The sequence below is a fragment of the Symphalangus syndactylus genome, chromosome 10 (assembly GCF_028878055.3).
Source record: "Symphalangus syndactylus isolate Jambi chromosome 10, NHGRI_mSymSyn1-v2.1_pri, whole genome shotgun sequence".
Lineage (NCBI taxonomy): Eukaryota > Metazoa > Chordata > Mammalia > Primates > Hylobatidae > Symphalangus > Symphalangus syndactylus.
Genome location: NC_072432.2, coordinates 95,736,781 through 96,890,213, shown reverse-complemented (window position 1 = coordinate 96,890,213; position 1,153,433 = coordinate 95,736,781). Strand labels below are relative to the sequence as shown.

Genomic DNA, 1,153,433 nt, shown 5'->3' with positions numbered 1-1,153,433 from the left:
TCGAGACCAGCCTGGGCAACATGTCTCCACTAAAAATACAAAAATTAGCAAGGTGTGGTGGTGCACGCCTGTAGTCCCAGCAAATCGGGAGGCTGAGGTGGGAGGATCCCTTGAGCCCAGGAGGTCGAGGCTGCAGTGAGCTGAGATTGAGCCACTGCACACTAGCCTGGGCAACAGAGTGAGACCCTGTCTCAAAAAAGAAAAAAAAGAAAAAGGAAAGAAAGAGAAAGTGTTTCATTTTAAATAGACCTTCAAGCAGTTCATAGCATACATGTTCACCAGTGAAAGCATGTTTTTCCCCAGTGATAAGCTTAAATATCTCTGTGATATCAATGCTACCATTTTCTCAAGGTTCTACCCTGCTAGGCTGCCACCACATTCCTAAGAACCACGGGGAAAAGTCTTTGAAGTCCTTGAAGCCAGGAGTTTGAGATCAGCCTGGCAACATGGCAAAACCCTGTCTCTGCTAAAAATACAAAAATAAGCTGGGTGTGGTGGCAGACTCCTGTAGCCCCAGCTACTTGAGAGGCTGAGGCAGGAGAATTGCCTGAACCCAGGAGGCGGAAGCTGCAGTGAACCGAGATCGACAGAGTGAGACTCTGTCTCAAAACATATAATAATAATAATCATCATCATCCGACTGGGGACAACAAGTTTAAATAATATTTGACACAAAATATAGAAGTTATAAAATGATAATATGGTACCTACCATTATTTTTAAAGTTTTGCTCACCTGACAATACAGTGAAAAATCAGTCTGAGAATTTCTTCGGAGGAGCAAAAAGTAGCACATATGGCTACTTAGCATTTGAAATTTGGCTGGTTTGAATTGAAATGTGTTTGTTGTAAGCGTAATGTACAAACCAGATTCTGCGAACTCAGGACACACACAAAAAAAAGAACGTAAAATATCCCATTGGCAATTTTTACATCAATTACATGTTGAAATGATAATATTTTGAATATACTGAGCTAACTAAAATATAACTATTAAAGTTAATTTTGCCTGTTTCTTTTATCATATTAATGTCGTTGCTAGAAAATTTTTAATTTCAAATGTGGCTTCATATTTTGTACTGGACAGTACTGGGTTAAGTGATTACTTAGGGATAAAAGAAAGTATTCGCGTGAGTGCAATCAAGCAGTTCATAGCATACATGTTCACCAGTGAAAGCATTTTTTTCCCCCAGTGATAAGCTTAAATATCTCTGTGATATTGGCCAGGCACGGTGGCTCATGCCTGTAATCCCAGCACTTTGGGAGGCCAAGACAGGCAGATCATGAGGTTAGGAGATTGAGACCATCCTGGCTATCACAGTGAAACCCCGTCTCTACTAAACAAAATACAAAAAATTAGCCGGGCGTGGTGGCGGGCGCCTGTAGTCCCAGCTACTCTGGAGGCTGAGGCAGGAGAATGGGGTGAGCCCAGGAGGCGGAGCTTGCAGTGAGCCGAGATCGCGCCACTGCACTCCAGCCTGGGCGACAGAGCGAGACTCCGTCTCAAAAAAAAAAAAAAAAAAAAATATATATATATATATATATATCTGTAATATCAATGCTACCATTTTTTCAAGGTTCTACCTTGCTAGGCAGCCACTACATTCCTAAGAACCATGGGAAAAGGCATTTGCTCCTCCGAAGAAATTCTCAGACCAATTTCTCACTACTGAACAATGTGGACCGGGGTAACATATAAAGAACAGAAAAGTATCCAACATTTCCCATGTTGGTTTCAAAGCAGACAGCATGGTTCAGAGCAGCGGGCTCTGGTGCAGATCGCCCATCTCCACGGCAGAGGTGATCGTTTCCAGCGCAGCGGTGCAAAGCCAAAGGGCACCCACGAGTTCATTACATAATTCCTGGTAGCATGAGGCCAAGTGTGTATCTGCTCTAGGGGAACAGTCGGAGGCTCTGACAGGCAGAGCAAGGCGGTCATGACTATGTTTTCACAAAGTGTATGCTAGCGGTTGTTTGTTTAGAAAAAGACTGACCAGCTTTTTTTCCCCCCTTCTCCCTCTCTCTTTTTTTCCCTTGTAAACACTTTGGCATAATACTGAATGACTTTGTTTTTAAGCTGCCTTAGCCTTGCTTTGTGAAGAAAAAGCCTGAGTCTCCTTTCCCTGTGGGACACAGGTTGTTATTTTTGGAGCAGAAGTTCTTAGCCTGATCTCTGTCTAGATCAATTTCTGTCTTGAGACCGAGGTCTGTGACAGCTCCCAGCGTCCTCCGTGGAAGGAAGCTTCCTTGCTTGGTGGGGCGCATAGGCAAAGATGTCGAGGGGCCACGTCTGAAACTTCACTGCTCTTGGCTCCACGCGAAGGCTCCTTGGCATTCAGAGTCTGCTCGTTAGATTGTGCCCTTGGAACAGTCGCGACCGCATGCCGTGAGTGGCATGCTTTCTGTCTTTGGGATCATGGAAAATTCTTGTCTCATTCAGAGCCCAGACACTCCAGGCCAACTCCCTTCATTTCAGGAATATGGCTTTTTCTGCTTATACTGCTTCATGGTACGTTTTGGGTGGAGATGGCCCCCTCTTTTAACCCAAGGTACTCCAAGTCACAGACTCCTCAGAGCTAAGAAAGCTGGAGGATTTCTGCAAGCGATTCAGGGTGCATCTGCCCTGGCCAACAATGGAGTCCTTAGGGCCTCTGGGAACACATCTTGGGACTCAAAGCTCACAACATCCCCTCTGTAACCTGCTCTTCGTGTCAGGCTGCTAGACCCTGGGAGGAAACTGCTCTGACTTCTCACAGTTCCTCTGCCTGACCTGCTACTCCTAGGAGTTTACATAGCTTGAGCCTGGTAGGAAACAAGTAAAATTAGAAACAGATTAAACTACTGCATCAGCAACAAATTAGATGACAACGGTATGATCACTTCCTTGGAACACGGTTCTAGCTAGATATTCAGGATACAGGGCTATGTGGAGAAAGACCCTAAGATGAAGGGACCAGTCGGGGAGGTGGCCCCGGCAGGTGTCCCAGCGGCTTTTGCCTTGGCAGGTGGGAGCATGACCTGTCGTGTGCAGTTCCTGGCGGGCTATACATAGCCAGTCAAAGCTGCTTACAAGAGAAACCTCTTTCACACCCTCCACGGGTCCCACCCACAGGCCACAGGACTCACTGTAAATCCCCTGGACGTTGTCTCACCCGGGAAGGGAAAGCAGCCAGCAGCCCTCCAGCCCTCTTGTGCTTTCCCTGGGAGTGCGCCCCGTGCCCAGCCATGGTGGACATGGGGGCCCTGGACAACCTGATCGCCAACACCGCCTACCTGCAGGCCCGGAAGCCCTCGGACTGCGACAGCAAAGAGCTGCAGCGGCGGCGGCGTAGCCTGGCCCTGCCCGGGCTGCAGGGCTGCGCGGAGCTCCGCCAGAAGCTGTCCCTGAACTTCCACAGCCTGTGTGAGCAGCAGCCCATTGGTCGCCGCCTCTTCCGTGACTTCCTAGCCACAGTGCCCACGTTCCGCGAGGCGGCGACCTTCCTAGAGGACGTGCAGAACTGGGAGCTGGCCGAGGAGGGACCCACCAAGGACAGCGCGCTGCAGGGGCTGGTGGCCACTTGTGCGAGTGCCCCTGCCCCGGGGAACCCGCATCCTTTCCTCAGCCAGGCCGTGGCCACCAAGTGCCAAGCAGCCACCACTGAGGAAGAGCGAGTGGCCGCAGTGACTCTGGCCAAGGCTGAGGCCATGGCCTTCTTGCAAGAGCAGCCCTTCAAGGATTTCCTGACCAGCCCCTTCTACGACAAGTTTCTGCAGTGGAAACTCTTTGAGATGCAACCAGTGTCAGACAAGTACTTCACTGAGTTCAGAGTGCTGGGGAAAGGTGGTTTTGGGGAGGTAAGTGTCTCCCAGTAGCCAGGCTAGAAGGTGAAGCATAGAGCATGAAAGGGGGTAATGTTGCCTTTCTTTTTTAAAATCTCAATTACTTAGAACTAATTTCAGGACCACACGTGGAGGATTTCTAGCCCCATCTCCCCAGCCCCCTTCTTTGTGTGTGCCATGGTGTGAAATAAAACACAAATGGCATGAGAGAGACAAGCAAAATTTAGACTTGGCCAAGATTCTGTCATGGGTCTCCATCAAGAACGTGCTGAGATGCCCGGACACTTCAGAGAATGATAGCAATGTGTGACAGAAGATCTCCGTTTCCCCTAAACTGTGATAATGAAGGTACTTCAAGAAAAACGGATATTTAAGAAAACACTCTAACTAGCTGGGTGTGGTGGCATGCCTGTAATCCCAGCTACTCGGGAGGCTGAGGCAGGAGAATCACTTGAGCCTGGGAGGTGGAGGTTGCAGTGAGCCGAGATCGTGCCACTGCACTCCAGCCTGGGCGACAGAGTGAGACTCTCTCTCAAAAAAAAAAAAAAAAAAAAAAAAAAAAAAAAAAAAAAAGGAGGAAAGAAAGAAAACACTTATCTTGAAATAAAGTTGAGAACCTGTTTTGTACCACTGTTGTGCCCAGCTTTCTGTTTTTAAGTAATAAAAAATATTTCAGATAAAATTTGCTTGATAAAAAACTAACCATAAACCGTTTTAAAATGTACAATGCAGTGGCACTTTGCACGTATGCAGTGCTGGGTAAGCAACACCTCAATCTAGATCCGAGACACTCTCATCACCCCTGTGCCCATTAACAGTGCCTCCCCATCCCTCTCCTCCTCCAGCCCTGACAACCACTAGTCCGCTTTCTGTCTCTAGGGATTTGCCTATTCTGGATGTTTCACACAATATGTGACCTCTTGTGTCTGGCTTCTTTCACTCATTAGAATGTTTTGGGGGTTCATTCACACTGTAGCATGTGTCAGTACTCCATTCCTTTTTATGGCTGCATAGTATTCCATTGTATGGATATACTACACTTCATGTAGCCATTCATCTGTCGATGGACACTTGGGTTATTTTCACCTTTTGGCTATTGTGTGTGGTGCTGCTATTGATGCACAAGTATTTGTTTGAATACTTGTTTTCATTTCTCTTGGGTTTATGGCCAGGAGTGGAATTGCTAGGTCATATAGTGATATTACGTTTGACTTTTTAAGGAGCCACCAAACTTTCCACACTTTTTATTCCCACCGGCAGTGCTTAAAGGTTTCAATTTCTCCACATCCTTGCCAACACTTGATATTTTCCTGTATTTTTTTAATGAAGGCCGGCCTAGTGAGGTGAAGGAGTATCTCACTGTAGTCCCCACTTTTTCTTGAGAACACTTCTTATTTACAGCTTTTCCTTTCTCCAATGCCTGACATCTTCCCCCCCACCTCCTCCTTTATCATCTTCTCTCCACCTCTCTGCAGTACCATCTACTTCTACCTCTTTCTCTTCTTTTCTTTCTCCTTTAAGGTATGTGCCGTCCAGGTGAAAAACACTGGGAAGATGTATGCCTGTAAGAAACTGGACAAGAAGCGGCTGAAGAAGAAAGGTGGCGAGAAGATGGCTCTCTTGGAAAAGGAAATCTTGGAGAAGGTCAGCAGCCCTTTCATTGTCTCTCTGGCCTATGCCTTTGACAGCAAGACCCATCTCTGCCTTGTCATGAGCCTGATGAATGGGGGAGACCTCAAGTTCCACATCTACAATGTGGGCACACGCGGCCTGGACATGAGCCGGGTGATCTTTTACTCAGCCCAGATAGCCTGTGGGATGCTGCACCTCCATGAACTCGGCATCGTCTACCGGGACATGAAGCCTGAGAATGTGCTTCTGGATGACCTCGGCAACTGCAGGTTGTCTGACCTGGGGCTGGCCGTGGAGATGAAGGGTGACAAGCCCATCACCCAGAGGGTGAGTGACTCTCCACCTGCCCCAAGTGCAGGGCACAGAGTTGGAAAGGAGCGGAGAGGGCTTTTCTATTCCCAGGGCAAATAGAGCCTTGGACTTAATTCTTTTGGTTTTTTTTTCCTAAAGCGCTTATGTTGTCATCTTGCCTTAAGAGGAGTGGTGTAAGAGGATTAGCTTCATTGGCTATTTGAGGGCTACTTTGCTCTCCTCTCACAGGGGATGGGGGAGCCTCCTTTGTGAGCTGGGGATGGCCTGTGCTTTCGTGATGAGATGGAAAGAGCTCAATCCATAGTCAGGGTCCAGGTGTGTCCCATCAATAACCACCTCTATGGTGCTGTGTTCCTGAGCCAATAGAGCCTTGGTTTCCTTTTCTGGAAAATGAAGGGACTGGACCCTAAAATTCCATGATCCTAGGAGGTAAACTTTAATCAGATAAGAAAAAGAATAATCCGGCTGGGTGTGATGGCTCACGCCTGTAATCCCAGCATTCTGGGGAGGCCGAGGCAGGTGGATCTCCTGAGGTCAGGGGTTTGAGACCAGGCTGGCCAACATGGTGAAACCCCATCTCTAGTAAAAATACAAAAATTAGCCAGGCGTGATGACAGGCGCCTGTAATTCCAGCTACTCGGGAGGTTGAGGCAGGAGAATTGCTTGAACCTGGGAGGCGGAGTTTGCAGTGAGCCGAGATCATGCCACTGCACTCCAGCCTGATCAACAGAGCGAGACTCTGTTTCAAAAAAACAAAAAAAAAAAAAGAAAAGAAAAAAAAGAAAGAAAGAAGGAAAAAGAATGATCCTCTCGCACCTAGAACATTAAAAGTAAAATATCTTCTTTCCTGTTTAGTGTGGAAGAGGCAAATGTTTTGCATTGGATGAAGATGAAATTTTAAATGAAAATATATAGAAGAAAACAAAGGCAACTGATGTTTATTTTGATCAGTTTGGTTCAAAGTGACTTGCTGAAAATTCTTTGGTTAAAAAGGGAATTATAATTAAGCGATGATGTTAGGTGAACAATGGAAAATCTCTGGAATTCTAACGTCTTTACCTCTGAGTCTCTGTGCACAAAGGTGGGAGATTCCACAGCAAGACAAGGGCTCAAACCTGGCTCTTAAATGCTCACTTAAAACCTTATTTTTGTACAGTTTTCAGCCTACAGGGCCCAAAGGAAATGAGAAAAATCATGGCCAGTTTGGGAAACTGCTGTGGTGATTTTATGTGGCTGTAATGGAAGGGATGTTGACAAGACTGAAGGGCTGGGCTTCCACAGGTGCTGGAATGCCTTCGTTTAGGGGAAGAGGGGCTCTTGAAGGGTTTTAAGAAGGGAAATGACATGATTAGATTTCTGTCTTAAAAAGACCAATGCAGCAACAATTTGGAAGGTAGATGGTAGGTGGGGAAGTTAGTGAGGAGGCTAAGGTAGTGAGTGGCCCAGGCAAGAGATAATGGGGGTCTGTACAGGACAGTGGGATTGAAGAAGTGGGAGCAAACTGGAGCTTTTGGAAAGAGATCTGATGGGACTTCAGGACCAGCTGGGTATGGGGGTGAGGGGAAAATGAGCGTCTCTAGATCCAGTGGCCAGAAGGAAGAGCAGATCTGTAGGCAATCTGGCAAATTTAATTGTGATTATGTTGTCTATGAGGTTCCTGTAGAACGGCCAGGCAGAGATGTTCACTGGGCATTTAGACCTATAGGCCTGGTGCTGTGGAGAAAGACCTGGGATAGACATGGGGATTTGGAGTCATCATGGTTTGGGAAGCAGAGGGCACTGCTGAGTCACTGGGAAAGAGTGGGGGAAGAAGACCAGGAACAGATGCTGAAAAGCACCAAATGTAGGGGGTATAGAAGAAAAGGGGCCCTGAAGAGGCTTAAGAAGTAGGAGGCTACTTGGGAGGCTGAGGCAGGAGAATGGCATGAATCCGGGAGGAGGAGCTTGCAGTGAGCCGAGATCACGCCACTGCACTCCAGCCTGGGCTACAAAGCAAGACTCCATCTCAAAAAAAAAAAAAAAAGAAGAAGAAGAAGTAGGAGGAAAGGCAGAAGTGATATAGTCACAGGAGCTGTATCAGTTAAGAGCTGGGTTTCAGGGGCATATCCTAGAAAACCCCAAATAGGGGTAAACAAGACAGAGGTTTATTTTTCTTATGTAACAGGGTGTGGAAATAAGCACTTGCCAGCATTAGTTCAGCAGTTGCAGGATAACGGGATCTGCATTTTTATCATTCTAGCCTTTTCCATGTGTTGCAAGATGGCTGCTGTAGCCCCAGCCATCAGGGCCATGTTCCAGGCAGGAGAAAGGAGGAAGGGTCAGGAGTAAATGGGCATGCATGCAGCAATTCAGTGTGGCCCCCTTTAGGAGCTTTCCTTGAAGCTCCATCCAACAGCTTTCGCTTAGATATCATTAGCTGGGACTGTGATCTAGCCACCCCTAGCTACAGGGGAAGCTGACAAATGACAATCTTGAAAATTCTTTGGTTAAAAAGGGAATTACAATTAAGCTATTATAATTACTGAATTATATATGGGCTGAGTAGAAGATCACCCGGCTCATGTCCAGGCCGTGTGTGCCCACGTTTTGGATGTGGAACTTGGGGCAGGGGTGAAGGAGGGGGTTCTAGTTAGTAAGGATGAAGGAAGGCTGGATATTGAGCAGGTAACTAGCAGCCTCTGCCACAGGAGCCAAAGAAGAGGATTTCAGGGAGGAGAGTGTGGTCAAAGTGTCAAGTGCTGCAAAGAGGTAATGCCGCCTGTGGGATTCGGCAATTAGGAAATCAGTGTAAGGGAATGGTGAGGTCTCAGCTCAGACTCTGGAGGTTGGATTGATCTAGAAGTAGGGAATGAGACTCTGGAAAGGGGAGACTGGTCCCTAGAAGGGGATACAGTGGGGAAATGGAGTTTTGAAATGGGGAGGGCAGAGCGGGTTTATATGCTGAAGCAAAAGCCAGCAGGGAAGATGTTGATCCCGTGGGAAGGAAAGACGGTAGATGATGGAAGAGAATGTGGGGAGGAGCTGAAGTAACACTGTCTCCTCCGTGGGCGGGAAGGAGGAGCAGGCCAGGGAGGTGACAGAGTGTTTGCCTCCTTGGGACACTCCTGTGAACACAGGAACGCTGTGAATCGTGGATCTATGTCCGCCTAGGCTGGAGAAAACTGAAGTGCAGCACTTCACAGTTTGGCATTTGTATTGTCCATTGTGCTGAGCAGGAGCATTCGTTCTGAGTCGCCCATGGACATATATCACACTAATTGTTGCTATATCTCAACCTCGCTGGAGGCTTAGGGGACACATAGAGCTTTGGCTCACTCCAGTCTCCCTCCTCAGTCTCCTCGGGCTCTGTTCACGGGCCACGGCCATTTGGAAGGACAGCTCCTTCCGTGGCTCCCAGGTGCAGCTCTCTGGCTCGTCTGGAACCTGCAGGAAGCTTTCTGTGCCTCCCCAGGGCTGTCCGCTACCAGGAACGTACTTAGTAGAGAGGTTCACTGCCTAGAGACCTTTGGCCCTTTTACCTCTGTGTCCCTCTCTGTCCCGTGAGACCACACTTCAGGGTTTAGGCCACTTGCCTCATCCAAGAAGCTTTATGCCCCAGTTTCCGGGCCTGCCACGGAAGCCCAGGGGACCATCAGGAAGGGTGAGGGGAGAGAGATGGAGAGCAAGATCGAAAGCCATGAAAAACAAAGAGAGGAGAAAGGAAGGCCTCCTTTCTTCACTGTTTACCCTTCTACACAGCTAAGTAAACCCCCTTAGTTTCCTATTCATTGCAGCTCCCACACGTATAACTGGGCTCACAAGTAGATTGTGAGGTCGTTATATTCACAACTTTTCACAGAAGAAAAAGACAGCTCATAGTTACAGGGCTTCTGTAACCACTAATATTCAGCTGTGATGTCACGATACTATGTTAGAGTATCTGTGAACATTAATTCCGTGGTTTGAATGAGTCCTCAAAATTTGATGTATTGGAAACTTAATCTCCAAAGTGGCAGTGTTGGAGAGGTGGGGCCTTTAAGAGGTGAGTGCATCATGAGGACTCTGCTGTTGTGAAGAGATTAATGGATTAATGGGTTATCACAGGAGTGGAACTGGTAGCTTTATAAGAAGAGAAAGAAAGACCTGAGCTAGCACATCAGCACACTCAGCCCCACGCGATGCCCTAAGACATCTCAGTACTCCCCAGAGAGTTCCCGCCAGCAAGAAGGCTCTCATCCTCTCACCAGACATGGCCCCCCAACCTTCACTTCCTTATAAAATAATTTCCTTATAAAATACTCAGTCTCAGATATTCTGTTATAAGCAACAGGAAACAAGTTAGGACCGAAGAGGTAACAAGGAAAAATCACCCTGATGATGGAGGTTGAACTCTGCATTGAGTCTCAGCAGTTCTTCCAGAAAAGTTAAGGCATCGTGGCTTTGAAAATTTGGCTAGTTTCTTCTCATTCCGAGACTCATTTAGTCTTATATAAGTTGGGATTTCTTTCTGCTAAATATAATAGAATACCAGATTTTGGTACAGATTTGACAGTTCAGCAATTTCACGGACAAGACCTCTGTTAAAAATCTCCTGACTTGGGCTGGGTGTGGTGGCTCAGGCCTGTAATCCCAGCACTTTGGGCCCTGGAGGACAAGACCAGTGTGAGAACCCCATCTCTTAAAAAAATTTTTTGTTTGTTTGTTTTAGGCTGGGCGTGGTGGCTCACACCTGTAATCCCACACTTTGGGAGGCCAAGGCAGGTGGATCCCCTGAGGTCAGGAGTTCGAGACCAGCCTGGCCAACATGTTGAAACTCTGTCTCTACTAAAAATACAAAAATTAGCCAGGCGTGGTGGTGGGCACCTGTAATCCCAGCTACTTGGGAGGCTGAGGTAGGAGATCATTTGAACCTGGGAGGTGGATGTTGCAGTGAGCCAAGATCATACCACTGCACTCCAGCCTGGATGAAAGAGAAAGAGTAGTCTGTCTCAAAAAAAAAAAAAAAAATTGTTTTAAACTTAGCCAGGTGTGGCGATGCATGCCTGTGGTCCCAGCTACTTGGGAGGCTGAGGTGGGAGGATTGCTTGAGCTCAGAAGTTCAAGGCTTCAATGAGCTATGATCATGCCACTGCACTCCAGCCTGGGTGACAGAACAATACCCTATCTCAAAAAAAAAAAAAAAAAAAAAGAATCTCTTGGCCTTTTCCTCCTTGTCACAAGTGGCTGTTGCAACTCCAAACATTGAGTCTGCATTCCAGGAGAAGAAAAAAGAGGAGACAAGAACAACATCCATAGATATCTGCTTACAGCCCATCAGCCAGGACCATGTCACATGTTCACTTCTAGCAGCAAAGGAGGCTGAAAAATAGAGTATTTCATTTTCCAGCCTCTGTTTTGGGGGACGTTAAAGGAGAGGAGGAGTGAGATTAGGTGTTGGGTGAGCTGACAGCATCTGCCACACCAGGCCCCAGGAAAAAATATTGATGAGGATTAGGAAATCAAATTCAGATTCATTACTTTTACAGACATTGGAACTAGAGAATGATTGTGACAATGGTATGGTAGACAGAATTCTAAGATGGCCCCCGATCAATGACCCTTGCTTGCCCTTGTATAATGCCCTCCCCTTGAGTGTAGACAAGACCCATGAGTATGATGAGAGATCACTGCCTGGCTGGGCGCAGTGGCTCACGCTTGTAATCCCAGCACTTTGGGAGGCCGAGGCGGGCGGATCACGAGGTCAGGAGATGGAGACCACGGTGAAATCCCGTCTCTACTAAAAATACAAAAAATTAGCCGGGCGTGGTGGCGGGCGCCTGTAGTCCCAACTACTCGGAGAGGCTGAGGAAGGAGAATGGCATGAACCTGGGAGGCGGAGCTTGCAGTGAGCCGAGATCGCGCCACTGCACTCCAGCCTGGGCAACAGAGCGAGACTCCGTCTCAAAAAAAAAAAAGAGATATCACTGCCATGGTTGTGTTATGTTACAGGGCAAAAGGGACTTCAGAGTTTTAATTAAGGTTACTAGTGGCCGGGCACAGTGGCTCATGCCTGTAATCCCAGCACTTTGGGAGGCTGAGGCAGGCAGATCATGATGTCAGGAGATCAAGACCATCCTGGCTAACACAGTGAAACCTGGTCTCTACTAAAAATACAAAAAATTAGCTGGGCGTGGTGGCGCGTGCCTGTAGTCCCAGCTACTTGGGAGGCTGAGGCAGGAGAATTGCTTGAACTCGGGAGGCAGAGGTTGCAGTGAGCCAAGATCACGCCACTGCAGACCCAGCCAGGGCGACAGAGTAAGACTCTCGGGGGAAAAAAAAAAAGTTACTAGTTAGTTGACTTTGAATTCATCAAAAGAGATATTATCCAGGTGGGCCTGACCTCATCGCACCAGTCCTTTCAACATGGTTATAGAGGCTAGAGACAGCAGAAGTCAGAAATGCAAAGCACAGAGGGCCTCTGTGCACCCTGCTGGCTTTGAAGATGGAGGAGCAAGGTATGTAGGTGGACTCTAGGCACTCAGAGCTGCCTCTCCCTGACAGCCAGCAAGGAAACAGGGGCCTCCTTTCTACAGCCAGAGTGAACTGAATTCTGCTATCACCACATACGCTTGGAAGAGGACCTTGGGCTCCAGATCAGAATGTAGCCTGACCAACATCTCCATTTTATTAGCCTTGTGAGACCCTGACCAAAGAGCCCTGCCATGCTGTGCCAGAACTTCTGACCTACGGAACTGCAAGCTAATAAGTGAACTGTTTTAAGTTACTAAGTTTGTGGTAATTTGTTACACATCAGTAGAAAACTCATACAAATAGTTAATAAAGGAAGGTAGCCAGGGAAATATTGTAGGGTAGCATCAAAATTAGTGGAGAAGGGCTGGGTGCTGTGGCTGATGCCTATAATCCCAGCACTTTGGGAGGCTGAGGCGGGTGGATCACCTGAGGTCAGGAGCTTGAGACCAGCCTGGCCAACATGGTGAAACCCCATCTCTACTAAAAATACAAAAATTAGCCAGATATGATGGCAGGCACCTGTAATCCCAGCTACTCAAGTGGCTGAGGCAGGAGAATTGCTTGAATTTGGGAGGCAGAAGTTGCAGTGAGCTGAGATCGTGCCACTGCACTTCAGCCTGGGCAACAGAGAGAGACTCTGCCTCAAAAAAAAAAAAAAAAAATTAATAGAGAAGATATCAAGGTGCTGGACATTGTTAGAGGGATAATATTTTCCTTTCTCACAGGGATCAGAATACCTACCACCAGTCAGATGCTGTGACTCACTCCTGTAATCCCAACACTTTGGGAAGCCAAGGTGGGAGAATCTCTTGAGGCCAGGAGTTTGAGACCAGTCTAGGCAACATAGCAGACCTTGTCTCTTAAAAAAAAAAAAAAAAAATTACCTGGGCATGATGGTATGCACCTGTAATCCCAGCTACTCAGGAGGCTGAGGCAGGAGGATTGCTTGAGCCTTGGAGTTTGAGGCTGCAGGTAGCCGTGATCACACCACTGCACTCCAGCCTGAGTGACAGAGCAAGACCTTGTCTCTAAACAAAGAAACAAACAAACAAATAAAAAACGAGAACAAAAACAAATAATACCTACTGCCTATTTTAATAGAACTGGAGGCTGTAATTGAATTTAGAACTCTGGACATGATTCTTCCAAGTGGGTAACTCTTCCCTGGGTATGAGCTGTGCCTCCCTGGGGGGACACAGGCCCTTTCTCGCCACTGAAGGACACTGGGTGAAGTACTTTGGATGTTGTTCAATAGGCAGTAGGGAGCCATTGAAGGTTTTTGAACAACAAAGTGCCATGACCAGAGTGATTCCTTAGGAAGATGATTCTGACACTATTTCAAATGAAAGAGAAAAAGACTAGGGCTGGGGAGAAAGAGGAACCCGCAAAGAGCTACTGTAATAATCCGCACATGAGGTAATGCGGGCCTGAGGCTGGGTCCTGGGCTCTAAACAGAGCTCAGCCCCCTGGCCTCTTACCCGGGCTCCGTCAAGATCCAGACCTTTACATGCTTCTCTTAAAATGGGGCTGTCCTCAGTGGAGGGCTAGGGGACACAGAACCGCTTCTAGAACACAGTGACTTCTGCCCCATGGGGTCTCCTGGCAGCTGGCAGCTAGGTATTGACTCCGGGAGGTGCTTCAAGGGTGGAAAGGAGCAGGTCTGGCCAGGTTTGAGAAAGACTGAGGCAGACACACAAGGAGAGGCCGGGGCTGAAGAGATTGGCCTGAGAGGCTGAAACCTGAGTTCTTGTCCCGGCTTCATCACTCATTCACCATGTCTGCCCTCTCAAATGGGCCTTAAGATGTCTCTGCAATTGCTACCACTTTTGAGTCTAAGAGATAGTCTTTGAATTATCCGGAGGAAAGAAGTTTGCTGGTTTGAGACAAAGTCTCATTCTGTCACCCAGGCTGGAGTGCAGTGGCATGGTCTCGGCTCACTGAAACCTCCACCTCTCAGGTTCAGGCACTACCACGCCTGGCTGAGGTTCAAGTGCCACCATGCCTGGCTAATTTTTGTAGTTTTAGGAGAGATGGGATTTCACCATGTTGGCCAAGCTAGTCTTGAACTCCTGGCCTCATGTGATCAACTCGCCTCAGCCTCCCAAAGTACTGGGATTGCAGGTGTGAGCCACTGCACCTGGCCTAGGAGGAAAGAAGTTTTAAACTCAAAAGATGAACAGATAGAGTAGGTTATTGTGATTTACTGGACTATCAGTCATAGTTCTTATGGGACAGAACTATGTTACTTAAGAAAAATGAAATTAACGGTTTACATAACTAGGAAGCCCTGGCCTGATCCAGGCGTCTGAGCAGTGTCCCTGGGAGTCTCTGTCTCTGTTTCCCGGCTTCACTCTTCTCTGTGTTGCCCTCACTCTCAGGCAGGTACTCCCTGCACGGCAGCCACCAGCCACTCCATACACTTCCTACCAACTGAACCGCTCCCACAGAGGGAAAACATTTCTTTAGGAGTAGTAGTTCCTTCACAGTTCCCAGAGAGGGCGCTCACTGGACAACTCAGGTCACATGTCCAACCACAACCAATCCCATTGGCTGAGACTAGATCACTGCCTGTCCCAGGAGCCAGAGGAAGGTCTGTCCCACGTAAATCTCATGGATCGAGAGGAGAAGAATGTGTTCTCCACAGGAAAATCACAATGCGAAAGATGGAGACTGGATGCCAAATGGGCAAAAAACCAAAAACAAAACCATGGAGGCCCCTAATAACTGCTGTTACCTCAATGGTTTGGAAAGTTTAGAACCTTTCTGACCCCTTAATCACAGGATGATGGGAACTAAGAGTTCCAAGTAGGTAACTCTTTTCTACATATGAGCTGAACCTCTTGGGACCCTTTACAAAAAGATTCTGAGTTGGGTACTGTTCTTAGCTCCATTGTACAGGTAGGGAAATTGAGACCCAAAGTCACAGTACTAGTAAGTGATATGATTCCAGGCACATCAGATTTAAAAGCGCTCACAGTTTTGACTCCACCTTATTGAGTTCATGCACATGGCAACATATAGCCTTATGTTTTTTTGTTTGTTTGTTTGAGACAGAGTCTCGCTCTGTAGCCCAGGCAGGAGTGCAGTGGCACGATCTCAGCTCACTGCAACCTCCGTCTCCCAGGTTTAAGCGATTCTCCCTCCTCAGCCTCCTGCGTAGCTGGGATTACAAGCGCATGCTACCACGCCCAGCTAATTTTTTGTATTTCTAGTAGAGACGGGGTTTCACCGAGTTAGCCAGGGTGGTCTTGATCTCCTGACCTCATGATCTGCATGCCTCGGCCTCCCAAAGTGTTGGGATTACAGGCGTGAGCCACCGTACCCAGCCAGCATTATGGTTTTTAATGCTATAAAAGGCTTTTCACTTAGTAAGACTCAGACAGAATAAGTGCATGTGATGACATTAGCATATCTTCCCAGTCTGGTCTGATATGGACACCAGCCACAAGCCTAGCTGAACCTCTGAGAAAGGAAGACTTCAGAAAAGGATCAGCCCCACCTACACAAGGAATGATGGCCATTAATATTTCAAAGCCAGCTTCTTACCCCTAGGTGCAGTACAATTAAACATGTCCCAGCCACTGTCTACATGCACTTTTTTTTTTTTAGAAGGAGTCTTGCTCTGTTGCCTAGGGTGGAGTGCAATGGCACAATCTTGGCTCACTGAGACCTCTACCTCCCGGGTTCAAGTAATTCTCATGCCTCAGCCTCCGGAGTAGCTGTCATTACAGGCACCCACCACCACACTCCGCTAATTTGTGTATTTTTAGTAGGGTCGGGGTTTCACCATGTTGGCCAGGCTGGTCTGGAACTCCTGACCTCAGGTGATCTGCCCACCTCGGCCTCTCAAAGTGCTGGGATTACAGGCGTGAGCCACCGCGCCCTGTCAACATGCACTTTTAATAAATGTGATAAGCACTTCTGCCTGTGCTCAGTTGACATCTACAGGCACACAGTGAAACTAGTTTGTATCATTATAAAAGATTCCAAGTAAATATAATAGGAATATTGAGGAGTGAGGATCATGCTTGCACTTTTTAAATTCAGAATTCTATTTGGTGGGCAGTGACCTTCAGGTATTATGCAATATGAGTCTTTAAAATTTGCTATTTTGTTAGGAATGGGAATGAGGTTAGAATAGTGACCCAGAAGCTTGTTACATGTTTAGATACCTGGTCCTGCCTTGAAGTCTCTGACCAACTCCTCACCTTCAGAGGAATAATGGGAGACAGAGGTTTGGTATTATATTTATTTTGAAGCATCTATTGTACCAAATACAATGCTAGAGACATACTGGAAAGGCGATTTTTTTTTTTTGAGACGGAGTCTCGCTCTGTCACCCAGGCTGGAGTGCAGTGGCAGGATCTCGGCTCACTGCAAGCTCTGCCTTCCGGGTTCACGCCATTCTCCTGCCTCAGCCTCCCGAGTAGCTGGGACTATAGGCACCCGCCACTGCACCCAGCTAATTTTTTGTATTTTTTAGTAGAGACGGAGTTTCACTGTGGTCTTGATCTCCTGACCTCGTGATCCGCCCGCCTCAGCCTCCCAAAGTGCTGGGATTACAGGCGTCAGCCACTGTGCCCAGCTGGAAAGGTGATTTTTAAAAGACCTCTGAACACGTTTTCTTGGGAGCTAATGCCTCCATATGTCACGACCATCATGACCATGCCCCCCAGTTTTTTTCTTTAAGTGCTCACTTCTGAGATCTAGCTTAAGGAAGACACACAGGAGAGGCATTCTGGTCACATGAGGCATGAAGTCATGGTCACGCTTTGGCCTGACCAAAAGGATTACCACCAGCATTGACCACATTTAAGTCCTACTAACTTTTGACCCCTACAGAAATTTGAAATCTATTCTTAAATTATTTACCACTACCAAGGGCATTCAAAAATATTCATTACAGTCTGTAATTACTTTTAACATTCCTTCATCCAAAAGGCATGCCTTTATTCATTCACTCACTCACTCACTTGTTTATTCAACTTACATGTATCAAGTGTTTCCCACGTGCCAGGACTGTTCTAAATGTGAGGGATAGCCAGGTGCAGTGGCTCATGCCTGTAATCCCAGCACTTTGGGAGGCCAAGATGGGCAGATCACTTGAGGTCAGGAGTTTCAGACCAGCCTGGCCAACATGGTGAAAACCTGTATCTACTAAAAATACAAAAATTAGCTGGGTGTGGTGGCGGGTGCCTGTAATCCCAGCTACTTGGGAGGCTGAGGTAGGAGAATCGCTTGAACCCAGGAGGCAGAGGTTGTAGTGAGCCGAAATCACACCATTGCACTCCAGCGTGGGAGACAGAGCGAGACTCCAACTAAAAAAAAAAAAAAAAAAAAAAAATTGAAGGATAGAAGGAAGAGCAGAAAATGGACATGATTCTTCCCTTCATGAAGCTTACAGTCTAGTGGGGGAGATAGAACTTAATAAACATTCAGACCAGGCATGGTGGCTCATGCCTGTAATCCCAGCACTTTGGGAGGCCGAGGCGGACAGATCACTTGAGGTCAAGAGTTCGAGACCAGCCTGGCCAACCTGGTGAAACCCTGTCTCTACTAAAAATACAAAAAATTAGCTGGGCATTGTAGCACATGCCTGTAGTCCCAGCTACTTGGGAGGCTGAGGCAGAAGAATCGCTTGAACCCAAGAGATGGAGGTTGCAGTGAGTGGAGATCATACCACTGTACTCCAACCTGGGCAACAGAGCAAGATTTTGTCTCAAAAAAAAAAAGGAACTTAATAATCATTCAAATAAGTATTAAATATCACTTATGATAAATGCTGGGAAGACATGGTACATTGGGCTCTCCAAGGAGGATTTGACTTAACATGTGAAAATCAAAAAGTAAACCATATGGGAAATTCAACTTACATGATACTAGAAGGAAAGGAATTCACTCAGCAAAGAGGTTCGGTGATGTCTCAGATTGGGCTCCCTGGAAACAGACTCTGAGATAGATTTACACATGGCAGATATTGGGGAGCTATGATATTGTGAAATATGTATTTGGTCTTCATCCCATTTTCTGGCATACAACTCCTAAAGTCCTTGGAATCTTCAAAGTGAAAAGCATCTTTTTGTATATTAATGAGTTGACTGATGGCTGGCAGCCCCTAGGAAGGCGCAGGATGGAGACTGGTCACCAGAAAAGCCAAGGTAGGATTAGAGGGTTAGGACTTTCAGCCTATCCCCCAATGGCCAATGATTTTATCAATCATGCCTGTGTAATGAAGCCTCCATAAAAACCCAAAAGGGCAGGGTTCAGATAGCTTCCTGATAGCCAAACACGTGGAGGCTTCCAGGAAGATGAACAAGAACACATCCACGTGCTGGGAGTGTGGCTCACCCCAGCTCCACGGGGACAGAAGCTTCTGAACTTGGGACCCTTCCAGACTTGGTCCTGTATGACTCTTCATTTGGCTGCTTATTTGTGTCATTTAAAATATCCCTTATAACAAACCAGAAAACATAAGTGTTTCCCTGGATTCTGTGAGCTGCTGTGGCAAATTAATTGAACCCAAAGAGAGGTTTATGGGAACCTCAATTTATAGCTGGTGGGTCAGAAGTTTTGGAGGCCTGGACTTGCCATTGACATTCAAAGTCTGGAGGCAGCCTTGGGGACCGAGCCCTCACCCTGTGGGACCTGGCACCATCTCCAGGAGATACCGTCATAATGGATTTGAATTAGAGGACATCCAGCTGGCATCTGCTGCAGAACGGATTGCTGGCTGGTTTGTGTTTTGAGAGTATTGTGGGAGAAACGGAGTTTGTTTCTTCTACTCAGGAGTGCTCTCCTGAGATGCAGCCATGAGGAAGGCAGGACCGGGCAGAGAGAGCCTCACCGCCAGTGCGGCAGGCGGTGAGGACTAAGACCTCAGCCATCCTTCAGGGAGCTCTGGAGTTGGGATGACTCTTCTGAGTTGTCCCAAATTGAGGTGGGGTCCAGACTTGTGTATCCCTAAGGATGCAGTCAGTGACTGTGAGTAGCTGCCGGAAGGGGGCGGAAGCCTAGGATGCTGTCCCTGCTGCAGAGGGCAGTTCCCAGGGAGGGGTGCAGCTGTGAGCCATCAGCAAGCAGTGGCCCCAGCCAGGCATGGCTACATAAATTTGGGGGCTCACTGTGAAATAACAATATAGGGCCTCTTCTTCAAATATCAAGAAAAAGCCTCCTTTTATGCTCTATTTTTCAACCAGCCATGGGGTTTGGATTTGCTATTTAATGTCATACTTCCCCAGGCTCTGGGATACTCAAAGAGTGAGTACAGACCCTCACAGACACCCAGGGCTCCATCCCACGACTGGATCTGAGGAAGCATGTGCCTGACCCCAGCCCTCCCTGCACCTGAGTCCAGGCCCCTACCAGGCAGAAAGTGGCAATAGTCACTGGGTGGGGGTGGGGGTAGAAGTGGGAGGTGGGGAAGCAGACAGCCAGGAACCCATCTGTGGGAGGCAAGCAGATGGCAGGAGGGGGACTGTGTGAGCTGAGGCTCCAAGTACGGCTGCATTGGCTTATTGGACTTCACTTAAAAGACACAAATTCAAAGAGAAATGATTACAAACAGCACTAAACCCCAGTAAAGGTATGCCTCTGAGCACAGGGCCCTGTCCAAGGGCACTGGAAACTGGCCTGGCCCCAGCAGCTGGAGGGCAGGGGCCAAGAACCTGAAGAGGGGATTGGAGCCAAGTACCATCGTAGCCCCCACAGGTGGGGAAGAGCATTTCAGGCCATGGGATAGTCTGGGCAAGTATCTCTTGCTTTAGTGGAAATGAAAAGGAAGCCAGGAAATGAAAAGCACATCATAAGAGAAAATGTGGTTCAAATGAAGATGGAGAGGTGGCAGGGGCCAGATGGAACCTGGCATTACAGGCCATGTTAAGGACTTTGGGTGATCATCTCTGATCACTGGAAAAGCTGTGGCAGGGTTTCATGAAGGGGACAACATGTTTCAAATTTTGTTTGAAAAGATTACCCCAGATGAAGTGAAACAGATTCGAGGAGATTCAGGTAGTTTGTGGTCTTTGTAATCCAGGTAAGAAGTGATGGGGCTCAGACCACAGAAGGAGTAGTGGAGACAGAATGCAGTGGATGAATTGGGGCGATATAATATTTCAGAGTGAATAGGCCTCAGTGATGGTTTGGATACGGGGTTAAGGGAGATGGGGTGTCAAGAATGATTTGTTAGATAAGGCTGTGTCACAAGCACAGACTTAGACCCTGAGTACTAAACAGGGAACCAGGCAAACAAAGACCCTGAATACTAAACAGGGAACCAGGCAAACAAATGCCTGCCTTCATGAAGTTCCAGGAGAGGAAAGGGATGGACGAGGACGTGGGCAGTGATAATACGGTGTGATCAGGGTTGTCTGAGCCAGGTACATAGGAAGGGCACTCAGCCCAACATGAGGACCTGGAGTCACAGGGTCAGGAAGGGCTTCCAAGAGGAAGGGACAACCAAGTTAAGACTTAAAAGACATGAAGCCAGACAGGTAAAGAGGAAGGAGCATGCGCTAGGTAAAGGGATCAGCAGAGCTCAATAGTCTTCAACGGGGGGTGATTTTGCCAGACTTCCTGGGGATATTTGGCAATGTCTGGAGACAGTTTTGGTTGTTGTGACTGGAGAACTGCTACCAGCATCTAGTGGGTAGAGGCCAGGGATACTGCCAAACATCTTACAATGAATAGCACAGCCCCCAACACAAAGCTTATTCAGCCCACAACATCCACAGTGCCACAGTTGAAAACCCTGGCATAAAGTCCTCGCAGCACAAGGCCTGGGGCTCAGTCACAGAACAGAGTGGCTTTGCAGCCGGCTGGAGCGTGGAGTCATGAGGTGGGAGGTGTGACAAACGACACAAATAGAGAGTTTAGCAGACATGAGGCCCTAGGGGCTGGAGGAGTTGGACAAGGGGAGTTTGAACCTATTGGCAAGGGTGCTGGGGAACCGATGAAAGGTTTTCAGCAGGGGAGTGACAAAATCAATCTTGGGGCCAGGCGTGGTGGCTAATGCCTGTAATCTCAGCATTTTGGGAGGCCAAGGCACAAGGATCACTTGAGCCCAGCAGATGGAGACCAGCCTGGGCAACAAAGGGAGACTCTGCTCTATGTTAAAAAAAAAAAAAAAAATAGCCTTGGAATTACAATCAAAGAGAAGGAGTTAGAATGAGCATAGCAAGGCTGGGAGGGAAGCAGAGGACTCAGGGAAGTGTGGGCTTGCACATTGTCTAATGGAGTCACAGGAGTAAGGAGAGGCTGGGCCAGGGGGTCTGCAGGATGTGGCAGGAGGGGGCTGTCATGTGAGATGATACAGTTCAGGGACCTAATGGTTGCTGCATCATCTAATCTAATATAGACACATGTTAGAAGCTCAGAGCATTCATTTAGATCATGCGCAGCTGATGAAATATGGTCCTGCAGGTCGAGATAGGAGCTTGAGCATTTGAATCCTGGTTCTGCCACTTACTCTGGCTGCTGTGTACATATGTGCAGGCTGACTCCCTGCATGGGAGAGTGGGGGCTGACGTCACACGGGAGGCTGGTTTGCTCCACGCACCAAGACATTTGGAGTGCCTTCTAATTGGCACAAACGTGCGCATGGGCTGGCCACAGCCCTGCACATGACCTTAGGCAAGTCAGACTGCTTCTCTGAGCCTGCTTAATACTGCCCGCCTTTAGCGTTGATGAGAAGATTAAGAAACAAAGTAGATGAATGCCTGGCCGAGGGTCAGCCACTTGGTCGGCACTCAAGAAATGATTGCACAAGAAGCTCCAGACCTTCAGTCACAATCCCCGCTGCTGCAATTGTTTCTGCCTCACCTGACAGGCACTGTAGTTGCTCAGGTGACCTCTGCAGCTGTGCTTTGTTCTCTGCGAGGCACAGGGAGCCAGCGGGACCCCAAGGCTGCAGCAGTGGGCAGTGGGTGAGCAGCTTGCATCTGGGTTGAGCCAAGCGGACACTCACAGTTGTCTTGCTTCCTCACAGCTGTGTGGGGTTTCATCTGTGGTTTTCTTCTGAGCATCTTAGAGGCACCGTGGAAAGTATGCCTCAGCCTGCTGCCAGAGAGATTCACAACACATGAAACCACTGAAGAACACGCTCAAGTGAAAGAATGGGAACTATTGATCTCTGACTATGTGCCAGGCCCTGCCTTTCAGTCTGATGGAGTCTTGTGTAGCTGTCCTGCCTGAGACAACCAGAACCCAGGCATGGTAACAACAGCCGCTAATACCTACTGTGGTAGCAGGCCTGCTGTGCGCCAGGTTTTGGGTGGACACTCAATCTGTTTTATCGTTTTAATCTTCATCACAGTCCCATAAGGCAAGAACTGTTGAGGCTCAGAGGGGTTGAGTAAGCGGCTGTGGGTGACCAACGTATAACTGGTAGAGCTGGGATCTGAACTACAGCAAACCAGCGCCAGTGTGGGAGCCATTTCGCCTCAGACTCTAACCCTGCAAAAAGCGTTATTGCGAGGGCCCCTCTTTTGGGCTCCCTGTGTGGGCTCTCTGAAATGGGTGTCCTTCCAGGGATGTCAGGGAGAGCAGGAAGCCGCCTCTGATGGGATGCGCCCTCCCCGCCCAGGAAGTGGCGGCAGAAAGCGGGCCCTGCGAAGCCAGGGGCAGGAACGGCCTCCGCGCGACACTGCGGCGCTCCTGATTCTGCGGCCTGGGGCCGAGCACGCGGGGCGGGCGGAGCCTCGAGCTAAGTCCCCTGGGGTCCCAGGGCCGCATTCCTCCGAGGTCTGCAAAGGCCACTGCTTAAAGGCGCAGAGGAGCAGCTGGGAACGAGAACAAAGCGGCCAGGCCCCCCTCGGAGGAAGGAAGGAGCGAGCCCCAGGAAACAGCTGATAGCGCTAAGCTCAGCTTGTTTTTTTCCTCTGCTCAACAGTTCTCCTGCCACGGCAAACAAAAGATGTACATTCTGATTCCCTCTTCTGTTTGGATTGTGCTGTCGACTGGATCTGGTTTGTGATGAGCTGGGGGAAGAGGCATCCGCGGGCGGTTTCTGGCTCGGCGTGCCAGTGTGCTGGGCCTCGCCGGGATCGCGGAGCTTCCTCTCCCGCTCCTTTCTCCCCGCCTGCGTCGCTAATCCAGCCTGGCCCGGCCACCCCCAAGGGCCCACACGGCCGTTTCTTTTGATAGTGGAATTGGAGGTTGCCAAGTTTTCAGATTTAATGGGAACTGGAGGGTTGCTCGTGTCCTTGACCTTGAAGGACCTGCGCACACTCATACTTTTTCATGGACTTGTAAAACTGTTAAGGTGTGAACTGTGCCCTCTCAGCTCCACCAGAAGCCCCTCCCTGTTCTCTGCACTGCGAAGGTCACAATCTGGTTCCTGGTTGTCCAGAGCCACACTGGGACTCTGTCCAGGGCCAGCCTGGGCCCTGCCAGTTCGGTTGAGAGTGACAGCTACAGGGTCAATGGAAGAAGCCAGCACCCAACAGCAAGAACAATGTAGGGGGTATCTGGACGGGCTTGGGATCTTAATCCCACCTTAAGGTGTCTACCTTCCCCAATGTCTGGACACCTGTAGGTGACAGGTGGCCCTGATGGGACTAAGCTTGAGATTACTGTACTAGAAGGACTTCCCGCTGCCCCTGAGGGGATGGGAGAGGGGCACTGGCACTGCCAGGCATCCTAAACCCCGTGAGGTCTGTTGCTCGATGTCGCCCAATGCTGGGTATACTTGGTTTTTGCCTGACCAGGTGTTGACTGTGTGGGTCTGGAAAGGGCACCATAAAACCCAAAGTAAAATAAGGTAAAACCCAGAAAAGGACAAAACACACACACAAACACACACACACACCCCTTCACTAAGAGGTGCTGACTGACACTCAGGCAATCCCTACAGCCCTGGGCATGGCGGTTCTGGTCACATGCACTGAAGGAGACGGTTCTGATGCCGCTGAGACAGAGGCGCAGGGCCCTGTGTAACTGCAGGAGTTAAACCGAGCTGTAAGAGGTCAGCGTGGTTGGACCTGCTCCACACTGCTTGGCGCGTTCTCTCCTCCCACCCTACTCTGAGGAGGCAGTTCACATGCAGAAGACAAATGGCATAAAGGGCAGGCAATTAATTTTTTCAGCTGGAGGCTGCAATGGAATGTGGGTGCTTAAAGTCTGGCGTGCGCCTCTAATTCCATTCTCCTCAGTGAAATACCTCCGCTCTTCAAGGAGGTGGTGCCCTTCAAAGTTCCATGGCTGACATTTTCTGTCTTTAGGACCAAGAGGTGAATTTAGTCCTGAAAATTATTTGGAATGAATCTAAGGCCTTCCTGCATGCTGTCTCATGCTCTTTCCACTACACCAGGGGGTCTACAGTGCTGTAAAGATGGCAGGCCAATTCTTTACTTATTTCCTTGGGGGAGGTGGTTGCAGAGCATGGCCCAGGGTCTGGTCCCATCTCCCAGAACCCTCTGCTGTGTGGAGCAGCCGAGCCAGCCTGAAACAGGCAAAGAATGGAGAATTCACTGGGATAAGGGGAAGGGAAACATCTTTAGCAAGAATGCTAGAGATCAAGGACTTAGTACTGGGCAAATGGGGAGAGGGAAGAAGGGGACTCTACAAGGGAGAAAAGAAATCCTGAAGGGAACTTGGAGGGGTAAGAAAAAGTCACTTCACGTACTTCCATAGAGGCGGAATAATGTAGTAGTGAAAAGTGCCGGTCAGGGCAGGCATGGTGGGTCATGCCTGTAATCCCAGCCCTTTGGGAGGCTGTGGTGGGTGGATCACAGGAGGTCGGGAGTTCGAGACCAGCCTAGCTAACATGGTGAAACCCTGTCTCTACTAAAAATACAAAATTAGCCAGGCGTGGTGGTGGGCGCCTGTAATCCCAGCTACTCAGGAGGCTGAGGCAGGAGGATCACTTGAACCTGGGAGGCAGATGTTGCAGTGAACCAAGATCGTGCCACTGCACTCCAGCCTGGGTGACAGAGTGAGGCTCGGTCTCAAAAAAAAAAAAAAAATGCAGCCTGTGTGTGATTCATAGGTTGGTGATCTTAGGCAAGATTTAACCTCTCTATGTTCAGTTTTCTGATCTGCAAAATGGACACTATCTCACAGTGTTATTATGGAGATTAAATGAGGAATTCACATAAAGCACTACAGAAAATATTTAGCACGGAATAAGCACTCAATAATGTTTTCCATTATTATTTCCAATTTTTCTCTCAGCATGTGTTTCACAATCCTTTGTTCATGGCAAGGTATGTTGTCCGCTTTCACCCTACACCTTCTACTGAGCAACTTAGGTTTATCCAGTATCCTCATTAGTAACTTTAATCCTTAACGTCACTCACCTTTGAAATGTGCTCATTGGACCGGTGCCACGCAGAGCAAGCTCACAATAAATGTCACTGAATAGAACTTACTGACTGCCACTGACTTAACTTCGTTTGGATGTTGTTTATAGTCTTTCTTTATGCCTCTGCCACCCCAGCAGAGTCACAAAGAACCAGATAGAAGCAGGACCCAAGGACATGAGGCCCAAAGGAGAGATGTGGGAAGTGAAATACTATATTCAGGGAGACCCTCAGCTCCTTCCCATCTCAGTTCCCCAAATGAGAGCAGGCAGGCTGATACTTCTCAGGTGGGGTATGGAGATATCCCACCTGATCACTCTCATCAGTTGATAAGCTGGACTCCACATAGTTTATAGTCAGCTTTTTGGTGCTTTACTCTTAAATATGAATGAATAGACAAAGATCAGTTGTCATTTGCAAAAAAAAAAAAAAAACTCTTCAAAATGAAAGACAGAACCAAGATAGTCAGAGGAAAAGAACTTGTAGAAAACAGGAACAATGCAGGGAATAGAAGAGACTATTTTTTAAAACTTGTAATTATTATCTTTTGAGATTAAAGAGAAGATAAGGCCTCCATGAAACAAGAACAAATGCTGTAAATCAAGGAACATTCAGAGAACAACAAGGACATTTGGAAATAAAAAATATGTAAATACATTTGCAGAAAAACATGGACAAATCTTAAAGATATGTTAAATACAATAAGTCGGACACGAAAGAATACGTACTATACAATTCCATTTATACAACATTCAAGGACAGACAAAACTAATCTATAGTAACAGAAATCAGAAAGTGTTTGCCTGAGAAGTGGGGAGGACTGACTGGCAAAGGGCACAAGAGAACTTTCTGGACACAGAAATGTTTTATATCTTGTTTGGGTGGTATTTATGAGGGTGTATTTAATTATTAAAATTCATTGAGCTGAATATCTAAGAACTGTACACATTATTGTATATTAATTATGTATCAACAAAATCATATTGGCAAAAATGAAAAGTTCAGTAGAAGAATTAAGCCTCTATGTCTAGCCATCAGTTTACAAGAAATGCAAAGAACAGAGGAACATGTTAAATGACACCACAGGAATGCAGTCAGCAAAATCTGACTGTGGGAAACCAGTTTCGCCCCTTTTTTTCAACAAAAACTTGCTATGTGGGGAAAAGAGAGGAGGAGCCTATAAAAGATATTTAAGAGACAATCATTATATAAACCACAATACATTGTATGAACCACATTTGATCCAAATTTAAACAAAAGTTTAATGATTGTTTAAGTGATTGTATGATTTAAGTTTAAATTTTACTTTTAAAAGTTTATAGGACAGTTGGTGTACAAATATGTCCAGATAATATTAAATAATTATTCTTATTTTTTAAAAGAGATAGTTATTGTAGTGCTTTGTTTTAGTGTGTTTTCTAAGTGACCTTATCTTTTAGAGATTCACAGTGAAATACAAATGATGCATGACTAGAATAGTCAGGAGAAGTGGGAAGGGACATAGATGAGACAGTATTGGCCATGTGTGGGTAATTGTTGAAGCCAGGTGAAGACTACTTTGGGTTTATTATTCTACCTCTGTTTTGTATATATTTGAAGTTTCCCATAATAAAATACTTTTTTAAAAATAGAAGAATTGGGAAAAAATGGGGGAAGTCTCCCCCTATGCCCCTCAAAAAGAAATAAGAGACAGGAGTGGACATTAGGAGCAACAGGTAAGAAACATAAAGGATAAGTTCAATATTTCTGAAAAAACGAGACAAAATGCAAGGGAGAAAATGATCAAAGAAATACGATGAGAGGCTGGATGTGGTGGCTCATGCCTTTATCCCAGCACTTTGAGAGGCCAAGGCAGGAGGACCCCAGAACTAGCCTGGGAAACAGAGAGAGACCCCATCTGTACCAAAGAAAAAAAAAATTAACCAGGCATGGTGGCGTGCACCTGTGTTTCCAGCTACTCAGCAGGCTGAAGTGGGAAGATTGCTTGAGCCTGGAAGGTGGAAGCTGCAGTGAGCCACAATTGAACCACTGCACTTCCAACCTGGGTGACAGACTGCAACTCTCTTTCTCTCTTTCTCTGACACACACACACACACACACACACACACACACACACACACACACTATAATTTCCCAGTATAGACAGCCATTGGTTTCTGGATTGAGGGCCCAGCTGATAGCCATGATAGCCAGCACCGTGGATGAAAAAAGCCCACATCAAAGCATGTCCTTGAGAAATTTCATCATATTGGTGTACTGGACCACAAACCTCACTCAGCTTCCTACATTCCCTCTACTGCCTCCTTTTCTCTCCCTCTTGGACCGTTCTCTGTCAGCAGCACATCTAGGCTGCGTTGCCCCTCCACTTTCAGAACTGGATGAAACATCATCCTGTGGGGTATGGAGCCTTATTTCCTGGGCAGCTGCTAATCAGCTGGATGACATGGCCAGCAATATAGCTCTTCGGATAATCCTTGAGCAATGGAAACGGGAGATGGGAAGGACTGGGCAGCTGCATCCCCTTCATCCACTCTCTCCTGTGCTTCCTCCTGGTGCCTCTTCCAGAAGACTCCCTTGTACCTGATGAACCAGCAACCAGCTGGGAATCACATCCCCCTTCTCTCACTCTCCTTTTCCCTTCTGCATATTCTATTATAAAATCTTCCAAGCATACAGCAAAGTTGAAAGAATTTCACACGAGCACCTTTGAAATACCCATTTCCTAGAGTTTATCATTGACATTTTTTTTTTTTTTTTTTCTTTTTTTGAGATGGAGTCTCGCTCTGTCGCCCAGGCTGGAGTGCAGTGGCGCAGTCTCGGCTCACTGCAAGCTCCGCCTCCCAGGTTCACGCCATTCTCCTGCCTCAGCCTCTCCGAGTAGCTGGGACTACAGGCGCCCGCCACCACGCCCGGCTAATTTTTTGTATTTTTAGTAGAGACGGGGTTTCACCGTGGTCTCGATCTCCTGACCTCGTGATCCGCCCGCCTCGGCCTCCCAAAGTGCTGGGATTACAAGCGTGAGCCACCGCGCCCGGCCTATCATTGACATTTTTAACAGCTTCATTGAGATATAATTTAAGTACCATAAAAACCATTCATTTAAAGTGTACTGGCTGGGCGCGGTGGCTCACGCCTGTAATCCCAACACTTTGGAAGGCCAAGGAGGGTGGATCACCTGAGGTCAGTAGTTTAAGACCAGCCTGGCCAACATGGTGAAACCCTGTCTCTACTGAAAAAAAAAAATAGCCAAGCATGGTGGTGCACGCTTGTAGTCCCAGCTATTCAGGAGCTGAGGCAGGAGAATCGCTTGAACCCGCGAGGTGGATGCTACAGTGAGCCAAGATCACGCCACTGCACTCCAGATGGCGACAGATGTCTCAAAAAAAAAGTACTGGTTTTTAGTATATTTACAGAGATGTGCAAACATTACCGCAATCAATTTTAAAACATTTTCTTCTCCTCCAAAAGAAATCCCATATCCTTTAGCAGTCACTTCCATTACCCTGCTCTTCCACCCCTAAGCAACCATTCATCTATTTTCTGTCTCTATGGAATTGCCTGTATTAGACACCTCATATAAATGGAATCATGCAATACATTGTCATTTGTGACCAGCTTCTTCCATTTAGCATGTTTTCAAGGTTCACCCATGTTGAAGCATGTATCAGTACTTCATTCGTTTCTTCCCCACTCTCCCCTCCCCCAAGACGGAGTCTTGCTCTGTCATTCAGGCTGGGGTGCAATGGCACCATCTTGGCTCACTGCAACCTCTGCCTCCCAGGTTCAAGCGATTCTCCTGTCTCAGCCTCCCAAGCAGCTGGGATTACAGGCGCACCCGGCTATTTTTTGTATTTTTAGTAGAGACGGGTTTTCACCATGTTGACCAGGCTGGTCTCTAACTCCTGACCTGGTGATCCGCCCGCCTCAGCCTCACAAAGTGCTGGGATTACAGGCGTGAGCCACCACTGCCGGCTAGTACTTCATTCCTTTCTATGGCCAAATAATATTCCTTGTATATATCATTAACATTTTACTAGATTTGCTTTATCAAATGTCCATCTATCTATCCATCCTCTCCATCCATCCATTTAATCAATCTTACATCTTTTATTTATTTTTGAGTAAACTCACTTCTGTTTTTTCCAAGCCTTTGCACCTTCAGCTTGCACACCTCTCAAATAAAGCTCATATCACTGTCCTGTGTGCAAAGGAGGCTGGGAGAGATGTTGTCTTTAGTCATCTGGCATTTTATGATAGAGGGAGGCAAAAGAAAAGGGAGACTGGGAATAGATTCTGCTACCTTAGCATACAGTTTCTCAATCCCATCTCCCCTCCCTCCATGGCAACCCCCAGATCATGTATTCTAGAAACACCAAATTCCTTAAAGCTCCCTCAATATCTTACACTTTTTCTGACTCCATCCCTTGTACATGCTCATTACCTGGATAGCCTTCTAGGTGTTTCCCTCATATCCAGCCAGCTGTGGCTCTTCAGTGAAGTATTCTCAACACATACACACACACACACTCACATAACACACACATACACACACATACACACACTCACATACACACTCACACACACATACATACACACACTCATACATACACACACATGCACACACTCACATAACACACACATACACACACACATATATACACACACTCACATGCACACACATACATACGCACACTCATACATACACACACATACACATGCACACACATGCACACACATACACACATGCTCTCATACACACATGCACATTCACACATACACTCAACCTCACATACACATACATATGCACACTCACATGCACACATACACACATACACACACTCACATACACGCACACATACACACATGCACATACACACTCACATACACACTCATGCACACATACACATACACACTCTCAAACACATATGCTCACGTACACTCATGCACATTAAACACACACACGCTCACACACATATGCATACTCACATACACATACACTCACATACACACACCACTTGCACACATACGTACACTCACACACACTCATACACCCACACATACATACACACATACACCCACTCACATACACACACACACACACACACATATGCACATACACTCACATACACACACAATCACATACACACACAGATACACACACATGCACACACTGACCCCATGGGCCGCCCTGCACGTGCTCCGCACTCTATTCAATCAACCTTCTGACCTGTCTGTCTCTACCAGTCTCTAAATCCTCAAGGGCAAGGGCCAGGCCTTACAGGTCTCGGTATCCCTGGAACTCATTGCAGGGCATGACTCAACAAATGTTTTCTGCGTAGTGAATGGAAAACATCTAGTCACCGTCTTTGTCGTTATTTATTTAAAAACATGGCATACACCAGGGGAGGCCCTGTGATAAGTGCCTGGATTTGGAGACAAAGATGAGTAAGACTGTATCCTGGGCCTCAGAGGTGACTACAGGACTCTTTTGTCTGGACAAATGCAAAACTGGACAAGACGCCAGGGCAACAGATGTAAACCGGGACTGTCCCAAGCAAACCGGAACATATGGTCACCCAAATTATATACCAGCTTCTCTGAAAACAGCAGTGCCATGCTGACTCATGCACAGCCCGTTAGACCCTAGTCACTTCCAGAACTTTCTTGTTCAGGCCACTCTTCATTAGTACTTGGATTGTTTATGTTTTTTCTTGTTGTGATCCATGTAGAAATTATCCATGAAATTTCATATTTCTAAAGCATTACATTAAAAAATACTTAAGCAACTAGAAATAAAATACCTAATGCACAGCTCGACATTTTCTAATGTTTTCTTCGTAGAGATGGGGTCTCACAAAGTTACCCAGGCTGGAGCGCTGTGGCTCGTCTATTGCACTACAGCCTCGAACTCGTTGGCTGAAGGGATCCTCCCATTTCAGCCTTTTGAGTAGCTGAGGCTACAGGCAGACACCACTGCATCCAACTTTTCCAACCTTTCCTGAAGTACTGAAATGCATAGTTGTAATCAGTGGGTGACAATCATTACATATATAAATTCCTTGATATTAACAATAGACTCTGGTTTATCATCTTATTGATGGGCCTTTGGGTGTTTCCAGCTCGTGACTATTCTGAGTTAATGAAGTTATGAACATCTCAATATAGATTCCTTTTTCTTTCTTCTGAGTCTCTTCTTTGAGGTACATACTCCAAAGTTAAATAATCTGGTTGAAAGACAGGAACAATTTGTTACCTTTTGTTTCCCATTGCTCTCTGTCATATTGCTCTCCGAAAAGTCCAAGTCGGCCAGGCACGGTGGCTCACACCTGTAATCTCAGCATTTTGGGAGGCAGAGGCGGGAGGATCACTTGAGGTCAGGGTTTCAAGACCAGCCTGGCCAACATGGTGAAACCCCATCTCCATGAAAAATACAAAAATTAGCCAGGTGTGGTGGCAGGTGCCTGTAATCCCAGCTACCTGGGAGGCTGAGGCAGGAGAACGGCTTGAACCTAGGAGGTAGAGGTTGCAGTGAGCTGAGATCAGAACACTGCATTCCAGCCTGGGTGACACAATAAGACACCATCTCAAAAAAAAAAAATCTATATATATATATATATATATATACCTTAAAATTGCAAGGTGTGTTGTAGATTTCATTAAATATTTGTTGAGTAAATACATGTATTAAAATCAACGCAGCCAAAATAAATAAATAAAAAATAAATAAATAAATGTTGGTTGCATCATGAAACTACATTGAATCAGAAGGTTGCTTAATGCAGGTGGAATTCGAGCAAAGGAAGGACAAAAAAAAAATCAGTGCAGCCGTAAAAAGACATTGCATGATTCCACTTATATGAGGTACCTAGAGTAGTAAAATTCATAGAGAGAGAAAGTAAAATGGTGGTTGCCTGGGGTTGACGGGAGGAGGAATGGCAAGTCATTTAATGAGTGTAAATTATCAGTTTTACAAGATGAGTAGTTCTGGAGATTGGTTGCACAACAGTGAGAATGTACTTAACACTACTAAACTTACACTGCAAAATGATTTAGATAGTAAATTTTATGTATAATTTACCATAGATACAAGTATATATAAATATATATGTGTTATATATAGAAATAAATATGTATGTATGTATATATGTAAAGTGAATATGTATATATATTTAATCTAATGATCATTTGGGATATATTGTCAGTAGAAGTGTGCCTATAATACATAATCATGCATGTAAAATGAAATTTCATGTGTGTGTGGAATTTCCCCAATTAAAACGACAGTGTTAATTATTCAGTGCAGAGACAGGCAGAGGTGTGTGATGTTAATGTTATTACATAGCACATAGAGTAAGAAACATCATAGACTAGACAATATATGAACATTTAATATTAGTAATAAAGTGCTCAACCTTAAAAAATCATATGCATCTACTTTTCTATTATCTGTGAATTTTAAAAAAGGCAGAGCTTAGGGGATCTTACAGACATCCACTTGAACTTTTCATCTTAAAGATGAGGAGATGAGCCTAAGAGAGGTAACAGATTTTCCCACGTCAAGAGCAGCTACGGCTTCCCTTTTCATGATGACCTTAGCCACCAGCTCTTTATCTCACTGGCCAAAATGGATCGCATGGCCTCCCCTGGCTGCACCCAAAGCTGCTGGGAAAGCAGCACAAAGAATAGGTTAGACACGTTGCCACCCCAAACAAATTAGGGTTCCCTCAACAAGGGAAGAAAAGGAGAATGTGTATTAGGTAGGCAGTCAGCAGTGTCTGCTACACTCAACTTAGTGTCTTTGTTCTGTGTTGTCTTGTTTTTTGTTTGGGATGTTACAGGCTGGAACCAATGGTTACATGGCTCCTGAGATCCTAATGGAAAAGGTAAGTTATTCCTATCCTGTGGACTGGTTTGCCATGGGATGCAGCATTTATGAAATGGTTGCTGGACGAACACCATTCAAAGATTACAAGGAAAAGATCAGTAAAGAGGATCTAAAGCAAAGAACTCTGCAAGACGAGGTCAAATTCCAGCATGATAACTTCACAGAGGAAGCAAAAGATATTTGCAGGCTCTTCTTGGCTAAGAAACCAGAGCAACGCTTAGGAAGCAGGTAAACTAGCATGTAACAGAGAGGATTGCTGACACCAGTATTGTCCACAGGGATTAGCAGAATACTTTTGATTTGTGGCAAAGTCTTGGAATTAAGTATTATGATTTTCTTATTTTTATTTGCGTATTATATGGTTAAATATTTCTAATACTTTCAAACACTATTAGCACTTTCTATGGAACAATCTCCAAGATGTATTTTAAGGTGGAAAAGTGAGGTGCAAAGCAGCTTGCATTAAAAAAAGAAAAAAGAATACATAATTTAAATAGTAGTATAGAATATTTCAAGGAATTTATAGGATTGGTTGTGTCAGATGAAGGGGAATTGGGGGCTGGGGATGGGGATGCAAATAAGAATTTTCACTTTATCACCTTAGTTTCTTTTGCATCTGAACCATGTTGAGTAAATAAATATATTAAAATCACATGCAGCCATAAAACAAAACAAATATTGCATGATTCCAGTTATATGAGGTACCTAGAGTAGTCAAATTCATAGAGACAGAAAGTAGAAGGCCGGGCAGGGTGGCTCATGCCTGTAATGCCAGTACTTTGGGAGGCCGAGGCAGGTGGATCACGAGGTCAGGAGTTCAAGACCAGCCTGGCCAAGATGGTGAAACCCCATCTCTAATAAAACTACAAAAATTAGCCAGGAGCAGTGGCAGGTGCCTGTAATCCCAACTACTCGGGAGGCTGAGGCAGGAGAATCACTTGAACCCAGGCAGCAGAGGTTGCAGTGAGCTGAGATCGAGCCACTGCACTCCAGCCTGGGTGACAGAGTGAGACTCCATCTCAAAAAAAAAGAAAGTAAGTAAGTAGAACGGCAGTTTCCTGGGATTAAGGGGAGGAGAAATAGGAAGTTGTCTAATGAGTATAAATTATCTGTTTTACAAGATGAAGAGTTCTGGAGATTGGTTGCATAACAATGTAGTGTGAATGTACTTAACACTGTTACATTATCTATTCAAAAATAATTAAAATAGGCTGGGCACAGTGGCTCACGCCAGCACTTTGGGAGGTTGAGGTGGCAGATCACCTGAGGCTAGGAGTTTGGCCAGCCTGGCCAACATATGGTGAAACCCCATGTCTACTAAAAATACAAAAAAATAGCCAGGAGTGGTGGCAGCCGCCTGTAATCCCAGATAATCGGGAGGCTAAGGCAAGAGAATCACTTGAACCCAGGAGGCAGAGGTTGCAGTGAGCCGATATCATGCCACTGCACTCCAGCCTGGGCAACAGAGCAAGACTCCATCTCAAAATAATAATAATAATAATAATAATAATAATAATAATAATAAAAATGAAAACATAAAACTACCAGTACTGATAGTCATAGCTCTGGAAAATTCTGTTCCTTTCAAATGTCTCCCGTAGGATATCATCAGTCCTTCAAAAAATATTTATGATGTTGCCAACTGTTAAAATTGGAGCCAAGTTTCATTGTTTATGATAGAATAAGAAGATCAAGCTATTTTAGAAGGCCGGGCACAGTGGTCATGCCTGTAATCTTAAAACTTTGGAAGGCCAAGGTGGGAGGATTGCTTGAGCCCAGGAGTTCAAGACCAGCATAAGCAACATAGAGAGACCGTGCCTCTACGGAAAATACAAATATTAGCCAGGTGTAGAAGTGCATGCCTGTAGTCCCAGCTACTCAAGAGGCTGAGGTTGGAGGATCACTTGAGCCCAGGAGCTCAAGGCTACAGTGAGCTATGATCATGCCACTGTACTCCAGCATGGGTGACAGAGCAAGACCCTGTCTCTAAAAAAAAGATACTATAGAAGAAAAAAAGAAGTAAAAGTTGGCCTGTGAAAAGACCCTTGGCAGTGAGTGACTGTGTTGTGTAGGGAGAAAATCAAGAGCTTTAGATTCACAGACACAGATTCGTGTCCCAACTCTGCTATAGACTGGTCATTTTACCTCAAGGAATTGAATTACTTTCCTTGAGTCTCAATATCCTCATATATAAAATGGGGGCGGTTGTGGGTGTGATGGTTAATGTTATGTGTCAACTTGGTTAGGCCACAGTACTCAAATATTTGGTCAAATATTATTGAGATATTTCTGGACAGATTTTTAGATGAGATTAACATTTAAATCAGTAGACTTTGAGTAAAGTAGATTACCGTCCATAATGTGGATAGGCCTGATGCAATCAGTTGTAAGCCTTAATAAGAAAAGACTGACTTCCCCAGAAGAAATGGTAATTCTGCCAGCAAACCACCTTTGGGGTCAAACTGCAATCCTTCCCTGGGTTTCCAGCCTGCTAAACTACCCTGCAGACTTTGGATTTACAAAGCCCTAAATTAAATCAATCTCAATCTCTCTCTCTCTCTCTCTCTCTCTCCCCCCCCTCTTTTCTCTCTCTCTCTCCCCATCCCTCCTTCCCTTCTTCTCTCTCCCTCTCTCTCTTGCCTCTTTTCTCTCTCTCTCCCCCCATCCCTCCTTCCCTTCCTCGCTCTCCCTCTCTCTCTCTCTCTCCCTCTCAGAGAGAGATTTATATGTGTACACTCACGCATCGTCAGGGAGGAAATGCATTCTCTACCCTCTTACCCTCTTACATTCAGTTATTGGAGACCTACAAATCATTTATTATTATTATTAGTTTTTGAGACAGAGTCTTGCTCTGCTGCCCAGACTGGAGTGCAATGGCACAATCTTGGCTCACGGCAATCTCTCGGCCTCCCAGTTTCAAGCAATTCTTCCACCTTGGCCTCCCGAGTAGCTGGGATTACAGGCACCCACCACCACACCCAGCTAATTTTTGTATCTTTAGTAGAGACGGGGTTTCACCATGTTGGCCAGGATGGTCTCGATCCTACACACTTCACACATAGTTCTGTTGGCCAGAACTAGTCCTCGGGTCCTGCCTATGGGTGAGGGTGCTGACTAGTGTCTTCTGCGTGCCCAGGAGTGCAAATCAAATAGGATATGGTGACCACTGACAATCACTAGCAATCTCTACCCTCATGGTCTTCAAGTTCAGTGAGTATCCGAAGGTTCAGGAGCAGTGGCTAAGTCAGGAGGAAAGTCTCTTTAGATGACTTCCCTGAAGGGAACAACACCCACTTGGATACCTCATTTCCCACGTTTGATTTAAAATCTATCTTGGCTGGGCGCGGTGGCTCATACCTGTAATCCCAGCACTTTGGGAGGCCGAGGCAGTTGGGTCACCTGAGGTCAGGAGTTCGAGACCAACTTGGCCAACATGATGAAACCCCGTCTCTACTAAAAAAAATACAAAAAACTAGCCGGGTGCAGTGGCGGGTGCCTGTAATCCCAGCTACTCAGGAGGCTGAGGCAGGGGAATAGCTTGAACCCTGGAGGCGGAGGTTGAAGTGAGCCAAGATCGCACCACTGCCCTCCAGCCTGGGCAATAAGAGCAAAACTCTGTCTCAAAAAAATTTTAAAAAATAAAAATAAAACAAAATATATCTTAATACTCTATAAGCAGACTTTGGGTTTACAAAATGAAATATTAACAAACTTCATGAAAATGCTACCTTAAAGCACTGTAAACACCACTTTAAAGCACACTGGTCACTGCCTGAAGCTGCTTCCTTAAGCAAAGCCTTTTTAATAAAGCATCTGTTGTTGTGACTGTTTTGAGTAAGACTGTTTACAACATTAGAGGAAAGGCATATAAAAAACAGCTGTTCAGTGAAACAGAAAATCTCCCAACATTTTTTTTTTCTTACAGCCTCTATAATTGCAGAATCTTCCAACACTTTTATTTCAACTCTTTATATTTTTTAAAAATTTAATCGGATGAGATCATGTTGGATTAATGCAGTGGGCATCCTCCGAGCCAAGGCAAATGCCTCGACAGCATGTTACACAGCAGAGTTCAAATGCTCCCTCCCTATTGCCTTCTTAAGCATTTGAAATGAATTAAAAACCCTTCTCCTTTAGACATCACTGAAAAGGATTACCTTCTTTGCCTTTATGGGTCTGGGAGTTAATTTTGCAGAGCAGCCAAAAGCTTTTCTGAGCATCTCCAGGGGCTCCAGATGGGATCAACTACAGGGTCTTCCAATAAAATAAATGCTGAAGACCACTTCAGTTTTTGCAGGTTTTATTCTGGTCAGGCAGTGCAGCAGAACAACAGCAAATAATCGTGAAAGTCTCTGACTTAAGTGCTTCTCCAACAAACAATTTTATGCCAATACCTACTGTTCTTGGCAGACCAAATTCGCTTGTGGGCCCCATGTATAGGCAGGTGGTATCTTTGCTTCATTGACTATTATAAGAAAATCCATTTTAATCTCTGTGTGGGGTTCGATAGTACGAGAGCCTCTGTTAATGCTCTGAAATATATTCCACTCCAATGAGCAGAATTCCTCCCTGCAGCTGCCTCTTTGGCTGTTGCAAAAGATACTGCCTCCAGCAACAGCCTTTCCTATTTGTTCAAAGTGCACCACACAATGATGGGCCGAAAGAGCCCTGCACAGAACTGCCAGGGAAAGATGCAAGAGTGAAATAATCAGCCTGCTATTTTAATGACGGAACTGTGGTGGGAGTTTCTAATGCAAAAGATCAAAGACATCATCTTTGTGGTGGCCCAGCCACAAGAACAAGGAATAGAGATTGGAAAGCCCAGTCTTCACTGGTAGCAGCAGCACCCACAGACATTTCTTGGGAAAAGGTACACAAGGCATGAATCCTACCCTCTAGGGGCATCTAGTTGGGTTGTTGAAGAACATAAAGGAAACCTCAAAGTGACCCATGGTTTCCTTGTCTTTTATAATTAGTTGCAAAAGGGCTGCAGTCAGCCACCCCTGATGGACAAACCAAGGCTCCCTGGGCGTGGTGTGCTTGAGATGCCATGTGAGAACTGTTCATCCTGATGTAAAGACTGGTCTGGCAAGTCTCCTGAGTTACCAAGCTCCTGGGCATCTCCATTTACTCATGTGAAAGCTGCTTAGACTGAGTTTTAAGGGGCCTTTTGACCCCTGACACAGTGTGTTCTATTCATGCCCCCCAGTGGTCACGGAAGTGATGCAAGACCTTCCCTGTGGCACCTAGTCCCATTCTAACGCCTTCATTCTCTTTGAGACATGCAGGTCTGGGGCTCACTCCTGATCTATGTGGATGGCATTCTAGCTCTATCCTTCTGCCATGTTTAAAAATCCATCTGATACCTTTAAAAGGTGAATGTTTCTGTGTAAATTATACCTCAATAAGCTGACTTTTAAACAATCTGTTTTTTTGTTTGTTTTGTTTTATGAGAGAGTCTTGTTCTGTCACCCAGGCTGGACTGCAATGGCCCGATCTCGGCTCACTGCAACCTTTGCCTCCCAGGTTCAAGCAATTCTCCTCTCTCAGCCTCCCAAGTAACTGAGATTATAGGCATGTGCCACCACGCCTCACTAATTTTTGTATTTTTTAGTAGAGACAGGGTTTCACCATGTTGGCCAGGCTGGTCTCAAACTCCTGGCCTCAGGAGATCCACCCGCTTTGGCCTCCCAAAGTGCTGGGATTACAGGTGTGAGCCACTGTGCCTGGCCTAAAAATCTATTCTGAAGCTTCCATTTATCTCAGTGACTCTCCCTCAAGGCTCTTAACCTACAAGATGTAAACCACACAGACACTGGGGCAGTCGGTTCTGGTATATGGCAAGCCTGCATTTTCTTTCTTTCAGTTGGTGGAGACTTGGTGGCTTTTAGAAAAGACACCCCTTGTAGCACCTTCTGATCCAGGTCTCCATACACAGTGGGAAAAGTCCAAGAAGTTCCGGATAGACCTTTCTGGAAGTGGGTAGGGCTGGGTCACAGAACAAGAACCCAGGGAATCACTGGATCATCAGATGCCTCCAATTAAGTTTCTCTTTTCATAATAAAATTTAATTATAAATTTTCCTTTGAAAAAGTCACCTATTTACTCTGGCTTCCTCAGATGCACAGTTATTCATCAATGCAGAAGCACATAAAGGAGTCAAAAATACAGGACTTAGAGACAGGGCTGTTTTACTGGTTGAATGTAACAATATAAGTGAAGAGCTGAATGTTGTGTTAACTGAGAGTAGGCCCTGAATAAATGTCAGTTATCCTCATTCTTGTTATTAGTTGTGCCATTATTGGGTGTTGCCTTTGGTCGTCTTGCTGGGCAGAGTCTGTTGTTGTTATCATCTGACATAGTGGGGAATCTCTGAAAGGAATATATGGGGCAAGCTCTCAATCCTTTCCCAAAAAGCTTTTTGATATCTTGAATGGAAAATGTAAAGGAGAGACCATGAATATGATTAATTTCTATTAAGGTTGACTTATGGCAGAACCTGACTTCTTTTAAAAGGAAGACATTTCTTTAAAAAAATATTTTATTTTAGATTCAGGGAGTGTATGTGCAGGTTTGTTACAAAGACATATTGTGTAATGCTGAGGTTTTGGATGCAATTGAATCTATCACCAAGTAGTGAGCATAGTACTCAATAGGTAGTTTTTCAACCCTTGCCACACCCCCCAAAACATCTAGTAGTCCCCTGTGTCTGTTGTTCCCATCTTTATGTCCATGTTTACCCAATGTTTAGCTCCCATTAATAAGTGAAAACATGCGGTACTTGGTTTTCTGTTTCTATGTTAGTTCACTTAAGAAAATGGTCTCCAGCTGCTTCTATGTTGCTGCAAAGAACATGATTTCATTCCTTTTTATGGCTGCATATTATTCCATATTGTGTATGTACCACACTTTCTTTATTCAATCCACCATTTATGGACTCCTTAGTTGATTCCATGTCTTTGCTATTGTGAATGGTGCTGTGATGGACATATGAGTGTATGTCTTTTTGGTAGAACAATTTATTTCCCTTTGGTTATATACCAGTAATAGGATTGCTGGGTCAAATGGTAGTTCTATTTTTAGTTCTTTGAGAATTCTCCAAACTGCTTTCCAGAATGGCTGAACTAATTTACCTTCCCATCAACAATGTGTAAGCGTTCTCTTTTCTCTGCAGCCCCTCCAATGTCTGTTTTTGTTTGTTTGTTTGGTTTGTTGGTTGGTGTTTTTTTTTTTTTTTTTTTTTTTAGAGATGGAGTCTCGCTCTGTCGCCCAGGCTGGAGTGCAGTGGCACAATCTTGGCTCACTGCAATCTCCGCCTCCTGGGTTCAAGCAATTCTCTTGCCTCAGCCTCCTGAGTAGCTGGGACTACAGGCACACGCTGTCACACCTATCTAATTTTTTGTATTTTAGTAGAGATGGGGTTTCACCATGTTGCCCAGGCTGGTCTCAAACTCCTGAGCTCAGGCAATCTGCCTGCCTTGGCCTCTCAAAGTGCTGGGATTACAAGCATGAGCCACCATGTCTGGCTGTTTTTTGTTTTTGTTTTTGTTTTTGAACTTCTTAGTAATAGCTATTCTGGCTGGTATGAGATGGTATCTCATTGTGGTTTTAATTTATTTTTATCTGATGATTAGTGATAATGAGCATTTTTTCATATGTTTGTTGTCCACTTGTATGTGGAAGATGTTTCTTTATCAGACCAGGAAATATATTCACATTTTAAAAAAAAAAAAATCGTTTTGAATCTGATGCCACAAAACAGCCCACTTTTTATTTTGTTGCAACCTAGATTTAAGAGTAACCAAGAGGAGGGTGGTAGGCAGCCCCTAAGATGGCTCCCAATGATCCCCACATCCTGGCATTCATACTCATGTATAATCCCTTTGCCTTAAGTGTGGTCTTCCTTCAACAAGAAATAGAATATGGCAGAAGTGATGAGATGTCACTTCTAAGATTAGGTTATTAAAAAAACTATGGCTTCTATTTTGAGCAGTGTGTGCGTGTGTGTGTGTGTGTGTGTGTGTGATCACTGGTCTTGGGAAAGCCAGCTGCAATGTTTTAAGACAGCCCTGTGGAGGCTCATGTGATAAGGGATGGAGGCTTGACAATAACCACATGAGTGAGCTCTGAAGCAAATCCCCCAGCCTCAGCTGAGCCTTCAGATGAGACCACAGTCTCAGCCAGCAGCTTTACTGCAACCTCACAAGAGACTGAGACAGAGACACCCAGTTAGGCCATGTCCAGATTCTTGACCCTCAGAAGCTGTGAGATAATAAATGTTTGTTGTTTTAAGGCACTAAATTTTGGGGCAATTTGTTACACAGCAATAGATAACTAAATTAATAGTAGAGGTTACACAGTTGGGAACATACTTTTTTCTTTAGATACTCTAATTATTTCTAGCATAGAGATGGAGTGTTTGATAATAATAATCATAGTCTTGAGTACTAAATTTATACTACTGCAAATTACTAACAGATTTTGTTAAGTCTTTAAAGAAGTAACACCAAGATTATTGTGGCAGTTGGGGAGGTAAGTGGGGCTTGTAGAAATCATATCGTATTACCAAAAAAGGGATATGAGTGCTGCCTTTTAAAATGGGAGTGGTGGTTGTGTGGGACAGAGATATGCTTAACTTGTTCTGTGTGACCCTGAAGAGGCAATGACTGGAAGCTGCAGGCAAGCAGGTGTGTTTCTACAGAACTTTCCTAGTATTTCCATGAAACACCAAGAATAAAAGTCATGTCCAAAGCTTCACTGTTTAAAAATTGCATCTACAGGTGAAAGCTGTCTGCAAATAATGAGAATGCTACTGTCTACTTATACGGGAATTTGGGGTGATTTCAAAAGTTATTATTTTTCAGTTATTCTTTATGTCATTGTATTGTCTTTGCAATTAAAATAATGTAAGAAAAGAATGCTACACACTTTGTATGGGTAGAACATGTCCCATTTTGGTTTGTTAACTCTGTCTCAGGCTGATCATCTCCTTTCTTCACAGAGAAAAGTCTGATGATCCCAGGAAACATCATTTCTTTAAAACGATCAACTTTCCTCGCCTGGAAGCCGGCCTAATCGAACCCCCATTTGTGCCAGACCCTTCGGTGGTTTATGCCAAAGACATCGCTGAAATTGATGATTTCTCTGAGGTTCGGGGGGTGGAATTTGATGACAAAGATAAGCAGTTCTTCAAAAACTTTGCAACAGGTGCTGTCCCTATAGCATGGCAGGAAGAAATTATAGAAACGGGACTGTTTGAGGAACTGAATGACCCCAACAGACCTACAGGTTGCGGGGAGGGTAATTCACCCAAGTCTGGCGTGTGTTTGTTATTGTAAATTGCTCTCTTTACCAAACAGGCGGCAGGAGTCTCGGCTGACATAATCCTCGAATGTTCCCAACACGTGGAAATCTGTGGAATGAGGGCTAATCAGTTAGGAGGGACATCACAACCACAAAACAATTCAAAGGACAGGCAAGCTCACTACTAGGACACATTTTATTTTCTTTCTCCTTCTTTCTTCATAAACACGAGTAAAGTCTCAGTTTTCACTGAGGGCTGGGAAAAGGAACACTCAGGTTTATTTTGATAAACTGAAAGCATCAGCCTTTTACCATCATGTCCGTGTGTATTACGCAAAGTCCTAGGAACAGAGAATGGAACTTTGTGGTGTGCCCAGAAAATGAGCGTTTGCAATTCTTAGTAAATAATCATTTTAGTTTTTCTTTGTTTATATCTTTTTTTCCCTTCATCTTTCTTCTGCTTCTATGCTTATAAAAAGGATTTTGAAGCTGGAAACAAATGTTCCTGACATTCTCCCCCTAAAAAGGAGTGGATTACAATATTTTGGCAATGTTCTACATCACAGAATAATTTTCAATTTCACTGACAGTTTCTTTTGCAATTTTGTGGAAATAACTTACTATCATAATGTTGAAGCATTTTAAATGTAAACATCCATGACATCTGTGAATTAAAGCATTCCATAAATTTAGTTGAGTCCTTTAAGTAATATGGTACAAATTGCTTAAAGTTGCACTACCATATGCCATCGGTTCCCAAACTCTGCTGAACTTTGGAATCATCTAGGGATCTTTTAAAAAACTAATGCCTGACTCCCATCCATAGACATTCTGATCCCCACTCCCAGGTATGGGAATAGCTTGACCATTTAGAATTCCAGAAGCTCCCCAGGTGATTCTAATGTGCAGCAGAGTTTGGCAGGCACTGCCGTGCATATTTGAATGTTACTCCATTCGATCTTATTTTGGTTGCTCAAAACTTCAATCATACATTTTGATGGCAACTTTTCAAATGTCTCCAAAGCATGTCATTTTAGAAATTGCAGTATAAATGAAACAAGACAATCTATTCATCTTATAGCTTCTCTTGTCCTTGCACACTTTAGTTTTTCACACATATTTTGGGAGCTCGGTCCCTTGGCTATTTCAAGGCCTGAAGGAGACCTATGGGCTTAGAAATTGAGTTGAACAGGCCAGATGCGGTGGCTCATGCCTGCAATTCCAGCACTTTGGGAGGCCAAGGCGATGGATCACAAGGTCAGGGGCTCAAGACCAGCCTGGCCAACATGTTGTAAACCCTGTTTCTACTAAAAATACAAAAATTAGCCCGGTGTGGTGGTGCGCATCTGTAATCCCAGTTACCCGGGAGGCTGAGGCAGGAGAATTGCTTGAACCCAGGAGGCGGAGGTTGTAGTGAGCCAAGATCGCACCATTGCACTCCAGCCTGGGCAGCAAGAGCAAGACTCCATCTCAAAAAAAAAAACAAACAAAACAAAACAAAAACAGAAAAGAAATTGAATTGAAAAAATAGTAGCCCTCATTTCAAGTGGCTGCTCAGCCAACACTGTATGGTAGAATTAGCACTTCTCAAAAGCACAGCCAAGGTGAGAATTCTACAGCTGCGAAAAAATATTTGGGATACAAATATAAAGCTCAAAAAAAAAAAAAAAAAAGAAAAGAAAAGACATGATGCTTGCTTATTTTTTAAAAGTTAAAATGTCCTTATGTTTTAATAGAAAAGCTCATTAAACATAATGAAATGTCAGGGGAAACAAAGACATACGTGAGTTAAATATTTAGACAAAGAAGAACCAGGGAGAAGTCATTTTTATTCTTCCAGTTTATCAGGGATTATTTTGAATGTTTGTTTCTCAAAGGAGGAGATGGAGTTAATAAACCGCTGGAAAGGGCTGAAGATATGAATGATGTTTTTATAGGAAATAGTATGAAGTTATTAATTTTACCTTTGCAAGCCACAAAGGGTTAAAAATTGTTCTCAATTTTTTATTTTTATTTTTAATTTTTGTAGATATGGGGTCTCACTATGTTGCCCAGGCAGGTCTTTTGAACTCCTGGCCTCAAGTGATCCTTCCGCCTCAGCCTCCCAAAGTGCTGGGATTACAGGTGTGAGACACTGTACCCAGCCTCAATTTTTTGTTTTAAATATAATTTTTTTTTTTTTTTTTTGGAGACAGAGCTTTGCTCTTGTTGCCCAGGCTGGAGTGCAATGGTGCAATCTCGGCTCACTGCAACCTCCACCTCCCGAGTTCAAGTGATTCTCCTGCCTCAGCCTCCCAAGTAGCTGAGATTACAGGAGGCTGCCACCACACTGGCCAATTTTTTGTGTTTTCAGTAGAGATGGGGTTTCACCATGTTGGCCAGGCTGGTCTCGAACTTCTGACCTCCCGTGACCCATCCGCCTTGGCCTCCCAAAATGCTGGGATTACAGGTGTGAGCCACCATGCCCGGCCTGAATATAAATTTTAACATGTTTCTCATTTAGGTAATCAGGCATAAATATGAAATAATTCAACAATTTTTGCTTCTTAGAAATTGCAAGGCCTGTCTTTTGAAATCATTAAAGTCTACCAGATGGACCAGGTTTGGTGGTGCACGCCTGTAATCCCAGCACCTTGGGAGGCCAAGGCAAGAGGATCACTTGAGCCCAGGAGCTCAAGATCAGCCTGGGCAAAACTCTGTCTCTGAAAACAATACAAAAATTAGCCAAGCATGCTGGCATATGCCTGTAGTCCCAGCTACTTGGGAGGCTGAGGCAGGAGGACTGACTGAGCCCAGGAGGCTGCAGTGAGCCATGATCACACCACTGGCACTCCAGCATGGGTAACAGAGCAAGACCTTATCTCAAAAGTAAATAAATTAATTAAAGTCTACTAGATCAATTTCTAAATATCACCATACTGCATGTATCATTAGGGCAGTTTAATAAGACAATTTATGTAAATTGTTCAGACAGTAAAATGTGATGAAAACTAATGAGCCCAAATAATCCTTGCTTCTTAAATTGTTTTTCTTGGCAGTTATAAATTTTTTTTTTTTTTTTTTTTTGAGACAGAGACTTGCTCTGTCACCCAGGCTGGAGTGCGATAGTGCTTCTCAGCTCACTGCAACCTCTGCCTCCCGGGTTCAAGTGATTCTCCTGCCTCAGCTGGGACTGCAGGCACGCACCACCACACCTAGCTAATTTTTGTATTTTTAGTAGAGACGGGGTTTCACCATGTTGACCAGGCTGGTCTCAAACTTCTGACCTCAAGTGATTTGCCCACCTGGGCCTCCCAAAGTGCTGGGATTACAGGCATGAGCCACTGCGCCCAGCCATAAATCTTAAAAGGGAAAAAATGATACAAAGTACATAAGGAAAATAGATAAGCATAACAAGTATTTTTTTACCTCGAAGACTGACCATATTAGCTATTTAGATTATTAAAAAATAAATTGGCCAGCGTGGTGGCGTACACCTGTAACCACAGCACTTTGGGAGGCCAAGGCAGGCAGATCATGAGATCAGGAGTTCGAGACCAGCCTGGCCAACATGGTGAAACCCCGTCTCTACTAAACATACAAAAAAAAAAAAAAAAAGGCCAGACGCGATGGTGGGTACCTGTAATTCCAACTACTCAGGAGACTGAGGCAGGAGAATCACTTGAATCTGGGAGGCGAGGTTGCAGTGAGCCAAGATCATGCCATTGCACTCCAGCCTGGGCAACATAGCAAGACTCCGTCTCAAAAAATAAATAAATAAAAATAGAAACAAAAGAGACACTGAATTTTCTTGAGTCATCTGGGAAAAACCATTGCAGTTATTCAGACTTATTTGTTCTTTCTTTTTTTTTTTTTTGAGACAGAGTCTCACTCTGTTGCCCAGGCTGGAGTGCAGTGGTGTGATCTCAGCTTGCTGCAACCTCCACCTCCCGGGTTCAAGCGATTCTCCTGCCTCAGTCTCCTGAGTAGTTGGGATTACTGGCGCCCACCGCCACGCGCAGGGAATTTTTGTATTTTTGGTACAGATGTGGTTTCACCATGTTGGTCAGACTGGTCTCAAACTTCTGACCTTGTGATCCACCCACCTCAGCCTCCCAAAGTGCTGGGATTACAGGCACTCTGAGCCACCACGCCTGGCCTGTTATATCAATAAATATTGGCGCCTGCCACGTGCCAGGCTCCATGATGGTTCTGAGACATGTGCTGGGTTTTGTCCCTTTAGGATTTTTAGGTTGCAAACTGTTTTTATTCCCCCTGTGTATCAGTAAATCTTTACATGTCTCTGAATGAAGATAAATTTTGTACTTTCCATTTTTTCCGATGTTTTCTGCACTGAGCATTTATTTATTTTTTTAATTAGGAAAAAACATATTCTTTAAAGCCAGGCAAGACCCATCATCATCGGAGGGGGTGTGTGACACATGCACAAGCTGGCTCTGGCAATAACCACCCCCCAGAGAACCTGCCCCTTCTCCCCAGAGGGCATCAGCCGGAGTAGAGGAGTAAGGCCGTGAGTCTGGGCCCAAGCCAGCAGCCTCTCCGGACAGAGCCAGCAATTGGTGCCTGAGATTGGGCCAGGTCAATGGTTCCACAATCTAGACCATTAACTGTCTGGTCAGGGGTGGAATTTTTACCAAAACTCAGAGAAATGAAAGAAAGGATAATGCAGCAAGATTTCATATGCTATTCACTTTAAAATATGAGTAGTTAAAATGTGTTCTTTCATGAGGTAGTTATATTTGACAAAAGTAAACACTAGAGACCCTATAACTATCCTCAAAATTTTATTTTGAAATTTTACCCATGAGATCTTAAAATCTAGGAACCCCTGGGCTGGATGACCTTGAATGACCTTCCAATTGTAGGGAAACATTTGTGTTTCGATGGAAAACCATGCATTGTCTAGAGAAGGCTCTACAACTTTTTCTGTAAAAGACCAGATAGTGGCCAGGTGCGGTGGCTCACGCCTGTAATCCCAGCACTTTGGGAGGCCGAGACAGGCGGATCACAAGGTCAGGAGATCGAGACCATCCTGGCTAACACGATGAAACCCCGTCTCTACTAAAAATACAAACAAACAAAAAAAATTAGCCGGGTGTGGTGGCAGGTGCATGTAGTCCCAGCTACTCAAGAGGCTGAGGCAGGAGAATGGCCTGAACCCGGGAGGCAGAGCTTGCCATGAGCTGAGATCACGCCACTGCACTCCAGCCTGGGCCACAGAGCGAGACTCTGTCTCAAAAAAAAAAAGACCAGGTAGTAAACAGTTTAGACTTTGCAGATGCATCTTCTTAACTCTGTCTTTGTCTTGTGAAAGCAACCATATATAAGTGTTCCAATAAAACTTTATTGACTGGGCACAGTGGCTCAAGCCTGTAATCCCAACACTTTGGGAGGCTGAGGCGGGTGTATGCTTTGAGCCCAGGAGTTTCAGAGACCAGCTTGGGCAACATGGTGAAACCCTGTCTCTACCAAAAATACAAACATCAGCTAGGCGTGGGCATGGTGGCATATGCCTATAGTCTCAGCTATTCCAGCCTGGGCAACAGAGTGAAACCCTGCCTCAATAAAAGAAAACAAACTTTATTTACAAAAACAGGCAGTAGGGCTAGATTTGACCACAAGCAGTTTGCTGATTCTAGTCATAAATTAACTCTTATTATTAAACTGACTGGGTTATCTGCTTGTGTGTGTGTGTGGTCACTTCTTTATTTTTGATACAAATGTACATGACACATGTCTTGACAGTCACCCCACCCAGCACCACACAGGTAGGGCCTGGCTCCCGGGGAAGAGGCAGGGTGGGAAGAGAGCTGGTGGGTGCTGCTGTCTGCCTCTCCAGCCTGCCCAGTCTGCAGCCAGGTTCCCAGGCCTCCAGAGGGTGGGACCACAGCAGGTGCAGGTAGTGATGGTGGGTGCTGGCCTCCCGGGGGTTATAGGGAGGGGACTCAGCTCCACAGCCACCAGCTGAGTCGGGGACCCCGGGGGAGCCAGCCCCAGGCTCAGGTGCTCAGTCCTCCACCCTGGCCAGCACACATTCCCCCTCCACAGGGGAGCAGGAGGAGAGATGGAGGGAAGTGGTTTTCAATTTAAGTTCATAGGGAAGGGACATGAGCAGGGGAGGGATCAGGGAGGGAGCGGACAGGATCAAAGCTGGCTACCTGGGCAGTCCCTGGTTGTAGGTGGGGAAGGAAAGCTAACCCCCATGCTGGTCTCCTCACCCCTCAAAACTGCAGATGGACCAGGCCTCTGGAACGGCACTGCCGCCCGCACACTCAGCTGGCACGCAGGGACACTTAGGTACAACAAAGTTAAAATTAAGGGGTGGGGAAAAAGAAAGAAAAAAAAAAAAAAGACTTTCCAGTGCTTGCTGCTGGGGACCCCAGCACACAGGTTGGGCCTGTGCCCTAGGCAGGGGCCCTTTGGCATTAAAGGAGAGCAGCAAGCGGCTTGTGGCTACAGGGCAAGGACATCAATGGAGACTACGAGAACAGGAGGGGGGGGAGATGCCCCTGCTCAGCCCCTGATAGGGTTGAACTGGCTCACGGGGGTGGGCCATGTGTAGGGAGAGCTGCCCCACTTGGAGTGTCCCCACCCGCCCCTTTGCTGAGGGTGCCCAAGAGGGCGAGGGGCTGGGAGTGATGCCTTGCAGGCCCCTGCTCACTAGGAGGGAGGAGGGGGGGATGTGTATGGAATATGGGGGACAGAAGCTCCTGCCACCCCACCTCCCCATCTTTCGGGGCTCGACGGGGGTGGGCACCAGGACACTTGGCTGCCAGGGTGTGGGTTATCTGATTCTAAGGGAGCTATTCTACAACTCCAGAAATTATAGGTAACTAATGGGAACTTAAAATGATTCTCATCTATAGACATGCAAATGACCCCTTTACCTCTGTCTTAGTGTGTTTGGGCTACCATAATAAAGTGCCACACACTGAGTGGCTTAAACACCTGAAATTTATTTTTTCACTGTTCTAGAGGCTTGAAGTCTGAGATCAAGGTGCTGTCTGGGTTGATTTCCTCCAAGGCCTCATTCTTTGGCTTATAGATGGCTGTCCTCTCTCTTCTCATGGTCTTCCCACTGTATGTGTCAAACTCAAACTTTTCTTATAAAGGAATCAGTGATACTGGATCAGGACCCACCCTAATGACCTACACATTCTGAAGTACTGGGCATTAGGACTTCAACATATGAATTTTGGGTAACACAATTCAGCCCATGACACCTCCAAGCCAGTTTTGTATCCATTTGCTTATTCATTTCAACATTCCTTTACTCCATATAAATTTGTGCTGTTTTTTTTTTACTTACCTGAACTTATTGTAACATCTTACCAGTTTCCTCATTACAGAGTTAAATAAAATCTTTAACATGTGTTCATTTTTATTTCTGTATGACAATCATGATTTTACCTTTTTTTTTCTTTGAGGTTATCCATTAATATAACCCAGAATGTCACAATGAGATAAAAGAACCTGCGGCTTATTTTAGAAATTCTGGTTCCAGAAGCAGAAGTTCTCTGCAAGAGCCCTGTCTCCTTTTGTTCTCTTATGAAACACATATCAGACAGAAGAACCCCTAAACAGAGGGCTGGTTGGGGTGGTGGCAACCCCAGAAGGCAGCTAGCATTTCCTTGGGAGTTTGGTTGAGGGGCATGGGGCCAGCTGACTATTGTGTAATTTTAAACCAGTTCACCCCGCCCTGCCTCTCCCATCTGCATTGCACTGCCAGCTGTCATGTCCATTCCTGCTACCAGGAGAAGCTGTTGGAGAGGGAGGGAGGAGAAAGCCAGGAGCCAAAACAACCAGGGAAAGCTTCAGCGGTTCACCTGCTAGTTGTGCAGAGTGCTGAGCCTCAGGGGCCATCAGTGCAAATGTGCATTCCAGAGGCACACCCAAAGCAGGCACCACTTTAGTCCCTGTACTAACAACTCCCCTCTGAGGGTTGCCAGATAAAATGCAGGATATCCAGTCAAGTCTGAATTGCAAATAAACAAAGAAAAATTGTTTTCTTGTATAAGTATGTCCCAAATGTTTCATGAGACATAGTAAAAAATTTTCTGTAGTACATGAGAACAGATAATTGATGAAGAATTGTCTGTGGTGATGATTAGTTAAAATGCTGTGAAACTCCTGCACACACACTCAGGGCCCCACGTGGGTTATGTGCATCCGAATCTGACATGAATCTGTCAAATCTGTCCTCGGATACAGCTTCTGGATATTTTTTGCAGCAAGTCCATGTGCGTGTTCTCACCTAAAGATTGTTGGCTGGTTGGTGCTGTCAATATCACCGCTACTATCAGTAATAATAATAACACAAGAAAAGCTTCCATTTAGTGAGCACATACTATGTGTCAGGCACTGTCACTTTTTGTGAATTACTTCCAATGTTCACAACGATCCTGTCAAGTAGGTATTATCATCTGCACATTATAGATGAAGAAAGGAAACTCCAGAAGTTAACTGACCTGCCCAAGGGTACAGTAAGTGTTGAGTTAACCCAGGTCTATTTGACAACACTTAGCAAAGAGGTCACTGGTTTCCCAAAGTAGGAACTGCTTCTGTTCCTATTCCCTAAAATGTCTCCTATGGGGCTTAGAAAGAGGTAGTGAGCTAAGCCCATGGAAGAAACAATTTTTGAAAAATATATTTTAATCCCTAAATGGACTGGCAGGGCTGGGATGACAGTGAGGCACCTAGGGCACAATATTTAAGGTAGCACTCCCTCTCAGGGTCGTGTGAGTGCAATGGCAAAATCTGCACAAACCAGACAGTGCAAGCATCCTTAAATTTTGCACCTTAGAATCCTCACTCCACTCACCCTAATTCTGGTGTGAGATTGTCCAGAATTGGTCCAGAATTGTTGTAGATGACGGAAATAAAGCGCAAGACAAACCAAGCCTACTCTGAATATGTCCCCCCGCCCCTTCCCCCCACCCCTCAGATTATTGGATATTTTACGTTTCACCCTATGGCTGGATATCCTTATTAGCCAATTTGGATCTATACTTTTTCTTGATTCTCTTGTTACCTTTTAATTGATGCGGGGACCAAGTGGCACAATGTCCTAGGGGCATTTAGGAACCAAACTTCAGTTTCCCCTCCTCCTTTCATCTTTAGAAGAATTTCTCCAAGGTTTATGCTTTAGAATCCTTGCTTTTCACTGTAAAATTAGGACTCGTGAACCCCTTATTACCTCTCCCTAAAAGTGGAAAGTTACAGCCAGGCTACAAGACACAACCAGGTTGGATCTTGGTGAATGCTGTTTTAACAAATGCCAGTGGAATGAGTGGGAGAAGGCTAATCTGGCGCATGTCATAACCAGTAAGGCGGCATACAATGGAGAAAGAGCAGCTCAACCAAACAAACATTCAGATGCCCTTGTCTGCACCTTGCTTCCAGGGAGCCGTGTGCCCTCCAGGCTCGGCCTCTGCTTGGCTGTGTTCTAGGGCAAGGCCCATAAAACAGCACAGCAGACACTGTGATGCAGAGCTTTGTCCAGACATGTGGATTTTTCAACATCATTATACCTTTTCATGTCTTCGTCAGCAACATTTACTGTTACAGTTCCGTGTTTGATCAATTCTCACTTAGTTCTTTTTTTTTTTTTTTTTCTGGAGATGAGTCTTGCTCTGTCACCCAGGCTGGTGTGCAGTGGCATGATCTCAGCTCATGCAACCTCCACCTCCTGGGTTCAAGCAATTCTCCTTCCTAAGCCTCCCAAGTAGCTGGGACTTCAGGTGCCCAACACCACACCCAGCTCTCAGTCACTTAGTTCTGACATGCAGTTTGTGGACTATCTGGTCACCTTGACTCTCCCCTCCACAGCTCATTTTTGGTGATTTTGTCATTCACTGTGCCCCACTCCATTGTGTGTAAAGATGGAGAAAGGAAGAAAAAGAAATGCATCCGTTTGATTTTGGAACAGGAATTTAAGAAGGTCAAAGTCATTAACTGAAATCTGGATACTCTAAGAACTTACATAACGTATTCTACCTACCTTCTCTCACCCTCTTCTTTTTTCTTTCTCTTTCTTTCTTTTCTTTCTTTCCTTCTTCCTTTCTTTCTTTTTTTCCTTCCTTCCTTCCTTCTTTCTTTTTCTTTCTTTCTTTCTTCTTTTTTTTCATAGCCATAGACTAATTAGCTCAGCTAATGTGCCTTGGACATTGCAACGAGTTGACCATTTTCCTTCTGTGGAACACTCACATCACACAGGAGCAGATCACCTCCATCAATCTTTCACATTCCCTTCATAGTAAATGTCTGGCCAGTAAAAGTTACTATGAGGCCAGCATGGCTTCACACAGGAAAGAAGGAAGGACAGTGGGAAAGATTGACAAGCAAAATGGAGTTCTGACTCAAAGGGGGGACTGTGACCATGCTGAAGATTTAATTTGGAAGAGATTCCAGAGAGAGTGTGTTTGACGAGTTTTTCTCTGTCATGGAAGAGGTGGCTTCTCCTTTGCTTGGCCCCAGTGTGCTGGAGCTGATTGTGCTCACCTCTTCTGGACTCCACATTCGGATTGACACCATATCGACAGCTTGAAACAGACACAGTGGGTGTATTTGCATCACAAAATAGGCAAATCCTACAGATTGGAATTTGTTTCTTTCTGCAGAGCCAGTTGTTAGCATTTACCAGTACATTACTGACTTGTCCCTGAAATATATTCTGGTTGGTCAGTTGTGCCTCTGCCCAGGACCCAGCAGTGTCTCCCACAAGCTTTGGTTCCATTTGCAGAGAGTGGGTGAGGCTGTATGGGAGAAACCAATAGAGGAGTCGAAAGCCATCCCCCATGGGAGATACTCAGCAGGCAGAAAGGTGAAGAAATGCCCCTCAAAAGCTGGATGCAAAGGCTTCCAATATCTAAAAGATGACAGTAAGGTCATGAAAGTCAGGGGCGAGCACCAGAGCTGCAACAAAAGGAAAGACACACAGAGAAGAAAACAAGGCTGAGTGGTCTGTAACCTGAGTGCACCAATTCTACGTATTAACCCAAGAGCTTGCATCATTGCCTCACAAAATAGGTTCATTAAAAATGTTATGAAACTGGCTGGGCGCGGTGGCTCACACCTGTAATCCCAGCACTTTGGGAGGCTGAGGTGGGTGGATCATTTGAGGTCAGGAGTTCTAGACCAGCCTGGCCAACATGGTGAAACCTTGCCTCTAATAAAAATACAAAAATTAGCCAGGCATGGTGGGGGGGAACCTGTAATCTCAGCTACTCGGGAGGCTGAGGCAGTAGAATCACTTGAACCCAGGAGGCCGAGATTGCATTGAGCTGAGATCATGCCGTTGCACTCCAGCCTGGGTGACAGAGCAAGACTCTATCTTAAAAAAAAAAAAAAAAAAAAAAAAAAAAAAAAAGCTATGAAGCTAATGTCAGCATGTGATTTGATGAAAGTCACTTTGAATTATTGGGATCTGCTACCTTCTTTCATATGCACTCTAGCAAATGTGACTCATTTATCTGCAAAGACACAAAACACACAGAGAGTTAAGTGTTCCCCACTGGCTCCCGAGAAAGATGGCTTTCTGATGGGATCCTGTCCTTCAGGCACACACATCCTCCCAAGCACCTACCACAAACCTAAGCCACACAGGCCCCAAAGTCACAATCATGAGCTGCTGAATATTACTGAGAAAACACTGGCACACAGATTGCACTCTCTCCTCCCTCCTGCCCTGTAAGCTGTCCTGTAAGGGGATTTGGAGGGTAAGGTACTGGGATGTGTGGGTGGGCTGAATAATGGCCCCCAAAGATATCCATGTCCTACTCCCTGGAACCTGTGGATATTACATTACATGGCAAAAGGGACTTTGCAGATGTGACTAGCTGAAGGGTCTTGAGATGGGGAGATTGTCCTAGATTATCCAAGCAGGTCTAACGTAATCACAACCCTCCTCAAAAAAGGGAGGCAGGAGGAATCAGAGTCAGAAGAGGCAGGCAAATGCTCACTGAAAATGGAGGAGGGGCCACAAGCCAAGGAACAGAGGAAAGCACTAGAAGTTGAAAATGGCAAGGCAACGGGTCTCCCTTCGAAAGTTGCAGATACCAGAATGGAGTGGCTTTTGTCAGACCCAGATAAAATAGGGCTGGGAAGGCCCAAAACATACATGATCTCATGTCTGAGATAAGAATTGTTTCCAAGGACTTTCTAAAAACCCTTTCACACCTTTCACCCATCTCCTGCTTTGATAAGGTTTATCACTAGACATTTTTTAGAGGTGCATTTTTTTTTTTTTTTTTTTTTTTTTTTTTTTGGAGACAGGAGTCTCATTCTGTTGCCCAGGCTGGAGTGCAGTGACACGATCTTGGCTCACTGCAACCTCCACCTCAAGGGCTCAAGTGATTCTCCCGCCACAGCCTCCTGAGTAGCTGGAACTACAAGCCTGCAGCACCATGCCTGGCTAATTTTTTGTATTTTTAGTAGACGGGGTTTCGCCATATTGCCCAGGCTGTTCTCGATTTCCTGGCCTCAGGCTATCCACACACCTTGGCCTCCCAAAGTGCTGGGATTACAGGTGTGAGGCACCACGCCCGGCCATGAACTCTGTGTTTCTAAGCAGCTTAGGTAAATCTCTTTTTTCTAGTAAAAGCTCCCCTTTACCATTCCCTCACCGAATACACACTGGTGGTTGCCTAGTGTCTTTTTTTTCTTTTTTTTTTTTTTTTGGTTCACACCCCCTAGAAGCTCCAGAATAACCAGCCCAACCAACACCTTGACTTTAGCCCAGGGAATTGATTCTGGATTTCTGGCATCCAGAACTGTAAGAAGACAAATCTGTATGTTTTAAGCCACTAAATTTGTGGCTATTTGTTACAGCAGCCATAGAAAATTAATACAGTATTCTTGGCCTTGGAATTTAAGAATTTTCTGAAGCCGTAAAAGTTAGAAAAAACAGGTCAATTATTCTATGAAGGAATAACTATAAATTTCACTAATGAGCAAACCACCTCCCCTACTTTCCAACCATGACCACCTTCTGGCCCCAGGCCTTCTACTTTTTAGGCCTTTTGGGAAGAGGGACATGAGAGGAAGGAGAAAGGGGTTTATAAGGCAGCCTACCAAACAGCCAGCTCCACTTCCTTGCACACAGAGGCCAGATATTGCCCAGGGAAGACATGTGCCCTTGCCCCAGGAGGTGAATCATGATTGGTCTGAGCCCAATACCCACTTTGCCAATGATTGGTCTAGGCATAGTCATGTGACCTCATCCTGGCTAATGAGAAGTAAACAAATGTCTGTGGGGTTGCTTACTGGATGGGTTTTCTTTGCTCAAATAGGAGAGAACCATATGAAATAAACTCCTATGCTGCCCCTTCTCTCTCTCCCTCTCCTCTCTTCTCTCTTCTCTCTCTCTCTCTCTCCTCTTTCTCGCGCTCTCTCTTTCTCTTTCCCTCTCTCTCTTTCTCTGTCTCTCTCCTCTCTCTCTTCCCTCTGTCCTCTCTTTTTTTTTTTTTTTTTTTTTGAGGTGGAGTCTTACTCTGTCGCTGAGGCTGGAGTGGTGGGATCTCGGCTCACTGCAAGCTCTGCCTCCCAGGTTCAAGCGACTCTCCTGCTCCAGCCTCCCTAGTAGCTGGGATTACAGGCGCCCGCAACCATGCCCAGCTCATTTTTGTATTTTTAGTAGAGATGTGATTTCGCCATGTTGGCCAGGCTGGTCTCGAACTCCTTGACCTCAAGTGATCTATCTGCCTCAGCCTCCCAAAGTGCTGGGATTACTAAGCGTGAGCCACCGCGCCCAGCCCTCTCCTCTCTTTTTAAAAAATGTTTACATTATGTTATAAGAGGACAATGATACCCGACCCTGTCACAGCCATCTTGAGACCATAGGGTATGAACTCGAGGAGTGGACCCATGAAGAGGCAGGGTGGCAAGGTGGGCCAGCTGGGTCTTGATGACATCATTGAGCCATCAGAGCCGCCAAGAACCCTAATTATTCTCAGACTTCTTAACATAATAGGCCTCTTTAGGGTTTCCATTTACACTGACAGTCGAGTTTCTGATTACTCGCTGCCAAACTCATTTAAAGAATTAAAAGAGGGGCCGGGCACAGTGGCTCATGCCTGTAATCCCAGCACTTTGGGAGGCCGAGGTGGGTGGATCATTTGAGATCAGGAGTTCGAGACCAGCCTGGCCAACATAAAGAAACTGCATTCCACTAAAAATACAAAAAATTAGCCGGGCGTGGTGGTTCCACGTGTCTGTAATCCCAGCTACTCAGGAGGCTGAGGCAGGAGAATCACCTGAACCCAGGAGGCAGAAGTTGCTGTGAGCCGAGATCACGCCACTGCACTCCAGCCTGAACGACAGAGTAAGACCCTGTCTCAAAAAAAAAACAAAACAAAAACAAACAAACAAACGAGAAAAGAGAGAAAAGAAAGGAAAGGAAAGGAAAGGAAAGGAAAGGAAAGGAAGGAAGGAAGGAAGGAAGGAAGGAAGGAAGGAAGGAAGGAAGGAAGGAAGGAAAGAAGGAAAAAGAAAAGCGAGTGTGGGACGCGTGTCACTTCCTTTACAGAAGTGGGCTGCTAGGCCTATAACGCGGCCAGAGCACCCAAAGTGAGAGCCAGTGGGGCTGGGGGACTCCCTGCGCGGTGGCAGGGGGCACAGAGGCACTTGCACGTGTGCGCTGCCTGCTCACTACCAACCCCTTCACAAACCCTGGGACCGGTTATCCAAGTAATAAAGTGTCACTCAGGGCTCCAGCACCAAAACCATGAGAAACGCAAGCAATTAGCAAGTCATCGTAGGAAAAACGAAAATGTGGTTTTGTTTGTTTGTTTGTTTGTTTGTTTTTTAACTTTCTTACTGTAATTCAGAGTTGAGCATGATTTGGATTTAGATTACATAAATCTATGGTAAGAGGCACCACCATATTTTCAGTGTTCAGAACCTCAAGCAGTGGAATCACATAGTGGCTAATGGCACAGGCTCTGGGTCCAGGCTGCCTAGTTTTGAATCCTGGTTCCATCACCTTCTAGTTCTGTGACTTTGGGCAAGTCACTTGATCTTTTGCGGCCTCTTTCCCATCACTAAAATAGGGGTGATGATGCTAACAGCACCTGCCTGTTAGGGTTGTGTGAGGCTTAAATGCCAATATACACATAATGTCTACACAGTGCCTGGCACAGAGTGGATGCTATAGATTTTTAAGTGGTTGTTGTTATTATTGTTGTTGTTGTTGGAACTTCTATACATCTCAGTGTGATCCTGAATCTCTGCCACGTGGCAACAAGGAAGTGACTTGACCCCATAGCCCACCAGACAGAGGCCACTCCAGGGTTTATGACTGGCAGCAGTGAGATGCCCTTCCTGTGCCATGAGGCTATGAGCTGACATCCCCAAGATTCAGGCTAGAGGCCTGAGAGGAGTGGGCCCAAGGACCTGGGGGACCCTTTGCACCCTAGCATCCCTCTTTACCTCTGCCTCTGCCTACCTGCCTTTGGGGGATCACAAGAGCCAATGACTTCTCACATGCACTTGTTTTTTCTGAGACAAGAGTCTCGCTCTGTCACCCAGGCTAGAGTGCAGTGGCACAATCTCAGCTCACTGCAACCTCTGCCTCCTGGGCTCAAGTGATTGTCCTGCCTCAGCCTCCCAAGTAGCTGGAATTACAGGGGTGTGCCACCACACCCAGCTAATTTTTGTATTTTTAGTAGAAACAGAGTTTCACCATGTTGGTCAGGCTGGTCTTGAACTCCTGGCCTCCAGTGGCCTGCCCGCCTTGGTCTCTCAAAGTGCTGGGATTACAGGCATGAGTCATTGCACCTGGCCAACTTCTTAGAGATGGATTTCTGTGATTTGCACCTGGAGCCAGTCTTGACTGGCTGTTTGCTTGATGAAGACCTGGCCTAGGTCTGTGCAGAATTGTTCTTACCTCCACCTGATGAGATTTAAAATGCAGTGCTCTGGACCATGATGAATCTTGAACTGATTTCTTCATTACGTGTTTCATATTTGGAGTGAAATAAATAATTCCTCTTATAGATAAAGTCTTAAATATCTTTAACTTGTTAGGGTTTTCTTTTTTCTACTAAAAAATAATACAAGATGAAGCAAGATTGGTCATGAGTTAATTGCTGAAATTCAGTAATGGGTACATGGAAGGGAACTATTACTATTTTTTCTGGTTTTGTTAATGTTTTAATTTTTCCAAAAATAGTTTAGAAAAACACAAAACATGTTCATTGTATAATATTAGTAAAAACTAAATACAAAAAAGAGAGTGCCAATCACCATCTTGAGGTAAGCACTATTTATATCTGGGTGGATATTTTGGTGGCCTGATTATGTATTTGGTAGATTTGGTGAATTATTTGGAGTGCAATCTCTCTCTCTCCTTCTCTTTCAAATTGCCACAGTTATATATATATGTATATCCATGTTTTTTGACCACTCTAGGGTTATATTATGTATTGAGAATCTGCTTTTTTTTTTTTTTATTTAAGACCTTTATTAACAGGTGCTTGCAGTTTGTTGACTTTTTTGAAAAAATCAAGTTGTAAACTTTTATTACAAATTAAAAATGAAGTTCTTAAAAATCTCAACTTGACCAGATATGAAACAATTTAAAAACCTTTAAAGGCGTATTGAGAAAAACCAGGCTTTTTTAAAAAACAGGTTTATTATTACCAAAAAGAGACGTCTTTAGGTAAAAATAATAAAAACCCCACGCTGCAGAGATAATGCAGATAGTTCTATTTATCTGGTCAACGGGCAAAAAGCAAGCACTTAAGGTCTTCAGCTCCAATCTTTTGTTCATTTCTTATTGCTGGAATTTCATATTTCTTCTTGTTGGATGACTAAACCGGATGATGGTAGAGATGGTAAGCCGGCATTTACTCAGCCCCGCCCTGCTCAGCCTCGGGAGCGGACGAATTCTCAGCTGGTGGATCGGCTGCTTTTGTCTCTTTGCCATCTTGTGGTTTAGGGTTTTCTGGGCGTCTGCGTCGGTAATTGAAGTTGCGGCCGTACCGACGTTGAGGTGGCTGCTGACCTTGGGTCTCATCTCCTTGATTTTCTTTATCTTCTTCATTGCCGTCCTCTCTAGGCTGTCTTTGGCGAGGAGGGGCCCTGCGGAATCGTGGTCTATATCCCCGATACATATTCTGCCTCACTGGTCTACCTTGTTCTCCTGCACCCTGGTTGTCAGCACCCTCCATCACTTCTCCCTGCACAGGGGTGTTGGAATACTGTGGTCGATGCCCATAGGGTCTCCGCATGTAGTAAGGTGGGAACCTTCGCCTGTGGTAGGGCCGGCGTTGTTGGGCCTGGCCTTCGGGAGCACCCTCCGATCCCTCTTTCTTTTCCCCACTCTCACTATTCTGGTAATTTTGCTGGTAATTGCGTGGAGGACCCCTACGACGTGGATAGCGTCTATGATGGTTACGGTCTGCTGCATATTTACTGCCCTGAACTGGAACACCACCAGGACCTGTAACATTTGCTGCCTCCGCACCCTTTTCTCCTTCAACATCAAACTCCACAGTCTCTCCATCTCCTACACTGCGAAGGTACTTCCTGGGGTTATTATTCTTTATGGCAGTCTGGGGTACAAATACATCTTCCTTGGTGTCATTCCTGTTGATGAAACCATATCCGTTCCTTACATTGAACCATTTTACTGTTCCCAAAACCTTCGTTGCGATGACCTTCTTGTCCCCGCCGGCAGGCGCCGCCGATGTGAGGCCGCCCGGGCCACCGCTCCCTGCGCCGCTGCCCGTAGTGCCGGACTTGGTGTCGGCGGCGCTGAGGGAGGGGGCGGCGGGCGGCTGCTGGGTCTCGGCCTTGCTGCTCATGGTTGCGGTGATGGTGACTGGGGCCGGCTGCGGCAGCTGCGGCTCCTCCCGGGGTGTGATGGTAACTAGGCCGGCGGCGGCGGTGGGGCTGCTCAGGGCTCTCTGGGGTCCACTCTCCGCTCCCGCTACCGATCGAACTGAGAATCTGCTTTTTTATTTAACAATATGTTATAAGCATCTTACCATATCAGAAAAAAATCCTGATTAATCTTTTTTATAACTGCATTCTAGCTGTACCATAATTTATTTAATCAACCCTCTGTTTTGATTATAATTTTTCCTTATTATAAATAATCCTATAGTGACATCTTTGTAGCTTTCTTGCGACATGCTTTATTATTATTTATCATTGCCCCAGGGTAAACTCCTAAAAGTGGACTGTTGGGGTACACATTCTTTCGAGGCTTTGACAAATATTGCCAGATTGACCTCCGGAAAGGTGTTCCAGGTTGCACTCGATGAGCCGTGGCTTGTGACCTTTTTTTCTCTCTTTTTTTTTTCTGAGATGGAATCTCGCTCTGTCACCCAGGCTGGAGTGCAGTGGCGTGATCTCCGCTCACTGCAACCTCTGCCTCCCAGGTTCAAGCGATTCTCATACCTCAGCCTCTGGAGTAGCTGAGATTACAGGTGTGCACCACCATGCCTGGCAAATATTTGTGTTTTTAGTAGAAATGGGGTTTCACCCTGTTGGCCAAGCTGGTCTTGAAGTCCCAACCTCAGGTGATCCACCCGTCTTGGCCTCCCAAAGTGCTGGGATTACAGGCATGAGCCACCACGCCAGGCCGGCTTGTGATCTTCTGATAAGATAACAGACTAACTGTAGTGAAAGATTGGTGACAAGCTACCTCTTTGGCCTGAATGTCACTGGGTTGCCACGTGTTGAGAACAGATACTGCTTATTTTACTTAGTATTTCCACTAAGAAAATGAAAAGAGTGGACCCAGCACAGTGGCTCACTCCTATAATCCCAGCACTTTGGGAGGCCAAGGTGGGTGGATCACATATGGCCAGGAGTTCGAGACCAGCCTGGTCAACATGGCAGAACCCCCATCTCTGCTAAAAATACAAAAATTAGCCAGGCGTGGTGGTGCACACCTGTAATCTCAGCTACTCTAGAGGCTGAGGCAGGAGAATTGCTTGAACCCTGGAGGTAGAGGTTGCAATGAGCGGAGATCACACCACTGCACCCCAGCCTGGGTGACAAGGCAACACTCCATCTCAAAAACAAAAAAAGAAAATAAAAGTATAATCCCAGATTTTCCAGGTCAATTTAGACTTTATCTGAGATAGCTTCCTCATTTTACAGATGAGAAAATTCAGCCCTAAGATCATACAGCTAATTAAAAATGGAAACTTCTGGCTAATTTGTGCTACAGAAGAGCTATTGTGATGTCACAGCCTTAATGACAATTAATAGTCAACATCTGTTGAGTACTTACTCCATGAATTAATCATTTGATCCTGCCCCAACCCCATGGTGTCTGTACTATTCTATCCCGATTGTACTTTTTTTTTTTTTTTTTTTTTGAGATGGAGTCTGGCTCTGTTGCCCAGGCTGGAGTGCAGTGGCGCAATCTCCGCTCACTGCAAGCTCTGCCTCCGGGGTTCATGCCATTCTCCTGCCTCAGCCTCCCGAGTAGCGGGGGACTACAGGCGCCCGCCACCATGCCTGGCTAATTTTTTATATTTTTAGTAGAGACGGGGTTTCACCGTGTTAGCCAGGATGGTCTCGATCTCCTGACCTGGTGATCCGCTCGCCTCAGCCTCCCAAAGTGCTGGGATTACAGGCGTGAGCCATCGCGCCCAGCCTATCCCCATTGTACTTTTAAGTGAAGGGGTGCTAAAAGGCAAAGTAACTGGCCTAAAGATACAAACTTTCAGGATCCCAGGTGCATTCCAAGCAGACAATTTCTAAAGCCCAGATTTAACCATTAGATTATCAGCACAGATTCTTAACTGAGGGAGGGAAATTTTATCCCTAAATTCCTTTCAGGCCAGACTGGTCCCCACCCAATTTACAGGAGCACAAGTGTGACTGGAATCTTGTACCTGCTATTTTATGCCACCACCCAGCCTCACCCCGTCACTGCTCACCTCTCCATAAGGGATGGATTTTTTAAATCTAACTTCATGTGTTTTTCTTAAACTCATCTGAATGATGATTAGAAAAAAAAAAAAGAAAACTACGCGACTAGCCTGGCCAACATGGCGAAATCCAGTCTCTGTTAAAAATACAAAAATTAGCTGGGCATCATGGCGCATGCCTGTAGTGCCAGCTACTCAGGAGGCTGAGGCAGGAGAATTGCTTGAATACGGGAAGTGGAGGTTGCAGGGAGCCAAGATCACATCACTGTGTTCCCGTCTGGACGACATAGACTCTTTCTCAAAAACGAACAAACAAAAAGCCACTACTATTGGCAGGGCACGGTAGCTCACACTTGTAATCCCAGCACTTTGGGAGGCCGAGGCGGGCAGATCATGAGGTCAGGAGATCGAGACCATTCTGGCTAACACGGTGAAACCCCATCTCTACTAAAAATACAAAAAATTTAGCTGGGTGTGGTGGCACACGCTTGTACTCCCAGCTACTTGGGAGGCTGAGGCAGGAGAATCGCTTGAATCCAGGAGGCAGAGGTTGCAGTGGGCAGAGATTGCACCACTGCACTCCAGCCTGGGTGACAGAGTGAGACTCCGTCGCAAAATAAATAAATAAATACCCACTACTATTGTTGGGTGCGGTGGCTCACGCTTGTAATCCCAGCAGTTTGGGAGGCCTAGGTGGGCAGATCACCTGAGATCGGGAGTACGAGACCAGCCTGACCAACATGGAGAAACTCTGTCTCTACTAAAAATACAAAATTAGCCCAGTGTGGTGGCGCATGCCTGTAGTCCAAGCTACTGGGGAGGCTGAGGCAGGAGAATCGCTTGAACCCGGGAGGCGGAAGTTGCAGTGAGCCAAGATCGCACCATTGCACTCCAGCCTGGGCAACAAGAATGAAACTCCGTCTCAAAAAACAAAACAAAACAAAAAAAACCCCGCTACTATTCTTGAAGCAGAACCTCAGAACTTTTCAGGGATAGCCCATGGAGGACAATGTTTGCAATGTCCCTCTCCTTCATCTGGTCACAGTTGGATGCCCAGACTTTTCGCTCTTCAGCAGCACTGGAAATGACAGACACTCATCAATTGTATATTGTAAATGGTTACTAATTGCCGGCTTTTCCTGGGGTCTTCCTGTCCCAAGAAAAGAGTCCTGGCTGCACTTGGGCTATTATTGGTTAAAACAATGAAAGTGCTCACGATAACAATGAGGAAAAAGTTACTGAGCCCGGAAAGAATGTAATCTGCAAATAATCCCCAGGTCTCTTTGGAGCAAACCAAGGCAGATTTTAAAAGCACTTTCCTTCTTCTGTCCTCAAAGGTAACAAAACGTAATGAATCACCACGACTTAGTTGCAGGGCTGGCATTGAAGTGGCCGTGTCCATAGCCCTCACCGCAAGGAACAGCAGAGGAAGTGGACCCACTTATGATAAAAGAGTCCTTCATTTCCAATCTTTCCCGTTCCCAGGCATAACCTACACTTAGAATTCTGAAAGAGAACGTGTTCATTAAAGAACAAGACAGCTATAGGCAGATTTCAATCTTATAATAACATTTTTTTTTTTTTTTTGCCAGAAAGGAGCACCCCACCTCATGAATCATCCAACCACTATTCTTTGTTTGGCTTTTTCTCAGCTCGTTTCCTTTGTTCTATCAATCGCCAATTTTTTTTTTCTGGTTGAGGAAAAACCTTGCTTTGAGTTAATCCCCTGTCTCTGATGCCAAAACCCGCCAGCAACACAACCCACATGAGGTAGGGTGTGTCTTCGTCATCAGTGTTGCAAAGGAGTGGTGGTTAACATGTCCCATGACATCTGGGGCAGCAAGCTGGGGACAGAGCACCTGGACACCCTTGACCTTCTCCCCAGCATGAGGGGGCAGTCACACAGCTCCCTTGCCATGGGGTAGTCTGCCAATTCACTCATTTCTAGTTGAAGCTGAGAAGGCAATTGAGGAAGGGATGTTAAGATAACACGTGAGAGGACCAGGTGCGGTGGCTCACTCTTGTAATCCCAGCACTTTGGAAGGCTGACGCAGGTGGATCACCTGAGGCCAGGGATTTGAGACCAGCCTGGCCAGCATGGCAAAACCTCATCTCTACTAAAAATACAAAAAAAAAAGCTAAGTATGATGGCACGTGCCTGTAGTCCCAGCTACTCGGGAGGCTGAGGCAGGAGAATCGCTTAAACCCAGGAGACAGAGGTTGCAGTGAGCCAAGATCACGCCACTGCACCCCAGCCTGGGCTGCTGAGCAAGACTCTGTCTCAAAATAATAATAATAGTAAAGATTATAGGGGAGAGATCACCCTAGACAAACCAACTAAATTTTCTTTACCTATTTCTATGTTCTAGTGGGCTGTTCAGACAGATCTTAATGGTTATTCATTAAACATTATTATTTCTATCACTGTGTGCAATGCTAGTCTTCAGCATCCCACATGAAAGGGCATTATGCCTGTTGATTATGGCTTGCTAATTCTTTTGTTAGGTGAGGCCTGCGGCTCTCAGGCTCAGAATCATTCCCAGATTCCCCTCTTCATTCTTTTCTCTCCGTCTTTGCCATCATCACCATAACATCATGTCAGTCCCTGCCCATTACTCTCTCCTCAGTGGTTTCATTAAAATTTCTCAATGTTCTTGAACATGGGTCAGCCATTTTTATATTTTCTGAAACTCCGAAAACTTTGAGCAAGGAAAAAAGCATTTGAAACACCTCTTGGAGATACAGGTGACCCTCACAAACATTCTGTCCACTGCACTGAATTCTAAGTAGGTGACAAAAGTTTGACTTTAAGGAGTATAGAAATTCTAGGCTAAATTTCAAAAAGATAAGTAAATCATCTTCTTGTAAATGGTCACTGTCATTGATAAATGTACCAGGCTGAAAAGCAGTAGAGGGAAAAGGAAAGCATGTGAACTCCAGAATGAGACCTGCCTGGGTTCAAATCTCACTTCTTTTACTAGCTATAGGTCCATGGCCAAATTCCCTAAGGTCCCTCCATCTGCAAAATGGAAGTGAGCAAGGTAGCCCACCTCACAGGATTGTTGTGATGATTAACCATATTTTTATAATTAATTTAATAGTAAGAAATCAATAAAAGCATCATATAAAATTGTCTGGCACATAGTAAGCCCACAGGAAGTGTTGGCTATTTGTATTTCCAGAGGATTCTAAGATGCCAGGAGGATGTCAATGGTTTGGCTAAAAAATGTCAGTTTTGTTCATGAGCTTTTCCCAGAAGATGAGTTCATCCTTACCCCCTTACATTTTTATATTTGGTGCCAACAAATCCTGGACATCTAGAGTTTGTGTTAAAAATTCTATCCTTATTCACAACAAGCTTTAATTTTCAAAGTTTAGCCTAACATTATATCTAGGTTATAAAATTATATCTACACTCTAGGTTTCATTGGATGTGCTAAGACTCTTCCAGGTCAGTATTTCCAGGAATTTCCCTTTATTCTCCTGTGCCCCAGGCTTGGGAATGGTCTCTACTGGTCAAAAAGTAAAATCATGATTTCCACTTTTACCCACAGACACAGGCCAAGTTTAAGATTTTCACTGGGTACTGAAACACACACATATACACGTACACACACACACACACACACACACACACTCTTAAATTTGTGTAATAGGGCCAATTCATAGAACACTTTCAAATATACTCTCCTTCAATCCTTGGAATAACACTTTAAAATAAGAAGAGGAGGGACCAGGTGCGGTGGCTCATGCCTGTAATCCCAGCACTTTGGGAAGCCGAGGCAGGTGGATCACTTGAGGTCAGGAGTTCAAGACTAGCCTGGCCAACATATGGTGAAACCCCATCTCTACTAAAAATACAAAAAATATCTGGGCGTGGTGGCGGGCATCTATAATTCCAGCTACTCAGGATTCTGGGGCATAAGAATCACTTGAACTGGGAGGCAGAGGCTGCAATGAGTGGAGATCGCGCCACCACACTCCAGCCTGGGCAGCAGAGCGAGATTCTGTCTCAAAAAATAAATAAATAAATAAATAAAATAAGCAGAGCGGGTATTCTTACCTTAATTCCGTGTATATGGAACCCAACACTGAGATAAATTAAGTGACTTAATCATTCACCCACCGTTCACCAATGATGCTATGAATTTTCACACCTCTGAGGCTGGGCCTGTACTCACTCTTCTGCCTACCATGCCTCTCCTCTTCTTCAGAGGTCAGCTCAAATGTCACATTCTCTGTGAAATGCCTTCAGCCCGTGAACTACTCTCGCTGCGTAGACCTCCCACAGTCTAGTCTCCTATTATAACATAGCTGGTCAAGGGTGCCCTGGACTCTAAGAGAGAAACACCCAGGTTTGAATGTCTAGTCCTCCCTTTGCTAACAGATGACCTTAGACAAGTTCCAACTCCACACAGGCGCTGTGCTTTCTTGAGTAAAATGAGGATATTTCTAACATTTACTGAGCATCAAAATATGTCAGGCGCTTTACGAATTAGCTCATTTATTCCTCCTCAGAGCCCTAGAAAGAGGTATTATGCTCAGTTTTATAGATTTCTCAGGCAGGGACAAGTTTTGACCTCAGGCCATCTGACTCTAACAGATGGGAACTTCTTTCTAGTAGATTATGCTCTGCCTTTTACACTGGAATGATTATTTTGTGATCCTGGCCGCCCTGAGTTTAAATGCCCTGAGAGGCTTAAATGAGGAAAGTATGTTCAGCTTTGTGGCTCAGTAGTTGGGTCGATCTCCTTCTTTCTCTGCCCCATCACACAGTCTTATTGATTGTCATCCACCAGAGTGGCCTATCAAAGCACAGACTCATAGGAGTCCTTGATATGCATCACAGATGTGCACCACAGATATGCAATATTCAAGTCAACTCATGACCTACCTGGGAAAATGCTGGCCCTTTATCTTTTTAAACACATACAGACACAAGAGTACACAGCTACACGCATACTGAAAAATGCACAAAACATAAGGATGCAGCTTAAATAATTATTGTAAAGTGGAAATACATCTGTGTAACTACCTCTTGGGTCAAGAAATAGCTCATCACAAGCACCCAGAAGCCACCTCACACCCCTTCCCAATCACAGCCTCTATCCTCTCTTCTATCAAGGGTAACCACTACCTTGAATTGTATGGAAATCACAGCTTTACTTTTCTTTATAGTTTACCACCTAATAGGCATCCCTAAACACTTAGCATTATTGAACTTTTATATCGGTGGAGTCATACAACATGTGCTCTTCTGTGTCAGGCTTTTTCACCTAACATTGGGTTTGTGAGAGCCACCCATATTCTGTGTGATGGTAGCTTGGTTTTTTCACTGCTGTATGGTATTCCGTTGGACAAATACACCACAATTTATTTATCTGTTCTACCGTTGCTAGGTATAGAGATGGTTCTAATCTGGGGTTGTTATGAATAACTGTGTTTTGAAGACCTCTAGTCTACTGAATCTAGTGGTCTTTCTCACTATTCTAGAGATGCTTTCTAACACTCTACTGTCCAGAAGCAATGCTTCCCCTGCATGTGCACACTACCCCACCCCCACCACCCTGTCTGCTGTCCAGCTTGGAAATGTTAAAACATTACAGTACAAGCTGGGAACCACAAGCTATTGAAGAAATTGGAGGTCAAAGACTTTCCGGAGACCTCCCTTCCTTTCTGCCTCAGATTTGACTTCTGATAACAATAGCAATAACAAAAACAACAAAAAGAATACTTAAGAGTGTAATGAGAATTCTTATTCATTTACTCCAGGTCTGGTGGGTGGGAAATGGGGGAGAAGGTGCTGAGCTTACTGATATTGCCTGTAAGGCTGGGCCCAGGCTCTTAAAAGCCTCAAGCAGGGAAAGGGGTCCCACTTCTGCACAGGGGAGGTGACTAGAGAAGTGCCTGGCGGCACCCCCTGCTGTCTGCGCTTCTGCTCCTACGCAGGACCTGATCTATAGCCAGTTTTCAGATAATTTGGAGAGAAGGATGGTGAGACCTGCAGCAAAGTGGCTTATTCTAACCACAGGCCCCCAAGCTGCCTGGGCTGGCTGGGCTATCAGCTTGCTTCATTGACCTGGCTCAGAGGAAGTGGGGCTGGGTGAGCTGAAGGTAGGGCCTCCTTTCCTGCTTATGCCAAAAGGTGCCTAAGTGAACTTCGCCCCAGTGGAGAGACTGTATCTGACCTAATGGGCTTCTCACTAGGGAGCTAAACATGGTGGGTGTGAGTAGAGTCAGACTTCCCTGCAGGGTCCAAGCCAGCTTATGAGGCTCCCTCCTCAACCCAGGGCTTCCCAGCTCATCTGACACAGAAACCATCCCAGAAACCAGCTGCCACAGTTTATCTTGAATTTCCATTGTTACAATGTGCTGGACTTAAATTTTTTCAAAAATAGACTGTTGGCAGGAACACAACTGGTACCGTGTTTCAGGAGGGCACTTTGGAAATAAGAATCAGAAGGTTGGAAAATGTCCTCTCCCTTTAACCCAGCAATTCCACTTCTAAGAAGCCATCCTAAGGAAATAATCAGACAATAGACACAAGAATATGCACCACAGTATTGTTTATAATATGGAAAACCTGGAAACAGCCCAGACGGCCACAATAAGGAACCAGTTAAGTAAATCTCTGTACTTCCTTAAAGGAATGTTATTAAAGAATGTTTAATAGACTGGAATGATGTTTACTCTACAATTAAAAAAAATTACAAAATGATATTTAATGATATGATTCCAAAGGAGCAAAGAGCCTGAAAGAATACATATCTTCATAGAAGTATCTCTACAGATTAATATGTAGTTATAAGATTGGTATATACAATAAGTCATTTTTTTTTTTTTTTTTTTGAGGCAGAATCTTGCTCTTTCACCAGGCTGGAGTGCAGTGGCACGATCTCAACTCACTGCAACCTCCGCCTCCCAGGTTCAAGCGATTCTAATGCCTCAGTCTCCCGAGTAGCTGGGACTACAGGCGCATGCCACCACACCCGGCTAATTTTTGTGTTTTTAGTAAAGACAGGGTTTTACCATGTTGGCCAGGCTGGTCTCAAACTCCTGACCTCAAGTGATCCGCCTGCCTCGGCCTCCCAAAGTGCTGGGATTACAGGTGTGAGCCACCGCACTCAGCCTATATATAATATTTTTAAAACTTTATTTATTTTGTTATATTTTATTTTATTTTTTGAGACGGAGTCTCAGTCTGTCACCCAGGCAGTGATGCGATCTCGGCTCACTGCAACCTCTGCCTCCCGGGTTCAAACAATTCTCCTGCCTCAGCCTCCTGAGTAGGTGGGACTAAGGCACCCGCCACCATGCCCAGCTAATTTTTGTGGGTTTTTTTTTTGAGACAGAGTTTCGCTCTTGTTGCCCAGGCTGGAGTGCAATGGCGTGATCTCGGCTCACCGCAACCTCCGCCTCCCAGGTTAAAGTGATTCTCCTGCCTCAGCCTCCCGAGTAGCTGGGATTACAGGCATGTGCCACCATGCCTGGCTAATTTTGTATTTTTAGTAGAGATGGGGTTTCTCCATGTTGGTCAGGCTGGTCTTGCACTCCCAACCTCAGGTGATCCACCCGCCTCAGCCTCCCAAAGTGCTGGGATTACAGGCGTGATAAAACTTTATTTTTTATTGCAAGAGTATTACATGCTCACTGAGAACACTCGAGGTAAAAGCACCACGCTGTCTTGATCAATGACTTCTCCATGGACATAACTACTATCCACCACTAAGTTTGGCGTATTTCCTTCCAGGCTTTTTACACTTGCAAGTGCTTTACAATTTATAAAACAAACATCACTTAATTTTCACAATAACCCCTATGGCATAGTATTTTTATTTTCCTGACTCTTTTTTTTTTTTTTTTTTTTTTTTTTGAGACAGTCTCACTCTTGTCACGCAGCCTGGAATGCAGTGGCATGATCTCAGCTCACTGCAACCTCCACCTCCCAGGTTCAAGCGATTCTAATGCCTCAGCCTCCCAAGTGGCTAGGACTACAGGTGCATACCACCACGCCAAGCTAATTTTTGTATTTTTAATAGAGACAGGGTTTTGCCATATTGTCCAGGCTGGTCTCGAACTCCTGACCTTGCGATCTGCCCTCCTCGGCCTCCCAAAGTGCTGGGATTGCAGGTGTGGGCCACCACGCCCAGCTGTTTTCCTGACTCTTACAGCTGATGAAAGAGGCTCAAAATGGTTAAATCTGAAACTCTATCACTATTTTCTGGAATGCAAAATGGATCATCAGCATAAAGGGTCATGTCCTTGACTGACGCCCTAGATCACTTTGTACGGTCAGTTCTTGGTCCCACAGGAGATTAGATTTGGAAGAAATTGTCAAGATGATGGTTTTCAACTCCCTCACAGTCCAAAAGTTCCCTTTGCTCCATGCCCAGATGTGGCCCTGCAGCTGCTTCTTGCACATGCCCAGTGATAGGGTCCCTGCTTCAGTTCATGGAGCTGAAATCTGTCCATCTACAACTTGAATTCCCTTGCCCCAGTTTCTCTTCTGTGTCCAAGTCCTATGGGTGGATCCTGGCAAACCCAGCAGGGTATGTGCCGTCACGATGAAGGAAAAAGGAGTTAGGCCAGAGGTTGGATCAAAGATCAGGGTTTAAAAAAAAAAAAGTATCAGGGTTGAAAACCAGCTTCCAGATCTTAAAAAGAAAATGAATCAGGTGGGCTGGGCATGGTGGCTCATGCCTGTAATCCCAGCACTTTGGGAGGCCAAGGCAGATCACAAGGTTAGGAGTTCAAAACCAGCCTGGCCAACATGGTGAAAACCCGTCTGTACCAAAAATACAAAAATTAGCCGAGCATGGTGGTGTGCACCTGTAGTCCCAGCTACTAGGGAGGCTGAGGCAGGAGAATCACTTGAATCCAGGAGGCAGAGGTTGCAGTGAGCCAAGATCATGCCACTGCACTCCAGACTGGGCAACATTGTGAGACTCCATCTAAAAAAAAAAAAAGAGCTGGGTGTGGTTGCTCACGCCTGTAATCCCAGCACTTTGGGAGGCCGAGGCAGGTGGATCATGCAGTCAGGAGTTCAAGACCAGCCTGGCCAATATGGTGAAACTCTGTCTCTACTAAAAATACAAAAATTAGCTGGGCATGGTGGCACACACCTGTAGTCCCAGCTGCTCGGGAGGCTGAGGCAGGAGAATCACTTGAACCTGGGAGGTGGAGGTTGCAGTGACCTGAGATTGTGGAGATTGTGCCACTGCACTCCAGCCTGGACAACAGAGTGAGATTCTGTCTCAAAAAAAGAGAAAATGAGTCAGGTGAACTAGAGGTTGAAGAAATTACACACACACACACACACACACACACACACACACACAGAGCAGTCTACAACTGGCCTGTGCATTAGGGCAAGGATACTGGTGTTGGACTCCATCCAACATGTAGCCCTGAGTAAGATAGTCTAGGTACTTGCTTGAATGGGACATGGGGAAGCCTTCAGGGGTACTGGAAATGCTCTATATCTTGATCTGGGTGGCAGTAACACAGGGATTTACATATGCAAAAGTTCACCAAACAACATATTTTAGACTGGTGTTCTGCACTGAATTTACAGTAAATACATATTTTAAAAGTTTAAAACAAAATAAAAATGATTCAAGAAAAAGAGGCACAGTTGCTGGAATGTGTGAGGGGTGAGAGGGGACAGGCTGCAGCTCAGAGGTTGGTTGGGTGACTGCAGGAGCACATGGAGTGTCTTTTTTTTTTTTTTTTTTTTGCGACAGAGTCTTGCTGTGTTGCCCAGGCTGGAGTGCAGTGGTGCAATCTCGGCTCACTGCAACTTCTGCCTCCCGGATTCAAGCGATTCTCCTGCCTCAGCCTCCCGAGTAGCTGGGATTACAGTCATGTGCCAAAACGCCCAGCTAATTTTTGTATTTTTAGTAGAGACAGAGTTTCACCATGTTGGCCAAGCTGATCTTGAATTTCTGACCTCAAGTGATCCGCCCACCTCGGCCTCCCAAAGTGCTGGGATTACAGACGTGAGCCACCATGCCCGGCCTCAAGTGGCTCTTTTGATTGCTGATATCTTGTTGGAAACAGGCAGCTTAGGCAGAAGCTGATAAGGAGAAGCGGGAAGGGGAGGAGGAGGGAAGGGTTGAAGAGAAGAGAAATTGGGATGGAAATGGAGGAGGATTTCCAGCAGTACTAAAGAAAGGCCAGATGGTGATTCCTCCTCCATCCAGTTAACCTTTCTTGATTAAGGCGTTTTGAATCTTTTCCTTGCTAATTTGACTTGAATTAGCCATGAATTCCTGTATAAAAGGAATTCAACACGTTTGCTTGTTAAAGTGAGGCAAGTAGCATGGTTCTGTGTGTCCACAGTCAGCTGAGTACAGGTAGAAAAGCTCCACTGCAGCTGTGGTTTTGCTAGGAAACACAGTCAAATGAGGCAGGGCCAAGGAATTGAGTACGAAGGAAGTAGAAAGTGGGTGTCGAGGGCCGACAGGCAAGGAGGAGGGTGGGGCCGACACATTACTACAATTGCAGTATTAGAAGAAAGGAGCTGAAAATATAGCAGGCCAGGAGAGAAGGAAGATTGAATAGAGGTTATGGAGGAGGCAGAGCTACTGGTAATTAACAATGTCTGACCATGGAGGGTGATAGTCAAGGTTGTGTACTGCTTCAAGCTAATTGCTATAACAAACAATCCCTCATTCTTAGTGGCTCAGCACATAAATGTTTATTTCTTGTTCAAATCACAACCCAATGCTTGTTGGTGGGGTGGGGGTCTGCTTCAGGGTCAGCCCAGTCATTCAGGGTCCTGGGCTCTTTCCACGGTGGCTTAGACTGCAGTGTTTAATACGGTAGCCACCAGCCACATGTGGTTACTAAACATTGGAAATGTGACTTGTGCAACTAAGAAACTGAATTTTTCATTTTAAAAATTTAAATTTTGGCCGGGCATGGTGGCTCATGCCTATAATTCCAGCACTTTGGGAGGCCGAGGCGGGTGGGTCACGAGGTCAGGAGTTTGAGACCAGCCTGGCCAACAGGGTGAAACATCGTCTCTACTAAAAATACAATAAAATGAGCCAGGCATGGTGGCACACACCTGTAATCCCAGCTACTGAGGAGGCTGAGGCAGGAGAATCGCTTGAACCTGGGAGGTGGAGGTTGCAGTGAGCTGAGACCATGCCACTGCACTCAAGCCTGGGCAACAGAATGAGACTCCATCTCCAAAAAAAACAATTTAATATTTTGAAAGTATGTTTGGAACAATTTGGATATGTGCAACTACTTCATGAAGTTAAATAGAGATTGGCTGTTCTGCCTATGGAGTAGCTATTCTTTCATTTCTTTACTTTCTTAATAAACTTGCTTTCACTTTACTATAAAAAAATTAAATACAGATCAATTTTTTGTTGTGATTTTTTTAAAGAGATGGGGTCTCGCTCTGTGACCTGGGCTGGAGTACAGTGGCACAATTACAACTCACTGCAGCTCCAACTCCTGGGCTCAAGTGATCCTCCCACCTCAGCCTCCTGAGTAGTTAGGAGTACATGCTCACATCACCATCCCCAGCTAATTTTTTAAATTTATTTTTGTGGGGATGGGGTCTCGCTGTGTTGCCCAGGCTGGTCCTGAACTCTTGGCCTTAAATGATCCTCCTTGGCCTGCCAAAGAGTTGGGATTACAGGTGTGAGCCACCATGACCAGCCCAGATCAAGTATTTTTGATGTAAACTTAACATTTGAATTGATAGGTGCTGTAAGTGTAAATTACACACTAGATTTCAAAGACTTAGCATGAAAAAAAGATACAAAATACCTCACTTATAATTTTTATATTGATAACATGTTGAAATGATGTTTTAAATATGCTGGATTAAATAAAATGTACTATTAAAATTAATTTTACCTGTCTTTTGTGTTTGTTTTTGTTTTTGAAACAGGATCTCATTCTGTTGCCCACCCTGGAGTGCAGTGGTGCGATCTCAGCTCACTGCAGCCTCCGCCTCCCAGGTTCAAGTTTTTCTCCTGTCTGCTTTCTGAGTAGCTGGGATTATAGGCATGCACCACCATGCCCGGCTAATTTTTGTATTTTTAGTAGAGACAGGGTTTCGCCATGTTGGTCAGGCTAGTCTTGAACTGCTGACCTCAAGTGATCTGCCCGCCTCTGCCTCCCAAAGTGCTGGGATTACTGGTGTGAGCCACCACGCCCAGCCACACCTGTTTCTTTTTGCATTTTTAAATACAGCTACTTGAAAATTTAAAATCACATATGTGGCTTGGCTTCCATTTCTACTGGACAGCGCTGTTCCAGGGCCTTGTAACACTCCATTGCGTCCTCTCCATCTGGCTAGCAAATAGTGAGAGAGCAAGCAGAGGACTGCAAATCCCTTTGTCCAGAACTCAGTCATGAAGCCATTGCTACAAAGGAGAAGTGCATATGTAGCCTGCCCAGAAAGGAGAGGAAACAGATTTGGTGAGCAATGAGCTGGCCTCCGGCACAGGTCCAGGATAGAATGACAACATTGTTGGAGGTGAAGTGGTCAAGGCACTGGCAGGCAGGGCATTTGGAAAGACTGTTTGTGAAGTCACCAAGAATCTGAAGTGACAGGGAATGGAACTCTTCAAGGAATTCAGAGCAGTGACCCCAGAGTCTGCAGTTGATTCAACAAAGCTGAATATTTAGTAAATATTCAGATGACAGCTTCAAAGCTGAAAGCTTTGAAGGAGAGAGGAATGGTGGTCTTGAAGCAGCAGTTGGGAGAAATGAGTATACCTCCTTCACCTCAAGGCCAGTGGTCCAAGATGAGTAGGGGAGAGAAGAAAGGCCCCATTTGAAAGGGTGTCTGGGGAAGAAGTGTCCTTATGGAGAATAGGTTTTAGTGCATGACCTTAACCAAGTTATTTAACCATTCTGTTTGAGGTGTCCTTGGTTTAAAATAGGGATAAGAATAACACTTATCTCACAAGGTTGTTGTATTAAATACTGAAATACAGATGCTCCTCAACTTATGATGGAGTTACGTTCCAATAAACTCATGATAAGTTGAAAATATCATAAGCCGGAAATGCACTTAATACACCTAACCTGCAGAACATTGTAGTTTAGCCTAGCCTACCTTAAACGCAATCAACATTCTTACATTACCTGCAGCTGAGCAACACAGTTTATGTTGTGGCTGACAGGGACTGGCCCAGCTTGTCAAAAGAGTATCATACTGCTTTCTACTGAACGTATATCACTTTCATGCCATCTTAAAGGTGAACCATTGTCAGGGACCGTCTCTACCTGCAAAATATTTAGCATGTCGAAATGGCTATGTTAAATAATTTCCTAACATTGTACTAAAAGCACGCTGGTTTCTCCTTTGTTTTTTTTTTTTGTTGTTGTTGTTGTTTGTTTATTGTTTTGAGACAAAGTCTCACTCTGTCATCCAGGCTGGAGTGCAGTGGCGCGATCTCAGCTCACTGCAACCTCCACCTTCCAGTTCAAGCAATTCTCCTTCCTCAGCTCCCCAAGTAGCTGAGATTACAGGTGCGTACCACCACACCCGCCTAATTTTTTTTTTTTTTTTAGATGGAGTCTCACTCTGTTGCCCAGGCTGGAGTGCAGTGGCACGATCTTGGCTCACTGCAAGCTCTGCCTCCCGGGTTCATGCCATTCTCCTGCCTCAGCCTCCCAAGTAGCTGGGACTACAGGCGCCCACCACCACGCCTGGCTAATTTTTTTTTGTATTTTTAGTAGAGACGGGGTTTCACCGTGTTGGCCAGGATATTCTCCATCTCCTGACCTCGTGACCTGCCTGCCTCGGCCTCCCAAAGTGCTAGGATTACAGGCATGTGCCACCGCGCCCGGCCCTAATTTTTTGTATTTTCAGTAGAGACGGGGTTTCACCATGTTGGCCAGGCTGGTCTTGAACTCCTGGCCTCAAACCATCGACCCACCTCAGCCTCCCAAAGTGCTTGGATTACAGGTGTGAGTCACTGCGCCTGGCTTCTCCTTTGTTTCTGTCTTCTTCCTTCGCGTATTAACTTTCCTTTGTGTGTGCCTTCAATCTGGCCTTGCTCTTGAATAAATGAAGGCAATTTATTAGCTTTGCCCTTATTCTAGGACATGACGCACTGGCAAAATTCACTGGGTCCATGTAAATTTATGTTGCCACTCAGAAGAAAGTGGTCAACTTGGATGTAATGTGAAACTCATGTAGTCTTAGACAATAGTTTGAGAAAGAAACACACATTTATTCCTATAAATAGAATACAAATTTCATTTTCAAAAGGAAAAAGCTTTGTGTGTGAAGAGGGAAGTTCTGGAAGGAGGGTGTGGCTACTTTCCAGATTACAGTTGATACAATTGCACAGACTTTTCCTATTGCCTAATAGAGACTTGTCTATGAATGGCAAAATGAGGAATGATTCATTCCTTTACACCATTTCCAGAGCAGTGCCCTGAGAATCAACTGCTTCTGTTAATGCTGTCTGTGGTAAGATGTCTACGCAGAACACCCTAGGAACAACAATTAAGTTAGTGTTCTGTATTACGGTTTGCTTTCCAGAGGTGACAGTCCACAAATCCCTCTCAAACCTCACACCAGAAACTCAAGAGCTCACCAGACCTTCCTCTGAAATATGACTGTGCCAGGGGCCTGACGCTAGGCAAAGGGTCGGGCTGGGGAAGGAGGCAGGTGATTCTTCCGTTCCCCATGGCTGGATAAAACCAGCACACCCCAGCCTCTCAGAAAGCTTCATCCTGTGCATAATTTGTAAAAATTGCTTAGTTACTTGGTCTTAGAGAGGGGAAATCTGATGCCTTGTGATGGAAATTTGGAGTTTCCATCCACACCTGGCCTGCCGAGGAACTCTGCTGAGCAGTGGCTGCACCTGCCAGGTCTGCCTGTTAACCTTACCGGTGCTGCATGTCCCCATTTAAAAATTGGAACTGAATCTACAGAGCTCAAGGCATTTTCAGAACATGAAACATTTTTGATGTAATCATGTTTTAAAAGTTTCTGCAGGGCACAGTGGCTTGCATCTATAATCCCAGAACTTCGGGAGACTGAGAAGGAGGATCACTTAAGCCCAGGAGTTTGAGACCAGCCTGGGCAACATAGTGAGACGCTGTCTCTATAAAAATAAAAATAAAAAATTGTTTTCAAAGTTTCACTTACATGCTGCTTTTTTTTTTTTTTTTTTTATGGAGTTTCACTCTTGTTGCCCAGGCTGGAGTGCAATGGCATGATCTCGGCTCACTGCAACCTCCACCTCCCAGGTTCAAGCAATTCTCCTGCCTCAGTAGCTGGGATTACAGGCACCCGCCACTACACCCAGCTAATTTTTGTATTTTTAATAGAGATGTGGTTTCACCATGCTGGCCAGGCTGGTCTCGAACTCTTGACCTCAAATGATCTGCCCGCCTCAGACTCCCAAAGTGTTGGGATTACAGGCGTGAGCCACTGTGCCTGGTCCACATGGTGCTTTATATCATCTTCACGTAGGTTCTCATCAAACCCCTGTAAAGGATGTTTTCTTGTCCTTGTTTTACAGATGAGGAAGTTGAGTCTTAGAGGATGGTGTCTCTCCTAAGGTCACATAGTCACACATAGTCATAGAAAGGCAGCAGAGGCTGGGTCATAAGGACCCTCTGACGTCACATCCTATGCTCTTGTACAACACCCATCCTCTCTTATGATTAAAAACTAAACCAAACCAAAATGAAATTAAATACCGCTTCCTCATCTAGCTAATTTTGTCACAGAATCACTGTAACCAGTGATTTGCAGTAAATGGCACCCAGTTTCTCTACTGGGAGGCAGCCATAGCCACCAGTGGCTCCTGCGTTCTTCCAGATATATTCTGTGTGTAAAATTTTAGACGTGCACATCTAACGCAAATGCAAGCAAACTGCCCTGTAGGTGGTTTTTTTTCACTTTATATTTTCTCAATGATTCTTCTGTATTAGTTATCAGTAACTTAGAAGAGGGGAGTGGATTTCTGAGCCTGATCCTTACAACTTAAATTCAAGAGCCTGGCCGTCATTCCCTCCGCCTTATACTGAAAACACCCATGGTAGTTCTCTATTACTTAAAACATCCCATCTAAATGTTTAGCCAGGAATTCGAAGGCATATATAACCTGGCCATAAAACACCGAAGTTTATATTCCTATAATCTTATATAAAACTCTCTGTCCTCTCCTGCTAGTACTCCCTGTCCCATGGGCTGGGTACCACCCTCCCAACCCCATCTTCACATAATAAAGTACCACCCAGTCCTCAAGGCCTCGCTCCAACCCCATCTCTTTCAATGTAACTCCCAAGACCTCTAGAGCTAGAAGGGCTTCCTTCCTCTTTAGAGTCTCAGTAGTGCTGATCCCTTGATAGTTAATATTTATTGTCCCATTATCTTTTTTTTTCTTTTTTTTTTAGACAAGATCTCACTCTGTCACCCAGGCTGGAGTGCAGTGGCCCAGTCTTGGCCCACTGCGATCTCCTCCTCCTGGACGCAAGTGACGCTCCAAGTAGCTGGGACCACAGGCACATGCCACCACACCCGGCTAATTTTTGAATTTTTTGTAGAGATGGGGTTTCACCATGTTGGCCAGGCTGGTCTCGAATTTCTTTTCTTTTCTCTTTTTTTTTTTTTTTTTTTTTTGAGATGGGATTTCGCTCTTGTTGCCCAGGCTGGAGTGCAATGGCCTGATTTCAGCTCACCACAACCTCCACCTCCCGGGTTCAGGCAATTCTCCTGCCTCAGCTTCCCGAGTAGCTGGGATTATAGGCATGCGCTACCACGCCCAGCTAATTTTTGTATTTTTAGTAGAGACGGGGTTTCTCCATGTTGGTCAGGCTGGTCTCGAACTCCCGACCTCAGGTTATCCACCTGCCTCAGCCTCCCAAAGTGCTGAGATTACAGGCATGAGCCACTGCGCCCAACCCTTTTTTTTTTTTTGAGACGGAATCTCGTTTGGTTGCCCATACCAGGGCGCAACGGTGCAATCTCGGCTCACTGTAACCTCTGCCTCCAGGGTTCAGGCGATTCTCCTGCCTCAGCCTCCGGGGTAGCTGGGACTACAGGCACGCACCACCACAGTCGGCTAATTTTTGTATTTTTAGTAGAGATGGGGTTTCACCATGTTGGCCAGGCTGGTCTCAAACTCCTGACCTCAAGTGATCAGCCCGCCTCAGCCTCCCAAAGTGATGGGATTACAGGCATAAGCCACCATGTCTGGCCTGGTCTCGAATTTCTGAGCTCAAAAGATCCACCCGCCTTGGCCTCTTTGGTGCTGCGATTACAGGCATAAGCCATCGTTCCTAGCCCTATTGTCCCATCATCTTAACAGTAAATATTTGTTAACTCAATGACTATTCCCAAATGGGTTATTTTTATTTTTTAGAGACAGTGTCTCATTGTGTTGCCCAGACTGGTCTCAAAGTCCTCTGAGCTGAAGTGATCCTCCTGCCTCAGCCTCCTGAGTAGCTGGAACTACAGGTGTGTGCCACCACAGCCTGGCACCAAATAGATTGTTAATCACTGAAGGTGTGCAACTAGTTCTTTATCTCACCTACACAGTGTGTTGGCTTGAAGGGGCATGAGCTGGTGAAGCAGTTTGGCTGTTTAAGTGAACAGTGATGATTTGGGGGTGATTCTTTCTAAGAGCTAACATTGCCTGTGGCCCCCTGTTCTTTGGATTGCTACAAGAAGGGACAAATCAGATTTCTGTTGTACGTAGTCATGCACTGTGCCGCTCTCAGGCAGACTGTGGCTGTCATTCTGCCTGTCTTATGTTTTCTCCCCTTTTAATCATTTCGAGGGACTTACTGAGTCCAGTGACTTTGGTTTCTGTGCTTTTGTTTCCCCACGTGAAGAATTCTACTAGGATGAATAATTTCATTGGGTAACGGACACAGTGGCTCACGCCTGTAATCCCAGCACTTTGGGAGGCCGAGGTGGGCAGATCACGAGGTCAGGAAGTCAAGACCATCCTGGCCAACCTGGTAAAACCCTTCTACTAAAAATACAAAAATTAGCTGGGTGTGGTGGCGCGTGCCTGTAATCCCAGCTACTTGGGAGGCTGAGGTGAGAGAATTGCTTGAACCAGGGAGTCGGAGGTTGCAGTGAGCCGAGATCGCGCAACTGCACTCTAGCTAAAAAAGAAAAAAAAAAATCATTAGGGATATCGTAAGAAAGACTTTGAACATCAAAAAAGAAAAATGATTGTAGTTGGTTGAAACGCATCAAATCTCCAAAAATCCAGAGTCTATAACAGTAAGAGAAAGCCAGGGAAAAAGCTTGTGTGTCACCATTTGAAAAAACTGTTTACTTTGAAAGTGGATAACGAGGGAGAAGTAGGCATTTATCCTGCTTTTCCAGTAGCAACTCTACTGCAGAAACCAAAATGACCCCAGATGACAGGGGAAAACTCTACATTTATACATTTATAGGTTGCATTTACATTTATACCGTTACTTTACACTGAAAGAATCATTTGTAGTACCTAAGGAAATTATCAATTCAGGCAAGGATTATCAGTTGATCTTAAAGCTCTAAGAATGGGAAACTGGTTACTGATGCTGTACCAAAGTTATACCACTTGGGTCACTTTCTGGTCATAGGAGATGAAAAACATAACTATATGATGGAGGCCTGGTCTCTTAAAAAAATCAGTGTAATAAGACAAATAATAATAATAATAATTAAATAGAATATGTGGTTCTGGGTTAGTTCATGATTCGTACAAACCAGCTATAAAGGACATTTGGAAGCCAAATGAAGAAATTTGAGTATGTATTAAGTATTAGATAATATTAAGAAACTGGGCCGGGCACGGTGGCTCATGCCTGTAATCCCAGCACTTTGGGAGGCCAAGGTGGAGGAATCGCAAGGTCAGGAGATTGAGACCATCCTGGCTAACATGGTGAAACCCCATCTCTACTAAAAATACAAAAAATTAGCCGGGCGTGGTGGCACAAGCCTGTAGTCCCAGCTACTCGAGAGGCTGAGACAAGACAATTGCTTGAACCCTGGAGGCAGAGGTCGCAGTGAGCTGAGATCGTGCCACTGCACTCCAGCCTGAGCAACAGAGCGAGACTCCGTCTCAAAAAAAAATAAAAAAAGAAATAAATGTTAATTTTGTTAGATGTGAAAATGTTATTTTGGCTATATAGGAAGACATTTAATTCTTTAGAAATGCATACTGGAGAATTTAAGACTGTATCAGGAGATTACAAGAGATTTATTTCTCCCTCGCTCTATCACCATCCCAGGTCAGCTGTTACTCTCCTTGTTATCTGCAGGCTGGTGTGCAGGCTGAAGAAACAGCCCTGTGTGGGACACTGCTGGTCTTGTGGTAGAAAGAAAAGAAAGATGATGGAATCACACTGTGATTCAGATTGTGGGCTGCACTTCCACTCACGTTTTATTGGCTAAAGTAAGTCACATGGTAAAGTCTTGTATCAGTGGGGGTAATTTTCCCACAGGGTTGGGCAGTAGGATTATTTAGAAATCAGTGACAAGGAGGACAAAGCATCTCAAACTCTGAGAAATAACAAAATTATTTATCAGGAAGAAAATTATAATGTTAAATCCAGATGTTAAAAAGCAAGAAAGATTGAAAATAAGTGAACTTAGCTTTCAACTCTAGAAACTAGAAAATAACAAATAAACCAGAGAAGGTAGAAGGAATGAATTAATAAAGATAAAACAGATAATATGAAATAGAAAAACCAACACAATAATTTGATGTTTTAACAAGCTCAAAACATAGAAAGCCTTTGGCAAGTATGAACCAGGAAAAAAGAAAGAAAGAAAGAAAAAAGAAAGAAAGAAAGAAAGAAAGAAAGAAAGAAAGAAAGAAAGAAAGAAAGAAGACACAATAACATCAGAGAGGAAAAAGGATGCAGAGATTTCCAATTTTTTAAGTGCTATGTGCAACTTTATTCCAATGAATTTGAAAATCCAGACCATGGAGAATGGCTTTCTAAAGAAATATAAATTACCAAAATTGACTCAAGGAACAGAAAGCCTGAACTTATCAATAGTAACATAAGAAATAGTCAAGGATCTACCTTCAAAGAGAAAACAAGTCCACATGGTCCATAAGGTAAGGTTCTACCAAGAGTTCAAGGAGGAGATAAACCCCCCATAATGTGAAAGATGGAGAGTTTACCAAGAGCAGACGATCACTTTTCAGCTACAGATGCTGTATAACCAAGGTCTGGTCCATATAAATTCCCAAAATTGACTCAGTGGGGATGACCACAATTCTGAATTCCTAAGCTTTTGATCTCATGAAAACTAAAACAAGAGCCTTGACTAGAATGGTTGTCACAGCAGGTTCACATATTGAATGTTTGCACTTGTTGTTGTTCATGTGACATTGATAATAAGTTTCCTTTTGCTTATGTTATGAGGTGTTAGGTGATAGTACAGTTGATTTAGCCCATCTTTTTTGTGTTCCTGTCAGCTGATGCAATTCAATGTTAACAATTAAGTTATTTACAGTGAGATTCAGGGCATTCAACAAATTAATAATTCAGGTGTGAATTTTTCTGCTTATTAAAAACTTTAAAAAATTAAGGCAAAGTTAAAATCTATGCCCAAAGTGAAAATATGAACACTCTTATACTTTGTTAGGTGAGTGGACAAGTGATTCTATGCCAAGGACATCTGAGATATATGGGAATGACTCAGGCATAGGTGTTTAGGACTCCAGGTCAGGCGAATCTAGTTACTGGAGGGGACAAAGAACAACCGCCCCAGTGAGAAACTGGGAGGGGACTGTAATTACCAGGGACTTAGGAACAGAGCAGGGGTCAGCCAGGAACAGGAAGGTAAGGCAGACACCAGTTACTATAAACCTGGAAACTAAGGCCAAGACAGTAGCAGGATAGACTCAAACCAACCCTATCCTAAGCATTGACCCCAGTGTTGAAGGAAGTGCTGAGCCTGGAGAGGAGGTGGGGATAGTTAAGAGACAGCCAAATTTCCAAGTCACATTTATTGCACCAGACATATTAGCTGCTTCCTCAGAATCTCAATTCCTGCCAGAAAAGACTGACAGACTACTGCTATGAAAAGAAGACCCCTTTATTTCCTGGGTCCCTGGAAAAAAAATGATGAAGACAACAAGCCTTTTGTTTGGTGTGTGCACCCACCTTCTAACCCTGAAGTTAACCCCAGAAATCAAAACACATTCACTTTAGAAGACTGGCACATCTAAGAAGCCCAAAGTGCCTGAAGGGCATCATGTAACTAAGCCCCCTTTACAAAGACTTGGCAAGTCAACACTTTGTTCTAACTTCCAAAGTAACAGTTTGAGGATCAGTTCTACATGTAAATCTGGGAACCACAAAAGGAAGTTAATCTCTGCTAGTACCAGCCTGTTGGAGAGAGTCCATCCCCAAAGGCCACAGGCAGCAAGTGGCTGTGTCAGCTCAGAAGCCATACTCTTGGGGAATGTCCCACAGAACACAACACGAGGCCAAGATGCAGGCTAAAGCCAGGATTTGAGTTTCTTGGTGGCCAACTTTCATTTGTCATAGAAATAACATCCCACCTTTGTACTGGACTGCCATTTCCTCCCTCAGCACTATGCATAAGACTCCTGTTAAAATGTTTACTGTGGTTTCGAGTTGAATCCTGGTGAGAATCAAAGGACATTTTACTTCCTATCATTTTCCAAATTGAGTCCCCAGGCCTGCTATTGCCTTTCTCAAGTTTTCCAACTTGGCCTCCCTTTTTCAGTTCTTGTCTCACTTTCTACCTTTACTTTAGGTGTGCCTGCCCTCAACCCGGGACACTGGAACAAGCACCAAAGCCTACACGAAGAGGATCAGGACATCCTGTTGAGCACCAGAACATTTCTTTCCCCAAGAAAAGGAAATACAAATGGATTTATTCTCAGGGTCTACAGATTTAGGAAAAAAAAAAAAAAAAGCTGTGCTTAACATCAGGCCACTGTACAATCACCAGGACCTTTCTGGATGTGGAGCAACTTCATTTGGTTATTTCAGAATGCTTTGCAAACACGGCAGACACGGACAAAGCGTGGTTGAAGCATTTCAGTTGTACTTGTCTCTCATTTTCTACACGTGTTTTCCCAAAGGCTGCTTTCCCAAAAGGAGCCTGGGGAGAGGACTTAATCATCTGTTATCTCTCTTGCAGCTTCCTGCTCAGCCAGTGGCAACATCGAAAATATATATGAGCATTTCCTGTTCTTTCTCATTTTGTATAACCCACATGCTAGAGAGATTGAGTTGTCTGATCTAGCTCTACATAGGACTTAGGTGGCACGTGGAAACCTAAGTCCAACCACTAAATGCTCTAATTACCCCTCTTCTTAACCTAGGTAAAGGATGATCTCTTTCAAGACGTAGAATGTACTTATCTTTCCTTGGACATTCAAAACAAAACAAGAGTCTGTTTTTAAATGTCAATGTCAAATCACAATATCATTGTATATCTTGTATCCAGAAAGGATCTTAGTGAATATATAGCCCAAGAGGCTTAAAGTGGGGCTGTGAATAGGTCCGGAGGAGTCTATAACTCCCTAAATTGTGAATGATAGAAATACATCAGGGAGATGTGCTTGGGTAGGGCGTGTGGGAAGGTGGATGGCTGTTTCTCTTCCTTTCCTAGATACCTGAAAATGTGAGGAACCAGCCTAAAAATATGGAAGTTTTTGGGAAACCTGTTTTCCTAATCTCTCTCATAATTCTGTTTTCAGTCTGAGGACAAGTTATTGGTGCTTGCTCTTAAAGAGGAGCCTGGAAACGGAGTTGAGACCTTGCACATAGTTAATCCTGAAAAAATGTTTGTTGAATGAGTTAACAAATGCATGAATGACTCTAGGTTGAAATGTTAGTTATTTAAGGCATTTAAATAGAAGGTTGTGGCCAGGCGCAGTGGCTCACGCCTATAATCCCAGCACTTTGGGAGGCCGAGGTGGGTGGATCAAGACCAGGAGTTCAAGACCAGCCTGGCCAACATGGTGAAACCCCGTCTGTACTAAAAATACAAAAAATTAGCTGGGCGTGACGGCAGGTGCCTGTAATCTCAGCTACTCAGGAAGCTGAGGCAGGAGAATCACTTGAACCAAGGAGTCAGAGGTTGCAGTAAGCCGAGATCGTGCCATTGCACTCCAGCCTGGGTAACAGAGTGAGACTCCGTCTCAAAAAATTAAAAAAAGTAATAAATAAATATTATAAATAGAAGGTTGTAGGATTTATCTTGCCTGCCCTCTTCTTAACACTATTCCAAATTTCTGCATGATGTATTTAAGGGGCACTGACTCCACCCCCAAGGTCAAGATTAGATCCTGTTGGGCTTGACCCAATCAACACATTCCATCTGTCTGGTCTTTAATGATTAGTTTAGGATGAACACAGTACCCAAGTCAGGGCAGTGCTCACACCTATAATCCTAGCACTTTGGGATGCTGATGCAAGATGATCACTTGAGGCCAGGAGTTCGAGACCAGCCTAGGCAACATAGCAAGACCCCATCTCTTCAAAATAAAATTAAAATTAAAAATTAACCAGGTGTGAGGGTATGCACCTGGACTCAAGAGACTGAAGTGGGAGGATCCCTTGAGCCCAGGAGGTTGAGGCTGCAGTAAGCCATGATCACACCACTGCACTCCATCTTGGGTGACACAATGAGACTCCGCCTCAAAAAAATTTTTTTAAGCTATTGATAAGGCTAAGTCTCTCTTTTCTACTGGATTTGAATCTGAAAGCATGTAAGCTCTGAAGCTTCTTGAAATTAACCCTGAGGTGATAAAACCAATAAATGGAAAGCAGGAGTTTGGGATTTGTTTATATCATTGGGGCGTTGGATCAAAACTTTCCTGAAGCCAGTAACCTCCAGAGTTTTCAGCAATATTCATCCCTGTAAATTTCCTTTTTTTTTCTTTTTTTTTTGAGATGGAGTCTCACTCTGTCACCCAGGCTGGAGTGCAGTTGGTGTGATCTTGGCTCACTGCAACCTCTGCCTCCCCAGCTCCAGCAATTCTCCTGCCTCAGCCTCCCAAGCAGCTGGGATTACAGGCACCTGCCACCATGCCCGGTTAATTTTGTGTGTGTGTGTATTTTTAGCAGAGACAGAGTTTCACCATGTTGACCAGGCTGGTCTCGAACTCCTGACCTCAAATGATCTGCCTGCCTCAGCCTCCCAAAGTCCTGGGATTACAGGCATGAGCCACCATGCCTGGCTGATTCCCTTATTGTATAAGTCAATTTAATTTTGCTTTCTGTTTTCTGCTATGGAAAAATCATTGGCTAATACAAGTTTATGTGATTTGCAGGTAGTTGAAACATAATATGTATTCATGGATATTTCTTAACTCCCAAACTAACATTTAACCAAAAGATAATTTTCCTCATAATATTCCCAGTAAGGTAGCGTTATGTACTTGTATACAATGCATTAGAGATCGTGATTTGTGTAAAAGTAATTAAGCTACGGTCTTAGAGTGAGTCAGTTGCAACACAATAATTAGAATCAAGGAACTTGAATTCCCATGCCCCTGGAGACATTATCAAGTCTCTTAGGAAATACTGTTGTGATATTGCCTAGACATTTAAATTTTCCCTCATGTTCTTCTTAATAAGATTGTGAAAGGTAGTTCCTGTTTAAAAGAGCATAGTCACTTCTCTGACACAATTATTTTCCGCTAAAAACAAAACGTCAAACTGAAAGGAAAAGGAATTATTTAAATAATGTTAAGTCAGTTATTTCTCTTTTTTTCCCCAAGCCAAACTGTATCCAGCTTTATTAAAGATACTTTCCATAAACAATCATGGTATTTCAGGCAGGACATGGGCAGACAATCGTTACCAGTATATAACTTTCTTGGGTTTTTTTTTCTTTTTTTTGAGACGGAGTCTTGCTCTGTCCCCCAGGCTGGAGTACAGTGGCGCAGTGGCGCGATCTCGGCTCACTGCAACCCTCCGCCTCCCAGGTTCAAGTGATTCCCCTGCCTCAGCCTCCCGAGTAGCTGGGATTACAAGTGCCTGCCACCACGCCTGGCTAATTTTTTGTATTTTTAGTAGAGACGGGGTTTCACCATATTAGCCAGGATGGTCTCGATCTCCTGACCTCGTGATCTGCCCACCTCAGCCTTCCAAAGTGCTGGGATTACAGGTGTGAGCCACCGCGCCCGGCCTACAACAACTTTCAAACTCCCTTCTTTAATGGATTACCAAAACTCAGGAAGCCACTATAAAACCCAATGAAGTCTTTATCCAACGCTCTCAATGGGAAGCGTATAGAATGAGGGTTGACATTTCACATTTAGCATGTTGTTTAACAACTTTTCACGAGTCAATCCTGACTTTCAGGAAGTGAAATGCAAATGGCAGAATTTATCTGAAGATCCACAATCTAGAAACGGAACCACTGCGCTCTTGAGGGGTGCCATCTCAGTGACATCACCGGAAAGTCCAGATTGCCTCACACACTGGTAACCAATAATTGGGGGTCAGGTCCCAACAGATGTCTGGGTTTAAGGGAGTTAAGCCTACGCTGAAAGGTGGAAAGGGAGAAGAGGACACAAAAACGAATTTGTTTTTCCATGCCACAAGGCTTTTGTGCCAAGGGGCCATCTGTGTCAAAGTCAGGGAATCCCTCCTCCTGGGAGCCAAGAGGAAGTCTCTCAAAACTAGGAGGGAAAGGTGTTTTCCCCACATCAATCCAGCTTCAGAGACACTCTGTTAGGGACATATGCCCCACCCCCTAAAACAATGAAGTGTTCTGTGTGCTAACAACAAAGATTTAAAAAAAAAAAAGTAAAACAAAATTCTGCATTTTTATAAAACTTGATTAAAAAATAGTATTTCAAACTGTACAGTCACCAGAAGTACACAGTTATCAAAAATGCAGACACTTCACTTGGCATCTCCAGCACTTTCAGCTTTCTGTGCCTGGTCTGTTTTGGCATCTCCATTTTCTTCAGGGTTATTCCCCTCCTTGCCAGCATCAGCTTTTCCCTTTTTCCCTTTGGGTACCTTCTCTCCCTTCTTTGCAGGGGCCTTTTCAGGCTTGGGCTCTGGCTTTGGAGGAGCAGGTTTAGCAGACAACCTCACGGATCTTCTCTGTGGTTCATCCTTCACCTTGGCTTTATCTCCTTTAGCATCCCCTTCAGCCTTTCTCTTGGGCATGGTGGCAGCGCTGGCGGGACGTAGGCGCGGGGCGCGGGATGCAGCGGGGCACGGGCTTTGGTTGGTCTGGGGGTCGTTCTCGCCTCTTCACACTGCGCCATTAGTTATTTCTTAATAAAATCATATAACACAATCCTGGCAACTAGGAAATTGAATTCAAATTTTGAATTGCTCCAACTTTCCCCTAAGCATTATCTAGCAGACACACCAGAAGCCCATGACTTGTTGGAATAGAAGGAATGAGTTCTGATCACTATGTGTGAGACATCTTTGTTCACATAAAGATGGAATGCAAAAAGATAGGTCTTTTAGGTACTTTTCTTTTAGGCTACATTTCCTTATTCATAGAAGGATGTCCTAGACTCCAGGATATGGAAAGTATTTTCTTTACCTTCATTATTCTGGACCAATGAGGGGCTGTTAAAATCATAGACTATCTAAAGAATCATGATTGGCTGGGCACTTTGGGAGGCCAAGGCAGTTGGATCACTTGAGCTCAGGAGTTCACGACCAGCCTGGGCAACAAGGCAAGACCCCCATCTCTACAAAAAAAAAAATTACAAAAAAATTCACCAGGTCTGGTGGTGCACACCTGTAGTCCCATCTACTTGGGAGGCCGAGGTGGGAGGATCACTGGAGCCTGGGAAGTTGAGGCTGCAGTCTGCTGTGATCATGCCACTGCACTCCAGTCTGGGCAATATCATGAGACCCTGTCTCAAAAAAAAAAAAAAAAAAACACATGATTTTTCAGGTTTACAAAAGTATATTTTAGACTTTTTTTTTTTTTTTTTCAGATGGAGTTTCACTCTGTCACCTAGGCTGGAGTGCAGTGGAGCAATCTTGGCTCACTGCAACGTCTGCCTCCCAGGTTCAAGTGATTCTCCTGCCTCAGCCTCCCCAGTAGCTGGGATTACAGGGGCCCACGACCACGCCCAGCTAATTTTTGTATTTTTAGTAGAAATGGAATTTTGCCATGTTGGCCGGTTTGGTCTGAAACTCCTGACTTCAGGTGTTCAGCCCACCTTGGCCTCCCAAAAGTGCTGGGATTACAGGCATGAGCCACGGAGCCCAGGTAATTTTTTTTAAATACTGATATTTAATGTATGGAGAGTTTGAAAGTTTTGATCAAATTTGATAGTGAGTTTCTGAGTTAAAGAAATAGCACATTACATGGGCATATTGCATGACAGTGAGGTTAAAAGTAGAAAAAGAAAAAAAAACGGCACAGAATAACAGAAAGAAAGCCTCACTAGGAGCTGAGCACTCTGGTCTCATTTTATGCATCTCATTGAGTTTCTGTGTAGACTCGGTTTCTCAGCCCCTCTGGGCCTCAGTTTCCTCATCCATGAACAGAGGGGCTTAAACCAACTCATCTGGAGGAACCCTTCCCTGAAGATCTAGGAGTGGGTAAGACATGCTTAACCTACTGCCATGTTAAGAATCATAATGTGAACAAAAAGCTACACATCCGGCCGGGCGCGGTGGCTCACGCTTGTAATCCCAGCACTTTGGGAGGCCGAGGCGGGCGGATCACGAGGTCAGGAGATCGAGACCACGGTGAAACCCCGTCTCTACTAAAAATACAAAAAATTAGCCGGGCGTGGTGGCGGGCGCCTGTAGTCCCAGCTACTCGGAGAGGCTGAGGCAGGAGAATGGCGTGAACCCAGGAGGCGGAGCTTGCAGTGAGCCGAGATTGCGCCACTGCACTCCAGCCTGGGCGACAGAGCGAGACTCCGTCTCAAAAAGCTACACATCCTTGGTAGCTTTTCTTCATGCTGACAATCAGAAATAAATTGTTCTTCAATGATGACAATCAGAAATAAATTGTCGAGTTTAGGATGATAAGACTTTTGAAGGATTCTTTAATAGGGAATCAAATGCCTCAAATTTGGCAGAAGCATTTGAGTTTTATCCAAAAAAAAAAAGGCCTAGGGCTAATATTTTTTTTCTTTTTTTGAGACAGAGTCTCACTCTGTCACCCAGGCTGGAGTGCAGTGGCACAATCTCAGCTCACTGCAACCTCTGCCTCCCAGATTCAAGTGATTCTCCTGCGTCAGGCTCCTGAGTAGCTGGGATAACAGGTGCATGCCACCACACTCGGCTAATTTTGTATTTTCAGTAGAGACAGGGTTTCACCATGTTGGCCAGGCTGGTCTTGGACTCCCAACCTCAGGTGATCCACCCCCGTCAGCCTCCCAAAGTGCTAGGATTACAGGTGTGAGCCACTGCGCCCGGCCCTAGGGCTAACTTTTGAGACTCAAATACCTTCAAGGTGCTGTAAAACATTGATAAATCTCAAGAGGCAACTTAAGGAAAAACAAAACCAAAAACAAACAATGATGAAGCATAAGACATCATTCTTTGGTGTGCTTTGCCCTTCCAGAAGGAAATTCTTTCTGGCCCATCTTGAGTCAGTGCTCTTCACAAAAGAAGTAAATAGAAAAACTGTAGTATGTATTATTTCAGAATATTACAGGCCCAAGGGGCCTGATAATTTAATAGCTACCTTCATTTTAAATTTCGCATTTGAGGCCGGGTGCGGTGGCTCATGCCTATAATCCTAGCACTTTAGGAGGCCGAGGCAGGCGGATCACAAGGTCAAGAGATGGAGACCATCCTAGCCAACATGGTGAAACCCCATCTCCACTAAAAATACAAAAATTACGAGTTCGAGGCCAGCCTGGGCAACACAGTGAGACCTCATCACTGAAAAAAAAAAGTATAAATGAAGCCAAAACCAAAACTGGGCATGGTGGTTGTGCGCCTGTAGTCCAAGCTACTTAGGAGGCTGAGGCAGGAGAATCGCTTGAACCCAGGAGGCAGAGGTTGCAGTGAGCAGAGATCACACCACTGCACTCCAGCCCGGCGACAGAGTGAGACTCTACCTCAAAAAAAAAAAAAAAATCACATTTGAGGGAGTCTGTGCAAGCCTACTCTGGCTCAGGAAGCTGCTTGATAATAATAATAATATTTCAAATTTGAGTTACATTTGCAGATTGTCCTGTGACCGAAATATTAATCAAAAGTAAATCAAAACTCATTGGAAATTGATATCTTAATCCCTTCTATAATTAAAAATAATTTTGTGTTTTTGACACAGCTCTGTGGGGTTTAAAAATTATATTTTTTTTGTTGTTGTTTTTTGTTTTTTTTTTTTTGAGACAGAGTCTTGCTCTGTGTCCCAGCTGGAGTGCAGTGGCATGATCTCAGCTCACTGCAACATCCGCCTCCCGGGTTCAAGCAATTCTCTGCCTCAGCCTCCGAGTAGCTGGGATTACAGGCGCCCGCCACCACGCCCAGCTAATTTTTTTGTATTTTTAGTAGAGACAGGGTTTCACCATCTCGGCCAGGCTGGTCTTGAACTCCTGACCTTGTGATCCACCCGCCTCGGCCTCCCAAAGTGCTGGGATTACAGGCATGAGCCACCGCGCCCGGCCTAAAAATTATATTTTTATTGAGGTGGAAAAATCAATATAAAATACTAAGTGTATAATATATAAGAGTCCATAGCTACTGTGCTTTTGGCTTCATTTATACTTTTCTTTTCAGTGACGAGGTCTCACTATGTTGCCTAGGCTGGTCTTGAACTCCTGAGCTCAAGCAATCCTCCTGCCTCAGCCTCTCAAAGTACTAGGATTACAGACATGAGGCACCGTGCCTGGCACCATTTATACTTTTTAATGAGAAGAGCATAAATGAAGTAGAATGATATGAAATTGCTATCTTCATAGGTCAAAATTTCATTTGGTTTCACCTAGTAGCTAGTAACTCAGTTTATTTAAATGTTAGTTCTTATCCTGTTACTAAATAACTTTTTTTTTTTTTTTTGCTGGAGTGCGATGGTACTCACCTCAACCTCTGCCTCCTGGGTTCAAGCAATTCTCCTACCTCAGCCTCCCAAGTAGCTGAGATTATAGGCGCCCACCACCATGCCTGGCTAATTTTTTTTTTTTTTACTGAGTTTTGTTCTGTTGCCCAGGCTGGAGTACAGTGGCATGATCTCCATTCACTGCAACCTCCACCTCCCGGGTTCAAGTGATTCTCCTGCCTCAGCCTCCTGAGTAGCTGGGATAACAGGTGCCTGCCTCCACACCCAGCTGATTTTTGTACTTTTAGTAGAGACAGGGTTTCACTATGTTGGCCAGGCTGGTCTTGAGCTCCTGACCTCAGGTGATTCACCTGCCTCGGCCTCCCAAAGTGCTGGGATTACAGGCGCGAGCCACTGCGCCCGGCCTAATTTTTGTGTTTCTAATAGAGATGGAGTTTCACTATGTTAGCCAGGCTGGTCTTGAACTCCTGACCTCAGGTGATCCTCCCGCCTCGGCCTCCCAAAGTGCAGTGATTACAGGCATGAACTTAAATCTTTAAGGAGGAAAAAAAGTATGCAGTTAGGAATTGTGGGGCTCAGAGTTTATAATAGGAGGAGCCAGCTTAAGTGCATTTTCCCCAGCCACTTAAACTGTCAAAGTAATACAACATATACACAATTAAAAAAAATCAAAGTACAAAAGGACTAAGAATGAAAAGTACTCATATCCTGCCTCTATCCCACCAGAAAAATATCCAAGAGCTTTCAGTCCTTTCCAGTTTTATTTCATCTGCTCTCTCTTTAGCTCTAAGGAACATGCTTATATACCTATTTTTCTATTAGTCAATTCCAAACACTATTAAGTCTCTGATATGATAAATGAGCTACTTGTGTGTTGCTCCACTTTATCCTCCATTTATATTTTGTTAATGATAGTATTATTTGTTATTCTGTTGGTGATATTTACAATTTTAAAACTTCTACTTCCAGCTCCACCATCTTAATTATTTGAGACAGAGTCTCACTCTGTCGCCCTGGCTGGAGCACGGTGGTGCCATCTCAGCTCACTGCAGCCTCTGCCTCCCAGGTTCAAGTGATTCTCCTGCCTCAGCCTTCTGAGTAGGTGGGATCACAGATGTGCACCACCACACAGGGCTAATTTTTGCATTTTTAGTAGAGACAGGATTTCGTCATGTTGGCCAGGCTGGTCTCGAACTCCTGGCCTCAAGTGATCCACCCGCCTTGGCCTCCCAAAATGTTGGAATTACAGGTGTGAGCCACCGCACCTGGCCCACTATCTTTAAATAGGATCTCTAAACTCCCTATTATGTATGAAAAAGAAATGAACATTTCCACATCTTCCTTCAACTCTCTCTTCTCCATAGACCTCCTGCCTTCTGTCAGCTCCACCACTACTTTTATATTATCAGAGTTTACAACATGGACATTTTGCTCTATGACTGGTCATTCTGCTGATCCTAAGTATTTAAAGTCAATAAACTGCAATTATATTGTTTTGATTATGTAAATAGGATTCATTGCAGAACAAAGTGCATCAGTTAAAAAAGGTAAATCTCTATCACTAATCTATGCCACTAGAAAGAGGATGCACCAAACATCAGGGTTGAATGATTACATCTTCAAACACTCAATTAGTGTGCTTTATATTTGGAACATAATTTTCTCTTGTTTTCCATTGCTTTTCATTTTGCTTCTTAACAAAAGAAGCACATGCCTTCATCATAGGACTAAATTTATCCAGGTTCTTAATCCCACACTCCGTGGCATGGACTCCACTTTCTGCTTGCAGGCATTCTTCTCTGTTGGAAACCAGTTGCTCACTTGGCCTGCCAGACAGCTGTCATTCTAGGCCTGCCCGATATTGCACTCCTGGGTTAGGACTAGTTTTTCTTGGATCCCAAGTTTTTCTCATTCTTGGATTCCTTTGTCTTTTTACTGGCCCACTCCTAATTGATTTTCTTTTTTTCAGGAAAACTTTATGGGACATGAGTTTCCTGAGTTCTGACATGTCTGAATATGCGTGGCAGCTTGGCTGGGTATGGTATTCTGAGACTTATTCCTCTAAAGGTGGCACTTCACTGTCCTCTGGCCCTGAGTGTAATGGGAAGACTGGTGCTGTTCAGACGTTTGTTCTATTGTAGTTGGACTGTTGTTTGTTCTCTGGAAGCTTTCAGTATCTCCTATTAGTATTTTCTGTACTATAAAATCAGAAGGTTATGGTTAAGTATGGATCTATTTTTATTTCTTATGCCTGGCACCAGCATACATTTTTAGGCTGAAGACCCCTGTTCTTACCTCTAGGCAATTTTCTTCTATTATTTCTCTCATTATATTCTCCCCTGAATTTTCTTGTCTTTCTTCTGAAAACACATAAAGTGTCAATCCAGGAACTATTAGTTGAACAGCATCCTTCCTGGATTGGCCCTATATGTGTTTGGACTTCTAAAAATATTTTCATTTCCTTTTGTCTTTCTGCTTTATGCTTTGGGAGATTCCATTCACCGCTCTGTTCAGTCCTTATATTGATTTTTTAATTTTAGCAATTGTATTTTTAATTTCCAATAATTTTCTTCATGTCACTGATTGTGCCTAATATATATATGTGTATATATATGAGTGTGTATATAGATCTATACATACACATCTATATGTTGATTACATACATATAATCAACTTATCGTATGGATAAAGTAGCTTAGATTTTGCTGTGGTCACTATTTAGAATACAAGAAAAATTATCTTACATCCCCAGAATTATCTGTTTCCTATGAGGTCAGCTTTTTAAAATATCTCCTTTTAAAAGTGTTAAATTTATACCTTCTTTTTATTTTTGAGACCGAGTCTCACTCTCAGCTCACTGCAACCTCTGCCTCCTGGGTTCAAGTGATTCTTGTGTTTCAGTCTCTCAAGTAGCTGGGATTACAGGCATGCACCACTAAGCCCAGCCAAATTTATACCTTCTTTTGGTTATTTTTCAAATAAAAGAACCACAAAAATGTGTATCAGGAAAATTGGCCATCCTTTGTCCCCAATTTCTTTTTCACATCTGCTCCAATTTTTAAAAGCATTCTATTATGAAAAATTTCAAGCATATACAAAGCAAATACAGTATAATGAACCTCATGTACCCATCACCTGTTGACCTGAAAGGAAGAAGCTTAGGCAAAATTAATATAGAGAGTTTATTTAGGCCAAGGTTGAGAAGTGCAGCCCAGGACACATTTCCAGATTGTCTTGGCGAGTGCTTCAGGGAACAAAGGAGAGGCTCAAGTTTTTAAAGAAAAAGGGATGAAGCAGGAGAAAGGGACAATTGCAAAAGTTGTTCATCAGGAATGCATTGGTTTACAGAAATGAAGTGGCTTCAAGAGATAATGATTTAGTTCAAGGAGGAGTTTCATTCCATGTGTTTAATTTCAATGCATCTTTGGCCTGATAATTTAAAGGCACTAGTCTTCCTCAGATAAAAAGCTTCTTTTTGGCCAGGCACACTGGCTCACATCTGTAATTCCATATTTAGGGAGGTCAACTCAAGAGGATCACTTGAAGTGAAGCCAGAAGTTCAAGACCAGCCTGGGCAACATAGTGAGATTCCCATCTCTACAAAATTAAAATAAAAATTAGCCAGATGTGGCAGGGCCTGGTGGCTCACGCCTGTAATCCTAGCACTTTGGGAGGCCAAGGTGGGCGGACCATGAGGTCAGGAGTTCTCAGGAGTTCTGGCCAACAGAGTGAAACCCCGTCTCTACTAAAAATACAAAAATTAGCTGGGCATGGTGGCGTGCGTCTGTAATCCCAGCTACTTGGGAGGGTGAAGCAGGAGAATTGCTTGAACCCGGGAGGCAGAGGTTGCAGTGAGCCAAGAGACGAGCCACTGCACTCCAACCTGGGCGACAAGAGCAAGACTCAGTCTCAAAAAAAAAAAAAAAAAAAAAAAAAAAAAAAAAAAATATATATATACAAACTACAAATCCTTGACAGCAGCCAATATCTTTGAAACACTATTTCATAATATTCTTGTTTACCACGTTTTCTTTGTGTGCCAGGTAATTAGTTATCAAAGCACGCTTATTATTGGCACACACACACATACATGCACACACATAATGTAGATGAAGTGGACAGGTTTTGTTTCATTCTAAATATCTTTCGTTCTTACCTAAATGAAAAAGCCTGTTATCAACTCTACCAGTATTTTAGGTCTCCTGTAGTTATATTTGTAATGAGTTGAAAATAGTTAACTACTTCCATTGTTTTTTTTTTTTTTTTTTTTTTTTTTTTTTGAGACGGAGTCTTGCTCTGTCGCCCAGGCTGGAGTACAGTGGCGGGATCTCGGCGCTCACTGCAAGCTCCACTTCTTGGGTTCAAGCCATTCTCCTGCCTCAGCCTCCCGAGCAGCCGGGACTACAGGCGCCAGCCACCACACCCGGCTAATTTTTTTGTATTTTTAGTAGAGACGGGGTTTCACCGTGTTAGCCAGGATGGTCTCGATCCTGATCTCGTGATCCCCCTGCCTCGGCCTCCCAAAGTGCTGGGATTATAGGCGTCAGCCACCGCGCCCGGCAAGTAACATTCTTTAGTTCTTTCAATTTTGCCTATGATTTAAAGAAGTGCATTCCAGTCTGCTTGCATGGTGCTTTGCTATTTCTAATACTGATTTCATGCCACTCTCCAAAATGGTTCTACAAATCTTTTGGTGTTATTAGCTCAAAATGTAAATGGATTTTGGTTATTTTCAATGTCATAATTATAAATTTAGCTTTTTTAAGCGTGAAAAAAGCACTTTATAGGAATATTTTACCACTTTTCCATTTGTGGGAGGTATAATTCATTATTTCTTGCTTTGGTAAGAAAAGTGAGGAAAAAGGAAAATGTATCCATTTGCAGGCTGTTTAAATTTCCAGACAGATTAAAATTCATCATTCCAAACAATAAGATGGCTGTTACATTTCTCCATAATTTTTATTTGCTAATAAAACGGAGGCAGCGCTTTTTTTAAAAAAAAACAAATAAATAAATAAACAACAACAAACCCCCCCCGCCCCCCCGCACCTTCTGTGCAATATTCCTATAAAGTCTTTTATCCTGTCGCTGAGACCGAAGGCCCCCGTACTCGTCAGCTCCATCTCGCGGAAGAAAACACTACCGGCAGCCTCAGCTCCGCCCAAGGGCCGCGATCTCCACAGGGGAGATGAAAAGCCGGCGACACTACACAGGCGTAGACCCTCCAATGAGTGTCCCTTTCCTGTGGGTTAACAGTAGGAGCGTCTGGGCAAAAGCTGGGAGCTTTCAGTTGCCAGGACCCTTGGGAAAGCACGTATTTAGATTTCATTGATAAATTCAATTGAATCCGGAGAAAAATTATACTCCATTCACTGGCATATTTAGAACGGAATTCCCATTGACCCGAAGCTCCCGGTTGAACCCTTCAAAGGAGCCAAGCGAGGACGTTCTCGGAACAGCAATGCACCGTGTACATTGTGGGAGCCCTGCGCGATCCTCCACAGAGCGTCCTGTAGGAACGTCACAGAGCCCAGAAAGCGTCCTGTAGGAACGTCACAGAGCCCAGAGAACGCCTCGGGACGGTCGGGGAGGCAGTTCGGGGAGGGGACGGTTAAGTTCCCTCGGAGAGGACGCCGCGGGCCGACGGGAGTCGTTTTCGTGCTCTCCGCGCCCGCCCGCCGCGGGTAGCATCTTCTCAGCGCCCCAGCGCCCAGGAACGCCCAGGAAACCCAGTCCTCCTCCTAAGCAACCTGCGGCGCGGGGACGCCCGCCTTTTGCTATTATTATAAACGTGCGTGCGACTAAACCTTCGGACTTTTAGACGTACTTGTCGCTTCCTCTGACCCAGGCTGAGGGAGCCCCCGAGGCTACTGCGGGGCGGGGCCGGGGCCGGGGCGGGGTGGGGCGTCCTCGCCGCCTCAGGCAGCGTCCCGGCCGCGGGCGGGAGGCGGCAGCGGCGCGGGCCGAGCGGCGCGGGGATTGGCTGCGGCGGGCGGAGACGTCAGGCTCCCGCGGCCCAAGCGGCCGCCCGGAGCGGCGCGGCGCAGTCGGCTCGAGTACTCCCCGTAACGAGGAGGTGTTCTCGGCCGTCCCACCGTCCACTGCCGTCTCCGGGCTGCGCCGCCGGAGCCGGGACGCGCCTCCGCTGCCCTCGCCGCCTCCATCCCCGCGGCCGCAGCTCCTCTCGCCGTCCGCGCGCACACCATGACGAAGAACGAGAAGAAGTCCCTCAACCAGAGCCTGGCCGAGTGGAAGCTCTTCATCTACAACCCGACCACCGGAGAATTCCTGGGGCGCACCGCCAAGAGCTGGGGTGAGCGGGCGGCAGCTGGGCGTCCGGGGCCGGCCTCGGTCCCGGGGGCGCCGGGCGCGGTCGGGTGGGAACGGAAAGGCGGGAGGCGGCTCCCAGCCCCGGGGCTCCCGACCGCCCGACCCTAACCCGGGCGGCGGAGCAGTGCGGCCCCATTCATTGCTCGCCGGGCCGGCGGCACTGGCCGCCGCTCGCTCCCAAAGCAGCGGGGCCCGCGGGCAGCCCGGCCGGGCCGCGCTGGTTCCTCCCTCCCTGCTGGGAGCGGGGCGCACGTGCTGCCCAGGCCTCCCGCCCGGCGCGGCGCCGGAAGCCGGGGACCCCTGCCCGGAGCCGGGCCCCGAGAGTGCAGGAGCCGAGCCCCCGGGCCTCCTTTGTACGGAGCGCTCCGGCTCGAGAGGCCCTGGCGGAGGCGCCCAGCCCGCTGAGCGGTTCGGCGAAGCCAGACCCTGCCCCACTCCAGGGGAGAGGAAATTTCCACTCCCGCCGCTATCTTGTGACTCGTCCACGCTGCCACCCCGACCGGTCGGAAGAGTGCGACTGAGTGTTAAGTGTGGGTGTGGGTTGCTTAAACGTGTAGCGGTGAGTTAATCACAGAAGTACATTGTAGAAGAAAATGCACTTGAATTTGGACAGTGAAAAGGCCCTTAAAAAGGTTGGTTCCTCCCGGATTCCTTTTTAATTACAGAGGTTTTCTTCCTTACAAATTTGCTTCTTTGGGGAAAGTAAATCCTGTCTGAACAACACAGGTTTGTTTTTTTTCCCCCTGTGTCTTCAAAACAAGAGAGTGATGGTTGTATGTTAGCAGCTTTTTTCTATGCGTGAGCTCTTTTTTTTAAAATATTTAAACCATCTACCATGTAGAGTAGCTTTAGGATGCCTTTTTTTTTTTTTTTTTCTAAAATTGTATCAATCTCTGAATGCAGGCTAGAGCTTTTTTTTTTGCCTTTATACTTAAACTAATTTTACCTTTTTTAATCCTTATGAAATATTTTGTTAGTGGGTCTTGAAAGACCATTTCTTTCTGAGTGGGAATAAATCTCGAGAGCTTAGAACTATTTGGGCACCACATTTTTAGGATAAGCATGGAGAAATAAGCTATGACTCAGAAAATAAACTGTTGCTGCGGACTGAAATGGACTCCTTCAGGGTGAAAAGACGACTTGAAGTCTTATCACAAGCTGAAAGAGGCCTTGGAGGATTTTTAGCCAACCCCCACGTTAGAGATGAGAAAAATGAGACCCAGAGAGGTTGTGATTTTTGCCTTGTGTAAAATTATATATGCCACAAAGCCAAGAAAAGAACCCAGTTCTCCTTTAATCCTAGTCCAGCGGTCGTATTATTTTACAGATGCCTTGCCTAACTGCATGGTAATCACTCATGATTTTTATTTAAATTGCTGTCTTCTTTCGGGAACTCACTAGTGTGATGAAGAAATAAATCTTGCATCCAGACTTACATGGGAACAAAAGATGAACATTTATAAAGTTTAATTGCTTGTTTCTAGAGTGTACTAACTTTTTGCTGAAGAAATTTTTGAGTGGTGGAGAGAGATTAATTTTGATAGGCTACCTTCCTCCCTTTCTCCCTTCCCCAGTGCTTCCTCATTTCCAGAACGGAGTAACTCCACTTTGTGTTAGAATGACATTTCTTACTGCAGATAGTGCTCTTCAACCTTTGTATTGTATGACCTAGGGTAGAGATTTTATTTTATTGAGTCAATGCATTTAAATAGATAACATGTGCACAAATAAGTATAGAGCAATGTGTAAGGACTGTAAAACTAGTACAAGTGAAGTTGGGATTCATTTTGGAAGGATTAAGCCAATCTCTTCAAAATCGATAAGTATTACTCTTATCAGTAAATTTTTTGCTTATTGTAATAATAGTAAGCCAGTGAAGAATGGCATATATAGGTGAAAATTAACCATAATCCTGTCCCAATATAAGGGTATCCCTCTAAGGATATGTGAGGGAGTCGTGAGAGGAGGCCGAAATTCATATTCAGCTTGCCAGGCTGTGTACCCTAGACCGTGGTTGGGTCTGCCTAGAGAAGGGGCACCTTGTTCTAATTCTTGCAAAGGCAAGATGAGTTTGGAGAGCTCTGTGCCTCTGGGGATATGTCTGCCAGGAAGGGTTCCTTTTTTAATTCTCTTGAAGGGACTGTATGGGCTTGCTGCCAGATGTCATCACACCTCAGAGATACTATTAACATTCTGGTATGTATCTTACTGAATTGTGTATAACATTTGCTTTTTTTTTTTTTTTTTTTAAACAAAAGGATCACAAAGTGTTGTTTTATATTCTGAGTATATTGTGGGCATCTTTCCATGTTACTAAAGATTTTTAGACAGGTTTCCCTATATTCACCCTTTTCGTGTACATTTTTGCACATTTATTTCGTTTATATATTTATCCTTGGCATATATTTATACTGATGGGATTTCTAGGCCATTCATATGTACTTTTTACATGTTGAAAACTTGTTTTCATGTGCTTTCCAGGAAGTTTCTAACAGTTTATGCTCCCAGTGGTATGTAGTGGTGTCTCATACCTTCATCAGCACCGGGGCTTTTTTTACCCGTGTTATCTCTTTTAAAACCTTACATTTTCTGGGCCGGGCACGGTGGCTCACACCTGTAATCCCAGCACTTTGGGAGGCTGAGGTGGGTGGATCACTTGAGGGCAGGAGTTGGAGACCAGCCTGGCCAACATGGTGAAACCCCATCTCTACTAAAAATGAAAAAAAAAAAAAAAAAAAAAAAAAAAATTAGCCGGGTGTGGTGGCGCCTGTCTGTAATCACGGCTACTCGGGAGGCTGAGGCAGGAGAATTGCCTGAACCCAGGAGGTGGAGGTTGCAGTTAGCTGAGATCGCACCACTGCACTCCAGCCTGGGCGACAAAGCAAGACTCCGTCTCAAAAAAAACAAAAACAACAAAAAAAACCTTACATTTTTTGGTAACAGCTTCTTTTTTTTTTTTTTTTTTTTTTAAGAAAAACAGCCTTTTGTCATTTTGTAAATTTTTTTTCTAGTTGTCTTTTTGACTTTTTTTTTTAGTCAAATTTTATGTAGGTGATGGGAGAAAAAGATTATGTGTTTGTTGTAGGGGGGGGAAGGAAAAAAAAATCACATCTTTTTTGACCTTGTAAAGTTGCTAGGACTCCTGGTGTGTTTACCCCCAGGATTTTATCATTCATTTAAGATGTTTCCTGGTTTTATTTTTGTATATCTAAGTCTTTAGTATGTTTGTCTCATTTTGATCTAAGGTTCCTCTCCAAGTGCATTGGATACGTTAAAAAGCACACATATTTAAAAGGTAGTTTTGCTATTTACATTTTGGATAAAGTGAAAATGTTGCATGTTACATTGCATTGCCTTATTTAAAACAGCTAAAGATTTTGAGTGGCCGCTTTATTGTGTATTTGGCTAATATCTTACAGGTGGTTACAGCAGTTTCAAAATGCTTATATACACATAAGTTACCTCGTGATTTTCACAGTAACCTAAAGCCAATTAGTTGGGTGATCCAGGTGTACTTAGCACTGGTTTTCAAGCTGAAAAGTAAGTATACATCAGCAATAAATAGTTGCCATTTATGAATACACAGGACAAAGAAAATTGAGCACCTAGTGGCTGATGTTGCAAAATATTAAATAAGTTCATTGAATACAATTAGAGTCAAATTAATGAAGCTTAGAGATTGTCTAGTGTTACTTAAACTACTAGTAGTGGGCCATGTGTTGCCATTAACATTTTTTTAATGATGAAATAGAATAGTAAAAATGCGTTTATTTTACCTAATAAGTTTATTCTAGCTTTAAAAAAAAAAAAAGTGTTGTTTCATGAAACTTTTGTGTATTTTGCATATATAGATACCCCAATGTAAACTGTATTTGTTACTTTGGCTCATAGTCCAAAAACTCTTGAAAGCCACTAATGTGGCCCAGTGCCTTCATTTCATAGGTGGCAAAATTAAACCTATGGGTCATCTGATTTGCCAAAATTCACTCAGGGAGTTAGTGATAAAGTCCTTGGGGCTTCAGACTCCAAGGCCAGAGATTTTTTAAAAAACAAAACAAGGCTGGACATGGTGGCTCATGCCTGTAATCCCAGCACTTTGGGAGGCCGAGGTGGGCGGATCACCTGACGTCAGAGTTCAAGACCAGCCTGGCCAACATGGCGAAATCCATCTCTACTTAAAGTACAAAAATTAGCCCAGCATGGTTGCGGGCGCCTGTAATCCCAACTACTCTAGAGGCTGAGGCAGGAGAATTGCTTGAACCCAGGAGGTGGAGGTTGCAGTGAGCCAAGATCGCGCCACTGCACTCCAGCCTGAGCGACAAGAGTGAGACTCTATCTCCAAAAAAAAAAATAAAAACCAACTATGCCATGATGTGTTGTCATTTAATAACATCTACTTGTGAGCTTCTTTGGGGTTCATTATCTTTATTAAGGTGGTCTGTCAGTAAATGCTTTGTATTAATATTAACTTAAAACTCAAGTCAGTGATTTCCAAGCCTAGTCAGAATTCTGGACCAAAACTACTAGCATCTATATTTTGTTTGTGTGCCTTTTATTTTACTATAGGTCCATGAAGTACCATTTTCTCAGTCACTTCTGGGCCATGGCTCAGTAATTGTTCTGCTTTGGAGATCAGGCTTCATCCCATCTGGGGCATCTGACAGTAGGGGAGAAGGCAGATGTGTTTGTTTTCCAGTGTCTTTCACATAATTGTTGTAAGATGGTGTTCTTTGTCCTGTGGAGTGTGCCATTAACCCATTTATGTTGGAGGTTGCAATTTTTTAAATTTTTGCAATGAGACCTTGGCAATGACATTGAGCAGTAGGATATAACTCCCACATGCCTAGCGTTTCAATAATGGAACACAGGCATAAATGGAAGCTTTACAAACTTTACAAAAATGTGCATCACTGGGAAAGTAACAGGACTTGCCTTACCCTGTGTGCAGGCTATAAATGCAGGCCAATGGTACATGTGGTGACAGCAGCAGAAGAGAAGGGCAGGTACTGAGCCATTATCTAGCAGGAGAAAGTACTTCCTGGATTGTCCAGGAAGTAGTCCTGTGGTGGGAGGGAGAGAAAGGGTAAGTGTATGTGTTGTGTTACAATACCATTGTAATTATGGTAGTACGAGTGCTTTAAGATTATTAAAGAGCCTCTCTCCACCCCGATGTAATTTGATTTCTTTGAAATTGACTTTTGGGTTTATATCTATACAATTAAACTAGTTGTATTAAAAGAAGTCTTAAAAGCCCTCCTATCTATAGTAACAACTTTTCCATGATTTTATCATTTGATTAAGGACCAGTCATTTAACACTGATTGTGAAATAGGAGGAAACACCCATTTAACCTTGAAAGATAAATTTATTATTTTCTAATTTTGCATTCATTCTGTTGGTTTTGAAGAAAAGTCACCTGTAATCTTTAACCACTTAATATTTAATATAACCACTGTTAACATTTTATGTCTTTTTCCTATGTATAAATAAGTTTTTAAAACATACCTAAACACCTGATCTTATCATTTAACATTTAAGGAGAGTGATCTTTATTCCTCTGCTTTTTTTCCTAAATGTTGATGTGCCAGAGATGTCCTTGGGTCTGTCACCTTTGTGGTGACCATACATACTTCCTGTTGAATTTATCTAGTCTGGTGGCTTAGTTACTATCTCTATTGGGACTCCCAAAGCTGCATATCTAATCATACAATTTTTTTTTTTTTTTTTTTTTTGAGATGGAGTTTCGCTCTCGTTGCCCAGGCTGGAGTGCAGTGGTGCGATCTCGGCTCACCACAACCTCTGCCTCCCGGATTCAAGCGATTTTCCTGCCTCAGCCTCCCAAGTAGCTGGGATTACAGGCATACACCACCACGCCCAGCTAATTTTTGTATTTTTAGTAGAGACAGAGTTTTTCTCCACGTTGGTCAGGCTGGTCTCAAACTCCTGACCTCGGGTGATCCACATGCCTTGGCCTCCCAAAGTACTGGGATTACAGATGTGAGCCGCCGCGCCCGGCCTCATGACTTTTTAATGTTGTTATAACCACCTGTCTATCGGAAATCTCCAGTTGGATGTTTCATAGGTGTCTGTTCATGTAAATCTGTGTTGTTCTCAAGGCCTCCTTAGCACGACGTACAAACTCTTTAAAATCTCAGTGGCTTACTTCTCTCCTGTCATCTCTCTCTACCATTCCACATAGTTATTTCCTACTCCTTCTGGGCCGTTTCCTAGCTTCTGGGCCTCTCATCCTGTTATTCCATGTTGGTCTGGCTGATCAGATGTCAGCTTTGATAGTCTGATCTCCGGAAAACATCTTTGAACTCCTCTTTGCATTAAGGCCAGGTGCAGTGGCTCTTGCCTGTAATCCCAGCACTTTGGGAAGCTGAGGTGGGCGGATCACTTGTGGCCAGGAGTTAGAAATCAGCCTGGGCAACATGGTGAAACCCTGTCACTACTAAAAATACAAGAAATTAGCCAGGTGTGGTGGCATAGTGACTTTTTGCAATCAGACTTTGATGATGACCTATAGTCACAACTACTTGGGAGGCTGAGGTGGGAGAATCACCTGAGTCCAGGAGGTCGAGGCTACAATGAGCTGTAATTGTGCCACTGCATTCCAGCCTAGGTGATAGAGTTAACCTATCTAAAAAAAAGACTCAACAAAATAAAATAAATAAAAGCTTTTTCTACCATAGCATTTATAACTTTATATATTGTTGTCGTTGCCTGTTTACGAGACTATAATCTTATTCGTGTCTTATTCCTCTTTGATTCTCTAACCCCTGGCCTGTCCTAGCACTTACTAGGAATGTAATACAAACTGGTTGAATGAATGAGCAGTACTATGAATGTTTACATGAAGTTAGTCTTCTGCAGTATTGTTTTTAACGTCTTCACAGTGTTTGACGGTATTGGTGTACCCATAGTATAATCATCCCCTCAATTTTGGGGCATTTTCCTTTTTCTTTTGTTAGAGTACTAATCGGTTTTCATGGAAGTTCAGTGTTCAAAAGAAGCTTAGAGATTATTCCACTTAACTTTCTTATTGGAGACTCAGCTGTGTTTGTGACATGCCTGGGTCATGCATCTGATAATAGTGACAGAACCAGGGCAAACTTTTATTTAGGTTTGCTTCCTGCTTTATTGCTCTTTTCAGCTTCTTATGCTGCTTTTATGAGACCCTCATAAAGTCTTTTTTTCTTTTACCTGCTCTCAAATTAGATGGGAGTTTATTTAATAGTGCCCTTCTTCCCTTATGGGGTGCTATTACTAATAATATTTTGGACAATTTTTTTTTTAACATAACCTCCCACATACCTGTTTAAACTTTGTTACTGAGTCATTTGTGAAGCTAGCTCTTATTTGTGACTTCTCAGGATTTTGCTGGTGCCATGGGTAAGATATGACTTTGGAAGTGGCCTTCCTGCAAGGCATGGGGTACTTTTCTTTTGGTTTTTGCATGTTGGCAGTATCTGGCTCATAAAAAAGTGACCTTTTACATACTCCTGCTCCCACTCCCTAGCTCTCTAACCATTCCTTTCCTAGTTCCTTCTTGTTTGCTCTTCCTGTCTTCTAAATGTTTGTGATGGTTAATATTATTGAGTGTCAACTTGACTGGGTTGAAGGATAGAAAGTATTGATCCTGGGTGTGTCTGTGAGGGTGTTGCCAAAGGAGATTAACATTTGAGTCAGTAGGCTGGGAAAGGCAGACCCACTCTTAATTGGGTGGGCACCATCTAATCAGCTGCCAGCGAATATAAAGCTGGCAGAAAAACGTGAAAAGGAGAGACTGGCCCTAGCCTCCTAGCCTACGTCTTTCTCCTGTGCTGGATGCTTCCTGCCCTCAAATATCAGACTCCATGTTCTTTGGTTTTGAGACTCAGACTGGCTCTCCTTGCTCCTCAAGGAGATATATACATATTATTAGTTCTGTCCCTCTAGGCCCTGACTAATACAATGTATATGTCTCAGGTGCTGTCTTTGGCCTTGTTTTCTCTTCTTCTTTCCTGGCAATGTCATATAACAACTGCAAAGATCATTCACAGATTTTACTTCTTGGTTGACATCTCTCTCAGGTTCCAGGCCCCTGTTTATTCTCAGTTGCTTTCTGCATATCCCACAAATCTAAGAGTGTGAGGCTTAGATGTCTTAACCAACTAACTTTCATACCAGATAACATCAACTGGTAAATAGCTCGTTTCCCTTCCTTCACTGAAGTTCTGTGTTGCTCCTATTTTTGCAGTTTTAAAAAACAGCTTCACTGTCCTGTCATCTAGGCTCCAGACTTAGCCAAATTGTGCCGGTCCTATTCAATAACATCGCTTGAACCTCTTGAATCTTTGTGGCCCACATCCCCATTACTAGTACTACAATTATTTTAGAAATTAATTTTCTTTGACTTGTTTACCATTTTCTCTTTACTCCCATCAAGACACACATTCAGAGGACGTCTGAGATGCTCATTTTTCCTAGCTTCATAATCCTAGCCACCCGTTCCAAATTTCATTAACACTCCCACCAACCTTGTCCTCATTTTATCAGGATCTGGTAGTGCCTTTTCCTTTTTCTTTTCTTTTCTTTTTTTCTTTTTTTGTTTTTCAGATGGAGTTTCGCTCTTGTTGCCAAGGCTGGAGTGCAGTGGCACAATCTTGGCTCACTGCAACCTCCGCCTCCCGGGTTTAAGTGATTCTGCTGTCTCAGCCTCCGGAGTAGCTGGGATTACAGGCACATGTCACCACGCCTGGCTAATTTTTGTATTTTTTAGTAGAGACAGGATTTCATCATATTGGTCAGGCTGGTCTCGAACTCCTGACCTCAGGTGATCTGTCCGCCTCAGCCTCCCAAAGTGCTGAGATTACAGACATGAGCCACTGTGCCTGGCCAGTGCGTACCTTTTCTTATAAACTCTGTGATTTAAAAACTTGAAGCACGAGATGAAGATCTTTGTAATTTTTTCATAGTTGTTCCTGCTTCAAATAGACGATTGGCTTTCCAGCTTTTATCTGCTGCTTTAAACACACACACACACACACACACACACACACACACACACACACACACACCCCTGTAGTTCTGTTGACCCTGGGGAAAGTGGGTCTTAACTACTGGTGCATCTCCAGTAAGATCCAAAGAATCAGTGAGAATCATTGTGACTTAAGCAATGTAGCCTACTGCTGTCAGGTTATTTCTAAGGCTGCAGCTTTGATCATATTACTCTCTGTACCCCAAAACTGTGTTTGGGTCCCTACTGCTTCCAGAAAGTTTAGGTAAGTTCCAGACAGCCGGGCATTCCAGGTTTATTGTATGTGGGCATGGGGCTGTTTCCAACCCTAAGTAACCCATCATTTCCCACCTTGCCCACACCCCATTATGCACCCTATGTTGTAGCTACATGGATGTATCTAAGACCCTTAGTCTGGAACCCCTGTCTGTTCCTTCCCCGATTTATTCGTTCTGTGCACATGAATTCTTCCTTATTCACAGACCTAGCTTCAGTGCTGGCTCTGCCATAAGCCTTCTCTGATATGCTCAGGTGGAAATAATACCACTTGTTTCCTATAACATCTAAAATTTTATATCTGTATATAAAGGTGTAATTCTATCACCCAGCTCACAATGGCTCTGCTCTACTGCATTTCTAATTGATTTTTAAAGTTTCCAGATAGGGCATCATAATAAAAAGTGAACTGGTAGGTTTATATATTTTTACTTGATGTGTCTTAGAATACACCAATATACTGAGAAGATGACCAGATAGGACTCATAGACCTAAATTCTAGTTCCACATCTCTGTCAAAGCTTAGATAACTCAAGATCTCTTAGCCTTGTTTCCTCTATAAAAGAAAAAAGTTCACCCAGGCATGGTGGCTCATGCCTTTTAGCCCAGCACTTCGGGAGGCCAAGATGGGAGGACCACTTTAGGCCAGGAATTCAATACCAGCCTGGATTCCATAAGGAGACCCCGTCTCTACAAAAAATAATTTAAAAAAATTAGCTGGCTGTGGTAGTACACATCTTTGGTTCCAGCTACTCAGGAGGTTGAGGCTGGAACAATCACTTGAGCCTGGGAGGTCAAGGCTGCAGTGAGCCATGATTGTGCCACTGCACTCCAGTCTGGGTGCGAGTGAGACCGTACCTCAAAAAAAAGAAAAAAAAGTTGTATGAGATAGTTTCAAATGTAACTTTGAAATTACAAACAAAGCCTACCTATATAAGTGCTTTAGAATGGGAGGCAGCAAGATTCAAAGGACCACGTTATTGTTGGCTTTGCTGACCACACGGTGTTTGTTGCAACTACCTAACTCCATTACTGTAGCTTAAAATTGGCCATAGAACTAACGGGCATGGCTAGCATTTTATTTACAAAAATAGCAGCAGCCGTGGTTTGCTTTAGAAGTTCGAGTTACTGAGTGGTCAGTGTAGTCTGACTCAAGAAACCTGAACTGGTCTTAAATGGGATGTGGACTCTTGGCTTTGTTCTTTTCATATAACAAAAGTAACACCATTGCTTTTACAGTACACATGTGAATATCAGTAAGTCCAGCATCATCCTCAGCTTCTTCCCTGGGTAACCCCCGTTAAGTGTGTAAATGCTCTTTAAAAGGTAATATGTGGCATGTCCATAAAGGTCCGGCAGTGTCTTATAAAGGTAAATATATACCCACCCCCTGAACCAGCAGTTCTACTCTTAGGTGTGTTTATCCAAGGGAAATGAAAACATAGGTTCACAAAATGCCCTTGTACAAAAATATCCATAGTAGCCCTATTCATAGTAGTTCCAAACTGGGAACAGTTCAGGTGTTTATCAGCTAGGCGATAGATAAACTTGCATGTCTATACAATGGAATACTACTCCATGGTAAAAAGGAATGAACTACAGATGTACAAAATGTGATGAATCTCACAGGTTGACTGGGAACGAAAGCCTTACCAAAGAGAGTACATACTGTATGGTTTTACTTATGTGAAATTCTAAAATAAGCAATTCTTACCTATGCTGGAAAAAAAAACCCAGAACGGTGGTTGACTTTAGGGCAGTGGACAGGGAGAATGACTAGGAAGGGACATGAGGGAACTTTCAGGGTGATGATAAGTGTTCTGTATCTTGAATAGGGCTTTGGATCATAAGTGAATGCATTTGTCAAAACTCATTAAGTGGTATATTGGAGATTTGTGTATTTCACTGAATATGCAATTATTTCTTAATTTTAGTTAATACGCATGCTGAATTGTTCTCTGATGTTTGCAACTTGAATCTTTAAAATGAGATAAATACAGTAAAATGTTAATTGTAGAATCTTGATGGGTTTATGGGTGTTCACTTTTAGGTTTCACTCAACTTTTCTGTGCATTGGTAAACATTCCTAATTGAGTGCTGGAGATTATGAATACATTTGTGTGTTTCTCTCTACCTCCTTCACCAGTCTCAGAGTGTTTCCTACAGATGACTATCAGGTTTCCTGTCAGTCCTTTTTTTAGCACCATTTTTATATATGTATATAAACATGTTTCTGTATATATGTGGAGTATGTAGAAATAAGTAGGTTCTTGTCTACCTTTACATGAGTAATAGGAAACTCATATGTTCTGGAACTTGATTTTTTTTTCACTTAATATGTTTTGGCTGTATATATAGGTTTGTGCCATTCCTTTTCATAGCATAATGTATTAGTCCATTTTCACACTGCTGTAAAGAACTACCTGAGACTGAGTAATTTATAAAGAAATGAGGTTTAATTGACTCACATGATATGGCTTGGCTGCGTCCCCACCCAAATCTCATCATGAATTGTAGCTCCCATAATCCCCACATGCCATGGGAGGAACTGAGTGGGTGGTAATTGAATCATGGGGGCAGGTCTTTCCGGTGCTGTTCTTGAGATAGTGAGTAAGGCTCATGAGATCTGGTGGGTTTTATAAATGGGAGTTCCCCTGCACACGCTCTGTTGCTTGCCGCCATGTAAAATGTGACTTTGCTTCTCATTCACCTTCTGCCGTGATTGTGAGGCCTCCCCAGCCATGTGGAACTGTGAGTCAATTAAACCTCTTTCCTTTATAAATTATCCAGTCTCTGATATGTCTTTATTAGCAGCATGAGAAGAGACTAATACACTCACAGTTCCACATGGCTGGGGAGGCTTCAGGAAATCATGGCAGAAGGCGAAGGGGAAGCAAGGCACTTCTTATTCTTACATGGTGGCAGGAGAGAGAGAGAGCCAAGGGGGAAGTGCCACACACTATCAAACAACCAGACTTGTGAGAGCTCATTATCACGAGAACAGCAAGGGAGAAGTCTGCTGCCCATGATTCAGTCACCTCCCACCAGGCCCCTCCCCCAACATGTGGGGTTTACAATTTGAGATGAGATTTGGGTGGGGCACAGACAAATCATATCACATAATATTCCATAGTGTGGAGATTATGCTATAGAATATATATATTTCTTTCTGATGGATGTTTAAATTGTTTCCAATTTTTATCTTAAAAATTGCAGTGCAACCTTTTATCTAGAATAGATAAACTGAGAAATGGAATTGCCCATTTATAATATATATTTATTTTTATGAATGTATTGTTCTGAGTGGGCACAGTAGCTCACGCCTGTGATCCCAGCACTTTGGGAGGCCAAGGCAGGCGGATCACCTGAGGTCAGGAGTTCAAGACCGCCTGGCCAACATGGTGAAACCCCATCTGTGCTAAAAATAAAAAATTAGCTGGGCGTGGTGGCAGGTGCCAGTAATCCCAGCTACTTGGGAGGCTGAGGCAAGAGAATCGCTTGAACGCGGGAGGCAGAGGTTACAGTGAGCCAAGACTGCACCACAGCACACACCAGCCTGGGCAAAAAGAGCGAGACTCCGTCTCAAAAAAAATATATATATATATACACGTGTATGTACATCTATGTGTGTGTATGTACATATATATATATATATACAGTTCTCCAAAAAAGCTGTACCAGTTTGTACTCCCACCAGCAGTGGATAAAAGTACCATTTCTTCTCAAGCACTGGATATTATAACAATATTGTACAATCATACAAAAATATTGTGCAGTTTTTTTCCATTTTGATAGGATGCTGGTATCTATCTGGTTGGTTTAATTTGCAATTTCTTCAATATTTTTATATTTGCTCAATTTTAATTTTTAAAAAATGCCTGTAATCTAATTTTTTTTCTTTTTTTTTTTTTTTTTTTTTTTTTGAGACAGGGTGTGGCTTAGTCACCCTGGCTGGAGTGCAGTGTCATGATCTGGGCTCACTCTGCCTCCTAGGCTCAAGCAATCCACCTGCCTTGCCTCCTGAGTAGCTGGGACTACCTGTGTATGCCACCACGCCTGGCTGATTTTTGGATTTTTGTTTGTTTGGTTGGTTTTTGTGGGGCTTTTTTTTTTTTTTTTTTTTTTTTTTTTGAGATGGAGTCTTGCTGTGTCACCCAGAACAGACTGCAGTGGCATGATTTTGGCTCACTGCAACTTCCACCTCCTAGGTTCAAGCGATTCTCCTGCCTCAGCCTCCCAAGTAGCTGGGATTACAGGTGCCCGCCACTACACCCGACTAATTTTTGTATTTTTAGTAGAGATGGGGTTTCACCATGTTGGCCAGGCTGGTCTCGAACTCTTGACCTCAAGTGTCTGCCCGCCTCAGCCTCCCACAGTGCTGGGAATACAGGTGTGAGCCACCACACCCACCTAATTTTTGTATTTTTAGTAGAGACTGGGTTTCGCCATGTTGCCCAGGCTGGTCTCAAACTCCTGAGCTGAAGCGATCTGCCTGCCTCAGCCTCCCACAGTGCTGGGATCACACGGGTGAGTCACGGCCCCCAGCCTGTGTTATGTTCTTACTGGTTAAAGGAAATTTTGATACACTTTGAATATTAAGCCTTTATTATACTTGTAAATATTCTTTATGGACCTATCTTTTTGTTCTCTTATCTCTTAACTCTTATTTTGGTTTATTTTTTAAATTGTAATGGTTTTAAATGAACATTAGCACAGATTTAACAGTCTTCTATGTGCTTTTCTTAATCACTTATCCCTATATATTGTATAATCCATCATTTCCCCACTGATATGAATTGGCAACTTTGTTAAATGAAAAATTCCATTTTATATGGATTCTTTTTAGGATATTGTTTTGTTGATCTGTATCTTGATTCCTGTGTATCATCACACTGTGTAGTAGGCTCTGTATTTGTGATTGTAAAGTAAAATACATGTGTAAATTTTGTGTCAATACTATCTGTTCAGTTTTAGTATCCAAATAGTGCAAGCCTTATAAAAACCATTAAGGTAACTTGCAGAGCATACACAAATAATAGTTTATGTACAGAAAATAGTCTGTTCTTTCCATTTTGAGAGAACTAACTAAAGCCATTTAGACTTGGTGTCTTTTACCGGGGTAAAGCTCTTTTTTGTAAAAATTCGTGGTTTGAACATTTTAATTTTCCTAAAAGATTTTATATTTCATCTGTTTTCACATTTACTAATTGAAAACACTTTTGATCAAATTGATTTATTATTTAATGTATTGAATGGTTTTGGTGTGGTTTTTCATTACATTTTGTGTCCATTAACTTGTGTTTTTATCTTAAATCTCTCCTACTTTCTTTGGATTTATTTTAGTCTTGAGCTAAATCTGGCTTTTTTGTTAGTCGTATATTTTAATGATGTTTTAATGAATGCATCTAGAGCTATGGGTTTTACTTTGAGTTCTGCTCTAATTACATTATTTTGAATTTTTGGATATTTGTTTTTATTGTCTTTTTAATTCAAGGATTGAGATACAACTTTCTAAATTTGTATTGTTAATTTCTAGTGTATTTATTTTGAGATGTTAGAGAATGTGGCCTCTCTCTTTTTTTTAATGTTTTTTAGTTTTGAATTGTGTTTTGTTTTTGTAATGTAAGTCATGGTCAGTTTGGGGGCAGTGTTCCAAGTTTGTAGAGAGTGCATTTCTTGGTGACTACAAAGTTCTACATATACTAGGTAACTATTATGTTTTAAAAATACATATTGCCCTTTTTGTTGTTCTTTACTCAATCTGTGGGTTTCTGGAGAGGTATGTTAACATCTCTGTTCATGATTGTGGTGAATTTTGTAACTCTGCTTTTGCTTTAATCATTTGAAGCCACTTAGCATCACAGAGGTTCATGGCTATTATGCTGTATCTTCTTGATGTGTTTTTATTTACTTTTATTAAATACACAGTATCTTCACCCTCGCAAATGCTTTTTTACTTGAATTCTAGTTTGCATACAGTAATAATGCCATATCTACATTTCTTTTGTTAGCCAAGACCTATTTTTATTTTCCTGTTTATTTCAACCATTGGTGTTTTAATTTTAGATTGTCTTCTATAACAGCATTAAGTGGATTTTTTAACTGACTCTGATAATGTCCTTTATTATTACCACTTTTAAATTATTCCTGCCATATTATTGACATTTTAATTACAAATTGTTATTGAATATAGGCCAGGCGCAGTGATGCCCGCCTGTAATCCCAGCTGCTCGGGGGACTGAGGCACAAGTATCGCTTGAACTGGGAGGCAGAGGTTGCAGCAAGTGGAGATCGAGCCACTGCACTGCAGCCTGGGTGACAGTGAGACTGTCTCAAAAAAAAAAAAAAGTTATCAAATATAAACAAATTTAAAACTTTAGCCTTATGGTAAAATACAAACACAGTGACAAAATCATTGGCTGCCTGGTGAAGGGTGTGTAGATTGCAAAGGGGTACAAGGAACCTTTTGGATGTGATGGTAATGTTCTATATCTTTAATGGAGTGGTAGCTTCACAGATTATACAACGGTCAAAACTCACTGGAATTGTATACCTGAAATGGAGGAAACTTACCATATGCAAATTATTCCTCAGAATTGATAAGGAAAAGCAATTAAAACATCTTATTTAGATGTTACCAGTAAGTCTTAGCAGATCTCTGCTCACCGTTGCCTTATGTAGTTTTCCTCTTTGCCTTAGTTTTTTTTTTTTTTTTCGCACAGGCTGGAGTGCAGTGGTGCCGTTGGTTCACTGCAGCCTCCGCAAGCTTCCACCTCTCGGGTTTAAGCGATTCTCCTGCCTCAGCCTCTCGAGTAGCTAGGATTACAGGCACGCACCACCACACTCGACTAATTTTTTTTAGTAGAGACGGGGTTTCACCATGTTGGCCAAGCTGGTCTCGAACTCCTGATCTCAAGCTGTCTGCCTGCCTCGGCCTCCTAAAGTGCTGAGATTTCAGGCGTGAGCCACCACACCCAGCTCTCTTTATTCTTGATGTTCTAAAATTTTACCTTTTTGTGTCTAGATGTAGGATGTTTTCCAGTAATTTTTTTTTTTTCCACCAGTTGTCAAACGATCCTTTATTTAAATATTTTCCTTTGTGCTTAACTGGCTGGGCATTCCACAGCACCACTGTTGATGTCATCTATGATATCATGAGGGTGGCGGCCATCAACATTACAGCCCACAGACTGGGCAGTCCCCAAGATCTCTTTAATGGTTCCAGAGAGTTCTCTGGCTAAGGATCGGTGCCGCATCTGTCGAGCAATGTTGACGATCTCATCAAAAGTGATATTCCCACTGTGTTTAATGTTTTTCTGTTTCTTTCTGTCTCTTGGTGGTTCCTTGAGGGCTTTGATGATCAGGGCAGAGGCAGAAGGCACCACCTCAATCTGGGCCTGTCTGTTCTGAATGGTCAGTTTCACTGTAATCCTCAAGCCCTTCCAGTCACCTGTTGCCTTGACAATGTCATCACCAACCTTTTTTGGAGACAGACCCAGGGGGCCGATCTTGGGGGCCAGGGCAGAAGTGGCACTGACTTCACCTCCGGTGCACCTGAGGTATACGACTTTGATCTCGTTGGGGTCGAACTTCGGCGGCATGATGGAGGCGGCTGGTGTCGGATGAACCCGGATTCGGGACGACCAAAGAAAGTTGCACCTTGGCCTCCTCCGAGCCGAAAGCCGAGAGCGTTTTCCAGTAATTTTTAACATTTCCAATCTAGACACAAGCTTGTTATTTCTTTGAGAGTTCTTGCCCCACCCTCTTTTCCTGTGGAGTTCCTATTAGATTTGTTTGTATTTCTGGTTCTCTCCCCAATGTCTCAACAATTTTTCATATACTCCCTCTCTGTTAGCCCAGGGTCATAGAATACCTGACTTGATCTTTAGCTCACTGAATTTTTCTTCAGCTTGACCAGTTCTCCTGAGGTTAAGTTTTTGTCTTTAACAGCTTTATTGAGGTATAATTAACATACAATAAACTGCACATATTTGAAGTATACATAGTTACACTTCAAATATGTGGTGTGCATATTGGAAGTTTTGGTATACACTCGTGTATATGTGTGTGCATATGCTGTATTCATGAAACGATCACTGTAATCAAGATAATGAACGTTTATCACCCCAAACATTTCCTCTTGGCCCTTTGTAACCCATCTCTGTTCTTACCTCCCCAGGCTCTAAGCAAAAATCCGCTTTTTGACACTCTGTTTTAAATACAGTCATGCCTTCTGAGAAATGTGCTTAGCTGTTTTCATTGATTTCATTGTTATGCAGACATTATAAAGTGGACTCACACAAATCTGGATGGCGTAGCCCTCTAGACATATAGGCCATATGGTATAGACTATTGCTCCTAGCTACAAACTTGTACAACATGTTACTGGATGAATACTGTCAGCATTTGTAACACAATGGTAAGTATTTGTCTGTAAACATATCTCAACATAGAAAAGGTACAGTAAAAATACCATGTAAACATAAAAAATGGTTTACCTGTATAGGGCACTGACCTTGAATGGAGCTTGCAGGACTGCAGTTGCAGTGAGTGAGTGGTGAGTGAATGTGAAGGCCTAGAACATTACACTACTGTAGACTTTATAAACACTGTACACTTAGGCTACACTAAATTTATTAAAATTTTTTTTACTTCAGTAATAACCTTAGCTTACTGTAACTTTTTACAACTTTTTTTTTTTAGTTGGGATGGAGTCTTGCTATGTTGCCCAGGCTGGTCTCGAACTCCTGGCTTCAAGCAATCTTCCCACCTCAGCCTCCCAAAGCTATGGGATTGCAGATGTGAGCCTCCATACCCAGCGACTTTATATACTTTTAATAACACTTAGCTTTTAAAGCACAAACATATTGTACAGCTTCACAAAAATATTTTCTTTATATCCTTATTCTATAACCTTTTTTCTATTTAAAAGTTTTAACTTTTTAAACTTTTTTGTTAAAAACTAAGAACAAACATGCACGTTAGCCTAGGCCTACACAGAGTCAGGATCATCAGTATCACTGTCTTCCACCTTCATATCTTGCCCCACTGGAAGGTCTTCAGGGGCAGCAACACGCATGGGGCTGTCCTCTGTGATGACAATGCCTTCTTCTGGATACCTCCTGAAGGATTGCCTGAGGCTTTTTACAGTTAACTTTGTAAGTAGAAGGAGTACACTATAAAATAACAACAAAAAGTATAGCATAGTAAATATATAAACCCATAGCAGTTTATTATCATTATTAAGTATTATGCATTGTACATAGTTGTTGCATACTAGACTTTTATGTGACTGGTAGGTTTGTTTATACCAGCATTGCTACAAACACGTGAGTAATGCGTTGTGTTGCGACATCACTAGGCCATAGGAATTTTTCAGCTTTATTATGATCTTAATGGGACTATTGTTGTGTATGCAGTCTGTCACTGACTGAAATGTTACGTGGTGTATGTCTGTATGTGGGGAATCATGCGGTATGTTTTTTTGGGGGGGAGGGTCTGACTATCATAGGAGATGACAGCTCCTGTGCGTGTTATTGTCTTTTTTTTTTTTTTTTTTTTTTTTTCTTTTTTAAGACAGACTCTCACACTGTTGCCCGGGCTGGAGTGCAGTGGCGCGATCTCAGCTCGCTGCAACCTCTGCCTCCTTTGTTCAAGCAATTGTCCTGCCTCAGCCTCCCGAGTAGCTAGGATTACAGGTGCCCGCTACCACGACTGGCTAATTTTTTGTATTTTTAGTAGAGACTGGGTTTCACCGTGTTGGCTAGGCTCGTCTCTAACTCCTGACCTCAGGTGATCCACCTGCCTCGGCCTCTCAAAGTATTGGGATTACAGGCGTGAGCCACTGTGTCCCGCCTCTTTTTTGTTTAGCATAATTATTTTGAGATCCATCTATGTTTCCATGTGTATCCATAGTTCTTATTGCTGAATAGTGTTGCATTGTATGGATATAGCCAAATTTATTAATTCATCTGTTGGTGGATATTTGGGTTGTTTGCAGTTTTCAGTGATTACAAATAAAGTGTCTGAACATTCTCATTTCCCTACTGTGTGAACATGTGCTTTTATTTTTCTTGGGTAAATATCTAGGAGTAGATTGGCTGGATCTTTTGGTAGGTGTGCATGTTGCTAACTTTTCAAAAAATTGTCAAACTTTTTATTTTCTTTTTCTTTTTTTTTTTTTTTTTTTTTTTTTTTTTTTTTTTTTGAGACGGAGTCTCGCTCTGTCGCCCAGGCTGGAGTGCAGTGGCGCAATCTCGGCTCACTGCAAGCTCCGCCCCCCGGGTTCACGCCATTCTCCTGCCTCAGCCTCTCCGAGTAGCTGGGACTACAGGCGCCCGCCACCACCCCCGGCTAATTTTTTGTATTTTTAGTAGAGACGGGGTTTCACCGTGGTCTCGATCTCCTGACCTCGTGATCCGCCCGCCTCGGCCTCCCAAAGTGCTGGGATTACAAGCGTGAGCCACCGCGCCCGGCCTCTTTTTCTTTTTTTTAAAACAACAACAACAACAAAAAAAAACATTCCCACCAGCAGGATGTGAGAGTTTCAGTGGTTGCACTTCTGGGTCATTACATGGTATGGTCAGTCTTTTAAATTTCTAGCATTCTGGTGGGTATGTAGTGGTAGCTCATTATAGTTTTGATTTGCCTTCCCTGGTGACTAATGATTTGGAACACCCTTTTTATGGGCTTATTTTTGCAGTCCTTATATCTTGGTGAAGTTTCGGTTCAGATCTTTTGCCTGTTTCAAAAAATGTGTCTTGGACTGGGTGCGGTGGCTCACACTTGTAACCCCAGCACTTTGGGAGGCCAGGGTGGGAGGATCACTTGAGCCCAGGAGTTTGAGAGCAGCCTGGACAACAGAGCAAGATCCCCTTCTCGGCTGGGGATGATGGTTCATGCCTGTAATCCTAGTACTTTAGGAGGCCGAGGCAGGAGGATCACTTGAAGTCAGGAGTCCAAGAACAGCCTGACCAATATGGTGAAACCCTGTCTCTAGTAAAATTACAAAAAAGTTTTTTTTTTTTTTTTAAGAAGACCCCCTTCTCTACAAAAAAAAAAATTTTTTTAATTAGCTGGGCATAGTGGTATGTGCCTGTAGTCCTAGCTGCTGGGGAGGCTGGGGCAGGAGGATTGCTTGAGCCCAGGAATTTGAGGCTGCAGTGAGCTATGATTGTGCCACTGCACTCCAGCTTGGGCAGTGGAACGAGACCCTGTTTCTAAAATAAAATAAGTAATGCGTTTTGTTGTAAAAGTTCTTCATATATTCTAGATAGGAGTGAGTCATTTATTTTATGTTTTGCAAATATTTTTTCCCAGTGTTTGGTTTGCGTTTTCATTTTTGTAACTGTCTGGGTTCTTCTTCAGTTTTGATTCTTCTTCAGTTAAGCTTTTCTACTAAGTTTTATTTCAATAATCAGATTATGATATCTAATTTTTAAAAATTATCCCTCACCTTCTACTGTTTAATTATGCTTATTTTTCTTTGTTCTATTTGCTGATACAGCCCAGTGTTTTCAGGCATTGCTGTCTTTGTTGAGTTTGGTACTTTTCTTTATGGGTTAGTTTTATTTTGAATGTGTGATAATTACTGGTTTTGTGCTCCTCTTCTGTGTGTTTAGACTTTCCTATTACAACATTTGGGGATGGAGGTAGCCTGTATAGCCAAGAGCAGCCTGGGTGTGGAGGCTCTCTGCTCCTGTAACCTTTCACCAACCCATTCAGAACATGGCCCACTTTTCCAGCCCAAGCTCCCTGTTCCCACTTCAGGCAGATGCTGCTGCTACTGTTGCTAGTTGCTTGGCACCAGGGGCTCATGCATACTGAGAGAAGCAAAGCTGTGCTCACCTGACTGCTCCTGCTCTGGTACTCCATCTCATCACCTAGTCTTTGACCCAGAGCTCCCTCCTTCTCTCCATCTTTGGTGAGCCAACTACTTTATTTCTGGGTGGCCTTCTCTGATGTCCCTTTTCTTCCTCTTCCTGCTAGAGAACATTCTTTTTGTTTTTTTCCTAGCATCCAGTGTCTATAATTCATTGTTTACATATCTGTCATTTGTAATAACTGAACTCTTGTAGAGAAGCAGCAGATATTATTCACATGTGAATTTCTATCACCCTGAGTAATACAGAATACTTGAATGAGATATTTTTATTTAGAGAATGGGAGTTTTAATTAGAAAAGACAATAGAGCTTGAGACTCCCTGGGAGAGCCGGCCAGGTCAGGTACCACATGGAGAGATACTGGTCTATTTCTTTTACTGGTAGGTTAACTTAGGCAGGTTATTTAATCTTGTTTAATCTTTTTATATTACAATAATTTTAATTATATAAAATGTGAGTGTTTGTATACATATATGTGCATACATTTTATTAAAACAGTACATGTTCATTGGGTTTTTGTTTTTGTTTTTTGTTTTGTTTTGCGACAGAGTCTCACTTTGTCACCCAGGCTGGAGTGCAGTAGCACAGTCTTGGCTCACTGCAACCTCTGCCTCCCGGGCTGAAGCAGTTCTCCACCTCAGCCTCCCAAGTAGCTAGGATTACAGGTGCATGCTACCACGCCCAGCTAATTTTTGTGATTTTAGTAGAGACCGGTTTTCACCATGTTGGCCAGGCTGGTCTCGAACTCCTGACCTCAGGTGATCACCTAACTAGGCCTCTCAAAGTGCTGGGGTTATAGGCATGAGCCACCGTGCCTGGCCAACAAATAGTTTTTTAAACAGTAGTGGGACAACTGGATCTTTCCATGCAGAACAATGAAGGTGGACCCCTACCTCAAACCGTATACAAAAATTAACTCAAAATGGATCAAAGACCCAAACTTGAGAGCTAATTTATAAAATTCTTAGAAGTAAACATAGATGCAAGTCTTTATGACCTTGGATTAGTCAGTGTTATTTTAGATATGCCACCAAAAGCACAAACAAACAAAGAAAAAGTAGATAAGTGGTTCTTCATCAAAATTAAAAACTTTTTTGCTTAAATAACATTATTACGAAAGTAAAAGGATAACTCGTGGATTGGGAGAAAATAATTGCACATTATATATTTGGTAAGGGGCTTGTATCTATATATAAATAACTTTTAGAACTTAATAAAAAAGGCAGATAACCAAATCTAAAAATGAGAAAATGATCTGAATAAATAGTTCTCTGTAGAAAATATACAGATAACCAATGAGTTTATGAAAAAAATGCCCAGCATCATTAGCCATTAGGGAAAATGCAAATTAAACCCACAAAGAAATACTACATCGTATCCAGTGGGATAGCTGTATGAAAACACAGTAAAAGAAGTGTTAATGAGGTTGAGGAGGAATTGGATTTCTGCTGTAGGAGTGTAAAATGGTGAAACTGCTTTGGAAGACAGTCTACCAGTTACTCAAAAGGCTGGAGTTACCATATGACCTAGCAGGGTTTTGACTTCCAGGTATATACCCAAGAGAAATGAAAGCATTTATTTACACAAAAACTTGTGCATGAATATTTATAACATTATTCACAATGGCCAAAAGATATAAACAACTCACATGCACATCAGCTGATTAATGAATCAATAAAATATTGTATATCCATATACAGTGGGATATTATTCAGCCATAAAAAGGAATGGAGTACTGATATATGCTGTAGCATAAATGAACCTTGAAAACACCTTACATGGAAGAAGCCAGTGACAAAGGCCATGTATTACATGATTCCATTTCTAGGAAATGTCTAGAAAATAGATCTATAGAGACAAAGTAGACTAGTGATTGCCAGGAGCTGGGTGCAGGGAGGGAGAGGAATGGGAATGGGTATGGAGTTTTGGGAGGAGGTGTTGAAAATATTTTAAAATTTATTGTGGTCATGGTTATACAACTCTGAATATAAAATGTAAACTTCACACTTTACATATGTGAATGGTATGTGAATAATCCTGTTAAAAATCAGTATCGTTTTTAAAAATTCAAATATACAAAAGATTATAAACTTGCACCTGTTCATATAATGGATTTTTTAGAAATTATACATGTCTCTGCTTTAAAATGTTTTAAACTATAAACAGAATGCTAGTTTATTTACCAAATGGAAATGGTTGCTAGTCATCAGAATTTTCTGAGAGGCCCAGTCTTTCTAGCATCTGAGTCCCTGAATTTAACTAGAAAGTGTGCAGAGGTTGGGAGTAAGATCACAGGGTCTAGTCATGTGTTGAGGGGGCATATTTCCAGGCCCTCATGAAGCCCCACGACTTTTCCCTGTGTCCAGATTATGTGTGCTGGTGTTGCATAATAAAGAATAAAGAATTTGTTGGCTGGATGCAGTGGCTCACGCCTGTAATCCCAGCACTTTGGAAGGCTGAGGCAGCCAGATCACCTGAGGTCGGGAGTTTGAGACCAGCCTAATGAACATGGAGAAACCCCGTCTCTACTAAAAATACAAAATTAGCCAGGTGTGGTGGCCCATGCCTGTAATCCTAGCTACTCAGGAGGCTGAGGCAGGAGAATCACTTGAACCCAGGAGGCGGAGGTTGTGGTGAGCTGAGATCGTGCCATTGCACTCCAGCCTAGGCAACAAGAGAGAAACTCCATCTCCAAAAAAAAAAGTGTCAGTTGAGTGTGGTGGCACACACTTCTAGTCCCAACTTCTCAGGAAGCTGAGACAGGAGAATCACTTGAGCTGAGGATTTTGAGGGTGCAGTGAGCTTTGATTGCACCACTGTACTCCAGCCTGGGTGACAGAGAAAGACCCTGTCTCAAAAAAAAATTTCTTTTTTGTTTGGTGTTTTTTCCAGGTTCCTGGCACAGAGCTTCTAAAGACCCTGGAATTTGAGTAGTAGGAGTGTCTTTATTATGCTAATGAAGTGACTGGCAGTGGGTCCCTAGATAGCTTCAAGATGGAGCATGGTCGCCCAGAAAGACCAAACCATGTCCCAATATGATTGGGACTTTGAGCTAGCCAGACCTCCAAGGAGGGCAGGAGAGAGGGCTGGAAACTGAGCTCTATTGTGTGGCCTGTGGTTTAGTCAATCATACCTACATAATGAAACCCCAGTAAAAACTCTGGACACTGAAGTTCAGTGGAGCTGCCAGGTTGGGAAACACATGTGCTGGGAGGGAGATAGTCCTGATTCCTCAAGGAGAGGACACAGAATCTGCATTGCCTCCTAGACCCCATTCTGTGTGTATCCTTTATAATATAACTGAAATCCTAAGTTGAGCACTTACTTTCCTGAGCTCTGTGAGTCATTCTAGTGAACAAACTTGAGGGTGCAGTGGAAACCTCCTGTATTAGTTACTAGTTGGTCAGAAGTGTGGGTAGTGGGAGGACCTCTGCAGCGGCATTTCTATGGAGGACTGAGCCCATAGCGTGGGGTAGTTGGTGCCAGAATTGAATTGTACGCCCAGTGTGGTTGAGGCAGAAGAGCTGGACAGGGCCCATTTCTCCTTCCCCTGGATGACATGGTGGTAAGCCTTGCCAGGTTTCTTGCCTGTCTGGTTGTTTTCTTGTTTTTGTTTTTTTGAGAAGGGGTCTCTCTCTGTCACCCAGGTTGGAGTGCAGTGGCGCAGTCTCGGCTCACTGCAGCCTCTGCCTCCTCGGTTCAAGCAATTCTCCCATCTCAGCCTCTCAAGTAGCTGGAATTACAGGATTGCACCACCACGCCTGGCTATTTTTTGCATTCTTAGTAGAGACAGGGTTTCACCATATTGGCCAGGCTGGTCTCGAACTCCTGACCTCACGTGATCTGTCTGCCTCGGGCCTGCCAAAGTATTGGGATTATAGATGTGAGCCACCACGCCCAGCCTTGGTTTTTTCTTTTGTAGAGTCCACATGAATCAAACCTCATTTGTCAAAACATTTTTTGAGAGTAAAATGCAATTGATTAGGTACCTAATATCTGGGTACCTGAGGGTAATTAGAATGATACGCTTCCATAATGTCTAGTTGCCTTATCATTCCAAAATGTTTCTAGTTTGTTCTTGCTTTTTCCCCCCCTTAGGAGTTTTGTTTTTATGTTGTCAAATCTCTTGACCTTTATTTTCCTTTCTATCATGTGAATGAAGATAGATACTGTCTTTACTACTTTTTTTCAGATGGGGGTAGAAATTAGGACACTTGTCCAAAGTCACAGGAAAGAGATCAGGCCAGGATTTGAGCCCTGTTGGATTCTCTAGCACAGCCCATGTGTATAACCAGTCTGCTACACTGCCTCCGGGTGGATCTCTGTCTCACACCCACTTTCCCCCTTATCAAAACTATGAGGAGAGAGAGAAGGAACAGAAATGAAGAGGGGTGCTGGGTGCTGTGGCTCACGCCTGTAATCCCAGCACTTAGGGAGGCCCAGCACTTAGGGAGGCCAAGCTGGGTGGATCACTTGAGGTCAGGAGTTTGAGACCAGCCTGGCCATGGCCAACATGGTAAAACCCCATCTCTACTAAAAATATAAAAATTAGCCAGGAGTGGTGGCAGGCGCCTGTAAATCCCAGCTACTTGGGAGGCTGAAGTAGGAGAATCACTTGAATCCGGGAGGCAGAGGTCACAGTGAGCCAAGATTGCACCATTGCACTCCATCCTGGGCAACAAGAGTAAAATAAAATAAATACTGATGTTTCTTCATTATTTAAGTCCATGTTAGTTTCTTTTTTTTTTTTTTTTTTTTTTTTTTTGAGATGGAGTCTCACTCTGTTGCTCAGGCTGGAGTGCAGTGGTGTAATTTTTAGTGCACTGCAACCTCTGCCTTGCGGACTCAAGTGATTGTCCTGCCTCACCCTCCCAAGTAGCTGGGACTACAGGCATGTGCCACCATGTCTGGCTAATTTTTTGTATTTTTAGTAGAGACGGGGTTTCACCATGTTGGCCAGGCTGGTCTCGAACTCCTGACCTCAACTGATCTGCCCGCCTTGGCCTCCCAAAGTGCTGGGATTACAGGCGTGAGCCACTGCGCCTGGCCCACGTTAGTTTCTTTAGTTGGGTAATAAGGAAATTTCTTGAAAGATTTTAAACTAACAAGGGAACGTTAGTAATATGATAGGTACTATTTAGGCTGTATTTGCTGTTTTCTGCTTACATCGAGTAGCACTGAGGCGGGCATGGCACATTGAACAGGTTCCATGAACACCATCCATGACTAAGTCAGGACGCCGCCATTTAGAGCCCCATCAGCAAACTACATCTGAGTAACTAATTTAACTGCCATTTTACACCTGGGTAAGAGCAGCAATTTACAACTTCTGTTTTTATTTTCTGATGTTTCTTCTCTGAGAGGGAAGAGGTGGTTGATAAAGTATCATAGTTATATGTGAGACTGACTAGTTTAAGTTTTTAAAAATTAGATTTGGTTCTTGGCAGAAGGGTCTTGTTCAAGTAAGGAAAACTCACTTCAGTGCTAGAAATAACTTATTTACTTGTTTCTAATGGCCACTAGTATATGGCATCAGATTTGGGACATAGCTGTTAATTTGTGTATATATTGTATGAATGTAATTCTTTGTACTCATTATTTTCATTGTGTAATAGTTCCTTAGAAAGCAGATTTGGATACAGTTTGTTCATATCTGCTATATATTTATTTGCTTTGTAACTATTTTGTAAATTTAATTTACATTATTTTCCTAGAAATGTAAAATCAAAATGTTCAAAACAGTATTGTAATAAGAATATTTTAAGATGACTTAAAAACACTGCTAAATAATTAAACTCTTTCTTAGCAATTTTGTTTCAGACATCTCCACTTTAATGTCAACTGCATGGGTCAACAAACTACTGTGGCCCCAATCTGCCTATTTTTGTAAGCAAAACCTTATTGGAATACAGCCACACTCATTACATTTACGTTTCTGTCAGCCCTGGTGTAGAGGATTTTATCCCTTCGTTCCTGCAGACACCTAGATCTCAAAGAATTTCTTAAACTGGCCTGTGGGCTTTCTGTGTGTTTCATTTCCCTCTATAGCAAACTGATTACTTCTTTGAGATTGGTCTTTTCTTTTTCTGCAACAGGATCGCAGTATGTGGTAGGGAAGTGATGCTGTCTGAAGGTGACATCCTGTTCTCCTCTCTTCTGTCCTCTCGATCCTTATTTTGGCCACCTGGTAATTGGGGGGGAGGGGTAGAATGCTAGTCTAAATTATAAAATGAAATTGCTTGAACTATTTCCCCTTTACTTGAAAAAGGGGGTTGGGGGTGATTCCTGCCTTGCAGTTGAGAAATAAAAGTTATCTAGCTTTCAGCACAGTCTGTTTTGGGGTCATGGGATCTTTGGAGAATCAGAAGAAAGTTGTGGAGCCACTCCCCAGGGGGAAAATATATTCAGAAATATATTATCACAGAAATGAATCTTTGATCAGTTTTTAAACCTTGAAATACAAGTGACTTTACCAATGTATTCTAATATACTTGTCGGCAGCCACTTCTGATGTTAGAACTTTGAATATAGACATTTGAGAAAAATAATTGATTTTAAGTGTTCCCAGAGTAAATCACTGGTTCAGGATAGATCTTAGTGTTCCCAAATTGTGAAAGGAAAGAGATTAAGCCCTTAATGTTGAAACGTGTGTCTCCCAAATCTTGCTTTGTGCTTAGCAGTAGAGCTATGAATTCCATTGATCAGAGGGCTTGTTTCTGACCTTGTCCTTTTTTCACTTTTGCACGAGCCCTGCCATTTGACCAGTGTGTCCTAAACTTTATTCATTGAGTGCTATCTTCATGAGTCGGCCTTATCTGCACATTTCCTGATATTCTTTCAATGAATTCAGTTTTTAAAATATATATATTTTTAATCTTTTAAATATGGAACGACTCACAAATTTGCATGTCATCTTTGCACAAGGGCCATGCTAATCTTCTGTGTATCGTTCCACTGTTAGTATATGTGCTGCTGAAGTGAGCACCTAATTTTTTGTGAAGACAAAGTATTTCCCAGGCTGGTCCCAACTCCTGGGCTGAGGCGATCCTCCCATCTCAGCCTCTCAAAGTGCTGGGATTACAGGTGTGAGCCGTTAACTCACTTTTTAAAACTTAAATTTAAGCAAATAATTACTGTCTGTGAAATATGGGTTTCATATACTAATTCTTTTATATTCGCCACTTAAAGGAACATGTAAATATTGGGAGTTTTGTTTACCTAAAACCATCTTTTATCTTTTTAGAGGGCATCAAGTTCATTTTGGGAAACATTCCCCAATGTGCTGGAATTTTAAAGCTTTGATTTTGAACCAAAGTGTGAATGGTGGAAGCTGCTTTAACTTGGAAATACCAGAGGAAAGGAGGGGTCATTGGATGGGTGGGTGCTGCCTGCTGAAATACCCCTTGCTTGGGCAAATTTATGTGTCCTGAATATGAGGATATTTGGCTATGTGCATGGCAGAGCTTGGGATCATACCCTTGCAAGAACATTTGGTTTGTTTTTCACCCTGGCCAAACATGCATACACACACACGCGAGCGTGCACATTTCATAGGTTTCATTTTCTTTTACAGGTTTGATCTTGCTCTTCTACCTAGTTTTTTATGGGTTCCTGGCTGCACTCTTCTCATTCACGATGTGGGTTATGCTTCAGACTCTCAACGATGAGGTTCCAAAATACCGTGACCAGATTCCTAGCCCAGGTAATTATCTTGCAGTTATGACTTTGTTTTGGTTTTTTTTTTTTGAGACAGAGTTTCACTCTTGTTGCCCAGGCTGGACTGCAGTGGCATGATCTTGGCTCACTGCAACCTCTGCCTCCCACGTTCAAGCGATTCTCCTGCCTCCTCAGCCTCCTAAGTAGCTGGGATTACAGGCATGTGCCACCACGCCCGGCTAATTTTGTATTTTTAGTAGAGACAGGGTTTTTCCATGTTAGTCAGGCTGGTCTCGAACTCCCAACCTCAGGTGATCTGCCCCGCCTTGGCCTCCCAAAGTGCTGGGATTACAGGCGTGAGCCACCGTGCCCGGCAGTGGTTATGGCTTTTAACAAAATTGAGTTATAGTTTATCTTCACCATAAATCTGTTTTATATAGCAGATAGAAGATAGCTAAACCTTGGAGTTGAGTAATGTGAAGGTTTTAATTTTTGTTGTTGTTGTTGAATATTTACATACTGATTTAAAGACCTTCACATTTATATACTGATAAATCTTGAGAGTTTGAGTGGGTTGTTTGTTTTGTTTCAGTTTCTTTTTTTTGAGACGGAGTCTCGCTCTGTCGCCCAGGCTGGAGTGCAGTGGCGCAATCTCAGCTCACTGCAAGCTCCGCCTCCCGGGTTCAAGCCGTTCTCCTGCCTCAGCCTCCCGAGTACCTGGGACTACAGGCGCCCACCACCACGCCCAGCTAATTTTTTGTATTTTTAGTAGAGACGGGGTTTCACTGTGTTAGCCAGGATGGTCTCGATCTCCTGACCTCGTGATCCGCCCGCCTCGGCCTCCCAAAGTGCTGGGATTACAGGCGTGAGCCACTGCGCCCGGCCAGTTTCTCTTTTTTTTTTTTTGTCAGAAGTAAACAGAAATGAATATTGAGAATTCTAGTAAAAGCCAAGTTTGAAGAATATAGTTATAGTTATGAATGACTTATGAGTATCATAGAGCAGTTTTACTTTGCCTTGAGTAATTAAGGTATATATTTTGGCACTAGCTTGGGTTAGAGCTTTGGGCTTATAAAATACATATTTTGTGGTTCTAAATGGTTAGTTATGAAATTGGTAAGATGTTAAGTAATAATACCTCATAGAGAACAAAATGAATATACTCTTCATATGTTTAATTCTTCTTGATTTTCTTCTGGAAAAAAATTCATTATACAGGAGAATGTATGCAGTAAAAAACTGAAACATTTAAACCACATTTTCTACCTCCTGATTTTATTCCTTTTTTTTTTTTTTTTTTTTTTTTTTTTTTGAGACAGAGCTTTGCTCTTGTTGCCTAGGCTGGAGTGCAATGGTGTAATCTCGGCTCACTGCAACCTCCGCCTCCCGGGTTCAAGCGATTCTCCTGCCTCAGCCTCCCAAGTAGCTGGGATTACAAGCATGTGTCACCACGCTCAGCTAATTTTTTGTATTTTTAGTAGAGACGGGGATTCACCACGTTGGCCAGGCTGGTCTCGAACTCCTGACCTCAGGTGATCCACCCACCTCGGCCTCCCAAAGTGCTGGGATTACAGGGGTCAGCCACTACACCTGACCTAAACAGTCTTTGAATGCCAGCTCTCCCTTGGTGACTGGACATGACCCTTGTCCTCAGATGCTGATGATTCTTAGAAAAGTAAGAAACAGTAATGTGCAGAACTTCAGTGTGTATAATTCCAAAGGCTGTAAACTAACTGCTAGAGATGACAGAGCAGGGAAGGTTCTACCTAGAGAAGAAAGTTCAGTCCTAGAGGAGTGGGATTTAGAGGGCAAGAGAGTGGGGAATCGGGCCAGGAAGGTGGGAGTCTAGCAGGTTTCTCTCTACAGCAGTGGTTTTCAACCACTGGGTCATATGGCAGCATCTGGAAATATTTTTGGTGGTTACAGCTAAAGAGGTGGTACTGTGAATAGAGGCCAGGGATGTTGCTAAACATCCTACAGTACATAGGGCAACCCCCACAACAAAGAATTATTCAGCCCGAAATGCCAATAATGCCCAGATGGAAGCACCCTTATCTAGATCCTTGCTCACTGTATAGACTTCTGAGCTATATCATCAACCAAACTGAACTAATTGTCTCAACCATTTTTTTCCTAGAACAATTTTTTTCTAATGATTTCTTTTGTTTACAGCTAATCTTAGTCTAAATATCTTGAATAACTCTTTTAAAACTCTTAGTGTATTGGAGCAAGTGTCAGAGATTAGCTCCATGCTACTTTTCCCTCATCTGTCATTGTAGCACTGTTTTTTTCCTACCTTAGACTAATTCTAAGATTATTCTTTACTTGCCATTTAAGTGATGTGACTTACCATTGAACATAGTCTGATCTATTCAAAAACACTGAACTCTGTTTATAATTGCATGAAATATATAAGCATATGCGTTAAATATTTTTAAGTACACAGTTTTTTGTTTTTGTTTTTTTTTTTGAGACAGAGTCTCGCTCTGTCGCCCAGGCTGGAGTGCAGTGGCGTGATCTCAGCTAGTGAGCAAGCTCTGCCTCCCGGGTTCACGCCATTCTCCTGCCTCAGCCTCTCCAAGTAGCTGGGACTACAGGCGCCCGCCACCACGCCTGGCTAATTTTTTGTATTTTTAGTAGAGACGGGGTTTCACCATGGTCTCGATCTCCTGACCTCGTGATCCGCCCACCTTGGCCTCCCAAAGTGCTGGGATTACAAGCATGAGCCACCGCGCCCGGCCTAAGTACACAGTTTTAAACTGAGTTTCTTAAAATTATTTGTTGATTATTTTAGTACTTAAAAGTATCATTAGTTTAAATAAATATATATACATGCATACACATGTACATATAATACATATATATTACATATGGGATATATTAAACATTTCCTTATTTAATATATCACATATGTACATGTAACACATATATAATATGTATGTGTTGTATATTATATACATATAACATGTATTATATGTACATCTGTGATATATTAAATATGGGAATGTTTGAAGACTAGAGAAAATTTTAGGATTGTTTTAAAGCCTTTGTGCAAGGTTGAATTAATCTAGATCTAATGCTTTTTTTTTTTTTCTTGAGACGAAGTCTCGCTCTGTCGCTCAGGCTGGAGTGCAGTGGCACGATCTCGGCTCACTGCAACCTCTGCCTCCCGGGTTCAAGCGATTCTCCTGCCTCAGCCTCCCAAGTAACTGGGACTGCAGGCATGCGCCACCACACCCACCTAATTTTTGTATTTTTAGAAGAAATGGAGTTTCACTATATTGGCCAGGCTGGTCTCAACCTCCTGACCTCAAGTGATCCGCCAGCCTCGGCCTCCCAAAGTGCCAGGATTACAGGCGTGAACCACTGCACCCAGCCGATCTAATGCTTTTTAAACAAGGAAAACTTATATTAAACTTGGAAGCCTGATTGCTTGCCTTTTCTTCATTAGTAAGCTTAAGCAACATGGTCTGTATTACATGGGTGTCAACTTCTGATAGGAAATTGTTGGTGGTTATACTCCAAATTCAGTATGTGAAAACCACATTTTAATTACAGAGCAATATCTGCTATTGAAGGAAGAATATTTGCCATAAAGTTTAAAATGCATAGATCTTTTTCATTGAAAAGGAGTTAGCTGTCTTCTGAATGTTTCCATACAATTTAAATGACAAAAGTACTTAGGCTTTGATTTGCTAAAAATTTTTTTCCTTGTGTTAATGGCACATTGACAAAACCTAAAAATGTTATTGATTTTTTAAAAATGCATATAGAAAGTTCAAAGTAAAATTGCATCTTTTAAAAAGGAAGATTATAATTAACTGTAGATAATCAAATTTAGGGACAGTTTCTAATCGGTAATGTCTGAGATGGTTTTGAAGGTTTGAATTCTTTTTAATTTTAGACGTCTATGCCTTCATAATTAGAATTGGGAAGTTCTTGATAGTTTCAGAGTACTGTCAACACAATTTTCCATGTAATTTGCTGAGATCTGCTTTTTAGAGATAAGAGTAAGGAAAAGAAGAGAAGGAAATTTGATAATCTCTCCCTTTTATCTCTTTATAGGACTTATGGTTTTTCCAAAACCAGTGACTGCATTGGAATATACATTCAGTAGGTCTGATCCAACTTCGTATGCAGGGTACATTGAAGACCTTAAGAAGTTTCTAAAACGTGAGTATGTTTTCTTAGAGTAAGGTCAGAGATTTTAGTTACAGAAATTGGTACCAAATTGTGGGCCGGGCGCGGTGGCTCACGCCTGTAATCCCAGCACTTTGGGAGGCCGAGCAGGCAGATCACCTGAGGTTGGGAGTCCAAGACCAGCCTGACCAACATGGTGAAACCCCATCTCTGTCAAAAATACAAAATTAGCCGGGCGTGGTAGCACACACCTGTGATTCCAGCTACTCGGGAGGCTGAGGCAGAAGAATCGCTTGAACCTGGGAGGCAAAGGTTGCAGTGAGCCGAGTTTGCGCCATTGCACTCCAGCCTGGGCAACAAGAGCGAAACTCCGTTTCAAAAAAAAAAAAAAAAGTCTCGAGTTGTGATTACATTTAGAGACATCATTCTTAGAATGTGTATTACCATTTATTTCCTTCTGTTAGACAACTGAGCAAGTGAATTTTATAATTACTTGTGAGACTCTTCTAGCTATAGAAAGACACGGGGGCTTACTCATGGGCAGTAGATTTGATTTTTCTGTCTTATAATAAGGACACTAAGTTTCTTGAAATGTAACATTTATTCTGCATTAAAACTAAATAATTAATAGAGCAAATCTGTATTGTATGAAATAGTGCCTCTGAGGACGTGGAGTTTTTTTTGCCATTTTATTTTATTATTTTTTGTAGCTGATATACATTTATGTTGAAATAGGTCAGTGTAGTTATTGAGAAGGAAGAACCTTTTTTTTTTGTGCCAGGCATTCTTTTTTTTTTTTTTTTTATACTTTAAGTTCTAGGGTACATGTGCACAACGTGCAGGTTTCCAATGTAGTGCTTGTGTGGGGGGTGGGAAATTATGTTTATTATTTTAAAGTTGTGTCTCTGTCTGATTTTTAATATATCCGTTTTTCAAAGTTACCAGTTTGTAACACTCTTTGATAGCCATCCTAGCCCAGTTTTTCCTCCTGTTTTGCTTGGCCCAGCCATTTATGTGAATGGTGTTAACAGTCACATGAGTAATCATCAAATGTCCTGGCCTGCTGGCTCATGATCAGCTCATCTCTTCCTCGGCCACACACACCTGCAACTGCTCCCTAGAACATTACTTTATCTCATCTCCCACCCTGTCTTCCCTTTTATGTAGCTTAATTCCATGATTGTTACTTCATTTTTACTTTTACTGGTGCTCTAAAATCCCAGACCTCTCAGTCTTCATGTCACACCCTGTGGCAGAACCCCACTCCTGGATAAAGCCATATCTCATCCTTCTGTGCCCCTGCCCCTGAGCAGATACTGAGCAGGACTAATTAGCACTGTGAGTACTTGAGCACCTCCCTCAAATGGACTTGCTTAACTGCCTGGTAATCCTGTGGAATTTCTCTGGATAATTCTCTGAAGGGATTATTTCCAACTTTCACTCAAGCCTCTAACCCCTTACCTTTTTCCTTACAACTCACTGTCTTCGTATAACCTGATTTCTTGCTTCAAGAGATAATAGAAGAACTCAGATGGGAGCTCCTCCAGTTTCTCCATTACCAGTAAAACAAATCTACAGTGGCAGCCATTTTGTCTGTCACATTCCTCCTGCTCTGATCGGGGGCTGCCCTTCCTCTCACCTGAGGCCACCTGTATCACTCCTGCTTTGGATCTCATCCTCTCTCAGTGTCTCAGAAACATACTATGTACTCTCTCTTCTTGTGTGTATTTAGCCTTTCTGTCTGTATTGGATCCTTCCTGTCAACTTGAAAAAATCTTCAACTCTCTCCTATCTTAAACCAAAAGCTGCTTCTGATCCCACATTATCTACTAGCTGTCTTCCTAAGTCTCTTTTCCTTGACAGTTAAATATGTACTAACTATTTAAAAAAGACTTTTGTGAAAGTATTATCCATGGTTTAATAGCTTTAAAAGGTCTGCAATGAAGTGTTCCCTGCCCTCCTCCCTTCCAGCAGAAGTCCTATTAATTTATTGACATATTTTTTGAGGGCCTGCTTTGTGGCAGGCACTCATTTGGGTTCCAGCAATGAACAGAAGAAAAATTCCTGTCTTTCTGGAGCTTAGTCTCGTGGTGAATTAGAAGATAGTATGTCCTGAGGGGGAAAATAAAGCAGAAAAAGGAGATAGGGTATGTTGGGAAGGATTGTGGTTTTTACATGCAGAGTGGTCTAGGAAAGCCTTATTGAAAGGGAACCTTGAGGGAAGAGCTGAAGGAGTTGAAAGAACTAGCCATGGAAATCTCCAGCAGAGGAAGCAGTAGGTGCAAAGGCCCTGAGGCTTATGGTGCTGATGTGTTGAAGATTCATCAAGGAAGCGAGAGGGGCTGAATGGAGTGAGCCAGGGGAGAGTAGTAGGGGACTGAGGTTAGGGAGTTACAGGAGGTCCAGACTGTAGGTCCTTAGAACCCATTGTTAAGTTCTTTGGCTTTTACAGTGACCACGATGGGGGATTTTAAGCAGTGAATAATAACATGATCTAATTCGAATTTTTAAAGGATCCTCCAGGCTGCTCTTTGAAACTAGACTAGAAGGGGGGATTTGGGGAAGCTAGTTAGGCTATTACAGTAATCCAGGTAAGTGGAGATGGTGGCTTGGCAAGGGAGAGAGCAATGGAGGTTGTGAAAAATAGTCTGATTCTGGACACATTTCTTTTTTCTTTCTTTCCTTTGTCTATTTGTCTGAGATGGGGTCTCTCTCTGTCACCCAGTGGCATAATCACAGCTCACTGTAGCCTCAGTCTCCTGGGCTCAAGTGATCCTCCTGCCTCAGCCTCTTGAGTAGTTAGGACTACAGGCTCACATCATCACGCCTGGCTAATTTTTAAATTTTTTGTAGAGCTAAGGTCTTGCTATGTTGCCCAGGCTGGTCTTGAACTCTTGGCCTCAAGTGATCCACCCGCCTCGGCCTCCCAAAGTGCTGGGATTACAGGCGTGAGCTACTGCGTCTGGCCTTTGGATGTGTTTTTGATAGGGAATAACTTCATGCTTCTGAACTTTTTCTTACGGTGTTTTTCTTCCATATCTATAAATATTACACTTTTCCTGTTGGTTCTTGACTTTTTACTTTTATACATTATCACTTTTCTTTATTAATTATTATTTATCACTTTTATACATTTTCTTAGTTCACATGTCTCAGACCTTCCCCCCTTTCTCAACTCAATAATAATTGATTACTATTTTTAGTTTCATTATTGGTTGCCTTTTTATACTTGGTCTTTATATCTTTTTCTATCATCTATAGATACTCTCTTCTGACTTCTTTATTTGTAAACTATCATTTGAGGTATTTTCTTGAGTCTCTTTTTTCTGGAAAACTCCTTCCTGGAGCCCTTTCCCTCCTGCTGCACTCTGTACTATTTCTACATCAGCCTTTTACTCTCAGCTGTCCTTTGGGGAACCTCCTTTTACCACTTGCTTTAGTTGGACCCACTGTTTCTTGGCTCTTGCCCTGCCCCCCCTTTTTTAAATTATTTTTATTTTTTCTCTTAATTTACTCCTTAGTTTTGATGGAGTACATTCTCAAGTAATTTTATAAGAAAAGACACCTGAAATGTAAATTTGAACCCTTTTATTTCTGAAAATGGCTTATTTCTGCCTTTATATTTGCTAGTTTACCTCCATATAGAACTCAGTTCTTTGTAATTTCCCTTTTTTCTTCTCTGAAAGTTTTTCATTTTCTTTTTCAATTTTCTTTATCTCTTTTGAGTTCTAAAATTTCTATCTGGATTTCTGTCTGTAAAGTATTTTGCTGAGACTTGATTGCAGGTCTTTCAGGATGAAGACTTAAGTTCTTCAGTTCAGGGGAATTATCCTGTTACCACTTTGATAATTTCCTCAACTCAGTTTTCTGGTTTTCTCTTTCTAGAACTATTCTGTTTGTTGGGTCATAGACCTCTTGTTTTTCTCTTATTTTCTGGGGGCTTTACTTTAATTTTCAACTCCTTTTTGGTTTTTAAAATGTTCAGCTGCTGTCTATCCTTATGTGCTCCTTTTTCATGTTTGAAAGATACTATAATATATCTGGTTAAAAAATAATGTCTTCTATTTTTTTTCCTGCAGATACTAATTGGACTTAAAAAGTTTTATTTTGTTCCAATTATCTCTTTCCTTTAGGGTCATTCATTCCTCTTGTTATCTTGGTCTTTTTTTTTTTTTTTTTTTTCTTCATTGAGACAGTCTTACTCTGTTACCCAGGCTGGAGTACAATGGCTTGTTCTCAGCTCACTGCAACCTCCACCTCCTGGGTTCAAGCAACCCTCATGCCTCAGCCTTCCAAGCAGCTAGGATTACAGGCTTGCGCCACCACACCTGGCTAATTTTTGTATTTTTAGTAGAGACAAGGTTTCACCATGTTGGCCGGGCTGGCCTCGAACTCCTGGCCTCGAGTAATCTGCCCATCTCAGCCTCCCAAAGTGCTGGGATTTCAGGCATGAGCCACTGCGCTCGGCCTTTGGTCTTTCTTATTTTAGGCTTTCTTCAGATGCATAGGGCTCTTTGGTTACTCTGGGGTCAGTGACCTTTCTATGTTCCCATCATGCCTTCTGCATAATCTTACTGGTCATCATACAGTTCCTTACACTTAATAGTACGGAAGTGGAAGGCAGCATAATAAGAAAGGTCACTGATGAACTGACCTATACCAACAGAGTCTACGCAGTAGAAGCCTTGGGGAAATTGGTGAAGGACTTACTTTTTTTGCAGAGTGTTGGATGACATGATGCTGTTTTGTTATAAAGTTTATCTCTACCCCCACAAAATACCTAATCATTCTTTGCTTTTAAATGAGTACATAGTCCCACAGTAACCTAGTTTCTGATAAGGTGAAACCAAACATTTTGACAGTGATTTTTTTTTTCCCCAAGGTAAAGACTTTACACTTCCTTTTTGAGGCATACTCTTTGAAATTTGGTTATTTATTTATTTATTTATTTATTTATTTTATTTATTTATTTTTTTTTTGAAATGGAGTCTCACTCTGTCACCCAGGCTGGAGTGCAGTGGTGCGATCCTGGCTCACTGCAACCTCCGCCCTCTGAGTTCAAGCAATTCTCCTGCCTCAGCCTCCCGAGTAGCTGGGATTACAGGCGCCTGCCACCACACCCAGCTAATTTTTTTGTGTATTTTTAGTAGAGTCAGGGTTTCTCCATCTTGGCCAGGCTGGTCCTGAACTCCTCATCTCGTGATCCACCCGCCTCGGCCTCCCAAAGTGCTGGGATTACAGGCATGAGCCACTGCGCCCAGCCTGGTTCTTACTTTCATTGAATTCAGTACCTTTTTCTGGTACCAGTTGCACCCACACACCAATAGTTCTTACTGAGGCACTGTTATATCATATGTTAATTTTGTATTAGTAAGCATTGTCCACTAGATTAAGCTAATTGAGGGCAGGGGTCACATCAGGCTAGCTCACTTTGTGCCTCTTGGGCTAAACACTGCCAAGTACGGAGCAGAATTGTATTGTCTGTTGCATATTTCTCCTCCCTCTTCCCTCCCATTGCCAAGTTCTAACCATTTTACTCCTTTATCACTGTAAACTCCATCTCTGCTAAAAATCCCCTTCTATGAACTAGTCTCTCACCTGGGCTGCTTTAATAGTCTCCTAACTTGTTTTCCGGATCCTTTGTTTTTCTCTTCTGGACTGACCCCACAGAAAAGTCAGAGTTAATTTCCTAAGTATGATACTATTCACTTGCCCTGGTTTAAAACATTTTAGTGGATTGTTAATTGATGTTTGACAAAACACCCACCCACACCCCTTAAAATTCTTTAACATAGTTTACAAGACTATATGGTCTGGCTTCTACCTTCCTTCATTGGAAGTGCTTCTCCTAGCTTCATTAACTCCCACATACCCTTCTGCATTCAGTTCAGTTGCTTTTTTTTTTTTTTTTTTTTTAGTGTAGGTTGTCATTACACTATAACTTCATACCTCTGCAATTCTGATTTTATACTCACTTAATGTCTCTCTTCCCCACAAAACCGTAAGCTCCATGAGGGCAGCAGCAGTGCCTTTTTACATCCTCTCCATTGTGTCACCAAGCATGCAGAAGGCATTCAGATAATGCTTTGGCCGTGGCTGGTACCGCCACCTAATGGTGACAGAAGAGATGGATCTATAATCCAGTTTGTATGATTATTGAAATGCAGTAACTTTAGAGCACTAGTTAGCTGTTAAAAGGTAAAGGGGCAAACTTAACATTCTTTCCCTAAAGTTATCTGGTAATTGACATTGCTGTTTTTGTGTTTGAAGAACATTTTCCAAAGGTTAATATATTCCTGGTTGTTTTTAATACCTTTTTTGGCTGATCTAGCACACATGTATGTTTCCTTTTTAGCATATACTTTAGAAGAACAGAAGAACCTCACAGTCTGTCCTGATGGAGCACTTTTTGAACAGAAGGGTCCAGTTTATGTTGCATGTCAGTTTCCTATTTCGTTACTTCAAGCATGCAGTGGTATGAATGATCCTGATTTTGGCTATTCTCAAGGAAACCCTTGTATTCTTGTGAAAATGAACAGAGTACGTACATATTTTATCTCTGCTGCTGCTTTTTTCTAATATTCTCTTTTAAGGAGGCAACTATTTTTAGATTGTTTGGGTTGGGTTAACGCCTTCCTTATTAAAAGTTATCATTTGGGGGGTAGCTTGCTTTAAAGGCTAACAGTAATGTTTATTGATCACTGGAAGAAAGTTTATATGGCAGAAACAAAAAAAGGAGGTTCATAGATTAATCATGCAGTAAGGAGTTAAAGTAACTTAAACTTTTCTTCTTTGGAAATACCTATATGCATTTCAGCACAGATTAATGCTCCAAGGGGCAAATGTTCTCCTTGTCATAACCAAAGCAGAGACTTGTTAGGGTGCAGTGCTCATCTGTGAATCCTGTGTTGTAAAATAATTTAAAATTCCACAGACTCCAAACTTATTTAACTTTTTCGAAATAGTAGCAAAGCATAGTTTTATAGTATCAGTATATGTATATGTAATTAAATAACGGAAATACAAATAAAACCCCATTCTAACGAGTTCAGTGGGATGTTGCAGTTGTATCCAAAGTAGCAGCATTTTGCTGTTTTACAGAAGGGTGCCTAAATTGTATAGTAATGAGCAAAGGAAGAAGCTAATGTTCTCTGTCTGACAGGAATAATGAATTAGGGTCATTGTGCAAAGGAAGATGATACGGCTTTTCTTGAGTCATGAAGTGATCCCTAGCCCCCGTGCCTTGCTGCTCTGTAAATGTACTTCAGAGTTGTGTTCTGATGTACTTACTCTTTTGAGGCCTGTAAAGTCTCCCTTGAAGAGTGAAGTCATTCCTGGTCATTTAAAACCATGATGTAGACTTCTCAAAATCATGAGTTTATAAATCACTGAAGTCATCATTGGTGAGCAAATTGCCACCATCCCTAATAAAAGTAAAATTTGGATCTTTTGAAGTTGACACTGCTAAATAAGGAGCTTCCCTATAGGGAGAACCAGCTAGGCCCTGAGGTGCCCAGACTGACACCCCTCCAACCTCTGCTTCATCCCTTTGGGAGGCCTTGGACAACTGACAGCTTCCAGATTGTCCCATAGCATTCTAGGTGCTCAGTAAATGGTTAGTGGGATGTTTCAACCAGACTTCATTCAGAATTAAGAATTGAAGTTAACAGAGTAAGCTGAAAGTAATGTGAAACTAGATGATCTAGTTTATAAAATGAATTAAGTTTGTTTTAACAGAGATGCTTTTTAAATCCCAGTCTACTAGAAGTATCCTCACGACATCTAGATTGCTGAACATTTGTTCCCAGTAGAAAGCCAGGAGAGGATCAACCTTCTGGGTTTGTTTTCTTTCTCAAGATGGTCTCCTTGAATGATAATGGTCTGAGACCATGCTTGCTGATGACTCAGGGCATGGCTTTGTCAGGAGGACAGCATCAGACACACAGGAATTAGTGATGAGATGAGCTCACGTAGCGTAGCAGGAGGTTTCATACCAGTATAGTTCCCAGTTAGGGCGCAACAATACTTGTCTTTTGAGAGGAATATTTAGATTTTACGTGCATTCACATGGAAACTGCATATAACTTCAGAATGCCAAAAAATTACCTCACAAAATGTATAAATATGTTAGGATTCAGTTCTGTCAGCTACATACATGAAAGGAGTCTTAAAATAGGGCTCTCCCAATGCGTGCCTTTTGGGGAGCAGATGGGTTGTGAGATACAGTGAGGCTCAGTGGGGCCCTCATGGAAACACGGAGAGTGTGACCTAATATAGTTTCGTGAAGAACAGTTAATTATTATGCTTCTGCAGTTCTTATTATGTACATTAAATTATTTGTTCATATAAATATTAATAATTAGATGTAAGGGTTTCTGTCTGTTTCATATTTTAAGAGTAGCAAAGGGTACTTTTGTTTCAGTTCTTTGGTAACTTATTTATTTTCTAAATTGCCCCAGTACAGTAATAAGATATCTGATTGCTGAAGTTATTTTATTTAAAAGTTCATTTTAATACCCTCAAATACGATTAAAGTAAAAGGCAGATGTAACTCACTGGGTTAATATACAGAGTTGGTGTGAATCTCAAAGTCTTCATCCCTTGTTCCCAGCAACAGAGGGAGGAAGTTCCGTTGCATACTTACGTGAAGTTTAAATTTATCACTATTTCTTAACCTTAGATAATTGGATTAAAGCCTGAAGGAGTGCCAAGGATAGATTGTGTTTCGAAGGTTAGTATTCAAAAAGTAACTCCTGTTAAATCTTTGATGTTTCTTAAAATACTTTAAAAGTCTAATGATTTAGTCATCTTTTTTTCTTCCCTGTCACATTTTAAAGTCCTTTGTAGTGCCTTAGAATAAAATTCCACCAACCTTTTTGAGAGTAGTCTTTCTCTTCCTTAATGATAATTCAGAAAGACATTTTCCATGTGTATTTGATTTTGCACACATTGCCTTTATTTTCACATATACCGTATTTCATCAATTCTAAGATTCACTTATTTTCTGCCAGCTCAGTAACACTGAAATTGGGATTACCCTTATAATTGATGGTGTCTTAATACTGTATCATGACATTTTTCTCTTTCTTAATAGTTAGTTGGCGTGCTAGTCATCAGTGCTATCTGAGATTTGATGAAATATGGTGCATTTTCCTTAAGGTAGAAGCATTATTTATCTCCCCTATCCCTACTTAATTTTTTTTTCCAGAATACTGTGCAGTTTTCATCTCATAACTTTCTTTTGTTTTCTCTCCATGCTGCAAATGCCACTAAGACAAATAATGTAAAAGATGGGTAAGAGTTCTGAGGAGACATTAAGTTCTAAATTTATCATTGTGCTGAATATTAACATTTCAGAAATGTTTTACTTAAAATGTTACATTGAAATCACTTTTAAAGTTGTGAAAAAAAATTCTTTTCACTGTTAATGGACTTTCTTATTTGGGCAGAAACTTCTTGCTCAGTGGTCCTCAAAGTTGATCACTCATCAGAATCACGTTGGCTCGTTGGGTTCCGTTCCCGGCGTTTCTGACTCAGTAGGTCTGAGATAGGGCCCAAAATCTGCATTTTTTTCTTTTTTTTTTTTTTTTTTCTTTTAGACGGAGTCTCGCTCTGTTGCCCGGGCTGGAGTGCAGCGGCGCCATCTCGGCTCACCGCAAGCTCCACCTCCCGGGTTCACGCCATTCTCCTGCCTCAGCCTCCTGAGGAGCTGGGACTACAGGCGCCCGCCACAGCGCCCGGCTAATTTTTTTTTTTTTAGTAGAGACAGGGTTTCGCCATGTTAGCCAGGATGGTCTCTATCTCCTGACCTCGTGATCCGCCTGCCTCGGCCTCCCAAAGTGCTGGAATTACAGGCATGAGTCACCGCGCCCGGCCCAAAATTTGCATTTCTCACTGAAGTTTCCAGGTGATGCTAATGCTGCTGGTCTGAGGCCCACATTTTGAGAACTCCCGATTTGGAGTGTCCTTATTAATTTTTTAAGAGTATTTATTCACTATTTAGAGTAGCATAAAAAGCCAAGAAGTTTATGGTTTCTCATCTGGGTTGAAATTATATGCGTGTGATCACTGGCAATTCACTTTACCTCCTTGTGCCGCAGACAGCTGAATGGGAAACTTGTACAAAAAAGCCAGAGTCAGCTGGGTGCGGTGGCTCACGCCTGTAATCCTGGCACTTTGGGAGGCTGAGGCAGGCGGATCACGAAGTAAAGAGATCAAGACCATCCTGGCCAACATGGTGAAACCTCATCTCTACTAAAATACAAAAAATTAGCTGGGCATGGTGGTGCGCGCCTGTAGTCCCAGCTACTCCAGAGACAGAGGCAAAGGAATCACTTGAACCTGGGAGGTGGAGGTTGCAGTGAGCCGAGATCACACTTCTGCACTCCAGCCTGTTGACAGAGCAAGACTCCGTCACACACACAAAAAAAGCCAGAATCTCACTTAAAACCAGATACTACATCTAAGCTGAGCTTTTCTTTTCTTTTTTTGAGACAGTCTTGCTCTGTCACCCGGGCTGGAGTGCAGTGGCATGATCTCAGCTCACTGCAAGCTCTGCCTCCTGGATTCACACCATTCTCCTGCCTCAGCCTCCCGAGTGACTGGGACTACAGGCACCCACCACCACACTTGGCTAATTTTTTGTATTTTTTAGTAGATACGGGGTTTCACTGTGTTAGCCAGGATGGTCTCGATCTCCTGACCTCGTGATCTGCCCGCCTCGGCCTCCCAAGGTGCTGGGATTACAGATGTGAGCCACCACGCCCAGCTGAGCTTTTCTTGATAAATTCTTCTAAAAATCTAGTGGGCAGCATATACTATTGTCAGCTCTCAAGTCAGAACATCATAGCCTACAAGATACATTTAGAAAAAATGTTGGGTAACCCTTGATGATCCTCAGGGCTTGTTCACAAAGCTTTCTGGTAGAAAGTTCTTGGGGCTTGGATGCTAGGCTTCAGCTGGGTAGAAGTGCTAATTTCATGACAGTGCGCCTGTATACAGGAGCCTGTGAGCAGGCTGCATAGATAAGCTTGGATGGAGTGCTGGGTCTACAAAGCCAATACCACCTAAAGGGAAAACACATTCAAGCCAGAAGCGCAAAAGCTTTAAATTGTGTAAACCTTTGGTCAGTATAAACAGTTCCATATACCTCTTCCTTTTTTTTTTTTGAGATGGAGTCTCTCTCTGTTGCCCAGGCTGGAGTGCAATGGCACGATCTCGGCTCACTGCAACCTTTGCCTCCCGAGTTCAAGCAATTCTCCTGCCTCAGCCTCCCGAGTAGCTGGGACTACAGGCACGCGCTATCACGCCCGGCTAATTTTTTGTATTTTAGTAGAGATGGGGTTTTACCATGTTGGCCAGGATGGTCTCGATCCCCTGACCTCGTGATTCGTCTGCCTCAGCCTCCCAAAGTACTGGGGTAACAGGCGTGAGCCACTGCACTCGGCCCCCTTAAGGTTTTAAATGCATTTTTCTTCTTGTTTATCTATTATGTATCCTTCACTTCTAGAATAGTTGGGGGAAATGCTAATGAAAAATCCAGATTTAATGATTCGGGTTTCAGTTAGCTTTCCCTTTTGCTTTGGAGAGATGTGTGTGAAGTACATAAAGTAATCAAAGCAGGTGGGTTTTTAATTTTGTTTATTTAGTTGTGGATTTTTTGTTTGTTTTTAGAAAAACACAAAAGAAATGTTTGTAAAATTTGACATTTATTCCCTATTCTAGTCACAAGTAGTAAACCAGTTAGAACCCATAAATTTTAGAAGTATGGCTCTCCAGAACAGATGGAAGCATTTACTACGTATCATAATTGCAATTTTCTATTAGATTTGTCTATATCAAGCGTTCTTTAAATTCTTTAGTTCTTTTATGTAATATATATGTCTTTTATTTTGTCTTGTATTGATTTTGTTCTGCCTTGATTGTTTTTATACAGGTTAGAGTACTGAAAATACAAACACTGAACATACCCTTGGAGGTGCTTTTTCTTTTTTCTCTCTCTCTCCATAGAGACAGGGTGTCGCCATGTTGCCAGGCTGGTCTTAAACTCCTGGCCTCAAGCTATCCACCCGCCTCTGCCTTTGAAAATGCTGGAATTACAGGTGTGAACCACCACAGATGGCCAAGGTGGCCTTTTATATTATCAACTTAAAAGATGATCCCTGCAAAAGATGTAATTTTCATATTTGTCGTTTTTTTCTCAGTGTTTTATTTTCTTATGAAAATGAATCATATTAAGAAAATCAAAAATGGGAAGAAACAAAATGCATTAATTTTTAAACTCCATTTTGGTTCAGTGGAACTTAGTGACCATCAGTAGGTTCTTAGAGTTAGTTGCTCATAGTTTACAATATGATGCAATTGCTGGGCACAGTGGCTTACACCTGTAATCTCAGCACTTTGGGAGGCCAAGGTAGGCAGATCACCGGAGGTCAGGAATTCGAGACCAGCCTGCCCAACATGGTGAAACCCCGTCTCTACTAAAAATAAAAAAGTGAGCCTGACGTGGTAGCATGTTCCTGTAATCCCAGCTACTCAGGAGGCTTAGGCAGGAGAATCACTTGTACCCGGGAGGCAGAGGTTGTAGTAAGCCATGATCGCGCCACTGCACTCCATTCTAGGCAATAGAGCAACTCCATCGCAAAAAGAAAAAAATATATATGCTATTCATATACTTAGAAAATTATGACATATATGCTTCACCCTGAGTATCTCATTATTATTCAGATACTCATTTTAATATTTTACAATTTCTAAATGTTTGTTTTCACAGAAGGTATAAATTAAAAGATTAAGAAAAATCCTGCCAAGATCACAGTTTAGGCACACACTGAGCGAGCAGTTGAGCGTCTGCCACACCTGTGTGAGCACCTGGCCTTAACTCTGAGCCCCAGTGCCCTGCTCTGTAATTGATGCTGCCCACTAAGGCTTGTTAGGCCTAAAGGGGGGAAGTGTAAGCTAAGTTGGTATCTGGTGGGAAACCCACTCTGGGTTGAGTGTGGTGGCTCACGCCTGTAATCCCAGGACTTTGGGAGGCCGAGGCAGGTGGATCACTTGAGGTAAGGAGTTTGAAACCAGCCTGGCCAACATGACAAAACCCCATCTCTACTAAAGATACAAAAATTAGTCCTGCATGGTGGCGCACACTTGTAATCCCAGCTATTCAGGAGGCTGAGGCAGGAGAATCACTTGAACCTGGGAGGAGGAGGCTGCAGTGAGCCGAGATCGGGCCGTTGCACTCCAGCCTAGGCAACAGAGTGAGACTGTCTCAAAAAAAAAAAAAAAAAAGAAAAGAAAAAAGAAACACACTCCAAGATACTCAGTAAACTGTTTCTCAAAGAAAATCCTTTTTTTCATTTTGCGGAAATCTGTTCTGTGAATGAAGGTCATATATTAAGGTAAAATAGGTTCAACAAAAGCAATTAATGCAGAAAAGCACTGATATCAAAGTGACTAGTTTTTCTCTAATATAAAATGTTATCTTTGATTTTAAGCTTATTTTTTAAGTTAAAGAGTACAAATGTAGGGTAGAGTTTGAGTAGTGATTGAAAATGGCTTTTGCGATTTCTCCTAGCATTGTTACTTCCTACCCTTTCCACATGTTCTTCATCTGGATCATTAGAGCTTGTCTGGTGGGTGGGGTGCATCATCACTCTGTCCTTTGTGCTGTCTGGCCAGTGCCTTTCATCTGTTTCTCACCCCACCCCACAGCCATATGCTGCTTCATAATGAAACGAAATGAGCAGAATCTAGAGCTCCTTAGAGTGGATTCTTAGTTTTGCTTTATGCTGTTTCATCTGTGCTTTCAACCCTGTCTCAAAAAAATTTTTAATATATATATAAAATTCAAGTATTTAATAATGTTTTATTTTAACTAGTGTTCCATAAACCCAGCACTGATTTTAATCATTGTGGTCTGTTTGCTACTACTCAGTCTGTGTTACAAAGTTACACTCATTAGAATTAGGCCCATTTGGAAAGTGTTACATGCGAATTTTCATAAATTGCTTATTTATCATGAATAATACTAGAAATAACTAATAGCATGAATTAATTGGATTATAGGTGATGCTTGATTTGTATGTTGGTAAACATGGAATTCTAGTAGACAAGTAATACTTAATGATTTATATATGCTCATAAATTTATTCCTGATAAATACAGTATTTAAATTTGTCGAGGAGAGTTTTGCTTGGAGTACCTTAAATTTTCCCTCATGCTTCCCCTCTGGTTGCAGTTCTGGTTATTAATCACATGAAACTGACACCTGCTGTCTCCCAGGCCTGAGTGCTGCATTCTAGGTTGGCACCTTGTGGTGGCCGTTGCTTTCCAGTCTGGAAGCACAGCATTTTATTCATTTCAGAAAAACATCGGTCCTAAACCTGCTCGTGCATTCCTGCTGTTAGTAGGTAGAAAGGCTAGCATTTGGTATTTGGAGGGCAGATAAGATTTTACAGGAGTACATGAGTGGAACTGGCTATAATTAAGAAGGGACTCTCGTGAAAGAGAGTATAGAGTGTATCTGGAAGTGTAAGTATCAGGATAGTTCATGTGGAAGGGTTTAGTTAGATAATAAAACATAGTTTTTACAAATTCTTTTTGTGACCTAAAGAGGATTTCTTTTGTTTTCAACTTTAGAATGAAGATATACCAAATGTAGCAGTTTATCCTCATAATGGAATGATAGACTTAAAATATTTCCCATATTATGGGAAAAAACTGCATGTAAGTATTGAGAAGTTCTGATGTGGTGATTACTCTTTTGGGAAGCTGGAGCATGTGTTGACGTACCACGTACCACTTGTCTGGGGTAGGTAGACGCCAGCCCTGTTTAATTTGTGCATCATCTATTCAGGTTTTGTTTTATTTTAATGGTGATGGTAAATGGAGTTCCCACATCTACAATTCAGAACACAGAACCCAAGCAGATACGTTAAAGTTAGATGATTATTTCTAAAATATTATTTTCTTTTTCATTATAGAGGCAGTAGTAGGTGCTTATGTAGAGAAAGTAGAAAAGCACTTAAAAAGAAAATCAAGGCCGGGTGCGGTGGCTTACTCCTGTAATCACAGCACTTTGAGAGGCCAAGGAGGGCGCATCACCTGAGGTCAGGAGTTCGAGACCAGCCTGGCCGACTTGGCCTCTCTACTAAACCCCCCTCTCTACTAAAAATACAAAAATTATCTAGGCCTGGTGGCGTGTGCCTGTAGTCCCAGCTACTCCGGGAGGCTGAGGCAGGAGAATCGCTTGAACCCAGGAGGTGGAGGTTGCAGTGAGCCAAGATCGTACCACCACACTCCAAACTGGGTGACAGAATGGGATTCTGTTCCCACCACCAAAAAAATAAATAAAAAGAAAAGAAAATCAAGGCCTGGCGCAGTGGCTCACCTGTAATCCCAGCACTTTGGGAGGCCAAGTCGGGCAGATCACGAGGTCAGGAGATCAAGACCATCTTGGCTAACATGGTGAAACCCCGTCTCTACTAAAAATTACAAAAAATGAGCTGGGCGTGGTGGCAGGCGCCTGTAGTCCCAGCTACTTGGGAGGCTGAGGCAGGAGAATGGCATGAACCTGGGGGTCAGAGGTTACAGTGAGCTGAGATCACGCCACTGCACTCCAGCCTGGGCAACAGAGCGAGACTCCGTCTCAAAAAAAGAAAAAAGAAAATCAAAAGCTCATTGCAGCCGGGTGCGGTGGCTCACGCCTGTAATCGCAGCATTTTGGGAGGCCGAGGCGGGCAGATCACCTGAGGTCGGGAGTTCTAGACCAGCCTGACTAGCATGGTGAAACCCCGTCTCTACTGAAAATACAAAAATTAGCTGGGCATAGTGGCGGGTGCGTGTAATCCCAGCTACTCGGGAGGCTGAGGCAGGAGAATCGCTTCAACCTGGGAGGCAGAGATTGCGGTGAGCCAAGACTGCACCATTGCACTCCAGCCTGGGTGACAAAGCAAGACTGTAGCTCAAGAAAAAAAAAAAAAATAGGTTAGTGGACTAATGAGTTATCATAGGAGTGGGACTAGCGGCTTTATAAGAAGAGAAAGAGACCTGAGCTAGCAGGTTAGCATGCTCAGCCCCCTGGCCATGTGATGCCTTGCACCACCGTGGGACTCTGTCGAAAGTACCTATCAGCAAAGAAGGCTCTCACCAGTTGCAGCTCCTTGATCTTGGCCTTCTCAGCCTTCATTAACTGTAAGAAATAAATTCCTTTCTTTATCAATTACCCAGTTTCAAGTATTGTGTTATAAGCAACAGAAAACAAAGACAGTAGTACAGTTAACAAGGAAGTTAACATATAGTACTCTTATGAATCTGTTGACTTTGTTGAAAATCCATCAGTTGTTCCAGTAGTATTCCTTATAGTAAAAGACAAGAGTGTTTTCCTGATCCCAGATGTCATACTGTTAACATGTTTAGCAACCTATAATCAGGAATATTTCCTCAGTCTGTTTCATGCCTTTGTACTCTTCAAAAATAAGTACAGGTCTGGCCGGGCGCGGTGGCTCATGCTTGTAATCCCAGCACTTTGGGAGGCCGAGGCGGGCGGATCACGAGGTCAGGAGATGGAGACCACGGTGAAACCCCGTCTCTACTAAAAATACAGAAAATTAGCCAGGCATGGTGGCGGGCACCTGTAGTCCCAGCTACTCGGAGAGGCTGAGGCAGGAGAATGGCGTGAACCCGGGAGGCGGGGCTTGCAGTGAGCCAAGATTGCGCCACTGCACTCCAGCCTGGGCGACAGAGCGAGACTCCATCTCAAAAAAAAAAAAAAAATAAGTACAGGTCTTTGATGGCTTATTTTATGTTCATTAGTTTGAGTTTGGTGGTTTTTCATGATTAAATATAGGTTGTGCATTTTGGCATGAGTGCCTCAAAAAGAAATGTTGAGTTCTCAGAGTGTCAGGAGGGACATGGTATCATTTCATTCCATTAATGGTGATACTACCTTGATTCCTTGGTTAAGGTGGTATCAGCCAGGTTTCTACAATATAAAGTTACTTTTTTTCCTCTGTCATCAATAAGTATCATGTGGGGAGAAAAGAAAAAAGCTCGTTACTGCCTGGTGCGGTGGCTCACACCTGTAATCTCAGCACTTTGGGAGACTGAGGCGGGCGGATCACCTGAGGTCGAGAGTTCGAGACCAGCCTAACCAACATGGAGAAACCCTGTCTCTACTAAAAATAAGAATTAGCCGGGCATGGGGGCACATGCCTGTAATCCCAGCTACTTAGGAGGCTGAGGCAGGAGAATCCCTTGAACCTGGGAGGCGGAGGTTGCAGTGAGCCAAGATTGTGCCACTGCACTCCAGCTTGGGAACAAGAGCAAAACTCCACCTCAAAAACCAAAAAAAAACAATAAATAACAAGAAATAATAATAAAATCTTTTAAGTTCCATAAAGTAGAAATACATTACAGTCAATACATTGTGATTACAATGCAATAAAACTAAAGATTATTTAAAAGACCCTTCTATATGAGGGGAGGGACAAGTGGAAACAGATGAAAAGGTAAATTAAAATCAAGATTATAGAATATTAAAAAGTAAGGCTGGGACCAGGCACAGTGGCTCATGCCTGTAATCCCAGCACTTTGGGAGGCCGAGGCGGGCAGATCGCGAGGTCAGGAGTTTGAGACCAGCCTGACCAACATGGTGAAACCCTGTCTCTACTAAAAATACAAAAATTAGCTAAGCATGGTGGCACACTCCTGTAATCCTAGCTACCCAGGAGGCTGAGGCAGGAGAATCGCTTGAACCGGGGAGGCAGAGGTTGCAGTGAGCCGAGATTGCACCATTGCACTCCGGCCTGACAACATAGTGCAATGTCTCAAAAAAAAAAAAAAAAGGCCGGGTGCAGTGGCTCACGCCTGTAATCCCAGCACTTTGGGAAGCTGAGGCAGATGGATCATCTGAGGTCAGGAGTTCAAGACCAGCCTGGCCAACTTTAGTAGCAATGGCAAAGCCCCGTCTCTACTAAAAGTAAAAAAATTAGCTGGGTATGGTGGTGTGCACCCGGGATTGCAGCTACATGGGAGGCTGAGGCAGGAGAATCACTTGAACCTGGGAGGTGGAGGTTGCAATGAGCTGAGATGGTGCAACTGCACTCCAACCTGGGCAACAGACTCCATTTCAAAAAAGAATATTAAAAAATAATGATAAGGGTCGGGTGTGGTGGCTCATGCCTATATTCCCAAGCACTTTGGGAGGCCAAGGCGGACAGATCACGAGGTCAGGAGATCAAGACCATCCTGGCCAACGTGGTGAAATCCCGTCTATTAAAAACACAAAAGTTAGCTGGGCATGGTAGCAGGTGCCTGTAATCCCACCTACTTGGGAGGCTGAGGCAGGAGAATCACTTGACCCTGGGAGTCAGAGGTTGCAGTGAGCCGGGATCGTGCCACTGCACTCCAGCCTGGGCAACAGAGCGAGACTGTCTCACACACACAAAAAAAATAATGATAATAGGCTGGGTGTGGTGGCTCACACCTGCAATCCTAGCATTCTGGGAGGACAAGGCAAGAGGATCACTTGAGCTCAGGGGCATGAGCTGTCACACCCAGCCAACATTTTTATCAGTAATTGCAGGTATGGACTTACAGCTCAAAAAAAATTAAAAAGAATGCAGAGAACAGAAAATAATAGATCTAAATTTTTTTCTAAATTTACAAGCCACGTGTGATGGCTCACACCTGTAATCCCAGCACTTTGGGAGGGCGAGGTGGATGGGCCATTTGAAGCCAGGAGTTTGAGACTAGCCTGGGCAGGGAGACCCTGTCTCTACAAAAAAATTCAAAAATTAGTGGGATGTGGCGGCATGTTCCTATAGTCCCAGCTCCTTAGGAAACTGAGGTGGGAGGATTGATTGAGGCTTCAGTGAGCCATGATTGCACCACTGCACTGCAGCCTAGGCAACAGTCTCAAAAAGAAAATTTACAGAATAAGCCAATTCCTGGTACAGGAAAGTATAAAGTTTCCATAGAGTTTGAATTAATATATTTTCCTTTTATTGCCAGGTTGGGTATCTACAGCCATTGGTTGCTGTTCAGGTCAGCTTTGCTCCTAACAATACTGGGCAAGAAGTAACAGTTGAGTGCAAGATTGATGGATCAGCCAACCTAAAAAGTCAGGATGATCGTGACAAGTTTTTGGGACGAGTTATGTTCAAAATCACAGCACGTGCATAGTATGAGTAGGATATCTCCACAGAGTAAATGTTGTGTTGTCTGTCTTCATTTCGTATCAGCCGGACCTTCCATTCTAGAATTATGAGATCACCTTGGAGAAAGGTGTGTGGTACATGACACTGGGTTACATCATAACGTGCTTCCAGATCATAGTGTTCAGTGTCCTCTGAAGTAACTGCCTGTTGCCTGTGCTGCCAGTGTACAGTCGCCAGATAGGGACCGGTGAACACTTGATTCCAAACATGTAGGATGGGGGTCTTGTCCTCTTTTTATGTGGTTTAATTGCCAAGTGTCTAAAGCTTAATATGCCGTGCTATGTAAATATTTTATGGATATAACAACTGTCATCTTTTGATGTCAACAGAGTTTTAGGGATAAAATGGTACCCGGCCAACATCAAGTGACTTTATAGCTGCAAGAAATGTGGTATGTGGAGAAGTTCTGTATGTGAGGAAGGAAAAAAGGAAAATAAAAGTGTATTTGAAAAATATTATCTTGGATTCTTTGTAAAATTTATTTTTTGCATGCTGAATTAGCCTGGATCTTTTTGATTAAGAGCACAAACTTTTTTGTAAAACATGTAAAAAAAAAAAAAAAAAAGCTGGGATTAATTTTTAGTGTTGGAACTGTCTCTTATTTTAGGCTGTAGATAAAATAGCATTTTTCGGTTAGCCAGTATGACTATGCACCTAATTTTTTATGAGATTAAATTCATAAGACTTAATTTGTACAGTAGTTTGTGAAATATCTTGTTACTGCTTTTAGCAGACTGTGGACTGTAATAAAGTATATAAATGGTGAAATATAAAAACTCGGAACTTATTCAAAGCTTCAAAGCAAACAACAGTTTTGTGTAAGCATTCTTTCCCCTCCAGTATTAGGTGTGTTCTTGGTAGGATTATTCGTCATAATTTGGGCTGCTTGGCTGAGAAAGTTGTGCTTCCCATATGATCTGTGTTGCTTCTTGTTTTTTTCTTAAGACTATTGTTTATTGTTACGCCTGTAATCCCAACACTTTGGGAGGCCAAGGCAGGCGGATCACAAGGTCAAGAGATTGAGACCATCCTGGCCAACATGGTGGAATCCCGTCTGTACTAAAAATACAAAAATTAGCTGGGCGTAGTGGTGCGTGCCTGTAGTCTCAGCTACTCGGAAGGCTGAGGCAGGAGAATCACTTGAACCCAGGAGGCGGAGGTTGCAGTGAGTTGAGATCACACCACTGCGCTCCAGCCTGGTGACAGAGCGAGAGTCCGTCTGAAAAAAAACCAGCAAAGCAGATATTCTTGAGGTTTTCTTTGTGGTGGTGCAAGCCAGAAGGGGTGGGACCCAACCCAGCTGGCTCAAGAGTGGCCGTTTGGAGTAAACGTGAGGGCTCTGGGTGGCCTTGCCTGGCCAGATGGGCCTTGGCCTGGCGGCAGCCTCTGCCCTTTAGTAGCGGGCACTCAGCCCCACGTGAGAGCTCTACTTGTTCCTCTATCACTAAAATCATAGTGATAAGAGATTTTCACTGAAGGAAATTATTGGAGTAATTACAGCAAACCTTTTCTGGATTTTGATTTTCTTCTTTATGCTATCTCTTAAGAGTGTAAAACAAGGATAAAAGAATGCTATGATGTGAGAGAGGTGACATGACTTTAGTTGGGCCAGTGTGACCTCATCCTCAAGAGCTGTAAACTTTGATGCCTGTGAATTAATGTTAAGTATTCTATTAAATTGTATATTTGAGTCTTTTGAAGTAAATATGGATGGAATTTCTGTTGTAATAAGCTTAGATAAAAGACTCATTCTCAATACACAAGAAGAATTGAGACGGCATCCAACATAGGGTGGGTGTTGGAGAGAAATAAAAATGGCACACACATGTAAGTCACTAAAGCATCTTGTATGCCTCCCTGGTTCAGAAGTTTGGACATGGATCAGCCCCTGACTGCCCAGTGATCTTAGCTGATCTCCTCAACTTTTCCTGGCTCTGCTTGCTTCATCTATCGAAATTAAGGCAGTTTAACAACAATTTAGCAGACCTGCTATATACCGGACTGGATCAGCCAAACTTTGAGGATACAGAGATGAAAAGACATGGTTTCTCAAAGATCTTAAACCAGGAGGGAACAGGCTCTGAGACACAGCACGTGGCGTGATGATGGTGATGGCGCTGACATGCAAGAGGCCATGAGGGTGGGGTAAGATTAGATTATTCCAAAGGTCCCACCCTTCCCTAAAGTTTATTTTTGTGAAAGATCTCAAGAGATAGGTGGTGCTTGATGGAGGAGGAAGAGTGGCTGGGAGCTGGGCCTGTGTGGGCCGGGTAAGGACTGGACTCAGAACGAAGGATGCCTGAACACAGCTGGAGTCCACCTTTCTGCTGCTGACTTCGGGTTTTCCTCAGCATATCAGGATGTGCTTACAGATCGCCTGGGTATCGCATTAAAATGCAAATTCCAGTTCGCTAGGAGGGATTCTATAGATGTAGCAACTCCAAGGTAATACCACTGCTCATTCACAGACCACAGTTTGGAAGGGACCGAAGACAACCAGCTTTGCATCCTTGGCCATTGAGCCTAGCACCAATTTGATTTAGTAGATGGAGAAGATTGAGCCATCATTTGACTTTAGCTGATATTTGGAAGTGTGTGCACTCCTGCTAGCTGGCCACCTGTGTGGGCAAGAGAACCCTGAGAATACCCGAGGGCTACGCCACTGGCGCTTGGGAGAACGGGAGTGGTCGTGCTTCTGGTCTTGCTGCCCGGCAGGTCACATTCCCAGGTTGAGCTGAGGGAGTGTGGGGTGAAATGAGATGTGTCCCCATGTTTTTCCCCATTAGCGTTTATGATCCTTTTTTCTGGGTGGCTGAGAACAGCTGGGGATGGTGTGGAAAGATAGTTTCCTGAGGAATGATGCGCGTCCTCAGATAAGAGCTCTCGGGCAGGAGGGAACTGGGATGTCCTGAGAGGCCATATAGCAGTGCGGATGGTGGGCGATGGCTAGAGGGGATGAAACAGCGAGAGCTGGGGAGGAGGAACCCAGTGGGGTGTGGTTGGTGGAGATGGCCAAAACTTCAGCTGGAGCACTTCAGAGCACCCTTCAGAGGCGATTGATCCCGAACTGGACCTGTTGCTGATGAAGTCACTGTGGTAGGCAGAATTTCGGCCCCCATGACCTTCACCTTCTGGGGCCATGCCCGTGGTTATGCTTTATCACGTGGCAAGAGGAGCTTTGCAGATGAAATTAAGGTAACTGGTGGGTTGACCTTAAATTAGGGAGATTATCCTGGATTATCCGACGGCCCAGTGTGATCATGGGAGCTGTAAGCAGAACTGAGACCTGAAGCCTCTGGGTTTGGACACATGCTTGCTGTTTTCAATGTGGCTGTGTGGGAAGCGGAAGGAAGTGCATTCTGCCAACAGCCAGTGAGCTTGGACGCCAGATCTTCCCCAGAGCCTTAAGAGCCCAGCCCTGAGGCCCTGCATAGAGGACCCAGCTGGGCTACACTGTGCCCAGACTGCTGACCTACAGAAATGGGAGGTTACGAATATTGTTTTAAGCCACCAATTTCGTGACAATTTGTTATGGAGGCAAATAGAATGCTGATATGGTCATCTTCTCAGTGACGATTACTACTACAACCCAGTGCTTCTCAAACTGATCCATCAAGGGCTCCTGTTTAAAATGCAGATTCTGATTCGGCAGTGTCCAGGGTAGGGCCCGAGATTCTGCTTCCTAACAGGCTTCCAGGTGCTGCTGTTGCTTCAAGGGCTACACCAGAGCACAAGGCCCTTTTGTGTATGATTGTGGTTGGTGTAATGCCTGGAATTCAGAGCCCGGGTAAGGAGGGAGGAAGAGGGATCTGAGAGAAGAAAGGCCTAGGATAGAATTTGTTCAGCTATGAAATAACACGGAGGCTGCGGAGAGGTGCCCTGTGTTGGGCCCCTGGCTTTCAGACACTAAGCTTTGTCAGTGTGGTCTCAGAGCCCGGGTTGGATGGGACATTTTCACTTCCTTTGCTATTTTCTGTGGCCCCGTGGGAGGACGGGCCTGCAACCATGAGTCCAGCTTCCTGAGGATGGCATGGTTCGGGCCTAGTAATGGGGTCCTTGTCAGCACCCTCTTGCTCCTAACTGAATAGGGTGAGGTTCTGGGGACCACTGGCTTGGAGATGAAGAGAACTCACCTCATCTGTGCAAAGTTGCTATCATGTCATTTAGTGAGATATTTCATTTAAAAAATTAATTTAGGGCTGGGTGTGGTAGGGCACACCTATAGTCCCAGCTACTTGGGAGGCTGAAGCAGGAGGATAGCTTGAACCTCCTGGGAGATCACAGTGAGACCCCATCTCTTTAAAGAAATATTGAGGCCGGGTGCAGTGGCTCACACCTGTAATCCCAACACTTTGAAAGGCCAAGGCGAGTGGATCACTGAGGTCAGGAGTTCAAGACCAGCCTGGCCAACATGGCAAAACCTCATCTCTGCTGAAAATACAAAAAACAAACAAAAAAGTAGCCTGGCGTGGTGGCATGCACCTGTAGTCCCAGCTACTCGGGAGGCTGAGGCAGGAGAATCGCTTGAACCCAGGAGGCGGAAGTTGCAGTGAGCCGAGATCACACCACTGCACTCCAGCCTGGACGACGGAGTGAGACTGTCTCAAAACAAAACAAAAACTATATATATATATTCTACCAAAATTCACTTTAAAATGTGTATTGAGGCTGGGCGCTGTGGCTCATGTCTGTAATCCCAGCACTTTGGGAGGCCAAGGTGGGCGGATCACCTGAGGTCAAGGAGTTCAAGACCAGCCTGACCAACATGATGAAACCCCGTCTATACTAAAAATACAAAAAAGTTACCTGGGCGTGGTGGCAGGCACCTGTAGTCCCAGCTACTCAGGAGGCTGAGACAGGAGAGTCACTTGAACCCAGGAGGCGGAGGTTGCAGTGAGTGGAGATCGCGCCCTTGCACTCCAGCCTGGGTGACAGAGTGAGACTCCGTTTAAAAAAAAAATGTGTATTGAGCACCACTGTGTGCTAGGCACTGTGCAAGGAGCCTGGGATACACAGGGATCAAAACATAATCCCTGCCTTCATGGAACTTACAGATTAGCAACTACCACGAGGCCCAGGCTGCTTCTGCCTGGTACTCTGGGTTGTGGCTGTCCTCTTGGTTCCTGAGGGATGGAGTCAGTTTGGCATGCTTCAGTCTCCAGCTGGCCCAGGCCGGCCCTCAGCCAGCACTCTGCACTCTCCTCACCGTGAAGCCTCTTAGAAGACATGCAGGAGCTGTGTTTCCATGACTTTACATCCAGAGCCATCCAGTGGGAGGGCAAGACCCTTGCCTACACACAGTCTTCAGGGCACTTTACTCTTTAAAAATACCCAAAGGCCACTTTGGGAAGCTGAGGCGGGCGGATCACGAGGTCAGGAGATCGAGACCACGGTGAAACCCCGTCTCTACTAAAAAAACAATGCAAAAAAATTAGCCGGGCGTGGTGGCGGGCGCCTGTAGTCCCAGCTACTCGGAGAGGCTGAGGCAGGAGAATGGCGTGAACCCGGGAGGCGGAGCTTGCAGTGAGCCGAGATCGCGCCACTGCACTCCAGCCTGGGTGACAGAGCGAGACTCCGTCTCAAAAAAATAAAAAATACCCAAAGGCCCGGGCGCTGTGGCTCATGCCTGTAATCCTAGCACTTTGGGAGGCCGAGGCGGGTGGATCACAAGGTCAGGAGTTCGAAACCAGCCTGGCCAACATGGTAAAACCCCGTCTCTACTAAAAATACAAAAATTAGCTGGGCGTGGTGGCGGGCGCCTGTAATCTCAGCTACTTGGGAGGCTGAGGCAGGAGAATCATTTGAACCCAGGAGGCAGAGATTGCAGTGAGCCGAGATTGCACTACTGCACTCCAGCCTGGGCGACAGAGTGAGACTCCATCTCAAAAAAAAAAATAAAAATGAAAATACCCAGGGCCAGGTGTGGTGGCTCATACCTGTAATCCCAGCACTTTGGGAGGCCCAGGCAGACAGATCAGGAGGTCAGGAGATCGAGACCATCCTGGCTAACATGGTGAAACCCCATTTCTACTAAAAATACAAAAAATTAGCTGGGCGTGGTTGCAGGTGACTATAGTCCCAGCTACTTGGGAGGCTGAGGCAGGAGAATGGCGTGAACCCGGGAAGCGGAGCTTGCAGTGAGCCGAGATCACGCCACTGCACTCCAGCCTGGGCAACAGAGCGAGCCTCCATCGCAAAAGAAAAGAAAAGAAAAAAAGAATATCAGCCGGGCGCGGTGGCTCACGCCTGTAATCCCAGCACTTTGGGAGGCCAAGGTGTGTGGATCACCTGAGGTTAGAAGTTCGAGACCAGCTTGACCAACATGGTGAAACTCCATCTCTACTAAAAATACAAAAAATCAGCCAGGTGTGGTGGTGCATGTCTGTAATCCCAGCTACTCGGGAGGCTGAGACAGGAGAATTGCTTGAACCCAGGAGTCGAAGGTTGCAGTGAGCCAAGCTTGCGCCACTGCACTCCAGCCTGGGCAACAGGGGAGACTCTGTCTCAGAAAAAAAAAAAAAAAAAGAATATTGTGATGTGTATAAGCGTGTTGCAAGAAACAAAGATATGGCCGGGCGGGGTGGCTCACACCTGTAATCCCAGCACTTTGGGAGGCCGAGACGGGTGGATCACCTGAGGTCAGAAGTTTGAAACCAGCCTGGCCAAAATGGCAAAACCCTGTCTCTGTTAAAAATACAAAAATGAGCTGGGCATGGTGGCACACGCCTGTAATCCCAGTTCCTCGGGAGGCTGAGGCAGGAGAATCACTTGAACCCAGGAGGTGGAGGTTACAGTGAGCCAAGATCGTGCCACTGCACTCCAGCCTGGGCAGGCGTGGTGGCTCATACCTGTAATCCTAACACTTTTGGAGGCCGAGGAGGGAGCATCACTTGAGGCCAAGAGTTTGAGACCAGCCTGGGCAACATAGTGAGCCCACATCTCTACAGGAAATTTTACAAATTAGGTGGGCATGGTGGTGCACACCTGCAGTTCCAGCTACTCGAGAGGCTGAGGCAGGGGGATCCCTTGAGCCCAGGAGGTCAAAGCTGTGGTGAGCTATGATTGTGCCACTGCACTCCAGCCTGGACAACAGAGGGAGACCCTATCTCTAAATGAATGAATGAATGAATAAATAAATAAATTTGGGGGAACCCATGTTTTACGCTGTGTCCAGCCACAGAGCCCTCATTAGCCCAGACACATCCCCGGAGCTCCTACCAGCACCTTCATCAGGAGCCCCAGCCAGCTTGGAGACTTCCTCAGGGCTTGTGACACTTCCCTGGGGGGAAGAGAAATGCATCTTGCTCAAAGATGAGTTAATTCACTCACAGACTAACAGTCAAAAGAGTTTTATCCCCAAAGAAGTAGCAATAAAATAAGCCAATCCAAGGGGGGAAAAATGGACTCTTCGGGAGAGGGAGGAGTATAGAATCTTAACAGCTCCAGCCCATGGATTCTAGAGACCGAATTCCTCATCCTTTCATCCCAAAAGAGGTGCACCACTGGCCTATGAATACACCTGTGGGTGCAGAGAATAGGAGGGAAACACTCTGTGCGCAGTACAGGAGGCCTTTTTTTTTTTTTTTTTGAGACGGAGTCTTGCTCTGTCGCCCAGGCTAGGGTACAACGATCTTGGCTCACTGCAACCTCCACCTCCTGGGTTCAAGCGATTCTCCTGCCTCAGCCTCCCAAGTAACTGGGACTACAGGCGTCCGCCACCGCACCCGGCTAATTTTTGTATTTTTAGTAGAGACGGGGTTTCACCATCTTGGCCAGCCTGGTCTCGAACTCCTGACCTCGTGATCCACCCACCTCGGCCTCTCAAAGTGCTAGGATTACAGAGGTGAACCACCACGCCCGGCCTCCACTTACCTTTTAAGCCAGGGCTCTCGGCCGGGCGCAGTGGCTCACGTCTGTGATCCCAGCCACTTTGGGAGGCTGAGGCGGGCGGATCACAAGGTGAGAAGATCGAGACCATCCTGGCTAACACGGTGAAACCCCGTCTCTACTAAAAATACAAAAAATTAGCCAGGCATAGTGGGCGCCTGTAGTCCCAGCTACTCGGGAGGCTGAGGCAGGAGAATCACTTGAACCTGGGAGGCGGAGGTTGCAATGAGCTGAGCTGCGCCACTGCACTCCAGCCAGGGTGACAGAGCAAGACCAGTTTCAACAACAACAACAAAAAAAGTAAAAGAAAACACCAGGGCTCTCAAACTGCTATTGAACACAAGAATGGGGATGCGGGAAATGCTTGTCAGCCCCTCAGGACCCATTACCTGAGGGATGACCTGAAACCTAGTGTGGGGCCCTCTGGCATATGAGGGCTTTCTTCGCCCTGGACATACTGGCTGGTGGGGAAAGCCCTTGGGCTGGAACTCCAGAGTTGTACCGGCTCTGTGCGACTGATTCGATCTCTGTGTGACCTTGGGACAGTCCCCCTCTCTACTGCACAAGCTTCAGGGAAGACATTACAGACACATTCACACAGAAAGCGGCTGGAACCATTAAGCACTTCTGGATCTAGTTCTTAGTCACCTGTTTTTTACTGTATATTCCAGATTTCTGGGACCAAAGAGGTTAAAAGCTCATTTCCTGCCATGCCCAGTGGCTTCTCTGGGCAAGTGTTCTCTTAACAGCTGCCCACACTCTATGGAAAAATCCAGCGGCTGCTGGTTAGAACGCGCTTGTTAATGGTAGCAGGCAGCCAGCTGGCTGGTGCCTGCCCGGGTGGGGTGGCAGAGGAAGCAGCTGTTTTGGTCTTTGAACCACAGCTTGGGACTTATGGAAGATAAGTAGCTCGCGTATCTCTATGGTCTTTTTCTGGCTTATAGAAAACAGTTCACCTTGCTGGTGGGGAGAGAAAGGGTGTAGCGTGCGGGGACCTGGTCTGGTGGGAAAAGCAGTCGGGTTATTGTTCGTGTGCTACAAAGCATGAGGAATTCGGTCCCCAGGATCCACGGGAGGAGCTGGCTGAGACCCTGGGGACCCGCCTTCTTCCCAAGAGTCCATTTTCCCTTTGGATTAACTTATTTTATTGTTCCTACCGTCCTATGACTTCTGAGGTAAGGCAAGACCACACTTTGCGACTTTGAACTCTTTTCTCCATCTTGTTCTGTCTTGACAGAGGCTCGTAAGAGGCCAATTTTTCAGACTTGCCTGGGTCATCTGCACTAAAAGTATGAACACTGTTTGGTTATTTGAAATTAACCAAAAGGTCAATATACTTTGAAAAATTTTGTTGTTCACTCATTCACTCATTCATTCATTCAACACTGACAACTTACATACCAGGTGCAAGGCCCTGAATTTTACACACATGAAAGTCCGTAAGAAACAAGATCCTGATCATGTTATTTTCCAGATAATTTTTATTTTATTTTTTTGAGATGGAGTTTTGCTCTTGTCACCCAGGCTGGAGTGCACTGGTGCGATCTCAGCTCACTGCAACCTCCCCATCGCGGGTTCAAGCAATTCTCCTGCTTCAGCCTCCTGAGTAGCTGGGATTACAGGTGCAGCCACCAAGCCTGGCTAATTTTTTGTATTTTTAGTAGAGACAGGGTTTCACCGTGTTGGCCAGGCTAGTCTCAATCTCCTGACCTCAGGTGATCTGCCTACCTCGGCGTCCCAAAGTGCTGGATTACAGGCATGGGCTACCGCACCTGGCCGAATTTCTTTATTTTTTTAAGTTGGACAACACCTGGCCGGGCGCGGTGGCTCACGCTTGTAATCCCAGCACTTTGGGAGGCCAAGGCGGGCGGATCACGAGGTCAGGAGATCGAGACCATGGTGAAACCCCGTCTCTACTAAAAAAATACAAAAAATTAGCCAGGCGTGGTGGCGGGCGCCTGTAGTCCCAGCTACTCGGAGAGGCTGAGGCAGGAGAATGGCGTGAACCCGGGAGGCGGAGCTTGCAGTGAGCCGAGATTGCGCCACTGCACTCCAGCCTGGGCGACAGAGCAAGACTCCGTCTCAAAAAAAAAAAAAAAAAAAAGGCTATTTTTACTTCTTTTGTGATTCTTCAGTTACTTCAGGCCATCTGGGTGTATACGTACAGGTCACAGGGGATACGATGGCTTGGCTTGGGCTCAGAGGCCTGACATTCCTGCCGTCTTATATTAATAAGAAAAATAAAACAAAATAGTGTTGAAGTGTTGGGGCGGTGAAAATTTTTGGGGGGTAGTATGGAGAGAGAATGGGCGATGTTTCTCAGGGCTGCTTCAAGCGGGATTAGGGGCGGCGTGGGAACCTAGAGTGGGAGAGATTAAGCTGAAGGGAGGTCTTGTGGTAAGGGGTGATATTGAGGGGATGTTAGAAGAAACATTTGTTGTATAGAATGATTGGTGATGGCCTGGATACGGTTTTGTATGAATTGAAAAACAATGGAATAAGAGAAGGAGAAAAACAGGTATAAAACGTCTAAGAATTGGGAGGACTCAGGACATCTGATTAGAGAGTGCCTAAGGAGATTCAGCATAGTCCTGCCAGCAAAGATTATTTATTTCCTTCAAGAGTTAAGAGGCAGTTTGGGGATAGCACGAGGAGATATCAGCTGTGATGGCTTGGAGAAACAGTGCAAACCGGCAGTGCAAACAAGAGCAGGGCATGTGTGAGTAGTTGAGAACCGTGAATAGGAATATGACTAGACAGAAGATACTAGGGATGACAAGTTTTTTGGGGCACAGTCTAAGTTGGTCCCATGTCTAGAATGAGACTGAGGCCTAATAAAAAGGAGCTCAAATGGGCTGTACCTTGTAGCATTCCGAGGACAGGCCTGAATTCTGAGAAGTGAAAGTGGTAAAAGTATTGTCCAGTCCTTTTTAAGTTGGTGGCTGAGCTTGGTGAGGTGTGTTTTTAAAAGACCTTTAGTCCGTTCTACTTTTCCTGAAGATGGAGGACTGTAAGGGATATAAAGGTTTCACTGAATACTAAGAGCCTGAAAAACTGCTTGGCTGATTTGACTATTAAAGGCTGGTCTGTTATCAGACTGTATAGAGGTGGGAAGGCTAAACTGAGGAATTATGTCTGACAGAAGGGAAGAAATGACGCAGTGGCCTTCTCAGACCCTGTAGGAAAGGCCTGTACCTATCCAGTGAAAGTGTCTACCTAGACTGAGGTATTTTAGTTACCTGACTCGGGGCATGTTGAGTAAAGCTAATTTGCCAGTCCTGGATGGGGGCAAATCCTCGAGCTTGAGGTGTAGGGAAGGGAGGGGGCCTGAATAATCCCTGAGGAGTAGTAGAATAGCAGATGGAACACTGAGAAGTTATTTCCTTGAGGATAGATTTCCACGATTGAAAGGAAATGAGAGGTTCTAAGAGGCGGGCTAGTGGCTTGTACTACAGCATGGCCTGCCTTTGCTGGTGTGTGGCGATTAGGCCTGGTGGAACTGCCATCAATAAACTAAGTGTGATCAGGGTGAGAAACAGGAAAGAAGGAAATATGGGGAAATGGGGTGAATATCAGGTGGATCAGAGAGATACAGTCATGGGGGTCAGGTGTGGTATCAGGAATAATGTGGGAGGCCAGATTGAAGTCCGGGGCAGGAACAATGGTAATTGTGGGACTTAACAAAGAGTGAGTACAGCTGAAGGAGCCGGGGAGCAGAACGTTTCATGCGCGTCCGTGTGAAGAGACCACCAAACAGGCTTCGTGTGAGCAACATGGCTGTTTATTTCACCTGGGTGCAAAGAGTCAGCGAAGGGAGATAGGGGTGGGGCCGTTTTCTAGGATTTGGGTAGGTAAAGGAAAATTACAGTCAAAGGAGGTTTGTTCTCTGGCGGGCAGGAGTGTGGGTCACAAGGTGCTCAGTGGGGGTGCTTTTTGAGCCAGGATGAGCCAGGAAAAGGACTTCCACAAGGTAATGTCATCACTTAAGGCAAGGCCTAGCCATTTACACTTCTTTTGTGGTGGAATGTCATCAGTTAAGGCGGGGCAGGGCATTTTCACTTTTGTGATTCTTCAGTTACTTCAGGCCATCTGGGCGTATACCTGCAAGTCACAGGGGATGCGATGGCTTGGCTTGGGCTCAGAGGCCTGACATTCCTGCCTTCTTATATTAATAAGAAAAATAAAACAAAATAGTGTTGAAGTGTTGGGGCGGTGAAAATTTTTGGGGGGTGGTATGGAGAGAGAATGGGTGATGTTTCTCAGGGCTGCTTCAAGCGGGATTAGGGGCGGCATGGGAACCTAGAGTGGGAGAGATTAAGCTGAAGGGAGGTCTTGTGGTAAGGGGTGATATTGAGGGGATGTTAGAAGAAACATTTGTTGTATAGAATGATTGGTGATGGCCTGGATACGGTTTTGTATGAATTGAAAAACAATGGAATAAGAGAAGGAGAAAAACAGGTATAAAAGGTCTAAGAATTGGGAGGACTCAGGACATCTGATTAGAGAGTGCCTAAGGAGATTCAGCATAGTCCTGCCAGCAAAGATTATTTATTTACTTTAAGAGTTAAGAGGCAGTTTGGGGATAGCACGAGGAGATATCAGCTGTGATGGCTTGGAGAAACAGTGCAAACCGGCAGTGTAAACAAGAGCAGGGCATGTGTGAGTAGTTGAGAATGGTGAATAGGAATATGACTAGACGGAAGATACTAGGGATGACAAGTTTTTTGGGGCACAGTCTAAGTTGGTCCCATGTCTAGAATGAGACTGGGGCCTAATAAAAAAGAGCTCAAATGGGCTGTACCTTGTAGCATTCCAAGGACAGGCCTGAATTCTGAGAAGTGAAAGTGGTAAAAGTATGGTCCAGTCCTTTTTAAGTTGGTGGCTGAGCTTGGTGAGGTGTGTTTTTAATAGACCATTAGTCTGTTGCTGAATACTAAGAGCCTGAAAAACTGCTTGGCTGATTTGACTAATAAAGGCTGGTCTGTTATCAGACTGTATAGAGGTGGGAAGGCTAAACTGAGGAATTATGTCTGACAGAAGGGAAGAAATGACTGCGGTGGCCTTCTCAGACCCTGTAGGAAAGGCCTCTACCTATCCAGTGAAAGTGTCTACCTAGACTGAGGTATTTTAGTTACCTGACTCGGGGCATATTTTTTTTTTTTTTTTTTTTTTCGAGATGGAGTCTCGGTCTGTCGCCCAGGCTGGAGTGCAGTGGCGCAATCTCGGCTCACTGCAAGCTCCGCCTCCCGGGTTCACGCCATTCTCCTGCCTCAGCCTGTCTGAGTAGCTGGGACTACAGGCCCCCGCCACCACGGCCGGCTAATTTTTTGTATTTTTTTAGTAGAGACGGGGTTTCACCGTGGTCTCGATCTCCTGACCTCGTGATCCGCCCGCCTCGGCCTCCCAAAGTGCTGGGATTACAAGCGTGAGCCACCGCGCCCGGCGTGACTCGGGGCATATTGAGTAAAGCTAATTTGCCAGTCCTGGATGGGGGCAAATCCGCGAGCTTGAGGTGTAGGGAAGGGAGGGGGCCTGAATAATCCCTGAGGAGTAGTAGAATAGCAGATGGAACACTGAGAAGTTATTTCCTTGAGGATAGATTTCCATAATGGAAAGGAAATGAGAGGTTCTAAGAGGCGGGCTAGTGGCTTGTACTATAGCATAGCCTGCCTTTGCTGGTGTGTGGCGATTAGGCCTGGTGGAACTGCCATCAATAAATCAAGCGTGATCAGGGTGAGGAAGAGGAAAGAAGGAAATGTGGGGAAATGGGGTGAATATCAGGTGGATCAGAGAGATACAGTCATGGGGGTCAGGTGTGGTATCAGGAATAATGTGGGAGGCCAGATTGAAGTCCGGGGCAGGAACAATGGTAATTGTGGGACTTAACAAAGAGCGAGTACAGCTGAAGGAGCCGGGGAGCAGAACGTTTCATGCGCGTCCGTGTGAAGAGACCACCAAACAGGCTTCGTGTGAGCAACATGGCTGTTTATTTCACCTGGGTGCAAAGAGTCAGCGAAGGGAGATAGGGGTGGGGCCGTTTTCTAGGATTTGGGTAGGTAAAGGAAAATTACAGTCAAAGGAGGTTTTGTTCTCTGGCGGGCAGGAGTGTGGGTCACAAGGTGCTCAGTGGGGGTGCTTTTTGAGCCAGGATGAGCCAGGAAAAGGACTTTCACAAGGTAATGTCATCACTTAAGGCAAGGCCTAGCCATTTACACTTCTTTTGTGGTGGAATGTCATCAGTTAAGGCGGGGCAGGGCATTTTCACTTTTGTGATTCTTCAGTTACTTCAGGCCAGCTGGGCGTATACGTGCAAGTCACAAGGGATGCGATGGCTTGGCTTGGGCTCAGAGGCCTGACATTCCTGCCGTCTTATATTAATAAGAAAAATAAAACAAAATAGTGTTGAAGTGTTGGGGTGGCGAAAATTTTTGGGGGGTGGTATGGAGAGAGAGAACGGGCGATGTTTCTCAGGGCTGCTTCGAGTGGGATTAGGGGCGGCATGGGAATCTAGCGTGGGTGAGATTAAGCTGAAGGAAGATTTTGTGGTAAGGGGTGATATTGTGGGGTTGTTAGAAGAAACATTTGTCGTTTAGAATTATTGGTAATGGCCTGGATACGGTTTTGTATGAATTGAAAAACTAAACAGAATAAGAGAAGGAGAAAAACAGGTATTAAAGGACTAAGAATTGGGAGGACCTTGGGACATCTAACTAGAGCATGCCTAAGGATGTTCAGCACAGCTTCGCCAGCAAAGATTAGTTATTTACTTTAAGAGTTAAGAGTGGCGGTTTGGGGATAGCAGCAGGAGATATCAGCTGTGATGGCTTGGAGAAACAGTGTAAACTGGCAGTGTAAACAAGAGCAGGGCATGTATGAGTAGTTGAGAATGGTGAATAGGAGTATGACTAGACAGAAGATAGTAGGGATGACAAGTTTTTGGGGGCACAGTCTAAGTTGGTCTGGTGTCTGGAATGAGACTAGGGCCTAATAAAAAGGAGTATCTATACGGGAGCTTAAATGGGCTGTATCTTGTAGTATTCTGAGGACAGGCCTGAATTCTGAGAAGCGAAAGTGGTAAAAGTATTGTCCAGTCCTTTTTAAGTTGGTGGCTGAGCTTGGTGAGGTGTGTTTTTAATAGACCATTAGTCTGTTGCTGAATACTAAGAGCCTGAAAAAATGCTTGGCTGATTTGACTAATAAAGGCTGGTCTGTTATCAGACTGTATAAAGGTGGGAAGGCTAAACTGAGGAATTATGTCTGACAGAAGGGAATGACCAGGCTAAACTGAAGAATTATTTCTGACAGAAGGGAAGAAATGACTGCAGTGGCCTTCTCAGACCCTGTAGGAAAGGCCTCTACTTATCCAGTGTAAGTGTCTACCTAGACTAAGAGGTATTTTAGTTACCTGACTCGGGGCATATTGAGTAAAGCTAATTTGCCAGTCCTGGGTGGGGGCAAATCCTTGAGCTTGATGTGTAAGGAAGGGAGGGGGCCTGAATAATCCATGAGGAGTAGTAAAATAGCAGATGCAACACTGAGAAGTTATTTCTTTGAGGATAGATTTCCACGATGGAAAGGAAATGAGAGGTTCTAAGAGGCGGGCTAGTGGCTTGTACTATAGCATGGCCTGCCTTTGCTGGTGTGTGGCGATTAGGCCTGGTGGAACTGCCATCAATAAACTGTGATCAGGGTGACAAACAGGGAAGAAGGAAATGTGGGGAAATGGGGTGAATATCAGGTGGATCAGAGAGATACAGTCATGGGGGTCAGGTGTGGTATCAGGAATAATGTGGGAGGCCAGATTGAAGTCTGGGCCAGGAACAATGGTAATTGTGGGACTTAACAAAGAGTGAGTACAGCTGAAGGAGCCGGGGAGCAGAAAGTATATGCATCAGGTATGAGGAAGAAAATAGATTTTGGAAGTTATGAGAAATGTAGAGAGTGAGTTGAGCATAGTTTGTGATTTTGAGGGCCTCTAAAAGTATTAGGGCAGCAGCAGACACTGCACGGAGACATGATGGCTAGGCTAAAACAGTAAGGTCAAGTTATTTGCAAAGAAAGGCTACAGGGTGCGGTCCTGGCTCTTGTGTAAGAATTCTGACCGCACTAACCATGCCTAGGAAGGAAAGGAGTTGTTGTTTTGTAAGGGATTGAGGTTTGGGAGATTAATCAGACACGATCAGCAGGGAAAGCACAAGCACGTGTGTTTTTATGAGAATTATGCCAAGATAGGTAACAGATGAGGAAGAAATTTGGGCTTGACTGAAGTAATGGGGGCTGTCTGTGAAGCTTTGCAGCAGTACAGCCCAGGTAATTTGCTGAGCCTAATGGGTGTCAGGGTCAGTCCAAGTGAAAGCGAAGAGAGGCTGGGATGACTGGTGCAAAGGAATAGTAAAGAAAGCATGTTTGAGATCTAGAACAGAATAATGGATTGTGGAGGGAGGTATTGAGGATAGGAGAGTATATGGGTTTGGCACCATGGGGTGGATAGGCAAGACAATTTGGTTGATAAGGCGCAGATCCTGAACTAACTTGTAAGGCTTGCCTGGTTTTAGGACAGATAAAATGGGGGAATTGTAAGGAGAGTTTATAGGCTTTAAAAGGCCATGCTGTAGCAGGCGAGTGATAACAGGCTTTAATCCTTTCAAAGCATGCTGTGGGATGGGATATTGGCGTTGAGCGGAGTAAGGGTGATTAGGTGTTAATGAGATGGTATGGGGTGCATGATCGGTCGCCAAGGAGGGGGTAGAGGTATTTTATACTTGTGGGTTAAGGTGGGGGGATACAAGAGGAGGATGCAAAGGAGGCTTTGGATTGGGAAGAAGGGCAGCAATGAGACGCAGCTGTAATCCAGGAACAGTCAGGGAAGCAGATAATTTAGTTAAAGTGTCCTGGCCTAATAAGGGAACTGGGCAGGTGGGGATAGTAAAGAGTGCTTAAAAGAGTATTGTCTAAGTTGGTACCAGAGTTGGGGAGTTTTAAGAGGTTTAGAAGCCTGGCTGTCAATACCCACAGCAGTTATGGAGGCAAGGGAAACAGGCCCTTGAAAAGAAGGTAATGTGGAGTGGGTAGCCTCCGTATTAAGAAGGGGACGGACTTACTCTCCACTGTGAGAGTTACCCAGAGCATCTGTGATGGTCCTGTAGGCCTCCGAGGAGATAGGGCGGTGTCAGTCTTCAGCTGCTAAGCCGAGAAGATCTGGGAAGGAGTCAGTCAGAGATCCTAGGGCCGGAGGCCCAGAGGCTCTGGGAGTGGCTGCCAGGTGAGTTGAACAGTCCAATTTTCAGTGGGGTCCCACACAGATGGGACGTGGCTTAGGAGGAATCCCGGGCTGCGGGCATTCCTTGGCCCAGTCGCCAGATTTCTGGCACTTGTAGCAATCTCCTGGGGGAGGCAGGCCTGGAGGAACGCCTGGCCGCTGCAGTTCAGGCGTTTGGAAGTTCTTGTGTGCTGGAGATATGGCTGGGGTTTGTCTCACGGTGGAGGCAAGGAATTGCAACTTTTTTCTATTATTGTACACCTTGAAGGTGAGGTTAATTAAGTCCTGTTGTGGGGTTTGAGGGCCAGATGCTAATTTTTGGAGTTTTATTTAATGTCGGGAGCAGATTAGGTAATAAAATGTATATTGAGAATAAGACGGCCGGGCGCGGTGGCTCACGCCTGTAATCCCAGCACTTTGGGGGGCCGAGGCGGGCGGATCACGAGGTCAGGAGATCGAGACCATCCTGGCTAACACGGTGAAAGCCCGTCTCTACTAAAAATACAAAACATTAGCCGGGCGAGGTGGCGGGCACCTGTAGTCCCAGCTACGTGGGAGGCTGAGGCAGGAGAATGGCGTGAACCCTGGGGGTCGGAGTCAGCAGTGAGCCGAGATCGCGCCACTGCACTCCAGCCTGGGTGAAAGAGTGAGACTCCGTCTCAAAAAAAAAAAAAAAAGAATAAGACAGCCTTTTGACGTTTTAGGGTCTAGGGCTGTAAAGCATCTCAGGGTTGTTGCCAAACAAGCCATGAACTGGGCTGGATTTTTATATTTGATGAAAAAGAGCCTAAACACTCTCTGATTTGGGATAAAGAAAAAGGAGTATTAACCTTGACTATGCCTTCAGCTTCAGCCACCTTTTTAAGAGGAAATTGCTGGGCAGGTGGGGGAGGGCTAGTCTCAGAACGAAACTGTAAACCGGACCAGGTGTGAGGAGGGGAGGTGATAAAAGGATTATAGGGTGGAGGAGCAGAGGTTGAGGAAGAATTGGGACCTAGTTCATCCTGGTGAGGAGGGGAGAGGTCAGATGGGTCTGTAGAAAAGGAAGATTAGAAAGACTCAGTGATGCTTGGGGTTGGGACTGAGGGGACAGGTGGGAGGGAAAGGAGGAAGATTTGGGACAAGTTGCATTGGACACAGAGACTAGGAAGGGACTGATGTGTAAAAGAATGCCTGGACGGGATTCTTTTACACATCAGACCATTTGCCTATTTTATGACAAGAATTATTTAGATCTTGCAGGATGGAAAAATTCAAAGTGCCATTTTTCAGCTATTTGGAACTACTGTCGAGTTTGTACTGGGGTCAAGCGGCATTGCAGAAGAAAATAAGATGCTTAGATTTTAGGTCAGATGAGAGTTGAAGAGGTTTCAAGTTCTTAAGAACACAGGCTAAGGGAGAAGGAGGAATGGAAGGTGGAAACTTGCCTATAGTGAAGGAGGCAAGCCTAGAGAAAAGAATAGAGACACGGAGAAGGGGTGGGGGGGTTCTTGCTGTCTAGAAAAGCAGAGAAGGGGTTGGGGCAAGGAAATAAGGGATTGGGGTGCAGAGATATAAGACGTTGGGGCACGGAAATAAGGGATCAGGGCACAAAGAGGTCAGGGTGCGGAAATAAGCGATTGGGGGTTCTTGCCCCCTAGAAAAGCAAGACTTGCAGCTAAGGGTGAAGGAGAAGGGGTTGAGGGGTACTTGCCCCTGCCCCAGGAAAGCAGAGAAGGGGTTGGGGTACTTGCCCCTTCCCCAGAAAAGTGGGACTTGCCGCTAAGGGTGAAGGACCAAGGCAGGCATCCCTGTGTGGTCTGACACCTCTGAAACATGGGTGAATAATCAGAGAGGCGTCCCTGCAATGATTAAACACCAAGGGAAGGCTGCCTTCCCAGTCCGTGACTGGCGCCGGAGTTTTGGGTCTACGGATAAAACGTGTCTCCTTTGTCTCTACCAGAAAATGAAAGGAATTGAAATTAAGAGAAGGGAGAGGTTGAAGTGTGGTGCCAAGATTGAAAGGAGAAAGAGGTTGAGAGATAGTGAGGGAAGTTGGAGAAGAGAGTTAAAAGAGGCCGCTTACCAGATTTGAAATTGGTGAGATGTTTCTTTGGCTGGTCGGTCTGAGGACCTGAGGTCGTAGGTGGATCTTTCTTATGGAGCAAAGAGCAGGAGGACAGGGGATTGATCTCCCAAGGGAGGTCCCCCAATCCGAGTCACGGCACCAAACTTCATGCGCGTCCGTGTGAAGAGACCACCAAACAGGCTTTGTGTGAGCAACATGGCTGTTTATTTCACCTGGGTGCAGGCGGGCTGAGTCCAAAAAGAGAGTCAGCAAAGGGTGGTGGATTATCATTAGTTCTTGTAGGTTTCGGGATAGGCGGTGGAGTTAGGAGCAATGTTTTGGGGGCAGGGGGTGGATCTCGAAAAGTACATTCTCAGGGGTAGGGAAAATTACAAAGAACCTTCTTAAGGGTGGGGGAGATTACAAAGTACATTGATCAGTTAGGTTGGGGCAGAAACAAATCACAAAGGTGGAATGTCATCAGTTAAGGCTATTTTTACTTCTTTTGTGGATTTTCAGTTACTTCAGGCCATCTGGATGTATACGTGCAAGTCACAGGGGATGTGATGGCTTGGCTTGGGCTCAGAGGCCGGACAGACGTATCTTATAGTTGCGGGTTAAGGTGGGGGAATACAAGAGGAGGATGCAAAGGAGGCTTTGGATTGGGAAGAAGGGCGGCAATGAGAGGTAGCTGTAATCCAGGAACAGTCAGGGAAGCAGATAATTTAGTTAAAGTGTCTTGGCCTAATAAGGGAACTGGGCAGGTGGGGATAACTAAAAAGGAGTGCTTAAAAGAGTATTGTCTAAGTTGGCACCAGAGTTGGGGAGTTTTAAGAGGTTTAGAAGCCTGGCCGTCAATACCCACAGCAGTTATGGAGGCAAGGGAAACAGGCCCTTGAAAAGAAGGTAATGTGGAGTGAGTAGCCTCCATATTGACTAAGAAGGGGAAGGACTTACCCTCCACTGTGAGTTACCTGAAGCTCGGCATCTGTGGTGGTCTACAGGGCTTCCGAGGCGATCAGGCAGCGTCAGTCTTCAGCTGCTAAGACAAGAAGATCTGGGAAGGAGTCAGAGAGCCTTGGACCGGAGTTCCAGGGGCTCTGGACGTGGCTGCCAGGTGAGTTGAACAGTCCGATTTTCAGTGGGGTCCCACACAGATGGGACATGGCTTAGGAATCCTGGGCTGTGGGCATTCCTTGGCCCAGTGGCCAGATTTCCGGCATGTGTAGCAAGCTCCTGGGGGAGGAGGTTCTGGAGGAACACCTGGCTGCTGAGGTTCAGGCGTTTGGAAGTTCTTGTGTGCTGGAGATGTGGCTGGGGTTTGTCTCACAGTGGAGGCAAGGAATTGCAACTTTTTTCTATTATTGTACACCTTGAAGGCGAGGTTAATTAAATCTTGTTGTCGGGTTTGAGGGCCGGAATTTAATTTTTGGAGTTTATTTAATGTCGGGAGCAGATTGGATAATAAAATGTATACTGAGAATAAGACAGCCTTTTGACCTTTTGGGGTCTACAGCTGTAAAGCGACTCAGGGTTGCTGCTGAATGAGCCATGAACTGGGCTGGGTTTTTTATGTTTGATGAAAAAGAGCCTAAACGCTATCTGATTTGGGATGAAGAAAAAGGAGCATTAACCTTGACTATGCCTTTAGCTCCAGCCACCTTTTTAAGAGTAAATTGCTGGGCAGGTCAGGGAGGGCTAGTCATGGAATGAAACTGTAAGCCAGACCGGGTGTGAGGAGGGGAGGTGATAAAAGGATCATAGGGTGGAGGAGCAGAGGCTGAGGAAGAATTCGGACCTAGCTCGGCCTGGTGAGGAGGGGAGAGGTCAGATGGGTCTGTAGAAAAGGAAGATTAGAAAGACTCAGTGACGCTTGGGGTTGGGACTGAGGGGACAGGCGGTGTGTCCGGAATTGGTGGGTTCTTGGTCTCACTGACTTCAAGAATGAAGCCGCGGACCCTCGCGGTGTTACAGTTCTAAAGGCGGCGTGTCCGGAGTTTGTTCCTTCTGATGTTCGGATGTGTTCGGAGTTTCTTCCTTCTGGTGGGTTCGTGGTCTCGCTGGCTCAGGAGTGAAGCTGCAGACCTTCGCGGTGAGTGTTACAGCTCATAATAGCAGTGTGGACCCAAAGAGTGAGCAGTAGCAAGATTTATTGCAAAGAGCGAAAGAACAAAGCTTCCACAGTGTGGAAGGGGACCCGAGCGGGTTGCCACTGCTGGCTTGGGCAGCCTGCTTTTATTCTCTTATCTGGCCCCACCCACGTCCTGCTGATTGGTAGAGCCGAGTGGTCTGTTTTGACAGGGTGCTGATTGGTGCGTTTACAATCCCTGAGCTAGACATAAAGGTTCTCCACATCCCCATCAGATCAGTTAGATACAGAGTATGGACACAAAGTTCTCCAAGGCCCCACCAGAGCAGCTAGATACAGAGTGTCGATTGGTGCACTCACAAACCCTGAGCTAGACACGGTGCTGAATGGTGTGTTTACAAACCTTGAGCTAGATACAGAGTGCCGACTGGTGTATTTACAATCCTTGAGCTAGACATAAAGTTTCTCCAAGGCCCTACCAGAGCAGCTAGATACAGAGTGTCCATGGGTGCATTCACAAACCCTGAGCTAGACACAGGGTGCTGATTGGTGTGTTCACAAACCCTGAGCTAGATACAGAATGCCGATTGGTGTATTTACAATCCTTGAGCTAGACATAAAGGTTCTCCAAGGCCCCACCACAGCAGCCAGACACAGAATGTCGATTGGTGCGTCCACAAACCTCGAGCTAGACACAGGGTGCTGATTGGTGTGTTTACAATCCCTGAGCTAGACATAAAGATTCTCCACATCCCCACCAGACTCAGGAGCCCAGCTGGCTTCACCCAATGGATCCCGCACCGGGGCCGCAGGTGGAGCTGCCCGCCAGTCCCGTGCCGTGCGCTCACACTCCTCAGCCCTTGGGTGGTCGATGGGACTGGGCGCTGTAGAGCAGGGGGTGGCGCTCGTCGGGGAGGCTCGGGCCACACAGGAGCCCATGGAGGGGGTGGGAGGCTCAGGCATGGCGGGCTGCAGGTCCCAAGTCCTGCCCCGCGGGAAGGCAGCTAAGGTCCGGTGAGAAATCGAGCGCAGTGCCGGTGGGTCGGCACTGCTGGGGGACCCAGTACACCCTCCGCAGCCGCTGGCCTGGGTGCTAAGCCCCTCACTGCCCAGGGCCGGAAGGACTGGCCGGCTGCTCCGAGTGGGGGGGGCCTGCCAAGCCCACGCCCACCCGGAACTCCAGCCGGCCCACAAGTATCGTGTGCAGCTCCGGTTCCCGCTCGCGCCTCTCCCTCCACACTCCCTGCAAGCTGAGGGAGTCGGCTCCCGCCTTGGCCAGCTCAGAAAGGGGCTCCCACAGTGCAGTGGTGGGCTGAAGGGCTCCTCAAGTGCCACCAAAGTGGGAGCCCAGGCAGAGGAGGCGCCGAGAGAAAGCGAGGGCTGTGAGGACTGCCAGCACGCCATCACCTCTCAGTGGGAGGGAAAGAAGGAAGATTTGGGATGAGTTGCATTGGGAACAGAGACTAGAGAGGGACCGATGTGTAAAAGAATGCCTGGACATCAGGCACCTCAGACCATTTGCCCATTTTTCGACAAAAATTATTGAGGTCTTGTAGGATGGAGAAATCAAAAGTGCCGTTTTCTGGCCATTTAGAGCCATTGTCAAGTTTGTACTGGGGCCAAGCAGTGTTGCAGAAGAAAATAAGGTGTTTAGGTTTTAGGTCAGGTGTGAGTTGAAGAGGTTTTAAGTTCTTGAGAACACAGGCTAAGGGAGAAGGAGGAATGGAGGGTGGGAGCTTGCCCTTAGTGAAGGAGGCAAACCCAGAGAGAAGAGAGCGTAGAGACACGGAGGGAAGGGGTTCAGGGGTTCTTACGGTCCAGAAAAGCAAGAAAGGGGTCGGGGCATGGAAATAAGAGGTTGGGGCACAGAAATAAGGGATTGGGGTGCAGAGATAAGAGGTCGGGGTGCGAAAATAAGCGATTGGGGGTTCTTGCCCCTAGAAAAGTGGGGCTTGCCGCTAAGGGTGAAGGAGAAGGGGTTGAGGGGTACTTGCCCCTTCCCCAGAAAAGTGGGACTTGCCGATAAGGGAGAAGGACCAAGGCAGGCGTCCCTGTGTGGTCTGACACCTCTGAAACATGGGTGAATAATCAGAGAGGCATCCCTGCAATGATTAAACACCAAGGGAAGGCTGCCTTCCCAGTCCGTGACTGGCGTCGGAGTTTTGGGTCCACGGATAAAATGTGTCTCCTTTGTCTCTACCAGAAAATGAAAGGAATTGAAATTAAGAGAAGGGAGAGGTTGAAGTGTGGTGCCAAGATTGAAAGGAGAAAGAGGTTGAGGGATAGTGAGGGAAGTTGGAGAAGAGAGTTAAAAGATGCCGCTTACCAGATTTGAAATTGGTGAGATGTTTCTTTGGCTGGTCGGTCTGAGGACCTGAGGTCGTAGGTGGATCTTTCTTATGGAGCAAAGAGCAGGAGGACAGGGGATTGATCTCCCAAGGAAGGTCCCCCAATCCGAGTCAGGGCACCAAACTTCATGCGCGTCCGTGTGAAGAGACCACCAAACAGGCTTTGTGTGAGCAACATGGCTGTTTATTTCACCTGGGTGCAGGCGGGCTGAGTCCAAAAAGAGAGTCAGCAAAGGGTGGTGGATTATCATTAGTTCTTATAGGTTTTGGGATAGGTGGTGGAGTTAAGAGCAATGTTTTGGGGGCAGGGGTGGATCTCACAAAGTACATTCTCAAGGGTGGGGAGAATTACAAAGAAACTTCTTAAGGGTGGGGGAGATTACAAAGTACATTGATCAGTTAGGGTGGGGCAGAAACAAATCACAAAGGTGGAATGTCATCAGTTAAGGCTATTTTTACTTCTTTTGTGGATTTTCAGTTACTTCAGGCCATCTGGATGTATACGTGCAAGTCACAGGGGATGTGATGGCTTGGCTTGGGCTCAGAAGCCTGACACTAAAAATACAAAAATTAGCCGGTGCATGGTGGCAGGCGCCTGTGACCCCAGCTACTTGGCAGGCTGAGGCAGAGAATTGCTTGAACCTGGGAGGCGGAGGTTGCAGTGAGCGGAGATCGCGCCACTGCACTCCAGCCTGGGTGACGGAGTGAGGCTCTGTCTTAAAAAAAAAAAAAAGTAAAGAAAATCTGTGGTTAACAGACTGTCAACTGCAGAGTGTGTTCTAATACTGTTTATTAAACATGACAAAGTCCTATAGAAAAATTAGAATTTTGCTATGCTATGGGATTATGCATGGGAAGTACTTTATGGGATCTGGAATATATGATTTTTATCATATGTAAAGAGATGTCAATTAAAATTGCTCAAATGACAGCTCATCTAACTTCAGATGAGGAGACTTGCTTGTCAGTCCATTTGTTGATACCCAGTAGTACTTTCTTTATTTTATTTTATTTTATTATTATTTTTTCTTGAGATGGAGTCTCGCTCTGTTGCCCAGGCTGGGGTGCAGTGGCGTGATCTCGGCTCACTGCAAGTTCTGCCTCCCAGGTTCAGGCCATTCTCCTGCCTTAGCCTCCCTAGTAGCTGGGAATATGGGCGCCTGCAACCATGCCCGGCTAATTTTTTGTATTTTTAGTAGAGATGGGGTTTCACCGTGTGAGCCAGGATGGTCTTGATCTTCTGACCTGGTGATCTGCCCGCCTTGGCCTCCCAAAGTGCTGGGATTACAGGCATGAACCACCGTGCCCGGCCTCTTTCTTTTCTTCTCTTTTTCTTTTCTTTCTTTATTTTTTTGTTTCGCTCTTGTAGCCCAGGTGGCAGTGCAGTGGCGTGATCTTGGCTCACTGAAACCTCCACCTCCCAGGTTGGAGGGATTCTCCTGCCTCAGCCTGCCGAGTAGCTGGGATTACAGGCTCGTGCCACCACGCCCAGCTAATTTTGTATTTTTAGTAGAGATGGGGGTTTTACTATGTTGGTCAGGCTGGTCTTGAATTACTGACCTCAGGTGATCCACCCACCTCGGCCTCCCAAAGTGCTGGGATTAGATGTGAGCCACCGTGCCCGGCTCACTGCCACCTCCAACTCCCTGGTTCAAGCGATTCTCCTGCCTCAGCCTCCTGAGTAGCTGGGATTACAGGCACACATCACCACGCCCAGCTAATTGTTGTATTTTTTGTAGAGACGAGGTTTCACCATGTTGGCCAGGATAGTCTCGATCTCCTGACCTTGTGATCCACCTGCCTCGGCCTCCCAAAGTGCTGGGATGACAGGCATGAGCCACCGCGCCCGGTGTGCCCGTTTTACCAACTGCTGCAGCTGCTGCTGGGTTTCTCATCCCCTCAGCAGAACCACCAGCCCCTCCCTCAGCACCTGGAAGGAGAAACCTGGCGTCTTGCTGGTGGGCTACTGCCCTGCAGCACCTCCATGGCTCCCTGGCTGATAACATAGGGGTGTTGTAAACTTACATTTCTGTGGTTTTCTGCCCATGCTGTTTCTCCCCAGACTTTTCTCCCATCTGCTTCTGTGTCATCTTGTGTTACGATGACAGGGAGTGGTCCCTGCCTGCCTCCCTGGCCAAGCCCCAGCCCAGCAAGTTGCTCATGCTGGGCCCTCCAGGCTCTGAGAAAACTTTCAGAGAATTGGGGTAGGGAAGGAAATAGGTGAAAACCCTCTCTCCTCTGCAAGCTTACTTCTTTGGCCTGGCCTGTCTTTAACCTTCACAGTTTATGTATAGACAAGTCTCCCGGTGCAGGCCCAGCAGGCAGGTGACAGCTGCCCTTGCACGAGTCATCCTTTTTTTTTTTTTTTTTTTGAGACAGAGTCTGGCTCTGTCGCCCAGGCTGGAGTGCAGTGGCGCAATCTCGGCTCACTGCAAGCTCCGCCTCCCGGGTTCACGCCATTCTCCTGCCTCAGCCTCTCCGAGTAGCTGGGACTACAGGAGCCCGCCACCACGCCCGGCTAATTTTTTTTTTTTTTTTTTTTTTTGTATTTTTAGTAGAGACGGGGTTTCACCGTGGTCTCGATCTCCTGACCTCGTGATCCGCCCGCCTCGGCCTCCCAAAGTGCTGGGATTACAAGCGTGAGCCACCGCGCCCGGCCGCGCGAGTCATCCTTAACCAAAGTTTCAGAAATGTTTCTTGAGGAACTGTTTCCGGAAGCCCCGGAGCCTGTGTTGCCCATTGACAAGCCTTTTCAGTCTCAGAAGATAGACTCGGGGTCTACATCCAGAGACCCGGCTGAGGACTGAAGCCCGGGGTTTCCAAGCGGCTGCCTTCTCCGGCCTGCAGCAGGGTCCAAGTCAACCGCCCTGGGGAAGGGAGCAAGGAACCCCCGCCGTGCTTTGTCCCCTCCCCCATTCCCCGAATGCCCGTCTGTTCAAAGAGGGTGAGAGGAGGGGGGAATACCAACTGCTCCGAGGAAAATGCAGTTCATCACATGCATCTTTGCAAGCCTGTTTTTTTTTTTTTTTTGAGATGGAGTTTCGCTCTTGTTGCCCAGGCTGGAGTGCAAGGGCAGGATCTCAGCTCACTGCAATCTCTGGCTCCTGGGTTCAAGCGATTCTCCTGCCTCAGCCTCCCGAGTAGCTGGGATTACAGGTGCCCGCCACCATGCGCAGCTGATTTTTGTATTTGTAGTAGAGATGGGGTTTCATCATATTGGTCAGGCAGGTCTCAAACTCCCGACCTCAGGTGATCCGCCCGGGTTGGCATCCCGAAGTGCCGGGATTACAGGGCTGAGCCACTGCACCCGGCCTGCACAACCTTTAATCTGACTTTCAGGAGGTCTCTAGTTTTTGTTCTTAAAAATCATTTCCAAAAGCATTTATTGAAATAAAAGTATGTCATTCTTGTGTCCTTCCACCCCTTTTCTTTTTCTTTTTCTTTTCTTTTCTTTCTTTTTTTTTTTTTTTTTGAGATGGAGTCTCCCCCTTTTGCCCATGCGGGAGTGCAGTGGCACGAAATTGGCTCACTGCAGCCTCCACTTCCCAGGTTCAAGCTAGTCTGTTGCCTCAGCCTCCCAAGTAGCTGGGATTACAGGTGCATGCCAACATGCCCAGCCCCTTCTTCCACTCTTAGTCATGACTTATAAACTGAGTTTTGGTAATACTTGAGGAAAGTGTTATTTAGCTGATGGTAAGATGGGCCAGAGTCTTTCATGCAGAAGAGCCACCACTGTTCTATTGTCAAAATGGCCTTGTCGCTACTCCAGTGACCTGTCACAAAAAGCAGACATGGCCAGGCACGGTGGCTCACTCCTGTAATCCCAGTACTTTGGGAGGCTGAGGAGGGCAGATCACTTGAGGTCAAGAGCTCAAGACCAGCCTGACTAACATGGCAAAAGAGTCTCTACTAAAAATTCAAAAATTAGCCAGGTGTGGTGGCACATGCCTGTAGTCCTAGCTACTTGGGAGGCTGAGGCAGGAGAATTGCTTGAACCCGGGAGGTGGAGGCTGCAGTGAGCCAGGCACGGTGGCTCATGCCTGTAATCCCAGTAGGAAGGCGGATCACGAGGTCAAGAGATCGAGACCATCCTGGCCAACATGGTGGAACCCCGTCTCTACTAAAAATACAAAAATTAGCTGGGTGTGGTGGCGCACGCCTGTAGTCTCAGCTACTTGGGAGGCTGAGGCAGGAGAATCTCTTGAACCTGGGAGGCGGGGGTTGCAGTGAGCTGGGATCGTTTTTTTTTTTGTATTATACTTTAGGTTTTAGGGTACATGTGCACAATGTGCAGGTTTGTTACATATGTATCCATGTGCCATTCTGGTTTGCTGCACCCATTAACTCGTCTGAGCCAGGATCTTGCCACTGCACTCTAGCCTGCCAACAGAGCCAGACTCTGTCTCAAAAAAAAAAAAAAAAAGCAAAAAAAAAAGCAGACAAAACCTAGATGTTTTAAAATTTTAAAAATAAATCCTGTAGCTGTTTTAAAGTTTTAAAAATACATCATGCCTATAATTCCAGCACTCTGGGAGGCTGAAGCGGGAGGATCTCTTGAGGCCAGCATGGGCAACATAGTGAGACCTTGTGTCTACGCAAAATAAAAAAACCAGCCAGAGGCCGGGAGCGGTGGCTCACGCTTGTAACCCTAGCACTTTGGGAGGCCGAGGCGGGCGGATCACAAGGTCAGGAGATCGAGACCACGGTGAAACCCTGTCTCCTAAAAATACAAAAAATTAGCCGGGCGTGGTGGCGGGCGCCTGTAGTCCCAGCTACTCGGAGAGGCTGAGGCAGGAGAATGGCGTGAACCCGGGAGGCGGAGCTTGCAGTGAGCCAAGATTGTGCCACTGCACTCCAGCCTGGGCGACAGAGTGAGACTCTGTCTCAAAAAAAAATAATAATAAAAAATAAAAAATAAATAAAAAACAAGCCAGGTGTGGTGGTGCACACCTGTAGTCCACAGCTACTGTGGAGACTGAGGTGGGAGGACCACTTGAACCCAGGAATTCGAGGTTACAGTGAGCTGTGATGGTGTCACTGCATTCCAGCCTGTGACAGAGCAAGACCTTGTCTCTGCAAGGAAAAAAATCATCCTGTAAAATTACTTTTTGTTGTACTCAGATTGAGGAAAATCTTTGCTGGAGGTTTGAAAGCAAATCTATGTATTAGCAGAACCAGAAAGCCCTTCCTGTGGAGATGGGACCTTTTTAGGATTGTCATTTTTGGATTTTAGTGCACAAACTTCTCATGATTGAGTTTCGGCTTTTGAGAGCCGTGACCAAGTGGTAGGTAGGGCATGAAAGAAGAAAACAAATCTCCTGACCTTAGTATAATGTGTCACAGTACTTTAGGCCCCTTAGCCAAGGCAGGAGATAAGAAGGCAAGAAGGAAATGGTTGGATGAATCACTGTGCCCCAGTGGCAAAAATGTCCTGAAGCAATTTGGATGAAAGTGAGAAAGTGGATGTGACAAATGCTGCTCTGCATTAACTGGATTAGTTGTGCCCCCTCCACCCACACCCTCCCCGACTACAGGACTTCCTTCACCACTGTGCATTTTCTACTGAGATGCTCTCACGAAAGCAAGTTTCAGCAAGAGGCTGGAAAGGCCTCTCAGAGAGAAGGCTGAGCTGGCAGTGATCAGGAGCCCCCAGGCATTTGGCAGCCGTCCACAGTAAGACCGGCAGATGGAGCCTTCATCTGGCAAGAAACTGGGGAAGCTGGCGGTGTCGTCAGGTGCAAGCTTCAGTGAGAAGAGCCAGCGCTCTGAGAAGACGCACAGAAATACAGAAGGAGCTCCCGTAGGAGAAGGAATGGAGGCCGCTCGCGGTGGCTCACGCCTGTAATCCCAGCACTTTGAGAGGCTGAGGCGGGTGGATTACTTAAGGTTAGGATTTCAGACCAGCCTGACCAACATGGTGAAAACCCGTCTCTACTAAAAATACACAATATTATCCAGGCGTGGTGGTGTGTGTCTGTAGTCCAAGCTACTCGAGAGGCTGAGGCAAGAGAATCACTTGAACTCAGTAGGTGGAGGTTGCAGTGAGCCAAGATGGCGCCATTGCACCTCCTGCCTGGGCGATAGAGCAAGACTGTCTCAAAAAAAAAAAAAAAAGGAATGGAGAAAACATAGCCATAGCTCTGGGAGTAGGAACAGAAGCAAGCAAGCTGACTGCCAGTCAGGTTCTTTCTTCCGGAGAAGGCTCTGGGTTGAAGTTGTCTTCTCTCTGAGGCTCAAGAAGCTGGGCATGGAATTAACTCTGTCAACCAAAAATACAATTCTAAGTCCCACCCCCAACCATCTGAATGGACTTTCTCCTTGGCCAGGGCGCTCTTAAAATGTAACCTCAGAGACTGGTTCCGGCCAGGAATGGGAAGTGCCTCATTATACCCGCTGGCATTAACATCAACACAGACCTTACTGATGAGAATCATTTACCATCTGTTCTCTGAAGCCTGCGACCTTTGGTCTCCATAATCCCTTATCTTAACCCAGACGTTTCCTTTCTATTGATTCCAGGTTTTTAGATAAACTCAACCAAATGTCAACAAGAAAATTTGTAAATCTACCTATAAGCTGGAAGCGCCCCCACCTTCGAGTTGTCCCACCTTTCTGGACCGAACAAATTAATTTTTTTTTTTTTTTTTTTTTTTGAGACGGAGTCTTTCTCTGTCCCCCAGGCTGGAGTGCGGTGGCGCGATCTCGGCTCACCGCAACCTCCACCTCCTGGGTTCACACCATTCTCCTGCCTCAGCCTCCCAAGTAGCTGGGACCACAGGCACCCGCCAGCACGCCCGGCTAATTTTTTTGTATTTTTTATTAGAGACGGGGTTTCACCGTGTTAGCCAGGATGGTCTCGATCTCCTGACCTCGTGATCCACCCGCCTCGGCCTCCCAAAGTGCTGGGATTACAGGCTTGAGCCACCGCGCCCGGCAACAAATTAATTTTTTAAACATACTTGATTGAAGTCTCATGTCTCCCTAAAATGTATAAAACCAAGCTGCACCCTGACCACCTCGGACACATGTTCTTGGACCTCCTGAGGGCTGTGTCAGGGGCCATGGTCACTCATATTTGGCTCGGAATAAATCTCTTCAAATATTTTTGAAAATAGTTTGTCTCTTCGTAGACAACTCTGTGGGCTTGCAGATCTCGCCCCTGGTCAGCGGTGTATTCAGTCGCGGTGCCATCCCCATGTGGCCACAAGAACAAAAGCACGTTCTTAAGCCCAAGTGATACAATGGTTACTCCCATGAGTCCTTGGACACCTTCACCAAACGGCACTAGTAAGTGGCTCCTCTAGGCTGGGAGGAATGGAGAAGGCACAATACCAGCTCGGCTCACCACTCCAGGAGACCCCCGGGGTAAGGGGCTTGAGCACAGGCTCAACACTTCCCCACCACCGCCACCCTTATTTGGTCTGTGAAACTCCAGGGAGAGTCTTTATGGGAAGATGCATTCCTTCCAACACGTCATCGAGTGCTTACTTAGCCGTCTCCTTTTCAAGACCTGGGTCTATTTGCTGGCCCCTGAATTGCTCCACACCCTTCTGTGCCTTCTGATTGTCCACGTGCTCAACTTGTTGGAACATAGGAGATAGGCTATCTAGGGTTCTGCCCTCTCCCTGAGACAGGTAGAGAATGTGATCAGGTGCTGAGGGGCTGCTATGTTCCGGAGGCCAGGTGACATTCCACCTGAGGCCTGGGGACATGGCATTCTGTATTGACTGCTGTCGCTGTTCTCGCTGATGCTGGTTTGGTGTAAGAGATGATAAGAAAGCATCTTCCCTACGAATTGCAGAGAAGCAATTCTGGGCCTAGCCTCCCAAAGTGCTAAGATTACAGGGGTGAGCCATGGCACCTGGCCACCCTTCTTTTTTTTTCAGATGGAGTCTTGCTCTGTCGCCCAGGCTGGAGTGCAGTGGCACGATCTCGGCTCACTGCAAGCTCCGCCTCCTGGGTTCATGCCATTCTCCTGCCTCAGCCTCCCGAGTAGCTGGGACCACAGGCACCCGCCACCATGCCCGGCTAATTTTTTGTGTTTTTTGTGTGTGTGTTTTTTTTTTTTTTTTTTTGAGACGGAGTCTCGCTCTGTCACCCAGGCTGGAGTGCAGTCGCGCAATCTCCACCTCCCAGGTTCACGCCATTCTCCTGCCTCAGCCTCCCGAGTAGCTGGGACTACAGGCGCCCACCACCACGCCTGGCTAATTTTTTTGTATTTTTAGTAGAGACGGGGTTTTACCATGTTAGCCAGGATGGTCTCGATCTCCTGACCTCGTGATCCACCCGCCTCGGCCTCCCAAAGTGCTGGGATTACAGGCATGAGCCACCGCGCCCAGCCTATTTTTTCTATTTTTAGTAGAAACAGGGTTTCACCGTGTTAGCCAGGATGGTCTCGATCTCCTGACCTTGTGATCCGCCCACCTTGGCCTCCCAAAGTGTTGGGATTACAGGTGTGAGCCACCGTGCCCAGCCCTGGCCACTCTTCTGAAGGCAATTCACGAAGAGGAACTCAGATGTTGAAAGAGGGTCTCAGTCCTTACTCTCTGGCAGAGCCCCAGAGTACCCACTACCTTCACCCAAACAGCCTACCAGTATTTTATTGTTCATTTTTCTTTTTTTTTTTTTTGAGACGGAGTTTTGCTCTTGTTGCCCAGGCTGGAGTGCAATGGCACGATCTTTGCTCACTGTAGCCTCTGCCTCCTGAGTTCAAGCAATTCTCCTGCCTCAGCATCCCGAGTAGCTGGGATTACAGGCACCCGCCACCATACCTGGCTAATTTAATTTTTTGTTTTTTATTTTTTATTTTTTTTTTGAGACGGAGTCTCGCTCTGTAGCCCAGGCTGGAGTGCAGTGGCGCGATCTCGGCTCACTGTAAGCTCTGCCTCCCGGGTTCACGCCATTCTCCTGTCTCAGCCTCACGAGTAGCTGGGACTACAGGCGCCCGCCACCACGTCTGGCTAATTTTTTGTATTTTTAATAGAGACGGGGTTTCACCATGTTAGCCAGGATGGTCTCGATCTCCTGACCTCGTGATCCGCCCGCCTTGGCCTCCCAAACTGCTGGGATTACAGGCGTGAGCTACCGCGCCCGGTCAATTTTTTGTATTTTTAGTAGAGACAGGGTTTCACCATGTTGGCCAAGCTGGTCTCTAACTCCTGGCCTCAAGTGATCCGAACACCTCGGCCTCCCAAAGTGCTGAGATTATAGGCCTGAGCCATTGCACCTGGCCTATTGTTCTTTATTTTAATCCCAGCAGTTTGGGAGGCTGAGGTGGGAGGGTCACTTGATGCTAGGAGTTGGAGACCATCCTGGTCAACATGGTGAAACACCATCTCTATTAAAAATACAAAAATTAGCCGGGTGTGGTGGCACGTGCCTGAGGTACTCGAGAGGGTGAGGCAGGAGAATCCCTTGATTCTGGGAAGTGGGGGTTGCAGTGAGCAGAGATTGCACCACTGCACTCTAGCCTGGGCAACAGAGACTCCATCTCACAAACAAAAACAAAAAAAGCCTTTTTTTTTTTTTTTTTTTCTTTTTTTGAGATGGAGTCTCCCTCTGTTGCCCAGGCTGGAGTGCAGTGGTGTGATCTTGGCTCACTGCAACTTCCGCCTCCCGGGTTCAAGCGATTCTTCTGCCCCGTGTAGCTGGGATTACAGGCGCATGCCACCACACCCAGCTCATTTTTGTAGTTTTAGTAGAGACGGGGTCTCACCATGTTGGCCAGGCTAGTCTTGAACTCCTGACCTCAAATGATACACCCATCTTGGCCTCCCAAAGTGCTGGGGTTATAGGCATGAGCCACTGCGCCTGGCCTAACACCTCCTTTTTTAACTAAAAATGTCCCGACCCACTAGTAATGAGACTAACATTATTTTAAAGTGTTTATTTTTTTTTCTATAATACATTTCATTCAAATCATAAAAGTCTGATACATTTTTTTTCTCAAGAACAACTTACACTCATTTGAGATGCTTTTTCTTTGTTTTAATCTTATACGATGGACAAAGATACACTTTAATGGACAAAAAACATCAGAGTTCATTACAAATACAGCTTCCCAGGCCCCACCTCCAGCGCTTCTGACTGAGTGTCTGGGACGCATCCTAGGATCGCAAAACTGTAAAATTCCCCTAGTCAACTCCACGACAGGCAGGCCTGGAACCACCCTTAGTGGAATACTACTTAGGACTTGTCTGTCATCTACCAGAAGCAATTTCAGGAAATCAGGAATAATTACGTATACAGAAATAGCTCTTCTATAAAATTTCCATATAAAAATAATAGTATTTATTTACAAAGTCTGAGATACTACAAAATAATATATTAGGTTGTGTACTTCGGTCTAATAGAGGAAAGTCGACATTGGGCAAGTCAGATGTGGTGGTTGCATTTTCCTCTTACCTCTCGTTTAAATTGCTTAAAGCATGTGGCACCACGATGTATCTTTCATGCAGAAAAAAGAACTATATTTTCTGGAAATAAAACCCAACAGCTCATAGTCAGAGTAAAGCATTTTCAGATGAAAAGGTGAACAACCTAGTGATTTGGGCTCATGGCCCACCTTTACCCACCTTTTTTTTTTCTTTTGAGATGGAGTTTTGCTCTTGTTGCCCAGGCTAGAGTGCAATGGCACGATCTCGGCTCATTGCAACTTCTGCCTCCCAGGTTCAAGTGATTCTCCTGCCTCAGCCTCCTGAGTAGCTAGGATTACAGGCATGCACCATCACACCCGGCTAATTTTATATTTTTAGTAGAGACAGGGTTTCTCCATGTTGGTCAGGCTGGTTTCAAACTCCCGACCTCAGGTGATCCGCCCGCCTCGGCCTCCCAAACTGCTGGGATTACAGGCGTGAGCCACTGTGCCCAGCATACCCACCTCTTTTGTCCAAAACTCAAGGGTGATGGTGGTGAACCAAGTGCGTGAAGGAACTCAGTATTGAAACGTGATCCCTGGAGTGCAGCTGCCTGGGCAGCCAGTGCATATGGTTAGTGGGTGGTTCCATTTTTCAGGACACTGAGAGGTTGAACCTGTCATGGTACTACTAGGAAAAATAGAACTGCAACAAGCCCAGAGAAGCTATTCAGGAGAAAAGTAGCCCCACTGTCAGTGACGTTTTAAGATGAAAACCCTGGCCCCAGTGTGAACAAGCACAATCACCAGGACATGTGACATGAAGCTCGGCCATGGTGAAGTATGGTGACAAATGGCATGCACTGAGGCATGACAAGGGATGAGTTTTTAAATCCAAACATGATCTGGGGAAGCTTCCCTGTTATGATTCGACAGACATGGGCAGCACCAGCTGGTGTGGTGTGGAAGGACCAGTTGGTCACTGAACTCCTTGGACCCCTGCCAATGGCCAGCATGGGGCGCCCTTGTCCGTGGACGTCTCAGCCCGGGGTTTTCTGACTTGAGAGAGGCCTAAACCTGACACCACAGCCTCATGCTGGGGCTCGGGAGAGGAGTCCCACTTCTCCCCCTCAGCTGTTTGGCACTTGGTGACACAGGACTGATGCTAATCCAAAACCCATCTGAGAGGACTGTGGTGACAGCGTGGCCCTCACGGAGGGAAGAAGCTCTGGGTTTTGGTGCAGGCTCTGCCACAGACAGGCTGAGGGATGGGAGGCAAGTCAAGCTCTTGCTTGTTTCCCATCTCTAAATGAGCAGGGTGGGAGCGATGTTCTCCCACATCCTGAGACCTGCGGCGAAGGGGCGAGGCCTGACCCTGAGCATCAGCTACGTTGGCCTCCAATGTAGCGATAAGCAGGGAAGACCAAAGTCTAACCTGCTGAAACAGCAAGGGGCAAGACAGCACTGACTTCAACAGGCCTTTTTTGTAAAGCAAAAGGTAAGATGACGAGATCCGGCCTTAGCGTCTGAGAACAGCTGCACGGAATACACATTTAAATGAGCACTTTCTTCTATCTCAGCACCCTGGTGAATGGGTGTCAGAGAAATTTCTGGACCTGTCAGGGACTCCCAGCGTTTAGCCAGAGGGTCAAAGTGTTGTGCCCACTCACTTTTTCTTCTTTAGCATACTGTGGAGTGAGACATGTGGGAAAATCGGATCCCAGCGATTACCTAAGCGTCACTTCTCAGAGACATTTTGGTTAAGGGACTATTTCCTGAGAAATGTTATAATTTATGTGGGTATTGAGCTTGAATTTTTTTTAATCGTAAAATCTGGCTGGGCGCGGTGGCTCACGCTTGTAATCCCAGCACTTTGGGAGGCCGAGGCAGGCGGATCACGAGGTCAGGAGATCGAGACCACGGTGAAACCCTGTCTCTACTAAAAATACAAAAAATTAGCCCGGCGTGGTGGCGGGCGCCTGTAGTCCCAGCTACTCTGAGAGGCTGAGGCAGGAGAATGGCGTGAACCCGGAAGGCGGAGCTTGCAGTGAGCCGAGATCGCGCCACTGCACTCCAGCCTGGGTGACAGAGCGAGACTCTGTCTCAAAAAAAAAAAAAAAATCGTAAAATCTTAGGCTGGGCGCGGTGGCTCAAGCCTGTAATCCCAGCACTTTGGGAGGCCGAGGCAGGCGGATCACACGGTCAGAAGTTCAAGACCAGCGTGGTCAACATGGTGAAACCCCGTCTCTACTAAAAATACAAAAATTAGCCAGGCATGGTGGCACATGTCTGTAATCCCAACTACTTGGGAGGCTAAGGCAGGAGAATCGCTTGAACCTGGGAGGCAGATGTTGCAGTGGCTGAGATCGTGCCACTGCACTCCAGCCTGGGCAACAGAGCAAGACTCCATCTCGAGGGGAAAAAAAAATATGCAAACATCAGGCTTTTCTCTTCTTAGTAACCATGTTTGGCTTGAGTGGAAATTTAACCAAACACTGTTACCAACTGGGAATTTGAGGGCAGGAAGGCACATTGCTGAGGGTCATTCGAATGGCATTGTGCAGGCTCCTGATACATAGTGTGGGTCTTTGGGAAATGCATATTAGTTTTTATCAGTGCTTGGGGACCATTGCTTTAGGTACATGAATATGGGAACCCATTTGGGAAAACGGTTCTTAGAAGTCCAGTCATCAGCTTCACCAAAGCCAGCCCATATGCAGAATAGAGATGATCTCTTTGATGTAGCCAACAACTTAGAAACCCGTAAAATAGTTCTCAATTTCTAATCATTTTTCTTTTTCTTTTTTCTTTTTGAGACAGTGTCCTGCTCTGTTGCCCAGGCTGGAGTGCAGTGGCGGGATCTTGGCTCACTGCAACCTCCGCCTCCTGGGTTCAAGTGATTCTCCTGCCTCAGCCTCCCAAGTAGCTGGGACTCAGGCATGTGCCACCATGCCCGGCTAATTTTTGTATTTTCTAATGATTTTTCTACTGCATAGATTCAGTTGGAAAGTAGTGAATCTTTTTTAGAATCTTCTCTTGGTTTATGGAAACTGCTGGTAGCTAACTTTGCTTTGAAGTCTTAAGTTCCTGAACAGACTCCAAAATGAAAGCTTGAAACTGGAACAGTGGGGCCTCTGGAACTTAGGAGAGATTCCAAGTGCATATTATGGGACAGAGTGGCTTGTTAAGAAAGTATAGAGACATCTGTCTTTCCACCGTCTGACTCAGTAAAACTGTCTCTTTCCCAGAGGGGCCTTCCCCGGCCACCCCCAGCCAAAGCAGTCTGTCCCAAACGGTCCTGCTACGCTGCCGCGTTCTCCACAGCACTCATCAATCAATCTGCACGTGTTCCCTCTGTGATCATGTTTCCCCAGTAGGAGGAGAACCCAACGTCGGCAGGGCTCTCGCTGCTCCGCCCCAATGCCTGCTCACAGTAGGTACTCAAATGCTTACTGAATGAAGGATGAAATCTTAAGATGCACTGTCCAACCCCCACCCTTTACTTACCACTAAGGCAGCACAGTTTTAAGGTCTATTTCACAGACTTGTTGGGCAGGGACAGCCCATTTTGTTAGGGGAGGGAGTTTGATAGATATTAAAGGGCCCTTGAAATGAAATAATTTTTAAAAAGCTAAATAGAGCCGGGTACAGTGGCTCACACCTGTAATCCCAGCACTTTGGGAGGCTGAGGTGGGCAGATCACCTGAGGTCAGGAGTTCGACACCAGCCTGGGCAACACGGTGAAACCCTGACTCTACTAAAAATACAAAAAATTAGTCAGGTGTGGTGGCATGCGCCTATAATTCCAGCTACTTGGGAGGCTGAGGCAGGAGAATCACTTGAACCCGGGAGGCAGAGGTTGCAGTGAGCTGGGATCGCGCCACTGCACTCCAGCCTGGCAACAGGGCAAGACTCCGTCTCAAAAAAAAAAAAAAAAAAAGCTAAATAGGCTCCCCCCCGCGCCCCCCTCTCTCAGTGTGGTTATGGCAGGAATAGCTGAGGTAGTTCTCATCCTCTGCTAATCCACACTCCCTCCAGCACACACACTGTGTGTGTCGCATCTATACTTGGAGCAACTCTGCTCTATGACCCAAATAGCCAAAAAGAGTTGTGGTTTAGCAAACAGTCAAGTTATAGATGTCTTGCAGGGCTAAAGTGAGTCACTCCTCTGTGAAATATTTCCATTTGAGGCCGGGCGTGGTGGCTCACACCTGTAATCCGAGCACTTTGGGAGGCCGAGAGGGGTGGATCACAAGGTCAGGAGATCGAGACCATCCTGGCTAACACGGTGAAACCCCGTCTCTACTAAAAATACAAAAAAATTTTAGCCAGGCGTGGTCGCGGGCACCTGTAGTCCCAGCTGAGGCAGGAGAATGGCGTGAACCCGGGAGGCGGAGCTTGCAGTGAGCCGAGATTGCCACTGCACTCCAGCCTGGGTGACAGAGCGAGACTCAGTCTCAAAAAAAAAAAAATCCATTTGAATTATCTGATAGGAGCTACCTTGTTTTCAAGGACTGACTCTGGCATTATTTTTCAAATATGGCAGAGTACTGTTACAACTGTAAAATTTGTTAATGGAAGGAGTATCCTCTTTATCCTGCTAAAACGGCAGAAACCACATAGCTTTTTCTTCCCATCACTTCTTGAAAGAATTAAATTGAAGGACGCCAAACATGTGGACATTGTCTGTAGTTTCTCGGGCAGTAGGTGTCGCTGAGGGGTAGAGGACCACCGTGTTGGCCGCTCCTTTCCCACCCTCCTCCAAGGCCCACATTGATCATAAGGCACGAGGTATACAAACACCACAACTGGACACAGACTGACAGCGGGGAAGAGGAAGGCAGCCTGATAAGCACCTGGGGCCCATAAGCGCTGCTGTGTGCCAAGGTGGCACCACCCTTCCCACTGAGGGCCAGACACGCAGGTCCTAGTGCCACTGTGCATGTGCTAAATAGAGCCAGCACTTCCTCAATGAATGATGCCACACGCTTGAAAGGGGGACAGCCACACTCACCCTCAAGGGGAAAAGGCCTCTTGAACTCCCCCACAATCAGTGTGTGCCAGCAGCCCTGGGAGGAGTGATCTGTGTGTGGCAAGTGACCCAGTGTGCCATTATAACAAAGAAGCCTGGGCACTGTGAGCACAACTTTCCCCCGCCTCTCCCACTTTTTTGTTTTTTTTTTTTTTGGACAGTCTCGCTCTGTCACCCAGGCTGGAGCGCACTGGTGTGATCCTGGCTCTACAACCTCCGCCTCCTGTGCTCAAGGAATCCTCCCACCTCAGCCTCTTGAGTAGCCGGGCCTACAGGCATGCCCCACCACACCCAGCTTATTTTTGTATTTTTGTAGAGACAGGGTTTTGTCATGTTGCCCAGGCTGGTCTTGAACTCCTTTGCTCAAGCAATGTGCCCACCTTGGCCTCCCAAAGTGCTACGATTACAGGCGAGAGGCACTGCACCCAGCCCACAGTTTCCTAACACTGCCTCACTTTGATTTTGTGTCAAATTGTGACTCAGTGCTGAGCTTTAGACCCAGATTAATGTTGAGGGGGAATACAGAAGAGAATTGGCCTTTCTGAACAGCTCAACCTAGTTTCTAAAGGCAAGATTTTACTCCATCGACATGTACTGGTGACCACGATGTCACTCTGTGAGCCGGCCTCACCAGTAACCCAAACACGGAGACCGTTTCCCACCAACAGCACACACCTATGGCTGGGGTGGCCAATGATGGGGCACCAATAAGGATAAGAGTCTTTGGCGGCTTTCTTTTTTTTTAAGCCCATATTTTATCAATTTAAAGCATGAGAGCAGCAGAGATGGAGAGTAGAGAAAAAAACAGGTTTCCCAAGAACTCTGGCAAGAATGTTGCTATTTGGTGAAGGAATGGTTATCATTAGTGCACCTGTCTTAAATCCTGAAATGCATCTTGGGACCTGCAGTTCAATATTTTGAAGACTACAAAGGTAGCTGTGGCCGTCGGCCTCTCCAGGTCCCTGCTGGGTCCCAGAGATGAGAAAAAGGGTGGAGTTAGTAAAAAGAGGAGGCTGCCCCTTAAAGGACAGTTTGGTTTGGAGGGAAATCCCAATCCGTGCAGCTGAAATCTCCCCTGCAGGCCCCTGGGGACCTGCTGTCACCTCCCCGGTGTTCCTGACTGGTCTGAGAGGTGTGCTCCAGAGCCCATGATAAGACCGAGTTCTCTAGAAACTGCCTCTGAGTCTGTACTATGGCTTATTTCTGACAGAGTGAGACTTTTGTATCAAAGGAGCTTCAGCTAAAGTTGAATGTTTTTGTTTCTCAGTTTTTATGGCCTTATTAAACATGTTGAGCTAGCCAAAGCTTTCTCCTCCTCACCACGCTCAGTGTCAGCATGGTGGTGAGGCTATAAAGAGGCACCACAGGAAGGAGCCTGCACTTCCCCCATGGGATTTAAAAAAAAGAACCAATTTGGGCCATGCTTGGTGCATCTAGCATAATCTTGGGACAAATCCACATGATTCAGGTCAAAGTTTTGGAGTTAATTCTCCCATTATTATTTGCTCCTTTCCAAGGCCTTAATGTGAAATTCAGTCAGGGTCTGGCCATGGTGGCAGGTGTCCCTACACTCTTTCATTCAGAGAAGCAGAAGCTGTGAATACACCACTGCAGTATTTCTAACGACATCTTGAGCCATAAACAAACAACATAACTGCACTACCATATATCCAGGCAGTAGGAGTGTCCAACGTTTTCCAGTGTTTCTGCGAAACACTAAATATTGGATTAGTTTGAAATGCAACTGACCCCAGGAGTGGGCTCAATAAGGTCATTCTGATTAATGAAAATGTGAAAAAAGGTGACATGTACAAGGAAACAATGCTGTTCATATTCTTGAAATAGACTTTTCTTGAAGACAAAAGTAATGACATTTGGTTCATTTTCACAAATTGCACACTGGGTGAGATCATACAATTATTGCAGGGAACTGTAGGCAAGCAATTTGGTCATAGGAGTTTGTTTCTTTGTCTTGTTTTAAATGAAAAAGCTATATGAAATGCATAGCTTCGATTAACCTAAAGATACAGTTTCCTTCTTTGTAAAACTCCAGATTTAGGATGCTGGCAAAAGGCAGTGCTGGCAAAGTATTTAATGCACATGGAAATGCTATTCTATTTTGGCTTCCAGAAGTAGCCCTAGTAAATTCTATGCACCAATGCATTGGCTAATAATAATTTCAGTTTTACTATAAATTATCTAAATGTCACTTAAGTACTTAAGAAGTAGCGCTCGCTCCTTTCTAGAAGCTGTCTAAGGCAGCTGATGCGTAAAGCACCTCATCTAGACCTCCAACTAGTTCAGCAGTTCAATCTGTGCCCCTTGGCCACAGGACTGCCCTCGGTATCCCTCACTACACAGCTCCCCTCTCCTGGGGACTTTTCATGTTCATTTCTACCTTGTCAAAGGCAGTCCAGGCAAGGAAGAGAAACGTCAGAAACACGATCGTCAAGGACTGCTCCGTGTAGCAATCTCAATTCTAAGAATAATTACATGGGTGTGAGGAACACAAAAATCCCACCTCATAGGAGATAAATGAGTTACACTCACACTGCCAACTCTCCAGGGATTATCCCCACTATCTCCTCAGAAGGCGTGCTTTGTTATATCATCTACTGCTCTGTTGGCCAGACTTTCATTCACACTATGTTAACTTTCATCTCAATCATCTCAGCCTTCATGTGATTTGCTTATTGTGTTTCTCTAGTTTTCACTGAACACACAGTGCAGACAAAGGCAAAGACTGAAGCAATCATTTCAAAAACAAGAGCTCACACTACAAACACACATGAGCATCACATATTGACACGTAGGCTTTCTCTTGTCTTTCTTTATTCTGGGGAGGAGGAATCCTCCTCATCATCTTCCTCATCTTCATCATTGAACGAACAGGGGGTCTCGCCTCGCGACTCGGAGCAGTGAGAGGCCGCACTGCTGGACTGGTGACTGTTTGGGGCCAGGAACTGCCCAGTTGCTAAGGCCACTTCTGCATCCAAGCATAACCCTTGGTTTACACTAGCAAACAATTAAAAACACACAGGCTCATTAACGTGGTATAAACAGTTTTGTAAAACATAGGAATAAAAACATAGGAAGGAGGTGCCATTGGTGAGATCTGCCACAAACCTGCTCAGCAGGACCTGTGCTGCAGTAACATGACCCTGGCTCACCCCTACACAGACAGGGCTCTGGGGTTTGCCTTTCTAACCCTGAAAAAAATACGTACCTTGACTGGGGTAAGGTGGCACCAGTGGTCAGGTCTAAATTTGAAACCGATTGGGTAGAGTTCAGAAGTAGTCCCTGATTTAACCAAGAAGGTCCTGTGGAGATATCTAAGGGAAAAAATGAAAACAAAAAATGTTGGTCCTGCAAGTTCTGTGGCTGCTGTTGTTACAGTCTGAAGAAAGCACAGGAAAGCAGGAGCTAAGCTTACTCTTCATGACCGCTAGACAATTCTCTTGCTGTGAGAAGAACCCAGGTTTCTTAATCTTCTTGGAAGAAAAAAAAATTTCTAGAACATAAGAGCAGGAAAAAAAAAAATACGAGAAGGCAGCTTATGGAGAGAAGGTATTCAAATGAAAACACTCACGGGCGCTTTCTTACTCTTTTTTCTTAGATAAGCCCTCCGGAGCACAGCCCATGGGATAGAGCCCAGTGTACCATCCTCAATGCCTGCTGCCCTCACCACAAAAGACCTGGACTGTGGTGCTGAGAGCCAAAGCCAGAAGTGGGAAAAGAGAAAATCAAATCAGAAATACATGAGGTAAGAAGGCCACCCTGCTTAGAGGGCAGACAGACATGTTTTGGCCAAAACCCCCACCGCAACGTCTTTTCAGGTGCCTGCTGCTGGTGAACTCAATGCTGCTACTCATCATATACCTATTCTTTTTCCTGACAAGATTTTTCCTGGTGTCCTTTGCTTTCTAATTCAAACTAGCTCTTATTTTAAAAAGGTCACATGCAGTCATGTTTTTAATGAGGCAGAGACAGACATTACTGTTTTAGTCTACAGAAGATATTTTGGGCTGAGCACGGTGGCTCACGCCTGTAATCCCAGCATTTTGGGAGGCCAAGGTGGGCGGATCACCTGAAGTTGGGAGTTCTGTCCAACATGGAGAAATCCCATCTCTACTAAAAATACAAAATTAGCTGGGCGTTGTGGTGCATGCCTGTAATCCTAGCTACTCAGGAGGCTGAGGCAGGAGAATCACTTGAACCCGGGAGGCAGAGGTTGCAGTGAGCTGAGATCACACCATTGCACTCCAGCCTGGGCAACAAGAGCGAAACTCCATCTCAAAAAAAAGAAAACAAAGAAAGAAAAAAAAAAAAAAAAAAGAAAAGAAAATATTTTGGAAATCTCCTTGCCATCTTCTTTTCTATACATATACCACATTTATCCTATGACAACACTGATCAATTCTTATTGTAATTTTACTGGTTTAATACTTTTTATCTTCCCATCTACAGTGTTAGCTCAAAGAAGGCAGTAACTGGAACATGTAAGATCTAAATGTGGCGGGGCACGGTGGCTCATGCCTGTAATCCCAGCACTTTGGGAGGCCAAGGCAGGCAGATTGTTTGAGCTCAGGAGTTTGAGACCAGCCTGGCAAACATAGCAAAGCCCCATCTCTATTAAAAATACAAAACTTTAGCCAGGCATGGTGATACATGCCTGTAATCCCAGCTACTAGACAGGCTGAGGCAGGAGAATCACTTGAACCCAGGAGGCGGAGGTTGCAGTGAGCTGAGATCGTGCCACTGCACTCCAGACTGGGTGACTGTCTCAAAAAAACAAAAAAACAAAAAAGTTACTGAATGAATGAGTATAGTCTCTGTCAGCTGCCACTTTACAAAATAAGTGGTAGATACATTAAAAGTAATTCCTAAAAAGAAATTCTATAAGCCCAAACACACACTCAGAAAATGTAATTTGCTAAAATGAGCTATGATTTAATTGAATCAAAATCTTTTTGCAATTACTGTACAAAAAAATGAAACTATATGATTTAGATTGGAAACTCTGGTATCCAAACAAGAGGCCATTCCCATGTAGGAAAAAAGTAAACTAAATGACTATGCTAATTTTAGAACCGTCTTATGAACCTTTTTCTTTGAGACAGCTGTGGAAAAAAAAGAGACTTCAAGTCTAAGAAGAATAGCAGACTTTAAATACATTAAATAACAACAAGTCTGTACAAGAAAATAAAATTAAAGCCAGAATCTTGTGCTGAATATTAATTAGTATATAGAACTATAGAAACCTTCTGTCAGAACACAGCTATTTACTTGTTTGTGAGCATAACACATTACATTCTCTTTTTACAATGGATTGGAAAAGCCTACATTTCTTTCCTATTATCACAAGATCCACACAATGGTTCTCACACTCCCACCGAGGCCATTCTGCCCCTTTACACACGAGAGGCACATGTTTCTTCCTTTGAACTAACCAGAAAGTCTGTATCCCAGTCTGCAAATGAGGTCACGAAGAGATCAAAACCACAGAGCCTGCCTAATCGCCCTGAGCCTTTTCACTGGGAGTAAGCTAAAATAAAGTTCTGGTGATTGATTGAGTAAGCCCTTTATTCAGATTCTGCTGGCCTTCCAATGACACAGCAGGACCCAGGCTGGAGAGCGTGGGGAGAGGAGAGCTGGGTGGGGAGATGGAACAGGTGGGCCGAGGGGCAAGGAGAGGCGGGGGGCCCTTGCAGGGGATGAATGGTGCCAACCGAAGAACTAAAACAGAAACCAAATCTCAGCCAACAAACTCTTCTGTTGTGAGCAAAGGGCCAAATCATAGAATAAAACAAAATTAAAGCTACCTTTTTGCTTACATTGGATTTAACGTATCTTAGAACTAGTATTAAAATGCCTTTAAAAAGCGATGTGAAATTCTAGACGTTTATACTTACAAATAAAAGAAAGCAAAGGCAAAAACACTGCTAATATATTCAATTTTTTTTTTTTGAAGACAAAGTTTTGCTCTGTTGCCCAGGCCGGAGTGCAGTGGTGCAATCTCTGTTCACTGCAACCTCTGCCTCCCAGGTTCAAGTGATTTTCCGGCCCCAGCCTCTCAAATAACTGGAATTATAGGCATGTGTCACCATGCCTGGCTAATTTTTGCATTTTTAGTAGAGATGGAGTTTTTGCCATGTTGGCCAGCCTGGTCTTGAACTCCTGACCTCAAGTGATATGCCTGCCTCGGCCTCCCAAAGTGCTGGGATTACAGGCGTGAGCCACGCACCCAACCTAGATAGTCAAATTGTATCTGCAAAATATATAATATTTTCAGGAATTAGGAAAATCAGGAAGATTTCTAAATTAGTGAAAAAAATCTTAATTATAGGTCATGTAAAACATAGTGCTTCTGTTTTCAAGTATACTCAGTATAATTTTACAACTCTATAAAAAGACAAGTAACTCTACTTAAACATGGGCAAAGGATGCACTGTGGGAGGCCAAAGCAGGTGGATCACCTGAGGTCAGGAGTTCGAGACCAGCCTGGCCAACATGGTGAAACCCTGTCTCTACTAAAAATACCAAAACTAACCGGGCATGGTGGCAAGGTGCCTGTAATCCCAGCTACTCAGGAGGCTGAGGCAGGAGAATCACTTGAACCTGGGAGGTGGAGGTTGCAGTGAGCCAAATTACGTCACCGCACTCCAGCTTGGGTGACAGAGTGAGACTCCATCTCTAAATAAGTAAGGATGTGGAGAAATTGGAACCCTTATCCATTGCTGGTTGGACTGTAAATGGTACAGGAGCTTTGGAAAACAGTTTGGTATTTCCTTAAAATGTTAAACACAGAGTTACCATATGACCCACCAATTTCACTCGTAGGTGTATGTTTTTAGAGCTAAAAACATATGTTTACACATAAACTTTTATAAGAATGTTAACAGCAGCATCATTTGAGATAGCCAAAAAGTGGAAACAGTCCAAATGTCTACCAACTGATGAATGGATAAACAAAACGTGGTCCATCCATACAATGGAATAGTATTTGGCAATAAAGAGGAATGAAGTACTGATGGTGCTACACCATGAACGACCCTGGAAACATCACACTAAGTGAAAGAAGCTATCCACACAATGCCCCATGCTGGAGGGTTCCATTCACATAAAGCATCTGCCTAGAATAGGCAAATCCATAGTGACACAAAGTAGATTAGTGGTTGCCAGGGGCTGAGGGAGAATGGGGGAATAGAGAGAGACTGTTAATGGGTTTGGGTTTCTTTTTGGGTTTTTAAATTAAAATATTCTGGAATCACATAGTGGTGATGATTAGCAACCTTGTGAATATACCAAAACATCATTGAACTGACATTTTTAAATGGTGTATTTTATGGCATGCATGTGAATTCAATCTCAATTTAGAAAAGCTACAATGGTATCATTTCAGACCCACCTGATTGGGAAAATAGAACACTTCTATTCTGCTGGGGAAAGTGTAATTTGGTAAAATCAAATTGAAAATTTTTGGTATCATCTAGTAAAGCTGAAGATGTACCCAACTCTGACCTAACAAGTTCAATCTGTACGTTTGCATGTGGTTACTAGGATACATGTATAGGAATGTTCAAAGCAGTACTGTATTTTAACATCAAGCAATCAGAAACAGTTTATTTTCAGTAAAATAAACAGATAAGCTGTGATGTATTCATATAATGGAATTTTACACAGGATTAAGAATGTATGAATTATATCTACATTAAATCACATGGATGACTCTAAAGAACATAATATTGAGTGAAAAAAAATCAAATCACCAAAGAGTATATTACTATGATTTCATTTATATAGAGCAGAAGTAGGCAAAACTAAATAATACATTATTTCCAGTTTACCATTTTGGTTTATCTCTAAAGAAAAGCAAGTGAATGACAATGAAATTTAAGAGAATGGTTATACTTGAGGGGTGGGAAAGGGCACAGAGCCTGGGGCAGGGGCATGCAGTGGACTGGAACAGTAAATATAGTCAACTTGAGAAGTTTTACTGTAAAGAGGAGCAACGTACACAAATGTGAATCCAGGTTTACCCTGTTCTGCCCTTTTTTTCCCCTGACATTTAAACTTTCAGTCCACTCCTCCTCTCTGAATTCAATTAATCAAATGATATTTTTATGTATGGGCAGATAATAGATATATTAAATTTTCCATTAGAGGGAAATAGGATGTACCTACTTTTTTTGTTTGTTTTTTTGAGACAGAGTTTCGCCCAGGCTAGAGTGCAATGGCAATCTCAGCTCACTGCAACCTCCACCTCCCGGGTTCAAGTGATTCTCCTGCTTCAGCCTCCTGAGTAGCTGGGATTACAGGTATGTGCCATCACGCCCGGCTGATTTTTTGTATTTTTTTAGTAGAGACAGGGTTTCACCATGTTGGCCAGGCTGGTCTCGAAGTCCTGACCTCAGGTGATCCACCGCGCCCGGCCAGGATGTATTGCCCAAAGTTTCCCTTGAAGTATCCACAGGGCACTAAGAGAAGATTTTTTAAAATTCCCTCATTGAGCTTTTACTAGCTTACTCTAACTAGGCTCTAAGCTAGGTACTGGGAATTACAAGATCTCTCTGAAGAGCCAAATTTAGTGCTGAGTGAGCCAATTTAGATATAATAGTATATAATGTGTGGTGTATAGATGTAAGTTCATAATGTTATGAAACAACCTATTTAATTTTTGAAAAAATGGTCCTAAAGTGTTAAAGGTTTCAGTTTGTCGACACATGCACAGATGTTCTAAAATTTTGCAATTTTCTATAAGAAAGGTTTTAACAAGTTTGGATTCAATATTTAATCAGGGACAACACATGAAAGCATCAGTTAACATACCTGTGATATAACCTTCTAAAGCCTTTGGCACCAGGGATTTCGCAAGTTTCAGATCCTCCAGAGAGCATTTGCCTGACTCCAGGCCAAATGACATTCCCATCCGCTTTAGTACTTCTATGTCATCATGGATCTCAAAGGTGTTGTCAAAATTGAAAAGATACTCAAACCTGCATCAGGAAACAAAGTAAAGGGTTTTTGGTGGTGCTGGAGAGGTCTGAATAGTTTTGCATTCTATAGTTTAAGTAACAGAATGGGGGCCTAAATCCAGCTATAGTGCTAGAAATTGCTACCATTTAGAGAACCATGAGTCTGCCCAGGGGAATGACATCTCAAATAAAACACTTTCCCAATTAAAACAGCATTCCTCTGACAGATGATAGAAACCCACAAACTTTAGCCCTAACGCTGTTACAAACAGAGGATAGAAATTTTGTTCTAAATCCAGTACTTCTCAAAGTTGCCTACAGCTTTGCCACAAAAGAAAATCCTTTCTACTTTAATATTACGATATCCCTATTCCAAGTTGGCCTGTTAGCTTTGAGGAAAAAAACATTTTGAATGCTTACTTCATTTTCATGAGTCAAATGTTAGCTACAGCCTACTTCAGATAAGCAATAAATAGAAGACTTTCAACAAATGAAAACACCCCAAATCCTGTCCTGAGAGGCTAAGGAGTAAAAGGTTTTAAGAAAAAATGTCACATGTAATACAAGCACATTTCCAAATACGTTTGGAAAGTACCCAAACTGGATTCCCAGCTTCCCAGCAGCCCAACATACTTCAATCAAGTGGCAAAAGAAGGAAGACACAGTCCTTCCGACTCCTAGGCTAGGCCTGGAGCACCTTCATCATGGGCCTCAGCCCTGCAGGGACAGCGTTTGGGGACAATGGTAGGTTCCACCTGGTCATGAAATTCTATTAAAATCATGTGAGGGTAAAACTTTATACCCTATCTAAGATAATTTGAATAACAGATTATCTTAGGAGCAAAAATTATAATTTGAAGCAAAATACCAATTTCAGTAATCTAAAGTATATGAATTTGATTAAAGTACAATAACAATTTAAAAAAAAATCTGAAGTGGGTGCCTGCCACAGGGATGATTTCAGGCGTCTGTTAAAGGCAGATCATTTTGTAAACGTAATCCTCATTGTGGAAAGCCTCTCAGCTAATTATGGGGAAAGACTGCATCACCAAAGTAACTGAAAGATAGGGTTTTTGGACCTACGTCGGATAACAAGCTTGTACAAGCTACTCAGAGCCTCCTTTCCTCTACTCAAAGGAAGGCCAAGGAAAGGGCATGAGTCAGGGACCACCCAAGAGATGGAAGCCTCACCAGATTCCAGCCTGGGGGAACAGTGTCCATAATTCCCCTAGGCCAATGATTCCCAGATTTTCCTGTCATTCTTTTTACACTTAGGAGACTAACCTAAGAAGATAGTTTTATAATTCTCCATACAAAACAAGAGACTAATTAGAGAGAGCAACTAGAATGCTAAGTTTTGTGTTTTTTATCTGAAAAGATGCATCTCAGCTCAATGCAACCTTTGCCTCCTGGGTTCAAGTGATTCTCCTGCCTCAGCCTCCTGAGTAGCGGGGAGTACAGGCGTGTGCCACCATTCCTGGCTAATTTTTGTATTTTTAGTAGAAATGGGGTTTCACCATGTTGGTCAGGCTGGTCTCGAACTCCTGACCTTATGATCCACCCACCTTGGCCTCCCAAAGTGCTGGGATTACAGGTGTGAGCCACTGTGCCCGGCCTGAATTCTCAGTTTTCTGAGACTATGTTAATGGTCCTCTTTGACATATATTTATAAAGAATTTGCAAGTGTGTGTAAAATAATTCAGATATCTACCACTTACCACTGGGCTGGGTTCTATATTAATTTACCCATAACTTTTTGAAACTGGCAAGGTAAATACTATAATTCTTATTTTTGTGGAGAAAAGAACATGATCTCAGAGAGGTTAAGAAACTTAGAAGATTAAAAAATGGATCAGCTTTAGATGGCCAAGGACTGCACCTGCAGTCCTGGCTACTAGGAAGGCTGAGGCAGCGGGACCGCTTGAGCCCAGGAGTTTGAGGCTGCAGTGAGCTATGATCGTGCCTGTAAATCGCCACTGCACTCCAACCTGGGCAACAGTGAGAATAGTGAGAATCCACTCTTTTTTTGGGAGGGACGGAGTTTTGCTCTTGCTGCCCAGGCTAGAGTGCAATGGTGCAATCTTGGCTCACTGCAACCTCTGCCTCCTGGGTTCAAGCGATTCTCCTGCCTCAGCCTCCTGAGTAGCTGGGATTACAGGTGTGCATCACCACGCTGATTTTTGTATTTTTAGTAGTGACAGGGTTTCACCATGTTGGCCAGGCTGGTCTCAAACTCTTGACCTCAGGTGATCCGCCTGCCTTGGCCTCCCAAAGTGCTGGGATTACAGGCATGAGCCACCATGCCCGGCCAAGAATCCACTCTTAAAAAAAATATATTGGTTCTGGTTTACTTCATAACCTACACGGTCTCTACTATTTCTTTTTGTGTCTATAGCCTCAATTATTAAATAGTTTTGAAATTCCTGCTGTTTTTTTCTTTTTTCTTTTTTTGAGACAGAGTCTTGCTCTGTCGTCCAGGCTGGAGTGTAGTAGCACAATCTCGGTTCACTGCAACCGCTGCCTCCCAGGTTCAAGCGTTTCTCCTGCCTTGGCCTCCCTAGTAGCTGGGACTACAGGCGTGCGCCGCCAAGCCTGGCTAATTTTTGTATTTTTAGTAGAGACAGGGTTTCACTGTGTTGGCCAGGCTGGTCTCGAACTCCTGATCTCAGGTGATCCACCGGCCTTGGCCTCCCAGAGTGCTGGGATTACAGGTGTGAACCACCGCGCCTGGCTAACCCTTGTTTTGTGTGTGTGCCTTCTTACTGGAGTGGCCCGGAATCTCTGGACACAACAGAGACCGGCAGAGGGCGCAAGAGCGCCAGGAAGAAGAGTGGGAAAACAAGTGGCACTGAAGCCCAAGGGCAATGTCATGGCTCTAGGAGACAGGAAGTTCTGGTCTCCCTGGGACAGTTCTGGGGTATGCCTGTGGTACCGATGCAATTATTATAGAGTCTTCTTTTGCGTTAATAAATCCCAATTTGAACAATAAACTATAGGCTGACCTTTTGTAACAGCAGCTAACAATTAAAAAACGTTTACCTCGAGTCATTATAGACATTAACTCATTTAATCCTCACAAGGCTGGGAAGTGATAGGGGCCCCAGTATCATTCCTATTTGTTCTTGAGAAAACAGAGCTTTGCAGCAGTGAAGTGGGGGAGCCATAACCGGTACATGGACCCATCTCACTCTGCACCCTATATATACTCTTAACTCTTTTATGGTACTGGTCACAGCCTGAAGACCACAGAGAGAAACTTTTTCATGAAGGGTAAAATACATCACAAATTAATTCTATATTTTGAAAAGTGCTACTTCTTATTTGCCATGATGAATATTATCACTGATCTTAGTTAAAATGTAAAAACACAATTTAAAGAAAGCAAAGAATGTGCCAGGCATTTTCATGTCTATTCATACATTCATTAATAAACAGAAGCATGCATAACTATGATATAGCAAAACAAAGAAATAATTGGTTTAATGCCACATGTTGACCTAAAATATTTCCATAATAAACTATGACAGTGAATCACCAATGAATCTACCTTGTCCCAGACCCACAGTGCTGGGCTAACTTATCATAGTTACTTGCTCAGAGTTACCACATACATGCAGCGTGTCATAGGTTGGGTCCAGACACCACCACACACATATAATACAGACAGCACAGTGCCTGGCACAAGACAGGGGACCAGAGAGGGTGAGGGTTGGAGTGCACACTAGTGGAAGATTGCACCCATGGTTCAGGAGGTGTTTCATGTGCCCCAAGGAAGCCAGCCTTTGAGGGGTGCAAATAATAAAGTGCATCCTTCTTGAGTTTGCAAATGATATGAAAATGTTAACAGAAGGCCAGCCCTGCACCCATCCCTAGTTCTCCACTCACTTGTCGCTGGAGATGCTGCAATCTATGACTGTTTTTCTGCTTGTATTGATGATTATGAATGGCAGCTGAATGGTAGAGTTCAGAGCTGGCGGGCCCTGGTTTTGCTGCTCATTTTGTCGATTTCTCTGTACCAGGTTTTTGAAAGCGATTTGCTGTAATGATCAATAAAAAGAATATGGTCAATTGTGCATAAGTGAGTTGGAATTTAAAAGAATTAAGATAATACCTTTAAAATATAGTTTAAAATTAGAGTTTAAAGAGACATCCTGCCTGCACTAATGAATTTTAAAAATTAAACATTTAAGAAAGAATGATCCAACTCAATAAATACATTTTTCCATCATCCATAGAAACAAGACCTCACAATCTGGAAACCAGTAGGCACCTGGAACTCTTCAGCAAATGACACAGCAAGGGTGATACCATTTATATAACAACACAGACTCCTGACAGTTTGGGGTCAAATATGCCCTTTAGGATGTGTAGCCCAGGGATATGCAAACATTTTAAAGCCACAAAATCGTTTCTTCAAATAAAATCTCACGGGAGGCCGGGCACAGTGGCTCACGCCTGTAATCCCAACACTTTGGGAGGCCAAAGCAGGTGGATTGCTTGAGTCCAGGAGTTTAAGGCCAACCTGGGCAACATGGCAAAACCCTATCTATCTCTACAAAAAATACAAAAACTAGCTGGGCATGGTGGTATGTACCTATAGTCCCAGCTACCCAGGAGGCTGAGGTGGGAGGATTGTTTGAACCCAGGGGGGGCAGAATTTGCTGTGAGCAGAGATCATACCACTCCATTCCAGCCTGACAGAATGAGACCCTGTCTCAAAACAAAACAAAACAAACAAAACTCATGTAAAACAGATGGAAGTGGCACTGTTCAGGCTGGCTGCAGTAAGGCCAGGTCCTAAGCTCTGCCACCTCTGCCCTCAAGCACAGCTACATGGTTTCTAAGGCACCTCCACAGAACTTCTCAGCAGCCTCTGGGCACAGTTTGGAATCCAGCCCCAGCCTTCCCCAACCAGACATTTCCAGATGAGGTAACTGAGTCTCAGCACTAATTATAAGATACATCAAGGCCTAAATCTTTTTACTGGATCTTGCTGCTACTTTTGGTTATAACCATTACTCAAAAGCCAAAGAAAGTGATCTCCCTTTTAGACGGAGGCTGCAGTAAGCCGAGATTGCACCACTGCACTCCAGCCTGGGCAACAAGACCAAAACTCTGTCTCAGAAAAACCAACCAACCAACCAACAAACACACAAACAAGTGATCTCCCTTTTTTTAATAAGGTAAATGTATGATAGAATTTCGCAGCTAGAAAGACTGTATGCAGTTCAAGTTTTTCATCTGCTCAAGAAACAGATAACGTTTTGAAAGTTCCTCAAGTCAGAGCCATTCATTCTCCTTTATTAGCTTATAGTTATATCTTGTCACCCAGCAGTGATAAGTCTTTTACATTTTAGCAATCTTATAATCAGTATTATTTCAGGTTCTGGACCTTAACTAAAGTTTCAGTAAGATTCCTATTATTGGCCAGGCATGGTAGCTGACACCTGTAATCTCAGCACTTTGGGAGGCCGAAGTGGGAAGTTCTCTTGAGCCTAGGAGTTCGAGGATGCAGTGAGCTATGACTGTGCCACTACATTCCAGCCTGGGTAACAGAGCCCTTTCTCAAGAAGAAAAAGAAAAGAAAAAAGAAAAAAAGGAAAGAAAAGGGAAGAGAAGGGAGGAGAAGGGGAAGGAAAGGGGAAGGGAAGGAAAGGAAAGGAAAAGGAAGGAAAGGAAAGGAAGAAAGAAAAGAAAAGAGAAAAGAAAAGATTACTATTATCTTAAAATGGCTGAGTGCTATCTCCCCAAAACAGGAACATTTACTCTTTGAAATGCACAAAAAATAATGAACACCAATTTATTGTAGACCTAAGTGTGTCCAAAAATCACTATCAATAACTAGCACTATCAATATCATTACCAAACATTATTGAGGTTACATTTCATTATTTTCTGTTGCTAAAAAACTAATTCATTGCTTAATTCATTTAATAATGAGGAAAAATTATGATTAAACTGTGGAACTGAGAAAAAGAATGAAATGTTTAAATACTCCTGCATAGCTTCTCTTCCCTTTTACTAGAATACACATCTCAAGAAGCTGTTCCTACACTTTGCCTAACTTGGTGTCCCCTAGTGCCACAAGAGCACCCTGGTATATGGGGGAATATAAGCAGTGATAACTAATGGCCCTTATGTATTTGTGATTCACTATTTAACGTTGTGTACATTTAACAGTGTCAATGGTTTTTCAAGTGAAGAGAGCAGTAAAAACATAATGTTTTTATTATTATTATTTATTATTTTTTTTTTGAGACGGAGTCTCGCTCTGTTGCCCAGGCTGGAGTACAGTGGCGCCATCTCGACTCACTGCAACCTCCGCCTCCCGGGTTCAAATGATTCTCTTGCTTCAGCCTCCCGAGTAGCCGGGACTACAGGCACCCGCTACCATGCCTGGCTAATTTTTGTATTTTTAGTAGGGGCGGAGTTTTACCATATTGGCCAGGCTGGTCTCGAACTCCTGACCTTGTGATCCGCCCGCCTCGGCCTCCCAAAGTGCTGGGATTACAGGCGTGAGCCACCGTACTTGGTCATAATAATGTTTTTTTAACACTGTCACAAATTTCATATAGCATATAATGTTATCTTGGATAGTAAAAGGAAAAATAATCCACTTATTTTCAACTGACTTATTTGTTGCCCTTTGATTGATTTCCTTTGGCCTTTTGTTCTTTTTCAAACTCATTAACATCTATTCCAGAGGCTGAACAGCTTTAAGTGTTCATTCATCTTCCTATGCGTTCATTATGGAAAAGGTTTAAGGGCTGGAAAGGGCAATTATAGAGATACAAGTAGGATATTGGGATTATCTACAGGTTTGCTTTACTCACACTGTTCTTCTACTACATTACCAAAAATAAAAGAGAGGGGGTAGCAAGTAGGTAATAGTTACCTGTGTCATGTGACATGAGCGAGTTGTGACATTAGCTTATTTAAAAAATCAAGTGAGCTTAGCCACAGCAAATGGATTATTTTAAAAAAAAAAAAAAAGGCCGGGCGCGGTGGCTCACGCTTGTAATCCCAGCACTTTGGGAGGCCGAGGCGGGTGGATCACGAGGTCAGGAGATCGAGACCACAGTGAAACCCCGTCTCTACCAAAAATACAAAAAAAAAATTAGCCGGGCGTGGTGGCGGGCGCCTGTAGTCCCAGCTACTCAGAGAGGCTGAGGCAGGAGAATGGCGTGAACCCGGGAGGTGGAGTTTGCAGTGAGCCGAGATTGCGCCACTGCACTCCAGCCTGGGCGACAGAGCAAGACTCCGTCTCAAAAAAAAAAAAAAAAAAAAAAACAGAGTCTCGCTCTGTTGCCCAGGCTGGAGTGCAGTGGTGCAATCTCGGCTCACTGCAACCTCCGCCTCCCAGGTTCAAGTGATTCTCTTGCCTCAGCTTCCTGAGTACCTGAGATTACAGGTGTGCACCACCACACCTGGCTAATTTTTGTATTTTTAGTAGAGACGGGGTTTCATGTTGGTCAGGCTGGTCTCAAACTCCTAATCTCGTGATCTGCCTACCTCGGCCTCCCAAAGTGCTGGGATGACAGGAGTAAGCCACTGTGCCCGGCTGCTTAATTTACTTTCTATGACAACTTAATTTATTTGATGAAAGGAAAAAAACTGAAATGCTAGGAGGAAATAAGTTTTTTTTTTGTTTTTTTTTTTTTGAGACGGAGTTTCACTTTTGTTGCCTAGGCTGGGGTGCAGTGGGGCGATCTCGGCTCACTGCAACCTCTGCCTCCTGGGTTCAAGAGATTATCCTGCCTCAGCCTCCCAAGTAGCTGGGATTACAAGCATGTGCCACCATGCCTGGCTAATTTTTTGTATTTTTAGTAGAGACGGGGTTTCTCCATGTTGGTCAGGCTGGTCTCGAACTCCTGAACTCAGGTGATCTGCCCGCCTCCGCCTCCCAAAGTGCTAGGATTACATGCGTGAGCCACCACACCCAGCCTTCAGAAATAAGTTTTATGTTTACCAGAAGACCACAAGTTGATTTCAGTTATACTTTGGGTTTCACTTTAATGTTTAGAGAGACCTGTTTCTATAAATGTTGACAGCCAGGTTGCCCCTGGGTGGAACTCTTCTATAAATATTTGGTTTGAGAGACAGTAGAGGAAAAAGAAGTTCAAGACTTTAAAAAATAAAAGAACAATGTTCATGGTGCAGAGGTAAGCAGGGAAAAAATATGATTTCATTCTTTGCATCAGGCATCTAGAGACGGGAAAGTCCTACACACGAGGGCAATCTTGCCCAGCACCATTCTTTCTGACAGGCAGATAACTGTAGGCATGCTGATAAACAGGTTTTTTAAAATAACATGCCAAAAAAATTAAGCTCCAAAATGTTCCATGGTTTTGAGGAAATTCTAGGAAGGCCCCAGCACAGGGTTTGGGGCATGAGCTGCTAGAGGATACTGCAGATAACTCTGCAGGGATAGGGACAACAGAGAGGCTGCCGGGGGGAAGAAGATGGCAGCACAGGAGTTCAAGGAGGAGCGTTTGGTAGAATTCTACAGGCAGGAGCATAGGAATAAACTGTCAGTTTCAGCTTTTTTTTTTTTTTTAAAGCTGCACAATATTCTCTTCAAACAAAACATTATTATTTATATATAATAATATATATTAGATATAACTATATATATATATATATATAAAACCAGCCTAAATTTTGGTATTTTTTTTTTTTTTTTTTTTTTGAGATGGAGTTTCGCTCTGTCGCCCGGGCTGGAGTGCAGTGGCGCGATCTCGGCTCACTGCAAGCTCCGCCTCCCGGGTTCACGCCATTCTCCTGCCTCAGCCTCTCCGAGTAGCTGGGACTACAGGCGCCCGCCACCACGCCCGGCTAATTTTTTTGCATTGTTTTTTTAGTAGAGACGGGGTTTCACCGTGTTAGCCAGAATGGTCTCGATCTCCTGACCTCGTGTTCTACCCGCCTCGGCCTCCCAAAGTGCTGGGATTACAGGCGTGAGCCACCGTGCCCGACCTCAATTTTGGTATTTCTATAAATCTTACTGAAACAGACCCAGTGCGGTGGCTCATGCCTGTAATCCCAGCACTTTGGGAGGCCAAGGCGGGTGGATCACAAGGTCAGGAGTTCAAGACCAGCCTGTCCAAGATGGTGAAACCCCGTCTCTACTAAAAATACAAAAAAATTAGCCAGGCGTGGTGGTGGGTACTTGTAATCCCAGCTACTTGGGAGGCTGAGGCAGAGAATGGCTTGAACCTGGGAGGTAGAGGTTACAGTGAGCCAAGATCGCACCACTGCACTCCAACCTGGCAAAAGAGTGAGACTCAGTCTCAAAAAACAACAACAACAAAAATCTTACTGACCTATTTCATGCCATTCTGTCATTTACCAATAAAATAAGTATTACAGGCACATTTGATTACTGTACTTGAAGCACCTAAAATTTAACTAGCTTCACTAGTGGATATTCCAAATTCGGGCTAAAATAAACAAACACAAAAAGACCCCTGACAGTTTATGTTTAGAGAGGCCTGAGTGTCAACAGTGAACTGCTGCCTGGTGTAAGTCACACACAGGGCAGGGAAGCTGCTGTGGAGCTGAGATGATGGTAAGAGACGGGACCATCTTAAGGCAGAGCACGTGGATGGCAACAAGCTAGGAGGTGAGAGAGGCTGCCCTGGCATGGGTTCACCACACACCACTCAGAGGCACCACAATTAGAAAACACACTGACTCCAAAAGGCAGGAAGTGGAGAAACAGGGAAGGTAATGAAAACATCTTGGCATCTTTACCTGTAGGAGAAGTTCTTGCAGCTGGGCCCGCTTCTGCTTTATCCGTTCTATCCGCCTCTGCTTCTCTATCTTTAAAACATTGGTTACAAAATAATACGAACATAGGTAGAGTATAAAGTATCATTCACTTTCCAGGTCCCTATTCTTTTTTTTTTTTTTTTTTTTTGTATTTTTTTAGTAGAGACGGGGTTTTGCCATGTTGGTCAGGCTAGTCTTGAACTCCTGACCTCCTGATCCGCCCGCCTCGGCCTCCCAAAGTGCTGGGATTACAGGCATGAGCCACCGCGCCCAGCCATCCAGGTCCCTATTCTGAGGTAACAATTTTCCCTAGAGAAACTCAACCCATTTTAACAATATGAATAAAGACAAATCATATCTTTGTAGGGGGCAGGGGTTGGAGTGAACAAGTAGACACAACATCAGATCTGTGGTAACTGTCATCAAAAATGAAATCATACACTTAATGAATACTTGTTAGCAGTACTTGTTGCAATTATTATTCAAGTTCTAATCAAAGTAATAGTACCACTTAGTTTATACTCACTCTATCTGCCAACACAAAAGTAAGCATTTTACACACATCTTAGTTCATCTTCACAAAAACCTTATGAGTTAAGTCCTGTTGTTATCCACTTTGCATCGAAGGGAATGGAGGCAGAGGGCTTAAGTAACTACCCAAGGTCACGCAGCTAGTGAATGGCAAGAGCCAAGATTTGAACCTAAATCCTCTGGTTACAGGGACTCTATTATTAATTACTTTGTTATATTACTCCTCTAAGAATAAGGCAAGATCTTATTTACAATTTCAGCTTAGCTGACTCTCCAATGAGGACACCTGATAATACAGATATCTCACACATCATGGTAGGCTGGGTGTGGTGGCTCATGCCTGTAATCCCAACACTTTGGGAGGCGGAGGGGGGTGAATCACTTGAGATCAGGAGTTTGAGACCAGCCTGGCCAACATGGAGAAACCCCATCTCTACAAAAAATACAAAAGCCAGGTGTGGTGGTGCGCATCTGTAGTCCCAGCTAATTGGGAGGCTGAGACATGAGAATCGCTTGAACTTGGAAGGCAGAGATTGCAGTGAGCCGAGATCACGCCACTGCACTCCAGCTTCGGCAACAAAGCAAGACCTTGTCTCAAAAAAAAAAAAAAAAAAAAAAAAAAGAAACATGCTTATTGGACAAATTTTCCAGCGGTTGGAACCACTGCTTTTTTTCTCAATCTGATAACTACTTAGAGAAAACAGACATTAGGGTCTGAACTTCCTTGCAGTTGAGTTCCTCACTGTCTCCTTGGGCAAAAGCCAATGACATCTATTAAGAAAATTTATGGCCAGGCACGGTGGCTCAGCCTGTAATCCCAGCACTTTGAGAGGCCGAGGTGGGCGGATCATGAGGTCAGGAGTTCGAGACCAGCCTGGCCAATAAGGTGAAACCTCGTCTCTACTAAAAAAAAACAAAAATTAGCCAGGCGTGGTGGCAGGCGCCTGTAATCCCAGCTACTTGGGAGGCTAAGGCAGGAGAATTGCTCGAACCCGGGAGGCGGGGGTTGCAGTGAGCCGAAGATCGTGCCATTGAACTCCAGCCTGGGTGACAGAGCAAGACTCCAACTCAAAAAAAAAAAAAAAAAAAAAAAAGAAAATTTATAGGAGCCCATTGGTTTGGACTGAGCTCCTGCACTAAGCCCAGCAGACCAAACTAAAATGGAGTCACTCATGCTGAAGTTCCATGCCACCAGGCCAAAACTGAGTTGTTTATCTGACCTAGGAAATCAGGAGAGAAAGAGAGAATAGCAAACTACCCAAACAGGCCAGTTGCAGCTGGCATAAGAGAGTGTTCTCTATTTTACCCTTACAAGGAAAGTGATATTGATATGTCCAATCTGCTTTTTGTTCTGTTTCTGCCTCTATCCGCCTTTGCTGCTTCTCTATCTTTAAAACATTGAAGAATGTTCAACCTCTTCTGCTCAGCTTATAGGAACACGCATTCTACTTACTAGTGAGGTGTTGCCAGATTCTAGAATCACAAATAAAAGGCAATTAAGATCTTTAAACTAAATTTGTTACAATTTTGTCTTTCAATCATCAAATAAGACATTTTTCTTGTCTGCTCCAGCAGATTACCTCTTACTTGCTCTGCATCCAGTCTAGTCTGTACTAGGAGTTTCCATTCATGGTTCCTCTATCCACCACGTTTTACTTTTAAATTACTTAAGATTCACTGTAAAATCTGTGTGGTGTTCTGCATTTGAAAAGATGTTGTAGGAGCATCCCTTTATCAGAAGCTCTGACAAGCCAGGCCCCTTACCTGTCCCTCATCCAACCAGGTCAAGCTGCACTGATTCTACCTCTAACACACCTCTCCAATCTCATGGCCGCTGCCATAACTCAGACCATCTCTAATCCACCTCCCCCATTCCATTTCCTTCCCTACCTGTTAATTTTATTTCCAACCCACTGGCAGCGTGATCCTTTAAAAAACATCCTATCAACCCTTTTCTTTGTAATTTATCAACTGCTTCCCTTTGTTTACAAGATCAGGTCTCCACTGCTTAACACTTAGATACCTATCCTCCTTTCTGCATGGCTGTTCCCTAGCCACACCCAGCTCCAGGCAAGCTTTCTCATGCCTGTCTCAGCCCATGCAGCACCTCTGCCTGGAAGGCCCTCCCCACCCTTATCCACTTGGCAAACTACTCCCACCTCATGCCATTATCTCCTTGGTAAAGCCCTCCCTCATCCCTCTTTGCAGAGAATCTGTACATTTCTTTCTTAGGAGTAATCACATTTTTGGTAGCTCTTTTACATTTTGCTTCTCCCCGGTTAGAATGACAGTGCCTTGGGGTCAGAGATTTGCCTTGTATAATCTGTGATTAAGCACAAGGTAGATGTGAATAGGTTTTTTTTGCTTAATGAGTCTTTGGTATCAGCTCAATATTACTGGTCATGAAAATGATGCTCAAATTCCACTCTATCAGAAGGAAGAAAAACAAGAAAAGGAGGATATTTCCACTATAGCATATAAAAAATATTATATAGCTTCTGATGAATATCTGGTTTCTCTCTCCATCCATAAGTATAATAATACCAAATAACTGAATTGCTGGGGAGAAAAAAGACTGAGAAAAACAGGAAACCAATCTTAATTATCTCCCAAAGCTATATGTATGTATGTGTATATATATATATATATATATTTTTTTTAAAGATGGAGTCTTGCTCTCGTCGCCTAGGCTGGAGTGCAATGGCACCATCTCGGTTCACTGTAACCTCTGCCTCCCGGGTTCAAGCGATTCTCCTGCCTCAGCCTTCCAAGTAGTTGGGATTACAGGCATCCGCCACTGGCTAATTTTTGTATTTTTAGTAGAGACAGGGTTTTACCATTTTGACACCCACCTCGGCCTCCCAAAGTGCTGGGATTACAGGCGTGAGCCACCGCCCCTGGCCCAAAAGCCATATTTAACCTCAGTTTACTCCATTTATGGCCATGATAGTAAAATTATGTCCAGTCAATTTAGAAACAGTATGTCAGGGAACATGCTCATTTAGGAAGAATTTTCTATAATGCTTAAAGTTAACAGAACTAAAAATGCTTCTGCATACATCATTCCAAAATTCTATCCATTCTGGTAAAGACACAAAGGAAACACTATTCATTCTGTTGCTACTATTTCTAAAGTCAAATGTAAAAGTCTGACTTTCACAGCTATATTCAGAATATTGTGTAACCAATAAAGGAAATAAACAGCCAGCTTGATCCATTTTTTTTTTTTTTGGATACATACAGCAAGCATCTCATCAAACAAGATACCATTTCACCAAAAGTTTATCAGTAGAGTGCTCAGAATTAACTTAGGATGAAATAAAAATCTTCTCTAAGAAACAGTAAAATCAAATTGTTATTTAACTTTTATATCCCTCAGTTTCATCATTTGCAAATTAAACTGTAGAGAATACCTATAAGGCACCTTCCAATTCTAAAACTCTACAGTCTGTTAAAAAATGACATAGTATACATGAAAAATTGGAAATATTTTATATTACAATTACATTTTTAAATTAAAATGCCTGTGATGTAAAATAATGCAAACAGCTATTCATAAACAGATTTTCTCACTTACCTCCAGATTCTGACATTCCTGAGCAGAATTGGTAGGCAGGCCAATCCACTTGATTTCTTTTTTTTCCTTTGAAATTATGTTCATTGCCATTAGCACATTTAAAGCATCATAAACTCTTCGCCTAATGTTCTTCTGATCGTAAGCCTGCTAAAAAATATTTTCATTGAGTGATAAATTTTAAGGGTTAAGATACAGTCACATGATATGAATATATCAAATTAATATTACATCTATCTTCAAAGTGCTGGAAGGATTCTATTTTTTTATTTAGCCAACTGACAAAAACATCCAAAAGAATTCTATATTCCGTGAAAATATCCCTCAAAATTAAAGATGAAATAAAAATACTTTCAAACAATATAAAACAAAATAATCTTAAAAATAAAGATCATGTTACCTGCAGATCTACACTGAAATATACTAAAGGGATTTCTTCAGGTAGAAGAAATATCATCTAAGATGGGAGCTTAGATATGTAGGATAGCATGAAGACCAACCCAAAAAGTAAATATGTGGGTAAATCTCAATTTTCAGTGTATAAAACAATAATAATGCCTTATGGAGTCTAGAATACAGAACTTAATATACATGACAATAAATAGTATATATATAAACAGAAAAAGGTATTGGAGGTAAAGTGTTCTGAGCCCTTGCATTACCTGGGAGGATTTTAGACTTAAAAAAATCAAGGACATTTATTCAAGTTCTGGGTAAAACTGTGCTTCTCAAAATGTGTTCCTTGACCACTGCTGATCTGCAAACTGTCTCCAATCTACAATGGGACTAGGAACTTGTACCAAAATATAATCCTCTATATGACAAGGGACACTGTTCAGTTCAGCTGACCATTTTTATTCTTTTTTTTTTTTTGAGACAGCGTCTTGCTCTCTTGCCCAGGCTGGAGTGCAGTGGCGCAATCTCAGCTCACCGCAACCTCCACCTCCCGGGTTCAAACGATTCTTCTGCCTCAGCCTCCCAAGTAGCTGAGTCTATAGGTGCACACCACCATGCCCAGCTAATTTTTCTATTGTTAGTAGAGACAGGGTTTCACCATATTGGCCAGGCTGATCTTGAACTTCTGACCTCGTGATCTGCCTGCCTCGACCTCCCAAAGTGCTGGAATTACAGGCGTGAGCCACCGTGTCTGGCCTTTTTCTTCTATTTTTTGATAGTAAGACTTACTCATTGAAGGAAACCATGTTGGTTTTACATTATGGAACAAGGTCCTCAGGAAATGCAACGATAATAAAGGATGGTGGAGAACACTGAATCCACTTAAATATAAAACTAGATCTAAATAAGTGGGGGATTTAAGTTATAGAACTGAATGTAAATATTAGAAATCTTGACAATGGGCCAGGAGTGGTGGCTCATGCCTGTAATCCCACCACTTTGAGGGGCCGAGGCGGGCGGAACCCCTGAGGTCAGGAGTTCAAGACCAGCCTGGCCAACATGGCAAAACCCCATCTCTACTAAAAAATACAAAACTTAGCTGGGAGTGGTGGCGCATGACTGTAATCCCAGCTACTCAGGAGGGTGAGGCAGGAAAATCGCTTGAATCTGGGAGATGGAGGTTGCAGTGAGCCAAGATTGAGCCACTGCACTCCAGTCTGGGTGACAGAGCTAGACTCTGTCTCAAAGAAAAAAAAAAAAAAAGAAATCTTGACCCTGTAGAAACAATGATACTGTAACAACAAGTACTGGGAGGAGGCAATGTGATAGGTATGCCAATTTCCTCTTTTTGATATTGGAAGGGATATGGACGTTGTTCAAAGCAGATTAAATAATAATAAAGGGTTCAGCACAATCTATGTATTTAAAGTAATAAAAACAACTATTTTTCCGAGACAGAGTCTTGCTCTGTTGCTCAGGCTGGAGTGCAGTGGTGAGATCTCAGCTCACTGCAACCTCTACCTCCTGGGTTCAAGTGATTCTCCAGCCTCAGCCTTCTGAGAAGCTGGAATTATAGGCGCCCACCACCACACCCGGCTAATTTTTGTATTTTTAGTAGAGACAGGGTTTCATCATGTTGGCCAGGCTGGTCTCCAACTCCTGACCTTGTGATCCGCCCACCTCGGCCTCCCAAAGTGTTGGGATTATAGGCGTAAGCCACTGCACCCGGCCTATGGTAGTATTATTAACAAATATACTAATATATCTAATCTGAATCCTATGGTAGAAGAGAAAAATGGAAGACAGAAAAAAAACATACGTTTTTCTTCATAACCAATAGATACTGTCTATAGGTGGTAACTCAAGGAACTTAAGTTATAAAGGTAACCAGCTGAAGAACTGAGACTACAAGCATTCTAAATTACCAGAAAAATAACAAAGCAGTGAATAAAGAGAAAAAAACTCAACCTTTGTTTATATCCTGGGAAGGTGGTGGTGATAGGGTATTAGTAAAAATGTATTTTAGGCCGGGCGCGGTGGCTCACGCTTGTAATCCCAGCACTTTGGGAGGCCGAGGCGGGCGGATCACGAGGTCAGGAGATCGAGACCGCGGTGAAACCCCGTCTCTACTAAAAATACAAAAAATTAGCCGGGCGTGGTGGCGGGCGCCTGTAGTCCCAGCTACTCGGAGAGGCTGAGGCAGGAGAATGGCGTGAACCCGGGAGGTGGAGCTTGCAGTGAGCCGAGAACGCGCCACTGCACTCCAGCCTGGGCGACAGAGCGAGACTCCGTCTCAAAAAAAAAAAAAAAAAAAAATGTATTTTAGATACTGAAAAGTGCTAAGAAGAAATGCTTCATTGTGGTGACAGGTGAGTGAAGATCACAAGGCAGGGAGAGAGAAGCCATATGAATACCTAGCAAAGACTGCTCTAGGCAAAGGAAACAGCAAGTGTAATGGCCTGATCAGGGACAAAACATATAGCTGGAGCATAGTGACATGTGGCTGGAGGGTAGTAAATGAGAAAGTGCATAGCAGAAGACGAGATTAGTGAGGTAGTGGTGGGCAAGATCACACAGGGGCTTGCAGATCATTGTGAGAACCATGGCTTTCACTCAGAAACAGAATGCTATATACTTTTTTTTTTCAAGTGCCTAGAGAACATGAAAAGAAAATCACCATATAATGGCTCCCAAGGAAAATCTCAATGTAATACAAAAAAAAAGGGAAATAGCTCAAATCATATTCTCTGGACAAATTAAGTAATAAAAGTAAAACTTTAAAGCAACAAATAAAACTTGGAACTGTAAGAACTCTTTCTAAGGCAATTTTTAGGTCAAACAAATTAAAACCAAAATTACAGAACATCTAAAGAATAATATATCAGAATCAATAGGATAGGGCTAAATCAGTGCTGTAGAGAAACAGTCATAGCCATATATATATATATATATTTTTTTTTTTTTTTTTAAAGAGACAAAGTCTTGCTTTGCCTCCCAGGCTGGAATGCAGTGGCATGATTGAATTCCTGGGCTCAAGCAATCCTCCTCAGCCTCTGGAGTAGCTGGGACTACAGGTTTGTGCCACGGCACCTGGCTAATTCAAAAAAAAACTTTTTGTAGAGGTCAGGCATGGTGGCTCATGCCTGTAATTCCAGCACTTTGGGAGGCTGAGGCTGGAGGATCACTTGAGTCAAGGAGTTCAAAATCAGCCTGGGCAACATAGTGAGACCCTATATCAAAAAAAAAAAAAAAAAGATAAAAGAATTTTTTTTCTGTAGAGGCAGAGCCTTGCCATTTTTGGTCCCAGCTACTCAGGATGCTGAGGCACAAGCATCACTTAAACCTGGGAAGCAGAGGTTTCGTTGAGCCGAAATTGCACCACTGTACTCCATTTATTTGAGACTCTGCCGGACAACTGATTTTTTTATAAACATATTTATGTATTCCCTTTCCAATTAAAAATAAAATTTTCGGCCGGGCGCGGTGGCTCAAGCCTGTAATCCCAGCACTTTGGGAGGCCGAGGCAGGCGGATCACGAGGTCAGGAGACCGAGACCATCCTGGCTAACACAGTGAAACCCCATCTCTACTAAAAATACAAAAAATTAGCCGGACGTGTTGGCAGGCGCCTGTAGTCCCAGCTACTTGGGAGGCTGAGGCAGGAGAATGGCATGAACCCGGGAGGCGGAGCTTGCAGTGAGCCGAGATTGCGCCATTGCACTCCTGCCTGGGAGACAGAGCAAGACTCCGTCTCAAAAAAAAAAAAAATAAAATAAAATAAAATTTTCTTGTTGACTTAGACATTGAAGAAACAATAAGATTCAGAAACAATAAAAAATTATTGGATAGGTGACCAAATTTTTTTTTTTGAGATGGAGTCTCGCTCTGTTGCCCAGGCTGAAGTGCAGTGGTGCGATCTCGGCTTACTGCAACCTCTGCCTCCCAGGTTCAAGTAATTCTCCTGCCTCAGCCTCCTGAGTAGCTGGGATTACAGGCACGTGCCACCATGCCTGGCTACTTTTTTGTATTTTTAGTAGAGACAGGGTTTCACAGTGTTAGCCAGGATGGTCTCGATCTCCTGACCTCGTGATCCGCCCACCTCAGACTCCCAAAGTGCTGGGATTACAGGTGTGAGCCACCGCGCCTGGCCAAATATTTTTTAAATGTTAAAAAAAAAAACAAAAAAAAAACAACTAAGGCCAGGTACAGTGGCTCACACCTATAATCCCAGCACTTTGGAAGGCCAAGGCAGGTGGATCACCTGAGGTCAGGAGTTTGAGACCAGCCCTGGCCAACATGGTGAAACACTGTCTCTACTAAAAATATAAAAATTAGCTGGGAATGGTGGTGTGCGCCTGTAATCCCAGCTACGTAGGAGGCTGAGTCACAAGAATAGCTTGAACTTGGGAGGCAGAGGTTGCAGTGAGCCGAGATCACGCCACTGAACTCCAGCCTGGGCAACAGAGCAAGGTTCTGCCTAAAAAAAAAAAAAAAAAAAAATCCCTCCAAAATAAAACTCAACAACAAAAAAATCCCCCAAAATAAAGGATGAAACCCTCAAGTATAGTCGTGATTCCTCAAATCTATAACAAAGATAACACAAAGAGGTAGCATCATCCATCAAAATCAATGTCAGGTTCATGATTTACCTACCGAATCAGCAGCCAAATGGTTATTTGAATTGGTGAACTCTGATACCAGCTCATCAGCGACTTCATTGTACGATGTTGTACCTTTTCGTTGAACTTTCTCACACACTTTCATTGAAAAGTGTCTCAAGCCTTTCCCATTTTTATCTCCTTTTTTGCTTCGTTTACTAGAAGGGAAAAAAGTTTTTTTTTTTTTTACTCCATTATACATATTAGAGACTTTCTTTACAAATCTCTGTAAGATAATGCAAGAAGACAGTAATTTAAGTTTTACTTCAGGTGTCAAAAATTTAAATTGAATAGAGATAAGAAAATGTTTATTTAAACTTACTTTTTGCCTTAAAGGCCTAATAAAGTATAGAGTGTTTTTCTATGCACAGCATTTATTTATTTGACAAATATTTATTGACCAGTTACTATTCTATGCCAGATACTGTTATTGACACTGAGAATAAGTCAGTGAAAAAACACAAAAACTCTGCCCTTGTACAGCTAACATACTTATCTTTTCCTATTCTGTGTAGATTATAGTTTTTTATTGAAATTAAAACTACAGTCATTTGCCACATAAGGACATTTCAGTCAATGATGGGTCGCATATACAACAGTAGTCCAATCAGACTACAATGGAGCTGAAAAATTCTCATTGCCTAGTGATGTAGTAACCACTGTAATGGTTAATGTGAGTAATAATGCATTACTCACATGTTTGTGGTGATGCTGGCAAACAAACCTACTGCTCTGCCAGTCCTGTAAAAGTCTAGCACATGCAATTATGGACAGTACATAATACTTGATAATGATAATAAATGACTATGTTACTGGTTTCTGTATTTACTAAAGTACACTTTTCATCATTACTTTAGAGCGTACTTCTTCAAATTATAAATTAAAGTTAACTGTAAAAAGCCTCAGGCAATCCTTCAGGAGGTATCCAGAAGAACGCACTGTTATCACAGGAGATGACAGCTCCATGTATGTTACTGCCCCTGAAGACCTTCCAGTGGGACAAGATGTGGAGGTGGAGGACAGTAATATTGATGATCTTGACCCCCCTGTAGGCCTAGGATAGTGTGTCTCAGTTTTCTTTTTTGGAGAGAGTCTCACTCTATCCCCTAGGCTGGAGTGCAGTGGCGTGATCTCAGCTCACTGCAACCTCCACCTCCCAGGTTCAAGTGATTCTCCTGCCTCAGCCTCCCGAGTAGCTGAGATTACAGGTGTGTGCCACCACACCTGGCTAATTTTTGTATTTTTAGTAGAGATGGGGTTTCATCATGTTGGCCAGGCTGTTCTACAACTCCTGACCTCAGGTGATCCGCCTGCCTCGGCCCCCCAAAGTGCTGGGATTACAGGCGTGAGCCACTGCGCCCGGCCCTCTGTCTCAGTTTTCTGTTTTGGGGTTTTTTTTTTGGATTCAGGGTCTCACTCTGTTGCCCGGGCTAGAGTGCAGTGGTGCCACCATGGCTCACTGCAGCCTAAACCTCCTGTGCTCAAGTGATCCTTCCACCTCAGCCTTCCAAGTAGTTAGAATTACAGGTGCATGTCACCATGCCTGGCTAATTTCTTTTCTTTTTTGTACAGACAGGGTCTCGTTATGTTGCCCAGGCTACTCTTGAACTCCTGACCTCAAGTGATCCCTCCCATCTCAGCTTCCCAAAGTGTTGGGTTATAAGTGTCAGCCACCCTGCCCAGCCACGTCTCAGGGTTCAACAAAAAAGTTTCAAAAGTAAAAAAAAAAAAAAAAAAAAAAAAAAAAAAGAAATTAAAAAACAAACAAAAAAGCTTATGGAATAAGGATATAAAGAAAATATTTTTGTACAGCTGTACAATGTGTAATGATCAATCAGGGTAATTGGGGTATCCATCATCTCAAGCCTTTATTGTTTCTTTGTATTAGGAACATTCCAATTCCATTCCTCTAGTTACTTAAAATATACAATCGTTGTTAACTACAGCAACCTATTGTACTACCAAATACTAGATATTATTCATTCTATCTAAGTGTATTTTTGGACCCATTAATATGTTTGTGGTTTTTTTTTTTTTTTTTTTTTTGAGAAAGAGTCTCACTCTATCCCCTAGGCTGGAGTGCAGTGGTACGATCTCAGCTCACTGAGAATACCGGGTTCAAGCGATTCTCCTGCTTCAGCCTCCCGAGTAGCTGGCATTACAGGCGCCTACCCCCATGACTGGCTAATTTTTGTAGTTTTAGTAGAGATGGGGTTTCACCATGTTGGTCAGGCTAGTCTCGAACGCCTGACCTCAAGTGATCCATCCGCCTTGGCCTCCCAAAGTGCTGGGATTACAGATGTGAGCCACTGCTCCTGGCCAATATTGTCTATGTTTTAAGTCAAGTGTTACTACAAGAGTAAAACAGTTTGAGAACATTAAAAAGTTTATAAAGTAAAAAAGTTATAGTAAGGTAAGGTTAACTTATTATTGAAGAAGAAAAAATCTTTTTAAAATAAACTACTATAGCCTAAGTATACAGTGATTATAAAGTCTAAAGTAGTGTGCAGTAAAGTCCTAGGCCTTCACATTCACTCACCAGTCACTGACTCACCCAGAGCAACTTCCAGTCCTGCAAGCTTCATTCATGAAAAGTGCCCTATAAAGGTGTATCATTAAAAAAAAATCTTTTACAAGGTATTTTTACTCTACCTTTTCTATGTTTAGGTATGTTTAAATACACAAATACTTATCACTGTGTTACAATGACCTATAGTATTCAAACCAGTAACATGCTGTGCAGGTTTGTAGCCTCAGGGCAATAGGCTATACCAAGTACCTAAGTGTGTAGCAGGCTACACCACCCTGGGTTTGGTTAAGTACACTTGATGATGTTCACACAACGATGAAATCGCCTAACGAGGCCTTTCTCAGAACACAGCCCCTCATTAAGTGATGTGGGACTGTGAATATATTTATTGATCAATAATTTACATGCTCTATGTTATGTACATAGAAACAGATACTAAACATGCAGTTTTAAAAGGAATATGAGAAAAGGATATCTACTTTCCTTTTCCTACATTCCCAAAGAGTTGTGTATGCATCCCTTGTGATAGTATAGGATAGCACAGGTATCTTACCTCACAGACTACTTATTTGAAATAATGTGAAATCACTAAAATATATTGAATGGTATTAAGTAGTGGAGTAGAATGGTGAGATTTTCAGTTAGGCAGACATTCTCACTGCAAAGCAGATTTTGGAATCAGAATTAGTAACAGTAGAAGTGAAATTTATGAGGCAAAAGCAGAGACACAAAGACCAATTGAGAGGGTATTGCAATAGTCCAGGTAAGAGAATATGAATCCCCAAACCGGGGCTGTGGTAGGGCAGGAGACAAAAAGATGGATTTACAAAATTTTAAAAGACAAAAAAATCAATAAAATTGTCTGAAGTGGAGGGTAAGGAAGAAAGGAATAGTAGAATGACCTCTAGAAAGAAGGGTCATTTACTGAGATCGAAGAGATGAATTAAATTTATGAGTTGCATTTTAAACCTCCTAATCAGCACTGTCCAATACCCCTCGGCATGACTCACGTGTGGCTACTGAGTACTTGAAATGTGGGAAGTGTGAACTGAGATATGTCGTAAGTTTAACACACTGGATTTTAAATACTTAATATAAGGAATGAATGTAAAATACCTCACTAGTGATTTTTATATTTAATTACACACTGAAATACAATATTCTGGATATACTGGATTAAATTAAAAATATTAAAATTAACTTCAGATATTTATTTTCTTTTAAAATTTCTATTGGGCAGCAATAATGTTGTGTAGGGGATTATATAGCCAGGAAAAGAACTGGTTAATGGCTTAAAGTAAATAAATTTCTCAACTTGGTGGTTACATGCTTTTTTCTTCTTTTTTTTTTTTTTAAAGACTACTCAAGTAGTCTTTACCCCCTACTTAAGTAGGGGGTAAAGTGTAGAACAAGGAGTTCGATCTGTGTTCAACTGATTGTGAACAATCAATTGAGATAACTCACTACCTTCGGGTCAGACAGTTACATACTTTTGAAAAGCCAGGAGTGAAGCAGGGTTGTTTTTCATCCAATTCTTGGTCTTTTTGTTAAAGGCAGCAATAAGATAGAGTGGTTTTGGGCAATCACTTGGCTAATTGGCTCTCTATAGTCATACCTGGATAATATTTGTAGTCATACCTGGATAATATTTAAAGGAAGAAACTAAACATAGTCCTTAAGTAGGAACAACTACAATTTTAACAACTATTATGAAATAGTGATGGCTATACTCTTGAAATGCAGATACAAGCCTACATGTAAGAGTTTTATAAAATCAGTTCAGTGCATAAATTGATAATAGACTTGAAGAAAACTTGCTTAAATATCAACATTAGTAAACTATCAGATACATATTTTGAGCAGTTTACTCGATTTAACTCTGATCCACAGTCCTTCATCTGCAAAATGCAGAATACCCATCTCCCAAGTTGTGAGGATGAAATGCATATAACATATGGTACACTACAAGTGATTTTATCCCCTTCATGAGCTGCTAGAATTTTCATAAGCAATATAAAACCAAAGGGCACTATTCAACAATGGCAGAATCAAGAAATTAAGCTTATTATTTGGAAGGATGATAGGATATCATGCCAAAACTCAATTAACATCAACATTAAAATTCAACAAAGGAGGTTAAAAGAGTCAACACCTGCCATACACAGATGAAAGATTTGGTCCTGCAACCAATCCAGTAAGCCACTTTGAAAGTTAAGCAAAAAATGTCTCTAGTTAAAGAACACTAAAAGGCAAAAGGCTATATAAAGAACTACAACAACAAAAAACCAAACAACTCAATTCAAAAATGGGCAAAGGGCCAGGTGCAGTGGCTCGTGCCTGTGATCCCAGCACTTTCGGAGGCCAAGGCAAGTGGATCACTTGAGGTCAGGAGTTCGAGACCAGCCTGGCCAACATGGTGAAACCCCATCTCCACAAAAAAATACAAACATTAGCTGGGCGTGGTGGTACACATCTGTAATCCTAGCTACTCGGGAGGCTGAGGCATGAGAATCACTTGAACCTGGGAGGCGGAGGTTGCAGTTCACGCCACCGCACGCCAGCCTGGGAGTGAGACTGTCTCAAGAAAAAAAAAAAAAAGGGCAGAAGACTTAACAGTAATTTATCCAAAGAAGATATACAAATGGCCAAAAAGTACATGAAAAGATGCTCAGCATCACTCATCATTAAAGAAATGTAAATCAAAACCATAATGAGATGCCACTTCATACCCATTAGAACGGCTACTAAAAAAACAAAAACTGAAAATGAGAAAGTGTTGGAGAGGGCCGGGCGCGGTGGCTCACGCTTGTAATCCCAGCACTTTGGGAGGCCGAGGCGGGCGGATCACGAGGTCAGGAGATCGAGACCACGGTGAAACCCTATCTCTACTAAAAATACAAAAAATTAGCCGGGCGTGGTGGCGGGCGCCTGTAGTCCCAGCTACTCAGAGAGGCTGAGGCAGGAGAATGGCGTGAACCCAGAAGGCGGAGCTTGCAGTGAGCCGAGATTGCGCCACTGCACTCCAGCCTGGGCGACAGAGCGAGACTCCGTCTCAAAAAAAAAAAGAAAGTGTTGGAGAGGATGTAGAGAAACTGCACCCATTATGCACTGCTGGTGGAAACATAAAATGATACAGCCACTGTGGAAAACAATATGGCAATTTCTCAAAAAAGTAAACATAGAATTACCATATGATCCAGTAATTCCACTTCTGGGTATATACCCAGATGAATCTGAAAGTAGGAACTCAACAGATATTTGTACACCCATGTTCATAGCACCATTATTCACAATAGTTAAAATGTGGAAGCAACCCAACTGCCCACCAATAGATAAACAGATAAAATGTGGTATATACATATAATGAAATATATACAGCCTTAAAAAGGAATAAAATTCTGATACATGCTACACTACAGATGAACCATGAATCGCTTCTCGGCCTTTTGGCTAAGATCAAGTGCAGATGAACCATGAAGACATAAGTGACATAAGCCAGACATAAAAAGATAAATATTGGGCTGGGCGTGGTGGCTCACACCTGTAATCCCAGCACTTTGGGAGGCCGAGGTGGGTGGATCACGAGGTCAAGAGATCAAGACCATCCTGGCCAACGTGGTGAAACCCCGTTTACTAAAAACACAAAAATTAGCTGGCATGGTGGTGCACGCCTGTAGTCTCAGCTACTTGGGAGGCTGAGGCAGGAGAAGTGCTTGAACCCGGGAGGCGGAGGTTGTAGTGAGCCGAGATCACACCACTGTACACACCTGGCGACACAGCGAGACTCCGTCTCAAAAAAAAAAAAAAAAGATATTGTATGATTCCACTTATATGAAATCAAATTATAGTCAAAATCATAGAAAGTAGAACAGAGGTACTGTGGGGGAGTGGGAAATGTAGTGTTGTTGCTTCATGGGGACAGAGTTTCAATACGGGATGATGAAAAAGTTCTGGAGATGGATAGTGGTGATAGTTGCCCAACAATTTATTATTTCTCCATGGTTCTTTTGGTTTTGAACTGACTTATGTTTTGTTGTCTTTTATGCTAAGTTTTGATGATTTCGTGGCTTCATTAGCCAGTGTATTTCTGCAAATAAGATGCTGTAGTTTATGTATTATGTTATGTATTTCATCATCAATTATGGCTACAAAACCAAATTCAATATGAGGAGGTCATGTTTCCGAGCAAAACTAATACAAACTCTATTGTATTCATTTTACTGTTCTTCTTCTTTTTTTTTTACATTGCTCCTTGTGGAGCAGGACTACCCCATAGGTAATGTGCCCAGAGTAGCCTGTTCTTCATTCTTTAAGTTACTTCCATTGTCACATCTGGTTAACTACTACTGCTGCCACCTTCAGAAAAGGTATGTCTTTTCTTGAAAAAAATAGTTTAGGATGCTTATTTCACCATTAGAAAATGAGGATTAAAATAAAAGTTTACTTTTCTAATTTAGCTAATAATTTTAAATAATAAACCCAGGCTTGTTTGAAAAAATAACTGTAAAAATGTTATAAAAAATAAATGTCAAAAATCCCTATTTTGGCCAAGCACAGTGGCTCAAGCCTATAATCCTAGCACTTTGGGAGGCCGAGGCAGGCAGATTGCCTGAGCCCAGCATTTCAAGACCATGCTGGGCAACATTAGTGAGACCTCATCTCTACAAAAAATGTAAAAATAGCCAGGTGTGGTGATGTATGCCAGCTACTCAGGAGGCTGAGGCAGGAGGATTGCTTGTGCCTAGGAGGTCGAGGCTGTAGTGAGCCATGATTGCACCACTGCACTCCAGCCTGGGAGGCAGAGCAAGACGCTGTCTCAAAAAAAAAAAAAAAACAAAAAACAAAAAACACCTATTTTTTCTTCATAGATTTTCTATATGCTTCTGGGTTATATTTGACAAATTAACCTTAATAAAAATTAACTCAAAGCAAAGACCTAAATGTAAGAGCTAAACCTATCAAACTCTTAGAAGAAAACGTAGGTGTTAAGTCTTTGTGACCGTGGATTAGGCAAAGATGTTTTAGATATATGACACAAAAGCATAAGTAACACAAGAAAAAAATAAATTAATTAAACATCAAAATTAAAAACATTTGTGCCTCAAAAGACACCATTAAGAATGTGAAAGGTCAATTCACAGATTGGAGAAAAACTCTGCAAATCATGTATTTAATAAGGGATTTCCATCTAGAATATACAAATAATGCAAATCAAAATGCTTTAATTTTTATTAATGAGGTACCATTTCTCAAGAAGTGTTAGCAAAAACGTGGAGAAACTGGAATACTCATACATTGCTTATGGGAATGTAAAACGGTACAGCCACTTTGGAAAACAGTCTAGCCATACTCAACAGGGCTAAACAAAGAATAACTGTATGACCCAGCAATTCCACTCCTTAGTCTGAGCTTAGTCTATAAAAGATGGGTAGAAAAACACCACAGGAGCCCACAACATGAGGAAGAAAACTTTCCTTTTCTTCTTATGTAGTCCTGTCCCATCACCTAGTGGCTTACAGCCTAGAAGTTGAGAGTTACCTGGCTACAGTGTTTAACTTCTCCCTGAGTTTCCAAAGGTAAATTTTCATTGACGTACATAACACATAAAGTACGCAAACCATCTGTGTTAAGTGTCTCCTTCTAGTTACAGTTCCACCCAAACCCAACACCTAAAGAATATCTCTTACCATGACTTCTATTATAGTTTTACCTATTTTGAACTTTAAATTAAAATCATATAGTATGTACCCTTTTGTATCTGACAACACTATTTGAGAGATTCATTCACACTTTTCATGTGACTGTATTTCATTCATTGTATGAATACGTTGCAATTCATTCATCCATTCTGCAGATGGGCATTTGTTTGTTTCTAGTTGGAGGCTAATAGTGTTTCTATAAACTTTCTTGTACACATTTTTGGTGAATGTGTGCACAAATTTCTGTTGAGTATACACAAGCAACAGAATTGATGAGTTACGGGTATGTGTATATTCAACTTTAGCAGATACTGCTAACTCCCAAAATGACTGTACCAATTTATCCTGCCATCAGCAGTGTATGAGCATTCTAGATGCTTCATATCCTTGCCAAACTTAGCACTGTCTATCCTTTTCATTGTAGCCATTCTGATGGATGTAAAGTGGTATTGCACTGTGGTTTTCATTTGCATTTTTCTAATGATTAATGCTGATAAGCACTTTTTCATGTTTACTGGCCTGTTACTATTTTTTGCTAGAATAAAAAAATTCTGTTCATTTTTATATGCCCTTATATCCGGCAACCTTGCTAAATTCATTTTTCTCATAATTTGTCTGTAGATTCTTTTGTTTTTTCTTGGGATACAATCACATCATCTGCAAATAGTGCCATTTTATTTCTTCATTTACAATTCTTTTATTAAGGCTTTCCATTTTGTTTCTTGGCTTACTGCACTAGCAAGAATTTCTACTACAATACTGAATAGAGGTGGTGATTAACTAGGGATCCTCCTTGTTTCTTATGCCAAGTTGAAAGCTTTTTATTCACTACTAAATGTAATGTTTGCTGTCAAGTTTGTGTGTGTGTGTTTTTTTTTTTTTTTTTTAGTCAGAGTCTAACAAGGTGAAAAACCGTCTCTACTAAAAATACAAAAAATTAGCCTGGCATGGTGGCACACGCCTCTAATTTCAACTATTCTGGAGGCTGAGACAGGAGAATCACTTGAACCCAGAAGGTGGAGGTTGCAGTGAGCTGAGATCAAGCCATTGCACTCTAGCTTGGGAGACAGAGGAAGACTCCATCTCAAAAAAAAAAAAAGAAAGAAAGAAAGGAAAGAAAAATAAGCATAAAGAAAGGAAAGAAATGAGCATAAAGAAAAAAATGAAACACCACTGTGCTAAATCTTACTCATTTAGAACAAGGAATAAAGAAAAATACATGTAGCAATCTTCGTGGTTTGACAGAGGTGTGGTGGGGATACATTACAGAAAAGTTATATTCAAAACTTTTTAAAGAAGGATAAAAAAAATGCTAGGGGCCGGGCGCGGTGGCTCACGCTTGTAATCCCAGCACTTTGGGAGGCCGAGGCGGGCGGATCACGAGGTCAGGAGATCGAGACCACGGTGAAACCCCGTCTCTACTAAAAATACAAAAAATTTGCCGGGCGCGGTGGCTCACGCTTGTAATCCCAGCACTTTGGGAGGCCGAGGCGGGCGGATCACGAGGTCAGGAGATCGAGACCACGGTGAAACCCCGTCTCTAATAAAAATACAAAAAAATTAGCCGGGCGTGGTGGCGGGCGCCTGTAGTCCCAGCTACTCGGAGAGGCTGAGGCAGGAGAATGGCGTGAACCCGGGAGGCGGAGCTTGCAGTGAGCCGAGATTGCGCCACTGCACTCCAGCCTGGGCGACAGAGCCAGGCTCCGTCTCAAAAAAAAAAAAAAAAAAAAAATACAAAAAATTAGCCGGGCGTGGTGGCGGGCGCCTGTACTCCCAGCTACTCAGAGAGGCTGAGGCAGGAGAATGGCGTGAACCCGGGAGGCGGAGCTTGCAGTGAGCCGAGATCGCGCCACTGCACTCCAGCCTGGGCGACAGAGCGAGACTCCGTCTCAAAAAAAAAAAAAAAAAAAAAAAATGCTAGGAAGAAAAGCCACTGAACCAAATGTAGAAAGAGAAAGTTGAACCAATGGCTATACTATAAATTTAACCTAACACTTTTATGTGTTCTCACTTACAGATCTTTAGAATTCTTACTTACAAAGGAGAATAAAGAGAATCTTGGTTTTTGTACTGTTTGCAGTGCAGAGGTGCCACCAATCATAACTGATAAATAGTTTCATTTTAAGGCCTTAAACATTGCTAAATACCTCTGTGCAAGAACTTGTTCTGTTGCCCTTTCGAAGGATAAACACCAGTAAAGACCAGTTTGAATTGGAAAGAGGACTTTCCATTAGAGAGTAAAGAACATTTCATTTCTATGATACAGCAGCTCCTCAGAAGTGATTGTATCTGTTGAAAACGATTAGGACCAAGAAGCAAGCAACAAAAGCCACGAAGGAACTGAAACAGCACTAGTGTCAGGGCAAGAAAACACACATCCTTTATACATATTCCCATGGTTCTCACTCAGAACCTAGTCACTTTCATTTTAGACTGAATTCTAACACATTTGGCCATCTAGTTTCTCAGGGCACAGCAAATCAGAGATAGCATATTAGAAAATGTAGGAGTTTCTGACGTGGTAGGCATTTATTTTTTACTTAACAAACTACAAGTGATTCTGATGCACCGCTAGAATGGAGAAGCCACTGTCCTAATATTCTAAGATAACATGAACTTTCCTTATGCCAAACATATTGCTTAAGAAACAAGCAAGTTTGTTATGATTTATAAATGTTTTAAGAAAAACTTAGCCGGGTGTGGTGGCTCACGCCTGTAATCCCAGCACTTTGGGAAGCTGAGGAAGGTGGATCACGAGGTCAGGAGTTCGAGACCAGCTTGGCCAACATGGCAAAACACCGTCTCTAATAAAAGTACAAAAATTAGCCAGGCATGGTGGTGTGCGCCTGTAATCCCAGCTATTCGGGAGGCTGAGGCAGGAGAATTGCTCGAACCTGGGAGGCAGAGGTTGCAGTAAGCCGAGATCACGCCACTGCACTCCAGCCTGGGTGACAAAGCAAGACTCCATCTCAAAAAAAAAGAAAAAAGAAAAAAGAAAAAAATTGTTAAAGTTTGGGCACGTTAGGGTAATGTGGAGTATTCACCTTGATAGACCTCTTCATTTCCCAGATGGAAAGAGGGGAGAGACTAAAGGACATACTACCAATAGTCAATCTGCTCACAGGGTAATTTCTACTGAAACCATACAGATACTATGAGTGAACTGGGGCACTCAATGCAGAATGAAATAATGGCAAAAACTGAAAGAAGTTAAAGTTACATGAAGAAAAACATCGCATTAAACCAGAGCAGTGGCAACGCCAACAGCCACTCTATATAGCTGAATCTTCCAAACAAAATAGTTAGACTTATACTCACCTTTCTGAAAAATCAGAGTCTATAAATTTTCTAGCCCGTTTTCTATCACTAAAAAGGAAAAAAGATAGCATAAAAACAATACATACTTAAATACAATTTAATTTCATTAATACTTTATTATAACGTCTAAAATTATACACTGAATATATTCAAAGACTAAAACTAACAAATACAAAAGATAGGTACATAAAATAAATCTTAATTTTATCATGTGAACAAGATATCACAACATAATAATCATAAGTTGAAAAGAGCTCAATGAATAGTTAGAGAGGAAAACACTGCAGACTTGCAAACAAGATAGAGAAAAATTGTCTTCACTCTGCGACATACTGACTATAAAAACACCAGACACTCCTGCCACCTCCAATATAAAGCACAAATGAGGCTGAAAACATCCAGACCCTGGTCATTTCCAAAGTGGGCTAACACTGCTGGCACAGCCTTGGCTTTCATGTTATAATCTTTCAAGGCTATAGAGAAATCCAGGGTAACCTTAGATCTACATAAGAATGTTCATAAGGATTGAATAACGCCCATAGGATTACAGGTAATTCTGTCATTTCAGCTCATTTGATTAATGGAAAAGTATGCATATACAAAACTCTTCTGTCTTTAATGAATTTGTGTTTGTACATGTGTGTAGGCATGTATTTATGTATATTAATATGTATACATATTAAAGCACTTTGCCAGGATTATTAATTCACTTAATATCCTTGAAGCAAGGAGATTCTTACTGAACTAAGATTTACCATCTGCTTGCTCAAATTCACATATGACAGAATCACCAATGCAGTATTCCACCATGTAAATAACTTCTAAAGTAACAAAACGTCTAAGGTAACAAAATGAGGTTTTGAGTAATTTATCTTATTTATTTTTCTTTTATGGAAGTATGAGGTGCTAAAATGATAAAGAGTGGAGAAAGGTATAAGTATTTTACAGGCAAAGATGAAACATATAGAAGTTTGTACTAAAAGTGACAAATTAGTAACAGAAGGGACATTGATTCAATTGCTCAGTGTTTAAAAAGAAGAGGAAATTTACTAAAAAAATTTATTTGGCCTCTTTTCCTATCCTTTTCTGGTTTTTACGGAAATAATTCATACAGGAAATTCTGAGTGTAGCCAACACTTAATATTTAACTCCTTTTTTGTGTGAGTTAAAAATACATAAAAATATAGTTTTTATATCTCCAAAGCAGTTAAATGTTATAATAATAAAAGTAGACCTATTCCAGAGTTTAAAAAGTCACAGGGTTTAGTTATGAGTTATTGTACTGTTTTTTTTCTGTTTAAAAATAGTTGTTCCAGGGATTATTTATATCTAAGATATAAAGTGAAATAAAATAGGTGATTTTAAAGGAAAAACATTTGTTTTTAAGAACTAAACAAACAAGAACAGAAGACAAGACAGTAAGAAAAAAATGTCTAAACTTTTTTTTTAAGGTTTTAAAAATAGTAACTTGCAACACTCTTACCCAGGGACCCAGCCAGTAGCTTCTGCTATGTGTGTCTGAGTAACCATTGCTGGTGCAGGGGTATATGGACTCCCAATCAGAACACTTCCTGAACTGGTTAGTCTCTGTGGTGTGCTTATAATCTGTAAAGTTAGGAACAAAGAATATAATATTCTTAATTATTAAGAAAAGCCTACAGGCAGAAAATAACATTGATTGCTAACCTACATATGAGGAAACCTTGCTGCCTAAAAGGCACTTAATGTCAGTCATCTAAAAATATAAGCAATGCCTTTGATTTACTTATATCCTAGGATCTTAAAGCACAAGTATCCTGAATACTGACATGAGGTCACAATGCAGGTTTCAGCAAATAAATGGCAATCTGGAAGGATTACGTAGAGAACTGATAATGCTTTAAAAATCAGAAAAATGAAAAGCTTTCTTTGAAACTGAGGAAATGAATTGCAGTACAGCTTGATTTACTAGAACCGGGGCAACAGCAAATCAGACTTCCACAGTCCATCATACGGTAAACACAAAGATACTATCCAGCTTGGATTATTATATAGATGCAATTTTATCCTTTTATAAAAGAGTATTGGACCGGGAGCGGTGGCTCGTGCCTATAAACCCAGCATTTGGGAGGCCGAGGCGGGAGGATCACCTGAGGTCAGGAGTTCAAGACCAGCCTGGCCAACATGGTAAAAACCTATCTCTACTAAAAATACAAAATTAGCCAGGTATGGTGGCATGTGCCTGTAATCCCAGCTACACGGGAGGCTGAGGCAGGAGAATCACTTGAACCTGGAAGGTGGAATTGCAGTGAGCCGAGATCGCGCCACTGTACTCCAGCCTGAGCAAAAAGAGCAGAACTCCATCTCAAAAAAAAAGAGTATTTCATTTTATTAAATACTCTTTGAAGACATTTTAAAGACCATAAAACATTCTACCATGTGGATTTATTACTCTCTATTAGATACATATGCATTTTTAATTATTCACTATTATAAAGAATGCTGTGATAAACATTTTTGTACAAAGACCTTGCCCTTAATTTCTATTTCCTAAGGCTAGATTCCAGAAAGGGGATTAATGGAACCCCTAAAGACTTTTTTAGAAAGGTACCTTATATGTGTTACCAGGTCTTAAAATTTTCACTGGTTAAAAAACAAAACATGTTTTTCCCAAAGACATTTATAATAATTAATACAAAAAAAACTAGCAGCCTAGTAATAGAAGTATTTTCGTGTAAAAAAAGGGGAAGAGGCATGCTCCAGTGAATGGGGATATTAATGAAACATGATTGGCCCCTATGTGGATAATTGTTGAAGCAACTGCTGGGTATATAGTTCCATTTTTGTAAAGTTTGGAAGTGTTCATGATAGTAAGTTTTAAGTCCCAACTGAGAGAGAAAAATATCTACAGGGACTACGTGTAACTGTTAATAAGTCCTCAAACAAGAGAAATAGTTCTATTTCTACTGCCTTATGCAAGACAAAATGCTAATTAATTTTTATCTCCCTGACCAAATGAAACATGTTTCTGCAGCCAGGGTGAATCATTAAGTTCATTGCTAACTTGCTCCATACATAACTGAAGGGAAGGATTAATAAGCATTTCAAGCTCTTTATTTGCATTTGAAGGAAAGAGTCAAACAATAACCTCTGAAGCATAAAAATAGTTCAGACCTAGTTATTAAAGTCTAGTCAACATTTATTCATTTACCAAGTATTTAAGAACCTTAGTGTCTGTTTTTGTTTGACTATGTTAGTTTGGGGCTAGGGAGATGTTAGTACCTAGAAATGTTTATGAAATAGTTTTAATCCATTCATTCCATAGTTTAAAAAAATAAAAACAAAATAATACTGACAGATGTCTGGAGAGTTCTGATTATGTACAATACACCAAGGGTATTAAATAAGGCACTCAGAAGTTTGCCTCATGAGAAAACATAACATAAAAACAGGCCGGGCGCGGTGGCTCACGCTTGTAATCCCAGCACTTTGGGGGGCCGAGGCAGGCGGATCACGAGGTCAGGAGATCGAGACCATGGTGAAACCCCGTCTCTACTAAAAATACAAAAAATTAGCCGGGCGTGGTGGCGGGCGCCTGTAGTCCCAGCTACTCGGAGAGGCTGAGGCAGGAGAATGGCGTGAACCCGGGAGGAGGAGCTTGCAGTGAGCCGAGATCGCGCCACTGCACTCCAGCCTGGGTGACAGAGCAAGACTCCGTCTCAAAAAAAAAAAAAAAAAAAAAAAAAAAAAACATAAAAACAGACAACGTGTCTGTACCTCTCATCAAATTCTGCCTTGCATTCCAAGTATGCTTGCACTTCCCACTCCACACGTCTGGTCCCACATCCCCACTTTCACTGCATCCCCCATTTCAGTGTAGGATCTTTAGGGGTGGCAAGTACCTTGCTAAACTATGTCCTTTGCAGGGTTTACCACAGTGGTAGGGGATGCTCATAGGAAAGGCACAATAAATATTTATTTATTTTTTTTTTGAGACGGAGTCTTGCTGTGTCACCCAGGCTGGAGTGCAGTGGCGCGATCTCGGCTCACTGCAAGCTCCACCTCCCGGGTTCAGGCCATTCTCCTGCCTCAGCCTCCCGAGGAGCTGGGACTACAGGCGCCCGCCAACACGCCTGGCTAATTTTTTGTATTTTTAGTAGAGACAGGGTTTCACCGTGTTAGCCAGGATGGTCTCGATCTCCTGACCTCATGATCCGCCCGCCTCGGCCTCCCAAAGTGCTGGGATTACAGGCTTGAGCCACTGCGCCCGGCCTAAATATTAACTGGGATAAAATACTCAACTTTTAAAATAATAGGGAAAAAAGTAACTTCATTTACTGATATGCTAAAAGGTTTATATAAAATCCACTAAAAACATACAGCATAGTTTCCACCAATCACTACATCACATTCTCTATCATGCTGACCTTGGGTATGTACAATTTATAAAGAAAAATGTGAGTTATTTGATTAGCCTCTGGTCAACTCTATTCCTTGAACAGCAATGTCTACAAAGCTATTCTAAGCATTCCAATTTACCCTTGAAACAGATTGTATTACTACTGTAGTATTATTACTAAGGAGATATTTTTCTATATGGTATTAGCAGCCTGCATGCTTGGTTTTGCTGATTTATAGGGCTTTGTAGAAAAAAAAAGAAGCTGGGCATGGTGGCTCATGCCTGTAATCCTAGCACTTTGAGAGGCAAAGGCAGGCAGATCATTTGAGGTCAGGAGTTCAAGATCAGCCTGGCCAACATGGCGAAACCCCAACTCTACTAAAAATACAAAAATTAGCTGGGCGTGGCGGTGGGCACCTATAAACCCAGCTACCTGGAAGGCCGAGGCAGAAGAATCACTTGAACCCAGAAGGCAGAGGTTACAGTAAGCAGAGATCATACCACTGCACTCCAGCCTGGGCGACAGAGTGAGACTCCATCTCAAAAACAAACAAACAAAAAGAAACAAAGAAAGGAAAAAAAGAGAGGAGGAAGGGAAAGAGGACATAGAGAAAAACTGGCTATCTTTATGAAAATGACTTTGAAAGTGAATTCTAGTTTACATTTTCTTTTTTTCCCTCCCTCATGGTCAGATTGCTGGCTGATATTCTTTGCTGATCGGAGAGTGATTAGCAACACTCTGCTCCTTTCTCTTAGCACAGGGCCTGGTACACAGCAATTCCTTAATAAACATTTCCTACATGAACAAATTAGAAAGATGACACACTCGAACAGGAAAGATAGGGTCTAAGAGTATGTGAGATACAGTAAGTTCCTAAACTAGGATAATGAGAGTGAAACTTAAGAAATAAAACAAAAGGAAAATCAAGTAAGACTTGAACAGCCACAGAATATAAGAAAATTGGTTTACAGGGTGATAAGCCAGTCATGCTTTGTAACCCTGAACCTTAATTTTGAAATCCCAAGCCAGGCACAGTGGCTCACTCCTATAATCCCCGCACTTTGGGAGGCTGAGGTGGGTGGATCATTTGAGGTCAGGAGTTCGAGACCAGCCTGGCCAACATGGTGAAACCCCATCTCTACCAAAAATACCAAAAAAATCAGCTGGGTATTGTGGTGCACGCCGGTAATCCCAGCTACTCAGGAGGCTGAGGCAGAAGAATCACTTGAACCTGGGAAGCGGAGGCTGCAGTGAGCTGAGATCGTGCCACTGCACTCTCCAGCCTAGGTGACAGAGTGAGACTCTGTCAAAAAAAAAAAAAAAAAATTTTGAAATCCCAAACTGAAGTATTAAAAGTTGGAGGTAAAAATATACTTTTAATATAATTCACTTGATACGCTAAGGAAAATGGAGTTTTAAATTTCAGAGTCCTCCTACCAAAAATCCAGACATCCTTAATTTAAATGTTATCATGTGGTTTCTCTGACAATAGAATTAGTTACGCTGGGAAAATCACATAGCAATTGAACATTATTCTGAACATTTTCCTGCCCTCAATCAACATATTTTATGTGCTACTGCCATCTACAGTTAAAAAAGGCCAAGAGAGCATATGTACTCGAAAGGGAAAAAAAATTACACAATTATAAAGTGGTATATTACGAGATTTCACTATTTGATGGAATTCTGGTTTTCACTATAAGAAGCACGCAGTTTTTACTCTTCTAAAATAAGACAGCCATGAGATTATCTTATACAGTTGACCCTTGAACAACATGGGCTTAAACTGGGCAGGTCCACTTATACATGGATTTTCTTCCACTTCTGCCACCCCTGAGACAGCCAGACCAACTCCTCCTCTTTCTCCTCCGCAGCCTACTTAACAGGAAGACATCAAGAATGAAGACCTTTATGATAATCCACTTCCACTTAATGAATTATAAATGTATTTTCCTAATGATTTTTTTAGTAATATTTTTTCCCTAGGTTACCTTATTGTAAGAATACAGTATACAATACATATTAACATATGAAATAACATTAATATAACATAAAATGTGTTATTCGATTATTTATGTTACAGTAAGGCTTCTATAGTCAATAATAAGGTATTAATAGTTAAATTTTGGGGGAGTCAAAAGCTATCTATGGATTTGTGACTGCACAGGGGCTGTGCCCTTATCCCTTGCATTGTTCAAAGGTCAACTGTATAAATAATCTTAAGATCTATAACATATAACCATAAGACAGCCTGTAAGAAAAGGGCAAGTATCTCAACTAAAATAGGTATTGCTAAACTAGTTTCCATAGCCACAGAAAACTTTTCATGGGGACTTTGGAAATTTCTATCTACCATTAAGATTTGGCTTCCAAAAGACATGTAAAGTTTAAAGGGCAAGCACAAAAAGAAGGCTAAGAAGCAAATGGGTGAGTTTCTAATCCAAGAATTCTTTTTTTTTTTGAAATGGAGTCTGGCTCTGTTGCCTAGGCTGGAGTGCAATGGCGTGATCTCAGCTCACTGCAAACTCCGCCTCCCGGGTTCATGCCATTCTCCTGCCTCAGCCTCCCGAGTAGCTGGGACTACAGGCGCCCGCCACCATGCCCGGCTAATTTTTTGTACTTTTAGTAGAGACGGGGTTTCACCTTGTTAGCCAGGATGGTCTTGATCTCCTGACCTTGTGATCCGCCCGCCTCAGCCTCCCAAAGTGCTGGGATTACAGGCGTGAGCCACCGCGCCCAGCCTAATCCAAGAATTCTTTAACTAAACAAAAACTTTTTAAAAAATCATGGATGAGGGAGTTAGAGAAGCGATAAATGGCTCTAACTGGGTGTCTTAGTCCATTCAGGCTACTATAACAAACCACCTTAGACTGGGTAATTAATTTTCTTTAAAGTCTTCTGCAAGGAGTACAAAACTGGGTAATTTACAAACCATAGAAATTTATTGCTCACTGTTCTGGAGGTTGCTGAGAGGTCCAAAATTAAAGTGCCGGCAGATTCAGTGCCTGGTGAGGGTTTATTCTCTGCTTCAAAGATGATGCCTTCTGGTTGCATCCTAATAGCAGAAAGGGTCCAGGGCGCTCCCTTCAACCTCTTTTATAAGGGTACAAATTCCACTCATGAGGGTGAAGCCCTCATGACTTCATCACTTCCCAAAAGGTCCCGCCTCTTAATACCACCACAGTAGGGATTAGGTTTCAACATGAATTTTTGGAGGAACCCATTCAGACCACAGCATTCAGTTCCTGGCCCTCTAAAATTCATGTCTATTTCACAGGCAAAATACATTCATTTCATTCCAATAGTCTCACAAGTCTTAACTCCTTCCCAAAATCAGATATGGGTAAGACTCAAAGGTGCAATTCATCCTGAGGCAAATTCCCCTCCAGCTGTGAGTCTGTGAAATCCAACCTGTTTCCAAAATACAATGATGGGACAGGCACAGAACATGCATTCCCATTCCAAAAGGGAGAAAATAGAAAAGAAGAAAGGGATAATAATAATAGGTCCCAACCAATACAAAACCCAACAGCGCAAACATTAACTTTTAAGGCTTCAGAATAATCTTCGACTTGATATCCTGCCTTCTGGACACACTGGAGCAGGAGTTGGGCCCCCAGGGTACCAGGGGCTCCCACCCCCATGACTTTATTGGGGGCAGCCCATGCTGCAGTTCTCCTGGGTTAGAGTTTGAGTCTTCTGCATGTGGCTCTCCCAGGCTGGAGTTGCATGCTGGAAGCTCTGCTAGACTAGGGCCTCAGGGAGCGACCCCGCCCCCCTCAGCTCCACTAAGCTTTGCCCTGGTGAGGGTTCCCAGCAGTGGCCTCACCTCTGTAGCAATTCTCTGCCAGGATCTGCTAAGGCTCTCCAGGGCATCTTTTGAAATCTAGGTGGATGTTATCATACCCCGCAGCTTGTGCACTCTGCACCCACTGGAGATGGCATCACTCAGACACTGCCAAGGTTCACCACCTGTGCCATCTAGAGGAGCAGCCACTGTGACTTGCACTATACTTGGGCCTACTGGAGCCACACCTGGAATGGCTAAGGAGCACTGTGCCAAAATTTGGGGAGTAGACTTGACACAGTGCCAGGAAGGGATTGCCAGGGTTTCATTAGCGCCTGAAGCCCCTCTTTTGATAGTTCTGTCCCCCATGCCTTGGCACTCTGGGCCTGTGATGGGAGGAGCAGCACTGGTAATCACTGAAATGCTGTGGGCTTATTCTTCCATTGTTTTGATGAACAGCACCAAGCTTCCACCCAGGCATGCTAATCTCCTTATCAAAAGGTGACTAGGCCACTCTTTTGGTGTTCTCTCCAGAACATGCTTTTTTATTCTTCACATGGCCAAGCTGAGAATTTCCCAAATCTTCAATTCTGATTATAAATTATATGTTTAATTCATTTCTCTCTTCTCACATTTTACTATAAACAGCCAAGAGAAGCCATGTTGATCCCTAAACACCTTGCTTAGAGATTTCTTTGACCAAATATCCAATTTCACTGCTCCTAAGTTCCTCCTTCCACAAAACATTAAAACAGGAAAACAATTCAGTGAAGTCCCTTGCCACTTTTTAGGTTGTTGTTTGGTTGTTTTATTTTTTTGAGAGAGTCTCACTCTGTCAGGGTCACTACAGCCTTGGACTCTTGGGCCCAAGTGATCCTCTCTCCTTAGTCTCTTGAGTGGCTAGGTGCCACCATGACTGTTTTTTTTTTTTTTTTTTTTTTCTGAGACAAAGTCTCGCTCTGTTGCCCAGGCTGGAGTGCAGTGGTACAATCTCTGCTCACTGCAAACTCAGCCTCCCAGATTCGAGTGATCTTCCTGCCTCAGCCTCCCAAGTGGCTAGGATTACAGGCACCCGCCACCATGTCCGGCTAATTTTTGTATTTTTAGTAGAGACGGGGTTTCACCATGTGGGCCAGGCTGGTCTCGAACTCCTGACCTCAAGTGATCCGCCAGCCTCGGCCTCCCAAAGTGCTGGGGTTACAGGTATAAACCACTGCACCCGGCCTAGCTAATTTTTTATTTTTAGCTTTTTTTTTTTTTTAGTAAAGATGAGGTCTCACTATGTTGCCCAGGCTGGTCTTGAACTCCTGGGCTCAGGAAATCTTTCTGCCTTGGCCTCACAAAATGTTGGGATTACAGGAATGAGCCACTGGGCCCAGCCTTTTGCTACTCTGTAACAAGGATGGCTTTTCCTCCAGTTTCCAATAACATGTCCCTCACTCCTGTCTGAGACCTCATTATAATGGTCTTTACCATCCATATTTGTGCCAACATTCTGTTCATGACCACAGAGGTAATCTCTAAGAAGAGTGAGGCTTTCTCTATAGCTCTCCTCTTCTGATTGCTCACCAGAATCATCCTTAATGGTCCATTCATCTCAAGGGGCTTTTTCCAGCCTATTCCTCTGAACTCTTCCAGCCTCTGCCCATTATCCAGTTCCAAAGCCACTTCTACAGTTTTAGGTGTTTGTTATGGCCACACCCCAGTTCTTGGTACTAATTTTTGTCTTAGTCTGCTATAACAAAATACCTTAGCATAGGTAATTTATAAATGATAGAAATGTATTTCTTACAGTTCTGGTGGCTGGGAAGTCCAGGATCAAGACACTAGCAAATTCAGAAGGCTCACTCTCTGCTTGTAGTGTCTTCACTACAGGAAGTGGGGCAGAAAGGGGCAAAGAGCTCCCTTCAAATTTTTTTTTTTTTTAGACAGAGTCTTGCTCTGTCTCTCAGGCTGGAGTACAGTGGCGTGATCTCTGCTTACTACAACCTCTTCCTCCCGGGTTCAAGCGATTCTCCTGCCTCAGCCTCCCGAGTAGCTGGGACTACATGTGTGTCACCATGCTCGGCTAATTTTTTGTATTTTAGTAGAGATGGGGTTTCACTGTGTTAGCCAGGATGGTCTCGATCTCCTGACTTCGTGATCCACCCACCTTGGGCTCCCAAAGTGCTGGGATTACAGGTGTGAGCCACCACACCCGGCAATTTTTGTATTTTTAGTAGAGATGGGTTTCACCATGTTGACCAGGATGGTCTCGGTCTCTTGATCTCATGACCCGCCTGCCTCGGCCTCCCAAAGTGCTGGGATTACAGGTGTGAGCCACCACACCCGGCCTCAACCTCTTTTATAAAGTCACTAATCCCCTCCATGAGAATGAAGCCCTCATAGCTTAATCACTTCCCCAAAGGCTCTACCCCTTAATACCACCACAATAGGGATTAAGCTTCAACATGAATTTTGGATGGACACATTCAAGAGACAGCAATGGAGTCTTACAACAATTAAGAAACCAAAAACGAAATTCTGATTCCTGCCCAAGAACTCAGAACTGAAAAAAGGACCTCAGAAGTAGGGGGACAAATTAAGTACTTGGGATGGCCCAGTTGAAGGTAGAGTTCCAAATCGCCTCTCCTTCTTGTGACCTTTGTTTTGCTGATCCTGAGATTTACAGTAACTGAGTTAGTAGCACACATCACTACTTATTATTAACAGAACTGGACTGTGTCAGGGCTAAAATGCACATTAGTTCAAACTGACAATGGGAGAAAAATTATACATGCTTCCAAAGGAGAAATTCAAATTGGGCTATAGCAGCATTAAACAAAAAATAATACAAAATAATCTCTCAAAACAGAAGAGTGCTGTAAGGGCAAGACTCATAAAAATTTAAGTATGTTTAGTTTTGGTGCTTATATAATCACATTTCAAAATGCAGATTTTAAAGTCAGGTGCTTTATCTCATTTGCACCTATAGTAGTGGCTGAGGAGGGGCAAATGCTTAGCAAATGTCTGAAAATATAACCTGAGCTACCTTGAAATGAGGGCTCTTATTTGGGCTTAAATCTCTATGAGGTTTGGAGCTAGACTACATTCTTCACATAGTTACAGTAAATTGTGTTGTATCTTTAGCTTGATTTCTGCAGATAATAAACAGTCCTCAACTAACCAAGGAAAATATCATGTCTAGAATGTGTACTGAAGTCTTAGAGACTTTCTGAAACCATTAGGTATGTTAAAAGATATTTTTGTCTAAATAACTTTGCATTTAACATAGTCCACAGTGCTGTTGTACATTATGGGCAAAATTTATCCTTATTGCTCTATAGATGAAAAGGTGAAAACACCAGCAACGAAAAGTTATTGCTTAAATATTTGAGTACTTTTACTAATGGTGGGTGAGGCCATTTAGACACAGTTTCAGAGTAGTGGAATGGAACCTTGCTTATAAATAAGTCTTCTGAAAGTGCTACACAGTTCATGCTCTAGCATAATTAATGAATGTCTTTAGAGAAACAGTTGTTTTCCATTTTTCATTCATTATTTCTACTGCTAAAGATTAAAATAAATTGGTATATTGTTTTTTCCCCAAAAGTCTTTAATGAAAGGAGTTTTAAATTAATAGCTCCAGATGTAAATTAACTGTTGGGTCACAGATTCCATTTATGTGAGAATACATAGTTTAGAGTAGTAAAGGTTATTTTATAAGAAAAAGAAAAAAGGAGAAAGACATAAAGCATAATACATTTCAAATCAATTTAAACAAGTAAATACAAGAGAAACCTCATATAGAGAGCAAAAGACTTAATACTACACATCCAGAATCCACAGATTCAAATATGTGAAAATTAAATATTAAAGAGCACACAATGTTTCTCAAGCGCAAAACTTGACCAGATACATTCAGATAAAAACAGAACGTTTTTTAAAAGTGACTCAGATAACTGAAATTAACTATAATTTTTTCTTTTTCTTTTTGAGACAGGGTCTTGCTTTATCACCCAGGCAGGAGTGCAGTGGTGCAAACACGGCTCACTGTGGCCTTGACCTCTTGGGCTCAAGCAATCCTCCCGCCTCAGTCCTCCAAGTAGCTAGGACTTCAGGCATGCGCCACAGTGCCCAGCTGTTTTTTGTAGAGACAGGGTTTCACCATGTTGCCCAGGCTGGTCTTGAACTCCTGGGCTCAAGTGATCCACCTGCCTCGGCCTCCCAAAGTGTTGGGATTACAGGCGTGAGCCACCTACCTCGCCTGGTTTAACTGGAATATCTGATCAAACATATTTAATGCAATTATCCTTTAAATTAGTCTTGGCTAAACAAAGTTTCGATTCTAAGATTTGATAATTTTCTTACCATTTGGGGTCCAACATTCACATTTATTGGTCCTAAGGTTTTTGGTAAAATCTTCGTAGGTGAGTTGGTATTGGAAACTGGAAATGCAACAAATGAAATGTTGCCTGAAATGATATCAAAACATTAAGTTAGTATTCTGCAATACCAAGGCCATTTTCTAGCTATATACACCCATGGTCCTAATTCATTATGTTGAGGTAATTTATAATTATCTTAGGAAGCATATTATGAACAAAATATACCTTACTGAAAAGTCATACTAATGACTGCTTTGTTGTAAGGAATACAATTAATTTTGCTGCATAACTAATCTTATTTATATTTTATTGAAACTCTATAGAATAGTTGCAATTATTTGACAACTAACTACAAAACTTTCAGTTAGTCTTTTAGAGGAAAAAATTTTTAGAGAATATGTAACGCAAATCACAGTTTATATCAGAATTGAGAAAGAGATCTTTAATAGACATGACAGAACAAATAATATACTTGATGATGAAACAGAACATGAAAAGTAAAATAACTATTCAAATTTCTTTTTTTTTTTTCTTTGGGGGGACGGAGTCTCGCTGTCGCCCAGGCTGGAGTGCAGTGGTGCGATCTCGGCTCACTGCAAGCTCCGCCTCCCGGATTCACGCCATTCTCCTGCCTCAGCCTCCCGAGTAGCTGGGACTACAGGCGTCCGCCACCACACCCAGCTAATTTTTTGTATTTTTAGTAGAGACGGGGTTTCACCGTGGTCTCGATCTCCTGACCTCGTGATCCACCTGCCTCAGCCTCCCAAAGTGCTGGGATTACAGGCGTGAGCCACCGCGCCTGGCCTCAAATTTCTTTATAGTATAAAACATTGAGACTAAAAGCTAACATATTTTCAAACTGTCAAATTGGTAATGTCTTAGGGTTTTATAACTAGAGAAAAAACATGGTGCTAACTAGTTATTAATACTAGAAACAGTGGGGTCTGTACCGTGTTTTCAAGTGATTTCAGTATTTTAAATTTCAAATTAACATAGCAAACTGCCACCAAGAAAATTCCCCCCAAAAGGAAAAGCCAACCTGTTATTTTCTGAACTATAACATCAACTACTTAATTCCCCCGATAAACTTCAGCTTATCAATGTTTCTCTTAGAAGATAACAGTGTAACAAAATATATCAAAGGAGATCATCCAGGAAGTATGTGAAAGAAGGCCAACACTAAAACCCTGGGGACAAGCAACATTTAAGGGTAGGACAACAAAGACATTTCCTTTTTAGTTGCCTTCCTCAGATGACCCCCATCTTCCAAAACTTGACCACACTTTTTTTTTTTTTTTTTTTTTTTGAGACGGAGTCTGGCTCTGTTGCCCAGGCTGGAGTGCAGTGGCGCAATCTCGGCTCACTGCAAGCTCCGCCTCCCGGGTTCACGTCATTCTCCTGCCTCAGCCTCTCCGAGTAGCTGGGACTACAGGCGCCCGCCACCATGCCCGGCTAATTTTTTTTTTTTGTATTTTTAGTAGAGACGGGGTTTCACCGTGATCTCGATCTCCTGACCTCGTGATCCGCCCGCCTCGGCCTCCCAAAGTGCTGGGATTACAAGCGTGAGCCACCGCGCCCGGCCGTTGACCACACTCTTTAATCCCCTTACTTTTTTTTTTTTTTTTGAGATGGGGGTCTCACTCTGACACCCAGGCTAGAGGACAGTGATGCAATCACAGGTCACTATAGCCTCAAACTCCAGAGCTCAAGTGATCCTCCCACCTCAGCCTCCAAAGTGGCTGACACCACAGGCATGCGTCACCACACCTGGCTAACTTTTTTATTTTGTAGAGATGGAGTCTTGCCATGTTGCCCAGCCTGGTCTCAAACTCCTGGGCTTCAAGCAGTTCTCCCCCTTAGCCTCCCAAAGTGCTGGGATTAAAGGCTTGAGCCACGGCACCCAGCCTAAATGACTTCTTTTTCTTTTTTTTCTTTTTTTTTGAGAGTCTTGCTCTGTCGCCCAGGCTGGAGTTCAGTGGCACAATCTTGGCTCACTGCCACCTCTGCTTCCCAGGTTCAAGTGGCTCTCCCGTTTCAGCCTCCTGGGTAGCTAGGATTCCAGGCACCTGCCATCATGCCCGGCTAATTTTTGTGTTTTAGTAAAGATGGGGTTTCACCATGTTGGCTAGGCTGATCTCGAACTCCTGACCTTGGGTAATCCGCCTGCCTCAGCCTCCCAAAGTTCTGGATTACAGGCGTGAGCCACCACGCCTGGCCCTAAATGACTTCTTTCATTTCTGCTCCGCACTTTCTGCCTCTTCAGGGATCTCACCCATCAATTATCTACTCTGTCTCTGGAATTTTCAACTATTCCATTGGCCCTTTCCCTTCAGTTTTTCTGCCCATTCGGCATTATAGTTAATTTTCCCCCTAATTCCACATATAAAAATCAAATTCTATTTCTTGTACCCACTCAGCAAGTCCTAGTACCCAAATCTACTTCTCCTTCCTGTTCTCACTCTTGATATATGACTGAGCCCTCTTATACAATCATCGAATCCACCCAGTGATCTAATCTAGAAATGATCTTCAGATCTTCACTCCATCCCCTCCTCATTCAACTGACCACCATATTTGTTATTTCCTTATTCTAGTTCCTTTATGCTAGCGGTCCCCAACCGTTTTAGCACCAGGAACTGGTTTCGTGGAAGACGGTTTTTCCACAGACAGGGGTGAAGGGAGGTATGGTTTTGCAATGATTTAAGAACATTACATTTATTGTGCACTTTATTTCTATTATTATTACACTGTAGTATATAATGAATTAGTTATACAAATCATCACAATGTGGAATCAGTGGGAGCCTTGGGCTTGTTTTCCTGCTACTGGAGAGTCCCATCTGGGAGTGATGGGAGATAGTGATAGTTCATCAGGCATTAGATTCTCATAAGGAGTGTGCAACCTAGATCCCTCACATGCACAGTTCACAATAGGGTTTGTGCTCCTATGATAATCTAATGCCGCTGCTGAGCTGACAGGAGGCAGAGCTCAGGCAGTGATGCGAGTGATGGGGAGTGGCTGTAAATACAGATGAAGCTTTGCTCACTCGCTGGCTTGCCTGCCCGCCACTCACCTCCTGCTGTGTGGCCCAGCTCCTGACAGGCCACGGACTGGTACCTGGTGGCCGGTTGGGGACCCCTGCTTTATGCTGCTGGCACTCGTTTAATTTGCAACTTCATATCTGGTTTGAATACAGTTACCCTCTAACTCAGTGATTCACAATACTGGCTGTCCAGTGGAATCACCTGGGGAACAATGAACAATACCAATTCCTAGGTTCCAATCCTAGAGCTGCTGATATAATTGATCTGGGGTGAACCTGGGCATCGGGCCATTAAATGTTCTCCAGACAGTTCCAATGTGCAGCCAGGGCTGAGCACCACGGCTCTTACTAGATATCCTACCTCTAACAGCTTTCCTAGACGCTCCATGCATCTATACCAAACCAGTCTTTCAATTGGCAAAACTGTTCTGAACACTCCCCTAATTATGGTTTTTAAGGACTCCACAACACTTTCTAAATGCCTCCTGGACTCCTCGACATGGCACAAAAGCTCACAGTGGATATCTCACCCCTGCCTCCTTTCACAGCTTCATCTTCAGCTGCTCCCTCCACATGTACCCCACAATCCAACCAGATTAAATACTTTACATTTCCAGAGAGGCCCCAATTCAACCACCTGGCTTTGGCATACACCTTTCCTTCTGCTGAGAAGGCCCTTCTCTACTGAGCCAACTCCTACCTACCAGCACTTCAAAATGGATGGATTCCACACCATTTTCTGAGCAATTATTATGTCCCCAGAGTGTTCCAGAGGTTTCCTATATATACATACATATATGTATGTACATATATACACAACGCACATAAAGTGTATATATATATATATATATACACACACACATATATATGCACACACACACATACACACTGTTGTCCTAAGCATCGATGAGGAAAAAAGTATACACATATATACATTTTATGTGTGTGTATGTATGTGTGTATACTTTTTCCTCATCAATGCTTAGGACGGACAACAGTGTGAAATAGATTATTAATGACCCTATTTTATACATTAAGAAACTGAGATTGAGATTCAATACAAGGTCCCACAGTAGTGAAGCTGATAGCTCCACCTCCAAAGCCTCTGCTCTATGCATCTCCTTCTTCTTAAAAGCTGTGCCATCCCCTGTGGTCTAAATTCTGGATATTCCTCTTCTGGCTTCTCATAAAACCTGTTATTACTGACTTGTAATTCTATTATAAACGGGCTACGTCTCTCAGGTTTGTATCCTAGCATCTACTTTAGTCCTTGGCACAAAACAGGTGCACAAATGATGAAAACTGTTTGATCAGCAAAGATTGAAAGTATTACCTTTCCTAATCTGGATGCCAAACTTCCTGCAATACAGTTTAATTACAACCCTTATTATTTTTCCAACCAAGATGATAACTCATCCTGAGTTTGAAATCAATTTAAACAGCAGGTCCTTTGTTTATTTTGCTTTTAACATGACTGAACTGGTATTATCAAATAAAGTTTCCCTACCTTGTAATTGTGCAACTGATTTTCTTAAAACAAAATGTGGCTGGGCACGGTGGCTCATGCCTGTAATCCCAGCACTTTGGGAAGCCAAGCAGGGCAGATCACCTGAGGTCAGGAGTTCGAAACCAGCCTGGCCAACATGACGAAACCCTGTCTCTACTAAAAATACAAAAATTAGCTGGGCGTGGTGGTACACACCTGTAATCCCAGCTACTTGGGAGGCTGAGGCATGAGAATCTTGAACTGAGGAGGTAGAGGTTGCAGAGAGCCAAGATAGCACCACTGCACTCCAGCCTGGGCAACAGAGCAGGACTCTGTCTCAAAAAAAAAAAAAAAAACAGAAAGAAAAAGAAAAAGAAATTGACAAAACAAAAATTACAGTCCAGAAATAATTTCACCTATATATGAAAATTATGTATATGATAAAGGTAGTATTTCAAACCAATAATGTTGAGACAAGAGACTATCCATTTGGATAAAAGAAATTTTAGATTTCAATTTTTCACATTGAACAAAAATAAATTTCAGAAAAATCAAATAAACATAAAAATTAAAACTTTATAAAAGTATTAGAAGAAAAAATGTAATAATATTTTTATAATCCTGGAATGAGGAAGGTGCTCCTTACCATGTTACAGAATTCAGATATCTTAAGTGAAAAGACTGATGGATCTGACTACTTAAAAATCAAAACTTTCTCTATACCAAGACTTAATATACTTAGAAGACAAATGTCAGGCTGGTAAACAAATGTGCAAGGCCCAGGTCATTTGATTACTATTCTTAAAAATTTTTGTTTATGCCGGGCGCGGTGGCTCACGCTTGTAATCCCAGCACTTTGGGAGGCCGAGGCGGGTAGATCACGAGGTCAGGAGATCGAGACCACAGTGAAACCCCGTCTCTACTAAAAATACAAAAAATTAGCCGGGTGTGGTGGCGGGCGCCTGTAGTCCCAGCTACTCGGAGAGGCTGAGGCAGGAGAATGGCGTGAACCCGGGAGGCGGAGCTTGCAGTGAGCCGAGACTGCGCCACTGCACTCCAGCCTGGGTGACAGAGCGAGACTCCGTCTCAAAAAAAAAAAAAAAAAAAAATTTTTGTTTATTTAACCCACTCTTATAAATCAATAACAAAAAGGCAATACCCCAATATAAAAATAAATCCGGTATATGAAGAAACACAGATGCCAGTCATCACACGAAAAGATGCTTGATTTTAATAATTAAAAAACTAACTTTTGGGCCAGGCGCAGTGGTTCACACCTATAATCCCAGCACTTTGGGAGGCCAAGGTGGGTGGATCACGAGGTCAAGCGTTCGAGACCAGCTTGGCCAACGTGGTGAAACCCCATCTCTACCAAAAATACAAAAATCAGCTGGGCATGGTGGCGTGTGCCTGTAATCCCAGCTACTTGGGGGGTTGAGGCAAGAGAATTGCTCGAACCCGGGAGGCGGAGGTTGCAGTGAGCCAAGATCAGGCCAATGCCCTCCAGCCTGGGTGACAGAGCAACACTCTGTCTCAAAAAAAAAAAACCCAAAAAACAAACAACTAGCTTTTTAAAAAAGGAAACCTTTTCGCATACTAGGCTGATAAAAAATTAACAAGTCTGATAATGCACTGAGTTGGTAAGGATGTGGCAAAACAGGCACATTTTACAAGTACTGACTTGGCACCTACTATTCTATGTCAAGAACTAAGGCTAAGCATTAGGATATTCAGTGAACAAGTAACACTGTTCCCTGCACTCAAGGGACTAACATACTCTGTTAGTGAAGGGAATACTGTAGAACCTTTCTGGCGGTTCTGGCAATGTGTTGATTTTAATTAGAGAGGAATAAACTGACCCTTGTTAGAATACAAAATTCTACATAAATGCTTTAAAAATAATTCTACACTTTTTTTTTTTTTGAGATGGAGTCTCACTCTGTCGCCCAGGCTGGAGTGCAGTGGTGCGAGCTCGGCTCACTGCAAGCTCTGCCTCCCGGGTTCATGCCATTCTCCCGCCTCAGCCTCCTGAGTAGCTGGAACTACAGGTGCCCAACACCACGCCAGGCTAATTTTTTATATTTTTAGTAGAGACGAGGTGTCACTGTGTTAGCCAGGACGGTCTCGATCTCCTGACCTCATGACCCGCCTGCCTTGGCCTCCCAAAGTGCTGGGATCATAGGCGTGAGCCACCATGCTCGGCCTATAATTCTACACATTTTAAAGCTTTTTTCCATCTCAACAAATACCCTCTGTTGCCTAAGTGGCAAGCTAATGTCTGGCTTCTGTGACATCATGATTGACAATGGGCATACCCTCTGACTAGCAGTTCCTCTGGTGGAAATATACTCTAACAAACTAGGCAGACAAGAACAATTCTACATGTACTGGGGTTGGAGCATTGTGGAGAAAAGCAAAGACCTACAAACAATTTAAGTGTTTAAACATCTTTTAGTACATATGTATGATGGAATATTATATACTCCCTAAAAATACAAGCATGTATTACCATGGAAAAATGTCCTATTATAAGAGAACATGATTACATTTACCTGAAAAACGACATATACATATATTTTTCATATATTTTTATATATTCATAAAAAGTCTGCCAAGAGAAACTACAAATTTAATAGTGGTTAGCTCTGATGAGTAGCATGGGGGAAGCATTTGTTTTATACTTTTTATTACTTGAAAAAGACACTTTATGAACATGTATGCACTTGTTTTATAATTTTAAAAGCTACTGTTGCCAGGCGTGCTGGCTCACACTTGTAATCCCAGCACTTTGGGAGGCCGAGGCAGGAGGATGACGAGGCCAGGAGTTTGAGACCAGCCTGATCAACATGGTGAAACCCCGTCTCTACTAAAAATACAAAAATTAGCCAGGTGTGGTGGCACGTGTCTGTAATCCCAGCTACTTAGGAGGCTGAGGCAGGAGAATCACTTGAGCCCGGGAGGCGGAGGTTGCAGGGAGCCAAGATTGCACCACTGCACTCCAGCCTGGGTGACAGAGCAAGACTCCGTATTGAAAATAAATAAATAAATAAAAATAAAAGTTACTGTCATTCTGAAAAAGAGAGAGAGAATGAATCAGCCATAGCTACTAAAACAAGTTGAAGATCTAGAAATGATTGTCTTATAAGTAGTAAAAATGAAATTTGCTTTAAAAGTAGTTAAAAGGATTCCACTAGAATTCCAATAGTTGTAATATCCAGAAATAAAAGCCACATCTTTAGACAAAACTTACTTCCATCAAATCAGCTAAGTTCAGCAGCAGAAATATATATATATATATATATGTTTTTGACTCAAAAGGACACCTTTAAATAGATTATAAAGATTCAGTCACCCAAAATTTCAGCCAGGCTGAGAGAAGTAAAGTCTAAACAGTTTTTCCTAAGTGCGTGGCCTACATTCATAGCTCCTCGGCAATAGGAGCTCAACACTGTCCAGAAGCTGATTCCTGGGACTCAGTGTATTAAAAACAACGATTTTTAAAGTTGCCTGGATTTTGGTTCTGGCAATTCCCTCAATTAACTAAATGAGATCAATCACCTAGAGAAGTAGCTAAGAAACAGAACTAAAAACTTATGCCAGATCTTGGCACAGGCACAAGATTTTGGCTCAAATATTATTTCAATTTATTGAGAAATTGAATATTTTTGTTTTCCACTAGAATTGTCTAGACACCACAGCCTTTTTTTTTCCACTATAATTCTTTAGGGGGTTCCAGTTACAATTAATCACCTTCAATATGTCCAATTAAAATGAAAAAAAAAATCCAGTTACATAATTGTGGTTTGTCTATATGATGCTAATATAATTTTTTTTTCATGGCATAGACTTTCTGAAAAAAATTTTTTTTTGCTTGAATTAGCTTTAGGAAAAACCTTCTTCACCCAAGCCTACATCACATCCTCCTACAAGAACCAAACTGGTAACTTACTATAAGAAATAATACATATTTTTTGTGGGTTTATAAATCTCTTAAATTAGAAGCAATGGTATATCCCATATATACAGGGTCCAACTTCCCAGGACAAGCTAACCTATAGCCCAAAATAAAAGTTTCTGGTTTGTCTGTTTTGAGACAGGATCTTGCTCTGTCATTCAGCCTGGAGAGCAGTGGCACTATCACAGCTCATTGTGGCCTCAAACTCCGGGCTCAAGTTATCCTCCTGCCTCAGCTTTCCAATGAGCTGGAACAATTGGTGTGCACCACCATGCCCAGCTATTTTTTTTATTTTTATTTTTTGTAGGGAGGGGGTCTCACTATATTGCCCGGGCTGGTCTCAAACTCTTGAGCTCAAGCGATCCTCCCGCCTTGCCAAAGCACTAGGATTCCAGGCATGAGCCACCACACCCAGCATAAATAAGTTAAAATGACCCAGACTGTGGTGGTGTATGTGCTTGCTGAAGTCCCCAAATGCTAGGCTAAAAGGGGTGATTCTACTGTATGTAAATTATACCTTAATAAAATGATGGAAAAACGTAACTTGGGCGAGTTCGTATTAGTTAGTATGATGCTAACTATAGATTATACCATCCTCTTGCTTTTCTTCTTCTGTCACCTCAACTGGCCCTTAAAAAAAAAATACAGGTAGTTCATCTTCTTGTCTAAAAAACATCCCTTCAGCTACTGTCCCTTTTAAGTCAGTCTCCTGCATCATCACAATCTTTCCCTCTCTGCCAGATCATTCTCATCAGCACATGAACATGCATAATTTCTTCCATCTCAAAAACAAAAAACAAACCAACTTTTCTCGACCATCCACAGTCCTCCAGTTACCAACTAATTTGTTGCCCTCTACAGCAAAACTACTCACAAAATCTGCCAGCATTTGCTGTTTCCACTTCCTCCACATCTCAGTTTCTTTTGAACCCTCTCTTCCCAATTTTCCCCCACAATTCCACTGAAATTCTTGGCCTTCAATTTACTTAACCTTCCATCTACTCTTGACACTTTTTAAAATCACACCTTCTTTAGAAACACTAACTCCACTTGACATCCAAGCCACCATTTTCTCCTGGTTCTCTTCCCAACCTACTGGCCACTCCACCTTAGCCTTAGTTGCTGGCTCCTTCTCTCTAAACATTTGGAAGCCCCTTATCTTGGTCCTCCAATCTCTTGGCTGTGAACCCTTCCTCATGAGATGATCTCATCTAAGTCTCCTGGCTTTAAATACACTGATGACTCTCGTGTATATTTCTCCGGATTAAATCTATCCCTTGAACTTTGGATTCACATATCCACTATCTTCTCATAACTCCATTTTGATGTCTCACACATATCTCAAACTTAATATATCCAAAATCTAACTCTGGACTGCCCCCACCCCACCCAGAAACCTCCTTCTTCATCTCAGTAAATGAAAACTCTATTCTTCAACTGCTCAGACTGAAAAGATTACTGTTGAGACCTCACTTTCTCTGATATCCCACATTCAATCAATTCATAAATCCCGCAAGCTGGATCTTTAAAATACAGCTTGGATACAACCACTTCTCACCTGCTCCTCTGCTATCACTCTGGTCCAGGCCAACATCTTGGCTTCAATTACTGCAATAGCTTCCTGACGCAGCTCCATGCTGCTGCCCACCCTACCCCACAACTCTATTTCCATGCTCTCTAATACAGTAGTCACTAGACACAGGTGGCTACTGAGCACTTGAAATGTGGTTAGACCTAGATTTTAAGTTTATTTAATTTTAATTAACATGTTTAAAAACTAAAGCAAATGAAGTATTTTCCCATTAAAGACAACTTTATCATTTTGGTAGGGCTACATTTCACTTCAGTTGTTGAAATGTAGCATCTAAACTGAGATGTGCTCTAGGTATAAAATACACATCAGATTTTGAAAACTCAGCACAAAAAAACTATAAAATATCTGACTAATAATGTTTATATTGATTACATGTTGGATGACAATGTTTTTAACTTTTTAATTTTTTCCTTAGAGATGGAGTCTCGCTCTGTCATCCAGGCTGGAGTATAGTGGTGCAATCTCAGCTCACTGCAACCTCCATCTCCTGGGTTCGAGCAATCCTCCTGCCTCAGCCTCCCAAGTAGCTGGAATTACAGGGGCCTGCCACCACACCTAGCTAATTTTTGTAGAGACGGGGTTTCACTATGTTGGCCAGGCTGGTCTCGAACTCCTGATCTCGTGATCCACCCACTTGGCCTCCCAAAGTGCTGAGATTACAGGTGTGAACTACCATGCCCAGCAACATTTTTTTTTTTTTTAAGACAGTCTCACTCTGTCAGCCAGGCTAGAGTGCAGTGGTGCGATCTCAGCTCACTGCAACCTCCACCTTCTGGGTTCAAGCAATTCTGCTGCCTCAGCCTCCTGAATAGCTGGGACTACAGGTGCCCGCCACCACACCTGGCTAATTTTTTTGTATTTTTAGTAGAAATGGGGTTTTGCCATGTTGGCCAGGCTGGTCTTGAACTCCTGACCTCAAGCAATCTATGTGCCTTGGCATCCCTAAGTGCTGGGATTACAGGCATGAGCCACCACATCTGGCCAGATGGTAAATTTTAGTAAATGTTTGTATAATGTTTTAATAAACATTCGGGTTCAATAAAATCCATCATTAAAATAAATTTCACCTGTCTCTTCATAGTATTAAAATATTGCTACTAGAAAATTTGCAATTACATAAGTGGATTACATTATACTAGGAAACCTAACTGGTTTATCCTCCACACAGCAGTCAGAGTGATCCCGCTACATGCAGGAGTCCTCTTTAAAACTCTCCAACTGGCATCACATCTCAGCTAGCTTGAGTCCTTAATGAGGGTTTACAAAGCCCTATATCATCTGCAGTCATCTTTCTGACCTTGTCACCTGTCAATCTCTCCCTACTTCATTCCTCTGCATTCACACTGACCTCTTTGCTGTTCTTCAATCCATGCCAACCAAATTTCTACTTCATGGCCTTTGTCCTTCAAGTCTCCTCTGCCTGTAATCCTCCCCCAGATACCCTACGTGTCTTATTCCCATTTCCTTCAAGTGTGCTAAGTTGACACGGCAGCAGAGATATCTACCACCCTATATCAGCACTTCCTAATTTACTATACTTTATTTTTCCACCATAGTACTTATCTCTATATGACACATTACATATTTATATTTACTTATATAATTACTATCTGTCTTGTCACTCTCAGAACGTTAAGTTCTACAACAATAGGGGCTTTGTCATCTCATTCATTGCTCCAGTTAGGTGTCTCCAACACTAGCATACAGCAGAGCTTAATATTTGTTGGATGAATAAATTGGTAAGTACATGAATGTCTACATGGAAGCATATATACAAATTCATAAAACTAGAGTGTACAGTGAAAACTGAGTCTCCTGCCATCCTGAATCACCACGAAAATATTCCCTTCCTTAGTGACAGCTGTGGTGCCAGTTTGTAGATAAGCTTCCAAAAATATCCTAGGCATACACAAACACATATGCAAAAATATTCTTTTTTTTTTTTTTTTTTTGAGATGGAGTCTCGCTCTGTCGCCTTGGCTGGAGTGCAGTGGCATGATCTTGGCTCACTGCAACCTCTGCCTGCCGGGTTCATGCGATTCTCCTGTCTCAGCCTCCTGAGTAGCTGGGATTACAGGCACATGCCACCATGCCTGGATAATTTTTGTATATGTAGTAGAGACAGGGTTTCACCATGTTGGTCAGGCTGGTTTCGAACTCCTGACCTCGTGATCCACCCACCACGGCCTCCCAAAGTGCTGGGATTACAGGCGTGAGCCACTGCACCCAGCCAAAAGAATATCCTTTTTTTCTATCAGTCTGAGTGTTGCTTTTATATCCATCTCAGATGTCTTTCCATATCTGTAGATGTAGTGTTGCCTCAATATTTTATTTATTTATTTATTTACTTATGAGATGGAGTCCCGCTCTTATCGTCCAGGCTGGAGTGCAGTGGCACGATCTTGGCTTACTGCAACCTCCGCCTCCTGGGTTCAGGCAATTCTCTTGCCTCAGCCTCCTGAAGAGCTGGGATTACAGGCACCCATCACCATGCTTGGCTAATTTTTGTACTTTCAGTAAAGATGGGGGTCTCATCATGCTGGCCAGGCTGGTCTCGAACTCCTGACCTCAGGTGATCCACCCGCCTTGGCCTCCCAAAGTGCTAGGATTACAGGCGTAAGCCACCGTGCCAGGCCTCAATGTTTATTTTATTAGCTACATAGTATTCCCTTTTATGGCTCCAGCAGTCTATTTATTGAGCTCCTGAGTAATGGAAAAGCTTTTAGTATTACATATACTACTGCAATGACTATACATATTTCTTTACCCACATTACTTGTATCAACTGTGTATTTCTCCCTTTAGAAATGCATGAAAGTGTCCATTTACATATATCCTCATTAATCTACTGTTTTCTATTTTTTTATTTTCTTAGAGACGGGGTTTCCTTCTGTCACCCAGGCTGGAGTGTAGTGAAACAATCACAGCTCACTGCAGCCTCAAACTCCAGGGTTCAAGCCATCCTCCCCACTCAGCCTCCTGAGTACGCCACCACATCCAGCTAATTTTTTTTTTTTTTGAGACGGAGTCTCGCTCTGTTGCCCAGGCTGGAGTGCAGTGGCGCAATCTCGGCTCACTGCAAGCTCCGTCTCCCGGGTTCACGCCATTCTCCTGCCTCAGCCTCTCCGAGTAGCTGGGACTACAGGCGCCCGCCACCATGCCCGGCTAATTTTTTTTGTATTTTTAGTAGAGACAGGGTTTCACCATGGTCTCGATCTCCTGACCTCATGATCTGCCCGCCTCGGCCTCCCAAAGTGCTGGGATTACAAGCGTGAGCCACCGCGCCCAGCCCATCCAGCTAATTTTGAAATTTTTTTAGAGACATGGTCTCACCATGTTGCCCAGGCTATCCTTGAACTCCTGGGCTCAAGCAATCCTCCCACCTCGGCCTCCCAAAGTGGGACTATAGGTGTGAGCCACTGGGCCCAGGCAATGTGTTTTTAAGTTTTATTTTCTTTGACAACTTTTACATTTAAAATAAGTATAGTAACTCATTTTGGTCTTATTTTGGTTTTAATATATTGTTATGAGTACGGTTGAACATTGAGCATCTTTTGTTTAAAAGTTATGTAAATGTTCCTTCCTGAGAATTATGTCCACCCATTGGTTTTTGATGAATTTTTTTTTTTTGGTAGAACGTCTTTAAATATTGAAGAAATATGTTTATTCTATTATACTTTCTGTAAATATTTCCCCCAATTGAAAAGTGTTTGCTTTTATATGTTATTCTTTGCCCATTTTTTTTTCTTTTTTTTTTTTTTGGTGAGATGGAGATTTACTCTTGTTGCCCAGGCTGGAGCACAATGGCGCGATCTCGGCTCACCGCATCCTCCGCATCCCAGGTTCAATCGATTCTCCTGCCTCAGCCTCCTGAGTAGCTGGGATTACAGGCATGTGTCACCACGCCCGGCTAATTTTGTATTTTTAGTAGAGACGGGGTTTCACCGTGTTGCCCAGGCTGATCTCGAACTCCTGACCTCAGGTAATCTGCCTGCCTCGGCCTCCCAAAGTGCTGGGATTACAGGCGTGAGCCACTGCACCCGGCCTATTTGCACATTTTTAAGAATGTAGTCAATTTTGTAATCTCCTAGTGACTTTTGTGTCAAACTTAAAAAGGTCTGTGTGTGTTTAAATGTAAAAATGAAGGAAGTGAGACTAATTGCCAGGGTTTTCCTAAATTTACCTCTGCTCCCTGGAAGTGCACTTTATACATGCACTTTAAACATGCTGCATTTTACTTATCGTACATGTTTTATATTTCCAGTTGGATATGCTGTTCTTACAAATTAATTATCAGCAGTTAGAATGTATACTAAGATTATATTAAACGCCCCCCCCCCCGAGTTTTCTTATACAATTTTAAAGCCTTCATTTTAAATTATAAATCCTTGACCCACCTGGAACTTATCTAAGAAGTGACAGACCCAAGGTTTTCCCCCGAGTTAGCCACTTTTAATGAATAATCCACTCACCCTCCTCCATGCTGATATGAAATGCAACCTTGAGTTTACTTATTTGGGTCAATTTATTGATTTTCTATTCTGCTCCACTGATCTGCCTCTTCATATGCCAGTTCCCCATGGTTTTGTTTCACTCATGATTAACAGTTCCACAAAAGAATAAGCTTAGTCAGAAAAAGAAAGTAGTGTCAGAGCATTTCCTTCCTTCCTGTACTACCTTTTAACTATCTGTTAATAACTACTGTAAAAGACTATCAATTAGCTTCAAATACAGTACTGAAGACGTCAAGTCACAGGTCAATTCTAGAATGGGCAATTTGTTTTGCAAAGAGAAATGATTTCACAACCTTAAGACTGTATTTCTAATTTTAGCCAGCCATCTAGAAAGCAATATATGTCACGGAAAACAAAGTAGACTAGGGAGAAAGGATATGGATGACTCAGGGGATATCTATCACCTGTATTTCAGAAATAACTCTTGGGCCAGGTACGGTGGCTCACGTCTGTAATCCCAACACTTTGGGAGGCCAAGGTGGGCGGATCAGGAGGTCAGGAGTTCGAGACCAGCCTGGCCAACATGGTGAAACCCTGTCTCTACTAAAAATACAAAAACTTAGCCAGGAGTGGTGGTGTGCGCCTGTAATCCCAGCTGTTTGGGTGGCTGAGGCAGGAGAATTGCTTGCACTTGGGAAGTGGAGGTTGCGGTGAGCCGAGATGGTGCCACTGCACTCCAGCCTGGGCAACAGAGCAAGACTCCGTCTCGGTGGCGGGGCCGGGGGCGGGTACAAAAAAAGAAAGAAGAAAATAACTCAGGCTCTGTAGGTCAACAGCATCATCTATGTAAATGAAATAAAAACAAACTTTGCAGTTACTCTGACTTCCTTCATTTTTATGTTTAAATATACTCATACACCTTTTTCTTAAAAACAAAACAAAACAAAAAAAACAAACAGTTTTCAGGCCAGGTGTGATGGCTCATGCCTATAGTCCCAGCACTTTGGGAGGCTGAGGCAGGAGGATTGCTTGAGTCCAGGAATTCAAGACCAGCCTGGGCAACATAGTAAGGCCTCATCTCTATAAAAAAATAATAAAATTACCCAGGTGTAGTGACATACACTTATGGTCCCAGCTACATGAGAGGCTGAGGCAAGAGGATCTCCTGAGCCCAGGAAGTCGAGGCTGCAGTGAGCTGTGTTCATGCCACTGCACTCCCATCTGGGTGACAAAGCAAGACCTTGTCTCAAAAAAAAAAAAAAAAAGTTTTCACTTTATTTACTACCTATTATTACCTATCTGCACATGCACATTACACCACTGTTATGTTTTATTTGGATGCATTTGTACTGAACCATGTTTGCCAAAGTCACGAAGATTAAATACAAAGGTAATCACTATTACAAAACTTTTTAACTCGGAATGACCTCAACATCACTATAATTGGGATGGGTGACAAAGAGAAGATAAAAAAGTTCATAATATCTCCAAAGTATAATGGTTAAAGTGACCTCTGCAACCTTCCTCTTTCTATTTGGTTCTAAATGGAGATCAGGCATCCCATTGTGCAAAGATAAGGACAGAAAATCTGACACGCACATTCCTACATATCACACACACAGAAGGAAAAGCCTAAATGTTTCTGCAGCTGCCAGAACATAGAGAACTTTCAGGATTCACCCAAATGGATCACCTAACCAGAATCTTTCCAAAGGATCCTTGAAACGACCATAATAATAAGTGTATTTATAGCTCTGTGGTCATATTTTTAAATGAATAAATCTTATATGTCAGTGTTTCCTACATCCTTTCCCTAGAAGATCAAACCTGTTGTCTTGGCTTTGTTGAACAATTTCACTGAGGGGACACTTTTTCAAACGATTAGCTAGCTCCCTCCTTTTCTTGTACCTAGAACCATAAATGCCCTAAATTCTTAAATTTGAAAGCAGAAAAAAATTTTTTTTTCTCCATCTTACCACATGTCAAGATTTAAACAGTATCTCTTCATTGCTTAAGCAAACTCCTCAATTCAAGCTCTGGTATCTGGAATATTATAACTGGTTTCATTTAGTTCATCAAACCTAAAAGATCTTAGAAATCACTAGGGTCACTTGCAGGGCCCTTCTCCTTCAATAATTTTTTAAGTGTTCACCCAGAAACATTTGTTTCATCTGTAGGTTTGATACTGCTCGTTTTTCATTGGCTTCTTTATCTTTAGTTAAAACATGTCCTTTTGAAATCTTTTTTCTGTTAGCATATTCAGTCAAGGAAACTTTTTAATTGTTCAATTTCTCATTTTTCTTCCACCTGCTCAACTAAAATTTCCTAGTTTTGAAATGTATCTTCTGATTAATAATTGAGGAAGTTTACTATATGTCCTCAGGCCGGGCGCGGTGGCTCACGCTTGTAATCCCAGCACTTTGGGAGGCCGAGGCGGGCGGATCACGAGGTCAGGAGATCGAGACCACGGTGAAACCCCGTCTCTACTAAAAATACAAAAAATTAGCCGGGCGTGGTGGCGGACGCCTGTAGTCCCAGCTACTCGGAGAGGCTGAGGCAGGAGAATGGCGTGAACCCGGGAGGCGGAGCTTGCAGTGAGCCGAGATTGCACCACTGCACTCCAGCCTGGGCGACAGAGCGAGACTCCGTCTCAAAAAAAAAAAAAAAAAAAAAAAAAAATACTATATGTCCTCAAACAACTTGATCCTCCCAATCCTTCCCAGCAGTTCTTCCCAAATATGAGTGATCACAAGATTCACTACAAAGGGGAGAGAGGTGTCTCTTATTCAAAACACACACTCCTGAGCTCCACTGGACACCTAAAGATTCAAAAATTAGGTGGAGAATTTGTATTTGTAAGTGCCTCAGATGATTCTTACGGTCTGGTAAGACTCTTTGTTCATATTAAGGAAATAATGAAATGCAAGTGGACTCTAGTACACTGAACTTATCTCTATTCTCACTTTAAAAGAGTCTGAGTGACCCTTATTTCTTCTGTTTCTTGTTCTTAAGTGTTATATTTTTTCACTGTTTAGCCCATTTTCAATCACCAGTTAGCGCCATCACGACAGTCAATACACCCACCAGATGGCACACAGACACTGTTTACAGGCCTAGTAAAAGAGAAAGCACAGAAAGCAGCACATTTTATCTCATACCAACAGCCACTGAATGGCTAGAGTTGATCAAGGCAGCTGAGTGCAACCACAAGGATCAGAATTTATGAGTACTCAAATACCCAAGAGGACTTCACTGGAAATTACTCTCACGAAGAAGCTCACAGTCCCTCTGAGAGGGTAGCCAGACAGGGGTAACAGATAAATCCTTTTAAATTTACAGTTAAGTGAGATATTTTTCTAATATTTATAAGAGGTGACCATGACTGCAGACAGACTTTGAATTAAAAAGCTGGGTTCCTGGGCCAGGCACAGGTGGCCCATGCCTGAATCCCAGCACTTTGGGAGGCCAAGGTGGGCGGATCACGAAATCAGGAGTTTGAGACTGGCCTGGCCAACATGGTGAAACCCCATCTCTAGTAAAAATACAAAAATTAGCCGGGTGCAGTGGCATGCGCCCATAGTCCCAGCTACTCGGGAGACTGAGGCAGCAGAGTCGCTTGAACCCGGGAGGCGGAGGTTGCAGTGAGCCAAGATCGTGCCACTGCACTCCAGTCTGGCAACAGAGCAAGACATCGTCTCAAAAAAAAAAAAGAAAAAGAAAAAAAGTTGGGTTTTTAAAATAAGTTTTTTTTATTTATTTGAGATAGAGTCTTGCTGTGTCACCTAGGCTGGAGTGCAGTGGCGCGATCTCGGCTCACTGCAACCTCCGCCTCCTGGGTTCAAGCGAATCTCCTATCTCAGCCTCCTGAGTAGCTGGGATTACGGGCATGTGCCACCACACCTGGCTTTTTTTTTTTTTTTTTTTGTATTTTTAGTAGAGACAGGGTTTTGCCGTGTTGTCCAGGCTGGTCTCGAACTCCTGACCTCAACTGATCCACCTGCCCTGGCCTCCCAATGTGCTGGGATTACAGGCGTGAACCACCACGCCCGGCTGGGGGGTTCTTAAATGTAAAACTTTAGGATACAAATTCAAAGGGACCAAGGACCACCCACGAATTAAGAGTTCCAAAGCAGTTATTCTCCTTAGCAAATAAAAGAGGGGATCATTGTTTTATAATACCATGCACTAAGCAGCTCATTCAAAACTGCAGTAAGTTACTGATATTATAATTTCAACAATATATTCTACTTGAGGGCTATTACTGAAGCTACATTTAAATCACATTGTGAAATGCAAGAAATCTTAAAGTTAGACATCAATGTCAACAAAATCTCTTTGTATTAAAAATTTATCCATTAAAGATTTTTAAATTTTTTTTGGGACAGGGTCTTGCTCTGTTGCCTAGGCTGGAGCGCAGTGGCATGATCTCTGCCCACTGCAGCCTTGACCTGGGCTCAAGGGATCCTCCCACCTCATTCTCCCGAGTAGCTGGGACCACAGGTGCGTGCCACCATGCCCAGTTAATTTTTGTATTTTTTGTAGAGACAGGATTTTGCCATGTGCCCAGGCTGGTCTTGAACTCCTAAATTAAAGTAATCTGCCTACCTTGGCCTCTCCAGGTGCTGGGATTACAGGCATGTGCCACCATGCCCAGCCCATTAAAAGATTTTTGAAAACTTTTATAAATAAGTTCTACTGTGTCTACCTGGCACATAGTAAGTGCTCACTTAGTGGTCTGTTCATTCTTCTGTCAGAGAAATTGCCAAGAGTTGCCAAATTTTCACTACAAGCGAGCAAAGTGCCAAAACCAAAGTCCCCGGTTGATAGTCTTCAGCTTTAGAGTTACCATGTAAAAATTAATTTGAAAATTGGTTTCTTGAAACTTGGTAGAAAGAAACAATGTAATTACATGACAGGTTCCTGGATCAGTTCACAAAACATAGTTAATTCATAATATACTCAGAGCACCGTACTCATACTGGTCTACCTGCTCCTAAACAATGTAAAAGGTCTTCTCTTCAGAGAAATATAGGCATCAGGCACATCTCCCCTCTTACTCCACTCCAGAGATGAGAAATTTCAAGGTGGCTGTTACTTCTAGTTGCATACGTATATGTAAGGCAGAAAAAAAAGGCTAAATCATTGACCTCTCTGGGTATTCTGAATCGGGATACAATAAATAGGTAAGGCTCAGGTTCCTCTAAGACCTCAGTTTTGTGCTAAAGAGTTCATACATAAAGCAAGAACCACAGGTACTTCACTCCTGAAGTCTTCTTTCAGTAGACATTTTAAAGATTTAATTTAAGACCAGGTGTGATGGCTCATGCCTGTAATCCCAGCACTTTGGGAGGTCGAGGCCGGCGGATCACCTGAGGTCAGGCGTTCGAGAACAGCCTGGCCAACATGGTGAAACCCCATCTCTACTAAAATACAAAAATTAGCTGGGTGTGGTGGTGGGCACCTGTAATCTCAGCTACTCGGGAGGCTGAGGCAGGAGAATTGCTTGAACCCGGGAAGCAGAGGCTGCAGTGAGCTGAGATTGCGCCACTGCACTCCAGCCCGGGCGACAACAGTGAGACTCTGTCTCAAAGAAAAAAAAAAAAAAGATTTAATTTAATCTTTAAATTGATTATGACTGGAAATATTTATTAGAAATTAAAGACAATTAAGGAATTACCTCTAGATGGCAGATAAATTAGGAATGTTTTTGTTTGTTTTTTCCTTCAGACACTCCCAACCAATTTCCAGGTAACAAACTTGAATGGTTTGGTTTCTCATATATAGAGTATAAAACTACAATACAATAGAAAATTATACTCTCTATGTTCTATACTCCATATATGCTAAAACTAATGTGCTCTTCTCAACCATAATTTGACCACACATTCAATAATTCCAAGATAATTTACACATACAGAGGCAGTGGGAATTCATCTTAAAATAATTCAACTGATTTTGTTCTTCATTTCTCAATTTGAAGGGCTAGGAGTCCAAACTACGTCCTTGTTGCTGTTGCTGATACTGTTTTCCTTGTTAAGTAACTTATTGTCATGTCTACATTTATAATTGTAAGTGATACACATTTTAATAATCACAATCTATGACGCTATCACAGTTATGTATTACATGTGGAGTGACCAATTTTTTTTTAAGGCTGTCTACTCCATCAAAATTTCTGTCCTTTGATCAGAATTGTGAAAACAGTTCTTTAGGCAAATCCATGGTTTGTAAATCCATTTTAAAGTCCACGTAAATTGTTTTACTTATTTTAGAGAGAAAAAAACTCAACCACTACATGTGGCTATTCCTTAAGATAAGCAAAATGTACACAGATAAATTTTAGAATCTGAATCTTAATTGAAATAATGATTCAATAAACTTCAAAGGCCAGGCGTGTGGGTGCATGCCTGTAATCCCAGCTACTGGCGGGGGCGGCGGCGGGGAGGGGGGCTGAGGAAGGAGAATCACTTGAACCCGGGAGGCAGAGGTGGCAGTGAGCCGAGATCACACCATTGCACTCCAGCCTGGGCAACAAGAGCGAAACTCCGTCTCAAACAAACAAACAAACTTCAAAATCTCTGAATTTGGTCATCATTATTTAAAGAAAAGAAAATCTTCTGGCCGGCGAGGTGGCTCACGCCCGTAATCCCAGCACTCTGGGAGGCCGAGGTGGGCGGATCTCCAGGTCAGGAGATCGAGACTATCAGGCCGAGGTGGGCAGATCACGAGGTCAGGAGATTGAGACCATCCTGGCTAACATGATGAAACCCCACCTCTACTAAAAATACAAAAAATTAGTCGAGCGTGGTGGTGGACGCCTGTAGTCCCAGCTACTGGGGAGGCTGAGGCAGGAGAATGGCGTGAACCTGGGAGGCAGAGCTTGCAGTGAGATTCCGTCTCAAAAAATAAATAAATAAATAAATAAAAAACAATCTTCAGGTAAGCCCACAGATCTTAGCTAACAGCAAGAGGAATTTTTAATAATCTGCTTGAATGTTGATATCTCTTCCAGTCTTCTCTCTCCTTAGGCCAATTATTTAGAAAACTGTATAATAATTAATCCATATGCAAATTTTAAACTATAGCTCAAAAACTTTATTGGCTACTGTAAATTACTACGAATTTTCCAGTGTAGGGTATGGCAAATATTGAATAAGTGCCTCATATGTGAAAGAGCTGGTGCTCAGCATTGATTTTTCAAGAGCAAACTTAAGAAATGAATAAAGTTGAATGTGTATACACGCACATTATATAACAGCATAGGACTTCTTTGTGTTACTTGTAAAAGGAAAGGTTTTCACTTTCCTCATTATGAATTCCAAAAATTCAAAAACTGTTTTTCAGAATTTTGACTGCTTTCATTACACGCATAATGCTTCCACACTCTTCATTCCTACTCTTTTCAGCAGATAAACATTCTCCTCTTTCCATTAGCAACCAATCCAAGTTTATTATCTTTCTTTTTAGAGGCAAACTGCAACATATCCTTTCAATTAAACCCAAAATATTATTCCCATATTTCTTATTCAAAGGTCTTAGGGATAAGCCTCAGCTTCTCACAGAAGATGAAATGATCTAGCAACATATGTAACTGATGTTTCACATTTTATTTTCATTTTGAGATTTTGTACCTATTGTCTAGTGATAAACTTTTGCAACTAAGTGTTTCCTCTACATTTTAGATGGCTTAGGCTTTAAAAAAATAGTCTATATGATTTAATTATCAATTTTTTCCTTAAGTGAAGTTCACTAATATTAATTTTCTCACATTTTCATTAATTATACAGGCTACAGGCAATATTTAAAGTTTTTTTAAAATGCCTCTTCAAAGGGTATGTTACTTATTTTGTTACTCTATGACTTTCAATTCCTGAATATAAAATAATAAATTTCAAATGACTAAATTTTATTTATTCACTGATTAAGTCAGATTTATGACCTCTTCTCTCCATTCCAGCTACTCTGAGTTTTGAATGAAACAACCTCAATTGTAACAGAAGAAACATCTGTTGCTTTTTTTCTTCACCAGGGCTTTCCTAACTGAAAGAAGAAAGACTCTCTGCCTGACCTCCTCTCCCTCTCCCTCTCCCTCTCCCTCTCCCACTCCTGCTCCCCACCCACACTACTTTCCTTAAAACTTTTTTTAAGTAAATATATTATTTAAAAATTTACCGTATCTATTAAAAACATCATAGTTCAGAAACATTCACTTCCTTATTGAACTTCAAAGAATGACTAAATGCTATTATATATCAAAAAAGACGTGTCTAATAGAATATACGTTGTAACTAAAATGCAAACTTCAAGGGTATAACTGAAATGATCAATTCAATCAAGTTGTCACATATTCCAGGCTCATTAAGAATTGTTTAGGGGTAAGATTTTCTTCACAGTATCCAGATTCATATAGCATCTTGTATGCTATATTTTCTTTGCCAGTCCAAGGCTAACATAATGGCAGTCACTGCCCCAAGAGGCAGACACCAAATGGTGCCACCCACACTCTCACACTGTGCCTCATAATAAACCATAAAGCAGTGGAATGCACCGGCCCCTTTATGAGCAAACAATGCCTAAGCTTCATTAGAATACAGCTGACATTTTCAAAGCACAAATACTTTTAAGAAAAATGTACTAGGGAAAAAAAGGAATGAAACAGCTATAAAAGCTGAAATATTTTTCAAGTGTCAGGTTGATTTCCAAGGATCCTTAGGAAGCATATTTTGCTGTTGGCAATTTAAAAGTTTTCATAAGTGGAAAAAATGTTTAGTTAAGGGCAAAGCTTATTTTATTAACTACTGGGGAAAAAAATGAAAGTAAAAACTATCCTTTGAATTGCTTTCACAAGTAATAACCATGAAGTACCTTTAAAATTACTGATTTCCTCAACTGCTGCTTTAGTTCCTGAATTAAGAAAACTGAGCTCCAGAATTATTTTCACATTTTAATTAATTTATATAAGTAACTGAGTAATAAACTAACTCTTCCCCTCCCCCGCCCCCTCCCCCCCACCTACCCCAACCCCCATACATAACCCTGTAGTTTTTCTGTCTGCAACAAGCAAGGACGTCTTGAAATCAGCGTGCTCCTGGCTATTTATCAATTTAATATTGCTGCTGCTTAAAGAATATAAAATAAGCGCTGTAAAAACTCACCCAGCAGTGAGAAACAAACTGATCTCTCTTACCTGGTCTAAGGAAGCATGCCTCTCACTGCAGTACCAACAACACTCTACAGTCTTTGTTACCATTCAGTGGAAACTTGAGACTGTGTCAGACGTAAGCAATCGAGCTCAGAAAAGCTCAATTTAAAATACTTCTCAGTAAAACTAAAAAGATGCTCAAGAAAACTGTTTAGTTAACTAGCTTTCAAAAGACATATGAATACTGTTTACAACAAAGACATCTCAAAATAAATTGAAAAGTGCAGGTCTTAGATGAAGGGGCTTTTCTATGTAGAACCTTGTTTTCTTATTAAAAGGATATTTTTATTTTAAAAAATGCTTAAAGTACACACTTGATCTTAGCCAAAAGGCCGAGAAGCAATAAAAATGCTTAAAGTAAAAAAGGTGAAATAACTACAAGTTAATATTTTTCTAAATATCACTTGCCTTTTAGCTAACTTCAAAAATAAGATTAAACTTACTCGTGAAACCTGCATAATTTGAATTATACATATCAGAGTATCTGCTGGCTCCAAAGCAGTCACAAAGCAGGAGACTTAATGCATCTTGAAAGCAGAGCAAAAGCACCACGAGTTTCAGGGGAGAAAAAGGAGGAGAAACTCTTGAAAAACTGGTCGGGGCTTTTTGAACCTGTAATAACTGTCCAGCTCTTGTAGGAGGAAAAAAATGTCCCAGTCCTGCCCCCTGAGATAGGAGGCTATGCTTCAATGCCAAAATGAATGACAGGCCCATTTCTGATATCAACAAAGAGCAGCTTAGTTGTGCTTTTTTTTTTTTTTCCACTTTCCCACACAGAAGTTCTAAAATTTCCAGGTTAGTCCCTTTATAGCTAGGGTTAAGTACCTTTCTCCATTTTCTCAAGAGGGAACCCAATTATGTTGTCCTGGTTTTTTTTAAATGACTAATTAAATATACATACCTAATCATCTTACTTAGTTTTCCTAGGCAGGAAGCTGAACAAAAGATGACCTCCTAGGTTCCTTTCCAAATCTATTCTTTTCAATATCAGATAACCATATGACTGTCAATATTAATAAGCTTTTCCAGCATCCTGATGTATGGCACAAGTAGAAACAAAAAGCAAGGTAACATTAAAAACAAAGCAACTGAGATGAAATTTTCAACTAGCAAGATGTAAAGATAATTTACCAAGGTACATGTCTTTGATTACAGAAATTCAAAACAAATACTTCAATCAACAACATATATTTGCTGAATATTTCTTATGAGCCGAGCACTATTTTGGGCCCTGGAGATACAGTAGTGAATGCAACAGACAAAAGCCAAACAAAAAATCTCTGTCTTTAGTGAGCTTGGTTTATTTCAGTTCACTCTAAGTACAACTCTCCTAGATGACTAAGGTACTTTTCCTTCGTTGATAAGTTATCACCTATTCTGAAATATTCCCCTTGGAAAGTATGTCTTGACAACAGCTCCAGGAGACGCTGTAAAGTATTTGGTGCTCTGTTCAGTGTTGTATCACCAGTGTCTAAAACAGTGTCTGTTAGACACTCAAATACATATTGAATCAAATAGGTCAGAGAGCTTTTTCTTACTCAAAATTTTCCTTTGCCAACACATATTATACTTACATGCATACAGAGATATGACAACAATAATACAATACAGGGTGTAAATTAAATTGGGTTGTAAACACGTGTTAGTATAAACAAAACTGAAAATACAACCTATATGGCCCTCTATCTTTCCAGATTCTACAATAAAATCTGTTTTCACTACTGGATGTGAGGTCAGTGTAATATCTGAGTAAATAAATCAGATAAAATTCTATAAACTAAGTTTCTGTGGACAGTTAGATTTCAGAGGAGTTTTGAAAGAAAAAAGAAACTTGGAAATTACACAGAATCTGATCAGTTTGGTATATTAAAATCTTACATGTTTATATTCATTTACATTCCCACATTTGGAAACAATTTTAAACTCCCCATCCTGCTTTGCACCATTCTTGATTATCTTACCAGATGACGCTTCTTACAGAGAAAATAAGTGTACACCTTTAACCTGTCAGATCAGCTAGAAGTGCTCACCTATGTCAGCCAAGGCCAGAATATTCAGGGGCTAGATATGGTCACACCTACTCTGTTATAGTCTTAAAACAAAAGGAAATTAAACATCCAAGTACTCAAGTATATTCCCGTGTCTCTAAATAGGAGAGCAACCCCCTGCCCTCCCATCGTCCAGAGCTAGACAATAATTACAAGTTAAAATATAAACTATCTAGTGTATGTTTTAACAGTAAACCTAACAGCAACCGAAAGTCAGAAAGATGTGATAACTGAGGTCAAGTGACAAATAAAATAAGGTGGGGCCAAAGTAGGATTCTACTGTTCTTGCCGAATGAATTTTCCTTTTCCCATTCCTTCTTTCAATAAATACTGAGCACCTATTATGTATCAGGCACTGAGCTAGGCAACAAATTGACCTGTTACCTACTGTCTACTCCACAGATCTGACCTTTAGCCTATCTATTCCTTCAGGTTTCCTTCTCCATGCTTGCCTTCCTTTCCAGAGCCTTTTCTCTGGTCTCCAATTCTTTACTCATACTACACCCTTCAATCTGCTCTGATGCTGTTCTTCGCAGGTAGCATAATCACTACCTTTTATGTTCTTCTGCAAGTGTATGACACAGTGTGGGGAAAGTAATAAGACTTCCCACTCAGATGATAAAAATGCAGATTATATAGGTAGTGTCAAACAATTTCTCCTTAATCTTATGTAGAAAATCCATTTAAGCATCATTAATTACAACTACTGATTATCTGGAAAACACTAAAGGTAGCTAGACATTCTCCTAGGTTTATAAACTGATTTATTTGGACTGGAGTTTGTGACATTTATTGGCAATCTGCCCAAATATTAAACCCATTTAACAGACACATTTATGATTCTTTTTTTTTTTTTTTTTTTTTTTTTTTTTTGAGACGGGAGTCTTGCTCTGTCGCCCAGGCTGGAGTGCAGTGGCGCAATCTCGGCTCACTGCAAGCTCCGCCTCCCGGGTTCACGCCATTCTCCTGCCTCAGCCTCTCCGAGTAGCTGGGACTACAGGCGCCCGCCACCACGCCCGGCTAATTTTTTTTTGTATTTTTAGTAGAGACGGGGTTTCACCGTGGTCTCGATCTCCTGACCTCATGATCCGCCCGCCTCGGCCTCCCAAGGTGCTGGGATTACAAGCGTGAGCCACCACGCCCGGCCCACATTTATGATTCTATAGGCAGAAATAACACTATGATAGTGTAATGATAGCAGGCATTGGCCAAATAAAAACTATCTATCAGATCTACATAATGAAGCAGTAGAAATTAGCTACATCGTACCTATACTTACATTTTCAAGTAAAATATCGAATCTTCCTGACAAGCACTACACCTAAAGCAAAAACTTTCTGCTATCACTTGCATGGTTAGGTGCCAATTTCTTAAAAACACTGCATAGTAAATATGTCATATTTCATGTTTGCCTGCTGCTCTTCCTCTTTCCACTTTCCATTTATTTTCTTTCTTTCTCTCTCTCTCTCTCTTTTTTTTTTTTAGAGAGAGAGGGTTTTGTTCTGTCACCCAGGCTGGAGTTGATGTGCAGTGGTGTGATCACAGCTCACTGTAGCCTCAATCTCCTGGGCTCAGGTGATCCCTCCCACTTCAGCCTCCCAAGCAGCTGGGACCACAGGTGTGCACCACCATGCCTGGCTAATTTCTGTATTTTTTGTAGAGACAGAGTTTTGCTATTTTGCCCAGGCTGAACTCCTAGGCTCAAGTGATCCTCCTGCCTCCCTCCAAAGTGCTGGGATTACGAGTGTGAGCTACCACGCTTAGCTCTACTCTTTCCATATGCACATTTTTCTGAGCTCTGTGCTTGATGCTCTTTTCTTTAAGATCTACACTCCCACTCTAGAGGACGTTACCTATTTTCTATAGCTTTATCACCTCTACATAGATGACTACAGAAATTTATGCTTCTAGCCCTGGCTTCTTCTATTCTGCTGTAAACTCTTATTTAGATGCCTATTGGACATCTCTGTGTATATATCCCATAATCTCAACTCAGTATTGAACTTCCTGTCTACCTTCCCAAACCCACTCATCCTCCTAGGTTCCTCATCCTTGTTAAAGGCATTAATATCAAGAACAGAAAGTGATTTTCTTCTTGCCTCATCCTCACCACCCAAATGCCCACATTGTTTCCATTTTTTTTCTAACATATATCATTCTCCTAGTTTAAAAACAAAACAAAATGAGAACTATAACTTCTGATGTCTAGAGCTATACCATCCAAAATGGTAGCCTTAGCCATATGTGGCCATTTAAATTTAAGGTGATTAAAATTAAATAAAATCGGCCGGGTTTACAGCAGAATAGAAAAAGCTTGGTGGCTTATGCTTGTAATCCCAGCACTTTGAGAGGCTGAGGCAGGTGGATCACCTGAGGTCAGGAGTTCAAGACTGGCCAACATGGTGAAACCCCTCTCTACTAAAAATACAAAAACTAGCTGGGCATGGTGGCAGGCCCCTGTAGTCCCAGCTACTTGGGAGGCTGAGGCAGTAGAATCACTTGAACCCAGGAGGCGGACGTTGCAGTGAGCCGAAATTACACCACTGCACTCCAGCCTGGGTGACTGAGCGAGACTCTGTCTTATAAAAATAGATAAATACATAAAATTAAATTTAAAATTTGATTTCTCAGTCATGCTAGCCACATGTCAAGTGCTCTATGGAGCTGCATGTGGCTAACAGCTACTGTATTGAACACTGTAGATATAGAATATTTCCATCACTGAAGAAAGTTCTGTTAAACATCTCTGATCTAGAAATCAATAGCAAACCATTTAAATTAGTAATCCAAATTTTTCTCAGTATAGCTCCAGCTCCAATCTACCTGTGTTAATGTTATCTTCTACCAAAACCCCTATGCATGCTTTATCGCAACTTAGTGGGGCCCACAGAATTAAGTTGAAGGCTTCACAAAGATAAGGGAGGCCTACACAAGCTACATGGAGAGGCATCTACAGGAGGGAAAGAAAGCAAAGATTCTAGAGAGGACAGAAATAGTTCACTAAAGCCCCCACAAGTTAGAGAGGGACAAAATTTTGGAGATAATACCTTTAGCCTTAGAGAAGAACTATGGTACAGTGGAGACAGCATGAGCATTAGAGTCAGAATACTTCGTCCAAATTCAAGTATTTGTTTAGTTATAAGGGACGGAAATCGAACTCAAACTAGTTTAACATGAAAGGAATTAGCTGGCTCAACTGGCTCACAGAATCCCAAAGGGTGAGATAACCGAACCAGGAGGGTCCACTTTGCAAAAGGGTCTTTTGTAGGTAACAAGGGCTTCAGCTTTCAAACTTACTTCCCTCTTCAGAAACTTTAATATTTCTTTTTCCACTGAGTTCATCTTAACATTTCAAATGCAGAGATTGTTCCCTTCTAACTGCTAACCAAACTAAAAACATCCTACTTCCCATCTCTCTTTAACCACCAAAATTTTTTAGTGTGGTATTTATAGCCACTATCTCAGCTTTTGCACCAACTATTTTTTTTTTTCTTGAGACGGAGTTTTGCTCTTGTTGCCCAGGCTGGAGTGCAATGGTGCGATCTCGGCTCACCTCAACCTCCGCCTCACAGGTTCAAGCAATTCTCCTGCCTCAGCCTCCCGAGTAGCTGGGATTACAGGCATGCGCCACCACGCCTGGCTAATTTTTTTTGTATTTTTAGTAGAGACGGGGTTTCTCCATGTTGGTCAGGCTGGTCTCGAACTCCTGACCTCAGGTGATCCGCCCACCACGGCCTCCCAAAGTGCTGGGATTACAGGTGTTAGCCACTGCGCCTGGCCTGCACCAACTATTAATTAATTATTAAATCTTCAAAAATGCACCAAGTACCTCTGACATAACCACTGTGTTAGGCACTAGAGATACAAAAATAAACAAGACGTAGTCCTTATCCTCAAAAAATAAAACAAAAAAACAAAAACCCAATTTGGCTTCTATCCAACTGCTCAAATGAACTGCATTGTCTAAAGCAGACAATGAGCTCTGCCTTGATAAATCTAATAATGTGTGCTTATGCTCCATAGCCTTGCTGTATCTGGCCTTGCTGATCTTACAAATCCCATCTTCTTAATACTATTACAACGATCTTCTCTTGGCTTTTTTTTTTTTTTTGAGACGGAGTCTTGCTCTGTCGCCTAGGCTAGAGTGCAGTGGCGCGATCTCGGCTCACTGCAAGCTCTGCCTCCCGGGTTCTCACGGCCTCAGCCTCCCAAGTAGCTGGGACTACAGGCATCCGCCACCACACCCAGCTAATTTTTGTATATTTAGTAGTGACGGGGTTTCACCGTGTTAACCAAGATGGTCTCGATCTCCTGACCTCGTGATCCGCCTGCCTCGGCCTCCCAAAGTACTGGGATTACAGGCGTGAGCCACCACGCCCAGACTTCTCCTGGCTTTTATAAAGACTATTCCTTCTCTGTTTCCACCCCAACACTTGTGGAGTGGTTCCTGTATTTTTTTCTTATTACTTGTATTCTAAATGGCTCAACCACAGCCATCTCTTTTGCTGTACTGTTGTTTCGGAAGGTGACTGGTTACATAATTTATTATCTAAACTGAATTACCATTAGGAGTGAAAGGGGCACACTATAAATAATTAGAAGCTGTTTGGGAAAAGTGGAACATATGGATTCCTGCTTAAAAACTTTCAGTAGTTCCTGCCTCCAAATCTTTAAGCATGCCATACAAAAACCTACTTTGAACTAATTGCCTTTATGGATTAAATTTCTATCTTTTTATGGCTGTCTCAAGGTCTATCTTCACTCAGCACTCAGAGTACAATGAGACAATAGTATGTCTAATCAAGAGTCTCATTTGACTGTCTCCCCCATCTAACAGCAACCTCATTACATCTCCTTGGTCAAAAGTGCCCATAAACCACTCATAAGCCTCATTGAGAGAGACGAGAAAATGGAGGCTTACTAATATCAAATAACTTGCATAAATGCTAGCAAGTGGTAAAACTGAGATTCTAATTGATATGGTTTGGCTGTGTCCCCACTCATATCTCATCTTGAATTCCCATGTGTTGTGGGAGGGACCTGGTGGTAGGTAATTGAATCACGGGGGCAGGTCTTTCTGGTGCTGTTCTTGTGACAGTAAGTCTCACGAGATCTGCTGGTTACTATAAGGGGGAGTTTTCCTGCACAAGCTCTCCTCTCTTTGCCTGCTGCCATACACGTAAGACATGACTTGCTCCTCCTTGCCTTCTGGCATGATTGTGAGGCTTCCCCAGCCACATGGAACTGTAAGTCCAATTAAACCTCTTTCTTTCGTAAATTGCCATGTCTCAGGTATGTATTTATCAGCAGTGTGAAAATGGACTAATATACTAATCAAGTTCTTGACTTCTCAAAGTCCACATACTTGGTGACTATCACTATTAATTATAGATATGAATTCAGTGAGTAGATTTTAATCAAAAAGCTAATTAAAGCCTAATACTGTTCTCCATGGCATATAGTCCATTTGTGCCATGTAAACTATTCTGGATGGGGAAAAAAATCAAGAAGATCACTTCAGTCCTCTATATGAAAACTTTTGATGGTTCCTCATTAAATAGATAATACAAGGTCCCTCAATGGATAACTGTTTTAGGATATCTGTTTTTCTAGGCTCATCTCCCACAATTCCAGGTGCATGACTTATTTACCATTCCCTGAACGGTCCATGACTTTACTCCTAAGGTCAGAATTTTCTTTACCTGGTAAATTAGTGCTTATCCTCCAAAACCCATAGAAAATGTCACCTCCTTAGTTAAGATATTCACAATTATCTGAATAGACCTGGTCCTATTTTGAGTTCCCACAGTATTGATGATGTGCATTTATTACATTTATCACAGCCCTTTGTAATTTGCATGTCTGTCACTTCCCATAGTCTGTGAGTTCCCCCACAGCCGGTTTTTGGCTCTCCAGCCCTCCTATTCCATCTCTGTACCCTCCTCATCTAGAAGACCACATAGTAGACAGCATGCACTCAATAAATATCTATTAATAAACAAATTAATAAATGACAAGGGACCTTCACTTGATCAAATACCTTCAGTAGCTTCCCATCTGTTAAAAGAACTCCCCTGAATACAAAAGATATTCCAACTACCTTGGCCTTCTTTCCAGGCTCTTAATGATTAGACCTAGATGAAATTTTGTAACTAGTAACATTTCCATTTATAATTACCAGCAACTAGCTCCATTAGTCACTCACGATTCTCTGTCATGTTTTCCCAAACATGCTGAAGATATTCCTGCTGTCCTGTCTTAAAAAACTCATGGGGCAGTCTTGTTCAAAATGTCTTTTCTCCTCCTCTTTGTCTCTTCAAATTCTACACACTCCTCAGCGTCCAATGGTAGTCTGAACTCGTTATAAGACTCTCCACGACCTTGAGTGTAACCTAAACTTCTTCCTCTACATTCCTACATAAAATATATTAAATATCAAAACCAATATAGCTAAAATAAATATGTGTTACAGGAATAACTTTGGTATAACAACTTTTAACTAAGTTACATGATAAATTCTTAATAAGCTGCCATCAAAACTGCAAAATTTAGTTTGTTCATTCAATCTACACATATTTGCTGATTGTTTACACGTGCCAGACATTAGGAGAGGACCTAAAAATATACTTGTGAAGATATAATTCCTAGCCTCAGGAAGTTATGGTCTAATGGAGGACACATTATAAACAAGCAAATAAATACAAAAACATCATCAACTGTGTTAACTGCAATGAAAAAAACCAGTGGGCATTAGAGAGATGGTAAGGGGTATTATTAATACATTGTATGCTCTTTTATTATAGATAAGGTGGTCCAAGAAGACCTCTCTGAGTACTATTTAAGCTGCAACCTAGAAGGTGAAGAGGTCTCAGCCATGGTAAAAGCAGGGAGAAGATAATTTCAGGCAGAAAAACAGAACTGTGCAAAGGCTCACATAATACCCATAATTAAAGTAAAGCAAATAAATTGAAACTGAGGAAGACAAATACACATAAGGAAATGGTTTTGGGGGGAAAAAGTAATTTACTAGTTGTGGTTATTTACACAAAGTAAGAGAGGGAATCCAGTTCTTATTTTCTTACCTGGGACTACAGTAAAAAACATGGGGAAAGAAACAGAATCATGGATGCCATTCTGAGCAGAAGACTGAGAAGCAGGAAGATTATCAGACATCAATAAATATTCTTTAAATACTCTCATGAATGCATAATATTCCACTATACAGTTGTGTCATATTTTATTTCCCTTTTAAAAGGATATTTACAGTCTTCATACTTTGCAGTTATACATCATCATGTAATAAACATGTCTCCACCCACATCTCTGATTCTTTTCTAATGACAAATCCCCCAGAAGCCTTTCTACTGAGTGAAAGAATATAAATTATTTTAAGGGGTTTGATATTTATTACCAATTTGCTTCCCAAGAGTGCTTGTGCTGATCCCCTACGGAAGTAGATATAAAGAAGAAGTAGAAGGGCCAGGCGCAGTGGCTCATGCCTGTAATCCCAGCACTTTGGGAGGCCGAAGCAGGCGGATCACGAGGTCAGTAGATTGAGACCATCCTGGCTAACACAGTGAAACCCCGTCTTTACTAAAAATACAAAGAATTAGTCGGGCGTAGTGGCGGGAGCCTGTAGTCCCAGCTACTCAGAAGGCTGAGGCAGGAGAATGGCGTGAACCCGGGGGGCAGAGCTTGCAGTGAGGCGAGTTCGTACCACTGCACTCCAGCCTGGGCGACAGAGCGAGACTTCATCTCATAAAAAAAAAAAAAAAAAAAGAAAGTAGAAATACTGTAGATAAGAAGAATTAAATAGACGTAGAATAAGAAGTAGATGTAAAATAAAGATACCAATTTCTCATACCTTTGCCAACAAAGGTAATAATTTTAAGAAAATCTTTGCTAATTGATAGAGGAAAAATATTTCGTTTTTAAATAGCTTTTTATATGATGTCCAAAATACTGCACATGCTCATGTCAGAAAAAACTGCAGAATATAGAAAAGCACACAGGAGGAAACAAAAATCATCTAGAATTCAATCATCCAAAATTACAATTAATGTTTTGTGTACGCATATCGAGTCTTTCTATGCTACATATTTTTTTTTACAAAAAAGGGGATCACACCATACATGTTAGTTTAACTTTTTGAACTTAACAAATTGTTTAACTTTTAATATCTACAGAATACCACCATACAAGAATATCACAATATACTGTTAATTATCATGCTACTTCCAATTTTTCATTATTATTAACAATGCCGTGATAGGCACCCTTTAACTAAATCTTCCCACAGATCTTCCTTTACTTTATTAGAATACATCAACGGCACAGACGTGGCTAAGTCAAATAATTTGTACAATTTTAAACTTTTTGATATTGTACGGCGCAAATTATCCTCCAGAGAGGTTGTATCATTCTGAGTTCCCATATTCTCTACAACCTTGCCAAATGCTAGTATTAACAAAAACAATCCTTTGCTAATGTCACTGGCAAAAATCAGCTTTTGTAATTTACATTTGCAGTTTAATTACTAGTGAAGTTGAATTCATACTCATATTTTTATTGGCCATTTGCATTTCTTCTCCTATGAATTACCCATTCTGCTGCCCTATTTTTTCTTATAGTGCCGATATTTATTTTTTTATTTGTATTGCATTTAGTCATCATGTTTCCTTAATCTCCTCTGGTATGTGACAGTTTCTTGGCTATTGGCTATGTTTTGTTCCTGATGACCTTGACAGTTTTTTGGGTTGTTGTTGTTGTTTTGAGACAGGGTCTTGCTCTGTCACCCAGGCTGGAGTCTGGTAGCACTATCATGGCTCACTGCAGCCTTGACCTCCTGGGTTCAAGTAATCCTCCTACCTCTCACATACCCTACTGCTGCTGGGGGAGAGGTAGAAGCAAACATCTTGTTTCTGGGAGAGCAGGAGAGAATCCTTATTGGCCCAGGATTCTGATGCCAAGCAGAGGTTTGCTACTGCTCAGGAAAGGGCAGATTAAGTACCATCCCTGGGGTTCAAATGAACAGGGACTGCCTAAAGCTAAGGCTGAACCAGGACAATAGAAAACCACCTATGACACCACCACAAGCCTAGCACTGCATCAGTCAACCACTAGTGAAGGATATGAATAGAGACCCCCCCTCTGCGATGGAGGCATGATGGGACTGAGGAAAGCCAACAGTGGAACAGGAACACTGAAGAAAAACTATCTGGTACCCCAGGCTCCAAGTACCAGGTAACAACAGCCCAAGTACACTGAACATAATGATACCAACATCAAAATCCAAATCCACCTGAACTCCAGACTAGGTTGACTCAATCTCACAGGCGATTGGCCTGATGGGAGAGGTGTGCCTATATCCAGACACAAAATACCATCTACCTCAGTCTCTATTGTTCTTGTATAAATGATGTTCACCATTAAACTAAAAATAAGACATACACAACACACACACACACACACACACACACACACACACACGCAGAGGCATGCACATTACCAAGAGATAAAGCTATCAACAGAACGAGACTCATTTATGACCTAGATGTTGGAAATATCAGGGGCTTTAAAATAACTGTTCTTTCATTTTTCTCATCATTAGACTGTAAGAAAATCTTTTCCCTTTTTAATCACTTCAAAAGATAACTAATATTCTATGGTAGGCGCAGTGGCTTATGCCTGTAATCCCAGTACTTTGGGAAGCTTAGGCAGAACTGCCTGAGGCCAGGAGTTTGAGACTACCCTGAGTAACATAGCAAAACACTATCTCTACAAATTTTTTTTTTTTTTTTTTGAGACGGAGTCTTGCTCTTGTTATCCAGGCTGGAGTGCAATAGCACAATCTCAGCTCACTGCAACCTCTGCCTCCCAGGTTCAAGCGATTCTTCTGCCTCAGCCTCCTGAGTAGCTGGGATTACAGGCAGGCATTGCCACCATGCCCACCTAATTTTGTATTTTTAGTAGAGACAGGGTTTCTCCATGTTGGTCAGGCTGGTCTTGAACTCCCGACCTCAGGTGATCCACCTGCCTCGGCCTCCCAAAATGTTGGGATTACAGGTGTGAGCCACCACGCCTGGCTAAAACTTTTTTTAATAAAAAATAAATTACCTGGGTGTGCTAGCTCACACTTGTAGTCTCAGCTACTTGGGAGGCTAAGGGAGGAAAATCACTTGAGCCCAGGAGTTTGAGGCTACAGTGAGCCATGATCATAACACTACACTGCAGCCTGGATGACAAAGCAAGACCTTTAAAAAAAAAAAAAAAGATAATCAAGACTCTAAAGCAACCACTAAAAATGTATTGTGGGGTTTATAACTATTTGATAATTTCCTGGACTCTGTCCTATGTGCCTTTTCTTTTGACAAATTTTAATCTGTCTCCTTCAGCTGTAATAAACTGTAACTGTGAGTATAACAGCTTACAATTAGTTCTGTCAATTCTCCTAGTGAATTATCAATCCTAAAGGAAGTTCTGGAAACCCCTGAACTTGCAACTGATGTCATAAGTGAGGACTGACTTGTGCACTGCTTCAAAACTTTGCAATTGACTAACCACAAAGTCCTTTAACAGAAATGTATCTTGAAAGTATTTTCTGGCCAGGCGCGGTGGCTCACGCCTGTAATCCCAGCACTTTGGGAGGCCGAGGCGGGCGGATCACGAGGTCAGGAGATCGAGACCATCCTGGCTAACACGGTGAAACCCCGCCTCTACTAAAAATACAAAAAATTAGCCGGGCGAGGTGGCAGGCGCCTGTAGTCCCAGCTACTCGGGAGGCTGAGGCAGGAGAATGGCGTGAACCCCGGGGGGCGGAGCCTGCAGTGAGCCGAGAACGCGCCACTGCACTCCAGCCTGGGTGAAAGAGCGAGACTCCGTCTCAAAAAAAAAAAAAAAAAAAAGAAAGTATTTTCTTCCAGTCCATGGCTTGTCTTTTCATTCTCTTAACAGTATCTTTCTCAGAGTAGAAGTGATATGGTTTGGCTGTGGCCCCACCAAAATCTCATCTTGAACTGTAATTCCCTTAATCCCCATGTGTCACGGGAAGGACCCGGTGGGAGGTAATTGAATCACGAGGGCGGGTTTTTCCCATGCTGTTCTCATGATAGTGAATAAGTCTTACAAGATCTGATGGTTTTATAAAGGGCAGTTCCTCTGCACACACTCTCTTGCCTGCCATCATGTAAGACGTGCCTTTGCTCCTCCTTCGCCTTCTGCCATGATTGTGAGGCCTCCCCAGCCATGTGGAACTGTGAGTCCATTAAACCTCTTTCCTTTATAAATTACCGAGTCTCAGGTATTTCTTCATAGCAGTATGAAAATGGACTAATACAACAAGTTTTAATTTTAACAAACACCAACATCAGTTTTCTCTTTCATGAATCATGCTTTTGGCAGTGTATCTAAAAATCATTGCCAAACCCAAGGTTACACAGATTTTCTTCTACAAGTTTTATAGTTTTATATTTTACATTTAGGTCTATGATCCATTTTGAGTTAATTTTTTGTGAAAGGTATAAGGTCTATGCCTAGGTTCATTTTTTGCATATGCACTTTGATTGTTCTAGCATCATATGTTGAAAAAACCCATTCCTCCATTAAACTGTCTTTGCTCCTTTTTCAGAGATCAGGTGACTATATTTGGGTGAGTCTATTTCTGCGCTCTTTATTCTGTTCTACTGATAATATGTGTCCATTCTTTTGCCAATAACACATTATCTTGATTACTGCAGCTTTATAGTAGGCCTCAAAAATCAGGTAATGTGAGTCTTAGATATGGTTTTTGACAATTCCTGAGTCTATCTTTTAAACTTATGTGTTAACATATTCATCTTTATTCTAATTACTAATAAGGTGGTCTTATATTTGTCACTCTATTATGTTCACTGCTCTTCAACACTATCTCTTATTGTCTTTTGCTAATAACAGTGCAGACATTTTCTTTTTCCTAATAACACCGTAAATAGTGTTTCTTTTTTTTTTTTTTTTTGAGACGAAGTCTCGCTCTGTCACCAGGCTGGAGTGTTGTGGCATGATCTTGGCTCACTGCAACCTCCACCTCTTGGGTTCAAGTGATTCTCCTGCCTCAGCCTCCTGAGAAGCTGGGACTGTAGGCACGTGCCACCACGCCCGGCTAATTTTTGTACTTTACTTAGTAGAGATGGGGTTTCACCATGTTGGCCAGGATGGTCTCAATCTCTTGACCTCGAGATCCGCCTGCCTCAGCCTCCCAAAGTGCTGGGATCACAGATTTGAGCCACTGCACCTGGCCAGTGTTTTTTTTTTTTTTTTTTTTTTTTTTTTTTTTTTTTTTTTTTTTTTTTTTTTTTTACCATGTATTAGTGCAGCAGAAAATCTGTGGCAAATTTTACATATAGCTTTTTTTAGCAGTCTCTTTTTTACCTCTTGCCTGGACGCTTTTTTTTTTTTTTTTTTTTTTTGAGAGGGAGTTTCGCTTTTGTTGCCCAGGCTGGAGTGCAATGGCTTGATCTCAGCTCACCACAACCTCCGCCTCCCGGGTTCAAGCAATTCTCCTGCCGCAGCCTCCCAAGTGGCTGGGATTACAAGCACGGGCCACCATGCCCAGCTAATTTTTTTGTATTTTTAGTAGAGATGGCTTTTCTTCTTGTTGGTAAGGCTGGTCTCGAACTCCCAACCTCAAGTGATCTGCCCGCCTCGGCCTCCCAAAGTGCTGGGATTACAGGCGTGAGCCACCGTGCCCGGCGATGCTTATTTTATTTTATTTTATTATTTTTTTGAGACGGAGTCTCGCTCTGTCGCCCAGGCTGGAGTGCAGTGGCACGATCTTGGCTCACTGCAAGCTCCGCCTCCTGGGTTCACGCCATTCTCCTGTCTCAGCCTCCCGAGTAGCTGGGACTACAGGCGCCTGCCACCACGCCCAGCTAATTTTTTTGTATTTTTAGTAGAGACGGGGTTTCACCGTGTTAGCCAGGATGGTCTTGATCTCCTAACCTCGTGATCCGCCCGCCTCGGCCTCCCAAAGTGCTGGGATTACAGGTGTGAGCCCAGCCGCTTATTTTATTTTTACTTTTATTTATTTATTTTTTGAGACTGAGTCTCACTCTATCACCCAGGCTGGGGTGCAGTGGTACAATCTTGGCTCACTGCAACCTCCACCTCCTGGGTTCAAGCGATTCTCCTGCCTCAGCCTCCCAAGTAGCTGGGATTACAGGCGCATGCCAGCATACTCGGCTAATTTATCTTTACAAGCAGATAAAGGTTTCTTTTAATAGCTGATCTATGTAATCATGGAGGCCAGTATGTACAGACAAAGGGGGAGCTTTTATTTCTTGGTCTCTTCCTCCTTGGACAGTCCTGATGATCTCCTCCTTCTTGGCCTGCAGGCGCTCTTCACTGCGCTTGCATGCTTCCTTGGTCTTAGACCTGGGGGCCTCAGCCTGGTCAGCCAGGAGCTTCTTGCGGGCCTTGTCTGCCTTCAGCTTGTGGATGTGCTCCATGAGAATCCACTTGTTTTTGAACACATTTCCTTTCACCTTCAGGTACAGGCTGTGATACATATGGCGATCAATCTTCTTAGATTCACAGTATCTTCCAAGCAGCCGGCGCAGAATCCACGTGACCTTCTCTGGCATTCGGACACTGGCTGTTCCCTTCTGCTTACCTATGCCCCTGTGCCTGCCTTCCAGCGGGCCAAGGTGTTTTTCCGACATCAAGCCCAGGAATGGACTGTCAACAGGTTTGCTGATGATCAGCCCATCTTTGATCAGCTTCCAGATTTGCTGATGGAGTTGGCATTGGCGATTTCATTGGTCTCATTGGGGTCCAACCAGACCTTCTTGCCACAGCAGAGGACAGAAGAGGCGAGCCTCTTTCTGAAGCTTCAGCATACTCATGGCTGCGGCAGCAGCAGCAAAAGGGTTTTTTTTTGTTTTTTTTTTTGAGACGGAGTCTCACTCTGTCGCCAGGCTGGAGTGCTGTGGTGCAATCTCGGCTCACTGCAACCTCTGCCTCCCCCAGATTCAAGTGAATCTCCTGCCTCAGCCTCCCAAGTAGCTGGGACTACAGGCGCACACCACCACGCCCAGCTAATTTCTGTGTTTTTAGTAGAGATGGGGTTTCACCATGTTGGCCAGGATGGTCTCGATCTCTTGACCTCATGATCTGCCCGTCTCGGCTTCCCAAAGTGCTGGGATTACAGGTGTGAGCTGCCAGACCCAGCCTAATTTTTGTATTTTTTAGTAGAGATGGAGTTTCACCACGTCGGCCAGGCTGGTCTCAAACTCTTGACCTCAAATGATCTGCCCACCTCGGCTTCCCAAAGTGCTGGGATTACAGGCGTGAGCCACCGCGCCTGGCCCTAAATAATTTCTTTTAAAATTCCAACGCAGAAGAGTACAAAGGATGATCAAAGATCCTGTGAAATCATCCTTATTTCCTCTATCTCTAGGTCCCTGAAGTCAAAGTGTATTTGGGATCAAATTTGAGACCTCCTTCTTATTAGTTATACAATCTTAGGGAAGTAATTTAACCTCTTTACCTCCATGTTCTTGGGAATAACCATTTACTTAGATTTAATTAGCTAATTCATGAAGGTTTTAATATAGAATCTGGTACTTCATATATATTTAGTTATTATTATAATTGCTGACATCTCAGTTGGTTTCCTTCTATGTCAATCTGCTATCTTCTACATATTTTTCAGATTCATTAAACAAACCCCATGAGAATAAAGAAAATACCATCTAATATTGTTTCCTTTCTCAAAGTATGATTTTTTTTTTCTGTTTCTTAAATATCAGATTTCCTTCTTTTATTTTGCAGAATCTCTTTCCTTTTTTTTTTTTTGTTTTTTGAGACGGAGTTTCACTCTTGTTGCCCAGGCTGGAGTGCAGTGGCGCGATCTTGGCCCATTGCAAACTCTGCCTCCCGGGTTCAAGTGATTCTCCTGCCTCAGCCTCCCCAGTAGCTGGGATTACAGGTGCCCACCACCACACCTAGCTAATTTTTGTATTTTTAGTAGAGACAGGATTTCGCCATGTTGGCCAAGCTGGTCTCGAATTCTTGACCTCAGGTGATCTGCCCGCCTTGGCCTCCCAAAGTGCTGGGATTACAGGCGTGAGCCACCACGCCTGGTCATGTTTTGAAGAATTTCTTAATAAATCCCATGATGCCTTAAAAGATTTCTGTCAATTATTTGAAAGTTGAGAAATCTATCCAGGTTTGGTGTTTGCTAAGAAAAAAGTTAAGTAAATTCTAGTTGGTCTCTGTCCACCTAGGTATTATTTGACTTTTTTTTTTTTTTTTTAGACAAAGCCTTGCTTTGTCACCCAGGCTGGAGTGCAGTGGCAGTATCTCAGCTCACTGCAACCTCCGCCTCCCGGGTTCAAAGGATTCTTCTGCCTCAGCCTCCCAAGTAGCTGGGACTACAGGCAAATGCCACCATGCCTGGCTAATTTTTGTTTTTGTTTTTTTTTTAAGTAGGGATGGGATTTCACCATGTTGGCTAGGCTGGTCTCAAAATCCTGACCTCAAGTGATCCGCCCACCTTGGTCTCCCAAAGTGCTGGGATTACAGGCGTGAGCCACTGTGCCTGGCCTGACTTTAAACTTTATCCACACAAGCCGGACCTAGTATTGAGCAGTCACATAATACTATGGCTCTCACCTATTTGGGAGATTAAAGATCCCTTTGAGGATCAAATTAAAATTATATACTATCTAGAGCACACAATTTTGCTCACCAATTCAGTTTGTCATGACTTGAAGTCAATTTGTGGATCTAATGTAGGGATCCCCTGATTTACTATGGTGCTGATAAACTAAGGAAGATCTTCTGACCCTGTTGTCTTGTTCCATGTGCACGTGATTGGCAATCTAATCCTACATACTTTGAAACAGAATATAGTTCTTCCCTAGTCAAAAACAGGACCTAACCAAGAGTTGTTTAAGCTGGTGATTGGTTTATTAAACTGTTCTCTTTACTCTTGTAAATATTTGAAATTTTCCATAATAAAAAGCTTAATCTGTGTGTCTGTCTAAAGTAGGGCCTGAGAAAAGGCATACTACTCCCATGGATTTTTTTCTCTTTGCCCCTTCTCACCACTACTTCATCACATTTGAAAACGTACCCCCAACAAATCCATTTCTGCCACTGCCTTTACAGAGCTGTGGTCACTAAGGGAAGTACAGAGGTAATGATAAGAGAGATGGGAGGGAGAAAAAGAGCCCTGGATGTTGCAGATAGCAGTTGCAACATGGGGTTGGTGGGAAGCTGCCAAGCTTCTGGTTGGTAAAGATCCTACTTCCTTAAATTTGTAGGTATGAAGTAGAGAAGGGTAGAAATCTACCTTTTTCCTGCCTGTCCCTGCTATTTTGTCTCAGGGATTGATCTTCATTTTTACTCATTGAAATTCCTCCTGTTGCCTGGCACATTTTAATCTGTATTGCCAGTCTCTGTTTGTAGCTTTGCTTTTTTGTGTATTTTCCCAAATTTGACTGAAGCATAAGACAGAAAATTAAGTTGGGTCCCACCAGCTAGCTATCATCTAAACTCAGGCTTCCCAGTTGATTTTTTGAGCCCAAAAGGTCCTAAAATAATCTAGCACACATTCAACCTGGGAAAAGCAGATAAGTGGAAGAGATAGCTTCTCATGTGCTCTTGGCCCCCTTCAGCCTTCAGCCACACTACAATCTTACATAAACAGAAATATGCCTACTGATACTACTGAGCACATTAAATACAGTATAGTAAAAAAGTGGCATTTTCTCTCAAGGAACCTCTAATCCAGATAAACAATGTTAAAAGACTTCCAACAGATGTGAAGTTTAAACTGAAGCACTGTAGCAACTGAGAAAAGAAAAGAACTTTTATCTGAGGAATGCAAGTCCTTTTAAATATCAGGCCCAGATAGACATTAAAATAAGATTACAATCATGCCTACTCCCCTCCTTTGAGCTATGTATTCATCTGTTGAAACTGCTTACTATTGCCATAAGTAGCCATAAATTAGCTTAATAATCCACATCAGGTGTGAATTATAATAACACTATAATCCATACCTTATAGGTTAACAACGTATAGTCAATCACTAATCAATTCTCACTGGTTCTTTTTTTTTTTTTTGAGACGGAGTCTTGCTCTGTCGCCCAGGCTGGAGTGCAGTGGCGCAGTCTCGGCTCACTGCAAGCTCCACCTCGCAGGTTCACGCCATTCTCCTGCCTCAGCCTCTCCGAGTAGCTGGGACTACAGGCGCCCGCCACCACGCCCGGCTAATTTTTTGTATTTTTAGTAGAGACGGGGTTTCACTGTGGTCTCGATCTCCTGACCTCGTGATCCGCCCGCCTCGGCCTCCCAAAGTGCTGGGATTACAAACGTGAGCCACCGCGCCCGGCCCTCACTGGTTCTTTAAACCGGTGAGAATTCCTAACAAACAACTTTGTACAGTCCACTCCCTGTCCGCCTATTTTGCCTTTCAAACTCCACTTGCAACTGCTGGTAACAGGAGTGTATATTCAGGGAAACTTGAATCTATGTTCCCAGGTTGTAATAATCCTCAAGCTTGGCCCAAATAAACTCTCCACTGATATTAGTTTTGCCTCCATTTCTTCATTTTAGGTTGACACATACAATTAGAAACATTCAAGTTAATTCACAATAATGTGTGCTTGATAAAACTTACAAATTAGTGAACCAATATGCTTTTTTTTTTTTTTTTTTTTTTGAGACAGAGTTTTGCTCTTGTTGCCCAGCCTCCAGTGCAGTGGCGCGATCTTGGTTCACTGCAACCTCCGCCTCCCGGGTTCAAGTGATTCTCCTGCCTCAGCCTGCCAAGTAGCTGGGATTAAAGGCTCCTGTCACCAGGCCCAGCTAATTTTTGTATTTTTAGTAGAGACAGGGTTTCACCACGTTGGCCAGGCTGATCTTGAGTTCCTGACCTCAGGTGATCCACACACCTTGGCCTCCCAAAGTGTTGCGATTACAGGTGTGAGCTACCACTCCTGGCCCTAACATGCTAATTATTAGACACTCTCAAACTGAAAAATAAGCACACAGAGAATATCAAAACCAATTAGCATAAAGAGGTGCTCTGAGATTAGCTGGGTGCTGTGGCTCACATCTGTAATCCCAGCCCCTTGGGAGGATGAGGTGGGCTGATTTCTTGAGCCCACAAGTTCAAGACCAGCCTGGGCAACATGGTGAAACCTCATCTCTGCTAAAAATACAAAAATTAGCTGGGCGTGGTGGCAAGTACCTATAATCCCAGCTACTCAGGAGGCTGAGGTAGGAGAATTGCTTGAGCCTGGGAGACAGATTGCAGTGAGCCGAGATTGTACCGCTATACTCCAGCCTGGATGACAGAGCAAGACCCTGTCTTAAGGAAAAAAAAAAAAAAATCAAAGAGAAAAAAAGATTAGTAGAGGTATAGTTTTCTAAATTCCTCCTAGTTTTGTCAATAATATTTCAGGTTAATAAAATATTTCTAGAGAAAGATATAAATGCAGAGCAGTTTTCGACCTCCGATTTGAAAGACTTGATTTTTTATTTTATAGGATTTCGCTCTTTTGCCCAGGCTGGAGTACGGTGGCACAATCACAGCTCACTACAACCTTGACTTCCCAGGCTCAAGCAACCCTCCCACCTCAGCCTGCCCAGTAGCTAGGACTACAGGAGTATGCCACCATGCCTGGCTAATTTTTAATTTTTTTTGTAGAGACAAGGTCTTACTACGTTGCTCAGGCTGGTCTCAAACTCCTGGGCTCACATGATCCTCTTGCCTCAGCCTCCCAAAGTGGTGGGATTATAGGCATGAGCCACTGTGCCCAGCCTGAAAGACGTAATTTGAACTGCCTCTATCACTTGGGAAATTAACTGCTCTGAGTCTCCGTTTTATCCACCTCTAAAATGGGCATGATAATAGCACCTATCTTGCAAGAAGGTTCTGAGGATTATATGAAATAACGAATACGAAGGGCTTCTTATAGTTCCTGGCATATAGCACTCAAAACACAGCAGACTTCTTATAAAAAGTGTTCATCCTCTGAAAATAGTGAGAGAAAGTAAGATGGCAACTAAGGTTAGAAGGTACTTCAGAAAAGGAATACAAACAAAGAAAATAACAAAACAAAACCATTTGAAGTAAACTACAGCCCAATATCCCTCATGAACACTCACAAAAATTCTAAACGGAATTTTAGCTAACTGAATTCTAGAATATATAAAAAGGATAACATATGCCTGAGTTTATCCCATGAATGGCAGAAGGTTGGTTTAACATTGGAAAATCAATCAATATAATTCCCCATATCATCAGAATAAAAAAGAACTACACTATCGTCTTCAATAGATGCAGGAAGGCATTTAACAAAATTCAACAATTATTCATAACAAAAACTCTCAGCAGACAAGGAATAGGTGGGAACTTACTCAAAATGCTAAAAAGCAACTATAGAAAACCCATAGCTAAAAATCATACTTATGGTAAAAAAATTGAATACTTTTCCCCTAAAATCAGGAACAAGACAATGATGTATACCTTTACTACTTTGACAATGAACTAGAGGGCTTAGCCAGTGTAATAAGTCAAGAAAGGAAATGAAAGGTATAAAATAAGAAAGGAATACGTAAAACTTGTTTGTACACAAACAAAATATTGGTCTATATGGAAAATCCTATAGAATCTATATAAATGGACTAGAAGTGAGTTTGGCAAGGTCACAGGCAATGAGGTCAATATACAAAAGCCAACTGTATTTCTATCTTCTACCAACAAAACAAAATCAGATATTAAAAATTTTAAACATTTATAATAGCATAAAATATTAAATATTTAGGGATAAATCTAACAAAATATGTACAAGAGCTATACAATGGAAACTGCAATAGATTGCTGGAATTACAGAGGACAAATTAATGGAGAGAAAAAACATGTTTATAAATCAGAAGATTCAGGCTGGGTGTGGTGGCTCACACCTGTAATCCCAGCACTTTGGAAGGCTGAGGCGGGCAGATCACAGGCCGAGGTCAGGAGTTCAAGCCTGGCCAACATGGTAAAACTCCATCTCTACTAAAAATACAAAAATTAGCTGGGCGTGGTAGCAAGGGTCTGTAATCCCAGCTCCTCCAGAGGCTGAGGCAGAATTGCTTGAACCCAGGAGGCGGAGCTTGCAGTGAGCCAAGATCCAGCCACTGCACTCCAGCCTGGGTGACAGAGCAAGACTCCATCACAAAAAAAAAAAAAAAAAAAAAAAAAGAAGATCCTTTATGATAATGGTTCTTGTTTTCATCTTTACTCTTATCGCAGACACCTATCCTTCTGCGACATTAAATTGCTTTTAGTTCCCTGTTTTCTCTTCTAGCCTTTCTATATGCTCCCAGTGGCCGGGCACGGTGGCTCACGCCTGTAATCCCAGCACTTCGGGAGGCCGAGGCAGGCTGATCACAAGGTCAGGAGATCGAGACCATCCTGGCTAACATGGTGAAACCCTGTCTCCACTAAAAACACAAAAAATTAGCTGGGTGTGGTGGCACGTGCCTGTAGTCCCAGCTACTCGGGAGGCCGAGGCAGGGGAATGGTGTGAACCTGGGAGGCAGAGCTTGCAGTGAGTCGCGATCATGCCACTGCACTCCAGCCTGGGTGACAGAGCGAGACTCTGTCTCAAAAAAATAAAAAATAAAATAAATATATGCTCCCAGCTACTTGGGAGGTTGAGGCAGGAGAACTGCTTTAATCTGGGAGGCAGAGGTTGCAATGAGCTGAGATCACTCCACTGCACTCCAGCCTGGGCGACAGAGCAAGACTCCATCTCAAAAATCAATCAATCAATCAATCAAAAGATTCAAAATTGTTAATATGTCAATTCTTCCCAAATTTATCTATAGATCAATGTAATCCTAATCAAATCTCAGCAGATATTTTTTGTAGAAATGTATAAGGTTGATTCTAAAATTTATATAAAACGCAAAGGACCTGGTATAGCTCAACAACTTTGTAAAATAACAAAATCGAAAGATTACACTATCTGGTTTTAAGGCTTAGTGTGCAGCTACAGCAGAGTTTCTCAACCTTGGCACTACTTGGACCAGCTAATTTTTTGTTCTGGAAGACTCTCCTGTGCATTGCAGAATCTTTAGCACCATCCCTGGCCTCTACCTCTACCCAGGGGCAACCTTCCTGCCTACCCCCCAAGTTATGACAATCAAAAATGTCTCCAGGCCTGGTGCGGTGGCTCAGGCCTGTAATCCACCCACTTTGGCAGGCAAAGTGGGTGGATTACTTGAGATCAGGTGTTTGAGACCAGCCTGGCCAATGTGGTGAAACCCCATCTCTATTAAAATTACAAAAATTGGCTGGGCGTGGTGGTGTGCACCTGTAATCCCAGCTACTCGGGAGGCTGAGGCGGGAGAATTGCTTGAGCCTGGGAGGCGGAGGTTACACCACTGCACTTCAGCCTGGGAGACAGAGAAAGATTCCATCTCAAAAAAAAAAAAAAAAAGTCTCCAGATATTGCGAAATGTCCCCTAGGGGCAAAATTGTCCTTCACTGAGAACCACTGAGCTACCAAGAGAGTACGGTATTGGCATGAAGATAAGACACATACATCAATGGAACAGAACAGAATCTAGAAACAGATCCTCAATTATATAGTCAATTGATATTTGACAAAGGTACAAAGCAATTCTATGGGAAATGATAATCTTTTTTGACTAGTTGTTGCTGGAATGATTGGATATTCATATGAAACAAAAATAAACCTTTCCTCTCATTCCATATATAAAAATTAACTCAAAATTTATCATAAGGCTGGACTTACTGACTCACGTTTGTAATCCCAGCACTTTGGGAGGCTGAAGCGGGAGGACTGCTTGAGCCCAAGAGTTTGAGACCAGCCTAGCCAACATAGGGAGACCCCATCTCTACAAAAAAATTTAAAAATTAGCTGGGTGTGGTGGCGCATGTCTGTAGTCCCAGCTACCCGGGAGGCTGAGGTGGGAGGACAGCTTTAGCCCAGGAGGTCAAGGCTTCAGTGAGCTGTGACTGTGCTACTGCACTCTGGCCAAGCAAGACTGTCTTGGAAAAACACAAAAAACAAAACTTATCATAGACTTAAATTTAAGAGCTAAAATTAGAAAACTTCCAGGAAAGTTCTAGGAAAACAAAGGAATATAGAAATGTAAAAATTTATAGGAAAATGTAAAAACCTTAGTATTGGCCAGGCGTGGTGGCTCACGCCTGTAATCCCAGCACTTTGGGAGGCCGAGGCGGGTGGATCACAAGGTCAGGAGATCATGACTATCCTGGCTAACACAGTGAAACCCCGTCTCTACTAAAAAAAAAATACAAAAAAATTAGCTGGGCGTGGTGGCGGGCGCCTGTAGTCCCAGCTACTCGGGAGGCTGAGGCAGGAGAATGGCGTGAATCCAGGAGGCAGAGCTTGCAGTGAGCAGAGATCGAGCCACTGCACTCCAGCCTGGGCAACTGAGCGAGACTCTGTCTCCAAAAAAAAAAAAAAGAAAAAGAAAAGAAAACCTTAGTATTACTGGCTTAGGCAAAAATTTCTTTCCTTTCCTCTTTTTTTTTCTGAGATGGGGTTTCACTGTGTTGCCGAGGCTGGTCTCTAACTCCTGGGCTCAAGGGATTCTCCCACTTCGGCCTCCCAAGTAGCTGGAACTACTAGGCTCGAGCCACCCTGCCTGGCTTAGATTCCCTTTTTTTTTTTTTGAGATGGAGTCTCGCTCTCTCACCCAGGCTGGAGTGCAGTGGCATGATCTCAGCTCACTGCAAGCTTTGCCTCCCGGGTTTACGCCATTCTCCTGCCTCAGCCTCCCTAGAAGCTGGGACTACAGGCGCCTGCCACCACGCCCGGCTATTTTTTGTATTTTTAGTAGAGACAGGAGTTCACCGTGTTAGCCAGGATGGTCTCAATCTCCTGACCTCATGATCCGCCTGCCTCGGCCTCCCAAAGTGCTGGGGTTACAGGCATGAGCCACCGCGCCCAGCCCAGATTTCTTAAATATGATACAAAGAACCACAAACTATCTTTTTTAATTGAAAAATTGCACATTAAGTGATTTAGTTTAGATGTTTGTCGGCTCCAAATCTCATGCTGAAATGTAATCCTCAATGTTGGAGGTGGGGCCTGATGGGGGTGTTTGGGTCATGGGGGAGGATCCCTCATGAATAGCTTGGTGTCATCCCTATGGTAATGAGTAATTCGCATGAGATCTGGTTGTTTAAAACAGTATGGCAGCTCCCTCCATCTCTCTTGCTCCCTCTCTTGCCACGTGACTTGCTGACTCTCCTTTGCCTTCTGCTATGACTGTAGGCTTCCCAAGGCCCTCACCAGAAGTAGATGCTGGCACCATGCTTCCTGTACAGCCTGCAGAACCATGAGCCAAAATAAACTTCTTTTCTTTATAAATTATCCTGCCTCATGAGTCCTTTATAGCAACATAAACAGACTGATGTATCAAGATATAAACATGTCTGCTCTTCAAAATCTCTTAACTTTAAAAAGTTAAGACTGAGAAAGTAGAACCTCATGAGCTTTCTGATCTGGATTTTAAGCAGGAGATACTGGAAAAGTCTTTAAAAAGTTAAGAGAAGAAAAAGACACATGATAGCCTGGGAGAAAATGTTTGCAAAATATACATGTGATAAAGGACTTGTAAAATGAATAAGACAATAACAAGACAAACAACTCAATAAAAAATCTGCAAAAGATTTAAACACTTATGTAACCAAAGAAGATATGCTGATGGCAAATAAGCACATGAAAAGATTCATAATATCATTAGTCATTAGGGAAATACAAATTAAAACCACACTGAGCACCAAACTCACCCGAATCACTAAAATGGAAAAAAAAAAAAAACTGACCATACCAAGTGTTGGCAAGGACACAGGGCACTAGAACTCTTACACACATTACTGATGGGAATGCCAACTTGTACAAACACTTTGGGAAACATGTTTGGTAATTGCTTACAAAGTTAAATATACACTTACCATATGACCCAGCAATTCCACTTCTAGGTATTTACCTTAGAGAGATGAAAACTTATGTCAACACATAAGCTTGTATTTGAATGTTCACAGCAGTTTTATTAATAATGGTCCACAAGTGAAACAACAAAAATGTTCATCAACCCATGACTGGAGAACTACTGATTCACACAACATGAATGAATCTTGAAAACATTGTGCTAAGTATAAGAATCCAGACATAAAATGAGATTAATAAAATATCAAAAAATATTCTAGATGGCTAAAAATAATTATGACTTTAGTAGCTTGTTTTGCCTATATGAATCATTGACACTATGTTTTGTTATTTATTTATGTATCAGTTCTCCTTAAATCAACTATAAACCCTCTGCTATAGGGGTTATCGTGTATCTTGGGGTGGCACTTCATAATATTAACACCTCGTGTTTGTACATCAGTGCACAGGTTTCATAATTCTCATCCACTAAAACAACTGGCATGTGGTATGCATATTGCAATGAAGTCAACATACCTAGTTCAAATCCCAGCTGACTATGTGTGTGGTCTGCAGTAAATCATTTTACCTTTATGAGATTCACTTTTCTTATTCATGAAACTAAAAAGCATGGATCAAGTGGGGAAAGACAGTGTTAGGGACATAAGAGATGGTACAATCAACAATTCTAATGCATGTAAGACTATTAAGGACAGAAACCTCCAGAGATGTGAAGGGCCAAAAGTTGTACTTGAACTTGATTTTCAGAAGAGCCAAAGACTGAGAAAGTAGAACCTCACGAGCTTTCTGATCTGGATTTTAAGCAGGAGATATTGGAAAAGTCATCACAGAGATAACTAGTTTGTGGCAGACAACAATCATAAAAACATCCACTTTTGATCCTGCAACGCAGTCGGTCTCCTCCTATCACTGGGAATGGGATTCGACAAGCATTTAATTGTTCATCTACATATAAGAGAAATGAGCTATTTTAGATTATCATAAAACAGGTTAATTTTATTCTTCTGGTGTGTTGTAATCCATATCAGTAAGAGATAAAACATAGGTTCAGATATTTGGTATATGTACTTGGATGAGAATCTACAATTGGTGGAATTATAAATGCCTATCAATCAAAAGACAGAATCACTCGCAGGACATATGGTAGCCCCAGGAAGCTTCATTAGGGATTTGCTGTGTATCTACTATGTGCCAAAAACAGGCACTCTGCTAGGCAAGGTCACTTGTTTTATCATTTAATCATCACAATAGCCCTTATGAAAGTGCATGATCACTCCCATTTTAGAGATAAGAAAATCGACATTTTGAAACATGACAAATTTGCCCAAGAAGTCACCTTTAGTATGTGACAAGGCTAACATTTAAACTCAGACCTATTTGATTCCATGTCCTTAAAACCTATTATCATTACATAAAGCCCAATTTCCAATTATTGAAGCTAGTACAATCCTAGAAAATAGTAGGCTTTATCATTTTTTTCCTGCTTCCAAGAGGAAACAGATATTATCTCCAGCTACCAGAAGGGAACCTGAAGCTTACATATAAAGTGATAACACAAGTTCTTGAATCTTAGAATTATTAGCCCTTTTGCTGCATTAGCATTCCACTGAGATTCACCATGACAATCAATGCTGAGGAGGAAGAAAAGGTGGAGGAGAAAAGTGCATGCAATTATAAGACCAAGTGTTTTCATTCTTGGAAAGCCCACATGTATTTATGGAGTACCTTTTTTTTTTTTTTTTGAGACAGAGTCTCGCTCTGTTGCCCAGGCTGGAGTGCAGTGGCACGATCTCGGCTCACTGCAACCTCCGCCTCCCAAGTTCAAGCGATTCTCCTGCCTCAGCCTCCTGAGTAGCTGGGATTACAGGTACACACCACCACACCCGGCTAATTTTTGTATTTTTAGTAGAGATGGGGTTTCACCATGTTGGTCAGGCTGGTCTCGAACTCCTAACCTCATGATCCGCCCGCCTCGGCCTCCCAAAGTGCTGGGATTACAGGCGTGAGCCACCATGCCTGGCTATTGAGTACCTATTACAGGTCAAGCACAGTGCTTGGCACTGGGGATATAACAGTGAATAAAAAAAAAAAAAAAAAAAAAAAAAAAAACAAGACAGTTTATTCCCACGGAGAAATTTTACCCTAGTGGGAAGATACTGGCAACTAAATAGACAATTAAAATATAGTGCAGTAAATATAGAAATGGGATACCATAGGGTACCACAGGTGCACAGAGAAGACAAACTAAACCCAGAAAGGCTATCAGATAAAACATAAGACACCTATTTAAACTTGAATTTTAGATGAACAATGAATAATTTTTTAGTAGAAGTATGTTCCAATATTGTCCTCTACTTGCTGTATCTGGCAACTCTTGGTGGGAGTGATGTTTAGAAAAAGCATCTCAGAATAAATGATACCTAAGACAAAAACCAAACTACTCTTACTTGTCCCCAACAAATCTGGACCCTGAAAAAGTATGTTAGTTGCTGCCCTGTGGAGACAACCATGTGACAAGGATCTGAAGTCAACAGCAGTCAGCAAGGAACTGTAGGCTCTTGCCAATATCCATGTATGAATATGTGAGCCATCCTGGAAGGACATCTTCCAGCCCTAGTCCAGCCTGCAGATGACTACAGCCCTGGCCAACTGCTTGACTACAACCTCATGAGGGACCCTGAGGCAGAAATACCTACATAAGTCACTCCCAGATTCCTGATCCTCAGAAACCATGTGAGATGAATGTTTGTTTTAAGCTGTTAAATTTTAGAGTAATTATTATGCAGTAATAGGAAGTAATGCCCTGCCAATTAGAGGAGAACTATGTTTCTTATGAACAGGCCTACACTCATTCATTCACTGGCCATGTGGAGTCACCATCAGTGTGACCTCAGCAAGAATGAGGTGGTGGATCCAGAGGGACCACAGCTGGGACTGTCAGTCATTTGTGCCTCCCACCAGCAGGAGGTCTGAATGGCACACTTCCATGGCCACCATAAGATTACAAAAAGTGTATTAGCTATAGCATGTCCTTTCTGAAACAAAACAGTAAGAACCTTTTTAAAGACAATTTAAAAAAATACTTACGTACAGCTTAATCACTTGAGAGAGTTGTGTGAAAATGAAAATACAAGCAAAATAATAAAGAAAATTAGCAGAGCTAAGACAACTCTAAAATCTTGGATTAGCTCTGGTTCTTAGCTCAATTTCACGTGTGCTACGAATGATACTGCTCTGCTAACCAAGCAAATGATTTGTTCCTGGGTGGGTTGTTTTGTATCTCTTATTCAGAAAGGAATTTTTGAAACCTAAGGATAATGTGCAACTGGGAAGCTATGAACTGTGGTTAATCAACTAATCCAGAATTTCTACAAGTAGTCTGGTGAAACAATCTGAGTGCTACGAATTCCATAAATTATTTTATTCCAAAAGATAAGTTTAAGTAAAAGTGACTGCATTTCAAACTATATTATGAGAACAGAAAAATGTTAGAGAAAGACTTTATTTCCCTAATAATACAGAATGAGTTGAGAGGGAATGGTAATACCAATAGAATTACGTATGGCTACAGGGAGATGCTAGAAGTTTTCCTCTTTGACCACGGTGCCCGGATTCAGTTCCTTGGCTTTATAAAGTTCTCCATCCATACCATCACAGAGTTTCTGCTATTATGACATACTTTTCCCCAGGCCAGTTCAATACCAATCAAGCTTGGTATGTGTTTGTGTTAGAATCCTTTAAGGTCTATGGTCCAGACATACCAGATGTCACTTTTCTCCTTATGGCCTACAAAATAGTCACAATTATCTTAGAAGATTCCACACTGAAATTTCACAGAAACAGAGATATGGATATTGCCTTAAAGGGCTTACATCTCCACTGATTTATACAGCCTGATTTAACCCTTGTTTATTTGTAAATTAGTATTTTTATTCTATTTTTTAAATGTCCAAGTCATTTAAAAATTACCTTGATAACTAACCCTCAATATTACAAGAGAGAAGCCAGTGATCATACAAATAAAATCTAGACCATCTTTGAATTTAAGTACCTGATAATGAACTGTTTTTACTCACAACACTTCTGACACCAAATGTTTAGGGTTTGTTTTTTTTTTAAATCACACCAACCAATTCTCCAATTCTTCAGACACCAATTAGGTGTCCAACAATTCAATACAATTCTGATAGTAACTACCTGGAGTTAGCCCAGACCTCACAGACTAAGAGCTCAGTCCCATAAGACTGCCTGCCACAGCTGCTAGCCACAGATGACATGCCCAGGCTACTCCCATTTCTGCCTACAGACTACAAATTTGAGGGTTCCCACGACCCCGTCTCAGATTTAATAATTTGCTAGAATGACACAGAACTCAGTAAAGCACTTTACTTACTATTACTGGTTTGTTTAAAAGGCTACTACAACTCAGGAAGGCAACAGCCAAATCGAAGAGAAACATAGCACAGGGCAATGGGGTAGGGGTAGGAGGTGGGTACACAGCTTCCATGCCACCTCCAAGCATGCCACCCTCCCAGCACCTCACTGTATCCACCAACCCAGAAGCTCTCCAAACTGTCATTTATGGGGTTTTATAGAGGTTTCTTTATGTAAGCATGATTGATTAAATCATGGCCATTGGTAATTATCTAAATCTCTAGGCCCTCTCTCCCTGCTGGAAGTCAGAGGTGGGGTTGAAAGTTCCAATCCTTGGTCTTTCTGGCACCAGCCCCCATCCTAAAGCTATCTAGGGGACCCCAGTCAACAATCTTCTCATTAGAGTACAAAAGACACTCATTACTTTGGAGATTCAAAGGGCTTTAGGAACTGTGTGCCAGAACTGGAGGCAATGAACAAAATTTATTTTTTATTACACACACTGATATTACAGAATAAAGCAACAGTTACTCAGCTATTTTTCTATGGTAATCGGTAGCAGTCATAGATATGCTTTGATCAATTCTACATAAATTGATACATGTATCAAACAAAGCCCTGAAGTTTCAGGCCTAAGCCTCATGCATTTGCTTGTGGCCACTCTAGCACATATGGTTAAGATTTTCCAACGACTGTATCAATGTTTCCTAACAAGTGGGTTGTTTCATAGTGAGGTCTAAAGATCTGGAATAAAAAAAAAATCAAGAAAAGCTTCACAAACTGGCCAGTAAAATAATCAGTGACCAATGGTCAAAATAATATATGAACCAACTTCTAAAGGATTAGCTGTCTTTTCTAATACCACACTACTACATTTTATAATTCAGAGTAGAAGAGAGTTGTGAAAAAAAAGCATTCAACAGAACTCTTTAACATCATCTAGGATAACAGATGCTACTGAGACATAGTGTCACTGTTCTCTCCAGCTTTCTTTCTTTTTTTTTGAGACAGAGTCTTGCTCTGTCGCCCAGGGTGGAGTGCAATGGTGCAATCTCGGCTCACTGCAATCTCTGCCTCCCAGGTTCCAGCGATTCTCCTGCCTCAGCCTCCTGAGTAGCTGGGACTACCAGTGTTGGCCACCATGCCCAGCTAATTTTTTTGTCTTTTTAGTAGAGACGGGGTTTTGCCATGTTGGCCAGGCTGGTCTCAAACTCTTGATCTCAGGTGATCTGACTGCCTCAACCTCCCAAAGTGCTGGGATTACAGGCTTGAGCAACTATGCCCGGCCTCTCTCCAGCTTTCTTTCCTTCTATTTGGAACTTCTTTTATTTACCTCCTCTTAAAACACGTTTTTTCTAGTTCTCTTTGTTCGTAAGTAATCCAATATATATTGTAGAATTTATTTTATCTCATGGATACATCTTAAATAATATAAAGATAACATTAACTTTGCTTTTTATTTTAATGGGTACTTGAATAATTAGATTCTCCCAAAATAAGTACCACATAAAAAAATCACTAAAATGTATATTTATTTTCCAGTCATTTTACAATTTTACTGTTCTCCTTTCTGACTTGTCTGCATGAGGTTATCTTGAGAGAAAGTTCCACTTTGAAAATTTTACTAATAGAAACTTGCCTCAACTCCTTGCCTCAAGTGATCCTTCCACTTCAGCCTCCCAAAGTATTAGGATTATAGGCGTGAGCCACTGTGCCCAGCATAATAATAACTTTCTCATATCCATCTTAAATACCTTTTTAAAATTAAAGATCCAAAACTGGCAGGCAGCGGACAACAAATGGAAGCTCCCAACAAAACCTAAAAAGAGAAAAACCCAACAGTAGAATTTTTTCATTGTCTTATCCACTCAACAAATATACAGTGAGCGCCTGTGAGACAGGCCCTATGCTAGGTACAAGTCCCATGTCTCAATAGCCTGCCATTACAATATGATCTTAAAATGCCAATGAGGTTAGCAGCATTCTGTATTTATTTATTTAAATTATACTTCAATATATAAAAATGTGTGTGTGGAGGGGGCCAGTTTTTGGGTTGTTCTGTGCCTTCCACCTTGTTCTAAAAACTCAGACAATAGCAAGAATGGAATAAATTCTGAGAACTATACATGGAGGGTTAGGAGTAAGGTACCAGTGGATAAAACAGAAAGAAAACCAAGATGTTAAAAAACACATGAAGAAATGCTCATCATTACTGGCCATCAGAGAAATGCAAATCAAAACCACAATGAGATACCATCTCACACCAGTTAGAATGGCCATCATTAAAAAATCAGGAAACAACAGGTGCTGGAGAGAATGTGGAGAAATAGGATCACTTTTACACTGTTGGTGGGACTGTAAACTAGTTCAACCATTGTGGAAGTCAGTGTGGTGATTCCTCAGGGATCTAGAACTAGAAATACCATTTGACCCAGCCATCCCATTACTGGGTATATACCCAAAGGACTATAAATCATGCTGCTATAAAGACACATGCACACGTATGTTTACTGTGGCACTATTCACAATAGCAAAGAGTTGGAACCAACCCAAATGTCCAACAACGATAGACTGGATTAAGAAAATGTGGCACAAATACACCATGGAATACTATGCAGCCATAAAAATGGATGAGTTCATGTCCTTTGTAGGGACATGGATGAAACTGGAAAACATCATTCTCAGTAAACTATCGCAAGGACAAAAAACCAAACACTGCATGTTCTCACTCATAGGTGGAAATTGAACAATGAGAACTCATGGACACAGGAAGGAGAACATCACACTCCAGGGACTGTTGTGGGGTTGGGGGAGGGGGGAGGGACAGCATTAGGAGATATACCTAATGTAAATGACGAGTTAATGGGTGCAGGAAATCAGCATGGCACATGGATACATACGTAACAAACCTGCACATTGTGCACATGTACCCTAAAACCTAAAGTATAATAATAATAAAAAAAAAAGAACATTTCAAAGATTTTAAAGCTCTAAAAGTAACACAAACATCTGGGTAGTGCTTTACAAATATTATGTTACTTGAGTCTAGCAGTGTTCCTGATGACAACAGCCGACAGAGACTGGTTATCAACTTACTTATTTGTCTTTGGCAAAAAATTTCAACTCCATCTACTGAATGATTTTCATATGAGAACGTCTTTAATTTTTATAGCTGAAGCCAACAGGAAAATAACATTCAATTATAAAAATATAATTCAACTCAAACTAAATCTCATTAGGTATCATATTACAGGACATTAACACTTGAGACTTACTTTAAAAATTAAATGTATGCTATTTTTAAGTTTCATACTCATAACCTTGGATCAAGTTATAATATCCTTTGATATATTTTGTAAAATACTTCTTATAATTAAGTTCCTTGAAATAAAGCTAAAATATATCTGATACTGAGCTGCAAACTACAACAACGTTTTAGCATAATTTACAACCAAAAATATAGGAAAGGCTCTCAATTCATTAATCATCTGGGAAATCCAAATTAAAGCTACCATATATTACCACTGCGCACTCACCACACTAAGTATAAGAAAACAGATGAAAAATACTGTGATGGTTAACTTTTGTGTCAACTTGACTGAGCTAAAGGATGCCCGGATAGCTGATAAAATGTTGTTTCTGAGTGGTCTATGAGATGTTTCTGCAAGAGACTAGCATTTGAATCAGTAGAGTGAACAAAGAAAATCATCCTCTCCAATGGAGGGGGGCATCATCCAACCTGTTGAGGGCCCAAATAGAACAAAACGGCAACAGAAGGGAGAATCTGCTTCTGTCTGAGCTGGACATTCATCTTTTCCTGCCTATGAACATTGGCACACTGGTTCTGAGGCCTCTGGCCTAGAATTGTGACTTGTACCATCAGCCCCTCTAGTTCTCAGCCCTTCAGACTTGAGCTGGGACTTGTGCCACTGGCTCCAGTGATTCTCAGCCTTCAGATCCAGACTGAATGACGTCACCAGCTTTCCTGGTTCTCCAGGTTGCAGACAGCAGGTCACAGGACTTCTTGACCTACATAACTGTATGAACCAATCCCTATAATCAATCAATTTCTCTCTCTCTCCACACACACACACACACACACACACACACAGTTGATCCTTGAATAACAGGTTCAAACTGTGCAGGTACACTTATACACAGATTTTCTTCTGCCTCTGCCACCCGAGATGGCAAAATCCACCCCTCCTCTTCCTACTCCTTCTCAGCCTATGCTTCATTAACATGACAAGGATAAAGACCTTTATGACAAACCACTTACACTTAATGAATGGTACACATATTTTCTCTTCCTTAACATCTTCTTAATAACATTTTACTTTCTCTGGCTTACTTTATTCTAAGAATACAGTACACAATCTATAACATACAAAATATGGGTTACTTAACTGTTTGTGTTATCAGTAAGGCTTTTGGCCAACAGTGAGCTATTAGCAGTTAAAATTATACACAGATTTTTGACTGCACAGGGAGGTCAGTGCCCCAACCACTGCATTGTTCAAGGGTCAGCTGTATATATGTATGTGTGTGTGTGTGTGTGTGTGTGTGTGTGTGTGTGTGTGTGTATAGTCATAAAAAACCAATAGGAGAGACAGCGGTTCTGATTCTTTGGAGAACCCTAATACACGTTAGGTATTGGCAAGGATGTGGAGCAACAGAAATCCTCACCTGTTGCCAGTGGGAGTGTGAACTGGTATAACCACTTTGAGAAAAATCATCTGGGAGTATCTACTAAAACTGAACCCCAACCAAACAATTCCAATCCTAGGTGTATGCCCTGTAGAAATATGCACATGTGTTCACCAAAGGACGTGGACTAAAATATTTATGACATAACTAATCATAATATTCCCAAACTTAAAATTACCTACCCAAATGCCCAATAACATTAAAGTGAATAAATAATGGTTTATTCACACAATGGAGTATTACATAGCAATAAGAAAGGATGAACTACGATTACTAAGCTTGATCTCACAATATCTTCTTAAGCAAGAGAAGCCAGTCACAAAAGAATACTGTATGATTACATTTATATAAAGTACAAAAACAGGAGAAAATAATCTGTGCTTTTAGAAGTCATGATAGCAGTTATCCTTGAAATAGAGCACAAGGCATGCTTCTAGGGTGCTGGTTATATTCTGCTTCTAGATATGAGTTCTGGCTTATAAAACTTCACTGAGCTGTACACTAATATATGTGTGTAAATAAAACTTGAAATAATATGTAAATATAAAACATGAATATTTTAATCATAAAAGTAATATCCAGTTATGGATATGTTACAAATACAGAAGAGAATATATAGTAATAATCAATCATAATCTCACATTCTAAAGATACTTTGTAAAAAGTAATTTGTTATATTTCCTCATTTTTCTCTATAAATAAATCTCACATAGTTAAGAACCTAAAATACAATTTCACTTAAATCTGAGCTGTTAAATTTTATTAAAATATGCTTACATAAAATAATTCTTGTATATCAAGCATTTTTAACTTTAAAATGCTTCTCTTCATAAGCAAAATTTTACGGCTACAAAATTAGCTATCATATACATATATACACAGTTTACTTTATTTAGTAATTGCAAAACCAGACTTCAGTGTAGGAGCTACTTTTCTGCTCTTTATGATAAACATCTATGATAAACATCTCTGTCTCTGTCTACATTAATCAATTGTTGAAAGTTATTTCCTTAGGATAGCTACCTAGAAGTGGAATTGACAGAAATAATGTTTGCACATTAAAATTGGTAAAGGGGGCCAGGCGCGGTGGCTCACGCTTGTAATCCCAGCACTTTGGGAGGCCGAGGCGGGCAGATCACGAGGTCAGGAGATCGAGACCACAGTGAAACCCCGTCTCTACTAAAAATACAAAAAAATTAGCCAGGCGTGGTGGCGGGCGCCTGTAGTCCCAGCTACTCGGAGAGGCTGAGGCAGGAGAATGGCGTGAACCCGGGAGGCGGAGCTTGCAGTGAGCCGAGATCGGGCCACTGCACTCCAGCCTGGGTGATAGAGCAAGACTCCGTCTCAAAAAAAAATAAACAAATAAAATTGGTAAAGGGTAAAATATTGCCTAGCATAAAAACAGAGGGTTGAAAAAGCAACAAAATGAATAACCTTTATTTCTTTCTTTACTATTCTTTTATTTTAGACAGTGCTCCTTAGTTGGTGAAGCCTCTCAATAAAGCAAAAGATCCACTGTCGAAAAGTCTAAGACATGTAAAGCTTGATGACATCATAGTATTAGACACATAGCAGTTACTAAAAAAAAAAAAAAAAAAAAACATTTTCTGAATTGAATGAAAACCTTATGCAGGAAAATCAGGCTGATCCTACTTCTTGCTCATTCTCCACTTTCTTTTTTTTTTGTTTTTGTTTTTTTTTTTTTTTTTTTTTTTTTGAGACGGAGTCTCACTCTGTCGCCCAGGCTGGAGTGCAGTGGCGTGATCTTGGCTCACTGCAAGCTCCGCCTCCCAGGTTCACGTCATTCTCCTGCCTCAGCCTCTCCAAGTAGCTGGGACTACAGGCGCCCGCCACCACGCCCAGCTAATTTTTTTTGTATTTTTAGTAGAGACGGGGTTTCACCGTGGTCTCGATCTGCTGACCTCGTGATCTGCCCGCCTCGGCCTCCCAAAGTGCTGGGATTACAAGCGTGAGCCACTGCGCCTGGCCTCATTCTCCACTTTCATATACCCTACCATATACAAGTAGTTTTTTGTTTTTTTCTTGTTTTGAGACAGAGTCTTACTCTGTCGCCCAGGCTGGAGTGCAGTGGTACAATTTTGGGTCACTGCAACCTTTGCCTACTGGGTTCAAATGATTCTTGTGCCTCAGCTACCCAAGTAGCTGGGACTACAGGCATGTGCCACCACATCCGGGTAATTTTTGTATTTTTATAGACATGGGTTTTACCATGTTGGCCAGGCTGGTCTCGAACTCCTGGGCTCAAGCGATCTGTCCACCTCGGCCTCCCAAATGCTGAGATGACTGTGCCCGGCCACCAGTAGTGCTTAAAGTATGGTCCGGTGCTAGTAAACATCAGCTTCTCCTGAGAACTTCTTAGTAATACCCCAGACCTACTATATCAGAACTCTGGAGGTGATGCCTGGTAATCTTCATAACATGCCCTCTAGGTGACTCTCATGCTTGATGAAATTCGAGAACTACTGACTTACAGTATTCCCAACCTCCAAGCATACTAAGAAAATATCACCTTTATTAATCAGGGAGTAGAAAAAAAGATGAATCACTTTTTTCAAATTATTACTCAAGTGCCTACTTTGTTCATTTGGGAGACTGAGGACCTTATTGATAAATAATGTTTTCATCTTCTCCTCTAATTCCTTTAGATTTGTGATTTATATGTCTGCAATGTCAGTCATGCTGCTTTTCATATGTAAATGGGTCCCAAATGGACTCAGCAAAGGACATAAAGAATACACAAGCATCACTGGATGTTATCCAATGTAAAACAACGTCACTGAAAAAAGGGATAATAAGAGTTTCCAATACGCAATCAAAGAAACAGAGCAAAGTTGTATAATTCTACCTAATCACAACAATATATGTTGCAAAAGTAGTTAACAGGAAGATAAAAGATGTGGTAACCTTAGTCTCTTTAAGAACACTTTAATATTTTCCTTTATTTTTTGTTTTAAATCAGGAACTCTTCTGATTTTCATTTTTAAAAGGTAGTTCTTATTGAATTCTAGTATCTAATTATTTAATATGGTAACAAACTAACCACTATTAATTTAAATAAAATGTCTCTGAAGATAAACAGGAAAAATACAAACAAGAAAAAGGATCAGATGGCAAAGGTTTTCAGGTAAAGCAACTCACTGGGATGAACTGGTCAATAAATAAAATTATTTGCAGAATGGAATTCTGTTTTCAGATCATTAAGTTTTTTTTGTTTTTTTTTTTTTGAGACAGGGTCTCACTCTGTCACCCAGGCTAGAGTGCAATGGTGTGATCTCAGCTCACTGCAACCTCTGCCTCCCAGGCTCAAGCAATCGTCCCAGTTCAGCCACCCAAGGAGCAAGGAGCTGGGACTGCACAGGCACAGGCCACCCTGCCTGGTTAATTTTTGTACTTTTTGTAGAAATGGGGTTTTGTGTTGCCCAGGCTGGTCTCAAAGTCCTGAGCTCCAGTGATCTACCCTCCTTGGCCTCCCAAAGTGCTGGAATTACAGGCGTGTAATTTTAGTTATCCTAAACCAAAAAAAGAGGAAAGCTAGAACCATTCACTGTGTGTGTGTGTGTGTGTGTGTGTGTGTGTGTGTGTGTGTGTGTGTGTGTGTGTGTTTGAGACAGAGTCTCACTCTGTCGCCTAGGCTGGAGCAGAGTGGCGCAATCTCGGCTCACTGCAACCTCTGCCTCCCAGGTTCAAGCGATGCTCCCATCTCAGCCTCATGAGTAGCTGGGACTATAGGTGCGCACCCCCATACCTGGCTAATTTTTGTATTTTTTAGTAAAGAGGAGGTTTCGCCGTGTTGGCCAGGCTGGTCTCGAACTCCTGACCTCAAGTGATCTGCCTGCCTCGGCCTCTCAAAGTGCTGGGATTCAGACACCTGCCAAAGAATTTTTATTGAAATAGCAACCAAATATTGCTTATACCTATTACTCAAAATAATACAAAATAAAACAGAGGCTTACTAGATATTTTGGGGCTTAAATTTGTGAAGTAAAATCCAAAAAAGTAATGTGGGTAAAAGTTAGCAGCTTAAGTAAACATGAAACTCTAAAACATATAAGCTACTGAATTATTAAGATTTTAAACACCAAAGGAATTTCTAATAGCAATTCTCTACTCTTTTCCCTTTCCAACTCCCTTTAAACTTTATCTTAGTCTCATCAAGAAAAGCACAGTTCTCACATTTGCATCTCACCAGAAATGCATTATTATGGTCCCTACAGGGAGCCATTCCAGCAACTCTTTCAGTAGAACCCTGAATTCCTTCTGCTCCTAATGCTTTGCCCACAATATGCTTCTTTTATTCCTGTTCCCAGGCTGTGAAGATTTGTTCAAAAATGTCATAAAACCTGAAACAATTGGTGCCACTATAGATGTATGTATAGATGCTATGAAGGTATGTATGATGCAGTTACATCCTGATAAACTCATTGTAAGATGAAAATATTGTAAGTTGGAAATTCATTTAACACACCTAACCTATCAAACATTATAGCTTAGCTCAGCCTACCTTAAGGTGCTCAGAATACTTACATTAGCCTACAATTAGGCAAAGTCATCTACCACAAAGCCTATTTTATAATAAAGTGTTGGATAGCTCATGTAATTTATTGAATACTGTACTGAAAGTGAAAAACAGAATAGTGGTACGGGTACTCGAAAGTATGGTTTCTACTGAATGTGTATCACTTTCACACCATCATAAAGTCAAAAAATTTTAAGTCAAACCATCGTTAAGTTGGGGATCATCTATCTGCTGGGGACTCTAACTTCAGCTCGTTCCTTGCTGTGACCCAGGGATCTCCAGAATCATCTCTAAGATTATAAAGGATTAAAAATAATACAAAACAGGATCTAATCACCAATACTCTCCAAATGGAGAATTTGTATACTTCTCTCATAACTGAGGTTTATCCAGGAAATCCAAGGCTGATTTGACATATAAAAATCAATCAATGTAATAATATACCATATTAACAGTACTCCACCATGTAATCATTGCAACAGGGGCAGAAAAAGCATTTAACAAAATCCAAAAACCATTCATGTATAAAACTCCCAGAAAACCAAGAACAGAAGGAAAACTTACTCAACCTGATAAAGGGTAGCTATAAAAAAAATCTACAGCTAAAATAATACCTAAAAATAAAAGACAACACTTTCCTCCTAATACGGGGAACAGGGCAAGGATTTCTGCTGCCACCATTTCTATCAAATCTTGTGCTGAAAGTCCTAACCAGTGAAATTAGAAAGCAATTATATCTCTATATGTTAGCAAAGAAGAACTAGAAATTGCAAATTAAAATACCACTTATAATCAAAAACTCTCCTGCAACTGATAAGCAATTATAGCAAGGTTACAGAATATAAAGTTTAACATACAATTAATTGCCTTCTTATATGCCAGCAATAAACAATTAATATTTGAAATTAAAAACACAAGACCATTTACATTAGCACCAAAAATGAAATACTTAGGCATAAATCCAGTAAATATATATATATATATATAAGATCTCTGGGGGAAAACTATAAAACTCTGAAAAAAAGAAATCAAAGAAGACCTAATTAATGTAGAGCTATTCCATGCTCATGAATAGGAAGAATCAATATTATTAAGATTTCAGTTATTCTCAACTTGATGTACAGATTCATTGCAATCTCAATAAAAACCCTGCAAGTTACTTTGTAGTTATCAAAAAACTGATTCTAAAATTTATATGACAAGGTAAAAGACTCAGAAGAGCCAACACAATAGTAAAGAAAAGCTGGAGGACTGACATTATCCAACTTTAAGACTGACTATAGGTTGGGCATGGTAGCTCATGCCTGTAATCTCAGCACTGCCTCAGAACAAGGCAGAAAGACAGCTTGAGCCTAGGAGTTCAAGACCAGCCTAGGCAACAAAGTGAGACCCTGTCTCTACAAAAAAATTTAAAAATTAGCTGGGCATGGTGGCGCGTGCCTATAGTCCCAGGTACTTGGGAAGCTGAGGTGGGGAGATTACCTGAGCCCAGGAGGTCAAGGAGGCAGCAAGCTGTAATTGTGCCACTGCACTCCATCTTGAGTGACAGAGTAAGACTCTAGCTCAAAAAAAAAAAAAAAAAAAAAGACCATAACTATAAAGCCACAGTAATCAAAACAGTGTGGCACTGGCAAAAGAACGGCAAAATAGATCAACAAAACAGAATAGACAGCCCTGAAACAGAACAATAAAAATACGGTCAACTAATCTCTGACAAATGGGCAAAGGCAATTTAATGGAGAAAAGAGAGTCTTTTCAATAAATGAGGCCAAATGAACTGGATATCTACATGCAAAGAAATGAATCTAGACACAGATTCTTTATACCTGTCATAAAAATCCAAAATGGATTCTAGACTTAAAACATAAAATACAAAATTATAAAACTCCTAGAAGACAATAAAAAAGAAAATCTATGGGACCTTGGTTTTGACAATTACATTTTAGATACAACAGCAAAAGCATGATCCATGAAAGAAGAATTCATGTTGAACTTCATTAAAATTAAAAATTTCTCCTCTGTGAAACACACTGTTTCTCCACTACCAGATAACCAATGCCAACAGTTTCTGTGTATCCTTACAAGAAACATTATACGTTTTCAAGTTTGTATGCTGTGTCAATATTTCTCATTTTTTTTTTTTAGAAAGAGTCTCACTCTGTCACCCAGGCTGGCTGGAGTGCAGTGGCGCAATCTCAGCTCATTGCAACCCCTGCCTCCTCGGCTCAAGCAATCCTCCCACCTCAGCCTCTTGAGTAGCTGGGACTACAGGTACACACCACCACCCCCAGCTAATTTTTCAGAGACAGGGTTTCACCATGTTGCCCAGGCTGGTCTCAAATTCCTGGACTCAATGGATCTGCCCGCCTCAGCCTACAAAAGTGCTAAGATTATCAGTGTGAGCCACCACGCCAGGCCTGTTCCTCACTTCTTAAAACAAATACTTATATGCTCAGATCACTGTTTTGCACTTTTCTTTTCTTTTTCTTGTTTGAGACGGAGTCTTGCTCTGTCACCCAGGCTAAAGTGCAGTGGTGCAACGTCGGCTCACTGCAACCTCCGCCTCCTTGGTTCAACCGATTCTCCTGCCTCAGTCTCCTGAGTAGCTGGGATTACAGGCGCCCACCACCATGCCCGGCTAATTTTTGTATTTTTAGTAGAGACGAGGTTTCACCATGTTGGCCAGGCTGGTCTTGAACTCCTGACCTCGTGATCCACCTGACTTCACCTCCAAAAGTGCTGGGATTACAGGAGTGAGCCACTGCGCACGGTTTCTTTTGTTAATTCAATGTGTCTTCCAGATCATTCTATATTTGTACATAGCCTTTCTCATTCCCAATTTTACATCTGCATAGCATTCCATTATATGTACTAAACACAATTTATTTAACTAGATCCTGGTGATGGATTTACATTGTTTCCAATACTTTACTATTACATATTATACTGTAAAGATTAACTTTTATTTCCTAAATTTGTGAGCTTAGCAATAAAATGAATTCCTAGAATTGAGACTGCTAAGTCATAAGATATGTTAATGTTAAATTAATAAATATTGCAAATTCCCTCTCATAAAGGTTGTACTAATTTATGTTCCCACCAGTAGTATAGGAAAGCATGTTACCTTACACCCTTGACAAGAGTGTTTTTGTCAAACATTTTTTCTTTACTTTTTTTTTTTTTGAGATGGAGTTTCGCTCCTGTTGCCCAGGCTGGAAGCGCAATGGTGCTATCTCAACTCACTGCAACCTCTGCCTCCCAGGTTCAAGTGATTCTCCTGCCTCAGCCTCCTGAGTAGCTAGAATTACAGGCGTGCACCACCACGCCTGGCTAATTTTTGTATTTTTAGTAGAGACGGGGTTTCACCATGCTGGCCAGGCTGGTCTTGAACTCCTTACCTCAGGTGATCCGCCCACCTCAGCCTCTCAAAGTTCTGGGATTACAGGCTTGAGCCACCACGCCTGGCCTTTTTTCTTTTTTTTGAGATGGAGTCTTGCTCTGTTGCCCAGGCTGGAGTGCAGTGGCATGATCTCAGCTCACTGCAATCTCCACCTCTCAAATTCAAGCGATTCTCCTGCCTCAGCCTCCTGAGTAGCTGGGACTACAGGCATGTGCCACCACGCCTGGCTAATTTTTTGTATTTTTAGTAGAGAAGGGGTTTCCCCATGTTGACCAGGCTGGTCTCAAACTCCTGGCCTCAAGTAATCTCCCTGTCTCGGCCTCCCAAAGTGCTGGGATTATAGGCGTGAGCCACCGCATCTGGCCCAAACTTTTTTTCAATCCTGCACAAACTTCTTAATACTCACTAATCTTACAGAGTGAAATATGATACACCAGTGTTTTTATTTTTTTGAGACAGGGTCACCCAGGCTGGAGTACAAGTACAATGGCACGAACACAGCTGGCTCACTGCAGCCTACACCTCCGGGGCTCAAGCAATCCTCCTGCCTCAGCCTCCCAAACAGCTGGGACTACAGATGCATGCCACCAAGCCTGGCTAATTTTATTTTTATCTTTTGTAGAGGCAATGCCTCCCTGTGCTGCCCAGGCTGGTCTTGAACTTTGGGCTCAAGTAGTTCTCCAGCCTTGGCCTCATTAAGTGCTGGGACTACAGGCATGAGCCACTATGCCCAGCCCTCAGTGTAATTTTAAATTACATATGCCTTATGAATGAGGTTGAGTGCCTTTACACATGTGTAAGAACTGTTAATATTTCCATTTCTGTGAACTTTCTGTTCATAAGTTTTGTCCATTTTTTGAAAATTGGACTGTTGTTTTGATTATTTATCATTATATAATATTCCTCTTTGTCCCTTTAATGTCTTGAGGTTTGAAGTATGTTTTATTTTATTTAATATCAATATTATGTTCTTGCTCCTTGTACATCATTGGCCATTTCCATTATTTTTAATCTTCTTTCTATTTAGGAGTTTTAAATATTTTTACTTGAGAGGCTTATGGGCCAGTGGAAATAAGACCTAAGCTTAGATGCAAGGGATGAACAGGAATTAGCTAGGTGATATGTATAAATATAGCAGGAGTGGCATGAAAGATGGTGTCAAGGAAGCATAAAATTCCAGGCCCAGAGAGGAGCATATAGAAAGGCTAAATGAGACACAGAAAAGAGAACAGGGAACTAAAAGCAGTTCAGTGCGGCAGAAGGATAGGTGTCTGGGATAAGAGTACAGATGAAAACAAGAACTATTATCTTAAAGAATTTTTTTTTTTTTTTTTGAGATGGAGTCTTGCTCTGTCACCCAGGCTGGAGTGTAGTGGCTAGATCTTGGCTTACTGCAAGCTCTGCCTCCTGGGTTCAAGCAATTCTCCTGCCTCAGCCCCCGTAGTAGCTGGGATTACAGGCACACACCACCGCACCCAGCTAATTATTTATATTTTTAGTAGAGATGGGGTTCCACCATGTTGGCCAGGCTGGTCTCGAACTCCTGACCTCAACTGATCCACCTGCATTGGTCTCCCAAAGTGCAGGGAATATAGGCGTGAGCCACCGCACCCGGCCATAAACGATCATTTAAATTGGAGTTTGGACTTTATCTTGAGGGCAATAAGGAACTATTAAAATGTTTTATAACATGAAAAGATTTGTGCAGATCTGTGTTTGAGAAAAAGTATGCAGCTACAGTACAGAGAATGAAACAGAAAATCAGCCGCAGTAATCCAGGAAATGGTTTATAGTAGTCTGATCTAACTACAGCAGCAGTGAAGGCAGAGAAAATGGGTGAGGAAGGCTCAGAGAGTTAGGGGGAATCAACAAGCCTTGTAAGTGATTTGACTGGGAGTAGACATAAAGAGAAAGGAATTAAAGATGATACCTCTGTTTCTCGCTGGGATAAAGGGCGGGTGAAGGGGGACAGTAGATTTTGGGAGGGCAAAATAATTACTTTAATTCTGGACAGACTGAGTCTGAGGTGCATTAAAGTTATTCAAATGAAGGTGTCCAAATAGGCTGTCAGATATACAAAATCTTAAGACAAGTATTTGGGCCACAGGCATAGATTTGGGAATCATACATATACAAAACAGATGACAACTAAAGCTATAAGAATAGGTGACATCACCTGGGGAGAATACACAAGGTGAGAAGAAAACCTAAGACCATGGAACACTGTAACATTTAGAAGACAAAGGAAATCTAATACAGTAGACTGTCAGGGAACAGCCAAAAAGGAAGGTGAAAATATTATAAACAAGAGAAAAAGAAGGAAGAACAGAAAGAATGCTTACTATGTGCTAGGTACAACTTACTATGTGCAGTTGCTCATTTAATCTTTACACATTCTATGAGCAACCTACTATTATAATATGTATCATTACAGATGTGGACATTGTAGTTTAGAAAGATCAACTTGCTCAAGATCACACATTTGGTTGGGTGTAAGAAATGGAACCAAGATTACATTTTAGTCCTTCAGAGCTCTTGTTCTTAACTACTACATTGTACTACCTTCTATGAAAGACTAAGAAAATGTAATATCACAGACACAAAGGATAAAACAGTGATTCAAAAAGAAAGGCATCACTCCAGTAGCAATGAGCTCATTTAGCACTGAGATACTGGTTTCTAATAACAATCTCCAGGACAAGGAATCCATACTCTGGAAAAATGACTGATCTGAGGTCTGGGCAGGAAATACACAAGATGAGTCTGGGGCATGTTGCAGTGCCAACAAGTAAGGAAGTATCAAAAACAAACACAATGATTAGGATGTGTCCAAGGGACATGGAAACCAACTGAAAGAGCTTCCAATGGCCATATCTGGAAATGTGAGCAAGAAAATAAAAGTAGTATTGGATTATAACCCAGACTATAAACTAAATATCCACAAGTCCATACTAATCTAAATAAATGATTGAATAAATAGAGGAGAAGGGACAAATCTAGAGCACCGAAGAGTTCTAACTGGTGTTAATTTAACTTATGTAGAAACTCCCCTCAAGGAGGGACAGCATAATTCCCTGCTCCTCAAGAGTGCGCTCCACACAATGACTTCCTTCCAAAGCCTATATGACGCAGAAAAGGAGAGGGGTAAAGACTAACTTTACTATGGAGAAACTGAAAAAAGCGACAACAGCCAGCTGATCAAGGTTCACATCACCAGTGATAAGTCATGTTGATAGTATGTGCCTTAATATGCTGTGATGAAAATGTCACCCAGGCTGGAGTGCAGTGGCAAAATCATAGCTCCTATAGCCTCAAACTCCTGGGCTCAAGTGATCCTCCCCCCTCAGCCTCCTGAGTAGCTAGGAGCACCATGCCCAGTTAATTTTTAAACATGTTTTTGTAGAGGCAGGGTCTCACCATATTGCCCAGTCTGAGTTTTGTATGCTACTGATAGTAGGGGAAACTGAGTGAAGGGTATAAAGTAACTCTGTACTATCTTTGAAATTTTTCTGTAAGCCTAAAGCTGTTCTAAAATGAAAAGGTTATTAAGAAAAACAAAAGAAAGATATCAACTGTGTTAAATGCTTAAAAACAACCCCCACAGAAAAAAAAAAGACAAAGGGCAGTTTCATATAATTAATGGAAACAAAAGCCAGATTATATTGGACAGAGGAGTGAATGAGAGGTGATAATGGCACTGAAAGCATATGCCCTCTTCCAAAAAGTCTGATCATAAGAGGAAGAACAAATCACAGCTGGAAGTAGACGTCAAGTTGAAGAAAGTGTTTTTGCTTTTGTCTTGTTAAATCAAGGTATAATTCACTTGCAAACAATTCACCTTTGAAAGTAGGTTTTAGTATATTTACAAAATCATAAAACCATCACCTCTATTTAATTCTAGAACATTATCATCACCGCAAATGAAATGGTGAATTAAAGACTAGATAAATGTTCCATATGAAAGGGGCATTAAGAGCAATAAAATCAAAGCAATCTAGAGATTCAATGCAATTTCCATCAAAATGTTAAGTGTCTTTTTTCAGAGAAATAGAAAAGCTGATCCTCAAACTCACATGGAATTCCAGGAGCCCTAAACAGCAAAACAATCTTGACAAAGAAGAATAAAGCTGGAAAACTCACACTTCCCAATTCTGAAACTTACCAAAACTACAGTAATAAAAACATTATGGTACAGACATATGGACAGACACAGGCTGATGGAATAAAATCAAGAAATCAGAAATAGGCCAGGTGTGGTGGCCCACCCCTGTAATCCCAGCACTTGGGGAGGCCGAGGGCGGGTGGATCACCTGAGGTCAGGAGTTCGAGACCAGACTGGCCAACGTGGTAAAACCCTGTCTCCACTGAAAATACAAAAACTAGCCAGGCATGGTGGCGCACACCTGTAATCCCATCTACTCAGGAGGCTGAAGCAGGAGAATCACTTGAACCCAGGAGGTGGAGGATGAAGTGAGGCGAGATTATACCACTGCACTCCAGCCTGGGCAACAGAGTGAGATTCTATCTAATAATAAAAAAAAAAAAGAAACTCAGAAATATGCTGGGTGCAGTGGCTCACATCTGCAATCCCAACACTTTGGGAGACCAAGGCAGGAGAATTGCTTGAGGCTGGAAGTGCGAGACCAACCTGGGCAACAGAGCAAGACCCCATCTCTAAATATATAAATTAAAAAACAGGCGGGGTATGGTGGCTCACACCTGTAATCCCAGCAGCTTGGGAGGCCGAGGCAGGTGGATCACCTGAGGCCAGGAGTTTGAGACCAGTCTGACCAACATGGTGAAACCCGGACTCTACTAAAAATACAAAAATTAGCCAGGCTTGGTGGCGGGTGCCTGTAATCTTGGCTACTCGGGAGGCTGAGGCATAAGAATCGCTTGAACCCGAGAGGCAGAGGTTGCAGTGAGCCGAGATGGTGCTACAGCATTCCAGTGTGGGCAACAGAGTGAGACTTTGTCTCAAAAAAATAAAGTAACAATGAAGGAATTTAAAAAGTCAAAAATAAAGTATCACAAATACAATCCACTGATTTTCGACACGGGTGCCAAGACCGTTTAATGAAGAAAGGACAGTCTTTTCAACTAACGCTACTAGAAAAACTAGATATCCACATGCAAAATAATGTTGGATTCTCACGTTACACCATTAAAAAAATCAACTCATGATGGACCAAAGACCTAAACTTAGGAGCTAAAACTATAAAACTCTTAGAAGGATCTTCATGACATCAGATATTTGGCAATGATTTCATGAATATGACAGATACCAAAAGCACAGGCAACAAAAGAAAAAATGAATTAACTGTAATCCATCAAAATCAAGGACTTTTGTACATCAAAAGATACTATAAAGAAGTGATAATACAACCTACTGAATGGAATAAAATCTTTGCAAATGATATATCTGAAAAGAGGTTAATATCCAGAATATATAAAGAACTCCTCAAACTCAACAACAACAAAAAAAAACCTAATTTCTCCTCTCTTTTGAGCCATCATGTTTGCCTCAATCTCTGCCATCAAATTCTTCCAGCCAATAAGATTTTGTTTTTTCTGCGAAAGTTTAGTATCCTGCATAGAGCATACTAGTGCCTGTCCTCTGACTAAAACTAAAAACTAAAAAATGGTAAACTCACCTGGCTAAACAAGTACAACTCTGTTAGTCCCTCTCTACTGCTTTCAGATAGTTTTAAAAAAATATATTGTATCCAGGCCACACATGGTGTCTCATGACTGTAATCCCAATACTTTGGGAGGCCAAGGCAGGAGGATCTCTTGAGCCCAGGAGTTCGAGACAAGCCTGGGCAATGTGGCAAAGCCCTGTCTCTACAGAAAAAAAAAAAAAATAGCTGGTGTGGTGGTGCATATCTGTAGTCTCAGCTACTCAGGAGGCTGAAATGAAAGGATTGCTTGAGGCCAGGAGGCCAAGGTTGCAGTGAGATGTGATCATGTCACTGCACTTCAGCCTGGGCAACAGAGCCAGAACCTACCTCAAAAAAAAAAAAAAAAAAAAAAAAAGGTTTTCCCGGTCATAGTGGCTCACGCCTGTAGTCCCAGCACTTCAGGAGGCCAAGGCGGGTGGATCACCTGAGGTCAGGAGTTTGAGACCAGCCTGGCCAACATGATAAAACCCTGTCTTCACTAAAAATACAAAAATTAGCAGGGCATGGTGGCACATACCTGTAATCCCAGCTACTTGGGAGGCTGAGGCAGGAGAATCACTTGAACCCAGGAGGCAGAGGTTGCAGTGAGCTGAGATCACGCCACTGCACTCCATCCTGGGCAACAGAGTGAGACTCCGTCTCAAAAAAAAGAAAAAGAAAAAAAGTTTTATCCAGAATTTCTACTTGTTATCTGTAACAGGTTTGGTCCAATAGAAGCTAAATACTCATACCAGAAGCATGAACCAGAAAGCAATTCAGAAAGATATTTACTGTGGTACCATTTATCAGAAATAAGATGGAGACAATCTAAGTGTCAGACAATGGGGGAATGGATATGTAAATTGTAATATATCTACTTAATGGAACAGCATATGACTATTAAAATATTTTGATGTAGCGGCCGGGCGCGGTGGCTCACGCTTGTAATCCCAGCACTTTGGGAGGCCGAGGCGGGCGGATCACGAGGTCAGGAGATCGAGACCACGGTGAAACTCCGTCTCTACTAAAAATACAAAAAAAATTTAGCCGGGCGTGGTGGCGGGCGCCTGTAGTCCCAGCTACTCGGAGAGGCTGAGGCAGGAGAATGGCGTGAACCCGGGAGGCGGAGCTTGCAGTGAGCCGAGATCGCGCCACTGCACTCCAACCTGGGTGACAGAGCGAGACTCCGTCTCAAAAAAAAAAAAAAAAAAAAAAAAAAAAAAAAAAAAAATATTTTGATGTAGCTATAAATAAAATGGAAGAAATGTTTCAAGTTTAAGGCAAGATGAAAAAAATGAAACACAGAAATGAGATAGTGGTTTCAATCTTGAATCTTAGATTTATTGCAAACGATCTTGCCTATATATATAGATGAGGTTGTGACTAGTAAAACACAAATTAATTTTGAAGTGTTAATGAAGTAATATTAGCTTAACAATATGTTCCTCAATCAATATTCTAAGATTATGACTTAACATGTAGTTCTGTGTGCAGTTTTTTCAGTTGTCACAAAATGTTTCTCAAACTCGAAAATATTAGCTGAGGAATGGAGCAAGATGGCCAAATAGAAGCCTCTACCCATGGTCCCTCCATTTACAGGAACACCAAATTTATTTATTTATTTATTATTATTTTATTTTATTTTATTTTTTTTGAGACGGAGTCTCACTCTGTCGCCCAGGCTGGAGTGCAGTGGCACAATCTCGGCTCACTGCAAGCTCCGCCTCCCGGGTTCACGCCATTCTCCTGCCTCAGCCTCTCCGAGTAGCTGGGACTATAGGCGCCCGCCACCACGCCCGGCTAATTTTTTTGTATTTTTTAGTAGAGACGGGGTTTCACCGTGGTCTCGATCTCCTGACCTCGTGATCCGCCCGCCTTGGCCTCCCAAAGTGCTGGGATTACAAGCGTGAGCCACCGCGCCCGGCCAGGAACACCAAATTTAACAACTATCGACACAAAAAAGCAACTTCATAAGAACCAAACATCAGGAGCAATCATAATACCTGGTTTTAACTTCATATTGCTGAAAGAGGCACCAAAGAGGGTAGGAAAGAGAGTCTTGAACTACCAACTCCACCCCTCCCCCATCCCCTGGCAGCAGCCACATGGCAGAAAGAGAGAATCTATGCACCTGGGGGAGGGAGAGCTCAGTGACTGTGAGACTCTGCATTGGAACTCAGTGCTGTCAACACTGGGCAGAACTCAGCTGATACCCACAGAGGGAACATACAGAACAGCTCTAGACAGAAGGAATCATCCATCCCAGTGGTCAGAACTTGAGTTCTGGCAAGCTCTGCCACCACAGGCAGAGCACTCCACCACGGGCAGAGCTCCGGGGTCCTAAACAAACTTAAAAGGCAGTCTAGGCCAAAAAGACTGCAATTCCTCAGCAAGTCCTAGCACTGTGCTGGGCTCAGAGCCAGTGGACATCAGGGGCATACAACCTAGTGAGACATCAACAGGGGTGGCTAAGTGAGTGCTTGCGCCACCCCTATCCCAACATCAGGCTGCACAACTCCAACCTCCAAAAGACACTCCTTCCTTCTGCTTGAGGAGTGGAAAAGGAAGAGTAAAGAGGACTTTGTATTACAATTAGGATACCAGCTTAGCCACAGTATAATAGGGCACCTGGCAGAATCATGAGCCCATTCTAAGCCCTAGCTCCCAGAAGACACTTCTAGATACACCATGGTCCAGACGGGAACCTACTGCCTTGAAGGGAAGGACCCAGTCCTGGCAGGATTCCTCACCTGCTGACTAAAGAGCTCTTGGGCCCTGAATAATCAGTAGCAGTAGCCAGGCAGTACACTTCATGGGCCTTGGGTGAGACTCTGAGACATGCTGGCTTCAGGTATGACCCAGAACATTCCAAGCTAGGTCATATGAGAAACTCCTTCTGTCTGAGAAAAGCAGAGGGAGAAATAAAGGCGACTTCGTCTCACAGCTTAGATACCAGCTGAGTCACTAGCTGAGGCAGAGCACCAAGTGGGCTCTTGGGGTCCCTGATTCCAAGCCTGGGCCCCTTGACAGCATTTCTGGACCTTCTCTGGATGAGAGAGGAGCCCATCAACCTTAAGGGTGAGTCCCAGGCCTGGCAGCATTCACCACAAGCTGGCTGAAGACCCCTTGAGCCTTAAGTAAACCCTGGAAGTGGCCTCTCAGTACTCTCCATGGACCTATGGTGGTGGCCGGGGGAAAGACTCCTCTGCCTGTGGAAAGGGGAGAGAAGAGTGAGAAGGACTTTGTCTTGTGGTCTGGGTGCCAGCTCAGCCATAGCAGAATAGAGACCCAGGTAGATTTCTAAGGTTTCCGACTCTAGGCCCTGCCTCCCAGATGGCATCTCTCAACCCGCATGGGGCCCAGAAGAACTCGCTGCCCTGAAGGGAAGAACACAAACCTAGCTGGCTTCACCACCTGCTGATTGTAGAGCCCCAGGGCCTTGAGCAAGACCCAGTATTGTGCTGGCTTCAGGTCTGAACCAGTGCAGTCCCAGTGGTGGTGGCCACAAGGATACTTATGTAACCCCTCCCCCACCTCCAGGCAGCTCAGCACAGACAGAGACACTCTGTTTGGGAAAAAGTAAGGAACGATAATCAGAGTTTCTGCCTGGTAAACCAGAAAATTCTCCCAGTTCTTATCCAAGACTACCAAGGTGGCACCTCTACAAGTCTGCAAGAACCACAGCATTACTGGGTTTAAGGTACCCCCTAATGCAGATACAGCTGCCATGACTAAAAACTTGAATCACAACACCCAAGTCCCTTAGAATACCTAGAAAGCCTTCCCAAGAAGCACAGGTACAAACAAGCCCAGACACCAAAGACTACAATAAATATATAACTCGTCAATGTTCAGACATCAATGAACATCCACAAGCATCAAGACCATCCAGGAAAACAATACCTCAACAGATGAACTAAGTAAGACACCAGTAACCAATCCCAGAGGGAAAGAGGTATGTGACCTTTCAGACAGAGAATTCGAATTGCTGTTTTGAGGTAACTCAAAGAAATTCAAGATAACACAGAGAAGGAATTCAGAATTCTATCAGATAAATTTAACAGAGAGATTGAAATAACTAAAAAGAATCAAACAGAAATTCTAGAGTTGAAAAATGCAACTGACATACTGAAAAATGTATGAGTCTTCTAATGGCAGAATTGATCAAGCAGAAGAAAGAATTAGTGAGCTTGAAGACAGGCTATTTGAAAATACACAGTCCCAGCCTGGCCAACCTGGTGAAGCCCCATCTCTACTAAAAATACAAAAATTAGCCAGGTGTGGTGGTGGGCATCTGTAATCCCAGCTACTCAGGAGGCTGAGGCAGTAGAATGGCTTGAACGCGGGACGCAGAGGTTTCAGTGAGCCGAGATTGCGCCATTGCACTCCAGCCTAGGTGACAGGGCGAGACTCCATCTCAAAAACAAAAAACAAAAAACATACAATCAGAGGAGACAAAAGAAAAAAGAATAAAAAAGAATGAAGCACACCTACAAGATCTAGAAAATAGCCTCCAAAAAAGCAAATCTAAAAGTTGTTGGCCTTAATAACTTAAGGTATTGGCCTTAATAACTTAAGGTGGGGGCAGAGAAACAGATTAGGTAAAAAGTTTATTCAAAGAGATAATATCAGCAAAATTCCCAAACCTAGAAAGAGATATCAACATTCAAGTACAAGAAGGTTATAGAACACCAAGCTGACTTAACCCAAAGACTACCTCAAGGGATTTAATAATCAAACTCCTGAAGGTCAAAGATAAAGAAAGAATCCTAAAAGCCCCAAGAGAAAAGAAACAAATAACATACAACGGAGCTCCAAAGCACCCGGCAGCAGACTTTTCAGTGGAAACTTTACAGTCCAAGAAGAGAGTGGCGTGACATATTTAAAGTGCTGAAGGAAAAAACCTTTTGCCCCAGAATAGTATATCCAGCAAAAATATCCTTCAAACATGAAGGAGAAATAAAGACTTTCCCAGACAACAAAAGCGAAGAGATTTCATCAACACCAGACCTGTTCTACAAGAAATTCTAAAGAAAGTCCTTCAATCTAAAAGAAAAGGATGTTAATGAGCAATAAGAAATCATCTGAAGGTACAAATCTCACTTATTTTTAATTTTTTTGACATGGAGTCTTGCTCTGTCACCCAGACTGGAGTGCAGTGGCGTGATCTCAGCTCACTGCAACCTCCGCCTCCCAGGTTCAAGTGATTCTCATGCCTCAACCTCCCAAGTAGCTGGGATTACAGACGCACACTACCATGCCTGGCTAATTCTTGTATTTTTAGTAGAGATGGGGTTTTGCCATGTTGGCCAGGCTGTTCTCGAACTTTTGACCCCAAGTGATCTGCCCGCCTCAGCCTCCCAAAGTGCTGGCATCACAGGAATGAGCCACCACACCCAGCCAGTTGTCATCTGTTTAAAAAATAATGGGTTATATTATTTGCAAGCCTCATAGTAACCTCAAATCAAACAACATACAATGGATACTCAAAAAATAAAAAGCAAAAAATGAAATCATACCACCAGAGAAAAATCACCTTAACTAAAAGGAACACAGGAAGGAAGGAAGAGAACATCACAAAACAACCAGAATACAATAAAATGGCGGGAGTAAGTCCGTACTTACCAACAATAACATCAAATGAAAATGGACTAAACTCTCCAATCAAAAGACATAGAGTGGCTGAATGGATAAAAAACAAGATCCAACGACTTGTTGCCCACAAGAAACATACTTCACCAATAAAGACACATGCAGATCTATAAAGAGATGGAAAAAGATATTCCATGACAATGGAAACCAAAAAAGAGCAGATGTAGCTATACTTGTATCAGATAAAACAGACTTCAAGACAAACTATAAAGAGACAAAGAAGGTCATTACATAATGATAAAGGGGTCAATTCAGCAAGAGGATGTAACAATTGTAAATAGATATGCATCCAACACTGGAGCACCCAGATATATAAAGCAAAGATTATTAGTGCTAAACAGACAGATAAACCCCCCAATACAATAACAGCTGGAGACTTCAACACCCCACTTTCAGCAATGAACAGATCTTCCAAACAGAAAATCCACAAAGAAACACTAGACTTAATTTTTGCTATAGACCAATTGGACCTAATAATATATTTACAAAACATTTCATCCAATGGCTGCACAATACACATTCTTTTCTTCAGCACATGGATCATTCTCAAGAGTAGACCATATGTTAGGTAACAAAACAAGTCTTAAAACATTCAAAAAATTGAAATATTATGAAGCATCTTCTCTGACCACAATGGAATAAAACTAGACATCAATAACAAGAAGAATTCTAGAAACTGTACAAAGATATGGAAACTGAACAATATGCTACCAGTTAACCAGAGGGTCAAAAAAGAAATTAGAAAGAAATTTAAAATTTACTTGAAACAAATGATAAAAGAAACATAACACACCAAAACCTATGGGATATAGTGAAAGAAGCACTAAGAGGGAAGTTTATGGTATAAGTGCTTACATGAAAAAATTTCAAATAGATAACCTAATGATGCATCTTAAAGAGCTAGAAAAGCAAGAGCAAACCAAATTTAAAATTTGTAGAATACAAGAATGAATAAGGATCACAGCAGAAATAAAACAAACTGAAACACAGGAAACAATGCAAAAGATCAATGAAACAAAAAGTTGCTTTTCTGAAAAGATAATATTGACAAACCTTTAGTCAGACTAAGAAAAAAAGAGAGAAGACCCAAATAAATAAAATCAGAGATGAAAAAGGAGACATTAAAACTGATAACACAGAAATTCATTAGTGGCTACTAGAAGCAACATGGCTACTATATGCCAATAAATTGGAAAACCTAGAAGAAATGGATAAATTCCCAGACACATACAACCTACCAATACTGAACCATAAAGTAATCCAAAACCTGAACAGATCAATAACAAGTAACAAGATTGAAGCAGTAATAAAAAGGCTTTCAGTAAAGAAAAGCCCAGCACCTGATAGCTTCACTGCTAAATCTTACCAAATATTTAAAGAAGAACTGATATCCATCTTACTCAAACTATTCCAAAAAATACAGCAGGGGTCCCAAACCCCTGGGCCACAGACTGGTACTGGTCAGTGGCCTGTTAGAAACCAGGCTGCACTGCAGGAGGTGAGTGGCGGGCGAGTGAAAGAAGCTTCATCTGTATTTATAGCTGCTCCCTGCTGCTTGCATTACCACCTGACCTCCACCTCTGTCAGATTAGCCACGACATTAGAGTCTTACAGGAGTGCAAACCCTGTTGTGAACTGTGCATGTGAGGGATCTAGGTTGTGTGCTCCTTGTGAGAATCTCATGCCTGATGATGATCAGTCACTGACTCCCATCACCCCAAGATGGGACCACCTAGTCGCAGGAAAACAAGCTCAGGGCTCCCACTGATTCTACATTATGGTGAGTTGTATAATTATTTCATTATATATCATAATGTAATAATATTAGAAATAAGGTGCACAACAAATGTAATACACTTGAATCATTCTGAAACCATATCACCCCTCACCCCAGTCCATGGAAAAACTGTATTCCACAAAACCAGTCCCTGGGGCCAAAAACGTTGGGGACCACTGAAATGGAGGAGACAGGAATACTTCCAAATTCATTCTGCAAGGCTTGTATCACCCAGATGCCAAAACCAGACAAAGAAATATCAAAAAAAAAAGAAAACTACAGGTAAATATCCCTGATGTACACTGATGCAAAAACCGTCAACAAAATACTACCAAACCGTATTCAACAACACATTAAAAAGATCATTGATCATGACCAAGCAGGATGTATCCCAGAGATGCAAGATGGCTCAATGGATGCAAGTCAATCAATGTAATATATCATTTCAATGAAATGAAGGACAAAAACAATATAATCATTTCAACTGATGCTGAAAAAGCATTTGATAAAATTCAACATCCCTTCATGACACAATCCCTAAAAAACTGGGTACAGAAGGAATGTACCTCAACATAATAAAAGGCAGACATGACAGACCCACAGCTAGTAAAATATAGGACACGGAAAAAGTGAAAGCCTTTCCTGTAAGATCTGGAACACAACAAGGAAGCCTACTTTCAACACTGTTACTCAATATAGTACTGAAAGTCCTAGCTACAACATTCAGACAAGAGATAAAAATAAAGGGCCATTCAAATTGGAAAGGAAGAAGTCAAATTATCCCTGTTTGCAGATAATATAATATTATATTTGGAAAAATCTAGACTCCACAAAAAAACTATTAGAATTGCTAAGCAAATTCAGTAAAGTTGCAGGACACAAATCAACATACAAAAATCAGTAGCCTTCTATATGGCAACAGTGAACAATCTGAAAAAGTAATTAAAAGTAATCCCATTTATAGTAGCTACAAATGAAATTAAATACCTAGGAATTAGTCAAAGAAACGAAAGATCTCTACAATAAAAACTATAAAATACTGATGAAAGAAATTAAAGAGGACACAAAAAATGGAAAGATATTCCATATTCATAGACTAGAAGAATCAATATTGTTAAAATGTCCACAGTACCCAAGGCAATCTATAGATTCAATGCAATCCTATCAAAATACCAATGACATTCTTCACAGAAATAGAAAAAACAATCCTAAAATTTATATAGAGCCACAATAGACCCAGAATAGCCAAAGCTATCCTGAGCAAAAAGAACAAAACTGAAGGAATCACATGACCTGACTTCAAATTACACTACAGAGCTATAGTAAACAAAATGGCATGATACTGGCAAAAAAACAGACACATAGACCAATGGAACAGAACAGAGAACTCGGAAACAAAGTCATACACCTAGAGTGAACTCATTTTCCACAAAGGTACCAACAACATACACTGGAGAACAGACAGTTTCTTCAATAAACAGTGCTGGGAAAACTGGATATCCGTATGCAAAAGAATGAAACTAGACCCCTATCTCTCGCCATATACAAAAATCAAATCAAAGTGGACTAAAAATTTAAATCTATGAAACTACTACAAGAAAACCTTGGGGAAAATCTCCAGGACATTGGTCTGGGCAAGAATTTCTTGAGCAGGACCCCACAAGCACAGGCAACGAAAGCAAAAATGGATAAATGCGAACATATCAAGTAAAAAGTTCCTGCATAGCAAAGGAAACAATCAACGAAGTGAGAGACAACCCACAGAATGGGAGAAAACATCTGCAAACTACCCATCTGACAAGTTTTATAACCAGAATATAAAAGAGATAACAATTCAATCAAACAATGAGCAAAAGATCCGAATAGACATTTCTCAAAAGAAGACATATAAATGGCAAACAGGTATATAAAAAGTGCTCAAAATCACTGATTACCAGAGAAATGCAAATTAAAACTACAATGAGATATCATCTCATCTCAGCTAAAATGGCTTTTAACCAAGACACAGGGAATAACAAATGTCGGTGAGGATGTGGAGAGAAGGCAACCCTTGTACTCTGTTGGCAGGAATGTAAGTTAGTACACTATGGAGAACAGTTTGGGAGTTCCTCAAAAACTAAAAATTGAGCTACCACATGATCCAGCAATCCCACTACTAGGTATACACCCAAAAGAAAGGAAATCAGTATATTGAAGAGACGTCTGTATTTCCATGTTTTTTGCAGCACTATTCACAATAGCCAAGATTTAGAAGCAATCTAAGTGTCCATTAACAGACAAATGGACAAAGAAAATGTGGTACATGTACACAGTGGAGTACTATTCGGCCATTAAAAAAAATGAGATGCTGTCATTCACAACATGGAAGGAACCAGAGGTCATTATGTCAAGTGAAATAAGCAAGGCATGGAAAGATAAACTTCACATGTTCTTACTTATTTGTGGGTGCTAAAAACTAAAACAACTGAACACGTGGAGACAGAAAATGAACTATGGTTATCAGAGGCTGGGAAACATAGTGGTGTGGCAGTGATGGCAGGGGGAGTGAGGGTGATTAACGAGTACAAAAAAAACCAGAAAGAATAAATTATATTTGATATTTGATTTTTTTTTTTTGAGACAGAGACTTGCTCTGTCACCCAGGCCAGAGTGCAGTGGTGTGATCTCAGCTCAATGCAACCTCTACCTCTCAGATTCAAGCAAGTCTCCCACCTCAGCCTCCCAAGTAGCTGGGATTACAAGCGAGTGCCATCACACTCTGCTAATTTTTATATTTTTAGTAGAGACAGGGTTTCACCATGTTGGCCAGGCTGGTCTCAGACTCCTGACCTCAAGTGATCCGCCTGCCTCCCAAAGTGCTGGGATTACAGGCATGTGCCATTGCACCCAGCTGGTCAATAATTTAATTATACATTTATAAATAACTAAAAGAGATAACTGGATTGTTTGTAACCACAAAGGACAAATGCTTGAGGGGATGGATACTCCATTTACCACAACGTGATTATTACACATTTGATAAAGTATGTCCATATCAAAATAACTCAAGTACTCCATAAATATATATGTATACGCATTATGTACCCACAAAAACTTTAAAAAATTTTTAATCAAAACTTTAAAATATTAGAAATAAATATGATTATAACCTTATTTTTAAGCTACACATAAAAAATAATAAAAGAAAATATATTGTTTTAGTCTTGTGTATTTGAACTAGATTTTGTATTTTTCTCATTTTTCTTTGTATTTTTTAATGAGCATTTATTACTCTTTTATTAAGGGGGAAAAGTAACAAAAATTTCCCCTGCCAACTGTATATCTGAGGGCAAGGACAAGGGAAGCTGGAAACAGTTAAATCTTAAAAAAGAGCTCTTCGGGGTATGTGCATGTAACACCTCTTGTCCTACTTCCCTTTAGAAGTATTGCTAATAACCTCAGGAAGCTCCAGGTCCACCACCCACATTAGCCTCATTTTGTCTAACTGATATATTGGATTCCATGTAAGATTTTACTTGGGAAAAGGGTTCTGCTGGTAAAACAGAGAATGGATGGGAAATCTCTACCCATTATCTACTCAGTCAATCAAACTGCAATCCCAGCAATCTACCTTGATTAGTACCTTGCCTCTGACTGAGGTGACCAAACCTCAGTCACCAAATCTACTTTTAAAATATTATTCATGCTTATCACTTCTTTCCCTTCCCTTCTGTCACTATCTTCCGCCCTTGTTCTTTTTCACCTGGATTTGGTGGTAACTTCTGAGAACTTACTGCCTCTCTCTCTTCAGGATCACCTCCACTTCTGGTTTTGTCTACATTCTGCTTCTAGGGTTCTCTTTCTGATGGTATCACTTTATTAAGGATGGGAAAAAAAAACAAAGTGTTTTTCCAACTCTTGTACGCCATTTAACACAAAATACTTATGTTTATCAGTTAAATTTTAAAGGATATAACAAAGGACACAGATGAACAAGATCAACAGCCAGATGAAGAAATACATAGGGCAAGGTGTGGAAGGGCTCCAAGCTCAGAAGCTTCTGTCCCCAGAGTTGGGGTGCGCCACCCTCCTGACACATGGGTGTCTGCATCAACCTGGAAACTCTCCAAACTTTACAGTTCAGGGATTTTTATGGAGGCTTCATCACAGAGGTATGATTAATTATTAACTCAATTTCCAGCCCTTCTCTCATCTCCAATGGATAGAGGGTAGAGCTGAAAGCTTCAAGCTTACAATCGTGGCTTTATCTTTCTGGTGACTAGCCCCCATCCAGGAGCCCACCAAGGGTCACCTCATTTGTACAAAAGTCACTCCTAATTACCCAGGAAATCCTAAGGGATTTAGAAGCTCTGTATCAGATGCTCCTATCACTCAGGAAATTACAAAGGTCTTAGGAGTTCTGTGTCACAAACTAGGGTCAAAGACCAAATATTACAACAAAAGATACTCCTAGTACTCCTATCTACAGGGGTATTAGGAACTCTGTCTCAGGAATCAGGGCAGCGATCAAATGATAAGACAAATGATTCTCCTAGCACCCCTATCATTCAGGAAATTACAAGGGTTATAAGAGTTCTGTGCCAGAGAGTAGGGGCAGAGACTAATATATGTAGTCATGTGTCAACTGGCAATGGGGATAAGTTCTGAGAAATGAGAAATGCTTTGTTAGGCGATTTCATTGTTGTACAAACATCATGGAGTATACTTACACAAACCTAAATGTGTAGTATGTTACTGTACTGAATACTGTAGGCAACTGTAACACATGGTAAGTATTTGTGTACCTAAACATAGCTAAACACAGAAAAGGTACAGTAAAAACACACTATTATCTTATAGGACCACCACTGGATAGCCATCCACTATTGACTGAAATATCATTATGCAGCACATGACTGCATTTCTTATTATTTCACATACTTCTTTTTTTTTTTTTTTTGAGACAGGGCCTCACTCTGTCACCTAGGCTGGAGTTCAGTGGCACGATCTCAGCTCACTGCAACCTCCACCTTCCAGGCTCAAGTGATCCTCCTGCCTCAGCCTCCAGAGAAGCTGGGACTACAGGTACACACCACCACACCAACTAATTTTTTTGTAATTTTTGTAGAGGCAGGGTTTTGCCATGTTGCCCAGGCTGGTCTTGAACTGCTGAGCTCAAGCAATCCACCCATCTTGGCCTCCCAAAGTGTTGGTATTATATGCATGAGCCACGGCACCCAGCCTATTTTGCATACTTCTTTACTGATTCATTAAGTCACAGTCTAATTAGCATTACAGATTATGAGTAATAACTTCATTATCTAGGTCTCTACTGTGTAGTCACCTCCTCTGCTACATTGTTACTTCCTCAGTGCATTCTTCTCTGACCCACCCCATCTAAAGCTGAATCTCCCTGCTATTTTATCCTCAGTCCTATACCCTGATATATAGATTTTTTCACATAACCAGTCTTTTATGTGTATGTATTTGTAATCTATCTTCCTCACCAGAATGTAAGCTCCATGAGGGAAGGGACTTTGTTCTATTCCTTGTTTATCCTTAGCACCTAGAAAAATGCCTGGCACACAGTAAGTAAGTACTATTCAATAAATATTTGCTGAATCAATGAAAGAACGTGGCCTACCTCTCAGGTCTCATTTCTTACCACAAAACAATCTTTCTTTATATGTGTCTCACATCTACACTGTTTTCCCTTCTGTAGTACTGGCTGGATATAACCCAACCCTGGAGCAGTCCAGCTATCTTTGTTTTTTCTTTTTTCTCTTTTTTTTGACACAGAGTTTCACTCTATCCCCCAGGCTGGAGTGAGGTGGCGCAATCTTGACGCACTGCAACCTCCACCTCCCGGGTTCAGGTGATTCTTGTGTCTCTGCCACCCGAGTAGCCGGGATCACAGGCATGCGCCACCACACCTGGCTAATTTCTGTATTTTTAGTAGAGACAGGGTTTCACCATGTTGGCTAGGCTCGGGGCTCGAACTCCTGGGCTCAAGAGATCCGCATGCCTTGGCTTCCCAAAGTGCTGGAATTATAGGTGTGAGCCACCACGCCAGGTCTTTTTTTCTTTTCTTTTTTTTTTTTTTTTTTTTTGAGACAGGGTCATGCTCTGTCACCCAGGCTGGAATGCAGTTGTGCAATCATAGCTCACTGCAGCCTCAAATTCCTGGACTCAGGAAATCCCTCCACCTCAGTCTCCCAGGGTGCTGGGATCATAGGCATGAGCTACTGTGCCCAGACCAGCTATCTTTCTTATTAGTGCTGCTGGACAAAAGTAGTCGACCTCCTGGATTTAGTATCTTTTTTTTTTTGACAGAGTCTTGCTCTGTCACCCAGGCTGGAGTGCAATGACGTGATCTTGGCTCACTGCAACCTCTGCCTCCCTGGTTCAAGCGATTCTCCTGCCTCAGCCTCCCAAGCAGCTGGGATTACAGGTACCCACCACCATGCCCAGCTAATTTTTGTATTTTTTAGTAGAGACAGAGTTTCCCCATGTTGGTCAGGCTAGTCTCAAACTCCTGACCTCAGCCTCCCAAAATGCTGGGATTACAGGCGTGAGTCACCACACCCAGCAGGATTTAAGATCTTTAACCTCAAATGAGTTCAGTGCTGCTCTAACATTCTACAATTTCTTTGTCAATGCTCTTGCATTTGTGCTTTCGCCCTCTCTCAGTAGAAAAAAAAAAACATAAAGAACCCAATGGAAATTCTCGAACTGAAAAATGCAATGTCTGAAAAAAAAAAAAATCATTGGCTAGGATTAATAGAATAGTGATAATTGAAAAAAATAAGCTAACTTGAAGACAGATTAATGAAAATTGTCATATGTGAAGAACACAGAGGAAAAATGGTAGGAAAAAAAAATGAACCTAACTTCAGGACCTAACTTCAGGGTGTTGCAGGTAAGGGATTTGGGATTTTATTTTAATTTAAATAGGAAGTTGCTTAAAAGGGTTTAATTAGGCAGGGAAGTGACCCAGTAACTGCACTTCTGAGTACTTATCTTAATAAATAAAAAGAAACAAAAACTTAGCTGATTAAAGATTCATTATGATGTCCAACATCATAGGTTTATATCATATCTAGAAATATATATGCATCATATATAACCAACAAAAAAGACAAATATCCAACAATAAGGAAATGAAAAAATGTTTAATAAATCATTACTCATAAGCACAATGAAACAGTATGAAGCTCTAAGAAAGGTATTTATAAATGTCAAAACATGGAAAGTGTGTTTTTTAGATTCAGTCAAAAAAAGAAAATAGACAACTATAATATATACCAGTTTTATAACTTTAAAACATAATTATCTAATTACAAAAAAGAAAAGGTTGTATTAGAAAGGTAGAATTTTTTTTCTATTTTTCAAAAGTTTCTATAATATCATTGCTACATCATCATTTCAATTAAGAAAAATACTTTTCTACATCTCACTTCCAATACAACTCTCATCTTGGGCCTGTAACAAATATTAACCGAATTTTACCAATTAAAAATATTTAAAAGAAATCTCTTCCAAATGTTGTTGGTTCACTTAACGTGATGTTACTTCCGCTGTTACTAGCTAACAGCTCAAAGAAGAGCAACAGTTTTCTTTTAAAACATATCATTATTTCAGCCAGGTGCAGTGACACATGCCTGTAGTCTCAGCTACTCCAGAGGCTTGAACTCCAGGAGTTCAAAACCACCCTGGGCACAGCAAAACCGTGTCTCAAAAACAAACACATCATATAGCTATTTCAAAACCTGACCTCTCTAGTCCACTCTTAAATGATTCTCTGTCTTCCTCTCCATTTGTTCTATAAAGTCAAACAAACTGAGAAGGTTTTACTCTGTAACTAAACTTTACTGGTATTAACATCTGTCCGGGCTAACATTTATAACTAGTACTTACCCTTCAGATGCCTATTCTACCATCAAAGACAACCTTTCTCACCTAAACCCCCATTCTCTTTCTTTGTCTTCTGTCTTTTGAAAGCATTTTTCTTTCTTTTTTTTTTTTTTTTTTTTTGGAGACAGACTCTCATTCTGTTGCCCAGGCTGGAGTGCAATGGCGTGATCTCAGCTCACTGCAGCCTCTGCCTCCTGGGTTCAAGTGATTCTCTTGCCTCAGCCTCCGCAGTAGCTGGGATTACAGACGCCTGCCACCACACCTGGCTAATATTTGTACTTTTAGTAGAGACGGGGTTTCACCATGTTGCTCAGGCTGGTCTCAAACTCCTTACCTCAGGTGATCCACCCACCTTGGCCCCCCAAAGTGCTGGTTACAGGCGTGAGCAACCATGCCCAGCCAAAAGCATTTTTCTATGTCACTTCTCCCCTTTATGACTTGCTATCCTCTCTTTTATTTTCAAGGTTGCTGCATCATTCCATTATTCTCATTATTGCAATACTCAATATCATAGTCTTCCACGTCTACGAAGCTTGTGGTTCCCACTTCCTTCCCCTGACCTGATTACTATATTTTATTAGAGCAGAGATTCCCAGTTATGTGTTGTGAATAAACTATGGGTATACAAAAGTACGGAGTCCCTCAGCCCTCATGGCAGTCTGCAGTGGCCTGGGGCAGCTGAAGCTTCTAGGTAGCTTAATCCTGACCTTAAGCAGCCTTTTTGTTTAGCCCTAGTGCATCCGACAAATGTTATCATTTTCTATGAATGTTGTCATGTGGGAAAAAAAATGAGGAGCATTGAGGCTTAAAGTATCTCTTAAATGGCCTCATAATACATACCTTAACTCTCAGAATCATTCCCACGGACTATTAGTATTATTAAGCTAGGCCAGGCATGGTGGCTTAAACCTGGCCAACAAGGTGAAACCCTGGAAACCCTGTCTCAACCAAAAATACAAAAAGTAGCCGGACATTGTGGCATGTGCCTGTAATCCCATCTACTCAGGAGGCTGAGGGAGGAGAATCACTTGAACCCGGGAAGTGTAGGTTGCAGTGAGCCAAGATCATGCCACTGCACTCGAGCCTGGGCAATAGAGTGAGACTCTGCCACCAAAAAAAAAAAAAAAAAAATTAAGCTAGACATTTTCATATTGGAATATAAATGTCTCTAGCCTGCTCTCTAGAACAGTGGTCCCCAACCTCTTTTGGTACCAGGGACCAGTTTTGTGGAAGACAATTTTTCCATGGATGGGGGTGGAGAGAGATGGATGGTTTCAGGATGAAACTGTTCCACCTCAGATAATCAGGCATTAAATTCTCTTAAGGACTGCACAACCTAGATCCCTCCCATGTGCAGTTCACAATAGGGTTCGCCCTCCTATGAGAATCTAATGCTCACTTGCTGGCTGCTCACCTCCTGCTATGCAGCCTGGTTCCTAACAGGCCATGAACCCACAGCCCGGGAATTGGGGACCCCTGCTCTAGAGTACATCTCCCACCTTAGACATAAACCCTTTAAGGAAGCTGATGTTTCTCTCATAGCTATTTGTATTGTAATAGATCTTGTTCCTACAGTTTATAATGAAAAATTTCAAATACACACAAAAGAGAAAGGAAAGGAATAATGAAACCCCACAGAAATATTACCTAACTTAAACAAATAATCAACTTAAGACAATATTGTTTTATCTATAATACCACCCACCTTACCCTCCTTCTCCTGGTGGATTATTTTGAAGCCAATTCCAGACATCATATAATTTCATCTGTAGACATTTCAGCATGTATCTCTATATACCACAAGATACTGTTCAAGGAGACATATTGAAAGATACTGCTGGTTCCTGTGTAAGTTCTTGTACTAGTGGGTCAGAATATATTTTTTTTTGAGACAGGGTCTCATTCTGTCACCCAGGCTGGTGTACAGTGGCATGATTATGGCTCACTGCAGCCTCAACCTTCCAGGCTCAAGCAATCCTCCTACACTGGCCTCCTGAGTAGCTGGGACTACAGGTACACACCACCATGCCCGGCTAAGTTTTTGTAAAGACAGAGTCTCACTATGTTACCCAGGCTGGTCTCAGACTCCTGGGCTCAAGTGATCCTTCTGCCTCGACCTCCCAAAGTGCTGGGATTACAGGTGTGAGCCACTGCACCAAGCCAGTGGGCCAGATTTCTGATATAAGCATTCTTCCAGCAAGACATATATTAGTCAAAGAAATACACACATACACACATATATAAAATATAGAAAACATATATATATATGAATTTTCTCTACTGTACTTCCTTACAACTGAAACCATTTGAAAGTAGGACTCTCAAACAAGAAAATCAAGAAAAAAGTGGTCTGAATAGTTTCAATTGTAATAAGATCATTGATAAGGGATCTTAGAGATCTCTTAGGAAAGAGAAAAATCACACACAAAAATCCTCCGTCTGTCAGAGGTAAATGACTTTCATACAACACAAGTTATGTGGCATGGAACAACATGCTAATATCATAAAATTATTATACATAAAGTAATTCATGTAGCTGCATATTTTACAAAACAAATGCAATAAAACTAACTTAATTCAGAAAATTTTTATTCAATAATCCTTACCTTTTGTTGGACTGAGATTCTGATCTATAAATCCTCTTACTTCTGCATTTGTGGAAGTCAAACCAACCTGAATAAAACCGTTTAAAAAGTTAAAAATAGAATATTAAGTAGTATGTGTTCACTTAACAAGCTATTTTATATCTTCCACCAGGCATCCATATCAAATATATATAGCCACATAAGATGAATTAATTATATTAACCACAGGAGTATTATTTTAAAATGAAATGTTGACACATTATTTAAAAGGGGAAAAATATTGCCTGTAGTCCCAACTACTTGGGAGGCTGAGGCGGGAGGATCGCTTGAGCCTGGGAGGCAGAGGTGTTGCAGTGAGCTGAGATCATGCCACTGCACTCCAGCCTGGATGACAGAGTAAGACCCTGTCTCAAAAAAAAAAAAAGGTGAGGGGAATATAAATTGTCCAGCTTAAGATAAAAATTAATGAAATACTATTACTTATGAGCAGAACTGAGATTTTATAGATTTTACTGACAGTTCTTTGAAAGCAACTAAGTAATGTGGCAGCCATGAAGTTGCCAATAGATATTTCAAAATTCCATCCTCACTGTTGCCCTTAATTTGTACTATTCTTAATCACTATCTAAAATGCTTTCAATACTATGACATGTGAGGAATCAAATAAAGACCATTAATACCACAATGCAGAAGTAAAATACATTGGCCTCAAGTCCAACTGCTTGGATTCATATTCTGGACCATCAAGCCTACTAGGGGTTTGGCCTTGGTCAAGTCATGCAATTTCCTCATCTGTAAATTGGAGGGTGATACCAGTACTTACCAATTCAGGTTGTTATAAAGACTAAATGAGATAATTCATGTAAAGTATATAGCACAGTATTTGGCACATACTGCTCAATCCATGTTAGCATATGTTACTGTCAGTATTATATTTGAGGGACTACTCACAGCAAGTATTTATGAATTCACTTTTAGATAATTTATTTCATTTAAGGTACTATCCACTATACTACTTGGCCTCACAGAGCTGAATACAGTAATATCATCAAACAGAATATTAGAAATATATTACAAAGCCTGGAGGAAAAAAAAACCCTCAATTTTTGAAAACTTGGCAGAATGCAAACATCCAAAAATTGGCTCTATTATTACTATCAAATACTTTTTGTAAGCATTGAAGATTTGTAATCTTGAAACATTACAATTTTGTTACATTACACTAACTTGTAACACCACAAGTTTGTGGTACGATACCTCAAACTATATTTTTTTTTTTTTTTTTTTTGAGATGGAGTTTCACTCTTGTGGCCCAGGCTGGAGTGCAATGGCACCATCTTGGCTCACTACAACCTCTGCCTCCCGGGTTCAAGTGATTCTCCTGCCTCAGCCTCCCAGGTAGCTGGGATTACAGGCACCTGCCACCACGCCCAGCTAATTTTTGTATTTTTAGTAGAGAAGGGGTTTCACCACGTTGTCCAGGCTGGTCTCAAACTCCTGACCTCAAGTGATCCGCCCGCCTTAGCTTCCCAAAGTGCTGGGATTACAGGCATCAGTCACCACGCCCAGCCCTCAAACTATACTTTCAAGGTACTACCACGTGGAAAGGATTTTTTAACCCCTTTACTGAGATATCATTGATATATAAAAATGGCATACATTTAAGGTGTACATCTTGATGTTTTGATATATGTATACATTGTAAAATGATCACCACAGTCAAGCTGACATATCCATTACCTCTATATAGCTATTATTGTGTATATGTGCATTGCAAAGATTCAATTTAAGATCTATCCTTTTAGCAAATTACAAGCACACAATACAGTACTATTAATTATCATCACTGTGCAGCACATCAGATCTCCAGCAATCTGAAAAGATTTTAAAGCACACAAAGCTTTATAACTTTATAACTATCCACTTATTGTTTTAAACACTGACTACTTATATTTTTCTTCTTTGTTTTTTTCAGACGGAGTTTCGTTTTTGTTGCTCAGGCTGGAGTGCAATGGCACAATCTCGGCTCACTGTAACCTCTGCGTCCCGGGTTCAAGCAATTCTCCTGCCTCAACCTCCCAAGTAGCTGGGATTACAGGCGTGTACCACCACACCCAGCTAATTATGTATTTTCAGTAGAGACAGGGTTTCACCCTGTTGGTCAGGCTAGTCTCGAACTCCTGTCCTCAAGTGATCCACCCGTCTCGGCCTCCCAAAGTACTGGGATTACAGGCGTGAGCCACCACGCCTGGCCATATTTATATTTTTCATAAGGGATTGTTTGATAGTTTATAATATCAATGTAAGAGCTAATTATTTCATTATTTGATAATTCAATGCTCTACGAAGAATTCAAATGCTCTACTAATAGCTGTTTCTTTCTGTCAAGAAGTTATGTTAGCAGTAATATTTCTACATATTTTTCATATCCTAACAAGTGATTTTGATGCAAATCTATCTTTAGAATCTATCATCATCAAATTTTTATGACAGTAGCTGAGAAAATGGCCTCTTAATTCTATGTAGATAATAGTGCAGACACTTAACTTTGTCTAGCTTCTTATCAGTTTTCAGTTAGAAATAAAGACAATACTTTCCAACAAAATTTGCAACAAATAACTATATGTTATGGCTCTTCAGAGTTGCTCACAAATAATGTTAAATATCCAACTTGTTGATTTGTTGAAGAGTTTATTGTGCCATTACTACTAACTCCCCCCTCCTTTTTAAACTCTTCTGCTATAGAAAGATGACAGAGGCAAAACTCGTTGGTGTTCTACTTTAAAAAGAAAGCAAAGAAGGCAAAGACAGCCTTTAATAAATTCCATGCTTGATACAATATAACCACTTAAATACATGTACTATAATAACTTCAAAAGGATCAGTTTATACCTTTTTGTTATTATACAACAATAATGGCAAAAACCTCAACTAAAACCACATATTCATAATAGAGAGTTCAGTTACTGGGTTACCGTTATGCTTAAACACCTGCTCTTAATAATATCCAACTTCTGCAGAGTAAAACAGCCAACGAATGTGGAAACTTTTTAAGCAGTTGTACACCTGCATCTTAATAACCAACAAATTGTACTCCAAAAAGATAAAAGTCAACTGTGAGTCAATACTGCATGCTAATCTTAGTCTCATAGATGGAGGGGAGGTGTTTGTATTTAAAGCTTATATATAAACCCAAAATATATTTAATTAAAACTTCAAAATACGTATTAATTTCTACTATCACAAACACTTTGTAAAGATTCAAAAAAACTGTATTATTTGAGAGTAGAAAAAGTTGGCTAGCGAAAGCATCCTAAAATATTAGCCATTCTTCCCTTATTCTACCTATTTAAAAAGGACCTATCCTTCAATGAACAAGAGAAAAAAGTGAACCCATATTTCATATTAAATTATTTGCCTAATCATGTCCTGAAGAAAATATGCTGAGTATTCATCTTTTTTCTCAATTTTTAAAAATAAATTGTATTGTCTGTATTTAAGGTATAAAACATGATGTTTTAAGATACATATATATAAAATGGTTACTGTAGTGGAACAATATCTGGGTATTCCAATGCTGTGTTGTGTACTATATAAGCAGTCACTATGCATCTACTGAATTCAAAGTATCTAAGTTCAATTTTTAAGAATCAGGGCCGGGCGCAGTGGCTCACGCTTGTAATCCCAGCACTTTGGGAGGCCGAGGCGGGCAGATCATGAGGTCAGGAGATCGAGACCACGGTGAAACCCCGTCTCTACTAAAAATACAAAAAAAATTAGCTGGGCATGGTGGCGTGCCCCTGTAGCCCAGCTACTCGGAGAGGCTGAGGCAGGAGAATGGCGTGAACCCGGGAGGCGGAGCTTGCGGTGAGCCGAGATCGCGCCACTGCACTCCAGCCTGGGTGACAGAGCAACACTCCGTCTCAAAAAAAAAAAAAAAAAAAAAAAAAAGAATCAGATCATATTCACTAATAATACTGTAATTTCATTGATATTCAACATTTCTGACTGACATAACATTACTGAAAGATAAAGTTCAGAGTAAGATCATCTGTGCTCAGTTAAGCTCTACCTTTCACAGGCAAGGTGATCATGGAATGGGAATGATAGAACGTATGTGCAAGACAAACTAAAGAGCTCATAGGATCAAGTCAAATGATTATGTAAATATATCTGTTAATATGGCAAAGCAATATTTGAGTGTGGGTTGTCATCCAAATGGCAACGGCTTCCAATACTTCAACCCTGACATAGACCATATGCAAAAGAGAAATGCAAATGACCAATAAACATACAGAATGTTAGTTTACCTAACTAGTAATCAGAGAAATGTAATAAATTGCACACAGTTTTTGCTGATTAAATTGGCAAAGATTTATAAACATATAAAAAGAAATGTCACTTTCATATACCACAAGTATATATATAAATCTGTGCAATCTTAGCAATATGAATCAAAAGCTCTAAAAAATTATACACACTTTGGCTCAGTAATTTCGTAGAATTTTGTCTTCTGGAAACAATATGATGAGTGAGCAAAAATAGACAAAATGTTCCAAAAAGGAAAAAAGCAGAAGTAACTTAATGGTCAATATTAGGAAACTGGTGTAATATCCATACAATAAATAATATAAAACAGCCACTTTGACCAGGCACCATGGCTCATGCCTGTAATAGCAGCACCTAGGGAGGCTAAGGCAGGAAGATTGCTTGAGCCCAAGAGTTTGGGACCAGCATTAAGGAACATAGTGAGATCCTGGCTCTACAAAAAACAGAAGAAATTAGGTGGGCAAGGTGCCTGTAGTTCCACTACTGGAAAGGCTGAGGTGGGAGCATCGCTTGAGCCTAGGAGGTCGAGGCTGCAGTGAGCCATGATCACACCACTGCACTCCAGCCAGGGCAACAGAGCAAGACCCTGTCCCAAACTAAACTAAAATAAAATAGACACTTAAAATGATGTTCCAGAGATATCAAGATAAGAAAATGCATTCATCACAGAAATTAAATAGTAGCCAGGCACGGTGGCTCATGCCCATAAACCCAGCACTTTACAGTCCCTATTGCCCAGGCTAGAGTGCAGTGGCATGATCTCAGCTCACTGCAACCTCCGCCTCCCAGGTTCAAGTGATTATCTTGCCTCAGCCCCCTCTGGCCCAAGTAGCTGGGATTACAGGCACACTGCCACCACGACCAGCTAATTTTTGTATTTTTAGTAGAGATGGGGTTTTACCATTTTGGCCAGGCTGGTTGCAAACTCCTGACCTCAAGTATCCACATGCCTTGGCCTCCCAAAGTGCTGGGATTACAGGCGTGAGCCATCGCGCTGGGCCAATGTCTATACATTTTGATTGCTATATATACAAATTTGTATACAAATCAGATATCTTCCTAAGCAAAATTTTGCTGACAGTCTCTAGGCTATTTTTTCTTTTCTTTATCTGTATTTTCTAATTTTTCCATAATGAGTATTACAGCCTACATGTTTTTCTTAAAGATTCATTGACAAGGCAAAAAAAAACCCTCAAAAATTATATTTCAAATTCTTTACTGTATTACTGCTTAAATTAGAACACAACTGCATTTTTGGTCTAGAAGAATATCACTGGATACTAGATACTATTTGATAGCAATTTTACCCCAGATACAATAAATATGTTGCCAGCTCCTCACCTCTTCCTTTTGCAAAATGATCAATCCTACATCTCATGTAGTTCTAGTAGGACAATTAATCTTAGAGGCTCAACCGTGCCATGCAGCACAAATGGGCTCATGACTCAAAGCCTGGCCACTTACCATATCCCACTTCCTTCTCCACGGAGTTTAAGCAAGGTCAACTCAAGCTCCTCCACAGATTTTGAAACATAAATACTAAAAACGGGCCAGGTGCAGTGGCTCACACCTGTAATCCCAGCACTATGGGAGGCCAAGTCAGGCAGATCCCTTGAAGCCAGGGGTTTGAGACCAGCCTGGGCAACATAGCCAGATGCCATCTCTTTAAAAAACAAAAGTTCCCTCTCTCCTTCTGAGACAAGTATTATGAGGCCAGTGCAAGCCATTTTGCCACCATACAGAAGGCCTAAAGATGGAAGAAGACAGACCTCTGACATCATCGTTTGATCCCCAGAATCTAGATGTGTTTGAAGCAGCCTCTAGACTTTCCAATTACATAAGTCGATACATTCCACTTTTTGTGTTAAGCTGTTTTGATAGGGTTTCGATTATTTGCAACTATAAGAGACCTAATAAAGCGTGGATAAGACAAAAGTAACTCTTCACAAAAAAACTGTTGTCATCAGAGACATGTAAAATGAGAAAATTTAAAATGTAAGTATTTGAATACATGTTTAGTAATGCCTCTGTAAGAGGGCAATCTCTTCCCTATCTATAATCTCTTCTGTGTTTGTGAGTCACTTCTCAGTAACATGTGACAGAATTGATCACTTCTCCTTGAAACACTTTCTTCACCTGGGCCTCCAGATCATCAGGATAACTCTTTTCTTCCTTTCTTTGCCCATTCTTTGAGTGTCCTTTATGGCTTCTCTTGCTTTCCATCTTTTTGTTGGAGAATCCCTGTGCTCAGACCTTGGTCCTTATATATTTGCTATCCATGCACTCACTATATGATCACATGTAGTCCCATTGCTTTACAATAATTTTAATATGAAATGACCTGGGCTGGGTGCAGTGGCTCACACCTATAATCTCAGCACTTTGGGAGGCTGAGGCGGGCGGATTACCTGAGGTCGGGAGTTTGAGACCAGCCTGACCAACATGGAGAAACTCCATCTCTACTAAAAATACAAAATTAGCCAGGCATGGTGCACGTGCCTGTAATCCCAGCTACTCGGGAGGCTGAGGCAGGAGAATCACTTGAAACAGGGAGGCAGAGGTTGCAGTGAGCTGAGATTGTGCCATTGTACTCCAGCCTGGGCAACAGAGCAAGACTCCATTTCAAAAAAAGAAATGACCCAAAAATTTCTACCTCCGTTCCTAAGCTTTCCCCTGAGCGCCAGAGTCACTTATCAAATTGCCTAGCCAATATCTCCACTTGGAAGTTTTTAGGTTTCTCAACTTTAGTATGTTCAAAACAGAATGTTTAAGTTTATCACAATATCCTATACCTCCCTAAGAATTCCTCTTCTAATTAAACAGCACAGTCATTTACCCAGTTACACAAGTCAAATACTGCGAAGTCTCTAACTTCTTTCCTGCCCTCATATCCTAATGACTCAGTAAATCTTGATGACTGTCCCTAAATGATAATGAAGCAAAATCTGTATCTGCTTTTAGTTACTAATGCGTGTTAAAAGCAATGTTCTGAATTATAACCCAAAATAAGCAAACAGACATAATGTAATAAGGGTTTGTTTGCTAATGCTACTGTTCGGCTGCATAATGGGCAATATTTAGAACTATCAGTCTGACTCACAAGAAACCCTTTATGGTCTTTCCTCACACACTGTGCTGTGCCCTCAGCAGCCATTTCATGCAACAACACTTGCTTCACCTGGTCACAACTAATTAAAGCACTAGTCGACATCAGACTTAAACTGTGCCAGAGGCTCCTCCTAAGGAGTCTGAAACTGGAGCTCATACAGGCAGGCAGGATGTATCAGGCTACCTCCTTCCCTTTTTTTTTTTTTTTTTTTTTTTGAGATGAAGTCTCGCTCTTGTCCCCCAGGCTGGAGTGCAATGGGGTAATCTCAGCTTACTGCAACCTCCGCCTCCTGGGTTCAAGCGATTCTCCTGCCCCAGCCTCCCGAGTAGCTGGGATTACAGGTGTCTGCCACTGCGCCTGGCTACTTTTTGTATTTTTAGTAGAGATGCGGTTTCACCATGTTGGCCAGGCTGGTCTCGAACTCCTGACCTCAGGTGATCCACCCACCTTGGCCTCCCAAAGTGCTGGGATTACAGGCGTGAGCCACCGTGCCCAGCCTGCCTCCTTCCCTTTCTTCACACTTCTTTCTGAACAGGCTGGTCTCCTAACATGTAGATGGAAATGCTGAGTGGGGCCATGTTCTACCATCCTGGCTGGAGAACTGAGAAAGATGATTTGGACAGACAGACAGAGGGAGAAATGAAGCAGGTACACGGTAACAAGCTGAGAGAGATGAGAAATGAAAACTAAATACTGCTTCAATTCCTGCTGGATTTCTAGTTTCTGGGCCTGGATCTTTCCCAGGGCCCACAAAATTCCCACTCTTAAATTACTTGAGACATCCCTGTATCTTTATAATAAATTCCCTTTTTGTTTAATTCCCAAAGATTCCTACATAATAATATAGAAACAGTAAAGCAATTATATTTTAACACATATAACATTGGAACAGTAAAGCAATTTATAAATAACTCCCCTATATGCTGTACTCTTTAAGGCACAATTCTTTACCATAACTGGAAACAAATTCATTAATAGTGACAAATAAATAAATAAAGAGTGACATACAACTTGAAAGGAGGTATATTCAGAAATGATCACCTCAAGTAGAGGGAAAAACTTGAATAACTTCTCCAAAACATCTAAAATCTAATGTTTCTTCAGGAACCATCTCATGGAAGGTAGCAAGCTACTTTCAGACAATATCTGAGCATGTACATTTCCTTGAGTAACCACAAAATAAAAATAAAAAAATTAATCCAAAGAAAACAGTGATTTGCTCAAAAAGGCCAAGTAACCCTCCAGCATCTACCAAAACAAATTTATTACAATATCCAAAAGAGGAGGGCGGGGTAGGAAACTTTCTGGAGATAGCAATTTGCAGCTGTTGAGAAGTAACTTGGTGCCAATTTGCAAGAATGCTACTATCTCCATTAGGGCACTATATTCAATCGCGTTAAAGCTTATCTCATATTCTGCATAAACATAAACAAATACAATTATAAATCCATGCAAGTAAATTAAATCAGATTAACCAGAATGGTGAGAAAATATGTAGGAAAAAGCACAGCTCACTTTAAAAAATACTTACATTAAAAAATTTACAAATACTTACATTTTTTGCCGTCATGTCAAACTGTATTCTATTTAAGATTCTGTAAAGCCATTAAAAAAATAAAAAGAAAAAAAAGAAAAAAACCTCCGTCTTCAATAATTCTTTAAAAGAACAACCTGTTAAAGGAAAACAGAGGGAACAGTAATGTAATAATAATAATAGGCAACATTTATGTCATATTTACTATGTGACATGCGTTATCTAAGTGAACTGTCTAAATTAATCTTCACAACAACACTATGAGGTTTGTACCATCTTAATCCCCATTTACCAGATAAAAACTAGGGTTTAGAAAGGTTAAGTAATTTGACCAAGTCAACTCAGTTCACAAGCGATGGAGCCTGGGCTTTGAAATGGTATTAGGCTATGCTGCTTTAGAAAATCCACTGAAAGAAACACCAGGGCTTCTTGGAGAAATGGCTGATTCTAGTACAAGATAAACCTAGAACATTTTATTGTGCCTAAAGTAAGGAAGGGCTCAAAAAATGACGCAGACATGTCAAAAGTACACAGAAACCAGCTTAAAGAGCCTGCAGCTGGACAATTTTCAACAACTGAACACCAAAGTACATAATGATAGTAACAGATTATAAACCCATTGAATAAAATAATAATCCAGGATTATTGGGGCTAAAGGGGGAGAAGAGAAATTCTTTGCAGTAGAACACCAACTAATAAATATAAATGACTGATACAGTTAGTAAAACTTCCATTTTGGAACCATCATAACTAATAAGAAAAGAATAATTAATACACAGTAAAACTAGTCAGTGAAAATATGGTGAAAAATAGGATGTTTCCATAGCATTGAAATATCTCCTACAAAATACCTACTAATTCAAATTTTCTAGTGAAAGAAATATGGCATAAATCACTTTAGCCAAGTGATCAAAGTTACCAAATGATTACCAATAATGGGGGCAAGCCAACATGTGTCTCTTCAAGCGCACTGAGATGGATACAGCATGAATTCTGAGGTATGTTTGCCCAATACGCAAAATCTAAATCTAATCATGAGGAAATATCAGAGAAATCCAAATTGAGAGGCATTCTACAAAATAATGGCCTGAATTCTTCAAAAAATGTTAGTATCATGAATGGCAAAGAAAAGCTGAGAAACTTTCCAGATTTAAAAAGACTAAAAACCACTGGGCACGGTGGCTCACGCCTGTAATCTCAGCACTTTGAGAGGCTGAGGCAAGTGGATCACCTGAGGTCAGGAGTTCGAGACCAGCCTGGCCAACATGGTGAAACCCCTTCTCTACTAAAAATACAAAAAAATTAGCTGGGTGTGGTGGTGCGTGCCTGTAGTCCTGGCTACTTGGGAGGTTGAGGCAGGAGAATTGCTTGAACTCAGGAGGCGGAGGTTGTAGTGAGCCGAGATTGCGCCACTGCACTCCAGCCTGGGAAACAGAAAGAGACTCCTTCTAAAAAAAAATTAAATAAATAAAAAATTTTTAAAAAGACTAAAAACATATGAAAACTGAATTCAACTTGTGATCTTGGTCAGAACACTGAACTAGAAAAAAAAAAACTGCTGTGAAGACCATTATTTGGGTAATTGGAGATTAGATCTACAGACTGGATAACAGTATTGTTTATATGTTACATTTCCTGACTTTGATCAATGAACTTGGAGTTTTCTTTTCTTCACATCTTTTTGGATTCCAAAAACTATGGAGTTTTCTATAATTGAGTGTCCTTTTTCTTACAAAAAATACACTAAAATATTTAGGAGTGGAGGGGTATAATGGTGGCAACTTACTCTCAAATGATGACAAAAATATGATCTCACTATACAGAGAAATAATAAAGAATATATGACAAAATGGTTACAACTGATGAATCTGGGTGAAGGACATCTGGGAGTTCTTTGATCTATTTTTGTAAGTTTTCTCTTATTTTAAAATTATCTCAAAATTAAACTTTAATAAGACATTCAAGGGGAAGGATAAAATAAAACTTAACTTCGAAAAGATCATAAATAACGGGGGTTCAAAGAAATGGGGGCTTCAAATGGCTGCCTTATATGCTAGAATTTGAATCTACAAGTAAAATTTTGTGGGAGAAAAGCAAGGTTTTTTTTTTTTTCTGTTTTCTCATGTGCAGAACATGCAGTTTTGTTACATAGGTATACATAGGTATACGTGTGCCATGGTGGTTTGCTGCACCTATCAACCCGTCACCTAGGTTTTAAGCCCCACGTGCATTAGCTATTTGTCCTGATGCTCCCCCTCTCCTTTTTTTTGCTTTTCAATAAAACACTGACTTCGTAATTTTTCAATGATAAAGCATAAATTTAAAAATCGAAGTAAAACCTGAACCACAATTACAAGTTTTGCTTTCTTACAGTAGTTGTACAATGTCTATTATGACCTAATCTAAAAATAAAGTTCCTATATCTGTTCTACATTTATCAATTATTTCTTACATCCTCTGTAGTGATATAAATTTAAATGTGAGACAAATAATAAAGCACAAATTCCTGATATCCCATTCAACAGACTACCTGGCATATTCAAACTAATAATTTAAAGTTAAAATGTATATTTCAACCAAGCTTGATCTAACAGATCTATACAGAATTCTGTATCTAATAGATCTGAAACATCTCTTTAGGCACAAATTTATAAAATTTGTCCATATATGCTATCACCAAGGGGAAGCAAAAATTTCAGAGAGGAAATATTACACAGATTATGGTCTCTGACTACAATGCAATTAAATTAGGAATCAACTATTTTTTAAAAAGGTAAAAGTCATATATTTAGCTATATTATTAAACACTCCATGAATGTGAAATATTTAGAACTAGAATAACAATAAAAAATAAAATATTCAGAAAGAAATGACAATGAAAATTTTAAAAACTTATAAAATCCAGCAGAACTAGTACTTAGGGTATATTTATATTTCTTTTTATTCATTAAGCCATCAATCAATTTAAATACGTAAAAGAACAGTGAGAACTCAAAGAAATATGAAAAGAAACAAAGAGCATAAATTAATGAAATAGAAAAAAAATCAACAAATTAACAACCTGGTTCCAAGTGTCCTGCTTAAAGTCAGTGTCTAATAAATGAAGCAGCAGTGCAGTAGAGTGGAAACAGTATGGACTTTGGCTCCCTCTCAGCTCTGATATTTAGTTGTGTGATCCTGAACAAGTAACCTAACCTCTTAGAGCCTCCACGTCTTCATCTGAAAAACTGATACAATGAATGTTTCAGAGTTATGTTAGGAGTTTATACGCCCTCCAGTTTATACATATTCTGAACACTCCTAACAACAAAAAAGTTCAGTTTTAACCAATTTAAGACTATCTCATGACCTGCTGAAATACAGTTATAACAAAAAAACTACTAAGTCTTTTCCATCAAATGGTTTGAACATGTTACATTTTAGAAACCCTCTATATTTCCAAAGCAAATACTACTGCCTACCCAATATCATTTTCCTCTTCTTCCTTACAAGCTGAAGTGGCAATGTGCCCCCAACTACAAATACTACATCGTCAACCTTCCTCTCAGATGGGCTAACCATATCACAGATAACATAATTCTGGCCAATGAAATATAAGCAGACTTTGTTGGTGTGGGCTACCAGATTCAACTAGTAGGTGTCCTTTTTTCCCCACCCTTTATAGTTTTTGTGCCCAGAGCATAGTTGTGATGGCTAGAGCTGCTTTCTCCGGGCATCTGCTCTATTTCTGAATTCAGAACTCAATGATGTTATACTTCCTAAAGGCTGGGCTAATGAGGGTCACTGTGTTATTCACACAAATAAAATGAAATTAACAGAGTATTACTATTTCAGCACAATATAGTAAGAGGGTACCAATAAAAATAGCCACATTAATGAGCTTCACAGAACAAAGTACAATTTTGTTTGGTATTCCTTTGAATCTCCACACCAGAGTACAGCACAAACTGGAATCTCTAAGTATTATCTAAGTAATAAATGTTTGAAATAGAGCCAAAGTGCATGGATTTCTTAAGCAAATTTACCTTAACATCTCTGTGTCTCAATTTCTTCATTTCTAAAATAGTAAGAGTCAGCCATTTAATTAAATGAGTCAACACATGTAAAATTACTAAGACACTGCCTAGCACGAGGTAAGCATTCAACGTTAGAGGAGGAAAAAAATCTGTTCATTGATTTCTCATGAGAAATTAAGGCTTCCTTCTCTAAAATGAACAATACATAATTCCCACATGGTAGAAGTGAAAAATACCATAACATAAACCCAATTTCAAAATAGAAAAAAAAACTCTAATTATGGTTAAAAAAACTCTTCTAAAATCAACAAGAGTAGGCAATAACTTCATTCATTCATTACTCATCCAGCAAATACTGAACAGTCACTATGTGCATGGCACTATCTCAGGCAACAAAGACAGCTTAGTAGATGAGAAAGACTGTAATCACCAAACGTTCAAATGTAATTTTAAAGAAATAAAGTTACATTAAGATAAGACATTGTAAAAACAAATGGGATTGTGATAGAGACCCTCTTCATTCAATTAAAAATTAAGTATGCTGTATTGGCTTTGAGTGATACTTTATAGCATTTTAATTTAAAAATACACGTTTCTAAATAGTTTTAAAGTTTTTGTCTTTTTTGACATTGCCTTTAATCTATAAATTATTTGCATAGTATGACTTAAACTTTCAAAAGTGTCTAGAAATTAAATAAATCTGGCACAGAAAGGTTCAAGAAGTTGCCATCGTTGGCAGTATGGATGATTCTCAGAGATAAACCAGTCATGTGCACTGATGCATTATGTTTTATCCAGACTCAACAATTGCACACTTCTTCCTGTCACCAAGCTCTTCTGTTAGTTAAAAAAAAATAAGTTGGATTTCTTCTTCCAGCTTCATGAACACATTATGTAAAGCTCAAAAAGTCAATCTTTTGACCTCGCCATCTGCCATGATCTCTTGTCAGTTTCAGACAATGCAACTCCCACAGATGGTCTCCAAATGCAAGCCCTTTTCCATTCCAATCACAATTTAGCAGCTCCAGCCACAAAGCCTTTTAAAATTAATCAAAATACAAGGAAGAAAGCACAAAGTTATGGATAAATTTGTAGAATCAAGCAGTAACATAATTTGAATCAGGATTTGTAGACTTTCTTACACTGCCAAAAAAGCTGCTACTAAAAATTAATAGGAAAGGTAGCATATTTAAATGGCAGACGTTACTAATTTTAAATACATGCTCATGACTCAAAATTTAGAAAATACACAAAACAAAAAGCAAGAAACAAATATCAGCCATAATCCTACTTGTCAGAAGCAACTACAATAACTTATTGGCATAAATCCTTTCAGTATTCTCTCTGTGCATTCAAACTTTTGAGATGTGGTATTAATTAGAAGATATTTTCCTTTTTTTCTTTTCTTTTTTTTTTTTTCTAGATGGAGTCTTGCTCTGTCACCCAGGCTGGAGTGCAGTGGCGTGATCTTGGCTCACTGCAACCTCTCCCTCCCGGGTTCAAGCGATTCTCCTGCCTCAGCCTCCCAAGTAGCTGGGATTACAGGAGCCTGCCACCACGCATGGCTAATTTTTGTATTTTTTAGTAGAGATGGGGTTTCACCATGTTGGCCAGGCTGGTTTCAAACTCCTGACCTCAAGTGATCCGCCCACCTCGGCCTCCCAAAGTGCTAGGATTAAAGGCATGAGCCACCATGCCCAGCCTGCAATTTTCTTCTCAAATAAAATATTTTAATCTCAGAGATTTGTCTCTATATTTCAACTTGACAGTTGTAAATTTCCTCATTCACTTTTTTCACAGCTACACAGTATTCCTTTACATCGTTATACTGTGATTTATTTCACTAGCCTCTACTGACAGACATTTAGATTTCATAATCTAAACTGGTGACAGTAATGACATTTTAATGACTCAAATCTTTAATGTCTAGTATGCTGATGTGGTATATGCCTACCTCTCCAGTTCTATTAAACTCCTTTCCCACACCTCTTTTCTGATCCAGTTCCATTGGCTTCTGTAAGTTCAAAAACGTGCTCCTCCTGCCTCAAGGGCCTCTGTACATGCTGTTCCTTCTGTCTGGAACCTTTACCTGACAAACTCATCTTCCTTTAGATCCCTTCTCAAGTGTCACTTTCTCAGGCAAAACCATCCGTTTTCTACTACCCAGTCTAGGTCAGGGGTGTCAACTATTGCTTTCCTACTTTCTCCTTTAATAGTACACACTGGGTTGCCATTGTCTATTTATTTCTGTGATAATCAGATTGTGGTCTGTCTCTGCCAACTGAAGTATAAATTCCTTGAGGGCAGGAACCCTGTCCATTTTGTTCACTCTTACATATCAAATGCCCGGCACATGGTTGAAGCTCAAGAAATATTTGTTAAATGAATTATAGACTCAGTATTTTATTTATTTTCATCCTTTAAAAATGTACGATAATCCCATTCAGTATGATTTGGCAGCAGAAAATGAAAGGCCATGCAAACATTTAACACATCACACATCTGAAATGTCAGTAAGCTACATTTTTTTTTTTTTTTTTTTTTTTTTTGAGATGGAGTCTCACTGTCACCCAGGCTAGAGGGCAATGGTGCGATCTCGGCTCAGTGAAACCTCTGGCCCCTGGGTTCAAGCGATCCTCCTGCCTCAGCCTCCCAAGTAGCTGGGGTTAAAGGCATGCGCCACCACCCCTGGCTAATTTTGTATTTTTAGTAGAGATGGTGTTTCACCATGTTGGTCAGGCTGCTCTCAAACTAGCAAACTCAGGTGATCCGCCCGCCTCGGCCTCCCAAAGTGGTGGGATTACAGGCATGAGCCACTGCGCCTGGCCAGCTACATAGTGTTTTGAATGTCATTTTTCTTTCATGAACAAAAAGTGTCCTGGGACCAGCATTTTATTTGTATTCATTAATTGTTAAAAAGTTATAATAGAGCACAATTAGTTTCATTAATTTTTAGCAGAAAAAAACAGTAGGCAAGAATTCTTCTTAAACACTTTTATTTACTAAAAGCTGTTCTTCCTAGAACCATTGGCATTTTACACGTTAAACAAAAAAAGAGACTTATTTTTATGTTCATTGCTCCCTTTATTTTAGAGGCAGGGTCTCACTCTGTCACCCAGGCTGGAGTGCAGTGGCATGATTTCAACTCACTGTAACCTCCACCTCCCGAGTTCAAGTGATCCTCCCACCTCAGCCTCCTCAGTAGCTGGGACTACAGGTGCGGGCGCGTGCCACCACACCCAGCTAATTTTTGTATTTTTTGTAGAGATGGAGTTTTGCCACATTGCCCAGGCTGGTCTTGAAATCCTAAACTCAAGAGATCCACCCATCTCAGCCTCCCAAAGTGCTGGGATTACAAGCATGAGCCACCACGCCCAGTCCATTGCTCACTTTTAAAAACTGAAAAAAAAAAAAAAATGCAGCCAGGCATGGTGGCTCACGTCTGTAATACCAGCACTTTGGGAGGCCGAGGCGGGCGGATCACCTGAGGTCAGGATTTGAGACCAGCCTGGCCAACAAGACGAAACCCTGTCTCTACTAAAAATACAAAAATTAGCTGGGCGTGGTGGCAAGTGCCTATTATCCCAGCTACTTGGGAGGCTGAGGCGGGAGAATCACTTGAACCTGGAAGGTGGTGGTTGCAGTGAGCCGAGATCATGCCTCTGTACTCCAGCCTGAGCGACAGAGCGAGACTCCATCTCAAAAACAACAAAAAAAAAATGCCCAGACTTATATAATAATGAATAATGACACAATGAGATACATGAATAATGTTATCTGAGCACTACTCATTCATTTACTTATTGGATAAATACTTATTGATAGCCAGCTACCCGTCAAACACTGAGTATTAGAAATACTGAGCACTGGCTGGGTACAGGGGCTCACACCTGTAATCCCAGCACTTTGGGAGGCCCTGGTAGGCAGATTGCTTGAGCCTAGGAGTTTGACTCTAGCGTGGGCAAAACAGTGTGATCCTATCTCTCAAGAAATACAAAAAAATTCACCAGGCATGGTGGCACACACCTGTGGTCCGAGCTAATCTGGAGGCTGAGGCAGGAGGATCCCTTGAGCCCAGGAGGTAGAGGCTACAGTGAGCCATGATCACACCACTGCACTCCAGCCTGAGCAACAGAGTGAAACTCTGCCTTGGAAAAAAAAAAAGATACTGAGCATTAAATGCTCATCCTTAAAGATACTATGGAAAACAATGACAGTCTCTGCCTTCATGGACCCTATATTTTAGCTAAGAAGGCATGCATTAAATGACAAATTTCACATTTAACTACTTAATGACAGTCACTACAAGTGCTATGATGGAAACATAAAAGATTCATAGAAACAGGCTGGGCGCGGTGGCTCACGCCTGTAATCCCAGCACTTTGGGAGGCCGAGGCAGGCGGATTACCTGAGGTCAGGAGTTCGAGACCAGCCTGGCCAACATGGTGAAACCCCGTCTCTACTAAAAATACAAAAATTAGCCGGGTGTGGTGGCACACACGTGTAATCCCAGCTACTCAGAGGCTGAGGCAGGAGAATTGCTTGAGCCCAGGAGGCGGAGGTTGCAGTTAGCCGAGATTGTGCCACTGCACTCCAGCCTGGCCGACAGAGTGAGACTCTGTCTCAAAAAAAAAAAAAAAAAAGATTAATAGAAACATGTAAAATAGAGGACTTGAACTCTGGTGGTTTTACAGAAGACTTCTCTGAAGAAGTCAAGTTTGAGCTGAGCTCACCAAAAAAAAAAAAAACAAACACACAAACTGAGTAAACCACTGGCAAAGAGAGAGGGATATATTCTACTCAAAGGAAATAGCACAGGAAAGATCAAAGGAAGAAAACTACGTGGGAGGTTCCAGGGTCTAAGGAAGGTCCTAATAATATGTGCCAAAAAACAAAGGGCAAGGCAACGGGCTGCTAAGAGATGAGGTAGGAAGCCAGATCATGCAGGATACTGATTTTTCAAAAATTTAATCAGATTTGGCCGGGTGTGGTGGCTCACGCCTGTAATCCCAGCCCTTTGCGCAGCTGAGGCAGGAAGATCACTTGCGCTCAGAAGTTTGAGACCAGCCTGGACAACGTAGCGAAACCCCATCTCTACTAAAAATACAAAAATTAGCTGGATGTGGTGGAGCGTGCCTGTAATCCTAGTTACTTGGGAGGCTGAGACAGGAGAATCACTTGAACCCAGAAGATAGAGGCTGTAGTGAGCTGAGATGGTGCCATTGCACTCTAGCCTGGGCGACAGAGCAAGACTCTGTCTCAAAAAAAAAAAAAAATTAAATCAGATTAGTGGGAAGCCTTAGAATGATTTTAAGTAGAAAGCTACAGCATCTGAACCAAAGACAGAACCAAATTCACCAAAGATTAAGTAAAAATTATTTGCATTCTAATTCTTTAAAAACCAGTAATATTAGCTGTATCTTGTAATTCTTCAGTAACTGAAATGCTCACTCATTTCTTGATTATACCAAATATGTTTCTATTCACTATTTATCTAGCAGTCAAACCACCTTAAACCTCTGTAACAAGACTCTCAGCTCAGAAATAAGAAAAACAAAAAAATTTCTCCGGAGCTCAACGCAGCTTTCACAAAACCATGTACTAGTTAGTAACTCAAGTCCTTAGGCCTTCCTTCATCTTACACGTTTTATTTAGCATAAAGTTCTTAGTATATGTGCTTTGATTTTCAGGCTAGGAGCCAATTATACTTAGCAGAAACACGTGGTAATAGGGAGCAAATGGGCTAACACTGTTACAGGTGAACACATTGACAAAGTGATTGACAACAAGCAGCTTAATACTAAAAGAAGATTAGATACAGAGTGCTATCTCACCAAATACATTCATTGAGGTAGAATTCTTCTGTCACTCCCTGGCAAATTGATTTTTTTTTTTAAATTGAGACAGAGGTCTTGCTATATTGCCCAAGCTGGCCTCAAATTTCTGGCCTTAAGACATCCTCTTGTCTCAGCCTCCTGAGTAGCTGGGACTACAGGCACGTGCCACCACACCCAGCCAAAACTGGGTTGACATGTTCTACAATAAAACCTAAAGGCTACTTTCGTTTCAAATATATTATGCAATATTAACAATTATCAATATGTATTATTTGTTCTTAATTACTGAAAACCAAAGACTGAGGGCAAAAACTTACTTTTGTCCCTACCCAAAGAAGCACTACTAGATGAGAGCACACAAACTAAGAATAAAATCACATTCTGAGACCCTGCCAAGAACCTAATAGAAAGATTCTTTTATCAAGCAGTACAAGCCAAATTTTAAACCATTAATTCATTCATGCACAATGACTACATGGATCAGATCACCTGTTATACATATGCTGCTTAGCAAAGTCTCATTTCCAGATTAACAAAGCTTTAGATTAGCATCACAAATGTTAAGACTTATCTTTACTTGAACCATCAAAACAAGCTAGATGACATTTTTTTTTTTTGAGATGGAATCTTGCTCTGTCACCAGAATGGAGTGCAGTGGCACGATCTCCGCTCACTGCAACCTCCGCCTCCCAGGTTCAAGTGATTCTCCTGCCTCAGCCTCCTGAGTAGCTGAGACTACAGGCAGGCGCCACCACAACCAGCTAATTTTTTTTGTATTTTTAGTAGAGACGGGGTTCCCCCATGTTGGCCACAATGGTCTTGATCTCTTGACCTCATGATCCGCCCTGCCTCGGCCTCCCAAAGTGGTGGGATTACAGGCGTGAGCCACTGTGTCCGGCTGACTTTTTAAATATCATTTGGTATTAATACATGTTTATAGACAAAGTGTTGTATAATGAACTATGCGAGCATGAAATGCTCAATTTGAGTCATTAAAATGTGATTACTATGACCAACAAAAGATTCCAAGAAGACAAAAATGGGGCATTCAAAAGGAAGCAACTGGAGAAGAAAATAGCACCATTTCTAATGCTTATTTAGAATACGACTGTACTTATACAAATACCTAATCTATATTCAAATGAAAATGAAACAATTTTATAATCAGCGTCATCATGGTATTTAATAAGTAATCCCTCAAAATAACTACAGAATAGGGCCGGGCGGGGTGGCTCACGCCTGTAATCCCAGCACTTTCAGAGGCCGAGGTGGGCGGATCAGGAGGTCAGGAGATCGAGATCATCCTGGCTAACATGGTGAAACCCCGTCTCTACTAAAAATACAAAAAAATTAGCCGGGCATGATGGCGGGCACCTGTAGTCCCAGCTGCTCAGGAGGCTGAGGCAGGAGAATGGCGTGAACCCAGGAGGCGGAGCTTGCAGTGAGCCGAGATCGCGGCACCGCACTCCAGTCTGGGCGACAAAGCAAGACTCTGTCTCAAAAAAAAAAAAAAAAAAAAAAAAGAATAGTTATCTCCATTTTATAGAAGGGAAAATTGAGTCAGCTTAAGTAACTTGCCCAAGGTCACAGAGAAGCAAAATGTATAATGAAGTTTAAATAAATGTTACTATATACATGTTCCATGATATCATAAAAAGACATGTCCTAGGCAGTTTTCATTTTAAAGTAATTTAAGGTTTTAAAAAATATATTATAGGATATTTGTGTTATCTGTATGTATAAATGTTTAAGAATATAAAGTATTAAATAGTTTTAAATGACTAAAAAAAAGCCTTACAGAAAACTGAACAATTGCCTTGTTTGCACACGCTCTTCATCCACTTTATTTTTTTCATGTACCATATATTGAAATTCCCTAACAATCACAACCCCTATCAGACTCCACAGGATATGATGGAGATCGTGAAATTTTAGACTAACTAAAGGTTAACTGCAAAAGCTGTCATTGTTTTTCTCAATTTTCAAGCAGGATACAGGTTTTTTTTTTTCTTTTTTTCCTACCTTCTTAAAAATTCCTTTGGAAAGGGAAAGGAAAGTAGAATGATATATATGCTCACTACAAAATAATCCAAAGATATAGAAGAGCACAAAGAAGAAAATAAAAACTACTCTAAATCTTACTATTGAAAGATAAGAACCTAATGATATTTGTACAGACACTTCAGGTACATGTATATGCATAGATGTACATTTAAATGTAAAGGTATATGTATATATAGGAAAATGTACATAAGCAAGTCATATACATTATTCTGTTACTGCCAGTTTTCAAGATGTCCTATAAAGCCTTCCATAAAAAAATTCTTTCAATAAAAAAATTATACATGCTCATAAGAAAAAAACACTCAACAGTGCAGAAGAAAATAGAATACAAAGCAAGTCCTACTTAATTCCTACCCCCTCCACTTCCACTACAATTCTTACTAGCAGATGAATACCATTAATAGAATTCACTGACATTTATATTTGTGTTCTTACATATATTCTTTTAAAAACATTTAAATTATAGATACATGAAAACATTCTGGTTATTAAAAAGTCCATACAGATAAAGAAAATCTCCCCATCTGAACACCTCAAATATGATTTCTAAACTTCATTGTTATCAGTTTGGTAAATATCCTTGCACAGAGCTCATTCCATGCATTTTCGTATAAGTACCTGCAGGTAGAGAAATACACTTTTGTTGTTTTTAGTCTTTTTAAATTTTAATCTTGTTCAATAGTATCATACTATGATGTTGATTTTTTTCATTTAACAATGATAGATTTACTATTGCTGTTAAATGTTACAATAGTGCTACCTTCTTGTAGTAACAGAACAGTTTTGTATCTTGATTGTGGTGGTGGCTATATGAATCTATACATCTAATAACATGTCATAGAACTATACACAAAGATACACCAAAAAATGGGCACATACAAAAACTAATGAAATCCAAGTAGGATCTGTAGTCCAGTTAATTATATTGTACCAAAGTCAATTTCCTGATTTGGCCAATGTACTATAATTACATAAGATGTTACCACTTGGGGGAAGTTGGGCTACGGGTAAATGGGATTTCTCTGTATTCATTTTGCAACTTTTTTTTCTTTCTTGAGACGGTCTTGCTCTGTCACCCAGGCTGGAATGCAGTGGTGCAATCACAGCTCACTGCAACTTCAAACTCCTGGGCTCAAGCAATCCTCCTGCCTTAACTCCCAAGTAGCTGGGTATACAGGCATATAACATAACACTGGGCTAATTTTTAAAATTTTTGGTAGAGATAGAGTCTCGCTATGTAGCCCAGGCTGGTCTTGAACTCCTGTCCTCAAGTGATCCTCCCAACTCAGCCTTCCAAAGTGCTGGGATTACAGGTGTGAGCCAGAGTCCAGCCACTGGTATTCTCTTAAGAAGAAAAAAGAAACAGATGCAGACAGAGGGAAGAAGGCAGTTTCCTAGACAGAGGCAGAGATTGGAATTATGGGGCCACAGCCAAGGAATGCCCGGGGCTACCAGAAACTGGAAGAAGCAATAAAGGATCCTCTCCTAGAGGCTTTACAGGGAGCACGGCCCTGCTGACAAATTGATTTCAGACTTGCAGCATACAGAACTGTAGGAAATAAGTTTCTGTTGTTTTAAGCCACCCAGTTTGTGGCATTTTGTTACGGTGGCCCTAGGAAAGTAATACAATGGGTTTTGCATACTATTATAGTTACACCTAGGTATTTTATTTTTTGGTTTTGAGTTTTTTCTCTGTTTCCTTTTTGTTGTTGTTCCTGTAACGTATGGGGTTCTCCATTACATTTTCCTAGCTGTATGCATATAAGTTATGTTTTTCTTTTTACTAATTTTATATTCCATTATACAACTTAATTCTTTTACTGCTTAAAGTAATTTTACTATATGCTCAGTTGACTCTTGGATTTTCAGGTGTAAAATTAGGTCATCTGGAAAAGGATTTTTTTTTTTTTTTTTTTTTTGAGATGGAGTCTTGTTCTGTTGCCCAGGCTGGAGTGCAATGGTGCGATCTCGGCTCACTGCAACCTCTGCCTCACAAGCTCAAGCGATTCTCCTGTCTCAGCCTCCCAAGTAGCTGGGATTACAGGTGCGCACCACCACCCCTGGCTAATTTTGGTATTTTTAGTAGAGACGAGGTTGCACCATGTTAGCCAAGCTGGTCTTCAACTCCTGACCTCAAGTGATCTGCCCGCCTCCGCCTCCCAAATTGCTGGGATTACAGGCGTGAGCCACTGCACCCGGCCTGAAAAAGATTTTTGAACCTTTCCAGGTTTGTAGAACAATGGAGGTAATCTGACTCCAATTCTCCTCCTTACCTTCCCTGAACAAACATAAACCACAAGAATTTTTAAAACCCACAAAGGATCTAGGCCATCAACATTAGCACTACTAGGAGACAGAAAACACAGCAACCTTCAAATTACCTGTAAGTCAAGCAGAAAAAAAAAAAAAAAAGCAGCAAATAGCAAAAGAGACCCCACTTCCTTACCTCTGTGGATGTACAGGGAGAGTGAAGGGAGGTGAAAAAGACTCCGTGAGAAAGAGCAGAGGGGCACAAGGGATTTGCAGAAAGCACAGACAAAATCAGCCCCAGAAAGAGAGTTAAACAATAAATACAAAAACGCTAAACAGAGGTTAGGAGGTTAGGACTTGATAGCTAATAGACCTGGTGAAGTGTGTCTTGTGTCTAGAAACTTCTGGACCAGAAGCAGCAGCCTCCTAGAAACAATGCTTCTGGGGGAGAACCAGGTATACAAATACAAAGAAGCGCATTCTCTTTTAAACAAGGTAATGAATGGAAAAAATAGGTGATAAGAGGAAGAAATTAGGCCAGGCACAGTGGCTCTAGCCTGTAATCCCAGCACTTTGGGAGGCCAAGGCAGGTAGATCACTTGAGGTCAGGAGTTCGAGACCAGCCTGGCCAACATGGTGAAACCCCATCTCTACAAAAATATACAGAAATTAGCCAGGTGTGGTGGCATGCGCCTGTAAATCCCAGCTACTCGGGAGGCTGAGGCAAGAGACTCCCTTGAACCCGGGAGGCGGAGGTTGCAGTGAGGTGAGATCACACCACTGCACTCCAGCCTGGGTGACAGAGTGAGACCTTGTCTCAAAAGAAGAAAAGGTAGGGGGCCGGAGGGAGGATTAAAGAGCTTGCAGAAACAAAATATTAATAGAATCAAGGAACAACTCTTCCTCTCCCCTTTTTCTCACCATCATCACTACAAATTCAGAAAAGAAACTTCACAAAAGAGAGCACACTGGCAGAAGAAGCACTCTCAAACTAGGAACTCTGTCCACAAAACGATTAAAAACAAACAAACAAGCAGACCATATATGCATACTAATGTACTGCAAAAAGTCAGAAAATACAAACAAAAGCTTTTCTGCTGATGATTTTCTCCATAAAAACAAACCATGAGGTTGAAAAACAACTGTAACACAATCCTCTGAACTGGATTAAATATTTTAAACAAGAATTTGAGGTTATGAAGAAGACCTTGAATCGGAAGTACAAAAACTAAGTACCAAAATGGACAAAAATGGAAAGAAATGAATAAGAGTTGATTAAAGAAATAGAAAGAAACAAACAAAATGAACATCATATAAGAAATGAAAGTTAAATTATTCAATTATTTTTTCTTTTGCTTTACTTTGGCATTGAACCAAACATAAAAACTAAATTATAAGGTATGTAGAAAGAACAGATTGAACGAAAACTTAATAAAAGACATTGAACAAAGAGCAAGAAAATAATGAAGAAAATAAAATTTTAAAAAAACAGAGAGAAATTCATTGAAATGAATGACAGGCAAAGGAGGTTGAATATTAGTATTACTGGTGTCCCTAATAAAAAAAAATCTAAACAATGGAACAGAACTAATATTAAAAGTACATTCTGGCTGGGTGCAGTGGCTCACGCCTGTAATCCCAACACTTTGGGAGGTCGAGACGGGTAGATCACTTGAGGCCAGGAGTTCGAGACCAACATGGTGAAACCCATCTCTACCAAAAATGCAAAAAAACTAACTGGGTGTGGTGGCAGGCGCCTGTAATCCCAGCTACCTGGGTAGCTGAGGCATAAGAACAGCTTGAACCCAGAAGGTGGAGGTTGCAGTGAGCCAAGATTGCGCCATTGTACTCCAGACTGGGCGAAAGAGCAAGACACTGTTTCAAAAAAAAATACGTTCCAAGAAAACATTCCAGAAATAAAATACTTGAATCTATACAATGAAAGATCCTACCAGATATTTGAGAAAACTGACTCAGAATGATCAACTCTCACACATATCCTTATAAAATTATTTAAAGAAAAAAACTCTCAGCGTATCCAAGCAAAAAGATAAATTATTTACAAAATCAAGGGAATTCGACTAACATTGTATTTCTCAAAAATAACATATAAAGCAAGACAACAGAAGAACAGCACTTTCAAGAAACTTAAGGGAAAAAAAAATAAACCAAAGATACTATATCCTGCCAAGCTGTCCTTAGAGTTTCAAGGTCATCAAAAAACAGTTTTGACTGCTGTGGAAAACAGAATGGCAATTCCTAAAAAAAATTAAATATAGAATTACCATTTGATCAACACAGAAAATATATTAAAGTAGGTGGGTGTGGTGGCACACACCTGTAGTCTCAGCTACTTGGGAGGCTGAGATGGGAGGATCACTTCAGCCCAGGAGTTTGAGGCTGTACTACACAATGATTTTGCCTGTGAACAGTCACTGCACTCCAACCTGGGCAATATAGCAACACCCTGTCTCTAAAACAAGAAAAAGAGACCGGGTGCGATGGCTCACGCCTGTAATCCCAGCATTTTGGGAGGCCAAGGCAGGCAGATCACGAGGACAGGAGTGCAAGACGAGCCTGGCCAGCATGGTGAAACCCTGTCTCTACTAAAAATACAAAAAATTAGCCAGGCATGGTGGCGCGCACCTGTAGTCCCAGCTACTCGGGAGACTGTGGCATGAGAATTGCTTGAACCTGGCAGGTGGAGGTTGCAGTGAGTCGAGATTGCACCATGGCACTCCAGCCTGGGCAACAGAGCAAGACTCCGTCAAAAAGAAAAGAGAAGGCTGGGTGTGGTGGCTCACGCCTATAATCCCAGCACTTTGGGAGGCCGAGGCGGGCGGATCATGAGGTCAGGAGATCAAGACCATCCTGGCCAACACGGTGAAACCCTGTCTCTACTAAAAATACAAAAAATTAGCCAGGCGTGGTGGTGGGCGCCTGTAGTCCCAGCTACTCCAGAGGCTGAGGCAGGAGAATGGCGTGAACCCGGGAGGTGGAGCTTGCAGTGAGCCGAGATTGCGCCACTGCACTCCAACCTGGGCGACAAAGCCAGACTCCATCTCAAAAAAAAAGAAGAAAGAAAACTTACAAATGATATAATGTTATGTTTTCTTAACAGATAAATGCAATTATTCTAACATGAACAAGAAAAACTGAAGGATTCACATCAAGGGATGCCCTATTTAGTAATAAGCATGAACCCATAAATTAGATAAACATGCCATTTACCAGCCAAGTCATCAGTAAAAAATATTTTATTAGTAATAGAATCAGTAGACTAAAATGTTGTAAGCAACTATCCAGCATGTTTGTCAAACTCTCCATATAGCTATTACACAGTATCTTTGCTTATAGCTTTTTCCTAAGATATTTTACTAACAAGATGTAAAGGGAACTGAGGTGGAGACCATGGCAGCTGAAGGTGCTGGGAAAACCCTTGAAGGGGTTTCTGATGCCTCACCCAAGCAGCTGCAGTGATGGGAACAACCACTGTTCATAACCCCATGGCACTATTCATTCACTGTGCATATAACCCCTTTTTGGCATCAGAATTCTAAAGCTGCAATGACTGCTTTACCAGCAGCTCTGGGGTTATAGCAGACTAATTTATTTGGATTGTAGAACGGAAAATCAAATTCTCCCATGAGCTCATCAGACAGAGCCATCTGCAGATACTGGGAACTCAATGAAAGAGGCAGCTGCAAGCAGGAGACAGCAATAGTTTATGATGACAGGGAAGAGAACTAGACGTGTGTGTGCCAGCTTTAAGGTATGGATATTCACCAGGGAGATTTGGGAAAGACTCATATTGGATGAATTTTTTAAAAGTCAGAAGTTTTAACCAGCAACTGAGGGGTGATGGGGAGTAATGAGAGTCAGGCTATTTATTCAACAAACGTTTAGTCAATGCCCATCATGTGCCCAGCATTGTGCTCTACCCAAGAGACATAATGGAGTCCCACCCTTCAAGAAGTTCACAAATGAACAAGACAAATGCATACAGTATAACATGCCACAATACTACGACATTAGACAGATATTCAGGGCACTATGGAAGCACAAAGGAACAGCTTCTAATTCAGCTAAAGGGTAGGAATCAGGTTCTAACTCGAGTTAAATTAGTAATAGAGATAATTAGTTAAAATTACAGAATTAAGAACTATGAGATGAAAATGCCATCAAACTAGAAGAGTTAACACAGAAACCTAAGTACTTTATGGTCAATCCAACTATTTTATTAAACCAGCTAAAGTGGCTTCTAATTCTTTTGTAAGCAGGTGAGCAAAGAAGAGGTCCTTCCTTGTGCTTCCATAGGCTATACAGATTGACTATATTGTTTAGAAGACTCTTTCAAGGAGTAGCATATGATTAGGATATGAAGTTTAAAAAAGGCTCACGCCTGTAATCCCAGCACTTCTGGGATGCCGACGCGGACGGATCACCTGAGATCGGGAGTTCAAGACCAGCCTGACCAACATAGAGAAACCCTGTCTCTACTAAAAATACAAAGTTAAAAAAAAAAAAAAAAAAAAAAACAACTTCATCGTAGACATTTCTGAGGTTCTAGTCTGACCTAGGCAATCTAAAGAAGGGGAAAGAAAAGACCTATCAGTTACAGCCACCTGTCTATAAGACCTCAGAGAACAAGTTCAACCATGCCAACTTTCCCTTTGGTTAACGACAAAATAGCGGAGATCTTTGCACACTGTGAGGATTCTCTGAAATCCTATTTCGGTAGGAAGTCAGCATAAGGGATCCTTGATCCCAAAGAACTAAAAACTCACTTATTTAAATGAAATAAATAAAAGGCATGATAGAATAATACAGACCACAGTATCTTAAGCTCAAGAAAATCCATAACTTTATAACCAGGTCTACAGATACCAGTTTAAATAACAGTGCATCAAAAGTTTACCTACTCACTTGGGTCCCACATAACGATAAATTCAGTGCAAACTCACACTATCTGTACTCTACCTACCACCAGAGACGGGGTTCTCACTGCCCACCCGCCAGCAAGAAATCTATCTCTAAAATCCCTATCTCTAGAATTTAGAAACCTATCTCTAAAATTTAGTCTGCTACCTAGGATCACTTCCAATACCAACTGTGTTAGAATCATTCCTCCGAAACAGATTCTGAGAGGGAGACTATCATGCAGAAAGTTTCCTGGGAAGTGCTCTGGGGAGATATACCTGTAACAAGTGAAGGTGGCAGGATTGGACTTAGGGAAGAAATTGAACCAATGATGTTGCAAATGGGCCCTCAGCTGATACAACATGGAGCTCCAGAGCCCTCTGGAGTTGTCCCAAATAGAGAGACAAGTTAGGTTGGATCTTACATCCAAGCAACACACAGCTACTGGCCACAGGGACACCTCTGGGAGGAAGCACAACCTTGGGCAAGTCAGTACTCGGGGCCAAGGGCAATTCCCAATAAGGGATGCAACTGTGAGCCTAAGCAGGTGGAGAATGAGTACTCTAATATGAAGAGATCTGGGCAGAGTATAGTTAAATAGCTATAGTCAAATAGCTATTAAAATTAATTAATTGCAGTAACATGCAACAACATGGATAAACCTTATAAATGTAACAGAATTTAAAAACTAACACATACAGTATGATTACATTTATAGAAAGTTTTTTTTTTTTTTTTTTTTGGAGACAGGGTCTCTCTGTCGCTCAGACTGGAGTGCAGTGGCGCGATCTTGGCTCACTGCAACCAACCTTCACCTCCCCAGCTCGAGCAATTCCATCCTAGCCTCCCGAGCAGCTGAGATTACAGGCGCACACCACCATGGCCCTGCTAATTGTTGTTGTTGTTGTTTTGAGACGGATCCTCGCTCTGACGCCCAGGCTGGAGTACAGCGGCGCGATCTTAGCTCACTGCAACCTCCACCTCCTGGGTTCAAGTGATTCTCCTGCCTCGGCCTCCCAAGTAGCTGGGACTACAGGCACGTGCCACTGCATCTGCCTAATTTTATTTTTAGTAGAGACGGGTTTCACCGTGTTAGCCAGTATGGTCTCGATCTCCTGACCTCGCGATCCACCTGCCTCAGCCTCCCAAAGTGCTGAGATGAGAGTTGTGAGCCATCGCGCTCAGCAAATTTTGTATTTTTATTACAGACGGGGTTTTGCCACGTTGACCAGGCTGGTCTTGAACTCCTGACCTCAAATGATCCACCTCCCTAGGCCTCCCAAAGTGCTGGGATAACAGGCTTGAGCAACTGCACCCGGCCCATTTATGTAAAGCTATGGCATGCAAAATGATGAAATAATGAAAAGTGATGAATAATTAATAGGATTATATTTTACCAAGAATGTATATGTAATTTGGCCAAGTTCCTCTCAAGAATCTATGGATATATTTTTCATTATGCATCACTAAAGAAACAATCCCATTAAATAAAAGTAAGATGATTTCTACTATTATCACTCACCACTATTATTTAACAGTGTTCTTTAGGTTACTAACCAACACAACCAGACGAAAGATAGAAGTATATAAAACAGAACTGAAGAGGTAAAACTATTATTATTTACATATGATTACAACTGTTTACAGAGAAACCCCAAGAGATTCAACTGGAGATAACCGATAACAAAATTAATCCCCCCAAATTAGCAGCTTACTTATACACAAGAACCATGTCTTCTAATAACAACTACGTAAAGAAATAATGGAAAAAATTAACTCATTTACATAGAAAAAAAAACATCAGGAAGAAACTCAGCAAGAAATACATAGGGATACAAAAAATAAATGGAAAAAAATGCCAGGTTCTTGAGTGACAAAACGCAAAATCATAACAATACTAACTGCCCCCAAATTAATCTATGAATAGAATGAATCACAATAAAATTAACAATATCTTTTCCTTTTCATTTGCTCAACTGATTCAAAAGTTAATGTGGTAAAATAAGCAAGAATAGCCATAAAATTATGGAAACACAGAAGGATTGACCTCATCCAATTATTAAAACAAGTTGTAAAGTCACAATAATTAAAATATCGTACACTGATAAATGAAAAAGCATACAGATAGAGCAAACAGAAAAGTATAGGAGAAGACACAAATCCACAAAGAAATTTAGCTGACACTTCAAATCAGTGAGGTATGAATGCATTGGGTGAATTATTTCAATAAAGAAGTGACAACTGAGTAATCATATAGAAAAAATTAGTTAGAGCCATAATTTATACCTCACTCAAAATAAATTTCAGATAGCCCATAGAATTCAACGTAATTTTTTTGGTAAGAGAAGAAAACACGGAAGTTAAATTTTTTAATTTTCTGAGTGTGGAAGATCTTTCTAAATATGAAGCCAGGCCCAGAAGTCTTCAAAGTAAAGACTGATAAGACTACAAAAAATGCACATATATAATTTTTTTTTACATTTAAAGAAAACATCACTATGTAAATCATAAGAAAATAAACTGGAAAAATAGTATCTGCAACTCATACTATAGAAAGTTAATTTCTACCTTGTGAACTATGAGCTCCTAAAAATAAATAGAAGAGTGAGAGCCTAAAGAAAAAGTAGGCAAAGAATATATAACAGAAAACACAAATGAGTTGGGCATTGTAGGTTACACCTGTTAACTCCAGTGCTCTGGGACGCCAAGGTGGGAGTATTGCTCGAGGCCAGGAGTTTAAGACCAGTGTGGACAACATAAGGTGATTCCATCTTTACCGAAAAAAAAAAAAAAATTTAAATTAGCCAGTCGTGGTGGCATGTGCCTGCTGTCCCAACTATTTGGGAGGCTGAGGCAGGAGGATCACTTGAGCCCAGCAGTTCAAGGCTGCAGTGAGCTATTATCATGTAACTGCATTCCAGCCTGGGTGACAAAGTGAAGCTCTATCTCAAACAAACAAACAAAAAAATCCCACAAATTGCTTCTAAATATATAAAAATATGTTCAGCCCACTCATAAGATAAATGTAAAATAAGGTTTCAAGACAAGATGAAAAGACTGGTACCAGTACATTGTCCTGAGAAACATGAGGGAAAACAGAGTTTGCCTTACATTAGTGGTGGCAGAATAAATAGGCATAATCTTTTATAGAGGGCAGTGTCACCATATCCAACACAAATAGAAATGTATACATCCTTCTACGAGCTTTTTCTAGAGTCATATGAAACCATACACATACATACACACGCACACACACACATATATCTATATGGATACTCACTACAGTGTCATTTATACAGCAAAAAATTGGAAAACCCATAACTGCTTATCAATAGTAGACTAGCTAAACACATCATAGCCTAAAAAAAATGAGGCAGTTGATTGTGTATGGATATAGAGTGACCTCCAGTATAAACTGTTCTGTGAAAAAAAGAAAGTTATAAAGAAGTATGTGTAGTACATTACCATCTGTATAAAAAGATTCTCTCAAGGCAAAGGAACTGGCTAGCTGAAAGACATTTTAATTTTCTTTTCTTTTTTATTAATTCTTACAAAATAGTAGGATGACTCATAGCCTCTCATATCATTTGTATTTTGTACCATGAACACAAACTACCTATGCAACAAATTAACTTAATTTTTAAAATTGCATATTTTCCTTCACATAGAAACAATATTTCTGTTTTTCTTAATGCAAGCAGAAATAATCTAAAATAACAGACATATTTTAAGATATTTTAGATAGAACCCTTTCTTAGGGGGCTTGAAAAGACTTTGTTATATTGTAATCAAATCCTATCTCAAAAAAAGTATGTTTTGCCGGGCGCGGTGGCTCACGCCTGTAATCCCAGCACTTTGGGAGGCCGAGGCGGGCGGATCACGAGGTCAGGAGATCGAGACCATCCTGGCTAACATGGTGAAACCCCGTCTCTACTAAAAATACAAAAAATTAGCCGGGCGTAGTGGCGGGCACCTGTAGTCCCAGCTACTCAGGAGGCTGAGGCAGGAGAATGGCGTGAACCCGGGAGGCGGAGCTTGCAGTGAGCAGAGATCGCGCCACTGCACTCCAGCCTGGGCGACAGAGCGAGACTCAGTCTCAAAAAAAAAAAAAAAAGTATGTTTCTTCAATAATATAGAGAATAACTAAATAAGACCAAATCCACTAAATCTGACACAGGATGCAAGTTAGCTACTTACTAGTCATGGGGTTCCCAGAATTTTTTTTTTTTTTTTTTTTTTGAGACGGAGTCTCTCTCTGTCACCAGGCTGGAGTGCATATCTTGGCTCACTGCAACCTCTGCCTCCCGGGTTCAAGCGATTCTCCTGCCTCAGCCTCCCAAGTAGCTGGGACTCCACGTTCCCAGATTTTACTACAGAAACAACAGTTTTTTTTAAAGCCAGAAGGTGGCGACATTACTTCATCAAAGTCCCTCCGATACATGTATTTGAGCCTCCTATTCTTTGTTATTAACCTGTTTTTCCTCTTCTTTATGTCTTTTATTGCCCTTTTGGATGCCTTTCTATAGTTTTGAAACTGCAATAACCATTAGTAGAAATGAACACAGAAAAAAACTCCTGAGTTTATAATAATACTATTTTTACATGAAAATAACATAATTAAAATGTACTATAAGGTTCTTTGATTAAATATGAACACACAGGTCTCTATCCATTCCTTCTTGAAATTACAGTAAAATTGGCTGGGCACGATGGCTCATGCCTGTAATCCCAGCATTTTGGGAGGCCGAGGTGGGCAGATCATTTGAGGTCAGGAGTTCAAGACCAGCCTGGCCAACATGGTGAAACTCCGTCTCTACCGAAAATACAAAAATTAGCCAGGCAGTGGTGGCATGCCTGTAATCCCAGCTACTCAGGAGGCTGAGGCAGGAGAATCCCTTGAACTCGGGAGGCAGAGGTTGCAGTGAGCCAAGGTCTTGCCGCTGCACTCCAGTCTGGGTGACAGAGTGAGACCTTGTCTCAAAAAAAAAAAAAAAAAAAAAGAAATTACAGTAAAATGATGTTAAAAAGATAAAAAAGGATAAACCCATCAAAAACATATATGTTATATATACAGATATCTTATAGATATCTATAAGACGTAATGTATATATAATTAGATGTATCTACCTATATAATTATATATAGATGATTAGATATATCTCTATCCCTAGAGACATACAGATATATGTATCTACAAGATATATCTTAATTATATATATCTTATCTATAAGATATATATTAATATCATATATTAACATATTATAGATATTACAGATATCTGTATCTCACACCTCAACCTTCTGGGTCGCTACGACTACAGACAGACATGTTTTACTACACTCTGCTTTTTTTTTTTTTTTTTGAGACAGAGTCTCACTGTGTTGCCAGCCTGCAGTGCAGTGGCAAGATCTCGACTTACTGCAACCTCCGCCTCCCAGGTTCAAGCAGTCCTCCCACCTCAGCCTCCCCAGTAGCTGGGATTACAGGCATGCACCACTATGCCCAGCTAATTTTTGTATTTTTAGTAGGGATGGGGTTTCACCATGTTGGCCAGGATGGTCTCCATCTCTTGACCTCGTGATCTGCCCACCTCGGCCTCCCAAAGTGCTGGGATTACAGTAGTGAGCCACTGTGCCCGGCCAGTACTCTGCTTTTTTAAAAAAATCTTTTTGTTGAGATGGGATCCCACTGTGTTGCCCAGGCTGGTCCTGAATTGGCCTCAAGCAATTCTCTCACTTCAGCCTCCCAAACTATTTATAAGTTATATATACATAATTAAAATATATCTTACATATATCTCATCACAAAGGCTTAAGAATTGAAGCCATCTGAAAGTAACAATCTCAGTTGGGGCTGTTAATAAAAAGACTTGATTGAAAGTTTGAATAAAGTCTTAACCCATGTAGCTAAGAAACTGCCCCTTCTGGCTGAGCCCAGGGGCTCACACTTGTAATTCCAGTGCTTTGGGAAGCCAAAGTGGAAGGAATGCCCGAGGCCAGTTCAGGATCAGCCTGGGCAACACAGTGAAACCCCATCTTAACAAAAAGATTTTTTTAAAAAAGCAGAGTGTAGTGGCACATGTCTGTCCGTAGTCCTAGCTACTCAGCAGACTGAGGTGGGAGGACTGCTTAAGCCCCGGAACTTGAGGTTACAGCAGGCTATAATCACACCACTGCACTCCAGCCTGGGCAAGAGCAACACCCTGTCTCAAAAAAGAAAGAAAGACAGAAAATGCCCCTTCTGCATCCCAGCAAGAAACAAATGGTTTACCTTTCAAGGACATAAAATCAGATTAGATGTAGAAACTAGGTACACAAAAGGGTTGTGTATTATATCATCTCACAAAAATATTAAATGAAGATTTACATGCTGTACAGTGGACCTCAGGACTCTTCCCCAAACCAGCTTCCAGAACGCAGACCAATCGGCCTGGGACTAGGAGATTCCTCTGGGAGGGACAGTGATCCAAGAGAAAAGACCTGCACGCACTCAATCACCCTGTGTAAGGCTTACACTTAACAACTCCCATGGACAAAGAGTTTTTACTCAGCTTTTTATTGATTCGGTCTTTAATCTGAACAGATGGCCAAAGTTTACTAAACAACTGAGGAAAATCTCTAACATGAAATAAAGAGGCCAAGATAACAAAACAGGAGACACCAAATTAACAGACAAAATAGAAAGAAAGAAAAAAGAGAAGGAAGGAAAAAAGAAAGAGAGGGAGGGAGGGAGGGGAAGTAGAGCAGAAGCAGGGGATTTGGGGAGGAGAAAGAAGCAAAGGAAGGGTAGGAATTCTCCCACAAAGTAAAACAAAGAAATTTTTTTTTAAAGTAGAAAAGCTTGAGAAGAGTTCTTCCATCCAAGAAGTCCAACTACAAGGAATTCCAAAGGAAAAAGAGGAAAAAAGGAAAGAAATTAATTATAAAAAAGAAATGCAACTTCCTTTTTTTTTTTGGCAACACAGTAACTAATATGAAAATGTCATCTTAATAAAACATCTAGAAATGCTGGATAAATTAGTCTGTCAAAGGCTGAGCTCACAAGAGTAAAGCTTTCAGTGACCCTGGAGGAACCTGTCAATATGACTAAGATTTTTGGCTTTTAACGCCCTTAAAGTAGACAAGGCCTCAGAAACCACATGAAGTGCAGAGCTGGTATTAAGGGTTCCACCATTTTTTTACACATTCTCAGTGCAAGAATGGACAGGGGAGGCTGGTTAAAAAAAAAAAAAAAAATCAACCAACAGCAAAGGAATAACAAGAAAATGTCTCTGCCTAGCTACAGACTCTAGAAACTGGGGGTTGCTGGGGGAAGTAACACCTAAAAATCCTCAGATTCAGAAATGACAGGCTGGGCGCGGTGGCTCACGCCTGTAATCCCAACACTTTGAGAGGCTGAGGCAGGTGGATCACAAGGTCAGAAGATCGAGACCACAGTGAAACCCCATCTCTACTAAAAATACAAAAAATTAGCTGGGCATGGTGGCGGGCGCTTGTAGTCCCAGCTACTCGGGAGGCTGAGGCAGGAGAATGGCGTGAACCCGGGAGGCGGAGCTTGCAGTGAGCCGAGATCGTGCCACTGCACTCCAGCCTGGGCGATAGCGAGACTCCATCTCAAAAAAAAAAAAAAAAAAAAAAGAAATGACAATGACTCCCAATTAAAGAAAAAACAAAAATAACTCTCCTAGACACAGCAAAACATTAAAAATAAAGAGATCTTAAAAAAAAGGTGGAGAATGATACCAAAGGCACAAGCAACAAAAACACATACTAGTCAATGAAGAATTTAAAATTCCACACACAAAAAGACAGTATTAACAGAGTAAAAATGCTCCCACTGAATGAGGGAAAAATTTGCAAATCATATATTTGATAAGGGTTTCATATCTAGAATATACAAATAACTCCTATAATGCAACAATTAAAAAAAAAACCCAAACAACCAGACTAAAAACTAGGCTCAAGTGATCCTCCTGCCTCAGCCTCCTGAGTAGTTGGGACTACAGGACATGGTGGCTTGTGCCTGTGGTCCCAGCTACTCAGCAGGCCAAAGCAGGAGAAACATTTCAGCCCAGGAGTTCAAGACTAGCCTGGACAACATAGCAAGATCCCATCTTTTACAAAAAAATTAAAACTAGGCGAAGGATTTAAATTTATATTTCCCCAAAGAAGATATACAAGCGGCCAAGAAGCACATGAAAAGATGTTCAACATCCCTAATGATTAGGGAAATCCAAATCAAAACCACAATGAGATAGCACCTCACACCCATTAGGATGGCTACCATCAAACAAACAGAAAATAACAAGTGTTAGCAAGGGTGTAGAGAAATTAGAATACTTGTGCCCTGCTGGTGGGAATGTAAAATGGTACAGTCACTGTGGAAAATAATAGGGCAGTTTCTCAAAAACGTAAAAATAAAATTACCTTACGATGCAGCATATACCCATATACTTTTGGGTATATACTCCAAAAAAAATTGAAAGCAAGGTCTCAAAGAGCTTTTTGCATAACCATATTCACAGCAGCATTATTCATTATGGTTAAAATGTAGAAGCAACACAAGTGTCCACTGACAGATAAATGGATCATCAAAATGTAACATATACATAGAGTATTATTCAGCCTTAATAAGGCATGATATTCTGACATGTGCTACATTGACGAACTGTGAGGACATTATGCAAAGTGAAATAGGCCAGTCACGAAAGACAAATATTGTATTATTCCCCACATATGAGGTACCCAGAGTAATCTAATTCACAGAGACAGAAAGTAAAATGGTGGTTATCAGTGGCTGGGAGGAAGGAGGAATGGGGAATTACTGTTTTTTTGTTTGTTTGTTTGTTTGTTTGTTTTTACCGTATTTACTATTTCTTTTTTTTTTTTTCATACTTTAAGTTTCAGGGTACATGCGCACAATGTGCAGGTTTGTTACATATGTATACATGTGCCATGTTGGTGTGCTGCACCCATTAACTCATCATTAACATTAGGTATATCTCCTAATGCTATCCCGGGAATTACTGTTTAATTGGTACAGCATTTCAGTTTTGCAAGACGCAAGTTCTGGAGATGGATGGTGGTGATGGTTACACAACAATACGAATGTACTTCCTAACACTGAACTGTGTACTTAAAAATGGTTAAGATGGGCCAGGCACTCATCTTACGTGGCTCATGCCTGTAATCCCAGCACTTTGGGAGGCCGAAGGGGATGGCTCATCTGAGGTCAGGAGTTCAAGACCAGCCTGGCCAACATGGTAAAACCTCGCCTCTACTAAAAATACAAAAAATTAGCCAAATGTAGTGGTGGGCACCTGTAATCTCAGCTACTCAGGAGGCTGAGGCAGGAGAATCGCTTGAACACGGGAGGCAGAGGTTGCGGTGAGCCAAGATCACGCCACTGCACTCCAGCCTGGGCAACAAGAGTGAAACTACATCTCACAAAAAAAAAAAAAAAAAAAAGGGAAAACAAAATACAACTGCTATTTACAAGAAACATGCCTAAAGTATACCCATAGAAAGTAACAAATTGAAAAAAGATGACGTGTTTCTATAAACATAGACAAACTGTCTTTAGAGTAAGAATATTATTGAGGATAAAGAAGATAGTGATTAAAGAAAGGTAGTATTTAGCAGGAAGACACAAATAGACAAAAATAATCCAAATGTGAATACATTTCATAACATAATTTACAAACATATAAAGCAAAAACTGACTATTTTACAAGGAGAAACTAAGAAATCCACAATCATACAAGACAATTTTAATACACACCTCTCAGTAATTAAGAGAAAATGAAATCAGGGCACATAAAATGTGAGTAAACTCTGTAAGTTTGATCTAAGAGACATAGGCAGAAATCTGCTCCCAAAATACGAGAGTACACCTTGTCTACCAAAGAATTATCTCCCAAACAATGTCAACAAGGACCCATATGTTAAATTGTAAGTAAATTTATGATTAGCAACAAAATTAATACAGATCAATACAAAAATTAATAAACACTTGGAGTATACAATGGTAAAGAAAACCCAACGCCAACAAAGAATAAATACTTGGTAGTAAATGTAGTAAGAAATGCATAACGCCTATCAGAAAGAATTAAAAACACAGGTCTGGCCGGGCACGGTGTCTCACGCCTGTAATCCCAGCAATTTGAGAGGCCGAGATGGGAAGATCACCTGAGGTCAGGAGTTTGAGACCAGCCTGGCCAACATGGCAAAACCCCATCTCTACTAAAAATACAAAAACTAGCTGGACGTGGTGGCACATGCCTGTAATCCCAGCTACTCGGGAGGCTGAGGTGGGAGAATCGCTTGAACCCGGGAGGCAGAGGTTGCAGTGAGCCAAGATCGTGCCAATGCACTCTAGTCTGGGCAATGGAGCAAGACTCCATCCCCCCAAAAAAAAAAGTCTAAACAAAACCTTGTATAAAAATGTTCATAGCCACATTACCAAAATAGTAAAAAAGTATAAATAACCCAAATATCCACCAATGGACAAACAAATATGGCATATATGAAATATTATTTTGCAATATAAAGGGATGATTATTGATATACTCTGCAGCATGCATAAACCTTGAAAATGTTATGCCAAGCCACATACTATATGATTCCACTTATATGAAATATTCAGAATAGGCAAATCCATAGACTCAGAACATAGATTAGTAGTTTCCAAGGCTGGGAAGAGAAGGGGATGGGAAGTAACTGCTAATGAGTATGGGGTTTTTTTAAGAGTGATGAAAATGTTCTGGAACTAGGTAGTGATGATGGCTGCACATATTTGTAAATATACTAAAAACCACATCTTTATACATCTTTTAAAAAACGATGTTATAGGGCTGGGCATGGTGGCTCACACCTGTAATTCCAGCACTTTGAGACATCCAGAGGCCAAGGCGGGCCAAGGCGGGCAGATCACGGGGTCAGGAGATCAAGACCATCCTGGCTAACACGATGAAACCCCGTCTCTACAAAAAATACAAAAAATTAGCAGGGCATGGTGGTAAGCGCCTGTAGTCCCAGCTATTCGGGAGGCTGAGGCTGGAGAATCGCTTGCACCTGGGAGGCAGAGGTTGCACTGAGCCAAGACTGCACCACTGCACTTCAGCCTGGGCAACAGATTAAGACTCTATCTCAAAAAAAAAAAAAAAGGATATTATGACATGTGAATTGTATCTCAATAAAGCTTTAAAAAAAAAAACTGTATGAGGAAAATGTTAAAATACTCCAAAAAGAAACTAAAAGAAGATGAACAATAGAAAGATATATGATATTCTTGGATAAGACAATTCAACATTATAAAGATATAAATTCTCCCAAGTTAATTTATAAATTCAATATAATGATAATAAAAATACTAACAAACCATTTTATGGAGCTGAACAAGTTGATATTAAAATTGATATGAAAAAACAAACATGTAAGAATAACAGGAAAGTACTAAAACAGAAAAACTACAAAACGAGACTAGACTTACCAGACATTAAAACATACTATAAAGCTTCTATAACTAAAACACTGTGGCACAGGTGCATGAATAGACAAATTCATCAAGCTGTGTAATTATAATACTATATGTATAACTTTTTGAATCTATCGAATTTCAAATAAAAGTATTTTTTGAGGATGTTTTGGAGACAGTCTTACCCTGTCACCCAGGCTGGAGTCCAGTGGCACAATCACAGCTCACTGCAGACTTGATCTCCTAGCCTCAAGCAATCCTCCTGCCTCAGCCTCCCGGGTAGCTGGAACTACAGGTGTGCACCATCATACCCCGCTAATATTTTTTGTATTTTTAGTAGAGATGGGGTTTACCAGTCTCATACTCCTGGGCTCAAACCTCCTGCCTGCCTCAGCCCTGCAAAGTGCTGGGATTATAGGCATGAGCCACTGCACCAGGCCCAAAAGCCATTTGTTTGGTTTTTTGTTGCCCAGGCTGGAGTACGGTGGCGCAATCTTGGCTACTGCAGCCTCCACCTCCCAGGTTCAAGTGATTCTTGTGCCTCAGCCTCCTGAGTATCGGGGCTACAGGCATCTGCCATCACACCTGGCTAATTTGCTTGTATTTTCAGTAGAGACGGATTTTGCTATGTTGGCCAGTCTGGTCTCAAACTCCTAACATCAAGTGATCTGCCCACCTCAGCCTCCCAAAGTTCTAGGATTACAGGTGTGAGTCACCACGCCCAGCCTCAAAAGTGTTCTGTTTTTGTTTTTTAAACCATGGTTTTACCTCTGGCTAGTGGGACTAAAAACAGGAGGAAGATTTTTCTTTTTAAAAATATTTTAAAATTGAGGGCAGGGCGCAGTGGCTGACACCTGTAAGGCAGAAGAATCACTTGAACCCGGAGGTGGAGGTGGCAGTGAGCTGAGATCGCGCCACTGCACTCCAGCCTGGGCAACAGAGCAAGACTCTGTCTCCAGAAAAGAAAAAAAAAAAGAAGAAGAAGAAGAAAAGAAAAGGAGCAAGCATTACTGAAGGCAACAGCAAGTCCCTCTAAGTACAGTGGAAGCAAACTGAAAGTGGGGCTGAAAAAAATACAGAAGAAGGAGTTCCACGTAGTTCCAGCTACACCGAAGGCCAAGGTGGGCAAAATTAGCTGGGTGTGGTGGCACATGCCTGTAATCCCAGCTACTTAGGAGCCTGAGGCAGGAGAATCGCTTGAACCCGAGAGGCGGAGGTTGCAGTGAGCCGAGATCATGCCACTGCACTCCAGCCTGGGCAACAGAGTGAGATTCCGTCTCAAAAAAAAAAGAAAAGAAAGAAAAAAGAAAATATAAACTGAGAGTTTCCTATTTCAGACTTGAAAATTTTACCAAAAGCAGACTGGTTACTTAAGATAGATGTAAGCTAACTGCGCAAAATTAATCAAAATTGTCATTAGTCACAATATGAAAAATTGCTTTACTCTGCCTACAGCAATAGGAATCCTAATAAATAAATAGTTGGTGGGCTGATAATTACCCTTGCATTACTTAAGATGATTTTTAAAAGTCAGGAAATGTTTTACATAAATTAGTAAGTCAAATTAATGTAATAGTTCTGTTTTTGCTCACAGCCAATCTGAGTCAATTACTGCAGTTAATTTTACACAAACAGGAAGAAGTATTAAATAAGTCAGAAGCTCCTAATATTAACACATAGATAAGTAGATAGAAAGACAGACAACAGATGAATCTAGATACATAGTCTATCAAGGCTCTGTTTAACAGTTTGTCATAACACTTTATTATATACCTACAGTTAAGCAAAAAGAAAAAAAATCTGTCCGTGCTACACTTCCTAGTTTGATGACAGAGACATGTACTATCACTTTTATTCTCAAACACAGTAACTTTTCTGGCTCCATATTCAATTTACCAGACATACCAATATCCCTGTTCATAACAGCATCATTAGCCACAGCATTTCCATGAAGTACAATCGTTTTTCCAGACATGGTACTCCTGCTCTGTGACTAACAACAGACATTGTCACTATTATTGCTATTATAGTTTTTGTTTTGTTTTGAAGATATGGGGTCTTACTACATCGCCCAGGCTAGAAAGCAGCAGCTATACACAGGCAGGATCATAGCATACTACAGCCTTGAATCCCTGGGCTCAAGCAATTCTCCCACTTCAGCCTCACAAGTAGCTGGGACTACAGGCTGTGCCACTGTGCCCAGAACTATTATGTTTTTATTTTTCCTACCTTTGGGAACACTTTTAGCTTTTTTCTCTACTGTCATCAAAATCTTAAAACTATATGTCATTTCTTGACATCCATATTTCCTTTTAGCCTACATATGTTTAACTTCTTTTTGTTTCTTTTTTATTATTTTATACTTTAAGTTCTAGGGTACACGTGTACAACATGCAGGTTTGTTACACAGGTATACATGTGCCATGTTGGTTTGCTGCACCCATCAACTCATCATTTACATTAGGTATTTCTCCTAATGCTATCCCTCCCCCAGCCTCCCACCCCATGACAGGCCCTGGTGTGTGATGCTTCCCGCCCTGTGTCCAAGTGTTCTCATTGTTCAGTTCCCACCTATGAGGGAGAACGTGTGGTGTTTGGTTTTCTGTCCTTGTGACAGTTTGCTCAGAATGATGGTTTCCAGCTTCATCCATGTCCCTACAAAGGACATGAACTCATCCTTTTTTATGGCTGCATAGTATTCCATGGGGTATATGTGCCACAATTTCTTAATCCAGTCTATCACTGATGGACATTTGGGTTGGTTCCAAGTCTTTGCTATTGTGAATAGTGCTGCAATAAACATACGTGTGCATGTGTCTTTATAGTAGCATGATTTATAATCCTTTGAGTATATACCCAGTGATGAGATTGCTGGGTCAAATGTATTTCTAGTTCTAGATCCTTGAGGAATCGCCACCCTGTATTCCACAATGGTTGAAGTAATTTACACTCCCACCAACAGTGTAAAAGCGTTCCTATTTCTCCACATCCTCTCCAGCATCTGTTGTTTCTTGACTTTTTAATGATTGCCATTCTGAGTGGTGTGAGATGGTATCTCATTGTGGTTTTGATTTGCATTTCTCTGATGACCAGTGATGATGAGCATTTTTTCATGTGTCTGCTGGCTGCATAGATGTCTTCTTTTGAGAAGTGTCTGTTCATATCCTTTGCCCACTTTTTGATGGGATTGTTTGTTTTTTTTTTCTTGTAAATTTGTTTGAGTTCTTTTTAGATTCTGGATATTAGCCTTTGTCAGATGGGTAGATTGCAAAAATTTTCTCCCATTCTGTAGGTTGCCTGTTCACTCTGACGGCAGTTTCTTTTGCCGTGCAGAAGCTCTTTAGTTTAATTAGATCCCATTTGTCTATTTTGGCTTTTGTTGCCATTGTTTTTGGTGTTTTAGTCATGAAGTCCTTGCCCATGCCTATGTCCTGAATGGTATTGCCTAGGTTTTCTTCTAGAGTTTTTATGGTTTTAAGTCTAACATTTAAGTCTTTAATCCATCTTGAATTAATTTTTATATAAGGTGTAAGGAAGGGATCCAGTTTCAGCTTTCTACATATGGCTAGCCAGTTTTCCCAGCACCATTTGTTAAATAGGGAATCCTTTCCCCATTTCTTGTTTTTGTCAGGGTTGTCAAAGATCAGATGGTTGTAGATGTTCTGTTCCATTGGTCTATATCTCTGTTTTGGTACCAGTACCATGCTGTTTTGGTTACTGTAGCCTTGTAGTATAGTTTGAAGTCAGGTATCATGTTGCCTCCAGCTTTGTTCTTTTTGCTTAGGATTGTCTTGGCAATGTAGGCTCTTTTTTGGTTCCATATGAACTTTAAGGTAGTTTTTTCCAATTCTGTGAAGAAAGTCATTGGTAGCTTGATGGGGATAGCATCGAATCTATAAATTACTTTGGGCAATATGACCATTTTCACAATATTGATTCTTCCTATCCATGAGCATAGAATGTTCTTCCATTTGTTTGTGTCCTCCTTTATTTCCTTGAGCAGTGGTTTATAGTTCTCTTTGAAGAGGTCCTTCACATCCCTTGTAAGTTGGATTCCTAGGTATTTTACTCTCTTTGTACCAATTGTAATTGGGAGTTCACTCATGATTTGGCTCTGTTTGTCTGTTATTGGTGTATAGGAATGCTTGTGATTTTTGCACATTGATTTTGTATCCTGAGACTTTGCTGAAGTTGCTTATCAGCTTAAGGAGGTTTTGGGCTGAGACGATGGGGTTTTCTAAATATCCAATCATGTCATCTGCAAACAGGGACAATTTGACTTCCTCTTTTCCTAACTGAATACCCTTTATTTCTTTCTCTTGCCTGATTGCCCTGGCCAGAACTTCCAACACTATGTTGAAGAGAAGTGGTGAGAGAGGGCACCCTTGTCTTGTGCTGGTTTTCAAAGGGAATGCTTCCAGTTTTAGCCCATTCAGTATGATATTGGCTGTGGGTTTGTCATAAACAGCTATTATTTTGAGATACATTCCATCAATACCTAGTTTATTGAGAGTTTTTAGCATGAAGGGTTGTTGAATTTTGTCGAAGGCCTTTTTTGCATCTATTGACATAATCATGTGGTTTTTGTCATTGGATCTGTTTATGTGATGGATTACTTTTATTGATTTGCATATGTTGAACCAGCCTTGCATCCTAGGGATGAAGCCGACTTGACTGTGTTGGATAAGCTTTTTCATGTGCTGCTGGATTTGGTTTGCCAGTATTTTACTGAGGATTTTCATATCAATGTTCATCAGGGATATTGGTATAAAATTCTCTTTTTTTGTTTTGTCTCTGCCAGGCTTTGGTATCAGGATGATGCTGGCCTCATAAAATGAGTTAGGGAGGATTCCCTCTTTTTCTTTTGATTGGAATAGTTTCAGAAGGAATGGTACCAGCTCCTCTTTGTACCTCTAGTAGAATTTGGCTGTGAATCTGTCTGGTCCTGGAATTTTTTTGGTTGGTAGGCTATTAATTATTGCCTCAATTTCAGAGCCTGTTATTGGTCTATTCAGAGATTCAACTTCTTCCTGGTTTAATCTTGGGAGGGTGTATGTGTCCAGGAATTTATCCATTTCTTTTAGATTTTCTAGTTTATTTGCGTAGAGGTGTTTATAGTATTCTCTGATGGTAGTTTGTATTTCTGTGGGATCGGTGGTGACATCCCCTTTATCATTTTTTATTGCGTCTACTTGATTCTTCTCTCCGCTTTATTAGTCTTGCTAGCGGTCTATCAATTTTGTTGATCTTTTAAAAAAAAAACAACTCCTGGATTCACTGATTTTTTGAAGGGTTTTTTGTGTCTCTATCTCCTTCAGTTCTGCTCTGATCTTAGTTATTTCTTGCCTTCTGCTAGCTTTTGAATGTGTTTGCTCTTGCTTCTCTAGTTCTTTTAATTGTGATGTTAGGGTGTCAATTTTAGATCCTTCCTGCTTTCTCTTGTGGGCATTTAGTGCTATAAATTTCCCTCTACACACTGCTTTAAATGTGTCCCAGAGATTCTGGTACATTGTGTCTTTGTTCTCGTTGGTTTCAAAGAACATCTTTATTTCTGCCTTCATTTCATTATGTACCCAGTAGTCATTCAGGAGGAGGCTGTTCAGTTTCCATGTAATTGTGTGGTTTTGAGTGAGTTTCTTAATCCTGAGTTCTAATTTGATTGCACTGTGGTCTGAGAGACAGTTTGTTGTGATTTCTGTTATTCTACATTTGCTGAGGGGTGCTTTACTTCCAATTATGTGGTCAATTTTAGAATAAGTGTGATATGGTGCTGAGAAGAATGTATATTCTGTTGATTTGGGGTGGAGAGTTCTGTAGATGTCTACTAGGTCCACTTGGTGCAGAACTGAGTTCAAGTCCTGGATATCTTTGTTAACCTGTCTCAATCTAATATTGACAGTGGGGTGTTAAAGTCTCTCATTATTATTGTGTGGGAGTCTAAGTCTCTTTGTAGGTCACTAAGGACTTGCTTTATGAATCTGGGTGCTCCTGTATTGGGTGCATATATATTTAGGATAGTTAGGTCTTCTTGTGGAATTGATCCCTTTACCATTGTGTAATGGCCTTCTTTGTCTCTTTTGATCTTTGTTGGTTTAAAGTGTGTTTTATCAGAGACTAGGATTGCAACCCCTACTTTTTTTTTGCTTTCCATCTGCTTGGTAGATCTTCCTCCATCCCTTTATTTTGAGCCCATGTGTGTCTCTGCATGTGAGATGGGTCTCCTGAATATAGCACACTGATGGGTCTTGGCTCTTTATCAGATTTGCCAGTCTGTGTCTTTTAATTGGGGGCATTTAGCCCATTTACATTTAAGGTTAATATTGTTATGCGTGGATTTGATCCTGTCATTATGATGTTAGCTGGTTATTTTGCCTGTTAATTGATACAGTTTCTTCACAGCATCCATGGTCTTTAAAATTTGGCATGTTTTTGCAGTGGCTGGTACCGGTTGTTCCTTTCTACGTTTAGTGCTTCCTTCAGGAGCTCTTGCAAGGCAGACCTGGTGGTAACAAAATCTCTTAGCATTTGTCTGTCTATAAAGGATTTTATTTCTCCTTCACTTATGAAGCTTAGTTTGGCCGGATATGAGATTCTGGGTTGAAAATTATTTTCTTTATGAATGTTGAATAACGGCCCCCACTCTCTTCTGGCTTGTAGGGTTTCTGCCGAGAGATCCGCTGTTAGTCTGATGGGCTTCCCTTTGTGGGTAACCCGATGTTTCTCTCTGGCTGCCCTTAACACTTTTTCTTTCATTTCAATGTTGGTGAATCTGACAGTTATGTATCTTGGGGTTGCTCTTCTCGGGAGTATCTTTGTGGTGTTCTCTGTATTTCCTGAATTTGAATGTTGGCCTACCTTGCTAGGTTGGGGAAGTTCTCCTGGATAATACCCTGAAGAGTGTTTTCCAACTTGGTTCCATTCTCCCCGTCACTTTCAGGTACACCAATCAAACACAGATTTGGTCTTTTCACATAGTCCCATATTTCCTGGAGGCTCTGTTCATTTCTTTTTACTCTTTTTTTGCTAAACTTGTCTTCTTGCTTTATTTCATTAATTGGATCTTTAATCACTGATACCCTTTCTTCCACTCAATCAAATCGGCCATTGAGGCTTGTGCATGCCTCACAAAGTTCTTGTGCCATGGTTTTCAGCTCCATCAGGTCATTTAAGGTCTTCTCTACACTGTTTATTCTAGTTAGCCATAACCTTTTTTCAAGGTTTTTAGCTTCCTTGCGATGGGTTAGAACATGCTTCTTTAGCTCAGAGAAGTTTGTTACTACCCATCTTCTGAAGCCTACTTCTGTCAACTCGTCAAAGTCATTCTCCGTCCAGCTTTATTCCATTGCTGACGAGGAGCTGCGATTCTTTGGAGGAGAAGAGGTGCTCTGGTTTTTAGAATTTTCAGCTTTTCAGCTTTTCTGCTCTGGTTTCTCCCCATCTTTGTGTTTTTATCTACCTTTGGTCTTTGATGCTGGTGACCTACAGATGGGGTTTTGGTGTGGATGTCCTTTTTGTTGATGTTGATGCTATTCCTTCTGTCTGTTAGTTTTCCTTCTAACAGTCAGGTCCTTCAGCTGCAGGTCTGTTGGAGTTTGCTGGAGGTCCGCTCCAGACCCTGTTTCCCTGGGTATCAGCAACGGAGGCTGCAGAACAGCAAAGATTGCAGAACAGAAAATTTTGCTGCCTGATCCTTCCTCTGGAAGCTTCGTCCCGCGGGGGCACCCACCTGTATGAGGTGTCTGTTGCCCCCTACTGGGAGGTGTCTCCCAGTTAGGCTACATAGGCATCAGGGACCCCTTGAGGAGGCAGACTGTCCATTCTCAGAGGTCAAATGCCATGATGGGAGAACCACTGCTGTCAGAGATGTTTAAGTCTGCAGAAGTTTCTGCTGCCTTTCGTTCTGCTATGCCCTGCCCACAGAGGTGGAGTCTATAGAGGCAGTAGGCCTTGCTGAGCTGAGGTGGGCTCTGCCCAGTTTGAGCTTCCTGGCCGCTTTGTTTACCTACTCAAGCCTCAGCAATGGCAGACGCCCCTCCCCCAACCCGGCTGCGGCCTCACAGTTCCATCTCAGACTGCTGCGCTAGCAGTGAGCAAGGCTCCATGGGCGTGGGGCCCACCAAGCCAGGCACGGGAGAGAATCTCCTGGTCAGCCAGTTGCTAAGACCATGGGGGAAATCCAGTATTTGGGCGAGAGTGTCCCATTTTTCCAGGTACAGTCTGTCACGGCTTCCCTTGACTAGGAAAGGGAAATCCTCTGATCCCTTGTGCTTCCTGGGTGAGGTGACGCCCTGCCCTGCTTTGGCTCACCCTCTGCGGGCTGCACCCACTGTCCAACCAGTCCCAGTGAGATGAACCAGGTACCTCAGTTGGAAATGCAGAAATCACCTGTCTTCTGCATCGATCATGCTGGGAACTGCAGTCTGGAGCTGTTCCTATTCGGCCATCTTGGACGAAGATCTGTTTAATTTCTTTTAAAGTCAAAAGAACATAGGCCGGGTGTGGTGGCTTAAATTTGTAATCCAGTACTTTGGGAGGCTGAGGCAGCAGATCACTTGAGGCCAGGAGTTCAAGACTAGCCTGGCCAACATGGCAAAACCCTGTCTCTATTAAAAATACAAATATTAGCCAGGTGTGGTGGCACATACCCGTTATCCCAGCTACTTGGGAGGCTGAGGCACAAGAATCACTTGAACCCGGGAGTTGGAGGTTGCAGTGAGCCGATATCATGCCACTGCATTCCAGCCTGGGTGACAGAGCAAGACTCTGTCTCAAGAAAAAAAAAAGTCAAAAGAGCATGAAATATGTTACAAAAGGACATACAGGTCTTAAATAAAATATTTATGTTACAAAGAAGTTAAGATACTCAAAAAACGGGATAAAAGGAACATACCCCAACATAATAAAAGCCGTATATGACAGACCCACAGCTAGTAACATACTGAATGGGGAAAAACTAGAAAGCCTTTCCTTGAAGATCTGAAACATGACAAGCATGCCCACTGTCACTACTGTTATTCAACAAAGTACTGGAAGTCCTATCTAGAGCAATCAGACAACAGAAAGATATAAAGAGCATCCAAATTGGAAAGGAAGAAGTCAAATTATCCTTGTTTGCAGATGATGCAATTTTATATTTGGAAAAACCTAAAGACTCCATAAGAAAAGTATTATTAATAGAAGTGATAAACAAATTCAGTAAAGTTACATGATACAAAATCAACATACAAAAATCAGTAGCATTTCCATATGCCAACAGTGAACAATGTGAAAAAGAAATTTTAAAAGTAACTCCATTTACAACAGCCACACATACAACTGAATAACTAGGTATTAACCAAAGAAGTGAAAGATCCTCTGTAATGAAAACTATAAAACACTGATGAAAGAAATTGAAGAGGACACCAAAAAAATGGAAAAATATTCCATGTTCATGGATTGAAAGAATCAATATTGTTAAAATGTCAATACTGCCATCAAAGCAATCTACATATTCAAGGCAATCCCTATCAAAATGACAATGACATGCTTCACAGAAATAGAAAAAACAATCCTAAGATTTATATGGAACCACAAAAGACCCAGAATAGCCACAGCTATCTTGAGCAAAAAGAACAAAACTGGAGGAATCACATACCTGACTTCAATTATACTACAGAGCTATAGTAACCAAAACAGCACATAACTGGAATAAAAACAGACACACAGACCAATGGACAGAACAGAGAATCCAGAAACAAACCCACACACCTACAGTTAACTCATTTTCCACAAAGGTGCCAAGAACACACACTGGGGAAAAGACGGTCTCTTCAATAAATGGTGCTGGGAAAACTGGATATGCTAATGCAGAAGAAAAAAACTAGACCCATATCACTTACCATACACAAAAATCAAATCAGGCTGGGCATGGTGGCTCACGCCTGTAATCCCAGCACTTTGGGAGGCCAAGGCGAGCAGATCACTTCAGGTCAGGAGTTCAAGACCAGTCTGGCCAACATGAGTGCTTCCTGGGTGAGGTGACGCCCCGCTAAACCCCATCTCTACTAAAAATACAAAAATTAGCCAGGCATGGTGGCACATGCCTGTAGTCCCAGCTACTTGGGTGGCTGAGGCACAAGAACTGCTTGAACCTGGGAGGTGGAGGTTGCAGTGAGCTGGTATCAAGCCACTGCACTCCAGCCTGGGCAACAGAGCAAGACCCTGTCTAAAAAAAAAATCAAGTCAAAATGGATTAAAGACTTTAAATCTAAGACCTTAAACTGTGAAACTACTAGAAGAAAATATTGGGGAAAATCTCCAGGACATTGGTCTGGGCAAGAATTTCTTGAGCAGTACCCCACAAACACAGGCAACCAAAGCAAAAATAAACAAATGGGATCACATCAAGTAAAAAGTTTCTGCATAGCAAAGGATACAATCAACAAAGTGAAGAGAAAACCCACAGAATGGGAGAAAACATTTGCAAACTACCTATCTGACAAGAGATTTATAACCAGAATATATAAAGAGCTCAAGCAACTCTAGGAAAAAAATCAAATAATCCCATTAAAAAATGGGCAAAAGATCTGAATAGACATTTCTCAAAAGAAGACATACGAATGGCAAATAGGCATTAGAAAAGGTGCTCAACATTGCTGATCATCAAAGAAATGCAAATCAAAACTACAATGAGCTATCATTTCACCCCAGTTAAAATGGCTTATATCCAAAAGACAGACAGTAACAAATACTGGTGGGGGATGTGCAGAGAAGGGAACCTTCCCAAACTGTTGATGGGAATGTAAATTAGTACAACCACTATAGAGAACAATTTAGACATTCCTCAAAACACTAAAAATTGAGCTACCATATGATCCAGCAATCCCACTGCTGGGTATATAACCAAAAGAAAGGAAATCAGTATATTGAAGAGATATCTGCATTCCTATGTTTGCTGCAGCACTGTTTACAATAGCTAAGATTTGGAAGCAACCTAAGTGTTCATTAACAGATGAATGAATAAAGAAAATGTGGTACATATATACAATGAAGTATTATTTGGCCATAAAAAAGAATGAGATCCATGGCCGGGCAAGATGGCGCATGTCTGTAATCCCAGCACTTTGGGAGGCTGAGGCAGGCAGATCACTTGAGGCTAAAAGTTTGAGACCAGCCTGGCCAACATGGTGAAACCCCGTCCCTACTAAAAATACAAAAATTAGCTGGGTGTGGTGATGCGCGCCTGTAATCCCAGCTACTCGGGAGGCTGAGGCAGGAGAATCGCTTGAACCTGGGAAGCGGAGGCGGCAGTAAGCCAGGATTGTCACTGCACTCCAGCCTGGGCACAGAGTGGGACTCTGTCACAAAAAAAAAAAAAAAAAAGCATAAGATCCAGTCATTTGCAACAACACGGATGGAACTGGAGATCGTTATGTTAAGTGAAATAAGCCAGGCACAAAAAGACAAACATTACACGCTCTCACTTACGTGTGGGATCTAAAAACCAAAACAACCGAACTCATGGACAGAGAGAGTAGAAGGGTGGTTACCGGAGGCTGAGAAGGGTAGTATGGGGATGTGGGGATGGTTAATGGGTACAAAAAAATACAAAGAATAAATAAGACCTACTATTTGGTAGCACAAAAGGGTGACTACAGTCATTAATAACTTAATTTTATATTTTAAAATAACTTAAACAGTGTATTTGGATTGTCTGTAACTTAAAGGATAAACGCTTGAGGGGATGAATACCCCATTCTCCATAATGTACTTATTTCACATTGCATGCCTGTATCAAAACATCTCATGTACCCCATAAATATATACAACTACTATGTACTCACAAAAATTAAAACTAAAAAAATTAAAAGTTCAGATGATTGACTTTAGTATTATACATCTTATCTAAGCATGTACTTTCTTCTGTTCACAGTACACCAGTCAGTAAAATAGAGTAATATAGCTCATAATCATGATTTAATCAATTAGCTGAAATACAACCAAACTTCAGATAATACGTATCTTAAGATTACACAGAAATAGTCTTTTATATATATTTTCTTATTTTTTAAAAATTATTTTTTTTGAAACAGTCTCGCACTGTCATCCAAACTGGAGTACAGCAGCGTGAACATAGTTCACTGCAGCCTCAAACTCTTGGGCTTAAGCAATCTTCCCACCTCAGCCTCCTTAGTAGCTGGGACGATGGGTACGTGCCACCACTTCTGGCTTTTTTTCATTTGTAGAGATGAGGCCTTGCAATGTTGCCTAGGATGGTCTCAAGCTTTTGGCCTCAAAGTAATTCTTCCCAAAGAGCTGGGATTACAGCACGAGGCACCATGCCCAGCCTCTTTGTTTGTTTATTTATTTATTTATTTATTTATTTTGAAACAGAGTCTCACTCTGTCGCCCAGGATGGAGTGCAGTGGCAAGATCTCAGCTTACTGCCATCTCTGCCTCCCAGGTTCAAGCAATTCCCCTGCCTCAGCCTCCCAAGTAGCTGGGATTACAGGCATGTACAACCACACCCAGCTAATTTTTGTATTTTTAGTAGAGATGGGGTTTCACCATGTTGGCGACGCTGGTCTCAAACTCCTGACCTCAAGCGATCCACCCGCCTCGGCCTCCCAAAGTGTTAGGATTATTACAGGCGTGAGCCACCGCGCCCAGCCTATTTTTTCACTTATAGTAAACAGTGGCACTAGTGAAAAAATGATTAATCAACAATGGCTAATTTTCAAATCACTGACTTATATTTGAATGAATTCGTAACACTTTAGAAAAAAAAAAAAGAAGCTACACTGGAAAAGACCCAACCAAAAAGAAGTTATATTTTTGGGTTCTCCAAGCTACTTTCCCCTATTTCATCTTTTCTTGCACTTAGGATTCTTTGAGGGATGAGATTATGTTATGTCCCTTTGTCAACTTAGTACCTCACACAGTGCCTGTAACATAGGAAGCACTTCACATGTGTCTTTTGAATAATACACACAAAGACCAACTGGTGCGGAGTTACCATCTCTCTATGCCTACTATCTGGCTGCTGGTTCATATCATCCCTAAGAAACCCAAAGGTAAAAAAGGGCTTGAAGCCGGGCGCAGTGGCTCACATCTGCAATCCCAGCACTTTGGGAGGCCAAGAGAGGTGGATTGCTTGAGGTTAGGAGTTCAAGACCAGCCTGGCCAACATGCCAAAACCCTGTCTCTACTAAAAATACAAAAATTAGCCAGGTGTGGTGGCACATGCCTATAATCCCAGCTACTTGGGAGGTTGAGGCACAAGAATCACTTGAACCCAGGAGGCGGAGGTTGCAGTGAGCCGAGATTGCACCACTGCCAGCCTGGGCCAATAGAGCAAGGCTCTGTATCAAAAAAAAAAAAAAAAAAAAAAAAGCAGGGCGGCGGGGGTGAGGGGGGTTGAATTTAAAAGGACAGTAAAGAGAAAACAGAAAAAGGGAGTTGGAAAGTACTATGCTCAGAAATAAAATTCTAATTAGATTACAACTTATGACACTAGGAAAGAAAAGACTTATTTATTTATTCTTATTTATTTATTTTGAGATAGGGTCTCACTCTGTTGCCCAGGCTGGAGTGCAGTCGCACCATCACAGCTCAATGCAGCCTTGACTTCCTGGGATCAAGAGATCCTCCCACCTCAGCCTCCTGAGTACCTGGGACTACAGGAACATGCCACCAAGCCTGGCTACTTTTTGTATTTTTAGTAGAGACAGGTTTTGCCATGTTGCCCAGGCTGGTGTTGAGCTCCTGGGCTCAGCAATCCGCCCACCTCGGCCTCAAAAAGCACTGGGATTACAGGCGTGAGTCACTGCACCTCCCAGAAACGACTTTTAAAACATACATGCATTTTTAAAACAAAGATAACTTTGGCTACCATACATAAGGACCAGAGACAGAAAAGGACTGGAAGAACGAAGGTTAACAGGAAGCTATTACTGCAGTACACTAAAGAAGGAATGGTGGCAGACTATGGTAATATTAACAATAGGAGGAATGGAGAGAAATAGATGTACATTACCTTTTTGCTTCAGGCATTTTTATTAAGAAAAATTCTCTTCCGATGGCTCAAGTAAAACAAGCATTGATATCTTGTGCAACATGGGCATTTAATAAATTTATCAATGAACTGGCGGAAATGAAAGCTCAATATGAACATGAAGATAAAAGATAGTTCCTAACTGCTCTAAGTAAACCTTCAACAAGGTATATTGCTCCAAATAAAATTCCACACAGCTGTTGGCAATCATTTAGGAACTATGGTGAGCAGGAGAGCTTGCCAGAAGACTAAAGACAAAAAAATGTAGTACTCGTGTTCAAAAAAAGAGAAATGGGATCCTGCCAACTATTGATCATTGAAGTTAAACATAATTTTAGACGATTCTAGAATCATTACTAAGAGAAGTTTGTGAATACTTAGAAAAAGTAGTAATCAGTGCTCCCTTAGCAGCACATATACTAAACAGGAACAAATCAGAGATTAGCATGGCCCCTGTGCAATGATGACACACAAATTCATAAAGCATTCCACATTTTTACTTGAATTAAAAAATCCTTTTCTGATACAAAAATCAGCCAGGTGTGGTGGCAAGCGCCTGCAGACCCAGCAACTCGGGAGGCTGGGGAAGGAGAATTGCTTGAATCCAGGAGGCCACTGCACTCCAGCCTGGGTGACAGAGAGAGACTCTGTCTCAAAATAAATAAATAAACAAATAATAAAAAATCCTTTTCTGAAAAAAAAGACAAAAAAGTAGTAATTAACATATGCTACTGGAATATAGTATAGTTTCAATAAGGACAAGTAATGATAGGGTAAAAAAAACGAGGCATATAAAATCTGGGTTTTAGTAAGGCAATTGTCAAAGTTCCTCACATATTCCTAATGAGAACCTGGAAACTTATGAGGTAGATGATGATAAATTAGCTGAATTTCTAATTGGCTGACCAACCTGAACCAAAGAATGAATAATAAAATTTTTTATCACCTTTAAGAGAGGTCTTTAGCAGGTAAAGAATTCTGCCCTCAGCCCTACCTAGACAGCATTTTAGTGAAAAATTTGCATGAAGGCAATGCCAAAATTATCAAACTTGTATGTTTATCAAATGCATAGATTTGATATTTATCGGATGACCAAATCAGGATTTTTTTAATGTCAACAGACTAGAAGCAATCTTACAAAATAAAAATACAGATACATGTAAAGTCCTACCAAAAAATATTCTATTAAAGAATTGAGAGTATGACTTTAAGAACGGAGAAAGCATGAACAAAATTCAACAATTTTACTTGACAAGGAAACCAATAGTAAAATAGGTATCAGACATACATACTACTTGGATGCCACAACCCATTCTAAATGACTTACATATATACATTAATTTAATTATCTTCAGAATTGCGTAAGATAGACACTATTATTAACCCCATATTAGAGATGAGGAGACTTAGGCCCAGAGTGTTTACATAATTTACTCAAGGTTACCCAGCTGATAAACTGCAGAGCTAGGATCTAAACACAGGAAGGTTAGCCCCAAAGTTAATCTTCTTAACCAGTAAATTATTATAAATTAACAGTGTAATGTGGTTGCCAAAGAAGCAAGTCTACTCTTAAAGTACATGCTTTAAAATCAGAGAGGTAACTTAGTCTTCTATACTAGTTAATACCTAATTTGGGGTACCATGCTTGTCGGAACAATGCAGATGAACTAAACAAATCCACAAGTGGGCTATGAGTTCTGTGAGGAGATGTGAATGAAAACAATGACACAAAAGTCACTAGCAGAGGTTAAAGACTGAGAATATTTTCTAACACTCAGTGGAATATAAGTATCTTCAAATAGTTGAAAACCCACAATACAGAAGAGACAGTGAAGACACAATTTCTAGTTCAATGAAAGAAATAATTTTAAAAAAAATCAGAGTTGTCCAAACATGGCGAGGTGTGTGCCTATAACCCCAGCTACTTGGGAGGATGAGGTGGGAGGATCACTCGAGCCCAGGAGTTCCAGGCAAGCCTGAGCAACACAGAGAAACCCTGTCTCAAAAAAAAAAAAAAAAAAAAAAAAAAAAAAGAATTGACCAAATATCTTTGCCTCAGAAACTATGACGCTATAAATAGTCTCTCCAAAAAATATACAAATATGCATAATTTTGCATAATATTTCCAAGAGTTCACAAGTCTACTTTCATATCTATTCATGCCGCACACCTAGAGTCGTGTATCCCAGATTAAAATGGAAAGGATTTAAGTATGAAGAGGTGAGCGTATTTGATTCTCTTTAAAATCCACTACAATTTAAAATTCTATGATCTAAAAGAACTCTCAATCTATGCTTTCTAGTTTCTTCTGAGATCCATTATAACACATATTGCAATAAGAGTTTAAAAGACGATGACAAGGAAGTACATCCCACTTCATCAGTTATATTGAGGGCACACTGCTCAGACAGTTAAGAATTTTAGCTGCCAGAGAAAAACTTCCATGTGCCACTTGGACTACACATTCACAAAAGTCGGGGTGGGAGGAATTACATGATCACAAAATGAGAATACGAAGTATTACACACTAGAAAAATTCAGCCTTCTTTTTTAAACACCTAGAAATGAAGAGAACTGAAAAGTAAGAGTTTAGTAAGTCTTGAACCTTTATTAACAAATGTAAGGGCCACAGTGCTCAAACTGCAACTGCACAGCCAGAACAACGCTACAGACACCACTTCTACTCTTAGACTAGACTAGTTACAGGCACAAGATGTTCTAATAAATAATCAACACATCCAGAGCCAGTACACAAATGTGACAGAATCTGGGGTCTAGGCATTTGATTTTTCTCCTGGTGCTGTCTGAGAATGGACACTGCCATTAAAGATTAATTATAGTAATCTGATAGTGATAAAGTTTAGCTAAATAACAGGCTAACCAATAAAATGGAAAATGAAGCTGCAATATAGATCAATTAAACTATTTTTATATTTACTTTTAAAGAGAGACAGGGACATGATTATGCCATATAGAAAATAGATGAATATATATTCATGAGCTGAAAAAAAACAGGTAAATAACTTTATTAGGTGAAGATAAATTCAAGCCATTAAGAGAAAACACATGGCCCAGAAAAAAAAAAAAAAATAGGTTGTGCAAGTCAAATGAAAAGACACAAAACTCAGATCTCGGGGAGAGAGGGGAAGGAGAAGGCTGAGCTAAAAGAGAGCCTTACTGAAAGAAAGCAAATAAGTGAGACAGGGAGTCTGTGCCCTCTGAGATGGAATGAGGAAAAGATAAAAGTATTCATGGGCTTAAAGGTAGCTTCAGCAGTGAATATGGAAAAGGAATGAGCCCGTTCACTGTCTCAACACTAAAAGGGAAATAATAAAGGGTCTTTTTCTAAACCAGCATCCATGGCAGTCAATAATAAAAGTGCCTAACTAATGCAAGGCATTTAACAAGTGGAGAATTTTCTTACGATTGCATTCCACACATTAGTCCATTCACTCCCCGAAACACACCGAATAGGTGGATGAATCTAATTTACAGATGAAGAAACCGAGATCACACAATGGAAGATAGCACAGGCTGGTAAGAGAGACTGGGGCGCTCATCCACTTTGTTGTACCGTCTCTCAGCGAGATCCTAGGAAAACCCTTACACTTCTTTGTGAAGAGAGACCTTGGCTTTCCAGATTTTCTCAAAGGAGTCTGGGCCCAAAAAGCGATCCTCTACTTCAGAGAAAAGTTCCTTTATGGGGCATATGAGGTTCTTCCAAGCACACAAAGCTTAGAAACTCTTTTTAAAAACAAACACCTGGTGGAGACAGAGGCTTGTGAGTCATGAAAGGAGAAGAGAAAAATCGGAAAACCAGATTTAGAAGCCATCCTTCTTTGAAGAGAACGAGAAAGTAGAAAGCAGCCCTTCCCCTCTTCCACGAGGCATGACTCAGGGACGTTACCTCCCCCGATTTGCTCTATGCACTAAGAGGGTGACCCTCCTCTGCTTTCGACTCTGGCCCAGACACTCACGGGTTACCCGGCCAGGCCTGCAGAACCCAGGTCTAAACAGATGGGACTCGTGGGGGAACAAGGGGGCCCCTGGGCGCAGGGAGGGAAACCTACCCAGGAACGCGCCCAGCCGGGTCCAAAGGCCCTCCGCGCGCGGGCCCGCGCCCCCGCCCCAGACCTTACCGCCTTCGGCTGCAGAAGAACTGGCGGCCAAGCGAGGCTGTCGGGCCGAGCCAGGAGCGCGTCTTCGGGCGCCGCCGCTTCTGTGGCGCCCGCGCTTGGCGGCGGCCAGGTCCTGGTGGACTCACACCCAGGGAGACGCGGCCTGCCCGGTCAAGGCCCAGGAGTTTGAGGCCCCGGAACGCCGACCGTGCGCGCGCCCTCGAGCCTGCCCAAAGAGGAAGGGTCAGGGCGCGCCCCGCGGGCCGGGCAGCGGCGGCAGCGCCGGCAGCGCCGCAGCCGAGACCGCTGCCGATTTCGATCGCCCTCTCCCTGCCTAGCTACAGCCCCGCTTCCCCCGCGCAAGCTTTGGCGGCGGAGCAGCACGGTGCGCGCCGATTGGCCCTCGGGATATGCGACGCCAGGCGCCGCTCCCCACGGATTGGCCGGGCCGGCAGTGCGTGCACGGAGTAAACAAACCCCGCCCCCAGGCTTCCCTTTGAGAGTAGGGGGCCAACAGATGCAGGGGTGGGCCTCGTGCACTCAGCCACCGCCCCTTGGTTCCCCCTGTGGCCTCCCTGGGAGCCCTCCGCAGGACCCGACCACCCCGCTTCCCCGCCGCCTCCAGGAACAGCTGCGGGCCTGAGGCCTAGAATTTTAGACACACTTCCTACATCACTCCTATCTCATCCCCCCTACTCCCACCCTGCGACTTGGGTGGGAATCTCTTTTCCAACTGACCCCGAAGCCAGAAAAACCCAGCTCTCTTGGAAGGAGGGGGACTGCGGCAGTTCCATTTCGGTCCCCAGGCCTTTGCGGGGTCGCCCTGGAGGAGCATCAATAAGGGACAGGGGGGCGAGTGATCGTGAGTGAGGCTATGCGTGCGGCCAACTGTGGAACACCTTGAAATTATTCAGACAATGGGTTAGAGACCACTGGGAATGTGGAGGTTCTTCAATATCCAGGCAAGTTAATACCCAAACCAGGACAGGTCATTATGTCCCGCGGAAACCGCATACACCGCAAATACCCGTACACTTGGTTCCATATGAAAAGATTTTGTTCATTCATTCGTGCCGATGTGAAAAATCCTGTGTGAACAGCGCGTTGAAACGATTACATCTTTCTCATTTTACTCCAATCAAATTTTATAGATCTTCTATATGCCACTTCATTTGTTGGTTTTTGAGACGGGGTCTTGCTCTCACCCAGACTGGAGTGCGGTGGCAGGATCACGGCTCAGTGGAGCCCTGACCTCTCAGTCTCAGGTGATCCTCCCACCACAGCCTCCCGAGTAGCTGGGACTACAGGTCCACGCTACCACACCCGGCTAATTTTTGTATTTTTAGTAGAGACGGGGTTTCGCCATGTTTCCCAGGCTGGTCTGGAACTCCTGGACTCAAGAGATCCTCCCGCCTAGGCCTCCCAAAGTGGTTGGATTATAGGCGTGAGCCACCATGCCCGACCCCAAACACTATTCTTGACATGGGGAGACAACAGTGGACAAAATAGAGACAAAAACTCCTGCCTTCATGGAGCTTACATTCTAGCAGGATGGGAAAGATAATATGCAAAAGAATAGGCAAAACAAAAACTATATTACATGCTGATATGTGTGCTATGGGAAAAAAAAAATAAGCAGAGGTATTGGAGGAATGGCTTCAGTCCTAAATATAGTGATCAGGGAAGGTGGCACGGAGAAGGTGGTATTTAAGCAAATGCCTAAAGGAGATGAGATAGGTAACAGAGCACTTTCAGATCTTTCTCTGGGGCAGGGTAGAGAGACAATTGTATGCATAATTGCATGTAAGTAGTCCTGAGAGTCCAAGAATGTCAAATGCAGTACTCCACTGACTGATTCTAAAATGCAAAAACCCCAATGGAGTGATTAATTCACATTCTCCAGTAACAAATCAATAAAAATTTAGTTTCCACAAAAAATTTTTTTAAAGTTATATTCAACAAATACTTTTCACTCTAGGTACTACATATACAAAAATGAACAAGACAGACAAAACATCCACCCTCAAGGAACTCAGTGTAGCAGAGGAAATGGATTGTAAACCACCTCAATTCAATGTGTAAATAACCATGATGGAAGTACACACACAAAGTGCTTGGGCTAATGTAGGGAAAGGGGTCGCTGTCATAGAGGAGCTGTAACTATCTTAGGATCTCTTTATCTATAAAAGATAGTATACTAAAATAGTCAGTACTAAATTTGGAGTGAAGTTATGGCTATCAGGGATTCCCTAACCTCTTTATAGGTCAGAGTCTGAAGATACTAGGTTGCACCACACGAAATTGCTGATATTGGGCAATTTTCATATGGTTCAACTTACTCTCTTGCAGGGGTAGTATGAGGATTTTGCTATGTAATGCATGTAGTAACTGTTCAGTAAATGATGGCAATTATTATATTCATTGTATAATATAGCTTTTGAAAAAAAAAGATTTAAAAGTCAATGTTTTATAACACCTTCCAACGCCATTACATAAAATGGGCAGTGAAAGTTTCAAATTTTCCATATCCTAGTTTGATTTAGTTGTGAATTTCCATGACCTAATCAGGGCATGTTGTAAAAGACAGTAAATGTTAGTTTCACAGCAGGCCAAGAAATTCAGAATAAGGAGGAACAGCTTGGTTTTTAAGCCAAAAACTGAGAATTCTCCAGAACAGAATAAATTGTCAAGTTGCTACAGGGAAGAAAATTCATGTAAATCAATTTTTCATTCCCACTCATAGTTCCAATTTAGCAATTTGCACAACAGTCAGCTTTCTGTCTTCTTTCTTATTTCCCCATTAAGGGATCTTATTTCCTTTGAAAAGGAAAATAAAGTTTCCACCATCTCCAGTGCCAGAGAGTAGACATCTGAAATGTGACAGAACATTTATTGATTCTGCAAACACTTATTAAGCACTTATTGTATGACAAGAACTATGCAAGGCATTGGCAATACAAACACAAATGTCCAAAGAGCTCCATTCATTGGCATTCCTTATGCTTGGAACAATCCCCCAGTTCACCCACAACTCACCTGCACATGCCTTCTCATCTAAACTTAACACTTTCTCCAGAAAAGCTTCCCCTGAGTCCCCATCTCCAACTCTTTTCCCATAAAATTTTCTTTGACTTTCCAACATTCATTAAACTTGTAATTACTCACTTGCTACCTGCATCCCATTAGACTGTAAGCTTCTAGAGTCAAAGCCATATCATTCTATTCACTATCATCTCCTCAGTGCTTAATGGAAGTTCAATGTTTTTATTGAATAGATGAGAGTCCACAGCCCAGCAAATTTGGAAAGAGGAGAGAGGTATAATAAAGTCTTCTCTATTTAGAAATATGTGGGCCACAGAATAGCCAATACAAAGAGGGTTGTGAAAAAGATGGCTCCATTGCAGTTAAACCTGAGGCATTTCCATGTGCTGCCCCCTCTCCTGGCACTGGATACTGCTTTTGCAGGTGGAAGTACCGGACTCCTGGACCACTGCCTCTCAAACTTTGAGGTGCACAGTAATCACTTAGGGAATCTTACAATTCAGTCTGTAAGGTGTGGCTTCGATTCTGCATCTCCAACAGGCTTCCAAGTGATGCTGGTGCTGCCTCAGCAGCCAAAAATCACACTTGGAGTAAGAAGGTCCTTAGTGACACCTTTTATCACACGAAAAGATCTGCAGTTGTCAGAATAGTTTCAGATTTTTTTTTTAAAGCATCTTCTTTTCACACCAAATCCATCTAGTGACTGACAAAAGAAATAACACTTATAAGTGTCAAATCTGGGTCTTGCTTCTAGAGACAATCCTGTTATGTACAGTTTAATCACCTTAATAGGACAGAGTAGAATTGAAGCCTTGGAATTTCCTCACGGAGGGATTCAACCTCTCCCCAGTTTTCTGGAATGACTGCATTAGAGCAGTAGAAAGGTTTCAAAGTCACCCTTAATAAAAGTAACCCCTTAATATCAAACCTAAAATATTTTTAGGATAAAATACTTTATTCACTCTAAAAAATATAAAGTAAATGTGAGATAAGGAATCATGATAAACCCTCATGTATCTGCTTAAGCAACATATTATTAACACCATTGAAGCCTCATGTGCCCCCTACCAGTGTGTCCCTACAACTTTCCCTTTCCAAAATAACATCTTAAATTCTGTGTATAATTTCCATGTTCTTCTTTATAATCTTAACACATGTGTATGTATATCCAAATAATATATTGCTTAGCTTTTCATGTTTTTGAACTTCATAAATTTGGAATAAAATTTATTATTCATCTGCAATTTTTTTTTTTTTTTTTTGCTCAACATTTTGTTTAAGAGGGTCATCTATCTTGATGGGTGGTCATTCATTTTCACTAACGCAAAAATATTTACATACTCCATTCTATTATTTTTTTAATTTTATTTTGAGACAGACTCTTGCTCTGTTGCCTAGGCTGGAGTGCAGTGGCGCAATCTCAGCTCACTGCAACCTCTGCCTCCCAGGTTCAAGTGATTCTCTTGCCTCAGCCTCCCAAGGAGCTGAGATTACAGGTGCGCGCCACCACTCCCAGCTAATTTTTGTATTTTTAGTAGAGATAGGGTTTCACTATATTGGCCAGGCTGGTCTCGAACTCCTGACCTCAAGTGATCCGCCTGCCTTGGCCTCCTATAGTGCTGGGATTACAGGTGTGAGCCAATATGCCCGGCACATAATCCATTCTCTTATTGAAAGGCATTTGGGAGTTTTTACCTTTTTTCATATTCTGATACTATGAATATTCCTGTCTCCTTTGTACATGTGAAATTTTCCATAGGGTCTTAGATTATGAACAGGGGTGACAGTCAAAATATTTAACAGCTGTTAATGCACAGATCTTAGCTGGTTCTCCTTCCCCACAAACACCCTGACACAATTTCTTACATGCAGTTGTTTTATTTTGGGAGATGATTCCAATGAACTGGAGTGGGAGACGGCAAGCATGAAACACGAAGAAGGAAAAGCCAACCCCATGTGTTATGGGTTACTGAGATGTGTTACTGAGATGATCATTGCTGGAGGCTACTGAGGCTTGATCCTGGACGGGACTCTCCAAGAAGTTTTGAAGAGCACACCTCAAAACTGTCCACTTGAAGGACAGAAGAGGGGCATATTTACACACTGGCTCCCATCCTCACTGTGAAAAAGTTGCTCTGTCGGGTGTCAACTCTCTAGTACTTCAAGGTTTGGACATGGGTGAAGATAACAGAGAAAGTTCAGACAAGTATTCCAAGCTGAGAGGCAAGGAAATCCTAGTCCAGAACAGGAGATATGGTAAGGCACAATGAGGCAAGGTGTTGTCAGCATACGCCAGGGCAGCTGATTGCTGCAACAAGTGGAATAAAAAGGTGGGCCAAGAGGATAGGAAGTGGGGCAAGAGGTGATCAAAACTGATATAAATAACTGAGTGATAAATTAATGGAGGATAAGAGACAGCTCTTCCATACAGTAGAATTCAATTAATAAATAAAAAGGCATAATGGAAATAGAAAATCACCATTACTAGGCACTCAACACCGGAATGATTGTTGCAGGAGAAAACTATCCATGGACACTGTAACTAGTGAGTGAAAAGTGTGATGGCAAACAGGACATTTACATGGTCTCAAAGTATCTTCTCAGAAAATTCTTAATAACTACTAAAGAAAAATAGTAACCTTACAGTGGAAAATCTGGAAGACACTATCTTTATCTTAATCAAGTGATCAAGGTTAACATCATCGGTAATAAGACACAGGGATATAGCTTCATGATAGGATGCACTGAGAAGTCCACAATATCACTTCTGCAGTATTTTAACAAAAGTGCAAAACCTCAATCTACACACAATAAAAAATCAGGCCAAGCCAAAGTGAGGAACATTCTATAAAATAACTGCCAGTACACTTCAAAAATGTCAAGGCCATGAAAAAAATAGACTGAGGAACTGTCTCAGATTGGAGGAGACTAAGGACACATGAAAATTAAATACAATGTGGGATCCTGGACTGAATTCTGAATGAGAAAAAGGACATCACTCAGAAAACAGGCAAAATTCAAATAAGGTCTGTAGATTAGTTAAGATCACTGTATCAATATGAATTTCCTGATTTGAGTAATTGTATTATGGTTATACATGATGTTAATTAGGAGAAGCTAATGAAAACGGAACTCTGTATACTATTTTTACAACTTTTCTGTAACTCTAAAATTGTTTCAAAACAAAAAGTTAACAATTAAATACCAGGGGCTCTTATTAAAATACAGATTCTCATTCAGTAGGTCTGGGATAAGGCCTGAAATTCTGCTTTTCTAAAAAGTACCTAGGTGATGTTGAGACTGCTGGTCCCAATGACATATGTGAGTAGCAAGACTTTGTTTCCCCCCAGTTGTACTGAGGTATAACTGACACCGAATAAACTGTAAATAAAGTGAGCAATGTGATGAGTTTTGATGTATGCATACACTCATGAAACCATTGCCACAATCAAAATAATGAATTTATTATTGGGAGACAATTCTAAATAGGTTTCTCATTTCTGTTTGTGTTACAAGCAGAGACACTGTGGCTTTTGTTGTAAGACAGAGATGGTGTCTCCCTCCACAGCAGAGGGCGACACCAACGATCAAACATCGTGAAAATAATTTTCCTCTGGGACAAGAATCAGAGAGGTTTACTTCCAATCTATTACGAAAGACTCAGGTTTCCTGAGCCTGAGATTCTTCAGCTTTACCACAAACCACTGCATTCACAGGATTAACCTGAAATGCTCCTCACAGGACTTAGGAGGCAAGGAGGACCAACGTAAATATGAAGATAATTGGTGCTTGCTATGCCATGAGTAATAAAGTCTTTAATCTCTGAGGCAGGAGTCTCATATCTTTTGTCATCAGTACAGGTTGAGCACCCCAAATCCAAAACTCTGAAATCCTAAATGCTCTCAAATCTGACATTTTTAATTAAAATATTTTTATTACTAGAGACAGCGTGTTGCTTGCCCAGAGTGGAGTGTGGTGACATGATCATTTCATGTGGTGACATGATCATTTTCTTATTTATTTTTTTTTTAGTAAAAAGATCTCCCTGTGTTGCCCAAGCTGGTGAAATCTGAGGCTTTTTAAGCACTGACATGATGTGTGAAGGAAATGCTCAGATTTGGGTATCAGATTTCAAGTTTTCAGATTTTGGATGCTCAATTGGAAAGTATATATAATAAAAATATTCCAAAATAAAAAAAAAAATCTTAAACCCGAAATACTTCCTATCCCCAGCATTTCGGATAAGGGATACTCAACTTGTATCTATAAAACTGTGGGAGGCTAACTTGTTAGCTTCCAAAGTAAAGTAAAATTTCAGACTCTTCTCAGTTCTTGATGGTGTTTGGTGATGAAGATTGGGATGCTAATAGAAATAATGGGTTTCTGGAAGAGAGAAGACAAGGGCTCCCATGGGCTGGGTGAAAGGATATGAGAACTCCCTGGGATCTGGTAGCAAATGTTCTTGCTCAAGTGGTGGGCAAGGGGGAAGGAAAATTTGGCAAATCTAATGTATTTGCCTTATAATCTCCACTTTTTTTTTTTTTTTTTTTTTTTTCTTTGAGACAGAGTTTCCCTCTCATGCCTCAGGATGGAATGCAATGGTGCGATCTTGGCTCACTGCAACCTCGGCCTCCCAGGTTCAAGTGATTCTCCTGCCTCAGCCTCCCGAGTAGCTGGGATTACAGGCATGCGCCACCACGCCTGAATAATTTTTGTATTTTTAGTAGTGACGGAGTTTCACCATGTTGGCCAGACTGGTCTTAAACTCCTGACCTCAAGTGATCCTCCCACCTTGGCCTCCCAAAGTGCTAGGATTATAGGCATGAGCCACCACTTCCAGCCTAAGCTCCACCTCTCAATGGGTTCTGTTTCTTTCTAAAGAGCAAAAAATACACAAATACTCAATATCATCATCATTTCTTTTTTTCTACAATTTCTTGTAAATAAAATCCATTCTTCAAAATTATTGCTACAAAATAACCAGAGAAACTTCAGCAACGTCAGCTCCACATATCTCCATAATGTCCCCTGTTCCTTGTCCTCTTCAGTAGACTAATATTACTCTGAACAAAAAAAAAACAACATATGACAAAACCAAAACCTCTTCCTTTCTTCAAACAACTCAACGTTCATCATTCTTCTACTATGAATGTTCATACATCTTCTACTATGAAATAATACTGTGGGCTCATGAGAGACTCCACTATGGTCAAGGAATGGAATCCAGATTATCTGACTGAATTTTCCACCCATATAGATGTCACTAAATATGTGTGTGAACTCAAAGCAAATAACAGAGAAACACAAAATAAAAATGGCTTTAATATACCAACATGTACAGATTATTCAGTTTCATTGTAATTTCCCAAATAATTTTAGATTATAATTTTCATAAAGGATTTTTAACATCTGCTAGGCTAATTCCATCACATTAGTATTTGAAATTATCTTTTCTCCAGTTATTTATAATCTTTCTGAATATTTTAAAATACAGTATATTTTCACAACAAATTTTATTTTCCCCACAACAAAGAATTATCCCACTTCCCTAGTAATTTCCATCGTGCAAGAATGTAGAATATAGACTAGTAAGTCTAAATAGGATCTAAAAAGGCAAGGTTACATAAAACCCTTCTCGTCTAACCATATTAAGGCCCAAGTTTACCTACAGTCACAACTGTAGTTAACAAGTACTATTTCTCTGGTTGTTTTTTGTTGTTGTTGTTGTTTTTGTTTTTTTTTTTTTGAGATGGAGTCTCACTCTGTCACCCAGGCTGGAGTGCAGTGGCGCAATCTCAGCTCATTGCAAGCTCCGCCTCCTGGGTTCATGCCATTCTCCTGCGTCAGCCTCCCAAGTAGCTGGGATTACAGGCGCCTGCCACCACGCCTGGCTAATTTTTTGTATTTTTAGTAGAGACAGGGTTTCACCATGTTAGCCAGGATGGTCTCGATCTCCTGACCTCGTGATCCACCCGCCTTGGCCTCCCAAAGTGCTGGGACTACAGGTGTGAGCCACCACGCCCGGCCTTGTTTTTGTTTTTGCAAAGTTTCGCCATGTTGCCCAGGCTATCTTCGAACTCCTGGGCTCAAGTGATTCTCCAGCCTCAGCCTCCTGAGTAGCTGGGAATAGAAGACCATGCTACTGTGTCTGGCTTCTCTGTGACTTTCTTAATGTGCAGAAACCAAAACAGGTAACAGTATTTAATAAGAATGTCCAGGTAATTTTTTAAAAAAACTAAAAGTAGACAAAAAGGGAAGGGAAAAATTCATATGCAGATGAAAAATATTCTATTACTGTGGATCCTTGATTTTTTGTATAGATCTTAACAGTGATTTAGGAGGTTCTCAATGACAATTTAATAAAACTGCAAAATTCATTAAGAACATCAGAGAAGGCCAGGTATGATGGCTCACATCAGAGAAATAAGATTATGAATTCACTGAGGCATACAAATTGGAATCTACATTTACCATCTTGCACAAATAGGAAAGTTTCTAATAACTTATTAACAAAATCATTCTGAAACCTTTACACAAATCAGCCTACTTTAAATAAAAAGGTTAGAAACATTATGATAACTATGTACAAAGTATATATCTGTATACTCTAACATTCTAAATAAAGATATCTTTGAAAATTTACTATTATACAGTATTATTACCATACTCTATAATGGGTGAAGAAAGAATATGAGAACTCTTGGGCTCAGTACAGTGTAAATATGTTCAAAATGCTATATACATTTTGCCTGGAAAGATTTAAAAAAATCCCACATAATCACATAAACCACTGGACTGATTTTTAAAAACTTTAAAAAAGATATTTAAAGATATGGCTCATTAAGCAAACATTTAGAGATCATATCTCACTGCAGCCTCCAACTCCTGGGCTCAAGTGATCCTCCTGCCTCAATTGGCAAATGGGCAAAAGATATGAACAGAAATTTCACTGAAAAGGATAAACAGAATGGTTGAAATAAGAAATAGTGACAACACCAAATGCTGGCAAGCATGCAGAGAAACTGGATCACTCATACATTCCTGGTGGGAATGTAAGATGGTATAGCCAGTCTGGAAAACAGTTTGGCCGTTTCTTATAAAGATAAGATTCATTTAAATGGGAGTCTCTATGTCATTTGTTTCCTAAATATCACAGGTATCTATCTAAACACAGTCATTTTATAACACACCAAATTTATAGTAAAGTGGGGAAAGACAGTAGAAATAGAATAGCAGAGAATTTCAGAAATATCTGATTTTGCAAGCACCTGTCTCTGTCCTTCCCACTCCAAGATCATTCCTGCATTCCTCTAGGAACAAGGGTCCCATGGGAATATGATACAGCCAATGACTTAGGTGCCAACAGATGCTGGTGCCATAATATGTATGGCTATGAGGCTTCAAAACTTAAAAAAAAAAAAAAAAGATTCCTTTTACTTGGAAAGGGGATTTGAAAAGAAAAAAACAACCAACATGATTTTGAATCATCTATTTAACTTTTTTAGATTACCCATTTTGACTGGTTCGAACCAGAAGACCTGGCTTTGGGTTTACAATAAGACGATTCTGGGACCAAGTAGGTTGTAAAGGCCTAAGGTATGTTTGGGGCTTTTTTTCTCTCTCTCCCTTTTTTTTTTTTTTTTTTGAGACAGAGTCTCACTCTGTCACCCAGGCTGGAATGCAGTGGCCCAATCTCGGCTCACTGCAACCTCCAAGTCCCGGGTTCAAGCAATTCTCCTGTCTCAGCCTCCTAAGTCGCTGGGACTATAGGCACACGCCATCAGGACTGGCTAATTTTTGTATTTTTAGTAGAGACGGGGTTCCACCATATTGATCAGGCTGGTCTTGAACTCCTGACCTCAAGTGATCCACCCGCCTTGGCCTCCCAAAGTGCTAGGATTACAGCCGTGAGCCACTGCACCTGGCCTTTTTCTCTCTTGTTTAAAATTGAGATGGGTGGGGTCTCACTATGTCACCCAGGCTGGTCTCAAGCTCCTGAGCTCAAGCGATCCTCCCGCCTTGGCCTCACAAATTGCTGGGATTACAGATGTGAGCCACCATGCTTATCTTGGGGCTTTTAATTCTTACTGAAAATCATAGTCTAAATTTCCCAAAGGGATTCTGAATCCTTTGGGGTAGATTCCAGTCTTCTAGGCCATCTCTGGGATGACTCTAGAATAACTTAAAGTCAAAGAACTCCAGGGTATATCTACATCTCTCCTCAAATAATTACAAAATTCTTGCCAGATTCCTGGGCTGGACTATTTTAAATTAAAGACTGGTCCCTTACAGGAGGGGCTATTTATGAAGTTCCTTCCCTATAGCACCAGAGTGTTTGGCACTCTTAAAATTCAATCTGTTAGTCATCTGCAGTCAAATATATAAAACCTGTGAAGAGAAAGGCTTCAATTAAAGCTTAAAAAGTTAATATATCTATGTGTATTTACAGACATGTGTCTCTACACAAATAGTTTTTCAAATATATAAACATATTAAGAATTTTATTTTATTTTATTAAGACAGGGCCTTGCCCTGTTGCCCAGGCTGGAGTGCAGTGGCACAATCATAGCTCATAGCAGCCTCGAACTCCTGGGTTCAAGCGATTCTCCTGCTTCAGTTCCCTGAGTAGCTGGGACTACAGGGGCATACCACCACACCTGGCTAATTTAAAAAAATTTTTTTGTAGAGAGAAGGTCTCGCTTTGCTGCCCAAGCTGTAATTGAACTGCTGGCTTCAAGTGATCCTCTGGCCTCAGCCTCCCAAAGTGCTGGGATTACAGGCATGAGCCACTGTACTTGGCCAAAAATTTTAAATAAACAATATGAGGATTCCAGCTCTCACTACAGAGTAGTTCTTCTTCTTCTTTTTTTTTTTTTTTTGAGATGGAGTTTAACTCTTGTTGCCCAGACTGGAGTGCAATGGCACGATCTCGGCTCACCACAACCTCTGCCTCAGGGGTTCAAGTGGTTCTCCTGCCTCAGCCTCCTGACTAGCTGGGATTACAGGCATGTGCCACCACACACAGCTAATTTTTTTGTAGTTTTAGTAGAGATGGGGTTTCTCTATGTTGGTCAGGCTGGTCTCAAACTACCAACCTCAGGTAATCCGCCCTCCTTGGCCTCCCAAAGTGCTGGGAAGAGTATAGTTCTTCTTAATCAAACAAAAAAGTATTTTACTCACAACAAATATAAATTGCCCCCATCAACAAAGGTATGTAATATCAAGGATAACGTGTACAAACAAAGCTGCACTAACAAACAAAGTAAAAATTTATCCCACATACATGAAAGCACAGTGCTAAGTTCTGGGGAAGCAGACAGTTTCTGCTTTCAGGGAGCTTCCCGTCTGGTAGAGATTTACACAGAAGGCAGATTAAAGAGAATGATTATCTCCTTTGTTCAGAGATAAAAAGGAAGCAAAAAAGCAGGTCAAATCAAAGATGATCTGCAGAATACATTAACCCTACACTGAAATCATGGACCTACTCCAGTAATTAAGGCTGCAGAGGTGGGGCTGATGAAAACATCAGAAGACAATTACAGCATGAGATATTGATTGATTAAGACAGGGTCTCACTTTGCCACCCAGGCTACAGTACAGTGACACGATCGTGGCTCACTGCAGCCTCCACCTCCTGGAGCTCAAGTGATCTTCCCACTTCAGCCCCCTAGTTAGCTGGGACTATATGTGTGTGTCACCACACCCAGTTAATTTGTGTATTTTTTGTAGAGACTGGGGTTCGCCAGGTTGCCCAGGCTGGTCTCAAACTCCTGAGCTGAAGTGATCCGCCTGCCTTGGCCTCCCAAAGTGCTAGGATTACAGGTGTGAGCCACTGTGCCCAGCTGAGATTTATTTTTTCTTCATTAATCAGCAAAATAGAAACCCTATTTATTTCAAGATACGATTAACTAATTTTTTTGCTAACAACCATTTCCTAAGGTAAAATGAGGCAAAAAGAGAAGGAGTATGACACTATATTCACTGAGTCTTCGATTTTCTTCTAACAGCCTGTATCAGTGACTCTCAACTGGGGGCAATTTTGCCTCTCAGAATGGCAATGTTCGAAGACATTTTTGGCCATAACAACTAGGAGGATGGTACTTGTAGCTAGAGGGCAGAGGTCAGGGATACTGCTAAACATCCTATAAAGTACAGCATAGCATCCCAAAATAAAGATTTATCCAGTCCAAAATGTCAATGCTGAGACTAGGAAACCATGCCATGGTTGGATAAAAAAGATGAAAAAATCAGTACGTCTATAGTATAAAAGCAATTAGTAGCACTTTAAGATAGATTGAACAGGAACATTCTCTTCCTTTATCAGACAGTTGCAGACCTTCTAAAAATATCTGATAGATCTATAATGGGAAAATAAAACATGCTGAGAAGTAGCACAAATTTTTCTAAACTTCAAATATTAGCATACAAATGAAAAATAAACTTGGAAGATAGAAAGGACAAGCCAGGCACGGTGGCTCACGCCTGTAATCCTAGCACTTTGGGAGGCCGAGGTGGGTGGGTCACAAGGTCAGGAGTTTGAGACCAGCCTGGCCAACATGGTAAAACCCTGTCTCTACTAAAAATACAAAAATCAGCTGGACGTGGTGACGCGTACCTGTAATCCCAGCTACTTGGGAGGCTGAGGCAGGAGGATTGCTTGAGCCCGGGAGGGGGAGGTTGCAGTGAACTGAGATCGTGCCACTGCACTCCAGCCTGGGCAACAGAGCATGACAACGTCTCAAAAAAAAAAAAAAAAGAAAGGACAATTTTGTTGCTCAATTGATCTTATCAACTGTTTCTGCAACCACAAAAGCAAATGTCATGTTTCTGATTTTGGTTAAGTCTGAAAATATTTATTAAACTCTTATCACTAAAAATGCCCACAAATATTAAAAATAAAATATTAGTTTTTAGATTCACAGAAGAAAAAAATAGCCACTGACACTTGAGGAGATGCTCAATTCCGATGACATTCAAAGTTACTGTCCAACATTATCTGAAAAGTACTGATCTTTTTTTTTTTTTTTTGAGATGCAGTGTCGCTCTGTTGCCCAGGCTACAGTGCAGTGGCATGATCTTGGCTCACTGCAACCTCCACCTCCCAGATTCAAGCAATTCTCCTGCCTCAGCCTCCCGAGTAGCTGGGATTACAGGCTTGCACCACCACGCCCAGCTAATTTTTGTATTTTTAGTGGAGACGGGGTTTCGCCGTGTTTGACCAGGTTGGACTCCTGACCTCAAATGATCGGCCCACCTCGGCCTGCTAAAGTGCTGGGATTACAGGCATGAGCCACTGCACCCAGCCCAAAGTATTTATCCTTTATTTTGTGGTTATATGTTGGGAAAGAAGAACGTGGAAAAGAAGTGAACTAACAAATTTTCAGGTATTAATATTACAATTCAGTATATTCTGACAAAAAGAATTATTTCCTATGAAATTATACCCATTGGCTGGGTGCAGTGGTTCACAGCTGCAATCCCAGCACTTTGGGAGGCCAAGGTGGGAGGATCACTTGAGGCCAGGAATTAAAGACTACCCTGGGCAACATAGCAAGATCCTGTCTCTACAAAAAAAGAAAAAGAAAAAAAAAATTACACTCACTGAGAAACAGAATGTGTAACAGTAGAACAACAGAGCAGCTTCCATGTGATTTTGATAGGAAAGCTTTAATTGGTGACTAAGCTTTGTAAAAAGGATGTAAACAGGGGAAAGAATGAAAAGAATAAGATTTATCTACATAATGAAGTTTGACTTTTTACAGTAAATGAAATACCTCTATTTATTAATAACAAAAATATTTCCAAATCTTAATTAGTAGATTTAATAATACTATAATTTGTTACAATGCCTTCATCAGAAAATTTAATAATTAAGAAGATACTTGAAGTTCATTCAAATGGCACTTGCAGAAATGCAACTTAATTTCTAGTTCTATCATATCTGTCTCCAAAATGGACATATATGACAGCAAAAACAAAATTCTCTATAAGTCTCTCCATTAGTTACATTACTATGTAACTAAAATAGCTAGTTCTATAATAAAAGGATTTTATGTGCTAAATCCTGACCAAGAGAGAAATAAAGTCATTATTGCTGCAAATCCAAATGGAACCTACCCCAAATGTAGGGAGGGGCAAATAAAGTGAAAACATGTTGGAAGGTGGGGTCAACTGCCTTAGGACAATTCTACATCCAGCTTGACACTACTCACAACTTACTCCTCCTCACTGTTTCTTGCAAGAAAGTCTGAGAATGTGAGACTGTCCTTGCTGCTCCCTGTGGATCTCTGGCTGAGTGGCTGAAGGGCAATCCTGAGCATAGACACACACTCTTCCCCTCTATAAGCTATCCGACGCACATACTCAGAGGATGAGTAGACTGAACAAACATCAAAAAGACGCAGGAACAAATAAAATACCCCAATAAAGGCAATTCTTAAGTGGTCAATAAATTAGGGCACTTTCTTCAAATTAAGCTCTGTCAATTAGGCACTTAATAAAAACAAAAGACATTTATACAAGCATCTAAACAACGAAGAAAGATAAAGAACAAGAGAAAGGCAAGATTTATGTTAACTACCAGCATGTTATACTTCAGCCAGAAGTTTTTGAAAGAAACGTTATTTGAGAAGGAAAATAAGTAGTATTTTTCTGTTTCTTAAAAATCAATATTCTTTTTAGTTCATTAATAAAATTAGTTTTTCAGTGTTTTCAACATAGAAAGAATGCTCAGATTTTGGTTGAACAAGGAAAAATTAAGGCAGTGTCTTTAAGACCAGTAAAGAAAATCATTAACTCATAACCTTATCTGAGAGGGACATATTAAGCTCATATTTGGATATAATATTAGGAAATTATGGCTTTAAACATAAAATATTAATGTTTCAAAATTCCACATTTTCTCAGTTATTCTTTCTTTTTAGCTATATGTACTTCAAATAGCCCACTTAAAGAATTAAAGAAATACGTTTCACATAATTTTGGAACAATATGTGCATGGTGCTTGACCCAGAACAATTAGCTTGGATGGTAAATCATTATGTTCCTATGTACCACTGACCCAGTATAAAAAGGAAGAGGACCCATAACTGTCAAAATAAGGTTGGAAATGACCAATGTCCTTTGGAATTTGCTACAAAATAGAAGATATAAAGTTTTGAGGTACTGCTGCCTTACCATGGTTTAGGGGAAAAAAATAAAGAGTTTTTTGTTTTGTTTTGTTTTGTTTTGTTTTTAAAAGCAATGCTTCTTAAGTTATGAAGCTTATTTAAAATTTTCTCCTCTTAGTCATTGTCATATTGGTTATCCCTGAGCTTCATCTCATCTGCACGTCACATAAACCAGCTACCTATGGTTTTGATCATTTCATTTAGTGTTATGTCTTGTTATACCAATTCATGGAGCGTTTCACTGCTTTGGCCCAGTTTTCCAGACTCATCTCATATTCTTGACATTTCTTCTGTGGCTTGAAAACCACTTCACTTTGTCTCAGTTTCTTTAGTTCCTCCTTGTCAGTCCAAAACCCTATAGATAAAAAAACTATCCTCAAATTTTAAGGCAAATCATGAGTCCAATAAAGTTTATCCAAAAACCTATGCGAGTTGCTGGTAGAAAGGTAAACAAAAACTATTTTTAAAACAATCCAAAATCCTTTGTTACTTTTGAATTTTGTTAGCTTGATCATTCCTGAAAATAATTATACCAGGATTTTCAAGTCTTTTGGTTTCTAACTTTCAGCTCAGTTTCTGTGTGGTGGGACACCACATCACTTCTAAAACAGCTACCCTATGCCATCATTTCATTTCATAACTTGCTATTATTAAAACAATCCCAAGTGAAAAACAGTATATTTTCTGGCCAGGCACAGTGGTTCATGCCTGCAATCCCAGTGCTTTGGGAGACTGAGGAGGGAAGACCACTTGCTTAGGAATTCAAGGCTGCAGTGGGCTATGATCGTATCACTGCACTCCAGCCTGAGTAACAGAGAAAGACTCTGTCTCTAAAAAAAGAAAAACAGAAGAAGAAAAAAGAAAAGAAAGAAATAGGATATTTTCTTTTTTATGAAATTAAAATAAATGAAGATAAATTAAGATTTTTGTCTTACAGCTTAAGGTAAATGTCAACTTTCTGGAATATGCATAAAATTCAAAGTTGGGGATTAATGTAATAGTTTCGCTTTCAAACTATAGCCTTTTATACAATTTATTTAAATTCCAGTTTAAGATAATTTTGTAGTTCTAGCATAGACTGCTCTTTGAAAGAAGGATCATATGATATATAATAAAAAGCAAGAGAACTTTTTTTTTTTTTGAGACACAGTCTCGTTCTGTCACCCAGGCTGGAGTGGAGTGGTACGATCTCAGCTCCCTGCAACCTCCACCTCCCAGGTTCAAGCAATTATCCTGCCTAGGCCTCTCGAGTAGCTCGGACCATAGGCACATGCCACTACGCCCGGCTAATTTTTTGTACTTTTAGTAGAGACGGGGTTTCGCCATGTTGGCCAGGCTGGTCTCAAACTCCTGGCCTCAAATAATCCGCCCTCCTTGGCCTCCCAAAGTGTTGGGATTACAGGCGTCAGCCACAGCACCCGGTGAGAACATTTATAACTAAGATCATAAGTAGTCTGAAATGATACAGGTATCTTATTAGTAAGCTTGGCACATTTCACCTACTGAGAGGTCTATCACACCTCTTTTGAAGTACTAACAGTCTACAAATCTTCATGAAGTACATTTTTTCTTACCAATAAAGCTGACGCATTAAATTCTCCTTTCTAAAATTTTGTCAGGTCATATTCTTTTTATTTACAGTCAACATTTTAGACTATCTATGTTTAAAGGTATTAATGTAGGCCAGGTGTGGTGGCTCATGCCTGTAATCCCAGCACTTTGGGAAGCCAAGGCGGGCAGATCATCTGAGCTCAGGAGTTCGAGATCACCTTGGGCAACATGGTGAAACCCTGTCTCTGCTAAAATATAAAAAAATAGCCGGGTGTGGTGGCACGTGCCTATAGTCTCAGCTACTTAGGAGGCTAAGGCACAAGAATCACTTGAGACCAGGAGGTGGAGGTTGCAGTGACCCGAGATCGCACCACTGCACTCCAGCTTGGGCTACAGAGTGAGACTCCATCTCTGAGTATCCTAAGGCATCATCCTGCTTTCTAGGGGGCCCTTTAAATTGACATGCCTACTTCCATTCTTATTCCTCCTCACTGATCTTTTCACTAATTGTCAAAGTGATCTGTTCAAATGCAGATCTTTCTATGGTCCACACCCCCCCCACCCCCCTCAACCCCCAGTTAAAATTCTTTAGTGGGTCTCTGGCTCTCCAATGCCTTCAGGATCAGGTCCGAACTCCTCTTTATGAGGAGTCACCACAACTGGACCTCTATGTACCTCTCCCACTCCCTTCTTGCTCTCACCATAACAGTACTTCCCATCATTGATCAATGCCTTTGCACAAGTTGCAGTAGGGATATTGAGCCACCCATCTCTTACCCTCTCCTCACCTGACTCTCTGCTAGCCCCTTCAAAATTGAACTGTATGTGCTCTCCTCTGGGAAGCCTAGGCCACTTGCTTATTAACACTGTCACTGTTCACTGGCTTTATCAAACAAACTTAATAATCACTTGACTTACCTGTCTCCTTCCACCAGGAATCAGAGACTATGGCTTTTAATCCCTTTATTGCCAGCAGTGATTGTCATGTAGCAGGTGCTCCACAAATGTTGTTCAATAAATAAAAGAATGGAGTAGTTTCTAATGCCACAGGCAAACCTACTGACGAAGTTTCCTCCTTGACCAAACTCCACTCAGGCTCCTCCAAGCTCTTTTCCAACTAGTCCTCAACTTTTGGACTTCCATGGTCATCTCTGCATTATCTAATTTGAGCAAGAATTCTGCTAAATTAGTGTAGCCCATCCTCAATTTCTGATCAACCTCGATATCTCATCCTCCAGCATCCTCCAGATGACATCTGATCACCCTGGCCTGCCTTCTTGAGAATGTTATTAGGTTGGTTAGCAAGAATTTCCCCTTACCTCAACGTTTCCTCTTAGTAGTTTTCCATCCACTGACTCTCACTCTGCTCTTTGGCTATAATTTCTCACTTTTCCTTATTGTATTCAAAGTTGAGCCTAAATTCTCTCTCCCACCATAAGATCCCACTGAAGTAGTCCCTATACCTATCTTGATAGTCCTCCAGAATAAAGCCCACCTTACTGTTCTTTTTTTTTTTTTTTTTGACAGTCTTGCTCTGTCACCCAGGATGGAATGCAGTGGCACCATCTCGGCTCACTGCAACCTCTCCGCCTTCCCAGGTTCAAGCAATTCTCCTGTCTCAGCCTCCAGAGTAGTTGGGATTACAGGCACATGCCACCATGCCCAGCTAATATTTGTACTTTTAGTCAAGACAGGGTTTTGCCATGTTAGCCAAGCCGGTCTTGAACTCTTGACCTCAGGTGATCCACCTGCCTCAGCCTCCCAAAGTGCTGGGATTACAGGCGTGAGCCACTGCACCCGGCTCACCTTATTGTTCTTTAATAAGTGTCACTGAATAATTTTTTTCTTTAACACTATCTATCCGGAAAGTTTACCCAGAGACTTTCTCTTGCTAGAGACTGACGCAGCTGAGAATTAACTGTTCTTGTCTCATACTTCTGACTGAAGGAGTGAGGTGAGGATAGAAGAGGTGCAACCAGACTCACCAACAGACGAGGTCACAGGATATTTTGTAATATGCATATGCGTATGGAGTTTAATGGACACCAAGGCTTTCCAGACTCTCTACAATTTTGTGATTTGACAGGAGAAATGCTATCTGTAAGAAACAGTTTGCAAGAAAACTCTCATTCTTATAAATTTCACACATACCAACAGCAAGGCCAGCTAGAGAAGCTGCACCCAGGCATGACATGTCAATGTCGGCAGGTCTGTCTATATTCTCATTAATCAGGTCTGAAGTCATCTGCATGACAAAACCATTCTTACAAACTCCTCCATCTGCCCTGTGGGGAACAAAATATGTAAGATGAATTACTACAACAAAAGCATCATTCTTTTTCAGTGGGCCATATTTTTTCTGAAATCCTTGATTTATTTTATAAATTTAACTTTTTAATTCTAAAATTAAATCACTTAGCATTAACCTAATGACAGAGAACCTTACTGGGTAATCTTTAAACATTTTCCTTATTTCTGCCATCAATTTTCTCACCTGTCCTTGTCTTAGGACTAGTTGAAAACAGGCCAGGTATAATAAACTAAGGCAACATAAAAATTCACTTAAATATTACAGAAAAGAAAGTCAAGAAGTTTGATGCTTACATGCCCAAAGGATAGCTACACACCCAAAAAAGAGATTTTAAAAATTGATATACTACACATATGGGTGCCAAGATGCACCCGAATTTGATATTGTATTATATTCTCCATAAATCCACAGTTAGCTCTCCTTTCCTCTCTGAATTCCTATGACCAAGAATTTTGTTGTAGCTGGGCACGTTGGCTCACGCCTGTAATCCCAGCACTGTGGGAGGCTGAGGAGGGCGGATCACCTGAGGTCAGGAGTTCGACACCAGCCTGGCCAACATGGCGAAACCCCATCATTACTAAAAATACAAAAAAATTAGCCGGGCATGGTGGCGCATGTCTGTAGTCACAACTACTCGGGATGGTGAGGCACGAGAATCACTTGAACCCGGGCAGCAGAGGTTGCAGTGAGCTGAGATCATGCCACTGCACTCTAGCCTGAGTGACACAGCAAGACTCCGTCTCAATAAAAATACAAATTACAAAAAAAAAGAATTTTGTTGTGAAGGAGGTAGGCAGAAGTTATTTTTGAAATCCTCAATAATCATAAAGATGAATTATTCAGGATCTCAAAAAGAAATGAGTGGTAGCTCATAGCAGCTACCACTTACTTCTAATTTCGAATTAAGTCTATTAGAAATAAACTTTACATACCGGATTTTTCTTACAGGAATATGAATCTCTTTCTTCATCATCTCATATAACTGTTTGTTTCTAGTTAAAAAACAAGATAACTATTTATAATAAATTCATATCATAATAATTCACTACTTTATTCTGATCTTGAAAAACACGAACTATAGTTTTATTTATTTGATATTTATAAAATGTACAAAACAAAATATTAAAGAAATAAATTGTGCTAAATGGAAACTGTATAACAGATACTCAAATAAGCAAGAAGCGCAGGTCCTTGTGTTTTCTTTGCCTTCATGTAAGAAGCCATAATTTATATTTTACAACTAAATTTTATCTATTACCATTCTACAAAGAAAAATTTAAAACAAGCATCTATTTAATAGATAGCTATTAAGATGGCAAACCATAAGTAAAATCTAATAGAATTCATCAAATATAAAAACAATTATTTTGTAATCACAGAAAATTTTATTTTAAATGTTACAAACATCCCATATTCATGACAGCATCATTCTTAATTTCAATAATTAACACCTGTCCCATAACAAAAAGATTACAGGGAAATATGCATGAAGAATAATTCTGATGACTCAGTTTTGGGGTACAACAGAAGCATTATTACTTGGAATTATCTTTCATGAATAAGGATACTAAACCTTTGAAAATCCAAATTTTGAATCTTGCATGCTTAAGAAATTGAATTTTTAAAAAAAATCCTTCAATTTTCAGATATCAAGTCTGAGTGGTATTGGTACATTAAATATAAGAAAAAATAAGAAAGATACCATGGAAATTAGCAAGGAGAACATATTACATAATATATAGTATCAAATAAGCCAAATATACAAATTAAAGAATTTAATTAAAATTAAGAAATTTTCCATTTAGTAGCAAATTAATGAAAGACACGGCAATATTATATGGGGAAGGGGAAGTTTAGGGCAGGTTTTCATACCTGAAAGCTATTGACTCCAATATTGCTCGTACAAGATGGTATTTACTGGTGGAAGGCTTCAAACCCATAAAAGAGGCACATGCCCAGGGGTCATTTAATGGAGCCTACAGTAAGAGATAACAAGAATATATTATTATTATTATTCTAAATTACATCTACGGACTTGAGGAAATACTATACAATAAAAACATAGCCACGTTAGAAGAAAATAATGCTATGGTTAAATAATTTTAAAATAAAAGATTATGGTAAATATTGGGATAACTTTTTAACAGCATTTAAACAATATTGAGTCATAGTTACTGTACTTAGCTTCTGTTTGCATTTATGTCAGAAAGAGGAACTGAAGCATATAGTAACAAATTATTAAATGCTTAGCTTTATAAATGTGGAAAATGAAGAGCAATCACAGAAATCTCCCTTCTCCACTTATAAAGCTTTTACACTAAAATTGTTTAATATGTAGAATAGCTTTCTACTTTTTACTATGTAGAATAGCTTTCTACAAAAATGTACTTTTTAGTGTCATAACTTTAAATCAAATATGTTGTCAGACATTAAAACTATACTCTGGCCAGGTGCAGTGGCTCACACCTGTAATCCTAGCACTCTGGGAGGCCAAGGCGGGAGGATTGCTTCAGCCCAGGAATTCAACACCATCCTGGGCAACAAAGCAAGATACCACCTCTACAGAAAACTTTAAATATTAGCTGGGTGTGATACACACCTGTAGTTACAGCTACTTGGGAGGCTGAGGTGGGAGGATTGCTTGTGCCCAGGGGTTTGAGGCTGCAATGAGCTGTGATCGTGTTACTGCACTCCAGCCTAGGTGACAGAGTGAGACAGGGTCTAAAAAAAAACACCACTACACTCTTCTCTCTTAGCTTAACAGTCTTACTGCCTAATATCAGAAATAATCCAGCCTAACATGTTCTCAAAAGAGCCAAAATGTTGAGCTGGAAGTATGTATTAATCAGATGAGGTTTCTATTCATCTTTGTATCTCCAGAAATGTAAGGCAATTGTGGGACACAAAGATGAAAAACAGGCCAGGCACGGTGGCTCACACCTGTAATCCTAGCACTTTGGGAGGCCGACAAAGGTGGATCACTTGAGGTCAGGAGTTTGAAACCAGCCTGGCCAACATGGTGAAACCCCATCTCTACTAAAAATACAAAAAATTAGCCACACGTGGTGGCGGGCACCTGTAGTCCCAGCTACTCGGGAGGCTGAGGCAAGAGAATGGCGTGAACCCGGGAGGCAGAGCTTGCAGTGAGTGGAGATGGCGCCACTGCACTCTAGCCTGGGCAACAGAGCAAGACTCCGTCTCAAAACAAAAACAAAAACAAAAACAAAAACAAAAACAAAAAACATGAAGAACAGGGGGTGGAGCCAAGATGGCCCAATAGGAACAGCTCCGGTCTCCAGCTCCCAGCCCCAGCGACACAGAAGACGGGTGATTTCTGCGTTTCTGCTTGAGGTACCGGTTTCATCTCACTAGGGAGTGCCTAAGTGGGTTCAGGACAGTCGGTGAAGCGCACTGTGCGCGAGCCGAAGCAGGGCAAGGCATTGCCTCACTCGGGAAGTGCAAGGGGTCAGGGAGTTCCCTTTCCTAGTCAAAGAAAGGGAAAACAGACGGCACCTGGAATATCGGGTCAGTCCCGTCCTAATACTGCGCTTTTCCAACGGGCCTGGAAAACGGCACGCTAGGAGATTGTGTCCCGCACCTGGCTCGGAGGGCCCTATGCCCACAGAGTCTTGCTGATTGCTAGCACAGCAGTCTGAGATCACGCTGCAAGGCGGCAGCGAGGCTGGGGGAGGGGCGCCCGCCATTGCCCAGGCTTGCTTAGGTAAACAAAGCAGCCAGGAAGCTCGAACTGGGTGGAGCCCACCACAGCTCAAGGAGGCCCACCTGCCTCTGTAGGCTCCACCTCTGGGGGCAGGGCACAGACAACCAAAAACTCAGTGAGAACCTCCACAGCCTTAAATGTCCCTGTCTGACTGACAGCTTTGAAGAGAGTAGTGGTTCTCCCAGCACAAAGCTGGAGATCTGAGAACGGACAGACTGCCTCCTAAAGTGGGTCCCTCACCCCTGAGCAGCCTAACTGGGAGGCACCCCCCCAGTGGGACAGACTGACACCTCATTCAACCGGGTACTCCTCTGAGACAAAACTTTCAGAGGAACTATCAGACAGCTGAATTTGTGGTCTCACGAAAATCCGCTGTTCTGCAGCCACCGCTGCTGACACCCAGCCAAACAGGGTCTGGAGTGGACCTCTAGTAAACTCCAACAGACCTGCAGCTGAGGGTCTTGTCTGGTAGAAGAAAAATTAACAAACAGAAAGGACATCCACACCAAAAACCCATCTGTACATCACCAACATCGAAGACAAAAAGTAGACAAAACCACAAAGATGGGGAAAAAACAGACCAAAAAAACTGGAAACTCTAAAAAACAGAGCACCTCTTCTCCTCCAAAGGAACGCAGTTCCTCACCAGCAACGGAACAAAGCTGGATGGAGGATGACTTTGATGAGTTGAGAGAAGAAGGCTTCAGACGATCAAACTACTCTGAGCTACGAGAGGAAATTCAAAACAATAGCAAAGAAGTTAAAAACTTTGAAAAAAAATTAGAAGAATGGATAACTAGAATAACCAATGGAGAGAAGGGCTTAAAGGAGATGATGGAGCTGAAAGCCAAGTTTCGAGAACTACGCGAAGAATGCAGAAGCCTCAGTAGCAGATGCGATCAACTGGAAGAAAGGGTATCGCTGATAGAAGATGAAATGAATGAAATGAAGAGAGAAGGGAAGTTTAGAGAAAAAAGAATAAAAAGAAATGAACAAAGCCTCCAAGAAATTTGGGACTATGTGAAAAGACCAAACCTACGTCTGATTGGTGTACCTGAAAATGATGGGGAGAATGGAACCAAGTTGGAAAACACTCTGCAAGATATTATCCAGGAGAACTTCCCCAATCTAGCAAGGCAGGCCAGCATTCAGATTCAGGAAATACAGAGAACGCCACAAAGATACTCCTCGAGAAGGGCAACTCCAAGACACATAATTGTCAGATTCACCAAAGTGGAAATGAAGGAAAAAATGTTAAGGGCAGCCAGAGAGAAAGGTCGGGTTACCCACAAAGGGAAGCCCATCAGACTAACAGCTGATCTCTCAGCAGAAACTCTACAAGCCAGAAGAGAGTGGGGGCCGATATTCAACATTCTTAAAGAAAAGAATTTTCAACCCAGAATTTCCTATCCCGCCAAACTAAGCTTCATAAGTGAAGGAGAAATAAAATACTTTACAGACAAGCAAACGCTGAGTGATTTTGTCACCACCAGGCCTGCCCTAAAAGAGCTCCTGAAGGAAGCACTAAACATGGAAAGGAACAACCGGTACTAGCCCCTGCAAAAACATGCCAAATTGTAAAGACCATTGAGGCTAGGAAGAAACTATAGCAACTAACGAGCAAAATAACCAACTAACATCATAATGACAGGATCAGATTCACACATAACAATATTCACGTTAAATGTAAATGGGCTAAATGCTCCAATCAAAAGACACAGACTGGCAAACTGGATAAGGAGTCAGGACCCATCAGTGTGCTGTATTCAGGAAACCCATCTCACGTGCAGAGACACACATAGACTCAAAATAAAGGGATGGAGGAAGATCTATCAAGCAACTGGAAAACAAAAAAAGGCAGGGGTTGCAATCCTAGTCTCTGATAAAATAGACTTTAAACCAACAAAGATCAAAAGAGACAAAGAAGGCCATTACATAATGGTAAAGGGATCAATTCAACAAGAAGAGCTAACTATCCTAAATATATATGCACCCAACACAGGAGCACCCAGATTCATAAAGCAAGTCCTCAGTGACCTACAAAGGGACTTAAACTCCCACACAATAATAATGGGAGATTTTAACACCCCACTGTCAGCATTAGACAGATCAACGAGACAGAAAGTTAACAAGGATATCCAGGAATTGAACTCAGCTCTACATAAAGTGGACCTAATAGACATCTACAGAACTCTCCACCCCAAATCAACAGAATATACATTTTTTTCAGCACCACACCACACCTATTCCAAAATTGACCACATAGTTGGAAGTAAAGCTCTTCTCAGCAAATGTAAAAGAACAGAGATTATAACAAACTGTCTCTCAGACCACAGTGCAATCAAACTAGAACTCAGGATTAAGAAACTCAGTCAAAACCGCTCAACTACATGGAAACTGAACAACCTGCTCCTGAATGACTATTGGGTACATAATGAAATGAAGGCAGAAATAAAGATGTTCTTTGAAACCAACGAGAACAAAGACACAACATACCAGAATCTCTGGGACACGTTCAAAGCAGTGTGTAGAGGAAAATTTATAGCACTAAATGCCCACAAGAGAAAGCAGGAAAGATCCAAAATTGACACCCTAACATCACAATTAAAAGAACTAGAAAAGCAAGAGCAAACACATTCAAAAGCTAGCAGAAGGCTAGAAATAACTAAAATCAGAGCAGAACTGAAGGAAATAGAGACACAAAAAACCCTTCAAAAAATTAATGAATCCAGGAGCTGGTTTTTTGAAAAGATCAACAAAATTGATGGACCGCTAGCAAGACTAATAAAGAAGAAAAGAGAGAAGAATCAAATAGATGCAATAAAAAACGAAAAAGGGGATATCACCACCGATCCCACAGAAATACAATCTACCATCAGAGAATACTACAAACACCTCTATGCAAATAAACTAGAAAATCTGGAAGAAATGGATAAATTCCTCGACAAATACACCCTCCCAAGACTAAACCAGGAAGAAGTTGAATCTCTGAATAGACCAATAACAGGTTCTGAAATTGTGGCAATAATCAATAGCTTACCAACCAAAAAGAGTCCAGGACCTGATGGATTCACAGCTGAATTCTACCAGAGGTACAAGGAGGAACTGGTACCATTCCTTCTGAAACTATTCCAATCGATAGAAAAAGAGGGAATCCTCCCTAACACATTTTACGAAGCCAGCATCGTCCTGATACCAAAACCTGGCAGAGACATAACCAAAAAAGAGAATTTCAGACCAATATCCTTGATGAACATTGATGCAAAAATCCTCAATAAAATACTGGCAAACCGAATCCAGCAGCACATCAAAAAGCTTATCCACCATGATCAAGTGGGCTTCATCCCTGGGATGCAAGGCTGGTTCAACATACGCAAATCAATAAATGTAATCCAGCATATAAACAGAACCAAAGACAAAAACCACATGATTATCTCAATAGACGCAGAAAAGGCCTTTGACAAAATTCAACAACCCTTCATGCTAAAAACTCTCAATAAATTAGGTATCGATGGGACGTATCTCAAAATAATAAGAGCTATCTACAACAAACCCACAGCCAATATCATACTGAATGGGCAAAAACTGGAAGCATTCCCTCTGAAAACTGGCACAAGACAGGGATGCCCTCTCTCACCGCTACTATTCAACATAGTGCTGGAAGTTCTGGCCAGAGCAATCAGGCAGGAGAAGGAAATAAAGGGTATTCAATTAGGAAAAGAGGAAGTCAAATTGTCCCTGTTTGCAGATGACATGATTGTATATCTAGAAAACCCCATTGTCTCAGCCCAAAATCTCCTTAAGCTGATTAGCAACTTCAGCAAAGTCTCAGGATACAAAATTAATGTACAAAAATCACAAGCATTCTTGTACACCAATAACAGACAAACAGAGAGCTAAATCATGAGTGAACTCCCATTCACAATTGCTTCAAAGAGAATCAAATACCTAGGAATCCAACTTACAAGGGATGTGAAGGACCTCTTCAAGGAGAACTACAAACCACTGCTCAATGAAATAAAAGAGGATACAAACAAATGGAAGAACATTCCATGCTCATGGGTTGGAAGAATCAATATCGTGAAAATGGCCATACTGCCCAAGGTAATTTATAGATTCAATGCCATCCCCATCAAGCTACCAATGACTTTCTTCACAGAATTGGAAAAAACTACTTTAAAGTTCATATGGAACCAAAAAAGAGCCCGCATCGCCAAGTCAATCCTAAGCCAAAAGAACAAAGCTGGAGGCATCACGCTACCTGACTTTAAACTATACTACAAGGCTACAGTAACCAAAACAGCATGGTACTGGTACCACAACAGAGACATAGATCAATGGAACAGAACAGAGCCCTCAGAAATGATGCCGCATAGCTACAACTATCTGATCTTTGACAAACCTGACAAAAACAAGAAATGGGGAAAGGATTCCCTATTTAATAAATGGTGCTGGGAAAACTGGCTAGCCATATGTAGAAAGCTGCAACTGGATCCCTTCCTTACACCTTATACAAAAATTAATTCAAGATGGATTAAAGACTTATATGTTAGACCTAAAACCATTAAAATCCTACAAGAAAACCTAGGCAATACCATTCAGGACATAGGCGTGGGCAAGGACTTCATGTCTAAAACACCAAAAGCAATGGCAACAAAAGCCAAAATCGACAAATGGGATCTCATTAAACTAAAGAGCTTCTGCACAGCAAAAGAAACTATCATCAGAGTGAACAGGCAACCTACACAATGGGAGAAAATTTTTGCAACCTACTCATCTGACAAAGGGCTAATATCCAGAATCTACAATGAACTCAAACAAATTTACAAGAAAAAAACAAACAACCCCATCAAAAAGTGGGCAGAGGACATGAACAGACACTTCTCAAAAGAAGACATTTATGCAGCCAAAAAACACATGAAGAAATGCTCCTCATCACTGGCCATCAGAGAAATGCAAATCAAAACCACAGTGAGATACCATCTCACACCAGTTAGAATGGCCATCATTAAAAAATCAGGAAACAACAGGTGCTGGAGAGGATGTGGAGAAATAGGAACACTTTTACACTGTTGGTGGGACTGTAAACTAGTTCAACCATTGTGGAAGTCAGTGTGGCGATTCCTCAGGGATCTAGAACTAGAAATACCATTTGACCCAGCCATCCCATTACTGGGTATATACCCAAAGGACTATAAATCATGCTGCTATAAAGACACATGCACACGTATGTTTATTGCGGCACTATTCACAATAGCAAAGAGTTGGAACCAACCCAAATGTCCAACAACGATAGACTGGATTAAGAAAATGTGGCACATATACACCATGGAATACTATGCAGCCATAAAAAATGATGAGTTCATGTCCTTTGTAGGGACATGGATGAAACTCGAAAACATCATTCTCAGTAAACTATCGCAAGGACAAAAAACCAAACACCGCATGTTCTCACTCATAGGTGGGAACTGAACAATGAGAACTCATGGACACAGGAAGGGGAACATCACGCCGCGGGGACTGTTGTGGGGTGGGGGGAGGGGGGAGGGACAGCATTAGGAGATACACCTAATGCTAAATGACGAATTAATGGGTGCAGGAAATCAACATGGCACATGGATACATATGTAACAAACCTGCACATTGTGCACATGTACCCTAAAACCCTAAAGTATAATAAAAAAAAAAAAAAATAAATAAATAAATAAATAAATAAATAATAAAAAAAAAAAATAAAAAAAAACATGAAGAACAAACATCCCTGCTGGAGCTTGCAGTCTCACAAGGAAACAGACAAGAGTCTCACAAGAGGGCAACACACCAAAATGGTCATTTCAAGGACATCCAGTGCTGTCAGGAAATTATGGTTCTCAGAAAAAGCACCTTCTAGCTTCAGGGTTTTGACACATCATCCCTTTACCTGAAACACCTCTACCACCCTTTCTCCTAATTAATTCTTACTCCCTTCCAAATCTTGGTTTGGCTTCCTCAGGGAAAACTCTGGACCCCAGAGACTAGACGAGGTCTCTGTTTTTATGGAACCCTGTAATTTCCCATCATACCATGCACCACAGTTTATAATCACATATTCTGCTTGATGGTTTGTTGAAACCCCACCTTTCTCAATACACTGTAAGTACCACAGGGTGGAACCTTGTCCAATGTACTCCCAGTGTGTCTCTTGTGTCTAGCACTATATCTGGCTCCCCATGGGAGAGCAATACACATTTGGTGAATAAATGAACAAACTATTTTTCTTAATGACTTAAGAAATTCTATATTACATCTTATCTTTGCTATAGCTATGATTTCCCTCCTACTGAGATTTTATTTTAATTTTTCAAATCTATTAACACCTTCTGGTGATTTTAATTAGTAAAAACGTATACAGTAAATCTGGTTTATATCAGATGGTATAGTATCATAAAACTAAGATTAGTCAGATTTGGCCAGTTCAATTAGTTCCTAGCAATATGCTATGATTTTTCCTGCATAAATATGACTTCTTCCAGGATATCACAGAAAATACTGCTTTAACTGGCCTGAAATTTGTTTGGTTCCCTGGGCAAAACTAGTAGTCTCCTGCCCCAGAACACAGACTGCACCATTCAGACATCCTAGTCACTCACAAAACTAGAGATGGCAATCACAGGACTTGCTGGCTTCATCCCCTTCTAAGGAAACTGCTTGAATCCACAGGCCCTGTTAACTAAAGCTGCCATGTTTCATGCTCTAGTCCCAATGCCATCACCACAACTGTAGAGGGTGAGTACAGCTGACTCAGTGTCTGACTGAAACGCAAAAAGACAAGGTGGTCCAATCAGATTCTCTCCCCTGAAAACCAAAACCAGGAAACACGAAGAAAAAGACCCCATCAATGAGGGAACTGAAGCTAAAAGGATGCATAAGGTAGAGAGAGGAAGGTTGTATGTGATATTTCTAAGTTGTGAAGAAGCAAAAAGTGTAAGAAAAATAATGACAATTAAGCAGAAGCTATGGAGGAAGAAAGGCCACAGAGCAAAGCTGGTAATGAAAAGAGAAAAGCAGAACAGAGAGAAGCAGGAACCCAAAGAACACTAAGAACTGCTGTCAGTTGCTGACTGCTATCCAATCCCAGTCCTCAAGAGTATGTGGACAAACAGCTTCTCTGTCTATCCTATTACTGCCATCATCACAGTAACTCTAACGTACAGGTAAATGACCACTGATTCTTGCCTCTAATACCTATTTCAGTATCCCACTCCCCAAACCACAAGCCCTGCTAGAGGAAAGCCATAATGGTTGCACTAACTGATGCCACCCCCAGTGTATGGCTTCCACCCTTTCTGCCATTCCCTGAAGTGGCTGTCCTAGACTTTCCCATTTTCCTCAAAGCTCATCCTGTACCCCTTTCTCAGCAGATTCCTTTGAGAAAATGAGAATACTAGGGGCCTTCAACATCCAGATCCCGATTATCTAAGGCTGTAACAATATTCTAAAATTAAAGGCAGTTTCACAGATACATAAACCTTCCTTCCTTTCATGCCCCATCCCTCATTTTCTCTAGTTTTTGACATAGGCAGATTATAGGTGATCTTCCCTCCTATTTTCCAGTTTAGTATTAACACATTATTGCTGTTTGATTTAACTTTCAATTTCCAGTTAAAGTTTCATTTTACACAGGGAAATACATGACCTACGGTCAACCTACCACCTCTCCCAACTACCCTCTACTGCCAGTATATGGGCAGGTTGCAATCATGGCAGGACAGGGACATTTTGCTATCAAGAGGAAATTAAAAATCAAACCTGTGATAGTTTTGTGTAAATCTTTTGGGTTTAATACTTTAAAAATATATTATTATTATTACATAATAGATATAATTATTATATTATATTACAGGTATGTGAGGTGATGGAGAAGTCAAAGACAGACTTGCTAAGACAAGGTGACTACTAAGTCCTGTAGCACATTTTTCAGAGAGAAGAAAAGAACCAGTAGTTGGCTAATCAAACCTTACCTTGCTGAGGACAATTATTCATCTAACCTTTTTCCTGAAATCTCAATTAGATAAAAAATTTTCACTTTCTGGACTATGATAGGTGCTATTTAGAGGTTCCCTCACATCATCCTGAAGAGGATGCAATGGAATCAATTCACAAGCTCTCAGTCCTTTAGGATAAAGTACACAAAATATAAATATTACAGGTATTGAAATAATGCCCATTTTAAAATCTAGTTTTGGAAGTATGATATTTTTAAAGATTTAAAACACCCTGACCTATTTTTTTTTTCTACCAGCTTCTATATTATAAACCCAAACTCAAATTTTGGACTTTTGTAACTAATTGCCTGAATATGAGATAAGCAAGAAGAGAAAGTTGTATTTTTTGAAAGGAAAAAATATTTAGAGGAGGATTAAAAAGAGTAGTATGAGCTTTCCCAAAAAAAGTTTAGTAAACTTTAACTAAAGTATATGACATACAGATATATAACTTTCATAATAATATACTTGAAAAGTTGTTTTAAAAGTGTTTGTAATAATACTTTAAAATTAAAGGCAGTATCAGAGATCTTTCAATTAAATACAAAGTTAAATGTTACAAAATCAAGACTTCTCCTAGGTTCATTTTTTGATTAAACAAAGTAATCAATACTCCACCATAACAATTAATGAAAAGAGATTTTGATTTTTTTTTTTTTTTTTTTTTTTTTTTTGAGACAGACTCTCACTCTGTTGCCCAGGCTGGAGTGCAGTGGTGTGATCTCGGCTCACTGCAACCTCCATCTCCCAGGTTCAAGCAATTCTCCTGCTTCAGCCTGCTGAGTAGCTGGGACTACAGGCATGTGCCACCATGCACGGCTAATTTTTTGCATTTTTAGTAGAGACAGGGTTTCACCGTGTTAGCCAAGATGGTCTCGATCTCCTGACCTTGTGATCCACCCGCCTCAGCCTCCCAAAATGCTGGGATTACAGGCGTGAGCCACTGTGCCCAGCCAAGATTTTGATTTTTAAAAAGTTTAAAACTTACAAATGTACAAGTGCAAAATATACACATACATATACATGTGTGTGCATATATGTGTGATGTATGTACCTTGACATTATTTCTCTTAATTCTCAATGGCTTATTTCCTCTAAGTAAAGAATGCAAATTTACTGATATATTCCCCCCACTGGGAAATGGCTATTTTTGGTCATGATAAAGTAATGCTAAGTCTTATGTAAAAGTTCTATGATAAACCTTCCAACTCTTAGGTTCCACACAGTTCTAAGCAGAAGTCAGCTGAATTCCATCAGCACAAGCCAAGCCAGCAGGGCCACATTCAGGATGCTCTGCTTCCTCATGGAATTCATGCTTGGTCAGAGCATAACTTCTCAGCCCTAAAATCTACCTTTCGTCTTAGTTCTGTTCAGTGCTCAAATTTTAAGGTAACAGAGTGGTAGATATATAAGTTTGGGTGTGGCAGGAGAAGAAAAATATTTGTAATTGCCATTAACTTTAAAAAATACATACCTGTAATCCACTAAAAGATGGAACAAAACAAACTCCTTCAGAATCCTCCAAACTTTTGGCCATTTTTTCAGTCTCAGCAGCATCTGTGAAAAGGTCTGCAAAAACAAACAATCAAAAACCCTAAAACAAAATGAAGAGGTTGGAGAGACACAAACAGAATTATGTTACATAATAGTATTTACCTGCATCAACATTTATTATGAATATAATGTAAAAGATTGCTCACTTAAAAGGGTCAGCACAAAGACCATTCTGTTCTGGTACTATCTGAATTCTCACACTGCATAGGTTTACAGGCCCATAGAAGGGAGACAGGAGGTAGAAGGCCCTATTAGGCTCTGTATGCAGCAGGCCTTACTTTTTTTTTGAGACAGAGTTTCACTCTTGTTGCCCAGGCTGGAGTGCAGTCGCACAATCTCAGCTCACCACAACCTCCACCTCCCAGGTTCAAGCGATTCTCCTGCCTCAGCCTCCCAAGTAGCTAGGATTACAAGCTTGCGCCACCATGCCCAGCTAATTTTGTATTTTTAGTAGAGATGGGGTTTCTCCATGTTGGTCGGGCTGTCTTGAACTCCTGACCTCAGGTGATCCGCCTGCCTCCGCCTCCCAAAGTGCTAGGATTACAGGCATGAGCCGCCGCACCCGGCCACTTTTTCCTTTAAAGATATTTGGGCTGTTTAAAAAATCAATTCTATGTAGGATTTTTGGCATTAAAAAATTATTCTTTGAAAGATAAGAGCCATCCTAGGTTTCTGATGAAAGTATCATCTACCTATAATATAATACCCAAGAAAATTAACTGAAATACTCCATCTAATAAGTTAAATAAGGGGCCAGTAACAGATATATTAAAAGTCAATTTTTAAAAAACATGCAAACAAAAAAACCAAGACAATTAATTTAGTAAACTTTAACTGAAGTACATGATATACAGACCAAAAAAATGCACAAATCCTAAGTGTATATAGCTAGATGAGTTTTCACAGTGTGAATACACCCAAGTAACTGACACCCAGGTCAAGATACAAATTTCTTTTGTTAAACATCATACTCGTGAGATTCATTCACACTGTTACATGTAGTTGTACTCCATTCATTCTCACCTCTATATAGCATTCCATTATGTGACTATAGACAATTTATCAATCTATTCTATTAGTGATATACATCTGGGTAGTTCCTAGTGTTTGGCTAATAGAAACAGATCCCAATGAACATTCATGTACATTATTTTTGGTGGACCTATGTATACATTTCTGTTTATTAACACAAAGGAATGGAATGGCCAGTTCTAAGGTCTTCACATTTAGAACCAGCTTTAACAGATAATTGCCAAATAGTTTTTCAAAGTGGCTCTACCAATTTAAGGCTCCTGCCAGCGGCACGAGAGTTCCAGTCACCTATCTTCCTGCCAATAGTTGATATTGTCTACGTTTTTCAATTTAGTTATTTTGGTAGTATTACATGGTGGTTTGATTTTGGATTTCCCTGCTGACTAATAAAGTTAAATACCTTTCCACTGGCCATTTGGATATCCTTGTTTGTAAAGTGACTTCTGAATGAGTATGTAGGACTGAACAGCATAGATCAGAAGAAAAGACTCGGTCATAATAAATATTGCTGGCTTTAGAGAGCCTTGATTAAGTTGACTTTATATCATTTTATGATTTGTTATATTACTAAATTAATATACTTAAATTCACTAAAGACATTTAAGGAGCACTTATATTAAAACTCAAGTTAATGAGGAGCACTCAATAATAACTACAAATTTTACTTAAAATGACAGTTATCAAATCCATAAGTTTCATCCATTTGTTCAAAATGTCCAGATAATGCATCAAAATATCTTCACCACTTCAAAAACTAATGTTAAAAACACTGGTTTTAAACCGAGTATGGTGGCGTATCTGTAATCCCAGCTACTCAGGAGGCAAAGGCAGGAGGATCACTTGAGCCCAGGAGTTTGAATCCAGCCTGGGCAATATAGCGAGACTCCTATCTCTTTAAAAAAATTGGTTTTAAAATCTATACTTTTTAACGAATCATGTCCCAATATTCAATTTTTACAAGACAAGATGTAGGAAAACATACTAGACATTTGGTTTGAGGAAAGTTTTTGGTAACAGATAAAGAAACAGAAAACAAAGAGAGATTATCTTATTCACATTCTTCACTGTTTGTTTCATCCCTTGCTTGAAGAATTTCTCTAAATAATCTTCCACTTAATCTGTTGTCAAATAAGCTAATTGATAAAAAGTCTTTCAGAGTAAGCACACTCCATTCACTCTCTCCCACTGAATGCAACTAAGAATCTTGGAGGAATAAATGGAAAAGCCATCTGGGGACTCCCTGTTTTTATATTTTCTCTGATATTCCTGGCCTAGACTCAGAGATAGCCTGAAACCCAAGGACTCAGATCTGTACACTGAGTGCAAATATGAAGAGCTTCAATAGAAGCTCTTTTCTGGTCTGAGCAGTAGGAGACAAGGGTCTCTACACGACAGAGTGGAGAGATTCCCATTTTTTATTTTCTTTAGATTTTTTTCATTCTCCCAGGCCATCCTATGGCAGCAGCAATGGCAGCCCAGTAGCACAGGCACATAAAACTGCAAGCTAAGAGCATGGGGGGAAATCCCTTTTGCTTGCTTCTTCCCGTGCCCCCGCTCCCCTTGGTCTTGCCTGCCCCTGGCAATCCTGTGGCTGCAGTGACAGCAGACAGAGCAGCAGAGGCAACCAAAACTCGAAGATGAGAGGTTAAGAAAATCCCTTTTGCTTTCCTTCTTTTTTTTTTTTTTTTGAGATGGAGTTTTGCTCTTGTTGCCCAGGCTGGAGTGCAATGGCGTGATCTCGGCTCACCACAACCTCCACCTCCTGGGTTCAAGTGATTCTCCTGCCTCAGCCTCCAGAGTAGCTGGGATTACAGGTGCACACCACCATGCCCGGCTAATTTTGTATTTTAGTAAAGATAGGGTTTCTCCATGTTGGTCAGGCTGGTCTCGAACTCCCAACCTCAGGTGATCTGCCCGCCTCAGCCCCCCAAAGTGCTGGGATTACAGGCGTGAGCCACCGCGCCCAGGCTTCTTTCTCTTTCTTTGTTTCCTTTTTTCCCTTCTTTCCTTCTCTCTCTGACCCCCCCTTTTCTCCTTCTCTCATCCCTCTTGCCACTAGGCTAGGGAGGTAGAAGTAGTAGCAGGTGTTCAGTAGAGAAACTAAAGCACCAGCTTTCTAGCCAGAACACCAATATGGGGATCCCCTGAGAGTCAAAAGGTACCAGGGAGATTACTGAGAGAAACGAGCTCAGGAAAAATTACCTTATAAAGGTTTTTATGAACTCCTAGTCTCACTCTTGAGCTGCACATGTAAATATATGACCCTAAACAACAAGCCTAAGGCTTTGAGAACTAATCTCCAGGCAAACCATCGGTGGCACAAATGAGGGGCAGATCCAAATAGCACTGCGAAAGCACTGAAAACTGAACTGACACTGGAACCACAGCCCAAAATGTGCATTTCTTTAATTATCGTATGTGAACAGCATTTCATTATAGTCATTTGATTGTAAAATACCTGTACTTCCGTCCTTTGCCCATTTTTGTCATGTTATTAATTTTTCTGACATATGCTACAAATTGTTTTTACCAATCTGTCTTTTAATTTTGCTTATGGCATATCTCTCCTTACCCACTAATATTTTATATAGTTAAATCTATTATTCTTTTTCTTTATGGTTCCTGTCTTTAAGACCTAGCCTTTTACCATTTCGATATCATAAAAATACTTTATATTTTCTTTTAATAGACGTCATTTTATTTTAGTGTTTCATTTGAACAATCCATTTGCTCCCTACTAATCTGCAATCCTGTGGCATTCTTGAATTCTTTAGGTCTGGCTTGTGAAATCCATTTAAAAGACAACTTACCCAACTGTTGAGCCCATTTTATGGCAGTACCAGTGTCTCCTGCATTGCTTTCAGCTAAGCATACGACTTCTTGCCCAATCTTCCACCCAATTAATGGATAAAAGCCTTGCAAAGCAAACAATGAATGTTAAGTCAAATATATGCATAATTCATTATAGAGACTTCTACAATGTAATGATTTGGTTATCTCAAAAAACTGCAAAGTGCCTCTGAAGTCAGACTGTGGACCTTCAAACTCCAGCCCTTTTACATTTACTAGCTGTAGTCTTGCAAAGTTTCTAACCTTTTAGCCTCAGTTTCCTTAACTACAAAATGGCCTACTCAGAGAGCTACGAAATGAACAAACTGAATTAATACATAAAAAGAACTTAGCACAGTGCCTGGCACATAATATGAACAATAAATACTAATTTGTGTTAGCTATAGGCATGTCTACATCTCTAGAAACATGACAATAAATAGTTTAATTGAGAAATAAAAGGGTACTATGAGATTGGTTTGCTAGAGAACTACGCTATTGTGTTTACCTGTGGTTTTCAAACAAGGCTCCTAAATAGAAAAAATCTAATAGAATTGTCAACATTTTCTAATTCCATCTTCCTAGTTAGGGGAAAAAGAAGAGCTTGAGGAGGGATAAAAGGTAGGAAAAAGATTTTTTAAGCCACCTCTTAGTAACCATGTTATGGAAACAGAGCCCAAACTAAGAGCTCCCAGCCCTCCAGAGTATAGTTTATAATCTAGATTTCTTGGTTTGTAAATCCTAGGATTTGTTCTATTAAAAAGAGCAAATTCTTAGCAATTGTCATTATCCATTGCATTGGTCTCTAGCTGAGGACTACCACTGGAAGAAATTCACAAAATAATTTTCTAACAAATAGAAAAAAAAAAATTTAGAACCCTAGTATGAAGTTTTTTTTTTTTTTTTTTTTTTGGAGACAGAGTCTTACCGTGTCACCCAGGCTGGAGTGCAGTGGCATGATCTCGACTCACTGCAACCTCTGCCTCCCCAGTTCAAGTGATTCTTCTGCCTCAGCCTCCCAAGTAGCTGGGATTACAGGTGACTGACACCATGCCCAGCTAATTTTTTTGTATTTTTAGTAGACACAGGGTTTCACCATGTCGGCCAGGCTGGTCTCAAACTCCTGACCTAGGGTGATCCGCCCACCTCAGCCTTCCAAAGTGCTGGGACTACAGGCGTGAGCCACCATGCCCGGCCCCTAGTAAGGAGTTTTGAACAAATACAACATGTATTATAGAAAAATACCCAGAAAGCTGACCGTATATCCTGAATTTTTCAGTAATATCATTCTTGTTTTTTATGCTTTTCATTTAAAGGGAAAAGAAAGGGAAATGATAATTAACTGTCTTTAAGAATAATAAAATATGTTAGAGAATATCACAAAATGGGAAAATAGTGTAAATATCACAAAAGTTAAATATGAACAGAAGTGATATTTGATTAATAAATAGGATAAATTCTAACTACTTACCTCCAATAGTCTGTTGAAGGCTATTTCCAGTGTTAATATCCAAAAATGTCCCAGTTCCCATGGTTAATTTCACATCACCGGTCTGGAAGCAGCACTCTCCAAACATGGCTGATTGCTGGTCAGCAACCTACCAAAAATGTTCAAATGTAAACCCATTGCCCTTAACAGTGGCCAATTTTATTATAGCCCATTGTCTCACTTATTGTACTATCATGATTAAACATTTTCGTTTCTTTTTCCTTTTCCTTAAAATTAAAAAAAAAAATCCCAAAGAGAATAGGGGGCAACAACCATAGGATAGGAGTCTCCTTAGGACTAATACTCTGCAGATAACTAACATGCCTCAGGAATTGTTTTTATTTTGGTTTTTTTGTTGTTGTTTTGTTTTTTAGAGACAGGGTCTTGCTCTGTCACCGAGGCTAGAGTGCAGTAAGATCACAGCTCAATGCAGCCTCAAACTTCTGGACTCAAGTGATCCTCCCACCTCAGCCTCCCAAGTAGCTAGGACTACAAGGCAGCTAGGACTACAGGTGCACACCACCACACCCAGCTAATTCTTTTTCATTGAGATGGAGTCTCACTCTGTCACCAGGCTGGAGTGCAGTGACGCGATCTGGGCTCACTGCAACCTCCACCTCCCGGGTTCATGCCATTCTCCTGCCTCAGCCTCCCAAGTAACTGGGACTACAGATACGCGCCACCATGCCAAGCTAATTTCTGTATTTTTAGTAGAGGTGGAGTTTCACCATGTTGGCCAGATGGTCTCGATCTCTTGATCTCGTGATCCGCCTGCCCCGGCCTCCTAAAGTGCTGGGATTGCAGGTGTGAGCCACTGTGCCTGGCCAATTCTTTTAAATTTTTTTTGTAGAGATGGGGTTTCACTATATTACCCAGGCTAGTCTCAAACTCCTGGCCTAAAGTGATCCTCTCACATTGGTCTCCCAGAATGTTGGCATTACAATCATGAGCCACCATGCCCAGCCTGACTTAGGAATTTTTAATGGGTAACCTACTTCACGACTTTTAAGTATCTATGAGTAACCTTAGAAATGAAGGTAAGAGGCCAGGCGTGGTGGCTCACGCCTGTAATCCCAACGCTTTGGGAGGCCGAGGCAGGCGGATCATGAGGTCAGGAGATCAAGAGCATCCTAGCTAACATGGTGAAACCCCGTCTCTACTAAAAAAATACAAAAAATTAGCCGGGTGTGGTGGCAGGTGCCTGTAGTCCCAGCTACTCGGGAGACTGAGGCAGGAGAATGGCGTGAACCCAGGAGGCGGAGCTTGCAGTGAGCCGACATCGCACCACTGCACTCTAGCCTGGGCGACAGAGTGAGACTCTGTCTCAAAAAAAAAAAAAAAAAAAAAAAAATGAAGATAAGAATAAAAATGATACCCAAAAAAAACTAAGACTTTTTTCATTTTCAACTTATATTTGTTTCATTCATTAGTCAAATAACCCTTACAAATTTATTTTATTAAACAATATAAAACATAGGTAAATGTTTTGATATAAATAGATGTAAGTAAAAACCATCTATTTCCCAACCATACATTTTTGTTAAAATAAAAATTATAACATTTTGTTAATATAGTCAAATGTAGATATACAAACAGCAACATTTTAAGGATCAAAACTCATTTAAAGGCTGGGCCTGGTGGCTCATGCCTATAATTCCAGCACTTTGGGAGACCTGAGGTCAGAAGTTCGAGACCAGCCTGGCCAACATGGTGAAACCCCACCTCTAGGAAAAATACAAAAATTAGCCGAGCATGGTGGTGCACACCTATAGTCCTAGCTACTCAGGAGACTGAGGCAGAAGAGTCACTTGAACCCGAGAGGCGGAGGTCACAGTGAGCCATCAGTGAGATCATGCCATTGCACTCCAGTCTGGGAGACAAGAGTGAAACTCCATCTCAAAAACAACAACAACAACTCATTTAAAGAACCCTCTGTCACTAATTGGTAACCCTTCCAGCCATACCTTAATCTAACCCTGCACCTATGCCTAGACTGAATAAGACCGATCCTCTCTAAATGATAATGAATTTGTAACTTGGAAATTAAATTCCCTTTCCCTCAGCTGCTCCCCCAGCTACTGTGGAGACTGCACATCTTGCAACAGGTAGTCTATACTTCCTGCTTAAGCTGCCGCAGGAAATCAAAGGCAATGTGAAAGGACTCTTAAAAATCAAAAACAGGCTTGGCACAGTGGCTCATGCCTGTAGTCCCAGCACTTTGGGAGGCAAAGGCGGCAGAAGGCCCCAGTCTAGGAGTTCGAGACCAGCCGGGGGAACACAGCAAAATCCTATGTCTACCAAAAATACAAAAACTTAGCCAGGTGTCGTGGCACACACCTGTGGTCCCGGCTACTTGGGAGGCTGGGGTGGAAGAATCACCTGAGCCCAGGAAGCTGAGTCTGCAGTGAGCCGTGATTATACCACCGCACTCCAGCCTGAGTGACAGAGTGAGACCCTGTCTCAAAAAAAAAAAAAAAAAAAAAATCAAAAATGGCAAATATTTCATTATTCTACAAACTTATTTACTGGTAGATGCTGGCTAAGGACTTTATTAAATGTACATACAACTTTCTCTGCTAGTTTAAGTTGCCCTAACACTGTTTGTGGTTACACTTTATCAAACAGAACATAAATATTTGCCCCATCACTGTGTTTTGTCTCAGAGTACCAAATGTAAACTAAATGCTACTCAGAATTAAAAAAAATTTTTTTAATTTAAGTTTTCTGATAAACAATATACAGGCAAGTCAGAAAAGGTTATAAAGTACTTCCATGATAGAATACTGGCTCAATGGTCCCCTTCCCAAAAATATAGCAGATACTATTTGTCATATCCAGGGAACTTTAACTTAAAAAGAAAAAAAATACTTTAATCTTACTCTGCCAAAGACCTTCTGTTTCTCTTAAAGCTAGTCCCAATTATTAATACGTATTACTTTAGTTTATACTATATAAAGGGAATCCCTCAAGTTTCCTACTTACCAAGGCAACTATTGGTATAGGCACACCAAATATCTCTTCATCCACTGATCCAAAATTGTGGCTTCGAATAAAATTCATTAAAAAGTTAGTTACAGCTCTAGAAATATTAGTTTTAAAACTCAGCAAATTGTTTTTTTGCATAAGCCAAAAAGTTACATAATGAACACACAAGTCCTTCAAACATGTAATAAAATGCTTTTCCCCACAAAACAAAATGAATTCAAGAACCATTGTGCTGGTTACTATGTCTGATGTTTATTATTACCTTGTGTCCCTTACGGGAGGTAGGAGAGAAAGTGGTATCGAAATTAGAGAGGTAATCACCCCACTCCAACACATCTGAGAATAAAAACATATCATCAGAATATACATATTTACATATATCAAACCTCTAAACATATATCAACACATCATGTTGTACATGATATATTTGTCAATTAAAAATAAACTAATTTAAAAAATTTAAATCTATCTATATTACACAAAAATGTGTGATTCAAAAAGAAGAAAAAAAATTTTTTTACCTTATATGGGTCAAAAAGTCCAGTTGTACTAGCATTTGAAAAATCTGTGGCATATACAGAACCTAAATTTAAATAGGAAATAATACATTTATTATCAGATAGTATAAATCAACACCTACCCATAGTATATAATATAGACCTTTGTATACCCTCAAATTCATTCCAAAATGTGTATTTTCTTTTTTTTTCTTTTTTTTTCTTTTGAGACGGAGTTTTACTCATTGCCCAGGCTGGAGTGCAATGGCACGATCTTGGCTCACCGCAACCTCCGCCTCCCGGGTTCAAGTCATTCTCCTGCCTCAGCTTCCCGAGTAGCTGGGATTAGAGGCATGTGCCACCACGCCTGGCTAATTTTATATTTTTTAGTAGAGATGGGGTTTCTCCATGTTGGTCAGGCTGGTCTCAAACTCCCAATCTCAAGTGATCTACCCACCTCAGCCTCCCAAAGTACTAGGATTACAGATGTGAGCCACCGCACCTGGCCCAAAACGTGTATTTTCAATGTGACTCCAAAAGCAATTTCCCACTTAATATTTATGAACTTTTATAGTTGTGCAAAAGTACTTACATACATGTTGTCACTTTATGATCCCCCAGTTTAAAGATGACAAAGAGGCTCAAAGATGTTAATGTCACCCATAGTCATACCCACTAGCAAAATGGCAGATTTGTTACTGAACTTGTCTTATCATTCTTGAAATTAAGACTGTTCCCCAGTCTTATATTGAATTTTTATCACAATTTATTTAAAAATTGTCCTCCTCTTATAATAAATCTAGAATAAGTCTAGCTTTACTAGAACATGTTGTCATTAGGGTACCAAAGAGCAGTACGTCTGGAGTATAGGAAGGGGGGAAAAAAAAAAAAACTTCCGGCCAGGTGCGGTGGCTTACGCCTGTAATCCCAGCACTTTGGGAGGTTGAGGCAGACGGATTGCTTGAGTCCAAGAGTTCAAGACCAGCCTGGGCAACATGGCAAAACCCTGTCTCTACTAAAAATACAAAAAATTAGCCAGACATGGTGGCACATACCAATAGTCCCAGCCACTCAGGGGGCTGAAGCAGGAGGATCGCTTGAGCCCAGGAAGCTGAGGCTGCAGTGAGCCATGATTACACCATTGCACTCCAGCCTGGTTGACAGAGCGAGATCCTAGCTCAAAAAAAAAAAAAAAAAAGTAACTTCTACTTTTTTTAGGCAAATCATTTCTCTTGATCAAATTTCGGTTATTTAAAATAGATCTTCCAGGTCATCTTTACCTTTTGTGAGCTTATATAACAACCAGGTATCAATAGTCCCAAAGCAGCAATTTTCTTCTTCAACTGCCTTTTGCACCTTGAAAACACAACAGCACAAAATCGATTCAAAAAGGCTAAATTACTAAGTGCATGATTAAATGCAGATCAGTGATACAATATAAACCCATTTTTATAAAAATTAATATGTACACAAAAAAATTTCTAGAATATATTCCAAATAGTTCTGAGTGATTATTACATAGGGCATGAGATCTAGCCAGGGGAGGGAGGGAAGATTTTCGTTTTCTATATAATATTTCTGAAAGGTTTTAGTTTTATACCAAGCATGCATTAGTTACGTTTGTGTTTTTTTATTTTTTTTTTTAAGTATATACATTTTTAGTTTAAACATCCACTAGTCAGCTGGGTGCGTTGGCTCACGCCTGTAATCCCAGTACTTTGGGAGGCCAAGGCAGGTGGATCACCTAAGGTCAGGAGTTCAAGACCAGCCTAGCCAACATGGTGAAACCCCATCTCTACTAAAAATGCAAAAACTGGCCAGGCGCGGTGGCTCACACCTGTAATCCCAGCACTTTGGGAGGCCGAGGCAGGCGAATCACGAGGTCAGGAGATTGAGACCATTCTGGCTAACACGGTGAAACCCAGTCTCTACTAAAAAATCCAAAAAAAAATTAGCTGGGCATGATGGCAGGCACCTGTAGTCCCGCTACTTGGGAGGCTGAGGCAGGAGAATGGCGTGCACTTGGGAGTTGGAGCTTGCAGTGAGCCAAGATCACACGACTGCACTCCAGCCTGGGCGGCAGAGCGAGACTCTGTCTCAAAGAAAAAAAGCCCAAAGCTGGGACGGCATACTATGGCCCACAGGCCAAATCCAGCCTACTCTCTGTTTTTGTACAGCAAATTAAAAATGGTTGTCATAATTTTTAATGGTTAAAAAGACAAAAGGAGAATATTTTGTGACACATGAAAATTATATGAAACTCAAATTTCAGTGTCCATAAGTAAAGTCTTATTGGAACACAGTTATGCTCATTTGTTGCCTACAGCTGCTTTCACGGAAGAGTGGTTGTGACAAAAACCTTATGCCCCTCAAAGCCTAAAATATTATTAACAGGCCAATTCTTGGCATAAAGCATGCCAAGGGAAACAGAAGTGTCAACACCTCTTTAAACTATAATAGCTAGTAGAGAAACTGAAATGCCTGTTAGGGTGTTATTAACATACTGAAAAACAATTTCTTGAAACAAAGTTTATCACCTCTATAACTCTTATTTGTCCTTCAAGACCAGCATTTCCTGGCTTTGCCCAAGCCTGCCCCACTCCCACACTCCTTCTAACTCAGTCTGTAGCATTCTATGGATAGCTTCCATTTAGCCATTTTCTCACACCATTACTGCCTCTCTACTAGACCCTTAGCTCTTTAAGGGCAGGGACAAGATTGCATTTATATTCATATCCCAAACACCTAGGAGGGTTCCCAGCAAATAGCAGATGTTCCAAAAAATACTTAAGTAAGTAAATAACTGAAAAAGAAAAGCAAATGGAAACATTTAAAGATAAATTATACTTTAATAGTAGAAACGATCAGTAAAATGAAAACAAATGACATGAGTTCCCAAAATGAGGTCATTTGTAGGTTATTTATAATACAAGTACTTTAAGATTCCATTCAAGAGTTATGCCACTTAAATATGGAGTGCTTTAAAGTATTATTATATTTCAAACTCTTGTTAAATTTAGAAATTTTTATTCTAAAATTTGTTCCAGATACAACTTTTTTTAATAGCCAAAAGTTAACCTGTATTTCAGTGAGTAGCACAATGCCTGACAGGTGGTAAATTCATCCATCTATTAAAAACTATTTATGAGTCAGGGCCTCTGATAGGTGCTAGGCCCTTAGGAGGAGGCTAGGGTGACACAGAGTAGACATCAGGGCTCCTAAGGTAGGAGGACCTAGGTCAACCCCCCTCACATTGGCTAAGGACTGCAAATGGCTCTACCCTAAGAGTAGGAGTAAACTAGAAGGACAGGCTCTCATAGGAACTACAAGTCAGATTTGAATAATCTCAATTATTAAGTTGGATTGACATAATCCTGTTAACTGGAAGAATGAAAGAAACAAACATAAATCATATTGAGAGCAAGACAGCATTATGTTAAGGCTCTCAAATTCTACACACAATTTTACAAATATAATGTCAAGGTCACATAGATACACATATATATATACAAATAAGTAACCAGGCATATGAAGAAACAATAACATGGAAGAAAAACAAAAACAGGAAAAAAAGACAGTCCATGGGAGCTACAGATGATGGAATTCATAGTTGTGGACTTTAAAATAAACATGCTAATTATATGGGAAAAAATAAAAACTATAGAACTAAAAAATTAAGAACTTGATGGGTTTTAATAGCACATTAGAAACAATTGAAGAGTGGATAACAGACTGGAAGACAGGTTGGAATAGACTGGGTAGAATGAAGCACAGAGAGACAAAAGGATGGAAAATCTGTAAGATAGGGTTAGATACACAGGGGATTTAGTGAGAAGGTCTAAACTTAAAAATGTACAAGAGGGGACTCCAATTTCCCATCTGATAGGTAAAGAGCTTGGAAGTCCTTACTGACATCCTCAAAAAAAAAAAGTTGAGCAAACTGAATATCAACAACTTTCCTTAGATCCATAGAGAATTGAGGTCATAGGGCAATGGCCCATATTTGGGCTTTGAGAAAAAAAGAAGATAAGGAGAATGGAGCAGAAATTACATTTGAAGAGATAACACCTAAGAATTTTTCAAAATCAACAAAGACCTCAAGCAACAAATTCAAAATGCCCTACAAACCCCAAGTAGCTTGCATAAAACACACTAAACCTAGATAATAAGCACAGAAAATATGTTTGATAAATTCAATACCCATTCATAATAAAAAGTGCCAGCAAACTTAGGAAAGAAAGGGAACTCCCTTAATTTGATAAAGTACAAAGGATAGCACCCTAAAACCAAATTCATACTAAGTAAAGAAATGTTAAAAGCCTTTGGTCCAAGATCAGAAACAAGAAAAAGAACTAATGATCACTCCTTCTAATCAACATATCCTGGAGGTCTTTGCCAATGAAAAAGAAAAAAGTGTTAAACCAGCAGGAAAAAAATCTAGTCATTTGCAAAAGACATAACTGTATACACAGAAACATCCCTTGCAAAAAAAAGCTATTAGATAAGTTACTAGAATAAGTGAATTCAGCAACATTACTGGATTAAAGGTCAATTCATAAAAAGTATATTTCTAAAGACCAGCCAAAAAGAAGTATAAATAATTTTTTTTTTTTTGAGATAGAGTCTGGCCATGTCACCCAGGCTGGAGTGCTGTGGCGCAGTCTCAGCTCACTGCAACCTCCACCTCCCGGGTTCAAACGATTCTTCTGCCTCAGCCTCCCGAGTAGCTGGGACTACAGGTGCGCGCCACCGCACTCGGCTAATTTTTGTATTTTTAGTAGAGACAGGGTTTCACCATATTGGCCAGACTGGTCTTGAACTCCTGACCTCGTGTTCCGCCCACCTCAGCCTCCCAAAGTGCTGGGATTACAGGCATGAGCCACTGCGCCCAACAAGAAGTATAATAATTTAAAGGACTAGTTAAAATAGCTACAAAAGATATCAATTGCCTAACAATAAGCCTACACATTTTAAAAAACTTTAAGTGGGGCTAGGTGCGATAGCTCACACCTATAGCCCAGCACTTTGAGAGGCCAAGGTGGCAGGATTACTTGAGCTCAAGAGTTTGAGGCCAGCCTGGGAAACATAGCGACACTCTATCTCTATTAAAAGTGAAAAAATTTGGCTGGGCGTTGTGTCTCATGCCTGTAATCCCAGTACTTTGGGAGGCCAAGGCAGGTAGATCACTTGAAGTCAGAAGTTCAAGACCAGTCTGGCCAATATGGTGAAACCCCATCTCTACTAAAAATACAAAAATTAGCCTCCCATAATCCCAGCTACTTGGAAGGCTGAGGCTGGGGAATCACTTGAACCCAGGAAGTAGAGGTTGCAGTGAGCCAAGATGATGCCAATGCACTCAGCCTGGGTGACAGAGTGAGACTCTGTCTCTAAATAAATAAATAAATAGCGAAAACATTAGCCGGGCATGGTGGCACACACCTGTAGTCCCAGTTACTCAGGAGGCTGGGGCAGGAAGCTCACTTGAGTCCATGAGTTTTGAGGCTATAATGAGCCACGATCATGCCACTGCACCCCAGCCTGGGTGACAGAGCAAGAATCTGTCTCAAAACAAACAAACAAAAATTTTTTTAATGGCAAAAGATCCGAACAGACACCTCACCCAAGATATACCAATGGTAAATAAGCACATGAAAATATGCTCTGTATCACAAGTCATTAGGGAACTGTAAACAATGAATATTACTACACACCTATTGAAACAATAAGATACTACTACACACCTATTAAAATAGCTAAAATCCAAAGCACTGACAACATCAAACGTTGGCGAGGATATGGAGCAAGAGGAACTCTCCAACTGTTGGTGGGAATGCAAAATGACACAGCTACTTTGGAGGATAGCTTGATAGTTTCTTACAAAACTAAATGCAGTCTTACCATATGATCCAACAATCATACAGCTATTTACTCAAATGAGTTGAAGATATATGTCCAAACAAAAACCTGCACACAAAAGTGTATAGCAGTTTTATTCATAATTGCCAAAAACTGGAAGCAACCAAGATGTTTTTAATAGGTAACTGGATAGGCCGGGCACGGTGGCTCATGCTTGTAATTCCAGCAGTTTGGGAGGCCAAGGCAGGTGGATCACTTAAGGTTGGGAGGTTGAGAGCAGCCTGGCCAACATGCTGAAACCCCGTCTCTACTAAAAATACAAAAATTAACTGGGCATGGTGGCAGGCACCTGTAATCTCAGCTACTTGGGAGGCTGAAGCAGAAGAATCACTTGAACCTGGGAGGTGGAGGTTGCAGTGAGCTGAGATCATGCCACTGCACTCCAGCCTGGGCGACAGAGTGAGACTCCGTCTCAGAAAAAAAAAAAGGTGATTGGATAAACTGTGCCACATTCAGACAATGGAATATTATTAGGTGATAAAAAGAAATGAGCTATCAAGGCACAAAAATACATGGAGAAACCTTAAATGCATATTGCTAAGTGAAAGAAGCCAGTCTGTAAAGTCTATATACCATATGATTCCAACTATATGATATTCTGGAAAATACAAAGCTATAGAGACAATAAAAATATCAGTGTTACCCAGGGTTCAGAAAGAGATGTGAGTAGGTGAAGGATAGGGGATTTTTCAGGACAGTGAAACTATGGTGTATAACAGTACTGCAATGGTAGATACATTACATTAATAATAATGTTTCCATATTGGTTCATTAATTGTAACAGATGTACCACTGTAATACAAGATGCTAATAACAGCAGAAACTGTTGGGGAGTAAGGGCATATGGAAACTATATTTACTGCTGAATGTTTCTGTAAAACCTAAAACTACTCTAAAATTAAAGTGTATTAATTTTTTAGAAAACAAAGGACTGAGGTACTTCACAAAAGGATATACAAATGGTAAGTATGTGAAAAGATATCAACTTTGTTAGGAAATAGAGTAATGCAAATTAAAGCCACAACGAAATTGAGAAGTGTGAGTTTTCCCATACTGTTCCTTTTTCAAGATTCTTTTGCTAATCTGGGTTCCTCAAATTTCTATGTGAATTTTAGGATCAGCTTGTCTGCTACAAAAAAAAAAAAAAAAAGCACGAATTTTGGTAGAAATTGTGTTGTACCTGTAGATAAATTTGAAGAATACTATAATCTTAATAGTATTAAATATTCCAATCCATGTACATAAGATGTCTTTCCATTTGATGTTTTTGTAAATGAAATTGTGTTCTTTCTTTCTTTTTTTGTGGGGGGAGACAGCATCTCGCTCTGTTGCCCAGGCTGGAGTGCAATGGTGTGATCTCAGCTCACTGCAACCTCTGCCTCCCCAGTTCAAGTGATGCTCCTGCCTCAGCCTCCCACGTAGCTGGGATTACAGGAGTCCACCACCATGCCTGGCTAATTTTTTATTTTTAGTAGAGAGGGGGTTTCACCATGTTGGCCAGGCTGGTCTCGAAATCCTGATCTCAGGTGATCCACCCACCTCAGCCTCCCAAAGTGCTGGGATTACAGGCATGAGCCACTGCGTCCAGCCGAAATTGTTTTCGTAATTTCATTTTCTAGTTGTTCATTGCTAGTATATAGAAACAGGATTAATTTTTAGATGTGCAGCGGGTCATACCTGTAATCCCAGCACTTTGGAAGGCTGGGGTGGGAAGATTACTTGAGCTCAGGAGTTCAAGAGCAGCTAGGACAAAATAGTGAGACCTTGTTTCTACAAAAAATTTAAAAATTAATGGGGGCCAGGCATGGTGACTCACACCTGTAATCCCAGCACTTTGGGAGGTCGAGGTGGGCAGATCACTTAACGTCAGGAGTTTGAGACCAGCATGGCCAACATGACGAAATCCCATCTCTACTAAAAATACAAAAGTTAGCTGGGTGTTGTGGCGCATGCCTGTAGTCCCAGCTACTTGGGAGGCTGAGGCAGGAGAATCGCTTGAGCCTGGGAGGAAGAGGTTGCAGTAAGCCAATATCATGCCACCGCACTCCCGACTGGATGACAGAGTAAGACTCCATCTCAAAAAAAAAAAAAAATTAACTGGGCATGGTGGTGTGCGCCTGTAGTCCCAGCTACTCTGGAGGCTGAAGTAAGAGGATCTCTTGAGCCTGGAGGTTGAGACTACAGTGAGCTGTGATCGTGCCACTGTACTCAAGCCTGGGTGACAGACTCTGTCTCAAAAAAGAAATTTTTTTTTTTTTTTGTATATTGATCTTATACCCTCCGACCTTACTAAACTCATTTATAATATTAGTGCTAATTTTTTTAGGAAATTTCTTAGGATTTTCAATATACAAGATCATGTCATCTGCATCATAGAGATAGTTTTACTTCTTCCTTTCCAATCTAGTTGCCTTTTATTACATTGTCATGCTCAACTGCCCTGGCTTAGAACCTCTCATACAATGTTAATTAGAAGTGGTGAGAGTGGACATCTTTGTCTTGTTCCCGAACTTAGGAGAAAAACATTCAGTCTTCAACTATTAAGTATGGTGTCGGCTGTGGGTTTTTCAAAGATCAGGTTGAAGGAGTTTCCTTCTATTCCTAGCACGTTGAGCATTTTATCATGAAGTGGGGCTAGATATTGTGAAATGCTTTTTTCTATATCTACTGACATGATCATGTGTTTTTTTGTCCTTTATTCTATTAATATGGTGTATATTAATTTTCTATTTTTTTACATTTACCAGTTTTTTATAAAAGATCCATATTACTTGAATTTTGAACGCTAAACCAATCCTGTATTCTTGGGATAAATCCCACTAGTAATGATATATAATCCTTTTTATATGTTGCTGGATTTGACTTGCTAATATTTTGTTGAAGTTTTATGTGTGTATGTGGTTTCTTTCCAGAGATAGGGTCTTACTCTGTCATCCAGGCTGGAGTGCAGTGGTGGTGTGATCCTAGATCATTGCTGTCTCAAACTCCTGGGCTCAAGCAATCCTCCCACCCAGTCTCCCAAGTAGCTGGGACTACAGGTGTGTACTACTATACCCAGCTAATTTTTCAATTTTTAATTTTTTTGGAGAGATGGTGTCTTGCTATATTGCCCAGGCTGGTCTTGAACTCCTGGGCTCAAGCAATCCTCTTGCCTTAGACTCCCAAAGTGCTGGGATTACAGGCATGAGCCACCACACCCAGCCTTGTTGAGGATTTTTGCATTTGTATTCATAAGGAATATTGGTCTATCAGTTTCTTTTCTCTTGATGTCTTTGATCTGGTTATGAGGGAATACTGGCCTAAAAGAAAGAGCTGGGAAGTATCTCTCACTCCAGTAATGGAAGTATAATCCACTATTGATAGTGGGGTATTAAAGTCTCCAACTATTTCTATTCAATTGTCTATTTTCCCCTTCTATTTTTTGGAAGAATTTGTGAAAGGATTGTGTTAATTCTTCTTTAAACTTTTGGTAGAATTCACTAGTAAAGCCATCTGGCTCTGGGCTTTTCTAGGTGAGAATTTATTATTTATTACTTCAATCTCTTTACTTGTTATAGATTTATTCAGATTATTTATTTCTCCTTAAGTTATTTCCAGTAGTTTGTGTATTTCTAGGAAATTTTTCATTTTATCTTGGTTATCTAATTTGTTGGCATGCACTTGTTCATGGTATTGCCTATTAATCCTTTTTATTTCTGTGAGGTCAGTATTAATATCCGTAATTTCATAATAATTCATAATTTTAGTTATTTGGGTTTTCTCTCGTCTTTGTCAGTTTAGCTAATCTTTTCAAAGAAGCAACTTTCAGTTTCATTGATTTTCTTCATGGTTTTTCTATTCTCTATTGTATTAATTTTGTTCTAATTCCATTATTTCTTTCCTTCTGCTTGTTTTGGATTTAGTTTGCTCATCTTTTTCCATGTCGTAAGGTAGAATGGTAGATTATTGAGTTGATATTTTGCTTCTTTTTAAATATACTCTTCTACATGTAATACAGTCTTGCTATAAATTTCCTTCTAAGTACTTTATCTGCATCTAACAAGTTTTGGTATGTTGTATCTTATTTTCATTCATCTCAAAGTATTTCTTAATTTCTCTTATGATTTCTTCTTGGACCCACTGGTTATTTTTAAGTGTGTTGTTTAATCTTCATATATTTTTGAACTTCCCAAGTTTTTTCTGTTACTTTTAATTTGAAGCCTTTATGGTCAGACAACATACTTTGTATGATTTCAATCCCTTTAAATTTATTGAGGCTTGTAGTATGGCCTAGCCTATGATCTATCCTGGAGAAAATTCCATGTACACTTCAGGAGAATGTATATTCTGTTCTTGGGTAGAGTTTTCTATAAATGTCTGTTAGGTCTAGTTAGTTGTTACTGTTAATCAAATTTTCTACTTCCTTGTTAATCTTCTGTCTAGTTATTCTATCCATTATTGAAAGTGAGGGCCAAGCGTGGTGGCTCTCGCCTGTAATCCTAGCACTTTGGGAGGCTGAGGCAGGTAGATCATGAGGTCAGGAGATCAAGACCATCCTGGCCAATACAGTGAAACCCCGTCTCTACTAAACATACAAAAAATTAGCCAGGCGCAGTGGCGGGTGCCTGCAGTCCCAGCTACTCAGGAGGCTGAGGCAGGAGAATGATGTGAACCTGGGAGGTGGAGCTCCCAGTGAGCTGAGATCACACCACTGCACTCCAATCTGGGCGACAGAGCAAGACTCTGTCTCAAAAAAAAGAGAAAAAAAAAAAAGAAAGTGGGGTACTGAAATCTCCAACTATCACTGCTCGACTTTCTATTTTTCCCTTCAATTCTGTCCATTTTTGCTTCATGTATTGTAGACCTCTGTTAATAGGTGTTTATAACTGTTATATATTTATGATGAATTGACCATCTTATCATTATAAAATTCCCTTTTTATCTCTAGTAACATGTTTTTGTTTTAAAGTCTATACTGTCTGATGTTAATATAACCACTCCAGCTTCTAACAGTGACTGTTTACATGATATATCTTTTCCACTCACTTACTTTTAACCTCTTTATATTTTTTAAATCTTAAGTGTGTCCCTTATAGACAACATAGAGTTAGATCTGGTTTTTTTTATCCAGTCTAAAATCACACTCAGATATTATTACTTACCAACTAGGATGGCTAAAATATAAAAGACTAATAATGTCAATTATGATAGTAAATGAAATAAAAAGTCCTCTGATCACATACTGATAGAAAGTGTGTACATTGTTATTATCACTTTGCAAAAGTGTTTTGACATTATCCATTAAAGATAAAGATATATGGCTGGGCATGGTGGTTCATGCTTGTAATCCCAGCACTTTGGGAGGTTGAGGCAGGCAGATCACGAGGTCAGGAGTTCAAGACCAGCCTGGACAACATGGTGAAACCCCATCTCTACTAAAAAACTAGCTGGGCATGGTGGCGTGTGCTTGTAATCCCAGCTATTCAGGAGGTTGAGGCAGGAGAATCGCTTGAACCTGGGAGGCAGAGGTTACAGTTAGCCGAGATCGCACATTGCACTACAGCCTGGGTGACAGAGTGAGACTCTGTCTCGAAAAAAAAAAAAAAAAACTATCGCAAAGACAAAAAACCAAACACCGCATGTTCTCACTCATAGGTGGGAATTGAACAATGAGAACACATGGACACAGGAAGGGGAACATCACACTCCGGGGACTGTTGTGGGGTGGGGGGAGGGGGGAGGGATAGCATTAGGAAATATACCTAATGCTAAATGACGAGTTAATGGGTGCAGCACACCAACATGGCACATGTATACATATGTAACAAACCTGCACATTGGGCACATGTACCCTAAAACTTAGAGTATAATAATAATAAAATTAAAAAAAGGTGAAGATATATATACATATTCATGCCCTAAAAATTCCATTCCTATGTATAGACATAGCAATTACATGTACACCAAGAGATGAATTATTCATAACAGCTAAAAACAGGAAATAACCCAAATGTACATGAATAGAATAGATAATAAACTATGGTAAAATCATACATCGAACAGCAAATAGCAATGAATATATAAGCAAAGTAATTTAAACACAACATTGCTATATGTCAAAAACATAATGTTGAGCAAAAGCAGTCTGACACAAAAGAATTCCACTGACATAAATCAAAGATTTGGCTGGGCATGGTGGCTCACGCCTGTAATCCCAGCACTTTGGGAGGCTGAGGCAGATGGATCACCTGAGGTCAGGAGTTTGTGACCAACCTGGCCAACATGGTGAAACCTCGTCTCTACTAAAAATACAAAAAATTAGCCGGGCGTGGTGGTGGGCACCTGTAATCCCAGCTACTCGGGAGGCTGTGGCAGGAGAATCACTTGAACCCGGAAGCTGGAGATTGCAGTGAGCCAAGATCGCGCCATTGCACTTCAGCCTGAGCAACAAGAGCAAAACTCTGTCTCAAAAAGAAAAGCAAAACAAACAAAAAAAACAAGATGCCACTTTGTCTTCCATTCCAATATGTGGTAGACACTTAATTTTCCCTCAAATAATCAAATTACTATCTTTATTCCTTTAATTCTTTCTTCCTCATAGTCTTTATATGGTTTCCACATACACACAGTATTTTCTTACCTCAGTCAGGTTCTGTAAAATCCAGACCAATCTCAAAGAAGTCTGCTGGGTTGTGAAAGTGAACAAACTGGCTGTAAAAAGTCGTTTACTTCTAGTGAAAAAGTGAAGCACTCGGCAGGAATTGTGAAATATCTATATTTTAAAAAACATATTTTAGGAAAATGCATTTAATAGTGTTTAAAATTTCCACATCAATTCTATATACATGCAAACAAACCCAATAATAAGTCATTTAACTACTTATAATGGTGTTTTCTGTGCTTAAGAAAATAAAAAACAGCAATATTATCCTAAATGGGCAGTCTGTATTCTAACATATGAAATGCAACACATCTACTTTGAATTATTTTAGCAAATACCAGATGCTCAGGTACTTATTATAAACTTTTCTTAAAAAAACAACTATATTTTTACCTCTCTACCTATTTTTAACTATGATAGTGAAGGGAGAGAATCTAGAAGGAGGCTATATTTGTAGTATTCTTATTTCAGTGGGATATGTACACTTTAAGTTTATTGCAGGCCTCCCAGATAAATCTATACTATTTAGTAGAATAGCATTAATTCACTGCTATTCCAATAGTAATAACATCTATATAAAGTTATCAGCTAATCTTTGATTTTGAAGGCTCATAGTCCAAATATTTTCACATTAATCATAATCTTACATCTTAGCTTCAAGCTGCCTCTATGAATCAAAGACCTGAGGACTCTTAATACTAGACAATGAAGGATGAGCTCTTATTAGCTTTTTTTCTTTCCTATTAGAAATTAAGTTAGCACTAACACAGACAGAAATTTCCCTATACATTAAGTACTTAAAATCTGGTTGTATGATTTTATTTAATACTACCTATACTTATCTAATGATCGAAGATAAAACATAAGCAAAATCTTTAATTTACAAAAAGCCTTAGGTATACAGAAAACAAGCTTTGAGTTTTAAGGTCTTTAAGACATACTGGGAAAAAAAAAAAAACCCTATCCTGCCACACACTACAGGGATGTAGATGGACACTTCAACTTGTGAAACTGATGTTTTACAAAACACTTATGAAGTATTGCCCACTTCTTGTTGAACTTACCCACTTTTGTTAATCCTACCTCACTCCCTAAAATAAATTTAAAGATGTTGGTTTATTTGTGAAAAATAGTAATATAAATTTTTTTTCTTTCATTTTTAATTGATAACACATCAATTAAGAAAATTTGTAGACTCAGTTCTCTCTTTCAGTCTTGTCCTTTTAACTTCCTTCTCATCTTATTCAGTGCTCACACCTTCTTTATTTCTATATACACACACACACACACACACACACACACGAACACATACACACACATATACATATGGTTTTTGGTTTTTTTGAGACAGAGTCTCACTCTGTTCCCCAGGCTTACATTTTTTTGCTTAGAGTGCTAGAGTGCAATGGCGCAATCTCAGCGCAATGCAACCTCCGCCTCCGAGGTTCAAGCAATTCTCCTCCCTTAGCCTCCCAAGTAGCTGGGATTACAGACGTGGACCACCACGCCTGGCTAATTTTTGTACTTTTAGTAGAGACGGGGTTTCACCATGTTGGCCAGGCTGGTCTCAAACTCCTGACTTCAGGTGATCCGCCCACCTTGGCCTCCCAAAGTCCTGGGATTACAGGCGTGAACCACCGCACCCGGTCATTTCTTTATATTTTACATGGCATATAGATTTTTCACATTATTTATTAGAACATAAGACTTTTTAAAAGTATTTAAAGTGACCACCCATAAGCCTTCTTCTGATTTGTTATAAGAAATAATTTAAACTAAAATGGGCAATTCCTCTTTATATATCCTACACTATTCTCATAAAAAATTAGATTTAGGACACTTCTGAGATCTTCCATTAAAATGTAGATACCTCAGGATGGGTGGTGAGGTCATACAAAAATATTACAAGCTCTAATACCTGCACTTTTAGACAACATATAAACAATTAGCATCTTCATTCATATATCTAATGAGTATTTACTGAGTAACTTATAGCATACCAAAGACTGTTGCTAGGCCTTGTAAAAACAAATTGAACAATATAGGCAGAATCCTTGTCTTTTTAAAATTTACATTTTAGTGAGAAGACAAATAAGCAATCAAGTCAATAAATAAGATGATTTAAGAAGACAGACTCTAAAATGAATCATTATTTAACATGCTACTAAGAAATGCATCCTGATTTCAGAGATGTTAAAATATAACTTATACATTGCTGATGGGAAAGTAAATGGTATAGTCACTCTTGAAAACAGTTTGGCAGTTTCTTACAAAAGAAAACATGCAATTACCATATGACCTTGAGGTTTTTATCCCAGAGAAATGAAAAATTACATTCACAGAAAATTCTATACAAAGAACGTTCATAAAAGCTTTATTTGTAATAGCCAAAAACTGGAATCAGCACAGATGTCCTTCAACAAGTGAATGGTTAAATAAACTGTGATACAGCTGTACTATTGAATACAACTCAGCAATAGAAAGGAACAAACTACTGATACAGGCAACAACTTGAATGAATCTCCAAGGAATTATACTAAGTGAAAAAAGCAAATCCCAAAAGGTTATATATTTAAAAGTATAATCCTATGTATATAACATTTTTCAAATTAGAACATTTTTTAAATGGAGGACAGATTAGTGGTTGCCAGGAGCTAGGAATGAGAGGGTAGGGAGGTGTATAGGAGAGTGGTAGATATAGTTATAAAAGAACAACACAAGAGATCTTTGCAGTGATGCAACTGTTCAGTATCTTGCATATGCTCCTGGATACATAAACCTACAGATAGGAAAAAATTGTATAGAACTTACATATATACACATACACACACACACATACACACACACACACATACACACACAAACACAGACAAATATAAAGTAAAACTGGGGAAATCCTAATAAAATTTATGAATTGTATTAATGTCAATGTCCTGGTTGTGATGTTATACTACAGTTTTTCAAAACTTTACCAATGGGAGAAAGTGCAAAGAGTCTAAGGGATCTTTGTACTGTTTCTTACAACTGCATGTGAATCTATAATTATTTCCATTTAATTTTCAGTCTAAAAAATGTTTATCTAAGAATCTTTGAAATTTAGTAAGTACAATGAAGGAAACAAAGGGCAACATAAGAGACTGAGGGCAAGGGGGTTCCTTTAAGTAGGGTGGCAGGGAAGGGCTCCCAGATGTGCTACATGAGCTCGACCCTAAAAAGGATGAGAAGGATCCAGCCATGATGGCAGAGAGACCCTGTGCATGTACAATGGCCTTAAGGTAAGAAAGGGCTTGAGTGCTACAAGAACAAAAACAGGCTGAAAAAGATGGAGTTGCTAATCTTTAGCAATCTCAGGGAGAAAGAGGTCTAGGAGGTGGTCAGAAGTGTAGAAAGAGCCAAACCTTGGTAAGGAGTTGGGATTTTATGCTAAGAGCAAAGAGAAGAAAGCCTTAGCAATCATTAGGCAAGAATAAGAACAATAGTAAGAGGAAGACCGGGCATCTGGGGAGACTGGAGGAAAGCAACAGTGGCAAGAGATTGCAAACACACCTCAATTACTTCCCCATTTTGCTTCAGACTAGCCTTGGCCAAACTAATGACACTGGTGCCAGTTCTGGCAAAAACACTCTAAACATTTCCAAGGGCCACAATCAAACCATTAGCAACTGGAAAGGGATGACTGCAAAGTGGGGCTCCTTCACTGCCAGGACAGGCCCTAGAATTATGTGTGCTAAACTGTGAAAGCCTGTGTTTGTGTAAATTTTTTTGCTAAGAGAAGCAAAACTTTGATCATGCGCATGTTCAGTATCAAGTAGACAAAAGTGCTTTAAATGCTCAATTTTGTGCTTGAGGTCACAGTTCTGCATTATGATTGGAAATTTGAGGCTAGGCATGGTGGTTCATATCTGTAATACCAGCATCTTGGGAGGCTGAGGTGGGCGGATCACGTGAGGCCAGGAGTTCAAGACTAACCTGACCAACATGATAAAACCCTGTCTCTACTAAAAACACAAAAATTAGCCAGGTGTGGCGGCATGCGCCTGTAATCCCAGCTACCCAGGAGGCTGAGGAAGGAGAATTGCTTGAACTCAGGAGGTGGAGGTTGCAACAGAGGGAGAGTCCATCTCAAAACAAACAAACAAAAAAAGATTTGAAATATGAGACATATTACGGAAGTAAATGTTTTCAAATCACAATTTTTCTTTTCAAACCACAATTTTTTTCAAAGCAATAAAAGTGTTAAACACCTCAATGACCAACTTAAAGAATGTTTAACTATTAAAAACTAAAACTATATATTAAGGTATAAAATTAGGAGGCCGGGCACGGTGGCTCACGCTTGTAATCCCAGCACTTTGGGAGGCCGAGGTGGGCGGATCCCGAGGTCAGGAGATCGAGACCACGGTGAAACCCCGTCTCTACTAAAAATACAAAAAATTAGCCGGGCATGGTGGCGGGCGCCTGTAGTCCCAGCTACTCGGAGAGGCTGAGGCGGGAGAATGGCGTGAACCCAGGAGGCGGAGCTTGCAGTGAGCCGAGATTGCGCCACTGCACTCCAGCCTGGGCGACAGAGAGAGACTCCGTCTCAAAAAAAAAAAAAAAAAAAAAAAGGTATAAAATTATAGATTATAAATTGCATAATTTAAAATTATACAATTGAGGGTTCATGACATTTCCTTATAACCACTTTTACTCCCTTAATTACTGTGTCCTTCTTGTCAACAGCACCTCTCACAAGTTATTGCAGCAAGGTACATTTTTCTATATTAAACTATCAAAAAGGAAAATCAATTCAGGTGAGATTATGGCAAAATTGTTTCACTCATGCATTGCTGTTATATTCTATAATATATTCACATTTGTTTTCATATTAAACTAATATCATCAAATACTTATCAAGTAAAACTGATGCTGTAGACAGTCCCCTGGGTGCCATCTGATACCAGTACACTAGCAGAGAAGGCATTTAACTGTGAGGTATTTTAAGTATTAAAATAATTAACATGGGCCAGGCGCGGTGACTCACGCCTGTAATCCCAGCACTTTGGGAGGCCAAGGCGGGCAGATCATCAGGTCAGGAGATCGAGACCATCCTGACTAACACAGTGAAACCCCGTCTCTATAAAAAATAGAAAAAAATTAGCTGGGTGTGGTGGCATATGCTTGTAGTCCCAGCTACCTGGGAGGCGAGGCAGGAGAATCACGTGAACCCAGGAGGCAGAGGTCGCAGTAAGCTGAGATTGCACCACTGCATTCCAGCTTGGGCGACAGAGCAAGACCCATCTCAACAAAAAATAATAAAATAAAATAGAATAATTAATATGGAATATTGATTATGACATAAAATACTGTAGGTCTGACACCACTCGAGGAGCTGGAAAACTGTTTTACCCTTTGACTCGGGAATCTCACACTCAGGAGTGAGGGCAATTTGAGACAAATAACAGAAGAACAGCTGATTTCATGATGTTGCTATTGTCACTGTCACCATCATCATTGTCATTTACTGATGCCTACTATGTATCAGGCATAATTTGGTATTGTTGGCTTTGAGACAGGATCTCACTGTGTCACCCAGACAGAGTGCCCTGGAGTGCAGTGGCAATCACTGCAGCCTCGAACTCCTGGGCTCAAACAATCCTCTCACCTCAGCCTACCAAGTAGCAGGGACTACAGGTCCACACCACCATGTTCCGCTAATTTTGCATTATTTGTAGAGATGAGGTCTTGCCATGTTGCCCAAGCTGGTCTTGAACTTCTGGCCTCAAGTAGTCCCCCTGCCTCAGCCTTCCAAAGTGTCGAGATTACAGGCACGAGCCATCACGCCTGTAATGATAAGAGCTTGTAACAGTCTGCTAGTTATCTATAATATCTCAATATCCATCCTGAGCTTTTATAAAAGATGAAATTTGGGTATTTCATTCATCTAGTCTGTATCTTTTCCATTTCTCAAAGACAGAAACACAAATTCTCACTAATATGTGAAACTCTGGTCCACCATCTCTTTAGAACTTCCTGAGGTAACAAGTACTGAAGTCTACCAGATATGCCTTTGATTGACTATTATTAAACTTCACTGGAATGGGGAGTGTGTGCATATGTCTTCTTAATGTCCTAAAACAAAATAGGTAGAAAATAATACAATTAAGTCTACAATTAAGAGACATTTACAGGAAAAAAAAACCAATAATATCCAAATCACACAAGAAAAAGATTACCTTCATAAGAAGAGAATTATTCCAAGATTTTACAAGTTCAACAGCTCTTAAGTCTTGCCAACTTATAAAGTTGTGAAAATGATTTCCTGTTTTCCTAGAAAGAATAAAACAGTATTTTGAGACCCAGCATAAATCAGAGACTATGTTAAAGATGTGCCATAAGAGAAAATAAAATTAGAGGCCATACTGTAACTGCAAAGCATAATTTAGTTAGATGTGCCTTTTTGAATGATTTCTTGATTTTATAAGTTGAACACACTGCACAACAATTATGTGACATATAGTATGAAATGTATGTACTTCCAAAACCAAAACTAACTAAGGAAAAGGCCTTTGAGGACCTTCTCTATACACTTTAAAAGCAGGTTTTTTAAAAGCCAATGCTTTTCCCCTTTATTGCACTTATCCTGATACACATAATCCAATAAAAACCTCCTGACCTACAGAAGAGCTGAAATATTGCCTGAGCCTAGTTCTACATCTGTTAACTTTAGGATTGGCTTAGCCATTGGCAACCTAACATGCTTACCAAAATCTCTCCAATAAATAGAAATTCAACAAACCTTGGGTCAATACTACAATAAAAGTACAGAGCTAAGAAATACAGAAGTAAAAAAAAAAAAAATCCTTTTTCCTTTGAGGCTCCTGCAAATCAACCACTGGCATCTACTAATCAACATCCAAGTCAAGCTTGCTTTCTGCCCCAACTCCAGGCCTCCTCCTGTGTGACTTGAACCATGTTCAATTGCTAAGATTCATTCTCTACTCTACTTAAGCATTCCACACCCATGGTCATATCCTCACCTTTACATGGTCTACCACTCAAAATCTAATGCTCCATTATTAGTCAGCACATAGGAAGAAAAGTTTTCAGTTTTCTCAATCTTACTCCTTAAATACCTGGCCTTCCAACTCACTGCAACCTTTAATCCCTCAAACATTCCCTTTTCTTCTGACCAACCACTCCTAACTTTGGTTACTTTCCCCGATCTCATGGTCTATTACTTTAACAGCTTGCCACTGCACTCTCTAATACTTAACTTAAAAAAAAATTGTGGCAAAATATACATAATATGAGGTTTACCATTCTACCTATTTTACATGTACAATTCAGTGGCAGTAAGTACATTCACAACGTTGTGCAACCATCACAACTGTTTCTAAAACTCTCATCACCCCAAACAGAAGCTCTGTAACAATCAGGAAATCATTCCCCATTCCTTCTTCACCCCATCCCTTATAGCCCCTATTCTATTTTCAGTGTCTATACATTTGCCTATTCCAGGTATATCATATATAAGTAGAATTACACAATATTTGTTCTTTTATATTTGGCTTACTTCACTTAGTATAATATAACTTAGTTTTCTAGATTGATCCATGTTGTAGCATGTATCAGAAATTTGTTCCGTTTTATGGCTGAACAATATTTCACTGTATTTATATACCATATACCGTTTATCAATTCATCTGTTGGTACACACTTGCGTTATTTGTACCCTTTGGCTATCGTGATTACTGCTGCTTTAATATTGGTGTGAAGTATCTGTTTGAGTCTTTGTTTTCAATTTTTTTAGGTATATACCTAGAAGTGGAACTGCTGGGTCATATAGTAATTCTATGTTTAACTTTTTGAGGAACTGGCAAAGTGTTTTCCACAGTCCTTGCACCATTTTACATTTCTACCAGCAATGTATGAGGGTTCCAATTTTTCCAAATCCTCACCAACACTTGTTATCTTCCTTTTTTTAAAATTATCACCATTCTAGTGGGTGTGAAGTGGTATCTTATTATAGTTTTAATTTGCAATTCCCTAATTACTAATAACATTGAGCATCTTTGTGTGTGCTTATTGACCATCTGTATATTACTCAAGTCCTTTGTCCATTTATGTACTGCGTTGTTGCTTTCTTGTTGTTGAATTAGGAATTCTTTACACGTTCTAGATATTAATCCCTTACTAGGGATTAGGGATTAATATGTTACATGCTTTGAGGTTACAATTTGCAAATATTTTCTCCCATTCCATGAGTTGTTTTAGACGGTATCTCTGAGGGATTATCTAATCTCAACCCCATTCAATGGCTAAAATCTTTGGGAGGATCCACTATCGTTAATTTTGTTCTGTGTATAATTTGTGCTATTGGTTTACTGTTCACGTGTGAAATTGGAAAAAATATTCTTCAATCCAGTCGTGATCAGCACCAAGCTATGACTGCTATGGTTCATTTAAATCAGAGAAAAGGGGGAGATGTAGGGAGACCCCCTGAAACTATGGCTACAGAATAAAAGATGAAATGCTCCTGATTATTGTAAATACAAAATTGCATGCAGGATTGTGTAAAGACAATGCCAAGTTGGACTGCCAGAATGAGCCAATAGCATGTGATGTGCTTCCCCCTGCAGAGAGCCTATGAATGGACGTGCAGTCAGGGAGGTTTCACATCACCAAGATTCCTATCCCAGAAAAGCAGATGTTCATAGCTCTGGGAATGGAATGCAACCCTTGTGGAGAGCCTATAAATGGATGCATGGGGGGGTGTCTCTCCATATGGATAAGATAGGGCTATAAATGCCCTCATCTTGCCATGGCTCTTCTAGGCCTCTTTAGGGTTAAGACATACTCCCTTCTGAGAATTTCTGGTCTAACCGGTTGTCTAGCTTCACATCCTGTTTCCATGGATTGTTTGTAACCAGCTTTTGTTGCAATTGTTACTGCTGATTAATATCTTGCTAATCATAGGTTATGGAAAGATTGTGTTTCTGTTTTAAGGCTCTGTTAGAAATTACTGATGCACACACTATATTGTAAATTCTTATCTCTGTATACTGTACTTATACATACAAATGTACTGTATTTCTACATACAAATGTTATGTTAAAGAATTACTTCATCTCCACGTGACCATCTCACCTCATAATCAAGTGACCCTAAATCTCTCACTAACCTACCCCCGCCCTCACTGAACTTAATAATAAATGCTGGTATATCCAGTGCATTGTTGGCACTGTGGGACCAGAAGGCAGTGAACCCCCTGGACCCAGCTTTCACTATCTTGTGTGTGTCTATTATTTCTCAACCTGCTGATCCGCCTAAGAACAAAGAGAAAGCCCCATTGCATTGTGGGCTGCTGGCCAGATCCTGCAATATTCACTCTGTTGATAGGGTCCTGTTTGTCACCTTTAAAATGGAAATCGCAACATTTACCTAGATCATGAGCAGGTTACTACTTTTCCCTTTAGAGATCCAAATGGTCACCATTATCATGAGTACAAATCAGAGGAGTGATTTCCTACTGTTTTAGTCCTCAGTCTTGGATGAAATTACAAACCAAACCTACCAAGACGCACACCTTCCATGTTACATGCTGCAGGTGGTTTTCTGAAGCCTCACTGCATATTAGATATCAATGTCTAAATTTTTTCAGACATTTTTAAAATGCAAATTGCACATAACGTCAAATTAATTTTAACATAGCTTACTTATTATTTATAATTAAATTTAGGGTAATTTTTCTACTTTGGAGAGTTCCAACCAATAGTTAAAAAAATTGAAAAATTAGTAATCATAAACAAATGAAAAAATAAATGTCATTTGATACATAAAGTCCAATTTATCTACTTTTTATTTTGTTAACTGCTTTTGATGTCATTTAAGGAATCACTGCCAAATCCAAAGTCATGATGATTTTCTCCTGTTTTCTTCTAAGAGTTTTTAGTTTATAGTTTAAGCTTTTAAATTTAGGTCTTTGATGCATTTTTGGATTCATTTTTGTATATGGTATTAGGTAAGGGTCCAATTTAATTCTTTTGCATGTGAATGTTCAGTTTTCCCAGCACCATCTGTTGAAAAAACTATTCTTGTTCCACTGGCTGGTCTTAGCACCTTTGCCAAAGATCAGATTGTGTTTGATAAAGATAAAATCTATTGATATATAATTCTTCAGAGCCATTCTACAACAGCACATACTTATACACTTAAATCTGATGTTCAATCACTGGTTTCAGCAAAAATTTATAAGGCAATTTGTACCAGGAGTTGGGTACACAGCTATGAACAGAGACACACAGCACTTTTGCCCTGATGACTGTACTTTCTACCAGGGAATTTAAACAAATAATCAATTACTCAGTTGCTCACTTACAGCCGGAATACGCCCTATAAAGGATAAATAGAGGCCAGGCGCGGTGGCTCACGCCTGTAATCCCAGGACTTTGGGAGGCCGAGGCAGGTGGATCACGAGGCCAGGAGATCGAGACCATCCTGGCTAACATGGTGAAATCCCGTCTCTACTAAAAATACAAAAAATTAGCCGAGCGCGGTGGCGGGTGCCTGTAGTCCCAGCTCCTCGGGAGGCTGAGGCAGGAGAATGGTGTGAACCTGGGAGGTGGAGCTTGCAGTGAGCCGAGATCGCGCCACTGCACTCCAGCCTGGGCGAAAGAGCAAGACTCTATCTCAAAAAAAAAAAAAAAATGATAGAGGTGCCATGAGAGTATTTAACAGATGGCCCCTGTGTGGTGGTCAGGGAAGGCTTGAGAAATGACAATGGATCTCAGCTCTGAAGGATAAGAAGGAATCAGAAGTATGAACATTCCCAACAAAATGTGCTATATGTTCAAAGGTCCTAGAGCAAGATGAAGCATGTCTTAGAGGAACTGAATAGCTAGTGTGGCTGAAAAGCAATGAGGGGGAGAGACAAAATCACAAGATCAAAGTGGCATCATTAATTTATAACATAGAACACGACAATCTACAATACTGATTTTTCAAGTAATAGCATATATTCCAATATTCACTCAGCACTGACCTGGGTTTATTTTATCTCTATCAACAAAAAAAGGAAAAATGAAGGAAAAGTGTAAATGGCAATATTGTAAATTAATTGTCTTAAACCCTTCTAACACTTTACACCGTTCTGTGGCTCTTAATATATTTTAAGTCATAAGTAGTTGGTAAGACTCATTAATGTAAGCATCAAATACTACAATAAAAATCTATTTTGTTCAATGGGAATATAGAGTAATTTGTGTACCTATATAATGAGATTGTAAATTAGGGCTGGTATTCTTATTCATCTGTATACGCAGTGCAGCCCCCAGCACGGTGCATTACTCCCTGTGAACCCTCAAACAGTTATGAGTGAATCCCGGCTCCCGTGACTCACAGTTTGTGTTGCTAATTGGCACACACCCTGATCTGAAGTTAGCTGGCAGAAATCTCCCAAGAGACAGTGACTAAAGAAACAAAACAGCTTGTGATTTTTTTTTTTTTTTAGAACAAAAGGAATTTAAAAGAACCAAAATGGAAGTGATATCAGTTAGAATTATTTTAGAAAGCAGGCTAAACACACCACTTTTTGAATATATTGGAAAAAAAGCTTAACCTGAAGAACATGAAGAAAGCTCAAAGACTGAAAAAAGTTAGTAAGTTTCCTGGTCCCTAGCAGGGGGATGGGAGAGAGATAAGGAGAAAAACAAAAAGAAAGTTCAAAGTTTTAGACCTCCTGACAGCAACTGTGAGGAAAATAATGTTTCTACGGCCAAGAGGACAGAAATGCACCATGGATGCAGGAGGGAAAAAACAACAAGCTGGGAGGAGGAGCTGCTGGCCAGGACTGGAACGAACAATAGGTTTTTCCACAGGGTCTAGTCTGTCTCTCCTTTTCTCTCACAAATGAACAAGAAGTGCTTCTGGCTGGCCCTGTGTTGTACCCATTTGTGCTGTGTCCCGGCTGTTTGCTAGGGCTCTTGTGGAATCTGTCAGCATCATACACCACATTGGCTCCCTGGGGCCCAATGAGCAGAATAGGCTCCGCTCCATTATTTTAATGTAAAAGAAGCACAAAGCCTTTCAGTCTTTTTTCAAAAAATATCCACTATTTCAGTTTCTACAAGCAAAGAATGTTCCCAAAACTCATGAAAGAATACAAACATTTCAAAAAAGAAAAAAGGACAGCCAAGATAAAAAACTCACAATGAATTGCTTTAGGAAGAAGTCTTATCCCTCTACACCACCACCACCAATAAGGAGAGTGAACTGTCTTGAAATCTAACTCTTCTACTCCTTCTGACGGTGATGTATAGTCCTAGCATCAGACAACAACTCTGCTTCCTAATATTCTGACCTTACTGTCATGAGTGATATGGTAGCCAGGTCCTGATGAAAGCAATCACTGGGGCCAATGGCCAAGTGAATGTGACACATCCAATCAGTTCTTTCCCTGAGAATACTCCTCCCTCCACTTTCATCCATCCACTTCCCAGATTAGTGTCGGTCCTGCTTTGCTGGCTTTTTCTTCCCTGACTCACTTTAAATTTGGTGGGAGGGGGGACCCACAGTCCAAATCCTTAGCTTGCTTTTCTTTTCTCCACGTAATCTCTACCAGAGAACACATCTATTTTTTGAGACTTCATCTACACCAATGGTTCCAAATTGGGGATGTCCCCAGGGGACACTTAGCAATGTTTTGAGACATTTGTGGTTGGTACAAATGGTGGTGAGGTGGGCTGGGGTGCTACTGACATCTAGTGGGTAGAGGCCAGGGATGCTGCTAAACAGCTGCAACACCACAGGACGGTCCCCACGACAACAAATTATTCAGCTCAAAATGTCAACAGTGTCACTAAGATTAGATACCTTATCTGTACAGGTAAGTTTAATTCATCGGACAATATACTACTATTTAAGATTTATTTAAGATTTGCCATAACCAAGGCCAGTGCTGGGGAGTGGAGTAAGCACAGAGGAACTGCAGATGTAGGCATCAATCTGAGATGCATCATGCCCTGAAAAAAAAGATTACTGGGCCGAGCATGGTGGCTTACGCCTGTAATCCCAGCGCCTTGGGACGCCAAGGCAGGCAGATCACTTGAGGCTCAGAGTTCAAGACCAGCCTAGGCAACACAGTGAGACTCCATCTCTATAAAAATTTTAAAAATTAGCCAGCCATAGTGTGGTACACACCTATAGTCCTAGCTACTTGGGAGGCTGATGTGGGAGGATCCCTTGAGCCCAGGAGTTCAAGGCTGCAGTGAGCTATGATCGTGCCACTGCACTCTAGCCTGGGTAGCAAAGTGAAGACCTCGTCCCCCAAAAATGAAAATAAAAAGAACCTATCGGACGGAGATGTGCTATGCCTCAGTCCAAATTAAACCAATGTTCTAGTCACCTCTGAGATATCTCCACATTCACATGTCCAAAACCAAACATTTTATCATTTTTCCTTCTACCTACTCTCACTACTACCCAGCCCATTCCTCCTTATATTCTCTATGATTTATATCATACAGCCCAAACATCAAGGCCAGCAGTATTGGTAAATTCGAATCTCTTCTTCTTGCCTAATACTGAATTAGAAACCAAGTCCTTGTGAATTCACCCTAATTATATTTTTCAGATTCATCTTTTCCCCCTCTGCTCACTTTTCTTTCCCACTGCCCAAGCTTAAGATGTCCTTTGGAGCCTAATGCTTTAACAAAGACACATTTTACAGTGGTGTGTGTGGGTACGTGGGTGGGGGGATTTGGGGGGAGGGAATGTGAGTGTGTGTTTAAACCAAGAGACAGAGAAATACATGCTAGCTGGGGGAGGTGGCCGAGGTGGAAGAATTGCTTGAGCCAAGGAATTCGAGACCAGCTTGGCAATATGGTGAAACCCTGTCTCTATAAAAAATGCAAAAAAATTAGCCAGGCATAGTGGAGTGCACTTGTAGTCCCAGCTACTCGGGAGGCTAAGGCAGGAGGATTACCTGAGCCTGGGAAGTTGAGGCTGCAGTGAGCTGTAATCATGCCACTATACTCCAGCCTGGGTAACAGAGTAAGACCCTGTCTCAGGAAAAAATAAAAAGAAAAAGAAACATGTTGAAGGCAATATGGGGATAGGATGAAGAACATATGCTTCTGAGTCAAAAAGGCAATTTAGAATCTTGGCTCTATTTGCTCACTAAGCAACCTTGAACAACTTATTTCTCTGGAAAAACAGATATGATGCCTAAATTATAGGTTTGTTGTAAGGATAATGGCACTTGGGACTGTCACAGGTGTTTACTATATAGTAGTTATTATGATATTATAACTATGTTTAGTGTATATATGCCTCATATGCTATAGACAAATATTAAATTTTGAGTAGACTGAAAATACAAACCATAAGCATAGTACTCTGTTTCTGAAATTTGTGAGTTTCCTCTGACTCTTTTGAGGTGTAATTTTTTAGATCTTTGATCTATGCTTGTTTGAAAAGCTAACTTACCCGAAAGAAAGAAATGGATAATTTAAATGACAGTGAGTTTTTTTGTAGTTATTATTTTATATAAGTCAAGCCCAAATGACATGCAGTGAGCATACAAGTCAGAAAGCAGGCACATTTCATCCCTCTTAACCAAACGAAACTATTCTCAATCCACAAAGTTAAAACTCCCCAAAGAGATTTCATAACCGTGTACTCACGGTGGCATGAACCCAGCAGTAGGGTGCTTATCACAAAATGTACTTACTTGTTCCATGTAATAAAAGTTGCTCTCTGTGTTGAAATGCCAAGACCAACAATTTGATTCATCTGTATTCCTGCAGCTAAAAGTAAAGATGGATAAAACACATGTTTTAAAGCCAGTGATATTTTTCTTTATAATATTACAATATGGAAAAAAAATCCAATATAATCTTTAAGAAAAATACCTGGGTTTAGCATTCTAACAAAACAACTGGAATTAATAAATAAAGTATTACTAAGATGATTCTGCAGCATTTTTTTTACTTGAAGGAAACAAAGGTTGTTTCTTGTTTTTCGTTTTCGTGTTTTTTGTTTTGAGACAAAGTGTCACTCTGTTGCCCAGGCTGCAGTGCAGTGGTGCAATCTTGGCTCACTGCAACCTCTGCCTCCCGGGTTCAAGCAATTCTCCTGCCTCAGCCTCCCAAGTAGCTGGGATTATAGGTGTGCACCACCCCACCTGGCTAATTTTTTGTATTTCTAGTAGAGACAGGGTTTTACCATGTTGGCCAGCCTGGTCTCGAACTCCTGACCTCGGGTGATCCGCCCACCTTGGCCTCCCAAAGTGCTGGGATTACAGGTGTGAGCCACTGTGCCCGGCCTTAAAGGTTGTTTCTGAATAACAAAGTAGCTTTTTTTGTTTTAGGTGTTGGGAAAAAAACAAATACTATTCAAAGTATGTCAGATTTATTTTTTCTTGGTAATAATAAGATTGGATCTTAATTTAAGCAATGATCAATCATAATAGAAGCTGGTTAATGGCAATAAAGGAAAACTCTCAAGGAAAGTAGTATAATTATTGAAGCTGAGACCTTATTTTCAACACAAACTGATGCCAGGATGCAAATAAAAATACTGACTTTTTGGTCCAAATTTCTTAAAATATAGCAACTTGAGTATTTTTTGTGATATTCTTTAAAAATCTATTTATCCCACTGGGAAAATCTGGGACAACTTCAATTTGAGCATTGAGGAAAACACATCAACCCCCATATAGTATTCCAAAGTTATTCAACCTGAATCTAACTGGGAGGAAACAATCAGAAAACCTCGAAATGACGGACACTCTACTAAACTGGCTTGTACTTTTGAAAACTGCCAATGTCATAAGAATGTGCTCTAGATGAAAGGAGCCTAAGCCAACTGACAGCTAAATGCAATGCCTCCTCTTTGGCTGGGTTCTAGATTGAAAAAAGAAGTTTTTTTTGTTTTTTTGTTTTCACTAAGACAAGAGCAAATATTGAAGACAGAGTATTAGAAAACAGTGCTGTGTTAATGTTATACTTCCTGAGTGTTATAATTGCATTGTGGTTATAGGAGAAAATACTCCTTTCCTATGGTTCAGAAAGAAAAAAACAGTTTGCAGAAAATGGTAAACATTACAAAATATGTTTGAATCTACAAGAAAGATATACAAGAGTTTATTGTACCATTCTTGCAAGTTTTGTATAGACTGAAATATTTCAAACCAAAAAGATGAGAAGAGGCAATTCAGCCAGAAAAATGAAGTAAAAGATCTTCTAGAATTTACATTTGCAAGTAATCTTTGCCATGTTCTCAAGCAAGGTTGCCATTTCAATGTTTTGAGATGTTGTCAATGTTTAAGAATGTTTCTAACACTCTTAAAGAACTAAGACTTAGATGATAGCTTTGGCCAGGAGAGCACTTTATGTCAAGTGACCAGAAAAAAACAAATAAAAACTTATTTTACAATAGAAATAACTCAGTTGTAAACTCATGAGAGTAGAAACTATACACTGTAACTTCTGTTTATAATCCTCTGGTATTTTGTGCCAAACAGGAAATCAAAACAGCACTAGCTATAACCTGGAATGAGGAAACGGTGAGCATTTGTATTACAGCTGAAAAGGGACAAACCAGAGGACACAGCAGATGTTACCTTTCCCTGACAAAGGAGCTCACTGTGAATTACAAATTTCCGTTGAAAAATACTGGGAAACTGTAATCCCAATAAAATACTATATATATGTATAACTTAGGAAAACCACAACTACAGAAGCCTGAGAAAAACTCTTATTACAAAAAAAATACCATAAATATTATTGTTATTTTTATAAATCCAATTACCTTTGACTGCTTCTTTTATCACGGCAACAAATTGAATCCAAAGAACATCAGGATCAATTTCTACCCAGCCAATTTGAGGATAAAGATTTTCTACCTATTGAGGAAAAGAAGATTTAGTAAAAACAGCATTAGATCAAGTCAATAGTATGGGTCTTTGGGTCTCAAAACTACTGGTTAAAATAATTAACATGATTTTATTATCTAATTAATTTTTATTGTTAAAATTGAAAAAAACGCATTTATGAAATAAAAAAGGACTACATGCCAACACCAAAATAGCAGTAACTCATGAGTTCACAGAAGACTTCAGCTTTGTTTATCTCTACTTTTATTTTCTAAGTTTTCTACAAGAAGGTGTGTTTTTAAAATAAGAAAAAAGACTTCTAAAAAATTAAAAATAAATTTTAAAAAAAGTGAATTCCAGTTCAGACCATGATAAAGTACGCACACTCCACCCTGTCTCTTCCGCTAAATACAAATATAACACCTGGACAGAATGCATGGAGCAGCTATTGTGGACTCTTAAAAAGTATATGGCAGCAGGTGGACTGGGGAAGTAGATAAGAATTCAGGTACCATAGAACTGGTGGTGAGTTTCCCATTTTTCTTCTGAAATCCCCTGGCTTAGACTCAAGGCATCCTGAAAACCAGAACTGGGAACTAGGGCACAGAGGAAGCGCCAGGAAAAGCTCTACTGTTTTGGCTCAAAGAATGAGAAAGGGAACTCCTAACACTCAGAGGAAATGGGGCAGACCTCCCATTTTTCTTTTTTCCCTTGTCTCCATACTTTTGTACCCACAAAATCCTGTAGCAGTGGCAGCAGCAGTTAATAGTGGTATCAGTGTGTCTCAACAGGTACCTAAAATCCTGAGGAAGGTAGAACTTCCTCTCCAATCAGATGAGCAGTGATCCCAAGAGGGTGTGGTCAACCCCTATGGCTTTTTTCTCTGTGTGTTTCCGCTGCCTAACCCCAGACATACCCAGCCGAATGGAGTAATAAAAGCCCCAGCTTTTTGGCCAGGGACCATAAGGGGAGGTTCAGAGAATCAAAAAGTACCAGAACCATCTCAGAGAGGGAGGAACTTGGAAAAGATACCACAGAAAGTTGTGTATGAACTCTTAGGCTCATCCCAAAGCTGCACTTGTATGGATGTAATCCTAAACACTGTTCTTAAGACATTAAGATAATCCTAAACACTGTTCTTAAGATATTAAGAACAGAACTAAAGGATAGACCACTGCCCAGGTCCCAGACTGACTACTAGGTTGCACACACACAGGGCAGATCCAAATAGTACTGCCAAGATTTTGAAAACAAATCTGACATTGAAACTGCAGTCAGAAGACTGAATTTGTAGCCTGAACCCAAATGCAATAAATACCTGTTAAAAGAAAAACAACAAAAATCCTCATAGGATTTATAAAAACCCCAGGGTCTTTTAACATAATATTCAAAATTTCTTGGATACAATCCAAAACTACAAGGTATATGAAGAACCAGAAAAATCTTAACTCACACTGGAAAAGATAATCAAGAAATGCCAATGCCAAGATGACACAGATATCTGATAAACAGTCTAAAGCAGCTATTATGAAAATACTCCAAGAGGAGTGAATACACTTGCAACAAATGGAAAGACAGTCTCAGCAATGGTAACTACAGTAATCATTTAACTACATATGTGTATATCAAGGTCAGTATATCAAGACATCATGAAGAATGCCTTAAATATATCCCATTTTAAAAAGAAAGAAAAAAGAAAGTCATAAAAGACGTAAAAAAGGAAAGTTTTAGAATTGAAAAATGTACTGATCAAAATTTAAAACCTACTGGATGGGCTCAATAGCAGAAGGGAGATAGAAGAAAATTAATAAACCTGAAGATAGATCAATAGAAATTATCTGCACAACAGAAAGAAAAAAGATTGGAGGAAAAAGAAGAACAAAGCTCCAGGGACATAGCAAAAGGTCTAATATTTGTTTAATCAGGGGTCTCCAAAGAAGAAAAGAAACAGTTCAGAGCAGGAAAAAAATTACTTGAAGGAAGTAACAGTGCTAAAAGCTGCCCAAGTTCAGTGAAACCTATATATTCAAGAGGCTCAGGAAACCTTTACCAGAATGTACCCAAAACATTACACACCCAGATATCATAATTAAAATGCTGAAAACTACAAGCAAAAAGTTTGAAACCAGACATTTCACATATACAGAACAAAAATTTAAATGACTGTGGATTTCTCATCAGAACCATGAAAGCCAGAAATAAGTGGCTCAACATTTTACAGTGTGCTAAAAGAACTGCCATCCCAGATTTCCATAACAAAATCCCAATAGTATTTTTTGTAGATTCTAAAATTTATATAAGGCAAAAAAACTAAAATAGCCAAAACAACGTTGAAAAAGAATAAAGTCAGAGAGGAAAAAAAAGAATAAAGTTAGAGGCATACTACCCAATTTCAAGACTTACTATAAAGCTACAGTAATCAAAATAGTATGCTATTGGCACAAAAACTGACACATAGATCAATGGAACAGAATAGAGAGTCCAGAAATAGATTCACACAAATATGACTAGTTGATTTTCAACAAAAGTATAGAGGCAATTCCATGGAGAAAAGATAGTTTTTTCAACAAATGGTGGTGTAACAATTGGACATCCATATGCCAAAAAAAAAAAAAAAATCAGGCCAGGCATGGTGGCTCACGCCTGTAATCCCAGAACTTTGGGAGGCTGAGGTGGGCATACAGTCTGAGCTCAGGAGTTCGCAACCAGCTTGGGCAACACAGTGAAACTCCGTCTCTACTAAAATACAAAAAAAAAAAAAAAAAAAAAAGCTGGGTGTGGCAGCGGCACCTGTAGTCCCAGCTACTCGTGAGGCTGAGGCAGGAGAATTGCTTGAACCTGGGAGGCAGAGGTTGCAGTGAGCCGAGATCGAACCACTACACTCCAGCCTGGGTGACAGAGCAAGGCTCCATCTCAAAAAAAAAAAAAAAAAAATCAACCTCAACCCAAACTTTACAACTTACAAAAATTAACTCAAAATGGATCAAGATCTAAATGTAAAATGTAAAACTATAAAATGTTTAGAAGAAAACGCAAGAGAAAATCCTTGTGACTTGGGGTTAGGCAAAGAGTCCTTAGAACACCAAAAGTATAATTCATATAACAAAAAATCGATAAATTGGACTTCATCAAAGTTAAAAACATTTGTTCTACAAAAGATAGTGTTAAGAAGATAAAAAGACAAAAGTACAGACTGGTAGAAGGTATGTGCAAATCACATATCCAACACAGGACTAATATCCAGAATATATAAAAAATTTCAAAACTCAACAGTAAGAAAACAAAGAACTCAACTTAAAACTGGGCAAGACTTCAAGCACTCCACCAAGAAAACATATGGATTCCAAATATGTACATGAAGACGGATATCAGCATCATTAGCCATTAGAGAAATGTAAGTCAAATCAAATAAGCAAAGTTTGAAAAACTAATGATACCAAGTATTGATGAGGATGTGGAACAACTGGAACTCTGATACACTGTTGGTGAGAATGCAAAATGGTATGGCCACTCTGAATTTCTTGTTAAGATAAACATTCACTTACCATATAACCTAGCAATCCCACTCCTAGGTATTTACCCTAGAGAAATTTACCCTATAAGGTTGTACACAGGACTGGTTCAAAGTTTTTTAATGTTCCCTTTAAAATCTGTACACTAATGTTTATAGCAGCTCTATACATGATCACCAGAAACCAGAAACCACTTAAATTGTACTTCAACAGGCGAATGAATGTAGTACATCCATATGATAGATACTACTCAGAAATAAAAAAGAATAAACAAGTGATATACATAACAACATGGACAAATCTCAAAGGCATTATGCTGAAAAAAATCCAGTCTCAAAAGGCTACTTGCTGTATGATTCCATTTATATGACATTCTCAAAAAGACAAGACTGTGTCATGGAAAACAGATCAGTGGTTACCAGAGGTTAGGTGGGCGGGGAGATGTGACTACAATAAAGTAACACAAGGGAGCTTGGGGATTACTTCTACACATGTGCTAAAGTTCACATAACTATACATCGAAAGTCTATTTTACTTTAACTTAAAAAATAAAATAAATTTTGTAGGCTGGATGCAGTGGCCTGTAATCCAGTACTTTGGGAGGCCGAGGCAGGAGAATCGCTTGAGCCCAGGAGTTCAAGATCAGCCTGAGCAACATGGCAAAACCCCACCTCTACAAAAACAGAAAAAGGGTGTAGTGGCCCACACCTGTAGTTTCAGCTACTCAGGAGTCTGAAGTGGGAGGATCACTTGAGTCCAGGAGGTAGAGGATACAGTGAACTGTGGCCACGCCACTGCACCGCAGCCTGGGAGACAGAGGGAGACTGTCTCAGTCAATCAATCAATCAATCAATGAACAAATTTCATAAAAATCTATGGCTTCAAGTTAAAATGATGGCTTAAACATATGCATACATCTCCAATTCCTCCCAGTCTATTAAAAGGAAAACATTAATAAGGTTTAAAAGCACAAGGACAAAGAGAAGAGCAAATAGGATCAGACTAGATTTTAACAAATGTTTTTTGTTTTTTTTTTTTTGAGATGGAGTCTCACTGTGTTGCCCAGGCTCGATTGCAGTGGTGCAATGTCGGCTCACTGCAAGCTGCACCTCCCGGGTTCACACCATTCTCCTGCCTCAGCCTCCCGAATAGCTGGGACTACAGGCGCCCGCCACCACACCCAGCTAATTTTTTGTATTTTTAGTAGAGATGGGGTTTCACCGTGTTAGCCAGAATGGTCTTGGTCTCCTGACCTCATGATCTGCCCGCCTCAGCCTCCCAAAGTGCTGGGATTACAGGCGTCAGCCACCGCGCCCGGCAACAAATGTTTTTAATACTAACAGTGAGTGGGCAGGTGGTACATGGCTTAGGACAGAGAGGAAATGCCAATACCTCACTGCCTGCTCAGGTTACACTGCATCTCTACTCACCCTGGCTCCCATTTCACTCAGAGTAAAACCATTATTCCTTATAATGGCCTATAAGACCAGAGTCAGGTCACCTCTACCTTTCTCCTCAGAATGTGAGCTCCTAGAGGTCAGGGAATGTGTCTCCTTAGTTCATTTTATCCCCAGCATCTAGAAGTGCCTGGGGTTTCTTAGATATTCCATAAATATAAAGTGAATGTATGAATGAACATATGAGTGAACTATGAGAGTGATGCCCGTAAGCAAAGAGCAGAGATTCTAGGGTTCAACTCTGGAAATTAGAGGTTCCTCTGAAAGCTGGGATGCCAGATGGGGTTCTACATAGGACTGGCTCAAAGTCTTTATAAGGAGCCCCAATTCCTTTCCTCCAGCCAGATCACTGCCCCTCCCTAACTTGGCAGAAAGAGAAAGTAAGAGAGTTATTTCTGGAGGGGTTGAACCAGAGTTCTGTACTTGCAAATGACAGATATACCTAAGTGCTAGGGCAAGGCATGGTACCAAAAAAAAAAAAATGCAGACAACCAATCAAGATCACTAGTTAAGGAAAATTTCTAACATGTAGTACGAAAAGGCCAAAATAAAGAAAAAAGGAACTCTGAGGAAACAGTGACAATATGGGGAGCATAAGTGTTACACAAGGTGATGTGGAAAAAGAATCTCTTATTCCCCAGTGAGCTCATCAAAAACAGATTTAACACAATCTATTCTCCTTCTGTCAATTAATACTTCTGCCCTTTCTAGGCAAGGCTTTTATGACTACAGACTGTAATAGTTTAACTACAAGAAACACTTTCTTACCCCAGAAAACTCAATGTGGATATCATTGCTTCAAGGCTATAAACCTTCAGATTTGACTCAGGGTCACTTCCCCCCACTTTACCAATCAGGATGTCACATACCATCCCCAAACAAGTTGCAGTAGTGAAATCTGTTCTTTCACAGGAGAACCAAACCAAAATTAGATCAAGAATATAATAAAAGTTAAAAAAATTTTTTTTGATTAAAAACAAAAGACAACCACCTAGTCTGTTTTTCAAGCATGTACAGAGAGTACACAGTATTACTCTTTGGAATGACCTTTCTGTCTTGTTCTTCCAACCAAGACATTATCATTTTTTATAGTTTCTCATAATGGCATGATGTTCCACTGGGGAACATGATAAATATTCTCCATTTTTAAAACTAAAATATCAAATGTTCATATGTGGAGTTGCCAACACAAAATATTCTTCTAGTAGTTAATTCGTATATTTAAGAGTCCCTACGAAAGATTTTTTAAAAATACAAATTACAGAAAAAAGCTAAAAATGTATCTCTACTGTTAAACATTTAAAAATAAAGGCCATAAGAAATAAGATTGATGTCTTGTCACAGCCTATTTTGTTCTTGTCTACAAAGGGAAATCTTTTTTTTTCTTTTTTAAAAATTTCTTTCCCAGTATCAATCAAATCATACACTAAGAGGTTTTAGGTTTCCATTATACATTCTTTCCATTGGAATATTACAAGAGGTGTAATTTTCACTTGACAGAATAAACACAATCAAGTTCTGTGTCTAAGTCATAGAGCTCAAGAATTCCTAACATTTTAACTGCAATTCAATTATTTATTCTGTAACGATGAGGTAATAAACCAGGTACTAAGACCGACAAGATCCTTGTTCCCAAAAAACTCAAATTATCTGCAGTAAAGGTCCAGTTGCTGCTTGTTTTTTTTTTTAAATTTCTATTCATTGGCCGGGCGCAGTGGCTCAGGCCTGTAATCCCAGCACTTTGGGAGGCCAAGGCGGGGGGATCATGAGGTCAGGAGATCGAGACCATCCTGGCTAAGACGGTGAAACCCCGTCTCTATGAAAAATACAAAAAATTAGCCAGGCATGGTGGCGGGTGCTGTAGTCCCAGCTACTCAGGAGGCTGAGGCAGGAGAATAGTGTGAACCTGGGAGGCGGAGCTTGCAGTGAACCGAGATGGTGTCACTGCACTCCAGCCTGGGTGACAGAGCGAGACTCAGTCTCAAAAAAAAAAATTCTATTCATTGTGGACCAACAATTTTTAAGATACAATTAAGTTTCTAGTCCGGGTGCAGTAACTTGTGCCTGTAATCCCAGTGCTTTAGGAGGCTGAGGCAGGAGGATTGCTTGAGCCCAGGAGTTCAAGGTTGCAGTGAACTGTGATCAGGCCACCTGGGGAACAGAGTTAGAATCTGTCTCTAAAAATAACAATAATTTTTATAAAGTTTCCAGAAAAAAAAAGGCATACAAAATAAAATCCCAAATGTTTCATTACTAGAGTCAACAGACATAAAATTATTCTGCTAAGTTGCTACACAAGTTCCTAAATGCTGTTTTCTTTTATTATCTCAATCCCAGCAGCCCTGTAACTACACTTTAAGCAGTACTGCTATAAACTCCTACCACACAGAGAGGAATTGCTGCACATTTCTTAATCTACGACTATGCTTTATCCGGAAAGAGCAGGCATTTTTTTTGTATTTTTATTTACTCATATCTTTCTTTTATCCAGACACATTTTCCACAGGTTAGAGTCCGTGCAAACCTTCCTGGCCTCCTGCCACTCACAGCAATCTTGATCCATCTTTGAGATTCCTCACTTCATTCCTAAAAAAACTAATGATCTGCCCCAAATTATATATTAACTGTGAAACTTTGCATTTTCTAGTAATTTATTTCTCCCTTTGGTTCCAAATATTTCAATTCCTTAAAAGAAAAACAAAAACAAACAAAAAAAACAGTGCTTAAAAGTACTTTGTGTCTAGAATTATAAGGGAGACTTTAAAAAGTATCATTGTGTTTGTGATAAATACTCTTAGAAAGGTAATGAGTACCCAGTCACTGAAGGGTGGTGTCTGCCTTTTATTTTTCCTTTCAGGCTGGGATAGGGATAGTGTGTGGGTGGGTGGGCAGTGTTCCCACACAGCTAGCCAGAGAAGGGACCAGGGAGCTGCTACAGTCCCAGTTCCACTGTCTTGGTCCTGAAACCTGAATGGAGGCCGGGCACAGTGGCTCACGCCTGTAATCCCAGCGCTTTGGGAGGCCGAGGCGGGCGGATCACCTGAGGTCAAGAGTTCAAGACCAGCCTGGCCAACATGGCGAAACCCCGTCTCTACAAAAATACAAAAATTAGCCAGGCATGATGGCGGGTACCTGTAATCCCAGCTACTCAGGAGGCTGAGGCAGGAGAATTGCTTGAACCTAGGAGGCGGAGGTTGCAGTGAGCCGAGATCATGCCATTGCACTCCAGCCTGGGTGACAGAGCGAGACTCCATCTCAAAAAAAAAAAAAAAAAAAAAAAAAAAACGAAATGGAAGGAAGTCTGATGTTTCCTCAGAACAAATGCTCAAAGCAGTCACTACTCACTGGCACTCTAGCTGGACCTGCTCCTGGGCAAGTGCTACAAAGAAAAACACCTCTAAGGTGGTGGGAAGAAGAATGAGACACTGAGAAAAAGGGGGAATACAGTGCTGCTGGGAATGGTTAGGTAACTGATGGCTCCTGCCCTCCCTCAAATTTCTAACATAAAAAGATATTGGTACTGGGAAGAGAAAAGAAGAACACCGTAACAGTATGGCCGCAGTGGCTCACGCCTGTAATCTTGGCACTTTGGGAGGCCGAGGCGGGTGAATTGAGCCCAGGAATTCCAGACCAGCCTGGGCAACATGGCAAAATCCCACCTCTATTAAAAAATACAAACAAATTTAGCCAGGCATGGCGGCCCCTAGCCTGTAGTCCCAGCTACTTGAGGGGCTGAGGTAGAAGGATCACTTGAGCCCAGGAGGTCGAAGCTGCAGTGAGCCGAGATCACACCACTGCACTCCAGCCTGGGTGACAAAGTGAGACCCTGTCTCAAAAGAAAAAAAGGAACAACAACAAGAACACCATAACAAATAAATATTATTTTTGGTGCATTGACAATTGTGTATAAGTCAACACTTCATTAATATGAGAACAGAAGGATATCAATTTGTTGGTTGCTGACCAATATTATCAACAGTTGAAGGCTTTACTAACAACCAACCAATGACTTGGCAGGTCTCTCAAACGAGGGGAAATAAAGAATTTTATGAATTCTCAAAGATGGAAAATAGAAAAGTGATGACCACACAGCCTTCAAAACTTGCCCAATACCTCTAATATGCACGGCAATCAGCTGCTCATGTAAGGAACCAGCATTTTGTGGAGTAGTAGTTGATGATGACAAGTGAAGAACAGAGAATAAACTTAAATTCGACAAAGATATGAAAAGTTATTGAGGCACAAGTCCAAAGGATATAATAAAGAAAAAAGAAAAAAAGTTTTGAAAAATTAAAATGTAAATAAAGATGTGGTGGGAGATCTATCAGGGAAGTTCAGGAAAAACCAAGCAACTCACAAACCACCCTCTGGCTGGATGCGCACAGCCTGCCCAGTCCCGTCCAGGTAATGCCGGACAGGTGGCTCCTCAGGTGGCAAGAGGCGAGCGAGCGGCCCAGGTCATACGCCGGGCCCCTGGCGCCCTCAGCCTGGACAGGAAAGGCGCGCGGGATTCAGCCCAGCCGAGGGAGGGAACGCTAAGACTCAGCCGGTCCGGGCGCGCCGTTCTGGCCCCAGGGCCCGCGGGTGCTGCAGGTGGCCGCGTCCAAGGCGGTAGGTGGGGCCTGCCCACTCGCCTCCCGAGGCCGGACCCCGGGACTCAGCGAAACCCAGTCAGACCCGCGCCCCACGCCCGCCCCCAAGTCACCTTCTGCACGCTGGAGCCGCAGACCCGCGCCGCCCGGTCATAGACGTGGCAGCGGATCACAGAACTGCCCACATCCAGCCCCAGCACGAAGCCGGCGTGCCGCGGCTCCTGCGCTCTCTGCCCCGGGTCCGTGAGCAGCCCCGACATCCCGATCCCGCACGCCTCTCCGCTACAGCTGCCTCCCCAGAGGGCGCGCTATAAATCCCGATGCTCCAGAGTCCCAGGGCGCCGCGCCGGGCCGCCGCCCCCTACCCGGGCCCCAACCCGACTCCGCCGGAGAGCCTAGAGGGGCCCGGCCCCTGCCGCGGGCTCCACCCTGACGCCGTGACGTCACGGGCGCGCGCCGGCGGCCGCGCGGGAGGGGTGGAGGTGAGCGGGTTTGTGCCGTGCTCTGGAGCCCCAGATCGCCAGCCATGCTCAGCCTCCAGTTGCCGGCCGCGGTTGGATTGACTCTGCCCTTAACTCTTTCTTTTCTTTTTTTGAGACGGAGTCTCACTCTGTCGCCCCGGCTGGAGTGCGGTGGCGCGATTTCGGCTCACTGCAACCTCCGCCTCCCGAGTTCAAGCGATTCTCTTGCCTCAGCCTCCCGAGTAGCTGGGATTACAGGCGCGCTCCACCACGCCCGGCTCATTTTTGTATTTTTAGTAGAGAAGGGGTTTCACCATGTTGATCAGGCTGGTCCCGATCTCCTGATCTCGTGATCCGCTCGCCTCGGCTTCCCAAATTGCTGCGATTGCAGGCGTGAGCCACCGAGCCCGGCGGCCCTTAACTCTTAATTTTTTCTGTTGCGTCTCCAGCTTCCTGAGAGGCAGCGCCGGCGTTTCTTTTAACCCTAGCTACATTTGAAGAATCTCTATTAAAGAAAAATAGCTACCCCATATGCTAATCGTAAGGAGAGAAGCATAGGCTAGTTTATATAAAAATCTCAAAAAGTTTCGAGGTGCCATAAGGCACATTTATTCATTTCTCAACTATGATTATGAATTGAGGGCCGAAGAAATTTTTATCTCTGAGGAACTTTGGCAGACTAACCTGTGTCTCTGAGTTCGTGCAGAATTTTTCAAGCTTAAAACATTTGTAGAGGTCACTACCATATATGGTTTCCATTTTTTTGCTAACATTTTGGGTGCGACTTTATTTCAGTATTATTAAATGCACAGCCATTGAATATGCTAGAGTTAAAGTGCTGTTTTTCAAAAATGAAATAAAACAAGTGACATAAAAAATTCAAAATTTGGCCAAAAGTATTAATATTTATTAACAAACAGAGTTCCCCACGACTTCTCTTCCCAGAAAACCTGGTAAAGTTTGCACCCAATACAAAGCAGTAAATATTTGCTAAATGAAATACGACGCAAGGAAGAAGACTTTTCCCAGCCCTCTAGTGAGAAAGAAAGGAGAAAGCTTAAGGTGGCTGCTTTGACCATCACGCTCCACTCCAGCGGTTGCTTTTTTTGGAATCTGAAAGCCTCACAGAGGCCGTTTACCTTTTGTTGCTGCCCAAGGGGATGGGCTCATTTTGGCCAGACACTTGGCCAAAAGGAACAAGGCGTCCTGTGGAAATTTCGAGATTCTTGCAGCTCAGGTTCCTGGGCCTGGAGCTTTCCCGGGGAGGGTCCTGATCTGCAAGGAGTGGGGAGGTGGCTCCACCTGCGCCACCCACCTCTCCACTGCCACCAGCAATCTGTGAAGCCGGGGCCTGAAAATATTCCTTATCTTCTTTTTGTAAAATTAGCAAACATATGAATATATGTTTTGTGTGAAAACGTTTAACAGTGCCAACTGGTATATCAATTGAAAAGATAATCATTTTGACTGGGCGCGGGGGCTCACAACTATAATCCCAGCACTTTCGGAGGCCGAGGCGGGGGGATCACTTGAGGTCAGGAGTTTGAGAGCAGCCTGGGCAACATGGTGAAACCCCGTCCTACAAAAATACAAAAATTAGCCGGGCATGGTAGCGGGCTCCTGCAATCCCAGCTACTGGGGAGGCTGAGGCAGGAGAATTACTTGAACCCAGGAGGCGGAGGTTTCAGTGAGCCGAGATCGTGCCACTGCACTCCAGCCTGGGCGACAGAGCGAGACTCTGCCTCAAAATAAATAAATACATACACACATACATACACATATACTCATTTTGAATCAAAACTTGTTTTAGACAGGGTCTTGCTCTGTCGCCCAGGCTGGAGTGCTGTGGCGCCATCTCAGCTCACTGCAGCCTCGACCTGCCAGGCTCAGGCGATCCAACTGCCTTAGCCTCCCATGTAGCTGGGACTACAACCACCACGCCCACCTAATTTTTGCATTTTTTTGTAGAGACTCTGTTTCGCCATATTGGCCAGGCTGGTCTTGAGCTCCTGGCCTCGAGTGATCCTCCCACCTTGGTCTCCCAAAGTACTGGGATTATGGGTATGAGCTATTGTGCCCAGCCAAATCATTCTTTTTTTTTGTTTTTTTGTTTTTTTGTTTTTTGAGACGGAGTTTTGCCCTTGTTTGCCCAGGCTGGAGTGCAGTGCTGCGATCTCGGCTCACTGCAACCTCCGCCTCCCGGATTCAAGCGATTCTCCTGCCTCAGTCTCCCAGGTAGCTGGGACTGCAGGCCCTTGCCACCATGCCCAGCTAATTTTTGTATTTTTAGTAGAGACAGGGTTTCACCACGTTGGCCAGGATTATCTGGATCTCTTGACCTCATGATCCGCCCGCCACGGCCTCCGAAAGTGCTGGGATTACAAGCGTGAGCCACTGGGCAGGGCCAAGTCATTCTTTTGGCAAAATTGTCCTTTAATCAACTTGCTTTCAGACAATTTGACAAAATTGGCTCTTTGACCATACAACGTGAAGCATGGAACATACACCTGGAAGAGTATGTTTTTTTTCTTTGTACCCTGTTCAACAGTACTGATTTGTTCCAAGTGGCCTCAAGGACTGACTGCCTTCACCAGTGCTGACCATTTTGGTCGTGTGTGTGTGTGTGTGTGTGTGTGTGTGTGTGTGTGTGTGAATTATTGTAATTCGAAATAAATGACTAATGGGTCCAGTACTTGTCAGGGTTCTCCAGAGAAATAGAAACAATAGGATAGAGAGAAAGAGAAAGAAAGGTTAATTATTTTAAGGAATTGCTTCATATGATTGTGAGGGCTGGCAAGTCCTGGATATTTGTGGGGCAGGCTAGCAGGCTGGAAACTCAAGAAGAGTTTCCATGTTGCAGTTTTGAGGAGACTTCCTTCTTTGGGAAACCTGTTTTTGTTCTTAAAGCTTAAAACCAATTGTATGAGACTCACCCAGGTTATGGAGGGTGATCTGCTTTACTCAAAGTCTACTAATTTAAATGTTAATTATTTCTAAGAAATACCTTCACAACAACACCTAGACTGGTGTTTGACCAAACAGCTGGGCATACAGTGTGTCTAACTAGCCTAGCCAAGTTCACACATAATAGTAACCATATCAGTTCCCCATTCACAACAGAGAAAACAGCTTTGTATTACCTGATGTTAATATTTAGTATATTTCTCAAAGTGATATTTCTTGGCTTCTTGAAACCTGACACTTCCTTAATGATCCTTCTAATAAATTCAAATAAATTATATTGAGTATTATCAAATCATAGAATTTGAAAACAGGGGCCTTAGAAGCCACTTAATCTAGTGTTTCTCAAATTGTTTTCAGATCCTGAACAACTTTGAGGCCCTAATGAATACTATCTTCCCAAGAAGATGCTTATACACACAAAATTTTGCACATAACTTCAGGTGCCGGGTGTTGGGTAAAGCAAACATAAAGATCTCAGATAAAAATCAAGATCTTATTTCACTGTTGAGTAGGGGAGGCCTGGGAGAACAAAGAGATACCTGTTTCTCCCACTTTCTTTGTTCTCTGTCAGCACCTCCAACGCTGTTCTTCTCTAAGGGAAAGGAGTATATGGGCAACATGGCACAGGGCTCAGAGGCTTCTAACGCCCTTTGATAGCTGGTCAGTCATTCTTTTTAATTTTTTAAAAATTTTATGGATACATATAGTAGGTGTATATATTTTTGGGTTACATGAGATATTTTGATACAGGCATAATAATCACATCAAGGTAAATAGGGTATCCTTTATGTCAAGCATTTATCCTTTGTGTTGCAAACAATCAAATTATACTCTTTTATTTTTAAATGTACAACTAAATTGACTGTATCAAAAAACAGTCGACGGTGGTGTGAATGTGGTGAAAGGGGAACACTTAGACTGCTGTTGGGAATGTAAATTAATACAGCCTGTAGGAAAAACAGTGTGGAGATTCCTTAAAAGAGCTAAAAGTAGATCTACCATTCGATCCAACAATCCCACTGCTGGGTATCTACCCAAAAGAAAATAAGTCATTATATGAAAAATACACCTACACAAATATATTTATTACGGCACAATTCACAATTGCAAAGATATGGAACCAACCTAAGTGCCCATCAACTAATGGGTGAATAAAGAAAATGTGGTGTATATATATATACACTATGGAATACTACTCAGCCATAAAAAGAAATAATGTAAGAAATAATGTCTTACAGCAACTTGGATGGAGCTGGAGGCCATTATTCTAAGTGAATTAACCCAGGAATGGAAAACCAAAGAAGTAAGAGCTAAGTACACAAAGGTACACAAAGTCATATAACGGACTTTGGAGACCCAGAAAGGGGAGGATGGGACGGGGGTGTGTGATAAGAAGCTACCTATTGGGTACAATGTACACTACTCAGGTGACTGGTGCACTAAAATGTCAAAATTCACCACTATATAATTCATCCATGTAACCCAAAATCACTTGTACCCCAAAAGCTATTGAAATTTAAAAAATGTGATTTTTAACTATAGACACCCTGTCGTGCTATCAAATACTAGATCTTATTATTCTTTCTAATTTTTTGTACCTATTAGCTATCCCCACTTCCCCCGGCCCTACCCCTCACTCCTGTCCACTACCCTTCCCAGCCCCTGGTAACCATCCTTCTACTCTCTATCTCCATGAGTTCAATTATTTTAATTTGTAGCTCAAATTAAACTGAGAACATGTGAAGTTTGTCTTTCTGTGCCTGGCTGATTTCACCTAACATAATGACCTCCATTTCCATCCAAGTTGTTGTAAATGACAGGATCTCATTTTTTTAATGGCTGAATAGTACTCCATTATGTGTAATACCATATTTTCTTTATCCATTTCATCTGTTGATGGACACTTAGGTTGCTTCCAAATGTTGGTTATTGTGAATAGTGCTGCAATAAACATGGGAATGCAGATAGCTCTTTGATGTACTGATTTCCTTTCTTTGGGGTAGTGCATTGTTATTGATTCAGAGGCCACTGCTGCTGTGTGCTGCATTACCTGGTGGCCTTATCCTTCATCTGACCCAGCTGCTACATCTTAGATTCTGGGCTGGACTGCTCTCTCAGGCTCTTTTTTCCACCACTGCCACTTCTTACAACACATTACCCTCTTAAGCAGGCCCAAGATTACAAATCCTTGTACCAGCCTCCCACACTCTCAAGAAATTTGATTGCAGCTCCTCGGGGCTGGATCAGAAATGATGTGAAGGTCATCATTCCCTGTCACACCCCAAAGGGAAATGAATGGTACCTCAGGACTGAACCCAGTGACCTCAATGCCCTCCTTCCTCCAAAGAAACTAGTCAGTGTCCTTTCCTCCTAGGGTGACCAACAACCCCAATTTTCCCTTGACTGAGGAATCTCTTGGACCACAGGACTTTGACTGTTAAAATCAGGAGTTGGTAGGGCAAGCTGGAAGAGTTGGTCACCCTACTCCTTTCAGAAGCTGCAAGTGCTCCTACCAATGTTTTAGGGCCTAATCATCATTCCAACCTCCTCTACGCTAGTCTTCCTAGAGGCTCTCGGGTTCTGCAAGTAACTTCCTTTGGGGACTCTGGCTACATCATGTTTTGGTGTCAGTTGCTGGTTTTAGACAGTGAACTCCTTCAGAGCGGGGATGGGGCCTTAGTCTTTTTTCCTCAAGGCACAGAAAGTATTCAATGACTTGGCCGAGCGCGGTGGCTCACCCCTGTAATCCCAGCAGTTTGGGAGGCCAAGGCAGGTGGATCACTTGAGGCCAGGAGTTCAAGACCAGCCTGCCCAACATGGCAAGACCCCATCTCTACTAAATATACAAAAATTAGCTGGGCATGGTGGCGCATGCCTATAATCCCAGCTACGTGGGAGGCTGAGGCATGAGAATCACTTGAATTCGAGAGGCAGAGGTTGCAGTGAGCCAAGATCGCACCACTGCACTCCAGCCTGGGCGATAGAGCAAGACTGTCAGAAAGAAAGAAAGAGAGAAAGAGAGAGAGGGGAAGGAATGAAGCAGGGAAGGAATGAAGCAAGGAGGGAAGGAAGGAGAAAAGAAGGGAAGGAAGGAAGAAAGAAAGGAGAAGAGAAGAGAGAAGAAGGAGAGAGAAAGGAAGGGAAGGGAAGGGAAGGGAAGGGAAGGGAAGGGAAGGGAAGGGAAGGGAAGGGAAGGGAAGGGAAGGGAAGGAACAGTATTCAATGACTGAATAAACAAACAAATATGTACAAGTCCTTACCAGACCTCATCTTCTGCCTGACTTGGCCACAAGACACAGAGGGCACTGGGCCCTTCCTAATCTCTGCACTATGCTGGGCACATTGTAATGTGACCACCAATGCAGATCATCCAACCTGAACAGAAGGCCTGGGGTTGAGCTAGCTTCCCTGAATAACCACATGAACATTAAGCCACCTCCTTTTTCTTAACCCTTGTTTTATGAGCCCTGCCTCTTTTGGAGTGGACCGCTGTCTCAGTTTCCTAATTTGACTGTCTGGAGCCCAGACCCCTCTGCAGGACAGAGGTAGATGAGCTGTGGTCTTAATGAAGCTTAAGCTTCAGGCCCCTCCCTGGCATGGGCCCCTGCCAAGGCCCTGAGAAGAGCCCTAGCAAACTGTTCACAGTCTATGCTTTAAAGCATTTGAAAAGTGAAATATTTTTGTTTGTTTCCTTGAAGGGGGTTCCCCAAGTTTTACAAGCTTCAGGTCCTGTAAAACCTTAATTTTTCCCCCCACTTATATACTCTTCAGAAATTCATCCTTTTCTAAGGCCTGGACTCCCTCTCCGGGATCCCCATGCTGTGGTCTGGAAGGCTGCCATGTGCTCACTCTGGGTACCAGAACTCCCCACTCACCATTCGGAAGCCCCTGGAGCGTGATACCTGCTGAGACTGTCTGTCCTCCCTTGACAACTGTTATATGTAAAATGTTTGTTTTTCGGTACCGCAAGGAAAAATCAACATTTAGACAAAAAGTTTCCTCAGCAAAGTAATTTTACTTTCTGCAGAAAGGGTGTTGCTCCTTAGCAATCCTGCCATGAGAGCGCAATGAACAAAGGAAAAGCAGGCATATTTATTCCTTACGCATTGTGTCCTTACTGCTGTGTCTGATCTCTGTTGGCTGGAGCCAAACCTCACAATCTAAACTGAACCCAATTGGCTAACAGCTTAAAAACTTTTGTAAATAGGTAAAAGCAATAGAGAACAGAGGAAAAGAGGAAGTTGCTTAAAAAGGACTTAGAAAAGTACTAATATTCCCGAATAAGGAAGGGGCCTAGGCTGTGAGCTGGGACATGCCTATGAGCACGTCCAGCACAAATATCTTGGTTAAAGTACAAGGACATAGAATGCACTACAAGCCTGTGAGCACGTCTAGCACAAGTATCTTGGTTAAAGTACAAGGACATAGAATGTACTTATTCCCTTATGTCTAACAGCTACATAGGACAGGGCTTAACAAAGAGTTATTAAGAAAAAGCAAGAAGGTTTTGAAGAAAGTTAGTCTTTAAGAGAAACTATTATTTCTAACATTTATTATTATTATTATCCTCTAACAAGAAGGGAAACTTTGAAGAGGAACTTTTTACTTTTCACAACAACTTGAGTATTACAGTTGTAAACACTGGCTTCCGGGCCGGGTGCGGTGGCTCCCGCCTGTAATCCCAGCACTTTGGGAGGCCAAGGCAGGTGGATCACGAGATCAGGAGTTTAAGACCAGCCTGGCCAACATAGTGAAACCCCACCTCTACTAAAAATACAAAAATTGGGCGGGTGTGGTGGTGTGCGCCTGTAGTCCCAGCTACTTGGGAGGCTGAGGCAGGAGAATCGCTTGAACCCAGTAGGCAGAGGTTGCAGTGAGCCAAGATCGTGCCACTGCATTACAGCCTGGGTGACACAGTGACACAGCGAGACTCTGTCTCAAAACGAACAAACAACAACAACAAAAAAACACTGGCTTCCTTCCTTGGCACCACCTCTTTCAGCAGGCTAATTCCCTAAAGACTCAACCCAGGCCCATTCCTCACCACTGAACAGTCCTAGCCTTGAAGGCTGGCCTTAAACACCCTTCTTCACTGAAGTCCTAGCCTGCCTTGCTGTTAAGCCCATTCACTTCCTGAAGTAGTCAAACCAGAAGGAATGAGACCCAGAAACTGCAAATTCTCAGGACCCATGTCCATCAAGATCTGAAGATAAAAGAGGACTTTGAGTCAGACCGAAATCAAGGGGAGAATTGGAAACTGAAAAATAGAATAACAATACCAGAAAACCTAGACTAAAGGAAATTACTTCATAAATCAAACGAATAAACACTGAGTTCCTCATGCTTCCTAGAAACCAAAGCATGAAAGGGAGTATGAATTTTCTATCAGAGAGAAAGAAGTCATGCGAGTGATTGCTGTGCCGAATACTGCTTTTGTCCTTACACGTACAATCCTGTATGTTCTCTTACTTAATTCTCTCCAGAACCCAATGAGGGTCACTGTGTTGTTACAGTAGGGAATAACCCCTCAAGGCTGCACAGACAGTATGTGATGAAAGTAGGATCGTTTCCCCTATACAGTAGTTCTTCAGAGGGGCTGAAACATCCAGTGTTTCCAGAGGTAAACAGTGAGGACTTACCCTGCCACCCAGATATGTTTGTGCAAACTTGACAGCATAGATGCCACTGTGTCCGAGGCTGGCTTTTTCCAGCCTTCCCAGAGAGAGCTGAGTAGCGACTTGCCTGCCTAAATCTTAAGCGAGTCTGGGGGAAGTGATGGCGTCCCCATGGCTAAGCTGCAGGGAGCCTTGGAAAGGGTTACTGTTTAATCCAGGGAAACCAGAGTCACAAAGCCACACCTGGCCAATTATCTGCCCATCTCCGTGCCCTTAAGAGGCACCCAGTGTCAGAAACATGAGCAGGCTTCTTCCTCCCTCTCTTAAATTCTCCCCTCCTGAAGTGTATTGAGTGACAGGAAATCTTTTCATTCATTCACTTACTGATCTGTACAGGTCATGGGCAGGAAGGAGCCACTTGGGGCGCAGGTTTTGTGGACTCACTTTTTATGTTTATGAACAGCCAAGGCCTGGAAAGTTCTAAAGAGAGGCCACTGCCTAAGAAGAGCATCCGTTGTCTCATCTCAGTCGCAATGTTTTACTTATGGTCAGATGCCTTTTCCTTAACTAGGGACATTGTAACATCTCAAGTGAGTGAGTTCTGTGGATTAAGAGTTAAACCACATTAGAGTTTGGCTGAAAACATTTGTGAATACATGGGTACAGATAAAACTTTATTTTTTGAGGCAAATGTTTGTATAAGGCAATTAAAATCCAAGGTAAAGAAAGATTATACAAGGCCAGGCACAGTGGCTCACCTGTAATCCCAGCACTTTGGGAGGCCAAGGCAGGCAGATCACCTGAGGTCAGGAGTTTGAGACCAGCCTGACCAACATGGAGAAACCTCGTCTCTACTAAAAATACAAAATTAGCCGGGCACGGTGCGCATGCCTGTAATCCCAACTACTCGGGAGGCTGAGGCAGGAGAATTGAGGCAGGAGAATTGCTTGAACCCGGGAGGCGGAAGTTGTGGTGAGCCGAGATCACGTCATTGCACTCCATCCCAGGATGGAGCGAAACTCCGTCTCAAAAAAGAAAAAAAAAAAAAGAAAGTAAAAAAAGAAAGATTATACAGAAGAAAATGCAAAAAATAAGGGAAATTACTAGATTCAAGATATATTTGAACATCTTTTTTTTTTTTTTTTCTTTTTGAGACAGGGTCTTGCTCTGTTACCCAGACTGGAATGCAGTAGTACAGTCATAGCTCACTGCAACCTCAACCCCCTGAACTTAAGTAATTCTCCCACCTCAGCCCCCCAAATAGCTGGTACTACACGTGTGCACTGCTGTGCCCAGCTAATGTTTTTCTTTTTTGTAGAGACAGTGTCTCCCTATATTGCCCAGGCTCAAGGTGTGTATGTATGTATGTATGTATGTGAATATATATATGTATATGTATATATATATGTATATACATATATATACGTATGTATATACATATGTATATATATATGTATATACATATATATGTGTGTATATATATATGTATATACATATATATGTATATATATATGTATATACATATATATGTATATATATATATTTTTTTTTTTTGAGACAGAGTCTCACTCTGTCACCCAGGCTGGCGTGCAGTGCAGTGGCACGATCTTGGCTCACTGCAACCTCCGCCTCCTGGGTTCAAGTTATCCTCCTGCCTCAGCCTCTCGAGTAGCTGGGACTACAGGTACATGCCACCATGCCCAGCTAATTTTTTGTATTTTTTTTTTAGTAGAGATGGGGTTTCACCGTGTTAGCCAGGATGGTCTCGATCTCCTGACCTCAAATGATCCACCCACCTCAGCCTCCCAAAGTGCCAGGATTACAGACGTGAGCCACTGTGCCTGGCCCAAGGTATATTTTTAATAGTAAAGAATACTATCTTAGCCTTTTGCCTAAGAAAACTCTTCCCCACACATTGCTTAACCTCTATCAACATGAAGTTTCTTCTCAAATGGGATTGTTTTCATTTTAAGGTCAGATTTATTGAAATGTACAGTTATGAGTTTTGACAAATGTATACAACCATATAACCACCCCATCCCCACCAAGATAAATAATATTTCCATCACTCCAAGAGGCCCTCTATGCACATAGGACTCAACTCTTTATAGTGAGCATAAGGCGATGTCATCTGCATATATAAAACTCAGAATTCTGAAGTTGAAAAGATTGATCTGGGCTAGGCACGGTGGCTTATGCCTATAATCCCAGCACTTTGGGAGGCTGAGGCGGGTGGATTACCTGAGGTCAGGAGTTTGAGACCAGCATGGCCAACATGGTGAAACTTCATCTCTACTAAAAATACAAAAATTAGCAGGGCATGCTGGCAAACGCCTGTAATCCCAGCTACTCAGGAGGGTGAGACATGAGAATCACTTAAATCCGGGAGGCAGAGGTTGGAGTGAGCCAAGATTGTGCTACTGTGCTCCATCCTGAGTGACAGAGCAAGACCCTGTCTCAAAAAAAAAAGGAAGAAAGAAAAGATTGATCCATAATTTTAATACAGCGCATCTGAAAAAGTTGCAGTTTCCAGGCTGACTTTAAATGAGCTCTTAGTTCTGATAACATTCAGGCAGGATGTGTGGACCTAGGGACTTTGACCCTAATGATACTTTTATGTAAAGCTAAGCATAATAAAGTACTTGATATGGTTGTTTGCAACCCAGACATTTATTCTTTTTTTTTTTTTTTTTTTGAGACAAGTTCTCACTCTGTCACCCAGGATGGAGTGCAGTGTCACAGTCTCAGCTCACTGCAACCTCTGCTTCCTGGGCTCAGGTGATCCTCCCACCTCAGCCTCCAGAGTGGCTGGGACTACAGGCATGTGCCACCATGCCCAGCTAATTTTTGTATTTTTTTTTTTGTAGAGTGCGGTTTTGCCATGTTGCCCAGGCTGGTCTCAAACTCCTGGACTCAAGCCATCTGCCCTCCTTGGCCTCCCAAAGTGCTGGGATTACAGGTGTGAGGCACCATACCCAGCCACATTTATTTATTTATTATTTATTTTAGATACAGGGTCTTGCTCTGTTGCCTAAGCTGGAGGGCAGTGGCAACATCCACGATCATAGCTCACTGCAACCTCCAAGTCATGGGCTCAAGCAATCCTCCTGCCTCAGTCTCCCAAGTAGCTAGGACTATAGGTGCACACTGCCACACCTGAGTAACTTTTAAAAATTATTTTTTGTAGAGACGAGTCTCGCTATGTTGCCCAGGCTGCTCTCAAACTCCTGGGCTCAAGCAGTCCTCCTGACTTGGCTTCCCAAAGTGCTAGGATTACAGGCATGAGCCACCATGCCCAACCAGCAATGAGGACATTTAGTAGGCATGTTCAGATTTTATCCTGTCAAGGAAAAAAAGCCCTACTTTAAAATATACTTAGTACAGACTATATTTCACAAAGTGTAGCTCTAGCTCTCCATCATGCTTTATTACTATAAAGGAGAATAGAACTTAGAATGAATAAAACCTAATTGATTCAAATGCAAACGAAAGTAGAAATAAAGACTATAAGTAGTATACACTGAATTTTAACTGAAAAAGAATCATACTCGGCCGGGCATGGTGGCTCATGCCTATAATCCCGACACTTTGGGAGGCTGAGGCAGGCGGATCACCTGAGGTCAGGAGTTTGAGACCAGCCTGGGCAACATGGCAAAACCCCATCTCTACTAAAAATACAAAAATTAGCCAGGCATGGTGGCATGAGCCTGTAATCCCCACTACTTGGGAGGCTGAGGTGGAAGAATTGCTTGAACCCAGGAGGCAGAGGTTGCAGTGAGCAGAGATCGCACTATTGCACTCCAGCCTTGGCATTAAGAGAAAACCTCGCCTCAAAAAAAAAAAAAAAAAGAGAATTATACTCGATTCTCATTATTCACAGTAGTTATGTTCTGTAACATCACTGGCAACCCCGAATTAGGAAATATTGAACCATTTTTCCTAGAGGAAATACAGGGTTAGCTTCCTGCAGGCCCCTGGTCACATTGTCTTGAATCGATCAATACACAACCTTGTATTATATGTGTTCCTGCTTAAAGACATCCTATTTAATACAGAGTTGGTTAATTAACATTGAACCTAGTATCTCCCCTGAACAAAGCTTATCTAACACATATTCTCTCCTACAATGCCATAGCCTTCTTATGCTTAGAAACACTGGTGAACATTTTAGTACTACACTTGGAACTATTTTAAACAGTGAAATCACCAACAAAAAGCATAAAAATATGAAAAATGTGGCTCTAAACAGACACTGAAAAGGACACCCGTTTACATTGGGAGAACTGAAACAGGAAGGCACAGATCATCTTATTTGAGCTCAGCTGGGAACATGCATGTTGAGTGACTCAGATTTTTCACAACTGTATACATGTCCACAAACTACCCTGAAAACACTACAAGTATTTATTTTTTTAATGGAAAACGTTACATTGTACATTTGGGGGTTACAAATAAATGTTAGTGAGCAGACTAATTCGCAAACGGAGAATCAAAGAATAATGAGGATAAACGAACTGATAATTTCTTTCTTTCTTTTTTTTTTTTTTTAGATAGAGTCTTGCTCTGTCACCCAGGCTGGAGTGCAACGGCGAGATCTTGGCTCACTGCAACCTCTGCCTCCCAGGTTCAAGTGATTCTCCTGCCTCAGCCTCCCAAGTAGTTGAGATTACAGATGTCAGCCACCACACCTGGCTATTTTTTGTATTTTTTAGTAGAAACGGGGTTTTGCCATGTTGGCCAGGCTGGTCTTGAACTCCTGACCTCAAGTGATCTGCCTGCCTCAGCCTCCCAAAGTGCTGGGATTACAGGCGTGAGCCAACACGCCTGGCTATAATTTCATTTTTAACATTTGAGAGTTCTGTAATCATCACCTAAAACTCTCCCTCTTTTAGATATATTATCTTAATGTAGTATTAAGAAAAATCATGCTTGTTAAAATAAAGATAATAAGAAAAAACATTTTTGGTTGAAGGTAAAAAGATCTTATTCCAAGGCCGGGTATGGTGGCTCACACCTATAATCCCAGCACTTTGGGAGGCTGAGGAGGGCAGATCACAAGGTCAGGAGTTCAAGACCAGCCTGATCAACATGGAGAAACCCCCTCTCTACTAAAAATGCAAAATTAGCCGGGCATGGTGGCACATGCCTGTAATCCCAGCTACTTAGGAGGCTGAAGCAGGAGAATCGCTTGAAGCCAAGAGGTGGAGGTTGCGCTGAGCCGAGACCATGTCATTGCATTCCAGCCTGGGCAACAAGAGCGAAACTCCATCTCAGAAAAAAGAAAAAGAAAAAAAAAGATAAAGATCTTATTCCATTTGTATGTACCTATTTCTTTATTATATATTCAAAATTCAGGCATGATAAATAGGGAAGAACATTACCAGTGGTCATGAGAGAATCTTCAACACAGATGGCCTGACATGATTTAGTATGATTAAAACTTAATAGAATATTAGGAACTATGACAAAGTAATTCACATGTTGGGTTTCAGATGATTGAATTACAAGTAATTATAAAATCAGTTTGTTTTTAATTGTGTGTTTTATTTTAGTGAAGGAGAAAAATATTTTCATGAGCTTCCTGTTCATCTAAATAACACTCTTGAGTGCTAATGATCTTTTTATGGCTCAACTTCTTTTATCAATCCTGAGAAAAAAACAATAATCAGAGCGCTCAGGAACAGTCTAGTTTATAGCTCTGAAGTAGGCAGACAATGCCTTCCCCTGCCAAAGATGTCCAGGTCCTAATGCCCAGAACCTGTGAATGTGTTGCCTTACATGGAAGAAGGGATTTTGCAGATGTGATTAAATTAAAATCTTGAGATGGGAAGATTATCCTGGATTCTGTGGATGGGCTCAATGTAATCACAAGGGTCTTTATAAGGATAAGAGGGAGGCAGAGCTTCCGAGAAGCAGATGTGATGACAGAATCAGGGGTTGGAGTGATGGAATTGTTGGAAGGGGGCCATGAACTAAGGAATGCAGGAGAAAGCAAGGGATGAAGTGTACCCTAGAGTCTCCAGAAGGAGCATACACCTGCCAGCACATTGATTTTACCCCGTGAGAACCATTTCAGACTTCTGGGGTCCAGAAATGTGAGATGGCAAATGTGTGCTGCTTTAAGGGATGAAGTTTGTAATAATTTGTTTTTTTGTTTGTTTGTTTGTTTATTTTTTGAGACAGATCTCACTCTGTTGCCCAGGCTGGAGTGCAGTGGCATGATCTCGGCTCAGTGCAGCCTCTGCCTCCCAGGTTCAAGCGATTCTCCTGCCTCAGCCTCCAGAGTAGCTGGGACTACAGGTGCATGCCACCACACCCAGATAATTTTTTGTATTTTTAGTAGAGACAGGGTTTCACCATGTTGGCCAGGCTGGTCTTGAACTCCTGACCTCAGGGGATCTGCCCACGTTGCCCTCCCAAAGTGCTGGAATTATAGGCGTGAGCCACCATGCCCAGCCAAGTTTCTAATAATTTGTAAATGCAACTCTAAAATCCTTAGGCAGAAGAGACTGTCTTCTGGCATGACAGCATGAGAAAGCCCATGGACCCACTCCCTAGTAAAACCAGTGAAATTATAAAAACAAAATACACAATTTAAAGCCTCTGAAAATTGTCCTAAGGTCAAACAGCAAATGAAGAAACATCTACACAAGAAAGTCTATGAAAATTCAGTTAAAAAGAGTGACAGTCTGAGATACTTGAATGGAGACAGCTTCCTCGGTCACCTCCTCCTCACTAAGCCAGACAGGAACTCCAGTACAGACAGAAGTCAAGAACACAGGGTTCCCTCCAGGTGCAGTGGCTCACGCCTGCAATCCCACCACTTTGGGAGGCCGAGGCGGGTGGATCACTAGGTCAAGAGATTGAGACCATCCTGGTCAACATGGTGAAACCCCATCTATACTAAAAATACAAAAAATTAGCCAGGCGTGGTGGTGGGCACCTGTAGTCCCAGCTACTCGGGAGGCTGAGGCAGGAGAATCACTTGAACCCAGGAGGTGGATTTTGCAGTGAGCCAAGATTGCACCACTTGCACTCCAGCCTGGCGACAGAGTGAGACTCTGCCTCAAAAAGAAAAAAAAAACACAGGGTTCCCTTTCCCCTCAACTGCCGCCGCCACTTAGAGGGATTTGTTCCCGGGAGGAGCACAATGTCAGCATTTTTCATCCTGTCTCCAGTTACCTGTTGTTGAAGCTCAGTTCCAGATAAGTGCAGTTCATCCCTGGAGTGGCGGCTGTACCTTAGGCGTGATGCTACTGAGCCTACTGGGGCCCTGGTCATCCCTGCCCTGGCTCACAGGTGGTCATGGGTTGGGCAACTAGAACAAAGGCTCTCCATCAAGGAAAGCAAGTATCCTGTGCCAGGCATTCTTATTAAAAGCAAAACACGGGCAGGGCACGGTGCTCACGCCTGTAATCCCAGCACTTTGGGAGGCCGAGGCAGGTAGATCATGAGGTCAGGAGATCGAGACCATCCTGGCCAACATGGTGAAACCCCATCTCTACTAAAATTACAAAAATCAGCTGGGCGTGGTGGTGCACGCCTGTAGTCCCAGCTACTCAGGAGGCTGAGGCAGGAGAATTGCTTGAACCTGGGAGGCAGAGGTTGTAGTGAGCCAAGATCACGCCACTGCACTCCAGCCTGGGTGACAGAACGAGACTCCGTCTCAAAGAAAAAAATAAAAATAAAAAAGCAAAATGCTTTGCCCACAGCCCCTAACCTCCTCATATGACATAGGATTTTGTCTTTGCTCTTGAGAGGTTAATAAGAAACAGGATGGGGTCTTGAAATTCAAAGGCATGCCAGGACAACCCTCTTTCAGGGACCCCAGCCGGCCGCATGTTTAAACATTATGGTGCATCCATGTGCATTTTTAAATTGACGTGAAGATTATACCAAAGATAATTTAGAGCTCCAATGGCCATTTTGTAGGATCGTTCCAACTCCCAAGCTTGTTTTCCTTAGAATTAAATTAGAAGACCATGGCCAGAGTGTCAAACAGTTCAAAGGGGATGCACATTTTTTTTTTTCCTGAGACAGAGTCTCGCTCTGTGGCCCAGGCTGGAGTGCAGTGGCACGATCTCCGCTCACTGCAAGCTCAGCCTCCCGGGTTCATGCCATTCTCCTGCCTCAGCCTCCCGAGTAGCTGGGACTACAGGCGCCCGCCACCACGCCCGGCTAATTTTTTGTATTTTTAGTAGAGACGGGGTTTCACCGTGTTAGCCAGGATGGTCTTGATCTCCTGGCCTCGTGATCTGCCTGCCTCGGCCTCCCAAAGTGCTGGGATTACAGGCGTGAGCCACCGCGCCTGGCCAGAGGATGCACATTTTAATTGGCATCTCAAGATTAGAAAATGCATTCAGGACTCAAAAGTTGCCTTCCTGTAACATACTGTCTCAAAGCTCGCTGAGACTCCTTCCTCTCTAGAGCCTTCTGCTTCCTTTCCTACCACTCCTCCTCTTCTTTATCCTTCTCTAGATGAACTCCCTGAATTGACTAATACATCCCTTTTCTGCTGTGCTCTTCTTCTCTCCACAGCCACCAACTTAGCTTTTAATGTTTGAAACTTCTAGGGAAGTTCCAGTCAGGGGAAGTGAAGTCGTTAAAATATGCTATTCTGGTATACTGATTTCTTAAATTATAAACACTTAAGAGCAGGAGCAAAAAGGATCACTTTGACCTTCACGCTGTTTCTTAGCACAGAAAATGAAATTCCTATATGAAAGACATTGTCCCTATACTAGAAGGAAAGGCAACAACCTTATTTTCAAGAATGAGAAGTTGGCCGGGCGCGGTGGCTCATGCCTGTAATCCCAGCACTTTGGGAGGCCGAGGCGGGTGGATCACGAAATCAGGAGATCAAGACCACAGTGAAACCCCGTCTCTACTAAAAATACAAAAAATTAGCCAGGCGCGGTGGTGGGCGCCTGTAGTCCCAGCTACTCAGGAGGCTGAGGCAGAAGAATGGCATGAACCCGGGAGGCGGAGGTCGCAGTGAGCCGAGATCGCACCACTGCACTCCAGCCTGGGCAACAGAGTGAGATTCCGTCTCAAAAAAAAAAAAGAATGAGAAGTTGAAACAGAGAAGACAGCACAGACCTTGTTGAAATAACTCTTATTTTTAACTCTCCCCACATAATTTAGTAATATTTTCACAGTTTACTATTCTTTCTCCAATCCATTATATTGGTAACTGACTCTAACTTCTTCCTTGGGGTCTTCATTTCCTTCTAAGGGCCCCATTTATAAATTTACATAAAACTTGTATCGTGTTTTTCTCCTGCTAATCTATCTTATATTGATTTAATTTTTTGAACCAGCCCAGAACCTAAAAGGATGAAAATGTAATTGTCTTTCCCTGTACTTTCTGGGGATGAGAAAGAGACCCTAAAGCCTGGGACATCCTGCTCGTAATGAAGCCTACAGAAGGGATCCTGGGAGACCTGAAATTCTTACCAAAGTCAGCTCCTCCTTATCTCTGTCTGTAGTGCTTGTCTGAGAGAAGAAGATAAACATTTTTGCTTGTCCCTTCTTTTCCAGATTTGGATTACCAGGATAAAAACATCAATGTGAATTGATTATTTAAATTGTGACTCCTGTGAATTTGGTTCTGGGTGCCCATTGATTATTAATCCAAAGCCTCCCAAAAATAGACCTTGTTTTTCCCCTCTCCCTCTTTTGTGTAATTTGTTGAAAGGAGAAAAATTATAATACATTTTCCTTTCATTTTCTTTTGTGTCTTGAGAGCTTGGCTTTGTGACTAGTGAGAATAGGATATTCCCTCTGGTCTCCACCAGCCAGGGTCGGGGGTGCAAATTGCTGGGCTTGGGTCAGGTTGTTAGCCAGCTGGCTAGGAGAACAAAACACAAAATGCCTCTTTGTCTAACCAAGCCAGCTCTCAGGGGAATTTGTCTTAATTGTCTCAAGCTTTGTTGCCTTGTGAACAATGAGGGTCTTTGCTTTCTTAGGCTATCTGGGGAGAAAATTTGGATCTTCAGGGAGACTGCAATTTTTTTTTTTTTTTTGAAACAGAGTTTCGCTCTGTCACCCAGGCTGAAGTGCAATGGCGCGATCTCTGCTCACTACAATCTCCGCTTCCCGGGTTCATGCGATTCTCCTGCCTCAGCCTCTTGAGTAGCTGGAATTATAGATGCGTGCCACCACGCCTGGCTGATTTTTGCATTTTTAGTAGAGATGTTTAGTAGAGATGAGGTTTCACCATGTTGACCAGGCTGGTCTCAAACTCCTGACCTCAGGTGATCCACCCGTCTCGGCCTCCCAAAGTGCTGGGATTACAGGCGTGAGCCACCGTGCCCAGCCAAGACTGCATCTTTTGCACCCTCTTTAGGGGCACTTCTCACATCCATGGTTAAGCCACAAAAAGCTTATTGGTTTAAGTGGCAATTGGACTAGGTATATCTTTGGAGATTTGGATTTTTTGTATCTAAAAGTATATTTCTAAAAGAGCTCTCATCCTAAACAACTGTCCTATTTGTACCTATGGCTTGAAGGAAGAAAATAAATGCTTTTGTAAATTAAGCATTCTCTCAGAAAAATAGGAAATAACCCAAATATTTTTCAAGTTTACATGACCTGGGATGAACGTTAGTAAATAAAAAGCTAGTTTAAGTCTGTTGGTTTAATTAAAACAGGCATGCGTTTAGAGTTGTTAACATTAACTATAATGCAGACACACAACTGCTTGTACCTGGATTTACTAATCAAAAAGCTCCTGTGGTTTAGGATGGTGTTATGGTTTGGTATGTCCCTGCCAAAATGTTGAAATTTGATCCCCAGTGTGCCAGTTTGGGGATATAGGGCTTTGTAGGAGGCGTTTGTGTCATATGGACAGATCCCTCATAAGCAGATTAATGCTCTCCCTCAGGGGTGAGTTTTCACTTGCGTGGGAATAGATTACTTCCTAAAAGAGAAGGTTGTTAAAAAGAGTGGATTCCTGAGTTTCTCTCTCTTGCTTCCTTTCTTGCTATGTGATCTCTTTGCACATGCAAGCTCCTCTTCTGCTTTCCACTATGAGTTGAAGAAACCTGAGGCCCTCATCAGTTGTAGATGCCCAATCTTGAACTTTCCAGTCACCAGAATCATGAGTCTAATAAACTTATTTTCTTTATAAACTACCCAGTCTCAGGTACCATAGCAAATTAAGTGAACTAAGACACATCGTAAAATTATAAATAAATTTAACCTATGAACAAATACACAATAAAAATAAATTGCTTGATGTGTGTCAAACATGACAGTTTTTAAAAGGAGAGAATTAAAAAGATCCATAACTTTTCTTTTAGGTTCTTTGTTCTGTGATGATTTTTGATAATTGTTACTAAGAAGAAAAATAAAAAGATAATGACTAGCTTTGTTTAGTGTCTCATGAAATTTTTATGAACAATTCAAACATAATTTATCCATTTCTTTATTTTTAAATGTGAAGAAATACAAAATATGAAAAGACCCAAAATACACAAAAAATGAATCAGGATATTGAATCAGTAATAAGAGGACTTCCATCAAAGAAAAGGCTCAGGACTTGATCACTTCATTGCTGATTTCTACCAAACATTTAAAGAAGAACTAATACCAATTATTTTCACTTATTCCAGAAAATTGAATAGAAGATAATCCTTCCGAACTCATTTTATGAGGTCACCAATATCATGATTCAAAGACCAGACAAGGACTCTGCAATTAAAAAAAAAAAAACTACAGGCCAATATCCCTGATGAACATAGATGCAAAAATGATCAACAAGATACCAGTCAATTGAAGTTGATGGCACAAACAAGCCAAAACTACAAAGACCACAATAAGTACCTGACTCTTCAATGCCCAGACATTGATGAACATCCATAAGCATCTCAATTCAGGAAAACACGACCTCACCAAGCAAACTAAATAAGGCACCAGTGACCAATACCAGAGTGATAGAGCTATGTGATCTTTCAGACCCAGAATTCAAAATAGCTGTTCTGATGAAGCTCAACAAAATTCAAGGTAACACAGAGAAGGAATTCAGAATCCTATCAGATAAATTGTCAAAGAGATTGAAATAATTTTTTAAAAATGAAGCAGAAATTCTGAAGTTGCAAAATTCAATTGACATAATGAAGAATGCATCAGAGTCTCTTAACAGTAGAACTGGCCAAGCAGAAGAAAGAATTAGTGAGCTGGAGGACAGGCTATTTGAAAATACACAGTCAGAGGCAACAAAAGAAAGAAGAATAACAGAGAATGAAGCATGCCTACAAGATCTAGAAAATAGCTTCAAAAGGACAAATCTAAGAGTTATTGGCCTTAAAGAGAAGATATATATAGAGAGATCAGGGTAGAAAGTTTATTCAAAGAGGTAACAGAGAATTTCCTTAACCTGGAGAAAGATACCAATATTGAAGCAAAAGAATGTTATAGAATACCAAGCAGATTTTTTTTTTCAGACAGGGTCATGCCCAGGCTGGAGTGCACTGGCACGATCATGGCTCACCACAGCCTCAGCCTTCCAGGTTCAAGCAATCCTCCCACCTCAGCTTCCCAGTAGCTAAGACCATAGATGCATCCCACCATACTTGGCTAAATTTCTAAAAATTTTTGTAGAGGCAGGGTCTCACTATGTTGCCCAGGCTGGTCTCAAACTCCTGGGCTTCAGATATCCTCCTGCCTCAGCCTTTCAAAGTGCTAGGACTATAGGTGTGAGCCATCACACCCAACCTACCAAGCAGATTAAACTCAAAGAAGGCTACGTCAAGACATTTGAAAATCAGACTCCCAAAGTTCATGTGGCAGAATACGCATTCTTCTCCTCACCACATGGATCATTCTCAAGGTAGACCACAGATTAAGTCAAAAAACAAATCTTAAAAAATTCAAAAAATTGAAATAATATCAAATATCTTCTCCGACCACAATGGAATAAAACTAGAAAGCAATAACCACTTTGAAAACTATACAAACACATTGAAATTAAACAATATGTTACTGAATGACCAGAGGGACAGTGAAGAAATTAAGAGGAAAATTTAAAACTGACTTGAAACAAATGAAAATGGAAGCACAACATACCAAAACCTATGGGATACAGCAAAAACATCACTAAGGGAAAGTTTATAGCAATAAGTGCCTAAATCGTAAGAGTAGAAAAACTTCAAATAAACAACCTAATGATGCATCTTAAAAACCTAGGAAAGAAAAAGCAAAGCAAAACCAAAATTAGTAAGAGAAATAATAAAGATCAGAGCAGAAATAAATTAAACTGGAATTTAAAAAAATCAACAAAACAAAAATTGGTTTTTTTGAAAAGATAAACAAAAGTGACAAAACTTTAGCCAGACAAAGAAAACAAAGAGGGGGCCGGGCGCGGTGGCTCACTCTTGCAATCCCAGCACTTTGGGAGGCCGAGGCGGGCGGATCACGAGGTCAGGAGATCGAGACCACGGTGAAACCCCATCTCTACTAAAAATACAAAAAATTAGCCGGGCGTGGTGGCGGGCGCCTGTAGTCCCAGCTACTCGGAGAGGCTGAGGCAGGAGAATGGCGTGAACCCGGGAGGCGGAGCTTGCAGTGAGCCGAGATCGCGCCACTGCACTCCAGCCTGGGTGACAGAGCGAGACTCCATCTCAAAAAAAAAAAAAAAAAAGAAAAGAAAACAAAGAGGGGCCTGGCATGGTTGCTCATGTAATTCTGGCACTTTGGGAGGCCAAGGAGGGTGGGTGGATCACTTGAGGTCAGGAGTTTCAGAACAGTCTGACCAACATGGCGAAACCCGTTTCTACCAAAAATATAAAAATTAGCCACGTGTGGTGGCGCACACCTATAATTCCAGCTACTCGGGAGGCTGAGGCATGAGAGCCGCTTGAAGCCAGGAGTTGGAGGTTGCAGTGAGTAGAGATCACACCACTACATTCCAGCCTGGGTCACTGAGAGAGACTCTGTCTCAAACAACAACAATAAAAACAAAGAAGAAAGATCCAAATAAATAAAATTGGAGATGAAAAAGGAGACATTACAACCATACGACAAAAATTCAAAGGGTCATTAGATAATACCATGAGCAGCTATATGCCAATAAATTGGAAAACCTAGAAGAAATTGATAAATTTCTACATCTACAACCTACCAAGATTGAACTATGAAGAAATCCAAAACCTGAATGTACCAATAACAAGTAACAAGATCAAAACTATAATAAAGTCTCTCAGCAAAGACAAGCCCAGGACCTGATATCTTCACTGCCGAATTTTACCAACATTAAAGAGGAAACAATAGGCTGGGTGCAGTGGCTCATGCCTATAATCCTGGCACTTTGGGAAGACAAGGTGGGCGGATCACTTTGAGCTCAGGAGTTAGAGAAGAGCCTGGACAACATGGCAAAACCCTGTCTCTACAAAAAAATACAAAAATTAGCCAGGCGTTGGTAGTTCACACCTGTAGTCCAGCTACTCAGGGGTCTGAGGCTAGAGAATTGCTTGATCCTGGGAAGTGGAGACTGCAGTGAGCCAACGTCGTGCCACTGTACTCCAGCCTGGGCAACAGAGTGAGACCCTGTCTCAAAAAAAAAAAAAGAAGAAGAAATAACACCAATCCTACTCAAACTATTTTGAAAAATAAAGAGGAGGAAATTTTCCAAACTCATCCTACAATGCCAGTATTAACCTGATACCAAAACCTGACAAAGACACATTGAAAAAAAAAACAACTATGGTCCAATAACCCTGATAAGCATTGATGCAAACAGCCTCAACAAACTACTAGCGAACCTAATTCCACAACACATTAAAAGTTTTCATCATGACCAAATGGGATTTAGCCCTGGGATGCAAGAATGGTTCAACATGTGCAAATCAATCAGTGTGATGTATCAACAGAATGAAGGACAAAAACAATACAGTCATTTCAACTGATGCTGAAAAAGTATTTGATAAAATTCAACATCCCCTCATGACAAAAACTCTTAAAAACCTGGGTATAGAAGAAACACACCTGAACACAATAAAAGCCATATATGACAGACCTACAGCTAGTACCATATTTAGCAGGTAAAAACTGAAAGCCTTTCTCTAAGATCTAGAATAAGACAAAGATGCCCACTTTAACACTGTTATTCAACATTGTATTAGAAGTCCTAGCTAGAGCAATCAAACAAGAGAAAGAAATAAAAAGCATCCAAATTGGAAAGAAAGAAGTCAAATTATCCTTGTTTGCAGACGATATAATCTTTTATTTGGAAAAAACTAAAGACTCCACCAAAAACCTATTAAAACTGATAAATTCGGCCGGGCGCAGTGGCTCACGCCTGTAATCCCAGCACTTTGGGAGGCCAAGGCGGGTGGATCACGAGGTCAGGAGATCAAGACCATCCTGGCTAACATGGTGAAATCCCGTCTCTACTAAAAATACAAAAAATTAGCCGGGCATGGTGGCGGGCGCTGTAGTCCCAGCTACTCAGGAGGCTGAATAGGAGAATCACTTGAACTGGGAGGCAGAGCTTGCAGTGAGCTGAGATCGAGCTGCTGCACTCCAGCCTGGGTGACAGAGCAAGACTCCGTCTCAAAAAAAAAACAAACAAACAAACAACAAAAAAAAACAACTGATAAATTCAGTAAAGTTGCAGGATACAAAATCAACATACAAACATCAGTAGCATTTCTATATGCCAACAGCAAACAGTCTGAAAAAAAGAACCCAAGAAATTAATCCCATGCACAATAGCTACAAATAAAATCAAATAACTAGGAATTAAAGCAATGAAAGATCTCTACAATGGAAACTATAAAACATTGATGAAATAAATTGAAGAGGACACCCAAAAATGTAAAGATATTCCGTGTTCATTGACTGGAAGAATATAATGTTGTTAAAATAGACATACCACCCAAAGCAATCTACAGATTTAATGCAATTCCTATAAAAATACCAATGACATATTTTGCAGAAATAGGAAAAACAGCTAGGTGTGGTGGTACATCCCTATAGTCCCAGCTACTGGGAAGAGGCTGAGGCAGGACAATCATTTAAGCCCAGGAGTTTGAGACTGCACTATGCTATAGTCACCCTGTGAATAGCCACTGAACTCTAGCCTGGGCAACATAGCAAAACACTGTCAAGAAAGAGACGGAGCAGGCAGGGAAGGAGGGAAAGAAAGAGAGAAAGAGAGAGAGAGAGAGACAAAGAAAGACAGACAATGCTAAAATTCATATAGTATCACAAACGACTCCAAATAGCCAAAGCATTCCTGAGCAAATGCAAAGCAAGGCTAAACACATTATACTACCTGATTTCAAAATATACTACAAAGCCATAGTAAGCAAAACAGCATGGTACTGGCATAAAAACAGAACACACAGACCAATGGAATATAATGGAGAACCCAGAAATATTCACACACCTACAGCCAAATGATTTTTTTTTTTTTTTTTTTGAGACGGAGTCTCACTCTGTTGCCCAGGCTGGAGTGCAGTGGTGCAATCTCGGCTCACTGCAAGCTCCACCTCCCGGGTTCACACCATTCTCCTGCCTCAGCCTCTCCGAGTAGCTGGGACTACAGGCACCCGCCACCATGCCTGGCTAATTTTTTGTATTTTTAGTAGAGACGGGGTTTCACCATGGTCTCGATCTCCTGACCTCGTGATCCACCCGCCTCGGCCTCCCAAAGTGCTGGGATTACAAGCGGGAGCCACCGCGCCCGGCCCAGCCAAGTGATTTTCAACAAAGGTGCCAAGAACGCACACTGGGGTAAAGATAATCTCTTTAATAAATGGTACAGAAAAAACTGAATATTCACATGCAGGAGAATGAGACCAGATCCCTACCTGTCATCTCATACAAAAAAATCAATTCAAGATGGATTAAAGATCTAAGTGTAACACCCAAAACTGGCCAGACATGGTGACTCATGCCTTTAATCACAGTACTTCAAGAGGCCAAGGCTGGAGAATCACTTGAAACCAGAAATTTGAGACCAGCCTGAGCAACATACCAAGACCTTGTCTCTAGTTTGTTGTCGTTTTTTGTTTGTTTGTTTTGTTTTATTTTGTTTTTTTGAGAATGGAGTCTCATTCTGTTGCCCAGGCTGGAGTGCAGTGGCACGATCTCAGCTCACTGCAACCTCCGCCTCCCGGGTTCAAGCAATTCTCCTGCATCAGCCTCCCAGGTAGCTGGGACTACAGGTATATGCCACCACACCTGGCTAATTTTTGTATTTTTAGTAGAGATGGGGTTTCACCATGTTGGCCAGGCTGGTCTTGAACTCCTGACCTCAGGTGATCCTACCACCTCAGCCCCCCAAAGTGCTGGGTTTAAAGGTCTGAGCCACCGTGCCTGGCCCTTGTCTCTGGTTTTTACAAAAGAAAATATTAGCCAGATGTGGTGCTGCACGCCTGTAGCCCAGGAGGTCAAGTTTGCAGTGAGCCACATATGCATCACTGCACTCCAGCTTGGGTGACAGAGCAAGACTTTGCCAAAAAAAAAAAAAAAAAAAAAAAAGAATAGAAAAAGAAAAAACAATCCACCCAACCCAAAGCTGTGAAAGTACAATAAGGAAACATAGGGGAAACCCTTCATGATGTTGGGCTAGGCAAGGATTTTAAAAAAAAGACTTCAAATTCACAGCCAACAAGATAACAAGTAAACAAATGGGATTGCATTAAACTAAAAAGCTTTTGTGTAGCAAAGGGACGACCCTACAAAATAGGAGAAAATATTTGCAAACCATGTATTTGACAAGGGTTAATATCTAGACTATATAAAGAACTTAACATAAAAACAAAAACTTGATTTTAAAATGGGCAAAGGATCTTAACACGTTTCTCGAAAGAAGACATACAAGTGGTCAACAGGTGAATGAAAAATGCTACATTTCATTAATCATCAGGGAAATGCAAACCAAAATTATGAGGACATACTGCCTCACGCCAATTAGAATGGTTATTATAGAACAGACAGAAGAGGGCTGGGCGCAGTGGCTCATGCCTGTAATCCCAGCACTTTGGGAGGCCGAGGCAGGTGGATCACCTGAGGTCAGGAGTTTGAGACCAGCCTGGCCAACATGGCAAAACCCCATCTCTACTAAAAATACAAAAATTAGCCGGGCATGGTGGCACATGCCTGTAATCCCAGCTACTAGGGGGACTGAGGCAGGAGGATCACTTGAGCCCGGGAGGCGGAGGTTGCAGTGAGCCGAGATCATACTACTGCACTCCAGCCTGGGCAACAGAACAAGACTCTGTCAAAAACAAAAACAAAGACCAGAAGAAAACAAGTATTGGATGGAATGTGGAGAAAGGGAACACGTACACATTTTGGTAGGTTTTAAATTAGTACACCCACTGTGGAAAACAGTATGTGATTTCTTCAAAAAATTAAAAATAAAACTACTGTATGATCCAGCAATCCCATTACTACTAGGTAAATGTCCAAAGGAAATGAAATCAGTAGGTTGAAGAGATATCTGCTCTCTCATGTTTATTGTAGTACTTTTTTTCTATTTTTATTTTTGAGACAGAGTCTTGCTGTGTCACCCAGGCTGGAGTGCAGTGGTGCTATCTCCGCTTACCACAACCTCCACCTCCCGGGTTCAAGCAATTCTCCTGCCTCAGCCTCCTGAGTAGCTGGGATTACAGGCATGTGCTACCATGCTTGGCTAATTTTTTATTTTAGTAGAGATGAGATTTCACCATGTTGGTCAGGCTGGTCTCAAACTCCTGACCTCGTGATCCACCCACCTTGGCCTCCCAAAGTGCTGGGATTACAGGAGTGAGCCACCGCGCTCAGCTGTAGTACTTTTTACAATAGCCAAGATATGGAAACAACCTAACTCTCCAACAATAGATGAATGGATAAAGAAAATGTGGTATATATACACAACGAAATATTATTCGGCCATAAAAAAGGAGGACACTGGAGGATTATAGGGAGAAGATGGCAGATAGGAAACAGGGTTGATGTGCAGCTCCCACTTGGACAAACAGAACAGCATGTGGAGACTCACACCACTGACTTTTGCTTAAGGAACCACTGCAGGAGCGCACCCAGAAAACCAAAAGAATTTACAGATCATTTGAGAGAAGAGAGAGGCCACTGCAAATTATCTGAGGCAGGTGACAAACTATGAATTCCCAAAGTAATACAGGTTATGGGAGAAAGATTTAACCTTATCTAGAGATATATAACCTTATCTAGAGATATATATTTAACCTTATTTAGAGATATATACCTTATCTAGATATATATAAAAGTAGAAGCACCAGCAGGAAGAGCCACATAGGCACTGCCATTCTCCAGCTCAAGCCCAGGGAAGCCAACCCTGACCATATTTCACAGGGCCTTCGGGGAAGGCAGCCAGTGGAATTTCAGAGGAGTCACAAGGTGAAAGAAGTTTCCAATTGAACTTTGTAATAATTTTGACTGGGTACAAACTGTTGAGCAGAATCTGGAGACGAATGGGAACTGCTGCAGAAAGGACAGCAGGAGTTGCAGCTGACAGTATGGCAGGCAGGGAGGGGCATGGCCTGAAAGCTGTGCTTGCTTTCCTAGCAGGGAAACTTATAGCCTGGGATTAGGTCTTAGTCCCATGTGTGGGCTACTTGGAGATAAGCTCAGTGCTGTTATTAGGACATGATCAGAGCAAGACTGGCCTCAACAACTGCATGGGAGCTGGATGAGGCCTATTGCTACCAGCTTTTCCACACTTCCCTGATGACAGAGGCAGCCATAATCCCCTGTGGAACATAATCCCATTAGCCTAAGAACCACCTCCCATCCCCCATAATGGCCATGGCAAGCCCCATCCAAGAAGAGTCTGAGCCCAGATCCGCCTAACCCGGCCCCAACCTAATGGTATTTCTCTACCTGCCCTGGTAGCAGATCACAAAAGACATAAACACTTGGGAGCTTTATGACTCCATCCATCACTTGAGAAACCCGAATACGTGTCCTGGCCAACTTAGGGCAAGCTTATATCTCCCTTCTACTATTGCAGCTGGTGCTCTCTTGAAAGCACCTCCTCCTGGCTGGAGGCTAACTAACTCAAGATATTACAGCAGCTCATGATAGAATACCCCTGCTCTGAGGAAGGAGAAAACAACAACTAATTCCACTGCCTGCAACATCCTGGCTAACCAGAGGTCCTGAGTCTGTCCATGTGACAACTTCACTACCAGCATAGCCAGCATTCAAGAAAACCAGGGTACTAAACATATCTACAACCAAAGAGTCTCACAGAGTCTGCTTTACTCCCCTGCCACCTCCACCAGAGCAAGTTCTGGTATCCACGCCTGGGAGAACTGAAGACAGATCACATCACAGGACTCTTTGCAGACATTGCCCAGCACCAGCCCAGAACCTGGTAGCCCCGCGGGGTGGCTAGACCCAGAAGAGCAATAACAATCACTGCAGTCAGGCTTGCAGGAAACCCCGTCCCTTGGGGAGGGGAAGTGTACCACATCAAGAGACCACCCGATGGAACAAAAGAATCTGAAGAGCAGGCCTTGAGTTCTAGACTTTTCTGCTAAAATAGTCTACCAAAATGAGAAGGAATCAGAAAATAAATTCTGGTAATATGACAAAACAAGGTTCTATAACACTTCCGAAAGGCCACACTAGCTCCCCAGCAATGGATTCAAACCAAGAAGAAATATCTGAATTGCCAGATAAAGAATTCAGAAGGTTGATTATTAAGCTACTTAAGGAGATACCAGACAAAGGTGAAAACCAGCTTAAAGAAATTTAAAAAAAATATATAGGACATGGATGAAAAATGCTCCAGAGAAATAGATATTATAAAAAAAATCACAACTTCTGGAAATGAAAGACACAATTTTAGTGAAATACAAAAATGCAATGGAAAGTTTCAAGAACAGAATTGAACAAGTAGAAGAAAGAACTTCAGAGCTTGAAGACAAGGATTTGAATTAATCCAATCAGACAAAGACAAGGAAAAAATAATTTTTCAAAAATGAACAAAGCTTCCAAGAAGTTTGGGATTATGTTAAACAGGCAACTCTAAGAATAATTGGTGTTGCCAAAGAAGAAAAGAAATCTAAAAGTCTGGAAAACATATTTGAGGAAATAATCAAGGAAAACTTTCCTGGCCTCACTGGAGACCTAGACATTCTACCCAATAATTGCAGAATGTACATTCTTTCCATCAGCACATGGAACATTCTCCAAGATAGACCATATGATAGACCACAAAACAAGTCCCAATAAATTTAAGAAATTTGAAACTGTATCAAGTACCCTCTCAGACCACAGTGGAATAAAATTGGAAGTTTACTCCAAAAGGAACCCTCAAAACTATACAAGTACATGGAAATTAAATAATCTGCTACTGAATGATCTTTGGGTCAACAATGAAATCAAGATGGAAATGTAAAAATTCTTTGAACTGAATGATAATAGTGACATAACTTATCAAAACCTCCGGGGCACAGCAAAAGTGGTGCTAAGAGGAAAGTTCGTAGCATTAAACTTAACAAAAAGTCTGAAAGAGCACAAATAGATGATACAAGCTCACATCTCAAGGAACTAGAGGAACAAGAACAAACCAAACCCAAACTGAGCAGAAGAAAAGAACAAAGATTAGAGCAGAAATAAATGAAATTGAAAAAAATACAAAAGATAAATAAACAAAAAGCTGGTTCTTTGAAAAAACAGACAAAATTGATAGATCATTAGTGAGATTAACCAAAAAAAGAAGACAGAAAATCTAAATAAGCTCAATTGGAAACGAAACAGGAGATACTACAAGTGATACCACAGAAATACAAAAGATCATTCAAGGCTATTATGAACACGTTTATACACAAAAACTAGAAAATCTAGAGGAGATGGATAAATTCTTGGAAATATACAACCCTCCTAGATTAAATCAGGAAGAAATAGAAACTGAACAGACCAATAACAAGTAGCAAGATTAAATAGTAATTTTTTAAAAATTGCCAACAAAAAAAGTCCAGGACCAGATGGATTCACAGCTGAATTCTATCAGGCATTAAAGAATAATTGGTTCAAAACTATTCCAAAAGATAGAGAAAGAGGGAATCTTCTCTAAATCATTCTACAAAGCCAGTATTGACACAGGAGACAGCCAAATGCTGCCCAGGTCATTGTGCACATGGGGCTTGCCTAAACATGCCCACAGTGAAAAATTTTGTCCCCTAACACATGCACAGTAAGAGAAATAAATCATCGTGGAGTGGCTCAGACTAAGGGCCCATCTGTGCACTGGGAGAATGGTGTGGAGCCATCAGGAATTTGCACCTTATGCAGGAGGGCAAGAGCCTGTCCTCTTCAGCTCATGTGTGGTGGCCCGGTATTCAATCTGTGAGGTGGGAGCCTGTTGGCAGGACCCCTTCTTTTTTGCTGAGAGCTTTCTTTTAATAAATTCCACTCTCCTCGCCTTTCAATTTGTCCACATGCCTAATTTTTCCTGGCTATTAGACAAGAACCCAGCTTTAACTAAATTAAGGAACAAAAAATCCCACTTCAGTACCACCCTAATACCAAAACAAGGAAAGAACATAACAAGGAAAGAACATAACAAGGAAAGAAAATTACAGACCAATATCTCTGATGAACATAGATGCAAAATTCCTCAACAGAATACTAGCTAACTGAATCAAACAGCATATCAAAGAGATAATACACCATGATCAAGTGGATTTCATACCACGGATGTAGGGATGGTTTAACATATGGAAGTTAATAAATGTGATATATCACATAAACAGAATTAAAAACAAAAATCATATAATAATCTCAACAGATGCAGAAAAAGCATTTGACAAAATCCAGCATCACTTTGTGATTAAAACCTTCAGCAAAATCAGCACAGAAGAGACATACCTCAAGGCAATAAAAGCCATCTATGACAAACCCACAGCCAACATTATACTGAACAGGGAAAATTTGAAAGCATTCCCCCTGAGAAGGGGAACAAGACAAGGATGCCCGCTTTCACCACTTATATTCAACATAGTACTGGAAGTGCTAGCCAGAGCAATCAGACAAGAGAAAGAAATTAAGGGCATCCAAATTGGTAAAGAGGAAGTCCAGCTGTCACTGTTTGCCAATGATATGATTATATACCTAGAAAACCCTAAAGACTCATCCAAAAATCTCCTAGATCTGATAAATGAATTCAGAAAAGTTTCAGGATACAAAATCAATGAACACAAATCAGTAGACTGCTATACACCAACAATGATGAAGCTGAAAATCAAATCAAGAACTCAACCCCTTTTACAACAGCTGCAAAAAAAAAAAAATACAATAAAATATTTAGGAATATACCTAACCAAGGAGATGAAAAAGCTCTACAAGGAAAACTACAAAACACTGCTCAAAGAAATTATCAATGACACAATAAAATGAAAATGCATCCCATGCTCATGGATGGGTAGAATTGATATTGTGAAAATGACCATACCAATGCCAAAAGCAGTCTATAAATTCAATGCAATTCCCATCAAAATACCATCATCGGCCGGGTGCGGTGGCTCACGCCTGTAATCCCAGTACTTTGGGAGGCTGAGGTGGGGGGATCCCGAGGTCAAGAGTTCGAGACCAGCCTGACCAACATGGTGAAACCCCATCTGTACTAAAAATACAGAAATTAGCTGGGTGTGGTGGCATGTGCCTGTAATCCCAGCTACTCAGGAGGCTGAGGCAGGAGAATCGCTTGAACCCAGGAGGCAGAGGTTGCAGTGAGGTGAGATTGCACCACTGCACTCCAGCCTGGGCAACAGAGCAAGACTCCATCTCAAAAAAAAAAAAAAAAAAGAAGCCAGCTCAAACCAACTAGAAGTAAGATGACAATGAAAGTGACCTCTGATTACCCTCACTGCTCATTATAGGCTAATTATAATGCCTTCACATGCTAATAGACATGCCCACCAGTGCCATGATAGTTTACAAATGCCATGGCAACACCTGGAAGTTACCCTATATAGTCTGTAAGGGGGAGAAACCCCTGGTTCTGGGAGCTCCTTGCCCCTTTTCCAGAAAACTCATGAAACAATCCTCCTCTTGTTTAGCATATCATCAAGAAATAGCCCTCAAATAGCCAGCTAGCAGCAACCCCCCCACAGCACCACTCTGCCTATGCTGTAGGCTTTATTTCATTTGTTTCCTTAATAAACTTGCTTTCACTTTATTCTCTCATCTCGTTCTTGAATTCTTTCCTCCATGAAGCCAAGAAAGGGTTGGCCTCCCAGGCTGAACATCAATTTTTCGGGTTCCCCTTTGTCATAAGGGTGCTCTCAAAAACAGAGGAGGTTGTGGTGAAAGGCAATTGGGAGGAGATTCAAGACACAGGCTAAACCGTGGGCCAACTTGTCTGCAGGAGAGAACCAGGCAAAGACACAGCTGGGAGGAGCACCCTGGTGTCAGAACAAATATCCAATACTGACACCCAGACCTATCTCTTTGAAGGAGCCTGAATTTTACTGGATTAGGTTTCTAGATTAACTTATGCCCTTGTAACCACCCAAGGGGTTCACCTTGCCCGATGGGTAGGCAGAGACAATTCATCAAGACAGGGGAATTGCAATAGAGAAAGAATAATTCACACAGAGCTGGCTGTGCAGGAGACCGGAGTTTTATTATTACTCAAATCAGTCTCTGAGAATTCAAGGAGCAGAATTTGTAAGGATAACTTGATGGGTCGGGGGGCGGGGAAGCCAGCAAGCCAGGCGTGCTGATTGATCAGAGATGAAATAATAGAGAACCGAAGCTGTCTTCCTGCACTGAGTCAGTTCCTGGGTGGCGGAAGCCACAAGAGCAGATGAGCCAGTTTATTGATCTGGGTGGTGCCAACTGATCTAGCAAGTGCAGGGTCTGCAAAATATCTCCAGCACTGATCTTAGGAGAAGTTAGGGAAGGTCAGAATCTTTTAGACTCCAGTTGCATGACCCCTAAACCATAATTTCTAATCTTGTGGCTAATGTTAGTCCTACAAAGGCAATCTAGTTCCCAGACAAGAAGGAGATCTGCTTTGTGAAGGGGCTGTTACTGTCTTTGCTTAAACTATAAACTAAGTTTCTCCCAAAGTTAGTTCAGCCTATGCCCAGGAATGAACAAGGGCAGCTTGGAGGTTAGAAGAAAGATGGAGTCAGTTAGATCTCTTTCACTGTCTCAGTCATAATTTTGCAAAGGTGGTTTCACCCTCTAAGGCTTCTCTGAAAACAATAGAACAACTAGCTAGCAATTCATGGAGTTTAACAGAGGGGTGTAGTCAGGGAAAGAAATGAGGTGAACACAGCTAAGTCCACTGCCCTGCCAGGGTGACTGTGTTCATCTCCACCTGGGCCTCCTTGAGGAGCAACATGAGAGGCTTAGTACTGCAGAGGGGCTGGGGGTGGGGGAGAAACCAGACTTCATTAAAATAGTCCAGCCAGTCACTAAACAAATAAACAGCAAATAACACCAACAAGCTCTGGAAGGGGTAGGGACAGACCCAGAGTGGCTACCATATGTTGTCTACAATGTATCACACCTGTAATCCCTTCGGGAAGCTGAGGACGGAGGATCCCTGAAGCTGAAGAGTTTGAGACCAGCCTGGGCAATATGGTGAGACCCCATCTCTACAAAAGATACAAAAAATTAGCCAGATGTGGTGGTGTGCCCCTGTAGTCCCAGCTACTTAGGTGGCTGAGGCAGGAAAATTGCTTAAGCCCAGGAGGTCAAGGCTGCAGTGAGCCATGAGTGTGCCATTCACTCCAGCCTGGGTGACAGTGAGACCCTATCTCAAAAATAAATAATAAATAGGCTGTCCTGCCTGTGGAGTAACCATTCTTTGATTTTTTACTTTCTTAATAAACTTCCTTTTACTTTACAGACTCGCCCTGAATTCTTTCTTCCTTGAGGTCCAAGAACCCTGTCTTGGGGTCTGGATCAGGACCCCTTTCTGGTAACAATCATACCACTGCACTCCAGCCTGGGTAATGGGAGTGAGACCCTGTCTCAAAAAATAAACAAACAAACAAATAAATAAATAAATATGTTCAAAGACCTAAGAGAAACCACAAAGAAGTAAAGGAAGTTGTGATGACAATGTCACACTAAATACAAAATATCAATAAAGGGATAGAAGTTATAAAAAGCACCAAAGGGAAATTCTGCAGTTGAAATTTGTAAATGGAAAAAATCACTGAAATGAAAAAAAAAGATTTGAGCTAGCAGATGAAACACTTAGTGAACTTGAAGATAAGTCGATAGAGATTACATAATCCAAAGAACAGGGAGAAAAAGAAATGAAAAATAATAAAGCCTCAAAGAAATGTGGGACACCATTCAGCACACCAACATATATGTAATGGGAATACCAGAAGGAGCAGAGAGAAAGGAGCAGAAAAAATATTCAAAGAGATAACGGCTAGAAACATCCCATACTGAAAACACCAACCTATGTATCTAGGAAGCTCAAGGGACTTCAAGTAGGATAAACGCAAAGAAGTCCAAAAACAGACCTTCGTAGTAGAAATACTGAAGGTCAAAGACAAAGGGATAATCTTCAAAACCACAAGAAAAAAAAAGTTCATCACTTACAAGAGAACTCTAGGAAAATATAATTATGAAAGATAGCACAAATGTATATTTTGTTTTTCTTCTCTTATTTAAAAAGCAATTGTGTAAAATGTGTATATATTACTGACCCTAAAACATATAGAAGTAGAATATATTTTTAATATATTTGCCAATAAAAACCCAAAGGAGGTGATTGGAAGCAAAGCTGTATTGAACTAAGTAAGTGACTACAGATGGTAAAATAATAATTATAGCAATATATTACTTGGTTTGTAACATTACTAGAGTCAACATGTACAACAAAACCAAAAAAGGAAGGGGGAAGAATAGACTTATATAAAAATAGTGCTTCTATATCTCACTTGAATTAAGTTAGTATAAATCTGAAGTTAATTCTAATTTAAGAAGCCCTTGTTACCTGTGGAGCGTGTCCAGTTTCTTGGCATCTCAAACAAAGAATTTGACAAAACGCACAAAGCAAGTAAAGAATGAAGCAACAAAAGCAGAGATTTACTGAAAACAAAAGCACACTCCACAGGGCAGGAGCATAGGGGCTCAAGAGCCGAGTTACAGAATTTTCTGGGGTTTAAATACCCTCTAGAGGTTTCCATTGGTTACTTGGTGTACGCCCTATGTAAATGAAGAGGCTAAAGTGAAGTCGCAAAGTTATTTGCTTGGTGTACACCCTGTAGATGAAGAGGATATTTCCTGTCATAGCTGAAGTGTTTCCATTTGATTTAGTTCCAGGAAGTCCTTAGGTTCCCTGCCTCCAGGCCCTGTTCTTCTGCCTCATACTGAAAAAACAAACCTCAAAAAGTAGGAAAAAAATCACTATAGAAATTTAAATGCTTCATTAAAAAATATTCACTTAATGCAAAATATAGCAGCAAAGGAAGAATAGAGGACCAAAAAAGAGATGAGACATAGAAAATAAGTAAAATGGTAGACATAAATCCAACTATATCAAAAATAGCATTCAATATGAATTTATTAAACTAATTAAGGGCAGAACTTGTAAAACTGAATTTTAAAAAACAAAATCTCACTATATAATATCTATGGAGAATATAATTTAGATTCAAAGATACAAATAGATTGAAAGAAAAAGGATGGAAAAAGATTTGCAAATCACCACCACAAGAATTGAAATGGCTATCCTAATATCAAACAAAATAAACTGTAAAACAAAAATGTTAGTAGAAATAAGAGGAAATTTATAATGAAAAAAGATAAGACTCAAATTGTTGCCAGAGAGCTTAGGTTGGTCTCCAGGTGCTGGTGAGACCCCAGCCCCAGGCGGGTGTTCCAGGTTCTTGAAACCATTGCGAGAAAGAACTCAGGGATGAGACAGAATAAAACAAAAGACAAGAAGCATTTTTTTTTTTGTCTTTTGTTTTGTTTTGTTTTGTTTTTGAGATGGAGTCTCGCTCTGTCACTCAGGCTGGAGTGCAATGGCATAATTTTGGCTCACTGCAACCTTCACCTCCCAGGTTCAAGTGATTCTCCCATGTCAGCCTCCAAAGTAGCTGGAATTACAGGCATGCACCACCACACCCAGCTAATTTTTGTATGTTTAGTAGAGATGGGTTTTGCCATGTTGGCCAGGCTGGTCTTGAACTCCTGACCTCAAGTGATCCGCCCACCTAGGCCTCCCAAAGTGCTGGGATTACAGGTGTGAGCCACCAGGCCCAGCCACGAAGCTTTTATTGCAAAGCAAAAGTACACACTTCAGAGCGAGGGTGGCTGAGGGTGTGCTCAGGAGGGTGAGTCACATGCAACAGAGTTTGGGTTTCTAATTTCATGGGCTGTTCTAATAAGGGAGTAGAAGAATCATGAGGTCTTCTAGGAAAAAGGTGGTGATTTACTAGAATTGGGTTGCCACACATTTTAGGCATGCCCGGATCTGTCATGGCGTTGGTGGGTATGTGCTTTAGTATGGTAATGAACATATAATGAGGTCTGGGGTAAGGCATGGATCAAATCCAGCACCATGGTGAACCCAGTTGGTCTCAATCAGGTTAGCACCATCCTGTTTGTTAGGGTCTTACCATCCCAGGCTTGTTCTTATCCTTGTAGCTAATTTTAACATCTCCTTTCTTGCTGCTACATGAAATTGCTGGGTGTTTCTTAATTAGAAGATGGAATAATGGCTGGGTCCAGTGGCTCAGACCTGTAATCCCAGCAGTTTGGGAGGCTGAAGTGGGAGGATTGCTCGAGGCCAGGAGTTTGAGACCAGCCTGGTCAACATAGTGAGACCCCATCTCTATAAAGGAAAAAAAAATTAAGAAAAAAGAAGATGGAATAATTATTAGGTACTTAGGAAAAGAAGGGGATTGCAGGGAAAACCCCTCTCCTTTATTTGGGTTTCCCTGGAAGAGTCATGGACAGGTTACCCAAACCCGAATTTTGGCAATTTTCTCTCCCTTATTTTGGGTTTTCTATTATCCTGTAGTTTCTTTGCATAGTTCCTGTTTTAGCTCTTTGGGGTTTTCCATCCTCCTGCCACCACCCAGTGCTATTCCTCTCTCTCAAAATTACTAGAATCAGGCAGTGTTACTACTGACCTTACAGACATGAAAAGATTATATAGGAATATTATGAATAACTGCATGCCAATAAATTAGATAATCTATGGGCTGCATACGGTGGCTCATGCCTGTAATCCCAGCACTTTGGGAGGCTGAGGTGGGTGGATCACTAGAGGCCAGGAGTTTGAGACCAGCCTGGCCAACATGGCAAAACCCTTTCTCTACTAAAAATACAAAAAATTAGCTGGGCGTGGTGGCAGGTGCCTGTAATCCCTGCTACTTGTGAGGCTGAGGCACTAGAATCGCTTAAACCTGGGAGGCAGAGGTTGTAGTGAGCCAAGATTGTGCTACTGCACTCTAGCTTGGGTGACAGAGTGAGACCCTGTCTCAAAAATAATAAATAAATAAATAAATAAATAAAATAACCTAGATAAAATAAATTCCTCAAAGACACAAACTATTAAAACTGACTCAAGCAGAAATAGAAAATCTGAATAGACCTATAACAAATGAAGAAACTGAATTAGTATTTAAAAATCAAAAAACTGCCCACGAAAAAGTCCCAGGTAGCTTCACTGCTCGGTTCTACCGACCATTCAAACATTTGCAGAAAGCTAATACCAGCTCTTCATAAACTCTTTCAAAAAATGGAAGAGGAAAAAACACTTCCCAATTCATTATATGAGGGCACTATTACCCTAATATTAAAACTGTACAAAGGCAACACAAGAAACCTACAGCCAGGCGTGGTGGCTCATACCTGTAATCCCAGCACTTTGGGAGGCCAAGGCGGGCAGATCACAAGGTCAGGAGATGGAGACCATCCTGGCTAACATGGTGAAACCCCGTCTCTACTAAAAATACAAAAAATTAGGCGGGAGTGGTGGCGGGCGCCTGTAGTCCCAGCTACTCGGGAGTCTGAGGCAGAAGAATCGCTTGAACCCGGGAGGCGGAGCTCAAAGTGAGCCAAGATCGCGCCATTGCACTCCAGCCTGGGTGACAAAGCAAGACTCCGTCTCAAAAAAAAAAAAAAAAAAAAAAAAAAAAAACAAGAAATCTACAGACCAGCCAGTCCCAGTGGGTCATCACTGTAATCCCAGCACTTTGGGAGGCTGAGATAGGCAGATACTTAAAGTCAGGAGTTTGAAACCAGCCTGGCCAACATGGTGAAACCCCATCTGTACTAAAAATACAAAATTAGCTGAGTGTGGTGGGGCATGCCTGTACTCCCAGCCACTTAGGAGGCTGAGGCAGAAGAATCGCTTGAACCTGGGAGGCCGAGGTCGCAGTGAGCCAACATCGCACCACTGCACTCCAGCCTGGGCAACAGAGCAAGACTGTTTCAAGAAAAAAAAGAAATATACAGACCAATTTATTTTATGAGTATGAATGCAAAAGTCCTCAAGAAAATACTAGCAAACAGAATCCAGAAACATATAAAACAAATTATATTCCATGACCAAGTGGAGTTTATCCCAGAGTGCAAGTTTGTTTTAACATCCAAATGTCAATTAATGGAATATGTTATATCAATAGAATTAATGTAATATATCATACCAATTACAAATAATCATCTCATTAAACACAGAAAAACCAGTGGACAAAATTCAACACCCTTTCATGATAGAAGCATTCAACATGCTAGGAATAGAAGGAAAATTTCTCAACCTGATAAAAGGCGTCTATAAAAAACCTAATTTAAAAATAGACAAAGGTAAGCCATGATCATGCCACTGCCCTCCAGCCTGGGTGACAAAACAAGACACTGTCAAAAAAAAAAAAAAAAAAAAAGGACTAAAGATCTGAATAGATATTTCTCCAAGGAAGGCCAATAATCACAATGAAAAGATGCTTGACATCATTAATCACTGGGGAAATGCAAAGCAAAACCACGATGAGATACCACTTTACATCCACTACAATGGCTAGAATAAAAAGGTCAGGTAATAAACTGGGCACAGTGGCACATGCCTATCACCCCAGCCCCAGCTACTTTAGAGTTTGAGATGGGAGGATTGCTTGAGCCCAGGAGTTTGAGCCCAGCCTGGGGGAAACATAGTGACAACCCATGTCTCTCTCATTCTCTTTTTCTCTCTTTTGAGACAGGGTCTCACTCTGTCACTCAGGCTAGAGTGCAGTTGTGCAATCATAACTTACTGCAGCCTTCAGTGAGGGTCTTTGAGTAGTTGACTTTCTTAGTTTTTGAATACTCGAACACTCGAACATATCTTTATATAGCTTCACTTTTAAACCATAGTTGAGCTTAGTTAATAACGCTAGTTTGATGTTCTTTTTTTTTTTTTTGAGACAGAGTTTTGCTCTGTCGCCCAGGCTGGAGTGCAGTGGTGAAATCTTGGCTCACTGCAGCCTCCGCCTCCTGGGTTCAAGCAATTCTCCTGCTTCAACCTCCTGAGTAGTTGGGATTTACAGGTGTGCACCACCACGCCCAGCTAATTTTGTACTTTTTAGTAGAGATGGGGATTCTCCATGTTGGCCAGGCTAGTCTCAAACTCCTGACCTCAAGTGATCCACCCACCTCGGCCTCCCAAAGTGCTGGGATTACAGGTGTGAGCTACATGCCTAGCCAGACAGTTACTTTATTTCTCTACTTTGGAAATACTGTTTCATTGGCTTCTAGCACTATTATTGCTAAGGATAAATCAGCTGTCAATCTAATTCTCATTCTTTTGAGGGTATCTGTCTTGTTTCTCAGGTAGTTTTTTTTTCTTTTTCCTTTTTTTTTTTTGAAACAGAGTCTTGCTCTGTCGCCCATGCTGGAGTGCAGTGGCATGATCTCAGCTCACTGCAGCCTCTGCTTCCTGGGTTCAAGCGATTCTCCTGCCTCGGCCTCCTGAGTACCTGGGACTACAGGTGCATGCCACTATACTGGCTAATTTTTGTATATTTAGTAGAGATGTGGTTTCTCTGTGTTGGCCAGGCTGGTCTCGAACTCCTGACCTCAGACGATCCGCCCACCTCGGCCTCCCAAAGTGCTGGGATTACAGGCATGAGCCACCATGCCCAGCCTACATATATTTTATTTTTTCATTCTGTTCTTCATTTATCTCTTTTTTTTTTTTTTTTTTTGAGATGGAGTCTCACTCTGTCACCCAGGCTGGAGTGCAGTGGCGCAATCTTGGCTCGCTGCAACCTCTTCCTCCCAGGTTCAAGCGATTCTTCTGCCTCAGCCTTCTGAGTAGCTGGGATTACAGGTGCCCACCATAATGCCTGACTAGTTTATGTATTTTGAGTAGAGATGGGGTTTCATTGCATTGCCCAGGCTGGTCTCGAACTCCTGACATCAGGTGTTCCAAACTGCTGGGATTACAGGCATGAGCAACCGTGCCTGGCCATATATCTTAATAGCTCTTTCACATGTTGTGTTTATTTATCACTTTGCGCTATATTATGGGTGATGTCCTCAGCTCCATTTTCCAATCTAATCATCCTCTCTTGCGCTATGTCTCTGATCTAACCACTTAGTTTTAAAACTGACTATATTTTTTTTATTTTCTAGAATTTCTACTTAAAATTATCTGTTCTTTATTATTACTATTTTATGTTATTCTTGCCAGAGAGGGTCTTTTCTTTGCTTTACCTATTTGATTATTTTTAACATATGGATCTGCTCATCTATGTCCCCACCCAAATCTCATCTTGAATTATAACTCTCACAGTCTACACCTGTTGTGGGAGAAGCCCAGTGGGAGGTGATTGAATTATGGGGGCGGGTCTTTCCTTCACTGTTCCTGTGACAGTGAATGAGTCTCACAAAATCTGATGGTTTTATTTTTTTATTTTTTTTTTTTTTGAGACGGAGTCTTGCTCTTTCACCCAGGCCAGAGTGCAGTGGTGCGATCTCGGCTCACTGCAAGCTCTGCCTCCCGGGTTCACGCCATTCTCCTGCCTCAGCCTCCCGAGTAGCTGGGACTACAGGCGCCCGCCACCGCGCCTGGCTAATTTTTTGTATTTTTTAGTAGAGACGGGGTTTCACTGTGTTAGCCAGGATGGTCTCGATCTCCTGACCTCGTGATCCGCCCGCCTCGGCCTCCCAAAGTGCAGGGATTACAGGCGTGAGCCACCGCGCCCGGCCTAATCTGATGGTTTTAAAAACAGGAGTTTGCCTGTACAAGTTCTCTCTCTGCCTCCTGCCATCGACGTAAGATGTGACTTGCTCCTCCTTGCCTTCTGCTATGGTTGTGAGGCCTCCCCAGCCATGTGGAGCTATAACTCCAATAAACTTCTTTCTTTTGTAAATTGTCCTGTCTCGGGTATGTCTTTATCAGCAGCGTGAAAACAGACTAATACACATACTTATTTCAAATTCTTTTTCAGATCGCTCTATTATCTTTATCTCTTGAAGTGTAAATGCTTCCAATTGCTGTGTATGCTCCCTCACCCTCACAGTGGTAATTTTCTTCTGTGGTTTTTCATCTTGTAAATTGTAAAATTATCTCTGGTGGAGTTTTTTTTTTTTTTCATGGAAATTCTGTGCATTGTGGGTTACGTGAGCATCCGCATGTTTGCCTCTGCCAGGACCTTGAAGGTTTCATGGGTTTCAAATGAGTTTGCATATTAATTTCTCAGTTTAGGGTTCCTACCATATGAAGTATTATGAATTCAGACCCTGCATTGATGGCTGACATAGTGTCAAGCAGTCTTTAAGTACCAGTGACTGCAGTTGCTGCTGGGTCAACTCACCACACTTCCATATATTCAGCCACTAAGGAGACAAATCCTGATGGCTTAGGCACAGCAGGCAGCGCAAGCCTCATGCTCACTTTGGGGCACTCTGTGCATTGAGACAAGTCCTAAGATACTAAGAGTGCTGAGGAGTAGCTCAGTGTCTCTCAGCTGTGTCACAGGGACACAGTGACTGAAGCACTGAGCTTAGGAAACCTCCGATCTTTTTGAAGGGACTGCTGGCAAAAATACCAATCTTTGCCCCTGAGGAAAACATTATCTTTATTATCCTTATCAAGGAACAACCTACTCTCTTAGCCAGAGGGAGGCACTATCTCTAGTTTCCAAGGCCATCTCCTGTACATGCTTGAATAGGGAGTTTGAGACCAAAATTGTCATAAGACTTGTAGAAATGCCATGGAAGGCCGGGAGCCGTGGCTCATGCCTGTAATCCCAGCACTTTAGGAGGCCAAGTTGGGCAGATCACCTGAGGTCAGGAGTTTGAGATCAGCCTGGCCAACATGGTGAAACCCTATCAATACTAAAAATAAACAAATTCATTGGGTGTGGGGGTGCACACCTGTAGTCCCAGCTACTAGGGAGGCTGAGGCAGGAGAATTGCTTGAACCTGGGAGGCAGAGGTTGCAGTGAGCTGAGATTATGGCACTGCACTCTAGCCTGGGTGACAGAAGGAGACTTTGTCTAAAGAAAAAAAAGAAATGCCATGGAGAATTGTATTAGACCATTTTCATACTGCTATAAAGAACTGCCTGAGACTGGGTTATTTTTTAAAGGAAAGAGGTGGCCAGATGTGATGGCTCACATCTGTAATCATAGCACTTTGGGAGGTGGTGGCGGGTGGATCACATGAGGCCGGGAGTTCAAGACCAGCCTGGCCAACATGGTGAAACCCTATCTCTACCAAAAAACAAAAACAAAAACAAAAATTAGCCGGGCATGGTGGTGCACACCTGTAATCCCAGCTACTCGGGAGGCTGAGGTGAAAGAATTGATTAAACTCGGGAGGTGGAGGTTACAGTGAGCTGAGATTGTGCAACTGCACTCCGGCCAGGGTGACAGAGTGAGACTCTGTCTCAAAAATAATAAATATTAAAAAAAAAAAAGAGGTTTAATTTACTCACAGTTCAGCATGGCTGGGGATGCCTCAGGAAATTTACAATCATGGTGGAAGGCAAATGCAAAGCAAGACACCTTTTTCACAAGGCAGCAGAAAGGAGAAGTGCCAAGGGAAGAGGGGAACAGCCCCTTGTAAAACCATCAGATCTCGTGAGAACTCACTCACTATCACAAGAACAGCATGGGAGAACCACCCCATGATTCAATTACATCCACCTGGTCTCTCCCTTGACAGGTGGGGATTACGGGGATTACAATTCAAGATGAGATTTGTGTCAAAACACAAAGCCTAACCATATCAAGAATTATCTCCAAACACAAAGGTTCTAGTTTCTCCTAAGGGACTTTTTCCACCCATAGCAGCTCCTCACCTCAGGATTCGTCTTTCTTGGTTTCAAGTATAGTAATAAATAAAATAATTTTTGGTTGCTGTCGTTAGGTGTTAACCAGCATTTCTATTTATTTGACTGGGAGTGGGCATGGTTGGGGGCAAAGCTTCCGCATCTGGTCAGCCCTCACTATTTACTGAATGTCAGTTATTACTTGTCTACTTCCTTGTTTAACTGTTCTGAGTATAAATCCCAACCATACCTATCACTAGTTGCCAATGCCTCCTTACTATCACCAAGGTTGGACTCTTGCCGCAGATGTCTAACCTGAATCTAATAATGAGAAAACAATTGGACAAATCCAAACTGAAGGCCTCTCTTCACAACAACTGGCCTGGAACCTTCAAAAATATCAGTGTTATTAGGGAAATATGCCTGAGGACTTAATTTAGATTAAGGGAAATAAGAGAGACATGACAACTAAATTCAGTGCTAATCTGATTCTTTTTTAAAAAGGCTTTTTTATTTTTGAGACAGAGTCTCACTCTGTTGCCCAGGCTGGATGGAGTGCAGTGGCACGATACCGGCTCACTGCAGCCGCCACCTTCCAAATTCAAGTGATTCTCGTGCCTCAGCCACACAAGTAGCTGGGATTGCAGGCATGAGCCACCATGCCTGGCTAATTTTTGTATTTTTAGTAGAGACAAGGTTTCACCATGTTGGCCAATCTGGTCTTGAACTCCTGACCTCAAATGATCCGCCTGCCTTGACCTCCCAAAGTGCTGGGATTACTGGCGTGAGCCACAGGGCTTGGCCCCAATTCTTATTTGGATTCTAGATTAAACAACAACAACAACAAAAAGCAGTTATAATATTGGGGAAATTTGAATACGTTCTGCATATTAGCTATAGAATTATATCCAGGTTAAAATTCCTTACTGTAATATTCTGTGTTTTAGTAGGAGAATGCCCTTGTTTCTAGAAAATATATGTCTACGTATTTAGAAGTAAAAGATCAGAAAAAAGAGAAGGCTATGGAGAGAAAACGAGGAAGAGTTAATGCGGCAAAACTGTCAACAATTGGGAAACCTGGATGATGGCTATATTTATATTTAGAAATACATATATTCCCATCCATCCATCCATCTACATTTAGAGAGAGAGATGTTTATTATATTCTCCTCGCAACTTTTCTGTAGGTTTGACTTGTTTTTTTTAAATGAGGAGTTGGGGAGGGGGGAAAGGCTCAACACATTTGCACCTTCTTTCTGAAGCCTGTCCTGACACTGACCGCTTTCTTTGCTGTGCTCCACAGGGCCCCGTGGACACTTCTATGTCAGCATGCATCCATTAACTTCATGCACCAATTCCTTTCCCTGCATAGAGACCCGCCTGAGCTCAGGGACTTTGTTTATTTCATCTTTGTATTATCACCAACCACACAGCAGGGGTGGAATAAACGTTTGTTGAATATATCAAGGAAAGATGCAACAAACCTTTGAGTTTAGCTAAACAATTTTGGGAACCATTGCCATTTTTTAGATCCAGACAATAAGCTTTCAGAGTTGAACTCCCACCATGAGCTGCTGCTGGGATTGATGTTTTTATAACTCAACAGTTTGAATTCATCAGACAACCTAAATATGTCACTGTGAACTTCCTCTCGTAGAATGATAATCAAAATGTTAAATGAAATAAGTGTGCATTCTGATTCCTGAGATGACAATTTTCTGTTTGAGAGGAGTCCGTTTATACTCACCCTGTTTCTTATCTCGAAGGCGGTTCTACAGATAAATTTTCCTTAAGACCAAGGAATCTCTTTAAAAACATTCTTTAATGTAGAGCCTTGTCAAACTAATTTTTGTAGACAAAATACATTTTATCCTTGTTTATATATATTGTGTCCACTTATTTGGCACTTCAAAGATGTTTTTTGTAGTACTTTGGCCTACTTTCCACTTAGAGAAACTGCGGTTCCTAACCAGGTTGATTCAAGCAATATTAACTGACTTAGATTTTGTGGGTTCCCTGACGCTTGAGTGTTTACAATGTGGTGTATATGAAATGTAAACCCCTCAATTTGATTATGTTGGCTATTATTTTCTTGGTTATGATACCATTTGCCCAATGAAGTCATTAAAAATAGCCTAGAATTAAGGTCATTAAGGCCTCATTTTCTATGAATTTTTAACAGTATTTTGTCTATATTAAAAATTATTTTGGAGGATTAATGAGGTTTAATTGAGGAGACTCACTATTTCTCCATTGTGTTTAACTTCTTCAATTACAAAAGCAGTGTTTTTGCCACCGGTTCTGATAATAGGATTTAAAGATTTCAATTTCAGTGTAATGTAATGCCTTCTAATCAGGATATTCAGCTCTTTTCATAAAACTAGAATAGTGTCATCTGAAAAGTTGATCCTTTTAGGTAAACAATGCACACTCTTTGTTTTACCATGCCTTAAAAATATCACATGTTGGAATAAACAAACCTTAATCCCCTATTAACACTGCAAATACTAAAAATAAGATAAAATTATTTGGAGAAAGAAGGTTGTTTTTTGGAGTTAAAAGAGACTTCCTGTAAAAAGACAAACAACTCAATAGAACATGGGAAACAGACTTGACATTTCTTAAAAGAAGTGATACAAATGGCCCACAAGCCAGGGAAAAGATTCTCCTTGTCATTAGTCATTAAGGAAATGCAAGCTAAAACCACGATTACATACCACTTCACACCCACTAGGATGGTCATAATTTTAAAAAATAGAAAATAAGTGTTGTTAAGGATGTAAAGAAACACAGCGCATTGCTGATGGAAGTGAAAAATGATACAGCTGCTGTGGAAAATGCTTTCCTTTCACGGCATCTCAATAAGTTAAATCATAATCCCCAGATCCCCAGCAATTCCATCCTAGGTATATGCCCTTGAGAACTGAAAACAGGTGCACAAATAAAAACTTGAACATTAATGTTTACAGCAGCACAAGTCACCATAGCCAAAAGGTGGAAGCAACCCACATGTCCATTAAGCAGCTGAATGAATGAACAAAATATGGGATACAATGGGATGTTATTCAGCCTTGAAAAGAAAGGACCGATACACGCTGCAACATAGATGACCCCTAGATGCACTATGTTAGGCGAGAGAAGCCTAACGCAAAAGGCCACTGTAATAGAATATTTCACAAGTTCCATCTTGACCCAATTTTGAGTCAAGCTAAAACTTGGCTGAAAGTCTTGCTGCCCCTTTGGGGACAGTTTGCTAATTCTCCATCCCGGCGACTTCCCACCTCAGGTTCTCGTTGTTCACGGGTGCTATCATGTCTTATTTCACAAATGCTGTGATCCTGTTTTGAGGTCATGGTAGTGAAATCGTATTTCACAAGTGCTGTCTTCACTCAGTTTTGAGGTCATGGCTACACCTCTCAATTCCCCTTCATGGGCAGTTTGCTAAGGCTCCACCCTAGCCACTTCCTTTCTTGGGCTGTAGCACCCTGGATTTCTGTTCATACACACTCAACTGCAAGAGGCCCCAAGGTACCCACAGCCAGGGACTGGCTCTTCTTCCTGGGGCCCATGGAATTATTCAGAATACCCAATCTTTAGGAAGCCCCCAACACCCAGCTAACCCCACCGTGTTTGTCATACATAAGCTGCTTCTACAGTTCCAGCTTGCTGTTACCCTGTCCCCAGGTGTGGTCCTGCATGGTAGCATTTTTGAGTGTCTGGCCATGCAAAGGAACTATAATTATACCTTATATCATATAATCGTAAAACAGCCACATACTGTATAATTCCATTTGTATGAAATACCTATAGTAGGCAAATCCATACAATAGGAAGCAGATGGCCGGGCGTGGTGGCTCATGGCTGTCATCCCCGCAGTTTGGGAAGCCGAAGCTTGTGGATTACTAGAGCCCAGGAGTTCGAGACCATCCTGGGCCACATAACAAAACCCCATCTCTATAAAAAAAAAAAAATACAAAAAAATTTAGCCAGGCATGGTGGCCTGCACTTGTGGTCCCAGCTACTAGCAAGGCTGAGGTGGGAGGATCACTTAAGCCCAGGAGGTGGAGGTTGCAGTGAGCTGAGATTGTGCCACTGCACTCCAGCCTGGGCAACAGAGCAGGACTCTGTCTCAAAAACAAACAAACAAAAAACACAGTAGGCAGCAGATTTGTGGTTGCCTGGGCTGTGAGGAAAAACGGTAGAGAATGACTTCTTAATGGGTACAGAGTTCCCATTGGGATGATAAAAATGTTCTGAAATTAGGTAGTAGTGATGGCTGCACAACACCATGAATGTTCTTAATACCAAAAAAGGCACATTTTATTATGTGTATTCTACCACAATAAAAAACTACAAGTCCAAAAATAAAATAAGACAGGGTCTAAGAAAAGAGAATGCAAGTACATTTAAAAGTATCCTAATTTTCGGCAAGGCATGGTGGCTCATGCCTGTAATCCTAGCACTTTGGGAGGCTGAGGCGGGCGGATCACAAGCTCAGGAGACCAAGACCATCCTGGCTAACATGGTGGAACCCCGTCTCTACTAAAAATACAAAAAATTAGGCTGGCATGGTGGCAGGCGCCTGTAGTCCCAGCTACTCGGGAGGCTGAGGCAGGAGAATGGCTTGAACCTGGAAGGCGAAGCTTGCAGTGAGCCAAGACTGTGCCGCTGCACTCCAGTCTGGGTGACAGAGCGAGACTCCATCTCAAAGAACAACAAAAAAAAATTCCTAATTTTCCAGTGGAATTGTCTACAAAAGGAAAAAAAAAGAATATCTAAAATAAAATATTCTAATTCCCTGAGTACAAGAAAACAAAGTTTTATCCATTTCTCTAAGTGCGCATGGCTGATTTTTCTAAAAATAACCTGACTTTGTTGTCTAAAGTAGAAAAAGTAAATAGATCTGGTTATGTTAATGTATTTATCAACAAATAAATAAGTTGGCATGGTGGCTCATGCCAGTAATCCCAACACTTTGGGAGGCTGAGGTGGGAATATCGCTTGAGCTCAGGAGTTTCAGTCCAGCCTGAACAACATAGTGAGACCTTGTCTCTACAAAAAATTTAAAAATTAGCCAGGCGTGGTGGCACACGCTTATAGTGCCAGATACTTGGGAGGCTGAAGTGGGAGGATTGCTTGAGTCCAGAAAGTGGAGGTACAGTGAGTCATGATCACACCACTGTGCTCCAGCCTGGGTGACACAGCGAGACCCAGTTTTGGTAAATAAATAAATAGAACCCCTATATATCAAACAGATTGGCCAAAAATTGAAGACTGAAAAGACAAATATTGGTGGGGACGTGAAGTAGCCTGGATTCTCATCTGTCACCGGTGGGAGCGTAAAATGGCACACCCACTTTACAAAAAGCCTGACAGTTTCTTCTGAAAATAAACAAATGCCTATCTTATGACCCACAAACTCAATTCTTAGGTATTCACCCAAGATAAAGGAAAACAAATGTCCCCAAAAAGACTTGTACAAGGATGTTCATAGTTGGTTTATTCCTAAGAGTGGCAAACCGGAAATAGCCCAGCTGGCCATCAGTTAAAGAATAAATAACTAGCTGTATTCTCCACACAATGGACTGCTATTCAGAAATAAAGAGAATCAAATTACTGATGCACACAATAGCATGAATGAATCCCAAAACATTATATTGAGAAAAAGAAACCTTACGCAAACAATACATACTGTATTACTCCATTGATATAAAGTTCTACAACTGGGAAAACTATTCTGTGGTGGAAAAATTTCAAAACAATGGTTGTTTCTGGGGGTTGGGGGTGGAGAGTCATTGGATCAGCTATGAAGGAATTTTCTGTGGGTGATGGTGATGTTCAGTGTCTTGATCATGGTTTAGGTTGCATGTGTATATACATGCCGGACCTCATGAATTAGTACACTTAAGATTTGTGCATTTCATTTTTTGTAAATTTTACCTCAAAAGAAACAAAAACAAACCATACAAATATTGAACTTTAGTTGATGATATGCACTTTGAAATTTTGGGGGAGAAAGTATACTGATGTCTACAACTTACTTGGAAATGTGTACAAAATAAGAGGGATAGTTAGATGGAAAGAGAGATGGATAGAAGGAGCACTATACACTGAAGTAAGAAGAGATAAATGTTAATGGTAGAATATAAGGAATGTGTACATGGATGTTCACTGACATATTGTTCACTTTTTATGTGCATTTGGAAATATTTATAATAAACTGTAGTGGGAAAGCAATAATAAGTAAAAAAATAACAAAATATATATTATCAAACTCATCCTTCTTATTGTTTGGAGTCTTAAAACTTGGCGAGGAAATTGGACAGATTTTTTCTTAGCAAGCCAAAGACCCCACATTCTAAGAATGATTTTTCTTTGCCTAAAACTCTCAGTGATCACCACGAGCAACAACAAAGCTTCTTTGTCAGTCTTGACTGTGCTGACTTCATGACAGCTGGGCCAAATGCTGGGAGCCGAAGTCTCTTGGTATCAATTACTAAGCTTTAATAGCCAATTACAGTGTGAGCAGATGACACTCTCTCATTTGAATGAATTAGTATTAAATCTTTGTTGCCTGGGAGTAACCATTCTGCAATGTCAGTCTCAACTTCCTTTCCCAGACAATATCTGATGGTGGTCTCTTTATCTCCATGTTTTTTCTTCTTCCTTTTTTTTTTAATTATACTTTAAGGTCTAGGGTACATGTGCACAACGTGCAGGTTTGTTACATAGGTATACATGTGCCATGTTGGTTTGCTGCACCCTTTAACTCGTCATTTACATTAGGTATTTCTCCTAATGCTATCCCTCCCCTAGCCCCCCAACCCACGACAGGCCCATGGTCTTGATCTCCCTGCCCTCGTGATCTGCCCGCCTCAGCCTCCCAAAGTGCTTGATCTTCAAGAATTTTTATAGTTTCAGGTTTTAGATTTGAGTTGGTTTTTGCATAAGGTGAGAGATGAGGATCCAGTTTCATTCTTCTACACGTGGCTTGCCAATTATCCCAGCACCATTTGTTGAAAAGTGTGTCCTTTCCCCACTTTATGTTTTTGTTTGCTTTGTCCGAGATCAGTTGGCTGTAAGTATTTGGGTTCATTTCTGAGTCCCTATTTTGCCCCATTGGTCTATGTGCCTATTTTTATGCCAGTACCATGCTGTTGTGGTGACTATGGCCTTGTAGTGTAGTTTGACATCAGGTAGTGTGACGCCTCCACATTTGTTCTTTTTGCTTAGCCTTTCTTTGGCTATGTGGGGTCTTTTTTGGTTCCATATGAATTTTAGAATTGTTTCTTCTAATTCTGTGAAGAATGATGGTGGTATTTTGATGGGAATTGCATTGAATTTGTAGATTGCTTTTGGCAGTATGGTCATTTTCACAATATTGATTCTATTCATCCATAAGCATGGGATGTGTTTCCATTTGTTTGTGTTGTCTATGACTTCTTTCAGCAGTGTTTTGTAGTTTTCCTTGTAGAGGTCTTTTGCCTCCTTGATTAGGTATATTTCTAACTTTTTTTTTTTTGCAGCTATTGTAAAAAGGGTTGAGTTCTTGATTTGATTCTCCGCTTGGTCCACTGTTGGTGTATAGAACAGCTACTGAATTGTGTACATTAATCTTGTATCTGGAAACTTTGCTGAATTCTTTTATAAGTTCTAGGAGCTTTCTGGAGGAGTCTTTATGGTTTTCAAGGTAAAGGATCATATTGTCAGCAAACAGTGACAGTTTAAATTCCTCTGTACCTATTTGGATTCCGTTTATTTTATTTTAGGTTTTTTTTTTTTTTTTTTTTGAGATGGAGTTTCGCTCCTGTTGCCCAGTCTGGAGTGCAAGGGCCAGAGCCTCAGCTCTAGAACTGGAAGGGGCGCAGAGGGAAAAGATGAGTTGCAGTGAGCATGGGAGAACTGCAGTAAAGTCACTGAAAGACATCTCTCTGGCTGGAAGAGAAAGCCTGAATCTTTATTTTACATAATGTTTTACCTAACACTACTTTTACATCAAACAATGGGAAGAATCTTATGAATGTTTTCCATTAAATTGTGGGAGTCCACACATCTCTTGGCAGTACCATTGCAAGTCAGCTAGATCTCCACACCTGCTCCAAGCATGTCAGCTACATTTTTATCTGCTTTATATAGAAGAATAATGCTTTCAGTCTTGTTGATTAAAGGATTCTATGGCTTTAAAAAAGATTCCCTGCAATTGGCAATGGGGTGCGATTGAAGAATTCTGAGCCAGGAAGCCGGTCAGGTTCATTTTAGGAGAAGCCTCTGATAGCAGAGTGGGGAGGCAGGCAGTGTTGCATGGTGTCTCAGTCTCTGGCTTTAGGACCATGCAGATTTAGATTTGAATCCTGCCTTTACCATTCACCATCTGTGTGTTCCCGTGTAAGTCACCTCATTTCCCTGAGTTTTAATCAGAAAGCAGGAATAATAATGGCTCTCTCATGACAGTGTGGTAAAGGTTAAATGACAGAATGCTTAAGAAGTACTTTATCTGTGAAAAGTAATTCTTACAGTTATTTTTATGGACCGAAGTAGTTCAAGACTGAAAGGAGGGAAAATAGTGGACTATTGCAACAGTCCAAATATGAGAGGAAGAGATCTGCATGAAGGCATTAACCATATGGATGGACAGAAGAGGGCAGATACAGGAGATAACAACACACTAGGACTTGGGAACCAACTGGATTTGGGAGGCGAGGAAGGGGGAAGGAAAGGCAGAATCAAAGATGATTCATATAATTGTAACTTGTATTACTTGCTGTTCATAAGTGTAGAAATACCAGATGATGATATTTCTGGCAAAAAAATGATGACTTACTTCACTTAGTGGCCTAGAGGAAGTGTAATTGAGAAATCATTATCTGATAACCCCATAAATACTGGTTAAGACTGTAGGTTCCTCTCCCTGCTTTGTGGTTAAAGAGAGAGAGAGACTGCTAGTATTTGACTAAGTTCTTGATTTGGGAGAAGTGTGTGTGTGTGTCTGTGTTTGTGTGTGTGTGTGTGTGTGTGCATGTTTTGAATTCAGGAAAGGTTTATCTGGCATTGGTGGATTACTGATTAAAAAAAATCACAGGCTGGGTGCAGTGGCACATGCCTGTAATCCCAGCACTTTGGGAGGCCAAGGCAGGCAGATCACAAGGTCAAAAGATCGAAACCATCCTGGCCAACAGGGTGAAACCCTGTCTCTACTAAAAATACAAAAATTAGCTGGGCGTGGTGGTGCACACCTGTAGTACCAGCTACTCAGAGGCTGAGGCAGGAGAATCGCTTGAATCTGGGAGGCAGAGGTTGCAGTGAGCCGAGATTGTGCCACTGCACTCCAGCCTGGCGACACAGTGAGACTCCGTCTCAAAAATAAATGAATAAATAAATAAATAAGTAAATAATCACAAGGCCACAAAAATTGCCTTACTAATTTGTTTCCGTTTATGCTGCAATGTGTGCAGATTCTGGGGTTTAAACTCCTGAGTCCTTTGCTTACAAACACCAGCATTTGTCTCATAACTGCTAATTTGAGATTGGCATCCTACTCTTAGTTACTTTCTTATATCACCCTGTAGTGATTTTTCCTTCCAGGGAGGAATAGATGAAATCAACGAGCTGTGACTAATATCTGCTGTTCTCTAGCAAAGGCCTCTGTGCTCATTCTCCAGAAAATACAGTATGTAGCAACAAATGAAGAGAGTAAAATTTTCTGTCAAAAGAACTGCTTTGCCTGGAAATTATGCCAGCTTACTTTTTTAATGTTCTGATAAGAGAGAAGAAAAATTTCTCCTTAAGCTCCTGAGTGAGGCAAGAGCATTGTGTAGTAAGCACACAGTTTCCCTTTCTGTGAAGAGATCGAAGTCTGTATGCTGGCTGAGCCCAGGGTTCTCTCCCACTCCTTTGGAGTTCTTCTCTGGAAGACCAGATTTCCTGGCAGCTTCTGGAACACAGCAGGCCCCTGCTATGGTTTGAATGTCCCTATGGTATGTTCCTCTCCACTGGAACTGAAGTCCCAAGGTGACAGTATCAAGAAGTGGAGCCTTTGGGGAAATGATTGTTATGGGGGCTCTGCCCTCATGAATGGGATTAATCCCATTATTAAAGAGGCTTCAGAGACTGCCTGACCTTTTGGCCCTTTGCCTTTCACCATGTGAGGATGCAGCAAAAGACGTCATCTATGAAGCAGAGAGCAAAGCTTCACCAGATGCTGAATCTGCTGGTGCCTTGATCTTGGACTTCCCAGACTCCAGAACTATGAGAAATAAATTTCTATTGTATATAAATTACTCAGTCTAAGGTATTTTGTTATAGCAGCACAAGGGACTAAGACAGCCCCCAGCTAATACTCATGAAACTGCATTGAATGAACTCCTTTGAGCCGTGTCACAAGTTCTCCCTTCTGCATGGCCAGCCCCACTGATTCTGCCCCTAGTCCTTGTTGACATTTCCTCCAATAATGTCCTGCCCCCTGGCAGAAGGCTCACCTTTTTGGCACTGCAACATCTCTTACATGCTTCAAGGGACACCTCTGAGTGGGGCTGCCACATTGGCCTGCCTGCTCTTACATGTCACAGGCCCAGTAACCTGAGTCACAGACGTGGGAACATACTCCTGGAAGAAGCCTATGTGAAGAGCCCCTACAGACAACACTGCAGCTAGAATGCTGTATGCCCCTTAAGTCTTGCTACAAGTAGCCAAAGCCAGTTTTGAGATTCTGCTTTATTTTTTGAAACATTGATTCATTCACTCTTAGTCACATTCTTTAAAAATAATAGATGTGGAGGGGTACGAAACCTGGCAAGTTGGTACCTAGAGGTCTGTACTACCTTAGTCTGTCCATCTGTAGGTTTAGTCACACTGGATCACAAATTCCGTCATCTTAAGTGAAATAAAGATAGACTTATTGTCATAAATGATAGTTCTTGCCATTCTGGTGCTGCAAATAGTTGGTTCAGGGCTGTTGCACCAGAGGTTTGAGTTGGATAGGAAAAGACATTGATCCATTTTGGGAAGTCATCCTTGAAGTCTTCTTCCTTGATATTAATCTGGATTCTTGACAAAGTTCTCCTGTGCCTTCTTTTGAAAATTGAATGGTTTATTTTTAAATTTAATTTTTATTTTTGGAGACAGAGTCTCATTCTGTTGCCCAGGCTGGAGTGCAGTGGTGTGATCTCAGCCATTGAATCTCTACCTCCTGGGCTCAAGCAATTCTCATGCCTCAGCCTCCCCAGTATCTGCGATTACACTGGTGTGCCACCATGCCCAGCTAATTTTTGTATTTTTAGTGGAGATAAGGTTTCACCATGTTGCCAGGCTGGTCTCAGACTCCTGACCTCAAGTGAGCTACCACACCTAGTCAGAAAAGCACATAGTTTTGCTACTGCTCCCCACTCATGCAAGGTGGCATAATAGTCATTCTTTGACATTCTAAGCAGAGCAGATGACTCAACATGGTGCTCCCAGGAGCTCTTCCAAGATTAAAATATTTCCGTAGATGGATAGATGAATGGATACATAATAAAGCAAGTACAGTAAAATGTAAGTGGTAGAATCTAGGTGGTGGGTACATGGATGTTCACCTGATAATATTTTAAACTTAGATTTATCTATTAGAAAATTTTCATAATAAAACATTGGAAAAAAGAAAAAAGCCCTTCACAGTGCCTGTTGCTATCAGTGGCTATTATCAGCTAAGACCTTTAGCACTAAGAGTTAAGAAGAAATTACTTAGGCAGATATTGAGGATATAGGAGTCCTCGGTAAGGTTTTCCTTTTAATAAAAAGCAGCCCCCAAATCATTTTCTTTTCTAACAAAGAACAGCCTGTAAAATTGAGCTACAGACATGGACAAGCAAGCTGGAAGCTTGCACAGGTGAATGCCAGCAGTTGTGCCAATAGAAAAATACTATGTGGGACTAGGCAAGTTCAAAATGGTGGCTCCATCTTCCCTTCTCTTTGTCAGTCATGTGTATAGTAAGGAGCAGACAAGATGGCGCTCGCCAAGTGGAAAGCCCATTTGCATAATAAGATTAGGGTGGGGCAACCAGCCTTCCCTGTGGGCTATGTAAACATCAAACCCGATTGAACCGATCAGTGGGCTTTACCAAGCCTGTTTATAAAATCTGCTATGGTCCACCACTTTTCCCTTTTTCGGACACCTCTCTCTCGCAAGGAGCTGCTCTTCTCTCTCCTTTCTTCTGCCTATTAAACTTTCTGCTCCTTAACCCACCCCCATGTGTTTGTGTCCTTAATTTTCTTGGCATGAGACAATGAACCTGAGTATTTACCCCAGACAACAATGCCGCTTCATTTGGGGGCTCATGCAGGATCAGAACCAAAATGGAAAGTATAAACATCACAGCGGTAAGTATGGAGCAAACCTCAAATCTGACCTTTAATTTCAAGGCTCTCAGCTTCCATTTAAAAATGCTTCAAACGTGAGTTTGCTTTCATGGAACTCAATCGCTTAGTTCCTCTGGTTCCATGGCTCGGGCGGGGGTCACACACCCAGCCATTGCGTGGGGCTGGGAGAGGACCTGGAGCAACTGAGGATTTCTGGCCGGGGCACACCCTGGTGTTATCCAAAGTCTTCTGGGTTGAACCCAGCCTTTGGCCACCCATCTGAGTGCTGGCAAAAGGATCTCTAGCTATCCTGTCATATTCCTCCTTTTCTATCCATGGTCACCATGTCTCCTATTTTCTCTGTATGCAATGTGCAGGAATTTTTACAGTTCAGGGAAGTAATCCTGTTAGGAAAGATCAGGAAATGCTATAGTAACTGGAATATAGCTCAGAGGAATGCCATTGTGATTTCCTACGAACGGAAGGTCTTCTCCCACAGTGAGCATTTCACTCTCTGCCCTTGATCTGGAGAGCACATGGCATTTTAAGGTCCATATCGCCACCTAGTGAACTAAAAATCATCTCCATGAGGCATTGTCGGTCCTTTGACATAACACTGTACTTTCCCAATTCTTCTCCCATTTTGCACCTCTCTGCTAGAGACCAAGCTTTATGCTGCTTCTGTGGGTGGGAAAACTCTGCATTCCACAATTAGGAGTAAAATGTCCTCCAGAACCAAATTTTAGTTCCAATACTGTCCCATCAGCAGGAAAATCACCATTAGTTACCTATGTTCCTTTAAGGCACCTATTATGTCTCCAGTTAAAACAATACTTAGTAAGGGGATTTTAAGTCCAGAAGTTAATGAAAACCATCGTCTAGGGGGAAATGCTTTAGCATGGGCCATAATAGCAAAATATGGAGTTCAATCTAGTGCCCTCCCCCTATTAAAGGAGCCTTGCCCAAAGGCAACAATTTTTTTTTTTTTTTTTTTTTTTTTTGAGATGGAGTTTTTGCTTTTTCACCCAGGCTGGAGTGAAGTGGCCCAATCTTGGCTCACTGCAAACTCTGCCCCCTGGTTTCGAGTGATTCTGCCCCCTCAACCTCCTGAGTAGCTGGAATTATAGGTGCCTGCCACCAAGACCAGCTAATTTTTGTTCTTTTTGAGATGCAGTCCCGCTCTGTTGCCCAGGCTGGAGTGGAGTGGCATGATCTAGGCTCACTGCAAGCGCTGCCTCCTGGGTTGATGCCATTCTGCTGCCTCAGCCTCCCAAGTAGCTGGGATTATAGGCGTCCACCACCATGCCCGGCTTTTTTTTTTTTTTTTTTTTTTTTTTAGTAGAGACGGGGTTTCACTGTGTTAGCCAGGATGGTCTCGATCTCCTGACCTCGTGATCCGCCTGCCTTGGCCTCCCAGAGTGTTGGGATTACGGGCGTGAGCCACCACACCTGGCCTAAGGCTGGCTAATTTTTGTATTTTTAGTACAGATGGGGTTTCGCCATGTTGGCCAGGTTGGTCTTGAACCAACCTGGGTGACCTCAGGTGACCCACACGACTCAGCCTCCCAAAGTGCTAGGATTACAGGCGTGAGCCACCGCGCCAGCTTCAAAGGCAACTATTACATAGTCCTTCCCAATATCCATTTTTCAGGGAGGCACACAGACCACACAAGTCTAGGAAGTCAAAGGGAAATCACAGGCAGAGGACTAGAGTTACATGGGTAAGCGTGACTAATCTCATTTGCTTAGTTCCTCTGGTTCCATGGCTGGCGGGTGGTCACACAACCATGGGTGGCATGTTTAACAAGCTGCCAGGACCTAGGAACCAAGGAGGGAAAACAGCAGAGGGGATGCCCCCATTGTCTCTTCCTCCACCTTTGCTCCACCTTATGCTCTTGGTAATAATCCATGAATGTGATTGTAGAAGTCAACATCCATTTGACATTCTAGGAAATTCCATAAGGCTGAAAGACTTCTTGGAAGGAACTTCTACATTTCTTAGACAATAAAGAGATTCAGCAGGTCATATATGGGAGTGTGTGGGAGAAAGTAATTCACCTCAATTAGGCTTGATGCTCTCATGTCATTTCTGAAGCTGATACACCTGAAATGCAACACACCAGAGAGAATCTCTGGCAAATATTAACAGGTCAGCATCAGAGGGTGATCTTGGAGACTCTCATTCCACATTTCTTGTTTCTCTTCAATATCCAACATGCTGAACAATACAAGAACTTCTAAGAGTGCAGCCACATCATTCTCACTTGAATTACGAAATAGCTTTCTGTCTCCCTGTCTATGCTTTTCACTCTCTGTTCTCTTCAATGCCACCAGTTTTCATTTTCAAACCAAGTAACCCTTTAAAAAAATTATCAAATAGGGCCAGGTGTGGTGGCTTATGCCTATAATCCTAGCACTTTGGGAGGCCAAGGTGGGAGGATCACTTGAGCTCAGGTGTTCAAGACCGGCCTAAGCAACATAGTGAGCATTTACATTAGTTGACCTTACTTGAATTAGGCACAGAGGTGGCCATCTGATGTAAACTTACCACATTTGGAGTTGAGATGGAGATGCTAATTCTAGACTGATTGCTGGAACCAAGGCAATGTGTAACTGGCATATAGAAGCCATGCATGTTAAATAGAAAGGCAGAGGTGAGACTAGAGGAGGCAGCTATCCCGGTTCCTGATGGCTTTCTTGTTTCTTGGTCAAAGTCCTTTTAAAACCCAGTTGTTTTCCTGTCTTTGGAATCTAGGTGATTTTCCTGCATCCTTATGGATAAATCTTCAACCCCATCCTCATTTTATTTTTTCTCAAGCTAGCTTAAGTGGGATTTTGTTATATCCAAACAAAAAAGCTCTGATTAACATGGCATTTGGATGAAATTCAAACACTTTCACCTGGTTTGCAATGTTCTTTATGCTGGTGCCTGCCTTTGCTTCCATTTTACCCCTCTTACTGTGTATCATACATAATCCAGCTCTGATCAATCTCCTTTAAAGCTCAGCTCCTCCAGGAAAAGTCCCCAATAACTTCCCAGCCTGTGAAGTACTTCTTTCTCGTGTATTTGTCATGCTGCTCTTGCGTCTGGTGGTTTCCCCATCCCTCCTCTACTAGGCTCTATGGACAGTCAAGATTAGATGTTCTATTCATAGCCCCCATGGTTGTGCTAGGCCCTTAAGAGATCTAATAAATAGCAAATAAGTGAAAGAATATATTCATAATAAAACTATCCAGTGTTGATGTAAAAACCATATTATAAAACCTAGACCTAGGCCGGGCGTGGTGGCTCATGCCTGTAATCCCAGCACTTTAGGAGGCTGAGGGAGGTGGATCACCTGAGGTCAGGAATTCAAGTCGAGCCTGGCCAACATGGCGAAACCCCGTCTCTATTAAAAACACAAAACTGGGCCGGGCGCAGTGACTCATGCCTGTAATCCCAGCACTTTTGGAGGCTGAGGCGGGTGGATCACGAGGTCAGGAGATCAAGACCATCCTGGTCAACATGGTGAAACCCCGTCTCTACTAAAAATACAAAAATTAGCTGGATGTGGTGGCGTGTGCTTGTAATCCCAGCCACTACGGAGGCTGAGGCAGGAGAATTGCTTGAACCCAGGAGTTGGAGGTTGCAGTGAGTGGAGATCGTGCCACTGCACTCCAGCCTGGCGACAGAGCGAGACTCCATCAAAAAAAAAAAAAAAAAAAAGAAAAAAAAATTAGCTGGGCTTGGTGGTGCTTGCCTGTAATCCCAGCTACTTGGGAGGCTAAGGCAGAAGAATTGCTTGAGTCCAGGAGGCAGAAGTTGCAGTGAACCAAGATCCTGCCACTGCACTCCAGCCTGGGTGACAGAGGGAGACTCTGTCTCAAAAAATAAATAAATACAACCTAGGCCTTATAGTAGAGCAAAGTAGTTAGGAATGTAGGATTTCGAATCAGTCTACTACATAGGTGAAAGCCACCTACTCGATAGGGTTATAAGGATTAAGTGAGATAATGTATATAAACCACTCAGGACATTAGCCTGGGATATAATAATTAATGAGCATTTAATAATCAGTAGATGTAAGTCTTCTTTATTCTATATTTAGAATAAAAATATATTTAGAATGTATATCTATTCTGTATTTTAAAACAGGGATAGGACTCCCAGAACTATAGGGATCAGTGACTCTATAAAGCATTGGAAATTTCTAAAACCAACATTTTGCAACTTGAAGGAATTTAGCTGGGATTGAGAGCTGACTACAGATGTGTCATAGACAATAAGCTTTGGTGAATATTTGCCAAAGCCAGTTTGCAGACCGTCTTCTATGTAAAACTCTTAAGGATTTGACTGACTGCCGGCCCAAGGTGTGGTTGTTGCTTAAGAGCCTACCCTAGATTGGTCAGCATTTTCTCACCTGCCTGTCCAGATTCTGTAAGCGAAGTTGTCCACCCGCAGCCCAGCGGGGACTGCCCCTCCTCATGGTGGCCTTGCCCTCCCCACCCCTCCTCTGGATAAATGAACAAAGACCTGATCTGCAGAGTCATAGACCACACAGACCCCAAGACCCCATGGAGAAGAGACAGAGTGAATTGGAAGGTAACGCCCCCACTGAAGCCTGATTGTCTTTCCTGGATTGGATTCTCTGAGATTGGCCCACATTCTTACAACACACTTCCTTTTCATAAGCTAGTTTGAGTGGGTTTTGGCTTGTTTTGTTTAGATTCTCAAGTAAAAAAAATATTACCAAGATGGGAGGCCCAATGAGGGGATACGAGTTGGGTGAAGAGGGGCAGTCCCTGAGAATCTCGGTGTGGGGAGCCGGTAGCCTGGGGAATAAAGTAGAAAGCCAGCCAGCTAAGTCTCCACTGGTAGTCCTAGACCACGTTTCCTCCTGGATCCAGGTAGCTGAATACCATATCAGAATGTAAGCACTCCTCCTGGTCATATTGTACTCATAAAGTACAATAGGAGAGATAGGTTTATGGGGCAAAGCTGGAAGCAGAAATAGCAGGAAGGCTTTCTTCACTCCCTACCATCTTCTTTCCAATTCCTTCCTACCCTACCATAAAGGGATTTTGGTAAAAAATGCATCAGAGTTACACTCTAAGACATGATCAATATTGGCAAGGTTTGTTAGTCTTGTAGCTTCTCCAGTCTTTAAACAAGATTTTAAATTTCAACTTTTATTTTAGTACATGTGCAGGTTTGTTACATGGGTATATTGTATAATGCTGTTTTGGGGTAAGAATGAGTCTGTCAGCCAGGAAGTGACATAGTACCTAATAGTTTTTTTTTTTTTTGAGACGGAGTCTTGCTCTGTCGCCCAGGCTGGAGTGCAGTGGCGCAATCTCGGCTCACTGCAAGCTCCGCCTCCCGGGTTCACGTCATTCTCCTGCCTCAGCCTCTCCGAGTAGCTGGGACTACAGGCGCCCGCCACCACGCCCGGCTAATTTTTTTTGTATTTTTAGTAGAGACGGGGTTTCACCGTGGTCTCGATCTCCTGACCTCGTGATCCGCCCGCCTCGGCCTCCTAAAGTGCTGGGATTACAAGCGTGAGCCACTGCGCCCGGCCGTGTACCTAATAGTTTTCAACCGTTGTCCCCTACCATCCCTCCCGACTCTAGTAGTTCCCAGTGTCTATTGTTATCATCTTTATGTCCATGAGTACCTAAAATTTAGCATCCACTGATAAGTGAGAATATGCAGTATTTGGTTTTCTGTTCCTGTGTTAATTTGCTTAGGATAATGGCCTCCATCTACATCCATGTTGCTGCAAAGCACATGAATTTGTTCTTTTTTATGGCTGTATAGAATTCTATGGTGTGTATGTACCACATTTTCTTTATTCAATCCACCACTGTTGGGCACCTAGGTTGATTCCATGTCTTTGCTATTGTGAAGACTCTCCGTTTTTTGTTTTTTGTTTTTTTCTCTGTCACCCAGGCTGGAGTGCAGTGGCGCCATCATGGCTCACTGCAACCTCTGCCTCCCGGGCTCAAGCAATTCTTCCACTTTAGCCTCCTGAGTAGCTGGGACCACAGGTGTGCACCACCACACCTGGAAATTTTTTGGAGCAACTTATTTAAACTCCTGTGTCTGATCTCTATTAATTTTTTTTTAAAAATAGAGATGGGGTTTTGCCATGTTGCCCAGGCTGGTCTCAGACTTGTGAGCTCAAGCAATCTGCCTGCTGTGGCCTCCCAAAGTGCTGGGATTACAGGCATGAGCCACCATGCATGGCCTTCTCGTCTTAAGAATAGGAATTAATAGGAACTAAGCCTCTCCCTACATTGCTCTGTAACAATCTTCCACTGCATGGGAGGAAAGATATAGGGAATGATGGAAAGGAAAAGGAGACAGAACAGAAGAATCTCACAGGACCTATAAGACAAAAATTCAATTAAAAAAAACAACAACCAAAAAACCAAGGTATATAGGCAACAAACAGCACAACGAATGGAATGGTACCTCACATCTCAATACTAACGTTGAATGTAAATGGCCTAAATGCTCCACTTAAAAGATGCAGAATTGCAGAATGGATAAGAATTCACCAACCATCTGCTGCCTTCAAGAAACTCACCTAACACACAAGGACTTACATAAACTTAAGGTAAAGGGGTGGAAAAAGACACTACATGTAAATGGACACCAAAAGCAAGCAGCAATAGCTACTCTTACATCAGACAAAACAAACTTTAAAGCAACAGCAATTTAAAAAGACAAAGAGGGACATTATATAATGATAAAAGGCCTTGTCCAACAGGAAAATATCACAATCCTAAATATATATGCACTTAACACTGGAACTCCCAAATTTATAAAACAACTACTACTAGATCTAAGAAATGAGATAGACAGCAACACAATAACAGTGGGGGACCTCAATACTCCACTGACAGCACTAGACAGGTTATCAAGACAGAAAGTCAACAAAGAAACAATGGATTTAAATTATACTTTGGAACAAATGGACTTAACAGATATTTACAGAACATTCTACCCAACAAATGCAGAATATTCATTCTATTCATCAGTGCATAGAAATTTCTCCAAGATAGACCATATGATAGGCCACAAAACAAGCCTCAATAAATTTAAGAAAATTGAAATTATATCAAGCACTCTCTCAGACTACAGTGGAATAAAACTGGAAATAAACTCCAAAAGGGACCTTCAAAACCATGCAAATACATGGAAATTAAAAAACCTGCTCCTGAATAAGCATTCGGTCAAAAATGAAATCAAGACGGAAATTTAAAAATTCTTCAAACTGAATGACAATAGTGACACAGCCTATCAAAACCTCTGGGATACAACAAAGGTGGTGCTAAGAGCAAAGTTCATAGCCCTAAAGTCCTACATCAAAAAGTCTGAAAGAGCACAAGCAGACAATCTAAGGTCACACTTCAAGGAACTAGAGAAACAAGAACAAACCAAACCCAAACCCAGTAGGAGAAGGGAAATAATTAAGATCAGATCAGAACTAAATTAAATTGAAACAAACAAACAAAAAAACAAGATAAACGAAACAAAAAGCTGGTTTTTTGAAAAGATAAATAAAACTGATAGACCATTAGCAAGATTAACCAAGAAGAGAGAAAATTCAAATAAGCTCAATTAGAAATAAAATGGGAGATACATATGCATGTGTCTTTATAGCAGCATGATTTATAGTCCTTTGGGTATATACCCAGTAATGGGATGGCTGGGTCAAATGGTATTTCTACTTCTAGATCCCTGAGGAATCGCCACAATGACTTCCACAATGGTTGAACTAGTTTACAGTCCCACCAACAGTGTAAAAGTGTTCCTATTTCTCCACATCCTCTCCAGCACCTGTTGTTTCCTGATTTTTTAATGATGGCCATTCTAACTGGTGTGAGATGGTATCTCACTGTGGTTTTGATTTGCATTTCTCTGATGGCCAGTGATGATGAGCATTTCTTCATGTGTTTTTTGGCTGCATAAATGTCTTCTTTTGAGAAGTGTCTGTTCATGTCCTTTGCCCACTTTTTGATGGGGTTGTTTTTTTCTTGTAAATTTGTTTGAGTTCATTGTAGATTCTGGATATTAGCCCTTTGTCAGATGAGTAGGTTGCAAAAATTTTCTCCCATTCTGTAGGTTGCCTGTTCACTCTGATGGTAGTTTCTTTTGCTGTGCAGAAGCTCTTTAGTTTAATTAGATCCCATTTGTCAATTTTGGCTTTTGTTGCCATTGCTTTTGGTGTTTTAGACATGAAGTCCTTGCCCATGCCTATGTCCTGAATGGTATTGCCTAGGTTTTCTTGTAGGATTTTAATGGTTTTAGGTCTTACAACATGCACATGTATGTTTATTGCGGCACTATTCACAATAGCAAAGAGTTGGAACCAACCCAAATGTCCAAAACGATAGACTGGATTAAGAAAATGTGGCACATATACACCATGGAATACTATGCAGTCATAAAAAATGATGAGTACATGTCCTTTGTAGGGACATGGATGAAACTGGAAAACATCATTCTCAGTAAACTATCGCAAGGACAAAAAACCAAACACTGCATGTTCTCACTCATAGGTGGGAACTGAACAATGAGAACTCATGGACACAGGAAGGGGAACATCACACTCCGGGGACTGTTGTGGGGTTGGGGGAGGGGGGAGGGACAGCATTAGGAGATGTACCTAATGCTAAATGACGAGTTAATGGGTGCAGGAAATCAACATGGCACATAGATACATATGTAACAAACCCGCACATTGTGCACATGTACCCTAAAACCTAAAGTATAATAAAAAAAATAATAATCACTTTGAACAAAACTATGTAGTTTGATTAACAAAAAGCCTATGTTCCATTTGTGATCAATAAAATTTGAGGTGTTAACACTTTACAATTTCAAGACTTACAATAAAGCTACAGCATGGAAAAAAAAAAAGAAATGAAATGGGAGATATTACAACTGACACCACAGAAATACAAAGGCTACTATGAACACTTTCGCATGCATAAACTAGAAAACCTAGAGGAGATGGATAAATTTCTGGAAAGTTACAACCCATCTAGCTTAAATGAGGAAGAATTAGATACCCTGAACAGACCAATAACAAGCAGCAAGATTGAAATGGTAATAAAATTACTAACAAAAAAAAGTACGGGAGCAGATTCACAGCAGAATTCTACCAGACATTCAAAGGAGAATTGGTACCAATCCTACTGACACTACTCCACAAGATAGAGAAAGAGGGAATCCTCCCTAAATCATTCTATGAAGCCAGTATCACCCTAAACCGAGGACAGGACATAACCAAAAAAGAACAGTATAGACCAATATCCCTGATGAACATAAATGCAAAAATACCAGCTAACCAAATCCAACAACATATCCAGAAAGATAATCCACCATGATCAAGTGGGTTTCATAAAAGGGATGCAGGGATGGTTTAACATATGCAAGTCAATAAATGTGATATACCACATAAATAGAATTAAAAACAAAAATCACATGACCATCTCAATAGATGCAGAAAAAGCATTCGACAAAATCTAGCATCCTTTATGATTAAAATTCTCAGAAAAATCGGCATACAAGGGACATACCTCAACATAATACAAGCCATCTATGACATACCCACAGCCTAAATAATACTGAATGGGAAAAAGTTGAAAGCAGCTGGATGCAGTGGCTCACACCTGTAATCCCAGCACTTTGGGAGGCCAAGGTAGGCAGATCATGAGGTCAAGAGATCGAGAACATCCTGGCCAACATGGTGAAACCCTGTCTCTACTAAAAATAAAAAATAAAAAAAAATTAGCTGGGCGTGGTGGCACACGCCTATAGTCTCAGGTACTTGGGAGGCTGAGGCAGGAGAATCGTGTGAACCTGGGAGGTGAAGGTTGCAGTGAGCCGAGATTGTGCCACTGCACTCCAGCCTGGGTGACAGCAAGACTCTGTCTCAAAAAAACAAAAGAGTTGAAAGTATTCCATCTGAGAACTGGGATAAGATAACTCTCACAACTTCCCTTTAACATAGTACTGGAATTCCTAGCCAGAGCAATCAGACAAGAGAAGGAAATAAAGGGCATCCAAATTGGTAAAGAGGAAATCAAACTGTCGCTGTTTGCTGATGATATGATTGTTTACCTAGAAAACCACAAAGACTCCTCCAGAAAGCTTCTAAAACTGATAAAAGAATTCAGCAAAGTTTCTGGATACGAAATTAATGTACACAAATCAGTCGCTCTTCTACACAACAACAGCGACCAAGCTGAGAATCAAAATAGCTGCAAAAAAAAAATAAAATACTTAGGAGTATACCTAACCAAGGAGTTGAAAGACTTTTACAAGGAAAACTACAAAACACTGCTGAAAGAAATCATAGATGACACAAACAAATGGAAACACATCCTATGTTCATGGATGGGTAGAATCATTATTGTGAAAATGACCATACTGCCAAAAGCAATCTACAAATTCAGTGCAATCCCCATCAAAATACTACCATCATTCTTCATAGAACTAAAAAAAAAAAAAAAAAAAAAAAAAAAAACAAATCTGGAGGCATCACGTTGCCTGATTTCAAACTATGGTATAAGGCCATAGTCACCAAAACAGCACAGTACTGGTATAAAAATAGGCATGTAGAACAATGGAACAGAACAGAGAACTCAGAAATAAACCCAAATACTTGCAGCCAACTGATCTTCGATAAAGTATCAGGAACCTGCCCTGATAGTCACGTAGGTTCTTTTCTATTTTCCCTAAGCATCGGCCAGGTTGAGAAAAAAACGGACAGAGTACAAAAGAGAGAAATTTTAAAGCTGGGCGTCTGGGGGAGACATCACATGTTGGTAGGTTCCGTGATGCCCCACAAGCTGCAAAACTAGCAAGTTTTTATTAGGGACTTTCAAAAGGGGAGGGAGTGTACAAATAGGGTGTGGGTCACAAAGATCACGTACTTCACAAGGTAATAGAATATCACAAGGCAAATGGCGGCAGGGTGAGATCACAGAACCACAGGACCGGGGTGAAATTAAAATTGCTAATGAAGTTTCGGGCACCACTGTCACTGATAACATCTTATCAGGAGACAGGGTTTTGAGAGCAAACGGTCTGACCAAAATTTATTGGGCAGGAATTTCCTCTTCCTAATAAGCCTGGGAGCGCTATGGGAGACTGGGGTTTATTTCATCCCTACAGTTTCAACCATAGAAGATGACCACACCCAAGGGGGCCATTTATAGACCCACCCTCAGGGGTGCATTCTCTTTCTCAGGGATGTTCCTTGCTGAGAAAAAGAATTCAGCGATATTTCTCCCATTTGCTTTTGAAAAAAGAGAAACATGGCTCTTTTCCGCCCAGCTCACCAGCAGTCAGAGTTTAAGGTTATCTCTCTTATTCCCTGAACAATTGCTGTTATCCTGTTTTTTTCAAGGTGCCCAGATTTCATATTGTTCAAACATACATCTTCTACAATTTGTGCAGTTAACGCAACTATCACAGGGTCCTGAGGTGACATACATCCTCCTCAGCTGACAGGATTAAGAGATTAAAGACAGGCATAGGAAATCACAAGGGTATTGATTGGGGAAGTGGTAAGTGTCCATGAAATCTTCACAATTTGTGTTTAGAGATTGCAGTAAAGACAGGCATAAGAAATTATAAAAGTATTAATTTGGGGAACTAATAAATGTCCACAAAATCTTCACAATCCATGTTCTTCTGCCATGGCTTCAGCCGGTCCCTCTGTTTGGGGTCCCTGACTTCCTGCAACAATAAAGCAAACAAAAACATAAAGTGGTGATAGGACACCCTATTCAACATACAGTGCTGGGATAATTGGCAAGCCACATGTAGGAGAATGAAACTGGATCCTTGTCTCTCACCTTATGCAAAAATCAACTCAAGATGGATCAAGAATTTAAATCTAAGACCTGAAACTATAAAAATTCTAGAAGATAACATTGGAAAAACCTTCTAGACATTGGCTTAGGCAAGGATTTCATGACCAAGAACCCAACAGAAAATGCAATAAAAACAAAGATAAATAGCTGGGACATAATTAAACAAAACAGCTTTTGCACAGCAAAAGGAAGTCAGCAGAGTAAACAGGCAGCCCACAGAGTGGGAGAAAATCTTCACAATCGATACAATTGACAAAGGACTAATATCCAGAATCTACAACAAACTCAAACAAATCAGCAAGAAAAAAACAATCCCATCAAAAAGTGGGCTAAGGATACGAACAGAAAATTCTAAAAAGAAGATGTACAAATGGCCAACAAAGATATGAAAAAATACTCAACATCACTAACAATCAGGGAAATGTAACTTAAAACCACAATGCGATACCACCTTACTCCTGCAAGAATGGCCCTAGTGAAAAAAAAAGATAAAAAAATAATATATGTTGGCGTGGATGTGGTGAATAGGAAATACTTCTACACTGCTGGTGGGAATGTAAACTACTACAGCCACTATGGAAAACAGTGTGGAGATTCCTTAAAGAACTAAAAGTAGAACTACTATTTGATCCAGCAATCCCACTATTGGGTATCTACCCAGAGGAAAGGAAGTCATTATACGAAAAAGATACTTGCACACGTTTATAGCATCACAATTCGCAATTGCAAAAACGTGGAACCAGGCTGGGTATGGTAGCTCATGCCTGTAATCCCAGCACTTTGGGAGGCTGAGGCAGGTGGATCACCTGAGGTCAGGAGTTCAAGACCAGCCTGGCCAACATTGTGAAACCCTGTCTCTACTAAAAATACAAAAATTAGCTGGGCGTGGTGGCATGTGCCTGTAATCCCAGCTACTGGGGAGGCTGACGCAGGAGAATTGCTTGAACCTGGAAGGCGGAGGTTGCAGTGAGCCGAGATCGCACCATTGTACTCCAGCCTGGGCGATAAGAGTGAAAACTCCATCTCAAAACACAAACAAACAAAAAAAAAAACAAAGTGGAACCAACCAAAATGCCCATCAATCAACAAGTAAAGAAACTGTGGTGTGTGTGTGTACATATATATACAGATATATACATATATCTGTATATATGTACATATATATATGCACACACACACACACACACATATATAGAGAGAGTGTATAGTGGAATACTACTCAGCTATAAAAAAGGAATGAATTAGTGGCATTTGCAGCAACCTGGATGAGAATGGAGACTATCATTCTAAGTGAAGTAACTCAGGAATGAAAAACTAAACATTGTATGTTCTCACCCGTAAGTGGGAGCTAAGTTACGAGGATGCAAACGCATAAGAATGACACAATGGACTTTGGGGGTCAGAGGGAAAGTGTGGGAAGGGGGAAAGGGATAAAAGACTACAAATTGTGTGAAGCGTATACTGCTCAGGTGCTAGGTGAACCAAAATCTCACAAATCACCACTAAATAACTTATTCATGTAAACAAACACCACCTGTTCCCCAATAACCTATAGAAATAAAAAAAAATAAAAAATTAGCCAGGCATGGTGGCATGTGCCTGTAGTCCCAGGTACTCAGGAGGCTGAGGCAAGAGAATCGCTTGAACCTGGGAGGTGAAGGCTGCAGGGAGCCGAGATCTCCAGCCTGGGCGACAGAGCAAGATTCTGTCTCAAAAACAAACAAACAAAAAGACTAATGTTTCTACTTTTGATATCAGCATAGTAATAAAAGAACAAACAGCTTATAAAATCATTTTTGTCTTTAATTAAAATCCATAGAGCATTTAACATGAATGGATGTTTAAACTCTTTCAGTGACTCTCATATTTTAAAATCCTTTGCACAGCATCGTGAGGCTAACTTCATGCTAGAAATCTACAGATAACGTAACACCACAAAAATACATTCGGAGTCCATTCCAATGCAAGTTTAAAACACTTTAATTGGCAGACAATGTAAAGATATTTAAAAACAAAAATTACAAAATGAGCACATAAAAGTCTTCCCTTTTGAATTTTTAATAAAATACTTCTCTGTATAAGATCTAATGAAAAATTCCAGTTACTTATAAAATAGTTAAGTGAGAAAAGAAATCAATTAAGATATGTATCTATATATGTATGAATTACACTTTTGTTTAAACGAACAAAATGTTGAACACTTTGATGACACAGCACAGCATCTATTACTCACATTAAAATAGATGAAAATACTCAAAGAAACAGTTGGATACAGGCAAAAGAAAATATGATACTTAAAGCCAAAAGAAAACAAACTCCAAAAAATGAAAACAACCTCCCCATCCCCCACCAAACCCTTAACTGTAAGGTAAAGAAAGGAAGAGAGAACTTAAAGCAAACTATGGATCAAATTCTCATTCTTATTATTTAATGAGAAACAGCATGAGAATTTGGCTTCAAATTACTAAAACAGCTACAGAAACTTATTTGGCCTGGACAATTTAATAGTATACCAACTGCTGAAACGACCAAGTGCAGTTGGTGTACGGCTGGAGGAAAAAAAAAAAAGACTTTTTACAGGCTTAACTTTGTAAAAAAATGTATCTTTTGGAAACCATAGTCTCCTTCACAAATTGCACTTGAGATGGCTGAATGCATTGATTGAGCAAGGCATTATTATTTGTTCACGGACACACACACAAAAGCAGCTACAGATAGTTGACATTTTGGACTACTAAAACTATTTTATACATGTTTTTCTTCTCTAAGAAAAGGATCTATGATGTTTGTGAAACTTAACGGCCTGTCTGCTCTGCCATGTTTCTGGAGACCTGACGCTGGTTCAACACTATCTCTTACTGTATTGGAGAAGTTTGATGGAAATATGAATAAAGTCAGTCCAAACGATATTAATTTCTGGAATTTTAAGCTTTACCTTGACTAGGAAAGGAAGCTCCTGCAAAACCGATGGCTTCACTGACAAAGCTTACAAAATGTATATAATGAGCACTGCCAGTTTGAGTACTATAATTTGTCTCTAGAAAAATGACAAATGAACTTCTGCAACCGATTTTTAAAGAAAGAGAACGACTTTCACAGCCACTTCTCTACAATAAATTAATTGTCTTCTACATTAAAAACAAAATTTGGAAGCAACATGATACTAAGAAATACAGCAAGCTCATAAGGCTGAGAAATTGTACAGTTGCTTTAAAAAACCGTGCTCTAAATAATGGGAAGCGTGACAGAACTAACTTGAGTGAAGATCTGCACAGTTCTATCTCACATAATAAAGTAAAAATTAGACAACCACTATGAACAGTTATGACTAACACAAATAGAACACATAAATAAAAAGTGAGTAAAAAAGACCCTACAGTTTATCTATTTCCTTGAGCTAGAAAGATATACTATAGTCCAAAAATGCAGTGACTGGGTATGTCTTATTTAACTGTTTTTCTTCTTCCATCTGCCTCCCTCTCTCTGCCTCCTCTCATTAAAACCAAGAATCTAGCTTAGTTTGGAAGTAGCAGTCTAAAATGAAAGCAGGTACCTGATCATAGAAAAGAAACAATAAAAAACTTGCATCAATAGTTCTTCATTCCTCCACCAATCGGGAAAAAAAACCTTTCAATCTGTATAGTTACCCCTTTGAAAAGCAAGAAAAATCTTAAATTGAAACCAAGGTTCAGTAGAGGTGACTTTAATTTTTTTCTGCAACTACAACTGAGTCTTAGATGTTTAAGAATTTAGTCTACATGATGTTTAAATCAATTAATACATTCAGTCAAATTCTAACGCTGAGGTAATTATTAGGTAATGCAGGAAAATGTGAAAAGGAACAAGACTGGAAGGAGCAATCTTCAAGATTCACTTAAGTTGCTCAAAAAAGAAAAAACTTATTGAATAGGAATATTTAGAAATAATGTTTCAGTTAGGAGACAAAGCCTTAAATAGATTGAAGTGCTCCAGTTATGTGGAAACATAAAGCAATTTGGGGAATCTGTCCTGTGCCCTTAACAGTCCACCATTTTCACAAAAGGTCCTCAGAAGATTCAAGTTGAATGAGCATATTTTTAAACTTTGGGGGTGGTCTTAGTCCACCCCATCTCAAAGAGAAAATTTTAAATTTCTTGAAGTCCAACTGCTTTTCAGATATACTCTAGATTCCAGTCCTATCAACAGATCGTTTCCTCAACATGGGGCAGAAATGGCTTCTGCCTCTTACATCCTCCATAGGGACGGCACATCTCCCATTGACCTCAGGCCCACATTTAGAATGGGTCTACAGGGGGAAAAGAATAGAGAATGCCTGACCACTATCCAGCCATTATGGAGCTCTCTCCTATCTTAATCTCTTTTCAGTTTTGACCTTTAGAATAATGATGTTAAAAAAAAAAGTAAGGATAATAAAACTTTTTTCTTTTTTTTTGAGGAGTCTTGCTCTGCTCTCCAGGCTGGAGGGCAGTGGACTCTGCCTCCCGGGTTCAAATGATTCTCATGCCTCAGCCTCCCGAGTAGCTGGGACTAAAGGCATGTGCCATCACGCCCGGCTAATTTTTGTATTTTTAGTAGAGACAAGGCTTCATCATGTTGGCCAGGCTTGTCTGGAACTCCGGACCCCAAGTGATCTGCCTGCCTCAGCCTCCCAAAGTGCTGGGATTTGAGCCACTGCACCTGGCTGGAAAATAAAACTCTTTCACTGCCTATCTCTATAGAACTGTCAGCTTGCTGTGCTCAAATATTGGTCAAGTATCCTTATGGGTTTAGTGCACTATGTCTACTGAAATTTCCCTTTGGAGTTTTCAGAAGATGGCAGGTGCTGCTTCTATGCTCTAAAACAGATGTGAGCTGCATGCTATTTATATAACTGTCACACAGGAGTAATGAGTGAGGCAATTTCTCAGTGCTGGAGTTTGTACAGCTGAGGTGAAACATTACACACTTTAAAGTAGGAAGAGGTTAATATAACATTACTGTCACAATTTAACTTTTCTTTGTATTACCATAATAGATGTTTCCTTTAAAAACAAATAGAGAGTTTATGAGGCAATAATGATAAACATTGAGGATTTACTTGAGCCTCATTACTCAAGATCCCACTACAGATAAAGAAACAATGTTGGGAACTGATAAACATCTGAACTTATGAAAATAACAGAAAATAAAATCATGGAAACTTATACAACTATGATAAATGACAGATAATGAATATTTCTCTCTTATACTGAAGGCACTGCTAATACACAAATATCCTGCTAACATTTAAACTCTGAAATCAGCAGTTAGTAAAAGGAGTCAATTTAGTTTAATACCAGCATTTTAAAAAACAAATAAGACTAATTTAAGAGTCATGGCAGAGTTTCCAATGAGCTAAATGAAAATCAGATATAACAAGCTGCTCCATATAAAGATTGTGGTTCCTACTTTTAAAAAAGTATGCTATAACTTACTTCCTTAAAAATATAAGCATATCACAAAAACTAAAGAATATATATATATATATATATATAAACATAGGCCCTGTTGAGAAATCGTCATAAATTCTAAAATAATTTCAACAGTTACAGCTTGAACCACACATTCACATATGACATGCAAAGAGAGAATCCCAGCATCACTCAACAGTTCAGCATAAAGCTAAAAATATAGAATCAGAATGAAATAGGCAGTAAATAATGTATGTCACAAACTGATGACCGTGCCTCCTATGTTGTAGCACACCTTGGAACTTAAACAACAATTAGAATTTCTTCAGTCCCAGGAAGCACTATATACCGACCAACTATGAAGCTCTCATAAAATGTCAGGTAAGCAAATAAAAAGCTATACAATACAATTTATTAATTAACATAATATTTCATATTTTATTTTGTTAGAAGATCAATTTGTAATCATTGTACCCTGTAGATTTTGAAACAATTTTATTAGAAATTACTAATGCTGGTTCTTGGGTAATCTAAAAAATTGTATTTACTCAAATTTAGAATGCTATTTATAGTTCTAAGCAGTTAGATGAAATATTCTGATTATTCTAAAGTTGCTTTGGTACAAAATTTAGAATAAAGCAAAACTGGCAGCACCACAACAAATGTGATCCTTTCACAGCAGGTCTAAAGACCCTCAGAGGCAGCAAAGCATAAGTTAAAACACACATAAATAAGAGCCATTCTCCTGACAATTTTCTTACATCATTAAAAAGAGAAATAAAATCCACATTCAGTAAGTTATACTGGAGGCCCAAATTTCATGCTCCATGTAATTATTCCTCAATGACAGTGTAAAAAATGCTTATTATTGCTAACTGATGTCTAATTCATAGTTCAGGATGCTTCAATCATGAGGCCAATGATTAGAGTGGTACATTTTAATGTTTAGTCCACTGATACTGTGATATTATTTTAATGCAAGGTTTAATTTAGTTTTTTATTACAGATTTATTGAGGTATAATTGACATACAACAAACTGCACATACTTAAAGTGCACAATTTGATACACAGTCTTTTAAACAGCATGAAAAGTGCCTGATAACTTAAAAATGAAAAAATTTCAATTTACACATATTATTTTAAAATAGTACATTCTAATTTTTATGAGATATAGATATGGATTTATAAAAAGGTAGATGGAAAGAGAAGAAATTAACTTAATTCCAAGAGCCAAATTTACTCAGAAGGTTTAGAAACACCAAAATTGACAGCCAGTTTTCTTGATTTTCTTCTTGAAGAAGAGCTTGGTGTTGACTTATGGTGAGATACACTATGGCCTTGAGAGGCAGTTTCAACTTGAAAAGAAGGTGCAGGTTGAGCAATCTGAGAGGACTTCAAAGAAGCTGATGAGCTCTCCCGTGGACTTACTTTGACAATGTTGGAAGAATCTGGCTGGCTAGTCTGAACTGGAGTGGCTTGAGAACTCTGGGCTTCCTTATTCTCAAAGTTCTTTTTGTTTGCAACCCTTTTTTTAGTAACCTGTTAGGAATAAAAGCATCACTAATTAATAATGTAGGCAAAAAAATAGCTAGTGTCAGAAATTACCATAAACCATGCATGCTGTTAATATTTGTCAATCACAGCTGATCTGTGACTTCCACTTACAATTTCCAAGTATGACTTTAGTAATTCAAAGAACTTAGTTACAAACAAAATATTTAAAATTCTTGGCTGGGTGCAGTGGCTCACAACTGTAATATCAGCACTTTGGGAGGCCGAGGCAGGTGGATCGCTTCAGATCTGGGGTTCGAGACCATGGCAAAACCCATCTCTACAAAAAAATTACAAAAACTAGACAGGCATGGTGGCACATGCCTATAGCCTCAGGTACTCAGGAGTCTAAGGTGGGAGGATCATTTGAGCCCAGGAAGTCGAGGTTGCAGGGAGCCGAGACTGTGTGTGGGCTGCGTTCCAGCCTGGGCTACAGAGTGAGATCCTCCTCCAAAAAAATGAATAATAATAATAAAAAAACAAATAAATATAATTCTCCATAAGTTATTTTAAAAATATTTGTGATTTTATTTATATTCCTGATTTTAATCAATCTGTATTAGAATAGCATATTACTTGGTACAATTATTATTTATTAGAACACAAACTCAGAGAGCAGGGACAGGTTAGACTTGTCAACCATTGCCTTCTTAACTACCCACACTAGTACTGAACTTCTAGTTGGCACTGAATAAGTAAACTGAATAAAAAAATGTTTATCAATAGTCTTTCAGCATTAAACAAATAATTATCTTAAAAATATTATTTTTCTCACCTGCAGAGGTATAAACTGATTGTGCACACCCCCTGGTATTCCCCCAGCCATGGGCATGGTCCCAGAATATAAAGTATGATGGAAGGGCTTCCCAGGAACTGGCACTGATGGTCCCCACGGCATTGAGCCAAAGAGATGAGACGATGAAGGCATTATATTAGCTGTTAAAAACCAAGGAAAATTTTTCTTTTAGTAAAATGGTATCATCAAAGCTCTGAAATTTGAGACCTCCTTCTGCTAGCCTTTTTGGGCTTTCTTTTTCCCTTTGACAAAAGGCCTACACTTACTTCACCTATAATTACTCTTCCTTACAACATTCAACCTCAGGATCCTTTCCTAGGACTGTGTGGACTATCTACACAAATGAATTTATCATTATACTGGCCTGAAAAGGAGAATACTACTACTAATATCATATGCTGATACAAGTTTTAGGAATATTTGCAATTATATTTATAAAAAACATAAAAGGGTCATGAAATTGTCCCTTGTGAGAGAAAAGCTTGGGCACAAAGAGAGAAATCTTAAGGATCTCACCTGCCCCCAATGCATAGTTGCTTCCATAGTGATCCCAGTCTACAAAAAACCCAAAAAAGCTCAAGTCCTGAAATCTCATCACCTTCATATGACAGGTAGAATCTTTCTTTTCTCTATTTTAATATTTGTAAGTCAAGGTCTTTTTTCACTTACAGTTTATTAAAAATGTATTGAACCAATGGGTTCCAAATCTAATTTGTATATCTGAATCACTTGAGGAGCTTGTGAAAGACAGATTTCACAAGCTCCTGGGCAGGGCCTGGGCAAGGCCTCAGACCTAGTAAGCCAGACTCTGAGGGGCCCTGGAGTTTGTATTAAGCTCCACAGGCGATTCTTATGGAGACAGCCTGTACCAGTACAGCATTTGAAAACTACATTAAACATTGACAATCAAGGCACCAGCACACTGCCACTGAAGAAGATATGCACTATGTTCAAATATTCTTTTCAAAGAGATAAAAAGCAGCCAGATCTGTAAAACCGTATAGCTTAATTAAAGTTCAGCTATTTAAGACATTTTTGGATTAGGAGAGAAGAATCATAATATATTTCAGTGTTATGAAATATACATACACAAATTCTAAGAGGAAGAAAACTTTTAATATGAAAAACACTAATAAGATTCAGAAAATTAGGCCAGGCGTGGTGGCTCATGCCTGTAATCCCAGCACTTTGGGATGCCAGGCATGGCACGTGGCTGTGGTCCCAGCTACTCAGGAGGCTAATGTGTGAGGATCGCTTGAGCCTGGGAGGTGGAGGTTGCAGTGAGCCAAGATCATGTCACTGCACTTTAACTTGGTTGACAGAGTGAGACCTTGTCTCAAAAAAGAAAAGAAAAGTAGAAAATTAGGTCTTGAAACTATCTACGAGCAACTTTGGTGGGAGTCATAATGCTAAGAAGGTCTATTTAAAAGATGCTATGCTAATCTTATACAGTGGTCAACTCTGTAATTTCCCCAATAAATCACTGTTATAAATATGAAATACATATTCCTCAACTGGGACATTTTACATCATAAATTTTTTTATACCATAAAACAGAAATTTACAAAATAACTTTAAAATGTTAATTTAATGCTTAAGTTGTTCTCTGCTGATTAACCTTCAAATATCTTGGCATTTATGTATTTACATATTTTAACTGGAATATTTGGAGAACACCTTTATAGGACCAAAAGCATTCCAATTATAACCTTAAAATTATTAGTAGGTATGAATAAACTAATCGACATGAAAAAGGTTAAAATATCAATAATAAATGGGGAAAACAATCATTCCTCTTAAAAAATATATGATCATAAGACAATTCTTCTTTAGAGAAGTTTGTGTGCAAACTTTTAGGTACCCTACACATACTAATTACTTAAAATTAATCTATACATAGCTACTCTATTCATTTTTTAATGTGAAGCAGCAGTAGTCAAATTAGATTTTATAAGTTATGGTGATACTATTACATTGAGCTATATAAAAACATCAGATCCATTATGTCATGAAAACTTTATGACTAAAACATTGTTGGCCGGGCACAGCGGCTCATGCCTGTAATCCTGGCACTTTGGGATGCCGAGGCTGGTGGCTCCCTTGAGCCTAGAGTTTGAGACCAGCCTGAACAACATGGTGAAACCCCGTCTCTATAAAAAGATACAAAAATTAGCCAGGTGTGGTCGTGCGTGCCATAGTCCCAGCCACTTGGGAGGCAGAGGCAGGAGGATCAACTGAGCCCAAGGAGGTCGAGGCTGCAGTGAGCCCTAATCATGCCACTGCACTCCAGCTTGGGTGACAGAGTGGGACTCTGTCTCAAAAAAAAAAAAAAAAAAATCCAAGTCTGTCGTCTGTTTTTTTTTTGAGACCTAGGCTAGAGTGCAGTGGCACAATCTTGGCTCACTGCAGCCTCCGTCTCACAGGCTCAACCAATCCTCCTGCCTCAGCCTCCTGAATAGCTGGAACTACAGGCATATGGCACCACACTCAGCTAATTTTTTCTATTTTTTGTAGCAACAAGGTCTCCCTATGTTGCCCAGGCTGGTCTTGAACTCACAGCTCTAGTGATCCTCCGACCTCAGCCTCTCAAAGTGCTGGGATTACAGGTATGTGCCACCACACTCAGCTATCTGTTTTCAAAGCCCATGCTTTTGTTACTGTACTGCACTGGCATTCCTTTGACTGTATAAACAATGTTTTGTTTTGGTTTGGGCCTTTGGGGGTTTTCTTGAGATAGGCCTTCCAAAGTGCTGGGATTATAGGCATGAGTCAACACGCCTGGCTCAGACTTGGATTTTGAATGCCAGTTCTGCTAGATAGTAACTTATGACCTTAGACAAATTACATTAAAAAAAATCAAATACTACATACACATTGTACTAAAAAAGATTTTCTTTTTCTTTTTCTTTTTTTTTTTTGAGACAGAGTCTAGCTCTGTCACCCAGGCTGGAGTGTAGTGGTGCAATCTCAGCTCACTGCAACCTCTGCCTCCTGGGTTCAAGCAGTTCTCCTGCCTCAGCCTCCTGAGTAGCTGGGACTACAGGTGTGTGCCACCACACCCAGCTAATTTTCGAATTTTCGTATTTTTAGTAGAGACGGTTTCTCCATGTTGGTCAGGCTGGTCTCGAACTCCTGACCTCAAGTGATCCACCCACCTCGGCCTCCCAAAGTGCTGGGATTACAGGCGTGAGCCACCGCGCCCGGGCTAAAAAAGATTTTCAACAGAAAATAGCAGACATCTGTTCTACTCCAGGTTTAACTGTTTTAGATATTTATTTCCACACTATTCAATTATTTGCTTATGCTACTTGTTAATAATTTATTAATTTTAGGCATTTTTAGGTCTACTGACTTCCTATTTAGATAGAACAAAATTTAGTTTTTTTGCATTACCCCTCACTACTTACCCTGTACTCCCAATGTAAGTAGATTACATCATTTGTTTAAATATACAAGCAGTGTTATCTATTTGTGGTATGTGGCTATGTAAATATTATCACTGCAGAGCCAAGCTGGGTACTCTGATTATGTTTCTTTTCTTGTAAAAAGGGATCCATTATGTATTTTCTTGTAAAACCTTTTGTTTTTACTTGAGTTGTCATTATCTTTTTTTTTTGAGACAGGTCTCATTCTGTCACCCAGGCTGGGGTGCGGTGGCACAATCACAGCTCACTGCAGCCTTGACCTCCCAGGCTCAAGTGATCCTCCCGCCTCAGCTTCCCAAGTAGGTGGGACTATAGGTGCATGCCACCATGTCTGGCTACCTTTGTATTTTTTGTAGATTAGAGATGGGGTTTTATCATATTGCCCAGGCTGTTTCACCATGTTGCCCAGGCTAATAATTATTTTTTAAAAGCTTAGTCTTGCTCATATCAATTCTTTAGGAAAAATATAATAAAAGCTGCTTAGTCTTCTCTATACCCATCCTTAATGTTTTCCCGTTGCTCATCTATTAATAACCTTCCTTACTGCCAAGACTTCCCTCTGCCTCTCCAGTTGGGACTAGTCACTTTCTAGACCCACTGAGCAGCTGGCATCCTGGGATTTCCATTCATTGTATAACTATACTACATCTACAATTTGTTATTTTGGTTTCCTAATTTTCTTTTCGTTTTTAAACTACTGCTTTGTTTGTCGGAGCATGTAATTCAGTAGCTTCTTAAGAAAGGGTAGGCAAGGAATGATGGCTCACGCTTGTAATCTCAGCATTTTCAAAGGTTGAAGTGGGAGGACTGCCTGAGTCCACAACTTTGAGACCAGCCAGGGCAACATAGTGAGACCTTGTTGCTTAAAAAGAAAGGGTATATAAGAAATAAATTTGTGTATCTGAAAATATCTTTGTGCCTCCTTTGTACTAGATTCAGAGTTTGGCTATACAGAGAAATTAGGATGAAACTCATTCTGCCTCAGGGTTTTGAGGTATTCAATGCTTTCTGGCTTCTAGGCACTGTTCAATAGTGCAGTACCATTCTAATTTTTGATCTTTGTACGTACTTCTTCTCTTCTCTGAATCTCTTAGGACCACCTTTTTATCACTAGTATTCAGAATCTGAAGATAATCTGTGTCTTCATTGTGTTCAACATTTCTTGGCCCTTTTAGAGATGCATATTGTTTTGTTTTAGATAAGTTTATTTTTTTTTGACACTTACCTCCTTTCCTTCATCTCCGATTCTTTTTCTGGAACTCTAATAAGGTGGGAGCTGGATCTGTGCACTAAATCTCTGTTCTTTCTTATTTTACAGCTTTTATCTTCCTTGGCTTTGCTAGGACTTTATCTACTAAATTTTAAAATTTTACTTAACAATTTTACCTGTACTCTAATTATTCTTTTTTCATCTTCCAATTTCCTATCTGGGGAGAAGGGTATGACTGGCTACAATCTGAGAACAGGACGAGAAAAAGGGAACTTTTCCTTAATCTCTGTGTTTTCAGTCTCACATTCCATTCTCTTCTCTGCCTGGTATTCCCACATCTAGAGAGCTCCTCTAGAAAACACACCTCCAGTTTTTTGCTTGCAGAGGTCTGGCTGCGTCGCAGAGGGAAGAGGGGGGTAGTCTCACCACTCCACACATAGACTTTCAACCAATCCCTCTTTTCAGCACATACTTCCTCGTTATCGTCTCTAATAGTTTCTGATGCCTCCAAGTTCTGAACCTCTTGGGAATGGTGAGGGACAATCTACTTATGCTCATTTGTAGTCTCTTCTACAGGCACTTTAGCTTGTAGCTTTTAACCTTGCTCTGCTAAAATGGTTACTTCTTCAGTTGTTTTTCTCAACACAAACTCTTTTCAAATCTCTAATCTGCTGATATTTCTTCTCCTATGTCTTCATCCTCGTAGATTTACACTTTTGAAATCCTTTATTATTCAGTTTAATGAGGAGAAGAGATAACTGCATGTCATAAATTTAATCAGTATTATTCACCTTTCTAATGCTTATTGTAAGCATTAGATATTTAGAATTCCTGGAGTATTACCTGGCAGTAGATGCAGAAAAGAGATTTTCTAAACTTAAATAAATTATCGTCTTTAAAACAATAATAATTAAGATAAAGGGAAGCCAACTACTATTAGGAAAAAAAGCCGAGTGATTTAGAAAATCTCAGAACTTAAGATTTAGAATTATAAAATGGTAGTCTCAACAAGATTTTGGACATAGTCTACTACCATAAGAAAATACAGTCCTGAAGAAATTACATGATTTTTTTTTTTACCTTTTGATGTCTAACTTAAATCCAAATTTATCTGTTAGCAGTTATTGAAGAATAAGGGCCTGCTCACTCAACCTCTTCTTACTACTCTAGCCATACTAGAGGTTGTAGGAAGAGAATGGTATTTCTAGATGAATCTGCAGGCTGTGGCTTTAGGCTTTCTCACAATTTCTTCTTACATTCCTAGATATTTGAGTACATTTTTGATTTCTTAAAAGAGCTTAGTAAAAATAACAATGACAAATACTTACAAATGAAAAATATCTTACCAGTAGGTGGGGGAAAGACTGGAGGAATGGTTCCAGGTGGTACAGCTGAAGGATAATTTGCAAATACTGGTGAAGGCAAAGGGAAATTCATGCCTAAGGAGCCCTGTGGAAGTATTTAAAAGTTATAAGACAATGAAATACAAGCTTTCTATAGGGACTAATAAAAATTTTAATAGAGAAGTCATGGACAGTTCTTACCAACTGTTGTAAAGCAAAAAGTGCAGCTTTCTCCTTGGCTTCATTTTCAGAGTGGCACTGTGGCCCATGTACCAGTAAGCCATTAGATAATTTTACTTGGCAAACGGTCATTGTCTAAAAAAAGAGAATATATATGTCTATGAAATTCTCTGTCTAGGAAGTTGACCTCCCCCAAAGTTTAGTCTAAACAAGTAAAATAATTTTATCAAGAACTTAAAAAAGGGCTTTCAGTTCAAGTTTTCAATTGCCAGGGAAAAATTTTAGAGCTGTTGCCTTATCTTTTTCAGTGTTTACAAAATAAAAAGCTTTCTAAGCTGGCTGAAGGGTCAAGACACCTAATGCAAATCAAAGCCAGCAAAACTGTTTTCTTTATACAAGGGGTTGACAAACTATGGAGTTCTGCCTCTTTTTGTAAATAAAGTTTTATTGGAACATGGCCACATCCATTCTAATGGCTACTTTCACACTGTAACTGTAGAGTTCGGAAGCTGTGATAGAGACCATCTTGCCCACAAGGCCTAAAATATTTACCGACTCTACAGAAAAAATTTGCTGACTCATGTTTATACCATCCTTTACTTAGGAGATATTTTGGTAATATGAGTTAATTGCTGAAATATAAAAGACTCAGAGATTCTGATGTGTTTTCTACTCATATTTAAATTATAACTATATTAATACTTTAATTTTCTGTTTTATAAAAAAGCTTGTTTTGTTTTGGTTTACCTTAATTTTTTTTAAAAAATAGATTCAGGGGGTACAAATGTAGTTACATGGATATAATACATAGTGGTGAAGTGTGGACTTTAGTGTACCCATTGCCTGAACAGTGTTAGGTCATTTCTCATCCCTCACATCCCTCTTACCATCCCATCTTCTGAATCTCTAATGTCTATTAATCCACTCTGTATGTCCATGTTTAGCTCCCATTTATAAATGAGAACATGTGATACCTGACTTTCTGTTTCTGAATTATTTCACTTAGGATAATGGCCCCCAGTTCCATTAATGTTGCTGCAAGATACATGATTTCATTCTTTTTATGGCTGGATAGTATTACATGGTGTGTGTATACACACACACACACACACACACACACACACACACACCCATACCCACACACATTTTCTTTATCCAATCATCCACTGATGGACACTTAGGTTGATTCCATATCTTTGCTACTGTGAATAGTGCTGTGATAAACATACAAATGCAGGCATACTTTTTATATAATGATTTCTTTTCCTGGGGTACTGGGGTAGATACCCAGAAGTGAGATTGCTGGATTAAATCATAGTTCTATTTTTAGCTCTTTGAGGAATCACCATACTGTTTTCATACAGGTTGTACTAATTTACATTCCAACCAACAGTGTATAAATACTCCCTTTTTGCCACATCCTTGCCAAAATCTGTTTTTTGACTTTTTAATAATAGCCATCCTGCCTGGTGTGAGATGGTATCTCATTGTGGCCCTAAAATCTGCACTTCTCTGGTAATTAGTAATGTTGAACATTTTTTTCATGTTTGTTGGCAACCCCTTGAGATGTCTTCTTTTGAGAAATGTTCACTCATGACCTTTGCTTGTTTTTAATGGGGTTATTTGTTTTTTACTTGTTGGGTTCCTTATAGATTCTGGATATTTAGTCCTTTGTCAGATACATAGTTTGCAAATACTGTAGATTGTCTGTTTACTCTGTTGATTATTTCTTTTGCTGTGCAGGAGCTTTTTAGTTTAGTTAAGTCCCATTTGTCTATTTTTGTTTTTGTTGCATTTGCTTTTGAGATTAGTCATAAATCTTTATTTAGGCCAATGTTCAGAAGAGTTTTTCCTAGGGTTTCTTATAGGATTTTTATTGTTTCAGGTCTTACATTTAAGACTCATTTCATGAATTCTCTATATATTCTGCATATTCTTTATCAGATATATCATTAGGAAGTATTTTCTCTTATTCTATGAGTTACCTTTTTCACTCTTGTTATTGTCTTTTGATGCACAAAATGTTAAAATTTCCATGAAGTACAATTTGTCCATGTTTTCTTTCACGGCCTGTGCTTCTGGTGTCATATCCCAGAAATCACTGCCAAATCCAATGCTGTGAAGCTTCTGCCCTAAGTTTTCTTCTAAGACTTTTATAGTTTTAGGCCTTATCTTACATTTAGGTATTTGATCCATTTTGAGTTAATTTTCATATATTATGTTAGGTAAGGGCTAACTTCATTCTTTAAAATGTGAATATCCAGTTACCCAGCACCATATGCCAAAAGATCATCCACTTCCATTATTTTTATTTTTTATTTTTTGAGATGGAGTCTCACTCTGTTGCCCAGGCTGGAGTGCAGTGGCGTGATCTTGGCTCACTGCAACTTCTGCCTCCCAGGTTCAAGCAATTCTCCTGCCTCAGGCTCCCGAGTAGCTGTGATTATAGGTGCATGCCATCATGTCCAGCTAATTTTTTGTATTTTTAGTAGAGACAGGGTTTCACCATGTTGGCCAGGCTGGTCTTGAACTCCTGACCTCAAGCAATCTGCCCGCCTCGGCCTCTGAAAATGCTAGGATTACAGGCATGAGCCACTGAGCCCAGCTATCCACTTCCAATTGAATGGTCTTGACAACTTGTCAAAAAATATTTTGAACATGTATGCAAGGGCTTATTTTTGGGCTCTCTATTCTATTGGGATTTTGATAGGAATTGTACTGAATTTGTAGACTGCTGTGGGTAGTATTGAGATCATAACAATATTAAGTTTTCCAATCCATGAACAGAGTGTGTTTCTATTTGTCTTTTTACATGTCTTTCAGCAACATTTTGTGGTTTTCAGTGTATAAGCACATCATTTCCTTTGTTACTTTTATTCCTAAGCATTTTATTATTTTTGATATTATAAATAGTTTTGATACTATCATAGTTTTCTTAATTTCCTTTTCAGATTTTTCACTGTTAGTGTGTAAAAATACAACCGATTTTTGTGAGTTGATTTTGTATTCTGCAACTTTGCTGCATTTATTAATTGGGATTTTTTGTGGAATCTTCAGGGTTTTCTACTGTAAGATCATATCATCTGCAAACGGATACTGCTTTACTTCTTCCCTTCTAATTTAGATGTCTTTTATTTATTTATTTTTCTTGCTTAATTGCTCTGGACAGAACTTCCATTACTGTGCTGAATAGAAGTGGTGAAAGCAGGCATCTTTGCCTCGGCCCTGATTTTAGAAAAAACTGCTTTCTGTTTTAGGTTAGAGGGTATCAAGAATTGGATATAAAGAGAATAAAACAACTTTCTTGTGGTCAGTAGGTCTCAAAGTGCAGTCTGGGGATAGCTGAGGGTCTGTGAGACCCTTTCAGGGAGGCATTGAGATCAAAACTATTTTCATAATTATATATGCATATATTTTTTAGAGTTGGGGTCTCACTCTGTTGCCCAGGCTGGAGTATAGTGGTGTGATCAAGGCTCACTGTAGCCACCAACTACCAGGTTTAAGCAATCCTCTCACATCAGCCTCCTGAATAGCTGAGAATATAGGTAGGTGCTACCACGCTCAGCTGTTTTTAAAGTTTTTCTAGAGATGATGGTCGGGCGCAGTGGCTCACGCCTGTAATCCTAGCACTCTGGGAGGCTGAGGCAGGCAGATCACCTGAGGTCAGGAGTATGAGACTAGCCTGGCCAACATGGTGAACCCTGTCTCTACTAAAAATACAAAAATTAGCCGGGTGGGGTTGCACGTGCCTGTAGTCCCAGCTACTCAGGAGGCTGAGGCAGGAGAATCGCTTGCACCTGGGAGGTGGAAGCTGCAGTGAGCACGTGCCACCGCACTCTAGCCTGGGTGACAGAGCGAGGTTCTGTCTCCAAAAAAAAAAAAAAAATTTTTTTTTTTAGGAGATGAGGTCTAGGCCGGGCACAGTGGCTCACACCTGTAATCCCAGCACTCTGGGAGGCCGAGGCAGGTGGATCACAAGGTAAGGAGTTCGAGACCAGCCTGACAAACATGGTGAAACCCTGTCTCTACTAAAAATACAAAAATTAGCCCAGCGTGGTGGCATGCACCTGTAATCCCAGCTACTCAGGAGGCTGAGGCAGGATAATCTCTTGAACTCGGGAGGCAGAGGTTGCAGTGAGCCAAGATCGCAGCACTGCACTCCAGCCTGGGCGACAGAGTGAGACTCTGTCTCAGAAAAAAAACAGAAATGAGGTCTTGCCCAGGCTGATCTCAAACTACTGAGCTCAAGTGATTCTTCTGCCTCAGCCTCCTGAGTTGTTGGGCTTACACGTGTGAGCCACCGCACCTAGCTCATGATAATATTGAGGTGCTATGCCCTTTTTCGCATTACTTTTTCTTATTTCCTACTTTCTCACAAGTATATGGAGGACAAAATGTTTATTGATAAGGTTTCAGATTCCACACTGCAAGATTCCACACTGTAACTAACCTTAAACAAAATACCACTCTTAAGGTTTTTTTTTTGTTTTTTTTTTTTAATGGAGTTTTGCTCTGTCACCCAGGCTGGAGTGTAATGGCACAGTCTCAGCTCAGTGCAACCTCTGCCTCCTGGGTTCAAGCCATTCTCCTGCCTCAGTCTCCCGAGTAGCTGGGAGTACAGGCATGCGCCACCACACCCAGCTAATTTTTTAGTAGAGATGGGGTTTCACCACGCTGGCCAGGCTGGTCTCAAACTCCTTACCTCAAGTGATCTGCCCACCTTGGCCTCCCAAAGTGCTTGGATTACAGACGTGAGATACCACGCCCAGCCCACTTTTAAGTTTTAATGTAATATTAAAGCATAGCCAAAACTATCGGAAAAGGCTATTAAGATTCTCTTCATTTTTCTAATTTCGTATCTGTATGAGGTCATGTATTTCTACAAAAAAACACGTATCACTAGGGATTGACAGTATTAAGCAGACAGGAGAATCTAGCTTCTCCTATTACTATTGTGGTGAGAAGGATTTTTAAAACGTAGAGCAGGACGGGCATGGTGGCATTTGCCTGTAATCCTAGCACTTTGGGAAGCCAAGGTGGGAGGATTGCTTGAAGCCAGCCTGGGCAACAAAATGACACCCCATCTCTTTAAAAAAAAAAAAATTCGAGTAATATCACTCTTCTAAGTAAATTTTTTAAGTAGTTAATATTTTTTTACTTTCTTTTTATTTTTTTTTGTTTCTAGTTTTATGAATACATAATAGTTATAATACACATTTATGGGGTACATGTGATATTTTGATACAAGGATATAATGTATAATGATCAAATTAGAGTAACTGAGATATCCATCACCTCAAGTATTTATCATTTTTGCTGTGCTAGGAACATTTCAATTCCACTCTTTTGGTTATTTTAAAATATACATTACTGGTTTTTCAGTTTTTTTTATTGTTTTTATTTTTTTATTATACTTTAAGTTTTAGGGTACACGTGCACAACGTGCAGGTTTGTTAGATATGTATCTATGTGCCATGTTGGTGTGATGCACCCGTTAACTCTTCATTTAACATTAGGTATACCTCCTAATGCTATCCCCCCCCTCCCCCCACCCCACAACAGGCCCCCGGTGTGTGATGTTCCCCTTCCTGTGTCCATGTGTTCTCATTGTTCAATTCTCACCCATAAGTGAGAACATGAGGTGTTTGGCTTTTTGTCCTTGCGATAGTTTGCTGAGAATGATGGTTTCCAGCTTCATCCATGCCCCTACAAAGGACATGAACTCATCATTTTTTATGGCTGCATAGTATTCCATGGTGTGTATGTGCCACATTTTCTTAATCCAGTCTATTGTTGTTAGACATTTGGGTTGGTTCCAAGTCTTTGCTATTGTGAATAGTGCCGCAATAAACATACGTGTGCATGTGTCTTTATAGCAGCATGTTTTATAATCCTTTGGGTATATACCCAGTAATGGGATGGCTGGGTCAAATGGTATTTCTAGTTCGAGATCCCTGAGGAATCACCACACTGACTTCCACAATGGTTGAACTAGTTTACAGTCCCACCAACAGTGTAAAAGTGTTCCTATTTCCCCACATCCTCTCCAGCACTGTTGTTTCCTGACTTTTTTATGATGGCCATTCTAACTGGTGTGAGATGGTATCTCATTGTGGTTTTGGTTTGCATTTCTCTGATGGCCTGTGATGATAAGCGTTTTTTCATGTGTCTTTTGGCTGCATAAATGTCTTCTTTTGAGAAGTGTCTGTTCATATCCTTTGCCCACTTTTTGATGGGGTTGTTTTTTTCTTGTAAATTTGTTTGAGTTCATTGTAGAATCTGGATATCAGAATATACATTATTGTTAACAATAGTTGCCCTATTGTGCTACTAAAGACTAGAACTTATTCCTTCTAACAGTATTTTTGTATCCATTATCATGTCTTCCTCTCCTATTAATACCGTCCCCATTCCCCTTCTTGCCCTCTAATAACCACCATTCCACTCTCTATCTCCATGAATTCAAATTTTTTAGCTCCCACGAGTGAGAAAATGTGACACTGAGTTTTTTCTGCCTGGCTTATTACCCTTAACACAATGCCCTCCAGTTCTATCCACGTTGTTGCAAATAACAGGATTTCATTCTTTTTTAGGGATGTATAATATTCCATTGTATGTATATATAAATGTGTGTGTGTGTAGATATATATATATATATATATATATATATATATATATATCTACACACACAAACACACACACGCACACATTTTCTTCATCCATTTATCCATTGATGGACACTTAGGTTGACTTTGTATCTTGGCTTTTGTGAATAGCACTGCAATAAACATGAGAGGACAAATATCTCTTACATATACTGATATTTTTTCTTTTGGACCTATACCCAGCAGTGGAATTGCTGGATCATATGGTAGCTCTATTTTTATCTTTTTGAGCAATTTCCATACTGTATGTCCTTCATAGTGGCTGTACTAATTTACGTTTCCACCAACAATGTATGAGGGTTTCCCTTTCTCTGCATCCTTACCAGCATCCATCATTGCCTGTTTTTTATTTTTTGGTAAAAGCCATTTTAATTGGAGATATATCATTGTAGTTTTGATTTGTATTTCTCTCATGTAGTGATGTTGACCATTTTTTCATATACCTGTTGGCCATTTGTATGTTTTCTTTTTTTTTATTTTATTTTATTTTTTTTTGAGGAGCTTGTTTATTAATGTTTTTTTTTTTTTTTTTTTTTTTTTTATACTTTAGGGTTTTAGGGTACATGTGCACAATGTGCAGGTTTGTTACATATGTATCCATGTGCCATGTTGATTTCCTGCACCCATTAACTCGTCATTTAGCATTAGGTGTATCTCCTAATGCTGTCCCTCCCCCCTCCTCCCACCCCACAACAGTCCCCGGAGTGTGATGTTCCCCTTCCTGTGTCCATGAGTTCTCATTGTTCAATTCCCACCTATGAGTGAGAACATGCGGTGTTTGGTTTTTCGTCCTTGTGATAGTTTACTGAGAATGATGTTTTCCAGTTTCATCCATGTCCCTACAAAGGACACGAACTCATCATTTTTTATGGCTGCATAGTATTCCATGGTGTATATGTGCCACATTTTCTTAATCCAGTCTATCGTTGTTGGACATTTGGGTTGGTTCCAACTCTTTGCTATTGTGAATAGTGCCGCAATAAACATACGTGTGCATGTGTCTTTATAGCAGCATGATTTATAGTCCTTTGGGTATATACCCAGTAATGGGATGGCTGGGTCAAATGGTATTTCTAGTTCGAGATCCCTGAGGAATCGCCACACTGACTTCCACAATGGTTGAACTAGTTTACAGTCCCACCAACAGTGTAAAAGTGTTCCTATTTCTCCACATCCTCTCCAGCACCTGTTGTTTCCTGCTTTTTTAATGATGGCCATTCTAACTGGTGTGAGATGGTATCTCACTGTGGTTTTGATTTGCATTTCTCTGATGGCCAGTGATGATGAGCATTTCTTCATGTGTTTTTTGGCTGCATAAATGTCTTCTTTTGAGAAGTGTCTGTTCATGTCCTTTGCCCACTTTTTGATGGGGTTGTTTGTTTTTTTCTTGTAAATTTGTTTGAGTTCATTGTAGATTCTGGATATTAGCCCTTTGTCAGATGAGTAGGTGTTTTCTTTTTAGAAATGTTTGTTGAGATCATTTGCCCATTAAAAATTTTTATAGTTATATTTTATTTTTTAAAAATTCAACTTTTGTTTTAGATATGGGGGTATACGTGCAGGTTTGTTACATGGGTATATTGCATTTGCCCACTATCAAATGGGATTTTTTTTTTTTTTTTCTTATTGAGTTGTTTGAGCTCCTTATATATTCTGGCTATTAATCTCTTGTCAGATGGGCAGTTTGCAAATATTTTCTCCTCTTCTGTGTATTGTCTTTTCACTTTGTTGTGCAGATGCTTTTTAAGCTTGATGTGATACCATTTATGCATTTTTGTTTTAGTTGCCTGTGCTTTTGATGTTTTACTTATCTTTGCCCAAATCAATGTACTGGAGTGTTTCCCCAGTGTTTACTTCCAGTAGTTTAATAGCTACAGATCTAACATTTAAGTCTTTAATCCATTTTGATTTGATTTTTGAAAATGGTGAGAGATAGGCATTTAATTTCATTCCCTTAAATATGGATATCTAGTTGTCCCAGGACCATTTACTTAAGGGGCTGTTCTTTCCCTAATATATGTTCTTGGCATCTTTATAAAAAACAAGTTGACTGTAACTGTGTGGATTTATTTCTGGATTCTCTATTCTGTTCCATTGGTCTCTGTTTTTAAGCCAGTCCCATGTTGTTTTGGTTATATAACTGGGCAGTATAATGCCTCCAGCTTTGTTCACTTTGCTCTGGATTGCTGTAGCTATTCAGGGTCATGTGTGGTTCAAGATAAATTTTAGGATTTTTTTTTTTTTTTCTATTTCTGTGAAGAATGTCATCGGTATTTTGAGAGGAGTTGCACTGAATCTGCAGATTGCTTGGGGATGGTATAGGCATTTTAACAATATTGATTCTTCCAATACATGAACATGGACAATCTCTCCATTTCTTTGTGTCTTCTTCAATTTCTTGCATCATTGTTTTATAATAAGTTTTCATTGTAGAGATCTTTCACTGCTTTGGTTAACTTGATTAATTTCTAGGTATTTTATTTTATTTGTAGCTATTCGGCAGGGGATGAATTTCTTGGTATCTTTTTCAGATTGTTTGCTGTCAGTATATAGTAATGTGACTTTGTTGATTTTGTATCCTACAACTTCACTGAATTTATCAATTCTAATAGTTTTTTTCTAAATACAAGTTTATATTGTCTACAAACAAGAGTAGTTTGACTCCTTCCTTTCCCTTTTGGATGCCTTTTATTTATTTCTGTTGTCTAATTGCTCTGGCAAGGATTTCCAGTACTATATTAACAGTGGTGAAAGTGGGTATCCTTGTCTTGTTTCCAGAATTTAAAGGAAAGGATTTCATTTTTCCCCCATTCAGTATGATACTAGCTGTGGGTTTGTTGTTGTTTATTATGTTGAGGTATGTTCCTTCTATACCCAGTTTGTTGAGAGCTGTTATCATAAAGAGATGCTGAATTTTATCAAACACTTTTTCAGTAAGTATTGAAATGATCATACGGTTTTTGTTCTTCATTTTGTTGATGTGTCACAGTTATTGACCGCATATATTTAAACATCCTTGCATACCTGGGATGAATCCCACTTGATCATGATGAATTCTTTATAATGTGCTGTTGAATTCAATTCACTAGTATTGTGTTGAAGATTTTTATATCTAGTTCATCAGATATATCGGCCTGTAGTTCTCATTTTTTGTGGTGTCTTTCTTTGGTTTTGGTATCAGGGTAATACTGGCAAGTTTGGAAGTATTTTCTCCTCCTCAAGTTTTTGGAACAGTCTGAGTAGAACTGATATTAGCTCTTCTTTCAGTGTTTGGCAGAATTCAGTAGTGAAAACACCAGGTCCTGGTCTACTTTGATAGGAGACTTTTTACTACTGCTTCCATCTTGTTAATGTTGTTCTATTCAAGTTTTGGATTTCTTCATGGTTCATTCTTGGTATGTTTTTATGTGTCTCGGAATTCATCCATTTCTTCTAAGTTTTCCAATTTACTACATATAGTTGCTCATAATAGTCTCTAAAAATATTTTGAATTTGTGTTATCAGATGTAATGACTCCTTTTTCATCCCTGATTTTATTTATATGGATATTCTTTTACAGTCTGGCTAAAGGTTTGTTGATTTTGCTTATCTTTTCAAAAAAAAAAAAAACAACTTTTTCTTTCATTGATCTTTTGTACTATTTTTAGTATCGATTCATTATTTTCTGCCCCAATCTTTATCATTTATTTTCTTCTAAAAATTTTGGATTTGGTTTCCTCTTGCTTTTCTAGTTATTATTTATTTTAAAAATTTGTATAAACGTAAGGGGTGCAAGTGCAATTTTGTTACATGGATTTATTGCAGAGTGGTAAAGTCTAGACTTTTCTTATATTCATCACCTGAATTATGTACATTGCAGCCATTAAGTAATTTCTCACCATCTACTCCCTGCCCATCCCCCACCCTTCCAAGTCTCTAATGTCTATTATTTCACACTCTATATCCCTATGTACACATTATTTAGCTCCCACTTATAAATGAGAACATGTGGAATCTGTTTCTGAGTTGTTTGCTTAAGATAATGTCCTCAGTTCTATCCATGTTGCTGCAAAAGACATGGTTTCATTCTTTTTTAAAATGTCTGAACAATATCCCATTGTGTATATATACACCACATTTTCTTTATTCAATCATCTGTTGATGGACACTTAGGTTGATTCTACATCTTGGCTATTGTGACTAGTGCTGAAATATACATACAAGTCAGGTATCTTTTTTATACAATTTCTTTTCCTTTAGATAGATACCCAGTAGTGTGACTGCTGGAACTAATTCTTCAAGACACACTGTTAAGTTGTTTATCTGAAGTGTCTGTACTTTTTGGATGTAGGGATTTATTGCTATAATCTTCCCTCCCAGTACTACTTTTGCTGTATCCTATAGGTTTTAGTATGTTGTGTTTCCATTTTCATTTGTTTCAGGAAAATTTAAAATTTTCCCTTAATTTCTTCATTGACCCAAGGGCCATTCAGAAACATAATGTTTAATTTCCGTTTATTTGTATAGTTTCCAAAGTTCCTCTTGTTATTGATTTCTGGTTTTATTTCATTATGGTCAGAAAATATACTTGATTGAATTTTAATTTTTTGAATTTTGTGAGACTTGTTTTGTGGCTTAACATTTGGTCTATCCTTGAGAATGTTCCATTTGTTGAGGAAAAGAATGTATATTCAACAGCTGTTGGATGAAATGTTCTACAGATGTCTATTAGGTGAAAGTTATTTTTAATAAACAATGGATTAATAAACATATAGGTTTACTTGTAATATTTTATATATATATATGTATGTTTCAGAGACAAGGTCTTGCTCTGTTGCCCAGGCTGGAGTGCAATGGCATAATCATGGCTCACTGAAGTCCTGACCTCCTAGGCTTCCGTCCTCCTGCCTCAGCCTCGTGAGCAGCTGGGACTACAGGCTCACAACACACATGGCTAATTTTATTTTTATATTCTTTTGTAGAGATGAGCTCTTGCTATGTTGCCCACGCTGGTCTTGAACTCCCAGCCTCAAGCTGTCCTCCTGCCTTGGCCTCCCAAAGTGCTGAGATTACAGGCATGACCCACTACACCTGGCCAATTTTTTTTGTTTTAATTTCAAACACAGTAAATATGGATATAAGTAAACAAAATTTCTCTGGGGTCCTCCAAAAAAAGTGTGGAGTTTCTGAGACCAAAAAGTTTGAAAACTGCTACTGTAGGCCAAGATCCCTGGCTCTATTAGTTTGAGGAATCTTGCCAGGATACCCGCTGCCCAGTTCCTCCCTGTCAGCTTCTCTTAGGGCTTTGGTTATGTATAAATATTAGAGCTAGGGTAAGAAGCATAATCTATGCTGCTCATAAAGTTAAGAAAAATAGGCCCTATTATATTTTTTCTAGCTAAACATTTTCAACCAATTTATTTAAGCTTGATGTGAAAGAATTTATATAAATGGAACAGTAGTATACTATACCTGTGGCGTCCTAAGAAAGGAGAAATCAGGTTGTGGCATTCCAACAAGGGAACAAATTCGAGAAAGTTCAGTTACTGGTGTGGATACAGGAGGGATCTGGCTGGGGGCAGGCCAACACACATTGTCCATAGACTGAACATTATGGTACTCATTAGCACTGTGAGGCTTGTTCACGTAAGATGCTACCAAAAAAGAGAAAAGAGTCTATCTGTATTAATAAAATACTATCTCAAATTATGCACTTATTGTAGGGTTTTATAGAAGAGCTAAAAAGTGAAGTGAATTGCTCAAGGCCACCCATTATTAAATAACAGAATCAGGATTTCAGGTGGCTCTAGTTCCAAATCCTAGACTCTAGCAGTACAACCTGCTATCCAAGTGACTGTCAGCTTACCTTCAGTGGTCCTCTGGCCACGCACCTTATAAATTTGGTCGAAAAGCTTGAGAAATTCAGTTAGATGCTATAGAGCCACCAACTGCATTAAAAAGATGAGTCTTCCATGAAGCACATATAAAGAACTATTTAGTACTTCCTAAAATTATTGTGACTTCAGTAAAGGTTTTTGGATGAGTATAATTGATTAATGATAAATTATTAAGATAAAGATTTTAAAATATAAGTACCTAACTGCCAAAAATTAAAACCTTGAGCAGCTAATGACTACATGGTACTGCTACAGGTAAAATTTGAACAAACAAATGGCTTTCTTGTTTTGCAGAAGTAAGAAGAGAAAAATAAAACAAAAGAATGAATAAACAAATGGCTTTCTTGAGCTGAAATATAATGAATCCTTAAGTTTTGAAGTTTTGGCTTCCACCTCAATTCTTGCAATTCCGCCTTACATTCTGAGACACATGGATGAATATTTTTGTGGCTCTGAAATAATATTTCTTAAAAGTTTTTTTTGAAATTGTCTTCTAAGTGTGTTTTTATATGGAAGATGATTTTAAAATTCTGAGTGTTCACATTCTTTATGATTAACAAACTCACTAACAGAACAAGAGCATACCTCATTGAAGAATTAATCCAAACTTCTTACTAACACAGATTAAAAAAGCAGTTAAGTGGCTTGCTCAAAGTCACAGAGCCAGTTAGTTCTATAACGGACTGGATTCTGAGCTAGTGACCCTAAGACTCTAAAGCCTATGAGTTTTTTTTTTTTTCCTATAGTGAAATAAAGTAAAACTTACTTGTTTTTGACAGTGGGACCATCTTTATCTAATTTTGTCTTAAAATTTATTTGGTTCTATTTCAGGAGCATGTCTGTCACTATAATAATCAGTTTCCTAATACTTTTTGGAATTTTTAATTAATTATCACTGGAATATAAATGGGGTTAGGTTCTGCTTTTATTCCAGGTTTTGTTTTTGTTTTGACAGAGCTTCACTCTTGTTGCCCAGGCTCGAGTGTGATGGCGTGATCTCGGCTCACTGCAACCTCCACCTCCCAGGTTCAAGCGATTCTCCTGATTCAGCCTCTGAAGTAGCTGGGATTACAGCTACTTGGTGGCGCCTGCCACCACGCCCGGCTAATTTTTTGTATTTTTAGTAGAGAGGGGGTTTCACCATGTTTACCAGGCTAGTCTCAAACTCCTGACCTCAGGTGATCCACCTGCCTTGGCCTCCTGAAGTGCTGGGATTACAGACGTGCACCAACGCGCCCAGCCAATTCCAGGTTTTGATCTTTAATACGCTTAGATCTGCTTATTCCAAAATGTTTTTTACTTCTCTGAGAAACTTCTGCCCACATCCACTTTTGTATCAGTCATTCTTCCTGGCTGCCTTTAGCAGATCATTATACAGATAAAATGCTAAAGTACAGAGGACATTCAGGGTAGGAACAAATATGGCAGATATTTACTGAAATCCAGTTATGTGCCAGATGTTATGCTACAGGCTTTACAGACTTAAGATTATGACCCACTTTCCTATATCTAACTCTGTTAATGGTTTTTAATTGATTTTGTACATTTTTCTATTTTTACAATGATTAGGTTATTTTAACATAATATTAATATCAATTATTAGCACCTACAATGTGTTGGACATAGTGCTGTTTTATATTTATACATGTTATATAATTACAAGTAATTTGCAATGTATTATTCTTATTTTATAAATAAGAAACAAGATTTCAGAAAAGTTAAATAATGTATTTAAGTTACATGATCATTTTTAAATTACTGAGGACAAAAGCTAGAATGTGCAAACTTTTAGAGGTTTGGATGTCTACAGAATGAATATCTATAACACTACAATTAAGTAATCACACGAAGACATTTAGTGACTGTAGATCTACTGGTTACATGGTTATATTATTACTGTTTTTTTTGTTTTTTGAGACAGGGTCTATCTCTGTTGCCCAGGTTAGAGTGCAGTGGCGTGATCTTGGTTCACTGCAACCTCCGCCTCCTGGGCTCAAGCAATCCTACCACGTCAGCCTCCCCAGTAGCTGGGACTACAGGCACACGCCACCACACCTGGCTAACTTTTGTATTTTTTAGAGAGACAGAGTTTCCACCATGTTGCCCAGGCTGATCTTGAACTCCTGAGCTCAAGTGATCCGCTTGCCTCAGCTTCCCAAAGTTCTGGGATTACAGGCATGAGCCACACCTGGCCAGTTATATTATTATATAACTGAAACAAGTATAAAATTTATAGTTTTAAGAATAAAAGTAGTTTTGGGCCAGGTGTGGTGGCATACACCTGTAATCTCAGCACTTTGGGAGGCTGAGGTGAGAGGATTGCTTGAGGTCAGAAGTTTGAGACCAGCCTGGCCAACATGGCGAAACACCATCTCTAAAATAAATAAATATATTAAAATAAAAGTAGTTTTATCTTTAAAAGTACACAATTAAAAAGAACCAAATGTATTGAATTTTTAAAATGATATTATTGGTAATAGTATTTAGTTTACTTACCTAATTTCTTATTTTGTTTAGGCTGAGAGGGTAATCCATATTCATCTCTTCTATTAGAGGAAACAGGGATTTCATTACCAATCTGTTTGATTTCATTCTTACGGTCCACAGTGTTAGAGCTATCAATTTTTAGAATTTCTTTAAGCATCCGTGTTCCCTTCTTTTTGAAAATGATTCACATGGAGATGGCGAGGGTGAAGAGAAGAAAGTCAACATTAGATCTATAGAACTTATTTATCTTTCTTGGAAAGAATTCCACTGTTAACAATTAAGACACTAACTACATTCAGACAGAAACTGAAAAAAAAAAAACCCACCACCCACATTTCTGATATAGAAACGATACTTATCCTCCTGCTTAACTTTTATCCCAGTTACCTAGTAGCAATGTTTGAAAAGCAGGGGAACTGTGGTCTAAAGAGAAAAAGCATGGCTAAATTGCCCAGGGCAGCCTGGTTTCCTCACAAGATGACAATAATGATGTAACATACCAGCCTCCATGGGAAGTGTTTGAACACTTGCATGGGATATGTCTGCATGATCAACAGTCGAGAAATTACCATAGTAAGAAAGTTCCTACAAAATACGAACCATGGCAAATGATTGTGGTGACAAATGCTCTTCACTCGGAGGCTCCCCATGATGAGATGACTGTACTTCATTTTCTTTGGAGATATTCAAAGATGCTAAAAAGTTCTCAATTCCAGAGTTAGGCTAAAAGAATAAATATTTTGGGCATGAAGATTAAAGTATAATACAAGAACACACAAAAAGCTGAGTTTTATGTACAAAAATGGTCATTCGATTTTCACTCAATCATCTTCCCAGGTGTTAAAGTTTGGGAAGAGAATTGGAATAAATAGTTTTTTACCTTATCAATAGCATTTGGATAACCAGTCACAACCTTTTGGGTTTCTGAGACTTCTGGGCTTTCATTTCTCTTCAATAGCTTAATATTATATTAGGCAAGCCCTTCCAAAGTCTATAAAAAAAGTAAGAATAAACTTTTTGTGCAAATATATTTATAGTTAATATGTAACAGTGTTCTAAATAAATTGTTGCAAAAAATTTTGTGCTATTTTCCCTTTTATATCGTAAGAAAAGGGGGCCTATAAACTTGGATGGGGAAAATTACACCTTAATCTTCATTAACCTCTAAATGAGATTTAGCATTTCCTGCAATTATGAATATAGGCAACAAACCACTTATATGGTCTGCATGTTTGTATTCCCCCAAAATTCTTCTGTTAAAATCCTAACTCCTAATGGGATCATATTAGGAGGTGGGGCCTTTGGTAGGTAATTAAGTTTAGATGAGGTCTTTAGGGTGCAACACCCATGATGGTATTAGTGTCCTTACATGAACAGAAAGAGAATAGAGCTATTTCTCTCCATCATGTTGGAATATGAGAAGACGCATCATCTGCAAGCCAGAAAGGGAGCCCCCACCAGACAATGGCACTTTACCAGATTCTAACTGTATTTCAATATAACTGGTTTTCTCTTAAATCTTTTTAGCATTAAAGACATTACTCTGCTAGTGCCTTGGTCTTGGACTTCTCAGATTCCAGAGCTGTGAGAAATAAATGTTTATTGTTCAAACGTACCTAGGCTATGGTATTGTTATTGTTATTATAGCAGCCCAAATCAACTACAAATCACCACAACAGTGTGATTCTAATTGTATATCAGTATAACTGGTTTTCTCTTTAAAATCGTATGTATTTTATTTTAGCATTACAAATACTATTCTGAGACTAATAATGGCTTCACCAAAAGTCCATGGGCTTCACCAAAGATGTCTATTGCACAAAAAGTTTATCAATCCCTTTTCTAGAAGAAAGGAAATTACAGTATAAGAATTTCAAACGGAGAGGGCCTTAAAAGTCAAGTAATTAAACCGTTTACTGGTATCTAAACATTAATGGGTTTCATTTACTACCTGCTATGTGCCAAATATTCAGCTAAGACACCTTTTATAAATTTATTACTATGAGATCAATTTAAAAATATATATATTAAAATATGATAGGCATACAGAAAAGTACACATCTAATAAATACATGTGTCAAATTTTTTTAGATCAAAAATTTGTTATTCTTTCATTATAAGATGTATCCATAATCCTTGTAAACAGCAGAGACTATATAAAGTAAAACAAATTATCTTGGCTTCCCCCACACCAATCTAATTCCACAGAAGTTAGCCTGTTAAATTTGCTATTTTGTTCCATGTACTTCAATTGTATATGTAAATATATATTTCCATATATATATATATACACACATCTATATATAGGTCTATGTGTGTGTGTGTATATATATGTAAGACCATATATATGTCTATGTATATATATGACCATATATGTCTATGTGTATATATATGACCATATATATATATGTGTGTGTATATATATATCTATGTATACACACACACACACACACACATAAAAGACAGTATATATTGGGAGCAACTACAAGTGATTAATTTTTTTTTTTTTTTTGAGACAGATTCTCACTGTTGCCCAGGCTGGAGTGCAGTGGCGCGATTTCGGCTCACTGCAACCTTCGCCTCATGGGTTCAAGTGATTCTCCTGCCTCAGTTTCCCGAGTAACTGGGACTACAGGCACATGCCAACACGCCCAGCTGATTTTTTTGTATTTTTAGTAGAGACGGGGTTTTACCATGTTGGCAAGGCTGGTCTCGAACTCCTGACCTCAGGTGATCCGCCCACCTCGGCCTCCCAAAGTGCTGGGATTACAGGTGTGGGCCACCACGCCCGGAGAAGTGATTAATGTATTTATCTCCACTTATAGATGAGAAAATTGAGGCTGTGGAGGTAAAGTGAATTGCTCAAGGACACCCAACTATTAAATGAGAGAATCAGGATTTCGGGTGCCTCTAGTTCCAAATCTGGGACTCTAGGTGCACAACCTCCAATCCAAGTGACTGTCACCTTAACTTCAGTGACCCTCTGGCCACACACCTTATAAATTTGGTTGAAAAGGTTGAGAAATTCAGTCCAATGCTGCAGAGCCACCGATTGCATTTAAAAATTGGTAACTAGAAATTTGATTTTAAGGAAGCTTACCTGCTTATTGGACATTTTTTGGGACCAACACTCGGCTTTAGGACTCTTACACTCTTCTTTAACTAGAGACAAGAAAACAGAAATTTTCATAAATGGAAGTGTTTACTGCACAACTAAAACTACCAAATATTTATAATAGCAAGGCACTATGTTAAAAATTCAGAGAATTTCAAGACACAGTCTCTAAACTTAAGGAATTTATAATATAGATAAGGGGGAGAAGAGACACTTAGATAATAATAGAGAAAATGGAAAGGTGGCATCTGAATTGGGCCTCCAAGGAGGTAGGTTTCTAAAGGGCAGACTAAGAAGTTAAGTACTCCAGGCAAAGGAAATAGTGGGAAAAAAGACGTGGAAGCAGAAAGCAAGTTCCACTGGAAGTTAAGGGTAAAATGGAGCTTGAGAGAACTAAAAAAGCAGGTTAGAGCCATAATCTGCAAGTCACTGAAGACTATGGTATTATATTAAGTTGGTAGGAAATGGGCAGCCAATAACAGAAAGGTTTTAAGCAGGTAGTAATCTGATGAGAACTGCGCTTTAGGACGATTAAAATATGGCCATAGCCTATTGGCTAGACAGAAGAATAGTACAAGACCAACTCAGGCAGCTATTTTAATAGCTCTGTTAAGGAGAAACTGGGGGATGGTAGGAGAAATGAAAAGAATGAATTTGAAAAATTCTAGGATTTAGCAAATGACAGGATGTGAAGATGAAGGAGATAGGAAAGGATGAATTTGAGAGATTATTTTCATAGGATTTGGTAAATGACAGAATATGAAGATGAAGAATATGAGGGGCATGAGGTAGATATGAAGAAGCACAAAAAGCATAGTTTGTAATTATTGCATAATATTCTATTATATTGGATATACTGGATTATATAGATCTACTATAACTTATTTTTACCACTTTCTATCACTAGACTGTTCATTAAGCCAGTCTGGAAAAATAAAAAGGTGGGTGGAAAGAAAAGAGGAAAAAGGAAAGAAGGAAGGAAGGGAAGGGAGGGAGGGACGGAATATTAAAAAAGAAAGAGAGGCTGAGGAAAGAAGCAGGGGAAGGGGAATAGTGAGGAGGGCATGTGAGGGAAGGAATGAGATCAGAGACGGGAAGGAAGGACAAAGGGGAGAAGGAAGGGTAAGAGAAGGAATAGAGAGAGAGGAAAAGAGAAGGGGAGGAAGGGGAGTAAAGGAAGGTAATGGAGGTAAGGAAGAGAGCAAGGGAAGAAAGTAATCTTACAAAACAAAGGAAAAGAAAATGTGAGCTGACGTGCATTGACACTAAACATTTGTTGAGACATACACAAAAGAAAACTAACTGGAACTCCACATAACTCAAATAGTTTACATACATTTATGTAAATATTAATTTGAAGAAAAATTGAAATCCATTTGAATATAACATAACCTTTATGCTATATTTATCATTATCAGATTTACAGGGACATTAATCTGTATTTAACTTAAAGAGTAAAATACACCAAAATAACATGTAGATACTGGTATTAAAAAAAGGTAGAGCAGTTACCAAACTGAACCAAAGTTAAAAACCACAAAATTTTTTTGAAAATAGCTTTTTAGAAAAATGTTTAAAAGACTTTAATACCTATAATATATAGATAAACAAAATACCATGCATATATAAAATATAGTAAGTTAGACTCAGGGCTCTGCACTTGATATTTCCTCTACTGGAAAGTTCTTCAGCCAGCTTTGCATAGTTCATGCCTTCTTGAACCCTTTATTAGGGTCTCTGCTGGAATCTCCTCTCCTCAGAAAGGCCTTTCTTGTAAACCCAATTTAAAAGAGCACCCCTGTCACTCTATCCTCTTAATCTGTTTTACTTTTCATCATAGCACTTATCATTACTCCAGATTATGGAATTTACTGTTTACTTGCTTATTATCAGTCTTCATCTTAGAGTGTAAACTCCATTATGCTCTAAGAGGTCAGAAAATTTGTCTTCTTTTTTAGTCATGTATCCCCAGCATCTAGAACAGTGCCCTGTACTCAATAAATAGTAGTTGAATAAATAAACGAATAATAAATTAAAGAATAATTTTCTGCAATTTGGAAATACTTTGGTCAAGGGAAGAGAAATAATTACTACAGGATGAAGATTCTCATTCCCGACTGTACCTGAACACAGTAGACACTGCTGAAGAAATTTAAAGAGTATAAACATATAAATTATGTGAGAGAATATTAACAAAATATTTGCACCTATTTTAAAGAAAAGCCTGTAATATAATTTGGAGTATATAATAGGCAAGTGTTTATAAGCAGAAAAGTAACTAGATCACTCTAAGATTTATCTCAAGTAGTTAGGGAAGGGACATCGGCAAAAATGTCAGAGTAAGGACCTCCGAAAATCCTCTCCTCCATAAAAGCAACAAGAGAATGGGCATAAATTAGCAGAATTCATATTTTCAGAACCACAGAAGTTAACCAAAGGCTTGCAGCAATCTAGGGAGTGTTTATTCAAGAAAAAAGACAGTGGGAACTTGAGCACCTGCAAGCCTTGCCCCCATGGACTGAAGTGCTTTGGAGCCCTAAAAAAACCTGAAAGGCTGTCTAAGACACAAGGACTACACATCCTAGTGTTGAGTTGGGCTTGCAGCCTTTTACTTGCTAGGCGTGTGACTTACTGAGACTCTTGCTGGGGCAGCTAAGGGAGTGCTTGTGCTACCACTTCCCCAACTCCCCCAACCCCAGGCAACACAGCTTGAGGCTCCAAAAGACATCCCTCTCTTCCACTTGAGGAAAGAAAAGGGAAGAGTAAAGAGGACTTTTGTATCTTGGATACCAACTCAGTTAGGCTTGTGTCAGAGTCATGAGACCCCACTTCAGGCCTTAGCACTCCTGGATGACATCTCTAGACACACCCTGGGCCACAAGGGAACCTACAGTCCTGAAGGGAAGAATCCAGTCCTGGCAGGATTCATCACTTGTTAACTAAAGAACCCTTGGGACCGAAACAACCAGCAGCGATACCAGGTAGTACCCATGTGCCTTGGATGAGAGTCTGAGACATGCTGGCTTCATAAGAAATCCAGCACATGCCCAGCTGTGGTGGCTATACTGAGAGAGTCCTGCTTGAGAAAAGCAGAGGGAAAAGTAAAGGAGATTTTGTCTGCATCTTAGGTACCAGCTCTGCCAAGTGGGACAGAGCACTAAGTGGGCTCTCAGGGTCCCCAATTCCAGGGTGTGGTTTTTAGATGGCATTTCTAGACCTGCCTTGGGCCAGAGGGAACCCCACTGCCCTGAAGGGTGAGTCCCAGGCCAGGCAGCATTTATCACAAGCTGACTGAAGAACCCTTGGGCGTTCATCAGCAACAGCCTAGCAGTACTACCCATGGGTGTGTGGTTGGTGATGGCCACAGGGAAATACTCCTCTGCCCGCAGAAAGTGAAGGGAAGAGTGGGAAGGGTAGTGTCTCAAGGTTTCAGGGCCAGCTTAGCTGCAGTACAACACAGATTTCTAAGGTTTTTAAATTCAGACCCTATCTCCTCGATGGCATCTCAGGATCTACCTGGGACCTAAAGGAACATACTTCCCTAAAGGGAAGGACACAAGCCTGGCTGGTTTCACCATCTACTGATTATAGAGCACTAGGACCTTGAGTAAACACAGGTTGACAGCCAGGTATGGCAGGCTATGGGTGAGATCCAGTACTGTGGTGGCTTCAGGTCTGACCTAGTGCAGTCCCAGTGGTGGTGGCCACAGGGGTACCTGTGTCACCCCATCCCCAAGCCCAGGTGTCTCAGAAAGAGAGAGAGACCCCATTTGTTTGGGAGAAAGTAAAGGAAGAGAACAAGAGTCTGCCTGGGAATCTGGAGAATTCTTTTGAATCTTCTCCAAGACCACCAAGATGGCACCTCTGATTCTGTAAGAACCACAGAATTATTGGTCTAGGGGTGCTCCTTAATGCAGATATGGCTTAGATCACAAAATCCAAGTCATTTCAAATACTTGGAAAGTGTTCCCAAGAAGGACTGCTACAAACAAGCCCAGACTTTGAAGACTACGAGAAGTATCTAACTCTTTAATCCCCAGACACCAACGAACATCAACAAGCATCAAGACCAGCAAAAAACATGACTTCAACAAATTCAGTAAGGCACCACGGACCAATCCTGGAGAAACAGAGATATGTGACCTTTCAGACAGAGAATTCAAAATAACTGTTTTGGTCAGGTGCGTTGGCTCATGCCTGTAATCCCAGCACTTTGGGAAGCTGAGGTGGGAGGACTGACTGAGCCCAAGAGGTTGAGCCTGCAGTGAGACGTAACAGTACCACTGCACTCCAGCAACAGGACAAGACCTTGCCTCAAAAACAAAAAATAAAAACAAACAAACAAAATCCCCAAATAGCTGTTTTGAGGAAACTCAAAGAAATTCTAGATAACACAGAGAAAGAATCAGAATTCTATCAGATACATTTCACAAAGATACTGAAATAATTAAAAAGAATCAAGCAGAAATTCTGGAGTTGAAAAATGCAACTGACATACTGAAGAATGTGTCAGAGTCTCATAATAGCAGAAGTGATTAAGCAGAAGAAAGAACTAGTGAGCTTGAATGGGCTATTTGAAAATACATAGGCTGGGCGTGGTGGCTCATGCCTATAATCCCAGCACTTTGGGAGGCTGAGGTAGGTGGATCACCTGAGGTCGGGAGTTCGACACCAGCCTGACCAACATGGAGAAACCACGTCTCTACTAAAAATACAGAATTAGCCAGGCATGGTGGCATATACCTGTAATCCCAGCTACTTGGGAGGCTGAGGCAGGAGAATTGCTTGAACCTGGGAGGCGGAGGTAGCGGTGAGCTGAGATTGCACCGTTGCACTCCAGCCTGGGCAATAAAAGTGAAACTCCATCTCAAAAACAAACAACCACACACACAGAGAAGACAAAAGAGAAAAGAATAAGAAAGAATGAAGCACGTCTACGAGATCTAGAAAATAGCCTCACAAGGGCAAATCTAAGAGTTATTAGCCTTAAAGAGAAGGTAGAGAAAGAGGGGTAGAAAGTTTATTTGAAGAGAGAATTTCACACAACTTCTCAAACCTAGAGAAAGGTATCAATATCCAAGGACAGGAAGGTTATAGAATACTAAGCAGATTCAACCCAAAGAAGACCACCTCAAAGCATTTCATAATCAAACTCCTAAAGGTCAAAGATAAAGAAAAGATCATAAAGCAGCAAGAGAAAAGAAACAAATAACATACAATGGAACTACAATACATCTGGCAGCACACTTTTCAGTGGAAATCTTACAGGTGAGAAGACAGTGGCATGACATATTTAAAGAGCTGAAGGAAAAATTTTTTTACCCTGCAATAGTATATCTGACAAAAAAATATCCTTCAAACATGAAGGAGAAATAAACACTTTCTCAAACAAAAGCTGAGGAATTTCATCAACACCAGATCTGTCCTACAAGAAATGCTAAAGGGAGTACTTTACTCAGAAAGCAAAAAACGTTAATGAGCAGTAAGACATTATTTGAAGGCACAAAACTCACTGATAATAGTAAGTACACAGAAAAACACATAATATAACACTGTATGGTATGTAAACTACTCTTATAACTGATGAACCAATGAAAAATAATAACTATGACAACTTTTCAAGGCATAGACAATACAATAAGATATAAATAGAAACAGTAAAATATTATTAAGCAGGGGGATGAAGTTAAATTATAGATTTTTTATTAGTTTTCTTTTTGTTTGTTTATGCAAGCAGTGTTGTTAAGTGTTAAGTTGCTTAAAATAATGGCTTATAAGAGAATTTGCAAGACTCATAACTTCAAATCAAAAAACATAAACAGATACACAAAAAATAAAAAGCAAGAAATTATATCACACGACTAGTGAAAATCACCTTTACTAAAAGGAAGCCAGGAAAGGAGGAAGAGAAGACCAAAAAACAACCAGAAAACAAATAACAAAGTGGCAGGAGTAAGTCCTCACTTGTCAATAATAACAAAAGGAATAATAATAAATAATAATAAAGGAAGAATAATAATAAAAGGAAGACAGGAAAGGAGGAAGGGAAGACCAGAAAACAACTAACAAAGTGGCAGGAAGAAGTCCTTACTTGTCAATAATAACACTGAATGTCAATGAACTAAACTCTAATCAAAAGACATACAGTGGCTGAATGGATTAAAAAAAAAAAGACCCAATGATCTGTTGCCTAACAGAAACACACATCACCTATAAAGACACATGCAGACAAATAATGGGATGGAAAAAGTTATCCAATGTCAATGGAAACCAAAACGGAGCAGAGGTTAGCTATACTTATATTAGACAAAATACATTTCAAGACAAAAACAATAAGACACAAGGAAGATCATTATATAATGATAAATAGGTCAATTCAGCAAGAGGATATAACAACTGTATAAAAACAATTGTAAAAAATATATATCCAACACTGGAGCACCCAGGTATATAGAGCAAACATTATTGGAGCTCAAGAAAGAGATAAATCCAAATACAGTAATAGCTGGATACATCAACATTCCACTTTCAGCATTGTACAGACCTTCCAGATGGGAAATAAACAATATTTGGAAAAACCTGAAGACTCCACCAAAAAACTATCAGAACTGATAAATTCAGTCAAGTTTCAGGATGCAAAATCAACATACAAAAATCAGTAGCATTTTTATATATCAATGGCAAACAATCTGAAAAAGATATCAAGAAAGTAATTCCGGCCGGGCGCGGTGGCTCACGCTTGTAATCCCAGCACTTTGGGAGGCCGAGGCGGGCGGATCACGAGGTCAGGAGATCGAGACCATGGTGAAACCCCGTCTCTACTAAAAATACAAAAAATTAGCCGGGCGTGGTGGCGGGCGCCTGTAGTCCCAGCTACTCGGAGAGGCTGAGGCAGGAGAATGGCGTGAACCCGGGAGGCGGAGCTTGCAGTGAGCCGAGATTGCGCCACTGCACTCCAGCCTGGGCGACAGAGCAAGACTCCGTCTCAAAAAAAAAAAAAAAAAAAAAAAAAAAAAGAAAGTAATTCCATTTACAATAGCTATAGATAAAACTAATTACCCAGGAATTAACCAAAGAGTTCTCTACAATGAAAACTACAAAACATTGATGCAAGAAATTGAAGAGGACACAAAAAAAGAGAAAGACATTCCAAGGTTCACAGACTGGAAGAATCAATATTATTAAAATGTCCTATTACTCAAAGGGATCTACAGATTCAATGCAATCCCTGTCAAAATACCAATGAAATTCTTTACATAAATAGAAAAAACAATCCTAAAATTTACATGGAACCACAAAAACCCCAGAATAGCCAAAGGTATCCTGAGCAAAAAGAACAAAACTGGAAGAATCACATTACCTGACTTCAAACCATACTACAGAACTATGGTAATGAAAATGGCATGGCACTGACATAAAAACAAACACACAGACTGGTGGAACAGAACAGTGAACCCAGAAATAAATCCACACATCTCATTTTTGACAAAGGCACCAAGAACATACATTGGGGAGAGCATAGTCTCCTCAATAAATGGTGCTGGGAAAACTGGATAACCATGTGTAGAAAAATGAAACTGGACCTCCATCTCTTGCCATATACAAAAATCAAAATGGATTAAAGACTTAAGTCTAAGCCTAAAGTATGACAGTACTCAAAGAAAACACTGGGGAAACTCCGACACTGGACTGGGCAAAGATTTCTTGAGTAGTCCCCCACAAGCACAGGCAACCAAAGCAAAAATAAACAAATGGGATCACATCAAGTTAAAAAACTTCTACACAGCAAAGGAAACAATCAACAACACAAAGAGACAATACACAGAATGGGAAAAAATATTTGCAAACTATCCTCTGACAAGATGGATAATAACCAGAATATATAAGGAGCTCAAACAACTCTCTAGGAAAAAAATCTAATAATCTCATTAAAAAATGAGCAAAAGCTTCGAATAGACTTTTCTCAAAACAAGAGGCATAAATGGCAAACAGGTGTATGAAAAGGTGCTCAGCCAGGTGCTCACACTTGTAATCCCAGCACTTTGGGAGGCCAAGTCATGTGGATCACGAGGTCTGGAGTTCGAGACCAGCCTGGCCAAGATGGTGAAACCCTGTCTCTACTAAAAATACAAAAACTAGCCGGGTGTGGTGGCACACGCCTGCAATCCCAGCTACTCAGCAGGCTGAGGCAGGAGAATCGCTTGAACCAGTGAGGCGAAGGTTGCAGTGAGCTGAGATCACACCATTGCACTCCAGCCTGGGCAACAAGAGCGAAACTCCGTCTTAAAAAAAAAAAAGAAAAAAGAAAAGGTGCTCAACATCACTGATCATCAAAGAAATGCAAATCAAAACTATAATGAGGTATCATGTCACCCCAGATAAAATGGCTTTTATCCAAAAGATAGGTAGTAACAAACATTGGTGAGGATGTGGAGAAAAAGGTACCCCTGTACCCTGTTGGTGGGGATGTAAATTAGTACAAACACTATGGAGAACAATTTGGAGGTTTTGTAAAAAACTAAAAATAGAGCTACCAAATAATTCAGCAATCTCACTGCTGGGTATATGCCCCAAAGAAAGGAAATCAGTATATTGCAGAGATTATCTCCACTTTCATGTTTGTTGCAGCACTGTTCACAACAGCTAAGATCTGGAAACAACCTAAGTGTCCATCAACAGGTGAATAGATAAAGAAAATATGGTACATATACACAATGGAGTACTATTAGGCCATAAAAAAGAATGAGATCCTGTCATTTGCAACAACATGGATCAAACTGGAGATCATATGTTAGGTGAAACAAGCCAGGCACAGAAAGACAAATTTCACATGTTTTCATTTATTTGTGGAGCTAAAAATTAAAAATGATTGAACTCATGAAAATAGAGTAGAAGGATGGTTACTAGAGGCTGGGAAGAGTAGTGGGTGGGGGGAGAGTGGGAATGGTTAGCAGGTACAAAAAAATAGATGAATTAGACCTAGTATTTGCTAGCATAATGGGGTGACTATAATCAAAATAATTGTATATTTTTAAATAAATAAGAGAACATAATTATGTTGTTTCTAACATAAAAGATAAATGCTTGAGGTGATGAATACCCTATTTACCCTGACATGATCATTATGCATTGCGTGCCTGTAACAAAATATCTCATGTAACCCATAAATATATATACCTACTATGTATCCACAAAAATTAAAAATAAAAGATAAAAAACAAATAAAAGGCAAGGATGCATGTTCTCACCACTTCTATTCAGCATTGTACTAGTTGTAAACACAGCAATTAGGCAACAAAAGACATAAAAGGCATTGAGATTATATAGGAAAAAGTAAAACTATCTCTATTTGCAGAAGCCACAAAAAATTAGGGCTAATAAACAGTTCAGGCAATATACAAAAATCAGTTTTATGTCTATAACAGAAATAAACAATCAAAAAATAAAATTAAAAACCCAATTCCATTGAAAAAAGCATGAAAAAGAGTAAAATATTTAGGAATAAATTTAACAAAAAAGTGTAAGACTTGCATAACTGAAAACTACAAGACATCATGGAAAGAAATTAAAGACCGAAATAAATGGAAAGACATCTTGTGTTCATGGACAGGAAAACTTAATACTGTTAAGATGACAATACTACCCAAAGTAACCCACAGATTGAATGCAATCCCTATGAAAATTCCATCTGCCATTTTTGCAGAAATAGGCAAGATGATCATAAAATTCATATAGAAATGCAAGAGGCCCAGAATAGAGAAAACAATCCTGAAAAAGAAAAAGAGGGCTCAAACTTCCTGATTTCACAACTTACAACAAAGCTACAGTGATCAAGACTATTTCACATAAGGACGAGCATATACATTAGCGGAATGGAATTGAGAGTCCAGAAATGAACCCATACATCTACAGTCAATTACTTCTTAAAAATGAGATGGTGTCTTAATATGTTTCCCAGGCTGGACTCAAACTCCTGGGTTCAAGCAATCCTCCTGCCTCAGACTCCTGGGCAGCTGGTACTACAGATGCATGCCTGGCTCTATAGTCAAATAATTTTTGACAAGGGTGCCAAGACTATTCAATGGGGTGTCCAGAAAATTCAATGGGGAAAGAGTAGTCTTTTTAACAAACAATGTTTGGATAAATGGATATCCACATGCAGAAGAATGAATATGAACTACATCATACCATGTATAAACTTTTACTCAAAATGGAAAGAGACCTAAATCTAAGAGCTAAAACTATAAAATTCTTAGAAGAAAACACACCGTAACTCTTTGTGACTTTGGATTAGGGAATGGTTTCTTAGATGTGACACCTAAGGTACAAGCAACCAAAGACAAAGCAGAAAAAATACACAAATTGGACTTCATCAAAATTTGAAACTTTTGTAGTATAAAGAAAGTTAAAAGAAAACCCACAGAATGGGAGAAAATATTTGCAAATCACATATCCAAGAAGCATGTAATATCTAGCATGTATAAAGAATTCTTACAAACCAAGAAAAAAGATAAAAAAGTCCAATTAAAAAATGAACCAAGGATTTGAACTGACATTTCTCCAAAGAAGATACACAGTCAGTAATTGAGCATGTTGAGCACATGAAAAGATGCTCAACATTATTAGTCATTAATAAATTACAAATGAAAATCACAAGAACATTCCACCTCACACCTAGTAGGATGACTATCGTCAAAGAGAGGGACAATAACAAATGTTTTGAAGGATGTGGAGAAATCGGACCTTCACACATCGCTGGTGCAAAGGTAAAATGGTAATATCCAAACGGTTTGGCAGTTCTACAAAAAGCTGAACTTAAGAGTTACCACTATATGACTCAGTAATTTCACTCATATGCATATACCCAAGAGAACTGAAAACATAGGTTCACACAAAAACTTTTCCACAGATATTCATAGCAGCATTACTCACTATAGCCCCAATGTGGAACAACCTCCATGTCTACAAATGGATGAACAGATAAACAAAATGTAGCATTCATACAATGGAGTATTATTCAGCCATAAGAAAGCATGAAGTACTGATATAGTTGTCCCTCCATATCTGTGGAAGATTGCTTCCAAGACCTCCTGTGGCTATCAAAATCCACATATGCTCAAGTCCCTTATAGAAAATAGTGTAGTATTTGCATATAATCTACACGCATACTCCTTATATATTAAATATCTCTAGATTACTTATAATGCTTGATACAATGTAAATGCTGTGTAAATAGTTGTCACACTGTATTGTTTAGGGGAATAATAAGATTAAAAAGTGTGCACATGTTCAGAGCAGACACAATCATCCTCTTTTTTTTTTTTTTTTTTTTTTTGAGAAGGGGTCTCACTCTGTCACCCAGGCTGGAGTGTAGTGGCTGATCTTAGCTCACTGCAACCTCTGCTCCCCAGGATCAAGCAATCCTTCTACCTCAGCCTCCCGAATAGCAGGGACTACAGGTGCATGCCATTACACCCGGCTAATTTTTGTATTTTTGGTAGAGATAGGGTTTTGCCATGTTGCCCAGGCTGGTTTGAACTCCTGGGCTCAACTGATCTGCCTGCCTTGGCCTCCCAAAGTGCTGGGATTACAGGCATGAGCCACCGTGCCCTGCCCTTTCTGAATATTTTTGATCCTCGGTTGAATGCATGGATGCGGAACCCACAGGTACGGAGGGTCGACTGAACATGCTACAACATAGATAAATCTTGAAAATACACAAGTGAAAGAAGCCAGTCATAAAAGTTCATATATTTTCTGATTCCATTTATATGAAGTGTCTAGAATAGGCATATCCATAGAGGCAGAAAGTAAACCATGGGTTGCCAAGGCCTGGAGGAGTGACTGCTAAGAGGTATGGTATTTCTTTTTCAGGTGACAAAAATGTTCTAAATTTAGATGTTGGTGTTGGTTATACAATTTTGTGAAAATACAAAAAGCCACTTATTGTATACTTTAAAATAATGAATTTACTTTATGGTATATGAATTATATCTTAATAAAATTGTTCATTTTTTTAAAAAAGAAGCAGATAGCACACACAAGTACACCTTTCTAATTTAAAACTTACATTTTCTGTGAGGGTCATGTTTTCTTTGCTGATATTTAACACTGTTGTCATTAAAGCCAGATTTATGATGTTGGTTTACTTGGCTTATTTCTTGAGGTAGAACTGTACCCTGAAAATTAAAATTCTTATAAATTAAACAAAATCTTAATATTATAACTACTTATTATCTTCAACTTTTAATAAATAATTACATTATTTTTATAAAAATTATATAGTTCCTTAGAAAAAAACTTAAGTAATATAGAAAAGTATAGAGACTTTTAAAGCCACTTGAACTCTACCACCAGACTCACTAACATAATGATCATCACTCTAGATATTTCTTCTATGCATTAGTTTGCAAGATATAAAGAAAACAATCATTTTACAGAAATGCTACTTTTTTTTTTTGAGACAGATTCTTGCTCTGTTACCAAGGCTGGAGTGCAGTGGCACAATCTCGGCTCACTGCAACCTCTGCCTCCTGGGTTCATGTGACTCTCATGGCTCAGCTTTCTGAGTAGCTGGGACTACAGGTGAGTACCATCGTGCCTGGCTAGTTTTTGTATTTTCAGTAGAGGCGGGGTTTCACCATGTTGGTCAGGGTGGTCTTAAACTCCTGGCCTTAAGCAATTCTCCCACCTCGGCCTCCCAAAGTCCTTGGATTACAGGCATGAGCCACTGCACGCAGCCAAAAATCCTCCTTTCAATAAAAGAATTAAATCTAATTTTGCTTGATGTTAACAAATGCAGAAACCAAACAAAATACTAAACTTTAGGTAAATGTTTCTTCACAACAGAAGTATCAGTCTCTAAAGATCCCCCTAGATTTGCTTCAAAATAATCCCATCCCTTGGGTAGGTGGAGGTGGGAAATGAGTAGGGGTTATAGAAGAAATAGTACTGGACTAGAGCACGGCAGGGAATGAGTACTGGTGGGTTCATTCATTCTATTTACTTGACTTCATTGTGGTTAAACTTTTCCATTAAAAAGTTTTAAAAAATTTATCATTTCTGGCCCTATATTATGAAAATTGAGGATGTTAGCACACTTACATTCCCTTCCATGTTAATTTTTATTAATCCCATGTTTTATTGGGATTAATAACAATCCCAATACCTGATTTTTATTAATATTTATATTGTCAAGGTTTTTAAATGATGGAAGACTTCAATACTAGATAGCCAGACTGATGATAAAGTTACAGTAATTGAGACAGTTCATAAATAGACAGAATTAGCAAAATGGCGTAAGTTTCATATGAAGATTCTATCAGATCCTTTCATTTTTGCATAGGGAGAGAAAGCCTGAATGCAAAAAGAGACAGACAATTTCCCACAGTTGAAGCAGTAAGAAGAAGCAAAAGTGGAGGCTAGAGAAGGTAAATACAAATGAATTATTTCACAGTTTTGCTTTTGGTAGGCCCTATTTACTTTCTTCTCAGCACAGACAAACGGACAAAGACACAACATGTCCTAACTGGTAGTGGGCATGCTCCAAAATAGTTGTGATATGCATGGGAGTACCAAGGAAGACCTAATGAGATCACAGGGACAGAAACACTCAAGGCTCCTCAGTTTTTAAAAAATCTATTTTTTATTTTTTTGTAGAGACAGGGATCTTATTATGTTGCCCAGGCTGGTACTGAACTCCTGGGCTTAAGTGTTCCTCCTGCCTTGGCCTCCCAAAATGCTGAGATTACAGGCATGAGCCACTGTGCCCAGCCCAAGGCTCTTCAGTTTTGTTTTTTGTTTTTGAGACAGGGTGTTTGCTCTGTCACTGAGGCTGCAGTGCAGCGGGGTTGTCTTGGCTTACTGCAACTTTCGACTCCTGGGCTCAAGTGATCCTCCTGCCTCAGTCTCCCGAATAGCTGGGGCTATGGGTATGTGCCACTATGCCTGGCTAATTTTCGCATTGTTTTGTAGAGATGGGATTTTGCCATGTTGCCCAGGTTGGTCTCCAACTCCTGGGCTCCAGTGACCCACCCGCGTTGGCCTTCAAAAGTGCTCGGATTACAGGTGTGAGCCACTGCGCCCGGCCAGCTTTTCAGTTATTAAGAGTCAAAATGGCATGAGATTTCTATCATCATGGCATAATGGCTGGTGGGGCTTTGGACTACAGCAGTACATTATGGGTGATTTTGACCCTAAGGAGAGGAATTAGAACATCAGGACAGAACAAGTATTGTCTCAGTGTTTTCTACGTGCCAGGTATGGTAAATGAACTGTGTACTCATTATTTTAGTATCATCATAGTAATGCTACTAACTAAATAGTAAAATAAATAGTAAATAATATAGTATTTATATTATTTTGGAGCTCTAACTCCGAAATCCATGTTCACAGTACTACTTCAGAGAAAAGGCAAGCCATATGTTTAATTAGTAAGCAAATATTTGGGTATAGTTCTTTAGGGTGTTCTGTTTGATATCTATATAAAGGTATTTGTACACATTGCCATGTTTTGCCAATCAAAGCTTGAATATTTTTTATCACGGTGAATTCTCTTGAATTTGCTCATCAGGTTAGGCTGCTTATTAATGCATATGCGTTATACTTGGGATCTCATAATTCTTAGGACATTTAAGAGATAAAACATGAGAGTGTTCAGCTGAAATAAACAATGAAATAGCACCCAGTAACGAGGCGTTGCATGTAGGAGATAATGAGAAAATATAATATCAAGCGATGCTCAAGGAAACAGCAGATTTTGACTGAGACCTAAGGCGTTATTTGCAGTGAGAGAAAAAATGGGCATTCTAAGTGGAAGGAACAAAAAGAACACATAACCCCAAATGGGAATCATCTGTGGGAATGGGAAAGTAAAGAGACCAGTCTGACTAGAACAGACTATTATGTCTAAATGGTTGGACATACATCATATAATTAGGTGGGGTTAGATTATAGAAGGCCTTAGACATCAGTTTGAGGAATTGAGGCAGGATTCCAACTCTGGAGCTGTATATATTCTAGAGTACTACAGCAATACTATTTTGTGGCTGGAAAAGACCTTAGAGGTCATCTAAGTGAACTTCATTGTATACATGAGGACACAGAAGCCTAGGGAAATAAGTCTCTCTCTGAGGAGAGAGAGTATTCCAGACAAACTCAAAGGCCCTGTTGTGGGGACCATCCCTGGCATACTCAAGGAAGAGAAAGAAGACCATTATGGCTGTAGCAAAAAGGTGAGTTATAGAAAATGTGATTAGAGAGGTGACACATCAATATTGTATGGGACATTCCAGGCCATTATATAAAAATAATGGCTTTTACTCAGCGAAATGGGGAATCAGTGGAGGGTTTTGAGCAGCAGAAGGACATGACCTCTGACATATTTTAATAGCATCACTCTGCCTGCTGTCTTGAGAACAGACTGTAGAGGAGCCAGGATGGAAACAGATTACTAGACTACTGTAACCATCAAGGTGAGGGTTGGTATGAATTTGGAGTAGGGTAGTAGGAGCCTGTGAGAAATGGTCCAATTCTAGACATATCTGAAAGAGATTTACAGATGATAATGAATTGGATATGAGGGTAAAAGAGAAAGGAAGGAGTAAAGGATGTGACTCTTAAGGTATGAGTGAAAGGAGGGAGTGGCTATTAACTGAGATGGAAATGACATCAGGTAACGTAAGTTTGTGAGGGAAGAACAAGAGTTCAATTTTGGACATGGTAAGTTTGAGATGCATATTAAGTACCCAAATGGAGACACAGAGTTGGACATTTGAGTGGAGATGAAGGTTGAACACTGAGTCTAAATATCATGGAGGACTTCCAAGCTGGAAAGGGAAGTTTGGGAGACATGATGTATGTATTTTTGTAGGTACATATGTTTGTGTGTGTATCTATATCTATCTTATCTAAATCTATTTTTTCTCTATCATCTATCTGTCTATAATTATCTATCTATCTATCTATCTATCTATCTATCTATCTATCTATGGAAATGGGTATAGATAGGGAATAAGTCCAATAATTTAGCCCTAGAGGATTCCATCTTTAAAGAGCCTGAGAGATTAGGTGAAACTGACAAAGAAGACTGAGAAACAACAGCCAATGAGACAGGAAGAAAAACAGGGAAGGGTGGTATTCCAATGACAAGTGAAGAATGGATGACAAGGAGAACTGAGTGATCAACTGTATGAAATGCTGCTGATAGGTCAATTCAGATGGAAACTAAGACTTGATCACATGGTTTTTGCATACGAAGGTCATTGGGAACCTTGAAAGGGCAGTTTCCATAAAGTGATGGGAATGAAAGACTGATTAGAGTGGGTTTAAGAGAGAAGGGGGGAGAGAGGCACCAGTATAGACAATTTTTTCAAGTTTTGTTCTAAAAGGAAGCAATACTCTAAGTCTCTTCTTGCCTTTATCTATTTGTTCAACTTTTTAATTAACTCCCGCTCTTTTAATCTTTTACTGAGGACTGTTCCTCCAAATTCAACAACAGTTTTCATTTTTTGCCTTACTGCTTGACTAATGACTTTGACTGTAACCTCTCTGCTAAGTATTACTACTAATCTATATCTCTGATTTGAACCTCAGTCAAGATTTAATCCAGTATCTGCAACTTTCTAGCACAGATATTATAGCTGGATACTCCACCATCACCTCAACCTCAAGGTGTCCCGTCTTAGACAAGGCAGCATGAGAGAAGAACATCATTTTTTTTTAAGTTAAAAAAAAAAAAAAAAGTCCCAGAATTGGCCTCACCTAAAGTCACTTCTCTTACCCTTATTTCTAACACCACCATTCCTCAGGCATATAATCTAAAATGCTTAGAGTCAAAAATTTTTGCTTTCTAACATTATTTTTACAATGATATTATAAATCATTCTATCACTCTACTCCTTCTCAGTTCCTGCAACTGACTTTAGATCATCATCCTAGGCCTAAATTAACCTTCTAACTATGATTCTTGTTTCCTATCTTTTTCACATATAGTCCTTCTTACATACTGCTGCCTGACTAATCTTTCTTAAAGACCCTTTCATCTGTTTTGGCCCCAAGGCATAATTGGGCAAAGTATCTCTTGGGTTTGAACCCAGTTTATGCCCTGAAGCAGTGTGGTGCAGTAAGTATAGTACTGAACTCAGAATCAGGATATCAGGTTTTGTGATTCAAATAGTTTAAAACGAAATAATTTATGGATAACCTAAAGAAAGCTTATTGGCTGAGGAGACCTATGTATCTTGTCACCCTAGTTTTTTTCTTTACTCTTTAAGTTATGACATATACACTAATTTTTTATGTTTATTTTACAATTTATATTTATTTTACCATTTATGTTTATATTCCCTTTGTAATTTTCTCTTTTATCTCTGATAATGCCACCATTACTGCAGGACATTAGAATAAATGAGGGTCTGAAGGTACAGGCTACTGGTTTATAAACTTGAACATTCCTTTTTTTTTTTATTTTTTGCGATGGAGTCTTGCTCTGTCATCCAGGCTGGAGTGCAGTGGCACAATCTCGACTCACTGCAACCTCCACCTCCTGGGTTCAGGTGATTCTCCTGCCTCAGCCTTCTGAGTAGCTGGGACTACACGTGTGTGCCACCATAGCACCTGATTGATTTTTTGTATTGTTAGTAGAGATGGGGTTTCACCATGTTGGCCAGGCTGGTCTTGAACTCCTGACCTCAAATAATCCTCCGGCTTTGGCCTCCCAAAGTGCTGGGATTACAGGCATGAGCCACCACGCCTCGCCAAACATTCCTTTTTGATCTAAGCTGAGAAGATAGGTAACTAGCAAAACATGTAGTAGGAATTTATTCCTTTCCTCTTCCTTTCTTCATCTGAGTCTCTAATCTTTTAGCAGCACTTTTTCCCTCTTCTTAATCTCTACCAAAGAATGCATATTTGTTCATTCGTATTTAAGATAACCAACTATCAGCATAAAGTGACACATTCAAGTGGAAAAAAATAAGTTGTTAAATGCGATAACGGCCTTTGTTGAATTTAAAATATAGTTACTATGACTTTATAAATAACTAAAAAAAACCTAAAGCTGATTTAAAACAAAAATTATCTATACTCTCGACTCATTGGTCCAGAAACTTTTATAGGTCTGAAAATAATTATGAAATTCATGATTACATGGAACCAGAAAAGAGCCCAATAGCCAAGGCAATTTTAAACAAAAAGAACAATGTTGGAGACATCATATTACGTGACTTCACGTTATACTGTAAGTTTATATTACCATGTATCTGCCATATAACAAAAGTAGCATGGTACTGGTACAAAAACAGACACAAAGACCAATGGAACAGAATAGAGAACCCAGAAATAAAACGGCACACTTACAACCACCTGATTTTTGACAAAGTCAACAAAAACAAGCAATGGGGTGAGGACTCCCTATACATGATGCTGGGATAGCTGGCTAGCCATATGCAGAAGAATGAAACTGGACCCCTACCTTTCAGCATATACAAAAATTAACTCAAGATGGATTAAAGACTTAAAATATAAGACCTCAAACTGTAAGAATCCTAGAAGAAAATCCAGGAAATACCACTTGGAGTATCAGCCTTGAGAAAGAATGTATGACTAAGTCCTCAAAAGCAATTGCAACAAAAACAAACATTTACAAGTGGGACCTAATTAAACTAAAGAGTTTCTGCTCACTAAAAAAATTATCAACAGAGTAAACACACAACTACAGAATGGCAGAAAATATTCGCAAACTGTGCATCTGACAAAGGTCTAATATCAAGAATCTGTAAGGAACTTAATTCAACAAGCAAAAAACAAATAATGCCATTTAAAAATGGGCACAAGATGCTTGCTTCAGCAGCACATATACTAAAATTGGAATGGTACAGAGAAGATTAGCAAAATCTTAAGAAAATTTATATTTTAATTAAAAAATTAATTTTTTAAAAAATGGGGAAAAGACATGAATAGATGCTCTGCAAAAGAAGACATATCAGTGGACAAGAAACATATGAAAAAAAATGTTCAACATCACTAATCATCAGAGAACTGTAAATCAAAACCACAAGATGATACCATCTCACACCGGTCAGAATGGCTGTCAAAAAATAACGATGCTGGTGAGGCTGTAGGAAAAAGGGAATGCTTATAAACTCTTGGTGGGAATGTAAATTAGTTCAGCCACTGTAGAAAGTAGTTTGGAGAGTTCTCAAAGAACTTAAAACAGAACTACCATTCGACCCAGTAATCCCATTGTTGGGTATATACCCCAGGGAAAATAAACCGTTCTTCCAAAAAGACACATACCCACGTATACTAATTGCATTTGCTATTCACAATAGCAAAGACATGGACTCAATCTAAGTGCTCATCAATGGTGGGTAAGATTGATTGACTGATTGATTTAGAGACTGAGTCTTACTCTGTCACCCAGGCTGGAGTGAAATGGGGTGATCTTGGCTCACTGCAACCTCTGGCCTCCCAAGTTCAAGCAACTCTTGTGTCTCACCATCACGGGTAGCTGGCTAATTTTTGTATTTTCAGTAGAGATGGGGTTTCACCATATTGGCCAGGCTGGTCTCAAACTCCTGACCTCCAGTGATCCACCCACCTCAGCCCCTCAAGGTGCTGGGATTACAGGTGTGAGCCACAGTGCCCGGCCAGATTTTTTAAAATGTGGTATATATACACCACGGAATATACACTATGGAATACTATGCAGTCATAAAAAAGAATGAAATAACGTCCTTTGCAGCAACATGGGTGGAACTGAAGGCCATTATGCTAAGAGAATGAACACAGGAACAGAAAACCAAATACTATATAGTTCTCACTTATAAGTGGGAGCTAAGCATTGGGGACACATGGTTATAAAGATGGGAATAACAGACACTGGGGGTTACTACAGATGGGGGAAGATAGGGAGGAGGGGGGAAGGGCTGAAAAACCACCTATTGGGTACTATGCTCACTGCCTGGGTGACAGGATCATTTGTACCCTAAACCTCAGTGTCACACAATATACTCATGTAACAAACCTGTACATGTATCTCCTGAACCTAAAACAAATAAAGTTGAAATTATTTAAAAAAAAAAAAAAAAGAAAATTCATGATCAAAATTGTCATTTTCTATTTTATGAGATTTCACAGAAAAATAATCATTGTAGTCTTATAAGAAAAATATAAAAATGTTTTCTTTAAATTAATTGTCCATCAAAACAAGGAATACTAACCTTCTCTTGTATAGTTGGCTGAAAGTGTTGCATCTTTCCAGATCCCTGTAAGGACTGCCAAATGTTGCAGAATTCATCATCATCTTTAGTAGGTACCTAGCAAAGTACAAACAATTTCTTGAGAAAATGAAATAGGAAGAAATAAAAATACATATTAAAAATCAAATAATTTATCTATTAATGTTATTCAGTGGTGGACAGGATATTAAGCTTTTTTTTTTTTTTGACTCGGGGTCTTACTTATGTGGGGTCTTGCTCATGTCGCCCAGGCTGGGGAAGCTGTGGTAGGGTCATAGGTGACTGTAACCTCAAATTCCTGGGCTCAATCCTCAGCCTCCTGTGGAGCTAGGACTACAAGCGTGTACCACCATGCCCAACTAATTTTTGTTTTTTCTTCTAGGGATGGGTTGCCATGTTTTGCTGTGTTGCCCAGGCTGGTGTTGAACTCCTGCCTCAAGCAGTCCTCCTGCCTTAGCCTCCCAGAGTGTTGGGGTTACAGATGTGAGCTACCACATCCACCCCAAACTAACTTTCATTATGTGAAATCTCTTAGTTCCTTTTTTTTCTAAAGCTCAGCATAGTAATCACAAAAGTATTCTATGAGAGTGAAACTGGTGTTCTTTATATGCAATTAGTTTTGAATGGTTTTATTTGTTGAAAAATATTTAAAGCATAACAAACACTATAAAAGATTATACTGAATCAATATCCCCACCAACAGATTTTTTGTCTTCTAATGTATTAAAATACATTCTCTAACTCAAATTAACACCTAAAGATTTTATTTTAAAAATCTTCGCCTTACACAAAATAATCTAATAAATTTAAAAATCAACTATTAAGATTAAAACTCTGGAAAAATAGGCACCAAATTTTGACAGTGGTTACCTATGAGATTTGAGAGGCCTTTTGCTTGTGTTTCCTTTGTTATCATCTACTTATCTGTGTTTTCCAATTGGTTTATAATAAACAGGTACTATTTGGATTAAAGAACGTACTTAATAAGCATGAGATTTGGGGTCATGGAATTAAATAAAGTGTCTCACACAAGACAACTCAATTTTTGTCCTCAGAAAGAGGAAATAAAGGAAATCACCCATAAATTGTATGGTAGAAACTTGAAAATTGCTTTTGATAAATGTGATATAATCCTTGCCCTTTATCTTTCAAATTTATGTTATTTATAGCAGACAGCATAGGACATTTGGATTATATAAGAAAAAAATTAAATGTTAACTTGAAATGTAAACATTTAAAGAGAAAACATGGACATTCTTAAGTTCCTTATTTAAATACACTTTTTCCCTTTAATACAACTGTTATTTTATAGCAGAGGTAGAATGCTAGCAATAGCATTCTTTATTAGCCTAGTTATCTTAAATTTGGAATTGACCTGAACCAAAACTTTTTAAATAAAAAAAGGGAAACTAAGTTAAATTAGGTTTACTTTTACAAAGTCTGCTGTGATTTGTGATTTGTAAAAGGGGTAGAGGAGAAGTTAAAGACTGAGAGTCTTACTTGAGTAGGAACAAAAAGTGATTGAGGGGAATGGTTGAGGCCTCCCAAATGCCCAGAGGAAACTGATGAATTTGAGCTATGGTGATGTACAGCTGGTTGTGGTTTTACGACGGCTGTCAACTTCTGATTTCCAGTTTCAGAGCGACTCCCATGAGAAAGGTTCACCAAGGCACTTGTTGGCAGTCGATAACCTCTACCAGGTGAGCATCTAAAAGTAAAAAGTTATATCAGGGTCGGAAGGAAAACAATACTAAATGTGTTAGGGAGAAAAGTCAAATAATTTTTGGTGGACAATCCATCATCAGCATTAGTAAACATTACTTTTTAATTCGGTAGAGGAACCTCAAATCACAGCAATAGCTCAATTTATAAGATGATGTATTTCTAAAAACTTTCCTAAGAGCCTATTTAGTATTTACAAAGAAAAGAAAACCCAACTACGTTCTAGGGGTGTGTGTCGATTTGTCGTTAAGAAGCTTGCATCTTAATTGCTGAATACAACTGAAAATTTAAGAATTAATTTTTTTTTTTTTGAGAGATGAGATGTCACTGTTACTCAGGATGGAGTGCAATGGTGCTATATCCTAACTCACTGCAGTGTCGAACTCCTGGGCTCAAGCAGTCTTCCCATCTCAGCCTCCTGAGTAACTGATACCACAGGTGCAAGGTACCACACCTGGCATGCTTTTGTATTTTTTTTTAGAGACAGGGTCTCACTATCTTGCCCAGGCTGGTTTTGAACTCCTGGGCTCAAGTGACCCTCCATCCTTGGCCTCCCAAAGTGTTGGGATTACAGGCATGAGCCACCACGCCTGGCCTCAAACGTCTTAAAAACTGTGCAGCCGGGCATGGTGGTTCATGCCTGTAATCCCAGCCACAGCACTTGGGAGGCCAAGGCAGGTGGATCACTTGAGGTCAGAAGTTCAAGACCAGCCTGGCAAACATGTTGAAACTCTGTCTCTATTAAAAATACAAAAAAATTAGCCGGGCATCGTGGCGCACACCTGTAATCCCAGCTACCTGGGAGGCTGAGGCAGGAGAATTGCTTGAACCCGGGAGATGCAGGCTGCAGTGAGCCAAGATTGCGCCGCTGCAGTGAGCCAAGATTTCGCCACTGCACTGCAGACTGGGCAACAGTGCAAGAATCTGTCTCAAAAAATAAAATAAAACACAACAAACAAAAACAAAAACAAAAAAATGAAAACTACAGTTTGGGCAGTCTAGGTTATGAAAGCTCAGGAGCATGGAACCATTCTCAGTATGGCTCTTCCTAAGCAACACGGTAAATGTTAGCTTTGATCTCATTTGTCTGTTGGTCAAATGTGGAGTCCAGCCCTGTTTTCTCTCATTTTCCCATCTTAAAGTTCTGGACCTGTACCTGAAAAGGCTTAAGAGACAAGTATTTGTGATTTCCATCTTTCATGGCCTTGATAAACGTGTCAGATATTAAAGATACCTTCTCTTGTTAAGTTTTCAACTCTATCACCTATTTTTTTTCTCTTTGAGAGTATAATTTTCTAATATTGAAAGAAAATGGAAAAGCAGAGTTCTATAAGAAACCTTTGTAAGTTCAAGGTTGCTAGGAAGTATCTATTTTCATGAGAACTAAACTTACTAAAGATTCTGTATTACAGAAATGAACACACTGCAGGCAGGTAATCTTTTACCCAGCTCTCTATCAGTCAATAAATTCACTGTCCCTTACTAGGAGAGGGGGAAAAAAAGACACTGAGGAAAAAAACCACAAAAATATACTTAAAATCTATTTTGAAAAGTTAGTGAATCAAAGGTATTGGTAATCCAACAGTTTCATGAAAAATAAAATCAGACAGGAGATCCGGATTCTGCTGCTGTATGTGAAGAGTACAGACTGGAGAAGTCTTTGAGTAACAAGCATATTTAAGTTGCAAAACAATAATAATAGCATCCTGAAGGTGACTACTTGGTATAACGGCCAAAGACCGTGATTTCATGCAAGGAGGTTAAAAAAGGGTAATTAATTTTTTATTTTAATTACTCATTCATCAAAATAGAGGAGAAAAGGAAACTAAGCTAAATTCAGTTCAAATTTTCCAGCTGATTTTTAGAAAGTAGAAAACTGGAAAAGATTTCATCTCATCCTCACAATAACCTAGGGAAGTATGTATATATCTTCATTACAGATGAGGAAATTGAGGGTCAGACACTTAATTAACCTATCCAAGGTAATACAACGTTTAAGTGTGAGTTTACACCATGGTGCCTCTCATTTTATCATGATACTTGTTCCTATAACTTTAAACTTTCTATTGGCACTTTCCCCCAAAATACGTGTCTTACCTGTGTTAAATTAAAAACAATTTAACCCTCTTCCTTTAAACCTCCTAACCTCCAGTTAACTTTCTCCTTTCCTTTATAGTCAAACTTCCCAAGTGTTGCCTCAATTTCCTGTCTCCATTACTACACCTGCCGTTCACTTCTCAAATCATGCCAATCTGTTGTGAGTACCTACAACTCCACTAAAATTGGTGACAAAGACATACATGTCACTAATTTCAAAGGACATTTCTATTCCTGAAGTTATTTAACCCTAATACCATTGTTTACATATGCTATTCCCTCTTCCTGTGCACATGTCATTATTCCCTCCTTTTTTCCCTGGTTAGCTATTATTCATTCTTCAAGTTCTATCTTAAATACCACTTCCTCAAACAGACCTTTCTGTTACTCGCAGGACGGGTCATACTCTTTATAAAAACCTGCACTTCTTCCTAGTGCTTGCCATGTTTTCATTAAATAATTAATAATGTAATCAGTTGCTTAACTACCTCCCTCACTAAAATGAAAGCTCTATGAGGGTAGAAAGCATGTCTGCCTTATTCAGTGTTACATCCCTAGTAGCAAGTATGTCTTACACATACCACGAACGGAAATTGTAAACAAATAAAAAGTAATGTAAAGTCACTGGCCACACGAACATATTCACAAAGGGCAATTATCATTGGGAAATACAAACCTTATTGTTAACCCTCCAGGAAATTCTTCATCAAATAATACTTCAAATAATACATCAGCTTCTCTATTAGCTGTTACAACAGAGAGAGAAAAAGAGACACTAAAAAATCATATGATAAAAAATCAACAGATAAGTTTTTGGAGTGTTTGGAAGTATTTATTATAAAAATTCTGGATATGATATAAAATATTCAGGATATGAACAATGGCATAATATTAATAAATATTAAACATTATCTTCAATTGGGCAGTTATGATTCCTTATGTTTCTTTATACTTCTACTACATACATATGTATCTATGAATAATATATAGTATTGCTTTGCAAGTTTTGAAACATATACATGATATCATAGAGAATATATTATTTTGCAACTTATTTTTATTTCTTTCAACATTATATTTGTGAGATTCACCCACGTAAACATGTGCATTCAGTTTTCTGGATATATAGTATCCCATCTATGGTATACAATAATTTATCCATTCTCCTGCCGATAAACATGTAGGTGATTTCTAACTTTTGCTATTATAAACAATGCTACAATGAACATGCAAATGTGTCCTTTATGCAGGTGAATATTCCCTAGGCTAAAAGTGAAAACTGCTGGGTCTTAGGGCATGTACTTTTTTAAAAAAAAAAACAGCCTTACTGGGCTGGGCCCAGTGGCTCACGCCTGTAATCCCAGCACTTTGGGAGGCCGAGGCGGGTGGATCACGAGGTCAGGAGATCAAGACCATCCTGGCTAACACAGTGAAACCCTGTCTCTACTAAAAATACAAAAAAAAAAAAATTAGCCAGGCATGGTGGCAGGCGCCTGTTGTCCCAGCTAGTTGGGAGGCTGAGGCAGGAGAATGGCATGAACTCGGGAGGTGGAGCTTGCAGTGAGCCGAGATTGCATCACTGCACTCCAGCCTGGGCGACAGAGCGAGACTCCGTCTCAAAAAACAACAACAACAACAACAACAAAACAGCCTTACTGAGGTATAACTGACATATGATACACTGCACATATCTGAAATATACAAGTTAATGAGTTTTAACATACATAATTAACCATGAAGCCATGATAAATAGGATAATCATTTCCAAAACTTTCCATGTCCTTTTGTAATCTGAATCCTCCTAATCCAGGCAACAACTAAAACTCTGCTGTCACCATAAGTTACTTTACATTTGTAGAATTTTATGTAAATGAAATAATATAATGTGTATTCCTCGTCTGTCTGGCTTCTTTGAGCATAATTATTTTGAGAGTCACCTATGTTGTGTTTATCAGTAGTTGTTTCTTTTTTATAGCTGAGAAGTATTCCACTGCATATGTATCCAAGAATTTGTTTATCCATTCATCTGTTGATGGGGATTTAGATCATTTCTAGTTTTTGGTTACTACATATAAAGCTGCTATGAAGATTCATGAACAAGGCTTTATGTGGATTTAAGCCCTCATTTCTCTTGGGTAAATACCCACCTATGAATGGGATGGCTGGGCCCTATGTTATGATGTATGTTTAACTTTTTAAGGACTTACCTTCATCATGATAGCCCACCAATGTGGGGAGAAAAAAACCCACTAAACTACATTCCAAAGTGGTTTTATCTTTTACATTACAACTGGCAATATAGGAGAGTTCTAGTTGCCCTATATCATTGTCAATACTTGGTATAATCACTCTTTTAAATTTAAGTCTTTCTGTACGTGGTAATATCTTATTTGGTTTTAATTTGTATTTCCCTGACAACGAATGATGTTGAGCATCTTTTCATGTGCTTATTTGCCATCCATATACCTTCTGTGGTAAAATATCTGTCCAGCTATTTTGATCATTTTAAAAATTGGGTTGATTTATTTTAAGTTGTAAAAAACTTATATAGTCTAAATAAAAGCATTTTGTTGGATTTATGTTTTGCTAATATTTGCCTTTTCATTTCTGTAATGGTGTCTTTTGAAGAGGGTTGTTTTTTTTTAAATTTTGATGAAGTCTAAAGTAGCAATTTTGTTTTTCTTTCTTTCTTTACTTTCTTTTCTTTTTTTTTTTGAGACAGAGTCTTGCTCTGTTACCCAGGCTGGAGTGCAGTGGTGTGATCTCAGCTCACTGCAACCTCCACCTCCTGTGTTCAAGAGATTCTCCTGCCTCAGCCTCCTGAGTAGCTGGGATTACAGGAGCCTGCCACCAATCCAGGCTAATTTTTGTATATATATTTTTTGAGATGGAGTCTCGATCTGTCACCCAGGCTAGAGTGCAGTGGCATGATCTCAGCTTGCTGCAACCTCTGCCTCCCAGGTTCAAGTGATTCTTCTGCCTCAGCCTCCCAAGTAGCTGGGATTACAGGCACACACCACCATGCCTGGCTAATTTTTGTATTTTTAGTAGAGATGGAGTTTCACCATATTGGCCAGGCTGATCTCGAACTCCTGACCTTGTGAGCCGCCCACCTTGGCCTCCCAAAGTGCTGGGATTACAGGCATGAGCTACCACGCCCGTCCCTAATTTTTGTATTTTTAGTAGAGACGGGATTTCATCATGTTGGCCAGGCTGGTCTCGAACTCCTGACTTCAAGTGATCCACCCGCCTTGGCCTCCCAAAGTGTTGGGATTACAGGCGTGAGGGCCTGGCCTTTTTTTCTTCTCCCCCCCACCCCCCGCCTCCATCCCTCCCCTAGCCTTTTTTTCTTTTCTTTTTCCTTCCCTCCCTCCTGCTCCGGCCTTTTCTTCTTTTCTTTTTCTCTCCCTCCCTTCTTTTCTTTCTTTCTTCCCTTCTTCCCCTCCTTCCCTCTCTCCCTCCCTTCCTTTCTTCCTTTTCTCTCTCTCTCTCTCTTTCTTTCTTTGACAGGGTCTCAGTCTGTCACCCAGGCAGGAGTGCAGCGGTGCAATCATGGCTCACTGCATCTCCGATCTCCTGGGCTCAAGTGATTCTCCCACCTCAGCCTCCTCATTAGCTGGGAGTACAGGCGCACAACACCATGCCTGGCTATTTAAAAAATTTTTTTTGGTAAAGACAGAGTTTCACTTTGTTACCCAGACTGGTCTCAAACTCCTGGGCTCAAGCAATCCTCTCACCTTGGCCTCCCAAAGTGTTGGGATTACAAGTGTGAGCCATGGCACCTGGCTGGCAATTCTCTTTCAGACTCTCTATGTGTTATTTAAGATATCTTTACTGAATTCTAGGTTATTAAGATTTTCTCCTAAAAGTTCTATAATTTTAGCTCTTACATTTATGTCTTCGATTCATTTTGAGCTAATTTCTATAGAAGATGTAAGGTAAGGAGTTGTGGATTTTTTTTTTTGCATATGGTGTCTAATTGTTCCAACACCATTTTTTCTCTTTTACACTAAACAAGTCCTCAATATATACAGCACGATTTTTAAATTAAATTACATTTTTTTTCTTATTACTCACCACTATACTAATGGGGACAGCACCATTTGTTAAAGACATTATCCCTTCTTCATCAAATTATCCTGGCACATTGTTGTAAAATCAATTGACCATATAGGTTTGGGTCTATTTCAGGACTCTGATTATATTCCACTGATCTATATGTCATCTTTATATTAATTCACACTGTTTTTCATAACTCTAGCTTTGTAAAGTTTTGAAATCAGGTAGGGTAAATTCTCCAACTTTGTCCTTCTTTTTCAATTTTTTCTGGTTAGTCTAGAGCCTTTGCTTTTTAAATAAATTTTACAACCAGCTTATCAATTTCTACAAAACAGGCTGCTGGGATCTTGATCGGGATTTCTTTGACGTATAAATCAAAGCAACTGATTTCACTGACATCTTAACAACAGTGAGTCTTCCAAAAAACTAAAAAACAAAATTAGGGAAGAAAATTCTTTTAGTTATGTGGGCAGGAAGATTCAAAGAGGATCTACAAATGGAAAATGTACAGAACCACTGTTCAAATTTAGGTAGGAATGAGGGGAAGGAGTTCAAATCCCAGCTCTGCCACTTATCTTTGTAAACACAGGAAGGTTACTTAACTTCTCAGGTGAGGAAATAACGCCCACCCCTTGGGTGATAGTGAGGGTTAAATGCAAAATGTGTTAGTGCCTGGCACATTGCTGGCACTAATTAAGCAGTTCTCTTCAGCTAGTGGCCTGCCTGTTCTTCTTACTTTTGGGATAGTGAGACCAAGAGGTTCAGTGCCTGGGATATATATAGAGGAACAGTGCTGCCAGCACACTGACTCCTGGGTGCATGATGCTGCTTCACACTGGCACTAACTTTTTTTGAATCTATGCTATAAAGCTGGTTATTCTAGGAATATCTTTGGGGGCACATTCAGATATTTAGCTGCTGCTTCCTTTTTTTCTCCCTTCTCTGATTTTTTTTTCACCATCTTAGCCACTTTTAAGTGTATGGTACAGTAATGTGAACTGTATGTACACTGTTGTGCAACAGATTTATAGGTCTATTTTATATATGTAATTTAGTTGTATTCATAAAGTCCAAATTAATATACACATTTAATTTTCAAATCTTTTAACTGTAACTAACGTAATATATATTTAATCTCAGAAACTAAGTGATTACAATGAAATTTAATCTCAGAAAATAAATGATTACAAGGAAAATAAAGCTCTGAGCAATGAAAATCGTGACAAGCAATGAAAATTCTCTATCAGTTTCATGAAAACATATGTATGCTCACCAAGATCTTGCATAATTTTAATGTGATATAAAACTACTAAATTCTCAGCAGCCCCTTCTCAGTTTCTCCTTTTAATCTCTTTCCAGATTATACAATAAAAAACAGAGGAGTTTTTTTTCTCTGAAAAGTATAACCTAAAAAAAATTTAACTAAAACATAAAAGATTTAGTTTGTTTCTGCTTTATAGTCACTTTCCGGTTAGATATAAAAAACAGACAAGCCTGTGTATTACTTTACAATATAAATTACGTTGAAGACATTTCAAGTATTAGGATATTACCTCCTTTTATTCCTATGATGGTGCCTCGAAGGCCAACTGGAACTGAGAAGTTTTCTCTCACATTTACAACACGGTCAAAAAGACAAAATTCTGCATCCCGATCAGGAATGATTCCATGTTGCTGTTCTAAAGGCTGAAGAGAAGAAAGCTATTAATTATAATAAACAAAAAAAATTTTCATACTAATATACTGAAAACATTTTTGTTCCTTTCATGCATTCAAAGTGAAAGCAACAACTCTGAATTCTTTGATAGGAAACTTACTCTGTATAGTAAATGGGGCTTCACTGTTACTCGCACCTTCTTATTATTCTTTCTTTGCTGAGGAAAAAGAAAAATTGTTAAATATTTTTAAAATATAAAATTATAAAATCACTAAACTACTACTTCCACATGTCTGAATTTTAAAAAGCCAAATGAAGAGATTAATTTTTAAAATATTTAAAGTTCTGCAGCTGCAGCAAGGAGAAATAAAATAAACACATATAAAATGCCTATAGCCTAAATTATTATTTAAAAATTTTTTAAAGTAAAATTTTTTTGCTGAAGTATAAGACAGCATGGGGAGGAAAATGCAAAATGATAAGTATATAGGCCAATGAACTTTTATAGTGTATCTATGTATAACTATACCTGGTTCAAGAAACAACATTGCTAAGCTCAACACAAGAAATCCTTTCCATCTCCTCCCAGTTACTACCCTTTCCAGAAGTAACCTTACTTCTAACACAAAAGATTACATCTGTCTGTTTTGGCCTTTATATAAACGCTATCCTATTCAAATGTCTTTTTTATAACTATAAAAAGAATTACATACAATGGCCAACAAAGATGTATACATTTTTAAAAAGTTATCAAGCACTGACCTATGACAATACCATGAATTTTGTGGCCACTTATAAAAATTATGGTGGCATTTATTTGACAAAACCCTTTGCTTTGAATTTATTGTAAAATTCAATATTAGAATCTTTTCATTATCTAAAAAATGCTGGAAGAAGACTTTTCTCCTATCTTTGATACTTGCTAGTTCTGTGAACTCACACTTAACTACTTTAGGCATCAGCCTCCTTCCATCTGTAAGATGGACATATTACCTGTTCTAATAAAAACGTGAGAAAAATTTATATCCTTTACAATTTATAAACTACTATTCATACTAAAAAAATTTAAAGTTAATCCTTATAGAATTTTAAAAATTACAGCAGTTTAATTATATGGCAGTCACCTCTCTTTAGAACATAGCTTACGGGAATAAGTACAGAAGGACACAGAACGGATCCAGGCTATAGAATCCATAAACTATAGGGTTCATGTATTTACATACTATAAAATGCTCAAGCCTTTAAACAGTATCTATTTTCTTTTGTTATAAGACATTTCGTTTATTCTTTCAATGAATATTTACTGAGATCCATTTGTGTGCTATATATGGATTAATCCAGGTGCTGGCGATAAGGCAGTGAACTGTTCTCTTACTCTAGTCGAGGGATACATACAAGAAACAAAATAAGGAAGATATATAGCATGCTAGCAGGTAAAAAGCCTAGAGAAAAGTGAAGCAGTTAAGGAGGACAGCAGTAGGGGGAGACATTACAATTTTAATAGAGTGAACAGTGAAGGCCTTAATGACAAAGTATCTATGCTCTCAGCCCACAGCCGACTAGATGCACTAAAAGACTACAACAGCAAAAGGAAAGACTATGAAGAGATTTAAGGGAACTTTAAAAAGCAGGCACAGTGAGGTATTGCATATCAAAAAACAACCCATATGCTCTAAGACATTAACAGGCATTATTACACTATAGCATTGATTAAGGGACATGCATCAAAACTGATTCATCAGGCAAACGAGTAAGCTGCGTAATGTTCATAATAGGCCCAACCCATATCTAATGTATGAGAAGTTTGGGGACTGGCTACTCAAAATGTGATCACCTAAGAGCTTATTAGAAATGCAGAATCTTGGCCAGGTGAAGAGGCTTACGCCTGTAATCCCAGCACTTTGGGAGGCCGAGGCAGGTGGATCACCTGAAGTCAGGAGATCAAGACCAGCCTGACCAACACGGAGAAACCCCGTCTCTACTAAAAATACAAAATTAGCCGAGCATGGTGGTGCATGCATGCAGTCCCAGCTACTCAGGAGGCTGAGGCAGGAGAATCGCTTGAACCCAGGAGGCAAAGGTTGCAGTGAGTTGAGATCGCACCATTGCACTCCAGCCTGGGCAACAAGGGTGAAACTCGGTCTCAAAAAAAAAAAAAAGAAAGAAAGAAAGAAATGCAGAATCTCAAGTCAGACCCTAGACCTGCTGAATGAGAACTATATTTTAACAAGATTCTCTGGTCATTTGTTTGTATCTGAAAGTTTGAGAAGCACTGCTCTAGAGGTAGAACGCAGAATTTTATTCTAATTTTACCAATAAGGAAATAGAGGTATGGAAGGAAAGTTCTGCCAGTAATTTTGATAATTAGCAGAGTTTGGAATCCACGTTCCAACAAGAAAACTGACTTTTTTTTTTTTTCTTTTTTTTTGAGACAAGGTCTTGCTCTGTCGCCCAGGCCAGAGTGCAGTGACGTGATCATGGCTCACTGCAGCCTCAAACTCCCTGGCTCAAGTGATCCTCCTGCCTTGGCCTCCTGAGTAGCCGGGACCACAGGCGTGTGCCACCATGCCTGGTTAATTTTTTTATTTTTTGTGGAGATGTTGCCCAGACTGGTCTCAAACTCCTGACCTCAAGCGATCCACCCATCTCCCAAAGTGCTGGGATTACAGCTGTGAGTCACCGTGCCCAGCCAACTACTGATACTTTTAATGATGATCCTGCATTACTAAGAAAAGTTTAAATTATCTTCAGAATTATAGTGTTTTTTAGTTTTTTTCTCCTTTTATTGACCTAGTAACATAATCCTGAAAGAAAAAAAAAATCACTTATAACTGCACCTCCCTGACACATTAACAGGTTTAAGAAAACTCCTGTCTTATCTATATGCATATATGTATGATTATATATGATTATATATAATATATATTAAATGATATGGAGTTAATATATTAAATGTTCATATATAAATATGTACTTATATAAACATTTATGCATATATGTGTGATTATAATATATATTACATGATATGGAGTTAATAAATGTTTATATAAATGTGTATTTATATAAACATTTAATTTATAAACATATAAATTTAACACATATATATATATATATATATATATATATATATAAAATGATATGGAGTCTCGCTCTGTTGCCCAGGCTGGAGTACAGTGGCACAGTCTCGGCTCACTGCAACCTTCGCCTCCCAGGCTCAAGTGATTCTCCTGCCTCAGCCTCCCAAGTAGCTGGGATTACAGGTACCCGCCACCATGCCTGGCTAATTTTTGTATTTTTATTAGAGATAGGGTTTCACCATGTTGGCCAAGCTGGTCTCGAACTCCTGACCTCAGGTGATCCACCCGCCTCGGCCTCCCAAAGTGCTGGGATTACAGGCATGAGCCACTGCACCTGGCCTATATGCACATATATATTTTAAAATGTAATCAAAATAATAGACTAAAACGTTGTAAATGTATCTTCCATTTGTAAAGTAAAGGGAAAATGTGTGCAACATTTTAGAAAGCTCTGAATCCAAATGGGTTAAAATTGGGGGGCTTAAGGTTTTAAACATTTGTTAACTGGAAAACTCACCTCAAAAATGATGCTGAACAAACTGATTTCACTCTACATTGAAAGGCAATTAAAAAGAAATACAGGCTTTCTATCCTCAGCTGAAAATAAATGACCTTTCAAAAATTAAACTCTTGGCTCTGAGCCTTATATTTTTTCCTAAAGAGAAAAAGAGTCATCTAGTGGTGGTTTTCTAGACTATAATCACAGCTCTTCAGTGTGTGATAGGATAATTTAAATAATAATTAGTAAAGCATCTAAGCATTATTAGGCATTAATAACAGCTAGGCATTATGAGAAGCAGTTTACTCAGTATTAACTCAGTTAATCTTTTTGAGGACACTCTGAGGCAGGTACTATTTTATTCTAATTTTACCAACGAGGAAACAGAGGTATGGAAGGAAAGGTTAAGTTTCTTGCCTAAGGTTATTAATATTGAAAAACCGATTCAAACTCAGGGTGTTAGGGGAGACAGCTCCAGAGCTCAGTTCTTAACTTATTCTGCAATTAATTCGAACAAGAGAAAGCTGTATTGGCAAAGCTACAGTATTTTAATACAAAGGGCAAATTTGTGAAAAATGAAATCAAAAGTTGAAAAAGGCAAAATAATCAATTCATTTTCTATTGATAAAAAACGCAACCGTACTGTAAAAGTCTACTCCTTAAAAGAACGCGAGATGTAAGAAATAGGAGAGATTGAGGGAGTTCAAAAATTTTTAGTAACTCAATGAGTGTATCAGTAAGAAAAGTACATTTTAGGCCAGGCACGGTGGCTCACGTCTGTAATCCCAACACTTTGGGAGGCTGAGTCAGGTGGATCACCTGAGGTCAGGAGTTCAAGACCAGCCTGGCCAACAAGGCAAAACTCCATCTCTACTAAAAAATACAAAAATTAGCTGGGCAAGGTGGCAGGTACCTGTAATCCCAGCTACTCGGGAGTCCGAGGCAGGAGAATCGCTTGAATCTGGGAGGTGGAGGTTGCAGCGAGCCGAGATTGCGCCACTTCACTCCAGCCTGGGGAGACTCTGTCTCCAAAATAAAAAAAAAAAACAAGAGTATATTTTAGAATTGATTGTCAAAAGTCAATTTAATTTTTTTGTTCTACAAAAAGATGAACTGTGTCTTTAAAGAATACAGTTAGAAGCTGGGTGTGGTGACTCACGCCTGTAATCCCAGCACTTTGTGAGGCTGAGGCAGGCAGATCACCTGAGGTCAGGAGTTCAAGACCAGCCTGGCCAACATGGCGAAATGCCGTCTCTATTAAAAAATACAAAAATTAGCTGGGCATGGTGGCAGGCGCCTGTAATCCCAGCTACTCAGGAGGCTGAGGCAGGAGAATTGCTTGAACCTGTGAGGCGGAGGTTGCAGTGAGCCAAGATTGTGCCACTGCACTCCAGCCTGGGCAACAGAGAGAGACTCTGTCTCAAAGAAAAAAAAAAAAAGAATACAGTTAGAACAGGAAGAAATAGGGGATTATTAACCTTATTCTCAAACTTTCTACTGTAACTAAAATCACAAAATATTAATTCCCAATACTGGAAACACTACAAGGGCATAACATTTAAATACTATGGCTTTTGTATGTTGAAAATATAATTTTATAAGTTTATAATTAGTTATGATGGCTAATGTAACCATTAACATATTAGTGCTATACAATATAAATTTGGCATAACACTCTTGGCTACTAAATGCTACTGTTAATGGTTAGAACTTTTTTAAATTACAGGATTATTTGATACTAATTAGAATCACTAAGTATATGTTTTATTTGGTTGAAACACAATGAATTACTTGTAAAGTATAGTCCATTTAATTCCAAATCTCATCAATAATCTTGGTTACTGAAAGTTAGTACCTTGCACTTTTCCACTTCTTCCTCAATTTTCTCAACAATAGCTGCATCCAGAATTTGTAAATCACAAGAAGAACGAGATAAAGTACTGACAGGATGTCCTTTTAGCCAAGTAATAATTTCTTGAACTTTCTCAGCACTAAAGCAAAAACAGTAATTTTTAAAATTTGATTAAAACTTTCTCAGGGCTATAAATTATAAAAGACATCAAACTTATATAACTAATAATCAGTCACTGAACTTAATCGGAACTAATTATAAATCTAATATAAATATGGTCATGTTACCTCTCAGTAATTAAAAGACACACAAAAAGATTAGTTTAAAAGTATTTGTTGATATAAATGAAAGAAAATTTAAGCTCTTAAAGCAAAAATGAAACAATGCAAAAAATAAAACACAAAACAAAACAAAAAGAAGTAACAAGACACGCCTGTAATCCCAGCACTTGGGGAGGCCAAGGAGCATGGCCTGAGCCTAGGAGTTAAAAAAAAAAAAAATTAGTCAAATGTGGAGGCGTACGCCTATAGGCCCAGCTACTCAGGAGGCTGAGGTAGGAGGATTGTTTGAGTCCAGGGAACCAAGGCTGAAGTGAGCCATGTCTGAGCCACTGCATTCGGGCAAGAGAGTAAGAACCTGCCTCAAAAAAAAAAAAAAAAAGTAATATGAAATTCTTGACAAACCAGCCGCACTTGTCATTGAAAACACTCAATTGAACTATGAGGTAACAAATATCATAAATCTTGCTTACCCATTCTCATTTTCTCCAGGCCAAATGTCATCTTCATAGAACACATCCTCTTGGCTATTTTTGGCTATATAATTAAATAGTTCTGGAGCTCTGGTCAAACAAACAAAAATATTGTCTTAAAATACATATGGTTAACTTCAGATAAACTTCCTACATAATAATTTCAGATCCTAAAGAGACATATAGAACTTATTGAGGACTACTATAGTATTAATAAGGGATATTATTAAAAGCGATAGAAAGTGTAAGACTGGTAAGTCAGAGTACTCCTAGACCCTCAAAAAACTCCCACTGGCTAAGGTTCAAGTCATAAACTTATAATAAACTTCAATTACTGACTCTACCCTCTTTCATTATAATGACAACTGATGGACAAAAATGGGATCTACAGGTTAGTTTTCTAATTTTCGTAACAAAACTAGAGCACTCTACGATACAACAAATTAAAATAGATTAAAGGCATCTTTTGATAATTCTCAAAACTCCATTTCTTTCTGAAGAGCGCAGGACTTTTGGATACATATAGCAAATTGAACGTATGTGCTTATCTTCCATCCCTCACCAATCCATTAAAATGACAATATAGTATAAAAAAGAGCATAGACTTAGAGAGACAGATGAAAAATGAAGCACAGTATCTGGTGGCATACATAACCTGTTAAAATTTTAGAAATAGGAAACTGGATGAATGAATATTATCTGATTTGACAGACAGGAATAAGTTGAATCCTGAACTACCAGTGGGGGAAGTCAATAAGAAGCAAGTTGATTTAAAACACAGAACACTCTGAAAAAGCTCAGGAATTATAGGTTCCAGGTACATTTGAAAGTGCGGGGTGAGGTTTAGTAAGATTTAAAGTTTGTATAACAAGCAGTTATACTGTCATGTGGTTGCCTGCCTACCACCCCGCATATGACCTGTAGCGTATATTTTAAAGAGGTCAAATAGATACTCTAGCCTTGTGTATACCAGTCACAGCGACTTAGGGGTGAGGAAGGCATAAGGAGGAGAGGACAGGTGTTATACTGAAAACAGGGAATTAATGAAAGCATAAATACTATACAATGTGTCATTAGGAAGCATAAGGTCTCTAGGAATGGACTCTGGGATGGAGATAAGCATGCAGGAAGTTTAGTAGGGAGTGCTTGTTTGATCAACACCCGTGGAAGGGAAGGGAGAGGAAGAAAGCAGAATTGGGCACAGGAAGAGGCTGGGCTGTGATCAATTCTCAATGAATTCCTTAGCCAGCCCCACAAAGATCTCAAACTGGGATGGCCCTTCAGACTTGCCATGAATTGGGGCAATCAGAATGTCTGGGCTTCTACACCTCCCTATAGATCAGGCATTGATTTGTAGCTGTTGTGGGAAGGGAAAGTAACCTTAGGTGAGGCAGTTCTCCTCATCCAGGCAATTACTAAAGAGGGCTCACAGCTGAGGGCTGCCAGAAAGCAGCATTCCTGCCGCAAGGGGATAGGTCTTTCAGTCTTGAAAAGTGGTCTGGGAGGTGTATCACAGTATCCACTTGGTAATGAAACCTTCTTTCCCTGGTTAACTTCCAGAATACTGGCAATCAGTTTAATCCACTACATTCATATCCACTGTCAAGGAAAAGGGTGGAGGCCACCTCTCGGGGAAAGAAAAGATAAACATGCAGGTAGTGATACTAGGAGGTCCTCTGCAGAAACAGGAAAGTCCCTCCTGATCCACCTGATAAACCCCACCTAAGTACACTAAATTTCCAATCAGCTATTTAGTGCCTCATTCTTAAATATAATTGGCTATCAAAGATCACCAGACAAGAACAACAACAAAAAAACTTTAACATTGAAAGAGAGTCTAAATCAAACAGGAAGAAAAAAAGCAATTGGAGAAAACAGAAAACACAAAAAATAGAAGGAAAAATGCTAGAATTATCTTCAGAGAAATAAATGAAGATATTCCACTCACTGTAAGAACAAGATGCTATATATAGCCAGAGAATAAGGACACACTTTTAGAAATTAAAATGATTAAATCAAATAGAAATTTTAAATGATAAACAATAAAGTTGAATGAATTTCCCAGAGTAGAACAGAAGTATAACAATATAGGAAATGGATGAGGAGACATAAAACTAAGAGGATTAATCCAGAAGGTCTAAGATTTAACTAAAAGGATTCCCAGAAATAGAAAGCAGGAAAAAAATAGTGAGGAGAAAATTATCAAAGAAATAATACAAGAAAGTTTCTCAGAATGGAAGGGCATCAGTTTCAAGCCTGAAAGTGCTGAACAGGAGAAAGGAAGAAAAAAGATCCATACCAAGGCACACATCCTCACATTATTAAAAAGCACCAGTAAAGGAAAGGTGCTAAAAAGATTTTGGAAAATGAAAATAGATCACATACAGAAATTCAGAATCAGAATGGCACAGGCTTTATCAACAGCAATATGGAAACGAGAAGAGAATGGAACAGTGGTTTCAAAATTCTGAGGGAAGGCCAGGTGTGGTGGCTCACACCTGTAATCCCAGCACTTTGGAAGGCCGAGGCAGGCAGATCACTTGAGGTCAGGGGTTTGAGACCAACATGGTGAAACCCCATCTCCACTAAAAAAAAAAATACAAAATTTAGCCAGGCATGGTGGCAGGTGCCTGTAATCCCAGCTACTCGGGAGGCTGAGGTAGGAGGATCACTTGAACTGGGGAGGCAGAGGTTGCAGTGAGCCGAGATCATGCCACTGCACTCCAGCCTGGGTGACAGAGTGAGACTGTCTCAACAAAGCAAAACAAAAACAAAAACAAAATTCTGAGGGAAAATAATCTTCAATCTAGGATTCTACACCCAGGCAAACTATCAATCAAGTGCAGGAGAAGAATAAAAACATCTCCAGACATGCAAGTTTTCTCAGGAAGCTACTGGAGTAAGTGCTCCATCAAAATGGAGATATAAATCAGAAAGAGTGAGGCATGAAAGTCAGAAAATGAAGGAATCCTATATGGCAGACTGGTAAAGAAAATTGAATTCCTAGAATGACAGTACTGGGAAACTGCAGAATGAGAGCTGTACAACAGCCCTAGAGAGCAATCAGTTCAAACTGAAGCAGGAAGACACAGGTTTTAAAAGAAGTCTCTAAGAGAAAAACGGAACTGAGCGATCACCTGATCTGTTTGACCACACTGTAAACAGCTATGGCACAGAATTTGTTATGTGAACACGGATAAGAAGCAATGAAAAAAACAGCAGAGAAAGCAAAAATGTATACAAGAAATAAAATGTAATCTTAATACTCCATAAGGTCCAATTGTGAACATTTACTTCACCATAAGGAAGTAAACCTTTAATACAGATTTAATAAAAAATCTTGATAAAAGTTTAGTGAGAGGGGAAATATGTGTGTGAGGGAATCCAGAGTGGTGGAAGTCAAAGAAAGCTGAAGCGCAGGGTAGGAAAGCCACTCACAGCAGAGAATCCATAAATATGTCAAGTTGAAAAATTAAGAAAAAGTAGTTTAAACATGACCTTTTAAAGAAATAAGAAAGTGAACAGAAGAAACAATCTAAATTTCCAGATAGTAATATGGGATTGAATTGTGTCCTGCCTCACTCAGAAGTTATGGAAATAACTTGTGAGTTATTTGGAAATAGGGTTTTTAGTAGAGGCAGTCAAACAAAATGTGGTCATTAGCATGGACTCTGATCTGACTGGCGTTCTTACAAAAAGGGGAAATTAGGACACAGAGACAGACATACAGAGATGAAAGATGATGTGAGACACCCAGTGAGAACATCACATAAACACGGAGGATTGGAGGGATGCATCTACAAGCCAAATATATAACGCTATGAGAAGGTAGAACAGAGGTGCTTCCCTAGTGCCTTCAGAGGGACCATCATTGTCCTGCAATATCTCGATTTTGGACTTTTGGTCACCAGAACTGGTTGACACAATAAATTTCTGTTGTTTAAGCCACCCAGTTTGTGGTACTTTGTTACAGGAGCTAGCCTAGGAAACTAATAAAGAGATCTTCAAATATAAGGTTAGAAACCAGTGGAATAATGGAAAGAACATTAAATTATGAATCAGATGTAAATATACTTCCTATAAATCTTTGTCACTAGTAACTCAGTGTATCTTGGTACTTGGCTTTCTCACTTTTAGTATGAGTTGACTTGCTGATTTCCTAGATAATTTCAGCATTAAAATTCAATAATTCTAAGATAGTGACCTCTGCAGCTACATAGTTCTAAGAATCAGAAAAAATCCACTATGCTAAGAGCTTTGTTTATTCATATCAGTTCTCTCAGTGCTGACATAGGTATGCAAAGCAGTGAACAATGTATGATAGTAAGTTAAGAAAAATTTTAACTAAAGAGGGCAATTCTCATTATATATTTTCTTTTAAATAATATGGTATTTTTCTACTCAATTTCAGCTAGTGGCTATGATATTCCATGATGCAAAATTAACTCTACACATAACATATGCCAGATTTTACTAATGGAAATATTTGTCCTCTAAAACTAATGTCAGCAAGGCAAACTAAACAGTATTTTCCTAAGATTTTGGATGACTACTAGTATCTTATTAGGTACTTACCTCTCTAAGTACTCTGCCAGAAGTTGTTCTGCTGCAGATGAATACATCCATTCACTTCCAACTTTCTTAGTATATCCAGGTACCTCCTCATTTTTCTTGTTGAATTTGAGATTTAAACCCACATTTGCTTTATGGTCTCCATGAGGGCTGAATTTAAACCACACATGCGCACACGTGCACACACACAGACACACACACAGACACACACACACAGACACACGAGTTTTAAAATGTCGTTCAAGGAACAAAAAGTTTTGCTTTCAATTCTTAGAAAAGCTCAGTTTTGATTATTCTTCTATATTTTAGTTATTACGGTTATTTCCAAAGTAGCAGTAATTGAAAAACTAGAAGAAAAGCTTCAAAACCCAAGTTAACAAAGCATGTAAATAAATTATGTAATTATAGAGGAAAATGAAATAACAAGATGCAAGGAAATATACTACTGAGGTTCACACACACCCTCTGATACCTTTTTTCAAGGTTCAATTTATTAGCTGCTAAAAAATAAGAACTGTCTTTTCCAACCACCTAAAACATGTGCCATTCAGATGAAAGATCACCATCAGAGAAATTTATGCACAATTTTAAGACAATCCAGAGCAATTAATAAGAAAATAAATACTGAAATATTAAGCATTTAATCTTTATCATTTAATTTTTCTGCCACTTTAAGTAAATTTCTCTAACATAAACTTACTTTCTCCTAGATCCTCTTCCAATAAAAATACTTCCTGTAAACCTTGAAACAAGGTATCCACTCACTCCAAGGCGACTGGCCAACACATATCCTGGGTTGTACTTTATAGAATATTTCTTTAAATATAAAAACAAAAAGGTCAATTATGGAAACACAAGTTTACATTAAATGTTATTTCTTTACCTTTAAAATCTGGAGATAATCAAGACATCACTAACCATTGGATTGTGGCAATATAAGGATTTTCACTTAGATCCATTTCCCCTTTTTTTTTGAAAGGATCTGTAGGCAGAATTTTTCTGCTCCTCTCTCTTTCTCCTTAAAGGACAGAATTCCCAAGGATGGATAAAAGGGGGGGAGGAAATATACAGTTTGTGAAACTGTCTTAAGAAATAAACTCTACTGTAAATACTAAATGGCAAACTCCACAGGCAAGTTTTTTGTTTGTTTGTTTTTGTTTCTACTAATTTTCATATTCCAAGCAGGGCCTAGCAAAGTACTTGGGACAAAATGAGGCCTCAATAATTATTAGAATGAATTAAAAAATAGGTACATCATCAAAATTGTTGCTACTGAGAAAAACTAAAAGTGTCCTTCATATATGGATATAAGTAATATTCTTTTCCCCTAATATTTACTATCATATGAAAATAAGCATGTATAGACCCATAATTAATACAGTCAATGAAATGTAACCTTAATTTATATACTTAAGGGAAGAAAACATATTGTCACATTAAAAAAAAAAAGTAACAGATCATATAATATTTAACCAGGAAGCAAATGATTCATGAATCCAATACTAACTAGGATAAACTACCATATATTCCTAACATCACATACATAACAATAAAACATACTTAAGAACATAATCAGATTTAGCAATAATGTAATACAAATCAAGTATCCTTTCCAGAACAGTTCAAAGAATTAAGGTAGTAGGTCTCAAATATAAGTAGCAACACTTTTCTAACAAGCATTTGGAAATGTGTAGAGGCACATTTAATTACAATAACTGGCATGGGCTACTAGCACTTAATGCCCTTGAGCCAAAGATGCCAACTGTCCTGCCATATACAAAACAGTTTTATTTAATACATAACTGTCCTGCCCAAATTGCCAACAGTACTCCTTTTGAGAAATAATGGGTTTTGCTATAATTTAAAATTCATTAAAACCATCACAAACATCCTAGAAAATACAAAATAAGTAGCTGAGAAGGTTGTGGTAGAAAAAGAATGCAGCTTGAGTGAAAGTTAAACATATTTGTAAAGAGAAAGAAACCAAACCGGAGAAGGCATGCCTATCAACACTGTACACTATTATACAAGAGGACAGGCTCTTCTAGATCTAGAAAAAGCCAGGGATGAAGGAACACAAGTTCTTTAACCTTCTTTAACCTTCACTGATTCCCAGTACAAAGTTCCAGCTACTTTATCTAATGAGCCACTCTCCTGGTTTCATGACTGCTGTCTAAATTTGTTCTTCAAATGGCACCAGATGGTAAGATTTTGGGGATGACTGCCTTCCATACATAAAGTTTCCTCATGGGTGTGCTGATACATAATGCCTTAAATTCATTTCACAGGATATAAAGCTTTATATTTTACTATTAGTGGGAAAAAAAAGGCTAAGTAGCCATAGCTGGTTGATTGTGAATTAATTTTAGTTAAGTTAATTATCCAACCAATCAATAAGAACAAATGACAGATATCAGAACCTTCCCTCTATTTTAACAGGAGAAAGGAAAGCCACTGGAAATTTTTGGTGAGAAAGTCCTAAAAAAGATGCCGTTAAATGCAATTTTCCAATATTCTTGAGGGTTGAGACTGTTCATTCTTAGCTGAGTGGATACATACAGCTTTTGCAGAAAGGCCATTTGTCACTTCCAGCTAAAAATGCAGGCTCTGAATTGTTATGAAAGGTTTAACAGAAAACACAAAGAAATAGAAGGATAAATCCTAGAATTATCTTCAGAGAAACAGATGAAGATATTCCACTCACTGTAAGAACAAGATGCTATATATAGCCAGAGAATAAGGACACACTTTTAGATATTAAAATGATTAAATTAAATAGAAATTTTAAATGATAAACAATAAAGTTGAATGAATTTCCCAGAGTAGAACAGAAGTATAACAATATAGGAAATGGATGAGGAGACATAAAACTAAGAGGATTAATCCAGAAGGTCTAAGATTTAACTAAAAGGATTCCCAGAAATAGAAAGCAGGAAAAAAATAGTGAGGAGAAAATCATCAAAGAAATAATACAAGAAAGTTTCTCAGAATGGAAGGGCATCAGTTTCAAGCCCGAAAGAGCTGAACAGGAGAAGGGAAGAAAAAAGATCCATACCAAGGCACACATCCCCACATTATTAAAAAGCACCAGTAAAGGAAAGGTGCTAAAAAGATTTCAGAAAATGAAAACAGATCATATACAGAAATTCAGAATCAGAATGGCACAGGCTTTATCAACAGCAATACGGAAACGAGAAGAGAATGGAACAGTGGTTTCAAAATTCTGAGGGAAGGCCAGGTGTGGCGGCTCACACCTGTAATCCTAGCACTTTGGGAGGCCAAGGCAGATCACTTGAGGTCAGGGGTTTCAGACTAACATGGTGAAACCCCATCTCTACTAAAAAAAAAAAATAAAAAATTTAGCCGGGCATGGTGGCAGGTGCCTGTAATCCCAGCTACTCGGGAGGCTGAGGTAGGAGAATCACTTGAACCAGGGAGGCAAAGGTTGCAGTAAGCCGAGATCGTGCCACTGCACTCCAGCCTGGATGACAGAGCGAAACTCTGTCTCACAAAAAGAAAAAACCAAAACCAAAACCAAAACAAAATTCTGAGGGAAAATAATCTTCAATCTAGGATTCTACACGCAGGCAAACTATCAATCAACTGTAGGAGAAGAATAAAGACATCTCCAGACACGCAAGTTTTCTCAGAAGCTACTGGAGTAAGTGCTCCATCAAAATGGAGATATAAATCAGAAAGAGTGAGGCATGAGAGTCAGAAAATGAAGCTGGTTGATTGTGAATTAATATTAGCTAATTATCCAACCAATCAATAAGAACAAATGACAGATATCAGAACCTTCCCTCTATTTTAACAGGAGAAAAGAAAGCCAGTGGAATTTTTTGGTGAGAAAGTCCTGAAAAAGATGCTATTAACTTAAATGCATTTTTCCAATATTCTTTAGGATTGAGACTGTTCATTCTTAGCTAAGAGATACATACAGCATTTGCAGAAAGGCCATTTGTCACTTGCAACTAAAAATGCAGGCTCTGAATTATTATGAAAGGTTTAAAACACCTGAATCTATTCCCAGAGGGTGTGCTAATCAATGTGCCTCTTATAAGCTTGAACACAATAATCCATAACAATCACTACAGATTAATAACGAGATTTCAGTGATTTCCCCCCACAAAGATCTACACGAAGTTTTGAGCACAGATTCCACACTTATTTTTAAATACTAGATGCAACTGGGAGAGAGAATCTAATCAGTATTAAATAAAATATCTGAAATAAATTCAAAGGAGGTGGCAAAAATATCCTAATATTTTAAAAGTTTATCAATTCTTAATGAAACAATACAAACTACTGTACTCACATGCTGGTTCTGTATTAAAGCATCAAGATTGGGTTCACATGGAATGCTGAAAATCACACGAATCCTACCTTCTGTAATCACATCACCTGAATCCTGAACCTTAGAAGAAAAAAAAAAATCACAGTATAGTCTCTTTCAGTACATTTTATTTTTTAACTTATTTGAACACTATTATTTTTGAAATACAGTATGACAAGTTGGATAGTGGAAATTCTCTTGAAATTTGTTAAGTGGGTATGAAAATACTGTAAATTTGAGTCGCTGTATCATTGCTTTAATGGTTAACTTATTTTGAGACAGAATCTATAATACTGTAAATTTGAGTCACTGTATCATTGCTTTAATGGTTGTTAATTTGTTTTTTCTTGTTTTCTTTTTGACAGGATCTCATTCTGTCAGACGAGATCAGGTGCATTCAGGGTTGTATGGCTGTAGACAGGACCTCATTCTATCATTCAGGCTAAAGTGGTGGGATCACAGCTCACTGCAACCTTGAACTCTTGGGCTCAAGTAATTTTCCTGCCTTGGTCTCCCCAAAGTGGTAACATAATAGGTGTAAGCCACTGCACCTGGACAATCGACAATTATTTTTTATTTTTATTTTTTGGCAACAGGGTCTTGCTCTGTCATCTAGGCTGGAGTGCAGTGGCACTATCATGGCTTACCGACTTGCTGCACTTGGCTTCCTGGGCTCAAACAATCTTCCCACCTCAGCCTCTCAAGCAGCTGGAGCTACAGGTGTGCACCACTAAGCCCAATTATTTGCAGAGATGGGATTTTGCCATGTTGCCCAGGCTGGTCTCAAACTCCTGGGCTCAACAAATTTCCCCACCCCCGCCTTGGCCTCCCAATGTGCTGGGATTACAGGTGCATGCCACTGTGCTTGGCCCAATCATTCTTTTTTAAATTAACTTTTTATTTGCAAATAATTCCAAAGTACCAAAAAGTTGCAAAAAAAAAAAAAAAAAAAAAGTGGAGGTTGCAGTGAGCCCAGATCATGCCACTGCATTCTATCTGGGTAATAGAGCGAGACTCTGTCTCCAAAAAAAAAGAAAAGAAAAAAAATTTATCCAGATTCACCTGTTGTTAGCATTGTAAAACAAATGCCTTTAACATTTGTATACTGTGTGTGTATTTACCTACACAGTTATCTTTCTGAACCCCTTGAGTATATATGACATATATCATGTCCCTGACCTCAATATATCAGTGTGTATTTCCTAAGATATTTTACTATATAATCACAGTACAGTTATTAAGTATATAAATTTACATTGACATACTTTTATCTAAGCTACCATCTATATTCCAATTTTGTCAGTTGACCAAATAGTGTCCTTTATAGAACTATTTTCTTCCTTTATTATAAGATCCAGATTAGGATCAGATATTGCATTTAATTGTCGTATCTCTTTAGCATCCTTTAATCTAAAATGTATCCACTGCCTTTCTTTGTTTTTGTTTTTATAACACTGACCTTTTAAGTTACTGCTTTTTTTTTTTTTTTTTTTAGACAGAGTCTCGATGTGTCATCCAGGCTGGAGTGCGGTGGTATGATCTCAGCTCACCACAACCTCTGTCTCCCAGGTTCAAGCAATTCTCATTCTCAGCCTCCCAAGTAGCTGAGATTACATGTATACGCCACCATACCCGGCTAATTTTTTATAATTTTAGCAGAGATGAAGTTTCGCTGTGTTGGCCAGCCTGGTCTCGAACTCCTGGCCTCAAGTGATTGCCTATCCTGGCCTCCCAAAGTGCTGGGATTACAGGAGTGAGCCACCATACCCAGCCAACATTGACATTTTGAAGAATATATGATTTGTCCCTCCCTCTCCAACCTGCCTTTAAAAAACAAACAAACAAACAAAAAAACAGTTCCTCATTTTGGGTTTGTTTGATGCTTCCACATAATTAGGTTATAGTAATACATTCACAGCCAGAATACTGCACAGGTGATGTGTCCTCCAAAGGGTATTACATCTGGAGGTACACAATGTTCATCTGTCCTTTAATGTGATGCTAACTTTGATTATACCATCAAGATGTTGCTCAATTTTTTTCCTGCATAATTACAGTTTTTGTTTCCCTTGCAGCTAATAAATAGTCTGTAGGAGATACATTCTAAGACCATGCAAATATCCTGCTCCTGATTGAAAAAAAAAAAATTCCCCCTAGATTTAGTTCCCAAAGATGATTCTTACATGATTCAATCTTTATCATAATGGTTGCACAACGGTTTTTCAACTGCAGCACTCTCTCCAAATTTACTTCTTACATGCTACTACAGACAAGAGCCCTTCCTTTCCCTATTTATCTTTTTACTGTCACTATGGAATCATGAATTCCTGTTTTCCCCCCAGTGGTTTATAATTAATTACTGAATTTAATTATTTTGTCACTCAAAGTATCCAAGATTTGGGTAGTGGTAGTACCCTCAACCTGGTTCCTGTGTTTGTTTACATGACATACTCCCACCATTCTTCTGAGCACCTCCTTACTTTCTGACATAACAAGATGTTCCAGGTTCATCTTGTATCTTCCCTGCCCCAGATCCAGAATCAGCAATTTCTCTGAGAAGCCCTGTTCCTTTTAGTGAGGTATCAAATTAGAGGTCAAGATCTGGGTGGTACATGTGCTCATTGTGCTAAGGTGTCTTTGCTTCTTATCCCTTTCAGCAAACAGAGCTAGAAACATATGCATACGTGTATATATACATACAGATATATTTGTGCCTATATACACAGATATACAAACATATATACATATTTTAGAAACCATGAGTTCACACTAATACTTCCAAATCTGTCCCTATAGGTTCTTTCTTGCTTTCTCCCCTTCCATATTTGCATGTACCTTTTTCCATTTAAGAACCAAAGTTCCTCAAATATGAACGCATTTACAAATTCACTCAAGCCTATTACATGCCTAAAATAGTTACAAAATTGCTTCATCCATACCACTACAATAAACAAAACTGCTAAAAAAAAAAGAGATCAGGATTTGAACACACCACCTCTTGATCCTAATCTGCTCAAGACTAAAAGTATACAGTCTTTAGTCTTAGATATATAGTCTTCAGATATATAAGTCAAGCACTGTGTTCATAAGTTACATGGATAAATTCTTTATTTTTTCCCTTCATTATTATATTTTAATTTAAACCTAAATGAAGAGAAGTTAAGTAACTGCTTTAAACTAGAGAAAAATGTATCAGTAACAATAATGGAAACTAACTTCTCCAGTGCAGCCATAATAGGGAGTTCCCAGCATAAAGACCATACTTCTCAGAGGAAACAAATCATCCAATGTTTTGATATTGGAGAAACGAGAGTCGAAAGCTCGGATGTCCTACATAAAATAAAAGTAAATCATCTTAGTCACAATTTCTATAGATTGCGTATCAAGTTTTTTTCCTATGGGATTATGACTATGCTGTTTGCAAATGTCAGTGTGAAGATTTTTCTACATAATGCCAACAGCTAAAATTTGTTGACTGGTTATATGGCAGGCACTCTTCTATGTGCTTCACACATTTATTGAGTTCATTTAATCCTCATGACAAACCTCTGTGGCAGAGACCATTATTAGCCTCACTTTACAGATGAGAAAACTGGGGCACAGAAAGGGGATGAATCTTGTCCAAGGTCATGCAGCTAAGAAGCCAACTCAGGCAGCCAGTGCTCTTAAGTCACTTAATCACTACACTGTACTATAACACCCCAAATTACAGGATTGCTACATACTTAAAAAAATTTTTGTCCTCTTTTCGTATCTAAGATTATAAATGCAAAAGTAAATGCCTTTTACATTTATAAGATGATTTAAGGCAAATATTTTTGAAGAATAAAAATATAAAATTCAAGGGTATAAGTTAATGCTGGGATTTTTTCTTTAGGAGACTAAGTCCTTAAAAAAAAGCATAAAAGGCCGGGCTCAGTGGCTCACACCTGTAATCCCAGCAGTTTGGGAGGCTGAGGCGGGTGGATCATGAGGTCAGGAGATTGAGACCATCCTGGCTAACATGGTGAAACCCTGTCTCCACTAAAAAATACCAAAAAATTAGCCAGGTGTGGTGGCAGGCGCCTGTAGTCCCAGCTACTCGGGAGGCTGTGGCAGGAGAATGGCACGAACCCAGAAGGTGGAGCTTGCAGTGAGCAGAGATCGCGCCACTGCACTCCAGCCTGGGCAACAGAGCGAGACTCCGTCTCAAAAAAAAAAAAGCATAAAAAAGCATGAAAGACAAGTTTCCTAACTACATATGCTGAGTGTCTGAGCATGTAATACTTCTTACAAATAATAAGTTATTTTGTAAATTATATTAAATGATAATCTCTATTATACATTGCTGTATTAGTCTATATTAATATATCATCTTTTCATTATACAGTGTATAACAGTGTATTAATAGTGTATATTAAGATAGAATAGAAACTTGATATAGACTTACCTTGACAATAGTTTGATAAACAAAAGGAACAACTTGTTTTGACCACTGTTTCTCTAGACGAACTTCACCATTTTGATTTATTTGATATTTACGACCTGTGAGTAACTGAGCATACACAACTGCAGATGTTTCATTTATTATTATTCCTTTTCTTCTCAGGTAGCTAAAAGAAAGAATAAACATGAAAGAAACATGAAATATACATATGAATGAGTATGCAGATATTCTAGGACGATAATCATCAACTATTGTAAACTATCAACTCATAATCAAATGTGTAAATAAACTTCAAATAAGTACGCTAGCAGTTCCAGGTACCTAACTTGAGACTTTCTGCATTATTTATTTTACTCTGTGGGTACTTCTCCAACTGTCTATGCGATTAAATAAGAACTCACAGAGCTATAAGGAACTCCTGTTCTCACATCCACTAGGATCGTTATAATTAAAAAACAGGGAAAAAAATAAGTTTTAGTGACAACATGGAAAAACTGTAGCATCTGCACATTGCTGGTGGGACTGTAAAATGGTGCAGCTGCTGTGGAAAATGGTTTGGCAGTTCCTCAAAAGCAACATATAATTAACACATGACCCAACAATTCTAAGCATTCCAACCTCCGCAGATTGGAAACAGGTACTCAAACAAATATTGATACACAAATGATCATAGCACCACTATTCAAATAGCCAAAAAGTACAATCCAATCCAAATGTTCATAAATGAACAAATGGATAAACAAAGGGTGGCGTATCTATACAATGGAATATTATTCAGTCATAAAGAGGAATAAGCACTGACACATGCTACAATGTGTATGAACTTCAAAAGCATGCTAAATGAAAGAAGCCTGATACAAAAGGCCATATATCATATGATTCCATTTATATGAAACATCTAAAATAGGTAAATCCATGAAGACAGAAAATAGATTGGGGGTTGCCAGGAGTATGTGATGGCTTTTCCAATCTAAAGTAATTCAGACAGCCTCCTAGTTTTTTAGACAAAAGTTTACTGGAACATAGTCATCCATTCACTTCCTGTCTATGGCTGCTTTTGCGCTACATGGTAAAGTTGAGTAGTTGTGACAGATATTGTAAAGTCTACAAAGCCTAAAATATTTATTATTTGCCCTTTACAGAAGAAGTTTGCTGACCTTTCATCTAAATATATAATCATTCTTCATTTAAGGAATATTTTCTTATCTCCTTTCCATTTTCTCTTTCTAGAACTCCTATTAGATATTAAAATTCTGACTATATTATTTTCATCTCTTTGTGCTTTTGTACTGCTTACTGAAGGAATTCCTAAGGTTGATCATTTAGCTCACTGATTCAATTTTTAGTATGCCCATATTACTACTCAGTCCATCTACCGAGCTCACTTTACCAATCACACTTTAAAAGTTTTATGTTTATACAAATATATGTCATAAAGATAGTATATAATATAGACTATATAAAATAGCATATAATATAGTATATAATTATATAACACATTATATATTTTTTCATATCAGCCTATACTTTAATAATGTTGTCTATGGCAAAGTTGGTCTGAAAAAAGTCATGTCACCTTAGCTAGAAACAAAAGTTTTCCAACAAATTTTTGAAACACACCATTTTCTAAAAATTTATGAGAATTTTTTTCTACCACTTTCACTTAAAAGTCATTTAGCCAGTAATCTTGATATCAACAGCTGACCAGGACATTTCAAGAAATCTTTATAATTATGGGCCAGTATTTCTCATGAAAGTAGATGCAAAAATCTTAAAACAAATTTAAACAGATAAAATCCAATTATGTATAAAAGGACAATATATCATAAATAAATGGGATTTATTCCAGAAATTTAGGGGTAGATTAATATTGGAAATTCAATCAATATAATTCATCAGATTAACAGGATAAAAATAATATAATCAGTTTGACAGCTGTGGAAAGAACATTTTACAAATCAGCACCAACTAATGATAAAAAATCTTAACCAGAAGGAAATTTCCTTAATCTGATAAAGAACAGTAATTAAAAACAAGCTACAGTGATAATTTTATTTAAAGATAAATTACTTAGTTTTCCCCTGAAATTGAGAATGACACAATAAGCCAGTAAGAAAACTATAAAGTAATGAAAAAAAGATAATCTACCCAATTTTAAAAAGGGCAAAAGACTTGAACAGGCATTTCACAAAAGAGTATGCATATTCAAATGGCCAACAAACATGAAAGGATGTTCAATTTTATTAGTCATCAGGGAAATGCAAATTAAAGCAAAATGAGATACTACTACTATACCAAAATGGCTAAAATGAAAAAGCAATAGTAAGTACTTATGAAAACAGAAATCAACAGAAGTTCTTATAAACTGCTGGTAGAGTGTAAATTGATACAGTTTGCAAACCTTTTTGGTAGTATCTGTTAAAGTTGAATGTAGGCATATGCTATGAAGCAGTAATTCTACTCTTAGATATATACCCAAAAGGAATGCATATATATACGTTCACCAAAAGCCCCAAATGAGAAACAACTCAAATATCCATCCAGTGTAGAATGGAAAAATTGTGCTGTATTCATACAATAGTATCATTAGTGAAAATGAACCAACTATGATTACATGTAACAATATGGATATTAGAATCACAATACTGACCAAACGAAATCAGCCTCAAGAAGAATACACTCTGTGTGAATGAACTTATACTGCATAAAGTTCAAAAATAGAAAACACAAATGTATGTGGTTACAAGTCAAAATAGTTATCCTCATCACTGGGGGTGGGGAGGGAGCAGCAGATGGTAATGGATAAAAAGGTGTACAAGGGACTTCCTTGGATTATGATAATATTCCTGTTACTGTTTTTTGACTTGTATTCTTGTTCCACATGTGAAAATTCATCAAGTAATATACTTATGATTTCACTTATGATTAATACACTTATAATTTGTAGGTATTTTTTGCTCCATATGTATATAGCCATACTTTGGGAGACATTTCAGGTTCAATTCCAGACCACCACAATAAATTGAGTCACATGAATTTTTCTGTTTCCCAGTACATACCAAAGTTGTGTTTACACTGAGTCTATTAAGTGTATAATAGCATTATGTCTAAAAAAAATGTATATATCTACTATGGTTTGGATATAGTTTGTTTGGCTCCACCAAGTCTCATGTTGAAATCCAATCCCCAGTGTTGGAGATGGAGCCTGGTGGGAGATGTCTGTGTCATGGGGTGGATCCCTCATAAATGGCTTGCTGCTGTCTTCCTTGTAATGAAGAGGATATGGGGGTTTATCACTCTACTAGTTCCCATGAGAACTGACTGTTAAAAAGAACCTGGCACCTCCCTCCCTACCCCTCTCTTGCTTCTTTTCTTGCCATGTGATCTGTACACGCCTGTTCCTCTTTGTCTTCTGCTATGAGTGGAAGCTTCCTATGGCCCTCACCAGAAGCATATGCTGAGGCCATACTTCTTGTGCAGTCTGCAGAACTTTGAGCCAAACATACCTCTTTTCTTTATAAATTACCCAGCCTCAGACTGGGCTAAGACAATACTTTCATTTTCAAATACAGTTGACACTTGAAAAACACAGGTTTGAACGACATAGGTCCACTTACATGCAGATTTTCTTCCGTATCTAACACCTCCAAGACAGCAGATGAACCCCTCCTCTGCCTACTCAACACGAAGACGAGGATGAAAACTGTTATGATCAACCACTACCACTTAATTAATAGTAAATATATTTTCTCTTCCTTATGATTTTCTTAATAACATTTTCCTCTCTATCTTACTTTATTGTAAGAACACACTATATAATACATATACAAAATATGCGTTATCAACTACTTATGTTATTGGCAAGGCTTCTGATGAACAGTAGGCTTTTAGTAGTTAAGTTTTTGGGAGTCAAAAGTTGTATGTGCATTTTTTTTTACTGTATTGGGGGTCAGCACCCCTACCTCCCACACTGTTCAAAGATCAACTGTACTTTATTGCTCAAAAATGCTAACAGTAGGCTACTAGTAGTTAACTTTTTGCTAGTGGAGGGTCTCGCCTTGATATTGATGGCTGTTGATTAGTCAGGGCAGTGGCCGATGAAGGTTGGGATGGCTGAGGCGATTTTTGAAAATAAGACAATAATAAAGTTTGCTGGATCAGTTGACTCTTCATGAAAGATTTCTCTGCAGAAGAGAAGTTCTTTCCAACTTGGACTCAATGCTCTCAAGGTCTGCCATTGCTTTTCAACTAAATTTATGTAATATCCTAAATCCTTTGCTGTCATTTCAACAATGTTCACAGCATCTTCACTATGAGCAGATTTCATCTCAAGAAACCACTTTCTTTGTTCATCTATAAGAAGCTACTCTTGGCCGGGTGCATTGGCTCATGCCTGTAATCTAAGCACTTTGGCACGTTGGGAGGCCAAGGCAGGCGGACACTTGAGAGCACGAGTTTGAGACCAACCTGGCCAAAATGGCAAAACTCTGTCTCTAATAAATATAAAAAAATTAGCTGCATATGGTGGCACTTGCCTGAATCCCAGCTACTCAGGAGGCTGAGGCACGAGAATCGCTTGAACCCAACAGGTGGAGGTTGCAGTGAGTTGAGATCGCACCACTGCACTCTGGCTTGGGTGACAGAGCAAGACTCTGTCTCAAAACAAAACAAAACAAAGAAGCAATTCCTCATCCATTCAAGTTTTATGAGAAAGCAGCAATTCAGTTCCATCTTAAGGCTCCACTTCTAATTCTAGTATTTTTTGCTATTTCCACCACATCTGCAGTTACTTCCTCCACTGAAGTTTTGAACCTCTCAAAGTCATATAGGAGGGTCGGAATCAACTTCTTTCAAATTCCTGCTAATGTTGATAGATACTTTGAAATCCCATGAATCATGAATGTTCTTAACGGCATCTATAATGGTGAATCCTTTCCAGAACGTTTTCAATTTACCTTGCTCAGATCCATCAGAGCAATCACTCAGAGTCTCGCTCTGTCACCCAGGCTGGAGTGCAGTGGTGTGATCTTGGCTCACTGCAACCTTCACCTCCCAGGTTCAAGCAATTCCACTGCCTCAGCCTCCCAAGTAGCTGGGATTACAGGTGTGTCTACCACCACGCCCAGCTAATTTTTGTATTTTTAGTAGAGACAGTGTTTCATCATGTTGGCCAGGTTGGCCTCGAACTCCTGACCCCAGGTGATCCGCCCACCTCAGCCTCCCAAAGTGCTGGAATTACAGGCATGTGCCACTGTGCCTGGCCAAAAATGTATTTCTTAACTACTAAAATTTGAAAGTTCAAATTACTCCTTGATCCATGGGCTGCAGAATGGATGTTGTGTTTGCATGCGTGAAAACATTATCTCCTTGACATCTCCATCAGAGCTCTCAGTTGATCATGTGCACTGTCAATGAGCAGTAATATTTGGAAAGGATCTTTACTATGACCAGTAGGTCTCAACAGTGGACTTAACATATTCAGTAAACCACACTGTTAACCGATGTGCTGTCATTCAGACTTTGCTGTTCCATTTATAGAGCACAGGCATAGATTTAGCAGAATTCTTAAGGGCCCCACGATTTTCAGAATGGTCAATGAGCACCAGGTTCAACTTAACCAGTTGCACTTTTCCCTAACAAGAGAGTTAGCCTGATTTTTGAAGCTCTGAAGCCAGGCATTGGCTTCTCCTCTGCACCTATGGAAGTCCAGGATGGCATCTTATTCCAATAAGAAGGCTGTTTCGTCCTTGTTTGTTGTTTAGTGTAGCCATCTTCATCCATGATCTTAGCTAGATCTGGATGACTCACTACAGCTTCTACATTAGCATTTGTTGCTTCAGCTCACACTTTATATTATGGAGATGGCTTCTTTCCTTAAACTTCATGAACCAACGTCTGCTCACTTCAAACTTCTTCTGCAGCTTCCTCACCTCTCTCAGCCTTGGTAGAATTGAAGAAAGGTAGGGCCTTACTGTGGATTAACCTTTGGCTTAAGGGAATGCTGTGACTAGTCTCGTCTTCTACCCAGACCACTAAAACTTTCTCCATATTAGCAATAAGGTTGTTTAATTTGCTTATCATTGGTATATTCACTGGAGTAGCACTTTTGATTTCCTTCAAGAATTTTTCTTTTTCTATTAAAAATACTGATCATAGATGACCATGACAGATATAAAAATAACAATAATAAAGTTTGAAATACTGTGAGAATTACCAAAATGTGACACACAGGCATGAAGTGAGCACATACTGTTGGAAAAAATGGCACTGATAGAGTTGCGACATGGTTGTCACAAGCCTCTAATTTTTAAAAAATGCAACTATCTGTGAAGCACAATAAAGAGAAGCACAATAAAACAAGGTACGGCTGTATTTCAATGTTTCCATTAAAATAAAATCCCCCAAATAGTTAGTTAGCTAAAAACTTTTAAATTCCCAAGTGGTTGGAAGATTTTCGTCCATTTACTTTTTCTTTTACTATATACTTTTACTGCTTTGGAGTCAGTGTTGTTGTCTGTCTGAAAATTTCTTAGCCAGACTTGGTGGCTCGCCCTTGTAATTCCAAGTACTCCAGAGGCTAAGGCAGGAGTATCACTTGAGGTTAGGTGTTCGAGACTAGCCTGAGCAACACAGTGATACCCCATCTCTACAAAAAATTAAAATAGTAGCCTGGCATGGTGGTGTGCACCTATAGTCCCAGCTACTGCAGAGGCAGAGGCAGGAAGATTGCTCGAGCTCAGGAGCTCCAGGTTGTGGTGAGATATAATATGAATGTGCCACTGCACTCCACCCTGAGTGACATAGTAAGATGCCATCTCACTAAAAAAAAAAAAAAAAAAAAAATATATATATACATATATATATATATAGAGAGAGAGAGAGAGAGAGAGATGAATGAAATAAAATTTATTGTATTTTCTTACTATCCTGCATGAAAGGGTTTTTAATATATGGTGCATAGTCTGATCTATAACTTTTACAACAATGAATTATATTATTTTGATCCTATTTTTGCATAGTTGTTTTTTGATTACTAGATCTGTCAGGAGCCGGGCATGGTGGCTCATGCCTATAATCCCAGCACTTTGGGAGGCTGAGGCGGGAGGATCACTTGAGCCCAGGAGTTTGAGACCAGCCTAGGCAATACAGTGAGATCTCGCCTCTATTAATAAAAAAAGATCTGTCAGGGATAGAATGGTCAGACTCCCAAACTTATAGTGATCCTTAATTTGCTTCAGTTTTTCCTGCAGTTTGCAAGACACGATTGTAAGACATATCATTATTTGATGTACCACTGAACAAGAAAAAGAATCCTCCAATTAAACTTTGACACTGCAAAATACATTATAAGTTCATAAATGACAAAAAGTAAACAAATGTGTTTTAGAATCCACCAAATACAACTGTATGTTAATTATGTTCTTCAGTGTATACAGGTTTTTTTTTTTTTTATCTTTTCCCTTTTTAGTGTATACAGGTTTATGTTTGTTTTATCTACAGTGTGAAGTAAACTTTTTGTAAATAATTATCTTTTCTCCTATTTATTCTTTTGGCCTTCAGTGAAGCTTTGTCTGATTTTTAACACTGCAATCCTCATTTTCTTTTTATCTGTATTTCACAGGTATATATTTGATAATGTGTAATTTAAAGAGACTAAATCAAACCAAATGTTTATTTAAAAATTTTTGGAATATAGGCCGGGCGCAGTGGCTCACGCTTGTAATCCCAGCACTTTGGGAGGCCGAGGAGGGAGGATCACGAGGTCAGGAGATCGAGACCACGGTGAAACCCCGTCTCTACTAAAAATACAAAAAATTAGCCGGGCGTGGTGGCGGGCGCCTGTAGTCCCAGCTACTTGGAGAGGCTGAGGCAGGAGAATGGCGTGAACCTGGGAGGTGGAGCTTGCAGCGAGCCAAGATCGCGCTACTGCACTCCAGCCTGGGTGAGAGAGCGAGACTCCGTCTCAAAAAAAAAAAAAAATTTGTAGTATAAATATAAAACTATACTTTCTAAAAACTGTGGATGGTGAGGGGTTACTGTGCTTTAGACTTTACTAACTGGCTATAGGTGTACTTCTTGTAGTTGGTCAACAGTTGAATGATGATCTTGGTGATGTAACCTAAGTGCTTTTGTATTTTAATAAAAGAACTATATAGCCTCTTAAATTTATTGACACAATTCTTAGTTTGGTCATTTCTGTTATCTTATTTTAATTCTACTTTTTGGCTTCCTAAATGATGTTTTATTTTGCCTTTCTATATTCTAGTCATCTTTCATTCATTTGATTTTTTTCATCAGTCATTTGCAAGTCAGAAATCTTGAGTTCCAATTTCTATTAATGGTTATTTTAAAATTAAATTTAAAAAATATTCATACTTCTTGGCTGGGTGCGGTGGCTCATGCCTGTAATCCCAGCAATTTGGAAAGCTGAGGCAGGTGGATCACTTGAAGTCACGAGTTCAAGACCGGCCTGGCTAACACGACGAAATTCCATCTCTACTAAAAATACAAAAAAATACAAAAATTAGCCAGGCATAATGGCCCACACCTGTAGTCCCAGCTACTCGGAAGGCTGAGGTGGGATAATAGCTTGAACTCAGGAGGCAGAGATTGCAGTAAGCTAAGATGGTGTCACTGTACTCCAGCCCAGGTGATAAGAGTGAGAGCCTGTCTTAGGAAAAAAAAAAAAAAATTCGTACTTCTCTAATTTTCTAAATTATAAATGAAGTTATCTTAACTTTCTCCTATGCAAAGAGTGTTAGCACTAAAAAATTAATTCTATATTTTAATAGTTCCAGTGTTTATCACTAGTCATTTAATAACTACTTTTTTTTTTGTTAGCGGGGAGACAAAGTCTTGCTCTGTTGCCCAGGCTGGAATGCAGTGGCACAATCTTGGCTCACTGCAACCTCCACCTCCTGGTTCCAGCAATCCTCCTGCCTCAGCCTCCTGGGTAACTAGGACTACAGGCGCACACTACCATACCTGGCTAAGTTTTGTTTTTTTTTTTTTTTGAGATGGAGTCTCACTCTTTCGCCCAGGCTGGAGTGCAGTGGTGCATTCTTGGCTCACTGCAACCTCCCCCTCCCAGGTTCAAAAAATTCTCCTGTCTCAGCCTCCCGAGTAGCTGGGATTACAGGTGCCCACCACCATGCCTGGCTAATTTTTGTATTTTTAGTAGAGACGGGGTTTTGCCATGTTGGCCAGGCTGGTCTTGAACTCCTGACCTCAGGAGATCCACCCGCCTTGGCCTCCTAAAGTGCTGGGATTAAAGGTGTGAGCCACCGTGTCCAGCCAATAACCACATTTTTAATGTTGATCAATCTCTTGCTTGATAGAGGTGTAGGGTGTTGGAGCTGTTCTCCAAATTATCCTCTATGTGCATCACTTTCTCCATGATGTCCCATAAAGTACTTCCTTGCCCCTTTTTCCAGGTCTTCTTCCATTCCTAAACCTTTTCACTCCATTTTATCCTCAATTTCTCCCTCCTTATCTGAAGGTTCCACCACTTCCCTATCAAATAGTAGTTGTTTGTTTTCATACCATGCACCCTCAGGGGTAGGAGAGTGTTTTGGTGTTCTCCTTACAGCCCACTGAGACCTCAAAATCTCTAGTAGTAAACTACCCTCCACTTCCCATTCTATTCTTACGTCAATGTCTACATGTATGATCTACCCATCACCATAACTCATTTTCATAACCTCTTTATCTCCAATAACCTCCTTCATTTCACCTAAGCCAGCAATTTCTATGGCCATGACTTGGTTTTTGACATTATCCATAACCACTGAACCTCTGAAATCACTAACACAAACATCTTACTGTCTGATAACTTCCTCTTCATCCAACTTGCATGTTCAACTACTTTGTTCAATTTTATCTGGGGTTTCCAAACCACTAAACTTTCTATCTTCTCCCAGACTTTTTTTTTTTTTGAGACAGTCTTGCTCTGTTGCCCAGGCTGGAGTGCAGTGGTGTGATCTTGGCTCACTGCAACCTCTGCCTCCCAGGTTCAAGTGATTCTCCAGCCTCAGCTTCCGGAGTAGTTGGGACTACAGGCAGGCGCTGCCATGCCCGGCTAATTTTTGTATTTTTAGAAGAGATGGGGTTTCGCCATGTTGGGCAGGCTGGTCCTGAACTCCTGACCTCAAGAGATCTGCCCATCTTGGCCTCCCAAAGTGCTGGGATTATAGGCATGAGCCACCACGCCCGGCCTCCCAGACTATTACTACTATTACTGTCTACTACTTTCTTCACTTCTCCCTCTATCCCACTTAGATTTCACCGTCTACCACTTCAGTAATATTCTTGCCAGTATTCTAAACTTCCTTGCCTCTGTCTCTTCATTGTGCTCATGTGGCAAAATCCAGTGCTGAGTAAATCCAGCCATTTGTTTTTTCTAAGGCTGTGACTGGTGAACTCACTTCTATCCCAAAACACAGGGTAGAATGTTTCATTATAAATTATGACTCCAACTTCAAAAAGGATCCTCAATACTGCTTACCATTCTACCACATTTTCCTGATAAACTGATAGTCTTCTATTTCCCTGAATAACTATTTTCAAACCTCCTTCACTCTACTCCAACTTATGACCAACCTTCCTTTTCCTCCAGCCATCCTCAATAGCTAAACTCATCAGCATCTACTTTACAAGGAAAATATAATCAAATGAGAGCTCCTCAGCTTTCCCAATGCCAAACACACAAACCAACTTATATGTGCTTCCCATACTGTTAAAACAGAGGAGCTATCTCATATCCTATTTAAGAATCCATCTCCTTCCATCTTAGAATTTATTGTTTTCTCTGTGCTCCTTCTCATTGTTTTTACACACAATTAAAACTCTCTGACTAAACCAAAAACCAGCTCTACTCAATCCTATATCCTTCTTTAGCTATCTCTTACTGGTGATTTTCATCAGAAAAAAAATTTGTTACACAGTTACACAGAAATTTATTAGGTACATCATATGTGCTTAGAGGGTTTCTCAAAATAAAACTACATGATTTGGTACTTATGGAAATATTTCATGTATATGTTTATAGGAAAAGAATATACTCAACTTAGTAGAACATATCTTAGTTAAGATACATGGAGATATGAGATAAGTTAATAAATTCTACATTCTTGCTGCAAAAATCATAGAGCTAAGAATGGTCTGCATAAGGATCACTCCTATTGTTAGAGCCATGGAATCCTCACCTCATGCTACTAACGTTCTAATGTGCAAAAATCACAAATAATTTGTAAACCCTCAGGGGCAGAGCAACAGTGATCTTGTGAATTTCACCTTGGAAGACAGAAGAGCTAGGGAGGCATGAAAAGAAGGGACAAAAAGTGAGATGGTATCGGGGGGAATATGGTAGCAAAGAAAAGCAGTCTAAGAAAATGGTGACCAGAATAAAATAAACCTAAGTGCTCATGAATCCACATAGCCTTGTCTACTCAACTTGGTTGACAAGGTTAAACAAGACAGCCTGAACTGCTAGGCACTAGAAACTATTCTCTAGTGAACCAGTATACATTGTTATCATCTCCAGCAGTCTTCTGCATTGATAGTTCTCTCTGTCCTTTGCTGCCCTCATATTAGTTCAAGCTCATTCAGAATGGGAGCAACAGATAAGAGGTCAAGATCTCTTGGTCTCTCTCACAGCTAAACTTTTTGAACAAGTTGTCAATCTCTACTGTGTCTCCACTTCTGCAACTCTCAATCATTCCTTTACCCACTCTAGTTTGGCTTTCAGCTCCATGGCTCAATCAATATAGCTCTTGCTAAATCTCTTCAAAATATATGGTGTGGTTTATTACCTTATTCTTGAAATAATCTTTTCCTTTGGTTTACATGATATAACCCTCTTCTTGCTGTTCTCCTACTTTTGAGGTTGCCACTTTCTTTTTTCTTTGTTGCCAATCTTCCTCAATACACACTGCTTTTCCTCCTGCCATAGGGCTTTTCATGTAAGTCTTCCCTCATCATGAAACACTTCCTTTTCATTCCTTGCCTAACTCCCAGTCAGCATTCAGATATCAATTTAATCAACACTTCCTTGGGAAACTGTCCCTGACTACGACAAATTCCTCCCTAGCTAAGTCAAATGGTCTCAGAGCACTACTCCTTCAAGTGCAATTACCATAGTTGTCTCCCATCCAGCAGTTGTAAATATCATGAGTGTAGGAACTGTGTGTTTTTATTATTATTCATTATGTGTTTTTATTCATTACAATGCATACTACTGTATCTATTATAGCAGGTATCAATACATTGATATTCACATATCAATGTCACATATATAAACAAATGACTAAACACTTTACCCGAAGTACTTTGAATGATTATTTTTTCCAATTAAAGGAGTCTTGACTAAAATATTATCTATTCATTCAAACAAACAATTACTGAGCGCCTAGGCACTAACCAATAAATTGGAATAAAGAAGTAACAAAAACAGATATGCTCTCTAGTCTTATGGTGCATACTATCTAAAGAAAGAGTTATTAATCATACAAATAAGTTTATTATTATGGTTTTATTTATATGCTACAAATGACAATTTAGAATGATATAAACTATGGTGGGGTATCTAATTTACACTGTTGGGAGGCAAAAATATGTTCTACCTCTCGAGAGCTATGTTTATCTCCTTTGGTGTTGGATGGTTTTTCATGATCTTTGAACGTTTTCCCAGTTTATTCATCTTTGAATAAGGATGTTGTGGCCTGGTATTAGCCCCAAAATTAGAAGGAGTATCCCTGAATTCTCCAAAAGCTTATCCATGGATAGGAAGGCTGATGGTATACATTTAAAACATTTCATGTGCCAATGCCAGCCTCTCGTATTCTGCTTTTGTTTTGGGAATTCTTGTGTTTGGATGGCAAATGAGAGGTGCTGCTGGGGTGGGATCATGGGACACAAAACACTCTGGCGATCCTTAAAACCAGCATTCCCAGGTGGGTTAGCGTTTCAGTTTGGCTGCATTCTAAGCCCTGGGGAATACGGCTTGGGTGGAAGAGAGTAAAGGGAATGGGGAACGGGAGAAGATGAGGAACAAAAGAGGATTTTTCTTCCAATTTTTTTTTTTTTTTTTTTTTTTTTTGAGACGGAGTCTCGCTGTCGCCCAGGCTGGAGTGCAGTGGCGCGATCTCGGCTCACTGCAGGCTCCGCCCCCTGGGGTTCATGCCATTCTCCTGCCTCAGCCTCCCGAGTAGCTGGGACTACAGGCGCCCGCCACCTCGCCCGGCTAATTTTTTGTATTTTTAGTAGAGACGGGGTTTCACTGTGTTAGCCAAGATGGTCTCGATCTCCTGACCTCGTGATCCGCCCGCCTCGGCCTCCGAAAGTGCTGGGATTACAGGCGTGAGCCACTGCGCCTGGCCTTTTCTTCCAATTTTCATGACTTACATGTGGCCAAAAAATTCAATGGCCTTATACAGTCAGTGAAAATAGCTCTCAAAATCAGTCAAGTATTAAGTGTTATTCCTAGTATTACATGAATTTGTCATTTTTTTTTCTATACTTCATTAGGTATTTCAGTGACAAACTAGGCAAGGCTGTTAACTACTGCTAATCAGATACCACTTTAAACTAGAACTCATTACTTTCGAACACAGGATGAAGATGTAATTAGTATTCAGAGTAACTACTATGTTAAATGGAAAATAAGTTAGAGAATGAGTACATTAAAACGGATTTTAGTTCTATGATATTAAATACTTTTAACGATACTCACTGTTCTGAAATTCCTTGTACTTCTTTTGCCCAGTTAGATTGTTCTTTATCTCCAAGATGAACCACTTTAGATGGTGGGGCAGTTCTTCCTGAATAAAGCTTCTGTGTTCCTGGAGGTTCTTCCAAGTAAAACCTTAAAAGTTAAAATAAAAATTATATAACCAAAATGTTCTGGTTTAATATAGAGTTCTAGAAGTGTGAAGACTCAAATGGAATATTTTTTTCACGTGGTATACTAGCAAAAAACCCCACAACTGTAATATAAATTACAAAACTATAATAATTACAGTTCTTTTTATAAACTAATATAAATTACAGAACAAGGGCTTGTTAATTTCATTCAAATTTTAAAAGCATGGGAAGTACAGAGGAAGAAGATGATAAGTTGGTTAATACAAAGTTAGATAGAAGGAATAAGTTCCAGTGTTCTATAGCAACAGTAGGTTGACTATAATTAACAATTTAGTGTATATTTGAAAATAGCCAGAAGAGATTGAAAATGTTCCCAACACAAAGAAATGATAAGTGTTTGAGGTAACGGATAATTTGAAAATTACATGTCATATACATGGATCAAAATATCACGTATTCTACAAATATATACAATTATTATGTATCAAAAAAATTTAAGGTTAGGTGCGGTGGCTCATGCCTGTAATCATAGCATTTTGGGAGGCCAAAATGTGAGGATTGCTTGAGGCCAGAAATTCAAGACCACCCTGGCAACATATTGAGACAGTGTCTCTACAAAGAAAAATAAAAAAATATGCCAGGTATGGTAACACGTATCTGTAGTCCCAGATACTCGGGAGGCTAAGATGGGAGGATCACTTGAGCCCAGGAGTTTGAGGCTGCAGTGAGCTATGATTGCCACTGCACTTGGGGCAACAGAGCAAGACCTTGTCTCTCCCAATCAGTCAGTCAGTCAATAAAATTTAAAAGCATATTTTTTTCTAAGAGACTAAACATATAAAAATAAACATTTTTAAAGAGTCAAAAATACAAATTCAATATGAAGTATGCATTATCTATAGTTTTTTTTTTTTTTTTTAAGAGATGGGGTCTCATTCTGTCACCCAAGCTGGAGTACAGTGGAGTGATCATAGCTCACTGCAGCCTCAAACTTCTGGGCTCAAGCAATCCTCTTGCCTCAGTCTCTTGAGAGGCTAGGACTACAGGTGCACACCACTATGCCTATCTAATGTTTTTATTTTTTGAAGAGACAGAGTCTCACTATGATGCCCAGGCTGGTCTTGAACTCCTGGCCTCAAGAGATCCTCTCACCTCGGCCTCCCAAAGTGCTGAGATTACAGGCTGAGCCACCACACCTGGCCCCTATAAAGTATTTTCACCAAAACAGTTTAACCTGAATCTAATTAAGCTACTAGCCCTAACTTCCAGCTTACAGGAAATATGTGGGAAAGAGGACAAAGTTAAATGACGGTAAAAGGAAACAACAGGGTAAATCCAGAATTCTACAAAATAACTGGCTGTCCTGAACTCTAAAAATAAAATAAAAAGAAAAAATTTTCTAAGATATAAAATCAACATAAAAAATCAATTATATTTTTATATACTAGCAGGGGAAACAAATTTAAAACATAATACCATTCATACTCACTCCAAGAAAAATTATATACTCAGGTATAAGTCTAACAAAACATGTACCTGATCAGTATGATGAAAAAAACCAAAACACTGATGAGAGAAATCAAAGATCTAAATAAATGAAGAGATATATTGTGTTCATGGATAAGAATATTCAACATAATTAAATCTCCCCAAATTGATCTATAGGTTTAATACAATTCCTATAAAAATCCCTCCAAGATTTTTTGGAGATATAGGAAAATTATAAAATTTATATGAAAAGGCAAAGGACCTAAAACAGCTAAAACAATTCTGGAAAAAAAAAAAAAAAAGTCAAGTTGAAGGAATCACACTACCTGATGCTAAGACCATGGTAATCAAGCCAATGTGTTACTGGCATAAAAGCAGACATGGAGGAAGCACAGTCTTTTCAACAAATGATGTTGAAGCAACTGAATATTCATACACAAATATATGAAAGTAGATCCACCCCTTATACCTTATACAAAAAATAATTCAAAATGGATTACTGATTTCATATAAAATGAGGTAAACCTACAAAACTTTTCAAAGAAAATCTTCAGGACCTAGTAGAATAAGAGCTCTTAGACATGACACCAAAAGCATAAAAAAATTAATAAATTGGACTTCATCAGAAAGGTAGGGGAATTAAATTCCGATAAAAAAAAATCCTCAAGATTTCATACACAAAAGCAGATTCCAACAAAGGAAAACAACCGTACTGGCACTGACTTCTCATCAACATTACATAAAATAACATAATGGAGAGACGTATGCAGAGCTCTAAGAGAAAAGGAAAAGAAACTGGGCCTTCAAAATTCTAAACCTACGTGTAAATTAAAAAAAAAAGACATTTCAGATGTGTAATAACTCAAAATCAAAAAACATAATATTTACCCATCTTCTCTGAAAAAAAATTGTTTCAGAAAATTCTAGCCATATGAAAAATAAAATATAAGAAATCAAGATAAAATTTATATGAAATGGTAAAAAAATGACAAAAAATAATTTATCTAAATATTTATTGATATAAATGATTGTGAATTTCAATGAAATGTTAAGATATTTTTCTTAAAACAGAAGATATGTACCCTAAAAAATTAATGTACAATTTAAATGAAACCCAGATGGGGCAGGGAAAAGGGAAGGTTACATATGCTATTAATTCTTGTTAGAAAGAGAAATGTATTTGCTAAGTAATATAATGATAACCACTTCTAGATAGAATTAGGATATAGAACTTCCAAGAAATTAAAAGGGAAAAAAAATAACATATGCATCTAAAATAGCTTGAGAGGTACAATAAACTGTCAATAGTGTTTGAACTTCAAGTGGTGTCATCAGATGACTTTCATTTTTGGTACAGAGTGTAAATGTTCTTAATATAATTTTGTCAGTTAAAAAAATGAACCAATAAAAGCCACCAAAGTAACAAAGCAAATATATGTTAGAGAAATTATAAATCAAATCTTACTTACTTAGTTTCTCCATCTGATACAGCCACGACTCTAGCTTCCTCAAGGTGAGGCCAATTAACAAAGACAGATTTTCCAAGCACTGATGAAGCTACATTTTCTATGGTCTTAAAGTAAAAGCAAAAAAGTTCATTCATGATTTCAGGTCTAAGAGAAAACTTTACATAGGCAAAATTTTCCAATCTCCATTTAAGTTTTTTAAATTCTAAAATAAAAAACTTGGGGCCGGGTGCAGTGACTCACACCTGTAATCCCAGAACTTAAAGTCCAGAGGTCAAGACCAGCTTGGCAAACATGATGAAACCCCATCTCTACTAAAATTACAAAAATCAGCCAGGTGTGGTGGCACACGCCGTAGTTCCAGCGACCCGGAGGCTGAGGCAGCAGAATCGCTTGAACCTGAGAGGCGGAGGTTGCAGTGAGGTGAGACTGCGCCACTGCACTCCAGCCTAGGCAACAGAGCAAGACTCTGTCTCAAAAATAAATAAAATAAATACATAAAATGAACAAGTTGAACTAGTTGCTTTACAAAATTCCATCTTCCATCCAGGTGTAAAACTCTATCATTCTAATTATCTTTTTTTTTATGGTAACTGAGAAAAGTAAAAAGAACAGCAGAAATATCTAGAAAAGAACTATTCACTGTTTCACATCAAATAGTCAATTATTTAAAACAGGATCTAAGAAATATAATCTCATTTCAGTTTATGGCTGGTGTGATAAAAAAAGAATATTAGACTTAAAATCAGGAGACACGGGTCCAAATTTGGGTTCTACCAGTTTTTCAGCTATAGAATCTTTGGCATATCATTTAATCCTACTGAGTCTCAGCTTTCTTTTATGAGGAAAAGGAATAACATCTACCTCACAATGTTGAGGATAAAAGAAAATCATATACATGAAAGCTTTCATAAACCATAAAATGCTCTACAAATATTCTGTAGGAAATAATATCTTAAGTAAAAAATTCTAGTTTTAAGAAACTGTAGGCCAGGCGCTGTGGCTCACGCCTGTAATCCCAGCACTTTGGGAGGCCGAGGCAGGTGGATCACGAAGTCAGAAGTTCAAGATCAGCCTGGCCAAGATGGTGAAACGCGTTCTGTATTAAAATACAAAAAAAAATTAGCCAAGCGTGGTGACAGGAGCCTGTAATTCCAGCCACTCGGGAGGCTAAGGCAGGAGAATCGCTCCAGGGCAGCAGAGGATACAGTGACCCAAGATAGCGCCACTGCACTCCAGCCTGGGCGACAGAATGAGACTCTGTCAAACAAACAAACAAACAAACAAATAACTTCTTGACCAAGGGCTTAATACTTGCTACCTTTACTTCCCGTCTACCCAATCTTAGCCTAGTTCTCAGAAATCGAAATTCTGCTTCCACCAATCTACTGAAATGGAATTTTCAAAGATCAACATTGATGTTCTAAAAGACAAATTCACAGATCTTATTTTTTTATTATTCTTCAGATTTACGCAGCTTACATCCTCTGCCCCATGTTTCTGTGGTACTATTTAACTTTGGAATCATTCTTCCTAACCTCTCCGTTTCTGTTGGCTCCCTCTCCACCATTTATAACTGTGGGTATTTCTTTATGCTGAGACCATGAACACTCAATGTACCTTGTCTTCAAGGAAATGAACCTCAAAGTCATCAATTCTCTGTTGACAACTTGAATATCCTTATCTCTCTCCAAGCTCTAGCTCCAGGTATTTAACTGTATATATACAGCCTTTCTTTTTTTTTCCTTTTTTGAGATGGAGTTTCGGTCGTCACCCAGGCTGGAGTGCAGTGGCGCGATTTCGGCTCACTGCAACCTCCACCCTCTTGGGTTCAAGCAATTCTCCTGCCTCAGCCTCCCGAGTAGCTGGGATTACAGGTGCTCACCACCAAGTCTGGCTAATTTTTGTGTTTTCAGTAGAGACGGGGTTTCACCATGTTGGCCAGGCTTGTCTTGAACTCCCGACCTCAGATGATATGCCCGCCTCAGCCTCCAGAAGTGCTGGGATTACAGACGTAAGCCACCATGCCCAGCCGTAAACAGCCTTTCTAAACAGGTTTTTCACCTGAATCAGAGAACACAAAATATGTCTACTTTCTCTATTCTCTCAAAGATGGTACATAACTCCTACTGTTCTAAATGCACAGAAGGTAAGTTAATTTATTGCTTACAATGAATGACTTAGGACATTAGGGCTTATACATCTTGTGGAATACTGGTTAAGAAAGGCTGGCAAGGCATTTCCAGTCAAACATCCTAGTGTCACCTTAAAATTCCATCATTATTTATCATTTCATCCCCCTAAACCATCAACTCCCCTGTTTTAACTTTTCTAGTCCAGTAAATTGCAATTTTTTTTTTTAGTTAATTAGCCTGGATATCTCGGTCACATTTACTATTAATAGTTTCTCTTTTCACCCCCTGTATTTGACCAAATAATGAAACCTATCAGTTTTATTTCATCTTGTTCATCTAGATCTATTGCTACTTTCACAGTTTATGTCTCTATCACCTGATGCTACACCCGCAAGCTTTCCCGCTTTCTTTGATTTCTCTTTTGTGCAATTTAGTTTATTATACTGCCACCAAATTAATCTTTATGAAAATACCAATTTCAAGATAATGGTCATGGGAAAATAAGTCCAAACTCCTTAGCCTGGTACTCAAGGTTCTCCATAATCTGGCCTCAATCTGATTTTTCAACCTTATCTTCTACTATTTCCAAACACAAATCCTCTGCTTCAATAAGGCTTATTTATTCCTTCTCCTCAAATATATCACATTTATTCTAAAGAAAAGACTAAGTGTTAAGAAATAGTTCAGATACACAAAAAGGTTAAAAACAATAATATATGACATTTTTGACTGAAATGACTGGCTCATGATATTTCTTTCGACTAGAATGCCTTTCCCCTCCTTTTCTTTGTCCTAACCTGTTTTTCAGCACTCAGCTCAAGCCTATTCTCAAGTCTATACTTAACTTTTGGTTTACATAGCTCATCTCCTTTTTAAAATTTCTAGAAAATTTGTATATTCATTGTGTCACAATGATACAGGTTCTTGAACTATTATCTAATTTGTATGAATGTTTCTTTGCTTTATCCTTATTTCGGCTCCAAATTTCTAGAGTTACAACACATAACACTGGTAAACATCCTGGTAAACATCCCAGCAGCTGATTAGCAACTTCAGCAAAGTCTCAGGATACAAAACTAATGTACAAAAATCACAAGCATTCTTGTACACCAATAACAAACAGAGAGCCAAATCATGAGTGAACTCCCATTCACAATTGCTTCAAAGAGAATAAAATACCTAGGAATCCAACTTACAAGGGATGTGAAGGACCTCTTCAAGGAGAACTACAAACCACTGCTCAATGAAATAAAAGAGGATACAAACAAATGGAAGAACATTCCATGCTCATGGGTTGGAAGAATCAATATCGTGAAAATGGCCATACTGCCCAAGGTAATTTATAGATTCAATGCCATCCCCATCAAGCTACCAGTGACTTTCTTCACAGAATTGGAAAAAACTACTTTAAAGTTCATATGGAACCAAAAAAGAGCCCGCATCGCCAAGTCAATCCTAAGCCAAAAGAACAAAGCTGGAGGCATCACGCTACCTGACTTTAAACTATACTACAAGGCTACAGTAGCCAAAACAGCATGGTACTGGTACCACAACAGAGACATAGATCAATGGAACAGAACAGAGCCCTCAGAAATGATGCCGCATAGCTACAACTATCTGATCTTTGACAAACCTGACAAAAACAAGAAATGGGGAAAGGATTCCCTATTTAATAAATGGTGCTGGGAAAACTGGCTAGCCATATGTAGAAAGCTGCAACTGGATCCCTTCCTTACACCTTATACAAAAATTAATTCAAGATGGATTAAAGACTTATATGTTAGACCTAAAACCATTAAAATCCTACAAGAAAACCTAGGCAATACCATTCAGGACATAGGCGTGGGCAAGGACTTCATGTCTAAAACACCAAAAGCAATGGCAACAAAAGCCAAAATCGACAAATGGGATCTCATTAAACTAAAGAGCTTCTGCACAGCAAAAGAAACTATCATCCGAGTGAACAGGCAACCTACACAATGGGAGAAAATTTTTGCAACCTACTCATCTGACAAAGGGCTAATATCCAGAATCTACAATGAACTCAAACAAATTTACAAGAAAAAAACAAACAACCCCATCAAAAAGTGGGCAGAGGACATGAACAGACACTTCTCAAAAGAAGACATTTATGCAGCCAAAAAACACATGAAGAAATGCTCATCATCACTGGCCATCAGAGAAATGCAAATCAAAACCACAGTGAGATACCATCTCACACCAGTTAGAATGGCCATCATTAAAAAATCAGGAAACAACAGGTGCTGGAGAGGATGTGGAGAAATAGGAACACTTTTACACTGTTGGTGGGACTGTAAACTAGTTCAACCATTGTGGAAGTCAGTGTGGCAATTCCTCAGGGATCTCGAACTAGAAATACCATTTGACCCAGCCATCCCATTACTGGGTATATACCCAAAGGACTATAAATCATGCTGCTATAAAGACACATGCACACGTATGTTTATTGCGGCACTATTCACAATAGCAAAGAGTTGGAACCAACCCAAATGTCCAACAACGATAGACTGGATTAAGAAAATGTGGCACATATACACCATGGAATACTATGCAGCCATAAAAAATGATGAGTTCGTGTCCTTTGTAGGGACATGGATGAAACTGGAAAACATCATTCTCAGTAAACTATCGCAAGGACAAAAAACCAAACACCGCATGTTCTCACTCATAGGTGGGAATTGAACAATGAGAACTCATGGACACAGGAAGGGGAACATCACACTCCGGGGACTGTTGTGGGGTGGGGGGAGGGGGGAGGGACAGCATTAGGAGATACACCTAATGCTAAATGACGAGTTAATGGGTGCAGGAAATCAACATGGCACATGGATACATATGTAACAAACCTGCACATTGTGCACATGTACCCTAAAACCCTAAAGTATAATAAAAAAATTAAAAAATTAAAAAAAAAAACAAAAAACATCCCAGCAGCTACAGTTTAATACATTATAGGCATCTAATAAATGAATGATAAATAAAATACTTACAAGTTCATCTGATTCTGCATCCACTAAGATTTCCAACATCATGTTTTCTCCACGACTGCTTTGCTGGAATACTTGAACACCACTTTTCTTCAAAAAAAACTTTAAAAGAATTCAAAGAATTAAATTTTAATTCTTTCTCCATAATCACTTCACACTTAATAAAGTGAAAAAATTCTGAACTAAATAGCCACTGACTTTGTGTTTGATGTGTTTCAGAGTAGGAAATCCGCAGAAATATAATGCCTTCTGGTCAATTCTGGTTATTTTGTTTTTGTTTATGTCTATACGCCAAGCATCTAATGATATTATTTTATACCTAGAAAATAAATCAAGGCATTTAATTTAAAATTAATACATTACAAACAATTAGTTTTTTAACTTTCCCTTGAATATTTCGTAAGAGTCACCCTTGCTTTTAAAGAAGAGAATAACAATTAGCTCCAGACAAAGAAAACACAAGCAGATAACCAGCCTCTCTATTGTTATTGGTCTAGACGCAATCATGCCTGTAGATTACTAAATTGAGATTTTCCCCATTAATCTAAAACAAAACTATATATACAAGTTTTAAGAGAAAATACGACACATAACACAAATCTCTATATCCTCCATGTCCCAAAACCCAGGATGGAAAATAAACATTTTATAATGCCTGTTTTATCTTTCTCTTTCCTTTAACAAAAGGAAAAGTTGTAACTGAGAGATGTTTACTTCATTTGCAACTCAATTGTCATCTGGGTAGATTATTTGCAGGGAAGATGAGAGAAGAGAAAAAAAAGGAAGATATTTTAATGAAGAGAAAAAAATGGAGCTCTTTATTTCTTATTTCCTTCTTTCCAGCTGGGTGGCTGGGGGGTATAATCATCAATGTCACAGCGTATCAAATAATGCTAGGAGCAGAGACATTGACAATGGAAACAAAAATTCACATATCCATTCGAGGGAGACAAAATGCAGGGATATACATTAGAGAGAAAAAATTCAAACACTTTTAATAGAAGAAGGAAAGAGAAACGCAGAATCTGACCAAAGTAGAGAATTATAAACACAAGTGTGAGAGATCCTTAGATCCTCTGCAAGTTAGATGTAACTCACTGATTATCAATTGACTATAACTATTTGCTAATTCTCCAAATAGATATTCAAAGCTCCCCCTCCCCCACTTCTCGCACCCTTGTGTTAGGAGGGCTCTTTTGTTGTTGAAAAATTACCAAGTAACATTACCTTGTACAACATCGTTCTATGGCAGGGAACTTTTCTGGCCATGGAGAAGGATAGATAAACTCTGTGTCTCTATCATACCAGCACATTAGGCACTCACTATGTTGGTTTCTTTTCCTCTCTTCCTTTTTGAGGGAGTGGTTACATGTCTCCATGGCTTCCAATAATCGCTTCTGAATATAAGGATTGAAGAGAAGGGTTAAAAGTATAAAAATTCCATAATCTCAACAAACAGAATAAGTCTTTTTCCTCCATATGCAGAATAACCATTTGTGCTCTTGAAAAACAAAAAAACAAAATCTTAACTAATGAAACTCTTCCATTTTATTGCATGAAAAATATGCTATTTATTGTTTCAAAGGGCCCTGGAATACTGCTACCACTGCAAAGTTCTCTGAAGCTATTACCCCAACGGTAGCCACTAAAGTGTAAATAAGCAAGGCAGCAGAAAATCAAATTTTAAGTGTGAATCTATTATAATTACTATATCATAATTTACAGAGCATTAATCTCTTACTTTACAAATTCTGTAGTAGTACAGCAATGTCCATCTTTCCAAATTAACTTATACATTTAAAGTAATTCCAATCAGGATATCAATGATTTAAAATATATATTTTTTAAAAAATAAGATACCAGTGTTAACATGGAAGAATAAATGTACGAACAGTAAAAAGTAACCAGGGACTTGTCTTACCAGATCCTATCACTTTTGATAAAGCCACTGTAATCAAAACACTAGTACTGACACAATAAGAGACCCACAGACCAGAAGAACAGAACAGAGTTCAATAATAGACCCAAATCTATGCCAAAACAGTCCTTTAGGTATTTAAATAATGATAATGTCCTAACTAGCTATCCAGCTGAAAAAAAGGCACATCCACTTCTGAACTTCCTACCATATATAAAAACAAGTATCACAATAACAAAATAATAAATGTATCAGAAGAAATCCAGGTGGTATTGATAATTTAGTGTGATAAACTTTTATTTAAGGAAGACAGAAAAAAAAACGAACAGCCTTAAGGGGAAAGACATTTTTTAAGTAAAAGACAATGTATATGACAGAAGATGTCATAAACAAATCAAGAGACAGATGTGATACTGGGGAAAACTATTTCTAATATACAAAGTAGCTAAAAATCAAAAGAAAAAAAGAAAGAGAAATGGGAGAGAGAATATAAACAAGTAAATTACAAAAGAGAAAATGCAAAAGGTAAACACACATAAAAGTATTTTCAATAAGACATATGGACCAATGGAACAAAATAGAAAGCCCAGAAATAAATCCATAATTTATAGCCATCTGATTTTTGACAAGGTTGCCAAGAACACACAACGGGGCAAGGATTGCCTCTTCAATAAATGGTGTTGGGACCACTGGATATCCATATGCAGAAGAATAAAATTGGACTTTTATCTTACCATAAACAAAATCAACTCAAAATGGATTAAAAACCTAAACATTAAGACCTTAAACTATAAAACTACTAGAATAAAACACAGGACAAAAGCTTCTTGACACTGGTCTTGCAATAATTTTTTGGATATGACTGGTGACATGGCTGAATTAATAAAGTCATATTTGGGACAAAGTACATGGCAAAAAGGCATAAACATTTTTGTTTTTGTTTTGAGACAGGGATTTGCTCTGACACCCATGCAGTGAAGCATGGAGTGCAGTGAAGCAATCATGGCTCACTGCAGCCTCAACCTCCTGGGCTCAAGTGATCCTCTCACTTCAGTCTCCCAGCTACCTGGGAATACAGGTATACACCACAACATCCAGTTAATTTTTTTTTTTTGGTAGAGGTTGGGTCTTGCTATGTTGCCCAGGGTGGGCTTGAACTCCTGGGCTGAGGCAACCCTCCCAAAGTGTTGAGATTACAGGTGTTAGCCATAAACATTATTTTTTATGAGAATTTCAGCTGGAGGATGAGCAGAACAGTTGTTAAGGTATAACAAAATCTTGCAGTCATCATCCAGTCAGCTTCCCTGCAGTGAGCACAAGCTGCTGGTACAAAATGTTTGTGAAACCAATCTGAAAAGATGTCCCTGGTGATCCATGCCTTTTCATTAGCATAATAATGGATTGGTATGAAATTCACTCCTTGAAAACAGTGAGAACGCAAGCTTTTGCCTATCACAGCAAGTTTACACTTATGCATGTCTGCTGCGTAAGTGTATCTCAGCAGTTATTTGGTCTTTGGTATCCTTAATTCTTGTAAGGGCTGTTTCATCAGCTGCAGTCAGTGTCTTTCTGGGGCAATAATGCCTAAACAGTGATGTTTCATCAGCATTACAGACTTGTTCCAACATCACTAGCAAAGACCCTGGCAAACGTGTCACTGAATTTCTCTAGCTTCATGATAAGCAGGTGCTTTATCATCCCAAACATTTAAAAATTCAATGCTGTGACTTTTAAAATTTATTTATTTTTTTTAATGGAGTATCACTCTGTCACCACGCTGGAGTGCAGTGGCACAATCTCGGCTCACTGCAACCTCCACCTCCTGGGTTCAAGCAATTCTCATGCCTCAGCCTCCTGAGTAGCTGGGACTACAGGCATGAACCACCAACCCGGCTAATTTTTGTATTTTTAGTAGGGTCAGGGTTTCACCATGTTGGCCAGGCTGGTCTCGAACTCCTGACCTCAAGTGATCTGCCCAACTTGGCCTCCCAAAGCACTGGGATTATAGGCATGAGCCACCGTGCCCAGCCTACCTTTTTATTTTTATTATTACTATTTTTTAGTATGGAATGCTTCATGAATTTGTATATCATGCTTGCGCAAGGGCCATGCTAATCTTTGTATCATTCCAGTTTTTTTTTTAAGTATATGTACTGCTGAAGAGAGCACTATGTCTTTTTGTAAACTTTTTCAATCAGTCTGTTGAATGTTCACAGTTCTCTTCAATTTCCAGTTCACTGTGATAGATCTGTTTGTTTCATTATCAGCCTGCCATTAAATGGCATGTATTCACAGCAGTGCTGACAAATGCAGTACTTCAATACATGATTGATATCTTCATTTGTAGCTTTATGCAGTATTCTCTTTTTCATTAACTTCTGCTCATCACTTTCAGCACAGAATACCAACAGCTTACCCTTCTGTTTCTTCAGGTCATATATGGACATTCTAATAGCATACTCTTCTAAAAGACAGTTCACACACCACTGTCTAGTTTCTCCAACAACTTGACTTTCTATGCTACAGGTAAACATAAATGCTTCCTATTTTTCTGGACACCAACACCCATAGGGGTAGCTGCAGTCCTTTTTGACACTGTCAACACTATCTTCACACCAGACTAAAGAATAAGCAAAGTAATACAGTGAGTAATGCACATAGGCCTGGGCCCCATTTGGGGCACTGTGGGGAACCTGCCATTGGCGCATCTGGCCTATACATGTGCCATTTTATTACCCTTTGTGGGGGTGCTTGGGTGGGGGAATCTGGGTGTGTGCAGAAAAGGTATATTGCAGCTGAAGAGGGCTGGGAGGATCTTCTATCCCTTGCGATGCAAATAAGCTGTGTGTTGTGCACCTGCATTTTGACTGCAACCCATCCCATGACACCAGGTGTAGATTTTCTATTTGAGGCATCAGATTGATGCTCAAAGTTTCTTATTTTGGAGCATTTCAAATTTCTGATTTTCAGATTAGGGATGCTTAATCTGTACCACAATTTACTTATCTATTGTCCTGCTGACTGGTATTGGGTGGTTTCCTGTTTAGTTATTATGAATAGTCTTGTACAAAACATTTTTTAAACACACTTTCCCCTCCTCTTGGTAAATATTTAAGAATGGAATTGCTGGGTCCTAGGGTTAGGTGTATAATTTACTTTATGAGAAACTGCCAGATAGATATGAAAAGTGCTTTTATCCATTTTATACTCCCATTAGCAGTGTATAAAAATTCCAACTGCTCCACATTCTTGCCAATATTGGGTATTGCCTTTTAAGTTTTTTCCATTCAACTGGGATTATGGTATAGTGGTATCTTATCATGCTTTTAATTTACATTTACCTGATGCCTAATGATGTTGAGCACTTTTCCATTGTTTATTATTTGTATATCTTGCTTTGTGAAAATGGCCCTTCAAAAATATTTTGCCATTTAAAAAATTGGGTTGTGTCTTTAACTTGAGTTGGAGGAGTTGGTTATATACTCTGGATACCAGTCCCATGCACATGTATGTTCTGTATATGTATTTTTTTCTCCTACTCTGTGGCTTATCTACTCTTTTTTAAATAGCATCTTTTGATAAGTGGAAATTTTTTTGATTTTGGTGAAATCTATTTTCTCAATTCTTTCCTTTTATGGTTAGTGATTTCAGAATCTTGAAATTTTCTCCTAAGTTTGCTTCAAGAAGTTTTATGGTTTTATGGTTTTAGCTTTTATTAATACATTTAGATCTATGACATATTTTGAATTAAGTTTTGTGTATGGTGTGAGGTATGGGTCAAGATTCACTTTTATTCACAAATATAGCCAGTTGTTCTAGCACCAACTTTTGAAAAGCACTTTCTTTACTCATTGAATGCTTTGGTGCCTTAATTGAAGATGAATTAACTGCATAAACATACATTTGGGTGGACTATTTCTGTTCCAATTTATCTATTTGCTTATGGCTATACCAATAACAGACTGTCTTGATTAATGTGGCTTCATGGTAAGTCTGGAAATCAGGTCATGTAAGTCCTCCAACACTGTTCTTTATATGGATTGTTTTGGTTTTCTCCTTGCAATCTTATAAAAACTTCAGAATCACATTTTCAATTATATAAAAACCTGCTAGGATTTTCACTGGGATTGGGTTTAAAGATCAAACTGAGGAGGACATACACCTTAACAATATTAAATCTTCAAAACCATGAACATGATATAATCCCTTCATTTATTTAGGTTTTCCATCTCTTTCAGGGTAGAGGGCTTCCACATACGTTGTTAAGTTTACAGATGTGTATTTTATATTTTTAAATGCTATTTTAAGCAGAATCTTAAGCTTCTTATTTTAAAAGTTTTGTATTTTCAAATGGCTTGTTGCTAGTATATGGAAATACAATTAGTTTTTGTACAAATCTTATACTCTGTAACCTTGCTAAAGTTACTTATCAGTTATAGTTTCTTTGAAGATTCCTTAGAATTTTTACATAGATAATAATGCCACCTGCCACTAAAAACAATTTTACTTATTTTCTTCATCTTAACACACTGGACCTCCAGTAAAATGTTAGAAAGAAGTGGTTAGAATGGACATCTTGTCCTATTCTTGACTTTACAGGAAAATGGTCCTTCTTTTACTATTAAGTAGGTTGTTTGCAGTAAGATTTTTTATATGTCTTTATCATAAGGTTGAGCCTTGTTTGTTGCACATTTCTATTAAAATTGGATGTTTGTGAAAAAAATATTCTTGGTCAGATAGTGGAAGGTGGAAAAAAAACTGGATGTTGAATATTGATAATGTGGTAAATTACATTGCAAACTAACCTTGTATTTCTAAAATAAATCCCATTTGGTCATGAGTATTATCCTTCTTATACGCTGTCAGATTCTATCTCATGGTTTTTTTTTTTTTTTTTTTTTTTTTTGAGATGGAGTCTGGCTCTGTTGCCAGGCTGGAGTGCAGTGGCTGATCTCTGCTCACTGCAACCTCTGCCTCTGAGGGTTCAAGCAATTCTCCTGCCTCAGCCTCCTGAGAAGCTGGGACTACAAGTGCCCACCACCACGCCCTAATTTTTGGTATTTTTAGTGGAGGCGGGATTTCATCGTGTTAGCCAGGACAGTCTTGATTTCCTCACCTCATGATCTGCCCACCTCAGCCTCCCAAAGTGCTGGGATTACAGGTATGAGCCACCTTGCCCGGCCTCATGTTATTTTCTTAGGAGTTTTTACATCTACTTTTAGGAGGAGTATCAGTCAGTAATTTTCATTTCTTTTAATGGCATGTCAAATTTGGGTCTCTGGAATATGCTAGTCTAATAAAACGTTGGGAAGCAATTTCCCTTCTTCTATTTTCTGAAAGTTTGTGTAAGATTGGCATTATTTCTTAAATGTTTGCTAGAATTCACAAGTCAAGACATCTGGGTCTAGAATATACAAAAGACTATTCAGATTTTTATATTTTTTTCTGTGAGTTTTGCTAAGTTGTGATGAAGTATGTTCACTTCATCCAGGTCGCTGAATTTGTTGACATAAAGTTTGATCATAACATTCCTTAACCATCCTTTTACTATATGAAGGAACTATAAGATATCTTCTCTTCATTCTCAATATTGGTAATTTATTTCTGCCTTCCCCCCTTTTATTTAACTTTCTTGATTAGTCTAGGTAGGATTTACTGACTTTATTAATCTTTTCAAAGAACCAACTTTTGATGTCATTAATTATTCTCCATTGTTTGTTCATTTTCTGTAGATTTCTGCTTCTTTTTATTTCCTTCATTCTGCTTGAGTTTAATTTGCTCTTCTTTTTCTATCTTCTTAAGGCAGAAGCTTAGGTAATTTATTTTAAATCTTTTTCTTGTTTAGCGTCTAGAACCTTAAATTTCCTTTTAAGCCCTGCTTTAGTCATATCATACTGACCATGGATCCTTTTTTTCTTTCCTGAGGGAAAAAAAGCAATCCTACCATCTTGGCCTCCCAAAGTGTTGGGATTACAGCGCGTGTGTCACCACGCTCAGCCCCCATTATGATGTACTGTATTTTAATTATTGTTCAGATCAAAATATTTTCCAATTTTACTTTTAATTTCTTCTTTCATCATAGGTTATTTAGAAGTGTGCTACTTAGTTTCAAAACATATGGGGATTACCCAGATCTTTGTTACTATTTCTAATTTAATTCTATGAGTAGGTTTATAGCATTATTCAAATCTTTATCCTTACTGAAATTTTTTTTTTTTTTTGAGACGGAGTCTCGCTGTCCCCCAGGCTGGAGTGCAGTGGTGCGATCTCGGCTCACTGCAGGCTCTGCCCCCCGGGGTTCACGCCATTCTCCTGCCTCAGCCTCCCAAGTAGCTGGGACTACAAGCGCCCACCACCTCGCCCGGCTAATTTTTTGTTTTTTAGTAGAGACGGGGTTTCACTGTGTTAGCCAGGATGGTCTCGATCTCCTGATCTCATGATCCACTCACCTCAGCCTCCCAAAGTGCTGGGATTACAGGCGTGAGCTGCCACGCTTGGCCATCCTTACTGAATTTTTGTCCTCTTGTGTTATCGATTCCTCAGAGAAAAGTGTTGAAATTTCTAGCTATAATTCCGGTAATTTTTGCTTCATGTATTTTAGGTTCTTTTATTAGGTACAATATATTTAGGATTTTTACGTCTTCTTGAACTGAACTGACTCTTTTATCTGTATAAAATATCTCTTTATCTCCGGTAATATTACTCCTTGTTCTGAAGACTACTTTGTCTAATAATAGTAAAGCCACTTCAGCCTTATTATAATTAGCATACCTAGAAGTTTTTATGCACATAATGAAGAGCGTAGCTAAATCTCATTAACAAAACACAAATGGTGATTAAAACCCATTGTTCATTAACCTATGTGAAATAGTCTCTGATTAAGAATGTATGTGTATGTAATGATTATTTCATGCACTGACCTCATCAATAAAAGGGATTAACACCACAGCTTCCCATTCCTGTTGTTTCCCATTTAGGTCAGTTTTAAAATCAGGTGGGTAATATTCTATAATTGGTGAGTCTTCGCTGGTCATCAAATGCTGTGAAAATATAAAATAGTATAATAGAAATATAAGAACTAATATCAATACAGCTTTTTGTTAATGTATTTATAATATTTCCTCATATGTTAGTTTAAAATTTCTATGCAAAGCAAACTAAATTTTTGTATCTTTGATATGTCACAATATACTTGCTATATTTTGATTTTCAACTATAAGAATTCTGATTTCACTGCTACTCATCATTTATATATTTTACTGACTTGGTTATGTAGCAAAATCATCCTTACTCTCAACATTTATTTTAAATTATTTTTCTTATTTTTTCACTCTACAAGACACACAGCTAAATTGTTTTTCTATTCAGACTTCATTTCAGTTCATCTAAAAGGCATCTAGTAGTCCTCTATTTTTAGCCTCAAATTGACAATTTACTTTCATGTCCTGAAGAACTGATTCTATTAAGTAATGTAATATCCAAGATAGTTTAAAATAAAAATATCCTAAAATCTAAGAACCACTGCACCACTAATATCAAAGAGAAATAGTCCAATAACACATTTCTATGACTTTATAATGGAGGTAGACAAAGAAAGCATAAGGAAATAAAGCAGTATACTCTCAGGGTAATACTCAAAATATTTAAAATAACCAGTATGGCGTGGGCACTGTACAATAAAACAGACTGTAAAACACTTGCATGGTCATGCTGGTCCAGAGTGGTTGGGTATTAAAGAGTATTGTATCCGAAGGCAGGGAAAAAAGAATCAAAGAAACTTATGAAGAAAGGGGAGCCAGGATCAAGAACAGATTAAGGTTCAGAAAGATGCAGAAGGGAGTCTGACACTGCTAAAGAACTAAAGGGGGTGTGTGTGTCTACTCCAATTCCTGACCAAACCACAGAATTAAAAGAACAGTTTGTTACCCTCAAAGAACGATACAAAGTGTAACTTCAGAATCACCTTAGTAGGCTTAGTGTAATTTTGGTAACCTTACCACCTCCTGAAATATTTTTCTCCTGTTACATGAAATACGTTAACCAAAGAAAGCTTTTTATTTCACAATTTGATAAATAAAATGTTTAAAAACAAACATATACTGAGGTAGTACTGCTGTTGGGATAAATGACTTATTAGAACCAACCCTATACCAAAATGTAGAGAGTAAAGGGAAGAGAAATGAATCTATAAATGTTTAGATAAAGTAGATAGCTTCAGATTTTGTCGGTTTTAGTCTACTTTCTTCAATGTAGAGACAAATTGAAAATCTGTTTAAAGGTGCTGAAAATGAAGCCAGGCTCTGAATGGTTTATGGAGTTTCTTCGCATCTTTAAAACAAAGCTAACTTTAAATCAAAGAATTACTTTTCAAGGGACTTATTAAAAAAATACTATGGTTTAAAACTGAAAATAACTACTTAGCTACCAAATAAATTTGAGTATTATTGTTTCTAGGTTTGGAGGAAGAGCTCCTAACTATCAAAAAGGACATAAAAACATTCAATTCTAAGACCCACCTGGTAGCATGTAGGAAGTAAATTTTTGCTGGCTGCTGGAAGTACAGCAAGAAGCTGTTCAAATGGCTTAAAAGGTTTTCCTAGTTCAAAATGGATTTTGAGTGTACTGATGTTGCGTATATCAGATAGGAAAGGTGCATAATGATAAGGATAATACCTATAAAACAAAACTGAGTTTTAAACAAGTGGCATCTTTATGAATTAGGTTAATAATAAGCATATACTTTTCCCTATATTTTAACAACATATAAAAATAATTTTAAAAAATTAGTACTGCCCATAATTCTACCATTTGAATATAAGAAATTAGCACTGTTGGAAAATTTAGGTCATCCGATGGCAACAAATGTTACATTTCCTGAATTTTTTTTTTCTTTGAGGCAGAGTCTCGCTCTGTCGCCCAGGCTGGAGTGCAGTGGCGCGATCCTGGCTCACTGCAAGCTCCGCCTCCCGGGTTCACGCCATTCTGCTGCCTCAGCTTCCCAAATAGCTGGGACTACAGGCGCCTGCCACCATGCCAGGCTAATTTTTTGTATTTTTAGTAGAGACGGGGTTTCACCTTGTTAGCCAGGATGGTCTCGATCTCCTGATCTCGTGATCCGCCTGCCTCGGCCTCCCAAAGTGCTGGGATTACAGGCGTAAGCCACTGCGCCTGGCCTAGTTCCTGAATTTTTAAAGTGTGGTTTCATATTTCTGAAATTGGGATGAATCAGGTAACTGAAAAACATGTATAATGTACTGCTTTTTTAAATTCTCAAAATGTTGATTGTGAATCTTCCAATCAATAGATTGAACCAGAAATAATGAGGTAGTCAGAAGATTTTTAGTTTGGTCACTTGAGCCTGGATCATTTAAGCAAGAGGCTAAAAACAGGTGAATGTTCTGGTAAAAGCTCACAAGAAGAGGAAGAAAAGTGAGTCTGAGGTTATCTGGCCATTACCAGTCAGATCTAAGGACTTTTATCTTTGAATTAGCATGCTTATTATTGTATTTGTGATAAGGATGAAACCGTGTATCGATCACATACGCTAATTGTTTTTGTTTTTATTACCTTCTCATCTTAATTACAAGTATAAATATTTTATAAAGCTTTGAACAAGCAATTTTTAAAAATTTCAATATGCTCCTAATGTTTGAGTCAGGATACCAAAAACATTGAAATGTTTTTGTATTCCATAATTATGGCATACATTTCAAAAAAAATGGGGAAGTTTAGGAGGCCAAATGCCATGTGGAATAGAAGAAGGGTAGACTTTGGAATCAGACAGGCTTTGACTTAATTCTTGGGTGTATAATCTTTAGGAAGATTACCTAACCTTTCTTAACCTTTCAGAGCCTCAATTTCTTCATCTGTAAAAGGGAGAAAACAATGTTTACTTTAAATAGTTGTAAAGATTACGTGAGAGCATGCTTTTTATGTGCTTGGCCTTAATGTAAGTTACAACAGGAATAACATACATTCACACTATTTTAAAAATGGCAAATCAAGGATTTTCTTCATGAGATTGCTCCTCAGAGAGGCCCTGAGAATCACGTGATTATAAAACTTTTTTCAAAGGCTTTATTTAGTAAGTGAAACCATAATTAATGTCACATTATCTTGCACTGGTTTGTATTGCTAGATGGAGCTCTGAAACAGAGCCTACCACAGGTGCTTTGAACAAAACAAAACCAAACAGAGTTGTGTTATCACCTAAAAGTCTCTAGTATTCACTGTATCATTTTTTGGTTTTTGATTTTTCTACTTTGGTGGATGGTTTGAAAATGCAGATGGGATTTGCTAGAATAGGAAACATGAGAGAAATAAAACGATTACTATTCCCAATAAAAGCAAATAATTGGGAGGCTGAGGTATGATAATTGCTTGAACCCGGGAAGGAGAGGTTGCAGCAGTGAGCCAAGACTGTACCACTGCACCTTAGCCTTGCTGACAGAACGAGACCCTGTCTCAAAAAAAAAAAATTAAATAAGTAACTCCTTTCTCTTTTCTTCTTCACCTTTCTAGCCCTTCATACAAGTAAGCCCATTCTTCAATGATTATTCTGTTTATTTATTTATTTATTTATTTTTTGAAAGACAGGGTCTTGTTCTTGTTCTGCTGCCCAGGCTGGAGTGCAGTGGTGCGATCTCAGCTCAGCTCAATTGCAGCCTCCGCCTCTGAAGTTCAAGCGATTCTCCTGCCTCAGCCTCCCAAGTAGCTGGGACTACAGAGGCACACCACCATGCCCAGCTAATTTTTGTATTTTTAGTAGAGATGAGGTTTCACCATGTTAGCCAGGCTAGTCTCAAACTCTTGACCTCAAGTGATCTGCCCACCTTGGCCTCCCAAAGCGATGGGATTAGAGGCATGAGCCACTACGCCTGAACACTTCAATAATTATTCTTGATAGAGAATTTTTTAGCAAACACAGAAAATGTAAAGAGAATATAATGAACACCCTCACATAACCATCACTCAAACTCAATAATTATCAAGACTTTGCCAAACTTGACTAACTTTGATAGAGAGCATTAAATCTTTACATTAACTAAGACCTCTTATTATAAGCCTTCTGTTAGGGCTGGAGAAAACATTACCTATGTTTCATTTAAACCTGGTTGTATGGAACTTTTAAAAAATTACCATAAGTAGAGGCTGGGTGCAGTGACTCATGCCTGTAATCCTAGCACTTTGGGAGGTCGAGGTGGGCGGATCACCTGAGGTCAGGAGTTCGAGACTAGCCTGGCCAACATGGCAAAACACCATCTCTACTAAAAATATAAAAATTAGCTGGCCGTGGTGGCGCATGCCTGTAATCCCAGTTACTCAGGGGGCTAAGGTAGGAGAATTGCTTGAACCCAGGAGGCGGAGATTGCAATGAGCCGAGATCATGCCACTGCATTCCAGCCTGGGCAACAGAGTGAGACTCTGTCTCAAAAAAAAAAAAAAAAAATTACCATAAGTAGAAATAAAAGGAAGTGCTTCCTAAATAAGACTCTAGTAGAATGAATCATTATAAAAAGACAAAACTTTATTTTTGTTTTTATTCTCTCACCAGCTCCAGGACTGAACTCCATGATAGTAATAGTGCAAAATCCACTGTATTGCCTGAACATAACACGCAGCTTGATCAGCCAGAAAGTCACTGAAAATAGAATATTTTCATTATAACATATTTTTTGAAGACAGGCCAGTGTCTTTACAGCATGATATCTGCTGATACAACATTTTACCTCAGATGATTTACTTAATCAATGAATTAGCTATTTATGGCTAAAAATTATAATCCTAAAAACTCCAAAATATTTTTTAAAATTCCATCCTGTCACATTATAGTTTTCCTAAACCAACTATCAAAGTAGATAAATCTGTTATTCATATTTACTCAGTTAATATACCACTCCCTTGGTCCAAAGGTTGAAGATTTACCCAATGAAGCTTTCCATAGTGACACTACCACTCTCTTAAATAGCGGGGGTGAGACGGGAGAAAGGGATGGGAATCTTCTTTACATGGGATGATATCTTAGAGAAGCAAAGCAGCAAATCAGGAAGATCTTAAATTTGGTCACAGAAGCTAGAACACTTTCAGAAGTGCTGTATGTGAACAACATTCCCTCTAATCCTTTCTTTGTCAAAAACCAAATGCCATCTTCTAAGTTTGGGTAAAATAAGTCTTCAAATCATCAAAACAAAACAAAACAGAGCCCTGGGCTAAAGGCAAAGGTATTCACTTAGAAATTCCATAACTACATATTTCTGGGAGGTATGTTTTTTAACATGAAAAATATTGCTTTTTTATTATAAAAGAACTATTTCCTCATGAGTGAAAATCTAGATAATGAAGAACAGCATTTTTATCATCTTATAGCCACCACTTTTACATTTTGTAGTGTTTCAGTCTTTTATCTATATCTAGGTTTTTTTTAAGTGTTAATGAGAGCATACTGTATATATGATTTCATGTCTTATCTTTATAATTTGTACTTAATAATGTACTATAAGCATCCTTCCAAATTGTTATGAACTTTCTGCAAGTACCAGTTTAGCAGTTCTGCAGATTCTGGAGATGGAAGAGGTGACAGAGATGGTGATTTTAATGAAGAAGCAGTGGCCAATTATGATGAACCTTCTGATTGGACATATAGATTATTTCTAATTTTTTACTATTATAAACAACTTTGTAACAAAAATCCTTATATATAAGGATCATTTTCTCTTCAGCAATTTTTATCACAGGAATATAATACAAGTCAGAATTAATACCATCTTCTCCAAAACCAGACTAGTTGAAACATACACAATAATTCATGAAACCAAAAAATCCTTTTTCTCCCACTACTTTATCAAAATTATGTTTTCCAAATAACTGCAAAATCTAATTTCTTCTATTTTAAAATAAAAGCATTGGCAAAAACGTACTCAGATACTACGTCAACCCCCATCTTCGTCATGTAATATGTTCTTTTATATTGTCTAAACTCAGTTTCAAATAGGTCATCATCTTCAGTCTCATCTTCTAAATTATCTGGGAAAAAGTCAGAAAGATAGTGACTGACAATTATGAATAGCCTGTTTTTCCACCTAATGATTTGATAAATGCATATCCAAGTTGATGATTATATGCTATCACAGAAATCTGTTCCACCCAAAATTAGTAATAATAAAGAAAATGTATAACAACTATCCTGTCAAAGTAGTAACATATCAAAACAAATACTTCGTACTTACCCTTAGAAGTTACCATTTCGCCTTCATTTTTGTCTAAAGCAGCCCAACACAGAGAATTTTCCTGGCCCTATAAATTGTAAATCAACATAAAATGAATGGCAAGATACATTTCAAAATGAGATGTTATTTCTCTTCCATGCACCCATTTGCTTTTCTATAGTTCTTCCACGTTATAACATCCTTCATATCCTGCCCATCTGTTTTTCCTCCCTTGTGATCTCAATCCTTTCTCTCCTCTATTCTCTGATTTCCTGTCTACTGCCAATGACTCTCTTTAGTTCTTCCTACTCCCTTATCCCCATTTCCTTTCTTTCATCCAACTTATGGCCTCTACCAACTTCCTGTGTCTGGGCTATTTCTGCACAGTGTCTCTAATGTTAGCTGCATATGGCTGGAAGACTGGTGAAGTTTAAGGACCAAATTGTGGTTGGGAAGCCAGGGATTACTGACAGGTAAGTTTTGTGTATACAGGTTCCCAAAAAGTTGCAGAGCCTGTTTTCTTAGGGAAAAAAAAAAAAAAAGACACACACACACACACACAAAAACCAGTGGAATGCAGACTGACTGCTGCCAAGTTCCAGCGAGGAAGAGCTAAGTAGCAAGAAGGACTACACTAGAGAAAACAAGGACAGTTACCCCTCCTGGAGCAAGAGTCATTAAGTTTGAACCTAAATAGAACCAGCACAGCAAGGAGAGTAAGAAACTCAACAGAATCTTGGCCGGGCACAGTGGCTCACGCCTGTAATCCCAGCACTTAAGGGAGGCCAAGGTGGGTGGATCACGAGGTCAGGAGTTCGAGACCAGCATTACTAACATAGTGAAACCCCGTCTCTACTAAAAATACAAAAATTAGCTGGGTGGTGGCACATGCCTCTAATCTCAGCTACTCAGGAGGCTGAGGCAGGGGAATTCAAGTGAACCCAGGAGGTAGAGGTTGCAGTGAGCCAAGATCACACCATTGCACTCCAGCCTGAGTGACACGCTGTCTCCAAAAAAAAAAAAAAAAAAAAAAAAAGAAAACAGAATCCAATAATTACAGAGAGGCTGAGGAATTTTTCACAAGAGGTTTACTTTTCAAGTTAACACAAGACATTCTTTGGAGATTATCAGAGATGCTCTGCAGGGCCCTATCATATCCTAATTGATTCTATTATTCATTTATTAAGCACATAACATTTACTAGATATTGTGCTATTAGGTTGGCGAAAAAGTAATTGTGGTTTTTGCCATTACTATTAACTTAGACTATTGTATTTTATATGTAAATCATTTCTAGAGAAAAATCACTGATCTAGTTAACATCTCATATCATTAAACGCTATAAATATCCACATTTTAAAAACTAGTCCATTGTTTTAAAATAACAATTTTTTTTAATTAAAAAAAATTGCCAGGGGAAAGTGTGAATGCAGTCCTCCACTACCATAAGTCATGCAGTTGAGTTTCCCACATTTGGCGAAATCGCAGGGCGTCAGCACATCCAGAGTGCAATGGATAAACCTCGCCCTGGAAAAAGCACCTTCACGATCATGGTATCCTCCCTGTCAGGTTTTAAATAACTGTTTTTCTTTTTTATGAGACAGAGTCTCACTCTATCAGCCAAGCTGGAGTGCAGTGGCCCAATCTTGGCTCACTGCAACCTCTGTCTCCCAGGTTTAAGTGATTCTTGTGCCTCAGCCTCCCAAGTAGCTGGGATTACAGGTGTGTGCCACCACACCCAGCTAATTTTTGGTTTTTTTTAGTAGAGATGGGGTTTCACTATGTTGGCCAGGCTGGTCTCAAACTCCTGACCTCAGGTAATCCACCCACTTTTGCCTCCCAAAGTGCTGGGATTACAGGTGTGAGCCACTGCACCTGGCCTTAAATAATTGTTTTTAATAACATGTTTTAAGTAATTTTCTTAAAAAGATAATTCATTTTCTGGGCTTTTGTTTAGAAATGTTTTCCACATTTATTAAAATAAAACACAATGTACCTCCTCAACAGTAAAAATAAGAAACTGATTAATGAAGATCTCATTAAATGATAGAAGCTAATAGAATAAAAGAAACCAAACCAATTTCTGAAATGCCTATAGAGAGGAAGAAAGAGAAATAAAACGAGGCAATCCCAAATCATAAGAAGGAAAATGAGAAACAAAGAATATAATTTTTGCCTTTACAGTTAAAACAATGAAAGGACACCTAAAAAAATAGACACCTTTAATTTTTTCTTTTCCTTGTAATTCCTGGCTTCTTCTGCTGCGACACCTGCTGCTTCGTTGAGGTACTTGTTACCAACTTTGCTTTCAAACCACTTTAGGTCCACAAAAACTTCACTGAAGTGCTCCCGATCAAACTGTACAGAAATATTTAAATTTATTTTTAAATAATTTAAGCGTATCTAGAAGAATACAAATCAAACTTAAAACAGTGACTACTACTGGGGTATAGGAAATTGGAGAATGTTACTCTTTTATATATATGGAAGACCTCATGTGTTACTCTAAAAATACAAATAGAAAGCAAATAAAAATAAAATTAATTTAGGTAAAAGTGTTTATACTGAATAAGCAATTGGAATAGAATTATAAAACCCCTTTCTTCTGGTATTACATAATTGGTGACTGATCATTTACAGCTACTCTGCGACAGGAAAACAAAAATTTCTAGTTACTTACATCTGATAGTTTCACAAGGTATTTCTCAAATCGAGGTAAGTTGAGATGCCCACTTTCATTAATATAACCTAAAAGAAACAAAAGTTTAAATCTGTATTAAAAGCTGACATTTTTTCTAAACAATTCTACAAAATTCTTTCTACAAAATGTTGAATGTTTATGTTCTACAGTACTAATCAAGAAAAAACAGTGTTGGACTATATCCAAACTGGCCCTAGTTTCTATGAATTTTATGCTACTATAATATGCAACATGTAAGCACCAAAGCCAAATATAAGAAATTCCAGGTTCCACATAATAATAATCTAACATTTGGTAACAATTAATTAAATTAAATATGTTCTATAATCTATCTAGATCATTCAAAATATGTTAACTTAAGGACTGATGTCCTGCTACCCTGTGGTCTGTTTTATTCGGCATCACTATGCTTGTCAATTTTCTGTTTTCACTGAAAAATCACTGCTGCATATTAAACACTCTGATGCATATCCATTCAAAAAAAAAATTGAAGTTCTATGCTTAAATATGAAAAAAGTAAAACCAATAAAGTATGCTGGCTTTCTTAAGGAATTAAAAGCAAAGATTAGACCGGGTGTGGTGGCTCACGCCTTTAATCCCAGCACTTTGGGAAGCCGAGGCAGGCCGGATCACTTGAGGCCAGAAGTTTGAGACCAGCCTGATCAATAATGATAAAACCCCATCTCCACTAAAAATAGAACTTAGCCGGGCATGGTGACACACGCCCGTAATCCCAGCTACTCAGGAGGCAGAGGCATGGGCATAGCTTGAATCCAGAAGGCAAATGTTGCACTGTCGCCACTGCACTCCAGCCTGGACAACAGAGCGAGACCCCGTCTCAAAAAATAAATAAATAAAAAAAAAAAAGGCAAACATTAGTTATCAATAAGTGAGGTTCATTAACTCTGTTCACTTTCTTTCCTTGTGAATCACTGAAAACGACAACCTCAGAGGATAGCACCTTAGACCAAAATAAATCCTCAATGTTTTTCTACTTTAGCTGTGCATGCAATAATCTACTAAATCAAGTTGCATTTTTAGGGTAAGGTGGCACTAAATTAGAGTATCCTCGAGAGATTATTAAATTCTTCTTACCCCCAAGTTCTGGCAGGATGGTAATATATGTTCCATAAAGAAGAGGCAGTGCATCATGATTAATATGTAGATGAGGTAGATGAGGGATAAAATCATTACCAACAAGAAACCCCATCAAAATCCAATCATCTATTATCCTTTCAATATCATATTTAAATGTGATCTTTTCCTACAGTAAAATGGAGAACAAAGTCAAATCCAGTGAAAATTCCTGCAATGGAAATCCTTGGTCCATGGCTTTATTAATACTTACTTTTAATACTGAAAACTCATAGTCAATATACTCTCTCATTAAAGACAAGTGTAGAAGGTGAAATGTAGTTTCTTCTGGAGCACATACCCTGGAATTAGTCAGATGATCAAGATACAGTGATTTCTATTTTTAAGGTCCCAGCTTAAAAATGTAACAAAGCTTAAATCAAAAGTGTCATTAGAAGATAGTCAGGTCTTGTAATTAAGGCATACAATTTATATGAAAGTTGCAGGGTAACAAAGATAAAAATACAATTGCAATAATAGATAACACATGTTAAAGTTCAAAACAATTGGTTTACATTATGTGTTCTGTGGAAGGATTCTCAGAATTAAGAGTCCTAAATAACATATAGTAGACGTAAGAAACTACTGAGATCTGGCCCATTTAAGGCTGGTCTTCTCAACAAATAATGCAAGGAAGATTGGATATCCACACGCAAAAGAATGAAGTTGGGCCCTTACCTTACACTACACACTAAAATTAACTCAAAATGAATCAAAGATCTAACCATAAAAGTTAAAACTTGAAAACTCATAAAAAAAAGAAAAATAAATGAGTTGGATTATAACAAAATTAAAAACGTTTGTGCATCAAAGGACACTATCAACATAGTGAAAAGGCAACCTACGGAATGAGATAAAGTATTTACAAATCATGTATCTGTTAAAGAATTACTATCCGGGCGTAATTTCTTTCTTCCAACATATATGCTATATAATTTACCGTTGTGTTTTTTTGCCACCAAATCGAACTTCTTCTCTTAAGAGAGAAAAATGTGCCTCATGACTTGTTAATCCAAGCATAATCTGTTGAAAAATGATTAAGATATGTTTTTGTTCTCCCATTTTTAATAATATTAGGTTCACAAAAGCAATTAAAAAACGATTCTATACAAGGAAGAATAAGCAACAATTAGCACATTAAATATACAAATAACAAAATATGATCTATTTGTAGGTTATGAATGAGATAAAGTGTACTTTTCTAAGAAAAATATGTTCAGCTTAGCTCACATGCTTTTCATAACCATTACCCTATATCCCCTATCCCCTCTCCTCTTTCTATCCCCCCAAATCCCAAATATCTTCTCCTGGTTTTCACATATTTCTACTTGCCGTGGGGGAACTGGTTAGAAATTAGAGGCAGCAGCTTTTCTATGACCAAAGGATGCAGGACTCTTTTGGAGACCAGAATAGCCCCAGTATATGAAAACTCAGGAAAAAAAAAAAAAAATGGAAAAGAGCACTTTCAGTTAATTTTCTCACACAGTAATCTTTTTTTTTTTTTTTTTTTGAGACAGAGTCTCGCTCTGTTGCCCAGGCTGGAGCAGTGGTGTGATCTTGGCTCACTGCAACCTCCACCTACCAGGTTCAAGCAATTCTTCCTGCCTCAGCCTCCGGAGTAGCTGGGATTACAGGTATCTGCCTCTATGCCTGGCTAATTTTTGTATTTTTTAGTAGAGATGGGGTTTAGCCATGTTGGCCAGGCTGGTCTTGAACTCCTGACCTTAGATGATCTGGCTGCCTCGGCCTCCCAAAGAACTGGGATTACAGGCATGAGCCACCTTGCCCGGCGTCTCACACAGTATTCTAATACCCCAAGTAAGTCAACAGTCTGTTGAAACATATCAATCAAATGCCATGTACTTGCATACTGTTTATTTCAATCTTGATTCAAACAAGAAAACAAAATGAAACATCTATGAGGCAATCAGGGAAATGATAATACTAACTGGTTATTTCTATATTAAGAAAAGCTTAATTTCTGTTTTAGGTGGGATGATGGCATTGTGGTTATGTATTTTTTCTTAAAAAAACACCGTAATCCTTTAGAGAAACATTATGAAACATACACAAATTACTGATAAAATGTTCAGGATTTGCTTTAATAATCGGGCAGGGAGGAGAGAGAGGAGACAGATGATTAGGGGTAGAAATTTAAAATTATTTAAGTTAGATGAAGGGTATACGATGTTCATTATATTACCTTTTCTATTTTTGTTTATGCTTGAAAATTTCCATAATAAAAAGTTAATGCCAAAAAAAGTCTACTAAAGGTATTTGGAGCACGGAGTTTTCAGATCAGGAGGTATTAAAAGCCAAGTATTAAGCCTGAGGGTAAAAAGACAGCCCCAATTCTCTGACCTCGGCAAAGTATTCACAGCACTAGGATTAGTCACATCTGTAGACTAATTATAGAGACCTGTTGGTCAATAAACTATGGCTAAAAAGCTCATTTTCCAATGATTTTTAGAAATTTGGTAATGATAGAAATAGCAATCATTATTGTGTCTCCAATATTTGTTGCCACAGCCAGTAAGCTTCCTGTACAAAATGAAATCTCTTAGATATTTAATTACCAATGCATAAGTTTATAATAATAAAAATTATACCTACCAAGTCAGCATCTAAACCATAAAGACAGTGTCTGGTGTTTGGATCATGATCTGGCTTTGCTTTCTCGGATCTGATAAATTCCATGATTTTATGCTCTCCTTCTCCAGGAGTCTAAATAAAATGTTTTTAAAAATGCAGTAATATAGTGTATGCTTGAGAATATTAAATAATTTTTTAAAACTCTTTAAATAAAAAAAGATAATAACCTCATGGCCTGAGAAGTAGATGGTAACTCCTTGCCATGACTTGTCTGTGGAAATTTTCATATTTACAAAATACTTCAGATGTTCATGTAACCTGGCCATAAATTCAGTTCCTAAAAATAATAAGTTTTAAAAAGGTTAATCTAAGAAAGACATAAAAACATTAAGTTATCAGTGACAACACATAACTGAATGTGAGTGCGCAGGGAATAGCTAGGTAGCTGTAGGATCTCTAAAGAAGGTCAAAAGCTTTCTTGCTTATCCTGAAAAACAAGTAATGTACTTTTCCCTTGCAAATATCACAACTGTTTCTAATGTCACTAGTCCCCCTAAATAAAATCAGTGTCACATAGGGAAAGTCAAGGAATTTTACTAGTGTCTCAGCACTGTACTTCAGGAATTTTCATATAAGGGCAGAGTTTGAACTCTCTAATGAACCTCAACCTTCTATTTCTTCTGCTGAATTCTGAAGTTTTTTTTTTTAAGGCTTGTAGCTTAAATCAGATTGTCAATAATAATAATATTACTACTGAAATTATTATTCTGAAAAATTATTATTAATTTGGAGCCTGAGTCTACAATGATTACATTTTGGGAAAGGCTCAGATGGTCAACAGTCAAAAGCAATACAGTCTAAAACCACAATCAGGATAAAACTGGTTGTTAAACTGAGCAACCTGTGACCAATGCACTTAAAGAAAGGGCAAATTACCACTGTTAGTAAAGAACTGATGAGAAAGTTAGATTTTAAGATTTTCATTCAAAGTAAAGAATTATAATGATGTTAGACAAAGGTTGTAGAAGTATAGAGTATGTGGCTGCATACAAAATTAAACATAATACTGATAAATTCATTTTCCTTAAAGTCATAAAAATCTTAACTAATTTTGAGAAGCAGAGTAGTAAGTGCCCTGGACTAGGAGAATCAGTTTCGTACTCTCACTACCACAATCTAGCTACATCAACTTGATAAGCTACAACCTCACTGAGTCTGTTTTAACATAAATAAATGGCAGGAGTAGGACAGAAAGATATATAAACATAAGTTTCTTCAAGGTCTGCAATTCTGTACACCTGGGAGATTCCTGTCCATATCTGCTCTAATTTATCTACATCTGAAAATCCCTACAGTTTTTGTAGGAGTATTTATGACCAAGGTGACCAAACCATCTCATGAGCAAACATAAGTGGGAAAATACAGTAAATGGAACTCTAAGGCCAAAATAAATAGAGCATAGAAAATAAAATACATTTAAAAACCAAGTTTTCAATTATATTTCAATTCTGTCATAATTTTTCTCTCAGTGAATTTACCTGGTGTGATACAGTTGGAATCAAATCTGGCCTCTGTAGGAAGAGTTTCTCCCTTCTCTATTGCCTTTTTAATTTTGTCTTCTGCCTCCTTTGCTGACCTTAAAGGTTAGGGGAAAAAAGTACCTTAAGTTTTCTGAAAAAAAGTGAAGATCTTTACATAAACTGCTATGTAGGTGCCTTTATAACTAAAATAGTAATTCACCAGTTTTAACGTTCAAAACATACAAGTTTTGAAATGATTATGATTGACAACAATGAGCCTCAGACTTGTCTGTTTTGTTTATTTAAAGAATTGAATTTTTCAGGCCAGGCGCAGTGGCTCATGCCTGTAATCCCAATATTTTGGGAGGCCAAGGTGGGAAGAAGAATTGAGTCCAGGAGTTCAAGACCAGCTTGGGCAACAAAGCAAGATCCCATCTCTACAAAAATAAAAAAAATTATTAGCCAGGTACAGGGGCATGTGCCTATAGTCTCAGCTAGTTGGGAGGCTGAGGCAAAAGGATCCCTTGAGCCCAGGAGCTCAAGATTGCAATGAGTGATGATGGTACCCACTGCACTCCAGGTTGTGTGACAGAGTGAGTCTCTGTCACATTTAAAAAAAAAAAATTGAATTTTTCAGATTAGGAATACAGAAGTAGGACATTTTAACAGAATGTTAAAAACATAAAATAATTCTTGTCACAAATATATGGCAAATTCATTCTAAAAATAAGATCAAAAGTATAGCTTTAAATGTTCATTATATATACTACATGTAATGATGACATTTAATGATTTTAATCATCATTTAATGTATACATTTAAGATCATTAAAATTATCCCTAAGATTATATAAAAATACAATTATAAAATTGAAATATCTATCTTTGTGTTTCCTAAAAACATTTAAAATGAAAGCCTAATGACATTAATGAAATCAACTGTCGAATCATCACATTTTTGAGGCAACAGAATTTACTAAAAAGAACCTGAGTTTTACAGTCAGGCAAACCTAGATTTGAATATGGGTGTCCTACTACCTGTCTGACTTCTACTGCCACCCCTCTGCAGCGTACCAGCATGCCACATGACATACAAGTTAGGAAGCTCTGCTTTGAGTATAGTTTCTACAGCCTTGCTACCAGCTTCATCTACTGTGCCCCACAGAATTCTATTTCTGTGATGAACAAACTCTTCTTCAAGTTTAATTTCTCTCTCACCAACCTCTTTAACATAACAAAAACTCTGAGGATATCAACTCATTTGTATTATCTGCAATGTCTTCTTTCCTCTTTTCTTCCCTTCCTTCTTTGGCTGACCAAACGATTATTCAATGTTGTTATGTCACAAGGTCTTGGGATGTAACAAAAGAGAAATTATTCTTGGCCAGGTGCGGTGGCTCACACCTGTAAACCCAGCACTTTGGGAGGCCGAGGCAGGTGAATCACCTAAGGTCAGGAGTTTGAGACCACCCTGGCCAACATGGCGAAACCCCATCTCTATTAAAAATACAAAAAGAATTAGCCGGGTGTGGTGGTATGGCCTGTAGTCCCAGCTACTCGGGAGGCTGAGACAGGAGAATCGCTTGAACACAAGAGGCAGAGGCCGTAGTGAGACGAGATCACATCACTGCACTCCAGCCTGTGCGAGACAGAGCAAGACTCTCCAAAAAAAAAAAAAAAATTATTTCTGTTCTCAGAGATTACACTCTAGTGGGGACCTAGAAAATTAAACAGCCATAATGTTTAATCTGGATGCAATAAAGAAAATGTTTGACAGGAACAAGGTAAGACTATTGAAGTAATCTAGATTAAGATAATGGTAGTCTAGGCTGAGACAGTAGCATTAAAGATGAAAAGAAGTAGACAGATGTGACAAATTTGAGACTGGATAAAGAGGACTGGATGTGAGGAATGAGGAAGAGCGAGAAGTCCAAATAACTCTTGGACTTTTGGATTAGGTAGCTAGTGGCAGGTGTTGCCATTCATTGAAATAGGAAACACAGAAGGCAGACTGTTTTAAGGGGAAGATGAGGTCAGTTCTAAATATGTTAACCCTGAAGTACATCTGGGGTTTCCAAAAGGAGACATTCAGTAGGCATTTGGATATATAGGAGCTTAGGAGAAAGCGATCCACCAGAAAGATAAATTTGGAGTCATCAGCAGAGATATAGTAATCAAAGCCATTGGATGAAATCACTCAGAGCCTAGGACAGAAACTTAAGAAACATTAATATTTAAGAAACGCAAAAGAAGAAAAGAAGACAAGGAGGAGACTAAGAAAGTACAGAGAGAGAATGTGGTTACATGATGGTCAAGAAAAGGGAGAAGTTCAAGAAAGAATGGTCAACATTGTTAAATGCTGTGGATAAATAAGTTGAAGAAAGAACTATTCTTTGGATTTAGCCATAATCCTTTTTTTTTTTTTTTGAGATGGAGTTTCACTCTGTTGTCCAGGCTGGAGTGCAGTGGTGCGATCTCGGCTCACTGCATCCTCCACCTCCCAGGTTTAAGCAATTCTCTGCCTTAGCCTCCCAAGTAGCTGGGATTACAGGCACCCACCACCACCCCTGGCTAATTGTTTTTGTATTTTTAGTAGAGACGGGGTTTCACCACCTTGGCTAGCCTGATCTTGAACTCCTGACCTTGTGATCCACCCGCCTCGGCCTCCCAAAGTGCTGGGATTACAGGCGCGAGCCACCACGCCCGGCCTGGATTTAGCCGTAATCTTGTCAGGAAATTTTAGTGGCATGGTGGGGATAAAAGATAGAAGGCAGATTTAGAGATAAGTAAAACGGAATTATGAATGGAGAAGGTCATCACTGTAGAGAATGGCAGAAAACTGACTAGGGGATTTCTAGGAAAAATGCAGTGCTCAATACCAGCACAGTATTTAATAAATGCTTGTGGTGGTTATAATGCATTGGCCCTCAACTTCCATTCCATTCTCCTTTTAGTTTACCTTCTGATACCAGGTAGGTTAGAAAGTTCTCAGGCTTCCCTGCAGCTAAGTGTCTTGATATGACTCAGATTTTGCCTATTAGATGCCTCCATATAAGGTTTGGAAAGTGGAAGTGTGGTGATGCCTGCATCACAATTGAGGCACTGGAGCTCTGGTGTCTCTGTATATTTCAGCAATGGTAAAGAAGATCCCAGTATTCAGTATCTTTGGAGGTGCTGATAAGCAAGAACAGGGAATCAGTTTTTTTCAGTGCAGATCTAGCAGGTGCACTGTACCTCTGGAACAGATGCAGCTGTAGCTTCCTAATTGCTGAATTGTAATACAGTGATGTAGTCTTAGAGCCCCAGGTGACAGCTTCTTAATTATTGGAGCACAGATAAAGGAGTAAGTTCCCGGAACCACCCATTTTGGTAGGGGGCTCTGAACTCCTCACATTATCTGAATGTGGTAATAGTTCTGCCAGTGATGAGTCAGTTCTGTGGTGCTGTTTGGGAAGTTATCCCTTACGGCTCACCTAGATTCCTGCCCTTTTGGCTTTACAATGATTTTTATAAGCACCCAATTCCCTGAATTACACCCCTTTTTGTCTGAAATAGCTACAGTACTTTCTATCACCTGCAACTGAACCCAGACTGATGTAGCAGGTTTATAAAATCTCTCAACACTAGATTTTCTAGGCTAGTGGCTCCCAAAAACTATTTTAACAAATACCAGGGGAGTATGGTAAAAAATAGTTCCCAGGAATTTCTCAACTACTAGAGATTCTGATAGAGTAAGTCTTGGGTGGTATTTGAGAATTTAAATATTACTAAGAGATGGCCCTTGCCTTCAAAGATCTCACAGTCTTTCTAAAAATTTCAGTATCTTTTTTCTTTTGATATTGAAATCAGTACTTTTTGCCATCCTCTTCCTCTCACCGGCAGCCTTATTCAAGGCACCGTCCCACCTTCTTTGATGACTTCCACATTGGATGTGCAGATGGTCTTTCCACTCCTTTACTTGCCATTATGACTGAAGGACTCATTATGCTAATGACCCAACAATCACTCTCTGCTAGGGATTTCTTGCCTTCAATTCTAACCTTTACTTCTGTTACCCACGAACCGGGACACAGCCTGATTTCACTGTTACATAGAAATATTCCACATGTCCAGGAATGAATTTTAAAATCCTATGTGTGTAACCTCTTCTCATCCTTTTACTTCTCCTACCACCTAAGTCACACAGTGGTGCTGATGATACCCTGAATTTCCTAACTTAGCTCACTTCTCACAGTCCATCAATTGCATTCTGATCTCACTTGCCTTTCTGCCCAATCTGGACCTATGCTCAGTCAAAAATCAGCATCTAACCCAGAGTCTGGGCATTCAATACATGTTTGTTGAATTAAGTTAAATGTCAATAATGTACTCATTAGAAGAATCTCTTAGTTCACTTTCTAGTTACCATCCCAGGGCAGACTACTGTTGGAGCTTTTCTCTACTACAGTACTATCATTTGCAAATTATCAATGAGAAGTATAAAAACTTGTGACAGAAAACAAAAGTGTGACTTTATAAGCAAGGAACAGGGAATCAGTTTTTTTCAGTACAGATCTAGCAAGTGCACTGTAGCTTGGGAACTAACAGAAGCAGCAGTAGCTTCCTGATTGCTGAACTGTAACTACAGTGATGTATTCTTAGAGCCCCAGGTGACACCAAAACCCGGCTAGACGTGGTGGCTCACACCTGTAATCCCAGCACTTTGGGAGGCCAAGGTAGGCAGATCACTTGAGGTCAGGAGTTCGAGACCAGCCTGGCCAACAGAGTGAAATCCTGTCTCTATTAAAAATATTAAAAATTGCTGGGCATGGTGGCTCACACCTGTAATCCCAGCACTTTGGGAGGCTGAGGTGGGTGGATCACTTGAGGTGAGGAGTTTGAGACCAGCCTGGCCAACGTGGTGAAACTCTGTCTCTACTAAAAATACAAAAATTAGCTGGGCGTGGTGGCGGGCACCTGTAATCACAGCTACTTGGGAGACTAAGGCAGGAGAATCACTTGCGCCCGGGAGGCGGAGGTTGCAATGAGCCGAGATCGCGCCATTGCAATCCAGCCCGGGCGACAAGAGCAAAACTCTGTCTCAAAAAAAAAAAATTTTATATATATATAAAAAAATAAATAAAATTAGCTGGGTCTGGTGGCGCTTGCCTGTAATCCCAGCTACTTAAGAGGCTGAGGCACCGATAATCACTTGAACTGGGGAGGCAAACATTACAGTGAGCTAAGATTGTACCACCGCACTCCAGCCTGGGTGATAGAGTGAGATTCTGTCTCAACAAAGAAACAAACGAACAAAAGAACCTCCAACATATGTTTTGAGAAAGGACATCTCACTGAGTTCCTAACTCATTGCTCGACTGGTAAAATATGACACTGAGATATTTCCATTTCTGGGGGAGTTTACACAGAAAATAAACATGAACAGAAGATTGTGTTAAATCAACTACCTTTAAAATAATATAGTTTTACTAAGCTAAATAATATTCCAAAATAAAACATAAATGTTTTACCTAAAACGCCTCCCACGCTGCTGGTTCATTTTTGCTCGAGGAGCCACACCATCTACAGCCATAAAGAACACTTTCCTGGGTTTAATAATGCGAAACAACACCTCCAGGTAGTGAAAAATATCAGTAAAGATTTTATCATCTGAAATTCTAAAGTGAACATCATCATCATTAGGATGGGAGCACTGATGTATAATTCCATTCATATCCAGGTACAAGTTGTCAAATTCAGGAATCTGAAAAACAAAGAAAAATGCTTGAGATCATTTATTTTAATCAACTACAGATATCTTAAGCAGCAGGGAAAAGTGATTATTCAATTATAAAAAGCAGGATTCATGTATTCTATTATACAAAAACTGAGTAAACAATCACAGATGAATAAAAAAAGTAAAGAATTGGTAATATGGTGACAAATTTGGTTATATATAATGCACCAATGACTTGATCAAATTTACTGTCAGAAAATAATCTACTTACTCAAAATAATAAGCTCCAAGAAAACATCAAATAAAGTGCTTGGTTCATTTGGTACTCAAAATATTAGTTTCGTTCCTTCCTACCATTTGACATTAACTCCTCAAAACCTCAATTTCCTCTATAATGGGTAACAAAAAGCCCATTTACATCAAAAGGCTGTTTGTACATGGTTATTGAAACGTTTAACATATGATGTAAAGCCTAATTGTATACTTAGTTTCACTGAAACAGATTGGTTATATTAATTTTTAAAATGTTAGATTATGCCAAGAAATTTATGAAACTGAAACTTGAAAAACAGATTTCTTGTTTATGATATGTGGGTTAATAATTTGTAAGCTCTAACAAGCATCTGCTTTTATAAGAAGACCTTAATGGCTCTCTCATTTATTTTTCCTCTATTTAAACGTTTGTGTTGGAACTCTTGGTCCCATCAGGAACAAAAATTTTTTTAACTAAAAAGAAAAAAAGTAAATGTTTGTGAGGAAGGGGAACATTACTGAAACAAATATACATTAAGATGGAACTGAAATGGGTGAAGCTAAAGAGTTATATTTTGTACTGTAATAAAAGAATCTTAGAATAGAGTCTGCCTTACATATTCATTAAAGTAAATTACTCTGAATTTTCTCCTTGTATAAACATAATAGAAATCACTTCTGAAACAGTAATTCAAGTTTTACAACACATACAAGTACAATATATTTTCCTGCTATTGAGAAAATGGCATGCCTTTGAGTTTTGGGAGTGAAAAGTTTTGGTCTCTGAATCAACGAACACCATCAAAACATATTGTTATGAAATACCTATTTATATAGTATTGTATGTACAAGCATAACATAAAAATTCTGGAATGTTCTAACAGGCTCAACTGAAATGACGGTTGTAACCATGAGATTTTTAAAGTGCACTCAAGATTTACTATTTATTCCAAGAAATCTGAAAACCTCAATCAAAATCTCAGTGTGACTTTTCAACAAGTTTATTTTATTTATTTTTATTTTTTGAGACAGGGTCTCAATCTGTCACCCAGGCTGGAGTGCAGTGGTGTGATCTCGGCTCACTGCAGCCTCCACCTCCCAGGCTCAAGCAATCCTCCCACCTCAACCTTCAGTGTAGCTGGGACCACTGACACATGCCAACACACATGCTAATTTCGTATCTTTTTCATACGCTAATTTTCATATATTTTGTATGAAAAAATACCAGCCATGTTGCCCAGGTTGGTCTTGAATTCCCGAGCTCAAGTGATTTGCCTGCCCAGGCCTCCCAAAGTGATGGGATTACTACAGGTGTGAGCCACTGTGACTGGCCTCAGCATCAACGACTTGATCAAATTTTTTTTTTACACTTTTTTTTTTTTTTTACATTTTACAGAACGATTTTCCAAAGTTTTCCTAGGAGAATAAATATGCAATAATAGCCAAGAAGAGTATTAAAAAGAAGAGTAAGCTGGGTGTGGCAGCATGTGTCTGTTCTATTACTTGAGAGGCTGAGGTGAGAGAATCTTTGAACCGATAGGTTCAAGGCTGCAGTGAGTGGTGATTGCATCACCAAACTCCAGCCTGGGAGACAGAGTAAGACCCTGTCTCTATAAAACAAACAAACAAAAAGAAGAATCAAAGGAAATTTGCCCTAGATAAGTTATCAAACAGATGATTTGAATGGAAATTTAGTACATAAAAAATAAAACTCCATCTTACCCTAAAACAAAAGAAATTCCAGAAGGATTAAAAATTTTACTGTGAGAAATGTAACAAAAAAATTACATACAAATATTTTGAAACTCTTAGGGTAGGAAAAGCCAGAAATCATAAAGCGAATAAATGGTAGAGTTATCTACAAATGTATTGTTTTACACATATAGGGTTAAAAAGTACCATATATAATTCAATTAAAAATGACAAAATGTAGGGAAATGTTTGCAAATTAGAAGTCAACATCTCTGGCCGGGCGTGGTGGCTCACGCCTGTAATCCCAGCATTTTGGGAGGCCGAAGAGGGAAGATCACGGGGTCAGGAGATCGCGAGCATCCTGGCTAACACGGTGAAACTCCATCTCTACTAAAAAAAATACAAAAAAATTAGCTGGGCGTGGTGGCGGGCACCTGTAGTCTCAGCTACTCAGGAGGCTGAGGCAGGAGAATGGCGTGAACCCAGGAGGCAGAGCTTGCAGTGAGCAGAGACTGAGCCACTGCACTCCAGCCTGGGCAACTGAGCGAGACTCTGTATCAAAAAAAAGAAGTCAACATCTATAACACATAAAAAATACTCAAATATAAGAAAAAGAGCAAATTTTTGACTGGGCACGGTGGCTCACACCTGTAATCCCAGCACTTTGGGAGGCCAAGGTAGGTGGATCACTTGAGGTCAGGAGTTCAAGATCAGCCTGGCCAACAAAGTGAAACTGTCTCTACCAAAAATACAAAAATTAGCCTGAGTGGTGGCACATGCCTATAATCCCAGCTACTTAAAAGGCTGAAGCATGAGAACAGCTTGCACCTGGAAGGCGGAGTTCCAGTGTGCTGAGATCATGCCACTGCACTCCAACGTTGGCAATAGAGTGAAACTGTCTCAAAAAAAAAAAAAAAAGGCCAGGAGTGGTGGCTCACGCCTGTAATCCCAGCACTTTGGGGGGCCAAGGCGGGTGGATCACAAGGTCAGGAGATCGAGACCATTCTGTGAATGGTGAAACCCCATCTCTACTAAAAATACAAAAAATTAGCCAGGCGTGGTGGTGGGTGCCTGTAGTCCCAGCTACTTGGGAGGCTGAGGTGGGAGAATGCCCTCCGGGAGGTGGAGCTTGCAGTGAGCAGAGATCGTGCCACTACACTCCAGCCTGGGCGACAGAGCGAGACTCCATCTCAAAAAAAAAAAAAAAAAAAAAACAAAGCAAATTTTCAAAGTAATCACAGAAAATGGAAAGCAATTCAGAAATGAATACACAAAAAAGTCTAAGTCTAATAAGCACATGAAAAGATGTTCGCCATCCAAGATTTCTAATTGAAATAACACACCATTTTCCCACATTAGTAAAAATTAAAGAGACTGATGTTACCCAGTATTAACAGGGCTTTGGGGAGGCACATATTGCATGTTATTAAAAGCAATGGCTGGCATTTATTACGCAATTATTAGGTATTAAACATTGGGCTAAATATGTATATTCATTCTCTGAATTAATTATAACAACCTTAAAAGATAAATATTTAGCATTCTAATTTTAGAGAAAAGTCATGGAGCTAGAAAAAGAGAAATAGGGTTTATACCCAATAGTTTGGGAGTAGAATGTAAATTGGCATAACCAATCACAAAGTATGAATTAAAATTTGAAACATGTATTTTTGACCCAGGATTTCTACTATTGAAAACTTATCTTGAAAAATAATCAGATATGATTAACTTGTAAAGATGAAGTATAAAATATTCATGGCAGTATTGTACAGAAAAGATAAAAATAGAAAACTGATGATGGTACATCCATACAATGGAATTCAACACAGCAATTACAAATTATGAAATAGATTTATATTTGGCATGGAATAATATGCATTATATCATCAAGTGACAAAGGCAGGGTATAAAACAGCAGGTAAAGTAACCTATTTATAGGAAATATTTATTTACATATATATCTGCATAGAAAAGTTAGGAAGTATATAAAAACAAGATGTTACTAGGGGTCAACCATGGATGATGAAAGCTTTTTACTTTTCTCTAGACTATATAATAGTTTTTATATCTTTCTGCATTATCCGAATTTTTTTAAAATAGTGAGCATCTATTACCTTTATAATCTAAAAAATATCCCACTATAATTTTCCTTTTAGAAAAGAAATATTTGAAAAATTCTCTTAGGTTTCAGACTAGTAAGAAAGACAAAGAATAATTAATCATTGGCTGATGTGTTGAATAAAGTGAGAACATGCAGCAGAACTTTGCTCCCATACAAAGAGATTACTGATAATGTAGTTTCTCTTCTCAGTTATTACATTTGCAAGTTAGAAATTTTGAGGTTATTTTATACTCTCTGCCTTCTCCAATCCCGTATCCAACTAGTCACTGAGGTATTTTTCTTTTTAATTTAACATCCAAAATGTTTCTAGAATCTTACCATCTTATCCATTTCCACTGTCTTAGGTAATCTCATCTTTTTCTCCATGCCCAGATCTCCTGCACTGGTCCATGCCCCTCAGTTTCCCAACAGAACTGCTTGCTTCCAGTTTTCTCTCTCACCACAGTTTAGCTATTTTTCTAAAACATAATCTGATCACATTGTTTCCTCACCTAAACCCATAGGATACTACAAATCCTTAACAGCATAAAAGATCCTGCATGATTTGGCTGCTATTTTCCCCACCAATCCTATATTCTTTCCTCTTTCTACATATCTTTACGAGCTACTACAAGAAAACATTGAGGAAAATCTCTAGGACATTGGTCTGGGCAAAAATGTCTTAAGTAATATCCCACAAGCATAGGAAACTAAAGCAAAAATGGAGAAATGGGATCACATCAAGTTAAAAAGCTTCTGCACAGCATAGGAAACAGTCAGCAAAGTGAAGCGACAACCCACGGAATGGAAGAAATGTATTTGCAAACTACTCACCTGACAAGGGATTAATAATCAGAATATACAACGAGCTCAAACAACTCTATAGGACGAAATCTAATAATCCAATCAAAAATGGGCAAAAGATCTGAACAAACATTTCTCAAAAAAGGATATACAAATGGCAAACAGGCACATGACAAGGTGCTCAACATCACTGATCATCAGAGAAATGCAAATCAAAACTACAATAAGATATCATCTTACCCTAGTTAAAATGGCCTTTATCCAAAAGACAGGTTACAACAAATGCTAGCAAGGATGTAGAGAAAAGGGAACCCTCGTACACTGTTGGCAGGAATGTAAATTAGTACAACCACTATGAAGAACAGTTTGAAGGTTCCTCAAAAAACTAAAAGTAACTAGAATCCAGCAGCCCAGTCCCCTTTCTTTGCGGTCAAGAAAGGCGGGAAAACAGGTGCAGGACTGCTACATTGGTGAGCGTAACTAATCAGATAAGCAGAGGTCCATGGGCGGTTACGCACCCTAGAAAGGAACTCACCCCTGAGCACAAAGGCAATGTTGGGTACGCTGGTAAAAGACCACTAGAATCCAGCAGCTCGGACCCTTTTCTTTGTGGTCAAGAGAGGCAGGAAAACAGGTGCAGGACTGCTACATCGGTAAGCGTAACTAACCCGATAAGCAGAAGTCCATGGGTGGTTACGCACCCTGTAAAAGAATAAGCATTAGGCCCTTACAGGACACCCTAGGACTAATGCTCATTGGAAAATTACTAGGGTTGCTGGCATCCCTATGTTCTTTTTTCAGATGGGAAACATTCACCCCCCTCAAGGCAAAAGTGCCCCTAAGAAGTATTCTGGAGAATGGGACCAATCTGACCCTCAGACGCTAAGAAAGAAATGACTTATACTCTTCTGCAGTACCTCCTGGCCACGATATCCTCTTCAAGGGGGAGAAACCTGGCCTCGTGAGGGAATATAAATTATAACACCATCCTACAGCTAGACCTCTTCTGTAGAAAGGAAGGCAAATGGAGTGAAGTGCCATATGTGCAAACTTTCTTTTCATTAAGAGACAACTCGCAATTATGTAAAAAGCGTGGTTTATGCCCTACAGGAAGCCCTCAGAGTCTACCTCCCTATCCCAGCGTCCCCCCGACTCCTTCTCCAACTAACAAGGACTGCCCCTCTTTAACCCAAACGGTCTAAAGGAGACAGACAAAGGGGTAAACAATGAACCAGAGTGCCAATATTCCCCGATTATGCCCCCTCCAAGCAGTTGGAGGAGGAGAATTCGGCCCAGCCAGAGTGCATGTACCTTTTCCTGTCTCAGACTTAAAGCAAATTAAAATAGACCTAGGTAAATTCTCAGATAACCCTGATGGCTACATTAATGTTTTACAAGGGTTAGGACAATCCTTTGATCTGACATGGAGAGATATAATGTTACTGCTAGATCAGACACTAACCCCAAATGAGAGAAGTGCCGCCATAACTGCAGCCCGAGAGTTTGGCAATCTCTGGTATCTCAGTTAGGTCAATGATAGGATGACAACAGAGGAAAGAGAACGATTCCCCACAGGCCAGCAGGCAGTTCCCAGTGTTGACTCTCGCTGGGACACAGAATCAGAACATGGAGATTGGTGCCACAGACATTTGCTAACTTGCGTGCTAGAAGGACTAAGAAAAACTAGGAAGAAGCCTATGAATTATTCAATGATGTCCACTATAACACAGGGAAAGGAAGAAAATCCTACTGCCTTTCTGGATAGACTAAGAGAGGCATTAAGGAAGCATACCTCCCTGTCACCTGACTCCACTGAAGGCCAACTAATCTTAAACGATAAGTTTATCAGTTAGCTGCAGACATTAGGAAAAAACTTCAAAAGTCCGCCTTAGGCCCAGAGCAAAACTTAGAAACTCTACTGAACTTGGTAACCTCGTTTTTTTATAATAGAGATCAGGAGGAGCAGGCGGAACGGGACAAACGGGATTAAAAAAAGGCTACCGCTTTAGTCATGGCCCTTAGGCAAGTGGACCTTGGAGGCTCTGGAAAAGGGAAAAGCTGGGCAAATCGAATGCCTAATAGGGCTTGCTTCCAGTTTGGTCTACAAGGACACTTTAAAAAAAGATTGTCCAAGTAGAAATAAACCACCCCCTTGTCCATGTCCCTTATGTCAAGGGAATCACTGGAAGGCCCACTACCCCAGGAGACGAAGGTCCTCTGAGTCAGAAGCCACTAACCAGATGATCCAGCAGCAGGACTGAGGGTGCCCGGGGCAAGCGCCAGCCCATGCCATCACCCTCACAGAGCCCTGGGTATGCTTGACCATTGAGGGCTAGGAGATTAATTGTCTCCTGGACAGTGGCGCGGCCTTCTCAGTCTTACTCTCATGCCATCACCCTCACAGAGCCCTGGGTATGCTTGACCATTGAGGGCCAGGAGATTAACTGACTCCTGGACACTGGCGCGCGCTTCTCAGTCTTACTCTCATGTCCTGGACAACTGTCCTCCAGATCTGTCACTATCCAAGGGGTCCTAGGACAGCCAGTCACTAGATACTTCTCCCAGCCACTAAGTTGTGACTGGGGAACTTTACTCTTTTCACATGCTTTTCTAATTACGCCTGAAAGCCCCACTCCCTTGTTAGGGAGAGACATTCTAGCAAAAGCAGGGGCCATTATACACCTGAACATAGGAGAAGGAACACCCGTTTGTTGTCCCCTGCTTGGGGAAGGAATTAATCCTGAAGTCTGGGCAACAGAAGGACAACATGGTCGAGCAAAGAATGCCCATCCTGTTCAAGTTAAACTAAAGGATTCCACCTCCTTTCCCTACCAAAGGCAGTACCCCCTTAGCCCCGAGGCCCAACAAGGACTCCAAAAGATTGTTAAGGACCTAAAAGCCCAAGGCCTAGTAAAAGCACGCAGTAGCTCCTGCAGTACTCCAAACTTAGGAGTACAGAAACCCAACGGACTGTGGAGGTTAGTGCAAGATCTCAGGATTATCAATGAGGCTGTTGTTCCTCTATACCCGGCTGTATCTAACCCTTATACTCTGCTTTCCCAAATACCAGAGGAAGCAGAGTGGTTTACAGTCCTGGACCTTAAGGATTCCTTTTTCTGCATCCCTATACATCCTGACTCTCAATTCTTGTTTGCCTTTGAAGAGCCTTCAAACCCAATGTCTTAACTCACCTGGACTGTTTTACCCCAAGGGTTCAGGGATAGCCTCATCTATTTGGCTAGGCATTAGCCCAAGACTTGAGCCAATTCTCATACCTGGACACTCTTGTCCTTCAGTACGTGGATGATTTACTTTTGGCCGCCCATTCAGAAACCTCGTGCCACTGAGCCACCCAAGCGCTCTTAAATTTCCTCACCACCTGTGGCTACAAGGTTTCCAAACCAAAGGCTCAGCTCTGCTCACAGCAGTTTAAATACTTGGGGCTAAAATTATCCAAAGGCACCAGGGCCCTCATTGAGGAATGTATCCAGCCTATACTGGCTTATCCCCATCCCCAAACCATAAAGCAACTAAGAGGGTTCCTTGGCATTACAGGTTTCTGCCGAATATGGATTCCCAGGTACAGCAAAATAGCCAGAGCATTATATACACTAATTAAGAAAACTCAGAAAGCCAATACCCATTTAGTAAGATGGACACCTGAAGCAGAAGTGGCTTTCCAGGCCCTAAAGAAGGCCCTAACCCAAGCCCCATGTTAAGCTTGCCAACGGGGCAAGACTTTCCTTTATATATCACAAAAAAACAGGAATAGTTCTAGGAGTCCTTACACAGGTCTGAGGGATGAGCTTGCAACCGTGGCATACCTGAGTAAGAAAATTGATGTAGTGGCAAAGGGTTGACTTCATTGTTTATGGGTAGCGGCTGCAGCTGCAGTCTTAGTATCTGAAGCAGTTAAAATAATACAGGGAAGAGATTTTACTGTGTGGACATCTCATGATGTGAATGGTATACTCACTGCTAAAGGAGACTTGTGGCTGTCAGACAACTGTTTACTTAAATATCAGGCTCTATTACTTGAAAGGCCAGTGCTGCGACTGTGCACTTGTGCAACTCTTAACCCAGCCACATTTCTTCCAGACAATGAAGAAAAGATAGAACATAACTGTCAACAAGTAATTGCTCAAACCTAAGCCACTCAAGGGGACCTTTCAGAGGTTCCCTTGACTGATCCTGACCTCAATTTGTATACTGATGAAAGTTCCTTCATAGAAAAAGGACTTTGAAAAGCGGGGTATGCAGTGGTCAGTGATAATGGAATACTTGAAAGTAATCCCCTCATTCCAGGAACTAGTGCTCAGCTGGCAAAACTAACAGCCCTCACTCGGGCACTAGAATTAGAAGGAAAAAGGGTAAATATATATACAGACTCTAAATATGCTTACCTAGTCCTCTATGCCCATGCAGCAATATGGACAGAAAGGGAATTCCTAACTTTGGAGAGAACACTTATCAAACATCAGGAAGCCATTAGGAAATTATTATTGGCTGTACAGAAACCTAAAGAGGTGGCAGTTTTACACTGCCGGGGTCATCAGAAAGGAAAGGGAAATAGAAAGGAACCACCAAGAGGATATTGAAGCCAAAAGAGCCGCAAGGCAGGACCCTCCATTAGAAATGCTTATAGAAGGACTCCTAGTATGGGATAATCCCCTCCAGGAAACCAAGCCCCAGTACTCAGAAGAAGAAATAGAATGGGGAACCTCACGAGGACATAGTTTCCTCCCCTCAGGATGGCTAGCCACCAAAGAAGGAAAAATACTTTTGCCTGCAGCTAACCAATGGAAATTACTTAAAACCCTTCACCAAACATTTCACTTAGGCATTGATAGCACCCACCAGATGGCCAAATTATTATTTACTGGACCAGGCCTTTTCAAAACTATCAAGCAGAGAGTCGGGGCCTGTAAAGTGTGCCAAAGAAATAATCCCCTGCACTGCAGGCCATACATTTCAATCCCTGTATCTTTTTATTTTTATTTTTATTTTTTTATTTTGAGATGGAGTCTCACTCTGTCGCCCAGGCTGGAATGCAGTGGCGCGATCTCAGCTCACTGCAAGCTCTGCCTCCTGGGTTCATGCCATTCTCCTGCCTCAGCCTCCTGAGTAGCTGGGACTACAGGCGCCCACCACCACGCCTGGCTAATTTTTTGTATTTTTAGTAGAGACGGGGTTTCACCGTGTTAGCTAGGATGGTCTCGATCTCCTGACCTCATGATCCGCCCACCTCAGCCTCCCAAAGTGCTGGGATTACAGGCGTGAGCCACCGTGCCTGGCCCAATCCCTGTATCTTTAACCTCCTTGTTAAGTTTGTCTCCTCCAGAATCAAAGCTGTAAAACTACAAACTGTTCTTCAAATGGAGCCCCAGATGCAGTCCATGACTAAGATCTACCACGGACCCCTGGACCGGCCTGTTAGCCCATGCTCTGATGCTAATGACATCAAAGGCACCCCTCCGGAGGAAATCTCAACTGCACCACCCCTACTACGCGCCAATTCAGCAGGAAGCAGTTAGAGCAGTCGTCGGCCAACCTCCCAACAGCACTTAGGTTTTCCTGCTGAGAGGGGGTACTGAGAGAAAGGACTAGCTAGATTTCCTAGGCCGACTAAGAATCCCTAAGCCTAGCTGGGAAGGTGACCGCATCCACCTTTAAACACAGGGCTTGCAACTTAGCTCACACCTGATCAATCAGAGAGCTCATTAAAATGCTAATTAGGCAAAACAGGAGGTAAAGAAATAGCCAATCATCTATTGCCTGACAGCACAGTGGGAGGGACAAGGATCGGGATATAAATCCAGGCATTCGAGGTGGCAAGGGCAACCCCCTTTGGGTCCCCTCCTTTTGTACGGGAGCTCTGTTTTCACTCTATTTCACTCTATTAAATCTTGCAACTGCAAAAAAAAAAAAAACAAAAAAAAAACTAAAAATAGAGCTACCATATGATCCCAGCAACCCCACTGCTGTGTTAATATAACCCAAAGAGAGGAAATCAGTGTATCGCAGAGACACCTGCACTCCTTTGTTGCTGTACTGTTCACAATAGCCAAGATTTGGAAGCAACCTAAGTGTCCATCAACAAATGAATGGATAAAGAAAATGTGGTATATACACAATGGAGTATTATTCAGCCACAAGAAGGAATGAGATCCTGTCATCTGCAACCACATGGGTGGAAATGGAGATCATTATGTCAAGTAAAAAAAGTCCAGCACAGAAAGACAAACACTGCATGTTCTCACTTATTTATGGAATCTAAAAATCAAAACAATAGAACTCATGGACAAAGAGAATAGAAAGATGCTTCCTATAGGCTGGGAAGGGTAGTGGGGGAGTCAGGGGAGAGGTGGGAAAGGTTAATGGGTATAAAAGAAAAACTGAAAGAATGAATAAGACCTAGTCTGGGCACGGGGGCTCATGCCTGTAATCCCAGCACTTTGGGAGACCGAGGCGGGCGGATCGCTTGAGCCCAGTAGTTCAAGACCAGAGTGGGCAACATGGCAAAACCCCACCTCTAGTTTTAAAAAGATTTAAATTAAAACAAACAGAACAAAAAACCACAGGCCAGGCACGGTGGCTCATGCCTGTAATCCAAGGACTTTGGGAGGCTGAGGTGGGTGGATCACTTGAGGCCACCAGGAGGTGGAGAAGAGCCTGGCCAACACAGCAAAACTCCATGTCTACTAAAAACAAAAAAATTAGCTAGGCGTAGTGGCACATGCCTAATCCCAGCTACTTGGGTGGCTAAGGCACAATAATCGCTTGAACCGGGGAGGCAGGGGTTGCAGTGAGCTGAGATTGCGCCACTGTACTCCAGCCAGGGTGACAAAGCGCGACCTTGTATCCAAAATAAAAAATAAAAAAAAGAATGAATAAGACCTACTGTGTGATAGCACAACAGGGTGACGATAGTCAATAATTTAAAAACAACTAAAAGTATAATTAGATTGTAACACAAAGGATAAATACTTGAGGGGATGGATACTCCATTCTCCATGATGTGATTATTACACACTGCATGCCTGTATGAAAACATCTCATGAACCCCATAAATATATACACTATGTTTCATAAAAATAAAAAATAATCCCAGGCTTCATTTCATTTTTTAAAAAAATACTGTTTTAAAACATACTAATATGCCATGTCTTTTTTAATATGCATTTCTATATACTATATTTTATATGCTATAGCCAATAAATTAATTCACTCAAAAAATATTTACTGAGTACCCATTCTGTTATGCTGCTTTGGTTTTTTCTTTTTCAGGCGCCTCTAATTTGTCTTCTTTGCCTATCTTTCTTATTGTTACTTTTTCTTGAATCTTTTAAATCTACTTTAGTTTTTAAAATTTCATCTTTCCACTGCCGATTGTTTTCTTAAATGGTATCATTTGCTCTTGTCTTGCTTCTATTTGAGGCTTCAGCTCTGAAATTTTTTTTTTCATTTACTTCTAATTTTCTCTGTCATCTCATTCTCACATTTTCATAATTGATATACGTTGTTCCTTCATGTCTTACCTCATTTTCTTAATGCCTTTTAACTCATTGTGAAATAGATACTAGTTTTGGTTATAATTTTGGTCTATCTTGTGTGCATTTTTTTCATCGCAAGTTTTTATGTCTGGAGAGATAGTCTGTCCCTTTTTCTCGTTTAATAACTTTGTATGTAATTTGATCTCAATACCTTTCTGTAGCTCATTTTTATGTGAATTCAATTTCTTGAACTTTTAGAATGAGTAGAGGTTCAGGGAATATAAGTTCACAAAGCTGTTTCTGGGCAGTGTTAAAAAATACAGTGGTTTGCTTTGTGGTTTGTTTTCTAAGATTTCTTGGTTCTATGACTTTGCCTCACTTCTATATGGACTGTCTCCATCTCTTCTTGTCTCTATTGTCCCTTTCATAAAATTTTATTCCACTTCCAGCAGAAAATTTTCCTAAGGCTTTATTCCACTCCCTTTTCCTTAGGGCTCTGGTCTAGAATGGCACCTTGGCAAGTCAGTTTTCAGTGTTCACAGGAGGTAGACTACTCCCGTCTGTTTGGTCTTTCTTATGGTAGACCTTCACCAAGTCAATAATGGAGAGAATAAAACTCCTCTGTTTCAGCTACTGCTATCTAATTGGCCAGCATAGTCTTTTAGTGGATACTGTTGGCTATTCTGGAATTCTCCTGTTCTAAGGTTCATCAGATGTTGCCCCATTGCTTCCTTCTCGCTTTTGCACAGATGTCAATTATCAACGGTGTCTAGAGACTATTGATAGTTTGCCTCACCTAGTTATGTTTTGAGTTTCATGGGGATAGCATGTCACATGGTTTGTTGTAATTGTTTTATGGATTTTAAACTTTGGTTTCTAGTTTCTCTTTCTGTTTTTACAAGATGATTCAGAGAAACTGAAAACCTATGCTACTGAGGCCACACCACTGACTTCCCGTAACTCACTTCTTCTCCCTATCCTTCCTGCCCAGGACTAGCTTTTGAATGCCTGTGACTTATTTAGGCATTACCATCTTTAAGTTCTACTTAACAGAGAAGCTGATAACCCTTTTGTCTCTTTTTAATCAAACATTTTTGAAAGGCATCACAACGATGAACCAAATTTTAAAATTTATTTACAGTGAAATTAAAAAATAATTCTGCTCCCAGTTTCTATATAAAGCTTTCACAAAACCTATCCTTAGTGTCCATGTCATAAAACTGCATTAAAGAGATTTTCATTCTTCAGTAACAAAATTCCTCAGGATGGAGAGAATCTAAGATATCTTCGCCAAACCAAATTCTGTGCCACAGACTACAGAATAAAACTATTACTGAACAAATCATGTATTAAATCATCCCGAATAACAATCCCATTATTTTTGCACTTTAGAGATAAAGTGACTGATGTATAGCAGGTACTGATTGAAGGATGCAAGACAAGCCAAAGTTGGTTGTCTCCATTTCTGCAATATACTGGTTTCCTTTTTAGCCCTCCCCGGGGGAAAAAATACCTCTCTAAACCTAACTCAATCTATGTTTCAAATAAATTCAAGATAAGCTAACCTTGAGAAGTTTTTGTAGTCTATTTCTCATCTACCAAATCTGATTGGAATCCAGCAACAAAAACTCCTTTCCAGAAGTAAACTACCTTCATGTTCGTAAATACCGATTAAACCATAATTTAATAGGCTATTTACAATACTACCAATCACGACTGATTCAATCAGCTACACAAATTTCAAACTTTTTGTTTTTCTGTAAAACATCAGACAAGAGATCAAATTCATTAAATGTGACAAACACCAAAGTATCACCCAAAGTCTAGTTTACCTAATAGACGACTGCTTTCTCCTCTCTTTCCACAGTTCCAATATATAAACTACGTTTTTGGAATCTACACATTAACGTTGTCCTGGGGTCAGTACATGCCAAATATTATTAGTAGTATTAATGTTCTATCAATTTGTTTCCCATCCGCCTGTCACACAGTGAGGCCTCCAAATAAAAGGTCCTACGCCCCACTCCCCAGCCCGCCCAAGAGTTTTTTGTTTTGGCAACAGGGGATTGGTGCTGCTTTTGAAATAACAGAAAGTAACAAAAGGCATCATCAACATGGACCATCAGCCACGTCGGAAAGTCGAGGCGCCGGGGGCCGGGTGGGCCGCGCTCTAGATCAGGGAAAGTAAACATGGTGACTGCGTGCGGAGGCGGCTGTTATTGTTTGTACGTGGGTCTGCCGCTCTGGGTGGGATGGGTGAACCTACGAGGACACCCACTCCAGCTTCGCAGCCTCTGTAAGGAAAAAGGCAACTTGCAGCTCCCCAAGAGGAAACCGGAGAACAGTAAAAGCGTTCTTTCCCAGGACTTCATTTCGGAGTCGCGGAAGGACCAGCAGAAGCAGGAGCTGTCAGAGCGGCCGTGAACCCAGCGGCTCTGTCCACACACAGGCAACCTGCGTCCTTGGCCCCTTTCGGCTCATCTGGGCGTCCTCAAACCTTCCGTCCCCCTCCCTAATGCCACTAATCGTCCAGACGACGAGGGGAAAGAGGTGGCTCGAAAGCCCCAGCTCTAAGGTGGAGAGGGCCGCGGAGCCCCGGGTCCTCGGCCTTCTGAGCCGTTGCCCCTCGCTCACCCACCTGATGCTCTTTCACCACTTCGCTGAGACAGGGATACCGCTCTGAGATCCATCGGTAAAACTTGGGGACTCCCATTTCGACCGTCAACACTAATCCCAGTCAGAGCCAAACCGAAACCAAACGCCCCGCCGGGGCTCCGCCGCCGCCTCCGGCCGTCGCTCCGCGGATGACAACACACCGCCCGGCCGACCATAGAGAGCGCCCGCCGGGCCTAGAGCGGCAGGATCCGAGTCCATCCCAGGGGCGGGGCTTAGCCCGCCGGGCCTCGCGCTGCCGGGGCCGCGGTACTGTCCAGTGGCGGTCAGGGGATCTGCGGAGGTTTGCCGGTGTGCTTCAACTTAGGGGCGAAAATGCCCCAGGATAGAGCTGTGCTTTCTAAGTGGATTTGGAAGTGGCATGAAAACCGCACGAAGGTGTGGGAAGGGTATGGAACACTGATTTTTGTTCTGCTTGTCCCCTAGGGTTGCTAATCTCAGTATTTTTCAGATTTCGAAAGATCTGGTGATTTGGCTTAGTGTGTTGTTTTGCGAACAATTTTTTTTCTCTGAGGAATTTAAACTTACGTTTCTTAATACATACGTTTAAAAACGTTCTTTTCCAAATTGTTCAAAAAAAATTTTCCATGTACGCGCCCCCCGCAACTGTTAACATAAGACCTTGGATACGAAATCATTTAATGTTTAGTTTTGACATTCATGCGTCCGGGTTTATCATATTTTTCCCCATCACACTTTCAACCGGACAGCAAAGGAGAGTTCTATCAACTTAAAGTGAAATTATCAGTTTTAAATGTAAGAGTTTTCCACTTATTTGAATGTAGTAACCTCGTTACTTTGTATTTAAGTCTTCTGGACGAAGACTTGCAGAAAAACCTTAAACATTTAATATTTTTTGGATTTTATGATCTCAGGAAATGTTAAGTATCGCTGTCTTTCATAACCACTGGATTCTGCATTCTGGGACCGCAGTATGGCAACATCATACAAATTACAGAATGTTTATTTCGTTTTCACATTCACGCTTCTTGGCTTATATTTTTTCTCTATCACACTTTAAAACAAAGTTTTATTAAGTGAACTTAATGATATGCTATTTATATTTATATATCTCTTTTACTAGACTGTCACTTCCTTGAGGGCAGGAGAGGGTAGCTGTATGCACAAGTCTGGCACAATGCCTTGCCCACAGTATTTATTCCATATAATTTTGTTCTTCAAGTGAATCCTTACAATAGCTAGGACTTTTAAAAGGAAATCAATAGAAGTTGTAAAATGAAATTAGGCTTGCTTGTTTCTTGCAAATACAGTTTTTGACCATAAGAACACATGATATTCTATTTCTCCAATTATAATGCACAGTATGTATTAAGAAAGCAGTTTATTTCTTAATAACAATGTATATTATTTTACATATAATTAATGATCAGAGAGAAATAACAGTTGCTCTGAGAACATAAATTTATGTTGTACTTTAGAATTGAACAGATACAACCACAGATTCATACCAAATGCATTACTTTTAGATTATTAACATATTCTTTTACATAATTTCATTTCACATATATGGGGTCCAACCAAGATACATCTGGCATAGTAAGTTTTCATCAGTAGCTTCTTGTATAAGGTAATGCACATGTCCTTCAATAGATAATGGCAGTCCTGTTACTCTATTTCGAGTCTTGATTACACCTTGTAGTCGCTGCTCAATGTCAAGAACATGGGTCTTGGCCTAAAAAGAAGAAACATAAAACCAAAAACAGATGTTAATAATTTGGAATTACTACCTTTCTTTATATTTTGACATTTAATAAATGTTAATGCCATTTTACTGACCAATACCCTTTTTGTAAGAGCAAATACAGGAAAAGAAGAAATTAAACAAATACAGTCAACTTGTGATACTGATTTTGAGCCTCGCAAGATTGATTCAACATCAACTGCTTGGACATGTTTCTGGACTACGTGAAATACCAGAGAATTATTTACACATTACAATTCTAGAAAAATAATTTTTTAAATCTGCTTTGGAAGTGTTTAGGACTTAAACATTTGAATGAATATTCGAATAACAATGCTGTACTGCCTAATATTTACATTATGTTAGTACATGCAAATGGGTGTTCTAAGTGAGCTACTTGGAACTGTACAATTTCTTAAGCATATCTGAATGCAAAAGGAAGAATAACGTTATTAGAAGAATAATTCTCAGAGGCGGTGCTGGGTGGGCTGGTAGGCTGGTGGGCTGGGCTGCAGCCCACGAGCACAAAGAGGAGGGCCACGGGGTGGGGACTGTTGCTGTGCCATCTGCCATCGACTTTTCCGCCAAGAGCCTGGACTCCAAATATGACTTATATTCCAGCAGAACTCCAGGTATTAAAAGAACCCCTACAAAAGCCAACTTTCCCTGTTGCAGTTGCAAACCAGCTCCTGCTTATTTCTTTGGTGAAGCACATGAGCCATGTGCATGAACCAAACCCAGTTCATTCAAGACAGGTGTTTAAGTTACTTTGCCAGACCTTTATCAAAATGGGGCTGCTGTCTTCTTTCACTTGTGACGAGTTTAGCTCATTGAGACTACATCACCACAGAGCTATTACTCACTTAATGAGGTCCACTAAAGAGAGAGCTCATCAGGATCCTTGTAAGGCTATTTCTCATATCCAGAAAATCAGATCAAGGGAAGTAGCCTTTGAAGCACAAACTTCACGTTACTTAAATGAATTTGAAGAACTTGCCATCTTAGGAAAAGGTGGATATGGAAGAGTATACAAGGTCAAGAATAAATTAGATGGTCAGTATTATGCAATTTAAAAAATCCTGATTAAGGGTGCAACTCAAACACATTGCATGAAGGAACTACAGGGAATGAAGGTGCTGGCAGGTCTTCAGCACCCTAATATCATTCGTTATCACACTGCGTGGACAGAACATGTTCAAGTGGTCCAACCACAAGCAGACAGAGCTTCCATTCAGTTGCCATTTCTGGAAGTGTTCTCCAACCAAGCAGAGGACAGATACCAATACAGTGTTAAAAATGGTGAAAGTAGCAGCTCATCCATTATCTTCGCTGAGCTCACCTCAGAAAAGAAAAACCCTTTGCAGAATCTGACACTCAGAATAACAAGCTGTGAACTACACCATCAATTCTGTCTTAAGAGACACCAGTGAATTTGAATCATCCCTGGAGCTCCAGGAAAATGGCCTGGCTGGTTTGTCTACCTGGTCAATTGTGAAACAGCCCCTGCTGCTCAGGTGTAATTCCCTCCTAGAGGAGAATTTCACATCCACTGAGGAATCTTCTGAAGAAAACGTCAACTTGTTGGGGATAGAGGTGCAGTACCACCTGATGCTGCACATCCAGATGCAGGTGTGCAAGCTCCAGCTGTGGGACTGGCTAGCCTAGAGAAACAAACAGGGCCAAGAGTGTGTGGACAAGTTTGCCTGTCCTTATGGCCAGTGTTGCAACAAAAAATTTTCAAGATTTAGTGGAAGGTGTGTTTTACATACATAACATGGGAATTGTAAACAGAGATCTGAAGCCTAGAAATATTTTTCTTTATGGCTCTGATAAGCAAGTAAAAATAGGAGACTCTGGTCTGGCTTGTCCAGATATCTTACAAAAGAACACAGACTGGACCCATAGAAACAGAAAGAGAACACCAACACCTATATCCAGAGTGGGCACTTGTCTGTATGCTTCATCCCAACAGCTGGAAGGATCTGAGTATGATGCCAAGGGTCTCACTCTGTTGCCCAGGCTGGAGTGCAGTGGTGTCATCATAGCTCACAGCAGCCTCCAACTCCTGGGGTCAAGTGATCCTCCCACCTCAGCCTCCCAAGTAGCTGGGACTACAGGAGTGTGCCACTGAGCCCGGCTAATAAAAAAAAAAAACTATTTGTAGAGACCGGGGCTGGCTTTGTCCAGTTAGATATGTATATAGCTTGAGTGTGATCCTGCTAGAGCTCTTTCAGCTGTTTAGAACAGAAATGGAGCAAGCAGAAGTTTTAACAGGTTCAAGAACTGGTCAGATAATGGAATCCCTCAGTAAAAGGTATCCAGTACAAGCCAAGTATATCTATCACTTAACGAAAAGGAACATGTCCCAGAGACCATCTGCTCTTCAACTGCTACAGAGTGAACTTTTCCAAAATTCTGGAAATATTAATCTCATCCTACAGATGAAGATAATAGAGCAAGAAAAAGAAATTGAAGAGCTAAAGAAGCAGCTAAACCTCCTTTCTCAAGACAAAGGGTTAAGGATGACATGAAGGTTGGGGGCGTACAGGTCTAGCCTTCCTCAAGCTATATCAGTAGGATGAAAGTGGACTTAAACTCTTAAGGTAGTTAACTGGAATGTAAATTTTTAATCTTTATTAGCGCATAGTTGGTATAATTCATTGTATTTAGTAAACCTGTACAAGTTAAAGATGTAAGAGTGCCCCCCCTCAAAAAAAAACGAATCCTTAATCTATTCTATCTTATTAAAAACAACTATCTCAGCTAGGCGCAGTGGCTTATGCCTATAATCCCTGCATTTTGGGATGCTGAGGTGGGTGGATCACATGAGGCCAGGGGTTCAGGACCAGCCTGGCCAACATGGTGAAACCCATCTCTACTAAAAATATAATAATTAGCTGGCTGTGGTGGTGCACGCTTATAATCCCAGCTACTTGGGAGACTAAGGCAGGAGAACTGCTTGAACCCAGGAGGCAGAGGTTGCAGTGAGCCAAGATCGTGCCACTGTACTCCAGCCTGGATGACAGAGCGAGACCCTGTCTCAAAAACAGCAACAACAACCACCACCACAACAACAAAAAAACTATCTGCAAACTTTGCAGCTTCAACTAAGTAAGAAGTGAATTGCTGCATTTGTTAACATAGCTTGTGACATACTGGTATTATGATATTAAAGCTCAGACCTATTGTTCTGTAAGTTCAGGCAATTTGTACTTTAGTTTTTCCTACTGTATCTCATAACTGTGAATTGTCTATGGTTAAACAAGTGTGCCATGAACTTTTATTATACAAATGTGAATACTGTTAACATTACTGACAATAAAGAAAACTTATGGCATTGTGATACTAGAGAACTAGATTTCAGAGTAATCAATAGTCATTAACAGTATTTCCAAACAGTTCTCATGCATAGAGATGAGAACTATAGCTGCATATCAAGTTCATTTGTAGAGATGAGGACTACAGCCCATATCAAGCTATACCTTCTACTAACCTTTTCATTGACAACTTCTCCAGTTTCATTCAGTGGTGCTTTGGAATGCCCTTTCACTGGTTTACTCCACTCCACAAGAGGATCATGTAGAAAAGTCTTTAAGACACTAAAATTGAAACAAATAATATGGTACGATGTTATCTTTGCAAGAAGAAATCTTGCTAACATCAATATGTAAGTGAAGGATGAGAAGCTAATGGTAATACTCTCATAATACACATTACTACCTCTTCATTAAGTTATGTGAAATTTCTGTTTTGGTGTGAGGGGAGGGTAAGAGAAGAGAAGGCAGGAAAAAAGGCAAGATACGGGGGAGTCAGAGGTGTTTTGGAGAATAGAGTAAGGTGAGTTCTATGTGCCATCTCTTAAGTGTATACTGTGAACTGGTAAATGACTATATGGTGAATGAAGGAATTTTATCCCTTACCATGTCTTCAATAACAATATAACATCTATAGCTACCATATAGACCTAGCCCAGACCTTTTTTCTGCACTCTAAACATCAAATCCAATTACCTATGGGAAATACCCAGTTGGATATGTTCTAAGCACCTCAAATTCAGTATCTCTAATATAAAATTAATTACCTTTTCCCAACTATTTCTCCTGTATTCCCCAAATCGTCATCCACCCATTTGCCCTAGACAAAAATCTAGGAATCATCCTTGCCCCATCTTCCTCTAACATGCAATTACACCTCCTAAATCTCTTTGGAATCTCTTCGGTTATCTCCGTCTCTACTGCCGTGACACCTCTTGCCCCCTTTTTATTCCTTCTTAAAATCCTCAATGACTTCTGGTTGCTCTGCAGGCAAAGTTATAATGTAATAACAGGCCCCATGTGATACCTTCATAATCTAGCCCCTGCTTACCTGTCCAGCATCACCTCTTAGCACCATCTCCTGGAAATATACCCTCTGGAATACATACTGTATTTCTCAGGCAGGCCATGACTTCACTTGCCTTGATATTTTTATCACTCAGAACACTCTCTTCTCCCTTGCATGGTCAACTTTATTTACTTTTAAGGTCTCAACTACTTCCTCCAGAAATTATTTCTTTACTGACCCAGACTAACACAGGGGCTGTTGGTAACTGTTCCACATGATGATATACTTCCCATTTCAGAGAATTTGCTTTTGCATATGTCTAACTAACCAGTATTCTACCATAATGTCTGATAGACAGCTTTTAAATAATGAAGGTGAATAAATAAGCTTTAAAAGTCCTTTCAAACAATCTGTTTCCCACAGCTAACATCATACTTAAAGGTCAAAGACTGACTGCTCTACCCCTAAGATCAGGAACAAGACAAGGATGTCCACTTTTAGCATGTCTATTCAACATTGATTTAGTCAGGGCAAGTAGGCAAGAAAAAGAAATAAAAGGCATTGATATTAGAAAGGAAGAAGAAAAACTATATCTGCAGGTGACATGTTGTTGTGGAGAGAAAATCTTAAGGAAGCCACAAAAATAATTATTAGAACTAATACATGAATTCAGCAGATTGTAAGATACAATATCATATATAAATATCAATTATATATCTATACAGTAGCAATGAACAATCCAAAAATGAAATTAAGAAAAATTCCATTTAGAATAAAATCAAAAGGAATAAAATACTTAGGAATACAATTTTTAAAAGTTAAATATAAGACTTGACCCTAAAAACCACAAAACATTGATGAAAAAAATAAAATTCAAATAAATGGAAAAACATTCCATCTTCATCGATCAGAAGACTTGATATGGTTAAGACAGCAATACTCCCAAATTGTTAAGACAGCAATACTCCCTAACTGATTTACAAATTTAATGTCCTTCCTATCAAAATCCAAGCTGATTTTAAAATTAATATGGAAATACAAGGGACCCATAATAGCTAAATGATCTTGGGGGAAAAAAAGCAAAGTTGGAGCACTCACACTTTCTGATTTCAAAATTTACTACAAAGGTACAATAATCAAAACACTGTGTTGTTAGCGTAAGGTTAGGCATATAGATCAATAGAATATTGCTGAAAATCAATTGACCATTTCAACAAGAAAGCCAAGATAATTAAACGAGGGGGAAAATATTCTTTTCAAAAAATGGTGCTACGACTAATGGATATGCACATGCAAAAAAATGAATGTGGACCCCTACCTTATACCATATATACAAAATAACTGAAGACAGATAAAAGATTGAAATAGCAGAGCTAAAAGTCAAAAATGCTTAGAAGAACACATAGGTGTAAATCTTCATGACTTTGGATTAGGGAATAGTTTCTTAGACATGACACCAGAAACACCAAAAATAACCAGAAGAAAAAAAAAAACAAATTAGACTGCATCAAAATTTAAAACTTTTATGTTTCAAAGGCCATCATCAAAGAAAGTGAAGAGACAACACACAGATGGAAGAAAATATTTGAAAATCATATCTTAAAAGGTCTTGTATCCAAAATGTGTAAAGAACTCTTGCAACTTGGCTGGGCAGAGTGGCTCATGCCTGTAATCCCAGCACTTTGGGAGGCTGAGGCAGGTGGATGGCTTGAGCTTACGAGTTCGAGACCAGTCTGGGCAACATGGCAAAACCCCTTCTCTGCTGGGGAGGCTGAGGCAGGGAAATCGCTTGAACCCAGGAAGCAGAGGTTGCAGTGAGTGGAGATCACGTTACCGCACTCCAGCCTGGGCGACTCTGTCTCAAACAAACTCTTGCAACTCAACAATAGGCCAGGCATGGTGGCTCATGCCTATAATCCCAGCACTTTGGGAGGCCAAGGTGGGAGGATCACTTGAGGTCAGGAGTTCAAGACCAGCCTGGCCAACATGGTAAAACCCAATCTCTACTAAAAATGCAAGAATTAGCCAGACATGGTGGCTCATGCACACATGCTGTCCCAGCTACTTAGGAAGCTGAGGCACGAGAATCGTTTGAACCCAGGAGGCAGATGTTGCAGTGAGCTAAGATCACGCCACTGCACTCCAGACTGGGTGACAGAGCAAAACCCTGTCTCAAAGGAAAAAAAAAAAAAAAAAAAAAAAAAAAAAAGAATAAAAAAACCCAATTTAAAAGTGGGCAAAGGATTTCAATAGACATTTGTCCAAAGATGATCTACAAATGGCCAATAAGCACATGAAAAGATGCTCACCATCATTGGTCATTAGGGAAGTGCAAATTAAAACCACAATGAGATACAATTTCACATCCCTAGAATGGCTAAAATAAAAAAGGCAGACAATAACCAGGATAGATTAAGATGTTATCTAAAGATAGAAAAGATGCAGAGAAGTTGAAACCAACATACATTACTAGTGGGATTATAAAGTGTTACAACTGCTTTGGAAAATGATTTGAGAGTTCTTCAAAATGTTAAGTATAGCATTTAACATATGACCCAGCAATTCCACTCCCAGGTATACACAAGAGAACTGAAAACATATGTCCACATAAAACTTGTGCACAATGTTCACAGCCACACTATTTATAATACACAAAAGGTGGAAACAATCCAAATGTCTCTTAACTGATGAACAGAAAAAGAAAATGTAATATATCCATATAACAGGATACTATTTGGCAATAAAAAACAATGAAGTACTGATACAGGATGAACACTGAAAATATTACATTAAGTGAAAGAAGACAAACACAAAAGGCCACATATTAGATGATTCCATTTATATGAAATGTCCTGAATAGGTAAATCCATACAGACAGAAAATATTATAAATGAGTGGTTACAAGTAGATAGCAGGGGTGGGAGGGGGAAGGGATCAGGAGTGACTGCTAATGCCTACGGAATTTCTTTTTGGGCTGATGAAAATGTCTTAAAATTAGATAGTGGTAATGGATGCACAATCTTGTGAGTATACTAAAAACCACTGAATTATGTACCTTTAGAGGGGTGAATTTATGGTATGTAAATTATATCTGCATAAAGCTATTATTTAAAAAAACTATTTCAGTCAGTGCAAACTGGTTTCTATATAAAAACAAACATACGTAGGGGCCAATAATTATATTCAAGGTTACTGTTAAATTATTTACAAAGTATAGGTGATTACCTCATTAAAGGCTCTCGCTGATCACGCATCAGCCTCATTGTAACTTCACATGCTCTTCGAAAAAGACCCTCTGTTCCCATAGGACCCATTCCATTAACCATATTATGAGTCAGGCGAAATGGTACAATTTCTGGAACTTCAAAGGTTTCTCCCTTAGAAACAATACATTTTGTTACAAACTACAATGTTAGAATTTAAAAATCTTTACTCAAAGAACTTAATGTCCAGATTCTTTTAGCAAAGAGTGAAAATACCCTCAAAATATTTATGTTGTAATTACATTAGAGGTTTGTAACATGAAGGAGCCGTGTAGCTCTGCCTTTTCTTTTACGGAACTGAAACCATACTTGATCTTGGATAAGATCTAGGAGATAAGTGGACTTACCTTTCACTGAGTTTAGTACAGTGAATAAACAGTATTACAGAGAAATTTTATGCATTCAATATTTAGTCTCATATTCACTTCTTTAATGTCTTTCTTGAATAATATGAAATACAAATATTCTCATATATTTCTACTTTTCTTTAACACTTTCATCTTAAAACAAGAGAAGCAGCCAAGGGTCAGATGCTCACATCCCCTCATAAAGGAAATAAAACATGTCATATAATGAAGTCCAGTTGTTCATTTTCTGCTGTCCTCTAATCTGCCTTTTCTAGGGACCTTTCATTCCTCCAATCAGTTACCCTAAATTCCTCTCTTGTATGGTTTAACCCAGGCCAGTATTTTATCTCTGATTTGTTCTCAGTTGGATCTATGATCTTTCTTGGTTTCTTGTGACAGCACAAGGCAACCTGTAGATGATGGAGGTGAGGAAAATAGTGTGCTAACCTACCAGTCTGCCCTGCAGGATTATAATATTGGAAAATTGTAGGGGGCTTTAAAGATGGGTCCAATTGCCTCAATTTATTCCCAGGCCCCACTCTGGATGTACAGAATCTGAATCTCCTGGGTATCTATAATTTTTTTTTAAATTCTTGGATAATTCTGATACGTTGCTAGAATTGGAAACTATCATATTAAACTACTCTGTCTCTCTAAAACTGAGTCTCAGTAAAATGAACTGATCTGCCAATATTCACATAACTAATAACTAATTGAGTCAGAACCTAAACCTATGCTCTTGGACTTCAAATTCAGTACTAGCTTTACAGTATCACTCTTCTAAGTTCTCTCCATCCTAATACGCATTACTACATGATCCACTGATGAAAACTAGTCAAAAAATTCTCAATATAACTCAACTATGAGTATAACTGCTACTAACAGGTATGTCAAGGAGGAACAGTTGTTGAGAAAAGGAAATTGGGAGAAAACATACAATTAGTAAGAGTAACTCACATCACATACCTTATTGAAAAGACAGTTGAAATCTACATGTACGCATTCACCAGTCAAAGAATCAAAGAGAATATTTTCACCATGACGGTCTCCAAGCCCCAGAATATAACCAACCATTGACATTACTGCAGTGGAACGGCAGTATGCTGATCTACTACTGTACCTACAAGAAACACAATGCCTATGAAATACCCATATACCATATGAGGCAAATATAAATCTAAAATATTAAAAATAAACATTCAACCATAACAACGTATTATATTCTTGGTAACTTACCATGATGTAGGATCAGGGAATGTTCTCAGAAACCACTCATGAAAAATAGGAGGATGCCTGGGCAGGAGAAATTCTCGGAATACTTTGAGTTTTTCAGATAAAGCTGCTGACTTTGGTAGCATACACTGGCGAAGTTCTTTTCCTGTCATATACACTCCTGCAAGGAAGAGTGATATCCATTAATCACATCAGCCAAATGAAAAAAGGGAGAAAGTTTTTTTGTTAAAATTGGACAGGAAACATCTACTTTTATTCAAATTGTTACTGAGAAACAAGAATAAATGAACATTTTTCAATTAAGCATAATAAAGTTACTGATTGTATAATAAAATAATAAACCACATTATCTTCCCTTAATACAGATGACCCTTGAACAACGTGAGTTTGAACTGTGTGGGTCCACTTACATGTGATTTTTTTCAACCAAACACGGATTAAAAACATGGGATGCAAAATCAGTATATACTGAGGGCTGACTTTTCATACATGCAGGTTCTGCAGGGCTGATTGAGACTTGAGTATGTGTGAATTTTGGTATGTGAGGGTATTCTGGAAGCAATCCTCCAGATAAGGAGGGACCACTGTACTTACCCAAGTGAAGCCTCTTATTAATCAAAATTAATGTCAGTTAAAACCAGTGTTGTGAAATCAAATAGTTCCAGAATACAAGACTCAGAATTAAGTCCCATATGAATGAACTTATTTTGCATATATATGTACATATCAATATATATATATATATACATATATTTTTTACACTGACACAAATTATCAAAGAAAAAATATATTTTCAAATCCAAACTCAGACATATACAATATTTCACGCTCATAAATAAAATAGTCAACAGCAAGTTCTTTGAACTCTGACTCAAGTGTCTCTGAGTTTCAGTTTTGCAACTGTGAACTTAGATAAGTTTAGTAAGTTCTCTGGCACTGTCCATAAAATAGGGATAATCAGGCGTGTTAACAATAATAAATAAAATAATGTACATAACATACTTGGCACAATACCCATTATATAGTAATTTATCAGTATTACTTAATGTTATAAATTGAACTTTATCTCTCAAAAAAATATGCTGAAATCCTAATTCTTGGTACCTGGGAATGTGAGCTTATTTAGTAACAGGATCTTTGCAGATGTAATGTTGTTAAGATAAAGTCATTAAGGTGGGCCCTTAATTCAATAATCCAGTGACTGGTGTTCTTGTGAGAAAATAGAGACACAGAAACACAGAGAAAATGCTATCCAACAATAAGGGCAATGTGGTACAATACATCCAGAAGCCACAGAACACCAGAAGGTTAAGAGAAAGGTAAGAACATTAGCCTTCAGAGAGATCATGGTCCTAATGACAACTTGATATTGTATCTTTAGCCTCCAGAACCATGAGATGATAAATTTCTATTGTTTAAAGTCGCCTAGTTTGCAGTAATTCGTTATGGCAAATACCATACAAATTATGTATGAAAACACACACTTATTTTCTATTTCACTTTGATAACTTGATCTATTCATTTTTAATGTATTACACCATATGAACTTTAAAAATGTCTTATTTTAAAATAAGTTTAGATGTTACAAAAAGTTGCATCAATGATACAGAGTTCCCACATATTCTTCACCCAGCTTTCCTTAATGTTCATATCTTGTGTAACAATAGTACAATTATTCAAATCAGGAAATTCTTATTGTTACAGTATTATTAACCAAACTTCTGACCTTATTCAAATTTCACCAGCTGTCCCACTAGAACACTTTTTTGGGGGGTCAGGATCCAATCCAGGATTACACATTACATTTAGTTGTCATCAAATGTCAACTCCTTAATGTCATCAAATATGGGAAATCTCTTTTTTTGTCTTTCATTACTTTGACATTTGTAAGGAGTTCGGACCAGTTATATTTATATTTCTCTACTGTAAAGTTACTATACTTTTCCCTTTATAATTTGATAAGTATCTGATAGGGAGATACTTCAAGATTCTTCAAATAACCTGTTTCTCATCTTTTGCCTATTAATTTTAGCATCCATTAATAATCACTGCCTACAATAATTATTACTATAGGGTTTGCTAATTGGTGATTTGCTATTTCCATCATCCTTTCTACATTTATTCATTGAAATTCTATTAGTACATAAGGAAGAACTATTCCCACTTCCCTATTTATTTATTTACTCAAATATCTGTTTATATCAGTATGGACTCATGTTTATTTGTTTATTCCATGGGTTATAATAGTTTACAATCATTATTTATTTTGTTACTTAAATTATCCCAGGTTTGGACAGTTGGAGCCTCTTATTCCAATCTAAAATGTCAGAGTTCATTCTAGCCTTCTCTCTTTCCTTTCTCCAACAGTGAGGAAACTGGCTCTCATTATACATAACATATTTACTTATTTGCTGAAGACTAGTACTGTATATACATAGTTTCAGAATTGTTAACCAATATCTGTGAAAAACAAATATTCATATATAGTTTTATAAGCTACCTCAAATCCTGTTGGGATGAAGACAGGGAAGGAATCAAAATGGAAAGAAGGAAGGAAGGAAGGAAGGAAGGAAGGAAGGAAGGAAGGAAGGAAGGAAGGAAGGAAGGAGAAGGGAAGGGAAGGGAAGGGAAGGGAAGGGAAGGAAGGGAAGGGAAGGAGGGAAGGGGGGAAGGGAGGAAGGAAGGAAGGAAGGGAAACACTTAAGTGTTTCTGTATATAAAATCTAGAAATTTCACTATAGCTTGTATCAAAACATATGCTAACATATATTAATACCAATTATACCCATATTATATAACACTATATATGTATAAGAATTAATTTTAGTACCCTTTTCTTTATATAGTTTGGTCAGAATAGGTCTCAAACCAGCAGTGTTGTTCACCCATTCAATAATCCCACATTCATCATTTAGTGGAATAACTGCATATGTTCGAATATGAAGTTCTCTTCTACGAGACTCTGCATCTTTTCTTAAGCACTGTTAAAAAATACACATAAATTTAAAAACAAGATAGAACTCAAAATTTCTAAATGTTACATCAAATATATTTAAAGATTGTTCATTTCATAACAAAAGAATGTCGTTGAAGGCTTACTATGTGGTTTACATGAATAATTCTTCTGAATGGTAGGGAAGGAAACTACTGGGACAGTATCTCTAATCTATTTACAAATTATTAAAAATGTCCTGGGTAGGTCCTTCTTTTTAATTATTCACTATTAATGTGACAAGAATATTGTATTTAAAATATTTAAGTTGTATATTTAACAATGACAAAATACTGCTGTTTTATTTTCTATTGCTTTATAAGTATTACTGAAACATTAAGTCTTTAGGCACAGAGACTGCTATTTAATTTTTCTTTTTTTTTTTTTTTTGAGATGGAGTCTTGCTCTGTCGCCCAAGCTGGAGTGCACTGGCTCAATCTCGGCTCACCGCAAGATCCACCTCCCGGGTTCTTGCCATTCTCCTGCCTCAGCCTCCCGACTCCCTCCTGGGACTATAGGTGCCTGCCATCACACCCAGCTAATTTTTTATATTTTTAGTACAGACAGGGTTTCACCGTGTTAGCCAGGATGGTCTCGATCTCCTGACCTCGTGATCCGCCCACCTTGGCCTCCCAAAGTGCTGGGATTACAGGCATGAGCCACCGTGCCCGGCCCATTTTAATTATTTCTAAAATACATAAACAAAAGAGCATGAGTTCTATGACATCCTCAAAATGTATTGCTTCTCTTGCGGTTTATCACAACCTTATTTCAAAAGCTATCCCTTAGCAGAAGAAAGCCTTACATTTTCATCTGATTGATCCTGATATATCAGGTGAAAATAAACAGTATTATGTTTAATTCTAGACCTGTATGAAGTAAGCACACATCTATAATTGTAACCTGCTCAATTCAAAAGCACAATCACTGACCAAAAATACATTTTACTTTAGGAAATAGGTTCCATAACTACCAGGAAAACAATATGGCCATAGAATCTCATATAAAGATCAGTGTGTGGCCTCCAAAACTAACACAGTGTTTTACAGTCAGGCTATTTTATTTTACCATGTTCATGAGGGAAAATGTAACAAAATACTTTAATTAAAGTAACAAAGCTGATTAATGTAAATTTATAAACTAAAGCCAGGCCACTTGATACTCAAGTAAATCTGATACTCAGAAAAACACTCAGGGAGCTTTGGAGAGAACATACTAATGGTTCAGTAGTTAGTGAATTAAGGTACCATTTTAACAAACAATACTTTTTTGTTGTTGTTGTTGTTGAGATAGAATCTCACTCTGTCACCCAGGCTGGAGTGCAGTGGCATGATCTGGGCTCACTGCAACCTCCGCCTCCCAGTCTCAACCAATTCTCATGCCTCAGCCTCCCAAGTAGCTGGGAATACAGGCGTACACCACCATGCCTGGCTAATTTCTGTATTTTTAGTAGAGAAAGGTTTTTGCCATGTTGGCCAGGCTGGTCTCGAACTACTGGCCTCAAGTGATCTGCCTGCCTCAGCTGGGATTACAGGCATGAGCCACCACACCCAGCCCAAACAATATGTTAAAATAAAAAATAATACTCCTTTTCATATTGCTTTTGCAATAGCTTTTTAATGTGGTATTAATTTTTAAATTACTTTTGGTTAAACCAAGCAGACTATAACGGTTCTTTTTTTAAAAAACAAACTCATCTACTGCTACATCTTTTCTATGCTAAAGATCTATGACTTTAAAATGTGGGAAGGCAATGAGAAGAAGGGAGAAAAAACTTATAGAAAAATAATAAAGTTTCATCTTTCCACAGTATGGATCAATTTTTACCAATGGAAAAAAACATATGCTATGCATTTATAAATACCTGGTTACAGAATAATTCAAAATACATAAAACCATACATTTATAATAACTCTTTAATAAGATTCCTCATATCATCTTTGAGATAGAAATCAAATACCAATAGAACTGAAAAAATGCTAATGATTACCTTTTATTTATCTATTTATTTATTTTTAAGAGTCAGGGTCTTGGCTCTGTCATCTGGAGAAGAGTGCAGTGGCATGATCATGGCTCACTGTAGCCTCAAACTCCTGGGCTCAAACGATCCTCCTGCCTCAGCCTCCTGAGTAGCTGGGACTACAGGCACATGCCACCATGCCTGGCTAATTTTTTTTTTTATTTTTTGTAAAGACAGGGTTTCACTATATAGGCCAGGCTGGTCTCAAACTCTTGGCCTCAAGTGGTCCTCTTTCCTGGGCCTCCCAAAGTGTTAGGATTACAGGTATGAGCCACTGCACCCAGCCTATTTATCTTTTGATAAATATATTAACACAGTAGTCAAAAGGCAGAAGCATCCAAATGTCCATCACTGGATAAATAGATAAATAAAATGTGGATGGAAAACAATAGACTATTATTTGGCTTTAAGAGGGAGAAAATTCTAACACATGCTATAAAATGAATGAACTTTGGATAATGCCGAGTGATTTAAGCCAGTCATAAAAGGAGAAATACTGCACTTATATGAGGTACCTCAAATGGTTAAATTCATGGAGACAAAGTAAATGGTGGCTGCTGGAGGCTGAGGGGAAGGGAAATGGGAAGTTATTGTTTAATAGACACAGAGTTCCAATTTGGGAAGATGAAAAAAGTTTTGAAGAGGGATGGTGGTGATGGTTGTACAACAATGTGAATGTACTTAATGCCACTGAACGATATACTTCAAAAACTGTTAAATGTTAAGTTTTATGTATGTACATTTTATCTCAATAAAAAAATTAATTGAAAATGAAAAAGACAGTATATTTCATTTCTGCTTTTTAAGAGTGATCTGTTTGTATACTAAAATGCCTATATCAGATTGATAGTAATTATAGCAACTCTGAAATAAAAGCAATCTGGTTTTATAACAGTCAAAAATTTTTTTAAAAAATAAATAAATAAAATAAAAGCAAACTCTCCAAACCTTATTAATCAAGGAATTGAATTCCATTAGTCTACAATCCTTTCTCAGGTCATCTTTTGGCTTACACATCATGATGTAGAACTTTCCATCTGACCCTTTTAAAGAAATCTTCTTTGGTTTCTGAAGAGAAGCAAGAATTTCCACCTAAGAGATGATGAGTTATATATGAATTAGGGCCAAAAATTTCTGTGTAAATGTCTATATATTATAAACCTTGAGTTATGTAAAAAAAAAAAAAACAGAATATTACAAGCTATATTATGTAGTGAATTTGTATTTTAAAAATTTCTTATTTTAATTATCTATGACCTATGAAAAGAATGACTGTCTATGAACAGAAACATTTTCACCCATTAAAAATAGCTATGACATAAAAAGATTAATTCATCGCCAATACAAGTACTTACATATTCAAATTTAGACAGCCTCCTTCAAAGCAGTCAAAATGTTTAAAAGATTTTTGAAACATCTTTTCAGGATCTTTCTGCAGAGCCTGAGACTCTGTTTTTCAATGCTTTATCAATTAAAAGTAATTTGATTTTTAAAAAAACAAACTCCTCCAAAATTAAGTATACCTAATGAAGTGAGTGAATAAAATGAATGATACTGCTTAAATTAAAAACAATGCATAGACTGGGTACAGTGGCTCACATTTGTTATACTAACACTTGGGAAGGCTGAGCAGGAGAATGGCTTGAGCCTAGGAGTTCGAGACTAGCCTGGTCAACATGACGAAACTCCGTATCTACAAAAAATTTAAAAAATTAGCTGGGCATGGTGATATGCACCTGTAGTCCCAGCTACTCAGGAGGCTGAGTGAGCAAATTGCTTGAGCCTAAGAGGCAGAGGTTGCAGTGAGCTGAGATTGCACCACTGTATTCCAACCCGGGCAACAGAATGAGACCCTGTTTCCAAAAAAAAAAAAAAAAAAAAAAAAACAATCAAACTGTGAAAAAATAAAGATTATACTCATACTAAAACAATAGGAGCATTTGAAAAATCAAAACATTAGGGTGAATGTGAATCATGAATCAGAACGTTTTTTAATCACTGAATTTTTTTTGCCATCAGTACAAATGAGTTTAGTTTTACTCTTCTGTATTTCCAATTATTTTTTTCTTCACAAATAAGATTCATGTAGATTCTGTGAAATACACTTTTTATCTTAATTTGAAGTTTTTAACAACTAAATTTTAAAATCATAGTCATATAAAACTGAAGTTTACCATATCATCAAACCCTGCAATATAGGCCCAATGTCCAGGAAATGGCTCATGGCTAGCATGGTTAGCATGGGTACCCAGAATTGATGGAAGTGTAGGTATCATGACTGATTGCAGAGGAATGAGGATTTCACTAAATGTTGCTTCTTCTACCAGCTTTTTAAGCATTTTAAAATGAGTGCTCATGCTTAATGTGGAACTACTTCCATCAACCTGAAAAAATAAATAGTGCATTTTAATTTGTATTTACCTTAAATTCAACTATAACAAAAATTCCACTTTTACAATATTTTGATTACAAAGGTTCAGCAGTCTGTGGTTTTCTAAGTACTTCCTAATCATCCCATTTTAACCACTGTCATTTACCTCATTAATAATAGTACCTACATCATAGGATTGTTTAATGATTAAAGGAGAGAGTAGAGGCCTATAATCTATTATCAGATATTAGAAAATCCAAAGAGCTCTGTAAATTAAACTCTCGCTGAAGAAACAGTTATGTGTTTGATTATGGGATACTCCAACAGGTTACCCTCAGTGGAAATATCAAATATTAAATATGCACTAAAATCTTAAAAATCCTAAATTTCTAAGTGTAGCTTGCCACAAAGGTTTCAGATAAAGAACTGGAAACCTGTACATGTAAAGCACTTACAATAGTGTTAGTGTTTTAATAAATGTTGGCCACCATAACACTGTTTTAGATAATGTCAAGTGCATCAGAGATCAAATGGGATTAATGGAGATAATAAATGCAGATTACCCTTTTGAGATGTTTATTGATAAAGGAAAGGTGAGAAATAGTCTGTATCTTTTCATCTATAAACACTGATGGACTCTGAATATTTGTCAAGTGAAGTCTAGCTATGTACCTTATTAAAGAGCTTCTCTCTCCCTCCTTATAACCACCCCCACCTCCTACTTTTATCTTTCCTGTACATCCTTGGGGGTTTTTCTCTAATACTTTAGGTAGAATTATGGGGTTACTCCTGTAACCATGTTCCTACTTTAGTCACAAATCTACTGAAAAAAGTACTTATTACTCTAGATAACCATCTGCTTAGTTCCCTATAAGACTGTCACCTCAGGCATGAGAATAGATTTTATTCATCTTGTTTCCCTTAGCATAGTGCTTGTCCCCTCATAGGCACTGAAATGTATACTAAAAGAATGAAAAGCAAAACCCCAACCCTCTTCCCTATCATAAGTGTAGTTTAATAATGTATATGAATTTTGAAAGTTTAAAGATATGATATAATCATAGAGACTACCACAAGTAACTTAGAATATTTTACATACTTATATTTTTATGGCTTATTTCATATTCTCTACTAAAAATTGCTGAGAAACATGGATATCTACCCTCGGAAAATTCTTAATTTACATTAAGAAGAACTTTTAGAAATATTAGAGGGTATTTGGAAGTAAGATGTATTAGAAATATTAAAAACTGCTTTATTAAGATAAATCATACATAATTAAAATATATAATACATTTTGATATATGTGTACACCTATATGTTAGAATTTTAATTTAATTAATCAAATGAAAAAATCTGCTCAAATTATATAAATATATATATAATTACCCAACATCAGTTTATAAGCACTAAGATTATGATAGTACCGGTTTATTGCACAATTCTAGAAGCTTATCCGTTAGGCGAGTTGCATCTCCAACAAACTTCTCTAAGGATTTTTTCATATGAATGGCTTTATTGAGGATTTCCTTGCATCTGTTCACACGCATGGGATAAGACGACTGTCATAAAAAAGAGTTAAATGCTATTTTATACAGGATTTTTAAAAGATAAATTTTTTGCTTGACAAAAAACTTAAAAAGTATTCATGATGAGAGTTTATATGATACGAATTTCCTGAAAATTTATTTGGCAATGCTATCAAGAGCCATACAAATATTGCTACCCTGTAACTTTGTGAATTATAAGGTTATAGGGATCTGCCCTGAAGAAATAACTACAAATGAGAATAAACATAGACATATCTAGATGTGTTACAATGGCAAGAAAAATAGAAATAACCTTAGTGATTAACTAAACAGTTAAATAAGTTATTGAAGGCTATTTTTTAGAATTTTATATATTAAAATTATATCTTCAAATTATATTTAATAACATGGAAACAATAAAGTGAAAGATATGAAATTGTATGGCAACATAATTAAATTTAGTGTTAAAATATGCTAAAAATATACAAATAAAATGACATCAAAACATTAATGAATGGCCCAAGGTGTGAATTTTAATTTTTGTTTTATGTCTCTGTATTGTCTAAATTCTCTAAACATTTACTTATTACATATATTGACCAACATATGAATTCCCATTAATGATGCAATAACGGTTTTTTAGTATTAATAATTCAGGTACTGGTAGGGCACGATAGCTCATGCCTGTAATTCCTTCCAGCACTTTGGGAGGCCAAAGCAGAAAGATCACTCGAGCCCAAGAGTTTGAGCCCAGCCTGAGCAACACAGCAAGATCCCATCTCTACAAAAAGAATTTAAAAATTAACTATACATGGTGACACACCCCCATAATCCTAGTTACTGGGAAGCTGAGGCAAGAGGATCACTTGAACCCAGGACTTTGAGGCTGCACTGAGCTATGATCCCACCACTGCATTCCAGCCTGGGCAACAGAGAAAGATCCTGTTTCTTAAGGAAACAAAAAAAAAATTCAGGTAGTTTGGATTAAAATATTTGCGAAAACATAGGTAACCATTTTGCATCAAGCATTAACTGTTTACTAGACTTCATAAAGAAAACACATGCTGAATTATTTGATCTTAAACATACTAGTTACTTCATTTCATATGGTAAATATATCCAAATACTAAGATATAATGCTATAAATTTCTCTCTTTAAAAAAATATTTAAAATTACTAATCTAATATAGGGGAGAAGCCCTGGAACTTGTCTATCTACATATTAGTATTACATAATCAATTTCATATAAAATGGTAAAAGATCGTTTCATATAAAAAGGTAAAATTCCCTTTTACCTTTGACACAGCTGTCATCATCCACATTGCTTGTTGAGGATAGGCTAGAAATACTTTGGCTATTATTTCCATCAAGACAACAAAAACTTCATCATGAGAATGACAAATTCGAGAGATCAATTGTGAAAAAGCAGTCAAAAATTGATATGGAGCTAAATAGTTTGTATGCTCTGTGATAACCTTGTTTATTTTACCCAAATCATTCCTCATTTGTACACGATCGGAGCGGCCAGCTGGGGGAAGAAATAAGTTTAAAAAACAGTAAAGGAAAGAGAAAAATCAGTATATCAGTTCATTTCACAGAAGAAAAATTTTGTTTTAAAAATAGCTTTAAAGTATGTTATTCCCATGCCCAAGGCTAGATCACTTGCCAATTTGTGAAAAGATAGTTTGTCCAACTAGAAAAAATATTTAGTCAAAAACCTAAGGGACATTAATTTTCACTATCTATTTTAATTTTTAGGGTAAATTATTTGGCTAAAACTAACACATTTTAATATGTGTTAGGTTCATCAAGAAATAATCAGATTTGTATTTGTGGCCCTGAATTAAAACTACTTTAAAAGTCTATGATTTGTCTTTCCTTTTTAACATTTAGTATCTTACTCACACATAACATCTTAATTATCAAATTCATTCCAAGCTTTTAGGAAATTAGACTGTCCAGCCAAATCTGACTTTATACCAAAGTTATAATTCCTAGTCCTTTAAAATTTTTATGTGAAGAGTTATACCTTTTTCCCATTCATATGCCTTTGTACCATAATCAAGCCATAGAGTTAACATTCGTGGCATTGACTGATATATGAACTGATTTCCATATTGTAGAGATCTGCAATTATATAGACAAGAAACACTATTAGCATAGCTGTATTTTTTATATTATACAAATTAAAATTTAAAGATTCAAACTACCACATACCATCTTCACAAAAATTATGGTATTAATATTTCTTCCTGGAAGTTATTTTTGACTCCTCTGTCTCCTTTTTAGCTCACTTAGCTCTATATTCCCTGTACCAAAAACACGTACATACTGTATGTTTCCACTTACAGTATACAGAATTTGTACATTATACAAATTCTGCTCTAATCAAAGTCTATCAATACTTCTTTCAATTTTTCCTTAGGATCTCTATGCCTTCATTTGCATTCTTTGGCCATAAGCCTAGGTTAGGTCCAATCATCCCATTTCTGGGAAATTATAACTTGGTCACCCTAAATCCATATTTCTACCCTTCAATAAATTCCAGACTAACATTCCTGAAATTCTGGCTTTATCATGCTCTCCCCTTATTAAAAAAATAGGAATCAATACCCACATATTAAAACTATATAAATGATTCTGCCTGGGATTCAAATATTCAGAATCTTTTATCTCCATAATTTTCCAATCTTAGCATCTTGCCACTCACCAGTATACATCTTCCATCAGGTCTAGTTTCCGCACCATCCTACAAACCAACCACTCAACGCTGTTTCTGGTAAAATTCGTGAAAAGTTAAAGTTCTCTCCTTCTTGAATTTTTTGGGGGCCTGGACATCAGTTTATTTTCAAAAGAAATTTTATTGTGGTAAAACATACATAACATAAAATTTACCATCACAACCATTTTTAAGTGTACAGTACAGTGTTATATTAATATGGTTGTACATTCACATTGTTGCGTAATCATTACCACCATTCCCCCTCCAGAACTTTTTTCATCTTCCCAAACTGGAACCTCGTACCTATTAAACAGTAACTTCCTATCTCCTTCCCCACCCAGTCTCTGGCAACCACCATTGTACTTTCTGTCTTCCTGAATTTGACCATTGAAGGTACCTCATATAAGCGGAAACATACAGTATTTGTCCTTTTTGTGACTGGCTTATTTCACTTAGCATAATGTCCTCAAGGTTCATCCATGTTGTACCATATGTCAGAATTTCCTTCCTTTTTAAAGCAGAATAATATTCCATTGTGTCTACATCACATTTTGCTGATCAATTAATCTCCCAATGAACTCTTGCACTGCTTTCATGTTTTAGCTATTGTGAATAATGTTGCTATGAACATGAATGTACAGATATCTTTTTGAGAACCGTAGAGACAGTTTAATGACATAGAATTGCATTTACCATTCTACAACTATAAAAGAAGTGGGGACTTTCTTTTCCCCTTCTTATTTTGTCAAGATTAATTTAACCAGAAATTAGGAGAGCTAGCAGGTTTTTTTTGAAGGTGCACAACATGATGTTTTTGTTTTTAAACATTTCATTTATTTATTTAAATTGACAAATAAAAATTGTGTACATTTATTGTGCACGTTTTGAAACATGTATACATTGCGGAAGAGCTAAACCAAGCTAACTCACGCATGCTAATTATTTCACATATTTATTTTGTCGTGGAATAAAATCTATTCTCTCAGCAATTTTCAATACAAAACATTTGTTAACTATAGTGACCATGTTGTAGAGTAGATCTCTTTAACTAATTCCTTCTATTTAACTGAAGTTTTATGTCCTTTGACCAACATCTCCCCAATTCCTCACTACCCCAAACCTTGGTAATCACCATTCTACTCTCTAGTTCTATGAGTTCAACAGTTTTAGATTCTACATATAAGTAAGATAATTCAGTATTCATCTTTCTGTGCCAGGCTTACTTCACTTAGAATAATCTCCAGGTTCATCCATGTTCTCACGAATAACAGGATTCCTTCCTTTTTAAGGCTGAATAGTATTCCACTGTGTGTGTGTGTGTGTGTAAGTATACACACATATGCCACATTTTCTTTATTCATTCCCATGTTGATGGAATCAAACTAAGTATGATTCCATAGCTTGGCTGTTGTGAAGATGCAGCAATGAACATGGGAGTGCAGATATCTCTTCAACATATTGATTTAATTTCCTTTAGATACACACCCCATAGTGGGATTGCTAGATCATATGATATTTCTATTTTTAATTTTTAAGGAATCTCCATTCTGTTTTCCATAATGACTCTACTAATTTACCTTCCCACCAACAGTGTATAAGGGTTCCCTTTTCCCCATATCCTCTCCAATGCTTGTTATCTTTTGTCTTTTCTATGATAGCCATTCAAACAAGTATGAGGTGACATCTCATCGTGGTTTTAATTTGCATTTATCTGATGATTAACGATGTTGAACTTTTTTTATATACCACTGTTGCTCATTTTTAAGTCTTCTTTTGAACAATGTCTGCTCAGACCCTTTGCCCATTTTTTTTAATTGGGTAATTTGTTTCCTTTTTTCTATTTTTATTTTTATTTTTATTTTTTCAGACAGGATCTGGCTCTGTTGCCTGGGCTGGAGTGCAGTGATATGATCCTGGCTCACTGCAACCTCCAACTCTTAGTCTCAAGTGATGCCCCTGCCTCAGCCTCCTGAGCAGCTGGGACTGCAGGTGCATATCACCATGCGCGAATAATTTTTGTGTTTTTTTGTAGAGATAGGGGTTTCACCATGTTGCCCAGGCTGGTCTTGAACTCCTGGGCTCAAACGATCCATCTGCTCAGCCTCTCAAAGTGCTGGGATTACATGCATGAGCCACCATGCCTGCCCAGGTGATTTGTTTTCTTAATATTAAGTTGTTTGAGTTCCTTACCTATTTTGGCTATTAACCCCCTATCAGATGTGTGGTTTGCAAATACATTCTCCCATTCTATAGGTCTTTTCACTCTGTTGATTGTTTCCTTGGCTATCCAGAAGTCTTTTGGTTTGTATACTATTTGGTTTGTATACTATCATTTGTCTATATTTGCTTTTGTTGGCTGTGCTGTGCTTGTTGGTTCATATCCAAAAAAATTATTGCCCAAACCAATGCCATGAATCTTTTCTTCTATGTTTTCTTCTAGTATTTTACAGCTTCAGGTCTTACATTTAAGTTTTTAAGCCATTTTGAGTTGATTTTTGTATATGGTGTAAGGTAAGAGTGTAATTCCATTCTATTGCATGTGGACATCCAGTTGTCCCAACACCATTTATTGAAGAGACTGTCCTTTCCGCATTGTGGGTTCTTGGCACCTTTGTCAAAGATCACTTGAATGTAAATGTGTGGATTCATTTCTAGGGTCCCTGTTCCATTGGTCTATGTAGCCATTTTAATGCTAATGTCATACTGTTTTGATTATTATAGCTTTGTGGTATATTTTGAAGTCAGGTAGTGTGATGCCTTCAGCTTTATTCCCTTTTTTTTTTTTTTTTAGAGACATAGTCTCACTCTGTCACCCAGGCTGGAGTGCAATGGCACAATCTCGGCTCACTGTAACCTCTGCCTCCCGGATTCCAGCAATTCTCTTGCCTCAGCCTCATGAGTAGCTAGGATTACAGGCACATGCCACCATACCCAGCTAATTTTCTGTATTTTGGTAGAGATGGGGTTTCACCATGTTGCCCTGGGTGATCTTGAACTCCTGAGCGCAGGCAATCCACCCACCTCAGCCTCCCAAAGTGCTATGATTACAGGTGTGAGCCACCATGTCAGGCCAGCTTTGTTCTTGCTCAAGATTTCTTTGGTTATCTGAGGTCTTTTCTAGGTCCATACAAATCTTAGGATTCTTTTTTCTATTTCTGCAAAAAAAGTTATTGGATTTTTGGTTTTTTTTTGAGACTCCCAGTCTGGAGTGCAGAGGCATGATCTCAGTTCACTGTAACCTCCGCCTCCTGGGTTCAAGCAATTCTCCTGCCTCAGCCTCCCTAGTAGCTGGGATTACAGACGTGTGCCACCATGCCTGGCTAATTTTTGTATTTTTAGTAGAGACCGGGTTTCACTATGTTGGCCAGGCTGGTCTCAAACTCCTGACCTCAAGTGATCCACCCGGCTTAGCTTCCCAAAGTGCTGGGATTATGGGTGTCAGCCACTGTGCCCAGCCAGAATTTTTAAACAAAACAAAACAAAACAAAAAAAAAAAGGAAAGAAAGAAAAAGCTATTGGAATTTTGATAGAAACTACATTGAATCTGTAGATCACTTTGGGCAGTATGAACATTTTAATAATATTAATTCTTCCAATACATAAACAGGATATCTTTTCATTTGTTTATGTCTTCAATTTCTTTTCATCAATGTTTTATAATTTTCATTGTATAGGTCTTTTGACTTATATTTATTCTCAAGTATTTTATTTTATTTTTTGTAGCTACTGTAAATGAGATTGTCTTCTTAATTTATCTGCAAGTACTCTGTTGTTAGCGTATAGAAATGCTACTTACTTTTGTATGTTGCCTTTATATCCTGCAACTTTATTGAATTCATTTATTTGTTCTAATAGTTTTTTATTGGAGTCTTAGGGGTTCAGTATATAAAATCATGTTGTCTGCAAATAGAAAAAAATTGATGACTTCTTTTCCAATTTGGATGCTTTTATTTCTCTCTTTTCTCAAATTGCTATGGCTAGGATTCCTGGTATTCTATTGAATATAAGTGGCAAGAGTGGGCATCTTTGTCTTAATCTTAGAGGAAAAGCTTTGAACTTTTCACCACTGAGTATGATGTTATCTTTCGGGTTATCATACATGTCTTTACTGTGTTGAGGTACATTCCTTCTACATATAATTTTTTGAAAAAAAATTTTTTTTTTAAAAAGTCTCTTTTATTTTAAAAACAAAGGAATAAAAAAACACAATTGGGAATCTAGATAGACTAGATTAATGGATGTTCATTCTATTATTATGCTTTATAACATATACATATCATGTTTTTATATATATTTTTTAAATTATACTTTAAGTTCTAGAGTACATGTGCACAATGTGCAGGTTTTCCCATATGTATACATGTGCCATGTTGGTGTGCTGCACCCATTAACTCGTCATTTAATATTAGGTATATCTCCTAATGCTATCCCTCCCCCAGCCCCTTACCCCACAACAGGCCCCAGTGTGTGATGTTCCCCTTCCTGTGTCCAAGTGTTCTCATTTTTCAATTCCCACCTATGACTGAGAACATGCGGTGTTTGGTTTTTTGTCCTCGTGATAGTTTGCTGAGAATTATGGTTTCCAGCTTCATCCATGTCCCTACAAAGGACATGAACTCATCCTTTTTTATGGCTGCATAGTATTCCATGGGGGGTATATGTGCCACGTTTTCTTAATCCAGTCAATGATTGTTGGACATTTGGGTTGGTTCCAAGTCTTTGCTATTGTGAATAGTGTTGCAATAAACATATGTGTGCATGTGTCTTTATAGCAGCATGATTTATAGTCCTTTGGGTATATACCCAGTAATGGAATGGCTGGGTCAAATGGCATTTCTACTTCTAGATCCCTGAGGAATCGCCACACTGACTTCCACAATGGTTGAACTAGTTTACAGTCCCACCAACAGTGTAAAAATGTTCCTATTTCTCCACATCCTCTCCAGCACCTATTGTTTCCTGACTTTTTAATGATCGTCATTCTAACTGGTGTGAGATGGTATCTCATTGTGGTTTTGATTTGTACTTCTCTGATGGCCAGTGATGATGAGCATTTTTTCATGTGTCTGTTGGCTGCATAAATGTCTTCTTTTGAGAAGTGTCTGTTCATATCCTTCGCCCACTTTTTGATGGGGTTGGTTTTTTCTTGTAAATTTGAGTACATTGTAGATACTGGATATTAGCCCTTTGTCAGATGAGTAGATTGCAAAAATTTTCTCCCATTCTGTAGGTTGCCTGCTCACTCTGATGGTAGTTTCTTTTGCTGTGCAGAAGCTCTTTAGTTTAATTATACCCCATTCGTCAATTTTGGCTTCTGTTGCCATTGCTTTTGGTGTTTTAGACATGAAGTCCTTGCCCATGCCTATGTCCTGAATGGTATTGCCTAGGTTTTCTTCTAGGGTTTTTATGGTTTTAGGTCTAATATCTCAGACTTGAATCCATCTTGAATTAATTTTTGTAAAGGTGTAAGGAAGGGATCCAGTTTCAGCTTTCCACATATGGCTAGCCAGTTTTCCCAGCACCATTTGTTAAATAGGGAATCCTTTCCCCATTTCTCGTTTTTGCCAGGGTTGTCAAAGATCAGATAGTTGTAGACGTGTGGCATTATTTCTAAGGGCTCTGTTCTGTTCCATGGGTCTATATCTCTGTTTTGATACCAGTACCATGCTGTTTTGGTTACTGTAGCCTTGTAGTATAGTTTGAAGTCAGGTAATGTGATGCCTCCAGCTTTGTTCTTTTGGCTTAGGATTGACTTGGCAATGCGGGCTCTTGTTTGGTTCCATATGAACTTTAAAGTAGTTTTTTCCAATTCTGTGAAGAAAGTCATTGGTAGCTTGATGGGGATGGCACTGAATCTATAAATTCCCTTGGGCAGTATGGCCATTTTCACAATATTGATTCTTCCTATCCATGAGCATGGAATGTTCTTCCATTTCTTTGTGTCCTCTTTTATTTCCTCGAGCAATGGTTTGTAATTCTCCTTGAAGAGGTCCTTCACATGCCTTGTAAGTTGGATTCCTAGGCATTTTATTCTCTTTGAAGGAATTGTGAGTGGGAGTTCACTGATGATTTGGCTGTTTGTCTGTTATTGGTGTATAAGAATGCTTGTGATTTTTGCACATTGATTTTGTATCCTGAGACTTTGCTGAAGTTGCTTATCAGCTTAAGGAGATTGTGGGCTGAGACAGTGGGGTTTTCTAGATATACAATCATGTCATCTATAAACAGGGACAATTTGACTTCCTCTTTTCCTAATTGAAGACCCTTTCTTTCTTTCTCCTGCTGGATTGCCCTGGCCAGAACTTCCAACACTATGTTGAATAGGAGCGGTGAGAGAGGGCATCCCTGTCTTCTGCCAGTTTTCAAAGGGAATGCTTCCAGTTTTTGCCCATTCAGTATGATATTGGCTGTGGGTCTGTCATAAATAGCTCTTACTATTTTTAGATACGTCCCATCAATACCTAATTTATTGAGAGTTTTTAGCATGAAGGGTTGTTGAATTTTGTCAAAGGCCTTTTCTGCATCTACTGACATAATCATGTGGTTTTTGTCTTTGGTTCTGTTTATATGCTGGATTACGTTTATTGATTTACATATGTTGAACCAGCCTTGCATCCCAGGGATGAAGCCCACTTGATCATGGTGGATAAGCTTTTTGATGTGCTGCTGGATTCGGTTTGCCAGTATTTTATTGAGGATTTTTGCATCAATGTTCATCAAGGATATTGGTCTAAAACTCTCTTTTTGTTGTGACTCTGCCAGGCTTTGGTATCAGGATGATGCTGGCCTCATAAAATGAGTTAGGGAGGATTCCCTCTTTTTCTATTGATTGGAATAGTTTCAGAAGGAATGGTACCAGTTCCTCCTTGTACCTCTGGTAGAATTCAGCTGTGAATCCGTCTGGTCCTGGACTTTTTTTGGTTGGTAAGCTATTAATTATTGCCTCAATTTCAGAGCCTGTTATTGGTCCATTAAGAGATTCAACTTCTTCCTGGTTTAGTCTTGGGAGGGTGTATGTGTCCAAGAATTTATCCATTTCTTCTAGATTTTCTAGTTTATTTGCATAGAGGTGTTTATAGTATTCTCTTATGGTAGTTTGTATTTCTGTGGGATCGGTGGTGATATCCCCTTTATCATTTTTTATTGCGTCTATTTTATTCTTCTCTCTTTTCGTCTTTATTAGTCTTGCTAGTGGTCTATCAATTTTGTCAATCTTTTCCAAAAACCAGCTCCTGGATTCATTGATTTTGTGAAGGGTTTTTTGTATCTCTATCTCCCTCAGTTCTGCTCTGATCTTAACTATTTCTTGCCTTCTGCCAGCTTTTGAATGTGTTTGCTCTTGCTTCTCTAGTTCTTTTAATTGTGATGTCAGGGTGTCAATTTTAGATCTTTCCTGCTTTCTCTTGTGGGCATTTAATGCTATAAATTTCCCTCTACACACTGCTTTAAATGTGTCCCAGAGATTCTGGTATGTTGTGTCTTTGTTCTTGTTGGTTTCAAAGAACATCTTTATTTCTGTCTTCATTTCGTTATGTACCCAGTAGTCATTCAGGAGCAGGTTGTTCAGTTTCCATGTAGTTGAGCGGTTTTGAGTGAGTTTCTTAATCCTGAGTTCTAGTTTGATTGCCCTGTGGTCTGAGAGACAGTTTGTTATACTTTCTGTTCTTTTACATTTGCTGAGGAGTGCTTTACTTCCAACTATGTGGTCAATTTTGGAATAGGTGCGATGTGGTGCTGAGAAGAATGTATATTCTGTTGATTTGGGGTGGAGAGTTCTGTACATGTCTATTAGGTCTGCTTGGGGCAGAGCTGAATTCAGTTCCTGGATATTCTTGTTAACCTTCTGTCTCGTTGATCTGTCTAATGTTGACAGTGGGGTGTTAAAGTCTCCCATTATTGTTGTGTGGGAGTCTAAGTCTCTTTGTGGGTCTCTTGGACTTGCTTTATCAATCTGGGTACCCCTGTATTGGGTGCAGATATATTTAGGATAGTTAGCTCTTCTTGTTGAATTGATCCCTTTACCATTACGTAATGGCCTTCTTTGTCTCTTTTGATCTTTGTTGGTTTAAAGTCTGTTTTGTCAGAGACTAGGATTGCAACCTCTGCCTTTTTTTGTTTTCCATTTGCTTGGTAGATCTTCCTCTATCCCTTTATTTTGAGCCTATGTGTATCTCTCCACGTGAGATGGGTTTCCTGAATACAGCACACTGATGGGTCTTGACTCTTTATCCAATTTGCGAGTGTGTGTCTTTTAATTGGAGCATGTAGCCCATTTACATTTAAGGTTAATATTGTTATGTGTGAACTTGATCCTGTCAGTTGATGTTAGCTGGTTATTTTGCTCGTTAGTTGATGCAGTTTCTTCCTAGCCTCGATGGTCTTTACAATTTGGCATGTTTTTGCAGTGGCTGGTACCGGTTGTTCCTTTCCATGTTTAGTGCTTCCTTCAGGAGCTCTTGTAGGGCAGGCCGGGTGGTGACAAAATCTCTCAGCATTTGCTTGTCTGTAAAGGATTTTATTTCTCCTTCACTTTTGAAGCTTAGTTTGGCTGGATATGAAATTCTGGGTTGAAAATTCTTTTCTTTAAGAATGTTGAATATTGGCCCCCACTCTCTTCTGGCTTGTAGAGTTTCTGCCAAGAGATCAGCTGTTAGTCTGATGGGCTTCCCTTTGTGGGTAACCCTACCTTTCTCTCTGGCTGCCCTTAACATTTTTTCTTTCATTTCAACTTTGGTGAATCTAACAATTATGTGTCTTGGAGTTGCTCTTCTCGAGGAGTATCTTTGTGGCGTTCTCTGTATTTCCTGAATTTGAATGTTGGCCTGCCTTGCTAGGTTGGGGAAGTTCTCCTGGATAACATCCTGCAGAGTGTTTTCCAACTTGGTTCCATTCTCCCCGTCACTTTCAGGTACACCAGTCAGACGTAGATTTGGTCTTTTCACATAGTCCCATAGTTCTTGGAGGCTTTGTTCGTTTCTTTTTATTCTTTTTTCTCTAAACTTCTCTTCTCTCTTCATTTCATTCATTTGATCTTCCATCACTGATACCCTTTCTTCCCGTTGATCGAATCAGCAACTGAGGCTTGTGCATTCGTCACGTAGTTCTTGTGCCGTGGTTTTCAGCTCCATCAGGTCCTTTAAGGACTTCTCTGCATTGGTTATTCTAGTTAGCCATTCGTCTAATCTTTTTTCAAGGTTTTTAACTTCTTTGCCATGGGTTCGAACTTCCTCCTTTAGCTCAGAGAAGTTTGATCATCTGAAGCCTTCTTCTCTCAACTCGTCAAAGTCATTCTCCATCCAGCTTTGCTCCGTTGCTGTTGAGGAGCTGCGTTCCTTTGGAGGAAGAGAGGCCCTCTGATTTTTAGAATTTTCAGCTTTTCTGTTCTGTTTTTTCCCTATCTTTGTGGTTTCATCTGCCTTTGGTCTTTGATGATAGTGACGTACAGATGGGGTTTTGGTGTGGACGCCCTTTCTGTTTGTTAGTTTTCCTTTCAACAGTCTGGACCCTCAGCTACAGGTCTGTTGGAGTTTGCTGGAGGTCCATTCCAGACCCTGTTTACCTGGGTATCAGCAGCGGAGGCTGCAGAACAGCAAATATTGCTGAACAGCAAATGTTGCTGTCTGACCGTTCCTCTGGAGGTTTCATCTCTGAGGGGTACCCAGCTGTGTGAGGTGTCAGTCTGCCCCTACTGGGGAGTGCCTTCCAGTTAGGCTACTCAGGGGTCAGGGACCCACTTGAGGAGGCAGTCTGTCAGTTCTCAGATCTCAAACTCCATGCTGGGAGAACCACTACTCTCTTCAAAGCTGTCAGACAGGGACACTTAAGTCTGCAGAGGTTTCTCTTGCCTTTTGTTCGGCTATGCCCAGCCCCCAGAGGTGGAGTCTACAGAGTCAGGCAGGCCTCCTTGAGCTGCAGTGGGCTCCACCCAGATCGAGCTTCTCAGCCGCTTTGTTTACCTACTCAAGCCTTAGCAATGGTGGGCGCCCCTCCCCCAGCCTTGCTGCCGCCTTGCAGTTCGATCTCAGACTGCTGTGCTAGCAGTGAGAGGGCTCCGTGGGCGTGGGACCTTCGGAACCAGGCACAGGATATAATCTCCTGGTGTGCTGTTTGCTAAGACCGTTGGAAAAGCGCAGTACTGGGATGGGAGTGACCTGATTTTCCAGGTGCCGTCTGTCACAGCTGTGCTTGTCTATGAAAGGGAATTCCCTGACCCCTTGCGCTTCCTGGGTGAGGCAATGCCTTGCCCTGCTTCGGCTCATGCTCAGTGCGCTGCACCCACTGTCCTGCACCCACTGTCTGACAAACCCCAGTGAGATGAACCCAGTACCTCAGTTGGAAATGCAGAAATCACCCGTCTTCTGCACTGCTCATGCTGGGAGCTGTAGACTGGAGCTGTTCCTATTCGGCTATCTTGGAACCGCCCCTCTGATATTTTTTGGTCATAAAAGGAGGTTGAATTTTGTCAAGTGCTTTCTCTGCATCTATTGAGATGAGATGATCATATGGTTTTTGTCCTTCATTCTATTAATGTGGTATATCAAATATATATATTTGGATATGTTGAACCATCCTTGCATTGTGGAGTAAATTCCACTTGGTTATGGTGAATGATCCTTTTAATGTGCTGTTGAATTTGGATTACTAGTATACCTTCTTCATGAGGTCTACCAGACTTTTGTAGCAATTCAATGCAAAGAAGTACACTTTTGAAATCATAAAGCCAGTGGCTTGTGGCTTGACTTTTGACCTCCATGATTTCTGGACTTGTTTGGTTCACTTTTGGTATCTGGCTAATATAGCCTCCCACATAGCTGGGACCATGATTGTACACCCTATGCCTGGCTAATTGATTTATTTTTTGTAGAGATGAGGTCTTGCCATGTTCCCTAGGCTTTTCTTGAACTCCTGGGCTCAAGCAATCCTTCCATTTCAGCATCTCAAAATTCTGGGATTACAGGCATTAGTCACTGTGCCCAGCCATATCTGATATTTACTATATTTATTTTGATTTTTTTTTTTTTTTTTGAGATAGAGTCTTTCTCTGTCACCCAGGCAGGAGTGTAGCGGCATGATCATAGCTGACTGCAATCTCCACCTCCTGGGCTCAAGCAATCCTCTTGGCTCAGCTTCCCTTGTAGCTGGGACCACAGGTGTGCACCACCATGCCTGGCTAATTTTTTATTTTTTTTGGTAGAGATGGCGTCTTACCATGTTGCCCTGGCTGGTTTTGCACTTCTGGTTTCAAGCAATCTGCCTGCCTCAGCCTCCCAAAATTCTGAGGTTACAGACATGAGCCACTGAGCCCAGCCTATTTTGATATCTAATCACACATTCTATTATGTACCATTATTTAAATGTTTTATGTACTTAAGGTTTCTATCCCTAATTGGATCCTAGATTCTTAAGGGCAAACATTGATATTTAATCAGTAATAACACAATTATTCAGTCAGGGGATAAATATGTCTCAAAAGCTAAGTTTACTCCCTTAAGCATACAAATATTTTATTTTAACTACTATGGATAGAACCAGGTTTTAAAATGTACTTACATTCCTGAAGGGTACTTTAAAAATACTCACTATACCTAACAGTTTTATGCATATAGAGGACTTTATATAACTACTTGTTTTAAAAGAAATGTGTTAAGTAAATTCTATATCCCAAGGCACATGATATATACTAAGACTAAAGAGCAAACAAAAGAAGCTATCACTCATTTTTCAAAAGAACTGGGCCAAAAGTGATGGCTCACACCTGTAATCTCAGTGCTTTAGGAGGCTGAGGTGGGAAGATTGCTTGAGGCCAGGAGCTCAAGATCAGCCTGAGCAACATAGTGAGACCCTATCTCTACAAAAAATTATTTAAAAACATAGTTGGGCATGGTGGCATGTGCCTATAGTCCTAACTACTAAGGAGGCTGAGGCAGGAGGATCACTTGAGCCCAGAGTTCAAGGTCATAGTTAGCTATGATTGTACTGCACTCCTGTCTCGGTGACAGAGCGATACTTTGTCAATTAAAAAAAAAAAAAAAAGAAGAACTGTCTTTAGTACCTTTAGTCATTTTGCTACCCTAATACCACTGATGATGAACAAATATTGCTTTTTTTTCCATTTTTTTTCTCGTGTGACACAGCCCTCAGGACATCCTGAGAACATATGCCCCCTTTCTTTCTTCTTTTTTTTTTTTGAGACAAGGTCTTGCTCTGTTATCCAGGCTGCTGTGCAGTGGTGCCATCACAGCTCACCACCGCCTTGACGTCCCAGGTTCAGGTAATCCTCCCACCTCAACTTCCAAGTAGCTAGGACTACAGGCACACACCACCACCCGTGGCTTACAGATATTGCTTTAATTTCTGAAAATATTTAACTGAGAAGTCATAGTACCTCATAATAGGCAATTTCAACAGATATATTGCCTATCCTTCCTGAAAATATCCTTCCATGTAAAGCAATGGTACATGAGTATGATAAGGAGAATGTATGGAATGATATTATTTCTTAGTAATTAATAATTTATAAAAATATAAACAGTAGGCCTGAGATTATAGTACTTGACTATAATACACTGATATATGAAATTAAAAGTTATATTTCACCTATTAACTAGTTTAAGAATAAGTACTTTCTACAAGTCTAATGTCAAAATCATTTTCATGTATATATATTATACTACTTCTTATTGGAATGGGCTAGAAGGAAGTATTCCACTGCAATAAAATATAACCACAAAGGCTGAGTGGGGTGGCTCACATCTATAATCCCAGCACTTTGGGAGGCCGTGGTCGGTGAATCACAAGGTCAGGAGTTAGAGACCAGCCTGAACAACATGGTGAAACCCTGTCTCTACTACAAATACAAAAATTAACCGGGTGTGGTGGCACGTGCCTGTAATACCAGCTACTCAGGAGGGTGAGCCAGAGTCGCTTGAACCTGGGAAGCAGAGGTTGCAGTGAGCTGAGATCGTGCCATTGCACTCCAGCCTGGGCCACAGAGCAAGACTCTGTCTTAAAATAAATAAAATAAAATAATAAAATAAATAAATATGTATATGTACATATAACCACGAAATACGACATTTAGGGTCTTCTGGAATTCTACGGTTGGGGACTCAGGGAATGAGGGTCTGGAATGAGAAGGATACTTAATTTGGTGCTGTTGAATTTTTTAAAAAATCCATGTTGCGGTATTATAATACATATATTGGTTTTAGTTCACAGTTACTGGCTCCTAACTCCTTGTTATAATGTCAGGGCACTTTAGGCCTCAGGAAACAGAACCTCTCTCTATGAGCTTCTCCTGTCCTTCACTCACTTGCCCAAGGCAGGATTCTAATCTGACTATGAGTCAAAAGATCCTCATCCCAGAGAGGATCCTGCCCCATACCCTAGAGGAAGGAATGCTACATAGAAAAGGCCAAGAAAAGTCTGAACAGACAGACCTTGCTGGGTTTACATTATGAGCTATTTGTCCACTCACATTGCTACATGGTTGTCAATCATGCCCATGTAATCAAGACTCCATTAAAAACCCCACAGGACAGAGTTTGGAGAGCTTCCAGAGAGTTGAACACGTGGAGGCTGACAGGAGCATATTCTAGGTATTTTCTGGCTTATGACTGATTCAGTGTATCACCTTAGATAAGATGTAAATTTTTCCTTTATGCAACTTTTTTCTTCACTTTAAAAACTAACTTTTTAAATGAAAAAAGTGATATAGACATTGTGTTTTGGAAACTTTCTCTAACAATGTTATTCTTCTGCTCTCACACCAACACAGCAATCATCAACACAGTAGAAGACTTACATGACCAAAGATGTGGGTTTTTTTCCTCATCCACGTGCCAGGAGGATGGCACAGCCCATCTCCATGGAGACAGAAGCTCCTGTGCCAGACCCCTCCAGACCTCACCCTATCTATCTCTTCATCAGACTGCTTATTTGCATCCTTTAAAATATCTTTCTTAATAAACTAGTAAAAATGTTTCCCTGAGTTCTGTGAGCCACTCTTAGCAAATTTATTAAACCCAAGAGGAGGCTGTGAGAACCCCAACTTGAAGCCAGTTGGTCAGAAGTTCCAGAGGCCCAGACCTGCAACTAAGGGAAGGAGGAGATGGTCTTGTGTCACCAAGCCCTCAACCTTTGAGGTATGACACTGTCTCCAGGTAGAGAGTGTCAGAACAGAATTGGAGGACACCAAGCTGGTGTCCACTGCTTGGTGTATGGGGAAAAAAACCCACATCTTTGGTCATGTAAGTCTTCTACTGTGTTGATGATTGCTGTGTTGGTGTGAGAGCAGAAGAATAACATTGTTAGAGAAAGTTTCCAAAACACAATGTCTATATCACTTTTTTCATTTAAAAAGTTAGTTTTTAAAGTGAAGAAAAAAGTTGCATAAAGGAAAAATTTACATCTTATCTAAGGTGATACACTGAATCAGTCATAAGCCAGAAAATACCTAGAATATGCTAAGACATGTGGTAACAGTTTCAATATTAATAGTCATCCTTACATATTTAATCTGCAAACATGCAGTTCTCATACTCACCTGCCAAAATGAAGAACTATATACCGGATGAGATCACCTTGCTTTTCCATTTTGTTGTCTGTGACCATGGGCATCAATTTGTCATAGTACTTGGCAAGGTAAAAATGCCCATCCTCCCATTCTGGCAGGCACGCGGTCACATCCTGTAAAAAAGAACATAGGATACTCATCTAAGGAAATCCCACACTATGCTGGGAAGTAAAATATGAATAGATGATTAGGGATCAAAAGTATGTGACCTTTATCTAGGCAGAGCAAAGTCAAAAGCAGACTCAATCTTTGATGTGGATAAAGAATAGCTACCTTCTTGTAAAGGTTTTCTCAGGAGGGCTGATTGGTTCTGGTGGGTTGCCCACTGCCCAACATGAAATAGTGCTGGAAGAATTCACAACTTAGGAGAAAACTCCATTTATGTCACCACTTTAAAAGATATATCAAAGTAGTGTCTGGATGGGTTAAAATTTTTTATACATATATATGATATATGTGTGTGTGTGTATACACATGTATCATAAAAGGCATTTTTAAAAATCTTCAAAGCAGAAGTAATATTGAGTCTCTAAAGAGGGTAGGACTTTAAAAAGCATAAAAATTTTGGTAAAATAAAAATCACATGTTTTGTTTTTCTCCAAGATCTCTCACAAGTTATTGCCCTTTCTCTCAATTCCTTCAGAAGCAGGCTTCTAAAAAGGATTCTCTACCTCACATTGATTCCTAAAACTATGTCTTTTCAGCTTCAGTCTTCACCACTCCACTAAGGAGCTCCTTAAATCCAAGAGATATTTTACAATTCTGATCTCATTTGAACTCTCTTCAATATGTTTCTGTTGTCCAAGTCACTTATTTCAAATGCTTTCATCGCTTGACTTCTGTGAGGCCACCATCTTCCAAGTTTTCTCCTCTCTTTCTGGCCACTCTCACTTAGTCTCCTTTGTCATTTCTTCTTGCTGTTCCTGCCTTAAACATTTGTGTGGTTTATTAATTCTTAAAATTACATGAAGTGTGATGGGAAATACACAGGATCACTGACAATTTTTTTTTTTTAATTGAAGTTCCACTTTTCATCTAAGGAAGTTTGAGAACAGTTTAGACCAGAAATCTTAAGTGAGATCTTGAGTTTCTACTGACTCTAATCTTGAGACTCTACAGACACAAACCTGCCTGGGAATAGAGGTCAGAATGACATGATTAGATGTGTGGGTACATGCTAGGTTCATGTACCTAATCAGCCACACAGGGTAAGGGCTGCCAGAAAAACATATCAGTCAATCTAGTCTTTCCTTTGTTTCTTCTTTCCTGTCTTCCTGCCTTCCTTTCTTCCTCCTTCCCTAACTTCCTTCCTCCTCCCTCTCTCATTTCAGCTTAGATTTTAATTATTTATTTTGAAAAGTAAAATTCACATACTGAAAAATACACTAATCTCACATTTACAGCTTGATCAATTATCACAAAGTGATTACCTTTATATAAATCTCCTTCCTCCCGCCCTCTCTTCTCTCTCTCTTTTAAGATTTTTAAGTTTTATTTCAAAAAATAAAGTTTATATACAGAAACATACACAAATCTTATGTATACAACTTGATCAATTATCACAAATTTATCATCCTCATACAAGAACTCCAGTTTTCTTTTGTCTGTTTTTGAACTTTTATATAAATAGAATCATACTATAATAATTATTATTATTGGCCAGGCAAGGTGGCTTATGCTTGTAATCCCAGCACTTTGGGAGGCCCAGGTGGGCGGATCACGAGGTCAGGAGATGGAGACCATCCTGGCTAACATGGTGAAACCCAGTCTCTACTAAAAATACAAAAAAAAAAAAATTAGCCGGGCGGTGGCAGGCGCCTGTAGTCCCAGCTACTCAGGAGGCGGAGGCAGGAGAATGGCCTGAACCTGGGAGGCGGAGCTTGCAATGAGCCAAGATCGCGCCACTGCACTCCAGCCTGAGCAACAGAGCGAGACACTGTCTCCAAAAAAATACATATTATTATTATGAGAGACAAGATTTTGCCCTGTTGTCCTGGCTGGTGTGCAGTGGCATGCTCATGACTCCCTGCAGCCACGACTCCTAGGCTCAAGGCGATCCTCCCTCCTCAGCCAATGGAGCAGCTGGGACTACAGGCATGTACCACCACACCCAGCTAATTTTTGTATTTTTTGTAGAGATGGAGTTTTGCTATGTTTCCTAGGCTGGTCTTGAACTCCTCAGCTCAAGCAATCCGCCTGCCTCAGCCTCCCAAAGTGCTGGGATTATAGGCATGAGTCACCATGCCCAGCCCTACGTGTATTACATTTTTTATCTGGCTTATTTCATTTAACATTGCATTTGTGATATCAATCCAAGTTATTGCATATAAATTTGGTTTACTATATAGTATTCCATTATAAGAATATGCTACAACATATTTATCCATTCTATAACTGATTGCCATTTGGATTACTTCCAATATAAAATCTACAAATAATAATGTTATAAACATTCTTGTATATATCCTCTGGGGACATGCTGGGTCATATTCTGGATATGAGCCTTTAATGTATTGCAAATATCTTCTAATCTGTAGCTTGCCTCTAACTCACAATGGTATCTTCTGATAAACAGAAGTTATTGTTTATTTTATGGTTAGTGTTTTTGTTATGTTTAAGAAGTCCTGACCTAGATTAACAATCTACCTCAAGTTTACTTTTGTTTATGGTGGGAAGAAGGGATCAAGTTTGATTTTTTGTTTTCCTATAAGATACCCAAGTGATGCAACAACATTTATTGAAAAGACTATTTTGGTTATTCACAGTTTGCCCCTCCAGATAGATACACTTGCCAACTTTAGCCTTTTCCACTCTGCTCGGTGCCCCAGGAAATTGAAATTGATGATTTATATCAGTGGGCCTGTTTGCCCTCTGCTTCCTGTGAAGTTCAATCAATGGAAGGCAGCAATAGATTAGAGGGTGAGGAGGAGAGTGAGGTTAAGGTCTTTATACCTGCTCGTTTCCTTCCTGCTGGGCTACAGTCGACAGTGGTTGTGTTTCTTTCCCTAAGGTTAAGTTCTGGTCCAATGGTCCTTTCCTACAAATTTAGCTACCTTTACAGGTTCCAGTAAATGCTCTATCCTTTTGCTCCTTCAGGTCTAGAGTTAGCAACGACTCTCTGTTGTTGCTAGCCATGGGGTACTTTCACCATCCTTTGTTAATTTCCCTTAATCTAGTTTTTCATTAAACTCTCCCCAATTACCTCCTTTGATTGGGCCAACTATTTTCTCCCTGCACCTGACCTCACACAATACAGTAAAGAGCATCTCAGATAGATTGGAGGTCACTAAGGAGATATGACAACTAATGCTATATGGAATCCTTAATTCTAGACAGAATAAGGACACTATTGGGAAAACTGGTGAAATGTGGTCTACAGATAGTTAACAGTTTTGTTTATCAATGTTAATTTCCCACTTCTGATACTCTGGTAGTGTAAGATATTAAAATTAGTGGAAACACAGTAGAGGGTAGATATGGAAATTCTCTACACTACTACTAACTTTTTAGAAGTCAAAGATTATTTCAAAATAAAACTGAAAAAATGAAAGGTGACAGAAAAGCTTCTTGGTTATCCTTGGCCTTTATGTTTCCACATAAGTTTTAAATTGTAATTGTCAATTACCTGTTAGCATTTGATGAGTAATGCATTAAACCTCTAGGTCAATTTGTAGAGAAATAATTATATTATTGAGTCTTCCCATTCATACATGTATTCTAGCTACTAATTTATTTAGTTCTTTTTTACTTCACTCAATTTTAATGTTTTAATTTTTATTTTGTGGAGAGGTCTTGTGTGCAATTTAATCCTAGGCATTTCATTATTTTTATTGCTATCCTAAATGATATCTTTAAAAATTTTAGGCTGGGCATGTATGGTGGCTCACAACTATAATCCCAGCACTTTGGGAGGCAGAGGTGGGAGGATCGTTTGAGGCCAGGGAGTTTGAGACCAGCCTTGGCAGAACAGCACAAAATAAAAAATTAGCTGGGTGTGGTGGCATGTGCCTGTAGTCCCAGCTACTTGAGAGGCTGAGGTGGGAGGATCACTTGAGCCCAGGAGGTTGAGGCTGCAGTGAGCCATAATCATGCCACTATACTCCAGCCTGGGGTGACAGACCAAGACCCTGTCTCAAAAATAAAATAAAATAAAAATTTAAATCAACTTTCTTAAGACATATACACCCATGGAACCATCATTCCAGTCAAGAAGATGAACATTCCTAACTCTCTCGAAAGTTCTTATGGGCGCCCACCCTTGCCATCACTCTCCTGCCAACTACCCAGGCAACTACTGATATAATTTCTATGCATATACATTAGTTGTACCTGTTCTAAAATGTCACATAAATGAAATCATATAAGCATGTAGTCTGTTATGTCCCTCTTCTTTCATTCAGCATATCTATGACATTAATCTACCTTGTTGCGTGTACCAGTAGTTCATTTCTTCTTATTGTAGGGTAGTATTCCATTATACAACTGTACCACAGTTTGTTTGCCCATTCTTCTCTGGATGGCCAGCTGGTCTATTTCCAGTTTTTGTGACTAAAGCTACTGTAAACATTTGTGTACAAGTCTTTTTATTGACATATGTAATTGCTTCTGTTGGATAAACACCTAAGAATGGAATGGAATATGGTAGATTTAACTTTTTATAGTCCCACCAGGTGCATTTATTGCATTAATAGGTATTGCTAGTCTTTTAGACTTTAGCCATTTTAGTGTGTAACGTGTTATTTCACTGTGGTTTTAATTTGCATCTTCCTAATGACTAATGATGTTAAGCATCTTTTCATTTGCTTTTTGGCCATTTGCATGTATTCTTTATGAAGTGTCTATCCAAGACTTTTGCAGATCTGTATTTTTTTTTTTAATAGACAAAGTTTCACTCTGTAACTTAGGCTGGAACACAGTGGTGCAATCATAGCTAACTGTAACCTTGAACTCCTAGGCTCAAGTGATCCTCCTGCTTTAGCCTGCCGAATAGCTAAGACTATAGGCATTCGTCACCATACCTGGCTAATTTTTATTTTTGTAGAGACAGGTTCTCACTATATTGCCCAGGCTGGTTTTGAACTCCTAGCTTCAAGCGATCCTCAGGCCTCAGCCTCCCAAAGCACTGAGATTACAGGCCTGAGCCACTGTGCCTAGCCTCACAGATCTTTAAATTGTCTTACTAAGTTGTAGGGTTCTCTATAATTTAGCTACAAATCCTCTGTCATATATGTATTGCAAGTATTTTCTCCAAGTCTATGGCTTACCTTTTCATTTTCTTAACTGTCTTTCTTAGAAAAGGTTTTAACTTTGATAAACATCTAATTTATCAGGATTTTTTAAATGCTTAATGCTTTGTGTGATCTAAGAAAACCTTTGCCTACCCTAAGGTTGTAAAGATTTTCTTCTATTTTTTCATCTAAAAATTCTTAATTTTAGCTTTTCAGTTTAGATCTATAATCTACTTTTTCTGAAGCAATTTTGTCTATCATATGAGGCAGAGATTGAAGATCATTTTTTTCCTCATACAGATATCCAACTGTTCAAGTACTTTCTTTCTGCTTGTAAATGGTATATTTTAAATTCCTTTATTGTTGTCATATAGAAATAAAATCATCAGGCAATCTTGTTTAACTCACTCAATATTTTGAATAGTTTATTTATAATCTTTTGAATTTTCTACATATGTATTCATATCATCTGCAATTAATAACTTTCCTGTATTTTTTTCCTAGTCCTTGTATCTTTTACTTCTTTTTTTATTTAAAGATTGCCATTTGGGTAATATTTTAAAATGACAGCTCTATTGGGATATAATTAATATATTATAAAGTTCACACTTTTAAAGTTGTTGTTAGCATATTTACAGAGTTGTGTAACCATCACCACTATCTAATTCCAGAACATTTTCATCACTCCAAAAAAAAAAATTGTACCAATTAGCAGTCACTTCCCAGCCCCAACCTCAGTCTCTAGTACCCATTAATCTACCTTCTGTCTCTATGGATTTGCTTATTCTGGCCATTTCATGTAAATGGGATCATGTAATATGTGGCCCCTTGGATCTGCATGTCATTCTACAGTAGTCAGCCTCTATTCTTTTCTCTACTCATTTCTGTCTACATCACGTATAGGCAACCAGAATAAGAGAAGCGGCTACTTAGGCCTTTATGACAGGAAATTAGGGGTGTATGCAGAGGAAACAGAACCTGAAAAGTTGGCAGTCTGACGACATCTCTCTTCCCTAACCCTGGCTTTAGTACCCAGGCAGAGATGGGAGAACTGGAATATTCGCTATCAAATTCTGCTGTTAAGTACTGGTGAGTTTTTGTGTGCCTCATAAGTTGTTGTGCCTTACATACCAGAATAAATTCAGAAGATCTCTCCAACTGGGAAGGTGAAACTTACAAGTATGGTTTCAGAACCTGCCTCATTATCACTGCCCTTTAGGATAATATAGTTTTTAATGCAAATCAAGGTTAGTTTCTTAGGTGGTATGACATCTTCTTGTAACCAAGGAACAGGAGCTGGACTCCTATTTATCTTCATCAGAACGCAACACTTTCTGGATCTAAAGATGAGCACTGTCTGTGCCATTTGCTTTGGCTGTTGGTCCCATTTAGGTCTTTCTTGTATCTTTGATTTCTCTCTCTTCTCATCATGCTCTTATTTTGGTTTATGTTCTTAAACTTATGGGGCCTATATACAATAGCTGTTTTTAAATCCTGTCATTTCTAGAACTATTTCTATTTTTTTTCCTATCTATGGCTCAAATATTCCTGCTTCTTCATTCACATAGTAATTTTTTAATGGATGCTGGATATATTTTTACATTGTCAAGTTTTAGATTTTGTTGTCTTGCTTTAAAGAGCGCTAGACTTTGATCTGGCAGGCAGTAGGGTTACTTGAAGATCAGTGTAATCCTCTTAAAGCTTGTTTTACTGCCCTTCTAGTACGGATATAGAGTAGTTTTTAGCCTAGGACTAATTTTGTCCTACTTCTAAGGTGTGGCCCTTTTAAGGTCTTTACTGAATGCTCCATATTATGCAATGAGGCCTCTCAATCTGGCTGGTGGACTGAATAACTCTCAATCCTGTAATCTGAATGAATCTCAATCCCGTGTGAGCTCTGGAAATTGTTCTTATAGCCTCTGCATGTTTATTCTTTCCCCAGCAGTTATTCCTAGCTTGGCCTCATAGAATTCTGAATTATTCATGTGCAGGCTGGTATTCAGCCAACATGATTCCTATGCAGATAGGAACTACTCTGTTTAACTTTTTTCTCTCAGTTAATCTGTCCCACAAATTCTAGCCACCTGCTCTTTGCTTTATTATTTCCTTTCTTCTACTTTTTTATTTCTCTCCCTACTTTTTTAGTTCCTTTTCTAACTCTTTGGGATAGATACTTAACTTGTTAATTTTGAACCTTTATTTTCTTCGAATATATGCAAATAAAAATTTAAATCCCTTTTAAGAATGGCTTTGGCTGCAGAGGATATGATATGCCATTTTTATTATCATTCAGTTCAAAGTACTTTTAAATTTCCATTGAAAGTTTTCATTGACCCATGGATTATTGAGAGGTATATCTCTTACAACACCATCTATATAAAGTTTAATACCTAGTAAAGAAGTTATAAATTGGTTTTGCTGAACAATTTTCAGGCTAGGATGTAGTTGATTTTGAGACAGAGGGTGAGAATAGTGATTACTGGGGTGAAGGGTAGTGGGGTTATAGAGCTCAAATAATATTCTATTTCTTGACTTGGTGGCAGTTTCATGGGTATATTTATTTTGTGATAATCCATATACTTACATACTCACTGAAAAGTCAAAAAAATGTCCTGGTTATTTTTATACATGTGCTTTTCCATATAGACTTAAGTCATTTTACCCCGTCAACAGAGTTAACTGAAACTGCATTATACATATACTTGCCTTATATTTTTTCATAATTGCATTGCTTTCAAAGTTAGCTGTTTCTTCCATAAATCGGCCCACTAGTAGCATAGCTCGACCATGGATTAACATGTTCTTTCCCTCAGGTGGGGTTTCGTTTTCAGGAAAACATAATTCAACACCTTTCTGAAGAACAATTAGTGCCTGGTGAACATCACCCTAAAAGAAAAAAGGCAACAATAAGCCTTTTAATTTAAAAACATATTTCTATTTTCTGCAAAAGTATTAGTTCATTATGTTTTTGTACAAATCCATTTGTAATTTCATGTTTATCTTTTATTTGCCTCTTATTAAAGTAAAATTCTAAAACTGAAACATTGCTTCATTTCATCTCATTCATTCATTTACTAATTAATTTTACAACTGCAGTTGGCTCTCTGTATCCACAGGTTCCACATCAATGGATTCAATCAACAGTGGACAGAAAATATTAGGAATGGCTGGGCACAGTGGCTCATGTCTGCAATTCCAGTGCTTTTGGATGCCAAGGCAGGGGGACTGCTTGGGGCCAGGAGTTTGATACTAGCCTGGGCAACATAGCAAGATCCTGTCTCTACAAAAAATTTAAAAATTAGCCAGGTGTGGTGGCTCATGCCTATAATTCCAGCTACTTGGAAGGCTGAGGGGGAAGGATCACTTGAGCCCAGGAATTTGCAGTTACAGTGAGCTATGACACACCACTGCACTCCAGCCTGGGTGACAGAGCAAGATCCTCTCTCTTGAAAAAAAAAAAGCTAGGCATGATGGCTTATGCTTATAGCCTTTGCTACAAAGCGCAGGGAGGTGGGAGGATTGCTTGAGACCAGGAGTCCAAGGCATCAGTGAGCTATGATCATGCCATTGCACTCCAGCCTGGGCAATAGAGCAAGACTCTGTCTCTCTCAAAACATAAAAATTTAAATTTAAAAAAAAGAAAAAGAAATATTACAAAGAAAAAATTAAAAATAATACAAATAAGCAATACAAGTATAATAACTGTTTACAAAGCATTTGCACTGTATTAGGTATTATAAGTACTCTAGAGAAGTATACAAGAGGATGTCCGCAGGTTATATGCAAATACTGTGTATGCCACTTTATATAAAGGACTTGAGTATCCACAGATTTTGTTATCCATAGAGAATCCTGGGACCAATCCCTCCATGGATATCAAGAAAGGACTATAATCAAAGTTCAGGGAACTGAAGACAATCATGAACAAATTAAAATCCCTGGCATAAAAAAGTTCATAGTCACATGAGAAAAGAAACTGTGTGAAATAACAGTATATTTGCTAAGTGTTACAACAGAGGAATATACATCAGCATTATACAGGATAGAGAAGAGAGTCCCTTAAACCTACCTGAAGAATATAGGAGAATGGAGGAGAACAGCAGTCAGGAAAAGTTATCAACAAAGAAAATTTGAATTAGGTTTTCAAGAATGAGTAGAAATCTTCTTGGCAGAGAATTTAGTGAAAGGCATTCCAGGTAGACGGAATAATAATTTTAATTGGAAGAAAAGCATATAGTCTGATTTTAGCTGAAGTTTAAAGGGTTTTTGAGATGGTGATGAATGACACTGAGGAAGTAGGCTAGGACTTGATCAGAAAGGGATTTGTGTAGTTCCTAGAGTTCAGGCTTAATCCTAAAGGTATGAAGAATACTTTGTAGGATTTAATCTTTTTGAAGGAGCAACATGATTCGATGTAGATTTTAGAAAGATCACAAACTGCAGTTACGTATACAGGGAAATACTGAGATCCTAAAAAGGTTGTTAATATTGTTAGAGGATGTAAATAATAAAGTCATAAGTTAAAGCAGTGGAAATAAATAAGAGGGAGAGGATTCAAGAGATATTTCTAAGGTTGAAGAACAAAGATTTAGTCTCCAGCTGGATGTGAAAAGTGAGGTTACAGAAGGAATTTAAGATGATGTCCAGATTTCTGCTTTTGACGGGAGGATGGAATAAAGTCTTGTTCAGAAAAGGAGGAAACATGAGAGGAGAAACAGGTATTGAGTATTCGGTAATAAATTGCATTTTGAACATTTTGAGTTTAAGGTATTATAATACATAGACTAGCACTAGCTCAATAAAATGACCAGGTACTGACTAATGCACACTGAATAAATTGCTTTCCACTCTCATCCAGGAAACATCTCTCCTGTCCTTTCTCAGCCACCACAAGTTGGTGTAAACAAATGGCACCAACAATAGTTGCTAAGTATCAATTCCAGAACATGCTATTATTATTAGTAATGCCTATTACTACTTCTAAACTGGTGACTAGACTGAGGAGAAATTTAAGTAATAGCCGTTAACTCTGGGTTATAGGCCAGGCACGGTGGCTCACGCCTGTAATCCCAGCACTTCGTGCGGCCGAGGCAGGTGGATCATGAGGTCAGGAGATCGAGACCATCCTGGCTAACATGGTGAAACCCCATCTCTACTAAAAATACAAAAAATTAACCGGGCGTGGTGGCACACGCCTGTAGTCCCAGCTACTCAGGAGGCTGAGGCAGGAGAATCACTTGAACCCGGGAGGCAGAGGTTGTAGTGAGCCGAGATCATGCCACTGCACTCCAGCCTGGGCAACAGAGCGAGACTCCAGTTCAAAAAAATACATAAATAAATAAATAAATAAAAATAAAAAATAAATCTGGGTCATAAACCTTGCAAGTAGTTCCAATGTTTAAAAAACCCCCTTCTTACTATTTTTGCTTTAATCTGGGGACTGCTGTGAACTTCTGTTCAGATGCTAGGCCCTTTCTGGCTAGATCAGAGCTGAATATTTACAGTAACACTGGCAAGTCCACAGAGAGCTAATTATCTGCCAGCGACTAAGTGACAGAGTTACATTCATTTAACCAACATTTACTGAGTCACTACTATATACACCCTGTATACACACATAAGGTGAAAAATTAAGAGGTCATTTTCCTCAAGGAAAATGTAAGATAGATGAAAACTGAAAGAACTCCACATTCAGCCTTGAAATGGGAAGGTATCTGGGGACTGTAGAGTAAAAAGAACAGTTACTTCCAGGCTATGGTAGATAATTAATGAAGAAAAGTGATAGAAAATGAAGGTTCTTAATTTGGATTAGTTATGTTCTCTCAGTTGGCCTTTTAAGGAAGTACATAATTCCCAACATTATATATATATATATATATATATATATATATCTCTGATGACATTTCCCTGGCCATTACCTTGGACCAGAGCCACTTTGCCCTTTCCACATACAGTTCAGCGAGTCGTGATTCCCCGGCATTAAGGAGAGCATTGTAGGCTGTCTGGTGGTGACCAGCCTTTCTAGCTACTCTGGCACTCTGCAGCCAGCATTCTCCAACCATTTCATTGTAATCTGGTCTAAAGGAAGTAACAACACATGGGTGAGAGAGACCGTTGGTAAGTGTATGCAACAACTTAACTTAAAACAATTTAAATCTAGGTCATAAACTTTGCAAGTAGTTCCAATGTTTTGAAAGCCTCTGTTCCCAATACAGAACCTTCTTCATATACTATTTCAAAGGAATTAATTATTTATTTGTTTAAAAAGCCTTGACTTAAATTTTCTTATAGTGCTCTGTTTTACCTATTATAAACCTTATTCTTGATTTTTATCAGTAAAAAACATATCCCCCAGATATGTTTTTAACATCTTAAAAAAGAGAAAGAAATGGCGTATAAAAGTGATTCTTAAGTTCTAGGTTCCTTTCAACCAGATAGTGTAGCCCTGATAATTAAAAATAGAAAAATGTAGATTCAGACAGAAAATTAAGAAATACAAATACCCCCAAATAATATCCAAATACCAAATTCAAGATAAGTGACATTTTTAAAAAAAGTAGCATGAGAAACCTTTTGTTGAGGCTTAGTAAAGCCCTCCGGAGGGCCAGGATAGGCTCCTTGGCTCTGTAGGAATTCTGGGTCATTTCTAGTCGAGCTACCCAGTTTAGAGAATCTTCTTGAGAACTGTCACCTGGAGAATGCTGGAAAAGTGGTTTGATGCTATGCTCCAACTCACACAACATGTGCAATCTGAAGATAGATAGAGCCTATGTTAAAATGTTATCATATTCAGCCTCATTAATCTCATATATAAAGCATGTACTTGAATTCAGAAATAAAGAACTTAAAATACACAGTTGTCTTTAGTAGAACTTTAATATATCCTTGCTAAGTAAACAATTATACTTTTATCTTTTCAAACTGAATGTAAACACCAATTTATGCTGGTTTATGTATTTGGTACTTTAGCCAGGCATGGTAGCATGCACCTGTACTCCAGCTACTCAGGAGACTGAGGCAGGTGGATCACTTGAACTCAAGAGTTCAAGGTTGCAGTGAGCTATAATTATGCCTGTGAATAGCCACTGCACTCCAGCTCAGGCGACATAGCAAGACCCCGTCCCTTAAAATAATAAGTAAATAAATAAATAAAATTAATTACATTAAACTTTTAAAAATAAATACTTAGGGATTTGCAGTGAATCCCAAATTCCTAATTAAATTAGAGAATGATGGATAAAACTACATTCAAATGTATGAAACCAAAATTTACCACCTAAATGAAGATAAAAGAAAATATGGATCCATTATAAACCAACATGAGGTATTTGCATATATTGCTGGTGCTACTACAAGAGGGCCTGGCATAGCAGATGATAGTAAAAAATTATGAAATTAATGTAGTTTTTTTTCTAAGAGTGATGGAAACTTTGATACATTCACACTAGCTTTTTCCCCCTTGTATGATAGTCAGTGTCTATGACTCAGTGTTCAAGGCACAAGGATATAGCTGAGTAGCTATAGAACAGAATTAAACTCAGTGGTCCAATCTCTAGTTTCATTAAGATATCACCAAACGGGTTGATACTAAATATAGTGAATTCTTCTAACTTAAAAAAAAATGTGCTATGTAGTAAATTTCTTATACTTTAATTACAATATTTAGTTTATAATTTTTCCTCAGGTAGAATTCATAGACCTAAAATGTTTTCCAACATTTTCTTCCTCACTTATAAAAGTTAATATTCTTTCTAGTAATGTGATACCTATATTTTTTGGGGGAAATATCAAACATATTTCTAAATGAAAAGGAAAGGGAAACAACGAATACCAAGCACCAATGTGCCAGGTGCTATAGATGTCTATATTATATTTGGTTATATAGAAAGCAAACTATGACATTACAAGAGGACAAACATAAGATATTTTTATTATGTTTTTCATTAGTCTCATAGTTGCCTTTCCTTAAAAGGATGTATGTTAGAATTTTTTTAACTGTAGGGTGATTGTGAGGTAAAAAGAATGAAAGAGCTATCTGGTGTAGCTATGCATGATACCAAACACACTAACAACTATTTACTCAAAAAAAATTTCCAATCCTGTCAGGTGACATTTATAGGCCAGAAATATAAAAATGGAAGTCCCAAAATACCTCACAATATATTCATATCCTCGTTGGTAGGAGCCTCTTTCAAAGCTTGCAGCTGAAAGAGGTACAATTTGTTCTGCTCTCACTACTTTCAGTGTGTCATAAAAAGCTGTGATATCTCTTTTTTTGGCTGATAATAATAGCTGTCCCAGTCTGACACTCCATGTTGTAGATTTTCCATCTGAAAAACAAATGAAGAGTCAAGAATGTCATGGTAGCTGGGTCCAAGAGTCAGCTTTATTTCATTAGATAAAATGGTCAGCTGAAATATCAAACAGATGGCTTCATTCCTTTTTTTCCTTTTTTTTTTTTTTTTTTTTTGAGACAGAGTCTCACTCTGTGGTCCAGGCTAGAGGGCTATGGCATGATTATAGCTCACTGCAACCTTGAACTTCTGGGCTCTAATGATCCTCCCATCTCAGTCTCCTGAATAGGTGAACAGGCATGAGCCACCATGCCCGGCTAAATTTTTAAAAAAACATTTTTGCAGAGACAGTCTCACTATTTTGCCCAGACTGGTCTAGAGCTCCTGGCTTCAAGCAATCCTCCCACCTTGGCCTCCCAAAACACTGAGATTACAGGTGTGAGCCACCATTCCCAGCCTGGTTTCATTCTACTTTGAACAACTAAACAAGGCAATCATAAAACAGGCTAAGATATTAAGTATGAATGTTGCTAAGTTACTTAAGTCTGAATATTTATGTCATATTAAAACAGCTTTTTTTTTTCTTTGAGATGGAGTCTCACTCTGTCACCCAGGCTGGAGTGCAGTGGCACGATCTCAGCTCACTGCAACCTCCACCTGTTCAAGCAATTCTCCTGCCTCAGCCTCCCGAGTAGTTGGGACTACAGGCGCGTGCCACCACGCCCGGCTAATTTTCTGTATTTTTAGTAGAGACGGGGTTTCACTGTGTTAGCCAGGATGGTCTCGATCTCCTGACCTCATGATCCGCCCACCTCAGCTGCCCAAAGTGCTGGGATTACAGGCGTGAGCCACCGCACTCATCCTAAAACTGCTTATATTTTAAGAAGTAATTTTGAAGATGGCCGAATAGGAACAGCTCCAGTCTCCAGCTCCCAGCCCCAGCGACACAGAAGACGGGTGATTTCTGCATTTCTGCTTGAGGTACCGGTTTCATCTCACTAGGGAGTGCCTAACAGTGGGTGCAGGACAGTCGGTGAAGCACACTGTGCGCGAGCCGAAGCAGGGCCAGGCATTGCCTCACTCGGGAAGCGCAAGGGGTCAGGGAGTTCCCTTTCCTAGTCAAAGAAAGGGGAAACAGACGGCACCTGGAATATCGGGTCAGTCCCGTCCTAATACTGCGCTTTTCCAACGGGCCTGGAAAACGGCACACTAGGAGATTGTGTCCCGCACCTGGCTCGGAGGGTCCTATGCCCACAGAGTCTCGCTGATTGCTAGCACAGCAGTCTGAGATCACGCTGCAAGGCGGCAGCGAGGCTGGGGGAGGGGCGCCCGCCATTGCCCAGGCTTGCTTAGGTAAACAAAGCAGCCAGGAAGCTCGAACTGGGTGGAGCCCACCACAGCTCAAGGAGGCCCACCTGCCTCTGTAGGCTCCACCTCTGGGGGCAGGGCACAGACAACCAAAAACTCAGCAAGAACCTCCACAGACTTAAATGTCCCTGTCTGACTGACAGCTTTGAAGAGAGTAGTGGTTCTCCCAGCACGCAGCTGGAGATCTGAGAACGGACAGACTGCCTCCTAAAGTGGGTCCCTCACCCCTGAGCAGCCTAACTGGGAGGCACCCCCCCAGTAGGGACAGACTGACACCTCATTCAACCGGGTACTCCTCTGAGACAAAACTTTCAGAGGAACTATCAGACAGCTGAATTTGTGGTCTCACGAAAATCCGCTGTTCTGCAGCCACCGCTGCTGACACCCAGCCAAACAGGGTCTGGAGTGGACCTCTAGTAAACTCCAACAGACCTGCAGCTGAGGGTCCTGTCTGGTAGAAGGAAAACTAACAAACAGAAAGGACATCCACACCAAAAACCCATCTGTACATCACCATCATCGAAGACAAAAAGTAGATAAAACCACAAAGATGGGGAAAAAACAGAGCAAAAAAACTGGAAACTCTAAAAAACAGAGCACCTCTTCTCCTCCAAAGGAACGCAGTTCCTCACCAGCAACAGAACAAAGCTGGATGGAGGATGACTTTGATGAGTTGAGAGAAGAAGGCTTCAGACGATCAAACTACTCTGAGCTACGAGAGGAAATTCAAAACAATAGCAAAGAAGTTAAAAACTTTGAAAAAAAATTAGAAGAATGGATAACTAGAATAACCAATGGAGAGAAGGGCTTAAAGGAGCTGATGGAGCTGAAAGCCAAGTTTCGAGAATTACGTGAAGATTGCAGAAGCCTCAGTAGCAGATGCGATCAACTGGAAGAAAGGGTATCGCTGATGGAAGATGAAATGAATGAAATGAAGAGAGAAGGGAAGTTTAGAGAAAAAAGAATAAAAAGAAATGAACAAAGCCTCCAAGAAATTTGGGACTATGTGAAAAGACCAAACCTACGTCTGATTGGTGTACCTGAAAATGATGGGGAGAATGGAACCAAGTTGGAAAACACTCTGCAAGATATTATCCAGGAGAACTTCCCCAATCTAGCAAGGCAGGCCAGCATTCAGATTCAGGAAATACAGAGAATGCCACAAAGATACTCCTCGAGAAGGGCAACTCCAAGACACATAATTGTCAGATTCACCAAAGTTGAAATGAAGGAAAAAATGTTAAGGGCAGCCAGAGAGAAAGGTAGGGTTACCCACAAAGGGAAGCCCATCAGACTAACAGCTGATCTCTCAGCAGAAACTCTACAAGCCAGAAGAGAGTGGGGGCCGATATTCAACATTCTTAAAGAAAAGAATTTTCAACCCAGAATTTCCTATCCCGCCAAACTAAGCTTCATAAGTGAAGGTGAAATAAAATACTTCACAGACAAGCAAACGTTGAGTGATTTTGTCACCACCAGGCCTGCCCTAAAACAGCTCCTGAAGGAAGCACTAAACATGGAAAGGAACAACCGGTACCAGCCACTGCAAAAACATGCCAAATTGTAAAGACCATCGAGGCTAGGAAGAAACTATAGCAACTAACGAGCAAAATAACCAACTAACATCATAATGACAGGATCAGATTCACACATAACAATATTAATGTTAAATGTAAATGGGCTAAATGCTCCAATCAAAAGACACAGACTGGCAAACTGGATAAGGAGTCAGGACCCATCAGTGTGCTGTATTCAGGAAACCCATCTCACGTGCAGAGACACACATAGACTCAAAATAAAGGGATGGAGGAAGATCTATCAAGCAAATGGAAAACAAAAAAAGGCAGGGGTTGCAATCCTAGTCTCTGATAAAATAGACTTTAAACCAACAAAGATCAAAAGAGACAAAGAAGGCCATTACATAATGGTAAAGGGATCAATTCAACAAGAAGAGCTAACTATCCTAAATATATATGCACCCAACACAGGAGCACCCAGATTCATAAAGCAAGTCCTCAGTGACCTACAAAGGGACTTAAACTCCCACACAATAATAATGGGAGATTTTAACACCCCACTGTCAGCATTAGACAGATCAACGAGACAGAAAGTTAACAAGGATATCCAGGAATTGAACTCAGCTCTACACAAAGTGGACCTAATAGACATCTACAGAACTCTCCACCCCAAATCAACAGAATATACATTTTTTTCAGCACCACACCACACCTATTCCAAAATTGACCACATAGTTGGAAGTAAAGCTCTCCTCAGCAAATGTAAAAGAACAGAAATTATAACAAACTGTCTCTCAGACCACAGTGCAATCAAACTAGAACTCAGGATTAAGAAACTCACTCAAAACCACTCAACTACATGGAAACTGAACAACCTGCTCCTGAATGACTATTGGGTACATAATGAAATGAAGGCAAAAATAAAGATGTTCTTTGAAACCAACGAGAACAGAGACACAACATACCAGAATCTCTGGGACACGTTCAAAGCACTGTGTAGAGGGAAATTTATAGCACTAAATGCCCACAAGAGAAAGCAAGAAAGATCCAAAATTGACACCCTAACATCACAATTAAAAGAACTAGAAAAGCAAGAGCAAACACATTCAAAAGCTAGCAGAAGGCTAGAAATAACTAAAATCAGAGCAGAACTGAAGGAAATAGAGACACAAAAAACCCTTCAAAAAATTAATGAATCCAGGAGCTGGTTTTTTGAAAAGATCAACGAAATTGATGGACCGCTAGCAAGACTAATAAAGAAGAAAAGAGAGAAGAATCAAATAGATGCAATAAAAAACGAAAAAGGGGATATCACCACCGATCCCACAGAAATACAATCTACCATCAGAGAATACTACAAACACCTCTATGCAAATAAACTAGAAAATCTAGAAGAAATGGATAAATTCCTCGACAAATACACCCTCCCAAGACTAAACCAGGAAGAAGTTGAATCTCTGAATAGACCAATAACAGGTTCTGAAATTGTGGCAATAATCAATAGCTTACCAACCAAAAAGAGTCCAGGACCTGATGGATTCACAGCTGAATTCTACCAGAGGTACAAGGAGGAACTGGTACCATTCCTTCTGAAACTATTCCAATTGATAGAAAAAGAGGGAATCCTCCCTAACACATTTTACGAAGCCAGCATTGTCCTGATACCAAAACCTGGCAGAGACATAACCAAAAAAGAGAATTTCAGACCAATATCCTTGATGAACATTGATGCAAAAATCCTCAATAAAATACTGGCAAACCGAATCCAGCAGCACATCAAAAAGCTTATCCACCATGATCAAGTGGGCTTCATCCCTGGGATGCAAGGCTGGTTCAACACACGCAAATCAATAAATGTAATCCAGCATATAAACAGAACCAAAGACAAAAACCACATGATTATCTCAATAGATGCAGAAAAGGCCTTTGACAAAATTCAACAACTCTTCATGCTAAAAACTCTCAATAAATTAGGTATTGATGGGATGTATCTCAAAATAATAAGAGCTATCTACGACAAACCCACAGCCAATATCGTACTGAATGGGCAAAAACTGGAAGCATTCCCTCTGAAAACTGGCACAAGACAGGGATGCCCTCTCTCACTGCTCCTATTCAACATAGTGCTGGAAGTTCTGGCCAGAGCAATCAGGCAGGAGAAGGAAATAAAGGGTATTCAATTAGGAAAAGAGGAAGTCAAATTGTCCCTCTTTGCAGATGACATGATTGTATATCTAGAAAACCCCATTGTCTCAGCCCAAAATCTCCTTAAGCTGATTAGCAACTTCAGCAAAGTCTCAGGATACAAAATTAATGTACAAAAATCACAAGCATTCTTGTACACCAATAACAGACAAACAGAGAGCCAAATCATGAGTGAACTCCCATTCACAATTGCTTCAAAGAGAATAAAATACCTAGGAATCCAACTTACAAGGGATGTGAAGGACCTCTTCAAGGAGAACTACAAACCACTGCTCAATGAAATAAAAGAGGATACAAACAAATGGAAGAACATTCCATGCTCATGGGTTGGAAGAATCAATATTGTGAAAATGGCCATACTGCCCAAGGTAATTTATAGATTCAATGCCATCCCCATCAAGCTACCAATGACTTTCTTCACAGAATTGGAAAAAACTACTTTAAAGTTCATATGGAACCAAAAAAGAGCCCGCATCGCCAAGTCAATCCTAAGCCAAAAGAACAAAGCTGGAGGCATCACGCTACCTGACTTTAAACTATACTACAAGGCTACAGTAACCAAAACAGCATGGTACTGGTACCACAACAGAGACATAGATCAATGGAACAGAACAGAGCCCTCAGAAATGATGCCACATAGCTACAACTATCTGATCTTTGACAAACCTGACAAAAACAAGAAATGGGGAAAGGATTCCCTATTTAATAAATGGTGCTGGGAAAACTGGCTAGCTGTATGTAGAAAGCTGCAACTGGATCCCTTCCTTACACCTTATACAAAAATTAATTCAAGATGGATTAAAGACTTATATGTTAGACCTAAAACCATTAAAATCCTACAAGAAAACCTAGGCAATACCATTCAGGACATAGGCGTGGGCAAGGACTTCATGTCTAAAACACCAAAAGCAATGGCAACAAAAGCCAAAATCGACAAATGGGATCTCATTAAACTAAAGAGCTTCTGCACAGCAAAAGAAACTATCATCAGAGTGAACAGGCAACCTACAGAATGGGAGAAAATTTTTGCAACCTACTCATCTGACAAAGGGCTAATATTCAGAATCTACAATGAACTCAAACAAATTTACAAGAAAAAAACAAACAACCCCATCAAAAAGTGGGCAGAGGACATGAACAGACACTTCTCAAAAGAAGACATTTATGCAGCCAAAAAACACATGAAGAAATGCTCATCATCACTGGCCATCAGAGAAATGCAAATCAAAACCACAGTGAGATACCATCTCACACCAGTTAGAATGGCCATCATTAAAAAATCAGGAAACAACAGGTGCTGGAGAGGATGTGGAGAAATAGGAACACTTTTACACTGTTGGTGGGACTGTAAACTAGTTCAACCATTGTGGAAGTCAGTGTGGCGATTCCTCAGGGATCTCGAACTAGAAATACCATTTGACCCAGCCATCCCATTACTGGGTATATACCCAAAGGACTATAAATCATGCTGCTATAAAGACACATGCACACGTATGTTTATTGCGGCACTATTCACAATAGCAAAGAGTTGGAACCAACCCAAATGTCCAACAACGATAGACTGGATTAAGAAAATGTGGCACATATACACCATGGAATACTATGCAGCCATAAAAAATGATGAATTCATGTCCTTTGTAGGGACATGGATGAAACTGGAAAACATCATTCTCAGTAAACTATCACAAGGACAAAAAACCAAACACCGCATGTTCTCACTCATAGGTGGGAATTGAACAATGAGAACTCATGGACACAGGAAGGGGAACATCACACTCCGGGGACTGTTGTGGGGTGGGGGGAGGGGGGAGGGACAGCATTAGGAGATACACCTAATGCTAAATGACAAGTTAATGGGTGCAGGAAATCAACATGGCACATGGATACATATGTAACAAACCTGCACATTTTGCACATGTACCCTAAAACCCTAAAGTATAATTAAAAAAAAAAAAAAAAAAAAAAAGAAGTAATTTTACCTGCTGCCAAATAGTTTTCCACCAAATCCCACTGTGACAATTTCCAAGCTGCTTCCACTCTGTATGTGTTTAATTCATCTGTCCACTCGGACCTATTAAAAGAAACCCATATCAACTAAACTTTAATTTATTTAAGGTGACATTCAGAGATTTTTCACTGGTTTACATACTCTATTTATTATATTTATTGAATTTGCATTATATTGTATTTTGTTCTTAGATATAATTATCTCTATCCAGAAACTACCCAGAAAATTTTAATCTTTCCATCCTTCAAAAATATTTTTTCACTAGTTACTTCTGATACACCATTTAAAATGCCATTCTTCAACAAATTAAACTGTGCCATGTATTAGAGCAGAGTTAATTCTTGAATAATAACTAAGCCCATTGTAAAAATAGCTGCATGCTTAATTTGAACAAAGAGCAAGGAAGAAAAAAAGCCAACTGAACACACATAAATTCAGAGGTAAGCAATTCTAATAACGAAAATTCTGAATTAAATTTAAGACAAAAATACAGGGGGGCCAGTGGTATAACTTAGGGACAGTTGGGAGGTATCTAGAACAATACCAAGAGCAAAAGAAAGTTACAATGATTTGTCAATGGCATAACAAAGTATATAAAACTAGCTACTTAAAATATATACCTATTTTTAAACTACTTTCAGTTAGTTTAAAATTTGAGTTTGCAAAACCAGTATGATATAGGCTAATTATTTTGTTCTAAGCATTCTTCTTAGGTGACATTAGGATGACCAGTGATATCTGAGGTCATGACTACACAGAATCCACTAGGCTTTCCTCATGTTTCTTTTTTATTAATCATACTCTCTGAATTTCTGCCATATGTTTATATCCTAGGTTAGGCACAATTTTCTGTTTAATAATCTAATAACACTGCATACAGCACATATATATCCATATTATAAATAAAGTAACAGAGAGGCTGGAATCAATATCCTCAAAAGATTTCCTTGCTCTTTTTCTTGTAGTAAAAACACATAAAGAAAAGATAACAAGTGATCTAACAAGTTGCATTTTTAAAAATTCTAAAAATAGCAGCTAGAGGATTTCCAATTTCTAAATTTATGACCACCACCAAAAACAGTTTAGAATAAGGCTAAAGAAATACAACTGAAATGTAATTTTCAAAAGTCCAGTTTTGAAGGACTTTACAAGCTTATCAGACACCAAAATATAAAAATTTCAGGATAAAAATCGCAGTAGAATTAGGCAGTATTTGTTATCCAACTGTGGGATAACAGATTATCTGTGGGATAACAGATAACAGAGGCGATGTGTCACGCAAAGACTTATAGCAAAAAGTACAAATGGGAATGAGGATCAGGCTGTGAGAATGTATCCACATAAATGGGTACATTAAAAGGAATGATAAACAGGGTAAGCACAGTCAATATTTTAGGAAAAATATTTGTTTAATGCAAACAGAAATTACCCCAAGAAAAACATACTCCATCCATAATCATTTGCTTCACCATGACACAGCACCCCTTCATTGAATATTGACGCATGCCTTTTTCACAACCCAAATCAGGAGGCTCTATGTATCCCAGACCCAAAGAGAAGAAAAGGAGTCTGAATGTGTAGTCTATGTCAAAAAGAAATTTGACACCCCGATTTTAGCCATGACTCTTTCCCAAATCTCTGTAATGTATTTATTTATAAGTCTCTCAACTAATCTGGAAAAACAAATCCACAACATATAAGCATTCCTTCTCTACTTCTGCAAAACTTCCCTTGTGATTTCATAAATTCCACTACTGTGATACCATCTGACCAACAGTGAACTTCTCTGCCCTTAGACATTGCAGAATGATAGTCTTTATGAATCACAGTTTTGGAACCTATACAAACAGTACTTAGAAAAGGCTGGCTTCAGAATCTATAAAAAGCTCAAATAAATCAACAAGCAAAAAACAAACAACCCCATTAAAAAGAAGGCAAAGGACATGAGCAGATACTTCTCAAAAGAAGACATACAAGCAGCCAACAAGCATATGAAAACATGCTTGTCATCACAATTATTTGAGAAATGCAAATCAAAGCCACAATAAGATACCATCTTACACTAATCAGAATGGCTACTATTATTATTTTGAGACAAAGTCTCCCTCTGTTGCCCAGGCTGGAGTGCAGTGGTGCAATCTCGGCTCACTGCAACCTCCATCTCCCAGGTTCAAGCAATTCTCCTGCCTCAGTCTCCCGAGTAGCTGGGATTACAGATGTGCACCATCACGCCCAGCTAATTTTTGTATTATTTTAGTAGAGATGGGGTTTCACCATGTTGACCAGGCTGGTCTTGAACTACTGGCTTCAAATGACACACCTGCCTTGGCCTCCCAAAGTGCTGGGATTACAGGCATGAGCCACCTCACCCAGCCCAGAATGGCTATTATTAAAAAGTCAAAAAATAACAGATGTAGAAGGGGCTGCAGAGAAAAGAGAATGCTTATACACTGTTGGTGGGAATATAAATTAGTTCAGCCACTGTGGAAGGCAGTTTAGAGATTTCCCAAAGAACTGAAAATAGAACACACAGCAATCCCATTACTGGGTATATTCCCAAAGGAAAATAATCCATTCTACCAAAAAGATACTTACACTCGTATGTTCATCACAGCACTATTCATAATAGCAAAGACATGAAATCAACCTAAGTGCCCATCAATGGTAGATGGGATAAAGAAAATGTGGCACATATACACGATGGAATACTATGCAGCTATAAAAAAGAATAAAATGGGAGCTAAACATTGGGTACACATGGACGCAAAAATGGGAACAATAGACACTGCGGACTACAAGGGGTGGGGGAGGGAGGGAGGCAAGAGTTGAAAAACTATCTTTTGGGTACTATGCTCACTACCTGGGTGACGGGTTCAATTGTATCCTAAACCTGAGTATCACATAATATGCCCTTGTTACTAACTTGCACATGTACCCTCAGAATCTAAAATAAAAGTTGAAAAAAAAGAAAAAGAAAAACTTGGCTTCAGAGTAGTCCAAAAACAGTGGCCTGTATATTCTTTGGTTAACTGAGATCCCATTCTCTTTTGACCAGATTTTGCTGCCCGGAATAGCCATTTAGAATCTGGTGAATAAATCAAGGAATACAGCTTTCAGCTCTCACAGCAAAGCAGCTTCAAGAGCAGTGCTAATCTCCACATTTAATCTCCAAACTGGAAAAACTACTCAGCCTTAATGTTTTGCCACATACACGTGTTATTTTTTGTTTAATTTGATTTTCTACAATAAACCCACCTTCTTTAGGAAAGGAAGGCTGCTTTCACATTCATCAATCATTTAGGGTAAAGTCAATGCACACAGTCTACAGTGGTATTCCATAGATCAGTCACAAACTTTGCTCCCCCACCTCTAGCATGGAAAATAAATGGTGCTGATACTATAAGCAGAGCATAGATGCCCTTTGAGGCCCAGGAAGTCCCATCTGAGCCTCACCAATAGCCGGTGGGTTCTAGAAGTTCCTTGTGTTAAAGCAAATCTAATTCAAGGATGGCTCTTTAGACAGAAGCTGTTAAGTGGTAGATTGACTATGAAAAACTTGAGGAAAAAAAAATTTTGGTGCTTATCTCCAATACATGAAAACACATAAAACATTTATTACTCTACTAAACATTAAGTTACCCAATTCACTAATTAAAAATGCCCCATTCAGATACAATAACAAAAGAAAATCATTATTTTATAAAATATTACCTGTTAGCATGCACTCCATTCACCTGAGTGATAACAGTAGACAGCTGACCAAGACCTAACATGGACTTTACTACACCATGATAATGAATGATCTAGAAATTTAAAAATATTTAAAATAGCAATTATCACTTCAATAATAGCTTGGGGACCAAAAACAGTTTAACTGATATTCTTTAAAAATTACTATTTACTTTATTGCCCTTATTTTCCTTTTTATTATTATTCTTACTTTAATTTTTTGTAAAGACAGGGTCTCGCCATGTTGCCCAGGCTGGTCTCAAACTCCTGGGCTCAAGTGATCCTCCTGCCTCAGCCTCCCAAAGTGCTGGGATTACAGGCATGAGCCACCATGCCCAGCCACACCTTTCTTAATTTAACAATTGACTTGCTTACTTACATGGCAGGACCCCCATCAATGTCCTAACACAGTTAAAGTAACATAAATAAATGTAGACAACCTAGAAAATCTCAGATTGAAGTTATTATATTTTTCCAGATTTGGACTACTTTTTGGTTCACATCAAAGATAAAAAGCATCTAATATCTTTGATATTCTGCTTAAAGATTGTCATATTTCTCACATAAACATTCAAGCTCAAAGGTCCTGATGTTTTAAATATGGATTTTGGGCTTTAGCACTAAAAAGTTAAAGAGGATTATGTACTATCCTTTAAAATGAATACAAGATTGTGAAAAATAAAGAACTTACATATTGTGCTTCTGAGAAACATGTCAAATATGACAAAAAGCAATATCCCAAAATTAGAAAGAATCTAAGGCAAGATTATAAATTAATGATTCTAAACCCCTTTCCCATCCCAATAGACACACAACTTATTCCCATTACTAACTGTAACTCAGTGGTTCTACAGGAGCATTTTAGAGACGTGCAGGTGGGTGAGTAGGTGTATAAAATACGAAAATGTTTCTCAGGCTATGGAGAATCCCTAGTTCTACAAATTGATCTATGGCTTACACTTTTAATAGCAAACTAAAATTATATACATTTCAGAGTTATTAAATGAACATTTTAATACAGATATACTCCATAATAAATCTTATTCATTTAGGGGATTTCTAAAGTCATACAAATACAGTATTGGAAGGGATTTTTTTTTTTTTTTTGAGATGGAGTTTCACTCATGTTGCCCAGGCTGGAGTGCAATGGTGCGATCTTGGCTCACTGCAACCTCCACCTCCCGGGTTCAAGCAATTCTCCTGCCTCAGCCTCCCAAGTAGCTGGGATTACAGGCGCCCGCCACCACGCCCAGCTAATTTTTTGTATTTTTAGTAGAGACAGGGTTTCACTATGTTGGCCAGGCTGGTCTCGAACTCCTGACCTCAGGGAATCCACCCATCTTGGTCTCCCAAAGTGCTGGGATTACAGGCACGAGCCACTGCACCTGGCCTGGAAGGAATTTTTAAAATCATCTAGTAAAGTCTCTAATTTTATCTGTTAGGAAACTCAAGCTTAGAGAGGGTTAAATATTTTCCAGACACTCAGTGACACTGATAGAAACAGTATTAAAACTAAGGTTTCGGCTGGACGTGGTGTGGTGGCATATGCCTGTAATCCCAGCTACTCAGGAGGCTGAGGCAGAATTGCTTGAGCCCGGGAGACAGAGGTTGCAGTGAGCCAAGATCATGCCACTGCACTCCAGCCTGGCCGACAGAGTGAGACTGTCTCAAAAACAAAACAAAACAAAACAAAAAAAACTAAGGTTTCCAGAGTTCCCATTCAGGGCTATTTTCATTACAGTTGCCTTTCAATTATTATCTTACCTGGTCTGGTTCTAGCTGAATAGCCCTGTCATAACAAGCAGTGGCATCCCTCAGCAAGCCAAGGCTTTCATGCTCAAGGATCTGTTCTTTTAGAGATGGTTCTGCCTTTCTAATTGCGCTGACTCCGGCCACTCCATCAGGTTCATGCATAGCAGCATACAATTTCTTTGTTCAATGATTAAAAAACAATCAAAAACAAGCAAAAAACATAACTGGAAATAAAACTATAAAACCACCTGTTTATATTAAAACAGCAATTTTTTGAGAAATTTTTCCTCAAAGTAATAGTAAGCATTTGCTTCATAGCAGAGTCACAGTAAAATTATAAACTTATTTCCAGGCAATCTATTCCCTCAACATTCTTATTCCTCTTAAATACAAATCTATATCAATAGCTGTTATTGATCATAAGGGTTATAAAGAACCTCAGGATCCTAAAACTGTCTAGATCCAAATGATAACATATTCTGGTAAGTATAGTTTATAAGAGTTTTATTGAATTTTTAAATTTTAAAAAATGTTAATAACCATTTTAATATATTGCTATTGAGATGCCTTCAAGAAAACCAAGATAGCAATCTGGGCTCAAAGGAGATATTCAAGCTAAAGATAAAAATTTAGGAATCAGTTAGCACAAAGACAGTCTCTCATAACATCAGAAAGAACGGGATGATCTAGGAAATGGATAAAGAAGAAAAGAAGACTGAGGATAGAGACTAGAGTTTCTACATTTATCAAGAAGGAAGAGCTGGCAAATGAAACAGGAGAAGCAAGATAACTTGGAAGAAAACTGGAGAATAAAATATCCCAGAAGCCATGGGAGAAAAGCAAATGTCTTAATGAGAAAGGCATGGTCAATGATACTGAGGTTAAGAAAATGAGGGCTGGGAAAAATTTACTGGATTTGGTAACATGTGGCCACCAATTTTCTTAGCAAGAATAGTGTCAAGAGAAAAGAAAAAGAGAAGTCTTGTTGAAATGGGCAGAGTGAATGAGAAACAAAGAAGTGACTGCAGTATAAAGAAACTAGACAATTCCTTCAAAAACCAGTTATGAAGTTCCGGAAACAGAGAGATGGGATGTATCTAAAGAAGAAGGTAAGAACAAGGGAATTATAAAAAGTTAAGATAGGCTTTACCAGAGCATGTCTATATGCTCTATGTACTCTGGTTCCCTAAGAGAAATTAATTACACTAGAGAAAGAAGGAATATATGAAGAAGTTACATCTTGAAATTGAGAACACAAGTAGAAAGATTGAATTTTGACAGGAAGAAATCCTTCCTTAAAAATAACAGAAGAAGCCAGGCACAGTGGCTCATGCCTGTAATCCCAGCACTTTGAGAGGCCGAGGCAGGCAGGTCCCTTGAGGTCAGGAGGCCAGCCCAGGCAACATGGAAAACCCTGTCTCTACTAAAAATATAAAAAATTAGCCAGGTGTGGTAGCAGCGCCTGTGGTCCCAGCTGCTCGGGAGGCTGAGGTGTGAAGATCCCTTGAGCCTGGGAGGTGGAGGTTGCAGTGAGCTGAGCTCGTGCCACTGTACTCCAGCCTAGGTGATAGAGCAAGACCCTATCTCAAAATAAATAAATAAACAAAATAACAGAAGGGAAGAAAAAGAATATGGTGCAGATGCTGTGCATTTGCAGATTTTTCCTAATAAATCATGAAGCAAGATTGTCAGCTGGAAGCAGGGAAACAAAGTGAAGGTAAGAGACAGTCATCTTGACAAGTGGGAAAGTAGCCTTACTAGAGAAACATAGCTGGCCTGAAGCTAATGTTGGAGTCCTGCAGTTTTAAAGATGTTTGAGATCATGAACTTAAACTGAAACCAGTTATAACACCCACTGTGTAATTTTTCTCCAGCTGCTTACATGGTTGGAGTTTTACAAAGGGAGTACAACACAGTGGGAAAAAGACAAGAAGTTGAGCATCACTCTAAGGGAATGATTTTAACCATGAACCATAGACTTAAAGCTGGACAAGGAGGAACACAAAGATAGGAAGGGGCTAATATTCACCTTAAGACTGCAAGTTACTAATTTTCTAGTTCTTTTATCACACTGTGCTTTTTGATTTGAAAAGCCCACCAATCTTGAGCTCTTATTTAATTCCACTGTATTCGCCTCACCTGCTCTTACTTTCTTTTCTTCCCTATACAATCATAACATCGCCTAAATCATTATTTCACCAGCATTTTCATGCCTGATACCTGACATAACCAGCACTTGCCCCCACTAACTCACTCCCAAATTCAGGACCACAACTCTCACAAGGAGAAGAGTAATTCCTTGAATCATAGCCCTTCCAAACTCCTCCTCCACAACTGCCACAGGCATTTAGCTAAAATTCCGTTGTGACCATAACACTTCCCTAGTTCACACCCTCCAAGAAGTTTGGGCAACTTAAAAAGTCTTCTATTATTTGTGATCTTTCCTCTACCATTCCAAAACCAACACTTTACTCTTTGGCATATGCCATGCTCTTTTCAAACACTCCACAGAGATGCCTCTGATTATAATATCTTGCCTCCCTATACTGCTCATTTTTTAAGACACCATCCCCAAGAAGCCATTCCTGACCTCTGGCTCATCCGCTTCCATCTCCCACCCTATTCCACATGGATGAGTTAAGTGTCCTTCCTCAGGGTACATGTGTGTTACTGTACTTAAAATATTATACCAAATCGATGTTTATCTCTCCCCACTAATCTATAAGCTTCTAAGCATAGCATCTAAAACATTCAATAAAATGAACAACATAAACATAAAAGACTGGCCACATTAATTTTCATTATTAAATTCACTATATTAACTTCAGACCTGTAAAAATCCAAGATGTTCCTGAATATTTTGCTTCTTTTCTGTAATAAATGATTCAAAGTGCATTACAGCTCGTGTGTATGCTTTGGAGCGAAAGGAAGCTACTGCCAGAGTATCCTGGGGTATGAGGTCTAGAAAACGGGTTACACTCTGATAGTCTTCATAATCCACAGTAGATACTAGATCATAAAAAAAGAAGTTGAGTAATTAAAGACTTATAAAATTTTAAAAGTGTCAATTTAAGTATTTAAGTTCAATTTATTTCACTAAACAAATTAATCTGAATGTATTAGGATATCATATTTAGAATGTAACAACAGAACAATTGTTCAGAGAGTCTTGCTCCAGCTCTGCCATTATAACTTACCTTTCTTTGGACAGTCATTTAACTTATTGAGCCTCTATTTCTTTACCTATAAAAGGAAAATGTTAGTACCTGTTTTGCCTTCCTTACAATGTTGTTGGTGAGGATTAAATATCAATCTATTATTAAATTTTGAAAAGATATAATGATGATACAAAAGATACAAGATTAGTTATTATTTTTGATGAGTATAAAAAATGATTAAATGTAGCTATTTTGTAAGGAAAGTACAGAACTATGAAAATAACCTTTTTTAAAGTTTAGAATTCTTTGTTATCCACCTATTTTTTCTTGGTTGCCAAAAACACAATATTACCTATTACAATAGAAATTGAAAGTAATGGCTGGGCACAGTGGCTCACGCCTGTAATCCCAGCACTTTGCGAGGCCGAGGCAGGCAGATCACAAGGTTAGGAGATCGAGACCATCCTGGCTAACATGGTGAAACCCCGTCTCTACTAAAAATACAAAAAATTAGCTGGGTGTGGTGGTGGGCGCCTTTAGTCCCAGCTACTCGGGGGGCTGAGGCAGGAGAATGGCGTGAACCTGGGAGGCGGACCTTGCAGTGAGCCGAGATCGCACCACTGCACTCCAGCCTGGGTGACAGAGCGAGCCTCTGTATCAAAAAAAAAAAAAAAAAAAAAAACAGAAATTGAAAGTAAAAGTGCCTTCCAAGTAAAACCACAAGTACTTTAGGATAATTTTTCAAGAGTGTACAAAAAGACAAAAATTAAAAACTTCTCAAAGAGGACAGTCTAGTTTACAAATTGTTATTTAAAACTTCTAAATTTTAATGATTCATAACTGTGTAGAAAACAGGAAACAAATTTCTTCAAAATTTAAATAATTAAGGCAGTATATTTTATTTTTATTTATTTATTTACTTTTTAAAAAAATTTATTTTGATCTCATTCTCACTGAGACTGCAGTGCAGTGGCAAGATCATAGCTCACTGCAGCCTTCACCTCCTGGGCTTAAGTGATCCTGCCTCAGCCTCCCGAGTAGCTGGGACCACAGGCATGCGCCGCCACACCTGGCTAAGTTTTGTATTTTTTGTAAAGATGAGGTCTCATTACGTTGCATAGGTTGATCTTGAACTCCTGAGCTCAAGTGATCCTCCCACCTCAGTCTCCCAAAGTGCTAGGATTACAGGCGGTGCTAAGGTAGTATATTCTAAACAGATTATATTTAAAATAAGATCCTTATTTCCATCAAAATTTGTAGATGATTTCAAATTCTGAATTTTTTTTTTTTTTTTTTTTTTTTTTGGAGACAGGGTCTCGCTCTGCTGCCCAGGCTGGAGGGCAGGGGTGTGATCTTGTCTCACCGTAGCCTCAACCTCACAGGCTCAAGCAATCCCCACACTTCAACCTTGTGAGTAGCCTGGGACTACAGGCGCACACCACCACACCCAGCTAATTTTTGTATTTTTTGTAGAGATGGGGGTCTCTACAAAAATGTTAAAGAAATGTTAAAGGTATTGTACTTTTGAATCATTACAAATGTTATTCTTAAAAGCTAGAATTTTGGCCAGGCACGGTGGCTCACCCCTGTAATCCCATCACTTTGGGAGGCCAAGGCAGGTGGATCGCCTGAGCTCAGGAGTTTGGGACCACCCTGGGCAACGTAGTGAAACCCTGTCTCCACTAAAATATAAAAAATTAGTTGGGTATGGTGGCATGCGCCTGTAGTCCCAGCTACTCGGGAGCCTGAGGAACAAGAATCGCTTGAGCCTGGGAGGCAGAGGTTGCAGTGAGCCAAGATCACGCCACTGCACTCCAGGTTGGGCTACAGAGTGAGACTGTCTCAGAAAAAAAAAAAAAAAAAAAAAAGCTAGTGTCACTGAAAATGGTGATAATAGAGTGTTTGGTTTTACAGTACCATTTTGACATGCAGAAATAAAAACAAACAGGCCGGTTGTGCTGGCTCACACCTATAATTCCAACACTTTGGGAGATGGAGGCAGATGGACTGCTCAAGCCCAGGAGTTAGAGACCAGCCTGGCCAACATGGTGAAGCCCCGTCTCTACTAAAAGTACAAAAAATTAGCTGGGCATGAGGCATGAGAATCACTTGAATCCAGGAGGTGGAAGCTGCAGTGAGCCGAGATCACACCACTGCACTCCAGCCTGGGCAACAGAGAGAGATTTAGTCTCAAAAAAAAAAAAAATTAAAAACAAACATTTAATTGTTAAATATAAAAATATATTAATAGCCACATTCCAGACAAAAACATTCCCCAAGCAGGTAATTATTGGCAAGTCCAGGAAATTTTAGAAAAATAATAAACTATTTTGCTTAACAACAGGAAAGTATCTGCTTCAACAGAACAATAAGAGGAAGATGCTCACAAATTGAGAATTATGGAAGTGAAGACCTCTTTAAGGATTGTTAGTCAGTTTTTCAATTAGCCTGAAAGCCTGAAGGAAAAACACTTGATGTCTGTGAGAACAGCTAAGGTATAAGGCCAGATTATAACCATCCACATATTGCAAGAATGGAAAAAAAAAAAGGTTCAAAGAACGTAAGAATATCCATTAGTGTGTGATGAATATAATTCTTCTCATCAATGCTTATATCATAGGGACAAATTAGCAGGTGTCATTTTTAAATCAAGATTCTTCTTAGTGAAAGTTGTAATATCACAGGAAAAAAATAGTGCAAGGTAAGATATAGCAGGGTGTAGTGTAGTAATGCATAGTAAGCGTATCTGGACAGCTGGCTAGATACCAAACACTACTAGAGACAAGAAAAATAAATAAATAAAAATAGCTTCTCTTTAGGCCATGAAATAAATAAACTTAAAATCTCCCTTGAAATTTAAAACTTAAATGTGAAAAAGATTACAAAGAATATTTTCCAAGTGAAGAATGACAAAGAACAGAGTACACACACACACACAAACATACACACACACAACTGAGGAAACATGCAATATGTTAACAGGGAGGATTAGGTTAATAACAATATTAGCATCTCATTTATTTCACATTTTATAATTTATCTGTTCATCATCTCATTTATTCCTCACAACAATCTCCTAAGGGAGATAATATTAACCCCATTTTGGCCAGGTGTGGTGGCTCACACCTGTAATCCCAGCACTTTGGGAGGCAGAGGCAGGTGGATCACTTGAGGCCAGGAGTTGGAGACCAGCCTGGCCAACATGGTGAAACCCCATCTCTACTAAAAATACAAAAATTAGCCGGCCATCGTGGCACACACCTGTAATCCCAGCTACTCGCAAAGCTGAGGCAGGAGAATTGCTTGAACCCAGGAGGTAGAGGTTGCAGTGAGCCAAGATCCTGCCACTGCACTCCAGCCTGGGCAACAGAGCAAGACTCTATCTCAAAAAAAATTAATAAATAAAAATATTAACCCCATTTTATACCAAGAAAAAATAAATATATGCCTTGTCCAAGTGAGAGTGAGAAGAAAGGTCTTATTACTATAAATTCACTGCTTTTTCTCAGTGAAAAGGCCACAATATTACCCATTTTAAAAATAAACAAAACAGCTGGGTGCAGTGGCTCACACCTGTAATCCTAGCACTTTGGGAGGCCAAGGCAGATAGATCACCTGAGGTCAGGAGTTCAAGACCAGCCTAGCCAATACGGCAAAACCCTGTCTCTACTAAAAATACACAAAAAATTAGCTAGGCCTGGTGGTGGGCACCTGTAATCCCAGCTACTTGGGAGGCTGAGGCAGGAGAATTGCTTGAACCCGGGAGGCAGAGATTGCAGTGAGCCGAGGTCACGCCACTGCACTCCAGCCTGGGCAACAAGAGGGAAACTCCATCTCCAAAAAAAAAAAAAAAAACCAACAACAACATTAAAAAACATGAAGCAAGGTATTTTTTAAGCTAGTGCTTAAATTATAGAACTGATAAAGGGAAGAGCTAACTGGTGAATAGTTAAAAAAAAAAAAAAAGAAAATAAACAGAAGTGATAACTCACCCATTGAGTCTACTTTATTTCTGTTTGATTTGCTGTGTGGACATTTCTCAGCTTTCAGTGCCTGAAATTTGTGCCTTGCCCACTGTGTGAGATGGTCAAGCATGGAGAACACAGTCTGTGTACTGAGTTGACACAGATCAGATGCAATGTCTTGGGTATTTATGGTATGCTGATCATCATGCTTTAGAACTGCCATAATTTCTGCATAAACCTATGAGAATCATTTATAGTTAATAATAATATCTATATAATACCATTTAACTATTATATGACATATAAAGCTAACCATTCTAAGGCAAAAATTTTCAAAAGAAAAAACACAATCGGCCAGGCATGTTGGCTCACACCTGTAATCCCAGCACTTTGGGAGGCTGAGGCAGCCCATTTGCCTGAGGTCAAGACCAGCCTAGTCGGCTGGGCTCGGTGGCTCACGCCTGTAATCCCAGCACTTTGGGAGGCCAAGGCAGGTGGATCACGAGGTCAGGAGCTCGAGACCATCCTGGCTAACACGGTGAAACCCCGTCTCCACTAAAAATACAAAAAAAAAAAAAAATTCTCCGGGTGTGGTGGCAGGTGCCTGTAGTCCCAGCTACTCCGGAGGCTGAGGCAGGAATGGCGTGAGCCTGGGAGGCAGAGCTTGCAGTGAGCGGAGATTGCGCCACTGCACTCCAGCCTGGGTGACAGAGCGAGACCCCGTCTCAAAAAAAAAAAAAAAAAAAAAAGACCAGCCTGGTCAACATGGTGAAACCCTGTCTATACTAAAAATACAAAACAATTAGCCAGGCATGGTGGCACATGTGTGTAATCCCAGCTACTCAGAAGGCTGAGGCAGGAGAATCACTTGAACCTGGGAGGTGGAGGTTGCAGTGAGCCGAGAGCACCACTGCACCCCAACCTGGGCAACACAGGGAGGCTCTGTCTCAAAAAAAGAAAAGGAAAACACAATTGATCAATAACACATTATTGTTCTTATCTATAATTAAATCAATCCAAATATTAGTCTAAAAAGAAAATATGCTAACGACTAAAGAAAATTTAAAAAATGAAAAATATTCTAGATTATTCAATAAATGATAATGAAACTTTGTTAATAGTGAAAAAATCTTACAGTAATATCTCACACTATATGCAAAATTAATTTCAGAGTAATTGAAGACTAAATATAAAAACAGAAGGATTAAAAGAAAATATAGCAAATAAGTTTATGACATTAGATAAGGCATCACATAAAAGGCTTAAAATTAATAATCTATAAAAGATGTATAAATTTTGCATTTACATGTAAAATTTCTGCGTGGCAAAAGGTGAAAAGGTTAAAAAGAAAATGACTGTTGGAATAATTTTTGAAAATATGACTGCCAACAAATTGGTAGCTAGAATACACATAGAACATCTATCAATTAAAAGGATACACACCAAACAGGCAAAGATATGTAACTGAACATATATAGCCATACATAGGTCTACATTTCCTACTAATAGGTAGCCTTTCTAATACTAATTACATTGGAGAAAATAAGTTTCACATGTTCAAAAACCAAGTAAGATGATTTATCTCACCTCCTGCTGATCTTCTTGATTACAACCCAGTAGGACATACACCAGAATATGTGGAAGAAGATAGATGGTCACTTTGAAATCATGCTTCATCATAATGCTACAGCAGGTGAAAATTTTACTGGCAAGATCATGCCGAACCTGTAAACTCAAAATGTGTAGACAGTAACACACTTTCATCTATTGATTAAATATCAAAAAATAGCATGTGAGATAATTTATCACAAACGAGTATTCATTTTTAAATTTAAAAATCTTTTAATTAATTTTTTAATTAAATTATCTGGGGTTAAAGTCAAAGTTTGTTATGACTTAACTTTTGATTTACTAACACTGTTGAACTCATAAAATTTTAAAGAGATTTTTTCTTCAAATACAAAGCCAAAAAACAAAAAAACCCCACAATATTCCAGAGCCGAAAATAGTTAACAGTATTCCACATTTCACACATTATATTTTCAGTATATTCATTAAAAAAAGAAAATGTCAGCCAGGCGTGGTGGTTCACGCCTGTAATCCCAGCACTTTGGGAGGCCGAGGTGGGAGGACCACAAGGTCAAGAGATTGAGACCATCCTGGCCAACACGGTGAAACCCTGTCTCTACAAAAAACACACACAAAAAAATTAGCTGGTGTGGTGGCGGGTGCCTGTAGTTCCAGATACTCGGGAGGCTGAGGCAGGAGAATCACTTAAACCCAGGAGGCGGAGGTTGCAGTGAGCTGAGACTGCATTCTAGCCTGAGTGACAGGGAGAGATTCCGTGTCAAAAAAAAAAAAAAAAAGAAAATGTCTTGAAGTTATTAACTACGAATTAGTATAATGATATTTTAAAACACTAACAGAAATGTTAATTAAAGGTGGGGCACGGTGGCTCACGCCTGTAATCCCAGTACTTTGAGAGGCAGAGGCGGGCAGATCACCTGAGGTCAGGAGATTGAGACCATCCTGGCTAACATGGTGAAACCCCGTCCCTACTAAAACAACACAAAAAAATTAGCCGGGCGTGGTGGTGGGCACCTGTAATCCCAGCCACTTGGGAGGCTGAGGCAGGAGAATGGTGTGAACCCAGGAGGAGGAGCTTGCAGTGAGCTGAGATCATGCCACTGCACTCCAGCCTGGGCGACAGAGTGAGACTCCGTCACACACACACAAAAAAAAAATACAAAGATTAGCCGGGTATGATGGCTCATGCCTGTAATCCCAGCTACTCAGGAGGCTGAGGCGGGAGAATCACTTGAACCTGGTAGGCAGAGACTTACAGTGAGCTGAGATCGCACCACTGCACTCCAACTGGGTGGCAAGAGTGAGACTCCGTCTCAAAAAAAAAAGAAATGTAAATTAAAAACAAAAATTGTAAATTTTAAATATACTGTAAACATTTTCTTGGAACACAGAGTACCTTTTGTCTATCCGGCATGTAAAAATTTCTCATTAAGGAAATAGAAATATACCTGTTTTTCCATGAAAATCACTGTAAAAATCTTTATTTTTATTTTAGAGAAAGTTCAGATAATATAACTTCTTTTAGAAATGCCATTAGAGTATATCTCTTTATTGAGTGTCTTTTTATTATGTAAAAAACTCTGACATAGCATTTACGTCCTTTTACATAGTATTATTTTACAATATAAAAGGAATAAACATAATGTAATTTTACACACACATTAAGACCATAGTAATTTTCTTGGTAAAACAATTACTTTTCACTCAGAAACTATTATTAGTAACTACAGAGAAATTATTATTCTCTATTAGTAAACATTTTCTTCAAAAATTTCTATGATTATCAGCACAAATACTTCAATGATTATTGTGTGTGCTAGGCATTCAGATAAATGTTCTGGTTTCCTTTAGAATTTCCATTCAGTTAACAAACTGAACAGGGTTTCCTACCTTTGTAATAAGATAACCTGCCCAAGATGCTGACCATTCTGCAAAGTTACTACCCAATTTACTTAAGTAAATTGGCTTCTTTACTCCAGACCAATCGGTTGACTTCTGAGAACTCTTGTATCTGTAATTTTGAAAATTTGTTTATTAAAAATATAAATCCACCTGTTTAGAATTTTAGTAAATTACAGCAGCTCCTTCAGTGACTACCACAGTACTGCCTTGCCTTTACTGCAATCTGCTTACCTTTTTCCAGTATCCTTCTTAGGGGTGAAGTAGATCATTCTTGCACACCTAAAGCACTTCTAAGGATTTGAGTCTGCCCCCTCCTCTTCCTCAGATCCTTCCAATTCTATTCTTGTATAAGAAAAACCTGTTCCTTTGAAGTTCAAGCTACCCAGGTATACTACCATTTTCTACTCCTCATTATGGGTAACTACTCAACTCACTGATTACCAAACTCATTGATAACTTTAGAACATTGCTCAGGGTTTTCTTTCTTCCCAGTGTTATTATCATCCTGGGTGATTTCAGTGTCTAGCTGGAACACTTAATCAAGCTCAGAACTTTCCAATGACTTTCTTCTCTACTCATCAGGGCTCAGGAATTATCAGGGCTCCCATGCTAATTCAAAGAATTTCTTCACTTTGAAATCAATTATTTAGACATCTCATTGTGTGGTCATAGTTTCCTAAATTTCCAGTTTTTTCACCCAGTTATTCCAGCACATCCATTCTCTCTTGTTGAGATCTTCTGTTCCGTGACCCTGCTAAGCTCTCCTGATCTATGACATCCCCGTCTCTTTGCCTCCTTCCACAACCATCTTAGTCTGTATGGTCCTTCACTTCTAGCATTCTCTTGGTAACATCCTCTACCCACTCCATTGCCACACTGTCTTTTCCAGCGGTATTCATCTGCTAACCTCCCAACCTTGAATCAGTCTAAATATTTGTCTTTACTGAAATGATACTCAGGCCACTGCACTGATATAGGAAAATCACTAACCCACTTATAAGATTAGTATTACTATGTATTCCTAGTCTTCAATGTCAGTGGGCCTCTAAAGTTACAGAATTCCTTCTATGTTTTCATTATTGGCTCTCTTCTGTTTTCCAGTGATTATTTCAAACCATCACCACCCTTCTAAAGTCACCTACACCAACTCCATTGCCACTTTCAGCCAATGAGGTCATCTCCTATACCTCTTACTTCACAGAGTAAAAACAAAATCATTGCTTCCCGCAATGAAATCTGTAAACTTAGCTGTGTTCCATCCATTATTTTATCTTTCCCTATTGCAAAAAAAGAGATCTTATTTCTTCTAAGTATAATTCCCTATAAGGGCCATGGCTCTCCCATTCTGGATGCTCCTTGGGGTCCTTACTACACCAACTATCACCTCTCTCTCACATTACTTCAACATGACCCTTTCTATTTGTTCCTCAGCATTAACATCTAAACATGTTCACATAGCTCTCATCTTACGGCTACCTGTGTGTAGGATTTTTTGAGTGGCATGGGTTTCTTTCAAATCACCAATAAATGCTTAGGAAATAACAAATGCCCTATAACCAAAGTCTTATACCCAATATAGATATATATATATTTCACTGTATTCCAAGTTTCTAACAGTTGAAAAATCCAATAATCTCTCAGTTAACCATCACACTAAACCAGGAGAAAAAATTTAAATCCCTATTTTGAATCATCACGAGTATAGTTCTCTAGATGATTTTTATCAAATTTATAGTAAACTTAGCTAGAAAACTACTGATACTGGGATACAAGCCAGGCTCTGCCTAGTCATATACTGATGTTTTCTCCTAAAGTTATTTCTGTGGTGATTTTGAACTGCAGTTGTTCTATCTGGTTCTAAATTTCAATCTCCCAAATACAGCCATCCTTTAATCCAGATTTAGTGATTACATATAAAGAGCCCAAATTAAAAAAAAAAACGTAAAGTAGGGAGTATAACTTAAAGGCAGCAAAAATATGAATATGCTTTTAAGAAATTCTGTATTTCCCTAGGTCCTCTGGAGTAAATATCAAGCAGTCCAAGCTATAAAATTGAGCTACAGGCTAACCTGGTATTTTAGTTTTTCATACAAAAGGGAATCAATGCTATTCAAAATGTGCTCTATCAACCTCTTAATTTTATGTGGCTCCAATTTCAACAAGCAGATCCCAACTAGGTAAATCTCCTAACTTCCATCATTGAGGAACCATTCGAGAGGTTATTCTAACTGCTCAGGTATAAAAGCTAAAGACCAAAAGAATTTTCATTGCTTTGTTAAGATCAACTTTTAAAAGACCACTTAAAAGTTGCTTCCTATGAAAAAAATAACAGGTAGGCAGAAATGTTGGCTTCTACTTCTTATGAAGTAGATGATAGCAAACTTCACAAATTCTCCCCCAAAAAACAAAGAATTTATTAAGCAAGCTAGGATTGAATAAGCATTTATTATTGAGTGTCAACTAAATATCAGGTACTTTGCTAAGTACTTTTAATATTATCTCCTTTATTCCTAACAATAATCATGCAAAGTGGGTAAAATTATCCACGTTTTCAAAATTAAAAAATTAAAACCTGGAAATGTTAAATAACTTGCCCAAGACTTCAGAGCTAGCAAATGCAAGGCCAACAATCAAACCTAAGACTCTGTGACTCCAAAGGCCATAAACCTTCCAGTAGATTACAGAACTTTTTTGACATCTACAGGTGCTATACAAAGTACAGACTAAGAAAATGGGGGAAGTATGGAATCCTCAAAAACGAAAATCCAAATTTTAACTTTAGTCTTTAACTTTACTTTTTAAATAATGCTAATAGTGGTCGGGTGCAGTGGCTCATGCCTGTAATCCCAGCACTTTGGGAAGCCCAGGCAGGCGGATCACTTGAGGCCAGGACACCAGCCTGGCCAACATGATGAAACTCCATCTCTACTAAAAATACAAAAAGTAGCCAGGCATGGCAGCGCACGCCTGTAATCCCAGCTACTTGGGAGACTGTGGCAGGAGAATCACTTGAACCCAGGAGGTAGAGGGTGCAGTGAGCTGATACCGCATCACTGCACTCCAGCCTGGGCAACAGAGTGAGACTCTGTCTCAAAAATAATAATAATAACAGTAATAATTCTTCTTTAATAAGGCTAATAATAATAATACTAAATAATCACTTCTTTAATAATGCTGGTCATAAGACATAAAATGATGTTTAAAAGATTTCTAAGTATAAAAAATTATCTAGGAAATAAATATGCATACCTCGGGGCTTTTATAAAGACTTTTAGTAGAAGTCTAGGCACTTTCTAAGGTTCAAAGAAGTTATTTGTCCAAAGTCAAGTATCTAATATGCATGTGTACCTAGGGTACCAAAAAGTACAGTTTCTAAATAGAAATAATTTATAATTGTATGGATTTTTTAAATATAAAATGCTTCATGAATGTGTATGTCATCTTGCATATTTCATCAGTCCTAACAAAGTCATTTAAATTTTTTAAGAGATTAAATACACTTTTTTAAAAGTAGAGGGTGAAAATATATTCATGAGGAGAAAGTGGGAGTAATGAAAATCTTTAGTTGGGCTTACTAAAGGCTTTCTGACTAGGTTTAAACTTTAAATTTCTGTATTACTTTCACCTATCAAAGAATTCAACTCACATTCAGCTTAAAGTACATTCTTTCAATTTACTACTGACCATTGAACTTTTAAAAAATCAATCCCTTTAACTTCAATAAATTTATCTGAATATTTAAAGTTGTAGAATTTGACCCAATGAGCAGACTGTACTTCTCATCTAGACAAATTATAAGCATAAATCATAGTGAAATATATATAAGAACATACTAAAACACTTTTAATGTGAAAAAACTATATCAAAAATCGCATTAATTTTTTTTTTTTTTTCTCTGAGACGAAGTCTCGCTCTGTCGCCCAGGCTGGAGTGCAATGGCACAATCGCGGCTCACTGCAACCTCTGCCCCCTGGGTTCAAGCGATTCTCCTGCCCCAGCCTCCCAAGTAGCTGGGATTACAGGTGTGCGCTACCATTCCCGGCTAATTTTTGTATTTTTAGTAGAGATGGGGTTTCACCATGTTGGTCAGGCTCATCTTGAACTCCTGACCTCGTGATCCGCCCACCTCAGTCTCCCAAAGTGCTGGGATTACAGGTGTGAGCCACTGTGCCTGGCCAAAAAATTGCATTAATTTTTATATAATTAAAAACAATTTTAAGAAAATATATTAAATAAGCCTACAAACCTGGTATTTAGATGAGGTTCTAGTATTTCCCGAACATGCTCAGGAAATCTCCTCCACAACTGGTGACCTGGGCCATTGGTCTCCATCTCTCTACAGCCATAAATAGAAAGCAACTCCTACAAATACATATGTTATATTTGTAAGTCCACAGTGAAGCAGATAACGCTTTATATTCGTGAATGTTCTACATATTTTAGTTATAAAAATACAGCCATAACTCATTTTATTGCACTTTGCTTTATTTGTGCTTCACGGATGCTGTTTTTTTGTGTTTGTTTTTTTAGAAATAGAAGGTTTGTGGCCACTATGCATGCAGTAAATCTATCAGTGCCATTTTTCCAACAACATATGCTCACTTCATGTCTCTATGTCACATTTCAGTAATTCTCAAAATATTTCAAACTTTTTCATTATTACTATATCTGTTATAGTGATAATATGATCAGTGATCTTTGATGTTACTGTTGTAATTGCTTTGGGGCTCCACAAACTGTGCCCATATAAGACAGTGAACCTAATCGATAAATGTGGTGTGTGTTCTGACCAGTCCACTGACCAGCCGTTCCATCCCTCTCACTCTCTTTGGGACTTCGTATTCCCAAAGACATAAGAATATTGAAATTAGGCCAATTAATAACCCTACAGTGACCTCTAAGTATCCATATGAAAGGAGGAATCACACATCTCTCACTTTAAATCAAAAGCTAGAAATGACTAAGCTTAGTGAAGAAGGCATGTCAAAAACCTAGACAAGCCAAAAGCTAGGTGTCTTGCACCAAACAGCCAAGTATAAATGTAAAGAAAAAGTTCTTGAAGGAAATTAAAAGTGTTACTTCAATGAATATATCAAATATAAGAAAGAGAAACAGTCTTATTGCTGATATAGAGAAAGTTTTAGTGGTCTGGATAAAAGATCAAACTAGCCACAACATTCCCTTAAGCCAAAGCCTAATCCAAAGAAAAGCCCTAGTTCTCTCCAATTCTATGAAATCTGAGAGAGGAGAATAAGCTGCAGAAAAAAAAGTTTGAAGTGATACGACTCAAGGGGCACTTCTTAAAAAACAAACAAACAAAAAAAAGTTTGAAGCAAACAGAGGTTGCTTCATGCGGTTTAAGGAAAAGAAGCTGTCTCTATAACATAAAAGTGCAAGGTGAAGAAGCAACTATTGATAGAGAAGCTGCAGCAAGTTATCCAGAAGATCTAGCTAAAATCATTCTATTCTGTTGGAAGAAGATGCTATCCAGGACTTTCACAGCTAGAGAGGAGAAGTCAATACCTGGCTTCAAAGCTTCAAAGGACAGGTTAATAACTCTCTCGTTAGGGGCTAATGCAGTTGGTGACTTTAAATTGAAGCCAATGCTCATTGACGATTCCATACATCCTAGGGCTGTTAGGAATTAGGCGAAATCTAAATATATGCATCTACTACATACCCATAAAAATTGAAAATTAGAACAATAAAAGTAAAAAAAATTAAAAAATAAAAAATTATGTGAAATCTACTCTGCCTGTGCTCTATAAATGCAGTGACAAAGCCTGAATGACAACACATCTGTTTACAGCATGGTTTACTGAATATTTTAAGCTCACTGTTGAGACCTACTGGTCACAATAAAAGATTCCTTTCCAAATATTACTGCTCACTGACAATGTACCTGTCACCTGGGAGCTCTGATGGAGCTATACAAGGATATTAATGTTGTTTTCGTGCCTGCTAACAAAACATCCATTTTGCAGCCCGTGTATCAAGGGGTAATTTTGACTTTCAAGTTTTATTACTTAAGAAATACATTTTATAAGGTTATAGCAGCCACAGATAGTAATTCCTCTGATGGATCTGGGCACAGTAAATTGAAAACCTTCTGGAAAGAATTCACTGTTCTAGATGTCATTAAGAATGTTCATGATTCATGAGAAGTCAAAATATCTATCAACATTAACAGGAGTTTGAAAGAAGTTGATTCCAATCCCTCCTGGATAACTTTGAGAGGCTCAAAACTTCAGTGGAGGAAGTAACTATAGATGTGATAAAAATGGCAAGAAAACCAGAGTTAGAAGTGGAGCCTGAAGATAGGACTGAATTACTGCCTTCTCATGATAAAACCTGAATGGATGAGGAGTTGCTTTTTATAAGCAAAGAAAGTGGTTTCTGGAGATGGAATCTACTGTGGTTCCACTCAAAATGCTGTGAACACTGTTCAAGTGACAACAAAGGATTTAGAACATTATATAAACTTAGTTGATTAAGCAGTGGCAAGGTTTGAGAGGACTCATTAAAATTTTGAAAGAAGTTCTACTGTGGGGTAAATGGTATCAAACAGCATCACAGGCTACAGAGAAACCTTTCACGAAAGGCAACTGATGTGGCAAACTTCGTTGTCTGATTTTTTTAAGAAATTGCCACAGCCATTCCAACCTTCAGCAACCACCACTGAAATTAATCAGCACCATCAACATTGAGGCAAAATCTTCCACCAGCAAAACCATTATGACTTGTGAAGGCTCAGATGATGGCTAGCATTTTTTAGCAACAAAGTATTTTTTAAATAAAGGCATGTACATTGGTTTTTAGACATAATGCTATTGCACACCTGACAGACTATAGTATAGTGTAAACGTAACATTAATATGCACTGGGAAACTGAAGAATTCATGTAACTCGCTTTATAAAGATACTTGCTTTATTGTGGTGGTCTGGAACTGAACGCATATTATCTTTGAGTTACACTTGTACACAGAAAAATAAACATAATTTTATAGTTTCAGAGCTGTGAACATCCTTAGGACATTTATTTCATTGCCTAGAATGATTTAACTAACTCACTTAAGTCACAAAGCTGAGGCAGTAGTATATATTTGTATATAGACACAAAAATTTTGAAAGTAACTATACCTATAATAATCGGTTAAGAGGTATGCTTCTGTACTCTAAAATGTTTATCATGAACTTGTATAACTTTGATAAAAGTGAGAATTAAAACAAAAAGGAGTTTCACAAGTATAGAATTTACAACGTTCTTATTTGAATTAAACAATTTAAAGCCAGTAATGACTATATCCACTCTTACCTGAATGGCATAGGCAGCTGAATCTTGAGCTCGGCTATTATCAGCATATGCAAGGTAAGCTCTTGTTAGCTCCATCAATAATCCATAGGCAAAGCTTGAATCTTCTACTCCAGTCTCAATTAGAAAAAAAAAAAAAAATAGAAAATTCCAGGATAACTGCTATAAATTTTCTTAGGTGTACTGCTTCTTCCATGGTGAATTTAACTTAACTGCCTAAGTGAATTTAACTTAGACAAAGGAAAAGACAGTGAGGTTCAAACTAAGTTTGGTATCAAGACTACAATATAATCTGTAGCTAAAAAGCCAAAATGTAAAGCTTTTTAGGCTATTTCTAAGGTGTACAAAAAATTATTCAACTTTTGCATATCTCTGACAATTTGCATTGTTTGTTTTTTAACCCTTAAAAAGCAAAATGTAGGCCAGGCACGGTGGCTTATGCCTGTAATTCCAGCATTTTGGGAGGCCAAGGAGGGCAGATCATGAGGTCAGGAGTTCGAGATCAGACTGGCCAATATGGTGAAAGTCCATCTCTACTAAAAATACAAAAATTAGCCAGGCGTGGTGGTGTGCGCCTGTAATCCCAACTACTCGGGAGGCTGAGGCAGGACAATCACTTGAATCCAGGAGGCAGAGGTTGCAGTAAGCCGAGATCGCGCCACTGCACTCCAGCCTGGCTGACAGAGCGAGACTCCGTTCAAAAAAAAAAACACAAAATGTATACACAGTATCTCCTACATTGCATTCTGTAGAGCCCAAGAGTCATTTGAGAAACTCTAAGAAATAATTTTAATATACCTATATATTATAACTCTTGGAGATATAGAGATTCACAACGCACACAGATACATTAAAAGTCACATTTTTTAAAAAAAAAGTCATTTAATTTTGTCCTATATGGAGTTCCCAAACTCATTTGACTACAAAATATTACTACTGTAATATCCTGGAAACTAGTTTTCCATGGAAACACTAGCAATAATGTTTAAAAAGTAATATTTAAATAATTGATTAGGCTTTAAATATTGTCATTATTATATTAGGAAGCTTTATTTACAAGAATATAGCACCCTAGATGGGGTTCAAACTTTATTGCTTTTGGCTAAAGGTTTCTGCAATAGTAAAAGAAATAAACTCAGAAGTTAACTAATTGTCTGGTTCTAGGTGAAGCTTTTATTAAGGATAACCTGAATAGTTTTTGTAAATGGAATATATAAACCTCAATAGGACAGAGAACTTTTTTGTCATTCCAAATTTCCACTACTTACCACAAATGTAAAATCTTTTCCTTGAGTTTCAGTTGTTGAGAAATCTAATCGACCTGGATCTATCGCCCCCAATTCCCCTAAACATTCCCCACAGAGCAACCGAGCTTGAGAGTTTGCATCTTGGCAACCTTTCAAAAGCACTGTCACCAACTGTGAGATAATAGGTTCTACTGTTTCACTGTCTGTTGCATACTTTATCAGTTTTTCCTAAAATAAAAGTAGAAAGAAAATTTATACGTAATTTCTACAAACTAGTATGTTTTCCTGAGCTAGGAAGCTTAAAAATATTAAAGAATATCTAACATAAATATTGATAAAATTAAATTTCTGTATCTGCAATTTTTTCAGCTAGTTTTTATGAGTTCACATAACATAGTTCACAATATGTCCTGTACAATCAGAATCATTAAATGTCTGAAAGTCTTTGGTCATTAATCCATTAAACAAGCAGTTATTGTGCATTATATCAATATACAAAAAATCAGTAAAACAAGTCTTAACAAGTTCACAGTCTAAGAGGAAAACAGACAAATAACTAAACCATCATATGATATGTACAATAACAAATATATTTGTATGGCAAAGAAGCAATGAATGAGAAAAAAACAGAGTAACTTTTAAAGGACAGTGGACAGATATTTCTGTAGATAAATGAAGGAGGAACAACTATTAGTTAAAACAAGAAGTTTGAAAAGTGTATAAAAACTAGTAAAGAAGGAAAAAAGATATAAAAAGGGTTCTGTGAGGATGGAAAAAAAGAGGGAGGAAGAAAGAGGTAGCCTAATGATAAATATGTTAATTCAAATAGTCTTTTTTCAGCTGTCTCTTCGGGATGCTGTAATGAATAAAATGTTAAGTAAGAAGAAACAATTCTCAAGCCAGTGAAGATTTAGATATTGTACCTGTGTGATCACTTTAAAGCTACTTCATTTATATTATTTTCTTTCTAGCAAAAGCCAAGTGTATAGGAGCATCTCAAACTCCATGTTAGAACTGTAATGAGTAATACAAATTAGAGTAATACATTTCAAAAGAAAAACGAAAAGACATTTAATCTTATCCAGAATCTTCAATAGCTGATTTCTTAAATAACATTACAGATTAATTCAGCTGTAAAGACTGCCCCCCTACCCCCACACATACACACCCTGGTAATCAGTTAAAAGTAAAACTCAGATAAGAAGTGTCACTTTTTATCATATACTAAATGTCCATATGTACTTGGGTCTATTTCGAGACCTCCTATTGTTTCCCACTGGTCTGGTTATTCATATACTAGTTACCTCTTTGTTATAACTGTAGTGGCTACAAAGTATATTAATGTTTGGTTGGGCTACTATATTCTCATAACCTTTTTTTTTACAGGGGGAGTTTACTAGCTATTTTTTACATATTTTATTTTTCCATATGAACATTATTATAAACCTCCTACAGTTAAAAAAAAAAAAAACTTTGGCGACATTTTCATTGGGGTTGCATTACATTAATTAATCTAAGGAGAATTGAAATCGTTATAACATCAACCTACCCAATAATAAGGGATTGATATAGCTTAGATACCTGTCCCCTCCAAATCTCATATTGAAATGTGATCCCCAGTGTTGGAGGTGAGACCTAGTGGCAGGTGTTTGGGTCACATAGGTGGATCCCTCATGAATGGCTTGGTGCCATCCCTGTGATAATAAGTGAGTTCTTTCTCTGTTAGTTCAGGTGTGAGCTGGACTCCATTAGTTCAAGTGGGAACTGGTTATTTGAGAGTGTGGCACTCCTCCCATTGCTTTCTTGCTCCCTCTCTCACCATGTGATATGCTAACTCCCTTTCCCCTTCGGCTATGAGTAAAGGCTCAGGCTTGCTGAAACCCTCACCAGAAGCAGATGCTGGCACCATGCTTCTTGTATAGGTTGCAGAACCATAAGCCAAATAAACCTCTTCTTTTTAATAAATTACCCAGCCTCAGGGTAATTTACTATAATTCCTTTATAGCAAAGCAAACAGACTAAAACAGTGATGGTTTTCATTTAGTCAAATCTATTACCCTTTGGTGTCTTTCAGAAGCATTTTTAAATTTTCCTCTTGTTGGTTTATGCATTTCTTGTTAAGTTTATTCTGAACTATATTGTTTTCCTGTTGCTATTGTAAATAGGGTATTCCAAAAAAATTTCTACCTGGTTACTGCTTGTCATATGAAAATTATTAATTTTTATGTTAATTTTATATCCCCTACTTCACTGAATTCATCTGTGGTCGAGTTAGTTTTATCAGTAATTCTCTATAATTTCCGAACTATATTAGCATAAGAAATGGAGATAATTTTACATCTTTTCCAATTCTTATGTCTCTTGATAAGCATATCATCTGTAAATATAGTTTTACATCTTTTCTAACTCTTATATCTGATTGCTTTTTTCCCTAAATTCCTTAGCCAATACCTCCAAGTGAATGCTAAATAGTGCAAATAGGAAACCTTGCTTTCAGTGGGAATGTTTCTTGTTTCCCATTAAGTATGTGTATATATGTACGTATATATGTATGCATGTATATACATGTTTCCCATTAAGTACACATATATGTATGCATGTATATACTTGTTTCCCATTAAGTATGTGTATATATGTACGTATGTATAAACACACACACATATATGTACACATACGTATGCGTACATATGTATATATGTACAAACATGCATACATGTATGTACACATACATATACACATGTGTAAACATACATACATATATGTACACATATGTATGTACACATGTGTATACATGTATATACTTGTTTCCCATTAAGTACACATATATGTATGCATGTATATACTTGTTTCCCATTAAATATGTGTATATATGTACGTATGTATAAACATGCATACATATATGTACACATACACATTAAGATAATATTCATCAATTTGTTTTCTTAAGTGTTTTCATTTGAAGTAGGTGATGAAATGTGTCAAAGTCTATTTGGCATCTATGGAAATAACAGCATGATTTTTTCTTTAGATCTATTAATACAGTGAATTATATTCATGGATTGCTAAGTATTAACCATCTTTGCAATACTGGAATAAAATGCAACTGGTCATGGGGTATTGTGGGTATCGCCCTGGCTGGAATGCAGTGGCATGATCTTGGCTCACTGCAGCCTCAAACTCCCCAGGCCAAGGTGATCCTCCCACCTCAACCTCCAAGTAGCTTGGACTTCAGGCATGTGCCACCATGCCTGGCTAATTTTTGTATTTTTTGTAGAGATGGGGTCTTGCTATATTGCTCAGGCTGGTCTCGAACACTTGGGCTCAAGCAATCCATCTGCCTTGGCCTCCCAAAGTGTTGGGATTACAGGCATGAGCCGCTATACCAAGCATGGGGTGTTTTCTTAATGTGAAATTGATTTGTTTGATAATATTTCATTTATAATTTTTTACACTGATATTAATATGATAATCTTTAATTTTTTGTTTAATGCTATCTTTTTTCGGGTCTATCAAACACTGTTATATATTGCTGCTTTTTTAAAAATGGAAGTTTTCTTTCATTTCCTATACTCCAGGACAATTTAAACACCATTGAGACCATTTAGTTTGTGAAAATTTGATAAAAAGTCCCCTTATCTGGGCCTGGTGCTTTCCTATGGATGAAGTTCTTTTATAATATTCTCTATTTCTCCTACTTTATTCTCCTACTCTATTTCTCCTCCTTTCTATTTCAGCTAGAGTCCATTTTGATACACTATATATTCCAGGAAAAGTATACATGTTTACAAATGTATTTGTGTAAAAGGGTACAAAGTAGTCCCTTACCTTCTATGTTTCAACAGTTCATTATTTACATATCTGACATTTACCAATTTCGCTAGTTTTTTGCTAGAATTTTTACTCATTATTTTACTCCTTTCTGTTCTCTATATTTCTCTTTTATTTTTATTATTTTCCTCCTGTACTATCTTGTCTTAAATAGTTTTAATAAAATATTTGTTTCACGTACTATAAAATTAACTCTTTTAAGGTGTACAAATGAATGGTCTTTAGTATATTCACAAGTTTTAGTATACTGAAGTATATCACAAGTGCAACCATCACTTCTATTTAATTTCAGAACATTTTTACCGTCTCAAAAGGAATCTGTACCCATCAGCAATCACTCCCCATTTCCCCCAAACCTCCTAACCCTAGGCAACCATTAATGTACTTTCTATCTCTATGGATTTGTTTATTCAAGAATACCAAAGATTGCCAGCAAACCACCAGAAGCTCTCAAAAGGAACCAACCTGCCACCACCTTGATCTCAAACTTCTAGCCCATGGGAACTGTGAGACAATAAATTTCTGTTTCTGTTGTTTAAAGTCATTCAGTTTGTGGTACTTTGTTACAGCAGCCCTAGCAAACTAACACAAAGATCCAACTAATACAATAATCAATTTTTATGAATGTTCTATCTGCTCTTTAGAATAAAGTATGCTTCTATTATCAAGGTGTAATGTCTGACATATATTCACAATAGCTACTTTATTGATTATGTTATTTAGATCTTCTATGTATTTATCTACTAACTTATTTTACACTGAGAATAACATGTTAGTCTCCTCTGATTGAGTTTCTATATATATCTTCTTAAGCTTCTTATTTTGGCTGTATCAAGGTGGCTGGTGTGTTATTTGGAGCATATTTATAACTATTAAATCTTCCTTATGAATTACAGCGTTAAGCATTAAAAAGTATCCATTTTGGTCATATTTAATGCTTTTCAGCTTCAGTTTTATTTTGTTTGGTGGCAGAATGAGAATTCCTGCTTTCTTATACTTTCCACTTCTCTGGATAATTTTTGCTTATCCCTTTATTTTTGGCCTTTCTGAATCACTTTAGGTATGTATCTTGCATGTGGTAGAGAGTTGTTTCTTACTTTGTAAGCCAATTTGTAAATTTTTTTATTTTAAGGTTGTTCACACTTATTAATGTGACTGAGATGCTTGGCCACAATTCTGTCAGATTTTTTATTATAATACAATGGATTATAATACAGTATACTATAATTAGTGCTTTCTTCCCTCTATTCTGTTTTGTGTTTAAAAAATCATTTATTTGGGTAAGGAGGAAAGTTTATACTTTTGTTCTGGAATTATCATATATATATATATAAATTTTTTTTTTTTGAGATGGAGTCTCGCTGTGTCACCCAGGCTGGAATGCAGTGGCACAATCTCGGCTCACTGCAACCTCTGCCTCCCGGGTTCAAGCGATTCTCCTGCTTCAGCCTTCTGAGCACATGGGATTACAGGTGCACCATCATGCCTGGTTAATTTTTGTATTTTTAGTAGAGACGGCGTTTCACTATGTTGGTCAGGCTGGTCTTGAACTCCTGACCTCGTGATCTGCCTGCCTCGGCCTCCCAAAGTGCTGGGATTACAGGCGTGAGCTATCGCGCCCAGCCTATCCAATATATTAATACCTTTAATATTAATTAAAGGTGAAATATTATTTACCTTAAAGGTAAAATAAAAATTAAGGTAATTTTTTGAAATACCTACAGTCCCTCTTTTCCTTATTTGACTTTCTATAACTAGTTTGCCGGTGTAAAATGGTATATTTTGACTCCCAGTTATTGCCTGTGCAACAATTACTGAGCTCATCTTACTTACTCCTTACTCTCCCCCTTCTCTCATTTAAAAAAACTGCATTATTTCTAGTTTATTGGAATATAACATTTACACATAATTATCCCACCCTTGCCCCATTGTTGTTTTAGTCTTATATATTTCGTTAAATACATAAACAGTAACCATCAGTAACCATTGCCAAAGTCTGCCCAGTTATCTCTTGACTTAATGAAGCTCATCCTCTAATACATCTCTTAGGAAGGGATCACTTGTGAAAACCATATTACTTCAATTCTTGTAGGTTTAAAACCATGTTCTCACACATGATACTCTAAGGACAGCTTGACTCTTTCTTGACTCATACTTTATGACATTTTTTGACATTTAAAAAAAATGTTGCTATTTTCTAGGCCCACTCTGTACATTCCTGCTGAGAATTCTGATACCAACCTACTTTTTTTCTCCTTGCAAGTAATTTTTTGAAAAAAAATTTTTTTGCCAGGAAGCTTTGAAGATTTTTTATTATTAAAGTCTAGGATATGAATCAGAGTTAATTATCCTGGGTCAATTTTCTCCAGGATACAACAAGTCTTTTCAATATGTAGATTAGGTCTTTTATTTCCAGAAAGCTTTCTTGGATTATAATTTTAAATATTAATTCTGTTCTCTTGTTTTGGTTTTATTCTTCAGAGACATCAATTATTTGCACGTGAAATCTTTGCCAATCTTCCATTTCAACTACTTTTTCTTTTTACTCCTATATCTTTTTTACTCCTTTATCTCATTTTTCTTCTGTTTTTTATACCTTTATTCAATGCCCCTTGCTAAATGTTTAGTCAAATATATTCTCCCCTGTAGTTCTTGTAATTTAATCTTCATTTCAATTTCTTTCCTAAGTGCAATCACCCTCATTTCATCTTGGTTTTTTTTGTTTTTTTTTTTTTTTGAGACAGAGTCTCACTGTCACCCAGGCTGGAGTGCAGTGGCACGATCTCGGCTCACTGCAGGCTCCGCCCGCCGGGGTTCATGCCATTCTCCTGCCTCAGCCTCCCGAGTAGCTGGGACTACAGGCGCCCGCCACCTCGCCTGGCTAATTTTTTGTATTTTTAGTAGAGACGGGGTTTCACTGTGTTAGCCAGGATGGTCTCGATCTCCTGACCTCATGATCCGCCCACCTCGGCCTCCCAAAGTGCTGGGATTACAAGTGTGAGCCACTGCGCCTGGCCCATCTTGGTTTTTATTTCTCTTGTTTTTTAAATTTTTCATTCAACTTTTTTTATATCTGGAAATGATTGTTCAAAATATTCAATTCAAGTTATACTGCTAAGTTCAATCTTCTTCCATGTTGTGGTTGGTTTTGAGGAGGAATTGTCATCAATTCACAGACTTTATTTTCATTTTCTATTTTTGTCTTACAGGAACCTTGCATACATACATTTTTTCTACACGTATTGTGAAATTTCGAAACTAGAAAACCCTCCGTAACAGCTATCTGCTGTAAGCATTCTGTAGTGGCTTCAGGATTTCTCTTTCATGAGTATCCATGTCAGCATAGTGAAGTGCAGTTTTCTTCATGAATAGCTTTTTTTTCTTTTTCTGGTAGCAGGGGGAGGATTTGGTTCATCTCTGATTTTGTACATTTCTTTAACTTCTGCAGGACCCTTAAAATTCTCCCTCTTACTTTCTTCTTTCTGTTTATGCCTTAGTCTCTGAAGAGTGCCTCTCCCCTCCTCTTCTTTTACTACTCCCAAGAAACTGATTTTCAGAGACAACAAACATTGGGCATACTTTCAAGTAACTTCCCTGTAGCCAGTAGTCTGATATACCACATCCTAGACTTATTTTCAGTAATATTGCACTTAAGAGTGTGACTCTCTTTCGGTTGGTGATTTTCTCTTTGCTCCATCAATTCTTAGTTCCTATTCTTCATTTTCTTCTTTTTTTTATACAGTCTCATCAGAACGTACTTGCTCTCAACACCATACAAGGTTAAGATATGAGCTCCACAGATATCTCTGCTAGTTACAAGTAATTTGAAGTTCATAACATTCAAGGTCTAAATTATGTGTGATTTCAATTGCTCTCCTTGACACTCTTTATGATGTTTCAGGGGCTACACAGAAATTCAGATGTAGGCATCCACCATTATCCTAAGACAACCTGAAAGTCTCTAGCAGTTTTCTTTTCTTTTTTATTATTATACTTTAAGTTTTAGGGTACATGTGTACAACGTGCAGGTTTGTTACATATGTATACATGTGCCATGCTGGTGTGCTGCACCCATTAACTCATCATTTAACCTTAGGTATATCTCCTAATGCTATCCCTCCCCCAGCCCCTAACCCCACAACAGGCCCCAGTGTGTGATATTCCCCTTCCTGTGTCCAAGTGTTCTCATTGTTCAATTCCCACCTATGAGTGAGAACATGCAGTGTTTGGTTTTTTGTCCTTGCGATAGTTTGCTGAGAATGATGGTTTCCAGCTTCATCCATGTCCCTACAAAGGACATGAACTCATCATTTTTTATGGCTGCATAGTATTCCATGGTGTATATGTGCCACATTTTCTTAAACCAGTCTATGACTGTTGGACATTTGGGTTGGTTCCAAGTCTTTGCTATTGTGAATAGTGCCGCAATAAACATATGTGTGCATGTGTCCTTATAGCAGCACGTTTTATAATCCTTTGGGTATATACCCAGTAATGGGATCGCTGGGTCAAATGGTATTTCTAGTTCTACATCCCTGAGGAATCGCCACACTGACTTCCACAATGGTTGAACTAGTTTACAGTCCCACCAACAGTGTAAAAGCATTCCTATTTCTCCACATCCTCTCCAGCACCTGTGTTTCCTGACTTTTTAATGATCGCCATTCTAACTGGTGTGAGATGGTATCTCATTGTGGTTTTGATTTGCATTTCTCCAATGGCCAGTGATGATGAGCATTTTTTCATGTGTCTGTTGGCTGCATAAATGTCTTCTTTTGAGAAGTGTCTGTTCATATCCTTTGCCCACTTGTTGATGGGGTTGGTTTTTTCTTGTAAATTTGTTTGAGTTCATTGTAGATTCTTGATATTAGCCCTTTGTCAGATCAGTAGATTGCAAAAATTTTCTACCATTCTGTAGGTTGCCTGTTCATTCTGATGGCAGTTTCTTTTGCTGTGCAGAAGCTCTTTAGTTTAATTAGATCCCATTTGTCAATTTTGGCTTTTGTTGCCATTGCTTTTGGTGTTTTAGACATGAAGTCCTTGCCCACGCCTATGTCCTGAATGGTATTGCCTAGGTTTTCTTCTAGGGTTTTTATGGTTTTAGGTCTAATATTTTAAGTCTTTAATCCATCTTGAATTAATTTTTGTATAAGGTGTAAGGAAGGGATCCAGTTTCAGCTTTCTACATATGGCTAGCCAGTTTTCCCAGCACCATTTGTTAAATAGGGAATCCTTTCCCCATTCCTTGTTTTTGTCAGGTTTGTCAAAGATCAGATCGTTGTAGATGTGTGGTATTATTTCTGAGGGCTCTGTTCTGTTCCATGGGTCTATATCTCTGTATTGGTACAAGTACCATGCTGTTTTGGTTACTGTAGCCTTGTAGTATAGTTTGAAGTCAGGTAGCATGATGCCTCCAGCTTTGTTCTTTTGGCTTAGGATTGACTTGGCAATGTGGGCTCTTTTTTGGTTCCATATGAACTTTAAAGTAGTTTTTTCCAATTCTGTGAAGAAAGTCATTGGTAGCTTGATGGGGATGGCATTGAATCTATAAATTCCCTTGGGCAGTATGGCCATTTTCATAATATTGATTCCTCCTACCCATGAGCATGGAATGTTCTTCCATTTGTTTGTATCCTCTTTTATTTCATTGAGCAGTGGTTTGTAGTTCTCCTTGAAGAGGTCCTGCACATCCCTTGTAAGTTGGATTCCTAGGTATCTTATTCTCTTTGAAGCAATTGTGAATGGGAGTTCACTCATGATTTGGCTCTCTGTTTGTCTGTTATTGGTGTATAAGAACGCTTATGATTTTTGCACACTGATTTTGTGTCCTGAGACTTTGCTGAAGTTGCCTATCAGCTTAAGACCTTGGGCTGAGATGATGGGGTTTTCTAGATATCCAATCATGTCATCTGCAAACAGGGACAATTTGACTTCCTGTTTTCCTAATTGAATACCCTTTATTTCCTTCTCCTGCCTGATTGCCCTGGCCAGAACTTCCAACACTATGTTGAATAGGAGTGGTGAGAGAGGGCATCCCTGTCTTGTGCCAGTTTTCAAAGGGAATGCTTCCAGTTTTTGCCCATTCAGTATGATATTGGCTGTGGGTCTGTCATAAATAGCTCTTATTATTTTGAGATCCATCCCATCAATACCTAATTTATTGAGAGTTTTTAGAATGAAGGGTTCTTGAATTTTGTCAAAGGCCTTTTCTGCATCTATTGAGATAATCACGTGGTTTTTGCTGTTGGTTCTGTTTATATGCTGGATTGGGTTTATTGATTTGCATATATTGAACCAGCCTCGCATCCCAGGGATGAAGCCCACTTGATCATGGTGGATAAGCTTTTTCAGGTGCTGCTGGATTTGGTTTGCCAGTATTTTATTAAGGATTTTTGCATCGACGTTCATCAGGGATATTGATCTAAAATTCTCTTTTTTTGTTGTGTCTCTTCCAGGCTTTGGTATCAGGATGATGCTGGCCTCATAAAATGAGTTAGGGAGAACTTCCTCTTTTTCTATTGTTTGGAATAGCTTCAGAAGGAATGGTACCAGCTCCTCCTTGTACCTCTGGTAGAATATGGCTGTGAATCCATCTGGTCCTGGACTTTTTTTGGTTGGTAAGCTATTAATTATTGCCTCAATTTCAGAGCCTGTTATTGGTCTATTCAGAGATTCAACTTCTTCCTGGTTTAGTCTTGAGAGGGTGTACGTGTCGAGGAATTTATCCATTTCTTGTAGATTTTCTAGTTTGTTTGCGTAGAAGTGTTTATAGTATTCTCTGATGGTAGTGTGTATTTCTGTGGGATCGGTGGTGATATCCCCTTTATCATTTTTTATTGCGTCTATTTTATTCTTCTCTCTTTTCTTCTTTATTAGTCTTGCTAGCAGTCTATCAATTTTGTTGATCTTTTAAAAATACCAGCTCCTGGATTCATTGATTTTGTGAAGGGTATTTTGTATCTCTATTTCCTTCAGTTATGCTCTGATCTTAGTTATTTCTTGCCTTCTGCCAGCTTTTGAATGTGTTTGCTCCTGATTCTCTAGTTCTTTTAATTGTGATGTTAGGGTATCAATTTTAGATCTTTCCTGCTTTCTCTCGTGGGCATTTAGTGCTATAAATTTCCCTCTACACACTGCTTTAAATGTGTCCCAGAGATTCTCGTATGTTGTGTCTTTGTTCTTGTTGGTTTCAAAGAACATCTTTATTTCTGCCTTCATTTCGTTATGTACCCAGTAGTCATTCAGGAGCAGGTTGTTCGGTTTCCATGTAGTTGAGCGGTTTTGAGTGAGTTTCTTAATCCTGAGTTCTAGTTTGATTGCACTGTGGTCTGAGAGACAGTTTGTTATAATTTCTGTTCTTTTACATTTGCTGAGGAGTGCTTTACTTCCAACTATGTGGTCAATTTTGGAATAGGTGTGGTGTGGTGCTGAGAAGAATGTATATTCTGTTGATTTGGGGTGGAGAGTTCTGTACACGTCTATTAGGTCTGCTTGGGGCAGAGCTGAATTCAGTTCCTGGATATTCTTGTTAACCTTCTGTCTCGTTGATCTGTCTAATGTTGACAGTGAGGTGTTAAAGTCTCCCATTATTGTTGTGTGGGAGTCTAGGTCTCTTTGTGGGTCTCTTGGACTTGCTTTATCAATCTGGGTGCTCCTGTATTGGGTGCATATATATTTAGGATAGTTAGCTCTTTTGTTGAATTTATCCCTTTATCATTATGTAATGGCCTTCTTTGTCTCTTTTGATCTTTGTTGGTTTAAAGTCTGTTTTGTCAGAGACTAGGATTGCAATCTCTGCCTTTTTTTGTTTTCCATTTGCTTGGTAGATCTTCCTCTATCCCTTTATTTTGAGCCTATGTGTGTCTCTGCACGTGAGATGGGTTTCCTGAATACAGCACACTGATGGGTCTTGACTCTTTATCCAATTTGCCAGTGTGTGTCTTTTAATTGGAGCATTTAGCCCATTTACATTTAAGGTTAATATTGTTATGTGTGAACTTCATCCTGTCAGTTGATGTTAGCTGGTTATTTTGCTCGTTAGTTGATTCAGTTTCTCCCTAGCCTCGAAGGTCTTTACAATTTGGCATGTTTTTGCAGTGGCTGGTACCGGTTGTTCCTTTCCATGTTTAGTGCTTCCTTCAGGAGCTCTTGTAGGGCAGGCCGGGTGGTGACAAAATCTCTCAGCATTTGCTTGTCTGTAAAGGATTTTATTTCTCCTTCACTTTTGAAGCTTAGTTTGGCTGGATATGAAATTCTGGGTTGAAAATTCTTTTCCTTAAGAATGTTGAATATTGGCCCCCACTCTCTTCTGGCTTGTAGAGTTTCTGCGGAGAGATCAGCTGTTAGTCTGATGGGCTTCCCTTTGTAGGTAGCCCGACCTTTCTCCCTGGCTGCCCTTAACATTTGTTCCTTCATTTCAACTTTGGTGAATCTGACAATTATGTGTCTTGGAGTTGCTCTTCTCAAGGAGTATCTTTGTGGCATTCTCTGTATTTCCTGAATTTGAATGTTGGCCTGCCTTGCTAGGTTGGGGAAGTTCTCCTGGATAATATCCTGCAGAGTGTTTTCCAACTTGGTTCCATTCTCCTTGTCACTTTCAGGCACACCAATCCGACATAGATTTGATCTTTTCACATAGTTCCATATTTCTTGGAGGCTCTGTTCATTTCTTTTTATTCTTTTTTCTCTAAACTTCTCTTCTTGCTTCATTTCATTCATTTGATCTTCCATCACTGATACCCTTTCTTCCAGTTGATCAAATTGGCTACTGACGCTTGTGCATTCATCACATAGTTCTCGTGCCGTGGTTTTCAGCTCCATCAGGTCCTTTAAGGACTTCTCTGCATTGGTTATTATAGTTAGCCATTCATCTAATTTTTTTTCAAGGTTTTTAACTTCTTTGCTATGGGTTCAAACTTCCTCCTTTAGCTCAGAGTAGTTTGATCATCTGAAGCCTCCTTCTCTCAACTCGTCAAAGTCATTCTCCATCCAGCTTTGTTCCGTTGCTGGTGAGGAGCTGCTTTCCTTTGGAGGAGGAGAGGCGCTCTGATTTTTAGAGTTTCCAGTTTTTCTGCTCTGTTTTTTCCCCATCTTTGTGGTTTTATCTACCTTTGTTCTTTGATGATAGTGATATACAGATGGGGTTTTGGTGTTGATGTCCTTTCTGTTTGTTAGTTTTCCTTCTAACAGTCAGGACCCTCAGCTGCAGGTCTGTTGACGTTTGCTGGAGGTCCACTCCAGACCCTGTTTGCCTGGGTATCAGCAGTGGAGGCCGCAGAACAGCGGATATTGGTGAACAGCAAATGTTGCTGTCTGATCGTTCCTCTGGAAGTTGTCTCAGAGGAGTACCCAGCCGTGTGAGGTGTCAGTCTGCCCCTACTGGGGGGTGCCTCCCAGTTAGGCTACTCGGGGGTCAGCGACCCACTTGAAGAGACAATGTCCGTTCTCAGATCTCCAACTGCTTGCTGGGAGAACCACTACTCTCTTCAAAGCTGTCAGACAGGGACATTAAATCTGCAGAGGTGTTCCATTGTTTGGCTATGCCCTGCCCCCAGAGGTGGAGTCTACAGAGGCAGTCAGGCCTCCTTCATCTGCGGTGGGCTCCACCCAGCTTGAGCTTCCTGGCCGCTGTTTACCTACTCAAGTCTCAGCAATGGCAGGCACCCATCCCCCAGCCTTGCTGCTGCCTTGCAGTTTGATCTCAGACTGCCGTGCTAGCAATGAATGAGGCTCCATGGGCGTAGGACCCTTCGAGCCTGGCGCAGGATATAATCTCCCCATGTGCCGTTTGCTGAGACCATTGGAAAAGCACAGTATTAGGGTGGGAGTGACCCAATTTTCCAGGTGTCATCTGTCACCCCTTTCTTTGACTAGGAAAGGGAATTCCCTGACCCCTTGCACTTCCCAGGGGAGGCAATGCCTCACCCTGCTTCGGCTCACGCTCGGTGCATGGCACCCACTGTCCTGCACCCACTGTCCGACACTCCCCAGTGAGATGAACCCAGTACCTCAGTTGGAAATGCAGAAATCACCCGTCTTCTGTGTCGCTCACGCCGGGAGCTGTAGACTGGAGCTGTTCCTATTCAGCCATCTTGGCTCCACCTCCCAGTTTTATTTTCAATAGCCTCTTCTCTTAAGTGTAATCATTAGTAAATGTCATTTTATTAGAATTCTGCATTGCCATAAAAGTTTATTTTGGCTTCTTACAAAGTTATCTTTTTGGGATTTTATGAAATGAATTCCTTAAACCTGACTAGTATCAATCTTCAGAAACCAATTATATGGTTTCTTAATTTGATCTCTAGTCTGACTTTTCTACATAGAAATCATTTTCTGCCATCCACTGAGCTTAGAAGTCTTCTATTCCTTCAAAAATATATATTCCTCCTTAAAAATAAGTAGAAGGTGTCATCTCTTCAATGTCAATGACTGTCTGGGATTACCCATCAGTACAGGGCTTTTGCAGGGTCATTCCATAAAAATAGTTCAGTATCTAATGCTACATCAGCCATCATCTTATTAACTTTCATATCACCATGTCTTGGAGTTTGCTTTGTTGCTACATTACACTGGAATTTAGCCACTCCTACCACAACTTTAGGTGTATTTTTAAATAAAAACCTCCTTTCAATCCACTCTTAAAGTATCTTTTCCTGTCCCTGTGGCTACAATTTTAAATTCTAAAACAGGATCTTTTACATCTGTTGTCTCATGGACTCTAAGAGTACTGACTACAAAGACTGGTCTCTAATCCTCTTATCTTATGCCAGTTTCATGCTCTGGTGGTATTCCTGTAGGTTCAACCAACTTGTAGAGCTGCACTGTCCAATACAATAGCTACTATCCACATGTGGCTATTTAAATTTAAATTAGGCCAGGTAGAGTGGCTCACACCTGTAATACCAGTACTTTGGGAGGCCCAGGCAAGAGGATTGTGTGAGGCCGGGAGTTCAAGACCAGCCTGGGCAACATAGCAAGACCCCATCTCTTAAAAAAAAAAATTAGGTGAGCATGGTGGCACACACCTGTAATCTTAGCTACTCAGGAGGCTGAAGTGGGAGAATTGCTTGAGCCTAGGAGTTTGAGGCTGCAGGGAGCTATCATCACACCCCTGTACTAGAGAGACCCTGCCTCTAAAAGTAAATAAATTTAAATTAGCAAAATTAAAGAGAACTAAAAATTCTGTTCCTCAGAACATAATGTTTGAGCATATATTTCAAGTGCTCAAGAGAGCCACATGTGGCTAGTGGCTACTGCTGAAGAGTACAAATATAGAATATTTTCATCCTCACAGAAAGGTCCTTTGGACAGTACTATTCGAAGTCTTAATTCAATTTTCTTCAGCTTTAATGCTATCTTCTTGCCACTGTTGAGAAAAAACCCATTTCCTTCTCTCTTTATTCTCAGGTGTTTTGGGCCAGTGTCTGCTGGAGTATGGTTAGGAAGACATGTGCTTCTGGATCTTTATTCTTTTCTTACCTCCCCATGGATCTTCCAAACTTCCTTGCCTTTAGTTTTTTCTTACCAGCCTGCCATAAATTTATTCAGCTATAGATGCCAAACTACATTAAATCCTTACTTAAAAAAAAATCTCATAACAATATATGGCTATTATATCTTAATCAGACTACTCAAGACTCCTGCAAGTACAATTCCTTTCTTATTCTGTCTAGGTAATCTATTAGCATCGGGGCTTTACATTGAAGAAATCCTGTAAGGGAGTTGCCAGATATGATTTATCTTTTGTGATCCAGGAGGCAAAGTGGGGCAGCTGCGGCTTTCCTTAAGACTGTAAGAAATCTCCTTGAATTCTCAGATTTAGTTATTTATATCTAGGAAGTGACGATCAAGGTGAAGTTTCCTTATGTTAGACCATGACTGTGCTATCTGCTTGGAAATAACCTAAACTAGAAAACCTCTATGCAAAGAGGAGAAAACCTTTGTGATTCATAAATCTCTGTATTAAATTAAAAGACTAAAAGTCCTTTGAGTTACCTGAAAACCAGGTAAAGGTATGGGGCTAGGGACAAGCACAGGGTAGTTTCATTGTAGTTTAGAGCAGGAATAGAGGCTGTAACATTGATAATGCACATCTATAGTCAGGAAGGCATAACACTTAACCTAGAGGAGATTCAAGGCTCCTCCCCTCTGTTGGGATCATCTCCACACTGGCTGCTACCCACATTGATTATACAAACTCACTGCCCCAGAAACATGTGCTCATTACCATCACATATATCTTTTATCCTAAGTAAGTGCTTGCTTCTAATAATGGAAGGAAATATAACTCTTCCATTATAGAATGGTAATCCCAAAATTCATGAGGGTCTTAGGCTCTCATATCTTACCATATGGGTTCTAGATATGCAAAAAAGAGTAATTCAGTTAAATTTTTTCCAATTTATTCATATACAGTGATCTGGTATTTTAAATACCAGTTCTCACTATCATCAAGTTTGGGGATAATCTACATTATGTTGCCAAAGAAAAGAATAAAGTTCACTTGCCCCTTGAAAAAGTAAACTTAAAGATTTAGCTTCATTAAAACTAACATTAATTCAGTCAAAATGTACAATGTTAAAATTGCTGACATTTCATATGACATATATCCATAGGAAATATGTGAGAAGACTTACATAAACTGCTGCTATATTATACAATTATATACATCTTTACTTACGAAGATGCAGTAACCTAAAATATAACCATCAAATCACGATCCTTCAAAAACAACAAAAACTGCAAATCCCTGAGATTCAAGCTCAAAGGGCATCTCATGGATTCCTAATTCTCAGATCTCATAATTCAGATAAAATAAAAATTTCTTCTTTCACTAAATCTCAAACAAAAATGTCATTTTGTCATCTTTTCTTTAAGTCTCCAATCTTTCTTTGCTATACATTTTTAATTATATTATCTTAGCATACCTGATTTTTATACAAGGTTTCCTTCAAGCTTGTAAGAGCATGAATACGAACATCAACATTTTCATGTTGAATGGCCTTCATAGAGAGCTGAAGAGTTGTTTGAAGATCAGTGCTCTCAGAGGTCTCCTATATATACAAAGCACAGAGAGACAGACCTTATTAATCGACTATTTTAACAACCATTTCCAAAGGCCTGAATTCTCTATATAGTTACCATTAAACTATACCAAAACAATTTTTTAAAGTAATAAAATTTCCATTCCTTCCTTTGTATAGCATAAGTCATTTTTAGTAATTCTGAGGGAAACAGATTTCATTGTAAAATTTTTAGACCTGGAGAAAAATTTTATCCCAACTAAGTAAGAATTTATTTCTCTAAAATAAGTACTTCTTGACAGGAAGTACAAGTTTCCCTTAATTTACAAAGGGCTACATAATAGCTTTGAACAAGGTCTATGGATTATATAGGTAATTCACTTCCTTTCACTACCCAAGGTGACACCCAAGGTCAGGTATCCCACTTTCTACCCAGAAGTTCTATGAAATCACCACTAACATCTTCATAATTTTAAAGAGCTCACTAAGATTTAAGATGCTGGAATTATAGATTATTCCCCTTCTAAATCTCAGGAATCATTGACATCTGACATTTCTATATCATGGTTTGTAGCACAACAAAACTAGAATCATCTCACAGCTTTCCTTTCTTCTCTTAGGGTGTGCCGCTGTGGTAGCTCTTCTTTTTGGGACAATAAGTAAGGACACTTTGGTCTGGGTAGTAAAGGCATAAGAATGGTATTGTATTTTTTGCTCTCTGTTCTATCTAATGCTGTTACATATTTAATCTAAATGCTAAAACTTCCCTCCAAAAGTCATGGATTCATGGAATCATTATCTACTCACCAGGAATTAGCCATCAGAATAGGACTATATTATCCCTAGATATGATCCTAAAGGATCTTTATTCAATGTATTGGAACTTCGGAACAATTCTGTATTAATGATCTCCTAAACCACAAATTAAAAATTAAATACCTTTCTGTATTCCTGGAGAATGGCTTTTATCTTTTTTAATTCTGGATGATCAGGTAAAAAATATATTTCATGAAGAAAATCTTGCACAGCATCCCTAATAGTTAGTTGGAATAAAAAGAATTATTTGCCAAGAATATGAATACTAAAAAAAGTAAAGTAAAAGTTGAAACTAAGGCCAATTTAATTCATAATTAAAAGTACTAGTTGATTACTGAGCTGCAAAGTATTTTCTAACTATGTCTAAGATGCTCAGCTAAATTATTAGTGGAAAATGACCAAAGCTATGAAAATCACTCTATAATAGTGCTACAATAAACCATGCTTCTCAGCATACAAACCCATATATACAGTCCCTTCCTCTTCAAGCTGGGCTGAGTGTGTGACTTGCTTTAGCAAACAGACTGTGGCAGAAGATATGCGGTGCCAATTTGGGACCTATGTGTTAAAAATGCCTGCAAGTTTCCATTTGTGTGTTCTGGAGAGCCCTGGGTCACTATGTAAGAAGTGTGGCCACCAACATGGACAGACCGTGGTACAGAGAGAGAGACTGTGAGACTACACGCAATGAGAGAGAGGCCCAGCCCAGTCTACCTGCCAGCTGAATGTGGCCACATTAGTGACCACTTGTAAGACCAGTAGAACTGACCAGCTGAGCACAGTGCAGATTGCAAAATTATGAGCAAATAAAAATGCTCATTGTTTTAAGATACTAGGTTTTGGAGTGATTTGGAATGTACCAATAGACAGCCAAAGACTACCCCAATACACAAATTATCATGAAGAATTGTAGAAAAAAATATATAAATAATCCTTATCAGGGCTATAATTTTTAATTTCCTTCTAATATAATAACTGCTCTAATCTTTCTGGGTCCAAATATAAGCGTTTCTAAATCCTAGTCTTCGTTAACTCATGCAATAAATATATATTAAATAACTACTATGTGCTACTACATGCTAAGCACTCTGCTAGTCACTGGGGATGGAACAATAAACAAAGCCAAAGTAGTGCCTTCATTCAGCAAGCTTAAGGTCTTCTATCTTGCAGCATGATCATAACTCACTGCAGCTTCAAACTCCTGGGTTCGAGCAATATTCCTGCCTCAGCCTGAAGTAGCTAGGATTACAGGCTTTTTTTGCTTTTTTTTTAAAATGTTTCTGTATTTTTTGTAGAGATGGGGTTCTCACTATGTTGCCCAGGCTCCTGGCCTCAAGCAATCTTCCTGCCTTGTCCGCCCAAAGTATTGGTATTGTTGGCATGAGCCACCGTGCCTGGTCAGGATTTTTCTTATGATTATGAGAAAGGTAGAGAAATGATACTTCTGTAATAAACAGCAAAGATATGACTATGTACAAAAAAATTTAAAAGGTACTTGAAAAGTAGTCCCAAAATCTAAATTAGTGATTTTGTTGTTTTATCATGCACAAAATATCAAAATATCAAAAATAAAAGTATTTTAACTAAATAAAAACACATTAACTTTTCCTTCTTTTATGATTTCTCCCTCATTAGACAGTTACTGCAACTGACTAAAGGGACCAGCAATAGCATATGGGTGAGTAGGTGAATAAGTAGTACTTCAATCTCAACTTTTCACAAGCAAAGGAATGATTATATACAACATTAAGTAAAATCACAGAAAAAAATTTAAATATACAGAAAGACATCCCAGTCTAAAAAGCAGCGTGAATCAAAAATACAAATGGGAAAGAATAATGTATGTTCTGTCAATAGTAGTCCACATTGGCTATAGCCTAATGCCTGTTTTGAAAAATTATGGGGGAAGATAGTAAGAAATAGTCTGTGGCCAGATTTTTAGAGAGCCTTCAATATCAAGCTAAGCAATTTGGAATTTATCAATTAGGAAACGGAGAATCTCAGAATGCCTTTGTATGCTGGAATGACACCAATAAAGAGATATTTTTAAAACACAGTTCTAGTAACAATATCAAGAAAAGTGATAAAAGCTTAAAGGAAGAGAGGCTGGTTCAAAGCTTAATGCAATGAAGTAATAAGGGTTTCAACTAAGGTAAGCTGCAGAAAATAGGCATCTCTCCTAACCTTTCTTATGCTATTCAACTATCTGCCTTTTGACTGTGAAAAGAAAGGTAAATTAGGTTTCACATTTACAGAATTAATGAAAAATAATTTTTAACTGCTGACCTATTAATTAGTGAGCTTTAGAAATAATTATAATAGAAGCAATGCCACAACTGAAATAGCATCATTTCAATATGTAATTACATGCCAATTACTTTTGTTTATTGATGAACCCTGAAATTCAAAAAAGTGACAGTTCCACATTACCATCAGTAATTTTGAGAGACAAAAACACAGTTGAAAAAGTTATTATTTTACTGTTAATTTCAGTTACAATACCTGTTTTCAATTATGAGGTAGTGAAAGATAGCTGCAGTTTCTTTAGGCTGGATATGTATAAGAGGTAACAAAGCTACTATTACATGACTGAGAAGGGAGCCCAGACAAGCATGATCCAGGCAACGAACAAAGCAGTCCCAAGCTCTGTGTGAAAAAACAAATAGAAATGAAGTCCAATTAGTTTTATTATTTGTAAAGCTCTATCAATCAGTAATTAGTTGAAGACACATGATATATACAAACAATAGATTAAAAGGCAGCTTTAAACATGGAATAAAGATCAGTGCTATATATTCAAATAAAGTGATGTCCAAATTATATGAAGTCAAAAAAGCAAGGTGAAAAACAGTGTTTGGGGCAGAATTAATACAAAAAAAAATGTGTATGTGTGTATTTGTTTATTCTTTTACAAAGGGTGATATACAAAAATTAATAAAGATAGATATCTGTAGAGGTCAAAATTGGAATCTAGATTTCTGACTATAATTTGTTACACAGACTTGAATTTGGGACTATGCAAATGTTTTATACAACTTTTTTTTTTTTTTTTTTTTGAGACGGAGTCTCGCTCTGTCCCCCAGGCTGGAGTGCAATGGCGTACATACCTTTTAAATTAAATAAAATAGAGGGAAAAAGCAACCCTTAAAAATTTTAAACAAACTGAAACAAGTGAACCTAACTAAATATTCAGTTGGTAGCACACGCACACAGAAAATAAGTACTTCACATGATTTTAAAACATATTCTTTATAAAAATTTTCTAGTAGCTACATTCACTTGAGACTTAGAAGCAATGACAGTAGGCCCAATGAGTGCCTATGCTGGGAATTAATCTGGGCTCAAAGGAACCAGAGCCAGGGTTCCTTGAAGAAATCGCTAATTTTGAGTCAGGGGCAGGAAATGTTCAAGATGAGCCCAGGACATCTTGTCATGCCAGAAAGCAGAGAATCTATAAGAGATTAATGGAGGCCATATCAAAACTCATAGATGCCAACTTAAAGGGATTTCTACTTGCTTAAGATGGGACAATTTCAGCAATAAAAAAGGATAGTGATTGTAATGCATAAAAATTAACCAAACATAAAAATCTGTTATCAAAATGATATTATAAAAGAAGAAAAACTTCACTGGAGGTTGCTACAGCACAAACCTATATTCCTAAATTGATTCATTAAAGGGAAATATTCAAGTATTTATGAACTGCTTTATATGAACTATGGTTGTTTTCCTTTTAAAGACAAGGTCCTGCTATGTTGCCCAAGTGAGATTCAAACTCCTGGCCTCAAATGATCCTTCCACTTCAGCTTCCTAAGCAGCTGGGACGACAGATACGCACAATCATGCCCGGCTAGCCAAATTTTATGAGGAATTTTGTTTTAAGAAGAATCCCACCTAGTAAATACAGAAGGAATAATAAAATTAGAAAATCACTATTTTATCAACTGTAATGAAATAATGGACTTACGCAACGATCATTAATTAATGCTAAAATCATCAGATGAAAGATTAATGGGGAATTTTTTAATAAAGGGATCCAGGTTGATAAAACCTACTGTCTAATCTGGCCATTACTAAAAGTGGACAATCAGATATTATTATGTGGCTCATACGGTGCCACAAGAGAAGCACAAAGCCTCACCTATGAGGTATGTTATCATAATAAATTGAACCTAAATCTAATCAAGCATCTATAGGTACCCATTTATAGAAAAAACAGGGAGGAAAGAAAAGACAGAGGGAAAAGTTAAATTAGCTATTTGCCAAATCCTACATCCTAAAATCTTAACAGCCTAAAATAAGTAAAATGTGTGGGTAGGGAATTTAAGGGATGAAGCTGTTTACAAGAGACACTTAAGGAGCCAGGCAACCAAATACACATATGTAAACTTCGTTTATAGTCTAATTCAAGAAACTATGATGCATACAAACATCTCTGGGAAATGACATATACAACATAATACATACTATATCTTTGGGAAAAATACCTTTGAGACAACTGGAGGAAATGTGAATAAGGACTGAGTTTTAGATTAGATATTTCTATTAATCCTGTTAAGTATAGTAATTCATGAAGGTTATTTTTTAATGCCCTCATCCATTAGATACATCTAAAGTATTTACAAGTACAATGATACGATTCTGGGATCTTCTCTAAATACCCAACCAACAATCAAAAAGGTAGAAATAGATTAAAAAAAACTAGCAATGTTGATAACTGCTAAGATTGGGAAATAGGTAGATTCATTGATAACTCTTCTACTTTCCAGTATGTTAAAAGACTTCCATAGTAAAATGTTTTAAAAGAAGTAAATACATTCTGTTTTAAATACAAATAAATAGACTTTCTACCTTATTTATTATTTGAACCCAATTTCCCTCAAAGGGATAAGAATTCAAGTTAGTGCTACTGGAAAATGCAAAAAAAAAAAAAAAATTAATAAACTCAGGCAGTCATTTACCTGCAACACAATTCAGGAAAGTCATCCTTGAATCGAAGGCCAGTTCTCAGTGTGGTCATCATCTTCACCCTCACAGAACTGACATGTTTGGGTCCCATTAACTTCATCAAAGACATCAAACTGTTCAAGGCCTATAGAGTTAAGCAGTGCTTCAGAGTAAAGCTTATAAACATGCTGCCAGAAGCAGACGAGCCCTAAGAACAAGTGCTTCCCACCCAATATCAGGGTGTCATCTATTCTCAGATAACACAAAAGATTGAATAAATGTTGGCCAGTTTGTTTTGTCCAATTGCTTATGTCTTATGTGGCAATTATACATTTTAAAAATACAAGTTGAGTTGTTTTTGTTTTTTCCCTTGAAGGTGATTTGTTATTTTAGCCCAGTATTCATCTAGAACAGTAAAATTTCTAATTTATTAAAGGCATAATGTATATTGTTTAATTTCTTTCATATCTATCCCAAACTGTCATACACACATATAAAACAAACTGAATTAAAATCATTTGAATTTGAGACCATATAAAAATTTTTGAAGTAAATGGAATATTTCATAGTAATCAATAGTTAAGGAAATTTTTGTCCTAATGATATTAAATTCAAGATGTCCTGAATTTAGTAAAACAAATAATTAATGATATGCTCAGAAAATGAAACACATGAAAAACACAGAACCAGACCTGTTATCAGCAGCTCCAGTTCATAATGAAGGGGTAAAGAAACTCTCTGGACGACTTTATATGGCAAAACATGTTCGCTCCTTATGGTTTACAAGACAAACTGTAGTTCTCTCACTTAGGATAGCAATTGAGGAAACAGTAAGAAAGAAGCCACGTAGATGGAATAGTAATTGGTTGGGGGATTAAATTTACTAGTTGACACCAAAAGAACAGGCATTGGTTGCTGAAATTTGCAAAGTTTAATATGGTAACATATGTCTTTCTTGGCTCCTTAAGATTATAAAAAACAAAAAAAGGAGGGAGGAGTATACACTGAAATAAAAGCTTCCGTTCGTAGGTGTTTTTTGTTTTTATTGTAATCTTACTGACTGCAGAGGTGGAAAGCAACAGAAAGGGAAATTTTATCAATATCTAAAATTTTACTCCAATTTATAGGACGAAAATTTCCAATGGTGGCCAACTGTTGCAGCAGTCATAATGAAACTTCATTGTGGCACAAGCATTTAAACATAAAGTTGCTTTACATTATAATAACCCTAGATTTCTGGTGTTCAAAAACACCATGGGCCATGACCCACACCAGACCAATCTAAACCAAGGAGACTCAATGATGCAACTTTTGTTTGAGCTTTCAGTGATTGCTAGTCTCTCTCTTCAAATGCTGGACTAAATGTTGTGATGACGTGAGCTTGAAGCCATTGAGGTCATTAACTGGCTCTTAAGTACAGAGCCAACCCAGATGAATCTGAGCCAAAAGATTGACTCTGAGAACTTTTTTGAGTCCAAAATCAAGTTATACCTAAAGCTACATTATCCTTATGTTTTTAGTAACACAGCCACAAGTTCCTTTTAGTCACTTTGGGTTGGGTGTTCTATCCCTCCTAAACTAAAGAAATGAAACGAATACAATTCCAATTTTTAGACTCCCAAAAAGCGTATATGAGTTCTTCAGCAATAGAGAATGTCATATTTGGTTATTTCTCATCTTTGAATGTTTGTAGCTAGATGCAGAATTTATCTATATTCTGTATGAATTCTATCTTGGCACTCTGGAACTCAACTATCACCACTTACCATTTTCTTATCTTCAATGCCAACACTAGAGCTCAGTAACTGCATGTTAAAAAAAGCCAAGATGCCCAACAATTTGGGTTGTAAATAATCAGCCTAAGAAATAAAAACAGATAATATGTAAGCTTTATACAGATTGAATTTCTTAAGTTGACATTTTAATTATTTAATTAATGTCATTTATATTTTACCTAACTAGATTAGCATATTGGAAATAAATACTTGGTGAATTAAGTTTCTCCAAAAGCATATATCTTCACATGTAGTATTTAAAGAAACTAATGAAATGATTTATAGTCACCATGAAAAAATATGATTAAACAGTACAGTACAATGAAAAAATGATGAGTTTTTTAATCATGGAGTGAGCTGGGGTGGGATCCTCAGGATCTAATGCATGTCGGGATGTGGAGTGGAGAGGAAAAGAAGGAAGAAAATAGAGAAAGACAAGGGACTGCCCTTATTCTATGACATTTAGAGCTAAGGTAGAAAAGTACAATTAAAGAAAAGGTATCCTACCAGAATAATGATCTGACATAGGGGATAATATCCCCTGAAGTAATAGGGGAAAAGAGGCACAAGACCATGGGCATCAAAAGTTGCAGACTAGATATCATCATCCATCACACTTTAGGTTTCCTGAAGTAAACAGAGTTCCTTCCTTAGTTCGTTCCTTCCTTCCTTCCTTCCTTCCTTCCTTCCTTCCTTCCTTCCTTCCTCCCTCTTTCCCTCCCTCCCTCCGTCCGTCCCTTCCTCCCTCCCTCCTTCCCTCCCTCCCTCCTTCCCTTCCATTCCTACCTCCTTTGCTTCCTTCCTCCCTCTTTCTCTTTCTTTCTTCCTCTTTTACTTAAACAGGGTTCCTTCCTTCTTTCTTCCCTCCCTCCTTCTTTTTCTTTCTTTCCTCCTTTCTCTTTTTTCTTGGAGTTCCTTCCTTCCTTCCTATTTCTTTCTTTCCTCCTTTCTCTCTCTTTTCTTTTCTCTCTTCTTCTTTTCTTCCTCTCTCTCGAAAGGGTCTCTGTCACCTAGGCTGAAGTGCAGTGGCACAATCACGATTCACTGCAGCCTCAACCTCCTAGACTCAAGCAATCCTCCCAGCTCAGCCTCCTGAGTACCTGTGACTACAGCCACACACCACCTCGCCCAGCTAATTTTTTGTATTTTTTGTAGAGATGGGATTTCGCCACATTGCCCAGGCTGGTCTCAAACTCCTGGGCTCAAGCAATCCTCCTGCTTTGGCCTCTCAGAGTGCTGGGATTACAGGTGTAAGCCACTGTGCTCGACCAAGTTAATACTTTCTTAGAAGAAGGTCCTGGAGGAGAGGGCATGGGCTTTAAGTCAGCCAAATCTAGGTTTGAATCTTAATTTTGACACTTCCTAATGTGTGATCTTCTATAAGTTACTTAATTCTTCCAAGTCTGTAAAATGTGAACAATAAAATCACCTACTGCATAGAATTGTTGTAAAGGCTAAATAAGATACCATTTATTGGCCAGGTGTGGTGGCTCACGCCTATAATCCCAACAATTTGGGAGGCTGAGGCAGGTGGATTACATGAGCTCAGAAGTTTGAGACCAGCCTGGGTAACATGGCAAAACCCCATCTCTACAAAAAAATTAGCCAAGCATGGTGGCATGCACCTGTGGTCCTAGCTACTCAGAAGGCTGAGGTGGGAAGATCGCTTAAACACCGGAGGCAGAGGTTGCAGTGAGCTGAGATTGCACCACTGCAGTCCAGCCTGGGTGACGGAGCAAAACCCTGCTTCCAGAAAAAAAAAAAAAAAGGTATCATTCACTAAGGACTTAGTATATGGCTAAGTATTAAATCAATTTGTTCATATTATTACAAACTGAGAATGTGACCACTCTGTAAAGAAGAATATTCTTTTGTTTCATGTCTTTATGTACAGGCAGAAGGAAGGAGCAAAAAAAAAAAAAAAGAGCTGGGAATGAGTAGCAACTAAAGCATTTTGAACTCTATAAGAAAGCTGCACTGCTTGATGTTGAGGCATCTGATTTAGGTATCTTCAGGTTCCATGCATTACCAAGAAAAGGGTAGGAGCGTGTGTGCTACCATGTAATAGAGAGGAGTGAGGTACCCTACAAGTCTCTCCAGATTAGATGTCAGGATAAATCTTTATCTTGCCTAGTACAGGAAAATCATCTGGTTTTTAAAACCTAAAATTGCATTTTGTTCTGCAAACTTCTGATTTAGATTGAGACTCAACTTTGGAATGGTAAGCCACAATTCACTAATTGTATGGTTCCAGCCTATGTTGCTTAAATAAAAAGCAGATAAGGATCACACAATCTATGTCAACATTCCAATATTAAAGTTCTTGCACTCAGACAATTATTTGACTTTATCTACCTACCAATATATTATCTACCACCAAATACTTATTACGTATGCCTAGAATCCTGTACTGGGTACAGGTGTACAAGATAAGCAAAGTCATTCTCTCTCATTAGCTTACAAGGTAGACTAGTATCAATAGAAGACACTAAATAAGTAAGTATGTAAACAAAGTTGTGATAATGCTATAATAAACACAATCCTGTGATAGACAAGAACTGTGGTAAGGGAGTTGAGACAGGGTACTCAGGAAACTCTTGAAATCTAAAGAATGAGAAAGATCCAGGAGATTATTCCAAGCAAAGAGACCATCCAGGGCCTAGATCTCGAAGCAGGAAAAAGTTTGGCATGTTTAAGAAACACAAAGGAAACCATGTGGAAATATAGGGAGAAAGGAAGAAAAGAGTTGTACTATGTGAGAGTAGAAAGGAAGGCAGATCATGTATGCCTTACAGATTTCATTTTATGTTAAGGGCAATGAAAACCATAGAAGGAATTTAATCAGGGGAATGATATCAGTTTGTAAAAAGAGCACTCCAAAGGCTGTGTAAATAATTAATTGTAGAGAGGGAAGAATGAAAGGACAGAACCATTAGGAGACGTTCACAGTTGTCCCGAGAAAAATGATCATTATTTGTGTTAAGGGTGGTGGCGGCAGAAATGAAAAGATATATTTTGGAGAGACTTGATAGGATTTGCTCACTGTTTGATTATAAAAGGATAAAGGAAATGGAGGGCTCACGAATGCTTCTCAGGTTTTGTCTCATGCAACTGGGTAGATAGTGATACCATTACTGAGATGGGAAAGACTGGGAGAAAAACAGGTTAGAAAGGGAAAATAAAGATTTCTAATGAACAAATTATATTTGGAATTGTTTGAGATGCTCATAAGACATGAGAGTAGAGATGACGAAAAGGTGAATATCTGTTTGCCATCCTCTGTCATCCTCAGGTCCATTCTCTGCCTCCTTCTGCCCTGCTCCATACCTGGGACACTGACCAGACTGCATCACTTAGGATCCCTTGCCCTCTGGCTTTCCACTGAATTCAGTCAGCAGGAAATACGACTAGAACAGAGGGTAGGAGGAGAGAGTATGGTATTCATATTTCCTGCTCTGTCTGTGTTTTGAGGTAGTTCTGGCAGTGGCTACGTTCCTCTACAATGAGAGGACCCCCCTCATGGTTCTGGCTCTCAATCAGGTTCTAGTAACACTATTTCTTCCCCTTTCCCAGAACTAAGAGGGGCATTAAGTTTTCTGCTGTTTGTAGTACCTGGGTTCCTTAACATTCCTTGCTGGTTCCCTTAACCTTGCCATGTCACTAAAAGTAGCCCCTCTCTTAAACTATTTCTGTGTAAACGTTTGTGTGTATGCCATCTGTTTCCTCCCAGGACCTAACCTATATAAACCAAGCTCAGGGGCAGTCTGGACTGAAATTTCAACTAAAAATTATCAAAATGTAACTCATATTAAAGAAAAAGATCAAAGAAGATCATTAAAGGAGAGAATGATGGTTGAGAAAAAAGAGCCAGTGACATAGTCCTGAGTTATTCTAACATTTAGAGGATAAAGTAGATAATTTACAGGGAAAAAGCCAGTAAAGAAGCCTAAATATGATCAGTGAAGCAAAAAAGAAAATCAAGACAATGTGGTATCACAGATGCCATGTAGGAAAGGATGGCCAATTGTATTGAATGATACTGAAAGGTTGAGTAAGATAGGACAGAGAAGTGACTACGAGATTTAATAGCCCAGAAGACTGTTGGTGATACTGACAAAAGGAATTTCATGGAATAGTGAGAAAAGAGCCAGACTAGAATGGGAAATGAGAAACCAGAGATAAAAATCTCTCTTAATGAACTTATGTCTAGTGTTTCATTATTGGAATGGTAAGCTTGTGGAAGTTATTTATATCCTACTGCTCAAGGTCATCACCAAAGTTTAATTTTTCACAAAAAAAATTTGCAACCTCTGGCATAAATGGGTTAAAATATTTTGCCAACAGTCCTTTAAGTCTCTTGGAGGAATGAGGGCAGTTGAAAGAAAAAATAATAATTTAATTCTGAGGATTTATATATTTTTTTAAGATAGATAAACAGTAAAGTGATTTCAAATACAAATTTATGGTACGGAAAGATTTAAAATAGAGAACGTATTTCCTAACTTCCCTTCTATCCAACAATGGATTAAACTACAGTTAGAATTGAAAAGTTTCATTTGTTGAGGTAAGGAAAGAGCAGTTGGAGGGGCAGGGTGAGAGGAGAGCTACAAACATATGCTAATATACATGTAATTTAAAAGTAGTAAAGAAAAATAAACTTCAACATTTTTATTCAGTGAAAAAATAAAATCTACTAAAAACACTTAAAAGTCCACATTTTTCAATGCTAATATACGTTGTTAATGCCCTAAATATGTAAATATGTAAACAAAGTTGTGACAATGCTATAAGAAAATAAATGTGATCTTGTGTTCATGATCTTGTGCATGTGACCACGCAATTTAAATCAACCTTTTCAAAATAAAAATACCAACTTAAAATTTAAACAAATTGCTAGCAGCCAGAAAATGACCAAAAATATGATTTCTTCAATTTCATAATTAAGCTGAAAAAGGAAGAAAAACAAACAAAAAAACCTCATAGAACATATTCCTTACCATCAGTTCAGGTGATATGGTATCTCTTGGGCCCTGATACGGATCATCATTGGATGCAAATGAGGCAAGTATTGACAAACCATTGAAAACCTGTTGATAGTGTTCTCCAATACGCAGCAATAATTCATTATGCAATCCTTGGAAATCTTGTCTCAGCAGGCTCCCCAGTTCAATTTCTGTTTCATTCTAACCCAAAGACATGTTAAAAAAATTTTTTTTTCTTCCTACTAACATCCTGGAAACAAGTATACTAATTTTAACATGCTATTAGTACATCAGGAGCTCTAGACCAGATGACAGGATTTACTAATGGTATTAAGAAAAGGCATTGGAAAAGATTCTAATCTTATTCTATCCTGGTAGGTCTCCCATAGATTATATGTAATGAGGATAAGTGATCCAACTTTATTTAGAAATAAAATATTAAAAAGCAAGTCCTAGTTTTCTCTAAGGCCTTATAATATCATCAACTCATTATAGGGGACACATAACCCTGGGAAGAAATGTAGTATAGTGGCTTATAGCAGTCTTTCTGTTCAGATTGCTTTAGTTTAAATTCTAGCTGTCATTTATCAGATATGCTGACTTGGACAAGTTACCTAATCTAACCTCTCTCTGCCTTAGTTCCTTATCTAGGAAACAAAACAAAAAAATAGTGCCTTTGGCTGGGCGTGTTGGTTCAGACCTGTAATTCCAGCACTTTGGGAGGCCAAGGCACGTGGATCACTTGCGGCCAGGAGTTGGACACCAGCCTGGCCAACATGGTGAAACCCCGCCTCTACTAAAAATACAAAAATTAGCCAGGCCTTGTGGCAGACACCTGTAATCCCAGCTACTCAGGAGACTGAGGCAGGAGAATCGCTTGAACCCAGGAGGTGGAGGTTGCAGTGAGCCGAGATCGCGCCACTGCACTCCAGCCTGGGCTACAGAGCAAAACTCCCATCACACACAAAAAAAAAAAAAAAAAAAAAAAAAAAAAATAAGAGTACCTTTATCTCATTAGGTAACTGTGAGGATTACATGAAATGATCCATATCAATTGTTTAGCTCAATTTCTGACATGTATTAAATACTCCATAAATACTTAATACTATCATTCTATCTCCACAATATACAGTTGTATAATACTTTCTCAAGATGAATAAATATATTTGATATTCATTCACTAACTCTCATGTGGAAAGAGATGTGCTGCTGGCATATATTATGAAACAAATTAAGTAAATTAACATCAGAGAAAACAGTAAAGTTATATGCATATTTCTCATAGTTTTCCTGTTCCCATGTAGTTTCATATTCCTCAGAGATATTTTGTTAATATGACACCAAAAAAAGCAGCACAGGTTATAATTTTAAATGTAAAAACTACCAAAAACCTGGACCAAATTGTAATCAGAACACCAAGCAACTAAACTAAATACAGACACTATACTACATTTGAAGGTGACTGCCTCTTCCTATGGATGTAATTAAGTGTGTATCACCAGTCAACTTATAACTCCAATCAACTGAAAAGTACTATAATGAAATAGGCTGAGAACCTCTCCTATGAAAGGATGCCTATCATATCCCATTATGGTGAAATGATCAAAGAAAACAAAAGGAGAATTCTATTTAATATGCTCTCAGGACAAAGATTATTTAACATAACATTTAAACTTACAGTCTTCTAGGATAGGCTATAATTTACTCACCCTCCTTCCTAGAAGAATGTTACATCTTTCCTATAATGCTAATTTATATAAAAAAGTAAAATATATAGAAATATTCAATTACCTTCAGATAATGAAGGGCACGTTCTAATTCATCTTTGGAACAAGAACAGACCAAATGAGAAAAAATATATTTGAAGTTGTTTATTAAAATCTCTCTACGATTGACATTTAATTGTTTTCCTAAAGTTCGAATGAGAGCAGAAGCTGCAGGGCTTGCTTTGGCAGCAAGATCAGGTAGTAGAACTTGTAATGTCCTCTGAAAAAGAATGCAACAATTACCAAAAAGTACATTTGTCTGGGTGAAAAAAATATTCACATACGCTATGTGCAAAAATATTTTTAAATGCCACACATATTTGGAGTCCACTCCATACTATAAAATATGTCACAGTAGATCATTTATACCACTATAATTTTATACTTTATTATTCCAATGCCTTAGGAGTAGAGATGATCAGATTAGACTTCGAATTACCAGTGGAACAAATCATAGCACCAAAGACATAAGGGTTCAAACAGCTAACTGAATTAATCAGCATTATTCAATTAGTATTAACTTTTCAGGACAGCTAACCATAAAGAACAATGACTCAAATCCACTTAAACTTAAGTTTTACAGTGTAAGCAATAATCTCATATTAAAGTCAAAATCTAGAATGGAACGAACATAATACTGAATTGCAAACCTCAAGTGAACTTTATGTTGCAACTTACAGTAAGAAAACGATTAAGATCAGGAAAGTCGAAAACGTTGGCAATTTCAGACAAGGTATTTAAAGCCATTTCTCTCTGGTGAGCCACATCTTGTTTTCGCATGTCAGCATTCTGGCATGGAGTACTCGGAAGTGCTGTCATCTGACTAGAGTGAAGGGATTCTACCAAAAACTAGAGCAAAAACCATTTTATTGTTAGTTTTCACACAGAAAAGAAATTTTAACTAATACTTTTTAAGCTACGATAGAGGGCAGTATCAAATAGTATTCTACATTATCTGAATTGGTCCATTCAATTTTTATGACAACCTTAATGAGGTAGACTATGTCATAATCTGCCTTTCACAGATGACATAATCAGACTTAGTTAAAAAACTTGAATATCATGCTAAGGATTATACCACAAATAAATTCAGTATTTTAGCATAACCTAACTTTTCAGCCATTAATTGAATATATTTAAAACAAAGCGTCATATAACATAATATCAAGGCATAAAAGAGTTTACTATCACTAAAAAGTCTATACATCATTATAAGATGATTTTCTTCCTCCCCTATTTATAACCTGTATCTTCAGACCAATATCCTAAAATATAAAAATGGCAAGATTTCAGTTATATTAAATAAACTACAAACTAAATACATCATTTTTAACAATAATTTTTTTTCTTTTTAAAGACAGAGTCTTGCTCTGTCACTCTGGCTGGAGTGCAGTGGTGCGATCTCGGCTCACTGCAACCACCACCTCCTGGGTTCAGGCGATTCTTCTGCCTCAGCCTCCCGAGTAGCTGGGATTACAGGTGCCCGCCCCATGCCCAGTTAATTTTTGTATTTTTAGTAGACATGGGGTTTCACCATGCTAGCCAGGCTGGTCTCAAACTCCTGACCTCAGGTGATTCGCCCGCCTTGGCCTCCCAAAGTGCTGAGATTACAGGCGTGAGTCACCACGCCCGGCCTTAATAATAATTTTTTAAAGCAAGCACAGTGCTTTCTTTTTAAAACCAGGCACAGTGGCTCATGACAGTAATCCCAGCACTTTCAGAGGCAGACGTGGGAGGATCATTTGAGGCCAGGAGTTAAAGAGCAGCCTGGGCAAAATAGGGCTGCTCTAAAACCCCATCTCTATAAATAAATAAATAAATAAAAATCAGCTAGGTGTGGTGGTGCACACCTGTAGTCCCAGCTACTCAGGAGGCTAAAGTGGGAGGATCTCTAAGCCCAGGAGTCAGAGGTTTCAGTGAGTTACGATCATACCACTCCATGTCACTGTATGTTGCCTGGACAACAGAGTGAAACTTGGTCTCTAAGAAATATTTAAAATAAAAAAGAAAATAAAACATTTAAAAAGCAAGCAAATGGAACAGATTAGAGAACTCAGAAATAAGATGACACACCTACAACCATCCGATCTTTGACAAACCCGACAAAAACAAGCAATGGGGAAAGGACTCTATTTAATAAATGGTGCTGGGAGAACTGACTAGCCATATGCAGAAAATTGAAACTGTACCCCTTCCTCACATCATATACAAAAATTAACTCAAGATGGATTAAAGACTTAAATGTAAAACTCGAAACTATAAAAACTCTGGAAGAAAATCTAGGCAATACCTCAGGATATAGGCACAGGCAAAGATTTCATCACAAAAACGCCAAAAGCAATTTCAACAAAGCAAAAATTGACAAATAGGATCTATTTAAACTCAAGAGCTTCTGCACAGCAAAATAAACTATCATCAGAGTGGACAGACAACCTACAAAATGGAAGAAAATTTTTGCAATCTATTCATCTGACAGAGGTCTAATATCCAGAGTCTACAAAGAACTTAAACAAATTTACAAGAAAAAAACAAAAGTGGGCAAAGAACATAAACAGACTCTTCTCCAAAGAAGACATACATGCAGCCAGCCAACGAACATGAAAAAAAGGTCAACATCACTGATCAAAACTACAATGAGATACCATCTCATACCAGTCAGAATGGCTATTATTAAAAAGTCAAAAAACAGATACTGGCAAGGTTTCCGAGAAAAGGGAATGCTTTTATACTACTGGTGGGAGTCTAAATTAGTTAAACCATTGTGGAAGACAGTGTGGCAATTCCTCAAAGACCTAGAGGCAGAAATACCATTTGACCCAGCAATCCCACTACTGAGTATATACCCAAAGGAATATAAATCATTCTATAGTAAAGATACATGCACATGTAGGTTCACTGCAGCACCATTTACAATAGCAAAGTTGGCCAAGCGCGGTGGCTCATGCCTGTAATCCTAGCGCTTTGGGAGGCCGAGACGGGTGGATCGCTTGAGATCAGGAGTTCGAGACCAACCTGGCCAACACGGTGAAACCTCACCTCTACTAAAAATACAAAAATTAGCCAGGCATGGTGGCAGGCACCTATAATACCACTTACTTGGGAGGCTGAGGGAAGAGAATCGCTTGAACCTGGGAGGTGAAGGTTGCAGTGAACTGAGATTGCACCATTGCACTCCAGCCTGGACAACAGAGTGATACTCCATTTCAAAAACAAAACAAAACAAAAACAAACAAACAAACAAAAAAAGCCAAGTAATGGAGTTAACCTAAATGCCCATCAATGACAGACTGGATAAAGAAAATGTGGTACATATACACCATGGAATACTATACAGCCATAAAAAGGAACAAGAGCATGTCCTTTGCAGGGACATGAGTGGAACTGGAAGCCATTATCCTCAGCAAACTAACACAGGAACAGAAAACCAAACATCACAAGTTCTCACTTATAAGTAGGAGCTGAATGATGAGAACACACGGACACATGGGGGGAACAACACACACTGGGACCTGTCGGCGGCAGGGAAGGGAGAGTATCAGAAATAATAGCTAATGGATACTGGGCTTATACCTAGGTGATGAGATGACCTGTGCAGCAAACCACCATGACACATGTTTATCTATGTAGCAAACCTGTACATGCTGCAATATACCCCTGAACTTAAAATAAAAATTGAAGAAAAAAGAGAAGCAAGCAAAATTAAAACATGTACAAATATTCTTCTTTTTTGTAACTCTTAAAAAGTACTGCTGTTGCCTATAGTCAAGACAAATGCTGACTCTTACCTGACAGATGGGTTTCTTATACTGGCTGAAAAAATTTTGCAGTTTAACACTTTTAGCTGCAACCAGAGCTCTAATTTCTGTGTATGCTGCTCCAGAGACAGATGCTGACTTGGATAACAAACAATGCAATAAGTGTAAGAGTGCAAAAGGTACCAAATCTCCTTTTGCGGCCCTAAAATTAAAAACAACATACATATGAATACACAAACACACACACACACACACACACACACATATATATCTCCAATATCCCAGAAACAAATGGAAATCTATAAACAAATTCATGTTGACTCACAATTTGTCTATAATATCACAAATATCATATCACCATTTTTAACAGCAAGCAAATAAAAATGGAGAATGGCCAAAATAAATAAGGAAGAATACAAATGCTGCCAAGTGTACCTTCCAATATCCCCTGTTGTAAGAATCAAGGTATCCTTCAGCTCATTATTTCTTGATATTTGGGCATGTGTATATGCTTCCTTCATTCTTAAGACAAAAAGCTAGAACAATAAAATTAACTGGTTAAAGAAATTTTTAGAGCTAGGTTGATGTAAACTCAAATGTTAAAAACAAAAATGATCAACCTCCTTTATAAATCCATCTTCAGAGTCCAAGGATTCCAATATGTGCTTGATATTTCCACTAAAAGCCACTCTAACATCTTTGTCTGGATCTTCCATTAAATTTAATAAAGTTCCAAGAACTGCTTTTACATCTGTTTCATCTTCTCTAAAATCAAGATGCTTACAAAGATGATGTAGATTATCTATGAAAGCTGAAGGACAAGAGTATACAATACCTAATTTAACATATTAAATGTCAAGGTTGTACTGTAAAAATAGTGTCAATGAATAATATGCCATGAAGAATCCTAAGTTCTCTTATAATGTAAATGTTCCATATTTAAGTATGTATAGCACACAGAATTTTAGGAAATTAAAATGGATACTTATAAATTAAAATTTACTTTATATTTAATAAATGTCACTTTTTTTCTTTTTGATATAGGGTCTTGCTCTGTCACCCAGGCTGGAGTGCAGTGGTGTGATCATGGCTCACTGCAGCATGCAGCCCTGACCTCCCAGGTTCAAGTGATCCTCCCACCTCAGCCTCCCAAGTAGCTGGGACCACAGGCATGCACCACCACGCCTGGCTAATTTTCGTATTTCTTTGTAGAGATGGAGCTTCACCACGTTGCCCAGACTGGTCTTGAACACCTGAGCTCAGGCAATCCGCCTGTCTCGGCCTCCCGAAGTGCTGGTGTTGAAGGAGCGAACCACTGCACTCAGCCTGTAAATAATTTAAATCTAAAATAATTTCCAGAATTGTTATAAAATAACAAGTCTCTTTCAGATTTTGTAGACCATTATATGTTACCAAGAAAAACTTAAAAACACATTGCAGGCCAGGAGTGGTGACTCATATCTGTAATCTCAACACTGTGGGAGGCCAAGGTGGGAGGATCACTTGAAGCTAGGAGTTCAAAGACCAGCCTGGGCAACAAAGTGAGATCCTCTCTACAAAAAATTTAAAAATTAGCTGGGTGTAGTGGCACATACTATGGTCCCAGCTACTCAAGAGGCTGAGGGAGGAGGATCACTTGAGCCTGGGAGATCAAGGCTGCAGGCTGCAGTGAGCCATGATCGCACCACTGCACTCCAGCCTGGGTGACAGAGCAAGACCCTGTCTCTTAAAAAAAAAAAAAAAGAAAGGCCGGGCATGGGGGCTCATGCCTGTAACCCCAGCACTTTGTGGGGATGGGGCAGGTAGATCACCTGAGGTCAGGAGTTGGAGACTAGCCTGACCAACATGGTGAAACCCCGTCTCTACTAAAAATGCAAAAATTTGCCAGGCGTGGTGACACACGCCTGTAATCCCAGCTACTCCGGAGGCTGAGGCAGGAGAATCGCCTGAACCCAGGAGGTGGAGGTTGCAGTGAGCCAAGATCGCGCCATTGTACTTCAGCCTGGGCAACAAGAGCAAAACTCCGTCTTGGGAAGAAAAAAAAAAAAAAGAAAAGCACATTTCTAAAGGGGATCTTAGCTTTATTGTTAACCTTACATTACAAGATTTAGGGAGTACTTTCTATTGCTTTGAAAACTTCAGAACAAGTTTCAACTTACTACCTAAACAAATGGATCTTCTAAGTATTTGTTTAAATCTCATGCTTCGTAAAAACTTATACTCCATTACCACTGGAAAGTGGCCAAGAAGATACACTCTACAGTCCTCAGTTGGGCAAAGTAATTTAACTATTTGAAGTTCTCAAGGTCCAAGGTGGTAACAGGGGACACATTAAGAAGATCTCTAGTATCACTAAAGAAGATATAGAATATTGAATCTTACAATATTGAAACAACCATCAGGTATGCCCCATTTAGGCTGTCAAATCACAAGAGTATTCGAAAAATCCCAAAATCACCTCTCCTATCGGTTCTGTGATGCGATCTAATACCAGTTATCCCATTTATAACTAATCAATACTGAGCACTGAATCTATAAAGCATGTAACTTCCTGTAATTTTTCAAGGCTTCAGCCTAATTCTTTTACTGATTTGAAAAGCAGAGCTTAAATAGGTTTTAAAATATTAAATAAGTCATCATCACTAACCAAGTTTTACTGGACTAGGTGTTTTTTTTTCCAGTAGGAAAAGGAACGGCTTGCAAACAGAAGCTTTTAGTTGAGAAGATGAACATTCATGTTGAGAAGTGGCTTTTAAGTTCCTACAGAAGAGGTCCACATGTCCATGTTCAGAGAAAGGTTCTGCTAAAGAACTTGTCAGATAAAACATGCCGTGAAGAGTACAGACAAGTTGACCAAGTATAGAAGCAAATTCTTTCTTGACAATGTCAGAATCATCTTTGACTTTATCTCTGGGGAGAAAAAAGAAAAAGTACTAAACTTTCTTGCCTAATTTTGTGGTCTAAATAGTCTTGCTTAATTTGGGACAAAAGTACTGGTAAAACAAAGCCTAGAAGGAAAAAATGTTAAATTCTAAAACTAAAAGCAATATTTGCTTTACATATTCAACAATAAACATAACCCTGCATATATAGCCAGAGAATTATGATCTTTCCAATAGAGTGATATATTCAAATTAAAATCTTAGTACATACATAAGAATCTTGGGAACTCTGTTACAAGAATTCTGCTGCTGCAATAAGATAAAAAATCCACTAACACAACTAGCCCGGATTACTTCATGGGAGCTCTGCAGGGCCCAGTTGTAAACTGCTGTTCTCCATTCAAGGAATATTCTTCTTGGAAACAGAGTCAGAAGAAACACACATCGTGATTGTGCCTGTGGTGCTGAAAAAATTAAGTCTATTAAACAAGATTTTTACTAATGTTAATTTTATGTATACACATATATATACACATATACATATATATAAGTAAAGTAACATTTGTGTATACATATATATAAAGTCAAGTAACATTTAAAATACATTTAATACCTAATTTAATTAAAAGCTCCTTTTCAGAAAATAAAGCAAGTGCATTGAAAAAGGTCTATACACAACCTTACCAAATAATCAAGGAAATGCAAATTGAAAATCATACATACCAGACAGGAAAAAGAAAAAATTTAAGAAAGTTAACTCCATGACATTTTTTATTTTCTAGATAGCAAAAATTTTAAAGTCAGCTAAGTGTCAGTGAGGATGTGGAACTCATACTCTGCTAACAGGAGTGTAAACTGGTATATCTTTGGAGAACAATACAGCAGAATAGAGGTGAAGATGTGCAAACTCTATAACCCAACAATACTACTCCTAGGTAGGTAAAAACGTTAAAATAATGCTTCTCAAACTTTAATAGGGATATGAATCACCTATCTTGTTAAAATGCAGATTCTGATTCAGTAGGTCTGGGTGGAGCATAAGATTCCCCATTTCTTTCTCTTTTTTTTTTTTTAAATGTGCTCTCTCAGCAGAATCAAAGATGCTCCATTTCTAACAAGTCCCTAAATGGTGGCAATGCTACTGGTCTGTGGCGCATACTTTTCAAACAGCAAGGCCTTAGAATGACTAAATAATCATTTATAAAAATATTCATTTAAATGTTGCTTGTAATTGTGAAAAGTTGGAGACAACTTGATTGTCCACCAATAGGAGGTCTGATAGTGTCCATCCATGCATTTGGCTACTATTTGGAAGTTTAACTAAAAATTGGAGTTACCCATATCACCATGGATAAGTTTCATAAAGATAGTGTTGACCAACAAAATATAAGCTGTAAGAAGCAAAACAATTTCTTGTATTACTTACAAATAAATACATATATAGTAAAAGCAATAGAACATTCAACAGAACAATCAACACCAAATTCACAACAGTAGTAATCTCTGGGGAAAAAAATGAGGGGAATGAAATCATAGAGGGACAAAGGGCTTCCATCATATCTCTAATATTTTTATTTCCTTTTTAAAAAAAATTTCATGAAGAGAGATAAGGGTAAAGAGAAACTGACTTCAAAGGGCTTTGATGTTTTTATTTCTGTTTTTTTTGAGACAGAGTCTCACTCTGTTGCCCAGGCTGGAGTGCAGGGGTGCAATCTTGGCTCACTGAAACCTCTGCCTCCTGGATTCAAGAGATTCTTGTATCTCAGCCTCCCTAGTAGCTGGGACTACAGGCGTGAGCCACCATGCCTGGCTAATCTTTGTATTTTTAGAAGAGATGAGGTTTGCCATGTTGGCCAGGCTGGTCTCAAGCTCCTCACCTCAAGTGATCCGCATGCCTTGGCCTCCCAAAGTGCTGGGATTACAGGCGTGAGCCACCGTGCCTGGCCTAATGTTTCTATTTCTTAAACTGAGAAGTTGGTGTAAGAATTTTTGGTATATTGTTCTTCTTTTTAAAATATTTCTCAAATACTTCCTAATTTTATTAAATAAAGATAATGATATGTAAGGATACATTGCAAATGTTTTACAAAAAGAAAGGAAATGGGATATGTGGGGCAGGCTTTTATGTGTTACTTTTTACGTATCTAACCCCTTTCTGAACTATTAAAAATGTACCTGCTCTTTTAATTATTGAAAAAAATGTAAGTAAGTCTTAGAAGTCCTATATAGAGATGAGTTAAAACAAACCACACAAGGCCGGGCATGGTGGCTCACGCCTGTAATCCTAGCACTTTAGAAGGCTGGGGCAGGTGGATCACTTGAGGTCAGGAGTTTGAGACCAGCCTGGCCAACATGGTGAAACTCCGCTTCTACTAAAAATACAAAAATTAGCTGGGTGTGGTGGTGCACACCTGTTATCCTAGCTACTCAGGAGGCTGAGGCAGGAAAATTGCTTGAACCTGAAGATGGAGATTGCAGCGAGCGAAGATTGCACCACTGCACTCCAGCATGGGTGACAGAGTAAGACTATGTCTCAAAAATAAATAAACACATAAATAAATAAAACAAACCATACACACATATTCTTGTGAGCACTTACAATAGCTATCTGAAATCCTACAGCTTAATGTTAGAAGATTAGTGGCAAATGTGGTCAACTTTAAACAGCCATCATCAGAATGGGAATAAATCCATGGAAGTGAGAGCATTCCACATAAATCTTCCAGGATATGATCTTCAAATGAACTGTTTACTACAGAAGCACAAAATAAGTCATTAATTATAACTTTTCCTTAATAATATCTCTTTTAAATAAAAATAAAGACATTTGAAACACTATCATAATGATCATTTGATAAGCAGAAATTCTTAACACAGAGATCCATAAACGCTGGTCTGAGGTCTGTGAACCCAAAGAAATTAAATGTGACTTTATAAAAACATGTTACCTATGCCTTTTTTAAAGAAGAATCACAGCATTCCTCAAACTCCCAAATCAAAAAACTTTGAAGTTATAAATAATTTCTATTGACTAAAGAATCAAAATATTACACACATAAATTGGCAACTCAGAAATTATTGACAAATTTAATAGAACTGAAATCAGGAAAAAACTTCTGAGTATTCCAAACACCTACGCACTTAGGCTTCAGGCAAAAAAGAAAGCGTATTTCTATACTGATTATCTTTAAAGGTTATTCTGATCTGTTGCTTATTTGTACTCACCTTGCATATAAATCAAAGCATCATAAATTTTCACCACCTTATCAATGGTTGCCTCCAGGTCCGGTTTCTGAACAGATTCTAACAAACTTCTACAGCTCTTAAGCACTTTTGTGTAAAACTCCAATGACATCCAAGTTATTACTACAGAAGGTTTCTTCTTGGATTTATGTTGACAGTCCTTGAAAGTATGGCTGCAGTAAGTATATTTTGTTAAAGACATTGGAATTAAGATGAATTTTGTTATAGTCAAACATAAAATTGTAGTAAAGCCAAAAGAAATTGTGAGTATGAAATTTATCTATAACAATTTAAAGTAAATATGCAAATCAAGTAATATGTTATTACTATTTTAAGTTGAATCTATTTATGTCAGCTTAAATCACCCTTAGGATTTGGGAACTAAAATTACTTTGGGAGGCTGAGGTGGGAGGATCCCTTGAGCCCAGGAGTTTGAGACCAGCTGGGCCAATATAGGGAAACCCATCTCTATAAAAAAATTTTTTTTAAATTAGGGTGTGGCGGCACATGCCTATAGTCCCAGCTACTTGGGAGGCTCACTTGAGCCCCGGACAGAGATCAAGGCTGTAGTGAGCCATGATCATGCCACTGTACACCAGCCTGGGAGACAAAGCGAGACCCTGTCTTCAAAAGCCAAACACTGGGTTTTGAGTTGTACACAAATGTGTTCTGGTACTTTCTAATCATGTGTCCCCAAGAAAATCAGTTTTGGCTTCAGACAAAAAAGAGCCTCAGTTTCTCTGAGTGTCAATTTCTAATTTTTAAAATGGGCATAATAGCATTTACCTTACAGGACTATTGTAAATATTAACTAAGATATATACAGTGCTTAGCACCGTACCTAGCATTTGACTCAATAGAAAATAAATTTCTTAACTACTTCAGTGAAAAGTTTGTGTTCTAAGGTCACATGAGTGAAGTGAATAATGAGTAAACAGTAAATCCAAGTTCATTACAGGAAACCCAACCCCAAGAAACAAGAAGTTTGTTTTACCAGTTCATGTTTTGATGAGAACAATGAACAGTACACAGAGCAGTCAGTTGTAAGACAACAGCGATTCCTTCTAACATCTCAATAACAGGATTCTTTAGGCCACTGTATTCAAGGGAAATCTGAAGGGATTCAGCTTTCTGTTTCAGTGCACTCCATAATATGCTTTTTTGGTTCATGTCCACATGTTTAATTCTATAATTATGAATACAGTAGAGAGATATTCATATGCAATATAAATTTGGTTAAAACATGAAACATTTAGAATAAAACATACTATGTAATATCAACTATTCAAATTTTTTTTTTTTTTTTTTTGAGACAGTCTCGCTCTGTCACCCAGGCTGGAGTGCAGTGGCATGATCTCGGCACACTGCAAGCTCCACCTCCCAGGTTCACGCCATTCTCCTGCCTCAGCCTCCTGAGTAGCTGGGACTACAGGTGCCAACCACCACGCCCGGCTAATTTTTTGTATTTTTAGTAGAGACAGGGTTTCACCGTGTTAGCCAGGATGGTCTCGATCTTCTGACCTCGTGATCTGCCCGTCTCGGCCTCCCAAAGTGCTGGGATTACAGGCGTGAGCCACCGCGCCCAGCCTGAAATTTATACTAAGATTTAAAACAATTAAAACAATGTTCAGAAGTAACTGAAATATGGCAACTTAGCCACTTTATAAAAAATAGTTTGTTAACATTTTAAAAATTGCTAATAGATGCACAGTCTCAAAGATTTTTCACATATTAAAAAGTTAAATTAGATAAGCATGTAAAAACATGCAAAGTAACTATATTTAACCATGTTAAATATAAATGTTTTATACTACTAACCGTCTACAAGAATTATTAAAATATTTTAAGCACTCCCTTGGCTACATTTAGAAAGATGTTTGTGTATTTAAATCAAAGCACTTAACTAAAGCTGATTTTTAAAAGTGAACAAAGTTTTATTTAATGGCTAAACACAAACTGAATGAAGGTCATCATACTCTTCAGTCTGTTTTGGTGCTCTTTTAGAAGGGTTTAGAGACGAGCTGAGACGACGCCTTTTGGGTGATATTCCATCACTATTACTGCTGAGGTTTTCCTGTTGAGTTTGGCATTGAATCTCCTCAATGATTTCCATACTTTCCATTTTCAAAGCTGCATAAAGTGGGCCCAACAAGTACTGAGAAAATAAAAAATAATTTCCAGAAATATTCCTTAGAAAATATATTTATATTATTCATAGGCAGCAAGAATGTATTAGATGTTAGATGTTTTCTAGTGAAACTACTTTTAGAGTCTCATAAAGCAAAATAAACATCTAAATTGGTCTATATTATTTAAGTCTATATATAGACTACGGTTCTATAGTTTTAGAAGGTTTAAACAAATCCTTCTCTCTACATCCTGTTTTTCCTCTTATCAAAATGCTATAAATTTTAATTCCCTTATAAAAAATTTTGTAAGGGAATTACCAACTTTTTTCATGTAACAAATCCAGCAAGATTAATAAACTAAAATATTTAATCAAGTTACTGCATCTCTGATGATTTTATTGTATTACCTGACTCCCACAGTCCAAATAGAAAAAAGCGCATAATTTGGCATGATTAATCATTCATAGGTTTTCTAAAAGTGATTGATTATAACTTGTCAGACACATAATCTATTTGAGTGATCAAAGCTTCTGCAATTAAGTTGAAACTGCCCCCTTTTAATTAATAATGCAACAAATACATTTACACTTCACAGATTCTACTTAGAAACATTCTACTCCATTGGTAGTTCATTACCAACTTAATGAACAAATCCTTCTGAAATCAAAGTAAAAGTCCATAATAGTGAGCCAGACTACACTATGAAAATCATTATGTTCCAAATATAAATTACTATTAAAGATATTCTATTTTCTTATTATTACATTTTGCACATATGTATACAATTAAATGATGAACAAAATACATACTTAACAAGTAACATGAAAAATTACTTACCTCTGCATCTACCTGAATTCCAAGCACATCCAAAAGAGCTTTACAAATATTTCTCACATAGACCTTCCTGACTTGTAAAGCAGATTCATACCCAGCTGGCACAAATTTAAGGAAATACTGCAGTAAATGGCACAAAGCTGCTTTTAGCAAATCAGACTTAAGCCGCATGAGCACACCGTCTTCAAACATGACACAGAGTTTTTCCAGCAGCATATTTAAATAGACAGGTTCAATATTTCTATAAGCTTCTGCTTCAAAGGGAAATAGTGTCTTTATCAGCTTTGATAATGGCTCCTCATAGAGTTTCAATTGGTCAGTATCCATTTCTACAAGGTGTTTTAATAATTCCAAAAATGAGCTGAAAAAAGTGCTAGCTGGTTGTGCTGGTAGTCCTCCAAGCTGAAAAAGTTCTGTTAAAAAGCTAATTGCTAGGGATTTAATTTTTGGACTACCATACTCTAGCAGAACACAACCTATCTGCCAAAGTAAGAGTTCTTGCCTTCTAAAAAACACAATTGCAATAATACGAGTAAGAACTGTTAATAAAGTGACTTCAATAAATTCTAAATTTTGCATACTCATCAACTGCAAAGGAGCTGATTGTAAATATCCCGTGTGTTCATCTAATTGACTTAAAAATCGGCTCATGAGCACTGGCCATTCCACAGCATGACCCATCACATTTCTTCTATGGAGGTAAACCAAGTCTTCAAAAAGTTGTAATAGTTCTTTTGTGAGTACTCCAAAAATAGCAGGACTCTTGCTTTTAAAAAGAAATAATAATGAACAGATGACTTCACAGATTTTCTTGTGTAACAAATGACAGGAGGGAGTTGCTGCAATCCGCAGAAGTCTTGTTATGATCCAATTACTGAATTCTTTGAAATAAACAAAAAAGATATTAAATAAACAAGTATATCCGAAGCGCTAATTCACTTGCTAAATCCTTGACGATTGACTTTTAAAGAATAAACTTCACTAACAAAAGAGTGTAAAACATTCCCTTCACAATGGAAACATAATAGTTTAGAACACAGGCATACCCAGTTTTATTGCACGTTGCAGATACTGCATTTGTCACAAATTGAAGGTTGTGGTAACTCTGCATCAAGCAAGTATATCAGTGCCATTTTTCCAACAGCATGTGGTCACTTCATGTCTTTGTATCACATTTTGGTAATTCTCACAATATTTCAAACGTTTTCGTTATTATCGTATCTGTTATGGTGATCTGTGATCAGTGATGTTTGATATTACTATTGTAATTGTTTGGAGCTGTCATGAACCACACCAATATAAGGTGGCAAACTTAACGGATAAATGTATGTGTTCTGACTACCCCACCGACCAGAAGTTCCCCATCTCTCTCTCTCTCCTTGTGTCTCCCTATTCCCTGAGACACAGTGTTGAAATTAGGTTAATTAATAACCCTTACAATGGCCTCTATGTGTTCAAATGAAAGGAAGAGTCGCACATCTCTCACTTCAAATCAAAAGCTAGAAATGATTAAGCCTACTGAGGAAGGCATGTTGAAAGCCAAGACAAGTTGAAAGCTAGGCCTCTTTCACCAAACAACCAACTTGTTAAAACAAAGAAAAAGTTTTTGGAAGAAATTAAAAGTGCTGCTCCACTGAACACACCATTGATGAGAAAGTGAAACAACCTTATTGCTGGTATGTAGAAAGTTTTCGTAGTCTGAATACAAGATCAAATCGTTAAAAGATGAGGAAATCTCCAGTAGGAAAAAAAGAAGATCAAACCAGCCACAACATTCCCTTAAGCCAAAGCCTAATCCAGAGAAAGGCCCTCGACATCAAGGCAAGAGCCTCCACCAGCACAAATATTACAACTTGCTGAAGGATCATATAATCGTTAGCATTTTTTAGCAATGAAGTATTTTTAATTAAGGTATATACTTTTTTTAGACATAATGCTATTCCACACTTAATGTACAATGTAAACATAACTTTTATATGCACTGGGAAACCAAAAAATTCATGTGACTTACTTTATTGCAATATTCACTTTATTGTAGTGGTCTGGAACTGAACCCACAATATTTCTGAGGTACGCCTGTAACAACCTTGGAGGCAGACAGACAGGGTCCTAGCTTTCCACTTACTAGTTGTATAAACTTTTCATTTCTCTGAACCTCTGCAATTTCATGTATAAGGAGAATAATGCTATCTATGTTATGGGTTACTGTGAGGACCAAATAAGACAACGCACATGAAATACTCAGCACAGTTCCAAAGTAAAATAAATGTTCAATAAAGGGTAGCTATTGTCATTCCTTCAACTAAAATTTGAGTGGTGACTCTGTCTCAGGTACACAAGAATAATTCAGTCATAGTCCTGTCATGAATCCCACAGTACAGTTTCTTGAGCTTTTTGACTGCAACAAAGAAATAACATTTTATATCACGACCCAGTACATATATACATGCATTTCATTTAAATATTTAAAACAAAAGGTTCATTAAATAGTACTTACTCTTATTACATACAATTACTATGATATTTTTTTTTTCTTCAGACAGGTTCTCACTGTTACCCAGGCTGGAGTGCAGTGGCACGGTTCTAGCTCACTGCAATCTCTGCCTCCCAGGCTAAAGCAATTCGTGTGCCTCAGCCTTCCGAGTAGCTGGTACCACAGGCATGTGCCACCATGTTCAGCTAATGTTTTTTTGTTTTGTTTTGTTTTGTTTTGTTTTGGTTTGGTTTGGTTTTGGTAGACAGGGTTTCGCCATGTTGCCTAGGCTAGTCTCGAACTCCCAAGTGTTGGGATTACAGGCGTGAGACACCGTGCCCAGCTTATGATATTTTCTAGTTTATTTCATCTTGTTTTAAATGCTGATAATTGCCTAATTTCATAACCCACTAGTGGGTTATGACCTGTAGTTTAAAAACTACTGTACGAAAGAATATAGACAAACCAATGATTAGAGCACAGTTTAATAGCCTCTATGATAGATGAAATGCAGAACACTTAGTACTAAGAGAGAATAAAGGAGTAACCAAGCCAGTTCTAAGCAGTTAGAAGTAGTGCTCAGAAAAAAACTTCTTGCAGGACATGCTATCAAAGTTGAGTTAAAGTTCAAACAAAAAATTTTAAAATACTTTATCCATTATACAAAAAAAAGTTTATTTTGCATCTCTTTATGAAGACACCAATGAAGGGACAAAAGTAGTAGGTGCAATAAGGAATAAGCCTAGAGAAAAGCTTCAATATATAGAATAGCGGTCAGCAAACTTTTTTTAAAGCACCAGATAGTATTATTTTTGGCTTGAGTGCACAAGTTGCCTTTGTAGTAGTCACAGACAATAAGTAAAAGAATGAGCATGTCTGTGTTCTAATAAAACTTTGTTTACAAAAACTGAAGCCAGGCACAGTAGCATGTGCCTATAGTCCCAGGTATGCAGGAGGCTGAGGCAGGAGGATCCCTTGAGTCCAGGAGTTCAAGACCAGCCTGGGCAACATAGCGAGACCCTGTCTTATTTAAACAAACAAAAAAAAGAAACAAAACAAAACACAAAAACTTTGTTCACAAAAACAGGCAGCCACCCTGTGGACTACAGCTTGCCAAGCTCTGATCTAGAAGAAAGAGATTACCAAAAACAGAAAACAGAAAACTATGCCAAAGTGTCCAATGGCAAATAAACAAATTTGATTATTTCTACTCTAAGTACCTAGTATACAATACTAAAAAGAAAACAATAAGGATACGTGAAGGAAAAATAACCATTACCATTTTGCTCCTTCAATTTATAGCAAAGCTGACCCAAAAAAGTGTAATCCTGTACATGTAATATTTCAGAAGAGCAGTAAAAGGAGGATTTCATAAAACAGATGGCAAGTGAATGCATGAATAACAGCACTTACCAATACAGCTGCCTTTGGCCTCATGGCTTCCATTCACATTTACAAACATAAGTGGGGAGGATTTCATGATATGCTGGATGAAATCAAGCAACATCACGGAGGTTGGCTGAGAGTCAGTTTTCTTTACAAGTTCTACAGCAACTAAAACAATAAGATTCATTTTAAAGAGTCATGACAAATTAAACAATGGTCCTTTTGTTAAGAAACCAGACTGTGGGCCAGGCAAGGTGCCTCATGCCTGTAATCCATGTACTTTGGGAGGCTGAAGTGGGAGGATCACCTGAGCCCAGGAACTCAAGACCAGCCTGGATAAGATGTCAAGATCCCGTCTCTACAAAAAAAAATTTCCTTAAAATTAGCTACGAGTGGTAGTGTGCCTGTAGTCCCAGCTACTCAGGGGGCTGAGGCTGGAGGATTCCCTTGAGCCCAGAAGTTCAAGGCAGTAGTGAGCTATGATCACACTATTGCACTCCAGCCTGGAACAAAGCAAGACTCTGTCTCTTAAAATAAAAAAAAAAAGAGGCGGGGGAACCAGACTTTGGTGACCAGAATTATATCCAGCACAGCGCTCAACAACATTCAAGCTAAATTGATGGGGCTAAACACTACAGTCTTTTTTTTTTTTTTTTTTTTTTTTGAGACAGAGTCTCACTCTGTTGCCCAGGCTGCAGTGTAGTGGTGTGATCTTGGCTCACTGCAACCTCTGCCTCTGGGGTACAAGTGATTCTTCTGCCTCAGCCTCTGGACTACAGGTGTGTGCCACCACACCCAGCTAATTTTGGTTTTTTTTTTTTTTTTTTTTTTTTTTTTTTGAGACGGAGTCTCGCTCTGTCACCCAGGCTGGAGTGCAGTGGCGCGATCTCGGCTCACTGCAAGCTCTGCCTCTCGGGTTCACGCCATTCTGCTGCCTCAGCCTCTCCGAGTAGCTGGGACTACAGGCGCCCGCCACCACACCCGGCTAATATTTTTGTATTTTTAGTAGAGACGGGGTTTCACCGTGGTCTCGATCTCCTGACCTCGTGATCCGCCTGCCTCGGCCTCCCAAAGTGCTGGGATTACAAGCGTGAGCCACCGCGCCTGGCCTAATTTTGGTATTTTTAGTAGAGACAGGGTTTCGTCATGTTGGCCAGGCTGGTCTCAAACTCCTGACCTCAGGTGATCCGCCCACTTCGGCCTCCCAAAGTGTTGGGATTACAGGCGTGAGCTACCGTGCCCAGCCAACACTATAGTCTTATCTAATTTTAAATGTTTAAAAATCACATGCATTCCTCTACCATACATCCATTTATCAAACATGTACTTCAGGAATAATATGCCAGGCAGTGCTAAAATCTAAGGATTAAAAAAAAGTTCTCACAATCCAGTGGGGAGTCAAACAAACTAATAATTATAATACAATATGGTAACTGCACTAATCCAGAATAAGGAGAAACAGGTATCTGGGAGGACACGGTGAAGGAAATGATTCCTAGATGAGGAGTTGGTCAGAGAGGGGAAGGACAAGTAGTCTAAATGGAGGGAATACGAATACGATACAAAAACACATCTTGCAAGTATTCAGTAGTCCTTTGTTATTTTTCAGCAACCCATCATTTTACTGATTGAAAAAGAAAGGCTTAATGGCTAGTCTAAGTCATAAAATCTGTGCCAAATTTGGAATCCAAATTATAAAACCTGAGCCTAATGCCATTTTATATTATCCCTCCCATGTAATTTCAACAGATATGACAAATGTGACACCATCTTGCCAGGCTGGTAATATTTTGTCTACCAGATTGGCACAAACAGGCAATAATTGATTCAATAACTCACATAATCCTATAATCTCCTACAGGCACAGGCATGAACTTACTTAAAGAGTAACTTACTTAAAGAGGTTTTTTTGGGTGGCATTTGCTACTAGTCTACCACCGGCATAAGAGCTAACCAAAATAGGGTCCACGTGATTGGTACTGGCCAAATATTTTTATGTATAATATCCAATATCAAAGAACTCATAGCAAGCAGTAGAAAATCTAGATAACAAATAGGAAGAGAGAATTATTTTAAAATTCGAATTTTGTAACAAGCAATAAGCAATACTGATTAACAAATAACTTGCTTGAAAATAGTAGCTATCATAAATACTCTATATGTAAAACTACATGGAGAAAATGCTACTATAATTTATACATGGAAAAGAAAACAGTCTAATTTATAAAGTTTATATAAGAAATAATTGGTTTCTTACCAACATTTACATCTGTAAGTATTCGGTCAATGAATTGACACAGAATTTGTCTTGGCTTCTGTACAACTGTATTATATTCCTCTGGTGTGGCACTAAAATACAAATTAAAAGCTTTTAATCCTTAAAGTGACTCAGTTTCATTTGCAAAAAAAATTTCTCTAAAGTAGAACTTATCAAATGTGTTGCGTCAATGTTGATATTCACAGTATTCTTCTGTTTAAAAATTGAAAAGAAAATCTGAATATGTTACCAACTTACAAGAAAAAAAGAATATGCTAAGTAATACTAAAGAGATCCAATCAGCAAAGCCTAGATCTGAACTTCTCAATATGGTGGCCACTAGCTACAAGTAACTAGGGGGAACCTGAAATGTGATTAGTACAAATTGAAATGTGCTATTGATGGCAGTGGCAGCCCAGTTGGAGCGGCCACTGCCATGATGCCGGCTGCAATGAGGAAGATGGGGCTAGGGCTGCTCGCTCCATGGAGCTAGTGGGCAGAAGCCCCGCCCCCTTCTGAGTTGCAGGGTCGGGAGCCCAGCCATCCTGAGCGCAGCTGCAGCCGCCCAACCACGGCTGCAAACCCAGGCATCCCTGCTCTCTCCAGGGCCGGGAAGGCCCCCTGCCCTCACAGACTTGGAAGTGCCTGCTCCCGCTGCCTGGCCTCTCCCCGCTCCTGGCACCCACACCAATTTCGGAGCAAAGTTGTTGGGGAGCTCAGGTGTTGTCACGACCAGGCCGCGTGTGCACGTGCTCAGGACGGCACTGACACACCAGCCCCCCTGCTGCCTCATCCCCCTCTGGACTTTGGGCAGGCCAAGCGGTAGGCTGAGGGCAGCTCAGTATGGGCCTGCAGGCGCCCCTCGGCACGAACAGCCTGGGTGTAGTGGGTGGCAGGTTGAAGGCAGCAGGAAGTCGGCTCCTGGGAGGAAAGGGGTGGGTCCCCAGTGAAGACCCACCTTCAAGCCAGGAACAGCTTGAAGCCTGGGAGCCTGGCTGCCAGTTACACGGACCACAGCAAGAACTTAGGGTGCTTTTTCCAGGCCCACCCATGACTGCCTATGGACCAATCAGCATTCACTTCCTCCCTTCTGAAGCACATAAAAACTAAATTTTTGGTGGAACTCTAATACCCTTTTCCACAGTGGCTGTACCATTGTACACTTCCACCTGCAGTGGACAAGAGTTCCAATTTCTCCACATCCTCACCAACACACGTTATTTTCTGGGTTTTTTTTTAAATTTTCTTTTCCCCTTTTAGCGACAGAGTCTAACTCTGTTGCCCAGGTTACTGTGCAGTGGTGCACCCATAACTCACTTGCAGCCTCAACCTCCCAGCCTCAGGAGATCCTCCCACCTCAGCCTCCTGAGTAGCTGGCACCACAGGTGCATGTCACCACACCCAGCTAATTTTTTGTATTTTTTGCAGAGACGGGGTTTCACCACGTTGCCCAGGCTGGTCTCAATCTCCTGGGCTCAAGCGATCTGCCTGCCTTGACCTCCCCAAGTGCTGGATTGTAGGCATGCGTCACCATGCCCAACTGTGTTTTTTTGTGGGGGGTTTTTTGTTTTTTTGTTTTTTTTGAGACGGAGTCTTGCTCTGTCACCAGGCTGGAGGGCAGTGGCATGATCTCGGCTCACTGCAACCTCCATCTCCCGGGTTCAGGCAATTCTCCTGCCTCAGCCTCTCAAGTAGCTGGTACTACAGGCATGCACCACCATGCCTGGCTAATTTTTTGTATTTTAGTAGAGAAGGGGTTTTACCATGTTGGCCAGGATGGTCTCAGTCTCCTGACCTCGCGATCTGCCCGCCTCAGCCTCCCAAAGTGCTAGGATTACAGGCATGAGCCAACACGCCCGGCCACAACTGTTTTTTTATTAATAGCTATCATAATGGGTGTGAAACAGTGTCTTGTGGTTTTGATTTGCATCTCCCTAATGATTAGTAATTGTGAGCATCTTCTCATGTGCTTATTTGTCCATTTGTATATCTTCTTTGGAGAAATGTCTATTCAAGTCCTTTTTCTATTTTTCATCAGGTTATATTTGTTGTTAAGCTGTAGAAGTTCTTAATATATTCTAGATATTAAACTCCTTATCAGACATATGATTTGCAAATATTTTCTCCAATTCCATGGGTTGCCTTTTCACTCTATTGATACTGCCCTTTGATAAACAAAGTTTTTAATTTTGATGAATTCCAATTTATCTGTTTATTTTGCTGCCTATACTTTGTGTCATATCAATCATTGCCAAATCCAATGTCATAATGTTTTCCCTCTATGTTCCCTTATTTTTATTTATTTATTTATTTTTTTTTGAGACTGAGTCTCGCTCTTATTACCCAGGCTGGAGTGCAATGGCGCGATCTCGGCTCACTGCAACCTCCGCCTCCTGGGTTCAAGCGATTCTCCTACCTCAGCCTCCTGAGTAGCTGCAATTATGAACATGTACCACCACGCCTGGCTAATTTTGTGTATTTTTAGTAGAGACAGGGTTTCTCCATGTTGGCCAGGCTGGTCTGGAACTCCTGACCTCAGGTGATCCGCCTGTCTTGGCCTCCCAAAGTGCTGGGATTACAGGTGTGAGCCACCACGCCCGGCCCCCTTTATGTTCACTTCTAAGAGTTTCATAGTTTTAGTTCTTATGTTTAGGTATGTGATCCATTTTGAGTTCACTTTTGTATGTCTTTTGGACTTTTAAAATTTTCTTGTAGAGGTAAAGACAGAAGCCAGATTGCAAGGGGCTGAAAATCTAATGAAATGCGAATACTGAGAATAGCGGGTTCTTTCCAAAGCTTGATCATGAAATGAAGAGAAGTAGAGTTGGTGATAACTAAAGAACTGTATGAGATCAAGAGGGCTTTGTTTTGTTTCTCCCTTATAATGGAAAGACCTGAGCAACCAATTCTTGAGATTTGACTCCTCTTCTTGGAAACAGATATAAGTAAAAAGATAATCCTTGGACAGGAGGGTAACTCTTTCATAAACATAGGAAGATGGATGGGTACAGATGCAAATAATTTAATAAATTCAAAAGGCAAGTAAAACAAGATCCTCTGCTTCAAAGAACTCAGAATAGTTGCTGGGGAGAGGAAAGGCATGCACTTAAATAATCAAAAGCAGCCGGGCATGGTGGCTCACGCCTGTAATCCCAGCACTTTGGGAGGCTGAGGCAGGCAGATCATGAGGTCAGTAGATCTAAACCATCCCGGCTAACACGGTGAAACCCCATCTCTACTAAAAACACAAAAATTAGCTGGGCATGGTGGCGGGCGCCTGTAGTCCCAGCTGCTCAGGAGGCTGAGGCAGGAGAATCGCTTGAATCTGGGAGGCGGAGGTTGCAGTGAGCCAAGATCGCGCCACTGCACTCCAGCCTGGGCAACAGAGCGAGACTCAGTCTCAAAAAATAAACAAACAAATAAATAAATAAATAAATAATCGAAAGCAAGTATCATGTACACCCAAAGCAGGGAATGATTAACTCTACCTACAGGATTCACAGAAGGTTGTGTGTGAGTGATTAGCAAAGTCCATCACTTCTGACAAAACAACTTAGGGTGTAGTAAGTAAGACGGTTACTTATAAATAATAGCATATATTTCATATATGTCACAATTTATTTCTATATAGCACTGTAAAATGTTCATATATTTTCCCCACTTATTATCTCAAATAGTGGTAAAAGAAAAAGAGTGAATTTTTTTCTTTTTCTGAGACAGAGTCTCGCTCTGTCGGCCAGGCTGGAGTGCAGTTAGTGGCACGATCTTGGCTCACGACAACCTCCGCTTCCCAGGCTCAAGTAATTCTCCTGCCTCAGCCTCCCAAGTAGCTGGGATTACAGGCATGTGCCACCACACCCAGCTAATTTTTGTATTTTTAGTAGAGACGAGGTTTCACCATATTGGCCAGGCTGGCTCGAACTCCTGACCTCATGTAATCCACCCGCCTCAGCCTCCCATAGTGATGAGATTACAGGCGTGAGCCACTGCACCCAGCCTTTTTTTTTTTCTTTTGAGATGGAGTCTCGATCTGTCGCCCAGGCTGGAGCGCAGTGGTGTGATCTCGGCTCACTGCAACCTCTGCCGCGCAGGTTCAAGTGATTCTCCTGCCTCAGCCTCCCGAGTAGCTGGGACTACAGGCGCGTGCCACCATGCCCAGCTAATTTTTTGTATTTTTAGTAGAGACGGAGTTTCACCATGTTAGCCAGGATGATTTCAATTTACTGACCTCATGATCCATCCGCCTCGGTCTCCCAAAGTGCTGGGATTACAGGTGTGAGCCACCACACCCGGCCTGATTTTTTTTTTTTTTTTGATTATTCAAACCACAAAGTCCAATCCTAATTGATTATATATAGGATCAATGGCATTTACAGCTAATAAATGCCATAAAAGAACTGATCCTGGTCGGGCATGGTAGCTCATGCCTGTAAATCCCAGTGCTTTGGGAGTCCAAGGTGGGCAGACTACTTGAGCTCAGGAGTTTGAGACCAGCCTGAGCAACATGATGAAACCCTGTCTCTACAAAAGAAACAGAAAAATGAGCAGGTATAGAGGCACACACCTGTAGTCCCCAGCTACTCAAGAGGCTGAGGTGGGAGGATCACTTGAGCCTGGGACGCTACAGTGAGCCGAGATTGTGTCACTGCACTCCAGCCTGGGTGACAAAGCCAGACCCCTGTCTCCAAAAAACAGAAAAAAAAAAAAAAAAAAAAAAAAAAAAAAAAAAGAACTGGTCCCTGGTCCTGGTACATAGTAGACATTTAAAGAAAAAAAAAACTGTTCAATGAATAAATGGTTCATAAGAACCATCCTGAATTTTGTGGTTTCTTCATTCCTAATGTATAGCCTTCTGGACCTATGGAGTATTTACCTATTCCCTGCCCCTACACTATAAGCTCCTACAGGTGGCAGACCGTGCTTTATTTCTCTCTGTATGTCCTAAAGTGCCATTAGACCATAAGCTCTTATAGGAGAGAAAATGCATTTTATTTCTTTTTGCCTCCGCTACATCACCTAGAACTTGCTTAACAGAAAAACTTACTGAAATTAACAAATGTTTTTAAGTAACATAAACTCTAGACACAAAGAATCAAAGGGCCAGGCATGGTGGCTCATGCCTGTAATCACAGCACTTTGGGAGGCCGAGACGGACTGATCACTTCAGGTCAGGAGTTCCAGATCAGGCTGCCCAACATGGTGAATCCCTTTCTCTACTAAAAGATACAAAAATTAGCCAGGCGTGGTGGTGGGCGCCTATAATCCTAGTTACTTGGGAGGCTGTGGCACTGAGGCAGGAGAATCGCTGGGACCTGGAGGCGGAGGTTACAGTGAGCCAAGATCGTACCACTGCACTCCAGCCTGGACGACAGAGTAAGACTTCATCTCAAAAAAAAAAAAAAAAAAAAGCAATTTTGTATATGCTACTAAATAAAGTCCTTAAAAAAAAAAAAGAATCAAAGAACAAGTAGTTATATTTGCATATGAAAGCAAAACAACTTAGTGCTATATATCTTATTTAAATCAGCACTGGCCAATAGAAATATAATGTAAGCCACAATTTTGTATTTTCTGGTAGCCACATTAAGAAACAGGCAAAAAAAACATTGATCCTAACAATATATCTGAAATATTAGGTGAATGTGTAATCGATATAAAAATCATTCATGAGATCTTTTACATTCTTTTTTCTGGTACTAAGTCTTTGAAACCCACTGTGTATCTTATATTTACAGCAAATCTCAATTTAGACTAGCTGCATGTGAGGTGGTCAATGGCCACATTTGGCTAGTGGCTACCATAGTATAGGGCATCACAAATTTAACAAAAAATTCAAAATCTGCAATTACAGGCCGGGAGTGGTGGCTCACACTTGTAATCCCAGCACTTTGGGAGGCCGAGGCGGGCAGATCATGAAGTCAGGAGATCGAGACCACGGTGAAACCCCGTCTCTACTAAAAATACAAAAAATTAGCCGGGCGTGGTGGCGGGCGCCTGTAGTCCCAGCTACTTGGAGAGGCTGAGGTGGGAGAATGGCGCGAACCCGGGAGGCGGAGCTTGCAGTGAGTGGAGATCGTGCCACTGCACTCCAGCCTGGGTGACGGAGCGAGACTCCGTCTCAAAAAAAAAAAAAAAAAAAAAAAAAATCTGCAATTACAAGGTAACACGAATTGTTGTAGACAAAGTCAGGAGACACTGTGATAAACCACAGTAATTTCACAAGTATCATTTACAAATGTGAACAAAGAGGAACATGGGAAGAGGAGCCAGAATTGTGGGTAGTGGTCAGAGTTTCTTACAAAGTTTCATTTTGTAAAGATTATGTACTCATGTATTATTTGTGTAATTTTTAAAAATCAGTTTTAGAAAAAAAGTAAATTGATTACCATTCATTAGATATACTACCAGAAGAAAGAAACTTGCCGGGCGTGGTGGCTCATGTCTGTAACCCCAGCACTTTGGGAGGCTGAGGTGGGTGGATCACTTGAGCCCAGGAGTTTGAGACCAGCCTGGGCAACATGGTGAAACCCCGTCTACAAAAATGCAAAAATTAGCCAGGCATGGTGGCGCACACCTGTAATCCCAGCTACTTGGGAGGCTGAGGTAGGAGGATCGCTTGACCCCTGGAGGCATAAGTTGCAGTGAGCCATGTTCACGCTATTGAACTCCAGCCTGAGCAACAGGTGAGCCAGTCTCAAAAAAAAAAAAGAAAGAAAACTCACAGGAGTGAGCATTTCTTATTTTGTGACTTCTACCCTGGAACTGAGCTAAGAGGGTATAACTTTTCAAAAGCATACTATAAAATTTGAGTATTAATATAAGTATTATATAAAGCTTAAGCACCTCCTCTGAGGTAAGCATCAAATACCAGGATAACCAAGATAGAATGCACCTGCCCTAAAATAATTTGCAGATTAAAGGGCAAACAAGAGGTAATTATGGTTAAGAACTGATAAGCCCAAGAAAGAACACAAAACGGACACTCAGCCCTGAGCAGGGCCCTGTCAGTCATGGCTTCCTTAATGAGGTGATACAAAACTGACTCCCTAAGGGACAAGGCAGGTAAAATAAGGGTAAGAGGGAGGGTAGCCCAAGCACTGGAAACTGTAAGAGGCTCTATGTGGCTAAAGCCTTTAGAGATGCAGCTGAAGAGGGAAGATAAGGTTAAGTCTCAAAGGACTGGCTAAGGAGTTTGGATTTTACACTGAAGGCAATGTGTAAGCACTGAAGGATTTTAAGGAAGTAAAAATTAAGCAAGTTTTAAAAAACATGAATTCAATTGTTATTTCCCTGTTTAAAAGATTCCAATGGTTTCCCATCACACAATAAAATCTCACTCCTTTTTCTAGCCTCCAAGGTGCTGAAGGATGTGGCCCTTGCCTACTCCTTCCTGTTTAACTCATACCACTCCCCTCTTTGCTCCCTGTGCTCCAGCCTTCTTACTATTCTTTTAAAAGTAGGCTCATTCAGCCTTGGCATGGTGGCTTATGCCAGTAATCCCAGCACTTCGGGAGGCTGAGGTGGGTGGATCACTTGAGGTCAGGAGTTGGAGACAACCTGTGCAACATGGTAAAATCCCATCTTCACTAACAATACAAAAATTAGCTGGGTGGTGCAAGCCTGTAGTCCCAGCTACAGGAAAGGGAGGCTGAGACAGGAAAATTGCTTGAACCCCGGAGGCAGAGGTTGCAGTGAGCAGAGATCACGCCACTGGAAAGGGTGAGACTCCGTCTCAAAAAAAAAAAAAGCAGGCTCATTCCCACTTAGGGACCTTCGTACTTCCTATTCCATCCCAGATTCACATGACTACCTTCTTTACACCATCAAATCTCCTCTAGTGGCTAATGCTGCTGCTCCTCAGAACCTCCTCCACATCCCACTGTTCCATTTAACATTTTAATAGCAACTATCACATTTGAAAATGTCTTACAACTGCAAAGCAATCTTAAGTAGGAAAATCAGAGAAGGTGATTCTGAAATGACATCTAAATGAAACCATCCAGTGTTCAGACAGGAGGAACAGCAAACGATTAAAGGCAGGAACGGCCTTGGTGTCCTGGAGAAACAAGGTCAGTATTACCAGAGTAAAGTAAGCAAAAGAGGGATAGAAGGTGATGAAGTCAGAGGCAGGCTAAGCTAGATTATGTAGAATCTTAGAGGCCTTGGTAAGGAGTTTGGATTTTATACTGATTTTAAGTGTGCTGGAAAGTCAAAGGATGGTTTTGTGCAGGGGAATCTTACAATATGACTAATAGATGAAAAATCACTTTACTGAGTGGAAAATCTATTGTAAGTAGGTAAAAGTAGAAACGGAGAGATCAACTAAGGTTACTGTAATAGTTTAGGTAAGAAATTCTGGTGGTAGCAGTGGAGACAGTGAGAAGTGTTAGATTCTAGATGTATCTTAAACATATGGTTGTCAGAACTAACTTATGGATTATTAAGGGACACGGGAAAAAAACCAAGGATGACTCCTAGGCTTTTGGTTGGCATATTTACAATAACATGGAAGAAGAAACAAACTCAAGGGCGCAGTAAATCAGGCGTTCTGCTTTGGATATGTTAATTTTCACTTCCCAGTGTGGATGCTGAGTAATTAACCTAATATATATCTCTGATCTAGAAATATAAATTTGGGAGTTATCAGCATATGGATGACATTAAAGCCATGAGATTAGGTAAGATTACTTGGGAAGACAGCACAGATTAAAAGAGGGCCAAGGACACAGACTGAAAGCACATGGGAGAACAGTCAAGAATGACTTCTAGATTTCTAGTTTGGAGAAATAAGTGAATATGGTGCCATTTACTGAGCTATCTCTACTTCAATGAATAATAGAAAAATAATTTTTTTAATTTAAAAAAAGAAAGCTTGTGAAGGCTAGGACATGTGGAGAATTTGTATTGGATATGCTGAACCTTAACTACACATAGGACACTCAGTGAAACTACCAGTATACAGTAAATATACAATTCTATAGAAGACATGATTTGGAGAAACATATTAGGAGTCATCAAATAGCAGATTATAGTTAAGGCAGGAGAGTGGAAAGGTCATTTAGCAAGACTATGCAGAGCAGAGTGCTAATAGCAAAAAAACAATAGGACAAAATTTATCTGAGGGACTGAGGAAGAGCAGCCCATAAATTAGAATACTAATATCTCATTTTTTTTTCAGTAGTCTAATTGTCATAGTCAATTAAGGGGAAACATTTTGGAAGAAAAGGCCTTGAAAGCTTGAATCTGAAATCTAGCTCTGATATCTGCTAGCTGTGCCTTTGGTTCTTCAACTTCTCTGTCCCTTTTTCTTAAACAGTGATAACACTTGTTCCATTCTATGTCATGAACATACTATGAAAATGGATGAGCTTTTTTGATTCAAGTAGTTGTAATGAAAAAACCATGACAATTAAAAACTATTAGACAACTCTCTATGGGTCAGTTTTTCTATTCTTTCTCTTGGAATAGCTACAAATAAATGAAAGGTAACATAAGTTTTACTGATGAAACAGACTATATATAATCCAAGAACCAATTATTTTTATTAACAGGACTCACAGAAGAAGAGAGAAGAGGGAAGAGAAGTATTAATCAGTTAATTCTACTTTAAAGCAAAGTGGGAAAAATATACTGAGCTTCACAGTGAGCCTGAAAGATGAAATTTGTAAACCAACTTCCTACAATGATCACTTTTCTTCCTCTTATTTTAGAGAGGTAGAAGTTATTTTATAAACTAAACACAAAGTATACTTGCCACAGATAAAAAGTGGAAAAAATTCACACTCTCAAAAATAGTGATGCAATTACGGCAAGAATGGTCCCTTCATTTATCCTCTTATTCATATATTGAGACTAGATTATTTGGATGGCCAATCAGTGGAAATGAACACAACTGCGCTGCAAAAAGAAACAGAAGTAGCTATCCCATTGGCTTAATGTCAGCTTTGACTTTGTGTGGAAAGTTTTCAAACAGTTTAAGAAATTGCGAAGCAGTTATTCCAACTGATAATTTAACTGCGGTAGCAGCACAAGCTCATTTATTTCTTGTTCGCAGTAGGTTAGAATTAAAACAAACAAATCAAAACAAGCTCTACCGAGTCTTTAGGCCTGGTTCAGGGAAGCCTGCCTGTGTATTGAAGAGGTGTGGCAGCCATCAACACCTCTCCCTCCTTGTGGTAAGATACTGGTTTTCATGAGGTTTACAGACAACAAGCATTTGCAAATGAAATATTAAATTGTCTCCAAATTTTGGCAACACTCTGTGCACGTTGAGATTTTGTGGACCCAGGGGTCTATCTCTCCAATTTCTGACTAAAATAACGGATCGGGAACTGGAAGATCAGTAAGAGGGAGGTCACATCTTCAGTATGTACTATGACTTCACTTCAAAGAAAAAAACTGCCTTTCCAGCAAGTGATGTCACTTGCAGAAAATGAGAAGCGGTGATTTTCTTCCAAGGGCAGTCTGGGGACAAAATGTAAGGCTAAAAACCAATTCCTCCACGAGTAATCACAAAGAACAGAAACTAATGGGTCAAGTCCCTCGTCTAAGGAAAAAGATTTTCGAGAAGAAAATGAGTGTAGAAAAGCGATCAGAAACCGATCAACAGGGACTCTTCCTCCATCTGCAGGAAGCAAACTCTCGGTCGGGGCGAGTGGTAAACCAGGGCCGGCAGACGCCTCTCTCCCCCACGGACCGGCTTCCCGCAGGTTTGTGGCGACTGCCTCATGTCCTATCAACGGGGACTCTGAGGGAGAAGCGCCCAAATCAGCCATGGAGCATCTCCACAAGGGCCGCAGCGGGGGATTAGGGGATCCCAGCCATAGCGCAGCAGGGGAGGGGAGAGCACGTGAAACCCCAGCTGGAACCAGCGGAGGAGGATGCAGGACCCAGGCTGGGCCTCGCCCTACCTGCCCAGCTCCCGCAGGGCGGGGATCATGGAAGCCAGCTCCAGGCCATGTTCCCCCATGCTGAGGCTGCGAGGCACTCGTCAACCACGCCAGCGCGGGTTCCCGGCGTCTCCAAAGCTACCGCTGCCGGAAGAGCGCGGCGCCCGACGGAGCCTTGCGGAGGCCAAAACTCCTCCCGGAAGCCGCTACTGGCCCCGCTTGCCACGCCCAGCGTCTTTTCTGCATAGGACCCAGGGGAAGCCTGGAAGCCGTTAGGGGGCGGGGCAAGCGGGCGGGCGCGCGTCGGTCGAATTTCCCGGGTCGCGTCAGGCTTCGTTCTCAGCACCGAGCGAGCGACGTTCGCGAAGCTTTCGTTTTGAGCGGCCAGACTCTGCTGTTGTCAAGCCTGGGAGGCACAGCGAAGCAAGGCTTGAGGGCCGCCAGCCCAGACTCGCTTCACAAATGTGAGAACTATCACAGTTCAGCGAGTAAAGGCCACGAATAGACTCCAGGTTTCCCCAGAGTAAGGCTCTCACGTTTTAAAAGTTCCTCACGTTGCCACCGCTCTTGTCCCTCTTTCTGAGAGATACAGGCCAAAAGGTGGGCTTTCCCTGGTTTTCTCCTTTTAAGCGTTTTTTTTTCAACTTGAAGTCACTCTTAGGTTTCCTTGAGGACCCTACCAACTTTTAATATTTAAAAATGGGGTTGGATTATATTTGTGTCTCATCAAATCAGCAACAGTACTGTGTGTGGAAATGCCACCATTACGGGCATCCACAACCTATGATTTAATTTTTAAAGTAAATCAATGCATTTTGGCAATACACATTTTCTAGCTCAACTCAATTTATTGGAAAGATGACCACCATAAGAGATTGTTGACATGTCAAAGTTATGTAGTTATCACTCAAAGTCATGCAGTATGTTTACATTTGTTCTTTGGTACATGAGGATAGTTAACTGATACAGTATCTTAAAAAAAAAAAGTGATGGAATGACAGCCAAATATGCTCTTGCCTCAAGAACTTCGCATTTGCTGTACTCTCTGCCTTGAACACCACTCTGTCATTGCCCCTTTTCCTTCAGGTGTTTGCCAAAATAACACCAAAGAGCCTCGTATAGACTAACATATATACACACTCTCTCTCACCCTCTTTTTTTTATTAGATACATTGTCTTACTCTGTTGTTCAGGTTCTAGTGCAATGAATGTTGCAAACATAGCTCACTGCAGCCTCGACCTCCCAGGCTCAAGCGATCCTTTCATCTCAGCCTGGGCTCAATTGATCCTCCTGCCTCAGCCTCCTGCGTAGCTGGGACTACAGACATGCCACCACGCCTGGCTAATTATTTTTTGTAGAGACAAGGACTTGCTGTGTTGCCCAGGCTGGTCTCAAACTCTTGGCCTCACATGCTCCTCCCACCTCAGCCTCCCAAAGTACTAGAATTAGAGGTGAGAGCCACCACACCCGGACATACTATATTATTGTCTCTCTCCAGTTAGAATGTAAGCTCTTGGAGAGCAAGGTCTTGTCTATTTCGTTCACTCTCAGACACCCAGGACCTAACACTGTGCCTGGCACGTAGGTGGTGTTCAGTAAGTATTTGTTGAATGAATCACTGAATGTTTTAGTAGAAAAGACATGGGATTGGGAGTTACGGGCCCTACACAAGTTCTCATTCCATCTGCTAGAAACTATATGACCTCAATAAAGTTACTTAATCTCTTAGTACTTCCATTTTTTCATTTATAAAATGGGATTAATAATGTCTACCTCACAAGATTACAGCAAAGATTAAATAAGAGGTGGTAAAGTCATAAAGTGGAATATAATTTCTTAGTTAAAAATGAATGAATTATACTACCTATACCAACGATGAATCCTGAAAACTACGCTGATTGAAAAAGCAAATGCAAAGATATACATAATAGTGTCATATCATTTATATACAATCTTAAAACCACAAAACAGTGCTTTGTGTGAGTTATGTATACAAATATGTGTGATAAAACTATGAAAACATGGTTGGCAAAGATAGATATCAACTCCAGGATAGTTGCACCTGTGGAAGGGAGAGAAGGGCATGAAATGATGAAGCTTCAACGTATCCCTAAGGGTTTTCTTTTAGTAGGATTTGAATTAATTATTATTTAATCAAAATGTAATGTTATATTTGGGTGGATGTTATATTACTATTTGTATCTGCATAGCCAGGATATTCCAACATGTATTTAAAAAAACTAGCTCCTTCCCGTCTTGCAAGATGGTGGGGGACAAAGTTGAGAAGCCAGATACCAAGGAGAAGAAACCTGAAGCCAAGAAGGCTGATGCTAGTGGCAAGGTTAAACCGGATAACCTCGGCCAGGCACAGTGGCTCACGCCTGTAATCCCAGCACTTTGGGAGGCTGAGGCAGGCGGATCACCTGAGGTCAGGAATTCGAGACCAGCCTGGCTAACATGGTGAAACTCCATTTCTACTAAAAATACAAAAAATTAGCTGGGTGTGGTGGCGGGCGCCTGTAATCCCAGCTATTTGGAAGGCTGAGGCAGGAGAATTGCTTGAACCCGAGAGGCGGAGGTTGCAGTGAGCCAAGATCGCATCATTGCACTCCAGCTTGGACAAGAGTGAAACTCCGTCAAAAAAAAAAAAAAAACCCTCAAGGCTAAAAAGCCACAGAAAGGGAAGCCCCCCTGCAGCAGAAATCCTGTCCTCATCAGAGGAATTGGCAGATATTCTCAATCTGCTATGTCAAAAAGGCCAGGTACAAGAGGAAGTACTCGGCTACTAAATCCAGAATTGAAAAGAAAAAGAAGAAAGTCCAGAATTGAAAAAGGAAAAGGTTCTTGCCATTGCTATAAAACCAGTTGGTGGCAACAAGAATTATGATACTTTTTGCAAAGCAAACCCTACAAAATGCCTAGATCCTTCCAAAGATGTGCCTCGAAAGCTGCTGTTGAGCCACAGAAAGAAAAAAACAAACACCTCAGTCAGCACAGAGAAAACTGCCAACTAGCTTCTCTCCTGGGATCATTCTGCTCATCCTCACTGGGCACCACAGAGGCTAGAGGGTGGTTTTACTGGAGCAGCTGAGGAGTGGCTTGTTAATTGTGACTGGCCCTCTGGTCCTCATTCAAATTCTGTGGAAAACACACCAGAGGTCATCACAAAATTGAAATCAGCGATGTGAAAATTCCAAAACATGTTACCAATGCTTGCTTCAAGAAGATGATGTTACAGAAGCCCAAATACTGGGAAAGTGACATCGTCAACACAGAAAGAGAGTAATAGAAGATTATGGAGCAATGCAAGGTTGATCAGAAAGCTGTGGACTCGTGGCCAGACATGGTAGCTCACGCCTGTTACCCCAGCACTTTGGGAGGCTGAGGCGGGTGGATCACTTGAGGTCACGAGTTCGGCACCAGCCTGCCAACATGGTGAAACCCCATCTCTACTAAAAATACAAAAATTAGCCTGGTGTGGTGGCGGGCACCTGTAATCCCAGCTGCTGGGGAGGCTGAGGCAGGAGAACCACTTGATCCCGGGAAGCAGAGTTTGCAGTGAGCAGAGATCGCACCGCTGCACTCCAGCCTGGGTGACAGAGCAAGAGTCCATCTCAAAAAAAAAAAAAAAAAAAAAAAAAAAACTAGAAAGCTGTGGACTCGTAAATGTTACCAAATATCAAAGCTATTCCTTAGCTCCAGGGCTACCTGTAATCTGTGTTTGCCCTGATGAATGGAGTTTATTCTAGCAAATTGGTGTTCTAAATTTCTCACCAAGAACCTAATTAAATAACTGATGCATTTAAAAACTGAAATAAGTATACTTTTAAGCTTAAATAACACATCTGAAAAATAGTTTTAAAATACCAAATTTTAGCTATTTTTAGAACATATGAAGAAAGATTATAAAAATTAGAATGCTATCTGGAAGGCAATAGCTAAATAGCATGGTAATTCTAAAAAGCAGTATAAACTTGCAAACCTTATAATAATAGAGCCTCAGAAATCCCATTTAATTCAAAAAGTCATTTTGTGCAAGATATTGGGTTAGGTGCTTCTGTGACAGACACAAAAATGAGGAAGATGAAGTTAGTTTCAGCGGGGCATAGTGGCTCACACCTGTAGTCCCAGCTACTTGGGAGGCTGAGGTAGGAGGATGGCTTGAGCCAAGGAAGCCAGGGCTGCAGTAACCCGCAATCTCGCCACTACGTTCCAGCCTGAGCAACAGAGCCAAATCCTGTCTCAGAGGAAAAAAAAAGTTAATTTCAGGTAATATACAATTTGTGGATGCAGAAAGGGTATAATGAGAACATAGACAATTAAGAGCAAAGCGAAATCCAGTGAATGCCAGGAGAGGGATATAAACAGCATGTATTGGAAAAATAGAGGACCCAGTCTACTCCAGTGGAAAGAAGAGGTGTATCAGGAAGGAGCTCAAGGAGAAGGTGTCACCATATCTGAGATTGGACTTGAAGGATGAGGAGGACTTCGGAGACAAAAATTGGGGAAAAGGAATATATTCTAACTAGAGGCAGCAGTATGAACAAAAAGCATGCTGAGGGAGGGACACGGTCCCCTTTGGCTGGTACGAGGGAGCATTTAGAGTAGTCTGAGACATTTGTACAGACTTCAGTATGTATTGGAGAGGCTCTGGAAGATTTTATATAAAGAGTGATGTCAAAGCTACACTTGAATCTGGCAGGAGAGTGTAGAACACAATAAAAGGAGAGTAGCAGGTCATTTAGAGAAATCAAACATCTATAGCAGTATTTTAACAAATGAGTTGATTCAAAAAGTCAGCATTCCAAGTAGACATCCTCCCTCTAGTAACTCATGTATTATCCAGGCTGGTTCCATTTCTACACCGTCTACTCAGCCCTAAACCTACATATACTATACTGTCTGTCCTGTTTGCCCTCCCACCCCTTAAGTGCGTCTCACCAGAGTTACCAATGACTTTCATATGGCTGTTGACCAGTTCTTTCCTTTGACCTTTTAGCAGCATTTGACAATACAGACCAGCAGTCCTCAACCTTTTTGGCACCAAGGACCAGTTTTGTGGAAGACACTTTTTCCATGGACAGGGAGGTGGAGGGATGTTTTCGGGATGATTCAAGCACATTACGTTTATTTTGCACCATTATTACATTGTAATATATAATAAGTCATTATACAACTCACCATAATGTAGAATCAGTGGGAGCCCTGAGTTTGTTTTTCTGCAACTAGACGGTCCCATCTGGGGTGATGGGAAACATTGAGAGATCATCAGGCATTAGATTCTCATAAAGAGCATGCAACCTACATCTGTCACATGTGCAGTTCACAATAGGGTTTGCACTCCTGTAAGAATTTAATGCCCTGCTGATCTGACAAGAGGCGGAGCTCAGGCGGTAGTGCCAGTGATGGGGAGCTGCTGTGAAAAGAGACGAAGCTTCACTCGCTTGCCCTCCACTCACCTCCTGCTCTGTGGCCCGGTTCCTAACAGGCCACTGGCCAGTACTGTGGCCCAGGCATTGGAGACCCCTAATGTAGACCACTGCTGCTTTCTTGGAAAGCTTTCTTTGGACTCCATGACTCTTTCCTGTTAACAACACTTCTTTGCCATTCCCTTTACTGTTGATATTCCTCAGGATTCTAACTTAGGTTCTTTTCTCTTTTTTATTATTTCATTCACACTCAAGGCTTCAATTAACTTTCCGTCTGCTGTTCACTCCAAAATTCATTGCTCTTCCCTTATCTCTCTCCAAGATTTATATTTCCTATGTGTATCTCCCTACTGAATATTTTCCCTTCAGCATTTCCCAGGCACTTTATTTTGTTTAACTTTTTGTTATGGGGACTTTCAAATATATATAAAAGTAGACACAATAAGGAATTCCTTTATGTCCATCACGCAATCAATGATTATCAGCATATGGTTAGTCTTTGTTTCATCTATAACCACCTTTCTCATTTTCGCTCTCCTCAGTTGGATTAAAGAAAAGTCTAGACCTCATATCAATTTATCTGCAGATACTTCAGTTTATATCTTTGAAAGATAAGGACTAGATTCTATCTCCTAAATATCAAACATATCCACTTTCCCCCAAATTCCCTTACCACCATTCTAGTTTTAGACCATCATCACCTCTTGCCTAAATTACTTCAGCAGGCTTCTAGCTTGCCTATCTGCCTTTAGGCTTGTTTTTCTCTAACCCATTCTCCATACTTGAGGGGGAGGGAGTCTCCCAGACCTTTTATTTTTCCTGAAACGAGTCTCACTCTGTCGCCCAGGCTGGATTGCAATCACGTGATCTCGGCTCAACTGCAACCTCTGCCTCCAGGATTCAAGCCATCCTCCCACCTCAGCTTCTCAAGTAGCTGAGATGACAGGTACGTGCCACTATGCCCAGCTGATTTTTGTATTTTTAGTAGAGATGGGGTTTTACCATATTGGCCAGGCTGGTCTTGAACGCCTGACCTCAAGTGACCTGCCCACCTTGGCCTCCCAAAGTGCTGGGTTGCTGGGATTTAATAGGAGTGAGCCACTCCGCCTGGCCATCTCCCAGTTTTGTTTTTTGTTGTTTTTTTTTTTTTTTTTTTTTTTGAGATGGAGTCTCACTCGCTGGAGTGCCGTGGCACGATCTTGGCTCACTGCAACCTCCGCCTCCAGGATTCAAGCCATTCTCTTCCCTCAGGCTCCTGAGTAGCTGGGATTACACCTACTGTAATCCCAGTGTGTGTCACCACGCCTGGCGAATTTTCGTATTTTTAGTAGACATGGGTTTCGCCATGTTGGCCAAGCTGGTCTGGAGCTCCTGGCTTCAGGTGATCTGCTGCCTTGGCCTCCCAAAGTGCTGGGATTACAGGCAGGAGCCACCATATCCGGCCAATTTTTAATTTTTGTGGGTATATAGTAGGTGTATATACTTTACGGGGTACCTAAGCTATTTTGATACAGGCACACAATGTGTAATAATCACATCAGGGTAAATGGGGTATCCATCACCTCAAGCATTTATCCTTTGTGTTACAAACGATCCAATTATACTCATTTAAAAATGTACAATAAATATTTGACTGTAGTCACCCTGTTCTGCAATCAAATACTAGATCTTTTTTCCTTTTTGAAACAAGGTCTCATCTATTGTCCAGGCTGGACTACAGTGGCCTGATCTTGGTGTACTGCAGCCTTGGGCTTCCAGGCTCAAGTGATTTTCCCAGCTCAGCCTCCTTAGTAGCTGAGACTACAAGTGCACACCACTACACCTGGCTAATTTTTGTGTTTTTTGTAGAGACGGGGGTTTTGCCATGTTGCCTAGGCTGGTCTTGAACTCCTGGGCTTAAGTGATCGGCCTGCTTCAGCCTCCTGAAGTGCTAGGATTACAGGCTCAAATACTAGATCTTATTCTATCTAACTATATTTTGTACCCATTAACCATCCCTACCGCACACCCGTCACCCCCACTACCCTTCCCAGCCTCTGGTAACCGTCATTTTACTATCGCCATGAGTTCAGTTGTTTTTATTTTTAGTTCCCACAAATAAGTGAGAACATGGGAAGTTTGTCTTTCTGTGCCTGGCTTAATTCACTTAACATAATGACCTCCAGTTTCATCCATGTGGTTGCAAATAACAGGATCTCATTCTTTTTTATGGCTGAATACTACTCCGTTGTGTACATGTACCACATTTTCTTTATCCATTCATCTGTTGATGAACACTTAGGTTGCTTCTAAATCTTGGTTATTGTGAATAGTGCTGCAATAAACATGGGAGTGCAGTTATCTCTTTGATAAACCAATTTCCTTTATTTTGGGTATATACTTAGCAGTGGGATTGCTGGATCATATGGTAGTTCTAGTTTTAGTTTTTTGAGGCACCTCTACGCTGTTCTCCATAGTGGTTGTACTAATTGACATTCTCACCAACAGTGTACAAGGGTTCCCTTTTCTCCACATCCTTGCCAGCATTTGTTATCCAACTTTTTAAAAATTATTATTCAGTAGTACTGTTGAAATTTTAAAAATATGTATCCTAATATGTGCACATTTTTATTAACCATATATATTTAGTCCTAATGTACATGAAATTCATGATAATGTAAATTTGAACAAAATACAACTGTTAATTGATTCCTGCATTCCTCTCAGCCCTCTTTTTATCATCTGGGGAGTGGGAGTGTGGAGGAGAGGGTGAGGCAGGAAGCAGAGTGTTTGGTGTGGATAGGTCCCAGTGTCCCTGGTATTTCCTAAGCCCAGTGTCCCAGATCAAGTTGACAAAGGGGCATCAGTCAGTGTTCTGGAATTCCAGTCAGCCATGTGTATAGAATTGTCCCCATTCATGATTAAACTAGAGTGGAAAATGACCACCAGGTGGTACTACAACCCAGTTGAGACTAAGATGGACTTGGTTCTCAGCCAGATGCCCAAACTCCTGGTTGGTTAGCTATGCAAGTTCCAACATAATGCAACAGTTTTACAAGTTCCTTTCTACATCTGAATGAACTTCAGTGGACACCTCTTGGTACACACACATTCAATAATATGCATTTTTAACAAGCTTCTAGATGATGCTGATGTTGTTTGGAGTTGTTCTACACAGTAGTCAGAGCAACCTTCTTAAAACCCAAAGACCATGCCATTTCCCTTCTTTAATAGCTTGGCTATGTATGGAATATTGGCAGACATAGATTAAGGGTAAAGGGGGCACATGTCTGTTAGTTTTCTTTGGGTAAAGCCTCAAATAATAGACAACATAACCACAAGCCAATATTCTGAAACTTAATAGTGCAGAATAAATGATCCAGTACAGCCAAACTGCACCAATACACTTGTCCCATTTAGTGGAAACACTGCAAAAACCCATTACAAAAAAACAAGCAGTCATAAAGTAACAAAATATTTAAGAGACTTAAAAGTAAGCCGTTTGGCTTCCTATCCCTGTGGCAGTTTCACATCTACTAAGACTGTATTACAGAACTAACTGACACTCCACTGTATTTGGAGACAATTCAGAAATAAGGACATAGACTACTTCTTTATGTCTCCAAGAGATTTCTATTTCAGTAATGAATTATTGTCATTGTCATTGCTAGATCCTGAGTATGACCCTAAGATTATGTAAAATATATTGGAATAGTATGATTATTTGTATTTGCGATTACTATTTTTACTTTTCTGAAAATACTTTCATCTGCTATTATCCTCCAAGTAGCTCTGTAAGTAAAATGCAGAGAGGTTTCAGAGTTCTCAAAATTGAGCATGCATCAGAATCACCTAGAGAAATTCTGATTCAATCGGTCTGAAAGGAAACTCAGTAATTCGCGTTTTTAACAAGCTGCTAGATGCTACTGCTGCTGGTCCACTGCCCACACTTTGAGTTAGCACTGTTTTAGGGTAGTGGTTCTTAACTTTGGCTACACATTGAATTTATGTGGATGGGAAGATTTTTAAAAAGTATCTGGGGACTCCCAGAGATTCTGATTTGATTGGGTTACGGCACTTACATGTATGTATATGCATTTCTCTACTTACCAGCAAGTTCAAGCATCTACTCATGTCTGTTAATCATTTGGATTACCTTTTTTTAGTAAATTACCTGTTTAGAATTTTTTCAGTTTTAATTTGGTTGTGTCTTTTTTATTGATTTATACAAACATTTTAACATACTATGAATTAAACCTTTTCTGATTTATATCTGAGAATATTATATCTGAGAATATTATATCAGTCTGTCACTTGGCTCTTATGTAGGAATTTTAATTTTTCTTATATCAAATCTACCCATCATTTCCTTTATGGCTTCTGGATTTTAGTCTTGCTTAGGAAGGCTAACCACAAGATTTAAAATGTTCCTTTATACTTTTCCCTAACATTTTTGTACTTCAGTTTGCTAGTATTCGTTTTCCCGTTTATCTACAGATCATTTTTGAAACAAGATCAGGCAACTCATTTCTCAGACAGATAGTTCGTATGTTGGTATTGAAGTCCCTTCTGCCACTTTCAGAATAAAGGGTTTGTTAAGGGATCTAGATGATATACAAAATCTTTGAGAGAAACAGGCTTCATCATGAGTATTCAAGAACTCCCCAAATTACCTGTCAAGGCAGCTGCTAACTCTGAAAGGATCAGGACACTGCAGAATTAGGAATTTGCCCAAAGGGGTTCATGCCTTTCCTCTCTCTTCATGTAATACAAATTGGAATCAGTCTTACTTGGCTTGGTAAAACCTAAATCATTTTTGGAACTCTAGCTACAAGTGAATGTGGGAAATATTGGTTTTGGCTTTCCAGGAAGGCATCCAAGAAGAGAGTTGGTCAATCCATGCATGGTATCTGTTACTGTGTCACTGACTAGTCCATCATTTTCCTGTATTTTGAAATGCCGTTATTTTCATAAATACATCATAGATATATTTAATGAAAAGATATTTGGGGACAATCAGCAGCCTTTGCCACACTCCATAGCTCTTTCATAATTTGCCATCTGTTTCAGTTAATGTAGTATATGATCTTATTTTTTTCCAAATAAGGAAGGGCAAGGTATGGGGGGAGGGTGGAGAATGTAGAAAATTGCCTCAGGGCACCCTTATAGGCCCTAAAGCCATTTTTTTTCTGCCACTGCTCATTGGGGTGACATCATTCTGGGATAATTGGCCAGCTTGATTTTCCAGTTACTAATCTGTGTCTATTCTGAAACCCAGACCATTCATTTCATTTTTTAATTTCAGCTATCATATCATATATATAACATATATCATATATATCTCATATGTCATATATATATATTTTTTTTCCTAACAGGGTCTCTGTCACCCAGGCTGGAGTGCAGTGGTACAATTATGGCTCACTGTAGCCTCAACCTCCTGGGCTCAAGTGATTGTCCCACCTCAGCTTCCCAAGTAGCTGGCTGGGACTACAGATGTGTGCCACCATGCCTAGGTAATTTTTTTTTTTCTTTTTGAGATTGAGTCTCGCTCTGTTGCCCAAGCTGGAGTGCAATGGCATGATCTCGGCTCACTGCAATCTCCACCTCCCGGTTCAAGTGATTCTTCTGCCTCAGCCTCCTGAGTAGCTGGGATCACAGGCACGCACCACCATGACTGGCTACTTTTTGTATTTTTAGTGGAGACGGGTTTCACCATGTTGGCCAGGCTGGTCTCAAACGCCTGACTCAAGCGATCCACCTGCCTCAGCCTCCCAAAGTGCTGGGATTATAGGCGTTAGCCACCGTGCCTGGCTTCCTAGCTAATTTTTGTATTTTTGTAGTGATGAGGGTTTAGCCTTGTTGCCCAGGCTGGTCTCAAGCTCCTAAACTCAAGCGATCTACCTGCCTTGGCCTCCCAAAGTGCTGGATTTACAGGAGTGAGCCACCACACCCAGCCTCAGTTATCAAAATTTTAAATTTCCAAATATATAGTCAAAGTTTTTGTACATATGACATCTTCTCATGTTTCTCTGAAGATATTATACATTTCAAATATCTTCTTCTGATTGTTCTCTAGCTTTGTTTTCTCTAATAATAACTGTAAAAATGGTGCCTCTTTCACGGTGACTTTTTTCAAATATATGATAATGTGTTAGCTATCTGTTCAATTTTGTATTTTAGAATCTCTCTTCCCTTTGCCTTTTTATTTGTGGTAGCTGTTCTCTGCCAATTTTGTGTAGAGAACAGCACTTATAAGACAAGGGTATGTGGTTGCTCATCTTTAAAGTGTGGAAGACTGGTGTTCTTCCTGGTGGTCTATTGCTTTCTGGGCCACAATTTAGAACCAGTTGGAGAGGAGAAAGTGGTTGACCAGCCTAGCTACTCTAAATCTCTTATTCTAATTACTCTCCCTGACCAATGTCTCAGTACCCTCCTCCCTACTTCTTGATCTGTTAACTGTGAGTTTGTACACCCTCTCCCCAACTAGTCCTACTTTTGCCTTTAGCAGATTCCTCCATATAATTTGAGCTGAATTTTCCTTCCATTTGGCTTTTCTCAGATTTAATCTATCTGCATTCTGTCTTTTCTCAACATTTCTGGTTTGTTGATGGCAATTTTTTTTGTTTCTAGGATTTCACCATGTTGACCAGGCTGCTCTTGAACTCCTGAGCTTAGGTTGTTCCACCCGCCTTAGCCTCCCAAAGTGCTGGGATTACAGGCATGAACCACCACACTCAGCCTTCTTTTACTTTTTTTTTTTTTTTTTGAGACAGAGTTTCACTCTTGTTGCCCAGGCTGGAGTGCAATGGCACAATCTTGGCTCAATGCAACCTCTGCCTCCTGGGTTCAAGTGATTGTCTTGCCTCAGCCTCCTGAGTAGCTGGGATTACAGGCATGCGCCACCACGCCGGGCTAATTTTGTATTTTTAGTAGAGATGGGGTTTCTCCATTTTGGTCAGGTTGGCCTTGAACTCCCAACCTCAGGTGATCCGCCTGCCTCGGCCTCCCAAAGCGCTGGGATTATAGGTGTGAGCCACTGCACCCAGCCTTTACTTTTTAAAAGTATCTCCTGGCCGGGCCCTGTGGCTCATCCCAGCACTTTGGGAGGCTGACGCAGGCGATCGCTTGAGCTCAAGAGTTCCAGACCAGACAGGGCAACATGGTGAAACCCTGTCTGTACAAAAAATACAAAAATTAGCTGAGCGTGGTGGTGCATGCCTGTAGTTTCAGCTACTCAGGAGGCTGAGGCAGGAAGATCAATTGAGCCCCAGAGGTGGAGGCTGCAGTGAACCATGTTTCTGCCACTGCACTCCAGCCTGGGTGACAAAGTGAGACCCTGTGCCTCAAAAATAAATAATGATTAAAATAAACAAGTAAAATTATCCCCTTTATCATTTCATGAGATTTTAGGTGGTAGGTGGGTTTAGGTGTGTGTGCTTTGTTGGCTATTTTGATCTTATCTGTGTTAGCTCAAAACGGTGTGTGTGTTAAATTGTGTGTGTGTGTGTGTGTGTGTGTATGCATGAGAGAGAGAGGTTTTGCCCTGTTTTTTTGGACTTATTTCTCATATTATTGTTTTCTCTTCTAAATGATTTATCATAAATTCAGAGTTGAAATGAATACTGAATCTCCCATCCAAGTACTAACCAGGTCTGACCCTGCTTGGCTTCCGAGATCACATGAGATCGAGAGTGTTCAGGGTGGTATGGCCACAGACTGAATATTGAATCTTAGTCTTTCTCACATATGTTTTTTTTCTCTACTCTCTTTGTTCTGGAAAAAAAAAAACAGCCAAATAAAATAAATATGGTCACATCACACTTGCTGGTATCATTCAGAATGCACCTACTTTTCTAAAATTGATTGTAAAATTGGTGCCTATATAGTAGCTGATTTCGGGATGCTGATCAGGGCTGAGTTGCAGTGGGGTGTTGTGGTTATAAGCATATTAGAAACCATCAGGCTCTGGGGAATGAACTAACATTAGCCACATTCACAGAGACTTGGTTATAATCCAGAATGCCAATATTTTCCCCCTAGAATACAGGATATATTATAACTTTGCAGGGACCAGTATTGTAAATAGCAGAAAACGAGTTGAATCCTGGTTCTTCCATTAGCTATTTTTTTTGTTTTTTTTTTGAGACAAGGTCTCACTCTGTCACCCAGGCTGAAGCGCAGTGACGTGATCTCAGCTCACCGCAACCTCTGCCTCCCTGCTTCAAGCGATTCTCCCGCCTCAGTCTCTCAAGTAGCTGGGACTACAGGCACATGCCACCACACCCAGCTAATTTTTGTATTTTTTGGTAGAGATGAGGTTTCACCATGTTGGCCTGGCTGTTCTTGAACTCCTGACCTCAAGTGATCCACCTGCCTCGGCCTCCCAAATTGCTGGGATGAGCCACCACACCCGGCCCGCCATTCACTCTTGAGATGGAATCCTGGTTCCACCATTCGCTGTCTTTGTTACCTATTATTATTGAATCTACACTTTTGTCTTCATGAATATTAAATGAAATAAACAATGTGAACTTCTTGGCGCAGTAGCTAGTACATAGAAGACATAGAATAAATATTAGCAATGATAACGAAGATGATGATGGCAGTAATCACTAGAGCTCTGCTTTTTTGGTAGCCCTTTCAGTATCAATGAGCCTGGAAAAATAAATTAATAATTCAGATGGATCCTTGGAAACTGTGAAATTAGCAAAGATTGTCTTTATATAAAATATATTTTAAAAATGTAGTTGTAAATATTTAGTCTTTAGTTGTGTTATCATGGGAAAAATAACATTTTGTACTTCAGTTTTCTCACCTGTAAATTGAGGATAATTTCATAGGGTTGGCATGGATATTCAATGAGTAAATACTGTGAAGTGTTTAAAATGGTGACTACCCAGTAGCAGCTCAATTTTTTTTTTTGGATAGGGTCTTGCTCTGTTGCCCAGGCTGGAGTCCAGTGTAGTGAACATGGCTCACTGTAGCCTCAGACTCCTGGGCTCAAGAGATCCTCCCATCTCAACCTCCAGAGAAGCTGGAACCACAGGCACATGCCACCACACCTGGCTAATTTTAGTTTTTTTTTTTTTAGAGATGGGGTTTTTCCAAGTTGTCTAGGCTGGTCTTGAACTCCTGAGTTCAAGTGCCCTTTCCACCTTGGCCTCCCAAAATGCTGGCATTACAGGTGTGTGCCACCATGCCCTGCTTTATCCTTGTTTTATTTTTAGTTATTTTGAAAAACAACCCCCAGCTTAAAAGATGTTATTTTTTTCAACCAACAGTTGGAATACATGAGTAGATATAATTTATGTGATAAACAAATATTTAAATTAAGACTATTCTAGAAAAATTGGAACATATGGTTACTATAACTACAGTGTACATTTTTAACTAGTTTAAAAATCTTTGTATATATTTTTTCCCATTGCTCTGCAAGCCAAAGAATAGTGTACACTTTTGATTACCAGAATACTTAGGTCCACCAAGTATACCATCTCTTTGTGAATTCTTAAGACCTGATACTATTACTTCAATTGTTTTCAAACGATTGCTCTTTTAATTATCAATGACGGCCGGGTGCGGTGGCTCACACTTGTAATCTCAGCACTGTGAGAGGCCGAGGCGGGTGGATCACCTGAGGTCAGGAGTTCGAGACCTGACTGGCCAACATGGAGAAACTCCGTCTCTACTAAAAATAGAAAAATTAACTAGGTGTGTGGTGGTGTGCACCTGTAATCCCAGCTACTCAGGAGGCTGAGGTAGAAGCATCTCTTGAACTTGAGAGGCAGAGGTTGCAGTGAGCTGAGGTCATGCCACTGAACTCCAGCCTGGGCAACAGAGCAAGACTCAGTCTCAAAAAAAAAAAAAAAAAAATTATCAGTGAAACCCTTTTATCAAATAAGATTTCACAGTCTGGGTTAGGGTCCTTGATCCAGAGCCCTGTGTATTTTTCTCTCCAGGAAACCCAGGGCTCCTGGAAACACAGTTTGAATACCTTATTTCTCACTGCTAGTGATACAATCAGTTAAGCAGATAACAATTTTCTTTATATAATTATTACACGCTGGTTGTGCATTTCTTTTCTTTTTTTTTTTTTTTTTCTGAGATGGAGTCTCACTCTGTTGCCCAGGTTAGAGTGCAGTGGCTTGATCTCAGCTCACTGCAACCTCTGCCTGCTAGGTTCAAGAGATTCTCTTGCCCCAACCACCCAAGTAGCTGGGATTACAGGCGCTCGCCACCATGCCCGGCTAACTTTTGTATTTTTAGAAGAGACAGGGTTTCATCATGTTGCTCAGGTTGGTCTTGAACTCCTGACCTTAGGTGATCTGCCTACTTTGGCCTCCCAATGTGCTGGGATTACAGGCGTGAGCCACTGCGCTGGGCCCTGGTTGTGCATTTCTAATGATATACTCTAGTTATTATTTTACACTTAGAAACAATTTTGGGAAACAGTTTTATCAATGGTATATTTACAAATCATATCTTAGGATTGGCTGCTTTTACAGAGGGTTGTTACAGACATTTTATATGGATTATTTTTAGCTTCATTTACAGAGGATGACTTTTTATTTTACCTCTCCCAAATCAGGTTATAACATTTAGAATCTATACATTTCCTTATGAACTTGCCCTGGCCAATATTACCACGAAAAAAAAAACAGATCATAAGAGTATTTCATGAAAAAGTGTTTTCTTATCAAACTTACTGGTGAATAATTTACACAGATTTTTCATGTTTAAAGTGTACAACTTAGCGATGATAGTTGTATACACCTGTGAAATTGTCACTACCATCAAAACAGAGAAAATTTCCGTCGTCCGCCTCCAAAAATATTTTTTCTGCTCATTTGCAGTGTATCCTTCCCTCCACTCCTGGCTCCAGGCAATTACTAATCTGGCTTTTGTCATTATAGGTTAGTTTGTACTTCATATAAGTGGGATTATACAATATGTTTTGTCTCTAGCTTCTTCAACTCAGCATACCGATTTTGAGTTATCCATATTGAGTCCTGTGTGAGAGTATTTCTTCTTTTTTATTGTTGAGTAGTATTGCATTGTATAAATATACCACAATTTGTTTTTTCATTTACATGTTGATGGACAGTTGGGTTCCTTCTGGTTTGGGGCTTTTGTGAAAAACAGCTGCTATGAGCATTCCTGTTCAAGTTTTTGGGTAAGCATATGTTTTAATTTCTCTTGGATAACATCTAGGAATGAAATGGCTGGGTCATATGTTAAATGTATGTTTACCTTTTAAAGAAATATTTTGCTTTATTTTGTGAGAACTTACTTAACTCCCCTTGCATATCTAGATAAATAAGTATCAGATAAGGATACTAAATTTACCAGATTCTCTAGGTGGCAGGTGGGAAAAATCAGATAAGAATACTAAATTTACCTGATTCTCTAGGTGGCAGGTGGGAAAAATTCCTTATCTTCCCTCCCCATGGCCCACGTACTTGCATAGTTCATTGCTCGTCCAATTTATTTGAGTTCTTAAAATAATTTCAACTTCCCTCTTTTTTTTCCTATTGTTACCATCTCAGGGTTGGTTGGGTGCCTATTCTGTATTGGATATTGTGCTAGGCGCAGAAGGGGCACGTGGGACTTTGAGTTAAAGGGGCAGCAAAACCTTGTTCTGTTCTCTAGACTGAGATGGACAGACTACAACTACGGATTATGCTTCAGGCAAAGTATGTGAGAACTCTTGAGGTAGCATTCCATTTATTTGACTCACATGCGAGAGAAAATATCCCACTTTTGTTTGAGTGTGGGCTTTAGTTATATATTTATTTTATTCAGGTGTGGCTGTTAAATGAAAAGGAAGCAATCCGTGAAACAAGCGGAAAAAAAAGAGAGAGAGAGAGTAGGGGAGACAAACAAGTCTTCCTTTAATAACGTATACCTTTCCTTTTGACCAGCAGGTCCCAAACTGTGGCACCCAGACTAGTAGCACCAGTTTTCGCTGAGAACATGTTAGAAATGGGAACTGTCGCGCTACGCTCCAGACCTAACTAAATCGGAAACTCTGGGTTTGGGATCTGTGATTTAAAAAGCTCTCCAGGTGATTCTGATCCACGCTCAAGTTTGAGAACTGCTGTGCTAAACTCATTCCCAGGGTGTAGGTGGTCATCTTTAGACTTGGGTAACTGTGGGCGGTAGAGATAACGTTGCCGCAGCGCCCATCCGCCTCTCCCCATCCACGCTCCCAGCGCCTGCAACTCCTCTTTCGCCCTTAGCCTGAACCCAGGTTCTGGGCTTCCCTTTCCCTCCCCTGGCAGCCGCAGGCAAAACGTGGCAAGTGGATTCAGAGTTTGCGGGCCCGGGTGCCGGCCGAGCATGCGCAGTGGCGCGAGCGCAGCGGCTACGCGGGCGCGGAGAGGTAGCCGCAGAGTGGACCTGCAGGTACTTGGATCTCCAGTGGAAGCTGCGCTCTCGAAGGCAGGACAGCGGCGGCGGCAGGTACGCGGGGGTGGGGATAGGGCCCAAAAGGAAGGCTGGACAGACAGATGGAAAGCGAAGCGTTACTCCTTTGGGGGCGCGCGGCGGCTCGGGGGCAGTCTCTCCGGGTCCCCTCGCTCGCGTCTCGTCCCCTAGCTGTGCAGTGTGGCTCCCGCCGTCCTCCAGGCGCGCTTCTGCCCAGTCCCGGCAGGCAGTGCCCGCAGGTGTTAAATCGCGTATTTACACTGCTTAAACAATAAGCCTGTTAACTCATTTGTGATTCCATGCAATGAAATAAGGTATTTCATTAAGTTTTCTGCTTTCAACTTTGGGTGGCTGCGGGTGAGGCTTTCTGAACCAGTCTGTTTTGTTTTAATTCTGGGACTGGTTTATTTGCCTTTGGCCTTTTGGTGCATAGGATCAATAGGGCTGTAGTGAAATCCCATCCGTGCTTTCTGTTTTTGGTACCTTTCCTGGAGCATAGGGACTTCTGGATGCGGCATAAAAATGTCAGTTTTCAGCGAATTTCACTGCCAAAAAACTTTCCGTGTTTCAGCTGCATTTTCAAGTGGAGACTTAAAAAAATTTAAGATTTCCCCCTAACTTTTCAATTATTACTGTACTTCATTTGATACTATTAAAAGGAAGCGGTCGTTTAGATGAGTAACAGAATTCTCACTTTTCCCCCTTTACTTATTGTGTCACATTTTATGGCTTATACCGTGATATTTTTCCCTCCAGCCACGGTGTTGGATACACTTGTATGAGGCTTCAGCTGTGCTGCATAAATTTCTTGAAGAACCTGTGAGTCAGAAGCAAAATTTCAGGACAGGGGGCACACACTGAACTTGAAGCAAGTACTTTTACACCCCCACCACCTTTGTAATCAGCTCTCCTTTAAGTTGAATTATGTAATGAAATTCTATAGTAAAGTGTTAAATTTGTAATGTGGAGGCATATATATATATAGAGAGAGGTAGTAAGTTTAGGAAGAGGAAATTTTAAGTTCAGGAAGAGAAACCTATATGGAAAGGGAATACAGGTATCCTGCCCCCCTTCATTCCTCCCATGATAAATGTTTTAATGGCAGAAATAATATACAGTTGGTCTAGTTTTGGCTGTAGAGACCTTTGAGGTCAGCCAGTTCAGCTGCTTCAGTTTACAAATGAGAAAACTGAGACCAGCGAGGTTAGATGACTTTCTGTGGCCACCCAAGCCCCTCATTGGCAAAGCTAGGCCTGGGATCCAGGTTTTCTCATTTTCTGGGGTCTTTTTACCACTCCCTGCTGATATTCTTCTTTGCCCTCAATTATTAAACTTCCTTTTTCTCTTCTACTTATACCATGAATTCTGGCTTAAGCAGAAAATTAGTTGTTTCTCTTACTAAGCTTGCTAGTACCTCATAAACTCCTTTCAAAAAGTGCCCTTTCACTGAAGCCCCACCTAACAATTTGCTGGTCCTGAAACCGCCCTCCTTCCTTCCCTCAGTCACTTGGACCCTTGGCCCAAAATGCCTGTTTGCCTCCCTCTTTCCGTATTGAAGTCCTGCCCCTTCTGCAAGGTGTAGCTCAGGTGTGACCTCTTTTTGGAAGCCTTCCTTGATTGCCTTACATGAAGTAACTCTCCCTCTTCTGAACCCTATAGCACTTACTACTGTTGTTTGTGCTGTTAGTATCCCCATTATATATATAGTATCCTGAGTATTTTAGCACCTCCCAACTTCCCAACCAGGAAGTTGACAGGTTGTGTAAGCTCTTGGAGGTTAAAGCCTATGACTTAAACATCCCACTCAGCACTAAGCACAAAGTATATTCTTAGTCCCTGTTTATGGGAGGGAGTGGGGGAAGGAAGTGCAGTATGGATAGTTTTGTAAAGGGATTTCACGTGTGTTCTATAATATGGGGAAGGCCATGTTAGCGCTGTATCAAGAAAGCAGCCAAGTCCATTTCTGATTCCTCATATTTTGATAACAGATCACAGATTAGTTAGGGGGCTTACGGGAGACAGGTGTAAAAACATAACAGGGGTCAGTTGGTCCAGGCCCTGGATTAAGCCTGTGACTCAAAGTGGAGAAAAGAGGGCGCAGAATTAAGAAATGTAAAGGAAGAAGCATGTGGTGAAAGACTAGATGCAGAGAAGGAAAGACATGTTGAAAATGAATTTCAGGGTTGGGGTGTTAGTAATGGGTTTATAATGTTCTTTTTATCTTAAAAGTACCTCCAATCGGCTGGGTGCGGTGGCTCACGCCTGTAATCCCAGCACTTTGGGAGGCCGAGGTGGGTGGATCACGAGGTCAAGAGATCGAGACCATCCTGGCTAACATGGTGAAACCCCATCTCTACTAAAAATACAAAAAATTAGCCGGGTGGGCATGGTGGTGGGCGCCTGTATTCCCAGCTACTTGGGAGGCTGAGGCAGGAGAATGGCATGAACCCAGGAGGCGGAGCTTGCAGCGAGCCACGATCGTGCCACTGCACTCCAGCTTGGGCCACAGTGCAAGACTGCATCTCAAAAAAAAAAAAAAAGTACCTCGAATTGTGACATTGTCTCTGTTTCTTACAGTTAGTGACGTAATTGTCTTATTTCCCGTTCTAGATGATAAGCTCTCGGAAGGATGATCTTTAACCCCTCACAATACGTGGCACATTGCGTTGCAGTGTCAGACACTCAATAGTTATTACATGAATGAATGAATAAATAAATAAAAGTGCATTTTGCCACGGGGAGGGTGGACATTTAGGATCTTAGAGCTATATGGTAGTGCTTTATCCAGACTATCCCCTAATTGTATAGAGGAGGGACTCAGATATTCTTAACTAAGCTAGTTAGTGGGATAGCCAAAAGCTCTGTTCAAATTTCCTCATTACTAGACCCAAGTTCTTTTCATTAACTTTTACTTTTTGAGGTTGTTGACCCCACGATTATTTTTTTTTATTTATTTTTTGAGACAGGTCCCACTCTGTCGCCCAGGCTGGAGTGCAGTGGCACGATCACTGCTCGCTGCAGCCTTGACCTCCCTGGGCTCAAGTGATCCTTCCCACCTCAGCCTTCCAAGTAGCTGTGACCACAGGCACGTGCCACCATGCCTGGCTAATTTTGTATTTTTTTGTGTTTAGAGATGGGGTCTCACTATGTTGCCCAGGCTGGTCTTGAATCCACTGGCCTGCCTCAGCCTCCCAATGTGCTAGGATTACAGGCCTGAGCCACCATGCTCAGCCTCCCAAGATTAATTTGAGTGGGTAGCAAGACACTCCAGTTCAAGATGTTCTGTGGACTGAAAGCCCTCAGAATCCAATCTAAAGGGGAAATTTGGTGGTCGATGAGAGAATGTGTGTGTCATTGGAAGAGGTGAAACACAAGGCTGCTGGCCAGTTCAAGGTTGAGTGTACACAGTGAGGAGGGAGTGAGGCTGGGGTCCTAGGAATCTTCATGCTGGGGAGTTGAAGTCTGGAAAGGTCACGGTAGCTTAGCTTGTCAGAGGCAGACACAAATGGGTTGGCCCAAAGTCCTTGGGACTGAGAGTCTATTTCCTAGAGACATTCTACACTACCAGGAGGTGGTGAGCAATGGCTTTGGAGAGGGTAGGTCAGGTGCAGTGAGGGTACGCCAGGAGGGTGGCACCAAAGGGTGGTGTTTATGACCCAAGAACATGGGGGTGAGGTAAGGCTGAGAGAGAGACAACTGTGATCAGATTCCACCTGGAAAAACAAGACAGCAGTGCTGCTGAATCCAAAATTCCAGTTCAAGAGGTGGTTTGGAATATTTGTTTACTTGGAACAGATGTTGCATTTTGCAAATCATAGCCATTTTGCAAATCAAAACACAGCCTTTCCATTGAGCTGCACACAGCAATGAGGGAGCTGTTGGATGCCATATCCTTGCCATTGACTTGCACACTGCGGTTGACCACCATCTTCATATTTCCACAGGCAACGATGGTCCATTAAAAATGTCAAGGAGAGAGAGAGAGCAGTTGAGAGGAGAGACAGAACAAATGAGCTTGAGAAACGGCTAGCAGGGGAGAAGGGAAGGGTTGGCCTGGTTTTATATATTTTATATATATATATATATGTATATATATATATGTTTTTCTTGATGACGTTAGTGAAAATTCATCAGGCAGATGCAAAATCAGGTAGTATGTTGAAGTTAATGTCTCATACACTTAAATGTCCAAATATTAAATCCTAGCATTTACCATGGCCCTTTGTAAAATGGCAAATATCTTTCTTAAAATAATAATAGTAATATTAGTAACTAGTATTACAGAATATCTTCCATGAACCAGGCACTATACTAAATACTTTACAGGTAATATATCATTTCATCTTTATAAACCGTCCTGTGAGATAGGTGCAACACTTACTCATTTATTTTTAATTTTTATTTTTTAAAAACAAGGTTTAAGTCTGTCACCCAATCTGGAGTGGAATGGCACGATCATAACTCACTGTAACCTTGAACTCCTGGGCTCAAGCAGTCCTCCCGCCTCAGCCTCCCAGGTGTGGACCACCGTGCCCGGCTTATTAAAAAAATTTTTTTTTGTAGTGATGAGGTCTTGCAGTGTTGTCTAGGCTGATCTCAAACTTTTAGCCTCAAGCAATCCTCCCACCTCAGCTTCCCAAAGCCCTGAGATTACAGGCATGAACCACTGCACCTGGCCTACCCTCATTTTCTAGATGAGAAAATTGAGGCTTAAAGAGATAGATAAAAGCATTTATCTGAGGTCACACAGTTTACAAGTGGCTGAGCTGAGATTTGACCCCAGGCCTATCTGACTTTATACACTGAGCGCTCAAATAACTTAATCAAATATCTTAACAAAAATGCAAAGCTGTTTCTGAGGTAACTCTAACAGATGCTTAGAATAGCCACAGGTTTCAGCTGGTGGAACCGCCAACATTCTGAGCCACATTTAAACCAAAACAACAGTGATAAATCATTCCTTTTTTTTTTTTTTTAATTCCACTTAGTCTTTATCTCCTTTTCTCTTGAAGCATTCCTTGAGAAAGGGACAGCAGCTTTTTCTCTGGGTACACCATTAAAGCCACTTCTGATCTGCTCCCACCCTCTTTTGGGGTGGAGCTGTGGTTGGGGAGTGAGTTGGTGGTCATCCAGGGGGTGTCTGTGGAGTTGGCAATGGGAAACTGGGAAGCTCACCTTGTGTAGGAGCCTAAGAACTCTGGAGTGACCAGGTATAAGGATTTCTTTCCCTGGGTGTCAGGATCCACTGCTGGAAGCTCCTGGAATATCTATGGATCATGAATCTAATCTCAGGCCTTTGAACTATGACCATAAACCCCCAGGAAGAATCCAGGTGTGAACACATTCTCTCCCAATTTTTAAGATCAGGGAGTTGTGAAGTCCCTGTGGACTAATTGGAGGTGGGTATAGATACCTCAGGAAAGGCCCCAGGTCAAAGACAAATAATTTAAAGGCCCCCCCCCCCCACCCCATAGGCCCCAGCTTTGACCTATGAGAAAATGTGCTTCTCTCCCTCCTCTTGATGAACCTAATTACATGGAGAACTTACTCTCCTGGGAGTCTCAAAATGGAACCCAGCTGACAGCGTGCTTCCCTCCCTTGCTGCCTGAGCTCTCTTTCCATTTCCTGGTTCTGCTTTACCTTCGCCTGAGTGGTTCTGTGTTCCCAGGGCCTCTTCTCTGGATATGAAAGGCAGGGCCAGCAGCTTCTGGCTTCACTGGGCTAATTTTTGTATTTTTAGTAGAGTCGGGGTTTCACCATGTTGGCCAGGCTGGTCGCCAACTCCTGACCTCAAGTGACTCGCCCGCCTCGGCCTCCCAGAGTGTTGAGGCTGAGTCCACCTCTGGCCCTCATTACTTCTCTCAACATTCAAAAGCTTGTCACTTCATCCAGTTCCGAATTAACATTTTACTCTGGCTGATGATGAACGTCGGGGAGAAAGAGAAAGAGACATTTGTGCTGCATACGGGTTTATTGGTTGTAAAATGGTTAAACAATTTTGATTGCTGGAAATTTTGCTGACGTGTAAGGTCACATGAGAAGTGAGGCTGTTCAACTTTGATCATCTGATTTCTTTTCAGCACTGTGTCTGAAAGTGCCTATGTGCCGTTTTTGTTGAGACATATGTAGCATGGCTTCTGTAAAGGCACGTTGCTTTTTATTATAGTAATATTGTGGGCACAGAAAGTGTGAGGAGTTAGATGATTGGGAGAGTTTTTTTCTTACTTAAAACACTTATTTCATCAGAAAATATTTCCTAGCAGAGTTAGACATAGCTTTGTTCATAAAGTCCAGTGGTGAAGGGACTTAAGACTTTACGATAAACTAAATTTTATGGTTGACTTTTGTGAGCAATTCACAGCTATAAAACTACGAGACTGGCTGGGCATGGTGGCTCATGCCTGTAATCCCAGCACTTTGAGAAGCTGAGGCAGGTGGATCGCTTGAGCTCAAGAGTTCAACTCCAGCCTGGGCAACATGGCAAAACGTCATCTCTACAAAAAAATTATCTGGGCATGGTGGCGTGTGCCTGTAGTCCCAGTTACTTATGCTGAGGTGGGAGGATCATTTTGAGCCCAGGAGGTTGAGGCTGCAGTGACCTGAGATTGTGCCACTGCACTTTAGCCTGAGTGACAAAGTGAAACCCTGCCTCAAAAAAAAAAAAAAAAAAACCTACAAGAATATCTGGGTGATAACTCACTGCACACAGACATGCCTCCTTCAAAAGATCCAAGCTGACCACGAAAAAAAAAAAAAAGAGAAACTGTCTTTTCTTGATAGTAAATTGGATGGAGACATTAGTAAGGTAGAATGTGTCTGAGGGGCTTCTTCATGATAAAAAGCAAAAGGTTTTGGGGTGTCATTGACTCAAAATATTAGCAGAAATCAGATTTACTCTATTATTGAGGAACACAATACATTAAATTGTTGATAGATCCAGTTTCAAGAAAGAAGATGTTTTTATTAAAAAAATGACAAAAGCTCCTTCAATTTTTTTGAGAACTAAGAAATAAGAGATTTTAGCAGTACTGCCAAAATAGAATTTGGATTTGAGTTTAAGACACTGGTAAATGTGTATGGAAGGATTGGTCTTGTTAATTACACCTTGGACCAAGGGCTGCTTGGAATGAATAAAAGAGGGAAAGGTTTAGACATGTAGAATCTCTAGGTTGATATCAAGTTAGTATTTATAACCTTTGTGAATAAACCAAAACCTCTCAAAGACTCCTGCTGTCTTTTCCTTGAGAGCACTCTGAATTCTTTCCTGGAGGTCTCCCTTTTCCTTCCCCTCTCCCCAGGTTTAAGATCATTGGGACATCCTTTTGGTCAAGGAAATGTTTCTAAGAGTGACCTAGTTATTGGAATTTTAAGTGTTAATCAGGTCAGTGAGGTGCCAGCTGTGAAACACAGCTCACAAAAACCCAATGATGTTTTTTATCAGAAGTTGTCATGGAAGTGAGTTAATTTTGGAAAACCAACAATAATAGCAATTTGCTTGATCCCTTTCTTATCCTCAAACAGCCAAATTAAATTCAAGATTATTGGCCGGGCGCAGTGGCTCACGCCTGTAATCCCAGCACTTTGGGAGGCCGAGGCGGGCGGATCACGAGGTCAGGAGATCGAGAACATCCTGGCTAACATGGTGAAACCCCATGTCTACTAAAAATACAAATAATTAGCCGACGTGGTGGCGGGTGCCTGTAGTCCCAGCTACTCAGGAGACTGAGGCAGGAGAATGGCGTGAACCCGGGAGGCAGAGCTTGCAGTGAGCCGAGATCGCGCCACTGCACCTCCAGCCTGGGCAGCAGAGCAAGACTCTGTCTCAAAAAAAAGAAAAAAAAAATTCAAGATTATTATCAGTGGAAAAAGGTAATCTGAAAATCTCTGAATGTTTAGTGGTCAATTAAAATGAGTCTTAGGGCAATTTAAAGTTTAGATACCTGAAACCAGTTGGCCTATGATCAGAACCATGGATGAGAAGTCAAAGTCTGTGATTCTGTTTCTGACCCCATGAGAAGGAAGGCCTTCTCTTCAGCTGTAGGTTTGATAATTAAACAAGATAGTGAATGTGAAAGTAACTAGTCAACTACAAGATAAAGAGGTAAGGCATTTATTGATGTTTAAAAAAGCTTTCTGATTTTGCTTTCTTTCACTGATAAGTGGCCAAGACTTAGAGAATGATTTGCCTGCTAGAGGTTGCCTGATTTGCAACTGGCAGAAATTAAACTCATAACTGTGTCTTGTAATTTCAACATTTGAAAAAATGTCAGGGTTTATTTATTTTTTTGAAACAGAGTCTTGCTCTGTTGCTCAGGGGCACAATCTTGGCTCACTGCAACCTTTCGCCTCCCGGGTTCAAGTGATTCTCCTGCTTCATCCTCTCCAGTAGCTGGGGTTACAGGCATACACCACCATGCCCAGCTAATTTTTGTATTTCTAGTAGAGACATGGTTTCTCCATGTTGGCCAGGCTGATCTCAAACTCCTGACCTCATGGGACTTCAGTCTAGCTCCAAATCTAGTGCTCTTCCAGTCAGTTCATATTTTCTTCTGTTACTGACTAGATAAAATAATTCCTCTATGAAATTTATATGCAATTTTTATAAAAGTCTAAATGTATTTTATGGCTAACCCTCAACTATGGAGCATGTTAACGGTAAAATGAGTTCTTGAAATAAGAGTTGATTAACATGGGAAAATATCCATCTCTTTCATCTTGAACAAAGTAGTTTTGTTTTAAAACTTATACTTCCTGCTATGTACATCTGGAATGTGTAGGATAAAAGATTAAACTTTCTAAATATTTTACAAAGTTATATTCTCCCTATGTGATATATATTGTTCTGTGGGAGACTAAGCCTTAATTGAAGTATTTCTGCAAGGTTACTATAAGCATTTCTCATGCCACTAGGACAATAAATAATGGGAGAACCCAAAACATTGTAATTTTCCTTTTTTTTGAGACGGAGTCTTGCTGTCACCCAGGCTGGAGTGCAGTGGCGCGATCTCGGCTCACTGCAGGCTCCGCCCCTGGGGTTCACCCCATTCTCCTGCCTCAGCCTCCTGAGTAGCTGGGACTACAGGCACCCACCACCACGCCCGGCTAATTTTTTGTATTTTTAGTAGAGACGGGGTTTCACTGTGTTAGCCAGGATGTTCTCGATCTCCTGACCTCGTGATCCGCCCGCCTCGGCCTCCTAAAGTGCTGGGATTACAGGCGTGAGCCACTGCGCCTGGCCAACATTGTAATTTTCTAGTAATTCAGAGGAAATGACTGAATCCTGAAGCATTGTACAGAAGGGTACACAACGATACCCATTTTTGCATGTTAATGTATTATTAAATATTAGTGGGAATATTCTGCATGCTATTTCACATCTCAGGCACACTTAAGGAAGACCTTGTGATGTGCACGTTGCTCATATAATCTAGACAGGATACCAAGATTCATTTAGAACTTCTTTATGCACAGTTTTTTTTGAGTATGTTATGTCCCGAGGCATTAAGGTATTACTAAAGCAAGCATCAGGACTTCTCAGAGAAATTAAAGGTTTCATATCAACCACACGTTGTCAAAATCTTCACTTCGAATAGGATTAAATGATGTTTCATCAGTATTCTTGGCACACATGACATTGTTTTTAAAATAAGTTTTATTACTCTTGGCTGTGACAGTTTCTCAGACTTTCCTTAATACCATACAGTTCCGCAATTTAAACTGTATAGTCAGTTTTACAATATTTTCATTACCCTGTATTCATTAGCACTTTCCTCATTTTTTACTACCTCCTCCCCAGCTGCCCCTACCCTAGGCAATGCCAAATCTACTTTCTGTCTATAGATTTGCCTATTCTTGACATTTCAAATAAATGGAATCATATAATATGTGGCCTTCTGCGTCTGGCTTATTTCACTTAGCACAATGATGTCAAGGTTCATTCATGCTGTAGCACATATCAAGACTTCTTTTAATGGCTGTGCATAATATGCCATTGTGTGGACATACCACATTTTATGTATTCATCCTTCAGTTCATAGACACTGGGGTTGTTTCTTCTTTTGGGCTATTATGAATATTGTTGCTGTGAACTTTAGTGAACTGGTTTATTAGGGGCATTTATTTTCATTTCTCCTGGGCATATACCTAGAAGTGGAATTGCTGGGTCATATCACTTCGCATTTCGAGGAACTGCCAAACCGTTTTCTGGAGCAGCTGCACCATTTTACATTCCTACCAGCAATGAATGGAAGTTCCTGTTTCTCCACATCCTCACCAGCACTTTATTATCTGTCTTTTAAATTGTGGCCATTTTAATACATGTGAAGTAAGTATCCCATTGTAATGACTTAAAAAAAAACTAATAGACTTTATCTTTTAGAACTGTTTCAAATTTACAAAGAAATGAAGCAGATGAAACAGTGCTCCCATATACTCCCACACTGACATACTGTTACCCTATTATTAACATCTTTTTTTTTTTTTTGAGACGGAGTCTTACTTTGTCACCAGGCTGGAGTGCAGTGATACCATCTCGGCTCACTGCAACCTCTGCCTCCTGGGTTCCAGCGATTCTCCTGCCTCAGCCTCCTGAGTGGCTGGTACTACAGGCATGTGCCACCACGCCCAGCTGATTTTTGTATTTTTAGTAGAGATGGGTTTCACCATGTTGGCTAGGATGGTCTCGATCTCTGGACCTCATGATCCACCCTCCTCGGCCTCCCAGAGTGCTGGGATTACAGGCGTGCACCGCTCTGGGCCGTATTATTAACATCTTACATTAATTAGTATGACATGTTTGTTACAATTAATGAACTGATCTTGTTATATTATTATTAACTAAAGTCCTTAGGTTATTCATATTTCCTTTGTTTTTAGCCAAAATCCCTTTTCTGTTCCAGGATCCCATCCAGGATACCACATGACATTTAGTTACTGTGTCTCCTTAGGCTCTCCTTGGCTGTGACAGTTTCTCAGACTTTCTTTGTTTTTTGATGATCTGGAGAGTTTTGAGGAATAGCAATCAGGTACATTGTAGAATGCCTCTATGTTGGAATTTGTCTGAATTTTTTTTTTTATCATTAGCCTGTGGTGACATTGATTTTTAGTATTCAGGGCAACTTGATCAGAATTGGAAATCAGCAGAATGTGGTTGACGGGAAATTAATTTATTTTTATTTTTAAAATTTATCCTATTTTATTTATTTTTAGAGACAGGGTCTGCCATGTTGCCCATGCTGGTCTCAAACTCCTGGGCTCAGGCAATTCTCCCACTGTGGCCTCCCAAACTGCTGGGATTATAGGCATGAGCCACCCACTATGCCTGGCTGGGAAACTCTTAGGAATTTTAAAAATTCAGTTGCCTCTGGAAGATGAGCAGACATTGAGAAAACTCAAGATATGTTTTACTAACGAGCTTGATCACATTGGAAGATGATCAAATTAGGTAGTGGAGTTTATCTTCATGACTATTATGAGACAGCATCTAACCTAAAGGTAAAGCCAAAGATACATTTTTCATTGCTTTAAGAGAATATTGTTTTGCTTGTAATAAGACATGAAGTTAATAGAAATTCAGATTAACTTTCAGAATTCCATAGCACTATGGCAGTGAGCATCCAATGTATATTGAGTACTTCCACTTACATCAATCCCAGTAATTCTCAAAATGCTTTGTGAAGGGAGTAGGAACTGAGGCTCAAAGAGGCTGTGTCATTTGGACTGAGACTCACACAGCTTGTCAGTAGAAGAGCTGAGATTTGAACTCAGGGCTGTGGAAGCCTATATTCTGCTGCCTACCAGACTCCAGAGTTTCCAGTGGTTTTAAATCATGAATGTATCAAAGGACACAGGCTTGAGTCCTTATCTTACTGGATATTTTTACTGGCAGCCAAAGGAGATAGCATCTCTCTGTGTTTAAGGCCCCACTGAAATTGGTTGGTCTGATTAACAGCATACCTGTTGACTGCTAACAAAGGGAAACTAAGCTAGCTTTGTCTGGGGCACTAATTCCTGCCACATGTCTTCTGCAAATGAAGCCCAAGGGTCATAAAGCGGGCAATGAGCTATGTGGGAGAACAACATTAGCTGAGTATGTTTGCCAGCGGTTACATTGCTCAATGTATGTCTTAGTTACCTCTCAAGTTTTTTCAATAAGTGAGTGTCAGAGAGGATTTGATTGTAAATATTTATCTTTAAATTGGAGTAGATGTGGTAATAATGTGTGAATGCACTTGAAATGAAATAATAAAGTTGCATAGATAGTTGTCTGAGGAAGGTTTGGAAAATTTCTCTGCTTATTCAGCTAATTTTTGTAAACTGCCCAAGATGATTGATCACAGATTAATACAAAGTTTCTTTCTATACTACCAAAATATCAGATTTTATGTATTAGTCAAGATAGAGTAGTCTGTGCTGCAATAACAAATTAACCATGACATCTTCATTACTGTCTTGCTCATGTAAATGTCAGTGTTTATTGGCTGTTCTCCAGGGCAGCTCACCTATATGCAATGACTCAGAAATCCAGGCTGCTGTGATTTTTGTAACTTCGCTTTCTTAACATGGGGCTTTCAAGTGGTCCCACCAGAGGAAGGGGAACTGGATGGTCACGTACCAGCTCTGAAATGCTTTGGCCTAGAGTGACAAAAATCACTTTGACTCACAGCCTATTGGCTAGAACTAAGCTCATCGCCCTGCTTAATAGCAAGGGCCTAGAAGTGAGAGGGAGCACATGGGTATTCAGTGAACAATAAATGCCTTTTGCATCCCTGGTTTTAGAGCAACAGAAGTAGTTAAATCGTTTGCCAAAGTCTCTTCAGTAGAGATAGAAAAGTGGACTGAATATTTAGTGATAATTACTTGATAAAAAATTATAAGTGAATTTTGCCGTAAACTATTAACATTTGCAATAATTTATGTATGGCTGATTTAGCAACCTGATTTCCATTTGTGGATATGGTTATACCTTCTAAGGGTATAACAATAAAGTTAGCTTCTTTTACATTATAATACTTCAGCTGATGGTGCTGATGATCAAAGCTTGTATGTATGTACGTATTTATTTTGAGATGGAGTCTTGCTCTTTTGCCCAGGCTGGAGTACAGTGGTGCCATCTTGTCTCATTGCAATCTCCACCTCCCTGGTTCAAGCGATTCTCCTGCCTCAGCCTCCCGAGTAGCTGGGATTACACGCACAGGCCACAATACCCAGCTAATTTTTGTATTTTTAGTATAGCTGGGGTTTCACCATGTTGGCCAAACTGATCTCAAATTCCTGACCTCAGTTGATCCATCTACCTCGGCCTCCCACAAAGCTTGTATTCATTAAGTATGTCCTATGTGCCAGGTACTCTAAGTGTTTTATATGAATTACGTTAATTTAGATTGGGCACTGCAGTTTCATCTCTATGGTAAATATTCTCCAGTTCCTTCAATTTGCCTTGTTTGAATGGTGCCTAGATTAGACCCATCACCATGCAGATAGCTCCCCTCTAGAAACCAGATTGTCACTAAGTTACCTTAAAAATAGTGCTCCATAGGTTGAATGTGACACTCTGGATATTGTCTAACTAGCACAGAGTACAGTAAGATCTAACATTTACTGTGATTCGGATCATACTTAAATATAGCAGCTTAAGACTTTGTAAACCTTTTAAGCAGCCATATCTAAAAATAAGCTTAAGGTGAACTAAGCCCATAGGATTTTTTTTAATATAATTTTTTCCCAAATGAATTATCCTGTGTTTTTGTGATTCTAATATTGTCTTAAAATGGATATATTTGATGAACGCAGAATTCTCTTGTTAGTTTGTCCTTTTGATGTCCCCTTTCCCTACTCTCTTCAGTGTGGCCTCAAATTCCACCATTAGAATGATAGGATGACAAAGACTCTCGCTAGGCCACACAGACTGGGGCAGTCCTCTCTTACTCAGTTTTCAAAAAGGCTCTTGGTTGTTTGAGCACAACTATCTTTACCACATATGAGGAGCCCCATCTCAGGCTTTTCATGTTGATTCCACATTCATTCATCAAAAACCTGAACACAATTTTGGGCTAGGCCTCATCTGTCTCTACCATTGTAGAGCTAACAGTCTAGACCAGAAGTTGGCAAACTTTTTCTATAAGGGGCCAAGTAATAAATATTTTAGGCTTTGTGTTTCATATGGTCTCTGTCTCTGCTACCTAACTCTGCCCTTGTAGCATGAAGCCTGCTATAGACAATATGTTCATGAATAAGCCTAACTGTCTTCCAATAAACTTTATTTGTGGCCATTGAAATGTTAATTTCTTGTAATTTTCCCTTGTCACAAATTATTATTCTTTTGATTTTTCTCTTAGTTGTTTAAGAATGTAAAAACTGTTTTTAGTTCACAGGTTATATGCAAGCAGGCAGTGGACCAGATTTGGCCTTCAGGCTGAGTTTGTCAACCCCCTGGTCTAGAATGAGCTCTGTGTTATTTTATTCTCACAAATACATACTGAACTGCCTTAATAATTACTTAAATTGGTCAAGCATGGTGGCTCATGTCTGTAATCCCAACACTTTGAGAGGCCAAGGTAGAGGATCATCTGGGGCCAAGAATTCAAGACCAGCCTGGGTAACATAGTGAGATCTTGTCTCTACAAAAAATTTAAAAATTAGCCAGATATTGTGGCATGTGCCTGTAGTCTTAGCTACTCGGGAGGCTGAGGCAGGAAGGCCACTTGAGCCCAGGAGTTTGAGGCTGCAGTTAGCCATGATCGTACCACTGTACTGCAACCTTGGCAACAGAGCAAGACCTTGTCTCCCCAAAATTTTTAAAAAATAGTATTATATATAGTATGTATGTAGTATTAATAGTATATATTATATACTATTATATAGTATTATATGGTAGTATATAGTATACGTACCTACTATATACATAAGTGCACACACATATTGCTTTTGAGGACCATTGATTTTATGATAATCGTGAATCACCAATATTGAAAATAATACCTAATATCCATTGGGCATTTACTATTACATATTTTAGGCCTTTTTCTAAGCCTTTTGCTATTTGTTTTAATTAAGTCTCCCTGAAACTGTATGAAGTTGGTATTATTATCTTCTTAACTTTTTAGCTATGAAACCAAGACTCAGGTTAAATGACTTGTTTAAGGTGATGTAGTTAGTAAGAAGCAGACATTCTCAAGAATTCTAACTCTAAAGCCAGTGCTCTCAATGACATATTATGCCTCTCTAGGTACTGAAATATATGTGCAAAAGTCATTAGGCCATTTTTTTATTACGATGTAAGAAAATAGAAGTAAAGATTAAAAAATTATTTTTCCTAAGAAACAAGTACATCATTGAAAGACGAATTTAGCAAATAAGTGCTTTAATAGTTATCACTGATTTAACTTTAACTTGTTGCTGTCCATGAGAAAAGATAATCAACTCCAACTCTAACTCAGGATAAACAGCATGCTGAGATCTTTCCCTTTTCTGAACTTAATTAACGCTGATAATCGGGGCAGGGCTGGATTTACAGTGTAATGATGTATCGTGTCCAGTGCCAAAATCATAATACAGATACGTTGTATTTGTATATAAGGTTTAGAGAATGCTCTGTTGTATGTGGTAAGGGATGTGAAAGTGCTTTGTGACCTGCAAATCATATTCCAAAGGGATCATTGTTCATCATCCCAGTGGCTCATTCCACTGTATAGATATAGCCTTAGTCCTACCTTCATTATTGCTTTAGTTGGATCGGTAGAAAAGGTTAGATCTCAAGTAAACATAACTGAAAGATTCCTAGTGGACCATTTAAAATTTCCCTTCGCCAGCCAGTTGTGGTGTTGTGCACCTGTAATCCTAGCTACTCAAGAGGCTGAGGTGGGAGGATCAGTTGGAGCCCAGGAGCTGGAGTCTAGCCTGGTCAATACAGCAACACCCTGTCTCAGAAAAAGAAAAAAAAATCCCTTATGTAATTTTGAGCCTGTTTTATATTTAATTTTTATTTTTTTTTGAGACAGAGTCTCAGTCTGTCACCTAGGCTGGAGTGTGGTGGCACGATCTTGGCTCACTGCAACCTCTGCCTCCTGGGTTCAAGCGATTCTCCTGCCTCAGCCTCCTGAGTAGCCGGGATTACAGGCATGCACCACCATACCTAACTAATTTTTGTATTTTTAGTAGAGACAGGGTTTCACCCATGTTGGCCAGGCTGGTCTCAAACTCCCGACCTCAGGTGATCTGCCCGCCTCGGCCTCCCAAAGTGCTGGGATTACAGGCATGAGCCACCATGCCCGGCCAATTTTCAGTCTGTTTTATGTTGAACCAGGAGAAAAGGACTAGAGAATCTATTCTCATCCTGGGAAGTCTGAGAAAAAAGAGAAGTAGGATCAGATACAGTTTATTTTCCCATTTAAGTTCTGGTCTTAGGGCTGGGCGCCGTGGTTCACGCCTGTAATCCCAGCACTTTGGGATGCCAAGGAGGGCAGATCACTTGAGGCCAGGAGTTCAAGACCAGCCTGGCCAATGTGGTGGAACCCCGTCTCTACCAAAAAAATTCAAAAATTAGCCAGCTGTGGTGGTTCAAGCCTGTAACCCCAGCTATTCGGGAGGCTGAGGCAGGAAAACTTGAACCTGGGAGGCAGAGGTTGCAGTGAACTGAGATCATGCCGTTGTACTCCAGGCTGGCTTCTGTCTCAAAAGAAAAAGAAAAGTTTTCAACTTAAAAAAAGAAAAGAAAAAAGCTAAGTTCTGGTCTTAGAAGGAAAGAGGTATGAAGGAGAAGGAAGTATTTTGAAAAGAACATATTATTTACCTTGATGCTGACTCACTAATCTAATCTTGTGGGCAAAGACCAAGAATTCAAAAGATACCCACACTTGTGCCACCCTGGGGTGCGTCTCTTGCTGTAACACTGAGGTCATAGGATGGCACAGTAGTATCTTCAACCAGCTCATTGTACATGGAAATAACAGATGATTCAAGACAAGAAAAGATCTTTGTACACTTTTATTGCACTGTGATTATTTCCTGTTACATAAAAATTCTCCTCTAAGCTACTCTGTAGTAGAGCTTATTGCTAAATGAAGAGGACTACCAGGTGACAGGGGCTTTCTGAAAACAGCATACTTTTATTTGCTTTATGTATAATTAAAAATTAGGTGCACCATAAAATTCTATATTTGGTACCTTCTGATTATGGAATTTCTGTCCTGTAACAATACAGGATATGGCTACTTTTTCTTTCATTAGTCCAGATCTTTTAAGGAACTAGAAACGTTAAAAAGAGGATTGCCTTTTTATTTTGAGTCCCTTTACCATCTCTCTCCTCACCCTCTGTGAGTCAGGCCACTTTGGGATTTGCCATTTGTTCATGATCTGTACAATTACAGCTTCATGACTGGAAATGGAAGCAACCACCAGCTGAGGAGGAAAAAGAATACCTATGTTCTTTCTCTCAACAGCACCATACCATATAATTTCAGCTCAGGGATAGCTCAGGAAATTAGCAGTGGCAGGCAGTAGAGCTTACACTTAACTACCAAGGGTAGAAGGGTGTGTAGAAGGGGGTGGTCATTCAGGTATGCTCTGTGGAAGAAGGCAGTGAAAGAATGAGGATGGCAGGGAATCACAAGGCCTGTGCCAGACTTCAAGGTTCACGTGTTATCTAGAGGGTACAGCAACCCTGGCTTAGTCCAGTGTTACCATATAGGAATGTGGGTGCAGTATTGCCAGACATTCTGATTTTAAATGAAAAAAACAGAAATCTGAATTTTATGCTAATCTAATTTTTATATATTTGCTCCAAAATTAAAAAAAAAAAAAATCCAACACTCAATGAGCCACAGAGGACATGTGTCCAGGCAGTTTTGTCCCTTTGACAGCCAGGAGAGGCTCTTAGTTTGGTGAAGGAGGAGTTACAAGAGCCTGTGATGGGTGCCCCAGGAGTATGGCAGCTATACAGTGTGAGACCTGGCCTGGGCTCCACCTGCTGCTTTCTTTTTCTGTTTTGTGGAGGAGGGTGTGTTTTAATTCTGCTTAAGGAAAATCTTTCGCTCTCCAGATTTCCTTCCTGGAGAAAGAGGGGCTGGAAGTGTTGAATGCTGTTGGGGACTTCAAGAGCTGGGTGGGGCTAGGCAATGGTGAGGCAAGCCTGGCTATACTACGGGTCTCAAGGCAGGGTGTCATTTGAAAATTGAGACAGAGAAGCATCCATCTGCAGGATCTGGGTAGGGTGGGCAGAACACAGAACAGAAACAGAGCTTCCAGACCCAAGAATGGGAAAGGAGGATAGAGTGGGGGTAGTTAAGAGGTGCCCAAGGCACTGAAGAATAGCCCCAGGTCTTGGCTTAGTTGTGAGTGGGAAGGAAGCTGTTGAGGCAGCCAACATGGTCTGGACAATTGTTGATGATTGACCCAGAGAAGTGCTGTAGGCTGAATTTCTTGAAGACTGTGTTATCTTCTCTCCATTTACATTACTTTGGTGGGTGGTAAAAGCATGTTCCACAGGAGCAAGAACATTATTCAGTGTATACAGATGATGACATCTGGCTTCAGCATTATGGCTGAGACAAGGCAGGGTCACTCTGCTTCCAGAGTGAGGTCACAGACTTTGGAATTCCTAGTTATATTCCCGATCCTTCAACAATCATGATCATGATGGATGCTCTTGAGGGGCCTGATAATTCAGACTCTTCTTCCTTTTATTTTTTGAACCAACTGAGAAATAGATACAGGTCTCTCAAATGGAGTTTGAAATGTCAACTTTATTCTTGGTGGAGCTGGACCAGGATTGCAGCCTGGGCCTGTGGCCAAATGGCCTTCCTAATATCCTTCTTCCCAGAAGCTTAACATCTACTCACCACATCCCAGGGAAACCTAGTGAACAATTGCCTCTGGGTCTTTTACCATGTGGAGGAAGAGGAGAGCTTGTGTCCTGAGGGCAAGCAGATGCTGAAGAGGGAAGGGGCAAACCATGTAAGGACAGTGATGTTTAGCACTTTACCCCACCCCACTCCATAAAAACCACTGTAGCTCCATTGAATATAGCAGTGGTTTTTTAAAAGTGTGGTCCCCAGACAAGCAGCATTAGCATTACCTTGAAGCTTACTAGACATGCAGACTTTTGGTTTCCATTCCAGACAAACTGAATCAAAGATTCTGGAGGATGGACCCAGGAGTCTGTTTTAACAAGCGCTTTTGGTGATTCTATTGCATTTAAAGTCTGAGAACTATTGCAGTAGGGGAATGAGTTTCAGTGGGCCCAAGACACTTACTGTCTCTCCAGTGAGGTAAATCAGTTTCCATTTTATGGAGGAGAGTGAGAGAGAAATGCAAAGAGGCCAAAGGTGCTGCTTTGACAATAGGTCCTCATGGAAACATAAAGATAAGGGTTTCCCCCAACAGATAATCCTGCCCTGTAGTCTGGAAGATGATAGTTTGAGAAAAAATGCAAGAGCAAACATGAAGACTTTCTTCAGATGCCGCTTTTCTCATTTGTTAATGTTTTCTACCTTTTCTATAAAGGATAAGGTAGAGAAAAAAGAATGATGGAGGAAGGCACACTAGCAGGAAGAGAAAGAACACTAAATGATATAGAAAATAATAGGTATTGTGTTTCTTCCTTTACAATTAATCACTTATTTTTCTATATTATTGATTGAATTTTTAGTCTCTGATTTGTTTTTCTAGTTGTGACTCCAACAACAGGCCATTTGACTGTGATCATGTCAGTATGGACTGCAGTGCTGTTTGCTTTTTGTATCTATTCATTTTCATGTTGAATTGTGTGTATTGTTTAGTGACACTATAATTATTATTATTATTATTATTATTGATGGAGCCTCACTGGGCCACCCAGGCTGAAGTACAATGGCACGATCTCAGCTCACGGCAACCACTGTCTCCCGGGTTCTAGCGATTCTCCTGTCTCAGCCTCCTGAGTAGCTGGGATTACAGGCACCCGCCATCATGCCTGGCCAATTTTTATATTTTAGTAGAGGTGGGGTTGCACCATGTTGGCCAGGCTGTTCTTGAACTCCTGACCTCAGGTGATCCATCAGCCCAGGCCTCCCAAGTTGCTAGGATTACAGGTGTGAGCCATCACACCCGGCCAGTGACACAATTATTTATGTCCTTCATATTCACCTGGAGTTCAGATTATTCAAATTGCTTTGTAACCTTGAGTAGGTCATTTAATTGCAGTTTCAACAGTCTTCAAATCACAATGGACCATTAGCCCAGTTAGCCACTAAAATAGCCAGTGATGGCAGGTGCTTGTCACAATAATCCATATAGTTGGCATTTCATATTTTAAGGTTAAAAACGGGATACATTTCCAAAATGTTGTGATTAGGAAGATTTTTTTTTTTTTTTTTGCTTTAGCCAACCTTTTTAGAGGTTTGGAATAAAATTATGCCCCCTTGGGTACATATAGCCTTAACTAGACATGGATGCCAACCTCTTGTAAACACGCTCAAGTCCTTGCAGTCCAGAATGGAAGCTTGTTTCCATTAAATGTTTAGTCTTTCCAGATACTGTTACAGGAATGAAAAATGCTAAAGAATTCAAGCTGCCTCTGATTTCATCTGAAAATGGAATTATGGTGGTAGTGATCATCATATTAACTGAGTAGTTACCATGTTCCAAGAACTGTGCTTAATCTGTCATGACCCTGTGGGCAGGTAGGTCTTTCATTCCTTTTATACAGATGAGAAAACTGAGGCACAAAGAACTTAACTGACTTGCCAAAAGCACCCCATCTGTGCTTGAGAAACAGGAGCAGACTCAAATCCAAGTCTGCTGATATCAAAGCTATGTCCTTAATCATCTAGTCTGCTAGATGGGCTAACTCCTGGGCTAACTCCTGACAAGATTTGCACTTGGGGCCTTGATCAGCATAGCAGAGGTCTCAGGTAGTTAGTTGGTGGGAGAAATGGGGAGTGCTTCAGTAGTATTAATCATTTGTTCAAGGAAAAAATTCAGAAATCCTTATTTTAGATCTCATTCAGATTCCTAGGCCCCATGCTAAAACTTCTGAATGAGACTCTTTGGGTTGAGACCCAGGAATCTGCATTCAAAATAAGATCCACATGTTGATTTTATGACTAATGAAAAACTACTACACCTGGCGGGACTTAGTGGCTCAGTCCTGTAATCCTAGCACTTGGGGAGGCTGAGGCAGGTGGATCACTTGAGGTCAAGAGTTTAAGACAAGCCTATTCAGTATGGTGAAACCCCATCTCTACTAAAAATACAAAAATTAGCCGGGCTTGGTGGCATGCGTCTGTAATCCCAGCTACTCGGGAAGCTGAGGCAGGAGAATTGTTTGAACCCAGGAGGCAGAGGTTGCAGTGAGCCGAGATCGCGCCACTGCACTCCAGCCTGGGCAACAGAGCGAGACTCTGTCTCAAAAAAGAAAAGACAACTACTGCACCTAATTGCTAGGCATCATTTCATGTCTATTTCAGTAATCTCTGGGACCCAATCTCTCAGGAAGGGTTAAGACAAAGGTATCCCTGATCATCATTATTGGCAGAATCTTGAGTATTTTTATTTTCGTAGTGTTTTTCTTTTTAAGCTCCTACACCAAATATTTGACTAACATCTAATATGTATATGTTATTGGAGGGAAAATTTATTTAAGGAGAACTGTAAAATCAACATTGATCTCTCCCCTTAAACAAACTCTGCCTACCCCTCACTCTGCTGCATCTCCCAGATGATAGCTGTTGTCTCGTGGACAATCCAAGGCCAAGGTGATAAGAACATCCCATTCTGAATAAAACTATCTGAGCCTGTATTAGCTTTCTATTGCTCCCATAACAAACTACCACAAGTTTAGCAACTTAAACAATACAAATTTATTATCTTACAGTTCTGTAGGTCAGAAGTTTAACACAGGTCTCGCCAGGCTAAAGTCAACACAGCAGGACTGTGTTCCTTTCTGGAGGCTCTAGGGGAGAATCGTTTTCATGGCTCATTTGGGTTGCTGGCAGAATTCGGTTTCTTTTGATGGTAGGCCTGAGATCTCCATTTTCTTCTTGGATGTAAAGGGAAGGCCATCCCCAGCTTCTAGAGGCCACCTGCATTCCTTGGCTTATGGTTCGTTTCCTTCGTCTTCATAGCCAGCGACAGTCGGTCAAGCCCCTCTCATACTTTGAATCTTTCCTCCTCCTCCTTCTGTTTCATCTCTCTGAGCCAGCAGAGAAAGGTTCCCTGCTTTTAAAGACTCGTGATTAGATTGGGCCTGCCCAAATAATCTAAGACAATCTGCCTCATCTCAAGGCCTATACCCTTAATGAACATCTGCAAAATCCGTTTTGCCATGTAAGGTGCCATATTCACAGGTTCTGGGGATTAGGATGCAGACATCTTTGGGGGACGGGGTATTATCCTGCCTGCCACAGATGTGTTGTCTGCCTTTGTTGACAAATAAGATAGCGGTGGTTATCACTACCAGCAGGGCTCCAAGCATTCATGTTGATGTACATGAGAAAATGTGACTTAACTGGATATCTTTCTAAATAGAAAACATTTCAGGGCCAGATTCCAAAACAAATAGTTTTGAAAAGGATGTTTCAGGGCTTTTGTGTAGTGAAGCAGAGCTGCCACAACATTTATCTCCGTGAGTAGGAAAGGAAGGCAATTCACATTGAGCCTGCTTCTCTGGTAGCTGGGATTCAGAAAAAAATTCTGATATGAAAGAGGCACACCCATTCAGCCAGAATATTTGCTTTTTGTGACTCATTGCCTGCCATATGCTCCCCTGCTTCCGCACCTTTGTTCATGCACTTCCAGCTGCTTGGTGTGCCCTTATGTCTACCAGTTTATCTGTGATACATATTTATGACAAGTTTTGACACCTACTTATTCTAGGAAACATTTTCCAAGATGCTAAAAGTATGGAATCTACTCATTTTTCCCAAAAACTGAAGTAAAATGCTAAAAAGAATCCATGTTATCTGCCAGATTTCCAAAGGCTGTTTTTGAGTTCTTCTTTATGATATTTTCCTCCATAAATGCATACAGCATTAAAGAAGCCCCTGCAGCATCTTGGAGATAGTAAGTACTTTGTAACTACTTAGTGATTTGAAGTACTAAATCTAAGTAATTGATTATATTATCTTTATACCAAAAGTCTGCAAGATGTGTGTATGTATTGTGTCCTTAGAATATTCTAAACAAAAGAACATTGCCAATAATGTCTCATATAAGCAAGTAAAACTGGGATTGTTAGAGGTGAGGTTTCCAATTCATCTTTTTCTAAATATGTTAATTCATATTCTGTCAGATTACTCAGAGGTATAATGGGCAAGGGAGTGGACTTTTTTCTTCTATTTTTTAATGTGATGTATATATGCAGAAAAACATAAAAATTATGTGTATAGCTTGATGAATTTTCACAAATGGCTACTCCCACAGTCAGCACCCTATCGAGAAACCAGAATTACTCCTGGCTCCCCAGAAACTCTCTGGTTGCTTTCCAGTTGCTGTCATTCTCAGGGGTCATCACTACCCTGATGCTTCAGAAGTTTGAGAAGTAGACTTTTTTTTTTTTTTTTTGAGGCAGAGTCTTGCTCTGTCACCCAGGCTGAAGTGCAGTGGCACAATCTCGGCTCACTGCAATCTGCCTCCCAGGTTCAAGTGATTCTTCTGCCTCAGCCTTCCAAGTAGCTGGGATTACAGGTGCCTGCCACCATGCCTGGCTAATTTTTTTGTATTTGTAGTACAGACGGGGTTTTGCCATGTTGGCCAGGCTGGTCTCAAACTCCTGACCTCAGGTGATCCACCCGTCTCAGTCTCCCAAAGTGTTGGGGTTACAGGCGTGAGCCACCATGCCAAGCCTGAGAAGTAGACTATTTTTAAGATGCAGAAAGATATTCTCACAGATGATATGACAATCTTAGAAACAAATCTCTAAGCAAATGTTTATGGGTTTATAGAGATTTTTTTTTAAATGTGACTCCTGCCCTGAAGGTGCATTTAAACATGGAATAGTAAATTCTTTTCTAAATGTTCTTGTTTTATCAAATAGTTTGAGTTACAGATACAACTGTGATTCAGTTTATTATTTTCCAGTATTTATTGAGTACTTGTGATGATTCAAAATACTTACGCCTCAAATATTCATAGGCTGTTAAAACCGCACCATACAGGCCTTGTGTACTGGCTCATGCCTGTAATCGCAGCACTTTGGGAGGCCAAGGCGGGCAGATTACTTGACGTCAGGAGTTTAAGACAGTTGGCCAACATGGTGAAACTCTGTCTCTACTAAAAATACAAAAATTAGCTGGGTGCGGTGGCAGTTGCCTGTAGTCACAGCTACTAGAGAGGCTGAGGCAGAAGAATGCTTGTACCTGGGAGGGGCAGATGTTGCAGTGAGCCGAGATCGCACCCCTGTACTCCAGCCTGGGCGACAGAGTGAGACTCTCTCAAAAAAATAAAATAAAGAACAAACAAGAACTGCACTATACACTTGGCCCTGATCAGTGACTTGGCACCATATCATTTTCTACATAGTTGTTATTAAGATCAAATTAAAAATTTTTTCAGTATTTTTTTCTGGAATTTTGGTTTAGACTCATAGTAGATATTGAAGAATATATTGTCAGCAAAAGTGGCAGTCTCCATACTGTACATTTTAACTGTCTACTGTGACATTTCCCAACAAAGTGGAAATTGAAATTGCTTGTAACAAAATGGAATGGGTAAACTCTTAGAGCAATTGGATTCACAGCTATAATGTCCCTCATTATACCACAGAGGGTAATGTCCCCATCTACCCTCTGTGTTCAAGGATGTTTGCTGAAGCGTTATTTCTGAAAGTAAAACATAGGAACCACCTTAGTTAGCAACATGAATGCTTAAATAAATCATGGTATAGTCATAACATGGACTGTTATGAAGCATGAAAGGCATACTTTCAAAAACTGAAAACTTTAATATTAAGTAAAACTATATATAGCAAATACCAATTTTGTTTGGAAAATTGTATATTCATACACATGTGCATAGAAGAAAGATTGAAAATTTATAACATTTTGGCCTTGGTTATTTCTGAATGGTATGCTTGAGAGCAATTTAGATTTTATTATTTTCCAAATACTTTTAATTCTGCATATTGCTTTTCAACAATCAGAAAATAACCACACAGGATCCATTTTTTAAAAGGACACATAGGGCAGATAATTGTTTTTTCCTGTGAAGTGAAGTCCTGGGGGAAATCAGACAGAGCAAATACATGTTTTAGTCAAGAGCTTAGCAGAACTCCATGTAACAGCAGCAGGACTACAGCCATCCATAAGTGGTCTCCTTGAAATAATGGAATTTTCAGTGCAAAAAACATTAATGTCACCTCATCCAACTTTCTATGTAGGAATTCCCAAAGACAACAGCCTGTGCACCTCCAAAATTGACTGAGCTTTTGGACACACAGGTCCAGTGTTCCAGGTGTAGAACCTCACTGTTCCAGTCCGGGTTGTCTCTGGACCACGTGGACAGAATATTTCCTTACATTCGTGCAGAATTTGTCTTCTGGTATTTCTGCCAGTGGTCCTAATTCTACCGGCTTGTGGCCATAAAGAGCAAGAATAAGCCGTCTTCAATACAGATGTCCTTTAAAATATTTAAATGTGAGTGTGTATTTTTAACATTCATTGAGGTATAATTTAGATATGCTAGACTGTACCCATTTAAAGTGGACAACCGGCTGTGTTTTGACAGGTATATACATCCACAAAATCACCACCACAATCAAGACGTAGAACACTTTTTTCCTCCAAAGCCTCCTTGTGTATTCTGCTTTCCATCCCTCCTTTCACCCTGTTCCAAGCAACCTTTGTTCTGCTGTCACCATAGGTTAGTTTGTATTTTCTAGAATTTCCATAAATGGGATCATACAGTACTGTATGTACTTAAAAAAAAAACTGGCTTATAAAAGTCCTTAACTTTTTCTTTCACTTTATGAAGCAATTTTATAACATCCATTCTTTACCTTTATGGAGCCATCATAAAAGACGTTTTAGACTTTCCCTTCAGATAATTAACCAGACAGTGAAAATGCATTATACATTTTATAAGTGAAACTGTTCTTGCCTCACTTAAATGGTAGTATTGGACTATAACCCTTGGGGCATCTTCTGGTTTTAATACTGTGTAATACTATAACATGTTTTCAGTTACTATTCAAAGATAATTTTGGATATTTGCTTGAAATTAGTCCAGTGACTCTAATTCAGTAAGATGTTAGGGTTTGTTTGTTTGTTTTTGGTTTTACAATTTCCTGATTATTTCTGGGAATTAATTCTTCATGATTTTTTACATGATGAAAACAATATTGCCGTTTTCTCTTCTTTTTTAAGAGATGGGGTCTTGCTGTATTGCCCAGACTGGAATGCAGTGGCTATTCACAGGAGTTATCATAGCACGCTACAGCCTTGTACTCCTGGGCTCAGGTGGTCCTCCTGCCTCAGTCTACCAAGTAGCTGGGATTATAAGCACATACCACTGTGCCCAGCTCAACATTGCCATTTTAAAATTAAAGTGGCAAAGGAACATTTATAAAAAGAATATGGAAGCTCATAGGGTAGTCCCATTCCATAGGAAGAAAACCTGCTTGGGTAAAATCTAAGGGGTAAGGTGAATACCACAATATATTTTAAGCTCCCCAGCTATAATCAAATAGAAATGATGATGACATCCACATTTTTGCCTCTTGATTTTTTTATGGTTCTAAACCACACCCATGTTGCAGATTGGCCTTTCTACTGAGACTAAGTTCCGTCAAGATTAAAATCTGTAGTAATAGGCAGAACACTTCAGTATGGAATTGCTTCTTTTCTTTGGTCAAACGCTAACTTTGGCAGAGGATAGACACAGCTTAGGAAGACTGAATTTTAAGTCTTCTGAATTGTTTTTCTGGACTTCCAAATCTCAAGTGATAAGACCAGCAGAAGCAGGTATACAAAAATTTCTCTCTGTCAATAGCAGTAAGACAGCCTCGGATTCCAGGCTGCTTTTTCATATAATTGTTAAATTGAGATAAACACCCTCATAGTACTTCTTTTTAAAATGCATTATTGCTTTGGGACTGTAGATGGCTTTGCATAATCAATGTAAATAGGAACCTTGGTGTGAAGATAATATAATTCTTAATTATCTCTTCATTTTTCTGTTTGAAAACTTTCGTCTGTAAGCACCACTGGTTAGAGAAGAAAGGACTGTTTTGGTTTATTCAGGGTTGGATAAAAATATTAGACTCATAATTCTTGATTGGGCTTTGGTTTTCCTTTCAGAAATGGATATAAATTATTAGGAAAATGCTAAAGTGACTGAATGTACTCTTTCTGTGCCATCTAGAATGTGTGTGTATTATTGCTTGGAAACTTGATGCTTTCAGTCTGATGGAAACAGCTCTTCCAGTCTACAGTTTAATTGTGGATAAGCAAAACTCCGCTTTTTTCTAGAGAAATTTCACAGATTATAAGACATAGTAATAGAGGATATCTCCAGTACTAGGAATGTGTAAGATTCTATTTAAGCATCTGGAGTCTGAAGAAAATATCTAAATGGAAATAAATTCTTTATCATTATATTTGTTCTTCAGCATTTCCAAGTACCAAAATGTACTTGGGGATAGCAACTTTGCTTAAAAGCTTTTCACTGTTTCATTGAATTCGGGAAGGGCCTGAAAGCTTTCAGAAAGATAATTTTCTTATAAATAGTGTACAAATGAGCAAGTTGCTCTTAAACATTTTTAATGGTTTCTGAGGCTGGCCAAAAAACTCTGTATCCTTACCCTATGCAGCCCTAGAAGCTGTAGCAGCCTTACCTTAAGTTCTTTTCTTAGTAAAGCAGAAAATGAGCCGTTCCCACCCTGTGTAAAGCTGAGAAGATCTTGAATGATGCATGTTGAGGAAACTTGGATACTGATACTGCTGGCAATTTACATAGGTCCCAGTGCCAAAGAATTAAAGACTCTTGAGTTTTTTTAAAAGAGGCCAGCTTTTAAAAAGTTAAGTATGTTTTCTTTTTGCAGTGACCTGAGCTCTTAAACCTAAGTAGAGAATTAAGACTTGCTCAGCTTTGTGAAGCAGTGAACTTATTTGTATGCACCATAGAATACTCTTGTTAGAGAAGTGAACACATTATGACCAATTAACCATGGAAAGTGAGTGCCATGGGAAAATTTTACATAGTTAAAACAAAACACATAGTTTTCTTAGGAACTGGAATTGCCTTTCCTATATTATACCTGGAGTCCAACAAAGGCTATGCCTTTGTGCCAGTCCTTTTACAATGAATCAACCAATTGCTCAATTGTATTCTTGTGGAGGAGGGGGATAACATTCCTTTATGATCCCAGTTTAGATCAGTTTACCACCCAAAGCATGATATTTGATTACCCTTATTCGGTGTCTTTGCGTAGCTACAAATGTTACTAATGGTGTGGCCTTGTCTGGCCATTAAAAGAAAGTGTGCCTCTGATGACTTAACAGTCAGTGCTGTAAAAGGCACTATTGCTTGGAACCCTGGAAATACGAGCCCAAAGAGAATAGAGCAGCACTTTGGGGTTAGGGATAAACTGCAGAAACAAACCTCTTAAACTCCCGAATATGCCACTGAGTGCCTGACTGCCTATTTTTTCTTCTAAGTGCTGATTTTAATCTCTAAAGCTCCCTGAGTCTGGGCCTCAATTGCTTTAAGAATTATAAAAGTTTAGCTACCGTTTCTGACTATGTTCTTCTATTAGAATTGAGGTTTCTAGGATTCCCTCTTTCTCTTTCCTTCCGAATGTTTCCAACTCAATTCTCGGTATTACAGGAAAAACGTGCTGTCGGAAGCTGCTAAATTCTTATTCCTATACCTACTCCAACTGAGGTGGGAGGTCGAGATTCTTCTCCTTTTCAGATGTTGGAGAGGTAGTCCCCAGGCTTCTGGAATTTTTAGCTCATCAGTAACAACAAGTTGTGCATATACTACTTGCCAGGTCTGTATTTTTAATTTTTATATACTAAATGTATATGTTATACGTGTTCTACTTAATGTGTAGGTTATATATACTAGGGTATATATGAAAATAAATGCTGCTGGATGTGGTGGCTCATTTCTGTAATCCCAACACCTTGGGAGCTGAGGCAGGTGGATTGCTTGAGCCCAGGAGTTCAAAACCATCCTGGGCAACATGGCAAAACCCTGTCTCTACTGAAAATACAAAAATTAGCTGGGTGTGGTGGCATACGCCTGTAGTCCCAGCTACTTGGGAGCCTGAGGCAGGAGGATTGATTGAGCCCAGGAGTTTGAGGCAGCAGTGAGCTGTGATTGTGCACTGCACTCCAGCCTGGATGACAGAACAAGACCCTGTCTCAAAAAAGAATGAATGAATGAATGAATGAATAAATGAAATCATGCATGCATGCTACTCAGGAGGCTATGTCTTGCTATGTTGCCCAGGCTGGGATTACAGGCATGAGCCACCAAAACTAAACTTAGGATAAGAAGGGGAGCTCATAGAGATTGTGGCGGACTCCTTTTTTGCTAGGGGACTGCTACTTCCTCCCAAGTAGAGCACAGACAGATCAGGAGTAAATAAGGCATGGGACATAGTTTTAGCAACAAGAAGAGTGAGGACGATGGAAAATCAGGAAGAGAGCATCTTAGCAAACACAATATGTTAATAAGCAATGAGACATGGATTTGTTAGGGAGGATGGAGGGGGAGGAGTCTAGAGCAAACTGCCTCGCTGCTGCTGTTTGAGTGCTCTCTATATCACTAATATTGTGCTGGGTGCTTTTTGTACTTTATCATTTCATCCTGGCAGCCAATCATAAAGTGGGATTTAAGATGAGAAGACTAAGGCAGACAGGCATTAAATGAAAAAAAGATAAAATAAGATGATTTTTTAAATCTATTGTTAATTGGAAAGACTTTATCATATCATTAACTAATATCTCATAGTACAATATATACACAAGATACTGTTTATTATTAATGAGTGAGTATAAAGTTGTATTTTATATAATCTCGATAATTTTGACTTTTTTGCCCAACATGTGATCACACTGCTCCTCTTTTGTTTTCTGTTGTAGCTGGTAAAGAGTCCTACTAAGATTAGAGGTGTGTGTTCTACTGTTTTCTTATGCTTATATGATTTGTATTTTTTACAGTCTCCAATTGCTTTGCAGACATATTTTTAAAGCTACTTGCTTATTTACTGAGTGTAGCTTTGGTATCAACTGGGTTATATAATCTGTTAATCCACTCCACCAGGCATGTACAAACTGTAGAACATCACAAATGCTGGAAGTGAAAAAGGAAAGACAGTCACTGTCCAGGCTCTTCTTTGTGGAACGTCTGTTCCTCTCTTGTGATATCCCTTGAACCGTTTGTGTCATGGGATCTTGTCATAAGGACCAAGTTAGGATTCTACTGAAAATATACACATTAAATATTTGTAAAGCTAATTTTGTTTCCTTACTTTTAGTTTTAAAAATAAACATAGTTCTAATATTTACTTCCTACACTCTGGTAGAGATCATTGTTCTTGGTGACTCTTGTCTTCTGAGTAGACAAGGATGTGACCTCAGTTTTCTCATCTGTTAAACAGGGAGTTGGACTAGATGACTTTTTAGGTGTTTGGGAAGGGGATTTTTTTTTTAACCACATTTAGTTTTGTACCTACTTTTTTGTACTGACATATGCCTGCTAACTCATCCTTCTAAGTAACACTCACTGGTTGGAAGTTTCTGTAAGGAATAATGTTCAGAAATAGGAGTGACATATTAAGGTTTGCTTTTTAAGTCAAGATTTTGGAAATATCTGTTACACCCAAAATGGAGCTTGAAAAGCTTTATTACTCTCTAAGGCCCATCCAGTTTAAATTCTACCCTCTCAGGAAAATTTTTGTCAGACCCATATTTGAAGTATCTGCTATCTGTTTTTTTTTCTTCTATAGAATTCTGCTTCTACATTAATCAGTAGACTTGAATTATGGTTATATGTGTACATGTTTGCTTTTTATGAGGCACAGCTGTTTATTGTTTGTTTTGTTTTTAAGACAGTGTCTCGCTCTGTCACCCAGGCTGGAGTGCAGTGTTGCTATCAGGGCTCACTGCAGCCTCGACCTCCCAGGCTCAAGAGATCCTCCTGAGGAGCTGGGAATACAGGCATGTACCACCATGTCCCGTTATTTTTTTTTCAGACCTTTTTTTTTTTTTTCAGTAGAGACAGAGTCTCCCTGTGTTGCCCAGGCTGGTCTTGAACTCCTGGCCTCAAGCAATCCACCTACCTTGGCCTCCCAAAGTGCTGCAATTACAGGTGTGAGCCACCACGCTGGGCCAATCATATTTTAATTTTTAGAAAAAAATGAGGATTTGGAGTTGTTAGAATTGAGAAAGTAAAAAGAACCATGTACAGAAAGAATTGTTTTGTAAACCTCTACACTGAGTCATCTGATTTCAATGTCTACATAAAAGAAGCTCAGAGCTGTTTCTTGAATATCATGTAGAAAGATGATACCTTGGTTCCCTTGAGAAACTGATTCATGACGTCATTGCTTTTGGCCATTCAAGAGTCAGTGTGGTTTACTGAAAGGAACATGGAACTGGGACTCGGGCACACTGAAAATACTGCCAGCTTTGACACTTCCTAGTGGATGATCTAGGCTGTTTAGCTTGATCTCTCTGAATCTGTTTCCTTATATGTGGAAATGGGAATAAAGACGGGTCCCAGAACTGTAAATGTAGGGTGTGTGTGTGCATGTGCATGCAGTGTACATGTGTGCATGCATATGTGTATGTGTATAAATTTATGTAGTGTATAATATTATTTTGCCATTTTACATATGAGGAAACAGCTAATAATTCTATAATATGTAATATTCAGTCCTGTTCCTTAGCTCACTGGGCTGATGTGAAAGTCAGATGTGATAATACATCTGAAAGTGCTTTATAAATTAGAAAACACTTAAATGTGAAATGTAGTTTACCTTGGTAATGGCACCTGTTACTTATAATATCATGGTGGTCTTCCTTAGTCTTTGGTTTTAGGCCACCACGAAGAATCACTTTCAGACTTATTTCTTTCTTTCACAACATTTGTCATTGTTATTAGCTGAGAATGAAATCTCTAGTGAATTTGTCCTGAGACATTCATACTACCTTATGACTTAATGAAAAAACCCATCACTTTGGAACAGACAAACAAAAAACACTGGGTCAGCCGATTAATGCTATTTTAAGTAATGAAGTTAACTAAAGTAAAATATTCTAAGATTTTGAAAGTTGTATAGAGTCAAATTAACTCTGTAAGCAGAATGACGAAATTCTCTTATGGCAGGTCCAGAGGGGAAGCTTCCTGGAAGGGGAAGCCTTAGATTGAATAGTGATAATGTGGACTTGTTTCACACACTTGTTTCAAGTTTGTTTCAATATGACTCTAGTTGTTTTGATATTAATGTGTGCCTACTAGCTGAGTTGTATTGGGCAAGTTAGTTAACCTTAGTGAGCTTGATTTTATAAGTAAAAATAGATATAACAACTGCTACTTTTGGGGGCTGTTTTAAGGATTGGAAATAATTTTTTTTTTTTTTTTGAGACATAGTCTCACTCTGTCACCCAGGCTGGAGTGCAATGGCATGATCTTGGCTCACTGCAACCTCTGCCTCCCAGGTTCAAGCAATTCTCCTGCCTCAGCCTCCTAAGCCTGAGTAGCTGGGATTACAGGTGCGCACCACCATGCCTGGCTAATTTTTGTATTTTTAGTGGAGACGGGGTTTCACCATGTTGGCCAGGCTGGTCTCGAACTCCTGACCTCGTGATCTGCCCGCCTCGGCCTCCCAAAGTGCTGGGATTACAGGTGTGAGCCACCATGCCTGGCCGGATTAGAAATAATTTATATAAAGTTCCTGGCACGTATTCATCAGAGTTCTGATTAGCACACGTGTGTGAGGAAACTAACTGGAGACCTGGGAAAGAACTGTCAGGAAGGATTAGAAGGAATAGTGCTTAGCACTCACACAGACCAGGAATAGTGCCAGTTCTTACCAGCCACACGGTAAAAAACCATGTAGTAATGTACAGGTTATTGGGTACTCAGAGGCCTCTTGCCTCGATAATGGGAAATAATTAGCCCACAGACAGTGTGGTTTCTCAACCTCAGTACTATAGGAATGTTAGACTTGATAATTCTTTGTTTTAAGGGGATCTCCTGTGTATTATATGAAGTTTAGCAACGTCCCTGGCCTCAACACACTAGATGCCAGTGATACCTCCTCTTGTGAAAGTAAAAAATGTCTCCAGATATTGCTAGATGTCCTCTGGGGAGCATAGTCATCTCCTGTTGAGAATCAGAGCCCTCAACTCACTTCTGTGCTGGTCCTGCCTAATGAAGCTTAAAAGCAAGACCTAAGGGTCAAACTCTTTCCAAGTAATTTAACTGCATCCAAGAATAAAGATCAAGAATGGTTATAGGACTTCCCCCCACCTACAGAAACAGAAAAAAATATTTTAAAATTTTGGCCTGGCAAGGTGGCTCACACCTGTAATCCCAGCACTTTAGGAGGCCGAGGCACGTAGATCACTTGAGGCCAGGATTTTGAGACCATCCTGGTCTCATGGTGAAACCCTATCTCTACTAAAAAGACAAAAACTATCCAGGCGTGGTGGCAGGTGCCTGTAATACCAGCTGCTCAGGAGGCTGAGGCGGGAGGATTGCTTGAGCCCAGGAGGCAGGGGTTGTAGTAAGCTGAGATTGCACCAGTGCACTCCAGCCTGGGCAACAGAGTGAGACCCTGCCTCAAAAACAAACAAACAAACAAACAAACAAAAAACTTTAAAATATAAAATCCTGGCTGGGTGCAATGGCTCATGCCTGTAATCCCAGCACTTTGGGAGGCCGAGGTGGGCAGATCATGATGTCAGGAGTTTGAGACCAGCCTGGCCAACGTGGTGAAACTCCATCTCTACTAAAAATGCAAAAATTAGCTGGGCATGGTGGCGAGTGCCTGTAATCCCAGCTACTCAGGAGGCTGAGGTGGGAGAATTGCTTGAAACCAGAAGGCGGAGGTTGCAGTGAGCCAAGATCATGCCACTGCTCTCCAGCCAGGGCAACAACAGCAAAACTCTGTCTCAAAAAAGAAAAAAATCTCAAGCAACCTTGAATATCCAAAGCAATCTTGAAAAAAATTAAGTTAGGCTGGGCGCGGTGGCTCAAGTCTGTAATCCCAGCACTTTGGGAGGCTGAGGCGGGCGGATCACGAGGTCAGGAGATCGAGACCATCCTGGCTAACACGGTGAAACCCCGTCTCTACTAAAAATACAAAAAATTAGCCGGGTGTGTTGGCGGGCGCTACTGTAGTCCCAGCTACTCGGGAGGCTGAGGCAGGAGAATGGCGTGAACCCGGGAGGCGGAGCTTGCAGTGAGCCAAGATCGCGCCACTGCACTCCAGCCTGGGGGACAGAGCGAGACTCCGTCTCAAAAAAAAAAAGAAGAAAAAAAGAAAGTTAGAGAGTATACACTTCCTGCTTTCAAAATATACTACAAAGCAGCAGTCTGATATCAACATGATATAGTACTGGCATAAAGACATATATATAGACCAATGGAACAGAATAGAGAGCATGTAAATAAACACACACACACACACATATATATAGAGGGAGAGTCAAATGATTTTTGACAAGGGTCCCAAGACTTACACGATGGGGCAGAGACAATCTGTTCAACAGATGGTGTTGGAAAATTGGATATCCATATGCAAAAGAATGAAGTTGAGACTGGGCATGGTGGCTCATGCCTGTAATCCCAGCACTTTGGGAAGCCAAGGCAGGTGGATCACCGGAGCTTAGTAGTTTGAGACCAGCCTTAGCAACATGGGAAAATCCTGTCTCTATAAAAAATACAATAAAAAGTCCGGCATGGTGGCTCACGCCTGTAATCCCAGCACTTTGGGAGGCCACGGTGGGCGGATCACTGGAGGTCAGGAGTTGGAGACCAGCCTGACCAACATGGTGAAACCCTGTTTCTACTAAAAATACAAAAATTAGCCAGCTACTTGGGAGGCTGAGGTAGGAAAATCGTTTGAACCCAGGAGGTGGAGGTTGCGGTGACCCGAGATCGTGCCACTGCACTCCAGCCTGGGAGACAGAGTGAGACTCCATCTCAAAAAAACAAAAACAACCAAAAAATCCCAAAGCTGGCGTGGTGGTATGTGCCTGTGGTCCCAGCTACTTGGGAGACTGAGGTGGGAGAATTACTTGAGCCTGGGAGGTCGAGGGTGCAGTGCGCCAAGATCATGCCACTGCAGTCCAGTCTGGACAACAGAGTGAGACCCTGTCTCAAGAAAAAAAAAAAAAAAAGTTGAACCTTATACCATATGCAAAAATTAACTCAAAATGGATTAAAGACCTAAATGTAAAACCTAAAACTCTTAGAAGAAAACATTGGGTGAAAGCTTCAGGACACTGAATTTGGCAATGATTTCTTGGATATGGCATCAAAAACACAAGCAACAAAAGCACAAATAGACAAATGGGACTTCATCAAACCAAAAAACTTCTGCGCATCAAAGGAAATAATCGTTAGAGTGAAAAGGCAACCTTAGGTGTGGAAGAAATTAGTAAATCATATGACTGATAAAGGGATAATATCCAGAATATATAAAGAAGATCTATAATTCAGCAACTAAAAACAACCTAATTAAAAAGTGGGCAAAAGATTGGAGTAGATGACATTCCAAAGATGACATACAAATGGTCCGTAAGCATATAAAAAGATGTTCAATATCACTACAAATGGTCCTTGACTTACAGTGGTTCAACTTACAATTTTTTAACTTTATGATAATGCAAAAATTGTACACATTCAGTACACTCCTCCACTTACGATGTGGTTATATACAAATAACCCTATCACAAGTTGAAAATATAAGTCAAAAGTGAGTTTTCTATGCACTTTCATCATCAGGATATAACATGATTGTAAGTTGAAGAACATCTGTATTCACAAGAGAAAACAAATGTGCATCAAAATCATAATGACATATCACCTTATGCCCATTGGGATGACCAATAGCAAACAAACAGAAAATTTAAAAAGTGTTGCTGAGGGGATGCAGAGTAATTGGATCCCTTTTGAGAATGTAAAATAGTGCAGCCATTATAGAAAGCAGTATGGAGGGCCCTCAAAAAATTAAAAATAGAATTAACATATGATCCAGCAATTCCACCTCTAGGTATATATTTGAAAAAATTTAGAGCAGGATCTTTTTTTTTTTTTTTCTCCTGAGATGGAGTCTTGTTCTGTCACCCAGGCTGGAGTGCTGTGGCATGATCCCAGCTCACTACAACCTCTACCTCCTGGGTTCCAGTGATTCTCCTGTCTCAGCCTCCTGAGTAGCTTGGATTACGGGTACACGCCACCACACCCAGCTAATTTTTTTATTTTTAGTAGAAACGGGGTTTTACCATGTTGGCCGGGCTGGTCTCAAACTCCTGACCTCAGGTGATCCACTTGCTTTGGCCCTCCAAAGTGCTGGGATTACAAGCGTGAGCCACCGTGCCCGGCCTAGAGCAGGATCTTAAACAGATATTTGCATATCCATGTTCATTGCATCATTAGTCACAACAGCTAAGACGTGGAAGCAAACCACATGTCCACTTGCAGGTGACTATATGAAGGAAATGTGGTATAGAAATACAATGGAATATCATGCAGCCTTTAAAGGAAGGAAATCTTGTCATGTTCATCCATGCTACAACATGGATGAACCTCAAGGACGTTTTGCTAAGCAAAATAAACCAGTGACAAAAGTACAAAGACTGTATTATTCCACTCATATGAAGCATGTAGAGTAGTCGAAATCACAGAAACAAATTAGAAAGGATTGCCAGGGGCTGGGGAGAGGAGAGAGGGGAAATTAGTGTTTAATGGGTATAGAGTTTCAGATCGGCAAGATGACAAAGTTATAGAGAACTGTTGCATGACAATGCAATATAATCAACACTACTGAAATGTATACTTAAAAATGGTTAAGAAGGCTGGGAGCAGTAGTTCACACCTGTAATCCCAGCACTTTGGGAGGCCGAGACAGATGGATCACCTGAGGTCAGGAGTTCAAGATCAGCCTGGCCAATATGGTGAAACTCTGTCTTTACTAACAATACAAAAATTAGCTGGGAATGGTGGCAGGCACCTGTAATCCCAGCTACTCGGGAGGCTGAGGCAAGACAATCACTTGAACCTGGGAGGTGGAGGTTGCAGTGAGCCAAGATTGCACCATAGCACTCCAGCCTGGGCGACAAGAGCGAAACTCCATCTCAAACAAACAAAACAAAACAAAACAAAAAACACGGTTAGGATGGTAAATTTAATGTTACGTGTTTTTTACCACAACAAAAAAAGTTATAGGAATACAAAATTGTTACCCAGCAAAGTAAACTTTACAGTGTCTTTCATCCAGTAAAAAATTACTAGGCATGCAATGAAGCAGGAAAATATTACCCATAACTAGAAGGGAAAATCTATCAATCAAAACTGACCCAGAACTAACACAGTTATTAGACTTTTCAGACAATGGCATTAAAATGTAATTAGAGCTATATTACATAAGCTTAAGAGAGTTAAGTGGAGACATAGAAAATATTTTAAGAGACCGAATTCAAACGTCTAGAGATAAAAACTATAGCACTTGAGATGAAAATACACTGGACAGGATTAAAGGCAGATTAGACATTGCAGAAGAAAAGATTAGAGACCTTGGAGACATAACAATGGAAGCTGTCTAAAATGCAACAAAAAGGAAAGAACTACAAAAATACTTAAAATAGCAGTAATCTGCATGATAACTTTAAGAGGTCTAATATTTGTGTACTTAAGTTCCCTGAAGGAGGAGGGAGGAACAGAAAAAATATTTGAAGAGATCATGGCTGAAAAAATTTTCCAAATTTGATGAAACCTATCAACCCAAAGATCCAAGACGCTCAGTGAACCCCAAACAAGAGCTCTATGAGGAAAACTACATCAAAGCGTAATCGTTTTGTTTAAATCCACTGATAAGGATACAATTCTAAAAGAAACAATACACATTACATAAGAAGAAAGGTAAAAATGATGTAGATGTCTTTTGCTTGTATTCAATTGAAGTCTTAACTGTACTTGTGGATTTGTCTACTTCTCACTGCAGTGCTGTTAAGTTTTGCCCAAGATGGTGTAGTATAGATAAGATAGTGGAGGAACATCATTAAGATAGTAAAAGAAAAACAGTCAACCTAGAATTCTACACCCAACAAAAATATACTTTAAAAAAAAAAGATGAAATAAACACTTTTTAGACACATGAAAACTGAAAGAACTCATCCCCAGCAGCCTTGTCTGACAGATGTTAAAGGAAGTCCTCAAGGCAGAAGGAAATACAGGTCTGTACAAAGAAGAGCATCAGAAATGGTGCTACATGAGTAAACAGATAAGATTTCTTATTGTTTAAACCGTTTTAAAATCCAGTTGTTTTAAATAAAAATAATAAAACATATGGGGTTTGAGGTGAATAATGGAAGCATACCATTGTAACTTTTTTTTTTTCTTTTAGAGACAGGGTCTCACTGTCACCCAGGCTGGAGTGCAGTGGTGCAATCATGGCTCACTGTAGCCTCCGAACTCCTGGGCTCATGTGATCCTCCCAACCTTAGCCTCCCAAGTAGCTGGAACTTCAGGCACATACCACCACACTGTAATATTCTTATGCTATATTTGAAATTGTGTAATAGTGCTTGAAGATAAGCTGTAGTAAGTTAAAAATGTGTATGCTATAAATCCTAAAGCAATTGCTAATATGACAAAGAATTATAACAAGACAAGAAAGGAGATAAAATGGAATTATAAATCATATTTGGGTAATCCAAAAGAAGAAAAAAGAGGAAAAAAGAAAACAAAGAACAAATGGGACAAATAGAAAACAAATAGCAGGAGGAAAAACTTAACCTTATCGATAATCACATTAAAGATTAATTGTCTACATATCTCAATTAAAAAGTAGAGATTCACTGGCCAACGTGGTGAAGTCTTGTCTCTACTAAAAATACAAAAAAAAAAAAATTAGCCAGGCATGGTGACGCGAGTCTGCAGTCCCAGCTACTCAGGAGGCTGAGGCAGAAGAATTGCTTGAACCTGGGAGGCGAAGGTTGCAGTGAGCTGAGTTCGTGCCACTGCACTCCAGTCTGGGTGACAGAGTGAGACTTTGTCTCAAAAAAAAAAAAAAGTTTGAATAGAGACATAACATGGTGATGAACTCTCAGTATTGTTCAGATGTCAGTTCCCCAGAATCAATCCTTAGGTTTACTGGAATTCCAGGCTAAATCACAGAAGGCTATTTTGGTAGAAATGGGCATCCTGATTCTAAAATTCATATGGAAATGTGAATGACCTAGAATGGCCCAAACTATTTTGGACAAAAATAACAGAATTGGAGAACTAGTGCTACCTGATTTCTAGAGCTTTGTGTGTGTGTGTGTGTGTTTTGTTTGTTTCTTTCTTCGTTTGTTTTTAAGAGACAGGGTTTTGTTCTGGTGCCCAGGCTAAAGTGCAGTGGCACCATCATAGCTCACTGCAGCCTTGACCTCCTGGGCTCAAGAGATCCTTTCACCTCAGCCTTTCAAGTAGCTAGGATAACAGGAGCATGCCATCACACCTGGCTAATTTTTTTTTTTTTTCCTGTGGCAATAGGGTTCTCACTGTGTTGCCCAAGTTGGTCCCAAACTCCTGGCCTCAAGATATCCTCCCACTTCAGCTACCTAAAGTGTTGTGATTGTAGGTGTGAGCCACCACACCCGGCCCCTCTAGACATTTTATAAAGTTACAGTAATTAACAATGTTGTATTTGCATAAAGATAGACATATGAATGGAACAGAATAGAAAGTCCATAAATAGGCTCACACATATGGACAACTGAATTTCAACAAAGATGCGAATGCAATTCAGTGGTGAAACAATAATTGCCCACAAATGGTGCTGGAAAAATTGGATACCCAGATGCAAAAAAAAAAAAAAAAAAAAAAAATTTCAAAGATACAACGCTAAAAGCATGGTCTATTATAGAAAGGGTTGATAAGTTGGACTTCATCAAAATGTAAAAGTTCTAGCATTTCAGATAAGCCATTAAGAGAATGAAATGACGATTCTCAGACTGGGAGAAAACATTTGCAAAGTATATCTCTAATAAAGCATCTATATCTGTAATGTGCAAACAACTCTCAACTCACTAAGAAAACAAAACGCACAATAAAATAATGGGCAAAAGATTTGGACAGTTAACCGAAGAAGATATATGGATGGGTAGATAAGCTCTTGAAAAGATGCTCTTCATCATTAATCATCAGAGAAGTGTAAATAACATACCATAGTGAGATAGCACTATTTGAATGGCCAAAATTAGAAAGTCGATCATACCAAGTGTTGGTGAATATGTGGAGGAACCCGAAATCTCATACACTGTTGATGGGACTGCAAAATGGTATAATTATTTTGGAAAACAACTTGATAGCATCTTAAAAAGCCAAATATACATCTACCACGATTTCCAGCCATTCTACTATAGGCATTTACTGAAGAAAAATGAATGTGTTTGTCCACACACAGACTTGCAGACAATAGTTCATAGCAGATTTTTTGTAATAACCAAAATCTGTGAACAACCTAAGTGTCTTCATGATTTATCCATTCAAAAGAACACCACTCAGAAATATAAAGGAATGAACTATTAAAACACACAACATAGATAAATCTCAAAATATTTATGCTGACTGAAAGAAGCCAGAAGGAAAGAGTATGTACACATGATTCTGTTTATATAAAACTCTCAAAAATGCATACTAATCTATAGTGACATTAAACACATCAGTGGTTGTCTGGGAACAGAGGAGAATGGGAAGGAGGGATTACCAAGGAGCATGAGGAATATTATAGGAATCATAAACATGTTCACTTTCTTAATAGTGACAGTTTCAAATATGTTCTAATATGTCAAAACTTCACATTTTATACGTTAAATATGTGCAGCTTAGCGTATGTCAATTATACCTTAAAGCTATTAAAAATCAATTTATAGTTTAGAAAAATGATAATGAAAAGCTTTAACATCATGGGAAAATACTTACAATGTAATATTCAAAGTGGATAGTTTTGTGTAAATTATGTTTTAAGAAAAAGCCTGTGAAAAGCCTATGAAGGAACAGTCCAAAAAATTGAGTGTAGTTTTCCCCTGTGTATATGTGTATGTGTATTCAGGATATGTAATTAAATATGGAAAAGTAGAAAGTTAAAGGTTATCCCGGATTTCATCATCTTGATTAATACTATTTATCTGTAGATAAACAGCATGCCAGGCCTGCCTCTCTCTATATCTATATCTATATCTATATCTATATCTATATCTATATCTATAGATACACACACACACACACACACACACATATATATGAGATTTAGAGCTGCTTTAATGGCCAAGAACTCTTCCTCCATTCTTTATTCCTCTACTCGCCCTCCTGCTGTCACTACTCTCGAAGAAGCTAGCCAGCGCCATCAGAAAAGTGATAGTTGCAATTCGTGTGTGAGATGTGAGTATAGGGGGCCAGGGGATCCCTTTTCCCCAACATACCTGTCTATCTGCTCACTTAACCTGAGATTCCAAAATTCCTAGAGAATAAAACTTTTTATTCTATAATTAAGAAAGTCGTTTTAAGCATACAATCTCCTGAAAGAGGCAATAAAATAGTGCCTGGCCTTTCACATGTGCTTTCTCATTTGATCCTGACAACGCTGTGAGATAGGTATTATTTCTTCCACTCTAAAAACTGAGATCCAAAGAGGTCAGATACCCCAGATTGCACAGCTGGTAAGATGTAAAGCCAGCATGGCATTCTGGATCTGCCACATTTCAAAGCTCAGTTGAAAGCAAGAAAGTATATGGTGTTGAGAAGGCAGAAGTGCTGTCATGAAGGGTTGACACCTGTAGTAACTGTGGCCCCCTTAATTGGTCTGTGAGCAGTCTCTGAACACAGGGACAACAGTGACACTTCAGGGTTGGTGGAAACATGCCTGCTTTTGAGTGCTCTAAAAAGGATGCCTGGGAATGGTGTTTAGCATGTGTCTTTAAACTCTTTCTAGCCATACCATCTGTTTCTCTGAGGCACATTTTCTCAATATTCATTTTGGAATGTAATGATATACTAGCTTGTATTGTATTTGATTTATAACTCTGTAGCAAGGATGAATTCCCAGGCCTCAAAATTTAGGTGTGTAAGAAACATTTATCTTCATTTTATTAATTTTTTGAGATGGCGTTTCACTCTTGTTGCACTGGCTAGAGTGCAATGGCGCGATCTCAGCTCACTGCAACCTCCGCCTCCCAGGTTCAAGCAATTCTCCTGCCTCAGCCTCCCGAGTAGCTGGGATTATAGGCATCCCCGGCTAATTTTGTATTTTTAGTAGAGATGGTGTTTCTCCATGTTGGTCAGGCTGGTCTCCAACTCCTGACCTCAGGTGATCTGCCCTCCTCGGCCTCCCAAAGTGCTGGGATTACAGGTGTGAGCCACCACACCCGGCCTATCTTTGTTTATTATAACATAATTTCTATCATCAGTACTTATATAATAGAAGACTTCCTTAGGGTAAAACATACAGAGTAAAACTCAGTCATTTAAGGCTGAGCTCAGTTGTCATCCCTGGGTGGTAGCAGTAAGTTTTCAGAAACTTCATCATATCATAGCGTGGATAGGAGGGTGAGGAGTTCAGGGCTGTCATTTCTCTTAAACCAGCTTCTGCTGAGACTTTATGTAGTCCCTGGGTGTGGTTGTCCCTCCCTGCTGACATCTGAAGTGTCTGAATTTCCCCTTAGTCTGTAATAATGAGGTCCATGTGGGGTCCCTTCATTAAGACCCTGAATCCCCTTCAAGTCCACTTGGTTTAGTAGTGGAATGGTAGAGGGAATGGGTTCGGATTGTCAAAGAGTAAGTTATTATTTAGCTGTTTTACCCCATTACACTTGAGATAACATTGCTTTTCTCCAATTCCTACTTCTTCCTTGAATATTTTCTGTATCATTTGAATATACAGACACCTCTTCTTCGTCTCACCTCCTTAATTCTCTGCGTCTAGACTGTACCAGATAGTGAATTTTATTGATTACACTTATACTAACATTGCTATTTAGCTTACTAATTTGTTTTTCTTACATCCCCCCAACTAGTTTGAAAGCTCCTGGAATGTCTAGACCAGAAATTAAACTTCTTGATGCCCTTCGCAGTGCTTAGCATAGGACTGAGTGCACAGGCAGTTCTTATTAAGTGTTGGCTGGATGAATAAATGAATGAATTTAAACTTTTTGAGTGTAGAGAATAAATCTAATATTTATTTCTATATCCCCTATGATGTTTGACATAGTGTTAAACACTAAGCAGTCATAAACTATTTACTTAATTGAATTGAATTGAGAGCCATTTTATATTACTAGTTCTACATGTATTTCTAGTGTCTAACGAAGCCTCAAAAAACCATGTCTGCTGCAGACTGCTCATTGGAAAATATTTTAAGCTATTGATTAAAATTAACTGGGAGAATTTTATACAATAGAGGAGATAAGTGTGATTACATATGTGGCATGTCAGAGACAGGAAACAATACAAGACAAGAAAAATTTAAAATCCTGCTGGTATTATTTGAAATGTGTATTGTTTAAGTGGGTATAAGCAAACAGTGGGCAGAAGAATCTACTTCACTTCTCTGAAGGTATGGGAGAAAAAATGGACTAAGAAGATGATTTTCTTGAATTTATCTTTTGGTAGGGTTTTAGTGACTTTCTGTACTTGGGTTCATACAACAAATTTTTATCAAGCACCAACTATGGGTAAATAATGCTTTCGACAGTTTTCAGAGATAACCTGAAAAAAGATGTCTCTTATTTCTAAGAATGTATAGTCCTTGATGAAGGCAGGATGAACAGAAAGTACTGTGTGCAAAATGGCATTAATCAGAAGGCTCAGTGAGTTCCTTTGACATCACTGGTTAATATGATTGCTTATTCAGGCTGAAGGATTTGAGGAAGACTACACAAGAGAAATGGTATTTCATTGGATCTGGAATGATTACCAAGATTTTAAAGAGTGAAGAAAGGATGAAGAGAATTTCAGGAAAAGGGCATGTATAGAGGGTTAATATTTAAAAATGACATGTGCAGGATCTGCCGATGTGCTCAGTTTGATTGCAGCATGTGGTATGGAGTGTGTGGTTGGGTGGTGTCTGATGTGGGTTTGGCTAGGTTGTAGGGGCATTCATTAGAGGACAGTTTGGATTTATTGTAGTAGTTTATCAAGGTTTATGCCCTTCATTTCTCAAAAATTCTTTTTAGCCATCATGTGGGAATAGTTCAGTGTGAATCTTCACTGTTTTTCTTCCTCTCTTGTCTGTTATAAAAGTAATATTTGAGCTGGGCCTGGTGACAGCCCATGCCTACAGAGACCAGCCTGGTTAAAAGAGCGAGACCTGGTCTCTAGAAAAAACAAAAACAAAACAAAACATTTAGCCAGGTATGGTAGTGCATGCCTGTAGTCCTAGCTTTGAGAGGCTGAGGTGGGAGAATGACTTGAGGCCAGGTGTTTGAAGTTGCAATGAACTAATGATTGCACCACTGTACTCCAGCCTGGGTGACAGAGACCCAGAGTGATTATATATACATATATATATGTATATATATATATTTATTTATGTTAAGTAATATTTGGTCATTGTTGGAAAATACAAGTATATAGAAAAAAATTAAGGCATTCATAATCTCACCACCCTCATCCCCAAAATAGCTCCTATTATCATTTATATATATATGTATGAATACATATATCCTATTCTTTTTAAAAGATATATAATTTTCTTTTTAAACATTTTCTGTTTTTATGAATTCCTTTTTTTTAATCTCTGAAAAACTTAGACATATTTATTACAAAGTCCTTTTTGTGATTCCCAGTTTGGAAGTCTCTTGACTTTCATGCTGATGGATTCTTACAGTTCGTAATTTTTGTCTGTGTAAGTTTTATCTTAAGAGCACTATCTTCAGCTGGAGTCCAGCGTGTACTCTGGGTGGTGGCGGTCTTCCTACGGAGCACTTCTGCTTTTGCCTTTGTGAGATCCTTATGGTTTCGTTGGTTTCTTGGGTTCTGGGTTTCTTTAGGGGAGATGGTGTGAATTCAGGCTCCTCCTCACACCTAGGGCAGTTTTGGGGTTCAGATTTCTCCTGGGTGCCTTTTTTTTTCCCTCTGTAGTCTGTGTTAAGCATACCTCTTTACAGACAGGACTGCCTCTTCCCAGGTTTGGGCTTTCTGTTCCACTTCTAACTTTCTGCTGTGTTCAGGATCTGAGGTCTCACTCCCTTGAGTTGCGAGTGTTGCCCTGCTCTTATGCAGCTTCCCACTTCGTATCTGGCTCTGGAGATTTCTTTTGCTTGCTCTAGATCATGTATCTATTGAAAATATTTATAGATTTGTATTTTATTAAACATTTCTACATGTTTCCCTTATCACCTCTGTCTAACCCATCTTTTTTTCTTTGCACAGGTGTATACTTTAAACAAAGTTGGGAATATACTATACATATTGATAATCTCCTTTTTGGAAACCTGATAGTATATGGTGAATTTTTTCCATATTATTTGAGAACATGATTTTTAATTACTATCTGATATTCCTTTTATTGGGAGATTTACCATATATTATTAAATAAATTCTCTATTTTTTAGAAGTTTAGGTTGTTTTCATTTTCCATTATTTTAAGTAAAAATGAAGTAAAGATCTATACCAAAATTTGTCTGCTCATTTTGGAATACTTCTGTAGAATAATTCCTACAAATGGAATTGTTTCATCAACATTTTTGAAGAAAGCCTTGTTAATTTGAGGCTTTTGAATCCATTGCTGCTAAATTGTGCTACAAAGTTTGTTCCAGTTTTCACCCCATCAGTGTGGTCTGTCAGTCTGTGTCCCATATGGCAGTGTCTGTTTCCCAGAACATATTATCCGATTATTATCCCTTTAAAAGTATGGTTAATTTTCTGAGCAAAACAATGGTATTAATATTTCATTGTTATTTTAATTTTCATTTAGCTTAATGGCCATTTAAAAATATAGTTTAAATAGATCTGTGATATTTTCAGCTTTGCAGCCTGGACCTCCTGGAGCTCAAGTGATCCTCCCACCTCACCCCTCCAAGTAGCTGAGACTACAGGGACGCACCACCACACTGAGGTAATTTTTGTATTTTTTGTAGAGACAGGGTTTTGCCAGGTTGCCCAGGCTGGTCTGGAACTCCTGGGCTCAAGCAATCGGCCTACTCCACCACCATCCTTCACCTAGTCCATTTCCCACCCAGGATTATATGCATGAGCCTGTTCCCAGCCTTCTTTTGTTATTTGCTGTCTTCCTATTGCCTCCCAAAAGAGTTGGATGTTTAGTTGGAAGTTGTATTTGTTAAGGGCAATGATGGGTGAGAGAGGTTGCAAATTGTAGAAGCTGAGGAAAGAATTAAATTGCTTAACATAAGAAAAGCTGTTGAGATGGAGGTTGAGGAAACAAGGCCTTGGAGAAGGGGAGACTGGAGCCCAGAAAGGAAGGACCAGGAGTTGTGTCAGGGTAGAGAGTTTTAGAGTGCTCAGGGAGGAGGTGGCTCTCTTGCAGAGAAGAGCTTTGGAGAAAGAACAGTTGAAGGAAATTTTGCAGTTTTGCCCAGTGGTGTGTAAAGTAAATTTTTCTTGATTTCTCCACAAAGTCTTAAGCAAGATATTTCTCGTTAAATGCATTGCCAGGTTGGCTGTATTTGATAGGAATGCACTGAAGCTGTGGTTATGGCCTACGATGGGCATAAGGTAAGAGCCAAATACTGGATGGAGAAAGGTCGAGCAGAAATGAACCTCCTGAAGTAGCCGTGGTAAGACTGAAGCAAGGCTCCTCTCACTGATGACAAAAGGAGTCCAGTTTTTCCTCTTATATGAGTCTTGGGGTCTGGTATACATCAAAGAATGGAGAGGAATCTACATAACAACTAGCATTGGTCTTCTAATACTGAGTATGTGTAGCGCTAACTGATTTAGTTTAGGAAAATAAGGAACATAATCTGGGAGTTATAGAATATATTAGTCGAATTCTCTTTAAAACTATCAACAGCTAAGATCTCCTACAGTAGTTGTGCTCTTGTTAATTTCTTCATTTCATTTTTTTTTTTTTTTTTTTGAGATGGAGTTTCGCTCTTGTCACCCAGGCTGGAGTGCAATGGCATGATTTTGGCTCACTGCAACCTCCACCTCCCGGGTTCAAGCGATTCTCCTGCCTCAGCCTCCCAAGTTGCTGGGATTACAGGTGTACACCACCACGCCCAGCTAATTTTGTATTCTAGTAGAGATGGGATTTCACTATGTTGGCCAGGCTGGTCTCGAACTCCTGACCTTAGGTGATCCTCCTGCCTCGGTCTCCCAAAGTGTTGGGATTACAGGTGTGAGCCACTGTGCCTGACGTCTTCTTTTATTTCTAAAGCTATACAACCCATGGCATATAAACATTAATGCCTATTGTGTCTTAATTTTGGCTTGAACCTCTTAGGCCTGTAAAATGACAGTGGTTTTCTTTGGTAGGTTTTTTTCTTTTTTTTTTTTTTTTGAGACAGGTTCTCACTCTGTCGCCCAAGCTGGAGTGCAGTGATATGATCATGGCTCACTGCAGCCTCGACTTCCCAGGCTCAAGGGATTCTCTCCTCAGCCTCCTAAGTAACTAAGACCACAGGTGCATGTCACCACACCTGGCTAATTTATTTTTATTTTTCATAGAGATGGGGTCTCTCTGTGTTGTCCAGGCTCGTCTCAAACTCCTGGGCTCAAGCGATACTCCTGCCTTGGCCTCCCAAAGTGCTGGGATTATAGGCGTGAGCCATGGCGCCTGACTTCTTTAGTAGTTTTTTATTTAAAGTCCTCTTTTGATGTGCATACTCTTACTCAGCGTTGTCAATGACTTGTTCTGGAATGTGAAGCATATCATTTTACCCCTCAATCTAAATGCTGTTTTTCTTAATTGTGGAGTGAGGAGTGTCGATGGGACTTTATAACTGTTAGAAATCATTAAACTTGAGTGTTGTGATTCATTTATGAGGGTAACGTTATCTAATAATGAGGTAATGGATGTGGAACTGCTTTAGAAAGTATAAAATGCTTGTGAAGTGCAGTTATCAATTTTTCTAATGCCAAGATTCTAGTGAGAGACAATTTCCAGAGTTGATAGTGGGCACCACTTTCCTCCTCCAAAAGCAAAAGGTATAATTACTTCATAGTTCTCTGGCAAATATCTGGTTTCCCTAAGGGGCATCCATCTTTTGAAAGTAGGAAAAACTCTAACCTATTTCGTAGAATCCTTCCAAACTCTAACCCATTTGATAGAATCCTTCAGTGGTGGCATTCAGACTATTAAAATAATTATAAAACATAGATTTGTTAATTAGTTGTATTCTTTAAGTAAATTATGTTAATAATTTGATAGTTAATTCTTTGTTATGGCATTCTCTGTGATTGATACTTTTCAGTACCTTTTCAAATCCATAACCTATCGAAACTTAGGATTTTAGGAAATACTTCTATGAATCCTTGAAAAAACATGCATGTATAAGACAATTCCTTTTGTCTTTTAATAGGGAAGGCCAGAGTTGGATTGTGTAGGTTGCAAAATGCAGTACCTCAGACTTGCAACTCTGAAAAGCACTGTTTGAAATCTCTGTAAAGAGTGAAAAACTTCAGCTTAAGGAGATATTGGGCTGAGACAATGGGGTTTTCTAGATATACAATCATGTCATCTGCAAACAGGGACAATTTGACTTCCTCTTTTCCTAATTGAATACCCTTTATTTCCTTCTGCTGCCTGATTGCCCTGGCCAGAACTTCCAACACTATGTTGAATAGGAGTGGTGAGAGAGGGCATCCCTGTCTTGTGCCAGTTTTCAAAGGGAATGCTTCCATTTTTTGTCCATTCAGTATGATATTGGCTGTGGGTTTGTCATAGATAGCTCTTATTATTTTGAGATACGTCCCATCAATACCTAATTTATTGAGAGTTTTTAGCATGAAGGATTTTTGAATTTTGTCAAAGGCCTTTTCTGCATCTATTGAGATAATCATGTGGTTTTTGTCTTTGGTTCTGTTTATATGCTGGATTACATTTATTGATTTGCATATGTTGAACCAGCCTTGCATCCCAGGGATGAAGCCCACTTGATGATGGTGGATAAGCTTTTTGATGTGCTGCTGAATTCGGTTTGCCAGTATTTTATTGAGGATTTTTGCATCAATGTTCATCAAGGATATTGGTCTAAAGTTCTCTTTTTTGGTTGTGTCTCTGCCAGGCTTTGGTATCAGGATGATGCTGGCCTCATAAAACGTGTTAGGGAGGATTCCCTCTTTTTCTATTGATTGGGATAATTTCAAGAGGAATGGTACCAATTCCTCCTTGTACCTCTGGTAGAATTCGGCTGTGAATCCATCTGGTCCTGGACTCTTTTTGGTTGGTAAGCTATTGATTATTGCCACAATTTCAGAGCCTGTTACTGGTCTATTCAGAGATGGAACTTCTTCCTAGTTTAGTCTTGGGAGGGTGTATGTGTTGAGGAATTTATCCATTTCTTCTAGATTTTCTAGTTTATTTGCATAGAGGTGTTTGTAGTATTCTCTGATGGTAGTTTGTATTTCTGTGGGATCGGTGATGATATCCCCTTTATCATTTTTTATTGCGTCTATTTGATTCTTCTCTCTTTTCTTCTTTATTAGTCTTGCTAGCGGTCTATCAATTTTGTTGATCTTTTCAAAAAACCAGCTCCTGTATTCATTAATTTTTTGAAGGGTGAGATACCATCTCACACCAGTTAGAATGGCGATCATTAAAAAGTCAGGAAACAACAGGTGCTGGAGAGGATGTGGAGAAATAGGAACACTTTTACACTGTTGGTGGGACTGTAAACTAGTTCAACCATTGTGGATGTCAGTGTGGCAATTCTTCAGGGATCTAGAACTAGAAATACCATTTGACCCAGCCATCCCATTACTGGGTATATACCCAAAGGACTATAAATCATGCTGCTATAAAGACACATGCACACATATGTTTATTGCGGCACTATTCACAATAACAAAGACATGGAACCAACCCAAATGTCCAACAACGATAGACTGGATTAAGAAAATGTGGCACATATACACCATGGAATACTATGCAGCCATAAAAAAGGATGAGTTCATGTCCTTTATAGGGACATCGATGAAACTGGAAATCATCATTCTCAGTAAACTATTGCAAGGACAAAAAATCAAACACCGCATGTTCTCACTCATAGGTGGGAATTGAACAATGAGAACACATGGACACAGGAAGGGGAACATCACACTCCGGGGACTGTTGTGGGGTAGGGGGAGCAGGGAGGGATAGCATTAGGAGATATACCTAATGCTAAATGACGAGTTAATGGGTGCAGCACACCAACATGGCACATGTATACATATGTAACAAACCTGCACATTGTGCACATGTACCCTAAAACTTAAAGTATAATAATTAAAAAAAAGAGTGAAAAACTTCAAGTTTTAACCAATGCGTGTTTTAGAGGTTAAAGTTTAAACCCTGACTTCGAAGCACGCTGGGTAGGACTCCTCTGCTCACTCAGACTCAAGTTGGATCAGAATCTCTCTTGTGTTGCTGTGAATCATTTACATTGAAATTCCCAGCTAGAACTGGAGGAAAGAGGATTACAAACCAGGAGGTAATACCTGGGTTATTCCAGAGCACTTGGAAATGACTGACAGCTTCCGGCTCTTTGACAGTTCTTTAGTGTTGGTCTTGAGGCATTCATTCTGAATGAGATATTTATCATTATAGGGAGTTACAGTCCGAGCATTATCTCTAACATACAATTTCCTGTTACTAAATAATACATAGAAAATAGGAACAAGGTACTTTTTCAGAGGAAAAAAAAATATGATTTAAAAATGTGTGTCATTTTCACAAAGCTCATTTAAATCTTTTAATCCATTCCCTGAGTATCATAAGACAGGTCACATTCTGCCCACACTTCACCCTGGTAGTTCTGTACCGATAAGTCAGGTTCTAGGGCAGCTTCTAACAGGAGAAGGTCCTAGGGGGTACAACATAAGATGTAGGCATGGAAGGGGCTTCATGGAGACCACCAATATGAAGCCATTATATAATTAAGGGTCTGGACTTGGCAGACTCCTTGGGTTCAGAGCCCAGCTCCGCCACTTATGTGAAGCTTTTGGTCTCAATTTCTTTAATTCTGAAGTGCGAACTGTAATAATATCAACCTCATAGAGTTGCTGTGAGGATTCAATGAGTCAGTACATGTAGTACTTAGAACAGTGCTTGGCCTATAGTGAATGCACATGAATGCCTATTATTAAAGGGGTAAGGGAAGTCTCACTTGCTGTATTTGGACTGCCACTGTGTAAGGCATGAGTGCTGTCTTTTGTGTTTTTTGGGTAGGGAGCTAGGGGGAGATTTTTATGAGCCATGTTTATACAACTTTCATGTGTTTTTGATTGGATGCAATGAGTTCAGGTCAGGAGAAGATTCTTAGGATGGCATGCTTGCATTTGCTTAGGATTCAGATTTAAAACTTCATCTTTGCTTCATGCAAATAAAGACTACAGAAGGCAAACGAGTATAGGAAAAAGTTCCTCCATAGCTTTAGTTCTTGTCTTCCTGATATCCCATTACTACAGGCATGGGCATGTTGCTGAAGCTCTGCCAGTCACACAACATCCTGGGAACTAGACTGTCATCCTCAGATAGCAGCAAAGGCATCTGGAGACAGTGCTGCAAAGCAGCACATCATAGTTCTTACTGTGGAGCTCCGTGGAGCTGTCTGGCGCCTGTTCTTTGGGAGTCTATTTCTTTAGCCCTCTCTTGTTTCTTTGAGTCAATGCCCTGAATCTAGTGCATTCCTTTTTTGACAAATGTTACCAGAATCAGGTTTGTTTGTTGCTTATAGTGAAAATATCTTAATTGGCACAAATAGCAAGTAGGAAGATTAAATCTTTCCACTGTCAGTAGGTAACGCGACACAGATGAAGCTAAGAGTCCTGGAAGTCACAGAAAATTCCTTCTTAGAAAGCTTGGCTTGGAGGAAGTGAGAATATACCTTCTTTTCTAAGGTACATAAGAAGAAATGCATTTTTGACCTATTTGGGTGGAAAAAGGGAGAGTCCTTAAGTTGGCCAATATTGGCCTCCTCTAAATACAAGGTGTAGCATGTAGGTGTGTTTGGAGTTGGGAGTGGTAATTTTTCATGTGCCAGATATGCAAATTACCAATAGTCAAAAAGACTAACAGAAAATTAAAGGCTTTCAAAGAAGTGACATTTTTTGAATAGAATCATCACCATCATTGCCACTGAGAAATTAAAGGTGATTTTGTTAACTAAATCTGTATTGTTAACTAAAATCTATATTGCATCATCTTACCACCTTAGGAGTTTCTTAAGGATAATGGTGTATCATATTTCTTCTATACTTAAAAATTACAAGGTGATAAGATGCTATAATACAATATAAATAGTCAAGAACTCCATTTGTCAGATTATGAGTGGTCTGTTGGAGAGACCAGTAAGGTTTTTCTCCCTTAGCTGGGGTTTGCATCTTTTTCAGTCTGCCTGTTCATTTTTCTTTTATTTTTCTTTTCTTTTTTTTTTTGAGACAGAGTCTCGCACTGTTGCCCTGGCTGGAGTGCAATGGCACAATCTTGGCTCACTGCAACCTCTGCCTTCCAGGTTCACGTGATTCTTCTGCCTCAGCCTCCCAAGCAGCTGGGATTACGGGTGCACACCACCATACCTGGCTTTAGTAGAGACGGGGTTTCGTCATATTGACCAGACTGGTCTCGAACTCCTGACCTCATGCCTGTTCATTTTTCAATTCATTTTTTCAGCCCATTGGTACCTACTCTAGAAAGCCTTCCTTGAATTTCTAGTCAGATGATTCTTTCTTTGCTACTTATTTCATTCTAGCCTGTACAGGGGTTCTAGTTCATTTTGAGAGCTGACTCTCTAGTAGGGGCTGTGTGGAGGACTGTGTTGAAAAGGGATCCTGAACCACTCAAGGCTCAGTGAGAAAGAACTGCAATTGGTGAGAGATGTCTGCAGTGGGTAAGGGAGTCATGTGTTTGCCATTGCTGTCATCTTTGGTTCATTGACTCCCTTACTAAGTTGTAAACTCTTTGAGTCAGGTCTGTGTGTGAGTCACCATTTGATTGACTCCAACACTTGGCACAGCACCTAGCACCTTAGATTTTCCCAATAAATCTGTGCTGAAATGAAATGAGGGCAATGAAGGAAAAAATTCATGGTGGAATTTGAGCTTTGCTTTGAGTGGGGGTAAAGGTTTGGCTGTGGGAGAATAGAGTTCCTAGGGACAGGAAATGGCATGAAGGAAAGTTGTAGAACAATACGGAAGAGGCCTCAGGAGAAAGAGGAGGCCTTTTTCAGGATGTAGTGGGAAATCAAGATTGTTGAAAGGTTTGGAGTCTATAGGTAAAGGTTTAACTAAAATTGTTGAGGCTGTGATCTCATGAAGGAAATTGAAGTATAGTTTAATGGAACAAACTAAAAAAGATGAGAAAATTCAGTTGTGGGAGGCATCAGTTTTTGGAATATTTTCCTCCTCCAGGATTTGAAAATAGAGAATTGGGCAGCTTGTGTGATTATGAGTAGCAATATAGTGACATTATTATTGTCAACTGGAACTTCAAAACAATAATAAAAACAACAAATAGATTTGATAAAGAAGCTCTCATTTCTAATGTTCCTACATAAGTTTTATTTCAGGCCAATTTTTTTGAGAAGCTGTACCTATGTTAGATATCTGACCATATATAAAAATGCCTGTACAAAAATGGAAAGTTTTGAATTTTTTCAGCTTCATTCACTCCTGAATTGTCTGCCATGCATCCTTCTTGTTCCCTTTGTGCTTTGAAAGCACATTATCATGCCACACAGCAAATTATAGTGTGGGTCTTACTGAGATCTGGGTCAGGCACCACTTTGGAAATCTAACTTAAAGGGACTTGCCACTCAGTGTACCTGTTTTTGGTAGGATGTTGGATAAATCTGCAAACATCTTGGACATATATATTTTTTACTCTCAGATACTAAGTAAATTGCTTTTTTCTCTCTACATGCAATACTTTAGAAGTTTCCTGATTTTAATGATTTGTTGACTTTGTATGTCATTGCAGCTAGATTGCCCTGCCCTGCCTCATGCCAGAAAGACCTGCCTATTTCTCATAATATATTACTACTCACTTCGTCATCTTTAGCTGAAGGTGAATTAAAAGTTAATAGGAGCCGGGCTTGGTGGTACACGCCTGTAGTCCCAGCTACTCGGGAGGCTAAGGTAGATCACCTGAGCCCTGGAGTTCCAGGCTGCAGTGAACCATGATCATAATACTACACTCCAGTTTGGGTAACAGAGTGAGACCCTATGTCAAAAAAAAAAAAAAAAAAAAAAAGGCCAGGCATGGTGGTTCATGCCTGTAATCCCAGCACTTTGGAATGCTGAGGCAGGTGGATCACCTGAGGTCAGGAGTTTGAGACCAGCCATGACCAACATGATGAAACCCCATCTCTACTAAAAATACAAAAAATTAGCCAGGCATGGTGGCTCATGCCTGAAATCTCAGCTACTAGGGAGGCTGTGGCAGGAGAATTGCTTGAACCTGGGAGATGGAGCTTGCAGTGAGCTGAGATCACGCCACTGAACTCCAGTCTGGGCAACAGAGTGAGACCCTGTCTCAAAAAAAAAAAGTGAATAGGAAGAATTTTTCTGAATGAAGGGAAAGGGAAGAAAAGGTACAAAGCAATCATAGGTCTAGAGACTCTTAGGCTATGAATATAATCTTTAATACTGCTGATCGATGTGGGAGCAACTATAAACTGACTTCTGTGGTTCACTGATACACTGAGTTACTGGGATTAGGTGAGGTGGTGGTAAAATACAAATTATGATCAAAGTAATGCCTATTATCTAGATATAAACTTATTTGGAAAATATAGTTAATTTTCTTTCCTAATTCAGAATGCCCAAATATTCTCCATCCTTTGAGGAAGTGACTTGCCTCCCATTTTCTTCATGTAGATTGTTTGTTTTTGCTCTCTGTATATTCGTTTCGACACTTGTTGCTCAAAGCAATAGAAACCCAGTTTAAATGGCTTTTAATAAATTGTTTTGAGTAACCACCAAAAGAAAAAAAAAACACATGGAATTCAGGACTCTGAATTCCTGACAACCCTGCCAGAATGTGTCTTGTCTTTACTGTTTGTTTTCTGCAGTGTTGGTTTTGGCTTCTTCTTCTTCTTTTTTTTTTTGAGACTGAGTCTTGCTCTGTCGCCCAAGCTGGAGTGCAGTGGTGTGATCTTACCTCACTGCAACCTCTGCCTCTCGGGTTTAAGTGATTCTTGTGCCTCAGCCTCCTGAGTAGCTGGGACTACAGGTGCCTACCCCCATGCCCGGCTAATCGTTGTCTGGTTTTGGCTTCTTCTTAGCCTTGTGTTCTCTCTTTGTTGGAGGCATGATGGCTGCAGCTATTCTGACCTCTACTTCCTTTCTGATTCAGGGGATCATGTGGGGATTCTCATTATATAATGCTTTACAAAAGCCTTGTTACGTCTTGTTGGCTCCAGCTGGATTTTATGCCTATTCCTAAAGCAAAATCACTGTGGCCAGGGAATGTGATGTGCTGCATGGCTTGGACCTGGAACTTCAGCCAAAAATGGCATGGATGTATCATTACAGGTGGAATATCAGAACTAAAGTTAGGACTGTTGCCAGAAGAAGGGAAATAGTTGCTGAAGGAGAAAATAAAACATGTTGAGGAAATTATACTTGAAGTGTTAATACTGACATTATAATGATGGGGACTTGGGTAATGCTCATGTGTTGAATTTTCCCAGAGAGCCAGGGAAGGCCTAAAGTGGGAGTAGGGGTAGGGGACCGTAGATGGGATATAAATACTAAATGAGAAGAAAAAGATCCTGGGATGCTGGGCAAGCCCAGTTGCCTGAGCTGGGAAAGTCTCTGTGGTTAATAGGCTTGTGACCTGCTGGCCCCTCATCTTTCAGAGGAAGTGACAATTGGAAATGCCCCTTATTGGGTTCAGGGATATGATGAGTGGTGTAAAACTGAGGTTGGGTTTTGAGACCCAAGTTTAGAGACCAAATATTTTCTTCTGGCCCTCAGTGAGCTAATTTGACGGAAGCGTTTCTTTTTCTTTTTTCTTTACTTTTAAGAGATGGAGACAGGGCTGGGCACAGTGGCTAACGCATGTAATCCCAGCATTTTGGGAGGCCGAGGCGGGTGGATCACCTGAAGTCAGGAGTTCGAGATCAGCCTGGCCAACATGATGAAACCCCATCTCTACTAAAAATATACAAAAATTAGCTGGGCATGGTGATGTGCACCTGTAATCTCAGCTTCTTTGGAGACTGAGGCAGGAGAATCACTTGAACCCAGGAGGCAGAGGTTGTAGCGAGCCAAAATTGTGCCATTGCACTCCAGCCTGGATGATAAGAAAGGAACTCTGTCTAAAAAAAAAAAAAAAAAAAAAAAACCCCAAAAAAAAAAGAGATGGAGATGGGGGGCGGGGTCTCACTATCTTGCTCAGGCTGGATTCGAACTCCTAGCTTCAAGCAATCCTCCCACCTCAGCCTTTTGAGTAGCTGGGACTCCAGGCACATGCCACTGTGCCCAGCTGATGGGAGTGTTTCTAAAGAAACACACGGCATTTCCGTCAAGGCTCCCTGGGAGGCCAATGAATGAACAGAATCAAGAAGGTGAAGAACCAAACTTAATAGACTGAAGGACTCATCTGGCACACACAGTGCTTTATAATAATTCAAATTGTTTGCCAAAGCTTAAAAATCAAATTTCACATAAAAATATGGATCTCTGACTTTCCTTGAAAAATCAGAAGATCTAGCAACCCTGGGCCTCATTCTTCTTGGCAACAGTCCACTGGAGTTCAGCAGTGGCTGCTCCTTTTCAGAGCCCTTCCCATCCCTTACCAGGCCTGAATCACACTTCTGACTTCCTGCCTGGCCCTTGTAGGCTTAGAGACATGGATGGGATTTCCAGGGGATAGGCATTATGGACACATTAAGGAAGGGGTAAAGGTTGGGGAGTCAAATGGGGAGGGGCCTCTTTCTTCATCCAGGACTTCAGGAACCAGGAAGAATGTTCATGGCTATAGATTGGAAGTGTTGCTGAGCTTGGGGCCCTGGGGCATCATTGTTCAGCAGGTCCTCAGAAGAACTGATTCCCACTTCGTAGATTCTAATTTCCTCAGCTCGCAAGTTATCTATATTCACCCAATGTTGGATTTAGAGAGGACTTAAGGCTTTAGGAAAGTACTGAGGACTAAGTCATTCCCTTTCTTTCACCCCTACAAATGGTTCCAGTCAGTCTCCTATTGATAACTTTTTATTGTGCGTTGGTTAGTAAATCCTACTTTGCACCTTTTATGTATACTTTTAATCTAGTTTCCTATTTTTCAGCTAAGCAAACTTACTAACCTTGGCTCTGCCAACAAAGAGGCAAAGATTTTCGTGCCCCTTGGACAGGCTACAGTGAGGGAGCAGTGCCTGTGTCCTCAAAGGCGTGGCAAATCCATTAGCGCATCTATCTGAGTGGAGCCGAGGGCACAGAGTAGGAGGCCGGGGGACCAAGGTGAGGCACACATTTCACATTGTCCCTCTTTGCCTAGGCCATCCCTTCAATATGTACTTCCTCACTGATCACTTGAAGTGTTTGGGTTTCAAAACTGAATAGCGCCTGTTTGGTGTTAGCCATGGATAATGGGGAAAACTCTGGGATAAAGGCCTTGTGAGAAGAGACTACATTGCTGTTGGTTTTTGTTTGTTTGTTTGTTTGCTTGTTTTTGGCATGCTAATTTAACCATTCAGTAAGCAAGTCTAACTCTGCATGCTCACTCAATCAGTTGCACAAGTCAAATAACATTTGAACCTCTGTGCTTGAGTGACCAAATCCCATGTGTTAAAAAGTAAAGTCAGAGCTGTGGTGCCAGCAGCTTTGATTTCAGTATGTTGTCTTTCCTTGGGAAAGTTATTTCTTCTAAGTCCTTCTGTACAGCCAGTTTTTGGGTCTGCGTCCATATTTTTCTTCACCAAATACTTGCTGACTCATTGCATGTTTTTACATTGTTATTCTGGTAACTGCCACCCCTGACTTGCACTTAGGTTTAATGAAGAAATGGATAATTTTGCTGCAATGTGAATCTTTCTCATACCAAATGCTTTTCCAAGAGCTTGTTTCTGTTTTCTTCACGTCTTTGGTCTTTGTCTTTGTCTTATTCTTGTTTTCTCTTAAACTCATGCATGTGAGTATGTGTGTACATATGCATATTCTCACCCACCCCTTTTAGCCTTCTCACATCACCATTCTATATGATACAATTGCCTTGGTTACAGTTAGTTCAGAAACTTTTTTTTTTTTTTTTTTTTTTTTTTTTGAGATGGTCTAGCTCTGTTGCCCAGGCTGGAGTGCAGTGGCATGATCTCGGCTCACTGCAACCCACACCTCCTGTGCTCAAGCGATCCTCCCACCTCAGCCTCCAGAGTGGCTGGGACTACAGGCACAAGCCACCATGGCCAGCTAATTTTTGTATTTTTTTTAGTAGAGATGGGGTTTCACCATGTTGCCCAAGCTGGTCTCCATCTCCTGAGCTCAAGCTATCTGCCCACCTTGACGTCCCAAAGTGCTGGGATTACACATGTGAGCCACCATGCCTGGCCCTAGTTCAGAAACTTCTAACCCAAAGCCATATATGATATATGCTGAATAACTCCTATAATACGTGGTATATAATATAAAAAGAGACCCCTTTATATCCAGATTTAAACAGAAAGTGAATTAGAAGATGATTCTAATTTGTTCATCAAAGAGCAATAATCATAAGATTGTACTGTTTACAAAAAATCAGTTTAAATTAAACTTTTCAGGCATTAACAGTTGAACCTTATAAGCACTATATTGTATGAGTATAGTTTTAGGAGAAACTGATTCTTACTCATCTTTATATCTTCATTTAGCCCAGCCAAATAGGATGTATTTGTTGAATACATGAATGAATGAATTTAAACTCCCTTACTAGGGGCCACATGTTGGGGCTTTTAAGTAAATAGTAGAAAAGTCTTGGTGGCAAGTCTGACAACCAGTGAAGGCCAGTCCCAAATTGCAAATGCATGGGAATATAATGACCGTGGCTGGTCATGGAGATGACCATGGTGGTGGCCCGTGTGGTGAGGCAGTAGGGAGGGGATGTAGGTAAGCCCTGTCTGTTCTCTGCTTTGCTAGAAGATTTCTTTGTTTATATATCTAGTGTTTGCACAAGAGGATCAGAACTTAAAAGCTTCACCTAGGAAAGAATGAAGGCTATATCATTAACTCCTTTGTAAAATGATTAGGAAAAAGTTTACAAATACTGTTATTTTTTTGAGACAGAGTCTTGCTCTGTTGCCCAGGCTGGAATGCAATGGCACAATCATAGCTCGCTATAGCCTCAAACTCCTAGGCTCAAGTGATGCTCCCATCTCAGCCTCCCAAGTAGTAGGACTATAGGTGCATACCACCATGCCTGGCTAACTTAAATTTTTTTTCTTTTTTTGTAGAGACAAAGTCTCACTATGTTGCCCAGGCTGGTCTTGAACTCCTGACCTCAAGCAATCCTCTGGCCTTGGCCTCCCAAAGTGTGGGGATTACAGCATGAACCACTGCTCCTGGCCCAACAAAAATTATTTTGATAGGTTTAGAAGAAACACCATGTATAAACATGTGGATTAAAAAATTTGAATGCTGTCAAATTAGTCTTTGTGCTTCTAATACACAGCACAGTAAAGAGGTACAGCAAACAGGTGCTCAATAAGTTGTTGTTGAATAAATAAATGGGTAAGTGAATGAAGAGAACTGGTTATTGACGTATAGAGACTCTTCGTCTCCTCTTGTCAGTTGGTGGCACATTTCCCATAAACTGTTGTTTTATTTGGCCCTTTGTTACCTAGTACTCCTTATGCTCTGTGAAGAGAAATATTAAAGAAATATTACCTTTAATGAATTTTACTAACCTTTCCCCACACATAAAACACAAGGCCACTGGGAATATAAAAATATAAAATATCCTTTACCTTCAAGGAGCAAACAATGATAGGAAGGTGGGATGAGAATAAAATAGCAAAATAAGACCATTACAACACAACACATAACCAAGAATAAATTAATGTACATGAACGGAATAATACATAAGAAATGAAGACAGTGAGCAAAGGAAAAGACAGAGGTGATGATGTCTTATGCCAATGGGAAGGCGTTAAGGATATGGGGGAATTGGCCTTCCAAGCTGTCAAACTGAGAGTGGAGAACAGAGACCACATTAATTTGGCAATGTGGGGTATAATGAATGGTAAATACTTGGGAAGACTGAAGCAGAAAAAGTCCCAATGTTAAAATAACAGTGTATTGTTATTTTTTGTTTTTGTAGGAGATTGTCAGGCCTCCCTTTAAGAGATCACAAGCCGGGCACCATGGCTCATGCCTGTAATCCCAGCACTTTGGGAGGCTGAGGTGGGTGGATCGCCTGAGATCAGGAGTTCGAGACCAGCCTGGCCAACATAGTGAAACCTCATCTCTACTAGAAATACAAAAAATTAGCTGGGCGTGGTGGCAGGCGCCTGTAATCCCAGCTACTAGGGAGGCTGAGGCAGGAGAATCGCTTGAACCCGGGAGGTGGAGGTTGCAGTGAGCCGAGATCACGCCATTGCACTCCAGCCTGGGCAACAAGAACAAAATTCCGTCTCAAAAAAAAAAAAAAAAAGAGATCACAAAAGAGTCAGTCAGTTTGGAACCAGTGTCACTTCACCCCCGGTGCGCTGTTCCTGGCTTAACACTTCGTAATGGTGCATAATTGAAGTTCTCAGGGTCTCTAGGATTGTCTAAGCATGTGGGAAATCATTTTATGTGTTTGAAAATAAAATTGTCTTTTTAAAATAGCCCAGGATTTGGCAAATCCAGGCTGTTGGCAATCAAATTAATTACTTTTTTTTTTTTTGCTTTTGAGATAGAGTCTCACTCTGTCACCCAGGCTGGAGTGCAGTGGCGCAATCTCAGTTCACTGCAACCTCCACCTCCCTGGTTCAAGCGATTCTTGTGCCTCAGCCTCCCAAGTAGCTGGGATTATAGGTGCATGCCACCACGCCTGGCTAATTTTTGCATTTTTAGTACAGACAGGAGTTCACCATGTTGGCCAGGCTGGTCTCGAACTCCTGACCTCAAGTGATCTGCCCACCTTGGCCTCCCAAAATGCTGGGATTACAGGCATGAGCCACCGCACCTGACCAATTTTTAAGAAAAGTTTTCTATCATAGCTGTCCCTTGTGAATGAATGAAAAAGTTGAGCTCAGTTATTTTAGTGCTGAAGGATGCCCAGGAAATTTTTGAATTATATTGCACTGTTTTCATATATTTTACCCTTTGTCCAAAGGACAGTCAAGGCTGTTATGTAGAGTAGGAGACTAATATTTAACAAAATAAATGATATCCCAATTCATACTTATATTCAAGAGTCAGTAGACATTCCAGTTAAAGAAAATCTGATAAAAAATGGACAGGTTGATATGGAATATGAATACTTACTTTTTCCAAAATGAATGATACAGTTCCCTGTTGTGAAATGTGGTTGAATAAGGAGATTGCTAGACATATAGATGAAAATATTTTCCAGGTTTTCCTTTAAACTAGAAGGAAAATTCTTCAACTATTTCTTAGCTGTTTTTTTTTTTTTTTTCCACATAGTGATTTATTTCAGTGACCTTGTGATCTGTAAACTTGTAATGGAGGGCTGAAAATGGGAAGTAACATAGGAAAAGGGAAGGGCTGTGGTGAGAGAGACAATAATTTGCAAAGAAGAAGAAGAGGACATGGGGTACCAGTAGAACTTCTACTCACCAGAGATATTGAAATATTCTAGAACCTCTGATCTCAGTCAATTCTCCAGAGAAACACTATCAAGTCTTTTTCCATAAAAGTCAGATAAAGATCACATTTCTTGATATTCTTTAAAGCAACTTTATTTTTATTGTCATGCTTCATCCTGCCTGAATACTGCCAAGTCTTTCTCAGGCACCTGGAATCTACTCCTCAGCCTCTGTTGTCCTGGGTCTAATGGAGAGCAAAGGGCTGAGAGGAAGCTCCTCTATTCTCTCTCATCAGTCTTCAGTGGCTGCCTGGGAAACACCCCTTGGCTTAGTCTGCAGATTCTTTCTGGTGAGGTTCTGTTGCATCTGCCACCCCTAGGGCAGCAAGCAGCAGACTTACTTGCTGGCACCTAGAGATTTCCCTTCCTCCCCGTGGGGGCGATCTTTCCCTTCCTCCCCGTGGGGGCGATCTTTCCCTTTCTCTGCCTTCCTCATCTAGTGGTTTCACAGAGGTGGCCTCTTCCCCAGATCCGATTGCCAGGACATCCAACCTAAGTAAGCCCTCTAGGAGGTTCATGCTTCTTCCCAAAGACTGAGGGAACCACAGATTCTAGACTTGTTTTGCCTTCTGTGCTGCCAGAGTCCCTCAGATAAGAAAGTGTTATAGTGATATTGCTGTTTTGTTTTGTTTTGTTTGTTTGAGATAGAATCTCGCATTGTCGCCTGGGCTGTTGTACAGTGGCGTGATCTCCGCTTGCTGCAACCTCCCCACCTCCTGGGTTCAAGCAATTCTCCTGCCTCAACCTCCCGAGTAGCTGGGACTATAGGCGTGTGCCACCACACCTGGCTAATTTTTGTATTTTTAGTAGAGATGAGGTTTCACTATGTTGGCCAGGCTGGTCTCAAACTCCTGACCTCGTGATCCGCCCACCTCGCCCTCCCAAAGTGCTGGGATTTCAGACATGAGCCACCACGCCCAGCATGTTATTGCTTTAATTGAGGAGGAAAAAGAATAAACACAATTTAACATTTCAATAAATTATTCTCCCACAATAATATTAATTAATTTCTCAAGATTGAAGTAGTTAAAAGAAGTTTCCTAAAGCCTTGGTAAAATTTCCTCTGTTCAAAAACATATTCTTGGTCATCTTTATTTTTTATTATTTTTATGGCTTGATTTTCCTTTATTAGTGGCTTGTGGCTTTGGATTAAGAAGCATCCTTTTTTCTCTTTAAGAATAATTTTTTATAATATGAATTATTTACAGCAAAAGACTAAAATACAGAATCAGTATAACCTATGTCCATGTACTCACTTCCTAGATTGAGCAGACATTAGCATTTTGCCATAACTGCTTCAACTGTATCTTTAAAAAAGATGTAACAGGCTGGGGGCATTGGCTTACGCCTGTAATCCCAGCACTTTGGGAGACTGAGGCAGGCAGATCACTTGAGGTCAGGAGTTCGAGACCAGCCTGGCCAACATGGTGAAACCCTGTCTCTACTAAAAATACAAAAAAAAATTAGCCAGGTGTGGTGATGGGCGCCTGTAGTCCCAGCTACTCGGGAGGCTGAGGCAGGAGGATCGCTTAAACCTGGGAGGCAGAGGCTGCGGTGAGCTGAGATCATGCCACTGCACTCCAGCCTGGGCAACAAAGTGAGAATTTGTCTCCAAAAAAAAAAAGATGTAACAGATCCAGCCGTACCCTGCAAGCCCTGCTCCTTGCCTCCCTCTACATAGACCATCACTATTCTGAATTTGTGTTATTATCATGTGTGTTTAAGTTTTACTACATATGTATGGGATCATAAGCAACATATATAGTATTTTGTGTTTTTATAATTTATAATAAATAGTATACTGTATGTATACTTTAGCAGTTTGCTTTTTTCATTTAGTATGATTTTGAGAAACAGATGTGATTCATTTATTTTACTGATGTATACATATTGATTAAATAGTAATGTAAATATAGTTGGAAGAATTAACACTTTATGGGCTTGGTTTACTGGTTATTCACATGTGTTAAGTAGTCATCATTCCTTTCTTTAAAACTAGTTATGATGCTTGCCGTGAGAGAGTAGGAATGCTAATTGAACTACATGTAGAACTTAAGAACTTGGGCACTAGAAAAACATTTGCTTTTGAATCTCTTATTTTGTCTACCTTCCTTGGGCAGGTCACCTAATCTCTGTAGGCCTCAAATACACATTTTTAAGGGATGATGCTTGTACCATCAGTAGAGCAGATAAATGCGTAGTGAGCTCATGTATGTGAGGAGGTTAGCACAGTTCCAGACCCATTGAAAGCCCTCAATATTTGCCATTATATTTCATATTTCTAGATGAGGAAGAATAAAGGAAATTTTGGAGGACGGATAAGGGGAAAAGCTGGCTGACCTGAGTCAGGGGCTAGCTTGAGAAGTCAGAATTTCAAGTGACTTGTGACAGGGCCACTGTGGAAGATGGGAAAATATAATAGCTGGGAAATGAAAAGGTGCCTTTGTGGAAAGCTATAAATTATTTCACTATTTTAATCATAGATTTTGCTTTGTAAAGAAACATAGGTGCTCTTATTTAAAATGGTCACTATAGGTACTGTATATATATTTTTATCATTATCAGTATCCAGTAATGTGTATCTTTAGACCACTAGTATTTGTTTCATTTTTTAAAAATGTTTTACCAAAATTGCCTTTGCTTTTCAGTTATTTGTTTATTTTGGTAGGCTGATAGTCTAAAAAACTGAATACAAAAAGCATATAATGAAGAGTAAGCCTCTTCCCAGTCTGCCTCAGTCTCCGTTTCTCCTAGAGGATCAGTTCCTCTCCCACTTTTCTTTTCTTTTTTTTTTTTTTTTTTTTTTTGTTGTTTTGTTTTGTTTTGTATTTTGAGATGGAGTTTTGCTCTTGTTGCCCAGACTGGAGTGCAATGGCACGATCTCGGCTCACTGTAACCTCTGCCTCTTGGGTTGAAGCGATTTTCTTGCCTCAGCCTCCTGAGTAGCTGGGATTACAGGTGCATGCCACCACGCCTGGCTAATTTACTTCCACTTTAAGTACAAATCATGTAAAGTGGAACTTCTTTCACCCATTAAAGCCTCTTTTTTCCTCACCTAATCCTCAAGTATACCATGACACAACCAAATATATATTTGGAAAGTTAAAGAAGCACATTCTAAAAGAGACTTTTGAAAATTTAGGTAAAAATTGGATTTGATCTTTTATCCTCCCTCAAATTTCTTCCTTGAGCCTTTAAAAGTTTACCAAAGTTAGTCAGAGCAATTCTTTATGATTGGCAGAATCTAAAACCCTTCTTAGAACAGTTTCAGGAAAAAAAAGGCAATAGAAACAACCCTGAATTGCCATGAGACTAACAACGTAAAAATCACGACTGTTACTATTTTTTTGTACCCTTCCAGAAAATATTTTATAAACATACAGCTGATACTATCACTCTCCTTCCCCTGCCACACTTACTTTTCTGCATCTTGTTTTGTTTTTTTGAGAGTACAGATGCTCCTTAACTTATAGAGGAGTCCCATTCCAATAAACCCGCTGTAAGTAAAAAATGCATTTTGTATACCTAATCTACTGAACCTCACAGCTTTCCCTTGCATACCTTAAACGTGCTTAGAATGCTATCAGTAGCCTAAAGTTGGGCAAAACTTTCTGACAACGTGGTAAATGTAGAGTATTGGTTGTTCACCCTTGTAATCGTGTGGCTGACTGTGGCTCACCACCTCTGCCCAGCATGGTGAGAGTATCATACCGCTCTCTGCTGACTGTGTATAACTTCCACACCATTGTGAAGTTGAAAAATTCTAAGTCAAATCACTGTAAGTTAGGAGCTGTCTGTATCCAATCTTGAAGATCCTTTTATATTTTTCTGTTTGTTTCATTTTAATGCCAAAGGATTCAAAGCAACATCTTTACACTTATTAGCTATAAAAACAAAGCTTTAAAGATAGGAAACAATGTTGTATGAGTAAATTGCTTTTTTGATAAGTTTACATGTTGCTTTTGCCTGATTATAGGAGACTAAAAACATTTTATGTAATTAACAAATTATATAAATTTGAATAGGCATGAGCAAAGACTATAACCCCAGGTTTATTTTTATTGTTTCAAATGCAAGGTCGACACAGACACTGTTAATTTGCAGCCTTTCTGTGGAGTGCAAATGCTAAAATTGGATCACTATTTTTAAAACTTGAGGCAAGGGATAGAAAGCATTTTGAATACAGGAAAGGATATACAGGATGACTGAAACCACAGAGATTCAAAGCCAGCCACAACACAAGTAACATTTTGCAGACCCAGGGAATTATGCTTAACAATCCTAAAAAAAAACTAATCTCTTTGAACACAAAATAAGTATGCCTGTAAATAGTTTTAAATATAGTAAATCTTTCTGAAGGTACGAATCCAATGAAATGAGTATTTAATGCTAAGATGTAAGAAACTGCATCTGGGAAGTAAGATGACTTCTATTTACTCCTTTTTCTAGTGACTTCAGCTCTTTAGAATTTTTTAAAAAACAGTGTAGAATTAAAAATAGCGGACAATAGTATATTTAAAATAAGACCAAAAGATTAATTGCACATTTAATTAGAACCAGGCTCCAGAAAAATTGTAAGAGATAGAAATCTGTTATTTTGAAAGAACACCAACATTCCTGAATAAATTTGTGTACAGATCACAAATGAGCCATACTCTTAGACGGCTTCACACAATTTAATTTTTCAATGATCAATGAAGTTTCAGTGAATAAATTATTTCGAAAATTGATGTGTTTCACTGAAAAATTAGGGATGATATTGAACTTTCTATATAAATACAAGTTTATAATAGTGTATAAAAAAGAGGATTTTCCACTTAGCTTCAATTCTTATTGTTTTATAAAGCACTTGTTTTCACTTATTTTCTGAGGCACATATTAACTATCTGATAGAACTAAGTGTTTATGGTAAATACAATATAATTTGTATTCATCGTTAGCTTTACACTGAATAGAAAAGCCACTAAGTCATTTTAAAAATAAGAGTTGTGGCTACTCTGTCTATAGAGTAGCCATTCTTTTATTCCTTTACTTTCTTAATAAACTTGCTTTCACTTAAAAAAAATAGGAACACTCTTACACTGTTGGTGGGAGTGTAAATTAGTTCAACCATTGTGGAAGACAGTGTGGTGATTCCCCAAGGATCTAGAACCAGAAATACCATTTGACCCAGCAATCCTATTACTGAGTATATACCCAAAGGATTATAAATCATTCTACTATAAAGACACATGTACATGTATGTTTATTGCGGCACTGTTCACAATAGCAAAGACTTGGAACCAGCCCAAATGCCCATTAATGATAGACTGGGTAAAGAAAATGTGGCACATATACACCATGGAATACTATGCAGCCATAAAAAAGGATGAGTTCATGTCCTTTGCAGGGACATGGATGAAGCTGGAAACCATCATTCTCAGCAAACTAACACAAGAATGGAAAAACAAACACTGTATATTCTCACTCATAAGTGAGAGTTGAACAATGAGAACACATGGACACAAGGAGGGGAACATCACACACCGGGGTCTGTTGGGGGGTGGGGGCTAGGGGAGGGATAGCATTAGGAGAAATACCTAATGTAGATGACGAGTTGATGGGTGCAGCAAACCACCATGGCACATGTATACTTATGTAACAAACCTGCATGTTCTCTGCACATGTATCCCAGAACTTAAAGTATAATAAAAATAAATAAGAGTTGCATTGCTAGATATCAGAAGTCTTAAAAATGTAAGTAATTCTACTTTTAGATATTTATCACACAGAATAAACATGGAGAAGAACAAAGATTTATCTGCAAGGATGTTCATTGAAGCATTATTTGTAATGAAAAATTAGTGCAAATACTCTCAAAGAGGGGATTTACCAAATAAGTTATTATATAGTAATATGTAGCCATTAAGTATTATGTTGATGAACAACATGAAAAGGTAGTGACAGTGTGTTAGTACCAACAAAAAGGTTATAATATTATATGGTCACATTGTTCTCACCCCCAAAAAGGTACACATGTGTTTTGAAAGTAAGAAGGGGGCCGGGCGCAGTGGCTCAACGCCTGTAATCCCAGCACTTTGGGAGGCCAAGGTGGGTAGATCACTTGAGGTCAGGAGTTCGAGACCAGTCTGGCCAACATGGTGAAACCACATCTCTACTAAAAATACAAAAATTAAGTGGGCATAGTGGTACATGACTGCAATCCCAGCTACTGGGGTGGCTGAGGCAGGAGAATCGCTTGAACCTGGGAGGCGGAGGTTGCAGTGAGCTGAGATCGTGCCATTGCATTCCAGCCTAGGTGAAGAAGTGAGACTCTGTCGCAAAAAAAAATAAAAAAAGAAAGTAGGTCAGAAGGATAAAGACAACGAAATTATATTTGTCAATATTTCTGGATAGAAGGATTATGAGTAAGGTTAATTTTCTGTTTGGGACGTTCATTATCAATTATTTTCTGCAGTGAACACACACCACCTTGTGACTTTTTCTATAGCCCAGTTTTACATAATTTTTTCCTTTTTAGTTTGTCTTACCTACTCAGAATACAAAAGCCCCCTGCCCCCAACTTTCGAAGGCCAAGACAGGAGGACTGCTTGAGGTTAGGAGTTCAAGACCAGCCTGGACAACATAGTGAGATCCTGTCTCTACAAAAACTTAAAAAATTAGCTGGGTGCAGTGGTACATGCCTGTAGTCCCACCTATTCAGGAGGCTGAGGTGGGAGGATCACTTAAGCCTAGGAGTTCAGGACTGCAGTGAGCCACGATCATGCCATAAAAAAGAAGAGCCCCACAGATCCTCAGAGACTTCACATGGGGTAGGGGAAAGAATGTGGCAGTGGTTGGATATTGTAAAGCTGAATGTTAAAACTACAAATCCCATTATAAGATAAGCAGATGCTGAATTTACCTTTTTTGTGGACATTATTCGTGTCTTAAAAAATTTTACTTTCTGATCTTATGCTGTATATTTACAAATGCTATACTTTTCTCAAACTTGAAATGCAATGCTTATTTTCTTGAAATTGTGGGGTAAAATGCAAATAGAAATTATTAATTCATTAGGCTATTGAGAAATATCTGTGTAAAAGCACAAGGTGAGAAAAATAGGTGTTTCTTCCCCTTACTGAGTCTCAGTTATAGTTTGGCTGGCCTATGCTGAGAGATTGTTACCAGGGGACCTACTCATATTTGTTCTTTGTCAGCCAGATCTCATAGATATTCCTCCTAGAGAATGTACTTCCTCTGTACCTTATAATGCCTAGTTAAATGTTTCCAAAGGCTTCATACTTTTTATAATATTGCTTTTTCTAGATATAAAGACCTGAAGATAGTCTTTTCTGTCCAAAGATGGCAAACAGTACTACTACCATTTCTCGGGAGGAGCTTGAAGAACTACAAGAGGCATTTAATAAAATAGGTATGCTTGAGAAAAAGTAAATATGATATTACTGGTCTGCTTGATGTCAGACTTCAGGAATGGAAAAATACCTTTTATTTCATCTACCACCACCCAATTACCTCCAGATTTATTCCTTTTTTTTCTATCTAGGTTTCACTGGATTCTTTCTTTCTGAAAGATAAGCTAAGACTGGCTTGAATTTCTAGGTGAATTGGACTTTGAATTCTTTGATCATTTCTTTGCAGAGAATAATCCAGGTTAATGAATGACTATGTAACTGGATACACTTAACACGGTATCCTTATTACAGAGAAAAATATAAAAATACTTCCTTGTGTATAAACTGAACTCTGGCCTTCACATCTTTGCACTAACAATAACACTTTCTGACTTCATGCAGAGTATTTTTAAAATCTCAGTATAGTTTTTAAATGCCATATGTCTTATTTTCCTTCTCCCACATGCATAATTTAGAAAGTCTTACTATTGTTTTTAAAGGCCGTATGCCTTATTTTTCTTCTTTCACTTTTTATAGCCATTTAGTGTTTTGTCTTTATGACATTATCATTTTGACAGTTTCGTATTTTTCTTCCAAAAAATTTTCCTCATACTCTGTTGGATCTCAATTCTTCTGCAGTTTGCTCTTAGGAAACCCACGGTAAACAAGGAGAATATAAATACCTTTTTTTTTTTTTTGCTTTAGTTTGCAAATGTATGCAAGTGAAAGGTGAACCCAGTGAAAGGTGAGCACAGTGAATAGACATTGGGACAATGACACCACTATGTTTGCCCCTTACTCATCAAGCTCCTTTTCTAGCGTAATAGAGCCCTCCCTGAAAAACAGTCATAGATTTCTCCTCCCATAGATCAGGGAGGAGAAAATGATCACCGCTGGTCTCGTGCTTAGATTTCTCACAAACCTAATAATGACTAAAATTAATGTGAGTAAAATATCATGCAACATGAGTTTTATTGACCAATACAAAGAAAAATGATATGTTTAAAAAATAAAGCACTCCAAAAAAAAAAAAAAACAAAACCAAAAAACTGTAAAACTCAGGAAGCTCATGTTTTACAAATCATTACTGTGAAATAAAGTAAAGTAAATTCTACAAATCTCTGGGCTCTTCCATTTCTCCCTGGGAATGGCATATTTGTCATTAGAGCATTGTATGACTATGGTATGATTTTCAGAAAACAATCATACATTTTATAGAGAATTGTATGTAGTGTCCAGAATCTTTTCAAGACAAAAACTGGGCAATTGTTGAAATGTTCTGCTCATTTTGAGCATTGAAATAGAGGAAGTAATAAAAATGTATCTCGTAGTTTGATATTTCTGTTATTTTATAGATGCAGTTTTGTAGCTTGAATAAAAGTTCTACCCAGGTCTTGGTAAAATATATGAATTAGTAATATTTGCTTTGTTTAGCACAACAACTTTAATCTTTGACTCCTGAACATATTAATATAATCTTGCAATATTTATTTAATGATATATTGAATAAACAATTCACTGATGGAACAATTTTTTTTTTTTTTTAAACAAAACCTTGTGTTGAGGGCTGACTTTCAATAGATCGTAGTGAGGGAGCTGCTCTGCTAAGTACAAAACCCCGACCCAGAAGCAGGTCCTTGATGGAACAATTTTGAGAGCAAGATAATTTGTTCTGTTTGAGCAAAGCAGTAACACTAGCAGAATATGTACTTGCTGACTTTATTTACAAGATAAACTGCTACTCTGTGAACTCAGAAACCTCTCTGCTAATTTGTAGCACACTTTTCTCAGGGACAGAGGAACACGGCCATCCAATGTTATTAGATGGAGTATTTTGGGGCCACTGGGGAGAAGAGGGAAGTTGAAATATTTCTCTGTATTGTTTCTTTTTGAAATTGTGGTAAAATATACATAACAGAATTTACCATTTTAACCATTTTTAAGTGTATAGTTCATTAGCATTTAGTACATTCATGTTGTTCTACATTCATCACCACCATCCCTTTCCTAAACTGAAACTCCATATCCATTAAACAATAACTCGCACTGCCTGCTCCCCCAGCCCCAGGTAACCGTCATCCTACTTCTGTATGAATGTGACTACCCTAGGTACCTCACATGAGTGGAATCACATAATATTTGTCTTCTTGTAACTGGCTTATTTCACTTAGCACAGTGTCCTCATCAACAGCTTCATCCATGTTGTAGCGTGTGTCAGAATTTCCTCCCTTTTTAAGGTTGAATAATATTTTATTGTATGTATATGCCACATTTTGCTTATCCATTCATCCACTGATGGCCATTTGAGTTGCTTCCACCTTTTGGCTATTGTGAATAATGCTATGAACATGGATTTACAAATACCTGTTCAAGTCCCTGCTTTCAATTATTTTGAATGAAAACATAGTAGCGGAATTGCTACATCATATGGTAATTCCATATGTAATTTTTTGAGAAACTACCATACTGTTTTCCATAGTGAAGGCACCATTTTACATTCCTACCAGTGGTGTACCAGTGTTCCATTTTCTTCACATCCTCACCAACACTTGTTTTCTGTTCTTTTGGATAATAAGCATTCTCCTAGGTGTGAAGTAGTATCTCATTTTATTTGCATTTTCCTTATGACTAGTGATGTTTAGCATCTGATGTGCTTATTGGCCAATTGTATATCTTCTCTGGAGAAATGTCATTTCAAGCCCTTTGCCTATTTTTGAATCAAGTTGTTTTGTTGTTGTTGTCGAGTTATAAGAAAGTCCTGTTTTCTTTTCAAACTGTGATCTTTAGGGTTATTTAACCTAAGCCTTTATTTCTTCACCTTTAAAATGGGGATGACATTAGTAACCACCCCACAGTTGTTTTAAGAATTTCATGAGATGGCCGGGTGTGGTGGCTCACGCCTGTAATCCCAGCCCTTTGGGAGGCCGAGGCGGGCGGATCACAAGGTCAAGAGATTGAGACCGTCCTGGCCAACATGGTAAAACCCCATCTCTACTAAAAATACAAAAGTTAGCTGAGCGTGGTGGTGCGCACCTGTAGTCCTAGCTACTCGGGAGGCTGAGGCAGGAGAATTGCTTGAAACTGGGAGGCAGAGGTTATAGTGAGCTGAGATCACACCACTGCACACCAGCCTGGTGACAGAGCGAGACTCTGACTCAAAGAAAAAAAGAAAGAATTTCATGAGGTAAGTCAAGTTCTTATCACTTCACTGCACTCCAGCCTGGCGACAGCGCGAGACTCCGTCTCAAAGAAAAAAAGAAAAAAACAATTTCATGAGATAAGTCAAGTTCTTAACAAGTCGCTTGGCTAAGCATATATGTTCATTAGATGGTTTCTATTAGTTCTTGTCATGTCACACCAAAACCACAGAGGGCCTGGGGATGGAGCCTGGGAGCTTAAGCCCCCATATCTGTCTTCAGAATCCTAACTCTTAACTAATCTTGTTAGTTTAACATGATAGTTATTAGGCAAATAACTTCCTCAGGCTTGTTTATTTTAAAATATTTCCTACTATTATGCTGGTTTAGAAATAAGCCAGCCTAATCTATGTGTATATTTCAGAATTATGGGAAACAGTTCTGAACTGGTCATGTAATGAGATTTTTCTCTAAATTCAAAGAAAGCAATATTATTGCAATATCAAGCAACTTAGCTTCCTAGCTGAATTTTGCAATTATACCAATATTTTGGTTATTGGTGGTTCCAGTCTAGAAATATTCTATCATTCTGAACAGTATTAATTCTAAAACTTTCATATGAGAGTTACAAAGAAAAGTTTCTATCCTAACCATTAATCCAGTTAGCATAGCAGCTCTTTTATTAAGAAGAACAAGAAATATAGGAAACAAAGCAGCTATTACCAGATGAGCAAAGAGAGCCTATACAAGGTGAATCCAGGCAACAAAACAGTGCAAAGCTCTGCTGTCAACTCTGGGCAGAAGTGTTTTGTGTTGCCTTTGTTCTGAGTCAAGAAGTGATACCTGCCTCTAGGGAAAACCTAGGGAAGGGCATCTCTCAATGACGCCATGACATGAAAACACCTGGAAACCTGTTTCCCAAACTCCAAATATAGGTATGAATTTCTTGAACACCTAATCTCAAATGACATCAAGCATGATTCAGCATACGTAATGGTGTCATGAATACATAATGAAGAAGCAATGAATTATTGACAGATGAAACAGAACTGCCACCAAATGAAATATAGAACACAAATGCCTTATGTGTATTTTACACAGCGCATGTATTTTATATGGAATATGGGGTCAGCAGATTTATTTTCTAAATTCTCTCAAGAAGTTAAAGTCTGAATGGGTGCTCCTTTTTAGCTATCTGTGACTTCCCCATGCTTATTCCTTTTTTTTTTTTTTTTGAGATGGAATCTCGCTTTGTTGCCCAGGGTGGAGTACAGTGGCGCAATCTCGGCTCACTGCAACTTCTGCCTCCTAGGTTCAAGTGATTCTCTTACCTCAGCCTCCCGAGTAGCTTTGATACAGGTACCCGTCACTATGCCCAGCTAATTTTTGTATTTTTAGTAGAGACAGGGTTTCGCCATGTTGGCCAGGCTGATCTCAAACTCCTGACCTCAGGTGATCTGCCCACCTCGGCCTCTCAAAGTGCTGGGATTATAGGTGTGAGCCACTGCGTCTGGCCCCCCCATGCTTATTTCTTTGATGCTTAGTCATGTGCTGAAACTGGGTTTTCTATCAGAGCAACAGTACCCTTAAAATATATATGGTGGCCCTAAATCTATGGGGATAAACTCCATTTAAATATATACAAGGGTTTTGTTTTGTTTTTGTTTTTGTTTTTGTTTTTTAAGAGATGGGGTCTCACTCTGTTGCCTAAGTTGAAGGGCAGTGGTGCGATCATAGCTCACTACAGCCTCGAACTCCTGGGCTTAGGCGATCCCCACACCTTAGCCTCCCAGATAGCTGTAACTACCAAGCCTGGCTTAAATATGAGTTTTTAAAATAAAGCATATAGCATATTCTGTACAGTTCAGGTACAGGAAAAAAGGTTACTGCCACCTGTGAAACAAATGTGGAAGGCTCTGTCTGCACGTCTGTGAATCCTCCCAAAAGGCCTTCTTAGCGTACATCTTCAACAAAGATTACAAAATATATTTGATGATATATCATTACAGATATTGACAATAGTGGGTATGTCAGTGACTATGAACTTCAAGACCTGTTTAAGGAAGCAAGCCTTCCTCTGCCTGGCTACAAGGTGCGCGAGATTGTGGAGAAAATTCTATCAGTTGCTGACAGCAACAAAGATGGCAAAATCAGTTTTGAAGAGTTTGTGTCAGTAAGTAATCTAATCCTTTCGGGCTACTGATAATCTTGCTTAAAGCAGAATTGTAGTAATGTCATCACTAGCTTTGGTTAAATCCAGCTTCAGAGACCAGAGAAAGGACTGCTTTAAAATGATGATGATGATGACAATAACTATTATTATCGAAATAATTTCCACAACTAATTCATAAAGCAAAGGAAAAAATTATTCTCAAATTGTTGGAATGGAAATCAGGTTTAGATAATAGTAATTCATTCCCTAGAATAACTAGGTGAGTTCAATGCTTATTGACCATTAATATAATTGAAAAAATATTTATGAAATATAAATTGTCTGACTTTGCATTCTTTATTGATTAAGCAGGTATTTTAGCTTTTCTCTTCCTAGAAATTTTGCTAGGCACTGTGAGTAATGTGATGAGTAAAAAGAAATGTGATTCCTGCCTTCATGGAGTTTATATGTGTAGGGGAAGACTGCATTGCACAAATTGATAAAAGATAACTATGAGAATTGCTATGACAGAGTGGTGCAGGTCCTGTGAGAGTTTGTGGTAGAAGGAATTGAATTTGGAGGCAAGGCTGGATAACCCAGGGACTCAGGGAAGGTATCCCTACAGTGTGAAGACTGTGATGTGTTCTGAAGAAAGATGTTAAACAGATAAAAGTGGGTTGTGGGAAAATGAATAATGTGAGAGGCAGGTAGACATGACAGCATGTGTAGAGTCCCTGTGGCTTTAGAGATGGTGAATATTCTCAAGCAACTGAAAGAAGGTTTGTGTGGCTGGAGCTGAGATGGTAAGGGTAAGGAATGTAGCTGGAGAAGTAACTCAGAATTAGGTCACACAGGGCCATGTTGAATTTTTGTTTTTATCCTAAAAGCAGTAGGAAGCCAATGAAGTGGGAAGAATAGAATGTGAAGTGACAAGATCAGATTTGCATTTAAAAAAAACCCGATCACTTTGCTGCAAGCAGAACTGATCGAATTGAGTCTTGCCAATCTCTGGTGAGCCCAGTGAGCAAGTGATTGGGAAAGGGAGTTTCTGTAAGCCTATGCTATTTCCTCTAAGAGCTGACTTATTTTATCATGAATGCATTTGAGATGTTCAGGCAGGAAAATATCTTCATTAAGGCATTCTTTTATCTTTAGCATGTAGTTAGTTATTTTTTAGGTTTTCAGTACAAAAGATTATGGCAAGCCAAGAAGAATAATTTCAGTGTGTTCAATTTAAGCTTAGTTATAAAAAATTTATTCCACTGTTTGGGGTTCAAGTATTTGTCTATTTTGTGTTATTGGTAAAATGATGAAACTTATCTGTGTATACAAGCAATAAGTACAACTGACTAGTATTTAATCTGGTGTCTTTTCAAATAAAGAAGTGTAAATAAATATCCTTCATCTTGTCAGGTTTTTATTGATTATCTGATTCTCAATTTTACATATGTTCCATTCCAGCTAATGCAAGAATTAAAAAGCAAAGATATCAGCAAAACATTCCGAAAAATAATTAACAAGAGGGAAGGGATTACTGCTATTGGAGGAACTTCAACTATTTCCAGTGAGGGCACACAGCATTCTTATTCAGGTAACTGACTTCTCCAAATTTGATCTTTTAGTCACTGATTCATTCATTAAGTGACATATTTAATCAGTTCTAAGATGCCACTCATTGTGATTCATACCATTATTTTATGTGCCATTGAGGAGAAAAAAATACTGCAGACCACAGTATAACATGCCATCGAATTTGAAATACATCTCAGTTTCACAGATGTCAAAATGAAAAATCCTAGAATCATTGAAATCAATGAGTTCCTACTATGTATCAGGCTCAGTCTACAGAAACAAGATTATAAACAACAAAGTGGAAGTTGTTTATACTCCAGCATTAGATGTATTTAAAAGTGCCTTTTGAATGGCTTTTCATCCTGACTAATGAGGTAACTTTACTTTTAGACCTGACCTAGGAATGGGGGAGAGGCTTATATTACAAGGATTTTTCTCTTCCATATTCTGAGATCTGAGATACCCGATTCACCTTTTATCTAGTAACTAAGTGACTAGAGAGCATAGCACCTGATTTGCTTGATCTGATTAAACCACTGGACCATTGCCCAGTGGGAAATGCAGAAGCATATTAACTCTTAAGATGAGGTGTCTTCCCCATGTTAAGTTATCTAAGATGTCTAAGAATCTTTGGCCAAGTTCTTTTTATTTATATGAACATAACTAGAACTATGCGTTTTTGGCCTTTTGACAAAATTACCTGTAACCTTTTCCCCTCTTTCTTCATTTCAGATCTGAATCTGTTAATTATCCTCTTGATTCTGTCCCTTCCTAATTGGATTTTCCTCTAGCGATATACTCAAATTTCTCTCATCTATTATATGTTTTTCCTAACTTTTTCCCACTAGGGAAGCAGCCATAAAGGCAAAGGTCCATAACTGTTACCTTCACTTTTTGAAAGGTATTCACCCCTTAACCCAGTTTCTGCCTGTCAATTCTACTGAAATGGCTTCTTTTTAAAGACAAAAAAAAATTATTAAGGTATAATACACATTCAGCAAAGTGCTATAATCTTAAGTATATGGCTCAATGAATTTTTCCATGTGTATACATTCACGTAGCTGCCAACCAGAACAAGACATGGAATCTTTTCATCAGCTGAAGACTCCCTCATTCCCCTGATAGTAACTATTCTTCCCTAGAGGTAACTTCTGATGTTTGTCACCATAAATTTTTGTTTACTTGTTTACTGAGGTATAAGATACATGTAGTAAAGTGCGTGAAGTGTACTTTTTTTTTTTTTTTTTTTTTTTTTTGATACGGCATCTCGCTGCGTCACCCAGGCCGGAGTACAGTGGTGCGATCTCGGCTCACTGCAAGCTCCACCTCCCGGGTTCACGTCATTCTCTTGCCTCAGCCTCCTGAGTAGCTGGGACTACAGGTGCCCACCACCACGCCCAGCTAATTTTTTTGTATTTTTAGTAGAGTCAGGGTTTCACCGTGTTAGCCAGGATGGACTCGATCTCCTGACCTCGTGATCCACCCACCTCAGCTTCCCAAAGTGCTGGGATTAGAGGCATGAGCCACTGCACCAGGCTGAAGTGTACTATTCTTAAGTATATGGCTTGATTTCTTTTAACCTATGAATACACCTATATAACTATTCTCTAGAAAAAGATCTGGAACATTTAATGGCTTTTATAAAAAATAGCAGCTTTATTGAGATATAATTGACATACCATGGAATACATTTTTAAAGTATACAGTTCAGTAGCTTTTAGTGTATTCATAGTTGTGCAATTGTCATCACTATTTAATTTCAGAACACTTTCATTACACCAAAGAAAAACACTATACTCATTATCAGTCACTCCCCATTTCCTTCTTCCTGAAGGCTCTGCAACCATTAAACTACTTTCTATTTCTATAAATTTGCCTATTCTGGAAGTTTCATATAAATGGAATCATACTGTAGTGGCCTTTCATTTGACAGGCTTCTTCACTGGTGTAATATTTTCAAGGCTCATCCATGTTGTCACATATATCATACTTCATTCCTTTTTTTCTGACTGCAGCCTCGACCTCCAGAGTTGAAGGTATCCTCCCACCTCAGCCTCCCAAGTGCACAACCATGCCTCCCAAATGTGCACCACCATGCCCAGCTAATTTTTCTATCTTTTGTAGAGATAGGGTTTTGCTATGTCACCCAGGTTGATCTTAAACTCCAGGGTTTGAGCGATCTGCCTGCCTTGGGATTACAGGTGTGAGCCATGGTACCTGGCCCCTTCATTCCTTTTCATTGCTGAATATTCCATTCTATGGGCAATACCACATTTTGTTTATCCTTTCATCAGGTGATGGACATTTGGGTTGTTTCTAGTTTTTGGCTACTATAAATAATGCTATATGAACACTCATGAATGCATTTCTGTGTGGGCATATACTTTGAATTCTCGTAGGCATATACTTAGGAGTAGAATTGCTCGAATTTTTGTTAACTCTATGTTTAACATTTTTAAAGAACTGCCAAATTGTTTTCCAAAGTGGCTGCACTTGTGAGGGCGATCTGGCTGCAACATCTCTCACTCCATTTATTGCCAGGGTTGATTTGGCTGATCTGGCTGGCTAGGCGGGTGTCCCCTTCCTCCCTCACTGCTCCATGTGAGTCCTTCCCGAAGCTCCATGCTCGGTTGAAGAGCATGACCATCCCCAATAGAGGAGGACTGGTCTTTGGGCAAGGGTATACGAGTAGCTGCACTCCCCTGCTAGAACCTCTAAACAAGCTCTCAAGGTCCAAAGTGGCTGCACCATCTTACATTCTCACCAGCAATGTATGAGGGCTCCAGTTTCTTCACATTCTCACCAACACTTGTTTTTGCCCATTTAAAAAATTACAGCCATCCTAGTGGTTGTGATGTGGTATCTCATTCCTGTTCCTGTATCTGAAACATCCTTTCTTTCCTTGCCTATATTCACCTATTGAAAACCTATATTTCAAATAGTACCTCCTCTATAAAGCCTTTTCTTGATCACCCTAACTAAAAGTGATTGCTTCTTTCTTTAAATTCTGCAAACATTGCATATATATTTCTGGTGGTGTGTGTATTTCCCTTATATCACATTTCTTTGTATATTTGTTTTATAATTACACTAAAAAATTCCTCAATGGCAGATACAGTATTTTAGTGATCTCTGAATTCCTAGACTCCAAATCCTTCTAAGGAGGTGTGTATGAGGAGGCAAGAAGATAAGGCAGATTATGATACGTACAAAGAGGAAATATTAGTACATATTTGTGTTTTTGTTGGCTTGTGTGTGTATGTATGTGTGGTGGATTAAATTTTGGGGGTACCTGCAAAATATTCCCTTGGGAAAATTACTTAATTCTAGGAACTGGGGCAACAATGGAGAAGGCCAACTCATTATGTGCTACCCTCTGATGGAAATGGGGATTATTTACTTTAAGGATTTATAATCTTAAATGATTTTTATATCTACAGAATAATAATAAAGCTGTACAATGTTTTTACTTTACGTTCCTTCCTATTTTCCCCACTGCATAACCCAACAAAATTTTCTACTTAAGATCAATGTACCCATACTAGAAGCCATGTGTTGAGAAGTTGGTGGATGAAGATGGCTAAGGATAGTGCTGGTATCTAGATTTGTGTCAATTTTATGTTTGTTTTTTGTTTTTTTGAGACAAGAGTCTTGCTCTGTTGCCCAGGCTGGAGTGCAGTGGCGTGATCTCGGCTCACTGCAACCTCCATCTCCCAGATTCAAGCAATTCTTCCTGCCTCAGCCTCCGGAGTAGCTGGGATTACAGGTGCCTGCCACCACACCTCGCTAATTTTTGTATTTTTTAGTAGAGATGGGGTTTTGCCATGTTGGCCAGGCTGGTCTCAAACTTCTGACCTCAGGTGATCCGCCCGCCTCAGCCTCCCAAAGTGCAGGGATTACAGGCATGAGCCACCGCACCCAGCCAATTTGTGTCAATTTTTTTTTTTTTTTTTGGAGACAGAGTCTCGCTGTCGCCCAGGCTGGAGTGCAGTGGCGCGATTTCGGCTCACTGCAGGCTCCGCCCCCGTGGGGTTCACGCCATTCTCCTGCCTCAACCTGTGTCAATTTTTTAATAGTTAAATTCCGTTGAAATTGAGCTGTTTTATTCATTTGAATAACTTTTGACTGAATTCAGTATTTCTGTTGTAAGCTAAAAATCACAGCTCTCTAAACCTTTTGGGGAGGATGGGATTTATTGCCATAGTATTTGTTTCTTGTATTTTTTTCCTTATTTAATTACATATACGTATTTGACCTCTGATGGTCTGCTTCTGACTCATTAGCTTTCAGAAGCAATGCATACTTGGAAATATTTTTGAATCAAACCAGATATATATTGTGCTCATTTAAGATATATACCTTCATCTCTCCTAATATATCAGTTTTTTTGTTTGTTTTTGTTTTTGAGACGGAGCCTTGCTCTGTCGCCAGGCTGGAGTGCAGTGGCGCGATCTCGGCTCACTGCAAGCTCCGCCTCCCGGGTTCACGTCATTCTCCTGCCTCAGCCTCCCGAGTAGCTGGGATTACAGGCCCGTGCCACCATGCCCAGCTAATTTATTTTTGTGTATTTAGTAGAGATGAGGTTTTAACATGTTGGCCATGATGGTCTTGCTCTCTTGACCTCATGATCTGCCCGTCTAGCCCTCCCAAAGTGCTGGGATTACAGGTGTGAGCCACCGTGCTCCCCCCTTCTTTTTTTTTTTTTGAAAGGGTCTCTCTTTGTGGTTTAGGCTGGAGTGCAGTGGCACAATCTCCGCTCACTGCAACCTCCACCTCCCGGTTCAAGCGATTCTGAAGCCTCAGCCTCCCGAGTAGCTGGGACTATGGGCATGTGCCATTATGCCTGGCTAATTTTTGTATTTTCAATAGAGACAGGGTTTCTCCATGTTGCTCAGGCTGGTCTCGATCTCCTGACCTCAAGTGATCCGCCCGCCTTGGAAGTGCTTTGGGAAGTGCCAGGATTACAGGCGTGAGCCACCACACCCAGCCACCTTTCTTCTTTTCTTAAACCTTTTGTGTTTTAGTAGATTTGTAATAATGGTCAATTATTATCTTTGAGCAGAAATTAACGAGTATGTTTTTGTAGTGCAGTAGCTATGTATGTTTTTATAGTGCAATAAAGTTTGTGAAATGAGATTTGCCTACCAAGATTTTCTCCTTTCAGAGGAAGAAAAAGTGGCTTTTGTTAACTGGATAAACAAAGCCCTGGAGAATGACCCTGACTGTAAGCATCTTATACCCATGAATCCCAATGATGATAGTCTTTTCAAGTCACTTGCAGATGGCGTCCTTCTTTGGTGAGTTGAACTTCTGGTTAAGGAAGCTGTGTTCTTTCTGATTACATTGACGAGCATTCCATGAAAACTACAATTCAACTGTCCATTGTCTTTTGGAGTCAGTAGCTACTTAGGTCATGAAGAATTTATATTGCATAGAAAATGAACTACTGTATATCTACTGGAAAATTTCCAAAATTTTCCTTCAAATACAATCCCTTGTTTTTCTGTTGCCTTTTACGTGTATTACTATAATAATTGCCAGGAATCTTTTGAGTTATTTGTCTGATGCAGTTTTAAATATTCGCAGGGTTTCTCTTTTTCCAGTAAGAGAGTATTGATTATTGACTGGAACGGGACATGAGGAAATGCAAAGGGAAGATATTCCTTATTTGTACCTAAATGAAAATAATGTTTTGATTCAGCCTTGTGTTATCCTTGGCTCTTTGCATTCTATTTTTTCTCACTATATTGTAAACTCTCTGAGGGAATGTCTTTGTCATTGTTGTGTGTACCACAGTCCCAGCATACTTCTTTGGACAAAGAAGAGGTCTTTTCTTTAGTTTATAAAAAGTACAAAAGATTTACAAAGTAGAAAATAACCATCAAAAATATGCTTACCACCCATAAATGACTTATTAATATTCTAACACATTTCCTTCAGTCTTTTTTTAAATGTTTTTACTTAAAAAGGAAAACAAAACCTTACCCATAAGTACAGGATATTAGATTTTAGGACATTAAATATAAAATATACCTTGACCTCCACCTACAATTCTTATCTTTCTTTGACTCTCAGAGAAATTCCTATTATGAACCGAATGGGCATTTTCCTATTCTTGTTTTAAAAGGTAAAATTCTAAAATATAGAGACAAAATTTATATTAATTTCTCTGAAAATGTCTAAATTATTGGTCTTAGATGAATCTCTGGCTTCGTATCTTTCTGCAACAATAGTAATTTTAACAGTGTTGATACTACTTTATGAAACTTGGCTTGTTGGAGAATTTCTTTGTTTTAGACTGTGGAATGCTGATGATCATTAAGTGAAATAAAGACAAAACTAACATAAGGAAAATTCAGGGTGATGACTGAGCGCGGTGGCTCATGTCTGTAATCTCAGCACTTTGGGAGGCTGAGGCAGGAGGATCACTTGAGGTCAGTAGTTTGAGACCAGCCGGGCCAACATGGTGAAACCCCATCTCTACTAAAAATACAAAAATTAGCTGAGAGGTGGCACACACCTGTAATCCCAGCTACTCGGGAGGCTGAGGCAGGAGTATCACTTGAACCCAGGAGGTGAAGGTTGCAGTGAGCTGAGATCACACCACTGCATTCCAGCTCCCTCTCAAAAAAAAAAAAAAAGAAAAGAAAATTCAGGATGGTCAAAAAATATTAGGAGAAATGCTAAGATTACTATTGCAGTGAGTGATGGATTTGTTTTAGGAATGGGAATATTTCTTGGATTTTAAGAATTAAGTTCCTGGCATGAATTTTAGTTTAATTAATTATTATTATTATTTTTTGAGACGAGGTCTCTCTGTTTTACACAGGCTGGCCTCAAACTCTTGGGCTCAGCCTCCCAAGTAGCTGAGATTATATGCACGTGCCACCATGCCTGGCTTACTGTTTAATATTTTAAAGTAATGAATTGTTATTTTCAAAATTTATGTACTTTGGCTGTTTGCAATAGTAAACTAAAAAAATTTCTTGGAGTATTAAATTATTTTCTCTTTAGCAAAATGATCAACTTATCTGAACCAGATACAATTGATGAAAGAGCCATCAATAAGAAAAAGCTCACGCCATTCACTATTTCTGTAAGTATTTGCCCTTTGCTTATTATCACGTTACTATGCTGAGAAATATAAGACCTTTGTTGATGAATGCTTGGACCCAGATAAAACCTTTGATTTAATGTAATGTTATTCTCCTATAAAAACTGTTTTTTAAAGAGACGAGGGTCTTGCTATGCCCCCCAATAGAGCTCACTGTAACCTCAAACTCCTGGGATCAAGTGATCCTCTAACCTCAGCTTCCTGAGTTGTTAGGGCTATAAGCATGTACCACTATGCCCTGCTAATTTTTTAAAGTTTTTGTGGAGATAGGGTCTTGCTATGTTTCTCAGTCTGGTCTTGAACTACTGGCCTCAAGTCATCTTCCTGACAGTACCATGCTGTCAAATTCCAAAGTGTTGGAATTATAGGCGTGAGCCACCATGGCTGGCCAAAACCGGATTTTTATTAAATAAAAATTCAGTTGGATTTTTTAATGAATGAAATGAAGATTCAAGGTACTTTGGATGCACTTACTTAAGCTGTAGTATTCAGTTTATATTATTGTAATTGTTGAATTATTTATTAATGAACACCTTTTTGATGCCAGTGCTCTTATTAGGTGGTTGAAAAAGAACACTGCAGTTTTATCATTTCACAAAATTTTAAACTAATCTTTTTGTACTAAATTGTTCTGTAGTTGGCTCCTCCATACAGATCTTGTATAAGTCCAAGTATTTATACTTACCACACTTTCCCCCTCAAAATCTCTAGAACAATGAGTGGATATTAATATTTACTGAGTACTTACTGGGTATCAGTCACTGTTCTAAACACACTATGTAAATTATCCTCCCAGCAACTTTATAATAAGGTATATACTATGATTTTATAGATGAGGAAACTGAGGCACTGACAGGTTATACAGAGGCAGAGCCAGGATGTGATCCCAGTCATCTAGTGCCAGAGCTCATTTCTTAATCACTGTGTTATACTGCCCCTCTCATGTGGTGGTAGTAATAGCAACTATTTAAGGTGCGGTCACAATAGTAGCTATTAAAATTAAGCTACTGCTAACCTGTGTCCTTCATTTGGCAAGTGCAATCCTTGATTTCACTAAAATTGTTGAGTCTTCTATAGAAAGCTAGTCTTCTATAGACTATTACCCCCTGCATATTTTGGAAGTGTGCTATCTCTAAAAATAAAACTGCATGATAGCCTCTCAGATCCACTCTGTGGCTACCACAAAATACTTATAGAATATTTTTTCTGTATTTTCTTTAATGCACTAAATATAAATATTAAAAGTAAAACCAAGCAATAAATGTACACGATAGTAAGAAATGCTGTATTTCAGGTTGAGTGACCAAAAAAAAGGTCATGTATATATTCTATAAATAAGATAGATGTGAATATTTTCAGTAATCATGGATATTAGATGAAGATCCCAGTACAACATGTGAAACATAATCTGGCAATTGCAACTGGAAATAGGCTTCTTCAAGAATGGTAATTTCTATTAGTGATATGCAACATTATTGACCTGTTAGCAAGCATGGGACAAGAAAGCCATGTAGTCAACATCCAATTCTGTACTTCTCAAAGATAACAGGAAATGAGGGAACCTGTTAGACAGTCCAAGCCTAACCATGTACCACCGCCCTATAGAAGGCAGGGCCACCTCTCTTGTGTCCCAGTTGTTTGTGGTTCCCTACTGTCCCTATCTTTCCACATTAACACGAGTCTTCAGGAAGGCTGGGCATTCAGGGCAGTTGTCCATGGCAAGAATTGTATAGCAACTTCTCCATGGGGTTCTCCTGTTACTTCTTGTTCTTAAGATGTTTAGAAGTAGCTTAGTGTGGCCATTCCATTCCCTACTAACTGGTAAGGCAATAATGTTGTATTTATCAAGTAGAAACTACCATTTACTTGAAAGAAACATGTTGCAACTCCTTATTTTCTACTCATTTTTTAAAGCCAAATTAAGACATTTGATATGCTTGTAAAGCAAACATCTTTGAATAAAATTAACATCAAAAGTGGTTTTTCTCCTATATGACCAACACAACCCGTTGATAAGACAAAGCTGAGTTACCTGTTTAATGCAGTAAGAAAAAATACTTGCAAAGCTTTGTTAGTGTCTTGGTGCTAGGAAAGTGAGGGCAGCATCTGAAAATTGGAATTGTAGTTTAGGGCAGGTCTTTCGATATGAGAGGGGGCGAGAGGGCAAGATTGGGCAAGATTCTCAATACACCAGCCCAAGATTGGTGGAAATAGCAAGGGGAGGATTTTAAGGTGAGGAGGTCAAAGAATCTTAGAGTATAAACTGTCACTGATGTTTTCTTTGAAGAGTTAATGGGTCTTTTAGGCAGTGCCTGCTGTGAAAAATCAGACCTTTTGCCCAGGGTCAAGACTCCTGGAAGAATAAGATCATGCTAATGAAGACAGAGAGTAAAGTCATGCCAGTGAAGACAAGAGGATAGCACACAAGGTCATATTAATGTAGGCAGTAAGATGTGGTTTTGTTTGTCATTGTCCAGGCTGAGAGTAGTGGTAGGTTTTGGTTCTTACTAGTATTGCAATCAATTTAACGAAATTACACACTTCTTTTGGCCCACAGTACCATGCTGTCAACTGCATATGAAATGGGTTATTGTGAGATTAATACTATTATTGGGTTAATTTTCAGTCCAGTTCTTTCCCCTGCTGATGCATTCTGGGGAATTTCAACTGGAGCAAACATCATGTATGCTCTTGAAAGCAAAGAGAAAAATATTAGTGGTCATGCCTAAATCAGCAGAAGCTGTCTCTTGAAAGTTGCATAGATTTGATTTAAGGTAACTGAAAAAACATTTGAAGCAGGAGTGTTAATTAAAAAACACCTGAAGTTATTAAAAATCTTAGATTTCCATAAAGTATTTGCAATTTGCTGTTAATTTTTTCACGTTTATGTTTATTTGTAGTGAATTATGAGGTTATGAAAATACTGAAGGCTTCTCTGGTTCTGCTGCTTCTTTCAGGAGAACTGTATTTAAGTGAACATTGCTTAATACTACTATAAAAATAATTCAAAATGCTTATTTTAATCACCCCAGACGATCCCCCAAAGATACAGCCATTTATTTACTTGGAGCTCAATAAATCACTTCAGCACACTATAGGAGGAAGCTGCTGAAATATTCACTATGCTTTGAGAACCTCTATGCTTTGCTGTGACCAGCCCATTAAATTGTTGCTATTACCACTACAATATGAGAATGGCAGTAATGCATGGCGATTAAGAGGATGGGCTCTGGGCCAGGTGCAGTGGCTCACGCCTGTAATCCCAGCACTTTGGGAGGCCAAGGTGGGCGGATCACGAAGTCAGGAGATCTAGACCATCCTGGCTAACATGGTGAAACACCGTCTCTACTAAAAACACAAAAAATTAGCCGGGCGTGGTGGCAGGCGCCTGTAGTCCCAGCTACTCAGGAGGCTGAGGCAGGAGAATGGCGTGAGCCCGGGAGGCGGAGCTTGCAGTGAGCCGAGATAGTGCCATTGCACTCCAGCCTGGGCGACAGAGCGAGACTCCATCTCAAAAAAAATAAATAAATAAATAAAGAGGATGGGCTCAGGAGACCACTGGGATCAGACCCAGGCCTTTCCACTGTGGAACCTATCAGTGCTGCAGTTTCCTCATCTGTAAAATCCATCTTAAGAGTTACTTTAAAATTATCTTAAAACCTAATTGTACATCATTTTTTAAAGAAGTGCTTCCAAATGAACACTTTACAAAAATATCATGTTGAGTTTGAGGTATTGGCAGAACATCCAGGTAGACATAACCAAGTACATATATAGATACAGAGCTTAGAGTGGGGACTCAGAGGAGGTCTGGGTGGAAATAGGGATTTGAAAGTCATTGGCATATAAAGTAACAGTTAAAACCATGTGATTATTTTTTGAGTAGTGGTATTTTCGTTGTATAAATATTATGTTTATAAATCTGAAATTTGGCAGTCCATTGTTTCTTATAGATAATTTTTATAGATAAGACCTTAGAAAGGACTTCCTCATGTGTACTTTTTTTTTTTTTTTGGCAATTCAGGAAAATTTAAACCTAGCTCTGAATTCTGCCTCAGCCATTGGTTGTACAGTGGTCAACATCGGTGCATCAGATCTCAAAGAAGGAAAACCTCACTTGGTCTTGGGACTTCTCTGGCAGATCATCAAAGTTGGCCTTTTTGCTGATATTGAGATTTCCAGGAATGAAGGTAAGATCATTAGAAATATTTGCTGTTCATTGACATGTACTCGCTATGGGAAGAATTTACATTTCGCTGTTTTGCCCTCAGCTCTGATTGCATTGTTAAATGAAGGTGAGGAACTAGAGGAGCTGATGAAGCTTTCTCCTGAGGAATTACTGCTGCGATGGGTGAACTACCATCTGACCAATGCAGGATGGCATACCATCAGCAACTTCAGCCAAGACATTAAGGTTTATATTTAAATGTTCAAATTTGTGACATGAAATAAGGATGTGGAGTGTAAAAATAAAAAGGGTTCAGACTTAAATTTGAATTAAATTCACAAGAACACTTGGGATAGAAAATGAAAATTTGCATTACTGTGTGAAGTAGATCCCCCAATTATATTCACAAAATATATATTTTCTAAAAACCAGATATATTGGCTTTTAATAAGAACTACAACTGACTGTAAGAGGAAAGAGGTGCTAGCCTCAACAGATTAAAACACACTTTCTCATTTTATATGCCACAGATCTGCTAGATTATAATGAGGATGTCAGTCTGTTCATTTGGACTAATAATTACATCTGTTTACTGGTTTAACACTCTCACTCCCACTTTGCCAATAACCAGCTAACAGGAAATCAGATTATCTGAGGGCACAGAGAATCAGTAAACAAAGGGGATCTTAAGGTATGTGCCTTAACCAGGGTAGCTTAAAACACTTCCCTCTCTACTGGGAGAATCTTGTCAGGGAAACTATAACAGGCATTTCTGTCTAACGACAACTTTCCCTTGGTTACTGCCTGGATGGGCATTGCCAAGCCGGGTCGCTGTGACTTTTTTCTTCTCTCTGTTTCTTTATGTCCTCCCCCACCCTGCCCCCCAAGAGTAATCAATCAATGCTGGTTCTAATTCATGTTCCCTCTTTAGCTATATAACCTTCAGTCAGGTTATCTTTTTCCATAATGGCCTACAGGACAGTCTCTCAATTTGAAGTGACATTTTATTTCTCTGCTTTCATCTACTATATGCTATTATATTTGAAAGTTTATTTGGGAGATTTCTTTTATTCTGAAATCTCTGAAAATTCAGCTAATCAAACATTTATTCAGCTCTTTCTGAAGGGCATTATGCCCAGGGGATGCAAAGACTCAGCTCTTGAGAAGCTTGCCAATTCTACTCGGAGACAAACATGTACTAGAGGGATATTTCAGTTATCTATTGCTATATAGCAATTTATGCAAAATTTGCTTAAATAATGATTATTTCTCATCATTTTGTGGGTTGATGCATCTTGGCTGGGTGGTTCTTCTGCTTCACATGGTTTTAGCTGGGATTACTAACTCAGTTACATTCAGCTGTCAGTTGGACTCATCTGGAAAGTACACAAAGGCCTCAGTCACATGTCTGGTGCCTCAGTGCTCCTCCACAAGGCCTCTCTACATGGTGAGCTCAGGCTTCCTTACAGCATGATAGTCTCAGATCGTTAGACTTCTTATGTAGAATTTTTTTTTTTTTTTTTTTTTGAGACAGAGTCTCGCTCTGTCGCCCAGGCCGGAGTGCAGTGGCGCAATCTCGGCTCACTGCAACCTCCTCCTCCCGGGTTCACGCCATTCTCCTGCCTCAGCCTCTCCGAGTAGCTGGGACTACAGGCGCCCGCCACCACGCCCGGCTAACTCTTATGTAGAATTTAACTTTAAGAGACAGGAAGCAGAAGCTCTTAAGATTTGGGCATGGAAGCCCCAGAACATCACTTTCACAGCATTCTCTTAAAGTGAATCATAAGGCCCGTCCAAATTAAAGAGGACAGGAAATAGCTTCTGCCTTTTGATGGGAAGAGTTAATGTATGTATGGGGAAGAACTATGATATCCATCTTTGGAGACAATGACATTGGATGATTTAATAGTGTGATCACTGTTTACTTATTAAGGTAGGCAAGGGGTGCTGTGCACTACAGAAGAGGGGTTCTTAGTTCATCCTAGAGAATCCAGGGAAGGCTTCCAGGAGATAATACTTGACCTGAATCTTAACTGATGTTGATGCTTGGGTGTGTAAACAGATGGAAAAGTAAGGGAGGGTATCCAGGTGCAGGAAACAGCATTGCTATAAACTCTGAGGTGTGAAACAGGATTGCTTTGAAGCTCGAAGTGTGAAACAGCATGGTACTTTCAGGAACCTACAAGTAATTCTGTATTATTAAAGTTATTCCATTCTTTGAGATAGAGGCAATTTCTTCAGTTTGAGCACTTGTTTTCCCTAAATTCAATGATGATTTTATTCATTTTAAAAATGCTATTTCATAATCTTTCCTTGAAGGACTCGAGAGCCTATTTTCATCTGCTTAATCAGATTGCCCCTAAAGATGGGGAAGATGGATCTGCCATTGCCATTGACCTTTCAGGAATTAACGTGAGTGCAATTTTTAACTTTTAAAATATATTGTGGTAAAATAGACATAGAAAATTTACCATTTTTATCATCTTCAGTGTTCAGTTCAGTGGCATTCAGTACATTTGTATTGTTGTGCAGCTATCACCATTATCCATCTCTACAAACTTTTCATCATCCTGTAGGGAAATTCTGTCCTCATTAAACAATAACTCCCCATTTTCCCCTTCCCGCAGGCCCTGGTAACCACTGTTCTACTTTCTGACTATGAATTTGAATTTGAGTAGCAGGTACAGTCAAATTTAGAGTACAGTTCTCTACAAGCAGCCTTCCCTGGTAGAGCCCTCAGCCCTCCATTAAAGTTTGGTGCTTTGCTCTATGGAAGTTTTTTCCATGCCCCAGGCTCCAAGCCTCCATGTCAAGCCAACTGGCTGTCATGACGGAAGAAAGGGAACTGCGTAATTGTGACCTGGAGTATTTGTGGAATCAATCCTACATTCACGTTTCCCTGGTGCAAGGCAATTGGAACTCACCAGGGTGCTCTTGTGACTGTCAGCATATGCCAGGAAAGGAAGCAACAACCTGTTGTTAGATTTTTAAGCAATCAATTATCAGTTTTACCAGCTTATATTTAGAAATATACAAAATAAAAATAGATATTCCTAGTATTTATGGTGTAGGAAAGACTGATATAGATTCTGACCTCCCAAACATACTTCCTAGGAATCTCATTCTTTTAGCATAAGTTATAAATACCAGGGATGGTTCTATCTAAATCAGGATGTCCAGTCTTTTGGCTTCCCTGGGCCACATTAGAAGAATTGTCTTGGGCCACACATAAAATACACTAACACTAACAATAGCTGATGAGCTAAAAAAAAAAAAAAAAAAAAAAAACCAAAAAAAGGTGCAAAAAAATCTAATGTTTTAAGAAAGTTTACAAATTTGTATTGGGCCACATTCAAAGCTGTCCTGGGCTGCATGTGACCCACCGGCCGTGGGCTGGACAACTTGAATTCTAAACATTAAAATTTGGTCAGATAATAGATTGTATGAAAATATGTCATGTACTTAAAGTGCAGTATCCATAACATTTGGTTTTAAAGGCAACTTGAGTCATTACTAATTAATTATATCTCACATTATTATAATGACATATTTCAGAAACACAGTATTGCAATGCTCTGTAAAATGTGCAAATCATTTTAAGTAAAAAAATTAGGAACTTAAACTTATGGAAAATTTTGAATATATTCAAGAGAACAGACTTAGGATACTAAACTGTCAGGTACTCAACCCTCAGTTTCAACATCTGCCAATTCATGGTCAATCTTATCTCATTTATTCCCTATTTCCCTCCTCTCCTATATTATTTTGAAGCAAATCCTAGACATTACTTCATGGATAAATATTTCAATATATATTTCTAAAAGATAAAGACACTTTTAAAGTAAAACCACAACACCTTATCATACCTTAAAAAATTACAACAATCTGTATCATCATCAAAATATCTAGTCAATGTTGACATTTCCACTTGCCTCATAAATGCCATTTTTTCATAGTTTATTTGAATTAAGATCTAAAATAAGGTCCACATATTGTCTTTTTTTTTTTTTTTTTAGATGGAGTCTTGCTCTGTCGCCCAGGCTGGAGTGCAGTGACACAATCTTGGCTCACGGCAACCTCCGCCTCCTGGGCTCAAGTGATTCTCCTACCTCCACTTCCTGAGTAGCTGGGATTACAAGTGCATGCCACCACACCTGGTTAATTTTTGTATTTTTAGTAGAGACAGGGTTTCAACATGTTGGCTAGGCTGGTCTCAAACTCCTGACCTCAAGTGATCCGCCTGCCTCTGCCTCCCAAAGTGCTGGGATTACAGGCATGAGCCACCATGTCCAGCCACATATTGTCATTTTTTGATGTCTACAATGGTAACTTTTCTTCGTTAATTTAATAATCTGTTGCTTTCTCTGATTTCATTTACATGATTAATTATTTTGCAACTCTGGTGCACAGAATTAGGTAGGTTATCTTTGGTCATGATACACTCATATGGGTCTGTGCATACCCATTTTTAAATTTATTTTTGTGTGTGGTTGTTTGTTTTGAAACTGTAACAAGCCTCATGAACTCTCAATCTAACAGGAAAACTAAAACCTTGACATTACATTTTCTGTACAGTTCTTCCCTATTCCATCTCTGTTTAGCCCAGTGTGGTAACCACAGTCTTTCTTTTTATGTAGTTTCCCTTCATCCAAATGTATCCCTTACAAAATTAAATTCTTCATTTTACTTTTTAACTTCCTTTAAAGTTTATCATGTTATACTTAAATTTCTAGTACTTCTTTTTGAACTTGTATCTCTAAGAGTTATTCATATTGGATGTCATGGTGTGAATATACAAATTCATTCATCTACTCTCCTGTTTATAGGTATTTGGATTGTTTCATTTGTTTCCAGGGTTTTGCAATTGTGAAAGGTGCTTTTCCCTATGATTTTAATTTTTAAAATATGTATTTCAACTTGTTTTTCATCAAGAAGAGCCTTCTGGAAATGTCACTTAGTGTACAGTGGGTATGATAACTATGCCTGTTATCCAGAGGGCACTCTACTAGCTGGTCTTGAATAAGTTACCTATAGTGCGACCAGTAGGAGCTTACTGATACAATATTTGAGGATTTTGCTGAGTATTTTAGCAAAAAGGATAAAATATAACTCAGTTATCCCAGCAAGGAAATTCAGAGACTTTTTTCCTTTTAACTTAAAAGGCGTGGGGGCTGGGTGTAGTGGCTCACGGCTACAATCCCAGCACTTTGGGAGGCCGAGTTGGGCGGATCAGGAGTTCGAAACCAGCCTGGCCAACATGGCAAAACCCTGTGTCTACTAAAAATACAAAAATTAGCTGGGCATAGTGGCATGTGTCTGTAATCCCAGCTACTCAGGGGCTGAGAGAGGAGAATCACTTGAACCCAAGAGGCAGAGGTTGCAGTGAGCCAAGATCACGCCACTGCACTCCAGCCTGGGGAACAGAGCAAGACTCTGTCTCTAAATACATAAATAAATAAAGGAATGGGTAAGTTGACTTGGAATTACTACACATTTTGATCTTATTTTGAGTTATTATTTGATATATTTGTGGAAAAGTAATTGCTTATATATATGTATACCAATAAAAATTATGCCAATTAAAACTTCAATTGTAACCATTTTTGTTTTATTGTTTAGGAGACAAATGACCTGAAGCGTGCTGGACTCATGCTTCAAGAAGCAGATAAACTGGGCTGCAAGCAGTTTGTTACTCCTGCAGATGTGGTTTCAGGCAATCCTAAACTTAATTTAGCTTTTGTAGCTAATTTGTTTAACACATACCCATGCCTGCACAAGCTGAATAATAATGACATCGATATGAATTTACTGGAAGGTGCGTTCTTTCTGCCTTTAATTGACTTGCTGTATTTATCTTCTTATGGTATTGTCTTACTTCACTGTCAGAGATGGGGGATTGTGGTGAGAAATGCAATTTAGTGTCTGTAGGTATGTGTATCTATTGAAAAATTAAAATTATGGAAGGTGGTTGCTGGTTTTGGTTAAAAGAAAATGCTGGGGTAAATCTTATCTTTTATTTCTCCATAAGAGGTTAGTGAAAACTATCATACATTTAAAATATTCTCATAAATGATCACATAACAGCTCTACCACCAATATGGACAATGAATTATCTATTAGAATAAAATAATTATTAGGTGTTTTTCTCCTTTGAAAGTTCCAGTTTGACTCTAGTATTGTTCTCTTTTTAAGGTTTTTAGTGTACATGAAAAAAATTACAGTGTTCGTTATTTGTCTTTTGTGTGGTCTATCGTTATCTGTCTCATAATGTATAATACTTTCCTATTTTGCTTCATGAAATGCAGATTTGACCCCTCCTAATGTAGGTACTGTATTTAGTACTTTTCTATACTCTATAAATATATTCATTCTGAACATTCTTTTTTTAGTACCATTTATTCTTTCCATCTGGGTTGATATTTTACTTTTTGCATTGTTCATGCTGTGTTATTTCTCTCTTAATATGCCCATAGAATGAAACACAAATAAAACTTAATTAGAATAGCAGAACAAAGCTTTGATTTTGTACAATTTCTACCTAATTTGCCTTCTATAATGATGGGATATTGTAGTTGTAAACACATTAGAACTCAATTTTGAGAACTGGAATTCATGATTTGATGTAAAATCTTTATCCTTCTGTGATAAAATGTCAATCTTTGAAAGGATTCATTTAGGTTCTGTAACATATTATTTTGTATCAATTAGCTATGTTATATATACTGAACCTCACTGAAGCTTACAATATATGAATCATAATGACAAAACATTCTCAATACCCAGTCTTACTCGTTTGTTTCCCAGCCTTTCTTTTTTCTCCCACTCTCATACATACCAACACCCACAATGGTATCAGAACTTAAAAACAGTGGCAGTGGTAATGGCAGTTGTTGAAGGGAAAGGCAGTTGTCAGAGGAAGGCGCCAATCTTAAGATTTTTCTTGCTAGTTGCCCTGGTTTGGAGAAAGCAGGGATTCTTCTTGGTAGGGAGAATATCATGTGCGGTATTCATGATCTCAGTGTTCGTTCTCTCACATAACTCACAATTATCCCTTCTTTCTCAGTGAGACAGAATGAGAAATCAATTTCATGATCTTTTTCTGCTTGACTGCCATAACCAAAGTTCCAGTGTCCTTGTCACCTCATAATTAACAGTTTTGTGATTAATGAACGACGTTTCAGATTTCACAAATATATTCTTCGAAGAATATGAGTAACTCATTCTTCTTGAAGGTCCCGTAAAATAAAGATTATATTTTCTATGTAGATATGTAACTGAGAGGGAAAATAGACAAAAAAATGTAGATTTTTAAGCAAAGAGAAATTTAGGGTGAGAGATTAGAACTTGAAAAAAATAAGCAAAAGCAACCTGTTAGGTTTTATCAGTCTGGAAAATTTCAAAATCCCTGTCAGTAGAAGGCATTGTTTAGAGTGGCATATTAAAAATGATCTGCTTTTTATAGTCACTGAATTCTTGCTAGATATCTTTTCCAACTTGCTCGCTCTCTCATTTTTCATGTTTGAATTCTTTTTGCTAGTGTTCAGCATGCTTTTGGAATTTTTCAGTGTGAATAGGATTGCTAAATATTTCCATCATTATTTACTGTCTATTAAGGTAACATGGGAAATATTTATCAGTCATCTTTATTATGTATGTCGTCATGTATCTGCCAAAAATGTATTTGACTTTGACTGTCATTGGATTATTTTCCTCTGTAAATTTGTGTTTTAATATATCCTTATGAAATTTGAAGCTTGATCATATCACATCCCAAATTCATATGTTAGTATGTCCTCATTGTCAGATAACTTTCTCTCTAGGGAATTAAATAAAACACAATTCAATATTAAACCCTCACATCAAATTGAATCAGATATGTGGGCTATGTATAGAAAGATCATCTCAGAATTCATTTATGGTTACAGAAGGTACACAGGCCACAAACTATCAGACTTTGCTCAAATCATAGTTCCACTATTTAATCTGAATGACCTCTGTGAGCCTTGGTTTTTTTCATATATAAAACAAGACTAATAAACCTAATTTGAAGAGTTACAGAGCAAGCTAAATGTGATCATGAATGAAAGAATACAGTGGGTGTTTATTAATGGTCAGGGAGGGAGGAGGAAAGCACTTCATATGTCACAGCACATTTGAGTGTTAAGTATATGTTAATTCCTTTTTTCCCTCTTAGTAGCCTACTTCTAAGATATTTGTTATTTTTATTACTATTTTTTATTATTTGTAGATGTCAAATTGAGCCTGCAAACGAAAAGAATGTTTTATAGTTCTTTCAATCTTGTATATCAGCAATTAAGATTTTACTTCTTGAAATTGTATATCAGATCTAGGGGGAAAAAAGATTTTACTTCTAAGATTGCTTTAGCTGTCTATAATCCAGACAACATTTTCCAATCTGGAATACATATATCTTTGTAATGCTTTACCATGGCTGTTGCACAAATGCATAGTGCCTCTAGCTTTGAGCATTTATTTACCAAGACACTTTGAAATGTTATTAGATAAATAAATGCTCATTTATAAAATCTATTTTACTTTCCACATATCAAAAATTATATAATCAGTTGAGAACAATAGGAAGAAATATGAACCCCTGAAGATAGTTTCAGAACTCAATCAAAATGCAAGTTATTTTAAAATATTATTCACTGCATCATTAGGTTCAACAGAATTTGGATATTTTAATTAAAAATTAAACCATTATGGCACTATTAATCTTCATGATTTTAAGACATTTAGATTTTCCTAGATGGAAATAATGTAAAACTTCTGTAACTATTAGAAAAAATATATATCTATCTTTATGATAGATAGTAATAGAGAAACAACTGAGAGGTAAATCCAAATCAAAGGCATCAAGTTATTGATCATAGTATGTTTATATTTATGTCACTTTGGGGATAGTTCATAGATTTAATTTGTACCTGTTTAATAATTGCTACAAATAAGGCTGGCATGGATTCTAGAAATATTTAGTTTAGCTTGGTTCTTCTTAAAAAAAGATTCTCATGTAGACTGTTTATTATAAAGTGGTGGTAGCAGATACAACAGACTGATCAGTTACCTTTTATGCAGACCAGAGGGAACAAAATTTAAGCAAGAAATTATAGGGCTATATAATAGAGCAATAATTAAAGCAGATTCTGGGAAAGCTGTTAGATAATGGCATTGAAATCACATGAAACTACAGTGGGTAGATTATTTCCTGAACAGTTGGCACAAATAACAGAATCCTTTAGATCTGACAAGGCTTGGGTTCCTATCCTGGGTGTGCAGGTTTATACTGTCTTTGGCACTCAATGTGAAGATGACTGTTGCAATGGCTCTATATGAACGAGCCCCTGGAACGCAGATGATTATAGATTTATGTGCCAAATTGTCCTGTGAGTCTCACATGGGCCAAAATCTAGAGAGTGACTTGAACTTGCCTATAACTTAGAAGCGATGACAGGTATAAATGTTTCAGTTTTTCAGGAGTCTGGTGATAAGATGTAAACTAGGCCATTCCACTGTCTAATAACTTTGCCAAAGAACAAATAATCATGATAGTTACTTAGAACTATTTGCAATCAGGAGATGACTAGAAGGCAGACAGTGGCAGAGCCCGCCCACATCCCTGCTCACTTTGTGGTATACCATAACCCCCATTTTCCTTATAGATGATGTAAGCACTGTTACAAAGGGAATGCTCAGGAAGGTAAGGTTAAATAACAGCACCTGAAGGAGTTACCTCCTTCAAGGGATCTTTGAGGTCCAGGAGCTTACTATGATGAAATGTGTCTTTCTGTTATCAGCCTGTATTGGGTCTGTGTTCCTTACGTATTATCAGTAATGATAATCTAAACTAACTCAGGAAGCCTGTAAAATAGTTATATTCCCCTCATTGTGTGTTTTTATATTTACCTGTAATCCCCCCTGCCCTTCATTGTGTGGTGTAAAGTGTAGGTTTGTGTGCTGAGAAACTTTCCTATGTAAAACCATAATTTGTACAAATTTAGAAACACTGCATGGAGAAAGGTTTAACTTTTCTATTTGTGTTTAATGTGCTAATGTTACCCTGACTGCAAAAACATTTTGTTTTTATTAATGTTTAGTGAATCTCTTTTGCATCTAATCATAATTATAGACCACAGAAGTGTATCTGTTATTTCTAGGCAGAGAAACCCGTGGCTCAGTACTAGTTCACAGACATCAAAGGGAATCTAGAAGGAGAGATTTAGAGCAAATGGAGGCTTCCTAGATAGTAGGAAAGAAGGGACTTTGGCATTAAGAGACTTTTTTTCTCCCTTTAAAGAAACTGTAGTATCTAAAGAACCATGGCAAGGTAGGTTTGACCAGTTTGTACCTGCTAGAATGGTTTAACATATAGTTTCTGGTTCCTTTTGTCCTGAGTCATCAGTGTGAGCTTGTGTCTACTCTAGGAGAGAGCAAGGAAGAGAGAACATTTCGGAACTGGATGAATTCCTTGGGAGTCAACCCATACATTAATCATTTGTACAGGTAAATATTTTATTGTGTTTCAGCTTTACTGTCAGGGTCCAACTTTTCAAGTTTCAAACTGTAGGCATGTTTAAATGGAACATTTTCTCAAGTTGCAAGAATTTTAGCCAATTTTTAGAGTTTCAGGATACTGGGAATTGGCAATACAATGGATTTTAAAAGAAAGCTACTATTCAAAAAAGGAATAATAGTTATGTTTTTGATGATATACCTAAATCAGTAAAGATAATCTTTACTCTTTTATAGTTATTGATTATAAAAATAATTTCAACTTTAACAGATTAGAGTAACAGTAATAACTGATAAATCGTTGTTATATCAGTATTTTTATTATGTCATTTTTCATTTATTTTTGCCAAAACCTTAGTTATTCCATAATTTTTGTGTATATTTTTTTCTAATTTTAAAAGTAACTTGTTTTCCTTGAATAATTGTTACAGCTTATCTCATTCTTTCTTGTTTAAAAAATGATAACACATTATTGACATTAGTAGGGCTAAGAAAATATTTTACTATATCAATTCCTGGGCTAACGATGCATCTTTCTAAGTGTGGATGAGAGGAAACCATTCCTCTCTCTTTATTATACAATCTACCAGCCTGCCTTGATAAAATGCAAAAGAAGCCAACTTCAGCTAGTTGTATTTTTTTTAGAAAAAAGTTCTAATTAACTAAATGTATTAATAATTTACATACCCAAGAAACTCCTTAAACAAGATTATGATTAACTCCTTAAAGAAGATTAATGTCACAACAGGCCAAGTTCACGGGTTCACTGAGGATTTATGATGTTGTAATTTCTGCTCCTTTGTGTTTATTCACAATGTTCTTTAAAATTGAAAACCAGTGTTACCTTATTATGGTAACTGGCTTTGATGTGATAGATCCATATTTGTAAAGCTCTTGAAGAGTGTGTAAATTTCAGCTAGATGAGAGGAGATATACGTCAATTAGACCGGAGCTCCTGTTACAGTAGCAGGGAAATTAAAACACAAATATTGAAGGTGAGGAGGGATTCACTTTTTATGGACTGATTTGAAAGAATGTCTATAATATATAGTCAAAAGAAAAAGAATAACAGGTCTAGTATGATCCCATTTTGTTTACAATTTGAGTGTGTAGATATTTGTATTTGAATTTTAAAAGAAAATCTAGAGAGATACATAGCAAACTGTATATAGCCTGGGTAGTAGGAGTAGAGAATAGTAAGGAGACTTACTTACTTACTTACTTATTTATTTATTTATTTGAGCTGGAGTTTCACTCTTGTTGCCCAGGCTGGAGTGCAATGGCGTGATCTTGGCTCACCACAACCTCTGCCTCCCGGGTTCAAGTGATTCTCCTGCCTCAGCCTCCCGAGTAGCTGGGATTACAGGCATGTGCCACCACGCCCAGCTAATTTTGTATTTTTAGTAGAGATGGGGTTTCTACATGTTGGTCAGGCTGGTCGCGAACTCCTGACCTCAAGTAATCTGCCTGCCTCGGCCTCCCAAAGTGCTGGGATTACAGGCGTGGGCCACCGTGCCCAAGACTTTTACTTTTAATCTTAGTAACTTAAACATGATTGCATTTTTTTTGAACCATGAACATGTATTTTTCTATAATTAAAGAGTAAGCTTAAAAATAGCAGAATAAGATTTGTTGATACTCATGTAATTATTTCATAAATGTCAGGAACACTAGAGTTCTATCATTGACAGTGGAGAAAAGAATTGACCAAACCTTTTAGCTAAAGATATCTGAAGAATATCTTTATTCAAGAAATACTATCATAGGGCTTCTGAGCATATAGTATTTTTTCTTGCAAAAAGAACTGTTACTTTCAGAAAATTCTTAAAAGTAACATAATCTTGGAGAACCATCAGATGTAGAAGAACAATAGGTGGACATCTAGTTGACACTGGAACCATATGTCCATAGAATTGTGTCTGCATCATATTCCTAAACCCACCCCAATAATTTTTAGGTTCCTGCCTATAGTATAGCCAGCCCATACCAAAACAGCTAGATTTTCACTGAAAATTCTCTTCTCTAAAATGTTATAAATATATTTCAAGAACTGTTAGTCCTAGAGTTTTTCTATGACCAGTTGGTTCTAGAACTCATCTTGAAGTCTCTGGAAATCATTTAAAGTCTCTGGACCTCAGTTCTATTTGCAAAATAATAATAATAATAATAATAATAATACCATACTAGACAGGAGTGAGAATGAATTCATTTAAAGTAAAAAAGAAAAATACATGAAACATAAGATTCTAGAACCTATAGAAATACTTTAGTGATTCTTTTTTTATACAGAATGTTTCATGTGCCTAAAGATAAAACTACTCAGATCTCAATTACCTTCATATCAGACTTTCTCCCTCTATCACCCAGTACTGGGCCCAGCTCCCTTCACTGCCATATGGTTTGTGCTCAGAGAATGCAAAGTAATTTAGTATGAACCTTAGCGAAACATAACTTATTGGACAAGCTGTTGGAGGAGAAAAGCCATATAATATATCACAAAGCTAGCAATTTAGAAAATCAATTGCTATTGCTTTATGTCCTTAGCATACAGCATTGAAAATAGACTAAACAGGCATACGTTAACCTTCTCAGGAGAACATATTTTTCTGAATCCAAAGTAGTAATATTTTTACTTCGAGAATTCCTACTTGTTCATAAGTTCCTTCCTCTTAACCCTCATTCCTGAACACAAACAGCTGCCTACTGAGTAGCTATTGTGATTTTCCTATAATTATTTTTTAAGTTAAAAAATAATGTATAAATAATACATGAACTTATTCTTACTGTACAAGTTTCAAGAAGTATGTAAGTATATGGAATAAAATAAAACATTCCACCCTTACTCTCTCATACTCCCCTTTTCCTGACCTCTTTCTTTACCTAATAGAGGTAATTGCTATTAACTGTCCTTAGCATATATAGGTATATAAATACATTTGACTCTAAATTTTTTAAATAAATGAGATCAAATTGTATGAAGTGTTCTTCCATTTGCTTTTTAAAATTTGATATGTCTTGCAAAACTTTTCATATCAATACATAGAGATCTACCTTATGTCCAATGGTGGCCAAGGAGTTTATAGTATAGTTTACTTAATAGCTCCCTACTGCCAGGCACTTAAGTTGTTTCCAAATTTATAAATATTGTGGCAATGAATGTCCTTGGATGTATACCTTTGTAAATATTTATGTAAACATTTTGGACAGATTCTTAGACTGGAAGTTCTGGGTCAAATGATATGTCCTGCCATTCTTTAAGGATTAAGTGACTTATGTTCTTAAAGATATAAGTCTATCACCAGTGTACTTAATAGGTAGTACCCAACATTTCCTCCTCCTTTATCTGCTTTTCCTTCCTGTTTTAGTGACCTTGCAGATGCTTTAGTGATCTTTCAGCTCTATGAGATGATCCGAGTGCCAGTCAACTGGAGCCATGTCAACAAACCTCCTTATCCTGCCCTTGGAGGGAACATGAAGAAGGTGAATGAAATAATGGCCATGGATATATTGTTATTGTTCTGATATGAAACAAATAATTTAGTTTCATGAAGTTAAGCGTGCTCTGTCCCCACAATTCTGATTCAGACCAAAATGTGTTAAGCTTAATAGCCTTTTTACAAGTTTGCTTTAATAAATGCAAAGATGAAGGCAATCCCTCTAGTCAGACACTTTATATAACTATTTTCATCTTTATCAAGTCATAGTACTTAATGTTCTTTGAGATGTACTGTAAATGTATTCTTTTTTTACAATTGGTATAACATGCTGAATTTTTATTGGTTATCCACTCATTTATTCAACAGATATTTATCAATTACCTAATACCTATACAGTGTTATGCAGGATGTTAAAAAAAAAAAAAAAGTATAAAGCATGGAGTTGGTCCTCAGGAACGCCCAAATAAATTAGGGAAATATGTGTGCAAACAACTACAATGTGGTACATGGTAAACAAAAGTGAATATTATGAGTTATAGGGAAGAAAGTTGAAGAGCTACTGAAATAGTAATAGCAAAATGGGAAAGACACATGAGTGAACAATTCATAGAAAAATAATGATGAATAGTAGACATATGAAAAACTTTTCACCCAGAATAAAGAAATGCAATTTAAAACAAGAAACTATTGAACTGCATCCAATGTAACAGGAAGTATTCATTTGTATAATCTTTCTAAAACCAGTTTGTCAATACATATTAATCTTCCAAAAAATCTTTTGACCTAATTTCACCTTTTTCCACCTATCCTGATGAAAAAATCAGAAAGACACAAAGTTGTGTGGCAAAATGCTAATCACAGCAATGTTTATACAGCACACAAGAAAACAACCTAGTTCAATAAAGGGTTAATAAAATTGATACACCCATAAGATGAAGTAAAATGTGCCATCAAAAATAGTGTTTGACAGGAACAGAAAACCAAACACTGCATGTTCTCACTCATAAGTGGGAGTTGAACAATGAGGACACATGGACACAGGGAGGGGAACATCACACACCTGGACCTGTCGGGGGTTGGGGGGCAAGGGGAGCGAGAGCATTAGGACAAATACCTAATGCATGCAGGGCTTAAAACCTAGATGATGGGGGCTGGGCGCGGTGGCTCACACCTGTAATCCCAGCATTGTGGGAGGCTGAGGCAGGTGGATCATGAGGTCAGGAGTTCGAGGCCAGCCTGGCCAACATAGTGAAAGCCTGTCTCTACTAAAAATACAAAAAATTAGCCGGGCGTAGTGGCAGGCGCCTGTAATCCCAGCTACTCAGGAGGCTGAGGCAGGAGAACGGCTTGAACCCGGGAGGCGGAGGTTGCAGTGAGCCGAGATGTGCCATTGCACTCCAGCCTGGGTGAGAGAGCAAAACTCTGTCTCAAAAAAAAAAAAAAAAAAAAACAAACCTAGATGATGGGTTGATGGGTGCAGAAAACCACCATGACACATGTATACCTATGTTAACTATCATGCATGTTCTGCATGTATATACCAGAACTTAAAGTATAATCAAACAAACAAAACATAGTGTTTTAGTAATAGTGGTATGGAAATGAGCAGGACACAAAATTATATATATACATAATATGAATCTAATTTGTTTAAAATACATAACATATACAGAGATGTATAAAAAAGGGACTTTTAGTTTTCCACATCTATAGAATGAAAATGTATTTATAGACATTGTAATTTTAAAGAAAAAAATTTTAAAAGACTTTTAAAGGGAAATCCATCATAATATTAAAGTAGTTAAATGGGTGGTATAATTATAAAGAGTTACTCATATTTTTCAGCATTTCTAGTCATTGGACTGCCTGCATTTTTAATTTCATTTGATTTGCATATAATTCTTTTCATGGGAGTAGAATTCAGAAAATTTTATTGACTAATTTCATGGAAGTTTTTTCTCCAAAATTTTGAATGCAGAATGTAACAGGAAAACAGAAATTAACCATTCATTATACCTGGAATTTTAATGTGAACTACAAATAAATACATATGTCACAAATGAATCATATGCAGAATACTTTTTCAACAAATATAGAATGAAACATAAAGCCTGATATAAATTCAAGATGTTTAAAAAATGAAGAAGCAGTACTTTCATGACACAGTATCACAGGGAATTATTTTATGGAATTTGGGCAATAATCAATAATGTCACTTTCCTTCACTTACAAAGTTCTTAAAGCTGCCCCATTAAAATAGCCTTTCTTCATTATTAGTATTAATTAAGAGATGGAGTCTCGCTCTGTTGCCCAGTCTGGAGTGCAGTGGCATGATCTCGGCTAACTGCAAGCTCTGCCTCCCAGGTTCGTGCCATTCTCCTGCCCCAGCCTCCTGAGTAACTGGGACTACAGGCGCCTGCCACCACGCCCGGCTAATTTTTTTGTATTTTTATTAGACGGGGTTTCACCGTGTTAGCCAGGATGGTCTTGTCTCCTGACCTCGTGATCCACCCGCTTTGGCCTCCCAAAGTGCTGGGATTACAGGCGTGAGCCACTGTGCCCGGCCTTCTTTACTTTTAAGTATTTCTTTTCACTTGAACCCTTGTGTCCCATTATGTAACTCTTCTCATTGTCCAAATGATCTAAGCTTCATTTTTGTCCAAAGCATTTAAAGTACTTGGTAATTGATATGGTTTTGCTGTGTCCCCACCCAAATCTCATCTTGAATTGTACTCCCATATTTCCATGTGTTGTGGGAGGGACCCAGTGGGAGATAATTTGAATCATGGGGGCAGTTCCCCTATACTGTTTTCATTGTAGTGAATAAGACTTAAGAGAGCTGATGGTTTTATCAGGAGTTTCTGCTTTTGCATCTTCCTCATTTTCTCTTGCTGCCACCATGTAAATAGTGCCTTTTGCTTCCCACCATGATTCTGAGGCCTTCCCAGCCATGTGGAACTGTAAGTCCAATTAAACCTCTTTTTCTTCCCAGTCTTGGATATGTCTTTATCAGCAGTGTGAAAACGGACTAATACAGTAATCATTTCTTCCATTAACTCTGTGAGACTGCACTCCAAGTTTTTCTTGCTTTCTTTGTGCTCATTCTTACCTTTCATAGGTTCTTCATCTTTTAGCCTGAGAACTCAGTATTTCCAAGGCCTGGTTTTTGGCCCAAAGGTCTTAACTTCTATATTTGCACCCTCAGGGAGCAGATCTGTTTTTAGTGTTTTAATTGCAGGTTGAGTATCCATTATCCAAAATGCTTGGGACCAGACATATTTCAGATATTGGAATATTTGCAGTACACTGTTTGAGCATCCTTAAGCTGAAAATCTGAAATGCTCCAATTAGCTTTTCTTTTGAGTATTGTGTTGGTGCTCAAAAAGTTTTAGAGTTTGGAGTATTTTGGATTTGTGGATTTTCAGATTAGGGATACTCAACCTGTACTACCATACACATGGATTACCTCTAGGAACCTAATTTCTCATTCTTTCTCTAGTTTGGTACCTCTCTAGATCTCTTAGAAGTGTTCGCCAAATTTGGAACCAAATATTGCCCATAAAAGAATATATGCTTTCCCTTATGTTAGCACCTATTTCCAGTTTCTCTTTCAATGCTGGTCATATCAATATATTCTTAGGCCTCTATACTAGCAACGCTGAACTCCTTTCTCACCATCATCTCCCTTAGGAACTTTGGTATAACTGTGAAGCAGATGGCTCTTCATTGAAACACATTTTACACATGTGATTACTGCAGTTTGCTATAAAATTCTCCCACTGAAATGGGTGTCCATGGTAAATATGCTGGCTTTTTACTCTCCTGTATACAGTGTTAAATAATTCAAGTGCTAATGTTATTTTCCATAAATTAGGAATCTATTCTATTTTTTAAAGTCTACATTCTTATAGCATATATTTCTTTTAAGCAGGCTAAGCCTATAATATGATTCCAAAAAATGTTTTGGAATATTATCTCTGCATTAAAAAATTCTTTTAAAAATATTTTAGAAGTAGGGTTTCACTATGGTGCCCAGGCTAGAGTGCATGCTATTCACAGGCGTGATTATAGCACACTACAGCCTTGAACTCCTGCCCTTAAGTGATCCTCCTGCCTCAGCCTAAGTCGCTGGGACTACAGGCATGTGCCACCACACCCAGCTTCTCCTTGGATTTTAAAAAAATGAATATATATCAAACATCTTATTCAATTTGTGAAGTGAGCCAGGCAGATGTTACAGCAGGTTCAAAGATCTTCCATTTTTATTTGTAGTAAATTGAACTCTGGGAATTTGGATTATCTTTTTTAAAGAACAATAACCATATATTTGTACAAATTCTTATATTTTATTAGCTGTCTCACATTTCCTGGAAATATTTTCTTACTATTGGGAAAAATGTATCTATGTACCTTAGGTTAGACTGTTTTGTAATGGTACCTTAACTAACTCGTGGAAGAAAATTAAGAAAAATAGTGTTCTCCTTTTAAGTGTTTATTCCAAAAAGTACTTAGTGTAAGCATTTCTGTTCCTACTGGTGACATAAGATTATGAGAGCTTATAATTTCACTGGAGCAAAAAGACTCAGATACATAAGAATTTATAAGTTCTGATGTAAGAAACACAGCAGTGGATGATGGAGATAAAAAACCCTATTGACTCCAGGATAGACAAAAAAAATTATTAGAGAAAGGACCTAACTGGACTTATATCACTGGAAAGAAGTATGTGTGTGTGGTTGGGGAGGGTAAACAATTTATTAGGTGTTTATGTATCAGATTCTTACTTTAGGCAGGGCATTGTGCTGGGAGTGGGGACAGTAAGATATAGATTTGTGCATGTAAAAATTTGTGTCCTTTAGAAGAAGCTTATACTCTAGTTGTTGAAAGGAAACACATACAAGGCTAAGTGTAGTAGAAGATGGTGCATAAGCATTACAAAGTAAGCATTCTTAGGAGTTCAAGCAAAGGATAGATCATTATTAGCTGGTACAGTTAAGGTTAAGCCTTTATTGAAGAAAGCAGGCCAAAAGCTGAATTTCAGAGGATGAGTAAGATCTGGGTAAAGAATATCAGAGATGAAGTTAGATTCTTAATAAAACAATTACTTTCTTCTCTATTTTTAAATTTTAAATCTAGACAAAACATCATCTATTACTTCTATTAAAGGAAAGCAGGAAACCTAGGTTTTTAGTCACAGATGTGCCACTAATAAGCTATTTCATCTTGGATAGTCAAGAATTTTGTTTTTTTTTTTTTTTTTTGAGGCGGAGTTTTTGCTCTGTTGCCCAGGCTAGAGGGCAATGGAGCGATCTTGGCTCACTGCAACCTCCACCTCCCGGGTTCAAGTGATTCTCCTGCCTCAGCCTCCTGAGTAGCTGGGATTACAGGCACCCACCACCACGCCTGGCTAACTTTTGTATTTTTAGTAGAAATGAGGTTTCACCATGTTGGCCAGGCTGGTCTCGAACTCTTGACCTCAGGTGATCCACCTGCCTTGGCCTCCCAAAGTGCTAGGATTACAGGCGTGAGCGACCACGCCCGGCCTGGATAGTCGAGACTTTTAGAGTAGGAAGGGATCTTAAAACATTCTGGCCAGTTGTTCCTCTATCTAGGTTAACCCACTCGGTGCTTTAATATCTTCAACTATAAAATGGAAATAATTATGTCCTTGCTTTCCCTGGGTTATTATTATGAAACTGGTCATATAAATTTAAGGTGTCATCATAATTGTTTTTCAGATGGCTGAACTAGGCTGGCGTATTGAGGAGATACGTTTTTAAAAATCTGTTTTTATACCCAAACTTTTACTTATTTATAGATTGAAAACTGTAACTATGCAGTGGAACTTGGGAAGAACAAGGCCAAATTCTCCTTGGTTGGCATTGCTGGGCAGGACCTAAATGAAGGGAATTCAACACTTACCCTGGCATTGGTATGGCAGCTGATGAGAAGGTAAAGGCTGATATGTTGGTAACAACACTGCCTGTTTCCTCCAACAAGTAATCTGAACTAAATTTTTAGCTATTTTTGAATAATAACGAACACAGAAGAAATATACAATGCAAAATATTTTAATTTTTAAAGGATTTACTGTTGATTATGGGTTTTTGTAAATTATATTTTATTTAAAAATGGGTCAATATCCAGAAACACTTTTATTAATGCCTCTTAAAAATGGCTTCATAAGGAATTGCTTTAAGTTTTAAAAATACCATGTAGTAGTTTTTGTTTCTGATTAATGAGGTTTGTAACTTTGGAATGTAACTGGGTGCAAATGCCAGACTAAAATTAGAACTATTTATTAGAACTGAACTATTTCTTAAGTATTTATCTAAACATTGATATAAATTATGTGAAAGCAAATTTCACCCTTTTCAATCTCAAATATACATCTTTTCTATTGCAGGTACACATTGAATGTGTTATCAGATCTTGGAGAGGGTGAAAAAGTAAATGATGAAATTATCATTAAATGGGTCAATCAGACTCTTAAAAGTGCAAACAAAAAGACTTCTATTTCCAGCTTCAAGGTAATCAAGAGTCCTTAAAAAAAACTTTTTTTTGTAGGTATAGGAAGGAATTTTTTTTTTTTTTTTTTGGAGATGGGGTCTCGCTCTGTCACCCAGGCTGGAGTGCAGTGGCACAATCTTGGCTCACTGCAAGCTCCGCCTCCCGGGTACACACCATTCTCCTGCCTCAGCCTCCTGAGTAGCTGGGACTACAGGTGCCCGCCACCACACCCAGCTAATTTTTTTTTTTTTTTGTATTTTTAGTAGACATGGGGTCTCACCATGTTACCCAGGATGGTCTCGATCTCCTGACCTCGTGATCCACCTGCCTCAGCCTCCCAAAGTGTTGGGATTACAGGCGTGAGCCACTGCACCCGGCCAGGAACGAATTTTTATTGGAAATTATGTTGGTTTGGTTTAGAAATATATTAATGTTGTATGTCAGAAACATGATTTATGAGTTTAGGCATACTAATTATTTGGCCTGTGTAAACTTGAAATATTCAGTTTTAATTACTAAATTTTTGATTGGTTGTCCAGTTAAGTATAAATGTAGGTTAATATTATCTGACTCTGGTAATCTAATCTTAAAAAATAGAGCCAAAAAAATCCAGTTATCAAATGAAAAAGATAAGAAGCCATTGTTTATATAGGACCTATAATGTTTTGTGCTCCCTAGCAGCAGTCTCAGAATTGTATTGACATCATTTCCAAGGCATAACAGAGCCAGCCAAACCGATTCAAGTGGGAATTGAGAAAACTGGTAGGAAAAAAAAATCTTGTCATCTAGCTTCATAATGGCATTTAACACTCACTTCCAAGCATCTGTGGATGATTCATAAAGCACTCAAAGTGTAGTCTGTACATACATACCCACTAATTTTCATGCATTTCCATTGTGTTTTGCTTTTGCATGCAAGCCGATGTTAGCTACAAATAAGCATGTCTGCTTGTACACATTCATTCAGTGAGCCTTGTGTTTGTGATTTTATTATATGTGAAAAACTAGCAATCAATTTGTGGTTTTTTTTTTACTGAAATAAAGTACAGAGAGATGAAACATTAAGCTATCCTAAGAGATATCTACCCATTTTTATTTCTCTCTTTGCCTTTGCTCTGTATGCTTAACAACATTGCAAAGTGAAAGAAATGTCAGAAATTTATCAGTTCAATCTTCTCATGTTTGCCAAAAACTGAGGCCCAAAACGGTTTTAACAGGACAGCTGGATATTGGCAGAGATGTTGCCTGAGTCCTAGTTCAATTGCTTTTTTTTACCCCCCTTTTCTATCTTGGAAGAAACTAATGACATTGAGTTTTTGTTACTGCTTGTTTTATTTTTAAAGTAATTTTCCGTCCATGATTTATCTCTCTATGTTTTAAGCATAAAACACAAAAATATAAAATAGCAATGGGGATTGTATTATAAAATTATCTAATTGGCAGTTATTCTTTAAAATTGTTATGTTGAAATTATATGCATTTGCACATTAATTTATAGAAAATATTAAGCATGTATATAGTTAATATAATGAGAAAATAGCAAATTAATATTTATGGAGCTCCTATTAAGTAACTTTTCTAAGTAAAGAAAAAGGTATAAAGTATAGGAAATTAATTTGGCCCTCAGAGTGTTCACCATTTATGTTAAAGACAAAGACTGTATAACTGAGAGGGTAACAATACTATAGAGTAAATGATAAAATCCAAGTAATGCAGCTAATATTATGGATGAAAAGTCTGATCATTTCCAATTGAATGGTCAGTGAAGAGCCGATAAAGACAGCTGGATTTTAACATCATAGATGGCGGGAGGATTTGAATTAGTGGAGAGAAAGGGGGATAGCAAACTTAGAAGGGTCCATCTTGAATAAAGGCATGTCTCAGAAAGTTAGGAGAAATAGGATGGTTCCTAAGGGATGTTGCGCAAGACATAAATTGGGTCAAGGTTGTGGAGGATTTGGCCTAAATAAAGGATATTGAGTAAAGGGGGTAATAAGAAAGGCAGTTATTTTAGGAATACCAATCTGAATGTAGTGAACAGGATGGGGAGGGAGAATAGTGTAACTGCAAGGACAGTGCAAAAGAATCCAAGGCAGTACTCAAGGTGTGATGTAATAGGGGGTTGGGGCTGGGAATGGAAATGGTAAGATTAGAAAGCTATAAGTTATTGCAAAAGAAGAGCTAGGATTTGGCTTCCTGATTTGGGGAAGAAGAGGCGAGGGAGGAACCAAAATTCTCCATGTTTTGGGCATGGGTAACTGGAAAACAGATAACACTAATAGAAATGAGGATGTCATTCCTGGAAAAGGTGATGAGTTCAGTTTTAAGCTTGAATTTGAGGTAATTTTAGGAAAATGGGGGTGGTGAAAGGAGATATTAAAACTGGAAAGACAGACTTGGTGATCAGTTGAATAAAAGGGTTGAGAAATGGGAGTGCATAAACCTTTTAAGGGAGAGCAACCCTAGAGAACAGCCGCCCTGAGAGTTTGGCTCTACTTAGAACTGAGGTGGCAGAAACATTGCAAAAGTGCTTGGCATTTTGCATATGCTTAATGATAAAATCTTTAAAGGGAGTGCAAATGGTTAAGAAATGAGGCAGTGAATGCTAAAACATAGTTGAGGTGAGGGAGGTATTTTTCCAACTACAGAAGGCATTATGTTTGAAGGCTATAATAAGTGGTACTAGCAGAAAAATTTTAATTATAATCAAGGTAGCACTATAGGAATTTCAGAAAAGACAAATTTACCCTTTTTAGCCACAAAATAAATTTCCCTTGCTAAGAAGATAAGGTGGTATATCAGCAAATAATAATCATAATTACCATTTATTGAGTCCTTCGTATCACTGTGTTAAGCACTTTACACATTGTTTAATTCTGAGCAGAAAGGTGAGCATTAGAGAAGTTAAATAACTGTCTACTGTCATACAACTTTTAAGCAGAACAGTTGGGTTTCATATCCAGGTCTATCTACACACAAGTTGAAAGCCAAGCTTTGGAGCTGTATGGCCCTGGGTTGACTTTTGGCTGAGCTACTGATTAGCTGTGTAGCATACTGCTCATTTATTCCATAAATATTCAAAGCTTGCCCTGTGTCAGGTGCCTTGCTAGTCGCTGTGGCTACATAGTGCCCTCAAAGAGCTCACTATTCAGGGAAGGTGGCAAATAAGAAAACAAGAATCACAGTATGGGGTGTCAGCAATACTGTATTAATCAGCTAAGCAGGGAGTGTGGGACCACATGAGAAGGGCATCTGTTTTACAGAAACCTTAGCAGTTTAAACTAACAGCAGGGCTACATCTACTGATGAATAAAACAGAACTTACTTCTGGCTCAGCATTTAGTATCTGTGTGACCATGGGCAAGTTATTAATTTCTCTATTCTTCAGTTTCCCCATATCTAAAATGGGGAAATTAATAATCCCTCTCTACTAAGATTGTTGTTAGACTACATAAGTTAACAAAATGTAAAGAGCTTAACAGTACCTAGCACATATTAAGGGCTCAATAAATGGGGCTTACCACGCTGTTGGCATTGCTAATATATAAAGGGCATCATATGTGGCAGGGCAGGGGACTCTGCTGAGCCTCTTAGGGAAGTCTGGTGTCCACATCACTGTTTTTCCAGATTTATTTATTTATTTATTTTTTTGAGACTGAGTCTGGCTCTGTCGCCGAAGCTGGAGTGCAGTGGCGCGATCTCAGCTCACTCCAATCTCTGCCTCCCGGGGTCAAGTGATTTTCCTGTCTCTGCCTCCTGAGTAGCTGGGACTACAGGCGCCCGCCATCACGCCCAACTAATTTTTTGTATTTTTAGTAGAGATGGGGTTTCACCGTGTTAGCCAGGATGGTCTCAATCTCCTGACCTCCTGACCTCCCAAAGTGTTGGGATTACAGGCATGAGCCACCGCGCCCGGCCTTTCCACTTTTATTTTTTAAAATGACAGAAACAGCAGTGGAATGAAATGTTCTAATATGTATCAAATAGAGGGAAAAATCATTATCTTCAAAATCAAGCTGTAGGTAAGTCTAGATTAAGATATTGAAATTATTTTTGCCGAAGTCATTTCTTTATGATTAACTTAAGGAAATAAAAGGAAAAATAATGGAAATGTATTTATATACTAACCTAAGAGTTTTCACTATAACCCCTTTCCCTTTGCAAAAGTGTCTTTTACTGATAATGTACAAATCAGAGGATTTGGAAGACGGGGCTATTTTCTTGGAAACAGGAAGATAAGAGATCTGATACAATCTTTAGAAACTTAAATTTTTCATTCAACTCCGTAGAAGCTTTACCCGAGGTAACTCATAAGAAAATGGGTGGGAAAAATACTTGTTTCCTAAATCTAAATGAAATATTTAAAATAACACAAATATGTAAATAAGGAATCAAATTATAGCACAATTAAATAAGTCATTTGTCTTTTAAAAATAATCATATAAATATATGAAAGTAAGCCCATAAAAATTTATTCTAGAATGAAATATTGTTTTTAGAAAGCATAATACAGTACACATTTAGAGTCATCTAGAAAGCTTATTAAAAATGTAGATTCCCAGCCTCATTCATAGATAACCTGACATTAGTTTGAGTGGGGCTAGATATGCACTTTTAACAAGTACCCCACATGATTTTCATGTAGGTGGTCTGCAGACTGATTTCTCAGAAACAGAAAAGATACGAAAAGCAGATCCAGATTACCAGCATCAGATAGACTTAAAGGACCTAATTATTTTTACCCTCTATCTCTTACCCCTGCCCAAAGATCTGTATCATAAAATGAACATTCCTAAAGAGAAAAGATACGAAAAGCAGATCCAGATTACCAGCATCAGATAGACTTAAAGGACCTAATTATTTTTACCCTCTATCTCTTACCCCTGCCCAAAGATCTGTATCATAAAATGAACATTCCTAATAAGAATATAAATTTTTCTAAAATTAATAAATGAGGCCAGGCGCAGTGGCTCACGCCTGTAATCCCAGCACTTTGGGAGGCCAAGGCAGGTGGATCATGAGGTCAGGAGATCGCAACCATCCTGGCTAACACAGTGAAACCCCATCTCTACTAAAAATACAAAAATATCAGCCGGGCCTGGTGGCCGGCGCCTGTAGTCCTAGCTACTCAGGAGGCTGAGGCAGGAGAATGGCATGAATCTGGGAGGCAGAGCTTGCAGTGAGCCAAGATGGCGCCACTGCACTCCAGCCTGGGCAACAGAGCAAGACTCTGTGTCAAAAAAATAATAATAAATGAAGTGGCTCATAGATTGTGGCTCAAATAAGCTGTTACTCTTCTTAACTAACATGGCTTCAAATTGTTTTATTAGATATTGATTAAGAACTGACATTTGGCTAGAGCCTATACTAGATGCTTTCACCTATACCACCTCAGTATTCCTAAGAATCCTATGACATTCTACTTTAGAGATTAGGAAAGGGTGCTCTGGCTTCAAGTAACAGAAACCCAATTTCAAGTGTTTTAAATGAAAAGGAAAGGTATTGACTACAATAACAGTAATCCAGAGGTAGGGTAGACTTCTGGATTGGTTGAGCCAATAATTGAAGAATGTCATTCAGGACTCATTTTTGTTTTTCCCCCATCTCTGCTTTGCCATCTAATGTGCCAGCTTCATCCTAAAGGTGGTTTTCCTTTTGGTCATAGGATAGTTGCTGCTTGTGACAGAGGTTTCATCCTCTCATTCACATCCAGGAGGAGGGGTTGCTGGCTTTCCATAACATAGGCCCAAATTAAATTACTGTGGTAATAGAATAGCATTCTTCTATTTGGCTTGGACCAGTGTTTTGAAATCTTAAAAGAAAATTATCCTCTAAGGAATATTTTTAGACATTTTTTTCCCTTTTTGTCTCTCCCATGAAATTTTAATGCAGAGATGCACTGTATACCTGTTTATGCACTGTATGCTTTATACATAAAAAAGGTTATCGCCCTACCGCTATTGAGAATGCTTGACCTAGATAAATTTAGGTTCACTCCTGGAACTGTGAATGTCAGCTTTCCTTGAAGCTTATGTCTGTGTGAAGGAGGTATGGATATAGAGCAAAAATATGGGTTCTATTTGTATGAAAGAAGTAAAGTGTGTGTAGATTCTGGGTAGGCAAGCAGTGGTGGCCACTATTCAAGCTGAGAGAGAGAACAAATAATTTGTTCAAGTACTGTTAAGTGGTAAAAATCAGTTCAGACCAGGATGTCTGATTTCATCTGTAGTACACTATTCACTGTAACTTAGTTGTCCATTTTTAGCTTGCCTTGGTGGTAACTTAAAAATGGAGAGACTCTTGGGCATTTTAGAGTCAGACTGTCATGGGTTCAAATACCAGTTCTGTATTTACTGGTTGTGTAAACAAGTCATTTGAGCTATCTTAACTTCATATTCTTCTTTTTTTTTTTTTTTTTTTTGAGACAGAGTCTCGCTGTCTCCCCCAAGTTGGAGTGCAGTGGCGCGATCTCAGCTCACTGCAAGCTCCGCCTCCTGGGTTCGCACCATTCTCCTGCCTTAGCCTCCCGAGTAGCTGGGACTACAGGCGCCCGCCAACACACCCAGCTAATTTTTTGTATTTTTAGTAGAAACAGGGTTTCACCGTGTTAGCCAAGATGGTCTCGATCTCCTGACCTCGTGATCCGCCCGTCTCGGCCTCCCAAAGTGCTGGGATTACAGGCATGATCCACCGCGCCCGGCCTCTTCATCTTTTTTTAAAAAAAGAATTCCTTTACTATCAAGATGCTAGGGTTTAAAAGGTGGATTAAATAAACTAAAACATGTAAAACAACAAGATAATGTCTTTGTAAATGTTAGTTCCCTTTCACTATTTCATTTTTCTTTCTGAAAAATATTAAGGGAAGGCTTTGGGATTCATGGTCTAAGAAATATGTGAGTAGAATTTATAAAATTGTTAATTAAAAATTCATCTACTCCGTTTCAAAAGTTGTGTATTTTTTACAGAATGGATACTATAGTTAGCATACTTAGGAGCTATCATGTCCACAAACCTTATTCAGATATGGTGACAACTCTATACTATAATTTATATAAAGATTTAAGGAAAAGTATATTTTAAAGGGCTTATTTATGTGTGCTGGTTGCAGAAAAGCTGAACGTTAAGTACAAAAAATTTATAGATTGACTGCAGTTATATAATCAGAAGAGTCTGAAAATAATGAAAATTAAAGGTCAGATGTTTATGAATGTTCATCTATGCTTTATTTTCTAGGATAAATCTATAAGCACAAGTTTACCTGTCCTAGATTTAATAGATGCCATTGCACCAAATGCAGTTCGTCAAGAAATGATCAGGAGAGAAAACTTATCTGATGAGGACAAGCTGAACAATGCTAAGTAAGCCTTTATGGTTTATATTAGAATACATGGCCCTTTAATTCTCTAAAATCCTTATAGGAAAAGTTACTATGCCCTTAAAATTCATATTTTTAAATATAACTTACATGTGAGTCTTAGATTTAAGACTCATAAACTTAACCTTTTCATAAAACGAATCTTGTCAAAATATTTCACTCTTTTGTTAAAATATGTTAAGTGAAAACACAGTGGATAACACCAAGATATTTTTCTTGTCTCGTCAAGATACGCCATTTCAGTTGCTCGAAAGATCGGTGCCCGGATATATGCATTACCTGATGACCTCGTAGAAGTGAAACCAAAGATGGTTATGACGGTGTTTGCATGCTTAATGGGAAAAGGACTGAACAGAATAAAATAATCATTTCATATGATTTTCTGCCACATTAAACATATTGTATGCCTCACAGTTTACAGGATTCTGAAATGTAGTGGGTGTAAAACCAGAGATTATTTGTATGCTCAAAATAGTTATATATTCATTAATGAATTCAATATCCTGTTCATACTAGTTAGAGCTGGTCAGCCTTTTTGGATAACAGTTAATTTACCAATTGATACAGATAATAGAATATATTCATAATCAAGCTGATAATTCATGATTAAATTATTTTTGTTGCTTAAAAGTCGTATTAGACAAGACTAATTCATTCTTTTTTATGGTTCAAAAGAGATGAATACAAACGTTTTTGCAGGTTCTGCTGTGAAATGTGGTTTGATTTTTTTTGTGTGTTAATTTTGATCATAAATGCATTCATACTCATAATTCAGTTTAATCCTTTTATTTGCTTCCTCCAACTATTTAAAGTGGTCCAAAAACACTTTTCTGTAAGTTTCTATACTGTCTAAAACCTTATGGTGACCAGAATTGTTTATTAATATCAAACTTTTTTATATATGAGAACTAATTCTTGAATAAACCCCAAAGTTCACTCTCTTGTTTAAGTAGCAGCAGCTTTTTACTTAAAATTTAATTTTAACTACATTGATACTTTACATATCCTAGTTTGGTAATACAGCTTTAATTATGTCATGCAACATATATATGTTGGTAGGATGTTATTAGAGAGAGATGTGTGCATACATATTTTTTTTGCACCTGAATCACCCAGCTTTTCCTAAGTGGTATGTTTAATTGGTCATTCAGCCAACCATCAGTATTTTTCCCCCACAACATGTGTAACACTTTTCAGTCTGTGGATATCTGATACATTAAGATTTCTTTTTATAAGTATTCATTTTGAATGTGCATATAGTTATTTGACCCCTTCCAAATACTTGTAGTCAAACACTGGCTAGAACATCCCAAGATATGCTGACACTATCCTGTTAGCTTCATATTATACTTGCTAGTTTAGGTCTCTATAGAAGCCCTATATAATTTAGAATATGCCCACTGAATATCTTTAATAGAAAGTAAAATAAAGCTAGTATTCAGTGTAGAGTATTTTCATATGTTTTTTCACAGCCCGTTACAAATTGGCAATGTTTGGTTAATGTTTGTATTACTTGGAAATCGCTACAGCTTGGACCTATTTTTTTTCTAAATTTTTAGCATTAGTCCATTTCTGCTGCTAACAATTGAATCCAGAAATCTACTTCCTCCATCTTCCACTGTTAGTGCTAGTGAGCAATACTGTTGTGCAAGAAAAATGTCACTTTATCTCAGTGTGAATGAGTAGTCTAAATTCCCCTTCTACTATTGATTTAAATATATATATAGGTAAGAGTGAGGCTGCCCATGTGTTTAGAATAGAATTTTTTAAATGAAATGATCAACAGGTGGAATTTTGAAATATATTCTTCTACAAAAGAGATTTCTTTCCCTTTTATATTTTGATGATTGTTTTCTTATATGAAGATTAAGATATGTTCTTGCTCTTTTATAAGATTATTTAAATTATGTTTCCCTCTGATTTTTTTTCACCATTGTATTTACTAAGTTATTGGATTTACATGAAATCTGGCACTTTAGGGTGTTATTTTTCTCACAGAGTATATTTAATAAAAATGCTGTGTATATAGAAATGTGTTTGTATTTATTTCATTTGAAGAAAAATATTCAGCCTTGAAAATTAGTCTAGCATAAGCTTATTTCCAGAAAAGAAAACAATTCCTAAATGAGTTAGTAAAACAAAAAAAATTGTATTTGATTTCTTTGAAGATGAGGGTAGTTCTTTTGTTCTTAAATATGAAGAATTATTAAAAACCAACTGTGTGATTACTACAATTTAGTTTGTGCTGAAATAATTCAGGTGAATCAATCCATTCACAAATTTATCATCTATTATGATCCAGATACTATGCTAGCTAGACACTGGGGATTCATCTGAAAAAAATACAGATGAAGTCTCCTGACCTCATGTATCACATCCATGTATCATATCCTAGTAGACAGACGATTCATAAATAGGAATTTTAGATAGTGATAATGCAGTAGAAGAAATAACATAAGGTAATGTGATAGAGACTGACTTGGGAAATGGAGTGGAGATTATTTGTATGTGGGTGGTCAGGAAAGGTCTTTCTAAGAATATTTGTGCTATAAGTGTTCAGCAGAGAGAACAAATGTAAAGAACCTGAAGCAGGCAGTCCTGTAGGCATCCTAGAGGACAAACAGGTGAACGTGACCTGAGAGTACTGAGGGAGAGGCAGAGTCTGGAGATGGAGATGGGGTCTAGGGTATTGTAGGACTAGATCTAAATCTGGATTTTTTTTTTCTTCTCTGACTGGAGTCATGACTGCTCTTTTGTATATGTGGTTTGGGTAAGCTGCTTGAAGTAATATGCTGCCTCTGAATCTTGGATGCTCTTGTTCATCATAACTCTACCACTGGTCTCTGGATCACCTGTGTGGAAAAAACTGATAGGCTGCATAGATTATGTTAAAATACCCCAATTTATGCTGGATAAAGAGTGTATCAGGCCAGGCACAGTAGCTCATGCCTATAATCTCAGCACTTTGGGAGGCCAAGGTGGGAGGATTGCTTGAGGCCAGGAGTTTGAGACCAACCTGGGCAACATAGACTCTTGCTACAAAATTTTATTTATTTATTGAGACGGAGTCTCTCTCTATTGCCCAGGCTGGAGTGCAGTGGCATGATCTCGGCTCACTGCAACCTCTGCCTCCTGGGTTCAAGTGATTCTTGCGCCTCAGCCTCCTGAGTAGCTGGCATTACAGATGTGTGTCACCACGCCTGGCTAATTTTTTTGTGTGTTTTTAGTAGAGACAGGGTTTCACCATGTTGGCCAGGCTGGTCTCGAACTCCTGACCTCAAGCAGTCTGCCCGCCTCGGCCTCCCAAGGTGCTGGGATTACAGGCATGAACCACTGGACCCAGTCCTCAATTTTTTTTTTTAATTAGATGGGTGTGGTAGTGTGCACCTGTAGTCCTAGCTACTCGGGAGGCTGAGGTGGGAGGATTGTTTGAGCCCGGGATTTCGACACTATGATGAGCTATGATTGCACCATTGCACTCCAGCCTGGGTGACGCAGCAAGATGCTGTCTCTTAAAAACAAAAAGTGTATCAGAGAGGTAAGAGAGGATTTCTGCAGCTGAGATGATCCAAAAAGACTTCTGAAGAACAGGGTGCAGTTGCAACACTGGCTTAGTTTGAAGTAGGAACAGCCCCCCGACCCCCAGCAGTTTGAAAGGCCTCCTAGGATTATCTACCAAAGTAGGTTGGGATTCCCCAGTCTTAGAAATTAATCCAGCTCCTATGGGAGTCCTCTGGATAAAGAATCACCTAAGTCCAGCAACTTGCAAATGCCTCGGATTAAAGTGAAGCTGTATCTACATCGTGCTCTATCTCGCTTGCTCTCCTGCTATATCAAATGTGCGACATAGTTCTGGGCCATCTAAATTTTTTCCCTCAAACACGAAGTTTTGGGTACATCAGGGTTAGTGTTTTTCTGCTACTAACTAAAAATTGTGCTGCACTATGGAGAGTGTAAGCACACACTCATAAATACAAATATGTGCCACTGTCCACTGGCCACAAATTTACAAGGAACAATCTTGACATTCCACCAAATAAACTTGGAACTGTATTAAACATTACAAAATGAGGAAGATTTACCATCTACTAGGGATAAGACAGAAAACAAACTCAATAGATTATCAACTGTTTTGAAGTAAATACATGAAAATGTTTGGAAAGACGGTCTGCTAAGGCCTCTTAGAAAAGATCTAACAAAGACTTTGAATTATGAGAAAGTTGTATTTAGGAAATTTCGGGAGTTAAAGTGTTGGCTGAGACAGGGATGGAACATACCAGCCTGAACAGGATAGGGAGTATTTCCCCCAAATATAAGATACTCTGAAGTAAATTTATGTATTCTCTTAAAAACCTAAAACTTTAAAGGCACAATTTAGATTTTTCTATATAATTATGGGAAGCAACAGGAATTATTCAAGAGGTGAAATTTCCAGTTTCTCCTCCATTACCTTTTAAAAGCAGAAGACAACAGCAACTCTATAATGGTTATAATACTTTAAAAGTTTGGTTAAAAATAAATTATTTGGCAGGGTACGATGACTCATGCCTGTAATTCTAGCACTTTGGGAGGCCAAGGTGGGCAGCGGCACTTGAACCCAGGAGTTCAAGGCCAGCCTAGACAACACAGTGTGACCTCTTGTCTACAAAAAAACTTTAAAAAGTTGGCCGGGTGTGGTGGCATGCGCTTCTGGTTCCAGCTACTCAGGAAATTGAGGTGGGAGGATTGCTGGAGCCCAGAAGGTTGAGGCTGCAATGAGCTATGATCGTGCCACCACACTCCAGCCTGGGCCAAACAGCAAGACCCTCTGGGAGAAAGAGAGGAGGGAAGGAGCACTTACGGAGCTTCATTCAACTCTTGCCCAAATAACAGATCTCTCTTTTAAAATCAGATTCATAAACGTGACGACATTTATCCAATAGTTACATGTCCATACCTTTGAATTAATTGCAAATACATGTGTGACAATAGGAATCTTATGCCAATTTCAGATCACAAACTGGTTGTTAAAAAATATACAGACTCGGCCAGGTGTGGTGGGAGGCTGAGGTGGGCAGATCACGAGGTCAGGAGTTCAAGACCAGCCTGATCAACACGGTGAAACCCCGTCTCTACTAAAAATACAAAAAATTAGCTGGGCATGGTGGCGGGCACCTCTAATCCTAGCTACTCGGGAGGCTGAGGCAGGAGAATTGCTTGACCCCGGGAGGCAGAGGTTGCAGTGAGCCGAGATCGCGCCATTGCACTCCAGCCAGAATGACGGTATGAGACTCCATCTCAAAAAAAGAAAAAAAGGCCAGGCACAGTGGCTCACACCTGTAATCCCAGCACTTTGGGAGGCCAAGGCGAGCAGATCATGAGGTCAAGAGATTGAGATCATCCTGGCCAATGTAGTGAAACCCTGTCTCTATTAAAAATACAAAAATTAGCTGGGCGTGGTGGTGCACGCCTGTAGTCCCAGCTACTCGGGAGGCTGAGGCAGGAGAATCACTTGAACCCGGGAGGCAGACGTTGCAGTGAGCCAAGATCACGCCACTGCACTCCAGCCTGGTGACAGAGGAAGACTCCGTCTCAAAAAAATAAATACACACACACACACACACACACACAGCCTCGAGAGACCTACGTATGGTTCACATCATAGGACTCAGTGCAGACAACCCCCAGTACCAGCCCAGAGCCTGATAGACTTGCTGGGTGGCTAGATCCAGAAGAGAGATAACAATCACTACAGCTTGGCTCTCAGGAAGCCACATCCCTAGGAAAAGGGGGACAGTACTACATCAAGGGAACACCTCATGGGACAAATGAATCTGAACAGCAGCCTTGAGCCCCAGACCTTCCATCGGACATAGACTACCCAAATGAGAAGGAACCAGAAAAACAATTCTGGTAATATGACAAAACAAGGCTCTTTAACACCCCCCAAAAAATCACACTAGCTCACCAGCAATGGATCCAAACCAAGATGAAATCCCTGATTTACCTGAAAAAGAATTCAGGTCAGTTACTAAGCTAATCAAAGAGGCACCAGAGACAGGTGAAGCCCAATTTAAAGAAATAAAAAAAATGATAGAGGAAATATGGAGAGGCCAGGCAGGGTGGCTCATACCTGTAATCCTAGCACTTTGGGAGGCCAAGGTGGGTGGATCACTTGAGGCCAGGAGTTCAAGGCCAGCCTGAGCAACATGGCAAAACCCCGTCTCTACTAAAAAAAAGAAACAACAACAACAACAAAAAAAAAACAAAAAAAAAATGAGGGGAGAAAACTTCAGTGAAATAGACAGCATAAATAAAAAAGCATCGAAACTTCAGGAAAAAATGGATGCACTTAGAGAAATGCAAAATGCTCTGGAAAGTCTCAGCAATAGAATTGAACAAGCAGAAGAAAGAACTTCAGAGCTCAAAGACAAGGTTTTCAAATTAATCCAATCCAACAAATACAAAGAAAAAAGAATAAGGAAAAAATGAACAAAGCCTCCAAGAAGTCTGGGATTATGTTAAACAACCAAACCTAAGAATAATTGGCATGCTTGTAGAAGAAGAAGAGAAATCTAAAAGTTTGGAAAACATATTTGGGGGAATAATTGAGGAAAACTTCCCCAGCCTTGCTAAAGACCTAGACATCCAAATACAAGAAGCTCAAAGAACACCTGGGAAACTCATCGCAAAAAGATCATCGCCTAGGCACATTGTCATCAGGTTATCAAAAGTTAAAATGAAGGAAAGAATCTTAAGAGCTGTGAGGCAAAAGCATCAGGTAACCTATAAAGGAAAATCTATCAGATTAACAGCAGATTTTTCAGAAGAAACCCTACAAGCTAGAAGGGACTGGGGCCCTATCTTCAGTCTCCTTAAACAAAACAATTATCACCCAAGAATTTTGTATCTGGCCAAACTAAGCTACATAAATGAAGGAAAGATACAGTTTTTTTCAGACAAATGCTGAGAGAATTCACCACTACCAAGCCAGCACTACAAGAACTGCTAAAAGGAGCTCTAAATCTTGAAAAAAATCCTGGAAGCACATCAAAACAGATCCTCTTTAAAGCATCAATGTCACAGGACCTATACAACAAAAATACAATTAAAAAAAAAAAAAACCCAAAGTATACAGGCAACAAATAGCACAATGAATGGAATAGCACCTCATATCTCAATACTAACATTGAATGTAAATAGTCTAAATGCTCCACTTAAAAGATGCAGAATTGCAGAATGGATAAGAATTCACCAACAAACTATTTGCTGCCTTCAAGAGACCCACCTAACACATAAGGATTCACATAAACTTAAGGTAAAGGGGTGGAAAAAGACATTCCATGCAAATGGACACCAAAAGCAAGCAGAAATAGCTATTTTTATATCAGACAAAACAAACTTTAAAGTAACCGCAGTTAAAAAAGACAAAGAGGGACATTACATAATGACAAAAGGCCTTGTCCAATAGGAAAATATCACAATCCTAAATATATACGCACTTAACACTGGAGCTCCCAAGTTTATAAGACAATTACTACCAGACCTAAGAAATGTGATAGACAGCAACACAATAATAGTGGGGGATTTCAATACTCCACTGACAGCACTAGACAGGTCATCAAGACAGAAAGTCAACAAAGAAACAATGGATTTAAACTATACCCTGGAACAAATGGACTTAACACATGTTTACATAACATTCTACCAAACAACTGCAGAATATACATTCTATTCATCAGCACGTGGAACTTTCTCCAAGATAGACCACATGATAGGCCACAAAACAAATCTCAATAAATTTAAGAAAATTAAAATTATATCAAGCACTCTTTCAGACCACAGTGGAATAAAACTGAAAATCAACTCCAAAAGGAACCTTCAAAACCATGCACATACATGGAAATTAAATAACCTGCTCCTGAATGACAACTGGGTCAAAAATGAAATCAAGATGGAAATTTAAAAATTTTTCAAACTGAACAACAATAGTGACATGACCTATCAAAATCTCTGGGATACAGCAAAGGTGGTGCCAAGAGGAAAGCTCATAGCCCTAAATGCCTACATCAAAAAGTCTGAAAGAGCACAAATAGACAACCTAAGGTCATACCTCAAGAAACTAGAGAAACAAGAACAAACCAAACCCAAACCCAGCAGAAGAAAGGAAATAAGATCAGAGCAGAGCTAAATGGAACTGAAATGGAAAAAAAAATGCAAAAGACAAATGAAATAGGCTGGGCACAGTGGCTCACGCCTGTAATCCCAGCACTTTGGGAGGCGGAGGCGGGCAGATCCCGAGGTCAGGAGATCGAGACCATCCTGGCTAACACAGCGAAACCCTGTCTCTACTAAAAAAATACAAAAAATTAGCCCAGCATGGTGGCGGGCACCTGTAGTCCCAGCTACTCGGGAGGCTGAGGCAGGAGAATGGCATGAACCCAGGAGGCAGAGCTTGCAGTGAGCTGAGATTGCACCACTGCACTCTATCCTGGGTGACAGAGCGAGACTCCATCTCAAAAAAAGAAAAAAGAAACAAAAAGCTGGTTCTTTGAAAAGATAAATAAGATTGATAGACCATTAAAAAGATTAATCAAGAAAAGAAGAGAGAAAATCCAAATAAGCTCAATTAGAAATGAAATGGGAGATATTACAATTGACAACACAGAAATACAAAAGATCATTCAAGGCTACTGTAACACCTTTACACACATAAACTAGAAAACCTAGAGGAGATGGATAAATTCCTGGAAAGACACAACCCACCTAGCTTGAATCAGGAAGAATTAGATACTCTGAACAGACCAATAACAAGCAGCAAGATTGAAACGGTAATAAAAAAAATTACCAACAAAAAAAAATCCAGGACCAGATTCACAGCTGAATTCTACCAGACATTTAAAGAATGTCACTATTCCACAAGACACAGAAAGAGGAAATCCTCCCTAAACCATTCTATGAAGCCAGTATCACCCTAATACCAAAACCAGGAAAGAACATAACCAAAAAAAAAAAAAAAAAAACTACAGACCAATATTCCAGATGAACATAGATGTAAAAATCCTTAACAAAATACTAGCTAATTGAATCCAACAACATATCAAAAAGATAATCCACCATGATCAAGTGGGTTTCATACCAGGGATGCAGGGATGGTTTAACATATGCAAGTCAATAAATGTGATACATCACATAAACAGAATTAAAAACAAATCACATGATCATCTTAACAGATGCAGAAAAAGCACTTGACAAAATCCAGCATCCCTTTATGATTAAAACCCTCAGCAAAACTGGCATACAAGGGACATACCACAATGTAATAAAAGCCATCTATGACAAACCCACAGCCAACACAATACTGAATGGGGAAAAGTTGAAAGCATTCCCTCGGACAACTGGAACAAGACAAGGATGCCCACTCTCACCACTCCTCTTCAACATAGTACTGGAAGTCCCATCCAGAGCAATCAGACAAGAGAAAGAAAGAAAGGGCATCCAGGTCAGTAAAGATGCAGTCGAACTGTTGCTGTTTGCTGATGATACGATTGTATATCTAGAAAACCCTAAAGACTTCTCCAAAATGCTCCTAGGACTGATAAAAGAAGTCAGCAAAGTTTCAGGATACAAAATTAATGTACACACATCAGTAGCCCTCCTATACACCAACAGCAACCAAGCTGAGAATCTAACAAAGAACTCAATTCCTTTTACAATAGCTGCAAAAAAACAAAATACTTAGGAACATACCTAACAAAGAAGGTGAAAGACCTCTACAAGGAAAACTACAAAACACTGCTGAAAGAAATCACTGACGAGGCAAACAAATAGAAACACATCCCATGCTCATGGATGGGTAGAATCAGTATTGCAAAAATGACCATACTGCCAAAAGCAATCTACGAATTCAATGTAATTCCCATCAAAATACCACCATCATTCTTCACAAAACTAGAAAAAATAATCCTAAAATTCATATGGAACCAAAAAAGAGCCTGCATAGCCAATGTAAGATGAAGCAAAAAGAACAAATCTGGAGACATCACATTACCTGATTTCAAACTATACTATAAAAAGGCTACTGTCACCAAAACAGCATGGTACTGGCATAAAAATAGACATATAGACCAATGGAACAGAATAGAGAACCCAGAAATAAACCCAAATACTTACAGCAGAGGGAAAGGACACCCTTATTCAACAAATGGTGCTGGGATAATTGGCAAGCCACATGTTGGAGAATAAAACTGGATCTGCATCTCTCACCTTATACAAAAATAAACTCAAGATGGATCAAGAACTTAAATCTAAGACCTGAAAACTATAAAAATTCTAGAAGATAACATCGGAAAACCCCTTGTAGACATTGGCTTAGGCAAGGATTTCATGACCAAGAACCCAAAAGCAAATACAATGAAAAGAAAGATAAATAGCTGAGACTTGATTAAATGAAAGAGCTTTTGCATGGCAAAGAGAACAGTTAGCAGAGTAAACAGACAACCCACAAAGTGGGAGAAAATCTTCACAATCTATACATCCGATAAAGGACTACTATCCAGAATCTACAATGAACTCAAACAAATCATCAAGAAAAAAACAATCCTAGCAAAAACTGGGCTAAAAACATGAAAAAGGCTGGGGGCGGTGGCTCATGCTTGTAATCCCAGCACTTTGGGAGGCTGAGGCGGGCGGATCACCTGAGGTCAGGAGTTCGAGACCAGCCTGACCAACATGGAGAAACACTGTCTCTACTAAAAATACAAAATTAGCCGGGTGTGGTGGCACATGCCTGTAATATCAGCTACTCGGAAGGCTGAGGCAGGAGAATCGCTTGAACCCGGGAGGCAGAAGTTGTGGTGAGCCAAGATCATGCCATTGCACTCCAGCCCAAGCAACAAGAGTGAAACTCTGTCTCAAGAAAAAAACAAAAAAACATGTATAGACAATTCTCAAAAGAAGATATACAAATGGCGAACAAACATATGAAAAAATGCTCAACATCACTAATGATCAGGGAATTCCAAGTCAAAACTGCAATGCTGTACCACCCTACTCCCGCAAGAATGGCCATAATCAAAAAAATCAAAAAGTAATAGCTGTTGGTGTGGATGCAGTGAAAAGGGAACACTTCTACATTACTGGTGGGACTGTAAACTAGTACAACCACTATGGAAAACAGTGTTGAGATTCCTTAAAGAACTAAAAGTAGAACTACCATTTGATCCAGTAATCCCACTACTGGCTATCTACCCAGAGGAAAAGAAGTCATTACACGAAAAAGAAACTTACTTGCCCACGCATGTTTATAGCAGCACGATTCGCAATTGCAAAAATGTGGAACCAACCCAAACGCCCATCAATCAATAAGTGGATAAAGAAACTGTGATATATATATATATGTATGTATATATATATGTGATATATGTGAGATATATATATATATATATATATATAGTGATGGAATACTACTCAGCCATAAAAAGGAATGAATAAATGGCATTCGCAGCAACCTGGATGGGATTGGAGACTGTTATTCTTATTCTAAATTAAGTAACTCAGGAATGGAAAACCAAACATCGTATGTTCTTACTCACAAGTGGGAGCTAAGCTTTGAGGATGCAAAGGCATAGGAATGACACAATGGACTTTCAGGACTCAGGGTGAAAGGTTGGGAAGGGGGTGGGATAAAAGACTACAAAATTAGGTTCAGTGTACACTGCTCGGTGATGAGTACATCAAAATCTCACAAATCATCACTAAAGAACTTATGTAACCAAACACCACCCGTTCCTCAAAAACCTATGGAAATAATATGGAAATAAAAATTTATATATTTGTACAAATTATTTAAACATAATGTAATTATATATCTATATATCCTTTATAAATGAGAGTTCATTTCCAGCCTAAAATGAGTACAACATACAAACCCACGAGTCTGGCGGTGTGGCGGGGCTCTCCATTGTGCTTTAAGCATAGTGCACCAGAATATGAAACAGCTGGACAATTCCACAAAGAGTTTCGACTAAACATTAAGTCGTCAGACTCAATTAACATACTACTCCATATTTGCTTAATTACCTCAAACCAGTATCCTGCGTGTGGAAAGGGACGATTGAGCGAAGTCTTCCTTAGACTCCGGTTCACCTCAGCAGAGCGAAGGAAGCTGCAGTGGGCTGCAGGAGCCCAGTGCGTCCTCACCGCAGGCCCCACCCACCCACGCCCGCCCTTGCCGCAGGCCCCGCCCACCCACGCCCGCCCTTGCCGCAGGCCCCGCCCACCCACGCCCGCCCTTGCCGCAGGCCCCGCCCACCCACGCCGCAGGCCCCGCCCACCCAAGCCCGCCCTTGCCGCAGGCTCCTCCCTAGTGTCGTCGCTACAGAGGAGCAGAGGATGACGTGAGGACACAGTCGCGAACATCTCCCCGGAGCGCAGCTAGGCCAGCGGTTCCCACAGCCCTGGAGCCCAACGTGCGCAGAAGCGCCTCTTGGAGCTCCTCTCCCACAGATCTCTCGTCCTCTTCCTGGGCTAGGCCGCCCCAGGCGCGGCCCCTGCGACTCCTGGCACGGCCCCGTGCTCGGCTGCCGCCCTGGCGCGCGCCACACTGTCGTCCCCGGACGGGCGCGGACCGGCTCGGCCGGGGCGCCGGCGGCTGGGGAGGGGTCGCTGGCCCCGGGGCCGCGCATGCGCCGCCACCAACTTGGGGCTGTCAGTGGAGGGCGAGTGTTGGTTCGCAGGGGAGGCGACGCCCTTCGGGGCCAACGGGCCTCGAGCCGAGGCAGCCGTGGGAACGACTCATCCTTTTTCCAGCCCTGGGGCGTGGCTGGGGTCGGGGTCGGGGCCGGTGGGGGCCCCGCCCTCGTCTCCTGGCCTGCCCCCTTCATGGGCCGCGATGATGGCGGCCCTGTACCCGAGCACGGACCTCTCGGGCGCCTCCTCCTCCTCCCTGCCTTCCTCTCCATCCTCTTCGTCGCCGAACGAGGTGATGGCGCTGAAGGATGTGCGGGAGGTGAAGGAGGAGAATACGCTGAATGAGAAGCTTTTCTTGCTGGCGTGCGACAAGGGTGAGAGTTAGGCCCCTTTCTTCTCCTCTGGACGCCCCTGCCCTCCAGACCTTTCGTCCTCTACCCCGCCTCAACTTATATCAGGGCATTCCCTCTGTCTCAGGCGCCGAGTGTCTTCCCGCCTCGCCTGCTGCCTCAGGCGGTCTTCTCCTCACCGCCTCTGCCCTGTGAGTGTGGAGCTCGCGGGCGAGTGGATCTGGGGCTGCGCCCTCCGAGCGCGGCACCGTGGGGGGCGGCTCTGGCCTTGGGGTCCGGGGTTTAGGTAGCGCCTTGGGAGCCCAGACCCCAGCGTTGTAGCGCCGCCCTTGCTACTGACTGCATGAATGACCTAGTCTGTCTGGCTCGCAGTTCATTCCTTCCGGGAGTCGAGAGGCTAGTTTCCGACACTCCAGTCGGAAAATTCCGTCACCTTACCTTAGGATGCCTCGTATGGAGAGTTCTCATCACCTTGTTTTTTTCTTATAAACAAAACCAGACCCTCTATTATTTAGCGTCACCTGACCAGTGCTTGAGCCACTGACTGTTGACTGGCATTAATATCGGAATATCCTAGGTGGAGATACGTGAAGTAAGGACGGGACGGAAGAAATTCTGCCTTAGTTGCCAAAACTTTCTCTAGATTTACGGAACGCCTTTGATTGTTAGTGCTTTTTATTGGAGAGAAAGATTTATTGCTCCTAGATCTTTCTTTGGGAGATAAAGATAGTGAAAAATAATTACGGGAATTACAGAGCAAAAATATGTGGAATATATTTAGCTCGTTTTCCTTTTTTTAGTCTAGAAGTTAATCATTTTTATGGCCATATTAAGGCCATGTCACGCAATCATCCTTTGTAGTGATGCATATAACAAAAGGGATAGGAAATTGATTGCCCTAGGACTGCTTTTGTTTCCTACATGGAAACACTAAAATTTTTCTTTTTCCAAATTTATATGGCTGTACACTTAGGAAAACTCTGTTAGAAACATGCAAACTTCTGGAACAAACCCAAAGGGCATTTTACAGTATGAAAAGACTAACTACAGAGGATTTTTGTTTGTATGTGTGAATGTGTAATTAATAAATGACAGCCTTCCTAACCTCTCCTACTGCTTTTGAAATAGGATTTTATTTACACGATTTTTTGAAACAATTGACATATAAACAAAGTCCACCTATGTCTGTGGTTGAGCCACTTTTATATTCTTATGTAATAGTATTAAATAATATTATGAAAGCAATATTAATAATATCGTTAAAGTCCACCATGGACACAACTTTGAGCAGTCTCTGAGATATAAAGAAACAGAATCTATATCTACAACGTCACAAAAATAGGGTCTGCGGATTATGTAAAATTATTTAGTATTGCTGGAGTGGCTTGCCTGAGTTCTCTTCCCTCAAAAGTTTTGATAGAGGAAGGGGAAAAGATTGTGTTGTACTAAAATGAGTAAGTGCTATCTCCCTGTATTCCAGCTCACAGTGCAATGGTTATTTTAAAGCAAACAGAAAGTATGTCAAGAAAGGAAATTTGATATTCCTGTCAAACTGAGGACAGAGAAATATCAATGGAATATGGTTGAGCAAGTATTTGTGCATTGTGTATATTTAGGATTATTGCATGACATATCTGAAACAAAAGAGAGTTTTAATTTATGATAGTTGTATAGCCTATTTAGTAGTACCAAGTGAAATACCTTGATATTCTTTGTCAGTTTTTTATTTTATAACATAATTGAGATGTTGGGAGGTAGGATGGAAACTAAATATGCATATTTTCCCCATATGTAAATTAGAAATTTTTAGAACAAGTGAGCTAAAATAAGAATTTTCTGTTTCAGGTATGTCTAAACAACTTCTTGAGTTAGATTTGGAAAAATAGCATAATTCTTACGCATACTTATGGGGTACATTTACATTTAAAAAGTGAGTTACAGGAATATTCTTTTGATTACGTGTTTGTATTTGCTAATATTGTTAAACTTTTTAAAATGTTACCTAAGCCAATCTAAAAGTGAACAATTTCCTGAAGTAGCTATGGCTTCCACCATTACATTGGAGCCTTCCTCAGACCAAATGTTAAACATTCACTAAAGCAGCTATTGGGGTCGAGTGTTCATGCTTTTCATAGAGGATTTCATTTAAACCCCACAACCCCATGAGCCAGATCTGTTGTTGTCCTCAATTTGTAGATGAGGAAAATGAGGCTTAGCAAAATTTCAAAATTACTTGCCCAAGGTTACATTGGTTAGAAAATAGTAGAACTGGCATTTATCTTGAGCCTGCACTCTTAACCACTACGTTATATAGATCTGGTTGTAGTTGAATGAGTGAACATCATTTGTGTCAGAAAAGACACATCCATATTTGGACTTACTAGTTGAAATTAAATTTTCTTTATATGGATGCTTTATAAACTTTGATTTCTGTGTATTACATTTGTTCAATGAAGGATAAAAAGCAAGCATGGTACTTCAGTAGCACCAGAGTAAATCAACTCTAGAGTATCTATGGTGTTCTAGAGTGTCTCATTCTTTTCATGTAGCATTCTTGTTCTACATATGCAAAATGTTCATAACATATTCTTCTTAGGAAAAATTGAGGAATTCCTAAAGCAAAAATTGTGGAGATGAGATGGATATGTATATGTTAGTGGATGGGTGGCCCTTTGAAAGATGTATACAGATTAAAGAGTACACAAAAAATGTAGGAAAGATAGTTTGTGATAGCTGGCTTTTATGTAAATAAGTTCGGTAGATTTAGGCAACTGCTGATCCAGGTAGTGGCCACTTAGTAATAGCTGTTAGTGATCTTCACAGTGGGTGAGAATCATCTCAGAGGTAACATTGAATCCTTTCTTTGTAAAGGAAAGCCTTAATTGAAAGTTCCTGTGCCAGCAATATATAAAGTGAAGTCTAGGCCCCCCAGATAAAATTCTCAGAAAGTACACTCATGTTCTTTCTAGAGATAGAAAGCTATAATTCAGAGGTAAAACTTAATTGAAAGAAGAGCTGACTATAAATATGTTAATTTATACATATTTATATGTATAAATTTATACATTATACATTTATATGTATAAATATGTATAAATTTATACATTATACATTTATATGTATAAATATGTATAAATTTATACATTATACATTTATATGTATAAATATGTATAAATTTATACATTATACATTTATATGTATAAATATGTATAAATTAAGTAATATGAAATTTAAATATGTATAAATTAAGAAATATGAAAAATTAAGTAGTGATTCTTACAGCCATGGCTTTGTCCTCTCTCATTGAGAATTAGTGTCATAATGAGCCTCTTTTATTTGTAGGTACCTATGGTGTCCCTCAGGTCTGTTAACAGCAGAAAGGGTAAATAAGTTTATTTAGAAAACACCTAAACTAAGTGTAATTCATGTTAATTTTCCTCTAAGAAAAAAACCTGTTGAGTAGATGGTAGCTTTTAGTATATATTTGTAAATATAAACCTGCATAAACTGTTTGATTTGCTGATGATCATTAACCAGTTCATGTGCAGGAAAGAAAGTATGAAATGATTCAGTCCCTGCCAACTCTCCATGGAGAGTATTTTCAGGAAATCTGATGTGCAGTAAATGAGTCAGAAGCCCCTTCTTGAAATTTCAGCATGGGGTTAGAGGGAGGGATGGAGAGGGCAGATTTTCATCTTTATCACTGGGTTCAGCCTAGTCTCAGTGTCCTGTGTCACCTTTGTGGTAAGATTTGCTATGTTGTAAGGAAAAATGTTTTGATGACTGTATTTCTTTTTTTTTTTTTTTTTTTTGAGATGGAGTTTCTCTTGTTGCACAGGCTGGAGTGCAGTGCAACCTCTGCCTCCCGGGTTCCAGCAATTCTCCTGCCTCAGCCTCCTGAGTAGCTGGGATTACAGGTGCCCACCACTACGCCCGGCTAATTTTTTTGTATTTTTAGTAGAGACGGGGTTTCACCATGTTGGCCAGGCTGGTCTCAACCTCCCGACCTTGAGTGATCCACCCGCCTCGGCTTCCCAAAGTGCTGGGATTATAGGCGTGGGCCACCGTGCCTGGCCTGATGACTGACTTTCTCCATAAGCTTTGTGTACCTTTGGGCTAAGGATGCTTTAAAAATGTGCAACAACTCCAGAGAGAAGCCAGAGTCAGAAGAAAAAAGTGCAACATTTCTGAGAGAAGTAATATTAAGCTGCTGTTTTTTGAACACCTTATTTATATATAATGGGCCTTTAAAATTTTTTTACCTATTTGAGAAGAGATTTTGAAGTCTGGTATTAGAGAGGATGGTGGTGGGAAGAAACAAAAAATGCAGAGTACTGAGTATTGGTGTGAAGTGTTATTTTGACAATGGGGCACCTAATGTAAGGAGGTATGTGCTGTGAGGAAAAAACTTTGCAGAAATGAAATGGTAAAGAGGGTATTGTAGGCAGCATTCTATAAACACTTCACAAATCATCATAGACATAGCATTTATGTACTTTATATAGGAAAGCTTTTCAAATAACCAAAGTTTTAGAATGTAATAGTTGAAAAACATTGCCATAGGGAACGGTTCAGTGATACTTTAACAACAGCAACAAAAGACTCAAACTGCGAAAATCTTAGTGGATAATTTATCTCTAACAGATGAGTAATTCAGCAGCTAGCTGCCTGGTAGTTCTATGATACTGATCATTCTTTATAGTGATCACGCAACTTTGCCGCTCTTTTTCTATAAGTCACAATCAAACTATACTTACCAAGCTGTTAATTGTGTTAAGGCACTGCGAAAGTGCTTTATCAAGAAAGTACTGAGTACATCCCTATCCTTTAGGAGAATATTCTTTAATGGAGACGCTCTCTTGTGCTGTAGTGAGGAGAAGTAAGGAAACAAAAGTATGTTTGTATGAAATGTATCTGTTTGAAGGGAAGAAGCAAGTGCTCAATTTAACTTAAATGGCCTATATGTGATTTGGAGGATGGGATATTACTTGTACACAGTCAGTCTTTTATCTGGGCAGTTAAAAAAAATGTAACCCAAGCCAGACTCCTAGCTATACCTTGTATACAGACTTGGAGGAAGAGTGTGAAAAGTTTAAATTTTATTATATAGGTATTATTGTAACCTAATAATTCCTCTTCTTCCTTGCTGCCAGTGCTGTAAATATCTTCTTCATTGCTAACTCTTCCAAATTTAATGATACTGAGAAATTTAAGATTTAAGATCAGTAGTTGAATAGGTAATGAAGATTTCAAAAGTTATCACTAAGATATGATTAAGTAATGACTTTTAGGAGCCTAGATGAATGATAAGGACTAAAAGAATTCCAGCACTGTATCAATATAGTCATGAGACTCAGTAGATTTCTTTGGATGCCAAAGCTTTGTTATGTATAAAGTGGGGGTGACTGGCACTGTTATTAATAGCTTCTGTTAATTTTTAAAAATATGTTTTTCCAGGTTAACATATTGGCCAGTAATATATTTTCCTAGTTTTATAAATATGTATAATTCAAATATATATGAGATTAAATTTAAGCAACACAATAAATCCTTTCTGAGACTGTGTTGCAACAACCTGATATAAACCTGATATAAACTAAAAGTTTTAAACAACTCACAACAGCATTGTGAATGGGATCTCATGTCATTTATCAGACTCTAACTACAAAATAAACATTGCTTTTGACTATTCTAATAAAGAATATGCTGTTTATAATTTTTATCAACTGATTTACTATGAAAAAATCAGCATTACCTTCTGTGCTATAGTATAATTATCTTCGGCAGCAGTGTGAATCTTTGCTCTTTTGCCAAATGATATTCATTATTATTAATAGTCCTCATTAAGATTCATAAGCAACTAAGAAATTATGGTAATAATTGTCTTTTTACAAAAATATTCAAAGTGTTATAAACAGTTTAGCCTACCATGTTTTTTAGTATCTTTAATTTTGAAGGTTTCATTTACAATAATATGGTTATAAATACATTGGGGTCTGTAATACAAGTTTTGCACATTTGACAAAGCTACATTTTAAATCATTTTCACTGTAAAAAGTCTGCATGGGTTTTTTTTTTCTTTTTTAGAATTTGGTTCAAACTAATTTGAAGTTTGATGTCAGTTAACATTTTTATCAGTATTGTCATTTATATTTCCAGATCCAGCAACTGAACTTGATCATATCTTTGTATTTTTTCACATCATCATTCTTTTTCCTCTTAATAAAACTTTGTTTTAAGCATAATTTGTAATATTTCAGTTAGAACGTTGCGATTGCCACACTCAAGTTTGTTTCGGAAACTTGGTTTGAAAAGCTTTACAAATTTTTTGACATTAAATTCTCTCACACTTCACAACTAACTTCAAATTTGGTTAATATAAAATTAAACTGAACAACATTAATACTCTTTGCCATAAAATCAAATGAGATACTAATGAGGAAGAGGTGGAATCACCTGTTCTTAATCAGTATTGTAACATTTCTCCATTGTATTTCTCAAGGGTTTATTACAGTTGGCCAGAGTAAATTTGTTGCTAAGGATCTATGGGATCACTCTGGTATTTTGTATAATAGTTCATTTTTTTAAAATTGCTGATTGGGACTCACTAAATTGACTTCATGACTGTTAATGGGTTGCAACCTGCAGTTTGGAAAACATTGGTTTGGAATGATCATTGGCTGAGCCGTAGAGAGGCACAAGATGAATTCGGAATGGTAACAAGGTCTAACTGAGTCCTATAGGGCTTTGTAGGCCACAGTAAAAATTTGGCCTTTATTTTAAGTGTGATAGAAAATCACGAAGGTTGTAAGCTTGATATGTTTTGAATTTTTTTTTTTTTTGAGACCAAGTCCCGCTCTGTCACCCAGTCTGGAGTGCAGTGGCGTGATCTCGGCTCACTGCAAGCTCCGCCTCCTGGGTTCACGCCATTCTCCTGCCTCAGCCTCCCAAGTAGCTGGGACTACAGGTGCCCCCCACCATGCCCGGTTAATTTTTTGTATTTTTAGTAGAGACGGGGTTTCACCGTGTTAGCCAAAATGGTCTCCATCTCCTGACCTCGTGATCCGCCTGCCTCGGCCTCCCAAAGTGCTGGAATTACAGGCATGAGCCACCGCGCCCGGCCTGTTTTGAATTTTTAACCAATAACTAGCTGTGGAGTGCAGAGTGGATTAAAGGGTGGGGCTAGAGCAGGAGTGAGCAAACTATGGGCCACAGACCATATCTGCCTATTTTGTGAGGTCTTAGAGCTAAAACTAGTTTTTTACATTTTATATTTCAAATGGTTAAAAAAAATTTCATAACACATGAAAAGTCTATAAAATTCCAATTTCAGTGTCCATAAACAAAATTTTCTTAGAACACATCCACTATCATTTGTTTACATATGGTCTATGGCTGCTTTGTGTTGAAAGGGCAGAGTTGAGTAGTTGTGACTGAGAGTGCATGGCCCACAAAGCTTAAAATATTTACTATCTAACCCTTTTTCAGAAAACTTTGTTGACCCCTGTGCTACAGTATAAGGTATTAATAAGTAATATAAGTTGCAATAGGGAAAAGAGTAAACAAGGAAGGGGGTGAGTGTGGGCTCAGTGGAGTCAGGGAAGTGAAAAATTACAAAATACAGGGCTTGGGGAGTTGGTCCATGTGAAACCCACCTGAGTTTGCTAATGGCACTTAAGGAGTTAGGCTCCTACCCTCCCTGGAGGCTGGGAGATAGGGGCCCTGTCTTCAGGTGTTGGCTGGAACAAAAGTAAATTTTTATGTCAGCTTTGAGTTTTCTTGGGCAGGCATTTTAAGAGGGGCTAGGGTCATCCTAGGGATCTGGCCTTCAGCTGTTAGAAGCACTTAGTGTTTTGTTCAAGTTTATATGGGCCAAGGTGGAGGCCTTGTGGAGAAGGGCTCAGAAAAGCCTGACTAGAGTTCGGTCAAGGAGAGAATCTTGGTCAGCAGCTGTGTTAGTTAAGCAGCTATTGCCGAGTCCAGGAGGAAGATCATGGGAGTCTGGACTGCGGGTAGCAGTATACATGGAGACAAGTAGATGATTATGGGAGGTATTTTAGAGAGGGGGCTAAGAAGACGTGCTGTTGAATTGGTATACTCCCTGTGGAATTGATTGAAAATGGTTTCTTTTTCCTTCACTGAAAAAGACTACCATCTAGCCAAAAAAGTAAACAGATTATGTTGCACTTCCTTCTATGTGTTATATTTTTTAAAAGGCAAAAGATGTAACTCTTGAAAGCAACTTCAGTATAAAATGAATGGTGTTTATATATTTGTCTGTCATACACAGGCATTTTGAATTGTAGTCCTTGTTCTATAACTAGCTTCTTGCTGTCTATTTTAAGTTTTCTAACCTCTTTTTACATATATACTCATCCTAAAAATTAAGACTGTTCTCGTCTTTTTTTTTTTTTTACATAGTACATTGTTTTAAATGAATTGCAAATATAAACTTCTCTGAAATGCTTAGCAACCACTCTCGGTTTCCTATAGGTTCTGTGACTATAACGTGATTTTTCATTTGCATGACTGTGTTAGCTGTAGCAGGGTGGAACTTTTTTATTTTTAGGGATGAAAATTATTTATTTGGTTTTGATTTTTAGGGATTTTCTTTCTTTCTTGGATAGCTCCTTGACTACAATAGAAATAATCTTTGAAACCCTAGGGCTGGGCACGGTGGCCCATGTCTGTAATCTCAGTACTTTGGGAGGCCAAGGCCGGCAAATCACTTGAGGTCAGGAGTTTGAGACCAGGCTAGCCAACATGGTGAAACCCCATCTCTACTAAAAATACAAAAATTAGCCGGGCATGGTGGCAGGCGCCTGTAATCCCGGCTACTCAGGAGGCTGAGGCAGGAGAATCACTTGAACCCAGGAGGCAGAGGTTGCAGTGAGCCGAATGGTGCCACTGTACTCCAGCCTGGGTGACAGAGCAAGACTCTGTCTTAAAAACAAAACAAAAACTTTAAAGCTGGAATATGTGATATTTGTAATGTACTTTCCTTTTTAGCAGCAATCTAAACTTTCAAACATGTAGCAATTATTTTTGTCTGTTTGCTATACCTGAAATTTATAAAATGTCATAAGGATTTATTTATGTAGCTCTTCCTACTTTTCTGTCTCTAGCAATATGTTTCATTAGATAATCTGAAAACCTTTCTTCTTCAAATCACCTAGAAATTATAGCTAAAATATAATGAACATCCAGTTACATGAACAGCCGAGCTTTCAAGAAAGTACAGGAAACAGCCAAGATACAAAAGTGAAGAAAAAACTGAAAAACAGGAGTTTGTGAACTGACACTATGGCTGCTCCATGGGTGGGGATAAGAGTTACTGTTCTGGGCATTGCAGGGATTTGAGTCTTAATGCCCATATGAGAACAGGTTACAAGGCCTGGAGACTGTACAAAGTGAGGAGTTGGATTCAACATCTAAGCATAAAACCAGGATCCTTAAAGGACTGTACCTCAGCAAAGAGGTAGATGAGGAGAAAAACCAATCTATCAGCACATGGAGACTTGTTTGTGTTACTCTGGGCTCTGAATAAGGGTAAAAATAAGACTCCTTTAAGAATACATAACCATGGTCCTGCCTCTTGTTGTCTTGGGGTTCAAATTAGTACTCCTTTCAGATAATTAAACTGTCATACAGAGACTATAAAATAATTATGTTTAAAATGATGAAAAAGTTAAAATAAGGAAATGAAAACATAAGAAAACAAGAGAGTTGGCAAGAAATCCGGTAAAACTTATGCAAATAAAAAATAGTCATTAAATTTTTAAGAAATCAGTGAATGGGTTAAAGGAGGAATGTGAATGGAAGCTAAAGGAGAAATAAGTGAGTGGAAGAAATAGAAAAAGTAATACGGAGATGAAGCAATATTTGAAGAGATAATGACTGAAAATACTGAAGAACTAATGAAGGGTAGAAGTCCTTAGATTTAGAAAGCCTAGGCCAGATGTGGTGGCTCATGCCTGTAATCCCAGCACTTTTGGAGGCCGAGGCAAGAGGATTGCTTGAGGCCAGGAATTTGAGACAAGCCTGGGCAACATAGTGAGACCTCATCTCTATAAAAAATAAAAATTAAAAAAAAATTTCAAAGTCCTAAGCAGAATAAATAAAAAATTACTCCTCACCTAGATACATCACGATAACAAAATATAGCAGAATTTTTATGTGTAGCATTCTACTAAGTTGTTGAAATAGATTCACCTGAAATAAGATTTTAAATATCACTTTCCAGTAATAGCCATAAATTTTCACTGGTCTATCTTTGGTCACTATTGGTTCAACTTGTAACTTAGAGTATCACTTTGTGAAGTGTCTGTGTGATAAGGTTTTCTCAGGGAGCATTTGTGTCTAACTATTAACTACTAGTACTATGGGGAAAATATTTCTTTTTGTGACTAGTTTTCTTCTCGAGGGACCTAAGGAAATACGTTGTCAAGAAAACTATCACTCAGCTTCCTTCAAAAGAAGTTGTATGTGTGAGGCAGGGAGTTTAAGGCCATAGATTAAAAATAGTAGCAAATTTATTTGAAATTTTAACAAATAAAATCTGTTACCTGTCTTTCTTACTCACTTATTTAGCCCAGTTTCAGTATTTTCTTTTTCTGTGTCATGAAATCATTTCTTTTTCTATTTTCTATGCTGATTGTTCTTTCCCTGTTTATTTATAGACTTGTAATGAGCAACTATATTTGCACATCACTTAAAATGGCTTATTTATCTATTGTTTAACAAGTCAAATGAAACGAAACAAGCAAAGCCCCCCTTGGCTTTTTTTCTCTATTTAATTAGTATTTCTCTTTTGATTTATTCCCCATATTCCTGTACCATCTGGTCAGCAGACAAATACGGTGGGGCCTTGCTGAAAATAATTACTGCTGTAATTGTTGTCATTTCCTCACATGGGACAACTGTTTTGTTGTGGGCTACAGTCACACGGAAGGCAATTTGCCTGTTCCTAACAAGTCAGGCACTAATCCTAGTCCTGCCTTAAGGGTTTTGTGAACTGAATGTTCCCTGGCCATTTAATCTAATCAGCTTCATTAATGAGATGGGGTGTGTGTGTGTGTGTGTGTGTGTGTGTGTGTGTGGGTTGGGAGAGTGGGAAGTAGGGAAGAGGATTTTCAGACATCTTTCCTTTACTATACATATCCTTGAATATATATGTATTTATACTGCTTTTCCAAAGTATGTTTTCTCCTGTAAAACCTCTTTATAATATCCTGTACTTATTACTAGATCTCATTTTTAACTCTATGTTGTGTAAGTAAATATCTATGTATATTTGAGGTATAAAACTTAATTCTTTAAGCTTTTTCCATCTAATTTTTCTAGCATCCAGTCTGTGCCTTTGGGCATCCTTTATTAAATTGCTTTAAATATCTTCCAAAAGTTTCTCCTCTTATGATCATTCAGTTATTAATTTTAAACTAATAATTTTTATTTTATTCTGTACATTTAAAATTTTTCCACTTTTTATGTCTGCTGCTGATGTATGTATTATTTTATTAAGGTATAAATTTTCATCAAGGAAATGTTCACATTCTCTGTGTACATCTTCATATACAAAAATGAGTTTAGGCTTTTAATCTTTTAATTCAACAAGCTAAGTTTTTCTTTACAGTCATCCTTGGTATGTCATGGATATTAAATTATGTTTGTATATTGTTATTTAGGTGACTATTATATGGTTAAAAAGATTTTGGAGGAAAACAGTTCAGGTGACTTGAACATAAATTGCGTAGATGTGCTTGGGAGAAATGCTGTTACCATAACTATTGAAAACGAAAACTTGGATATACTGCAGCTTCTTTTGGACTACGGTTGTCAGGTACAAGGCTAGATAATTTAATCCAGTTAACTTCTAAGTGCTGTTAGATATGCCATGCTTTCTTCCCTTCTTGTTTTCTTTCTTCTTTTTCCTCCTTCCTTTCTTTTTCTTTCTTTATCTCTCTTACTCTCCTTCTGTCTTTCATCTTTTATTTGGTTTTAAGGTACTAAAAGTTTTCAAAACAAACCAAAAAAAACTTTTTGAAAAGTATATTTTGAATTGATTTATCTTCTTCCTCCCAAATGTCATTTTCCCCACATCTGATAGAGGTAAATTATCATGACTTAATAAAGATGACTTTGTTTTCATTACCTGTGTTAACACTATATTATATATCTAAAATAGTACAAATACTCTGGAAGTGTCAGAGGAATAGTTTTTTTCTGGCCCATATTAGTTACAGACACATCAACAAAATGTTCCTGCCTCAAAACAGTTTTCAGTTTGACTTTAGTTTTCTCCTAAGTTTTATTAAATTTTATTTTTTTGTTTGAAACTTAATGTTTGTTTTTATCTAAAGATGAATGATTTTTATCCATCTATAAAAGGTAGACCTTCCTACTTCATATCAGTTTGGGTAGAAAAACAGGCATGCGTGTAAGTCTTGAATGAATTCAATCTAGAGATTCTGAAGGAAATTTGATAATATTTTCCTTTCCTTTTTGGTTTGCTTATGATGGGACTTGGCACATTAATTCTACCTCTTTTTTTTTTCTTAATGAGGCACTTTTTTTTTGAGTGGCTTCAGGAGACATTCGCAGCAGATTTTCTGAATATAAGTAGCGTAATTCTATGTACATTGCTATTTTATATATACATATGTATGTATGTATGTATAAAACAACATGTGGTACTGTCTCCATGTATATGTTTGGAGTAAAAAAAAATTGCTTACCCAGCAACTTCAGCTATCCAGACCACAACTGAGAAGCAGAAAGTAAGTGGAAAGTACCTCTGAGCAGCCAGTGGTTTGCTGCCATGAAGTTTACAAATTAAATTTATGAACTTTAGTTACAGGAGTCCTCCATCAGAGTCTATTTTTTCTCATTTTAGGTTCCATTTTAACATAATTAATTTCTAATCCATAGAGAATCTGAGGGACAATGGAAGGGGCATGAGAGCTGCAGTGGAATAAAATGAGGAGTGGTACCTCCGACACTGTTTAACAGAGGTCAACAGCATTACATATGTGATATTCTCTGAGGGAGCTGTATGTTAGGATGATAATTAAGGCTTATAACAATGGCACAGAGTCAGTAAGGAAGAGTTAAATTATATTCAGTACCTATTGTTTTAGAAGAAAGACTGTATATATGTGTGTTTGTGTATGTGTGTTTGTGTGTCTGTAAAACACAAAAGCAGAAGACTTCCATCAAGATAGTTTAAATTTTAAAATTAAACACTTAAAGGCATAAGCTTCAGTTACCTAGAAAATAAGGGTAGAAAAAAATTTATACACTGATTCTGGATAAAAGAATTACTATGGTATTATAGTTTTGTCTTTTTACACATGGTTATATACATGTAATAGTTTTGCAGTATACTTGGTGTTTTCATATACTTGATCACATTCGGACATCACAGTCAACCTATATAGATGTTACATTTTATAGATTAGAAAACTGAGGCTCATAGACTTTAATGAATTTCCCAAAGTTCTAAAATTAGTAAGGACAAGACTAAGATTTGAATTTAATCTTCTGATTGCAAATCTCATGCTCTTTCTAGTTCACTGTGTTCTGTCCAGGTTACCTGTGTCTTATTTTATCAGTCCACAAATGTCCAGGGCCTTTGGTTGGGTGTGATTGTGGAAATGAATAAGTAAAACATGGGTTCTGTGTGATAGGATCTTTAAGACAAATTGGACAATTAAAGTATGTATGAATTACAAGTAAATTAAGTAATACAAAGGTATATTTGGTAAGTGTTGAGTGGTAATAATACTTGACCATTTTATATTGCTTTGCATTTATAAGAGCTTTCGTGTATCTTGTGCTATATCAGTGGTTCTCAACCAAATGATTTTGTCACCATAAGGGGACATTTGGCAATGTCTGAAGATAGTTTGGTTTCACAATTGGAGGGCAGGTTACTACTGTTATCTAGTGGGTAGAGGCTCCTACAATACCCAAGACAGTCCCCACAACAAAAAATTATTTGGCCCAAAATTTCAGTAGTGCTGCTATTGAGAAACCCTATTTTATGTTTAAACTTTTGTGGTTTGATATACATTATTTAGAAATATAGAATAGGTTGGGGCTATCAAGAAAGATTTCATTGGAAAAGTATCAGTTGACTCAGCCTTGAAATATTAATAATTGCTAACATATATATAATACTACTCTCTGCCAGGAACCTTAAATATGTTCACTTACTTAATCTTCACAACATGGGGATTTGAATTTAATCTTCAAATTAAATTCAGGGATGAGTTAGATATTATTTTATTATTATTATTTTTTGAGATGGAGTTTCGCTCTTGTTGCCCAGCTGGAGTACAGTGGCATGATCTCGGCTCACTGCAACCTCTGCCTCCTGGGTTCAAGCGATTCTCCTGCCTCACCCTCCCAAGTAGCTGGGATTATTATAGGCATGCACCATCACGCCCGGCTAATTTTGTATTTTTAGTAGAGATGGAGTTTCTCCATGTTGGTCAGGCTGGTCTCGAACTCCTGACCTCAGGTGATCCACCCACCTTGGCCTCCCAAAGTTCTGAGATTACAGGTGCGAGCCACTGCACCCGGCCTAGATATTATTATTGTCCCCATTTTATAGAGGAGGAAACTGAGGTAAAAAAGGTTAAGTAACTTGCCCAAAGTCACTCTGTAAATGGCAGACCTGGAATTTGAACTTAGGTTCTGGCTCCAGAATCCATGGTCTTACCTATTATGCTAACCTACTCTCAAACATGTAAAGACAGGTAGGTAACAGGGGATGTGGAGAAGGATGTAAACAGAGCCATGTGCAATGTATATTTTTGAGACAGTGAATTGATTTAGCATTTTTGAACAAAACAGTTGGGTTGGGGAGTAGTAGGAATTAGGAAAAATAATTAAAACAAAATGGATACAAAGGGCCTTGAATGCCAGAATAAGGAATTTGGGTTTTATATAATAGGGGATATCATTACATGATTTTCAAGAAAGGATGTGATGTGTCCAGTGGTATTTTAGAAAGATGAATCTAGTGGCTGAATTTAGTATAGATTGGGAAATGGAAAGTGGGAAAGGCTATAGCCTATGTGAACAGTTTTTGTAGTAACCTACATATGAAGAGGTTAAGGCTTGAACTGGAACAGTGCTGTAAGAAATACAGTGGCTATAAGAAGAGGTGGAAAAAGGCAGATACGGGTCCATGGCCTATATGGTTCCACGGTCTGTTAGGAACTGGGCTGCACAGCAGGAGGTAAGCCGCAGGTGAGCGATCATGACTGCCTGAGCTCTGCCTCCTGTCAGGTCAGTGATGGTATTAGATCCTCATAGAGGTACGAACCCTATTGTGAACTGCACATGCAAGGGATCTAGGTTGCAGGCTCCTTATGAGAATCTAACCAATGCCTGATGATCTGAGGTGGAACAGTTTCATCCGAAACCATCTCCCTGCCTGCTCTATGAAAGCAGTCCCTGGTGCCAAAAAGGTTGGAGACCACTGTGAGGAATTGACAAATCTTAGTGAATATTTTGATTTGGAGTGGGAAATTGAGAAGGAGTCCAGGATGATTTGGAAATCTTAAACGTGGGTGACTAGGAGAAGGAGGAAAGGAAAACATTAAGTTCAGAAGCTAAGTAAAGCTTGGGGCAAGGGAATGTGAATTCCAGTTTTATCCTTGTTGATTTGGCAGATATCAGGCAGTCCTCATCAGACAAACAGAGATGAACATTATATTTCTAGGGAGAGATCAGGCTAAAGAGATACAGTAAGCAGTCATGGCCATGGGAATGCCCATCACCATTGTGAGAGTAGGTGAAATCATGGAGAAGAGCAAAGGGCTGGTGCAGATTCATTCTTAAGGAAACATCTACATTTAATAAAGAGCATTACATGGAAAGAGTTTCATTAAAGACCAAATGAATTGTTGAAGATATCAGAGGCAGTTAGGATAATGCAGCATTGTGAAAGCCAAAAGAACAGTTTTTAACATATTGCTTAGAAATTAAGAAAAATTAGAAGGTAGAAAAAGTAACTGGATTTTGAAACTGGCATCAGTAGAATTGGAGAAATGATACACTTTGATTTGCAAAGTTTGACACAGTGAAAGGAAGAAGGAAACTTGAGTGGTAAGAGAAAGATGGAATTAAGTCAAGTTAGCAAAGAGCTAGTAAGCAAGTTAGCAAAGAGTGAGGAAGGATTTAAAGTTCTGGGAGGTAGGAGATGAGACTGGTATTTCTGCAAATGAAGGACCAGAGTTCTAAAGACTGGAGAGCATCAAATAAGAATACTAAGGTGGAAAATGTAGCTTTGGAAAGGAAATAAGTAACTTTTTTACTCTGAGCTTAAAGGAAAGAGTATGGGAATTGTTGAAAAGACAGATTCTAAGGTAGGAAGGAAGATAATGATCTCATAAATATGTAATAAGTATATGTATTGAAGAGCTTTTAATAAAGAATCGTGTAATATCTGAGAAATTGGAAAGCAAAACTAGTGAGGATTTTTTGTATAACTATTTTTAAAATAATTTAAAACATTTATTTCCCTGATAACTGCCATTGATTGATCAAATAACATACCATTTGTGCAGAATAAGTAAATGGTAACTCCTTATTTACAAGACATTTTAATGTAAATGAATATTTTTATAGCTGAAGCTTATCCTTTTAAGCATTGAAAGATTTAATGTAAATCTTTATTCCTTACTAAGTAATGTATCTGAATATAATTTAACTTTACCATCCTTAGTTGGAATAATTGAGAATGTAATTATTTTACTTTGCTTCATATGGTCTGAAACTATTAACATGTTTGTCCTTACATTAAGTGGCTTTAGACTGCTATACATTGATAGTGATTTTGCTGTACTGGTATTTAATCTTTTCAGTAGTCAACTTTTAGTAATTCTTTCTTCCTTTCCCTCTACGCTGTTGGTTTTAATCTAGCTATTCTTTTATTCAGTAAAGATCTGAAGGATACTTGGGAAAGCCAGATATTCATCATTTATAGACAATTCTAAATCAGAATGCTTGGGTCTGTTTCTTTTGGGAAATAATACCCATGGAGTTTCTTTGTGACAGCTCAATATGTTGCTGTTTTTAAATCCATGACTATTTTTCAGATTGTTGAAGTTGCCTGGTGTTTGACTTTGAAAGTAATGACATTACTATAGTTAGCTGTATTGGTTAAAATTAAAAATCGTAGGCCGGGCACAGTGGCTCACGCCTGTAATCCCAGCACTTTGAGAGGCCGAGGTGGGCGGATCTCTTGAGGTTGGGAGTTAGAGACCAGCCCAGCCAACAAGGTGAAACCCTGTCTCTACTAAAAATTCAAAAATTAGCCGGGTGTGGTGGTGTGCACCTGTAGTCCGAGCTACTCGGGAGGCTGAGGCAGGAGAATCCCTTGAACCCGGGAGGTGGAGGTTGCAGTGAGCCGAGATTGTTCCACTGCACTCCAGCCTGGATGACAGAGCAAGACTCCGTCTCAAAAAAAAAAACTAAAAATCATAAATGAAATATTTAGTAGTAATGGATATACCAGTCTTTTTGTTCATTTCCTTCAACTGACTAAATATGCTAAAATCTGAAGAGAAATGTTTGCAAAGCAGAATAATAATGCTAGGACTTTAAAGCATAGGCCACAGCTCAATGACCCTGAAAGTTTTAAGGGATAGTACAATGGGTTAAATTTCCCATCTGGTTGGGGAGTTTTTCTGTGGGAAAACATAGATGATTCCTAAGGGTTGAGTGAGGACTCCAACCCTTTTTTTTGAGGTGCATAGTCCTATTTTTAGATATTCAAGTAAAGTCTGCCACTTTTAGTTCTATTTTTTACATCCAGATAAAGTGGATATAAACTTTACTCTTTTCAGTTACAAACAATATTAAAGATCGATATAGTTTTGTTCCCAAGAGCAAGAACATTGATTTAAATAGTTATTGAAGATTACAGCAGTTAAAATGTACAGATTGAAAATAATCAGGTCATTTTCTTAGATTAAATCATTATTTATCCCCATGTTTTCCTTCTTCCTTTATTTTTTTCCCTAAAAATCCAAAAACCTGATGTTATAGTTGCCAGTAGGACTATAGGCTTTGTTACAGAGTAGAAAAGTCCCCATTTCCTCAGTCTCCTTACTTTTTCCTCTTTCGAATCTTCACAGTGAGCTATAGATTGGGAGTAGAATGATAAAGTCACTTCTCCCTCCAGTCTCTATGAACTTTGGTAGCCTATTTGTGGCTTATACTTGATAAAATTGCTCATAAATGTCAAATTTGTAGCATTTTAGTCAGCCATGTGTTTTAAAAATGAGAACAGAAGGCTCTCACCTTTAGATATTCTCCCCATATTCCTGTTTGCATTGATGATAATCATTTTCATTAGACTGAAAACAATCCTTTACCTATAGTAACAGTTCTTGACAGTTTCTTTTATAGATTTGGATTGTTAAGATTCTTTTGGTCCACAGTTCAAGAGTAAAGATCTTGAAAAAAATTTTCAACTTTAAATGCTGCATGGATCAGCACTGTTAGGCTAATAATCCCTTCAATGAGACATTCATTATTTTACCAATTCATGCATTGAAACCAGGACAGAAACGTGTGTATTGTACACAGAAATACTCCTAAGGCAAGCAAATGTACTATTTGTACAGTCAAAATTTTTGAAAAGTATTACTGTATATAATACAGTTTAAAATTTTTAAAAAGTTTTATTTATGAATTAGTAAAAAGAAGTAGTTTACCTTTTTTTCTTCCATTTTCATTTTTAACTTTTTTTTTTTTTTGAAGTCTGCAGATGCACTTTTGGTGGCAATCGACTCTGAAGTAGTGGGAGCTGTTGATATACTACTTAATCATCGACCAAAACGATCATCAAGACCAACTATAGTAGTTAGTACTCTTAAATATTTATTAATTTGGATTTTTAAACCAAAATAGATCTCTTGCCCCATTGCGATTTTTTCCTTCCCTCAAATTTATTTTGTTTTTTCCAAAAATAGATCTTTTTTCTCACTCTGTAAAATATTACTTTAAAGTAAGTAGACACTTGCAGGAATAATTAGTATTTCTTTCAGGAAAACTTTTTAAATTTAGTTGATATTTCCATAATTTTGTCACTGTGGACCAGTATTTACTGTTTGAAATATTCTGTAGGTAATGTTGAAAATATAGATTAGTTTGCAGATAGATAAGAATTAAATGTAAACAATGAAACCAACAAACTGGAAGAAAATGTAGGTGAATGTTTAACTGATCGTGAGTGGAAAGACTTTACGTGCATTCACAGTGGCACAGTTTTTGCTGTTAAAAAAGTTAAATTTTTGGAATCCAAACATCAGACAAAATTTAGAAAGCAGATGAATAACTGGCAAAATATCTTTGCAGCATATATCATAAGTTAATAATCTTAATATTGGACAAAAACAGAAAAGGACATAGAGATAGCAGAAAATACAAAATGTTAAATCTTAATGATAATCAAATACAGTAAGATACTAAACTTACCAAATTTACTTATTAAAGTTGAAAATTTAAAAAAATCATTGATAGCAAGGGAGTATTACAGTCTCATATGCTACTAGTGAGGCAGGTATTGTGGAAAATGTTTTGGCAGGATCTGTCATAAGAAAGATGTTCATATGCTTTAACTTAGTGCTTTCTCCTCTGGGAACTTATCAAGGAAATGGTCAGAAATGTGGACAAAAATGTTGGTTGTGATCTTACTTGTAGTAATTTTTAAAAGCCCATGTGACATAATCTAAACATTCCAAAATAGAAGATAGGAAATATAAATGATTACATATATGTACAATGGAATATTATGCAATCATTAAAACAGTATTTTTAAAATAATAGGAACATGGAAAAATATAACATAGTAAGTGGAATACTTACTATGGTTAAAATACCACAGTTAAAAATACACGTAGAAAAGGGACTGTGTGGAAATGCAACAAAATGTTACCTAAGAATCATCATCTCTCTTTGACTAACCAAATTATGGATTTTTTTGTACTCTTTTTATTTTTCTTTATTGCTTTTGTAATTAGGAGGATAGTCACTACTAAGTAAATGCTAATTTTATTGTTTTTTATCAAATTTTAAACATGATAACATTCATTATTGGTGACGATACAGTGAAACAAGCAGTTTAAATAACTGCTGGGAATATAGGCTGGCTATAAGCAGAAGAAAAATATTGTTTTAAGAAAGAATTATAAATTGGTTGTTGACTCGCTGCCATGTTTGAGAACTGTGAGAGGTTCTGCTAAATTGCATACTTTATTATACAGTAACTGAAAAATCTTACTCATTCAGACTATTACAAAAGTGTGACTTTCTCCAGAGGATAGTACCATCTAGTTTAAGTGGTGGTAAGAAACCAACAGGAATCTCACTCTTGTAATCCCAGCACTTTGGGAGGCCGAGGCGGGCGGATCACGAGGTCAGGAGATGGAGACCACGGTGAAACCCCGTCTCTACTAAAAATACAAAAAATTAGCCGGGCGTGGTGGCGGGCGCCTGTAGTCCCAGCTACTCGGAGAGGCTGAGGCAGGAGAATGGCGTGAACCCGGGAGGCGGAGCTTGCAGTGAGCCGAGATTGCGCCACTGCACACTCCAGCCCGCGTGACAGAGCGAGACACCGTCTCAAAAAAAAAAAAAGAAACCAACAGGAATAAGGAACAAAGGGCTAAGAATATAGTCCCTATCCAAAGGATCAGAAACATCTGAAATACCATTCAATTTTCTGCCACTTATCTTGCAGTTATTATTATATTTTGGTATACCTGTCCCATCTTCTAGCCTTTTAGTCCATTTCCTTTCCTGGGGGGAATGGTGGGATGTAGTGTGGTTGAGTACTGGAACCATTGACTGGTTTTATTCATCACTATTATCACTAACGATTAAATCTTAGTGTTGGCAGTCCTCACCTACTTAGTAAAATAACCTCTGGGAGGCCGAGGCGGGTGGAACATCTGGGGTTGGGAGTTTGAGACTAGCCTGACCAATATGGAGAAACCCTATCTCTACTAAAAATAGAAAAACTAGCCAGGCGTGGTGCCATGCACCTGTCATCCCAGTTACTTGGGAGGCTGAGGCAGGAGAATTGCTTGAGCCTTGGAGGTGGAGGTTGCAGTGAGCTGAGATCGAGCCACTGCACTCCAGTCTGGGCGACAGAGCAAAACTCTTCTAAAAAAAAAAAAAAAAAAAAAAAAAAAAAAAAAGAACACTTTCTACTCTGTCTCTAACAAATAAAGATTATTCAGCCTTTATTTAAATGCACTTAATGACAGCAATATCATACCTTCTTTTATTTTATTTTTTTTGAGACTTAGTTTCACTCTTGTTTTGTTGCCCAGGCTGCTGTGCAATGGTGTGATCTCAGGTCACTGCAACCTCCACCTCCCAGGTTCAAGTGAGTCTCCTGCTTCAGCCTCCCGAGTAGCTGGGATTACAGGCGCATCCCACCATGCCCAGCTAATTTTGTATTTTTAATAGAGATGGGGTTTCACCATGTTGGCCAGTTTGGTCTGGGACTCTTGACCTCAGGTGATCTACCCTTCTCGGCCTCCCAAAGTGCTGGGATTACAGGCCCAGCCAAGATCATATCTTGATAGCCCTTTTACTTCTAGAGAGGCAATATTAAATATTTTTATATATTTTAAATAACTGCGGGAATATAAACTGGCTATAAGCAGAAGAAAAATATTGTTTCCTTTAGCATTTCAGAAATGGTAATATTCTTTTAGCATTTCAATGAATTCATTCTGTATTCTTGGCTTGCCAGATTGTCTTTTTGGCAATTGACTTTCAAATTTAGGTTTTTTATTTAATAGTATACAGATTATATTATGAACAATGGAATTATGAACTTTAATCTTATGCATATCTAGTGATGTTTTTCATACAGTTAAGTATGTTTCATAGGAAACATGAGGACCACCTTTCTCTTAAGGGATTAAATATATTTTTTTCTTCTTTATAACCAGTAATGCAATGATAAGATGGAAAAGGGCTAGTTTTAGGTTTCTCTGTAATTTTAAATAAAGTCATTAATTTGAAGTCCTCAATAAATAAATAAGAAGATATAAACAAATTAGTCATAAAAGAGGAGGAAAATCAGATAAGTATATCAGAAAATACTAAAACTTACCAGTGATCAAAGGACATTAAATTACAATTTCATGATAGTATTTTTCACTATAAATTGGGAGTGATCATGCCTAAGACTGGTGAGTCTTAGTGTGAAATGGGCACCTTCTTATATTATTGGTAATAGAAACTATTAAAAGGGCTTTAACAGGATGTTTCAAGAGCTTCAAAACCGTTCATGGCCGGGAGGCGGAGCTTGCAGTGAGCCGAGATAGCGCCACTGCGCTCCAGCCTGTGCGAAAGAGTGAGACTCCGCCAAAAAAAAAAAAAACAAAAACTGTTCATGGCCTTTAGACCCATAATTCTGCTGCTGGGCTTTTATGTTAATGAGATAGTCCTAAATTTGGAGAACGCTCTTTTCATAAAGATGTTTATGGTAAATTAGCAAAATAAAATACTTGAACACAGAATCTATGAACTTCCTTAAATTGTATACAAAATTCTGTGCATGAATTATTTTTTTCTGAAGATTCTGGGCTATGTAAAGATCTTGCCTTATGGATTATTAAAAGGGTCCCTGATCTTGGAGATATTAATGACCACTTTTTAATCATTGGTCCTTAGAATACCTACTGTTTATGCCAAAGATGTCCTTAAAAGGGGGGTGTAGTAGAAAAAGGATTAAAATGAAATACTGTACTGGAAAATGTTCTTTGGGTAGTAGGAATATTGGTATTTTTAAAATTCTTTCTGATTTTCTGTATTTTCAGATATTTTATAATAAGTATATACACTACTTTTACAATATTGCAAAAAAAAGAAGTATTAGAAAGAAAATATGATAGTTATAAAATAGCCTTTTTATTTAAGCCTGGTTCTTTAATTACTAATGGTATTTTCCTCATTTCATGCTCTTACCACGCCCATGGTCTCCTGTAGTGGAAGGAGCTCCAGCCCTAGAGTAATACAAACCTGGATTCTGATCAGCACCCAGCCACCCTGTTTGTGGCTCAGGCACATTACCTTCTCTGAGCCTCAGTTTCTTCGCGGGGATTATAATGCTTGGTTTTGCAGGCTACTGTGGCAATTAAATGAGATGTTAAATGTAAAGTGCCTAACAGTTCCAGAACTCATTAAATACTAGCATTATTCTTAATTTTTTGGCGTTTATAGTAGGAAGTAGTATATGTAATGATTGAAAATGTGTAGAAAATTATACAAAATGAAGAGTGCTTCCTGTTACCCTTTTCAAGTAGCTGCATTGCTGTCAATGTGATAAGGTTTGCCATAGAAGTGAAATTCTTATAGTTTTTCTCACATGTTAATATTCTCCCTATTTTTTAGGATTTTTGTTTTTCTAATATTTTTCTAACATTCTTCTTTATTTTTGTCAGGCATGATTCTATAATCTTGTGAATATTAAACACTTTTCCCTAAGATATTTCTCTAGATATTCTCACTTCTTTGTTGGAAAAAACAGACCTCTAGTTATATGAATGTTAACCTATTGAAGATTTTGTCTGTTATGATTACATTGCATTTATGAATTAAAGTTTTGAGGTTTCAAAGAAAAATTTAGTCCAAGCAAAATGTTTAACATATTCCTTAAATAATTCTTAAGTTCTTTGTGCCTTCCTATTTTTTCATTTCATTCTTCAGATAAGTATATTTTTTGAAGTCACAAATAATAACTTTGGACATTTATATAAATATTTTTCAGAAACTAATGGAACGAATTCAGAATCCTGAGTATTCAACGACTATGGATGTTGCGCCTGTCATTTTAGCTGCTCATCGTAACAACTATGAAATTCTTACAATGCTCTTAAAACAGGATGTATCTCTACCCAAGCCCCATGCAGTTGGCTGTGAATGCACATTGTGTTCTGCAAAAAACAAAAAGGATAGCCTCCGACATTCCAGGTTAGAACATTAAACTTTTGATAAATAGATGTATGATATAGTATATATCAACAATGTTGGTTTTTAAAATTGGTATTCTTTCTATGCAGCTTTTAAGAAATGTGATGCTGGGGTGACTTATGAAAGCCAAACTTGTAGCTGCTTTGTTTTATATAGTGCATTCTGCATTTTTAAGAAGTGTTCACCAAATGCCGAATAATTGCAAAAATCCTTCAAATTATTAATGAAGTTATCTCATACTCCTGCTGGCAGGGGTACTATTTGCTTTTTAGAGGCAGAGTTTATTAATCCAAGAGAAGTTCCAAGTCGTGGAAGGAGTGGAGATACCACCTCCTATCTCATTTATAAAGAAATCAAAACTATTTTCTGTCTAACTAAATATTGACCTTTTATGCCTCTATCTTCCCCTCTCACATAATGTTCAAGTCTTTTTCTCTTTCTTATTGATCATCTCTTCCTGTTTCTCCAGTTAAAAATGTTAAGAACTGAGGATTGATTGACCAAGAAAATACCCTGTCACAGGTTGAGCAAGATCACACGTGGGCATGCTGTATAAGATACATGGTGCTGGACTAGATTTGAGAATCTGATTTTCAGCAGAAACATTTATACATACAGTCATGTGCCACATGATATTTTGGTTCAAAAACAGTTCACATATATGACATCGGTCCTGTAAGATTAAAATGGAGCTGAAAAATTCTTATCGCCTACTTATGTCATTGCTGTGGTCACATCATAGTGCGACGCATTACTCACGTTTGTGGTGATGCTGGTGTAAACAAACCCTACTGCGCTGCCAGTCATTTAAAAAAAGTAGAGCAAATATAATTTTATACAGTACATAATACTTGATAATGATAATAAATGACTGTTACTGATTTATCTATTTACTATACTTTTATCATTATGTTAGTGTGTATTCCTTCTACTTATAAAAAAATAGTTAACTAAAACAGCCTCAGGCAGTTCCTTCAGGAAGTATTCCAAAAGAAGGCATTGTTTTCATAGATGACAGCTCCATGCATGTTATTGCCCCTGAAGACCTTCCAGTGGGACAGGATATGGAGGTGGAAGACAGTGATATTGATGATCCTAGGCCTAAGCTAATGTGTATGTTTGTGTCTTAATTTTTAATAAAATAGTCTAAAAAGAAAAAAGTTAATAAAAAAGTTTTACAAAGAACAAAGCTGGAGGCATCACACTACCTGACTTCAAACTATACAAGGCTACAGTAACCAAAACGGCATGGTAATGTTACCAAAGCAGATATATAGACCAATGGAACAGAACAGAGGCCTCAGAAATAATGCCACACATCTATAACCATCTGATCTTTGACAAACCTGACAAAAGCAAGCAATAGGGAAAGGATTCCCTATTTAATAAATATGTTGGGAAAACTGGCTAGCCATATGCAGAAAACTGAAACTGGACCCCTTCCTTACACCTTATACAAAAATTAACTCAAGATGGATTAAAGACTTAAACGTAAGACTTAAAACCATGAAAACCCTAGAAGAAAACCTAGGCAATACCGTTCGGGACATAGGCATGGGCAAAGATTTCATGACTAAAACACCAAAAGCAATGGCAACAAAAGCCAAAATTGACAAACGAAAGAGCTTCTGCACAGCAAAAGAAACTATCATCAGAGTGAACAGGCAAACTACAGAATGGGAGAAAATTTTTGCTATCTATCCATCTGACAAAGGGCTAATATCCAGAATCTACAAGGAACTTAAATTTACAAGAAAAAAACAACCCCATCAAAAAGTGGATGAAGCATATGAACAGACACTTGTCAAAAGAAGACATTTATTTGGCCAACATACATATGAAAAAAAGCTGATAATCACTGGTCATTAGAGAAATCCAAATCAAAACCACAGTGAGATACCATTTCATGCCAGTTAGAATGGTGATCATTAAAAAGTCAGGAAACAGCAGATTCTGGAGAGGATGTGGAGAAATAGAAATGCTTTTACACAGTTGGTGGGAGTGCAAATTAGTTTAACCATTGTGGAAGACAGTGTGGTGATTCCTCAAGGATCTAGAACCAGAAATACCATTTAACCCAACAATCCCATTACTGGGTATATACCCAAAGGATTATAAATCATTCTACTATAAAGACACATGCACACGTATGTTTATTGCAGCACTATTCACAATAGCACAGAGTAGGAACCAACCCAAATGCCCACCAATGATAGACTGGCTAAAGAAAATGTGGCAAGAATGCACCGTGGAATACTATGCAGCCATATAAAAGGATGAGTTCGTGTCCTTTGCAGGGACGTGGATGAAACTGGAAACCATCATTCTCAGCAAACTAACACAGGAATGAAAAACCAAACACCGCATGTCTCACTCATAAGTGGGAGTTAAACAATGAGAACACATGGACACAGGAAGGGGAACATCACACACTGGGGCCCGTTTAGGGGTGGGAGGCTAGGGGAGGGATAGCATTAGGAGAAATACCTAATGTAGATGATGGATTGATGGGTGCAGCAAACCACCATGGCACATGTATACCTATGTAACAAACCTGCACATTCTGCACATGTATCCCAGAACTTAAAAGTAAAATTAAAAAAAATTAACAATAGTAAAAAGCTTATAGAATAAATATATGAAGAAATAATATTTTATACAGCTGTATGTGTTTGTGTTTTAAGCTGTTACTCCAAAATGGTAAAAAAGTTAAAATTTAAAGTTTACAAAATAAAAAAGTTACCGTGAGCTAGGTTTAATTTAGTATTAAAGAAAGAAACTTTAAAAATATACATTTAGGGTAGCCTAAGTGTATAGTTATTATAAAGCCTGTAGTAGTACAGTAATGTTCTAGGCCTTCACATTCACTTACCACCCACTCACTGCCTCACCCAGGGCAACTTCCAATTCTGCAAGCTCATTGATGGTAAATGCCCTGTACAGGTATACCGTTTTTTAATATTTTATGCTGTATTTTTACTGTACCTTTTCTATGTTTAGATACACAAATATTTATATTGTGTTACAGTTACCTACAGTATTTAGCACAGTAACATGGTATAAGGTTTGTAGCCTAGGAGCAGTAGGCTATACCATATAGCCTGGGTATTTAATGGGCTATGTCAACTAGGTTTGTGTAAATTCAGTTAATGATGTTCGCAAAATGATGAAGTTGTCTAACAACACATTTCTCAGAATATATCCCTGTTACACAATGCATGACTGTGTGTCTGTATGTAAATGGCAATTAAATATAGTTGAAATAGTATCAAATATAATATCTACTGTGGAAAATATCATCTGGAAGTCCCAGGCAGCCTGGTGACAAACTATTTTTAGGTTAAGGATTGTTAAACAGTATATGAAATAGACTTTAAGGCTGTAAACCATCCACCCTCACTCTTTCCTCACCTTAAGAAAAAACCTTTGATGGATTTGAGATAGTGACAAATCTCTAATTTGGGAAAGTCTCCTGGGAATCAATCTGATGTTTATTTGCAGAGGTTTACCTGGAAATTTTTTCTATTTTCAAGAATGTTTCTCTTTGATAAGATCTGGTTGATAGCGATGGCTATATCACTTAACTTTTTAGTTTTAAAATGACTAGTTTATAAAATGACAAGCAGAAATTAAGGCTTTTTCCAGTTTTAAAATCCTTTATTAGTATTAAGTGTAAATATTTTTCAAATTATATGCTTGTTAAATAAGTGTAGTTGAAGCAGCGGGGGCTTAGAGGTTGAAGCTAGATAAAACACTTTACCTGGCTTGGTTTGAGGTTGGGGGACAAACTTGTTTGAAGGCTTTTAGGGGAGCTATGACTTGACATAGATCTTTTCGTATGAGTAAGAGTTAAAAATTGAAAGATATTTTAGGCAGAAAGTACAGCATGTGATTTGTTTATTTGGAAACTGCAAGTGGTTTGGAACGTTAACAGTAGAGTTTGAGAGAGTTTGTTAATGATCTTTGAGAAAACATTTGTACGAAATGGCAAGGACCCCTGAGTTAAGTAATTTCTGGGAATTGCCAAGTAGAACTGCAGAAGAAAAGGAGGTTAACAAAATTAGTAAAAAGAGACCGGGCGCTGTGGCTCACGCCTGTAATCCTAGCACTTTGGGAGGCTGAGGCAGGTCGATCACCTGAGGTCAAGAGTTCGAGACCAGCCTGGCCAACTTGGTGAAACCTCGTCTCTACTAACAGTACAAAAATTAGCTGGGCATGGTGGCATGCACCTGTAGTCCCAGCTACTCAGGAGGCTGAGGCAGGAGAATCGCTTGGACCTGGGAGATAGAGGTCACAGTGAGCTGAGACTCTGTCTCAAAAAAAATAATAATAATAAAAAGAGAAATAGCAAGGTTTCTCAGAATTTGAAGAGCCAATATACTGGCAATAAGAAAGTGAGATGGCTGGACATGGTGGCTCACGCCTATAATCCTAGCATTTTGGGAGGCCAAGGCGGGTGAATCACTTGAGTCCAGGAATTCCAGACCATCCTGGGCCACATGGCTAGACCTTGTCTTTACAAAAATAGCCAGATGAGGTGGCTTGCACCTGTGGTCCCAGCTATGCAGGAGGCTGAGGTGGGAGGATTACCTGTGCCCAGGAGGTTGAGGCTGCAGTAAGCTGTGATTGCACCACCGCACTGTAGCCTAGCCTAAGTGACAGAGCGAGACTCTGTCTCAAAAAAAAAAAAGGAGAGACAATTGGTTTTTAAATTTTAGAGATGGTATAGTTTCAGGGTAATATTTCCTAATGGGCCAGGGAAGGGTAGTGAACCATTGTAGTTTAGAAAAACATTTTCAGTAATATAATAGCTGTGATTTGGTTTTAGTCTCAATATTTGATGTATTTTGAAATTTCAAATAACTTTAAAGAAGGGGTCTTTATTTATTATCTGTTAGTGGAAGACAAAAATTTTAAAAAACTTGAGAAACACCGGAATTGGGAAAGATAGCAAAGAAATGGATTGCCGTTAAATTTAATTTGCATAAAGTATAATTAAAAAAATGACCAGTTAATGGATGCAGCACACCAACATGGCACATGTATACATATGTAACAAACCTGCACATTGTGCACATGTACCCTAAAACTTAAAAGTATAGTAAAAAAATAAAAATAAAAAACAAAAATTTAATTTGCAGAAGAGCTTTGTTTAACTTGCATAGTATTTTTTATAATTTTGAATTTGAATGCCAGTAAGCCCTGTGTACACTCATCTTTATTCATATTACCAACATCACCCCTGAAGGCAAATGAATTTGTACAACCTGGCTCAGTATCTACCAAGAGAGTAGGATGTTGGCTGGGGTCATCTTAGGAATATGGAATTCTTCTGGCATAGTGGCAGGAAAATGGCTTGGGAGAGAGACTGCTTTAGTGCCACAGTCCTCAATGAATATACAAGAGTGACACGGAAGTAGGAAATGACAGTGATGATGTTGAGGGAGTATTGGAATAACTGAATGGTATGAATCTCCAGAAAGGGTGATTTTGATTTGAGAATGAATGAATAATATAGCCTGTAAGATTCGGGTATTATGATATTATGCTTCCATATTGCCAGAATCTCTAAAGGGAAGTATTGCTCAATCCCAATTTTTCTTTTCATTTCTAGAGCTAACCACTGTTACTACTTTGGTATTCTATACATGTTCCTTAATGGTTAATATTACCATTGGTTAGAAATGTTGAGTCTTGCTGGGCGCAGTGGCTCACGTGAGGCCTGTAATGCCAGCACTTTGGGAGGCTGAGGCAGGTGGATCACCTGAGGTCAGGAGTTTGAGACCAGCCTGGCCAACATGGTGAAAACCCATCTGTGCTACAAATGCAAAAATATTAGCCGGGTGTGGTGGCGGGCACCTGTAATCCCAGCTACTTGGGAGGCTGAGGCAGGAGAATCAAACCTGGGAGGCAGAGGTTGCAGTGAGTCAAGATTGCACCATTGCACTCCAGCCTGGGTGACAAGAGTGAAACTCCATCTAAAAAAGAAAGAAAGAAATGTGACTCTTCGCTACAGTGTTAGATTGGAAACTAGTCTCATCAATGGCTTAGTTACATGTTAGAAATCCCCTCTCCCAATTTCTGCCTATACAGAATTCCATTCATGTTTCCTTTCCTTTTTTTATTGTTTGCCTGCCTCTTACTAATCTTGCCTCATTTACTCCAGTTCTTTTTATAGTTGCCCACATATTTAGGTTGAACCACATGAAATTAGTGTTTTAAAAGTACTTTGGACATAGGGAATTACATATTTCCATATTCTTATGTTGGTGTGGATGAAACCAAAACCCCAGAAAGTTACATAGATCATAATCACCTTACTCCATAGGGCCTCAAAAAAAAGGCTTTTTTTACAGCGTGGAAATGGATGATTTGCAGTATGTTTAAAGTGTGTAACTGTTACCATAATCTAATATTCTAACATTTCTATCATTGGAAAAAGTTCTGTCTTGCCTGTTTATTCATGGTCAATGCTTGTTTCCATCCCCAACTCTATGCAACCACCAATTTTTCTATTTTTGTAGTCTTTTCTTTACTAGAAATTGCATATAAATGGAATCATAAAATATCTTGACTTATGTCTCTGGCTTCTTTTACTTAATCATAATATTTTTGAGGTCCATCCATATTGTTTCGTATGTCAGTAATTCATTTTAAAAATTGTTGAGCAGTATTCCATTGTATGGATATAGTACCACCTTTTATTTATCTGTTCGCTAGTTGCTCAACATTTGAGTTGTTTCCAGTTTTTGGCAGTGAACATTCACTTACAAGTCTTTGTGTGGACATGTTTTTATATTTGTGGGGTAGACACCTAGGAATGGAATTTCTGGGTGTGTTTAACTTTTTAAGTAGTTGTCAAACTGTTCTCCAAAGTGGTTGGAAACAGTTTAACAGTTTTACTCGTAAGGTATGATGTTTCTTTTGTTTTTTTTGAGACAGAGTCTTGCTCTGTCGCCCAGGCTGGAGTACAGTGGCGCAATTTTGGCTCACTGCAAGCTCCACCTCCTGGGTTCACGCCATTCTCCTACCTCAGCCTCCCGAGTAGCTGGGACTACAGGTGCCCACCACCACACCCAGCTAATTTTTTGTATTTTTAGTAGAGACGAGGTTTCACCATGTTAGCCAGAATGGTCTCGATCTCCTGACCTCGTGATCCGCCCGCCTCGGCCTCCCAAAGTGCTGGGATTACAGGCATGAGCCACTGCACCAGGCCCTGGTATGATGGTTCTAATTCTGCCACATACTAATTGAAACTTGATATTGTTAGTCTTTTTTATCTTAGTCATTTTAGCAGAAGTGTAGTGGTTTCTTACTGTGGTTTTAAAAAATTATTTATTTCTTGTTGAGGTAAAATATATGTCTATAATTTACCATCTTTGCCATTTTTAAGTGCACAGTTCAGTGGTAATAAATACATGAATATTATTTTCTTTCCCCTTCACCCATCCCATTCCTTCCTGGCCTCTGGTAGCCACCAGTCTACTCTCTATCTTCATGAGATCTACTGTTTTAGCTCCCAAATACATGTGAAAGTTGTCTTTCTGTGCTTGGCTTGTATCACTTAGCATAATGGCCTCAGGTTCCATCCATGTTGCTGCAAATTACAGGATTTCATTCATTTCAATGGCTGAATAATATTCCATTATGTATATAAACCATGTTTTTAAAATCCATTCATCCATTGATGGGTACTTAGGTTGAGTCCATATCTTGACTATGGTGTACAGTGTTGCAATAAACATGGGAATGCAGATGTTTCTTGGATATACTGATTTCTTTTGGATATATATATATCTAATAGTGGAATTGCTGGATCATATGGTAGTTCTTTTTTTAAAAAAAAATTATGTTTAAAATAATCCCAAAGGATTATAAATCATTCTATAAAGACACATGCACATATATGTTTATTGTGGCACTATTCACAATAGCAAAGACTAGGACCCAACCCAAATGCCCATCAGTGATAGACTGGATAAAGAAAATGTGGCACATATATACCCTGGAATACTAGGCAGTCATAAAAAAGAATGAGTTCGGCCGGGTGCGGTGGCTCACGCTTGTAATCCCAGCACTTTGGGAGACCGAGGTGGGCGGATCACGAGGTCAGGAGATCGAGACCACGGTGAAACCCCATCTCTACTAAAAATACAAAAAAAAAAAAAATTAGCCGGGCGTGGTGGCGGGCGCCCGTAGTCCCAGCTACTCAGAGAGGCTGAGGCAGGAGAATGGCATGAACCCGGGAGGCGGAGCTTGCAGTGAGCCGAGATTGCGCCACTGCACTCCAGCCTGGGCGACAGAGCGAGACTCTGTCTCCAAAAAAAAAAAAAAAAAGAATGAGTTCATATCCTTTGTGGGGACATGGATGAAGCTGGAAACCGTCATTCTCAGCAAACTAACACAGGAACAGAAAACCAAACACCGCATGTTCTCACTCATAAGTGGGAGTTCAACAATAAGACCACATGGACACGGGAACATCACACACCGGGGCCTGTTGGGGGATGGGGGGCAAGGGGAGGGTTAGCAGTAGGGCAAATACCGAATGCATGCGGGGCTTAAAACCTAGATGACAGGTTGATTGGTGCAGCAAACCACCATGGCACATGTATACCTATGTAACAAATCTGCACGTTCTGCACATGTAGCCCAGAACTTAAAGTATAATTAAAAAAAATTTTTTTTTGTGGGTACATAGTACATATATGTATTTATTGGGTACATGGGATATTTTGATACTGGCATTCAATAGTGTAATACTCATGTCATGGAAAATGGGGTATCCATCCCCTCAAGCATTTATCCTTTGTGTTGCAAACAATCCAATTATACTCTTTTATAATGTACAATAATAAATGTACAATTAAATTATGGATTATAGTCACCTTATTGTGCTATCAAATACTAGGTCTTATTCTTTCTATTTTTTTTTTGTACTCATTAACCATCCCCATCTTCTCCTAACACCCCCACCACCCTCATATGGTAGTTCTGTTTTTAGTTTTTTGAAGAACCTCCATACTGTTCTCCATAGTGGCTATAATTATTTACATTTTCAGCAACAGTGTGTGAGAGTTCCCCTTTGTCCACATCTTTGCTTGCATTTGTTATTGCGTGCCATTCTGATACAAACTGTTTTAACTGGAGTGAGATGATACTGCATTGTGATTTTGATTTGCATTTCTCTGGTGATTTGTGATGTTGAACATTTTTTTCATATACTTGTTGGTCATTTGTATATTTTCTTTTAAGAAATATCCATTCATATCTTTTGCCCATTGTAAAATCAGATTATTTATTTTTGGTTTTTTGCTATTGAGTTGTTTGAGCTCCTTACATATTCTGGTTATTAATCTCTTGTCAGATGGACAGTTTGCAAATATAGTCTCCCATTCTATGAGTTGGCTCTTCACTTTTGTTTGCTTTGTGGAAGTGTTTTAGCTTACTGTAATCTCAATTGTCTATTTTTGCTTTGGTTGTCTGTACTTTTTTCTTTTTTTTAAATTATACTTTAAGTTCTAGGGTACATGTGCACAACGTGCAGGTTTGTTACATAGGTATACATGTGCCATGTTGGTGTGATGCACCCGTTAACTTGTCATTTACATTAGGTATATCTCTAATGCTATCCCTCCCCCCTCCCCCACCCCACAAAAGGCCCTGGTGTGTGATGTTCCCCACCCTGTGTCCAAGTGTTCTCGTTGTTCAATTCCTACCTATGAGTGAGAACATGCGGTGTTTGGTTTTCTGTCCTTGCGATAGTTTGCTCAGAATGATGGTTTCCAGCTTCATCCATGTCCCTACAAAGGACGTGAACGCATCCTTTTTCATGGCTGCATAGTATTCCATGGTGTATATGTGCCACATTTTCTTTATCCAGTCTATTATTGATGGACATTTGGGTTGGTTCCAAGTCTTTGCTATTGTGAATAATGCCACAATAAACAAAGTGTGCATGTGTCTTTATAGCAGCATGATTTATAATCCTTTGGGTATATACCCAGTAATGGGATGGCTGGGTCAAATGGTATTTCTAGTTCTAGATCCTTGAGAAATCGCCACACTGTCTTCCACAATGGTTGAACTAGTTTACAGTCCCACCAACATTGTAAAAGTGTTCCTATTTCTCTACATCCTCTCCTGCATCTGTTGTTTCCTGACTTTTTAATGATCGCCATTCTAACTGGTGTGAGATGGTATCTGATTGTGGTTTTGATTTAAATTTCTCTGATGGCCAGTGATGATGAGCATTTTTTCATGTTTCTGTTGGGTGCATAAATGTCTTCTTTTGAGAAGTGTCTGTTCATATCCTTTGCCCACTTTTTGATGGGGTTGTTTGATTTTTTCTTGTAAATTTGTTTATGTTCTTCGTAGATTCTGGATATTAGCCCTTTGTCAGATGGGTAGATTGTAAAAATTTTCTCCCATTCTGTAGGTTGCCTGTTCACTCTGATGGTAGTTTCTTTTGTTGTGCAGAAGCTCTTTAGTTTAATTAGATCCCATTTGTCAATTTTGGCTTTTGTTGCCATTGCTTTTGGTGTTTTAGTCATGAAGTCCCTGCCCATGCCTATGTCCTGAATGGTATTGCCTAGGTTTTCTTCTAGGGTTTTTATGGTTTTAGGTCTAACATTTAAGTCTTTAAATCCATCTTGAATTAATTTTTGTATAAGGTGTAAGGAAGGGAGTCTTGCTCTGTCGCCCAGGCTGGAGTGCAGTGGCGCGATCTCGGCTCACTGCAAGCACCGCCTCCTGGGTTCATGCCATTCTCCTGCCCCAGCCTCCACGCCCGGCTAATTTTTTTGTATTTTTTTAGTAGAGACGGGGTTTCACTGTGTTAGACAGGATGGTCTCGATCTCCTGACCTCATGATCCACCCGCCTCAGCCTCCCAAAGTGTTGAGATTACAGGTGTGAGCCACCGTGCCTGGCCTTAGGTGTGCTTTTGAGGCCTTACACACAAAAAAATATTTGCCCAGACCAGTGTCCTGAAGAGTTTCCCCAATGTTTAATTTGAGGTCTTATATTTAAGTTTTTAATCAGTTTTGATTTAATTTTTGTGTATTGTGAGAGATTGGGGTCTAGTTTCATTTCATTCTTCCACATAGTTAATCCAGCTTTCCCAGCACCATTTATTAAAAAGACTATCCTTTCCCCAAAATATGTTCTTGGCACCTTTGTCAAAGACCAGTTGGTCATAAATGCATGGACTTATATCTGGGTCTGTATTATGTTCCATTGGTCTACGTGTCTGTATTTATGCCAGTACCATGCTGTTTGGGTTACTATAGCTGTGTAGTATATTTTGAAGTCAGGTAATGTGATGCTTCCAGCTTTGTTCTTTTTGCTTAGGATTACTTTGCTATTTGGAGTCTTTTGTGGTTTCATATAAAGTTTAGTATTATTTTTTCTATTTCTCTGAAGAATGTCATTGGCATTTTGATAAGGATTGCATTGAATCTCAAAATTCCTTTGGGTAGTATTGTCATTTTAACAACATTAATTCTTCCAGTACGTGAGCATGGAATACCTTTCTATTTTTTGGTGACCTCTTCTATTTTCTTCATCAGAGTTTTATGGCCTTCCTTGCCTAGATCTTTCACTTCTTTGGTTAGATTGATTCCTAGTTTTTTTGTTTTGTTTTTTGTAACCAATGTAAATGGGATTGCTTTTTTGATTTCTTTTTCAGATTGCTCTTTGACATATATAAATGTTATTGACTTTTTTTTTTTTTTTTTTTTGAGGCGGAGTCTTGCTCTGCCGCCCAGGCTGGAGTGCAGTGGCGCGATCTCGGCTCACTGCAAGCTCCGCCTCCCGGGTTCACGCCATTCTCCTGCCTCAACCTCTCCGAGTAGCTGGGACTACAGGCGCCCGCCACCACGCCCGGCTGATTTTTTTTTATATTTTTAGTAGAGACAGGGTTTCACCGTGGTCTCGATCTCCTGACCTCGTGATTCACCCGCCTCGGCCTCCCAAAGTGCTGGGATTACAAGCGTGAGCCACCGCGCCCGGCCGTTATTGACATTTGTAGGTTGATTTTTGTATCCTGCAACTTTACTGAATTTTTTTTTTTTCCACTTCTAATAGTTTTTTGGTGGAGTATTTAGGGTTTTTTTGATGTAAGATCATGTCATCTGAGAACAAGGCTAATATGACTTCTTGCTTTCCAATTTGGATACTCTTTATCTCTTTCTCTTGCTTAATTGCTGTGGCCAGGACTTCCAGTATTATGTTGAATAATAGTGGGAAAGTGGGCATCATCAGCTTGTTCCAGTCTTTAGAGGAAAGGCCTTCAATTTTTCCCTGTTGGCTTTTATTATTTTGAAGTATGTCCCTCCTATACCTGTTTTGATGAGGGTTTTTCTGGTTGTTGTTGTTATAAAGGGATGTTGAATTCTATTGAATGCTTTTCTGGCATCCGTTGAAATAACCATATGGTTTTTGTTCTTGATTCTGTTAATGTGATGTATCATGTCTATTGATAACATATATGTTGAATCATCCCTGCATCCCTGGGATGAATCCCACTTGATCATGTCAAGTGATCTTTTTAATGTGTTGTTGAGTTCAGTTTGCTGGATTTTTGCATCTATGTTCATATTATATCAATATATCAAAGTGTATTGGCCTGTAGTTTTCTTTTTTTGTTGGTTCCTTGTATGGTTTTGGTATCAGGGTAATGCTGCCCTCTTTGGATGAGTTTGGACGCATTCCCTTCTTTTCAATATTTTTGAAGAGTTTGAGTAAGGTTGGTATTAGTTTTCTTTAAATGTTTGGTAGTATACAGCAGTGAATCCATCAGGTCTTGGGTACTTCTTTGATGGGAAACTTTTTATTATGGCTTTGATCTTGTTACCCATTATTGATTTGTTGAGGTTTTCTATTTCTTCATGGCTGAATCTTGGTAAGTTGTATGTGTCCAGGAATCTAGCCATTTATTCTAGGTTTTTCCATTTGTTTTGCATATAGTAGTTTATAATATTATTTAATGAGTCTTTGTATTTCTAAGGTTTCAGTTATATCTCCTTTTTCATTTCTAATTTTTTTATTTGGATCTCTCTTTCTTAGTCTAGCTAAAGGTTTGTTGATTTTATTTATCTTTTCAAAAAATTAGTTTTTCATTTCATTGATCTTCTGTGGTTTTTGTTTTTGTTTTTTTAGACAGGGTCTCACTCTGTCACCCAGTCTGGAGTACAGTGGCGTGATCACAGCTCATCGCAGCCTTGACCTCCTATGCTCAAGTGATCCTCCCACCTCAGCCCTTCAAGTAGCTGGGACTATAGGCATGTGCCACCACATCTGACTAATTATTGCATTTTTTGTAGAGATGGGGTTTCACCATGTTGCCCAGGCTGGTCTTGAACTCCTGGACTCAAGTGATCTGCCTGCCTTGGCCTCCCAAAGTGCTAGGATTACAGATATGAGCCACCATGCCTGGCCTCTTCTGCATTTTTTAAAATTTCAATTTCATTTATTTCTGCTTTGATCTTTATTTCTTTTCTTCTGCTAATTTTGTGTTTGGTTTATTCTTGATTTTTTTTTTTTTTTTTTTTTTTTTTTTGGACGGAGTCTCGCTCTGTCACCCAGGCTGGAGTGCAATGGCGTGATCTCGGCCACTGCAACCTCTGCCTCCCGGGTTGAAGCAATTCTCCCACCTCAGCCTCCCAAGTAGCTGGGACTACAGGTGTCTGCCACCATGCCTGGCTAATTTTTGTATTTTTAGTAGAGATGGGGTTTCACCATGTTGGCCAGACTGCTCTCGAACTCCTGACCTTAAGTGATCCTTCCATCTTGGCCTCCCAAAGTGCTGAGATTACAGGCGTGAGCCACCGTGCCCAGCCTATTCTTGATTTTCTAGTTCCTCAAGGTGCATCATTAGATTATCTGAACTCTTTCTACTTTTCTAGTATGGGAATTTGTTGCTATAACCTTCCCTCTCAGTACTGCTTTTGCTCTGTCTCATAGATTTTGGTATGTTATATTCCCATGTTCATTTGTTTCAAGAAATTTTTAAATTTTCTTCTTAATTTCCTCATTGACCCATTGGTGATTGAAGAGCATGTTATTTAATTTCCATGTGTTTGTGTATTTTCCAAATTCCTTTTATTATTGATTTCTAGTTTTATTCCATGTGGTCAGAAAAGATACTTGTGATTTGTATTTTTCTGAATTTGTTTAGACTTGTTTTGTAGCCTAAGATATGGTCTGTTCTGGAAAATGTTTCATGTGCTGGTGAAAAGAATGTATATTCTGTAGCAATAGGGTAAAATGTTCTATGAATGTCACTTAGGCCTATTAGATCTAGTGCATAGTTTAATTTTACTCTTTCTTTGTTGATTTTCTGTCTAGATGATTTGTCGATTACTAGAGTGGCATGTTAAAGTCCCCTACTATTATTGTATTGTAGTTTATCTATGAACTTAACACTGGAGCCCTCATGTATATAAAGCAAGCATTAACTTTATATACTTGGGGGCTCCAGTGTTGGGTTCATAGATATTCATAATTGTTATATCTTCTTGCTGAATTGCCACCTTTATCATTATATAGTGACCCTCTTTGTCTTCTTTTAGTCTTTGACTTGTAGTCTGTTTTATCTGATATAAGTATAGATACTCCTGATCTTTTTTTGTTTTCAGTTACATGGAATATCTTTCAGTCTCAGTCTATGTGTATCCTTATAAGTGAAATAGATTCCTTGAAGGCAGCTTATAGTTGGGTCTTATTTCTTTATCCATTAAGCCACACTATGCTTCTTAATTGGACAATTGAGACCATTTACATTCAGTGTGATTATAAATAAGTATGGACTTACTGCAACCATTTTATTGCTTGTTTTCTCCTTGTTTTGAGACTTCTCTTTTCCTTTTTTGTTTCTTATTGTCTTCCTTTGTAGTTAAGTGATTATCTCTGGTAGTATATTTTAATTTATTGATGTTTATTTTTAGTGAATATATTATAGGTTTCATACTATCATTACCATGATTCTTGCATAAAACATCTTATAAATATAACAAATTATTGCACTCCAGCCTGGGCAATAGAGCAAGACTCCATCTCAAAAAATATATATAAATATATATATGTATATATATATATAACAAATTATGTTAAAGAGATGACACTTATTTTAGATCACAGACAAAAGAATGGAAACAAAGGCAAAAAAAAAATTCTACACTTTAGCTTCTTCTCCCAACATTGTCATTTTTAGTTGTCAACTGATATATTTTTATATTACCTATTTCTTAACAGGTTGCTATAGCTATTACTGTTTTTGATAAACTTGTCTTGGAGGCTTCATACTAGAGATATGAATGGATTGTACACCATAGATACAGTAATAGATTATTCTGTGTTTGTCTGTATACTTAATTTTACCAATGGTTTTTATACCTTGAACATTTTTTCTTTGCACACTAGTATTTTGTATTTTCTTCCAGATTGAAGAACTCCCTTTAGCATTTTTTGTAAGGTGGGTCTGGTGGTGATGAATTGTCTCAGCTTTCATTTGTCTGGGAAGGACTTTATCTCTACTTCTTATTTAAAGAACAATTTTTTCTGGATACAAAACACTTGGATGGCAGGGCTTTTTTTCCCCTCTGGGCACTTTGAAAATGCTATTCCACTCCCTCCTGCCTGCATGGTTTCATTGAGAAGTCTGTTTCCAGATGAATTGGGGCTTCTTTATATGTTATTTGCTTCTTTTCTGTAGCTGATTTTAGGGTATTCTCTTTGTCATTGACCTTTGTGAGTTTGATTATTATATGTCTTATATGGATTGAATCTGTTTGGTGGTCTAAGACCTTCCTGTATGTGGATATTTATATCTTTCTCAAGTTTTGGAAAGTTTTCTGTTGTTATTTCTTTGAATAAGTTATTTATCCCTTGTTCTTGCTCTGCTCCCTCTTAAACACAGGAATTCTTACATTTGGTCTTTTGAGGTACTCTTCTATATCTTATAGGCAGTCTTTGTTCCTTTTTGTTCTTTTGTCTTTTTTTTCCGCTGAATGTGTATTTTCAAACAGCTTATCTTCAAGCAGAATTTCTATACATCAACATTGTTCAAGCTGAGGGCCAAATCAAGAATGCAGTCCCATTTACAATAGCTGCAAAAAGAATAAAATATGTAAGAATACAGCTAACTCAGGAGGTAAAAAAAATCTCTACAATGAGAACTACAAAACATTACTGAAGAAAATCAGAGACAACACAAACAAATGGAAAAACATTCCATGCTCATGGATAGGAAGAATTAATAGTGTTAAAATGGCCATACTACCCAAAGCAATTTGCAGATTCAATGCTATTCTTGTCAAACTACCAACATCATTTTTCACAGACTTAGAAAAAAACTATTTTAAGATTCATATGGAACCAAAAAAGAACTGAAAAGTTAAAGCAATCTTAAGCAAAAAGAACAAAGTCAGAGTCATCACATTACCTGACTTTAAACTATACCACAAGGCTACTGTAACCAAAACAACATGGTACAACACAAAAACAGACATATAGACCAATGGAACAGAATAGAGAATCCAGAAATACAGCTGCACCCCCACCATGTGATCTTTGACAAAGTAAACAAAAATAAGCAATGAGGAAAAAGGCTTCCTGTTCAATAAATAATCTTGGAATAACTGGCTATCCAGATGCAGAAGAATGAAACTGGACCCCTACCTATCACCATATAAAAAAATTTAAAAAATTAACTCAAGATGGATTAAAGTCCTCAAAAGTAATTTCAACAAAAACAAAAATTGACGTGGGACCTAATTAAACTGAAGAGCTTCTACACAACAAAAGAAACTATCAAGGTAATAAACAGATGATCTATAGAATGAGAAAATATCTGCAAAGTACACATCTGACAAAGACCTAATATCCACAACCTATAAAGAACTTAAATAACCCCATTAAAAAGTGGGCAAAGGACATGAATGCTTTTCAAAAGAAGACATACATGTGGCCAACAAGCATATGAAAAAACGGCTCAATATCACTGATCGTTAGGGAAATGCAAATCAAATCTACAATGAGATACCATCTCATACCAGTCAGAATGTCTATTAAGAAGTAAAAAAATAACAGATGCTGGCAAGGTTATGGAGAAAAAGGAACGCTTATATGTCTGTATTTACATCAGTATAACTCTGTACTGATTACTATCGCTTTATAGTAAGTTTTAAAATCAATTACTATGTGATAGTTAATACTGAATGTCAACTCGATTGGATTGAAGGGTACAAAGTATTGATCCTGGGTCTGTCTGTGAGGGTGTTGCCAAAGGAGATTAACATTTGAGTCAGTGGACTGGGAAAGGCAGACCCACCCTTAATCTGGGTGGGCACAATCTAATAAGCTGCCAGCGTCGCTAGTATATAAGCAGGCAGAAAAATGTGAAAAGAGAGACTGGCCTAGCCTCCCAGCCTACATCTTTTTTTTTTTGAGATGGAGTCTCACTGTGTCACCCAGACTGGAGTGTAGTGTTGCGATCTCAGCTCACTGCAACTTCCACATCCTGGGTTCAAGCCATCTTCCTGCCTCATCCTCCTGGGTAGATAGGACTACAGGCATATACCACCATGCCTGGCTAATTTTTGTATTTTTAGTATGGCCAGGCTGGTCTCAAACTTCTGATCTCAGGTGATTCACCCACCTCGGCCTCCCAAAGTGCTGGGATTACAGGTGTGAGCTATCATGCCTGACCCCAGCCTACATTTTCCCCCATGCTGGATGCCCTCAAACATTGGACTCCAAGTTCTTCAGTTTCGGAACTCAGACTGGCTTTCCTTGCTCCTCAGCCTGCAGACGGCCTATTGTGGGACCTTGTGATTGTGTGAGGTAATACTTAATAAACTCTCCTTTATATATATCTATTCCATTAGTTCTGTCCCTCTAGAGAACCCGAATACAATTGTAAGTCCTCCATTTTAAAATCTTTTTCTTGAAAATTTCATATATTGTATGTCCTTTAAATTTCCAAATAAAGTTTGAAATCAGTTGTCAATTTTTACAAAAACATGTGCTTCGATTTTTGCGAGAGATTGTGTTGAATCATTTAGGCAGAAATGCCATCTTAAAAATACTGAATTATCCAAGCATTGAACATGGTATATCTCTCCATTTAATAGGTTTCATTTAATTTCTCTCAGCAATATTTTGTAGTCCCCAGTGTACAGGTCTTGTGCTTCTTTATTTTTACTATTTATTCCTAAGTATTTTATACTTTTTGATACTATTGTACATTAATTATTTTCCTAATTTTATTTTCACTTTCATAGCTAACTTTAAAAATTCAAAGCTAACTTAAAAAGATCTGTTTAGATCTTTCCTATTTTTAAATTGAGTTGCTTTCTTATGGTTGAGTTTTTAAAATATTCAAACAGTCCTTTGTCCAGTATGCCTTTTGCAAATATTTTCTCCCAGCCTGTGGTTTGCCTTCTCATTCTCATGATCAACGGACTATTTTAAAACGTGCTGTTTTACTTTCACATATTAGGGAGTTTCCTAGATTTCCTTTTTTTGGTGATTTTTACTTTAATTCTGTTGTGGTTAGAGATTATACTTTATTTTTAATGATATCTTTGTTGAGATCATTTATATATAATATATATTTATATATTATATATATAATATATAATATATATTATATTTATATATATTATATATAAATAAATTATATATCTTTGTATATCATATCATTTATATATCATAAGTGTACATTTCAGCTCTTAGGATATTCACAAAGTTGTGCATCACTTCAAAAAGAAACCCTATATTCATTAGCAGTCACTCTCCCAGCTGGTGGCAACTACTAAATCTACTTTCTGTCCCTACGGATGTACCTGTTCTGGCTATTTCATATGAATGACATTTTTTGGTTGCTTAATGGATATTTGCATATCTTTATTAGATATATGTCTGTTAAAATTGTTTTCTTAGTTTTTAATTGGTTATCTGATTTTTTTATTGATGAATTGTGTGTTTTTTTTTTTTTTTTTTACTTTTCTGATGGTATCCTTTGAAGACTAAAAGTTTAAAATTTTGATGGAGTCCATTTGATCTTCTTTTTTCTTCTTTTGGTCATTTGCATATTGGTGTCATAGCTAAGAAGCCATTGCTTAATTTGGAGAACGTACTTTGTATGATTTTATGCCTTTTTAATGTATTAAGGGGGTCCATGGCTCAACATATGGTCTAAAATGGAAATGTTCTATGTACTCTTGAAATAATATACATTCTGCTGTTTTAGGGAAATATTCTATAAATATCAGTTTGGTCATATTGTTTCATAGTGTTGTTTAAATACTACATATCCCTACTGGTTTTCTATCAATTTCTGGCAAGAGAGTATTAAGATTTCTAACTACAATTGCTCCATTATCTTTTTCTGTGTCAGTTTTTGCTTTGTGTATTTTCAGGCTCTGTTGTTAGGTGCATATACATTTATAATTGCTATATATTCCTTCTGCTATTAATTTATCCATTCTACCTCTCTCATGGTTACTGATTACATGGCACTTTTTCCAACCCTTTATTTTCAATATGTTTTTCTTAATTTAAATAGTCTATTTTGGACAGTGTACTATTGGATCTTGCTTTTTATCTACTTTGACAGTTTTTGCCTTTTGATTGAAGTGTTTAGTTCACTCACATGTAATGTAATTTTTGGTATGACAGATTTATGTTTTTTATTTTGCCATTTGCTTTCTGTATTTCTCATGTCTTTTTGTTGTTGTTCCTCTGTTCCTCCTTTGCTGTTTTCTTTGTGTTAAAAAAGTATACCTTTCTATTTCCTCTGTGTTTTTTTTAACTATTTAAGAATTTTTCTTTTAGAGATAATAGTATTTATCTTTAGTGTATTACAATCTATTTCAAGTTGATATCGACTTAAAATGTAACAACTTTGCTTGCCCATTTTCTTTGTACTATTATTTTCATATATATTACATCTAAATATGTTATAAACACAATAATGCAGTATTATAATTATTCCTTTAAAAATCTTACATTCTTAGAAAGGCAAGAAAAAAATATTCATATATACAGTCTTTTATATTTATCCACATAATTACTATTTCTGTTCCTCTTCATTTTTTCTTGTGGATTCCAGTTACCATTTCCTTTCAGCTTTAGCATTCTCAGTATGGCAAGTCTACTATCTGAAAATTCTGTTAGTATTTATCTGGGAAAATTTTTATTTCCCCTTCACTTTTTGAGCTTTATTGAGATAGAATTCACATACCATACAATTCACCCATTTAAAATATATAATTTGTTGGTTTTTCATAGATCTATAGGTATGTAAAATTATCACCACAGTCAATTTTAGAACATTTTTATCACCTTATAAAGAACCCTCATACCCTTTGCTCTTTTTTGTCACTGTTTTAAGGTAGAAGGTCATGTTACTGATTTGAGATCTTCTATTTTTAAAACATTTTCATTTTTGAAATGGCATCTTGCAATGTTGCACAGGCTGGTCTTGAACTACTGGCCTCAAGCAGTCTTCCCACCTCAGCCTCCAAAAGCATTGGGATTACAGCCATGAGCCACTGTGCCTGGCCTCTTCTTTCTTAATATAGGTATTTGTATCTATAAATTTTCCTCTAAGCACTGCTTTAGCTGAACCCCATAATTTGTTATATGTTGTGTCTTCATTTTCTTTCATCTCAGTTTTTTATTTTCCTTCTGATTTATTAAACCCATTAATTATTTAAGAGTGTGTTGTTAATTTCCACATATTTGTGGGTTTTTTAAATAACTTTCTTGTTACTGATTTCTAATTTATTCCATTGTGGTTGGAGAACATACTTTGTGTTATTTCTGTCCTTTTAAATTTATTGACTTTTTTTCCCTTATGGCATAGCATATGGTCTAATCTGGAGAATGTTTTATGTAGACTTGAGAAGAGTATATAATCTGCCTTTGTTTGATAGAGTGTTCTGTAAATGTCTGTTACGTCTAGTTCACTTATAATGTTGTTTAAGTCCTCTATTTCCTTGTTGATCTTTTGCCTCATTGTTCTCTCCATTATTGAAGGTAGGATATTAAAGTCTTCAACTTTTGTTGTTCAGTTATCTGTTTCTCCATTTCTGTCTGTTTTTCCTTCATGTATTTTGGTGCTCTGTTGTTAGTTGTATCTATATTTATAGATGTTGTATGTTCCTTTTTTTTTTTTTTTTTGAGACAGAGTCTCACTCTGTCACCCAGACTGGAATGCAATGGTGCTATCTTGGCTACTATAACCTCTGCCTCCTGGGTTCGAGTGATTCTTTTGCCTCAGCCTCCTGAGTTACTGGGACTACAGGCATGCACCACCACGTCTAGCTAATTTTTGTCTTTTTAGTAGAGATGGGGTTTCACTATGTTGGCCAGGCTGGTCTTGAACTCCTGACCTCAAGTAATCCGCCCACCTCAGCCTCCCAAATTGCTGGGATTACAGGCATGAGCCACTGTGCCCAGCCATATAGATGTTATATCTTCCTGATGGATTGACCCTGTTATTCTTATAAGGTATCCCTCTTTATCTCTAGTAACTTTTTAAATTTAAAGTCTGATATTACCATAGCAACTAAAATTTTCCTGTTGTTGCTGTTTGCATTATACATCTTTTTCCAGCTTTTAATTTTAATCTATTTGTGTCCTTCAATCTAAAGTCTGCCTTCTGTAGACAACATATAATTGAATTTTTAAAAAATCTAGTCTGACAGCTGCTGCCTTTTGATTGGATTAAGCTGTTCACATTTAATGTTATTGATAGTTGGATTTGTGCCTTCCATTTTACTTGTTGTTTTCTGTGTCTACTTTTTGTTTGTTATGTGTTTCATGTCTTTTTTGTTTCTCTGTTTCTTCATTAGTGCTGTCTTTTGCATCGAGTGTATTTTCTAATGTGATTTATTAGACTGTTTGCATTGTTATAAAAGAATACCTGAGGCTAGGTAGTTTATAAAGAAAAGAGGTTTATTTGGCTCATTGTTGTGCAGGTTGTACAAGAAGCATAGTGCCAGCATCTGCTTCTGTTAAGACCTTAGGAAGCCTCCAATCATGGCAGAAGGCTAAGGGAGAGCAAGGATGTCACATAGTAAGAGAAAAAGAGCAAGAGAGAGAGAAGGTGATGCCAGGCCCTTTTTAAAAATCAGATATTGTGGGAATGAATACAGCAAGAACTCACTTATTACTGCAAGGATGGCACCAAACTGATGATGAGGGATCCACCTCCATGACCCAAACATCTCCAACAAGGCCTCACTTCCAACATTGAGGATCAAATTTCAACATGAGGTTTGGAGGGAACAAATTCCAAACTATATCATGTAGCATTTTTATTAATGATTTTTTCACTGAATTTTTTGTGTTCTTTTTTTAACTGGTTTCTCTAGGGCTTGTCATATACATTGTAACTTGTCGAAGTCAGTGTCAGATTTTTTTTAATTTTTTTGTAGAGATGGGGTTTTGCCATGTTGCCCAGGCTGGTCTTGAACTCCTGGACTCAAGCAGTCCCCCCGCCAGTCTTTCAAAGTGCTAGGATTACAGGCGTGAGCCACTGTGCCCAGCAGCTTCAGATTTATACCAGCTTAATACCAATAACATATAAAAATGTTACTCCTATACATCTGTATTTTCTTTCCTTTCTCGTAATATTTTTGTTATACATATTATATCTATTAATACTATTAACCCAAGAAAACATTGTTATAATTATTACTTTACCATCTCTAGGCATTTCCTTAACTCATTACAACTTTGGCCCCACCTACCTACTATATGCTGTTATTGGAAAATGTTTACACCAAATGTAAACAGAAATACATTACATTTCTTTGTTATAGGCCAAACACTACTTTCTATTCTATAAATATTATTTTATATAATTGCTTTTTAAATCACTTGCTTTCAGCCTGATGAACTTGCTTTTATATTTATTGTAAGGCAGTTCTGGTAGCAATATATTTTGTGAGTTTTTGTTTATCTAGTGAAGTTTTTATTTTTCCTTTGTTTTTGAACATTCACTTTGCTGGATTTAGGATTTATGATTAACAATTTTTAAATTCCTTTGAGTACTTTGAATATGTTCTCTCACTGCCTTCTGGCATCTGTTTCTACTGAGAAGTCAGCTGTTAATATTATTTGGGTTCCCTTGTAAGCGACCTGGTATTTTTCTCTTGTTGCTCCCAAGATTTTGTCTTTGACTTTCAGCATTTTTACTATGATGTTTCTGTTTGTGGGTATCTTTGCATTTATCCTACTTGGAGTTTTTTTAGCTTCCTGAATGTGTTGGTTGTTTGTTTTTCAGGAAATTTGGGAAGTTGTTAGCTATTATTTCTTTGAATATTTTTCTTTTCCTTTTTCTTTTCTTCTTAAAGTACTTCCATTATGAGTATGTTGGTATGCTTAATGGTGTTCCGCATCTCTCTTAGGCTCTATTCATTTTTCTTTTTTTTTTATTATTATACTTTAGGTTTTAGGGTACATGTGCACAATGTGCAGGTTTGTTACATATGTATCCATGTGCCATGTTGTTTTGCTGCACTCATTAACTCGTCATTTAGCATTAGGTATATCTCCTAATGCTGTCCCTCTCCCCTCCCCCCACCCTACAAAAGTCCCCCGAGTGTGATGTTCCCCTTCCTGTGTCCATGAGTTCTCATTGTTCAGTTCCCACCTATGAGTGAGAACATGCGGTGTTTGGTTTTTTGTCCTTGCAATAGTTTATTGACAATGATGTTTTCCAGTTTCATCCATGTCCCTATAAAGGACATGAACTCATCATTTTTTATGGCTGCATAGTATTCCATGGTGTATATGTGCCACATTTTCTTCATCCAGTCTATCGTTGTTGGACATTTGGGTTGGTTCCAAGTCTTTGCTATTGTGAATAGTGCCGCAATAAACATACGTGTGCATGTGTCTTTATAGCAGCATGATTTATAGTCCTTTGGGTATATACCCAGTAATGGGATGGCTGGGTCAAATGGTATTTCTAGTTCTAGCTCCCTGAGGAATCGCCACACTGACTTCCACAATGGTTGAACTAGTTTACAGTCCCACCAACAGTGTAAAAGTGTTCCTATCTCTCCATATCCTCTCCAGCACCTGTTGTTTCCTGACTTTTTAATGATGGCCATTCTAACTGGAGTGAGATGGTATCTCACTGTGGTTTTGATTTGCATTTCTCTGATGGCCAGTGATGATGAGCATTTTTTCATGTGTTTTTTGGCTGCATAAATGTCTTCTTTTGAGAAGTGTCTGTTCATGTCCTTTGCCCACTTTTTGATGGGGTTGTTTGTTTTTTTCTTGTAAATTTGTTTGAGTTCATTGTAGATTCTGGATATTAGCCCTTTGTCAGATGAGTAGGTTGCAAAAATTTTCTCCCATTCTGTAGGTTGCCTGTTCACTCCGATGGTAGTTTCTTTTGCTGTGCAGAAGCTCTTTAGTTTAATTAGATCCCATTTGTCAGTTTTGGCTTTTGTTGCCATTGCTTTTGGTGTTTTAGACATGAAGTCCTTGCCCACGCCTATGTCCTGAATGGTATTGCCTAGGTTTTCTTGTAGGATTTTAATGGTTTTAGGTCTAACATTTAAGTCTTTAATCCATCTTGAATTAATTTTTGTATAAGGTGTAAGGAAGGGATCCAGTTTCAGCTTTCTACATGTGGCTAGCCAGTTTTCCCAGCACCATTTATTAAATAGGGAATCCTTTCCCCATTTCTTGTTTTTGTCAGGTTTGTCAAAGATCAGATAGTTGTAGATATGCAGCATCATTTCTGAGGACTCTGTTCTGTTCCATTGATCTATGTCTCTGTTGTGGTGCCATTACCATGCTGTTTTGGTTACTGTAGCCTTGTAGTATAGTTTGAAGTCAGGTAGCGTGATGCCTCCAGCTTTGTTCTTTTGGCTTAGGATTGACTTGGCGATGCGGGCTCTTTTTTGGTTCCATGTCAACTTTAAAGTAGTTTTTTCCAATTCTGTGAAGAAAGTCATTGGTAGCTTGATGGGGATGGCATTGAATCTATAAATTACCTTGGGCAGTATGGCCATTTTCACGATATTGATTCTTGCAACCCATGAGCATGGAATGTTCTTCCATTTGTTTGTATCCTCTTTTATTTCATTGAGCAGTGGTTTGTAGTTCTCCTTGAAGAGGTCCTTCACATCCCTTGTAAGTTGGATTCCTAGGTATTTTATTCTCTTTGAAGCAATTGTGAATGGGAGTTCACTCATGATTTGGCTGTTTGTCTGTGATTGGTGTACAAGAATGCTTGTGATTTTTGTACATTGATTTTGTATCCTGAGACTTTGCTGAAGTTGCTAATCAGCTTAAGGAGATTTTGGGCTGAGACGATGGGGTTTTCTAGATATACAATCATGTCATCTGCAAACAGGGACAATTTGACTTCCTCTTTTCCTAATTGAATACCCTTTATTTCCTTCTCCTGCCTGATTGCCCTGGACAGAACTTCCAGCACTATGTTGAATAGGAGTGGTGAGAGAGGGCATCCCTGTCTTGTGCCAGTTTTCAAAGGGAATGCTTCCAGTTTTTGCCCATTCAGTATGATATTGGCTATGGGTTTGTCATAGATAGCTCTTATTATTTTGAGATACGTCCCATCAATACCTAATTTATTGAGAGTTTTTAGCATGAAGGGTTGTTGAATTTTGTCAAAGGCCTTTTCTGCATCTATTGAGATAATCATGTGGTTTTTGTCTTTGGTCCTGTTTGTATGCTGGATTACATTTATTGATTTGCGTATGTTGAACCAGCCTTGCATCCCAAAAATGAAGCCCACTTGATCATGGTGTATAAGCTTTTTGATGTGCTGCTGGATTCGGTTTGCCAGTATTTTATTGAGGATTTTTGCATCAATGTTCATCAAGGATATTGGTCTGAAATTCTCTTTTTTGGTTATGTCTCTGCCAGGCTTTGGTATCAGGACGATGCTGGCTTCATAAAATGTGTTAGGGAGGATTCCCTCTTTTTCTATTGATTGGAATAGTTTCAGAAGGAATGGTACCAGTTCCTCCTTGTACCTCTGGTAGAATTCGGCTGTGAATCCATCAGGTCCTGGACTCTTTTTGGTTGGTAAGCTATTGATTATTGCCACAATTTCAGAACCTGTTATTGGTCTATTCAGAGATTCAACTTCTTCCTGGTTTAGTCTTGGAAGGGTGTATGTGTCGAGGAATTTATCCATTTCTTCTAGATTTTCTAGTTTATTTGCATAGAGGTGTTTGTAGTATTCTCTGATGGTAGATTGTATTTCTGTGGGATTGGTGGTGATATCCCCTTTTTCATTTTTTATTGCATCTGTTTGATTCTTCCCTCTTTTCTTCTTTATTAGTCTTGCTAGCGGTCTCTTTGTTCTTCAGCTTGCATAATCTGTATTGATATCTCTTCAAGTTTGCTAATTCTTTCTTCTGCCAGTTCACAGCTACTGTTGAGCCCTGTGATAGTTTTCTGGGGCTCCCATAATGAGGTACCACAAAGTAGCTTAAAAAACAAATTTTGTGGCTGGGTGCCGTGGCTCACTCTTGTAATCCCAGCACTTCAAGAGGCTAAGGCGGGTGAATCACCTGAGATCAGGAGTTCAAGACCAGCCTGGCCAATATGGTGAAACTAAAAATACAAAAAAATTAGCTGGGCATGGTGGGGCACACTTGTAGTCCCAGCTACTCAAGAGGCTGAGGCAGGAGAATTACTTGAACCCAGGAGGTGGAGGCTGCAGTGAGCTGAGATGATCGTGCCACTGTACTCTAGCCTGGGTGACAGAGTCAGACTCCATCTAAAAAAAAAAAAAACCAAATTTTTTGTTTTGTTTTACAGTTTGGGAACCTAGAAGTCAGAAATGAAGATATTGGCAAGGTTGACTTCTTATGAGGGTTGTGAAGGAAGGATCTGTTCTAGGCCTATCTCCTTTGTTGTAGTTGGCCATCTTCATGTTCACATGACATTCTCCCTGTTTGTGTGCCTGTCTCCACATTTCCCTCTTTTATAAAGACACTAGTCATACTAGATTTAGACCTACCTTGAGGTTCTCATTGTACCTTAATTTCCTTTTTAAAGACTCCATCTCCAAATAAAGTTATATTTTGATGTACTGGTAGACAGAACTTCAGCATATGAAATTTGGAGGGATATAATTCAACCCATAGCAAGCCTCTCTAGTGAATTTCTAATTTCAGTCATTGTACTTTTTAATTCCATAATTTCCATTATATTCTTTTTTTTTGAGATGGAATCTCACTGTGTCGCCCATGCTGGAGTGCGGTGGTGCAATCTCAGCTCACTGCAACCTTAACCTCCTGGGTTCAAGCAATTCTCCTGCCCCAGGAAAAAAAATCTGTATGCAGAGTAACCAGATGTCAGATTCAAGAGAAAAAGATTTCAAACTAGCCATTATAAATATGCTCACAGTACTAAAAGGACAGCATGATTGCGGAAGTAAAGCAGGGTAAGAGGACAATGTCATGTCAAATAGAGAATATCCATAAAGGGAGAAATAATGAAAAGGAATACAGGCCGGATGCAGTGGCTCATGCCTGTATCCCAGCATCCTGATATCCGGTCGCTCTGCAGGCAGTTTTTTTTTTTTTTTTTTCCCTTTTGGGGGTATGGGTCATACTTTTCCCATTTCTTTGCATGTCCCTTAATTTTTTGGTTGGAAACTGGGCATTCTAGATAACATGGTAGCAACTCTGTGTGCTAGTCCCCACCCACCCTCTTTCCTGGGGCTTGTTATTGTTATTTGTTTAGTTTTTTAGTGATGGATTGGATTATTTTAATGAAGTCTATCCCGCCCCTGGTGAGACAGGGATGCCCTCTCTCACCACTCCTATTCAACATAGTGCTGGAAGTTCTGGCCAGAGCAATCAGGCAGGAGAAGGAAATAAAGGGTATTCAATTAGGAAAAGAGGAAGTCAAATTGTCCCTGTTGCTCCTCAGGGAGGCACCTTTTCCTTGAACATCTAGTATTTCTTTCTTTGAAAACTGGACAGTTTTGTATGTATTATAGCAACTCTGCATACTTTTTTCCTGTTTTGTTGTTTTTTATATTTTTTACATTATTTGCCTAGCCTACAGAATTTGTCTCCTTGTGTTGTACATTTATTCATGTCTGTGCTTTGTTTGTGTTTTATCCTCATTTTCATTGTTTAGGTTTGATTCCTAAGGACTCTTTTTAGTGTCTACGTATGTCAGCCAAAGATTTGGGCTGAGGTTCTGCTAATGCACCTTCAGCCCATAAAGTTTGTACTATCTGCTGATCAATCTGTGAGTTAGTTGGGGAATGCATTTGAAGTTGTGGGCATTTATTAATTTTTCCTTGGTCTTTTCTTTTTACCAACTCTCTGATGTTCCCCACACATATGTAATTTTCTAGTCAGCCAGGAATTTGTGGAGACCTTATGTGAATCCATTTATGGCTTTCTTATTTCCAAGTTCTCCCTGTTAAGTTTCTGGTTGGTCCACTGCTTGCCTCAACTTGGTTTGCAACCTCAGTCTTGCAAAACTGCAAGTTTTCTCTATCCATGTCCACCAAGTCCATTACTTTCAGCCAGTAGAGCCATAGGCTTTTGCCTCTCATTGAATTGATTTTGGCACCCTGGCATAAAACTACAAGTATACCAGCTACAAGATGGCAAAACTACAAACCTCATTGACTGAACTGGGGGCAGGGGTGATGGAGGCAGTTCTAGGCAAGGCTATTCCTGCCTGAAGCACTGGCAGTTTTTCAACAATCAACAATTCTCAATAAACAGTTTCCATGGCCTGAAATGGTTGGTCTTTTTGGATAATTTTGTTCAGTTTTATGTATTTTTTTTTTTGTGGAGAGGAATTACTGACCTCTTCATACTGTTATTATTTTAATGGTGTTTTGAGTACCAAAATTGATAGATCTTATGAAAGAAGTGGCTTCATTATTTGTCAGATTATATCAAATGCTTTCCACACATGGTGCTTCATTATAAGTCTAATACAAATGGTTACCAATCTTTTCATTCCACCATTATTGGAAGTTACTCTTGCTGTGCATTTTGTGATTAATCCTTACTATATCTTGAGACATGATAAAGTAGGTTAATACAAAAGCCTATTTTTGAAACACTGTGATAAAATTAATTAATGTAGACATTGTTGGAAACAGAAGGATAAGTTGCACAATTACATATTTTTTTCTCAGTTTTTTGACAGTATAGTATAGGCAAATACCTCTTCAGAAATCCTTACTTAATATACTTATTAATTGAATAACTAGATCATAACTGAATTTCATAAATATTGTTTTCTTAAAAATGCATTATATGGGATTACTTTTGTATCTAAGTCAGACATTAAACCTATAAGCTAAATAAGGAATATATCAATAAACTTGTTTAAATAAAGATTTGGAATTTCCATATAGAAAAATTCATTACAACAAAGTAGAAAGATAAACAACAAACTGGATTAAAAGTATTTAAGTTGCCTGTAATCCCAGCACTTTGGGAGGCCGAGGTGGGTGGATCACTTGAGCCTAGGAGTTCAAGACCAGCCTGGGCAATATGGCAAAACCCTGTCTCTACTAAAAATACAAAAATTAGCCAAGTGTGGTGGCACGCACCTGTAATCCCAGCTACTTGGGAGGCTGAGGCAGGAGAATCGCTTGAACCAGGGAGTCAGAGGTTGCGGTGAGCCAAGATCTTGCCATCGCACTCCAGTCTGGTGACAGAGTGAGACTCCATCTCAAAAAAAAAAAAAAAAAAGTATTTTTATTACTGAGAAAGAAAAAATTTATTAGTCATCAAATCCACATCATATTAAAAATTTATGTTATTAGCATATTTTATTTAAAATTATGTTGGGTTCAAACCAGGCACAGTGGCTCATACCTGTAATCCCAGCACTTTGGGAGGCCAAGATGGGAGGATTACTTGAGGCCAGGAGCTTAAACTAGCCTGGGCTGAACATAGCATGACCCTGTCTCTATAAAAATTTTAAAAATTAGCCTGGTGTAGTGGCATGCACCTGTAATCACAAGGCTGAAGTGGGAGGATCCCTTGGCCCAGGTGTTCGAGGCTAAGGCAAGCTGTGATCACTCCACTGCACTCTGGCCTGGGTAACAGAGCGAGACCCTGTCTTTTAAATTAAAAAAAAGTTGGTCCAGAAATATGAATTTAATTAAATTGGATTAAACAAAAATCTTTATATTATACCAAAGGCATTTTGAATCTTTGAAAAGAGACAGTAAAACAATTTTCTAAAAGCAACAGATAGCAAGGTTTTTCAATATTTATATCTCAAAATATTTGTTTTAAGTCTTTTTATGGAGGTTATCTTATAATAAATATGTAGTTTTTCTTTTAATTTTATAATTTAAGTATACATTTATGAAAATTATAGATTAAAATACTAATTATATGTGTATAAGTTTATTTTACATTATGGAATCCAATTTTATCACAGGTTTCGTCTTGATATATATCGATGTTTGGCCAGTCCAGCTCTAATAATGTTAACAGAGGAGGATCCTATTCTGAGAGCATTTGAACTTAGTGCTGATTTAAAAGAACTAAGTCTTGTGGAGGTGGAATTCAGGTGGGAATGAATACAAATTATATAATGTTATTAATTTATTATATATTAATAAGATGTATAAATTTCACTTTTGAATCTCGTAGTCCATCAAATGTTTATCCAAAGATGGAATATTTTTGTAATAGTATATACTTCTGATAAACATTCCAATCTGCAGTTAGATTCCTAAATCAAGAAGCAGAGAGTGCTGCATTTGTTAAATAAATCCAATTACTTATTCTCAGGAGTTTTGACTACACAGAATGTATAAAGAATGATGAGAGAAATTAAGGCAAAGAAGTTTTTATTCTTAAGTTATAATTTTTATATAGCCAGTTCATGGAAAACCCCATTATATAGAAAGACTAACCAGTGGGAAATCTTCCTGTTTCTCCTTCCTTTCTGTTTGGGAAAAAAACTGAATAAAAACATTATTTTCTGAAGCCCAACCTCAAGACCATGACTCATAATTATTTATGTCTGACTTCATTCTTAAGTTATTATTAAGCTTAGACATAAAGTTAATGTAATTTTTTTTTTTTTTTTTTTTGGAGACCCAGGCTGGAGTGCAGTGGCACTATTTCGGCTCACTGCAACCTCCCCCTCCTGGATTCAAGCAATTCTTCCTGTCTCAGCCTCCTGAGTAGCTGGGATTACAGGCACCTGCCACCACGCCTGACGAATTTTTGTATTTTTTAGTAGAGGCAGAGTTTTGCCATGTTGGCCAGGCTGGTCTTGCACTCCTGACCTCAGGTGATCCACCCACCTTGGCCTCCCGAAGTGCTGGCATTACAGGCGTGAGCCACCGCACCCAGCCGTAATTGATATTTTTTAAAAGAATTATATACTAAAACTTCTTCATTTCTCACAAATTAGTTTAGGCCTGACTTTAATAAGCAGTTCAAACTCAAGATTCAAGGAATAGGAATTCTGAAAGAGAGGTTTTTGTTAGGCACATTTTAATACCTTTCTTTCTAATTTGAATTTCACTCAAATGAGCACTTTAAATATGAATCAAAATGCTATTTTAATATTAGAAGTAACAAACATATTTTAGATGACTATTATTGAAAAAGCTCTAGTTAAAAATTTTATGATAATGATTGGATAGCATTAAGATATTGTGTCTATTGTTAAGGTGAGTAATATAAAAGGAAGTTTTAGCCAAGCTTACAGAGAATAAGGGAAAATGAGTTAAGTGAAGAACTGGTTGACAAATATTATTAGAATTTTTGGGAATAACATCAGTATATATAAATGAACACTGTGCTCATCTAAGATTATTAGTATGAACACAGGGAACATAATTGTGTTATGGTTTTCCCCAAAGCTGTGGAAAATTCGTGCACCAGTAGTTTCCTTTGATTATCCACAGAAAATGACTTTAGATTTTGTGTAACACTGTCAGAATTAAAATGTTGCTGAGTAAGAACGTTTTTAGTGAATATAGCTTAATTAGAAGATGGAAATGACGTTTCTGATAACAGAATGCTGCATTTTGTAGGAATGATTATGAGGAACTAGCCCGGCAATGTAAAATGTTTGCTAAGGATTTACTCGCGCAAGCCCGGAATTCCCGTGAATTGGAAGTTATTCTAAACCATACATCTAGTGACGAGCCTCTTGACAAACGGGGATTATTAGAAGAAAGAATGAATTTAAGTCGTCTAAAACTTGCTATCAAATATAACCAAAAAGAGGTATGAGGCTTTCTGTAATATATTTAAATTATTGTCTCTACAGTAGTCTAGTGGCTCAGGGCAAGGGCTTTGGAGCAGCTCATCTGGGTTGAGATCCTAGTTCTGCTTCCTAAAAATTGTGTGTCTTGGGATAGTTATTGAATCTGTCTGAGCTTTTGTTTTAATAATTAGTTAAGAATATATACGAAAAGGGTTTAGCACAGTAAGTATTAGCATTAAGCAAGTATGCAATAAATGGTAGTTTTTATTATTTTTAGTAATATTGATTATAATTATAACATGGATGTTGATTTAATGTTTTTGCTAAATAGTTGCTACACAGGTAAGATCCTTTGTAGTAGGTACAAACTTTATAGTGAAGTTTCCATCTTGTGTTTTGTCTGTCACAGGTTGGTTTTCATTGATCTGGTTATAAATAGCCCCTTCTATAGTAATAGTGATTTCTATTTAAAAATAAAGTATCAGATATTATATTTCCTGATTCCTCTTATTTATAATTCTTTGTGAAACTCAAAAGTGGAGAGGTACATGATATGATAACTAAGTTGAATCTGACTTTTCTGGCATCATCCCTTTCTATTAAGAGAAATGCCCATTTCTACTCCCCATTCATACATATACACATGATCCAGGAACTTGAATCAGGAAAATATGCATTTTAAATTTCATTTTTGAGATAATTAACTAAACAGTGATATTCATATGTAGATAATAATAATATCTAATTGATAGTATGGGATGTTGGTAAATGGTATTTATTAGGTATTACTTCTAAGACTTTTCATTATTAACATAGATGTTTAAATAAAACTTGCTTATCAAATTTATATTATTACAAAAATAGGGCCTGAAATATATAATGATAGAAGGCCAGATACAGGACCTTTGGTGCTAAGGGCAGAATTTTTTCTTACCTTGGTTAAAAATTTGAGCCTCACAAAGCTATTAGGAAATTGATGGAGGAATTGATGGAGGATGTTTACTGGTTAATATATTTGCTTCTGTGTTCCACAACCTAAAAGGGACATGAAGTCCTAGAAAATGATAGAATAAGGGGATTACAAGTTATAAAATCAATTAAAGTGATTTAAAAAAAGAACCTCAAAGAAAGGCGTAAAGAACTAAAATTATCCTGGTTAGGAAAAAAAACTTAAGAGGTAATTTTCTAATGATAGCTATATCCCTGAAGGACTCACAGAGTGAAGTCAAAATGGAACCAAATGCACCGTTCTAAAGAAGATGAAAGAAAAGACAAGAAGTAATAGTAATGTTTGTTAGTTGAAAGGAAGATATTTTGCGATTTTAAAGATGAATGAAAATGTAAAGTAGTTTTTAAAACTAGATTTCTAAATACGATCAATGGGGAAGATATTTTCTCAAATAGTTGGTAAGCTTTGTCTAGGTTATCAATCTTGAATAGCAAACTACCCTGAAACTTAGTGGCATAAAACACTTCATAGTTATTTTATAATAATTTCATAATCATTGTATTATGCTCTTGGATTCTTGGGTCAGGAATTAGGAAAGGGCATGGCAATCATGATTTTTCTCTGCTTCTCCATGTCTGGGAACTCATCTGGAGATAAATGACAGGGCTATAATCAGCTGGAAGCTTCTCCACTCACATGTCTGGTGTCTGAGCAGCAGCTGGGCCTCAGGAACAGGGTGCTCAGATGGGTGAGTCCACAGAAGGTGGGGCTCCTCAGAACTCACAACAGGAACCAAGGCCATCACAGTGGGCAGACTTTGAGGATGTGGTCTGAGAAGCCTCTGCGGGCTGGCTGGGGTGCATACATGTGACCTCCATGTGTAGCCTGGGCTTCCTCACAGCATGGTGGCTTCAGAGTGGCTTTTTACATGGCAGTTCATGGCTCCAAGAGTAGGTGTTCCAGTGAGCAAGGTGGAAGATGCATGGCCTTTTAGGACCTACCTTCAGAAGTCACATAGCATCACCTCTGTTAGAATCTGCTAGTTAAATCAATCACAAGCCTGTTGAATTGAAGAGTAGGAAATTTTGACCTCCCCCCTTCCCCACCTCTTGATGATGGGAAGAAAGCGTGTCCATCTTTCACTGCAGACTTAGAACATTTCTAGTTAAACTTTTTATTCCAAATACACAGTTAACATTACTGTGAATTAAATCATCATTGTATAGAGGGATAGCAAGGACAGTTATCAGTCCTGAGATTGCTTTGATATTTGGAGGAAAGGTGAAACTACTAAATTTGAGATTTACTAAACCTGGTCATTGGTGAGAGGAAAAGCTGTTTCTCTCCCAGGCATTTCACCTTGAGGGACAAATTAAGATTTCCCAAGAACATTGGAATCTGAGCGGAAGAGTAAAGAATGAAGTAAGACTTAATTGCCAAAAATAAGTATTTGCATATAACATACATCTTCCCATATACTTTAAAGTATCTTTCAATTACTTATAACACCTAATACAGTGCCTACACATCATTTCATTCATGTGGATTCAGCATAGTACTTGCTGTGAAGAATATTCAAGTTTTGCTTATTTGGAACTTTGTGGATTTTTTCTTCCAAATATTGTTGATCCATGGTTGGTTTAATCCACAGATGTAGGACCCACAGATACAGAGGGCCAACTGTATAGTATATTAGAAATTTTCTTGAAAGCACAATAAACAACAAAACTCTGTCCAGTTCTTTTTTTACTACAGTGTTAATTCTACAAATTCTGTTTTGAGATAAATCATTTTAAAACAGAAGGTTGACCAAATATTATTGTGGATTACCTGAATAATATCATTTTATAATAATTTCAAACCTGATCACATGAGTATATATAGAATTATCAGGACCCTTAAGTTATACTTCACAACATGAGCATTATATTGGAAAAATATTGCCTATGAAATTTGTCAACTAAGAAGATTTGTAGACGTTGGTAAATTAGTTTCTGTACCTGAACTAAAATTTTTCTCATATTTGGGAATATTTTTCCTTTTCTTCTTACATGAAATTCAGTTTTAATCAGGCTTAAGAGTGTCTTTAATACCTTTTAAGAAATCCGCAGTGCTTTCTTGGAGCAAGAATAGGTCTAATATTTAGCTTTTTATTGTTTTTGCTATCTTGACTTCTTGGCTTCTTGTAACTAAAATCAATAGTTTCTTTAGACTGAAGATGTCCAACGTTAGTTAGTGGTATCTTTTTCTATGGATTGTACATGCTAACTTTGAAATTTCATAAATATTATTATAAGAGTTTTTATATATTAAACATGACAAAATGGCTAAGTAAGCTAATAATAATAGTTAATACTTATAGAGTGCATGCTATGAACCGGGCACTATTCTAAGGGCTTTACCTTTAATCTTCACAACTTTATTAGTAGATACTATTATTGTTCCCATTTTACAGATGGGGAAGTTGAGGCTTAGAGAAATTTAAAAACTTGGTAAAGGTCATTTACCAAGTAGCAGAGCCCAGATTTGAATCTAGGTAATCTGGCTCCATAGTCTATCTTCTTAACCTCTACATGCTTTTATTACTTGTTAGAAAAAGGGAAAAAAACAAAACTATGTTGAATGTATAGAATTGATTTTTAAACTCTTATTCAGTAATATCAACCAATCAGTATTTAAAGGTTTCCTTTTACTTTTTTTCTTTTTAATGTGTGTGTATGTCCTTTTCAGTTTGTCTCCCAGTCTAACTGCCAGCAGTTCCTGAACACTGTTTGGTTTGGACAGATGTCAGGTTACCGACGCAAGCCCACCTGTAAGAAGATAATGACTGTTTTGACAGTAGGCATCTTTTGGCCAGTTTTGTCACTTTGTTATTTGATAGCTCCCAAATCTCAGTTTGGCAGAATCATTCATACACCTTTTATGAAATTTATCATTCATGGAGCATCATATTTCACATTCCTGCTGTTGCTTAATCTATACTCTCTTGTCTACAATGAGGATAAGAAAAACACAATGGGGCCAGCCCTTGAAAGAATAGACTATCTTCTTATACTGTGGATTATTGGTAAGTATCAAGTTAGTTTGAAAGGTTTTGTCTTTATTTAGCCCACTAATTCTTTCTTGCTTGATGGCATTGTGAATATTGGGTTCAATTTGCAATTTTACACTGTTCACACCACAAGAATTTGAACACTTCCATGATCACTGAAGACTTAACTAACACGTCTGTAAAGATAAATGTTCCTGAACTTGATGATAAGGAAGCATATCTCTTATTTAATATTTCTTAAATACATGGAATTTTAAAATTATTTATTCTCAAACTCTACGGTTATTCATGATTGTAAAACAGAAAATCAGCTTTAACACATGAATGCTTGTTTGGTGTAAGAATATGAAGTTTTCTTAGGTATTTTGAAACAATCTATTTTGCACTGTTCTGCATTTTAAAAGTTAACTATTCTATTTCATTTATAACATTAGTTTTCCTTTTAAGAACCTATGATCTTTTTGGTTTTTATTTTATTTTGTTTTGTTTGAGACAGTCTCGCTCTGTCGCCCAGGCTGGAGTGCAACGGCGTAGTCTTAGCTCACTGCAACCTCTGCCTCCCAGGTTCAAACGATTCTCCTGCCTTAGCCTCCCAGTAGCTGGGATTACAGGTGTGTGCCACCACACCTGGCTAATTTTTGTATTTTTAGTAGAGATGGGGTTTCACTACGTTGGCCAGGCTGGTCTCGAACTCCTGACCTCGTGATCCCCCTGCCTCAGCCTCCCAAAGTGCTGGGATTACAGGCATGAGCCACCGTGCCCGGCCTAGAACCTATGAACTTTTGCAGATATATCTTGCTTTATCTCTATTTTGGAAACATTATTTAAATTTAGATTTAAAGGAGTCCCTGGTGACTCATTCCATAAATCATTTCTTTGTAGTGATAGCCAGATCTCTTTAGAAATGATAGTTTTTTAAAAAGTATAAGACATTTTATTTCTGAAAATTATTTTTATAAGTATTACACTGTATACTCATCTTGCCCTCTGTGTGTCGGGGTGTGTGTGGAGAGTTGAGGTAGAATCACATTATCTGTTTATGGTATTTTAAAGATATTTTCTTTATCTCCCTCTGTATCTTTTACCTTGTTTTTAACCTCAGCACTTCCCGTCTGTCCATCTACTATTTGCTATAGAGTAAAAGGGTAATAAAATTTAGTCTTATCTATGGCACAGAGTATTGATTGTATTTATCTTTTGATTAATACATTCCTGATTGTTTCAATTATGTAATACTTTGATAAGTTATTTCACAATGTTCAATTTTAGTTCTTTAGCTATACAAATACTTTTTATATTTTAGAATGTTTATTTGAAAATCATTTAATTTCAGGTAACTAGATTGTAATTAGAGTTTTGCTTTTAACAGTATTTAATCTATGATGCATTAATGTTTAAAATTAGGTAGATAAAGTAAAAATAATACACATCTAAACTCTAGGTTAAAGAGAATTAAATAATTCCTTCTTGTTAATATTTTTATTTCCTGTAGTTTTGCTCTTATCTAAAATTTAATCTTTTAGGAAATAATTTAAACTTTACCATATATGGTTTTATATTGGATTGTGGGACTCTTTCAATGTGAAATATGTTTGTATTGCTAGTTGAGTAGTTAAAAAATTCCTGGAAGTATTTTACACATTAGTTTGAAGAGAATCACTAAGGAGCACTTTCCCTATATTCATTTAAACTATTTCTGATTGTTATATATTCCTTAGTCTTAAACAGATGAAATTTTATAACATTTATCTATAACCTATTGTTTAAGTAATAGTAAGAAAGAATATTTTCTGTGTTTTGTTAGATTCAGTTTACCCCAGTCTGTATAAGAATCAAATTAAAGTTTATATGTCTTAGCAATGAGTAAAAACTCACTGAACTAAAATAGTCATACCACTCTTTGAATAGCATAAATATTACTGCTGTCCCCGATTTTCATAATAATGGTAAAACTATGGCTCTTCCCTTTTATATGATGCTGTTTTCAATGATATTACATGTATATACACGAGTACCCCCTTACACACATAATACGATTAATTTTCTAACCATATTCTACCTCACTAGAAGAATGCATGTGCATTAAGCCAGTAAAATTCCTGGAAGTATCTTACTTTCCTCAGCACAGCTTCTGCTTTGAAACAGTTTGATCTGAATAAGCCTTGCCAAGGAAGTCTTCTTAAGCCTTTTATGTAGGTCACTCTGGGCTGTTTTTTCAGTATATAGATCCAAACCTGCTCTAAGTGAGCATGGAGGAGTATTTTGCTTGCTTGCATTGCTTGGTTCAACTTACTATTTCAAGCAATGAACACAGTGACTTTTTAACTCATCATGACCAATTTTTGTATGTTTGTTTTGTTTGCTTTCATTAGCTTTTCAGAAAAAAGTAGGGTTAGGTTATAAAAAGCAAGGTAGGTAAAAAGAGAATAATTTGTTGAGGAATGCACAGAATATTAATGGTATCCTTTTACTTAATTTTTGCTATTAAACATAATAGAATGGCTATTATAGAAATGTATTTTTTAAATGTCATATACCTACTTTGTCTAAGCACAGGCAAAAGCAGATATGGCCCATACACTCATGGAGCTTATGATCTAATAAAAGCCAAATAAAACCATCAAAAACTTGACTTGAGAATCCTACAGATAAATGAAAAATCAAAAATGGATTAAGTGCTATTGGTTAAAGGTCATGGTGTTAGGAGAGTAAGCATATTATAGGGGCATTTGCCCTAGTCAGGGAGGTTGGGAAAGACACTTTGAGGAAGTAATAAGTGAGCTAAGATCTAAAAGATAGATGTCAACTGAGAGAATTGGGAGAGGAAACTAGGCTGAGATAAAAGCACATTCAGAAGCTCAGTGGCAAGAGAGAGAATGGTACAAAGAAGGGTCTGAGTAAAGGCTAACATTACTGGAGCAGGGAGAACCAGGAGAGCTTGATTCAAGATGAAGCTATAGAAACATATTGTATCAGCCCATGCATGGCCTCGTAGGTCAGGTTAAGTAATTTTGACTTTATATTAAGAACAAGGGGAAATCATTGCCTACCTGAAGTAGGCAGGTGACATGATCAGTTTTGCCTTTCGAAAAGATCATTCTATCTACAGTGTGGAGGATGAGCTGGGAGGATAGTGCTGTGGCAGGAGTAGATGGAGGGAGACCAATATCAAGGCTGTTGCACTAATCCAGATGAGAGCTGATGGCACCTTGGACTTAGGGTGATTGTGATAAAGAAAGAAGGGAACAGACTTCAGAGATATTTATACTGTAAGGCCAGTAGGACGTCGAAATACATAGTATATGAGAGGTGAAGGAAAGGGAGATTATTAAGCAATATTGGTCTTTTGGAAAAGTACTAGGCTTGGGGATTTGTGTGTTGAGGGGTAGATCCTGAGTACAGTTTTGGATATGTTGAGTTTGAAAAGCCTTTGAGATATTTAAAAGGGATGTCAAGCAGACAGTTGGTCTGGAGCTTGAGTTAGAAAGGTATGAATATCTGAAAATAGGTGGTATATGAAACTATAGACATAGGTGAGACACAAGGAGAAAGATAAATTGAGAAAAAGAGAGGACCTAAGATCAAGCCCTTGAGAAATCCCAGGATGGCTGGGATTGCTGCCTTCTAATGTTATTATTAACATTAATTCTAAAAAAAAAAGACCCTAAAATACAGAATGTTGGTTATGTAGTGTTTGCATTGCTTGGATTAGTTTCAACTTACTTTGTTCTTTTTGATCCAGCTTGGAAACATGCAGTACATCAAGTGTATTAGCTTCATTTTTGTGGGGGTATTGCAGAGGAGGTGGGAAACTAACCAGTTGGTCTTCACTGTACTTTCATGTCTTGTCTTTTTTGATCAACAGTTTTCTCCAATTCATGTTTTAAGTTTTTGTTAAGAGTTTCTTTTAGGTAAAATATTGCATTTCACAGAAATAAACACATTTCTGTAAACATCTTTCTTAGTTTGATGTTTTAATATTAACAGGAGTGTATCTAAAGTTTAAATATAAGGGTTTTTGTTTGAAGATGTTTCATAAATAAGGATTTGCACACATCAGGATTAGACAATAATTTTGAGTTTTCAAGAAAGTATGGTCATGGAGGATTTGTTTAATATGTTTCTGCTCCACAGCTCTGAGTGGTAGGTGAAGGTTGAACAAGAGAAATATCAGAAAGCTTTCATCTCTACTCCTTCCCCAAATAAAACAATATTTGAGTTAATAAAATGTTACCTGCTAGACTATTTCATTTAACATTTTTAGACAGTTTTCATCTATTCATTTTGAGTAAAAACATACTGAGGTGGAATTGTTAAAAATGTTTTTCCTGTCAAATCTGCAAATGTTTTAAACACTTTTTTTCTGTATAAAATATGGGTACTGCATAATTAAGATGTTTTGAAAAGAGATCTGCAAGAATGGTTCTTGTGTTTCCCAGGGGAATTATTTTGCCTACTGATAAGCCAGAGAATGATTCTGATTGGCCTAATTTGATCTCCACCCATGTGTGATGCTACAGCACTCTATTCTTTTGTTACTCTGTATTCTCCCCAAAAATGACTTAATGAAGGAAGGTACCATAACATGATCCTGAATTATGTTACTGAAGTCTGGTACTCCTAAAAATATATAGTTATAGAGCAGCTTCTGGCCAAAAAAGGGAAAGTTTTTCTGTTTGTTTGCTTTGGTTTTTATTTTTGTATATTTATTCATTTAGCAATATTTTTTAGCACCTTGTTTGTTATCACGTACTTTTCAGGACATTTGGAAACATCGATAAATAAAACAAAGATTCTTACCCTTGAAGAGCTTACCCAAAGTGGGGGAAAGATAATCAATTAATAATAGACCTAATAAGTAAATTATATTCAGTGTTAGAAAACAGATAAGTACTACAAAAGAAAGGTAAAAGCAGAGTTAGGAGAATTGGGAGTGGGGGACAATTTTAAAGTTGCAAAGAGTTTGCAATTTTAAATAGGGTAGTCAGGAAGAGTAATGAGCAAAGACATGAAAAAGTGAGGTAGTTAGTCAAATGGATCTCTGGGTGAGGAGGGTCCAGCCAGAAGGAAGAGCCAGTATAAAGGCCCTAAAGGCAGGAGTCATGTGTTCAAAGAACAGCAAGGAAGCAAGGAGGCCAGGAGGCCAGCATGACTAGAATAGTACAAGGAAAGATTAGTAGGAGATGAGGTCAGAGAGCATAGGTAATTTGGAGCCTTGCAGGCCTTTGTAAAGACTGGTTTTGATTCTGAGTAAAATGGGATTTAAGGGAGGGTGCAATGCCCACTATGCACAATCAGCAGCAGTGGTTTTGCATTTTTTTGACATTTGCACTCACAGAACAAAACAGGCTGAAACCTGGTACTAGGTTTATTTAAATTTGTAGAAGTAAAAGATTTGAACTTAAATATATAAACTTGAGAGCCTTTGCCATGTAGATGGATATTTAAAGCAATTAGATTGGGTGAGATTATTAAAGTAGTAAGTATAGGTAGAGAAAAGAAAAGGATCAGGGACTGAGCCCCTTGCGTGGGGGTGTGTGTATCTGTGTGTGTCTCCGTGTATGTATGTATCCCTGTGTATGCATCCATGTGTATGTATCCGTGTGTGTGTGTTTGTGCCCATGTGTGTTTGGCATCAATTTATTTGGTTTCTTACGTTTGTTCCACATCCAAAGATGAAACTTAAGGTTATTTTCTTCAAGTCATATGAAAGTTAAGGTTATTTTCTTTCAGATTTTAAGAACTTTTCACTAAAATGTTTTTGTTTTTGTTTTCTTTTGAATAAGGCTATAGGTGGCCCAAGGATTATTTATTTAATATTTTGAGTCTTAAAGTATTATTTAGTTTATTATTGAATTAAGAAAGTGTTATCTGATTTTTTTCTTCCTTTTCTCAGGGATGATTTGGTCAGACATTAAAAGACTCTGGTATGAAGGGTTGGAAGACTTTTTAGAAGAATCTCGTAATCAACTCAGTTTTGTCATGAATTCTCTTTATTTGGCAACCTTTGCCCTCAAAGTGGTTGCTCACAACAAGGTGACTATTTACTATGTCATTGAAGGCACAAATTAAGTTTATTTTGGAAATAGCTAAGATATTTAGCTATGTAACTCAGAGTTACATTGAGCCAGATCAGTGTCTGGTGTGTTTTCATTTTAAGACTATCTGTGTGCGCATAGTTTCCTATTTTTCCAGTAGTTTACAGGGTGTTACTTACCTTTACATTATGGTTATTTATTATATAACAGGGACCATAGTTGACATTTGGTATACTTTATCTCTTTTTATCTACACTGGGATTCTTTGAGACTGAAGTCCTTATTTCCTTATTCCCATTTTGCAAATAAGAAAAATGAAGCCTAAAAATATTAAACAACTTGTCCAAAACCACACAATAAGAAACCAAGACTGCATTTAAATCCTGCTCTGTCTAGGCATTTTCTTTCTACTACATGCCAATTCCTTATATCTGACCTAGGTTCTTAGCTTATTAACCTGTATATACTTAAAATGAGAACAAAGTAACTTAAAATTATTAGTTTTAGATATCTTTATATCTGCCAGAAAAAGTTTCCATTCCATTCCATTTCATAATGAATGAAATTGGTTATGTAATATTTTACACATTTCAAATCATGATTATCTTTAACAGCTTTAAAGTGATGTAAATATTATTTTTCTAATAACTATATATTTTTATTTAGAATTTGACAAAAATCTACCCATATAGATAACTTACAATTTTACTTTCATCAAAATTTAAGCTCCCCCAAGCCCAGAAAGGGTAATAAATTGTGTGTTAACTATCTTTGTTTAAACCCTGAGTTTAGAATTCTTCTGGGGTGTCACATTCAAGGAACTAAAATATATAATATTCTCTGTTTTTTATTAGTTTATAGATTATTGAAAAGGCAAGCTCATTATTTTACATCATTTTACTTTATTAAAAAATTCTATTTAATTGATCAGTAGTATGGAATATGTTAGGTACATTCAGTGTCTAGAGTGTGAAATTACTAAGAAAATAAAAATTGGTCATATATAGATAAATGGTTTGATAAAGGGATTGAGAGACATTGCTTTTTCAGATTGATCTCTTTAGTTCTATAAGTGGAGTACCCATATAATTTTTTATCCAAATCAGAACATTTTGAGAGTGAAAGGGAGCACTATTAATAATTATGCCAGGACAACTGGTACAGCATCTTAAACTATCCCAGGCAATGGGGACATTTGACCACTATGTCTAGGTACAATAATGCCCTCTTTTTTATTTTGTATTTAAAAGGGGGGAAAAAAACTCTGAATTCCAAGTCAAAGGAGTAGGTTAATGTAATATGATAGGGAATTAATTGACAGCACATGTACTTAACGTTTGTGTTGTGGAATTTAAGAAAACTAGCCAACATTTCATTAATAAAGAGCTTAATGATCATTTAAAAATTTTTTTAATTTTCTAAAATTTAAGAGTTTCTGGAAAAACCTCTTCATATAGAGTGATAATGCCTCACATACATAATAATCTTTTATTTCACTAAAATATTATTTCTATTTTAAAAAACCCTATAAAACATAAGTGGAGATCCCCTATAAGAAGACAAAATTAAAATGGCTTTCTTTCAACAGTCAGAATATTTGCTTTTATGTTCCTAAATTGAGAGAGCTTATTTACCTTTGGCTTTTTCTTCCTAACCTTAGTTTCATGATTTTGCTGATCGGAAGGATTGGGATGCATTCCATCCTACACTGGTGGCAGAAGGGCTTTTTGCATTTGCAAATGTTCTAAGTTATCTTCGTCTCTTTTTTATGTATACAACCAGCTCTATCTTGGGTCCATTACAGGTAAATAATTAAAATTTCTTAAAGAACATTTGTTAGATGTCATTATTGTTACATCTTTCTACTTGTCCACTGGAATACTGTTCTCTCATGATATTAAAGCTAAACTTTGCTTTTGAGAATAAGTAGCAATTAGAAGGACACAGCATGTTTATCTACTTTGCTTCTGGCTCAGTGATAATCCTTTGCTTACAGGTATTCCAAGTTAATTACGCTGTGGTCCATTAGCCTCCTCCCCCCACTCCATAGACATAGATATGTTTAAAATATAATTACACTTCAGACAGTAGAGTAACATAAAAATCTGCTTTTTATCAAAATGAATCTCACATTTAAAGTTTTAAATATTTTAGGTTATAAGTATAAAGGAGGACCTGTGCAAACAAAAATAATCATATTTGATGATTTTTGAATAAGCTATATTTAAAAGAATATTTACACTTTGGTTTAATAAATATTAAATGTAATAAGTTGGAAAGTAGCATACTTAGAGCTAAAAAATTTACAGAGGCTATGTAGTTCAGCTTTATATTTTAAAATACTTTATAGTTAAAGAAATTGAGCTTTTGAGATGAGATTTGATTTGTCCAAAGTAGTATGATTATTATGTACGAGAGTTCAAGACTAAATTCTCAATCTCTTTGCACCAAAGAAAGACTCATAATTGGTTGCATTTACCCCACAGAATTTAGTAACTGGTTGTTTTCAGAAGATGGGGTCAACTCTGCTAGCTCTATGTAATACTATAGCTTATTATTTCTGAAAATCTGAACAATATTCATTTTTCCTTAAGTCAAAATTTACTAACAATTTAGATTGTCTCATATTTTTAAAGGTGATATTTTAAATAAAAGGCATAATTACCTTCTCCAAACAGGGATATGAAAATAAAATATATAGGAAAAACCTGATTTGATTAGGCTTGTGCTGTCATCCAGCAACAGTGTCTCCTGAAGTGTGGCTCTCTTAACCAAGTCCTGTGAGATGCTCTGAATTAAGTAAGTTTGGGACACACTGCATACTGTATACCTCTTGGGAATTAACAGTGCATGTTATCACATTAAAGCCTTTGAGGAAGAAATTTGTTTAACCTTGTTCAAATCATCATTACCTAAAGTCATTTAACCTCATACCTGTTTTTCATGAAATATGTGCAAGTCTCTGTATTTTTCCAAAACACAGTAAGCCATAGAAACACTGGCTTAAACTATCTGTCCTTTTGATTTATTTTTGCCACTAATATCATCTATGAATGCTTTAATCAAGAGTCTACAATGTTTTTACATGCACATTTTTTTTTTTTTTTTTAACTGAAAATGGATGACAGAACTGGGTTTCTATACTGGAAATTTCTTTATGGACTCCTATAAAGGGTTAAAAAGGAGAAGTATAATATTGTTTAGGAATGAAGAGTCAATTTCTGACTTCTGTTTCCAGTCAACATGGAGTAATAAGGATTGGATTTACCCTTCTATCTAAAGCAATCAAAAAGGAAAAAACAAAATATATGAAACAACAGCTTATAAGAAACTAGATATCAGGCAATAAACAACAGTGATCTCTAAGAAACAAGAAACAAAGATCACTCCAGCTTACTGCTTTGTGAGAATTTTTAGGCTATTGTGCAGAGTGGGTCAGTGCAGTCAGAGCCTGGCAGAATTCTGGATTTAGGAGACCGATATGAGAGGCCAGTGAGACCCAAAAGACTAGAGTTTGCAGGAAGGGTACTGGAGAGGACACAGCAGCACAGAAAGAAAATTCGGGAGATCTGCAGTTGTCTCCCTTGAGTATTCAGCAGAGTACTGATTAGCATATGCATGTGAGGACACTACCTGGGGCAGGGAAAGAACCATCTCATCCCACGGGATTAGCGGAAATGGTACTTAGAGCTCACACAGAGGAGGATGCCTGTTTAACACATTGATCATTGGGGAGAATACTCAGAAGGGTCTTGCCTCAATAGTTACCTCTAGCCGACACACTGCTCTGGTTTCAACGAACAAATATTAAAAGCAAGATGTGAAAGGATTAAATTTTTTCCAAGTAACTTAAATGTGTTCATCAAAACCTATCCAAAAGCAACACAGATGTTAGAATTATCAGATAAGGACTCTTCAACAGTTATTATTATTGTGTTCCATATGTACAAAAGGTTTAAAGTTTAGTAGAGACATGGAAGATGTAAAAAACAAAAAAAACACAAACTTTCAGAGATGAAATTTTCACTGTGACCTGAAACATGCACTGGATGTGATTAATGACAGATTAGACATTGTAGAAAAACACATTAGTAAACTCGAATAGGTAACAATAGAAACTATTCAAAATAAAATGGAGAAGAAAGAATTTTTAAAAATGAAAAGATATCTGTGAACTTTGGGACAACTTCAGGCGGCCTAATATTAATACTAATGTAATTGGAATCCCTTAAAAAAGGAGAGACCAAAACAATTTTTGAAAAAATAATAGCAGACATTTTCCAAATTTGAAGAAAACTATAAACCCACAGATCCAAGAAGTTCAATAAACCTGCAAACACAAGAAACATGAGGAAAATCACACCAAGGGACATGATATTCAGTATATCACTGCTGAAAATCAGTGATAAAGAAAAAAATCTTCAAAGCAAGCAAAGAATAGCAGGCCATCATATACAGAGAAAGAAAGGTAAAGATGACAGATTTCTTGTCAGAAACAATGCAAGCAAGGAGGCAGTGGAGTGACATTTGTAAAGCACTGAAAGAAAAAAAAACAACTGTCAACCTGGAGTTCTCTACCTAGCAAAATATCATTCAAAAATGAAGGCAAAATGTAGACTTTTCTGGACACACAAAAGCTAAAAGAATACACCACGGAGACCAGCACTACAAGGAACGTTAATAGAAGTCCTTCAGGTGGAAGGACTACAGTAACATAGGGGAATATGGATCTAAACAGAAGAATGAACAGAATACAAATATACCCAAAGGGAATGGTAACTACAAAGCTAAATAGGCTTTTTTGTTGTTTCTTTTGCTTTTATGAAGGATGCCAGCTAATCCACTTCAGCAGATAAAAGAAACATGATTGGGCATAAATCAGTAATGCTTTATATTTTAAAGAAAAAAAGACATGAAGATAGAATCTGTACATCATTGTGGTAATAATAGTAATAACAGCAGACATTTATTGAGCCCTTACTATGTGCCAGATACTGTTCTAAAGTCTTTATTCACATTTATTACCTCATTTAATCCTCACAACCATTCTAAGAGGCAGACTCTTATTTCCATTTTACAGAGGAAGAATCTGAGGCATAGAGACATTAAGTAACTTGCGCAAGGTCACATGGTTGGTAAGTAGCAGAACTGGGATTCCGCCTAGGTGGTTCGGCTCCAGAGCCAGTGGTCTTAATCCTATACTAAATCGCCCCCCAGGTTGTATAATACTACAGAATAATATGATTCCCTCATTAACTCTTATTGTATAACTTCTGTGGGCAGGCTTTAATAATTTACAGTTTTTAAAAAATTTATTCAAGTCACATGTTTCAAATGAATTAAACAACCTTTTACACTGACAGTTGGATAATTTAGACAGAAGGAACAACCCATGGCCACACAGCACTCTACCCTTTTTTCCTTATTTCCTCTTTTCCTTACCTGGTCCCAGGGTAGGGACCTCTCTCAGGTCCCACATGCTTCCTGTCTTTATTCTTGTACCTTAGTACAAAAGATGTGATTATTATCAGTTCCTCCTCCTCCAAGACTGCTGCGTGGGTCCCTGATTCTTACCCATCTGTAGCACATACTGTTGGAAAAATGGCACCCATAGACTTACTCAAAACAAGGTTGCCACAAACAACACAGTATCTGTGGAGCACCACAAAGTTAAGTGTAATAAAACGAGGTATGCTTGTATTTTGAGGGCAGTTACTGGTACTATGTAGTGACAGGGTTCTAACTGAATCTGGCATTTAAAGTGTAGGGTGGAGTGGATTGAGGAGGATACAAGAGAAAGAGGCAAGGCCTTCAGAGAAAGCAACCCTTCAAAGAGTTTTACTCCTGCTGTCCAAGGCCCTGTCAAATCCAAAATCTATCCAAAGAGAAAGCTAAGGTTTATTATGATTGTCATATTTGATAGGACCCAGACATAAAGTCGAGTGGGCCTGTTTGCTCTTCCTCTTTTTTTCTTCCCCTTCACACTGTAAAACATCACCACCTTTTCTTCAGTGCTATGATAAGAAGTCCTTACAAAAGCAACAAGTCTCCCACTTCAGCTTCTGGTTTTGACCTCATGCTTTCAGGCCTCAAATCTAGAGAAACTAAGTGGAAAAAAGGTTTTTGTTTTTTTTGGAGGGGAATAAATTATTTGGCAATTTTCTCAAATATTAATCCCTTTTCTTCCCTAAAGTTCCTCCTCTTCCTACTTCATTTAGGATAGGAGGTGCATTTCTTTCCCAGAGGTTGAAATGTTTCCTAGGGAAATCTGCCATATCATGTGATTGTAAACAGTTTAAAGGCACCACATACACTGATTAAGTTTCTCTGAGGAGGAGCCCCAAAGCAGAAGTCTCTGGCAAGGATTAGTTCTGGAGTGGTGGTGATGAGCAAATCAGACCAAAGGAGGGGAGCCCTTGAGGGTCTATGCATGCATTCCTAGGCCTCAACATTTATGGTACTTGAAAGTGCTTGTATCTAACTGTCTTGATTTTCTGTTTGGTCTAATTATTAGAATTACTAATATTACAAATGAATGAACAAACCCTTGGGTTTTGACAGGTTGGTTCAAAATCTTGCTCCATCACTTACTGTTTAGTGTCTGTGAGCCTCAGTTTCTTTATCCGTTATTGTGAGGATTAAATGGGTCAGTGTATGTAAGATGCATACCACAGTACTTGACACATGGTGGGCTTTACATAAATGTTTAGGTCCATTTTTTCCATTCCTTTTATAGTTAACTATGGCAGACCTGAAAAATAATACAAGAAAACTTGGAAAGCTTAGTACTTGAGACATGAGTGTGTATTTTATTTCTAGTGAATTATTTGGTTTTACTGGATAATTATCAGATTTAATTTAGTAGCCTGTATAATATAAGTGGCATGTTGGTGCTGCTTCTAACGAGTAAAGAGCTGTTTCAGGTGTTTTGCGTTTTGGTGTATATTAGAGTTAGAGAAACCGAGGAGTCATGTAGTCCAGAGGTTCCCAAACTGGTGGGGCTGCAGAATCACCTGGGGAGCATGTTCAACCTAGATTCCCAAGTCCTGCCCTCAGAGATACTGATTAAATTGATTGGGTTAAAGCTGGAAAATGACATGCAGATGAGTCTGATGCAGCATTTGACTATATCCCTTGTATAGATCAGGAAACTAAGGCCCAGCTCACACAGTGTTAGAACCAAGAGTTGGTGTTAATTAACTAAGTTAATTAAGAAACTAAGAAAGTGGTAAAGAATTATTCAACATTTTAATTAATGCACTAGGCTCTGGAGCTTACTAAGACATGGTGCCTGCTCTTAAAGACTGCTAGAGGAGACAGACATAACATAAATACTAGTATGAAGTCAAAAATACTGTTTTAGCAATCACAAACAAAGTTACTTTGGAAGCATGACTGAGGAAGTAGCTGGAGAGAGTCAGGAAGGCTCCTTAGAGGAGATGGCATTTGATCTGAGCCTTGAAGGGATGAGAAGCCTGCCTGGCGAAGGACAAAGGGAGAGTAACACCCAGAAGCGTGGAGTCATAAAGCATGGTGTGCTTAGAGAAGACAGCATATCCTTTATAGTTGGACCGTGGATTGGAGTTGGGGAGATGAGGCTGAAAAAGACAGGCTGGGCTGGACACTGAAGGTCTCTGTGCCAGGAATTTTAGTATCACATGTGCAAAGGAGGTTTTTGAGCCTAGGTGGCTTGTTTAGATAGAACTTTTGGACAGACAATTACGGCTTTATTCTGGAGGGAGATTTGGAAAGACAGTGACTAGAAGTTGTCATTATTATTGCTTTCTTTTGTTAGCAACTTTTGTAATTTAATGACCCTAATGATAGCAACCTTTCCCTTATCAGGGATTTAGGTTGTTTTTGTTGTTCTGCATAGTACTCTGTGTATGAGGCTTTTTGCCTCTGTTATTTCTAAGGGTAAGTCTCCAAAAATAGTATTAACAGATCAAAAGATATGATCCACCTAACACCTCAGTATTTTTATTTTTTTACAATAGTGTGTTAATTTTCTGCAATACAAGCAGTATAAAAATAGTTTCACTACATTAATAGCATTTGGTGCTTTTTTAAAGTTATGCTAATTTAGTAGTTTGCTTTAATTTCCCTTTTTCTGATTAGCAAGAAGGATTTTTTTCCTCTGTGTGTACTAGTATTAACTCTATGTAAATTTCAGTATTAATATTTTAATTACCTTTCTCTTTTCATTTCACAAGTTTTCATATTTCTCAAGTTAAACTGCCAAGTACTTTTTAAAAAGTAAATATTTGAGAAAGCATTATTACTTTTACAAATACATAAACCTTATAATCTCTCAGTCTAAAATAAATTTACTGTTTTTAATATTTGCCTTTCACATGGATATTTCATTAGTGTCTTCAAGCCAGTGTTCTCCTCAGTGGTATCCACTGTTCTACTTTTAGTTCTTCTTGTATTAAGAACCAATATCATGACAACAAGTCAGGCCAGACATGGTGGAACACACTTCTAATTGCAGCACTTTGGGAGGCTAAGGCGGGAGGATAGCTTGAGGCTAGGAGTTCAAGACCAGCCTGGGCAACATAGCAAGACCTTGTCTACAAAAAAATAAATAAAAATTAGCCAGGTATGGTGGTATGTGCCTAGTTTCTCATGAGGCTTGAGTGGGGAGGATTGCTGAAGCCTAGGAGGTTAAGGCTACAGTGAGTCATGACTGTACCACCATACTCCAGCCTGGGAAACAGAGTGAAACTCTATTAAAAATTTCTTTTTAAATTTAAAATTTAAGCAAGTCATGAAGTTTGTGGTGTTCTCATTCAGAATTGCTTACCTTGATATTGAACTCGATTACATTTATTTAAAACTTGTTAAATTAAAGCTACTTTGACTACATGTTTTAAAATTAAAATGATATCATACATGGTCACTATTGGAAAATCTGATTTCCCTGTAAGCTTACAGTGTCCAGACTTTCCTCAAGGTAATCTTTTCTGTAGTTATCAAAAGCAGTTACTGTATTCTTACTGTCATAAGGGATTGAGTTCTCTACTGAGATGGTATAGCTTTATTCTAAGCAATCACAATCTGAATGGATGCTTTTCTTTCTCAAGGTGATCCAATAAAGCTGTCATTAAGAGGAAAATGCATTTCTTGTCCTTCTTACATATTTTGAGTTTTCTGATTCTAAGTGTCCCCTGCTTCTTGTGTCAGAATTTTGTAAGGGGGCCAAGTGAGGGAAGCATAGGCCTTGAAGAGTACCGCATGGTCTAATCAAAAGCACAAGTCAGGCATATTGGGCCTCTCCACTATGGCAGAGTCTGCGTTACTAGCTTGTGGCATGCCTAAGAATTTAAACTCACCTCTTCTGCTTAAGTAGCTGGTCCACTTTAGTGGGCTGGAAGCATCTGGCCAGTTGCCTGTGGCTACCATTTTGTATCACTGAAAGCGGGGATGTGCTATGCTGGCAGACTTGGGCCAATTAGGAATTTTATTTAAAGCTTGATGTAATTAATTATATAAATTTGACCTGTTGAATTTGAGGAAGGGTTGTTTCAAAACACTAATTTTTGTACATTAAAAATAATGAGGCTGGGCACAGTGGCTCACACCTGTAATCCCAACACTTTGGGAAGCTGAGGTGGGCAGATCACTTGAGGCCAGGAATTCGAGACCATTCTGGACAACATAGTGAAACTCCATCTGTACTAAAAATACAAAAAATTAGCCAGGCATGGTGGTGGGCATCTGTAATCCCAGCTACTTGGGAGGCTGAGGCAGGAGAATCGCTTGAACCTGGGAGGTGGAGGTTTGTAGTAAGCTGAGATCGCGCCACTGCATTCCAGCCTGGGTGACAGACTGTCTTAAAAAAAAAAAAAAAAGTCTGCCTTCTATACCCTTAGATATATGCCCTTCCATAGATAAACATGGTTAACAATTTCTTGTGTAAACTTCCAGAAATTTCCTATGCATATTAAATCATATCTATATTAAAATATGTATCTTGTCTATCCTTTAACAAAATAGAAATGGGAGCCATTCTACATATACATACTGTTTTATACCCTGCTTTTTGGACTTACTGTCTTACAGCCATCTTTGTATGCTAGCACATGTAGATGTTCTTCATTCTTTTTAAAAACAATGTTGAGTAACGTTACAGCTCTTTTAGAATTTGTCTAGCAGGCTTTCCGGTTTTCGCGGGAAAGTCGCCCCCAAAAAATATTAAAAAATAAAAAATAAAAACAATATTGAGGATTTTCTAAAATTTTTTTGCTACCTCTAACAGTGCTGCAATGTAAATCCTTGTATATACATGCATCTTTGTGTAGTTCCTATCTATTGGTTAAATTTCTAGGGATAGAATTGCTGGGTCAAAAAAGTACTACCACATTATTCCTCAAATTTATATGCCAATTTAAAAACCAAGAATTTATGACAAGTACCTAATCTCTAAATTTTGAAGAATGAAATTAGGATTAAAGCTTCCATATGCACTATACATGTCTAAACTACAAAAGATACTCACTACTAATACTGGACACCCTCATTTGGCTTGCACACATAATATTTTCTTAAAATGGACCCAAAGGGAAAGAAAATCTATCACTTCAGCAGAAGAAATTAGGGCATCTCATAGGAGGAAATGCTGATTGTAGGAATTGGTTTAGAATTGGTTTCAAAAATCAGGTGAAATACTTTGCCTCATAATGATTTTATATTTGTAAAGTTTAAGAAGCCATGTAAATATAAGCATTTATTTCTCTTTAAGTTCGAGCAGGGTATTTTCCTTTTATCCCTTGCAAATTAGGCCTTTTCTTAAATCTCCATATCTCTGCCTCTATGTCCATAGCAAAAATGTCCTCTGAAACCCTGATCCAGGTTCTAGGAACGTGCCATCTAACACTGATAGTGTTGGTATAATTAGAATGACATTTTGTTAGGCAGCTGGATTTTCGATGTTTTTAAAATGCTGATCTGTCTCAACCAGATGCAATAGAAGGGGTGGCCTGTGGATTATGTGTTTGTCTTCCTTTTGTTGCTGGGTCATTTATATTTAATATTTTGTTTTTCTGATAATCTTAATGAATACCTGTGTAATATATTCCACAGATTTCAATGGGACAGATGTTGCAAGATTTTGGAAAATTTCTTGGGATGTTTCTTCTTGTTTTGTTTTCTTTCACAATTGGACTGACACAACTGTATGATAAAGGATATACTTCAAAGGAGCAGAAGGACTGTGTAGGCATCTTCTGTGAACAGCAAAGCAATGATACCTTCCATTCGTGAGTGTCTTTTAAATGTTTTAGTAAATATATTTGTCTTTTTTTTTTTTACCATCTTCTATATGAATTAGTATCTATAGAAATGGAACTTCACATTTTCTTTAAGAAATTACTTAGCAATGTTCATAAACTTTAATAAATACTTATTTTTCATGAATCACTATAGTTATCTTTACATACAGCATCTTAAATAGTGGGTCCAAGTTATTACCTTGTCTTCCCTACTGCAGTCTATCTTAACAGATGAATTCTTGGCATTTTGTGTGTTCTTAGCATTTTGAGCAATTCTTTGTCAGTCCCATGTATTGCAAGATGTTCAGCATCTCTGTCCTTCAGGTATTAAATGTCAGTAGCAACTCTCAGTCATTGTTACAGCCAAAAACGCTCACAGCTTCAACACTTTTTAAGAGGTCATTAGAATTGAGAATCATTAGAACTTCATGAACATTTTTTTCTCTAATGTATCATAAGGATTTGAATAACCTGTTCTGAGGTAAACAAAATACCTCCCCTCATTTTTAAATAAAACAATGGAGAAGAGGTGTGGAAGGACACATTTGTCGTGTTCTTATTATGTGTCAACTATTCTTTAGTTATTTTGTGTGTCATTTTATGTAAAGAATAAGATTAATGAGGCCGGGCGCCGTGGCTCACGCCTGTAATCCCAGCACTTTGGGAGGCCAAGGCGGGCAGATCATGAAGTCAGGAGATCGAGACCATCCTGGCTAACACGGTGAAACCCCGTCTGTACTAAAAATACAAAAAATTAGCCGAGCATGATGGCGGGCACCTGTATTCCCAGCTACTCAGGAGGCTGAGGCAGGAGAATGGCGTGAACCCGGGAGGCGGAGCTTGCAGTGAGCCAAGATCACGCCACTGCACTCCAGCCTGGGCGACGGAGCGAGACTCTGTCTCAAAAAAAACAAACAAAAAAGAAAAAAAAAAAGAATAAGATTAATAAGTATGTGTCAGTGTAGCATTTACTATATACCAGACAATGTTCTAAGTGCTGAGCAAATGAAATATTAGTAAACAAAACTACCCTGGTGAAGCTTACATTCTAGGGAGGTGATAACAGGCAATAAAAAGAGGAGTAAAATATTCATTGTGTTACACAGTGGCCAGGGGTACAAAGACAAATAAAGCATGAGCAAAAGAGTGTCTGTGTGTCAGAGTTCAGTTTTAACTAAGGAGCTAGGGAGTGCCCAAGAAGAGATGACATTCATGTGAGGATCTAAAGCTGGTAAAGGAGCAAGCCATGAAGATTTCTGGGGGAAGAGCATTTACAGAGAGAGAGAGAATGGCAAAGGCAAGTGTCCTGAGGTAGGAGCATGACTGGTATGTTCAAGAAAAAGCCAGGCAGCCAGTGTGGATGGAATGTGTTGAATCGGAAAGGGAGTTGTAGGAAATGAAGTCAGAAAGGTAATGGGGATCATGCAGGACTTCTTTGCCCTTGTAAGGATTTTGAGTTATTGAGATTGAGAGTTATTTGAAGGTTTTGAGCAGAGGTGTGACAAAATCTAATTAGATATTAACAAATCATATAGGCTGCCTTGTTGAGAACAGACAGAAATGAAGTCAGAAAGGTAATGGGGATCATGTAGGACCTTTCTGCCCTTGCAAGGATTTTGAGTTATTGAGATTGAGAATCATTTGAAGGTTTTGAGCAGAGGTGTGACAAAATCTAATTAGATGTTAACAAATCATATAGGCTGCCTTGTTGAGAACAGACAGAAAGGCAGCAAGGGGTTAAACAGTTACGAATAATTTATCTTCCTTAGGGTCTCTTTGTTTAAAGTAAGGCATATCTATCTGTACTGTGGAAGTCAACATCATTTTTAAATAAAGAATTGTTCATGGACTATCAGTGTTTTATTTAAATAATTTTGATATAAACAAATGATTCATTTTTGCTAATTTCTTTAATTGCCTTTTAAACAGAAATGCAATTGTCTTTACAGGTTCATTGGCACCTGCTTTGCTTTGTTCTGGTATATTTTCTCCTTAGCGCATGTGGCAATCTTTGTCACAAGATTTAGCTATGGAGAAGAACTGCAGTCCTTTGTGGGAGCTGTCATTGTTGGTACATACAATGTCGTGGTTGTGATTGTGCTTACCAAACTGCTGGTGGCAATGCTTCATAAAAGCTTTCAGTTGATAGCAGTAAGTTCATCTTTTAAAAACTTTATATTCTCCTCACACCATACTAAATGCATACAATAAATAAGATAGCCAAAGATTATAAGATTATAAGAATTGAAAAATAGTATTTTTAAATTAAATATAGATTTTTAAAATGTAAGTAACGTATAATAATTGCAAATGTTGAACAAAATTTTTTCTGCAAGGTGTGGAAACATCCCCCATATTTGTGTGTGTATTAATATTCTAGTTTGCTTTTTAATTTGCCATTTATATAGAATCATGAAGACAAAGAATGGAAGTTTGCTCGAGCGAAGTTATGGCTTAGCTACTTTGATGACAAATGTACATTACCTCCACCTTTCAACATCATTCCCTCACCAAAGACTATCTGCTATATGATTAGTAGCCTCAGTAAATGGATTTGCTCTCATACATCAAAAGGCAAGGTCAAACGGCAAAACAGTTTAAAGGTAAGAAATTAGAAGCTTGAATGGCAACATAAAAGTTTTAACAATTCCTAATCTCAGATATTTCTGAAAGCATAAGTATGCAAGTTCCCTAAGGGCTGTGACTGTCTGACTTTTTTTCACTGCTATATTCCCTAATGTACGGCATCACATCCAACATAAAGTAAGGATTCAATAAATACTATTGAGAGTGAGAGGGCTGGGTGTGGTGGCTCACGCTTGTAATCCCAGCACTTTGGGAGGCTGAGGCAAGCACATCACTTGAGGTCAGGAGTTTGAGACCAGCTTGGTGAAACCCTGTCTCTACTGAAAACACAAAAATTAGCCGGGTGTGTTTCTTTTGCTTTGCAGAAGCTCTTTAGTTTAATTAGATCCTATTTGTCAATTTTGGCTTTTGTTGCCATTGCTTTTGGTGTTTTAGACAGGAAGTCCTTGCGCATGCCTATGTCCTGAATGGTATTGCTTAGGTTTTCTTCTAGGGTTTTTATGGTTTTAGGTCTAACACGTAAGTCTTTAATCCATCTTGAATTAACTTTTGTATAACATGTAAGGAAGGGAACCAGTTTCAGCTTTCTACATATAGCTAGGCAGTTTTCCCAGCACCATTTATTAAATAGGGAATTCTTTCTCCATTGCTTGTTTTTGTCAGGTTTGTCAAATATCAGATAGTTGTAGATATGCAGCATTATTTCTGAGGGCTCTGTTCTGTTCCATTGATCTATATCTCTGTTTTGGTACCAGTACCATGCTGTTTTGGTTACTGTAGCCTTGCAGTATAGTTTGAAGTCAGGTAGCGTGATGCCTCCAGCTTTGTTCTTTTGGCTTAGGATTGACTTGGCGATGTGGGCTCTTTTTTGGTTCCATATGAACTTTAAAGTAGTTTTTTCCAATTCTGTGAAGAAAGTCATTGGCAGCTTGATGGGGATGGCATTGAATCTATAAATTACCTTGGGCAGTATGGCCATTTTCACGATACAGTGAACAGGCAACCTACAAAATAGGAGAAAATTTTCGCAACCTACTCATCTGACAAAGGGCTAATATCCAGAATCTACAATGAACTCAAACAAATTTACAAGAAAAAAACAAACAACCCCATGAAAAAGTGGGCAAAGGATATGAACAGACACTTCTCAAAAGAAAACATTTATGCAGCCAAAAAACACATGAAAAAATGCTCATCATCACTGACCATCAGGAAATGCAAATCAAAACCACAATGAGATACCATCTCACACCAGTTAGAATGGCCATCATTAAAAAGTCAGGAAACAACAGGTGCTGGAAAGGATGTGGAGAAATAGGAACACTCTTACACTGTTGGTGGGACTGTAAACTAGTTCAGCCATTGTGGAAGTCAGTGTGGCAATTCCTCAGGGATCTAGAACTAGCGATACCATTTGACCCAGCCATCCCATTACTGGGTATATACCCAAAGGACTATAAATCATGCTGCTATAAAGACACATGCACACGTATGTTTATTGCGGCACTATTCACAATAGCAAAGACTTGGAACCAACCCAAATGTCCAACAACGATAGACTGGATTAAGAAAATGTGGCACATATACACCATGGAATACTATGCAGCCATAAAAAATGACGAGTTCATGTCCTTTGTAGGGACATGGATGAAACTGGAAATCATCATTCTCAGTAAACTATCACAAGGACAAAAAACCAAACACCGCATGTTCTCACTCATAGGTGGGAATTGAACAATGAGAACTCATGGACACAGGAAGGGGAACATCACACTCCAGGGACTGTTGTGGGGTGGGGGGAGAGGGGAGGGATAGCATTAGGAGATATACCTAATGCTAAATGATGAGTTAATGGGTGCAGCACACCAACATGGCACATGTATACATATGTAACAAACCTGCACATTGTGCACATGTACCCTAAAACTTAAAAGTATAATAAAATAAAATTAAAAAATTAGCCGGGTGTGGTGGCGTGTGCCTGTAGTCCCAGCTACTCAGGAGGCTGAGGCAGGAGAATTGCTTGAACCCAGTAGGTGGAGGTTACAGTGAGCCAGGATCACGTTACTGCACTCCAGCCTGGGTGACAGAGCGAGACTCCACCTCAAAACAAACAAACAAACAAATATATATATATATATATTTGTTTGTATATATATATATATATACACATACACATATAATTATTAAGAATGAGAGATAGTACCGAGATTTTTTTTTTACTTTTCAGATCCCTCCAATATATAAAATTTCATCTCATAGTTTTAAAACATGGGAAATACTCGAAATACCTATTCTGTCGCTGTAGCTAAAGAATGACTACTAGAATTCAGCTCATATTTTTCTGGTTCTTCTTGAAAGTTATCCGATACATCAATAATTCAATATATGTTACTATAAACCAGGGGTTGGGACATTTTTTCTGTAAAGGTCCAGATAGTAAATACTTTACACTTTTCAAGCTGAGACAAAATCAGAGATAATGTAAGCAGTGATACAATGAGAGAAAACAAATTTTCGCAAAACTTTTATTGATAAAAGTCAAAATATAACAATAACAGTAATAATTTTTTAAAAACAGTTCTACTAGTGAAAAAAATGGAATTTCTTTTGGGAGGGGATAAAATTTCACTTAACTAGAGTTTAAAATTAGTGTTACTATCAATTGATGATAAATGTTCATCTGTAAAATGTATTCTTAGCTCACAGGCTGTAAAGTCAGGATATGTATCATATTTGGCTTGTGGGTTGTAGTTTGCCAATCCCTGCTATAAACGAAGGATTCCTAAGACTAATTTTTTTCAATTAAGATAAACATAAAATTAAATTCATTAAACAAATATGCAGGCTATATTTGTTTTAAACAAGTGTTGAATATTATACCATGTAGTAGCAAAACTACAGTCTAATAAAGCATTTAAAGATGTGTTTGTGTCTGTGAATATATTTTTAAACTCTACCTCATTTAAATATCATTTCTGCATATCCTTAGTATCATATTGTTGTTTTGAAGGAATGGAGAAATTTGAAACAGAAGAGAGATGAAAACTATCAAAAAGTGATGTGCTGCCTAGTGCATCGTTACTTGACTTCCATGAGACAGAAGATGCAAAGTACAGATCAGGCAACTGTGGAAAATCTAAACGAACTGCGTCAAGATCTGTCAAAATTCCGAAATGAAATAAGGGATTTACTTGGCTTTCGGACTTCTAAATATGCTATGTTTTATCCAAGAAATTAACCATTTTCTAAATCATGAAGAGAATAATTTTCAATAACAGATCCAAAGGACTATATTGCATAACTTGCAATGAAATTAATAAGATATATATTGAAATAAAGAATTATGTAAAAGCCATTCTTTAAAATATTTATAGCATAAATATATGTTATGTAAAGTGTGTATATAGAATTAGTTTTTTAAACCTTCTGTTAGTGGCTTTTTGCAGAAGCAAAACAGATTAAGTAGATAGATTTTGTTAGCATGCTGCTTGGTTTTCTTACTTAGTGCTTTAAAATGTTTTCTTTTTATGTTTAAGAGGGGCAGTTATAAATGGACACATTGCCCAGAAGGTTTTGTACAATGAAGACCAGCAAATGTGGGCTGATCTGCTTCATAGGATACACTTGAAATATAGAAGTTATGTTTTAAATATCTCTGTTTTAGGAGTTCACATATAGTTCAGTATTTATTGTTTAGGAGTATAATTTTATTTGATCTAAAATAATAGTCTTTTTTTTGTATTTTGTTATAATCTTAAGCAACAAAGAAAAAACCCTAATATTTGGATCTATTTATGTCTTTCAATTTAAATTCACTTCAGTTTTTGTTATTGTAATATATTTACTTTTACATGGTTATAATCACTTTATATTTTTAATGTTTTTTTCACTTAATATTTTATATATACATTTCCATGTATTGATGTAGTTAGTCCACATTTAAATTTTTATAGAATTATATAGTTTTTGAAAAATACAGTCAGTAGATGTTTTATTTTTTAGCTATTCAATTATGTTTATAAGTTTGCATAGCTACTTCTAGACATTTGGTTGGTTTTAATTTTTTTGTATCATAATAGTCCAATTTTTTTTCAAGTTGGAGTGAATGTTTATAGTTTTAAGATAGGAGACACTTTTTTATCACATGTTGTCACAACCTGTTTTGTTTTTGTAAAACATAGGAAGTCTCTTTAATGCAATGATTTGTTTTATATTTGGACTAAGGTTCTTGAGCTTATCTCCCAAGGTACTTTCCATAATTTAACACAGCTTCTATAAAAGTGACTTCATGCTTTCTTGTGGATCATTCTTGCTGCTTAAGATGAAAAGCATTGGTTTTTTAAAATTAGAGAATAAAATATGTATTTAAATTTTTTGTGTGTTCACATAAAGGGATGTAGCTAAAATGTTTTCATAGGCTATTATATATTCTCGCAGCATTTCCAGTTAAGAGGATATTAGGTATATAATTCTCTTCTTAACTGAATGTCAGATGGTCTTACGCCACAGGGTGCAGGTAACCCTTGGTCTGTAAGCACCACCAATCCAGGGATCATTATCTAAATAGGTTACTATTATGTTTCATCTTGCTTTTGCATTTTTATTTTTTAATTTCCAAATTTTAAGTGTTCCCTCTTTGGGGCAAATTCTTATAAAAATGTTTATTGTAAAGTTATATATTTTGTCTACGATGGGATTATGCACTTCCCAATTGGGATTTTACATCTGGATTTTTAGTCATTCTAAAAAATACCTAATTATTAAAACATTTATAGAGTGCCTACTGTATGCATGAGTTGAGTTGCTTCTGAGGTACATTTTGAACGACAGCATATTGTAAGAAAAAAGGTGAATAAAATTTGACATTAAATTATAAATGGATAGAGTCTGTTCATTGTATTACCAATTTTAAAAAGTTGAGATATACAGTAGTCCCCCTTTACCTGTAGTTTCACTTTCCATGGTTTCAGTTACCCACAGTCTATCATAATCCAAAAATATTGAATGAAAAATTCCAGAAATAATTCTTGAAGTTTTTGTTTGTTTACTTTTTAGAGACAGAATCTCTCTTTGCCCGGGCTTACTCTGCAGTGGCATGATCATACCTCACTGCAGCCTTGAACTCCTGGGCTCAAGCAATCCTCCTGCCTCAGCCTCCCAAATTTCTGGGATTACAAGTGTGAGCCTCCATGCTCAGACAATTCTTAAGTTCTAAGTTGTTCACTGTTCTGAGTCACATGATGAAATCTCATGCCATCCTGCCTGGGCGTGAATCATCCCTTTGTTCAGCATATTCACACAGTATATACTATCCACCACTTAATCACTTAGTATCATTCTCTGTTATCAGATTGACGGTCATGGCATCCCACTGCTTGTGTAACCCTCGCTTTATGTGTAACCCTAATTTTATTTTATAATGGCCCCAAAGTGCAAGAGTTGTGATGCAGGCAATTCGAATACGCCAAAGAGAAGCTGTAGCCTGCTTCCTTTAAGTGCAAAGGTGAAAGCTCTTGACTTAAGGAACTTCAGGAAAGAGAAAAAATGTATCTATGGTAACATTTACAGTAAGAACGAATCTTTTGTCTGGGAAATTGTGAAAAAGAAAAAAATCTGTGCTAATTTTGCTGTTACACCTGAAACTGCAAAAGTTACAGCCACAGTGTGGGAAGTGCTTAGTTAAGATGGAAAAGGCGTTAAATTTGTGGGTGGACGGTATGAACAGAAACGTATTCCAGTTGACGGCAATTGGGCTCAGTAGTATCTGTGGTTTCAGGCATCCGCTGGGGTGTTGGAATATATCCCCTGTGGATAAGGGGGGACTACTCTACCATGTTTTGAAATAATCTGTCAAAGACCTATATGTGAACATTTATAGAAGCTGTATTCATGGTGTCAAACTGAAAACAACCAAATGTCCATTAACTAGTGACTGGATCAGCAAATTGTACATCCATACAATGACAATTTATTCAGCAGTAAAAAGGAATTGTATCAGTCACAATCAGAGAAACAGAGCTACTAGGATATTTGCAGGCACACATGTATGTGTGTGTATAGTGATTTGTTTACAGGGATCTGACATTACACAACTGTTGGAGTTGGTAAGCAGTCTCTGTAAGTCTCTGTTTTTTTATCTAATGCTGGAGCAGAGCTGGACGTCCACAGGGTAGGCAGGTGGGAGGAAAAGATGGATGTCAAGTGGGAGAGATCAGGGACATGCTAAAACCCATGAAGACAGACCAAGTCCCATGTGACTCCTCACATCTCCAGCCTTATGATGTGGTACCCTGTTGGAGAAGTGTTGCCCTTTGCCACTTGCTTTTGCAAGTATGTTGCTAAACACTCACTTGGCCCAGGAATCAGAGAAGCTGAAGGAAGATCCAAGGAAAGGTGGGTCAACTGTAGGCCTGGCTGCTGCCCCACATTAGCAAAGTGAACCAGCAGATAAGTTACAGCACGTGTGAGCTGCAGAAGTGCCTGCATCAAGAACAAAATGGCTGCTGCTTCACTTCTGCTCTCCAGTCTCGCACTAAAATGTCTCTTGTAACTGGAAGCATACAAGAAAGGGAATTTTGGGAAACATAATTAGGCCTAGCCAAGTTGATACATTATAAAGCCACCACAGGAACAAACTGCTGATATATGTAATAGCATGGATGGATTTTAAAAGTAAGTGAAAGAAGCCAGTCACAAAAGGCTACAATACTTTCTGGTTCCATTTAGATGACATTCTAGAAAAGACAAAACTATAGGAACTGAAATCAGATCATTGAGTACCAGGGTCTAGTGGTCTAGGAGACGATGGACTGCACAGCTCATCAAACTGTATGCTTAAATAGAGTGAATTTTAATGTATAGAAATTACGCCTTAATAACCCAGACAAAAAAATCTAAAATACAATGCTACAACATACTAAAATAAATAAGAAAATAACAGTGGAATCTTAAAATTCATTACCACTGCCAAAGAAAGCAGTGCTTGCATCTGCAAGTTGGTAGCCCATCACTCACACAGCACAGTGGGGTACAATAATAAATGCCAAGGTGAATAACTTCGTATTACTTTTTCAAAATTATTTTTGCTATTTAGATTCTATGATTTTTCATTTAAATTTTGGAATCTATCAATTTCTTAAAAAAAAAACCTTGGGATTTTTATTGGAATTGCATTGAAACTAGAGACCACTTTGGGAAGAATTGACATCTTAACAGTATTGTCTAAACTATCAACATGATGTAGCTTCTCATTTATTTAAGTCTTCCTTAATTTCCCTTAGCAATGTTTTATAGTTTTTAGCATTGAAATCTAATAGCATTATATATTAATAACTAAAAAAATAGAATGAGATTCTACTCACATGCAATCCCAATGAAGACCAGTTTGCTTATCATTTAGTTATGTGTTCAGATTTCAAAGCTTAACATCTTTCCTTAAAGTAACTACAGGTTGTTGTTATTAATTGTTTGAAGGATACAAACCAACTGCTAATCATTGACAGTCTTTCTTTAAAAATGATAAAAGTGGAAGTGCTCTTAATCTTATTAATAAATACTTATCTCTTTTCTACCTGATAAACTTTCTTTGACTCCTTAGACTTCAAAATTTTTGTTTTCCTCAGAAAATACACGTATAAAATACCAAACAAATTGAGGGTATAGGTCCTGGGAGTAAACCAGCTGGGTCTAGTTATTCAGATTACACTAAGAAACTAGTAATAGTATCAGGGATAATCACTGCTCTGAATTTCTCATTTGTAAGTTAATTTATTAGTTTTCTGGCATCACGGCCCCATTCGTAAACAAGCTGTATTTCTGGAGGATATACTTAGAAGAATTTCCCATTACAGTGCTTCTCTTCATTTGATAATTTCACATTGTTTTTTCCTATTCTGCTCTCCCTACCCCCAGACTGAAATAAATACTTCAGATATATAACACATAAATTAGGAAAATTTTTATATACTAGTTGATGCTTTAAAAATAACCGTCTTCTGGCCGGGCGCGGTGGCTCACGCTTGTAATCCCAGCACTTTGGGAGGCCGAGGCAGGCGGATCACGAGGTCAGGAGATCGAGACCACGGTGAAACCCTGTCTCTACTAAAAATACAAAAAATTAGCCGGGCGTGGTGGCGGGCGCCTGTAGTCCCAGCTACTTGGAGAGGCTGAGGCAGGAGAATGGCGTGAACCCAGGAGGTGGAGCTTGCAGTGAGCCGAGATCGCGCCACTGCACTCCAGCCTGGGCGACAGAGCGAGACTCCGTCTCAAAAAAAAAAAACAAAAACAAAAACAAAAAAAATAACCGTCTTCTGTAATCCCAGCACTTTGGGAGGCTGAGGCGGGTGGATCACAAGGTCAGGAGATCGAGACCATCCTGGCTAACACAGTGAAACCCCATCTCTACTAAGAATACAAAAAAATTAGCCAGGCATGGTGGCAGGTGCCCGTAGTACCAGCTACTCGGGAGGCTGGGGCAGGAGAATGGCATGAACCCGGAAGGCGGAGCTTACAGTGAGTCGAGATCACGCCACTGCACTCCAGCCTGGGCGACGGAGCAACACACTGTCTCAAAAAAACATAGAAACAAAAAAAAAAAACCATCTTTAAGAGACATGATTTCTGATATAAATTAAATTATAGTAATAAAAGAGGCAAAACAGCAGGTTTGTGTAGGAGGTAAATGTATGTTTAAAAAAAAAAAAAAAAACTACTATCCCAGCCAATCCAATATGTGACAAGTAAATTCCTTTTTTTTCATCCTGCTACCAGGAATCTGGAAAATTATTTCTCCCTCTCTCTCTCCCCATTAGAAAGGTTATTTAATCCATCCTTCAATTTTAGGCAAATTTATTCTTATTGAAAGATAAAATGGGCCAGGCGTGGTGGCTCACGCCTGTAATCCCAGCACTTTGGGAGGCCGAAGTGGGTGGATCACCTGAGGACAGTAGTTTGAGACCAGCGTGACCAACATGGAGAAACCCTGTCTCTACTAAAAATACAAAATTAGCCTGGCGTGGTGGTGGCGCATGCCTGTAATCCCAGCTACTCCGGAGGCTGAGGCAGGAGAATAGCTTGAACCCGGGAGGTGGAGGTTGTGGTGAGCCGAGACTGTGCCATTGCACTCCAGCCTGGGCAACAAGAGTGAAACTCTGTCTCAAACAAAAAAAACAAAAAAAAAAAGATAAAATGATTGAGTGCTGTTTTAAAAATTTTAAGGAGGAAAATACACAAGCTGCCTCAGTAACTCATTCAGAAACTGAATTAATTCTGTGAGGTAATTCAGCTTCTCATTTTAAGATTCATTTCCTCCAATTTTATTTCAACGGAAAAAGCAATCACAATATTTTCTGTGTTTGCTTGAATGCAGATGTTTTCTTCTCCCATCCACCCCCACTGACCCCAGTGACAGAGTCTCACAATATTTCCCAAGCTGGAAGTACAGTGGCTATTCACAGGTGCCATCATAGCACACTACAGCCTCCAACTCCTGGGCTAAAGAGAACCTCCTACCTCAGCCTCCCAAGTAGCTGGGACTATAGGAGTGTGCTACCACACCCAGCCTCTTTCTTTTGAAAAGCTATAAAACAAGACCAGACACAAGAAGGAACAGTTCTCTCATTCTCTTTTGCATCCTCACTCTAAGTATGGTATTAATGTTGAATGGCACAAAGTTATTGAATAAAAATTTAGCCATTATCTGTTAGTGTAAATATTCTAGGAATGACATTTAGTTTATTAAATACTCTTAACAATTGTGTGCTCCAGATCCTATTTTCTCAAACTGGATTAAAAGAAAACTTAGATTCCCTGCTTCAACCTTCTAATTTAATACACAGGAAAACTAGCATTTTGAGTAATTTGTCCAAGTTTATATACTGACTGGAGATACTTAATTCAATTGATTTTTCCTGTCAGTCAATATATATCCAAAAGCTTTCCATTTTTGAATTAGCTTCTCATTATAGGTTTATCTTGGTCAGCAAACAGAACTTAAGTTCCTACTTTTCTAAATAACTAATTTGTTAAAAACTTTCATGACGAGGGTCAAGCAGAGACCAGCAAGATGAGCAAGAGTTGGAGGAAGAGGATGGACAGGTAGGTAGTGAACATCATAGGAAAGGGGGAGTTAGCCTCAGAAAGTAACAGCCAGACCAGAAGGGACCAGAGTGTTTAAAGCAGACAGACTGGTGAATTTCATTTCTGTGCCACTTTCTATCCTAATCAATTTGAATACTCAGCCAGGCACGGTGGCTCATGCCTGTAATCTCAGCACTTTAGGAGGCCAAGGCAGGTGGATCACCTGAGGTCAGGAGTTCGAGACCAGCCTGGCCAACATAGTGAAACATTAGCTGGGCATGGTGGTGTGCGGCTGTAATCCCAGCTACTCAGGAGGCTGAGGCAGGAGAATAGTTTGAACCTGGGAGGCAGAGGTTGCAGTGAGCCAAAATCATGCCACTGCACTCCAGCCTGGTCAACAGAGTGAAACTCCATGTCGAAAAAAAAAAAAAAAAAATTAAATATTCAAGGATCCAGAAAACCACTTAAGACCATAAGGGATCTCAGAAAGGATTCAATTCAACTTCATGTTACAGATAAGGAAACTAAAGTTCTCCCATTGCCACACTGTGAATGAGAATCCAAGTCTTTTTCCTTTTCACCCGGGAGGCTCTTACCTGCATTATGTTACTATTAATATCAGGTTTTTTGTGTGAGATGAATTAATCAGATGTATGAAGTCTTACTTTCAGCTTGTAAATTTTCTTAAGAGGTTTCTATACTTAAAAGCTTCATCTCATTGTTGAAATCTAACCCAATCTTAGTATTAGAATGCTACAGGGACATCATTCAAAGATGTTTCATTTATATCTAATCAAATTTTAGCCTTTTAAACTCAATTGTTGACTTTGTTTTTAAAAGGGAGAAGCAAATGACAAAAAAATCAAAACCAGGATTTTTAATAATAACTTTAGAATACTTCAGAACCAATTTTTATGTATATCCCAGAGCTACTCACCCAGAACACCTGATTCCATGCATTCATGGGCAATCCCACACTTGTACATCCAGAGAGCCTTTGTTAAAAAGAGGCTATTCATGGCCCAGTGCTGTGGCTCACGCCTATAATCCCAGCACTTTGGGAGGCCAAGGCAGATGGATCACCTGAGGTCAGGAGTTCAAGACCAGCCTGGCCAACATGGCGAAACCCCATCTCTACTAAAAATACAAAAATTAGCTGGGCGTGGTGGTGGGCACCTGTAATCCCAGCTACTCAGGAGGCTAAGGCAGAAGAATCGCTTGAACCCGAGGGGTGGAGGTTGCAGTGAGCCAAGATTGTGCCACTTCACTCCACCCTGGGCAAAAGAGGGAAATTTCATCTCCAAGGGGGGGAAAAAGAGGCTTTTTGTGTGCAGGGTCCTTAATTCAAGGCTCTTAATTATAAAAGGAAAAAAATATTCAATGTTTTGTCCTTAGACTAGGGCTTATTTACACACCTAAGAGATAAGCATGGAAAATTTTGTATGTGAATCACCTGCAGGTTACCTTGGGTTTTTCTATCTGGATAAGCATAACATCTGTCTACTATAATAGTCTTGTTTCTCCCTTTCCAATCCTTATATCATGTATTTCATTTTCTTGCCTTACCACGCTGTCTAGATCCCTCACTACAATTTCTAATAGATATGACAATTTCAGGCATTCATGTCTTACCACTGATCTTAACAGAAATGCTTTCAATATTTCACCATTAAGTATAAGCTTTGCTGCAGATTTTCTTGTCAACTTAAGGACATTTTTTTCTATTCATAGTTTTCTCAGGGTTAATTTTTTGTCAGGAATAAATGTTGAATTAGATTAATGTTTTTTTCTGCATTATTAAAATCAAATGAACATTCTCCATCTATTGTGAATAGGGGTCAACAGTACCTTTCCCCATTCTGTTAAGAATTTGACCTTTAACTGTAGTTTAGGTTACGTAGTAAACTGATAATACAGTATGTCAGCTATGTTGCTAGGCATACTTGCTTATGGTAAAAATGAGCCCTGATAGGTAAACTGCATCTGGATTGAGAGGAATGATCCTTGAACTACGAATACCTGATGGGGAGACATCGGCTGCGCTTTCCTGAGTGCCTAACTCTTCGAACTCGGCACGTCATCTGTGAGGAGTCAGGACGCTGTGCTTATGGAGTTGTAAGAGATACTGGCTTCTGTGGAGATGTGACCTTTCAGCTGGTGTGTCTACACCCACTTGTGTTCACCTGACTGAATCTTTTTTTTCTCTTTGATTCTGAGACATCATCTAGGGAGGCAAAAGAAAACAGCTAATGTTTCGCTGTGTAAACTTCTGCCAGACTGCTACAAGGATTCTCACAGAAAAAGAAATTCTGACACTGTCCTGCTGTTGAACTATCATCCCTGTGCTATATCCTTCTTAGGACATTAGTACCAAGAAACATCCGTGGTGTTTTTAAGAGCCTGAATGTTTCATTGCACCTTAGTCTCCCTAGTTAGTATTGCGGATCTATTTATTCTGTAAAGTATGTTCATTGATTTTCTAATGTTAAATCAACCATGCATCCCTGGGATAAAGCCAACTTGATCATGATCTGTTTTATTTGCTGAATTTTGTTTGACAATGTTTTGTTTAGAGTTTTTGCACCTGTGTTCCTAGGTTGATGCAAGCAGACTGGAGATTTTCCTGGTTCCTACTGTCTCTAAAGTTTTGGTATTAAGATTATATTAATCTCATAAAAAGAATTGCTGAGTGCTCCTTCTTTATGCGTACTCTGGAATAGTTTATGTTACATTGATAGTATTTACCACTTAAATGTTTGGGAGGCCTTCCAGGTAAAGCTATCTAGGCCCCAAGTTTTATTTGAGGAAGTATTTTAAACTACAGATTAAATTTCTTTAATGATTATAGGACTATTTAGGTATTCTATTTCTACTAGAGTCAGTGTTAAGTTCTCAAAGCCCAGCTTCACCTCCCCTCCTCAGATTTTGTCCACTTTATCTAAGTTTTCAAATCTATGAGCATAAAGTGGTTCGTAGTATCTTATCATCTTTTAAGATTCTGAAAAATCTGCAGTAAGGTCCTCTTTCAATACAAAATTGGTTTATTTATCTGTTTTTACTTCTTTTCTTGCTTAATTTGGTCAGAGTTTTGTCAATTAGTCATTTTAAAGAAACAACATTTGGCTTTCCTTTTTTCTATTATTTAAGATGACAGTTTTATTCAATTTCTGCTCTATGCTATTTTATCCTACCTTTTAAAAGTTTATGGTGTTTTCCTTTTACTAAGTTCCCAATTTGTATCATTCACAATTTCCACCCTTTCTTTTATAATGTAAACATGTAAGATTATAAATTTTAAAGTGTTGTTTAAGCTGCATTTCACACATTTTTAAATGCAGTTTTTCTTTTTTTTATTTTTTTATTTTTTATTATTATACTTTAGGTTTTAGGGTACATGTGCACAATGTGCAGGTTTGTTACATATGTATCCATGTGCCATGTTGTTTTGCTGCTCCCATTAACTCGTCATTTAGCATTAGGTATATCTCCTAATGCAGTCCCTCCCCCCTCCCCCAACCCCACAACAGTCCCCAGAGTGTGATGTTCCCCTTCCTGTGTCCATGAGTTCTCATTGTTCAGTTCCCACCTATGAGTGGAACATGCGGTGTTTGGTTTTTTGTCCTTGCGATAATTTACTGAGAATGATGGTTTTCAGCTTCATCCATGTCCCTACAAAGGACATGAACTCATAATTTTTTATGGCTGCATAGTATTCCATGGTGTATATGTGCCACATTTTCTTAATCCAGTCTATCGTTGTTGGACATTTGGGTTGTACAAACAAATGGAAGAACATTCCATGCTCATGGGTTGGAAGAATCAATATCATGAAAATGGCCATACTGCCCAAGGTAATTTATAGATTCAATGCCATCCCCATCAAGCTACCAATGACTTTCTTCACAGAATTGGAAAAAACTACTTTAAAGTTCATATGGAACCAAAAAAGAGCCCACATCGCCAAGTCAATCCTAAGCCAAAAGAACAAAGCTGGAGATATCACGCTACCTGACTTCAAACTGTACTACAAGGCTACAGTAACCAAAACAGCATGGTACTGGTACCACAACAGAGACATAGATCAATGGAACAGAACAGAGCCCTCAGAAATAATGCCGCATATCCACAACTATCTGATCTTTGACAAACCTGACAAAAACAAGCAATGGGGAAAGGATTCCCTATTTAATAAATGGTGCTGGGAAAACTGGCTAGCCATATGTAGAAAGCTGAAACTGGATCTCTTCCTTACCCTTATACAAAAATTAATTCAAGATGGATTAAAGACTTACATGTTAGACCTAAAACCACTAAAATCCTACAAGAAAACCTAGGCAATACCATTCAGGACATAGGCGTGGGCAAGGACTTCATGTCTAAAACACCAAAAGCAATGGCAACAAAAGCCAAAATTGACAAATGGGATCTAATTAAACTAAAGAGCTTCTGCACAGCAAAAGAAACTACCATCAGAGTGAACAGACAACCTACAGAATGGGAGAAAATTTTTGCAACCTACTCATCTGACAAAGGGCTAATATCCAGAATCTACAATGAACTCAAACAAATTTACAAAAAAAAAACAAACAACCCCATCAAAAAGTGGGCGAAGGACATGAACAGACACTTCTCAAAAGAAGACATTTATGCAGCCAAAAAACATATGAAAAAATGCTCATCATCACTGGCCATCAGAGAAATGCAAATCAAAACCACAGTGAGATACCATCTCACACCAGTTAGAATGGCGATCATTAAAAAGTCAGGAAACAACAGGTGCTGGAGAGGATGTGGAGAAATAGGAACACTTTTACACTGTTGGTGGGACTGTAAACTAGTTCAACCATTGTGGAAGTCAGTGTGGCGATTCCTCAGGGATCTAGAACTAGAAATACCATTTGACCCAGCCATCCCATTACTGGGTATATACCCAAAGGACTATAAATCATGCTGCTATAAAGACACATGCACACGTATGTTTATTGCGGCACTATTCACAATAGCAAAGAGTTGGAACCAACCCAAATGTAAATGCAGTTTTTCTACTGTTCAGTTTTTAATATTTTGTTTTCCATTATGGTTTCCTTTTTATCATGAGTTGAAAGTACATTTCTTAATTTCCAATTTTTTTCTTATGTTTTTTGTTGTTTACTTTTTGTTATTAATTTCTAGTTGTTTACTGTTGTTAGAGAAGGCTGTTTGATACCAGTTGTTTGAAATTTGTTGGAATTTGCTTCATGGTGCATGGCAAGTTCTGAAATTGTTCCATATGAGCTCAAAATAATGTGCCCTTGGTTCTGTTCTACATATGTGTGTTAGGTAAATCTAGCTAATTCTGTGGTTCAACACTTCCACATTTTTAGTGTTTTCTCTTTTCAATCTGTCAATTACTGAGAGAAACATGTTAAAACCTCCCATTATGATGGTAAACTTGTCCATTTCTATTTATACTATATCAGATTTAGTTATATATTTTGAAGGATGTTATTAGCTGTGTGCAAATTTAGAATTGTTATATCTCCTTGTAACTCTCTTCATCTTGAGTAATGCCTTGAAGTATTTTTTTTCTAGTATTAATAAAACCATACCATTTTTGTTTTGGTTAATGTTTGCCTGGTGTACTGTATTTATCTTTTTCTATCCCTTTCCTCTCAACTTTTCCATGTCCTCATGTTTTAGATGTCTCTTTCAAATAGCACATAGTTGTATTTCTTTTTCTAAGCCAGACTGACCATTTTGACATATAACTTTCAGTACTTAGTTTAGGTGTTTACTGAAATTATTGATATGTTTTTATTTTTACCTTATTTTGTTGTATTTTTCCTGGTTTCACTTTCTTTAATTTCTTCTTTTTTTTTTCCTCTGCTGGTTTTAAATGTTGGTGCTCTATTTATATTATTTATGCTCTATTTATATTATTATTTTATATTATCCTAGAAAAATTAATGTAAATACTTAAATTATCAAAGTCCTAAGTTAATATTTTTATCTTTCTCTCTCTCAATATGAGGTCTTTAGAATACTTAGGTCAAATCTTTTTAAAAAACGTTTGCTTGCTAATTGAATTTAATTGCAAATTTTTTGTTTCCATTTATATAAAAAAATATAAATTTGTTTGCCTGAATCCATGAACTCAAGCAAAAGGTGTTTCTGATTAATATTACTTAACTCACGTTAGAACTTTCTGATTAGTGGCTGTTTAATTATAGGGCTTTTCTTTAAGGGAGTTTTTTTTTGTCATTAGTTGATACCATTTAAATAGTCCAGAAATAAATGGGAGCCTGGTAGCAGTAGTCTATTAATACATGAAAGAAAAGAAGGTAAATGTCTTCCAATTAAGGTTAACTTGCAAGTAAATAAATAACAGAATTTAAGCCTTGGGAACTTGGCAAAAATCTTAAATGTTCATTTACAGGAATTCAAAGGATGAAAATCAAGCTAGCAAGATGCTCTGAACAGTGAGATTTATTTATAATTTTGAAATGTTTTGTGATATGTTAGTATGGCCACCTATTCATTCTTCATGTGTATTTGATTCCCCAAGTATAAATACTGAAAAACAAAAACAAAACCTTACCAACTATTCTTGAAAAATAAACAATTCCTAAAAGAGAAAATAGTATGGGATCCCAGAAGTTATGTAGTCTAACTCCCTCAAATTATAACTAAGGAAACTAAACTTCAGTCAAAATAAAGGTGTCTTAGTCCGTTCTGTGCTGCTATAACAGAATATCTGAGACTGGGTAATTTATAAAGAACAGATATTTGTTTCTTACAGTTCTGGAGGCTGGGAAGTCCAAAGTCAATGGCCCACATCTGGTGACGGCCTTCTCGCAGCATCATCCCATGGCAGAAGGCGGAAATGCAAGAGAGCACATGAACACATCAACACATGTGCATGCCCAAAAGAGAAAGAGAAGGATGGAGTGGGGACGCAGGGGGCCAAATTCATCCTTTTACCAAGGACCCATTCTCACGATAACTAACTTACTCCCATGATAATGGCATTAATCCATTCGTGCGGGCTCTGCCTCATAAAAGAGCCCACCTCTCAACACTGTTGCATTGAGGATTTACTTTCCAACGAATAAACTTTAGAGGATACAGTCAAACCATAGAAAAATGATTTTTTAAAAAGGAAAGAAGTTACAAAGTAGTTGTTATTCCAGAAAGAGCAGCTTCACGATTCATCTTGATTATCTCTATGTTTTGAATAACTGAAGTAAAAGACAAACCAGTGCCACACACTGTTAACCATGAATCCCCTAAGCAGTTATAAAATACTGTGTCAGAGATGTCAACAGTATGAATAGTTTAGATTACTCTTCTCAGTTTTTACCCCACTGTGACTCAAGCCCCCACTCACCTAAAGAAGTCTTTCCGCTGGTCATGCAGAAGGTTGATACCTGCCAGCATGCTGCTTGTAATTCACCAGTAGGAGATTCTATTCAGAAAGAAGAAATACTGAAATCTTTAGGATTCCCTCCTAAGTCCCAGAACATGTATTCTTGAAGGGAAGCAACTTACTTTGAGAAGGCTGGAATCAATGAGGAGTCCACAGTTACATCCTGGCTGGGCGCAGCTGGTCTGCGAAGTTCAGCTGGCTAAGAGAACTTTCTAAAAGCTGACACTGGCCAGGGAAGCCAGTAACCCACCATCATCAGGGTCTTCTAGTTCATCTACTTCCTCAACTGCAGAATTCCCTGGTGCTGACGGCTCCTCAGTGAGAAAGTATAGGAGCAGTTTCTGACCTGCCTGCCAGCCCAATTTCGTCGTTTCCTTAGGCTCACCCAGCTGCCGTTAACAGAGGGAACAGAGTTCCTTTTGAACTTCTATTTTGCCACCCTTTAAATGTCTGGTCATCCTAGGGCTGGGAATTATTGTTTTCATCTAAAAGAGTATTTTCCCTTATTTCCAAAACTTTGCTTCTACCGTGGAAGAGTTTGTGACCCACGTCTTTGTTCATCCCTAATGTTCTTTCAGCCTTCTTTGGATAGGGATGGTTATCCGCTCTCCCACAGCCCCTGGCTGGTAACCTCCTACAGGGCTGGTTGCTGCACTAATATAGTTGTGCCTTAAGCAGCGCTGTGTGAATGAAGGTCCTTTTGCTGTTCTTCCACTAATGAGTGAAAATAGATTTCTCAAAGGCTCTTAGCTGATACAGCCTGATCCAGTTAACTGGGGATAAACAGGGCAGCAGTGTCAAGCTCACTTCTAATTTCAAGTTCTGTAAAATGACCAATTATATAGGCTAGTAAATACTAGCCTAAGTACTAATATTTAGTACTTCACTCTTCCAAACAGGATAAGAGGGCTTTCCTCTGGGGGTAGGGAAGGCTCTTCTAGTGGCAGTGAGGGCAAAGGGTTTGGAATTAGGACTCTTTAGCTTGATTGTTTTGTCTCTTAGGAGACATGTGCTCTGGCAAGTCACTAAACATACCTGAGCTTCCGTTTCAATTACAAAATGAAACAGTGTAGACTAGATCCCTGAGAGATGTTATTCTAGCACTACCATTCTGTTTCTGCAGAGAGAATTATAGTCTATTGACATTACTGGATCCATTTAGTCCCTGAAATTCTTGGAATGCTCTTTTAGCAAAGTGTAAATTGATACAAAGGCAATCTTATGCATAAATAACACTATTCTTATTGCTAAAAGGGAATATTCCTTCTACAGTGTCCCACTATCTATAAAAAGAAGTTTAGTGGTTGTTCTGTAATCCTTTAAAAATATTTTATTAAGCATTGATTTAGAAAACGCAAGACAAGACTGTAACACCTCAGGGCAAAGGCTTGAAGGTGAAACAAATATCACTATAAATATTGCACTTCTAAAATCTTTTTTTGACATCTTCACACAACTCAATTCTAAAATATCTTTTACAGAGATGTATAAATAAACGCTTCCAAGCTGTCAACGCTTGACATTTTTAGCTTCCTATCACCGCACTAAGTCGACAGGTTTCCAATCAGATAGCTGCTCCTCTGACAGCAGGCAAAGAACTTCCCTCAGCTATCTCGGAGGCCTCATACCTCCATCATGTGAAGAGCCAATCGGTCCCATCTTTCAGAATGCTCTTTCAGAATATGTAATTTTATAAGTATTTTTTTTTCTACTGAGAGAAAATAGATCTTTCAAAGGCAATGGCAGAATACAGCTTAAATGGACACAGTTCACTGTTAACATTGCTTGTTTTTTAAGGCATCCAGGAGCTTCTGATTCTTGGTCTTGAACATCATGATAAAGCTGTTTGGCATGATTTTGCCTCGCCCATCTTCACCTACTTGGCCCATAATAATGTAATTTAGACCTAAAGAAAGAGGATATAGAAATTAATCTTTTTCTCTATGTATCATGTGTGAAACAACTTAGACTGTAAGTTACCTCTAGATATATGTTCTCTTCTGCAAATGGTAAGATTATACATGTATTCCATCTATGATAAAATCTGGGTTTTCTTGTTTTTGCTTTTTAGAGATGGGGGTCTTGCCATGTTCCCCAGGTTGGTCTTAAACTACTGAGCTTAAGTGATTCTCCTGCCTCAGACTACAAAGTAGCTGGGACTACAGGCACACGCCACTGTGCCTGGATGATAAAATCTGGTTTAAGACTCTCATCAGCAAAAAGCCAAATTCAACTAGTAAGGTATTTTGGCTATGCTGACACCAGGAAGCGGGGCTGAGTGGTTAGATCCAGCCATGTCCCGCTCTGCAGTGCTGTAGGTCTGCTGTGGTTTCAAATGCCTGCTATGAAGAACGCACCGTGTTAACGTGAAAGACTCTCCTTTCTCGAAGGGCCTCCAGGGCTCCATGATGGGCTATCCTCAGATGGCTTCTCAATCCCATCACGTGTCTGGATTTTCCTGGCATTTGGCAACCAAAGATCCACACCCTTATGTTGCTGTTGTCTTGAACTTTAATCAACATCTCCAACATGTATGCTGTGCAAGCTTCTTGAGGGCACAGATGGATCATATACTACTTGCACTTGTACAGCTTCTTGCAAAACATTGGTGTCAAGAGTACTTATATTGGTTATACTATGTTTTTATACATTGGTGTGACTGGCTAAGTTAGGCCTAGACTGGGGCCTGAGGTGTTGTGTAACTCTGAATATTTATATTACCTCAGAAATAAATCAGAAAAAAAGGTATGTTAATTCCTCCCTTAGTTCCCCTTTTCCCTGGTGTGTCACAGAGAAAATGTGTCCTTTTTCTCTCGCATTTTCCTGTGTGGGTTGACTTTGTCATCACAGTGGTCTGTGAGAGCCTGAGAGTCTGGGCAGGTAACGCTGCCTCAAGGCTGAAGTGCTAGCAGCATTATGAGACCTTATAGAATCTTGAGGTGCAATATCTGCTGCTCCCGGCAGTTCTGGAAAGAAATGTTTCTCTTTTACAGAGCCTTTGTGATTCTCTCCAGAGAGTCAACATGAGGCTACTACCCTCCTGACTTTTCTGAACAATCTGAATTCACAGTAAAGCTTGCTTTATTTTTAAATTTTTTTCTTTTTTTAGACAGTCTTGCTCTGTCACCCAGGCTGGAGTGCAGTAGTGTGATCATGACTCACTGCAGCCTCGACCTCTTAGGTTCAAGGCATCCTCCTGCTTCAGCCTCACGAGTAGCTGGGACCATAGGTGCACACCACCACATCCGGCTATATTTTTTTATTTTTAGTACAGCAGAGGTCTCACTATGTTGCCCAGGCTGGTCTCAAACTCAGGCTGAAGCAATCCTCCCGTCTCAGCCTCCTGAAGTGCTGGGACAGTAAAGCTTTTTTTTTTTTTTTTTTCTTGAGACAGAGTCTTGCTCTGTCGCCCAGGCTGAAGTGCAGTGGCGCAATCTCGGCTCACTGCAAGCTCTGCCTCCCGGGTTCACGCCATTCTCCTGCCTCAGCCTCTCCAAGTAGCTGGGACTACAGGCGCCCGCCACCACGCCCGGCTAATTTTTTTGTATTTTTAGTAGAGACGGGGTTTCACCGTGGTCTCGATCTCCTGACCTCGTGATCCGCCTGCCTCGGCCTCCCAACGTGCTGGGATTACAAGCGGGAGCCACCGCGCCCGGCCAGTAAAGCTTTCTTGAAGTGGATATTCTGTATCTTTCTCTCTCTCTGTGTGTGTGTGTGTGTGTGTGTGTGTGTGTGTGTGTGTGTGTATGTGTGTAAAGATGTCTAGAGCTTATGTAGGGGAAAAATTGCAGAACTTGTGTGTGGTATGATTCCCTAAGTGTACATGCCCATGCTTTATATGGATAGAAACTTTCTGGAAGGAATTTAAAATTTTTTTTTTTTTTTTTTTTTTTTTTTGTAGAAATAGGGTCTCACTACAACACCCAGACTGGTCTTGAACTTCTGGGCTCAAGCAATCCTCCCACCTCGGCCTCCCAAAGTGCTGAGATTACAGGCATGAGCTACCGTGTCTGGCTGGAAGGAACTTTTCAGAGTACTTCTAGGGAAAGGAAAAGGGTTTCACTTTTAAACATACTCTTACCTACTTATTTCAACTTTTTAAAAACCATGAAACATGTTACTTTTATAAGTTGTTAAATATATATTCTTAAAAAGTCATGTGCCTCTAGCTCTGGAGTAACTTTCCGTTTTTCGTAATTTCTTTCAATAAACTCATTCCCATCCGTGGACTTAATAGTCCTATCTCTGCAAATGATTCCCAGATCTTTGATTCTAGCCCGGATATACCTCCCTCTTCTGAACTTCGGGTCTGCATTTCCTGTTGGCTGCTGGGTATTTTTCTTTAAACCTAGACAGTACTGGTACCTTAAGTGCAATAATCTAAAATCTCTCCACCCTGCACTGCTCTGTGTGTCTGTTGCCTATTGACTCAACTTCAAACGCTTCTTTCACTTGTTCATCATGTCCACTACCCCTTCTTCTGCCATAGGTTACAAGGACTTGGATGAGAGCCCAATTCTGCCTGACTCCAGAGGCCTTCCTGCTCTGCAAGAAGTGGGCAACATATTAGCCCTGATTTTACTTCGCTAGAACAACCACGGCATGGAGAATCCATGGCTTGCTCAGAGAGACCCAGTTTTCTCCCCACTCACCTCTCCTGAGGAGAGGGCACTGCTTGCAGACGACAGTGAGCCTAGCACTCATGTTCTTGCCCGCCTGCTGAATCGCCAAATTTCCCTCTTTGTAGATGTTGATGATCGAGACTGTGGCGTGCAAACTCCCATCGCGAGTGACGGTTGTGATAACAGTGCCGGCTAACACTGCAGAAGAAAACATTTTGAAGTGATGTGACAGTGAAGGCAAATGCAAGCAGAACTGAAAAACAAGTTTACATTCTTCTAAGGTTCAGATACGAAACATTTTAATGTTAAAGAAAAGGCCCTCATAGAGGTTTCACATTTGCTTCTGTACATTTGTCACCAAAATTCAGGTTAGAGCTGTAATGTTACGCTGGTTGTTGGGGATTGATAACTAGAAGAGAAGCCTAAATACTTGCCACACTGCGGTCCATTGCCAAGGTTGAAACTCTTTAAAATGTTTTATCCAACTTGTGGATTGATTGTCAGATAGGGGATAGTCTGGCTTATGAGGCTACCTGTGAATACTCAAAAAGATCTTGTATCTTCAGAGGCGATACCATGCTGAAAGACTGCGTGATGGGGGTTTGGGCCACTAAGATGTGAGTCTTTGTGTCGGTGTGGGTGTGTAGCCACCTTCCTGTGTCTCTCCTCACCCTTCTCTGCAGCTGTCCTTTCTTCCTGAACTTTTGTTCGTTCCCTGGGTCCTCACCTCTGTCTAATTATCAGTAAAGCTCTGTCTTCTATGGTCTTTCATATTCTCTTATCCACTCTGTTTATCTCATTTAACAAGCTGAAATATAGAACTGAGGTATTAACTTAAACTTTTTTTTTCTTAAAAAAAAAAAACCTCTAGTAAAAATCAGTTGATTTTCATTATGTAATCCCCTGTTTTTTCCATTACGACACTCCGAGAAAAGAGTCTCTCTTTAAAGCCACAGAAGGAAAGATGCCGTCTTTCTCACGGGGGTGCGTCTAGCATTCTGGGGGCTTGAGCAAGGACAGTTCCTTGTGGTGTAGGACTTGCACTGAATACAGTTTTTGTGTGTGTTTTTTTTGTTGTTGTTGTTGTCTTATGAGATGGAGTTTCGCTCTTGTTGCCCAGGCTGGAGTGCAATGGCACAATCTCAGCTCACTGCAACCTCCACCTCCCAGGTTCAGGCGATTCTCCTGCCTCAGCCTCCCAAGTAGCTGGGATTACAGGCATGCGCCACCACACCCAGCTAATTTTGTATTTTTAGTAAAGACGGGGTTTCTCCATGTGGGTCAGGCTGGTCTCGAACTCCCAACCTCAGGTGATCTGCCTGCCTTGGCCTCCAAAGTACTGGGATTACAGGTGTGAGCCACTGAACCCAGGCTGAATACATTTTTTATCAGCCTTGTCCTTCCTAGAAAAATCAGTAGCAGTTCCTAGTTATTGTGACAACCAAAAAAAAATGCAGTAATCTAACATCTCTACCACTCCCCAGGGGAGCATTATCAGCCCTGGTTGAGAACCAGTGACTGATGATAGTTTTGGTCATTTTGCCATGTAAGTGGTCACATTAATGGAATAAATCAAGTTTTGCACTTGGTTAATCTGACTCCTTCAGAATAAAGTGAACACTCACTGCTTAGGCAGTGTGCAATGTTCATAAAATCAGAATTCCTACGATGCTTTACTTTGATCCTGCATGATGAGTGTTCACTGCAAAATTCAGTGTATAGTCAAGTGAAATCAGTGGCTCCCAAGACACAGGGAGGGAGACTTCCTGAAGCACCTCCTACAGAAGAGTAAACTGGATGTGGTAGCAATTACATGTGGTGTTGTTTTCACTTTTATGCCAGTTATTTGAATTTCAGCATGTGAACTCTAGTAAGGTTTAGGGTCCCAGAGTCTTCAGTGTCTTCACACCTTCACTACGACACAGCTCGTCTGGACTACAGAAGTCACTTCAAGGCACAGAAAAAGCAAGCAGAGCCTCTCTGGGGAAGTTTGGTTTGGGGAAACGTATTTAGGCTATAGCAACTTGCTCTTCCTGATCAGATTTGTCTTAAATGTTCCTTTTAAGCCACTGAAAAAATAACCAAGATAAAATGTTGTATCTTTTGCTCTTAAGTAGCTATCATAGATGGTTCAATTTTTCCATTGGAAAAAGCTCTTAAAAATTCTAAATCATTAAAGAACACCTCCTCAGGTTCCAGTTTGTAAGAGTTTCCAAATGGACTCCAGATTTCCAACTTTTACTTCAGTGCTTTGGAAAGGCAGTACAGGGGAAATACTTGAATTTCTTCTGAGAGAGGCCAGCTTCTGAATATAAGCTTGGGTATGTTTCTAATTTACTTGAGTCACAGATGTGTGAAAAAATACTCTGTATATGAAAAATATATAACGAAAAAAGCATATAGATTTTTTGCAGGAATAGTCAGCCAGAATATACAGTGTGGCAGTACCATGTACCGAGTCAAATTACTAAGCTTATATGAAAAAAGCATACTTTCTAAATCCATATTTTTCTCAGTTGTGAAATCTCACAATTTGACCATTCTGGTGTATAGGCAAGTATTTTCTTGGATAAATGAGCAGCGTTACTGACCCTTCACCATAAATTCATAGGAATTCCTTTGAGATTAAGCATGCAGCCTCAAGTTTCTGGTTAAAGAGAAAAAGACTGGCTTTTATTTCTTACCAAAGTCACTTGAACAATAATTGCCCTCCAGAGTCCCCGTCCGTCTACACTTTTGCTGACACAAGGCCACGGTGGGTTTTAAACCTTAATTCAAAGAAGACATAAGTTGCAGGAAAAATGAATTCAAGCATAATTGGTCTTTAGTTCTGAATCTACCCATTTAAAATTATCATTTATTTCCCTGAGCCACCAATGTATCACTACAAAGAAAAAATTTAAAACCATGCAAAATAAATTCTCCATGCTACCCACTACTGCGCTAATCTCACCAGGGCAACTCAATACCCTCTACTGAATTTGAAACCTGAGATCAAAGATAGCACAAATTTAGCCCTGTTCTCTTCTTCCTTTGTATAAAACGAACACTGTAAGAAAATACAGACATACTGTTGAGTGTGTGCCCTGTTTAGAAAAACCCAGAACAACAAATTGGAACTCACAGAATGTAGGTTAATCCCTCACTTTACAAAAGGAATCATAGGGTGTTCCCTTGAGGACATCCTTAAAATATGCAATCGCCTAAACATTAGTATAGGTTTTTAGAAATACTGCTCATGTGTAAAGCGTGTTACATCTGTAATTAGATGCAACCAATCACTAAATATTTATTTTGAGCCTGGCACTGGCTATAAGGATCTTAAGAACTAAGAAGCAGACAAATTTAAAAGTAAACCAAATAGACAAAACACAGCAGTTCTTAAGTACGGGTGACGTTGCCCCCAGCAGGCATTTGGCAATATCTAGAAACATTTCTGGTTATCACAATGAGAGGGTGCTGCTAGCATCTAGTGGGTAGATGCCGAGACGCCGCTGACAGCCCACAGGAAAAAGGACAGTCCCCGCAACACAGAAGGATCTGGCCCAAAATATAAATAGTGCTGAGGCAGACAAACCCTGGGTCGACAACGTGAAAATAGTTCATCCTCATAATCATCTTAAAAATGTTTCAGAAATACTTGCTAATTATTTGTTTCTGTGTGACAATATGCTAGGAAGAACTAAACAGAACCACGGTAACAGAATTGCCCTTGTTGGGTGAATATCCACAATTGTAATATTGCTCTTCCAACAGGCCCTACCAACTCCTCTGTTAATTTATTATTTACCTATTTATTTATTTATTTTTGAGACGGAGTCTCTCGCACTGTCGCCCAGGCTGGAGTACAATGGTGTGATCTTGGCTCACTGCAAGCTCCGCCTCCCAGGTTCAAGCAACTCTCCTGCCTCAGCCTCCTGAGTAGCTGGGACTACAGATGCTTGGCCAATTTTTGTATTTTTAGTAGAGACTTGGTTTCGCCATGTTGGCCAGGCTGGTCTCAAACTCCTGACCTCAGGTGATTTGCCTGTCTTGGCCTCCTAAAGTGCTGGGATTACAGGTGTAAGCCACCGCGCCCAGCCTATTTATTTATGTACTCTTAATGTGTACCCCCTACTTAACTCCAAAAAGAATCTGAAGCAGATTCTTTTTATGTTCATATTATGCTCATATATGTTCATATTAAAACATATGTAATTTAATGTTAAAATACACATAATAGCTTAAATATGCATTTTTTAAAAAGGGAGAGAGAGAAAGAGCTCAGAAGATGTTTGGAAGGGGGAGACATACCATTGTTTCAGAAGTTGGGAACCTCACTTCAGCTGTAAATTTACGGAATTAAATTTACTCAGTTAACTGAGTCCAAAAGTTGTGGTGTCTCTGATGGTGAGCGCCCTTTCCCGGGCGCATTGGGAACCGGCTGCTTCTCAGCCTCAGAAGGTCAGTCTGGAAGTGGGGTGGGTGTCCCACATGCCCTTCTCCTGCTTTGGTGAGGCCTGCTGTCTGGCCTGCAAGTCACTGGCTCTCTCCTTCCCCTCCTCATCTTAACTGTCATCTGTCTCCTTGCCCTTCACTCACAAAGCTGGTCCCGGTTCTCGGCCCTCCCTGGCTGTGTTACCGCGATCGTTTCTGTGGGTCCACCCTCCCATGCCTGATCCCACAGTCCCGTGGCCTCATCTTCACCAGGGACTTTCCTAGACACTCAGTTCCGAGCTCGGATGTCTTCATGCTATGGCTGTTCATTGCTAGTCTGTCAAATTTAGACCTGCTGGCATCCAGGACAGCGTTCTCCCCTCCAAGCTTATTTATTTAATCACTCTACGACTATGTTTTCTTCCATTTTGATGGTTCAATATATTGGCTGCTCTCATTTTTCCCAACCAATCAACCCTGGCCTGTCTTTACTTCCTTAGCAATTCTATTTCATTTCCATGGTCCATTATTTCAATCATTTTCTACACAATGCCTTAAGGTCCCCTCCCCTCTGCCCTTCAGCTCTGTATGAATCTGCAGAGAAATCTGTTTTTCCTGTGCCTGCCCTCAGACAACTGAGTACACAAATGGGCCTTCAGCAGAGTGACAGGCTGGAGTTCAGCCTACTCTCCAATTTCTACAGCTGTTTTTCAAATTCTTTCTCATTCTCCTAACCTCCCGTGCTGCCACTCCCTTCTCCCTCTCAGAGGTGACCCTGCCTTTTTTTTTTTCTTTTTGAGACAGAGTCTCACTCTGTCGCCCAGGCTGGAGTGCAGTGGCGCAATCTCAGCTCACTGCAAACTCCGCCTCCTGGATCCACGCCATTCTCCTGCCTCAGCCTCCCGAGTAGCTGGGACTACAGGCGCCCATCACCACACCCGGCTAATTTTTTTGTATTTTTTTAGTAGAGACGGGTTTCACCGTGTTAGCCAGGATGGTCTCGATCTCCTGACCTCGTGATCCGCCCGCCTCAGCCTCCCAAAGTGCTGGGATTACAGGCGTAAGCCACTGCGCCTAGCCGACCCTGCCTATTTTCTAGGAAGAAGACAAGCATAGCAGAAAATGTTCTCAAGATCCCTACCAAACCTTCAAGTCATCTTTATACCATCTCTCTTCTTTTCCTCCTCTGAGAGAGGGGTCACCCCCTCCGACCTGGAGTCATGCCTTCTGAGTCCTCTGGAGCCAGACCCTCTCACCTTTATAGAAACTTTCCTTCTCAGTTTATTCCTTCTGTCTACCATTGCCTTCTTCTTTGCTAGTTACTCCCATCAACATAAGCAGGTTCAAGACTCTCAAAGCCTCTCCTTCTTCTTTAAGGCCAAACTTGGGGAATGAGCTACTGAAATTATCTCAATTTGCCATGTTCCACACTCCCCTCAGCACACACTGTCCGGGTTCTGCCGGTGGCACAAAGCCACTTACACAGATTGTGCTGGCATCTCCGCTAGACTCCATGTCATGAAACCAAACGGAAACATTGTAGTCCTCCCTTATTGGAAGTCTCATCAACGCTTGACTCACTTACCACTCCCTTTTGAAACATTCCCTTCCATGGCTTTCACCACACATCCTCCCAGTTCTCCTCCCTCCTCCCTCGCCACTCCTTTTCAGTCACCTTTGCCAGTGTAACCTTCTCTTCAAAAAGATGGAAGTTTCTAGAGGGTTAATCTCAGCGCCTCTCCTCCTCCTGCCCTCAATCTCTCTCTAGGTCATCTCGTTCTTGATCATTGTTTCAACTATCTATACATTGATGACTCTTAATTTTTTTTGGCATAAAGACAAACTTTATTGAGCCCCTGAGCACTAGTTCTCTTTCTCCTGCACAGTCTTGGTTCCCCAGAGACGTCCAGTCTGGCAGGCAGCAATGAGACCCATTTTGCAGCCAGCAGGGTCATCTCTGAGATGGTGGAGGGGATGCCGATGTGCTGGTGGTTGCCACCTCCAAAAGGATGCTCCATAGGGTTCATGGCCACATCCCATACTCGTGGCCACCAGTTCCTCTTTGCCTTATATTTGTGGTAGGCTTGGCAAGCCTTCAAGATGGGTTTATCAGTTCGGCCACCTCCAGCCACCACACCAACCCCAGCTCTGTTGGCTGAGGAGATAACCTTCTTGGAGCCAGAGGGCAGCTTCACACGGGTCTTCTTGGTCTCAGGGTTGTGGGAGATAGCAGTGGCATAGTTCCCTGATGCCCAGGACAGCTTGCTACGGCCTCCAGGTTTCTCCTCCAGGCAGCCCACGATCATACCCTCAGGCACGGTGCCCACAGGGAGCACACTGCCAACGTCGAGCTGGGCCTTCTTGCCGCAATACACAAACTGGCCCGTATGAATGCCCTCGGCAGCAATGAAAAGCTCCATCCGCTTCTTAAACCAGTACGGATCCCGGAAGACCTCCTTGGGGAGGGGCGCGCTGTGGCCCAGGTTGTGGATGATGGGTGACTCTTAAATTTAAATCTGGCTTAAATCTCTCTTTTAGTCTGGGGACCCGTGTACCTCTACGCATGGCATATCCACTGGAAAATCTCACAGACACCTCAAACCCAACAAGGCCACAGCCTAATTTTTAAATCCACCTCCGAATCCAGTTCTCCACATCTGTGAAGAGTGACAGTATCCCCCAAGCTGTGCAAGCCCGGGACCTGGGAGGCATTCCTGACACCTCCCTGACCTCCCTAGTCCAATGAATCACCAAGGCCTGTCACTGTTTCTCTCTCATCTCTTGACTCTCTCTGAAACTGTGCCATAGCACAGTTCACCTGGACCAGCACGAGACTCTGGTGACCCCCTGGATTTCTACAATTCATTCACCTGACAGTGGCCACAGTGATCTTTATAAAATGTGAAACTAATCCTGAACTTTGCTTAAACCCATCAACAGCTTCCCCCACAATAGGATAAACACAAAAATACTTAGAGCATAGGAGAGAGTTTGCAAGGCCTGAAGACGAAACTAGAAAGAGAGGCTGGGGACAAAGTGTGAAGGGTCTGACATACCACAGGAAGGGGTTTGGGCTCCCATGTGGTCCAATGTGGTAGTCACTAGTCACATGAAGCTTTTCAATTTTAAATTCATTAAAATTAAATTAAAAGTTCAGTTCCTCAATATCATAAGCCACATTTTAAGTGCTCACAGCGGCTGCCATATTGGATAGCACAGCTGTAGACTACAAATTTAATGGGAGAACAACATGGTCTACTCAGTGCGGTGGGAGCGGGGTAGGGCATGCGGTCAGGAGAAAAGATAGAGGATATCAAAGATGACCCTATGAGTGAGGCTACTGATGCTGTGGACGTGCTTGGGAAAATAGGTGGAGAAGTAGGTTTGAGGCAGAAAATAGTGTGATAAAAACAAGTTTGTATATGCTTTCATTTAAATAGCTACAGTCACATCGTGTCCAGGAGAGAATTACAAATCCATGCTTGCGACTTCAGAGAAAGTTGAGGATGGAGATAAAAGCAAGGGAACCACTAGCTCAATGGGTGTGACCAGATAATTCACTGGAAAGAACATGGACACCAAGGCTTACTGAGCTAAGCTGGAGAAATACAGCAGTTACACGAGGCAGTACACGTCCACACCACACAGTGGCACACTTACAGAGTGCAAGGAAACGTCAGACCCAGAGGGGCCCGCCTGTACTCAGCCCCAGCCTGGGTGTACATGGAAAATGTGGGCAATAAAGCTGGGCTTATTTCAGCCTATTTTACATCTTAACCTTCAGTCTTTCCTTCCCGATTTTCCCCCTCCTCCCTGGGTTTGGATTTTTAGATCTGAGGCCTGAAATCCCAGGGGGTGGAGCTGATAGGCCAGGTACTAGGTACAGAGACCCCGCCTCTCCACTCCCTATATACATGCCTCAGCCCCCAGGCCAGTTTCCCAACCAGCCTCTGTACTTCGTTGAATATTGTTGTTTCATTTACTCCGATTTGAAAATAAATAAATAAATAAATAAATAAATAAATAAATAAATAAACAAACATTTAATATGACATTTCACTGAGAAGCAAAAAAAAAAACCAAAAACCAAAAACAAACATTGGCCGAATATGAAAACGCAGATAGCAAGGCCCTAGAACTTCAACCTAAAATATCACAATTCTGTGTAATAAAAAGCAAACGACAATTTTGTCAGTTCCAGAAACAGAAACTTAGGCTTAGAATGATCTGTGCTTCTAATAGGCTTCCTAGTCATTGTTCAATGGTCATAATTTTCTTACCTGATACTTAAAAACTATTAGCTTATAAGCATTCTTACACCCTATACCTTTGTTTCATTAATGCAGTCATATTATTCTCTTACCAAAGTTTTCATCCTATTTAACTTTAATTTCAAGTATCTTCCTCTTATTTTTTTTCTACTTTAAAAGAATTCTTCTTATACTCCTAAAGTTTTTGCACAAACTTCCAAACAGGAAAACTTACCCGTGGTTACAGGGAATGTGGTGGTGACAGGCTGCGCTGTAGTTGTAGGCAGTTTTTTTGGCCTGAATTTGTAGTGACCAATAAACCCATCTGCAGTTAAACTTAAGTCTGATAAAAACTGAATAAGAAGTTCATTTCTCTCAGATACAATTGGCCTAAAAAAAGAAAAACGTGTTTTTTTATAAATACTTAAAAGTGGTGCCTCTCTGAAAATGTAAAATTTTCTAGTTTTCCATTAACTTCTGACAATAGATGACCAGTTGTTTAAACTTAAAAGTTAAAACGTTTAAAAATACCAATTCTAATAGCTAGAGTGTTTGCTCAGCTAGGCACTGTGCTTTATGTGAATTGTCACATTCCACCTTCACAACAACTCTATTTTTATCTCTTTTTTTATGGAATAGGCAACTGAAGTTCAGAGAGTTCAAGTGATTTACTCAAGGCCCTACAGCTAGTATGTTGGGAGAGTCAGAACTTGAACCCAGGACCAGATAACTCTAGAGACTGTGGCAGACGTTGGGACATGGCTGGTTTTCAAAAAGCACCTCATGATTTGCCTGATTGGGAAAAGGCAGATTCTTTGAACTAAGACTCTTGCGTTCAAGCTGGCCTGGGTTTGCCATGTTGGCTACAGAGCATAAAATGGACAAATCTGGTGAACAAATTCCCACACCCTGTAAAGATGCAGCCAGAGGGATTATCTCTGTGGACTGATTATCTTTTCTATCCACTCTGGGCTAAGAAAGCCATGCAAAGGACTTCCATTTCATTTTCAATGGCAGTTCTTCAGTATGCCTGAAATGGAAACATTTCTATTATAATCTCCATTAGCAAAATGCCGTAAAGGAAAAAAAAGAAAGTGATGAATCTGTTTTGGTGTTCATGAACGGCATCACTGATTAACAGCTCTAATTTTAGGAGCTTCCTGGTTAGCTGGCACTAAAGATTTAGGGGAGATGATAAGTGAGGCTCAAAAGCTCTCTAAAATCTTAGGGGATTACTATATTACACAAGACAGTTTCATTTAAATTTTGCTATTGTTATTTACACAATGGTTAAAAAATGCTGTCTGATTCTGTTTAAAAACTAATTCAGAAGTAGAAAAAATTTAACAAGTTATTTAAATGAATTAACCAGTGGTTTGACTGAACACCTTTTTGAGACATCTTCTCAGCCAATCACTTCTTACACATCGTGGACAGCAAATAATAAGGCACCTCTTCCCCCCCACCCCCCCTTCAGCTGTGCTGAGTGGGGTTGGGTGGCAGAGAGGGTAGATCCACCTGACCCAACCAGTTAGAAAAACTGCGTGATCTTTTCCGTCCTGAATATAACCTTCTGAGCCAGGGGATGAGATGAATCAAAAAGTGAGCTTTGTGATCTACATTTATAATTTACTATGGGTTGAATATTTATCCCCTCCAAAACTCATGTTGAAATTTCATGCCCAGTGGGGCAGTATTGAGAAATGGAACCTTTAAGAGGTGATTGGGTCATGAGGGCTCTGCCCTCAAGAATGGATTCATCCATTCATAGATTAATGGATAAGTGGGTTAATGGATTAATGGGTAATCACAGGAGTAGGACTGATGGCTTTATAAGATGAGAGACCTGAGTTAGCATGCTCTGCTCCTCTTGCCATGTGATGCCCTGTGCTACGTGGGGACTTTGCAGAGAGTTCCCACCAGCAAGAAGGCTCTCCCCAGATGTGGTCCCTTGACCTTGGACTTTTCAGCCTCCGTAACTATAAGAAATTCTTTTTCTTTATAAATTACTCAGTTTCAGGTATTCTGTTATAGGCAACACAAAACAGACTAAGACACTTCCAGCCACAAAAGTGATCAGGTTATTTAAATAACGCTTCTGAGATTCAAGCCTTTCACGAAAATATTCTATCATGCTTTTGTAAAACACTCCCATTAAATAAATAAAAACAATGCACTAAACACAATTCTCACCTATAATTACAAATAAAGCATGCTAATTTTGTTTAAATGATAAAATTACAAAAAAAAGCACTTATAAGCAGCAAAGGAAAGACTCAATCAGGTCAGCCTTCTAGACATGATGTTATAATTATATGATCATTCACTGCCTTTCTATGAATTAACCTTGGAGGTACTATATTGGAAACTGAATTTTCTCAAGGAAGAGTATTTTAGGAACAAAGACATATTTTTGTTCTGCTGCAACTGAGCTTTAGGATAAATGTGACAGAATCACAGTGCCACAAATGTACTGGGGGCCATGTTACATCTGCAAATTGTTATAAATCACTAGGTAGACAAGAGGAAATTTCACTTAGATGCACTCTGCATTGGCAAATCCCAAGAATGGACTGAGATGCTGTTTCATGTGGTATAGAGCCAGTTACTGTTAGCTGTCTCTAGTTATCATTCCATAGTCTTCCTGTCCTTCAGTCACTACAGCCAACCAAACACGATGTCCTGCCATTTTTGGGTCCTAAGTATTTCTTGATCCACACCCTCCTCTTCATTTCTACCACCCTTCTCCACCTCCTCGACTTTACCTGGACCATTGCAACAGTCTCCGAACTAGGCTCCCTGCTCACCTTGTCTAGGACGGGGGTTCCAGAGCCTCTGGTCCTGTCACTCCTGGCCTAAATTCAGTTGGGCGTTACCACCTCTGCAGCACACGGAAGCCAACTCAACCCTCCCGCCTCATCTGTATAGAGGCCCCAACTCAAGGTTTTCGCTGCAGAAATCACACACATCTCTCCTGTGTATCTTTATTAATGGAGTTGCCTCTGCTTGGGATGAGCTTGTCCTCCCTGCTGTCTCTAACTCCAACTCCTCCTTCAAGACTCGTCTTCGAGAGGCACAATCTCCTTTCAAAAGCTTTCCCTGATCACTTGTCCAGACTGGGCCAAAGAACTCAGAAACCCACCCAGGACATTCATTAGCCAATTTACTTATCTGCCTTATTTTGTTCCCTCCCAGTACTTTTCTTTGCAGTTTTATCTTTGTATTCCAGGTGCCCAGCACATAGCCGGGGAGGAATCAATGTTTCTGAACAGAATTCAATGGCATTGATCTACACTGAATCAAACCAAGTATGATGGGGTGCTGTCTACCTATCCCCAGTGCTCCTCCCGGTCACTTTTTAACAGGGAAAAGCTCCCCAAACAGGTTTTCTCATTTTCTCCACTGCTCTAACCCAGAAGTATTCTGACTATGAAAAATATTCCTTTGGATAAAAGTGTTAGTCAGTGAGCTGGCAGCCAAGCTCTTCCAGTCAAACCCCTGGTAAATGACTGATGCCCAAGAGCCGCCACCGGGGCTGCCCCTCCTCCACCCTCATGGAGGCAGCCACTACCCCGAATTTTGTGCTTATCATTTTCTTGTTTTTAGCTATAGGTTTATCACACACATATGCATCACTATGCAATATACTGTATAGGTCTACATGTTTTTAAACGTCATAAATGTAAGGGTATGGTGTGCATTTTTCTTTTCTTTTTTGTTTTGTGTTTTTGAGACAAGGTCTTACTCTGTCACCCAGGCTGGAGTGCAGTGGCATGGTCTTGGCTCACTGCAACTTCCATCTTCTGGGTTCAAGGGAACCTCCCACCTCAGCCTCCCAAGTAGCAGGGATTAAGGCAGACATGCACTAGCAGGCGACATTAATTGTTTTGTATTTTTAGAGATAGGATTTTACCATGTTGCCCAGGCTGGTCTCGAACTCCTGAGCTCAAATGATCCACCTGCCTCGGGCTCCCAAAGTGCTGGGATTACAGGCATGAGCCACCACGCTCGGCCTTTTTTTTTTTTTAACCCTCAACATTATGAGATTCATCCACTGTTTTCATTGCTTTACAGTGTGCACTATAACACAATTTGAGACTTCTCTTGTTGATAAACATTGGGCTATTTACTCTCTCCCACAAACCATATTGCTGAGAACGTTCTTGTATATGTCTTGCAATGCAAAAGTGGTCATACCAATTCACACACCTTTCAAAGGTTTTTCACTACGCAGCTTTCTTCTTTTGGGAATGCCTTTTCATGTCTTTTACCCCCTTTTTTTTCCTACCGGGTGGTTATCTTTTCCTTATTTTTAGGATTTCTTAATACATTCTGGAACCTAGGCCTTTGTCAAATATAGGTTATAAATATGTTTCCATTTGTGCCTTTTCTTTTCCCTCTCAGGTATATTCTGATGAACAGAAATTCTCATCTAAGTTTCTCATTTAAGTTTCTAATCCATCTGTCATTGATTTTTTGTGTGATATTAGCTATGAATATAATTTCATTTTTCCATATGAATAAAAATAGTCTAGGCCCCATTTTTCAATGAGGCCATCCTTTTCCTGCTGACTGATGGTTCTCTGTGACAGGCCCAATCTGCAGATACAAGTGGATATGTTTCTGGCCTCTCCTTGTTGTTTAATTAGCCATCTACCCATCACTCTTTTAAAACCACACTGTCTTAATTACAACAGCTTTCTGATAAGGTTCCATACATGGTAAAGCAAGTCTTCCTGCCAGGTTCTTCTCCTTCAGAACTGTCTTACTTTTGCCCCCTTCTTCCTATCCCCTTGCAATCCCATGCACATTTTAGAATTAGACTGCTAGGCTTAATGGAAAACCAGTTTTAATATTTTTAAGTGATATTGAGTCTTCCTATTCATGAGCATTGTATATAGCTCCATTTATTTAGCTCTTTTAAAATATATTTTAGCAAGGTTTTATAATTTTCTCTATTAATGCACATTTTTATACTTATTCCTGAGCAATATTTTTATTGCTTTTAAAATAATTTTTTTTAAATATAAACTTTTAAGTTCAAGCTATCTAAGAAAAGATATTTGTGAATAAAATGATTTTTCCATTAAATAACAGAAGTCCACAAGTCACACTTTAATCTGGTAAGGTATAAAGTTAAATTAATAAAGTTTCTAAATTCAAACCAACCTTGAATTCCTGGTCATAGAGTATTTTTTTATACATTGCTAAATTTGGCTTGCCAAGTTTTTTGTTTCAGGGTTTCTTTTTTATCATACTGATAAATGAGATTGGTCTCTAATATTATTTTCTTGTACTGTCCTTACCTTGTTTTTGTGTCAGGTTCATATTAGCTTTATAAAATTAGTTGTGGAACAATCCCTATTTTTCTCTGGAAGATTCTGTGCAGTATTAGAAATGTCTGTACCTCAAATATCTGTCAGAACTTTTCCTTCCTTGACAGGAAAACCTTTAATTACTGATTAAATTCCTTTAGTAATAATTTGGCAAATATGGCTTTTTCTTTCTCCTGTGTCCATTTTTGCTTGAAAAAAAAATAGAGTTTCTCCAGTTGCTGGATGCAGTGTTCTCTATTTGTCTATTAGACCAAGCCTGTTCATTGTTTTTCAAATCTTCTACCTCCTAATTTCCCATCTTTCTCTCATTAACTGTTAATTATTGAAAGAGATGTGTTAAAAATCTCTACTATAATAATGAACTTTGTAGATCTGCCTTTAATTTTTTAATTTTTTTGCTTCATATAATCTTACGTACAAGTTTACAATTTTACAATTATTACATCTGCCTGATAAATTGCATCATTTATCATTTACATAGCAACTATTTCTGGTAATGCTTTCTGCCTAAAATTGATTTTTTCCTGATATCAATTGCACTGAATTTTTTGTCACTTCATGTTTCCTTCCACTGTTTTGCAAGTTAAAGACTTATTTCTACTTTTCTCAGAGGTCATTCCAAATTTAACATAAACATTTTCTTTAGCATATTATAAAGTTATTATCTTCACTCTATGCTCAACTGTTCTTTGGAATGCTTCCTTTTGCATGTCAGTCCTTTATTCTGTGATCATTATCTTTCTGCATCCAGTACATGAGGATGCAGTGAGGGTCTGCTGGTAAATAACATTATCAGATTTCCTTCAGAATCTCTAGTCTGAATTCATTCAAGACTTACATTTCTCAATTCCCTAATTCTTTCTGTAACTGTCTTATCAGCTATTTGACACATGTACTAAGTTTCTTGTTTTAAATTATTATGTCTGAGTTCTGGGAATTCTATTTGGTTCCTTGTTAAATCTGTTCGATCATTTCTGAAAGATTCTTGTTTCTTAGTCATACTTTCAATGGCCCGCACTTTGTAGGCTACTGAACGAATTTCTTTAAGCATACTGATTTTACATTCTGCATCTAGTAATTTTAAGATATATAACCTCTATGGGTCTGATTATACTGTTTGTTTCTACTGACTCTGTTTATCTTGGCTTTCCTTTCAGTTTTGTGATTTTTTGATTGGGAGCTTATGTTCCTCGAAACTTTATAAGGGGCCGGGCACGGTGGCTCACGCCTGTAATCCCAGCACTTCGGAAGGCCGAGGCAGGCGGATCATGAGGTCAGGAGATTGAGACCATCCTGGCTAACACAGTGAAACCCTGTCTCTACTAAAAATACAAAAAAAAAAATTAGCCGGGCGCGGTGGCGGGTGCCTGTAGTCCCAGCTATTCAGGAGGCTGAGGCAGGAGAATGGCGTGAACCCGGGAGGCAGAGCTTGCAGTGAGCAGACATCGAGCCACTGCACTCCAGCCTGGGCGACAGAGCCAGACTCCATCTCCAAAAAAAAAAAAAAAAAAAAAAAAGAAACTTTATAAGGATTCTGAAGCTTAAGTTCAGATGCATTCTTCCAGAGATTTGTGTTTCCATCTGTCAGCTCCTGCGGGCATTATCAGCTTGGAAGCTTTAAACTAAATTCTTGACCTGTTTTTTTGGGGACAGTCAGGTAGTGTAAATTCTAACCCCAAATGTTGGCTGGTTTTTGCTTAGAAATTCTCATCGGAGACTATCCTTTCCTTCACCAAAAGCCAAGGCAAAACCAGCCAGTTTTCCTTACTATCTCCCTTAGGGAAGGGAGAAAGTTAGCTTACTTATATTGGTGTCACCTTCTCTGGGTCCCTTTTCTATACATGCAGTGGTCTTTGCTCCAACCCCCCTGGCCTGGACCCTGAGATTTGTCTCTTGTCTGCAAGCACGGTCTGTTAGAATGAAGTGCTAGGCCTCCAGGAACTGGCACATGCCCCAAGGGAGCTGCCACCTTCAGCATGTGCTTCTCTCTCTGGCTTTGGGCTTCTTACTACTTTTGACCTCTGATGACTTCTCTTATTTTTTGACAACTCAGCGATGCTTTCAAACTTTTTTCTTAAACTTTAGGAATGTTGTTTAGTGTTTATTCTATAAAGTTTTTAAGGATATCTTATCTTGCATATTGCTAGAAAATGAAGCTTGAAATTACTTTTTAAAGGTATTTGGGTATGAAGAGGAGACACATGGAAGAAAAGTTAGAGCAGGACAGAGTCAACAGAGTTTATAACTTTTTTTTTTCTAATTTGGGAGAACTTAGGTTTATAGGCTATGGGGAAGGAATAAAAAGGGAGGTAGAGGATAAACACAAAGAAAAAGAGGAGGGTTAATAAATGGAGGAAAGTTTCAAGGGAAAAAAGGAGGAGGTCCAAAGGAAGACATAGATGAATGTGTTGGCTTTCAACAGGGTGTGTAGTCCCCAAGAATGTCCACATCCTAATCCCTGGACCCTGTAAATATGTTTCTTTATATGGCAAAGGGGCTTTGCAGATGTGAGTAAGACTCTTCAGAAGGGGAGAGTGTCCTTTATTACCTAGGTAGGCCCTAAATGTAACCACAAGTGTCCTTATAAGATGGAGATTTGACTAAGAAGAGGAGACAGAAGCAGCGACTGAAGTGACACGCTTTGCCAATGAAGGAAGAGGGCTACAGTAAGCCAAGGCATGCAGGCAGACTCTAGAAGCGGAAAAAGCCAAGGAAACAGATTCTCTCTCAGAGCTTTCAGAAGGAAACAGCCCTGCTGACATCTTGACTTTAGTCCAGTGAAACTGACTTCAGACTTCTGGCTTCCAGAACTGTAAGAGAATACATTTGTGCCGTTTTAAGTCGCTGCATGTGTGGCAATTTGTTACAGCAGCAATGGGAAAAGAATTATCTAGGAGCTTAGAAATGGGCCCTTCTCCAATATATTCATCTGTAAACCAAATTTGGGTATGGTTATGCTTAAATTATAACTACTATCTTGTATGTATTAAAACATTCTTAATATTATCAATGTAAATGTAAATGAATAGAAAATATCCTCCTTTAACTCAAATATGTCAATGAAAAATCATAGTAATGCATATAAAATCAAGTGATGCATATAATCTAATTATGTTTAAGCAACAGAGTAGAAAAGGGTATTTAAATTGGCATAATGGTGACTTGAAGGCAAGCTGCAGTAATTTCAGCTGTTGCTTTTACTAATATTGTAAGCGAAGGTATGAAATATCTTGCACCAAAATACAGTTATATATTGCACCAGAATACAGCAGAGTTAAGTAACTTGCTCAATGTCACACAGTTATTAAGTGGCAGAACTCTTGGCTCCATAAATGTTTGTTGAATAAATACATGGTGCCTTCAAGGTTCACTTAGCAAAAATTTGGATAGCAACGTGAGGGGGAGGCGTAAGGCCTCAAACAGTCCAGGACAGATCTCTGATAAGGTAAAAATCATTTGGGTTTGTCATAAACTTCTGGGTTTCCTTGTCTGGATCCCCAGTATTAAGCCTCTTGGTTGTTTTTGTTTTATTTTATTTTATTTTCAGAATTTTCCCATTCCACTCTGATGCTTGATCTCATTCTTACAGGGCAGTGATGTATCCAGGTACCTGGCTCTGCATCTGACCCTGGGGTATCACCAGCTCTACTTGTTTCTGTTTGGCTGTTGACACTCCTGTTAATGTTGCCTCACGGTCTGGGTTGGCTATTCATTTTTGGTGGTGCTGACTCCATGGTTATGGGACTTGTAGTGGTTTGGATCTGTGTCCCCGCCCAAATGTAATATTTGGCGGAGATGACTGGAGCCTCAGGGCAGTTTCTCATGGTTTAACACCATCCACCTTGGCGATAGTGAGCTCCCTGCTCTCTGGTCATTTAAAAGCATGTGGCACCTCCCCCCGACCTTGCTTCTACTCTGGCCATGTGATGTGTGTGCTCCCTCTTTCCTTTCCACCATGATTGTACATTTCCTGAGGCCTCCCCAGAAGCAGAAGCCTCATGCTTCCTGTACAGCATGCAGAATCCTGAGCCAATTAAACCTCTTTTTTTTAAATAAATTACCCAGTCTCAGGTATTTCTTTATAGCAGTGCGAGAACTAATAGAGGACCCAAGAATTTAACAAAACAACAACAACATAAAATCTTCCAGAAAACAAATGTGATTGGGAAACTGAACAAGAAACAAGTTTAGAGCCATAAAACTATTAAAGACATAAATAGGTGCTACTTACGCAGGTGGGCTATCACCACAATACTTTCCAATTCTTCTAGCATCATTGACTTCTCCGCCATTAAACACAGCCACATAATCATATCGGCAGTAGTTATCTCGCTCCACATCAAACTTCTCAAACTTTAATTCTATGAGCTTTAGAGAAAGCACAATAGAAGTATCAAATATTAACAGCGTTGTTGAATAACCTCAAATGGAATTCTTCCTCTCCCCAGATTTGGAGGATACTACGATTTTCCTTTGTAAAAAAAGGAAAATTATGTTTAAGTGCTTTTTGTTGCATATTTCTTATTTAGTTAAAAAAAAAAAACAGTGGTATTCTTTTGCTTTTAATTGTAATCTTTCCAAAAGATCATCTCAAACTCAGATCAACTCTAGTTAGGATATTCAACTTAAGAATTCTGTTCACTTACAGCTATAGAAGTATGGGAACATTATGTAACACTAGCAACCTACTTTAAGACTATAATTGGTTTTGGAGATCTATTGTACAGCATGGTAACTATGGTTAATAACAACGTATAATAAACTTCAAAATTGCTGAGAGTAAATTTTTTTTTTTTTTTTGAGACAGAGTTTCACTCTTGTTGCCCAGGCTGGAGTGCAGTGGTGCGATCTCAGCTCACTGCAACCTCTGCCTCCTGGGTTCAAGCAATTATCCTGCCTCACCCTCCTGAGTAGCTGGAGTTACAGGTGCCCACCACCACACTCGGCTAATTTTTGTATTTTTAGTAGAGACAGGATTTCAGCATGTTGGCCAGTCTGCTCTCAAACTCCTGACCTCAAGTAATCCACCTGCCTTGGCCTCCCAAAGTGCTGGGATTACAGGCATGAGCCACCATGCCCAGCCGAGAGTAAATCTTAAATGTTAACACCACCTTCCACACACAAACAAAATAATAACTAGGTGAGGTGGATATGTTAATTACTTTGATTGTGGTAATCATTTCACAATGTATACATATATCAAAATATAATGTTGCACACAGTAAATATATATAATTTTCACTTGTCAACTATACCTCAATAAAGCTGCAGAAAAAAAGAAAGAGAAAAACAAGATTGTAATTGGATAACTGGATGTGTGTTATAGTGGGAAAAGGGGCTATATACCTTAATAGAAGCTAATAGAAATAAAAAGTATTATCTAAGATGCTCCTTATATTACTGTATGTCAGGGAGTAGTAGTGTGTGTGCATATATGTGCAGGAGGGTGAGCTGAGTGGATAGAGTTGTTCCCCTTTTGAGGGAAGGAGACTGACATTTCTATCAGATGAAAAGAAGTCAAATTTTCAGGACCAGTTATTCAGGGAAGTGGAATTGATGGCAGTGTCTTCTTGAAGTATGTTTGAAACGTGTGATACCGTGCACGGCCTAATCAGGGTGTGGTTATTTTTGAAGAAGTTGCATAGAAGCACTGATCTACAATGTCAGTGTTAGGTTTTTCGTATTTCTCAATTTTTTGCACTAGTACCAATAATAGTGTCCTAAATTATTCAAGTGAATAGGAAATTTTGATTAAATAGGCAATCAATCATTCCCCATACAAGCAAATGTTTAAAAGAACATTTCCAACATGTGAATGAAAGGAAATCTCACTGGATTTATTATTACCTATGACAGCTGGTACCCAATCTTGCTGGGCAGCAAGTGGGCAAGAACCCTCCTTGCTACTTCAGGGAAGATAAAGGGCATTAATTCCTATTAGCTAGAGAAGACTCAAACACAGTAATCCAGGTGAAGATGATAATAGCAACAGCATCACAGATGGACACAAAGGTAATTTTGACTTTGAACATAATTGCTACACATCTTCATACTGAACTACCTTTTAAAAAGTCAGTGCCAGTGATAGGTGAATAATGCTTATTCATACTTAACATGGCTTTAAATTGTATTAAAATATTTCCTCTTTGGGTCCAGTGACTTCTCACCACTTACTAATAAAATGCTTTCCAGGTTATTAAAAAAATTGGCGAACTTTTTCTACTTAGAAATTAGTCACAAAGGCTGGGCGCGGTGGCTCACGCCTGTAATCCCAGCACTTTGGGAGGCCGAGGCAGGCAGATCATGAGGTCAGGAAATTGAGACCATTCTGGCCAACACGGTGAAACTCCGTCTCCACTGAAAATACAAAAAATTAGCCGGGCGCGGTGGCGGGTGCCTGTAGTCCCAACTACTCAGGAGGCTGAGACAGGAGAATGGACGGAACCCAGGAGGTGGAAGTTGCAGTGAGCCGAGATCGCGCCACTGCACTCCAGCCTAGGCGACACAGCAAGACTCCGTCTCAAAAAAAAAAAGAAATTAGTCACAAAAACTTTTGCAGAGAAGACTAAAAAAAGTAAAGAAGAAGATAAAGGAAAAGAACTGTGGTGACAAATGAAGGTAAGGTAATTCTGTAATAGAAGAAAATTCCAATAAAATTCCTTCAATACAATAATTCCCTTGCATAGAAACTATTTAGGACTTAATTTTCCCATTATATTTTTCTCCTTTGAGAAACTGCCAGTGATTTCAAACACAGTGATTAAGAATTCAATTGACTGAAGCCAAAAATCACATTAATAAAATAAAAATCAAACTTAACATTTAAATGATCAAAGGGAAGAACAATGGAAAAGAGATGCTTAACTGTAATCTGCAAGTATAATTACGTTGGAATTATTTGGTCAAATATATTTACAAATGTCACAGAGAAAATGATCAATACAATTTCAAGAATTACATAATGGTTTAAACGTTTCAGAAACACAATTTTTAAAGTTACTTTAAACTATAAAACATTCAACAGACTTATAAAATCTTCCATTATTAAATAAATGGCCATATATTTCTTCTTAAAAATAAAACCAAGTTTTGGAATTATGATCAGTGTTTATGTCTGTATTTATATGTTCAAATCACTAACTTGCATGGTATACTAGCTTAAATAATTTTCTATGAAAAAAAGAAATATATGACAAATGGTATCTGTTCAAGCTATATGAAAGGTCAATTTAGAAAAGTTTTTTTTAAAAAACAGTACCATAATGTTTACCTCATAGTGTTTGGGTTAAAGTCTATAGTGTTTCTAATAGTAATAATTTTTATAAAGTTATCTTTAAAGGTCCACAAAGTAGATTTCATCTGTTTCTATGCTAAGTTCTTTCCTGCAATTAATATGTGAAACTGGTTCCCAGAAAGGGTAAAAAGTTGTATATGTAACCGCAAATTAATAAATACTGGAAAAGTCGACCTTCTCTGTTGATTATTTCAGAACAATGAATAAAGCTTTTTGTGGGGAACCTGCACATATTTTATTTTAAATGACAACCAAAAACACCCTAAAGCAGACCAACCTGTTCTTTGAAGAGATAATGTGGCTTGCTTTTGTTGGCTTTGTTGAGGCAAAGCATCCACACTTTTTTATTTAGTTACTAGAATAACTATTATCAGGACACGATGGGTTTGTGATGTGAGCAAATGGTAACCCGAAACGTCCATGGACCTGGGGATTTTTATCCTCCCACAGTTAGTCGCTGCTGCTTATAACATCCACTGCAGGGTTAAACAATCCTATGTGGGATTTGCTTACCATTTGTATTTTTAAAACTGTTTTGAAAATTGTCATTATATAGCAGGAAATTAAATCCATGAATTTGCAACTCAAAAAAATGCAAAGGCTAGGCCAGGCACGGTGGCTCACATCTGTAATCCCAGCATTTTGGGAGGCTAAGGCAGGCGGATCACCTGAGGTCGGGAGTTCGAGACCAGCCTGATCAACTTGGAGAAACTCCATCTCTACTAAAAAAATATAAAATTAGCCGGGCGTGGTGGCACATGCCTGTAATCTCAGCTACTCATGAGGCTGAGGCAGGAGAATCGCTTGAACCTGGGAGGTTGCGGTGAGCTGAGATTGCACCATTGCACTCCAGACAGGGCGACAAGAGTGAAACTCTGTCTCAAAAAAAAAAAAAAAAAAAAAAAAAAACTGGGGTCTTCGCATGAGGAAATGCCTGTGTCCAGGAGCCTTCCTCTTCTTGTATCCCTTAGCTCTCGAATAGTCCCCACAACCGGAGGCTCTTGAGAGTTGGTGGGCCCCCCACATTGTCTGGGCAATTCACACATGCATGCTTTCGTCACACTTCCAGGGAATCTCACCTGATTCTTTGGGGCTACAATGTGCCACACACAAGTGACTCCTGCAGGGTAATCCCGGTCTGGCCAGTTGGGGGTTTTAAAAGAGCCGGAAGGTCTGTCAAGGCGTCCTCCACAATACTGATCCCCTTCAAGTATTAAACAAGGAAAAAAGCCCACAAGTTTATGTAGGTTACAGCAATACAACCATGTGGGGATTAGGAATGTGGGATCTTTGGTGAGAGTACAGTAAATAAAGGCAACCGCAGAAGCGCTTACATTTTCTCTTAAAAATATGGTTACATACATAACCCCCCAACACACACAATGAATGATCTCTGTTACCTGACATAGCATATCAACACAAGAGAGGGGAGAAGTGGACTCAGGGCCTCTTTTCTTTTTTTTTTTTTTTTTTCTTAGACAAGGAATACAAAGCATTTGAATATGCACTCATTCAGAAAGCTTGTAGGCTCAAAAAATCATAGAGATGTTAAGGCTCCTCAAGGCATTGGTATTCAGTAAATACCCAGGGACAAAATTTGAATTAGTTGATATAGACAGCTCTCATTACTAGAAAACTTCCCATGATATATATATATATATATAAGTTTTAAGAATAAATTTTGTTTGTAAAAATAATACATTTATAAATTTTCAGCAACACAGAAAGGCATAAGGAAGAAAGTAAAAATCTACCCCCAAATCCCTAGTTTTAGCCACCAAAAACTAATCAAAATTAATAGGTGACAAATATCATTTCAGGCATCTGTACTCATAAGTTGCATATGTACCTGCAGGTTGGCAGAAATAATGTAAGAATTATTTTAATATGAAGTTCTAAATTTAATTTTACTTGAATGTAAATAACAAATAAAAACTCAACTGAAACTAAAATAATTATACTTCAATGGAATATTTCTTTGACACAGAATATAACCATTCTTAAATCAAACTTCTTTTTTTTTTTTTTTTTGAGACGGAGTCTCGCTCTGTCGCCCAGGCTGGAGTGCAGTGGCGCGATCTCGGCTCACTGCAAGCTCCGCCTCCCGGGTTCACGCCATTCTCCTGCCTCAGCCTCTCCGAGTAGCTGGGACTACAGGCGCCCGCCACCACGCCCGGCTAATTTTTTGTATTTTTAGTAGAGACGGGGTTTCACCGTGGTCTCGATCTCCTGACCTCGTGATCCGCCCGCCTCGGCCTCCCAAAGTGCTGGGATTACAAGCGTGAGCCACTGCGCCCAGCCCTAAATCAAACTTCTAAATTTAAGAAAATGTATTATAAAAATGGAGTTTGAAATAATTTCTAAATCTCCATTTAATGAAAAATTTCAAGTATACACAAAGTAAGTAGAATAATACAATGACGTCCTACATATCCATTACCCAGTTACAATAATAGTCATCATTCTATTAGTCTATCTATATTGCTATCCAATCCCCACGACCTGCTTCATTGTTTTTATTATTATCTTACAGGTTTTGGGGAGATAAATTCACATACTCTGAAATGCACAAATCTTAGCTGTACAAATAAGAAAAATGGATATACCTGTGTAAACCACACTCCTATGATGACACAGAATCCGTTTCCCACTAAATTTGTGCATCCCTTCCCATCCTGCCAGTTCTCCACATTACTTTTCTGAAAAACTTCCCATTAGATGCGTTTAATTTTAGAGCTCCATATAAATTTGTTTACCCATTCTCCTGCTGATGGGTGGTTTCTAGTCTGGACTATTGTGAACGAAGCTGCTATGAACAGTTTTGTACACATTTGTTTGTACATGTATCTTCATTTCTCTTATATAAATACCCAGGACTGCAACTGCCGGGCCAAGAGTCGATGTAAATATTTAACTTCATAAAAAACTACTGGAACTTTTCTCCAAGTGGTTGTATCATTTTACACCTCTCTTGAGTATGAACACTTCGGTTGCTTTACATCCTTGTTACCACTTGGTGGTGTCAGTGTTTTTAGCCAACATGGTGGGTAAGTAATGGCATCTCACTGTCATTTCAATTTGCATTTCCCTGAGGACTAATGAGAGATACTGAGTAGTTTTTCATGCGCTTATTGGCCATTCATATTTTCCTCTGTAAAGTGTCCAAGTGTTTTGCCAATTTTTATACTTACTGGAATCTTTACCTTTTTATCGTTGAGCTGTATGAGTTCTTTGTATATTCTCAATACAAGTTCTTCACCAGATATTTTTGTGAATATTTTCTCCCCTTCTGTAGGCTGTCTATTTGTGTATAACCATGTCTTTTTATAAGTATTAGTTTTAATTTTAATGAAGTTTTGTATTTTTCCTTTTACTTTCAACCAACTTGCTCTTTGTATTTCAAGTGCTTTCTTGTAGACAACATATAGTTGGGTCCGGCTTTTCAATCCATTCTAACAATAACTGTCTTCTAATCGGAGTATTTAATAATTTACATTTAATATATTTATTGATCTTCTTGGATTTAATGTGCCATTTACTACTTTTTTCTATTTGCTTTACCTTTCTTTTATTCCATCTATTTTTCCTTCTAGCCTTCTTTGGGTTAGTTGGATAATTTTAGTATTCTATTTTAATCTTTTGGCTTTTAGTGATAACTCCTGCATTTTTAATGGGTTCTCTAGGGATTATAATATGCATGTTTAACTTATCAAAATTTACTTAGAGTTAATATTGTACTTCATGTGTTATATATGTATGTGCAACAGTGTAATTACATTTATGTGTCCATCCTTTGGTTGTCAAACATATTACATCATACACTATATATTCCACAACACAGTGCTAAGGTTTTTTTGTTTTGAACAGATAACATGTAAAGAAATTAAGAGAAGAAAAGAAAATAACATATGCCCTTTTATATTTACTATTTCCAATGACCTTCATTCCTTCTGTTACTTTCATTTTACAAGGTCATTTCCCTCAACCTGAGGAATTCTCTTCAATATTTCTACCGGTGCAAGTATAAAAATGTCTTTCAGAGATTTTTAGTGTTTATCTGAAAATGTCTTTATTTTACTTACATTCTTGAAGGCTGGTTATAGAATAGCGGTTGACAGTTTTATTCCAGCACTTTAAAAATACTATGACAGGCCAGGGGCGGTGGCTCACACCTGTAATCCTAGCACTTTGGGAGGCCGCGGTGGGCAGATCAACCTGAGGTCAGGAGTTCGAAACCAGCCTGGCCAACATGGTGAAACCCCATCTCTACTAAAAATAGAAAAATTAGCCAGGCACGGTGGTGCATGCCTGTAATCCCAGCTGCTTGAGAGGTTGAGGCACGAGAATCGCTTGAACCTGGGAGGTGGAGGTTGCAGTGAGCTGAGATAGCACCACTGCACTCCAGTCTGGTCAACAAGAGTGAAACTCAGTCTCAAAAAAAAATACTATGACACTGCCTTCTGGCTTCCAAAGTTTCTGAGGAAATGGAAGCCATCATTCTTATCACTGTTCTTCTGTATGGAATTTAGTTTCATCTGACTGATTTCAAGATTTTCTCTGTCTTTAAATTTCTGTAATTTAATTATAATGTGCATGGGGGTGCTTCATTTTTATTTGTCCTGTGGAGTTTGTTGACCCTCTTGACTCTATTTTTCTTATTTTCATTTTTTATTTTTTAGATGGAATCTCGCTCTGTTGCTGAGGCCGGAGTGCAGTGGTGCAATCTCCGCTCCCTGCAACCTCCGCCTCCCAGGTTCAAGCGATTCTCCTGCCTCAGCTTCCCGAGTAGCTGGGATTACAGGAGTGCACCACCATGCCTGGCTAATTTTTTTGTATTTTTAGCAGAGACGGGGTTTCACCATGTTGGCCAGGCTGGTCTTGAACTCCTGATCTCAGGTGATCTGCCTGCCTCGGCCTCCCAAAATGCTGGGATTACAGGCGTGAGCCACCATGCTCGGCCCCTCTTGACTCTGTAAGTTGATGTTTTTCACTGTATTTGAGCAGAGTCAAGTCATTATATCTTTAAATATTTTTTTCACTTTATTATCACTTTCTGGGACAAAAATTACAGATGTTAGACCACTTGATATTGTCTCACTGGTTTCTCGAGCTCTTTTTCTTCAATCTTTTTCCTCCATTTTCTTCAGATTGAGTAACTTCTATTTAAGTTCACTGACTCTTTTTTCCTGCCATCTCCAATCTACTTGTGAGCACAACAGGTAAATTTTAAAATTTCAGATCCTGTTTCTTTTATCTCTAGAATTATTACTTTTTTTTTTAATAGTTCCTGTTTTTCTTCTGAGATTCTCAATTTGTTTATTTATTATGCACATATTTCCCTTTATAAATCCTGAAACAAACATGTAAGAGCAGCTTTAAAGTACTTGTTTGCTAATTGCAACATGTGAGTTACCTTGAGATCAATTCTTATTGACTGCTTTTGTCCTTGAATAGGGACACATTTTTCCTGTTTCATTACATAACTACAGACTGGACATTATGCATGATACATTATACTCTAGATTCTGTTGTGTTCTGATAAAAATAATTTTGTTCTAGCAGGCATTTAACTTGGCTAGACTCAAACTTAAAAGTCTGTTTCCCTGGCAGCAGGCAGCAGCTGTAATCTCTTTTCAGTTCTTTCATTTTTCAGCTGATGCTTTTGTGCCAGGCCAACTGGGCTCTCCTCCACATATGTAGAGTTTAGCTGTCAGACAAAGATTTCAGTAGATTTTATATGAATATTTTGTGTCTCAATTCTGTAACTCCCTGCCTGGATTTCCTCCCCAACATTCTGGCTGCTCTTTCAGCCCCAGATTCTGTTCTCTGACCTTTCAAGTAAAAATGTTGCACTACAGTCCAATCCAAAAGCAGATTATGGACTGCTCTTAGGTAAAAGGCTGAAAACATACAAATATTGCCCACTGCAGTGATCTTTCAAAAGCAGAGATTTCTACCCTTGGGAGCTCACTATATATATATGAGATATATATATATGTATATATGTGTATATATGTGTGTATATATACATATATATATCTCATATATATGTGTGTGTATATATATATATTTGTTGTTGTTTGAGACAGGGTCTCACTCTGCCATCCAGGCTGCAGCACAGTGGCATGACCACAGCTCACTGCAGCCGTGACCTCCCTGGGCTCAGGTGATTCTCTTCCTCAGCCTCCTGAGTAGCTAGGACAACAGGTGTGTGCTACCACACCCAGATAATTTTTGTATTTTTTGTAGAGATGGGGTTTCACCATTTTGCCCAGGCTGGTCTTGAACTCCTGAGCTCAAGAGATCCACCTGCCCTTGGTCCCCCAGTGTTGGGATTACAGGCATGAGCCACTGTGCCTGGCCTCCACTTTTATTTTTTAAAACCTATTGTATAAGTACTCAAATAAAAGCAAGCACACATAGAAAGGTATGGGAACCACTGGCCATGGCTATTTCTGGAGAAGGGACTATGGTGTGGTGAAGGGGTGTGTTTGCATATTTGCATGTATGCTTATGTATGCAAGCTCCACATTTTTACTCTATGAATTTCTATATTTGATTTTTTACAAGAATGCATGTGGACTTAAATTAAAAGTCTGATTTTTTGTATTGGTCTCGTCATGGTTTGATGGCATTCACTAGCTCTTTGAGAACCACTCTTAAGCTTTAAAGGAGTAAATAAATATCAAGTGCCAAGAACAGTGAACCAACATTACTGTTGTTATTGCCATTACGTGGAAACAGTACCTCTTTCGTTTGGTTCAGCAGCAGAGAACATGGCCATGAAGCCATTGCCAGCTGTGTTGGCATCAGAAATCATCTGCACCATCATCTTGTTGCCACTGGACACAAGGGCTCCAGGCCGGAAAGTGCCACAGAAGCGGCCAATGCGCTGGCCATTGGCATGGCCATTGTACACATCCACAAAGTCATAGCGGCACAGGTTGTCGCTCTCGAGGTCTATGAATCGGAAATTAAGAACGACTACTTTTCCTTCGGGAACCTGCCAAGAAAAGGGCCAATTAGAAAACTGTCATGAAAACAATATCTGAGGCTTTGGCACCAGTCACTTACTTAAGTGTGTAAAGTACAATATCCAAGATAATGCCTTTTCCTCTCTCATATCTGAACTAACCCAAGGGAAGTTTTCTAGCATATTGCATTCCTAAAAAATGTAAGTACTGGCTGGGCGCGGTGGCTCACGCTTGTAATCCCAGCACTTTGGGAGGCCGAGGCTGGCGAATCACGAGGTCAGGAGATCGAGACCACGGTGTAAACCCTGTCTCTACTAAAAATACAAAAAATTAGCCGGGCGTGGTGGCGGGCGCCTGTAGTCCCAGCTACTCGGAGAGGCTGAGGCAGGAGAATGGTGTGAACCCGGGAGGCGGAGCTTGCAGTGAGCTGAGATTGCGCCACTGCACTCCAGCCTGGGCGACAGAGCGAGACTCCGTCTCAAAAAAAAAAAAAAAAAAAATGTAAGTACTTATTTTCTTTTGACAAACCCTGCAATTCTCCAGGATTCACAATCTTATTCCTTAAGAACTTACCTCAACAAAGTTGCAAAATATTAGATCAGTATTATTAATGGGTGAGTCATTACTTAGAATGAATACCAGTCCTGATTGGACCTTAGCATATATTTGCATATTCTAATACCTAGAGATATTGCTTAGCAAAGAAACATTTAAAAATATCATTTCTTGGCCAGGCACAGTGGCTCACGTCTGTAATTCCAGCACTTTGGGAGGCCGAGGCGGGCGGATCACAAGGTCAGGAGATCGAGACCATCCTGGCTAACATGGTGAAACCCCGTCTCTACTAAAAATACAAAAAATTAGCAAGGCGTGGTGGCGGGCACCTATAGTCCCAGCTACTTAGGAGGCTGAGGCAGGAGAATGGCATGAACCTGGAAGGCAGAGCTTGCAGTGAGCCGAGATCGCACCACTGCACTCCAGCCTGGGCAACAGAGTGAGACTCCGCCTCAAAAAAAAAAAAATCACTTCTTACAAATAATACAGTAGGACGCATTCAATGCCTGTGTATAGAATGTATCTATGAAGTTCAAAATAAAGGATTTATTTGGCAATTGTGTAGTTAATTTACAGATAATTCATTTTGGGTCCTGAGACAGCCAGATGAACTACCTATACTGACTAAACGAACTGAGTAATTGCTGAATCATCTCTTCTAAATGTCACTAAGTTTTTTGTTCATTTGTTTTCCAGGTGAAGACTTTATATGTCAGGAAGCCTTGAAACACAATGCGCTGATGAAGAAAAAGATAAGCTTTCATTTTCTCATAATATTTTATTCATCATAATTTCCCCATAAAATTCTTAATGATGGTTCCTTCCTTATTCCCTGAGTAGGTAGAAAAAAATGGCTATAAAAGCATTTGGTAGGATTCTCAGGTTACAAAAGCCCCATTTCTTTCCCAGTTCATACCACCTTTTAATTTCTTCATTCAAGTTGTTCAGTCATAAAGTCTTGATCATAATTGTTTTACTCCTTTAATCAGATGAGGTCTCCACTGAATAGTGGAGAATTCCATTCTGTAAAAACTTACATATAACAAAACTCAGTGATTAAAAAAATCAAACACACACAATCAAAAGTGGTTGGTTTATATTCACCTTAATTAACTATTTCAGACTCAAGGGTCAATAGATGCTTTGACATTAATACGGCTTCCCCATGTTGTAAGTACAGTGCCATACATTTTATTTTCCTATGGTAAGATGCAGTGTTTTCATTGCTATTTGCTTTTTGTGTCAAACACATCTACACACTTCATCGTAGAAATTATAATGGCGTAGTCCCCGCAAAAGGGACACGTTTGGCTTTGCCATCGTTGCATTCTAATTCCTAGAAGCTTATCTCAGTGGTGTGAATATCAGAGTTCCAAAGAACTTAGAACAGCTTAAGAAGCTAATAACAGAAAGAACAATTTAAATTTTAAACATTATCACCAAGATGTCTGTTGTAGAACTTCCTGTCTTTTGCTTTGTTTTTTGTTTTGCACACCTCTATTTGTACAATGATCAGAAAGTTATCAAAATATGATGCCACATCTGTAATCTTAAATATAAGCAGGCTCTCTATGAATCACCGAAAAAGTCCTAGCCATGAAAAGAATCTCAAACTATTTGTTTTTTTCTTGCATGAATAGTGACTATTTGTATAAATGTATAGAGGGTAATTCAAAGCTATGAAACTTGATGAAGTCACTCCCAGAGTGAATGTGGATAGAAAAATGAAGAAGTCTAAGTATAGAGGCCTGGAACACTCCAATGTCATCAAGTCTGTGAAGAGGTCAAATCACAACAGAGACTGAGTCAGCAAGTAGGAGGCAACCAAAGTGTGTGGTGTCTGGAAGCCAGGCGAAGAGAGTATGTCAAGGAGGAATGAATGGGCAACTGAGTTAAGTGCTGCTGCTGAGAAAGACCAGTGGATTTAGCAACACAGAAGTTTAGCAACCAGAAGTCACTGGTAATGCTGACAAAGCTGTTTTGGTGGCACCATGGGGAGAAAACTGGATAAGAGAAGGATCATGAGAAAATGGGGTGAGAGGAAATGGTGACAATAAATATAGACAAGCTTTTCAAGGAGTTTTGCTGTAAAGATGAACAGAGTAATATGGGGGTAGCTGGAAGGGGATATGGGGTCTAGGCAGAGTTTTTGCAGTGGGTGTTTCCTAAGGCATGTTTGCATGCTGATGGGAAGGATTCTGTAGAGAGGGCAAAACTGATGAAGCAAGAGAGAGGGAGGATTGGTTAACAGATGTCCTTGAGCAGGCAAAGGAGGATCTGATCTACAGAAGGAACAGCCGGGTGGAGTTGGCCTTAGTAGGAGCATGTTTTGCCCAATGAGAGGAGGGAAGGCAGATGTAGGTAGGTCAGTAAATGAGGTGGTGAAAGCATATAGAATTTTTTTTCTGGATTGCTTTTCTTAGTAAAATAGAAAACAAGGTCATCAGCAGCAAATGTGGAAGAGAGAGGTGCTACTGGGAATCTGATAACAGAAAAGTGAGGAAATGGATTAAGGAAATGCAGCAGGAGTACTAGGACTGCTGGGGCCCACTGGAAGTAAATGAATTAAAATTAAGACCTCTCTGCATGGTGGAGGTATTTGTTTTTGTTTGCTCGTGGTCTTCTTCCCCAGCCACATTCAGCTCCATAGGCGGAGGTACAGGGAAGGTGGAGAGTTGGATGTAAGCAGTAGGGGAGAGTGGTGAGGTTTGCCAAGGGAGGATATGGCAGGAGAGAGGGACAAGCGAGTTGAAGACATAGACAAGGGAGTGGCCATGATGATGTGCCATGGAATCCAAACTGGGTTAGGATGGAAATCAGGACCCTGTGGGGTGAGGACAGTAACAACCAAGACTGTGGTGGAGTAAGGACAAAGTAACAGTGGAAGTGGGAGGCTGAGGAACTACGGAGGGTAAGTTCTTTGGCGGAGAAGAGGTTGAAGACCCGAGAAGATCACCCATATAGATATTGAAATTACAGTTGATTAGGACAAGGAAGAGTGTTGAAGACAGTGACAGTGAACCAGGAGTTAAAATTTGCAAGAAGCGAGGAAGACTGTCCAGGAGACTTTTAGAAGATTTCAACAAGGAGAGGAATAGAGAGGTATAATCATGTTTCATTGGCAGGTTCTTGGTTCTCTGACACTACGTAGACAATTCTGTTGACTCTCTCCTGTAGACAGGTGTTGAAATTAACTACAGGACTTGAATGCTCATTCCCAATAAAATAAATCATTTGTTCCCAAAAGTTTTGTACCTATTCCCATGGCAATGAAAAGTTGAGAATGAGACACAAATATGATCAGCAATAGAAACTGGGTTACATCATTGCAATTTTGAACACATGCTGACCCAAACAACCCTGGCAAAGCTTCTTTTGAAAGAAGGATGCAGAAGTGATCTGTACCAGTGTGAGTCTCCTATAACCAGAAACAAAAGTCATCTTGCACTGAAGGCCAAAGAGAAATTCTATTGCAAATGAGAAGCATACTGCTGTGAGCCTTTTCAGTATAATACAACATCCGTTCTTCATTTTTTTATGAGTGATCAAGACTGTCTGATGCCCTCTGATGCAAGCTTTGATAAGAGCTCTTGATTGTCATTCTAAAGGACTTTAGAGAGCATATTCTCTGAAGATGGCCTTTCCACTTGGGAGAATCTATAGTCCGTATCTTTGAATTTTCTTTGTTAAGAATAGCAAAAAAATAAAAAATAAAAAATACAGAAAGATACACAGAATAATATAACACCTGGATACCAACCGCGAAATTGACTTTTGTTAACATTTTGTTAATATATTTTTAAAGTCTCCTTTAATGAAGTAAATAAAACATTTCAGATAAAAATGAGATTTCCTTTGTCTTCATCCCAGGCCCCATTTCCTCCTCCTTCCTCAGAAGCAACCACTGTTATAAATTTAGTGGGTTTCCTTCCATGCTGATCAAAATGTGTGTGTGTGTGTGTGTATTTACATTTATTTATGTATGTGTGCATACACATATACACACATAAGTATGTATATTTATGTGTATATAATATATATTTTAATATATTATATTTTTTATATTATATATAATATATATGTATCCATGCAAAATGCACAGTGACATTTTTGTGTTGTTTTAAAAATTAACAAAAATGGTGCCAGACTCATGCTTGTAATCTTAATACCTTGGGAGGCTGAGGCAGGAGGATTGCTTGAGTCCAGGAGTTCAAGACCAGCCTGGGCAACATAGGGAGATCGTGTCTCTACAAAAAAATTTTAAAAATTAGCTGGATGTGGTGGTGCATGCCTGTAGTCCCAGCTACTTAGGAGGCTGAAGGGTGAGGATTACTTGAGCCTGGGACATCAAAGCTCCAACGAGCCATGATCACACTGTACTCTAGCCTGGAGGACAGAGAGAGACCCTGTTTAAAAAAAAAAGAGAGAGAGAGAGAGAGAAAATGGGATAATGTTTACATATCACTCCACAACCTGGGCATCCTTGAATTTTCTGGCTGAAGAAGAAGAGAAGAAGGAAACATAAAAATACATAGGACCTTCACAAGCTATTCCTTCTACCTGGAACATGTTCCCACTTCTGCCCTTCTCTCACTCATGCTTAGGGTCACAGTTTCAAGGTCACTCCCTCCTGGAAACATGCCTAGACGTCCCCAAACCCCAAGGTGGGCTCTGGCCAATTAGCAGTGCACCCCACAGGTCTGTGAGCATGGGATGGCTCAGCCCACTCACTGTATGTTATAAAGCTCAACCCCAAGGAGGCAAGGATCCTTCCTGCCTTGTTCACTGTTGCATCCCCAGGATCTGGCATGGCCCCAAGTTGAAGCTTAACATCAAAAATATTTGTTAAATGAATAATCCATTAGGTACTCAATGGATCACCGGCTTCCTTGCACAAATCACAGACAATATACCTACTGCTGGCTCCACCTTTTTCATTCTAATATTTCCTACCTTGCCTGGCAGCAGAGCTCCAAAAGGCCACTCTCTTTTCTAAGCCATTCTTTGCAAAAAGAAGATGCATATGTTTTTGGAAACTTTATATTTCAAATCTCCTGTAAATGCTAACACTTAATGCAGAAACTCAAGGTGCTTTTTTGGTGGCAATTAGATGAAGCTACTGTTTTGTGAGATTATATTGATTTGGGGATTCATTAACTGCTTGCAGAAAAACAATTTGATGTTAGTGTTTTTTCCTATCAACAGCAAAGTCCTGTGTGGGCCAAAGCCTACAGCTTCCACAGTGACCTCAACTCACCCCACAGCTCCTGGGATGTCCTCACTGTCACAGGCAAACGTGCCAAGGCTCTCGATGCCAGGGCTTCTGCCAGAGGACAGAGGAACTGCATTTTAAGCTGATGGTTTGCATTTTTAGGATACTATGAGCAAAATGCAAATAGGAGGCCAGCTTCTTCTGTGTGAAGGAGTGCATTTCTGCAGAAATGGGAATGCTCCTTTGTGTCTGCAGCTTTTCCTCCCCAAACATATCATTTACTACTTTGATCAAAAAGAACTGTTTTTGCAGCACATGTGATTTTTTTGTAAGCCATCATTCTAATCATCTACGATTTCCCTCTTCCACAAACAAACCTTTCGGAATGTGCATTCTAAAATGCAGACCACAGTTTATCCACGTAAAGCTTGAGGCACAGCCACTCAGTGTCACCTCTCCCATGTACCTCCAAAGGTAGTCCAAAAAGATCTATAGACAAATTACGTACAAATATTTGGCAGTCTTTCTAGAGGGGGATAAATCAGAAGCTTACAAGATCTTATTCATCTATATTCTGGGTATATTTCAATACTACTCTTTTAAAGGTAAATCTTGTACATGTTTAAAAAATAAAACATATTTTGATTGGTAGAAATAACGAGATGTTTTGAACATTTTCTTTTGTTTTGGGGGATTTCACTAAAAAAACTTTACCCCTGGATGTCTAGAAGGAGCGTGGAAACTCCCATTCACCTTGAGCCCAGCCTGAAGACACCAGTGGAGATAACTGCTGAAAACCACCCAAAACTTTCCTACTGCACTTAGAATAAAATCTTCACCTTAATTATAGTTCACACACTTCGTGAACATCAGGTGCTAGGTATTTTTCTATGCACTATATATGTATCATTTTATTTAATCCCTTACAGCAACCCTATGAAGTTGATATTATTATTGGTCCAACTTTACAGTTTACAGATGAGGAAACTAAGGCACAGAGAGGTTAAGAAACTGCATGATATATCCCCTTATCTCTCATCTTTCTCCTTCAAGCAACAACTTGGCAGTCATGCCACTTTTCTGTTCAAGGAGCCCTCCGAGCTGGTTTCCACCTAAGGGCCTTTGCACAGCCTGGTCCTCTGCCTGGCACAGCCTTCTCCCTGATATACATGGGTCTGACTCCACCTCATCATCTAGGTCAGCTCAAGAGTCGCTGTCTCAGAGAAGCCTATCCTGAGCACCCCTGGTCACTTAGATCACACAGCCCTCTTATTTCTTCACAGATTATTTATCATCTGTCTCACCATCAGAATGTCAGCTACAGAGAACAGTTGGTCTGTGGGTCTACAGTTTGACCAATGCTTTGGCTACTGTAAGTGCTCAGAAAATATTCATTGAATAAATGCTGCGATCCTTATAATCTTAAAAAAAAATAGTGCAGGCCATGACTCCTATTACTAGCATACACTTTTATATAACAATGTAAACTCACAAGCACAGGGCAAGCATTGTTAAGATCCTTACGGGGAGGAAGAAATGGCTGACAGCTGTTATGATGACTTGCCTAAGGCCACCCAGAAAGACAACGGCAGAACTCAGGTCACCTGACTTCCACTTCGCTGTGTTTTCCATGACCTCACTATGGCAGAGGCTGAGGAGATGCTCTCAAACCTGGTTTCTTCTCAGGTCACACATGGAGTCGACATTTCCCAGCCTCTCTTGCAGTTAAGTTGGGGCCATGAGTCTGGGTCCTGGTCAATGGAATGTAGATGGAAGTGATGCACCCATTCCCTCCAGGCCTAGCCATAATACACCCTGTGCAATCCTTTTGGACTTCTCTTTTTGCTCTAAGGAGGGGATTCAGTAGAAGAAACGTGGAGGTGTTAGAAGACAACAGAGCCACATGGGAGAAGGAGTCAGTGCTTAAAGGAGAGCTGCCCAGAACAGCCCACCCACTGCACTGGACCGTGAAGGGAACAAGAAACAGCCATTTATTGGGTTAGGCCACTGAGACTGGGGGAGTTGTTTGTTAGAGCAGTTTTGCACTTTGTGTTAATTACCCTGATTAACAAATGGATAGTGACATTCACCAAGTGTCCTTACCCAGCACTTCTGCAGCAGGTAACTGTATAGACATCTTTGTTGTTTGGGGTGCCTACAGGCTCTCTAGGAATCAACAGTGTGACGTGGCCACCCAGGAAGCCGACACAGGCTGTGTGAATAGTAACGGAGACACCAGCTTTGCCTAACTGTAGACTGCTTGGAGTACCATGGGCTGAATTCAGGTCAAAGCACCTCACTTTTGAGTAGACGTGGATGATTTGGAGCAACCACAAAGGTGAGAAAATTCAGAATCATCGAGGCACATGCTGTAATTTCCACGGCCCCTGCAAAAGTGTAACTAGGCCCTCGAGCCCCTGTTATCACCTCTGAGTTATCACCGCTGAGTCCTTTACCTGTGGCTGGTCAGCTGGGGTGAGAGGCAACCAGCAGCCACTAGTACTTCTTAAGCTGAATGAAGACTTGGCTACAAAATGAACGAGACAGGACTTCAGGTTATGCCGCTTGTGCAAATGCTGCCTAAGCATGAATATGTCTGAAAGATCCCGGCTGCGACCAGGCCCTTCGGCACTGGGAGGGTGTTCAGACTCAAGTCTGCCAAGTGGAAAGGCAAATGGGAAAAATGTGAAGGGACAACAAAACCGAACCCACAGAAGCAGGAAGGCTAAGGTAGATGCAGCAGGATGAGGAGACAAGCAATCGTGCCAAGAGCTGTCGCGTTAGGTTTTGGTTGGGGAAAGAGACAACGTTGAAAACGAAGAGTATTCCTTTTCACAGACATTTGTCTTGCCGTTTTCCTTTGGCCAGTGAGACCCTGAGATCCTACTGTGGACATAAGTGGTGGCAAATCTTCTGAGCAAGTTATACATTACTCATCCATGTTCTTGAGAAAACTGGAAATTCACTACTCAGTTTTTCTCTAAACAGAAGCTTTTTTTTTTTTTTAGCCACCTGCTCCTAAAAGGTTTACAGCAAAAAATTTTTAAAAAGCTTTACCAAATGATAAGATAAAGAGCTGTAGATACACACTGAGCAATAAATTTCAGAAACACTCTAGGCAAGAGCATCCAGGATATCCTATATACTCTATAGTAAGTAAGAGTCTCCATTTCCCAATCTATCATACGTGTGCAATGAACCTGTACTTTCCCATGCTTCCTACTGAACCACCTGGTGCGAGCCTGGTGCTTCGGGTGCCTTACCAGGTCTGGCATCAACCACAGCACTGGCACCTCCTGTGGCTGCGAGGAGCAGCAGCAGCAAATGCTCGGCCCTCCACAACCCAGGACTGGAAGGAGTGATAGCACCTAGTGGCTGAAGCCCAAGCTGTTTCATGTGATCAGTGTGCGCCCTGCCTGCTGTCCTTGAAAGCTGTTAGTTGTGTCAGAAAGGGTTTGGAAAGGAGAGACAGGTTATCACTGGTTGTCTTTCACATTTAGCCATGTGTTCAGGGAGAACTCTGGGCACTGCATACGTGCGTGATACACTTCCAGACAAGACTACAGCAAAAGGTGGAAGTACTAAGTGAAGCTCTACCAAGCCCATCCTAGATTATTTTAAAGCAACTATTAAGAGCAATATTTCTGGCCGGGTGCAGTGGCTCATGCCTGTAATCCCAGCACTTTGGGAGGCTGAGGCAGGGGGATCACGAGGTCAGGAGATCGAGACCATCCTGGCTAACACGGTGAAACCCTGTCTCTACTAAAAAAATACAAAAAATTAGCCGGGCGCGGTGGCGGGCGCCTGTTGTCCCAGCTACTCGTGAGGCTGAGGCAGGAAAATGGCGTGAACCCGGGAGGCGGAGCTTGCAGTGAGCCGAGATAGCACAACTGCACTCCAGCCTGGGCAAAAGAGCGAGATTCTGTCTCAAAAAAAAAAAAAAAAAAAAAAGAGTAATATTTCTAAAGTCCTTAAAATGACAATAAAAGAGGGAAAAAAGGTAATATTTCTTTTAAAACAATGAAAAATCCATGACAAATGGTAAATCACATGTGATGCCCTGGATGACAGGTACACATCAGAACTGTCCAGGACAAATGTGGACACAGGGCCACCCTGGCCTTAGAACATCTAGGCCTCTCCTCTAACGTTTGAAGCTGCCCCGCTGAATCCCAACAACCACAGGTTGAATGAATGAATAGCTGTTGAAGGAATAAAAGAACGAAAGAATAACAGAGGAGCTTCCTATTACCTGCAGAATGAAGTCCAAACTCCTCAGAATCACAGGATACTAGGCCCACCCCAGGCTAACATTCTGGCCTCATCTACCCCCCAGCCCTTTGTGTCTTGGGTATCATTCTGTCCATCCTCAAACACACCTGGCCCCTTTCCTTTCCCACCTCTGTGAGGTCGTATGTAAATTCCCTGTCTGGAATATTCTTTCTTCCCTTCCCAGACTATTGACTTCCACTCCAATTTCAAAGTTGGGGCCAAATACACCTTCTCTAGGAACTCATCCTCTCCCATCCAATTCCTAGACCTGGAGGGATGTTATCTTCCCTCTTTCACCTCCCAGAGCCAGAGCCCACTGTTCCCTCTCCCCTTTGGTGCCTCCTCGGCATCCACAGGTCTCACAAGTGTCTGCAGTGTGCACCTGGCCTTGCAGCTGACTGTGAACCTTGCACAGACAGGAGTGTTCTAGTCATCTTTGTCTGAGTAATTGAACCCAGATGCACCTGGCAGCCAGGCATCCAAAAAGCACAATGAAGGTGAAGATGGAGATGGAAAAAAGTTTCCTATCTTCACATATTTTGGTCTCAGATCTGTGAATAGTTTTGGGATTTTCTTTGCTATTTATTTGTTTTGCAAATCAACAAGTATTAATCAAATACCAGCTGCTGGCACAGCAACATATACACACACAGACATATATGTGTGTGCATGTGTGTGCGTGTGTATATCAAACTAGGATAAAACATAAACTCCAAGGGTTCATGTGACCCAGAACCTGGCAGTGCCTCCCTGGGTAAGTGGGGGGTCCCACTAAGACATGTGAGAGATGGCACCAACAGTTTGTTCATATGCCCGTCCCAAGCAGTCTGCTTTGTTATATTCCCTCAGTCCGTGTATACAGGATTGTGTGTGTGTGTGTGTGTGTGTGTGTAAGAGAGAGACAGAGAGAGAGACAGGTCTTGCTCTGTCACCCAGCCAATTTCTTTACACCTTTGAAAACTGAAACAAAGTACTTAAGTCATTTTAGGGCATTCTTTCAATTCTCCAGAAGTTGTCAACATAAATTAATACAGAAGATAGACATGATAGGTGGAGATTCCTGGAGAAAAAGTGTCCCTAGGCTAAACCACTAGTACATATTGTCTGGCAGATATTCTTAAAGGTAACAGACATAAAAGCTGAGGGAGACTTTTGCCATTATAGCTAGGAGCCTTTTTGTCATACAACACCCATGTCTTCTTTTTTTTTTTTTTTTTTTTTTGAGACAGAGTCTGGCTCTGTCGCCCAGGCTGGAGTACAGTGGCGTGATCTCAGCTCATTGCAACCTCTTCCTCCCAGGTTCAAATGATTCTCCTGCCTCAGCCTCCCAAGTAGCTGGGACTACAGGCGTCCACTATCACGACCAGCTAATTTTTGTATTTTTAGTAGAGACGGGGTTTCACCATATTGGTCAGGCTGTTCTCGAACTCCTGACCTCAGATGATCCACCCACCTCAGCCTCACAAAGTGCTGGGATTACAGGCATGAGCCAGCACACCTGGCCCATGTTTTCTTCTCAATGACACATGAATATATATATATTTTCAAAAACATTTATAGGACAGAACTGACTTCTATGCAATAATCTAAGAAACAAATCTGAAATATTTTCAAGAAAATATCTCCATAATCTGGAATTTCATCTGATAAGTTTTTTATGGGTCAGGAACACAAAATTACACTAATTTTTTCTTTTCTTTTTTTTTTTTTTTTGAGACGAAGTCTCTCTGTGTCGTTCAGGCTGGAGTGTGGAGTGCAGTGGCGTGATATCGGCTCACTGCACTTCTGCCTCCGGGCTTCAAGCGATTCCCCTGCCTCAGCCTCCTGAGTAGCTGGGACTACAGGCACACGCCACCACGCCCAGCTAATTTTTTGTATTTTTAGTAGAAACAGGGTTTCACCATGTTGGCCAGGGTACTCTGATCACCATCTTGGCCTCCCAAAGTGCTGGGATTACAGGTATGAGCCACTGCGCCCAGCTATACTGACATTTTATTAGGAATGAAACAAAAAGCCCTTCCCTTCTGGGATAAGAGAAATCAGAGTAAAGAAGTAAGCACATTTAAAACAGAACAGATGTATATGTGAGCATCCAATGTTCTCTTAAATGAGTAAAAGACAGGCTTTACATGGTAGCATTAAATTGCTACGAGAGAACTAAAATTGTTTTTAATCCAATTCTTATATTAAAAAGTATGTGCATAGTTTACAATATAAAAGTATGTCCATAGTTTTTAACAGCAATGGGAAATAAGTCCTTGCACTCTTCCTGCCCCTGATAGCCACTCCTCAGAAGCAACCGGTGTAATTCTTTCAGACATTTTGCGTGAAATTTATTTCCTTGTTGCTTAATATATTATATGCGTATGCTGCTACTTCTTGACTTAGCCCTTTTAAACTTTACCTCTTTGCTTCCTGTTATTCCCCCTATTCCTCTGTCAAAAATTCTGGTTAAATCCGTATTCAAGATTTTCATGACTATAGCCACATGAATATTAAATATTTCACTGCTGGGCTAATTTTTTTTTTTCATTTTTCCTAGCGCTAATAATTGCCTTTTTATTGCTGTTGTTGTTTTGTTTTGTTTGAGATAGAGTTTTGCCCTTGTTGCCCAGGCTGGAGTGTAATGTCGCAATCTCGGCTCACTGCAACCTCCGCCTCCCAGGCTCAAGCTATTCTCCTGCCTCAGCCCCCCGCAAGTAGCTGGGATTACAGGCGCCCACCACCATGCCCAGCTAATTTTGTACTTTTAGTAGAGACAAGGTTTCACCATGTTGGTCAGGCTGGTCTCAAACTCCTGACCTCAACTGATCTGCCTGTCTCGGCCTCCCAAAGTGCTGGGATTATAGGTGTGAGCCACCACCCCCGGCCCATGCCTTGTTCTTTAAGTTAGCTTAGTTTTCTATGTGCCTATCACTAAAACCCCTCTCAATACTGGCCAGGCACCAGTATTCTATCAGTTCCATTCTCTTCTTGGAAACACCCATTCTGGAGCTCTCCTTCCTCCTGCCCACCCTCTATCCAGTCTTGACTGCCCACTCTCAAGGCCTGCAGCACAGCTGTGGGCTGGGACTTCGCTTCTTCACCAATTCAGGAACCCCCATTCCCAGGGCTTCTATGTCATTTTCCTTGCTTGTTTTATTCCCTCATTTTTCTGGAGATCATCCTCCTTTAATTTTCTTACCAAGGAGGTACAGAGATTAAAAGTTTAAGATAGTACACCCCTGAAAATGTCTTTATTCTGTACTCAACACTTGTCTGCCAGTTCGGCAAGGTACAGAATTGTAGCTTTAAATGGTTTTCTCAGAACTCTAAAGGCTTTGTTCCACTGCCTTCTAGCTTCCAGCAATAGGCTGATGCTGTTCTTTCCCCTTCTATGTGACTGTCCTCCCCTGCAGAGACTTGTAGGATTTTTGTGAGCGAATTTAACAAAGATATACCTTGGTGTTTATCTTTCTTCATTCATTTGTGCTGAGTGCTATTTCTTTGATAATTCCCTCCTCTCCAAATTCCCTGTTCTTTCTTTCTAGAACTCTCGTTAGTCAGACTTGGACTTCCCTGACAGGATTCTCTAATTTTCTTATCTTTTCTCTTCAATATTCTACCTCTTATTTTGTTCTACCTGCTGTGTCAAGTTTATCTCCCAGCCCTAATACTATTTTTTTCATTTCTATTATCAAGTTTTTAATTTCCAACAGCGTTTTTCTTGTTGTTTCCTTTGTTTTCAGTATCCTGCTTCGATTTCATGTGCATAGTGTCTTTTCACATCTCCCTGAGGATGACAATGATCATTATTTTGACATTTTCTTCTGCTCTGCGTGTCTCTGTTTCCTTGGAGTTTCTGTTTCCCTCAGTTTGGGCTCTGCCTTTTCACGTAAGAGGCTTTCCTCAAATGTCCAGTAATCCTCAACTGGCTGTTCATATTCAGAACTGAGGTGAGGCTGACTGGAAGCTCTGTGGCAGGGCTTGTCACCAGTGTGATGGGGACGAGCTGGCTTTTTCCTTGGGCCTCCCAAATGTCAGTATCTGGATAGAGGTCCTTTCTCAAGGGCTGTTCGTTTTCTCTAAGATTGTTCAGTGCCTCGCCTGAGGCGTAAAGACCTTGCTGCAGCTTTCATGGGAGGAGCAGGAGGAGAGGTGGGGCCGGGGGTCTCACCATTCTAGTACACAGACTGTAATTACCCTGTTTTTAGTGCCACACCTGGGCCTGACCTCTTCTGCTAGGCTTGCAGTTCTGAAGCCCAGAACCCCTGTGGTCCCCAGAGCATACTCCCTGCCAGGCTGGAGGGAGAAGGTGGGGAGGTGGAAGAGAGACAGCACCCTTGCTGCTTGAGGTGGAGGAGGGAACCTGTAGGGTTAACCGCTCTTACGGAGGCCTTCAAACAGAACTCCAACTTCTAACCTCATCTGCCCTCCTGCCTTCCAAGAAACCAGGTGCCTCCAGCTCCAGAGCCTTTCTAGAATTCTGTGGCACAAATCGGCTGTTTCCTACTGACACCTCCCATCTCGTCTGGCAGGGGAGTGTTCGTTCTCTCTCTTCTGTTAATTCAGTCACCACTGACCATCTGCTTTCTTATCTTCCAAAATCTTGTTGGTATCTCTCATGTACTATTAATTCTGTTCCAATTCCATTTGTCTTATGAGTTTAAACTTTTCAATTCCCTCACTGTAATTTTGGTGGGAAGATAAATACTTAAATAAATGCTTAAATACATAAACAAATGCTTAATTCATCATGTTTCACGAGAAGTCACTGAGGTGATTTTTATTAGGACGTAGTAAGAATGACAGATGCTGTATTTGTAGGTTATCTAGAAGACAATGTCATATATAAGATTATAAAATAATGTATAAGAGTATATTTTTAAAATGGAAGCCAGATCTGTTAAGCACCTATCAAATATCCAGAGAACTCCAAAGGACTGAAAGACAGCTATACTACCATCTGTAATGGCTTTATACTATTCTAATGTACACTTGCACCATAATTGATACAAGAAATCTCAAATTTTTCTAAATTTAGCATGTTCCCAAATTTTTATTAATATAAATAATGCTATTATAAACATAATTATAAAAATATTCTTGTGCTTAAGAGAATATTTTTATAGGATAAATTCCTAGAAATGGACCTGCTAAATCAAGGAGCTGGGCATTTTAGATGATTACAGAATATCCCCCAAGAAAAGTTGTATTAGTTCCCATTTTTCACACCTTCTCCTATGCTGGATGCCTATCAATACTTATCAGTCTGGCAGGCAAAAAAAAAAAAAAAAAGACACCATTGTTGTTTTAATTTCACAGCAGGCTTTTGCATGGGAAAGCTTGGTTCACTTAATGTGGCAGAGGCCAGATGTCTGACAGCAGGTAAAAAACAAAAAACATTGAAGATAGCTTCAGGGTTTCAAGCCCTGCAGGTACCATCCACAATACAAAGGCAGTAAGGAGGAGAGAAAGGTTTTATGTTGTTTTGCTTTAGAGAGAAGTAGGGCAGAGGGACAGAGGGTGTCATAAGTTTGCTTTTGAACATGTAAGGTTAAGATATTTGAGCTGAATGTTGCAATATCATAAGGCAGTTAGAATGATGGTTTCAGGGGAAAAACATTTCAAAAGGTTCAGTTCTCTCAGGAAAGAGGACATTTGATCAGATAGATGGGACATGGAAAAACTTTTACAAGAGAAAACAACGTCTGAGGCCACAGACGACTGTCTTACTCTAGCCAGATGGCTCACAAATGTGTAGCCTCAAATAGCGCGTAAGAGAGGAAGAGGGTGTGGGAAGGGCTCAGAGGTGCCAGAAGCAACAACCCGAGGGCACATCCTTGGGATGGTGGTTAGGAGCATCAACAGAGGAGGCATTTTCATTATTTCCACACCCGTGTGCCCAAGCCTCCCAACAACCTAGCTAACTTTGCTTATAAATTATTTTCAAACTAACTAAATTCTTTTCCACTCAGACTCCTCCAAACACAAAGCTTTTTTAAAAATGTAAATGAAATTAAAAACAAAACAAAAGAGGATAAACCAGCATGCTATTTAAGAAAAACCTCACGATTCCCGGAGGAGAGTTTAGTCAGCAGAAGAAAAGACAGTGAATCATTTTGCTCAGATGGTGTGGCATTTAAATTAAATGTTCTGTGACAACGACACATTTAAGAAAAAAAATCATAAAAAGAAGACACTAGTAGACAAGGAAAAGAAGACTGGGGAGCATCCCAGAAAGAATTTACTAGTCCAGACTGCGTGAAACTGGCACAGATGGCTTGAAAGTTATGGCAGGGTGGGGGTAATTACGTTCAAACATGCCTGATACTTCCTGCATGGCGACCTGGCACACTGCAAAGCTTAGGGTTATTCATAAAATGAGAATACCCAAGTTTCACCAAGCACCTTTTCCTCAAAGCCCTCAGCTGTCTGAAGAGATGGCTGATGTTGATCAGAAGCACTTATGCTGTGGTTTTTCAATTCAAGGAGAAGCTGATTCTTAAAATTGAGAGTCTTCAAATGCCATATAGCGCAGTTCTGCTTTTATCATTTCCCACCTGGCCACAAGTTTCAGGCCAGGGTCCTGATAGTTCCTTGATATTTCAGACCCAATTCAGGTCCGAGTTTTTCAATCATAAAACACTTTTTTCCTTAAAAAAACAAAACAACACAACTTTATCGAGGTATGATTTACAAACCATACTAACCCACTCATTTTAAAGTGTACATTTCAACGATTCTTAGAAAATGTATGGAGTTGTGCAATCACCACTACAATCCAATTTCAGAATATTTCCATCACTCCAAAAAGATTTCTCACGCCCATCTGCAGTCACTGCTTATTCCCACCCACAGCCTCAAGCAAGCACTGATCTACTTCCTGTCTCTATAGACTTGCCTTTTCTGGACATTAATATGAATGGAATCAAACAGTATGTGGTCTATTGCATCTGGCTTCTTTCACTTAGCATAGTGTCTCTGAGGTCCATGTTGTAGCATGAATTAGTACTGCACACCTTTTATGGCTGAATAATATTCCATTGTATGAATATGCCACATATTTATCCATTTACCCTGTTGATGGGTATTTGAAATGTGTCTACTTTTGGCTGTTATTAACAATGCTTCCATAAACATCTTTGTACAAGTCTTTATGTGGATGTATTTTCATTTCTCCTGCACCTAAAAGTACAACTGCTGGGTCATATGGTAAATGTTTAACTTTAAAAGAAACTGTTTTCCGAAGTGGCTGTACTATTTTACATTCCTACCAGCAGTGTATGAGAGTTTCAACTTCTTCACATCCTCAACAACACTTGTTATTCTCTGTGTGTTTTTTTTTTTTCATCCTAATGGGTATGATAGTAGCTTATTGTGGTTTTGATTGCATTTCTCTAATGACTAATGATGTTGAGCATCTTTCATGTGCTTACTGGCCATTTATATATCTTCTCTGGTGAAATGTCTATTCAAATCTTTTGCCTGTTTTTTTTTTTAAATTGTCAACCCTAAAGTACTTTTAAAATACAAATAGAAAAGCATCAAAATTTAACTTGTAATAAAGATGAACATCTGAGTCATACTGCAAAATCTGGCTTCATACATCCATTTCATGCCAAGAGTGAGAGCAAGAAACCCCTTATAAGCTTGTTTAATGAAGTTACCCTATACAAAATAAGTGAGTTGACAACAACATCTCTAAAAGAATGCATTGGCTAGGAACATTGGTTTCTCACTTTAATTTCTGGATCAGCCATAATTTCTACAGAATATAAAAAGAAACAACATCCTGTGAAGGATGGAGGGCCTCTCACTGCTTTTTAGAGGATAATATGAAAGAGCAAAAATTAAAACACATGAAGTTTTAGAAATAACTACAAATACAGATATTATGTAGTCAGCATGCTCATTATATAAATATGTCAACAAAATCAATGTATGGAGAACTTGGAATAATTTGTGAGACTGGATAGGAAGAAAGGAAATGTAGATACAGTCTTTTAATCTAAGGCTTATTTTTCTCTTTTTAAAAAAGTAGTTCACTTAATATGTTGTTAAGTATCACCATAATAACGATGTCTAAAAGACTCCCTGTAAGCAAGAGAAAAATAGTCAGGATAGGCAAATGGATCAATGGAGTAGAAGAGAGTCCAGAAATAGACCCACACATATAATCTTTGGCAAAGGTGTCAATGCTCTTCAATAAGTGTGATGGTTGATTTGTATGTGTCAACTTACTGGGCTAAGGAATGTCAAGGTAGTTGATAAAACATGATTTCTGGGAGTGTGTATGAAGGTTTCCCTGGAAGAGACTAGCATTTGAATCAGTAGACTGAGTAAAGCAGATCCATTCTCAACAGTGTGGGTGCACATCTCCAATCTGTTGAGGGCCCAAGTAGAACAAAAAGGTAGAGGAAGGGCAAATTCTCTCTCTTCTTCCTTGAGCTGGGACATCCATTTTCTCCTGCCCTCGGATATCAGAGCTCCTGGCTCTCAGGCCTTGGGACTCCAGGACTTACAGAGGCCCTCCTGGTTCTCAGGTCTCTGAACTTGGACTGAATTACACCACCAGTTTCCCTGGTTCACCAGCTTGCAGAAAGCAGACGGCGGGACTTCTCAGCCTCTATAATTACATGAGCCAATTCCCATAATCAATCAATCAATAATAAACAAAATATTTTGACTGTTTCTCTGGAGTATCTTGACTAATATAATGGGTACAAGAACAGTCTTTTCAGCAAAAAATGTTGAAAAATATGAATCATAACCCCATCTCACACCATACATAAATTAATTTGAGATGAATCACAGACATAAATGTAAAAGCTAAAATTATAAGCTTCTACAAAAAACACAGATATATTACAGGAGTTATTAAGAAATTATTTTAGGCAGCTAGAATGGGTAAAAGAGTCTTCAGTAAGGCTTTTTCTTTTAATAAAAAAGCAGTCCCCAAAACATTTCTTTTCTAACAGAAAATGGCCTGAAAAACCAGACCTGCAAGCACTGATAAGCAAGCAGGCTTGCGTATGTAAATGCAGGCAGCTAAGAACCAGGTCCACCCAACAGGGCAGTTCCCACTCCCTTTTCTTTGTTGCCCTGTGTGCGGGTATCATCGTGGCCAGACAGGTAGAGGCCACGTGTACAGGTATCTTGGCAACAAGCCAGGTAGAAGCCACATTTGCATAATAAAAGGTTAGAGTGGGAGGGCCAGTTTTTTCAAGGGCTATGTGAATGACACGCCTGGTCAAACCAATCCCCTGGGCCCTATGCAAATCAGACGCTGCCTCCATGAGCCTCCCAGTATAACTGACTGTTTTCCACCACACGTGGGGGTTAGTCCTCCCTCTGTAGAGGGAGCTGTTCTCTTCTTTCTTGCCTATTAAACCTTCTGCTCCTTAATCCACTCCACGAGTGTGTCCATGTCGCTAATTTTCTTGGTGCAAGATAAAGGACCCTGGGTGTTTCCCCAGACAAGAGAGCCGTATCAGAAGAATATCTTTGCAATTTTGGGTAGCAAGAAAGTAGTAACTGCAAGAGTTAAAAACTACTAAATTGGATTTCAAGTGTTTTAATTTCTGCTCATCAAAAGTAACTGTTAATGAGTAGATAAACCACAGATGGAAAAAAAATTTGCAATACATGTACCTGACAAACTTGTATTCGGAATAAAGAATTACAACTTCATGATAAAAGACAACCCAATAAAAAACATGGACATAAGACTTAAGGTACACTTCACAAAGACCAATACGCACATGAAAAAAGAGTTCAATCTTATTAGCCATCAAGGAAATGGACGACTAAAATCACAACGTGATATGACTAGAATTTTGCCCACCAGAATAGCTAAAACTAGAAAGACTGATGATACCAAATATCAGAATATGGGGCAAATAGAACTTCTAACCACTGCCAATGGGAGTGCAAAATGGTTAACCCCTTTGGAAACTGGTCTGGCAGTTTCTCATATAGTAAAGCATATACCTACATATATAAATAAATTAGAAATATCAGTGGTTAGTTTGGTAGCTTTCCAAAGGAGCTAGGGCAGAATTGTGGAGGATTGTGACTTCGTCTTGGTTTCAGCTAAGTATCTGAGATGTCTGAGAAAACTGAAGCAGAATGTAAAACTCAGAAATGAAATGGTTATAAACTCTTCCGAAATGAATATGTTACTTGAGGATAAGGCAAGGAACAGGAGGAAACAATAATTCTTTTGTTTCTCCCATAAAGGCCATTCGATTTTTAAAATAATCAAATATTTGTTAAATACCTACTATGTGTCAGGTCATGTGCAGGGCTCTAAGGAAAGGATAAAGGTAACTGTGGCTTCTGCTCTCAAGGAAAACACTGTCTAGGATAGTGTTCAAACTTTTGGCCTCCAAGGACCACTTGATACTGGTAATATACACAGTCCATTGTAAACCAAAAATAAAATTCTAAGCCCACAACCAACTGAATGGACCCCTCCTCTTGGCCAAGAGCATTCCAAAGCTAACCTGAAAAACTAGTTCAGCCATGATGGCAAGGGGTGTTAGATATAAGTTCTAAATTTCTCTTCAAAGAATCAATATGTCAGTATGTTCAATTCTTTACCTTCTACTTTTAAACTTAACTTCCTCGTAAAGCAGCCTTTTGGGATCACCTGCTCCACCCTAACTCATTCTGATCACCTGCTCCACCCTAACTCATTCAGATTACCTGCTCCACCCTAACTCATTCTGATCACCTGCTCCACCCCAACTCATTCAGATTACCTGCTACCTGCTCCGCCCTGACTCATTCTCTACCTTGCATAACCATTTTTTTCCCCTGCCAAAGCACTCACACCGTCACTCTCTTTAAATTAGCAGATCAGAATTAGCTTAGCCTGTGCGGTCTAACCCTAGCCAATACAGGAACAACACAGCAGCAGGGGCCACGTGCGTCAGGGATAAGAACCTCTTCCCCTCCCTTGTCCAAGTGTGCGCTCACCATTGCTCTATCTGTAAGGGCGCACTCTTCTATAGACGTAACTTGCCTTGCTGAGAATTAAAAGAAAATTTTATATTCGAACGCTATTTCTTTTGCGGCACCGAAACTTTATATATAACGGGGGTCAGACATACCTCATTATACCCTCCTCCCGTTGGAATCCAGGCACAGGTGACCAGCATTAATATTAAAACAGAGGCCGGGCGCGGTGGCTCACGCTTGTAATCCCAGCACTTTGGGAGGCCGAGGCGGGCGGATCACGAGGTCAGGAGATCGAGACCACGGTGAAACCCCGTCTCTACCAAAAATACAAAAAAATTAGCCGGGCGTGGTGGCGGGCGCCTGTAGTCCCAGCTACTCGGAGAGGCTGAGGCAGGAGAATGGCGTGAACCCAGGAGGCGGAGCTTGCAGTGAGCTGAGATCGCGCCACTGCACTCCAGCCTGGGTGACAGAGCAAGACTCCGTCTCAAAAAAAAAAAAAAAAAAAAATTAAAACAGAGACTTTGGCCGGATGCGGTGGCTCACGCCTGTAATCCCAGCACTTTGGGAGGCTGAGGGAGGTGGATCACGAGGTCAGGAGATTGAGACCATCCTGGCTAACACGGTGAAACCCCGTCTCTACTAAAAATACAAAAAATTAGCCGGGCGTGGTGGCGGGCGCCTGTAGTCCCAGCTACTCGGGAGGCTGAGGCAGGAGAATGGCGTGAACTCGGGAGGCGGAGCTTGCAGTGAGCCGAGATCACACCACTGCACTCCAGCCTGGGCGACAGAGTGAGACTGTCACAAAAAAAAAAAAAAAACAGAGACCTTAAGACTGACAAAACAGACTCTTTGTAGCAATAAGATATCAACATGATAGACAGCAGGTCCTGAAAGAAATCAAAGTATTTTACCCCAAAATATATTTCTTTCATATATTTTGAAATGGCCTTGCAAAGCTGTCTGGTGGGGGAAATCTACATTCTGTAGAGAATCTCCTTCCCTTTCCAGATCTTCTCCCTGATCCAGGAGAGAATTAACTAAGAGTCTGGCACCTTTTGAAATCTGATAAAAAACAGTCTATCCTCTCTGAAGACTGTTATCTGGAGACTTCATCTGCATGATAAAAACCTTGGTCTCAACAACCCTTTATCTTAATCAGACACTTCTTTCTATTGATTCCAGGTCTTTAGATAATAATTTAACTCTTTCAGCCAACTGCCAATTAGAAAAATCTTTGAATCCACATATGGCCTAGAAGCCCCCGCACTTCAAGTTTTCCCACCTTTCTGGACGGAACCAATGTACACCTTACATGTAATGATTGATGCCTTATGTCTCCCTAAAATGCATAAAACCAAGCTGTGGCCCAATCACCTGGGACACATGTTCTCAGGGCCTCCTGGGCCTGTGGCATGGGTCATAGTCCTATTTGGTTCAGAATAAATCTCTTCAAATATTTTACAGAGATTTACTCTTTTTGTCAACACCATCAATAGTAGGCCTGTTTTTAAAAAATAAAAATTAACCATACTATCTTAATACTACTTTCACATGAATGAGGGATAATTTTAACATACGTCAATCTGTTAGGTAATTATCACAAAGGCAGTCACTTTTTTGTTCTGTCTCTGTAAGTTAGAAGATCCTAACTCAAAATAACAGGCCGTCAATGGTGGCGGCAAGTGCTTGCTAGCTTCATCAGATGGTTCTGGATAGTCAAATCAAATGAGGACCCAGAAGCAACAGAGTGATTCTTCATTACAAACTCCAGTATTACGTAAAATGTTAGGTTGACGGATAGATCACACTCAAGATCTAAAAAGTGGACTGTTTAAATCTGGGCAAAAGCAATGAATGTGCCCCTGATTCTACCTCTGACAGCACTTAGCTCTAGAAAGTATTTTTCATGTTTTGCTGCAGTATCTGGGTAGGGTTTTGTGCAATAATAAATTTTTTTTTTTTTTTTTTTTTTTTTTGAGACGGAGTCTCGCTCTTTCACCCAGGCTGGAGTGCAGTGGTGCGATCTTGGCTCACTGCAGGCTCCGCCCCCCAGGGTTCACGCCATTCTCCTGCCTCAGCCTCCCTTGTAGCTGGGACTACAGGCGCCTGCCGCCTCGCCCAGCTAATTTTTTGTATTTTTAGTAGAGACGGGGTTTCACCGTGTTAGCCAGGATGGTCTCGATCTCCTGACCTCGTGATCCACCCGCCTCAGCCTCCCAAAGTGCTGGGATTACAGGCGTGAGCCACTGCGCCCGGCCTGTGCAATAATAAATTACTGATTTCTCTGAAGAGTGAAGAAAAACATCAAAAGTTGGGAAGACTCCAAACTCTCAGCAACCAAGCCCTTTGACCACAGTTCAACCTCAACAGATTCTGATGTTTTATTTTCAATGTAAAATCATGGCATTTTGGTTCGGAATAATAGGCTCAGGCTAGGCAAGAAATAGGATTTATTCCTGTGATACGCCAGAGCAAGCCATTTGAAACAGAATAAGTGTCTTTATTGCCATTATCAGTGAATGAGGCAATTTTATTTTTTTATTTTTATTTTTTTACTATATACTGTTCTTCTTCTCAAAACCTAAGTCATGAGCAGCTTTATCTTCAGCAGCCAGCACACCTACACATAGTTGGATACAGCTACCCAGCTCCTTGAACTGCATGCTTTAAAGACATGGACTTGCCATTTGATGTTTCCAATTTTTGTTACATCCTAAAGTACTGGTCCAAGAAGCAAACTGTTACCTGCTCCCTGTTCTCCCTGATGGTAAAGTCATATTTGGAACAGCAATCTGCTGTGACACCATCACTTGGGATCTAATGTATAGCTGAGCTTAACATGTCGAAGACAGACCCCCGGCCTCCCCTGCCAAAGCTGCTCCATCTCTGTCTTCCCTGTACAGTTGATTGCATCTTCATCCTTCCAGTTTGCTTTGAGGTCATTCTTGACTCCTCTTTTTTCTCTTATACCCCTCATCTTGTCCATTAATAATTTTTATTGGCTCTGTTTTAAAATATATCCAGAAAACGGACCATTCCCTCACCATCTTCATGGTTCCCATGCTGGCCCAAGCCCTCATTATCTCTCATCTGAATTACAACAAAAGGCTCCCAGCTGCTCTCCCTTCGTCCATTCTTGCACCCCATGATCTGTTCTCAGCACTGTATTCAGGATGATCCCTTTAAATCACAGCCACCTTATGGCACTCCTCTGCTTAAAACCCTGCAGTGTGTTTTAGTGGCTGTGGCTCTTAGATGGTTTCATTTTATGGGTCAACTTGGCTAGACTATAGTAAGTGCTTATTCAATCAACAGTAATCTAGGTATTGCTGTGAAGGTGTTTTGTAGATGTGGTTAACATCTACAATCAGTTCACCTTAAGAGATTATCCTCGATAATGTGGGTGGCCCTCATCCAATCAGTTGGAAGGCCTTAAGAACAAAACTGAGGTTTCCCTGAGGAAGAAGAAATTCTGTCTCAAGACTTACAGCGGTATCTTCTCACTGGGAGTTTTCAGCCTGCTGACTTGCACCACAAATTTCAGACTGGCTACTCCCTAATCCCACAATCACATAAACAAATTCCTTGAAATAAAGCTCTTTATATGTCTATATAGCTGTGTGTATAGATATTCAATATACATATGTACCTGTATTAATATATACGTACATACTTCTATATACGTATACATATACATTTATATATCTACATCTCCTATTGGTTCTACTTCTGGAGAACCCTGATACAGCCTCCCTGTGCCAAACATTGTCCATTTGCCCCTCCAGATCCACCCTCCTCCCATCTTCACCCTACTCTTCTTGGGTGGTTGACCTAAATGAATGCATCAACAATTGTCTTCCAGTTGCTTTTGGCCATGGGAAGCCCCAACAGGATACTGAAAACAGGGAGGAGAGTCCGGTCAGGGCATTTACTTTCCTGTCTCTTTCTCTGTGAGGTCACCTTGTGCTGACTCCTGGCTTCTAGTACCAACACCCTCCACATCTCCTTTAGGGACTAGAAGCGGTGGCAGCCTGTCTGCCACTTTCTCTGTGTTACTGTACTATCCTTTGTAGCTTGCCTACTCTTTCTGGATAGTCCCTTTGTAAATAACCCCCCTTGAATCACTGTATTTTGACTGTGCTATTTTCTACGGGGGCCCTTACTGATAGGCTTTCCATTTCACTCACAATGGCCCACTGGGCTCTTCAGGATCTACCCCACTTCCTCCTCAACCACCTCAGATTCTACAGCCTCCTGCTTGTTCATCCCATAGGCCTCTTTGCTGCTCCTAGAACATCCCAGGCATGTAAAGCTTCTCAAGGGCAAGAGTCTCTGTTTGGCTCACTGATAATATCCTATGTGCCTAGAACAGTCCATGCTAAGTAAATATTTGTTGTATAAATCGAATAAAATAATCTCATTGATCCCCATTCCAACATCCTTCCTTGTTGCATCCATAACAGGTGTTCCACCTTCTGTCCTCATATAGCTCACCAAATAACCCCTAAGGGAAAAAAAATCTTGCCTCCTGTTACATGGCTCCACATCACAAAGCTACAATGCCCGTTTCCCTCACATATTTACTCCAGGGTGATTGAATACATATCTTGGGCCAAGTGTGAAAATCACAATTTAGCCAGAGCCAAGTATCATCACCAAAAGGATAAGATTTACTATTAATTTATCCTCAGAATATATAAAGAATTTCCCCAAAAAAAGTGCTTTTATTTTCCCCCAAAAGATATATGGTCTAAATGGAAAGAAATACTGAAAACTTAAATACATACCAAAGGTGATTTTATTTAATGTTATAAATGTTAGTTCAATATTCAATTCTATAAATGTTAGAATTATGATATAACCTCATCTCTATCATTCAACCTTATATTACTTACATTTTCATAAGCACATGTTGACTCTAAAAGAAAATGTTGGCGGGGCGCAGTGGCTCACACCTGTTATCCAAGCACTTTGGGAGGCTGAGGCAGGGGGATCACCCTGAGGTCAGGAGTTCAAGACCAGCCTGGCCAACACGGTGAAACTCCGTCTCTACTAAAAATACAAAAATTAGCCAAGTGTGGTGGCAGGCGCCTGTAATCCCAGCTATTCAGGAGGCTGAGGCAGGAAAATCACTTGAACCCCAGAGGCAGAGGTTGCAGTGAGACAAGATCGCACCATTGCACTCTAGCCTGGGCAACTAGAGCGAAACTCCAACTCAAAAAAAAAAAAGAAAAAGAAAAAAATTTTTTTAAGTTAACTACCTATATAATATACTCTCTTAATTCATATTAAGTGTTAATCTATTTCCTTATTTGATGATTTGCAAGTTCAACCCAAAATGGTTTTACACATATAATTAACAAAGTTACCACTAAAATTGCAGCATTATACTCTTTCATCTACAAGAAGCATAATACATATTTATATTTCAACTGACTAGTGGAATGTAAATAGAGAAAGCACATAGGAGCTTCAGTTAATGATGTATCTGGAATGTTCACCTATACTGGAAAGTGAGTATTCAGAAACCAACAATAAATCCAAATGGCCTGCTGCTTTGTTCATGTCACCGATGTTGGTCCACTGACTGACTGACAGTCACTCAATACAATCATGTGGTGAGAGATAATGACACACTTGGGGTTGGAATGCAGCTACAGACACAGCAGGGGAGGACACAGGAAGAGAACATCTTTTTCAAATGTAGAATTCTGCAGAGTACAAAAACTTAGAATTCTGATATGGTTTGGCTCTGGGTCCCCACCCAAATCTCATCTCAAATTGTAATCCTTACACATGTTGCAGGAGGAGCCTGGATCATGAGGGAGGTGACTGGATCGTGGGGGCGGTTCCCCCATGCTGTTGTCGTGAAAGTGAATGAGTTCTCATGAGAGCTGATGGTTTGGTTTTATTTTATTTTATTTGAGACAGAGTCTCACTCTGTTGCCAGGCTGGAGTGCAGTGGCACAATCTTGGCTCCCTGCAACCTCCACCTCCCGGGTTCAAGCAATTCTCCTGCCTCAGCCTCCTGAGTAGTTAGGACTACAGGCGCATGCCACCACACCCAGCTAATTTTTGTATTTTTAGTAGAGATGGGGTTTCACCATGTTAGCCAGGATGGTCTTGATCTTCTGACCTCGTGATCTGCCTGCCTTGGCCTCCCAAAGTGTTGAGATTAAAGGCGTGAGCCACTGCACCTGACCGAGCTGATGGTTTTAAATGTGGCACACCCCCCTCACTCTCTGCTACGATGTAAGACGTGCCTTGTTTCCCCTTCACCTTCCACCATTATTGTAGGTTTCCTGACGCCTTCCCAGCCATGCAGAACTGTGAGTCAATTAAAACTCTTTTCTTTATAAATTACTCAGTCTTGGGTAGTTTTTTATAGCAGTGTGAAAATGAACTAATACATCTCCTTTTTCCAGAAATCTTTGGAAACAAGTTGATACTTTTCTTCAGAGATTTATCATTTCTATGCTGTTCTGCCCAGAAGCAGGTGGATGGAGCTATGAATTGATTAATCAATTCATTCTTTCACTCACCTACTACTGCATGTGTCAACCACTATGTTAGCTACCAGGAAAAAGGCCTTGTCCTTAAGAGATTTATAGTTTAGTAGGGAAGGCAGATTAATAAACATGATTATAATACAGGGCGATCAGTGCTATAATAAAGATGTCCCGAATGCTATGGGAACACAGAGGAAGTGGACATCCGGTGTGAACTAGGGTACACAGAGGTAGTTAGGAAGACTGTCTGATAATTCCCTTCTGACTTCATAATTCTGTTACTTCTATTCTAAGAAATATAGTTTTATTTACAGATGTATATAGTTGAGATTGATAGGGAATAATAAAATGATATATGCACAGCTAAGATTTATAGGAACAAATTTTCATATATCTAAGATTTATGGGGCATAAAATAAGTTCATTAAAATTACAATATTATAATGAAAACAAGCATATTGGGCATCTCCTGGAGTAGCTGCCTGGCTCCTGATGATCCCCTTGTTTAAAAAATTTTTTAACCACAAATATATGTATCTTTAAACAAGGCATAAGTTGTAACCACTAAAGCACAATGGCTCCAGCTCCCAGCAGCTGATGACTGTGCCAGCGTCCTCTTCAAAATGCCAGTCGTTTAGGAGCAACTCCAGGGGACATCTACATTGGCCTAGAAAGCAGTCTGGCTTCCTGGTAACAGTGTTCACCAGGTTTTTTCTCTTTTACTTCTGGAAAACAGTTTGGCAATTCCTCAAAACCTAAATTATCACATGATCCAGCAGTTCCACTCCTGACTACATATGCAAAGGATGTGAAAGCACTGCATGGTTCAAAATACTCAAGATAGCCAAAAGGTAGAAGCACACCCAAGTGTCAATCAACAGATGAAGGTATAAATGAAATGTCCTTGCTGATGGAAGTACCCTGAACAGACCCATGAAGAGGAAATCTCTATCTATTCCAAGGGTGCTCTTTCTTGATGTTCTGAAGATTCCCCCTAACAGAGGTTGCAGAGAGTTGTGAATGGAGATGATGAAAACAGCTTCCTCCCAACTCTGCACCACAGTGCAGAGTTCTGGCACCCAGAACCCAAGGCAACATTACTCATAAAAACAGACCTTCAGCTCCCTCCTCCCCGCTTCACATCCCCAAAGCATCTCTCAAAAGTCAAAAACCAAAGAAACCAAACATAAAGAAGCAAACCAAACCTACCACCCTCACCACAGGAACTAACCTTAATCCACGAGCAAGGCCTTTCCATTCATAAACATCCAGGAGACATTTTGTGCTTTACTTATGATGGGCAAGAAGCCTCAGAGATACTGTCTGATGCCACATAATAAATCATTGCACCCAAAGGAGTGGTGACCTCACAGTTTCTCAAAGAACCATCAGTGGGTAGACTCTTTGCATCACCTAGGTTTCCACTCAAATGTCACCTCATCAGTGTCATTCTTACATCACCATCCTATTTTATGGTTTCTCTCCTGCTTCTAGAATGTAAGCACCATTAGTGCAGGGATCATTTCACTGCGTGCCCGGGATATGAAACAGGCCATGGCACTTAAGTGTTCAATAAGTATAGTATTTCGTGAAGAAATCGTATTTTTTGAGTACTTACCATGTGCTAGGCACTGTTCTTAATGCCGTACACATAATAAGTAATTTCAGTCCCAAAGCAATCCTATGAGGTAGGGAGTATCATTATCCACATTTTATAGATGAGGAAACTGAGGCACAGGGAGGTTAAGTAGCAAGCCCAAAGTCATACAGCTTGTAATTGTTACAGTAATCTCCTGCTGCACAACAAACCACCCCCAAATTTAGTGGCTTAAAACAATAATGTACTCTTATTTGTTATGGTTCTGTGGGTCACTGGTCTCAGCTGGATGGTTCTAGCTTGAATTCTCTCATGCATTTACTATCACTTAGGAGCTTGGGCTTGAGTCATCCGAAGGCTCACTGGGCTAGCCCTTCAAAATGACTTCATTCACATGTCTGGCACCTCAGCTGAGAAGACTGGAACTACTAGGAGCTTTCTGGGCCTCTCTCTCTCCACAAAGCCTCTCTACATGGCTATGTTGGGCATCCTCACAGCATGGTGGTCCTTAGATGGCAGCTTCTTATGTTCTTGCCCCAGAAGTCATGCAATGTCACCTCTGCTCCATCCAATTTGTTCCAAGAGCAAGCCCAGACTCAATGCTGGGGGATATCAGAAACAGGCATGAATACCAGGAGATGTGGTGACTGGGGAGGACATCTTTGGAGACTCACCAGCACAACAGTGGAACTGGCATTTGAACCAGGCTGTCTGGCTCCAGAAACTACACTCTTACAAAATACACGCGTAACCACCATATCATGTTGTGTCTCTATTAGGAATAAATGAATATAATCTTTACTTAATTTGTTTAATTAGTGGGGCCTATTCTGATGATTTGGGACTCCAAAGGTAAATCAAAGTCTCCATGTATAAACAGAGAAAATTATCTGCAATTTTTAACTGACAATCTTTTCTCTACTTCGAAAAGTTTTAACAGTTAAGGAATGCCCTTGGTTGGTGATGGGGTAGGCGGTGGCTGGTTGAAGTAGGGAGGGTTTGGAAGCGCCTCTGTGGACAAAGTCCATGATCTTATGAAAGATCATATTTTAAATGAAGAAAGGACATAGTGAGTAGGAATGGGTATTTCCAATGGGAACTCGCCATGCCCCAAAGGGATTACCATCCAGCTTGAAACAAGTTGGCTTGTAGACAAGTTCTACACAAACACCACACTTCTATTCCTTATTACAGACCTGGAAGAGAGGTTAAAAAAATAAATAAAGCAACACTACCATTTATTGAGTGCCTGCTTGTGCCAAGCACTGTGCCAAGGGCCTTTCATCTACTGCCTCCTTCAGTCTTCAGATTAACCTTACAAGGCATGTTTGACCATTATATCCAGGACACTAACTTTAGAAAGTTCCAGAAACTTAATCACATACCTAGTAAATTAAATGGCTGAACAGGGATTTGAACCCATGTCAGTCTGACTCTCCAATGCCCATTCTTCTAGTAACTGAGCAATATCACACGCACCACCCTGAACCATGATCCCTGTCACCCTGTGCCACCGTTCATTGTTTCTGGGACATCTCCCCAACGAGTAAGAGCCTCCTTACCTCGCCCAGCCCCATTCAGGAATGTGATTTTTCAGTTATTGCTGGTTTCTGTGCCCAATCCAGCACCTGATCTCTGGTAGGTACTTTACAGTTGTAATGAATTAACGAATTACAATTTATTTGGAGGAGCTCAACTGTAGCCCAGGGATTTCAGAAGGTCTGTGTCTAGCAATCAAACACTTATCATTCATTTCTAGGAGCATTTAGCAGGAGTAAAATTGCCCCTGGGTTCCCTGTGCTTTTCTTCTTGTCAGTCTGGTCCATGTAACAGCCTATCTTTGATTAAATGGTCTCTCCCTCCCTTCACATTTTTGAAAACACTATTTTATTATATGCAGTACTCAGGAGCGGCTTGGGGGTGAGGTGGTAAAAGAGAGGTGACATTTAGTGGCAAGGCTTGTGCTTTGGGAAGTTACAATTCCAACTCCCCACTTCTCTGTGGGTGTTCCATTTATTTTGGGATGTTTATATTTGTTTCTTAAAGACTTGCCATACTGACTCTCATGATCCACCAAATAATGTATCTGAGGAAAACACTTATTTTCTCCCAAGTTCCTAAAGTAAGAAACTCAAGAGTCCCCCAAAGTGCTATTGCCACCCTTGATAAAGCTGTTAACTCTTAAGGTGCAACTGTCTAAGTTGAGAGTGGTGATTACAGTTTTCGTAGGATTGAGGAACAATCCGTACACGTAACATTTCTCTGTACAAGAAACATGGCAAAGTGACAGCACACAAAAGCACTCTCCTGACTCTAAGCAGCGCAATGTGGGAAAAGAAATCCCACTTTGGGAGACCGAGGCGGACGGATTGACTTGAGGTCAGGAGTTCGAGACCAGTCAACATGACAAAACCCTGTCTCTACTAAAAATACAAAAATTAGCCGGGCATGATGGTGGGTGCCTCTAGTCCCAGCTACTGGGAGGCTGAGGCAGGAGAATCTCTTGAACCCAGGAAGCGGAGGTTGCAGTGAGCTGAGATCACGCCACTGCACTCCAGACTGGGTGACAAAGTGAGACTTTGTCTCAAAAAAAAAAAAAAAAAAAAACCAGAAAGAACTGATTAGAATTAGGAGCCCTCTAAATGTTTCTCGGTCTTCAGCATTAAGCAACCAATAAACGAGACGATTCCCTTTTTTATTGTCAAAACCTGAGAGATTTTAAGGCATTTTCAAATTTATGGTACAATTCTTATTTGCCCATAATTTCACATCATAAATTTAACTCTGGAGGGGTCAAGGGATATAAAAGTAATTTAATCTGTCTTTTAAATAATATATTCTTAAAAATCCTTTCTGAGTGTTTTAATTATACTAAATGCCTTCTTGATTTATACTACTTTAAAACAAAGTGTTATCTTTATGTTCTATTTTTATAGTGATGTTTCAGGAAAGAATGATTTTTGTTTGGTATGAATATGTTATTAAAGAGAATCCCTTTCAGAAAAAAAAATATACATGAAGACTTCATTTTCATGTTTTCTCACTTTCTTTTCTACTCACTGAACCTCTTCTAAGGCATCTGCTTGAACACAGAACTAAAAATACAAGCAGTACAAATAAGTATATTTATAAAACATAAAGTTTTCAATCAGTAAAAACAGACTTGATTTCCATGTGAAACAGCAAAGAAAAAGAAAACAAAAACAAGCAACAGAAGCCTTCAAAAGCAGGCAGAAAGCTAAACAAATTTAGAAAAACTGGACTGAGGCCCCAGTGGGAAAATACCACCTACAGTGCTTGCTTATTTATTTAGGATTTATATTTGCCCTGCCTCCCAGAAAAATTTAAGGCAATAATGAAAACTTTTTAATTTTTCTGCTATCTTAATAACTGACATCTAATTGAACAGCGTATGTGCCATAAGAATTGTAAAGTTTTGGCCGGGTGCGGTGGCTCACGCCTGTAATCCCAGCACTTTGGGAGGCCGAGGTGGGCGGATCACGAGGTCAGGAGATCAAGACCATCCTGGCTAACACGGTGAAACCCTGTCTCTACTAAAAAAATACAAAAAATTAGGCGGGTGTGGTGGCAGGCACCTGTAGTCCCAGCTACTGGGGAGGCTAAGGCAGGAGAATAGTGTGAAGCTGGGAGGCGGAGCTTGCAGTGAGCTGAGATCACGCCACTGCACTCCACCCTGAGCGACACAGCGAGACTCCATCTCAAAAAAAAAAAAAAAAAAGAATTATAAAGTTTCCAAATTATACTTTCTGGATTAAAAAATAAACAACCCCACCCCACCCCCCCAAAAAAACCAAGCTATAGTGCTCTTATCCCATTCATATAGTCTTGGATATGCAAACATTTTCTGTTAGTTATACTCATTTTTACTATTCTTAAATATAAATAATACTAACTCAAGCATTGGGTTAAATTACTATTCAGGCAACTGAAATAATGAGCCTAGTGCAACCAATGTATATTTTTTAAAAAAAGCCCATAGTTAAGATTGGAATTTAAGTCTCTATATAATTCTAAATCCTATGTGTAGTTTAAAGCCAAGAAATATGTGTTTAAAGTCAAAATTCCATTCCCCTATCTGTCCTGCTGTGGTTATACCAGGCAAATAATAGTTACAGTAATTTTAGAACCCCTTGCTATACCCTTAGGTATAATTAAGTGACTTAAAAGTTGAGTTCCTGCCTAAATTCACTATTTCTTTTCTCAAATTACACACCCAGCACTGATCTTACTGGACTATCACTATGTCTCAATTTTCGCAAACCCTTTGCTCACCACTGCTGACTTCCTTCTCATGAAGCCATATAAAAGTTATTGGGAAGACATAAATCCCAATCACATTTTTAATCTACTAGTTCCTTCAACTAAATAGGAATGCCATTTGAAATTGATCAGGCATCTGGAGGATGGATTAAGTATGATGACTTTAACATATGTAAGTTATAAAATTGCCCTCCAGGCGATGTTACAGGAATGCCTTCACGTAACTGTTTATTAGGCATCTTTGGAAATATCAAGGCACATGTAAAATAACCCTGGGAAGTCAAACAAATCCTTACAAAGGATACAGTAACAACTTATCCAGTCTTAGAGTAGCACACATGTAAAACAGGTCATACTCTTTGCACGAGGCAATAATTATTTTCATCTTAACTAATCTTAAGATCTTCAATAATTTTTAAAAGTGAAAATAAGCTTTATTCCAAATTATCAACACTTAAAACTGCTTACAGTGGGCATTATAATAATTTACATACATAACCGTTACCAATTCTCTTATCTAACTGCTCCCCACGAGATTATAAACTCCCTGAGGACAGAAATTATGCCTTGTCTTTCTACCCTCACAGTCCAATGCAATGCCTACTACATAGGAGGTGCTCAAAATCTCTTGGTGAATATTTGATAAATAAGTGCATGAGAGTATAATAGTATCCCTGAGTTAGAAAGTTTTGTGCTAACCTTTTCATACCATTTACAAGTATGACATTAGTTGAGATACAAGTTCTTTAGACTTCAATTTCCCCACTTATGAAATGGTCATACTAAGGTCTGTCACCCCAACCCCAGAGAATTGGATGCAAATAAAATAAAATAATTCAATATATTTGAAGGTATACTAAAAACTATATATACTATTATTTTTAGTTCCACGATTTCTATCACAAGTATACAGTCATGCATTGTTTAATGATGGAGATACATTCTGAGAAATGCATCATTAGGTGACTTTGTTGTGCAAATATCAGAGTGCATTTACACAAACCTAGATCGTATAACCCACCACACACCTAGGCTATATAGTATAGCCTATTGCTCCTAAGCTACGACACCGTACAGCATGTTCCTGTACTGAACACTGTAGGCAAATGTAAAACAATGGTAAATATTTGTGTATCTAAACACAGAAAAGGTACAATAAAAATATGGTAATATAATCTTATGGCACCAGTCATACATGTGGTAGTCATTGACTGAAATATTATTACGGGATATGTGACTGTATTTCACTCTAGCTGAACAGAAAAACAGATGTAATTATAAAGATGGTAATACTTGAATTACCTGGAGAATCTGAAGATCTTTCTATGTAAGACAACTTACGCCTTTTTCTTCATGGAGTAGCTAAATAAGGAAAATTCTGCCACATACTTTTCACTTTAATGGGACTGCCTCTACCCATTGCCACATTCTCCTACCATTTCTGTCAAAGGTCTGTGACTCTCTGGCCCTCCCACATCATCATCATCATCAGACAAGGTCTTGCTCTGTCACCCAGGCTGGAGTGCAGTGGCACAATCATAGCTCATTGTACCCTCTGACTCCTGGGCTCAAGAGATCGTCTCATCTCAGCCACCCAAGTAGCGAGGACTATGGATAGATGCGTACCACCACTCCTGGCTAATTTAAAAAAAAAAAAATTGCACAGACAGGCTCTCCTTACGTTGTTCAGGCTGATCTTGAACTCTGATCTTGAACATCTTGCTGCAAGCGATCTTCCTCCTCAGCCTCCCAAAGTGTTGGGATTACAGGTGTGAGCCACCATGCCTGGCCTCTCCCATATTTTCTTCATAAAGGGATAAAAAGTTATATTCTAGGTGGACCCCAAGATCTTTGCTCAATGTTTGCTGATTTTTCTCAGGCTAGATTTATGCTGAGAATAACTGAAAACTTAAATAATTGGCTAATTTCAGTACTTTTAAATTATAAATAATAAAAACCTAATGATTTTTAACGATAGGACCACATACATGGACTGCCTCATTTTATGTTCGTTTATCATTATTATTATTATACTTTAGAGAAGAGGTCTCACTCTGTCGCCCAGCCTGGAGTGCAGTGGTGTGATCACAGCTCACTCCAGGAGCCTTGAACTCCTAGGCTCAAGCAATCCTTCTGCCTCTGCCTTCCAAAGTGCTGGGATTACAGGCGTGAGCCACTGCACCTGGCCAGATCATCGCCTTTTAAAAACGGATTTGTAAATTATGCCCAGTTTTAAATCTAAGAACAGAATCAATTCCAGCGATCTCTGCATAACAATTGCTGTTTCAGTTAGATAATATAACAGCAATTGCATTAGACATTCAAATGTGATATTTGGTTCTAAATTTGGAAATCAATTTTAGGCCGGGCGCGGTGGCTCACGCCTGTAATCCCAGCATTTTGGGAGGCCGAGGTGGGCGGATCACAAGGTCAGGAGATCGAGACCATCCTGGCTAACATGGTGAAACCCCGTCTCTACTAAAAATACAAAAAATTAGCTGGGTGTAGTGGCGGGCGCCTGTAGTCCCAGCTACTCCGGACGCTGAGGCAGGAGAATGGCGTGAACCCGGGAGGCGAGGTGGAGCTTGCAGTGAGCCGAGATTGTGCCACTGCATTCCAGCCTGGGTGACAGAGCGAGACTCCGTCTCAAAAAAGAAAAAAAAAAAAGGAAACCAATTTTAAACAAAAATTCCTATATACCTGTTCAAGGAGAGTTCCCAGAAGATTCTAGGCTTTAAGTTTCCTCTGGTTTGCAGTTACTATAAACAAAGCTTCAGCTGGTTTCACTCAGCCGCCCATACCATATGCAGCCAAAGTCAAAACTCTAAATACAGTTGCTTTCACAAGGTCTTATTTTCGCTATTAATGTCTTTTTCTTTTTTTTTGAAATGGAGTCTCACTCTTGTTGCCCAGGCTGGAGTGCAATGGCATGATCTTGGCTCACTGCAACCTCTGCTTCCTGGGCTCAAGTGATTCCTCTGCCTCAGCCTCCCGAGTAGCTGGGATTACAGGCGCCCACTACCACATCCAGCTAATTTTTGTGTTTTTAGTAGAGACGGGGTTTCACCACGTTGGCCAGGCTGGTCTTGAACTCCTTACCTCAGGTGACCCACCCGCCTCAGCCTCCCAACGTATGTCTATTTTTCTTTAAAAAAAAAACAAAACAAAATACGTATTTGTGTCGAATCATCAATATGTATCTCTAATTCTATTATGGGAATTATAAAATGAACAAGTTATGAATGAAAATATCAAGGAACAGAAGTATTGATGATCTGCTGAGTTTGCAATGAATTTATAATGAAGCTATTAATGGAATGGTGATCTTTATGCCAGGAGTGCCTGTGGCGCACAGAATGTGAGATGCCTGGTGGGCTTTGTCTCACTTCCCACTCAGGGCCTTGGGAACACATCCTAGCAGGTAGCTCCCTATGTGTTTATCACCTCTAAATTCACCTATGTGTCTCCAGCACCCAGCACCATGCTTCATGGGCTCTTCTAAATGTGTCCTGCCTATGTTGCAGTGAAACACATCACACCAGCTGTGTTTTTGTTCACAGTGGTCCACTCTCCCCTACTTCTTTTATGGATCTCAGAGATTTTTTACTGTTGTCTCCTGCACACAATCTCGAACTGCAGAAGAACCACTGTAATAGAGGGGTCCAGGTGGTGGTATGTCAACTTTCGGAGTTTCATTTCTTGCTGCAGGGCTTAATACAGGTGGGAGTTACTGGTTCTCGTCCTTAAATAAATTAGGGTGACTTATGCCTCACCCCAATCCTATTGCTCTTCCAAGCCTGCTTAGAAGACCAGTCACTACTTTCCAAAGTATTATATAGCTGTCAAATCACATTTAACTGATTATTTAGCTGTCAAATCACATTTAACTCATGCCCACATCCCCGTATATGAGAATTAGGGGATTTTATGCAGATGCCTTTTAGGTTATAGTCCCCAGAATCAACTCCTACAGGAAACTAAGAAGCTCTCAACCCCATCATGGATTACAAAATATTCAACTATTTCTTAACACTCAAATTCTCTAATTTAGTCTCTAAGCATACATTTTTGAGAACACATACAGTAAAAGTAAAAATCCTAAGACTAGTTAAGGCCATCAACTCTTGGTGATAAAGCTGAGTCAAGAGTCTTGAGTTCCAGTTACAGCTCCAACAACTACAAAGAACCAGTAGCAGCTTCCCTATTTGCAAAGCAGAAGTACAACTAAGCAGCACAGAGCACCTCTGTCCTCAACATATCCTTACGTGAGTAAAATTAAGCATAAAATTTTTCTATTAATAGCACAGCACTGTCCACAAGAAAAATTGTGATGACAGAAATACCATATTACATATTGTCCAGTAAGGCAGCCACTATCCACATGTGGCTATTGAGCACTTGAATGTGGCTAGTATGACTAAGAAACTGAATATTTAACTTAATTTACATTTAGATCGCCAATATAGTGTGTTAGAACAATGCAGCTGTCTAAGAAACTGCTATAAAAATTTTAAAGTACTATAATGTAAGGACACATCTAAATTTCCAATCTGCGGGCTGTACTTCCACATCAGAAAGTCCAACACGAAGGACTGGAAGTTTGGTGGTAACAACTAGGATTCATCTTTCTGAAAGCAAAAGTTAAAATCAGACATTTCCCATTCTTCCATTGATATGATAGAGTTTAATGCAAACCATTTAGCGGTGAAAGCTACCATGCTGGGACACATCTCCAGTTTGGACAAACAGAATGGGAGGCCAGTGAGTGAAAGCAAGATTATTTCCCCCCAACTACAGGAACTACAGTTTAAGGACCACTCTGAGGCTTTCCCATCTCCAGTGGCCTCTGTGATATTTTAATAAAAGTGATACTGAATCACTCAATGGGAACACTATTCTTGGTTTACTGACTGCAGGAACAGAAAAATGGGCTGGACCAACCAGCTTTGGAAAAACCTTTAATAGATGGCCTTGGACAAGGCCATAGTAGAGCACAGTACTGTCTGGAATAGCTAAGCAGGGAGACAGAGCCTGGTGCATGTATCCTTCTAGCTGGTGCCACTATATCCTAACTGCAGGCAGAGCTGCTGAGAAAACACTGTAGGCAGAAGACTCCGCATTTCTTCATCTTCTCTGCTACCACTTTGTCTACTCCACCATCTTCCCTCTTCTGGATACCACAACAGCTTCCTAATCGGTTTCTCTGCTTCTACTCTTAACTCCCTACAGTTCATCTTCCACACAGACACCAGATAAGCTCATTCCTCTGCTTAAGATCTTCCAGTGACTCCTACTCAAAACAAAATTCAAACTCCCCACCGTGGCCTACAGAGTCCTGTTTACCTTCTTCGCTTCTCTTCCCACTGTCCCCTTGCTCATTCCATTCCAGCCACTCCGACCTCCTTAATTTGTTCTTCAGACAAATCAAGCTTCTTCCCCACTCAGGCACTGAGTTGAAGCGTTTTACACTATCTCATTTTGTCTTCACAGTAATCCTAAGGTTTAAAGGAGGTAGATCCTGGACACACAGTTTATGGCGGTGAAACTGGAATTTGAATCCAGGGAAGTGACTGCTGGGCTCACAGGCTTTCCCTTCACAGGACATCCAGATGGAGCATCCATTTAACTTCCCCACTCCTACACAGGAAATCATGCCTCTCCTGAGGCAAACCATTCCTTTATCAAGGAAAGCTTCCACTGGACGTGTCCCCCAACCCCAGTCAAAGTTTAATGTCACATCAACACTGTCCGCAATACTCAGAACACATGGCCAACCATGAATTTCTAATTGGGTACATGACGCCTCTGAGCCACTGATTTTCTAGGGTCATTTAAAACTTATGGCCATTTAATTACATTTAAAACACAATCATGATATGAAAATCAAGCTGCTTTTATTTTTGTTTCAGAGCCTTATTTGACATTTATGTTAATAGTATTTCAAACTTATTTTCTATGACTTCTCTCCTGGCCACATGTGCTATAATAACATAATGAAATCTGTACCAGTTTGTGACATGGTTGGCATTTTACAAGAGGCTGTCAAGGCACATAAGAGCTGAGTTTTATATTATGGAAGGGGACCTCTCATATCTGCCTGCAAAATGACCTCAGTGGGAATACCTTATTGCAAAGTAGGTTTTACTTTACATAAAGTTGGGCTTACCAACTGTCTGATCAAGTCAATTTCTATAATTGTTTCAGGCCTCAGCTTCCCCATCTATAAAATAGGGATGATAATAGATACTTTCTCATAGAGTTGTTCTGAGGATTCTAGGTGATTATACTTGTTAACTACTTGGCACGGTAAATGCCTGGCACACAGTAACTGCTAGTTTACACAGTGAGTGGGGGCTACTTTTTAAAAAATCTAAGTCCTCCAGTGGCACAATCTGACTGAAAGAAGCTCTCAGTGAACCAATGTATTCAATTACCAAACAACTTCCCAACAACAAAAAAGTGAAGAAGGTAACAGTCAATGCTATGCTGACTGGAAAGATGACTCACTCTAGTTGATTCGAAAGCAGTTAAAAAAAAATATGGCTAGGCCGGGCGCAGTGGCTCACGCTTGTAATCCCAGCACTTTGGGAGGCCGAGGCAGGAGGATCACGAGGTCAGGAGATCGAGACCATGGTGAAACCCCGTCTCTACTAAAAATACAAAAAATTAGCCGGGCGTGGTGGCGGGTGCCTGTGGTCCCAGCTACTCGGAGAGGCTGAGGCAGGAGAATGGCGTGAACCCAGGAGGCGGAGGTTGCAGTGAGCCGAGATCGTGCCACTGCACTCCAGCCTAGGGGACAGAGCGAGACTCCGTCTCAAAAAAAAAAAAAAAAAAAAAATACGGCTGTCTCTGAATCCACCTTATCTTGACTCAGCATAATCTATGTTATTACTAATCAGCATGGACTTTTTATTGGCCCTTGGCTGCTATTTAGATTCCCCCCCCGCCCCACCCCCCACCCCCCCCATTCTCTATTCTTAGACTGCCTTTAGAGGTGGTTTCAACTCAGGAACATTAAGTGGGCTTTTTTTCTTTTTTTCTTTTTCCTTTCCTAATGGGCATAGAGTAGTCAAAGCACTATCTTTGATCTTCTATTTCCCACTGGGAATTTATGAAGGCACGAGCAACAAAAAACTTCTGAAGGTCATAACAACAGGCCTTTGACTGAAAACAGCTTTAATTATGAATCTATAAAACTCCACCGAGTCACACCGGGCTTTCAGAAACACATCTGCTCTGAGAATTTATTCCTTCAAGCATTATCTTGTGCCCTTTGTAATCACTAATGCAGGACACGACTAGATCTATTATATTAATAAAAATCTTCCCAATAGTTGGGGTAAATCCAACATTTCACTATTTCAGGCATTTACCCCTACTCAAATCCTAACACCAGAGGAAAAAGGCAGCCGCCTCACACTGTTTCCAACACCCACTTCCAGGAGAATACCTTTTTAAAAAATGCTTACTGTGATTTTCCAAGTACATTTGCTATTCGGAGGGTACACTCCAGGAAAACCTTCACTGCCAATAAATCCAGACTCTCCAGTGAGAATGCCACCACATGTGAAAACAGGTCTGGGAACATAAAAGAAGAAAAGATAATGTAATTTGAAACATGGTCTAACAATCTGATGTTACCTTCAGAAAGGTGTAGCCTATTAATATAAATAAAAGTTAATGTTGATTAATCAATGCTTGCACCGATATTTTTAATAATCACCAGCTGTGGGAGATACAACTTAACTTACTGAGATTTTTAATAATCACCAGCTGTGGGAGATACAACTTAACTTTGATGCCTCGTGTTGTTCCTTGTAAATTGTTTTCACCTTTCTAAGCAAGAAAATTAAGTATTAAAGTAGTTATAAGGGATCCGAAAACTTGCTAGCTCTTAGAATATTTAAATTACAGCCTGATAAAGCATTCAGTCCAGCTGCCATCTGTCTCCATCATAATAACACAAGATTATATATATGTATAATCAAGTCCTCGGCATTGTGGCAAAGTCTTGTAGGAAAACGATAAATACATCAATTTAACTGGGGGGAGTGGGAGAGAAGGTAAGAGCCAGGCTGAATGAGGAGCATGGTTTTAAAGAAAGATAGGCAAGCAATTGGTTAATATAAAAAAATTTGCCGTTTCCATATTTGGAGAGATGCCCAGTTCTCCTCCCCCTTTCTGAAAATCACTGGCCATTGGCAGAGCTTCCCATCGAAAGGGAGGCTGATGTTGATGGAGGCTGGAGACGATGCCAAAGTTGGCCATCGGGCGGGTCCCGCAGCCCAGCTCCTGGGGCCGTCCAGAGGTTGGCGAAGAGTTAACTTTCCCGAGCGGCTCCCTAGGTGCTGCGCCCCTAGGGTTGTTCCCTAGTTTACGTCTCTGGGCAAAGCCTCTCGGGGAAGAAAAAAAAAAAACAGCAGTAAACCAAAATCCACATATTTGGGCCCCAGTGCTTCCCTCCGGCCCCATAGACACGAGGAGAGGGGAGACCCAAGTCAGATTAAGCCCCGCCACGTGGTGGCCAAGCCAGCTGCAGGGCCATCCGGCAGGCCGGGCTGGGGACGCAGGAGGCAGCCCCGCGAGCAGGGATAGAACCCGAAGTCCGGGGCTCAGCCTACGCGAGGGTGGCGGACGCCTGCACCGCGCGGGAGCGCAGGGTTGCGCGCTGGGTCACCCAGGCGCGCCGAAGCGGGTTGAGTAAAGCAGCAGGCGAGGCTGCAGGGGTGGAGGAAGCGGGGGGCGGGGGAGAGAGAGGGAGCCCGGGCAGGGGTCGTATTACCTCTCTGGGGACTGCTGCCGCGAGAGCTGGGTGGCGGCGGCCAGCAGCAGGCAGAGTGGCGTCCAGGCGTTCGCGCCCCTCATAGCAGCGTAGACGCTCGGGGTTTGCACCCCACGGCGCGCGCGCCGGCACACACGCCCCTCCGCACCCACCGCGCTCACACCGCCGCTCACACTGGCAGCAGCGCTGGCTCACACCGGCGCTCGGCGGCCAGCGCGCTCCCTCTCACGCGCGCACCGCTGCGGGGCGGCCCAGGTAGCCGGGGGGTGCGCGGCCGGCAGGGCGGAGGCGCTTTTAAAGGCGATTATGATGCCTTCTGACTCTACGCTTAGTTTCCCCTGAGGAGTTGCTCTGGCAGCCACAGGCCACTGCTGAATATCCCGTTTGTTCTCCGGCGGCAGGAGGGGCGGCTCCGAGGCCAGAGCCGCCCCCTCTCGTGGGGCGGGCGGACGTCTCCTCCCGGCACCCCGGGACCGACGGCTCCTCTCGCGTCCAGCCCTCAGGGACCCCGGGGAGAAGAGGTACCCCTTGCGGGGTGGCACCCCAGCAGCCCGGGCCCCGACACCCAGAGACGATTCTCAGGGAGGGCTTCATGGTTTTGCTTTGGGGAATGTTTTTCCCAGTTGCTTTTAAATAAAAAGTAATAGCGCTTGCTGGCTGCAGGAAAGCCTGGGGGTCCTTCTTTGTCTCCTTCAAAACCCAGATCCAGGGAAAGAAAGGGAAAAGGAGAAGAGGGATTTTATCGTATTTTAACTTCTGTGCTTATTCTCTCTCTCTCTAGATTCTGTTCTTTTTTTACTGGTGTGACAATGACAAGGAAGACAGTCTCTGTGCCGGGATTTAAACACGGGTTCTCAGGTGAGCGATTTCTGTGTGAACTGTCATTAAATGTCAAATAATGAAGACGGAACCAAATCAGCAAATCTCACCATCCCATGTCAAGTTCTGAAAATGGTGTTTCTCCGCTTGCATCTCTCTGTTCTTAAACCTTTCCAACAACATCTTTCTGTGGTATTAACGGGTTAAAATTTACGGAGAATTTGTTTTTCTTAGACGAACAATTCTAGCCTTGTGGAATCAATACTCTCTTTTAATTACAGAAATATAATTTTAAACATTTTGTTAAGAGCTTCCCAATAACCAGGGATTAATAAAAGAATGACAGGAACAGACTAGATTCATTGAGATTTTTAATAATCACCAGCTGTGGGAGATACAACTTTGATGCCTCGTGTTGTTCCTTGTAAATTGTTTTTACCTTTCTAAGCAAGAAAATTAAGTATTAAAGTAGTTCTTATCGAGACTTTATTTCTAATAATGAGCTGTTAAGAATCTAAACACGGGTGGGCGCGTATGGCTCACGCCTGTAATCCCAGCACTTTTGGAGGCCGAGGTGGGCGGATCACGAGGTCAGGAGTTCGAAACCAGTCTGGCCAACATGGTGAAACCCCGTCTCGACTAAAAATACAAAAAGTTAGCCAGGTGTTGCGGTGTGCGTCTGTAATCCCAGCTACTTGGGAGGCTGAGGCAGAAGAATCGCGTGAACCCAGGAGGCGGAGGTTGCAGTGAGCCGAGATCATGCCATTGCACTCCAGCCCCGGGCGACAGTGTGAGACTCCATCTCAACCAATCAATCAATCAATAAACCTAAACACTCATAAATAAATAAATAAATAAACCTAAACACTCCTGGCAAGGAAGTAAGTAAAATTGGCTCCAGGAAATATTCTGACTTTTCATAGTGAGGGCACCCAGAAGCCTATACTAGGAACCAGAATATACAGACGGGACTTACCATTTTTTTAAAAAGTGAAGGCAAAAACATCATGAAGTACAACTTTCAAAACTTCTCTACAGGCACCACACCCTTTATGACATTAAAAAAAGGATGACAGAATTTGGCAAACTGCTTTATATCCTGAAACACCCTCAACCCAATAAAAATGTCTTTAAAACAGTAAAGAGGAGAATAAATGCTTGTTGATTTTGCACGCATTTCAAGAATATGCTATCTAATAGCATAAGTGTTTTTAGATGATTGTTTATTTAAAAGTCATATTTTTAAATTATAAAGTGAAAATATTGCTCAATTCACTTTCTGGTAATGATTTGCAGTCCTCGTAAGCCAGAAAATACTTCATTCAGGACTAAGCTAAGTTTTCAAAATTTAAAATAAAAAACAAAGTATTAAATGTGCCTAAATAGGAAACTATTTGAACTAAAATACACAACCATTTCTTAATTTATAGATTGATGACTGTGTTCATATGCTCACTAAAGAGTTAGGGTTTTAACACCAATCATTCTGTTGTTGTTGACACTCATAAGAAAGACATTGATTTTACCATGCGATTTTAGAATTTACTAAAACCCATATTATTTGCTCTTAAAAACACATATTTGACTTGGAACTACAGTTCTGACCAAAATTATAAACCTTAAATGTCCTGAGAAGTTGATGTGTTAAAATTGAGAGAGATGTTTATTAGTTTGTTCTCATGCTGCTATGAAGAAATACCTGAGACTGGGTAATTTATAAAGAAAAGAAGTTTAATTGACTCACAGTTTCACATGGCTGGGGAGTCCTCAGGAAACTTATAATCATGGCAGAAGGCACCTCCTCACGGGGTGATAGGAGAAGGGGGAAAGCCCCTTATAAAACCATCAGCTCTCATGAGCATTCACTCACCATCAGGAGAACAGCATGGGGGAAACCGTTCCCATGATTCAATTACCTCCACCTGGTCCCACCCTTGACACCTGGGGATTATTACAATTCAAGATGAGATTTGGGTGGGGACACAGAGCCAAACCATATCAAGACTCAAGGGCACTTTGAAGGTATGTGTAAGGTCCATCTCTGTGAGACCAGTTTCTGGACTTTTGTGATAACAATTAGTATAATGGACAGAGGGCTACCCCCACAGGCAGTAGAAAAGTGGAGAGAGAAAAAGAACAAAAGCCCTGTGGGTAGATTCTTTAAAACAAAAAGTGGAGTGGTGGGTGAACTGATCCTTATTATCCAGCCTCTGCAGTTACCAGGTTGCACAGAGAATCAACATCATGGGAATATGAAAATATTCACCAATGAACTGACCACTTATAAAATTAGGCCCCACTCAAACATTCCTTGCTACATAATACTAGCATCTAGCTGGGCCCAATATGTCAACATCATTGTCAGTTAATCTCTGATTCACTCATCAACCTTGTAAACATCTGAAAATGTCGTGTAAATCCAGTGCACATTCATTCCACAGTGCGGTACTCATCTTGTAAAAAACCCAGAATGTTCATAAGTTAGTTCACACTCGGCACGGTGGCTCAGGCCCGTAATCCCAGCACTTTGGGAGGCAGAGGTGGACAGGTCACTTGAGCCCAGGAGTTCAAGATCAACCTGGCCAACATGGTGAAACCCTGTCTCTACCAAAAATACAAACATTAATTGGGCGTGTTGAGGGACGGGCGCCTATAATCCCAGCTATTCTGGAGGCTGAGACACAAGAATCGCTTGAACCCAGGAGGCAGAGGTTGCAGTGAGCCGAGATCGCAGCACTGCACTCCACCCTGGGCGACAGAGTGGGATTCCGTGTAAAAAAAAAAAAAAAAAAGTTCAGTGTTTTTTGATGTCTGTAAACACACATTAGGAACAAATGTAGACCTTCCTCTTTCCCCTGCCCCAACTCAACACACCTCTCTGCCAAGAATAAGATATTAGGAATTGTACTGGTCAGGTTTCTTAGCTACAAACAACTGAGTCCACTCAGAATGAGTCACCTCTTCTGGTTCAAGCAGAGCAGAAAGTTCACGTTACCATCAAGAGAATCATAGAAACAGTCTCAAAGCTCATTTTCCTACAATAGTAGCCAAAACATCGCCTCAGAAATGGCCAGTGAGAAATCTATTGCCATTATTGCCACCAAGACTAAGCACTAAATGCAGGTACTTGAACTTAATGCAATCGCCACTGTTGTGAGCACTTCAGATACATTTCTGCCCTGGGAAATTCAACCTTGCCACACTCCTGCCCCAAAGGCCAGACGGCCTGTTGCCTCCTACAGAATAAGAGAATCACAGAACCTCTTTGCTCACGGTGAGCTCTTGATAAAACTCGCATGCAAGCCTATATGATTGGTACTGTCCATGTCACATGACTTGCAGTGTCTCAGCCACAAGGGAGGCTGGGAATTCAACACTATTAGGAGATGAGGTTACATAATATAGAAAT

General features: G+C 39.9%; 12 protein-coding genes, 1 long non-coding RNA gene, 4 other non-coding genes and 4 pseudogenes across 76 annotated transcripts; 8 read left to right on the top strand and 13 right to left on the bottom strand.

The window, feature by feature from the left end:
• Positions 1 to 2,525: 2,525 nt before the first annotated feature.
• Positions 2,526 to 43,429, top strand: GRK7 (G protein-coupled receptor kinase 7). Its single transcript, XM_055295206.2, has 4 exons — positions 2,526 to 3,836; positions 5,343 to 5,780; positions 33,388 to 33,662; positions 42,436 to 43,429. Exons 1-4 carry the CDS (start codon positions 3,225 to 3,227, stop codon positions 42,770 to 42,772), a joined length of 1,662 nt encoding a protein of 553 aa, XP_055151181.2. The 5' UTR covers positions 2,526 to 3,224; the 3' UTR covers positions 42,773 to 43,429.
• A 15,741-nt stretch (positions 43,430 to 59,170) lies between these two features.
• On the bottom strand, positions 59,171 to 60,678 carry LOC129491217 (Y-box-binding protein 1-like). Its single transcript, XM_055295207.2, has one exon. It carries the CDS (start codon positions 60,539 to 60,541, stop codon positions 59,582 to 59,584), a length of 960 nt encoding a protein of 319 aa, XP_055151182.2. The 5' UTR covers positions 60,542 to 60,678; the 3' UTR covers positions 59,171 to 59,581.
• Positions 60,679 to 88,337: 27,659 nt separating this feature from the next.
• LOC129491212 (non-histone chromosomal protein HMG-17-like) lies at positions 88,338 to 88,834 on the bottom strand. Its single transcript, XM_055295200.2, has one exon. It carries the CDS (start codon positions 88,748 to 88,750, stop codon positions 88,478 to 88,480), a length of 273 nt encoding a protein of 90 aa, XP_055151175.2. The 5' UTR covers positions 88,751 to 88,834; the 3' UTR covers positions 88,338 to 88,477.
• Positions 88,835 to 98,508: 9,674 nt separating this feature from the next.
• Positions 98,509 to 151,540, top strand: ATP1B3 (ATPase Na+/K+ transporting subunit beta 3). Of its 6 annotated transcripts, XR_010113904.1 has the most exons (9): positions 100,732 to 101,105; positions 126,165 to 126,256; positions 127,643 to 127,771; positions 131,791 to 131,898; positions 138,221 to 138,405; positions 140,546 to 140,596; positions 141,140 to 141,159; positions 146,503 to 146,589; positions 150,877 to 150,940. XR_010113904.1 is itself a non-coding variant. In XM_055295196.2 (8 exons), exons 2-8 carry the CDS (start codon positions 127,347 to 127,349, stop codon positions 151,045 to 151,047), a joined length of 831 nt encoding a protein of 276 aa, XP_055151171.2. In that variant the 5' UTR covers positions 126,165 to 126,256; positions 127,313 to 127,346; the 3' UTR covers positions 151,048 to 151,540. The 6 variants fall into 6 exon arrangements, 4 of the variants coding, with proteins under 4 accessions (XP_055151170.1, XP_055151173.1, XP_063466769.1 ...); XR_010113903.1 differs by lacking the exon at positions 141,140 to 141,159 and having other exon boundaries at positions 100,740 to 101,105; positions 146,503 to 146,674; positions 150,877 to 151,091; XM_055295196.2 differs by lacking the exons at positions 100,732 to 101,105; positions 141,140 to 141,159 and adding an exon at positions 127,313 to 127,446 and having other exon boundaries at positions 150,877 to 151,540.
• On the bottom strand, positions 115,251 to 115,869 carry LOC129491211 (large ribosomal subunit protein uL11-like). The gene has a single exon (XM_055295199.2). The coding sequence runs from the start codon at positions 115,785 to 115,787 to the stop codon at positions 115,290 to 115,292; it is 498 nt and encodes a 165-aa protein (XP_055151174.2). The 5' UTR covers positions 115,788 to 115,869; the 3' UTR covers positions 115,251 to 115,289.
• LOC129492347 (U6 spliceosomal RNA) lies at positions 126,948 to 127,054 on the bottom strand. The gene has a single exon (XR_008660809.1). It is a non-coding gene; the product is annotated as a U6 spliceosomal RNA (small nuclear RNA).
• Positions 146,681 to 150,320, top strand: LOC134731547 (uncharacterized). The gene is made up of 2 exons (XR_010113907.1): positions 146,681 to 148,348; positions 148,648 to 150,320. It is a non-coding gene; the product is annotated as an uncharacterized lncRNA (long non-coding RNA).
• A 40,367-nt stretch (positions 151,541 to 191,907) lies between the features above and the next one.
• On the bottom strand, positions 191,908 to 390,503 carry TFDP2 (transcription factor Dp-2). Of its 19 annotated transcripts, none has more exons than XM_055295185.2 (13): positions 390,139 to 390,503; positions 341,427 to 341,542; positions 332,455 to 332,521; positions 242,066 to 242,169; positions 231,033 to 231,154; positions 229,550 to 229,597; positions 217,998 to 218,160; positions 212,953 to 213,099; positions 208,827 to 208,895; positions 202,959 to 203,110; positions 198,928 to 199,094; positions 193,325 to 193,430; positions 191,908 to 193,113 (listed from the first exon to the last, which is right to left on the bottom strand). In XM_055295185.2, exons 2-13 carry the CDS (start codon positions 341,439 to 341,441, stop codon positions 192,930 to 192,932), a joined length of 1,344 nt encoding a protein of 447 aa, XP_055151160.1. In that variant the 5' UTR covers positions 341,442 to 341,542; positions 390,139 to 390,503; the 3' UTR covers positions 191,908 to 192,929. The 19 variants fall into 19 exon arrangements, with proteins under 19 accessions (XP_055151160.1, XP_055151161.1, XP_063466752.1 ...); XM_055295186.2 differs by having other exon boundaries at positions 212,953 to 213,096; XM_063610682.1 differs by lacking the exons at positions 341,427 to 341,542; positions 390,139 to 390,503 and adding exons at positions 236,881 to 236,983; positions 291,854 to 291,888.
• On the bottom strand, positions 280,209 to 281,750 carry LOC129491213 (large ribosomal subunit protein eL19-like; annotated as a pseudogene).
• LOC129492374 (U6 spliceosomal RNA) lies at positions 386,396 to 386,497 on the top strand. Its single transcript, XR_008660835.1, has one exon. It is a non-coding gene; the product is annotated as a U6 spliceosomal RNA (small nuclear RNA).
• A 2,487-nt stretch (positions 390,504 to 392,990) lies between the features above and the next one.
• On the bottom strand, positions 392,991 to 471,738 carry GK5 (glycerol kinase 5). 6 transcript variants are annotated; one of them, XM_063610675.1, is made up of 17 exons: positions 471,407 to 471,710; positions 461,669 to 461,762; positions 459,588 to 459,663; positions 451,093 to 451,186; positions 444,857 to 444,988; positions 433,602 to 433,677; positions 432,346 to 432,407; positions 432,087 to 432,160; positions 431,822 to 431,882; positions 428,822 to 428,948; positions 427,332 to 427,436; positions 423,410 to 423,504; positions 412,063 to 412,166; positions 411,123 to 411,182; positions 410,031 to 410,164; positions 406,551 to 406,683; positions 392,991 to 393,862 (listed from the first exon to the last, which is right to left on the bottom strand). In XM_063610675.1, the coding sequence occupies exons 1-17, from the start codon at positions 471,551 to 471,553 to the stop codon at positions 393,856 to 393,858; spliced, it is 1,581 nt and encodes a 526-aa protein (XP_063466745.1). In that variant the 5' UTR covers positions 471,554 to 471,710; the 3' UTR covers positions 392,991 to 393,855. The 6 variants fall into 6 exon arrangements, with proteins under 6 accessions (XP_063466745.1, XP_063466747.1, XP_063466746.1 ...); XM_063610676.1 differs by lacking the exon at positions 392,991 to 393,862 and adding an exon at positions 398,061 to 398,222 and having other exon boundaries at positions 471,407 to 471,738; XM_063610677.1 differs by lacking the exon at positions 406,551 to 406,683 and having other exon boundaries at positions 471,407 to 471,725.
• Positions 471,739 to 541,722: 69,984 nt separating this feature from the next.
• XRN1 (5'-3' exoribonuclease 1) lies at positions 541,723 to 687,054 on the bottom strand. 4 transcript variants are annotated; one of them, XM_055295157.2, is made up of 42 exons: positions 686,847 to 687,054; positions 671,661 to 671,893; positions 666,170 to 666,267; positions 664,859 to 664,968; positions 664,653 to 664,763; positions 662,980 to 663,062; positions 662,254 to 662,341; positions 662,001 to 662,169; positions 660,885 to 660,952; positions 660,425 to 660,562; positions 658,226 to 658,292; positions 657,917 to 658,022; positions 656,551 to 656,640; positions 653,516 to 653,672; positions 651,920 to 652,039; positions 644,309 to 644,478; positions 643,280 to 643,400; positions 643,085 to 643,183; positions 637,942 to 638,045; positions 634,854 to 634,985; positions 621,128 to 621,290; positions 619,915 to 620,028; positions 616,681 to 616,779; positions 613,063 to 613,178; positions 612,366 to 612,512; positions 607,791 to 607,880; positions 607,043 to 607,178; positions 601,772 to 601,828; positions 601,508 to 601,640; positions 596,572 to 596,641; positions 593,577 to 593,784; positions 592,059 to 592,154; positions 583,907 to 584,015; positions 571,822 to 571,883; positions 569,322 to 569,444; positions 568,731 to 568,887; positions 565,810 to 565,991; positions 553,715 to 553,828; positions 553,517 to 553,619; positions 548,052 to 548,090; positions 547,515 to 547,675; positions 541,723 to 546,727 (listed from the first exon to the last, which is right to left on the bottom strand). In XM_055295157.2, exons 1-42 carry the CDS (start codon positions 686,919 to 686,921, stop codon positions 546,425 to 546,427), a joined length of 5,121 nt encoding a protein of 1,706 aa, XP_055151132.2. In that variant the 5' UTR covers positions 686,922 to 687,054; the 3' UTR covers positions 541,723 to 546,424. The 4 variants fall into 4 exon arrangements, with proteins under 4 accessions (XP_055151132.2, XP_055151133.2, XP_063466735.1 ...); XM_055295158.2 differs by lacking the exon at positions 548,052 to 548,090 and having other exon boundaries at positions 568,731 to 568,890; XM_063610665.1 differs by lacking the exon at positions 548,052 to 548,090.
• On the bottom strand, positions 647,058 to 647,157 carry LOC129492400 (uncharacterized; annotated as a pseudogene).
• LOC129492443 (U1 spliceosomal RNA) lies at positions 659,617 to 659,784 on the bottom strand. Its single transcript, XR_008660890.2, has one exon. It is a non-coding gene; the product is annotated as a U1 spliceosomal RNA (small nuclear RNA).
• Positions 687,055 to 688,206: 1,152 nt separating the features above from the next.
• ATR (ATR serine/threonine kinase) lies at positions 688,207 to 830,457 on the bottom strand. Of its 3 annotated transcripts, XM_055295155.2 has the most exons (47): positions 830,237 to 830,457; positions 819,327 to 819,418; positions 817,097 to 817,237; positions 813,214 to 814,091; positions 812,224 to 812,402; positions 811,242 to 811,433; positions 810,230 to 810,420; positions 809,604 to 809,756; positions 807,276 to 807,468; positions 806,770 to 807,032; positions 804,743 to 804,933; positions 804,558 to 804,658; positions 804,153 to 804,324; positions 801,046 to 801,216; positions 800,393 to 800,587; positions 798,617 to 798,802; positions 793,611 to 793,703; positions 791,859 to 791,989; positions 789,400 to 789,543; positions 787,021 to 787,114; positions 785,986 to 786,111; positions 769,253 to 769,459; positions 767,988 to 768,101; positions 764,919 to 765,034; positions 760,661 to 760,781; positions 758,771 to 758,908; positions 757,211 to 757,421; positions 752,891 to 753,069; positions 750,073 to 750,237; positions 748,291 to 748,382; positions 744,551 to 744,642; positions 737,340 to 737,517; positions 735,758 to 735,937; positions 735,106 to 735,265; positions 731,894 to 732,073; positions 723,930 to 724,072; positions 708,692 to 708,789; positions 707,958 to 708,190; positions 706,560 to 706,694; positions 704,936 to 705,145; positions 703,710 to 703,853; positions 700,580 to 700,730; positions 697,753 to 697,909; positions 697,483 to 697,636; positions 696,132 to 696,283; positions 692,077 to 692,182; positions 688,207 to 688,574 (listed from the first exon to the last, which is right to left on the bottom strand). In XM_055295155.2, exons 1-47 carry the CDS (start codon positions 830,293 to 830,295, stop codon positions 688,401 to 688,403), a joined length of 7,935 nt encoding a protein of 2,644 aa, XP_055151130.2. In that variant the 5' UTR covers positions 830,296 to 830,457; the 3' UTR covers positions 688,207 to 688,400. The 3 variants fall into 3 exon arrangements, with proteins under 3 accessions (XP_055151130.2, XP_055151131.2, XP_063466734.1); XM_055295156.2 differs by lacking the exon at positions 811,242 to 811,433; XM_063610664.1 differs by lacking the exons at positions 819,327 to 819,418; positions 830,237 to 830,457 and adding an exon at positions 815,222 to 815,608 and having other exon boundaries at positions 817,097 to 817,222.
• On the top strand, positions 689,310 to 691,759 carry LOC129491923 (eukaryotic translation initiation factor 2-alpha kinase 1-like; annotated as a pseudogene).
• Positions 830,458 to 830,556: 99 nt separating the features above from the next.
• PLS1 (plastin 1) lies at positions 830,557 to 965,551 on the top strand. Of its 14 annotated transcripts, XM_063611296.1 has the most exons (18): positions 847,973 to 848,089; positions 876,851 to 877,016; positions 894,215 to 894,305; positions 917,439 to 917,544; positions 922,671 to 922,834; positions 924,275 to 924,404; positions 929,550 to 929,682; positions 931,400 to 931,481; positions 935,524 to 935,689; positions 935,771 to 935,913; positions 937,987 to 938,079; positions 941,287 to 941,482; positions 946,110 to 946,188; positions 949,563 to 949,677; positions 955,453 to 955,586; positions 956,041 to 956,164; positions 963,378 to 963,502; positions 963,749 to 965,551. In XM_063611296.1, exons 4-18 carry the CDS (start codon positions 917,475 to 917,477, stop codon positions 963,882 to 963,884), a joined length of 1,890 nt encoding a protein of 629 aa, XP_063467366.1. In that variant the 5' UTR covers positions 847,973 to 848,089; positions 876,851 to 877,016; positions 894,215 to 894,305; positions 917,439 to 917,474; the 3' UTR covers positions 963,885 to 965,551. The 14 variants fall into 14 exon arrangements, with proteins under 14 accessions (XP_055151148.2, XP_063467373.1, XP_055151149.2 ...); XM_055295173.2 differs by lacking the exons at positions 847,973 to 848,089; positions 876,851 to 877,016; positions 894,215 to 894,305 and adding exons at positions 830,557 to 830,738; positions 836,493 to 836,591; XM_055295174.2 differs by lacking the exons at positions 847,973 to 848,089; positions 876,851 to 877,016; positions 894,215 to 894,305 and adding exons at positions 830,661 to 830,679; positions 836,493 to 836,591.
• A 10,313-nt stretch (positions 965,552 to 975,864) lies between these two features.
• On the top strand, positions 975,865 to 1,061,556 carry TRPC1 (transient receptor potential cation channel subfamily C member 1). Of its 13 annotated transcripts, XM_055295159.2 has the most exons (13): positions 975,871 to 976,562; positions 988,223 to 988,377; positions 995,316 to 995,417; positions 1,000,342 to 1,000,544; positions 1,030,988 to 1,031,119; positions 1,032,603 to 1,032,798; positions 1,036,458 to 1,036,794; positions 1,042,676 to 1,042,815; positions 1,044,478 to 1,044,621; positions 1,053,903 to 1,054,078; positions 1,056,040 to 1,056,241; positions 1,056,499 to 1,056,693; positions 1,059,690 to 1,061,556. In XM_055295159.2, exons 1-13 carry the CDS (start codon positions 976,391 to 976,393, stop codon positions 1,059,915 to 1,059,917), a joined length of 2,382 nt encoding a protein of 793 aa, XP_055151134.1. In that variant the 5' UTR covers positions 975,871 to 976,390; the 3' UTR covers positions 1,059,918 to 1,061,556. The 13 variants fall into 13 exon arrangements, with proteins under 13 accessions (XP_055151135.1, XP_055151134.1, XP_063467364.1 ...); XM_055295160.2 differs by lacking the exon at positions 995,316 to 995,417 and having other exon boundaries at positions 975,865 to 976,562; XM_063611294.1 differs by lacking the exon at positions 988,223 to 988,377.
• On the top strand, positions 1,052,942 to 1,053,006 carry LOC129492404 (U7 small nuclear RNA). The gene has a single exon (XR_008660856.1). It is a non-coding gene; the product is annotated as a U7 small nuclear RNA (small nuclear RNA).
• Positions 1,061,557 to 1,075,465: 13,909 nt separating the features above from the next.
• Positions 1,075,466 to 1,149,591, bottom strand: PCOLCE2 (procollagen C-endopeptidase enhancer 2). Of its 2 annotated transcripts, XM_055295179.2 has the most exons (9): positions 1,149,206 to 1,149,591; positions 1,147,893 to 1,148,001; positions 1,106,827 to 1,107,082; positions 1,101,159 to 1,101,283; positions 1,097,017 to 1,097,153; positions 1,087,685 to 1,087,839; positions 1,081,468 to 1,081,551; positions 1,078,814 to 1,078,981; positions 1,075,466 to 1,076,067 (listed from the first exon to the last, which is right to left on the bottom strand). In XM_055295179.2, the coding sequence occupies exons 1-9, from the start codon at positions 1,149,286 to 1,149,288 to the stop codon at positions 1,075,937 to 1,075,939; spliced, it is 1,248 nt and encodes a 415-aa protein (XP_055151154.1). In that variant the 5' UTR covers positions 1,149,289 to 1,149,591; the 3' UTR covers positions 1,075,466 to 1,075,936. The 2 variants fall into 2 exon arrangements, with proteins under 2 accessions (XP_055151154.1, XP_055151155.1); XM_055295180.2 differs by lacking the exons at positions 1,147,893 to 1,148,001; positions 1,149,206 to 1,149,591 and adding an exon at positions 1,135,777 to 1,135,832.
• Positions 1,085,021 to 1,086,404, bottom strand: LOC134731677 (large ribosomal subunit protein uL2-like; annotated as a pseudogene).
• Positions 1,149,592 to 1,153,433: the final 3,842 nt, after the last annotated feature.

Bases quoted from the DNA above. Each gene is read 5' to 3' on its own strand.
- GK5 (XM_055295181.2), bottom strand. From the start codon at position 471,553: ATGTCGGGGCTGCTCACGGACCCGGGGCAGAGAGCGCAGGAGCCGCGG. The intron at 451,187-459,587 runs GTAAGTACATTT...TATTCTTTCTAG, and splicing joins ACTTTTATTACATGGAACAA to GAAAACAGGAAATCATTTTC. The intron at 410,165-411,122 runs GTATGTAAAGTT...TGTTCCCCACAG, and splicing joins ATTCCTGTAAGAAAAATCCG to GGCAGATGGAGGAGTTTGTA.
- XRN1 (XM_055295157.2), bottom strand. From the start codon at position 686,921: ATGGGAGTCCCCAAGTTTTACCGATGGATCTCAGAGCGGTATCCCTGT. The intron at 663,063-664,652 runs GTAGGTATAATT...ATTTTTCAACAG, and splicing joins ATGGTTTAGATGCTGACTTG to ATTATGCTTGGATTAACAAG. The intron at 653,673-656,550 runs GTGAGAGAATAA...TTTGTTTTATAG, and splicing joins GGAGTTCAGTCCTGGAGCTG to GTATTATCCTTATCATTATG.
- GRK7 (XM_055295206.2), top strand. From the start codon at position 3,225: ATGGTGGACATGGGGGCCCTGGACAACCTGATCGCCAACACCGCCTAC. The intron at 5,781-33,387 runs GTGAGTGACTCT...GGGATGTTACAG, and splicing joins ACAAGCCCATCACCCAGAGG to GCTGGAACCAATGGTTACAT. The intron at 33,663-42,435 runs GTAAACTAGCAT...CTTTCTTCACAG, and splicing joins GAGCAACGCTTAGGAAGCAG to AGAAAAGTCTGATGATCCCA.
- ATR (XM_055295155.2), bottom strand. From the start codon at position 830,295: ATGGGGGAACATGGCCTGGAGCTGGCTTCCATGATCCCCGCCCTGCGG. The intron at 769,460-785,985 runs GTATGCTAAGAT...CTTTTATTTTAG, and splicing joins AAACCTTGTATAAAAATCAG to GAAAAACTGATAAAGTATGC. The intron at 744,643-748,290 runs GTAATATTTTAT...TTCTTTTAATAG, and splicing joins AATGGAGTGCATGCTAACAG to GTCCGAGTGGACAGATGAAT.
- LOC129491217 (XM_055295207.2), bottom strand. From the start codon at position 60,541: ATGAGCAGCAAGGCCGAGACCCAGCAGCCGCCCGCCGCCCCCTCCCTC.
- LOC129491212 (XM_055295200.2), bottom strand. From the start codon at position 88,750: ATGCCCAAGAGAAAGGCTGAAGGGGATGCTAAAGGAGATAAAGCCAAG.
- TRPC1 (XM_055295159.2), top strand. From the start codon at position 976,391: ATGATGGCGGCCCTGTACCCGAGCACGGACCTCTCGGGCGCCTCCTCC. The intron at 1,036,795-1,042,675 runs GTAAGTATCAAG...TCCTTTTCTCAG, and splicing joins TCTTATACTGTGGATTATTG to GGATGATTTGGTCAGACATT. The intron at 1,054,079-1,056,039 runs GTGAGTGTCTTT...TTGTCTTTACAG, and splicing joins AGCAATGATACCTTCCATTC to GTTCATTGGCACCTGCTTTG.
- ATP1B3 (XM_055295195.2), top strand. From the start codon at position 98,784: ATGACGAAGAACGAGAAGAAGTCCCTCAACCAGAGCCTGGCCGAGTGG. The intron at 98,893-127,642 runs GTGAGCGGGCGG...TTTCTTTTACAG, and splicing joins GCGCACCGCCAAGAGCTGGG to GTTTGATCTTGCTCTTCTAC. The intron at 140,597-146,502 runs GTTAGTATTCAA...TTTCAACTTTAG, and splicing joins GGATAGATTGTGTTTCGAAG to AATGAAGATATACCAAATGT.
- TFDP2 (XM_063610679.1), bottom strand. From the start codon at position 340,459: ATGGTAGAACATGGCCCCACTCAGCATTTCCATCTACATGTTAGGAGA. The intron at 208,896-212,952 runs GTAAGTGAGAAA...AATGTTTTAAAG, and splicing joins AGGAATGTCAGAATCTGGAG to ATAGAGAAGCAGAGGCGGAT. The intron at 203,111-208,826 runs GTAAAGATGCCA...TGATCATTACAG, and splicing joins TGCAAGAACTTCTCCTACAG to CAAATCGCTTTCAAAAACCT.
- LOC129491211 (XM_055295199.2), bottom strand. From the start codon at position 115,787: ATGCCGCCGAAGTTCGACCCCAACGAGATCAAAGTCGTATACCTCAGG.
- PLS1 (XM_055295173.2), top strand. From the start codon at position 917,475: ATGGCAAACAGTACTACTACCATTTCTCGGGAGGAGCTTGAAGAACTA. The intron at 938,080-941,286 runs GTGAGTGCAATT...TTTATTGTTTAG, and splicing joins TTGACCTTTCAGGAATTAAC to GAGACAAATGACCTGAAGCG. The intron at 963,503-963,748 runs GTAAGCCTTTAT...TGTCTCGTCAAG, and splicing joins GACAAGCTGAACAATGCTAA to ATACGCCATTTCAGTTGCTC.
- PCOLCE2 (XM_055295179.2), bottom strand. From the start codon at position 1,149,288: ATGAGGGGCGCGAACGCCTGGACGCCACTCTGCCTGCTGCTGGCCGCC. The intron at 1,148,002-1,149,205 runs GTAATACGACCC...TTATGTTCCCAG, and splicing joins CGGCAGCAGTCCCCAGAGAG to ACCTGTTTTCACATGTGGTG. The intron at 1,087,840-1,097,016 runs GTAAGTAGCACC...TTCTTTTTTTAG, and splicing joins TGTGGTGATAGCCCACCTGC to GCCAATTGTATCTGAGAGAA.